Genomic DNA, 1,153,433 nt, shown 5'->3' on the forward strand with positions numbered 1-1,153,433 from the left:
CCTAGTAACAGCAATCAGACAAGAAAAAGAAATAAGGCATCCATATTGGTAAAGAAATTAAACTGTCACTTTGTACAAATGACAAGATACTACACTTAGAAAACCCTAAAGACTCCACCAAAAAACTATGAGAAGTAATAAATGAATTCAGTACATTTGCAGGATACAAAATTAATAGCCAGAAATTGATAGCATTTCTATATACTAATGATGAAGTAGCAGAAAGAGAAATTAAGAAAACAGCTCCATTTACAATTACACAAAAATAATAAAATACCTCTGAATAAATTTAATGAAGGAGGTAAAAGAGCTATACTCTGCAAAATATAAAACACTGATGAAAGAAAGATGGCACAAACAAATGTAAAGATATTCCATGCTTGTGGACTGGAAGAATTAATATTGTTAAAATGTCTACCCAGTGCTCGCTTCTGCAGCACATATACTAAAATTGGACCGATACAGAGAAGATTAGCATGGCCCCTGTGCAAGGATGACATGCAAATTCGTGAAGCGTTCCATATTTAAAAAAAAAAATGTCTACCCAAAGTAATATACACATTCAATGCAATCCTTTCAAAATACCAACAGAATTTTTCACAGAACTAAAACAAATACTACTAAGATTTGTATGGATTTCTAACCAAAGCAATTTTGAGAAAGAACAGCAAAGATGAAGTTATCACAATTCCAGATTTCAAGATACACTACCAAGCTGCAGTAGTCAAAACAGTATGGTACTGGCACAAAAATAGATACATAGATGACTGGAAAAGAACAGAAAGCCCAGAAATAAACCCACACTTACACAGTCAATCTGTGACAAAGGAGACAAGAATATATAATAGCGACAAGACAATTTCTATAATAAATGATGCTGGGACAACTGAACAGCAAAAGAATGAAACTGAACCACTTACTAACACCATAAGCCAAAATAAACTCAAAATGGGCTCAAGACCTAAATGAAAGACTTGAAACCATAAAAACTTTAGAAGAGAACACAGGCACTAATTTCTCTGACATTATCCATAGAAACATGTTTCTAGATATGTCTACTCAGGAAAAGAACCAAAAACAAAAGTAAATTATTGGAACTACATCAAATTAAAAAGCTTCTGTACAGTTTAGGAAAACACCAACAAAACAAAAAGGCAACCTATAAAATGGGAGAAGATGTTTACAAATGATATAACCAGTGATGGGTTAATATCCAAAATATATAAAGAACTTATATAATTCAACACCAAAACCACAAACAATACAGTTTAAAAATGGGCAGAGGACCTGAATAGACCTTTTTGCCAAAGAAAACATATAGCCAACAGACACATGAAAAGATGCTCAACATCAGTAATCATCAGGGAAATGCAAATTAGAACTACAATGAAATATCGCCTCATACCAGCCAGAATGGCTAGTATCAAAAAGTCAAGAAATAACAAGTGTTGAAGAAGATAAGAAGGAAAGTGAACATCCATGCACTGTTGGTGGGAATGTAAATTGGTGCAATCACTGTGGAAAACAGTACAGAGATTCCTCAAAAAATTAAAAGTAACAATGTCTCATGATCCAGTAATTCCACTAGAGGGTATTTATAAAGAAAAATGAAAACACTAATTCCAAAAGATGTATGTATGTTTATTCCAGCAATGTTTACAATAGTCAAGATAAGGAAGCAATCTAAGTGTCCATTAATAGATGAATGAATAAGAACTATCTTGTGATATATATACATGATGGAATATTACACCACCATAAAGAACAAGAGGTCTTGCCATTTGTGACACCATGGATGGACCTAGAGCATTTTATGCTAACTGGAATAAGTCAGACTGAGAAAGACAAATGCCATATGATTTTCCTCATAAGTGGAATCTAAACAACGAATGAATAAACAAAAAGTAGAATCAGACCTATAAATAACAGAGAGCAAACTGATGGTTGCTGGAGGGAAGGGGTATAGGGGATGGATAAAATGGGTAAAGGGGAGTGGTAGCTATAGGCTTCCAGTTATGGAATGAATAAGTCATGGGACTAAAAGGCACAGCATAGAGAATATAGTCAATAATATTATAATAGCATTGTATGCTGACAGATGGTAGTTACACTTGTGGTGAGCATAGCATTACATATAGAAAAGGTGAATCACTGTATTGCACACCTGAAACTAATATAGCATTGTCAATTATGCTCAAATTAAAAATTTTTAAATTTAAAAATTAATATAAAAAGTAACTTTATTAAACAGAAAAGTGTGCTTTAGAAATAGGAACACTGTTTATAAAATGGGTAAAATAAAATTAGGATATTTCCATGTAAAGCTACTATAAGATAAAAACAGAAAATGACAACAGTATATCTAAGGAAAATTCCTCCAAAAGAACAAATCATGAAGCAGAAATTAGAGTTATAAGACAACACTAAAACTGAATAAAATACCCTAAAATAAGTGTTTGAAGATAATGCTTATACAACAAATTCACATTTTAGGAACAAAATAGACAAATCAGCAAGAAAAGAAATAAGTTGCTTGAAATCAACAAGAAAATTAAAGAAAAAGTCATAAATGAGGAACAAGGTAAAAACTAATGAGAATTTGTTTTGAAATGAAAATTTAATAAAGTGAATACAGACAGGTTAACAGATAAATGAAATAAAGAAAAAAAGAAAGAAAATTATTAAAATGGAATATAGGCAGAGAAGATCTAATATAAAAATAAATGGAATCCATAAAGAAGATTGTCAAACAGTGTATTAGAACTTGTGTATAAAACTGTAGTCCAGAGAGTTTACTTTTGGCCCCAATGGGTGAACAAGACCTAGACTTACATTCCAGTCTTAACAACGAGAAAACTGGAGAGAATAAATGACAATGTTTTCACGATTCATATACTGAAGGAGTGTAATCTGTGTGAGGAGTAAAGCAAATGAGGTGAACCTTATGAATAGCCCTGAATTGGGGTGCTTCTAGAAGAGTCCTATTGTCACAACTGAGTTGAGGAGGCTGACATTAAAATTTGCCTAATATCTTTGCTGACCACAAATTATGGAGACACACACACACGAGATCGCCAGATGGAACTTATAAGAGAAAAACTAAGATATCAACTTTTTCACATGTGAGGGAGCCATTTTTTTTAATTTGAACCCAAGTAAGTTCTGTTAAAATAAAAAGTCAACATTCCTCAGAAGAACCCGACAGAATTCATAGTCACTATAACATATCGTCTACATTATTCACTTATCAAAGAAAAATTGTGAGACATGAAAAAAAATTAAGAAAAATGTGACTCCTACCCAGAAAAAAAGGACAGTCAACTAAAACATAATCTGGGCAGAAGCAGCTCTTCAATATAGCAAAGACTTCGAGGCTATATTCAAAGAATTAAAAGAAAAATATACAAAGAACTAGAGGAAAGATAATGAAGGTGAGTGAACAGATAAGGAATATCAATAGAGAAATACAAAAAAATTATCAACCTACATATTATACAACTGAAAAATACAGTAACAGAAAGTTAAAACTCACCCCTGAGAAGTAGCAGCTGATTGGTGGACTTCACTTGACTTTGAGACTTACACTAAAGCAAAGTAAAAAAGAGTAAGGTTTTACCCTAAAGGAAAAAAAGGATATTTACATCAATGGAACAAAAAAGAGGATTCAGAAGCAGGCCTACACATTTATGACCAATTGGTTTCTGACAAAGGCACAGAGGTAATTCCATGAGGGAAAAGATTAATTTTTCAGCCAATGGTGCTTGCATGAATGGATATCCATCCATTTAAAAAGCAGACATCAAGGTTTACTTCACATCATACACAAAACTAATTCAAAATAATGTCTCAATAATGCACAGACCTATTATAAAAATTAAAACTATACAAATTATAGAAGAAAGCATAGAAAACAACCTTATGATCTTGGACAAGGCAAGACTCGGGTTCCTTAGGACCTAGGAAACAGGGAGCATAAAATAAAATAAAATAAAAAAAGATAAAGTGGATTTCATCAAATTTTAAATGCCCAATCTTCTAAAGGTAATTAATAGGCTGCACAGACTGAGAGAAAAATATTCGTAACACATATATATGATACAGGAGTTGTATGCAGAAAATATTAAAAAAGATTACAACTCAATAACATGAAGACAAACAGCTCCCCAAAGCTGGCAAAAGATTTGAACAGAAACCTCACAAACAAGCTATACAAGTGGCCAATAATTACATGAAAAGTTGTTGAACAGCATTAGTCATCAGGGAAATGCTAATTGAAACAATTAGATACCACTACAGACCCACTAGAATAGCTAAAGCAAAAAACAAATGAATAACAAAACACTGAAAAGACAAAGCACTGGCAAGGAAAAAGAGCACCCAGAATACTTATACACTGTTGGTAGTAATGAAAAATGGTTCAAGAACTTTGCAGAACAGTTTGGCAGTTTCTTATAAAATTAAATGTGCACTTACACTTGCAGGATCTAGCAAATCCACTCCTATTTCACACAAGAGAAAGAAAAACCTATGTTCACACAAAGAATTATGCACAAATGTTCATAGAAGGCTTAAAAAAATTTAAATTTTTTAAGGTTTATTTATTTTTGAAAGAGAGAGAGAGACAGAGTGCAAGCAGGGGAGGGCAGAGAAAGAGGGAGACACAGAATCCAAAGCAGGTTCCAGGCTCTGAGCTGTCAGCAAAGAGCCTGACATGGGTCTCGAACTCAGGAACTGTGAGATCATGACGTGAACTGAAGTCAGACACTTACTGGGCTGAGCCACCCAGGCGCCCTCGGGCTTAGTCTTAATAGCTAAAAAGTGAAACAGCACAAATGTGTATCACTGTGTAAATTCATAAACAAATTGTGATATATACATACAATGGAGTACTACTCATTAATAAAAAGAAACTACAAACACATGTAAAAATATGGATAAATTCTAAAACCACACTGAGGAAGAGAAACAAGATAAAACAGAAACAAGATAAAAACAGAGGCCAGACACAACACAGTTCATACTGTATGATTCCATTGACATGAAATTCTAGAAAAATAAAATTTAATCTCTAGTGACAGAAATCAAATCAGTGCATATTTACAGCCAAGGAATGGAGTATTAGGATGTTGCAGGTTTGTTCAGGGGAAGGTATTGACTAAAGTCGGGGCACAAAATAACTTCCTTGAGTTGTGAGAAAGTCCTACATCTTGGTTGTGATGGCTGTTACATGGGTTATACAAGTGGGTACATTGTCAAAAATCATCAAACTCTACACTTAAAACGGTTGATTGCATTTGGGGGTGTTGGATTTTATGAATTCTTTATATATTTTGGATACTAACCCTTCATCAGATATGTTACTTGCAATTATCTCCTCCCAACACCCAAAAAACCAAATATTCCAATTAAAAGTGGGCAGAAGACATAGATATTTGTCCACAGAAGACATACAGGTGTCCAACAAATACATGAAAAAATGCTCAACATCACTCATCATCAGGGAAATACAAATCTAAACTGCAATATTACCTCACACCTGTCAGAATGGCTAAATCAGCAACACAAGAAACAACAGGTGTTGGTGAGGATGTGGAAAAAGGTGAACCCTCTTGCACTGTTTGTTAGACTGTAAACTGGTACAGTCATTGTGGAACACAGTATGGAAGTTCTTCAAAAAGTTAAGAATAGAACTACCCTATGATCCAGCAACTGTACTACTAGGTATGTACCCAAAGAATACAAAAATATTAATTCAAAGAGATACATGCACCCCAATGTTTATATCAACATTATCTACAATAGCCAAAATATGGAAACAGCCCAAGTATCCAATTGCTGAATAGATTATATATATAGTTATATATATATATGTAAGTTATACATATAGTTATATATCAATTAATATATATGTTAAACTATATATAAACTATACATATATATAAACTATACATATATATAAAATATATGTATACATAAACTACATATAATAACCCAGAAAACCACCAGAAGACTAGCACAACAGACTCTCCGGAGCCAAGTGTAAACAAGAGGCCCAGGGAAAAGGGTAGGAAGGGTGGAGAGGCGGTGCATGCTACGCGGACTGGTGGGAGGGAGCCAGGGCGGTGGAGGGGCAGCCCACCGGGCAAGGCAGAGCCCCTTGCAAAAATGGAGGGGCCAGACTGCGTGAGTTCTGACAGCCAGCGGGACTTAACATGTGGAATGTTAAAAGTCAACGACTCTGCTCCTGGAAAGCAGGGAGGGCAAGAGGACACTGGGAGGGAGAGTTGCTGAGCCCCGGAAGACAGAGCTCAGCTTATAGGGGAACAAAGGTGCTGGCAAGCGCCATATCCCTCTCCTATCCCCAGCTGAAATTCCAAAGGGAACTAGTTCACATCACCAGACTTGTTTATACTGCTCAAACACCCAATGCTTTGCTTCTGTGGATTCATCTTTCTGTCGGCTCTGCCTCCCTCCCAGTGCTGCAGGGCCCCTCCCACAAGAGGCCACCCAAGGCAAAGTGAGCTAAGCCTGCCCCTCCTGCCCCTGTGTACCTTGCAGATCCACCCCAGCTAATATGCCAGATCCCATTGAAGCAGCACCACAAGCCTGGCAGTGTGCAAGTAGCCCAGACAGGGGCCGCACCACTCCACAGTGAGTCCTGCCCCTGGGAGAGGGGAAGATAAGGTACACACCAGTCTGACTGTGGCCCCAGCAGTGGGCTGGGGGCAGACATCAGGTCTGACTGCAGCCTTGCCCACCAACACAAGTTACTCCAGACAGCACAGGGGAAGTGCCCTGCAGTTGGGAGCCACCGCAGGGACTACCCAAAATGACGAAACGGAAAAATTCTCCTCAAAAGAAACTCCAGGAAGTAGCGACAGCTAACGAATTAATCAAAAACTATTTAAGCAATATAACAGAACAAGAATTTAGAATAATAGTCATAAAATTAATTGCTGGGCTTGAAAAAAGTATAGAGGACAGCAGAGAATCTATTGCTACAGAGATCAAGGGACTAAGAAATAGACATGAGGAGCTAAAAAAAATGCTATAAATGAGGTACCAAATAAAATGGAGGCAGCCATAGCATGGATTGAAGAGGGAGAGGAGAGAATAGGTGAATTAGAAGATAAGATTATGGAAAAAGAGGAAGCTGAGAAAAAGAGAGATAAAAAAATCCAGGAGTATGAGGGGAGAAAACTTAAAGAACTAAGTGATGCAATCAAACGGAACAATATCCATATCATAGGAATTCCAGAAGAGGAAGAGAGAAAGGGGCTGAAGGTGTACTTGAACAAATCATAGCTGAGAACTTCCCTGATCTGGGGAAGGAAAAAGGCATTGAAATCCAAGAGAAGTCCCTTCAGACGTAACTTGAATCGATCTTCTGCATGACATATCATAGTGAAACTGGCAAAATACAGGGATAAAGAGAAAATTCTAAAAGCAGCTAGGGATAAACAGGCTCTAATTTACAAAGGGAGACCCATAAGACTAGTGGCAGACCTATCAACTGAAACTTGGCAGGCCAGAAAGGAATGGCAGGAAATCTTCAATGTGATGAACAGAAAAAAATATGCAGCTGAGAATCCTTTATCCAGCAAGTCTGTCATTTAGAATAGAAGGAGAGATAAAGGTCTTCCCAAACAAACAAAAACTGAAGGAATTCATCACCACTAAACCAGCCCTACAAGCGATCCTAAGGGAGATTCTGTGAGTGAAATGTTGCAAGGACCACAAAGTACCAAAGTGTATATATAATATATATATATGTGTATATAGATATAGATATATAATAGTGTAATATTACTTAGCCATAAAAAAGAATGAAATCTTGCCATTTGCAATGACATGGATGGAGCTAAAGAGTATTATGCTAAGCAAATTAAGCCAGGCAGAGAAAGACAAATAGCATATGATTCACTCATATGCAGAATTTAAGAAACAAAACAAATGAGCAATGGGTAAAAAGTGAAAGAGGCAAACCAAGAAACAGACCCTTAACTATAGAGAATAAACTGATAGTTACCAGAAGGGAGGTGGCTGGGGAGATGGGTTAAGTAGATGATGGAGATTAAAGAGTACACTTGTAATGAGCATTGGGTGATGTATGGAATTGTTGAATTGCTGTATTATACACCTGAAACTAATGTATGTTAACTAACTGGAATTTAAATTAAAACTTATTTTGGGTTGAATTTTATATATGTAAAAATATGTAATTATACACCAGAATCAGGAAAAAAGCTTTAATCAAAGAAAACTTTCTTGAAATAAAAAAAAAAAAATGACCTGCATCTACATATTAGAAGGGTCCAGTGAGTTCCTGGAAAGATTGATTTTAAATAAATGGTACACCCTAGTAAAACTATTACAATTTAAAGACAAAAATTTTCAGGATTTACACACTAACAGATCAAAGTAAGAAAATATTATTAAGATCAGACTTCTCAAAATCAACATACAAAGCAAGGCTTCATAGAACAGCATTTTTAAGAAACTCAAGCAAAAGGGAGTATGAGCCAAGGGTGTTCCACCCAAGTAAGCTACTGTTCAACTGTCAAGGCCATTGACAATGATTTACACCTGAAATAACTCGCACTGTTCTTAAGAGTCTTTCTGGAGGAAACTACCAGGTTGGTCTTCATCCAACCAGAAGATAATGTGAAATCTGGAACAAAAGGATGGACAGTGAGCAATCAGTATATTTAATTAGAGATGTAAGACTAAATCAAAGATGTGGGAAAAGGTGAAAGAAGAGCATGTAAATATGATCTCACAAAGTACAAAGAATTCCACTTTTAAAATTAATTTTAAAAGGGGAGTGACAATGGGAAAATAATGTAAACTCACTGATGGTTGTAGTAAAAGAAGATAATCGTTTTACTGGAGGGTATTATGCTAAGTGAAATTAGTCAGAGAAGGACAAAAATCATATGACTTCACTCATATGAGGACTTTAAGAGACAAAACAGACGAACATAAGGGAAGGGAAACAAAAATAATATAAAAACAGGGAGGGGGACAAAACAGAAGAGACTCATAAATATGGAGAATAAACTGAGGGTTACTGGAGGGGTTGTATGAGGGGGGGATGGGCTAAATGGGTAAGGGGCACCAAGGAAGCTACTCCTGAAATCGTTGTCACACTATATGCTAACTAATTTGGATATAAATTTTAAAAAATTAAAAATTAAAAATTAAATTAAAATGAATGAATGAATGAATAAATAAATAAATAAATAAATAAAAGATAATCATTCTAAACTGACAAATCAAATAATAAAAGGAAGGTAAGAACAAAAGGGGAGTAAGGGTACTATAAAAGGTAAAAATTTTTAAAGTAATTTAATAATTGGAATTCTTCCAACATACAAAAAGAAACTTTTTTTGGAAAATATAATTTTGTGATAAAAAAAGACACTCCTATATAACTTTCCAGAAATAGTCAATGTTGACTAGAATTCTTTCCAACCTCTCCTTCCCCATTCCCTCTCTCCTTTTTCTCATTCAGTCTTGGCTCTCTCTGTGTGAATTATCGGTACACACTTCTGTTGTTGGATTGAATTTTCATTTAATATTTCATCATGAGTATTGTCCATACCAACAAATGTTCACACAAAAACCATGACTTTTAATAGATTCTTATATATTCCATGTAATGGATGAATTTGTATATTTGTTCTGAAATCTTGCTGGCTCATTCTGTATTTGTGATCAAGCATGCATCTATTATTCAATCATTTAACATGCATTTATAGGATGTCTTTTGTATACAATACACCTGTGAGCAGGATAGACCTATTCTCTGCACTCCTTGGAGGGGCTGTTAAATAGTTACATGTGTGATTAATGTTAATAATGCAGAAGCCGAAAGAGGTGTGGGAGTTCAGGCTTAGGGGATTTATCTCAATCTGAAGATAAAGTCTTGTCCCAAATTAGCCCCCCCCCCCACCATGGAAGGAAGTGAAGCTTAAAATGAACTATGAACAATGTGAAATGGGCCTGGGGACAGGAGATGGGGACCACTTGGTTAAACTTCCTTAATGTCTCCATTTGTCTATCATTTTTAAAAGTTACATTTTCTTTGACTTTTTTCCTCTCTCTAAACTAGACTATATTTACTTCTTATTTCTAGAAGCCTTGAAAATTTTTTTTAATTACAGTATAGTTAACATACAGTGTTATATTAGTTTGTGGCATACAATATAGTGATTCAACAGTTCTGTAGATTACTCATGATATGCTCATCATGATATGTATATTCTTAATATCCTTCACCTATTTCACCCACAGAAGGCTTGAAGTTTTTATAAAGCATGTTGAACCTATTTTTCCCCTCTAATCATGGTGTCTTAACTCTTCCTTGTACTAAGATGAAAAAGTACCTAACTTTCCTTGTTTCCTTTTTGGTTGCTCCTCCTCTATCCGTTTTGTTGTTAGGAACTGAAATTTTACATTTGGATTTTATGAATAATAATGTGTATTTTGTAATGTATCTTCTTTAAGAATTGTTTTAGATGTTTGCTATAATTTATAAACATTTTAGTGATGATTAACATTGTGTGTAATTGGTTATTTTATGCCACAACCTGTCCATTTTGAGTTTCTTATGTTGGACTAATGTTTTAGTTTACTAGAGTATTTTAAAAGTTTCCCCCCAGGAAAGTAATACCCTTGTTGATATTTACATATATCTTAGGCAAGGGAAACAAAAGCAAAAATGAACTATTGAGATTTCAAAATAAAAAGCTTCTGCACAGCAAAAAAACAATCAGCAAAACTAAAAGACAACTGACAGAATGGGAGAAGATATTTGCAAGTGACATAGCAGATAAAGGGTTAGTGTCCAAGTCTATAAAGAACTTATCACACCCCAAAAAACAAATAATCCAGTTAAGAAATGGGCAGAAGTGCCCCTCCCCCGTTCATGCTCTGTCTCTCTCTGTCCCAAAAATAAATAAACGTTGAAAAAAAAATTTAAAAAAAGAAATGGGCAGAAGACATGAATAGACACTTTTCCAAAGACACCAGATGGCTAACAGATCCATGAAAAGATGTTCAACATCCCTCATCATCAGTAAAATACAAATCAAAACCATGTTGAGATACCATCTCACACCTGTCAGAATGGCTAACATTAAGAACACAAAAATAAGTGTTGGCAAGGATGTGGAGAAAGGGGAACCCTCTTACAGTGTTGTTTGGAATGAACTGTTTGTTGGAATACACCAGTTTTGGTGCAGCTACTGTGCAAGACAGTATGGAGTTTCCTCAAAAAGTTATAAATAGAACTACCATATGATCCAGCAATTGCACTACTAGGTATTTGCCCACAGGATACAAAAATACATATTTAAAGGGGTACATGGACTCCAATGTTTATAGCAGTATTATCAACAAGAGCCAACTGTGGAAAGAGCTCAAATGCTGATTGACTGATGAATCGATAAAGAAGATGTGGTATATATATATATATATATATATATATATATATATATATACACAATGGAATATTACTCAACCATCAAAGGGAATAAAGTCTTGCCATATGAGATGATGTGGCCATGGAGCTAGAGTATAATAAGTGAGATAAGTCAGTCAGAGAAAGACAAATACCATATGATTTCACTCAGATGTGGAATTTAAGAAACAAAACAAATGAATGTATGGGTAGAGGGGGAAAAGAGAGAGATAAACAAACCATAAGAGACTCTTAATGATAAAGAACAAACTGAGGGCTTATGGAGGGGAGATGGGTGGATGGATGGGGTAAATGGGTGATGGGTGTTAAGGGAGACACTTGTCATGATGAGCACTGGGTGTTATATGTAAATGATGAATCACCAAATTCTCCTAAAAACAATTTTTAAAAGAATCAGTTTAAATCCCATTTATATGAAATATCCAGAATAGGTAAATCTATAGAGACAGAATAGATTAGTGGTTGCCTGGGCTGAAAGGACTGTGGAGATGAGGTGTGAAGCTAAATGATATGGTGTGAGGTTTCTTTCTGGGATGATGTCAAACTCACTGTGGTGATGGATTCACAACTTTATAAATGCACCAAAGGTCACTGAATTGTACATTTTGAGTGGATTATGGGGTTTATAAATTATATCTCAATAAAGCTGCACTAAGTTAATCAGGATTGTCTTCAGTAGTCTATTATAATTTGCTGAAATGTATCTTCTTTTTTGAAGCCAGGGACATAATTTGCTAATCTCCAAGGTTTTTGGCATCTCTCCTCTTCACTGTGGTTTCAAAATCAAAAGTCTGACCTAGATGAAAAATCAAAGCATCCATAATAATTTCATTCTGACATAGCTGGATATAGTAATATGGATTTAAAAATAATTTTCAATATTTAATTTTCATTCTACTTTTTTTTTATCTGTGTCTCGGTTGTCTAATGTTCTGTCCTCACACGTTCACCCCTTAGACAAATAACCTATTATGAACGTATCCGATCAACTGTTTTGTGTGTTTGTATAAAGGCTTACACTGTGACCTGGGAAACATCACAATGGCAAAAGCCCTTAAGTCAAACAGCAAAAGTTCTAATGGTGAAGTTTAAGACAACAGTAGAAATTAGAGAAGCATTTGGGAATACACAGATTTTCAAGTATGGTGAAATCAGGATACGTGCGTTTCTGTGGCCATGTGTCCCACTGAGGCTGACTCTTGAGTGCCCCTGGTTCACACTTCCACCTTGTGCACTAGAATTCTGAAAGCTATTAAGGCTGGTTTTTCTCCAAGGACTTCCTCTCGCCTAACCTGGGATAGGTTTAATGACACCTTTATCCTTAGTTTGTTTTTTTCTCCTCTCCCTCATGATCCTTTCCCTGCCAAGTGTAGATGGAAAACATTTAAGACCAATGCCATGAAGAAAGTAGTAAGTTCAAATCATTCTTTTTCATTTATGTTAGTTTATTGAAACCTTTTATAAACCTTGGCTTTTTTTTCTTGTCTCTCTCTAAACTACTGCTTCAAATACTTAAAATTTCAGATGAGACATTTATATGAAGCCTTAGAGATAAAAATAAAACTGGGGAAAACGTGCCTTTTAAAGATTACCTGTATTTTCTGGGAATTGTTCTTCTTTTTTTTAATGTCAATTCTTGAGAGAGAGAAACAAAGAGACGGAGGGGGCGAGGGTAGGGGAGAGGCAGACACAGAGGGAGACAGAGGATCCGAATTGGGTTCCATGCTATTAGCAGTGAGCCTGATGCAGGGCTTGAACTCCTGGAACCGTGAAATCATGACCTGAGCTGGTCAGAAACTCAACTGACTGAGACACCCAGGCGCCCTCTTCTGGGAATTTTTTCAGGAACTAGAGGAGGACAAAAAGCCATATAAAGCTATTTTTTCAAATTAACTCAGCACCACTCATTGGCATCTGGAGGTCTGTGGAAGTGGAGTCAATAGGGGTGGCCCTTCCCAGTGAGCACCAGTGAGCACCAGCCTCCTTAGGAGCTGAAAAAATGAAGACAGAATCTAGGGCTTTGGAGGAGCTTTCTACAGTCTGACCATTCATTGCCCTCTGCCTCTATCCAGTAGTGAGAGCTGTACCAACCCCCCCGGCCCCCCCCAACAATCAGATCCTTTTTTGGGAGAAAAAAAATGGTACTTCAATCCCAGGTAGTTTGCTGCTATTTAACCAACACTAAAAATGAAATTTTTAGCTCTTTTTGGACTATCTTTACATTCCTCAGCTTCAGCATAGCCCATAGCTCTTCCCTCTCCCTTTACTTGTGTACAGTGGAAATGAAAGTTTATCATCCTTTCTGGGTTTCAGTGCTGTTCATTGTGGATTTTCAAACAAAATCATCTATCTTTCTGTTATCTTTACCTTCTTTATCATTTTTTTCATGTAGGTCATTGGAAAGTTCTAGAATTCTATCTCTAACTCAAGTTGTGGAGTTGAACTGTGTGTCCTCTTCCAGGGTCAGATGCCCTGCTGGCATCATGTCCCAGCACTTCTGAGGTTACAGACCCTCCCTCACATCAGCCTTGCTGCCTAATGGACTCTGTGCATTGCTGACTCCCAGTAGGCTAATAGTCCGCCATGGCCCCTCAGTCTTTCTCCGTCTTGTTTGCACACGACCTCCTGCACCGACAAAGTTTGGTTTGACTTCATAAGAAGAACCTTTTCTTTGTTTCCCTTGCCCTTTTGCAGCTTTTTCAGGGAGACACGAGTGTCAGCTGTTGAGGTGGTTTTTAATTACTGACTCATCAACCTTGGCCTTCCCCGGGGGAAAGGGAATATGCTTTTTCACATTTGTGCTATTGAGGTCAATGTCTAAGATATGATAAATAAATAACTGCGCATGATGAATGTCTCATCCTCTTCAGGCCACAAGAGAACACTTCTGTCCAAGCAGCCATGCCTCTTTCTCCTTTTAACAAGGCATCATTACTGAGGCAACCCCAGATGCTTCTGTGGAACAATAAGCAAGTACTTAATTCTTCCATTTTTCCTGTGCTGGGACGAAGAGGGTGGCAGGCTTCATAAATCCTAAACTGTGGGGCTCATCTGTTTTCATCCTTTCTTTGGGCCATTTTAAAGGAAGAAGAATGGAAGTGAGGGCTCCTCTCAGGGGACCTACATGCATGTCCTTGCTCATCATTGTGGGACTCTCAGCCACTCCCTGATCTTTGGGTTCCTTACCTACAAAATAGAAATAACTACTGTGCTCTGTCTACTCTGCATCACTGTTACAAAACCCCAATGGAATGATATGCATGGAAACTATACAAATATAAATGTTTATTAGCAGGGGGTATTTTTCTCTTTCACTCATTCTTGCATTGGATGAATATTTATTTTAAGATCTATGAAAGCTGGGCTCTATTTTGCTCACTGCTATTTCTCCAAGACCTAAAATAGTGGTGACACATGGCGAGCACTCATTAAGTATTTGGCGAATAAATGGATGAAGGAATGAAGAAATGAGTTAGGCTTCTACTATGTAGTTACAGAGGCTGATACTGGCTAATATAAAGGGCACTAAGGTAGGTGTGACTTCTGCCCCAGTGAGATGTATAGATGCTATACAGATCATACATCACAGAAACTATATAGACTACTTAGAGCAAAGATACTGAGTTTCCTCTCAAATTAGACAGACTGGAAAAAAAAGAAACAAGGATAAGGGGGAAAAAATGAAACCAAGTCTAGGTCTAAACTTAAGTGAACTTTGGAAGCCAGCAAAGTCCTCTTGAGGGTCCAGCTTTTTTCTTGTATGCTCTCAGTGCTCCTCCTTAGCGACCTTCTACCTCGCTGTTCTCCCCTGTGAGATTACCCCCTTATGGTGAATTCTGTTTTCAACTCTTCTTATGAAAAATACACCCGTGATTTTCATAATATTAATGCATTTCTCCAAGTAGTATGCTAGGAGATGTCAATATTTGCTTCTAGGAATGTGGATTTTGGTGTTGAATAGCTCTGGAAAATGGTTGGTTACATGATGTTAAATAGGATGTCGTTTACTCGATAGATGAATTTGGTAGGAAGTTACATGTTTGAACAAGTCTTCCCATCATTGATATATATATATTTCTCCATTTACATTAACCTAGTTTTTTAAGTCATTTTATTTTTTCACAATAAGTGTATTCTGTAATCTCCATACCCATTTTCACCCATCCCCTGCCCACCTCCCCTCTGATAACCATCAGTTTCATTCTCTATAGTTAAGAGTCTGTTTCCTTCTTCCTCTCTCTCTCTTTCCCTCTTTCCCCCTTTGCTCATTTGTTTTGTTTCTTACATTCTGCATATGATTGAAATCATAGATTTGTCTTTCTCTGACTGACTTATTTCACTTAGCATTAAACTCTCTAGCTCCATCCATGTTGTTGCAAGATTTTGTTCTGTTTTGTGCTGAGTAATATTCCAGTGTGTGTGTGTGTGTGTGTGTGTGTGTGTGTGTACCACATCTTCTTTATCCACTTATCTATCAGTGGACACTTGGGCTGCTTCTTTATATGGGCTATTGTAAATAATGCTGCAGCAAACATCAGGGTGCATGTATCCCTTTGAATGAGTGTTTTTGTATTCTTTGGGCCAATACTCAGTAGTGCGATTGCTGGATCATAGGGTGGTTCTATTTTTAACTTGTTGAGGAACCTCCATACTCTTTTCCACAGTGGCTACACCAGTTTTCAGTCCCACCAACAGGGCACAAGGGTTCCTTTTTGTCCACATCCTCACCAACCTGTTGTTTCTTGTGTTGTCGATTTTCACCATTCTGACAGGTGAGAGATGATGACTGATTGTAGTTTTGATTTGCATCTTCTTAATGACCTGTGAAGGTGAGTATCTTTTCATGTGTCTGTTGACTGTCTGGATGTCTTCTTTAGAGAAATATCTGTTCATGTCTTCTGCCCATTTTTTTAATTGGATCGTTCATTTGTGGGGGGATTGAGTTTGTTAAGTTCTTTATAGATTTTGGATACTATCCCTGTATCAGATATGTCATTTGCATATAGCTTTCTCATTCCATTGTTTGTCTTTTTGTTTTGTTAATTGTTTCCTTTGCTGTGCAGAAGCTTTTTATTTTGATGTAGTTAGAATAGTTTATTTTTGCTTTTGTTTCTCTAGCCTCAGGAGATCTATCTAGAAAAATGTTGCTATGGCCAATTTCAGAGAGATTATTTCCTATGCTCTCTTCAAGGACTTTTATGGTTTCAGGTCTCACATTTAGGTTTTTAATCCATTTTGAGTTCATTTTTATATGTGGTGAAAGAAAGTGGAATAATTTAATTCTTTTGCATGTGGCTGTCCAGTTTTCCCAACACCTTTTGTTGAAGAAACTATCTTTTTCCCATTGGATATTCTTTCCGGTTTTGTCAAAGATTAATTGACCATATATTTTGGGGTTTATTACCGAGTTTTCTATTCTTTTTTTTAATGTTTATTTATTCTTGAGAGAGAAAGAAAGACAGAGCATGAGTGGGGGAGAGGCAGACAGAGAGGGAGACACAGAATCCAAAGCAGGCTCCAGGCTCTGAGCTGTCAGCACAGGGCCTGGCACGGGGCTCAAACCCACAACCTGTGAGATCATGACGTGAGCCAAAGCCGGAAGCTTAACCGACTGAGCCACCTAGGTGCCCCCCAAGTTTTCTATTCTATTGCATTGATCTCTGTGTCTGTTTTTATGCCAGTAACATACTGTTTTAATTACTACCACTTTGTAATATGACTTGAAATCTAGAATTGTGATACCTCCAGTTTTGTTTTTCTTGTTCAAGGTTGCTTTGGCTATCATAGGTCTTTTGTGGCTCCAAGCAAATTGTAGGATTGTTTGTTCTAGTTCTGTGAAAAATGCTGTCAATACATAAGTTTAATTCTATTCAGCAATATTTTGTAGCTTTCAGTGTAGGAGTCTTGCACCATTCTTTTTAAATGTATTCTTGAGTATCTTGGGTTTTTATGTTATTTTAAATATTATTTTTTAATTAAATTCCAAAGTTTGTTACTAGCATATAGAAATACAATTGATTTTTGTATATTAACATTTAAAATTCTGACTTTAAAAAAATTACTTGCTTCTAGTAGTTTTTGTAGATTTGGGGGATTTTTTTTTTTTTTGGCAGATGATCATGTCATCTGAAAATAAAGAAAATTTTTTTTCTTTCTAATAAATGTCTTTTATTTTCCTATATTACCTTATTTCATTGACTCAGACAGCCAGTTCCATGCAGAATAAAATTAGCAGGAGTGGACATTATGGACATAATGTACTCAATGTTTTGTCTTTATCCTGGTGCTGTGCACTCTTTTCTAGATGCCCTCGGTCAGAATAAGGAAGATTTTTCTATCCCAATTTGCTAAAAGTTTTTACTGGAATAAGTGTTGGATTTTGCCAAATACCACTCTGCATCTAATGAGATGGCAGCATGATTTTCCCTCATTCTATTCTATTAATATATCAAATTATATATTGATTGGTTTTTAAATGTTGAACCAATTTTGCTTTTCTGAAATAAGCCTTGCTTGCTCATAATATATGATCATTTTATATATTCCTGGATTTTATTTGCAAATATGTTTTTAAGGTTTGGTGTCTATGTTCATGATGAATATTTGCACATAACACTTTTATTTTTGGAATATCTTTGGCAGGCTTTGATATCAGTATTTGGCTGACCTAAGAAAAGAACTTGGTATTTCCTCCTCTACTCTCTCAAAATATTTGTGTAAGATTGCTAGCATTACATTCTTCAATGTTTGGTAAAATTCACCACTGAAACAAAGTGAACCTGGAATTTTCTTTGTGGAACAATTTCGATAAATATTTGAATTATTTTAATGGGTATATGAGTCTTCAGATTTTGTTTTATCTTGTACCAGTTTTTGGTAAGTTTTAAATTTCAAGGAATTTGATCATTTTGTCTGAATTGTCAGATTTAGTGGCATAAAATTGTTCATAACATTCCCTTAGTACTATTTAATATCTGTATATCTATTCTGTTATACTATATTTCATTATTTATGTTTCTCTCTCTCTCTCTCTCTTTCACACACACACACACACACACACACACACACACACTCCAGTCTTTCTACAGATATATCAATTCCCTTAATACTTCTAAAAACAGCTCTTTATATTTATGTTATTTTCTATTTTTTCTTTCCTCTCTCATGCATATCTTCTCGAATCCTTATTATTTTCTGGTTTCTAATTACATTGTATTTACCTTGTTCTTCTGCCTTGTTAAGGTGTACCTATACATCATTGATATTAGGACTTTTCTGTTTTCAAATATAAGAATTTAATGCTATCAAGTTTACTCTAAATTTAATTCCATTCATTCTTATCTTTTATCTTCTCATTACCATTAGGTAAAGAGTAATTTCTAATATCCCTTGTGATTTATTTATTCTTTGGCCCTGAGGTTATATAGCTATCTTTTTGTTACTTAGTTGTAATTTAATTCCATTATGAACAGAGAACATTGTCTATAAAATTTCAGTCTTTTAACCATATTGAAACATTAAAAACTTTTGCCATATCAAAACCTTATAGCCCAGGGGTGCCTGGGTGGCTCAGTTGGTTAAGCATCTGACTTTAGCTCAGGTCATGATCTCCCGTTTCATGAGTTGGAGCCCCACGTCAGGCTCTATGCTGACAGCTCAGAGCCTAGAGACTGCTTCAGATTCTGTCTCCCTTTCTCTCTGCCCCTCCTGCTCTGAAGAATAAATAAACATTTAAAAAAATATTCAAAAGTTTATAACCCAGAGTATGGTCTATTTTGGTCAGTGTACAAAGAACATGAATAGAATATGTATTCTGGTATAGTGTTCTATAAGTTATAATTATTCAAGGATGTGTATAGGGTTCTTCAGAGCACTTATGGGCATACTTTTCTTTGTCCAGTTGTATCAATTACTTAGAGAAAAGTGTTAAAATTTCCAATTGAATGTATAGATTTTAGTATTAACCCTTTCAGTTCAGTCAGTAGTTACATTATGTATTTCAAAACTCTTTTATTAGCCATATACATACTTACGATTGGTATGTCTTCCTGAAATAAATGATATATTCATCACTACAAAACTCCCTTTACCTAATAGTCTTTACGTTGACATCTGCCTTATCTGACATCAATATAGCCACTCCAGCTGTCATATGCTTACTGCTAACCTTGTATATTTTCCATTCTTTCTTTTTAACCTCTCCTTTTATTTTTTTTATGAAGACTTAATTTTCTTAGAGTAGCTGAAGAAAAATCAATGAGAAGGTACAGATTTACCCTCTGCCCCCACAGATGCATAGCCTCCCCCATTATCAACATCACTCACTAGAGTGATGCACTTGTCACCACCAGTGAACCTACACTGACACATCATCATCACCAAGAGTCCATACTTTGCATTACAATTTACTCTTGGTGTCTGTACATTCTATTGTTTCAACAAATTCATAATGTCAAATATTCACCATGATATGACACAAGAGGATGTTCACTGCTCTAGACATCCTCTGTGCTCCTCCTCTTCATCCCTCCCACACTGCAACTCCTAGCAACCACTGATCTATTCAACAATGATTTTTTGTTTCAGTAGTTTTGCCTTTTATGTAATGTCATATAGTTAGAATTATATAACATATAACCTTTTCAGATTGGCTTCTCTCACTTGCAATATGCATTTAAAGTTCCTCCATGTTTTTTCATGGCTTGATAACTCATTTCTTTTTAGCACTGGATAATATTTCAGTGTCTGGATATACCACACTTTATATATCCATTGACCCATTGAAGGACATCTTGATTGCTTCCAAGTTTTGATAATTATTAATAAAGCTGCTATAAACATTCATGTGCAGGTTTTTGTGTGGACCTATGTTTTCAACTTCTTTGGTTAAATACCAAGGAGTGCAATTGCTGGGTCTTATAGTAAGCATATGAGTAGTTTTGTAAGAAATTCCAGACTGTCTTTCAAAGTGTTTGTACCATTTTGCAACCCACCAGCAATGTATGGCAGTTCCTGTTGCTCCCAATCTTCACCAAGATTTGATATTTTCAATGTTGCAGATTTTGACCATTCTAATAGGTATGTAGCAGTCTCTTGTTTTAAATTTGCATTTCCTTATGACATATGATGGGGAACACTGCTTACATGCTTATTTACCACCTGTATATCTTCTCTGATGAGTCTCTGTTAAGAACTTTGGCCCATATTTTCATCAAGTTTTTGCTTCCTTATTGTTGAGTTTTAAGAATTCTTCATGTATTTTGTATAACAATCCTTTATCAGAGGTGTGTTTTGCCTAGTCTGCACCTCATCTTCTTATTCTCTTAACACTTTCACAGATTAGAAGTTTTTAACTTTAATGAAGCCCAGCTTATCAATTATTGCTTTCATAGATTGTGCCTTTTGTGTTGTATCTAAAAAGCTATTACTATACCCAAGGTCATCTAGGTTTTCTTCTATGTTGTCTTTCATGAGTTTCATAGCTTTGCATTTCACGTATAGGTCTATTATCCTTTGGAGTTAATTTTGTAAGGAGTGTAATGTCTGGCCTTAGTCTTGTTTTTGTTTTTTGTGTGGATGTCCAGTTGTTCTAGAACCATTTTCTCAAAAGTCTACCTTTGCTCCATCGTATTGTCTTTGCTCTGTTTTCAAAGATCTTCCAACTTTCTTCTTCTCCTTCAGTCTTGTGTGGGCTATTCTGGGTCTTTTGCTATGTCATATAAACTTCAGAATAAGTTTGTCAATATCTACAAATAACTTGATGAGATGTTTATTAGGATTATATTGAATCTACAGATCAAGGTAAGAGTAAAAGACATCTTTACAATTAGGGTATTCCCATTCATAAACATGGAATATCTCTCCATTTATTAAGCTGTTCTTTGATTTCATTCATCATAGTGTTGTAGTTATCCTCATACAGATCTTGTAAATATTTTGTTAGATTTATTCATGAGAATTTAATATGTGGATGCTAATATAAATGGCATCATGTTTCAATTTCAACATCCATTTGTTAATTGGTGTTAATTGGTGGTATATAGGAAAGCAATTGACTTTTGAATATTAACTTTTTATTCTGTGACCTTACTGTAATTGTTTATTAGTTCCAGGAGGGTTTTTTTGGGTTTTGTTTGTAAATTCTTTCAGATTTTCTCCATAAATGATTGTCATTTGTAAATAAGGATTTTTTTTATTTCTTCCCTTCAGATTTGTATCCTTTTTATTTTTCCTTTTTATGCCTTATTACATTGGCAAGGACTTCTACTAACATGTTGAAAAGGAGTGGTGAGAAGGGATATTCTTATCTTATACCTGATGTCAGTAGAAAGCTTTGAGTTTCTCACCATTAAATATGATGTTAGCTGTAGGATTTTTGTAGATATTCTTTATCAAGTTGAGAAAATTCCTTTCTATTTTTAGATTATAAGGAGTTTTTATTATGACTGGATGTTGAATTTTGTCAAATGCTTTTCTTCATCTAGTGATATAATCATGTGAGTTTTCTTCTACAGCCTGTTGATGTGGTGGATTACATTGTTTCTTGAATGTTGAGCCTTGCATACTTGAGATAAATCTGGTCATGCTGTATAATTATTTTTAATATTTAATATTTAATATTTCAATAATATTTTCTTATATCTATATTCATGAAAGCTATTAGTTTGTAGTTTTCTTCCTTTTTTTTCTGGTTTGGGTATTAGAATAATGCTGGCCTCATAGAATGAGTTGGGAAGTATTCCCTCTGTTTCTGTGTTCCAAAAGAGATTGTAGAGTATTGGAATAATTGTGTCCTTAAATATTTAGTAGAATTCACTAGTAAACCCATTGGAGCATAGTGTTTTGCCTTTGGGAAGGTTATTAATTATTGATTCAGTTTCTTTAATAGATATGGACTTAATTAAATTCTCTATATCTTCTAGTGTGAATTTTTGCAAATTCTTTCAATAAATTGGTTCATTTTATCTAGGTTATTAAATGTATGGGCATAAAGTTGTTCATAGTATTTCTTCATTAGTCTCGTAATTCCTATGGAATGTGTACTGATATTCCCTCTTTCATTTCTGATATTAGTAGCTTGTGTCCTCTCTCTATTGTGTCCCTAGTTTTCTTAGTCTGGTTAGATGCTGAGGGATTTTATTGATCTTCTCAAAGGACTAGCTTTTAGTTTTATTGATTTTTGCTATTGATTTTCTATTTTTAATTTCATTGCTTTCTGCATTAATTCTTATTATTTCTTTTCTTCTGCTTGCTCTGGATTTATTTTGATCTTCTTTTTCTAGTTTGCTAATGTGGAAGCTTAGATGATTGATTTTAGGTCTTCTTTCTAATATATGCACTTGATGCTATAAATTTTTATCTAAGCAATGCTTTCACTACATCTCACCAGTTTTGGTAAGTTGTGCTTTCGTTCAAAATATTTTAGGGGTGCCTGGGTGGCTCAGTTAAGCATCTGACTTTGGCTCAGGTCATGATCTCGCAGTTTGTTAGTTTGAGCCCCGCATTGGGCTCTGTACTGATAGCTCAGAGCCTGGAGCCTGCTTTGGATTCTGGGTCTTCCATTCTCTCTGCTCCTCTTCTGCTCATGCCCTGTCTCTCTCTCTAAAAATAAGTAAACATTAAAATATTTTAAGCATTTCTCTTGATTCTTTGTGTTACTTAAAAGTGTGTTGTTTAATCTCCACATATTTGGGGGAATTTTCAGATATCTTTCTGTTACTGATTTCTAATTTAATTTTGTTATGAATTGAGAGCAGGTATTGTGTGATTTCTATTCTCTCAGATTTGTTAAGGTGTGTTTCATGGCCTGTAATGTGGTCTACATTGGTGAATGTTCCATATGAACTGGAAAAGATGTGTATTGTTGGCGAAAGCACTATATAAATGTCATATCCAGTGGATTACTGGTGTGTTGAGTTCAACTATCTCTTAACTAATTATCTGGCTGCTGGATTTGTCTATTTCAAATAGAACAATATTGAAGCCTCCAATTAGAGTAAAGAATTTATCTATTTCTCTTTGCAGTTCTATTAGTTTTTCTACGTGTAGTTGGATGTTCTGCTGTTAGGTACATACGTGTTAAGAATCGGTGGAAAATTGGGAGCACCTGGGTGGCTCAGTCCTTTGGGCATTCTACTTCGGCTCAGGTCATGATTTCATGGTTCCTGAGTTAAAGACCCACATCGGGCTCTGTGCTGACAGCTCGGAGACTAAAGCCTGCTTCAGGTTTTGTGTCTCCTGCTCTCTCTGCCCCTCCCCCGCTCTCTCACACTCTCTCTCAAAAACAAACATTAAATTTTTTTTTAATTATTAAAAAAAAGAATTGTTGGAAAATTGGACCTGTTATATGACAATCCCTATCTTTTAAGTGGTGTATTTAGACCATTGATGTTCACAATGATTATTAATATTGTTGGATTAATATCTACTATATTTGTTACTGTTTTCTATTTGTTGTCCATGTTCTTTGTTCCTGCCTTTCACTCTTTTTCTGCCTTCAATGGTTTTGATTGAATATTTTATGTTTCCATTTTCTCTCCTTTCAGTTAGCATATCAATTATGGTTCCTTTTTTTAACTTTTTTTAAATAGTTGCATTAGAGTTTACAATGCACATCACAAGCAATTCAAATCCAATTTCAAATAACACTATACCAGATGAATGGATAAGAGGTGGTGTATGTATGTGTATGTATGTACATTATTATTCAGCCATAAAAAGGAATGAAATCTTGCCATTCACACCAACATGGATGGAGCTAGAGAGTGTTATGCTAACTAAACTTTCTCATTTCAGAGACAGACAAATGTCATATGATCTGATTCATATGTAGAATTTAAGAAACAAAACAAAAGAGCAAAGTGGAAAAAAAGAAGAGAGGGGATAAACCAAGAAACAGAGTCTTAACAATAGAGAACAAACTGATGGTTACCAGAGGGGAGAGGGTGGGGAGGAGGTTCAGTGAAATAGCTGATGGGGATTAAGGAGTGCACTTTTCCTGATGAGCACCAGAAATATATGGAATTGTTGAATCACTATATTGTGCACCTAAAACTAATAAAACACTCTATGTTAACTATGTTGGAATTTAATTTAATTTAATTTAATTTAATTTAATTTAATTTAATTTAATTTAATTTAATTTAATTTAATTAATAAAAACAGCTAGGGTTCCTGGGTGGCTCAGTTGTTGAACATCTGACTTCAGCTCAGGTCATGATCTCATGGTTCATGAGTTTGAGTCCCAAATTGGATGAGCACAAACCCCACTTCAGGTAAACACAAGCCCCCCACTTCAGGTGAGCCCTACTTCTCTCTCTCTCTCTCTCTCTCTCTCTCTCTCTCTCTCTCTGTCTCTCTGTCTCTTTCTCCCCCCGTCTGCCCCTCGTGGGATTCTCTCTCTGTCTCTCTCTCTTGCCCCTTGCTTATTTGTACCCTCCCTCCCTCTCTCTCTCTCTCTCAAAAAAACGCAAAAACAAAACCAAAACACTATACCACTTCACAGGTAGTGTAAGTGCCCTATAATACCAAAATAATCCTAATTCTTTTTTCCTACCCTGTTCATTGTCATTTATTTCACTTATATATACGAATATATAGATATGATGCATACATAAGTACACATGGAGTATGTTGCTACTCTTATTTTGAACAAACTTATCTATTAGATCAATTAAGAATAAGAAAAATAAGAGTTTTTTTACCCTTATTCTTTTAATCCCTTAATCCTTCTTTCATGTTCTTCTTTTTTGTGTGTAGATCCAAGTTTTATATACTTTACATATCTTGTATACATAAAGTACTTTTAACATTTCTTGCAAGGCAATTCTACTGACAACAAATTTCCTCATTTGTTGGTCTGAGAAAATCTTTTCTTCTTCACTTTTAAAGGATAATTTTGTAGGATACAGAATTTTAGGTTGGTGCTTTTTTTCCTCTTACTATTTTTAATATTTTACCCCACTCTTCTCTTGCTTGCATAGTTTCTGAGGAGAATTCAGATGTATTTATCTTTGTTTTTCTATAAGTAAGGTGTGTTTTCTTCCCTTTGGCATTTTTTATTCGTTGTTTTTGTTTTTTGGGTTTTTTTGGTAATTTGAAAATTATATTCTTAGTGTAGAATTTGGGGGGATTGTTATTGGCACTTGTGGTGGTGTTTTGTTTTGCTTTATTTTGTTTTGTTTTGTTTTGTTGTGTTTTGTTGTGTTTTGCATTTAGCATTTATCCTACTATCAGTGTCCTGTATCTCTGGTTCAATGTCTAACATTAATCTGGGGTATTTGTCAGTCATTAGTGATTGAAACATTTCTTCTGTTCCTGTCTCTCTTCCTTCTCCTTTTTATGTTCCCATGTGTGTATGTCCCACCTTTTGTAGTTGTCACACAGTCCTTGGATATACTGTATTGTCTGGTTTGGTTTTTAGTCCTTGTTCTCTTTGCTTTTCAGTTTTTGAAGTTCCAACTGAGATATCTTCAATCTCAGAGAGTCTCTCTTCAGCTCTATCCATTTCTAAGCCTTTGAAAGGTATTCGTTATTTCTGTTACAGTATTTTTTTTTCATCTTTAGCATTTCTTTTTGGTTCCTAGAATTTCTGTATCTCTGTACACATTGCCCATCAGTTCCTGCATCTGTCTACTTTATCCACCTGAGCCCGTATCGTATTGATCATGGTTGTTTCAAATTCCTCATCTAATAATTCAAACATCCATACGATGTCTAGTTCTCAGGATTGTTCTGTCTCTTCAAACTGTGTTTTTCTGCATTTGGATATGGCTTCAATTTTTTTTCTTTTTTTTTGGTAGCCAGACATGCGGTACTGAATAAAAGAAATGCAGTTCAGTAGGCCTTTAGTCATGTGGTGGTGAGGTGTGAGGGGAGAAAAAGCTCTGTGTAGTTCAGTGGTTAGATCTCAGCCTTTTTGTGAAGCTGGGAGTCTGGACTGTGAAATTCACACGTGTTTCTCAGTTTATTTACTCTCCTCTTAGGTAGGAGAAGATGGCTAGAGTGGGCTGGAGTTGGGTATTTCCCTTCCCGCAGGTCAATTAGGCCCTGATAAAACACCAGCAGATTAGGTTCTGGTTAATTAGTTTCTCTTGAGGGTAGACCTTGTTAGGAAGGACAGAGTGCTCTCATTATTTCAAAATGGTTCCTTTTCCCTTCTCCCTGCCAGATGCTTGAAGGGTATTTTTCTTTATTATTTACCATGGGGATCTAGTTGAGTTCCTGGAGGTAAATTTCACAGTATTTGGGGGGCCTCCCTATGATTAGGTCCCTGCTAGAGTTTTTAACTCTCAGAATTATGCATCCTACGCCTCCAGTAGTTCAGTTACAGTTCAAGGTTTCTCTGCCCTGACACTAGTTCCCTGCAGCAGTTTCCACGTGAGTCTCTGCTCCAGTAAATTGTTATTCTCTGTATTTGCCTGTCTCTCCAATATTGGGGGCAGTGGTTGTCCTGTGTCTTCCTCTTTTATGGGTCCTAGAAAAGTTGCTGATTTTTCGGTCTGTTCAGATTTTTACTTGTTACCAGGAAGGAGTGGCAACTGCCAAGCTTCTTACCTGAACCCAGAAACCATAATTCATAACTTCCTGTTTTAATGCATCTTTCCCACTCACAGCCACCCATGCTGCCATTCTCTTAACTCGGCATCCCTTTCAGAAATCATTTCTCTCTTCCCCTTTCCAAGAAAACTCGTTTAAAGAGACATTCTCACTGCAGTTAGGTTCCTCCCATTTCCCCAGGGTCCCCGCCCCCCACCCAGGAGAGCTTTTTGCCTGTAATACTCTCCTGAAATTGCTCGTATCAGATTCATACAAGCCCTCCATGTTGGTAGGTCTGATGAATAATTCTCAGTTACCTTACTTGATGCAACACTAATACTTTGCATAAGCAATCACTGCTTCCTCTTGAAAATATTTCCTTTATTTGACTGGAAGGATATCATACTCTCTTTTGCCTTTTCCTTCTCTGGCCTCTGCTTCTCAGTCTCTTCATCTGGTTTTCCCTCATCTCCTTGCCTTCTAGGTAATCTAGGACTCACTCTTTGGACCTCTACCCTTTTGTATTTATTCTCCTTATTACATGATTTCATGCTACCTTTAAATAGCAACTGTATGCCGATGTCTCCCAAATTTGTATGCCAGCTTTGTCTCCCTGAATTCCAGACTTGTAATTCCAACTCCCAATGGTTGCACTCAGCACACCCATCGGTAAATAGGCATTTCAAATGTAACCCATCCCTAGCCGAGCATATGAGCTTCCCCTGTACACATACTCCACTCACAGTCTCCGTTTCCATTGGTGGCAAGTGTGCGCCTCAGGCACCTTAGGAAAATCTGTCAGAGTATTGGTTGGGAAAACCTCTTGTCTCCACCACAATATAAGCCCCCCCGCCAAAGCAGCCATTTGATCTTCCCTGAATTATTGACATACTTTTATAACTTGTCTCCATTTTTTCTCTTTGCCAAACCCCAATATGCAGTCAAGCCATCTACATCATGTTACTTCTCTGCTCCAAACCCTCTAATGGCTTTCCTCCCAACTTAAGGTAAAGGTCAGAAATCTTTCAAGAGCCTAGAAGGTCCTACACAATCAGCCTCATCCATTACTTCTCAAATCTTATCTCTTACCACCTCTGTTTATTCTGCTGGACTTTTTGATACAATGTTCCTATTTCCTGGAATATCTTCCTCAGATAGTGGTGTGCCTTGTTTTCCTCATTCAGATTCTTACTTAAATGTATTATCAGTGAGGTCCGCCATGATCATCTTATTTATAACTGGAATCTTTCAACATCTCTAACTCCCTTCTTTATTTTTCATTATGGAACTTAACACCTCCCACTGGGCTACGTGTATCTATTTTTTGTTTCCCCCTCACTCAGTTCTATTTGTGGATAGATTTTTGCTTGTTCCATTCACACATTTAAAACAAATATGTATTTATGGCCAAGCATTAATTTTTCCAACCAATGGAAGATGGATCTCAAGTATGAGTAATGAGCAATTTTAAGTGTTGAATAATTAGAATAACCCTTATGTATTGAGGATTTATAATGTGTCAGCCTCTAGATTAAGAGCTATATACATAGTATCTCTTTTTATCTTCACAACAATCCTTTGAGGTAACATTGGTTTTCCCAGTTTTTCAGGCAAGGAAATAAAGCAAGAGATGATAATTATCAAACAACATATTGGTGATTTTAGTATTTAAACCCAGGTGTTCTGATTCTAGAACCCATACCCTTAGCCATCACACTAACATCTGACCCAGGGCTGCCTTTCTACCAGGAAGTCCTCCTGAGTTTTGCCTTTGGCTTGCTTTGTATGGGATGTTAGGGATATTTGTGAATAGATGTTGTTTATTTCTTCTATAGATTACAAACGCTTGGTCAGAGATCCTGTCTTAGTCAACTTTGTATATAGTGCCCAGAGTAGGGTCTTTCACACAGAAGGAGCTCATTAAATGTTGGCTTGAGACATGTAAACTGATGTGTGACAGTTTGATGGTTGATTGAAATTAAAATGGTAATTTTGCATTATGAAGCTTCTAGCAACACAGGGAAGCTGTCCCATTTCTATCCTTTTTCTTTCAATTAGTCCTTATGATCTATTGTATGCTAGGAGATAGAGGCAGTACTTTCTCTGAATGATGCCAAGTTTATCTTCTTTCATATGTTGTAGAACACAGTTTTCTATATAATTCATAAAAATAGAAGGGGGTGATGTCACTAAAACTATAATTACACAGGTTAAGGACTTCATAATTAATTAATGGCAAAGCACTCTTGAAGGCTTGTGATATGTAAAAAGATGATATAAGTAAATTTGTCTTTCAATTAACTTGAAAAAATCTAATTGCCAATAATATAGTTATCTCATCCTAAACATAAATTTTCTTTAAATATTATTAATCAGGAAAATAAAAGCTTACTGTCGTATGTTGGTAGGTTCCCCATCATGAGTTATGCAATTGTTAAAGTTACATTTTTTCTGTCATGGGCAGCTTTGAATTTACAGCTCTTAAAAACTCCTAAAAGGACACAAATAAAATTTTAATGGGCATTTCAGCGAAGTCTTTCTGAATTTTGTATTAGATTTCCCTTTAGCCTTGGGTAAAGCCATAAAAAAAATTGCATGCTTAAAAATGTAATCATCACACAGGAACCTTCCTAAAGTCAGCATCAAATAGAATAAAACATATTTTATTAATGATACAATTCACAAAATTACCAGCCCTGCCACTCTCTGCCCTCCAGGGACACCTCCTCCTCCTATTACATGTACACCAGTCACTGGTGTTTGTTCTGTGTAATTTAACCTTCTGATTGCCTTGAATGCTTAATGAACTAGATTAAGTGAAATGATGATTAGGAGTGTTGACTCCTGTTGGTAAAGTGGACCAGTGAAATCCCTTTCTTGAGATACAGACCAAGCAAGCCCAGTCCTGATGAAAGTACTAGAATCAAGAAAGGCCATGCAAGCTTTGTTTGTTTTCACTTCCAAAGTGAAATTCAGTAAATAAATGGAGTCCATTTTCAAAGATTCAGTCAGACCTGGGAATCTGGGCCCCTTGGAAGGTGCAGTCACTCTGTTACACTTAAATGCTTTATTTCTTCCTCGACATGTATGTCTAGGACTCATACCAAATTATAACTTCCCTCTCTCTCTCTCTCTTTCTCTCTCTCTCTCTCTCTTTCTCTCTCTCTCTCTCTCGCCTCAATTTTGTTGGTTTGTTCTTGTCTCAGAATGAAATAAGTTTCTTCATCACATGTGTCTGAGGGCAGGGGGGAAGGTGTACCACTGTGGGAGACTAGTCCACAAACCTAAGATTTGCTCCATATTGAAGTCAACACCTTACTTTTACAAAAGACTCACAGGAAGGTTCTGTGGCTTCTTAGAGAGATAGAGAGAAGTGCTATTGGTTAATGTTTATCATTTTGTAAGCAAGATTGTAGTGTTTTAATCTGGGATTCATTAAACACTGAATATTATTTGTTAGATATTAAAATTTGATTAGGCTTTGTGGGTGAACCAAAAAAAAAAGATAATTTTCTTAAATAGTTCATAGCCTCAATAACACCTGGTAAATAATGACATAGTAATTTGGAAATAGCAAGTAAAAATTTAAAGTACTATTGACATGCTTGAACTTCAGAATGAAGATACAAAATATAAAACCAGGGACATTTACAATAACAATATCCTAATATCCAACATCCGCTTTACTCCTGGAATAGAAGAAATGGTAAAAATGGTATGTTGACTGTTCTGAGAGTAAATTTCTACTGGCTAACTCGAGTTAGAGAGAAAAATAATGTTATTTACTAAACTTACTTAATCCTCAGTGAAATTATATCTCTACTTCAGAGGACATAAGCCAAAGAGAAGGTAAGTTCTTATTTCTGAAGTACCTTAGAGTGGAAGAATAAGCTAGAAGCTTTGTGTGTATGTATGTGGGGACTGCTAAGAGCCAAATATGGCAGCAAAGCCATAGTTATACGCTAGAACTTGTGGGAGTATCATTATTTCCACCCTGTTCAGATAGAGCCCTAAAGACTTGGCTCTGCACATAATAAAACCATGTCAAATTCAGAAGAAGCTTTTAACAAGCATCACATTTGCTGTAAGATACATACTTCACAAGAACAGAATGTCTATATGATAGTTCTACCCTTGATATATGGGTGGGAAATTAGGAAATAATTAGCACTACTTTCAACTATCCCTCTATTCAAGTTCCCCAAATAAGGTGGATTGTCCTTACCTTTCACTGAAGGAAATATAAATGCATATTACTAAATGAAAGGAGCCAATCTGATAAGCCTACATTCTGTATATAACCCAAAAATACAACCTTCTGGAAAAGACAAAACCGTGAAGACAGTAAAAAGTCAGTTGTTGCCAAAGGTTGGGGTGGAGGAAGGATGAATAGATACAACATAGATTTTTAGGAGAGAGAAAATACTCTAAAAAGTATTATAATAATGATACACATCATTATAATATTTGTCAAAATCCATAGAATATACAACACCAAGAGTAACACCAACTGTAGAGTTTGGGTGATTATATGTCAACATAGGTCAATCAGTTTAATGAATGCACCACTCTGGAGAATGATGTTGGTATGGGGAAGGGGCCAGGGAATCTATGGGAAATTTCTGTACCTTTATCTCAATTTTCGGGTGAATCTAAAACTAGTCTAAAATAATTAATTCTGTAAAAAAGTAAAGAAAAGGGCACCTGGGTGGTTCAGTCAGTTAAGTGTCTGACTTTGGCTCACATCACGATAGCGCAGTTCGTGGGTTTGAGCCCCGCATCGGGCTTTCTACTGGCGGCAGAGAACCTGCTTTGGATCCTCTGTCTCCCTCTCTCTCTGCCCCTCCTCTCTCTCAGAAAATAAAAAAATAAACAAAAATAAATTTAAAAATTAAAGAAAAAATAAAATTATTAATGACTTTGGGTGGGGGTAAATTACCATAGTGATGTCCTTGGGGAGATGAGATGAATTCTAATGTTAGGAGTACCTAGTATGGTAAGTGAAGTGACAGGACATTGTGGAAATTTTATTCTGATTATTTAGATTTAATGCTCTGAGTAAATCAAGGGTATAAAGGCATGATCCTTGTTGTTTTTTTTGAGAACAAGGATCATGCCTTTATATCCTTGGCATCTCTTTCAGTGTCTGGCACACAGTGGACATTTATTCAATGCTTACCAAATCAGTGAATCTTTTAGGACCTTTCTAAATTTGTGTATATTGATTTTTTTACAGATATATTTTTGAGGGTGTGTGTCATGTTAGTCCTAAATACTTCCCAGCACTAATTATCCAGCTCTATCCAGTATATTCTTTCTTCTAAAATTGGTAAAGAACTATGCTGTCTTTTAAAAAATATTTTAATGGCCCACACTCTAAATATTCACATTAAAATCTTGTCACTGATCTGTATCCTAGGGCAGAAATTCCAACTGTATTTAGTGTACTATCATTATGAAGGATTCTGACATGGAGGAAAGAACATACTGTTTGAAATCAGAAAGATTGTAATTGGAAATTACAGTTCTATTTGGAAAGTTATTTTAGTAGTTTTGTGGCCTGTGTCTACAGATAGGGATCACACGTTAAATGAGATATGGTCCACTTCAAGGTCAGTATATAGTGGGCATTCAATAAATCATAGCTAAAGACTACAGTGCTTGCATATTATATTTCTATTTTCAAGACAAGTTGTCACTGAAAGTTGTCCAAATGGAGATCACATGTTACCTTTAACTGTACTTCAATCAAGGAAGAATAACTCAAGTAGAATCCTATCGTTATATAAATGTAACAGTCATAGTCACCTACTGACCCAGGAAAAGAGACTGTGATCAGATTTTTTTATGTAGGCTGAAGGCCAATTATAGTCATTGGATGAGCTTTGGACAAGAAGACAAGCTAAAGAAAATCAATGGGCAAATGGATTTTTCCTATTGAAAACCATTGAGGCTTCTACAAGTGTTTGGAACAGAAAGAACATCATCATACCAGTGAACAAGATAGCTTCAGATAGCTGTAGATTGGTTGGACCAATACTACACTGATTACTTAGAGTATAAGCCACATCAGTGAAGCAGCCCTCCCACAGACTTTTTACATCCTCCATTGTTTTACCATGATGCAGAGTAAGCATCCTTCGTTTCACAGACAATTCTGCCCTACTGTCAAATGGAGGTTCAAGTCAGTCGTAATCAGAAACATTTTTAAATGTGTAATCTTATTTGATATTAGCCAGCTAATTAGGTTGTGACAATTACATTATTGTTACTAATAGTATTCTAATCATTATTAGGTGACAGCTTCACAGAGAAACTCCAAGGGGAAAAGAGAGTGGTCACTGTTTCCCTCTTGTATGTGTCCCTTGAGTATCAAATGTTTCTCTGGAGCTTTTTTTTTTAATCTCAGTCATCCAAGCTTCTGAACCCAACTTCCTACCAACTTTCAGTGAACTCTTCTACCCCACTTCTTTTCCAGAATACTCCATAGACTGCAAAATATTTAAAAAAATAAAAATAAAAAATAAACAGCCAGATATTTTTACTTCCTCTTTGGAGAAAATTTCCATCATGTCTTGCCTTCCTAGAAAAGCCATAAGCTCTTAGTAGATAGGTAGTATTTTATGCTTGATTTGTGGTTGATTCTACATAACATCCAGCACAATGAGTAGATGAATGATTGATGGATTGGTTAGTTGTGAAAACATATTTTCTAGTGGGCAGTGAACCCAGGAATTAAGAAAGCTCTCTGTCACAGCTGGAAGTTCCAATATCCTTGTGGTGCTAATCATGACTTTCCCATTGACTTACTTGTCTGATATATCTGTTTCTCATCAGCATTCACCTAGTGCTACCATTGATGTTTCACCGCTCTTCACATAGACTTTCTTTGCCACCATCCTGTCACCACCACCCCCTAAAAAAGAAAAACACACTGTAGAGATATTTTTGGTGGTATAGTACATATATACTGGTTGCTTTTTGATGTAAAATGGCAAGTCTATGAAAATTTAGTTTATACAAAGACCAAAAAGAAAGAAAGAGGGCAGTTGGCATAAAAACTTTACCTGATGAGTCCTTCCCCCCAACACTAACGTTACCTCTTTTGAGCCTTTCCTGTTGCTTTTGTTATTCTATTCTGTGACCACAACTACATTTGGTACATTGGCCTATCTTAATTCTTAAAAGCAAAGAAAATGTTGTGTCAAAGGTTAAGCATCATTTAATTACACTTGTTAAAGAATGTTAAAGGCATCGAAAATATTTAACCACCAGGTGAATTTCAGTAAAGTAACAAGGTTAGATAGTACAGTATTTCAATTCAATGAGCAGCAAGCTGGATTTAAAGAATGTAACTGAATGGAAGAGAAAATGTGATTTAAATGTCAGTCCTGCCAATGGTCAATTATACTTTTCCCAAAAATATAGTAATAGAGTTCTTCTAGCAGTTTATTGTGCCTCTTATCGCCATCATCACCTTTCTTTTATGCACAAGTAAGGCCTCTAATATGATTTCCTAAATAGTTTCTTACTACTGAACAGACCCTAAGTCTTCAAAAATTATGTAATTATTATTTGAAAAGCAGGTGCTTGAATTTTCTCTCCTGGTTTATCTTCCTAATAGGAATTTCAGCCCTAAGACTTTCAGCCACCCAATTATCTGACTCAGACTCCTAATGGACTGAAAGAAAATTGGTGTGGGTGATTGGGTAAATGGAGTAGAAATGACTCATAAGTGTTGCAGCTGTAGTAGGGGAGGGTAAAAATTGGTATCCAGATGAAGTCCAAGGCACAATGAATGGGTACTCACTCACCACCATACCCTTACTCTGAAGAAGCTTCTCAGATATCAAACAGTAACACAAGTAACACCCACCACCCTCATCCATTCTGTTCAAATTCACCAAGTTTATATTTTAAGTCTTTTTTTTTATTATCTATTCACTTCAGTCATCCAAAAATACACATACTTAGCACCCCTCCAAGCCAGTTATCATGTTAGGGAAAATGATTTAAAAACCAGAAGGTATTATGCTAAGTGAAAGAAGTCAGACAGAGAAAGACAAATGCCATATGATTTCACTTGTATGTGGAATGTAAGAAAAAAAAATGAGCAAACAAGACTCTTCCAATACAGAGAACTAATGGTTGCCAGAGTTGGGGGGAGGTGTGGGTAAAATATATAAAGGGAACAAACTTCCAGTTATACCATAAATAAATCACAAGATGAAAAAAAGTATAGCATAGGGAATATAGTCAATAATATTGTAATTATGTTGTATGGCGATAGATTATGACTACACTTATGGTGAATGTTGAGTAATGTATAGAATTGTCAGGTCGATATGTTGTACAGCTGAAACTAATATAACACTGTATGTTAATTATACTTCAGTAAAAATAATTAGAATATACAATAGGGAAAAACAGTCTTTTCAACAAATGCTGCTGGGAAAACCAGACAGCAACAGGCAAAAGATGGAAACTGGGCCACTTTCTTACACGATACACAAAAATAAATTCAAAATGGATTAAAGACCTACATATGAGACCTAAAAACATAAAATTCCTAAAAGAAAACATAGACGGTAATCTCTTGGACATCGCCCTTAGCCATATATTTATGAATATGTCAGGCAAGGGCAACAAAAGCAAAAATAAACTATTGGAACTACACCAAAAAAAAAAAAAAAAGTTTGTGCACAGCAAAGGAAACCATCAGCAAAACAAAGGCAGCCTCGTGACTGGGAGAAGATATTTGCAAATGATATATCCAATATGGGATTAATATCTAAAATATGTAAAGAACTGATACAACTGAACACCAAGAAAAACAATCCAATTAAAATGGGCAGAGGATGTGAACAGACATTTTTTGAAATGTCAGTTGGCCAACAGACACATGAAAAGGTGCTCAACGTCACTACTCATCAGGGAAATGCAGATGAAAACCACAGTGAGATATCACCTCACACCTGTCAGAATGGCTAGTATCAAAAAGACAAGAAATAACAAGGATTGATGTGAATGGGGAGAAAACGCAACTCTCCTGAACTGCTGGGAATGTAAATTGGTGTAACCAGTGTGGAAAACAGTATGGAAGTTCCCCCAAAAAATTAAAAATAGGAATACCACATAATCCAGTAATTCCACTACTGGGTATTCATTCAAAGAAAACAAAAGCACTAATTCAAAAAGATATATCCACCCATGGGTCACCTGGGTGGTTCAGTCGGTTAAGTGCCAAACGCTTGATTTCAGCTCAGATCATATCTTAGAGTTTGTGAGATCAAGCCCCATATCAGGCTCTGCACCGACATTGCAGGACCTGCTTAAGATTCTCTCTCTCCTTCTCTCTGTGCACCCCCCACACACACACAACTTGTGTGCACATGCATGCACTCTCTCAAAATAAATAAATAAAATTTTAAAAAAGGTACCCACCCCTGTGTTTATTGCAGCATTATTTACAATAGTCAAGATATGGAAGCAACTCATTGACCATGACCATGAATAGATGAATCAATAAAGATGTGGTAGATATACACAGCCATAAATAAAAATGAGATCCTGTCATTTTTGATAATATGGATGGACCTGGAAGGTATTATGTTAGGTGAAAAAAAAGAAGGACAAATACCATATGATTTCACTTATATGTGGAATCCAAAAAACAAAACAAATGAACAAACAAAACCAGACTCTTAAATACAGAGACCAAATTGGTGGTTGCCAGAGGAAAGGTAGAGGGATGATGGGCAAAAGGGATATAGGAGTACAAACTTCAGTTATAAAATAAGTCACCAAGATGAAAAGTACATCACAGGGAATATATACTTAATAATACTGTAATAATATTGTGTGGTGACAGATGGTGACTACACTTATCAGGGTGAGCATTGATTAAAAAGAAGAAGAAGAAAGAAAGAAAGAATTAAGAAATAGCATATGACCTTTTTCCCAAAAGGCTCACACAGTCTACCTAGGCCAAATTCATGCAAACAAACCAAAGCCTGCACCTAGTGCAATGAAGCATAGAAGATGGAATACCCAACTCTATGTGGGGTAACCAGCAAAAGCATCACAGATACACAAAGTTCGAGCTTTGACACAATAAATGAAGGATACAGAACACATGCCAGTAAACAGAATAACAAGAACAAATGCACGATGGTGTGAAAGAAAATGGTACATCCAAGGAAATGCATTTGTTGTGATGGCAGTAGTGTGGGGTGCATAGAGGAAGGGCAGGAATCACAATAACTGAAACTGAAAAACAAAATGTAGGCTGGACACAGACCATAATAAAAGACTGTATCACTGATGGGAAGCTACTGAAGAAGAATTTTGTTAAGGAAATTATGTGATGGTTTAGACAAGACTCAAATCAAGGAAACTGATTAGACAGTCATCCCAATAGTTAAGAAAAGAGAAGATAAAAGCCTTTTGTGAAGGCAATGGCAATGGTTATGGAGAAGAGAAAAGAGGTGGAAGAAATATCTGAAGTTAAAATACACATAATTGAGTTATACAAAAAGATGGAAAGGAGACTAGAGAGTCTCCCTGGTTTCTGATGGGCTTCTGGGTAGCATATAGTGTCTTTAATAGAATTGAGGATATAGAAGGATGTGCAAGTTTGAGTGTAAAAGATATCATTCCTGTTTGACCATGTTTATTTCGAGTTATTTGTGGGATTTCCCAGGCATTGGCACCCAGTAGGCAATTAAATATACATGTCTGTAATTCAGGAAAGGGTCCTGGTCTGGAAACTTGAATGTAAGAGTCATCACGAGACAGGCACTAATAGAAGCTGTCTTTGTATGAAAAAGAATTCAAGGTCCTTGCCAACCACCTCAACCTACAATTCTAACATTATCTATGGTATTTTTCTAATCAATTCCTTTCCTACAGAGAGCATACTCTTTTTACTACCTCAACCCAAATTTTATGCATTTTTACCCCCATGTTCACGTTCATACTATTTCATTTTTCTAAAAAGTCCCCTTCTTCCTTCTTGACTCCCAACATGCTATTTTTCCTTTAAAATAAACCTAGGTCCCTCTTAGTCTGGGAACCCATTCCTGGATAATTCAATCAAAATTTTTATCACTCCTTTCTAATCCCTATAGGATAGACTGCCTATCTCAACTATTAGCTAGTTATATCCTAGTTAGCTTGAATTTATAGTTACATAATAATTTATATTAATGTTTAATATAACATACATATTCATAATATAAATGTAAATATTTCTGTTTTATAAACTGATTACTTTTGAAAGCAATGAAGTATACCCTTTATGGTTGTATGTAATATATCACATACATAATTGGCAATAGGATCTGCTCCTAGTTTTGTAATATACATGTTGTAACAAGTATACCACTAATAATGCTTACAAGACCCCCAAAAAACCGTTGTGAGGCTCAGGTGAAATTTAGGAAAAGTACTTTGTAACTGTAAGGCATTTTATAAATTTGAGAAAGATTATTAGAACATTACTTAATTGGTAAGTAAAATTACATATATGATTATATCTTCAATGCACAATGAATAATTATAAGAAGTTTTGGATCAGATAATGTAACATTCCAGGCAAGGCCTTGTGAAATACTGCTTCAGAGGCTTAGACCGTTGGCCTTTAATAGTAGGACCCCTGTTTTATGATGAGAGAAACATCTGTGTTCTGAGCTAACAAATCAGAAGAAGAGAACCATTCTAAGATCATAGTTGTTCTGGCGAATGTCAAGCTATTTCCCTCTTATACTTCCTTAGAATTACATTAAAAAAAAATGATGTCCATTTGTACACATTCTGTAGAAAGTACAAATGACCCCCCCAAAAAGAAACTTTTCAAAAGAGAAGAAAGTTGGAAGTTTATACTTCTAGACTTACTGTCGAATTTTAGTAATGAACACAGTGTAGTATTGACATTAAGATAAGAAACTATAGAACAATGAGAGCCAATAGAATATCCAAAAATAAACTCACACTCATATAGTCAATGCTTTTTCATTATGATACCAAGAGAATGTATGAGAATAGCTGTCAACAAATGGTGCTGGAACAAATGGGTACCCATATGCAGGAAATGAACCTTAATCCTAACCTCACAGCTTAAACAAAAATTAAATTGAAATTGAACATAGGCTTAAATGCAAGATGTTAAAACCTAAAACTTCTAAAAGAAAACAGAGGAGAAAAATCTTAGAGACCTTGGGTCTGGCAACAATTTTTTAAATAGGACACAAAAATGGTGAGCTGTAAGTATAACAATCAATAATTTGGACTTTATCAAAATGTTTTAAAATGTTGCTCTTCAAAAGAGACTATGACAAAAGTGAAATAATGAGCCAGAAACTGAGAAACTATTTGCAAACATGTCTGAGAAAGGCTTTGAGCCTAGACTGAATAAAGAATACTGACAACTCCATGTTAAGTAGATGAGCAGCCCAAGTTTTTTAAATAGGCAAAAATAATAGAATAGACATTTTGCAAGGATATGAATGACAAATAAGTCCAAGAAAAGATGTTCAAATAATTAGTCATTAGGAAAATACAAATTCTTATCTCAACTAAATATTACTACATACCCACCAGAATGTCTAAAATGAAAAGGAATGATCTTATCAGTTCTTGATGAGAACATGGGGCAATTAGAACTCACATTCATTGCTGGTGGGGATGTAAAACGTTTCACCTACTCTGGGAAATGTTTAACACTTTCTTAAAAAGTTAATCCTAGGCATAACATACAAGGCAGATATTCAACTCGTAGATGTTTACCCAAAAGAAGTGAAAATATATATCTACACAATGATTTGTACATGTATGTCCACAGCATTTTTATTTGTAATGGGAAACAAACAATGGAAGCAAGTAACATATCCATCAATATGTGAACGAATAATTTACAGTATTTCCATACTATGGATATACTACTCAGCAGTAACAAGGAATAAATTATTGATATATACAACAATGTGAATTTATCTCAAAATAGTTATGCTGATTAAATAAACTAGACAGCAGAGGTCATACTGTGTGTTTCTATTTATATAAAATTGTAGAAAAAAACAAACAGAACTCTAGTGACAGAAATCAAATCAGTTGTCTAGAGGTGGGGTGGGGAAGCAGGGAAGGAAGAGAGAGAAAGGAGTTACAAAGAGGCGTAAAACCATTTTGGAGGGTGATAGACATGTTCATTATCTTGACTGGAAGGTGTACAGATATGTCAAACTTATCAAATTGTACACTTTAAATATAGGAGTTTATCGGATGTCGGTTACACCTCAATAAAACTGTAAAAAATACAGTACAGGCCAAATGTCTACCTCAAACAAAAAACATGCCTATTTGTATACATTCTTGAGAAAGTAGAAATCACCACCCAAACTTCAGCTATGTTAACCAAAACACCTGCTTTGCTTCGTATTTCTCTTGTTGAGCTTCTGACAAGTCCCATTTTAAATGCTGCATATTGTGTTGGATGAGTGGAAGAAGAAAGTCCGTATTGTACTTAGGGATTAGGAAAGTCATGGATCTGTCTCTCCAGCCTCACACTGTCCATTAGTGCCCAGAATCGCACTGTGTTTGGGTGAGAATTTTGCTATCTCTATAAAGCAGGAAAGCTTTCTACTTACCAATATTGATTAATTTCACTGACCAACCCCTTTTGTTTGAGACCAGAACTTTACTGCTGAACACTTAGAAACCACTCAACACAACAGGACCTATACGAGACACTTTTATCATCCCCTTTACAAAGTGAATTCTGAACCTTTTCCTGCCATCTAGAATTCAATTTTATGATATCTGCGTGTTACCAGGTACATCCACAGATTGTAGAGATGTATCATATTGACCACAATAAGAGTTACAAACATAAAGTTACAATGACAATATGAATTGTCTCTGTAAGCAATCTGAGTTTAGTTCAGTTGAAGATGTTATGTGCTATATATCCAAGAATGAAAGAGCTTAGTCTTCCTTGGAGGAAAAAGAAACTTAACCAAAAGAGAGTCAGAATTGGCTACTTGCCTTCACTAAGCTTTTTTGGTCTCATGCACGGAGACGATCACTTGCAGACTGAGTTATGAGTCAACTCTGACCATGAATAGTAGTATATCAAGAGATACCTCCCCACCGGCCAAGAGCAGTGAGTCTAAAATTTCTTTCTGCATTAAATTTTGTGTCAATTTTGAACACTTGTGTAATCACTGAGTTGTAGCTTCCCATCACCCATCTATAAATGGTTTGCCTTGTCCTGAGGTTTGGTTTTCTGAATTGTCTGATTGCATTTCAATTCACTTCAGTGAAGAGTCACTAAGTTTTACTCTTAGTAAATTGAATTCTGTTAAATCAAGGGTCCGCAGGGATAAATATTGACTTAAAACTCATCAGTTCAGGGGCGCCTGGGTGGCCCAGTCGGTTAAGCGTCCGACCTCAGCCAGGTCACGATCTCGTGGTCCGTGAGTTCGAGCCCCGCGTCGGGCTCTGGGCTGATGGCTCAGAGCCTGGAGCCTGTTTCCGATTCTGTGTCTCCCTCTCTCTCTGCCCCTCCCCCGTTCATGCTCTGTCTCTCTCTGTCCCAAAAATAAATAAACATTGAAAAAAAAATTAAAAAAAAAACTCATCAGTTCATGAAAACAGAAATCTAGGAAATACATGGACCTTGATCCCAATGAATTCACCTAAAATGGGAGCCTAACCATCAAGCTTCCTACTAATCCTGGTCACATACCTATTTATTGACTGGTTCCACACATCTTCCCCTGGGGCCACTTTCTTTTACTCAACCAGAATTCTTGCTACCATACCAAGGACCATCTTGGGTTCCTTGAGTCCTGATCCCCTATGTATGTTTTCCAAAAGTTTGGATAATGTGGTTTGAATAATTGGCGAACAATCTTGGGATCATCCCTTCAGTCAATTGTTACTATAGACCATTCCTGCCTTCTTTATCGTCCCTACCAGCTTTGCACCCAAGCCTGACATGCTAAGAAACTAGTCAATATTAGCTCCAAATATCATTTTGGCTCACTTTAGTATTCAAACCTTGTCCTTGACTTACCAGAAATTTAGGGAAGGCATCTAAAGTAAGTGCAAATATCAAGGATCACGAGTTTGAATGCCAGGCAGAGGTAAAAACAAAACAAAACAAAACAAAAACAAAACACACACACACACACACACACACACACACACACACACACACACATAATTGTATCCAAATGCTACAATAGGATAATTTGGGCATTGTAGAGAATGAACAAGAAAACTCTTAATTTTTCTAGAATAGTGGAATCTGGCCTAGCTCTTTGACACAACAAAAGAAAGGAAGTCATAGACAGGGAGACACTCAAAGAGAGGGTTAATCTACGGAAATTGATGCTAAAGACAAAGAAGGGGTTATGATCAGGTGTACACAAGGAAATTTTGGCAAAGACGAGGGGTACAATTTTATGTGTAGGAAGAGAAGATGACAGGAAGGACACTGATAGGTATTGAGATGTTGAAGAAAGTAAAATAAAACTCAAGTCAGAAGTTTTCAATTCTGCCAGTATCGTAACTGTGTTTAGAACCTTCAGGTGACATGTGTAGGGGTGGCAACCTAAGAAAATTATAATGTGGAATAATGTGGAGCAGTGGCTGTGGGGGATGCTTTGTTGTATCCCCCACATATAAATAAATAGATCAAGGATTACTGCACAGCACGGAAGGCCTGACTGTGTTTACTTAGCATGAAATTGCAGTGGACCCAATTATTTTAGTTTTGTGACTTTCTTTATCTACTGCTGGCAGCTCAACAGAAAGAGTAGAGAATGCTTGATGGGGTTATCCTGGGTTAGGGATCTATAAAGTAGGCTAGACAGAAGGTTGGGAGTGGTGGTGGAGAATTCTAAGATGTTAATGAGATGTCACTGAATTGTCTGACCATAGGTTCCAGGTTTTGTAGCAAGGCAAGTGGACTCAGAGAAAATTGCTGGACTACATACAAGAACTGGGCAAGTTTCAGGGATTGACATTTATGAATAAGGTGAAAAGCATATCAGCAAAAATAAAGGAGTAGAATAACGGTCTGATAAAAAGATGAGTTACCAACAACAACAACAAAAAATCCCAGAGACCACAAACTTAATGATAATGAGCTCTATTAGACACCCTTATGTTATGTATGCATTATGAAATAGAATGTAAAGGTCAAGGCAACTGCAAAAAAAGAGAGGAAATGTTTAAGCGAGATACTATGTTCATTGTAAAAGATAGAGAAGTATCATGGATGTTGATCTATGGTGAACGTTTGGTGAACATTGTCAGTCACCTAAAGGATGCTAAACTTCCTTTAAACTTCAAAAGTAAACAATTGAGTGAAGCCATAGTCTGGAAGTAGCCATAGCCTGAGGGAAGTTAAAAAAAAAAAGTCTGACTCTATCAGCTTGCCTTAAGAATTGTCAAGGCAAGAGAACAAAGAATTTGATAAGGAACCCAGAAAAAGTAAGCCATTGGCAAAAGCCAATTTGCAATTCAAGCTAAGAAACAGAATGAGCACAAACAGAAAAGTCTTAAATCATAGGGAAATTTCCTTGCTTAAAGTACTGCAAAGTTTCCATATAAGAAACTTCAGGAACCTGAACAAAAGTGAGAGTGCCGAAGACAGGAAGGAAAGGATTTGCTCCTGCAACAGAAAGTGTTGATTTTTGGCCTGAAGGAAGTGTTCTTGAAGGATACTTAGCTCTACCCAACTCTTCTTTGCTAAATTCCTTACACTTCCACGTTACTACTTAAAGATAGTACTCTACTATTGAAAAATAAAAGAAATCATTAAAGGTTGATGGAGAAAAAAAAGGTAAAAAGTAATGTGAGTAATGTATGTAGAATTCAATCAGTTCTTACAGTAGAGAAAGTGAATTTAATGAAGTTAAACTTCTTCTAACCTGTCTAAACTTCTTCAGCTTAGAACTAGAATTCACATCTTTTAACCATCTGCCCCTAATTAACTGTCAGTCAAACAGACTCATATTTTTGCCCCATTTATGCTGTTAGCTAGCTTTCGTTGCTTTATTTTTAATCACTGCCTGCTCTTTTTCTTTTATTATTATTTTTTAACATAGAAGTCACACAAAAGTGCAGAGTTGCTGGAATATCCTAGGATCTCTTGCTAGTAGGTTGAACTCAACCTGGGGCCATGTGCTAGCAATACTGCATGGGGCTTCATTCCTTTACTCAAGCCGAATGACAGGATGGACTTTTAAATTTGAGTTCCAGATTCTCACATTTCCACTGGCAACTTTTGCCAAAAATCTTATTTTATTAAAATTTCACACAGCTACAGGGGTCTCATTCTAGGTTGTTCTTTCCCTTTTATTTCTCATACTTTCCATGTGAAATAGTATATAAAACATTAACAGACATTGCCACGGACAAATGTTTGAACTATATCAAGTCAGTTCCTCTTTCTGGGTCTCTGAGTCAGTTTAATGTGAAATAAAGAAGTTGTACCACACTATTCCTCAAGTCATAAAAGCGGATATAAGAATTTGCCAAGATGGGGCGCCTGGGTAGCTCAGTCAGTTAAGTGCTGGACTTTGGCTCAGGTCATATCTCATGGTTCATGAGTTCGAGCCCTGCGTCAGGCTCTGTGCTCATAGCTCAGAGCCTGGAACCTGCTTCAGATTCTGTGTCTCCCTCTCTCTCTGCCCCTTGCCCACTCATGCTCTGTCTCTGTCTCTGTCTCAAAAATAAACATTAAAAAAGTAAAAGAATTTGCCAAGAAACTCTTCATCTTTCCTATTCTCTCTTCCCTTCCCCCACAAAGTTTCAGGATTCTTCCCAATCCCTATGGGTTCAGAAGTCTGTTTAGTTATGAAATGTGTAGCAGACAGAATCTACCCTAATGCAGTCCTCTGGTAACAAATAGCCCCCAAAGTGCAATTTATATCCAAAAGGGCACAAAGTTCCAGCTATGCAAGACCAATAAGTTCTGGCTATCTAACATACAGGGGTATGACTATAGTTAACAGTTCTGCACCGTATACTTGAACTTTGGTAAGAGGTCGTATCTTAAGTAGCCTCACCACAAAAGAAAAAGGTAACTTTGTGAGGGGGTGACTATGTTCATTAGTTTGTGCCAATTACTTCACAATGTATATGACTATCAAAACATCAAGCTGTATGCCTTAACAGTACACAATTTTTATTCGTCAGGTATAACTCCATAAAGGTGAGGGAGAAGTCGCTCATTCATACAGAATCCACTGTGAGTCTGAGTGAATCCCAGATTAACTTTTTTCCATATGAAAACTCAGCATTCCGGACACCTTGTATCTTGGGGTGCCTCCACCTCAGCATATGCTATCAAGATCTCTGGGTGACTAGCTTGTCCAGCATTGAAAACAAAATGCCTTACAAGAAGGTGACATTCAGTGCTTTTCCTCTCATTATATAGGCCAAAGGAGTCTTATGGCTTTGCAGAATTGCAGGGGGTGGGAATGTGCAACCTTCTGTGTCTCCTGATGAGAGAACCAGTTAATGAGGAATATTTGAAATACCAACTATGGAATGGAAAAATAGCATTTTGGTTCCTTTTTCCCCCACTTAAAGTGCTTATAATAGCTGAAAATCATTCAATATTCTAAGCATTCTTATATTAACATGCTACTAAAATGTTAATGTTATTACACAGGTGCTCATGTCTTAGTTTAAATGTTAGCTAAGGGAAATCGGTTGCTTTTTAAAGGGTTGTAAAGAATATTTGAGACTCATGAACTCTAAATCACAAATCCCATGGATTCAATTCTCTGTATTTTCAAATTCTGGCAGTTTTTGTTATTTGTGAAATTGGGTTTTTCGGTTTGGTTTTTGGTTTTGTTTTTCTTTTGGCCTGTAAAAACATGTAGAATCCCAAAGTCACTTACCCAATATAGATATCTGTTGTATTAAATAATATATTACAATAATATAAAAATAAAATTTTACTCAGCATGTAGTGTCAGGGCTACAGTAAAGAAAATGCTTCTAGAAGTACTGGTAAACAGGGAAATAGGAAAGAATAAATTCACATGGAAAAAGTTTGAATGTCTCACCATCTGTGTGACAAAATTACCCAAAATTGATGCAAAACTAGCAAGGCTAAGATAGGATGTCTGGATCTGTGCTTTGAGATTTTTCCTGAAGGTACATCTTACCACTGACCTCTTTATTTTCCTTGATGTGTACTTTATCTACGGAGAGATGGACGTATTTACCAAAAGCCTGCCAATGCGTACTGGGTATTTTCTCAGCATGCTTCACGCTACAGTTAATAGTTAATAAACAATCAATGTATATAGCCTGGACAGGCTCTTTCTCATATCATAGATTCCCACAATAATTACTAAGTGGACAAGTGGGACTTGATTGTGAAACTTTACCCACACTTGATTAGACCGGGGACAAAAGGCCATCTGACCCCCAAGAAAATAACAGAGCGTCTACCTTGAAAATTCTGAGGGCTTTCTGAGTCTGGCTGAGGAACACCCTGAAAAACAGCTATACTTCCCTCTCTGGTTTCCGTAAGATAATCGCTTTAACTTTGAAAAAAAGAGTGTAATTTTTCATGTATTTGCTTTGCTTAGGGTAGCTTTCAAACTTTTATGTCCCTTTGTAACCAAATTATCCCTGATGGAGACAATAGGCATATGCTTAGGTAATAAGAATTACAATAGCAGGTAATAATTTTGAGAATTTACTATGTTTCATGCACTGAGTACTTTATATATATTAATTCTTCCAATCCTCACAACTGCCTAAGATAGTTATAAATATTATTCCCAGTTTCTGTAAAGAAGCCAAGGCACAGAAAGGTTAAATCACCTGACAAAATCACAGAGATAATCAGTGGCAGAGCCAGGATTCAAACGTATGAAGTCTGACTCTAGAGAGTGTGATTCAGCCACCGTGTTATAATGCCCTGGTAGGTGATAGTGCTGGGTGCCTCTCTGCTTAGGCTTACAGTCATGCTGAAGGCATGAACCTTCAGAGGTGGTGAACCTCTAGAATAAGACATCTGGGAAAGCATTGGGAATATGAGAGATGATCAGGTCTGGAGATGCCAGGGACTAATGTACAGTTACCAGAAAACTCCATTAATTGCCTGAGAAGTTTGCTGAAATCCTTGCTTAGAGCAACAGTGTGGAGTGGAGTATGAAAGGCATGCCTGGTGGCAGCAAGAGGAATGCTTTTGCTATTGCCTTTGAGCCCCTTAAGTAAGAGTTTATAAATTAAAGCATCAGCTAATATACATGAATCATTTGCTGAGTGACTGGGTTCAGTAAGTTTTTACTTTTCCTGGAAGATAATTGAATCAGATGTATTGACCTATATCCTTTCTATTGCTAATAAATTCAGTACCATAGTGACAGAAAAAAAAACACCTTAATTATTGTAAGTTTATAATCAGGTAGCGCCCACAATTGAGTTAGTTCCTAGCACTTCATCGCCAAGGCTAACATAGGCTAAGCATCTGCCACCTGAACAGATATCTGCAAAGATACTGCCCCATGCTTCTCATTTCCTCCCCCTTGACAAGAGACATCAGGTGTATTATGAAGTGTGGCTGATTTTTATCCACTGTGTTAAGCAAAGCCCCTTTTGTTACCTCGATCATACTCCGTTCCTTCATGGGAAGCACTCAACATGACTCATGGTACCTGATGGTGCTCATTACCTTGGGCTGGGGAAGAAGTGAAATAAAAATGATCAGATTTAAAGGGCCAGCAGTAATAAGGAAGCAGAAGGAGAATCATCTGGAATAAATGGTTTATATGAGGTCCTGGCAGGTGCCCAGTAGCTAAGCCTTGGCAGTGCTTCCAGGTCCCCACATCACATAAAGGCAAAACCAAAATTCCTACATTCTAAGCAGTAGGAAACAAATCAGTGACCCTGCAGGGAGAAATGCTCATGATTGCCCTGCTGCTCACATCGAGAAGTGATAAGCAGATGCGTCAAAATCGTTGCAGGATATCGAGAATGCTTTACTCCTAACGGGGTGAACATAAAGTGTAGTATCCAGGCTGGGATAAACGAGATAGTGTTAACTACTAGAGCTATATAAAATGGTCACAGATGGAGGCTACTAAGAGATACGATTCACTTGTCTTTTTACCAGGGAAGTCAAAATGCTTTTGAAAAACTGGGAAGCTGAAATTATGAACAAACTACTTGTGGAACAATGCGTCGCTCTCTATACCTTAGAGGTGCAGCTCCAGGAGTCTACATACCTTGTATTCAAATTTGGAAATTTCATAAGTCCGGTGGCCCTTGTTGGAAGACTTTAAATTACTGCAGTAATGGCCTCTTTTCATCTGCTTGGCCTTTTTTTTCTGGCATTTCTAGAGGATTATCCATCACTTTCATGGGGAGGGGAAGCAGATGTATCCTATCAGGCAGTTGTACAATCTGCAATTTCCTTATCTGTTGGGCTCTTCTGTCACTGATTGAGGTTAGGGATTCCCAAACATTAGTGAATATAACAATCACTTGGACACATAAAACTTTTATACGAATTCCTGGAATTGCCCCCATAATTTTGGGTGGGGTCTGGAAATCTCAATTTTTTAACAGCGACTCAGCTGATTCCCATGTAGGTGCTCCAAGGACCACGCTTTGGGAAACACTTCCCATGAATCACCAAGTCTGCAGAGCCCGTTCCTTGGGAATAACCCTGGCTAGGGCTCTGCTTAATACCTATTTGAAATTGGGTTCAGAGGAGAGCTGGAGAAGAAAAGATAGATCAACAGGAAAGTCTATTGCAAGCCCATGATGCATCTATCTCCCGTGCATGGGCTGATGCCCCTACAATGAGAAGCAAGTCTCATTCTTGATGACTAGAAAAGAACTCAAGAGCAATTTTCTCGGAAAATGGAGTTTCCTAATGTCTTAGATCTATCCATTCTAGTGGTCAGAATCCTACCTGTGTCCAGTAACCGAGATCATTCTGGGAGGTAAAATGATCAGTCTGCTCTCTGAGATCTGTAAACTCAAAAACGGTAGCCCTGCTCCTCTCTGTTTGTGGCCTGAAAATCCCAGAGAAGAGTGTCACTCACTGATGCTGTCTTTTGCTTAAGAAAGGCATACCAATACATTTTGACAGAGTTTCGGGGTCATGGCTATCAAAGTCCCGAAAGTTCCACTTTTGACCAGCATAATGTCTAAATTCCAAGAAAAAATCTGTGATAGTTCAGTCAGTTGCTGAACAGCTGTATCTCATGTGGCTGAATTTGTTCCCTACCCCACCTACTTGTGTATATATATAAAAAAAAAAATGCTACTGCAAAAAAATCAAATAACAATTGATATTTTATAAATGTTTCATGGTAAAAATGGATGAGCAAAACTATTATGTACAATATATCAGTTTAAAAAAATTCTTTTCCCAAACAATTTGATAAAGCACCAGTTTACACAATCCACTAAATAAAGTCCTCTGATACTAGTATTTAGGAGAACTAAAAGACACTCAAAGGTAAATGAGGAAGTTTTCTTTTAAGAAGTGGACCTTGTAATTAGTTAAGCTTCAAACCCCTGCCTGCCTTTGTGAATTAACAGGAAGATGCTTCGATTCTTATTAACCACGAGCTCCTATATGTTCCATTCCTTTGGAATCTGAAATAAATGAAAATGGGAAATATTTTTGACTCCTGAATTGATTAACTGCTTAACCAACATTTACAGAAGGTATCCATTAGGATCTATGGGAGCAATTTCTTAAAATAAGTACTTATAAGTTGCTTTCTATTTGCCCAAAGTGATCCTTCCCCTTAAAGTATAGTGAGGTGACTGAATGTCAGAGCTATTTCTTTGATGGCTAATAATGAGCTTTGCTCTAAGGGCAGTGGCCTGGTCCATTTTAAATGACATTCCCTAGTAATACATCATGTCTGACACTTAACCCTTTTACAATTCAGTGGAAATACAGGCCCCTGCTGTTTTAATGCCTACAGGAGAATCAAATGTGCTCAGGGATGTAATTGCTCCTTCTTAAGGGAAGTCTTAGCCTTCAAGTAACCTGTTTTTAATGTTTTTCAAAAGCTCACAGCTGAGAGTGGACAAACCTGCCAGTAAATTGCTCATATTAAAGTTTAATTGTATTATTTCTGCAGAACAGTAGGCTACCTCCTGTGAACCGTGGGCTACTTCCAGCATTTGGCTTTCTGCTACACCAAATAGGGGAACACGAGAAGTAGAAGTCACAGAGATAAGAACAGAATCTTGGAATAGTAAAGTGTAATAGGAATTTAGAGATGATGATGTCTCATCTCATTTTACAGATGAGGAAAGTGAAGTCCAGAGAGATCTGTCACAGCTATTCCAACACGTCACATTTTCTAATGACTCTCTTTTCTCTCTCTTCCCGGAAATCTCAGCTTTCTTTCTTCCATGTGACCAGCTTCTAGATACTCTAAGCAGCAACTCAATGCTGCAAGTCCATAACATTTTGTTGTTATGATAACCACTACTGAGGGCTAACACTATTTTTTAAATAATTGGCTGCACCTTCATGTCTTTAGGGGCAGTACCTTAATTATCTTTTGCCTCTCAGTTCCAACTATAATGCATTGTACAGAGAAGTTACTAAAAAAAAAAAATCACAGTAACATGCTCAAGTTCACACAAGTAGCCATGAAAAGAGCTACTGATTTGTTTTTGTTTTTATTTTTTAACGCTCTCCATCTAGTACTATTTCTACTTTGCTGTGTTGACTCAGAGATTGTGGAAGAATCACCTATGTCTACTATGCTTCTCTTTTTATCAGGATACATCTGGAAAAGGTGTAAGATGTTGAAAAGACTTAGCCAGACAATTTTTTTAAGATAACACTGATCTCATTTTCATGGCAAAGAGAAACAAAAATAGCAAGACCTTAGAATTTAAATAGCATAGGATTAAAATGGTGATTCTGCCGCTATTTGTGAAATTAATCAGCTAAACTAATATGAACTGTTTACCTGAGAAATGATTCAATTTATCTCAGTCTCCCTTCTTAAGATTATTATCAAAATTAAATGAGATTGTTTATAAACTATGACATTTTATAGAGATTACTTCTCTCCTGACTTTCCCTCTAATTTGACACTACATAATTTCCAGGGTTTTTGTTTTTAACATTATCTCAGCTGACTTATTATAGCTCTGTGAGGTGGGCAAGAGAGATATTAACCTTTAATTACAGGCAAAGAAAATGACATGTTTGAGATATGTTTCTGAGAATCATATAAATAAAAACCAGGTTTCTCTCTCTCTCTCTCTCTCTTTTTTTTTTTTTTTTTGCATCTATCAACACAGTATCCATCCAGTACCAAGAATAAAACCTACATCTTCCCATGTGCTAAAGTATAAGATAAATACAAGCTCTCCCTTCCATGGATACCTGACTTTTCTAGAAAATTCCAGAAGAATCCAAGATGAACTTTGGTGAGGTCTCAGAAATAACCACAATAAAACTTGACAAGGACTATTTTGAGTCAGGCTTACTACCAATGTGATAAAACTACAAAGAAAAGCAACTGAAAAGTATAAATCAAACAGGAAGGTGATTGCCATTCACTTATAAATGATACACGTAGACATATCTTTCTACATACCACTGAGATTATCAGGTGACAGATGATCAATATTTTCTCTGAGTGGGTAAATTTATCTACTATGTCCCCAATCTTAGTGATGGTTCCAAAAGCACTTGAGTAGCTGGTGGATCCGTGAAGCTCTAGTCATCCTGTATGTAATAGAGGAGACAGAAGTCAGATGGCTGAAGTGTAATGTTGCCCATGATTCATGTAAGCATGTGGTTATCCAATTTTCCCAGCACTATTTACTGAAAAGATTATCCTTTACCCATTGAATATCCTTGACTCCCTTTTCAAATATTAGTTGAGAATATATACAAGGGTTTATTTCTAAGCTCTCGATTCTGTTCTCTTGATCTATGTGTCCATTTTAATGCCAGTATCATACTGCTTTGTTTACTATGGCTTGATAGTATGGTTTGAAATCAGGATGTGTGATGCTTCCAGGATTGTTCTTCTTTCTCAATAATACTTTGGGTATTAAGGGTCTTTTGTGGTTCCAAACATTTAGGGATTTTTAAAATATCTCTGTAAAATAATTCCACTGAAATTTGAAGAGAACTGCAGTGAATCTATAGAGAGTTCTGAGTAATATGGACATTTAAACAATATTAATTCTTCTGATCCATGAACATGAGGTATCTTGCCATTTGTTTGGGTCTTCTTCAATTCCTTTTATTTTTTTTTTATGATCACTTAAGTATTGTTATTTACTAATCAGTTCTTTTTAAATTTTTACTGAAGTATAGTTGACCTATAATATTATATTAGCTTCAAGGGTCAACATACTGATTCAGTCATTATTTACATTATGAAATGGTCACCACAGTAAGTGTAGTTACCATCCATCACCACGCAAAGTTATTACATTATTGACTATATTACCAATGCTGTACTTTTCATCCTGTGGCTTATTTATTTTATAACTGAGAGTTTGTACCTCTTAATCCCTTCACCTATTTCACCCATCCCCCTTCCCCTCTCTTCTCTAGAAACCACAAGTCTGTTCATTCTATTCATGAGTCTATTCCTGCTTATTTGTTTGTTTATTTTTGCTTGATCATTCATTTTGTTTTTCAGATTCCACATATAAGTGAATTCTATGGCATCATCAAAGTCCTATAGTATTCAGTGTACAGATCTTTCATTTCCTTGGTTAAATATATTCCCAAGTATTTTATTGTTTTTATTGCTATTGTAAACAGGATTGTTTTCTTTATTTCTTTTTCAGGTGTTTTGTTGGTGGTATATAGAAACACGACTGATTTATATGTGATGATTTAGTATCTTGAAAGTTTACTATATCCGTTGATTAGCTTTAACAGTTTTTTGGTGTTAGTTTAAGATATTCTATATATAAGATCATATAATTTGCAAACAAAAACAGTTTAACTTCTTCCTTTCAATGTGTTTGCCTTTTATTACTTGCTGTTCCCTGGTTGTCCTGGATGTGGGTTTATCATATGGCCTATATTCTGTTGAAGTATGTTACTCCTATACTCAATTTGTTGAGAATTTTTATTATAAAATGATGCTTTATTTTGTCAAATGCTTCTTCTGCATCTGTTAAGATGATCATATGATTTCTATCTTTCATTCTATTAATGATTTTTTTGATTGATTTCTGTATCAGATTTATTGATTTGCTTATGTTAAGCTGTCTTTGCATGCCATGAATAATTCCCATTTAACCCTGATATGTCCTACATGAGGACACCAAAAGAAAAGTAAATTATAGAACAATGCCACTGATGATTATCAATGTAAAAATTCTCAACAAAATATTAGTGAACTGAATTCAAGAGCACGTTAAAAAGATTATACACCGTTAACATCTAGCATGTACAAAAATTATGCCAGGAGTAAGGAGATACAAATTGAATGAAGTACTGATATATCTTTGAGGAACATGAATCAAGGAACCAAAATCTATAGGAGAGAAGGAATAGAAAACAAATAACCTACATGTAAGCAATATAGAGAAAGACATTCCCAAGCTTGAATCCCAGATCTACAAAGTAATAGCTGGTGACATTGAGCTAGTAAATCCATCTTAATCAGAGGTTAAGAATATTCTGAAAAAAATAAATCTTTTTTCATAAGGGTGTTTGGAAGATAAAATTCAAACAAATTTAAATTGACATGGGTGTAGGAAATTATTGTGGGTAAGAACTCGCCTCAGGAGCTTACTGTCTTGGTTCATACTCTACCTCTGTCACCGCTAGGTCTGTGACAAGTTAGATAATTTGTCAGATTGGATAATTTAGTTATTTTCTTAGTTCTTTCTTAATTTAATCACTTCTGAAATAGAAAAATGGAAAGATCAGAAGACTGGACAGGCTTACAGTGTTACCAAGAGCTCTGATTTATCTACTCTAAGTTTGTTTTTCCTTTAAGAAGTGGTGGGGTTATTGCAGGGAGAATTGTGAGGCAGAGGAGAGGTATAAGTGTAAAGTTTTAGGATTCTGTTAAAGTTAAGTTGGGGGCGCCTGGGTGGCTCAGTTGGTTAAGCATCTGACTTCGGCTCAGGTCATGATCTCACAGTTTGTGGGTTTGAGCTCCACATCAGGCTCTGTGCTGACAGCTTGGAGCCTAGAACCTGCTTCAGATTCTGTGTCTCCCTCTCTCTTTGCCCATCCCCTACTTATACTCTGTCTCTCTCTTGCAGATAAATAAAACATTAAAAAAAATAAGTTGTTATCATCTTATAATAAGGGTTTATAAATTGTGATATTTTACATAATCCTAATGGTAACCACAAGAAAAATCTCTGGCAATTACACAAAAGAACATGATAAAGAAGTCAACATATACAAAAAGGTATTAAAACAGGAAAAAAAAGATAGCAAGAAACAAGAAACAATGAATCTGCAAACCAACCAAAGAGCAATTGACAAAATGGTAATAGTCTTTACCTATAAAAATTACTTTAAATGTAAACAGATTAAATTCTTTGATCAAAGGCAAAGAATTGCATAAAAAATACAATGATATGCTGCCTACAGAAGCTTACTTTAGCTTAAAGACTCACATACACTAAAAGTAAATAGATGGAAAAATTCATTTCAAACAAATGGTAACAACCACAACAAATCAGAATTAGATATACTTATATCACACAAAATTAAATTAAAAATTAAAAAAATAAAGAAAAAACAAGAAAAGTCATAACATTATGACAAAGGGATTAATCCATCAAAAAGACATAACAATGGTAAATATGCATGCTCCCAACATCAAACACCTAAATATATAACACAAAAACTAATAGAGCTAAAAGGATAAATAAAAAGTAATGCAGTAATAGCTGGGAACTTTAATATCCTACTCTCAATGATGGATAGATCGTCCGGACAGAGAATCAGTAAGGAAATGGCAGATTTGAACAGCACAAAAGACCAAATGGACCAAAGAGACATATACAGAACATTCTCTCCAACAACAACCGAATAAACATTCTTATCAAGAGCGCATGGATCGTTTTCTAGCCCAAACCACATGTTACTCCACAAAACAAATCTTACCAAATTCAAGAAGATTGAAATATCTTCTCTGACCACACAGTATGAAACTAGGAATTAATAACAAAAGGAAACTGGGAGATTGACAAACACATGGAAACTAAACACTGTCTTCAACAAAAAATGGATCAAAAAATAAATAAAGAAGAAATAACAAAGTTTCTTAAGACAAAAGCAAATGGAATTACAATGTACCAGAACTTATGGGATGCAGCAAAAGCAATTCTAAGAGGAAAGTATATACCAGTTAATGCCTACAATAAGAAGCCAGAAAGAGTCCAAACAAACTAACTAACTCTGCTTTAAGGAATTAGAAAAAGAAGAACAAACCAAGCAGAGTTGGCAGGAAAAAAAAAGGAAATAATAAAGATTAGAAAACAAATAAATAAAATAGAAAACAGAAAAATACAACAGAAAATATTAACCCAACTAAGAGTTGCTCTTCAAAATGATAAATAAAATTGAAAAACCTTTAACTAGACTAACCAAGGAAAAAGTGAGAGTACCCAAAGCACAAAAACATAAATGAAAAAGAAGATATTACAATTTCTATCAGAAGGATAAAGGATCATAAGAGGCTCCCATGAACAACTATTTACCAAAAAACTGGACAGCTTAGAAGATATGGAAAAGTTCTTAGAAGAATATAACTTACCATAACTGAATCAGGAAGAAATAGAAAATCTAAACTGATCAATTGTTAGTAAGGAGATTAAATCAGTAATCAAAAAACTCTCTCAATGAAGATAACCCCAGGTCCAGAAGGCTTTACTGGTGAAATTTACCAAATATTTAAGGGAGAATTAATACCAATTCTTCTTAAACTTTTCCCAAAAAGATCAAAGAGGAAGGAACACTGCCAAACTACTTTTACAATGCCAGCATTATTCCAGTACTAAAGCCAGAAAAGGACACAACTAGAAAAGAAAACTACAGGCCAATTTCCCTGATGAATATAGTTGCAAAAATTTCTCAATAAATTACTAGCAAACCAATTTCAGCAGCGTATTAAAAGAATCATTCACCATTATCACGTGGGATTCATCATTGGTATGCAAAGATGATTCAACATTTGCAAATTAATCAACAGTACATTATATTAATAAAATGAAAAAAAGAATCATATGATCTCTATAGATGCAGAAAAAGCACTGGACAAATTTCAACATCCATTCATGAGGTTAACATTAATACTCTGAACAAATTAGGCATGAAAGAAACATATCTTAATATAATACAGGCTATATATGACAACCCCAAATCTAACATAATACTCAATGGTGAAAGGTTGAAATTTTTTCCTCTAAATCAGTAACAACACAAAGATGCTCACTTCTATCACTCCTATCCAATATAATACTGGAAGTCCTAGCCAGAATGATCAGGCAAGGAAAAGAAATAAAATAGTATTAGAATTAGAAAGAAAGAAGTAAAATTTTCTCCATTTGCAGATAACATGATTTTATATGTATAAATTCCTAAAGACTCAAGAAAAAATATAAGATCTAATCAATAAATTCAGTAAAGTTGCAGGATACAAAATTAACATACAAAAATCAGTAGTGTTTTATACACTAACAATAATTTTTTTGAAAAAGAAAGCAACTACCTATGACCCAGCAATAGCACTGCTAGGAATTTACCCAAAGGATACAGGAGTACTGATGCATAGGGGCACTTGTACCCCAATGTTCATAGCAGCACTCTCAACAATAGCCAAATTATGGAAAGAGCCTAAATGTCCATCAACTGATGAATGGATAAAGAAATTGTGGTTTATATACACAATGGAATACTACGTGGCAATGAGAAAAAATGAAATATGGCCTTTTGTAGCAACGTGGATGGAACTGGAGAGTGTGATGCTAAGTGAAATAAGCCATACAGAGAAAGACAGATACCATATGGTTTCACTCTTATGTGGATCCTGAGAAACTTAACAGGAACCCATGGGGGAGGGGAAGGGAAAAAAAAAAAAAAAAAAAGGACGTTAGAGTGGGAGAGAGCCAAAGCATAAGAGACTGTTAAAAACTGAGAACAAACTGAGGGTTGATGGGGGGTGGGAGGGAGGGGCGGGTGGGTGATGGGTATTGAGGAGGGCACCTTTTGGGATGAGCACTGGGTGTTGTATGGAAACCAATTTGTCAATAAATTTCATATATAAAAAAAAAAAAGCAATACAGCAATTTCCCTTTTACCCTTCAACATTTCAAATGACAGAGGATAAACCCAACATATTTTTCTTTTTTTCCACATAAATTGATTGTCTCTTTTGGAAAAAAAAAAAAAAAAGAAAGCAACTTATTTCATTTACGATAGCATCAAAAACTATAATATACTTAGGAATACATTTAATCAAGGAAATGAAAGATCTCTACTTTCATTTTACTTCAATCTACTGAAAAAGTTTGAGGAAGATACAAATAAGTGGATATGTATTCCATGTTCATGGATCAGGAAACTTAATATTGTTAAAGTGTCAGTACTACCAAAAGTCATCTATAGATGCAGTGAAATATCTATTAAGTTTTCAATGGGATTTTTGCAGAAATGAACACACACTTCTAAAATGTATACAGACTTGGAATAGCAAAATAAATCATGAGAAAGAAGAACAAAGCAGGAGGCATCACACTTTCTGATTTCAAGCTGTTGTAATCACAAAAGTATGGCATAAAAACAAATAAAGCAGTAAAACATAATTAAGAGCCCAGAAATAAAGCTAAGGACATATGGTCAAGAAAGAGTTGACCAGGGTGCCAAGTATACTCAGTAGAAAAATATAGTCTCCTTGATAAATATTGCTGAGATATTTGGATGTTCACATGCAGAAAAATGTAGCTGGACCCCTATCTTCCACAGATCACAATTAACTGAATGGATTAAATGGATTAAAGATTTACTGTAGATATGAAACCATAAAACTCCCGGAAGAACACATAGGAATAACATTTCTTGACATAAATCTTGGCAATGATTTTTTGGATATAATATGTAAAGCAGAAGCAACAAAATCAAAGCTAAACAAGTGGGACTATATCAAACTAAAAAACTATTTTATAGCAAAAATAATATCAAATTGAAAAGTTGACTGATGGCACAGAAAGAAATATTTCTTAACTATATATCTGATAAGATGTTAATAGCCAAAATATATAAAGAACTCATACTATTCAATAGCAAAAAGAAACAAATAACCCAACTGAAAACTGAGCAAAGGACCTGAAAAAATGTTTGTTTGTTTTTTTCAAAGAAGATATATGAAAGACCAACAGGTAAATGGAAAGATGTTCAAGACCACTAGTCATTAGGGAAATGCAAATTAAAACCACAATGAGATATAATTTTATGCCTGCTAGAATGGCCATCATCAAAAAGTCAAGATATAACAAAAGCTAGCATGGATTTGGAGAAAAGAAATTCTTGTGCATTGCTGCTAGGATTGTAAATTGGTATGCCACTATGGAAAACAGTATGGAGGATCCTCAGAAAATCAAAAATAGATCTACCATATGATGCAGCAACTCCACTTCTGGGAATATATCCAAAGTAAATAAAAACATGAACTTGAAAAGTTATCCGTACTCCCATGTTCATAGCAGTGTTATTCACTATGGACAAGACATGGAAACAACCTAAGTGTCCACTGATGGATGAATGGATAAAGAAGTTGACTATATATATGTGTGTGTGTATATATGTATATACACACATATTATATGTATGTACACATATATATTTACATATATATGTATGCATACATAACATATATATACACATATGTGTATATACACACACATACGTATGTGTATATATATATGCAATGGAATATTATCCAGCTGCAAAAAATTAGAAAACCCTACCATTTGTAACAACATTAATGGAACTTGAAGAGCTTATCAAAATAAAATAAAATAAAATAAAATAAAATAAAATAAAATAAAAGTCATATGCTGTATAATCTCACTTATATGTAGAATCTATAAAAACATACGTACATAGACACATACATACATACCAAGCTCATAGAAAAGGGATCAGACATATGGTTCCCAGAGACAGAAGGTTCAGGAAGGCAGAATTGTGGGAAGGTGGTCAAATGGCACTAATTTACAGTTATAAGACAAATAAGTACTAAGAATGTACAATTTGAGGACTATTGATCACACTGCTATATGATATATAGAAGAGTTTTTAAAAGAGTACATCCTTATGATGAGTTCTCATCATAAGGAGAAAATATTTCTCTTCTTTCCTTTCTCTTTATTGTATCTGTATGAGAAGATAATGTTAGCTGAACCTATTGAAATAATCATTCCATAATATATGTAAATCAAACCATCATGCTTTACACCTTAAATGTAGACAGTGCCATTATGTCAATTATTTCTCCTTAAAGCCAAAAAAGAGTCTCTTCTCCATCTCGACTGAAAAAAAAATTTTTTCTATTCAAATACAATTTGAATCCTACAGCTAACTTCAAAGACAAGGTCTCTGTATCCACTAAAAGCCAAATGTAGAGATGAGAATCTATCCATTACAGAAAAATTTTTTTTGCAACAGCATTAGCTCTTTATGAAGTAATTTATATACGAAGTAATTCAAAGCCCTAACAGAAAGTTAAAGTAGCAACAGATACCATTCCTTTAGGAAAACACTAATATCAATACTGATCTCCCCCCAATTTTTTATTTAAAATGCTAAAAACTATTCAGATATTTTTGATTAGGGATTCTCTGTTCAAAATTTGAATGCCATTAGCATAGACTTCTAAAGAGGTAATCACTTCTCTTCAGGAATACATGGATTTTGCTTTCTTTTAACATTTAGTTACATAAATTACTAAAAGGCCTAGGTAGATGACATAGCAAAAGGAAACTGAACTTTGGAACTTTGTTCTAGGCTTTCATTTCTGAGAAATTTAGCATGTGTAGAGATGGTGGGCTTAGCAGTGCTAGGACAGAGTTTTTTCCTTTTTTGTTTCATTTCGTAAACCTCCTTTTCTTTATCCTTCCTTGTTTTCTTTTACTCTTCCTTCTTCCTTTTCTGTATTTCTCCTGTCAAACTAAGTGAAGACCAAACAAATGAGAGAGGAGAAAGTTGAATCAGAGTTTGCAATAGCAAGAGAGTCAGCCACCACCACCTGGGTTCTGGCAAAGATGCAAAGGCAGGCAGCAGAAAGGGAAATCCTTAGAATGGAAAAAAGGGAAGTCTCAAGTGGGACCTTATTGGAGGTTGTTGGCATGGGAAGCTATAGAGAGGCAAACTAGAAGTGGATCCTACATGATTAGCCATGGGTGCATATTTAGCTTTCTCTGGTTGGTCAAAAGTTGGAAGCAGGGACAAAATTTAGAGAAGTTGTCAGTTATTAATCAAGTCCTGGCCATTTGGCACTAGTTGTTACAGAAGTTATTGTTTCCCTTCCTGGATTGTTATTAGAGATACCAAGACTGGAATACTGGCTGGCACTGGGCATGGACTTCTAACATAGGCAGCCTCGAAGCCCACACCAGAGGCGGCTTCCCTGTGGGGGTCTACACGCTTCCCAAGCCCGAGGGTGGACAGGTGGGTGCCCTGAGCCCACCTACAAATCTGATTTATAGAAGACTGGCTTCCGGAGCTATTCATTATAGATAAAGGGATTAGCTTCCTGAACAAATTGCTGTAGATTGTGGGTCAGATTTTTATTTTTCCATATGATCTGGCCATTGTTCATTTGCATATTCAGTCTCTCTCTCCTAACTTTTTCATCTCCTTTCTCCAAACCTTTTTTTCATGCTTCTTTTTTTTTTTTTTTAAAGATTTTATTTTTATTTTTGGGACAGAGAGAGACAGAGCATGAACGGGGGAGGGGCAAAGAGAGAGGGAGACACAGAATCGGAAACAGGCTCCAGGCTCTGAGCCATCAGCCCAGAGCCTGACGCGGGGCTGGAACTCACGGACCGCAAGATCGTGACCTGGCTGAAGTCGGACTCTTAACCGACTGCACCACCCAGGCGCCCCTCATGCTTCTTTGTTCTTCTCAATATTTATGCATTTTCTCAGAACTCAGTAAAGATTCGGGAAAGGGCAGGTGAAATGTGGGCAAGGTCCAGTGTGTAAGGAAACAGTTTGTTCATTCACATCACATTCTGAATAGCTCTTGCCTTAAATAAAGGATGGACAATTTGGGTAATTTTGTGATCCAGAATGTGCAATAAACTTTGTTCTTATGAACAAATATTAAACACCATGCTATTATTTGGCTATTCTCAAACATAACAGTGAAATGCTTTTCTGTATAAGTTTCCCAGAAAATAGAAACTTAAAATCAGAAAACATGATTCAGTATCTTCTGGAATTGAGATTGAACTGAACACTCTTTATCTTGCTAACACATGGAACTATTTTGAGATGAGACAGCAGAAAAAAATAACATAGCCTTCAATATGTACCTCCAAAATATTTAATTTTTTCATTTAGGGACTATGGAATGAATCTTAAATGTGGCTATTTGGTGTACCATTTCTTCCTATTTGAAGTTGCATTCAATTTAAAAGAAAATAGCTTTAGAAAAAGTGGATGTTTGTTGTCTTTTTGGAATATTGCCAACTGGAGCAGTAAAGCATTAAGTGAGTCAGTGAGAATCAAGAAAGGGAAACTCATTTAAATTAACAGCTAGATCTGATATTTTTATAGGACACCTGCTCCTGTGTGCTGAAGATCTATGATCAAAGTGCTAGGAATATAGAAATATTTTATATTCATTGCAGATTTGCTAAGTTTGTGGATCACACTTTATTTTTTGGAATTTATTTTTAATGGAACTCCCTCTCTTCTGGATTTTTTTAAGCCAATAAGGCATTGATACCTTTAGCTGTGAACATCTATAGCATCCTCTCTTCTCCACTCTTCACCTAGCATAATACTGGATCTTTCCAGGGGAAATGAATGTTGCTGTATGTCTCCAAACCCAAGAAGCAGGGAGATGGTTTAGGTCTCCAGATCATAACAGCCTCCTACTGTACAAATGTGCCCAAGAACAGCATTTTTGAAGGTAATACAGCTGTGCAAGCTGAATCATTGCTCACAGTAATTTTACTAATGCATTCCATCCTAAATTTAAAAAGCCTGATGAGTCACCCTGTATTGCCAACTGCTTACATTATTAAGCAGAACATAAAAGCATTTACATACATTGGCATAATCCATTGCTGGATCAAACACATTAACTCCTACTTTTATAGCCCTTCAAACTTCACACGGACAAAATAAATGGTTCTTTAACCAATAGAACGTGCTGGCAAATATAGAATTAAAATGTCAGCTGTTCCATCTCGTATTTTATATCTATGTTGTTCTTCTGTGAAAGTAGTTAACGAGTACACATGAATCTGAAGGACAACAAAGGACTAGGTTATGTTGTCTAATGTGCTAAAATGATACCCATGTGAGAATATAGGACATTTAGCTGGCATGGCTTACCAAGGGAGTATCCATACATTAATTTAAAAGAGGCAGAGAATGGACTAAATTCTCTCTGCAGAGCCCATTGCGTCTAGAAAATTTTCAACTTCAGGAGAATCAGACCTAGATGAGATGTCTTAAAGTCCTTTATTCTAAAAAAAGCAATGTTACTGTTTTTTAAAAGAAGAAGCAACCTTTTCCAGGTAACAATAGTGTCTCTGTTCCTGTGGCCATTCTCTACCATTACAGTCATCACTCATCATTTATAGTACATGGCACTTTTGATCTTCAGAACATTTGCGGTATTTTATCAAATTTTCCACACATCACTAGGAGACACAGCTGCTTGTAACAGTAGATATCACAGTGGATATCATACTGTACTTTTGAAAATTATCTTGGGATTTTATTTATTGAGTCATTAATGATAGGAACAGAACATCTATATTTATCATCATCTCTAAAAGAGCAATCAGTCATTTGTTCAAGACTCTAAAGCATTTGCTTATAGTCTCTAAGGAAAAGATGTGATTGTTTCTCATGCTGTACTTCTTTTGTTCATGTAGTGCTTTCTCATTGTGCCTTTTATATGTTTGTTTCAGTAGCCATATCATGCTATCATGCTGTGTCATCAAACACCTAGTATGGTCACTGAACATTTTACACTCAATGTTCTTGAGATAATGATCTCAAATAAACAATACAAGAGTAACAGTGCTAGATAGTATTTATATAGTTTAAAATCATCTTAAAGTTACAGGGATCTTGAAGAATCGCTAAACCGTTTTTACAGATGCTTGAATAGCTCCAACAATTGGTTAACTCACTACCTGAAGCAACTTGAGGAGATGTCAGTTTCCAAACCTAGTACAAGAACTAGATTATCAACATGCATGAAAGAGTAAGAGATAAGCCTTGGCCTTTTCAGGGTACAAAGGTGAAACTGAGATTTCCATATGAAATCATAACTTTTGTAGAATTACAGACTTAGCACTTAGGTATACTAGAAAAACATCTGGACACCAGTATAGGAAAAATCACAGAAGTTTGTTTGGGGGTCTTCTATTCTTTCTTTTATTATGGCTTAGATTCTGTGCTTGGAAAGAATCCCTCTCACTAAGAATTTGTATTATATGCATTTGAGATTTAATTTATTATATACGAAGGGTTAAAAAACACCTATCCCAAGCTAATAAAAAAATAGTCCTTGACCAGTGACAACTCTCGGGGAGCTTAACATAAAACACAAAACCTCTCACGTATCTTGAAGCAACCTAGAAATCCCTCCAAAAATCTCAACAATGAATCATTTCATGAACAAAAAGTATAAAACATATAAATAAATCATCTACTGTAAGTGAGAGAGAGGACTATTGGGATTAAAAAGCCCTAAGATCCTTGTATCTTTCTCAAGGAAGGAGGAGTATACTCTATATTAATTGTTGAATTAAAAAGTCAAGTATGCATGTTAAAAATTTAAGGACACTTATAAAAAATAGAAAGAATATATGTTAAATCGGTGGTGGCCCATGGTAAAAAGAATAAATGTTAGAAGACAGAATAAAAAAGGAATCAAAAAGTACCAAAAAGCAAGTAAAACAGATAGCAACAAATAAGATAGAAGAAATAAATCCATGTATATTAAAAATAAATGTGGGAAATTACATTTCTAAAAAAGAGTATTCCTATTTCCCTTTCCCTCCCACTAAGTACAACTAAAAATTTGGACATTATAAATGAAATAAACTTAAGAAGACTCTGAAAGATAGAGAGAAGATAGGTTGGCTGAGAATCTCAGAACATGAGGAACAGCACAACAATGATTTCCCTGAGTTTTCTTATTGTTTTATATAATACATACAGAGAGCTGTAATAGACAGCAGTACAGAACCACCAACACATACAAAGAAAAAGAGCCCCCCAAAACCTTCCTTCTTTTCTCCAAGGACCAGGAAAAACAGAAAACTTTTAGACAAAAACCACTCCATTCCAGTCAAACACCACAAGAAGAAAAAACAAACAACAACAACAAAAACAACAACAAATTGTGACCACATCCCCACCTACATTGGAAAAAGCCAAAAGGAGAGCCTAGATTTGCACTTTCATGACACTATAGGCAGGTATCTCAGTACCCCCACCAAAGTGGTATCAGAGATGACCAAATGGTAGCTTGACTTAGAATCCTTTTGACTAATAACAAGTCCCCACCCATGAAGTATCAGAGGACATTACAGAAGAAACCTGAATTTCAATACCCAGCCTCCACTGAAGAGGTGCCTCAGTTGGTTTCTGCTAGGGTGGCATCAGAGGAGGCCCAGTCAAGAGTCAGGACTTCCACCATTGCCCACAAGGGGGTTCCTCCAGCCTCAGCTGTCAATGAATGGTGAGCAGGAACCATGGACTTCTAATTCCAACGAGTACTAAGAAGGCAGCACCCAGCCACCCCCAAATCCCCCTGCCAAAGCAGCATCAGACAAAAACAGCTAAAATAGAAGGTTTAAATAAGAACCAGAGTCCTGTAATATAATATGAATGTGTCCAAGTTTAAATGGAAAATCATTCATCATACCAAATATCACAAGGAACTCAATCAGAATGAAGAAAGGCAGCCAATATATATCAACACTGAGATAACAGAGATGTTATTACCTGACAAAATTTTAAAGCAGCTGTTATAATAATGTCCCAATGAAAAATTACAAAAAATGCTAGAAACAAACGGGAAAAAAGTAAGAAAGTCTCAGCAAAGGAATAAAAGACATAAAGAAAATGCAAAAGGAAACTTTAGAACTGAAAAATAATCAAAATAAACCTGAATGGGCTCAACAGCAAAATGTAGTAGACAGAAAAAAGAGCCAGTAAACTGGAAAGTAGAAGGAATAGAAATTGCCCAGTTTGAACTACAGTGAGAAAATGGACTAAATAAATAAATAAATGACCTGAAAAGCTAAAATGCAGGTGAGACTATAACAAAAGATTTAACATTCATGCCATTTGAGTCTTGGAAGGATATGAGAAAAAAGGCCAAGTTGAAAAAATTCAAAGAATTCTTTGCACAAAACTTTCCAAATTTGGTAAGAGACACAAACCTGCAAATAAAAGAAGTGAATGAGACCTAAGCAGGATAAAACCAAATAAAGCCATGTTAAAACACATAATAAGTAAGCTTTTCAAAACTAAAGAAAAAGAAAAAATCTTGAAAGCAGCACCAAAAAATGACACCTTGGGTCACCAAGATGACTCAGTAGATTGAGTGTCAGACTCTTGATTTCAGCTCTGGTCATGATCCCAGGGTCATGAGATCAAGCCCCACATCAGGTTCTGTACTGAGCATGGAACCTGTTTAAGATTCTCTCTCTCTCTCTCTCTCTCTCTCTCTCTCTCTCTCTGTCTCCTTCCCTCTGCCCCTCTCCCCTATTCCTGATCTCTCTCTAAAAATAATTTAAAAAACAAAAAGTAAAAATGACACCTTATCTATAGAGGAAAAGCAATTAGAATGACAGTGTATACCTTGTCAGAAGTCTTGGAGGCTAGAAGCAAACGTCACAATATTTTCCAGGTTTTGAAAGAAAAGATCTGTCAACCCAGATTCTTCTACCTCGATAGTATCCTTCAGGAATGAAGGGATAATTAGGGTATTCTCAAGTGATAAAAACAAAAAGAATTTGTCATCAGCAGACCTTCCCTAAAAGAATGAATAAACAGAAATACAATGACATGAGAAGGAAACTTGCAATATAAGGAAGGAATAACACAGTAAACAAAAATATAGGTAAATACAAAAGGCTTTTCCTACTTCTGAGTATTCTAGGTGATATGTGACAATGAAGGCACAAATTATAGCACTGTCAGATGTAAATCTTTGTGGGCAGAGATAAAATATTTAAGATGGTCATATTATAAAATGAGAAAGGAATAGGGACATAAAGTAAGGGGTGCTTTCTGCACTTCACTCAAATTGGTAAAATGTTGACATGAATACACTGTGATAAGTTATGTGTATATAATGTAATACCCAGAACAACCACTAAAACAAGCTATCAAAAAGATACAGTCAAAAACACTATAGATAAAACAAATCAAAATTCTAAAAAACATATTCAAGTAACTTAGAGGAAGACAGAATAAAAAAAACAGAGAAACAAAACAAATGGAAAACAAAAATTATAATGGCAGACTTAAGTGTTTATCCTAGAGAAATAGATTTGTGTTCACACAAAAAAACCTATATGGGGATATCTATAGCAGCTTTATTAGTAATAGCCAAAAAATGTAAACAACACAGACGCTCTTTAATATGGGAATATTTAAAATATAGTACATACACAACATTGAATACTACTCTAGTGATTAAAAAGGAGCAGCCTATCAATACACACAAACTGGATGAATCTCTAGATAATTTTGTGAATGGAAAAAGCAAATTCCAAAAATTATACATGGTATGATTCCATTTATATAACATTCTTGGAATGACAAAATCATTCCATGCCAAAATGACAAAAAGTCTTTGCATCATATATCTTTTTTTTAGTTTATTTATTTATTTTATTTTGAGAAAGAGAGAGCATGAGTGGGGATAGGACAGAGAGAGAGGGCAGAGAGAGTGAATCCCAAGAAGGCTCTGCATTGTGAGCACAGAGCCCAGCTTGGGGCTTGATCACACAAACAGTGAGATCATGACCTGAGCCAAAATCGAGAGTTGGACATTTATCTGACTGAGCCACCCAGGTTCCCCTGCATCATATATCTTTCCTCATCCTCTTACTTTCAACATGTTTGTACCTGTGAATCAAAAATGTGTCTTATGTAGGCAGAATAGGCTATGTCTTTTAATTCACTCTGACAATCTCTGTCTTTTAATGGCTGTATTTATACCACTTCTATTTAATGGAACTATTAATGTGTTAGAGCTTAAGTCCACTATTTTATTTTCCATTTTGTGTTCTCTCTTTTTCTTTAAAAAATTTTTTAAACATTTATTCATTTTTGAGAGACATAGAAAGACAGAGTGCAAATGGGGGTGGGGGAGTGGGGAGCTGAGACAGAGGGAGACACAGAATCTGAAGTAGGCTCCAAGCTTTGAGCTGTCAGTACAGAGCCCAACGTGGGACGTGAACCAACCAACCATGAGATCATGACCTGAGCCAAAGTCGGATGCTTAACCGTTGAGCCACCCAGGTACCCTTGTGTTCTGTTTATCATTTTTGTTTTCTTTTTCTGTGTTTCTGTGAGTTATTTGAATATTTTTTTAGTATTTCATTTTTATTTATCAATACAGTTTCTGAGTATATTTTTTCTATAGCTTTTTAGTAGTTGCTGTATTATATTATATATACATAAATTATCATAGTCTACCAATGTTGACATTTTACCAATTTGAATGAAATGTAGAAACCATGCCTTAACTTACCTTTCCCCTTATAATAGACATGTCAAATATCTCCTCTATATCCATTTAAATGCACATCAGAGTGCTATAATTTTTGTTTCAATCATCAAACATAAATTTAATACTCAACTAAGAATAACCTAATATTTTTATATATTGTCACTGACACCACCCTGGTGGTGAATGATTTTTTTTTTACTTTTTCCATTATTTATTCTTTCTTTCTTTCTTTTTAATTTTTTTTAACATTTATTTATTATTGAGAGACAGAGCATGAGCATGGGAGAAGCAGAGAGAAAAGGAGACACAGAATCTGAAACAGGCTCCAGGCTCTGAGCTGTCAGCAGAGAGCTAGATGTAGGGCTCAAATTCACAAACCGCCAGATCATGACCTCAGCAGAAGTCAACGCTTAACCCACTGAGCCACCTAGGAGCCCCCATTGTTTCTTTTTGATGTTTCCTTCTTTTGTCATTTCCTTTCTGTTTAGAGGACTTCCTTCAGCCATTCTTTTAGAGTAAGTTCACTGGTAACATGTCCCTTAGTCTTCCTTCTGAGGATGTCTTGATTTACACTCCATTCCTAAAGAATATTTTCACTGAATATAGAGTTGGGGGTTGAAATTCCTTTTCTTTTCACACTTTAAAATGATGTGTTGCTGGTACAGCCACTCTGGAAAACAGTATTGAGGTTCCTCAAAAAACTAAAAATAGAACTACCCTATGACCCAGCAATTGCACTACCAGGCATTTATCCACGGGATACAGGTGTGCTGTTTCGAAGGGACACATGCACCCCAATGTTTATAGCAGCACTATCAACAATAGCCAAAGTATGGAAAGAACCCAAATGTCCATTGATGGATGAATGGATAAAGAAGATGTGGTATATATATATACAATGGAGTATTACTCGGCAATCATAAAAAATGAAATCTTGCCATTTACAACTATGTGGATGGTACTGGAGGGTATTATGCTACATGAAATTAGTCAAAGAAAGACAAAAATCATATGACTTCACTCATATGAGGACTTTAAGAGACAAAACAGATGAACATAAGGGAAGGGAAACAAAAATAATATAAAAACAAGGAGGGGGACAAAACATAGGAGACTCATAAATATAGATAACAAACTGAGGGCTACTGGAGGGGGTGTGTGGGGGGGATGGGCTAAATGGTAAGGGGCGCTAACAGTCTACTCCTGAAATCATTGTTTCACTATATACTAACTAATCTGGATGTAAATTAAAAAAATAAAATTAAAATAAATTAAAATAATATAAACTAAACTAAACTAAAATAGTTTAAAAAATTAAAAAAATAAAAAAAAAATAAATAAAATTATGTGTTGCTTCTTCCTGGCATCCATGCTCTCTGATAAGTAATCTGCTGTCAGTTGAATTGTTTTTCCCTGTAAGTGGTAAGGTATTGTTCCTTTCTCACTGTTTTCAAGATTTTTTTCTTTGTTTTTAATTTCCAGAACTTTGACTGCACTCTGGTTGATGTGCATTTCTTTAAGGTCATAATGTTGGGGTTCTTTCAGCTCCTTGAATCTGCATGTTTATGTCTTTCACCATATTAGGAAGTTTTCAGCCATTATTTCTTTAATTACTTTTCCTGCCTCACTTTGTCCTCTTCTAGGACTCCAGTGATGCAGATATTTAGTTATAGTCCCATTGGTTGCTAAAGTTCTGTCCTTTTTTTGTTTGTTTGTTTTTTGGATATTTTCTCTCTGTTTTTTTTTTTAATTTTTTTTTCAACGTTTATTTATTTTTGGGACAGAGAGAGACAGAGCATGAACGGGGGAGGGGCAGAGAGAGAGGGAGACACAGAATCGGAAACAGGCTCCAGGCTCCGAGCCATCAGCCCAGAGCCCGACGCGGGGCTCGAACTCCCGGACCGCGAGATCGTGACCTGGCTGAAGTCGGACTTAACCGACTGCGCCACCCAGGCGCCCCTATTTTCTCTCTGTTTTAAAGCAATTCCTACTGTTCTGTCTTCAAATTTACTGATTCTTCTCAGTTCTGAACTAAGAATGAACACATTCTGCTGTTGTGTTCATTCACTGGTACTTTTCTTTTAGTTAATATATATTTCAGTTCTAAATTCTTTCATTTGATTCTTTTTACATCTTCTATTACTTTGCTGACACTTTCTGCTTCTTTGTTCCATTTTTTTCATTTGTTTTAAGCATTTTTTTAACTACTTGTTGACACATTTTTATGATGGCTGCTTTATCACTAGAGATAATTCTAACTCTGCATCTCATTGTTGGCATTAATTGATTGTCTTTGTCTTTTTTCATGCAAGTTGAGATTTTCTTGGTTATTTTTATGATGAACAGTTATCAATTGAAACCTAGATTTTTTAAAATTTAGTTTTATTTGAGAGAGAGAGAGAGAGAGAGAGAGAGAGCATGTGAGGGGGGAGACAGGCAGAGGAAGAGAGACAGAATCTTTTTTTCTTAATATATGAAATTTATTGTCAAATTGGTTTCCATACAACACCCAGTGCTCATCCCAAAAGATTCCCTCTTCAATGCCCATCACCTACCCTTCCCTCCCTCCCCCCCCCCCATCAACCCTCAGTTTGTTCTCAGTTTTTAAGAGTCTTTTATGCTTTGGCTCTCTCCCACTCTAACCTCATTTTTTTTCTTCCCCTCCCCCATGGGTTTCTGTTAAGTCTCTCAGGATCCACATAAGAGTGAAAGTATATGGTATCTGAAGAGAGACAGAATCTTAGGTAAGCTCCTTGCTCAGCATGGAGCCTCACTTGGGGCTCGATCCCATGACCCTGGGATCATGACCTGAGCTAAAATCAAGAGTCAGATGCTCAACTGACTAAGCCATCCAGGCTTCCCAAAACCTAGATATTTTTATATTATGTTTTAAAACTCTGGACTTATTTAAAACTTCTTTTTGTTTTAAATCTGGCTTTCAATGACACTTCCTTGAAAAGGAAAGGGGGCGTGGGAGTGTGCTGTACTATTGTGGCCATATCAAATAGAAGTCTATGTCTATGATTCTTCGTTGGCATTCAATGACATCCAATTAGGGGTGGGCAGCTCCTCATTACTGCTGGGCAAAGGTGGGAATTCCAGCTCCCCAGTAGGCCCTTACTGATACCACCCTGGCTGGGACAGGAAGGAGCACTTCATTATTGGTCCCCATGCGGCTTCCACTAATTCACTAAAGGGATGGCTTTGTTACTACTGGATGGTGAGTGGTGAAAGTTCTGATTCCACTAGGCCTGTATTGACACCATTTCAGCAGGAAATGAGTAGGTTTCCTCATTATTGCTGGGCTGGGTAGGGGGAAATGTCCAGGCTTCCTGCATCTTTTCTGCTGCCACCATAAGAGAGGAGGGAGGGATCATTTTACCATCTAAAATGGATAAAACTCTTGGCTTCATACTCAACTTTCTCTGACACCACCACAGTGGTAAAGTGTTAAGGTGCCTCATTTCAGCCTGATGAGAATGGAAGCCTAGACTTCTGATTTGGACATTGTAGTTGGGTGGAGATGAAGTATGTTCTGTGCTGTTTGACTGAAAAAGAGAAATTATTGCCTTTAAAAAATTCATTCTGTTATGCTCCTTTCCCTGGGCCTTCATCTAAACAGAGCACTTTTTTTGTTCAGGCTGGGTTTTGTTTGTCTTTTGTCTTTTTGTTCTGTGCCCATTTTCAAGTTACTGCTCCCATCTGGGACATATGAGGCAAATTGAAAACCTAGGGGATTCACCATGTATTGTTTGTCAGCTTGAGAAAGAGAGCCGTTCTGCCTCCCCCTGCCCCCGCAGTCTATCTGAATCTCATGGCTGTTTTACACATAATGTTCAACACATTTAGTTGTACCTAATGAGAGGAATAGGAAAAAGTACATATGCTCCATTTTCCTAAATTCAAACTTCTTTAGATTCCTTTGTGAATCTTCTTGTTCCCTGGAATAAAATATATTATAGCCAAGAGAACATAATATTTGTACAGCAGCTTGTTACTCTCTCATACTCTGTTTGCTACACTTGTATTTCTGTTCTCCCATATTTAGCCCAGAGGTCAATATCCAAAATAGAGAAGGAAAAGAAAAAAAATTAAAGTTAGGTTGTACTTTCCGTATTATATATCAATATTACATATTGACAACTTCTCTCAACCTCTGGGCAGCAGGCATATTCCTATTTTGGTCTTCTGGTTTCTAATGTAATTTTAACGTGTGCTTACTTTTCTTAGCAATTTTAGAGGCTTGCATATTTTCAACCCTACATGCTATAATTTTTAATTTTTAAAAATAATTTTTTTCATTTTACACTACCATGAAATAATTTTTTTCATTTCGTGTCCATTATGTATTTTACTAAGTGACATGTGTTTTGGCAGGTGGCTGTACTATTGTTAATTTTTAAATGATGTGAATATAGGCTTTAGAGTTATTTATTCATAAAACGTATTTATTCATAAAACATACTGACTACACAGAAAAATAAACAGACGTGGTCTTAACCTTCATGGATTTTACAATCTAGTAAGAGAGGAAGAGAGAGATAATTAATAAGTAAGCAAACAAAAATACACAGTAACTGCACGTTGTGGTGAATTTCTAAATGACTTGAAAATACAGAGGTAGAGAATAATAGAGTCAAGCAACCTAGAAAGTTGAATCATCAAGGAAGGCTACACTGAGGAGGCCATATTTAAACTAAGCCTTGAAGGAACAAAAAGAAGTCAGCCCTACAGAGCATGAAATAGAGGATGTTCTAGGCAATGAAGGGCAAGAGAAAAAGTAGAATATATCATCAACAGACACAAGAGGTGTAGTGAATGGCCCCTTTACATTCCAGGGACCATTTTCAATTTGGCTTTCTTCAACTTTTCAAGATGTTGTTTCTGCCTACCATCTGCTCAAGCAGAAGGTGGTCAAGCCTCAGGGATGTTGGCAGCACCAGTTTCCCTAGAGCTCCAGAAGCCTCTGGTCACTAGCTGATTACCCATTCCATCTGAATTCAAATATCTCAAAACAATAACATTTTCTAATTTATCCAATCTCCAAAGCCCAAGCCACAAGGAAAGAAATTAAATGAAAAGGAGTGTTTGGATGGGACAATTATAGATGGGGAATAGAAGGCCAGAGTTCCAGGGCTCTTTCTGCCATGCCTCACTTTTTTTACATGTACGGTCAATTGCCTTCACTTGACAAATTATTCCTTTCTCCCTGGGAGGATAAAAGTCTTATAGGTAGAAAAGACCTTAAAGATTCAGCAGTATAGCTCTCTTAGCAGCACAACCCAGTATAAACCAATGTTCAACCTTTACATCCGTTGATCTACTTACACCTCACAGCTGTTACACCTAAAACCTGCCTTGTCTGAGTTCCCAGGAATTTAAACTAGGATAAATGCTAAGTGATAAGTCTACCTGTGAATGTATGTATATAGTATTGATAAACATAATCTATGCATATTTTTTTAACCACAAGTATCAAATAGTTGCACAAATGCTTTGATTTCCTCAGAGGAACAGCTATACATATGCAAGGAAATGGTAATGTTAAAGACGAAGCCAAGTACATACAGTTTTTCTACCTTGATATGTATTCTTACCTTTATTCTGCTAAAGACAAAGATAGTTAACTAGTAATTGTCTTGGTAAAATGAGACACAGAGAGCATTTTCTCTTTTCAGATAATGCTGAGCATCTTTCCAGAGAAGAATAAGTCTTACAAGAGGGAAAAGCATGGAAGAGACTTGTTTTTAAGGGATCCGAACACCAACTGTCAGCCTCAAAGGAAAATAATATGCAAGACAGAAATAAAAATGAATGATGACTTAATTATGACATTATTAGAAAGGGCACTGAGAATTTTAACGATTCCACTTATAAATTGTTCTGATGTGTTCTTGATTTCCAGAATCAAGGTACAATCTATGGCCAAAGATGGATCTTGCAAGAATTCGGGTCAACTTTATGTTTCTGAGATTTTAAAATATTTTTCTAATTTAGCCATAAGTAATTTCCATAAATACATTTTGATATCAGTGACATCCTCTACCTTATCCATTGCCTACTGAGCTTATCTGACCTGACAATACCCACCCTACCTCTTCCAGGACCAACATCTTCCAAAGAATCTTCTGTGGGTTCCATTAAAGTTTCAAGATGTATCTCAGAAAATAGATTCTCAGAAAAAATGATTCCATGTGAAGTTAAAGTCAAGACGTATAGAGTGAAACAAAGCTATATGCACATCTTCTTTAGAGATTTTAGCAAAATGAGCTCCATTTCCCATGTCCATTTGAGCAAAGAACACCTCTGTGTATCAAGAAAGAGATTCTAGTGTTCCTTAAAACATAACCTGGGAACAAAACCCGAGGCGCTCTAATCAAGCTGCAGTATCAAACCACAATTCATGCTGGCTTCAGCAACACAAGTATTAAAATTGGAATGACAAAGAAAAGATTAGCATGGCACCTGCACAAGGAAGACACACAACACACAACTCATGGCATCCCTGTGTGGAACCAAAAATTATTTCTCCTTTCGTATTGCAAAAATGTTCCATGGGATCTGAATTGTGGTACCACTTGCTACTTAAGGTGCACGGCTTTGTGCTCTTATAACTTTCAGAAGCAGAGAGTGCTTTTCCTTTTTCCTCTTCTAATCTGCCTCAACACCTACATCCTACAAAATGATTATCTAGTCTAGTTTTGTAGCCCAGAGTAAGCACCAGGGAATTTACCCTCAGTATTGTCACCCTTTTTATTTTTTTTGTCTTTTATATTATGTATCTTTTACTAGTTATAAAAAACAAATTCATGTTCATTGTGGAAATTTAACCAAAATATAAGAAAATTAAAATCATGTGATTTGATATTGTATAAAAGTATCTTAAAGTGGATGTTTAGTTATAAATACATAAGAATAAGAACATCATAAAACAAAAAAGCAGGAAGAAAGTTAGTATAGGAATTTGCCTTACCAGATATCAAAATATACTAAAAATTCACTTTAATATGGTCAGTGTGATAATGCATAGGAACAGACAAAGAGATTATGAGAACCAAACAGAAAATCCAAAAATAGATCCAAGAAAATATAATAATTTAACACGTGACAAAGGGGTATTTGAATTCAGTGGTGAAAGGTGATATATTTTCTTTTACTTTTTAAAATGTTTATTTTTTGAGAGACAGAGTGCGAGCCAGGGACGGGCAGAGAGAGAGGGAGATAAGGAATCTGAAGCAGGCTCCAGGCTCTGAGCTGTCAGCACAGAGCCTGATATGGGGCTCAAACCCATGAATTATAAATTCATGACCTGAGCCGAAGTCAGACGTTTAACCCCCTGAGCCACCCACGCACCCCAAGGTGATATATATTTTAAAAGGATACATGGACAATAGGTATACCTTAAAAAGAAAACAAAATTATATCCCTTTCTCACACCATGTACAAAAATAAATTAAAATGGATTATACACTTAAATTTATTTTTAATGAAACAATAAAACCCTTTGTAGAAAACCTAGAATATTACATGTTAAAAATCTAAAGAAAAGAGAGAGAATCCCAAGCATGCTCCTTGCTGTAAGCTCAGAGCCTGACGCGGAACTCGAACTCAACAACCGTGAGATCATGACCTGAGCTGAAACCAAGACTCAGACGTTTAACCAACTTGAGCCACCCAGGTGCCCCTTAACAATTTTTTAAAAAGAAGCATGGATCCCACTAGCAATGAGAAAAACCTGGATCAACTAAAATATTCTAACTTTTCTTGACCCCGGTAGAGAAGTTTGAGTGACCAGAGATGGACGGGACCCTCCCAGGAGAGACAAAATGGACAGACTGATTTGCTTGTGACAGAGCACAGGGAGAGGAGCTGGCTCTTCAAGCTTCTCCTGTGGGTTCATGTGGAGGCTCTTTTGAACTGAACCTCATTAGGTGTTCATAAGAAATACTAGTGACAGGATGGGGGAATAGAACGACCCTCCCACACACACCTGCTTTGTAGTGCAGATATGCAGGAGGGGATTTGGAGTCTGTGGAAAAGGCCCAGAGCCTCACCAGGCCTAATCCCCTGCCACAGACATTTTTCCCATTTCAAACCAAAGCCTTAAACTTCTAAAAAGGCCTTTAAAATGCTGTTACCTGCAGGGTACACATCAAGACCCATAGTAGCTGGTGAAAGGATATAAGGAAAAACAAAACAACAATTCCGCTGTTCTTAGAAAAACAGAAAAAATTACATGGGGTCCTAGACTCATTACTAATGCCATTAAAGATTACTTACCACTGAAGAGTAAGTCAGAAAATCCCTTCTATGCAAGATTTTCCACAGATACAGAAAAGGCTTTGGTTGCCATGGAGAGGAGACACAAGAGGACCAAGAAAGCCCCACCCTAAGACACACTAGGCCAGCCTATGGGGCTGGAGCAGAACCACCATGATTAGCCTGGAAAAGCACTGAATTTCAAGAACCATAGTTTAGCAGTAGGGGATAGGGGAGAACTTAGAGACAGACCTTCCTCTGAGCAAGTGCAAGCCTATGTAGGATAGAAGGTAAGAGTAGAAAACAAACACCTAGAAAAGTCCTCTGGCACCACAGCTACTGCCCCAAACCCAAGGCAACAATAAATAAACTCTTGAGGATTTTTTTTTTTTGGTAACAGCTTTATTGACATATAACTCACACAACATACAATTAATCAATTTAAAGTGTACAGTTCAATTATTTTTTACTACATTTATAGTGTTGTGCAGCCATCACCACAATCAATTCTAGAACATTTTTCTCTCTCCAAAAAGAAACTTGGTACCATTTAGATGTTATCCCCAACTCTTCCATCTCAATGACACCCCCAATACCAGCTCTAACTTACTGTTGCTTCTATGCATTGGCCTATTCTGGATATTCCACACAAATGGAGCCATGTAATTTGTGGCACTTTGTGACTGACTTATTTCACTCAGTGTGTTTTCAAAGTTTGTCTATGTTGCAGCATGTGTCAGTACTTCATTACTATTTATGGCCAGACCATATACCGCATTTTGTGTATCATTTCGTCAGTTGGGAACACAGTCATTGTTCTGATGGTTAGGCTATTATGAATAATGCTGCTATGAATATTCAGCTACAACTTTTTGTGTGGATATATGTTGTTTTGTGGGAGGTATAGACTTAGGAGTGGTATTGCTGAGTAATTCTATGTTTAATTTTTTGAGGAGCTGCTAAACTATTTTCTAAACGCTTGCATTATTTCCATTCCTGTGAACACTGTATGGGGCTTCCGATTTATCTACAATCTTGTCGAGATGTATGATCAATCTTTTAGATTGCAGCCATTCTCGTTGATGAGAAATGGCATCTCATTGTGGTTTTGATTTGCATTTCCCTAGTGACTAACGATGCTGAACATCTTTACCTATATTTACTGTCCATTTATATATCTTCATTGGACACATGACTATATAAATCCTTTGCCCATTTTTAATTGGATTATTTGCCTTTTTATTATAGAGTTATAAGAATATTTTATATGTTTTATGTATAACTCCCTTATCAGATATATAATTTGCAAACATTTTCTCCTATTCTGTCGGTTACCTTTCACTCTTTTTCCAGCTTTATTCAAATACAATTTACATATATATATTGTGAAATGTTTACCTCAATAAGGTTAGTTAACACATCCTTCACCATACATAATGACAATTTTATTGTTGTTGATACAATGGTTAGAACACTAAAGTTCTACTCACATAGCAACTTTCAAATATATATTGCAGTACTGTTAACTAGAGTCCCATGTGGTACCTTAGATCCCCAGAACTTATTCATCTAATAACTGAAAGTTTGTGCCCTGTGACCAATGATCTCATTTCCTCCATTCCTCAGCCCCTGGAAATAACCATTCCATTCTCTGTGTCTGAGTTTGATGTATTTAGATTCCACATTTAAATGAGATCATATACTTTTCTTTCTCTGTGTGACTCATTTCACTTAGCATAATGCCCACAAGGTCCATCCAAGTTGTCACAAATGGTAGGATTTCCTTTCTTATGACTGCATAATATTCCATTATATAAATATAAATCACTTTTTTTTTTATCCATTCATCCCATCAATGGACACTCATGTTTCCATGTCTTGGCTATTGTGAATAATGTTGCAGTGAACATGCAGATATCTCTTTAAGATAGTTATTTCTTTCCTTTCTTTTTTTCTTTTTTCTTTTTTGGATATATACATAAAAGTGGGATGGCTGGATGGTAGTTCTATTTTTAACCTTTAGAGGAAACTCCATACTGTTTTTCATAGTGGCTATACCAATTTACATCCCCAAGAACAGTGTACCAGTTTTCCCTTTTCTCAGCTTCCTCACCAATGCTTGTTATTGCTTGCATACATGATGACAGCTATTGTAACAAATTTGAGGTGCTATCTCATTTTTGTTATGGTTTGCATTACCTGAAGATTAGTGACATTGAGCATCTTTTGATAGACTTGTTGGTGTTTGTGTGTTTTCTTTGGAGAAATGTTTATTCAAACCTTCTGCCCATGTTTTAATGTTTATTTGTGGGTTTCTATGTTGTTGTTTCATTTTGGTTTCAGGGGGGTTTTTTTCTCTCTGTTTTTGTTTTTGTTTGCTATTGACTTGCATGAGTTCCTTACGTATTTTGGATATTAAACCTTTATCTTATAAATAGTCTGAAAATATTTTCCTCCATTCTATGACTGCATTTTCATTTTGTTGATATTACCTTTGCTGTGCAGAATATTTCAGTTTCATGTAGTCTCATTTGTTGATTTTTGCTTTTGGTGCTTGTGCTTTGGGTATCATATCCAAGAAAACCATTGCCAAGACCAATGTCAAAAAGCTGTTTCCATGAGTTTTCTCCTAGGAATTTTAGATACAGGACTTATGTTCAAGTCTTTAATCCATTTCAGATTAATTTTTGTAAGTGGTATAATACAGGGGGCCAATTCCATTCTTTTGCATATGAATATCCAGTTTTCCCGGCATCATTTACTAAGAGACTATCCTTTACCTATTGAGCATTCTTGGCTCCTTTGTCAGATATTAGTTAACCATATATATGTGTCTTTATTTCTAAGCACTCAATTTTGTTCCATTGGATTACATGTCTGTTTTTTTGGCAATACCATATTGTCTTGATTACTATAATTTTGTGATATAGTTTGAATCAGGAAGTGTGATGCCTCCAGTTTTGTTCTTTCTCAAGATTGCTTTAGCTCTACAGGGTCTTAGGTGGTTCCATGTGAATTTTAGGATTTTTTTTTACATGTATGTGAAAACTTGGAATTTTGATAGGAATTGCATTGAATCTATAGATTCAATGTATGGACATTTTAACAATATTAACTCTTGAGATCCGTGAAGAAAGGATATCATTGAATTTGTGTCAGCTTCAATTTTTTTTTTCATCAATGACATAGTTTTCAGTGTGATTATTCACTTCCTTGGTTAAATTCATTCCGAGTATTTTATGTTTCTTATGTTATTGTAAATGGGATTGTTTTCTTTATTTCTTTTTCAGATAGTTCATTGTTAGTATATTAAAACACAACTGATTTTGTATGTTGATTTTGTATCCTAAAACTATTGAATTTGTTTATTAGTTCTGACAGGATCTTTGGCAGAGTCTTTAGGATTTTCTATATACAATATCATGTCATCATCAAACATACACAATTTTACTTCTTCCTTTTTTATTTGGATACCTTTTGTTGTTGTTGTTGTTGTTGTTGTTGTTGTTGCCTAATTGCTTGGGATAGGGCTTCCAGTACTACATTGAATAGCAGTGGGAAGAGTGGGCGCACGTCTCTTGTTCCTAATCTCAGAGGGAAAGGTGTCAGCCTTTCACTATTGAGTGTGATGTTAGTGATGGGTTTGTCATATACAGCCTTTATTGTGTTGAGGTATGTTCCTTCTACACCCAATTTACTGAGCGTTTACATAATGAATGGATGTTTTATTTTGTCAAATACTTTCTCTGCATCTATTGAGATGGTCATATGATTTTTGGTCCTTCATCTTATTAATGTGATGTATTACATTTATCGATTTGCATATGTTGAACCATCCTTGTGTTCTAGAGATAAGTCCTGCTTGGCCATGGTATATCATCCTTTTAATGTAGTATTAAATATGGTTTGCTAGTATTTCCTTCAGAATTTTTGCATCTGTATTCATCAGGAATATTGACCTGTAGTTTTCTTTTAATAGAGCATATTTATCTAGCTTTTGTATCAGGGAAATGCTGCTCTCATAAAGTAAGTTTGTAAGTATGCCCTCCTCTTCAATTGTTTTGAAGAGTTTGAGAAGAATTGGTCATAATTTTTAAAATGTTTGGTAGAATTCACCAATAAAGCCATACATACACTCCTGGGCTTTTTTGTTGTTGTTGTAAGACATTTGATCAATGATTCAATCTCTTTACTTTTATTGGTATACTCAGATTTTCTATTTCTTCATGATTCAGACTTGGAAGATTGTTATGTTTTTAAAATCTATGCATTTCTTCTAGGTCGTCCAATTTTTTGGCTGATAATTATTTATAGTAATCTCCTATGGTCCTTTGTATTTCTGTGTAATCTGTCTCTTCTTTCATTTAAAACTTTATTTATTTGAGTCTTCTTTTCTTGGTAAGTCTAGCTAAAGGTTTGTCAATTTTGTTTATCTTTTCAAAAAAAAGTTTGTTGAACTTTTTATAGTTTTTATGGTCTTTATTTATTTCCACTTTTATCTTTATTATTCCCATCTCTCTGCTAACTTTGGTTTAGTTTGTTCCTTTTTTTCTAGTTCCTTGAATTATAAAGTTAGAGTTTATCTAGTTCCTTGAATTATAAAGTTAGAGTTACTGATAAACCTTAGCCCAGTTTTTGCTGCATCTCATAAGTTTTTATATATTGTGTTTTTATTTCCATTGGTTTTAAGATTTTTTTAAATTTTCCTTGTTATTACTTTTTGACACATTGGTTGCTCATAAGGGTGTTGTTTAATTTCCATATATATATATATATATATATATATATATATATATATGTGTGTGTGTGTATGTGTGTGTATGAACAAAGATGTCTATAAACAAAAATAGCTTTATTATTTCCCTGACAATCTGTAATTTGTGCCATTTTCTTCTCCTACTGTCTTAATTAAGACTTCTAGTATAATACTGAAAGTGGTTCATGCTTGGGGTGCCTGGATGGCTCAGTAAGTTAAGCCTCCGATTCTTGATTTCAGCTCAAGTCATGATCTCACAATACATGGGAGAACCCCACATCAGGCTCTGTACTGACAGTGCTGAGCCTGCTTGGGATTCTCTCTCCCTGTCTCTCTGTCCCTCCCGTGCTCTGTGCAAACTCATTCTCTTCCTCCCTCTCTCTCTCAAAATAAATAAATAAACATTTAAAATAAAATTTAAAAAAAAGATTTTTCATCTGTGTTCATGAGAGATATTGGTCCATAGTTTTCCTTTTCTGTAATATCTTTGGCTGGCTTTGGTATTAGAGTAATGCTACTCTTATAGGATGAGTTAGGAAGTATTCCCTCTGCTTCTCTTTTCTAAAAGGAATTATAGGGAATTGGTATAATTTTTTTCCTTAAATATTTGTTAGAATTCGACAGGGAATCCATCTGGGTCTGGTGCCCTCTTTTTGGAAGTTTATTAATCATTGGCTCATTTTTTTATTCTTACTATTCTTTATTGAGATAAAATTGACATACAATATCATATTACTTGTATATGTATATATATACATATATATGATTTAGATTTAGATATATATAGATATATATGATATAGATTTCACATACAAGTGAAATATAGGGTATTTGCCTTTGTCTGCCTTTTTCCACTTAGTATAATATCTTCATGGTCCAATCATGTTGCTGCAAACGGCAAGATTTCTTTATTATGGCTCAATAATATACCATTATATATGTATACCATATTTTCTCTAGCCATCTATCCTTTGATGGACACAGGTTGCTTCCTTATGTTGACTATTGTAAATAATGCTGTGATAAACATGGGAGTGCATATATCTGAGTTAGTGTTTTTGTTTTCTTTGACTAAATACTCAGTAGAATTGCTAGCCATATGGTAGTTCTCCTTTCAATTTTTTGAGAAACCTCCATAACTGTTTTCCACAGTGGCTACACTGATTTACATTCCTACCAACAATGCACAAGGATTCTCTTTTTCCATATCCTTGTCAATACCTGTTACTTCTTTTTGATAAAAATCATTCTAATGGGTGGGAGGTAATATCTTATGTGGTTTTGATTTGTATTTTCTTGATTATTAGTGACATTGAGCCTATTTTTACATACCTGTTGGCCATCTGCATATCTTCTTTGGAAAAATGTCTCTTCAGGTCCTCTGCTTATTTTTTACATCAGGTTGTTCTGTTGTTGTTTTTGGTTTTTTGTTTTATGCTATTGAATTGTGTGAGTTCTCTATGTATTTTGGATATATATGATTTGCAAACATTTTCTCCCATTCAATAGGCTGTTGTTTAATTTTGTTAATGATTTTCTTTGTTGTGTAGGAGCTTTTTAGTTTTATGTGGTCCCATTTGACTTTTGTGGTTCCATAGAAATTTAGGATTGTTTGTTCTATTTCTGTGAAAAGTGCCATTGTAATTTTGCTAGGGATTACATGGAATCTATAGATTGCTTTGGGTATCATGGTCATTTTAACAATATTACTTTTTCCAATCCATGAGCATGGGATAGTTTTCCACTTATTTATGTCTTCATCAATTTCTTTCAATGTTTTATAGTTTTCAGTGTTCTGGCCTCTAACCTCCTTGGTTACATTTATTCCTAGACATTTTATTCTTTTGGATGCATTTGTAAATAGGATTGTTTTCTTAATTTCTCTCTCTGATAGTTCATTAGTGTATAGAAATGCAACCAATTTTTGTATTTTGATTTTATATTCTGCAACTTTACTGCATTTGTTGATTAGTCTGTAGTGTTTTGGTAGACTTTTTACAGTTTCCTATATATACCATTATGTCATCTGCAAATAGTGACAGTTTTACTTCTTCCTTTCCAATTCAGATGACTTTTTTTTCTTGCCTAATTGCTCTAACTAGGACTTTGAATACTATGTTTCATACAAGCAGCCAGAGTGAGCATCCTTGTCTTGGTCCTGATCTTGTTTCATCTTTTTGTCATTGGGTATGATGCTAACTGTGGGTTTGGTAGACTCAACTTCTCTACTATATATAGGCCTATTCAGAATATCTGTTTCTTCTTGTGTAAGTTTTGGTATAATGTGTCATTTAGGAAATTAGTCCATTTCATTTTGATTATCAAATTTGTGGGCATAGAGTTGTTCATAGTATTCCTTTACTATGCTTTTAACATCCGTGGGGACTTTAGTGATGTCTCCTCTTGCTGATATTCATGGTATGTGTTCTCTTTTTTCTTATTTAGCCTTGCTAGAGATTTATTGATTTTATTGATTTTTCAAAGAACTAGTTTTTTTGTTTCATTGATTTTCTCTATTGGTTTCCTATTTTAAATTTTGCAGATTTCTCCTCTCACTTTTATTAACTTTTTTTCTTCTTCCTACTTTGATTCTAATTTGCTCTTCTTTTTCTATTTTCCTAAAGTGGAAGCTTAAATGTTTGATTTTAGATCTTTCTTCTTTTATGCACTTAATGCTATGAATTTGCCTCTAAGCACTGCTTTTGATATATTCCACAAATTTTAGTAAGTTGTACTTTTACCCTCATTTAGTTCAAAATATTTTTAAATTTTATCTGAAATTTCTTCTTTAGTCTGTGTGATATTAAGAGGTCTGTTGTTTAATCTTCACATATTTTTTATTTGTTGCCCATTCTTTGTCCCTATTTTTGTCTTTAAGACTTTTTCTCCCTTTTATCATTTTAATTGAGCATTTTACATTTCACTTTTCCTGCCTTTCTTAGCATATTATTCATGCTTCTTTTTTTTTAGTTTATTTATTCATTTTTAGGGGAGGGGAAGGAGCAGAGAGAGAGAGGGGGAGATAGAGAATCCAAAGCAGGCTCCATACTGTCAGCACAGAGCCCAATACAGGGCTTGAACCCACGAACCACAAGATCATGACCTGAGCCAAAACCAAGGGTCAGATGCTCAATATGACTGAGACACACAGGCACCCCTCTTTTTTTAAAACTCTTTTTAGTGGTTGCCCTAGATTTTGCAATATATATTTACAACTAATCCAACTCCAGTTTCAAATAACACTATACTTCAAAGGTTGTACTAATATTTTATAATAACAGAACAATCCTAATTCCTTCCTGTCTCTTGTGTCATTACTATTATTCATTTCACTTATACATAGGTGTGTGTATATATGTGTGTGTGTGTGTATTACACCTTTTGAAGCTATCTCATAGTTTTATTATAGTCTGCTCTTGTTTTGTGGTATATTTTCTTTGCTTTTAAGTCTTGGCAATTTCTACTGAGACATCCTCAAGCTCAGAGATTCCTTTTGCAACCATTACCTATCTACTATTAAGCCCATAAAAGGCATTCTTCACTTCTGTTACAATGTTTTTGATATCTAGTATTTCTTTTTCTCTTTTTTTCTCACAATTTCACTCTCTCTGCTGAGATTACCCATCTGTTCTTGCATCCTGTCTACTTTATCCACAAGAGTCCTTTGTATATTAATCATAATTGTTTTTGGGGCGCCTGGGTGGCTCAGTTGGTTAAGCGTCTAACTTCGGCTCAGGTCATGATCTCACGGTCCGTGAGTTCGAGCCCCGCATCGGGCTCTGTGCTGACAGCTCAGAGCCTGGAGCCTGCTTCAGATTCTGTGTCTCCCTCTCTCTTTTACCCTCCCCCATTCATGCTCTGTCTCTCTCTGTCTCAAAAATAAATAAACATTTTTAAAAAATTTTTTTAAATTCATAATTGTTTTAATTCCAGGTCCATCAATTCCAACATGCCTGGCATATCTGAGTCTGATATTGATGCTTTTCCTGTCTCTTAAAATTATGTTTTTTGCCTTTCAGTATGTCTTACAGTTTCTTCTTGATAGGCAGGCATGATATACTAAGTAGAAGAAACTGTTGTATATATGTTTTTACTAATGTTGGTAAGGTGTTAGGGTAGGGGAAGTATTCTATAGTCCTATGATTAGGTCCAATTCCTTTAATGAATGTTTGCTTCTGGACTGTGAATCTCACTAATTCTTTTTGGTTTATTCTTTCCTTAGATGGAACAGGATGGCTAGAGTAAGCTGGATTTGCAAGTCAGTTTTTTTTTTTGTTAGTGGAAAAGGATTTGGATAAATATTTCACAAATATGATATACAGATTGAAAATAAACACATGAAAATATGGTCAACACCATTAGCCATTAGGAAAATATAAGTTGAAACTATGAGTTACTACTATATACATTACGTGTTACTCCATTTATAAGACATTCCCAAATAGGCAAAATCAGTAGGACAGAAAACATATCAAGGGTTGGTATGGACTGAAGGGTGGGGAGAGGATTGGCTAGGCTTGATAAAACATTTGTGGTGGTAGAAATGTTCTTGTTTGTAGTGGTGATTATACAACTATTCACTTGTCAAAATTCCTAGAATTAAAGACCAAAAAAGACAAATTTTAGAATATATCAGATACATAAACTTGACCCTTAAAAAGTAAACATTAATAATTGAAGCCATGTATAATGGAATTTTTGAATAAATTATGTGCATACATATGATAGAATAATATTAGTTGATGTGAGATAATTTCCACAAGGCAGTGAATGAGAAAGGCATCATGCAGTAATCAAACATAAGTGGAAATGAGGTTCTTCAAAAGGAACACTAAAATACTGACCAATTTTTTAAAATACTTAAAATAATAATTTAAAAAATAATCCTAGAAATCAAAGAATATTGCAATATACAGAATAATGGACAAACTATGTCCCAGGAAGATAGTCACAAAATGACCACTTTTGAAACCCATCCCAGTAAGTTTAATAAAATTTCCTAAAATAGCCAGTCAAAAGTCTGTTCACTAACAAAGGGGGGAAATAGCAGCTGGCATGAATTTTTTCCAAAGAAATACTCAAAGGTAGAAGACAGTAAAGCAAGGCAAAATAGATAGAAATATTGGTAGAAAAAGACATTCTATCTATGACTTATCAACTAGAAAGAAAAAAATGTTACCTTTGGGAGAAGCTAGGTGAAGAATACACAGGGCTGCACTATTTTTACAAATTTTTGAGGATCTGTAATTATGTCAGAGAGGGCAGGGAGACAAGACATTACCTAACCTGAAAAAAGAGAAAAGGTAATGAACTAAAATACACAAAATAAGAAATGATACAGCAGAGATCACCAAATAACTGTAGATACAGGAAAAATTCAAATTCCTAGTGTGGGTTTTTCCATCTTAGGGAAGAGAATGTTGGATGAGATTGAAAATTGGGGCTAGGGGTATAATTTATTGATGCCCATCTCAAACCTATGTGTTTTTTTCTCCACCAGAAGCCGCTACATTCACGTATGGCACCACCATTTCTTACCTGCACGCTGAGATAGCCTGCCAGTTCAGCTCTCTGATTCTACCCTATACTTCTCAATCATTCTCCACACAATAGTCAAAGTAACCTTTTCAAAATGTCAGCCCTATGGGTCACTTGGGTGGCTCAGTCGGTTAAGCATATGACTCCTGGTTTCGGCTCAGGTCATGATCTTGCAGTCTGTGACTTTCAGCCTCACATGGGGCTCTGTGCTGACAGTGCAGAGCCTGTTTGGGATTCTCTCTCCCTCCTTCTTTCTCTGCCCCTCCCCTGCTCATGCTCTCTCTCTCTCTCTCTCTCTCAATAAATAAATGAACTTAAAAAAAATAAATGTCAACCCTATCAGATCACAGAAAAAGTCCATTCCCTATCTGTATTAAATACAAGAAAATAATTCTCCTGAGTTATCTTCTGTTTTTTATGTTTTTTTTTTCATTATTTCGTTTTCATTATTTTTTAAAAATTTTCATCTTTATGTAAGTTATGGAATCTGTTTTTTTCCCAAACAGTTAACTATTTAAATGTTTAAACAGCTAGCTAGACTCAGGTATTAAATAAAACTTTCTCAACATATTTATTTGTGATGCCAGTTTTATCAAACAGTCAATCCAGTATGCTCTTGTGTATCCTGAGCTATTTACTCTATTCAGTTGATCTTTCAGTTAATTTGTGGGCCATTATCATATTATTTTATTATCTTGTTTTTATTTTAATTATAGCATATTAGAATACGTGGTAATAGAAATCTCCCTTATCACTTTTAATATTCAAAATCTTTAACATTAATTTTTGAATACTGAATCAAACATTTTGCAGAGCTAGCAATCATTGTATTTTCACAGAATTCTTTATTCATGCTTTAAAATTCCAAAGAAAAGAACTTTTAAGATTTTTCAATGCATTTGCATTTGAAATATATAAAATTAAGTCAGCAACATCCTTCAAATAATCAGTCGTCTTGTCCAAGAATGGAATGAGCCTCCTAGATTAATTCCTGATCACTTCAATATTTTGTATTGATGATACTTCCAATACAGAAGCTTTCAGTTACTTGCCCTTTTCTCCTCCAATGGTCTTCCCTTCCTACCTCATTTACTCACTCCTATAAACGTATCCTAGGCCTTTTATGCCAATTACATCTCTTCTATATCCTCAATTCCAAGCACCACCTACTGTCTTTCCAGTTCACTGCCTTTAGAACCCCAACTGCAAAGGCCCTTAAGTCATTAGGTCTTATAATCTTTTCATTTTTCTCCATACTTTTTACACTTTTACTTGTTTCCTTACACAGTTTAGATGCTAGGTTCTTATTATAATGACGATTATTCTCTTGCATAGACCTAGTCAATTCATTTGCCCTTCTCTCCATTGACCCTATTTGCTTGGAAATTTAACCCTGATTAAATTCAATTCTCTTTCTATTCATACCAGTGCCCACGTAGCAGAATGTGGTTGGAGAAAAGCATACACCCTGCTGACTATCCTCATTCTAAATTCATGACCACCATCCACAAAGAGCTCTCAATTCCACCTGAAAATCCTATTTCATTTCCTCATTCCATTCCATTTCGAAACAGCTTAGTAGCTACTTCATACCTTGGTCACAGCCTCCAATCGTCTTCCCCATTCTCCTCATTTTCAACTGATGATGTTGCTTTACATCTATTAAGAAAAGAGGGTTTCCTGGGTGGCTTAGTCAAGTGTCCAATTCTTGATTTTGGCTCAAGTCATGTTCCCAGGTCATGGAATTGAGCCCCACATCAGGCTCCACCCCGAGTGTGGAGCCTCTTAAGATTCTCTCTCTCTTTCTCTCTCTCTCCCTCTCTCCCTCTGCTCCTCTGCCCCTTTCCCCTTCTTGCATGATCTCTTCTGTCCCTAAAATAAAAAAAAAAACAAATAAGAAAATAAAAAACAATTAGAAAAGGTGTTTCATAAGCTCCTGTCAGTACAACTTCCAGCTCACCTACATTTGTGCCCATATAGCCTGCCTTCCATTCTATTTCTAGAGTTCAACTCTTTGTGTGGCTTTCTAAGACCACACAGTGGTAATAGAAATCTACCTGTAAACTGAATTCCATTTCTTCTTGCCTACCCAAGGACATTTCTCTAGTATTTGTTCCCTACTTCTCCCATATCGCAAAATTTCCTATCTCTATGTATTTATTCCAATCAGTACACAAACTTTTTCCCATATCAATAAAAAAAAGTGTTAGCTCCTAACATGATACTATATGAACTAAATATTAGAAAACTTCACACAATTTGACTTTCCATATTGATTGAGCTGAACTTTCTGCCATACAAAATCATTGTAGTTCTATTTCTCCAAGTCATATCACCCATATACTCGTATCTTAAATTATGGACAAGCTTCATCTTCTCCCTGGCATCTATCACTGTTTGTTCATGTGTCCCTGCTTTTCTTCTTTGGACTCCAAAATGTTCAAAATCTTTGCCACAGACTGTGTTGACATCCAAATTTAAACAGAAATATCACTATATTTACAGTCTTTAAAACCTATATGACGATTCACGATATAAAGTTTCTTTAATAACCACAGGTTTCCTAAATCCAGTTTTACAAGAGATGAAATTTCTTTAACTGATTTTTCCCCTCTCCTTAAACTTTTTAGCTGACACACTAAATTGATGCAAGTCATGTGATGTACTGGAATATGAATCTGCCATCTATCTTGATACATCCCAATTCAATGTGTCAGCTGAATTCATTTTCAAAAGCCCTGCAGCTTCACAGAAATGCGGCTTTTTAAAGTCACATAAAAATAATAAAAGATTGAAGGTTGGATGTTAACTTTCTAAAACACCACAAGCAATAAAAGGGACTCCTCAACATGACCTGCTCCATGCCGATCCCTCACAATGGTGCACACCACTCCACAATGATATCCAGGATAAGGCTCATCCATCTTAGACTTCTTCATGCTCTGTTTCGACTGTAATCCAAAAATCTTTATAATAAAGTGATCTCACGTGTAGTGTGCAGTCCCACACACAGACATCAAAGCTGGCATAACATTTGAGTGTAAGCAAGTATCTTGCTCTCCACTCCTTTGAGTATCAGTATTCTCTCTAGCCATTCCAAATGAGAGATACGTAACTGACAAATATACCTGTCTATATATAATAGAAATAAATTGTGAAATAAGATGTTATACCTTTTATTTAAAGTTTATTTATTTTGAGAGAGAGCACAAGTGGGGGAAGGGCAGAGAGAGAATCCCAAGCAGACTCTGCACTGTCAGCACAGAGCCCAACACAGGGCTCAACCTCACGAACCGTGAGATCATGACCTGAGCAGAAATCGAGAGTTGCACACTTAACCTACTGAGCAACCTTCAGATGTTACATCTTAAATGTTCATTTACTGGCTCTGAATTTGGGTACAAGAGGTCAGTGTCTCTCTGCCAAAAACAAATGCTCAGAAGAAATGTTCTCATTGTGTGATGGTTAATTTTGTGTGTCTAAACATTATTTTTTTTTCTTTTAATTAAAATGGGGTACCTGGGTGGCTCACTCGGTTAAGCATCCAACTTAGGCTCAGGTCATGATCAAGCCCCACATCGGGGCTGCTAATAGCTCAGAGCCTGGAGCCCACTTTGGATTCTGTGTGTCTCTCTCTCTCTGCCCTTCTCCCACTCATTCTCTCTCTCTTTCTCTCTCTCTCTCTTTCTCAAAAATAAACAATTTTTTTTTTAATTTGTGTGTGTCATCTTGGCTAGGCCATGGTATCCAGATATTCAGTCAAACACTTGTGTAGATATTACAAAGTATTTTAAAAATGAAATTAACATGTAAATCAGTAAACTTTGAATAAAGCAGATTACCCTCCATAATGTAGGAGGGCCTCTCCCAATTAGGTAAAGGCCTTGAGAGAAAAGATTCATGTCCTCAAGGAAGGGATTTTTTTGCCTGCAGTCTGCCTTTAGACCTAAGAAATATAAGTTTGGGCTCTAGCCTGCTGGCCTATACTAAAAAATTTGGATTTGCCAGCCTCTACAATCACATGAGCCAAGTCCTTAAAATAAGTTTCTCTCATGCTCCTCTCTCTCTCTCTCATAAACATATAGTACATATATGATACAATATATATGATATCATACATGCATTATGTATATATGTATGTATACATGCTATAGGTTCTGTTTTTCTGGAGAACTCTGACAAATTATACATGGCATTTAATACTACTAAGAAAACAATGTTCCAAAATAATATGAAAGAAAGTTAAAACCTGGTTTTGTTTGTTGATCCCCTCTTTCTTAAACTAAATTTGGTATCAGTGAAACAAGGAGCTTATTTCTTTGGTTATTTTTAAGAATCAGTGCTTCTAAGAAGGAAAATATTCCCCAACTTTGAACTAGCAAAAGATTATATGACACTTGCCACAATGGTACCTTTCATAGATTTATTTGTCTTTTATTTTGTTTTAATGTTTATTTTTTTTTTGGAAGAGAGAGAGAGATAGAAAGAGAAAGAGAGAGGGAGAGAACAAGCAGGGAAGGAGCAGAGAGAGAAGGAGACCCAGAATCTGAAGCAGGCTCCAGGCTCTGAGCTGTCAACACAGAGCCCGACATGGGGCTCAAATTCATGAACCACGAGATCATGACCTGAGCCAAAGTTGGACACCTAACCAACTGAGCCACCCAGTTGCCCTTATTTCATAGACATAAATGTTTCTTTCTCCTTGCTAATATAGGCTCTTAAGTATCTTTAACAAAATGGTTTTAGAGAGCACTCCCCTTGGATGACATTTGGAAAATTGTTTTTTTTTTTTTTTTAATCAAAGTGTTTGAAACACTGGGCTTAAAATTTATTCTCAACAGTTTTTGGTTTTTTGGTTTTTTGTTTTTTTGGTTTTTCCAAAGTAACGTAAGTAGGAAAAATAAGCTTATGTCAGAACATGTTTAATATGCTTGAGCCTTAGGGGTGGGGAGAAGTAAATTGTTTATCTGAGTGAAGCACACTGTTTCTTATAATCAGGAATCAAATCTGGCTACTCCTGCTTTGCATTCAACAAAACTCTATGACCAAAACAATGTAGTAAATTCCTTAAATTTCTTTTTGAGTCACGGTTTAATAAAAACTGTAAGACATCAATATAGTGTGGTGGTTACAACTGTGTCTGAGTTTGAACCCTAATTTTACCACTTAACAGCCATGAAATATGGGGTGAGTTTTAAGCTCTCTGGGCTTCTCTTTCTCATCCGCAAAGAGGGAAAATAATTATATCTTCCCTCCTGTTTTTGTGCTGCTTAAGTGAGTTGAACACATGTAAAACCCTTAGAATGTAAGAAACACTCAAACCATGTGGTCTTCATGTATAATTGGAGAGGCTCTAGTTTCTATTTCTGATTGTGTCTACATATAGTACTAGTTGAAACGAAGAGACACATCTGAGTTCAGTATAACAAACAGTATAACAAAGAGTTAACTAATAATTGACTCTGCAAGTTTTGTTAGCTACAGATTGGGTGGGACCTAAGTGCATCCAATTGCCAGTGTTATACTTCATCTGTGGATGCAATCCATTGATGGGAGGCCTCAGACTTTTCATCATGATGGCAAGTAATCAGCTCTCTAGGTAGACGGTATCCTTCTGAGAAATTTTATGAAAGCCATTCTTTTCTGCTATCTTAGGAACAACCTGTAGGCAAATAATTCATCTTCAAATTCATTTCAAAAATTTTTTCCACGAAATACTCAATTTTTTTCCTTTGTTCATCCACCTTCAGTCTCCTTCCCTTGCCATATTCCTGATGAGTTGCATTCTTTCTTCGCGCTTAGATTTGACATCATAATTTTTGTTTGTTTCTTTTTGATCTGTCATCATAATTTCCTACTGTAAAGGAATGGGATTAAATGCTTACTTTTCATTTTACTTTGGTTTCTTGTTATTGTGTTCACTTTTTCATTTTTTGTGTTGTTTCTCCTTCTGTTTAATGACAGAAAGTAAAACTAAACATCACATTCATATACCACAATATGAATATCTGAAACACAAAATAATCCATTAAACAATTTCCTCCCAAACAAAATAATTGGACCTCAGTTGGCTGTTCAACTCATATATTTTCTATTATCTCTTTAATCCATAAAATCAGACTAAATGTTTATCCTCCCCTCAGTTACAAGGGGAAAAAAATCTCTATGTTTTCCCCCACTGTATCATTTTATGTAAGGTAGTTGCCATATGGACATGTTAAAAATCACATCTAAAATTGTATGTATGCAGATGTGCCACAAATACTGGTTTTGAAGAAATATATTTTTTTTCTGAAAATCTGGAACATCAGACATGTTCCATCTTTATTTAATGGAACAGTCTAAACCTTGCTAAAATTATAACTTTCATAATTGATTACATCATTGATCAAACCAAAGCTATTCTGGCATTAACATCTGTTAATCAACCAGATGTTTTCAATGGTCTCAGTGACTAAAGAAGATTCTTTCCCTGCTGGCTGTGGACTAGTGGGGAAGTGCTTTTCGCAAGGGACATTTCTCAATGCTGAAGAGGAACAATACAAACTCTAAAAAAGAGAGAATGTGTGATGAGTCTCTTTAGATTTGTACTCTGGCACACTGGAGTTGAATATATACAATCTGTGTTCTTCTTTGGGTTAATGAGTCACTTTCTGACATCAAATCCTGTCTTATTTTAAGGGAGTGCATTTTGACTCCCTTTCAGTGAAACATCTGCAATACACACACACACACACACACACACACACACACACACACACAAATAAGCTACTTGTAAACCAAAGATCTTTACCTATTTTATAACTCAATCTCTTACCAATCCTTTGCTTTTCCAAGTGAAATGTCAATACAGAAATTTACCTAGTAGCAGTAATGCTAAGCTCTCAGTGACTGATTCATGATCAGAATCTCCTTAGTGACTGGGGCTCCCATTTGGCTCAGTAGGTTACACGCCCAACTCTTGATTTCAGCTCAGGTCATGACCTCATGGTTCGTGGGTTTGTGGGTTCGGGCCCCATGTCGGCCTCTGCACTGCTAGTGCAGAGCTTCCTTGGGGTTCTCTCTCACTCTTTCTGCCCCCCCCATGCTGTTTCTCTCTCAAAATCAATAAATCAAAGCTTAAAAAACTAAGAATCTCTTTAGCAACATCCATGCAGCTTAAAAGAAAATGTCCCAGTGAACTTAACTGTAGCTTTTATATTTAAAAAAGAAAGAGAGGAAGAAAGAAAGAAGGGAAAGAAAAGAAAGATCATCGTTTTTGATTTATCTTATCCCTAAGGATGTCTTAAATTGACATAGGGCCCAAAGTTACCCCTAACAAGTATGAGGTCAGAATGAAATTTTAATTTTTTTGATCTTCCCTTCTACTTCATTCCATCCCTAATGTCTACATAAGATCTGCTTTAAATAAACCCAAAAGAGGGGCGCCTGGGTGGCGCAGTCGGTTAAGCGTCCGACTTCAGCCAGGTCACGATCTCGCGGTCCGTGAGTTCGAGCCCCGCGTCGGGCTCTGTGCTGATGGCTCGGAGCCTGGAGCCTGTTTCCGATTCTGTGTCTCCCTCTCTCTCTGCCCCTCCCCCGTTCATGCTCTGTCTCTCTCTGTCCCAAAAATAAATAAACGTTGAAAAAAAAAATTTTAAAAAAATAAATAAATAAATAAACCCAAAAGAGCATCAAAAGTTATGGTAAGTTGCAAAGCACTTGAGCTTTAGAGGTCTAAGAGTACAGGTAATTCCCAAAATTTAGGATTGGCTTTCATGTTAAAGGAAAGCTCGGAAAATATTTGCAGGATTAAGCCCTGGCTTGCTTTAGCAGTAGTTCACAGATCAGCCTTGGTTCCCTCACCTCCACCTCTCTCCTTGGCCACCCCATGCATGTAATCCCTGTCCAGGTAAGTGGGCCCATGGCAAGGGAAGAAGCAGGACTCAACACACCTACCCAAAGACAATGCAATTAATACCTCACTAGAGCTGTATGATGCCCTGTCACTGTCACAGTTTTTCCTGTACATCTTCTCGTTTTTGTCCTGACAACGAACCTGTAAGGTAAGCATGGTAGCTCTGATTTCATAACTAAGGGAACTAAGGCTCAGAAAAGTCAAGTGGCCACCCCAGGGTCTACACATACTGAGGGGCAGCTGGAATTCTAACCAGGTCTTCAAATCTCACGTTAGAGAAGTTCTTCCTCTATTCTCCAGAGTAAAGAAGTTGGCTCACTGAAATGACAGAGAAAGGTCAGAAAGGATCAGTGCTGAACAAGTTGCCACCTCTCCTTCCTCTGTATCACTAATTCTCTCAGAATAACAACGTACACGGACCCACAGACACACACTCAGTTGCCTGGATTCCTAATCGGGGGGAGGACATCTCCAGAGGCAGTAGCCCAGCCATGTGTCACCTGTCTGTCTCTGTATCCATGGAGAATGAAGGAACACTGATGAATTTATGCTCACTAAAAAAACAAGAGCCAAAACAATTCATCTTTGTGACTGATTCTTGCTGGGTGGGACAATTACTGACCTCTTACGAAGTAACGCACCCTGTGGAGCTTACATACATCTGTGTTTCACCTTAGAAAAATCACAGTGAGAATTAATAGCAGCTCTCTTGATGGTAAGAGGGGTGAAGAGACTTTGATTTTACAGCGGGAAGTTGGCAGGACATTACCATTTTGAGCTTCTCATACAATATTCCAGAGTTAGGAAAAGCTGACTTTTTCAGGAGACAAATCTCTTCCTTTCCCAGTTAAGTAAGTTTCCAGCTGCAGCCAAAATTCACATGGAACATCTCCATTTCTCCATTTTTGCAAACTGACCACAGATTCCGGTGGTATAAAAGAGAAAGAACTAACTCCATGAGGCCAAATGATCTACCTACAGCTGAGAAGTAATAAAAATTGATTCTAGTTCATAATATGGCCCCTATTCACCTTCCTATCTTCTGTCCATCATGGAAGAGAATTCTTCAGCTAAGTGGCTGCATTTAAAAAAAAAACAATTTTTCTAACTCCCTTAAAACTTTAGAAAAAGCAATTCTGCATAGATCCTATGAAATTCCCAAAGACAAGATCAGCTAATTGTTGACACAAGATTCAGCCCACCCTTAGTCTCAGTCTCTCCGAAATTAATCCTTTTTTGGGTTGTTTTGTTTTTTGGATTTTTTGTCTTTTGGTTTTTGGTATTTTTGTTTGGTTTGGTTTTCTTATGTGGTGACTGGTTTTCTTATTTGTGATTATAAAATATGCTGGCTTGGGATATAATGGTTTGTGTTCAAATACCAGTTCTTACCAATTCTTAGCCTTGCTGTGTTCATCTGTGTAGTGGGGATTATGATAACTATCAGGGTGAGTATTAAGAGTATGAGAGTAACATATACAAAGCACTTAGCACATTGCCTAGCACATAGCAAGTGCTTAATAAAGAGTAACTCCACAGATAGCATAGGAATATATGGATACCACAAAGAAATTTAAGGAATACATCTCACACACTGAAGAAAGCTAAAGGGGAAAAAAAAAACCACTAAGTAAAGATTTAAGGCACAACGGAATCTTAATTCTTTTTAGTTCTTTCTGAAGAACTTCAAAAGCTTTAAAAATACTGATTGCAGCTATAATACTATATTCCTAGTCTTCCTTATACTTCCTCAATCAGTTCAGTCTCAATCCCCAGCTCCAGCATTAGCCCTTCTAATTGAACTTGTTAATGCTATTGGCTTGAAGGAACAAGGTAATAGCCAATCAGGACATGGAAGGAAAGACTCTCTTACATTGTCCTTTATAATTTAAAGGACTTGAATGCCTTGTATACTCAATGGGCAATTCAGAGCAATGTCAGGTTGATTTCCCAAAGGGTGGAATTCAATGTTATAATCATCACACATACGGAATCCAGCTTCACACACTTGAAAAAGAGCAAAGCTAGAATGTATTCCTTGTTTGAAGTTAATTAAAGTAGTAGTGAAACCACCCATAAAACACTGTCTGCAGCCAACTAATTCTATAGCGAGAATGTTGATTTGTCTTGCTTCTGGTGCATATATTTTTTCAGTCCTGTTCCTCAAATAAACAAGAGTGCCTTTTTTGTGTGTGTGAAAAATTACCAGAGGCATTTAAAAGTGGATATTTCAAGTGCTTACTGCTGGTCTTTTTCAGACTGCCTACTTCAGGCTACACAAAAAAGAAACAAAACTCTTTTCTGGTGTTATTTCCCCTCTGTATTTTAGTAAGCCTTTGAATGCTCATGCAATCATTTAGAGAACAAGATTGTTCTCCATTGTTTTAAGACCATGTAGGGTAGAAACCAAACGCAAGTTAGACATTTACACTGTCTAAATATGGAAACTAGACTTTTCACTCCTTATCTACTTCTCTTTTCTTCCCTGCACCAAGAACAGCCTGAATAGGTTATAAGTCTTCATGAATGTCTGCTGCAAATGCATGTATAAATTTCCAGTCTTGTTTTTTAACCTTGTTAGGCCCACACATGTTCTCTTTGTATAATCAGTAAGAATCAGACAATTCCTAGATGCTACAAGCTGTTCTTTTTCCAAAATTTCATGCCAAGAACCTCCTCTGAATTCACTCTCTCTCACGTCCATCCCAATGGCCTAACTATTCTCCTAGTCTTGCTAGCCCACACATTTAGAATTATTTACTAGATATTTGGCATTGTGCTATGCGTATTGTAATCAGTAACTTTTTTTAAAGTTTATTTATTTTTGAGGGAGAAAGAAAATACGGAGGAAAGGCAGAGAGAGAGAGAGAGAGAGAGAGAGAGAGAGAGAGAATCCCAAGCAGATTCCACACTGTCAGCACAAAGCCCAATGTGGGCTCAATCCCACAATCCATGAGATCATGACCTGAGCCAAAATCAAGAGTCAGTCACATAATTGACTGAGCCACCCAGCTGCCTCTAATCAGTAACTTTAAAAAAATTTTTTTAATGTTTACTTATTTTTGAGAGAGTGTGTATGCACATGTACTAGCCAGGGAGGGGCAGAGAGAACGAGGGAGACACAGAATCCAAAGCAGGCTCTGCACTATCAATGCAAAGCCTGACATGGGGCTCGAACTCATGAACCGTGAGATCATGACCTGAGCTGAAGTCAGATGCTCAACCGACTGAGCCACTCAGGCGCCCCTGATCAGTAACTTTTTTAAACCTTAAAACACTCCTAAGAGGTAGATGCTATTGTTATCATTTCGTAGAGGAGGAAATGAAGGTTAGAGAATTTTAATGATTTGATCAAAGCTGCATCACAGGAATGATACTAAGGCAGAGCTCATTTGTTCATGATTATACTGCATTGCCTTAACTAATAATTCAACTCAAATATGTCAAGAGAGAAGGGTCTTAGGAAACATAGAGTCCAATTGCATCATTTCACATGTGGGGAAACTAATTGAGATTAAATGTTTAACCCAAGGAGTCAGGAATCAGCAGATCTAAATTAGAAGCCATAATCCAAATTCAAGTCGATGCTCTTTTCACATTTCTGGAATCCACCATCTACTGTATAATTCAACAAAAAAACACGTTTTGGCAGTATTTGTGTGCATTGCTAATTAGTGCCATCCTTCTTCTAGTCTCCTGCCCCTTTATCTTCCCTGTACTTGCCAGCAAGTGTGTTAATCTTCACCAATTCCCATTTCTTTGTCTTTCCTCTCCTCGGCCTCTCTCCTGCAGTATGTGATGGCCTGCACTCCTCTGTCTTTTTGCTCTAGCCTCCTTTGGCTCCCTTGACTGTCTTCTCCATTCTTTGTTTCCTCACATTTGACTGCCGTTTTTCAACCTCCTTTGCTTGTCTTATCTTATGTGGCCCCTACCGGTTCATCCATGGTTTTCCCTTTTATTCAATAACAACTTTGTTTATACTACCACCTCTGTACTAATAATTCCCACATCAGAAACTCCACCCTGATATTCAAACTCAAATTTAGCACAACCTGCAGAATATTTTCAGCAGCACAGAGCAACGCTAAACATGCATGCAACGCTAAACATGTTCAACCGTGAACTCTTCTTTGCTTCCCATCAAACTTGCTTTTTAAAATTTTTGGTTCATGCCATTGCTATGTACCAATCATTGTAGCAGAAACGAGCCAATTGTTCACCAATATCCACATTCTATCCCTTCATGTCACACATTTCCTGACTCCCTTGAGGTTAAATGGATTATGTGACTTAGATCGAACTAATGGAATTTGGGTGGAAGGTATGTGAACCCTTGAGTCTGATCCTAAAGCCTTATGAAATATTCCATTCTGTCTTCCTCTCTTGCCTCATCTGTTGGCCAAATGCAGAGGCTTCAGTATAGGAATTCAGGATCCTGGGTGTTTGTGGAGCTCCAAATGGAAGGAGCCTGGGCCCCTGAATTATTTCATGGAGCAGAACTGATCACTCCTTTGTCAATTCTTCTTAGAATGTAGGTTAAAAAAAAATGCATTTTTATTGTGTTCAGTCACACTTTGGGGTTTATCACAGAAACTAGCTTACCCTGACCAATGGCATCTCATAAAGGAGTAACTTTAGTCATTAATCACCCTGTAGTTTTAGTTCTTTAATATACCCAATCATTCCCAATTCCCATTACTTGTTCGTATGTAGCATTCTTTTAATCTCTCCATTTTTACTACCATAGTCCCAGTGTAATTGTTCCCATTTATTCCATGCTTCATATCTTCTACTACAACTAATGCACTTTATTCTCAATTGTTCTTTGCTACAAATATCTGGTCAAATGCATTTGTAAACACCAGTCAGTATCAAAAATATCAAGACTCAAAATCATTCCAATTCATTGCAAAAAGGGTGAAGTCCAAATTCTCTGTCTTCACGAAAGATTGTTGACAATTTTCTTCTCTATTCTTTTGATGCTCCAAATTATTTAGCATCTTACTCGAGCTATTCACACACTTATTCCATCGATTTACTTATTCTATGTATAAGTATGTAATTATAAAAAATTGTAATTCTTCGGGTTTTTTTTTTCTCCGCTGTCAAAATTCATCAAGGACCAAAGTCATATCCTCTAGGGTATTTTCTCTAATCCCAAAGTCAGAAATGATTCCTATACCCTTTGTTTGTAACTATTCTATCACATTGTTTACCTTAGTTCTGAATATCCTTGTCTCTTCCCTACTTTGAGAGTAACAAAGTATAGCCAAATATCAGTGTCTTTTCACAGTGTTTATTTTCAAGTTCATTACACCAAGTTTATCCCTAAAGTAAGTTCCCTTTCCCCCAACAATAATAATAATAATAAATAAAGTAAGTACCCAATAAAGATTTGGCAATTTGGTGGGGGCAGGGATAAACATAGGTATAAATGCAATATCAAACATACTGCACCTGGGAACCACATTGCTAGGCATTGGTATTTATTAAAATGACTTTCAAAACAAAGTCTAATGGTACCAACAAAGATTTGTTATTGTTGCTTCTTATAGTTGTTCATTTAACTCCACTCTTTGAAGAGGTTGGAGTTCAAAGACGCCTTTTAACTTTTTTTTCATTTTTATGACATGTTTTAGGCTTTTTGTGAATCAAGATCAAGATGCATAAAACCACTTACCTTAGAAAATGCATGAGATCAAAGTAAGATATCTCTGGAAAGTACACTTAAGAACTAGGAAAAGGCAGTGATATTACCATATAATCATTTAAATTTATCTATTTTTCAAAGCTAAAAGAATCCTCCTTCACTTTTCTAGACCATCAGTGACCACTTCTTCCTATAAACACATAGGACATGATGTACCATTCATTTGTTAATGAATTACTGCCTTTTTAACATTCCATGTTGTTGCCTACTACTACTATTATTTTCATGCTATTTAATTTTACTAAGCATACACCTTATTTCTTTGCTAGATTTTAAACTTTTTAAGCATAAAATCTCCCTTGGAATTGAATAGTCTCCATATATTATTCAAATAATAACTCAAATTTTGTTTGGTTTTGTTTTAATCCATAGAAAATGCAGTGAAATATTCATGCTTTTTGAGTTTTATTTGGAGAAGGGGGTACATTTCTTTTGCTTAGTTTGGTTAATTTAACTCCATTTTACATGTTTGGACTTTGCTATCCCTTACTTTTGTGATGGTATTCAAGTCACTTAATCCCAATAAAGTCCACTTGGTGTATTTTGATTGAACAGGAGCTATTTGGTGGAATGATATTAAAGGAAATCATTTATGATTCCTATTCTTTTGCTTAGGGCATGAGTGTTTAAGTATACATAGATCCATGGAAGCAACCAATCCTAGAATTGGTTCTGAGAAATGACGAGAGAGAGAGAGGGCAAATTCACTCTGCGTCACTAATAGTGGAACTGAAATGCCAAGTCTGATGTTCACTCATACTTTCCACTCCTCTGTGCCCTGGTGCAGTCAGCTATCACTTCACCCATTTCATTGTTTTTGTTTACTACATATACTGTCAGGAAAGAATGTGCTTCCTTAATGGCTATGTACTTGCCTCAGATTCTTAGACTCATCTGATTTAAGTGAGGGAGAATTAAAAGCAAATGGGGGCCTGCAACTGGGTCCTTGATGCTATTTAGTTAAGAAATAAATTATTATGGGAGGCCCCTGGGTGGCTCAGTCGGTTAAGTGTCAGACTTTGGCTCAGGTCATGATCTCACAGTTTGTGAGTTCAAGCCCCACGCTGGGCTGTCTTCTGTCAGCGAGGAGCCTGCTTCAGATCCTCTATCCCCCTTTTGCTGCCCCTCCCCACTTCAAAATTACATAAAAACATTTTTAAAAAATGATCATGGGAATGATGTTTATGTGGTGGCGATAAACCTGTTCCAACTTAGGATATGAGAGCACACCAAAAAGAAGGAGAATAGTGTCTCTGCTCCTTACCATCAGCCTTGACTGGATCCTGCTTAGAACACCAAAGTGGCCCATCTGTCTTCCTTTCCCTTGCATTTTGAACCAGGGAGAAAGAAAGAGGAAGTAGTCAGAAGGAGGGGGAGAAGTAAAGCTTATTAAAAGAAAATTAGACTGAGGCGCCCGAGTGGCTCAGTAGCTTCCGACATTGGCTCAGGTCATGATCTCACGGTCTGTGAGTTCTAGCCCCACATCAGGTTCTGTGCTGACAGCTCAGAGCCTGGAGCCTGCTTCAGATTCAGTGTCTCCCTCTCTCTCTCCCCCTCCCTTGCTCCTGCTCTGTCAGTCTCTCAAAAATGAATAAACATTAAAAAAATTTTTTTTAAAGAAAAGAAAATGAGAGCACCAGTGTTGCTAAGCATCCCTTTCTTTTCCTCCCCATAACAACAACAAGAAATTGCAAGTGACTCCAGTTACATTTGGAATGAGAAGGTAAAGATGTATTGGTAGTCTGTGTTTTTCTGTCGAGAGGCTCCATTCCAACAGCAACACTGCTATAATGCCTTGCCGAGCACCCACAAAAGTAACCATCTTTCCAACTACCATCACCCTCCCTGGGATGTGGAGGGTGGACAGTTTTATATGTTGGAATGTCACTAGACAACCTGCTTTCCGAGGTCTGTTTGCAGAAAGGAAATCCATTTCATCAAATGTTCAAAGCTCATTACCTCTAAGGAGGTCTGAACTTTATTCCCCCACGACCACCTGACAAATGGAAAAAAAAAAAAAAAAAAGAGGGAGAGAGAAATTTACTGCCAGTGTCTGACGGATGAAAATCCGTAATATTTGTTAGTAACATGAAGCCTGAAATCCTCAGACAGTATTTCTCTTCATTTAGTCTGCACATCCCCTCACCGTCCTTTTATGTGTAACAGAGTTAATTCCCAGAGCCAGCCCTTAAAATAACACACAATGACAGCTTCTCTTTCAGCCCAGTTTGGCGAACATGTAGTGTCAGGTTCAAAATGGCGGTCCCACGTCCTGCTGCCCTCTGTTCCTTAGCCTTGAGGAGCACGACAGCCAAAGTTCATGAAATCTGCCTTGAAGTCAGTTTGCATTGGTCTGTCCCCTGCCCTTTGTTACCAATAGGTGGAGCTGCTGCAAAGCAGATCAATATATATACAGTGCCTAAGGGATTGTGTTAGACCGACAGCTGCAGAGACGTGTATGCGCTGGAGCATATGCGCTCCAGTGCTCCTTAACAGCAAAGGGACCAGCCTTAATTCGATCACCAAAAATGATAGTTATTCGTTAAGCGGGTGATCATCTACAAATCAAAAGAGCATATCTGCACAGGACCCAAACTTTGACCTATATTTAAATAAATCTAGGCTCTCCTTTAATCACTTCTGAATTCTTTTCTTTACATGAGCTTAACAATGGTTTACCTCATTAAAATATTTTAAATATTCATTGCATTACAATTCCCTCAGCAAGTCCTACTGTTAGAGTATTGTTTTCTGTTTTAAACATGAGTAACATGTTTTTATTTTTCTCCCTTTTTCCCCTTACCCAGCACTGTCATTCTTGGCCTGGAGAGAAATAGCATCTGATAATGTCATGGGCCATGGACAAGGAAAGTAAAATCAACACTCAATCAAAGAAGATACACGGACACACACACATACATACCCATACTTACACATACATATATATGTGCATATGTGTATGTGTGTGTTTATCTTCCCTACAAAATTCATCCACGTTTTATTCATCAATGCTTTCTCATATCTTGTCAGAGAAAATATAGTCATTTTATTAAAATGATGGGCATAAAGTGAGGTTAAAATAACAGCAACATGTAGAAAATCACTCCTAGGTATCTGAAATGAGTGGCTAATCACCTAAAGAGAAGCTTCCAGGAAGTAAATGCTAAATAAGGACAAGAGTCCTAGCCGCACTATGCTTGACCGTCTTTCTTTCACTATTGTGGGGATCGTTAGCTGGTGAGTGATATTGGAGCTCTGCTTCTAGAGAATTATGATCCCACAGAGAATGTCATGTGGACCCATACAAACTCTTCCGAACTCGCGAGACATCTCTGAATATTTTTGCTCATAATTCTGAGAAAGCATTCATTTCCAATGACACCCAGTATAACTTCCCCTCAAATCATTCCCTTCCCCGAGAGGCTCCTAAACTAAATGGTCTCCAAAAGCCAGCTACATACTTTCTACATCATTAAGTAAGAACAGGCAAATGTTAATTTCATAAGCTGGGAAGAACCGGGAGGGCAATAGTATTCAGAATGCAGAGCAGATATTGAGAGCGATGGTCCCCATTTAAGTTACTGAAACTCACTGTTCTCTACTTGCAACACCAGTGAAGCTTATTTGTCCCTGCCAAGCTCAGCCATTCTAACAAGGGTCATCTCCCCAGAAACAGGTTTAGCACATTCAGCTCAGTGTTCAGTGCATCTGAAGCCTAAGCTGAGCACCATTATGAGTTTCTGGGCATTCTTAGGATATTCTAGTAGCTGAAGTTCCATGATTAATGTTTTAAAATATCTGGTTTCGGGAAGTCTGTTGCTTCCTATATTGGATAGCAATGCATATCTACATAAGAGAAACGTGATGGTATCAGGGGAATATCCCTGACACCCTGACCTCCATCCACATAGAAAATTATTGAACCATAAATCCAATATTATGAAAATCAATTGCTAAACCTCCTACAGCTAAACATTAAGTTGTTCCTACTTCCACGCATGATACTATATGTCTCTCCAGATGATTTCATAAATTAATTCATAATTTTCTTTATAAAGATATATTGTGGGAGCACCTGGGTGGCTCAGTCGGTTAAGCATCCAACTTGTGCTCAGGTCATGATCTCACAGTTCGTAGGTTCGAGCCCTGCATCAGGCTCTGTGTTGACAGCTCAGAGCCTGGAACCTGCTTTGGATTCTGTGTTTCCCACTCTCTTTGCCCCTCACTCACTCTCTCTCTCTCTCTCTCAAAAATAAATAAACATTAAAAATTTTTTTTAAGATATATTGTCTTACAGTTCTAAAGACACAGCACTTGTAACCCAATTGAATTATTTCTCCTTGATAGTAAAGACATTTTTTAAGTCAACTTTCAAAGCAGGGTCTATCTTAGAAGACTGAACAGAAATTCCCTCTATTTTAGATCTCTCTTCCCCTCTACTCCTCTACTTTTTATTCTCCAAATTACATTTTTAAAAAACAAACAAACAAAAAATGCTTGAGCCTGTTCCAAGAGATCCTTTTCCACTTGATATCCAAGCAAGAGATAGTAGGATCAGAAATTCAGCAGAAGATTATAGTTTATTAAATTCCCTTGAACAACACATTTCCAAAGCATCATTTCAGAACACCCATTACACATTCATTGGTGTCTGTGAATTTTTATTAAGTTCTTAGTCAGTGGGGCAAATGAAATTTTAAGGCTCTAATTCCTTGAAGTGATTCATCTCAATCATTGAACAATATTGTTAATGGTACTCATCACTCTTTAAAATTATCTTATTTATTTATATGCACATGTATTTTCTCTCTTACAACCAAATTAAATCTTTATTAAAAAACATTTGAAAACTGTTTGATACACAAGGACTCAATAATTATGAATAAATAAACAATGCCCGTGTTATAGGTGAAAATAATATAAAAAGTTAATTCACCTTCATCCGTTGTTGGTGGGAATGCCAAGTGGTATAGGCAGTTTTGAAACCGGTTTTCCAGTTTCTTATGAAATTAAACATATACTTGCCATATGACCCAGCATGTGTGGGACCCAGCAACCCCATTTCTAGGTGTTTACTCAAGTAAATTGAAAACTTGAATTCACAAAAAATCTGTACACCAACGTTTGTAGCAACTTTATTCATAATAGAACTGAAACTTGAAACAACCAAAATGTCCTTCAATAGATACACAGCTAAGTGAACTTTGGTGCGTCCATACAATGGAGTATTACTCAGCAATAAAAAAGGAATAAGCTACTAATGACATTTAAATTCATTTTTGAATTTAAGTGAAAGAATCCATTCCCCAAAGGCTACATATGGTATGGTCCATTTATGTGATGACATTCTTGAGAAGCCAAAACTGTAAGGGTGGACAACAGGTAAGTATTTTAGGGATTTTAATAGGGGGGTGGTGAGTGATGGATTCACAGGGGCTCGCAGGGGGATTTCATGTGATAGATCAGTTCTGCACAGCACTGTGGAAGTGTATAAACGACTTCGTGCATTTGTCAAAACCCATGGAACCATACACCACAAGTGAACTTTATTCCATGCAAATTAAACAAATAAACAAAAAATGTCGGGAACCCTCGATGGAATGCAACCTCTGGCAAATGACTATAGCTATATTACAGATGTGCAAGAAAATCACTCTGAAGGGACTGGAGTATAAAATGAGCCGACCCAAGTAAATTTGACACGCACAGGTTTAACTGTAAAATGGAATTCTGAAGACAAAAAAGAACTATACCTAAGCATTGTACTGTGGTTGGTAAGTTTGTTTTTCAGGAGTACAGTTTAACAGTTCTGGAACTACTTTATATGTGTACTCTAGTGAGTTTAACACTCAGGAAATGACTTGTAAATAATGGAAGCCAAGTCTCTCACTGCCAAATAAAGAAGTGGATTAGAGTAAGAGATGTGTGTGTATGTGTATGTTGTGCACGTGTGTGCATGCATGCAGACGTACACGGAGAGAGAGAGAGAGAGAGAGAGAGAGAGAGAGAGAGAAGTGGGAAGAGGGAGGGAAGGTGCTGAGATATGGATATGAGGATATACACAGAATAGTATCCGTACAGATATATTTCCTAATTCTGCACAGTCAAAGGATCGAAAAACAATGATAGGCCGGTAGCAATAACACACACAGCTAGTGCCCAGATCTTGGTTTCTAAAAGCCATTCTCTGATAATAAGAACCAGGGCTTCTTGGAAAAATAGTCAATTCTAGGGTTCAGGAAATACAAGATGATGCCGGAGCATCTTGAGCTTCCAGAAATTAAAGAAGTGGTCAAAAAAATAAGTAAATAAAATGGAGGCTTGACAAAAATACACGAGCTTCCAAAGGCCAACACTGGAACGAAATAAAGAGAATATTGGATTATAACACAAATAATATAAGCATCTATGATATACTAGTAAAATAAATGATTGAGTAAATGAATAAATGAGGAAATGGACAAATATTCCATATGGAAGAATCCCAAATAATTAATATAGAAGAAATGAGACAAACAGGAAAGCACCTTTAAACCACCATAGTAATAACTACTTTTTGCAAGATTCACTGATAATGCTAAAGTTAATGAGCAAATGTTAAAAAGAAACAGGATAAATGAAGAACCTCAGTGTGTCTTTCCCATAACACTTACCGTCATCATCATCTTTAATATATTCCCAGAAATTCTTTGGTACTCCTTCCTCCAGGAAGTGGACTTTAATTTCCCACCCCTGAAATGTGGGCAAGACTTAGTGACTCACTTCTAATAAATAAAATATGTAAAGGAAAAAAATTGTAACTTAGTAGAGAAACCCAGCAGACAAAACTTAATAAAATGCTTGTGACTAACTTTACCAGTAATAAGTCACAATGGCACCATGTGCCCTCAGGTATAATGTAAAGTTAAAGACACCTCATCTCTTTGGTATTCTTCTTCAACATCCATAACCTCCATCTTGTCATGAGAAAACCCAAGAAAAATACAAATAGAGGCGTCCTTCAAAAGTGTCAATGTCACACATCAGAAAAAAAAAAGTGTGAGAAACTGTCACATATTGGTGGAGGCAGGATGGCATAATGATGACATAATGATTAAACGCAACGTGGAATCCTGAATTGGATCCTAGAACGGGAAAAGATCGTATTAGAAAAAATAGGGAAATCCAGATCAACTCTACAGTTTAGTTAATAGTATTGTACCAAGTGAATGTCTTAGTTTGGATAAATATGCCATGATTACACAAGATGTTAACATTACAGGAAACTGGATGGTGGCCATACAGGACTCTGTATTAGCTTGACCACACTTTCTGCAGATCTAAAATCATTTCAAAATGAAAACTTTAAAAAAGAAAAAGCCGGGGCGCCTGGGTGGCGCAGTCGGTTAAGCGTCCGACTTCAGCCAGGTCACGATCTCACGGTCGGTGAGTTCGAGCCCCGCGTCGGGCTCTGGGCTGATGGCTCGGAGCCTGGAGCCTGTTTCCGATTCTGTGTCTCCCTCTCTCTCTGCCCCTCCCCCGTTCATGCTCTGTCTCTCTCTGTCCCAAAAATAAATAAACGTTGAAAAATTTTAAAAAAGAAAAAGCCAATTAATAATACATGCCAAATGAGTAGCAAAGACCAAAACTGAGAAGGGTCATCATGGTGAGCATGAATGTTATTAACATTCATTAATACGATGAGAAGTTGGGTGTTGCAGGGTGGTTAGGATTTGGGCGTGCAGAAACTAAGAGGAAGGCGCATCATGAGCACAGTTAGAGCAGGGAAATGCACAGCTGGCTTAGGGTGGCCGTGAATGAGCCAGTGCAACTAAATCTCAGGCTGGCTGAGTTAGCAGGGCTCTCCTGTTGTACAAATCATGACTTTGCGGTGTAGAAATTTGATTTAATTGCTTGCAACATTCATTTATCTCATTGAAAATATCTTTACTCTTATTCCTAGATAAAAGGGTGAGTTCCTAAATATAATCCAGACATTATCTCATCAACTTGTGACTAGTAAAGACATAGCATTTGTTGTGATTTGATTTAGGACATTTTTTCAGCTGTCAGTGAATTCCTTATTGGTCCAAATGGCTGATAAAACATCTGTTTAAAAGTTATTTTTGAAGTTTACTTATTTGTTTTTGAGAGAGAGAGAATGTGAGAAGGGGAGGGGGCAGAGAGAGAGAGGGAGACAGAATCCCAAGCAGGCTCCATGCCATCAACACAGAGCCCGATGTGGGGCTTCAACCCACGAACCCTGAGATCATGACCTAAGCCAAAACCAAGAGTCATATGCTTAACCAACTAAGCCACCCAGGCACCCTGATAAAACATCTGTTTAAATCAGTGTCTCAAAAGGAGGTTAGGTGGAAAAATTAAGATCTTTGAGTCTGATTGAACTCTTTACGAATGGGCTACAGCACTTGAAATGATGTGAGCTTCCCTGAATCACTATGTTTTTTATGCAGCTGTCCGTCAAAGACATTCCCAGGGCTCCAGAGTCACTGCCCTCAGATATTGGCTATTTGTCCTCACAAGGAGGTTCCTACCTAAAAGTCTTCCCATCTTTACCAGAAACGCAATAGTGTTTCTATACAATTTTACATTTATTATAAGAAGTCTGCCTGGAATGACTATGGCATTGTGTATTTTCACATCCCCTCTGATCCCCATCTAGAAAGCTTCCTATGGCATTCAAGAGCCCTCTGTGGTCTTCTTTAGCATGCAACATCTTTCCACTTCGACATTTTATGGGAGAAATACAAAGCTAGTTCTCTAGGGGACTAGCATGCTGCTTAGCTGAAGTTCAACTAATGATAGGAACTGTAAATAAGGCATGGAAGCTAATTCCGGTCACTGTCTTTGTTTCATTGACAATCATTCAATGCTACTGGCAAGATGCTTCCAAGTATCAATCCCGCCATCCAATGCAAACACACATTGACCCTCCTCATTGCCATCAACCCTTATACACACATGGGCACACCACAGACCGGCCCACACACTTTGCTTTCAGCACAGAGAATCAAGCCTGGAAACAATTGTATGCTTCTGAAGAGGAAAATTCTTCCTTTCCTGCTAATAACAGGAAGTGTAAAAATGTGTCCATGAAAATTCTGTCTCCTAGTAATTCACTGCTGCTCGAGCCAAGATCTCACTTGTCACAAATTACGGAGGGGCATTGCGGGGGGAGGGACTTTGGATGTCTAAGGTGTCTTCATCAAATTCCAGGCTAAAGTCTGAGTAACTGGTGCCAAAAGAACCCTAGAAAGCGACTATGTATTTTGCACCCCTCCCAAACATGATGAAATATAGATAACTTTTAATAATTCTACTTTTGTTCTTAAAATTAATTATGGGCTAGTCCAGAGAGCACTGAAGATTAGCTCTGCCTGACAAGAGCCTTATTGTAGGGGTTGGCAGGAAAACATTTTCTAGGATATGGACTTAATTAAACTGAAAATACAGAATGTTAACATTAAATCCTTAGTCTCACAGTGTGGTTTGATCCAGCAAGGAAAAAAAATTGCCTTTTAATCCATGCAAAAAATAATGGTGCATAAAAATGTGGATTTGGTGCCAATGAGGGGTTCCAGCCAGAGTTCCAGAGGCCAAAAGAAAACCCAGGTAGTTGTAACCAGGAGCCCTCGCCATATCCTGGATGTACCATCCTCTTTACAGAACAGCACGATGCTACGTTCAGACTTTGGCAACACTGTGGAGATTCAAACAAACACTTCTTTTTAGAAGTGGTTTTCAGCCTGTGGACACCCCATGGTCTGCAGGGACGGGGCCAGTCCTTCAGTGCTGGTTTTTCCTCATTCTGCTGCACTGATGAATTTACATGATTCTTTTAGCTCTCCCCATGCTCTCAAATCCTTTGTCCTTGGCACACACACACACCTGAAATTCATTAAAACTGAGTCCCCAAGAAAACTGAGACACAGGCCTCCTTTTTTATGCACAGAGCCAAACAGGAGCAAACACTGTCTGCTCCTACTCATAAATTCTGTTTCATTTCAACAAGAAAGCATGCTCTTTCTCTGTCACCGTCTCACACACACACTTGCACACATCGACTCACAGAAGTGTTCTTCCTTTCAGCTCATGATCAGTGGGAGGATACACTGCTCAGGAAAGTTGTGGAGTGGGCTTCCCGCATCTAGAAAGCAAGGGAAAGTCTGGCAAAGCTTTTCCTGGAAGAACCCTCTGAGGGATCAGCATGAAGCCTGATTTCAGTCACCAAGAGAGAAATTGAGTGAGCATTGACCAGGGTGACTGGGTATGCTCCCAGTCACTTCACCAGCTAAACTTGTTACTGGGTGTCCTGACGTGATAGCTTGACATTAGACAAATAGATACGCAGGATGAGAAGTCACTGAGGAAAATAATCGCACCTGGCAGAGAGGGATGGTGTGACATTTCTGAATCCCCAACCGCCTCTTCTAAGAAATCATTCTCCAGCATCAGAAAGTCTCAGAGTTAAAGTCAGAGAAGGTTAAGGGATTTCATTCTCTCTAAAGAAAACAACAACAGTCAAAAAATTTTAATAGGAAAACAATGGCATGGTTTCTTTCTCACCTCAGATGAGAAACTCAAAAATCAATTTACAAAGGAAGTCTTGCTTTTCTTGTGAATTAGGAACTCTGCAGATGAAAAATTCCCCTCTTTGACTTCAATTTCTGCTGCAAACCTGAGAAGCAGCCAGCGGATGTTCTTGAAAGTTCCCCCTGTTGAGGACATATAATATCCAAATTTTTGGATAAAATGACCTTTTCCTGACTTATGCATACACCTTCCCTTTTCTCTGCCTTGGTGGGTCAGAAAATACAAGCCAGACTCTGCATTCAAGAGGACTTTGGGGGTATCTGGGTGGCTCCGTCCGTCAAGCATCCAATTCCTGAATTCTGCTCAAGTCATGATCTCACGGTTCGTGAGTTTAAACCCTGTGTTGGGCTCTGTGCTGACCATGTGGAGCCTGCTTGGGATTCTGTCTCCCTCTCTTTCTGCCCCTCCCCTGCTTGCTCTCTATCTCTCTCTCAAAATAAATAAAAATAAACTAAAAAAAAAAAAAAGAGGGCTCTGTCTTCAAGTTCTCTTTAGACATCATGCTGGAGTCAAACATGAAAAATTTCAAATACTGCCTAATGAAATGATTTTCTTTGCTCAAAAAAAAGGGGGGGAGTTTCAAGCTTTGAAATGTGATAATTTTGTTAGCTCATTACAGTCACCCTCTAAATAATCGGTAATTACCCTCTTTTAACCTTTAGTTTTATCTTGGGCTATAGCTAAAGGTTTCACAAAACTCAGAGGAAAGGGTGTTCTCGCTCTCCAGGTAGCAATTTGTTCTCCAACGTGTCTTCCAGAGTGCACTGTCTCATCTGCTGGCACCTTGCTTTCCTTACTTGGGTGGCTTTCGCTTCACTAACATGCTCATTTGTAAAGAATGGTGTTTGTTTTAAAATGAAAAAGTGACTTCCAGAATCAGGAAAACACTACCTCAAGAGGAAGAAAAGAGATATGGAGCACACTCTTACTCTATCATATGTCATTTTGCTTTCTCCTTGTAATAAGCATATGCCAGGCATCACTGATCTCAAGTAGCAAATATGGAGCCTGGGCGTGAAACACACACAGCTCAGCTGAAAGCTGGGACCCCAAGCCAAGCTTCTGTTACTGCTGAGCCTACCTTCCTTCTGCAGCACCGCACTGTGCCCCTCCCCCAGGTCATTTAATGGGCATGCGAGGGGGCCCCTCGGTGTCTCAGTCTGTTAAGCGTCTGATTTCGACTCCGGTCATGATCTCAGAGTTCGTGGGTTCTAGCCCCACCTTGGGCTCTGTGCTGACAGCTCAGAGCCTGGAGCCTGCTTGGAATTCTGTCTCCCAGTCTCTCTGTCCCTCCCCTGCTCACACTCTTGTCTCTCTCACTCTCAAAAATAAACATTAAAAAAAATTAAATGAGCATGTGAGAATAAACAGAAAAGGCCCAGGACGTTTGAAACTGGGCACTTTTTATTGCCTTGGCTTTCCAATGAAATATTAAATCCTTAACAACTGTATTTATATTGTTTAATCTTTAGTTTAATACTAACACTGTAAATTCTTTTTTCTAATGAGCACTAGCAGAAATCAGCTAATGTAAAATAATCTTTAGAAACTAATAAAAGTGTATGTTTTGTTCCAAGAAAAAATAGGGAAAGTTTCACCTCTCTTTAAGCATCTTCTGGATCTTTTTTAAAAATGCCAAGAAAAGGAAAATGGTAGTGCTGAAAGCCAGAAACTTAATGGAAAGAATCTGGCCCTTTAATTATGCAAGCCATATGGAATATACAAGCACACCATGAATGGTGAAAAATCTTCTTCCTGTTGGGGAAAAAAATCTATCTTAGTAAGAACAGCAAGAAAGAGTTTTCAACTCTTTGTGTAAAGCATCTATGATTATACTTAGATCAACAAGCAAAGAATCATTTTAACAACTGCAAATATAACGTATACAACTCAATTTATTGACAGTGTGAAGTAAAATGTTGTCTATGCTACAGGAAGAAACTTGAGGAATCATAAACGTGAAAAGCTATATACCAATGACTACATATGAATTTTGTAATTATAATACTTTTCATAGAAAGTAATTATCAGAGTACTATTACAAAGACCAGCTGAATATCATACCAGTATTAGAAATAAGTTATATAGGGGCAACTGGGTTACTCAGTCAGTTAAACATTCAACTCTTGATCTCAGCTCAAGTCTTGATCTCAAGGTTGTGAATTCAAGCCTCACATTAGGCTCTGCACTGGGTGTGAAGCCTACTTGAAAGAAGAAAGAAGAAAGAAAGAAAGAAAGAAAGAAAGAAAGAAAGAAAGAAAGAAAGAAAGAAAGAAGAAAGAAAGAAGAAAGAAAGAAAGAAAGAAAGAAAGAAAGAAAGAAAGAAAAGAAAAGGAAAAGAGAAGAAAAGAAAAAGAAAGAAAACAATATATAGAAAGTAGAAAGGAGGGGCGCCTGGGTGGCGCAGTCGGTTAAGCGTCCGACTTCAGCCAGGTCACGATCTCACGGTCCGTGGGTTCGAGCCCCGCGTCGGGCTCTGGGCTGATGGCTCAGAGCCTGGAGCCTGTTTCCGATTCTGTGTCTCCCTCTCTCTCTGCCCCTCCCCTGTTCATGCTCTGTCTCTCTCTGTCCCGAAAATAAATAAACGTTGAAAAAAAAAAAAAAGTAGAAAGGAAATAGTTACATATTGCATGTATCTGGTTTTAAACATATAATGTATATGTGTGCGTGTGTGTGTGTGTGTGTGTGTGTGTGTACTGCTTCTGCATCAGGGGTTGGCAAACTACACTCAAGGGCCAAATCCTGCCCCACTGCCTATTTTTGTAAATAAAGTTTTATTGGAACACAGTCACACTGGTTTGTTAACATATTACCTATTGCTGCTTTCATGCACAAACAATGGCAGAATTGATTAGTTGTAAACAGAGGCAGTCTGGCCTGCAAAGCCTAAAATATCTACTATCTGGCCCCTTACAGAAGAAGTTTGCCAATCCCTAATCTATGTATGACACATAACTACTTATCAATTTTTGTGGGACTGAGTTTCATTAAGGATCAAATTGTTTAAGTTGATGAACAGATGAATATATATGTTTGAATAAACTCTGTGACTATTTCTGTTCAACATGATAAAGGTGAAAAATTATTATATCTATAAATTATTATATATATAAACATATATTATGATATAAATATATGTAATATAAATTATTATGTATAAATATAGATGTTGTTTATAATAAATTTATTATATATAATGTATAAGATTTATTTATATATATAGTATTATGTAAGTAAATATGTACATCTACAGGTAAAAGTTCATATGAACTTTCAAGGAAGATTAAAAGTTGCTCCTTATCAGCTCTGAGACCTTGACCTTTCTAGGCCTCAGTTTCCCCATTGGTAAAATGATGACAATAACAGGCATATTATTGCATGTTAACATAATATTACTGTAAAGATGAAAGGAAACAAGTGCTTGCCCAGCACAGAGTAAGTACTTAATAAATGTGAGTCACTAACATTTTGTTACTGTTATAGCTATTATTAGGAAACTTGGCCCACAAGAAGGCACCTCTATCTCTGAGAGAAGTGTGTAATCTTTCATATAGGGAAGACTTTGAATCATTATCAAGGAACTTTAGACCTGCCACTTAGACAGCAAGTATGTAAAGCAGATGGATATGCCTTAATGTGCCAACAGTCTGGATTCCAGATTCTTGACAGAGTTTAATCTAGAGAAGCTCTTATTGAATTTCTGTAAAAAGAAAATTCAGAATTATTGGGATATGCTAAGGGTAGTATGAAGAAAATGCTGATCAACCATTCTTACAGGCTTTCTTGAGTTTATTTTGTATAAAGTTTGCTGGTAATTACAACACATACTCTAGGCTATACTCCTTCACCAGGCATCAATTTACCAGGTGACAGGGAATGCCTTTGAGGCATCACAAACACTAGCCTAGCCTTATAAAAATTACTCTAGATTGGTGGTTTTGTACATCCAATGACATTTGGGGTCTACTTCTTTCTTGTACCCTATCTTTCATCAACTCAACATGATTTTTGAGTTGCTGATGCGAGGTAATAGTTTCTTGGATCCAGCTCTGGTTTCTATCTTACATGGCTTTTATCACCTTCTATATATTCCATCATCTTTTTACTTTTTACTTAACTACGGAGAATTAATAAAAGTAATTTGCTGCTTCTTCAGCAAAATTTCACGTCTGTTGCTATCACACAAGATATAGTAAGATACTTACACTGAATTAAAATCTAACATTACAGCCTTGCTTTTATATGGGATTATGATAAGATATGTGTTCATGGGGGAGTCTGGTTGGCATGGGGGTTGGCCTGGTTGGTAGAGCGTGCAACTCTTGATCTCAGGGTTGTGAGTTTGAACCCCAGGTGGGGTGTAGAGGTTACTAAAAATAAATAATTTTTCTTAAAGAAAGAAAAAAGAAGTGTGTTCATGAAGTTTTTGCATCTTCTAGCAATTCCCTTTTGAAGGATTTTTCTGTTATTAATCAGGAACTCAAATGGGAGAATTTGTATTAAGTTGTTCTGCACAGAATTTAGTGTCATATGTTGTCTCTTCTAAATAACTGAAATGCATGTTTTTTCTGGTTACGAAGGCAGTGCAACCTTTCTGATCTATCTACCTATCTATTTATGGACTATCTGGAATCTCTGACTAAATCTGACATGTAAGTGTAATTACTGACTAATCCAAGTTTCTATGAGAATTTTTATTCCATTTTCTGTAAACCCACAGATCTCTTTTGGGGACTTAAGAGCAACATGAAAACAACCCCCCAAATACATATTTTTTACTGTGAGATTTTTCTGACTTTTTGTTCTTATGATTTATAGATGCGTTGGATATAGTATTAATATAGCATATGTTCTCGGTAAGTAATCACTACTTTAAAATATGTTATGATTATGCTTGTATACATGTTTGAAAAAAAGAGTATCCCTTTGTGAAAATGCATGGAGAGAAAATCAGATGGTTTAAAATCTGTGTGTTGTTACAGAGATCCATTGATATAGTACATTGGTATTTGAATTTAATAAAGATGTAGAAATACCCGTATACCTATACATAGTGATTGTTGCAAAAGGTAGGATGCTAGGTCTTGGGAAATACAAACCATGAAATAAAGTAACACTTGCTTAAACGAAACCCTTTTCTGTGGCTTCAAAGAAAAATTCAGTCTGATCCCTCCTGGTTGTGGGAGTTGACCCGGTCCACATGGAGGTTTCACTTAGCGGGCTTTCCCTCGGCTGCAGTTAGATGGTCATGAGGCCGGAGTCATCTGGAGGCTTTTTTGCTCGTGTGTGGTGCCTGAGTGGGATGTCAGGATATCTGCTTGGGCATGTCTTTCCCACTCTCATGCTTTCTCTCCATGCAGCCTTTCCACATGGGTTCCTTCATGCCATGGCAGCCTCGGAGTCAGTGAACTTCTCACCATGGCAACTGGCTTCCCCTAAGCAAGTGTCCCAAGAGCTTAAAAATCATTTTAAGAGATAAAACAATAGCAATATTAAAAAAAAAAATTAAGGGGTGCCTGGGAACCTCAGTTGGTTAAGCGTCCGACTTCGGCTCAGGTCATCATCTCACGATCCATGAGTTCGAGCCCCGCATCAGGCTCTGTGCTGACAGCTCAGAGCCTAGAGCCCGTTTCAGATCCTGTGTCTCCCTCTCTCTCTGCCCCTCCCCTGTTCATTCTCTGTCTCCCTCTGTCTCAAAAATAAATCAACGTTAAAAAAAATTAAAAAAAATTAGTGTTTATTTTTGAGAAAGGCGGGGGTGGGGGTTAGAGAGAAAGAGGGAGGCACAGAATCTGAAGCAGGCTCCAGGCTCTGAGCTGTCAGCACAGAGCCTGACATGGGGCTCAAACTCACGGACTGCGAGATCATGACCTGAGTGGAAGCTGGAAGCTTAACCGACTGAGCCACCCAGGTGCCCCTCAATAGCAGTATTTTAATAAGTTTTTATGCCAGCTACTGTGAATATATTTTATTTTATTTTTGTAATAACCTTCGAAGTGAGTACCATGATTTCTCTTTTAAAGATGAGGAAACCGGGGCGCCTGGGTGGCTCAGTCGGTTAAGCGTCCGACTTCAGCTCAGGTCACGATCTCACAGACCGTGAGTTCGAGCCATGCGTCGGGCTCTGGGCTGATGGCTCAGAGCCTGGAGCCTGCTTCCGATTCTGTGTCTCCCTCCCTCTCTGCCCCTCCCCCATTCATGCTCTGTCTCTCTCTGTCCCCAAAATAAATAAACGTTAAAAAAAATTTTTTTTAAGGTGAGGAAACCGAGGTTCAGAACTGTTACCTAATTGCATCAGTCCACAGTAGCTGTAAAGTAGGCAAACACGGTTGTCCTATCCAGTTGTTTGGTCCAATTTAAATCCAGGCTCTTCCCTCACTACAACCCACATCCTTTTTCCTAGGCTCATAAAACCATGGAAAGTTAAATGGCACAACAAGAGAGAAACAGCAGTTCAGTACACAGGACACATGAATCCGGTATGATTAATTGCCAAATTAAAATACAGATAACAAGTACTCTAGGAGTAGAGCAGAGGGAGAATTCCCTATGAACTAGCATTTCAGAGGGACTGTCTTAGATTAAGTGATTGAAGTACCACAAAGTTTTGTTCACAAACTGAAGATAATTTAACAAGGCATGCATGCTGTTTTTTGTTTATCAGATATTTTTGCTTACCTCAAAATTCTGTAGACATATTTTTCCCTTACATAGATATTAAAATTCCAGATCTGTAAAAGGCAGAGGAGATACCATTTACTTTAAGTGGCTTGGATAATAACTCTTGGTCATCTAGATAGTTTTGCTGATTTCCTTTTTACTGTATTAGATTATATGACCATTATTATTTAAGCCTAAAAGAGAGTCCAATCCGCTGATTAAAGCAGGAAGAAAGAACTATTTCATTAGAAGAGGCAGTTGTACTTTCCTTTATAGGGAAAATGATGATCGCAATGCTATACTGGAGGAGTAGTTTCTCTGCTGGTTGCAGAGAGAGAGAGCAGGCGGGAGGGCAGAGAGAGACAGAGAGTCAGAGAGACAGAGACAGGGAGGCCTTGTACATCCCCAAAATGCTCTTCAAATGCTGCTTCATGCCTGCTGGATGTGTTAGTAACAAGTTTAGTGCTCCAGCTTGTGTTGACTCTGGTTTCCTACCACACCCCTTCTCCCCAGTGAGAGCTCCAGTGAGGGTTTGTTCCAACAAATACAGATTCCAAAAAAGAAGGGAGAGAAATGACGCATGCTCATACGAGACCTGCAGCCGATTCATCTTCATGCTGATTAAATTGCCCAAATCAAATAAAGTGGGCCCATGACAAATTAGGCAGTGGAGCCTTTTGATGGGTTTGCAAGCTGGAGTTTCACGGAATTCAGTGTTGCCAGAGGTAGAGATCAGGGGAATAACGTTGCCCCAGGAAATTCTACATACACGTCTTGTCCAGATCATGGTTTTCTCATGATGCTTTCGATTCCTGGACTTACATATTTTTTTAAGACTTCTGGGGCACCATGCAGGCCAGAGTCTTTTGGTTTGGTGAAAAGAATAGTCCCGTGATGCAGTCAGGCACTGAGAGTCTAAGTTGCTGGAGGCAAGAGTGTAGGCATAACAATCAGATCCTTCCAGGCGTCTAAGGTGGCGCTTGCCCACATTATATTTGCTTGCAAGTCAACACCCCTTGAACGTCTGCCTGCTTGCACACTTTATACTCAAGTGATACCAAACTCTGTACCTTGTTTGTGTCCTTTGCTGTTCTTCCCTTGCCTGCTTCCCACTTAGCTTCACGTTTCAGCTCAGATATCTTCCCCATCCAGAAACTTTCCAAAACCCCATTCCCCTCCATGCACACTTCTAATCACGTCCCTGAAATAGTCTGTTGGAGGCTTCTGTGTATTACATCTGGCTCCATACGCTCACTGAGAATGAAAATCATTTCTTATTCACCTGCACCTCTGTGCCCAGCTCCCTGCCTGTCTTGTAGCCCGAGCTCAGTGGAATCTGCTGCACTAGAGAACAGGGATGAAACAGGAACTCAGTGAGCCAACGAAGGGATCTGGGCATCTCAGGGGCCACCAGCGTCTTCCACATCCCTTGGAAAGGGTTTCTTGTGCAGGGGTTTTGTTCAGATGAACTCCATGCTGCCTCACGGAAACACAACTCCCTTATTTTTAACGTTTTAAAACTCAAAACTGCTATTGAAAGCAGAATTGGGAGGTTCTTGCAATTAATTCTCTGTCCCCCCTCCCTTAGGAGGGGTGGGAAGACCCGTGAGGAGGAAAGAAGTGGAGTCTGATACAACCAGAGGGGCTCTGTAGGTCTCAGGGCTGGAGTGCGAGATGCTGATTATCACCGGAGAAGCACTGAATCCAGAAAAGCAGACAGAATGGAGTGATCCTGAACTAAAGGGGTATGCCATCCTGGAGGCTCAGGAGAAGGGACAACAAGCCAAAGAGGTTAAGCATAAATGGAAAGGAATTGAAGTTAATTTCCTAGAAGAACTGACACCATTTGAGACTTGCTTGGACCTGCCAGGTTTGAAACAGCCACAGGCTGAATGGCTGGTGATGTTGGCTGCCATGCAGTGCTTTCCAGAGATCAGCTGCCTACACCGGCCTGCTGCTGCTACATCAGATCAGACGGGAGAAAGCGCGGGATGTTGGCCATGCCATGAAGACTCCCAGTTTCCATCAGAAGATCACAAATCTATTTAAGGCAAGAGGATACAGAGCAGGTGTCAGGGCTCCCTAAGGCTTCCTGATCAGCTCTCGGGAGGCCAGGCAACCACAGTCCTCCAAAATCAGTGAGCCGTCACTCGCATCTCCTTGGGGAACAGAGGATGGTGCCAACCTGAGAGGGCAGGAGGGCATTTCCATCACTGTCCTGCTGTGAAGGTGCTGGGAGCATAGTCCCAGCATCACTTGCTCCAATGCTATTTGAATGAGCTCTTCTGAAAAAAAAAAAAAAATGCTGCTTTTGCAAAAGATGGTGCTAATGTTTCTTGTGGAGCTTAAAGAAAAGGCGTTAAAGAATTGCTTCATCTTCCTTAGCCTCATCACCAGCAAATGGGATTCATGACCCCGGACGGAGTGAGGTGTGGGTTTCTTCAGGTCAAGTACTGTCCATGAGAGCAAGGCTTGTGGGTTGCCCTGAGCTATTGAGGATGATCCTGAACAGAAGAGAACAATGAATTGCGGTTCCCAACTGCATACTGAATGTTTCCTATTAGCTCACTATCCTTTGCAGTAAATCAACTTAGTCTCCGTTACAATAGATGGCAATAGTGCACTGGTTGTCAGCAACATGCCCCAATAATAAGGCTCTTTCAGGCTGCCTCTCAAATACCGATTGTGATGTCTGTGCAGAAATAGAACTGCTTTTAGAAAGAATATGAGCAATAGCTCTGTAAGAAGGCCAGATCCAGTATTTCAACAGGAGGGTTTCTGAATCTTCTTACATCATGACAAGAAATGTCTTGCAAAGGGCATGATAAAAATTCATTATTTATTTGAAAACTATTTACGAAATTAAGATCCTATTAATTCAGCATCAAAAATATAGCCTCCAAAATGTTCAAAGCCTACAGAGACTACAGGTTATCAGGTGGACTCTGGAACCAGCCAGAAGGATTAGAGTCAAAGCTTGCCTCTACAGCTTACCACCCGTGTGACGGTAGGTGGGCTACTTAGACCTCCCCCTAACCTTCTATGTCTAATGGAGGTCATAATAAGACATCTACACAGGACTGTGTGTTGAAAGGGATAACATCTGCCATGTGCTGTAAGAATGCCTGAACACACATGTCTGATCATTGTGATTCTCTATTATCTTATGCCCAATATTTTAAGTTTCTAACACTGTTAAGACCAGATGCACCATTTAATTCAGGACACCCGATGCCTGCTCCTCATTTCTTGCCCTTCCCTTCATGCCACTATAGATTTGAATTCTCAGAAAATATTCCAGGAGGATTGAATTCTGAGCTTCCCAAAGGAAGAAATAAGAGCCCAAAGTCAGCTTGTCCCCACTGGGTTGGCATCTGACAAAGATTTGAAGTGGCTCTGAGGCATCACGGAGAATGGCTGAAAATCACAATGTCAGCCTGAAATGCCTCAAAGCTATTTGCTGGCTCGAGCCACCCCTGGGGAGAATCTCCATTCAGCTTAGTCCGTGCAGGATCACGTTTAGCCCTGGCGGGATGGGAGCTAACCTACCATCCCCTATGGCACCTGGTCTGTAGCAAGCACTTGATGAGAAAGAAGTAATGATAGTAATAACCCCTCTTCACCCACCAACAATACTCAGGGACATCCCTCACCAAGAATGGCACAAATCCTGATATTACTTTGTGCTGCGGAAAACCTGATGAAGCTCTTCACTTTGTCGCTAATAAGGAGGGTATCTTGCCTACGCCGTGAGCACTAAGGAGGTCGACCTGTGGCATCAAGCACGCCCGCTCTCGGGGATGTGCTGTTAGCACACACACAGAACTGACACATCTACTTCAAGTGACTTTTCTTGTGCTTCAGTCCACTTCATTAGCCAAAATCTTCCTTGCACCTTAGTACAATACAGATTCAGCACCACCCTCGTATTTCCTGTTGGCTGGGTGATGAACGTGCCCCCTCCTACCAGAAACTTTGAGAGAAAGTTACAGCTAGTCCCTGACTAGTCTCTCCTTGCTGCTGTTACACTTGTCATGTGAGGCTTGAATAATTCAGCTTCTTTGCAACCAGGGGTAAGTGTTCCTGGGACAGTGATTTAGAAGAAATCTGAAATCGCTTTTAGTTTCTTCATAGATTTTTTTTAAACGTTTATTCACTTTTTGAGAGACAGAGTGCAAGTAGGGGAGGGGCAGAGAGAGAGGGAGACACAGAATCCGAAGCAGCCTCCAGGCTCCGAGCTGTCAGCACAGAGCCCGACGCCGGGCTTGAACTCGCAAACCATGAGATCATGACCTGAGCCGAAGTCAGATGCCTAACCAACTCAGCCACCCAGGCACTCCAGTTTCTTTGTAGATTTAAGGTTGTGCTACATTGTGGGCTACCCGTACACAGAATGAAGCGGGTTAATGACAGAAGGAGAAGGTATTCCAAATTCTTCAGAATTTGACAAACGTCAGCCCAAAATAGAGCCCCTTTTTTTTCTCGTAATTTTTTAGCAGGTCTTGATATTCTGGTTAGCTAGGAGGAAATAAAATTTCCATGCCTGATTACTTCAAAGCAATAAGCAAGTCAAGGCCCAGGGAAATGCCTTCAATCAAGGCAAACACAATCCACAACGTCAGTGATGAGTGTTAAACCCCTTCCTCCTGTTGCTTTGGCGCTGATGTCTTCTGGTAGAGCCTGGTTAGCATCTCTCTTTTTGGTACGTGCTTTTCCTCATGTACTCATCATTTTGCATAAAAGATTGGGCTAATGGTAAAATATTCTGAATCCCCAAATCAGCTATTTTGAATTTAGTTCTTCTGTTTGTCACTTAAGATTGTTAGCATGCGTGTGCCCAAGTCCATAAAAAAAAATTGATACATCGATAATATATTATTTATTATGTCTATTCCAAAGGGGTCCAAAGGCAAATGTTCTAAAGGCCTGAAAATAAACACTGAGGCTTAGATGAGTGGAGTTATTGTTGACTAGTAAGAGATTGAGTTTCATGCCCTCTTTTCTGTTCCCTGTTTTCAGGTGAACCCTTCCACCCACCCCTCAATTTACCTGTCTTCTGTAAGCCTCCTTTGTCATCTCTAAAATGAGGGAAATAATCTTCCTGTCTCATACACTTGTCATCACGATTAAATGAGCTAATCCACAGATGACATTTAACCTGTGCCTACCACATTAAGCCCTTAGCGAGTGTTACCCATGATGACGATGTGATGATTCTATTTCACTTGGCATTTTACTAAACATTTCCATGTATATGAGCTTATGGGATTTTCTTCCCCATTTCACTTCTTTTGTTCGTCATTACTAAAAGGAGAGGAGTATATGAAAGATGGCCATTATCAGCAGGAACAGCTTTTCAATGCCTTGGAAAATGCTCCACTCTAAAGGAGGTGAGTATCCAGGGCAAGAGATGAGAAGTTGCAGAGATTTGTTTTTAAGCAAGGATCCTATGAACAGCAGTAGAAAAGGAAGGGGGTGGTCTCAACTGGGCAGGGGGTACGCAGAACTGCCTTTCTGGGAGCCCATAGGCCAGTGAACTTGTTAGTGATTAGATGGAGACACAAGAGAAAGAAGATGATATTTACACCATTGCCTCAGCACACAGTCTGTTCCCAATTGGCTGCTAGAAAGAGCACAGCTCTTAGGGAATGGAACCATGTAAACACTTCTCAGATATTTAGGACACAAAGGCAAGGTTACATAAGTTTTACATCAGTGTTTCGAATGATCACCAGCTTCATTCTCTGAGGGAAGTAGCATTATAATCCACGTTAATAGTGTAGAAGTTCCTTCCTTAACCTCTTTGGGGATCACACTCAGTTTTTAACTGTGATAAAAAGTATAACAAGCAACCTATCCTCTTAATAAATTATGAAGTGTACAGAACGGTACTTAACTATAAACAAAATGCTATACAGCAGATCTCTAGAACTTTTTCATCTTGCATAACTGAAACATTATGCACAAAGAATGGCAGCTCCCCGTTTCTCCCTCCCTCAACCCCTTAGCAACCATCATTCTATCGTCTGTTTCTAGGAGTTTGACTACTTTAGATACCTCACGTAAGTGGACTCAAGGCAGTATTTATACCTCCCTGGTCTACTTCACTTTGCATAATGTCCTCAAGGTTCATCTGTATTATTGCATGTGGCAGGATTCCTTTCTTTTTTAAGGCTGAATAATATTCTACTGTATGCATATACCACATTTTCTTTTTCTATTTTGAGACTCTAATAAAAGCTCAGGTATCTTCTTTTTTTTTTTAATGTTTGTTTATTTTTGAAAGAGAGAGACAGAGCATGAGTGGGGGAGGGGCAGAGAGAGCGAAGGAGACACAGAATCTGAAGCAGGCTCCAGGCTCCAAGCTATCAGCACAGAAACCAATGCCGGGCTCAAACTCACAAACCGCAAGATCATGATGACCTGAGCCGAAGTCAGACGCTTAACTGACTGAGCCACCCAGGCGCCCTTTCAGTATCTTCTTTAGAAAAGTTCTCATGCGTGTAAAATGTTGCATACAAATTTTAATAGTCCAGATGTCACCTAAAGCCCATTCATAAAACTCCTCTAGGAATAATGGAAAGAACCAACATTTCTCCCTGACAATGGATGAGCTGCTTGAGCATATGAACTGTGTCTTTTTTATCCATCTCTCCATCATAGCTGCCAGAATGGATATGTGAGAGGTGGTTTTCAATGGAAAAATAAATGAATGAATGTCTATCCAGGCCAAGTGTTTTACAAACATTAGCTCATCTACTCTGCATAGAATCCTATAAAGAAGAGATTATGATCTCTACTTTATAGATGAAGAAACAGGGAAGGATTATATACTTTTTTCAAGATCACACACAGATCTTATACATCAGAAATTCAAAATCTGAATGCAGGCCTGACTTAATGCCCATGTGTTTATCTTGTACTGTATTAGCCAGCTCAAGCTGTCATAACAAAATACCACAGGCTGCACAGCTTAAACAATAAAAATTAATTTGCCACAGTTCTGGAGTCTGGGAAGCCCAAGATCAAGTGCTGGCTGATTTGGTTCCTCATGAGATCTCTCTTCCTGGTTTGCAGAAGGCTCCCTTCTCCCTGTGTCCACACGTGACAGAGGGAGAGAACTCTGGTGTCTCTTCCTCTACTTAGAAACCTTATTTGGTTAGGGTCCCTCCCTTACTATCTCATTTAACCTTTATTACATCCTTATAAGCCTTATCCCCAAATATGGCCACACAGAGGTTGGGGCTTCAACATGTGAATTTTAGGGGAAATAAACATTCTGTCCATAGCATGCACCATTCCGCATGTAGAAGTAAGTAGTAAGAAACATTTGGGTTTCTTGTTGTACCAGCATATCAAAGGCCGTACATTTTTTATGCTGCTCAATTTCTGAGAGACATTCTTGGGTAATTTTTGCAAGCTTAAATAGTTGATTTCTTATCAAAAAGAAAAAAAAGGTGGGGGAGGGGAAGAAAAGCCATGCTAGGTTAGTGGTATTCTCTGGATCTGCCAGAGTGGTTTTCTTACGTTCAGTCAGCATGCGGTTTCCTTGGGACAGAACTCTTCACATGCTGCTAATCATATGTCAACATTGATATACCACAGGAGTTTCAATATCTGGGACTGATGGGGTGAGTGAAGTCTTCCATTTCTATTCCCACTGGATTGACCGGCTTTCACAGGCTGGTGGTTGAGAGTTTATGCTCATGGGACTTTAATGTAACTCTTGATCATAATAAGAACAAGAAGATTCAGAAGCCGTGGGTGGAAGCAGCTGGACCCAAGTCTTTCATTCAACTACCTTTCCACCTTCACCCACCTAACTAGTCTTCAGGCGAGAAAGGAAGTTCACTGACCAGTCTCAGCAGTCAGTAACACTTCCGGAGATCCTCTTTGTTGTTTTGTTTTGTTTTGTTTTTTAAGTTTATTTATTTTTGAGAGAAAGAGAGAGAGAGAGAGAGAGAGAGAGACAGAGCATGAGCAGGGGAGAGGCAGAGAGAGAGGAGAGAGACACACAGAATCTGAAGCACGTTCCAGGCTCTGAGCTGTCAGCATAGAGCCCAAGACAGGGCTCGAACTCACAGACTGCAAGATCATGCATGACCTGAGCCGAAGTTGGACGCTTAACTGACTGAGCCATCCAGGCAGCCCCAGGAGATCCTTTTTGTAAGTACAATGAGCCACTTCCAAATCCCCAGAAATGGTCATAAGCCACCTCCTCTTCCCAGGGTTGTTTTATGGTGTGTGTGTGCGTGGGGGGACAGGGGGGAGTGGGGGGTGGAAGGGGAAAGGCACAATTGCCTCTGATTTCTCAAACTTTTTATTTTTATGGTTTTTTATTAAAAAATGTTTTTTACATTTATTTATTTTTGAGAGAGAGACAGCGCGAGCAGGGGAGGGGCCGAGAGAGGGAGACACAGAATCTGAAGCAGGCTCCAGGCTCCGAGCTGTCAGCACAGAGCCCGATGCAGGGCTCGAACCCACGAACCATGAGATCATGACCTGAGCTGATGCTGGACACTCAACTGACTGAGCCACCCAGGTGCCCCAAACTTTTTTTTTCTAAATATAGAACATATAAATGCTCTTAGTAATTTTTTATTATTTATTTTGCTAAATTAATATTTCTTGTCTAAGGTACAAATTGAAAGATATTCCAGGGCTTAACTGATCTTGAAACAACAGGATTTGAGATGATCCCCTCCATGCCAGACTGCTTATAGCACCATAACGTGTTTTTTGTTTCTCTTCCAGTTTTATTGACATATAATGGACACATGACATTGTATAAGTTTAAGGTTACATGTGTATATTATGAAATGAGCACCACAATTAGTCTGGTTAACATACGTCACCTCACATAGTTATAATTTTTTTCTTGTGATGAGAGATTTTAGTATCTACTATCTTTGCAAATTTCAAATATACAATATAGTATTGTTAACTATAAACTCACACATATATAGTAAACAGATATTTGACAAGGAAGCTAAGAATACTCAATGGAGAAATTGTCAATGGAGAAAAGACAGTCTCTTCAATAAACAATGCTGGAAAAATTTGATATTTGAATGAAACTAGATTCCTATCTTGTACCATTCACAAAAATTAACTTGAAATAGACTAAGCACTTAAACGTAAGACCTGAAACCACAAAACTCCTAGAAAAAAATAGACAATGGTCTTAGCAATGATTTTTTTGTATGTGACACCTAAACCACAGGCAATAAAAGCAGAAAAAACAAGCGAGATTACATAATGTTTTATTAATAACATAATGATGAACTAACATTTATTTGTCCTTACTATACGTCGGTAATATGCTAAGTACTTAATATGGCTTGTAACATTCAATCTCATAACAGCTCCATAAGTCGATGCTGAGGAAGTATCGTTATTATGTAGATGCAAAAATTAAATTAAGAGAGTTTAATGGCTTGCCAAGTGACAGACAACAAGAGATAGTAAACCTAGATGGGTCCAAACTCCCATTGTCACTTGTAACCACTAGTGTTCAGATGGTACTCTGATCTAACATCCTTCTTGTCACACCTTTCTTCTTTCTTTGCTTTATTTCCTTCCCCTACATCTCAACAGTGCTAGCAATTGGGATTAATTGTGGCATAAGGCATTCATTTATTGAACAGATATTTATGATGGCCCATCAGTGTGCAAAAGCGATTGCAACTGGTAGAAAGGAAATAAAGTGGATACACGAAAAATTATTTTCTGAACTCCCAGATTATTTCTTTGTCCACATGCTCTGTGTTAAGTCTAATCTCTCCATTCTGTTCTCTCCTCCAGAGGCTCTGTAGTTTTTTATACTTAAAAACCCCTATTTTAAACTATGAAATGCTGTGCAAAACAATGTATAAGATGTTTTAAAGACCACCTTGGGTAACTTCCCTGCAATGTTTGAATATGAAATATTTTCCCCTAAACCCACAATTTTCCATACAGTCAAGCTGCTAAATTGCCTCTCTGAGACGCAGAAATTACCCTGTTGGTGTGATTTCTTTTGTTTTCTTAAGCAAGTATAAGATATTACCGATTTCTTTTTAATCCTGCCACTATTGCCATGTCTCCCTCCTCACTTTTAAAACTCTAGACAATTTACAATAAGAACTTGTAGAAATACTAACTTTTAAGGGATGAGGAAAAGGTATGTGCTCTAATGTGTTAATCAGCATCCTTAACCCTCTTTAAGAACTTTCCAGCCTGGTGCAAGTCCTTGGGTGGGTGGTTCAGTCAGTCCGACTATTGGTTTTGATCAGGTCATGATCTCAGGGTTCATGACTCCAAGCCCCACATCGGGCTCTGTGCTGGCGGTGTGGAGTCTGCTTGGGATTCTCTCTCCTTCTCTCTCTCTCTTTCCACCTCTCTCTGCACCCCCTGCTTGTGCACACGCTCTCTCTCTCGCTCTCTCTCTTAAAAATAAATAAATAAACATTAAAAAAACTAACTTTCTAGCCTGATTTTATTTTTTTTAACGTTTATTTATTTTTGAGACAGAGAGAGACAGAGCATGAACAGGGGAGGGTCAGAGAGAGAGAGGGAGACACAGAATCTGAAACAGGCTCCAGGTTCTGAGCTGTCAGCACAGAGCCCGATGCGGGGCTTGAATTCACGAACTGCGAGATCATGACCTGAGCCGAAGTTGGACGCTTAACCGACTGAGCCACCCAGGCGCCCCTCTAGCCTGATTTTAAAACAAAACAGCAACAACAAACAAGCAATCATGGCAGCCAGGAGTCAGCATACGTCTTCTTGTTTCTATGCTTCTATGTCTACTGCTTGTCAAGCTGCTATTGTAAGGCTGCCTTAAAGGTTCCCCTTAAGAACCAGAGGCAGATGTTTTCTGAAAACTTTTCTATGAGCTAATTAGGCAATATGAGAAGATACAGACCTTTGTGTTAAGAAAATTTGTCATAAAGGTGACACTCCTTCTGGTGAAGAAGGAGTCGGACTCTTGTTCTACGTATATCAGAGTTATTTAAAATTAGAAGCAAGCAAGTAGTTAATGACTAGCTTCTTCCGCTGAACCTGGATCATGACACAATTAAGTCAAGAGAATATCAAGTAGGGATAATTTCTCTCAGTTACAGAACAAGTAAAGTATTATAAGGATTTATGCCACTTCTTTAAATAACCGAATCCGATGATTTGAGAGCTTGAATTTGATTATGTACTTGTGACCAGAATCCCATTTTTGTACCTACTCTACTGAAAATACAACACCTCCTTATGTTTCTGCTTTGCCTAGAAGTGTCTCCATAGAACTTAGTCAAATTCTGAATGTCTGTTCCCTTTCATTTTAGAATATTTTGCTTATTCACTCTCAGAGTTGGTTTATGAGTGATGCGTAAATTGGCTTTATTCTGTGCCGTCTGATTTGGGATATTTCAGGACTTCAAAGGTAAGGATTTCATCACAGTTTACATGAGATACATACCAGGGAATGAAAGCTTGTGTGCTTCCGTGAATAAACACAGACTACTTAGAATTTTCTGATTTAAACACACATGCATGTACACACACACAACACAACCTAAATTCGATGCATACCAAAAATTCACTCTCCCAAGAAAATTTTGGCTTTATTCAAGGTAAAATAGAAAGGGCTATAATATGCTGTTGCAATAAAGTGATTATTTTGATGCAGCATGTTTTAACTGGTTTTTATATACCTGAAATGATTTTCATATTGAGATAAATCAGAGCACTTAACTAAGTAATAGAATGAATGCTATTGGTCATGCAGAATTTTAGACTTTAGATAATATTTATGTGGATGCTCATAAGTATGAAAAATAGGCGGAGAAGTTAATTTGCCTTTATCTACTACCAAACCTTCTTGCATATCATGGTGCAAGTCTGGCTGAACGGAGCTGTGGTGACCTGTTGTATGAAGGAGAGAGCCTCTGGTAGAAGCTGGGGTACTTACCAAGCACAGACCTTGTGGTTACCGCATCAGCACAGCCTTCTGGAGCGTTGTAGAATCTCCCATCGCCCCACGACGGTCTTCCATTCTTGTACCAATTCCCAACTCTGAGCCTTCCATCCTGTGTTCTCCTGATCTTTTAAGTCTCAGCTGCTGAACGTGAGGAGAAAAGTCATGGAAACGTATTCTCTGTCATCTCCTAATTCCTTGTCCCAGCACAATTAGACTGCCTGGACCACCCAGAAGAAACTTTTATTTATCATTTCTTAACTCCTTTAATAGCCCACAGCAGGTGACTCTACATCCTTTTCATAGCCTTTGGATACCCAGGATCATCTCCATATCCCCAACTCTCAAGAGCTGACCTTTTTTCCTCTTTACCTTGTTGAGAAATTCTAGCTCATCCAGCTTTAATTCCTAATCACATTTCTGCTTCACCTGACCATTGCTTCCCATCACTTCAAGGTTCCCCTGAATGTTGCCCTACACTGTCTTCCCTCCTGTCGTGGAGAGCAGAACATCTCTGTGTGTGTTACCGACACTATAGTCTTTTGCGCCTCTTGAGAATTTCTATTTCTTTTTCGTAACAGTTTTACTTTCTGGCTTTCTGTTGGCTTTTTTCCTTTTTTTTTTTTCCCTCCACTGTGCTCAAGTCTCCTCATGTATAAAAATAACTAGAAGCTAACAAATAAAAAGTGCCCTGGCATGTAATGGCAAGAATTTAAATCAGAATCCACCCCCCCCCCAACCTTTTTCCTCTAGGAAGTCATAGAAAGAAATAATGGAAAAAATAAGTGCACACAAAAAGATATGCACACTCCACTTACAGTGCAATAAGAAGACAGAAGGCTGCTGAGGCAGGGGCAGAGTTGTCAGGGAGCTGGCAAAGTACTTGGAGTCAAGGGCAGCGGTATACCATCAACGAAAGAAAAGGATCTCAATGCAGGAGTCCCCAGAAAGCACTGGCAAAAATAAGTTCCAAAGATAAAGGTCATATCTGAAGGTCCAAACGCTGCATAGGAATGCTGAGAACAGAGCCGGGGTTATCCAGAAGCCTCGGTGAACAGAGATGGAAACAAAACTGACAACAGAGGCTGGAACAAGCAGGGGCTGATGTGAGAAAGCATTTAGTGAAATACCCCTGTAATAGATCCCATGAACACAGCCACTTGGGAACCCAGAGCAGACAGAAGACACTATCCTGTATGAAATTAATTTCAGAAAAGGGTGGATGTCTCTTCAGAAGTCATATAGAGAAGCACACAGAAGTGTCATATTGGAGTAAAAGACAGCCCCTTGAGTTGTAAGGCCTTTTACTTGCCCCGCGCTCCCCTAGCCCCACCTACCATGGAAACTTCCTACAAATGGCTGCTCTGGAAAACCCTAACCCAGTTCACCTTGAATCATAAAAGAACAGTGGCACAGAATCCATTCAAAAATACCATTAAAAATGTGTAAAGGAGCAGTAAAACTTTCCAACAGGAGAATGGTCACAAGAAAAATATTGTCAAGTTGTAGCTGAAGATTTAGCCAAAGATCCCACCATTAAAATGAGTTATGAAGCAATCACAGCAAGAAGGAAGACCACAAAGCAGGAAAATGAGAGCATGTGGGAAATGGCCACACAATAGAGACCAGTGAAACAAGAGCCTATGACACTCAGGGAAAGAAGAGAAGGAAGACAAAAGGATTACACAAATGAGGATTATTGGAAAGAGCACAAGGAGAACAGTTACTGTGGCCATCAGCAGCCCCAAGGGGACAGTAGAAATGATAAAAGAAAATAAATAAAATGGATGCATTCTTTTAACTCTAAGGAGTGTGGAGGAGAAAGGCAAAGGGCAGGCAACATATTCATATTTGGAATCCTTAACATCCAACAACAGAAACAATGGAACAAAACAAATGTTTTAAAATGTAGCCCAATAAACTTTTCTGAAAATAGAGAAACACAGCCTACATTTTGTTCCAGAAAAAAAACGGACGAAAATAGTCAACTCTATGATGACTACTAGTAAAGATACTGAATGTCAAAAACAATGAAAGAATCCTCCAGAGAGGAGATCCCCCCCAAAAAGTCCTAAGAATAAAAACCTCTGTAGACTCAAGCTAACATCAGACTTCTCTCTCTGCCGAAATATCCAACTCCAGAAGACAGAAGGTGGTGAAGTCACATCTAAAAAAATACTAAAGGCAGATAGATTATGAGTCAATTTTATATCTAGCCAAGCTATCTTTTAAGGATATAAGATATAAAGAGCTGTATATAATAACCACAGACAGTTTAAAATGGAAGAATTACGAGAATACTTTTTCCATAAGCTCTACATGAAGAAACAGTTTAGGACTTTTACTCAGCAGAGAAATGGCTGCGGAAAGTTTAGCAACAGACTGGTAGTGCACTATGAATGTTTTGCTACAACTGCAATTGAAACAAGTGTGGGGATAAGGGTAACAGCATCATATGGAAATACAAGATGGCTTGGTAACATAGAGAGGAAACAGCTTGTGAAAAGAAGAATAGAAGAGTACAGACCTAGGAAAGAGGAAGCACTGAAACAGAAGAGATGCATGTATGTGGGGTTTTAGAGCACAGATTCAAGTAGAATCCCAAAGTATGTTCCCTTGACATAAAAGCCTTTATTAGCAAATGGTAGAAGAATCAGGAAATGTACACAAGTTTTTTCCCCAAAACTTATGGTTGGAAGATAAAATTACATTTTATAATTTATTGGTTTTCTGAGTACGTTATGATAGTCACTAGGAAAATATGCTTTGGAGAATCCAATTTTTATCAAGAATGCAGGTGTTAATAGTCTGTGTTCAGTCTATGCCTTTACCCAGCTCAGTAGTTCAGTGTAGCATCTGTTTCAGATGGCAGAATAAAGTTTTAGTCCCTCAAAATAGAGTCTCCAATGGTCATAGAGCTTCAGAGGCTCACAAATCAGAGGGTACAGGTGAAATAAACTTGCTGATGCCTCCTTGTGAGTAGTTGAGGGGCAAGAGGTAGCATTGAAAGCTGGCAAACCAAATAACAGAAATATAAGCACAGGGGTGCCCGGGGGACTCAGTCAGTTAAGTGTCCCACTCTTGATTTTGGCTCAAAATCATTTTCGTCATGATCTCACAGTTTGTGGGTTCAAGCCTCACATCAGTTTCCATGCTGACAGGGCAGAGCCTGCTTAGGATTCTCTCTCTCTCCCTCTCTGTGTCTGCTCCTCTGTCCCCCCGCCCTCCACCCCAGCTCTCTCAAAATAAATAAATAAACTTTGGAAGTGCCTGGGTGGCTCAGTCTGTTAAACATCCAACTTCAGCTCAGGTCATGATCTTGTGGTTCATGGGTTCAAGCCCTGCCATGGGGCTCTCTGCTGTCAGCGTAGAGCCTGCTTGGGATTCTCTGTCTCCCTTTCTCTCTTTCTTTGCCCCTCTACTGCTTGTGCATGTCACACACTCTCTCTCTCTCTTAAAAATAAACATTAAATATATATATATATATGTATGTATGTATGTATAATAAGTAAATACTTTTTTCAAAAAAGAAATGTAAGGAAAATTACAAATACAATGGTAAACATGAAGGGAAATCACTATTAGGTAACTTTGAGGGAGGAGAAGGTAAAAAAGGGAGAGGAAGGTGGATGAAGAATGCATGAAAATATCAGTTGATTTTCCAATGCTCATAAAAAGGAAAATAATAAATAGTAGGTATGATGATAGTGATAATCTCCTGAAAAATGCAAACTTTTTAAATATCAGAAGGTGTACAATTTTTTAAAAGTAAATATTAAACATAGTAGAGCATACCCTCAGGAAAAAAGAGTTAACCAAAGACTAACCAAACTTGGGGAAGGGAAATACCCAACTTGAGGCAACTCCAGCCACCCTCCACTACTCCAGGGGAGAGAAAAAAAGCTGAGAAACACTTCTGAGGGCCACAGTCCAAGGCACAGGACTCCCTGAAAGACTGAGCTTTGACCACAACATTATTGAACGTTCCCCCTTCTCCCACACCTCACTACTAGGTCACTAAAAGCCCACTGACAGCAGTAAACACAATGGATGACAGATATTCATATTTCCTTATATTTGCATGAAGACAAATCAGGACAGAGATTCAAGAAAATGATATACACTGTTGCCTGTTAGAGGCCAACAGGCAAAAACCAGAGTAAATGGGGAATCATCTTAACATTACACTTTTCTCTTGGTTTGGTTTTTCCTTTTACCAGAATGAATATATTACCTGTAAAAATATATATTTATTATTCAAAATAAAAATGTAAAACTTAAAAATTGAATATTCCAAAATAAGATAAATTACCTTCCAAAGGCAAACATTTCATCAAAAAACTGTCCTTTGCTTCTGTTGTACCTTCACACTATCATCCTACTTCCTTTTCATGTACACTCCAACTTCTTAGAAGTAATAATAAATATTATTGTAATAAAAGCATAAGTAAATTATATCAGCTTTCTCCACTTCCTCACCATCTTCTACTTACCACATAAATATTTGCAGTTGACTTCCCAAGGTCACCAATGATCTCACGTGGACAAAGCTATAAAAATTATCATCATTGATATACCTACTTTTACTTAACAGTTTCGTACAATGCTGTCGCTAAGTCAAATGTTGGTGAAGTCAGAATATTAGGGAAGCTTGCTATTTAAAGAGAAATGACTCTTTTTTTTAGTAAATAATTTTTTTTTATTTTATTTGAGAGAGAGAGAGAGAGAGCATGAGCTGGCGGGGAGGGGCAGGAGGAGAGAGAATCCCAAGCAGGCTCCATGCTCAGTGCAGAGCCCAATGCGGGGATTGATCCCATAACCCTGAGATCATGACCTGAGCCGAAATCAAGAGTCAGGACCTCCACGGACTGAGCCACCTAGGTGCCCCTTGGTAACTGGTTTTAATCTCCTAATGTATTTGTTTCTTACGTTGCAATTTTTGATAGTTTCAATTTTATTCAAATATTAGATGGGATGATTTTGATTTTTGAAATGAGATTTTACTAAGAATATTACTTTTTGACTCTGTTATTTACAAAAGGTTCATGTGTGTGATTAGGTGTGCATTTACACAAGGCTTCACAAAATGTCCACGTTCCCATTCAAGGGCACCGAGTCATGCACTGCAATCCAGCCATCCAGTTCCACACCACAGAGTGTCCACTCACAGAAGCTCCTTAAACACCCACCCCCAGGCCTCTTCTTAGATCTTCCCCACCCACACGCCCACCAGTTCTGAAAATGTTTGTTATCGAAGCAACAAGTTCATTGATAGGGACTCGCTTCCCCTCTGGTTAATGCCAGCACCATCTTCCAGACTTGGTGTGAAGAAAAAGAATCTGAAATTTATTTTGCCTGAAGTAATAAGGGATGACTAATGTTCCTGACACAATTGAAAGAAAATGCATTTTAAAAACAAAGAAAAAGAACGTATAACCTGGAAAATGGCCTTTATTTTCCTCTCGGTGCCAGAGTTTACTTCATTATGCTAATTCCAGAGGGCCAGCAAAGGAAAACAGACTTCAATTGAAGAGTAATCCATAGCGAAATTGACTAGTCCAGTTTCGCTTATTACTGGCTCTGTTAAATGCAAAAGTAGTACATTAAATTGAAAATCACAAAAGAGCAAACAGTGTTTCTAAATTGCTAATACATTGGAAAGCCAACATCTTCCTGCACCACGGATGCATGCGGCCTAAGGGACATGTGTACAAACGGGAATTCTGTGACCTGTTTTTATAAAAACCTGCATGAAACTCTATCAGAATTCAAAAGAGTAATCTTCGACTCAGACAAGTCGGAGCATTTTTTATCTGGCAAAACCAGGCACAAATAAAGAAGATCACGTAAATGGCAATTAAGAATTTCATTAGGAAAAGCCATAAAACAATAGAAATATTCACTATACTGTGTAAAGAACTTCAGCTTTAACAAATACCCACATCCACACATTCCCCGCTCTCATCACACAGCAGCTTCTGGCATGACAGGCTGTCTTCTTAAGTACTATCTCAATTCCAATTAAAACAGCATTCTCAGAAACATAGGAAACTGTGTACAGCTTGCCATCATTCATCTAAGGGGGGAAGAGAATGCAAATGTGTGCGTACACATATATATATGTGTGTGTACATACACACGTAATTGGTATGTTTGCTTATATTGTTAAGGGCACCTATAGTGCGTGGGTGAGAATAAGGTAAAGGGAACAATGATTCAAGCTGAACTCTTTGAATGCACCTTGTTTTATAAATTAGAATTTGAAGTCATGTATATGCACTATATAATTATAAAACAAAATTAAACTTTAAAAATTTTCCAAGAAACAAAAAATAAAATGAAATAAATAATAGCTGTGTAATTCAATTTTTGGCATAGGCAGTCAGACAGGAAATATTTCAAAGGACTCTAAAACACCGTAATTTGGCTGCATGTCCATAGTGGGATCAATCCCAAGGGGGGAAACATTGTAAAATGAAACATGTAGCTGCTTTCAGTAATCATATCGTTGGTGGTAATGTTGGATTATTGTTATGAGACCACTGTATGTATAATGTGAGATAAAGCAAATGAGTAATTACATTGGTGTTATTGAAAACTGAGATTTGGGGCATGGGAAGGTGAAATACTGATATGAGATCATTGATAATAAGTAAAATCTCTAGTCTTGATTTTTTAAAACATTTTTAATGTTTATTTTTGAGAGAGAGAGAGAGAAGGAGAGAGAGCATGAGAGTGGGAGGGGCAGAGAGAGAGGACAGAGGATCTGAAGCAGGCTCTGAGCTAACAGCAGGGAGCATATGTGGGGTTTGAACCCATGAACCGTGAGATCATCATCTGAACCGAAGTCGTACAATTAACTGACTGAGCCACCCAGGTGCCCACCTATAGTCTTGATTTTTAGTTGGAAATGTCAGTATAAATTCACAATGCATTTTGGTTCTTTTAAAGGTATATTTTCCAATTCTGTCCTTAGAAAAGCCTAAAAACAATGAATAATACCCCTAGTGCCCAGTTGTGGTCTTGACATGCCATCACCAACTGAAAAGAACCAGGAGTCTTTGAAGACATAGCTGTTACCAGGAAGAAAAATATGTCTTGGATACTTTTCAGAATAATCAAGGAAGGGAGCCTGGGTGACTCGGTTGGTTAAGCGTCCTACTCTTAATTTCAGCTCAGGTTATGATCTCGCAGTCGTGAAATCAAGCTCCTCACTGAGTGTGAAGCCTGCTTGAGATTCTCTCTTTTCTTTTTTCTCTGCCCCTCCCCAACTTGCACTGAGCTCTCTCTCCTCTAGGAAAGAAAAAAATAATCAAGGAGAGGGTACCTGGGAAAGTGGTAGGAGTATGTAAGAAACAAGGGGAGCATTTCTACACCAGAAAGCAAGGAATCTGACACAACTAAACTGTGTTAAAAGAACTTGGGAGCCAGCTTAAACAGTCTCTTGCTGGTCAGAGATGAGACAATTTGAACATCAATAAAGGTAATGACCATAGTAGCTTGAAAAATACTAAACTGTTTAAATCTATGAGTTCATAACGGTACCTAAAAAGTCAGTCATCACCTTTGGAAAATATTAAGACTCACTATTTTGAAAACTCATAAATGGAAGAAAATAACCAAGCATTTAACCTTTAAGAACTATACCTTAGGGCAACCAAAGAGTTGATGAAGTTAGATTTCTGTATATAGAAGTATTCACAGTAATGATTGAAGAAGGAATGATGGAATATTACCCTTCCATAACCTCAAATGAATTAATTAAACTAATTAGTGATTTTCAATTGCTACTACTATCATAACAACAGAGAAAACTAGAAATTAGGTACCTCCTATGGGAAGAACACACCACCACCTGGGAAGCACTCTAGAAAAAAAATATATAACTTGAGTATGATGATTACCAATGTAAATGAAATACAGAAAACAGAGCATGTTAGCATTATGAATATAAACTCCGCAACACAGTCCGTAACAAATTCTACAGGAAAAAGGACTGGATTCTAGTTTAACAAGAACAAAAAAAAATGTAAGAAAAAAAGCGAGATGGAGAAGACACTTAAGGAACATGTTAATCACAATGCATGGACCTTGTCTGGATCCCAGTTCATAAACAAAGAGTGGAATTTGTGACAAGTGAGTGATGTATCTGATGCTGACTGCACTTCAGGAGCATTCCCTCAGACTATTCCAGAAGCAATAGTTCTCAGGCCTGCCAGACTCTTGCTGCATCTCTCTGAGGACATTTTTCTGGCCCTGGAAACATTTTCAGTCCCAGGACATAACTCTCAACCAGTGATATGAGACAGAGGATAAATGCCCCGTCTTCTTGACCTTCTGTGGGACAATTCTGACAGGCGCTCCACACAATGTCTCAAGGATCTCCAACAGGATTGGATCCCACTTACACCCAATAGCACCTCTCCCATAGCACACTCTTTATTCACTTTCATTCCCTCGACTTGGCCACTTCCTTCCACTTGGAAGGTGCTTCCTGGTATCACCTCCCAAAGTAGTTCATAGTGGCATCCAAATGTTTCTCTTGGTGTTTGCTGATTTGGGGAAACTTAGGCTAAGGTGCTGGGAATTTTATAGAAATAATTTGTTATTTTTCAGGAGTGTGATTATAGGGTTGACACATTTTATTTTTTTATTTTTTATTTTTAAAAAAATTTTTTTTCAACGTTTATTTATTTTTGGGACAGAGAGAGACAGAGCATGAACGGGGGAGGGGCAGAGAGAGAGGGAGACACAGAATCGGAAACAGGCTCCAGGCTCCAGGCTCTGAGCCATCAGCCCAGAGCCCGACGTGGGGCTCGAACTCACGGACCACAAGATCGTGACCTGGCTGAAGTCGGACGCTTAACCGACTGCGCCACCCAGGCGCCCCTAGGGTTGACACATTTTAAAAAGAGGTCCTTTCAGGGGCGCCTGGGTGGCTCAGTCGGTTGAGCGTCCGACTCCAGCTCAGGTCATGAGCTCACGGTTCATCATTTCAAGCCCCACGCTGGGCTCTGTGCTGATGGCTTGGAGCCAGGAGCCTGCTTCAGATTCTGTGCCTCCCTCTCTCTCTGCCCCTCCCCCACTTGCACTCTGTCTCTCTCTGTCTCAAAAATAAAATAAACATTAAAAAAAAATTTTAAAGAGGTCCTTCCAGAGATGCTTTCTAAAACATTTATAGATAAAATTATATGATGTCTGGATTTGTTTCAAACTAATTTATACGTTGCTGGCAAAGTAGGTGGAGTTTTAGACATACAAGATTCCCTGTGATTTGTTACTTTATGATAAAGTTATACGGTGGGTGTATGGAGGTTTATTATACTGCTATAACTACTTTTAAAGATGTTTAATATTTTCTGTAATAAAAAGTATTATCAGATTCAGTCCACGCTAATGGCATCCCTGGAAGGATTCAAAGAAAATAGGAAAATCAGTTGCCTCTAGTACAGGTCACCAGGAGGTGGGAAAATACAGTGGAAGGGAGATTTTTTCACTGTATAATTTTTTTTAATATTTTAAAATTTGACTATGAGACAGTATTACATTTTCAAAAAAAAAGTTCTATAATATTAAAACTATAGAGTTGAGAAGAGAACATGAAAAGCAGTGAGACTGAACACATCAGTTCCTGCTTAAAACACTTCATATGTAGCCCATTGGTATAAGTGTAAAGACTAAAATCTTTAACATGTCCTAAAAGTCCCTGCAGGATGTACACCTCTCAAGTTTTAGCTCCTTATAACTTGGCTCAGTATGCTCCAAACAGGGGTGCCTGGCTGGCTCAGTCAGTGGAGCATACAACCCTTGATCTCAGGGTTGTGAGTTCGAGCCCCATTGTTGGGTGTGGATATTACTTAAAAATAAGACCTTTTAAAAAATGTATATATATATATATATATATATATATATATATATATATGTGTGTGTGTGTATACATACATACACAAACACACATACATGAACATGGTTTGCTGTTGTTTGTTTTGGTCAATCCTCTTCCTTCCTCAAACACTTTGCCTGAGCAATTCCCTCTTGTAATTGCCTCTTTCTCTTCCTGGGCATTTTCTAATCCCAGACTACATCCTCCTTTCATACATATTCACAGTATCCTAGGCCCCTGATAATCATAATTGTAATTCCATTATTTTTATATTATATATAGAACCCAGCTCTGTAAGAAGAGACATATCTTTATTTAAGACCTCTTTCTCCCCTGTTAGGACTTCATCTTGATGAGAACAGGTACATTACCATGGTCCCTTTGAAAACTCCAGCACGTGGTAGACACTCGCTCAATATTTATTGTATGGAGTATGATGGATGGATGCATGGATGCATGGATGAATTGAAGAACAAATTAGTAAATGAATGGATGCATCCATGAGCAGAATCTTTTGAATTTTGACCATCCTCATTGTTGCCCAAAGATTTGAAGTCACACGTGACTGATCTTTGTATTTCAGAGGTTATAAAACCAAATGAAAGCCTTGGTGGTACACTGTGAATAAGGGGCAAGGGAAGATTCTTGGTTGAAAAGGGTACCTCTAAGTTGAGGCCACCCCACCCCCACGGGTCAGAGTAAGTATCACTCTCTTTCAAGATTTTAATACTACAGGCAGTGCAAAGGGGCTCTGTCTCCTCCACTGCAACATCGGAATGCGAAAACCTCTTTGCAACATTATTATGAGTGCCAGTGTGTAATAACATACGTCAAAGAGTTTTGTAAATATCAAGGATTTGAAAACCTAAGTTCGTCTGTACTTTAAATGATGTTAAAGTTTGAAAAAAAAACATGAAAGCCATTTTTGGGCAGGAGAATTTTTACAAGAGGCAAAAATGCAGCCACGGAACATATCTGGAAGGGAAGGAGACCATGTTGACTATGGTTTTTCCAAGGGACTTCAGTTGGCAAATTAGTTCTTCTTGTTCATTACATCTCATCTCTTCAGATCAGCCTGTCCATTGAAAATGTAGCTTTCTCTGAATTCAAGATGAGATCCTCACTGAAGCACCCTTCTGCTTCGTGTTTGTAATGCATTTATTCTGTAACCCAGCCAACATCATTTCATATTGTTGGGAATTTGGACCACCCTGACAGCTTGTTTTCATTACTCCAGCTTTCAGAAGGAATTGACGTGCCTACAAGGGAGGGACTGTGCTTGTAACCTGGAGGGAGGCAATTTAGGAACAAAAAGTAGGCACCTACAGACTTCAGACCTGAGTATTTTGTGTTCATACACATCCACATTGCTGATTTGCATCATTTCTTTTTCAAATTGTCATGCAAGATCGGGCCCCTGTCACCAGGCAGGGGTATTTAAGGGAAGAGAAGTCACAGGCCCTCACCCACACTATTCCCCAATAAAGCATTCAGGGCATATAGACACTCTACGTGGGTTGGCATTCCTGAGGACAGTCTCCCTGGTCGATTGCCTCCGTCTTTACAGGGCAAGCTTGCAAGCAAGCAACATAGTTAGTGAGGGGTACCTACACAGCCTAGACTCCAGACAGCACAGATATGATTGCCGGCAGTTTACAGGGATTGCCTGGAAATGCTCACTGCCCAGAACCTGGGACTCTTTGTTGTGCCATCTTTGCTGTAGGGAAGATTCCATGAATCCCAAGGGAAGCTGACCTGGGATGCAGCCCCTCTAGCTTGGGGAACAACTCCCCACCCCAACCTGTCCTGCTAGCTCCTTGTCCACACCACCTGGAGGAAGCCCAGATTCATTTTTATTTATTTTTGAGAGAGAGACAGAGCGTGAGTGGAAGAGGGGCAGAGAGGAGACACAGAATCTGAAACAGGCTCCAGGCTCCGAGCTGTCAGCACAGAGCCCTACGTGGGCCTCGAACCTGCAAACCGTGAGATCATGACCTCAGCAGAAGTCAGACACTTAACCGACTGAGTCACCCAGGTGCCCCACCCCCTCCCCAGTTTCATTTTTAAATGCTCTTGCTTCTTGCATTCACTCAAAGCCACACTAACATCTGTTCACATTCGCTGTGAGTTAGCAGGGACATCAAGCACATGAAGCCAGAAGTGGGGCTACCTGTACTGGCAATCAACCAAAAAATATAAACTGACTGAAAAATATATTTAAATAAGCAGACATTTTCCAGGCTTTCCTACCTATGGATTCAGTTAAAGGGCTCACATAAAAATTCCCTAGTTTTTCTCATGCTTATATAACCCAAGGCCATCTCTTCTCAATTAAAAATTGTGTGTATTCATATGGCCATGAAATGTTCTCTCATTTCTCCCGTATAGAAAAGAGGAACGGTATGCTCAGAAATGATGAAAGATCTTGAACTAAAGATCCAATTTGCTCCACAAATCGGAGCAATAAAGAGCAACCATATATTCGCTGCCAACAGAAGGTATGCCCTGTCTTCAGATGGTTAGCAGAAGTTTCCTATGTTCCAGACCCGTCAGACGAAAGGGAGAACAGGAAAGGAGCCTGCAACGTGTGAACAGAGGTAAATGTTTCATTACCAATTTCATGCCCATGGTGAATTACAGTGTACCCCCAGCAAGGTAAGGGGGCGCTGTGCACTAGGAGGTGGCCACTTTTTGTTCTGCTGGGGTTGCGAAAGGAACAGCTGTTGGCCAGGTAGGAGTTTGAGGCAAAAATGTAAACCCTTTATGGAAACAAAATTATCACAAAAATCACAGAAACAGCATGACCGTTTTGAACATTGCCTCTGGTACTATGTATACTGTCAAAACCAACTGAAAAAAGACTTAATTTCTAGGCAAAATCTTTGTGGCAATTTCTGTTAAAAAATGTTTCTTCATTTATTTTGAGAGAGAGAGAGAAAGAGTTCGCGTGCATGAGCAGGGGAGGGGCAGAGGGAGAGGGAGAGAGAGAAAATCCCAAGCAGGCACCATGCTGTCAGCGTGGAGCCCAAAGCAGGGCTCAGTCTCATGAACTGTGAAATCATGACCTGAGCTGAAACCAAGAATCAGACACTTAACTGGCACTTTCTGGCAAGTTCTTTTTTCTTTTTTTTTTTTTTAATTTTTTTAATGTTTTATTCATTTTCTGAGAGAGAGAGAGAACAGGGGAGGGCCAGAGAGACAGAGGGAGACACAGAATCCGAAGCAGACTCCACAGCCTGGAGCCTGACATGGGGCTCGAACTGGCAAACCATGAGATCATGACCTGAGCTGCAGTCAGCCTGCTTAACTGACTGTGCCACCCAGGCGCTCCATGTGGCCAGCTTTGGATGGCATAAGATATAATATATGCTCATGGAAAGTATTTTCTTTTAATAGACCCTTAATTTTATTTTTTTAACGAACATAGCAAGTGCAAATTTATCCTCATATACTAAACTATATTTTAAGTTAATTTAAATTTTTTTTTTTCCTTCAACGTTTATTTATTTTTGGGACAGAGAGAGACAGAGCGTGAACGGGGGAGGGGCAGAGAGAGAGGGAGACACAGAATCGGAAACAGGCTCCAGGCTCTGAGCCATCAGCCCAGAGCCTGACGCGGGGCTCGAACTCACGGACCGCGAGATCGTGACCTGGCTGAAGTCGGACGCTTAACCGACTGCGCCACCCAGGCGCCCCTTAAGTTAATTTAAAAAAACTTTCTGAAGAGATTGAATATGTTGATTCCCCTTTCAGCTAGATGTCATGACTCACAGAATCATTCTTTCTCCTTTCCTGTGGCACTAACCCATACACCTGACTCAGCTACAAAATTGGTTGAGTAATCAAGCTGATCTATAATGGCTGCTAGTTCTCATTCATCTCATGATGTTTCTTTGGAGTACCTAACGCCAGACTCTGTGCTTATGGTGTCACTAATGTTTTGTCTCTGCTTCATCTATTTTTACTTATTTATTCAAATGAGGATCTTGACCTTACACCTCAAACAGCTTCTGAAAATTAAATAAGCTTCAAATGACCAAATCCTCAATTCCTTGAGAGTCTGCTAAGATTCTTGACTGTTAGGGTATCCAATTATGTGTGACTTGACTCCTCCCCTTTTACTTGATGGTTCAGGAAGCACAAATAGTGTGAAGTTGGTGTTTAAAAATTAAGTGTTGGGGCACCTGGGTGGCTTAGTCGGTCAAGCGTCTGACTTCAGCTCAGGTCATGGTCTCATGGTTTGTGAGTTCGAGCCCTGCGTCAGGCTCTATGTTGGCAGCACAGAGTCTGCTTTGGATCCTCAGTCTCCCTCTCTCTTCTCCTCCCTCACTTGCATTCTTTCTCTCTCTCTCTCTCAAAAATAAATGAACTAAAAAAAAAACTAAAACTTTAAATAAATAGTAGGTACATAAATTTTTAAAAATACAAATTAAGTGTTGTGCAGTGTCCATTGTCATTGAACTCCATCTACTTCCATTACACAGTCAGATAAGCATGGTGACTGCTATTGTATCTGTGGTTTTGCAGGGTGACACGATCCAGACACATGAGAGAGATTTTTCTGTGGAATAACCCATGCCCAAAGTCTTCACGAGAAGATGAACTGAATTTAAACAAGGCCCAGTCACTCCCACATCACTAAAGCACAAGCTGGAGAAACCCCCACAAAACCAAAGGTAGATCTTTTAGTAACTATACTACCTACCATTCAACTCAGTTCACTCTCCATTGTGCATGGATTAATTTATCATTTGGACAAGTTTTACACCAGCAACTGTGACTATTCACTAGAGAGTCATGCACACTCATGAATTCTTTGGGCAGAGCTTTGTTCTTCGGTCTTATCTGGATCGTGACAATAGTACTGTGAGGGGAAATACACCCAAGATATCAGTTGGTACCAAGGCAGAAAGACATTGTTAAGTGATGGTTTGGTTCAGTGTGGACATTTTTATACCTCTTGTTACTCTGGGTCCTAACTCCAATAAGGCAAAGCTCGTCCCTTCCTCTGCATCTAAGCTGTGAGGGGAGAAGAAAGAGTCTAGATATAATTTTCTCTCTCTTGTATACATAAGAATATACATATATATATATGAATAGATGAATCTATATGATTTTTGTATCTCATATACATATATACATTCATTATGTATACGTATATACATAGGTACCTATATATTTATTGTACATATATGTTAATATGTGCGTTTATCTAACATATATATATTATGGCTTTCTGATAGCCAATCAATAGACTTGCATTGTTATTGGATTACTCGATTCTGTAACTGAGCACCTTGGAATACTTTGCATCATTTAATTACATGCTGGTAATTAAATAACTACATTCCGGGAGAAAAAAAAAACACCACCAAGCAGATGTCGTATACTCAAGGAATGTCATAGTTGCTCTACAGATAAAAATGACTGTATTAATTTAAAGTAGATAGATGTTTAGTGTGGTCTTTCCCATGCTGTGTTTGTGCTTTTTCTCCAACTATATGTACTCTATGCTGGGAGTATTTTTCTATTTCAATCCTAAAAGCCTCTTCCAAGGTGTCAGTAAAGAATCATCTGTTTTCCCTTGTCTGTGGCATGATAAGCAAAGATCTGAATGAGCAGGTCATTTTCACAACCAACACAAACCATTCTTCTGTTTCTTGTTCTGTGATTTGCAGTTCACACTTCTTGAGAAACAGAATCCTCTTACACAAATACTTATGCATCATACGATTCATTTAATTTATTTTTACCAGGTGGCTTTGCTCTGACTTGTTTCTCAGTGCTTGAAATGCTGCCTTGTTTATATTTATCTTTCTGGTACATTTTGTTTGTGTCATGGTTATCATAAGAACCCCTAGACGATAAGGACATTGCCTGCCTTGTGTTAAAGAAAAATAAAAACCAATTGGTTAAATTGTCAAGCTTGCTTTCCTGGAATGCAACAATAGCAGCCTTGACTGTGGCCAAGTTAATGTGATGCACAATGTGTTCATTCTTTGACAGAATACTTGAGCAATATACAATACAACTGCTTTAAGTTATAAGGTAATAAGCATGTTGACCTGACACAAACAACAAGAACACACAAGTGTTCGTTTCTGAAATGACATTGAGTGTAATGTAATGGTACTAGATACTGCTTTGGTACAAAGCTAACTGTATTTTGTTTTACTGGAATTAATTGCTGTAGGTATATTTTTATAGAGAGTGAAAAGTGCCCTTAAGACTGTATAAAAGGAATCCCCATCCCCACTCAGGAATTCAGTTATAAAGCTGGAAAAGGTTCTACTCTAACATTTTTTTACAAAAGACTCAACATATATATTTTAGGTTAGCCATTCAAAGAATCTTCCAAAAGAAAGTAGTCTAACTGTGGGTGATGACATTTGGGTTATTTCCCCAAATCATTTTGTATGGGGACTCCTAGGAGGCTCAGTTGTTTGAGTATCTGACTCTTGATTTCAGCTAAGGTCATGATCCAGGGTCTTGGGATCAAGCCTTGCATCTGGCTTGTGCTGAGTGTGGAGACTGATTATGATTTTCTCTCTCTCTCTCCCTCTGCCCCTCCCTTGCTTGTGCTCTCTCTTTTTGTCTCTAAAAATAAAAGAAAAATAATGAAGTCATTTTGTATGTACATTATTTCATAGTGTCATAATACCAGAATATTTTTAATATATTTTTTAAAGTTTTTCTTCTTTATTTTGAGAGAGAGAGAGAGAGCGAGCGCACATGCTGGGGGAGGGGGAGAGAGAGAGAGAGTGAGAATCACAAGCTAGCAAGCTTCGCACTGACAGCACAGAGCCAGACTCAGTGCTTAAACCCACAAACCATGAGATTGTGACCTGAGCCAAAAACAAGAGTTGGACGGTCAACCAACTGAGCTACCCCAGCACCCTATACCAGAATATTTTCTTGACTCAAACAACAGAAAAACAAAAGAAGCCTGTGAATTACAGGATTTGCCAATGAGGTTTGTTTGTATTTTCCAACATAGCCATTGTGGAGGAGGATTCTATTGACCAGACTTCCTTATGTAGCTGAAAGACCCTAGAATGAAGAATGGTAATTTATGATGTTATGCTAATGTATTAGAAGTACCTCTCAGGGTCCTCCCTCACTTCAGTACTATGCCTGTCTACAGAATGGAGTTCACTAATCAGAACTCCAACGTACACATGGAACACTGCAATCTCACACCAACAGGTAGCATTATTTATTTAGAAATTCCTAGTATTCCTTGTAATAAACAAGCATTCTCATCTATTGGTTTAATATAGACTTGAAATTACAAAGCAGCCAAATCATTTCAGGTCAAACCACCAAGAATAAGTTCTTGAACCCACCAAGGTGAGACAAGACTTTGATTTGCATTGGCAGAAATAAAGTGCAGATGATCCTTACAACCATGCTTTAAACTGAACGCCAACTTCTTTCCATCAATGTAGCCAATTGTTTTTGTCACATCCTAGTTAATAAGCAGTTAAGGGAAATACTTATAAATAATGTTGTTTTTACAAAGCTAAGAATTTAGTTTCTATATCCTTAATTCATTTATTCTAAATTTAAGCATCAATATTCAGAATTTCTCTAATACCCTATATTTCTTTATGATATCAAAATTATCATCATCACATTTGTACAGACAGTAGAGCCATCTCATGATTCCATAGGCAAAGAGAAAACACACTTGCAAAGAAGTAACTCCCTTTGAGGCACCTGGATGGCTCAGTTGGTTGAGCGTCAGACTTTGGCTTAAGTCATGATCTCGTAGTTCCTGAGTTTGCATCCTGGGTTGGGCTCTATTGAGCTGACAGCTCAGAGCCTGAAGCCTGTTCAGATTCTGTGTCTCCCTCTTTTTCTGCCCCTCCCCCACTCATGCTCTGTCTCTCCTCTCTTTCTCTCTCTCTCAAAAAAATGACTAAACATTAAAAAATACTTTTAAAAAAAGTATTTTCCCTTAAAAAATTCCCTTAAATTTTTTTTAATGTTTATTATTTTTGAGAGAGAGACAGAGAGCAAGCAGGGGAGGAGCAGAGAGAGAGGGGGACACAGAATCTGAAGCAGGCTCCAGGCTCTGAGCTGCCAGCACAGAGCCTGACACGGGGCTCAAACTCACAGACTGTGAGGTCATGACCTGAGGTGACGTTGGCTCCTCAACTGACTGAGCCACTCAGGTGCCCCAAAGTAATTCCCTTTACTGCAGTGGAATCAAGGCATTGTTTTCTCTCTGATGGAATGACCACAAGTCCAAGGGTTGGGGTAACTTACCTATGACACAGCCTCAAACTTTATATTTTTGGCAATTGAATAATGTTATTTACATAAAAAAATAAAATTCAATTTTTCAAATGACTTTTAATCAAAATATAAATTATGTATCAGACATATTCATTCTTATTTTGCTTAAGGGGGTTGACCTCCATAGTTCAAGAGTTTTGGGGGGACACCTGGGTAGCTCAGTCAGTTAAGTGTCCGGACTCTTGATTTCAGCTCAGGTCATGATCTCATGGTCATGAGCTTGAGCCCAGCATCGGGCTCTGTGCTGGGTGTGGAGACTACTTAAGATTCTCTCTCTGCCCTTCCCCTGCTTGCACTCCCTCTCTCTCTCTCTCTCTCCTTCTCTCTCTCTCAAAAAAAATATATATATATTTTTGTAGTGTGGAATTCATCTGTGAACTTTTGTCACATGATGTGTTCTGTGAATATTCATACTTTTAAATTACCTAAGAGCACCTGGTTGGCTGAGTCAGTTAAGCATTGGACTCTGATTTTAGCTCAGGTCATGATCTCACGGTTCTTGAGTTCAAGTCCCATGTCTGGCTCTGCGCTGACACTGTGGACCCTGCTTGGGATTCTCTCTCTCCCTCTCCCTCTGTCCCTCCCCTGCTCGCACTATCTGTCTCTCTCTCTCTCTCAAAATAAATAAACTTTAAAAAATAATAAAATAAAAATTAAAAAATAATAAAATAAAATAAAATAAAATAAAATAAAATAAAATAAAATAAAATAAAATAAAATACTTAGATAATTGGCTGTATCAAAGCATGAAGCACCTCTTTGCCCTGTCAGGAAAGATATAATTGCTTCTTAGGGCTTGAAAGAAATATGTCAGTTGTTGTGTTAAAGATTTAAACAATAAAAAAAAAAAAAGGTTTCATCTCCAAATAGTAACCCATGGGAAAGAACTTACAAAAGGTGACCATTTAAGAGAAAAGGAGAATATGAATATGTCTACCTTTCAAATTTATGAATTTACAGGTATGGGGAGCTGGAGTTTCATAAATGTTTTCTATGTTATTTGACATAATATTCTATTATAAATCTTTGAGAACCTGGAGCACTGCAGAAATTATTAAAATACCAACTTGAATTATTTTCATTGGATAAGAAGCAAGAAACCCTGGTATATTCTGAGACCAGAAAGTAAGACTGTAAATGAAACTTACAAACATTTACATGCCAAGTAGTTTGTAGGATAGGGGAGAGCAGAGGGAGACTGTAGGCAAAATCATGCTAAAAAAGACATGAGAGCTCTCCCATGAGAGTTGTATTTTTTGTGACAGTGATAATAAAGGAGACACCAATAATTATTTGTGCATCTTTTATTGAAAATTCAAAAAGGAGTCTTTATTCAGGCATAAAATATGAAAAATTCAGAAACATAAAATTAAAATACATTCTGAATATAGGTAGGATATAAGATAATGGTTAAGGATATGAGCTGCAAAGTCAAGGAAGCCACTTGCTATTGTTTAAGCAATTTGTTGAGTTTTAAATTTTCTTTACTGGGGCACCTGGGTGGATCAGTCCGTTAAGCGTCCACTGTTGATTTCGCTCAGGTCATGATCCCAGGGTCATGAGATCAAGCCCTGCATCAGGTTCTACACTCAGTGTGGAGTCTGCTTAAGATACTCTCTGTCTCTCTGCCCCTCTCCCCCACTCATGCTCTCTCTCTCTCTTTCTCAAATAAAAAAATAAATAATTAAAAATTTTAAAAAAAGAAGTTAAAAAAAACTTATTAATAAATATAAATTTCTAGAAATTTCATTCAGTCATTTTTAATTTATAATTTATGTAAGACAATCTCCACTTATTTTAGGTGTACAATTCAAGATTTTGAGAAAACTTGTGGAGTGGTGTAATCATCGTGATGATTCAGTTTTAGAACAATCCCATGACCTCAAAATGTTACCTCATACAAGTTTACAGACCATCTATGCTGTCACCACCCTCTGCAGCCCTAAGACAAAGCTACCTGAGAGTAAAATTGCTAGATTGGATGGTTAAGTGAAGGCTAAATGTTTTAGAAAACTGCCAGACTGTTTTCCAAAGTTAGCTGTACCCACCAGCGATGTATGAGGGTTCTAGCTGCTCCTGTTCTCACCAGAAGTTGATATTGTCAACCTCTTTCACGTTGGCCATTCTAATGGTTACATAGTGTTATATTACGTAGTTTTAACTTGCATTTTCCTAACGACAAATAATGTTTAACACATTTCCATATGTTTATTGGTCAGTCACGTATTTTCTTCAGTAAAGGTCTGAACTAAAAATGGACAATGGCCTGACCACATATGACAGTACATTGACTGACAACTTCTGCTGCAACAAGTCCAAGAAGCCAAATAACAACACTGCACCAATGGGCCCAGAAAGGTCAGGAATTGGTCAATAATTGCCAGCTTTCCTTATTTATGCCTCCGCTTTCAACTCAGAACCAAACAGAGAAGGCCAAATATTCTCCCAAACCAATTACAGTGGCTGCCCGACTTCCAGTTAGCCCCCCTCCAGCTTTTCCATGCCAATAATCTCTCATCAAAACATGTCTGAAACATTTGCCCTGTTTCACTATAAAAATTTCCCATTCTTTTGCCTGCCTTTAGTCTCTGCCCAAGTCAAATGATGGTGGCTAACACCCTTTGCAGTAGCAAACTCTCCCCATTAGGTGTCTTCTGGGTTGTCTTCATTTATTTTTGAACTGGTGAAGTGACTATTCAAACTTTTGTGCATTCTTAGGGGGAGTTTTGTCCTCTTATTATTAAGTGATAAGTTTTCTTTAATTATTCTGGATATTTCTATAATCAAATACATGATTTGCAACTATTTATCCCACTTTGTAATTTATTTTATTTTCAGATGGTATCTTTTGAAAATCAAGTGTTAAATTTTGATGAAGTCCAAATGTGGTGATTTTTATTTATGAATGATGCTTTTGGTGTTATAGTATGGAAATCTTAATTAATGTATAGTCACAAATTGTTTCTCTATATTTTTAAAGAAATTTTAGTGTTTTAGTTCTTACATTTATTTCTACAGTCCATTTTGAGTTAATTTTATGTAAAGTATGAGGAGACAGACCAAGTTTTGTTTGTTTGGATATTCAATTAACATAGCACCATTTATTTAAATTATTATCTTTTCCCTATGTAATCTTCTTGGCACCTTGGTCAAAAATGACTTGATCATAAATGTGTGGACATGTTTCTGGGCTCTCTATTCTGTTCTGTTTATATGCCAACCTGTATGCCAATACCATTGCCTTGATTATTGCAACTTTACCTAAACTTTGAAAACTGGAAGTTTAAATTCTCCCAACTTGTTCTTTTAAAAATAGCTTGATTTTTGTAGGTTCTTTTCTTTTCCTATATATTTTAGGATTAGCTTGTTAATTTCTACAAATAAACCTACTGGAATTTTCATAGGGATTGTATTGAATATGTAGATCAATTTGAGGAGAATTCTATTTTTATGTTGTTAATTGATAGCATATAAAAATACAACTTTTTGTGTGTATTAGCCTTGTATCCTGCAACCGTCCTGTACTCACTTATAGTTCTAGCAGATTTTTTTTTGGTAGAATCCATAGATTTTTGTATACAAATTTGTGCATCTGAATGATCCATCCATTCCAATCAGTATGCTTTCTGTCTTCTTTTTCTTTTCTTTTTTTATGTTTTATTTATTTATTTTTGAGAGAGAGAGAAAGAAAGCAAACAGGGGAGGGGCAGAGAGAGAGGGAGACAGAATCCCAAGCAGGCTCCATGCTGTTAGCACAGAGCCTGATGCAGGACTTGAATTCATGAACCATGAGATCATGACGTGGGCCAAAACCAAGAGTCGGGCACTTGATCAACTGAGCCACCCAGGAAACTCTCTGTCTTCTTTTTCTGTTTTTCTTTTTATTTCACTGACTGTAACCATAACCACAATGGTGAGTACAAATGGTAGAAGTAAATATGCTTATACTACTCCTTATCTTAAGGGGAAAGAGTTGAGTTCTTCACTGTTAGCTATGATGGTAGCTGTAGGGTTTTTTTTAGCTATCCTCTAACCGATTGAAGAAGTTCTCTTCCATTCCTAGAGTGCTGAAATGTCCTCTCATGAATGGCTATTAAAATGTTTAAATGTTTTTGTGGTAAAATATACAAAATATAAAATTTACCTTTTAGCCATTTTTACATGTACAAGTAAGCACCACTAAATATATTCGTATCGTTATGCAACAATTACTACCATCCATCTCCAGAACTTTTAATTTTCCCAAGCTGAAAGTCCAGACCAGTTAAACAATAACTCCCCAATCCCTCTTTCCCTCAGCCCCTGACAACCATTATTCTATTTTCCGTTCTGGGTACCTCATATATGTGAAATTATACAATATTTGTCCTTTGGGTCTGGCCAATTTCACTTAGTGAAATGTCTTCAAGGTTCATCCACATTTTAGCATCTGTCAGAATTTCATTCCTTTTTAAAGTCAAAAAATATTCCATTTTATCACATTTTTTTATCCATTCATCTGTCAATGTACATTTGAGTTGCTTCCACCTTTTCGCTATTGTGAATAATGTTAACATGAACATAGTAAGCAAATACTCGTTTGAGTCTCTGCTTTCAATTCTTTTGGATATATATCCAGAAGTAGAATTGCTGGAGCATATGGTAAGTTTATTTTTAATTTAATGAGGGGCCACTATACTGTTTTCCCTAGAGATTGTACAATTTTACATTCCCACTAGCAATGTATGAGGATTCCAGTCTCTCCACATCTTCACCAACACTTGTTATTTTCTGTTTAGTTTTGTTTTTTGTTATAGCCATCCTAATGAGTGTAAAGAAATAGCTCATTGTGGTTTTGACTTTCTGTATCTATTAAGATGATCATACTATTTTTATCTTTAATTCAATGCATTAATATAATGAAAGATTAAAATAATACATCAAACTGAAAATCTTTTGCATAGCAAAAGAAACAACAAAATGAAAAGACCACGTATGGAATGGGAGAATTCCATGATCCCAATGACTTGCATTATCCTAATGACTAGTGATATGAACATCTTTTCATGTTCTTATGAGCTATCTGTATATTTTCTTTGGAGAATGTCCATTTCTTTTTCAGAATCATTGAGATGATCATGTGTCATTTTTTCCCCCTCCATTCTCTTAATGTGGTATATATCTCTGATTGGTTTTTCTGTTGAATAATTCTTGTATCCCACTTGGTCATGGTATATACTCCTTTATTATGTTGTTGAATTTAGTTTTCTACTATTGTGTTGAGCATTTTTTTCATCAATATTGATAACATCTTAGGTTGTTTCCATGTTTTAGCTATTGTAAATATTATTTCAATGAATGTGGAGTGCAGATACCTCTTTGAGATAGTGATTTCTTTACCTTCAAATACATACCCAGGAGTGGAATTGCCTTATCATATTCATTACTTAATTTTTAATTTTTTGAGGAACTTCCATTGTTTTTCCACAGTTGCTATACCGATTTACATTCACACAAACAGTGCACAGTGTTTCCTTTTCTCTATCTCCTGGCCAGCACTTGTTATCTCTTGTCTTTTTGATAATAGGCCAGTCTAACAGATGTGAGGTGGTTATCTCACTGTGGTTTTGATCTGCATTTCCCTAATGATTAGAATATTCAGCACATTTTCATGTACTTGTTAGCCATTTGAATATCTTTTTCAGGAAAATCTCTGGACAGGTCCTTTGACTATTCTTAGTTGTATTATTTGTTTTTTGACTATTGTATAAATTCTTTATATTTTTTAATATTAAACACTTATCAGACATGTAGTTTGTAAAATATTCTCCCATTCCATACGTGGTCTTTTCATTTTGTTGTTTCTTTTGCTGTGCAAAAGATTTTCAGTTTGATGTATTATTTTAATCTTTCATTATATTAATGCATTGAATTAAAGATAAAAATAGTATGATCATCTTGATAGATACAGAAAAAAACCACACTTGACAAAATTCAAAATCCATTTATGATAAAAACTCTGAACAAACTGAGTATAGAAGGAATGTACCTCAACATAATAAAGGCCATATATGACAAGTTCATGGGCAACATCATACTCAATGGTAGAAGGTTGAAAGCTTTTCCTCTAAGATCAGGAACAAGTCAAGTTTGCTCACTCTCACCATTCCTATTCAACATAGTGCTTGAAGTCTCCAGAGCAACTGGGCAATAAAAAGAAATAACAGGTATCCAACTAGTAAAAGAAGAGGAGAAGTTATCCTCATTTGCAGATGACACAATTTTATATAGAGAAACTCCTGAAATTCTACCAAAAATCTATTCAATATAATCAACAACTTAAATACATTTCAGAAAACAAAATCACATAAAAATCAGTAGTGTTTATATACACAACAATAAATTGTATGTAAAATAAAAAGTAAAACAATCCCGTTTATGATAGTATCAAATAATAACATACCTAAAAATAAATTAAACCAAGGGAGTGTAAGATCTGTACACAGAATACTACAAAGTGCTCATAAAATAAATTTAAAAAGACACAAATAAATGGAAAGATATCTTGTGTTCATGGGTTGGAAGAATTGATCATATTAAAATGCTCGTACTACCCAAAGCTACCTATAGATTCAATGCAACTCTTAATCAAGATTCCATTAGGTTCTTTTACAGATAGAAAAAAACAATCCTAAAATTTGCTTGGAACCACATACACACACACACACACAAAAACAATAAACAAAGCAATCTTGAGAAAAAGGAACTGGGGTATCTGGGTGGCTCAGTCAGTGAAGCGTCCAACTTCATCTCAGGTCATGATCTCTCAGTTCTTGGGTTCAAGCCCAGCATCGGGCTTTGTGCTGACAGCTCAGAGCCTGGAGTCAGCTTTGGATTCTGTGTCTCCCTCTCTCTCTGTCCCTCCCCCACTCGCACTCTGTGTTTCTCTTTTTCAAAAATAAACATTAAAAAATTTGTTTAAAAAAGAACTAATGCTGAAAGTATCACACTTCCAATTTCAAAGTATACTACTGATACATAGTAATCAAAACAGTAAAGTATTGGTATGAAAACAGACATATAGACTAGATCAAATGTCCAAGAATAATCTCAAGTATATACAGTCAACTAATATTTGACAAGGGAGCCAAGAATACTCAACAGAGAAAAGACAGTCTCTTCAATAAATGGTGCTGAAAAAAATTGGATATCCATGCACAAAGGAATGAAAGTAGACCCTCCTCCGATGCCACTCACACAAATTAAATTGAAATAGAATAAAGACAAATGTAAGGCCTGAAACTATAAAACTTCTAGAAGAAAACAGAGGGTAAAATCTCCCTGACTCTGGTGTTCGCAACGAGCTTTTGGATAGGGCACCAAAAACACAAGTAACAAAAGCAAAAATTAGTGAGACTATGTCAAACTAAAACATATGCCTTTCTTAAATCATTTTTGTTTGGCTTCAGTAATAGAGTAATGCTTTCATAGAATGAGTAAGGAAGCATTCCCTCATCCTCAATTGTTTTGGAGGTATTAGAGAAGGTTCAATGTTAAGTTTTCTTTAAATATTTGATAGGATTTACCAATAAAGCCGGACAGTACTAGGCTTTTCTTCGTTGAGATGCTTTAAATTACTAATTCAATTTCCCTACTAAAAGGAGATCTATTAAGATTTTCTATTTCTTCATGATTCAGTCTTGATAGATTGTGTTTTTCTAAGACTACGTTTATTTCATGTAAGTTATATAATTTTTTGGTGAATAATAGTTCAGAGCACCCTCTTATAATCCTTTTTTATATTTGTATAATTGGCTAAAATGTCCTCACTTTCTTTTCTGATTCTAGTTATTTGACTTTTCTCTCTTTTTCTCTTAGTCAGTTTAGCTAAAAGTTTGTCAATTTTGTTGACCTTTTTGAAGAACCACATCTTGGTTTCACTGATTTTTCTCTAATGTTTATTCTCTATTTTGTATCTCCCTGCTGTAGTCTATGTTAACATTACAACTATAAATTTCCCTCATAGAATTGTTTTGGCTGCATCATGTAAGTTTTGGTATATTGTGTTTTTATTTTCCTTTGTCTCAAGATATTTTCTAACTTTATTCATGATTTTTTCTTTGACCCATTATTGGTTTGCATGAGCTCTTAAATTTCCACATACTTGCACTTTTGCAGTTTTCCCTCTTCTATTGATTTGTAGTTTTATTCCACTGTAATCAGAAATTACTTTGTATGATATTAATCTTTTTAAATTATGAAAATTGTTTGTGGCCTAATATATGGTCTATCCTGGTGACTGTTCTACATGCACAAGAGAAAAATATATATTTTGCTGTTTTGGGGAGGAGTACTCTGTATATGTTTGTTAGGTTCAGTGTTCATGTCTTCTATTTATTTATTTATCTTCTACCTAGTTGCTCTATCTATTATTGTAAATGGGGTTTTGAAGTTTCCTACTATTATTGTAGAGCTATTTCTCACTTAAATTCTGTCAGTGTTTGCTTCATATATGTTGGAGCTTTGATGTTTGGCACATATATGTTTATAATTGCTCTTTCTTAGTGAATTGACACTTTAATCAATTTACAATGTTCCTTCTTTGTATTTTATCTTGTAACAGTTTTTGACAGTCTATTTTCTCTGATTTTAGTATAGCTACCTTTACTCTCTTTTGGTTACTATTTACGTGAAATGTCTTTCTCATCCTCATACTTTCAACTTAGCTCCATTCTTAGACATAAAATGAGTCTCTTGTAGACAACACATAGTTGGATTCTGTGTTTATACCCATTCTACCAATCTAGGTGTTTTGATTGGGAAGTTTAATCCATTTGCAAATTTTAAAGGAATTACTGATGGGAACTTATTTTTGACATTTTGTTATTTTCTGTATGTCTTATAGAGGCCACTTTTAGGCTACAGACTTGAGCAATGGAAAAGTGAGTAAGGTAAAAGGTCCCACAGTGACCACAGGGCTGAATGCAAATAGGCCCATTAGTGACCCATAGCCCTACTTGACCAATGAGCTACTTACAATCAGGCACAGATACCAAAAAAAGAAAATTCCATGTCTCTTCAACTTCCCTCCTTTACTACAGCCTCCAACCACTGCCTCCTGGCAGGTAGTCTCTCCTTTGCTCTTGCTCATTGCTTTCTTGCAGTGTATTCAACTAACTTCTATCTCCTTTGTTCTGCTTTGGGTGAATTCTTTAACCACCCATGCCTCCTGACTGTACCTAAGAGTCATGTTTCTATTTCTCCTTTGGCATTCAGTTGCCTCTTTACTGAGTCAATTTATTGTATTTTAATTTCAGAGCCCTGAAATGGTTCATTTTATCCAGTTTGAATGTTTTTTTTTTCTTTTTTTCTTTTTTGCAGACAGGATTCACAGAATGTCTCTTCTTTGAATACATTTATATGTATTCATATAACTGCTAAAAACTCTGCTAACTCCAACCTCTTGGTCCAGTAAATTTCAATGACTGTCCTTTTTTCTGAGTAAAGGTCACACTTTCCTGTTTCTTAAATTTTTTTTTTCAACGTTTATTTATTTTTGGGACAGAGAGAGACAGAGCATGAACGGGGGAGGGGCAGAGAGAGAGGGAGACACAGAATCCGAAACAGGCTCCAGGCTCCGAGCCATCAGCCCAGAGCCTGACGCGGGGCTCGAACTCCCAGACCGCGAGATCGCACACTTTCCTATTTCTTTGGGTGCCTCATAACTTTTGTTAAAAAATTGGACTTTTAAAATAATATATTGTAGCAACATCCTGGGTTCTGTTCTGTTTTGTTTTTTCCTTTGTTTTGTTTTGAATATCTTGCCCAGAATGAAACCATGGAATCTGTCTCCCACTCAGTGCAAGTGATGTTTCTTCTCAGTTTTTGATTTTTCTATTTTATGTTCTAGTCTGGTTCCCTAGGGTTTGCCCTTGTATCTGCATAGCTTAGTGGTTAGGGAGTGATTTGGAAGGAGCTTGTAGCCAAATGCCCGAAGCCCATAAGGCTGACATCCTACGCATTTAGATCTCTTTGTGGTTTAGGGAGCACATTCAAATTTACAGCCAGTTTTTGCATCTCCTTTGCCTGTCACTTTTTGCTGGATTCTCTCGGGTCCCCTTTGCTCCTACGTGGTTTCCCAGTCACCCAGCTGTGTAGAGAGAACTTATCAGCACTTCTATGGCTTTCACCTTTGCAGAATCTCACATTAAGTTCTGCATGATTGCTTGCCACAACTTGAGACCTCAATCTTGGGATGGCACAGGTACAGCTGTTTCCCATTCATTTCCTATTGAGCTTTTCCATTTAAAGCTGATAAAGCTAGAAGATGTCACCCCTGCCTCAAATCGAGTCTCCCACTCTGGTGGCAAAGCTGCTAGGATGGTTGTCACTCTTATTCTGGCAAAGCTACAGCTCTTACCAGTCAAGTTAGAAGGAGGGATAGGAGTGTCCGTGACCAGAAGGCCACAGACTCCCACTGTTCTTACCCCCAAACTCTTCTCATTTTGTCTTCTTGGTTTGTCTCACTTCCCCCCCACTTTTAGAGCCTTGAAATGGCTTATTCTTAATCCAAAATCTTTTTTTTTCAGATAGGATTCACAGATACTCAGTGCATACATAGGCAGAGGTTTGTGTTCTTTATCAATTTTGAATACTCTGAAATAGTTGTATTCTGCAGTCCACCAAGGTAAGTTAGATAAAACAATACCTCTATGGATTGTATTCTATTTTGCTTCTTAATTCTATTTTCATAAATTCTGTCTTGCAAACTTCTGTCTTCAGGTATTTGGGGACAGCTATATCAACCAAACTCTTATCGAACATCCCTATGTACTAATTGTGTGCTGGGTTAAAAACATATGGAGAAGAATGACACATCCTTGTAATCTTCCTGAGGGAAATCATCTATTTAGTCTTTTTGTAGGACATCTTGTTTCTTGCCCATGTTTTCAATTATGTTATTTCATGAAATCTTATAAAAAGTCTTATTTAAATTGTATAAATGAAATTGCAGTATCTGAATTTTTCTGTAATATGATTCTTCCGTTTGCTGATTTTGTTGATGGACTCTCATTGAAGGTATTTGTCACACGTAGAGTAAGTTTATATTTGTCTGGATTTTATGGGAAAAAATCCTGGTGTTCAAAGGTTCCCTTTCCAGAGAGGACATTCTTTTTCTTCTTCCACATACCCTGAGATACTACCCATCTAGCACAAGTTAGTTTCATGGTTTCAATTTTCTATAACCACCTAGATAATATAATTTTGACCCTCAAACCTACATTAGCAAAGGCCTCATTTAAAATTCTTAGAAACTTTTTTCTTAACCTAGGCCAAGATAGATGAGTCTTTTTGTGGCTTCTCTTTGTTGATAAGTGGATATTTCTGGTCCACATTTTCAGTTTTGCTGAAGTCCTTAATGGGTCTCTGGTTTGTATGCAGGTCTCAAATCAGATTCCTTCCTTTTGGAAGACCCAAGAGTTAGCCTCTGGTCCTCAGAATTAGCATTAAAATGCAAGTCCATTGGGGCCCTTAGGTGGCTCAGTCAGTTGAACTTCTGACTTTGGCTCAGGTCAGGATCTCATGGTTTATGGGTTTCAGCCCCAGGTCAGGCTCTGTGCTGACAGCTCAGAGCTGGCAGCCTGCTTCAGATTCTCTGTCTCCCTCTCTGCCCCTCCCCCACTCGCACTCTGTCTCTGTCTTTCTCTCAAAAATAAATAAACATTAAAAAAATTTAAAAAAATGCAAGTCCATAGGCTGTAGACTTTCTTAAAGTCTACAAGACAACCACAGCCTCAAAGCTTATCATTCTGATTCCCAGGTCTTTATTTTTGGCCTCTGCATTTCCCCCTTAATTAGAAGGGACTTGACCACGCACAATAGAAAAGTTTGTGATATTTTATCCAGTATTTCTAGCTTTGTTTTCTTTTTTCCAGGTGCCTGAAGCAGAAATCGCCATAGTGGTTTTAGTAACTTTTAAAGTTTAGTTTCTACTTAGAAAATCATACGTGTATAAATAATGTTTGTTCACTAGTCTCCATTCAAGTAAGTATAATTTAAAAAATACAGTTAACCTTTGAACAATACAGGCTTGAACTGTTTGGATCCATTTATATGTGGATATATTTTCAATAAACATATTTTTAAAACTTTTGGAGGCTTGCAGCATTCGAAAAAAACTCGCAGAGAAACCGCATTGCCTAAAAATGTTGAAACACTAATAAAAAGTTATGGCATGAATCCATAAAATGTATGTAGATAGTGGTGCCACCATAAAATATACACAAATCTATTATAAAAAGTTAAAATTTACCAAAACTTACCCACACACTTACAGGCCATCTGTGGCACCATTCATAGCTGAGATAAATGTAAACAAATGTAAGGATTCAGTATTAAATCATAACCATACGTAGTATACAACTGTACTACATACTGTACTGTTGTAATTGTGTGGCCACCTCCTGTCACTATTACAGTGAGCTCAAGTGTTGTATCTGCTTAGAATGCCATGTGGTCCTAATCATCTCCACATGAACAGTTCATCTCTCCAGTAAATGTGTATCACGTAAAAAAGTGATCTCTTGCATTTGTTGTATATTTTTCCTTGTGTTTAGCACAATACTGTAAATTTTTAATAACACCATGGGACCCACACAAAGTGCCACCAGCAATTCTGGAGGTACTCAAGGAAGCAAAGGAAAGTTGCAACATGACAAGAAGAAGTTGAATTGCTTGATATGTGCCATAGATTGAGGTCTACAGCTGTGACTGCCCATCATTTCAAGATAATAAAGCCAGTATAAGGACCACTGTAAAAATAAATAAATAAATAAATAAATAAATAAATAAATAAATAAATAAAAGGAACTTTGTGGAGCCATCACTATAGTTAAGCCAACTGGCATGAACATGTGGGACTTTTCGTGTCTTTTTATCTCTTACTGAAAATGCATCATTTAAGTGGGTGTGTGATTGCTATGAGGAAGGCATACCTGTAGACTCTAATGTGATGCAAGAGAAAGCAAAGTCATTATATGACAATTGAAAACAAAAAGAAGGTGAGGGATCTAAAGCTGGAGAATTTACTGGCAGCAAAAGATGGTTTGATAATTTTAGAAAGAAGTTTTGTGGCTAGGTTGACTGGGATAACACCAGGTCCTGAAGCCTATACCCAGCCTGTCCCCTGGATGTTGCCAGAGGCTCTTGGTCACATAGCAAGAAAGAATTCAAGAGCAGACCAGATACAACATTAAGCAGCGTAAGTAGGAAAGTTGATTAATGGGAGAGTACATCCATTATCAAGATGTGAGAGTGGGCGGGCTAGAGAGATGTGCCCAGGGTTTGGGTCTCTATTTCTTATTGACAGTTGTTAACTAGGACATGGGGTATTTACTGTTTGGGGAGGAGATTTTTTTTGAGATCAGGGTTCACACCTTTTTTCCCTTACTTGGTTAGGATTCCTTCCTTTCTTTGTCTTGGGCCTGTCTGGTTTGATCCAGCTTCTGGTGGCTCTGATTTTGGAGAACTGTTAAGACAGGTCTCTAACTTTCCCTATAGTAGGCCATGACTCCTCCTTTGCTGGCCCCCCAGACCTCCTGTTAAAACCTAACTTACGGCCTACTCTAACAGTTTGGCTTAAAACTGCAAGATAACAGGGGCGCCTGGATGGCTCAGTTGCTTAGGCCTTGATTTCCGCTCAGGTCATGATCCCGATGTCATGGGGTCGAGCCCTGCTTTGGGCTCTGTGCTGAGCTGGGAGCCTACTTAAGATTCTCTCTGTCTCTGCCCCTCCCTCCTACTCATGCTCTAAAATAAAAAAATAAAATAAAATAAATTGCAAGGTAACAGTAACAGTAGCTTCTGCCAACCAAGTGGCAGCCAACAAGTTCCTGGGTGCCATTAAGAGAATCATTGAGGACAAAGGATATCTTCCTGAACAGGTTCTTAATGCAGACTATTCTGCGGAAAAAAATGTCACAAAGGACATTTATTAATAAGAGAGAGAAATGAGCACAAGCATTTAAGGCAGGAAGGAATAGGCTAAGTCCAATATTTTGAGCAAATGCTGTTGGGTTGATGATCAAGACAACCCTTATCTACAATATATAAAGCTGCTGACCCTCTGGCCCTGAGGAGAAAAGATAAACACCAGCTGCCTGTCTTTTGGTTTTACAATAAAGAGGTCTGGACAATGAGAACCTTTTCCTGGATTGGTTATGGTGATGCTTTGTCCCTGAAGCCAGGAAGTACCTTGCCAGTAAGGGACTGCCTTTTGAAGTTCTTTTGATATTAGAGGATGCTCCTGTCACCATGAATTCAACACCAAAGGTATCAAAGTGATCTATTTGCTCTAAAACACAATGTCTGTAATTCAGCTTCTAGATCTGGGGGTCATAAGGACCTTTAAGGCATATTATACACAGTAAGTACTGTAAGAAAAGGACGGATTATCAACCCTATGGAAGAGAACCTTGATGGAGGGAACATCATGAGTCTGAAAGGATGACACCATTAAAAATGCCATGAATGTTATTAAAAAAGCCATGAAAGCCATCAAGCCAAAAACAATAGATTCTCACTGGAGAAAACTACATCCAGGTGTTGTATATGACTTCACAGGATTTGTAATAAAACAAACAATCAAGGAAATCATGAAATGGATTGTGGATATGGCAAAAAAGGTGGGAGTTGAAGGATTTCAAGACTTGGATATTAGAGGAATTTAATAGCTAAGAGACACTACACTGGAGGAATTAACTAAAGACAACTTGATGGAGACGAGGGCTTCTGGACTAGTGCCAGATAATGAGGAAGACAAACGCAATGCCAAAAGAACAAACCGACATTAGACAAGTTGGCAGAAAGGTTCTGATTGTTCAAGATTCTTTGTGTGTTCTTTTAGAGCATGGACCCTTCTATGATATGGACACTGAAACCAAGGCAAATAGCAGAAAGATAGGTACCATAAATATTTTTAGGGGTGCCTGGGTGGCTCAGTGGGTTGGGCGTCCGACGTCAGCTCAGGTCATGATCTTGTGGTTCATGAGTTTGAGCTTCACATCAGGTTCTGTGCTGAGAGCTTGGAGCCTGGAACCTGCTTTGGATTCTGTGTCTCCCTCTCTCTCTGCCCCTCCCCTGCTCATGTTCTGTCTTTCTCTCTCTCAAAAATGAACATGAAAACATTTTTAAAAAGGAAACATTTTTAGAGACATGAAAAAGCAGAAAACCCAGGCAGAAATTATGACGTATTTCTGTAAAGTTAACACCGAGAGTGCCTGCCCCTCTCACCTCCCCTTCTGCCTTTGCCACCTCTAAGACAGAAGACCAACCCCTCCTCCCCTTCCTCCTCTTAAACGTGTTCAATGTGAGGACAATGAGGAGGAAGACCTTCACGATAATCCAACTTCCATTTAGTGAATAGTACATAATGATCATGCCATACAGTTAAAAAAAAAATCTGTTGTATATGTGTGAGTGTCTTTGTGTGAAAAATCTACTCACTGTACAGCAGGAACCATATGAGACATTTTGTGCCATCATCATCATCTAAGTATTCATTGTGGAAAACATGATGTATATGACTCACGTGGAAGCAGATAGCCTGTCTTTACATAGGCATAGGTGAGTGATATTATATAATTAATAGTGTGTTCATTTTTTATTGTTTTATAACTTTTCTTTCAAAGAATTATATTACTGGATTGTAGGTCTCTCTCTCCTAATCAGAGAAATTATGTATCATCCTAGCATCATAGGTAAGTGGTTTTAAAAAATAACTATTTTTCTAAAACTGTATTATGAATGTGACTGTATTACTGTATTTCCTAAAATTTTATAATGATTAGTTCATTAGTGTATAGGCTAGGCTACCATGAAGCAATCATATTGATTGCATAAGGCTGCCATACAATAAACATACTGCTGTTGCTTTATTGGTACATGAATCGTTATTATACCTGTAAATAAATATGAATTTCTTTTTCACATTATCTTTTCAATTTTATGTCTAGTGTTAGTAATATGTATGACATCTACACTGTTTTGTATTATATAAGACAATATTGATGTAGGTACTGACAGACAATTCATCTTGTAAACAGATGAGGTAAACTTGCGGTATTGATAAATATACTACAGGACTGTGAGTGTATTTTATCTTACTTATGATTTTCTTAACAACATTTTCTTTTCTCTAGCTTCATTTGTTGTAAGAATATAATATATAATACATATAACATATAAAATATGTTTTAATCAACTGTTTATATTATCAGTAAGGCTTCTGGTCAACAGTAGGCTCATGGTAGGTAAGTTTGGGGGTAGTTAAAAGTTATACATGGACTTTTGACTGTGTGGGCATTCTATACTTCTTTAAAATTTTTTTTAATGTTTATCTATTTTTGAGAGAGAGAGAGACATAGAGTATGAGTGGGAGAGGGTCAGAGAGAGAGGAAGACACAGAATCTGAAGCGGGCTCCAGGCTCTGAACTATCAGCACAGAGCCTGCATGAATGGCGAGATCTGATCTGAGCCAAAGTTGGATGCTTAACCAACTGTGCCACCCAGGACCCCCTGGCATTCAATACTTCTAACCCCAGCATTGTTCCAAGGTCAACTTTAATGAATTACAGTGGCTGAATCATCCTGAACCTTGTTAAAAAATTAGAATGATAGCATTGTAGTTCATTCATAGTTTTAATGAGAATGGGCATATTTTGCTTTATAAATTTGGCTCTGAGTTTGGAATAATCAATGATAAGAGTGTCTTCTTTTTAATTACTTTTAGTCAGAATATATATGCAAAGTGTAGCAAACATCTTTTTGGCATCTGTAGAGATGACCACAAAATTTCAAGTACTCAAGTACTAGAATATTTTTGTCCAGCAAGTGACAGGTGTTATCACCTTCAGGCAAGGAATCTCACTGCACCAGTACCTAGTTCCAGGATGTCAACTCACTCCATGGTTTGATGTGGCAAGAAACAGATGAGTCACACAAACATTAGATCAAACGAGGTTTACTCCCAAACACAAGACACAGAGCACATCAAGTTAGGCCCCCACACCCAGGAGGTCTCCTCCCAAAGTGACACAGAGTGACAGTCTGCATGCACCCCTCTCCTGGAAGCAAAGGACCTTGGCCCCTCCCCCATGGAATCTGAAATTCAGAAAGCTAGGGGGAGCATGGCTTAGGGTCACATGATGCACACCCTTAATCAGAACAAAGAAGCACAAGTCTAGCCATGAACAGGGAAGAATATTCTCAAAAAGGGAGATATGCCCAGTACAGAATGTGGGGGTTCCTTATTGTCCATAAGGAAATGCTTCAGGCCCAAGGCCACTCTTAAACAGCCATGCAGGGTGGAAAGATTGCATGCATGAAAGGAAACAAACTGCCTTTCCCAACAATTTTCTTGTATTGAAACTCTTTGCATTCCTGAAAAATCCCTACTTAGTCATATTTTACATATATGTGGGTTATATGTAAGTGTATATATTTTAAATACATATTTTATTTATTATATTTACACACACATATACATGTATAATACATTTGCTTTAATTTAGAGCTTTGCAGGTATATTCATATAGAATTTATTTGATATGTAATTTTCTGTTTCTGGTACATACTGTACATTTCAGTGAATTATACTAGTTTCATAACTAGAAAGGAAGTTTTTCTTAAACTTCTTTGTCAAGTTTTGAATTTCAAAAGAAATACATGCTCAGGGTGCCTGGGTGGCTCTGTCGGTTGAACTTCCCACATCAGCTGAGGTCATGATCTCACAGTTCGCGAGTTTGAGCCCCGCGTCAGGCTCTGTGCTGACAGCTCAGAGCCTGAAGTTTGCTTTGGATTTTGTGTCTCCCTATCTCTTCCCCTCCCCAGCTCGTGCTTTGTCTTTCCTTCAAAAATAAATAAAAAAGATTTAAAGAAATAAAAAAATAAAGAAATACATACATGAGCATTTTATCTAGTGGAATAATGCAAAGATGCATAAAATAAAGTTAGCAATCTCTTCCCACTCTCAAAGATTTCCCCACTTTATTTGTACATTTTTCAGTTTATAAAAATACATAAATACTTTACATATTTAAATTTTCTTGTTTTTTTTTGTTTTGGTGCTTTATTGTTCTTATTAAAATGGAATCCATACTATTCATGACTTACTTTCCTCACCTGATGACATTGGATATATTGGGTATTTCTTCTTATACACACGTATAGACGGAGCACATGTTTTTTAATGGTTACACAATATTTCATAATATGGATGAACTGCAATTGATTCACATTTTCCTCCAGTTGATGAATATCCAGATAGGATTTACAAAGAATTTGTTATTGTTTTGTTTTTATTTGCCTCTATAAAAAATAAACATCTTTGTATATATAAGTTATATACAAGGATTTTCAAGTTTATAAAGATAAATTTATCGAAGTGCCACTATAGTTCAATATATATTCTCAGAAAAGTTTCCCAAAAGGTTTAGTAACTCACACTCATCAGTAAAATATAAGTGAGCATTTCTTCTTCATATCATTGTTTTGTATAGTATGTTATAGGTGAACAGTAGAGTAACATTGCATATTAATTTTTTTTTACATTTATTCATTTTTGAGAGACAGAGAGAGAGAGAGAGACAGAGCGTGGGCGAGGGAGGGGCAGAAAGAGAGGGAGACACAGAATCAGAAGCAGGTACCAGGCTCCAAGCTGTCAGCACAGAGCCCAACGTGGGGCTCGAACCCATGAACCCCGGGATCATGACCTGAGCCAAAGTCGGACGCTTAACCAACTAGGGTTAAGCCACCCAGGCGCCCTTTCTATTTAATTGGCTTTTCCCAGACTACTAATGAGATTGATCACTTCATGTATGTATTTTCCATTGGATTTTCTCCTTTAGATAATTGCCTTTCTTGGGCTATAATATTATCAAATTCCTTTCAGCTATCAATATACAGAAGCATGTTATTATTAGAAATAGTAACTTTTTTGTCATTTAAGTTTCCCATTTTACTGTTTGTTTTTTGATGTTATGAAGTTACAGTGTTTGGACATAATTTTTTAAATGATTTTATGTATAACTTACATAGAGAAAAAGGCACAAATCACAATTATATAAATAATTCATCACAAAATGAACACAGCCATGAAGCCATCACCCAGATTAAGAAATAAGGCAACATCAGCAGCCAAAATTCTCCCTTGTGTCTCCTTTATTCATCATGATCTCCCTCATGCCTCACTTTTAACAACATGATTTAGTTTTGCCCATTATCAAAATGTATATATGTAAACATATTTTTTAAGTTTATTTATTTATTTTGAGAGAGAGAGAGAGACAGAGAGAGAATCTCAAGCAGGCTCCACACTGTCAGCACAGAGTTCTATGTAGGGCTCAAACCCACAAACCGTGAGATCATGACCTGAGCCAAAACCAAGACTGGGACACTTAAACATATGTACACATATTTTGAACACATTATAATTTCATTGTTTGGTACAATTTTCATGTTACTAACATTTTCATCTTTTTATTGCTTTTCTTCTCTGTTTTCATATTTGTCCTTTCATATGGTTTCTTTTTCCTTCTTCCTGAAGAACTCCCCTGTTAGCACTTCTATTAAATTGCATGTGCTGATGATAAATTGTCTCAATTTTTATTTGTTTAAAAAAAAAGTGTACTCACGTTACTTTCATTTTGAAGGGCTTTTTCACTGAATATAGAATTTAAGTTGGCCTATTTTTCATTTTTTTGATGATACTTCTCCACTGTCTCATAACTTCTTCCATTGTGTTGAGATAGAAGCAATGATTATTATCATTACCCTGCCATGCCATTCTTTTGTTTTTACTGCTTCCTTCTAAAAAAATTTTTAGGCATTCTTTTTTTCCCTTCTTCTTTGAACAGTTTTCTTTGCTATGGTGTGGTTTTATTTTGTATTTTTCTTCAGCTTTTTGACAGTTTTGAATCTTTTTCTTAATGAGTTTCATTGATTTTATCAAATTTCCATGCATTATCTTTTCAATATTGCACCTGTCCTTTCTTTGTTCTTGTCTTCTACTATAGAAATTCCAAATCAGAGCTTTCTAGAATTTAACATGTGTCTTATACTCTTTTCTCCATTTATTTTTGTTTGTTTCTCAGTGCTTAATTCTGGATATTTTCTTCTGATCTCTCTTTCACATCACTAATTATCTCTTTATCTGTGTCTATTATAATGTTACCCACTCAATAAATTCTTAATTTCAATTACTATATTCTTTAGATCTAGAATTTCTATTGGATTATTTTAACTTTTCTAGTTCACTGATTAAATTTTCCATATTTTCATGTAATTTGCTAAAAATATCAATCATATCAACATAATGATCTGTGTCTCTTAATCTTTTATGCGTAAAAAATCACTTAAAATATTCTATACTATAAATTAAATTAATTACATTACATAGATACTTATTTCAGACTGATATTCTGATGATATCATTCCATGGATTTCGGCACCCACGATGGCTGATGTTAAATCTGTTTCTTTCCATGTAATATGTATTTTTTTAAAGTTTTTTTTTAATCCCAGAAAATTTTCATTTTCTGTATCCCAGAAAGATATTTCTCCACCATTTCCTTTGTGATAATTTTCTGTAACTTTACTTTTTTTTTTATTTTAGAGAGAGAGGGAGAGAGAGAGAGCATGTGCGAGCAAGGGAGATAGAGAAATTATCTTAAGCAAGCTCCACACTCAGTACGGAGCACGAAGCAGGGCTCTATCCCATGACTCTGGGATCATGACCTGAACCCAAATCAAGAGTCTGATGATCACCCAACTCAAGCCCCCAGGTGCCCCAATTTCCTGTAACTCTTATATTTGTTAGAGTATCTCAATCTAGCCTCAAAGTCTCTTAAGTTTGCTTAAATTTTGAAATTAGACTTGCATTTTCTTCTATATTTGATGTTTCTTCAGTATTATTTTCAAATTAACTAATTGTGTCTTCATCTTTGCCAGTCTTGAGCCTTGTGTTTATTATTTTTTCATTACTTGACCATAACATCCAATTCCTTAGATTTATATTTTTTCTTAGCTACCAATACTTGTTTCATTTTGTTTGCTTGAATTCACTTATTATTTTTTTTCTATTTTTGTAATAAAAGTAGTTCTTTCTTTTTTACTTGGAGCATCCCAGAAAAATACATTTTAAGTTCTATGATGCTTTTTTTCTATAAAGTGTGAACTGATGTTCAAATATTGTTTTAATTTTTCTGTATTTTTTAACCTTATGTTATCTGCAAGTGTGTTAGGACACTGGTTAGTATGCTCATTTTAAGGGAATGAATTATTTTTCTCTCCCCTCCCCACTATCATCTCTCTCCTTCTGGAATTACCACTCTTTGAATTGCAGATTTGTGGCTACCTCCACCTAAACCCAAGGAAATCTAGGTCTTATAAAAGTCATTCGGGACATCTGAGTTATAGTATTATTGAGAAATATGGTCAGCCCTTGAGTCAGAGTGCCGTTAGGTTCGGTTCCTAGTGAAGAAGCTGTGTCTTTGTTGCTTCCCTAAATAGCAGTCTTAGACTGGCTGAGTATTTTTTTCAGGCAATCCCCTCAAGTTGGGGGATTCCCTGCCAATCTCTTCTTTAAGGTGTGCAACTGGCTCTGATGTCTCATTTGTCATGGAGCCATTTATTCCCTATGACAGTGCATTATTTAGACTTCCATATACCACTGCCTGCTTCTAGAGCCAGGATTTGGAAAGTACATGGATTTAGCCCCACTCAGCATTTAGCAATTTTGTTCTATTGATGATCCACACAGATATGTATCTGGATTTTGAGCCAGGTTATGTGTCTTCCATTTTCTTTTTGATATGCAGCCTCATTCTTCTGTGTATAGAGCAGAGAAGCATTAAGTAAAATTATGAGGGGCGCCTGGGTGGCTCAGTTGTTAAAATGTCTGACATTGACTCAGGTCATAATCTCACAGTTCATGAGTTTGAGCCCCACGCGGGGCTCTCTGCCGTCATTGAGGAGCCCACTTTGGATTCTCTGTCCCGCCCCTCTCTGCCCTGCCCTGCTTGTGCTCTCTTTTTTTCTTTCTCTCTCCAAACTAAATAAACATTAAAAAAAATTATGAGGTTGTCTTAGTAAGAAGTCATCTCCTTTTCTGAAAAAGTCTTAAAAAGTACTTTGAAATATATCAGTCCTGTTTTCACACACACACACACACACACACACACACACACACACACTCACACACACACACATACCCCATGCTCTAGGTAGATATGCCAGTTCATTCATATACACACATACACATGTATGTATATATGTGTGTTCACATATGTGATATATATCCATGTGTGTAGAGATAGAATTCATTCATCTATATACACACAGTTCATTCATGTATACATATACATAAACATTTATTCATATATATATATAAATGAAATAGCACATCTACTCATAGTATGTATGTGTGTGTGTGTGTGTGTAATTTGCTTTCTCTTCTCAGTAGAGAAGTATGTTGTCAGTAGGTTGAGTGCAGGAAAATCAAAGGAGTTCTTGTCTGATTTTTTTGTTTGGATTAGTTTCTCACCAAAGCAGTAATAATGACCATGGTCTTCTAGCGATCCCCCCAAATCTACTCTAGAACTAGATCATCTGTCTCTAGAGAAATTGGTACTTGAATTGGGATGAAATCATCCTTATACCTGACAAGATGAGTGGAACATGTGGTTGAATTAAATTGCAAATGGTACTCTCTTAAATTTTATTTTCAGTAAAATACTACTTAACATGTAAAGCAGATCCTTTCTCCTTCCAAATGCATGACAGCCATTTACTAATGAATGCTTTTAAATCTACTGCCTGAGCCTTAAGATATAACAAATTATAAATTCATAGGGTTTTGTGGGGGGTGGGCTTTAAAGATGGAGACGGGAAGCAGGTATGGTAGAAGTTGGGCCATGAAAGTCAAAGCTATTTGAAAATTGGAAACAATTCTGTTTGTTAAGGTATCATTTTCTCTTTGCACACCTTCGGTTGGAATCACGTAACAGTTACTTAAGTCCTGTTTTAAAGAATCTACTAGAGTTGTCATCCTCCTAGTGACAGGGATTAATTTATAATATCTTATTCCAGATGAGTAGTCAAGGAGAGTGAAGGAAAAGGGAGAAGGCAAGCAGAAAATAAAAACTAAAATGGAAGAAAATTTGTTGCTCTTCTTCTCCTCCTTCCTCTTCCTCTTCTCCTTCTTCCTCCTTCTCCTCCTCCTTCTCTTATTCTTCTCCTTCTTCTTCTACCTTTCAGAGAGCCATTCCTTTCTTTTCTTAGTGATTTCTAGTTAGCACTTGTCCAAATGGCTTATTATGGTTCCAACTTTTAGATCAATTCTTTTGATAGTACAAGCTACACCTAAATGTGCACACTAACATTCTGTTTGTCAGATTTTGTCCCAGAGGTCAGAGACCTCTTTTGGTTTCAGTACTCTGAACAGGTGCATATTCCCTTCTACTCTCCAATTCTGACATACAGATATATTCTCCTGTTTCTATCTGTTCCTTACCCCTTTTCTGGGAGAAAAATGGGTACCTTTAGTTGAAAAAGATATCTGCTGACCCTAGTCATGTCTGGATACCGGAACCTGCATCTAACCCTACTTTCCCACAACAATTTGCTCTGGGTGTTATGCCAGAACCAGGAAAATCAAACACCCCTAGATCTCATAATGTTCATGAGGGGATGGGAAGGTTGGAATATGAGTTTGTTCAACTTGTTACATTTTTGACTCTTGACTCTATTCTTTTTTTAAATTTTTTTAATGTTTATTCATTTTTGAGAGATGGAGAGAGACAGAGCATGAGTGGGGGAGGGGCAGAGAGAGGGAGACACAGAATCCGAAGCAGGCTCCAGGCTCTGAGCTGTCAGCACAGAGCCCGATGTGGGGCTTGAACCCACGGACTGTGTGATCATGACCTGAGCTGAAGTTGGACACTTAACCGACTGAGCCACCCAGACGCCCCACGTGACTCTATCCTTGACCAGAACAGGGCAAGCATCGCCTCCAGCCTCAAGCCTTTTGATTGGAGATAGCTGTGTGGTTGACCTGTGTGTTCTGGTCAAGACTACATGGCAGCTATGACTTTCAACTATAAACCTACCTTATCTTTGGATGTCTCTTCCTTTGCCTCCTCCAGCAGGCACATGGCCTACTATACTCTAGATAAAGAGGAACAAATGAATGAATAGTTAATTGATGTCCCAAGGCAGGGCATGAAAGGAACAGAGATGAAACTGAGCAGGAAAAAAATCTGTCCCAAATACATACCCCACAAAGGTTTGGCAGCACCTTCCACTTGACAGGAAGAGCCATGGCATTTTCTCCCAATGTGGGAAGCTATCAGGCTGTCCCTCCACTACCCCTAAGTGGTGGGATGTGTAAATTGTCACATTTCTGATGCTAACTGCCAAGGTCAGGTAACTCAGGGGCCGCGTGTTGTGCCGTCGTCCGAGGCTACATCTTTTATGAGTTAACACATCTCATCTTTCCTCCCCAGTTTATTATTTTTTTAAGTGCTAACACATTAATTTTACTGCCAAAGAATTGTGTTTCTTGTTATTATTTTTAAGTTCTTTCATTCGTCTGTGTCAGCAGCTGAAGCTGAAACTCCAGGATGCACGATTCCAGGAAGAATTCCCTGGGTACCAAACGGAGAAGGCACACTTACAATGTCAGGAAAAAACTTGTTTAGTTAGACTCTTATCTCGGTGCCCTGCTGCCCTTTTTAAACAAATGTATTGGATTTTTGCACTTTATTGCTGCTTCATAGCCCAATATCTAAAATGGACTTCTCTCATTTTGTGTGAGAGGGTTTACTTAACAAACGATCCCATATTGCTTTTAACAGGGCAGACCGTTAACCTGGATTATTGTGCACCGATAGAACATGATGCGTGAAGAACTCCCAGCTCCCGGCTTTGAACATCCTTTTCTCCCCATGCTTCCAGCAGGTTCGTGAATCCTGAGCTGGGCCGTGAGAACGCGGTGCTGAATAAAATTTAACATGTTCTCTGAAAGTCGCATGCATTTCTAAAATGTGCTGCTCCGATTGAACAAGACCTTCCTGGGGAAATGACTGGCACGGAATATTCCCAATGGAAATATCACTCGTAGAATATCTCATTTACTTGTCTCGCCAAGTTCACCCGTTGAAGCTGGCAGCTGTTGCCCTTTAGTCCAGTTGATTTTTGGTCTTCCCTATTTATGATCTTAATTGTATGATTCATAGAAATAGTGGCTTTTATCAGAAATGTCCGGCATTGGCAGAGCTAGAAATAAGTTGGGTCTTCAGAAACAGTAGTCAGGTTCCGGGAGGATGGAAGAAGCTAACATGTTAACATCCCAAATGTGGGAAGACCATCCTCTCTCTGTAACCCATGCCTGTGAAAGGAGGGGAAGACTGCTCTCTCTCTTTCTATCATCATGCTTAGTAGAAAAGGATCCGCATGCAGCATAGAAAGGCCCGAAAAACACTAAGAGAAATTCTCAGAGCAGTTATAACTAAAATTTGCCTATTTAGTTCAGAAAGTTAGATAAAAGCACGGTGCAGAAATATATTGTGGAATTTCTTTCCAGCTCTTCTTTCCCTTAGTCGTTGGGGAACGTTCCTAAGCCCATTTCCTCTCCGTTTCAGCTGCAGCTGTGTTCTGTTCCCAAGGGTCTGGATCTCACTGACTTCTGACACCTTGCTTTTGTTCAGATTTTAAATGAGGCACTTCCTGCTCCTAAAAGAATCCAGGTCTGTGGTTTAGGACAGCCCAAAAATATCTCCATACTTTTCAAAAGCTTCCATGTCTAGGGTCCTTTTTCTCTCTCCCGAGTGTCTGTTAGGTCTGCAGTAATCTAGATGCAAACTATAGTCTCTTTGCCATTTTTTCATAAAGCCACTTGTCTCCATATCCTTAGTGATGATTTGGAGCTCCCAGGAGAAAGGCCACATCTCAGCAGGCATGGCTTTCCACCAACTCCCGGGCTCCCCTCTTCCTTCCCCAAACCCTAGAACAACACATTCTTCCTTACTCATGTAGAATATTTCTACTTTAACTTCCCTTCGAGGTTTACTATTACACCAACCAAGTAGGTTGGTTAAAAATCCTTAAATATTTTTTTCCAGACAAAGACAGAACTTTTCCTAAGGAATTGTAAGCCATTAAAAAAATTTCATTATATTTGGAAGGATGTATGCCCAGTCTCTATTTCTCCTTCTCCAAGTTTGACTTGACTCAGACATTTTCTATTTTTAGACTGGTTGGGCTAATGATGACCAAAAGGCAATGGAAGTAGAAATGTTCTACCTCTTTATCTTTGTGTATAAAGTGAGAGGCATGGTGCATTCAAACAACAAAGAATGGAGAAAAAAACTTTACCAAGTCTGTTCATGGAGTTAATATTTCCTGGTTACATCTAATACCTTTAGGGTGGCTGGAGTCCCAAGTAACCTGGTCTGGAACATATTTTGCATTTGTTATATAATTGCCCCAATTCCAGAATAGGTGGCTTAATTTCTGATTTGTTTGTACTGAGTTTTCAAAATCATAATGTGGTATAGTTGAAAATGATGGCTCTTAAAAAGGATTGATCTTAAAGTCATCTAGTCAAATACTCTCATCTTTCAGATGAGGAAACTGACCAGGCGATGTTGACTTGCCCCAGGCTACACAGCCAGTCCCTGGCAGTGTCATTGGCCTGGTCCCTTGGTGTCCTGAGTCTCAGGCTAGTTCTTCTACTATTCTTTGCTCCTGTTCCTTGGCTGGAGACATTGATTTTGGGCAGTGACTATTCAGTTTATTTCTCCAAATGGAATGGAATACAATTCACGCCTGTTTTAAAATAGCCAGAATTAGATTAATACAGGGTGTACTAATATATAGAACTTAATTAATACATGGTGTATAATTCATACCTGGTATATAATATGTGGAGGGAATGCTGAAGATCCACCTTCTCCCAACCCAGTATTTAAATCGTACTGAGAAGAATGAGGTAGAATGTCTATTTCTGGACACCTGATTGAAAGGACAGTACCTCAGCCTTCATCTTGGGTTTACAGTCACACAAACCGGTGTCTCATTTTTGATGTTTAGCCACTTCCCTATGTGATCTTGGGAAAATCACTTTTATACTCAGCCTGACTTTCTTTGTCTGCCAAACAGGGATAATAATACCTACATTCTTGGGTTTGGTTCGGCTATGAAAACAAAGTATGTATGTGAAAGACCCAATCCTTAAACAGGGTATGCACTTAGAGCTTCTTGGTTTCTCTCCTTCTGTCTCATTTGTCATTGCAATTTGACATGAATTATTAATTAATATTAGCTCATCTATTTCCCACATACTTAAAAAAATAAAATTGTTTTTACTATTGCTCTCCTCTGGGGACAGTAGTAATACTTCAATACTATCTTGGAAACATAGTAATTCTTTTCTCTTTTTTTTTTCTTTTTTCTTTTTTTTTTTAGAAAATACTCATTTGTGACAGAGCTGCCACATAGTCTTGAAGAATAAGGAAAGTCAGAGGATGAATGACTATTTTCCAGAAGACAGGTAAAGCATATTTGGTAGATTAATTCTCAATTCACCTTCTCAGAGGAAAAGGACAAAACACTCATTTACCAAGATTCTAAAGAGATTTTCTGGCAAGTCCCTAGCCGGCCCCACATTAGTCTTTGCTTTGAAGCATTCAATCCCCAGAGCTTGGGCTTCTTGACCAGGACCCACACCTTTTATTGAGCTACAAGAAGACTGGAGGAGACAACTGGCTCCTTGCCCCGGACATTCACACGCCTGGTGGCACTCAGGAGAGGGACTGCGCACGTGCCTATCGGGGAATCAATCGTTTTGCCTACCATCTTCTTTTTCTTCAGAAGAAAGCGAGTGAATGCAATTACCTCATCCAGAACAATTACCACACTAAACTGTTTATTCTCCAGAGAAAGGTGTTTGGGAGTAGGGAGCACTTTGTCAAGACAGAGATGGATTTTTTAGAAGTACTACTTGTATCAATATCGAGTGTGGTCAGTGAGGGAACTGTTGGGAAGGTTTTCTTGCAAGCCAAGACTTCAGTTGCTGTTGGGGTCAGCCAGGCCAAAGGGGACCCATATTCTAAATAGTTGAGTTGTGGCACCATTTGGGGGCCCCAATATTGTGAGACGTGATGCGTGCTCTGCCTGTGGAGTTTTGGACTCAGGGCCAATTCCTCAGGTGCCTTCTTTGCTCTGAAACTGTGTGGCCTAAGGCAATCTCTCTTAAGTTACTACAGCCGAGGGAAGAATACAAGGCAACCATGAGATACTTTTAAAAGCAGTTAAATAAAGCTTTGACAGTTTATTCAAAATAAACCACACTTTTAAGAAAAAGTCTTCTTTCCTTCTTGTTACAAAGGCCAGCACGACTCTCCTTTCCCTGATACTTAGAAGAAAGGCGATTCCCAGGTCCCAGATGAAAACAAAACCATGAGGCATCAGAAATACGGACGCTTTCAGAAAAGTTAAAAAAAAAAAAAAAGTAGAAAAAAAATCTATCACATACCCCTCAACGCACCCCCGACTGTAATTTCCTCCACCTCTTTATTTATATGCATACATATTTCGCCTAGTTACAGTAATGGATTTATTCTACTGTTATTTCCCCCCACTTGGCATCTAAGTCTTTTTCCTTTTGCTTTGACTATTTTAGGCGTGCTGTCTGATCGGATGTTAAAAAATGGAAGAAGGAGAGGCAGGACTGAGAAAGGGCTCAAAGTTGAACGAAACAGAGGTTTCCGGGAAGCAGCCGACCCCGAGTCGCCCGCATCTTTCCGCGCCCGGTTCGCCTCGGAGAGGCCCGCAGGCGCTGCTCGCTCGCGCCCGTAGGCGTGCGCTCGCGTCCCCGAACGGGCCCCAGGCCCCGCCGCCCCGATCCGCGAGCGGGGGCTATTTGCCGAGAGCGGAGATACCCGGGAGCGCGTGCGGCGGCCGCGGCGGGGCTCACCTGCGCCCCCCTGACTCCCGCCCCGCGCGGCCCGCCGCCGCCCCGCCCCGGCCCGGCTCATTGGCTGCAGCTCGGAGGGGAGGAGAAGGGGCGGCCGCGGGCATCTCATTAGCGATGCGGAGTCGCTCCTCCGCCCCGTAGTCCCGAACCCGGCAGCGGCGGGAGCGCGGCGAGCGGTGCTGCGGAAACGACGCGCGACTCCGGTGGCGGCCGCGGCGGCAGCCGTCGCCCCGCCGCGGGAAGCTATGGGGGCGCGTGCAGGCTCCCGGTGCCCGGCCAGCGGCGGCTCGGAGCGCGCTGCCCCGAGGCTGTAGGGAGCCGCCGTGGATCAGTCACTCGCTGAAGACCTCCGGGACCCGCTCGTCTCGGCCCCCGGCTCGCCGTGCCTCTCCCGGGCGCCCGGGGCGTGGAAGAGGAGCCGGACTCCGAGCGGGGCGAGGAGCATGGGGAGAGCGGCAGCCGCAGGAGGAGGCGCTGGAGGGGCGCGCCGGTGGCTCCCGTGGCTGGGGCTCTGCTTCTGGGCGGCGGGGGCTGCGGCTGCCCGAGGTAAGCGCGGGGCAGAGCGGGCGGCGGGGCCCGGGGCGAGGCGAGGGGGCGCCGGCGAGACTGAGCGGGACCCGCGCCCGCGGCGTTGGCTTCGCAAGTTGCGCCCCGCGCCTTTCCGCGCGCGGACCCGACTGGGTGGGAATCCGGCGGAGGACCTCCGAGGGGACCCTGCCTCCCACCCCAAGTTTGCGATCAGCCGCAATCCTACAGGTTGCTGTGACCGGGGCCCCTACCCTTGACGCGCATCGCCTGCTCCATTTTTCCGATCCCTCCGCAATTGCTGCAGACCCGAGTACCCACCTCTTCGCTCCAATCTCACTCCCCTGCCCTCTCCACTTGTCTCCAAGGCGAGAGAGATCATGGGTGGGTGCGCAGAGCTGTGTCCGAGAGTTCCGGCGAGAGGGGCGGGGTGATAGAGGTCTCCCTCCGTAGGGTGGGCTTGAATGGAGAGGGCGCTTTTTCCTTTTGGGGAGCAACACCCAAGCTGAAGTCCGCTGAGCGTGACACTCCTGGGGCGACACTCGCTAGAGGACTTAGCACTGGGTTTTCTTTCGAGGAGGCCGCGTGCGTGCGGGAGCCCGGGAGAGCCTTGTGCACCACCCGCGTTAGCTGAGCCTGCGGTGCGGAGCCGGGATAAGCATTTGGCCCGAGGCCGGCTCACCCGGCGCCTCCTCTTGCTACCAGGTGCCCACTCCAGCTAAGGAGCTAGCGAGCGCGGGGCTCCACCGAGCCGCGGGGAAACGCCGCTCCTTGCTGACTTTGAAACGTAAACCCCATTTTCCTGGATCCTCCGGACTCCAGTAGAGTGAAAATTTGCAACTGATTTCACCTGCACCGTGAGCGAGAACCGGGAGCATCAAGTTAAAGATAAATCCCGCCGACTTGTTTTGAAGATGATCGGAGACAGTTTCAGACGTAGCTTGAGTATTGTGGCTTTACCTTGGAAATAATCCCGAAGCTTCTTCTTCCCGCCCATCTTTAGCTTTCTCTTTCCCCGTGTGCCATCCATTAGGTTTAGAATATGTAATTGCGTTGAATGATTTACTTAACGCTCCTCCAGCTGGAAGCGGGGACTGAACTGACCACCTCACGTTCTGCTCTCTGGCTATCCTGGACCTAATGCGTAGCCGGGAGTGTGGAAGGGGTTCAGGACGATCACACAAGAACCTCTGTAATCTAATTTTTATGAAAGCTAACGGTGTGTTAAAAACAGTCTGGGTGCCTAGAATGAAGAATTAGAAAAAGGAAAAGAGGTGGATACAGGCTTTCTGCTTTATGATCCTGTTCAGTGACTATTTGCTTTTCATTTCCTGAAAACTTTTTTTTTTTTTGCTTTTTTTTTTTTCTTCCTTTGGTGAAGCAGGCCCTTTAAAAAGCAGCAAAGGTTTAAAAATGAGCCTCGGTGATTGCACACACCGGGTTATGGTGAAGTATAGTTCTTTCCCTTGCTGGAAGAAGCACAGGCTTCAGCCATCTAATTTACTATGGAGAATGCCTCCTTGCAAAGTCAGCTCAGTTGTGTTTAATATACTGTTATGGAGAAAAGCCGGCTTGTTCTCAGTTATCTAAATGTCTGAATTCCCACCTGCTATTTGGTGTGGAATACCCAAGAGTGACTGGCTCCCTGTCTTGACCCCTTGGAATTTGGTTGGTGGAGTTGTCTTGAAGCCAGCTCCAAACAAGAGGTGGGGATATGCCAGAAGCCTCTTGGATGGAGTTTTGCTGGCTGTAAAACTAAGGCTAGCACCTCTTGTCTGCAAGCTGTTCCTTAAAGGTCTCCTAGAAAACATACTGTACACTCTGCAGGCTTATTTACAACAAAATGTCTTGCACGGATCATAGTAATGTTCAAGACACATGGCGCGGAGCAGTAAATCTGACTAATATTTCCCTTGTAGTATGTTACGTTTTGGGGTGTGAAGCCCATTACCCTTAGCATCTGTCAGAGATTCTGTAAGAAATGAGTAGTAAGCCGGGCTCTGGAATCTGTGAAGCTACATGCACCTGGCTTTGGACAGGTGGGCTCAATTGTAGTTTTCAGAACAAAGGGTGGGTTTCAATGTTACCTAAGTTCTGCCTGCTTGGGCAGGTGCCCCTTCATTAAAAGCAAGAAGAGGTGCGCTCTCGTGGCATGTTTGCTGAGTAGTCTGACCAGCCTCCATACGGTTGGCCCTAGGTGGTGGTTCTTTATCCAAAGAAATAGTTTTTTTTTTTTTTTCCCCTGCAAGCCTTTCCATGTTGATTTGAACCAAGGTGTTCTCCCTTCCCTAAACAACAGGCTATATAGAATTATGCTTTTCCTTTGATGATTTAGGAATATTTAACAATTCAGTAGCATTTTCTTTACAGTTATTTATCCTTTGTTTCTAAGATGATTGCACCAACTTTTTTTTCCCCCTTTTCCTCTCCATACCTAATGTAAAACCCACTAAAAATCAGAGGGGAGGTGGTTTCAGGTGATTGGCTTTAAGTGAATGTACTCAAAGAGGAAGATACTTGGGGCAGGACACTGCCTGTAGAAACTAGTAGTGAGTGGCCCAAGGAGCAGTGTTCTGGTTCCTTCCTTTGCAAACAGGACTGACTTCTTCAGATTTATGTTCCTGACTTCTGGCATACTGTGAGGAAGGCACTTTGGTGCCATGATTACTGTATATTTTAACACTTTCCAACTTAAAAGAAGGTTGTTTAAAAGTTATTCATGACCTGCCAAGTGCAAATTGAATCCACATCATGTTGTCATGTTGATTTGTTTTGTTCTTTGAAAAACTGGAGTGGCGCTCCAGATCTGGTTGCGATTCCTGTATTAGATACTGTACCTAAGATACCCTCATCTAAAGGCAAGGAGGAGATGATCGTAGGCTAAACTTACAGTTCCTTGCTTTAAAAAATTTCCTGGACAATGAAATCTTCCTAATAATAGCTATAGAAATGCATTAAGGGCATGAGTGGTACATGTTTATTATCTAGGCATAATAGGGTCAGATGGTTTACACATACTTAAAATCCATTTGTCTATCTGGTTCATACATCTTAAAATCTATCGTCATTTCCTCCCTAGTGACCATTATATGCACCCCCCCCCACCTTTTTCATTCTGTTCCTTTTCCTCAAAAAATTGTCCCTCCACAGTGCTATCAGGAAAGAGTGTTTTCTCCCAATTTCCTGCCAGGTTTGTCTTATTCTAACTCTTGGGTTGTGCTCGCAGCTTGAGCAGTCCAATGGCACCTTCTTTTCCTACCCAACAAAGTGTGTTCAAGGAGTGTCTTAAGTATCTCAGCCCTTAACAAGAGGTTAGTTTTTCTGATCTGGCCCTTAAGAAAAGCGCTTATTGTCCTTTTTCATTGTCTTACTATGAAAAATAAACGTCCTTCCTCACTCTTTGACCTGTGTGTGCTTTTGTAAGCGGTGCCCCATAGGGTGGGAGAAGTTAGAGGGCCAGGAATCCTCCGTGAGGTCTCTGAACTGTAGCGGGAACATTCCAGACCTTGCTGTCTTACTAGGTAGGGAAGCCCTTTTCTGTCTGTATCGCCTCAATGACTTTATTGTCTTCCTTCTACCATATATAGAACCTAATTTAAAATACCGCCAACTCTAAAGATTTCTCAAGGAATTTGTTGTAGAGGAGATAGTATTTGATACCACTCCCTTGTGCCTTTTGTCCTTTTTTTAATATGAAGGCTAGAGACTCAGACCATATGCATTAAAATCGAATCCCAAAGACAGGTGTCCATCCAAAGAAAGATTTTTCTGTAACATCCCCTTAAGGAAGGTCATAGTGGGAGTAGAGGCATCCTCTTAATGGACAGGCACACACGTTTGCAGAAAGCCCTGATGGGGATGCTTCTTGATTGCACTTTGGCTCTTAATCTTGATTGTCTCATGCTCAGGGAAGTGCCACTTGACCAGCCATGGCATTGTCTTCTCATTCTGATGCCTTCGTGAACTACTGACTTGCCTGAATACCTAGCGGGGACTTTCCTGTAGTGACAGCCGCAAATTCTAGGTGAAGACACTGACCAGCTCACCCCCTCATTTGCTAAGTGGCCGCTGTTGGCATGAAAACTACCATTGTGTTGCTACCGCTCCTTATATCATACCTGTTCCTTAAGAGAAGGCATTTTTGTAGCCTTGAGTGAGAAATAATAATAGTGATTATTGTATTTAGCGTGTGCCATTGATTATTCTAAATGCTTCACGTATGTTAACTCATTTAGTCCTTAAAATAACACCGTGAGGTAAGTAATATTCTCATTTTTAACATAGGGAAACAAGGTCAAACAAGGGTTAAATAACTTGTTCAAGGCCATAGAGGTAGTATATGATGGGGCCTGGATTCAAACCTGCACTGTCCTCCTCCAGAGCCTTAAACAAGGACTGTTTTCTAAACTGTGCCAAAAATAAAGTGACCCTTACATTTTCGTGACAAAAGCGCTAAAATGATTTCTCTGTAACTGTGAGAGTTGTAGAGGCATTTAGAGTACCTTCAATAAATCTATAAATATATTCAGATAAATCTCAGAGATTTATGTTGTATGAAAACAACCACCCTCTCACCATTCAGCTTAATATACTTTGGGATTGGATTCACACTTAAAATTCTGAACGCCCGTTTCTAATATGATAGCTTGCTTTTTTTTTTTTTTCAATTTTGAATTTCAACAGAAAATATTACTCTGATTGAATACGCCATCCATGGAATGGCAGATCCCAAGAGACTATTTGTTGCATGTCTTGTATTTTTAGCCTTGTTTGCCGGGGAAATGTGGAGCATGAGATTGGAGAGTAGATTGTTAACACCAGAGGCTGCTGTTTCTGCTGTTTTGGGTACTCCTGCTGCTGCTCTTTCAAGGCAGATGGCTAGATTCATTTATAGAAAATAGATATTCGTTCTATTTTGCATTTCCACTTTGAAAAGAACTTCTAATTGTTTGGGCCACATTGCCTCGTATGGTCTCATTGTGCGCATACACATGCTGTGCGTAGATAATTTTCAGAATTAGGTGGATGTTAATGGATCCACTTTGGACTGTATTAGAAATCCACTGTGAACTCCGTTGTGCTTCTGGAGTATTTCTCCCAAAAGTGGGTGTGTGTGCAGTACAGGGTGTATCACGGATTTTGTGCTCAGCACCTGCCCCTCCCCACCGACTTCGCTGACCCAGAAATTAGGGGCAGAAGTACTGGGTTGCATTTCTGGGGCTAGAGGAGAAACAATACTCCCATATTATGCTTCTCAGCTACATCAGACTACTGCGGGACTGAAAAACACTTCCTGATACTGTTTCCGAAAGACCAGAGTAAGGTGAGGCCTGAATTCTTCCCCTGTGAGCAGTTCCTTCCTTCATAAATAAGAAATCGGAAAACCAAAAGCTGCCTTTCGAGTGAGGTCAATGACAGCTTCACTTAATGCAGATGTTGACTGTCTGTCCCCAAATTTCTGGTCCATAAAGTGCAAAAGAGCCTTCCTTTCCAGAAAGAGAGACCTTGGCAGGTGTATTCCACCGACCCAACCTGGTCTTGTAAGGTTAAGAGGAATCATGGGGGAAAACGTCACTGCAGCCATGTGGAGAATGAATTTGGCAGGTGTTTTGTTGTCATCTAAAATCAGATGTTTGTAATTTCTCCATCAGGTAAGTCCAAGGGAAAATGATGTTGCAGAAATTCCAGAAGGTAGGTGATTGGTGGGCAGGCATAGGAAGAAATCATCCCGAATTCTTCAGAGGCTCAACTAACACTGGCACAGCTATGTTTTGTGTAATATCATTCACAGATTTTGATAACTTACTATAAAAGCAAATTTATTTTCTAAATATTGGATGAGAGATCTGCCTGTGAATATATTTGTGCGCGTGTTGCTGGGAGTGGTGTGAAAGTGATTGGTGGCTTCTGCTAGCAACAGCACTTATTCAGGAGTTACCATCTTTATTTGAATTTAATTTAATAAAATCCAGGAGAGGAGGGGAAACAAACGCTCATAGGTTATGGGAGCTATGCTGGTAATGTCTTTGAAACTCACAAGTCAGTGCTCTTCAGATGTTAGTGCACATTTCAGTCGCTGCAGATCTTGTTAAACTGCACCTTCTGATCTAGTAAACCTGGGGAGGGGCCTGGGATTCTGCATTTCTGACGGGCTTCTGGATGACCCTATCCATGGGCCACACTTTGAGTAGCAGGGCCATAGATGAGTGTAATTCGGGTTTTTTATTTGCAGTATTGTTTTTCACTTGCAAGTCTGTATGAAGCGGAATTCAGTGCGAGGCTATTTTTAAAATGCCAATAGAAGAATAGGTAAACACAAATGTCAGTTTAAACTCAGGCAAACATACAGCCAGTCGTAAAACTAACACATTCAGGAGCACTGCTCTGAGATGAGATAATGTCTTGTTTCTAGCATCTGTAAACAGTATTTGAAAAGTCTTTCTATTGTGAAGTGATTGAGGACTTATGTTTGCATCTGATTAATTGCAGGTAATAAAGACGAAACTGAGTCCCTAGGAAGTTGAACAGTTTGCCCAAAGTCAGATTTTTAACTAGGAAGCTTTTCTACTCATCTTGATCACTTCTTCCTTTTATTGTATGTGTCGACTGCACCTGCACTTCAAATGGTGCGGAGTTCAGGATAATGAGAGGACGGGGCTATCGTTAAGTAAGAGGTAGAGAAAATCAGTTGGTTCAGAAAAACAGTGCTGTTCATACAGGGTACTGAGGCTCCCCAAGCTGATGGATTGTGGTTGTCACAACATGGTGTATGAGCTGGTGCTGGGGTCTGTTGTATCTGCTGCAAGATAGTTCTCTGCACCTGACAGGATCCATTGTGCTTACTATTAACTCTTACCCAGCACCTGATGGTTCTTGTCCAATAGCATATGCCAACTAGTATTTTTTTTTTTGAGATTGTTTATTTTGAGAGAGCGCACAAACACAAGTGGGGAAGGGTCAGAGAGAAGGAGGGGGAGAGAATCTCAAGCAGTCTCCATGCTATCAGCACAGAGGCTGATGAGGGGCTCGAACTCATGAACTGTGAGATCATGACCTGAGCCAAAACCAAGAGTTGGATGCTTAACTGACTGAGCCACCCAGGCTCCCGCCAACTAGTATTTTTTACTCCAGCCTTATTATGTCAGGTAAAAATACTACTGAGACTAAACTTTCTGAAACTTATTTGATCCTGTGATAAAATACTCAGGGAAATTTAATTGCCAGAGGAAGAATTAAATAATTGTAAGATAGTTATGTATGTATTTTTTTAAGTTTATTTTTTTTATTTTGAGAGCGTGAGCAAGCAGGGGAGGGGCAGAGAGAAGGGGAGAGAGAATCCCAAGCAGGCTCTGTGCTCTCAGCTTGCAGCCCAGTGTGGGGCTCGAATCTACCAGCCCTGAGATCATGACTTGAGCCGAAATCAAGAGTCAGATGTTTAACCAACTGAGCCACCCAGGCACCCCTATATTTTTTTCCTTAATAGATTGTAAAGCGTACATTCCTTTTTTTTAATGTTTTAATGTTTTATTTATTTCTGAGAGCGAGGGAGAGAATGTCCTAGGGGAGGGACAGAGAGGGAGGCACAGAGTCCGAAGCAGGCCCCAGTCTCTGAGCTGTCAGCACAGAGCCTGATGCAGCGCTCAAACTCACACATTGTGAGGTCATGACTTGAGCCAAAGTTGGACACTTAACCGATGGACCCACCCAGGCACCCCAAAGCCTATATTACTAGATAGCCTGTTCTAGAAAGAGGGTTAAGTAGAAGAAGGACACTCTCATGGATGGCTGTTATGAGTAATAATTCATTTGTATGGAACTTGATACTTTTAAGGTATGTTCACAAGTATGATTGCTTTGTATTTTCACCTCTACCCTGATATCGAACAGATGATAACATTAGATGTAGAGATTTTTCAACCAAGGCGACACAGGCAGCAATAAGTAGTACCAGGACTCAAAGCTGAGTCTCCAAATGGCTTCTGGGTTTTGGACTTATTTACCAAGTACTTCTGTTTTCTGGCCCGATAGAGTCATTAGACCTGAGCTGAATGATAAAGCATTTTGCTCACATTATATTTGAGACCAGGCTCTGGATGCATGAGCATGTGTGATGGAGGAGAGTAACTGAATAAAAATTTTGGGTGATACCTGTGTTGCCTTCTTGGTCTGTTGGTATTATGTTCTCATGGTTATAAGCAGAGATGCCCCTACGCGGGAAATGTGTCAGAAGTGATTGGAGGGAAGTAAAACTGTGACTAGATCTCTCATGGCAGACTGCGGTATGGAATAAGCTGTATGTCAGACATTCGGAGGAACTTGCTAAGCTGTATGTCAAACATTCGGAGGAACTTGCTAAGCAATAATATTTTCTTAATCAAAGGAATTAAAGTGTTCATTAAAGTAAGTAAAATCACAAATTACTTCTCCGGTTTTATTTTTAAAGATGCCATTACAAACCAGACAGTTTTTAGAAATAGAATACTAGCTCCTCAGTCTGCATGGCTTTCTAAATACCTTGTCTTTATTATTTTTTTTAAGTTTATTTTTTTATTTTGAGAGAGAGAGAGGGAGAGAATCAGAAGCGGGCTCCGTGCTGTCAGTGCACAGCCCAGCATGGGGCTCAATTTCACCAACTGCGAGATCAAGAGTCAGTCGCTTAACTGACTGAGCCACCCAGGCACCCCTCTGCCTTGTCTTCATTATTAATTTTGAGTGCCTGTGCTTTACTTTTTCTTTATGTGTACATTTGTAAAACAAGATTAAAGTCTTTAAATTTGTGTTTGGAAGTATTGCCGTGGCTCAGTGCAAACGGACTTCCAATAACAGTTTTCATTATGTCTTTGAGAATTATCCAACCTATCTGGGGTGCCTGGGTGGCTGAGTCAGAGTCTGACTTCAGCTCAGGTCATGATCTCGGGGTTCGTGAGATTGAGCCCTGCGTTGGGCTTTGTGTTGATGGCACAGAGCCTGCTTCAGGTTCTGTGTGTCTCTGCCCCTGCCCCACTTGCACTCACCCTCGCTCTCTCTTTCTAAAATAAACATTAAAATTATCCAACCTATCTTAAAAAGAGATTGGGAAAGAATACAGACCATCAAATAAGATTCTTTGCCAGGCAAATTGTAAGTGTGTGATAAGCCTTTTGAAAGGGGCTGGGAGGAGTTGACTGCATCTAAATCGACAGCCCTTGGATCCCCTTCAGTCTTGGGGCCAGAAGCTACACTGATTGCCAGTAGCCTGCATCAGATTTCCAAAGTTGTTTTCCTTAAGACAAAACCAAAAACAATCAGGAGATTCACAGGTTTTGTCCAGGTGAGGTATGTGGGTGGGATGTGTTTCTGGGGTTTGCTTTAAGGATGTAAAGCTGAAAAAAATTTGTCATTAAATTTTTTTTTTTTACATTGGGGCAAAAAGAAAACTCACACAACCCATTTGATATTTTCTCAAATTTAGCAGACAGCTTGAGATGCATTTCAGCCTCTGCAATGGCAGTGTGAAAAGACAGCTGTATCGTATCACATCCTGCAGCAGAAAAGACCATCACCTGTAGAGCCTATTATTAACAGTTGTCAAGGTGATAAGTGCTTTAATGCATGGGTATCTGTGTATGTATTATATATTAGTAGAATGTCATATATCATCATTATAGCAAACTTAGATCATTAAAGTTCTACACTATTAATTTAAAAGGCATTAATAACACACTTGAGATGTGGATACAATTTTGACTTGAAAGTCAGCTTCTTAATTCACATATTCCCATTTCTCTCTTTCTCCATGGTATCTCTCATTTAACCCCCAAATCTTTGTTTCTTCCTCAAAGTCACTCCCTTCTCAGAAATTCCCTTCTCATTTAAGCAGTGTGGTGAGCCTGGGGAGTTCGAGACCACGTGTCCTTCAACCTATCACTTTGTTCTCTTGTACTTTTTATCTGTCTTATCTATTATTTTGTCTTTTTTTTTGTTTTTTTGAGAAAGAGAAGATATGAGGCGAGGGGGGGGGGGAGAGAGAGAGAGAGAGAGAGAGAGAGAGAGAAAATATGAATATGTATACCTACAATGTGGAGCCTGACTCAGGGGGTTGGGGGCTACATCTCACCAACCGATCATAACCTGAGCCTTTTCAAGAGTCTCATGCTTAACCGACTGAGCCATCCAGGTGCTCCTGGTTCTTTTTATTCATAAAGTGAGAAGAAAGGACTAAATTCTTTTTTTCTTTTCTTTTTTGAGAGAGAAAGAGCGCGCAAGTCAGAGAGGAAGAGAGAAATCCCAAGCAGCTCTGTGCTGTCAGTGCAGAGCCCTGTGGGGGACTCGAACTCAAACCATGAGATCATGACCTGAGCCAAGATCAAGAGTAGGACAGACACTTAACTGAGCCACCCCGGTGTCCCTGGTTGTTTTTATTCCTAATGTGAGAAGAAATGCCTAAATTGTCTTTAAAGCTCCTGCATGCTCTCACATTCTGTGATGCTCTGCTTTGTTTTCAGTACCTTTCATTCTCAGTATGAATAGGACGCCCCTTCTCCGCCATAGCTCATGTTTGCTCACTTGGGTGTGGGGGCCCATGGATGCTTACTTTCCCTTTCTAATAGAAACCAAACTTATGAAATTTTCTGTCTCTATATTCGGAGTCTCTGAACACTGTGTTAATAACACACTTGTGATAAAACTCACTGTATAGAACACTCTGCTTTCAAATTTGCCTCCGTGACTTTGGTGCATTTTGTAAAGAGATTTAACAGATCTGGGAGCTGGTCAATCCTCGTTTTCGATACTTGTCTTTGTGCTGTGCTTCTAAAGCTTCTAGCTTTGTGGAGGGCATTGTCTAAAAGCAGAAGATAGAGAGCATCTATGTGGCCTTCCGTTTAACATTTGATAAACACTGATTTGATCACTGAGTTTCTATGTATTTGTTTCCCATTTGTAGAGGAGAATTGTACAATTATGTTGATGAAGAGAATCCTAATATTTTTAGGGTAAGACCCACATCTTAACATGAACAACCAAAGTTTAGAGAAGCAACGTAGCTTTCTTGGCTTCTGTAGGTCATTTCTGTCGGTGCCTGCCCATGAACCCAGATCTTCTGTTTCTCAATGTCACTCTTCCCTCTTTTCCTTTCCAGGCTTCTAATAACAAACGTAATCAATAGAGGCACAAAGGAATTCAAAAGAAATGATACCAGAAGACTAAAGACTATTGATCATTGTTTTTCTCTGTTAAAGGATGTTTTCATTTTATTTAAAATGTTTACATTTTTCTAAATGCCTTTGAAATAATAGAGATTTCTTGGCTCAGTTCTTAATCATTGAATGTTGGGGTTTTGATTTGAGGCACTCAAGCTAGTTCAGTGTAGCAGAGCTAATTAATTTTGTAAAAGGGGTCTACATTATAGATTTGTGTTGGGATGAAATCTGGAGTGTTTTTTTTAAATTTTTTTTTCTTTTAACATTTATTTATTTTTGAGAGAGACAGAGCATGAGCAGGGGAGGGGGAGAGAGAGGAGACACAGAATCTGAAGCAGGCTTCAGGCTCCAAGCTGTCAGCACTGATGCGGAGCTAGAACTCACAAACCGCGAGATCATGACCTGAGCCGAAGTTGGATGCTTAACCGACTGAGCCACCCAGGCACCCCTCTGGAGTGAGTCTTAAGCTTTTGTCCCAATTACTTCTGCATCCTTGTACTAAATGTGTGCAGTATGAACACATACTAAACTAGCATTAAGACTCTACGACAAACACCAGTACATCCTAAATACTTTTTAAGTGTAATTATTTAAAAATCCTGTACATAGGAAAGAGTATATTAACTTTATTTCCACTAACACTATGTGATGTTAGTGCCGTGCATTATACTTTACCCAAAGGATATAGTTTTAGAATGGTATTTGCCACATAACCTACTTACCTGGGCAAGTAAATTACTTCCAACTTGCATTTTTTCCCTGTTTAAATCTGTGTATTCAGGTGTGGTGAGAAGGGAACCCTTTCCAATTTGAATGGTCAGCTGGGCCTGTTAGAAGGTGGTGTTATTCAATTGCTCGTGATGGTGGACACACTGAGGACACGAGCTGGAGCAGATTTCAAATGTGCATAAGTGTTTAACTGGTGCTGCTTCTTACAAGGCTTTCGATGCTGGCAACAGTATGCTGGTGATACCCTCAAAAGGCTATAAATCTACATTCAGAGGCAGTGACTGGATGTAATTTTAAAAGCTTCAGTTGCTTCTTCTCATGCAGCCCCTATTGTTCCTTATTTTGAAGTGAATTCTGCCCCTCTGAAGGCCACGAGAACTTGCAAAAAGCAAACCCTGTGGTTAAGCTGGAGCTTGGAAACTCCGGTGACTGGATCTTGATGATGATTCATGGCAAAGCCAGCTCGCTGGGAAAGTGTTAAACACGTAGGGTGTTGAAGACTTCTGATTCTTGGAGATTAGGTGTCAGAGCATTCGGGGTTTGATTATTTTTAGTATTAATCAGTGAAGGATCTTGCTCCTGGAAATGGTGGTCGGGTTTTGGATGTGCAAATGGCTGGTCATCACCTGGCGCCATTCCACCCCCCCCCCCCAAACTCGGCAGAAAGTCAGACATCTTTAGCATTGTCAGCCAGGATGGGGGAGACCATCATATGCAGGTACTTAGAATGTGTGTGGCCATTAACTTTTTTTTGAGCTGAAAAGTGATGTTTAACAGTTTAAAGTATGTTTAAGTGGTTTTATTGAAACACAATAGATTGAAAGATGAGCACCAAATGTGTAGCGTGACCTGGGTGTGTAGGAATCCACGTGTGTGATTTAAATGACGAGGATCAACAGTGTTATTCTGATGTTCTCAGTTGTTGGGAGGGCATCTAACTCGGAGCAAGCACATCGGAATCCCCTGGGGGATGACCCACTGGTATTTCTTTAAGTTCCCCAGGAGATTCTCAGCTTGAGAACATAAGATTGAGAGCCGTTGATTTAATGGGTGCACCGATTGTGTATAAATGTAGATTCTGATCGTGTTTTGAAATTTAGCGAGGTAATTTGAAAATCACTGTCCTCGCAAAAGTAAGGGATCGAAGATGACTGATCCTAATTTGCCTCCGCTTCCGTGTTAGGCCTCCTCCTTCCACATGGTGTCCCAGGTGACTTGGATGAGTGAAATTGGATGATGGCACAAAACATTTCAGCCTTTGGGGGTTAGACGTCTCCTGCTTGGGAACAGCTGAGGTATTACTAAAAGGAATGAGAATCGTTGAGAGTGGTTATGTATAAGGGGAGGAGACTTCTAAGAACCCAGGTTTGGAGGTTGTACCATGTTTCCCTTCTGGACACAAGCCCAGGGCCCACAGATGTAGATTCCTATCCTCTTAACACATCATCCAGCTTCTAGGCCCGGGATGTAAATGATAAGTATTCATCTTTCCGCGTGGATTAATGTCGTCATCCTGGTCTTCATGTCTGAAGGATAGAGGCAGTGTGTAGCCTCCTATAGTGTCAGGCAGGGTCCTGGGCACCAGCAGTGTTGCTGACCAAGAGGGGTAGGTGGGGACATCGTTGCCATAGCCATGGCAAGAGTTTTTCTTTCTATCTATCTCTTTCTTTCTTTCCTTTCTTCCTTCCTTATTTAATTTTCTTCAGTGTTCACCTATGTTTGAGGAAAGAGACTGTGTGAGCCGGGACGGGGCAGAGAGGGAGGGAGACATGGAATCCTAAGCAGGCTCCAGGCTCTGAGCTGTCAGCACAGAGGCCGACGCGGCACTCAAACCCACGAACCTTGAGATCATGACCTGAGCTGAAGTCAGAGGCTTAACCTACTGAGCCACCCAGGCACCCCAGGAGTTTCTTTTTTTCAAATGTTTATTTTTGAGAGACAGAGAGGGGCAGAGAGAGGAGGGACAGATGATCCATCTGAAGTGGGCTCAGTGCTGACTGCAGCAAGACCGATGCAAGGCTCGGACTCAGGAACCCTGAGATCATGACCTGAGCCAAAGTCGGATGCTTGACCCACTGAGCCACCCAGGTGCCCCACAAGGGTTTCTAACACTACTGCCCTGTTCACAACTGCCAGCGGTTTCCTATTTGTCTGTGAAATCAAATCCAAACTGTAAGACATTTTGTGATGTTATTGTTGCGGATGAATAAGTAGTTTTTTAAACATGAAACTAAAATGGGTATTTGTGCGCTTAACCACCGCACGTAAGAAATGGAGCATTCTCCATGCTTGACTCTGGTGCGTTTCTCCCGTAGTGCACCGCTGCAATTCTCCTTTAGAAGTAATCATGCTCACATTCTGCGCTCGTCATTTCCTTGTTTTTAACAAACAGTTTAAACAAATATGTATGTACTTCTACACAGTTTACTTTTACTTCCTTTGGAGATGTATTTAAATTAGAGTCTACGTATTTCTCAGCAGTTGTTGCTTGTCACAACCAAGATTGTGTGTTATCTCTGTTATTACATGTGCCGTTGTTGATTCACTTCCCTCAGATACAATATTCAGTGGTGTGACTCAACCATAATTACGCTGCTGTCGGTGAAATTTGGGTTCGTTCAGATTTTTTTCTGTTCCGAAAAGTGCTAACTAGGAGCGTTGTTTCGCGTGTTTAATGGTACCCATTTTCAAGTGTTTCTTACATACCTAAGACAGTTCTGAGACCTCGAACACCAGCATGTTGAATATTCCAGATGGCGCCAAATCATTTTCAGCAATTTATAAGCTCTCGTCATTTCATGTTGGCTGACATTTGGTATTTCTGGGCCTGGAGGTTTCTGCTGCTTTTTCGTGGTTTGAACGTGATGATCTCTGCATGGACTTAATTTCCATATTTCTGATTACTAACGAAGTTAAAACATTTTTTTCATATACCTCGTTGCCAATTGTATTTCTTCTGTGAAACACTCAAGTATTTTGTTCATTTTTTATTATCTTATTGAATTATAGTAGCTTTAAGTATATATGTGTCAAAAATATTTTATAGAAGCCTTAATGTGTTAGGTGTGCTTGATATTTCTCCTAGTGTTTTATTTTTATTTATTTTTTTACTTTACGGTATTTCTTGATGACTTGGATATTTTACCTTATTTTCTCATGAACTTAAGTTTCAATTTTAGTGTTATCATTTTATGCTTAGCTCTTTGGTGTTGTGCTTAGGAAATCCTTCCTAAATGCAATTAAATACATTCTCCTGTATTCTAAATTGTATAGTTTGATCTTTCATATTTTGGCCTTTAATCCACCTAGAATACATTTCATATTTTTCTGCATAGAGTTTGAGTTAGAAGTTTCACTTCTTTCTGTCATGTGAATAACCAGTTGTCCCAGAACCATTTACTGAGAAGTCCCTCTTCTTTCTCTAATGATCTGTGATGTCACCTTTGTAATGTATGAACATTTCCATTTTTTTTTAAATGTCTACTTATTTTTGAAAGAGCGAGTGTGAGCAGAGGAGGGGCAGAGAGAGAGGGGGACAGAGGATGCAGAGTGGAATCAGGGCTTACAACGGTGAGCCCAATGTGGGGCTTGAACCCATGAACCTTGAGATCATGACCTGAGCTCAAGTCAGACAGTCAACTGACTCAGCCTCCCATGTGCCCCTGTATGAACATTTCCTACCTACATGGGCATTTTTTAGTGTGGCATAAAATGTTCTTCAGAACACTTCCAGCAAACCTTTGTAGGGTTTTTTGTTTGTTTTTAATCCCTACTGTTTCTTCGTGTACCTTCTACTTAACTAGACTCCTTTCTGTGCCTCAAAACTACCCCACAACTTCCTTTGTCTTGTGCATTTTGTGCTTACACTTCTCCAATGCTGCCTTGAGTATTGTTTTAGGTATATTTATTTCTCTCTTGCTCCCTGTTATGTGGAAACTTCTGAAAACAGGCATGGTGTTGTAATCATCTTTCATACCTTTGGACGGAATATGTTCTTTCACTGAATAGATATTTGATAAACCATTGAATGAAACTGGGGTTTGTAGATGAAGGGCTGTAGGATATTATCCAGTTAATCTCATTGTATTATCCTCCCCATGATGACTAAGATTTGTGGGCCACACAAATCTTAGACGGTCAGGTGGTCCCTGACCCTCTTTTTTTTCTTGAGCTTATTCCAGAACACCTTTCATTATCCATTCCACAGGCAAAGAACTAACCTATTAGACATTGTCCAGAAGTATGAACTAATGTGAAGATACCGCGATCAAGGTAAAGAGATGTATATGGCAGGTTCGAGATTCTTAGACTGGTTGAGTCCATTGCCAACAATGACATTCACTTCACATCCAGACACTGGGTATTTCCCTAGCATGCTGTGTGGACTCACATCTCTGTGCCATTGTTCCTGCCCCTTGTTGAACAAATCTGCCTTTACGGACCACTGTCCTCGAATCTTCCCCCCTCCTAGAGATTAAATTCTTCTTGTTCAATGCTGTATTTCCATACCTTGACATCACTTCTGGCGCTGCACTAATCATACCATGTTCTAGTTCTTTTTTTATAAGTGTTTCTCGCTCCTGATTTTTCCCACCCAAGATCAGAGATAATTTTTTGTTTTAGTGTACCTTCTCAACAACTGGCACAGGGCCGTGTTTGGTATAAGTTGGGTTTTAAGGTGTTTTAACTGCAAAACCACTATTTAGGTGTATAATGTGTTTTGGTGAAATCATTGTGCTACCCCATGTAATAAAATACAAAACCTATGGGAATGATAACACACTTCCACAATATTCGCTGTTATCTTGGTAGCCTAAATTAGCCAAAGAACTTGGAACAAGTGTTTAGTGGTCCCATGTTAGGGAAGTTTTGCTAGGTTAAAAGCATGCTGGTTTTCTGATTGAATGAGTCTGGATAGTTGGGAATTTGTTTTATCAGAAGAGAACTTAAGGATCCTGGGTATTTGAGTTGAGGGTTCAAAAACGGGAAATGATAGGAAAAGGACTGGAGATAAGAGGGTACCAGCTATACATAATAACCCTTTGGCCCAGGGCCCTGTGATGGTTACAGTTCTGGAGGAAGCATCCCGACTTGCTCTTTGATGCAAGTCATTGAGGTGAACTCTCAGTGCCCCCTTCACTCAACTGTTTACTGCTGGGAGCTTCCAGACGGGAGAACATCGGGAAGCCCAGTCAGTGAGCCAGCAGGCCTGGCAGTGGGAGTTTTAGGAGCTGGCATTCTTGTTTCCGTCCCGAAAGTCATGAATAGGCTAAATGGTTAAGTTCATGCGACTAAGCGCAGGGAAGTTTAATTGTATTTCCTCTAAGTAGTTCTTGTAGATGAAAGTACTTTTTTTCCCTTCATTTGGAAAATACTATGTGTTTATTCTAAGAAATTTGAAAAGACAGGAAAGTATGAGAGAATAGAAAATAGAGAATAGAAAATCCCAGGAGATACCCAACCACTCAGAGGAGTTCTCCAGGTAGAAGCCATATTCCTCACGGTGCCTCTGTTAGCCTGTACATCCCCATTGGTTCCTCTTTGTCTCTACCATTTTGAGAGAGGAACAACAAATTATCTGGGTATGAACCAAAAACTTGAGTTCTTCTATCTTTTCAGAGTGTTACCTTCTTGGTAGCAGATTCTGAGTATATCCCCGTGACGTCTCTTCAGTGCTTTGGACAAGTGTGAAAATAGCACATATTTGTTATTTTTCAACAACTGCACGGGGCTAGTGGTCGCACCCGTTGTGGCTGTAGTGCCCCATGACGGCTGGCAGTGAGCTCTTCAGAGAACTTCTATAGTAGCTCTTTGAGTTCATTGAGCTGACTAGATCAAAGACACCCAGTCTTTTTTTTTTTTTTTTTTTCTCTCAGTAGGAGGATGGTGTGTGATTTGGTTACCATTTTGAAATTCAGAATGCTAGTTTTGGTTCTTTTTTTTTTTTTTTTTTTGAATACTCCCAAGACAACTTTGAAGGAAGGCACTTCTTTCTTTAATTTATTTTTATTTTTATTTTTGAGAGACAGAGTGAGTGGGAGAGGGGCAGAGAGAGGGGGAGACAGAGAATCCCAAGCAGGCTCTGCACTGTCAGTACAGAGCCCAACACGGGGCTTGAACCCAGGAATGTGGCAAGATTATGACCTGAGCCGAAACCAAGAGTTGGATGCTTAACCGACTGAGCCACCCAGGCGCCCCTGAAGAGGGGTTTTTCTATACCTGGTATGTTACCATGTACGGATTTCATCTCAGCATCAGAATGAATCAGACCTTGGCTAGAATGAGCTATTCTAACTATTGTAGGCTTAGATAAGTAGGGATACACTTACTTAGAATATTTACTTTTCATATGTGGGTGCAGGCCGTCTCAGCTGTGGTGAAGTCTGTCTCTAGTTAGCCAAGAGCAATCATCATTACATACCCTCCTATTTTGTATTTTTTTTTCTTTTCTTGGATGGAAGCAAACAATTACAGGGAATTTTCATAGGCAAAATTAATTAAGATTAGAGCAGTTAGTCTTTGCCAAGTCTCCTTCCCACCTTCTTCTTAAACTGATTTATTAATGAAATGCATCTGAAGTAATTAAGATGCAGAAAATAAAAATCTGAAGACCATATTTGTTGGCAATCTGTGACTTAACATGTTCTCAATTCATCTGTTCCTTCACCACCACCAGCACCTCTCTTAGCTAAAGTCCTCACCTCCAGAATGAAAGCTTCTACAATTCCTAATCTACAAAAGTGTTTACCCCATGTGTGCATCTCTGTAATGGCATCAGTTTCATAGCTGGAAGCCATCTGTGTAGTGAGTTGAATGCCTGTTTGTGTTTCTTTATAAAACACCTTGATGACAGGCGTGTTGTTTCCTGAATCATTGCATACTTGTTGTTGGGCACATTTTAGTATTTCAAGGAATTAACGAGTAGATGAATGGATGGATAGTTATCAGCTACAATGAATATTTGTGTGCTGAGCTATGGCTTGCTAATTGTATGTGACCATGTGAAAGTCTGCTATGTGCCATTCGTCATGGTAGATGCTTGACATACGTATGCTTTACTTCTTACACTAACTGTATAAGCTAGGCATTATTATCTGTCTTATACATAAGGAAATTATAACTTGGATATTCTGTCCCAAGGCCATAGCTGTAGTAGTGGAAGGGGAGGATTTGAAGCACAGGTCAGTTTACCTCCATTTCATATATTCTTTTCTGTGTCATACCAAGGTGCCTTCAACTTTATAATGGAGATTCACATGAGTGTCCAGGATTCTTTGGGTAGAATATTCCCTTTAGACCCAGCTCTACTAAGTGCCCCAGAGTGGCTTTCCCGGCCACCTCTTAGTTACCAGGTTTGCTCGCGGTTCCCCCAAGCCAATGTGTGTTGGAATCTATCCTTTGGTTCTGTCCTTGGCTGTTGTCTCTGGTATCAGCAGTTGATCGATTACAATGTTTCCTAATGTGTAAATGCCCTTGAACACCAGCTCTGTTTTCCCCTGTGGTAAAACAGTGGAGGAAGCAAGCTCAGAAATGATGAAGTCTGGCTCTCTGGGGCTCTGGTGAGCCGGTGAGTCCCCCTCACTGGTCTTGCGCTGGCTGGTGACCAGGCCCTAACTTGTATGGTCTTTGCTGTTTCGGGGACTAACTTATGCTTCCTGTACATCAGGGAAAAATTGCAACAGTAAGCCTTCTGCCATGGAGTCGGTGTTATGTATGACTGACCTTGCTTTGGGCAAAGATTATGCATGAGTTGATGTAGGAACTGATAATAGTTGGTAATATTAATTATAGGCCAAATAATCACCTCAGGTAAAAATAAGTTACCTGCATTTCTAACTGGGCTTTTATTCCCCGAGACTCACCAAGAGAATTAGTCCCATTAATGGGTATTTAGGTAGGAGAATTAACAGAATTTAACACATCCATGCATGGGGCTAGCCAGATTATAGGGCCTTTTTTTAACTTAGCCTCAAAAGGAAGAAATAGAGATTGCAGAGAAGGAAATAAAATTGGAAGATGTATGATCCGAAACAAGTTACTTTAACATCTTGTAAGTGATCTGAATTTTTTTCTTCCAAAAAACATTTGAGTATATTGATTGTGTATATATTTTTGAAAGGCAGTGGAGAATAGTTCCTATAACCTCAGACTATTTGAGTTAGAATTCAGTTTTTAGCACTAATTATGTGGCCATAGGAAAATTGCTTAACATCTCTGTGTTTGTCTCCTTACCTGTAAAATGGGGATAAGTAATAGTACCTACTGCAAGGAGATATTTTGAGGATTAATCAATACATGCAAACTACTTAAAATCATTCTGATACGAAGTTATATTTCATTCTACTGTGTTTGAGTCACCGTGTTAGAAACTAGGTTCTAGAAATACAAGCTGCAACTACCATCAGGGATCTTACAGTCTACTGAGGGACATGCCAGAATAAACCTTACAAGGCATTGTGGGAAATGCAGGGAAGGAGATATCACAGGGTGCTCTGGCCCCACAGAGAGCAACCTCCTCTCCCCTCCCTCAGCCGTCCAAATCTTGGAAGTAGGAGTTTACCCAGAGGAAATGATCCCCAAACTTAGTGATAAATTTTGGATAGGAATGTTTGGGGGATAGGAGAGTCAACGCTGCACAAATAAGAGCAAAACTCCTTACCCTAAGAAATACTTTTCCCCCTTGCTGGCTAGGCCTGAGATTGTGCATTTAACAGAAGACAAAACCTTTATTTCACAGAGAAAGGAAAAACACAAATGTCCTTGGGAGAGGTAACTGTTGGTTTGTTCTGAAGTGTTGAGTTCTGAAGTCCAGCTCTGTAAGTATTTTTTTAATATTAAAATTTTTTTTATGTTTATTTTTGAGAGAGAGACAGATGGTGAGTGGGGGAGGGGCAAAGAGAGAGGGAGACACAGAATCGGAAGCCGGCTCCAGGTTCTGAGCTGTCAGCACAGAGCCTGACGTGGGGTTTGAACTCATGAACAAGATCATGGACACTTAATGGACTGAACCACCTGGGTGCCCCCTTTTCTTAAAAAATATTTTTAAGTTTACTTATTTTGAGAGAGAGGGAGAGAGAGCAAGCAAGCACAGGAGTACGTGCGTGGGAGGGACAGAGAGGGAGAGAGAATCCCAAGCAAGCTCTACACTGTCATTGTGGAGCCCGGTGTGGAGCTTGAATTCATGAACTGTAACATCATGACTTGACCTGAAATCAAGTCAGATGCTTAACTGACTGAGCCACCTGGGCTCCCCAGTAATTTCTTTCTTTCTTTTTTTAATTTATTTTAGAGAGAGAGAGGAAGAGAGAGCAGGGGAGGGGCAGGGAGGGAGGGAGAGAGATGATCCCAAGCAGGCTCTGCAATGTCAGCATGGAACCCGATGCAGGGGTCCATCCCATGAACTGTGAGATCATGACCTGAGCCGAAATCAAGAGTCGGGTGCTGAACTGACTGAGCCACTCAGGTGCCCTAGAGTCATGTCTAATAGTGGGATGGGGAAGGTGGAGAGAAGAAGCCATGTATTAAGGAAAGACTGGACTTCAGAAAGACAACCCACACACCAGGGACGAGCCTTCCGAGTAAGGAGAGCAGGTGGTTGACGGCAGCTGGCTGGGGGTAAGGGTAAGAGGGTGTAGGGACTGGGCACAGGTTTTACCCACATTGAAGCATCATCCAGGGTGGGAGTTAATACTGGCCAGGTGTTCATCATCGCGATAGTAGTTAGGGAAGCATTGCTTCCTTTAGAAACGGACACCACAAAGGCGTGAGCTGAGGCAATGGCTGGTGCTTTGTTTTCCAGCCCTGGACTCCTGAGTGCTGTTTCTATATAACTCCAGGCTCCATAGCTACTTCTCATCACATCGGTGGTTCGTTTTTGCCTTTTCCAAGTGAACACTTTAGGCAGACTGATTTACTTTTTTCCTCGTCTCTGAAATCGAGAAGTGCTCTTTAGCACTTTTACCCTTTGAAAATATAAAATCACTCAAGGGCTTTCATATTTTCAAAGGGTAGAAGCAACTTTAGCGCAAGAGAAGGGTGCAAAAAGCTGACTGATCTTTTTTTTTTTTTAAGTGCTATAATGAAAACATGTATAAGACATATCCTCCGGGCCCGGGTGTGTGGATGCTGGTGAAAAGGTAGAGGAGGTAAGGAAGAGGGAGGAGAGAGGAATGCATATTGGAAGAGTTAACAACCGCTTTCTCTGTGGCTGGGGTTTTCTTTTCTTTTTCCCTTTTAAACTTATTGGAGAAGAAACAGCCCTTATCCCTGTCCATGCCAAACCCTTGCTAAGATAAAATAAATGGTTGTCCCTCAAGATTTTAATTAAAAAAACCAAAAAAAACATCGCTTCCCTCCTTGGCATCGATTTGCCAAACGCCTGACCCCTGAGAATGAAATCCTAACCATCAGGAATTTGACAGTGGTATTCCTGAGTGCCCTTTGCCTTCGGAGTGACAGGTGTAGTTATGTCTCCTCGAAAATGCAGACAGAACAGTTCACCTGTCAGGTGAGAAACAAATAACTAAGCTACCAGCCAGGCCCATTATCTTCGCCCTGCACCACACCTGTGCTCGGGAGACACCTCTGGTGCGTCCATCATTCGAAAGGGCCATATTTTACCCAATGAGGTGCTTCCTACGTGCAGCTATAGAAATGATCTACTAACTTGGCTTCCGTTGGCAGTGCTGAATGTTGGCATTCTGTGCTCGATGGGCTGTTTGCCTTCTCCCCAAAGCACGTACAACCAAGTATTATTTGCAGGCAGGATTTTACTTATTTATGTTCATTATTAAATATAAACGCAAACAGTGGCATATGAAGTTTGTGGCCGTTGAGATTCTTACATGCTATTTGCTAGGAATGGTGTCTTCCTTGGGGTACCCAGGGGTCCACAGCATCAGTCAGTGTCATAGGCTCTGGGTCTGGAGTTCTCTCTAGTCCAGCAAGAGAGTGGGACCCAGGATTAAAATGTGAGAGAGGGCAATGTCTGGTAGGAGACAGGAGCCCCTGAGTAACGGTCCTTGCTCTGTTTTTATTAGTATCAGAAGGCTTATAAGGGGTGATGGGCGTGCAACAAGAGACAGTGAAACCGTTAACATCAAACTCATGGGGCATGGGAAAAGGGGGTTTTGTAGATATGCGGTGTTAGGGGTTTGGGTCAAGACAAAACACAATTCTGGTGCTTGGGGGGAAGATTGTTTATAGCAAGTGGGGCGCCACCTGTGTTTACCTGAACTGGTCTAGGGGACAAGAAAGAGCATGCTTCCTGAGGGTCAACAAAGCACCTTTATTTTGCTAATTAGCTCCACTCTAGGCAACTTCTCCCTGCTGTGGTCTAAAGTCCTGTTTTCCTGTTTACCTAATTTGGTCCTTCCTTCCTGTGAAAGCAGCTTTCTGCTATTGTACTAAGTTGGGGGGCATTTCTGCCCTGAATACCTAACCTTGTTTACCTCCTCTTGGATGTTTTCATCTTGAGATTTCCTAATCCTATACCTTTGTCCTATACTGGGGGCCTTTGCCCTGTTTACCTAATCTGTTTTACCTAATCTTGTTTACCCAAACTTGGCTGTGTTCATCCTATGGCTTTCTAATTCTTTATGCCTTGTTAACCCACTGCTGCAAGCTCAGGGAGTTCCTAAGCTTATTCCCTACAAGTCAGCAGGCTAAGGGACTGCCCCAGATCCTCATTCTAAGAATACACCCAGGACATCCCTGGCTGTTTCCAGAATGAGTTGGGTTGGGGTTTGCTAACATCTAAAGCTGATGAGGAACATACTTTGCTATTTCAGTGACTCACTAGTATCATAATGTCTCTCTCTCTCTCTCTCTCTCTCTCTCTCTCTCTCTCTCTCTCTCTCTCTCTCTTTTTCAGCGTAGTCAGGGGACAGGGAGAATGTTCTGAGTAGTAGAATTATACTCTTCCTTGAGTTTACTACAGAGAAGCAATTAATTGTGAAACCCTGTAAGAGTTTATGATCCTGCTTCAGATGGACTTGCCCATCAAAGGGCCGCTTAAAATTCATGCAGAGTAGCAACTGTGAAGGAATACCTAAGACTCATAAATAAAGCAAACCTATCTTAATTTATTGCCAGTACCTTCTATACCCATTGAGCTATTCAGAACCCTGCACAATTGATGTTTCTTTCCTCCAGTTATTTCAGTAAAAAATGAACTCTATTTTATGCCACACAAGCATACTAATAAACCAGTGTTTTGCTGCTTATAAAGGCAAACTGTCACCTGTTAAAATATGTAACTGTCATGGAAAGATAAAAAAGGATCATTTAATAATGATGAACAATGTGCATGTGGCATAAATAGAATCCGAAAGGTAAACAGCAGTTTATTATGCTATAGCCAGTCAGAGCTATTCCTCAGTGGAGGGCTCTCTCTGCTCATCTCTGTACCCTTCCTTTTAAGGGAAATAGAACCTGGCTTAACAGTGACTCGCGTGTGCGCCCCCGTGTGTGTGTGTGTGTGTGTGTGTGTGTGTGTGTGTGTGTGTTTAGCGTAGGCTCATTACTGGTGCAAAATATGGATTGTTGCTCTTATTACAGGGGGAAAAATGTTTTTCAGACGTATTTTCTTAACTCTGATGGGAACAATCCTAAGTGCTCTGTGTTATTGTTTTCTAGTGCTACATAATAGGGAGTGTTAAGAAATTTGATTTTGCTGGTAGGTATGGGAAGGAGGATGTTTTTAATTAAGCTCTTCAGCTACTTCCCCGTCCCCCCCCCCCGTGTTAGAAGCCAAATATATCTCTATAAGAATATATCTGATGCTACTAAATAAAACCAGTGCTAGCAAAAATAAAAATGGGCTCATTATAGCTACCTGGGTTTCTTGATCTCTTTTTATTGACCTGTGCAAATAATATCTCCAAGGTACAATGTTGAAAACGCTCCAGATATCTTTCGTGATGTAAGGGGATCATTGTTGGCAGTGGCACCATGTTAAACTGATGCACCTGCACAGTAAATTTTAACAGTCCTGCTTGGGGGGAGGAGGGTCTGGGTTGGTGCAACTATGAAGAGGTTGTAATGGAACTTTTTAAATTAAAAAATACTTGAGTTGTAATATATTGAACTCCAGGGAAATAAAACCAGAAGAGTTACCAGGATAAGAGCTGTTTGTCTTCTGGAGTCCATTTCTAGCCCCCTATTTCCAGTTAGCATGTATTTACATCGACTGATGTCTTAGAAACGACAATTAAGGCTGGGTGAATAAATATTGAATGTTTTAAAGATTGTGTAAATATTTGCCCAGTAGACAGCCCTGGCTTCTTAAATATTTGGCCTTTTATATTAGGTCCAATTTGAAATGATTTAAAAGCTTACTTAACTATTGAACACAGGGATACCAGCATAAAAAGGAAAAAAAAAAGTGCCCTTTCAAGCATAGTTAAATTTAAAGCATTGTCTTGGGTAGGAAATAGAATTTTACCCAAATCAGAGGAGCCAAGATTGTATTGAAAGAATTAAGAAGGGCTTCATTGGAAAGCCACAATCAGTTACTTCCTGGGATTGGGAATCACCGTGGCTTGCTTCCCAGCTCCACACTACGGGGCTCCCCTCACAGTATAAGGTTTCTTGATCTGGAAATTTCATTTCTCAGCAAAATGCTTAAAATAACTGTGTTGTTTGCCAAAGTGATTTATAGACCTAGGAAAAACAATCGCTTCATAAATTCGAGGTAGAATCTCGTAATACTAGGTACGAGAGCAAGATTGGGCTACCTTCCTGCATCCCATAGTCCAGTTAATCTTTCTGCCAGAAATCTCTTTCTCAAACTTTTAAAAGTATTTTTAAGTTTGTTTATTTTGTGAAAGAGAGAGAGACAGCTTGATTAGGGGAGGGACAGAGAGAGAGGGGGAGAGAGAGCCCCAAGCAGGCTCCGCACTGTCAGCGCAGAGCCTGACGTGGGGCTCGAACCCATGAACCGTGACATCATGACCTGAACTGAAATCAAGAGTTGGACACTTAACTGACTGAGTCACCTGGCTGCCCCAGAAATCTGTTTCTAAAAGCCTCATTTTTATTATTCTCCCCAAGTTGACTGCAGTTCTCTGTTACCTTTAAGCTGAAGTACACATTCCTTGATAATGTAATTTGGCCTAGTGTCCTCTTCCAGTTTCATCCGGCAGCACGATCCACTGTGTTCTTTACACTTCAATCACAAAAACATGCCATGAACTTTTCACAGCTCTGCAGTTATGCATATTCCAGGACACAGATTTGCCAGCCCTTTCTATCAGGCTGCTGAACTCCGACTTTGTCTTCTAAGCCCATTTCAAAGGTGGGACCCACTGGAGATTCTTCTAGTGATTCCATTGAGCAGAATAAATCTCTCCTCTCTGAAGCCAGTATTTAAATAGGCATTTGCTGTATTAAGTTGCAATTAATAGAGTGCCTATTTCTGTAAATTTGTATGCAACTTTAAGGGATTGTTTTTTTTAAATTTATTTGTATAGCACATCATAGATAGTTAATAAATTATTATTTTTCTTTTTAACTGATAATGGACTTTTTCATTCAACCTAGTGGTGTCAAAACTCCAAATCTATGGCTTTGTATCTATACACTGTGACTTTAGGCTTTAAAAGAGCATTTGAATATATTAAGCCTCTCTAATAGTAGAGTGGATGTAAGAATGCAAACCAAAGGAGTGAACTGACCTTAGGTGTGAGAAGTACGTGACTGATGTTTTTAGTTCTTCCCATCCTCCTGGATGATCCATATTTAACCACTGACTTGCCTTATGACTGTCAACAAATTTCCTAGCCTGTAACATTATCATTTGAAAATTGAGAGTAAACAATATTATTCTTTCCTACTGGAAACAACTCCAGTGGTATAAAATTGCCACAAATTTATCTGAAAATAATGTGACTTTTTTTTGTGCTATAATTAATACCAGTATTCAATTTAATACACTTCCCAGAAGAAAACCAAACCATTTTGTATTGTTTGAGATAAAGCTTACCTGGGTCATCTTTTATTTGGTTCAGGGAAAAACGTAATCAAACTAGGTCATGTGATTTATAAGGTGTAGTGAAATTTTGAGGAGTGAAACATGGGCCCATTTATATCCAGCCACAGAATATACAGACTAAATTTACAGCACAAGCTGTAGCTTATCAATTCATTGATCTATTTGCTTGGGCACTGCAGATGTTTTAAGTGTAAATGAATAGACTGATAAAATTCCTGCACAGACCTTCAAAGTGGGGTTTGCAATATGGATCTCTTGGGGGTGCAGAGCAAAATATTTTTCTGTGAAATGTTTCAAGTATACAAAAAGACACAGAAAATACTAGTGATTATCCATGGTGCCTGCACCCAGCATCATCAAATATCTAAATTTGTATCTAGAAAATAATAAAAGACATAAAGCCTTTAAAATATGTAAAATGCAAATTGACACATGTGCATGTTCAGGCTACAGGCAGAACCATCCCGTGGTGCATGAGAGGCTGGGAAAAGTAGGGTCGACACAACGCAAAGGGCTTGCAGGGGGCTGTTGAATGATGTTCTGGTTTTAACTGGTCTATGTAAGATGGGTCCTAGCTGTTCTGCAAACAAATTGTACATTGAAAATACCCCTCAGGGTGCCTGGGTGGCTCAGTTGATTGAGCATCAGACTTCGGCTCAGGTCATGATCTCACTGCTCGTGAGTTCGAGCCCCACGTCGGGCTCTGTGCTGACAGCTAGGAGCCTGGAGCCTGCTTCGGATTCTGTGTCTCACTCTTTCTGCCCCTCCCCTGCTTGCATGCTCTCCGCCTCTCTCTCTCTCAAATATCAAATAAAACATAAAAGAGAAAAAAAGCCTTCATGAGGCAAGCACAGATGAAACCAGAAGACAACGGCAGAGATGCACTTCTTCAGGTCTCCCTGCATGCTCCCCGTTTTCTATATTGTGAGGAAAAACAGTAACAATCAAATCCGGTTTGACAGATCCTTTTAAAGTGCCCTGATTTGACTGCAGTTAATTATAAATTCTACCTTTTAGTTTGTACTAAAACTCTTACCCAATCATAGTGTGAGGCTATTACCGTGATCATATTAGCATATTACCAATATAAGTATGGAACTATTATAACGAGCAAGGCAGTTTATGTTACTATTTAAAAAAAATTCTTTATCTTTTAGAGCAGGGGTTGGCAAGCTTTTCCTGAATAAGAGCCAGATAGTAAAATTTGGCTTCACCATACTTAGGCTGGGGCCATAGATTCTTTCCCAACTACTCAACTCTGTCGGCAAAAGCATCCATAGACCATGACTGAATGGTTGAGTGTGGCTGTGTTCCAATAAAAGTTTATTTATAATAGCAGGCAGCTGGCTGGATTTGACCTGCAACCTGTAGTTTGCTGACCCCTGTGTTAGAGATGCATATAGAAATGCTTATGGAAATGATATGATGTCTGGGATTAGCATCAGAATACCCTGGAAGTGTGGAGAGATCTCGATTAGGAAAGATAGGCCTTGTGATGATAATTGTTGAAGCTGAGTGATGGATGTATGAAGGTTAATTACATATTTTTGACAGTATGTGTTCCAACTTTTCATAAGAAAACAAGCCTTCAGCACTATAAAACAGACCTCCAATTTTTTCCCCCTCAGAACGTTTAAAATCAGCATTCAGTCCAGTACTTCATAAAACTTCACTATTTTTGATGATGAATGCTTAGAAGCTTATTTGAGGCTTCTGTAAGCCAAAGGTATTTGGCTGTATACCACTGGAAGAAAAGTTTATTTCCCTTTCTCTGGTAAAAATGGCCACATAATATGCTCCAAACATTATGACATTCAATTGAAATGCATTCCTTTGCTGGCAAATACTGTTGGAAAGCAGATAGTAAAAAATACTGAAGCTTTCAAGGAACAAGTGTTTGAAGAAACTGTACCTCATGGGAAGTTTGTCTCATAGTTAGGTAAAAGTACAGAAGTTTCAACATCTCAGAACTTATGTTGTTTGTTTGTTTTTTTTTTTTTTAACATTTGCTTATTTTTGAGAGACAGCATGAGTAGGGGAGGGGCAGAGAGATGGGGACAGAAGATCCCAAGCAGGCTCTGCATTGACAGCACAGAGCCCAATGTAGAGCTCAAACTTATGAACCAGGAGATCATGACCCAAGCTGAAGTCAGGCACTTAACCGATTGAGCCTCCCAGGCATCCCTAGATTATGTTCTGATAGTGAAATCTATAAAGATCTGTTCCAGTGACCACTGTATAATAAACCATCCCCAATTTAGTGGCATAATACAACCACCATTTTATTATGCTCTTGGATTCTGTGGGTCAGGAATTGAGCAAGGTGCAGTGGGGGTGGCTTGTCTCTTCTTCATGATGTCTGGGGCCTCAGCAGGGACAACTATGAATACTTATGACAAGAATGGTTGGGGCTGGAATCATCTGGATATTTCTACACTCATGTGACTGGTATGTTGGAAGCACCTCCACATGGCCTCTTTGGGTGGCTTAGCTTGTCACAATAAGGCAGCTAGGTTCTGAGAGGAAGCATTCCAAGATGGAGCCCTTGGAGAGCGAGTGTTCCAAGAGAATCAGACAAAGGAACCCCACCAAAGACAGAATTTTATGACCTAACCTCAGAAGTCACTTTTGTCATACTGTATAGATTGAAGCCATCATCAGCCCACCTGGATTGAAAGGAAGGGGACCTAGACCTCACTTTTAGATGAGAAGAGTGTCACAGTATAGGGGAATATGGGTAAATCTGCCACAAGGACTGAATTTTTCTTTCGATGAGCCCTTAATGGAGAATCAGAGTAGATAGATTTATGGCTTATAGTTGAGAATTTATGTGAGTGTAATCACTGAGGAGCAGCCGTTTTGATGGGGATACAAATAATTTTTCAGGGTAAGTTTAATGAGAAACCACCAATAGGAAGTTTATTTCTCTAGCCTTCAAGACTGAGCTCTTTAAAAGTTGAGAACCTTATACCAGAGAGAGACATTGACCAGCACGTTGCATTGATATACCTTATTTTATGAAAGAATAGATACTTGTTAAATTATTGTAGAATCTTGACAGTATTTTGTGATGCATTTGGAAATGACAGTGAATGTTTTCTGAGCCATGTGGAGATTCTTTGGTTATCTTGAGCAAAGTAACCTGAAGACTTGTCAGACTTAAAGATGAATATCCTATCTTTCTTTTCTAAGAACAAGATGGTTCCAAGTTTGCTGACCTTTTCTGTAGTGACAAGAGAGTAACCACTAGATTCCCAGCAGTTATTTTGAAAAATATTAGATGTTTCTCATTCTAAAAAGGAGTGAAAACAGAAGTGATTTTAAAAATAAACTTCTACAACGTACAGAACATTTGGAAATGAGGCTTTGGAAATGAATTTATTAATTGATAGTTTTGTCACCAAATACTATTTATGTTTCCTAGAAATTCTATATTCATTTAGAAAACAGAGAAACAGAATTTTACAAACCTACTTTTAAAGTCTTTCAAATGATAACACTTTCAGTGGCTTTCCACCTTTTGTTAAAAATAGAAAATTTTGGTGGGGCACTTTGGGTGGCTCAGTTGGTTGAGTATTCATGGTTGATCTCCCAGTTCATGGATTTGAGCCCCTCTAATGAGTTGGGAAATGTGCTGACAGTTCAGAGCCTAGAGCCTATTTGGGATTCTTTGTCTCCCTCTCTCTCTCTGACCCTCCCCCACTTGTGTGCTCTCTCTCTTTCAAAAATAAACAAGCATTTTAAAAATATATATATAATTTTAGTATCTTCTGATTCATTTTAAGAACTGAATGACACCAGCAAAAATGAAAATTCCCTGGATGAAACTGACAAGAAATTACTGAAAGACAGGTAGATAAAACTGAATGGTGATTCAACTACTTGGTGAGGGCATGTGGAAATGTAACTCTGCTTTTTGGTCTGCTTGTTTTCCTCGGGGATCTGTCATGACTCTAATGGCTATTGTCCAGTTAGTGATAAACAGAATTTAGAACCAGAGCCATTAATTCCTTCATTACTAAGTTTGGGGACATATTTTACCATCATAATAGCTAACTTGTATTTAGAACTTAACTAGATTCTGGGCACTGTTCTAAAAATGTTGCTTATGTGAACTCATTTAATCCTCATAATACCCCAATGAAAAAAGATGCTGTCATTATCTCTACTTTGGAAATTGAAGCATGGAGAAATATCTGTTGCAAGGTCCCACAGCTAAACTATGTAGATAATAGTGAAATATCACTGTATACATCTTATTTTATTTACTTAACATTTTCAAAAAATTTATTCATTTTTGAGAGAGAGCATGAGCAGGGGAGGGGCAGAGAGAGAGGGAGACACAGAATCCGAAGCAGGTTCCAGGTTCTGAGCTGTCAGCAAAGAGCCTGACGCGGGGCTTTCTCACCAACTGCGAGATCATGACCTGAGCTGAAGTCAGACGCTTAACCGACTGAGTCACCCAGGGACCCCTCAAATGCCCCCTTCTCCATAATGTCCACTCCCCCCCCCCACCGACCACCTTTGCAAAATTCATGATTCCCATGTGCACTGTTTCCACTTTATGTATTGTAAACGTATTCCTGTATTTATTTATCCATTTGCTTACCTTTCTCATTTATCTTTCCCAACAGAATATAGTTACACAGACGAAGAACCATGGCAGTTTGATTTTTTAGTCCTCACTGGTTGGTATGATGCCAGTCACACATCCTGTCATGGTCTCTACCACTGCGGGACTGGTACTCCTCTTCCAGATGCTGATTTATTTATCGAGCTCTGTGTGTTCAGCACTTGAATAGATTATTTCACTGAATTTGAATAATAACCCAATATGGTAGGGCTTATGGGAGCCTGAGTCACCCAGGTAGATGAGGAGATTGAAACTCAGGCCAGTGAGAGTGAAGTACTGGCCCTCACTGACCATGCTAGATAAAATCCTGTGTTCAGTACAATGTTGATGACACCTTCCAACCACCAAAGTTTGAGAAGTCTTTACTGGTACAGAGTAGGATTGTAAAGCTTGGGGTAGGATGGGAGGAGAGATTCTCTTCAGCCATTTTATTCTGAATGTTTTCTCTTCTGGATGGAGTAAGAAAATTGAGGATAGGGGTTAAGAACTGAAACGGAGGCAGACTGAGAGGTGGACTTGCCTTTCCAACAGCCTTGGGATCTAGCCTAGTTTCCCTCATAAAAACATCTCCTCATTTTCTTTCTGTTGTTTTTCTGTCTGATTCGATGCTAGAGGATGACCAGGTAAACTCATTATGGGGTCAAGCAGTGCATTTCTCAAGCTCTAGATACAACACTGCATGCAGTTGTAGCTCTTTGTACAATTAGGCGCTAGATGCTGCTGCACCTGCTACCCTCAAACCATTGATTTAATTCAACGAGTGGCCATCCTTTAAAGAGAAGCAGTTTCTGTTCCTTTTCTCAGTAGACCAGCTTTATGACCAGCAATTTTCTCATTCTGGTTCTGGTTATATTGAATTAGTTTTAAGCCTTATTCACCCAGATTTTGCCTTTTTCTTCTCAGTAACTTTAATAATAATCATAACAATACAACAGGCTGTCTTACTTAGTTGCTATGACAAAGTGATAGACTGTAATTATCTTTATAGTAGTGGTTGGTGCCATTTATATATTCTTCAAATTAAAAGTAAAACCATGTGTCCTGTCAGATCTTAAATTATAAGATCTAAGACAGAGCTCCACTGTTCATTTATATTTTTATGAACCTCTTAGCTTTGTACAAGTCTGTAGCAGACACCTGCTTCGTGGCCATTTAAAACAGTGCTCATAACATACAGTAAATTTATAGGCAGTCATTTCTTGCATTTGCCAACTTCTGGTACTGTACTTGTGACAGCAATAAAAAAAATCACTATTTATTTCTTTAACTTTTAACATTGAAATGTGCCTCTAAGGTACATGATGGATATGTTACTCTATTACTGGGGATGGCCTCCTGCCATTCTCCAAGAGCAGAGCACATCTGTTTGGGTGAGCTTTGTTTTTAAAATACACACATGTCACAATAATCACAACTGATCTTATAAAAGAGATGAATGAATCCTGTCCTGTACTTAGATTTCAGAAAAGTAACCATCCTTAAAGACAGTGTGAAAACTGGATTTCAGAGATTCTTGTATTCAACAATAGATAGAGCTATCGAATTCCTATAATTTGCTACACATCGCTGTAGGCACTAGGGTAAGACGGACAAGTTTCTTCCTCATGGGGCTTCCCTTTGCGTGGGTATGTTTAAAATAAATTGTATCTCTAAGGGTAGCTTTTAGAAGTCCTTTGTGTCATTGCTATAGATAAAATTATCATGGAAAACACAAGATCGAGGCTCTTTTTAGCTACATGTGCAGTGTCGCGTCAGTGAGGTGTAACATATGGACAGTCTGCCCACCACTGAAATAAAATTCCAAAGGATCCCAGCAGCTGTGGAATGGAGTTAATGCAGTGCTGGTTTTCATATTGTTGGAATTTGAGGGAAAAAAGGGAGGTTAAATTGCTGGGTGTTTATGCAGCCCCAAACAAAACTCAGAAATGATATAGAAAAATAAATACTACTTAAAGTAAGATTTCAGTTGTCTAGCTGGAGAGGGTAGCATTCTCCTGCATTTGTGAATGTTTCATCTTAAGTGACTGTCACAGGTTCGGTTTCCTGACATGTGCACGGAGTGGTGCAGACCAGCATGCAGGAGATTCGTTGTGGAACATTCTGGGAGTCAGCTCAGGGCAGAGAGGAGGGACAGGACTGGCAGGGGGAGAAGCTGAAAGGCAGTGTGGTTGCTACCGAGGCCTCAGATGCTTCCTGGGAGCTCGGAAACTGGAATAACCCCTTAAAATTGTCCCAAACTGATGCAGGTGCCTATGACTTTAAATATACTCCTTTGTCCTATTTCTGCCCCAAACAGTCACCAGCTCTGGCCTGCCCATGGAGAAGGGGGTGGTCCTTTGAGTGCATGAGACCTTATGAGTGACAAATCACCCCAAGGGCTGATTTTCAAACTGCCCCTAAGTGCCCACGGCTCTCTACTGGATTCACAGGGACTCTGCAGGAACTATGAGCTTGAGAGCGTTCTCAGTTCCCACGCGGGATTGCAGTTGTCCTTTCAAAGCTGGTTTCAGCAGTCAGTATGGAAAAAAGCCAGTACCATGTGAGAAACAATGCAGAACAGCAAACGAAGGTAGTAGTGTCCAGTTGTTGAAAGTTCGAGAATTGTAGTGCCCAGCGGGCGCTAATTCATTAAGACATGAATGTGTGTTAAGTTGTTTGACCTACTTCTAAATGGCAGGGTAGGCATCTCTCTTAATTTGAGGGGTGCCATGAAAGGCACATTTGAGGGACTCTGGATCAGTGCTGGGAGAGGAGGGCTCAGCTGCAAGCCATCAGCCACCAGTGATCCCAGTAGCTGGGGAACACATGCTTCTGTCCTAAAGATGGAATCTGGTCACAACACAAGGCATTCATTATAAGGACAAAGAATCTCATGTCTCCTAACCTTCCTGCCAGACACATGTCTTGCAAGTCTACAGACACAAAGTCAAACAAGACACCGCTTCTTCTATTAATCAGCTAGAGCCAACCGGAACACTTAGGAAGGTGTGGTGACACACTGTGTATCTTCTGATCTCGTGGATGCTCTCCATCATGTGAACGTATGCAGACATGGAGTGGTGAGGAAACACGTAGATGTTTCGGGATGGAATCAGAAGGTATGATACAAGTACTGAAGTTCCTTACCCCAACTTCGTGCTTTGGATCTCCACGTTGGATCTTGTTAGGATGGGAAGCTGAGGGCCAGGCCTCTTTTGGACTGACTGTAACCCCCCTTCCCTCAGTGGGGGTGTCTCTGAGTTCTGGGAAATGGGGTAAAGAGTCTCTGGTATGTTTGGAAAGCTCCCCAGAAGGTTGACTTCAGAATTATTTTTCTCCAGGGAATTTAGACAAAAAGAATAGCAAAAAGTCAGCAAAAACATACTCAACTTGATTTTGATAATTTTAGTTTCATATCCTGACCATTTCAGGTTGGTAGATTTTTAAAAACTTGCCATGTGACTGATGGTGTTAATTGATTTCCCAAATCCAGTTGCTTTTCCATTGTAAGAGTGAGTCAGAAAAGTGTCCACGGAGCCTGGAAAGGTTTGTTAAATATAAATCTCAGATTCTCCCCATTAATTTTATTTGTAACTCTGGGAGAAATATAGCACTTAACCACCCAAAGCATTTCATTTTTTCCCTAGGTTTCCTAGTGTCATTTTTAAGCCTATTATGAACTTTTAATTCATTGTGGAGTTAAAAAAAAAAAAAACTTTCTCAGGAAGGAGGACTCATTTGTCTACTTTAACTGACTGCACATAATTAGGGTTTGAATGGAGCCCATTGTAACCTTTGAGAATCTCAAATCTTGTCTCTGTAAAGTTCAAAAGAGCTTGCTGGTTACCAGCTGGCATTTAAAGAGTAAAATCTTTTCTTAGTCATCATAATATTATGTAGGTTTTCCCGGATGGTGATGTGAATGTGAGGCTTTAAATATACCACGACGCAAAAGGGCGAGCTGGGTGAAAAGCCAAGAGTGAAATGCTTTCTTCAGATGATTTAGCAAATCTCCAGGAAGGATTTGTCTTAAGAACCAACCCATTGCGTCAGTCCTGCACAGCAGCGATCACGTTCTCAGAAACTAAACTGCCTCAAAAGGGAGAGAAAATGATTCTCCAGCTGACTTGACTCTGTAATCTGTTTACCCAGCAAATATTGGATGAGGTCCAGCACCTCTGGGGGTTTGGTGTGTGTGTGTGCGCGTGTGTGTACAGGTGTGCCTGTGTCTGGCTCAAATGGTTATGACAGGTGGTTTCATGACAAGCAGTTTAATCAGCTTGGAAGAGAACCTTCAAACCTCACTGCTTTATGATACACCCCATGGTGTCCTTTGGTGACAGAGTTTAACAACATTAATTCATTATTTATTCTCTAACACAGGTGGGCTAAGCAACAGTTTTATCATTTCAAAGTTTGTGTCTTTGTGTCTGAAATATTGAATATGTATTTTGATCATAGGTCACCACAGCCAGAAGAAATTTTAGTAGGTAAAATGACTTAATATATTGTGAAAGTGGTTTAGATTGATCAATTCTAAGGATCTTCTTTTGATTAGAACATAACAAAATAAGAAAATAAATCTGTACTTCTGTTTCCCTGCTCTCCCTCATCTGCCTTCTGTATTTTGACCAAATTTCTCTTCATACTGTTCCTCTGATACCTTTTTTTCTTACCACCCCTCCTCCCAAAGACCTCGGGCAGAAGAAATCTAACATTTTTAGATTAAAAGTTGATAACGTATGTCAGCATCTGTTATCAATAAATTTGTGCTAATTTCAGGCAAAGTGCATTGAAAAAAATAGTTTTACAAATACAAATCGATATTGTGACAAATCGATGTGGCAAAACATGTCTTTTCTATAGAGGAACCTGACTTTTCTTTTGTCTGGGACAATATAATTGAAAATTAGTATTCGTTTTCTTAGGTATGTTTTTTTTTTCCTCTGTTGATGTTCAGCTCCTTGAAATGATGCTTATTTGTTTTCATTATTTTTGAAATCCAGCTGATATTTTGACAACCAGTGTGAAGTTCTGAATCTGGCACGTGTAGAATCTAATCTCTACCGTTTACTGTGTGACCTGGAGGCAATCAGTGTCCAACGGTCTCCTCATCTGTAAAATTGGCATTATGATAACTTCCCTCCTAGAGCTTGAGATCGTACATAAAGTACTATTGATTTGCCTCTAACTGCAGTTTTGTTCCTATGCCCTTTTATATATCTGATCTCTGTATGATATCTGGTTTTCATTTGTAGTTCTGAGTTTTTTCTCACAGCACCATGCCCTTTTGTGAACAAAATAATTGTAAATCTCTGAGGGATTAGGGGCATGTGGCCAGAGAAATGGGCTGTGTGCAAGTTCTGATTTTGTTTTTTGGAAGATGGGTGGATAGATAAAATTCCCTTTGTGGTTTAATAGGTGATCAGTTTTTTTTTTATTTTTTTTTTAACGTTTTATTTATTTTTGAGACAGGGGGAGACACAGCATGAACAGGGGAGGGTCAGAGAGAGGGAGACACAGAATCTGAAACAGGCTCCAGGCTCTGAGCTATCAGCACAGAGCCCGATGCGGGGCTCGAACTCACGGACCGCGAGATCATGACCTGAGCCGAAGTCGGCCGCTTAACTGACTGAGCCACCCAGGCGCCCCAGGTGATCAGTTTTTTGTTAGTGATTCATGGAAATTGAAAATAAAATGCCTGTTTTTTTTTTTAATAGGCAGGTTATAAAGCTTTCAATGCATAGCCATCTAATAACCCTTCACAAGTTTTTTTTCAAATTCTTAAGTTGCCAGTACGGGGGTTTATACTGATTTGCCTCATAACAACAGAGTTATAATGGCAGTAAGTTTGTCCTCTGTTAAATTGAAAACTGGCACGTAACAGATCAAAGGTCAAATATTTGGGTGGCTGTCTACCTACTTACCTGTCTATCATCTGTCTATCATCTATCATCTATCATCATCTATCATCTATCTATATCTATATCATCTATCTATATCTATATCATCTATCTATATCTATATCATCTATCTGTCTATATATCATCTATCTGTCTATATCTATATCCTCTATCTATATCTGTATCATCTATCAATATATCATCTATCTATATCTATCATCTATCTATATCATCTATATATCTATCATCTGTCTATCGCCTATCTACCGCCTATCTATCTATCGCGTATCTATCACCTATCTATCATCTATCTATCTGAGTTGCTTCTGGGCCAGAAAGATTTGGTTTTGACTGATTGATTGAATTAACATAATAACCCATTTAAGTGTCCATCAGACTCCAGTGCATGAACATGTGACATTAAGGAGCCCCTTGTGACCAGAGTCAGTACAAGCATTCCAAGTTAGAGTAAGCTTTTCCTGGTGGATTTGAGTGTTTTTGAGCCATTAGTATGGCGCTATATAGATATTAGATGGCTGTATTCAATTACCTTAAGAGGATACTATTAAAGTTTTGATTTATCCATTTCCACTTGTTTTGGTCCCACACTACTGACTGAGCAGTGTCTTAAGTTATGCTACAGTTCCCTATATAGGTCTGTGTACATGGAGAATCTAGGTAAATTTTGCATGATACAGTGCTTGGGACAGTTATTTATCACTGTTAATCAATATTGGAAATATTGGTTCATTAGTTGGCAGGAATATATTCTTAGGGCAATGTTTTAAAGACTGGTAAGTGGTTTGCCTCCCTCCCTCTCTAGGGCTGAGAACAGACTGAGGGTTGATGGGGGTAGGGGAGAGGGGAAAGTGGGTGATGGGCATGGAAGAGCGCACTTGTTGGGATGAGCACTGGGTGTTATATGGAAACCAATTTGACAATAAATTATATTTAAAAAATAAAAATAGAAATATTTGGGAATTTAAAAAACAAATTTTATTCTCTAATTTCTGGATTATTCATTAAAATTTTCAAATGAAAACTGAAAAAAAATAAAGACTGGTAAATGGATAGTGTATCTTCAGAGCTTTTTGTCAGGAAAGACAGGTTTTCAATTACTTATTCCTTTGATAAATCTATTCTGATGTCGGCTCTGTTCTCTGGCCAGCGTTTCTATAATGTCTGCTAGCCAAGCCTGTGCCTGCCTTCATTGTCCTTTAGCTTTTATTTTTAAATTTTCATCTCTGGGTGGCTCAGTCAGTTAAGCGTCCACCTTTGGCTCAGGTCATGATCTTGTGGTTCATGAGTTCAAGCTCCACATTGGGCTCTTTGCTGACAGCTCAGAGCCTGGAGTCTGCTTCAGATTCTGTGTGTCCTTCTCTCTGCCCCTTCCCTGCTTACGCTCTGTCTCTGTCTCTCTCTCTCAAAAATAAAAATTAAAAAAAAAATAGAATAGCAGGGAGCTCTGATGTCCTGCTCAGAGTGCCTTCCAGCCACTTGTGCCCCCAAGATGCACTAGGAAAGTTACGTGTGCCTCTTGCCACACCCACACTCCAGCCCTGCCATCGCTATCTATTGGGCATTAGCAACATTAATTTTTGGGGATCATTTCTGCAACCATCCCAGGTATCTACTTCCTTCACATGTAAGTTTCTTTAATTTTGAATACATCTGCATTATATCTAGAGGAAATTCCTTGAAGTGTCTGGTGTGAAAAATCTTAGCAGATTATTCCTTATTTTAAAATACCCAGTTGTGGGTCATTTAAGTGGGTATCTGAATTAGGGAATGTATCTTTGTGTGTTCGAGGCTGTATATAACCTAGAGAATGAAATACCTTTTAAAGACAATCCACTAAATGGTCAATTCTGTGCAGCATGGTAGATACCAGTTCCTGTCACCAGTAGTGAGTGAGCATCTTCTATAAGAAAGATGCAGGGTTTAAATAAACCCAGCCCAATCCTGGGCTCCCTGCTGTGAGCCCTAGACCAGAAGAATCTGTAGAGCCCCAGTAGAACCTCCCTCGCCGTACAGGAAGGGTGAGGAAGAGGAGTGTCTCCTGAGAGGTCATGATGCTGTGTGGACCCCACGTCTATGTGCACATTCATTTTGTACAGAGTGATGCTTACAGAGTTGAGGTATTATTCCCTGTTTCCCAAAAAGGAAGAAAAATCCATGCAAAAGGAATATGTGGAACTTCACTCAATTGTCCACCTGTACCTTGGTGCGTTTGTATTTATTTCAGGGGGCGGATGATGTTGGGAATAACAGCCTGATCTCTATGAGCTATAGTGATGAAATTGTAAACTATTTGGAGAACATGAACATAATATAAATTTTATGTGGGTGGCAAATTGCTCCCAAGCTGGCTGACCCTTTGCAGTGAAGAAGAAACTTGTCAGCATTGTATTTTTGTTGTGGGTCACGCTGGTGATTAATGAATGCAGATCCCAAATGTAAAATGTGGAGGAATTAGTCCTCCATGGCCAGTTGATAACCAAGTCTACCACCATAGTAAACCTCAAGGGATGACCGTGGTTTGCCTCTTACCTTCACCTCAGCGCCCTCCACGCACGTATCTACATGCTGTGCTGAGAAACCCTTCTGAAATGACCTGGCTTTGTTTCAGAGAGACATTGGGGCAGAGATGGGCTCAGGCTGTAGTTGCTGTCGGCTCTCCCATAGGCGAAAGATCCCCAGTTTCCAATTAGCTAGAGCAGGTCAAGCCGAAACAGAAGATAGAATTTACGTGGCCTTGTAAAATCAAAAAACATTCAGAATTCTAAGTGCTGTCGTAGAGAAAACGGAACATAATCTTTTCAGTTGTGCGGTTAAAGACTCGAACAACCTACTAGTCTGTACGAGGGGATGCTGCCTTTTCTTTGTAGGGGATCATCTGTAACTCCCCCACTCTGCAAAAATACCTGGGCTGGAGGATATTTTTGAGAAGATAGTAGTGAGGTCTTGGTATTTCATCATTTAGTACTGGATGAGAGAGTCCAACTGTGTCCAGTGTTCTATATTAGGTCAGAGTTGACCTTCCCAATAATATCTTTATTCCCACATCTGCATGAACCTGTGAAATTGTGTGTGAAATGTGTGTTGGGGGCGGGGAGACTGTTAATATGAGGATGCTCCACAGAGTAACAGGAATACTCCCTCCACTTGGCAACTCCTCCTCCCTGCTATCAGCCAAAATTGGGTTCATTGGCTTGACGATACTTGCGATATGCCCTGATGCTTCGCAGAACAAATTAGGAGACTGTGTATTCTGACTCAGAGCTGTGCCACCGTTTCGTTCTCATTGCCGCTTAGCTCTGTCTTGCCCAGAAGAGGGTGTACGAGTGGGCGTCCATGCTTGGCGCCATCTTGCACTGGTTCATTCTGTACTGGGTTGCCAGGTTCCTCTTCCTACTGTTGCACCCTATGGCTGTCTCTCCCTTCTCAGGTTCCCTCTCTGTTTCCCCATTGCCTAGCCAATAAAGCTCCAGTGTGATACTTCACTAAAGCATATGTGTGCCTGTCTCCCAACTCATTATATCTCACAGCTTGATTCCTTTTACCTGTCACAAAGGCACAAAGCCTCCTCTCTGCTCCCCCAGCCAGAGCTCACTCGGCTCCTCACCAGCTCACCCGGCCTGTGCTGTGCCTCAGATCTCTACTCTGTGATCACATCTCTGTGTATCTTCTCCCTGTGGGCAAACTCCTCTTTGTACTGAAGCCCTTTTTTCAGATACTCTTTTGAGTCCTGGCCCTGATGAAAATTTACCTCTTTCCCAACAGTGCTGCGTTCCCCTGTTTTCTCTTTGCCCTCCTTGCCCTGATTCAGCGAAGGAGAGATGTTTCCAATGCTTGCTCCCTGGCTGCGTGGGGTCCAGGACAGTCACCACTTATTAAAGAATGGATCTTTCATCCCTGGTCTCTGTGTGTGAATGTTTCTTGTACTAAATGAGTACTTATGAGTAATTACAGCTCTTTCTCTCCAGTACTTTCTATCACACTCTACTTTTTGAAATTCTAACATAGCCGTACCTCCTTTCCAGAAAACACTCTTATGGGCCGTGTAAAGGATTCTTGTAGGATGTTCTCCTGTGAACATGCCTTAGGGCTGATGTCTAGGGCAGCCTTGTTTGGCTGTCCACATGGGCTGCATCTTCATTAGTATGGGAAATAAATCCTCTCATGCCTCTGATGCTTCTTAGTAGACGTTGCTGTCTCCACTTCTAGCCTACATCCTTGTTTTCATTTGGTGAATGGTGTCTCAATAATATCCTGAATCTAGGTAACCTTCTCAACTTCTGTATTCTCCGTTTTGTGAATTACTTTTTTTAAATGTTTATTTTTGGGGGAGAGAGAGCATGGGGGAGGGCCAGAGAGAGAGGGAGACACAGAATCCAAAGCACCCTGCAGGCTCTGAGCTATCAACACAGAGTCCAATGCGGGGCTTGAACCCACAAACTGTGAGATCACGACCTGAGCCAAAGTCTGACGCTTAACCGACTGAGCTACCCAGGCATCTCAGTTTTGTGAATTACTTTTATATCACTTCTTGAGTATCCATGTTTAGTGACTTGCCCCTTTACATGTACTTCGTTATTCTTTTAGCTACTAAAATATTGGGTATTTTGTATCACTTAATAGCCTTCTACACAGGATTCAGTTGGAAAGAACAGTTCTCAATCTCCAAAGGCTCAGAGGAATTTGCAGAGGCAGAAATTTGGTCTAATTTTTTTTTTCTTTTCTTAAAATAAGAAGGAAAAAAAAAAACTAGTGCTCAATGGCCTCTTTTTATAAACACCTCATGAAACAGTGGTCACTCTCTGAATACCGCTGTCGATGTTACCACAGCATCCAAGACCACAGAACAGCATGCTCTTGGCTTGTTGGCTACCGGCCCTTAGAACAACCTAGCATAGTTTCCCTTCCTTTTTACCTGTTTCCTGCTAAAATTTAGTTGCAAATTTTGTAAATGTAGTCCAGTAACTCCCTCTCTTCTTGTAAGAAACAGTAAACCAAATATAGCTCCCAGACCCCCCCACCCCCACCTATACCAGTTTTAATTACTTCTGTAAATGCATTATCAGAAGTTTTGTCACACGTGAGGTCTCTTTAACGAGGAGAGGTTATCAGGGAGAGGATAGGATTTCTGTAGTTTTGTCCCATGTATATAACTTTGCATAGACCCTTCTAAATTACTGAAGTTGATATATGAGAGTTTATAAAACTTGACTCGGCACCATAATTTCCGAGGTAAAAATACTTCCCGTGTTTTTTAAGATGTCGTTTCTGTGCTGAACTTTATTTTGCTACTCTGACAGGTCAGAAAACAAATGACATATTTCCATCTCAATGTTCCTTCTTAGAGCAGTAGTATTCATCACCTAACATGAAGTCAGCTACTTCAAATAATACTAATGCCACCTTCCAAATATATTGATTATGGATTTTTAGTTTTGAAATCTAGAGTGAAGCATTTTATAAAGGATTTTTAAGCAAATCTTGCCTTATATGAGAACATCAGTTTATCTGAACAGACTTTCAGTCTTGGCAGACACTTCTGATGTTTGAAGAACTCTCAGGTTGGCCAAGACTAATACTGTCCGTGTACACGTGGTTTACACCAACATCATCACTTGGTGATTTAATGCTCTTTGGAGGTTATTTAGAGAAGGTTTCACTCTTGAGATTGTCTGTTGTAGAGAATCTACTATGTTTGTCACAAGAAAATGGAATAGTCTGTGGTTAAGATTGAGTAAGGTACAGTGGAGAAAGCTCTGTGAGTCTTTCAAATGTTTCTTTCTTTTTTTAAAATGTTTATTCTGAGACAGAGAACATGAACTACTAGGGGAGAGGGGCAGAGAGAGAGAGAGGTAGAGAGAATCCCAAGTGGGCTCCACGCTGTCAGTGCAGAGCCCGATGTGGGGTTCATTCCTGCAACATTGAGATCATGACCTGAGCCGAAATCAAGAGTTAGATGCTTAACCAGCTGAGCCACTGAGGAGCCCCTCAAAGGGAAAACTGCTTTATAAACAAAATTCTAAATGGAAGTTCAAAATACTTTTAGTGACATGTTTATGGAGATAGTTTTAACACATTAAAGTAAAAATACCTCATCATGTACAAGGGAGGATAACTTAATTGGAGAAGATTTGCTCAGGTAATGATTTTCTTTTTTTTTTTTCCCTTTTTTTAAAAAATTATTTGATGTTTATTTTTGAGAGACAGAGTGCAAGCTGGGGAGGGGCAGAGAGAGAGGGAGTCACAGAATCGGAAGCAGGCTCCAGACTCTCAGCTGTCGACACAGAGCCCAGCATGGGGGCCCAAGCTCACGGAACTTGCAAGATCATGACCTGAGCCGAAGTCAGATGCTCAGCTGACTGAGCCACCTAGGCAACCCTTTCCTTTTCCTTTTTTAAATAGAGTATTATCTATTGGGGTCTTTCTGATTCCCTTTGTCCCCCAAATATAAATAAAAGACTTGATTTCTAAGTATTCCTAGTAGAGTCAGTGACCAGCATCAGCCCTTAGCAGCGTGCTTTCTCTGTGAAGATGCCTGGAGATAGTGAGATGTGCCATGTTAAGTCAGCACTTAGCCTGTGGAAGAAGTTCCCAGATGTGGGCTGAAATCACTTGGGGAGGTTTAAATATACGGATGCCCAGGTTCCCACATCAGAGTTCTTATATAGTTAATACCATAGAATGGGGCCCAGGGATAAGTATTTCTTAAGAGTTTTCCAAATAATGCTAGCAGATCCAAGGTTGAGAACTACTTATATCAAGAATCGTTCAAGTACCTAGATTCTTCAAAAAGATCGTGAAACCTTTTCATGTGAGTAATTTCTATAGGTATAGAAAGGGACTCTTATTGGGAAGGAATTCATTTTAGATTGAGGAATGATTTAGTGAGAATACCAACAAAAATCTTGGTCAGATCTGGAAACAAATAGAAAAAGATAAGGAATACATGAAGCTATATCAAAGTATATTATGCTTATGCATACTTTTTGTTGAGATAATTACACTGAGTTTAGAAATTATATATATGAACCAGTTAGACTCAGAGGGCATATGTGGCAATTATTAAACTAATAGCAAATACTTATTTTTTTAAAACCTACAGGTTGTAAAACCGTTTTTTAAACTTAATTTTAAAAATTGCTGCTTTTGTGGACACCTGGGTGGCTCAGTCGGTTAAGCCTCCAGCTGCAGCTCAGGTCATGATCTCGCAATTCATGAGTTTGAGCCCCGTGTCAGGTTCTGTGCTGACAGATCAGAGCCTGGAACCTGCTTCGGATTCTCTCTCTCTCTCTCTCTCTCTCTCTCTCTCTCTCTCTCTCTCTCTCTCTCTCTCTCTCTCTCTGCTCCTCCTCTGCTTGTATGTGTGTGCTCTCTGTCTCTCTCTCAAAAATAGATAAACATTTTTTAAAAATTGCTGCTTTTGGAGCACCTGGGTGTCTCAGTCGAGTGTACTACTCTTGATTATGGCTCAGGTTGTGATCTTGTGGTTCCTCGGATCGAGCCCCGAGGTGGGCTCTGTGCTGACAGTGTGGAACCTGCTTGGGATTCTCTCTCTCTCTCTGTTCCTCCCTCACTCATGTGCATACTCTCGCTCACAAAATAAGGTTAAAAAATTGCTACTCTTGCTGGCAGAGATTTACTTTGCACACGAATGTCAAAAATATTGCCTTCCAGGGCACCTGGGTGGCTCAGTTGGTTGGGCGTCCAATTTCGGCTCAGGTCATGATCTCACAGTTTGTGGGTTCAAGCCCCACGTCGGGCTCTGTGCTGACAGCTCAGAGCCTGGAACCTGCTTCGGATTCTGTGTCTCCCTTTCTCTCTTCCCCTCCCCTGTTCAGGTTCTGTCTTTCTCTCTCAAAAATAAATAAACATTAAAAAAATATATAAAAATATCACCTTCCATTGCCACCTCCAACACTATTCCATCTAAACTCCCAATTAATGCAGTGAGTTGGAGGTATATTACCTCCTGAAAATTTCAGTGATCTGTAGTATTTATCTCTGGTAAAGAAACCACATCTATTTTTGATTTAGCATTAAAGAAAAATCTGGGAAAAATTATTTAACAATATAATGTGTATTTTCTATAAGTAAATCCTTTCTTGATCTGAGTTATATACTCTATAGTATAGTTGTTTTAATCATTTTGCCTTCATTGACCTAGAGTGCATTTTTCCTTTTTGTTGCCCTTTTGACTTGTGATTTTAAAACAGACTCCTTCTGGTTGGCTTTGAGATACTTGTTAGCACCTAAATGATAGTCTCACTACATGGCAACACTCATTTCTGGTGTTTTTTTAAGCTTATGCAGTCATACAGTATTGTATAATTGTAAGACTTTAGCTTCCATGGCCTACAAACCCAAACTGTAGCGGGACAGGTGTGCAGATGTGTGACAGTAATGAGAGGCTCATTGTTAGGTTCATGGATGAGGAAAAGGCATGTGGGTTTCCCCAGCCCATTCTGTGAAGGCCAAACACCTTTCCCTTCCTAGGTCTTCCTAGGAGAATGATAACATTTGTTATAGGACACTCTGTAGCACAGGGAAGATACCCATATAATATGTAGTATATATATTACATATATACCATATAACTATAATATTGCTTAGAAGTAGTAACTGGTTTTAGATGAAACTTCAAGTGAATTTGATTTCTAGGGTCCTATGAATCTGTAAATAAAATTAAATTTATTCTTAGGGATAATCAATCTGAGTGAACCTTCTGGGGAGCATTTACTTTGCTATTATATGAGATGAAAGGGAAGAAAAGATCAAGTTGATTGATCAATTACAGTTACTTAGTGATTTGGGGTAAACCGTTTGATCCAGAGCACAGAATGGTAAAGAAACTGTTTCACGTCATGTTAAACTTCTTATTGAAAAAAAAATTCCTTGGTAAGACCCAGCAAAAGTGTTTCACCTGGAGAAAAGTTACCCCACAGAGGACTGGGGGAATCCATAGATCTATTTGCTCACCCATGTACCTGACAATGAGGCAGTCAACATTGTCTGGTTTCACATCTGTTTACCTGTAGTTTGGAGTTTGCAAGCCATAGACGTGAAAGTCTGGTGATGATGTAGTTAATAAGTTTTATATGACACTACAAATTAAAAATAACATTAGAAATGGAAACATTAGAAATAAACCATGATGAGCACTAGGTGATATACGGAATTGTTGAATCATTATATTGTAAACCTGTAACTAATATAACGCTGTATGTTAACTATACTGGCACTAAAATAAAATTTAAAATAGACTTAGAAAGGGGCACCTGGGTGGCTCAGTTGGTTAATTGTTTGACTTCAGCTCAGGTCATGATCTCGCAACTCAAGAGTTAGAGTCCTGTGTCAGGCTCTGTGCTGACAGCTCGAAGCCTAGAGCCTGTTTCTCTCTCTCTCTCTCTCTCTCTCTCTCTCTCTCTCTTTCTCTGCCCCTCTCTTGCTCTCTCTCAAAAATGAATAAACTTTAAAAAATAAAAAAAAAAGATTTGGAAACAAATTAAAAAATAAAATTTAGACCAGCACTCAAAAAAAAAGAAAAATGAACAATTTAGCGAGCATATCATTTCTAAGGAAGCAATTCAAAATAATAACTATTCATGGGGCCCCAAGTTTTATATAAAGATTAAAAAGCTGTTTGGGAGTTATGAATTATTGTAGCCTTCTTTTAAATCTGTCTTGACAACTGTTAAAAGGCATTATCATCAAAAATAGGGCTGTGTTTCACTCTGTCAAATATAACCAACATATGGGACTTTAAGAAAGTGTGACTAGAAGGTGTTTCAAAGCAATTGGAAGAAATAACCAAAGATCAGCTCTTCTCACTACTGTTGGGGAGAGGCTTTAGAATAAAACCCCTAAACCAATGCCCAGTACCCTAAGTGAAAATTCAGTTCAGAATTATCATTAGTAAGCTAAGAGAAAATAGAATGTAGGAATTTGAAATCACTTCTGTATTGTTGTAGGAGTCAGCCAACCAACTAGTCTAGAAGTAAGTACCATCAAGATAACGTCTGTACAAGTTCACAGGGCAGTTATGACCCACCATGTACAGGGGCCTTTGGAACTGCTTGTGGCTGAACAGGCCACTTCTGAAGTGGGAAAGCATTGAGCTGGAAAACTCAAGACTTGATTCTGGACCCAACTTGCTCTGTCTCTACAGTTGGCTCTTAGATAATTGGGGTACTTCTGGGCTCTGCTTCTTTATGCTTAAATGGAGTGCATTCTGTGACCTTTAAGGCCATTCCACGTCTGAGATGCCTTAGTACTAAATTCGGTTTCTTCCATTTCTACCTCTTGCATTGTTGAACTTCAGCTACTATGTAAATAGTAGCTTGTAAATATCAGCTAATATAAATACTAAATATCGTATATTAAATATTCAGTATAATCTTTATCCTATGAATATTATGTATTAAATATTAGCTTGTTAAATATTAAATACATTAGAAGTATATAATCTTAAATAATATAAACATAATTATATATTAAATAGTAATATAATATATACTTATAATATTATAAATAGTTACATTTTTATGTATATAAAATTTTAAAAATCAGTGCCCGGTCAAACTTGAAACTGAATTTCATCTTTAGAGGAAATGATGTCTCTCTGAGCTACATCCGTATCTGGTTAGTTGAGGTTCAGTAATGCAAAAGGTATATGTTTAATGTATTAAATATAAATATTTATATAGCAATGTATAACTAGTATTTATACTATATCTTACACTATATTATTATACTGTATATTATAAATAGTATAAAATATACAGTGTATATATAGTATATATATTATATACTATACATTATACTGTTATACTATATCATGGAATATAAAAATGTATACTATAATGTATAATAAATACATTATAGTTATATGATTAAAGTATATCATTAAAGGTATAAATAAAATAATATATATTGTATATAATAATGCTCCATATAATGAACCAAATGGATTCTTCATATACTTACGTGAAATGTTTGCTGTTAGTTATGAGAAGATAGGTGTAACCGTGTCAAAAAGGATACGTTTTTCCCATAGGCATTCACCCACTGTTTTTTTCTAGTTCTTGAGACCACCAGTTGTCTTTCCCCATTTTGATAACCTAACTAAAGTTAGGCTGTTTTCTAAGTGGAGAGATTCATAGGTGGAAGCTGGCCATTTTCTTGGGAAATTTTGGAAAGTCAGAATAGCTGGAAGGAGTTTTAACAATTTGCAAACTCCAAATCCCTTTGTGATTGATACGGTTCAGTTTTTTCTTATTCTTTTCTTGATTTGTTATATTTCCTCTCTTCACTAGTTTCCCATTTTTGAGGGGGATCTAAAGTGTCCGAATTCCATGCAGTGCATTTAAAAAGAATTTGTTCTGCATCTCTAATTACCTTTATTATGTTAGGATTTTACTCATTTTGCCAAATTGCCTTGCTACAAAGCCCATTAGAGATTTTAAAGACCAGGATTAGTGCATGCTGCATATTCAGAACTTAAGTTATTAATTCATTTCTAGTGGAAATTTTTTGTTCTAATTATTATAGCATTGCAATATAGGACATGGTCAAAGTTTCCAGAGATGGTTAAAGCAACTTGAATTTATTTGAAAACAAACTAATTGGTTATATTCAAGGGTCAAAAATATCATACCAGTCCCTCATACCACACAGTGTCTATTGTGTGATACTCACATTTAAAAAAATTGTTTAATGTTTATTTTTGAGAGAGAAAAAGAGCGTGTAAGCCCAGGAGGGGCAGAGAGAGGGAGACAGAGGATCCAAGTAGGCTCTGCACTGTCAGCACAGAGCCTGATGTGGGGCTCAAACCCACAAACCATGAAATCATGACCTGAGCCGAAGTCGGACACTTACCTGACTGAGCCACCCAGGAGCCCCAGTAATACTCATATTTTTAAGTTGAAGGGCATTCAGCAAATACCGTTATGCCAGTCTGTGATTTTCACAGTCAGCCATGTAATAGCATTGGTATTGGTGGATTCCTTAGAGTTGAAACTCCTACATATGAAATTAGTTGAGTTAAAGACACTTGTAAAAGCAATTTTGTAAGTCGTGGGAGAAACCGATGTTTAAGCAGTGAACATCGGTGGGAAGCTTATGTTTGTCTCCATTCATTTGAATCAACACGGTTGACCCCAGGCAAAATAGTACTCTGTGTGACCATTTTTTGATGCCTCTCAAAGAGTAAATGTTTTGCATCTCTCACTTTCCTTCTCTACTTAGAAAAATTTCTCATAACTAGTCCTACAGATACTCCTTGACTGATTTAAGAAAATTTATTCTAAATTGTGGCTTAATCAGCTTTCTCATTTTTCAATAAATAAGCATCTAGATATCAGTAAAATAGTTTGATAAGAGGGTGGAGGTGTTTCTGAAATGTTGTGTCCATTTTCTTGGACCTTCATTTCTAGTGATAAGAGTGGCAGAGGGTGGAAGGATTTATATAATGGAGCCACATCCCTTTAGGAGATTGTTCTCCTAAATAAGTTGGTTGAGGCCATACTGGGCAGTTGAAGAGCCAGAGGGAGCTAGAGTTTACTCCAGCAGTTCCCACTAGGGCATAGACCCAGCCTGTACTCCAGTGGACCTTATCTTAACTTCCTTCATCACTACTTTGGAGGATTATTGATGAAACTGCATAGAAAAGTTTCAGGCCTTTCCATATTAGCATTTATTAGGTGATAGCTGTGACAGGTGTGAACTGTGTTTTCTAAACTCTTCTCTATGATCTTTTTTTTTTTTTTTAATTTTAGTAAGTTGAACAAGGTGCAGTATCTACACTCAGCAAGGTAGTAAGAATACTAAGACCCCAGACTTGTTTAAATTTGTCAGAATCCCTTGACTTCCATTGGGTGGGTTAAGAACTGGGGACGTCTTTGGTGGTGACAGCTGAGGGTAGGAGCCTGGTCTTTGGCCAGTGGCATTCTCCCTTAGCTTTACAGTCAGCACTGGTGTTCTTTGTGGTCAGTCTCAGAGATGCTACTCCTGGGCTGCTCTCCTTGGGGTGAGACCATAGGCTTAGCCACAGGGGCCTCTTTTGCTGCTCTGGAAGGTCACCTCTAGGCAACAATATCTGCTAACTCTCTAGAGCCTTTTCCCACTGATTTGAGCTCTGCATACAAGCAGGATCCAGGACTGTTACAGAAACACCTTCCCTGGAGCCTTCCTAGTCCGAGAAAAGCCAGTCTTTTCTCCCCAGTTGAGCCATTCTTGGCCTTCTTCCACCCTTGGACATTACCATCCCATCTCACCCCTAAACTTTGGCTCCATGGCCTCCTTGAATGTGTTTTTTTTAATCTTTTTTTTTCTTTTTTAATGTTTGTTTATTTTTGAGAGAGAGGGAGAGAGAGAATCCAAGCAGGCTTCACCCAGCCAGAGCAGAGCCCGATATGGGGCTCAAACCCATAAACCTGTGAGATCATGACCTGAGCTGAAATCAAGATTTGGACGCCCACATGACTGAGCCACCCAGGCGCCCCTGAGTGTGTATTTTAAAAAAACAACTGTTTTAATTCTCACTTGGGAAAAGAGAAGTCCACTTCTCAGTTCCAAGGGCTTAGGTGGTCTTTTGAGAATGTGTGTTGGAGGTGGGGTTGGAGATGGGAATGGAGTACTCCTATGGCACCAGAACAAAACACAAATTAAAATCTTAGTCAATTATAGTCTTCCCTAATTCTTTGTTAGAATGAAGAATAATTACTTAGACTTTTATATTTGTGATTGCCCTACTTTCTTTGGATATTACCAGGTGGAGGAAAGGAGGGAAGCTGATGAGCAAATGTGTGTCGAGTAGGTTTCAGACGCGTGCATTCAGTGGCCCCAAGGGTTGCTTTAAGAAAATAAAGCAAAGAATGGGGTGCCTGGGTGGCTTAGTCGGTTGAGCGTCTAACTTTGGCTCAGGTCATGATCTCTCAGTTCATGAGTTTGAGCCCCGCATCGGGCTCTGTGCTGACAGCTCAGAGCCTGGAGCCTGCTTCAGATTCTGTGTCTCCCTCTCTCTCTGCCTTTCCTTTGCTCACACTCTGTTTGTCTGTCTCTCTCTCTCAAGAATAAATAAACATTAAAAAAAATAAAGTGAAGAAAATAGTGCAAATATCCAAATACTGTCAGGAGGAAAATTCTTGGAAGGACATATTGGGCAGTTCTGGATATAAGCATTGGTGTTGGCTCCTTCAGAGAGTGATTATCAAGAGAAGGGACACTTGAACATTAATAAAACTCTTAGACTAGAAGACATGTGAGAAAGTTATGTATGCTTTTGAGTAAGAAGCTGTGTTCTTTTCATGTCTTATTCATGTTTATCCATTTGAAAATTTGTGTGCAGTATTGAGCTTCAGATTTGAGTAAGATAACATCCCCAACGGTTGAAGACTGAACCCTTGTACAAAGAAGTCAGATTTGCTGGGAGCCAACCACAACACAGTGGGTTCAGTACAGTCAAGATGGTGTGAATGAAGCATTTCTGGAACGCTGAGGAATAGGTACAATGCAAACCTGTTCTGGGGGAGCAGGACTGACCTTTGATCTTGTAGGGTGAATGGCTGTGAAGTATATCAGATAAATAGTAATAGATGGAGATGTGGAACTCCAATAAAAGGAAGAGTGTGAGCAAAGCGAATAAAATTATGAACTGATTATGGAATGTTTGAGGAATGGCAGGTCCCTGGTAGAGTGAGTGTCAGGAAAAAGTTGCTGAAGATGAGGCTAGCCTCAGATCTAGAGTCTTGTAGGAACTTTTAAAAGCATGAATGCTTCATTTCACAGACACTAGCAAGTTATCAGTTATTATTATTATTATTATTAATGTTTATTTTTAACAGAGCCAGAGCATGAGTGGGGGAGGGGCAGAGAGAGAGGGAGACACAGAATCTGAAACAGGCTCCAGGCTCTGAGCTGTCAGCACAGAGCCCGACGCGGGACTCAAACTCACCGTGAGATCATGACCTGAGCTGAAGTTGGACGCTCAATTGACTGAGCCACCCAGGTGCCCCAATCAGTTATTTTTAAGCTGGAGAGTGATATGTTCAGATTTCTGTGTCAGTACTTTCTTCTTTCTTTTCTTCCTCCCTTTTTTCTTTCTAGGTGATTCAGGTGCCTTGTAGAGAATGTAGGAGAACAAAAATTAAAAACAAAAAACATACATGGAGCCTGGCACTGTCATACATTGCTGGTAGGAATGCAAACTAGTACAGCTTTACTGAGGGAAAAGTTGGCAATATATAACAAAACTACGTATGCACTTAGGATCCCACTTCTAGGAATTTATGCTAAAGATCCACCTCCAACAATCTGAATAAGATTATTTATTGCAGTATTGTTTGTAAGTGCCAAATGCTAGAAACAACCTAAATTTATACACATGGGAGAATGATTGAATAAGGTATATCTACACAATGAAGTACTACGCAGCTATAAAAAGTGAGAGGGATTTCTGTGAACTGATTGCTATTGAGTTGTTTCCAGAGTATGTATACTGTTAGGTGAAGTACAAATAAATTTCTATATGCTACGTTTTATGTAAGAAAAACAGTGTTTGAAAATATGCACGTAACTGCTAATTTGTACTAAAGAAATTGAGGAAGCATAAATCAAACTAATGAGATCAGTATTAGGAGGGGGATGAGGAAAGACTAGAAGGAAGAAGGGAGCAGGAATAAGGTGGTAGAGTTGAGGAGGGAGCAATACTTCTCTGATTACATACATGAGTGTTGTACTGCCTTTTAGAACCAGAATAATATTTTATACGTTTAAAAAGATAATTAGTTAAAATTTACTGGGATGTGAGTGGAAGCCAAAGGGAATACAAGCAATATAAAAGCTCCTAACTGTATCATAAATGAGTTAAATAACCATCTGAAGGAAGAAGAACTAACCTAAGTAACTTTGGAGAATAGCATTTTGAGTATTTACTGTAAGACCAAAGGTAAAAAAGTCTTCTCAAATGCCATATTTTACTTAGTAAATTTGTTTCCCACAGAGGTATAGGTTAGCAATTGTGTAACTGCATTGGGTATTTCAGGATTGAACAAATGGGTAAATATTTTTTAGATAATCACTGGATTTTTCACTATTGGAAAATAATTTACGAATAAGGAAAGGATGAGGTATAGAATAATTGGTCTTAATATACAGACAGATATCTACAGAAGTATAGGGGTGTGTGTGTTTGTGTGTACATGTACCCACCTTACTCCCTAACTTCGTCTAAGGGGGACCAGAGGCAGCGACAACCCAGTAGCAATGAGCACACCTGACAGCCAGATCCTGGTTTCTAAATACCATTCTCTAATAAAAAAGAAACTACACTTCCTTGGAAAACTGATGCCAGAACTGTAGCAGAGACAATATGAGTCAGAGTTATTTTGTAGTGCCAGGAAGTGTTTAAAAAAACAAACATGGGAATATTTTGAAAGGACACAGAAGCCAACCTGAAAGAACTCTCAAGGGCCAAAGCTGGAACAAGTTGGGCAAATAAATGAATAATTAAGACAGTTTACATTATAACCCATAGGATAAATGTCCATAAGTCCATACTGATACAAATATTTGAAAAAGCAAATAAATGGGGGAGGAGGGACTATATTCTTTAGAGAATTCCATTTGATGAATGTAGAAAGAATGAGGGAAATAGAAAATCAACACTGGACATACAGCCCTATAACAAGTATTACAGGCCAGATCCAATGATGGAGGCTAAGATTTATGAGTGAAAATTTGAATAGAAACAGGATATTTGCAAAGTCACAAGGTATCTCCTCCAAAGTATTCACTAAATTACAGAGGAAAGCATAGAAAACTTACAGTGGAGAAATCCTGAAGGTATCACTTTCATGAAGTGATCAAAGTTAGTATCAGCAATAATAAGACATTAGCATTGTGTCCTTAATATGATGCACTGAGAGGGACCAACCATCATTTTTGTGGTTTTCTTGCTAAAAAATACATAGCCTCAAATCTAATTTTGAGAAAACATCAGGGAAACATTGAGGGACATTCACAAAGTCACTGACCAATTTTTTTTTTCTCCAAAAGTGTCAAGGTTGTGAACTATAAAGGAAGCCTGAGAACGGCTATAAACTGAAGGAGAATAAGGAGCCATGACAGCTCAGTACAATGTGGGATCCCGGATTGGATCCTGTAACAGAAAAAAGACACTCATGGGAAACTGGTGGAATTTCAGTAAGATCTGTAGTTTCAGTAAATTGCATTGTACCAACATTAATTCCCTTGGTTTCATAATTATATAATGATGTTATAAGCTATTAACATTAGAGGAAGATGAGCATAGTGTGTAAAGGAATTCTTGGTACGACGTGAGCCTAAAATTATCAGAGACCTAGTGGGAGAGAGACAGATAAGGAGGCTGGGACATGATCTGAAAATTTCGGCAACGGTTGAAGAGCGATGGGTTTGAGAAACATAAAATTTGGTGCCTGATGAAATGGAGTGAGAGATAGTGGAGGCTGAGAGGAGGGAGAAAGGGTAGAATTTGACTCTTGTTAATCCATTTTGGATAAATTCCGCAGCTAACCCTTCTCCTTGAAATATTTATTCAGCATTGAGCGGCTCAGTGGTGCCATTGGGTTTTGAGGAATGAGAGAAACTCCAAATCTCCAAATGGAGATGGGCCAGGAGCCAAATCTAGAAAATCCTTCCATGGGAGAAATTCAATCTCTCCACTCTTCCCTTAGGGTTCTGGATGTTTTCTGCATAATAAAAAAGGAAAGCTACACCAAATGCAACTCAAGTGCCCTGCAACAAAATGACCTTATTACCAAATGGAAGAATTGCATGTCTCTTTACATATTTTTTTTTTCCTCTGATGCTTTGCAATATCAGGACTTTCAGGATTTTCAGAAGCTTCTTTAAAGAACCTTCTTTCCAGGACCAGGGTGTGTGTGTGTGCGCGCGCGCGTGCACGCACGCATGTACGCACAAGGTAGAACAAAGAGCAAGAATTTTGAAGGGATACTATCTGAAGGCAGGATAAAAGATGAGATTTTTAAATTCTTTGGAGAACACATATTTAGCATTAATGAAGATCTTGTATTTATAAAGTACTAAAAAATACTAATGATTAAGGAAATTTAGATATTTAGGATTTTAAGGTATTAAATGTTCACGATAAATAGGCCATCCTCTGTATTGGGTAGTAAAATTAATAGAAATTACCATTTATTGAGTGGCATGCCAGACACCAGGGAATATTTTTAAATATGTGCATTTTAATTTTTGTAAAACCCTACAGTGTAGTCATTTGACAGGTGAACAATCTAATATTTGGAGCAGCTTTGCCCAAAAGAAACATAATGCAAGTCATAAATGGAAGCCATATATGTAATTTTTAAATTTTTTTTCAAGATTTTACTTTTAAGTAATTGCTACACCGAATGTGGGCTCCAACTCACAACCCCGAAGTCAAGAGTTTCCACCAACTGGTGCCCCTGTGTTTTAACTTTTAGTAGCCACCTTTTTTAAAAACCTAAAAAGAAAGCAAGTGAAATTAATTTTTGTAATATGTATGATTTAACTCAGTTCATTCAAAATACTTCAATATATAATCATACAAACATTACTAATGAGATATTTTACATTTTTGTAGTATATTTTTAAATTGGAACCTATTTATACATAGAAGACATCTCAGTTCAGATGCACAGTTTTCATTGGAAATACTTGATCTATATTTAGATTTTATAAGATATTTAGATTTTATAAAATGTACAGTTGAAACATTTACATACTCAAGTTGTTCCAACATGCTTAAAGTTGTTGCAATAATTGAATAAAGTTGTCTGGTTTTAAATTTAGATTTTAATCAATGAAAATGAAATAAAACTTAAAATTCAGCTCCATTGTCACACTTGCCGCGTTTGACGTGCACAGTAGCAACGTGTGGCTAATGGCTATCACGTGGGACAGGACAAGTTTAGAGAATGACAATTAATTCCCCAAGACTTCCGAGTTCATCAGTGCTGGAAGTGACATTTAGTCGGAATTAACATAACTCAATATTTCATGGTCTTTACTCTAACTTCTTACATGAAAATATGGTTGCTTAGCAGAAGTTGGGTAGTCATGAGAGCTCACTTAGTCAAATGCATGCTCCCCTCTGCTTTTTGATAATTGTACTTCGGCTGATGGGCTGGATGCCTACAATCGATTGTCCACTGTGGGGCAGCTTGTTTATAAGCATGAACAGGCAGGCCTTCAGAGAGAAGCAAGCAAACACCCTTCACAGGCAGAAATGCTAATGTATTTCTTAGTTAATCTCCGTCATTGCCACAGTGAAAGGAGAACAAAAATGCAAAGGGTTAGCTGAAACCATTTCACTGGGGAGGCTTGTTCTCTTTTACCATGGTTTTCTAGTTGTACTTCATTAAGAGTCTGAGTTGATTGTCCTTGTCATACTGCTTTTAATTTTGTATATTTGGGGGCTTTTTCATGTTACAAAACAAAGGCTATTAGATTCCTCTTCTCGAGGGACTCACATTGATCTCCCCAGTGAGGAGTTGTGGCTTCTAAAACAAGGGAAATCTAGACAGAATCCTTTAATTGGCAGAGAAAATTGCCATGGACTTGATTTTTTCCCCCCACTCAGCATCATTAGAGAATCATTTTGAGGTTTCCTATGTTTCACTATTAATAATATTTTTTAAAACCCTGAAAATGCACTGGTTTCATTTCTGGATGCTGGTCTGTTACAGACATGGGTCCTAGGATAGACACTTGCTTGTTAGTGATTTGCATTTTGACAACAGGTTTTCCTTAGGGGGAAAAATGTGCTGGGCAGTGAAAGCATGAAACCCTGTTTCTTGACTGTGGCCATTCTTCAGATGGTGGATAATTGTTTTTGTACAAAGAGAAGGAGAAGCGTAAAAGAAGAGAAATTGAATGACATGCAGGCGACTTTAATTTCATAATAACTTAATCTACGTCAGACAAAATAAAATGAATCACAACCTAAAAGGAAATGACTTTCTAATGAAAGTTATTCAGGCATGTCATTTACACTGTGTGTGTGTGTGTGTGTATTCCTATTTCAAACAGAAAAGCCATTAAACAGGACAAAAAAAAAGTGAATATTAAAGCCTGTAGTAATTTTGTAAACCAGGGTTTTGTTTTTCTCTTTAGTTTTCTATATGAAATGTTGGATGCAAATTATATGGGATAAAATAATTGTTCTCTCCCTGAACTATAGTCACAGGGTGACTTATTGGGTTTGCTCTATTTACTGCGTCTGCAGCATAATTATGAAGACTTAGCTATTCTCCCAAATAGTTACAGATGTGGGAGAAAAATAAATTACTTTTGCATGCTAGCCCTGGAAGTCGTGCTGTTGTAATATAATGTAATCGGCCATGAACAAAAGGAAGTTATTATATTCATTTATATTAGTTTGAAAGCCAAAGAAATGTATTATATTATTTTAGGCTGAAGAATTGAAGCAGTGCCATTGATGATTTTCCCCTCCTGATCATCCAGCTTGACTCTCAAGGTCATCTTCACGACCTGTGGTAATTTCAGCCTTTCATGTTACTTAAGATAGAAGCAAATCATGATAGCTGTCATGACATATTTGAAGACTTCTGAGAGGGGTTATATTTGTTCTGTATGACTTCAGGTGGGAGAAACTGGATCAATGGCTAAAAGTGACAACAGGGCAGAGTTTAATTAATTGAGTGTAAGGAAGACCTGATCATGGTCAGAACTATCTAAAGGTAGAATTGAATTCCTTGAGAGCTGCGAGTTCCCAGTTTCTTAATGTCCTTGAAGGTCTGTTCCTTTAAGGCTAGAGATCCTCCAGAAGTAGATAATCAGACAGGTGGATTTAGAAACAGCAACAAAAAAGCATCTAAAGTCCTTTTACTTCCAACCCCAAAACCCATGAAATCAGACCTCTAGAGGGAGCCTGGGTTTGTAGCAAAAGATCATAGGATTGTGAATGAGCCACTTGGATATCATGACTTTGGGAAGATTGCTCCTACCTCTGTCTTCCTATATGTATATGAATCAGATATTTAGAAGATGCAGGTAGGAGGAATTTTAATATATAAATACATAAATTTTAATATATATTTAAAAATGTAAACATATTTAAAAAGAGGGTAATGATACTTTTTTCCTTTACATGAAGAAATACGATTAGTGTGGCTTTCTGTGATATATATAGATCTATTTGCTAAATTTTAAATAAACAGCACTTTAACAAAGATAGTGAAGTGTTTCACGCTTCACCTGAAATGGCAAAAGAGTAACAGGAAGTTTGTTTAAACTGCACAGGGGAGCATGTAAATGATGCAAGGTAGGCAAAAAATAGTTATGAACTTTGAAAGAGGTGGCAGAGTTTTTCCATTTTTTAAAAAAATTTTTATTTAAAAGATGTATTCAGTATGTTTTCACCTAATGATCACCCTTTGACTTACTGGCTTAAAAATATCCAGTTTTTCTCAGTTTTCTCAAGGTTACCAGTTATGTTTTCAGTTTGAAATACACTTATAAACCTAATCTTAGTCATTTTTTTAAATCACTCCTTTTTAAAGGGGCAGATGCTGTAAGTGGTGTCATTTTGTCTGAATACTATGGAAAATATTTATTGAGACATATACACAGACAGCGAGAGGCAGAGACAGAAATACCTGTCCCTTCTAAGGGGTTATTTTGAGTGAGCTTTCTCCATTATTTAGGTCTTATTTATTTTTTATTTATCTTTTATTTTTTAGAGAGTGTGAGTGGGGGGGGGAGAGGAGCAAAGGGAGAGAGAATCTTTTTTCTTTTTTTTAAAGTTTATTTACTTATTTTGAGAGAGAGTGCAAGCGAGGGAGGGGCAGACAGGGAGAGTCCCAAGCAGGCTCTGCACTGTAAGCATGGAGCCCTATGAGGGACTCAATCTCATGAACTGAACCGTGAGATCATGACCTAAGCCAAAAAATCCAGAGTCATGTTCAACGACTGAACCACCCAGGCATTGAGACATCTTTAAATCCTTAGCAAAATGTTGGTAATTCTTGGTTACTAATCAGCTTGGTAACCCTTATGAACTACCTCTGGAAGGGGATTACTTTAGATTTATTTAGTAGCATTAGAGGAAGAAGACCTTCCATCATAAATCATCACCATAATGAATCATCTCTGAAATGTGACATCTCAGTTTTTTTTTTTCTTACGTAATTTACTGAAGTTGGGATTCACTTCAGGGGTGAAGAGACATTTTTTTTCTAAGTCTGAAGTTCTATTTATGTTTGAAATAGTGTAAAAACGGGAAAGTTGAAACATTGATCACATTCTATTGTGTGGTTTGTTGTTGTTTGTCATTTGAGATTTCCAGTTGAAAGACAATTTGGCAGATGTCGAATTTTGTTAGGAAAAGGTATTCACAGTTGGGGAAACAGAAAACAGTACCATAGCTTAAAATTCAAGGACAGGACTTAATGTTGAGTAATGATACACTTTGCATTGTCTCATTACTACTTACTGGTTCTAGGTCATCTTCAGATTTGTTATCTACCTGGTGTTGTCATTTTGCTCTTTCCCAAGGGATTCAGGTGAGGGGGTATCATTAAACTAAGCAGCTGGTATTCAATATCTCCTGAGATGGTTGCCACCCAGCCATTTGCCTGGTTGTAGTTACTAATGGGACGGTGAGAAGACTTACAAGTTATTCTTTGGTTTCGTGAGCAGAGATTCATGAGAGAGTGAGAAGGGATGAATAGGGGAAAGGGAAGTCCCCTTAGTACAAAATCATTTCAGTTGCCTTAGATTGCAACAAGTTGGGAATAGAAGGAAAAGGCAACGCATCCTCATTTGCAGTGTTCCTGGTTTAATTAACCTTGCATTTCCACTTGTGTAGACTTTTGGGTAGGTGAGGAGAGAATGCTCTGGGATAAAATTGACCTTGCTCTCCTACACATGCATATGGAAATGCCATGCAGGGACTTTACAATTAATATTGATTCAATGTCAGAAGCACAACATTGATTGCAATGGAAAAGACTGTGGGAGGGAACCTCCTGAAATTTTCATTTGGAATGTATGAAAGTGTAAGCCCCAATTATTGACTTATGTGGAGATATTGAGGGTACATGCTGAGGCCTGTGATAATCCACTTCTCCTTTGCTACAGAGGCAGCTTTTTCATACCACTTTATGTCTTATGTATTTCTTACTAAAAAGAAGGAAATGTTTGCAATAGAAGCAATAGAGTTACTTTAGCTTTTTCTATATAATGACATACATGTGTCTGTAAGTAGAAGCTTAGAGGGCAGATTTTACTCTAGCAGTGATTTTTGTGTATCATGGGTCTCTGTCAAAAAGATGTCCTGTTAGTAAGTAATTAACAAAGCCTTACATGGAGTAGACACCGCCAAATTTTTACCAGTTAATACGATGCCATTCTCACCTGGGACACCATTCTGTGACATGAATCCAAGGACATTCTTACTGTGAGACTGTAGACATGTGAACATGTTTTATGACCAAACAGACCTGGGTTAACAACTACCAAGGGGAAGTCCAATTAACAAATTTATTCATTTGGGCTCTATTTACACTTCTGCTGTCAACTCTAATTACTTATTTTTGAAATAAAAACTTTGGCCTTCACTGTGGTCTCCGGTGCCTGTCAGTGAATGATAATCTGTTTGAATCTTCTCAACCATATTAGAATTTCACAGGTCTGCCATCTGGTTGTAGGAACCAAAGCTCAATCAATATGTATACATAGCAAATGACAGCTCCTGAGAAGGGGTAGTTTCAACTTCAGTGAACACATGGTTAATGTTTACACTAGAATTACATACATAGTTGTGATTTGTGAATCAGTAATTATGATTCCATGCCATGGATGTTTTAGTCTTCCTTTCTCTCTCTCTTTCCCTCCCTTCCTTCCTTCTTTCCTCCCTCCCTCTATCTTCCTTCCTCCCTCCCTCCCTCCCTCCCTCCCTCCATCTATCTTCCTTCCTTCCTTCCTTCCTTCCTTCCTTCCTTCCTTCCTTCCTTCCTTCCTTCCTTCCTTCCTTCCTTCCTTCCTTCAGAGGTCACAATTGAGCAACGGGCAGAGAGAGAAAGAGAAAGAAGCAGGGCTCACCTGAAGCACGGCTTGGGTTTTACCTGAAGCAGGGCTGGAGCTTACCGGATGCAGGGCTTGAAGTCATGAATCATGATCATGACCTGAGCTGAAGTCACATGCTTAATGACTGAGCCACCCAGGCGCCCTGGTTTAGTCTTTAATAGGAAAGGGCCATTATGCTATTAAACTTAGAGGACCTGAAGCCTGTGCCTTGACTGCTTGAAGGCAGGAGAAGGGAAGAGAGAGAGCCCAGTTGGATAGATGATTTGCCTACAGCAACCCTGGGGGTCCTGATGGCAAGATTGCCATGCTACTTATCATTTGCTTTATACTTGGTGCCTTCCCTACAAACTGCTGTCCACAAGAACACTAACTGAGAGCCCATCCCAGCTCAACTGGGCTCTTTCTCATTCCTCAACAGTGAACAATTCTGGAACCTTCAAATGCTTGGGAACTTCTCTCACAATTTTGGTAACAACAGACGATGATGTTTGCTGATGAGTAGAGGTCTGTTTCAGCCTGTGGGTTTAGAAATGGAAACATGGCTTGGATGAATGACCTTGCCACCCAACGTCCCAGAATCCCAGAGTAGCAGGAACTGGCAGTGATTGCTAGCCCTGCACGCTCCTGTTGACACGCGACACTGAGGTGCGTAGGAGTTCAGCTGATGTGAGACGGCATGGTCACAGCCTCATGGCTCAGGGACAACGCCCAGAGTTGCCTCCTGTCCAGTCTTTCAGCCTGGTTGCTTTTTCAGGTTCCTAGTTCTCGTGGATCTTTGACTGTGTTAAAGGAGAATTATGTGTCTGGAAACAGAACTTTTCTTTGTCAATGTACATATTGTTTAAGGGTGAGTCCTCTTGGAAACAAATTAACATTAAAGCATAAACATTAGTTCCACAGGTTAATTGTGGGTATTTTTTAGTGGCTTTCATAGCTTATTCTATGCTAAAATAATAGAATTCCCCTGAATCATCTCACTCACATTTTTGTCAATAAAGCTACTGTTTCCCCCTAATAATCTAGAATGTTCTCAAACTTTAAAAGGCAGAAGCTTTCCCTGGGAAGTTTATGTAAGTTGCAGATTCTGAGGTTACAGCCCCCAGAGATTGCTATTGGGTGGTTCCGGAATGGGGCTGGAGACACTGCTTGTTCAACTGGCGTTCCAGGTAGTTTTGTTAAAGAAAGTCAAAGAGACATTTTGGAAATCGTCAACCAAGTGTGCTGGTTTTGAATTCTGATGATTTTTAAATTTTAGTCGTTGTTTTTTGAGAAATTATGAATTACAGTATTGCCTTGAAATGAGATACATCTAAGTGTTTCATAACTTGGTGCTATTCAAGATTCTTCATGTGTTACCTTCTATTCTGGTAATTTGATTTGTAGACTTAGGCACTTTACTCAAATACTCCTTGAAGTTGTGTCTTTTTTTTTTTTTTTTTTTTAGAAAGACCACAGTGCCATAACAGTTAACATGTTACCTTTTTAATTTTGTGTGTGTTTTAGTGTATAATCCAATGTGAATGTGAAATCCTATTTGTTTTTATGGCTTTCTAAAAGAAATATCCCAATAAATAAAATAGAATAAATGAAAGATGTGGAACAAAGTGAGGGCTATCCTTAAAATTTTCTGAAATTATTAGGCCTTTAGGAATTTACAGCTGATTTACAGAGTTCTCTAGGGGAAAAGGCATTATATATGCAGCAGTTAGAACGGTGTTCTTCACAGAACTTTATATATTTTTTTAAGTTTATTTATTTTGAGAGAGAGAGAGAGAGAGCGCGTGCAGGGGAGAGGCAGAGAGAGGGAGAAAGAGAATCCCCAAGCAGGTTCCTCACTGTCAGTGCAGGGCCTAATGTGGGGCTTGAACTCACTAGGCCGAAATCAAGAGTTGGATGTTTAACCGACTGAGCCACCCAGTCACCCCATCACAGAGTTTTAAGAATAATTTAGAAAAAGAGGGAACAAAGGATGAAAGAAGAAAGTAAAAGGGAAAAGAAGGAAAAGTATTGAATACTTACACTGTAAATGTATTTGCATACTGGCGTGGCTCTTGCTGTATATGGAGTTATGTCATGAATTCTTTTCTAATTTATCTCACCAAGCGTAAAGTGTCTTCTTTGTGTATGGGACAAACCATCCTAGATGCATTCGTTTGCTAGGGCTGCCGTAACAAAGTGCCAGAGACTGAAATGAATTTTTGTGAAGTTTTGGAGACTGGAAAATACCTTCAGGGTTGATTTCTCCTGAAGCCGCTCTCCTTAGCTTGCAGGCTGTTCTCTGCTACCTATATTCTCACACATGGGCCCACACCCCCTGGTGTCCCTCTCTGAGTTCTAATTATCTCTTCTTAGTAAGATGCAGCAGTTGGGTTACATTAGGGTCCCACCTTTATGATCTCCCTTAACCTTAGTTACCTCCTGACAGGCACTATGAATCAGTAGTATTGGGGATTAGGAATTAAACAGTAAATTTGGGGAGTGTGCATAGTTCAGCCTACCAATGGATGAAAATTTTAGAGGATGACAGAGTAACAGGTCTTAAGATACAAAATTTAGTGGGCAGATTGAGCTATACTACTGTAATGTGAATGATAAGGTGGTGATTTTAAATAGAGCCTATGAAAGCCTAGAGAAGAACAAAGCTGTCATAGGGCCCGGTCAGGAGAACTTAGTGGAGGGGGTTATATTTGAAAAAGGTCTGTGGAGCCAGATACAGTTTTGTAAAAGGAAGGGGGGGCGTGCAGAGTATTGAGGCAGGGTACATGGCAGGGGGTTGCTTATTTGGGCATCTACAAGTAGAAGCAGTGGACATGAGAAAGTGTACAGGGAAATGATGGGTCACAAAGCTGTTTCAGAGAACATTAGAAAAGGTCTTCACACTGTGCCGGTGATTTGGACCATGGATGACAGGTGTTCGTTTTGCGCAGAGGAGTCATGTGATCACGGGGTTGTAGCTCCTGTAGGAAGAGTCAGAAGTTCAGACTCGGAAGCAGGGTTTTGCATGATCTTGACTGGGTAAATTAACCTCAGAAAACCATAGATTCCTCATCCGTAAAGTAGAGATAACACCTCCCCACCTTCATGAGGCTGTCGTGAGGACTGAATGAGAGAATGTATATAATGTGCTTGCCTACGGCAAACACTCAAAGCTAGAGAGGAGATCTCTGGTTTTATTCAGCAAATACCTATATGTCAGGCATGGTGCTCCAGCTGGGGTTTAATAATATGAAAGTGATTAACGTCGTATAGGATTTAAGATACAATGTTAGACCCTCAGCACCTACATTCAAAGCAAGTAGTTTGAGGACTTGATGGAGGAAGGAGTTGGGAGAGGTGCTGGAGGCAAAGGAAACAGATCAGAGCTATTTTTGAAAAGTACAAGGAAGAGAAATCCGATCCTCAAGAATTAGTGGGATGTGTTTTGGGGCACCTCGGTGAGCCTCAGTTGGTTGAGCGTCTGACTTTGGCTCAGGTCATGATCTCATGGTTCGTGAGTTTGAGCCCCACATCAGGCTGTCTGGTGTCAGCACACAAAGCCTGCTTCAGGTCCTCTGTCCCCTCTCTCTCTGCCCCACCCCCACTTGTGCTTGCTGTCTGTCTGTCTCTCTCTCAAAAATACTTAAAAAAATAAAAAAGATGCTTCATTCCTGTTTAAATCTAAAGAATTCTAATTTACCAGTAAACAAGTGACAACATTTGTACAACAATTCGTTGTTGTTGTGAGTTCAAGCCCCTATAAGGCTCTGTGCTGATGGCTCAGGGCCTACCTCAAATTCTGTCTCCCTTTCTGTCTTTACTCTTTCCTCAATTGTGCACATGTTCCCTCTCTCTCCCTTTCTGAAAAATAAACATTAAAAAAAAATTAGTGGGATGTGTTGTAACCTGTCTGATCTGCAATCCTTGTATCCACACTCCTGATTCCACACTGGCGTGATACATTTCCATCTGTTTCCTAGAGAAAGGGGGGGGGATCTTTTTGTTTTTTTAATTTCCCCATTCTTTTTAAATTCTGGGCTTTTATGCTCACGCTGTACTCCATTCAATCAGTATTTCATTCTCGGAGGTAAAGTCATGTTTCCCAAACTAACATTATTTTTCAATTAATTAAAATCAGTTAAGAACAATTTAATTGAATGCTGTCACAAGCACCATAAATCACTGTGATGCTTGCTGTCATCACCCGCTTCTGGAAGCACCTCTCGTGGCAACATCCGACACAGCTTATAGTAATATCCAAAATGTTTAACCAGGATGACATAATTGTCAAATATGTAATTGTGCTTTTACTGCCTGTAGCATTCACTACCATTTGAAAATGTCAGAAATTACTACTGCAGGCAAGTTGAACATTTAAATATATGTCCAGAATACATCCTCTGCCAAGATAAAGCATCCCTTCTCCTTGGTAACTTTAAAGTTTAATGTCCTGTGTATCAATAAGCGTCTTCCCGTGTGTTCACATGACATTTCAAATTTGGGAAGAATGGAGCATCGTCCAGCCCTGACTGTGTGACCAAGAATTATTAGAATTGGAAATGGGATAAAAGGATCTTTTGAAGGCAATAAAGATGGGTTTGTCATACTGGGTAATATCTTAAAATGAATTTTGACATGTTCAATAGACTTCCTAACAAATGATTAGCATCTCCGAATACTTACAGACTATAGTGACATCAACTGTCTCAGGATGGTTGTCAGATCATAGCACAGAGTCACTGGAATCAGAGGAAGTGTTGAAATTGTGTGGAATCTCCCCCTCTGTATTAGCAGTTCCTGTTTCAGCTTAGGACCGTGTTTCCGAAAATAAACTCTCACTAAGCTGTCACTGTGGTCTAACATTTATTTACTCTTTGGCCTCATAACAAAAATCGTCAAATTAGTGCCCTCTTGCCAGCCTCCTCCTGGACCAGCAGAGTAGCTAACTGTATCAATGCGCACTTAATTGACAATTAAAAAAAAATTTTTTTTTAACGTTTGTTTACTTTTGAGACAGAGAGAGACAGAGCATGAATGGGGGGAGGGTCAGAGAGAGAGGGGAGACACAGAATCGGAAGCAGGCTCCAGGCTCCGAGCTGTCAGCACAGAGCCCAACGCGGGGCTCGAACTCATGAACCACGAGATCATGACCTGAGCCGAAGTCGGACACTTAACTGACTGAGCCACCCAGGCGTCCCTTACTTGACAATTTTGTATCAGATGGCAAAACAGTTCTAACAGCTGAGTAAGCACATGAAAATAATTCAACAGGTCCTTTGAAAGGAACAATCAGTTCACATTCTTTGGAAACGTCTACTTAAAGGGAGTATAACAGTTATAACCAGAATAGGTACCAGTCCACGTTTATTTTATCAGAGTTCACCCATGATATGTCATTAGTATGGACAGCACTTTTTGTTTTTTTACAGTACAAGAAGTGCAAGCCCATGTAAATTGCAAATATGCATCCATTTAGATACTTATCTAGAGGGATACAGTTCCTGGAAATCTTTTCTTTGTCATTGAGTACAATAATGCTCTTTAATATCATGGTGCTTTGTTTCTGTGATGCTGCATTTGACTGTGCTGAACTGTGGCACAGAAAACATTTGAGCATATTGTAGACTGCTTATCAAATTTTCTCTTCCATGAAATGAAATAGAGCCATGTCCCAAGTGATAGAAAATTGCTATAATTATTCCATTCTACATGGAAGTTTTGTCATTATTGCAGAAAGAAAATCCAAGGATCCTTCAAGCCAGCAATGGGCAGACTCTTTTGAACATGGCTTTTTGAACTCTTTTGACATGGCTTCCAAGTGAGGTAAGGCAGGTGGGAGGCTTGAGGGATCACATCAGTCATCAGAGACTTGAGTTGTCTTTTTGTTGTCTCCATTGTAATTAAGAGGATGGACACAGCATGGGGCCACCGGGGTCCAAATACCGACTCTGCCCCTTGGGAGCTATGTGATTTTGGCAGTTTACAACCTTTTTATAATGCAGTTTCTTCATCCCTTACAGAGACACAATAGTAGTACAACCCTGTAGGATTGTTTTGAAGATTGAATGAGTTTATGTATCTTTATATCTTGAAGAAATGCCTGACACATAGTAAGAACTCAGTAAATTTAGCCATTATTATTATAACTTCTGTTAATATGAATTGATGTGTTGAAGTTAAGTACTGTTCAATTTTTTGATGCTTCGTTGAGCACAAGAAAGGTGTCAGGAGAATGAAAATGTTCTAATTTTCTAAATTGATGGAACATTTGGATTCTGAAAATAATAGATTGTTACAGTTCCTCCTTTGAAAAATTCTAGTCAAAATTACTAAACAGATGGCTCGTGAGTGCTCAGAAGAAAACTGTGGTGGTCACTAACCATCATAGTGTGTTAATTAAAAGCAAGTCATTTCAAACTAGCCTAATCTCATTTTTTGGAAAGAGTTACTGGGTTGTCAGAATAAGAGATGCCTTACTGGGATTTCTGCAAGGTATATGGATTCTTTCATTACATATTTTGATCAAAATGAAAAAAAAAAAAACATAAGAGTGATGAAGTAGAATTACTATTTTTGTAGGTAGAATACTGTAAGAATGACTTTTATTCTCAAGGGAGGTGTCTTGGCTTAAAAACTATAGTTATTTTGCCCATTTTCATACAGTATTTTTATCTCTGGCTTCTGTGAAGACTTGGAAAACATGTGCATCATGCAAGTGACACACATTTTGGAAAGGTAGCTAATGTCGATGACAAATGTAAATTTCAAAAAGTGATAACAGTGGTTGATACAAATGAGGTAATGTTTAATGGAAACATGTAAAATTATTATTTTATGTTTATTTGTTTATAAGTTTTTCCAGCTGGCACTCAGTGATCCTACTGGACATTATTTATTTTTTAAATGTTTATTTATTTTTGAGAGAAGGAGAGTGTGTGTGTGCAAGCAGGGGAGGGGCAGAGAGAGAGAGAGAGAAGGAGACAGAATCAAAGCAGACTTCAGGCTCCGAGCTGTCAGTGTAGAGCCCAATGTGGAGCTCAAACTCACCAACTGAACTGTGAAATCATGACCTGTGCTGAAGTCAGATGCTCAACCGACTGAGCCACCCAAGCGCCCCATTAATTTATTTAAAAAACACAATACTAAAGTGGTCTAGGCTTAATAGAAATTTATTTGAAAACACTTCGAACCTTTAAATGCAAATAATTTTCTATTGCAGAGTCAACTCTCATTGGTTGACTTAAGTAAAACAGTAGCTAATATCCAGTAGTGACAGAGTCCCTACTTTCCAGGAGCTTATAAAAAAGTATGGGTGACAAGACTACAAGTAGTAACAGTACAGGATAGAAATACCACAGAGGGGTAAGCATAGCGTTTGAGAATTCACAAAAAGGACATTTAACACCACATGAAGGTGTCTGCAAATGATCCTCAAAAGAGGATATAATTAAACTCAGAGGGTTAGGAGTTTGTGAATTTAGGGTAGGGGCATTGGTATTCTAGGTTGATAAACTATAGAAAGGGCCAAAGATGTGAGCACATGTGTATTCCAGGATTGTAAGTACCAGTGGTCCAAGTAACCATAGAATGGGAGATAGAGACCACTGAGTTTTAATAGCTTATATTCATGTATGCTTGGTACTTGTAAAAGTGTTTTACTGTATTAACTCATGAGTATAATATAGTAACGAGCGTTGTGTCCACTAGCTTTTGCTGCATAATAGATAAACCCACATGATAGAGACTTAAAACAATCACTGTGATTCATGGGTTTCAGATTCAGCAGGGTAATTGTGCTGGTATGGGTCAGGCTTGGATCACCTTGGCTGGATTTGCCAGAGATTCATCTCTGCTCAGCTGGTTGTTCATCTAGTAGATAGTCTAGAATGTTCTCTTATGTCTAGCAATCACTTTGGTTTTGGCTGGGGTAGTGGAAGAGACCTGATCCCATGTCTCTGGTCATTGAGTGGCAAGCCAGACTTCTTCACGTGACAATCAAAAGGTTCCAGGGTCAGCAAGGAGACCTATCTCAACGCTCAAGGCACCTTAAAGCCCCTGCTCATGTCCAGAGCAAGTTACAGGGTCAACTGAGATCCAAGGGAGTGAGAAATGGGACTCTGCATCTTGAGAAGAGTGAAAACATGTAGGAACAGTTTTGTAATCTGCTACAATTTAACTCACCTTGAGGTAGGCGTTTTTATTGTCAACTCCAATGACCTTTGAGGTACAGGGAATATTTAACTTGGTCAAGGTCACATAAGTATCAAGGGGCAGGTCCGGGATTTGGCAACAGGGCAGTCTGTGTCTTGATTCTTACCCACTGTAGTCTGCTGGCTCTTGAGGGAAGAGGTAGGATAGGTCCAAGACTATGAAGAACAATGTATGCTGTTATGAGAAGTTGGGTTTTTATCCTGAGGGAAGAATGATCAGAAAGAAGTCTGACACGGTCCCCTTGACAGCTTGGAAAGATCAATTGGGCTGCGTGATGGCGAATGCATTGTATGAAGGAAGTATTGAAAATTGACCAGCTGACTCCTCAGTACATTAGTCTACCACGATGCTGATGAAGACTGACCTAAGGTAGTAGTAGTTGGATAGCTATATAGTTTTAGCTAAATTAAGGAAATGCCATGTTAAAAATAATCGTGTGTGTGTGTGTATATATGTATATGTGTGTGTGTGTGTATATATACACACACACATATATATATGACACTATTGACTGGATGTTAGCAGCTTGGGAAACTGGAATCATGGATTTATAACACATTTAGAGAAGTACAATTATTTTGTCATTTGTTAGTCAATAATGAGTAATCAAGGCAAAAGATTTTAGTTGATATAAGTTAAGTGATTAGAGTTGACAGTAGAGGTGTGAAGGATGTCTGTGAATACATTTGCTAATTTGCTTTGTAAAGTTGCAAGTCCCCAGTCTGTCTATAAGTGAAACATATAGGTGGTACTTATTCAGTGAACACAAAACTCCTTTGTGATTGTCCATCTGCCAAATGAACTCACAAGGTGTGAACGTATATTTGTACAGAAGACTGACTTACTGTCTTAGAAAAATCATACATTGACCAACCTACTTGAGAATGAAAGAGGGATTTTGTTATCCGATTTCATTTAGTGATTCTGAGTCTCTTGATTTCTGAGATGGCTCGTGAGCCTGAATGAAAATGATTACAGATTTAATCGAGAGTATAATTATTTAGGTTAAATTTGTATCGAGCCTGCATTTTGGTATGATGAGTAAGTAAGGTCAGAGATAATGCAGAGACTATGGAGATTAGTTTTCTTCATTGCCTGTATTATGTTGCACTTTCAGGAAATATACTGTCAGATGGGTTGGCAATATTAGGGGCCACCAGAGGACATTCATTTAATCACTGAGAGCAGCCGTAACAGCCAAAGAGCCAATATTTGAAAGAAAATGAAGTCATTTCAGCATAAAATAAATGCTCTGACTTGTAGAGGATCAGATAACATTTCATCTTAAAACTTCGAGCTTTGGAAGGGACCTTGGACAGCACATTTTCAATATCTCTGTTTACAGACAAAGCTATTGAGGCTCAGAACACTTAAATAACATTTCCAGGGTTCTGTAGCTAATTAGCAGCCTGGTTAGGAAAATAATCCAACTTTCTAGTTCTCGTCCAATGCATCTTCCATTATCATTTGCTATTTCAGTGGCCCATAATAGTTGGGATTAATTTATCCCCGAATATCATGTTCGAAGGAGTGTGTGCCCATTACCACTAAAATAGAGAACTTGTGGCCATTTGCTGATAGAGAACGTCTCTTCTTGAATAGTTACAGGAGTTGTGACGATATTTAAAAGAAGGCACTTTGGGTTGTTTTGGTTAGCTGACCTCACTGGCTACAAAGACTTTGTAACAGTATCTAAGTTTGTCATGGTTAAAGGTGTAATATTTTACTTATCTGTCAAAAAATTAAATGACAGTGTATCAGGATGTGCTCTGACTAAAGGATGCTAAATCCCATTAACAACACTTCAAAGACACGGATGGAAAGCAGAGTGTCCATCTCATTACGTTACAATGAGAGATGTAACCATCAGTCAAAGTAGACATTCTTTTGGACCTACTGTGTGCACTCTCCTGCTAACAGTGACCTGGGAAAACAGATTACTTGGCAAACTCAGAATCAGGCTGAGAGTAGGTGCTGATAATGGTCAAATACTTCACAGGTCCAAGCTAATACTGCCTCTTAATATCTGTGCTCACTGCCTTCTGCCAGGACAGGAGAGCTTGGTTTGGTGACATGGATAACACACCTTCCTGTCTGTATGAGGATCAGCATGGCCAAAGCTTATTCTAGTGACCACGTTCCCATTTGCTCAAGTTCTAAACTGTCATCCTTTCTGGTTGATACTCCTGCCTTACCCCAACCACCACATATATTAATACTTAAAATTTTTTTTATATGTTTTTGTTTATTTTTGAGAGAGAGAAAGAAGGAGCAAGGCAGGGGCAGAGAGAGAAGGAGGCACAGAATTTGAAGCAGGCTCCAGGCTCTGAGCTGTCAGCACAGAGTCTGACACGGGGCTCGAACTCAAGCTGTGAGATCATGACCTGGAATGAAGTTGGATGCTTAACTGACTGAGCCACCCAGGCACCCTATATTAATACTTTTTCAAGTCTAGTTGGGCATCAGAGATCTCTCTGAAAGGGGACTTTACATATCTCTGATCTCATTTTATTATTTAACTTTCGGAAGGCAACCTGATTCCTTTTACTTCCCAATTCTTGGGCAATACCACGTCACCTCATTGTCATTTCTGTGTTCTGCCTCTAGCGCCACCTAGGTTGGAGTCCAGATTCTACATAAATGTTGAAATACTTTGCCAGGTTTAGCTGGGCTAATATGTAAAGATCGGTTACCTTCCCGGTGCTCAGCAAAGCTCTGTAAGTAAATTCTCACTTACCTATGAATAGTAATGAAGCTGACAGATTGTTTCTTGTAAGCAGTATAAAAAGTAAGCGCATGATAAATACATGAATCCCTAAGGAAGGTACAGAAAGGATAGACTAGGAAAGCATACACTGGGTTTAAAGCAGGCCTCACTGCTAACAACTCTGACCTGAGCAGGTATCTTTACATCTGATTCTGTTTTATCATACATAACATCTTAATGATACCTGCCTTTTAGGGTTGTTTTAAGATTTAAAGCAGTGTGTACATTAAAGGTTTTACTAATATGGCTACCACATAGGTGTTTAGTAATTCTAGATTCTTCCATCTGAGAACTGTAGATTATTGATATTTAAAGATGGAAAAAGTAACTTCACACTGGTTATTATCCTTAGCGCAGTCAGAACAGCCTGAACACCCATCAGGCAGTGCGTTAGTGTATCACGTTCTCGGTTATGTTAACATTAAAAATAAAACTGATATTTTACCAGTAAAATGGGTTCATCGTAAAACAGCGGAGAATTGCAATTCGCGGCATGCAAGCTGTGGTAAAACCATAGGCAAGTCCAGCAAAGGAGAAGAACATTATTTTATGGAGAAGGAGGAGGAAGTTGGGAGGAGTTGTTTTGAATGACAGTCTGTTGGAGAAAAGCAAATGTTCAGGATACAGACGGTTTCTCATTGGCTGAGTTGCAGGGGTAGTCAGTTCCTTATAGGGGAGGCAATGTGCATCTTTTCCTGTTGGGTCCTGTAATTGATGATTTTTTTTCCTATTGAGGATTCTTCTGTTGGGGTCTGTAATTGACAACTTCCTGTAATTGACATCTGGTTCCTCTCCCCCTTGTGGCCTCCTGGCTCCATTTTAGTGAGGTTTCCTTCATTAATTTTTACCTTTCCCCCTTTTGGTGAAGATCTTTCTCTGAAAGCACCACTGATCAAGAATTAGGTTTTCTTAACTCTGTGGTCTTTTGGCCCTTAGTGCCAGGAAGGACCTTTCTGGGGTGTCCTGTTTCATGTTGGAAGAAAATTGTATAGATTGCAAACCAACTGAGGTCGCATCTGAGAAACAAGGAGGAGTAGCAGGGAGGACTGTCAGGCACTTCCCAGTATACTCCGTATTTATCAAGTTAGTAAGCACTGGAGATCATTTTATGATTGGGGTACGTTGTTGTTTTTCTTTTTTTTTTTTTTTTAAAGGTTTGACAGGCAGCAAGTACAGAATGAAAAGTGACATGATCCAAACTATATGATGGTTCTAAACCAAGGCCCTCGATCTGAATGTAGCCAACCAGAGATAAGTTTTTGGCCTTATTGTGACTTATGGGAGCAAAAGGTCTCTTAACTGAGGCCAACTCAGAGTCACGTGTGCCCTTAGGAAATCATCGCTTAGTGTGCATGGAAGCAGAGTAGTGAAGGCTGCAAGAATGCACTGAAAGAACAGACCAAGTGCGTTTGGGAAGATACGGTACAGATAGAAACATGAAGCAGTAGTTGATGAACATTTCACCTAACAACAAAACCTCAAAGATGTTTTGAAACAGTTTCATGGGTGTGCCCGGGGGGCTCAGTTGGTTAAGTGTTTGGCTCTTGATTTCGGCTCTGGTCATGATCTCACAGTTGGGAGTTCGAGCCCCATGTCGGTTTCGTGCTGACAGTGCAGAGCCTGCTTAGGATTCTCTGTCTCCTCCTCTCTCTGCCTCTCCCCTGTTTGTGTGTGTGCTCGGTTGCTCTTGCTTAAAAAAAAAAAAAAAAAAGACATTAAAAAACATAAAAATAAATAAAAAATAAATAAATGAATTGCAAAAGAGCTGTTTGGAACTGAACGTGTATCAATAATACAGTGTAAAATTATAAATTTAGAAACCATGAATTTGGATAAAAATCCAAAGTCAGTTAATAGTTTAGATGAAAAGGAGACTTTGTGAATCCAGAATCACAGAACCTTGTAACCCTTCAGAAAAAGCAAGGGAAGAGATTAATTTGTCACGAGATCATGATGAGGCTGTTTCTGAAACGCCATAATCAAAAGAAGAGGTTTCCCCCTTTCACAAGGGTTTGGGAAACATGAACAAAGACATTGCCTTTCCAGAAAAGAGAGAAAAGAAGCAACAGTAAGAAAAGGGAACATAGGCTGGGCCGGACATCCTGGGAAGGTTATCTTACCACACACCATCTGCTTCAATTCCAGGTACTTTCATGTCCTTGGATGGTGAGGTACAGTCAGGGTTTGGTGCTTTCTTTAGATGTGCCACAGGAATTCAAGAGTTTACTTCCTGGAGTTTGGCAGCACAAGGGCCGGTTAGCGGTACCTCATAAGAGTCCAGCGAGGTTGAAGAGTCTTTCTGGAAGTATCTTTTCCAATAGATGAAATCTTCAGGTTGCCAGGTGTGGTTCTTAAGGTCTTCATCTCTGGGAGTGCACTGTGAAAAGATTGTTCTACCAAAGCATGGTAATTTTTTAATAGAAGCTGTTGTACAGTTGCAGTATCGATGTGTATCCCTTCTTATCCACTGTGGGCCAGAGGAGAAAGGGTCCGAGTATATTGGACATCTTGCAACTATCTTAACAGGGTAAGAGTTGATAAATTACAGAACAGGTGGATCTGAGATTTAGGACTGCCAGCAATGCTTCCAGCCAGGGTAGTTGAAGGGTCTCTACGTATTTTGCCAAGTGCGTCTTGATAGTGCCCACATCGCATTCCTAACCCTGAGGATGGAAGACAGCATGTAGTCTGGAAGTGTTGTAAGGATTTGTTGAAACACCTGCTGAGTAAAATGGGTTCCTCAATCACTGTGAAATTTGAGAGTGGTTCCCCAGGTAGGGATGATCTTTTCTAACAGAATTATAACCATAAAAGAAGCAGTGTGGCCTGTCTACAAGAGAAAACTTCACTCCAGTGAGTCAACACAAGCCATGACTAAAACATGTTTATATCCATGAGATACAGGGGAAGCTGTATGAAATCCATTTGTATGCACACATTTCCCTGGTATGTGCTTTGGACAGGTGGGACAAGTAAAGTAGGCACTTTTGGTGGCCTTATTATCATTTCCCTGCCACTTTTGGTTTATGAACGCTATGGTTTTGTCAGTAGACCAGTGGTTTAATGCACGTACAGGGGTAAGTAGTGGGAATTTTAGAATTTTGGGGAGGGCTGGGTTGTTTGGTCCAAACCAGAGTTCTCTCTTTTTGTGGAACAAGCAATTCTTGGGTATTCTGTATCACCTTTCTTTTCCTAGGGCCAATTGTTGGGCATCTCTGGTCAGTTTTTCCAAATTATCATTTGGGAAAGCATCTTTTTGGATCATGACAGAAGTTTGGCTGTTGGTTTCCTTGAGAGCAGCATTTTTGGCAGAACTATCAGTGAGGTAGATTACTTTGGTCTCCAGGGAGTTGAGTCTGGAATGCCCAAGAACCTTAATAATTGCCAGAGCAGCTGGCAAAAGTGTGGCATTTAATATATTTTGGACATGGAAACCTTTTCTAATGTTATCCCCATTGGAGGTAAGGAAAGTCCAGTTTCCATAACATTTTAAAGTCATGACCTACCTCAAAGGCATAATGACTATTGGTATAAATATTTGTGTTCTTATTTTTGGCTAAGGTACATGGCTGGGTACAGGGGATCCCATGATTATTTCTCCAGTGGCCTTAACTAAAAGGGCAGTGGCAGGCATAGCTCTGAGGCAACAGGAATATTCCTGTGCCACAGGGTCTAGTTGTTTGCTATGTTACCCAATGGGGCCATGATGGTCCCCATGTTTTTGGTAAGTACTCCCAGGGCATTTGCTTCCCTCTCGCATACAAAGAGAAAAGAGGGAGCCCCTGGGTGGCTCAGTCAGGTAAGTGTCTGACTCTTTATTTTGGCTCAGGTCACAATTTCACGGTTTGTGAGTGTGAGCCCACATCAGGCTCTGTGCTGAGAGCACAGAGTCTGCTTGGGATTCTCTCCCCGCCCCCCGCACCCCTCCCCCCGCCACCTCTCAAATAGAATAAAACTTTAAAAAATAATAATAGAGGAGGGAAGTTAATAATTAGGTTGTTCAAGATCAGGGGCCTTTATTAGGGTTTTCTTTAAGGTCCCCAAAGCTGTGTCTTCTTGATCTTTCCAAATAGTAGGGTCAGGTTTGTTGTTTTTTTTAATAAAGCATATTGCGATTGAGCCATAAGAGAGAAGTTTGGAATCTAATTTCAACAGTAGCCAATCAGTCCAGGAGAACTTTGTAATTGGTGCTTAGTTTTAGGTTTTGGGAAGTTAAGGGTGCCATGAAGTCTGTCTGGATTCAGATGTGATCCTTGTTCTGAGATCACATGTCCTAAGTATCAAACCTCAAATGGAATGAACTGCAATTTTTGTTTGGAGACTTTATATCCTTTTTCTTTTTTTTTAAGGCTTATTTATTTATTTTGAGAGAGAGAGGGAGGGAGAGAGAATCCCAAGCAAGCTCTACTCAGTCAGTGCATAGCCCAACTCCGGGCGTGATCTCATGCACTGTGAGATGACCTGAGCTGAAAACAAGTCAGCTGGACTGACTGAGCTACCAAGGTGCCCTGAGTTCATGTCCTTTTAAGGCCAGAAGTTTTAACAGGTGGATGCTGGCTTCCTGTGAAGAGGTTAGAAAAGGTTTTGCTTTGCAGAGAAGCAAATCATCTACCACTGTAACAAAATAGAGTTTGCATAAAACTATCACCCAAATAAGTCTTTAAGTTTCGTGAAAAGTGAGAAGGACTCTCTGTATAACCCTGGGACATTACTGTGCAGGTGTATTGTTGTTCTTCCCAAGTGAAAGCAAAAAGATGTTGGCTGTCTTCATCAACTGAAATATTTTTTAAAAATGCAATGCATACATCAGTTATAGTAAAAAAAATGCTTTCATTGAGAATGGATGTCATGGAAGTTAGGGACAAGAGGATGCCAAGGGATAATAATGTTATTTATTGCTCAGAGGTCCTGGGAAAACCTCTGTCATCTGCCATCAGGTTTTCTTACAGGTAAAATAGGGTTTTTACAGTGACTAGTTGGGGGATAATGAGACCCTGAGCCTTGGAATATTCTATTGTAGGCTTTATGCTTTGAAGGATTCTTTATTTACAGGATATTGATTAATTTGGTGGAGAGCTTTTGAGAGATCTGTTTGAATCTTGATCAGAGGTACACTGTGAGTTCTCCCAATATCAGTTGAAGATTTCACCCGTAAAGGGGATGGTAGCTAATCCCATTGGGACCAATGATCAGTGTCCCCAGACTCAGCCATAGTGCCATGAGTCAGAGCAAATAAAAGATGCTCAGGAGTCATTTAATTGCTCTGGGTGGCTATTTTGAGTACTACTCTCAAATTCCAGAGTTATTTTCACCTCTTGGGAGAAAGCTAATTCTGGCATATTTTTCTAAGAAATGTTAGCCCAATAAGTGAATAAGAACAGAGAAACTAAAGAAAGAGTGGGTGTCTCTCAAAGGGCCCAACCCAAAGGGAATAGGTTCTGAGACAGGAACCTGTTGCTGTAGTTGATCAGAGATCCCCAGTATTTGAGATATTTTGGTACCTCGAGGCAGAGGCTGCTGTATGGCAATGGGGTTGAGCATCCAGAGGGTAGTTCTGGTGTCAACAAGGACAGAGTGAAAGCTCCCCAATGTGGAGAGTGGTTTTTCTGAGCTGATTAGGAGGGAGGATTGGGAAGAGCCCTTGTAGTTCTTGGAGCCTCCTCATTGGGATATTAGACATTGGAAAGACTGAGTAGGGGGCCAAAGGCACTCAGCGAGGTGCTTAATGTTGTAACCATCTCTAAATGTCCTGGCCCTTTGCAATAATAACAGGTACTAGGAGGTTTTTGGTTTCATTTGCCAAAGTTGAAAATTAAGAATTTTAGAGGTCTTTCTTGGACTCATCTAAGGTGTGAACAACCTGGTTTGCCAAATGAATTAAGTCTGAAGTGGACATAGTTTCTCATTCTATCCTGGTCCCTTTAACTAAGGAGAAAGATCCTGGTTCAGCCCATTAATAACCGTAGAGGGGTAAAGTCTATTCTACCCCGTAGAGGGGTAAAGAAGACCAGAATTTTCTTTAAACACAATTTAGAAGTGATTGTGATAGTAATGAACAGATTCACTGGGCTTTGGTGTGCAAGCCTGAATTTTGTTCCAATCAGTAAGCTTAGGAAGAGCTGCTGTAGTTGCTCAGTGGAGATTTCCAGTGAGTGTTCTAGCATATTGCCAAAAGATAGGCATCGTTTCTCTAAACCCCTTTTAGGATGTTCCCACTGGGCCGGTTTCATCCAGTGTTTGGCCTGACCCTCACCAACAAGCATGTGGACTAAAAGATCTAAATCTGAGAAACCAAGCTGGTAAGGTTGCTGAGTTTGAATATGCTAAATTTTTCTGAAGACCTGTGTGGGTCCTCAGTCACATTGGGAAACTCTAACTATGGTCCACAATTCAGCTTTAGTCTTGGGAACAAAAGAAATTTGGGGTTTCCTTGGATCTTAAGGAGACGTCATTTTTATTTTGTTTTTTAATTTGTAATTAACACGCAGCATCTTTTCATGTGTTGTTTGCCATCTGTATATAGAGACTAGAGTTCATGGAGGGAATTAGAATGGGGAAACTGAGGGCGTAGAGGAGGTGGAGACATGCAGAAATGAAGGAGGAACGTGGTAGCAAAGGTGGAGCCTGAACAGCAGGTGGCCAAGGAAATGGGGGAGGGAAGAGAGGAGTCTTTTTGACTTTTTCTTTGATTGTTTATTTGCCTCAGTCCAGTAATTGTATTTCTCAGAGAGCCAGTTTTAGATTCGTAATAACATTTGGAACCTTCAAAATACCAATCAAAATGGGCATCTCATTCAGTTTTTTCAAAGAAATATTCATTCATTCATTTTTGAGCTGTGACTTTCTAATTTAATTTTTAGGAAAACAAAATTGAAGATTTCAATCAGAGAGATTGAAAGGTCCCTATATGGCCATTGAAGTTCTAAATGATGTTTGGTTGAATCAGCCCATTTAATTAGAAATGTGCTTGAGGAGGGACCACAGTTTTTAAACATAAAAACTGGCCAGGGTCCCAGGTGGGGTGTGTACCCTCAAAACATGTTGATGACAAGGGTCTCATTTCTTAGAGATTTTTCCTCTAGAGCAAAGAGAAAAATTCCTAAACTGCTCAGTTGCACACAGGAAGGGCCTGCTTCCAAAGTAATTGGATGAAAGGCCGGCACAGTTTTGTAGGAATAGTCTGGTTCTAGAAACGAGTTGGACCAAAGTTCCAACGAGTACTCTTGGAAAGGACAAAGCCTTAAAATGTAGCCCAAGTAAAGCTTGGAGGGCTCAAAACTCAAGGAGGGTGGAGCTTGGAATCTGAGAGAAACTTCCCTGGAAAGTCCAGGGTCAGCAAGAAAGCAAAGCACTCATTGGGCCTTAGGGATACTAGCACCTGTTTGCTTACCAGCCTTGGAATTGTTGGCCGTCTTCTCTGGACTCTGCTGCTCTGACACCAAGTCATGCTGATCTTAAAAATAGTTATTTTTACCAGCAAAATAGGTTTCTTCAGGAATAGCAGATTTACAGTTCAGAATAAGCAAGGAACAGCAAAACCATAGGCAAATCCAGCACCCAAAGGAGGGAAGTGTTACTTGATGGAGAAGAAGGAGGAAGTTGGGAGGGGGTGTTTGGAATGAAAGTCGATTGGAGAAAAGCAAGAGTCGAGGGTGATAATAGTTTCTCATTGGCTGAGTTGCATGGGCAGTCGATTCCATGTGGGACATACAATGTGCATCTTTTCCAGGTGGGTGCTGTAGCTGAGGATTTTTTTTTCCCGTTGAGGATTCTTCTGTTGGGGTCTGTAATCGACAGTTCTTCGTATAATTGATGTTGAGGGGCACTGCTCCCACTTCTGTCCTCCCAACTCCATGTTCCTGAGGTTTCCCTTTCCTAATTTCCACAGTAAGAATATAAATTTTGACTGCAGGCCTTTGGACACCTAAACTGCAAATATGGGAGTTTCTGGAATAGCTGCAACTTATCCATTCTGGGTGTACCTGAGTCTTTCCTTATAACACACAAAAATTAATACTCACTTAGGAGTTTCCTATAACAGCTAATCTGCCTAAGTACATAACATCTTAGAGAAAGACCTCATCAACATTTCCCTGAACAAGAGTCCTCTGTTCTCCTTTCAAGTCTTTAGGAAAAGAAAGGATTCTATGATCCCCCATGGTAGCATTCATAACCATATGTTGTCTGTGTTTAGTACTTAGCTGACAAGGCATCTTTGAGCTCAGCTGCACAAGTGTGGTGATAAAGTTTGGATTTTTTCTCCCTTGTATGAAGTGTACAACCACATTATAACTTCCTATTAAAACATACCCTTCAGGCCGACTTAACATCTCATTTATGGAAACATGAAACATATCTCCCTCTGCCCCTCCCCCCACTGGCCTCAACAGTTTTGACTTGCTACAGTGTTTAGAATACATTTTTAATTTGCTCTTCTATTTGTCAGTTTGTTTTTGTTGTTGCGTAAGCAGCAGCCTGAGAATCTTTAAGGGCTGCATGCAAGGCTGTCTGAATCCTTGATACAGTGTGCACTTGGATAAAGGTCAGATTCATCTTGTATTCCTTAATAAGATTGTCTATTTCCCTATGATATAGAATAGGTTTTATCTCTCGGAAATGTGTATTTTGGTTACTACCACTTTGCTGTCAACTTACTTGCCGTGAGCTCCTGCCTTTTTCTCCTTGAAAGTGGTGGTTAGCTAAGGGAGCCACCAGTCTGAGATAAATTGATTTCAACTTACATAGTGAAGAAGCCAGAAAAGAAAGAACAAGACTGTATTTTGGCCATAACGTTGTGGTATGATTGAAACGTTGTAAAGCAACCAAAGGTATGCCTTCATAAATCTCATGTTCTTCTAGGATATGTCTGTAGCATCTGGAGACCAAAGAGAAGTGGGGACTGTCTGTTCCTTGCACCATGACTTGCTTTTGGGCAGTGGGCTACAGTGATTGTAGGTTTTAAACCAGATTCTGTTCAACACACAAACTTCTGTTATGAGGCAGCCCAAAGCTATCACACAGTCTTTCTGTAAGCTCACGTAGGACCTTCTGTCCTCATGACTGCAGCAGGCATTGGACTTGGAAGGTTAACTCTGTAGCAGGTTCAATAACATGCAGATGCTAGGACCAGGCAACCACATTAGCAGATCAGAGACCAGAGTCTCCCTTGAAGTTGGGGTCCCGGGGTAACCAGTGTTTAATATTGTAGGTGCCGTCTCTAAGCTGCTAGGAGGCTGCTGGCTTTCTGTGCTGTGATCACCTCTCATTTCACCATCCCTTAAACTGATTAACCAATGCTGTGATATAAATTTTAAGGAAGCCTTTTGAACTGCTAAGTGGATGTTTGTATCTGTCTTATAGGCAGGAAACAAAAACCCACAGTACTTGCATCACAGGGTTTCTTAGGAATGCATTAGGAATGTATATGTGAAATGCTGAGGGTGGTGGTGCCTTCAACATAGTAGATGTTTGCTTTCATATCATCCATGTGGTCGATCATTGGTCGTAGGAGGAAAAAATATTTTTAACAACTGCTATGAACCTAGGACATAATATTGTCATATGAGCAGATTCTAGTGTTAAGAGTTAGAGTGAAGGGTTGTTTGTTTACTTGGTTAAGGATTTTTTTCTTCCTCCCTCCCTCCCATCCTTCTTTAAATGGCACATACTAATATTTATTACCTGCTCATTTCTCAGACTAAATTTCTTTAAAACCTTTTAAAAATTTTTTTTTAATGTTTATTTATTTTTGAGACAGAGAGAGACAGAGCATGAACGGGGGAGGGGCAGAGAGAGAGGGAGACACAGAATCGGAAGCAGGCTCCAGGCTCTGAGCCATCAGCCCAGAGCCAGATGCGGGGCTCGAACTCACGGACTGCGAGATCGTGACCTGAGCTGAAGTCGGACGCTTAACCGACTGAGCCACCCAGGCGCGCCTCTCAGACTAAATTTCAATACTTAATGCTTCTTAGTCTTTACATAAAGAATTGAAAAGTGTCCCTTCCCTCCCTCCCTCCTTTCCTTTCTCCCGCCCCCCCCCCAATCTGAGTTCCTTTAAATTAGAAAACAGTGTGTTTTCTGCTAGAGTACCTCATAAATTGACTAAGACAAAACATGTGTAAATCTTCATTTTACATACTCACCTTCTTAGTTTCTTGGGATTAGCATCTGTTTTGGATACATTCCTTTCCTTGTGGTCACATATTCCCTGTATCAATCTGTTGCATTCACACAGTGATACAGTTTTGGATTCCCCCAGGGGACTAAATGGAACATTGTGCTTTAAACCCCTCCCTGACCCTGCCTTCTCAAGAGGATTTAATCATGATGTGAATAGGGAATAACTGTATGTGAATGTCCCTCATTTGCAATGCATGTTGTGTCTGCCTCTTTAAATAAAGTAAAGGTTAATATGTTGATTTCCTATTTATAGGTAACTTAATGCTTCTAATTTTTCCTAATCATGGCGCAAGGTTTTGGCTCAGTACTACGATTTCTTAAATGATCTTTCTAAATCATTATAATGATTTGATGAGTTTACTGCTCTCCGAAGAGGTCGGATTGACAGGTTTAAAGAGACAAATCATACAGTACTTTTTTTTGCCACATAATATCTAGTTACACCAGCAGATCCTTCTATTAAGCAAACCGTATTTCTGGTTGATGTGTCTTTCGGCTTTTTCCTTTGAGCCCAGACTTTTCTTCTTTGGCAATCCAGTTTAACAGTAGTGCTCATAATGACCTTCACATATATCAGAAGAGAATCGCACAATATTTAATCTGAAAGCTGAACTAATACTATCCATCAGAGAAAGTAGATATTAATTCATTACATCATTTCCATTTCTGACATTAGAAAAAAAGCAACTTGACATTTTACTGCTTTTTCTTCCTTCTTTCCTTTTGCACATGAATTAAACTTTAGAAAAAAGCCTGTCTTCAGACAGTATGAGACCTGGAACCATCTTGAGGAGCTAACCAGTTACTAATCTTTGCCTCAACAGACTAGGAACAGGCTACCTAATTGGTATCTTTTTGGTTTTGTTCTGTTTATTTGACATAGCCTTTCCTGTGGGTCAGTTGGCCTGTAAGGCAATGCAGCCAGTGCACCATCTTTTAATGAGCTGCAAAATTACTCATCTGCCCACCTTCTAGTCCTTTATTAATTTTGAGTCATTCTAGACAATGTAAACTATGAAAAGAAACAGTTTTTCCAGGTAGAATCAAGTCTGGAGGATCATTCACTTACTCAACAAATGTAACTTTAGCAGCTCTTTGTGACAAAGATATATTGGGCACTGGAAATAGTGCTACCACTAACTCCAGACATGTATGGGATGTCTATAGTGTGTGAAGCAGAGTTCCATGCATTTTTACATATACTAATTCTAGTTTTCCTGGAACATCCATATGGGGCAGGTACTATTATCATTTCCATATTAGCAGTGAATAAATGGAAGCACAGAAGGCTTGTTACTTCTCCAGGATGGAGCCGAATCTGTACCTAAGCAGTTGGTCTCTGGAATCTACCCTTTTAAACTTGTCAAAAAGTAAAATTTAACCGGTAAACTCGAAGATCTAATTGGCTTTATTCAGCAAGGCTTGAATTCGGCAGCATCCAGTCTAGCAAGTAGAAAGGAGCTAGGAGCTGTCCAAGGTGGGAGGTTTTTAAGGATGTTCTTAGCAAAAGAGAAGAAGGGATTGTTTCTGGCAAAGTAACTTTTCCTCAGGGGGGAAGAGCAGAGGTTTTATCATGCAGATTAACTCACCATCCTTTGGGGGCTAGAGAACTGCATCATTGTGACAGATTACTTCCTTGGTACGGACCCGAAAATTCCTGACTGGTTAAAACTCCGTTTTGGGGGTAGGTTGAAACTGCAGTTAGGTTAGGTATGAAGCCTGCTTTTCTGACACTTAGCAGAAGTGACTGCCTTTTGAGCCTGTGGTTTTCTTTTTGACAAATTCATTGGACAGTTAACCACTTGTACATGGGTGACTGATGGCAAAGTCACTGCCTTCATCCGGCTCATGGGTTGGGCTGGCAAGGTGTCCAGTTTTGTTAGGTAAAGTCCCCTGTTCACTGCTCCTGAGAACATGCCGTGTGTATACAGGTTCTGTGCACACATAAGAATAATGGTTGAGTCATTCCATTCTCTCTTCGTTAAATGGATGTTTATTGAGTACTTACTATGTACCAAGTACAGTATAAGACCCTGGGAGCCATAAAGAGGAATAATAAAAATCTTTTCCCCAATTTCATACGTAGCTTTGGTTGTTCATTACATCATTTTCATCTTTCATTTTCCTGCTGCTTTAAAGTACTTAAAAAGGATAATGTAGATAATGTAGATATTAAAGAACATTCCATAAATTCCAAACCGCTGTGCAAATATTAGGTTTTATTTTTATCATTGCTTGTTTTATTGAACAACATTTCATGTGCCCTTCTCGTAGGTGACTTTAGCCATTTGTTAATTCCATTTATATTCTTTCCTAATGATTAAACTTGGTGTTTGTGGTTACTGGGTAAAAGACACATAGTCAATTAAAATTTCAAAACTAATATTCAATATGAGATGGCCATGTCGCTAAATGAAAATGCATTTTATATGATGAAGGGAAGCTGCAAATTTACTTGGATTTTTCTATCAAATTAGCAGCTTGCTTGTTACCGAAGATGAATGCTAATTAGTTCTCTGTTCTGCCAAAGGCATCCCATCCCTGCCCTGGGACGGTGTTGGTAAAGCAGTCTCCATTCTGCAAGGATTATTCTTGCCCTCTTTTTTGCTGGCTCTGACATGAAGAAAGGGCAGGAGAGAATCATTGTTGTGTGCCAAGAGCTGTGTTTAATGATAACCACTCATCACCACATTTATTGGCATGACTGAACCTGAGATAGTCATGTCTTCCAAAGTAGAAGCCAGCCTTGGAAAGCCCGGGGGTTCCAAATGAAATGGGCTGTTCCCTGCCAGGGAAACCCTGAAACCGATAAAGGCCAACAGATGAGGGGACTCTTGGATTCAGGGCTAAGACAGGCAAGTGGAATCCAGTAGGGAAATGATAAAGCAGTCTTTATCGTTGAGTAAAGTATTTTGGGCTTTGGGGTCAGTGGCAAAGCAGCTAACATTTATTTATTTATTTATTTATTCATTCATTCATTCATTCAATATATGAAATTTATTGTCAAATTGGTTTCCATATAACACCCAGTGCTCATCCCCAAAAGGTGCCCTCCTCAATACCCATCACCCACCCTCCCCTCCCTCCCACTCCCCATCAACCCTCAGTTCTCAGTTTTTAAGAGTCTCTTATGCTTTGGCTCTCTCCCACTCTAACCTCTTTTTTTTTTCCCCTTCCCCTCCCCCATGGGTTTCTGTTAAGTTTCTCAGGATCCACATAAGAGTGAAACCATATGGTATCTGTCTTTCTCTGTATGGCTTATTTCACTTAGCATCACACTCTCCAGTTCCATCCATGTTGCTACAAAGGGCCATATTTCATTCTTTCTCATTGCCACGTAGCACTCCATTTCTTTATCAATTCATCAGTTGATGGACATTTAGGCTTTTTCCATAATTTGGCTATTGTTGAGAGTGAAAGCAGCTAACTTTCAAAACAGATCCTTAAAGCACAGTTAAGAGGCTGGGGGTTCATCTGGGTGGAACAGTCACTTAAGTGTCTGACTTTGGCTCAGGTCATGATCTCACGGTTCATGAATTCTAGCCCTACATTGGACTCTGTGCTGACACTGTGGAACCTGCTTGGGATATTCATTCTCTCTGTCTCTGTCTCTCTCTGTCTCTGTCTCTCTGCCCCTCCCCTGCATGTGCTCTCTCTTTCTTAGGAAAAAAAAATTACAAAAAATAAAAACCCAGATTGACCTGTTGCAGAATTCTCACACAGAGAGTGATGACAACAGGCTTTTCTTTCCAGGAAGCAACTTATTTTGTGCCAGCACAGCTCAGTTGGGTTCCTGCCAGAAGAACTGAGCCCCTAATGCCATGTGGAGTAGTTTTTTATACAATTTCTTTTTCTTTGTCTCCCATACTGGTAACACACAAACATGCAGTCTGATTGAGTGGTCTCCTGTTGCAAGGTCGTGAGCAATGTCACCGACGCTGTATAGCCAGGTTGCCTTGAGGTTTTTGTCTTTTTTTTTTTTTTCATTCCTTAAGGGACCCTACCACAGGGTGTCCAAGTGTGGTAGCACATCGGAAATGATGGAGGGAAACTGAAGGCGGGGAGACAAAAGACAGGTCAAGGCAGACAGTGAGAAACCAGAAGACACTTTTATTTTTATTTTTTATTTTTTAAATTTTAAAAACATTTTTCGATGTTTATTTTTGAGACACACACACACACACACACACACACACACACACACACACGCAGTGCAAGTGGAGGAGGTGCAGAGAGAGAGGGACACACAGAATCCAAAGCAGGCTCCAGGCTCTGAGCTGTCAGCACCCAGCCCGATGCGGGGCTCAAACCTGCAAACCGCGCGATTGTGACCTGAGCCAAAGTTGGATGCTTAACTGACTGAGCTACCCAGGCACCCCAAGAAGACACTTATAAAAGGCGAGGCAGGGAGGGCCCAGATAATGGCTAAAGAGCACAGGATCCACAGGAACCCCAAGAGCAGGGTTTCACATGGAGGAGAAATAAGAAACAGGCCATCAGTGGGCCCCTGTGCGCTGGGAGGTGCAATTCTGCAGAATCAGCAATCCCCAGCGACACATGCCACACCAGCCTGTGTGTAGTATGGGGTCCTGGATGGTCCTAACTATATAAATGTGTTGGACATCCAGGGGTGGCATCATTTTGTTTTCAGGTGCAACTGTGATGGACTCATAGTGCACGTTGCCCCCAACCAGATTGACTTGTGGAGGGAGGGGGATGTCTGTGGATTGGTGGTGCACAGATGCATAGTTACATGAGGGGAGCATTACCCAAGGTGCGTTACCCAAGTGTCTTGGCGGAGAGATGAACAGGAAGAGAATTGTCTGTTAAAATCAGATGCCCGCGGAGTTCTGAAACCCGTAGCTCTAATGGTACTTTCTAAATCGTGTTTCCCAAAGGATATTTCAGTCATGAGCACACAGCTCACTCACTTGAAACTATGTAAATCGTATCAGTTAATTTTTACATGGACTAAATGGCCTTTTCAGTTGATTGTAGCAGTGCTCTTTGCTCTGGGATGCATTTTCTGCACGTATGCGTCCCATGCAGCGTGTCTGCTGACCCATCTGCTGTCAGTGACCCGTGCACACCTGGTTCATCCCAACATCCCACAGTCTAAGAATTCCCAACTTACAGCAAATGCCATGTGGTGTGTATTTGGCAGGAAGACCATTTTCCTCCTTCCAGAGTTCTGTGACTCTAGGGGAGGATTGACAGGGCTTCTTTGCCAGAACCCTTGTCTTCTGCGTTGACCGTACAAATGTCTCCTTTGAACAAGGCGCTTATCTTTTATAGGGGGAATGTGGAAAGTTGGTTCCTAAACTGCTTAATTGACTACAACTGCTCTTTGTGAGCTTAGCCCGGTCTGTGGTTGTTGAACTATGACTGCCTGGCGATCCGCAGTGACGGATTGAAGGTGACAGTCTGAGTTAAAGTTCTGAGCTCCCAGCTGGTCAGTTGATTTCACAAGTACAGTGTTGGAAGAGTCATTTATCAGAAGCGTGAACCCAGAGATTTGAATGTTTGAGGTGACAGCTGTTAGACACACTGCTTAGAGAAATAACTCACAGAAGATTAGGATAAGACAGTCTTTGATAGAAGACAGTTGGGTACATTTGTTCATTTTTGGTCTCTGTGACTGGGAAATTGTGGTAAGGAAAGATCACCATGGATATTTCTGCTATTTCAATGCCAGAGTGGTGGGTGAGCCAAATTTCGGTTGCCGTAACCCTTATATAATGTGTGTGTATGAATTTGTAGAAAAATGTTAAACCCTAAGGAAGAGATGACACGGAAATCATTTTTAAAGAACGACTTATTTTTGTGTGTGTGTGCCTAATGCTCTATTAGTGGTGAGTTGATAATTTGTTTGAATTTAAATTTTTTAAAAAGTTCATGTGTTTTGAGAGAGAGAGAGTGCAGGGAAGGGGCAGAGAGAGACGAGAGGAATCTGAAGCAGGCTCCCCGATAAAGCCAGACTTGGGGCTCGAACTTATTAACCATGAGATCATGACCTGAGCCGAAATCAAGAGCCAGACACTTAAATGACTGAGCCACCCAGGCAACCTGATAATCCCTTTGAAAAGACATATAACATTGGTTCAAATCCTTTTTAATCAGAGGTGATGACAGCTGTGCTCTTCAGATTTTGAGCCCTTTCCTCCTCCCAGGGAAGTAAAATTAAATCATCATTTGCCATGCTGGGTTTTTTGTTTGTTTGTTTGTTTTCATTATCAAGTCTAAACGTTGGCTTCTAGCAAGACTTTTGACATTAATTTCCTGGCAGGGACCTAGGATCATCTTATTTTTGTGAGATAGTAGCTCCAGTCACAGCAGAAGCTCAAACTCTTTCTTCCCTCCATAATAATGATGCAAATTACACTTCAAAAAGTGTGTCTATGGATCACCCTTCTTGTAAACTTCAGTTGGTATCAGGCCTCCTGATATAACATATTAGGCCTTCCGATGCCAGTCTCCAAGGCAGCTAGGACTTGAATTTGAGAGAAAATTTTAATATATCAGCTGAGACATCACATATAAATTTAATAAAGTCAGATTGGCCCAACGTGTAAACGCTTCTTCCAAGGTAGTCAGTCTGCATCAGGAGCTGCATTTACTCTTTGAGGCCACAGGGGTATCATTGGGCTTATTACCCATATGAACTGGTTCTTTCATGATACATTTTGGAAGTATTCTATTGTTGTTTCTTCCCGAAACACATGCTCATTACACTATTTGTCTTTCTCGTTTTTTTTTTAAATTTTTTAATTTTTTTAATTAATTTTTTTTTCATCTCTTTGCCCCATATCCCTGTTTTAAAACACATTCCTGCATGAGTTTATTATCTCAATCTTATGCTCTGAGATTCTAATGAGTGATTGAGTTCCAGAGTTCTTTTAGTTATAAAGTCATCTTTTTCTCCAGGTTTTTTTTTTTTTTTTTAATTTAATTTTGTGGAGTATAACCTTTTGGCTTTTTTCTGTTTTTGGTCTGCTTAATCTCCGATGTGTATTATACCTGCTGCTCATCACTGGCACCTATAAAATAGATATGATTTCTCTCTTGTCCAGGAAATTGCACTCAGGTTGAATTACTTTCTGGAAGTCAGAGCCAAAGTTTGATTTTGGAATTGTTCACTTCTAAAATCCATTCCCCACCCCCACCGCCATGCAGTAGTCCCCAGTGCTGATACCCTTTTTCTGTAGATAAGAAGATTACCTATTGCTGATCAAAAAAGAAAAAGATAAGCATCTTTCAGCATATGAAAGTAGTTTAAGTAGAAAATATTCCCCATTTCCTGGTTTTTATTCAGGTGACATATCTGGAAAATGAAAGAGAAATTAGATGTCAGTCCCAAAAGCAATAAATTAGATTGGAGTTCCAATGAGACTAGAGAATAGATAAGCACCAGAAACCTGGTTATTAACTTTTGTTAGGAATAGCTAAAGTCTCATTCATTTTTTCAGTTGTATTTTGGTATTTCCTCTTTCGTGACTCCTTTCCATACGTTAGGCTAGGGTCAGATTTGCTAGAAAGTTGAACCAGTAAAAACAAAGCCTCCAAAACTAACAGTAATAAAAATAAAGAAGTCTGTAACTGGGGCCTAGCCCAGTGTACCTGAGGATACCTCACCCTAACCAGGGTCAATGACACCTGTGCCCTTGGCCTTTGCCTCCAGGATTGTTCTGAACTCAACTCCACTATGTTATTTACCACTTCTCTGCTGGTCTCTAGACTTGTACTTATGGCCCTTAAAGCAGGTATGGGCACTGCTTTATTCAAGTTGTAATAATAATAGCTAACATTTAATGCCCCCTTAATAAATTCCAGGCACTGTGCTGAACACTTCAGCTGCATTATCTCATTTAATTGTTCGCACTTACAAAGGAGAGAATAACTATGGAATAACCTTTGGAAATTTAGTAACTTGTCTGGCATTTCGCAGCTGCTAAGTTATTTGCCAAAAGTCACAGAGATAGTAAGTAGGCGAGTCAGATTCCAACTCTTAATTCTTCTGACTCCACAGCCTTGGCGGTAGTTGGTACTAGGTTACTGTTATCTAACAGTTTTTGTCACGTATTGGTTGCTCACAAGGGCTTCTTGAATTGACAAGAGCGAGACTGTATTCTACTGAAACAAATTGAGGCTTCTCATTAGAAGATTAAGGTTTGGATTGTATTTATGCCACCGTTTGCTTTGAGACCCCAGTAATTCACATCATCTCTCTGGACTCTATTTTCTGAATCAGCCGTAAAATGTGGTGGAAGGGGTTAAATGAGCACTAAGATCTCTTCTAAACTCTGATGAATAAAATCAGAAGTGGTGACTAGAAAAATCATCCAAAACCGCCAGCTGGTGCACCAGTTATTGGGCAAATAGCTATTGCTTTATTCCAGTTGGTCCTCACTTCGGCTGTAGTGGTATAATTCCATTTAGATCCAATCTAGATACGTTTTTGCAGGGCCTCTATCATTTTTCAGAATGTTTGAAAAACAAAATACATTTGGGCTTCTAACCTTAGTTTGGAAATCTGAAATATACATAAGATGATATGAACGAGGCTGACTTTGATTACCGTATAGTGACATAGCTGGGGGCTGCAATAAAAAAAAAGAAACTTATAAAATTGAACTCGATATGAACCATGACAGGCCTCCTTAATGCACGGATGCTTTGGCTTTCAAGTGTATTCTTTCACTGCATTATACGAAATGTGGATAAAGTGATAAGTGAGTTTAGAAATGATTGTATAAGTGAAGTGCACTGTCACACTGTAAAGCATTTTGCCCTAGGGAGACCAAAAAATGTAAGGCAACCTCATTTCCTTTCTTTTAAGTATTTTCTGGGTTGCTTAGGGTTGCCAGTGATGGGTTGGTTGGTTTGTTGTTTGCTAAATTAAGATAATCTTAGTCTTGAAAAAAAATTTTTTTTAAGGAATTGTTATCCAAAGGGGATTTTTTGAGAGGCAGAAAACATAAATGCAGCAAGACTGAGAAAGATAAGGGCTGAAAAAAAGAGAAAAGAGCCAGAGAGAGAAATAGATATTAATTCATAAGCCTATATATAGATAATTGAAACCGTATAAAGGCACAGGGTTTATACCTTGGGGAGGCCACTGGGTTTAAGTCCAATGATTCAAAAAAGTGAAAACAACCAAGGTTGATGATTACGGTCGTTCACTTCTCTAGCAGTTTATCAGTCCCTGAGCTTGGCATTGCCTCTCCCCAGCCTGAGTGCCGTGAATGGGCCACACAAACTCCTTTGCTCCTCTTGTATGGTAGCCGGTTCCATCTGTCGTGGTAGCAGTGACCACAGGGCTTCAAGAGGACCTGTAGGCTGGCAGAGCGGGTGCGAGCTGTGTCTACCTGTCTTGTCCTCAGGTCCTCTGTCATTTGCACTTCTTGTCTGATTGCTCAGTACTTATTGACCAGAGAGAAAGCAACTCGAGTTTTTATTACCAGTCTTTGGACATGGAACAACCTTTGAGGTCAGGCCTAACTTATGTACAGTTTTGTATAATGTTTTCTTTCCATTGCAAACGGGTGCTTCTCACCAGGTGGGATAATGGACAGGACGTGAACATGGTCGAACTGCCTGAAACAAAATAAGAATGAGGTTTGGATTCTGCCTTACATCCATCCTCTGTTACTACTAACTGTAGGGTATTTGCCAAGGGCTTCTACCTGTATGTCTCATCTGAAAAGGGGATTACAGTGTGTCCTTGGCCCAGATCTTAGGAGAGTGCACTTAGGGTGCGCTTACCTATAAGGCAAAATTCCTTGCATGTAGGTCATGTTCAATATTTGGTAGTCATTATTATTTTGATTGTACTTATTTTCTCTCTTGCCTGAAGGGAGTAGACTCTTGTTTTAATATAGGGAGGCTTGCAGTTGAACCATCTACTGTATGTTCTGACTTCAGAATAACTCGGTGAGGACCCTCTGTTGAGGGATAAGATCATAAGCTTGCTGATTCAGGCCAAAAGAGGCTAAAATCAGGGTAGGCCTGAAGCTAGGAGTGTGCTCACCTGGCAGTGTTTAAATGTAATAATATCAGAAACAGGGTTAGCTTTCAGTCTGGACCCATTTTGGAGTCTTTTACTATCGCACTGTAATATTGCAGAACAGGTATATTAAAAGCTCAGTCTCGACGTTCCTGGCATTCTCGAATGCAGATCTTCCAAGTACTAGTGAAGATGGTGGCAGCACCACCCCCACCGCCACCAAGCCGGTGTCTTTCTTTAATTGTCTCATAATAACCTTACGTATTTTTCAGAATGCAAAGACTTCATCGGAACTCTTTGTTAAATTTAGACAGCTCTTTTGTGTTAGTGGTTGCAGTTACATACTTTGAGTACTGACGTCGTATCATTGTTGCCAACAATATTATACCGTTTTAAAACATAAAATAGTGGTAATTAAACACTGTAGTTATACACAATCAGCTTGCAGTTTTGTAGGGGCTGACCAGTCCTGATTAAGACCAAGCAAGTTCTAGACCTTTCACTTCTGGGCTAAGAAATCTGATAATGGGCCGCTGCTGGTGAGCGTTGAATGCCCCCTCTGTCCGGCCTGGCCTGGTAACTGCAGTGGGGTCAGAGCGTGGGTTTAGTTTGAGGTCTGGACAGCTGCAGCATTGGGACCAGCTGGTCCTCATTCTGGCACTGACTGAAGTCGGGTAGGCTCCCCTCAGAGCTCCAACTCCTTAACAACTCTGAGTGTGGTTAACACACGGCTCTGTCAAGTGCTTGCTGACAGTATTCCCACCCAGTTGGGGTGAGGAACTTGTCGCAGTTGTCCTTCCAAATAAGCTGCTCCGGGGCACCTGGGTAGCTCAGTTGGTAGAGGTCTGACCCTTGATTTCAGCTCCAGTCATCCCGGGGTTGGGGGACTGAGCCCCGCATCCAGCCTCTGCACTGAGAGTGGAGCCTGCTTAGGATTCTCTCTCTCTGTCCCTCTGCCCCTGCCCCATGTGTATTCTCTCTCTATCTCTCTCTCTCTTAAAATAATAAGAATAAAAAATATAATTTAAAAAATCCACTCTGAGGTCAAAGATGGATTTCCCATGCAGCTAAAGACATTTAAGCATTATACCTCTTACTTGTATGGGGCTGGTTCCACGAATCCTGACAGAATTTTGTATTTTTTATTTTGTAATCCTAATGTGGCCCCCTCAAATGGTGTAACTTCTAGGTCTCTCAATGTGGGGAATGAGTATTCATTTTAATCGTTATTTGGAGGTAAACCTCATACTACAAAGTTAAGTTAGAACATAGAGTGCTTTACTACAGCATTTAAAATTTTTTTTTCAACGTTTATTTATTTTTGGGACAGAGAGAGACAGAGCATGAACGGGGGAGGGGCAGAGAGAGAAGGAGACACAGAATCGGAAACAGGCTCCAGGCTCTGAGCCATCAGCCCAGAGCCTGACGCGGGGCTCGAACTCACGGACCGCGAGATCGTGACCTGGCTGAAGTCAGACGCTTAACCGACTGCGCCACCCAGGCGCCCCTACTACAGCATTTTAAAGTGGTAAAATAATACTGTAACTTGTGTCAGTTACCACTTACCTCAATGTTCAGATCTGGGAAACTTTGGGAGGGCCTCAAGTTCAGATCTAAGTATGCTAAGTGAATCAGCCATCAGCATCAATAAAACTCCTCGAACAGAGCATTTTACTATGTAGATAAGGTGTGGCGGACAGTCTCCTTCAGCACAGATCCAATTTGATGGTTTTTTCACTTAATTTTATATGCAGTGTGTGCTTCTCATTTTTACATAACTTCACAACCCCGGGGATTGGAATAGCGGACACCGAGGAAAATAGATGAAAACAGAAAGTTAAAAAAAACAAAAACAAAAACAAAAAAACAACCCACGTAGACCAGCAGAACTGCAGAGATCACAGACAGCTGGGAAAGATAGGCAGCATCAGTGAGAAATGGAGTTGATCAAAACTGAGGTTGTCCCTGGGGATTTCACTTGCAAGGAGGTAACAGAATCGCACATTAGAACAACAGGCATTAGTTATCCCTTTATATCTTATAGAGGAAAATAAGTGGTGTTGCACCAAGTAAAACTGAATTAAAGTCAGTATACTTCTTCGAAGTAGAAATTTTATCACACGTGAGGCTGCAGGCTGTGTTGGCTGAGGCACAAACATTGGAGTTGGAATGCCAGATTTTTTTATTGAGATATAATTACTGTACAGTAAACTGTACATACTTAAAGTGCACAGTGTGATGAATTTTGACCTGTATAGTCCTGTGTGAAACTGTCACCCTAATGAAAATAATAAACGTAACCATCACCCTGAAACATTTCCTCGTACCCTTATGAGTCCCTCCCTGCCTCTTCTGTACTCTCCTTCCAGGCATTCACTGATAGGCTTTGTGTTGCTACAGATTAGTTTGCATTTTCTAAAAGTTTGTATAAATGGAATTATATGTGTTTTGTGTGTGTGTGTGTGTGTGTGTGTGTGTGTGTGTGTGTGTCAAAATTCTGACTCAGATCAATTGTTTTGAGATTCACGCATGCTGCTGTAGTTGCTTTTTATTGCTGGGTATTTGGTTGCGTGTACATGTGACAGTGTTTATCCATTTACCTGTTGATGGACATTTAGATTGTCTTTACTATTTGGCTGTTTCAGATAAACCTGCTGTGAGCCTTCGTGTGCCGGTCTTTGGCCATGCATTCCATCTCTTGGTTAAATACCTAGGAGGGAAGTGACTGGGTCATATGCTAGATGCGCATTGACTACTTGGATTTAAATCTCTGTTGTACCACCCAGAGCTTATGACATGGAGTTAGTCATTTAATCTGTTGGTATGTAAGGGACAGGTCTGTTAGAAGGATTAAATAATATAATTCATGTGAAGCATTTAGCAATGTGCCTACCGTGTAGTAAGCATCTATCATCTTGCATGTAATTTTTTTAACTTTAAATATTTTAAAGCTTTAGAAAGTTTCAGTGTTGGAATTTCTTAGCTTTGCTTCTCGGGAAAATTCATTCAAGAGGAAAGGGATTATTCCATCAAGCTGCATCATGGTGGGACTGATAAATACTCTATTTAAAAGATAGGTTTACTTGTAACAGGAGGTATGTGCATGGTTATTAGCTAATGAAATACAAAGAATACTTACCAGGCCGGCAACCTTTGAGATGAGAGATTGAAATGAGAGATTTCAGTCTCTGGAAAGCTATCCATATATTAAAATTCACAGAATGTGTAACCAGTTTAATGAGAGTTAATAATAAATATCCATTATATATGAAGACTCAATGATAAAAGAGCTAAGATAAAGAAAATGCAATTCTGAAGCTTCTCTTTTAGTTCGTGTGTAGTAATTGAGGAGTGATCTCTAGGTTGAATGTGAATCCACTTTCCTTATTAGCTGTGTTGCTTTGGGGACATCATTTAACCTCTCTGCCACTTAGAAGAATTAGCCTCCAGCTCCAAAGTCTATGATTCTGTGACACATTATATGACATGATACTTCTTTAACCATTCTGGCATTCCCTAAAATCTAAACATTGAGTTGGAATCATTTTTTAATTATGCCCATGGAGAGTTTTATGATTGCTTAAGGAGAGGTGTAGATATTAATGCATTTATGCAGGAGTCCTCACTAGGTGTCCTGATTCAGTGCTGTTATCTTTCTGGTCTGCATGCCAAAAATAAGCCACGTATCACAGACATAGCCGAGCTCCCCAGTTTTATCACCACTGACCGAGGGGTCAGAGCCTGGCAGTGCCCTCTCTCCAAGTTTGTCTGAAAGTCGCCTAGACCTGAGCATTACACAGAAATTTTTCTTTGCTCGCAACTGTGGAGCAGTACGTGAAGAAAGGACCCTCTTCTGAGGATGTGGTTTTTGAAACACCAAGCCCAGATAGACACAAGGAAATGGTGATTCTTCTGTTTGATTTTGAATTTTCCTGTTGTTTGGATACTCTTTTCTTTTCAGCGCTGCCTTCTATGAAATTAACCATAACGCCGCACTTAAATTGACACCTGCTCTCTGTCTTCTCAACTAGCAGCTGGATGAACAGATGCCAGTGAGGAATTGCTGTCCAATAACCATCCTGCCCTGTTTTGTCAGGACTGTTATTTGCATTTTTCACGTTTATTTATTTATATGTATAGCTGCTTTTTCCTGAGTAATATTCAAAATGCTGACCCCATTGTGGGAGAGTAATGATTTAGAAATACTGCAGTGGTTATAAATTCTGATACAATATATCATAGACCTGAACTGCAGAATGTATGCAGAATGATCTTCATGCTGTCTTTTTCAGATGTGCACTTGAGGAGACATCAGCGTCTCTCATAAATTTCAGCCTCCCTGCCCCCCCCCCCCACATCTCAACATGACCCCCAGAGCATATGCAGGAGACGATATTTGATAGGAGTTTCCAAGGTTGCTGCTAATATCGCTTCAATTAAAAATTGGTTACTTTTGAGGTATCCTCAAAGGCAGGAGAAACTTATGTGGCCATAACTTATTTAGATCTTGCTTTTGAGCAGAATGATTTCTTTCCATTCTGACATAAGGAAATAATGTTTTGGGTCACTACTGACATTTTATTCATGCAGGTAGCCTATTCAGTGGGTCTGCTGGGACTGAGTGCATGCATGGACTTCAGCTTGCAGTCATCAAGAAAGCAGTCGGCTTTTGCTACTGAGTTCAGAGACTATGCCCCAATTTGTGGGCAGTTTCTCTTAGCATTCCAGTGTGGTACACAGCATACGTTGAATTTTGCTTCCTTCAGTAACTCGCTAGAATATTTTCTCTCAAACAAACTCAACTTCTGATCATGTTTGTTGGAAAAACTATGTAAAAGCCTCATTCTATGCAAATATGGAAAAACTGTATTTCCTTTCCCTATTCTGGGGCTAAAAACAAAAAGCAAAATCAGATAGTCAAGAAAGTCAACTGTTGGTTTAATTTCAATATTTCCACAGTGGTAATCATATTTTTAGTTATTACTGTCAAAGTTATAAATTATTAAAGGTCTGTGTTTGTGATATTTTTTCACTGCTGCATTATCCAAATTGATTGGCATGCGGTAAAAATTTAATTTGCCTTTTGCTTTCTCATTGCTTTAAAATGTTTTCAGAATGCAAATGATCATATTAAAATTGTTGTACACTATTCATAATCAGTGTGCTAGTTCAGTGTTTTAAAAGGATCCTCAAAATGAAACCTTTCAACATTCATCCATTGATCTTCTTGAATGTCTGTATTTTTTCAACCTAATTTCTGGGGAATTAAATGATCATTTAACACAAAGGTAATATATTCTCCTTTAGAATGTAGCAACTTCACTAGAATACATTTGCATAGGATAGTTTGCCCAATTCCAGTCTCCCTAAGAGGAGATTTGTCTAAATTTTCAAATTTGCTATTCTTAAGGGTTTTTTTTAAAGGTTGAGCAACTAATAACTGTGGCATAAGGGATTTGTGTCTAAAATTCAGTGATACCTTTAGCAATATTCATTCAATCAAGTTTGGCTGTGTGTGTGTGTGTGTGTGTGTATAAAAAAGAACCATGAGATGATTTGCCAAAAAGCAATGTTTGATTCCCTAGGATAGACTTAAGAGCTAGATCATTTGAGCCAAAGAGCAGTGGGTACATAACTCATATTCAGAGTTTCCAGTGACCATGGAGATTTTCTGTTAGAGACCATTGCAGGATTGGCTTTGGGCCACTGCGGAAGGTCTGTTCCCATCTCTGACTTCAATGTACTTTTTTCCCTGCCTCAATTTTTTTGACATGCCAGTTTCTCCTCTGCCTTCCTACCTGCTTACTTTCCTTCTGGTCTGTGACCCTTTCCAGGGTGCATTTAATAAGGCAGGAAGACAGGACTAGTGGAAGATTTTCAAAGGCACCCTTGCACACCCTGTGCTCACAAAAGTACGCAAAATCATTTTATCCCTATAGTATGGAATACTTCTCTGTCCCATAGCAGGAATATATGTTCCTAAATACAGATAGATATTCTTGGGAATGCCTCTGTTTGGGATCATGGAGGAATATTGTAAACTACTGAATGACCCATGCATCACCATAGCCCATGGTTGTGTGTGGACCAGAGCTGTTCTTAGTCTGTGGTGTTTAATTTAGTGACTGACTGCTTTATTTGCAATATAGCTACTAGTTTGGTGTGTTTGAGGGTTTATGTGGGCATTAAAAACTGTAGATAAAAAAATAAGGCAGCCAATCAGGTTGGAGAAAGTGAATATCTCTTCCTGGTCAGTGGGATGATTTGGCGTCTTCCATTTACAATTTATAGAAAATTTATCTCCTTTGTCTCTGGCACCCAGATTCAGAATTCTCTGCTCCCCATGTCACAGTGTATTTGAGTATATGGGATGTCACACTGGGAGAAAAACCAGAACATGTATATACCAGCGTGCAAAGCTTGGATAACACATTGGACTCAGACTTGGTGGCCCTGGTGTTGAGATTTACATAGGGGACATAAACATTTGTTGATTTATTCCAGCCTCGAAGCTCAGAAGTCACGTGTTTCTAGTGATAGGTTAGGTGGTTAGAAAGTATTTTGGTCACAAATCTATTCCTTTGATACCCGCCTTCCTGAGAGTGGAAGATATTTACAGGAGAACAGAATGGTTTTCTCAATCGAATTTTCCATAGTTTAAAAATTACTGGTTTGAGAACCTGGGATGATGCCCTGACCTATGACTATTATTTGTGATTATTTGCTTATAATTTGTGATTATTCTGTGTTAACACAACTAAACCACAACGATACCAATTTTTGAGAGCTGTAACTAACACTCAGAGCAAAATCCCTAGAATTTTCTTCATATAAGTTATATTGCAGTAATTCAGCATCTTTCCATTATAACCTAGAAATGATTTCTGTAAATACTCAAAACTAAATGTGTGAAAGATAAGATGTCACCCATATTTGATATATAAGGTGAAAAAATAACAAAAGGCAGGGCTTAGATGATTCTCTTTGAGTAAAGTTCCATGTTACATGGGTTTTAATTCTGACTTATTCATTGCACAGCTAGTCTTCCAGGTAGAAAGGTAGTAAGAAAGACAAGCCAAAACCAAAATTGGGACAGGACTATGAGGGAGAAGCTTTTGTTTTTAGAGGGGACAGATTTGCAGTTGATTGAACTGATCCTTGGATATGCTAACAGCCACTGAATTTACTGCTTCCTCCTTTGGAAACATCTTGGCTTGTCATCTTGTTATAACCTTTGCACAAGTACTCAGAAGAAAGTCAAGATCCTTAATAATCATGTAAATTAGGCAGAACAGACACATCTTTGATGGGAGAAGGAACTAATACCGAAACATGTTATTAACAAATGGCCAGTGATGTGACAAATATTTTGTACACACGGAATTAATAGTGAAACATGCAGCCGCCAGCTAATAGTTTTAAAATGAGAAAATCATAGTTAATTCAACTTTATGAGACAAACATATTGAAAAAGATGTTGTATAAATGGCTTCAGTAACATGTGTTATTTTCCCCCTGTTATTTATATTTAGGAGAATAGGGTAAAATGTTGGACACTGTAATTTTCCAGTGGCCTAAATGCCATGCTTCATGGTATCAATATTATAGAATATAGGTTTTGCCCTGCCCCCACCCCCATCATCAAGACTTTCTTGGTTCTCAATCTTGTAACATTTTGAAAAATTTAACTTACCATTGATGTAATAATTGAAGTGATTTCTTCCCAGTGTGATTTGTGGTCTAAAAAAAAAAAAAAGTCCTCCGTGGAATTTTTAGGGCTCGGTGGAGCTCACAGATAGGGGTCTTGTGAATAAAATAAAACTCAGTGAGGCATGTCTGTGAATTCTGATTATTCCCTGTGACCTGAGAGTCCCAAGTAGGTCAGATTTCGTCTGGTGGATAGGCAGAAAGAAGGAAGGTTGCTCTTGTACCCTGATACTCATTCATTGTGTGGGACTGACTTGATCTTCTATTGAGGGACCATGTGATGAGTTTATAAAATTGCTTGCCATGTGTCCTGATTCAAAACACATTGACTGTGATCCTCTGTGATACGTACAGGAAAATAGGAACCATCAGGAGAATTATTGGTAACCCACTGTGTGCAGCTAATGGGACTGTGGGCAAGAGAAACACCCCCATAAAACCATCCGCAGGTTTGGACCGTTAAATATAAGTTGCTTGTATCTTCAGGGGTAGATGACTGCTCTGCCAAATCCACTGTTTACCAAGAAAGAGGAAAGGTGTCTGGAGCAGTGTTTTTCAACTGTGTTTTTTAGAGTCATATAAGCCATCATCCTAAGGAAAACACAGGATACTTGGTAAAAACCTGATTCCTGAGTACAGATCTATTGTAACACGGTCTCTGGGAAGACTGCATGTCATATACTCTCCATTGGTGATTCCACGGTTGTTAGAATTTGCCAGATTTCCTTTCTATCTCTTCTTATATCTAATGCTGTTGTTCATCTATCTAATGTTGTTGTCCTATTTCAAAGTAAGCTGCAGACAATGTGATACTTCATCTCTAATGGTGTGGGTGCCATGACATTTCATCTCTAACTGCTGGGGCTGGGGGTGACCTAACATTTTACGTAAGTTTCTGCAGCAACATGTTCTACAAGCTACAATTTGAAACCAGTCTTCTGAGTAGTGGTTCCCCAGCTTGAGCATGCATCGGAATCTCCTGGAGGTCTTGTTAGAGAGTTTCTGGCAAGTTTAGTGGGTCTGGGCTGAGGGCTAGAAATGTGTGGTTCCAACAAACTACTAGGTGAGACTGACACAGCCGGTCTGGGAACACTTGGAGAGGAGAATCTCTGTTGTAGTGTGTTGAGACACAAATTGTTTTTAATGAGGAGTCAAAAACTACTGTTTCTCATCCAGACTGTCAAGTTCCTCTTTTTTTTAAAAAAAAAATTTTTTTTAATGTTTGTTTATCTTTGAGACAGAGGGAGACAGAGCGCAAGTGGGGGAGGGGCAGAGAGAGAGAGGGAGACACAGAATCTGAAACAGGCGCCAGGCTCTGAGCTGTCAGCACAGAGCCCAATGCGGGGCTGGAACTCACAGACCATGAGATCATGACCTGAGCTGAAGTCGGACGCTTAACCGACTGAGCCACCCAGGCGCCCCTGTCAAGTTCCTCTTTTTGTTTCCTGCCTCAAATGTCTATAATCTGCTGAAAATGGAATCACACTTTAAATTACACCATATTTTTATATTCTCATTGAATGTCTTTTTTGTTTGTTCACTAAGTTCATTGCTAAGAACTCAATATCCTGGGTGAGAAGAGGTAAAGACAAAGTACAGTGGACAGTGTTCTCATGGTGGGTTGCTCTCCATGGGCTTGCATTCTAAGGACATTAGATCTAGGTAGGACTCAGATGTATTGGGTAAGATTGGTGTTACCTTATAACATTTCTTATCCAGTCTGTGTGCTACCATGGGGAGGGTGTAGGAGAGGAGGGAACTTTAAAAATAATGTATAACATTGTCACTATGTAGATGACACTCCATTATCTACCCAGAAAGATTGGGGCTACTCTTGGGCACTCTGGTGGGTTTTCTCTGGCTGACCGTGCTGGACCTGAGTGTGGGTATGTTAGAAATGGAAATGCCAGAGGAATTAGTCCAAGAGAACTGGTGGATAAATAGCTCTGAAGGTATCTGACAGCATCTCTCCGAGGTCCCCAGGAGGGTTGGGCCCCATGGTACAGAGTAACCTGCTCAGATCTATACCCTGTATTGCCCTCCTTCCCTTCCCTCTCCCTTTGGATCACTCTACCTACAGGCTTTGCTATTATCCAGTCACGTGCCAGCGCTTCCTAGCAATACATCCCAAAGAAACCAACTTTCACTTACATCCCTGTCTCGTAGGTGATTTGGGTGTGGGGAGGAAAAACTTACTGCCAGGAAACTAGAAAGAGCGCCCAAGAAACATTTGTATAGCAACTCAGGTTTTGAATAACTCTTTGTGAAGTATACCTATTTTATTAGCAATGGACGTTCATTATCGAAGAACCAGAAATTTCATGTCCCGAAGCTTGAATGTTTAAGTCACATAGTAGCAGGAAGTGAACGTGGGTGTCAAATCACGCACCGTCTCGTACCCCTCACCAAGACCCCCAGGGTCTAGTCTCAGTGCAGTGTTCTGTTCAAAAGGACAAATCCATCAATGGCGATGAAATTTAAGTAGCAGAAATCCTTTAATTGTATTTCTTGGCGTATTTAAAGGTTAAGTATGTGAAACATAGTAATTCACCTCTCACATACCCTTTTGTTCTATCCACACCTGTCAAATGCTACTGTAGCTCCTGCACTTTTTTTTTTAAGTACAACTTTGATTAAAACTCTCAAAAAAAAAAAAAAAAAAAAACAAAACAACAACAACAAAAAAACGCTACCCAGAATCAGATTGGTGTCACATAGCCGCCACTCCCTTCGGTTTTCTTCCTAAATTTACGTGATATTAGAAATCTGAAAGAAAGTGCGTGTCTGGGTCCCTCCTTAGAAGGTTGGGAGAGAAGTAGCTGCAGAAGCAGATTCCTAGTCTCCCTTAGCAGGTTGGGCGGGGCTGGGACCACCTGACGACATTAATTAATTAATAATATGTGTTCTATTACACAGCTATTTATAGTGTGCCTTACTTTCCTGTGACAAGTTTTTTTTGCACTTGCGATGCATTATATACTTTCCTTTTTGATAATTATGTGTGCACAGTCATTTCTACTGGACTTCATAGGTTCAATGAAAGACTATAATTTATCTGCCTAGTTGCATACTAGGCATGGTTGGTATTTCCATTTTTTTCTCCTGTAATAAGTTGTGCTGCACACATATTTATGAACTGACTTGCTAATTTCCTTGGGATCATTTGTATCAATGGAATTACTAGGTTGGAGATTGCAGTTTTCAAATATTCTGATACATGTTGCCGAGTAATCTTCCAGCAGTACATGTATGGCTGTGGTGTTTTTGCCAGGACCTCAGAAACCTAAGAAGTCATCATTCTGTCTTAATCTTTGTCACTCTGATAGGTAAATAAATCAGTAAACAGTGTCTTGTAAAACTTTTTTTTTTTTGATCACAATATTGACACTTCTTTTGGTGTGTTAGAAAAATCTCTTTTCACTGGGCAAATTGCTTTTCTATCTGTGGCTCACTTTTTCAGTGAGATATTGTTAGTCTTGATGTTTTGTGTTGGAGTGCTTAATAGATAAAAGAAGTTACCTCTTTTTCTGGGCAATATTTCCCAGTTTGGCATTTTCTTCTTTGCACGTTAAGCTTTTACACTGGCTACTTGAAGACATACTTTTAAAAAAAAATAATTTATTTTGAGGGGGTGGGGGGGAGAAGGGGCAGAAACAGGGAGGAGAGAGAGAATCTCAAGCAGGCTCTATGCTGTCAGCACAGAGCCTGACATGGGGCTCGAACCCACAAACTGTGAGATTGTGACCTGAGCCAAAGTTGGACGCTTAAGCAGCTGAACCACCCAGGCGCCCCCCCCCCCCCGGATTTCCACGTTTAATAAACAAATGTACAGCCTTCTTTTCTGATTGATTCCCTTTTACCCTGTGATTGCTACAGGCTTCAGTTTTAGTCATAGCAGCAGGAGTACCTTGTTGTCTATGGTGGCCATTGTTTTCTTCAGAGCCTCAGAAACAGGAAGGCACTTATAATGCTGTAGTGTTGCTATTACACATGTAAATGAATGTGTTTGCAAATTCCAATTAAAGACAACTTTTAACATTCTCCTGGCTTAAAGTTACTCATGTACATAGGAATGTCATGAGGGGCTCGTCAGAGGGTACAGCAGATTGCGTATCAAGATTGATGTTACTGACAAATGTGAGAGGGTTTGAGAGAAGGCGGTGACCATTGTCAGTGGGGGCTGTAGCTGCTCGTCCAAGCAGTGGCTTGAAATGGCTCTGTTGGGGTTTCAGTAGGTAGAGTAGTAGAAAAGGCAATTTTGAGTCTGGTTCTATTTTTCCTTCAGCAAGTGTGAAAATAAAGGAAACCACATTTAAAATGGAGTTGGCGGCGGTGGGGGGGGGGGAGGGTGCCTGGGTGGCTCAGTTGGTTAAGCGTCTGACTTCTGCTCCGGTCATGATCTCATGGTTCAAGAGTTAGAGTCCAGTGTAGGGCACTGCGCTGACAGCTCGGAGCCTGGAGCCTGCTTCGCATTCTGTGTCTCCCTCTCTCTCTTCCTCTCCCCCACTCACACTCTGTCTCTCTCAAAAATAAATTAACATTAAAAAATTTTTTTTTAAATGGAGTCGGGAATCCCCGAAGGGGGCGCTCTCATGCACATGCCATTCATTGCAGCCTGCATAACCAGCAGAAGGAAGGAAGATAAGAATTATCTTGACAAGGGAGGACATTTTTCACATAGGAATATCATCCCTGCTTTTAAGAAGAAAGAAGGAAGAAGATCCTTCCCTGCCTCAGCAACAATGCATTCACCATTACACTTGTACCCAGTGAGATACCACCACCACCACCCCAAACTCCTGGTCTTCTACACTGAATTTTATTTAAGACAACCTTCCTTGACTTCCTCCTAAAACCTAATAAAAACTGACCTCTCCTTTGCCTCTTTGGACTTGCCTGTGGTTCACAGTATCTTGCATGTCCCTAATTGTAATTCCTCTGCTATTCCTGAATAAACTCATTTTGCTCATGAAATAACCATTTGGTTTATTTTTAAGGTTGACACAAGAGAGGCCTCTTTCAGTACAAAGCAAATAAATAAAAATAAATGGGAATGCCAGTCCAGGGGCCAGCTGTTCATCCACATTTGAGTTGCCCAGTAGCAAGATCCTGCTGCCTGCGTAAGGTCAGATGACCTTCTGGGCTACTCTCCACATAAAAGCACATGATGGCCTTGAGTCTTGGGTCAACGTTGGCAGTAAAAGTACACAATTTCCACGATTCTGCTTGGAGAGGATTGTGCCCTCTTCTCTGCCTTTATTTTGGGTTCACATGCATTGGCTCAGATAATCATACTGTGTAACCATAGAACACTGTGAATGATATTCCTGATATGCTGAATAGCTGTGCAGGAATATAAATGATATTTATGAGCAAGTTGGGAGTGCTTTAAATATTGTGAAAATGCTGACTTTGACACATTGGGGATAATGATGCAGAAACAGTAGGCTCTTTGTAAACTGTTTAATGGCAACAATTTTCTAAATCAAAGCAATCTACCCTTCTCCATTTACAATTTCGTCTCCAACTACTACAGTCTCATAAAGAGGTTTAGTGCACAGAATCTTTTGCTTTTCTGAATGGTTATCCGGTACTCTGATGTTTCGAACCACTTAGATTTCATCTTTCAACAACTTAGAAATGTTACTTGGGGGCTGGAGGGGTTTGTCATTGTGGCCAGAACATGGTGTTGTTAATAGATAAAAATTTACTTAAGAAGTACAAGTTTCAAAATGTGAGATGATGTCCTCATGTTAGTGTTTAACATCCTAGGTAAATACCAATACTTACATAAGTAGGTTTGTGTGCTTGTATAGAAATAACAAAATGGTAATGTACGTATGTCTCTAGCCTATTGAGAAAGCGTTTGCAGTAGTCAATGCCAGAAGGGTTTTACAGTGCAACTCAGTTACATTTAATGTTTCCAATATGGCAAAGTTTAACCTGTATATTAGCTTTTAAATTTGCTAGGTCATATTTACCTTAAAATGCATATTTTTCTCCATGTGGGAGCTGAAAAGAATTCTTGTAATCTAATTATATTTGTATCCAGTGCTGTTTACATTTCATAATGCCTACATTTATTCCTGACCTATTGTATCTTCATTTAATGAGTTTTCATTGAGAATTTTCCGTGACCCCTTTGCTTACATCAGAAAAGAAAATAAGTTGATGTAAAATAGCAGAAGTAGCAGAGAAGAATACCGGCTAGAAAACACTTAAAACTTTTCCAAGGGAACCCGGAGAGAACTTTCCTACTGTGTGGTTCTTGTCATGTGGAGCCTTTCTGGAGACAAAAACTCTGCTGTACTCTGCCTTAGGTACACTGGGATAACACATCTCAATCTTAGTAAGTTTCCTTTGGTTCCACTTTCATTTTCATTTAAAGAGAGAGATTTCTTTTATTTAGGGAAGGAATTTTCATCATCTTGACAGCGTAAGGCATGGGAAGAAAAGTAAATGTAGCTGTGTGCTCAGAAACACAATATGCCAACTTTATATCTCTGGGACTTTGCTATAAACTTTTATTTTAAATGTTCTTCTGTGTGCTCACAAAAATTTAGAGGATATGAAACATATATTAGATTTTTTTTACCTCAAACACTGAATAAAAACTCATGCATGAAAGTGCCTAATAAAATGGATAATGTCCAAAGGAAGGAACAAGGATTTTATGATTTTAATACAGACCTGACAGAAAAAAAATTAAGTTAAAAAGCAGAGTCTTCTCTCTGTGAGGTGTATCACCAACGAGTGGAAAGATAAAGAAGATTTGCACATTTAATTTCTGGTGGTCTTTAGTGTCTCTCTGTAGTCTTATTCGGACTTTTGGGGTCATGGTACATATTTTCCATGGAGGGGTTCCAAGTCATTCTTATCCTGTTGGAATTCTTAAAAGAGAAAAAAATATTCTGTAGGTCAAAAAAAAAAAAAAAAAAAGCTTTGCTTACCTGATGCTCCTCTATTTTGTATATTCTCCTGGGTGGGGGGGGGGAGGGAAATGAACTGTAGCCTGTAAAGTAGATGGAAACCATCAGTAGCAGCCATGATATCACCATTATTTAGACTAGTAGGAACTGTCAGAGGAGCCTTGTGGAAACAGTCATTGGCTTTGTGTGGAAGTGCAAAATCAGATTAGAGGCTTCCGGTGATAATGACTAATTAAATATATATTTATGTAGAAAGTCATGAAAACTGATGAGGACTGCAAAGGTTTGAAGAATCAGAAAATACTGGGAATATATGGAATTTCAAGATGTATTTCCATCTTCAGTCATATGTGCTGTTTGCTGCTTTTTATCAACATACAGTTGCACAGTGTGTGCATTCTAGTCAGAGCAGGCTTAATGGTCAAAAGAAATTGGAGAGCGAATATAGCAGAGAAGAATTTCCAATGAACATCTTAACTTCAGGAAAAATACAAAACCATTAAATATATATAAATATATACACATATATAATACAGATATTAGGTTACATTTGTATATACGTGTAAATATTGTATTATGTCTTCATAGAAACAAGAATTTTTTTTAATGTTTATTTTTGAGAGAGAGCATGAGCAGGGAAGGGGCAGAGAAAGAAAGGGAGACACAGAATCCAAAGCAGGCTCTAGGCGCTGAGCTGTCAGCACAGAGCCCAACGTGGCGCTCGATCCCACGAACCACAAGATCATGACCTGAGCCGAAGTCAGACACTTAACCAACTAATCCACCCAGGTGCCCAGAACCAAGAATTTTTAAGCTTATAAAGTATTTGATACAATAAAGAATCAGATAAATTTTTTTTGTTTTGAATACACAATGGAATCAATTGCTCATTTAGACAGATACTGGAGTGTCACTGTTCTAAATATTAATCTAGTAGAATTACAATGAGTGTGCATATTCTCAGAAGTTAGCCTTCACTACTCCTTCACATGCACATCTTTTTAATTTTTCTTCCTGCCTAATGGTTCTGTGTGTCGAATGTTGGCATCCACAGCAATGATTTTCTCTTTTTGTTTTGTGTTTCTGTAAAACCACATTGGGTCTCTTCAGAGTAACACAATACATCAATGTAGACAAGACAACGTATACATTAGAGCACAATAGCCACTATTCTTTAGGTTAATGGAAGCTTGGCAGAAGTTGAACTGAAATTAAGCAAATATAAGAGAGGAATGCTTGCCATCATTAAAAGGATAGTGAAGAACAACTTAATGTTTTGGAAAATGGCCTTGGAGGCTTGTAATATGAGTGTGGTCAACAGATCACAGCAATTGACAAGTAAGAAAAGTTGACTCATTTGGACCAGAAATAGGTTCTGTGTCACAAAAACCTAAATGGAGGCTGATTCCATGAGCAGCAGCTGTGTTGGCTCATGAGCTACAAATCTACCCATGTAGTAGGTTTTGTAGGGTGTATTTAGTCATGGTCCTCAGAGGCTTTGTAACCCATGCTTCCTTTTAACTTTTTAGGAGATTGCTTACATTGTGTGATGGAACTAAGGCAGTGACCATCTTTAGTCTATTATGTGGTCTCTTTAGTTGCAGCTGATGTGCATTTTCTGGGATAAAGTGAGAATTCTCTGAAGAATACTGATGGCAGAGGCACCTGTGTGGCTCAGTCGGTTAAGCATCCGACTCCTGAACTTGGCTCAGGTCATCATCTCACAGTTTGTGGGAATGAGCCCCGTGCCAGTCTCTGTGCTGACGGCATGGAGCCTGCTTGGGATTCTTTTCTCTCTCCCTCTGCCCTTCTCCGCTGCGTGCACGCGCGTGCGCGCGCACACACACACACACACACACACACACACACACACACACGCTTTATCTCTCTCGAAAATAAGTAAACTTAAATAATACTGATGCAAAAGTTTTGCAAAGATCGTCATAACTGGCATCACACCCTGTGCACCCCCCTTCCCCCCGGGGAATACTTAGAACTCATTTTTTTAAACCTGTGACTCAATTCTTTTAGGGTTTGGTTGGAGGATATTTGAGTGCCATCACATCCTTCCTTGCTAAGTCCACTCCTGTGGGCACGGTGTGGTCACAGGTAAGAAAGAGAGAACGTGACCTGGCCTCAAGATCAGTGCTGCTTGCACTTTATGCTTTTCCTCCTGATTGTTGTATGATTTTAATTGTAGAATGTTTTAGAATTCAATTTACGTTTATACTGTATATCCAGGGGAGCCTGGGTGACTCAGTCAGTTAGGCATCCAACTTCGGCTCAGGTCATGATCTCATGGTTCCCGAGTCCCACATTGGGCTCTGTGCTGACAGCTCAGAACCTGGATCCTGCTTAGGATTCTTTGTCTCCCTCTCTCTCTGCCCCTGCCCTACTCGTGCTTTGTCTCTCTGTCTCTCTCAAAAATAAACATAAAAAAATAATAATTACTTTCATTAATATTACTACTGATGCCACCTGAAAAGTCTTTGGGTATTAGGAAAGTGTAAGGTTCACTATGAAAAGTAAAAGTCTTCAAAAATTCTAATTTTCTTATTTTTTTTTTAATATTTATTTTGAGGGAGAGAGAGAGTGGAGAGAGAGAATCCCACACAGGCTCCACCCTGTCAGTGCAGAGCCAGGCGCAGGACTTGATCCCAGGGACTTCAGATCATGATCTGAGTCAAAATCAAGAGTCAGACACCCAACTGGCTGAACCACCAGGCACCCCCAAAATTCTAATTTTCAAAGGAGAACACACATTTAGTTACAAGCAATGAGTCCTGTCAGTTTTTCTTTTGAAATGACAATCTTTTTACGTTTATGAAAATGTCTGCTAAATACCCAGTTTGAATAATAATTTTTTAATCTTTCTTTCAAGTCGAATGTGAAGTTCCATGAGAAAAAACAAAAAACTTTCACTTATAACTGAGTTACACAAGAGCTTTTCCTGTAGACGGGCCTCCTGGTCTGGTATGCACCAGAAGGCATTTATGCGTAATTGTTGTTATTAAAACAAACATGCACTCAAGGGTGAAGACCTAATAAAATTAATGAATTTTTAAAAGTTTATCCATTTTTGAGAGAGAGCACCCGTGTGTGCTCACACACAGTGGGGGAGAGGCAGAGAGAGAAGGAGAGAAAGTGAATCCCAAGCAAGCTCCACACAGTCAGCACAGAGCCCAATGCAGGGCTCGAGCTCATGAACCGTGAGATCATGATCTGCATCGAAACCAAGAGTCAGACACCTAACCGACTGAGCCACCCGGGCGTCCCTGAATTTTGGCGCCCCTGGTTGGCTCAGTCGGTTGAGTATTTGACTTCCGCGCAGGTCATGATCTCATGGCTCATGAGTTTGAGCCCCGTGTCAGGCTCTGTGCTGACAGCTCGGAGCCTGGAGCCTGCTTCGGATTCTGTCTCCCTCTCTCTCTGCCCCTCCCTAGCTCACACTTGAACTCTCTCTCTCTCTCTCTGTCAAAAATAAATACACTTAACAAAAAAGTTAATGAATTTTTACTGCTTCCTTAAGAACTTGAGGCTGGCGCTTACTTTGGCTGCAGGTGTGTAGCAATGAAAAGTAGAGCGGCCGTGGGGCACCTGGTTGGCTCAGTCTGTTGAGTGTCCGACTTCTGCTCAGGTCATGATCTTGCTGTTGATGCGTTCGGGCCCAGTGTCGGGCTCTGTGCTGACAGGTCAGAGCCTGGAGCCTGCTTCGGATTCTGTGTCTCCCCCTCTCTCTCCGCCCCTCCCCTGCACATGCTCTGTTTCTGTCTCAAAAATAAATAAATATTTAAAAAAAAAAAAAAGCAGCCATACTAGACTGGTAGCTTTGGTGCTGCTGTTTTAATTCTGCTAAGGTGCTTGAAGTTTAAACCACCATTGATTTTATACCATAAGGGCAATGTCCGTGCAGTGAAAGAAAAAAAATCATATTTTAGTAGTATTAGTGGAATTGTTTTTTCTTCCTGGGTCCCCTCAAAGAGTGTTGGAACCCGTGGCGTTGTGTGGACCACATTTTGAGAATAATGGCTTTGGAAAACCTGGCACGTATCTACCAATGTATTAGTACAAGTACGTTTACCGTTCCATTGTGTGTAATAGAGAAATAGAAATAACCCCATTGCCCATTAGCTGGGGGATGGATAAATAAACTGTAGTATAGTCATAGCACGGGGTTCTATCTGTAGAGCACGTTAGGTGAAAAAGATTCCAGCAGGTGATGTGGTCTCCATGAGGGCGGGTATCTCTGTCTGTTTCATTCATGCTTGCATCTTAAATGAGTTCAAGTGCCCAGTACATACTAGGCACTCAGTAAGTAGTTTTTAACAAGTCAATAGTTCCCGTTAATAAAATTCAAGAGTGTGCAAAAGTAAGCAATAGAAAACACTGAGGAAATAATAAACTCCCTCGCCCCTCCCCACTTCGGATTCCGTAAGTCACTTCTGGCTTTAAAATGGACTCCGACAGTGAGTTCGTATTTTCCAAAGGATTGTTTTTGGCATAATTATTAGAAACAGTCAAATTCCCTATCTTCCATCTTCCAAGTCTTCATGGAAGTAACATTTATAGTTCATTCAGTAAACCAGGGGTGGGGGAGTTATGTTGAGAAAAACGTGTAAGAACATCCTGTTTTCTGTGTTTGAGTTTGTTTTGATTTACAATCTGTACACCCTCTTCTTTCGTGACCACGAAGTGCTTGCGGACTGTTGAGTTTGCTGTTGCTTTTGTTGTTTTGAGTACAGTTCCCTATATTCATTACATGAAAAGTGTTGAGATTTTATTTAGTGGGGAAATGGTGGATTCTGAAAATTAAAACCTTCTTTTAAATAGGAGCATCTGTCCTGAGGCTCCATGTTATTCTGGTGAGGAGATTTCTTTCTATGTGTGTGTATGTGCGTGCGTGCGTGTGTGTGTGTGTGGTTAAGCTTTATAAACAGCCAACTTGAACACACTAGCATAAACCTTCTTCATCTTTCGACGGCTGAAAATGAGCTGCAGGAGTCCACATGTGTGCAAGTACCTTGTAACAGAGGCCCCATTTCCAAAGACATGAAAACCTTTTTTTTCTCCTAATAGATCATTGAAAATTCTTACCTTTTTTCTTTCTTTTACTGAGCTAGTCCCCACGTGGCTCATGAAACTTTTAAACCGATACAGCTTTTAAAAGTTAGAGGTGATCTTCTAGAGAGATTTCTAAAATATTCCTCGTAGTGGCATTTAAAGCAGCTGCACTCAGAATATTAAATAAATCTATACATTTTGCAGAGCTGGACAGGTTGACATATGCCGGTGCAAATATTTTTCATGTCTCCTATATTATGGCAGTGGCACCATCAGGGTGGCATCTTCCCTGCTGAATTATAGTCGGGGCCATTCTACCTATGGTAATCTCGAAGATCGCTGAACCAAACAGCTGCTGTTCTGCACGTGAAGACAAGGAATTATCCCCGAGGAAAGAAAACATTGATGCCATGAAATAACTACCACCCACAGAAGTGAAGCTTACTAATTTCATTGTCCCTACCTGGCATGCATTTGGCTATTGCCTAATACAAGAAATGGTTTGTGTGAGTGGACTTAGAAATGATAAAGCTTTAATTTTATCTTTAAAATTATTGATAATTTGGGGTACCTGGGTGGCTCAGTCGGTTGGGTGTCTGACTTCGGCTCAGGTCATGATCTCGCGGTCCGTGAGTTCGAGCCCCGCGTCGGGCTCTGCTGACAGCTTGGATCCTGGTGCCTGCTTCGGATTCTGTATCTCCCTCTCTCTCTGCCCCTTCCCTGTTTATGCTCACTTGTGTGCGCGCGCTAACTCTCTCTCTTTCTCTCAAAAACAAACATTTTAAAAAAATAAAATAAAAAATAAAATTATTGATAATTAAAAAAAATGCAAGTTAAAATAGGAAAGTATCATTGTTTACCCTCTTAAGATTAACAAAGGATTAAAAGTTTGATGATAACCGGTGCTGTTATTGGCCTGGACGTGTTCTTGGCACATGCACGCACTGGGAAATTGGTACTGGACGATGGTCGTGATGGTAATTTCTCATTATCCAAATTCCGTAAAAGTGATTCATGTATTCCCTTTTCTGAAATTTTTGTAATAAACAGAAGATAATAATAGTGTAAATATACAAAGATGTTTTTACATAAGAACACATCCAAATATTTCTAGTATTTGTAAAAATTAAAAAACAAGCTAACTCCAACATTAGGGGGTTGGAAAAATATATAAATTGAGAGGGTATTGCATCACCATTAAAGTAAGTATATAATTCTAGAGTTACTGATATATAAGGATGTTTTTACAATGTTAAACGAAGCAGTCAGTTTCAATTCTTATTAAAAATTATATGTACACGTGCAGGAAAGATTTACACAAGTGATAACCGTCTTTCTGATTGGAGTGATGTCCAACAATTTTGGATTGATTTGCTTGGTCCATACTCTCTTTTCAGGCTTTCCCTGTTAATCATTTGTTGTGTATATAATTTTTTCCCAACATACTGACACATATGTATACACATATCAGAATGAATACCAACATGGAGATAATTAACACATTTATCACCTCACATAGTTAACTTTTTATTTTTTTGTGCTAAGAACACTTTAGATTTACTCTTCAGCAACTTTTGAATATATAATACGATATTTTAAATTATAGACACTGTGCTGTATCCTCAAAACTTAATCTTCTTACAACTGAAAGTTTTGTACTTTCACCTGTATCTCATTTCCCTTTCACCCCAGCCCTTGGCAACCACCAGTTTATTCTCTGTTTCTGTAGAATCAGATATTTTTTAAAAAAGTTAACGTTTATTTTTGAGGGGGAGAGTAAAAGAGCAGAAGCGGGGTAGAGAGAGGGAGACACAGAATGTGAAACAGACCCCAGGCTCCGAGCTGTCAGTACAGTGCCTGATGCGGGGTTCGAACTCGCGGACCGCGAGATCACGACCAGAGCTGAAGTCAGATGCTTAATCTGCTAAACCACCTAGGCGCCCCAAAATCAAATTTTTAAAAATTATTTTTGAAGATTGTACCTATAAGTAATAATAGACATTATTTATGCTTGTTTATTTCACTTTGTGTAACATCCACCAGTTTCCTCTAAAGTCTCAAATGTTGGGATTTCTATCTTCTCTTTATGGCTGTGTGTCACATTCCACTGGGGGTGTGTTCGTATGTGTCTATGTGTGTGTACGTATATCACATTTTCTTCACCTATTCATCTGTCAAAGGGAATTTAGGTTGTTTCTGTATTTTGATTATTGTGAAGAATGCCACGGTGACACGGGAGTGCAGGTAGCTCTTTGAGTTGTTGATTTCATTTCCTTCAGATATATACCCAGTAGTGGAATTACTGGGTCTTATGATGTTTTATAGTTTTAGTTTTTTGAGAAACCTCCATACTGTTTCCCACAGTTGCTGCACAAGTTGCATTCCCACCACTAGTCCTCAAGGTATCCCTTTTCCGCATATCCTCACCAGCACTTGCTACTTCACGTTTGGTTTTTGTTTTTTCATAGGAGCCATTGTAACAGGTGTGAGGTGATAATTTACTGTGGTTTTGTCAGTCTCTTTACATTTATTAATTTTTTTTTATTTTGATTATTTATTTTGAGAGAGACAGAGCATGAGCAGGGGAGGGGCAGACACAGAATCCGAAGCAGGCTCCAGGCTCTGAGCTGTCAGCCCAGAGTCCAACCTGGGGCTTGAACCCACGAACCGTGAGATCATGATCTGAGCTGAAGTTGGAAGCTTAACCAATTGAACCACCCAGGTGCCCCTAAATTTATTTAGTATATGATGGTATACTAGTACACAATGTAGATAATATATGATCTGTCCTGAAGAATGTTCTGTGTGTGCTTGAGAAGAACATATATACTTCTGTGAGACGGAATGTTCTGCATGTGTCAATTAGGTACATCTGGTCTAAAGTGTGGTTCAAGTCCATTATTTCCTTATTGACTTTCTGGATGATCTATTCGTTGTTGAAACTGGGGGTATTAAAGTCCCCTACTGTTATTGCACTACTGTCTATTTCTACCTTCAGATTTGTTAATAATAATTTACTGTATTTAGGTGTTATGATATTGAGTGTATATATATTTACAGTTATGTTCTCTAAGTTAACCCCTTTATCATTATACGATGACCTTCTTTGTTTCTTATTACGATTTAATGCTGATAAATTTGATGTTAGCCTTATCAAGTTTCCATTGTACATGATCAGTCTTTTTTCTCTTGCTGCCTTCAAAACTCTCATTTGTCTTTAATTTTTGAAAGTTTGATTATAATGTGTCTGGGTGAAGATTTCCTTAGGTTGATTCCATTTGGAGATCTTTGAGCTTCATGTGCCTGGATGGCCATACATCTCCCCAGGGTTGGGAAGTTTTCAGCCATGATTTTTTGGGATAAATTTTTGATCCCATTCTCTCTTTTTCTGGGACTCCCATATTGCTCATATTGTTTCTTTGGTGGTATCCATTAATTCATGCAAGGTTTTTCTCTCTTTCATTCTTCTTTTTAACATTTTTATTTATTTTTGAGAGAGAGCGCAAGCAGAGGAAGGGCAGAGAGAGAGAGCAGGAGACACAGAATCCCAAGCAGGCTCCAGGCTCTGAGCTGTCAGCATAGAGCCTGATGTGGGGCTTGAGCCCGTCAACGGTGAGATCATGACCTGAGCTAAAGTTGGACGCTTAACCAATGGAACCACCCAGCCACCCCATTCTTTCTTTTCTCCTGATTAACACTGAGATTTCCATTTCACGTTTTCTCTTCTGATTGATTGAATCTGCTGTGGTAGTTCTCTATTACATTTATCATTTTATTCATTATATTGTTCAGTTCTATAATTTCTGTTTGGTGTGTCTTGGGGTGCAGAACAGCAGCAGTGTTCCTCTGTAATGACGGTCACAGCCACAACTTACAACCCTTGGGGCGGGGCACAGACCTGCAGTGATGCACCCCAAGGATGGCAGGTCAAAGCCAAGATTGAGGACCCACCGTGAGCAGTTGCAAAAGAGCAGTGGCATGGCCCTGGTGATGGCCCATTAATACCTCCTGTCGGGCCCCTCAGGTTGGAGTGCGGAGCGGCAACAGGGTACCAGTGATGACAAGTCAGAGCAGTGACCTAAGATCTAGGGTCCCCGTGCAAAGCAGCATGACTGCAGCCCTGGTTTTGGTGGGTCAGAACTTGGATTTGGGACCCAGAGTGTGAGGATACAGTGGAAAGAGGGGGAGATCAGTCAGGTTATGGTGGATCAGAGTCCCAACTTGGACCTTGATGGTGGGGTGCAGGGACGTAGTAGTTCCTGTCCTGGGGAAGAGACCTACTGTCTGGACTCTGGGCAGCTCCATCATCTGTATTTGGTGTTGGCGAAGACTCTGGGTCTTTGGTAGCAGAGAGTGCAAACATTTATGGCGGTGAGGCTTGCTGAGTGTCTTCTACTCTCCTTTTCTTGGTGGGGTAATATCCTCTTGAGGGGATCCTTCCTGGTGCCACGTTGCTCTGGATTCTGGAATGGGGTGATTCAGGAAAAATACTCTCTAGGTTTTTCTATGTGGGCATCCTTGGTTTTGGGGCTCTACAGGGTTTCCGCGGGTTTGTTACAGTCCTGAACTTTCCCAAAACCATTTTCATAAGTTTGTGGTTGTGTACTTGCTGTTTTTGTTGTTTTGGCAGGAGAAGTGAGCTTTGGGACCCTCTAGCCCCCCATCTTGCTAGTATCACCTCCTCAATAATTTTAAAAGTAAAACACTGTCAACATCAAAAATTACAGAAAATGCTGTTGTCTAGTGAAAACCAAGAAGATGTCTCCATTGTTTTTTTTTAATTGCTCCATAATTGCATTGATTCAAATGTTGCTAGAAAGAAATGATTCATTAACAAGGAGATTAGAAGACTTTTGTTATATAAAGATGTTCTCAATGATGGCATTTCCTAATGACCCTTGACTAATATCTGTTTGCTTTTTATAGAGCAGGATAGTGGATGCATTAAAGCCAATTAAGTGAAAAAAGTAATCTTTGCAACTATGACCTTAGATGGACAGGCTCCTAGGAAAAAGTGATAAATACAACTACATTTTAAAAATTCTCATAGCAGAACCCTCATAAGCAAATTTGAAAGACAATTTGGGAAAATAAGTTTTGGAACTTCTATCACAACTAAATGGCTAATTCCTATAAAATAAAGAATTCCTAGAAATCAATGGGAAGATGACCAGTAGCTCAGTAGGAAAACAGCAAGAGAATATGAACCAAGGGCTCACAGAATAGAAAGCACAAAGGGATTTCATACATAAACAATCAACAGAATTGTAAAACAGAACTCCAAAATACCAAATTTTTATCTGTCAAATTGGCAAAAATCTAACCACTTAATAAGACTGTTGTCATATCTGTGGATACAGATAACTATTGCCTTTGGGATTGTAACTTTATACAGTCTCTGTGCAGGCAAAATTGTCTGTAGTTTTCTAAGTTATAAATACAGAGAGAGTTTACCCTTTAACAATGCCATCTGCCCACCTGTGCAGTTGAAGATCTGTGTATAACTTTATACCCTCAAAAAACTACTTCTCGCCTACTGTTGACCAGAAGCCTTACCAGTAACATAAACAGTTGATTAATACATTGTGTGTATGTTTTATATGCTGTATTCTTACAACAAAGTAGGCCGTAGAAAAGAAAATGTTATGAAAGTTGTAAGGAAGAGAAAATACATTTCCAGTACTATACTGTATTTATTGGGGAAAAAAAAACACATGTTAAGTGGATTTGCACAGTTCAAACCTGTGTACAAGGGTCAACTGTATGTACCTTTTCACCCAGAAGCTTCACATCTTAGAAATGCTAGAGATTTTGCATGTTAGCAAATGATGTACATAAGAGGTCATTCATCATAGCATTGCTGGCAAGGTGCACAGATTGCTGGCATCTAATGTTCATCAAGGGCTCTGATTAAATATAGAGCAGTGTGTTATGTATTATTACACCAGAAATGAACAAGATGCCTCTCTCTATATATTAATATCAGAAAATCTCCCAAAAATGTATTGGAAAAGGGAAGGTCTAGGACGTTGTATGATGAATGTGTAGAAAAGGGGGAACGTTAAAAGGGGGAACATAAAATTTTTATATAATATGTATATGTGTATATACCCCCCACAAATGTATATGAATGTGTGTGATATCACTATATAAAAGCAAATGTGCTTTCATTGAATAATGTATTTCTAGAAATATGCACAGGAAACGGAATATATTTGTTGTCTCCAGAGAATGGCACTGTGTGACTGGAGATAGGGTAGAGAGAGTGACTTTTCTCTCTATTCCCTTTACAGACTTTAAAGTTTGAATAATATACATATATTACTTGGCCTGAAAGTAAAGGAAACATATATATTTAAATATAAATGAGATATTAATATGCCTGCCTGCAGTTTGTTTCAGGTTTGTTCGGTAATTACTCGCAAGGTTGTATTGAATACAGGAAAATTTATTGGAATCCCTGAGTGCTATTATCTCTTTTTCCTGCCTCAAAAGTCTTAATTATGCAAGCAGGATAAAAAAATAAGTGGGTCACTTCTTTCTGGGCCATGGGTTTATTCTTTTTTCTTACCCCTGTTCTTGTCTTTTCTTTCTTCTGATATAGTAGGCAAAGCAGGGACAGTGCTCAAGTACATGAATGACAGCCTGTCATTGGAAGAGTTCATTGTGGGAATTTTCATGAGTTTATGACATCTTTGTTAATAAGCACTTAAAATTATCATCTTACAGGATGTTAACAGAGGGGTGTTGTGAACTTCAATGCAACTTGAGCTATTTTATATGCACGTGTTTTCAAGGTGACAGAGGGCTTTTTTGTTGTTGTTATGCATAATTTTTTTCTATTTTGCTTTAGTCTATGTAGTAACTACCATCATTGGCCTGGTCACTTTTTATGTTGCTAGTATACTTTCACTGAGAAGAGGGAGAGGCTCTTTTGATACCAAAGAAACAATTTTTAAACTTAGGATCCTAAAAAGGTGGCCTTGTTTTCTTAGTTCACTTATAATTTTGTCCCACTTATCCTGAGATAATTGCTGCATAAGAAACTACCTCAAAACTTACAGGCCTACCATTTTATATAGTCACAGTTTTCCTTTGGGTAAGGATGTTAGGAAGGGCCTGACTCTGTGGATTCGTTTTCATCTGTGCCTGAGGCTGGAGGATCCATTTCTAAGATGGTGTCTTGGCTCAAATGTGAGGCATCTCAATTTTCTGTGACTTCTCTGTCCACACAGCATGTTGTCCTACACGGGCCTTTCTGTGTGGCTTGAGATTCTCACAGTAGGGTGGTATGAAGGTAGTCCCTTTTCTTCCATGAGAGCTGGCTTCCTAGAGCGAGTTTTCTAAGAGACAGGCAATGAGAGCTTCCAGGGTCTTTAGGATGGACCTGGAAGCTGGGCCGAATCACTTCTGCTATAATTCTTCTAGTCAGTGCAGTCTGAGAGTTGACTCTGGTTCAAGAGAAGGAGACCTAGACAGCCTGCTGGTGGGTGGCATGTCAGAGGATCTGTGACCAATTTTAATCCATCCCCACTTTTCCTTCCTTCCTTCCTTCCTTCCTTCCTTCCTTCCTTCCTTCCTTCCTTCCTTCCGAATAACTTGGACAAGATCCTAAGGACTTTATTTGAAAGTTTTAAAATGCCCTCATTGAGCTCAAACCCCAAAGTTCACCTTCCTTCCGTGTTAGCAATTAGCCTGTGCTTCTGTGCCAAGTCAAAGCAACTTAATGTTCTTTACCTCATTAGGAAATACCTGCCTAGATGGGAGTCGTGAATAGTAAGCTCAGCTTCTGTTCTTTGTCTTAATCCTAGCAGTCTGTAACCTGACCCTTAGCCCCAAAGCTGTGCTGCTTCTTCATTCTTCCTTGGTCTGCCATCTTGGTACGTCTGACAGACTGAAGTGGCTGCTGAGAACTTGTTATGCAGTCCCATCATTAACAAGACACTGGGGCTTATTTCCGGTTCTTCAGCTGTCATTTAACCATTGCTGTGGACCCCGGGAGTATGTAAGAATAGGCTAAGCATCTTGCTTGTGTGTGTTTCCCCAGCCCTAAGAGGCTCTTGGAGTATGGCCAGTGCGCAATATAGCTACATAAACGAATGGTGAATTTCATGAACCTGCTCCCCACCCTTTTTGTCCCTCCTCTTCACGGTTACCTCTCTTTTGGCTACTCTTCTATATCTCATTCATCTGAAGTCTACCAGTTGATTTCCCTGATACCAGTCTTGTCCCTTTTCTGTTTTATTTTTTTCACATTGCAGCTGAAGTGATCCTCCTAATGTGAAAATCTAATGATGTGATATCCCTGCTTAAATTTCTTTAATGGCTCTGTTGCCACTAGAGTGAAATAATCTCGATGCCTCTCAGTGATTGGCTCTTGGTTTCCTCAGGCCTCACTGTGACCCAGATTCCCCTTCTTTCTTGATGTTCTATCTGTTTGAACTACTCTTGCTCCTCTCCCTTGCCTTGCTTATTCTTAACTTTAGGTCATGTGCTTGGTGTCTCTGCCTGTGTCCTCTCCCCCTTCCCTTTTCTTTCCCTCACCCTTCCACTTCTTAGGTCTCAGGCTGGAGATAGTTCCTTCAAGGGATCTTCCTTGACCTACCAAAGCCGGGTCTCCACTGCTGTCAAATGCTTCTAATTCACTCTTTTATTTTCTCCATGGTACATATCATTGCATGTGGCTGTGTTGGCTTTGCTCATTTGCTAGTCTCATATCTTCTCATAGACTGGAAGCTTGCAGGGCTGGAGACTGGACATTTTTGTCTGTTTTGTTGTTGTTTTGTTTTGTTTTTAAATTTGAAAATAGTTGACACACAACACTACATTAGTTTCAGGGGCAAGAGACTAGAGTTTTTTGAGTGCTATGTTGCCACTGCTTTGAACAGTACCTGGTATATCCTAGGCCCCACATAAAAATCCCCTCCCCTCCCCTCCACTCCCCTCCCTCCTTCCCTTCCTCCTTTCCTTCCTTCCTTTTTTGTTGTGTTTTAATCTAGATAGTTGACATTTCCATATGACCGACTTCCAGATGAGTGGGAAGTTACTATAATTTATAACAGCATCTTTCCATATTTATGTCAAATTTGGAGCACTGGGAAATTCTTCTTTGGCCTCCAGATCTTTGCTTTCTCTCCAGATATTTTAGATCCAAGTGCTCTGTTCTAGTATCTGCTATATCATGTTTGCAATCACAGTTCAATATTCATCTCTTCTTTTTTTAAATGTTTATTTTTGAGAGACAGAGACTGAGTGCAAATGGGGGAGGGGCACAGAGAGGGAGACACAGAACCCAAAGCAGGCTCCAGGCTCTGAGCTGTCAGCACAGAGCCTGATGCAGGACTCGAACCCACGAACAGTGAGATCATGACCTGAGCTGAAGTCGGACGCTTAACCGGCTAAGCCACCCACATGCCCCCAATATTCATCTCTTCTTCATGAGATCTCTTTTAACCCTTGAGCGATTCCATTCCAACTACCTCCATCCTTAGGAAGCATCCTTAGATTTGTGATACACACAGTTTTGTCCAGTGACAGTTATTCATGATTTCCTATTTAGAAAATTTTAGGAACTAGTGGAGCTGATACCATATAAGCCTTTGTTAGGTTAACTGAAAACTGGATTTTTATATGAGTAAGTTAAGAATTAACCTATTTAAAATCATGATTGCTTGTGAAGATGTAAGATACAGGTGGAAAATGGACCTAGAGATTATAAGCCTTTTAAAGAAGACATTGTATTTGTTTTTGAAGGGACATATTTTTGTTTGGTTTTACATTGTTGCTTTTTTACACTTAGCAAAAGTCCTGAACACTTCTGTGACCTGTAGTTTTTCTTCTCTCCCTTTCTTTCTCTTTCTTTCTTTCTTTCTTTCTTTCTTTCTTTCTTTCTTTCTTTCTTTCTTTCTTTCTTTCTCTTTGCACATGAACTATCGACACTCTCAAAACAGAAATTCTTTACACAGCTACCAGCCTCCATATGGTTGCTAAATCATGGGACAAGAAGGCATCATTCCTTTAGAATATACATCCCTTTGTATATATCTTTATGTGTGGACATTTACAGTATTATCAAAATCTCCTATGTGTGAGAGGATTGTGGTTCATGTGGCAATCCATGTGAACCCTGTATTCCTTGGCCTGTGGTATTGTGGTTAATTGAATATCTGATTAATGAAGGTATCATTTATACCCTACATGGATCGCCTAGTGTTGAAAAATATGTTGTAATATCTCTAGTCTCCTATTCCTTTTGATACCTGCATTATGACTCTTGCATTTTCTGGTCTCTCAGCATTGAGTATAGGAGCTTCTCCAAAGGATACTCTGTTGGGGCGCCTGGGTGGCTCCGTAGGTTAAGCACCGACTTTGGCTCAGGTCATGATCTTGTGATTAGTGTGTTCAAGCCCTGCGTTGGGCTCTGTGCTGACAGCTCAGAGCCTGGAGCCTGCTTCGGATTCTGTATCTCCCTCTCACTCTGCTCCTTCCCCACTCATTCTCCCTCTCTCTCTGTCTCAAAAATAAACATTAAAAAAAATTTTTTTTAAAAAAGGATAGTTTGTGTTGTGTTCATTAAGGAGATATTTCTGACCATTTTCTATGATGATTCAGAAAGTGGTATAGGATCTAAAATTATGAAAACCAATTATCATTCTACCATAAAAGCTTGGAAGTGAGGGTTAATGGAGAGTTTCTGTGCATTAGCTGACACTGTGATCACTTTCCATTTTGCTCTGAATTAGTTGAAATTATTGTACTTAGTGTACAAACTCAAGAATGAACTAGAAATTTGGTTTTTGTTAGGGTTCCCCCCCCCATGTCCCTGGGCCATTCCCAGTTTCTTTCCCTGTGCTTGAAGGCTCTTCCTGCAACACATTAATCAAGTGTGGGTCACATGTTGTGCTCATCTCCTGCCTCTACATCAGCCTCCTGTCTTCTGTCATGTGTGAATGTGAATAGCTCTTCCGAATGGTTGTGATGGGTTGAATTCCTGTAATTCACACATCTCTTCTATAGGGAGCGCTTCCATTAGAGAATCTCTATACTCTTAATTTTGTCAAATGCTTCTTCCTTTAAAGCAGCTTTTGTGAACTTCATTAAGTCAGAGTTACAGAAGATGCGGTCTCTGATCTCGGGCTTTGCCGAGCTGACTGGCCTGATGTGCTACTCAGCATATTCTCTGGAATGCTGAGTGTGTTCCAGGATTCTGTGCTCTGTTTTGTTTAGTGCACTGCCTATAGGTTACCAGTCATTACTTGGAAAGAAAATTGTCTTCTCTGTTCCATGCATCTGAATTTTAACTGCAGCTGTGCTCTAAGTCAAATGTGTGCATTCTGAATTCAATCTATTAATTCCTGCTCTCTGACAATGTATTCAGGAGTATGGGGTTGGTGGTAGGTTTAAAGTATGGCTGTATTCATAGGGACATATATATTCCAAGGGGCAATATGAAATTGGCAATATGTTTTTTAAAAATAGACACCACAGCTACTGACAATAGTTGAAAAGTCCTCCTGTGTTTTTTTTAGTTGGTCTCCCCAGGTGGGAGAGTTGTGATTGGAATCCCATTACAAAATCGCTGTTGCTTTAGATAGCTTTATTTTTATACAACTTCCTTTTAAAAAGATTTAAAAAAAAAAAGTACATACCCTCAAACTTTAAAACCATGTCTTGATTCATTTTTTAAAAAGAAAATAGGTTTAAAGAACGCGAAAATATCTGAAAACAAGCATGCTTTGCCAGGATTGTGATGATGGTATGTGGGTAGTGGATGCAAATATTAAGTGAGGTTCAATCTTCTGTGTGATGAAATGGAATGCCTGCCGGACCAGGAGTGAGAACACTGGGTTCTGGTCCAGGCTCTGCACCGGTCTCCTGTACTGCCTTTCTTTATGCAAATATTCTCACCTCTCTGCTTCAGTTTCCTCCTTTGTAGAATGAAGGAGTGAGACTAGACGGTATCTAAGACCCAATTGTGAAATCTCCTGGCTGCCCTTGACTTTAACATGGATAACAAACAAATAAGGGCATGCATAGGGCAATTTGACAGTAAATTGTCAGACTGTACAGCCTCTGCAGAACAACAAATATTCAGGACTAAAGTCACAAAAAATTAGCCACTTGTTGCAGTGTCTTCAAGAGGCCAACTCTGAACGTGTAGAAATTCGGATCCTGGACTGGTGTCTTTCAGGTGGAATATTGACTGTCACGGATACTGGTAGCAGAGCACTCATAGAAATGCAGGGATGTGTGAGGAGGTCATTAGTTTGCAGCCAGCAGAGGCTGCGCGGGAGGTAATTTGGGCTCCCAGAATCGCTTGCGCAGCTTCTTTCGTGCGTCAGAGCTGAAATTTTCCAGTGTTGACCAGCATTCCCATTAGTGTGAATCTTAGCAACGGCTTTAACTGGCCATCTGCTTCAGTTGTTATTTTCTTTGCTAAGGCAGACCTGGAGTACCATTCTGCATAGAGCAGTCCAGATTGGTAAAGGTAAAAGGTACCTCCCAGAATGCATATCGATCACGTATCAAGTACATGTTGTATATTGTAATTCATTCAAAGATACACATTTTACTAGTTTTGAATTTGGAAGTACTTAAAATTGATGGCATCTTCCACGTAAACTTGGCAAAACCTTTTTTTCTTCGTGGTCTGTAAAATACTGGTGCATCTTACAATCAATGATACTTTGGATTGGGTGGATTATGAAATTCACCTGTCTCACCAACAAGGCTGTGAGTCTCTTTATTCAAACAATATTCACTGTAGAGACAGAAAACCTCCAGTATATGTTTGGGATGTTGAGATGAAGGAATTGTGCTAAAGATAACCTTTTCACGAGGTGCCCTTGATGGCCCTCATGCCACTCCTCTGTAGCTTTTGCTTGCTTACTTTAGTGTCTAGTAAAAAGTGTTTTTATGGAATTAGAAATCTCTAAGTAAATGGATTTTCCTTTTTGCAAATGCACTTCCTTACAAGAAGATAGGTGTTAAGCACTTAGCCCAGAGCCTGAACCAGAATAAATGGCAACCGTAAAGTGCCTTCTGGGTAAGAGCACTTTCTGGCTGGGTGCATGGATGTTGCATTTCCATATTTAGCATCCTGTAAAAGTAGCCATCTCTTACCAGAGGCGACCAAGGGCCGAAGTGTAGTGTAATAAGCCAAGGAAGAATCCATCTGACGTGTGAACCACTCTGACAATGGAAATAACTAGACCCCAAGGTATAGATTATTTTTGGATTTTTCATTTTGAAATATTTTCGGACAGATTTCAAAACAGTTGTGAAAACAGATTCCTATAAACCCTTCTCTCAGATTCCTCACACTGACCTTTTCAAGAACTACAGTGAAGTGACCAAAATATGAAGTTAACATTATTTTCTTCTTTTAAAAGTTTATTCATTTATCTTGAGCATGGGGAGAAAGGGCAGAGAGAGACACACAGACAGACAGACACAATCCTAAGCAGGGGCTTGAACTCACCAACTGTGAGATCATGACTTGAGCGGAAATCAAGAGTTTGACACTTGACCAACTGAACCACCCAGGTGTCCCAATTCAGTAGTACCATTTTCTAATCCAGAGATGAGCACACTTTTTCTGTAAAGGGCCAAAGAATAAGTATTTTTGGCCTTAGTGGCCATGAGGTCTTGGTAGCCACTGCTCATCTCTGTTGTAGTTTAAGAACATCTGTGGATGATACTGAGATGAACAGTAATGGCTGTGTTTCAGAAACTTCAATCATAAATAATAGGTGACCAGTTGGCCTTAGTTTTCCAACCTGTGAAACCTAAGACCTTTTTTGAAATGTATCCATTTCCTTCCTCGTATCCTTTCTTGGGCCCAGAGTCCAATCCCAGGTGCCACGTTACATGACCTCATGTCTCCTCTCGTTTTGGGGGGGAACATTTTCTTGGTCTCCTTTTACATTTTGTGACTTTAAAACTTCTGAAGCATATTGGCCACGTATGTTTTAGGTTGTATGTCAGTTTGGGCTTTTCTGATATTTCTGCCTGGTTGTATTTAGACTGTACATTTTTGTTAATAACACAGAGATGACACTGACCTTCCCTGTACACTAGCTCAGGAAGCACACTGTTTATTTGCCCCCTTATTGGTGATGCTGATATGGGTGATTTGAATGGTGTGGTATCTGCCAGGTGTTTCCACTGTAAAGTTACTCTCCTTCCATTTTCAATTTAAATCTTACGGGCCGTCTGGCTGGCTCAGTCAGTAAAGCATGCCACTCTTGACGTCGGGTTGTAGGTTCGAGCCCTATGTTGGGTGTGGGGGTTACTTAAAAATAAAAATCTTGGAAAAAAAGTTTGTTTTTCCCTTTGCAATGATCATACTTTGTGACTATGTGTATGAGACTACGTATTCCTAGTTTTGTCCCTTAATTTTATTTTTTAGTCTTCCCTTAAACAGATAATACCATATTGTTTGTCAGAAGGTGCCCTTGTAGTTTCCATATTCCTTTTTCATTTATTGGTTAGAATTTCACCGTAAGGACCTGCTTTCCCTTATTCCTTGTTTGTTTTTATTAGTAGGAGTTCACAGATTGTTATTTTGTTCATTGGGCTAAGTCATTTTGTTTCTCGAAACATCACAGATTTGGCTGCTGGGAGGCCCCTCCAGTTGGCTCTGTATCCTTTTGAATGTCCCCATCACTTTGTAAGTGCTTCCTTATGTTCTGGAGCCACAAGATGTTCCAGGTTCATCTTGTGCTTTGCTTACTCCGGCCCTGGAATCAGGGCATTTTACTAAGAATTGCCAGCGTGTAATATTAAGTAATCATATTTAGAAACAAGAAAGAGAGGAGTTAAGTATTCTGTTGTTACTCGAGTACCATAGGCTTTATGCCCTTTAAGTGAATAGAGCCATAAAATATATACATAAAGGTACACACACACACCACCCATTTGTCTGTGTCTATATTTGTCAGTGTATATATTAAAATTCACACCAATACCTCTTTTTAAAAAATGTGTATTCATTTTTGAGAGAGAGTGTGCATGCCAGTAGGAGAGGGACAGGGGCAGGTGGCAGGTGGGTTACAGAGGATCCAAAGAGGGCTCTGCACTGACAGCAGAGAGCCGGATGTAGGGCTTGAACTCAGGAACTGTGAGATTGTGTCCTGAGCAGAGGTCGGATGCTTAACCAACTGAGCCACCCAGGCGCCTCCCAGTACCTTTAATTTCAGTCCAACATATGGGAGTCCAGCCTTTCCCTATTCCTTATTTATAATTGCCTTCCATTCCAGTAAGAAAGCTGGCTCCCATTATGCAAGATATACTTATTTCTACAATCGTGGAATAAAACAAGGTACTTTTGAAATTGCTACCCTATTCTTTTATGAAACACTATGAAAAACACTTTCTTTTATGAAACACACTTTTATGAAACTACCCTATTCTTTTATGAAATACTGTTTGTGTGTGTGTGTGTTTTCTTTCTTTCTTTTTTTTTTTTGCCTTAGCCTTAGATGATGTAGTCAGTATATTATTTTCCAGGGTTACCTAGGGTACTCTCCTTCAGTGTAGCTATGCTGTCCATTTGTAGTGAAGTTAATTTCATTTCTTAGTGTTTGTGTACCATCTTCCCATATTTATTTATTTTAATTACTTATTATATAATGTACAAAACCTTACCATAGTTCTAAAGTGAGAAATACATGAAAAGTTATAGTCAGAGAAATGTCACTCTTTCTGTCATTTCTATCCCTGTCCCATTTATACATTTTTTTTCGTTCTGCCCCCACTTATCCCTTGGGTATAACTAATCTCCATAGTGCCTAGTATATGCTATGATACACTGTATACAAGTGAGCCAGATACAGGCATGCTTTTATACATTATTCTGTATCCAGCCACAGGAATGCATACGTGTAAAGTATTTTTATTGTAGCATTGTTTGCAATGGCAAAATATTGTAACCAATCTAAATGTCCACATATAGAAGAAAGGTTGAATTAACTATTTTACATTATACATCCATAGGATGGAGTGCTGTGTAGCCATAAGAAGATCTCTTTGAACTTATTTGGAGATGATTCCAGGGTATATTATAAAATTAAAACAACAAAAAAAAGTACTTAAGGAATAGCTTTAAGAGAAGGTCCCAACTGGAAATCCTTATACCAGGTACCTTCCTGAAGTTGTTTCCCTGCTGCTCTTTGTCTAAAACTCTCTTCAATGGAGGATTTTTTCTCTTTAGCTGTAGTTTTTATAAAAAAAAAAAGGGGGGGGGTGGGGTGGGGTGGGAGTGGGGGTTGAGGAGGAATAATGAAGTAACTCAGAGTTACCAGTCATCTCTTACAGCAGGGGAGATGAAGCATTTGAGAACTTCCTTGGTCAAAGATGGCAGGAATAATCTAGAGATGGCAGGCACTGGGAGAAGTGGGGAAGGGCATCGCTGAATGGGCTATAATTGAGTTAGTGGAGGTAACAACTCACTGCAAGATCTCTTGACTTAAATGATCCTAGTAATTATGTTATTGCAGAACCTGTCTTTGAGCCTGTCATGTCTACACTACTCTCCCCTGTGAACCTCGCAGAGAATACAGTGCATGGTATTTCCCCAGTGACTGTGGAACACTCTTTCTTCTTTTTCTTTCTCCCCACAACTAAGCATCTTGTAGAACTAGCGATTCATATTTTTCACCCTTTGTCTCTTTCTCCCTTGTTCTCCCTACCCCATCCCCCACTACCTGCCTATTGAGAGAATGATTACATGTTTTTAAGTCTTCACTGTCCTCGTGCTTTCTTGACCTTCCACAATTCCTGTTTGCCTTTAAACTTGTTTTGTTTTTCTAATTTTCTACTCCCTGTACTAAAAAAAAAAAAAAGTAAGATTTCAGACATTTTAGACTTTATCACTTTGGCAGGAACCCTGCTCTCCACAGATGATAATCTGATTGTAAATGAATCATGTTGGGGACCCATGTGTTGGGGGTGGATGGGAGAATGTGTCCTTACACCTTCACAGAGGGAGAAACATCCCTTAAGTACTAGAAACAAGATAGAACTATCGAATGTGCTTATCTCAATTCTGTACAGTCTGAAAATACTTGACCTCTGTATAAAACAGCAGATATAAAAATAGTGACGTCGGCAATTAAAACAAAACACATGGCATTAGCTACAGACCTCTGTAAAAGAAAATAGGCAAGAAGAGAAAATTGATAATGAACCATCTATCATTCTTTGGGCTGTGGGAGCCATGAAGTTGGTTTTTACAGGCTTGTTTGAACAGATGAGCCAAACAGTTAAACCTTCTGTGTGGTGTGGGACCTAACAAGAAGGTTGTTGGTACATAATTCATGTACAGTTCCCCTTGCTCCTTCCTTTCTCCCTGCCTTTCTTGTTTCTCTATGCTTGCTTCTCTCTCTCTCCTCTATACTTTTGTATACTTCGCTATACCTCTATTTTAAGTTTATTCACAAGATTTCCTTTAAGGTGTGCTCTTGCACACAGGTGTATCTGCTTTGGGTTTTCATTGGAAGTTGTGGTTTCATAATGTGGCAGAAGGTTATCATGGGGGAACAGAACAGATCAAGTGAGGTCCATTATTTTTTTTTAAGTTTTTTTTTTTTATTTTTTTTAACGTTTATTTATTTTTGAGACAGAGACAGAGCATGAACAGGGGAGGGGCATAGAGAGAGGGAGACACAGAATCCGAAACAGGCTCCAGGCTCTGAGCTGTCAGCACAGAGCCCAACGCAGGGCTCAAACTCACGGACCGTGAGATCATGACCTGAGCCGAAGTCGGACGCTCAACCGACTGAGCCACCCAGGCACCCCGTAAGTTTTTAAATGTTTACTTATTTTTGAGAGAGAGAGCGCACAAGTGTGGGAGGGGCAGAGAGAGAGAGAGGGAGGCACAAAATCTGAAGCAGGGTCCAGGCCCTGAGCTGTCAGCATGGAGTCCAGCATGGGGCTCAAACTCACAAACCAGGGGATCATGATCAGAGCCACTGAGGCACCCCAGATGATACATCATAATCCTACTTTAATTACGTTATATCTAGCGATGTAAGGGATTACTTTGCAGAAGAACAGTGTTGGTGATTAGCATATGGTGATGACAAGACGGGCCTCTTCAGTTGTCTCTGTCCTTAGGAGTGAGCTTCTAAAGGTGAAGAATCAGGTGGAATTGGGGATTCACATACTATTCATCTTAGTATTTTCAGCATCGAGATAATGTGGAGTGGCATGCAGAAAACATGGCAAGTAGAGCTATCCCGTGAATTCATTTTATTTAAATTAATGAGTACAATGATCTTCCTTTCAACAGTCAGGTTTTAGAGCCTCAAAGGTTTAGTGATGGTGCTTTTATAGTCGGGTGGAAAACACTAATGCAGATACTTATTTTCGACAGCTTCCCTCCTTTGCCTTGCTCCAGTAGTACTGAGTTGATTTAATTGGCTGTGTTCCTCCATAGATGTGTCCTGTAGACCTCCTTTTTTGTGGCAAGTGGCTCCCCGCGGAATAGGCATGTTGGTTGTTCTGGGATGGTATGGAGACAATTCTGGGTTTTCTCTCCATTTTTTGTTTTCTTCATTTTCCCTCCAAATAGATGATCATGAGCAGACCTACATCTCAAGAGCTTTTGTTCTGTAAGGATTTTATGCGATCTTTCTCTCCCATACTTTCCCTGTGTATCCAATAATCGTATTGTTAGTGGCATAAGGAATGGAAAGGTAAACCTGTTCACTTGTTTTCTGGGCTGCAGTTTTCTTTTTTCTTAAAAAAAAATTAATATTTATTTTTGACAGAGAGAGAGAGAGATAGAGCATGAGTAGGGGAGGGGCAGAGAGAGAGGGAGACACAGAATCTGAAGCAGGCTCCAGACTCTGAGCTGTCAGCACAGAGCCTGACGCGGGGCTCGAACTCACAAACCGCGAGATCATGACCTGAGCCTAAGTCAGACCCTCAATGGACTGAGCCACCCAGGTGCCCCTGGGCTGCAGTTTTCTGTCTTTTTGCTTTTGGCATCTCTTTCCTTCCTGCTTTCTTATTTCCCACTCTTAGGGATATTCTAGCTGTCTTTTCCTTTCTTCTTTTTAAAAAATTTTTTTTAATGTTTGCTTATTACTGAGAGAGAGTGAGAGGGAGGGAAGGGGGAGGAGCAGAGAGAGGGAGACACAGAATCTGAAGTAGGTTCCAGTCTCTGAGCTGTCAGCACAGAGCCTGATGTGGGGTTCGAACTCGCAAGCCCTGAGATCAGACCTGAGACGGATGCTCAACCGACTGAGCCACCCAGGTGCACCTCCTTTCTTCTTTTCTTTATTTCTCTTACTCCTTGAGAGAATTTAGTGATGAACATTTTTATCCACAGTGTCTAAGAAGCTAACATACCTTTGGTGGGGGGATGGGATTTTTCTAATTAAATTCTATCTGTGGTCTTTCTCACTTAACCTAGTGAAATATGACTCTGATAATCTATAGTGCAGAGTAAATGCCATATACTAACCATGGCTATTCATTTCTAAGGAAGGTTTTCAAATGGAAAATTAAAAAAAAAAAGCTTGGGTGCTCTGCTATGGCATATGGCAAGGCTAAGATAAAGAAAGAATATAGTTTGTAGTAACAGATGGATTTGAACCACACTTGGATCTGTTGAATACTTTTTAATATTTAATTTACAATGAATCTTTAATATAACATTTAACTAAGTGTTCTGTCATATTCTTTTTAAATGTATGAAGCCTTTTCTGTGTAATTGTGTCTAGAAGATTTCATAAGAATATTGAATGTTTAAAACTGTCGTTGGAGGAAAAAAACAGTAATTTTCCCAAGATTTTTACGGTTCACTTTTATTTGTGCTGTTTAGAATGTTGTATATTTTTTAAATAGTCTGTCAACTTCTTTATTTCCTGTTAGCTGCAAAAAAAAAAAAACTGGGACAAAATAATAAAAGTAACTTTAGTCATGAAAATGAAACATACATGAAAGCCATGCTGAGGCCATTGAATCCATTGTATTTGTTGGTATGGGGCCAAGTACCACAGTAGTTTTCTAACAATATAAGAAATTATGGTTGTAGCATAATGAGGATTGTTACCCTTTGTGGAGATGAGCTGAAAAATAAAGTCACCAGGGAAGTGGTAAAACAGCCTTGTCAATCACATCTAACGAAACCTAAGGAAAGTTTCTGTTGAATTATGTGTACCTGTTAAAACATTTCATACAAAATTGATTTTTTAAATTTTTTCTTTCTTTTTTTTAACGTTTATTTATTTTTGAGACAGAGAGAGACAGAACATGAACGGGGGAGGGTCAGAGAGAGAGAGAGGGAGACACAGAATCTGAAACAGGCTCCTGGCTCTGAGCCATCAGCACACAGCCCGATGTGGGGCTTGAACTCACGAACCACAAGATCATGACCTGAGTCGAAGTCGGACGCTTAACCGACTGAGTGACCCAGGCGCCCCTTGAATTTTTTCTAAAAGCATATTAGGCAGTGGGGATGGGGAAGTGTAGTTGTAAGATGTGTTCTGATTTATGTCTCATGCTGCTTTGTTGTTAGATGGCTGTGTCTTTGTTGTGCTCTTAACGCCCGGGTCCCACTAATGTGGACGAGAGAAAAGTAGACTAGTGTTGCTATTTCCAGGCCAGTAGGTATTAAATACCCCCCTCCCTTGTGTTCTATGATGTTTTCTGTTTTGGCACAGGTGAAGTTAGGAGATGTTAAAGGAACGAAAAAGCTCATCGAAGATCATGGCTGGGTGTCGAGCTTTTGTCCAGTAAATAGCTGGTATGAGAAAGGAATACCACTGACTGAACGTCTGCCTTTCCTGGCTTGGTAAAAGGAACTGGAACCCTTTTACCATTTCTTAACTGTTGACAGCTGTCAGCACTTCCCAGGACTCCTACTGGAAAGAAAAGTTGGTCTGGGTCAGAATTCTGGAAGTCTTTATCTCTGGACACTCATTGTACAACCTTTTACAATTCCGAATTCTAGAGGTTTCTTATTTGGTTCTAGTTTTACTTGCCTCACTGTATATTAGGGTAACTGTGTCTACATAGTGTCCCACCAGGAAGTTTTTAGACATTTAGATGTTTAGTTTAGGATGTTTAGAATTAGGGTGTTCTACAGTCTTCTTGGTTAGGACCTACGCGCTTTGGTCCTTTTGAACAGATCGAGTATGGAGACGAATAGTTGTCTAATTGGGTGGGTTATGGAGATGTCCTGGTGATGTGTAGCATCTAGTCTTTGGTTCTTTGATCTTAGCCTCTGATCGGAGTCTTGCTCTTGCTTTCACTTCCCCTGCTCACACACTCACCTTTGCCAATGACCTGAGAAGATGCATTACTTGATGTGGCTCATCACTAGTTTTTGGTCTGCATTGATCTTGTATATTTTTAGGAGTCAGTATACTTTTGCAAAAGAACCAGACTGGCTTATCTACCAAAGCCATTGCCTGATAGGTGAAGCTGGAGCTTCAGAATGAAGAGGAGTAATTTCATAATGGGTCAGACAGTCTGAATACTTTAATTCACCCATTTCATTCACATTCCCTTTGACCGAATCATCCTTTTGTCCACCCCAGTGAGTGCCAGAATACTATCCAATTCAGGGCCAGTGGTTTGCCTTATTTTGTATGCCAGATAAACAGCCTCTCCGTTCTCCGCCCGGTCCTCTCCCATCTCACGCATTGGCTAATTTAGATATCCTTTCCAGAAGGATAGCCTTTCCTCTTATGTTTCTTCAGTGGCTTCCTACGTGGAAAAGAATAGCTTCATGAATGCTCAGCCTTTCCTGACTCTGAAGGACCTCAAATGGCAGCGTTCTCAAAATAGTTTTACTTTCTAAACAAATAAGAGTACAAAGTGAAATGAATTGTGAGTTATTCGTGCCCCGCTGTTCAGTGACATTACCGCACCATATGGTGCTACACTGAATGATTTCAAACATACTGGGAAATGCTACCTACTCCACGGTACAATAGGCATTTCTTTAAAAAAATACATGTAGCAATAAAACATGGCCATATTTATCTTTCTCTTGTGTCAGGCACATTTTTTTTTAACACAGCTTTTATTTTTTAGTTAATAAGCATCACATAATAGGAAGCTGCATGCTTGTTCTACTCTGCACTGGGACATATGAGTGAGCCTGGTGAAGGTTTAATTACTATCTCTGGTGCAATAAAGCCACAGTTCGTGCAGCCAAGGGGCCCCCTGATAAGGCAGATGATGTTGTTATTTTGGATTTACCCTGTCTTGAGAACTTATCAGCAATGCATTTAGGATTGCTTACCCTGGAAGGTGGATAGGGAATTGGGAGGAGAGGCGAGAATCAACCATCTGTAGTTGTACACTGTGTGAACATTTACACCCCAGAGTTAGCTCAGAATTCATGAGTCTAAAGTCATCTTCACTTTTTGATACCATTATATAAAAAAAATGTGGATGAATACATCAGTGTAGATACTTCCTTATCTCATTTGAGCACCAGGATTCTAGAGATCAAACTGGTCTTTCTTTCTTTGGTGTGCTTTGTTTTCCAAGATGGGTTGGGAACTGTTTTGTCTTAAGGGAAGAGATGAGCAAGTGAGTGAATAATGTGCATTTAAAAGGCTATGTTTTTAATGCAGTGGATTAGCTTCAGAGAATACCACAACTTTGCAGAGGAACCATGGTTTTTGTTGTTGTTGTTTGCTTTCTTTTGTTTGTTTTTTGTTTTGTTTTTGGTGACATCCTAGTAGTTTATGTACATCTTAAATGTGTATTGATGATACTGCATTTTGGTTGGAGAAATTACCGCTGTGTTTCACTCTGCTTTCACCATAAATGGTTCCTCTGCTGTTTAGTACAAGAAGTAATTCACTTAAATGATGACAGAACGTATATGTTTCAAATAGAGTTCGTCTGCTGTTCCCAGCCAGGTGTCCAAAGATGATGATGTCATGGTAAGGGTTTAAAGTTGCACTGGGGGCGCCTGGGTGGCGCAGTCGGTTAAGCGTCCGACTTCAGCCAGGTCACGATCTCGCGGTCCGTGAGTTCGAGCCCCGCGTCAGGCTCTGGGCTGATGGCTCGGAGCCTGAAGCCTGTTTCCGACTCTGTGTCTCCCTCTCTCTCTGCCCCTCCCCCGTTCATGCTCTGTCTCTCTCTGTCCCAAAAATAAATAAACGTTGAAAAAAAAAAAAAAGTTGCACTGATCCAAAAGCAGTTGGAGGAAAGAAATCCTAAGGAGAATGGCTTTTCAAGGAGTATTCACCCATTTCTGGGTAGGATGAGAAGCTGCCATGAGAACAGTCTCCTGTGGGGTTACAAGAAAGGGAACACAGCTTGGAGAAGGCACAAAGCATCTGTGTGTGAAGAACGGACTAGGTCTGGTAGAGCTAGGTTGGGTCCATCACGAGACCAAACCCAAAGTAGCCTATTAGGAATTAGCAGCTCCCTTGCTCCCTCCCCACTCCCTCTATCCACATTCACCTCCATGTTGAACATGAAGCAGGCTCCCAAATGCTTCTGTTACTGTCTCAAAAAAAAAATACTCAACATTCCTTTCAATTATACATAATCTTCCTCTGCTTCCTAACAGAGGTCCCAAACGTACATCCAGGGTCTCCATTGATTCAGACCCTTTGTGACACGAGTGGATTTGGTGGCCATTTTGGATTGCAGAATCTAAAAACTGAAGCACATTTTATTGCTGGTTAATACATTGAGCATTAAATGCTCACAGTTTTGCCTGAGATTCTTTGAAGGTCTGCTTTAATAAGGAGGTAAGGTGAATTGTAATTAGCTTTCACAGGTCAGATTTTCATATATAAATGAACTGTCAGACAATGAGAAAATCCGTCCTGTTATAAGGCGCTAAATGTTCTTTTTACAACCTTTTCCTTATTATTTATTGGCCTAGTTTTTAAAATCATGTATAGTATAAAGGTGGAATTCAGCAAGAATTATATTCAAATTACTGGAGACTATAATAAATGGTTGACAGTAGTGAGATTGTTTCATAGGGGACAATATGTGAAATTTAATGTAGAATGGGGAAAAAAATTACATGTGAGTTTCTGTCATCTCTCTCATGTTGGAAGGTGAGGGGAAGAAAAAGTTCTGTACGTTGGCCTCCTATGAAAGACTGTCCACAGAACGACAAAGTATTTGAAGCAGAAAGTGTCTGTTGCCAACGCTTTGTTACAGGGCCAAGGAATTTAGTATGAATTACTGAACTATGCCTTCCTAAATAGTTCCTACACTGATAATTGCCGTACTGGCTGGTGCTGGGGAAGGAGAGAGGAGAAAGAAAGTGGGCAAGACCACTTCTACCTATAGGGATTAGAGTTGGTTAAGAAACCCTCCACCTGCTCTCGAGCTCTTATCTAATAAAAAAGACAACATGCACACCAAACATAAATGTGAGTTACAGTTCAGACCACGTGCAATGATGGCAAACCAATCCTCATACAATAACAATAGCAACAAATAAGATTAATGGTGGTGGCTTTACAATCTATATTTAATTTTAACAGTGGGAATCCCACTTGTTAGAAATCGCTAACATCTTAGAGCAGTAGAATAAATAAAGGTCATTGAGAATTTTCTTCTCTAATCCAAACTATTGATTTCAGCGGAGTTTCATGGAGTCTGCAGTTCCTAATGCTATAGAGGATTTGCCGGGCAACTGAATTTATCCCATTAGTTCAATTGCTTTTTTGAAAAGAGGAATTACATTTTTAATCCCTTTAGGAAAGGAACCCAGGTGGTATTTGGAATCCCAAATGCTGATCATTTTTAGATTCTTTCAATATGAAAATTGAAGGTAAAGATACCTCTCTGTACTTTTTGTACCTCTGAATCTCAGAAGAAATGTGAGACAAACCCAGGAATTGGTTTTTGCAGACTGCAGTCCATATCTCATTGCGCTAAAGAAGTTCTTATATTGTGCATTTAAAAAATTTTTTTTCTTAGAGAATGCAAGTGGGGGAGGGGCAGAAAGAGGGAGACACAGAATCTGAAGCAGGATCCAGGCTCTGAGCTGTCAGCACAGTGCCTGATGTGGGGCTCAAACCTACAAATAGTGAGATCATGAGCTGAGCCAAAGTTGGATGCTTAAACAACTGAGCCACCCAGGCACCCCTGTGCATTTTTTTTAGTCACAGAGAATCTTACCAGTTTCTATCTTTAGTAAAATTGATATTTCAAAAATGGATTACAAGGCACTCCCGTGGAGCTAAAGTATGAGTAAAGCACACTGAGTATTGTCTTCTTGGGGGAACCCCTTTGATTTGTGCTTCTTCATCAACACTTGTATTGTGTGTCTTTGATTCTGGCCATCCTGGTGGGTGTGAAGGGGCAGCTCACTGTCGTTTTGATTTGCATTTCCGTGGTGAATAATGCAAAGACCAATCCAGGGCAGGTTAGGATAGAGAAACGGATTGGTGGCATACAACTGAAGGTCTAGAAGTCGACACTCATACTTAACGGTCAATTGATTATCAACAAGGGTACTTTGTATCATGCACTTTCTTTTGCACTAGCAAGCACGTAAGCACCAGCAACAGAAGCAACGGACAGGCACGTAGGCATTTTAAGCCTCTCCCAAAAGACCTTTGCTTAACAGGTTTTTCTTATCATAACTTTGAACAATAGTCCAGAGAGAATTTCTGCACAGAAAAGTATTTGGTAAGGAAAATGATGGTGGCTTACGGGGTGTCCTTGGTGAGGCAGAACAAATATAAGGTGTGGTTGGTCAGTGAGTAAAACCCACGGAATGGTGGCTGCTTAGCTGGGTTGCGAAGAGCTCTGGGCTAAAAATCCTCAAGTTCTATGTGTGTGGGTGACTGTGGGTATTTAGAGGGAGGAAAAAGCAGATGCTTTTTTGCTCCTGGTATCTGCCATTGATAAAGAGTTGATAAGAATATGTGGGAAGACTTGTCCTCCAATCCTGTGACTCCTTTCGTTCTTCTTAGAAGTCAGTCTCCCACTCCAAAACGTTTACTGGCTCCTCATGCCTGATAATGGAGTCTCTTCAGAGGCTTCTCCAATGTGGTCCTACCCTCCCCCTTCCATATCCAAGTGCTCCCTGATGTGACGTCTGTGCTGTGTAATTGGCCATGGTCTTCCTTCTTCCCTCTGCTCATGGGATTCCATTAGCCAGGAGCCATTGCCCCAGCCTACCATGGCACACATGCCTACCATTGTCACGGGCAGCAAAAATCATAACTTTCTCATAAAAATGTCCTTGACTGCCTCATCTCATGATGGTTGTTCTCTTTTCGACTTGCCTTTGGTAAACTGGGGTTGCCATCCGTGAGTCCTTACGTCTCCTTAGATATTTGTGGATATGTCATCTTCTTCAGTTGGATATGAGGCTTTTCCACAAAACTCCATGAGGTGTTTCATTTTGTCTCCTTCTCAGACCAGACGCCGTGGAGTGCCTTGTTGCTTAGCACATATTTTTTTTTGTCTGGCCATATGGATCATTGCAGACCTTCGGGACAAAACTGCCTTTGGATGTCCGACCTGATCTGGGGCACAGTAGCCCTCTTGCCTTTGTAACAGGGTGACACTTTCTGGTGGAACCCTATCCTGGCTCAGGTGCGGAATGACTGCTGTCCTGTCATGTGGAGCATAGGTCTCTTATCTGCATTTTAAATCTTTCAGGAGCCCCTGGCTCCCACGGTGCACAGTCTTCTGCAGGACACAGCGGGAGCACAAGGGCAGAGAGGGTTGAGTGCCGTGTGTCTCTGCACGTCCTGGGTTTGGGGTTATTAAAGCAGAGTGTTTCCGTAAGTGTGGCACAGTGGGAAAGCTCCCCACATCACCTTCTTGTCTGCTGACCCCTGCTTCCTACTGTGCAGCCTGGGAATATATTAGTAAGCCTCTATAGGACTGCAGGGACAGCTTGAATTCCTTTGATTCATCTGCCCTTTTCCCTCTAGTTTATCTGTGTTTACATAGAAAGGTGGTGGTATGTATTAGAAGAGTCTCCAGGTGAGCCACGAGGAAGACATTCGTATATGTGGATACTGCTGGGTCACTGGGACATTGTGGGTCACTTTTCTGAAGGATTTAGCAAAAGGGTCACATCTACACTTTTTTGTTTGGCTTGTTTTGTTTTATGTGCTCTTCTTCTGAGTCTGTCCATTTGCTCTGAGTGTCCAGTTAGTTTTCCTCCTGAGACAAGTTGTCCTTTTTTTTTTTTTATTATATATACTTTATTTCTGTTTTCCTTTTTATGAGGTTCAATCATTATCCTCCTACCTTATTATGTACATTCCATCGTCATCCAGGGCCTTTGCTGCCTTTGTGTGATCCTCCCTGGAACTGATTGTGTGACACTTGGTGTCCAGTGATTACGTGATTACAAATCACTTGTAGCTACCACATCTCATGATTCACCTCCTGTCCATCTTGACCTCCATCCAAATTTTTAGTGTATGTCTGTATGCAAGCCTATATGTACGTATTTATTTAATTTGAGAGAGAGGACACGTGCACGAGTGGAGGAGAGGGGCAGAGGGAGAGAAGGAGAGTGAGAAAGAGCATCTCAAGCAGGCTCCATGCTCACTATGGAGCCCAGTATGGGACTTGATCCCACGACCCTGGGATCATGACCTGAGCCAAAATCAAGAGTCAGATGCTCAACAACTGAGCCACCCAGGCACTCCTAAATTTTTAGTGTTTTTTTTAAATTCTGTGAGGATAAACATTCTGGCTTCTTAACTCCTATGCCCTGTCTCCTTGCTTCCAGTGTCTTGTGACAGCCCTTCCCATAGAATCATAAACAGAGGGTCCTTAAGTACATCTCTTGTCAGAGAGAGAGAGACCTGATGAGTGCTGTTTTCTGCTCACAGAGGAAATTTTAGCTTGGGATTCCCTTTGCCCTTGGCCTCAACCCTCCAGAACTCTTGTAGTGTTTCTCTGGAGCTTCCAGTCTCCTGCATGGGTTCCAGGCAGAGCAAAAGGGTTTGAAGAAATGGGCCCAGTTCTGAAGAGTCTGGCCAGCCTTCCATTCCATGTCCCACTGAAAAGGATGCATCACATGACATTTGAAGCAGAGGCTCCTGTCCTCCAGAATCAGTAGCCAGGCCCTGGGTGTCCTCTTTGTCTCAGGTCCCCTTGTCTGACAATTCCTGTGACCCAGATTGTGGCCTGACCTTCCTCTTTGACACTTACCCCTGCTCATGACCCAAAACTACAGGCCTAGATGGTGTCGGGGGGGTCTGCCTCCTCCTGTTTGGCCAAATCCAAGACTGTGCCCTACCCTGTGAGTTGATATGTTCAGGTGTCTCCTGCTAGCAATGTGAAGCATCCTCCATCAACGACAGTATACGCCTTCCTGCCATTGATAAGAATACGTGGGAAGACTCATCCTCCAGTCCTGTGACTCCTTCGTTCTTCTTGGAAGTCAGTCTCCGACTCTGAAACCTTCAGTAGCTCCTCCCCTGAAGGGATAACGGAGTCTCTTCAACACCTTCTCCAATGTAGTCCTACCCTTCCTCTGCAATATCCAAGTGCTCCCTGATGGACTGTGTAAGCGGCCAAGGTCTTCCTGCCATATGTTTTTGGCTGCACCTGCCTGATCTTGGCCTGGTTTCTGGTTCTCACCCTTCCTGGATTTAAGCCATATGTCCACCTAGGACGTGGTGCTTCAGCATCAGTCTTTTAGCCTAACCCCTGGGTTGTGAAAGCTCCGTGGGGTGACAGAGCACCATGGAAAGAAGAAAGAGGAATAGAAGAGGTGGACCCTGCAGTTGTGGTGGGCTAGAAATTCCTCCAGTGACCCCAGTCCGATTACCTTCTCATTAGGCTCCTTTTGTGCCAGTAAAAAGCAGAAGGCCAAGTCCATGGTCGTGTCAGGTCCCAAGTGTGTGGAGGTGTCCCAGCAGGTGTCCTTGATTATTCTGAAAGCCCCAGAAAGAAGAAGGTTAGCAGAAAATTCTCTGATTTTTTTTTTATAGCTACTGCCCATGTCAAGGAGAATAGATGTTTCTTTTGATTTCCTATATTGCTGATTGGGGAAATAGGAGCGATAACACTAGAGTTGTAGTCTCCTGAGATGAGGAAAAAATAAAAGTCCTCTAATTTAGTCTGCTCATTTGACAGGAGATAACTGAAGCCTAGGGTGATTTACGTGTCCTGCCAAGGTCAGAGCTGCTTGGCGAGGGTACCTGAGTCCCTCTGCAGTGTTCTGCCCATTTTCTGTGACACCGTCCACGTCGTTTACTTAAATTTCAGCTCATTTCCCACCAACAGTTTATCTTCTTCTTTTCCTTCTTTGTGCAAATGGCATCACACCAGCTCCTCAGTCTTCCAAGCTGGAGCTCTTAACATCCTCTTTACCCTTTCTCTTGACCTCTGTCCGTCACTAGCACTGGTGGATTCTACCGTCTCCAGATCTGTTCTTGTCCTCTTCCTTCCATTATCTTTGTCTTCTTTGGACTTGGCACTTGTGTCCACGTGACTCTTTTCCAGAACAAATCCACTAGGGACTGGACTGCAGTGGGTTTTCCTGACTTTCTGGGGTATCCTGCCCACTCCCAGATCTACCTACCAAATGCATGGCTCCCTTTTTCTCTCTTTTGCATCCCCTATCATCCAAGTCTCCCTGGACTCTCAACTGCCTTAGAGCATCTGGGACCCTGAGTTAGGAAACCCAGTGACTTAATGTGGAGAAAGCAAACCATAGCTCACATGTATGCAAAGGCTTATGTGAGGAGACAAAGAGGGCATACCTGTGCTTCTTAAGGTTAGCTTGCCCTTGTCTTGTAGCCTAAACAGTGTGCACTTTGCCATGTTAGGCTGCCATTTTTATATACATTTGTCGGATAGACTTGTATGCATTTATGTACACACATGCTCAAACACAAGTATGTATGAATATGTTTGAATGTATGCAAGTAAGGGCACATGGACTCTCTATTATGCTGGAGAGAATGATGTTGCCTCTAAAGCATGATCTTTTATGTAGGGGAAGTTTAAATCTCTTCATGAGGAATACAAGGTAAGAATTTCGGGGATATGGTTTTTACTCATGTTGATTATACTTTTTAATTATAATTTCATGCTGTTAAGAGTGGTTTCTGGATCAGAAAGTTGAACGTAAGGCTCTTTGATCTTGATCTCACAAAGCAGAGGAAGCAAACAGTTTATTGTACACTTACAAATTAGATGAAGAAAATGTGGGATCTTACACAGGAACGATGTACACTGATAATTATGGGAGTATGTCAATCTGTGTATATTGTGTGGAAACTGATAGTATGTATACATTCGAGTCATAGTTCTTAAACCTGTAGCAGCGTTCATATCTTCTCTCTAGAGAAATAGAACATTCCTGAAGATGAAGTGCTTTGTCTAACATTGTGTTCTCCAGGGCTCTGCTTCCCATCCTCTTGCTCTAAGTGTTAACCTTCTAATCAACCAAAAAACGTTCACCAAATAACCAGTAGAATGGGAACGTATTATGGCAGACCCCGTGGATAGATACTAGGATATGTGAGCATGCATGCACATGTGTGTGTATGAATGAGAAAATTCTACCAGGAAGAATTACCGATTTGGTGAGATACATAAGGTAGTCAAATTAATATGATAATCAGCATTAAAAATCAGCTTCCTAAATGTTCCAGATGAGTGGAAGAGGGAACTCCTAGGAATTGGAATGAGATCTGTGTGGGTTGACTGGGGTGATCATGAAAGCCTTTATGGAGCAAATGACACTTAAATTTTGCCTTTAGAGTCCAAATAATTTATCTTGTTCTTTTCACCTCTGCCTTTTCCAGGGCCCTGAATCCTGGGTGATTTCTAACTGTAGATGTTCACACTGGAGAGGAGCTGGGCCGGCTGTGACTCGGTTAACAGATCCCTTCCAGCTGTTGAATTACACAAGCCCCCCACTCAGGGATTCAGCTTTAGTGAGATCCTAGCCTCCTCACCAGCTCTGTGGTGGGATCTCGCACAGCCCTTGGCTGTGGGCCATCATTATGTTTCCTAACTGTTATTATTTAGACTGAGTAATTTAATTCAAGCAAAGATGATCTATATTCATTTAAGTTTCATTAAGTGGTCATTAGAATGCTTAATCTCATGCATCTTTTTTTTTCCAGTCTGAAGCACTGCCATTAGTTTAGATAGCACTTATTAAATTTTTAGCCCCACCAAGCCACTACGGTAACGTGAAATATTGAAGTTTTGCTCCTTTGATTCGAGCAGAAAGCCTTATCACAAAGCGTATAGTCCCCCTGCGCAGCGCACATTTGCCTGGGTTTGATTTAACAGAGCCCCCCGCTTCCTTTCCTCTTCATGCTTTCTTGTCACAGATTTCGGCTGCTTTTGTTTTGTGCCAGAGTTTTCATTTCATTTGAAATCTTCATTAACTTAAAAGGTGGGTGGATATGAGTACGCAGCACTGCCAGGATCACCTGTTTGAAGGTTGGATGTGATCTCAAAAGTGAGTGTTGCAGCATTTTGAAAGAATTCTTTGGCCTTTTGGGATTTTAAAGTAACTTTGTAATTATGGATTATTTCAGTGCAAATGCATTTTTAAGTAACAAGCGCCTGAAAATCTTGACCCCGTAGACCCAGCATAAAGCAATCTCGAATAACCTTGATGAGCTCTTGGCAGTTCTGCCCAGAAGGAGATAAAATCTGTCAAGGTGAGTTGAAAGGCATCTAGAAGCCTGGAGTTTGAGGTTCTGTATTTTCCCCTACAGCAGTTGATGACATTTTTTGATATGTAACTTGGGCCAGACAACTGTATTTCTTACCCTCCTTTACGTGCCTGTGATGTCCTTAAACAGAAGAGAAAAGAAACCAAACAAAAAAAAACAAAACAAAACAAAACCCAAAAAACACTGGAGAGCCTTTCAGAATTGTCTCAAGTCACTTTTTCTAAGAGAAAACTGAACGTGAGTCCTCAGCATACACAACTGTGAACAGAGATGCCCCTTTTTATTTTATTTTTTTTTGACTTAAAAAAAATGCAATGCTCCCTTTTGCTGATTTGGGATTTTACGGATATTTTATTTATTTAAAAAATACAGTTTTTTATTCACCTTAGTGTTTACTGGCTAAAGTACTTTATCTTTTGTATTGTCTTGAGGCTAAGCTTTAATATTTCATTGGTGATAAATTCCAAAAGATGAATAAGAATTGCAAAGGAGATTTTTGCTTTGTAGATTTACAGTGGCTGTGTCTGCGCCTCGTTCCTGCTATTACATCTTGAGGAGGACATTCACGCCCGCCAGTGTAACATTGCTTGTTTACGGAGCTCGGCATGCTGGTGAGGGTGTTCATGCCCCCGGACTGTGACCTTGGCTTTGATGTTTCTGTGAGAGTTTGTGTCTCATGTTCATATCCTTGATCAGAACCACTTCACCCATTTATAGATGCTGCTGACATTTTGTTAATACTTTCATCATCTACTTTTGGTTGAAAGTCCCGGAAGTTCTGTGCTATAAGACTGCACGGGCTCAGTAACCTTTAAGTGTTAGATGGAACCTTGCTTAAAACATTCCCTTGTGAGACGTATGAGGGAAGAACCTGCGTTTCATGGTAACTTGACAGCCCATTACGGTGTAAGGAACACGTTCATATCGGTGATCAGATTTAAGCAACTCAATGGGAGGGCGATTTAACTTCCTGATTTTGCAGAGAAGGAAACTTCCTCACGATGGCAATTGAGCAGGGTGTCCAGTAGCTCACCCACTGGTTAAACCAGAGTATATTTCCGGGCCATACTTGCTTCACTGATCTGTGTCATTTCCTGTAGCACCTGTCACAAACAAGTGTTCCAGTTAAACATCCTAGTTGAATGTTAGGAATACCTGTATACGTATTACATTAAATAGACCATGCCCTTGAGGAGTCCGTAGTCACATGGAAATGGTGAACATTGCAAGGCAAGTTGAGAATTGCTATTAATATTAGATAATTATAATAGAGGTTCCTGGGTGGCTCAGTTGGCTGAGTGTCCGACTCTTGATTTTGGCCCAGATCACAAGCCCAGGGTCTAGGGATCGAGCCCCAGGTTGGCCTCTCCACTGAGCTTGCAGACTTGGTTAAGATTCTTTCTCTCTCTCTCTCTCTCTCTCTCTCTCTCTCTCTCTCTCTCCCTCTCTCTCCGTCTCTCTCTGTCTCCCTCTCTCTCTCTCCCTCTCTCTGTCTCCCTCTCTCTCTCTCCCTCTCTCTCTCCCTCCCTCTCTCTCCCTCTCTCTCCCTCTCTCTCTCTCCCTCCCTCTCTCTCTCTCTCCCTCTCCCTCTGCACCTCTCCCCTGCTTGCACATGTGTGCTCTCTCTCTCTAATAAAAAAATAAAATAAAATTAAATTAAAATAAAGTAAAATAAAAAAAAGATAATTATATACCCATTCCTTTGAGTTCTCAGGGGGAAAAACTGACTGATTTTATCTGAGAGATTTCCAGGAGTAAAGATTGTTCTCTAGGGGCTTGAAGGATAAATAAGTAGGTGAGGTGCATCTCAGGTTAGGGGGCATGGTGTAGGCAAAAGCATGGTGGTGTGAATGAGTGTGGTTTATGGTAGAGCATAGGAAGAAATAGTAGCCACTGAGACTGAACAGGTGTTTTTTTTTTTAATTTTTTTAAGCTTTATTTATTTTGAGAGAGAGAGAGAGAGAGAGAGAGAGCATGAGCAGGGGAGGGGCACAGAGAAGGAGAGAGAAAGAATCCCAAGCGGGCTTCATATTACCAGCATGGAGCCCAGTGTGGGGCTCATACCCACGAGCTTGTGAGATCATGACCTGAGCCGAAACCAAGAGTCAGATGCCTAACCTACTGAACCACTGAGGCACTCCTGAACAGGTGGGGTTTAAAATAAAATTTAGACTTAAGCTCAGCTTCCATTTCGACCTTGTTTTGTAGTTGAAATGTCCTTAGTTATTTTTTTTTAATGTTTATTTTTGAGAGAGAGAGAGACCAAGTGTGAGCAGGAGAGGGGCAGAGAGAGAGACACATGCAGAATCTGAAGCAGGCTCCAGGCTCCGAGCTGTCAGCACATAGCCCAACGTGGGGCTCAAACTCACCAACTATGAGATCATGACCTGAGCTGAGGAGGCTTAACCAACTGAGCCACCCGGGCGCCCCGAAATGTCCTTATTTTTAAAATAAAGCTAAGTTCATTGCACATAAATGTGTGACAGCAGTAAAAGAAAAATAACAACAACAATTAAGATAATAAGGTCTTAGAAAATTTTTGGTGTATTTATGAACTCTGTCTCTCACAGGATTTAGAATAGGCTGTGTACATAGAATAGGGTCCCAGTGGAGACTTGATTTGCCACATGAATGCACTTAAAATGTGGGTGCATCGGTATATGTGCATTCTGACACGCCTGGTCTTTGGTTCCAGTGTCCCTCTCCTTCCCCAGTTAAGTTGGAAGTACTTTGTATCTTTCAAGTCCATGCTGATGGAGTCAGCCCTCTAAAAGCACCTTCTGTTGTTAATGCCTATTTATTCGGTGGAACTTTACTTCCAAAAGAGTCTGTTTGTTCCCCTAAACACTTTTGGCCGCTTAGTAAAATGCCAGACTCTTAATCAAAGTTACAGATGGTAGCACTTGCACAAACCCAAACTGGGACACGGAAAAGAAGGAGGTGAGCCGTTGACCCACATCTACAGATTGTGCTAATTAATTAGCAGGTGAAAGGTACACTTTACTTCATTATCATTTTTTAACGTGACAGGCTGAGTGGAGATTTTGCCCCCCGCGCCCCCGAAGGCAGGTTTATCTGTGGGCCATGAATGTAGCCCTAGGATTCTATAGGACTAAAGGTTTACATATCTTTAGGTCTGGGCAGCAGCCAGGGAGCGTCCAGGCACCCTGGAAGGCGTGGGGACGTAACTTTGGAATCTGCGCGAAAGGATAGTAAATTACATGGGAGATCTTTGGGAACAGGCACTACAGTTGAGGTGGTAAACAAAGTCTAAACCCTTCATGTCATGTGTTGGAAATGTACCCCACGTGGTATTCTGAGAATGGCAGTGTAAAGTCACAGGAGTTTGGCAAGAAGCCACTGCTGGAAGCACACTGCTTCCTTAGTGAAATTTCCTTGGCTTGGCTAGTGCTGTGACATCATAGAAATTAAGACGGGAATGGTCTTTGATGTCATCAGCCCCTTCCCTCTCTGCCAGCCTGGGGATCGTCCCTTACAGTTGAGTCTCTAGTTCTTTGTCTAGTCCACTTTGAACTGACGCAAGTGATAAGGTATTGATCTTTCCCGGTGGTGAATTTCTTTCGATTTGTCCAAGCTGTCATTCTGCACACAAACTCTTGTAGCTCCTCGTTAAGATTCCTGCACCACCTGAAACCTACATGCCACCAGGCTTTCAATGGGATGGTTACTCTATTAGACAGGGTCACGCTAGTGACTTTGTTCTCACCTCCTTCTGCTTCCTCTTCTCAACAAAGACAGCAGGAGAGGCACCCTCTTCAGATATACGCAAAAGGGGGGGTTGCCTTTTTAGCCAGAAATTTCTCTCACGTTTCACAATAATTTCTGACATCTCTAACCATATGCAGGCAGTGATTCTGCGTTTGGTGCTAGTCGATTTGCCTGCAGTTTCCCTTCTGACCCTGATCCAATGTTGTCTCTAATTGTCAATTCAGTTCTCAGGCATGTCTTGTGGCGTGGAACAATTATATATACTCAGAATTATAAAGGAGGTTATTCTCTATTTGAAATGTCAACATTCATGCCTAATTTGATTTTTTTTTCACTTCTTTCCCCCAGTTTCTCTTTTTTTTTAGTAAAAAATTCTGAAGCAAAGCAAAGTCAGCTATCTGTGTATCCCAAACTCTCTATAAGAGCACCAAGTGCTTAAATTTAAAGATGGACTTTTCAATCAGGAAATAGTAGAACTATTAGCTAAGAGCAGAAATATGGTGTATCTTTCTTTTTAAAGGGAGACATACACACATATACACAAACACACGCAATTTAAGGAAATGGCTCAGCTCCAGAGCCTGTAAATCTATTGCTAGCCTTTTTAACAATAGTACCTCATTGTTTTTTAACTGAAAGATGGAGTGATTTCTTCTGTTAATTATTTTTTTGTAAAAGGACACTCAGTGCTATGCAAGGGAAATCACCGAAAAGCCTGAGGAGGGAAAAATGTGTAGGTTATAATTTTAGAAGAGCTATCTCTGTATTGGTAACCAAACTCCAGCTGCATCAGGTGCGCCGAATCTCTGACCTATGAAAAATTGTTTGGATTCCCCCCATTTATCTTGTTTGAGCAGTAAAGAAAATATAATTGAAGAAATGGCATTGAAGAGTGTCCGGGGTTATTTGTTATCAAAAGTGGCATGCAGGAGGCTTTCCACATTAAATTTAAACTCAAGAAGTGGCTAAATCTGTGACTATAGGAAGGAACAATTTGAGTTTACCTTTTTTTTGAAAGCTCTGGAAGAAAATGATATACACAGGGCTTCCTTTTTTTAATTTTTTTTTTCTTATTTACAACTGAGACTTTTCTGAAGGTGATAATGAGACGGACTCGAAGAATGAAAATGAGAAGTGACTTATGAAATGTGATTATTGTAATTTGCAAATGATGGATGGTGAGAACGACTCTCCCTGCCCCCTCCCCATAGTGGCAGCCTATGCATCATCTGGGTACTTAGTAAAAATGCAAATTCCCAGGCCCTCCAGGTCCATCCGACACACTGAAGTATGAGACCTTCGGATCTAAGCAGTTTTCATAAATGAGCCCTTCTCTAGTCTCCAAATGACTTGCTTTACCTGTTCAAAATACTTCTCTCTGTTGGCTACTGTGGATTTCTTCAACATTGATTGAATAAATGAAAGGTCCTCAGGAGACCAACAGGATTGAGATCCTGTGTCAACCATGAACCACTTTGCGTGTCTTCATGGGTAGGATCGGGATGACATGGGAATCATTATTACATTATCCATCTTCACAGATTTTGTGAGTATCTGTATGTTTAGAGACAGTGCCTGGGACCTAGTAAGTATGTGGTACAAATTACCAATTCGTTTAATTATGACTAACAATAAAAATAAGGGATGATCTGTGTATTTAGTATTATGAAAATGTGTCAGTGAATGCTGTCAGGCTCTTTTCTGAAGGCAGGTTTTGACGGGATAATCAATTAAGTGGGGAAATAATATCAAATTTCCAAAAGAACAGTATATGAGGAAAGGATCAAGAATGGGTAAAGAGTAATACTGTGAAGAGGTATTTCCTTAAGTCCTGTTCAGGGATCAGCCTTTGGTTAAGAAGGAAGATTTGAAAATGGAAGCTATTCCAGAGGCCATAACACTGCCTTCTTTTCCCTAGATTACTGAGCACTGAATGTTCATTTCACCACACTTCGAGCACATGTGACATATTCTTAAAAAGGCGGTGTGTTTTCTTGTTTTCTCAGCTTCACAGATTTAAATCAGGATATTCTACAGTTTTGTAGCCAAAATAACATAGAAGGGTTGTAAAGTCAGATTGCTGGCCAAGTGTGTGGGGCAAGTATAGATTTTCAGTGAGGGCTAGTACTAATACCAATCAATAGACATGTTTTCAGTCAATTCAGTTAACTGCAGGCATTCCGTGAAATCCCCATGCTCAACGCTATAGATATAAACGTGTGCAAAAGATAGTCCATGCTATCAAGAGTCCAACGCGGTGTTTTCCTAAATGCAAATGGCTCTTCTCTTTTGTTTTTCTGATTTTTGAATTGAGAGCCACGGATAAGTTCCAGAATGTATTTGAATTAATTATCTTTTGAGGTAAAATGTGAGCATTGATAAGGAAGTCAACATTTAGAGATGAAAAAATTGCAGTTCATGTACACTATGATTTCCCAGCTTAGTAAAATGAGTAAGATTTTTTTTTCCCCCAAGAGACTCCAGCATCTCTTGGAGTGAATGGAGTGGTTCCTTTTACTGAATTCATTCAGAGTTCATTGTATGGCTTTTTATGCATCTTTCTTGCACTTCAGAGTTGACAAATAGACTGAGGAATGTTTGGGAGGGTGTGTGTGTGTGTATGTATGTGTATGTGTAGTTATTTCTTAACTGGATGGAAACAAGATTCTTTATACCTTTGCCTGTGGTTTTCAACCCTAACTACATCAGAACCACCTGTGTGCAATTTTCTTTAAAAATACAGACTCTTAGGGAGCACCTGGGTGGCTTGGTCGGTTGAGCATCCGATTTCTGTTCTGGTCCTGATCTTGAGATTTGGGAGTTTGAGCTCCACGTCAGGCTTGCATCTGTCAGTGTGTGGCCCACTTCAGATCCTCTGTCCGCTCTCTCTGCCCCTCCCTGACTGATTCATTCTCTCTGTCTCTCTGTCTCTCTGTCTCTCTGTCTCTCTCTGCCCTCCCCCCAATAAATAATATTTAAAAAAATACAGAAGCTTGGAGTCCATTTCTAGAGATTGTGACTCAGAAGGTCATTCTGCCCTGGTTCTAATGGGCAGCTAGTGTCAGGGGCCCTGCATTTATTCTTGACTCCTGGCACAGGTGTTCTCAAGTTAGCAGAGAAAAAATAAATCTAGGTCATTGCTCTCATATTTTAATGTGCATGCAAATCACCTGGGTATTTTGTTCAACTGGGGGTAGGGCCTGGGGCTCTGCATTTCTGAGAAGTTGGGGGTGATGCAGACACCGTAGGTTTTTGGCCCATGCCTTAAGTCATAAAGAACTAGATCACGATCTACACTTCAAACAAATAATGGCATACTGTGACTCTAATTATGACAGTCCTGACTCCCATGTTCTCCCCCTGCCTGTTTTATAACAATAGAAAAGAATATTATGACTTGCTAAATAACTTGCCCTTTCTTTCTTTACATGATTAAATGTATATTACCAAGCCTGAAAATGACTTTGTAGTATAGAAAGGATTTTGTAAGCACGGTTCACCTCCTTAATGGAATTCTAGAAGTTAATGTTCTGACTGATAAAAAAAGCCAGTCTTTGGGGGCAGTATATAGAAGTAATAAGAAGTTAAAAGGAAATGAGAGAGAATATGTACATGGATACCCAGATGCAGTTATAACTACATAATTATAATCATCATTGCCTATTAAGAGAAGATACTTACTTGTTATACCTACCTGTTAAGAGCATTAGCTTAAAATATTTTTGGTTTGAAAAGCTCGGCGTATGTAGTAAATTCTCAGTAAGTATCAGTGATTGTCATCATTCTTGTTGTTAACATCATCATTGCTGGTGGCAATGCTCATTTTTCATAAGGCCCTTTAAGAGAACTCTCACAGTGTCCGTTACAATATAAGAAGAAAAGAACAATTCTGAAGGGAAACATTCTGAGAATCAAAATTGTTATGGGATAGGATAAAACTGAAGTATCAAAACTTAGGGAAAAAAGAGCAAAAGTGCTTTTTTTGTGAAGTAAACATCCTAAAGAAAGATTTTTTCCTGTTCATTGGTAATATTCCGGCATGTCATTAATCCTAGCAAAATCTTTCAATTTACTGATGCATGGATTCCGTTTTCAAATATCGCATTAGTTCCTCCTTATGGACTACACGTTCATGTTCACTAGCGAACACCCAGTTCAAGGCACAGGTGTAATTTGCATGTAGTGGAGGATAGCTCTTCCTCCTTGTCCTTTGAACTGGTTAAACCATCATGCCAGTCTGCTTTCCTTATTGTTCTCAGTTTAAAAAAAAAAAAAAAAAAGCAAATCAAAACCAGGATGGGATACCACCTCATACCTGTCAGAGTGGCTAAAATTAACAACATAAGAAACAACAGGTGTTGGTGAGGATGAGAGGAAAGGGGAACCCTCTTGCACTGTTTGTTGCTGGGAATGCAAACTGGTGCAGCCATGCTGGAGAACAGTATGGAGGTCCACAGAAAAGTAAAAATAGAAGTAGCCTATGAACCAGCATTGCACTATTGGGTATTTAAACAAAGGAGAGAAAAATGCAGGAGTGAAGGGTATACATGCACTCTGATATTTATAGCAGTATTATCAACAATAGTCAAAGTATGGACAGAGCCCACATGTCCATCAAGTGACGAATGGATAAAGAAGATGCGAGATACACACACGCACGCACATGCATGCACATCATGCAATATTATTCAACCATTAAAAAATGAGATCTTGATACTTGCAGTGACGTGGATGGAGCTAGAATGTATTATGCTAAGCGAAGTAAGTCAATCAGAGAAAGACAAGTACCATATGATTTCACTCATGTGGAATTTAAGAAACAAAACAGATGAACATATGGGGGGGGGAAGAGCAGAGACGGAAACAAACCACAAGAGACTCTTAATGATAGAGAAGAAACTGAGGGTTGATGGAGGGAGGTGGGTGGAAGATGGGCTAGATGGGTGGTGGGTATTAAGGAGGGCTCTTGTTGTGATGAGCCCTCCATGTGGCATGTAAGTGATGAATCACTGAATTCTACTCCTGAAACCATTGCACTATATATTAACTAAAACTTTAAAAGATTTAAAAAGTAAGAATAAGAGCCAAAGCTAAATTAAGTGTGCCCCAAGGCATTTGCTTTTAGTGTTGATGTGGGAAAGCTTCATGGTGTTCTGTGAGCCTTTGTGTGAGGTTGGAGCTTGTGGGAGCTAAGTTCCTGACCTGCCATCCTGGACTGACCACCAGGCATGTGCTGGGATGGGGTTGAGGGGATAAAAGCCTGATGTCCTGTGTGTTAGGCATAGGTGGAAGAGTCTTGATGAAGAAGGTTGTGGCTGGGATGATTCTGTTGAGGTGGCACATTTGATATGTCTTTGTGTTGTGAAATAACATGGTTATAAAGTGGGGGAAAAGCTGTCTCTTTTGTTTTCCCTGGGTAGATTCGCAGACCTCTTCTTCCCTGTCGTCAGTCCTCAGCTCCATATTGAATTGTTCAGTTCAGTCTGAGCCAAGCAAATTACCTGTTGGGATGGACTTACCTATCTCCATGTAAAATTGGGGTGTATCATTTAAAAAAATACAAATGAAACCACGTAGTCTTCAATGCACGTTTTCATTTCTATAATCCCATTGTTACGTTTCAGTCAAAAGTATACTTTGGCTCTGTATACCTTCACCTTCTATAGTTAGGCAAAGAAATTTTCGGTTATGCCAGTGGAAGAAATGTCCATGTTGTGTGTGACCTCCCCTCGAACAGGAAATGCTGTTGATGAAGAAAAGTAAGTTCAGTAGACTTATTGCAATAAGGAAGAATACCAATTTGAGGAGTCATAGTAGTCTTGCAACAGGAGGAAAATGAGGGAGGAGGTTTATGAGATAAAAAGCCTGGGTGGGCGAGTTTGAGGCATGTCTTAGCAAATGAGGAGCCAGTTAGGACTGTGGAGTTCTTTGCATAAAAAAACGGGTCTGGAGGGTACAGTGAGATCAGGGTCTGGATGTTACTATTGGTGAGCCAGGCTTTAGTCTGCTAATAAGTTACCTATTTTACTTGGTTTACAGTCCTAACTTCCAGAGACAAAACAAACAAAACCCAAAAATATTTCCTTTTGCCTGGTTCCAGTATTCCTTACCACAGGAACTGGAGTGTGTGGTAGTTTCAATTCTCAAACTTCATTATGGAGAAAGGGTATGTATTAATGTCGCATTGCTACCAAAAATTACCAGAATCATAGTGGCTTAAAACAGCACATGTATATTTACTGTTCTGTCAGTGAGAATTCCCACATGGGGCACACTGGGCTCACATCATGGTGTCAGTAGGGCTATGTTCCTCTTTGGTGTTTTCCAGGGAGACTCTGTTTCCCTGAACTTCTCAGCTTCTAGAGGTTGCCCATACACCTTGACTAGTGGCCCCTTCCTCTACCTTTAAAGCCAGCAAACTTGCATCCCTCTGACCCTTTTTTTTTAAAAATGTTTATTCATTTTTGAGAGAGAATGGGGGAGGAGTAGAGAGAAAAGGGGTCAGAGGATCCAAAGTAGGCTATGAGGAGACAGCAGTGTCTCTCTGACCCTTTATTTTTTTAAATTTTTTGTTTATTTATTTTTGAGAGACAGAGACCACAAGCAGGAGAAGGGCAGAGAGAGAGAGGGAGACACAGAATCCGAAGCAGGCACCAGGCTCTAGGTTGTCAGCATAGAGCTCAATGCAGGGCTGGAACTCAGAAACAGTGCGATCATGACCTGAGCCGAAGTCGGACACTTAACTGACTGAGCCACCCAGGCGGCCCTCTGACCTTTCCTGAAGTTACGTGCACGCCTTACACTTTGAAGGACACTTATGATTGCATCGGGTCCACTTGGATGACCCAAGATATCCCTCCCAGTGCAAGGTCACATCCCCAAAGTTCCTGTTGCCATGTAAGATAACATATTTACACATTCTGGAGATGAGGATGAGGATATCTGGAGGAGTGGGGATGTTGCAGTATTTGGCCTACCACATGTGTGATAGGTTGTCCAGAAATTGGGAAAAGCTTATCTATCCTCTGGCAGCCTTTGGCTACCAGAATGACCTCATGGTACAGAGAGTTCTTTGGTAAGTCTTGGAGTACTTGTTTATGTTCATAAAAAGCAAGGATTGTAGGACTTCTTCCTGTAATGAGATGGATGTCAGCGAGATCTGTTGGATAACATTCATGTATTCTGCTCTTTTAAAAAAAAATTACGTGGTGTTTTTTAGAGGAAACTACCATTCTGTTCTCTGTGTGCTAGTTAGCCCCAGGAGAACATAGGATACCTACTTGAGATGATTATGCAAATAGAGCTAAATATCTGAATACCGATTCCTACATTTTATCCTCTGTAATCTAGTGACTCCCTTGGTACAATACGATTTCACATTATCTTCAGTAAGAAATGGCTTGCATTTAGCTTTTTATATCGTACGTCCTATAGATCCTCTCAGTATTGTTTTGCATACATTAGGAATCCTCCTTTCTTTGAGATGCACTGCAGATAGGATTCCCCAACTTAAAGGCATCAACAGCACAGACTTGGCCTCATTTGAAAAGCATCAATGACACACATACATTTGAGTGTCCTACTTCAGAAACTGATCAGGAAAACACCCATGATTCAGGAAAGACTCCTTTTCCCCATGAGTTGGTGTAAGGTCTCTTAGCCATGGAAAGTATCCCTACTAGGCCTCAAGCCACTTCAAGACTACCCTGTGACTCCTATGTGAGGTCTGTTTGAAGGCAAGGGAAAAGAACTAGCTTTGTTAAGCTGTCAAAATTGGCCTTTTTCTAATGTTCATTTGGAATTAGATTGGGATAACCCAATCTGTCATGGACCCAACAAGGTTTGTGATATGAGAGAGGCTACTTTCAAGCAGAAGAGAATTCTATGCATTAGAATATTTATTATGTGATTCTCCACATGATGAAGAATTGGCAATTACCTAAATGCCTACCAGATAGAGTTAAGTTACATAATCTGTGAAAGCAATGCATGTCAGTGAATATTGGCAGACATGGAAAGTTGAAGACGGTAGCATCCCGTTTGTGATATATTTACAATATTTCTTTGTCTGGGGACCCAATACAGAGGAATGAAAATACAGAGTGTGTGCAGGAATGATATGTGCACTTTGGTGTGTATACAATTTATTTTAATAATATTAAAAGCTGTATATATTTATGCTGAGATAGAAGCATGCGAAAGGCTATATTAAAACTTAACAGGATTCAGGGTGCCTAGGTGGCTCAGTCGGTTGAGAGTCTGACTCTTGATTTCCCATTCGGTCATGATCTCACAGTTCATGAGCTCGAGCCCTGCGTCCGGCTCTGCCCTCGTGATGCGGACCCTGCTGGGGATTATCTCTCTCCCCTGTCTCTCTGCTCCTACCCCATTGCACTTTTCTCTCAAAAATAAGTAAATAAACTTAAATAAAAAAACAAAACAAAGACTTAACAAGATTAGAGTAGTGTTGGCGCTTTCACTTCCTGCTTCATACACATCTGGATAGTTTGAAATTAATGACCAGCATTTATTTTTACTGCCTAGAGAAAGAAATAAAAATTAAGGACACTAGTGAATTTGCGGTATGTAACACCACTTAGTAAAACTGTTTAAAGCAAATGGAAGATCAAAAACTATAAGATGCCACGACTATGAAACGAAATTGTGCAAACTAATGCTAGCTTCCATGTCCTCCAGATAGCAAGGAAATTAAGAAAATGGGATGAGAATTTCTATGTGTATATGAAGAGGTATTATTTTTCTTATTGCCAGAAATCTTGTTATTACAACTGTCAGGTCCCATTAGCAGTGAGAGCTGCACAAGGGCCAAGCTTTAGCTCCAGGGTAGTAATGTACATTGGGTTTCATACTCTTTTTTAAATCTCTAGAATCTGGCAGAGAACCTGGTACTTGTTGCCAAATACATTTGTTGATGAGTAGATGGACAGAGTAGTGGGAACACCTCTGCCTACGTCACCTTTCTATGGCAAATGGTGATTGGTTTTCCCTTTGTAGTGCCTTGAGTAGTTACATTTAAAAAGTAAAAACAAAGACAAAAAAAACCCCAAAACCATAGGGCTCTTCTCTTTTCTTAATGGAACTGGGGGGAAATTACATGGGTAGTGTATCTTCAGTGCTTTGGGAACCTCAGGTCAACAACTTTTATTCCAAGCAGTAGTGGTGGTACAATGTTAGAATCTTAAAGAACAGGGACTGTTGCAATTTTTATTACTTTTCTGCCAGGATCCAGCACTGTACTTGAGTATTTGGATGGTCGATACTGCTGTTTAATTATAAAAATGAAGAAGAGGTAAATATTGTTTTTCCATAAATATGTGACCATCAAAATAGAGGGCCTAACCGAATCAGGTGTTGGCACATCTGATAGAGTAAAAGGCAACACTCACTTGAGCAGACTTCTCACCATCATTTAAAAGAAGAGAAAAAGTTGGGGTGCCTGGGGAGCTCATTTGGTTGAGCATCTAACTCTTGAATTCAGCTCGGGTTATGATCTCAGGGTCCTGGGATCGAGCCCCACATCAGGCTCTGCACTGAGTGTGGAGCCTTAAGATTCTCTCTCTCTCCCTCTCCCTCCCTCTCCCTCCCTCTCTCTCTCTCTCCCTCTCCCTCTCTTCCTCCCGCCCTCCTCCTCCCTCTGCCACTCTCTCCTGCTTGCTCTGTCTTTAAAATAAATAAATGATAAGACGAAGAAAAAAGGGAAAGCTAGCCAGAAGAGACTGTGGGGTAGAGTTAATGTTATAATTATCCTAAAGTTTATTTGGATTCTCTTTTGCCTATATTGCTAGAATTGTTATTTTGTATTTAAAGAAGTTTTTCTCTGAAGAACTTATTTTTAGATGTAATACTAGAGAGTAAATCATTTCAGATGCATGGAGAAGTCATGAATAATTAACGTAGCAGCACCAAACCTGCTCAAAATTCCCATCTCTATGTTTAGTCCCTGTTCTTTTCCATCCAGATAGGCAGGCAATGGCTAACTCTATATTTCACAAGATAACAAAGCATCTCTTATTCAGGAAAAAAAAAATCCACAGGCACTTCCTCAGCCTCTGATACTATTTTCCTCAGACATCAGCAAGCCCCTCCTTCCCTCTGTCACAGCCCCCAAGTGTCCTGTGTGGCCCACAGCTGCAGAATTTAAACTTGATTCTTCAACACAGTGGAGAGCCTGGGTACTGGGATACTGGCAAATTTAACCTGAATGTCAAGAGAATATTGTTATTGGTAATTTCTTTTCTGGGTATGGTGACTTTATCTCCCTGGGGAGAGGAAGGAAACTCCCCAGAGCGTGAGCCGTGTAAACATCAGTTTGGAGCGCATTTAGCATTTGGTATTTATTAGACTCAGTAGTTCCTGAAGTCCTCCTGTCTCTGATATATTTATTCTGTATTGTTCACGCTCCCTTCTTTATCTTCTATTGTCTGTTAATGTCGAAATCTCCATTTTGGCATTTGATCATTGCGCCAGAGGTCTGCAGGGTCACCCTTGGGTTTGGTGGTTCATCACTAGGGTGACTCAGGACCATGGTGTATTAAAGGTACAGAGCAAAGTCCACAAAGGGAAAAGGCTCACAGGCGAAATCCAAGGAAGATAAGACACAAACATCCAAGGGTCCTTTCTCAATGGAGTCACACAGGAGGCACTTAATCCCTCCCCCCCAAAATTGTCATCATACATGTGAGATGCTGCCAGTCAGGCAAGCTCATCAGACACTCTGCCCAAGGTTTTTGTTAGGGGCTGGTAAGTTAGGCCCCCTCTGCCTGGCATGAGCCCAGATTCCATACACCCGTGAGGAAAGTAGATGTTCAACACAAACCATGTTGATGTAGACGGGTCAGTCACAATGCACCATTCTTACCAGTTCTCGTAAGAATGTAAATAGGGGGCTGAAAACCCTCTTGAAATCGAAATTTGCAGAGTCCAGTTAAGAACCGACCTTGTAAACAGGCCCTTGAACGATAATCATGTGGCCTGCTGTGCTAACCCTTTTCTGCACGATCTGTGTATTAATCTCTAATCTTGTCAACTTCTTTGTCAGAGATTCTGAAGCTTTATGTGGAGTAGGCAGGCGCTGGTTGAAAACTCTGATTATATCCCACCATTTTGCTGAACTCTTAGTAGGTGCTTTACTTCCTCTCTTCCCTGTCCCAGCACACAATCCTCTAAGTTCTGTGTCCTCTACATCTGGTAAAATATATCCAGAGTCCACCCAGTTTTCTTTCTTTTGTCCTGTCCTAGTTCAAGCCAGTCATCTCTTGATAAGACTATTGCAGTGGCCTTCAGACAGCTGCTCTCTTTTCAACATTTGACTTCATTAATCCACATAGCACAGAGCAGCCCAAGACTGTTTCTTAAAACTGGGTAACATTACACCTTTACTTAAAGTTCTTCCAGGATCTCACATTACTCTTAAGATGAATTACAAAGACTGTAATGGGACCTCAACTAGCCCTGACCCATCCAGCCCCATCTAGGACCATTCTGTCTCTTATTTTGCAGTGACACCAGCCTTCCCAGATTTCTCCAAATGCCCCAAGCTCACTCTGTCAGGCTTCCCATAAGCTCATCCATATACCTGGAACACTAGTTTTCTTTCTTATTCTTAGACTAATACCTGCCTATTGTTTGCAGCTTACTTTAAGGGTAGGGCAACCACATAATTTATCATCATATTTTTTGGATGATAAATCCTCTTTAGAGGATAAGGGAATGTTTGTAATTCTTCCAGGTCAACAGGTGTAACCTTGGCAATGCTGTCATCCTAGTAATCGGTCTCTTCCTTGAAGAGCTCTTTCTTGAACCATCCTTTTAAACTGGATGACTGTCTTCCCCTTTGTGATAACCTATCATTTTCCTTTATACTACTCATGTCATAATCATTATATACCACTATATGTGATGATTTGTTTAACATTTTTTATCTCGACTATGCTCTGAAGTGTCACAGGTTTGTGGGTATTGTAGCCAGCAACCAGCAGCTGCCCCAGTGGACATGTTATAAATAGTCCCTAAATTCATAATTACATAATGGCAGTGCTTCCAATGAGGTATTTTTTTGATCTGCCTTTTCTTCATTCCCCTGCTTTATTTTTTCTCCCAGATTGTATTTGGGAGCTCTTCATAAAATTCTTGGATTTTTCTTCCAGTTTTTGTCTTAATGAGCATGGAAAAGAATCCATTTGGTTATGTGTTGACATTTCACCTCTGCAAAAACTCTCAGGCATATTGGCTTGCTCGTGATTTGTGTGCATTTGAAATGGGCATGCTCCAAATCTCATTCCATTCATTTTGTCTAAACAGGAATACTATTCAATGAAAAATGGTCCTCTTCATATCAATTAATTCATCTCACCTTTGTAGGTATGAATTTGCTCTGATCTCCTGGAACCGGTCAAGCACAAAATTGGTTTCTCTGAACAAAGCGATGTACTCCAAATGCTAGGAAAACTCTCTAACATTTCCCAACCTCTTAGGTGGTGATCCAGGCCAGGCTGCCTTGCTTTTCTTCAAAGGTCTAAACAAGTCAAATAGGCCTACAGTTGTGGGTAGAATTAAAAATTTGGCCCAGCTGCTGTCATCCTGCTCTTCTGATACCTTCTTCTCTAGAGAGTGAGAGCTTTTATTTTGTTTCAGATTCAACCCAGAGTGAAGGGTTTGTGTATCAATTTTCAAGCCACGTACTTTGCACTATCTTTGGAAATGTGTTTATATACTGATTTCTGCATCTGGGCATCACAAATTCCCATGCATATATATGTCAAAAGTTAGTATATTTAACATCTGTGTCTTTTTAAGGGATAAGAAAAAAATTGAGAATTGGAATTGAGACTGCTTTAATTACAGAATAAAAGCTTTTCATTGATCTTAATTCGATACAACAGTTTAAATTTTGATTGTGAAAGCTGGCTGTGGACACAGTTGATTGCCTACCCACTAGGGTTCCTCTTTGCCAGCAAGCTGCCTTCAACTCTAGGGCTAAAAAATACAATACTCACTTCTTCTGAAGCCCCAGCAGCCAGGAAATAGGCAAATGTCACAGTGAGACCAGAGCGGAAGTCTGACAGTGTGTCCAAATGTAGTCAGCTTGGAAACTCCTGGAAATGCTCCCCCATAATGAAGACAGCTATGTGTGGAGAAACTGCTTTTTTTTTTTTTTTCTTTTTTGCCTTTGGATAAGGTCAATAAGCATGTGATGCCTGGAGCAGTGGCAGCCATCTTTTGACCATGAAAAGCCAAGCTTGATGATACCCAGGTTGAAAAAAGAAAAGAGATGCACCTGTAATGACTTTATTGGGCAGTTGCATCAACCTTGGAAGCATCAAGTGTCCTCCAACACTTAAGCATGTGAAATAATACATGTCCTTGTAGTTTAAGCCACTTTTAGTGGAGATTCTGTTTCTTAAAGAAAAAAGGAGACAAAACATTTCTAGATACACTGGGAGAATTAGTTTAAAAGTTCAAATGCATTATAATAAATTTATCCTTAAGGTACCCATTTGGCGTGTGTGTGTGTGTGTGTGTGTGTGTGTGTGTGTGTCTGTGTGTTTGGGTGAAATACTTTAGTCAGTACCTGAGTTTGGGCAATAGATGTTTTACCACTGGGCTTAACAATCAAGCTGTTCGTTATCCTGGATTATATTAACAACAATTCAGGCAAAATTTTGTTAGCAAGGGACACTCTCTCCTTTACTGGCCTCCTCTTTTCTTCCTTATAGGCCTGATCACAGGCATAGGTTTCCTTTTTTTCATTCATAAAACAAAACCCTACATTCGTCTCTCCTAGCTGTGTTCTCCTTCAGGTTGTTAGAGCACAGAAATAATCAACATGGTGCCTTGGTTTTTATCAGCACAGGCATTGTTTGACTAGTTGATGAAAGTGATACATTTCTAGACCAGATTATGGAAAGTGCTACATTTTGACAAAGGTTTGTAGATATTCCACCATGGTCCTCCTCTCCCCCCACACTCACAATGCAGTTACAATGGATTACACTCCTCCCTGCTCAGTTCACCTGTTAGGGAGAATTAGGAGAAGAGGGGTTAGAAAGTCTGTAACTGCCACTGTTGGTCTTAACTTCAGCTGTTTCTCTTACCGAGTCATGTGTGTGCGTATCCACAGTGGACGGGGTTATATGTGTAAATGATCCATAATGCCTGTTCATTAATGCTAGAAGAATCCCCTGGAAGCAGTCCATCTTACTGTAATCTTGGCTCCAGTGACACAGTTTACATTCGTAATGTTTTCTAGAATTATCAGGAATAAACAGAATTGCATGATCTCAAGAAATACGCCCAGATGAGCTATACCCCTTTTGTAAAGGAAGATGAAATACTCATAATACGGAGTGAGCAGAGTCCACTTAATGACAAAGATACTGCTAAAAAAGAAAATGAGGGCAAGAAGCTGGGAAAAAAAATATTAGGTTAATAATTAGCTTAATACTGATCTTAATTTGGCCTCATGACTTACAGATTTAACCTCGAAAGCTTTTGTTCACTTGCGTGCCAATGTACTCTCTGATCAGTCTTTGTATGAATCCTTTTCTCCATTATTCACGGGTCCAGTTAGGTCATTGAAATGTCCTGAATTTCTGAATGTTCAATCTAATCTACAAGGCGTTTGGATGGTTTAAGTTCTGTCGAGTGGCTTACGGAAAACTGAATATTGATCTAATGTGTCTGTCATTATCTCTTTTCCTCCTAAGTAGGAATTTGAAATTTATGCAAACTCTGTGTTCTCACGAGACATGAGGACATTGGTTTCTTTAGACCGTTGACCAACTTGATGACCAATTAAGCTGTCTGACATTGACTTCTCACCTTGACCCTCCAATGGAGGAGGCATTAGGATTCTCCGTTAGGAGCTTGATAACTTTTCTCTTCTGAACATCTTTATTATCCTTATGCCCTCTTCCTTATTGGCCCCAAAATAATAGCAAGAGGTTGAGAACTGTGACCCTGAAGGGGATTGGGAACTGTTTGATGTCCCTCAGATCATCCTATACTTGGTTCATTTATGGGTTCATATATGTCGTCCCTTTGTGTTCTAATGGTCCAGGGTTGACTTCTAGTGCTACCCCAATCTTTGAAAGCCAGACCCGCATCAACATTCATTTCTCCTCAGAGACCTCTTCTTTCCTTCTTGTGTCACAGTCAGATCCTGCTAGATCATTGCGAAACAGGCGTTTTCATGTCCTGAAAGTCAGGGAGTATGTGAGTTAATATTTGCTACCTTGGTAGCTGTTTCTACCCCCTGCCACCTGATATGTATTAATCAAGCTCAGCCATCACATTACATGGTATAAATCATGGAAGTGAAAGCATAAGCTCTTTGTAATGATCTCACCTTCTGATGAAGATTGCTGGCCAGCAGTCTCCGGGCCCTGTGTCACATTTATAAAAGCCACATTCAGGTCACCTCCTCAGCAAAGATGCTGTGGGTTAACACCTTCATGTTGCTGCCTATTCTGGATGCTCAGGACACGTGGGAGAGGATGTTTCTATATCCAGCCTGAGCCCTGCTCCTTAGACCTGAAATCCTCTTTATCATCCCAAGCGCCGTCCTGTGGCATCTACTGCATGGAAGATGCCAAACTAGGCACTGGGGACAGAAACAGTCTGGAGAGGTCCCTGGAGTAGAAGAAAGTGTCCAGTACCTCAGTGCCTAGAGTTGACTTAGAGTAGGAAAATTCTGCTGTGGAGGCGGAGAATTATCTCAGAAAGAGATAATCATCATCTTCTTCAGCTGTCCTCTTGACTGACTAGACCAAACTAAATCCAGTTAGTCACTCCCTGCAGAGTGCAGTGCCCTGTCCCTGGATGGTGCCTCCCTGACCATCTTGCCCTCTGTTCCTTCCTCTGACTTTTTTCTGTTCCTCTCGCCAAATCCTTTCTGATGCCAGCTCTCCAGTTGCCTGTGTGGAGATCACAGCGTGGGTGTGGACATGTGCTGTCTGCACTTGTTCTGCTAGCCCGAGGTCCTGCAGATGGTGTTCCCTTCTCCAGTCTCACCTCCCTGGGGGCCTGAGACAGCCCTGTTAGAGGACATGAAGTGCCTGTAGTCTTTCTAGGGTTGAAAACAAAAAGTCTATTCTGATAAATGGTAACTTCTGCTGGGTCTGTTAGAAAACACAAGAATGTGTGGTAATGGGATGGAAGAGAGGATTTGCCTAGCACCGTTAGGTATTTCTGGAAGAATAGGCCTCTTAATGGTTTGGGAAGAGGCCAGCAGAGTCGTTCAAGATGGAGTGCCCATTGTGAGATACACAGTGCCGTCCTGATGCCCAGCAGTGAATTTGAGAAGGAAGAAAATAAAATAGATATTATTTATGAAGCAGTGAGGCTCTGGGGTGCTAGGACTCTGAAAAAACTGGGGCTCAAATAGAGACAATTTTACTTCTTCCTTTTCAATTCTGATGCCTTTTATCTCTTTTCTTGCCTCATTGCTCTAGCTAGGACTTCTAGTACTGTGTTGAATAAGAGTGGCGATAGTGGGCACCCTTGTCTTGTTTCCCAGGTGATTCTTAGGCACATTCAGGCTTGATAAGCATTGGTCTAAGCTGCTAATAGTAGGCTTTTGGTGTTTTAGTGTCCTTATCTACAAAATGAGGATTTTCAGTACCTATCTCACTATTGTAAATATTTTATAAATAATTACATATTAGCACTTAGAAAAGCATAAGCAGTTTTTAGGATAATATGTAAACAGAGATGTCAAGAGTTCAGAGACTTTGCACAAAGAAGCTCATTTGAGCAGCAGCAGTTGCAACCCACATGATTGTAGCTGTTCTCACCTAGATGTTGGAGAAAGTGGGAGGAGCTGGAAGTGAAGGTTGGGGTAGTATATTGGGTTGTTGGTGTTGCATACTGGCTCCCAGTGAAAATGAATCCTATACCCTAATTAATATGTTATGGTATTCTGAAATTCTAGAAATCTGGTAGACAAAATATCAGAGATACTTGTGAGTTCAAGCCAAGCCTGTGGTTCACATAGTGCCTTGTGTCTGATTTGACCAATTACACAGAAAGCTTGCCTGGTGATGATGTTATATATATATTGGCTGATAATTGAAAAAATTTAGCCAATGTTAAATGTGGAAGGAGAAGTTAAAAATAATCCCCCCACATTCTTTATTTTCAGAAAACTTCATGTTCATTTGGTAATGAAGTTTCCTCTAATGTTAAACTGTTTTCAGGAGTTAACATTCTCTAGTCACAACTTTTTTTTTTATAGGTTCTGAAATCACATTATCACAGTTGATTCATTTTCTAATTTTCAACTTCATTTCTAGTTACGACTCTGACCAGCTTTTAGCACTTCTTTCCTGTAGGAAAATATTATTACATGTGACTATAAATTTGATGTGCTGAACTGGAGTATGTAAAAATAATATCTATATGAATATAATTTACTGAATTTAGAATCCTGACATATGTAACTCAAAGACTTAGCTGCAATCTGTTTGTAGATTTAAATGGGCTAAAAGAAAAAGAAATGCAAACATACATGTTTCCGAGGACTCTATATTTATTAACATAACATTCAGATTAATTATCAAGTACAAATAATGCAATGTGTTTTGTGAGATCTCACCTCTCCTTCCATTTTATCCTATTTTGGGCTTGATGATGAAATAGTGCCTCAAATAAGATGGACTAGAGATAACCAAAGGTTCTCCAGATTATAATTACCTTTTATTATTTTTTAAAAAGCAATAACTGAGTCCTCTCCCATGATGTATGTTGAAGGCCATACCAAAAGATAATAGTAATTGGTAAACCTTGTTTATTTTTACCTTACATACTGAGGTGTGGACAAGTTACACATATTTTTAAGAATTATGAGTAATATTGCTTTTCAAGGACACCTTTACCTTGATAAAACTTGGCTAGTTTAATTTTCCAAGACTGTGCTTTATCACAGTCATAATGGGCTGGTCCTAAAAGATCATCGTAGACATTTGCTCTAAAAAAAGTTTTAATAGTGAAAGAGACTGGTAGCCTCAGCCTCCGAGAGTATATTTCCCTGAGAGAATTTGATACTGAGGGATATGGAGGACAGGCCAGGCAGGGGAAAGAAACAAGAGGCAATTAAGTTCCCTTGAAGGGCTTCCTTAGGACTCTGATAAAATTTTAGAACTTGAAGTGACCTTCTAGATTTAGGAAAGTAAAGGTGAAGGAAAACAAATACCTTTTCCAAGGTCCCATGCTTAGGATTATAGTCTCCTCATGTATTGTCTTATATTCTAGGAGTATTTTCTTTCTTTTTTTTAAAAAAAAAGTTTATTTTGAGAGCATGAGTGGGGGAGGGGCAGACACACACACACACACACACACACACACAGAATCTGAAGCAGGATCCGGGCTCCTGGCTGTCAGCACAGCCCAACGCCAGGCTTGAACTCATGAACCATGGGATCATGACCTGAGCTAAAGTCAGACACGTAACCTACTAAGCCACCCAGGTGCCCCTCCATCAGTATTTTCATTGCACAATGAACTCAAACATCCAGAATTACATATACATGTAATATATGGTATATGTATATATATGTATGTATACGTATACATGTTTGTATGTATACGTATAAATGAAAAGTATATACATGCGTATATATGTATAAGCAAACAACACTGGATAATATTTTTGAGCATACACTATTTTTTGATTGTCCAGTAATATACTTTCAGATAGGCACACACACTATTACACTGAATTTGATTGTCTCTCTCTCTCTCTGTTTTCTTTTTTTTTTTAATTTGATTACTTTCTGAAAAAATCCCGAAGGCCATATTATAGAAATGTCAGTTTTAAAATGGAAGAGTAAACTATAGTTATTTTTGTACTTTTAGTTCATTTGGGATCACCTCTCTGTTCAGGAAAATTTGTCATCAACTCATAAAATTTCAGGTAGGTACTTTTTATAAAAAATGTTTTGTAAAATTAGCCATTTATTAATAATCATTTGATTTCATCATATTGTTTTAAGTTGACACAGCATTTCAAAATTAAATACCTCTTTGGTTCACTTTCCTTCTTTATAATTGCTTGTATCCCTAAAAATTCTTTCCGTTTTATTTTTTAATTATGACATATCAATGACAATCATGGAATACGCATCCTTATTTTAATACTAATAGGGTCTTGGGGTGCTTGGGTGGCTCAGTAGGTTGAGCTTCAGACTCTCGATTTTGGCTTAGGTCATGATATAGCAGTTTCTTGAGTTCAAGCCCTACCTTGGGTTCCGAGCTGTGAAGAGTCTACCTTAGGATTCTCACTCTTTTGAGCGTGCGCTCGCTAGCTCACTCGCGCTCTCTCTCTCTCTGTCTCTCCCTCCCCCTCCCCTGCCTTGCTCACAGTGTCTCTCTCTGAAAATAAATGAAATTTTAAAATAAACTAAAAAAAAAAACACCCAATAGCGTCTTAACTCATAATTAGGCAAAATAAAAGGACAGAATATAAAGGTCATTAGGGTAACCACTGGCGTGCGTGCGTGTGTGTGTGTGTGTGTGTGTGTGTGTCTGAGATTTTGTCACATGTTGAACTAGGATTACGTGGGGAGCAAAATCCGGACAGTTAGCTCCAATGATATTCCTTTCTCCTAATATTTGACTGTTCATTTACATGGCTGTCAGAGCATGGCTAAAATGTATTATTTAACAGGGGGAAAAAAACAAAAGGAATGTTTCCTGTATTAAATCCAAAGTGTGCTCATAAATATTACACGCTTCAATGCCAGCACAATTTAAAACTCATATTCACCTGTAAAATTTCAGGAAAAAAAAATTCCACAGTGTAACTACACGTTGAGATTCGTAGGTAGTTAGAGATAAAAATAGAGGTAGAAAAATCTGTATTTATGGCTGTCACATATTCCCATGTATTTAAGTTGGTTCCAGTATATTTTTAATTACAAACGGTAAAGTGCCTACATATTTCCATGAGTCTTGACAAAGGTGTAGTCTTGTAATCACCATGATGTTCAAGATTAGAGCACTTCTGTTATCCCCCAAACATCTCCCTCTGGCCATCATTTTGTAGTTGAACACACTCTCCACCCTTAGCTGCTAACAACCGCCAATCCCCCTACAGTTTTGCATTTTTTCAAAATATCCAGTAAATAGAGTATGTAGCTTTGAAGTCTGGTTTTATTGCCCTTTGCTTAATGCCTTACTATTTCATCCATATTGTTGCATGTACCCATGGTTGGTTCCTTTCATTTCTGAGTGGCATCCCACTGTAGGAGTGTATTACTGTTTGCTTATCCAGTCACCAGTTGAGAGCCATTTAAATTGTGTACAGTTTTGGACAGTTGTGATTAAAGATGCTTTAAAAATTCTCGCACAGGTTTTTGTGTGGACCTAAGTTCATTTCTCATGGCTAGGTATCTAGAAGTGGGAATGCTAAGTCATATGGTAAGTACATATTAAATTTATTTAAAACAAAAACCAAAACCCGAAAACCTTCCAGACTCTTTTCAGAGTGGTGTAGCTACTTAGCATTTTGTGTTCCTATGCATAGCTTCTGAGCACCATAGTGCCTCATTGTTTGTTTTAGTCTTAGCCTTCTAACAGGTAGAAACTGGTATCTCATTATGGTTTTAGTTTTTCTAAATGCTTTTTTGATACATATAGATCTTTTTTGGTAATGTGTCTATTCAGATCTTTTGCCCAGTTTTAAAGTGGAATTTTTGTTTTCTTGTTGAGCTTTGAGAGTTCTAAAATATGTGCGTGTGTGTGTATGTACAAGTTTCTTTAATTGAATATGTGATATGCAAACATTTTCTCCCAGTCTGTGTCGTGTCTTTATTTTCTCTGTGTTTAGCAAAGCAAAGATTCTGAGTCTTGATAAAGCCTGATTTGTCAAGTCTTTCTTTTGTGATAATGCTTTTGATGTCCTATCTAACATCAAAACCAGCATCACCAAACCTGAGGCCATATGGATTTTCTCCTGTTTTCTTCTAGAAATGTTATAGCTTTACATTTTACATGTAGGTCTATAATCCATTTTGAATCAATTTTTGTATGAAGCAGGATTTATGTTTTTAGGTTCTTTTTTTATTTACATAGAATAGCCAGCTGTTAAAGCACCATTTGTTGAAAAAGTATCTTTTCTCCATTCACTTGCATTTGTACTTTGTCAAAAATCAGTGGACTGTATTTGTTGTGGTTCTATTTCTTGGTTCCCTTTCATGTTCCATTAGTCTGTATCTCTGTGCTTTCACCAGTAGTGCTTTCTCTTCTCTATTTCTCTTTAAATTTGAGTATAGTTGACATACAATGCTATGTTAGTTTCAGGTGTACAATATAGTGATTCGACAAGTTTATACATTATACTGTGTTCACCACAAGTGACCTACCATCTGTCCCAATATATCCCTATTACGGTATCATTGACTAAATTCCTTATGGTATGCTTTCTAACCCCATAACTTCTTCATTCCACTACTGGAAACCTGATATACTGCCTTCTCTTGATCACTGCCATTTATTATAAGTCTCGAAATTGGGATGTGTGTCCTCCGGCTCTCTTCTTCAGAATTGTTGACTATTTAGTGCCTTTGCCTTTCCATATAAATTTTAGATTCACCTGGTCAGTGTCTCCAAAAAAGTTGCTGGGATTAGGATTTTGTCGAATCTATGAATAAAGTTGGTTGGGAAGAATTGACATTTTAACAATCTGTGAGCACAAGTAACTCCATTTGTTTCGGTGCGGGGTTTATATTTAACTGAGGATTGTGCTCTAACTTGAGAACATCTAGTTAACTCCCAAGAGTAACTAGTGTCTAGTAAGTATGCAGTAAGCATTCAATAAATATTTATTAGATAAAGCAGCAGCTTAGCAAAGATGCTATTGATTTTGTCTTTGCTCCTCATTCACTTTATTCAAGGGAAACCTTTAGGGGTAAAGGAGACTACACAACTTTTTTGGAAAAAAAAAAAAGACAAAAGAAGCCTTGGGCTCATTCATTGCAATGGTTACTGTGCTCAGTTGCCAAATGAAATCTTGGTGGTATCATGGTAGTACATTCTTGTATCCTTGAAAAGTAGAAGGTGGCATGTAGCTTTGTAAGGCCAGATAAGGATTTGGTTCTCAAAAAGGTTCCCCTTCCTCTGCCCAGCTATGACCTCAAGTCTGAGAGCTCTTAGAAATCCTGGTACTGTAGAGTAGAAAGAGGCTTCCGAGGTTATCTCTTTCAGCAATTATCACATTGTTTTTCTTTTCTTTTTTTTTTTTTTTCATTAGGGCACATGCATTTCAAATGAAATCTTACTCAGAAATATAGTCAAAATAGATAAAAGCAGAACTGCTCCGGTTGAACTGGACTCTGAGGAGGTATTTGAAAGCCTCATATTATTAATGCAGCAAGGAGAGGAATGAGCCTCAAAGAGATTATGTAACTCGCCCAAGGTTGCACAGCACACTGTTGCAAAAGCATAAATAGAGTTCCCATCTCCTGATTCTTAGGACAGAGCTCCAAATGACTGCCTTTTCAGATTTTCCTGAAGCTGGATTGTATGTTTCTATGGAAACTCTGTTTTTTGTTTTCTTTGTATGCTATAGTCATAAATGTGACTGGACTTTATCTTAGCTTGAATGTTTGATTTGAGAGAAGGATGTCTTGGGGCCCCTCCCCTGTAGTAAGGAGCCCTAGTCGGTAGCTAAGTCTCCACGATCAAGATTTCATTACTTTCTTATTCCTGTAATCCAGGTGGAAAACACTCACAGACAACAGACTTGAGAGAGAGATCACCAAAAACTAGGTGTCAGGTTAGTTTAATGAGGCTTCCTGGCACAGGATGGTTACTTTTCCAGCCATGACCCATGGCCCATGGGTTACTTAGGGCACATGAATCATTCATGTGCTTTAGGACCCCAAAAGTTTGCTTTCACCTTGGAGTTAAATGTCTCTTGTTGTCTCAGAATACATGAAAGTCCATCCTGAGATTTTATAGGTAAGCTCATTAAACCTGTTGTATTTATGATTTCTTAAATATGTGAGTTTGATTTGCTGCATAGAGAAGAAACAAGAAATCTAGAACATAAATCGCATGAGTCATATATAAAACTACAAATGCTGTGCCTAATTTCAGAATGGCATTATCATATCTTTCCTTTCCTACCTCTAAATATTTCTTACGGAGCAGATTCCTAATGTCTGCCAAACATCCAGAATAGTGCTGGGCATGTAGTAGACACTGACCCAATTTTTTATGAATTGAAAGACCGAGTAAATGAAATATTTCTCATTTAGACCTCAAGTTGAATGTCACCTACTTGGAGAAGTCCATCTTGGCCACCTTATCTACATACGTAGTCCCTGTCACTCTTGATTCCACTAGCCAACTTTATTTTCTTTTAATCTCTTATAATAAATAACACTCACATTATATTACATATATACTTACTTTCTCTCTTCCTCCTCTTGAATGTAGTTTCCAGGATGGCAGAGGTTGTGTTTGCTTTGTTTACCAGTATATCTTTAGTATGGCCCTTTGCATATTATATTAAAAAGTGTTCCATACATGTTCCTTGACTAAATGAATAAAATGATTCTTACCTGCTTTTAATAGTTCTATTAAAAATTAAAGAATAGATCATATATCACCTTATGTCCTGTCCTGCCCCTGTGGCACTAGGGAAGTATTAAAGAGAGGAGGGACTTTCACAATGAACAGAACATCTTTTATTGAAAAAGATTTCTTATCTGCAGTGGTTTACGTCCTTGTGTTTCCTGATAGGTTTTATCCCTTTGTTATTTATTGGTGTCCAAACTGCCTCTGGTAAATGTCTGGTGTTCTCCTTTACACCCCCTTTGGTGTGAATGCTTCAGATGTATCTTGAATGTGGTATTTTTTTTAAATATAATTTATTGTCAAATTGGCTTCCATACAGCACCCAGTGCTCATCCCAACAGGTGCCCTCCTCTGTGCCCAGCACCCACTTTCCCCTCTTGAATGCAGTATTGACTGTTAGGTTCTTTGGGCTCCTGCCTCTTGTCCTATTTTTAGAACCACCCTCCAATGGGCACCAGTTAGGAATATCCTTAAATTGTCCACACTGACAGTAATAGGGATAAAGTGTTCTGCACAGATGGATGGTATTGGCTCTACTGATCCGATCTTATCCTAAAAATATACCCACTATCAGGTTAAGTAAAAACAAATGATTTGGCAGATACCTCAGAGATGTTCCCTTGGGCTAAGGATGCTCACCATTTGCATTAAGTCCTTTGCTTTTTGTATGTAATGACGGGAGGCATGGGGAACATGAACCACAAATCAGAAAGATATGACTTTTTTTTAACTTTTTTTTAAATGTTTATTTGTTTTTGACAGAGAGAGCACAAATGGGGGAGGGGCAGAGAGAGAGAGAGAGAGAGGGAGACACAGAATCTGAAGCAGGCTCCAAGCTGTCAGCACAGAGCCTAATGTGGGGCTCGAACTCAAGGGCCATGAGATCGTGACCCGGGCCGAAGTAGGACGCTTAACTGACTGAGCCACCCAGGCACCCCAGAAAGATATGACTATGACTTCTAATTTCAAATACTGTAGAGTCTTTTTATGATCTCAGGCAGAGTACGTAACCTCTCCCTGCCATGAATTTATCATCTTTAACGTGACAAAACTGTGTCTTCCTTTTTAGAAATGGGAGTCTTAAAAAAAATGAATCAATACATGTAAATAAAGCACTCAGCCTTTTTGGAAAGGAAATTCTCACAGTAAGAGAAGACAGTGTTGGATTTGCCATTCAGCTCATTGTTGTGATGAGCCTTTCCTACTGAGTATGAGTAGACCGCTGACTAGACTTGTTATCAGTACCCTGGTGCACTCCTGTCTATCATGCACAACTAGTTAGGTGTTTATTCCAACTCCCAGGACTAGTAATCTGGAAACAGAACCACAGTTCCATGGAGAGCTGCAGAAAATTCTTTTGAGAGAGAGGCGGATGCGCAGTCTACGTAGAAGGAGCTTTGTAACACACTTGTGGGTCTCCCTGGCTTCCTTTTCAGCATATAAAGTGACCTGGTTCTATTGAATTTCACTAGTCAGGTAGTTTCTTGTTTACATTGAGTGGCCATGAGTGCACCATGTAGTGGATTAATGCTAGGTGCTGCATACAGAGTTTGCCAGCATTGGGCTGTTTATTTTGAAGAACAGCCATGAATTACACTGTGCAGTCAGTGCAAAACAAATCTATCTTAGCTGTGTTCCATCTCCCTGAATTTTAGATTTCTAAAGATACCCCTCTCAGGTTTTCCAATTAGGGGGTTTGATTTATTCCCCCCACTTCTTTGCAGTCCTAGGCAAATTGGGGATGGACATCTGGACTCTTCAACAAAACAAAACATTCAGCTGTTTGTTCTCTCCCCTCTTAAACTCATTAAGAATATAGCCAGAAGCCTGATGCTACCAAGAGCCTTTTACTGCTGCATTCTAAATGTGAAAATAGCAGCTATCGGCACACTGCTGGCAGGCTCTAAATGGAATGGTGATGGGGAGGAGGATGGTGGTGATGGTGATGATCGTGATTGCCCTTTGACTTTCTGCCATCATCTAAGTCACGTGACAGAATGTAGAATGAGACAATTTGATCTTGATGAAAGGGTCTCTCTACCACCCAGGGAACGTGTAATAATGTGCAAAGCCCAAAATACTTATTTCAAATTCCTCAAATCATCCATTCAACTCAAAGAATGGCTAAGATCTTTTCAAATGCCCTGTGAAAGTAGTGAGACTGGCCTAGGAAATCATAAAAAGTGAAGGAAAGAGGAGCTACTCTAATCCATCTCTTAAATTGGTAGCGAAAAGGTTTTTTCCCCTTAATAGAATAGGCCTACAGATTTTCTTTCGTATAGAATTTCAGGAGTATAGACTCACCATCAATGGGTCTTAATTCTGGCTGCACATTAGAATCATCTTGAGAGCTTTTAAAAATTACCTGTGTCCTGGAGCCATCCTCCAATTCTTGAATGGGACCCAACTCTCAATGGGTTACGTGTTTGTAAAGTTCCCTAAGTTGTTTCAAAGTGCTGTTAATGTTGTGAATCTCCTGTTGTAGCATTAATTGATCCTGCTAGCTCAGTTTCCCCCTAGCTCTATTATATTAATCTTACCATAAGGTAACCATAAGGTATGCAGTCTTGATTCCCACGGAAATCCAAAAGAGATCCAAAAACCCCTGTTGAAATTGTGAATATAAGTTAATCAAGGGCAGGAACTGTGTGTTTTCTTCACATTCTCTTGAATATTTATGTTGTACATCTTAATGTAGGATTTTTAGTTGCCATTCATGTTTAAGTTATGTGGATTACCTTGTTTTCATGTAGTTCTAACACATGGTATCTTTTCCATTCTCCAATTGTAGCCTTCTTTTTCTACCTTTAATATAGTCTTCTTACAATATTTCTTTGTCTTATTTAACAAATCTTCTAGCCCAGTTGTTAGTCCTTATTTATCAGTCTAAAACTCCACAATGGGAGCGCCTGGGTAGCTCAGTTGTTTGACTGTCAAATTCTTGATTTCAGCTCAGGTCATGATCTCCTGGGATCTCATGTGATTGAGTCCCACTCTGGCTCCTTGCTGGGTGTGGAGCCTGCTTAGGATTCTCTCTCTCCCTCTGCTCCTCCCTCACTTGCATGCACGCACTCTCTCTCTCTCTCAAATAAATAAATACATCTCCACAATGAAAACAAAAGCTATGATTTACATCAGGATGATTTCACTTTTGAAAAGAGAGATTTAAGAACCAAAATATTAAAAAGGACACAGTTTTTGTAACATTTTACCACCGACTAATGCAAATTCTGTTGTCTTTGGAGGTTTTGGAATTTACTTTTGAAGATACTCTCTTGTCTATCTCAGTGGTTGCTCCATTCATTCATAATTTTCCTTCGTCTCTTTTTGGGTCAGTTTTCCAAATCATAATAAACTTGATCTCTTTTTCCCATCTCAGTAGTGAGCATGGAAATAATGCATTGGGGCTTGAATAGGAAGACTTATTATTTTGCTTCATCTTTTATCATTCATTAGAAAATATTCTTGGGGTGCCTGGGTGGCTCTATCAGTTGAGTGTCTGACTCTTAATTTGGCCCCAGGTCATGATCCCAGGGTTGTAGGATCGAGCCCCACATTGGGCTCTGCACTGAGGGTGGAGTGTCTTTAAGATTCTCTCTCTCTCTCTCTCCCCTCTCTCCCCCTCTCTCCTTCTCTCCTCCGATACCCTCTCTCTCACTTATGCTCTGTCTCACTTATGTTCTCTCTCTAAAATAACAGAAAAGAAAAAAATCTGTAATAACTACCACTGTGTTTAAGAGAACACTGCCTAGTTAGCAGTGTGAATCCACATCATCTACAGAATTACCTTAAGGCATATGGCTAGACCTCATCTCAGACCCACTAAATCAGAATTTTGTTTGGAGGAGGGGAGGTCTGGGACCTAGGTGACTGAACTATAACAAAATTGCTAGGTGATTCTACTTAAAAAATTTTGCATCTCCCACCCAATATTAGTACAAAAAATTATTGTAGATTTTCTGCTAGTTGTTTTATAGTTTAATTTCTAAATACATAACTGATCTTGACATAATTGTGTATGGTTAGGGTCTGACAAACCTCAGGATCTTGGTTTATTTTTTTCTAAGTGAATAGCTAAGTGACTCAATGTGACTCAATAATACTGATGTGAAGTCAGGGTTGAAAAGCAGATTTCCAGACCCTCTATGACAATGCATTCCATCTGGCTTCTTTTCTTTTTTCTTTTCTTTATTTATGTATTAAAGGACCTATAGATGCACATGTTGAATTGTTTAAAATCTATTCAGGGTTAGAGAGGAGAGTGCTCCCCTCTGCTTTCCTTGGCCACTTAATCTTCCCCTATGTCCCAGAGCAATCACTCTTCAGTTTCCTGAATATTCTCCATCTGACTTTTTTCTACTGGGTACCTATATACTCCTTTTACATGTTGACCATGGAGGGTGCATACAGTGCCCCCCACTTGCTTATGGGTAATTATCTAGGTTGTTCTTTTTAATTTCCAGTCACCAGTTGTTTCTGCTACTTTCCTGATGTGTGTGTCCACTGTTAGTTATATCCTTTTGAGTACTGAGTATTTCCAAAATTACACCAGCAGTTATGAAACCCATGATAGTCCCCCTTCTAGACTCCCTACTTTCCTATTGTCAACTGTGTAAACTACTTAAAATGTGGAGTTGTTTTTTTTTTTAACCTTTATTTATTTTTGAGAGAGCATAAGCAGGGGAAGGGCAGGGAGAGAGAGTGGGGAGAGAGGATATGGAGTGGGCTCTGCACTGCCAACAACAAGCCCGATATGGGACTTGAACTCACGAACCGCAAGATCATGACCTGAGTCAAAGTTGGATGCTCAACTGACTGAGCCACCCAGGTATCCCAAAATTTGTAGTTTTTTTATGCTTCAGAAAAGTGGACCATGCTAGATTGGGAAGATGACTGAGTTTCTATTAAAGCATTTGGATTTAAAAAAAAAAAAAAAGAAAAATAATAAAGGTCTGGATTTGATTTCCTCTGGGAATGCACCTTGCAAACGGTAAAGTACTGAACAGAGTAAAATTTTGCTATTGCTAATCACTGTTGCTATCTCCCTTATATGATGAAAGATTCCAAAGTACCAAGAAGGGTCAGGCATAACCATAGGAAGATTGACTTCCTCTAGGGATTGTATCTGCTGGCTACTTTGTTAAATTAATCACTGAATTAGAAAAGGGGAATAAGATTTCAGGCACAGAAAGGAGATGAAGGGATAAGATGAAAAAAAGAAGCAGATAGCTCAGCCAAAAAAAAAAACCCAAAAAACAAAACAAAACAAAAAAAACAAAAAAACAGAAAAAAAAACCAGAAAAATTGAAACTAACTTTTGTATTGCACTGATTTTTTTTGTTTTCACTTAAAAATGACTGAGAGCATATTCAAATCTGGCATTTATTTTAACTGGTATTTCATAAATCAGTTGATTTATAAAACCTTGGACAATGTAAATTAAAAAACAAAAAACCCTTAGCCAGTCCTAAGAGGGAAAATTGAAGATAACCCTAAAAATATCTAATTGGATAAATGTGTGAAGAAGATACAGGTGGCCTCACTGTCTCTCACTTTTGTTGTGTTGTAGCAAGTATTTGAGGTTATAGCATTTCCTTTCTCATCGTAAGAATCAAGTCAGCAGTAACTGTTGTGATTTTTCCATCTGGGAGAGAGGAGAGCGGGAGTGACCTTGATTTACTAACGATAACGTGCCACATACAGTTTTGCCTCAGTTGCAGACTAACTTCACCTGAAAGGCAGCGGATAAATATCCGGCAATAATTGTGCAGCGTGTAGTGTCCGTGGTCTAACTGCAAGCTCAGTTATGGAGATGGAACTTGGCAATCAGAGGGTTCTTTTACAAGGAGCCATTTGAATGTGGGGTGTGCTATTAAGAGTTAACATCTAGAAGTTGGTCAAGAAAAGGATGTGTGGAGTGATTTTTATATCAGATTCGGTCGTGCAGGATGAGCTTGGGTACTTGCATTACGTTTGGATATACATTTTAAGTAGGATTGATGTGGCTAAGGAGTGGATTGTACAAATGATTTATTTTCTCCAACAGAGCCATTTGAAAAAAGTTAGTGTGCAGAAAAGCAATATAACATGGAATGAATCAGCCAGTACAGCACTCTATTCTTATTTTGCTTGAAGTAACAGGTCAAACGTATAGATTTTTTTTTTTAAATGACACAAGTCTACGTGTTACGCAAATAATTTTTTCCCTTTAAACATGCTAATGCCTTTTCATTTGCTTATTTATTATAACATGTACTCACCTTTTGGTTATTGAATTTCTCTGTTGAAATGGAAATTGTCTTTCATTTTAAAAGTGATTGCCGAAGAGACCCCTGGGCATGTTTTATTTCTGCTTCCATATTTCTGAGCAGACCAACAAAAGAGTCATTATCCCAGACTCACAGATGTGAGAACATCCAAGGCAGAGTATTTGTGTCACACATAAATCAGTGGAGTGAAGACAATGGGACTTTTGACTCTGATTTCCCGATTTTAACCATGCTCATTTTCAACTCCACTGAACAGTGCTGAGGTGAGGTAGTTTAAATCCGGTGAGTGCATTCATTTCTCTGAGATATCCTCCTTCCATGCCCTGAGTTCGCTGCAGAGTGAGTGCCTGGTTTTGAAAATAGAGATGGGGATAGAATCACCTTGGAGCTAATTGGTTTTAAATATAACTTTTAATTAAAAAAAAAAAGTCTGGGGACGCCTGGGTGGCTCAGTCGGTTGAGCATCTGACTCTTGGTTTCTGCTCAGGTCATGATCTCACGGTTCGTGGGTTCCCTCCCCCTATCTGTCTCTGCACTTACAGCACGGAGCCTGATTGGGATTCTCTCTCTCTCTGCCCCTCCCCAACTCATGCATGCTCGCTCACGCGCGTGCATGTGCGCATGCGCGCTCGCTCTCTCTCTCAAATAAATGTTAAAAAAAAAAAAAGTTTTCCCTGCTCCGCTTTGAGTCTTACTGCCCAGGTCCTCTGTCAGTGGTGTTCAGAAAAAATCTCAGCGCTTGATTATGGTATCCTCTCCCCACCTTGGTTTGCAAGGAGCCAGCTCACAACCTTGTAGGGGAGCGGTTGTTACCAGATACTCATCCTGTTCCCTCACAGGGCTGTGGAGCTGTTGCCAGCATTTCATTGCATTGTCTTTCCATCTGCAGGTGCCAGAAGCTTACTTCATAGTTGACATGTAAAGGCATTTAGGACATAGTGTTGTTCATTTCAGTGTACGTTAATGATGATTTTAAAGTCCTTGTTGCCTTCCCACTTTCCCACCTGCTTTAGAGTGCTGTTCTAGGTTGATTAAACACAGAAGTACCTCTGTTGAATTGGACAAATGCTAAGACATTTGCTTTCCTGTCTTCAAAATATGTCAGGATGCCATTCAAAGTCTGGCCAGAGTTCCTGATTGGGATGCAGGAAACACAAATTAAAAAAAAAAAAAAAAGTTGGAAATTAATTGGAAGGGCCATGTAAAGGAAAGCCTTACCACATTACTACTGCACATCTCATTAATAGTATCATGTTCTGCAGAAAACAATATGGTGGAATAGGCTTATTCTCACCTCAGACTCTGGCACATTCCCTTTGACCCTACTGTATCTTAAAAGAAATATCCTGGGGCGCCTGGGTGGCTCAGTTGGGTGGCTCAGTCAGCACAGAGCCTGCTTCAGCTCCTCTGTTCCCCTCTCTCTCTGCCCCTCCCCAGCTCATGTGCTCTCTTGCTCGCTCACTCTCTCAAAAATAACTAAATAAAAATTAAAAATACACAAATAAAAGATATGTCCAAAACTGTTCAGCACAGACTCCAAGAATCTTCACTGTTGAGTCAGGGACGTATTTTGAGGGTTGCAAGGATGGAGTGGTATAAGTTTTGTATGGAAACAGCCTGAGAACTCACAGCATGGTCCCTGACTTCAGCTGGTCATTGGGACTTTGGAAGTGGGACCAAACTATTAGGGTGGCTGAAGCAGCCAGAAATCTTCAAGAATTGCTTATTAGTGGAAAAAATTCACCGTTCTCCATGGTTCCCCAAAATACCGCCATGGGTATCATTAGCACCTACTTTTAAACCGCTGCATCCCTTCAGTGGCATCACTGCCTTGCAGTAAGTAGGATACAAATTGCATGTGGATTTCGGTGCAGCAAGAATGCTGTAGTATCACAAGTCATGCTAATTAAACAGCTGACTGGCCTGGACTTCCCTCAGGGAGACATCCTTGCATCTTTGTGGGCAGCTAATGAAGAATCATTGGAGGAAGTATTTTTCCTTTTCCTCTTTTTTATAAGAAAAGAATATAAAATTAAAGAGCTGCCTCGTAGAAGCTGTAAAGCTTTTATTAATATATTTATAATCAAATAAACCTGCTGAATAGCTCATAAGCATCCTCTTGATTAGAGATTTGAGAACTAGATCTGACCTTCTAGGAAACTTCTCATTAGAATCAACTAACATAGGGGCGCCTGGGTGGCTCAGTCGGTCGAGCATCTAACCTCGGCTCAGGCCATGATCGCACAGTTTTTGGGTTCGAGCCCCACATTGGGCTTTGTGCTGACAGCTTAGAGCCTGCTTGGGATCCTCTCTCCCTCTCTGTCTGCCCCTCCCCAGCTCACATGCATACACTCTCTCTCAAAACTAAATAAACATTAAATTTTTTTGGAAAAAAAAAAAGAACTAACACAGCATTTTCTCTTTTTACCAATTTCCCCTGCACTGATGCCTTTCTCACTGTTTGTAAAGGTAATTGTTAATGTGATACTGTATGAGCTGCCCTGTGATTATCTTGAAGGAAGATGTGAGAACGGAGCTCACGATAAAGTGCCTGCTGCCTCCATTAATTGGACTCCGATTAGTCTGGAGTCTGCGGAAGCCACAACTCAAGAGTAGTCTAGCAGATGCATTTGTGAAGACACCGGTTCCCCCGCAGGGAGCCAGATGTGCTTCCTGTCCTCTTCCTCCCTTGAGCCTATAGTTAAGGGGTTAAGTGAGTGCAAAAGTCATACTGATGCCGTATTAATAAAATACATGGATACCATGGCTTTTTCTGGAGAGACTGCTATTTCAGTGTGTTGGAAGGGAATGTGTCTGTTTCTCTCATACCTTCGTATAGAAAGGGTAGACCCCAGAGAGCTATAAAAATCACCATTATATAAAGTGTCTGACAAGTCATGTAGGATACAGGTCAGAAATGATGTGTGACTCCTCTGTTCTGGCATTACCAGAGACTTTGACTTCAGTTATAGCTTGGTCGCTGCTATCTTCCTCTGCAAGGCTGGGCCTAGGCTACTTTGCGAAGGTATAAAGGGCCCCCTTTTCTTGCCCTGTGGCGTGTCTTTCTCCCTTTGCATCTTCTCCCCCCGTTTAGGGACTCTGTGTCTCAAAACACTACTTCTTCCACCTCTCCCCCAACCCCCAGTTAAAGTTTGATTTCCAGAAGTGTTCTGGCATTAGTTGTCATCTGATCACGTGTCACTTCTCTCAGATGCACAGTCTCAGTAGGTGAGAGAGCTGTGGCATTTGGGGGCCAAGCGTGGCGTCCCTGCACAGCTGAGATGGCACAGGCAGAAATGCAGTCTCATAGACCCCTGTACTTGGAGAGGAGACAGGCCCTCTCTTTACCAGCCTGGCCTGATGAGCTAGCCATGGCCTTGGCCTCAAGACCTCACCTAATAACTATATGGGGGAGAGGAGAAGAACATTATGAGTACTGTGGAATAAACATAATCTAGGGAGGAAGGATTTCTATTGTTGACAAATATGTATCAGATACCTATCGAAGAGATTCGGTGCATAAGTACAGCTCCTGTTTTTGGAGACTTTTAAATTATGCGTTAATAATGGGAATTGTTTGTAATGCATCTGCTTGTTATTTGGCAGCAACGTTGTATATAAATTAGTGTTATAATTTATACACTTCAGTATTGATTGCATTAGTTCTTTTTTATGAGCTTGTATTTTTATAGCCATAAAATATTTATATATCAAATATATGTGTGTATAGGTGTGTGTGTATATCCAAATAACCCCACCCTTCAGGTGTAGGTTTCTTTTGACCAATCTAAACCTTTCTTTATACCATTGTTTACCTTTTTAAAAACAGTGAAAAGGAAAACTTAAACTGGACACTACATATCCCATATATTCTGCAGTGGGCCTTTCTGAATAAATAAATTTTTCATTGGTGTCCCCCTAACACAAGATAAAAACTGAATTTTGAGTAGGGCAATATACATTCTGCCTTCTTCTTGTCCATTAATGGAACACTTTTTCAACAATGACGTTTGGGCTGTTTTAGCTCTGAAGTGATTATTTGTGTGTGGTTAGCTGATTGTATATGCACCAGGGTCGCTGGAGCCGTGTCAAGTATGCAGAAAACCCTTATGTTCTCCAAGTTGTGGCCAGTTGTAGCAGACCTCAATATGGCTCCTTTCCTGTGAGCTGATGGCACGCGATAATGGCAACAGTTGATGGCTGTTCATGGGACTCTACGGGGATGGCAAAACAGATGACTGTGCTCATAAAAATGTGTGTGCCTAGAAAAGTTGGAGAAGACTGAGTTTCATTGGGAGACCATTCTCTCAGTTACTCTTTGTTTTGCTGAGCGGAAGATGTTTGAATCGGTCCTGGTGTGCGAGAGGGTTTGATTGTCCTGTGAAGAAACAATCTTCTTTCATTGTCAGTGAAGGTCTAGAAATAGTCACCATGCCTAGCAGGAGACCAGTCCTTGGATCCAAGCATTAATGAGCAGAAGAATTGCCTCCACAATATAACATGACAAAAGGTGACACATTTTCCCGTGAATACTGCAGTCTATTTCCCCATAAATTTCAATATTTATGCACAAAGAGAATTATTTTTTTTTTGTATTTGACTAAAATGAGTGCTGGTTTTGGGTGCATAAAAATTTGAATATGGCTTGACAGCACTTGAAATAATAATGGGGAGAATGGCCCTATCATGTATTGAACTCCTACTACGTGCCAGGTGCTTTCCATAAATGATCCCATTTAATTTTTGTAACAACTGTGAGATACGTGGCAATTTCTCTCTTTTAAAATTTGAAAGCTGGGATTGAGAGATACTAATGGTCAGTCTTCAAAATCCACGCTTCTTCTGGTCCACCACGTTGTGATCATAGTAAATTAAAAGTGGGAAAGGGTGCCGATGTCTTACTTGAGGTCCTCAAACAAGCATCTCACTGAAGAGGATACAAAGCCCCCATATTCTATTGACTTGCCTCAGGTAATACAGTTACTACTTGCAGAGCTGGTGGCAGAATACCGATCCCTCTCAAGTGGAAATTACCCTTTTGCTTTTGAGAGACAGATGCAGTGCAACTTAGCCAGTGGTTTGATGGCCAATATGGCATGACATTATTCCATTTGCATGGGGAACAGTGTTTATAACTCAGTTGGTGAGGCAAGAAGATGTAAGATTATTGTTTTGAATAGGGCACCTCTTCAGAACTTAACTCCTCACATACACACATCATGAGCCTCTGTCACCGCTTGTGTCTTTAAGCACCTTCTTAGGAGCCATGCTGGCCATGTGTGCCCCACAGATGCCATCCTTATGGCTGTCTTCAGACCTTCGCTAATGACATTTTTCCTCTCTGACATGTCCCTCTCTTTCTGCCAAGTCAGCTGTTCATACTCCAGGTGTGGGTTATAGACACACATGAGTGGTAGTAGTCTTTTTCCCTAATGAGACTAACTTTCTTTGGGTTAAAAACCATATACTTTATTTCATTTTTATCCCTCATGTGATTAGTAGACACATGGGCATAGAAATTGACTCAGTTTTGCAATGTTTGGGCTCAGTAGGAAAATGGCAGACACTTGAGCCATCACCATTTTTTGGCAAGTAACCATTGATCGCCAAATATGTAATTATGACTATGGTTTTGGACGGGTGCCATGTTTTGAGGATAAAGTCATTGGAAACATATCTCCCAAAGGATGGCAAACTAAATATAACATCATTTCTACAGAAGTATGAAGGGTGACTACCACTGACATGAATCGAAACCAAAGAGTTGAAAAGAAGCTGCAGTGAATTAAGACCTGAAATAGCGGTGATGGGTTTGTAAACTGAAAGGCGTTCATAAAGAGTATAGTTCTGAATGAGCTCATGTGATTTCCTTCTGCTGAGCTTTTGTATGAGACTGTGAGGAAGAGTATGCTTTGAAGCTATGACAATCTATGGAAATGTGAGAGGTAATTAATACAGTTCCTATAGGTCACATACGTAAGTTTTAACATTCTGTTTATCACATTAAAACAATAAAGGGGAACAGGAGGAAGGTACTTTTAATGATGCAGCTTATTTAACATGATACATCCAAAGTAATACCATTTAAAATGCAGTCATTGGGAATCGGGTGTGTTGTCTAACGTGTACAGCACATCTCCCCTTGGATGAGGCATGTTTCAAGTGCTCAGCAAATCATGTGCCTCCCGTACTAGACAAAGCAGATCTAAGGTAGTGGGTAGGAATGGTGCACAAACCCTGTTCTCGTGTGAGTTGCAAAATTCTCTAGAAATCTTTTTTTAAAAAAGGTGTTCTATACCCTCTTCATAGCGGTTTTGCCTTGGTGAGTCTGGGGTGAGGTCTCTGCATCCGTTTCTGGAGCTCTTTAGGTGATTTTGAGGAGCCTCTGAGCTTCAGTTCCTCACACCAACCTCCCAAGGCTGGACTAAGGCTTCAGGCCTCTGTTCAGTTCTAATGGCTCTGCTTTTCAAAAGGTAACTCCTCACATAACAACTTTGTCTTCATGTAAGCAAGGGGTTGACTCACTGGAAGCTAACACTCAAATATCAATCTTACAGGAATGCTAACCTCTTCTTCTCTTTGTTTAACCCTTGGTTGTGGGATAGTCATGGGAGCTATTTGTTTTTGTTTTTAGTTTTAATGTTTATTCATTTTTTAGAGAGACACAGCACAAGGGGGGAGGGGCAGAAAGAGAGGGAGACACAGAATCCCAAGCAGGCTCCAGGCTCTGAGCTGTCAGCACAGAGCCCGACGTGGGGCTAGAACTCCTGAACTGTGAGATCATGACCTGAGCTGAAGTCGGACTCTTAACCGGCTGAGCCGCCCTGGCGCCACGAGGGCTGTTTGTTAATGTGGATGGGCAAGTGGAGAGTTGAAAGTGTCTCTCTTCCAGCAAAGGTGAGTGCCAGGGAAGTTGTCTTCACTCTGTTTGCAGCCTGGCTCAGATGCCCAGTACTTGTTAATGCTCTGTGTAGAAACAGAGTCAGTAAAAAGGCAGAAATGTGGGAAGGTTCTATTTCAGCCTGTGGCTAAATGCATTATTCTTTTAGCTACCCTTTTAGTTTCTTGATGCTTCTGTTTATCCAGCCACAAAATGTGGTAAATGCTGATGTATAAGCCCTCAGAGACCCCCAGGTGAAAACACTGCTGTGCTCAGTATACCGTGTCACCTTAGGATTATGGTAAGCTACACAGCATGCCCGTAAGTTAAGTGAGTGTTTATAGAAATTTGAACAAAGCTGTACTTTAGAAGGTCAGATTGACTTGCTCAAGGACAATACATTTCTCAAGGGCTCTGATTCTTCTCCCTCAGAGCCAATTGACTTTCTCCTATTTAGTGCTCAAGTCTTCTGGCTTCTCTGCCTGCCCTTCAGAGGGGGTAGATTGGCAGGCTTTGGGTTGGTGAAGGTTTGCTTTTTGGTGACATAATAGTGACCTGTTTTCTAACCCTCTCAGGGTTGGAGCAAACCTAAAAACTATCTAGTTTAACCCCTTATATGATATTTTGAGCATCCTTTTTAATATCCTGACATTTCCCCCTCTAGTTTATTTTTTAACCACACCAGCGATAGGAATTTCACCACCTCCTAAGATAGTCCATGTCACGTATTTTCTCTTTTAATTTAGCTGAAATACTATTCCTGTAACTTCCCTCCTTTGAAGCTGTGTAGGACGCCTAAACATGACAAGCCTTCAAGTATTTGAAAATAAGGATCTTGGCTGTGATTCCTCGCCCCTCCATCAATATATGCCACCTGCCTTTTCTTCTTTGGGCTGTGTGATCCTGAGTTCTTTCAAGCGCTCCTCCTAAAACATGGTTCTAAGTTTCCTTATTCTCCTCTGAATGGACTTCAAGGACTATGGAGTGAAGGTGGTACTTTACATATAATCTGACAAAGGCAGATTCATAAAAAGATGGAAGAAATAAGGAAAATAAAGGAGCAGCAGAAACCTATGTGAGGCTTTTCTTTTTTGAATAATCATAGAATTCACAATTTAGAAAATACTCATGCATTCCACTGCTTGCATTACTTTTGTGAAACCAAGTAGGAAGACAGTAGTCAACTTTCCTTTGCTAACTCTCCTTTCTAGTATTACACTAGGAGAGTTGTTTTGAGGTTAACTTAATATGATTAGTAAAATATCTTGTGATGATGTTGTATAGGCATCTATCTACTCCTGTTTCTTAACTTGAAAGCATAGATCTCTTGTATCCTTGGCAAACTTTAAACTATTAAAAGGGTGGTATTTTTAACTTCAGAGTTGCCCCCATATGCCCCTTTTGAGTGTTTGAAATTAAACAGCAGGGAGATTTAGGCGGAATGTTCCAGGACCATTATAGTTAGCTAGACCTCTGAGATGCATTCAGCTTTGCAGAACTAACAGAGTACTTAATCCACGTCATTGCCAGGACTCTAGGGTGCGCGCCCAATGGAAGGCATTTATTTACCAAATTAAAAGCACAGCAAGTAAAAGCCAAGGTATTATTTAAGCACATTTATCGACTCCTATTCTGCTACTATTTACTAAATTTCTTACTGATGGAAGATGATGAACGAGTTGATTCATGCAATCACTTGGCTCCACTAAAGGTGAAATACCTCTTCCTTGATTTATTCCTCTTGCATTGACAAAACAGCTTTTGGGAGAATTGGAGGATCTACGGTATATAGTTCTAGCTGGATACAGTATGTAGAATTCAGGGTTTCTTTTCTCCCCTTTTGAATCAATTCCCCATTGAATTTTTTGCTGGGTAAAATCACTCATAAGGAGATGTAGACATGCCTGGGACTGAGGGACAGTTTTCACCTCTGTCTACCTAAGCCCCTACTTTTGCTTCTTCCAGTGAATGTTCACACACACACATAGGTGAGTGTACACACACACACAAACACAAGTGTGGATACGTGCACAGGTAAATGCAGATCTTCATAAATTCACCTGTGGCTACGTCAGGCAGCATCTACCCAGACACAAAAATGGAATGAGAAGTCCAGAAATTTTTCATACTACTACTGTACGAAATTCTCTTTGCTGAACTGCTTCTGGGATCAAAGAATTCCTCATGCTTTAGCAGGATGGATGCCAAACAGAACTTGATATCTTTGTCCACTATCAGCCTTGAGAGACAGGCTGCTTTTTAAATAATGGGTAGCCATATATAGTAGATACAGGGGTAACAGTGTGGGTGAAGTAGGGATAAATTGTTGATTGTAGGTTATTTCATTAGGGTATTTCCTATTCTATGATCCTTAGATCATAGAGGAGGATCCTAAGATCCTTTGTCCCTTTTTGTACACTGACCAGACTAGACTAGCTTTTATTTTTGGTTCTCTTGGACAGTTTTGCGCTCCCTGATCATCTCCAGCATGAAATCAACCTGATCAGACTAAGGTTTGCTCTGAAAGGCTCATTTATATGTCACAAGCTTCTGGGGAATATTTTCCTTTTTCTGCTAATAAAATGGCAAGGTGCTCTGTGTCAAGGCAGCTGAGCGCCTATGCATCTAAAACTCATTGATGCAGTGGGTCTGGTGAGTGTTAATAGAGTTGTAGTTTACAAACACTTATCAACAAAATTTTTTTTTCAGACTAGATCTGGTCTGGAAGCCCAATATTCGAAACAGATAAATGGCATAGTTCTCAGGTTGAAGCGAGGATGGCGAGTCCAGAAGCCTAGGGCACTAATAGGCTGAAAACCTTGCTCATGTGACCTACCCTCTTTCACTGACATGAGTCTGGGGAACTCAACAGTATGTCACCCCACATTTTTAATCCTACTTCTTGTAAAATATGGATGGTGTTTCTTGGCTCCCTTCTGCCCCACTTAGGATGCATTTTGCATTGTGCAGCATAAGGACACTATGCTTGTTTTCAGAAACTATGACGTACACAAACACATAGAATGCACACACACACGCACTATAATTCTTGTTGGATATCCGTGCATCTTAATGAATACTTGAAATTAATTAACAAGTCAGTGTTGAACCCTTGACCAGCAAAGGACCCCTCTCTCAGAGTTTTCTATCACAGCTTAGCTTGGGGAAAAACAATTCTGCAGTAGTAAGGAAGAGACAGCTCACTAATGAAAAACAGCAAACCATTCCTCACTGAGGGGGATAGTGGTTGCTCTCCTGACCGTTTTTGCTTTTTATTAAAGGTGTTCCAGTCTTCAAATAAATAGTAAATAATCACTGGAATAGTAGACAGTTTACAAAGAAATTTAATATGGTAATTGATCAGTCATTGAGAGGATGGGAGTTGTTGCTAGGCTGGAGCAAATCCATCTCTTTGCCCCAGTTTGCTAGTTAAATGGAAAATATGGTAGCGATGAAAGTGAAATCTGTTGGTTATTTTCTGCTTCATTTACATTGTATACAGCACACATCATAGTTGATTGTCAGCATGAATATGGACTGTGCTTTTCAAAAACTACATTTGTCCCCTTTTATCTCTTTTTTGATAAGGCAGAACGGGGTGCAGTGGGGGTTAGTATCTTTAAAAGGTCAAGAAGTGTTGGCCAGAGATTTTGAACATATAGGTTTTTCATAGAGATACCAATGAACTGAGGTTGTAAATTAAGCACTGGATTAGATGTTTTACCATGTGACCTGTTTTCCCATATGAATATTTCAGTGGATAGAGTATCACTAACTTAGTGTTTTATCTCTGTGGTGGAAACCAAAGCAAGTTTGTTCAACCACATCTGTTATTTACAATGTCAGCCTGAAAACTCTAGATATATGTGCCACAACATCTTTAATGCCTTGAATCTAAATTCTTTTTGATTATATTATTGTTGTTATTGTTTTTGTTTTTTGTTTTTATTTTTGTATTATATTTTATTGTTATTGTTTTTGCTATTATTGTTATTGTTATTATATTATTGTTATTCCTTAACCTTTCAGGTTTGAAAATATCCGTTGGGCAAATGAGTTTCATAAGCGTATTCTGCATGGTATAAAATAACACGTATTTCCCAATTTTATCAGTGTTATCACAGTGCAACTTATGTATAATAAACTATCTATTTAAAGGGTACTCTTTGATGAGTTTTGACACCATCCTAATTAAGATACAGAACATTTCCATTACTTCCAGAAATTTCTTGATATCCCATTGTGGTCTTTTCTTGCTCCAGCCCCACCCTATGACAACTATTGATCTTACATTCTGTGTTTATGTAGAGTCTAATATTTTGTTACAATTTTCCCTGGAACTACCTTTTAAAATGTCAAGACCTAATTTTTTGCTTTTGGCAAACAATGGTAGAATGAAAAATAGAGTAAAGATTATACTCAGTTTTGCTTTTCATTTTTGGGGTATAAAGACTCTGTTATGTCATCATTTACATTAATAAAACACAAACATTATATGTTTATGCCAAAAGGGTTTTTTATGAGTAAAATCTAAAAAAAAAAACCCCTCAGAATATATCTGTCAAGATATTTGTCATGGAATCCTGATTTTGTAGTGTACCCTCTGTGTAACCTTGGGAAAGTTATTTAACCTCAGTGTAATTATAAAACAGGGAAAGTAATGCCAACTACATCATAGTGAGGGTTAAACTGGTTTAGCCACAAATAATATTTAAAACAGTATCAGGCAGATGGAATGACCTCTTGTTATTATTATTATCACCATCCCTCCCCAAAATAGTTTCTTAATTCTCCTATGTTCTTAAAAGATAATATATTATTATGATAGTTAAATAAATCAGAAAAACTTGGGAAACACTCAGCTGAAAGATATCTAATTTTTGTTGACTTGTTTCATGAAATAGTTTCTCCCATTCTGGCCCTGTGGTACTGTCCAAAGTTCTGAAAAGACCCATACACTTTTACTGTTACTGTTACCCTTTATACTGAATATTTTAATTCTGACTAGAATCACTTGGGTTAGAACATCAAGGTTAGGCATAATTCTATGAAATTAATGTTGTCTGCTCAGTGGCAGAAAAGCACGAGAAAAGTGTTTGATGATGGAAATACTTGGGAAAGTGGGTTGCTTGTCAGTTAAATAACAAACCATCCCTTATCTCTCTTGCACCGAAATAGCATTTTGTGTACTTTTCATATTTCCATAAGAGTAAAGGTTTCCAATTTCTCAATTCAGTTCGCCAAATAGTTGGCTGTCCTGCCTGAGTACCTTTGGTCTGCATCACTTTGAAGGCCAAGGCAACTTTGTTTAGTGCCAGGAACAATTAACTTACCGAAACTCTAATAAAGAGTGTTTTATTTAGTTATGCAGGTAAATAGTGAATCTGTAGTTAAACAGAAAGGATATTCATAAATTTGTGAGATTTCTGGAGGTCAAGGTCTGTGTCATATACAACATTATGTCCTTGACAGTTAATAGTGTTGACACATAGTAGGTGCATAAATTGTTATGTAATTGAATTGAATACTTAACAGATTTCCAAGGCTGAGTCTGAAAGCTAAAATTTCTCTTCATTGACCATCATATTTTTGAACACTTGGATGATAAGTTTCCATTGGTATGCCAAATTTCTCTAAAAATAGCAAGAGTCAAATTATAGGATGGATAATCTAATGTAGTGGTTAGGGCCCAAGATGAGATAGGTCCACCTAGTCTGTGATACGCACAGGTACCTTGAAATCTCCCTTTGCATCTCAAAATCTTTATGTCCTTGGTCCATTTACGAAGAGTAGAATATTGAGTCTGAAATTAAATAGAATATCCTCTATCTGGATTTTTTAAAATTACTTTCTTTGATACTGGAAATAGAAGAAAAACTCACGAGTAACTCATAAAAAAAGCAATTGTAGTTTATATGAGTTTAAATGAACTAATTTCTATCAATGCCCCCCAACAAAATGTAATCATAAAACTTTAATCAATTCTGTTTTGAAAGAGTACTGTTAAAAATAATTGTATATTTTACTAGCATAGAATACAAACAAAAATGAATAGAATAGTCTTGGACAGTATATTTATATTTAATTTTTATATCTTTTTAATAAACCATCAATACTCAGAAGCCATAATAATAAAGTACTATTGTAAATATTATAATGTAAAATAATTCTTAGCTTCATGTTAATGAAAAGGACAACTTTTAGTGATAATCACCCTGCTTTCTAATTTATATCAGTTAAATGATGATGCTATCAAGTTACCTTTTTCTGCTTCCTAGTCTCTTTTGTGATATATGATTGTAGTATATTTTATTATTCTTACCTTGTTTAGAATAACTTTTAAAGTTGCATTTTTTTTAAATGAAGGAGTCAAAATATGTAACATCGTAATAAGTCTTGGGATAAAACACTAAAATCTATTATTTGAAAAGTAAGGGAAGTAAGAATTTTAGCTTTTATTGAAAAGTCTGGTGGATTTTATGAAATCTTATGCTAGACTTGACATTAAATTAAATCTAATCAATTTCATATGGATTTTTATATATTAGCTCATTTATAATACTGAAATATAGAAATAAATTTGGTAACATTTTAGTGAAAAGGTAGCAAGTTCTAATAAGTGGTTTAGGGGCGTCTGGGCAGCTCAGTCGGTTAAGCATCCAACTTCGGCTGAGGTCATGAGCTCATGGTTCGTGGGTTCAAGCCCCATGTTGGGCTCTGTGCTGACAGCTCAGAGCCTGGAGCTGTTTTAGATTGTGTCTCCCTCTCTCTTCTGCCTCTTACCTGCTCACACTCTGTTTCTCTCTCTCTCTCTCAAAAATAAACATTAAAAAATTTTTAAAAAGAATAAGTGGTTTAATTTTAGATTTCAAAAGATATAAATTGTTGCATTAGAATTTCTGTGAAATTATTTTTTTCATTGGGTGTTGGAAAAGGAAAGGTTTTTACTTAAAATTTTTTTCTAAGGTTTAGTTATTTTTGAGAGAGAGAGAGAGACAGAGTGCGAGCAAGCATGAGTGGGGGAGAGGCAGAGGGAGAGGGAGACACAGAATCCAAAGCAGGCTCCAGGCTCTGAGCTGTCAGCACAGAGCCCAACGTGGGGCTCGAACTCACGAACCGCAGGATCATGACCTGAGCTGAAGTCAGACGCTCAGCCGACTGAGCCACCAGGCTCCCCAGAAGGAGCGGTTTTTAAATTATTTTAAGTAATAGCTATGTAACAACAGAAACAATATCTTTTTAACTTCTGACATGGAAATGTGGAACATTTGTTTTAACTTTTTATACAGTATTAACTTATTTTGATAAGACACTTTCCCACAAATAAAATTAGCATTTTTCTTGCTACTCTTCATTTTCCCTCCTCTCCCTCCTTGCATATTTGTTATTCACTTGCTATAAATTTTGTGTGATTACTACAGTGGTACATTTAATTTAGAAGTGGCTCATATACCATTCCTTAGGAAGATTGTATTTCTAAAGATACACCAAAATTTAAGTGAGTTAGGTGCCTGAAAACTGTCATGAGAGTTCTTTACTAGATCAAGTTTCATATTTGAAAAACCCTATAATTTATGTTGTAAGAATCAAAATATATTCTTTGGAAAACGATAGACCCAGAGCAATGATGCTGTCAATTATTAATTTAAGGATAGGAATCAGTCCTTGGTCTTTTATTATTCAAGTTGTGTGTGTGTAAGAGCGAGACACACACACAGAGAGAGGTTTTTTGTTTTGTTTTGTTATGTTTTACATTAGCTAGTGCTAATTTTTATTTTTAATTGTTAGCATTGTTATGACTGGAGTGAGTGTGGAGTTTGATTTTCTGAAAGGGGTTAAGTGATTATAAGGGGTCAAAAACAATGATCTTTTATTTGGTTATATGAGAGTTTCACCAAGTCTTTTCATCTTTATTTCATACGTGACTATCTGGAATTCTGTTTTGTGATGTCTTAACACGAAAAACAGATTAATTCAGGAATACTTATGAAGAATTAAATGTGATCCACATACTAATACATTAAGGATTGCATTTCACTTCAGGAATAAGAGGAAAGGCTACCATGTAACTTTATAATAGCATGAAAACATTCTCTATCTTCATTCTTAAATTCTCATCATTTTTGCCATTAATTTCTAGGGAAAACTGAAAAAATAAATTGCTATCTAGAGTGTGACTGACTTGGTGATACAGAAATGCTCTACTTTCTGAGAACTGCAGTTTATAGGTAGAATGGCCATGAAAGTGGTAACCATACAGTACAACAGAACCACCTGTTAGCCATAATCCAATTGGATGTATTATTACAACGTTTCTAAGCATATGAACTAAGGGGAAAAAACCTTTTTTGGAGATGAAGTGAAAATTTTCTTAACGGCAAAGAAATGTAAGATCTAATCAACTGAGATATCTTAGTGGGGGGTGGGGAGATATACTATAAAACTTGAGTTTTAAGTGTTAGAACCTAGGTCTTTTGGGGTATTGACACATAGCCTATAAAGAGTATTCAGACTTCCCTCTAAGGATAACTCAAAAATGCAGTCAACCTCTGAGCTTGAATTTCTGGTCATTTTGGGAATTGTGGAACACTGGGAAATTAATTCCAAAATTACTTTGGAAGGTTACACTGTGGTGGTCGAAACGCTTATTTCCTTGGGAGTAAGCATTTGTTCAAGTCTTAAAAACTTATGAGGTAAAGTAGAATTGGATCTCACTGTTTTAATATTTATATAAAAAAGGTTTAAAAAACTTGTGGTTATAATATTTAAAAATATTTGAACTGCTGGAAGAGGTAGATTAGCCTGTAACTACAGTTTTAACTTACTCAAATTTATAATTTGAATAATTAAGTTATAACCATGATTTTAAATTGAGTCTTAGTAAGCTTGTAAACATTATTGGAACACTTAACTTATAAATTTTGCATTTCTTCACATTATATTTTAAATATATTGATTTTAATAGTAATTTAATTACTCACTAAGGCCTATATGACAAAATTCTAAATGTATAAATGCAGTTTCAAATGTTTGAAGATGTTTAAATTTATAATGAAAGAAAACATTATTCAAAGCACCCTTAAAATAAGTTTATTAGATTTGGAAATAGCAAATTGATTTAGTTTAAAAATTTAAGGAAGAGTTTGAGCTTATATATTTTTTAAAAATTGAATTTTATAACAAACTAAAGTAAAGCTCTGAATAAACTTTCTGTTCTCAAAAATTATTATTCAGGGCACCCAAAACCATATATTTAGCTGAGAAGGTTTCTGGTATTTTCAGCAATTGGCATTCAGTTTTGTTAACTGATGAAGTCATCTTGAAGTCTTTGGAACTAACATTAGATTTTACCATATAAATGCTAAAAAAAAAACTCCATTCAGGGGTCACCATAGGAGAGAATCAGAATGTGATCATTGGATCATGAGGCAGAGGTTCCTGATAGCTCCTGAACTCTTTAGGGACTATAACTTGTTAGATTCCCTACTGTGGGTCCAGTATGGGGCGGGGGGTGGGGGGAAGCCTGGAGCCTTTTTTAAAATGAAACATTTAGTGCTAATTAGCATATGATTCTACATTGGGGAAAAAAGGAAAATATCTACAAACTATTTTAAATGCATTTTTAATAGCAATACTGGGATGTTCAATTTACTACTATAATGAAACTTCATTAAAACCTCTCATTTTCATGTTTGGTTATTCTAAGGGACAAAGTATGCTTTCATGTTCTTAGCTCAGATATTGCATTTCTCATTTTCATTATAAAAATCTAGACATATGGCATGACTAGTGTTTCCTTGAAAATCCTCGTATTTTGCCCATATCATTGACTTCTTGATTTACCAATGTATGACATTTTTTTTTCTTTAGCATGGAATGAGTAGATGATACATATGTAAAATAAAGCTACAATGAAAAAGATATATAATCCCTCTGATCTGTGTAGAATGGTCAGCAAATTTCTCTTCTGGCAATACAGACTTTCCCCCCTGTATGTCACAGTGTTAAGCTGAATGTAACAACATCTGTAGGTGATTGCCTGATGAATACCCATTAAATAAGTGCTAATATCTATTCCAGAATTAAGGCCAACTAACATTCACACCCTGAATTGTGTTTTATTATCTTCTTGTAACATCAGTGTGTCTTCTCCATCCTGACTCCCTCTCTCCTGAATTATGCTTTGCAGTGGTGCCATTAACCACTGTCAAAGGACACTATAGAAAAGCGACCTTTAGAATTTTTTTTTTAAAGTTTAATTTGAGAGAGGGGAGAGAGAGTGGGGGAGGGACAGAGAGACAGGACAGGGAGAGAGAGAATCCAAAGCAGGCTCTACACTGTCAGTGCAGAGCTGAACATGGAGCTCAAACCATGAGCCAAAGTTGTTTGCTTAACTGACTGAGCCACCCAGGAGCCCCTAGAATATTTTTAGGTTTACTGTACAGATATTGTTACGATTTTTGTTCATTGGGTACAATGTCCCTTTTATGAGTGCTCTTTTTTTAAAGTGTGTGTGTGTGTGTGTGTGTGTGTATGTATATTTACATGTATATATATACACACATTTTTATGTATTTTTTTTTGAGAGAGAGTGAGCATGAGCATATGCACAAGCCCTAGAGGTGCAGAGGAAGAGAGAGAGAGAATTCTAAGCTCAGTGCAGAGCCTAAGCAGGGGGCTGGATCCCATCTCCCTGGCATCATGATCTGAGCCACAATTAAGAGTCAGATGCTTAACCAAATGAGCTATCCAGGAACCCCTTACAGATGCTCATAAGGTGAGTTGGTTTGCAGCTTTCTGGACTTACTACCAGCAACAGGTTTCTTCTCATCAGTTGATTTTTTTTTCTCTTCTTGTTGATCTTTTGTAAACTGAATAGCTTTTTCTCATGTGAAGCCAGAATACTGAGTCATGTGTTGAATGATTCAGTATTTTAGTTCTGTCTCCATTTTAAGTCTCTGTTTTCTAGCATTTTAATTCCCGTTTCTTCAGATTTATATTTTCTTGGTATATTTTATATCTAATTGTAAACCACTTTACATCTACGTTCAAAAAGGCCAAAAAGAAAAAAAAATGCACTGGACAGGCAGACAGACAAACTGGTGTTCCAGAGGTTCTTAAGAAAGCCCTGTTTGAAAATGGTATGATACAGGAAGAAGGCAGCCTGGAGTCTTGCTTCAGAACGACCTGGGTTTGAATTTTCCCTCCGTTTAGTAGTCGTGTGTCTTTGAATCAGCTATTTTAAGCTAATTTTCATTTAACTCATCTATCTAATGGGAATAAAGTTAGCTATATGTTCAAGCTTATGTGAAAATTAAAATTACATTTGTTTGTAGAGTGCCTTCACAGTGTCTCAATAGTGCACATGATTAGGATAACCTTAAAGTTTATCATTCAAACAGACTGCTTTGAGGGTTAAAAGGGGATACTATTACTAATTATTCAGGACAGTCAGCATGAAATCAGGCCTGGTCTAGGCAGAGACGTATGGTCACCTTGTATACAGAAAACTATAAATGCCTTTACATTGACACATGCTATCAAGGATCACTATTTATGGTAATATATATATATATATATATATATATGTATACACATATATACGTGTACATATATGTACATATGTATGTATTTCAAAGACCATTTAACATAAGACAAACATACCACCTTTAGTGGAAGGTTTGTGTTCATCTTGGCTTTCACACAGTTTGTTTGCTTTGGCAAAATCTGCCTCAGATTGCAAGAACTAAAATACAAGTTTGAAGTTCAGGCTAAAACTTCTGTTATGGGCGCCTGGGTGGCTCAGTTGGTTAAGCATCTGACTTCAGCTCAGGTCATGATCTTAAGGTTCCTGAGTTCGAGCTCCGTTTCGGGCTCTGTGCTGACAGCTCAGAGCCTGGAGCCTGCTTCAGATTCTGTGTCTCCCTGACCCTCTTTGCCCCTCTCCCACTCATGCTATCTTTCTCTCTCTCTCTCTCTCAAAAATAAATAAACATTAGAAAAACACCAAAAACCTTCCATTAATGAAAGATCAAGAGCATGTAACGTAGAGAATCAGCGCTAGAGAATTTAGAATATCAGCTTAGCCAGGAGCAGAGAACACTTATCAGAAGCCCATTTACTATAATTAGGGTATGAGGTTATAATGAAATGTCAGGTAATTCAGAGGTCAGATCTGGCTTCAGGGACAATAGGGGTAAACCTGTATATGGGAATAAAAGGACTTGTGTGTGAGGGATAGAACGATACCGAGGCTGGAAATCTGTCTAATAAATTAGACAAGTATGGTTCAAATATTCATTTTGCCAAGCTGAGTGTGTATAAGCAAGCTTTTAAAACTCTCTGAGACCTCTTTCTAGATCTTCTAAGTGCGTAAGAATACCCACCTCACAGATCGCTTTGAAGATCTGAGAAGTACTTAAAATAGTGCCTGCTGCCCGTTAGGCTGTCAGTAAATGGTAATTATCATTGTTCCCCGGTACAGTGGCTGCCTTCTGCGGGCAGACCCAGTGTGTGCCACTGTTAATAAAATAGCATGAAGGTAGCCTCGTTCTTCATTCGTGGGAAGCCTGAATATGGTTGTGATATTCTCAATTGACGGTTTCTCTGAGATCGATGTCTTTGCCCTTTGGTGTTTACCGCTCCTTGCCTGCCGGTGGGCAGCAACAGATGACAAAACAAATGAATGAGCAGTATCAATATTTCATGCTGTTCTTCCCAAATCAACAAATTCTAAGTGTTTCACTACTTGGGCAACTTTAAGAACCACTGTCTGCTTCAGAACGCCGTGTGTCCGACATAATGAATGCTTGTTTTAGAAATCTCTGGAGGCCATGGAACAGCAACTTCCTCATTTCTCAGGCTTCAGCTTTCCTTCCTCCAAAGGAATGGTTGGACAAAACTAGACCCGAGTTTCCTGTCACTCCCAGAAAGTGTCATTTTCTAGCTATGGAAGTATCTTTTCCTAGGACAGTTTGCAAAAGAGAGAAATAATCCACACCCTTTACTGACTTCCTGCTTGAATCGAAGTGTCAAAAAAATCTCTCAGACTGGCATAATTCATGTTTTAAAGGTAAATGAGATAAGAAAATGATTTTCAGTTACAAGATGATATATTCAGTTTACTATGTAGGGATCTAACACAAAGCAGATACTTGGAGATTTGGTATCCCCCCTCCCAACTTGCTTACTAATTCTGTTTTCTTCCCACAATTGTCCTAAAGTTCAACTCTGTCACTCTAGTGACCTGTATCCCTGAGCAGTAGCAATAGGTCCCTGGCGGTTCTAACTAACTCCATCTTTTTGTTTCGGAGAAATGTTTCTTCATAGGTAAGAAACTAAGCATCGCCATCTGGGCTTATCTAAGATCCTAAAAGTCCTCCGAATGTGTGTTGATGGTCTCATTTTAGAGTCCCCAGTGCATCATTGGAGCACATCACAGGAACACAAATCACTTTTAGAGAGTGCATTCTTCCAAACTCAGTTTGTGTCTCTCAGAAAATACATCCACTTCCGGCAGCTTTTCATGAAGCACGACTTGAGAGGGGAAAAAATTAAAGCATGAATTTTAAGATTTTAATTTTTCTGTTTTGTGTGTGTGTGCATGCGTGTGCAGGCCTGCGTGTTTGTGTTTTTTAATTTGATCCAGTATCTGCATAGACACATAGTATAGTGACTACTTCTTTTGGGCCTTTCTCCTGCATTCTGGCCCGTTGTTAAACTTGAACCACACTGAACTTGAAAACCCTTCAAATCTCACTTTCTCCACACAGCCTGCCTTGACTGCTCTTGTCTTGATTAAAGGCAAGGAATATTAATGCACGTAGAAGTGCTATGCAAATATTAGTTACTGTCGCCAATTTTTATCTTCCCTAAACAATTCTGCCACATAAAACGTTTGTCACAAATTAATTTGTATATATTCTTTGATTAATGAGTGTTATTTTTGTCTTCCTAGTACTGTCCCTGATTCATGTGTTTTCAAATATATTGTTCGATGATTCATACATGGTGATCTTATCTCCATGACTAGACTATTAATGTTCTAAGATGAAGGCAAGGACCAGATATTATCTGTTCTGTTTCCTTAACTGTGCTTAATAAAGGTCCGCTGTTTAGATATTTGCTAAAATTCTGGCTGGTGAAAGATTTGCAGGTCTTTGGGGCATGCAGTTTCCTCTTGGTGTACCTAACTCCTAACTCCCCATTCTCTGCCATAACATTTGGTCTTCTTGTACCGTAAGATCTTTATTTTTTCAAACACCTTGTTGAGGTGTGATGGGCATGTAAATAGCTGTGTATGTTTAATGTGTAAACCTGATGAGTTTGGAGTATCATCACTGATGGCGAAATCAACACTGAGAGCAAAGCCACAGACATATTCAGCACTACTGTTTGCTTGCCTTCCTTTCCTTTATTATTATTGATATATTGTATATGTGAGTTTGAGTGTGGATCTTAACATACGATTTACCCATGTCGCAAAGTTTCCGTATACAGTATTGTTAGACATAGGCACTATGCTGTAGAGTGGATACCTGTTGTTTATCTTGCCTAACTGAATCTTTGTACCCTTTGCCCACCCTTTCCCCATTTTCTCTTCCCCTCAGCAACTGGTAAAACTCTGCTCCTATGAGGGTAACTATTTTATTTTATTATTTTTTAAAGATTATTTATGTATGTATGTGTGTATTTTAACATTTATTTATTTTGAGAGACAGAAAGCACAAGCAGAGGAGGGGCAGAGACAGAGGAGGCAGACAATCCCGCGCATGCTCTGCACTCCCAGTGCAGAGCCCACTGTGGGGCTCGGGCTCCTGAACTGTGAGATTGTGACCTGAGCCAAAATTAAGAGTCAGACACTTAACCGACTAAGCCACCCAGGTGCCCCAAATTGAGAGCGAGCTCCAGGAGGGGCAGACTGCTAAGGAGAGAGAGAATCCCAAGCAGGCTCCACTCTGTCAGCACAGAGCCTGTCGTGGGACTCAAACCCACGAACTGTGAGATCATGACCTGAGCTGAGATCAAGAGTAATTGGCCTGTGTGCCCATCGAAGAGTGAATGGATGGAAAATGTGGTCTTTTTATGTCTGTCTTATTTCATATGGCGTAAGGTCCTGCATATCCATTCATTTTTGTTGCAAATGGTATGGTTTTCTTCTTTTTTAAGGCTGAATAATATTCTGTTGTGCGTAGATACCACATTTACTACCCATTCACTCTTTGATGGGCATACAGGCCAATTACATATCTTGGGTATTGTGAGTAACAGCAGTGGGCCTGGGGGTGCAGATACTTCTCTGAGATTCTGATTTCAGTTCCTTTGGGTAATAATCAAAAGTGAGATTGGTGAACCCTATGTTAGTTCTGTTTTTATTTTTTTTGAGTCATCACCATACTGATTTGTATAATAGCTGTACCAGTTAACATTTTCTCACCCACACTTGATGTTTTGACTTTTTAGGGGCGCCTGGGTGGCTCAGTAGTTGAGTGTCCAACTTCAGCTCAGGTCATGATCTCATGGTCTGTGAGTTCGAGTCCTGTGTCGGGCTCTGTGCTGACAGCTCAGAGCCTGGAGCCTGCTTTGGATTCTGTGTCTCCCTCTCTGCCCTTCCCTCCCTCGTGCTCTGTCTCTCTCTCAAAAATAAACATTAAAAAAAAACTGATTTTTTAATAATAGCCGTCCTAATTGGTGTGAGGTGCTATCTCATTATGGTTTTGATTTGCATTTTCCTGATGATTAATGGTTTGAACACCCTTTTATACACCTGTTGGCCTTTTGTATGTCGTCTTTGGAGAAATGTCTGTTCAGAACCTCTTCTTACTTAATTGGGTTGTTTTTCTTGCTGTGGAGTTGTAGCAGTTCCTTAAATATTTTGGATATTAATCCCCTATCAGATATATGGCTTGCAAATATGTCCTCCCATTCCCTTGGTTGACTTTTTATTGTGTTGATTATTTGCTTTGTCGTGAAGAAGCTTTTTAGCTTGGTGTTGTGCCACTTGTTAACTTCTGTTTTTGTTGTCTGTGCTTTTAGTGTTATAGCTAAAAAAATCATTGTCAAGACCAATGTTTAGGAGCTTTTTCCTTATGTTTTCTTCTAGGAGTTTTACAGTTTCAAGTCTTACATTAATTCATGAATCCACTTTGAGTTGGTTTTTGTAATATGGTGTGAGATAGGAGTCCAATTTCATTCGTTTGCACGTGGATATTTAGTTTTCTCAATACCATTTATTCCTTTTTCCACTGTATATTTTTGGCACCTTTAATAAAACTAATTTACCATGAAAATGTGAGTATATTTCTGGGCTCTCTATTGTGTTCCCCTGGTGGATATGTCTATTTTTATTCCAGTACCCTACGGTTTGCAAGCCTCATTTTACTCTGCTTTGTAATATTGTGCTTCACAGATACACCACTTTTACAAACTGAAGGTTTGTGGCAACCTTGCATTGAGTAAGTCTTACCAGCACCATTTTCCCAATGGCACTTGCTCTGTGTTTCTGTGTGCTATTTTGGTAATTCTCACAAAAGTACAAACTTCTTAATTCTTATATCTATTATGATCTGTGATTAGTGATTATGACTTAGTGAAAGCTTATATGATGGTTAACATTTCTTAGCAATAAAATATTTTTAATTAAGGTACATAGATTTTTTAAATAAATAATGTTATTGCATACTTAATAGACTACAATATAGTGTAAACATAAATTTTATATGCACTGGGAGACCAAAAAATTCATTTGAGTCACTTTATTCATTTTATTTTATTGCAGTGGTCTAGAACTGAGTTTGCAGTATCTCGGAAGCATGTCTGAATAGCTTTGGGATATAATTTGAAATCAGAGTATGTGATGCCTCCAACCTTGTTTCTTCTTCCTCAAGATTGCCTTGGATATTTGTGTTCTTATGGGATTTTTTTTTCTTTTATTATGAAAAACGCCATTGACGTTTTTGTTAGGGATTGCCTTAAATCTGTAGAATGCTTTGGATACTATCGACATTTATTCCATATTGTTATGCAATGTTAATTCTTCCAACTTACGAACATGGGATACCTTTCCATTTATTTGTGTCTTCAGTTTCTTTCCATGATTTCTTTCAGTGTTTTGTAGTTTTTAGTGTATAGATCTTTAACCTTTTTGGTAAATTTATTAAGTATTCTATTTTTTCAGTTGTATTATAAACAGGATTGTTTCTTAATTTCTTTTTCAAATGGGTCATTGTTAGTGGATAAAAACGTAAGTGATTTTTATATGTTTATTTTGTATCCTGCATCTTTACTGAATTCATTTATTAGCTCTAAACTTTTTTTGATGGGGTCTTCAGGGTTTTCTATGTAAAGAATCATGTCATCTATAAAGAAAGACTTTCTGATTTGAGTGTTTTCTATTTTTTATTTTTGCCTAATTGCACTGGCTAGGATTTCCACTACCACGCTCAATAGAAGTGGTGAGAGTGTGCATTCTTGTTCTTGATTTTATAAGAAAACCTCTCAGCTTTTTGCCTTTGAGTATGATATTATCTTGTCATTATGACCTCTATTATGTTTAAGCATATTCCTTTTGTGTCTAATTTGTTGAGTTTTTATCACGAAAAATGTTTTATTTTGTCAAATGCTTTTTCTGCACCTATTGATGTAATCATACGCTTTTATCTTTCATTCTACTAATATGGTATATCACATGTGTTGATTTGTGTGTTGAACCATCCTTGCATCCCAGGGATAAATGCCACTTGATAATTTTGTGTGATTTCTTTAATGAGCTTTTGAACTTGGTGCCCTAGCGTTTTGTTGAGGGTGTTGGCATCTATGTTAGTTCGTTAGGAAATTGGCCCATAATATTCTTTTCTTACAGTGTCTTTGTATGATTTTGGTATCAGAGTAATGCTTCTCTCATAGAGTTTTACTGTGTCATTCCTCTTTAATTTTTGGAAAAGATTGAGCAAGATTGGCAGTAAATCTTCTTCAGACGTTTGGTAGAATTCACTTATGAAGCCATCTGCTTCTTTTTGTTTGTTTTTGTGGGAAGATTTTTTTAATTAAATTTTTTTTAACGTTTGTTTATTCTGAGAGAGAGAGAGAGAGAGAGAGTGAGAGAGTGCACGCACACACGAGCAGGGAAGGGGCAGAGACAGAGAGGGAGAGAGAATTGTGGGAAGATTTTTGATTCCTGAGTCAGTCTTCTTCCTCATTGTTGATCGGTTTAGATTTTCTGTCACTTCATGATTCAGTCTTGGTAAGTTTTATTTTTCTAGGAATATATGCATTTCTATGTTATTTAACGGTATTTATTGTATCAGTTATAATGCCTCCTCTTTCATTTATAATTTCTTTTATTTTCATTTTTCTTAGTAAAGAGTTTGACGATGTTTATCCTTTAAGAAAGCAACTCTTAGGTTTGCTAATATTTTCTGTAGCTTTTCTTATCTCGATTTTATTTATTTCTGTCTTGATCTCTATTTCCTTCCTTCTGCTAAATTTGGGTTTATTTTTTCATTTCTAGTTCTTTGAGGTGTAAAATTAAGGTGTTTGAGATCATTCTTTAATATTAATGCATATTAGTTGTTTATCACGATACACTTCGTTCAGCCTTGCTGTTGCTGCATCCTAAGTGTTTTGGTATGTTGTCTTTCCATTTTTGTTTGTAACAAGATATTTTTTGATTGCTCCTTTGATTTCTTATTAGATCTATTGATTGTTCAGGAGTGTGTCATTTTTATACCTATTTATGAATTTCCCAATTTTTCCTCCTCTTGATTTCCACTTTCATATCATTGTGGTTGGAAAAAGATATTTGTTATGATTTTGTCCTTATGAAGTTTAAAGACTTTTTTTGTATCCTCATCTATGATATATCCTGGAGAATATCCATGTGCAGTTTAGACAAAAATTGTATTTTACTGCCATTAGAAGGAATGTCCTGTATATGTCTGTTAGGTACATTTGTTCAATAGTATTAAGTCCACTCTTAATAACTTTCTGTCTGGATGATCTATCCATTGTTGAAAGTGGGGTATTGAAGTCTCCTTTGGGTGTACAACCTAGTGGTTTGACTTTTACATATGTTATGAAATGATCACAACAGTAAGACTAGTTACCATCTCTCACCATACAAAATTATTGCACTGTTATTGTCTGTATTCCCAGTACTATATTTTGCATCCCACAATTTATTTGTTTATAACTGAAAGTTGGTATCTCTTAATCCCCTTTACCTATTTCACCCATTTTCTACCCTCATTCCCTTTGGCAACCCCCAGTTCTCTGTATTTATGAGTTTGTTTCCATGTTTTTATTTATTTTATTTTTTTAGATTCCACATACAAGGGTATTTGCCTTTCTTAGTCTGACTTGTTTCATTTTGTTTAATACTTTCTCTAGATGGATCCAAGTTGCTGTAAAATGAACTATTCTTTTTTGTGGCTGAGTAATATTCAAATGTGTAATTATATCACGTTTTTATTTATTAATCTATTGATGGAAACTTAGGTTGTTCTTATCTTGACTATTGTAAATAACACTGCAGTGAACATAAGGGTGCATATATCTTCTCAAGTCAGTGTTTTTGTTTTCTTTTAATAAATACTCAGAAGTGGAATTGCTGGATAGTGTAATAGTTGTATTTTTAATTTTTTTGAGGAACCTCCATACTATTTTCCATAGTGACTATACCAATTTACATTTTCACTAATAGTGAACAAGGGAACAAGGGTTTCCTTTTTCCACATCCTCACCAACTGTTTATTATTTTTTATCTTTTTTTTTTTAACGTTTATTTATTTTTGAGACAGAGACAGAGCATGAACGGGGGAGGGGCAGAGAGACAGGGAGACACAGAATCGGAAGCAGGCTCCAGGCTCTGAGCCATCAGCCCAGAGCCCGACGCGGGGCTCGAACTCACGGACCGCGAGATCGTGACCTGAGCTGAAGTCGGACGCTTAACCGACTGAGCCACCCAGGCGCCCCTATTTCTTATCTTTTTGATACTAGCTAGTCTGACTGGTATTAGGGCATATCTCATTATGGTTTTGATTTGCATTTCCTTGATGATTATCATGTTGAGCATTTTTCTCTGTGTCTGTTGACCATCTGTATGTCTTTGGGAAAATGTCTATTCTGGTCTGTGCATTTTTTAATCAGATTGTTAGTTTTTTGGTGTTAACTTGTAGGAGTAATTTTTATATTTGAGTATTAACTTCTTACTGAATGGGTCATTTGCAAATATCTCCTTCCATTCAGTAGGTTGCATTGTTTAATTGATGGTTTCCTTCATTTTCAAAAGCTGTTTAGCTTGATGTAGTCCTAATTGTTTATTTTTGCTGTTGTTGCCCTTGCTTGTAGAGATAGATTAAAAAACATATTGCTAAAACCTTTGTCCAAGTGTTTCCTGTCAATGTTTCCTGTCAATGTAAGGTTTCAGGCCTTACATTTAGCTCTTTACTCCACTTTGAGTTTATTTTTGTATATGGTGTTAGAAAATGGTCCAGTCTCATGCTTTTTCTTGTAGTTGTCCAGTTTTTCTAATGTCATTTATTGTAGAGACTGTCTTTTCTTTATTGTACATTGTTGCCTCCTCAGTCATAGATTAATTAACCATGTAAGCCTGAGTTTATTTCTTAGTTCTCTTTTCTTTTGATCTATGTGTCTCTTTTTGTGCCAATACCATATTGTTTCACTTGTTTTAGCTTTGTGGTATAGTTTGAAATCTGGGAACATAATACCTCCAGCCTGTTCTTCTTCAGTTGCTTTGGGCATCTGGGGTCTTTTGTGATTCTTCATATATTTTAAGATTATTTGTTCTAGTTTTGTGAAAAAATCCCCCCCCCAAAATACCAGTGGGTATTTTGATAGGTATTCAATTGGATCTATAAATTGTCTTGGGTAATAGTGACATTTTGACAATACTAATTTCTCTAATCCATGGTCATGATTTATTTTTCCATTTATTTGTGTCATCTTCCGTTTATTTCATCTGTGTCTTAAACAGTTTTCAGAGTATAGAAATTTTACCTCCTTTGTTAAATTCCTAAAATTTGTTGATGCACTCATAAATTGGGTTGTTTTCTTAATTTCTCTTTCTGATAATTCATCTTAGTGTATAGAAACCAAACAGATTTCTCTATATTAATTTTATAGTCTATAATTTTACTAAATTCATTCTTTAGAATGAGAGAGAATGAGAGAGAGAGTATGTGTGTGTATGTGTGTGTGCTTTATGGTAGAGTCGTCAGGGTTTTCTGCGTATAGTATCATGTCATCTACATATAGTGACAGTTTTACTTCTTTCTTACCAATTCGGGTGCCTTTTATTTCTTTGTTCTTTTGATTGTTTGCAACCAGTACTTCCAATACTGTGTTGAATAATGGTTTGTTAATATTTTTGTGGTGATGTATTCTGAGTATTTTCTCTTTCTGTTTTGGGTGTCTACTACAGAAAAGGTTTTTTCTTGTAATTATCATGAGATTTACACAAAATATAATATAGTTGTATTAGGAAAAACACTCCATAATTTTACTTCACTCCTCCATATGTTTTATGTTATTGATGTCACAATTTGTATCATTTTTTTATATTGATGCCACAATTTACATATTTTCACATTTCAGCATATTATATACTGAGATATTAAGTAGGGCAGATATTTGGGTCAGTGTGGGGCAACAAAATAGGTTAATGAGTGATGCTGATTGAAAAGTCTATACTAGGTGTTACCTGTGAGAGGCAAGGGAGAATCGTTTCCATATGCAACAGAATCCAGTTTTTGATCATGTATCATTATCATTCGTCTAAGATCAAGAAGGGAGCAACCAACAAGAAGGAGATATTCTTTAAATAGGGATCCAGTAATTTGCCAATAAAATCCTGATTCTAGGACCTATTTGGTTTACACAATAACATACTAACTTATTAGTGTTGTCTTTGTACATCACCTGTTGTCCTTACTAAAGCCTATGCATACTGTTGATCTTGTGTATCCCAGTAAAATACAATTATTATTTTTACTTATTTTCCCTATATTTTGTAAATTAACTGAACCAAATTTGGTTATTCATAATCATTAAGTAGTTTTGGTGCTGATTTATTATTGTTTTTCTTTGCTTTTTAATGAGCATTCATTGGAGGTAGGGACAGTTTCATATATCTTCCTTCATACACTTGTTGCCATATGCCAAAGTATATTTTGGACCAAACCATCCTACAAAAACCAATATTTATTGGAATAAAAATGTGAAATTAGTCATAATTGTGTTAACTCAATAGCGATATGCAGTGGTCTGTTCTTTTAAGAGTTCCACCTACAGCTTGTATTAAAAAGTTGACTACAGCAAACACAACAGCTATTCTAGAGGCAAGAATTATTGAATATTATAATTGGTCTTCATAATCAGAATCTTCTGTAATTGTGGTGAGGTTCAAGTCTGTTTGAAAACCAAATCTCAGGTGCCATTTCAATGATACAGAATTTGTGTAACTAGTTCAGTCAAGGAGATATATAATATTTCTAGCCTATCCACACAATTTGAAATTGCACCACAAAATTTGCCAATGAAAACCCATTTCAAAAATCTTTTATGCTATTTAATAAAAATCTCTTTTTCTAATCAGAGATAAAGATAACTGGAATGTTTTAGTAGCTACTATATCCTTTAGATTATCTGAGAGCCAACCCAGTTAAGAGAAGTAACTACCCTTGGTTGTAAATTAAAGCTCTGCTTATCATATATTCACACACAAATGCATGCGTGCACACACACACACACACACACACCTGACTATCCTTAAGTATTTTAGCATATATTACAGATATTACAACATCATTTTATAATGAGGACCATTAAGCTCAGAGAGGTTAATCAACTTGACTCTGAATTTACAACTAGTAACTGGGAAAAGAGAGTGTTGACCCCTCTCTTATGGCCTTAGACTACATATTCATGCATGTTCTTTATACCCCATTATTCCTCGTGAGCTTATTCTATCTCTGGGTGCTAAAATTCAAATAGCCCTATTTATTTCACTAAGCATGATGTACTCCTTGGTACCAAGAAGGAAATGCTAAGGACTGCTGTAAAATATTTATCTGTTGCGACTTATTTCTTGGGGCACATAGCGACTTGTGTGTTAGTTTGCTGTGGATGACAATGAGGTACCGTATCTGGGGAAGAGCATGGAGATGATTCAGTAGGAGTTAGTATCAACAGGTCAGTAAATTACTGCTGGCACGGGGAAGCAAGCCACAGAAGCTGGCATGCCCAGATTGAACTAAATGGGAAAAAGTAAGAGAGATGGGAGTGGAAAAGCTCCCAGCTAGATACTGCATAGAAAAGGTGTGTTCTGACTCCATGTGGATGCAACTTGGCTAAATGATGTTGGTTTAGTTCTTTGGTGATTTCCAAAAGATAGACTATGGATTCCAATGAGAATGTGATAAATATCTAGTTCTAATCAAGAAGGACAGCACTGTATTATTTCTGCTCCATATCTTTTCCTGCTGATGGTAATAGCTTCACACTACAAAGAATTCTCTTTTCTAACAAACCATGGTTAAAAGTGTTAAGATTTCTTTTTAATGAAGTGGTGCTTTCTGAAGTCATTCCCTTGAGGTCTGATTGCTGCCATAAAGTTAGCACCTGAGATACAATATAGAATTTGATTTACATACAGAATTCTATATGTTAATGTATCTGAAGGTGATATATTAGGTCAAAGTAGCTGATCATCTTTCATCATGGGAACAGAAACAGGAATTGTATGTTCTGTGTTGATCCTCTTAGATACATAAGAAAGGGCCACTTTCTTCCCTGCTTCTAATATGGAAATTGATGATATTTATGTGCTTTCCGTGGCTTATTTTTAAACATATATTTTGGTTGAAAAAATGAAATTCTGTGATATAGCCTAATAAGATAATTTGGTATTATTTCTTATCCAATTTTCAAAGGCATTTGTGAGGGGACTTTTGTTTATTTTTTGCTATGTATAAATTTGGTTTTACTTTTAATTAAGGTTTAGTTGACTTAATATTATATTAGATTCAGGTGTATAGCCTAGTGACTCAACAATTACATGCCTTAAAAAATTCTCACCATGACACATGTTAACTACACTTCTTGAGGGGACGTTTTCTTAACTTCTTTCTGAATCTTCATTCTCCTGACAGCAGGTGACCGAGTTTGCAGTCTTTAGTGGAACAAACATCAAGGTCCCTATCTCCTTTCTGTCCTGTTGAACTGTATATGTGTTACAGTGCTTGGTTTTATGCTTTACTTCATACCTTTTGTACATTCTGCTAGTTCTTTCTACTAAATCAAGTGATAAGCTGTTTCGGGGACTTGGCTAGATTCAGTTTGGAAGCATATTCAATCCAAGATTACTGGAAATGTTTAGAAAATGTTTACCTCCTAGAAAGTAATCAGTCAGATTTTTCCCTGGTCTTTGTGGAGGGACCTGATTGGTTTTCTTTTCCCTTTTAATGTAACACATAGAATGAGAGAGAGAGAGAGTGTGTGTGTGTGTATGTGATGATGAATACATATACATACACACTTTTCCCAAATTCATTCATCTGCTAAAATCATACCAGGGAAGGAAAAACTCTTGTTTGTAAATAATGCTTACCTTAGGAAAGTCAACAGCAACAGAAATTATAGGTTACACTTTTCTGGCCTGGGCCATCTTGAATCCAGGTCTCTTTGACTCCAAGGTTTCTATTCTTTCAATGATATCATGCTTCCTTCTAGAACTGTATCTGAATCCCAACAGCCCGAGGTAATACAAATCTGGTAAGAATTATCATTGTTGACTGTAAGAAAAGGATAATTTTGATGAGTAATTGTGATATTAAAGGAAGGGGAAACTATGGCTAGAAGTCTTATTTATAATTTCTGGTCCATTGTAATAATTCATATTACCTCCCTTTCTTCACTTTTAAAGTGTCCCAATTTGGATGAGAAATTACAAAGTCACTTTAGCTGTGGGTGATGTTTTTATCCTGGGATCCAATTCATTGTTTGTTTGTTTCTTTCTTTCTTCCTCCCTTCCTCTGTCTCTCTGTCTCTCTCTCTGTCTCTCTCTCTGTCTCTCTCTCTTTGAGGGAGAGGGAGAGAGAGCTGGGGAGGGGCAGCGAGAGAAAGAGAGAATCACAACTAATCTCCTCACTGTCAGAGCGGAGCCCAATACAGGGCTCTAACTCACAAACCCTGAGATCATGACCTGAGCTGAAATCAAGAGTCAGATGCCTAACCAACGGACTTTTGGTCAGTTGAGCCACCCAGGTGTCTCATTTTCACTCTTTTTAATTCTTTAAAAGTTCCTAGTAAAATAGTATTTTTCTAGGACATATTGTGAGTCTTAAAGGACATTTAAATTACTTAAAAATGTGTCTGCTGATTGGGCTGTAGTGCCCAATAAATGGTCAGTTGCATTAAAACAGAAGGTAATTTGGGTGAACTAAGTCGGGCACACCACATCGTAAGAGGAAACATAACCTGGGGGGATTTATTGTTCATGCCCTTCTCTCCATCTAGTGTAGAGAATTTCAGAAAACTTAACTCCAAGTTATTCTGCATCTTCTCCTTTGGAGTCTGTTGCTATAATTACAGTGTTAAAACAGTCACAGGAGAACTTCAGAAGGTCTGGAAATTCCACCACATTCTATCAGGAAATAATACTCCCCTGTCTTGAAAGTTTCCGAAATTTTCCTTCAAAAAATCCTGTCGTTTTTGAGGCTCTTTTCCAGTATTTTCCAAAATTCCCCCTCCCACCACTTCCTTTCTTGCTCCTTGTAGAATTTTTAGCTGCAGCAGCAACACATTTTCTCATTCATTTGAAATTAATCTCTTTTAATAAACTGGCCTAGAGTAAAGAAAGAAGGAAGGCAACAAGGAAGGAAAGGAAAGGAAAAGAAAAACCATTACTATGGAAATTCCATTGCTTTCTGCCTCCATCAGATTAGGCTGATTGTTGTTCCATATGCTTTTTGACTCCTGGAGTTTTATTAGTTATTGTATTAAGGCCATTAGAGAATGTTTTAAAGACCTGCGTTGAGGAAAGGACTTAAGTGAAGGATTAATTCATTTACCTTAAATTTGGCGGTGGTGATCATGAGTTGTTTGGAAAGCTGAAACATAATGCCTTATTTTTCCTTAATAAATGTTTTCTCCCCAGCCCTAATTACTTTCCTAGATAGACTCACCTGACCAAGATTCCTTGCTCTGCAAGGTCATAACCCTGTAGAGCAGTGCTGCTTAAAACGTGGAGGGAGGACAGGCAGCGTCAGCAGCATCTTTCAAATTTCAGAACTGTAATAAATTCAGTAAAGTTGCGAGAAGCAAAATCGACATGCAAAAATCAGTTTCATTTCTAGACATGAACAGTGAAATGTCTGAAAAAGAAATAAACTATCTTATTTACAGTAGCATCTCAAACAATACAATATTTAGAAATATGTTTAAGGAAGGTGAAAGATCTGTACACTGAAAACGGACTTTGCTGAAAAAAAGAAGACGAAGAGGAAAGACATTTTATGTTCTTGCATCAGAAGAATTAGGGTCGGTAAAACGTCTATACCAGTTAAAGCCATCCACAGATTGGGTGCGATCCCTATCAAAATTCCAATCTCATTTTTCACAGAAACAGAACAAATGATCCTAAAATTCAAATGGAACCATAAAAGATCCTGAGTAGCCAAAGCAATCTTGAGGAAGAAAACATAGTTGAAAGTGTCCCATTTTCTGGTTTCAAATTACACTACAAATCAATAGTTACAAAATCAGTGTAGGACCAGCATAAATATGGACACATCAACCAATGGAACAGAATCGGAAGCCCAAAAATAAAGCCATACGTATACAGTCAACTAATATTTGACAAGGGGGCCAAGAATACTCAATGGGGAAAGGATAGTCTTTTGAATAAGTAGTGGTGAGAAAACAGATTATTCACATGCAAAAGAATAAAATTAGATCCCTCTTTTATACCCTTCACGAAAATCAACTCAAAATGCATTAAAGATTTAAGTGTAAGACCTGAAACAGTAAAACTCCAAGAAGAAAATAGAGGCAATAAGCTCTTGGATGTTGGCCTTGGCAATGAGTTTTTGGATAGGACTGGTACAGGGAGGGTACCTTTCACTTGGGGGATTTATTTAAGGGCAACAAGGGTCAGAGGGTCCTTCTTGCACGGCTATGTGTGAAATCTCTTTAATTCAAGATAATTAATATGCCAAAGTGGCATATTATGGGGTGACGTAGTCTGTCCCCCTTCAACTCCTAGTGACTAGCGTTTGTTAGTATGGAGACTTCAAAACTTTCTAATTCCAAGTTGTTGCTAACTGTGTTGAACTGCTCGTCATTACTGGACCAAAGTCCAGATTTTCCTCTGTCCCCCACCCTCAGGTTTTTCCCTCATTGGGCCCTTCCACTGGCACATTACATCTCCACTCTGCTCTGTCACCGAAATCTGCCCATTTTCCAGGACGCTGTATGCGTGGTAGTTCATTCATGAAGCGTTTCCTGACTCTCAAACTCCCCCTCTAGAATACTGATCTGTGCCCCCACTTTCATCTCAAATATCTTGTATCTCCTTGATATTTCTTCATTAAACAAATATTTACTGAGTGTCTGCTTTGCCAACAAAGTAAGAAAACAGATTTAGTTCCTGCCCTTATGGAGCTTATATTTTCTGTGCTTGGGAACTAGAATTTTTCTCATGTAATTTAACTCATTTCACATCATGTTGTCAGTATTTTTCCTTCTTTTACGTGTTTAACTGTATTGAAAGCTCCATGAGATCATCCTGCCTCTCTTTAGCTTGCTGTTGTTTATACATAGTAGTTCAGTATATTTTAGTTCCGTTGAGGACCTCTCCATATTATAACTAAAGGGACTCTATCTAACATGTGTTGTGATTGCCAGTTTTTGACCTTTTGCCTGCAGCGTTGATCTGTTTAGCCTGACCTTTGTAACTGTTCTATGCATTTCTGCCTTTCAGGAATCTATTCCCATTTGTGATGTTGTGATTTATGATAGGTAACATATATTTAGTCTTTGACCCCTTTTCTGGCACTGAACTCCTAAAACGCCTGGCATTTCCAGAAATGAGAGTAATAAAGGTGTTTTTGTCATGTTAAAGAGGTTTTCCAAAAGCACCTAAGGGTAGGGGCTGGTTGCCTGGAGAATGGATCCCAGGATTGGAGGATTGGAACTTTCAGGCACCCCTCCCCCACAAGAGGGGCTGAGGGTTGAGGACAATTGCTAATGAGCAAATATTTCGATCAATTATGCCCAAGTAATGAAGCCTCCATAAAAACCAAAGAGGATGAGCTTCAGGGAGCTTCTAGGTTAGTGCCTACGATGCTTCCATGTGCCACCATGCTGGGCTGTAGACTCCCATGAGGACAGAAGCTCCTTTGTTCACTGCCTCACCATATGTAACTCAGCATCTGGCTGTTGATTCTTATCCTTTTATGTCCTTTGTAACAAGTTGGTAATCTAGGGAGTAAGCTAGTTTGCTGAGTTCTGTGAGCCTCTCTAGAAAATTAATTGAATGCAAGAAGAGGTACCCCTGATTTATAGCTCATTGGTCAGAAGCAGAAGGTAAGAACCTGGACTTCCGATTGGCATATGAAGAAGGGACAGTCTTGTGGGACTGAGCCCTCAGGGTAGATAGAGTCAGAATTGAAGTGAATTGTAAGACACCCAGCTCCTGGGGGAGAATTGCCTAGTAGTACAGGGGGAAAACTTGCAGGCATCTGAATTAGTCCTAGAACCTTACTATTTATCTTCCTGCTCCACAAAGCCTTTTTAGACCATGTGGACCCATAATGTTTCCTTATAAAATCCTCTACTCTGGATATTACTCTGGATTTTCCTGGAACTGTTTAGTGACACATTTTTGTTAAGTTTATGTTATACTAGACGTGATACCTCAGCTAAATGTTAAACTCCTCGAAGGCCAAAAATACAAATGTAACCTGTTTAGTACTTAGTAATATGTCTTGTCCAGGAGTGCTGAATAAATCTAGATTGAGGGCATGTATGCTAATCCACACCCACATGGCTCAGTAAAATTTCATCCTTGTCACTTCTGGTGACCATTAGCTTGCATGCCCTGTGCCTTGCCCACAGCAGAGGTATTACTGTCTTCTACCAATAAAGAAAATATCCTCCACGAGATAGCCAGCCATACGCTTATCTGCGTTTTCTATTCTGGCGTACTCTCAGTTATTAATTACCCTGAGATCTATAATAATCTGCAGTTCTTTACATTGAGACTTAGGAAGGCAAAAGGGCTTTTGAGTTTGTATAATGATAAAGTAATAATCCATGTGACACCACGTGACACAGGTTCTGTCATCTACATTATATGGGGAGAGCTATGTACTGTTTATAAAATCTACTCACGAACAAATGAAAATTAACCACAGTAGTTTCTGAAAGCCATTTTCATCCCCTTCAGTAAGAAATTAGTAATATTTTTTTTTTATAATCTAGGTGGCTAATTGAGTTGTTCATTTATTAGCCAATCCTTGGCACTAGGTGCCAAGCATGTTAAGTTTTGTGTATGTATTCCTTTAATTTTTAAAAAGTTGTTAGCGAAAGAGAGCATGGGAGTGGGCGAGAGGGGCAGAGAGAGAGAGAGAGAGAGAGAGAGAGAGAATCTTAAGGAGGGTCCATGCTGATGTGGGGCTCATTCCCACTGCCCTGGGATCATGATGTGAGCCGAAATCAAGAGTTGCCAGCTCAGGCACCCTGTGGTTGGAACTATTATTATCTCAGTTTTACAAATGAAGAAACAGGTGTGAAGAGGTAAGATGTGCTCACCCAAAGGTGTTGAGCTAAGGTTTCAACTCCGGAAGAAATGGTCTGGAGTTTTATAATCTTGTCACACTCTTAAACTGTATGCTCTGTTGAAACTTTGGCTCTAACATATTCTTATCTGTGTATCTATGTGGGCCCTGCTGGGACACTTCTTTCCTCTGTCACCGAATGGAAGTCAGTTTCAGTTTGCACTTGTTCCTAAAAGTCCGTTAGCTCTGTCGCTAAGCCTTCACTGCCTTTGGTCTTCCTCATAGTTCTTTCTTCAAGTTGATGTTGTTTTGCATACTGTGATTGTGAGGAGAAATTTGAGGTTCCTTTGATAAGGGAAAGCCACTTCTGTTGGGAAACAAACCTAAACTAGAACTTTCTTTTGTGAGGCCCCCATACTTCCTATGAATCCCCTTTCTTCACTCCCCATGCTCATGCAATGAGCAGGCATTTGACATATTTGTTTAATGAAAGAGTTACATAGATTCTTCTCCATATAAGGTGTTTGGACTAGCAGTACCTGTCCAATTCGAAGTGCGGTACTTGAGGCGTCTGGGTGGCTCGCTGGGTTAAGCGTCCAACTCTTGATTTTAATTCAGGTCACCATCTCACAGTGTGTGGGATGGAGCCCCATGGCGGACTCTGTGCTGACAGCTCGGATTCTCTGTCTCCTCTCTCTTTGCCCCTCACCCACCTGCCCCCTCTTCCTCTCTAAATAAATAAACATAAAAAAGAACATAATTTTAAAAAACCCACAAACCAGTAGCAACCACTTAACAAATTCTTAGTGTGTGAATGGATGTTGAGTCACAAGTGCACTATGCAAATCTGTTAACTTAATTGAGCTTCAGTGTGTGTGTGTGTGTGTGTGTGTGTGTGTGTGTGTGTAGAAAAGAGAATTCCAATTTCCTTCATTAACAAACATTATCAAGCCCCAAATCCACATGATGCTATCTTAGTTGCCACCCAAAGTTAGCTTAAAGGAGACACAGTAGAGGCCTTTTTTGAATTCTTTAGGATTTAAAGCACAAAAACAGTGTTGCTGATGAATTTGCACGAGGCATGCAGACAAAGAAGGGCATTACATAGAAAAATAAATGGATATTACTGACTACCATTCCATGAGCCGCAGGTATGTATTGTCCAAATGGACTTATGTGAAAGGTTTCTAATGGAAAGATAACAGACGTAAGGCCTCTTCAGATGGAGACATTAGTATTCTGATCCAAGAGCATCAGAGGCATTAGTTTACTTTGAATATTTTCATATCTTTTTACCACTGGGGCCTTTAGTATTGGAACAAATTGATGTCTAGAGTCCAAAAAAGCTGTTTAGTATGTGATAGTAGAAAATTAAATAATGCATTTGTCCTGCAGGCTTCTGGCTCTCACACTTATGCAAAATCGGTAGAATACCCACAGCCTCTTTTTTGAATGTCAGATGTCTTCATTGGAATGGGAGGCAGTCTATTTAATTACTGACCTCAAATGAATGGCAGGAGGATGAGGTTGCATTTCTACATCTGAGTTTCTGTGCCTGTCTCCAATAGCGTTTGCTGACACTGAGGAAATGAATTATCATCCTCACATTCCGGAAGTTTTTTTCTAGTCATCACCAGTGGTGCCCATTCTGTACACCATCTCCATCGATGTGGAGATTTAAGATTTAGGAAGTGAATGTATTGTATTTTGTCAGCCTTGAAAAATGGATGCATTAGGAAGGATATCCAAGGCAAAGTTAACTTGGAAGTGGGTGGCATTAACCATCCAAGTTCAAATTTCTGGCAACTCTTGGTCACACTAATCTAAATGATTGTAACTTGAGGGATGGCCAGAATCTGCCTTGACAACAGAGTTCTCAGAGCAGTTAGGAGTAAAGCAAATCAAATAAGAGGATCATTCTGGTTTTTTTTTAATGTTTATTTTTGAGGGGAGGGTCAGAGAGAGGGAGACACAGAATCAAAGCAGGCTCCAGTCTCTGAGCTGTCAGCACATAGCCTGACACGGGGCTCGAGCTCAAGAGCTGGGAGATCATGATCTGAGCCGAAGTCAGATGCTCAAGGAACTGAGCCACCCAGGCGCTCCTTGTTCTGTTTCTGTAACAGTTGGTTTTAAATTTGTTTCCGTGGGAATGGAAAAGAGGGTATAAAGTCCTCTGGCATTTTCTGGGTTAATGTCTCCTCCTAATTGCTGTTTGGCCTAGTTCTTTTTTTGTCTGTGTTCCCTCCTTGCAGGGCTCCTGGCTGCTTTGCATCTCAAGGGGGTAGCATATTCAGGACTCCACTTTCCAGTGTGGGTTTCCAAAAGGCAGAGTGAGACATCTGCCACCCACCCACTCTCCTGCCTACCAGGACATTCCTCATTCTCCTTTAGCTGGAGTGTAAAATTAACCTCCTGCCCACACTCAGTGGAAGGGGCTGGCTTTGGTTTTTGTAAGCCATCGTTTTCTTTCCTCTCCTCCCCCCACCTCCCCACACAACATATCTCCTAATGGCAGAAAAATACAGAATCAGAGAAATAGATGAAAGCATTAAGAAAAAAAGATAGGGGCGCCTGGGTGGCTCAGTCGGTTGAGCGTCTGACTTTGGCTCAGGTCATGATCTTGCGGTCTGTGAGTTCGAGCCCCGCGTCGGGCTCTGTGCTGACAGCTCAGAGCCTGGAGCCTGCTTCAGATTCTGTGTCTCCCTCTCTCTGTGCCCCTCCCTGCTCTCTCTCTCTCTCTCTCAAAAATTAATAAACATTACGGGGCACCTGGGTGGCTTGGTCGTTTAAACGTCCGACTTCGGCTCAGGTCATGATCTCACGGTCCGTGAGTTCGAGCCCCGTGTCGGGCTCTGTGCTGACAGCTCAGAGCCTGGAGCCTGCTTTGGATTCTGTGTCTCACTCTCTCTCTGCTCCTCCCCTGCTCACACTCTGTCTCAAAAATAAATAAAACATTTAAAAAATTTTTAAAGCAAAAAATATATTAATACTTGACTGTTTCCATTGCATAGCGTATTAAATTGCACAATACACTGGGTCTTGGGGTCTTGGGTTTATGACCCACCATTATGATCTACCAACATCTCTCTTGCCCAGTTTTTTATATTATATAGAAGTGAATGGAGGGTTGCCTGGGTGGTTCGTTCGTTGGACCAAAGTGTGGGACTCTTGATTTCAGCTCAGGTCATGATCTCTCGGTTCGTGAGATCGAGCCCTGCGTTGGGCTCTGTGCTGACAGCACGGAGCCTGCTTGGGATTTTTTCTCTCTCCTTCTCTCTTTGTCCCTCCCCTGTTCTCTCTCTCTTCCTCTCTCTCTCAATAAATAAATAAACTTAAAACAACACGAAAGAAACGCATGGAAGGGGGAAAATAACCTGTGGCCATGACTGTTGTAGTAGTGGTTCTTAAACCTCTTGGCCCAGACAGGTAGAGATCCAGAGCTTACAGGAGGTCACAACACACCAGAAGAGACATGTGAGAAAATGCAAGCAGACGTTTTTTTGTTTTTGTTTTTGTTTTCACTGATTCAGAGATTCAGGAGTTACTGGTGAAGGGGATCAGAATATGCCACCTCAAAATATGCCACTCTGTCACAGGGGTTATTTTGAGCCAAAAGCACTTGAGGAAAAGCAAACCCAAGAAGAGCCCTCTGCTTTCTCCTTCTTTGCCTAAAAGCAGGGCATCAATTTTTTTTTTCCAGTGGTGAATGCACCCTCCTCCCTTTTCCTGTGCTAGTAGAAAGAAAACAACCCCCAAAGCACGACAGGTAGAAAGTTTGCCCTGAGAGACGTCTGTGCAAACTGATGTTACTAAAATAACCCTTATCTTTCATTAGTTTCCAACCATGGTCACTTTCTCAGTTTCCTGCTTGTGAGAGCTCAAGCCCCTTTGCCTTTGTCCAGTCCCTTCTCCACAACTTATCACTCTTTATTAAGATGATAGGTGAGTTCTCAAGCCTAATGATTTAATTGGGTTTTTGCTTGTTTACTGTGAACCTACCCATACTCATAAAAATGAAAAACACTGAAATATATTTACCTTTTTTCCTGTTAACCTGGAGTTTTTTCTGTTCCATTCACCAACCCCAGTGACACGCTTAAGAGTGTAGGGGGCAAGGTTATCCTCTCCTACACTGGTGAAGAACTGTTTCTTATTTATCCTCTTTCTAGACTCAGAAAAAAAACTTCTCTAGAACTTATTTATAACTCTGAGCTTCAAATGAAAAATATCCCATGCCATGAATTTCCTCCTTTTTGTTTCTTGAATATTTTTTAGTGTTTATTTACTTTTGCGAGAGAGAAGGAAAAGGAGAGAGAGAGGGAGAGGCATGAGTAGGGGAGGGACAGAGAGAGAGAGAGAATCCAAAGCAGTCTCCATTCTCTGTGCTGTCAGCACAGAGCCCGATACAGGGCTTGAACCCACGGACCGCAAGATCATGACCTGAGCCAAAGTCGGATGCTTAAGGAACTGAGCCACCCAGGTGCCCCATGAATTTTCTCCTTTTATCCAACAAACATTTATTGAACCCCTTCATTAGTAAGGCTTACTTCTTGCTCTCATGTGGCTGACAGTCTAGCAGAGATGATTTTTTAGGGTCCATAGAGAGTTTAGATTTGTTCCGGTAAAAATTACCATATAGATGGAAGGTACCATGCTATCTAGACCCATCATGCATCTATCTACCTGTTAGTCATTCATCCATCTTTCAGTCCATCTATTTACATTGTTGTGCTTTCAGATATGGGCTATATAAAGTAGTAACCATAGTAAAATAATGTTTTAAACTTTTAAATACTTAAAATTAAAAAAAAATTAAATTAGAAATGGGTGTTCTAATATCATGTAAAAACTACAGATGACAGCTGTGAAACAAAATACAAAATGGCCAGGAATTTAGAGACTGTACTTTCTATTTAAGGTAAACCTAATGGCCTGAATAACTGAGATATTTAAGTATTATTTTAAGAAGAGAATCCATTTATCCAGAGAGGCAAGCATATTGCGGATTCCATATGCTGTGAGGAATCTCATTGGAATGTTACCTAGCATCATAATTAGTTGGCGCTTCTGATTTTTTCCCTCATGGTGGAACGTGGGTCACTAGGCTGCTATTGTCTTTAGGCCAGTCATTGTAAACTGGTATCAGAGTCACCTGGAGGGCTTGCTAGATGTGAAAACACAGATCGGCTGGGTACCGTCCCCAGGCTCCATTTAGTTTTTTCAAGCCTTGGATTGGAGGCCCTCCCGTGTTAAAGATTGGTGAACTTCAAATTTTGACTCTGTGGGGGTGGATGATTCCAGGGACAGGGCCTGGAATCTGCATTTGCAGGTCCGGCTCATGTTGCTGGTCATGGAAATGCACCTTGAGATCCAGCCCTCAGGGACACAGCAGGTCACCAAAATTAGAAAAGCTTGGGTGAGATTAACCCCTCTTTGTGGATGTTTAGTGGACAGTTGGGGATCATCACGTGCACCTATTGTGTCCTTACTGCCCTGTGAGCCTAGGGTGACAATCACAGCATCACTTTGCTTAAAGTAGAAATGTGTTTGGTGAGGCAGGACCTGCCTGACCACAATGGGCCACAGGAGAAAGAGTTATTGATGTAATTGACCTTATCTGTCAGATTATTTGTTGAAAGTCAAGAGTTATTAGATCCAATAGTGCTTCCCATCATTACATAGGCATCTGGGTCTTAATGCTGCATTTCTTAGTAATGTTATCTGGCTTGTTAGGAAAGGACAATGGGAAACACAATTTGTGGGCTGGGTATTGGGCCATTTTCTTAAGTGTTGCAAGATGGCACTCACTAAACATGTATCTCACTCTTAAGTTTCTTAGCAGCTGTGGTCTCTGAGATACATAGATGATACTATGCTGTTACCTATCTGACTTGGAGTGCATTTAGACAAGATTTTGTCTTGGCTCAGAAATTTATTAATGTATGCCCTGGAGCAGATTTTCTTATTGTTTCCAACTGGGCCACATTTCCTCCTCTGCTGAGGGGATACTGGTACCTAGCCTTAATTAGGGTTGCTTCAAAGATGAAATCTTATAGCCTGTGAAATGAGCGACATGTAATAAATACTTAATTCTTTCCCTTTCTTTGTATGTCATTTGCTTAATATTAAAATTTTTAAAAATTAATTGAAATTCCCGATTTCAGACATAATTGGAAAGATTTTTTGGTCTCAGGACGTTTCTGTGTTCTTTAAGACTCAGACTGGAGGCCTCCCAGTCAAAGACTGAGCAACTTCAGATTCTGGCCACCTGCTCCCCTTCCTGTCTTTCCTCCTCTGTCTGAACAGGGTGCAGTGGCCAGGGTCTAACTGTGTCCAGCTAGTCCATTCTTTTTTTTTTTTTTTTTAATTTTTTTTTTTCCAACGTTTATTTATTTTTGGGACAGAGAGAGACAGAGCATGAACGGGGGAGGGGCAGAGAGAGAGGGAGACACAGAATCGGAAACAGGCTCCAGGCTCTGAGCCATCAGCCCAGAGCCTGACGCGGGGCTCGAACTCACGGACCGCGAGATCGTGACCTGGCTGAAGTCGGACGCTTAACCGACTGCGCCACCCAGGCGCCCCCAGCTAGTCCATTCTTGCCATACTATTTATCATCCCTAAGGTGGCAAGTTTGAATATGTCTCTACACTTCTGATAGCTACTGATAACTTACCAGTTTCCATCATAATAGAGCCAAGCAGGTCCCTTTCAAAGGAGTCTGTCAGGCTGTTTGAAATAGGTCTATCCTTTTGGCTTGGGAGCTCCCTGCAGGCAAGGATATAGAACCTGACTCTAAGTGGGCAAGAAAGCTTGGAATGGCATCTAATACCCCAAATCCATGAGGCAGGGACATGTCTAAGGGCAGTGCTCTGCTGCTTTACTAATTTTCCAGGGCCCTCGTTCCCTGAGTCCCTTAGGAAACTAATGGGCAGAATCTCTTTGAGGACACGGTCTTGTTTACTCTTTTTCCTTGAGCTTGGTGCGGTGTCCACACAGTATGGGCTCCATCACGATTTTTGAATAAAAGGAAGTAATAAAAGAATTTCTGTGTGATCCCAAGTCATCCAAGAATCTCATGAAAGATTGGCAAGCACCTTTTTAAAAGACCCATTCAAATTGGCAGTGAAGCAGGAAGCATCCTATTAAGGCCTTGTGAAACTGTATTAGTTTTCAGCTCTTTGGTGGACTGCTTTGCACCTTAATAATGTAGCTGCAGGACCGTCCCCGCTCCTACAGAACAGAATGTTGGAGCCGTTTCTTAGAGATTGCCCAGGGCAGTCCCCTCATTGTACAGAGGAGGAAACTCACCGCCCTTCTGGGGAGACTGTGTTTTCTGGCACAGAAATGCCTACCGATACCTTTTCCTACCTTGTAGTGAACCCAGAAATGAGTTGTGTAATTTAATACGAATGACCATCAGGATACGTTCCACAGAGAAGCCCTGCTAATGGTGGTTATTGACCCTGTCAGTTGCTTGCTGCTGAGGGCTCACCTTGATTGGTAGTTGAAGAGTGCTACCATTTTCCGAGGCCACCGGCACTGACCTGTTGGCCATGGGATTCAGTCCCTCTTCACTCCAACAAAGAATCTTTAATTAATAGCATCTAAAGGAAAACAAGAGAACGGGGCTGCCATGGAAAGCCCTCACTTAGGCCACCAAGGAAAACCAAGAGGCTGATCTTAAGTAACGAGACACTTCCAGATGGATGAAAACAGGTGCACCAAGAGCAGAGCCCAGGGATAGTGGAAATTGTTGGGACACGTCCAGGGTCAGAGACATGATCCAAAAGGAAAGCAATGAAATAAAACATTCTAAGCAGCCTTTTTAAGGCCAGGGGGACTTCATGCAAGCTTCAGATTTTATTGGGTTTTACTGTTATTTCTTATTTTTATCCGAACAAGTAGCGTTTTCATTAGGTAAACAAATCACTTCACTCTCCTCTGTTTTGTATTCTCCTCCCTTTTTTCCTTTTTTGGTCTCTGCTACCATGCACGTGTGGTTAAAACATCTCAGTAGGCCTGTGAGCCAGTAGATATCTCAATGGAAATCATTGATTGATATATTAATAGTTAATTTTTCCTCGTTCTTTTTCAGGGTGTGGTATGGCCAGAAGGAGGGTAATATTAAAGAGGCTGATTGATTTGATTTCATAAATAGTTCTGGCTCCCTATTGATGACAACCTTTTGTACCCTGGTGCAGCAAGAGACTGCTGCCTTCATTCATTTGGGGTGTCTCAGTTGGGTGATGCTAGAGAATTTCCAGCCACACTGCAAAGTCTTTAACTAGAAATGATAGTATTGCCAATAACAAGGAGAAGCAGGCTAATAACATTTCAATTTTTACATTCTTGGCCCCGTTTTTCTTTCACGCTGAAATGTTATTGAAGTATAACTGCTTGTTGAACACACATTAATTCTGGAATTTGTGGTGAATCCAATCACACATAGCTGAATTCACCAGCTCACTGCATAAGCCTTTTGACATTTGAGGCCAAATGTTCAAATCACAAAGCTGAAGGTCGTGGTGTGTATTAGACAAGGAAGAATTAAGAAGATACATAGCCCCCACGATCTCTTGCACAGTCTTTACAAACCTGTCACCATCACCAATGCATTACTTATTAGATTAGGTGAAGGAAATGCTTTTATTTGTTTGTTTGTTTATACAGGGCTTAGTTGTGGTGGTGGGTGGAGTCCACTGGTACTAACAGTCAAATGGGAAAGCCTCTTATTTCAACTATAGACCCTTCCTGTTAAACTAATGAGCCTTCTGCTTTGATTTCTTCTGTGCTATTGTATATGTTTTTAGGGTTGATTTTATGCCATTGGACACTCCTTCTATAACTGGCAAACATTTGCATGAACACGGCTCATTAAGTATTTTTAGATCTGCCCTGGCCTTTGCAGAATGTGACTGAACTGGAGAGTTCTATCGCACAGGATTCAGCTCCCTAAACACGGGAAGCGGTGACAGCCGCTTGTGAGGGGGTCAGCCAGCTCCTTTGAGCAGGAGAGCCGGTCCCTAACTGATCTGGAAGTTTGGCATGAAGGGAAAGGGAAAATAAGCTCACTTTTGCATAAAGTTAGAAAACTTGGATTTTCAAATTTTATTTCCTCCTGGAACATTAAAAAGACTCTGCACTAGGCAGTGAGATGGCAGTTGCTAGCGTGGCTGCTTTCCGAGCAACAGAGCGGGAAGCGTTCCCTTTGCAAAACATTGCTGAGGCTTGCTTTCCCTAAAAGAGGTTATAATCTCCCCAGGGGGACTGCCTTCGACAGTTTGAGAGATGCTAGTTTGGAGCAACTCAAGACACCTCGTGGAAATGCAGGTTAAAACCAAGTCCACATCAGGAAACGGACCAGGGGCTGTAACATGAAATGCAAAGGTTGAACTTGAGCCTTGCAGTTACACCAGGACCACAAAACCTCCGAAACACACGTGGCGTCGTCAACGGACTCAGAATCCCCTGGGTGGATAGGGTTTGAACCAAGGAAATGCGGTGGCCACAGTGCTAAACCACAATGCCAATTAATTTTTATCCATTGATTTTTTGACAGTATGTTTTATTTATCACACCTGCATCTTTCTCCCTCTTTGTTTAGAGTGATGCAGGAGCCTTTAAAGGTTTGCAAGCTGCCCGAAGCCTTTGCTCACGTGTTGGGGACAATTTTCCTGATCGGTCTGTTTTTCTAGGTGTTTTTCTCTGTTTCTCCCTCTGTTCTGTGCATATGCCCTTCAAGCTAATTTGGATCGCCCTGTCCTTTAATCCAGCGCAGTTAGAAGACTCACTTGCCCTCGCCATCAGTGGCAGTGATTCATTCTATTTATATTTTCGGACTTTGTCCATCCAGTGGTCTGTTTATTTGGAAAGCAAAACAGGAAATGTGGTTAGGATGATTCTCATTATTGGCTCCTGAGCGGATCCTTACCCAATTATGATTCCACTTCTGCATATAGGCAAGTGAGGCAGACTAGATTCTGGTGCTTGGGGTTGCTGGATGTGACAGGGTTTTGAGTGCGAGATGGGGGGATTGACATGATGATGTCGTTCCCTGAGTCGTTAGAATAAAGTTACAGTTCATTATACCCTTTGACAGGAGAGGTGATGGGGGAGCTGGTAGAGAATGGGCATTTACTGAAGGGTGATTGTTGAGAGATTCCATGTTCCTTAGGTGGGCTAGGGTCTTTCAGTTCCGGGGCTCCCTGTTTCTGGGTTTATATCTCAGGCTTCAATATTGCTTGCATTTCGAAGCTCCTACTTCTGTGCTATGTTCCGAGGGAAAGAGGAGTGTTGAGGCTTGTGTCTGGAAAGATTCCATAAGCAGAGCAAAGCGGAGCTGTGTCAGGTGGTGGAGAGCCCATCCATGACCTGAAGGAGGTGAGAAAATCCAATATACACGACCATTAATGGATCGTAGCATGTAATGAGAGCAATTCCATTGCAGTTTGGAGAAGAGATGCATCTATCCCGCTCTTTGAATGTTGTTAGAACTGGAGGAGCAAATGAGGGAACAGGAAGTGGTTATAAGCATGTCTTGGCGAGATGCAGCCTCTACATGAATGAAGAAACACTACTTCCTTGGTCCTCATGGCACCCCAGTGAGCAGGGCCTGGGAAGTCTGCTTCTTGGGCAGGTGAGGGTGGGAAACCCTTTGCTTAAGGTCATAACTATGTTTCTGGAATAAAACCGAAATTGGATCCAATCGCCCTTTGGAGAAGGCTGTAAGTGGGATCAACAATGAATAACAAACTGCCCACTGGGCCGGATACAAGACCTTCGGCTCTCTCTTGGAGCTGGCGGATGTTAGAGGTTCTTGAACCCAGGCCTTTCGTAATCAGGAGACAGATACCCTGGGTAGTCACATGATACCTGTGTGAGCTTTCTGGTGTTCTTAAATGTGATTTTAATCCTTAGAAAAACTATTTAAGAGGTACTTTCATTTTGAGTAAGAACATTTGCTTTATTAAAATTAGATTCAAAAATTGAGTTCTTTCTTAAGCTTTGGGTTCAATTTACAAATCTAATTATTTTACTAAATCTGGCAACTTTAGCAATCACTTTCAAAGGTTTTTTTTTTTTCACAACCTAGTTAATTGAATCACTTAAATATTTTAAACTGCACTTATAAATTTAAGATACTCGATTTTCTTTTTAAGCACTTAAATTGTCTAACAAATAAACTTTCTCATGTGCTTAAATAACACTTGTAAATCCCATAAATTAAAGTTGTAGATATGGTGGGTCTTAATTCTTCTGCACATTACAAGATTATTTAAAACTTTAGGAAAATTTTCTTATAGCTACCAACTTAAAGTTTTAAAAGTTAGGGGTACCTGGCTGGCTCAGTCGTTAGAGCATGTGACTTGTTTATCTCGGGGTCATGAGTTTAAGCCCCACACTGGGTGTGGTACCTACTTAAAAAGACAAAAGTTATTCAGTTATGCCTTATTTAAAACTTGAATAATACACATGATTTCTTAGGTATTCTATGTTGAATTCTCTTAAACAATACAATAGTGTATTTAAAATATCAGCTGCATGGGGTGTCTGGGTGGCTCAGTCGATTAAGCATTTGACTTCAGCTCAAGTCACGATCTCATGTTTTGTGAGTTTAAGCCCCATGTGAAGCCTGCTTCACATTCTCTCTCTCTGTCCCTCCCCTACTTGGTTCTCTCTCTCAGAAATAAATGAATAAGCATAAAAATAAAAAAATCAATTGCACACAGAATATTATTAAATTTAACAAATATAATAATAGGCTAAGACTGATTGAATTTCTAATTTTTGTACTTTTTTTTAGTGTTTATTTTTGTTCTTGAGAGAGAGAGGGAGAGACACATGTGCGTGCACATGCAAGCAGGGGAGGAACAGGGAGAGGGGGAGGTAGAGAATCCTAAGCTGGCTCCACACTCAGCTTGGAGCCTGATGTGGGGCTCGATCTCACAACCATGAGATCATGATCTGAGCCAAAATCAAGAGTCACACACTTAAGTGACTGATCCACCCAGGAGTCCCTGTACTTTTTTTTTTCTAAATTTCCCTAGGATTAAATGACACCTACACCCAATAAGAAGAAAATGTCATACCAAGGGGAATGGGGTTCTTGTCCTAGCATAGGTGAGCTATAGACCCAAAATAACAGGATGGAACAAACAACTTGGTTTTTGCCAAAGACATTGCCCTAATGTTGGGTGCAATAAAGTAGAAGTTTAAAAGGGGTTTGATCTCATAGCTCTGCATCTCCAGTTTAAGCAATTTCGGAATCTCCTCACAAAGTTGTAACCGCCTCTAGGCATGTAGCTCACAAGGCAGAGTTTTCACTGTTGCTACTTTTTTCTTTAAGCCTGAGAGAGAGAACACCCACCAGCGGGGGAGGGGGAGAGAGAGGGAGGATCCAAAGCAGCAGAGCCTGACGTGGGGCTCGATTCCAGGAACTGTGAGTGAGATCAGGACCTGAGCCAAAATCAGGAGTTGGATGCTTAACTAACTGAGCCACCCAGGCCCCCCCATTGTTTGTACTTTCTTAAGTCTTCCCCTCTGGAGCATCACATCCTTATGTAATGTTTCTGATACCTCTTCGGAGTGGATGAATGTTGACTCTGTATTCTCAACAAATGTTTTCTTCCTGGCACAACCACAACTTGTTTGGGTAGATGCTAACAGCATTTCCAATCGGATTTGCATGTGTCACAGCCTTGCCTGAATGTGTTCCCACAGACTGAAGCGATGTCCCGTTTCTCCCACATAGCATCCGCCCCACTATACTGCTGCGTGCTGAATCCCAGGATGTGTTTCCTTTATTGATCTAGCCCTTAACAGTACTTACAAAAGACAGAGCAAGAAGGCAAATGGGAGTATGTATGCAAACCTGGAAAGTCACCCATGCTAATGTGAAATACAGCTCTTTTTAAAAGTATGTTAGGCATAGCTTCTTTACATGGGGCACTAATGATCTCAAGGGAGGCAATACCTGCAGCACTTACTCTGAAGCCAGACCACCTGGCTTTGCCTCCAGCTCTGTCTCTCATGGCTGTGTCTGTACTACCTGCTTCTCTGGTGGCTCGTCTAGAAAACGGTAGTAGCAAGTCCTGTCCCAGAGCCCTGGAACGGAAGCTTCGAGAACACCAACAGTTGCATCTGTTTGATGATTGGTGTCTCTTCCGCACCTGCAGTAGCACCTGGATATGATATTTGTTCATTTAGCTAAACGTGAAGTGCTTAAAACGGTGACCGGCATGTAGAAAGTTTCCAAATGCAAGTGGGTGATGATCATGTTTTGGGGACCACATGCCTACAGCTTAATCTCACACTGCTCTACAGGGAAACAGTTGACGATGATTCCCATCCCAGTAGTTTCATGCCTGTATTGATTTGTGGTATGTGCTGTTAATTTCACCTGGAGAAAACCCTTGGTAAACTGAATTACTCCAGCGCTGGAGTGCCCGGGTTAGTTTTAACTTCTGGGGCCCTTGGGTCTTCGGCTCAGCATGTGTGCAACGTTCGTTTTTCCCTGTTCTGTTTTTTTCTTTAATCTGTCTTGTCAGTCTTCTTTCACTCTCAGCCTTTTTCCGGTTTTCTTCTTTCGTGTGCCCTTCACTTGGAGGCAGTCGCTGAAGGCCGTTTCTCGGCAATTTAGTTTCATATTTTATCTAGTCTTCCTGGCCCACCTTACAGACCCCTATCCCTGACCATTTCCTAAATCATGACCCTCCCCCCTCGCATAATGTCTACCGTGTTCCCAAGCTCTGATAGCAGAATAGTATTTTTCTCACACTTGAGACTTTAGTGGTGTTAGAGTCCTCCATTCTCTCCCCCAGAACCCCGATGGCAGTCAGTGTCGTGTCTGTCCTCCCTATACAGTGGTCTCCACATCTGCTAGTCACACGATCACCGTATCTGTTCAGACCCTTATCGTTACCATCGGCGCTCTTCTCACTGGCCTCCCTACCTCCGTCAGACACTTCCTCACCCACTTGCATGGTGCTGCTAAAGTTGTGTTCTTCATAACAAAATCATAAAATATTTCTCCATGCTCAGAAGCCTCTGGAGAGTCTCTGTTCTCTCATTCCCAGCTTGACTTCCCCTTACATCCTTCCCATATACCTTTGTTTCTTTACGTGACACCCAGTCTACCCACCATCTCTTACGTGGCCTTGTCCCACTGTGACAGGCACAATAATACCCTCCACCCCTGTTCTAATTTCTAGAACCTGAGAAGATGTTAGGATGCCTGGGAAAGGGGAGTTAAGATGCAGCTGGATTGAGGGTAATAATCAGTCAATCTTAAAATAGGGAAAGCATCCTGGATTATTCAGGTGGGCCCAGTGTAATCACAGGTGTTCTTAAAAGTGGAGGACAAGGGCAGGAGAGAGTCTGGGGAGGGTGTGACTTCAGAAGAAGATATGTGTGAGATGAACTCCCATCTGCCATTGCTGGCTTCGAAGGTAGAGGAAGGTACCCCCAAGCCAAGGCATGTGAGTAGCTTCCGGAAGTCAGAAAGGGCCGAGACGAAGAACCTCCCTTAGGGCCTCCAGAAAGAAACATCACACCTTGAGTTAGCCTAGTGAGATGCATGTCAGACTTCTACAGAACTGTAAGGTAATGAATTTGTGTTTTCGGCCACTATGCGTTCAGGAAGTAATTTGTTACAGCAGCGATAGGAAACTACCATACCCACCTTCATGCTTCTACTCAAGCTGATCATATTGTTGAAGGCAAGCTTCCCCTTCCACTGACTTCTTGAAATCAGACAGACTGCGGGGTCTAGTGTAAATCTTACCTGCTCCCAGACTTCCTAGATACTTGTAGTCAAAACCCATGTCTGTAACCCTACCATGCTTACCTAAAACCTTGTGTCCTCCCTCTGTCAGCATTTTCTCTCTTTTATTAGATACGTGTGTGTACCTCTCTAACCTTGTATTGTGAGTGTCTGGAAGGTAGGATTCATACATTATTTATTTTTGTATCCCTTCACCGAAGCTTTACATTCAAGCCAGTGCTTTGCTTTTTTTTTTTTTTTTTGCATCAAATTGTAAAAATGCAACACACTGTATATGGTGCTAAACGTGAGTCCTGAATGCCCACAAGATGGAGATATTTCCTTAAAAAAATAATTTCCTTATCCCATGAGACCATTTCTCTTTGACCCATTTTGGAAATGGAAACTCATTTCTTTTTGGTTGAAAATGAAAACATTGGCATTTCAACAGTCTTGTATTTGTAATTGTAGCTTACGACTAAAAAATAAAATGAAAATTTCATTGACTATTTTAAAATAAAGGCTGGTCTGCACATATATTGGAATTAAATATATTTGCTTAAGAGGACTTCTGTAAACAGCAGGGGAACATGTTCACCAATGCAGTATGGCTGATGGTGGACCGTCTCATTGAGCATTGTTGTGTTACATAGTACATTTTCTGTATTCTAGTTAGGAAGAGGTCAGGAGAAGATGAGCAAACTGTCTTGCTACAATTTAATTTCAGGTTTTCCATTGGAATACAAATTAAAGTCAAGGATGCTCTCTCCCAGGGACTCTTTGATAAGGGGCAAAATTCCAGGTTGTGTGAACATACACAGCTGTAAAAAGATGAGAATGAGCACACGCGGGATATCTTCTGAATCTTCTCCTGATAGGTTTTGGATATTTGCGTTGAGAAATTCATACGCCCTCATCAGTTTTTAAGATACCTGCTAAGTAATGGATGGATAGTTTCTAATGTCCACTGCCCTTTTCTGAGAACTCAGCTGAAGCTACCTGTTCTCTTTCCAATGCCAAATTCATCCCAGAACTGTGTTCTGGAAAGATGAGAAGGAACGTGGGAGGGTGTGTGGACGTGCCGAATTAGTTGGTTTCAGAGTGGGTGGACTGACAGTTTGAAAGTACAAGATAAGCCATGAAGGCAGGATGGGAATAATTTAAATTCAGTTGAAATAACATGAGATTGTTGGATCCTTCCCCTTAGATATGCAGCATTAATGTTCAGAGTAATCCAGGGCCATTATTTTATATCTGAACACATCCTAGCCATAATGACACTAAGACTGGCAAAAAAAGAAACTTCAGGCTTGTTTGAGTAACCTGTCAGTAATGGTCTCCAAATATTTAAAGAACTTGCAGATGGAGAAGGAAGAAAATTATCTCATTTAGTGTGGCATGTAGGGCAAAACTATAGAACCAATGGGCAGACGTTGGGGGGAGGTAGAGTTTGTTCACTCTTACAAAGCATTGTCTTACAACAAGAGCTGTGTCATCATGGAGCACACTTACAGTAACCAAAAGCTTTCCCCAAAAGTCTAGATGGTCATGTTTTAGGGAAAGGTTGGGTGGCAAGTGATCTTGGATGACCTTCTTGATTTTTTCCTACCAAGCCTAAAATTCTGTGGTGTTCTCAAAAAGATACACACACACACACACACACACTTTATGAGTTTTGTAAGTTTCTGTAAAAGAAATAATAACCGAAATTAAAATGACTACTAGAACAGACTTTACTAGCTGTTGACTTTTGTCAGATAAATGAAGATGGCAAACCCAATGCAGTGGTTGTTGGAACCAACTTAAGCTGGAAGCATCTTTCTGGTATTGGGTTTGCCAATGCTAGAGGTTATGAATGAACCCTGGGAACAATGTGAGATGAAGCCTCAGGTAAATAGGGATAGGAAAGTGCTGGTGAAAGAGCTCACCAGCCCTTTTTAGCAGCTGATACCTCTCTGTTTTGCCTGCACTCTTTGAAATACTAAAATTCTCCTTCATGTTGGGTAGAGTAACTGATTGCAGTGAGAGTTGTACTTCAGTGCTCTTTTTTTCCCCCCTGTGAAGGAGGAATGAGTTGTCAACCATGGGTACCAAATCCCAAGCTTTCCTTTGCACAGCTCTGGCCCCCATGTTGGTAGGGGCTTCTGTCTAAGGCCTCTGTCTCCTTGAGGGATTGTATTATGGGGGTCAAGATTCTCTATTCATTCAAGTTCTGTCACAGCCTGGATGGTTTCCAGCACTAACTGGATTATCACCTGGCCAGTGGCAGCAAATTGCTCAGGGACTTTGAATCTTGCAGAATGCCTGGAGTCCCATTCTGCTGTCACTAAATACCTCCTGGCAATGAAGGTGTCATTTCCTTGGGGCAGTGCTGAGGACTTTTTAATTAGGATTCTTCTTTTTAGCGTGCTACCTTAATAGGTGGGTTAGAAAAATAAATGAGGCTGTGGGAGAGCTTGGGAAATAGGAGAGCTCTTGTTAATTGGTGTTAGAAATGGGAGAGAAGTGGCCAGAGAAGGCTCTGCAGTGTGGAAGGTGGGAGGTGATGAGGGTGGTAGCTGATAATAGGAAATAATCTATGATTACACCTTTTTTCAGCAAGTTAAAAATGTTCTAGAGATGTGACAGGAGCTATTAGCCTGTCCTGATCAAACAAAAAGCAAGTTTTATGGATGACGTTTGTTATCAGACCAGCATAGGTAAAAGCTTCTAATTATCAAGAGGACATATACTTAGTTAAAACTTGGAGCCAACTAGATTCGACTTAAACTTAGACCGTTCATTTAGGCTCCATGAGGCTCATTTTCTTCAGCTTTAAAGCTTGCACAATAATGCTTGCCTAATCCCATTATCTTGCAAGTTAAAGGAAATGAAATAATGCAGTGAAGGTGTTTGGGCTGGTATCCACCCAGAGGTAGTATTCAAGAATTAGAATTAAATGGCATTTTCAGGACCCAAGCTAAGGAACATATAAGTTCCCAAAAATACTGCCCCCCTTTCCTGGAACAGCCCATATTGAGTGCATATATTTGCAGGGGTGGGGGTGGGTGGGTAAGAAACTGCAGCCTTTAGTTAATAACTCATAGTGCTTCAGGAGACCTATTTAATCACACGTCTGTGCTTTAATTTCTCGACCATTCCATGAGTTTCATAACACTAACTGCTCCTTTCTCACAGAGAAGCCACAAAGGTAGATATTACGAATCTATGCAATATTTTCATTGTACCAAAGAAGGGCATTTGAAGGAAACTGTAATGTGTTTCCTCAAGACCTGAGTGATCAATATGAGGTTTTCAGCTCAAAATCAGATCTCCTGACCGCATTATTACATTTATGCCTGACATACATCAGTTTTTATACCTTAAGAGAAGAAGAAATCTCAAAATATGATAGAGATTTAGGGATATGGCAAAGGCTTTTTTTTTTTGTTTTGTTTTGAGTACAGGAAATTCTTTGAGTGAAGGAAAGAATTGTTGGAACTCTTTGTCCTTCCTGAATGCCTGATGGACACCACATAATGGCTAAGCTGCTTCTTCCTTGTCGACTGAGTACCAGGGGTGAAGGACATTGTAAACATGGTATTGGGCAAAACACTGGTCCTGGTAACTGCTTTTCAGATTTGATTTCTGAATGATTTTCCAGTAGAAAGTTAAGTAGAATCATGAACAAGTATTCAGCCAGGAGCTAAGGATTAAAAAGTAGATACGACTAGTAATTGAGGAGACAATCACGCGTAAATGCTTCCAATTAACTAAGACCTGTATTGATGTAGCTCTGCTCAAAATTGGTTTGGAAACACCCCAGGATGGTGTGGGGAATTGTACGGAAAGACTCTCCTCTTTGAGAAAGCTCTTGTGGCCGTAGCATAACATGATACAATTCTATGTAATTTATTCATTAACACAACAAACGTGTTGAGCATCTTCTGGTCCTGGAGATTTGTTGGTTTGTGGAAAATCAATTGTGCATTCTGTCATTAAGGAGGTGATGGTCTAACTGAGAAAGGAGAACCTACACATAAACACTCAGTGTGAGAATTAGCATAGGATTGTTTTGCCTTGACTGGTAGAGCACAGCTTAGCATCAGTGGGTGACAACCTACCACCCACCCCCCATCACCACCAAGGCTTTGAATTTTTATTATCTATATTAAAACATGCTTTCCTAGAGATTAGCTTATTTAAGCTTTGTAACAACCCTTTGAGGTTGACTTCCTGTTTTGTAACTACAAAAACTGACTCGGAGCTTTAAAGGATAGTCTTAAGTTCACACCGCATGTTATTATAGATTCCAGTACTTGAACCTAGATTTCCTGATTCTAGTATCTTGCAGCTAATTCCTTGATTATAAGCTGTCTGCCCACCCACTGCCTTTTGTTCAGAGCCATTGCCTGAGGACTGTTTGATGACCTTGCTCTGTATCTAGGGGTGACGGATAATGTTTACCCACTAACACCTTGATCACCTCAACATTTATTTAAAACCCCCAATATCCAGGGAATCACCACTCTAAGATATTCCTTAAGTAAATAATCTCTCTTGATTGGATATATGCTGTAGAAGGTTTGATTAAAAGATTTCACAAGTTGGGTGCCTGGCTATCTCTGTCATTAGAGCATGAGGTAAATTGTTACTTAAAAACATAGGGGCACTGGGCTTGCTCCATCAGTAGAGCATGTGACTCTTGATCTTGAGGTTGTAAATTCGAGCCCCATGTTGGGTATGGAGATTGCTTAAAATCTTAAAAATTAAAAAGACTCCATAGGAATAGAGAATGGTGGAATGTCTTCCCCAACCCTGCAGCTGGAAGGCATGGCATAAGACTCATCCTGTTCTAGCTAAGAACACATTCGTTGAAGGCTCTCATAATTGCAGTGAATTGCAACACCTTGCAAACCAACATATAAAACACTGGAAAAAACACTGAATTTTTTCCTGTGTTAATTCAAGTTCCCTAGTGGACTTTAAAACAGTTAATACCAAAAGTAGTGAAAACATCTAACTATTGCTTTAGCATGTTCTGTCGTATTACATCTTTCTCTTGTTGCTGTATATCCTTGTTCTTCTTCATAGCAAAGACTTAATACTCTGAGATCTGGTAATGTTTTCATGATGCGATAGACCCCAACTACTTTTTTTTTTTTAATATATTTTACTTAACGAATTAAGCAAGCACATACTGGTAGGCACATCTTTTGCCTGATGGCTATTGTAGAATGTGGTGTTTGGTGAGTATTTAAAGATCCATTGAGTTATTAAAAGAGGAAGCTGCCATTACCACGAGATATATTGATGCTTTATTGTGGATTACTGCCAACCAGTTAATGGCTACATAAATTAAAACAAAACAAAGCAAGCAAATACTTCACTGTTTGCTTTGTGATTCAGTACTGGACAAAGTAAAGCTGTTGAATTTTCTTAGTCCCTGTCTAAGGAATTAAAACAACAAGAATAAAATGAATAAGCAAACAAACAGCAGAATCAGACCTATAAATACAGAGAAAAAGCTGGTGGTTGTCAGAGGAAAGGGGGATGGGGGAATGGGCAAAGTGGGTGAGGGGAAGTGGAAGATACTGGCTTCTAGTTATGCAACAGATAAGTCATGGGAAATTAAGGGGGCAGCATAGGGAATATAGTCAATGGTATCGTAATAGTGCTGTATGGAGACAGATGGTGGCCATACTCATGGTGAGCCTAGCATAACAGCATTGTGGAATCGCTATGTTGTATGCCTGAAACCAATGTCCACTATACCCCCCCCCCCAAAAAAAAGACAAGACAGGCCTCAAATACATAGTGTTTAAATGAAGTTTTCCATGAGGCAGAAACTAGGGATTGAATCCATTATAAAATAGCAAAAGGAAACTTGAGATTTGTAGAGTTAGATAAGATCTCCTCAAAAGAACACCTACCTCACCCATAGGTCAGAACAAACTTCCTGATGAAGGAGCATGTATGTGTAGGGGTTTGGGGTATAGACAGGGGAATGCTGCCCATGCAGGAGTGAGCAGTAGTAGTTTCAAAGCTACATGGAAGAGAGGTAGAGAAGCTTTGGTGAGCGCTGGACTAGGAGAGCTGCCCATAAAGCAGGTGGTGGTGAATGATTTCTAGAGCCATGAGAGGGTTGTCAGGATGAGCGGGAGGTTGATACGTGGTCTCAAGCTGAGGTGGATGGTTGAGTGGGTAGAAGTTAAAAAAAAACAACAACAACAACAAAAAAACCAAGGACTATTTGGGAAAATTTTGAGAAAAGTGTGAGGCTTTTGATCTGAATGTGAAATGCCCTGGTAAGCAAGCAGATGAACTGTAACCTTGTGTTTTTAATGGAAATTAAGATACGGTCTGACAAGAATGATGGCATACTTATGGGAAAGGATGTGGGAAATAGAGACCATTCCAGGAAAATAAAAATTAAAATAGGCCATATAGTCACTATCACCATAAAGCCCCTTGGTAAATAAAAGGGGGGAGAAATGATCTTTGCTCAGATACTCTGACCCAAGAATCTTCTTGAAGTACAAAAGAGGAAAAGTGACTTGCTTAAAAGTCCAAGAAGTATTTGGTTGGCCAGATTAGTATGGGACCCATATGTCCTCTTGGACTGGATCTTTCCAAGATATGTGGCTTGTCCTGACTTGAGGAATAATGAGAAAGTGTGAGAGATACAAAACAAAGATTTGGGAGGTGGAAAGCCTCACATAATGGTGGGATGTTGGAAGCCGACTTTTTCATGGGGGTTTAATGGCTCAGGTGTGGGAATACCAAAAGCACGTCAGAGAGGCAAACCAGAATTGTTGTCCTATAGGCTGACTGAGCAGTGAACCAGGCAAAATAGAATGTGAAAATAATATTCGAGTTGTCAATTGTAGAGTGTAAGGTTTCTTTCAACGCGATGGCCCTGACAGTAGGTGACAAAACTTCCAAGAAACGAGTGAGCAGATGACCTCTATTACAAAGAAGGTGTCAACCTCAGTTGACAACATGGGAGAACTGAGAGATGATGTAGTATCTGGAAATAGACCAATCAAGTTCATCTTGGGGGGTGGGGAATAAAAGGAAGACTGAAGAAAACAACCAACTAGAAAAAAAAAATACATTGTAAACTGGGAAATGCAGTTATTCTAGAAGATGAGTTCCATGAAGGCACATATTTTTTTGTAAGCTCTGTTCACTGCTGTGTCCTCAAACTTCAGATTAGTGCCAGACACATGGGAGGAATCCAGTGTTTGTTGAATGTTTGGATGATAAGCACATCCCTCTGATACTTTTCTCCCGCAACCTTTGCATATGAATTGGTGCTCACACTGAATTAAAAGATCCCTGTTAAAAATACTTTTTATTTAAGTTGAAAGAATTCCCTTTACAAACTCAAGAGCCCCCTGCAGCTCTAAGAATGACATGAAGGACATCTCTTCCTCTTAAATCAGTGTGGTCAACCAGGGGCATTGAATGGTAATGGGTAGAGACCACTATGATGATACTTAGATTCCATTTGCTTGGGGACGTGAATCATGAACTTGCCATATGTCCACACAACTGACAATGCAAAGGTGTTATTTTGCGGTGTGTGTATGTACATGTATGTGTACCACAGGATGTTTACATTCAGAGGCAAATCAAGGAGGTAAAACCAATTGTGGTTTTTGCCCTTTATTTTATTCACCCTCTCCTGATGATTTCCCATAGTTCATTCCTCTCCTTGTCTACTTTTTGATCCTTACTATGCCAAAACAAAACAAGAATTTTTGTTTGACAACGTTTTGTTTTGTTTGTTTTTAATCATTTTCAGTCTACTTGGCTACCTTGTTAGAACTCCAGAAGAAAATGTTTCCCAGCATTCAAACCCAGGAAAAACCAACTTTTGAGAGGTGGACACTATGGGAATATAGGGGAAAAGATCCTTCTAGATATGACATATATGCTAATATTGTATGTGAATAATAATTATTGCTGTCATAGCAGAGATTGTACTCACTAAATAGTTCATGAGCTTCCTTTTTTTTTTTTTCTGGTCTCCTGAAACTAGAGTGAAGCCATGGGACTAGTTCTGGCCACTGAACAGAAATGTGATGCGTTACTCTGGGGCAGAGGTCGTTAAAAGCCAGCGTGATGCTTTGTCTCTCCTTTTTGCTGCTTCAGCAACCCTGAAGGCCACATGTTGAGACATTAAGGTGGCATCACAAGATGGCAGGGTTAAGGGTCCCTGAGTCTTGGATGGGGGTGGTCCCCCATTGACCTGCTTCAGATTTTATGTGAGCAAGGAATAACCCTTTATTGTATTAGGCCACTGGGATTTCATTGCTTGTTGCACTAGCTAAGCTAAATTATCCTGCCTAATAAAGTTTTATATAAGGTTTTAGTGAACTGAACCACTTTATAGTGGTGGAAAGGAGGCCCACCAGAGGAGTGAATCATAAAGATCTCCTTAGGTGGGTGGGGCTGATAATCGGAGCCTCAGTAGGTGAGATCTTTCATTATGTAAATCACTTAAATACAGGGGATTGAATTGTGAGAAGAAAACAGCAGCTGAGGTCACTGTCCTTCCCAGAGGATTCTGGGAGGATTAACCTGGACTTTTAACATTTGGGGGAATAGGAAAGAATATTCCGGGAGTAAGGGGAATGTTCTTTGCTTGTTTGGTTTTGCTTTTGCATTGCTTGTATTTTTCTTAAACTTTAACAAAAATGTTAAACAAGAAGGAGTTTAATTCAGAAATCCTTAATGCTATCAGTGACCATCAAAAGGAGAGCACCCCAGTGTGATGGTGAGGCAGAGAGAGCTGAGTCTGGGATCTCTGCCAGTCTGTTTTTCTCCACCCTGCCTTTGTTTGCTAGATATGCCTACACAGCAGTCACATTCAGACTCCAGAGGTGACTTAAAAGCAGCTACAACCACTTAGAAACTGGCCACCTTCTTCCCTGTGCTGGCTTTGTCCCAGGACATGAACTTTGGGCAAGCTGTTATTTTGCACGTGATCTGTAGGACCTTTAGCCTTCTAAAGTACTGCAAGCTTATCTTGTGCCTCCAGCTCTGAGCAGCCCTTCCTAGTGAGCCCCCAAGGGACCCAACCAACTATAGCGTAGGTCTGACCCCTGTGAACAGGTATGTGGGAGGAGAAGGGGGAAGGGAGGTAAATTTGGCACCTCCTAGAGAATTATTTGTCCCCAGAACCTTCTGTTTTGTATTTTGTTTCAACAAGAAGGTGGGGGCAAATTAGTCTGTATTCTAATTCTTGGTCTGAAGTTTTTAAAAATTGTGGCATCGATACATGCACTTGTCACACCATGACCATTAATGCCCTTTTGTGCATTAATGCTTTTTGTGTTCTGGGTATATGTGAGGAGCCGGCCATCTACACCATTTTGGAGAGGTGTCATTTCTTCATACTCTTGAGCATCTGTTGATTAGCAACTGGCAGGTTCTAGCATCCTCCCTGTCAACTTGATCTACAAAGCACCCATTGGGTGCTTGCCCTGAAATAAGCAGTTCAGTGACTACATCCATGAACACTCTTTGAGGGCAGTGTTTTGTTATCATTGATTTCCATCATGGAGCAGTACCTTGCATACAGAGAGACCTCAATGAATGTCTCTCGCACTGGATTTCAGGTAGTGCTGCTGTGTGAGAGTTGGAATAATTATTTGTAGCTTGGCCCTGTGTATTGTCAACTCTCGATATTGGGTTAGGACCAGTGTCCCGGTATCACTTTTTAATAAGTCTCCTAAAGACACTGCTGCAGACACCTGTTTTAGGAACCAGTGAGTTGGGTTATGGACCCTTGAAAGTATGCTGGAATAGCAGAACATCAGCCTTGAGGAACAGATGCCTGGCGTCTAGGCCTGGCTCCGCTGTGACATTTCACCTCTCTGGGTATTGCTTTATTCATGTAGCTCTAAAGGTGTGCTACTAAATGCCTGCAAAGTTTCCTCCCAGCTCTACAATTTGAATTCTTTTATTCATATCTGCATTTTCCCAGGAGTGCAGTTTGGGTGTTGTGTATGAAGACTGATAAGGAGAAAGGGACATCTTCTGTGACAGACAACATGAACGCTCCCTGGCCTTGACTTGGCCCTCACGATACAGGCTGAGAGCAGTAAATGCCTGTCCTCAATACCACCACTGACAAATAGCTTCCTGAAGTTTATTTCCAAGCCAGGTTTCCCTTCTCTGTTGTTTCCTGCCCTGACTTCTACAAGGCCATTTGTCCTAGATTATCCTCAAGTGCAGTACAGACCTCTGCAGAAAATAAGATGGCCTCTCTCTACAGCCTTCCTGTTTGTTTTTCTCCTGCAAACTCAGGCTGGAAAAAGAAACCAAGGATTATGCATATGTATCTTAGTATTTCTTTCAAGCTTCATGGCCCAGGGTCTGGAGGTTGAGTTGCGATGCTTTGATCACCCATTCTGGCATTAATACTTACTTCCATTCTGTTCTCTCTCTCCCTCTTTTTCCCCCCACCTCTTCCCTTGCTTCTGGAGTTAGGCCCTTCTCTTCAATGTCTGCATCTCATTCCTTTTGTTATCATTATAGCAGGGCACGCATTTGAATGTTGAGCAACAGCCATTTCATTTATCAGGCAGCTAGCCCCCTTGTGGGTCCTTCTGGTTTATCTGATGTGTTGCACTTGAAAAGACCCTCCATCTAATCTTCTAAGGTAATTTCCTTTGTACTGTAAAAGACATTTGCCTGCTTTTGAGATTCATTTCACTTAATTTTGAAGTTATTCCAGGGTTTAGTTTTAATGCATTCAAAACTTAGAACATAGTCCTTTTCTTTCTCTCTCTTTGATTAGTTTAAGAATTCATTTTCATTTTTTTATAATAATTATTCCTACTGTACATATTGCTTCCACAAGCTCAAGACTCATGATTGTATTTTACCTTTCCTTATTTTGTTTTGGTTTTTTGTTTCTTTCTCATCCATTGCATTTCATTTGGGTATTTACCTGCATGAGTCTGTATCACATCATTGAAAATCAGCTTCTTTTCTCTTCACAGAAGATTTTTATGATGCTCATTATTAAAAGACGCCACTGCTAATGATGGTTTTTTTGTACCAGAAAAAAATTTCTTGAATTTGTGCGTATGGAGAAAATTTGAACCAAGCACAGACTATTCTGACACCCAACCCAAGACAATCATGTGTGGCTATTAAGCAACACTGAAAGAAGAACAATAGTAAAAACTAAAAACTAGCTACATCCAGAGTCTCCTGTACAAGAAACTTAATGCTGCGTTATTATTCTGCACGTTCTAGTTATTATTCTGCGCATTCTACCAAATACTCATTAATCAACACTCAGTGGTTGCATCTGGATACACAGTACAACTTACAAAAAATTACAAAAATCCTGCCATGTCTTGAATGCTTGCAAGTAATCACACAGACAAAAGTAATGAACCACTTCAATTGAGTTTCTATTTCTATTTTCATTATCAAAACCAGTGACTTAAGTTGGAAGATACTCTTTGAACATGATCATCGGTACATGCAAGTAAATATTCATAAAGAATTTTTAATTCCATGCTAGGGAACTGTCATCACGAATGAAGATGGATAAAAGGCCTCCTATTAATCAATAGATTATTTCATTTTAAGAAACTGCAGGCAGATATAATCTTGCTCTTACCAGTGCTCTTCCTTTCCATTGCCCTTAGATATTGACACATCTTAGGTATTCAGAAGCTATCGTGAAAGAAGGTAAGAATCCAGACTAATCAAATGCAGATGGGTTGGCTACTTCAAAAAAGTGTTTTGACTTTTTATTTTGCTTATTTCATTATGTGACAAACCTATGTGAGCCCCCTTGAGATAGTCAACACAGTGACCTTAGCTTAAATGTTACCATACTGACTTTGGTTCTTTCAAACTGGTGACCAAAATGACTTGGAAGTGGACTTCAACAGTCCATAGGTTAGAAGCATGCCATACAACAGCTCTTTTTCCTTCAGTAGCTCTTATGGAAGTAAGCGACTTGTTATCATAAGGCTGTAACCTTATACTCTAATATTATGATAAAGACATGTAAGCGGACTTGGCTTTTGCGATTTCTTCTAAGATTCATATTTCAAAACCCTGTGTTCCACCAACCCGCATGCTTGGTACAAAAGTTACTTGTTCATAAAGGAACCAAATTTCAAGCAGAAGACCATGTTTTACCTACAGGCATATATCCATCTCTGGAAGGAGAAATCAACACTGAGTTCTGATCCTTAATTTCGGTTTTATTTTAAATGTTTTTGAATCTCAGATCTGAAGCTGATGGTATTGAAATGTGTTAATAACATTAAACATTCTATGCTTTTTGATCAAGTGTGAGGTATCCGAGGAAGCAAAAAGTCAAGTACAACATTCTTTAACCTGCTTTTAATTAGATCATTAGGGATTTAAGGCTCGATTGGTTGAATTACACTGCAGTTCCTCACTCTTAGCTATTGAGTTTATTTAAATTACATTTCAAACTAGTCATTATAGAAGAAGGTTTTAGAAAATTTTCTGGGCGAAATAAAGGACAACTCTTTGGAGAGCATGATGTCTTTTTAGACTAAAGAGACTTAAAGAAATGTCATTTGTCTTTGGAGCTCAGAAATAGGAAGGTAGTTTATAGAAACATCTTCAGTCCTGGTTTGCTTCATTTTGTGTCTCATCATACTGTTTGCTTTGAGGGGCTTTGAAGAACATTTATTCCTGCCTTTTGATGGTGTGGACACACGCAGAAGTACTAAGTCTACTGTGCTTCACATGGGGCAGAAAGTCACCTGGAATTTTGAATAAATTATTTAACCTTTGAGAGGCCTTTGATTCTTTATGAAGGTAAAGAATTACCTTTATCAGAAAGGAAGTGCAAAGAAATTAAAATCAGTAATTGCTGGGGCGCCTGGGTGGCTCAGTCGGTTAAGCGTCTGACTTCAGCTCAGGTCACAATCTCGCGGTCCGTGAGTTCGAGCCCCGCATCAGGCTCTGTGCTGATGGCTCTGCCCCTCTCCCGTTCATGCTCTGTCTCTGTCTCAAAAATAAATAAACGTTTAAAAAATTTTTTAAAAATCAGTAATTGCTGTTCTCTGAGTATCTGATTCCAGGGGAAAAGTGTCAATACTAGGACTGCGGAGCCATCCATTAACAATATATGCATTAAAATTTGGGGAATCCATCGCTCTGTCCTTTGGGTGACACTACTGACCTATCTCTACCATGTGGTTCTAATGATGATCCCCTGATAACTACTATCTTTTTGAGTTAGCAATGAAATGCTAGAAATCGATTCAAGATCATTTTAGTTTCCATTTATTGTGTTGTGTTTCAGTAAGAAATTAGTGATTTAGATGTAGTATATTAAACACATAGTCTTTACTGATGGCGGATTTTCCTATATTTGTTCTTAAATGTATGTGATTGCACTATTATAACATGATTCTTCCAAGGAATAGGGAAACAAAAGTCGTAAGTAGCAATACACACTAAAATTAAAAAACAAAACAAAACACTAAGCTAAAAAAAAAATGAAACTAAACAAAAGAGCCCTGAGGCATTTTAGAATATCTAGAAGAAAGGCTTTGTTTTATCAGAAGAGTTGTCAATGAGATTAAGAAGTCACTATATTTTGAGAATTATTTTGTTTAGGAATTACAGGGATCTGATCTTTTTTTTTTTTTTGGAGTTCCTGAAGTATCTTAAAGAGATTCCTTAGTAGAGAAAGATGAAGACAAAGTATTTGTCATTGTTCAATTCTGGTTGGTATGGTAAAACAAAAATAAATATTATTGGGGCGCCTGGGTGGCGCAGTCGGTTAAGTGTCCGACTTCAGCCAGGTCACGATCTCGCGGTCCGGGAGTTCGAGCCCCGCGTCAGGCTCTGGGCTGATGGCTCAGAGCCTGGAGCCTGTTTCCGATTCTGTGTCTCCCTCTCTCTCTGCCCCTCCCCCGTTCATGCTCTGTCTCTCTCTGTCCCAAAAATAAATAAAAACGTTGAAAAAAAAATAAAAAAAAAATAAATAAATATTATTGAGGGCCTACTGTATGTAAGGGTCTGTTCTAGCTTGTTGGGATACATCAGTAATTAGAAGACACAGATCTCTGTTCCAGGGCTTACATTCTGGCAGGGGTGGAACAAGAAATATATAATAAGCCTTATAACTAAGTGAATTCTATAGAAGACTAGCAGGTGGTAGGAGCTGTGAGAGAAAAACAGAATAAGATAAAGGAAGTTGGGAAAGGTTGCCGCTTATCAGGAGTAGTTAGCATGGTCCTTATTGAAAAGATAGCCTTTGAAATTAAAAAAAGGGAAGTTGCAGACATCATTGGGGTGCCTGGCTGACTCAGTTGAGCATCCAACTTCGGCTCAGGTCATGATCTCGCAGTCTGTGGGTTCAAGCCCTGTGTAGGGCTCTGTGCTGACAGTTCATGGCCTGGAGCCTGCTTCAGGTTCTTCTGTTTCCCTCTCTCTCTGCCTCTTCCCCACTTGCGTGTGTGTGTGTTCTCTCTCTCTCTCTCTCTCTCTCTGTCTGTCTGTCTCAATAAAAAATGTAGATGTTGTTAGGAAAATTTTACTTTATCCTTCAAGTTTCTTCTAGCTGGTCTAAGAATGATATTGACTTGAAGCAAATTAATGGAGGAGGGGGGAACCAAACACTTCACACATACGGAGGCCCAGTAATAGAGTTGGAACCCAAAGAAATGGCCAAGGCATGCACCTTTAACACATCTTAAAGAAACATAAATCTGTAAGGAATTGATGGAACAAAGAAATCTTATGTTTAGGAGCTTCAAATAGTAAGGAAAAATAGCAATATTTATATTGGCTTCTTTGGACCTGAATTCCCTATTTCTGACCATAAGGATGTCTCTATTTCCTGGTTTAGGGAGGGTACTTTTGACATGGGAGTTTTATTTCCAACTTTCTGGAGACAGAGGAGTCTCAGAGTGTTCTTCTCCCACTGGTTGTTTCTTAAGTAACTTTAATTTAAAAAAAATCAATATGCTTACCTCAGGCCCCTACAATATCAAATAAGAACGTTGTAGGCAGAAGGAAAAGCCCAAGCACACCCTCTACAGTGGAAGAAGCCACTGGGATTGTACAAGAATGCATGTATATTTGACAAGGAAAATGTATGGGAATGAGGAGTCATGTGAGGGTTCTGATCAAAGCATGAAATGATGTGACTTACACTTCCAAGCCATCACTCTGGTTTCCATCACGAGCCCAAGGAGAAAATAGTTGTGAGGCTAGTAAATTATTTGTACCCGCAAGATATTGTGTTTGCTTTGATCATTCTAGTAGCAGTGGCTGTATTAACGAACAGGTCTAATTTGAATATATCCTGGAAGGAGAGCCACCAGGATTTCTGGATAAGTTGAATTTAGGATGTGAGAAAAGTCTGTCAACAATGACTCCAGTCTTCTTGATCTGGCTTCCTATAACGATAAAGTTGCCCTTAACTAAGGTTGAAGAGAATTTGGTTAGAATGAGTAAAGGGTAGGGATTGTGTGTAGTTGTAGATGACAGTTAAGACTCCTAAGTGGAGAGATGCCAAGTCGAGATGTGGACTTGAGTTGCATCTGAACATCTGTCATTGGTGAACTAAGTGAGAAACTGAGAAGGTAATAGGTCTTTTTGCAAAGGGTCTCTGTGCTACACACTCTTCGTTAATTCTGTGGATGAAATAATCATTGGTCAAACCAACTGACTTTATTTGCTTTTTAGCATGTAAAGCTGTGCACATACTTTATCCAGCAAACATTTCCTACCAGAGGAAATACTTGACCTTTAACATTGAATAAAGTGCTCACATCCCACCCAACGGGCAGAGGATTAGAGCACAGAAGGCAGAAAGGTGATATCATTCCTGTTCTTATCAGTGCTGAGGCAGTGTGTATTTGCTCTTAGTAGTGCAATTAGTGAGTGGATAACAACCACACACACACACAAAAATAAGTAAAACCAAACCTCATCATATACAGTGGATTTGTATTGGCTCTCTAACCCCCATATACCTATCATTTGATGACATATTTCTCTAGCATAAATACCCAACGAATAAATACTCTTCATTGAGAGTACTTTCTTGTCCACCACTGGGTTCAGGTATAAGGGTTATTCTTATACAAAGTTTAATACTGAAAAAGGGTTAAAACAACAGATATGTAAATCTCAAACTGCTCACAATCTCATGATCTCCTCAAGTCAGTGGTTTCATTAAAAAAATGTTACTTTCTAATTATGGTCTATAGGCATATGTGATGTTTGGATGTTATGCGAATATGGGTAGAACTTGATATTTAAAATTTTTCACTTAGCTTTATAAGATGCTGGATGCTTTATGTTCATTTGGGTTTTGGTTTTTGTCTTTTTTTGTTTGGTTTGGTTTTAAATATCCCATTCCAACACCCATGAATTTTCTAGGAAACCAATGTGAACAACCTGATGGTTAGTCCACTGCACCTTTGTGTGTGGTGTTTGTTATATATTAAAGAGCACATCAAAAGAATTTTCTGAAAAATTAGATTTAAATGTGATAGAAATACCCCCAGAGTATACATAATGTGTGTTCTTTTAGGATCTTAACACATTTCTCTGTAGCTAGACTGAATAGTGAGTATCTCTCCAGGCCTACAGATACAGGTGTGATCGTTCTTTTTAAGATCTACACAATATTCTTTGTTATTAATTTATCATGACTTTTAGTTTTTCCTCTACTGATGGACAATCAAGACGGTTTTACCTTTTTGTAACGTCATTTTATACTGACGTTTTTGTACTGCTCACTAAGCACCTTATGCGGTGTGTGGCATAGACTAACCACACAGTAAATGCTAGCTATTATTGACAGATTTGGCATGGTAAGTGCCAAAATTGGAGACCATTTCTCTCTGTCTCCTAAGCCTGTACTCCAACATGGTTGCTAGAACTCCCCCCATCCACCCACAACTTCCCCCTTCTCTTTCTCCTCCTCACTCTCCATTCCTCCTTCGGTAACAGCTAGAATGCTTCTGAGTCCTAAGCTCCTCTTTGAATTTGAGACCAATGTCTGACCTTATGATGGATATTTCCATATATATAATATTTCACTCTAAACTTTTGATTTGAAACACAAATTTGAGTTGTTCCTCCAGTGCTAGTTCTCCCCTAAATTAAAAGATAATTGCATCAATATTACCAATATTCCTTTACTCATTTGTGCCTACAACTCACCATCCTGTACCCTTTTAATGCCTTCACCTCCACATCCAGTTAATCACAATAATATGTGGATTGGATTCCTCCTTTGTCCCTCAGATACCTTTTTTTCCCCATTTATCCTCATTTTTTTCCTAATTAAAATACTTATGACCTCAAACCTAATGACATGCTTCTGTCTGTATCCTGTCAAATATATCCTACTGTATACCAAATTAAGATGTTAGAACATGCTTTATGCATATCATTTTCTATCTAAAGCCAAAATTCACCTTTTAATCTACAGATTGGAAGTCACCAAATCATGGCATTTTTTGAGGAAGAGACATTACACTAGAACAAGGCATCTCTTCTGTGGAATTCAACATGGCCCTGGTCTTTAAGTGGTGGTTTGGGTACATCTGACAGTGTGATCTTCACTTCTTCCCAAGGGAGATGTTTAAGTCTTAGATCACTTAGATTTTGAGTATATTCTTCCCAAACTTGTGTTAAACATTCTATCCACAGATTTTTCTTAATTTTTCATTTTGAAATACGAGAATAAGTCTCATTTCTCTGAAATATAATTTTCAAGTCCATGCAGAATACTACTGTATCATGGATCCCATTCTTGGATGCAACTTCTGACTTTTATGTTGCTAATATAACAAACTTTCTAGTTCCTTGCCATTCGTGGTCAGCCCATTATGAATGTAGTAAAAATCCTTTTAAAATATAGACTTGAGCATTGAAAACAGTTGTCTAATTGAGAAAGAATTCATTAATTCACCAGTATCTGTTTGAATACTGTTAAAAAAATTATTTGAGTAAATTTTAAAGATCTTATTGGCTTTATTCAAAGATTTATGAATCAGGCAGCATCCAATCTAGCAGATAGAAAGGAGCTCTAAGAAGCTGTACAAAATGAAAGATGTGAGTTAGTAGGCAGAAGGGAGTATGAACAAAGAAATTACACTAGACAAAAAAGCTGGTTGGCTATTTCAAGGTCACATTCCCTTAGGGGATAATAGGGATCTATCAGAGAGATTACCTAACTCATGCTGATTAGGCGATATTTTATTTATTTATTTATTTATTTATTTATTTATTTATTTATTTATTTATTTTTAAGGAGGCTCCACGCCCAGCACAGGGCCCATGGGGGCTTGAACTGAAGACCCTTGAGGTCAAGAGTCATATGCTTAATGAACTGAGCCGCCCAGGCATCCCTGAATAGGTGGTTCTTGATTGACTGGTTTAAAATGCCATTTCTGGGAGAACCAAAACTAAGTCTCAGTTTCATGGTGTGGTGCTTATCCTAGTGACTCTATTTTGAGCCTGGTGTCTTGTATTTAATGGTACTTACCTTGTACAGATTTGGTATGTCAAATGAATAAAGAAACACAAGTACTAACCTTCTGAAACTTAGGAGAGACCACAAATATAGATGTTAAATCTAAAAATGGATACAGTTTGCAAAGTAACTACAATTGTCATTAAAGAGATCCTTCCAGGGGCGCCTGGGTGGCTCAGTCGGTTGAGCGTCCGACTTCAGCTCAGGTCATGATCTCGCAATTTGTGAGTTCGAGCCCCATGTCGGGCTCTGTGCTGACAGCTCAAAACCTAGAGCCTGCTTCGGATTCTATGTCTGTTTCTCTCTCTGCCCCTCCTCCACTTATGCTCTGTCTCTCCATCAAAAATAAGTAAAAATATTTTTTAAAAATTAAAAAAAAAAGAGATCCTTCCAGTTTTAGTTTCGTGAAGAGATTCTTTAGTTTCATGTGTGCTGTTCAGTCCCACATGAAATAGGAGTGAGACTTCTCAGCAGGAGTTTTAGATCTTGGTGGACAGGCCTCCACATTTTAGATCCAACTGTTAGCAGCACAAGGTGATACATATTTCTCTAATCATTAGCTGTGTAAGTTAGAGAAGATTCCTTCTTGCTAATTCAGAATGACTTCTCACCACCAACTATTAGAGTTGTCTACTGATGGTGGTGAATGGGAACAGAATTTGTCACCCAAAAATATGCCTCTTTGGCATAAGATTCTTTTAGGCTGATCATTTTTTTAACAAACAGCTCAAAAAATGGAAAAGTTACCTTTTTGTAAGAGACATTTATGCTTAAAAGGGAAATCTCCATTTGTGAGGGTGTTTCCTTCTCTGTACCAGGAAGGGAAGGACGACTTAAATGTCTATAAACTCTGATCTATGTAGAAGACAATAACATAAATCTGTATAACAACCTTACTCCTGTTTAGTGTGTTTTTCCTGGTAACCTCCCATAACTGTGTCGCCCCCCCCCACTTCCAATATCTTTGTGTCTTTAGCTAAAGATGTTGTTTATGGGCGTAGCTTGGGCCATTTTGGAGAGTTGCTCAGTTTTCCTGAGTCTCTCCCATATGTATAGGAGCTCTACACGTTGTTAAACTTGTGTTTGTTTTTTTTTTTTTCTCCTGTTAATCTTTTTATTACAAGGGTGTCTTAGTCAAGAACTTGAAACAGTAGAGCAAGTTATTCTTCTTCCCCCACAGTGGCCAGGTTGGATGAATTTATGTATCTGCTAAGTTTACTGGCCATAGATGATTCAAGATACGTAATTGGTATTCATCATCAGTTACCAATGGGGCGTGTGTGAGAGGTAGGTTGGTCACATTCGGTACTGCCACCAGACTAGTCTCCCTGAAGCACAGATTGATTTGGGTCACTCATAAGGGTGGTTTACATGGAGCAGAATTTGGCTGGAAAGGTGGAAACTTATCGAAGAACTGGAGCATTTTAATTTGTTTCATGTCTTTGTAGCAATATGATTCTTCCTCCAGTGTTGAACTCCCTCTCAGAGTGATCCAAGAATTTATTTTTCTCCATTATTATAAGAGACAGTTGTTAAGACACAAAACTAAGGGTTTTTCTTTACCCACCCCCCCAACCTAGAAGATCCTAGAAGATACTGATTCAAAAACACCACTCATAGGAGCCATGGTTGAATTAATCAATTAGTGTAGGATGAGACATAGGAACAGAAACAAACATTTTAATTATTTTCTTCTTTAGGCAGTCAGACTGTTTTTCTGACATCTGAGGCTCAAAGTGTAGTGAACACAGGGTTGCTGCGAGTAGAGATTCAGACTGGTTATTTGTGCTGCATCCAAATGTGGGGAGAGTGGGAGGGTTTTGTGAACACTGGGCCAATCGATCGGCTGCCTCTAGAGACCTGGCTTCAGTTCACAATATAATCATATCTAGATAATGACCCTTAAGGGAAAGCTGAGTTCCTTTATCTTTGCCTGTAATAAATTACGCATATTTATATTTAATCACCAAGACATCAATGTCAAGTTCCTTGTCAAAAACCTGCTAAGGGGGGGGGGGGGAAGGAAAGAAAAAAAAAAAAAAAGGATATCCCTGGCAACCACCACAGAACCTTTCTACTCCAATTTTGTGTGAACCTTCCCAAAGAGCCAAAGTTTGGTGTGGCTTCTGCTCATTGTCTAGGCTTCCCCTGGGCCATCCAGCATACTCTTTAAGCCAGAATCTCTGGTCAGTCCTCTTTTCCTAAGTCTCCCTCAGTCTGTCATCAGAAAGGTGTGGTTTTTTGTTTTGTTTTATCAGAAAGTTTTATCACTTATGCATCAACATCTATTTCTATTCCCATCATTTTCTCCATCCTCACTACCAGTTTCTTGTGTTGGGCACCATTTCATGGCTCGTGTCACTGAAACAGCCTCCGGACTGGTCTCCCAGCACTCACTCTGGCACATTGAAGGGCATTCTTCACCTGGAAGAGTGATCTTCTTAGAAGTAACTTGGGAGGCACCGCTCCCCTGCTTAGACTTTCTGGTGGCTTCCTGCTGACTTTGCAGTGAAATTAATACCACATTCTTCAGGGGCCTCCAAGGGCTCCCCTCATGCTCTGTGGCTCTTCTTAGGTCGTTCTTCCTTCTCACTTTGGTTGTCCAGTGCCTGGAATACACTGATCTCTGTCCTGCCTCAGGACCAGAGCAGTCTTTTCTCTGCTTTGAATATCCTTCCCTAACTGTGCATAACAGTTTCCCTCTGCAGTATTTTGCAGGTCTCAGATAGAGGCCACCATTTCAGAGAGGTGGTTCTGATCAGCCTATTTAAAATAGGTCCTTACAATACTTTTGACCCTGTTCGCCTCTATCTTGTTTGTTTCCTTCAGGTAATACATCACAAACTAATTAATTTTTTATCTACTTTTGTTTTGGTCTTTCTCCCGTGATAGAATATATATTTCATGAGATAAGGGACCATGCCAGTCTTGTTCGTTGTTGTTTTCCCAAGCAGCCAGCTTGGTGTCTGAGCACTGTTAGTGCCCAATAAATAAATATTTATTGGTAATCATTACCACTGAAGTAGTCTTTCTATGCCCTTACCTGTAGGTTGGAGCCAGAGATGAGACTGAATTTAATGGTATGCCCCTATGAGAAAGCAGGGCTCTGTGGTGCAATCCTAGTACAGTTTCTTTTTTTTTTTTTTAATATTTTTAAAAGTTTATTGATGTTTAAGAGAGAGGGAGACAGAGCATGAGCAGGGGAGGGACAGAGAGAGAGGTTACACAGAATCCAAAGGAGACTCCAGGCTTGGAGCTTTCAGCACAGAACCCGACACAGGGCTTAAATTCTTGAACTGCGAGATCATGACTGGAGCTGAAGTCGGATGCTTAACCGATGGAGCCACCCAGGTGCCCCCCAGTACAGTTTCTTATGCAGATGTCACATGCTGCATGTTCAGCCACAGTCTGCTTGGTGGATAGGTGGTGCCAGTATGGCATGATTTGTGCAAGGATCATCCCAGTACTCGTAACGGTTTTCCTTGACTTAATTGATACGGGTTCTAGCATTCCAAAAACAAAAATGTATCAAGATACTATGTGTGTTTCACCATGCCAAGTTCTTTGCCTCCTTTATAACCACCCTTTGGGAATGGTATTATTATCACCATCTTCGTGGAGAAGGTGAGGCTGACAGAGGTTGGATAGTTTGCCCAATGTTGATGTAGCCAGCAGATCCTGGATTATAATCGGCCATTCTGATGCCAGTTCTCGCTATCTTAATGCTAATACATACATTTGATATAAATAAAGGGCCTCCCCTTTTGTTGTATTTTATTACTATTTTTTAATTTTTTTTTTAATTTTTTTTCCAATGTTTATTTATTTTTGGGACAGAGAGAGACAGAGCATGAACGGGGGAGGAGCAGAGAGAGAGGGAGACACAGAATCGGAAACAGGCTCCAGGCTCCGAGCCATCAGCCCAGAGCCTGACGCGGGGCTCGAACTCACGGACCGCGAGATCGTGACCTGGCTGAAGTCGGACGCTTAACCGACTGCGCCACCCAGGCGCCCCTATTTTTTATTTTTTTTAAGTTTATTTATGAGACAGAGAGCCAGCATGAATGGGGGAGGGACAAGGGGAGAGAGAGAGAAAGACACACACAGAATCCAAAGCAGGCTCCAGGCTCTGAGCTGTCATTACAGAGCCCAGCTCAGGGCTCAAACTCACAAACCATGAGATCATGACCTGAGCTGAAGTTGGACATTTAACTGACTGAGTCACCCAGGTGCCCTAAGAACCTACCCTTCTAAATTGTTTTATTTTCGCTGAGGCAGGGGTGTTGTGGTAGTAACATTCACAGTCACCACACAATATTTCAATAATTTCATTGGTTCACTCTCCTCTGTGACAGAGAAATACATTGAGAAGAGACAAACCCTGGGACCCCTGGGTGGCTCAGTTGGTTAAGCGTCCAACTTCAGCTCCGGTTATGATCTCACGGTTCATGAGTTCAAGCCCCATGTCAGGCTCTCATGCAGAGCCTGCTTTGGATCCTCAGTCTCCCTTTGTCTCTGCCCTTCCCCTGCTTGCTTGCATGCTCTCTTTCTCCCTCAAAAATAAACATTTAAGATTAAAAACAAAAACAAAAAACAAAACAAAAAAAAAACCAAAAAACCTGAGAAGGTGAATGCAGAGAAAGCAGGCTAGGTGGGAAGGTAGGTAATGCCGTGATGGGTAAAATCTCCTACGATCTATTTTACTGTCAGCCTTAATGTTCATTTTGGTGGTTATGAACTTAACAGTAATAGTTGTCCCTGTATCCCTAGGACAGAACCAATATTTGTTTCCGGAATACTTTCAAAATGAGTTTACTGAGAGATGGACAAGATAGCTGGTATATGTTTTCCTTAAATTTAGTACTATTTTCGGAATTGAGTGAAATAAGCCTTCTGGTGTATCATACGTAGGTATGTGCTACACACGGTGACTTTATACGGAGAGCTTCTCATTTAATCTCCATAACATAAGGTAGGTAACTGTTACTCCATTATAGAGTGATGCGGTCAGATTCACCTAAAAATTTAGGCAATTGGATATTCCAGAGCATACGTTAATATCCAGCAAGGTAACCTGCTTGCCCTGCTGCTTTGTGGTGCTCCCCATGAAAATACCGCTGATCTCCTCAGTAGCACTGTGGTGGGGCCAGTGAAAAACGACAAAGGTGTTGAAGACCCACACTTTGCTTGCCTATCCTTGTTCGCCCTTTTACTAGCAGTGAGACCCTGACAGAGTTGTACTTCTGCGGTGGCTGAGGCTTCTGATGATAAAGTGGAGATCATCCGAATCTAAGAGCGGTTCTAAGAACCAAATGAAATAGCATGTGTAAAACCACGGTACGCCAAGGGGAGGTGATCAGACGGTGTTTCCTCACCATGGTCTCCACTGTTGGCATTGATATCTCAGGTAGGAGTTGCTCATGGCCTCCCCCGGCTCTGGTCCTTCCTGCTGCTGCTGTCCCTCATGCCTTTCTGCAGCTTGGGGATCGCACGGGGGACCAGCTGACTATTTCTCAATGCTTCAAATGTCATTCTGCTGCTTTTTCTAGGCAGTAATTTACCTTTGACAGTGATGGATTATTATTCAGCTTTGATTCATAGCAGGGTTGCCTTATAAGGACGGAGTGGCATATCAATGAGGAGTGCTGCTGTTTTAAATATGGGAAATATTTTCAGTAATTTCCTAATTAGCATGAGTAGATAGAAAAGCCATTTGCTGAGCTCGGTGAGGAGCACGTTCTAAGTCCTGTATGCATACATGTGGTTCAAATTCCTCTGCGGTGGGGATTCATCCAGCAGACACTGTCTAATGGGATCCATCCCCTAAATACATAACCTAGTGCCCGGGTTGAGGACAGTGAGCTACAGGTTCCATCCAGGTACAGGTGCTGACTGTGAGTGTGGCCCAAAGAGACATTTGAAATCTTTGTCTGAGTGTCTCTTTTTGATAAATGTGAAAATGGTCTTTGACCTTTCCTACTCCATGGGAAACTTACAAGGATTCGACTCTGAAAAAAATCTGAACTTAGAGTCAAAGTATAACATTATTCACTTGGTTTTAGTTTAATCATCGTTAACTGGCTTTGGTCTCATGCAGCAAACCAGTCATAGAAGGTGTGTGATGTGTCGTGAGGGAATCGGGTAAGGAAATCTAATTAAATAATATGTCTGTCTTTAAAGCTAGAAAAAAAAAATGCAAAAACTAGGGGAAACAAAAAGAAACCCAACCCCGTACTTCAGTGAATTCAGTGTCATTATTCATATACAAGTATCACACATTGCCAATTTGTCCAGGAAGAGGGTGCCCAGAGTGTTGTCCTTCTATCGAAGGAAGAATCCTTATCTTCTAATGTATCCTGTGACTGCACAGTTTAGGGAACCAAGGCCAAGAGATGTGGAGTGACTTTCCCTGGATCATACAACTGACTGTTCATAAGGTTGGATCCTGAGTCTTAAGACTCCCAGCACAGGACTCCTGCTTACAACTGGACAGTGGCAGAATCCTAGTCATACTGTCCAACCTCAGGTCATAATGTCATAACTGAGATTTAGGAGATGATTTTTATTATGCTTAATGCCTTAAGCGATTTTGGTCCAGTTACTCCTCTTATCAGAAGGTAAACATTTTCAGAGTCTGTGGAACCTCGCCATTGCTGCCCCTCTTGTAGCGGACTGCTGCACGACATCCGATGCATATACCTTTTGAAACTAAAATGGTACCTGGCATCATGAGTAATTTTATGTGTCAATGTGGCTGGACAATGGTGCCCAGATACTTGGTCAAACATTATTCTTGATATTTCAGTGAAGGTGTTTGTTTTTTGGAATGTGATTAACATTTATTTATTTGTTTTTAATTTTTGAAGTTTATTTATTTTGAGAGAGTGAGCAAGAGTGAGCAAGAGTGAGCATGCATGAGCTGGTGAGAGGCAGAGAGAAGGAGACAGAATTCCAAGCAGGCTCCATGCCATCAGCACAGAGCTCGAACTCACAAATTGTGAGATCATGACCTGAACCAAAATCAAGAGGCAGACCTCAACCTGATTGTGTCACCCAGGGGCTCCTGGGATTAACATTTAAACTGATGGACTTGGAGTAAAGCAGATTAACCACTGTAATGTGGATGGACCTCATCAAATCAGTTGAAGGCATTCATTAAACTAAGCCTGTTCCCCAAGCAAGGAAGAATTCTGCCAGTAGATGGCCTTTAAACTCAAACTCTTCCCTGAGTCTCCAGTCTGCTGGCCATCCCTGCACATTTTGGATTTACCACACCTCCACAAACATGGGAGCCAATGATAAATCTCTCAATCCTACTTCTCTCTTTGCATATAGTGTCATACCTCATGAAACTTAGCAGAGACCACATTATTTTTTTTTTTATGTGTGGCCACAGGGACATTTTTTTAAATTTATTTTTTATTTTTTAAAATTTACATCCAAATTAGTTAACATATAGTGCAACAGTGATTTCGGGAGTAGATTCCTTAATGCCCCTTACCCATTTAGTCCATCCCCCCTCCCACACCCCCCTCCAGTAACCCTCTGTTTGTTCTCCATATTTATGAGTCTCTTCTGTTTTGTCCCCCTCCCTGTTTTTATATTCTTTTTGCTTCCCTTCCCTTATGTTCATCTGTTTTGTCTCTTAAAGTCCTCATATGGGTGAAGTCATATGATTTTTGTCTTTCTCTAATTTCACTTAGCATAATACCCTCCAGTTCCATCCACGTAGTTGCAAATGGCAAGATTTCATTCTTTTTGATTGCCAAGTAATACTCCATTGTATATATACACCACATCTTTATCCGTTCATCCATCAATGGACATTTGGGTTCTTTCCATACTTTGGCTATTGTTGATAGTGCTGCTATAAACATGGGGGTGCATGTGTTCCTTTGAAATAGCACACCTGGGGCGCCTGGGTGGCGCAGTCGGTTAAGCGTCCGACTTCAGCCAGGTCACGATCTCGCGGTCCGTGAGTTCGAGCCCCGCGTCGGGCTCTGGGCTGATGGCTCGGAGCCTGGAGCCTGTTTCCGATTCTGTGTCTCCCTCTCTCTCTGCCCCTCCCCCGTTCATGCTCTGTCTCTCTCTGTCCCAAAAATAAATAAACGTTGAAATAGCACACCTGTATCCCGTGGATAAATGCCTAGTACTGCAATTGCTGTGTCGTAGGGTAGTTCTATTTTTAGTTTTTTGAGGAATCTCCATACTGTTTTCCAGCTTGCATTCCCACCAACAGTGCAAAAGAAATCCTCTTTCTTTGCATCCTCACCAACATCTGTTGTTGCCTGAGTTGTTAATGTTAGCCATTCTGACAGGTGTGAGGTGGTATCTCAGTGTGGTTTTGATTTGTATTTCCCTGATGCTGAGTGATGTTGAGCATTTTTTCATGTGTTGGTTGGCCATCTGGATATCTTCTTTGGAGAAGTGTCTATTCATGTCTTTTTCCCATTTCTTCACTGGATTATTTGTTTTGTGGGTGTAGAGTTTGATAAGTTCTTTATAGATTTTGAATATTAACCCTTTATCTGATATGACATTTGCAAATATCTTCTCCCATTCTGTCGGTTGCCTTTTTTGCTGATTGTTTCCTTCGCTGTGCAGAAGCTTTTTATTTTGATGAGATCCCAGTAGTTCATTTTTGGTTTTGTTTCCCTTGCCTCCGGAGACGTGTTGAGTAAGAAGTTGATGCGGCCAAGATCAAAGGGGTTTTTGCCTGCTTTCTTCTTGAGGATTTTGATGGCTTCTTGTTGTACATTTAAGTCTTTCATCCATTTTGAGATTATTTTTGTGTATGGTGTAAGCAAGTGGCAGAGACCACATTATTCTTTCTCCAGTTGATCCCTGATTAATATAGATGTTAGTATTGGGAAGTCGTTGTTGCTGTAACAAATACCTAAAAATGTGGACATGGCTTTGGAACCAGGTAATGGGCAGAGGCTGGAAGATTCTTGAGGTACTTGTTAGAAAAGACCTAGATTGCCTTGGAGACCTGGTTGGTAGAAATTCAGATGTTAAAGGTTTTGTGGTAGATAGAATTTGTAAGTAATGAAGTTGGATGTTTCATTGAGTGAATTTCTAAGCAAAATGTTGAAGGTGTAGCTGGGTTTTAGCTTTTTGCTTAGAGTAAAATGCCAATGGAGAGAGATAAATTAAAGGAGTTGTTAAAAAGAAACCAGAACTGGAACATTTATAAAATTCTCAGCCTATCCACATTGTAAAAAAAATGAGAAAGCTTTTCTGGAGAGAACTGCAAAGGTGGGCAATCATTTAATAAAGAGATTTAGGGTGTGACTCATGGATCCAGTCAGCCGTGTCAGCAGAAGACAGGAATAGAGATGGGGTTATACCAGCAGAAACACTGCCAGTTTGGAAGAAAGGGAAAGAAATAGGATGAAATGAAAGCAGACTGTCCGATATCTGGGCTTCTCTGGGATGGAACAGTAGAGTTGTCTGGCAGTGCCCATGCCTTGTCCTTCAAGGAAAGGGAAGAATGACCCAGAAGGAAATTGAGAGATTGACAAAGCTGCCATTGCCACCCGGGGCTCAGAGGGCACAGGTTTGGGAGTCAAGATCGTCTCTGCCTTGGTTTCAGAAGGCAGGTCACCTCCTAGGTCTCACTGGGACAGCTTGCTACTCAGGACCACAGGGGCTGCACTGCCAACCCATGGGAAGGCAAGGGCCATCACCCTCAAGGGTGCAGAGGACAAAGCATCAAACCAAAGTGGATTATTCTTGAGCCTCAGAGTCAAATGGACTTTGCCCTGCTAGGTTTCAGACTCGCTTGAGACCCATGATTCTTTTCTCCTTTCCTGTTTTTCTCTTTTGAAAGGAGACTGTCTACCTGATGCCTGTCCCACTCACCACTGTGTTTTGGAAGCATATACTGTGTCCAATTTCACAGTTCACAGCTGGAGGGGAATTTTTCCTCAAAATAAATCATACCTCAAGTCACACCTGTGCATGATTTACATAAGATCTGGGACTTTCTGTTGATGCGGGTTTAAACTTTGGGAATTATTGGGAAGGAGGGTGAGTGTGTTTTGTGTGTGACAAGGACATGGATTTTGGGGGGCCAGAAGATGGAGTATTATGAGCTGAACCGTGTCCCCCCACATTTCATATGTTGAAGCCCAAGAGCCCAGTACCTCAGAATGTGACTGTGTTTAGTGATAGGACTTTTGGAGAGGTGATTAAGTTAAAATGATGCCATTAGGTTGGGCCCTAATCCAACCTGAGTAGTGTCATCATAAGAGGAAGTTTGGCACACAAAGACATTGGGGATGACAACACACAGAGAGAAAGGCCATGTGAGGACACAGTGAGAAGGTGGCCATCTGCGAGCCAGGGAGTGTCTCAGGATAAGACAAAGTTGTCCATACCTTGATCTTAGACATAGAGTCTTCACACCTGCAAGGAATTAAATTTCTGTTCTTTAAGCCACGTACTCTGCGATACTTTGTTATGGCAGTCTTTTTTTTTTTTTAATTTTTTAAGTTTATTTACTTATTTATTTTGAGAGAGTGTGTGTGTGCCAGTGGAATAGGGGCGGAGGGAAAGAGGATATAGAGAGAATCCCAAGCAGACTCCACACTGCCAGCACAGAGCCTGATGCAGGGCTCCATCTCATGAACTGTGAGATGATGACCTGAGCCAAAATCAGCAGTCTAATGCTTAACGGACTGAGCCACCCAGGGGCCCCTGTTATGGCAGTCTTAGAAAACAAATACACTTGGCAAACTTTTCTTGAGTATATCATTCTCAACTGTTCACTTGTTAAGGTCAGCTGTATCTGAGATTTCCTTCCATATACATGATGCTTTGGGTTAGTTATTGTAAAAGTTAAACATTGTAGCCCAGGGTATTCTACCTATTTTGCAATCCTGAGACACTGTCTGGTCTAGGTCCAACAAAAATTTATACTGAATCACAATTACATTCAGCTTTAATTGTATGCATATGTTGTTTGTTCATGTCGAAGATCATTTTTCAGTTTCCACAGTTAATAAAATATCGCCCATTTAAAAGCGAGAACTAATCACTATTCATACACAAACTTTGACTTCACTTACATGAAGCCCCAGTGGGAAGGATACATTGTAAAGATAGCATATTTATTATAATATATTTTCTTCTTAAAATTGTGTTAGTTGTTATTTATAACCAGATCTTTCCTGATTTAGCAGTTCCATTTTCTCTCTTTTGGCAGCCATTAGAAACAGCAGTACAGAATTGCCTTACTTATTTGGCTTTATTGAGGATTTCAGAGGCTTGTGGAAGGGAAATGTCTAGATAACCAAAGTTGTCTTTTGTGTACCCAAACTGAAACAAACACCCTAATAATCTTGGATGGAGATGTCTTGAAGCACATTATATAATGCCTTTGCTTGGTACATCAGATAGAGTGGACCTGCGTTAAGTATTTTTGATTTAGGATTTTTGTTATGACCATTATTATTCTTCTGACCTCTGGGAGACAGGAGAGCTGAGGAGATACTAACGACTTTGGTGCTGGTTGTCATTTCACCAAACGGCTTCCATTTCCTCTGTGCTTTGAGCTCTTGGGGATAGTTTTAGGATTTTTACTTTATCAAAATCTTTCATAACTGTATCTGGTAGTTTCATTTTCTTCCTCTTCACACATTTGTCTATAGCATTCCTTCTCCCCATTCCTTATTTTCTTTTTTTTAATTTTTTTTATTTTTTATTTTTTTAATTTTTTTTTTCAACATTTTTTATTTATTTTTGGGACAGAGAGAGACAGAGCATGAACGGGGGAGGGGCAGAGAGAGAGGGAGACACAGAATTGGAAACAGGCTCCAGGCTCTGAGCCATCAGCCCAGAGCCTGACGCGGGGCTCGAACTCACGGACCGCGAGATCGTGACCTGGCTGAAGTCGGACACTTAACCGACTGCGCCACCCAGGCGCCCCCTTATTTTCTTTTTTTAAAAACCACTGCGTGCTTATATAATTGAACTGCCTACCGTTGTTTGCAAAAGTAAGCACAGACAGGCTGTGATTATAGGCCTAATTTATAGCACTTGAACTTCACAGTATTAACATTCATCTTTAAGAGATTACCAGTGCTTTCCATTTGCTTGTCTATGTTCAGGTAGTTGAGGCTGCTGAGCTGAGCTTTAGGGAAAGAAAGTATTTTTATAGCAGATAACATCAAGCAAGGACCTCTTCCAGAAAGTATGTCTTCCTGCTGTTTTAAGTTTTTGTGCAAGTGAAATGTAAATGCTTTGTTTTAGAGAACATATCATTCATTTACCATGCAGTAACTTTTCACAACAAACATTAATGGAGTTCTGAAGATCTTGGCTTTTAAATGTGACTGTTAATGTGACAGACCTAAGTCTTTAAACAATAGGCCTACGTTTGATAAATTAGACTCCACTTGACTTACATCAGAGATGTCCTTATTTAAGGGTATCATAATACAAGAGCCTTACATTACGATGTACTTTAACTGATTTTTACAAACTAGATGTTTTAGATGCTTCGTTTCTGTAAATGAGGAACCCAAGCATTATTATCTGTGGTAGCTAGCAACATACTAAAAAACAGATCTCAAGAAGAGGGCAGCACTTGAGGAATTGTTTCCCTGTGGGAGGAGATCCACAACTCAAAATATTTTTTTTTCTTTCAGCTTCTAGGAACTGTCTTTAGGGATTGAGAAAATGGTACTCTGTGACACATGTATCCTTTTGGTTTGATTTACTTTTCCTATCCCCTGCCATATGCTTCTGATATTGAAATGCATTTTCTTATTTACTCTCCGCTCGGACCTCGATCTGCCAGAAACTATCAACTACGGGTATTACTGTCATTTGTTTCCGTAGGAATACTTAACCAGATCATGTGCTTTTGTGGTCTGCGTGTTTTTTGTCTTGGGGTGGAGGGGGTGTTTTCTGTTTTTTTTGTTTTGTTTGTTTTACTCTGTTCTTCTCTGTCTTAAGAGGACCAGTGCACCTTTGAACTTGGGTAGACCATGTTGCATGAGACATGCATCTGATAAACAATAATCACCTCATCTCAAATATTTAACTAGCTAATTGTCTTTCTTTTCTATTGCTTCCCGAATGCTGCACTTTTCTTCTTTGCGCTCTTTCCGAGAGTCTAAATGTGAGTCTGCATTTCTGGCCTTCATTTCCTTAAGCAAAGAAAGAGCTTCAACTTGTGGTCAAATGAAACAGATAGCTGCATTATTCCTCAGTTTGCAGGGCTTACAGATTGATTTCTCCTCTCTTTCACCTGTTTTCTTTTTATCTTAACTATGACACGATGTGACTTAGACGAGATAACTCTGTCAGTGGGGAATGCGGCTACATCAGTGTGCAAAAGGCAGAGAACTGGAAGGTGTTTACCAGCATATTCATCCTGAATCGAGGAAATGATGGAGTTAGCCATCAGCGGTTGAGAACTTGGGTCTCAGAAGCCATCACATGCATTATGACACTAAACATCCCCTTGTATCTGTACTTTAATGTTATTAACAATTGAGATTTGCTTCAGTGAAGCCTGTGACAAAAACCAGTTGACTTTGTAGTTAAGCATCTGTTTCTAGTCTTGAAAATAGGCAGCCTGTTATCCATGTGGCTGAGAGGGAGTGTCAAGGTTGTATGTGTTTTTAAATGTTGTGTCACAGAGAGTCTGGAAGCCAATTGCCTTAAAACTCCATTGTGTTTCCTTATGTTGTTGGTCCTATGTTTATAAATACTAAATTTACTTTTCCAGTCGGCACATAATATAAAGGGAGCTTTAGGTTGTTTAGATCATGGAATTAAAAAAAAAAAAAAAGTGAACCATCAAAAAAAATTCAAACCCAGAAATGGGATTAAAACAAAACAAACAGTTGCTGTTATAAATATGAAAGAAAACAAATCTAATATTGAGTATTTGAAATTGTTTGAATTAAAGAGAATATTGAGGTTTCGATGTAAAGTTTGGTTTGTAGCATGCTTTATAATGGGTTTTAATGGATACTTTATTTTCTTTAATTGAAAAACTGCCCACAATATTTCTATGAGCAGGAGACTTTGCATTTCTAGGCTTTACTAAAATATGTCCAGGAGAAAGTTACTGAAATTGATAGGTGGATTTTTCTCTTAAGCAAATAGAACGTCTTTGAAAATATTTTTAAATTAATTTTATTTTTCATAATTTTGAGATGACTAACATTTGAGCACAAGGAGAGAGGGCTTAAACCGTCTTTTACTAGTAGATGGATCCCTTTGATAAAATGGATGCCAACTGAAGAGTCGAATTCTCAACATGATCTTTCTCATTGTCCTGTCATGCTTGGCTCCATTTTTTAAAAATTTTTATTTATTTTTGAGAGAGAGAGAGAGAGAGAGAGAGAGAGCGAGCAAGCAAGCACAAGCTGAGTAGGGGCAGAGAGAGGGAGACGCAGAATCCAAAGCAGGCTCCAGGCTCTGAGCTGTCAGCGCAGAGCCCAATGTGGGGCTTGAACCCATGATTCATGAGATCCTGACCTGAGCCAAAGTCGGACGCTTAACTGCCTGAGCCACCCAGGCGCCCCTTTGCTTGACTCTTCTAAATATTTGGCCATCATGCTTGTCCCTTCTAAATGTTTACCCATCATTCTTGTCTCTTCTGAATGTTTACACTTTCCTTTTAGTTGGCTCTCCTTGTCCCAAACACTATGCAAATACACAAACTACCTTCTCTGTGAGATTATTGGCACTTAGTGCTTTAGTTAAACTGCATCATTTTATGTTTAACTTGCAGTAATGGAGTGTCTGATTAAATCTTTACCATCTCTGCAGAACAGTTCCTAAGTGCATAGTGCAAAATGTTTCTGAAGAAAATGAAATAATGTATTAAACAGTGTTTTGCATTATAATGAACTTTTGGGGACATCTTAGGATAATTAACCTTAACAGAAGTATGATAATATAATAACATCTTTCCTAACCCTAGAACCTTTACTTTTACTGCAGTATTTTTGTTACTGTTTAGGAAAATCCTGTGTGTGAAAGCCAAGTATTATTATACTCATGTTACAGATAGAAAATCTATAACCTCTAGAAAGAATTGATTTCCTAAGAATTACAGATAGATGGTGACCATTTATGAAAAGCCCTACTCTCCATTCAACTGTTTGCTATTCAAACTATTTGTACACACTGGTAGAATTCTAATTTTTAAAGTGTGTGCCTTGCATAAGTTGAGTCAAATGTTTGGAATATTTATTCAGATGCAATTGTCCAGAATAATTGTGACAGATGAGAAATTTGTCCCCATCTACATCAAAAATTGTCAGTTATCATTTTTGTGATTTAGTTCAAGTGCATTTTAATTCTGTTTTACATATATATTTTTAAGATGTTATTATTTTTTTCAAGTAATCTCTACACCCAACATGGGGCTTGAACTCACAACCCCGAGATCAAGAGTCACATTGCTCTGCCGACTGAGCCAGCCAGGTGCCCCAATTCTGTCTTACAAAAAGGGACTTTCCTTTCCCCTGCTTTAGAAATCTCATTTTAACACCTTTTTTACCCACAGTTTCAGATTTCTTTCCCCTAGGCATGGTCTTTAGGGTTCTGGGTTTGGATTAAGGAATGATATGCAGGAGAGGGGCTCTAGTGAGTCTTGGGGCTTACAAAGGAGTGATGGGGTGGGACCGGACACCTGACAGCTAACCTTATTGCCAAGTGATGGTTGGGAGCTTATTTTCAATCACAGGAAAAAGCCAGAGAGGCTGAAGAATCTGGACTTGCCGTAGGTGCTGTCATAGCTCAGAGCCGAGGTGCAGGGAGAAGTCAGTGTACGCAGAGATAAGGAGAGGATGTCAAAACATTTTTTTTTCCCCAGCAAAATTTTGGAGTAGTGTGAACATTTCTATTTGGCTGGCAGAGGCTCCTTCTATAGGAGAAAAGCCATGATTCTGAAACAAGCTTTGTAATAATTTCTGCCTCATCTTTAAGGAGGTAGAACTTTGCCATATTTGCATTCTGGCTGCTCCCCTGGGAGCTCAGAGACCAGCCAGCTTGTTCATTTCAGTCCTCAGTTTACCTGGGTACAGTGGAGAAAAGGATGCTAGGTTATTTCCCAGGTATATTAAAAACTGTGTGTGTATGTCCGTGTGAAAATTTAATACTAAATAACAGCAACAATCTCCTATCCTTTGGCCCATCAAGAAAGGAATTTAATATTCCTTCATAAAAGGCATTGCTATTAACTCTTCCCAGCAGAGAAGTTATTCTTTGAACAATGTTTATTTATTTATTTGTTATTATTTTAAGTTTGTTTACTTTTTTAATGTTTTGTTTATTTTGAGACAGAGAGTATGAGTGAGGGAGGGGCAGAAAGAGAGGGAGACACAGAATCCGAAGTAGGCTCCAGGCTCTGAACTATTAGCACAGAGCCCGATGCGGGGCTCGAACTCACAAACTGTGAGATCTGAGCCGAAGTTGGATGCTTAACCAACTGAGCCACCCAGGTGCCCGTATTTATTTATTTTTGACAGAGAGAGAGAGACAGACAGAGAGACAGAGGGAGTGAGCGAGCAGGGGAGGGGCAGAGAGAGAGGAGAGGGGAGAGAATACCAAACAGGTTCTGCACTGTCAGTGAAGAGCCTTAAGTGGGACTCTGTCTCACGGTGAGATCATGACGTGAGCCAAAATCAAGAGTGAGTCGCTTAAACAACTGAGCCACCCAGGAGCCTCTGGAGAATTATTTACAGTCAGGTACCAGTCCAGGTGCTGAAGATGGGCAAAAGGGCAGAAGCACATGCATTCTCTGCTTGTGCAACTTACATGGGTGGAAGGAAGGGCGGTTATTAACCCGAGTCATCATGGTGGTGAAGGTTTAGTTACAAACTGTGTTTTCTGAAGGCAAGAATTTTTGTTCTATGAGACCAATAGCCAATGGGGCAGATTTAGGCTGAGGGGTCAGGGTCATTCCCCTCATGCTGATTCTTGGGCTCCCACCCAAGGGGGAGTAGAAATGGAGCAGGTGAAGATGGGGTGGAAGAGGGTTGTAGGCGAGAATGTCACTGACCCAGGAGAGGTGTGGGGAGGGAGGGATGGGTGAAGGGGTCAGCAGGGCAGTCATGCTGGGTCTTTAATGTTAATTTAGGAATGTGGAGTTGGTGTAAAGACATTTGGAAGCCAATAAAGGGTTTTTAAGCAGAAAAGATCTTTCTGGCTGAAGTATGGAGAAGAGTATGTCGTGGGTACCAGAGCTGATGGGCACAATGGTGAAAGCTGTTGCTTTCCAGAAAGATGATGCTATTTTATCTATTTATTTTCTAATGTTTGTTTATTTTTGAGAGAGAGAGAGAGAGAGGAGGGGAGGGGAGGGGCAGAGAGAGAGGGAGACTGAGGATCTGAACCAGGCTCCATGCAGTCAGCATACAGCCTGATGCGGGGCGCGAACTCATGAAATGCAAGATCATGACCAGAGCCAAAGTTGGACGCTTAACCAACTGAGCTACCCAGGTGCCTAACATGGTGCTACTTTAAAGCAGAGCAAAAAGTTGGGTGAATTGAAATATTTTGGTAGTCTTATTGGCAGAATTTAGCAATAGGTTGAAAATAGAGATGAGAGAGAGAAGGGAGGGAATCAGCATGACTCCTATCCATGTGATTTTTGAAAACTATTTCATTGTGAATCAATTGACACACCACAAAATTCGCCCATTTTTAAATGTACAACTCTGTAGATTTTAGCATAGTTGTAGAGTTCCATTGCCAACATCACAGTATAGTTTTAAAAAATTGAGTATCATTGATACACAATGTCACATTAGTTTCAGGTATACAACAGTGATTCAGTTTCTCTGTACGTTAAGCTAGGCTAACCGCAGTGTAACTATCTCCCACCCCATACAGCACTATGACAATACCACCGACTATATTTTCTATACTGTGCCTTTTATTCTCGTGACTTACTCATTCCATAACTGGAAGCCTGTATCTCTCTTTCCCCTTCACCTATTTTGCCCAACCCCCTATTCCCCGCTCTTCTCTGGCAACCGTCATTTTATTCAGTCTAATTTTAAAATGCTTTCATCACCCTAAAAAAGGAACTCAAGCCCATTTTTAGTCCCATTTTATCCCATTCCCATCTCTAGCCCGAGGCAACAGCTAGTCTTTTTTTTTTTTTTTTTTGAAGTTTATTTATTTTAAGAGAGAGAGAGAAAGAGAGAATGAGCAGGAGAGGGGCAGAGAAAGAGATAGAGAGTCCCAAGTAGGCTCCCCACTGTCAGCACGGAGGCTGATGTGGGGCTCGAACTCAAAAACCTTAAGATCATGACCTGAGCTAAAACCAAGAGTCAGATGCTTAACTGACTGAGCCATCCAGGCGCCCCAAGGCAACAGCTAATCTACTTTTGTCCTCTATAGACTTGCCTTTTCTGGACATTTCATATCAATGGAACCACATAGTGTGTTTTCTGTCTGGCTTTTTTTACTCAACAGTATATTTGAGGTGCATCTATGTTGTAGTTTACCCATGCAGTTTGAAGCCTAGTGGGTCCTTTCTTTTATAGAGGTAGCACCAGAATAGAGACAGGATCAACAGTGAAGAAGGGAGAGGTGATGAGTTAGGTTTTAGATATGTCAAGAGTAAGGTGCCTCTTAGATATCCAATGGGATTATCTAATTTATAGATGGTAATCAAAACTCTGAGCATGGATTAAAAAGCAAAAGAAAGGGGCACCTGGGTGGCGCAGTCGGTTAAGCGTCCGACTTCAGCCAGGTCACGATCTCACGGTCCGGGAGTTCGAGCCCCGCGTCAGGCTCTGGGCTGATGGCTCAGAACCTGGAGCCTGTTTCCGATTCTGTGTCTCCCTCTCTCTCTGCCCCTCCCCCGTTCATGCTCTGTCTCTCTCTGTCCCAAAAATAAATAAACGTTGAAAAAATTAAAAAAAAAATAAAAATAAAAAGCAAAAGAAAAAAGAAAAAAGAAGTGGCCTAGGACTGGACCTTGGGGAGTCCAACATGTTAATAGTTGAGTATAGGATGAATTTGACAGAAACCAAGAGGAAATATTCTTTGAGATAAGAGGACAACAGCAAAGTGATGAGAACATTTCTAGGACAAGGGAGTCGTTAAATGTGTCAAATGATACAAGTATGTCACTTAAGTTGGGTGCTGAAAATTTCCATTCGTTGATTGTCATGAAAGCCATTGGTGATGTTGGTGAGAGTTATGTGGATTGGATGATTTTGGTTTGAGTAAGTTAAAGGTTGGGTTACAAGGAAAAATGAGTGTAGGGCCACCTTTTGTGAAGGAGAAGAAAGATACTGGAATATAGATCTGAATGCTGTTTTTTGGTAACATGATAGAGATTTTAGGGCAACTAAATATTGGCCAGGAGAATCAGTGCAGGAAAACTGAAAAGCTGTGTGTAAGAAAGAAAGGCAACATGGTAGGTGAGCATCCTAGGAAAGTGGAAGAATAGGATCAAAGGCATGCTTGCAGGAACGGGAAGATGGATGGCCCTCCAATACACCAGGATGAAAATGTAGGACTGGGGGTAGAGCTGTGAGTAGATTTATGGTTGGGTTTAGGACTTCCGTTGCTGCCCTGTTGATACCTTTGCGTTGATATGGCTGGCCTGTTTCCTTAGGGGCGGTTGGCTGGATTTAGTCATGAGGCTTGATCACATAGCCATGTATATAGAGGAGCCACAAACTTGGCTTCATTAGGTCGAAACTCATCATCACTATATGGAACATGCGAACCCTATATAGCTGACAAGAGCAGAGTTTTTCAGAACTTACCCTATATATTTCCATGACTTTCAGTCCCTACGCCCTTCTTTCTTTCCCTGGGTAGATCCTGCTCCCCAACATTGGCTTTCAAGCATTCAGCAATTTTTTGAAATTTCTTTGCTTGGAAACAGGAACTCTACCAGCTTAGTCCAAAGCAGGATGCGAATAACACTGCGGTAAGCACCTCTAACGTTTGAATCAGCATTTGGCTCCTTGGAATCTCTGTACTTTAATCACAACAATTGATCTGCAAATCAAGTTGAGGGAAGAGCTTGGGGATTGGTTCAGACCAATAGCTTCAGTAAATGAAATGTTTCTCCAGCTAAGAATACACAGCACACCACAGGTGCAATTATGACGGGGAGCAAGATTCAGTTTCATTTATTCCTGTCCTCCTGCCAGTTTGTAAGTCCATGCGTTAGCAAACAGTTCAGACCAGAGGCCTTATAAGCATCTACCTTATGTCAGTAATGGCACTTGGGAGGAATCTTGGTTTATTTAGTCCCCTCCTCTGTGTAAGATGGAGTGGTAGCCCTGCTCTGGGTTAGTTCTCCCTCATGGACATTTTTCTCTTTGATTCATTATAACTTAATTGACCAAAATGGCAGAAATCTTCCCACCAGGAAGACCACACGTGATTCAGTGACTGCATCAGGTTCTCTTGTTGGGAAAACTTTGTTCTCTGGGGCCAAGACTTTTAAACAGATGTTATAAATAAATTTTAATTATGCCTGGTCCAGCTTCAATGAGCCACAGGAAGCAATTTTTGAGGAACTTATTGAATCGCCCTTGAAAGTTCTGGTTTTAATGTTGGAAGGCTTTTGAGTAGGGCAGCTTGGAGGGAGAGAGGGGGGTAGGGGAGATGTTACAGGCTTTTTGTAAGGCACATAAAAAAGGCCCATCTTTGGGGCACCTGGGTGGCTCAGTTGGTTAAGCATCCGGCTTTAGCTCAGGTCATGATCTCACAGTTTGTGAGTTTGGGCCCCACATTGGGCTCTGTGCTAACAGCTCAGAGCCTGGAGCCTGCTTTGGATTCTGTGTCTCCATCTTTCTCTGCCTCTCCCCTGTGCTCTCTCTGTCTCTCTCTCAAAAATAAACATTAAAAAAAAATTAAAAAAGAGGCCCATCTTTATTTCCAAGCAGGGCATCATTAATTTGTAATGGGTAATGCCCTATCTTGCTTCTTGGTTATTGCTCATTAGTTGGAACATTGCATGATACAGAAAAACCTCCATGAATCATGCACATTCAGATATCTCACCACCCCCCCTCAATGTTAATGTTCATGCTAGAAATGGAAAACATTGGATATTCTCATCAGATATTGTGCAAATGAAAATATCACACTGGGAATGGGTAAATGTTACCTTATCCCCACTCAAACCCTAGACAGCATCCAGCAGCAACAAAAACAAATTGGTACCATCACCTTTCATTTTAGATAATTTATTTCATATTTGAATGGCATCAAGCCATATATTCTATTACTTTTACTTAGTTTTCAAGGAGATTTGTTTTTACCTCTTTTACTGACTCTGCTAGGCTTATAAGATGTTAAACGCTTCTGTTAACTTCCTATGTGACTAGTCAAGCTGTGTGTACAATGACTTAAGTATTTCCTCCTCTGGAAAGTCCATTTGACATCTCTTTTCTGAGCTTGCTGTTATAGTACACATCAAATCATGCGCCCTGGGAGCGTTTCCACTTTGCCTACTAGACTGTGAACATCTTGAGGGCTAGTTCTTCTGAGGCTTTGCAAACCATGGATGATCAGTAAGGAGTGGGGTTAATTGCATGCATATGAATGAATATTAGGGCAATAGATTAGGCCAGATCATTGGGAAACTCACAAGATGTTGTCCACTCTGAGGGATAGGTGTGGGTAAATGTGACATTTAAGAAATTGGTTAAGGGGCACCTGGGTGGCTCAGTTGGTTAAGCTCAGGTCGTGATCTCAAGGCTCGTGATTTCAAGCCCCGCTCAGCTTAGAGCTGTTTGGGATGTCCCCCTCCCTCTTTTTATGCCCCTCCCTGGTTTGCTAGCTCTCGCTCTCTTGCTCTCTTTCAAAAAATAAACATAATTTTTTAATTGGTTAAAAGTATAACCAAAACTATCCTGTAATAGGGACTCATAAAACTGTTACAATTATTAAGTAAAATTATAAGGCAATAAGTGAAGAAAAAGTAGCAAGGAAGGTTTCTTTAGGCATTTAGAATACCACGGTTCTTAGCGGTTCCTCTCTGGGTGCACTGTGAGCCTGGTGACATCAGGGAATGTGTCTGAGTTGTGCATCACTGCCTGGCACATTCCCTGATGTATAGTAGGTGCTAAGTAAAAATCTGATGTCTGATGATCAAAAACAGATGGACAGCCATGAGAGTGCTCTGTGGAAAGGTTCACACAGGTCACAAAACGTGATCACCAGGGCAGTCGATAGAAGCCTCTCTGTATAGAGAGGCTTAGTGTCAGAAATAAATTCTCATAAGAATTCCATCACTTCCAGGTGCTTCCTGACCAAGGTTAAAAGCAAAAACAGACTAAAGTGGCCAGCCTAGAGCTTGCTCGTCCCCTAGGTCTGGCTTTTGTGCTGGTGACTGCTTTCTGTTAGGTTTCTGTACAAAGCATCCTAAGAAAGCAGGAAGAGAGCTCTCATGTGCAGATCACCCAGGACCCAGTCAGTGCTGGGAGGGAGAGAAAAGGCTTCCGGGAAATGTTCTCAAGTTACCCAGAGCCAAAGCCAAACTTTGGCATCTGTCTTTCTGGGGTTGTTGATGTCTCTGTGCAAGGGCAGGTGGACAGATTCTGTAAACCAAGCATGCCAGGAAACCTCTCTAGTTCTGAGTAGTTAGCATCTTAAAAAAAAAAGGAAAAAAAAAGACAAGAAGGAAGGAAGAAACAAAAGTTTAAAATCACTGCTCTTCTCGTTCAGAATTGAAATAATTATTTAGATTACATTACCCCACACTTAGTAATTACCCCCATTGAATTACCTGTCTTGCCATCATGAGATCATATTTAATGAATACAGATTTCCTTGAGCCTTATATACTTCCCGCTCTTTCATTTTACCTGTGAGCAAATAACTATCTTCTGCTTTATTTGATGTATTAACAAATAAAGCTTTGTGTGTGCTTGAGGGACTAATTCATGTTTATTCAATATGGTTTCCTTTTTTTTTTTTAAGTTTATTTAGTTTGAGAGAGATTGAGACAGTGTGAGTGGGGGAGGGACAGAGAGAGAGGGAGAGAGAGAATCCCAAGTAGGCTCTACCCCGCCAGCACAGAGCCCCATATGGGGCTCGAACCCACAAAACCATGAGATCATGACCTGAGCCAAAACCAAGACTCGGATGCCCAACCAGCTGAGCCACCCAGGCACCCCACATGTGGTTTCCTTTCTTAATCTCTGCATTAAATAAGTGTGGTAGGTGTTGTTATGACTTGCATTCTACTTAATATTTAAAATTTGTGTGGTGTGTATGTATTTTATATGTAAAAATGAGAATTTAAAATGCAGAAGAAACTGCATTGTGATGACGCTACTTTTCAGCTACCACTAAGGTTTTATGAGCATATTAGTCCTCTTTGGTAGATATGAATGTGTTTCTCTCCTGGAGCCAATTATCGACATGGTTTACAGAAAGTTACCCCCCTCTTAATTTCTGCACAGTCTCCCTACGGGTAAGCACCTCCTAGAAGAGCTTACCTCAAGCACACACAGAACAGGGTGGGGTGAACTTAGAGATGAGGGCTGCCCAAAAAGTTATCCTTCCTACTAGCCAGAGTCCTCTCTAATATAAGAACAGGTACTATGCAGAAGCAAGCAGGGTTGTTTTGACTGTCTGTGAGCAGGCTCAGATTTCAGGGCTGTCCTTACTACCCTGGATGAAAGCTCGCTGAACTTCAGTCCTGATATTTAATAACTAGCTTTTATTAACATATAGTATCTCAAAGGGCCCCCTAGTGCTTTCTAAGACTGTGTACTAAGTACTTTATATGGATTTTCTCATTTAATCCTCAAGAAGACTCTGTGATGTAAACACTGCTATTTTTTTTTTTTTTAGATACTGCTATTTTCAATTTATATTTTAAGAGACAAGGAAACTGTGCTTCTCAAAGCGTGGTCCATAAGCCACGAGCTTCAGTATCACTTCAGAATTTGTTAGAAATACAATATGCCATACCTTTCCCCCAAATGACTTAATCAGAGCCTACATTTTAACAGCATTCCCAGGTGGGATGCCCGGGTGGTTCAGTAGGTTAAGCATCCAACTCTTGATTCTGGCTCAGGTCACAATCTCAGGGTTCATGAGATCGAGCCCCTTGTTGGGCTCTGTGCTGACAGTGGAGCCTGCTTGGGATTCTCTTCCTTCCTCTCTCTCTCTCTCTCTCTCTCAAAATCAATAAACTTTAAAAGAACAACAACATTCTCCTGTGATTTGCATTTGCAGCATTCCCCAAATTCACACAGCTAATACTGTGGCAAGTCCAGGACTCAGAGGCATAGTTGGTACCAGCCTTCACATCCAGGTAAAATGACTTGCCCGAGATCACAAGCTGGCAAGTGTCAGATAGGATTTGACCCCACCCAAGACTCTGCATAGTTCACTCTCTATGCTACAGTTGTATTCACTTATGGAGAAATTAAGAGTAAGGAGAGCGTGAGTTTTTGTTAATTAAAATGCTTAAAAGCTGTGCAGGAAGTTTTCTTAATAGGAAGGGAGTTAGAATTTTTATTCCCACTCTCACCCCTGGTGTTCCTCTCTCCCTCTGAATCATCACCCTGGAAGAGTGTATATTAAAAGTGCCTCCTTGTGTCTCGTGCTATCTTAAGATCTAAAGAAAGCGAGTGGGACAGTGAGAAGAACATTAAATATAGCTACCTGCTATGCATGCTAGCTGTGTGCTGGCCCAGTGCTTATTACCATTTACATATCATTTCAATTTCAAGAAACCTATAAAGTAGGGAATATTATCTCCTATGATTTGAACCCATGAAATGGTTGCCATGTTTGGCTGACCTTAATTTACAATGGGTCTTAAAAGATGAGTGAGAGGCAGGAAGATAAGCAAGGTATGGGGGTATCCCAATTGGGGGAAAGTAGGAGATTGAGTTTAGAGAGAGGGAGTGTCACATTCTTGGGACTTTATGGCTGGAGTGAGGCAATAATTACTGATAACTTGTCACTTCGTTCTGGCATTGAAGTACTGTTGTTAAAGGGCACTGACTCTGGAACCACAGGGCCAGGATTGAATCTTGGATCAGGCATGATCAACTGTGCGACCTTAGGCACGTTATGTAACCTTTCTGGTTTTATCTTTGCAATGTGGAAGGAAGAGCACTGTGGAGAGTTCATACACACAAGCGCTTAGGCATTGCCTACCATGAGTGCTTTTTCAGTGTCAGCTCTTCGTATTCAAGCCACTTTGGGAATACAAAGAAGTATTGCTAGGGAACTAACAATCTACTTGTGAAAGAGTGCAGAAATGTCTAAGTGGGATGTAGTTCGTTGATTGCGTGAGAACAAAAGAAGGAAGACAGGTTTGCCCCAGGCTTAAATAAGTATCTTACTATCTTAGAGTGTTTACACACCATTCAAACCCTCTACTTTGTTGGCTCCTTTGTTCTTTCTGGCCATTATGATAGAGTCCCAGATTTTAATGTGCATCACAATGTTCTGGGGAATGGTTTAAAATGCATATCCTTGAGCCTTGTCTCTAAAAGCCTTGTGTAAAGTCTGGTGTAGGACTCAGACATCTGAGTTCTCAAAAGTCCCTCATTTGGTAATGGTGGTTCTATGATGGCTTTTTCCCTTATAGGAAAACAGAATCCATCTTTGTTTTTCACTGCCCAACAACCTGTCTCAACCCTCAGGTTCCCTCTGTAAATGGAGGAATGACTAGGACAGACATCCCCACATGCCAGAAAGACAAAGGAACCATGGTTCTGGACTGGGTACACTTTGATGGTATGAGCTTGCTGAGGGTGATTTGGATCAAATTGGGAACAATGGGTAAGGATGTCAGCAAGTTACAGGAATACTTCGAAGATTGGGGGAAAAAAAAGGATCCCAGTACAACTGAATGTCAGAAGCTACTCTGGTAGGCTGGCTTGAAGAAGTAGAATCGGGTGTTGAAGAAATAACATGGGAATCTGAGGAGGGGCATGCAGTATTGGAAACTTGTGATGGAAGGGAAGTTAGCCTTGAGAATCAGGTGTTAAGTTGGGCTAATTTGAGACCAGCTGTAGGATAGGGATGTATGCCATCCTATACCATTGGGCGGTTCATGGTGAGGGTCAGTGTGAATAATAAACTCAAAAATACAGATCCTAAGGGGACAAGAATATGCAATTCCAGTGGGGGAGTAGCTAGCTGCCTGATAGTATAGGACGCAAATGGAACATATCGTTGTTATTACAAAATTAGCCACATATTTGAAACCCTTCAGCTTTACATTAAGAATGGTCTAGGCGGATTTATTTTTAACACTAAGTCTGTTACCCCTTATGACATAGTGTATACAAGTTGGGGAAGAGGTTTTCACAGTGTTGGCTCTGGACCCAGACCTGTCTGTGCTCAAATGCCTGATTTTCTGCTCCCCCATTGGGTGAACGGAACAGCTTATGTAACCTGTCTGTGCTGTTTCCTCAGATCCAGAGGATCATTGAGATAAGTAAGTTAATATAGTGAAATGTTTCAAATAATACTTGACACTGAGAAATGTCTTGATGTTAGATAGTGTCATTATGTTTTTTTAAGCAGCTTCAAGTGGTAGAAAAAAGGCCTAACTTAGACTATTTAAATTATATGGATGTTTATTATTTGATGCAACATAAGGTATTACTTTAGCAGTTCAGTAAGGATATCAGACAACCAAGTTCTTTTGAACTTTATACTCTGTAATCCCCAGTGAATTGAGGGCAGCCTCAGGCTGGCTCCACCACTGGTAACTAGATCACTATAGTAGTTCTAGCCATCACATCCAGACACAACATTGTCTAGTAGAAGAAAAAAGGTCCTTTCTTCTTGGGTGTATCTTTTTAAGTCCCAGAGTCCCCCAGCATACTGTGATTCATATCTCAATGGTCAAAATTGCTTCCTGTGCCTATTACTGGCAAAGCAAATGGTTTGGAATTTTCCTGATTGACGTAAGAAATTGCAGGGCATCATTAAGGAGAGGACTAGATAGGCTTTTTCTTCAAAAGGAGGAAGACATTAGTAAACAGTAGTATCCATTAGAGATACAGGTAGAGTCATTCAGCATCATAAACAAAGAATCTCAGCTTCAAAAATTTAAATAGTTTGCTGAAGATCACACAGTTAGAACATGATGAACCAGTTTTTGAACTAGAGTGTTTGACTCTAAAGCTCATGATTTAAAAACTCTTCCTTACAATGTGATTCATAGATCTATTTGCTTTGAGTCGCACGTACATCTTTTTGGAGTCTGAGAGCACCGATGAAGTCATTGCAGGGGATATTATGAAATGGAGTGTTCAGAACAGGGCAGCTGTGTGTCCAGCATGGGCCCATGACTCTGCAGGCGTCTAAGGATTGTGAGTTGGAAGTGACCTGTGAATCCAGAATGGGGCACACATGACTTTGTAGGTCAGGGATCTTGGAAAAGAGCTGTCAGCCATCCAGGACTAAATGAGATGGACCATATTGCCTTAACTGATTTATTTAATGTCATGCTGGCTTTTCAGAGTCATGTTTGACATATTAATTCATACCCTTTGAAGGTGTTTTGGAGGGGTGAGTCTTTGGGGGCACATCTCTATCATGGCTTCCCTTCTTATCAGTCCCTGTTGACAGACCCACAGTGTGGGTGAAACACTGTGGTTATTGATTCCATTAAAAGAAGTGTACCCTTCGCTCTGTGTAATTAAGAATGGCTTCATGGCGAAGGTGCTGGAGGACAATGACAATAGAATATGGTAGATGGAGTAATTGTCAGGGGTCCCTGGTTACTGATCAGAGAGGATTCCAGAAAAATCATAGAAACCTTGCTCTTAGAACTGAGTAGGTTGCAAAAGCTCCAGTTTAATGGAACAGTGCTGGACACAGAGTCAGAAGCCCTCGCTCTGTCGCTCCCTGGTCCTGATTCAACTCCCAGAGTTCTTCTAAGAAATGAAAGGGTTGAATGCATGTAGGAACAGTTTAAAAGTTAGACACTGCCACCTAGGAACCTCCTGTCATCCGGACACTCTGTCACCTCACTGTTGAGACATCAGTGCATTCTCAGTGCAATAACTTTGGAGGTTCTTTTGTCTGTTCTATTTAAATTTTCAGATAACAGCTGGGGAGAAAAGTGAAAACTCTGACCTCGGTCTAGATCATTTCAATTTTTTAAATTATCCTCATTTACTGAGGGCCTGACATTTTGACTTTGTCAGAGCACTGGGAATTTTCTAAGGAAAAAGATTGCCTTTCTCTCTGGAGACCAGTGGGAAACAAAGACAGGGGTGGTTTGCACCAGGCTGATACATTGGGGTCTCCTCTTTTCATGACAAAATAGGCAAGTCCAGAGTGAGGCCTCCAAAAGGATGAACCTCACCCTCTTTGAAGTACTGCGGGGAAGTAGAGACTGGCTTCACATCTTTCCCAACTTTCTCCTCAGAAAGAGGATTCTAGAGAAGGCACTGACACAATGGCAGAAAACCAATTTTGACAGAAGGCCAGGTGGCAGGAGGGTAGGGGCTGTGTCTCTCAGAACGCTGTTGAAGCACTAAGCCTCTTAATTACACAGGCTGGTGATAAGCTTACACAGAGCCGAGAGGGGGAGCACTGGAAAATAAAGATGTAGGGGTTTGTTTGCAGTCTAGGAACGAGCTGGAGGTATTTGGCAGAATCCTGTCGCCTTCAGAAAATGGAAGTGAGCAGGGTGCATACCTCAGGTGTGATTTCGTGAGCCTGTTTTCAAAACTTAAAATAATCGTTTGAATTTATTATTAATAGCTAATGTCTAATGAAAATGTAAAACTCGTTTATCTTCTTGGAGCACGGCTGCCACTCCTCAAGGCAGATTGTATAAATCGCATCTTAATAGATAAGCCCCTCAGGAGTCGACATGTCTCCTGAGAAGCTGATACTTGGCACATTCAGGTGTGGCTGGTTGCCGGCACATGCTGTCTTCCATGGTTTCTGCTGTGTCCTAGGATAAAGGTCTGTACTCTGAAATTGGGTAGACACCAGAAGTAGTACGTGGTGGATGGAGTTTGGGGAAGGGGGGAGTAGCAGCAACACAGGAGGAGCACCTTGTTTTCTTTCCTGTGGCTCCATCAGGGACAGCGCATGTATTGTCACATCAAGGTAGTAGCAATAAGGGCGAGAGGCCTGGACTCAGCCCTTCCTGGGAGGTGCATCAGCGCAGAGAAGGGAGAAGGGAGGTCCAGGAATGGGGACTGATTACTAGGGTCCCTGCAGTCAGGATGGGAATCCAAGGCCCACATAGATCCCATTTAAAGATCTTCAGCTTAGGGGGCATCTGAGTGGCTCAGTCGGTTAAGCGTCCCACTTCCTCTCAGGTCGTGATCTTATGGTTCATGAGTTCAAGCCCCGCATCAGGCTCTGTGCTGACAGCTCAGAGCCTAGAGTCTGCTTCAGATTCGGTTTCTCCCTCTCTCTCTGCCCCTCCCCCAATTGTTGTCTCTCTCTCTGTCTCTCTCTCTCTCTCAAAAAAAAAAATTAAAAAAAAATTAAATGTTTAAGAAGAATAAAGATCTTTGGCTTGTTGGGGGTAACTTTTATTGATTGATTGATTGATTGTGGCTTACATAGGTGTCATGAAAGTTCTCCTGATCACCTTCCCTGCTCTGTGCTCTTGTCACCGTGAAGGACTTAACAGGAAAATTGATGTGTACTAAAGATACTAAAGATGACATGAATAAATCAATGTCTGGTATTTATATAATGTCATACTTAAATTATTAATTCATTCTTGACAGTAACAAATGTACAGTAAAATTTACTAATTTAGACTAATTGAGGGAAAGGCCAATTATGGAGCAAAGCCTCCATTACCTGGAATCCAACTAACAAGACCAAATCAATCAATTCCGGGTCTTCCGGCATTTGTAAGAGAATTCACAACTCTTAGGAAAATCAAGCTTTCAGGGCCTTTCCCCCTCAAAAGTAATTTCTTGATTGTGTCTTAGGGTCAATGCAAGAGCACTGACTCTTTCACTGAAATCCAGTCTTTCCCTCTGCTTAGCTACATGAAATGCTACAAAATCCTGAGATGCCAAGAAAATACCCAAATGAAGTCTTGGGTAATTCTGATTAACATGATCTCTAGCTCGCCCTCAGCAGCTCAGGACCAGTGTGCAGAACCAAGTTCATGATAATAATAACAACAATGCAGATTTCAATATAGTTAACTCGATAACCAGCATTTTCTGTGGTTTAAGTCTTAATTTTCACAACTACCCTTGGAAGAAACTTCTGTGTTTACCCCTCTTTTACCTATAAGAAAATGGAGGTTCAGAGGGGTTGAGTTAATTACTAAAGATCATACTTGTATGTGGTAGTAGGGATCTGAATCCATGCTATCTGACCTCAGAGCTGGATCACTTAGCCACCACCAGAACCTTCTGAGCATCAGGCTATTGGAAAGAGAGATGGTCTTCAGAGGCAGTGATGGACTACATCATCAGATGTGCTCCAACAGGAGATGGACAGTACGCTGACGAGAGTTCAAACATTTAAAGTATATTGAGATGAGGGGCGCCTGAGTGGCTCAGTCAGTTGAGCATCCGACTTCTGCTCAGGTCATGATCTCACGTTTGTGGGTTCGAGCCCGATCAGTCTGTGTGTGCTGACAGCTTGGAGCCTGGAGCCTGCTTGGGATTCTGTGTCTCCTTCTCTGCTCAATCGCTCGTGCTCTGTCTCAAAAATAAGTATTAAAAAATAATAAAGTATATTGAGATGAGATTATATTTAAATCTTATTCCAACTCTGAGCTACTATAATTCTAACCAGGAAATATACCTGGCCAAACACCTTATCCCCATAGGTGATAATGGGGATATCAACTAGGGTTGATATCGACTAATGGATATCAACTAGGGTATGACACATTACATATATAAAGTATAAATTTAAAAAATTGGTAAATTTCCCGTTCATTTAGCCATGCAGTTAATGAGCTCTCCAACTAGATTACTGAGTGGACATACTTGGACTCCATGTGGAATGGAGTCTTCTGGAGTCCTTGAAAAACACAAATCTTGTCACTAGTTTCAAATTTTTTCCTTCCCTGGTCTTATTTACATTTTTAATTGACTTGGTGAACTCTCCTTTTATAGAGAACTTAGAGGTGTATCAGGATAAAATATCATCATCCCAATGTTTTTTTTTTTATGTTTATTTATTTTTGAGAGAGTGAGTGAGCACAAGCAGGGGAAGGGTAGAGAGAGAGACAGAGGATCCAAAGCAGGATCCGCACGATGTGTCAGCACAGAGCCCCACCGCAGGGCTCATACCCGTGAACCACAACATGACCTGAGCCAGAAGTCAGATGCTTAACCTACTGAGCCATCACCCCAAAAGATGATCGCTTAAAATTAGGGTATAAATTAAGAATACTTTACAATAAACTGTTTATAGCCATTAAGTTACTGAACTTGAGGCCAGGTTTTGATGTCTTTGTTATACTGTACTGCGATTTAGCGTGCATTCTGAGGTCTATTACCCAAAGACACATACATAGGGAAAAAAAATGAATATGGGAAGGAGGTCTGTCTTCACATATTAAGACACTAAAAGAGCAATCTGGCCTGCAGTTGCCTTCATTAGTTACCTGACTTCATTCTCGTTGGCTCTTAGAAAGTTTTACCATTATCTATAACAAAACTAATTAGGTTTGCTAAGAAGAATTTAAATTACATTTCTTCCCTTGCCAATTATTACATAGAATTCTAATAATCTGACAAAGAGCAATTTCTTGAACTTGGGAGGGTATAACAATCTTGAAGAGAAACACTGGCAAATATTTTAGTTACCTTCTCCCAGAGACTTAGTCCAGGTAAGGACTCTCTCTCTCCTTCTGCCCTTTCTCTTCTCCTACCTCATAAAGAAGGGTGATAAATAACTATTCTTTTTAGTACCCACTTGCTCACAATTTTCCCTTTAGTATTCAAGATACAGAAGTTTTTTAAGAGCTGTTCTGAAATCCTTCTTAGCATTTTAAAGACCTACTTGCATCACCCAGAACAACTGACAAGATTCACCGCCTTACTGAGCACCTACTGAGTGCCAGGGACTCGTGGAGCTGCTCGGGATTCATCTGTGGGCCAACTGGATACAAGTCCCTGCCTTGGTATATCAGATATTTCTAGTAGAGGACACCGGAATAAACCACATACATTATAAATCAGAAAAAGATCTAAGAAGTTAGAAGGGGTGAAGCATGATGGGATAAGAAGTGAGTATTTTAGAGTATGAAGAATTGAGATTGAAGACCAGCACAGGTTGTTATTAAATAGGGTTGTCAAGGTAGGCCTCAGAGAAAAGGTAATATCTGAACTGATGAGAAGGAAGTGGGATCATGACCTCTCTTGTCAAGAAACACCAAAGGTTTATCACCTCACTCAGACTCAGATTCCCATGTCCTGAAAGGCCCCATGTGTGTGTTGGGCCTTTTCCCCTTTATTTTCATCTCCTCCTCATCCCATGCACATCTGGCTCCACATTGCTTCCTTTGGTTATTCTGGTATTACAGCCATGCTCCCACCTGAGGACCTTTGCACTTGCTGTTTTGAGTACTTGAAATATACTTGGCTAAATATCTGTATGTTACCTCACCTCCTCTGCTTTCCTAAACCCTCCTTAACTGTGCTATCTTAAGTTGCAATTCCCTCTGACCCAAGAGCTTCAAGCCCTCTTACCTGCTCTCTTTTTCTCTTTAGCACATTATCGTCATCAAACATGCTATACACTTAAAATCAGTAAAAATGTATATATTGTCTATCTCCTCCCAAGAATGTCAACCTGAAGGGAAAGGATTTTGACCTTGTAGATCACTGAGTATTCCACTCATAGCACAGTGTCTGGCACTGAGAAGGCATCACAGATACTGTTTTGGGATGACTGAATCACGTGTACGTGGCAGTTGTTGGCTTGTTAAATAGGTTCTTTCAAAATCTGGGAGAAGAGTTTGCTTTTTAAAACCAAATAATGCATTAAACTGGTCATTTTGTTCACATCCTTTAACATTTTTAAGCTGTTACAAAAATACACTTCCTGAGTGGATTGCATAAAAGTCCTGACTAAGTAAATTGGAATCCATTGGTTATCGTTGCAAACACAAGCCACATAAAAAAGCCGTTGATATAAAGTCGAGGGAGGGGAATGTCTTCCAAATAAAAGAAAATAGATGACATTAAGTTGTTCAGTACAGTGTTTTAATAGTAGAATCCTTATTGCCCTCCTCTTATCCAACTGGACCCATTTTATCTCTTAGCAGCCACGTGAACTGACATGCATGAGCCCTACCCAGGGAAGCCTCGTTGAACAGTTCATGCACAAGACTGAAGACACACAGTGCTTGTTTGCAATCCTCTCTCTGTCATTAACTGGCTGCAAACCCATTTAGCCCCCCATGCCATCACATACCCGTCTGCCAGGCTCTTCTCTAGTTAGGGAGTGAGCAAATGAGGGCTTTTGAGGGAAATCTTTAAAAGAAACATTATCAGGATGCGTGTGATCTATCTCTGCCTCCCAGAGCAGAAGGAAGTCACTCTAACCAACCAGAAAGAGTCAAAGCCCAACATATATTGGCAGGCTGGCTTGTGTACAGTGTTCTAATCTGAGGGGTAATCTCACAGTTTCTAGGAATGAGGTGATGGCAGAAAATGGTCTTTTTGTCCTTTGCATCCAGACCTCAGAGATGCCACAAACCCCTTACAGCTTTTAACATGGCTTTACTTTGTTCGAATTGAGCGTTTCCTTGGCTCTTTATGTCTGGAAATATTCTCTTTCCTTAGTGGCAATTCAAACACAAAGAGAAATCAACATTTTAAAAATTCAGATAAGCAGGAGTTAGTTTACAGTTAGAGATTGTGAGCACACTGCTTTTGTGTGATAATATTTGAAATTTATTTCCACAAGTTATTGCACATTCATTTCTGGAGTTTTCATTGCAGAAAATTGCCAGAAGGAATGGATTTTGTCTTCTTCAGCTGGCAGAACAATTTTCCACCTGTCGCCCAAATATTTGATGAGAAGGATTATGTTGCCGGCTCTGAAAGTTTATACTGTGGATCCTTTGGAAGTGAGAGGTGCCTAATGAAACTACTAACCTGATATCAGGGTCCAGCTTGCTAAGGCATCTATGGAGCTGTGGAGGGATTTCTGGTGGTTGGGGCAATTTCCAAAAGACTAGTTTCAGGGACAGAAACGTACATGTGTTTGTGCGCACTTTCTCAACTGGCTGCGTGGCAGTTGATGTTTTTCTTCTTTTGCGTTGTATTCTTGTATTCAGCAAAACTCCCGTGGCCTTGCCAAAGATCTGAATTAATTGTCTGAAATTATTGTTATTCATCTTCCTGGTAAATGGAACCAAAGAGAAGCAGTGGTGCATGGGTACAAATGAAATTGTCATTTGATTTCGGGTTCATGTAATTGACTGTGTCCATTGAGTTTTATATTCCTGTGTAGTTTGTTAGGTATATAGCCAGCATAGTCTGTGCAATCAACAAAAACAGATTTCAAAAATCCATGCATAATGGCAGCAACCTTTTAAACTGTCAGAATAAATATAAAACTGTTTTTCCCTTGTTTCTTCAAACACTTTATGGACATTGTAAGTAATAATAATATCGCTGCTGTCAGAAGAATTTTTCTGAAGCATGGGTTTTACTGTGCTGTATCAGGATTGTTCAGTTAACTCAGAGGAAGGGCTCACATTCGTTGGCTGACTGTCCCTGGATAATGAGACCCTGATTTGGATTTTCTATCTTATTTTCCCCTATCCTCTGTATCTTACAAGCCAGTCAAACCCAACAGTTGTTTCCTGCATATTCCTTGCCAATGACCCAAATTGCCGTACTTTAGTTGTTGTTTCTCATCCTATTTATCAAATTTAAGTTTTAACTACCCATTATGACTTAAGACAAATTCTGCTCTTTCCAAAAATACTTCTATGAAGCATGCAGCTGGAAAAAATGCCTTACTTTGTGAACTCAGATCCCTTCATAGACCTTGTTTATGGAATCTTTCGGCTTCTATTTTTTTATTTCCATCGATTGCGTACAAATCTACAATAAGACAGATTCTATTATTAAGAGCATTTCGTTAGGTTGTTTACATGGACATGATAATGTTGCTTCAAACTGAGTTGTGTGTATTTTCTTCTGAAAACCTGCTCCCGGTTTGTACAGGATGTTTATGCTTTGCATAGCTCATTAGTGTCACCTGGCTTGTCATTTGGTGTTGGTCCACCCCTGGCAGAGCCACCCCAGTGTGCTGAGGGCTTCACCAAACTGCTAGAAGCTGGTGTTGATCATAATCTGTCCTTGTGTCACGTTGTCAACTGATGGAAGCACAACAACATTCACACTAGGTGTACCCAAGACATGGAATGGAAGAGCTGACCATACATCCTTAGCTTTCCTTCTCTCTGTGTTCCCTCCCAGATGTACCTTCCCAGACCTTTCCCTCCAGGCTCACCTCTGAGCTCCTCCTTCTTAGGGCACAAATCCAGCGAATATCTTTGCTTCCCTACGTTGTGCTTCTCAAGAAGAGCTGTATCATGCTGGGTCCAGACAGTGTGCAAATGTACAAGGAATCCACATGCAACATCCTTTTGGAGTGTTAATTTTACTTGCATATATGGGGTCATTTTTTTTGTTTTGTTTTCATTAACTAGATATATCATAAAATTCAAAATTTACCTGGATGTTAAGATGAAATAGTTGATAGCAAAAAAATGCCTTGTATGTGGTCACATGGTTCTCTCATAAGAGATCTGTGATGCTCATAAGAGATCTATGTTCTTCTCTGCCTTTAGGATTATTTCAATACAATAATTTAAAAACATTAGGATTAGAATGTTTGTAGCTGATAGATTTTGTTCTCTCTCATTATCTTCTTTTTCAAGACTTTGCCTTCTCTTCTCCCCAAAAACCAACTGTTTCTGCCCTATCTTTGGGAATGTGCCTCTCTTTGATTTCTGTGACCAGGACAGCTGGAAGGTTGATTGAACAACTAGACTGTCGTGCAATCTTGGTCAAAGAATTTGGGAACCAGATATATGCGTAGAGAAGAATGGAAAAGTAGGAACTGGTTCCTGCCAGTGGCATGGTGGTTCTTCAACAAAGCAAATCTGAACATGGAGGGTTAATTTAAAATAAGTGGTGTTTTTGTTGTTTCATTTTATTTTTATTTTATTTTTTTAATGTTTATGTATTTATTTTGGAAGAGAGCAGGGAGAGAGTGAATCCCAAGTAGGCTCCATGCTGTCAGTGCTGAGCCTGATGGGCTCAAACTAATGAACCATGAGATCATGACCTGAGCCGAAATCAAGAGTTGGAGGCTTAACCCACTGAGCCATCCCGGTACCCTGTTTGATTCCATTTGTAAAGGGAGGGAAATGAGATTGGGAAGGTCTGTCTACTCATTTGTACGTATACCTGTGCTGTTCTAGAACTAGAAGATATTTCAGCGAGCTGTTGCCACCTCCTTGACTTAAACCTGGGATGCCACAGGGTTACAGAGCAGTTGGGGAAAGCCCACTATTTCCAGCATTTCACAAAGCCTAATGAAAAAATGTGCATTTATTCATAACACATTTTTCTGATTTGGGCTGGAACTTTTGAAATTCAGTTGGGTTATGTTGGAAATAATGGATTAATCAGAGATTCTGATTATTTGTTGTCTGACAATTTAAAAAAGTACAGTAAAAAAAACACAGATACCTATCTTTAACCCTGGTTATTTTTAATTATTATTTATTATGAAGTGATACTATTTTTCTGTATCTACTTGGTATTTTTTTTTAAGAGAGAATACCTGAGTCAGGGAGGGGGCAGAGAGAAAGAGAGAGAGAGTGAAACAGAGAGAGAGAGAGAGAATCTTAAGTAGACTTCATGCTCAGTGTGGAGCCAGATGGGGGGCTTGATCCTGCAACCCTGGTATCATGACCTAAGCTGAAATCAAGACTCAGATGCTCAGCCAACTGAGCCATCCAGGCACCCCTTCTTGGTATATTTTTAACACAAGAAATAAACAGTATAGATAAAATCAAAGTACTTTTTCTTTCATACCTCTTTCCATAATCTTTCTCTATTTTCCCAGCCACAGCTCCTCTTGATAATTTAATATCCTTATATTTTATTTTTATATCTTAGCATACATTTATGTACTTGTGAGTAATATTTATTACATTGCTTTATGACTATGCTTTATAAAATTTTATGAACATGGAATCCTACAGATACATTCTGTAATGTGTTCTTTTTCTTATAAGTTGAGATTTATCCATGTTGGTAGATTGATCGATGGTTCCTTCTTATTGCAGTATAGTATTCTATTCCACAAATGTTTTACTTGATTTATTCTGTTCATAGTATAGAGGGATATTGATTTTACTTTTTGTCTAGAAAACATCTAGAACATATTTATGCATGCTTATTTTGGCTCATGTCCTGGTGGAAATTTCTGTATGTTTCTAATTAAAAAGCAGTGGGTGAAATTATTACTTAAAAAATACTGGTTGGTAGGCAGAATCTTTTAAATGATATACTCCAAAGGAAGGAGTGCTCAAAGGCATCAAAAGTCATTGATATAATGTACCCTCTCTCTATGAATAGGGTTGAATTTAAGTCATCTCAGAAATTATCTTTTTACCCTTTGAAAAAATACTGGACTAATGATGCTGGATGGGCTAAAGCCCCATGAAGGGAGGCCTCATGCCCCTCACCAAGAGGGTTCTTGGCTTTGCATGAGAAAGAATTTAAAAGGAGGCCATTTGAGAAAAGGTAAAAAAATTAAGTTGAGAAGTAAGAAAGGAGCTAGTTCATAGACAAAGTAGCAGTGTCTCTTCTCAGATGGGGAAGAGGACCCCTACCTCTTTGCCTCTACTGGAGGATTTTATAAGTTTTTTTGTTTGTTTTTGTGGTTGTCTTTTTGTTTGTTTTGGTTGTGTTTTGTTTTGTTTAGCTAACTGTATAGGAATGCCCAGTCTATATGGCCTTTACTGCCTGAGGAAGTAAAGTCTTGTTGTTTTCTTTGAGTCAGATCTTGTGACTCCTTTTATGAATTGCTGACCTTCAGGTTAAGGGTCATCCTAAAACAAAAATGACTTTGGTCAAATTGTCTCTCTTGTGTCTCTTCCCTCCTACATCAGTAGGAGTCCACAAATCCCTTGGTTACATATTTTAGTATCTCAGAACACTAGAGTTAGGAAATTTTTCATAACATTTGACCTAAAATCTTACTTATCTAATTAAAGTCCCATTTTCTCTTACTTTTCTTTGGAAGTAATGAAGACCAGCTTTACCTCTGTCCGTAACATAACCATGTGTTCTCATATGCTGACTGACTGGAAGTGTTTTGTTTTTGTTTTTTCCTTCTGCCTGCATAAGTCCAGTCTCTTAAGTTGTTCTCCTAGGATTTCTTGCCTTAGGTCATGTGTGTAGTTCTAATCAAGGCTTTTTCAGATTGATTCATATCTTACTTAGTTTACAGAGCTCAAAACTTAAAAAAAGAAAACAAGAAGAAGCAAACAAACCAAAAAAAATCTTATGATTGCCTTGAACATGGATGACTCTATTCCCTCTTAGGTTTTATGTATGACTTTCAGTATTTATACTTATGTGTAGATATGTATATATCTGTCCCTTTATTCAGGAAATATATATATATATATATCTCATGTTCCTTCTTCTTAGCAAGCTTTTAAAATATATAACGAATATATATACTCGGCACACATCACACACTGACAGTACTGGGTGGCTGGATTATATTTAGCATGTAGCCTATTAGGTTGACCAGTTATTCCTTTTGATATGTTACACAGGGGCAGTTTTCACTATTAGACATTTATTTAGTTGATAAAAGGTGGAGGATATGATTTTTTATTTACTAGAAGCTATGTAAGGAAAGTAAGTAGCAGGATTGTTTTCAATAGCAGAGCAAAACAACACAAAGTAAAATGGCCGCTGATAAGAGAATGGGTAAGTAAATCATGATATATTCACACAATAGAATACTACAGTGAAATGCACGAACTCTAACCATGTGACAAGGATGGATTTTAAAAACAATGTTGATAAGAGACTCTTAAAAACTGAGAACAAACTGAGGGTTGATGGTGGGTGGGAAGGGGAGGGGAGGGTGGGTGATGGGTATTGAAGAGGGCATCTTTTGGGATGAGCACTGGCTGTTGTATGGAAACCAATTTGGCAATAAATTTCATATATTAAAACAAAACAAAACAAAACAATGTTGAGTGCAAATAGCAATCAGAAGACCCGAAATGGCCAATAAACATATGAAAAGGTGCTCAACATCAGTAGTCATTAGGGAAATACAAATGAAAGTCATACTGAGATACTGCTTCACACTCACAGTAGGATGGCTGTAACCAAAAAGAAAGATCCTAAGTTTTAAAGAGGATGTGGAGAAATTTGAACCTGAATGTGGTTGGTGGGAATGTGAAATGGTATAGGTAGTATGCAAGAGTTGGCTATTTCTCAAAGAGTTAAGCATAGCTACCATATGACCCATCAGTTTTATTCCTAGGAGTATATACCCAAAAGGAATTGTATATCCACCCAAAAAACAGTGCTTGTGAATATCCATAGCAATGTTATTCATAATAGTGAAAGTTTCCCCAATGCCCATGAACTGATGAATGGATAAACAAACCATGGTATGTTATTGGATAATATTACTTGATAATAAAAAGGAAGGAAGCCCTGAGATATGCTACAATATGAACCTTGAAAACATTCTGCCCAGAGAAGCCAATTACAATCCGTGTTATATGATTTCATTTATATGGAACGTCCAGAATAGGCCAATCTGTAGAGACAGAAGTGTTTTAATGGTTGCTAGGACAGGGTGGGGGGAAGGAAGACTACTAATGGATACAAAATTATGCTAGAACCATTGAATTAGACACTTGAAGTGGGGAAATTTTATGGTATAGAATTGTATCTCAAAGATAAATATTTTTAAAAGCAATCAGAAAAATCCATGTAGTCTATTGCAATTTTGATGAAGCTCAGAAACAATCAACTAAAGAATATGTTGTCTATAGTTATATACCCATAGGGTGAAACCCTAAACATAAAGAAGGAAGTGATCTTAACAAAAGAAAAGAAGAAGTAAAAATATAGCATAGGGTGGTGGTGGTTAACAGTAGGTTCCAGACAGGACATCCTATCAGGGGGAACTATGGAGCCATGGTGTTGGGAATGTTCTGTTTCCTTAGGATGAGTGGAGAGTTCCTTGGGTTACCATGCTTCATTCCTTATGTATTTACATTATGTATATCGTTTTAACCATTGCTTACTACGAAAATGTTTACATGCATCAAGGACTTTATAATAAAAATTGGAATGCAGCCTTCTCTACCTTTTGAAGGAGATAGTGCCCCTGATATTACTAGAGCTGTAGATGTTTATACCATTTCTAGACCATCAGACAAAGCATGAGACAAAGGGTGACGTCCAGTAGGGGTGGCCCGTTGCATAGCCAGCATGTTAATTAGTTTCCAGTTGTATAAATCTGAATTGTTTTGAATTAGAAAATGGAGGGAATACATTTTTTTTTCCCTAAAGGAAGGTTTTGTTTGTTTGTTTGTTTGTTTTACTCTTAGAGAGTAGCACAGGAGGAATAGGTAAGGGTGAGAGGTAAGGTAGTAGAAAAAGGTTGAAACTACACAGGGAAGTGGAAAAATTCCTTTTATGAAAATGACTATTGGAAACCAATTGTGATTGTTTTCCTGTCACAGAAGAGGAATTGCATCAGTGACATAAAGAGACAGTAGATAAACTGAACTAGCATAGAAAGGGAGAAAAATATAGGAGCTAAGAAATGCTTCGTCTGCCAGACTTCTCCCATTGACTCCTTGCCGAGATTAGGAAGAGTTGATCCTCATGCTGAGATTTCCAACCCCACAAATGGTTTGGTTGGTGAAAATTTCACTTGAAATCCCATTCGAATCTTAAAATAGAAACAAACATATATATGTTTATCCTTGGGTTGTAAGATTATTCTACCCTCTGGACCATCCCTATTGACTTTTTTTTTTCTTTTTTAACATTTATTTATTATTGAGAGACAGAGACAGAGCATGAACATGGGAGGGGCAGAGAGAGGGAGACACAGAATCTGAAGCCGGCTCCAGGCTCCAAGCTGTCAGCACAGAGCCCAATGTGGGGTTCGAACTCATTGACTGTGAGATCATGACCTGAGCTGAAATCAGATGCTTAACTGACTAAGCCACCCAGGCGCCCGTTGACTTTTTAAAATGTCTTTCTCCTTGTGTCTATGTCCATTTTTCAAAATTGTAAAAGTAATCTGGTATTTTTTAAGCAGCTGCTCTGCAGTTGTTACACACTTATTTAAATTGGGTTTCATCAGCACCTTAATGAACAAACTCTCTCTAACCCAGCCTTAATCAAAATGTTTTTTAAAATTAAAGCAATGAGCAGCTCTATGTGCCTCCCTTAGATATTAAAACTTGAGATGCCTTGAAGAACCATCCACGTGATTGTTCGAATATCCAAAGTCTGAGGTTTTACGAGCTCATAATATCCAGCCCCACCAACATTGCACACGGTACCCTTTACTAATCCTAATATCCTCGAGTAATATCTGTTAATTCTAAAAGTGAACATTTAAATATGTTTATTTTGCTCTCAGACTATTTTTGGAATGAATTCTGTGACAAGTGGTGTCACACTTGGATGTCTAAAACCAGATTTTAGAAATCATTTTTCTAATCAGTTGTGCACCCACTTGGCAGTAATCTGATCTAAACTCAATTCTCTTAGTCTTTGATGAGCTCTCATGTGGAGCCAAATCTAAATTCCCTCAAAGAGCAATGTTTCACTTGCCCTTTTTCTGATCAGTGGAGCCCTCCCAGAACTCCACAACCTTGCTAAGATGATTACAATGAGCTCTGAGATTTCAACCAATTCCTGAAATGCCTTGGCATATTTTTACCCTGCAAGATGTTTATGCAAAGAGAGGAAGTTTCATCTAGGAGGAAAGAAAAACTTCAAGGTAACTTTGGGTTTAAATGTCAGATTTTTTCACTTGAATCTTGGTTTCATGTGGCAGAAAGAACTCTATTAAGAGATGTGTTTCTAGTTCCCTAGTCTGGACTCCATCACTAGCTAGTTGAGTAAACTTGGCCAAGTCACTTAGGTTCTATGATTGGCACTTTTCTTGTCTGTGAAATGAGTTAAATCGTTTGACTTCAATAGTACCTGCTACATTAGCACACAAAGTTTCCAAAGGTGGCTTTGGACAACCTGCCCCTTTCTGCCTTTTGCATAACAAAGACACCCCAAATGTCCATATAAAGTATTTTTTGCTTAAGCACATGTCTCCAAAATACAACATAATGTTGACTTTTGCCCTTGCTCTGAATACTTGCCTCAGAAACCTGATTAACAGTGTTTACCAATTAGTGATTATCTTTGCTATCTACTGACTTTGCTTAAAACAGATCTATAGGAAACAAATTGCATTAAACAGATCTAGAATTGCTTCCTCCTTTAAGTCCTTTGGTGATTTAAGACCTATTTTTACTCCCACTTGCAATGGCGTTGTTGTGTAGGCTGATCTAAAATATTACTTTGCGATCAAAAAAGCAACTATGAAGAGATAATGCTATATCAGTAGATAATTTTTGAGAAACTACCGATCTGATTATTCACTTGGACAGTCACATGGATAAAATTAGAGTTTCAGAGCAACTTAAAATTCCTTTTAGAACCTCTGAAATTAAGAATGCACTCTTGACTCTTTAACTTTTTTTTTTGTTTTAATTGGGCAGAAAAGCAATGTATTACTTCAAAGATATTCAGTCATAGTAAAAATCCAGTGCAGCTATTAAAAAGAAAATCTTCTTTTCTCTCCCTGCCCTAGAGTGTTCATAAAGAGTCTACAGATATGGTCTGTTATTTTGTGTGTGTCCCAAATATAACTGGCATAATTATCTTCATATTTGGCTCATTAAGCATTACATTCTTCTGTGGATCACTGCAGTGTGACAATGGCCCAGGAGTGAAATGGTTTCCTGTGAGACAAAGGGGAAAAAAGCACGATTCTGTTCTCATAGTTTTACCTTTAAGTCTACTGTTGTCAATTGAGAACATTGCTTTGATGTATAATTAATCTAACTGAAGTCTAGTGTTCTGCACTTACTAATAGAAAACCAGTAATCTGCATTTGCGGCAAGCCCAGACCTTCAACTAAACCGGGAGCCCACATTTATCTTGCAGGTTTGTGTTGTTCCCTGCAGTCATAGGGAGAGAAGCACATTCTTCAGAAAGTAACTCCTTGAGTCCTTGGACACCAGAGTTATAATAAGAGGGGAAGCTTGCCTCATCAATCTTGGCTGGGTCTGTAACACACACGCGGCCTCAGAAGCATGGAGTTTCTTGGAAGCCAAGTGGATTCCCATATCTCCTCCATTTTTGTGGTTTTCCTGGTGGTTTCTTCTGGGATTCGTGTGAGGTGGGGACTACAGATGTAGGCTAAAATGGAAGACAAGTGAATTGTTTTGTTCTTTGCAGTGTCAGCATTTTGATCTCTACGGGATTGTGTCCAAGAACTTTAAATGTTGAGAGGTGGTTTATTTATTTTATTTTTTCCCATATGAAGGAAATCGTGTTTCTGCCATCCAAGAAAAGGGAAGTATCCAAGAGGAATAAATGTTTTTGTCACCTGTACTGGTTTCCTCTGAATATTCAGTGGCCCCCAATTTCCATTAATTTCTAACGACCTGTGAATGCCCGTTTTGCTCTATTAAGTGCCTATTGGCATATCTGATCTTTCAGTACCCTCCATAATGACGTTTGTTCAGGCCCCAGAGCCAGGCACACTGCCCATGTATGAGCAAATGATTACTGGTATTTATTATGGGTCAAAACTTTGTGTGCCCTCACTTCTGTTTTTATCACATTTTATTGTGGGCAGGTAAAGAAAAGTCACTTGGACAAAAAAAATCAAATGAAAACACTTTGTAAGTTGCACTCAGACATTACTTTTTTTTTTCCCTCTTTGTTCTGAATTGAGACTTTCAGGATCTTCCCTTATTCTTTTGCCCAAAGGACCCTTGTCTTGCTAGTGGCATTACCGATAGCAGGTAAACAAGAGGTGGTGTTTTGATTGGAATCCCTCGTATGTGGTGGTTAATCATTGTGCTCCAGAGGCCCCTTCCCGAAAGATGGGCAATGTCCAGTCAGATTTGCTGTGACCTCTAAAATCAACTGGTCATTTTTATAGACAATGTAATATATTACCATCCAGTGGGAAAATGCATTTTTAAGTCCTCAGTTTACTTTTAGAGTTTGCATCCTAGGGATTATATAATAGGGATGGAAGGGTAATATAGCATGCATCTAGGGGGTTTTTTAGTGAGCAGATTCTAATGTCATTCTAGTTAGCTCTCTCCAGGACTTTTGTGCTGCCGTATTAAACCTCATACTGTCAACTTCAAGTACCGTCGTACGCTGATTTTTAATGCCTTGACTTTGTTTTCTTCTGATAAAAGTACTTAGTGTGTTTTCTGTCCACTTTGCAGTGAATGTGTTAAATTTTAATTCTAATCAACTATAACCTCCAGTGTTGACCTCCTGTTTGAGGGCCCTTAGGATGATGATTCTAGAGTTACCTAAAGATCAATTCCAAACAAGTGTTAAGTTAAACCATTTAGATGAAATTGTACCTGAAGAGGATACAGTTCTGTTTTGAAAGTAAGGATACCAGAAAATATTTGCTTCCCCAGATTTTCCAATGCCATTGCTTCTGTAAATTAATATTGGAAATGGTCACAGAAACCGTTATTTGACTAGGTGAGTATTGTAGTCCAGCTTGCTTTAATGTGTATTTCAGCTTCCAAACAGACTCTGAGACAGGAGAAGTAGAAGATTGATAATGTAGTGATATCAGCATCCATTCTTTCTTTTCCCCTCTTAACCTAATAAGAAAATTTTGATCGTTTCTTGGACTCCCCACATCTTTGCCCTGGAATTTACCTCTAAATGTTAGGAAGTGTTTCATTCCTTCTAGGACACATAGATCTTTTTGATTGATGGTTTAATATCTCCCCCCAAAGTACCAACTAGTATTGGTTGTTTCTTTAAATTTCAAAACCTGTTCAGTAGTAACACAGGTCATTACTGATCTCCTGACCCAGACCTTAGGTGCCAAAAAATGAAATGCTTGCTCTAAGCCGTGGATCGCTCCAAGGTTTCAACCTAGTGATGACAGATAGCAACTGGAATGGTGATATGGACGTGTTGTCTGATTCATATTCATTTATATAGAGAGGTGGAGTGCTGAGATAGCTAAATAATTAAATCACATCATGTAATTAAACTTACTCTGTTAGAATGCTCTCTTTCCTTCCATTGTTCTTGCTGACAGCATGCATACCAGGTTTCACCCCAGTGCAATTAAGCTGATTAGGTAATACTAAGCCGCTCAAGTATGTAGTAGGCTTTTCTATTGTTGCTTTCCCCCCCCTCCTTTCCCCTTAAGCTCCATAAGTCAAATGCCAGATTCTCGATGTACAACTTCGGGTTTTCAGATGATGTACATAAAGCTCTTTACTAAACACATTAAAACAAAGGCTGGTGGCCTTAATCCTCAGAGAATATTCATGTTCCCAGAATTGGTCACTGGGTTGTGATCTTAGACATTGTTTTCTTTTTTTTTCTTTTTTTTTTTAAATTTATTTTGAGAGAGAGACAGCAGGGAAAGGGCAGGGAGAGAGAGAGAGAGAGAGAGAGAGAGAGAGAGAGAGAGAGAGAGAGAGAATCCCAAGCAGGCTTCATGCTGTCAGCACAGAGCCCGATGCGGGGCTCGAACTCACGAACCGTGAGATTATGACCTGAGCCGAAATCAAGAGTCAGATGCATAACTGAATGAGCCACCCAAGTGACCCAATACTGTTTTCTTAGGGAAGAAGAACTTTTACTTCTCCCTTCTAGGTTCTTTGGCTGGTATAATAATTAAACTGACACAAGGCAGGGTTACAGGAGGAAAAAAAACAAAAACAAAAACATAGAAATTTAATTGTATACATATAGGAACCCCAAAGGTCTGGGGTTACCAGGCAGGTAGAATATTGAGGTTTATATGTCATTCTGAGCTAAGAAGAAGAAGGGGCTGGGGTCTGGAACTTCAAGGCAGGGGGAGATAATTCATAAGATGGGAGGAACAAGTGTTTGGTTAAAAAAATCATATCTAACTTTATGATAGATATAGATATCTATATATAGATACGATTTTTTAACATATTTTTTTTCCTCAGGAATAAGTATTTCTGATATAAAAAGTTGTCTATGGTATTAGTTCTCTTCATGGTATAGGCTCTCTATCCAAATTCTTTTAGGCAGTTCAGAGAGAGGTGTAAAAAAACAAAAACAAAAACCTCTCACTGAGTATTTTAGGTCTTGATTGCCTTGAGCTCACAATAATCCACATGTCAAAGGGTCATATTTTGGGGTCATGCATTCTCCTCCCTATGAATCCCACCTTTGAAACTTCACCAAGAAATTTCACAGTCCAGAAGTTGAGTTGGTAGATTGCTGTCTTTGAACTAGTCTCTTTGTCCTGATACTAGGTCAGTCCAATTAAAATCCTTTCAAGCAAGCAGTCAAGTATTTATTAAGAGGCAGATCTATAGAAACAGAAGAAAAACAGGAATTGATGATTGGAGCAGACTCTAGTCCTGGTTTCTGAGTTCTGAGGAGAGCCAGTCAAGAAGATTTCTAACTGTCACCCTCGAGCCATCTTCAGATAGAAGGAGGGTGGGCATTGGCAATCGTACACATTTTCCTGGTTTGCAGTTTGAATGTCTCGGGTGATCTGAGTGGCCTACGCAGCTGTAGGCGCAAAGATCGTCTATACATACATAACCTGTTGTGATTTCTTTGAAGTATATATCACGTCCAACTTTAGCTTGCATTGCTTCAGTAAAAGGACAGTGTCATTTCTCAAGGATTTCAAATCAGAAAGTTGGAGAATAATTGGAGGGGTTAATTGGCAGAGTTATAGCCAAAAATTGGAGAAAACTACAATAATCTAGGGTACAACCCTGCTTACAGGTGGAAATAAAACCTCAAAGACAATTAAAAGAATGAGAATCTGATTTCCATAAGTGTGTATTCTACTGAAACGTAATTTTTCTCTCCATGGTCCACCCCCATTTCTATCTAAGATAACCATAGTAAGACTGATTTGTTTACCAGTTAAGTCTAGTTTCAGTGAAGTTGGCTTGATTACTTACATAAGGGAAGCAAGAATAGTGATTGACCATAGAGAATCTTTTAATCTGTTTTGCTGGAACTTTTTATAAGGAATCTCAGATTAGACTTAAAAGCTTTTCAAGGCTTTCAGATACCCTGAGAATCTTGTACCCATTGCCTGTCAGGACATGACCTTCCTTACCCTGTAAGGCTGCTGGGAACCCTATAAACAAAGTGGCAGGCCAAGGTTCCAAGGGATCTTATTGGCTCCATAAAGTCAACCGAAGTTCCTTCAAGTTGTCTGGCTTGTATCCGACTCTGTGCATGACTCTCCCAAACATTGCATTCTAACCAAAGCGTTGGTACTATAACTAATGTTTTCACTTGTGTCCTGTTACAAGGAAAATAGATTCTTAAGGAACGTATGCAAATAATTACATTACCATGAAAATAAGAATGCAAAGAGTTTCTGAATTCTGGAGGTGAATTCTGAAGGGATCAGGTCCAGGAGAAAAAGACATTTCAGTCCTGCTTATATTACAAAAGTATATTTTACCAAAGTGCTGTCATTGTTCACTTAAGAGGAAAGGTTTCCTTATATCTGGAAAACAAAATACTAACCAGCAGTGTTTCAAACAAAAAGTCGTAATAATAATTATCCTCATCACCTTTTTCAGTCCCTTGTAATTCTTGTTGATCATGATATTTGGTTAGCAATTTTATGAAGCCATCAGTGTTTGTTCTTCCCCCATTAAAGTTCTGTAATTTCATATCCAGTTCAGTGATAGAACCTGAAAGTCATTAGAAAGCTCTGTCATAGAGTACTTGTCGCAATCCTTTCCATGAATGTCTCCAAAAATGAAAGCGAATCAGGCAGGAGCAGTGTTGCAGAAGCATCTGGGTAAAACAGCTAACTTCCTGTGAATGACAAACTTAAAAATCATAGTCACTGAAGGTCAGGGAATCGTTCATCATTGCTAAGAAAATTTGGTTATTTCTGTGGTGCACAGCATAACGTTATACCGTGACATACCAGATTTGTAGAAATTTCATGCAATTTGTAGGACATTCATATTAATAATATTTACCTATATAATCTAAGAAGCTTTTTTTTAAGTTTTAATTTATTTAAGTAATTTCTTCCCCCAATGTGGGACTTGAACTCATGACCCTAAGATCAAGAGTCAGATGCTCTTCAGACGAAGACAGCCAGACACCCCAAATATGACCTAAGAAGATTTATTACCATTTGTTTGACAATATTTCCCATGGAATTAATAGACCAAATAAGCCTAATTAGTGTAACTTACCTCTTTCTCTTTTTCCCTCCCCCCCTTTTTAATATGCAGGGAGAACAAATCTTTTGAGACATTTCACGGGTTCCTAAAAGTTAGTTTGAGGCCAAAAAGACTTCATTTAGAAACTGAATTTTGGGAATTTTGTCTGAAATACCAAAAAGCTTTAGACATTTTACTAGGATTACAGATAACTATGAAAAATACTGAATTCTCCATTTAACCAAACTGACAAAAAGATTTCAGAGACAAGTATAGAAGGGTACTTAGTCTAAGCCAGACTCCACTCTTTTAATATCAGAATATTTGGGTTTACTTAAGTAACAAAGAACCTGATGATAAAGATAATATGAAGCACAGGTAATTAATTTGATAAAACATTAAATATTTGTTTCTAAGTGAATTACTTAAAAGGTAAAAACCTTTCACAAATCTTATCAAGAGCTGACTGATAGTCCAAGAAACTTTGTCCTTCCGGCAGATTTAGATTTATACGAGCACACTATTGGTATTAAAGCTTAATTTTAAAACTCATAATAATTCAATTTGTAGCCAACTCTATCATTCAAGATTACTTTTGTTTTTTCCTTAACTTCCTGGTCAACTTTCTTTGCCCATAGTTGGTGCTTCATTTTCCTCCTTCCCATTCTGAAATAACCATTGAGGCAAAATCACCTTCCTCCCCTCCCCTCCCTTTCATGTTTGTTTATTTTTGAGAGAGAGAGACAAACAGGCAGAACACTAGCAGGGGAGGCACAGAGAGAGGGAAACAGAATCTGAAGCAGCTGAACTGTCAGCACAGAGCCCGATGCAGGACTTGAACCCATGAACCGCAAGATCATGGCCTGAGCTAAAGTTGAAAGCTTAACTGACTGAGCCACTCAAGTGCCCCTCACTTTCATGTTCTTCCACAAAAATGCATCTCTGTACCTTGTACCTTTTCTAACAATGACAATTTTACTTACATGTAGAATTTTCCTTACATATAGAATTTTTTGCCCCATTATTTTTAGTAGCTTTAATTGTACATTAGAATTCTTAACCCTTAGAAACTTCAATTTCTAGTTAAAACCAAGCGCTTGCGAACTGTCATACCAACATTCTTTAAATTGGCAAATTTGTGGGGTGCCTGGCTGGCTCAGTTGGTTAAGCATCTATCTGACTTGGGCTCAGGTCATGATTTTGCGTTTGGTGGGTTCGAGCCTTGTGTCAGGGTCTGTGCTGACAGCTGAGAGCCTGGAGCCTGCTGGGGATTCTGTGTCTCTCCCTCTCCCCTTCCCTCAGTCTCTGTCTCTGTCTCTCTCTCTCTTTCTCTCTCAAACATATTAAAATAAATTGGCAAATTTGTGAATTTATTTCAAAATTTCTTTGAAGCATACACTTTCTCATAGTACAGTTTATTTTGTATGTGGCACCAGACATTTTTAGTGATAGATTCTATATATCTTTAGTTTGTCTGTAATAAGAAGCCCAAAGTGGAAAAACTTGCATTCAGTAACCATTGTTCCTGTGTTTTATTTGCAAATGATCTAGATAGTCCACGAAATGCCATTTTTTAAACCTAGCACAACTTTTACCAGTGGAAGTCAAAGAAATTTAGCTATTTTTAAGTAAACATGGCATAAAACAATCATTGTTGAAAAGTTTCCCTAAAAATTCTCACCCTACTTATATCTACTTAACACACCTTTTTAACAACAATTTTTAGATTCCTTTTGAAGATCACATGAGACACTAAAGCAGTTAGCCATCATCTTATCTTTCTTAAGTTATCTTAAGTTACCTTGACAAGTTTTGTAAGAGATAGCTTGAGTTTGACTTTTAGTAAACACAGAATATAAATAATTGTACTTAATGCTGATAACTCTAAAAGATATGTCTGTATTTAATAAACCAAGATAATTAGGGGGCACCTGGGTGGCTCAGTCGGTTGAGAATCAGACTTCAGCTCAGGTCATGATCTCGTGGTTCGTGATTTCAAGCCCCACGTTGGGCTCTGTGATGACAGCTCAGAACCTGGAGCCTGCTTCGGATTCTGTGTCTCCCTCTCTCTCTGCCCCTTCCCCACTCATGTTCTGTCTCTCTCTGTCTCTCAAAAATAAATAAGTAAATAAAATAAAAATAAATAAATAAAACATTTAAAAAATAAACCAAAAAATTAAACTAGCTTGTATTTACCAGAAAACTCATATGAGATCTTGTGAACTTAACATTTGAGTTAATTTCCATTATATTTGTGAGATTTAGAATTATTGAATATGATAAGCATTTATTTGTCTTTCAGCCAATTAAATAGAGCTCTTCACAAATTAATTTTGGCAATAACATCTGGAGGTAGAAAATGTCATGTATATATAACATACGTCCACCAACAAATATAAAAAGGCAGACACAGAGACTCCATAACTTCCGTTATAAAATTCTAGCTATAAATCAGGTGCAATACAAAACTCACTCGTTTATGAATCCTGGTGTCTCTGGCAGGTGGAACAAGATAAAGTTACTCACTTAAGTGGTTCAAGGTTTTTACTAATATTCATGGAGAAGTCTTTTCTTTTTTTAATGTTTGTTTATTTTTGAGAGAGAGAGAAAGTGTTGGGGAGGGGGTTGGGCAGAGAGAGGATCCAAAGTGGACGCTGTGCTGATAGCAGGGAGCCCCAAGCGCAGCTCCAACTCAAGAGCCATGAGATCATGACCTGAGCCAAAGTCCAATGTTTAACCAGCTGAGCCATCCAGGCATCCCTGTGGAGAAGTCTTTTAAGATTTGTATTTGCTCTTGACAAGTGATCTTATGGAGGCCAGATTTGGGCAAAGGAGCTTTTGTAGCAATCTCTCCTCTTTTTTTTTTTTTTTTTTTTTTTTTTTTTTTTTTTTTTTTAGTCTTAGGGTATAGTTTTAATTCCTCCTGGGGTGTTTACACTTCAGAGACATGGTTAGATTTACATCTGCAAGGGACAGATAAGAAAGAATGCATGTTTTCTCCTAGGATGTTTGGAGTGTGTTTGCCTCTGAAATCTAGGTAATTTTTCCTTTTTCCTTAAGTGCATGACTATTGTGCTTCCAGTGTCCTGATTTTTACAGTATCTTCACATGTATGAAGGCAAACAGGAAAGGGTGGGTGGACTTGGAGTTGCTCTTTGAATTAGCATTTTGTGTCTCTCAAGATTCGAGTTGTAACTCAGAAATTGTTGATTCTAACTCTTGTTTGCTTGTTTCTTTTGGTTTGCTTTCGTTTGGCTTACATTCCTGCAAGCTATGTTGAAAGAATTGAGTGGCCTTTTCCGTTGTAAAAATCCATTATTTATAGAGTTTGCTAGCCCACCCAAGCACACGATTTTGAATTTGCCCTTTTATATCAGGGAGAGTAGTGTCTATTAATACATAAATTCCAAGGTTTTTGTGTTCTGAAGCTGCTGGGTTTAGAGCAGTGTGCCTTTGAAAGATCTGTGTAAGGTGTCCAGCAAAGGCCTTTGGATGTTCTCCTGCTTTTTGAGTGGCAAATTTAACCTTAGATCAATTCACCTTAGGGGATAAAGCCTCTCCTTATGTTTGGTTTAGCCCTTGAATATCAGCCTCTAGCTGGACCATTTCCTGGTCACGTGCAGGAGGGCCCAGGGGATTTCTGGCCATCTGTTGCCTCTTTGAGGGAGGTTTTATATGAGGGGGTTGGGGTGCCGGCTTGTGTGGTAACTACAGTATTATCGTGGTTGGAAAGAGCAACCATTAGTAGCCAAACAAGTTCCCTGTGAGTGGGGTTGTGAATGACCATTAAGCTTTTTTTTTTTTTTTAATATTTTGGGCAATCTTTTTTTAATTTTTTTTTTTGAATTTATTTATTTTCAGAGAGAGAGTGCTTGCACAAGCAGGGGAGCGGCAGAAAGGAGAGACAGAATCCCAAGCAGGCTCTGCACCATCGGCACAGAGCCTGGTGCAGGGCTCAAAGTCACAAACCGTGGGATCATGACCTGAGCTAAGACCAAGAGTCGGATGCCCAACCAACTGAGCCAGCCAGGCACCCCTGACCATTAATCTTTTTAATTCCCCTTTAAAACTGGTAGATTCTTCTAAAAGTAGGGATAAAGGGCTCTATAAATGACATCTGCTGCTGTTCAGGAAACTTGAGTTCTTTGAGTGGAAGACCATGATATGTGTATAAAAGCCATTGCTTAGGAAGCACTGAAGCTGGTAGAGGCTGATTATAGAGCCCAGCAAAAAGAGCCTTATTGTTTATCTGAGATAAACTTCTGGGATAAATTTACCCCGGATATACTTCTGATAAATATGCTCCCTGGCCTTCTGCATTTACGTGAGCAACATCTACATTTTGGGCCTAGAGATAAGGCTGGAGTGCTCTGTAAATCTTGGAGGAAAAGGGAAGCTAAAACAGGCAGCTGTTTTCTGGGGAAGGTGGAGGTGTTTGGGAGGTAAGGGAATTTGGGGGAGGCAGTAGTGCCAGGTCTCAAAGGGAAATATATGTTGGCCTTGGAGTTTAGTTTTTTTCTAAGTCTAATTTCTGTTCTTTCATCTTATTAAGGGAGTCACTAAGGCTAGCCATTACATTTCTTTGTATCTCCTTTTTTAATTTGGTCTTTCACTAGGAACCAGTAAGACAATTTCTTTAGGATGAAAGCTCTCTAATTTTTTTTTTTTTTTTTACCAAATATAGTTTTCTTAATTCAAAGAATCTCGCTATTGATGAGTAAGATCTCTTATTTTTCATAGCTACTCAAACCAATAAACATTTTTATGGCTTAACCAAAGATGCAAGAGGCATCCTAAAGAAGCCCTTATCCAGGGAGTTCACTATAGAGTTAGCCTAAGAAAACAGAGACCTTAGGGTCATGGGTGGTAAGAATGGTGTAGTGGAAATGGTGTCTGTGGTCTCTCACAGGATCATGGGAAACCTCTAGTCACAGACCCACCAATTTGTGACACCGGGAAGGCACTACTGGAATGAGACTTTTCCAGCACTAACAAGACAATGGAGATTGAGATGACAAAGGCCCTTATTAGACTGGGACCCATATGAAAAAATTTCTCTGGGGGCTGGCATTGCTGGACAACAAGAGTGCTCTTGTGAACCTCAGTCTTAGAATGTCAGTCTACTCAATGGGCCACACAACACATACCTGCACTTGCCCCATTCTGCTGGCAGAAACCTGAGAGAATATTCTCACTGGTCACAAAACCAGGCTCTCAGGACATAAAACAAGATGAAAGGAAAACCTATCTGGTTTTTACATAGCAGACCCACAGCAAAGTTTAAACAGACATGCGTCCAGAAACTCACCAGTCTGTGAGGCCATCTGGAAATGTCGCCTAATAGAACCTATGCCTGTGTTCTACCCTGTGGTTTTCTCTCTAGGACAATGACATAAAAGACTAAAACAGTGGCCATCGCTTGGAGGAAAGGGATCTATAGTAAACAAGGGTACTCTTAAGAGATTTTTACCAGCGTCGCTATACCAAAGGAACTAGTTCACACAAATATTTTCTCCTGCTAATCTGAATTTGGAAAAAAATAAAAGGACTTTCACCACCTTCATTTCCACCAGATCCTATAGGCAGAGATCCTGGTGACTGTCGTGGGAAAAATTCTTATCTTCTCCTGGCCCCTGTCAGAGGTCCCGGGATGTCTCAGCTGTAGCAGTTCTGGGGTGAGTAGTGCCTAGTGAGTGGAGGGCTCCATGTTGGTGCATGAGATCTGCAGGGGAGGAACACTTTTCCCTTCTCCATTCTAGGTTCTTTGGCTGGACTCATAATTAAATTGGTGTAAGACAGGTTAACAGGAGAAAAAATGGTTAATTTCCTGCAACCCCAGAGAGTTGAGGCTCCCAGATAGGCAGCTGGGGCTTATATGCCATCCTGAGCTGAGGAGAAGAGGTGGGGCTATGAGACTTCAAAGGGGAGGGCAATAATTCATAGGAAGGTGGGAGAAGCAAATGATCCATCAACAAATGTTTGCCTTGTCATGTGACAAGGCCTTGCCTTTGTGGTGTAAAAAGTTATCTCTGGTATTAGCTCTGCTCCTGGTCCACACTCTCTAAATTCTTTTAGACAGTTAAGGGAGAAGTAAAAAGCTCTTCTTGAGGCTGTTGGCCTGATTGTCTTCATCTTAAAATAATCCACATGTCAGCGTGGTATATTTTTGGGTCACGTATTCTTCTCCCTCTCACTTTGTAAGGAAAAAATACACAAAATTCTTAGGCATTTTTTGTAGTGCTGAGTACTCAGGGTTCTTGCTGTGGCAATTTTTTTTTCCTCACAAACAAAATAATCTATTGGATGGAAGTCCACATTAGTCTTTTTCCTATCCTTCCATCTCTGAATTTTCATTTAATAATTAATAATATGCTAATTATTCTACTATATATTGAGTGCTTATTATATGCCATATAATAACTTGGTAAACTTAACCTCCTTGAATATATACAATGTTTGCAGTACTATAGTATGCTTTTTCTATGTGGAAGGATTTGGAGGATAAAGTAGGTTAGATATCTTGCCTAAGATCTTATAACTAATTGTAAGAGAGACTTAATTTGACTCAAGCTCTAACTCCAAACCCACTTTTGTTCCCTTGTCTCAAGCTGCCTCTTGATAAAAAAAAATACCAGAAGGAACAGTATTTGGGGTTTCTAAGACAACTTGGTATAAATCTGTTTCTGACAGTGTCTGACATCCTCTCTAAGGAGAATAAGGAAACTAAGCCCCCTCTCTTGTACATATTCCACCTCCCAATCAGATGACTGTCACATCAAATCAGGACACACTCTGTTGCTGGTCACTAGTGGCGCATTGTCAGTACTTACCAAATACCACATCTCGGCAGGCTCAGCTAAATCTGTGTATTAGGAAAAATAACAAAGGAATTAAAGGATTTCATCTGAGCATCAAAACTTCATCCTCATATCAACGTCTTCTCTGATTTCCAGAAGAAAGATTTTGTTGTGCAAAGAAGTTCATCTCATTAAGAAATGGAAGACAAATCTTGTGCCTTTACTTTTCTTTATGAATCCTCCTCATAAAATATTGATTTTTTTAAAGATGTAAGTTCTTCCCTGCATAAGACCCTTTTTGTCTAGAGCTAACCATTTTAGTCAAAATTCTGTTGCTTGTGGAATAGCATACCTGATCTTTTGATATCTGTAACTCGAAATTGGTGATAAATGAAGGAGTTAATGGATTGGAAGAAATAACGTGTAAGTAAGGTGTAATTAGCATGATTAGGCACTTGATCCTGAAACAATGGAATCTATGCATTTAAATTACCTTGTACTTATTTTTAGAGATCTGTAGCTACATTTTTCTTGAAACTATAAAACAGTTAAAATGGTACAAATGTGAATATGCAGTTTATAAAAGGGTAAATGAAAACAGTTGATAAACATGCTTTAATATTTAGCTTGGCTGGCAACCAAGAAGTGTATGTTAATTAATATTCATTTTACCCATCAATGAACAAATACCACAGAATGTTTAGTGCTGGTCAGCATGAGGAAAATTGGTAAAGTTCTACAATGTTGGTGGTGATGTCGATTTGCAAAGTCTTTTTGAAAATAAATGTAGCCGCACATCATGTGCATTTAATACATATTTGGCACGAAGAGAATGGTGACAGAGTTTCATCAGGGCTTGGTTTATCTGTTTATTTAGATTTTCTTGTTCTTTACCTTCATGGAACCGACAGTCTAAAGGAAGGTACATTGGTAGGCATGAATGATGATAGAGTAGTACAAAGTATCATGGAAGGATGCAGAAGAGTAATGTATCCCAGAATTTTTGTTATTCCAGTAGGACTTCACATATGACGTATTAACTGAACAGAGCCTGAGAGATGAGAACAGGCTCTAAGAAAACAGGGAGAAATTAATAATGTAGGCAGAAGGAAAGTCATGGTGCAGACAGATCCCATGTGAAGAGCATTGAATCCCTGGAAGAATTGACCATCCCTGTAGCCTCCTGGTGGTGACATGATTAGGTGTGAAGGGAAACAAGCAGGTGAAGTCTGGATCAATGGTAGTAATTCAGATAACAGTGGTAATGATTAGATGCAGGGCATTAGGAATAGGGATGAGAAGCAGTTAGTGAATTAGGAAGATATTTAGGAGACAGAACTAGAAGGGCTTAGTGATAAATTGGATGTGGGTGCTGAGGAGAAAAGTAGGTGATGTGCAGCCCTGAGAAACTTGGGGAACCCAGTGACTGCTAAGGTCACTCTTTCATAGAAAGAACTTAGACCAAAGAACAAATCTGAGGGGCCAAGTATTAAGCTGTGTTTTAGGCATAAGAACTTTGAGGGGTTTGTGGGGACATTTATGTGAATATATCCTTAGCTGTTTTCTTGTACATATTTGAATGTCCAGAGAGAGAAATGGACTGAAGTTACACATTTGAGTCTAATTGGAATATAGATGAGTGGAGCATTATAATATCAATGTAAAATTAAAGTTTGGAAATAATGCTTATATAGTAAGGAAATGGCAAGATCAAAACTGATGTATTTCTCAATCATTAAAAATCTGGTTAAAAAATCAGGTTAATGAAAAATGATACCATGACAAAATGAAATAACATCTCACGAATATGCATAGAAAAACCAAATATTCAATAGATGTCTGATAAAGAAAGCTACGGGAATGAAATATACCAAACTATGAATACTGATAGTCTTTGGGAATTGGGTGACAATGGATAACAATGTTTTGGGGAATATATATACTTAGTGTTTTTTTTTTCTGTAATTTTATGTCTCATAATAAGACATACTTTGCAATAGAAAACATACCATAAAATGTTAAAAGACTACGCTTTTTGTGTTTGATTTTACTGGAACATTGTCAAGCTACAGGGTCATCATGAAAGAGATTTGACAAGATTATATTCTGGGTAAAATTTCTCAGTAGATGATAACACAAGACTTAGTTGTAAATGTTGTCTTTTGTATCCTGTCCAAATGAAAGCAGCATAGCATAATGGGGAGAATATTGTTGTAGATGTCAACAGAGAGATTTCAACTTAAGTTTGCTCCTTGTAGCTCTTTGACAAGTTGTTTCACCTCTGTGGGCCTGAGATAAGAGTTGGCCCAGATTTTATCTAAGATGAACTACCACTCTGTTTTGCCTGAGTCCAGTTTACATACAAAAAAAAAAAAAAAAAGTATCAAACCATGTTGCAGTCAAATTGGCCCATATTAAAATTTTGAGATCTGTGATTTATGAATCACCATCTGAGTTTTTCAAATGTGACCTGACATGTAATGGAAGTGTGTTTATTTCAAAGGGAATTTAGTGTTTGTTCCTTATGCTTTTGTTTCCCACCTTTTGTTTCTTCTTTTTGTCATAAAAAGATTGAAAGTCTCTGCCGTATTCGTGTGCAGAACATAAAACACGAAGCTCTTCCTGAAAGGTAATTTTCCAAGAATGAAAAATATGAGAATAGTGTTTGATTGTTTGGTTTTCTGTCATTCAACGTTGCATTAAAACAACCATTTTTCCATAACTATGAATGGCCTCACTCTTGAAAACTGTCAGTTACAAATGAAAAGCGATAACACTTTGAAAAGCAAAACCTTTCCCAAATCCCGCTAGGTTTTCGGAAGAATTTGAAAACTAGTCAGTGATACACATTCATACACAAATGTATCCATTGTTGGGGGGAAAAATTAAGAAACAATTTCTAAGCTTCATCTTATCTACTATTCTCAGTGAAATATTACTACATTTTAGAATGAATAAGTTTTAGAAATCTTATAATCTAACCCTTTACATTTTTTCCTAGGGGCAGATTTGTTAGTTTTTCCCTGATTTATGAATTTCCATACAATACAAGTTAGACACTATGAAGTAAAATCTGGAAGTTGCCATAGTTTATGGAGCCTTTTATATTCCTTCACAGGAACAAAGAATTGTTTATGTATATATTCACACACCTACAACATATGTGTTTACATATTTATATAGGTATATAATTCTATTTGTGTGTGTGTATATATATATATATATATATATAATTTTCTTTTTTTAATGTTTATTTTAGAGCTCGTTTAAAAAGTGTGGTGAAAGCAAACAAAAATTTAAATCCCACTAATCTCATCACACGTATAGAACCATTGGACCACATTTGGCCTCTTATTTCAGAGTCCCTTTGGAAAAACTCTTATCACGGGAACAAGTGTCTCATGCTGAATCTGATTGTACACTGAGTGTTTCTATTAAGGAATAAGGCCTGCCATCAGGCATACTACAAAACCTCTTGACTTAGATGCAATGTCAGAAGTCTGTTTTTCGTATAGGTCAAGTGAGAACCCAAGTGGTGGTCACTTTAAAAACAGAAACAAAACCTTTCCCCGTGGCCTTGGGAGATAGACTACTTTTGTTGGTGTGGCTGAAAGAGTAACTCCATCCCATGGATCAGAGCAAATGTGGTTTCTCCCTCATTCATAGTGTACACAAAGAATTAGTTTAACCTGGCTTCGGGGCCCATGTTGTTAAACCAAGAATGTTCTCTTTCTGTAATTTGGAGGCTACTCTCTGTCTACATCTCAGAAAGCTCTTAGTCAAAGACACATAGAAACAGAGATGTTAGAGCCAATTAGGGCCACTGATTTAGCACAGGTATTAAAGCAAACTCTTCAAAATGTGAGTTCTTTTCTTTTTAGTTTTTTTAATGTTTATTTATTTTTATTTTTTAAAGGTTTATTTTATTTATTTTGAGAGAGAGAGTGAGAAGGGGAAGGGCAAAGAGAGAGGGAGAGAATCCCAAAAAGTCTCCATACTGTCAGCACGGAGCCCAACATGGGGCTCAAACTCACGAGCTGTGAGGTGAGCTGAAGCTGAGCTGAAGTCAGACACTTAACCGACTGAGCCATCCAGGTGCCCCCAAAATGTGATTTCTAATGAAGATATATTTAATTGTCCCTAAGTTTCTAACTTGCATTCCATGGTACATGCCATGACCTCAGTTGGAATGCCTTCTCCCATTTGTTTCCCTGTTTACTTCCTATGTCCCATCTGTGCTGAAATGTTTTCTTCCTCGTGATGTTTGCCACAAACCCTCCCAAGGCAAGTTGGGCTGCCTTTCCACAGTGCTCCTCTCACATTGTGTGTATACTTCCAATATACTGTTTGCATGTTTGTTGTTGCTCTCTAATTTTTTGTGTCTAATTTAGTGTGTGAGCTCCTTGAGTAAATTAACTGTGTCCTATTCATCTTTGGATCTCCAGAGAACATTGGCTGACCTTAGTAGGCATGGACACATATGTCAACTTAAAAGAAATTAATATATTAAGGTAAACTATGAAAATTTAGGAAGCAGTGAATGTGCTTTTCTAAGCTCTCCGGAAATCTAAAGTTTCTCGTTCGAGGGACCAAGAACAGAGAAACTCTCCATGTTTCTTTGTGTTGTAAAGATCGTGTACGATCTTCTACTCTGCAAAATTTAAGATCTGCTCAATGCAGTAATATCTTAGACTGACAGTATAGAAGAGTGACACAGGTAAAGTGAACCATGCAAATGCAGGGAAATATAAAACATTGCAATTTTATTAGATGTTTGGAAGAAGGTGGAATAGTTTGAGTTTGAAAAAGAAATCTCTTATTGAGGCCTAGGGAAAGAGTCTGTGTTTCATAAATCGCATTAAATATTTGGTATGTAAAATTCTGGCTTTGCTCTTTCACTCTGTGGGTGCCATGCATCCCCAATCTAATTAAATAACCATATGGAGACAAGCCACATTTCTGTAAATGAACGCAAAGAACCCCGGCTCCATTTTGTTGTCTTAGATTATGTAACTTGGTTTCCCTCCTCTGGCTTTCTGCTCCAACTCACGTATTGTGGACCAGTGTGTTCACAGACACTGAGTGGAATTTAAAGAGAGATTTCGAAGGTGGCTTCATTTACATATTGCAGTGACAGGGGCTCTGGAATGCTATGACATCTCCTGTGGTTAATAAGTGCCTGCCTATTAAAAGGAAATGGTTTGGGGATCTGGCCAGCAGAAGATCCATTGTGTTGTCACACTGCTTTGCATGGCAACCAAGTGCCTGGTGTATGGTATACACATTTGCTACATGTTTATTGAATAAATGCTTCACAGCATGTTTTCATGGGTTTTGACGTAACAGAGTTATGCTAACATACATGTGGGTACCAAATAGTAAAAACAGGTTACAACCAGCAGTTCCTATCATGAGGGGTCCAGATGAAAATAATAGTCATCATCACAAAGCTGAAATATGAATATTAGTACAAATATTAGGATACTAAGCTTGGGAATGGAAATCATAGAGATCGTAATTATAAATATGTTTCTTTTTTGTAAAAGTTTATTTATTAGAGAGAGGGAGAGAGAGCACTTGGGGGGAGGGGCAGAGAGAGAGAGAGGGAGAGAGAGAATCCCAAGCAGGCTCTGGCTGTCAGTGCAGAGCCAGACGCAGTGCTTGATCTCATGAACTGTGAGATCATGACCTGAGCCGAAGTCAAGAGTTGGACGCTTAACCAACTGAGCCACCCAGGTACCCCATAAATGTCTTCCTTTTGTTTTCTGTTCTTTATCGAGACAATGATGTCAATGGTGGTGGTAGTGGTGGCATATTTTATTTATATAACATTTAGCCATTTACTGTGTACTTTTTATCTATGTTATCTCACTTTTAACATCATAAAACACTAATAAACTTTTTTCACTAATGAATGTTAATCACTCATTTTTTGTTTGTTTTTGAGAGAGAGAGGGAGGGTATAGGGGAGGGTCAGAGAGAGAATCTTAAGCAGCCTCCACACTCGGTGTGAAGCCTGATTCTGGGCTGGATTCCACTACCTTGAGATCATGACCTGAGCCAAAATCAAGAGTCAGATGCTTAATTCACTGAGCTGTCCAGGTGCCTCTAATCACTCATTTTTAATTTTTTTTTAATGTTTGTTTATTTTTGGGAGAGAGAAAGAGACAGTGCACACAGGGGAGGAGCAGAGAGAGGGAGACACAGAATCTGAAGCAGGCTCCAGGCTCTGAGCTGTCAGCACAGAGCCCGACACAGGGCTCGAACCCATGGACCGCAAGATCATGACCTGAGCTGAAGTCAGACGCTTAACTGACTGAGCCATCCAGGTACCCCATCACTCATTTTTATGAATGAGACAAATAGAACCTCATAATTAAGTTCTTCAAGGTCACAGGGGTACCTCAAAGTCAGATTATTTGATTCTAAACTTCCTCGCTTTTGCCAGATGTAGTCTTTGTTTTATGGTAGGTTTATTGGGTGGACATTGAAACAAATATGAATGTTTTGTACCAGGGAGAATATAGGCATACTTTGAAGCTAGAAGAGGGGGGAAAAAAAATGAAGTGCATTGCAAATTACTCTTGGAAAAAAAATGAAAATAATTTAAAATTTCTCAAGGCCCTTTAAATTTTTTTTTTTCAACGTTTATTTATTTTTGGGACAGAGAGAGACAGAGCATGAACGGGGGAGGGGCAGAGAGAGAGGGAGACACAGAATCGGAAGCAGGCTCCAGGCTCCGAGCCATCAGCCCAGAGCCTGACGCGGGGCTCGAACTCACGGACCGCGAGATCGTGACCTGGCTGAAGTCGGACGCTTAACCGACTGCGCCACCCAGGCGCCCCTCAAGGCCCTTTAAAGCTCAGCTTCATTTATACTCTAACGCCGTGCAATGCCATGCTGATAGTCCAGGGTCTTATGAATCCCACTTTGGAATGCCTCTGGCCTCCAGTATGCCCAGTCCTGTTACAGATTGAAAGATCAACCAGTGGACTGTTGGCCGTTTTGTAGGGTTAAACATGATAGAATGGCAATCCCCTGACCCCAGTCTCTTTTTCTTTCTGAGGTTCACTGTCAGAAACTCTCCTTGTTATTTTAGTTTTAGTGGTTAAATATTCCTGCTTAGAGATGAAACTTTTTCCGGATGACACATTGAAAAAGCTTTCTCATTACTTTATTCTCTAGCACTTACTCTTTGCCTTCTTTGTTTTCTGAGCTTAGTGAGGATGGCTAGTCATTTGATTTTAATTAGTTAAGCACTCACTGTGCTGTTCTCTCAAAAATATTTTTCTTGGGGCACCTGGGTGGCTCAGTTGGTTAAGTGTCCAGCTTCGGCTCAGGTCATGATCTCGTGGTTCATGAGTTCAAGCCCCACATCAGGCTCTGTGCTGGTCATGTAGAGCCCGCTTCTCTTTCTCTTTCTCTGTTCCTACCCTGCTCATGCTCTCTGTCTCTGTCTCTCTCTCTCAAAAATATATAAAAATTAAATAAAAATATTTCTTTTCTCAACACCCCCTCTAGACTGTGTCCATAATATACCCTTTCTGACCTGAAATCACAGTCCTGCTAACAGGATAACTGAGTGATCTTTAAGATGTATATTATACTCGGGGCGCCTGGGTGGCGCAGTCGGTTAAGCGTCCGACTTCAGCCAGGTCACGATCTCGCGGTCCGTGAGTTCGAGCCCCGCGTCAGGCTCTGGGCTGATGGCTCGGAGCCTGGAGCCTGCTTCCGATTCTGTGTCTCCCTCTCTCTCTGCCCCTCCCCCGTTCATGCTCTGTCTCTCTCTGTCCCAAAAATAAATAAACGTTGAAAAAAAAAAAAAGATGTATATTATACTTAATGCAAGCTGAGTTAACACACAGATAATATTTTATATCTACTCTTGGTTTTACCAACTGCATGCTACTGCCATAAGGCACTCACTCAACGTATCAGACTAGAATGAAGTTGTGAGGTGATTGGAGTCCAAGACCTGAGTTCAAATGTGGAGCCCCATTTACCAGCTGTATGACCTTAGATGAGGCACATAATTGAAGCATTTTTGCAAATGCAAAACCGGATACTTACCATCCCACCACACAGTTTGTGTGAAGCTTAAGTGACCTAATCCATGAAGAAGGCATATCACAATTATCTCCAATCATTCAGTAAATGGCAGCTCTTACTTTTGCTCTCTGCTATCCTAGTTCCCATGTTTTTTAGCTCTCCAAAATTCTTTTTAAGTTTATGTATTTATTTTGAGAGAGAGCACAAGCAGGGAAGGGGCAGAGAGAGAGCAAAAGAGAGAATCCCAAGCAGGCTCCAAGCTGTCTGTGCAGAGCCTGATGAGGGGCTCAATCTCACAAACGCAGAGATTGTGACATGAGCCTAAATCAGGGGTTGGAACTTAACCCATCGAGCCATGCAGACGCCCCTGTCCCAAATTCTTTAACACTGAGAGTGTTGGATTTCAATAAAGTGAAGCCTGGAGCTCTGGCTTTGTTTAAAAAGGAAGATCTTGGGGCACCTGGGTGGCTCAGTTGGTTAAGCGACCGACTTTGGCTCAGGTCATGATCTCACAGTTTGTGAGTTCGAGCCCCACGTTGGGTTCTGTGCTGGCAGCTCAGAGCCTGGAGCCTACTTCAGATTATATGCCTCCCCCTCTTTCTCCCCCTCCCCTGCTCATGCTCTGTGTCTCTCTGTCTCTGAATAATAATTGTTAAAAAAATAATTAAAAAATAATTAAAAATAAATTTTAAAAAGGAAGATCTCATTGTAGCAATGAAGATTATTTTCTGCAAAAACAACAGAAAATCTTACTATTAGTAGCTTAAATAAGTAAATATTTTAAAAAATTTTTCTGGAGGGGGATGCCTCGTGGTGTTATTTCCGCCTGTATGTTGTCGGAGCTGGTAGCTCTGTGCTCCTCTGGGATTTTTTTTTCCTCTTGATCTTCCCTAGTTAAGGCAGGGACAAAGGGAGAAGGGACAGTACCCACCATACCTATTTCTTTTATTAGGAAAATAAAAGCTTTCTCAGATATTTTTCTGTTTATGACTCATTTGCTAGATGGTTGTTACATGACCATTCCTACCTGCAAAGAAGTAAACTGAGTTTATGATTTCTCCAACCTCTACTGTAAAAGCAGTATGGGAAAAGGCAGTTAACTGGGTCATACGGTCACCAGCATTTGTCACACCAGGTTTGAAACATTTCTCTGGATTAGAAAGCAGTGGCAGATGCATTGAGATTATAAGAACATTTACCCTGGAGCCCAAAAGTATTCATGCGGTCTTCTATAAAACCATTTATTAAAATAAGTTGCTGCCTCCCACCCCCTTCAAAGAACAGGTGCTGTCAGCAACTTCCAAGCACCTGAAAAGTGTCCACTTCACCTCCTTTTTTTCCCATCACATCCCTTTGGCTTGATGAATCCTGAAAATTTCATGAGCAATTTAGTTCTAAGCCACTAGGTGGGGTTGAGCATGGCAGGTCTCTCCAGTGCAAGAAGGAGGTAGATGACCCTCAGCCTTGTGGGGTAAGGAAGTGGTATCTTCCTGGAGGTAAGCCTGCTGGGAAAATCCACCCTTCTAGCATCACAGAAGCCATCTGAAGAGCAGGAATTTGATCCTGAGCCCAGTGAGGAACTTGGAGGAGGGAAGTGGAGCTTGGGAGCAGTGTTAGGTAAACACCACTCCCAACACTTCACTATAGACAACTAAATCAATCAATCAATCACACTTATTTCATTTCTTTGTTGGAAGGATACAAATAAATGGTGATACATATGCAAATATACCTGTGATCTCACCTTCCCACTGCCACCCCTTTTCTCTTTGTTTCTTGTTTTCATGGGTCCTGGCCCTTTTCCTATGCATACATGACTTTGACATGGCTTCAATAATAATTAAGATGTAATGTTATAGTCTGCCTTTTTTGTTTTTTTTCCCCTTGTCTGAACATTAAGATTGATCAATTCTTAATGGAGATAGCCAGGACACTTACCTACCTACTTTTCTATTCCACTCTCCTGCTTTGTTTCACATAAAAGCCGAACTTGTTACTTTATTTAAAGGGTATTTATTAAAATAGCAGGAGGGTAGCCTAATTGCACTCAGATCTCTGTTTTGTGAATTGGATGGTGTGAGCTTGATGTATTTTGTGATCTAGTGCCTTTGTCATTTTATTTATTCTGAATAAAGGTGGCCTTTCTATTTATTTAGAGACAGTTATTTATGATGCTCCCTGCCCCCGTTTTAGGAGCTACTTTGGAAATTCGTGCATTGTTACTAGTTAAGTTAAAACGCATCATTCAAAATGTATGCCGGTGGCTATTCATTCAGGCTCCCACCACAAGGTTTGGGTATTCCTTATCAGGTGACCCTTTTCTGCAGCAATGAATTACTTTGGACAGAACGCAAGGCCCTGATGGGAGTGGAACCTGTTTGATGTCCATATAAAATCTCTTAATACCTTTGTCATTTCCTCTAATGCATGGATTTACAAAAGCCTGAGGGGACTTAGTATTTATTGAAGATGGAAATTGGCGTGAGCAGTCAGTAACGAAATGAATTAATATATGATCTATTTTATGAAGCCTACTGAAAATATAATTTAAAACTTTAAGAAGAAAAAAAAGTATACCTCTCAGATTCTGTCCTGACCCTTCTTATTCCATATGGCCTAGACACATTTTATTTTCTGAGTTCATTGTACTTTTAAGACATAAACTGTTTGTTCTCTTGCTATTTAGGGTACATGCTTTATGATGAATTTTTGAGACTTCCACTTACTTACACATGAGCTGGCTTTTCTATTGCAAATACACTTGGAAGGTCATAGTATCCGAAACTCTTTGGTGTGTGAGGTTTTTTGCCCTTAAGTTGATGTGTTTAGTGGGAAAAAATAATTTGGAGAATCAAACTCTTGTTTTCATTCATCATGGTGGCGCACATGGTGTTTGTTCCCCCTGGCAAGACATATTTTTCACAACTCGGTGTCTTTTGTTTTCTTCTTCACGCAGAAATATAATTATAGGCAGTAACACCTCTTATGTCCTAGCCCCTTACCCTTTATTTGCATTTGAGAATGCCCTCTAAAACTTAAATTCTTACCCCCCTAATATTGTGGCTTCTGTTTACCTTTGACAATGCTTACTGATGTAGGTTGTTGACTTGAGTGCAAATAGTAAGAGGGCTGTTTGTTGTCCTGAATTACACTGAAGGTGCACAGAGAGCCAGGTTAGGTCCCTGGACTCACCCTACCTCCTAGGCTCCCTCCTGATGAACTGGATTATTCTCCCAGTGCTTTTTCTAGGTCCCTTTTTCCAGCTTCATCCTGGAGACTGGTTTGCTCTGAATGTGAATAACCCTTTCCAGGGCACAGTTGATCTGGGTACTGAAATTCTTGCTTTCTTCATTCTTTCCCTGGAATGACCATTGAAGGCACACTTGTTCCCCCTGGTCATTTCCACAGTGCTCAGTGTTCAGATCTTGCTTTCGTTGACTTTGTGCTAGTTTCCTGGGACTTAAGTCCTTGAGAAGTGTAGTGAAGAGGGAATGAATCAAAATCTTGGCTTCTGTTTTTTTTCCTTTTTATTTTGCTTCTCTCATCAGTTCCCTAAATTTAGGGGAGAGTCATGTCCATTTTTTATCTTTGAAAAAATGTAATTATGGGTCCAAAAGTAAAAGCTTATGGCTGTTTTAGTGATTTGTTTAGTTCATAGCCTTGAAAGTGAGATTCACAGTATATGGAGGGGGGTGTTGAGGGCAGAGAATTTTTTAGCCATGGGCAAGCAGGACAAAAATACATTCCTTTTAGAATGTTCAGTAAGTTGGTGAGGTTTTGGAGAAAACCCTAAGATAGGATGCCAGCCAATCTCCAGTTTTATACGTAGAGAAAGCATTTGTTTTTTGTTTGTTTGTTTTTAACATGTCTTATGACTGAGTACCCTCCGACAACATCGTCATTATCCACACTCACTTATAGGAGAACAAAAGCTATTTCCACCATCATTTCAAAGTTTTGAGGCAGCTTGGGGCCGGCATTGAGGTAACCACTCACCAGACTGGATGTTCAGAATCAGTCTCTCACCCCACAGATACTTGACTCTGTTCTTTCAGCAAAGACCTGCAGACTCACAACTGTGGTTTGAGGGAGTCTCCTATTCCTTATTTTCATTTGTCCCGTGACCCTGAGGGTGTGTTCTGATAATGGTACCATGTTATATAGTTCAGCCTCTAGATGAGAAGTCATCTGCACGGGCCTTACGAGCATACTGTATTCATATGATGCAGTGTTTTTCAGGACAGATTCTTAGAGCCGGTGTGGGCTGTGCTTTGCATCCTGATGTGTGTGCTGTCAGTATGGGCAGCGTTCTAACGGCCTCTTCAATTTCGCAGGAGCTGACAACGGCGAAGCCCTCCCCGACTCCATCCCCTCAGCTCCTGGGACACTGCCTCATTTCATAGAGGAGCCAGATGATGCTTATATCATCAAGAGCAACCCCATCGCACTGAGGTGCAAAGCGAGACCAGCCATGCAAATATTCTTCAAATGTAATGGCGAGTGGGTCCATCAAAATGAGCACGTCTCTGAGGAGAGTCTGGATGAGAGTTCAGGTAAGAATGGGAAGCAGTGGGAGCAGATCCTCACGTTGCTACATTGCTGGGGATAAGTGCGAAAGGCACCCACCAGTTCTTTATTTGAATGAGGTCATATTAACATCATCCAGGAATATAAGATAAAGTGCAATTGTGTGTTTAAATGACTCCACAGCTCCTTGGCTAGTCTACTCCTCTATGGTACATGGGCATCTTTTTATCCCGCTCTATATAACTTTAACACCCAGTTTGGGATGGAAGTGAATATTCTCACTGGAAATAAAGCCAACCAGTCACTGCTTTCATTGTCTTAATTCTAAATATTTTTGAAGGCAGATCTACCGAACACGTTTTTAAACAGCGTAATTTTAGTTGCTCTGATCTTCCCCCCTAGATATTATTCTTGGGTACTTCATTCTCCATGGTTGGTGGTTTCTGGGACTTCTTCAGGTTCTTTTGGTAACTGGTAGAGCCCACATTTGATTACCAGATTTGAATGGGATCTCCAGTATGAGAGAATTTAGGGACCTTCTTTATTAATTTGGCTAATATGGCTGATGAGTGGTGATAAGAATAATGATTACCAGCTGGTGTTTACTGAGCACTTACTGTGTACCAGGTCTCATGTAAACATTTGACACACGTTATCTCACTGTCATCACAACAGCCCTTGGGTAAATCACACCATCATTACCTTCTTATAGATAAGGAAACTGAGACTCAAAGACATTAGGTAAACTACTGTAGGCTTGTGCTAGAACTGAAAGCAAAATCATTGGACTTACAAGTTCCAAAATTTGTAAGTTGTTAAATTTTAGTGTATAACAGAAACTGCCTATGCTTTTGAATTCTGGCTGCTCGGACTACCTGAAAATGTAGCCTCACCCTAAATCCAAACTGTTCTCACCCTAAATTACTGACTTTGTTGGTCCTGAGTCACTCTCTAGATGACAGATTTTGAATAAGTCAAGCAGCCTGAGTATAATTAGGAAGTTGCAAGTCAGCTTAATTTATTAGCTATATACCACTGCTCTTCTATATGCTAATGGCCTTTCAGAGTGTTCAAAGAAGGCTAAGATACAAACACTAATCTCTGAGGCTTGATTCCTGCTGATAAGTGGAAGTCCATTATGCCCATAAGTGCACTTATCCTATGGAGGATTAAAAAAAAAGATTATGCCTAATTAGGATTATCAGGAAAGGTGTGGAAGCATTCACATTTGAAAGGGACATTGATGACTAGGTAACTTAATTAGGTGTAATAGATGCTACACTAAATGGGAGAGAGAGGGGTCTCAGTAGCCTGGATGTCAACATTAGTAAATGAAAGAAAGCTTAGTATCTCTTCAGCTGGAAGTTTGATCTGGTTGAGATAGAATATTGGTGTGGAATAGCAGCTGATGGCTGTCAAACTTCATTCATTAGAGGGCTCGAAAGACCTCACATATGAAGTGAAGAGTACCTTACTTTTATGAGTATCTTGGTGGTGGTGGGGATTGATTATATTGACGTTTGAAAATGCGATGGCTGGAGCTCTGCTTTGTGAAATGAGTCTGCACAGGTGTTTGGAATGGTAAGAAGCAAGAATGGATGAGTCAGGAGACTTGGATATTTCAGTTGGGGGAAAGAAAGGTCTGCTTCAAGTGGTGGCCACAGAACTAAGAACTGGACTTCTGATGGGAGAAGCACTTTAACAAATCAGACTTAATAGCTGACTGACGGGGGTGTCTGGGTAGCTGGCTCAGTTTGTTAAGTGTCAGATTCTGGGTTCCAGCTCAGGTCATGATCTCTTGGTTTGTGGATTCGAGCCCCTGAGAGCATGGAGCCTGCTTGGGATTTTCTCTTCTCTATCTCTCTCTGTTTCTCTCTGTCTCTCTCTCTCTCTTATCTCTCCCCCCGCCGCCCCACGTCTCTCTCTCAAAACAAATAAATAAACTTAAAAAAATAGCTAACTGATGGAATCAATGAAGAAGATGGAATATTAATCTCAAAAGAAGCAGAAGGGGGGTGGGTGCTATTGCTGTGAGTGATTACATTAGCAAGGAGAAAAGGCTGAGATCATTGGACAAGCTGAATTTGAAATACTTAGGAGAGATCATTAAGAGCTGTAGATCTGGAGCTTGTAGAGTTCAGAGCTAGAACAGTAGACGTGGTGGTCATCCAGAAATAACGAAGCCATGGAAATGAGTTGTCCACAGGCAGTAAGGAATATGAAAAGGAAATGGATCCAGAGAGTGACTTCCTTAGGAGTCAGGAAGAGGAGTATCAACAGGTAACAAACAAGCAACCAGATTACACTCTGTTCCAAAGCAAGAAGTGAAACTTAGTTCCAAAAGATCTTCAGGTAATACTCTGTTGCTGCGTGGGGATCAATAAAGAAGACAGAGAACTAAACGTTGTATGTGTGTGTATATGTGTGTGTGTGTGTGTGTGTATACGCACATGTATATATACACACATGTATATACATATACACACACACACACACACATATATATATATATATATATATATATATATATATATGTTAAACCTTATAGAATTCTGAACTCATTTGGGACTGCAGTATAAATGCATAACTTCAAAAGGTAGAGAAACACCTAAAACTTTATCACAATTTCCTTTTGCAGTTTGGAACCAATATGAGGAAGGAAAAAAAAAAATGGGTCTGCTTTAGAGATGTTGTTCTTCTGACCAAAAGCATGCTTGGAATTCTGGAATCTAGATATGAGAGCTGGAAGGGACCTTAGTAATAACCTAGCAACCCTGTTTTACAAAATACAAATCTTCAGTTCCAAGAGCTACAACTAGTTTATGGCATAGCTGTTTCTAGAACCCAGATCTCCTGGTTTCTACTTCAGATATATTTCCTCCACACTGTAAGCCATCTTTACATACAGATTCCTGTGCTTTCCTTCCTAATAAGAATTTTCACAAATTCCCTTACTGACATAAGGATGGCTTTTAGCCCATGGCTCATCATTTTCCATCGTGAAGCTTTTTCATATTTCCATTTCCCAAGTTTATAATCCCATAGTTATTCCTTTGGGATTTCTTTATCCTTCATCATTTCTGCCATCTCTGTGAGAGCCAATCCTTTTTCCTATGTCATGTTTCTGGTAGACAAGAGTTTATAGCAACTGAAGATACAGAGAAATTTCTAGGATTGCAAATATATAGTATCTTTCTTCAAATGATTTAACATAATTCAGGCAAAAGAGGAAGACAGAGCCAACCTCAGTGTCAGCAAAATGTCTGCATTTGTGCCCCCAGGATTGGGATCTTAGATACTCCATGCATTGGGAGAGACTGAGTCATGAGCAGAGCAGCCCCATTTATCTTGGTGTGTACACTTGAAAGGAAGATTCTGAAATCTGGGAGAGGGCAACAAAGGGAAGAGCATTTGCCATGTGAGCAAAAGCCTGTAAAACAATGGGAGAATGTGAAAGGCTTATATATCTTATATTCAATTAGTCCAACTGGAAAGGACTCAAATACCAGTGGCTCAATGAGGCTGTGTTTTATTGTCCGATGTTTCTGGCCTAGATTCTGTCCAGTAATGAACTCACAATAGCAGAATCCCATTGGGTAAACTGCTCCAAATGAAAGATGGGAAGAACATTGAAAATGGCCAGGTATTTTTTTTTATACCAGTCCTAGAAAATCCTATATCCATTCTCATTGGAAGACCTCTTGGTAAGTATTGCAAGCCAATTTAACACTGCACCCTCTTGTAATTTCACAACATTCTGTTTTGTTATTGCTTCCCCCTTTTAATTCCCCTAGCATTGCTAGGCAACTCCATGTCTTGCAAATAGCAGCGTTGATTACATTCTCTGTTTCCATGTAAAAGTCTCTTCTCTCCACTTAAAGAAAAAAAGAAAAAAAAAAAAAGACCAATAAAAAGTCACGAATTTCAAAGGAACTGGGAAGAACAAAAAAAAAATCATAAATGACAAAACCTGAAAAGATTATATACCAATTTTTTGTTGAGAAAGAATTTAAATTTTAACAGCTACCTTTTTGGAAAGAATTTAATAAGTACAACCTTTTCTTCCAAGTCATTTTGATTGAATCAATAGGAAAAAAAAAAAATGTCTCTCCCTAAACAGTTTTCTTCTGTGTAGTTAATGAAAATCGCTGTCTACTGCACACTGCAATTATGTTTCCTAAGCTCTGTATTAATAGAAGAATAGTGGAAATCGGAGCAAGATGAGTGCAGATGGTGTATGTCGAGCCAATACATAAGTGCAATTAAGGTTGGAAGCAAAATGGCCTCAGGTATTGAAAAATAGATGCATTACTTCCCTTGGGTTCTTCAGTGTGGAGCTCCAGCACAGGGCTTGACTACCTTTACAGACTTAATGGCTTTTGATTGGGTCTGTAAGACAATTCCTGCTGGTCCAGGAGGGAAGGACGCCAAGAGGACAAGGAAGTAGGACCACATTTGAGCAGAGGTAGAGAATTGTTCATGTTCTTTTAAGAAGTCAGAAGTAACTGCTTATCTATCGTTGGCCAACATAGTCTCCATCTGAACGCTCCCAGAGAATATTCTCTTTACTTAACATTTTCTTTCTTCAAACTCCTACTGGGAAATGCATAAGACCGGGAGTGTTTGGAGTAGACATAGAATCTTTTGTATTTTCCAAATTGGAAGCAATAAGTCCTTTCAGTTGTTAAAGGCTGCAAACTGCCTTTGGTCTTTCTGGTAATTTGGCCCCGTCATCTAAGAGTTCAAATAAGAAGAAAAAGGATTGTGTGTTTTCACACAATTTAGCTCAGAAAACCCAGAGCTAGAGTTCTTTCCTGCAAAAGGCACAATTTATTTGACATGAGTTACTGTGTTTGCACAGACATGGCCATACCTCTTAGTAATGTACACTTTCAGTTCTCTGCACAAGCCAAGGGGTCCTCTTTTGTTTTGCCTCATTTCATTTGGAAATATGAGAACTCTTCTTCCTTGTGATTTTCCTCTGTTAACATCTGGAGTTGAGAGGTAATCCCTACCTAGGAATCACGCCCCTGAGAAACGGCCTGAGTGCTCAGTAACAGAGAAATTAAGAGATTTAATGTAGTAAACAGACACACACACACACACACACACACACACACACACACAGAAAAGAAACAACAAGAACCAGCAAAACCCATCCTTGGCAATGAAGGTAATGTAGCCTGTGGGAAGCTTGAGTTATCAATAAGCTAAACCACTTCTTTATTGTTCAATAAAAACAGAAGTTCCCTTAACAATGCTCCGTGGCTCTTATCTTATTCTACCTTGGAGATATTGAACTCTAATGAGTGAAATAATGTGTATTCCAATGTGTTATGGGAAAAGTCTCAACTCCGGTAAACTAATATTTTTCTTCTTAAAGAATATCATTTCAGGGCTTTCATTGTGTGTGATTTCCTTTTTAAACAACTGGAGTCCCTCTCTGGGGATAAAAGGTTAATGGATTGTGTTGAGAAAAGGGAGAAGAGTAGAAATAAAAATGTATTAAATCTTTAAAGTTTGTATCTAAGAACTTTGCTGTGCTGGTGATGGGGATTTGAATATAGTTTCTTCCAGAAAACCATTAATTTGAAGTTGCCTTCAATGATTCACAAATCACCAAGGTACATTTGGGAAGCATATATTTTAGTCCACATAACACAGAAATAATCAATCTCTCAAGTGTTCCATTGACAGTTTGTGGGTTTAAAACTCACTTTTATAGAAATGTTCTCCCATCCCACCCTGGATTTCATCTTGCTCATCCCTGTGCTTTTCAGAGAGGACTGACAAATTCTTAAAAGCTTTTCACGAAAACACTATGCATTCTTTCCATAACCTTGTGACAGAGTATAGAAGACCTTGTCTCTCCTGTCCAGTTGAACCTTACCTACAAAAAAATTGGCGGCCACTTACACTCACTCCATCCTTAGCAGAGAGAGACAGCAGCTCACCATTTATGTAATTTAATAACAATTCCTGACAGGGACCAGAGATTTGTTGTACATACTAAATTCTTTACCGGTGCCTTTGGACATTTTCAGTTTTTTCTGTTCATACGACACTCAGAAGTATATTTATTTGAAGTAGGAATTACAAGAATCTAAAAGAAACCCTGAAGACCATGTAGTGGTTAAGAGCATGGGTATCAGTGTTAGACGATACCAGGTTTGTTTGGAATCTGGCCCTCACTTTACAAGCTTTGAGGTACATATGTTACCTAGCTTCCTTCAAGCTCAGTTTCCCCAGATGTAAAATAGCTGTAATTATATCTTTCACATAGAACTGCTGTGAGGAGTGCAGAGTCCCAGGGCCCAGTGTATATACAGCAAGTGCTCAATTAAGGGTAGCCTTGAAAGGGATAAATCTGAAATTGTTCATTATTATTATTATTTTTTCATGGGGCAAGCGGCTGTTGATTACTCTTCCAAAAACAAACAGAAAGTTGTGAACTTTCATAATTTCAAATAGACAAAAGGGCCAGTATTATTCACATGCAAGTAACTGTCTTGCATAGAATAACCTCTCACTGGCTCGTGATTCATTCCTTCAGTTTACATTCACGCTGTATGTAATTCTCCCAGCCATTGGGAGCGCTGTGAGAGGTAGAAGCTGTATGATATATGCCTTGCCCTCAGGGCATGATCTACTCCCCGGAGGCAATTTGAGTGACCTCAGGAAACAGAAGTCACTTATTGAGGCAGCTGGGTTGGAAGTCACAATTGTTGCCCACCAAGCTATGAGTGTGATGTCCCAGTGAGTCATCTGCAGGGTGCTGTCCTCTAAATAACCCTACTTTGCCTACTCCTGGCTCTAGAGTTTCCCTCTCTCTGCTATCAGACAACACTATCCAGTTAATTTGCTTTCCTCTGCCAGACACCTCTGTGCTGATTAATTCTAATCTCTGGTGTGGAAGAAACTGGAGAGCTTGAGTGTATTCTTGGTTTCTGTACTTAACTCTGAACTTGTGCTTCTGAGGAATACGTGTAGTGGTTATTATCTAGGGGAAACTAAAGAGTATTCATTAGGCATCGCACACATTCAAAGGATGACTATTTTTTTTTTATCAAAATACATTTTAATCTTGTTGCTAGGATGGAGTGGCAAAAGACATTTAGCCCTAATTAAGCATCTGCCAGGAAAATGAAATACAGTTCTACCTTTTAATTATCTACATTTAACTTACTATTTTCAATAGCATGTTGGCCTGAAGATATCTAAGGTCCCCAAAGTAATGGAGGCACGCTTCCGTGAAAATGCTTCCTTAATATGTCAGACTTCTGAAACTTTAAATATGTGTCCCATCTGTGTGTCCTTCCCAGAGCCTTGCTTTAGACGTGAAGCTGACTGGGTAAGGAGACAGCCTTCATGTCCCCGGTAGAATGGCATCCATCCCCAGAAGCTCTTGCTGCATGGAGGGGTGAGCAGCCCCTCTTGTGTGGTCCCATAGCGCTTCTCCTGTCTTGGCAGTTCCCTTGCCGCCTTGTCGGGGTAGGTTGAAATGTCTCCCCCCTTTAACCTATAAGCTCCTTGAGGGCAAGAATCTTGATCATCTGCTTTGTCACAGTATCCTCAGCACCTGGTGTAGTGGCAGGCACAGTATGATGACTCACTTATTTTGTTCAAATAATGTACATTACAAACTGTATAACATCTCTGATGTGTTGCCTATGATAGGGGACCTGCAACAAGGTATGCATAGAGACAATAATAACATGATGTTAAGATGAAATCAGATACTACATGTGGTTACCTTAATAATAAAAGTAAAGGGTTATAAAAGGGTACAGTAATCAGCAATGATAATGCTATTCAAAATATGGGGAAGCTTCTCATTTTTCAAACATCTTTTTTTAAATGTTTATTTATTTTGAGAGAGAGACAGAAAGCACAAGTGAGGGAAGGGCAAAGAGGGAAAGAGAGAATCCCAAGCAGGCTTCATGCTCAGCACAGAGCCTGATGCAGGGTTCAATCCCAGGACCATGAGATCATGACCTGAGCCAAAATCAAGAGTCAGACTCTCGAGCGACTGAGCCACCCGGGTGCCCTGAAGCATGTTTTCTAGGCTCTAGCCCTGGACTAGTAAGAGGCACATGAAAAATATTCCCTTGTGGAAGTGGTGGGCTTTCTGCCTCCTGATGTGTGAGTTGTTTTCTGTCTTCTCCAGGGACCATGGGTAAGGAAGGACGATCTCACAGCCGAATGCAGGCATTGGAGGGGAGTGAGAAACCTAAGTAGGCAATGGTTCATTGGAGAAGGCTCTTGAATATGAGACTGTTGCTTTTCAACAGGAGTTTCATTTTTCCTTTTTCTTTCCCAAAGAATTGAGGGAGGAGGGCCCTGTGCTACTCATGAAGTTGTATTGGAAATAGTTTCTTGGAGCTTTGTCTCTGGAGAGCAGTTTACTCATTCTCTTGGTTAATCCCCAATTGTGAGCCATTACAATGTGGAAAATAAAGCACGGAGTTGGTGAAACGCAGAGCTAAGCTGGCCCAAGGAGAGGGTACAGAGCATCAGTTGAGAAAACAATTCACCAAAACCTAGTTTGCTGGTTTTTTACTTCTTCTGTGTGGTTTTGGGATATGAAAGATACGCCAAGGAGGAAGAGGGATCCTTGGCTTCCCTTCTTGAAACTTAGTTATCCAGTTTAGTAAAGCTAAGCATCCTGCTATAGAGAACTTCCAAAAGATTGAGGAACATGAAGCTAGGAGGGGTGGGAAGCATCAGGGAATGATGTCAAATTCCTCCCCAGGTGCCCATCACCAGGTGTATCTGAGAGCAGGCTGGCAACAATAACCATGGCAGGATGCTACCTTTGGGATTTGTGGAAGTGCGATAATGAGCAGTAGATAAAAGGTGTGGGACAGCTATTAGGCCCTGGGCTGCAGTGGGTGTGGTGCTGAATGCGAAATACTATTCCAGAATTCTTTCTTTGCTAGGGAACAAGTCAAGACTAAGACTTAAAGCCCTTTTCATAAACGGTAGCCAGGAATAAATGATTTGCCTTCTTTTTCTCTCACCGTTGCCTTCCCGCTGTCTTCTGTATTTCTCTTCTTGGAACACTAACACGTATACCTTCAATTAGTTTGAAAATTCTGTAACTTTCAGTCTCCCACCAGGATTAGACCTGCTAAGAGTAACTAGTGTTTTCTATCTGATAAATAAGGGGATTACAGCAATAACTGCTGTCAGCATTTTTCTCATTTAAACAAATAAAGCTGACAAATGATGAAGGTCTGTGCTGTTCTGTTATGTTTAGAACATGCAGAGCAATTATTCATCTGCTGCCAACATTAGTCTCCGTACAACCGAACCATCCAACAGCGTCGAAAGCTTATTAGCATATCAGTCCCATAGTCATATTTTTATATATTCTGTAAGACGCCAGTCCATTACAAAGGCTGATGGTTATAATTTACACAGTAATTTAAAGGGTTGGACTTTTCTGTGCTTATTAGAGTTACACAAGTCATCAGGTGCAGTGCTGCTCTTATTTATGAGATGTCACCTTCTGTGTGCCTGGGATTTTTGCTCCTCTGTAGTATTTCCCGTGAACAAGTTAGCTGCCGTCTCTCGAGGTGGGGAAGTAATGGCCATCCCTGCAATGCTGTTGGATGAACTTCAGCGGAGGGGTGTGGGCAGTGGTTTCCTTAAATAGAGCTGCTTTCCCTGGATGTTTGGTGACGCTCACACTTTGTGTGTGTGTGTGTGTGTGTGTGTGTGTGTGTGTGTGTGTGTGTATCACTAGACAGAGCTATAATGGAGATTTGAGAGAGAATATACTATTTAAATTTTTTTTTATTCAATAGAATTATTTCTTGTTATGGTAGAGATAAGCATAATAGATCCACAATGGTCATGATTTTCCAAGAGGTCTCCTAGAGGGAATGATGTGACAAGACTGAAGACTTCATGTTAGAAGAAAGGTCTAATCCAGATAGTATATTTGGCCAGACGGGGGTGGAGGTCATGTCACTTGTGGCCTTTTATTTTTATTTTTTTTAATCTATTTATTTTGAGAGAGAGAGAGAGAGAAACAGCATGCACGTGTAGGTGCAAGTGGAGGAGGGACAGAGAGAGGGAGGTAGAGAGAGAATCCCAAGCAGTCTCCACGCTATCAGTGCTGAGCCTGATGTGGCGCTTGATCTCACGGACCTTAAGATCATGACCTGAACCGACATCAAAAGTCAGATGCTTAACCTACTGAGCCTCCCAGGCGCCCCACTTGTGGCCTTTGCAGGGAGCCTGCCACCCTGATGCAGCCTGCAGGAAAAATACACTGTGTTTGCAAATAGTTGGTTTATATTCGTTTGGCTGCTTCAATCTGATGGGAAAGCCCCTGTGAAGAACTTGTAACTGAGCTGTCCCAGTGTTGCAATTGTGACTTTAGCATTGTGCTTTCACCTGCAGTTAGTCTGAAGGAAGGGTTGCAGACTTCTGGACATGGAGTAAGGTAAGGTCGGACCTTCATGGTGATGGTCCGCGGTCTATGGTTTATGCTTCCCCAAAACAAATATGCAGCTGTCTGTTCATGTGTCCACGTTTAGTTTCTGTATGGGATGCACTGACATGTTGGGGTCTTACTCACCCTGGAGGGATGTCCTGCCAGAGGGGGCTGCCTGATTCCTGGAGAGAGCAGATAACTTGCCTGTAAGAGTGCCTTTTATATGCAAACAAACTATCCAGAGCCCAGACCCTGAGCTACTACTTTTATTAAGCTCTTACACTTAGGGCAATATTCACTTATGCTCATTTCAGGACCAGCTACCTGACAACTGGGGACAGCCATTATGTTCCTGAGCCCACTGAAATGATTCAAACTAGACAATTTTACACCTGTTTACCAGGTCCCGTGTCTTCCCATGGAAACCACAATAAAGGCTCTTGCCCCCATTTTCCTGTGCCCCTTCTGCCGCCTAGCTTCCCCAGGTGGCCCTGCATGGTGTAATTTGCCTCTTGTTTCTGGGGATTTGTGAGAGTAAATTGTTCCCCATCAGCTTGAACCCATTTCTGACCTCTCAAGCCTATAGAATGCTTCTCTGATGAGACCCCTGATTCCTAAATGGTAGGCATATTCTGTCCCCGCATGTCTCTGCACTGTGACAGAGTGTCTCTGACCTCTGGGTGCATTGATTTGATGTTCTGTCTCATCCCTTTCACTATTCAAAGTAGGGTCATCCACCGTTTGCCTCAAATAAAAGAGAAAAATATAACACAAGCCCTCATCCCTGCAGTCTCGTTCCTTAGTTTTGTTTATTTCACATTATTTTCGAATCCCCAGCATGGGCGGCCACACTCCACTCTGCTTTCTGTCCTAACCATCCTGTTTTGTTCTCTGCTTCGTTTTTATTCTCCTTTTCTCTTCACCTCCCAACTCTGCCTCCTCCTCGCCCTCATCCTTCCACTCACACTTTTTGTTTCTTTAAGTGCGAAGACAAAAACACCACCATCAATAAAAACACCTGTAGGGCTTTTTTTTCCTATTCCCTGTGGAACTCAGCTTTTGAGACCCTTACATCTCGGCGGGGGGGGGGGGGGGGGGGGGGGGAGGGAGAGTGTACTTTTGCACTTGGCACAAACAGGGAAACATAGATTATCAACTGTCATCAAGATGATTTTCTATGTGTGATACCTTCTAAAATGTGAGGAAGTATAACTCCAATTGTACGTGGTGATTTATGTGGTCATAAAACTCTCTCCATCACACGCCGTCAATAACATGTTATTGATTGGGTAGAAAGGAATGTCTCCCAAGCCTTGACTGATGGCACACCTCCGTTCTTGTTCTTTAAATCCTACCACCACCCAAGATAAAATCACATTCCACCTCCTCCATCAAGAGCCTCTGGTTCATTGGATTGTACTGATGATTCTGTCCCATGAATTCCTTTTGAATTTAAAGGAAAAAGCATAATTATGCACTTCTTGTTTCTTTAAATGTTCCCTGTGTTAGTCTTATTTCCATAATTAAGTATAAGTACCTAAAATACAGGGACAGAATTTTAATTTTTGAGAAGGATGTGTACGTGGTGCTGGTTTTTCTGTAAGACAGATCTAGGTTCAGACCCCAGATCTTCCATTAAGAGACTGTGTAACTGCGGACAAATGACTTCGTCTCTCTTAAGACGGTTCTTTTGTCTGCATAGTGGGGATGCAATAGTTCCTACCGCATCAGTCTGTTGTGAAAATGTAGTGAGTGAGTATGTTGAAGGCTTATATGATGCTAGTACATAAGTGCAATTCAATAGGCATGGTCTCTTTTTCTCCCACACTGCCTGTCCCAGAGAAAGGCACAGCCTCAGCATGTCCGGTGAACGGAGAGAGCTTGCTGACTGTCAGGGCTGCTGTCCTGCCCGTGATGATTGAACTGATATGGCTAGTGATGCGTGTCCCCTTTCATCCTTGGCACTCTATGCAAGGTGACTGTTCTTCCCAAAGAAAGAAAGGCCGATTGTCCTTGGCCAGAGGTTTGGAAGAAACTCACGCTCCCCAGTAAGAAGTACCAAGCACATTTTCTAACCCTTGGGAGGATGCAAAGCAATTAATAATGATAATAAATATTGGGAGGTGGCTGTCTTAGTTTTATCTTATTTTGCAGGGGTAGCCTGAGCTCCTCTTTCAATAAGAGCCTCTCCTTCCTTTACCTCCTCACACCATTGCTACAGTGGCCTTGCTGGGCTCTCTCCTCAGGGCTTTGAGACCCACGTAGTTCAAATTGCCTGCATTGTATTTGTTGTCTGAAGCCTTTGAAGCCGAGGCAGGGCCCTTCCCTGGTTTCCCGGCCTGTTCACACACATTCACTGTTCCCTCTTTCTCCTGAGCCACACTGCTAGATCCTTGCCCACTGCCATACCCAGGGATAGGGCCATTTAGAACCACCTGGAACTACATCTCTGCGGTCTGTGTGCTGAGGCCTCGTTAGCCTCTAGAATCCCAGCAGTTAATTGTGGTACTGCATTCCTCACTGTAGGCTTTACACCAAGCAAGACAAAGAAAAAGCATCAAGTCGAGTTACTGTGAAAATTATTGTATGGTATTGGAGCCACATTGGCTGGTAATACTTTGCACTCATTCTTTCTAGCTTACTCAGCTGTTGGAATTTAATTAGCAGCAATATATTATTGTCAGAGTAATTAAAACCTCGCCTTGATTAAAAACAGAATTGTTTAATTAACAAGAGAAGGTTTGGCTATCCTTAACTTTTGGTTTGAAAAATACAGCAGCCTCAGTTGATTTGCTCTGTCTCCCCATCAGGCTTGAAGGTCCGGGAGGTGTTTATCAACGTCACCAGGCAGCAGGTAGAGGACTTCCACGGGCCAGAGGACTACTGGTGCCAGTGCGTGGCATGGAGCCACCTGGGGACCTCCAAAAGCAGGAAGGCCTCCGTGCGCATAGCTTGTGAGTACATTTTGGGTGATGTTCTTGTCTGGTGCGAACAAGGGCCAGAGTTCATCGGAGCTGAAGAGGGGACTTTGGAGGGGCCAGGTGCTTCTGCGGAATATCGATCAGAGGACATCCAGGAGGCATCACAACTGTCTCTGTCTCTACCAAATTTACTCTTTAAAGTTGTGTTTTAAATGTTGAAAATTGCCTCTGGAGTACAATCCGCAAATCAGGTTGGCTCCGAGATTCTGCCGAGATTGTCAGATCGCAGGTGTCTTGACAATGCCGGGGGTGGGGAGGGAAACGGTTCCTGAGAGAAAGAAACCCGCGTAAATGGGTTCTACTATTCGTTATCAATGACAAAGTTCAAGGGGGCATTGATGGGAAAAGGTGAGCAGTGACTATTTACTGCACTTTCCAGCAGATCTGCAAAAATAAGACATTAGAGATTAAGGGATTTGTAATAGCCTGCTGTTCAGCCTCTTGCTTCTGTATCTTAAAACATGGAAATGGGCTTTAAAACTGCATTTGTTTGACCCACGTAGAACTCCAAAAAAGAAAAGGGGGGGTGGGGGAAGAAGAAGAAAATTGCTTTTCAGGAGAGTCCAAGATGTTTTTATCATATTTCAGCATCAATGTTTTCATCATCTCAAACAGACTTAGAAGGACAGAAACTTCCTTCCTCCTCCCTTAAAATGTCTTCATTCCCCTACCACCATTATCCCACCGTGATGGGTCCCCATAAAATCTCTTTTGTGAGCCCAGGAGTGTAAAAGCTCCTCCAGAAAGAAATTGAGAGAAGGAGGACAGACTTGGTTATTGTTGTTTTATTCAAATGCTGCCTTTTGAGAGTGCCATAAAGAATACGGGACAAGGGGGATTTATTTGAGGACTCAAGGAATTCATAGCAGATGTCGATGGTTTTAGGGATTGAGAATAGGAATGAATTGCTATTTGCAGAGACATTTATGTTTCTTGGGAAATGAAATCTTCTTCTCAAAATACGCATTTCACCTTCACTCTCCTGGCAATTTGAGAGGCCCTCTCCTGCATGTTGACTGGGCCCTAGTAGGCCAAGGAGAAGAGGTCATTTTGTAAGCTGTGCTCTTTGATATAAGAGCCATGGGAAACCGTTGTCCTGTAGTTATTTAGTTAATTTTAGCCAACAAATCCTTTTTGACTCTGAAGTGGCAGGTCAGCTGACAGAGGGGATATGTTTGGTTTTACCTTAACACAACCAGCTCTGTGATCCCTGCACGGCTTCGGCTAGGCTAGTCGGCGCATTTGACCCTTGTCAGGGTCAAATTTCCTAGTCTCTCTCTGGGAAAAAAAGAGAGAACAAGCAGCACAGGGATTTCAACATGGCCTTCCTCAATTTGTGGCTTTTCCACATCACTTTTCCTGTTCCTCCTCTTCCTCTATGTCTCTGAGGTCCAGGTGACCTATTCTGTGATTTATTATAAATAACATCACACTGATCTGTCACCTCCAGTCTCTCTCACCTCCATACTTGCTCATTTAATTTCTGATTGTCACCTGCTTGCTAGAAAGCTCCGGGTTTTCCCCTGGCTTACAAAGTTTAGCAAAGAATGGCTCCCAACTCACCTTTGTTCATTTCCCATAACCTTCGATCATGTGCGCTATATCCTTCCAAGCCATTGGCTGTTCTGCAAATCACCGTCGCTTCTCTGACACGTGCCTTTGCTCCTGCAGTTTCCGCTTTGACCATGTGGACCATGGTGGTTAAGACCCCAGGAGACATGGCAGCCTTGCTGGTCACTGGTTCCAGCTCTACTCCTTAGTTTTGTGATGGCAGACAGTTTACGCATCTCTCTGTGTCTTCATGTCTCCAGTGATGAAAGGGTGCCTACTTCATAGAATTATCGCAAGACTTACAGGGACTGATAACTAGAAAGTATTTCAGATTGTACCTGGCACCGAGTTAGGCTTATCAGTCATGAGCTATTTGAGCCTCCATAGAACCAGCATCACTCTTTCGGAGACGTGTTAATACTTACTAAAACTAATTGCACTGAATTAAAATTGTAGCGCCTCAGTCAATTTTATGCAGATCATGGCTAATACAGTCTCTTAAAAATCCATGCTAGGGCAGCCCTAGGATCTAACTCTTCCAAGCATGATAGGATCAAAGGATGTTACAAATGGAGAAACCTTTTCCATCATTTCTTAACTTTTTTAGAGGCATCTGATACTTTTGTGGTAACAATTACACCAATCTCTTCAAGGTTCAAAACATCGTTTTGACATTCTTGCATATGATATGCACATATGAATGTGATGAAGATGTGATTGTTACGTAAAAAAATTACCATTAAACCCTATATTATGCAATTAATGGTATCTCCTATATTTGTAACATATTTTTAGTTTCCTCCTATGTCGCAAGTGACAGATTTTTTAATTGATTTAAAATTATTTATGCAAGTCAAGACATGGTTCATCATTAAATATTGCATTTGACTTGGGGACCAGTGTACATTAAAATGTAAATTGAAATTTAACTATGTTTAATGCCATTAAGCATCAAAAGTGGAGGGAAAAAAACTGCCTTTAGGACCTTGCTTGAAATTCTTTTCATTTGCTTGTAGGAAAAGAAAAAAAAAGCACTTTTTTTTTTTTTTAATAACTTTCATGTTTTGTTGAAATAAGATTTCTGGCTGCTATTTGCAAGTACTTCCCAGCAAATAACACATTGCACATGAGGATAGTCTTTATTCCCAATAAATGAAAAGCCAAATTGGATATAATTGTCACTATGTTTCTCCTTTTTGAGATTGGTTTTTGAAGTACTAAAGACATCTTAATGTGCTAAATAAGGATTTTGATAGATGAATGTAGCTTATGAATCTGATGACAATTGTCTTGAGGGGACTTTGCAAAATTAGTATCATTTTTATATTATTCATTAAATTATTGTAGTTCAACATCAGAGCTCCTTATGCTTCCTACATTTAGCCAGTGATGCATTAAGAATTTAACAATTTTGAAACCACAGCCAGCAGACCGTCCCTGGCAGCTGGCACCTCCCACCAAGGGGTGTATGTATCGACTGCGGTGACTTGACATGATTGCACTAGGTAATCACTGGCATGATATCACCTCGACATCGTTCGACTTTAAAGGGAAACGGGATAGATACAAGTACTTTATTTATTTAACTCGTATTTTTCTTGACACGGCCCCACCCGGATTTTCGGTTAGATATGCAGATGCCTGGCTTCCACCCCAGGCCTGTTGGGTCAGATTCTGACCCATGACTCAGTAAGTCCAGTGCAAGGTCTGAGGTTCTATTATTTTCAAGAGCTCCTAGATGACGCTGATGTTGCCAGCCGGTCTGTGGGCCATCCATGGAGTAGCAAGACCATAAAAACAAACAAAGGAACAGAACCTTTATGACACACGATTTGGGAAATACTGATTTAACCCATTCATCCATTTAATAGCTGAATATATTGATAACGCGTCATCATTTAATAGTTGAATAATTGATGTTCAGAAGGGGTAGGTGGCTTGACCACAGGTCACCCAGCAGATGGTGCTTTGCTACTAAACCTTGTTGACTCCTTTCTATCAACTGGAATTTGAGAACCGTCCTAGCAAGAAAGGTTCACGTGCACGTAAGTTGTTTCCTTGAGGGAAGCAGTGATTGCTTTTCCATTCCATTGCTGAGGAAATTCCTCCTCATGGTGAAGTTCCTGCATATGTTGAATATATTTCAGTGCATGTAAGTTACACGCGTTGTACGTGTACATGAAGTCAAACGCATCACTGCCTTCGTGTCCAAAAACCAGTACAGGCTTTGTTTTAGTAACCAAAGTGCCTGTCATCTTAAACTATTGTCTTCTCCTTAATAATTCCACAGTGTGTCAGAGAGATGTTGGCCGCCTTCCAAATGCCCGGGGCTGGAAATAGCCGAGGCCCTGTCTCAAAAACGATTTTCTAAAGGTAAAAATAAATAAATAAAGCCAACCCACACGTACCCCCACCAGGTTGGCAGAAGCCCGTCTCCAGGGAGGGACTCCCACAGGCCTTCTCTCGTTTGTCTGATTCTATCCAGCTGGAGGTGGTCGGGCCGCTGTAGCATCTGTTGGTTCTGCTGCTGGACGGTTGTCAAAACCAGGAATATTCAATTATTCGGGGTTGTTTATTTTCATGTGTGAACATTTGGCTGCTTAGCTATTGCTTTTCTTTCCCGCTTTTCTCCCTCTTCTTCATCTGCTTACACAATGTTTTGCCTGTATCATTAACCCTTGGTCGATCACTTGCTTCTTGAGACTTGGGCCTTTTTTCCCAGTAGAAGAGCTGGGGCTGGAGAGATGGGAGCCTGTGCTTGTTAGAGTCACATAGCAAGTTGGCCGCTTAGAATGAAACACAGCAGGAAACCACTGTTTGCTCGATTTATTTTACTTCAGTTTTTCATTTTTTTTTAGTGTTTATTTATTTTTGAGGGAGAGCAAGAGAGAGAGCATGAGAGACAGATAGAGGGAGACACAAAGGAGGCTCCAGGCTCTGAGCTGTCAGCACAGAGCCTGACATAGGGCTCGAACTCCTGGACCGTGAGATCATGCATGACCTGAGCTGAAGTCGGACGCTCAACCCACTGAGCCACCCAGGTGCCCCTTTGTTGATTTTTTTTTTAAAGAAAAGATCTATAAAGTATACAGCCTGAATATCATTTAAATAGGCTGCTTTTTTGAGGCACGCCTAAAATACCTATGCAGTTGTGCCAAGAATGAGTGAAGAGTTTAAAGGAGAACCTCATTTAAAAGCTATGAAATTCTCTACCTCACTTTCCAGGCACACATTAAAACAGTATTATTTTTATTTGTTTCTTTTTGGAGGGTAGTGGTATCTTTTTGAAAACTATAGAAGAGAGACATCCAACTAAGCCTCCATTATGGATCTCAGCTTCATGGCTCTGATAAATAACTTCACCTGCTAAAAACTGCCGATGACCCCCTCCTGACAGCAAATTAAATAATAAGAATAAATGTAGGCACATCTGCCTGATATTCAAATGCAGCCTTAACCTACTTTTGTAGCTTTGTCTCCCACTACATCCCTGCAAGCGTGCTGAGATCCCACTATGGTAGCACAGCTTAGACTCTGGGACATGAGACTCACTTTTCCCCTCTGTGATGTGCTCATATTCTTTCTCTTCCCTGGAGCATATTCTCAGCCCCACTGTGCACCATCCTGCAGCTTCCCACCTAATTCCTACATCCGAGGCCCGTCTCGTATGCTGTCTCCTTTATGAAACCTAGTTGAACAAATCCCTTAATACTAATTGACCTCAGCAGCTGACACACCAACTGAGCCATCGACAAGATACCTCCCCTGTGGTATCTCCAGCTTCAAAACTGAAAAATCTAAATACCCACCTCTCTGAGTTCTCATAGCATTTATTTAGCACTTATCCCATGGTATTTATTATAATTTGCATAGAGTCACAGGTACTGTGAACTTGCTTGTGGATTTGTTCCCTTTCTTAGAATGTAATCTGATGTGAGATTCAACTGTATTACCCTCATTGTCTTGACCCCTGAGCCTACTGCAGAGACTTCTATATGACCCTTGTATTAGGAATGTTTGGTTTGAAAAGGCAACCTTATCAATGCCAGATATGATTCTCTGAAAGGGCATTTGTTAGTTATCTTGATTGGGCCACGGTGCCGACATGGTGTCTGGCTTCTTAGCAAATCTGTGGCTTACCGGGACGTTATTATAAGGATCATATTTGTCCTCCCTGCCTTGTGCACTACTCCTAATGATCTTTACTGCCATAAAGAGAGGGTCAAAAGGGATTTGGGAGCAGGTGAATCATTACAACCATACAACTCTGTGATACGCAGTATACGGCTCTGAAGGAGACCTTGGCCGCCAGCTCCACCTGCTCTGTTCCCTTCCTCCCTTTCCAGAACATGGAATTTACTCACAGATTATGGGGAAAACTTGTCAAGACCTCTCTGTACTTGGTGGCGATTGCACAAAACCCTGAAACCCTCCTTCCTTCCCCCTTCGTGGAAGAATGTGGCCAAAGTGAAGAAAAGATATGATTTTACTCTGTCAACGGTCAGTCCTTTCCTTTAGACTGAAATTAATTTGCAGTTGACCCTTGAACAACATGGGAGTTAGGAGCACTGACCTCCTCCCACGCAGTCAGAAATCCACCTTTGTAACGTTTGACTCCCAGTGACTTAACTGCTAATACCCTATTGTTGACTGGAAGCCTTACCTATAACACTACCGATTAACAAATATTTTGTATGCTATGTATATTATATACTGCATTCTCAAATAAAGCAAGCTAGAGAAAAGGAAATGCTATTAAGAAAATCCTAAGGAAGATGGGGCGCCTGGGTGGCTCAGTCGATTAAATGTCTTTACTCTTGGTTTCCGCTCAGGTCATGATCTTACAGTTTGTGAGTCCAAGTCCCGCATCTGGCTCTGCACTGACAACATGGAGCCTGCTTGGGGTTTTCTCTCTCCCCCTCCCATGCTCGCTCTCTTTCTCAAAATAAATTAATTTAAAAATCCAAAATCATAAGGAAGAGAAAATACATGTTCATTACTGTCCAGTATGTGTAGAAAAAAATCCACACAGATGTGTACCTACACAGTTCAAACCTGTGTTGTCCAAGTGTCAGCTGTATGTGAAAATTACTGAAGGATATGAGAGCCTGGGCCTCTAGATGAAGCTGTGCACTGTGTAAGGGCATCTAGCCGTGGAAGGGAATGGGGAGACTGAGAAGCATCCCACACGCCAGCAGCCAGGATGTGTACCTGGCACGTGGTTGCAACCGCCTGAGGGAAGGGTCTGGTTTTCCTATACACAGAGGTGGTATTTTCAAGCCTTGTGTTTGCGTGTGTCTGATTTACACAAAGGTGTCACATTGGCTTGTAGCCACAGGACTAGGTACATAATTTGTGGTACCGAGTGCAAAATAACAACGTGGGGTCCCTTGTTCAAAAATTAACAATTTGAGGCCATCGAGCAGTCGAGCATGGGGCCCTGGGAAGCCCACTGGTCCCATGCCCGTGAAGCTGGATGTCAGTGGCAGTGATGCGATGGTTCAGGAAATCACCTCCTACGAGGTAACATCGTAGGGTCTGAGTTTTAAAATGCATGTTTGGGGTCAAGCTGGTAACTAGATATACCCATTGGCACATTATTCTTTTGGCCACATTCTCCTGTAAACTGTGCCTAGCTAGGCAAGCAAGGGGTGCATGCCTGTTGGTGATTCTCTAGAAGGAATAACTGCATGACGTGAGCAGGTGAAATATACACACTAATAGAGGTTTTATTTTTTTTTTTTAATTTTGACATAATTTCAGACTTCAGAAAAGTTGCAGTGTGTAGTACAAAGAATTCCCCTAAGTCTTCTACTGAGAATCATCAAATGTTGCTTTGGAGTTCTCTTTCTGTGTTGATAATATGCTTTCGTATATAGACTATTGTGGTTTGTTTTCTGACACATTTAAGATTAAATTGCAGACAGGATGCCCCCTTTCCCTTAAATACTTAATCGTGTATGCTTTTTAAAGAACAAGGGTATTTTTTGACATAACTAGTAGTATAATTATGAAGAAATTAACCCTGATACAATACTATTATCTAGTCCTGAGACCTTATTCATATTTCACCCATGGTTCAGTAATCTCCTTTGTTACAATAACAACAAAAATTCTAGATCATGGGTTACATTCGGCTGAGAGGTCACTTTAGTTTTCTTCAATCCGGGTTATTTCTCAGTCCTCTTTTGTCATTCATGACATTGAGTTTTTGAAGTGTAAATGTCACTTATTTTGTACAATGTCCTTTAATTTGAACATGTAAAAGGAAACAGCAGCCACCGAAAAAGGACTCCCATTGGTCACATCTGGGACAATTTGAGTATCAAAATGATTGAGAGTGATGGATTATAACTCAGTGAATAAGAACCCAGAAATCCATACTGGTATTTTGAAAAACATGACTGAATGAACATATAAATAATGGAGGGCAAAGGGAGAGCCCTCCCTCATGGTAGAGTAAATGGATCAGTGTGAAAGGAATGATGGAAATGGAAAATCATAGTGGCACCATTAGAATATCAGAATATTAATTGATTCAGACAAGTATCACGGATGCTTAAACTAGAGGGTAGAAGTTTCAGGAGTAACAGGATGTTTGTATATCCTCAAAGTATCTCTCCACAAGATACTTCTTAATAATTACCAACGGGAAATGAGTAGCTTTTCAGTGGAAAATCCAGCCCTATACCATCTTAATCAAGTGATCAGTGTTGACGACAGCAATGGGACCTGTTGGCAGTGTATGTCTCCAAATGTGATGGACAGAGCGGACTGAATCACTTAGTGATGTTTCTTCCAAAAATGTCTGATCTATATTTAACCGGAGGGAAACGTTGGACAAACCTAAATTGAGGAACGTTTTACATAATAGGTCATTTTTAACTTCACATGTCTCTCAAAATGCCAGCCCTGTGTGTAAAACCGCAGGGATGTTCTGGGGATACAAGAAACTTCAAGATAGACATGCTACATCTTTCTGTAGCATCAGTTATCATTCCTCTTTTAGGTCAGTCAAGTATAAACATGGATACAAGGGGTAGAAGGCAATATGTCCTTAAATTGTGAAAATGCAACTTCATGCTTCAAAGCCACTTTGTGTGGGACGCCTGAGTGGCTTAGTTGGTTAAATGTCCGACTCTTGATTTCGGCTCAGGTCGATCTCATGGGTTTGTGGGTATGAGCTCCTCATTGGGCTCTGCACTGACAGAGAGGAGCCTGCTTGGCTGGGATTCTCCCTCTCTCTCTCTGCCCCTCCCCACCTCTTCTCTTTCAAAAACAAAACAAAACAAAATAAATTTGTGCATGTCAGGTCTTCTTAGGCTCCACCCATAAATGCTGTGGAGATAGGAATTTGTTCTCTTCTGCCAACAGGGGGCACTTCAGTAGAAAGTGTGAGAAATACTGTACAATAAGAGATTGTGATTCTATGAACAGAGTAGAATGATTTGTATGGAATTGATATAAATTGTGCTACTTTTGCTTCACGTGTGCACAGTTGAAAACACCCACCTTAAAAATGGGTATTCCCAGGGGCGCCTGGGTGGCTCGGTCGGTTAAGCGTCCGACTTCGGCTCAGGTCATGATCTCACGGTCCGTGAGTTCGAGCCCCGCGTCGGGCTCTGTGCTGACAGCTCGGAGCCTGGAGCCTGTTTCGGATTCTGTGTCTCCCTCTCTCTCTGCCCCTCCCCTGTTCATGCTCTGTCTCTCTCTGTCTCAAAAATAAATAAATGTTAAAAAAAAAAATTAAAAAAAAAATGGGTATTCCCAGTTAGCAGCACTTTGCTTTACAACATACCCCACTGTGGATGATGGGGCGGGGGGAACCCTCCCCAAATAATATTCCTTCATGCTGCTTATTGCCAACCATTATTTGACCAAGAAGAATTTGCGGGAAAAAAAACACAGCCTCCACCTTTTTGGGAAATAAAGGCTCGATTCAGTCTGCTGCTCTTGTGGTAATTAATAAACCTTAAACTCCCAAGAAAATGGCCGTGTCTATAAACACTTCAGTAAAAGTTTATCAGGGAAGAGGATATAGGTTTTATTTCATCCCTTATTTTCTCTACTAAAGAAACCTTCTGACAGAGAAGCAAAACAGAAATAAAACTTTGTTAAATCTTTGAGGACTCTGAACTTAGTGATAGTATTCTTAAATTAGTTTTGCATCTGTCTACCAGAATAAGAACATTCCAGAAATTTGATAAGTAGCAAAGGAATGCTAACTTAGATGAGGCAGTGTTAGCTATCTATACGTAATTAAGTATCCACCATGTTCTGGATAGCACAACCATAAATAAAATTCTATCCCTTCCCTTGAAGAGTTTACAGTCTAGTGATGGGCCATACTTAAAAACAAGTATTTTCAGTGGTTCGTGGCCCATGGTAAACTCCACATGTTTTAGGAGCCCATAGGAGGGACAATTTGCTGCTTGTCAAGATCTATGATATACTTCCTCAGTTAATATCTGAGCTAATTCCCAAGGAAGAAGGAGCATTAATAATTAAAAAACAAACAAACAAAAAACAAAAAACCAAAACAGATCTTCAGGCTAAAGACAGAGCTTGGGTAAAAGCACGGAAGGTGGAACAGTAGGAACTACCACATGGGAAACAAGGAGATGCAGCTACCAGCTAGAAGTTAGAGAGATCACATTATGGAGGGTGTTTGAATTCTCTGCTGGGTTTACATTCATCCAGGATGTGGTCTGGTGCCATCGAAGTGTCATAAGAAGGACAATGATGTGGCTTTATTTTCTAAATCCCCTGCCATCCCATTCACTAGAGACAGAGTTAAGGGGGACAAGATCAGAGCAGCAGTCCAGGAGTGAAATTATGTAAATGGTTAAGGGATGAACAGAGGAAGAGCCATGAAGAAGACTGAAGATGGGAAAGAAAAGTTGAAGAGGCCCAGGAATGTGCAAGAGGGGGTGCAGACTTGTATGGAGGAATAAATGGTCCTCAGTGTCCATGCCATCCAAAGATCAAGTGAGCGGGCTCAGTGCAATTTGAGAACATAAAGGTTTCTGTGCATCTGGGCAAAGCAATGTAATGAGAAGAGGGGTTAGAAGATCATAGTGGATCTAAGAATCCACAGGAGCTGAGAAAGCAGGGGCAGTATGAACATCCCATTCCAAAAATTTGACCAAAGAGAAAAGCTAGAGAAAGACCTAGAGTTAACCATTTGAAGACTAGACTGCAATTTAATACAAGCATGAATACTAACAATTGTTATTTCTTTACCGTGATAATCGCCTCCCTCCTTCTAGTCTTAACATCTTAAAACCCATTCTCCACACTGAAGCCAGAATGGTTATTTAAAAAAAAAAAAAAAAAAATACAAGGGTGCCTGGATGGCTCAGTGGTTTAAAGCGTCTGACTCTTGGTTTCAGCTCAGGTCGCGATCTCACTGCTCATGAGTTCAAGCCCCAAGTCAGGCTCTGTACTGGCAGTACTGAGCCTGCTTAGGATTTGCTCTTTCTGTCTCTCTGTCCCTCCCCTGCTTGCACTGTCTCTCTCAAAATAATTAAATAAACTTTAAAAAAAAAAAAAAAGTACAACCCAGATCATGTCGTTCCCTTGGCCATACTTCTCCCACTGGCTCCGTGGGAATTAACCGGCTCCTCTTACTTACCCTTATACCACGATGCTTTCTTTCACTGTCCCAAACACTGGGACTATGTTTCTTCTTCATATATCCATGATTGTCCCTATTTCATAGCCTTTTGCCATTCGCTTTCCCTGGCAAACTCCCCCAGACCTCCAGGGGGCCAGCTCTTTCATGTCAACTTTAGTCCCTCCACATTTTTTGTTAGGTCTCTTTATAAAACTTAGTCTAAAACATGGATTTTGCTACCAAAAAAGTGAGCAATTTGTGCTGACGTGGTGTCTTAGATCCTTCCTGTTCTGGCAAGATTGATTTAAGGGAAAGCAAAAGACAGTGTTCCTTTCTTCCACTCAGTTGCTATATGGGGCCAAGCAGAAGACAGGGATACTAGATGTTTGTGGTATATTCCAGTGTTTATGTGCTTCAGACACTGGCCACATCCTGTCCTGATCGACCTTCCCAGCCTCGGGGAGACCTGGAGTGGGAGAAGAATCAAAAAAGCTAACATTGCAGGTTAAAAAAATGTATTCTTCTCACTGTTAGGTTGGCATTTTCTTTTTGACTCTCTTCCCCCTCCTTTTATTCCCCACCCCCATCTCAGCAGTACTAGTACTGAATTGTAATGAGATGGTGAGTATTGAAAGCTTAAGGTTACTTTTGGGTCATTTCTTTTTAACCTCATTGCTCATTCACATCCTTCTAATCTGTGGAGGGCTGCAGGGCACTGAGAAAGTCAGGAATGATTCTTCATGTCTTTGTTGTTCTTAAAACTCTGTCTGATCAACCATGGAGTTCGTTTTGCATTAGCTATAAGTGAACACTGGTGCGGCCTTGTGGGGCGGAGCGGCGTGGGGGTGTGTGGCTAAGCGACATCGTGGACAGGGAATCCGGACAGTAGAAAGATGAGCAGTGGGACCTTTCGTTACACTTCTTCAGAGCTGGGCATCGTAGTCTTGTCAATGATTCCTGGGACTGCACTATTTTTTTTTCCTCCATCAAAAGGACTTTGATTCAGTGTCTCTTTCTGTGTTCATCTAAGACTCAGTGTCCCCATTCGCACAGCAAGTAGAGCAGTCGTACTCTCAAACCCATAAGATATGGAGCTTTATAGGTATGTTGTCCCTAGAGCATTCAGTGGAACATGATATAAAGATATAATGTGTGATTTATTAGCTTTATTTTAATTTAGTATTTTGAAAACAAGGGAGCACAGAGTGTCTATATTTTCACCTAATAACTTTTCCCTATTGAAGATTGTTAAGATCTGCTATTTAGGTCAAACTTCAGCCATCCTTTACATACTGATACAGCCAAATCAATATAATTGATACACAGAAGGTGCCTTTACGGGAACTTGGAGTCAAAGCCAACCTCAGAAAGCCTTCTATAGGCATGGTCCCTTGTATGGAGTCCTACCCATAGTCCTTTGCTGTGGGAAGCAGTGTTGGTCAGCCTGGGTGGCCATGCTGTGTACCTGTCACGTCCATGGGACCAAGAATGTACACCTGAGTTTGCTGCATAGGAGTAAATCCAGTCTGAGAGACCCTCTCAAGAAGGATTAAAGTGATTATGTACTTCGAGATTCTTGCTTTTCTGTGTATGACTTGATCCTGAAGAAGAATCGGTTGTTGGCAGAGGCAACAGAAGAGGGCAAAGAAGCATGTTGTGGTGGCCCTGAGACATGAGAAGGCATGAGTGGGTGCAAGCAACAGAGAAGTAGGGGCCATTAAGACAGTAGACAGGAGGCAATTGATTAGGAGGGGAAGAAGTGACAGGCTGTCTGTGTGCTAGGAGGACTCTGCAGTCACCCAGTTAGTAGAATAACACTGGATCTCCACGTCCTCTCGCTGGGCTTTGTTAGGGTCTCTTTAAGACCTACTTGTCTGTGATGCTTACTCTTTCTCTCAAGCCTAGTCTGTGGTCTTTCTTGGTTTCCAGTCAGCCCTGGACTCAAAATTAACATTCTTGTCCTTCTAATTTTCAGTAAATACTCAATTTTTGATGGAATCTGAATGAATTTTGCTTCCTTGTAAACAAAAGAGGCCAAATGCAATGGAATGTATTGCATTGGGAATAGCTCAATAGAGAGCAAGTTAAATCACTGCTCAAAGCATTTTGTAAAATCACAACTGCTTCACTCCACCATAATGTGTCTCTGTTGCCGAACGCTGCCTTCGCAACACCACTGTTTGCTTGACAGACTGTGCCACTTGGTGTGCAAGGGGTCGTGACACACAGTACTACTTATAAAGTGATTTATGGATAAAAGCAATTGGACATCAGAGGGATTGCAGAGCACAGGGGATCTAGCAAAGCCCCAGAGTTCTTCCGTGGCCCTGAAAAACAGCCTTGAGGAGTCTCTGTGTGACAGGATCCCTGGCATCAGTCAAATGCCTTACTGTCCCAATCAGGAGAGCCTGCTCGTTGCTTGGCACCGGGATGGGATCAGGGACAATGCAGAGAGGCCCATGGGACTCAACTATGGCCAGAGGGGTCACCCCTTTGCTATTGCTGCAAGCTTTCACTCGGCAGGAGGTAAGCCTACAGTATTCAACAATTTTAGGAAAGAGAAACGCACATGTGGAATTGGGCTTTGGTGCCAGTTGTCCCGCAAGGAGACATGGCGAAATCAGAACTAAAAGATCCAGAGCAAAGACATGAAGTGAAAGATAGGAACAGCCTGGCATCAGTATGGATCAGTGGTCAAGAAATGTGCAGAGTTCATTGATCTCAGCAAGGCAGAGGGCTTAAGACAGGCTGGCAAGGAAAGCCCATACAGAGGAAGGAATTGACCTGACAGGAAGCCTTTTATATACTTCCTCTGGGAACTAGAGTTGGTAGCTGACTTCTCAGGCCATAAGCATCTAGGGCTGGAGGACTGAGGCAGAACCAAATGGGGGCACTGGGCCTTGACTTTCATTTTGCTGGCATCCCTCTGTTCTGCACTTGGACCAGCTTTTTTATTCCAACAAATGATCTGTATTTGGCTAAGTTACAAATTCCTTTTATGTGTGACAAACAGGATTTGCTGTTCCTTCAGAAAAGTATGGGTGGGAAAGATTGAGAGGTGATTTGCATACTGGTGTTGCTGGACACTAATGGGACATCGTACTGTCCTCCTGAAATCTTAACAAATGACTAGGACTATGACTATTAAAAAAATGACTATGATTTTTCACTGCCTGATTTGGTTTGAATGAGTAAATTATTTTTATTTCATTGCATTAACTGCCAGAACATTGAATGAGCCGATAACTCCCTGGTGTTGCTGAGCCGCAAAGAACTATTATTCGGAATTGAATTTTTATTGATTTTCTTGTGCTACAATGACTTTTCTAACATAGTAGCATGAAAGGAAAATGAGAAAAAGGCCAAGTAGGGCATAGGGTGAGGAAGGGGAGGCTGCCGCTTCCCATGGCCTCACCCCGATGGACTACTTATTGGCAGGCACCGCTGACTTGGGGTGATCTTGTTGCCGATGAGATGATTTACAGGTTAGCCAAGCACCTGGCATCATCGCCTTGCCCTCCTCTTCCCTTCTGCTGTCTTTGTTTCCAGTCGCTTTGGGCCTTGTTGGCATTCTGCTGTAGACACGAACAGGGCGGTGGGGTGAAGGAGGAGCAGAAGTAGAGAGGGTAATGTTCCACACCGGTCAGTGCTGATGTTTGTTAGTGCCTTAACGCGTGCACACATGGGCGCACACACGGGCAGCATGAGTCAGTGTTACTTTAGCATCATTATAGTACCTTCATCTCTTCGTGGTTTTGCTTTTTCTAGTTATCTTGACTCCTGGAGACCTAGTTGTATATTAAGTTTATAATAGTCATTCACGTGAGTTGAAAGGGAAATGCGTTCACTCATTCAACAAATATTTATTGATGGCTCCTGTGTAGTCCAGACACTAGAGGCAAGGCGGTGAGCAAAACAAATGAAAAATGTTGTCCTTGTGCACAGATTACTATGAGTAAAATTAATATTTTAGAATTCACAAAAGATTGAAAAATAACAGTCCTTTTTGCCTCCTTTAAAAAAAAAAGCTTATTTTGAGGCTTATTTTGAGAGAGACAGAGTGCAAGTGGGGGAGGGGCACAGAGAGAGAGGGAGAGGGAGAATCCTGAGCTGATTCTGCACTGCCAGAGCAGAGTCTGATGCGGGGCTCGAACCCACGAAGCCATGAGATCATGACCTGAGCTGAAACCAAGAGTCGGTTGCTTAACCGATTAAGCCACCCAGGTGCCCCACTTCCTTCTTTAACAGACATGATAGGAGTGAAACTTGCTACAATAAATGGAAACAAAATGGACTTCTTCCCTGGTTTCTGATCTAGTTTAGAGAATCTTGACAACTCCTAGGAAAGAGTGGCTTTTTTTGGACATTATTTTTTCTGGCTATAAAAATAATCCATGCTCATTATGGAAAGTTTAGAAAATGCAGAAACAAATGAAGCAGAGAATTAGTATACCCATATTCACCCTGTAGCAAGTCTTTGAAATGTTGAGTTTCTCCTCTGTAGGGCTTTTCCTATAGCATATATAGTAATCCCACACCAGTTGCTATTTTAGAATTTTAAAACCTTCAGTCTTGATGTGTATGTATGCAGTTTGGTTCAGTTCCCTGATACAAAGTAATGTGAAAATTATTATTTCTCTTCTTCCCAGAGACCCATGTGAGCATGATTGTAAGTGAGATCAGAAGGTGGAAATCTATTTATATTCCACCCTCTCAATATATATGAATAGAAGACCAAGTCTAATAAAAGAGTGTCCTTATGTGATGTGATAACTTCTGGAAAGAGAGGTAGCTAGGCAGGCATTTTGCAAGCGATTTGCAAGAAAGAAACAAGAGCATATGTATGCAAGAAGAATGTTCTAAGCCAGCAAAGCCCGATTGGAATAGTAAAAGTGGTACAGTGTGTATTATGTAGGCTGTGTGAGGCTCTACCTCTGTTTAGACCTATAACTTTTCTGAGGAACTTTCCTGGAATCACTCGATTAAGTTGGGTCCCACTGTGATAGATTTTTACTGAACTTACTACTTCTCTATCTCGTCACTCATGAATACACATTTTTAATGTTTGTTTATTCCTTTGGAGAGAGAGCGCACAAGCACGGGAGGGGCAGAGAGAGAGGGAGAGAGTAAGATTCGAAGGAGGCTCCACGCTGCTGGCACAGAGCCTGGCGTGGAGCTCAAACTCAGGAATGGTGAGGTCATGACCTGAGCCAAAATCAAGAGTCGGATGCTCAACCGACTTAGCCATCCAGGCGCCCCCATTAATCTTAATCTCTTGTTTAATGTCTGTTCTTCCTGTTAGCATGTATGCTGTGGGAGTATTGGGATGGTCTGTGTGAGGTTCACTAATGCACTCCACTGCCCATGGTCAACAGCATGAGTGAATGAAGGAAGCTGTTGCACATATACTGAAAACCTGAAGGCAAAGTAGGAGAAGGCCTGCCGACCAAAGCAGGTTTTTAATGCAGATGTACCTACTTTTATTTGGAAGTAGATGCATTCTATAAAAAATGTATTACATTTTGAGGAGGCCAGTTCTCACATATTAGAAAATATATATAAACGATAGACACCATTCACTCCATGCTCTTTTATCTTATGTAGCAATTTATTCAAACATTTACTTGCAATGTAAATATTCTTTGAGCTTTATAACGTCTGTGTAGTATTCCATTATAGGAACGCACCAAAAGATATTAGCGATTCTTATATTATTGGACATTTAGATTGTTAGCAACTGTTCAGCATTATAAGTGGAGAATTGAGCAATGAATTATATAAATGAATCCTTTTAAATAATAACTTTATTGAGATATAATCCATAATACCCTGCAGCCAATGCATGTAAAGTATACAATTTAATAGGTCTTTTAAAATTTTATTTATTTATTTATTCATTCATTCATTCATTCATTCATTCATTCATAGAGTTAGGGAGCATAAGCAGGGGGAGAGGGGCAGAGTGAGCGAGAGAGAGAATCTTAAGCAGGTTCCATGCTCAGCGTGGAGCCCAACGCAGGGCTTGATTCCACCACCGTGGGATCGTGACTTGAGCCGAAATCAATATTCAGATGCTCAACCGAGTCACACAGGCGCCCCTACAATTTGCTAGTTTTTGGTACATTCTCAGAGTTGTGCAACCATGTTCAGAGTCTATTTTAGAACACTTCCGTCACGCCGAAAAGTAAAACCGTTTCCATTAGCCGTAACATTCCCCTCGCCCCTTGCCCTGACACCTGCAGTGCTTGGCCATCATGAATCTTTCTGGCTGTATGGTTTTGCCTCTTCAGGACATTTCATATACGTGGGATCATACAATACGTAGTCTTTTGTGTCTGGCCTCTTTTACTGAGCATATTCCTTTCAAAATTCCTCTGTGTTGCAGAAAGTACTCCAATATTTTATTTCTTTGTATTGTCAAATAATATCCCACGGTATGGGATTATTGTCAAATAATATCCCACATGTTGTGCATTTATTCATTAGAAAGTGAACATATAAATGAACTGTTAAAGTAATTTTGACACATCCTCTAGCTTGCCCTTCATGTTGACCCGTTTTCACACTACCTAGCAGTGTTTAAGACTATCTAGTTTTCCATCCTCTTTCCAACACTGGGAATTAGTACTTAAAGAAACTAATAAAACCAAGCCTCTTTGGAAAAGTAAAGAGACATATTGATGCTTTTTAAATGGGCATTTCTTTCATGATTAGGGATATTGGCCTTATGATTATCTCTATTAGTTGTTTCTCTCTTATGAATGTTGCCTGAATGCCCCTTTGCCACTTTGTTTTAGGGTATTTATCTTTTTTGTTTGTTGTAATAGTGCCGTTTGTGTATTAAGGCTGTCCAGCCTCTGCCTATAATGTTGCTTGTAATGTTTGAGATTGAGGCCATTTTTTTCCTTCCAGGATTTTATTTAAATTCAAGTTTGTTAGCATATAGTGTAGTATTGGTTTTAGGAGTAGAATTTGGTGATTCATCATTTCCATATAACACCCCGTGTTCATCACAACAAGTGCCCTCCTTAATGCCCATCACTCATTTAGCCCCATTCCCTGCCCCCCTCCCCTCCAGCAACCCTCAGTTTGTTCTCTGTGGTTAATAGTCTCTTATGGTTTGCCTCCCTCTCTGTTTTTATCTTATTTGATTTTCCTTTCCTTCTCCTATGTTCATCTGTTTTGTTTCTTAAATTCCATATGAGTGAAATCGTGTGATAGTTGTGTGTCTGTTACTTCATGTAGCATGATACCGTCTTATCCATCCACATCTTTGCAGATGGAAAGATTTCATTCTTTTTAATGGCTGAGTAATATTCAATTGTGTGTGTCTGTGTGTGTGTGTGCATATGTATGTATACATACCACACCTTCTTTGTCCATTCGTCAGTCGATGGACATTTGGGTTCTTTCCATTATTTGGCTATGTTGATAGGGCTGCTATAAACTTTGGGGTGCACGTGCCCCTTCAAGATTGAAACAGTTTTTAGTTTGACATGTCTACCAAACATTATCTACCAATCATTTCCTTAAGGATTCTTCTTTTAATTTTCTTTAGAAGGGCTTTCCCTACCCTAAGATCCAAATAAGTATCTTGTGACTGCTATGGTTTTATCATATATTAATTTATACTTTTCATTTGAGAGTCTTTGAAAAATTTTCCAGTTTATAATTAATATGTATATCAGATTTATGAAAAAGCCTCCTCCTTTTAATCACTGCAGCCTTATAATAGGATTTAGTAATTGTGACCTTTATTAAGCTGTGTTATGTACCCAGTGCTCTTAAGACGATTTTACACGTATTAGCATTTAATGCCCACAAAAACTATATGTGATGAAAATTATTATCCGCATTGGGCAGATGAGGAACCTGAGGCAAAGAGAGATAAAAATACTTACCAAATCAAGGTTCTAGTAGGTGGCAGACCCAGAATTCAAATGGATGCTCAGTCTCCGGCCCCACCTTCTTCAAAAGTGTGCAGTCTTACTAGTCGAGTTCTAGAACAAATGACCTAGGAGTTTAAATCCTTATCATTACTTAACATGCATGCTTATGAGGTGTTATGCATTTCTTTTTCCAGAGTTTTTGGATAATTACACAAATATTCCTTGCTATATCATAAAAAAATTAGATTTGAACATTTTCAAGTGTGTTTTATTGCCCACTGCCAAATGTTTTGAAACCACAACTTCCAAATACTTACTAATTCATTACTTTGAGCCTCATTTTTAAAAAAAGGTAATTGTTTTTTCAGGAAGGGGGTGCAGCTGATTAAAATCTCTCATCTCTGCCGTGTCTGAGACTGTATTTTTGTTAGTTTGCTCGTGTATAATAACTTGTTTGGGAAGAAAAATTTGGTACCTGTGCTCTTTTGTTTTTTCTTTTCCTCAAAAATAAAAACATAGGGGTGCCTGGGTGGCTCAGTTGGTTAAGCATCCGACTTCGGCTCAGGTCATGATCTCATGGTTTGTGGGTTTGAGCCCCACATCGGGCTCTGTGGTGACACCTCAGAGCCTGGATCCTGCTTCAGATTCTGTGTCTCCCTCTTTCTCTCCCCCTCTCCGACTCATGCTCTGTCTCTCTCTCTCTCAAAAATAAATAATAAACATTAAAAAAAATAAATAGGTATGATTAATTATACCCTGGTATATGCTAATATAGGAAAAAGTTCTAATCCTGGCCTGATTTTTGTTTCATTGTCAATCACTTCTTTTTTAAAAAAAAATATTTATGTAGCTTTATTGAGATATACCTAACCGATAACCTTGTGTAACTTACAATTTGCCATGATTTGGTATCCGTTTTTGTTGTGGAATGATTATCACAGTAAGGTTAGTCAACACATCCATCACCTCACATAGCTACATTCTTTTCTTTTTTTTTAAATTTACTCTCTCAGTAACTTTTAGGTAAACAGCACAATATTGTCAACTATATTCACCATGCTGTATGTTAGGTCCGCGGAACTTACTCATGTTTTCACTGGAAGTTGTACCCTTTGACCTCCATCCTTTCCCTCACTTGCCAGCTCCTGGCAACCACTAGTCTTCTCCTCGTTTGTGAGTTCAGCTTTTTTGTATTCTGTATATAAGTGAGATCATACAGTATTCGTCTGACTTACTTCATTTAGCGTAATGCCCTCAAAGTCCCATCTGTGTTGTCTCAAATGGCAGGATTTGGTTCTTTATTTTTATTTTATTTTTTAAATGTTTCTTTATTTTGAGAGAGAGAGAGGGAGAAAAAGAGCATGAGCAGGGGAGAGGCAGAGAGAGGGAGAGAGAGAGACAATCCCCAGCAGGCTCCATGCTGTGAGCACAGAGCCCAATGCAGGGCTTGATCTCATGGTTGATGAGAACTTGAGCTGAACCAAAATCAAGAGTCAGATGCTTAACTGATTGAGCTACCTGGGTGCCCCTGTTTTTTTATTTTTGTTTTTTAAGCTGAATAACACTCCATTTTGTGTGTGTGTATGTGTGTGCACATACATGTCTATATAAACACACATGCACACACACACACACACCCCACTCCATCCATTCATGCGTTGATGTACACTTAGGTTGTTTTCATGTTTTTCTGAATAATGTTGCAGTGAGCATAAGATATAGACATCTTTTCGAGATGGTGATTTTATTTCTTTTGGAATGGGTTTGCTGCATCTTATGGTCGTTCTGTATTTAATCTGGGGTGGGGGGAGGAGTCTTCATATTGTTTTTCATAGTGGCTCCTCCAATTTACTGCCCCTCCACCAGTGCACAATGCTTCCCTTTTCTCCACATTGTCATCCACATTTATCTCTTGTCTTTTTGATGATAGCAATTCTAACACGAGCAAGGTGGTATCTCACTGTGGGTTGAATTTGCATTTATCTGATGATTAATGATGTTGAGCACCTTTTCAAGTGCATGGTGGACATTTGTGTGTTGTCTTTGGAATAACGTTTATCTGGGTCCTTTCCCCATTTTTTTTAATGGATTGTTTGTTCTTTTGCTGTTGAGTTGAATGAATTCTTTGGATATTTTGAAGATTAGCCCCTTATTAGAAATATGGTTTGCAAATATTTCCTCCCATTCCATAAGTTGCCTTTCACTTTGTTGATCATTTCTTCTGCTGCACAAGAACTTTTTGACATAGTCCTAATTGTTTATTTTTGCTTTTGTTACTTGTGTTTTTTGTTGTCATGTCCAAAAAGTTGTTGTCAAGGCCACTGTCAATAAGCTTTTTCCCTAGAGTTTCTTTTAGTCGTTTTATGGTTTCAGGTCATACAATTAGGTCTTTAATACATTTTGAGTTAATTTTTGTGTTACAAGTTAGGGGTCCAATTTATTTCTTTTGCATGTGGTTATCCAGTTTTCCCACCACCATTTATTGAAGAGATACCCTTTCCTCATTTAGAATAATTGTATACCTGTCAAATATTAGATATCTGTATATGTGAGGTTTTATTTCTGGGGTCTTCATTCTGCCCCACTGATCCATGTGTCTGTTTCTATGCTGATACTGTATTGTTTTGGTTACTGTAGCTGTGTAGTGTAGTTTGAAATCAGGAAGTATGATGCCTCTAGCTTTGTTCTTTTTTTTTTTTTTCAAGGTTGCTTTGGGCCTTGCCTTCAATGTCTTTTGTGGTTCCCTGTGAATTATAGGATTGTGTTTTCTATTTCATTAAATAATGCCACTGGAATTTGTATAGAGATTGCATTGAATCCACTGATGACTTTGGATAGTATAGAAATTTTAACAATATTAATTATTCTAGTCGATGAAATTGTTAGTTACATCAGTTTGTTTACTCCTGAGATACTTATAAAATTATTATGTTTCTAATTTTCTTAATTTTGTTAAAATTCAAAATTTTTAACTATGACATATTTAGGATCTTTTTTTTTCTTTCTAATACTATTTTGCCTTGTATCCAGTGAGCTCTTTTGCAAACTCAAGTCCTTTTTCACCTCAGAGAAGAATTATTATCATTCTTAAATAGGTTATCATTTATTTTCTTTCAGCTTGTTTCTTTCTAAAATTCCTATTCTATTTAATACTACATTTCTCTATCTCAACATTATCTTTTGTTATTTATTTTGTTCTTTTGCTGGAAAATTTATTATCATTTTATAATTTTCCTCTTAGCACATGCATGCAACATATATTTGTTAAGGACATGCTCTGTATCGGGTGTTCAGTAGCCCTGAGTGTATGAGGGCAACCATCTCAGATATAAAGCCCCCCCTTTATAGAAATGAGGAAAACAGTGAGGAGTAAGAAATTTTAAGAGCCCTACTAGAGGCAGCCTCATAAACTGGGTTTTGTTGGTTACATAGCTGTTGTCTCTTGCCTCTAAGACCACTGGCATATAGTTTGTAAAGCTGGAGCAGGTACCTCTTTGCCAGATCCTGGCTCCCTGTAAGGCTCCACCAGTAGGGGGCGGGGGAGGAGACTAAACAGTAGAAGAGGGAGGAAGTCTACTTGTTAATTTTCTGTCCCTGTCAGCATCACCCTAGTAGAGTTTCTTCATCCTGGAAGTGGCAGTTGCTTCTTGTTTCCAGCTTATTATTTTGTTTCAAGTACTAACAGAACCAGCTTTGTTAGGACCCACAGAGGTTCCAGCACCAGATTGATGGACAGTCTTTCTTCAGAGGTCTTGGTCTTGATTTCTTAAATCCCTCTTCCACGTTCCTGAGGTGCCAGCACCCATGCCCAGTGCTTCACAGCTCTGTAACGCCAACCTCTTCTTTTGGCCCCCTCCATCCTCTCTGCTTTTTTCCTTTTCCTGCCTGGATCCTGACTGGATCCTCACTAGTTTAGTTTTCTGCAATATTCAGGATGCTGTTTACGGTCTCCATGGTATGTATATTTCTAATTCAGCACTTATGTTGTTTTTTTCTTCCCCCTGCATAGTGGCAGTTTTCTTGATCTCAGATGTTATCCTATTTATAACTCCCTACTCTAGATTCTCAGTTGCTATTTCGTTTTGACTTTAAAAAGCTCAAATTAGAAGTTCTATAAAAATGTCTCTTGTTTCTTGTCTTAGAGGAAGCCATTGAATCTCATTTCTATGGTTTGCCTCCTTTATTTGTAGAATTCTTTTTATATGGCTGGGGATATTTTCTCTACTACTGGAAGTTGCATGGGTTCCTATCTAAATCTTTCAAGCCTCAGAACTAACATAGGTGATCAAAGTATGTAACTTTGCCAATTAAGAAACTAATCCGGTTAGATGACCTGTGGTGGGAATCAGAGGTAGAGCTGGAAGCATGTACACAGGTGTCTAAGGGTTTATTTCCATGATTTTTAGTATATTTCATAGCCAGCTGGAATTTGGTCTGTTTTCTCTTCTTCGGAGTCAGAAATACCAAAGTTCTACCATTAGCCTCAGGTATGGGGCAGGACTCGGTGATGCTTGTGTTTCTTACTTGGTGTGGTATCTGGTGTGTGGCTGGCAGCTCGTCATGAGCTGGATCCTGATGCATGACATCATACTTTTCCCCGACCCCCTACTCCATCGCTGATTTGCCTGTCATCTTTGTCTCTCCTTACCGAGGAGTATTAATATGCTTCTGGCCAGAACCCTGCCAGTGATGCCCAATGTCACTTGGGGAGAAGCAAGAGGTTGGGTAGGTCCCTCCTGTAGTTTGATCCTGGCTGGATGAGACCCACTAGGTGTTTCTTCTTTATAGACATTACCCTTTCCTACATCCCAGTGGGAATGCAGGGCTTCCTTTTTTAGCTGCATGTTTTCCTATTTTATGGAGCTGTTGGGAATGGGGAAGTATATTGGATGTTTTCATCCCAACTTTCCTTTCACCTGCCAGCGTATTAGAGTAGTGGAGTGAGGAGCTAACCATAAACTATGCATTTGGTTACCATTTCCATTTCTCCTGAGCAAAGAAAGGAAATAGAGCTGGAAGACAAAACAGAAAGTCCCACTCTCTGTTTTCTGTGCTTCATCTGGTTGAATACAGATTATGTGGTGTTGTCAAAGCAGCAACCATTATTCAGCAGCACCAAGGGAGGCTTCATTTGGAAAACAAAGCAATCAAGAAAAACAAAATGGCAAACAAACCAAACAAAAATAGCCACAAAAACTCAACCCTTTCCTTTAGCAAACTGAGTGTTCACAAAACTCCTGTTGAAGTCATGCTCACACTCTGTGCTACACTGGTTTCAGTCCAGCCCTGATGAGTGAATGAATCAGAAGGAGGAAGGATTTTTGACTCACAGCTCCCCTGGGGGAAAGCAAAGGAAACTTTGTGGTCAAATGGTGCAGGAAACTAGAGATTTTTCACTCTAGGGTTTATTCACAGTTCTTCACTCATGGTTTTATCAGCAGTCAGGTGACCCTTATCACACTTGCAGTCAGAAATTCTGAATCAGACTCTTAAATACAGTAAACAAACTGAGGGTGAATTAAAAAAAAGAAAGAAAGAAAAATAATAAAAAAAAAAGAAATTCTGAATCATAAGTGCTATGGCAGTTTATGGATCTGGAATAGAAGGAATCTGGCTTCATGATTTGGGGGGCAGGAGAGAAATGAGAAGAAGGATGTGCCCCCTGCCTGCAATGCAAGTCCTTTTAAGATCTGTTGCCTCGTATATACTCATGAAGATCCCTGAATATATAGCACTACTGACAAAAGGCGTCAGTTGCCTCTGGGAGGGAAAACATTAAGACTAGAATTGGGAAGAAAGTGAATACATGGATGGTTCTGCTTGTTATTCATCCAGTGTTTCTGACTTGCTAAAAGCAAGTTTAATGTATTTATACAATTTGTAAAGATGTAACTGATTCTGGAGCTCTGCTCTTTACAGGGAACATATTTCATGTTAGTGTAAGCACTAAAGAAAATTAAATCAATAAATCCACAGCCTGTAATTTGAGATACTCAATTGAAGAAAAATACATTGTCTGGGAGGGAGGGGGAACCGTTCACATCGAGAAAGACTTGTAAAAGCCGCCTTTGTTTTACTAGTGCAGGATTTCAGGTGATGGCAAGAGTTAAGCCTGTGCTGTAAAATCATCAGTGCTTTGTGACACCTCGCAACAAGCGGAGGCCCGCTCACACTTTGGTTCTTGAAGCAAGCGCTCAACTGGAAAGCCACTCAAGCCATGCTTTCTCTCTGAACTCTCTGGGTCCTTCTCCCTAAGAAAGTTTTTGCTGGCTATAGCAGGCAGAGACCGGATGTCAGGAAGCTCTGTGCAGTTTTTCCCCCTCGCTGGCATCGATGTTCTCCATGACCACTGGCAAGCCAATTAACCTCCCCGGGCATCACCCTTCCATGTGTAAAAGGTTAATAGTGCAGCTTGTTTGCAAAGTGCCTCGAGCCTTCCATGAAGGGCACTACACAGATACGCAGCATTGCTGTTTGACTGGAGGGCGTTGTATTTTTTAATTATATGTTTGGTTGGATGGGTTATAGATTTCGTGGTGGTTGAATGTTGCCCCATTCTCCCTGGTTACACATAAAGACTAATAGGTAATCTCACTCTATTAGCATCTTCTAGAGCCCCCTAGAGGGTTAAGGAAAAGGCAGAGGTTACAGATTAATAATGCATTCTTTAGTTAATAAAAAAAAAAATCATGTGCATCTCAACTGCACAATTATGGCTGTGGATGGCAACTTATTAGGTCAAGTGTGTCATCAGATGCTAAGCAGATTATGTTGGCAAAGACTCAGGAAATGAGTTGTTTTTTGTTTTCTCTCTGCGCCCCCAGTAAACCTTTCCTCCTTCACGGCAGCATGGAGCATAGGAAGTTCTGTTATGGTTTATTTCAAATATTTGGGAAAACGATTTTCTTATGTCTGGAACTCCTAAAAACAGTGGCTCTTCTGTGTCGACCCAGTTTGTGACATTAAGCTCACTATTTTATTGTATTTGGACCACATGTGAAGAATATTGGCCCTAGAGCAAATTGTCCTATACCTCACACTTTTGTTGTTGTTGTTGTTTGTTTGTTTGTTTTGCAGATTTAAGGAAAAACTTCGAACAAGATCCACAAGGAAGGGAGGTGCCCATTGAAGGCATGATAGTGCTGCATTGCCGGCCACCCGAGGGAGTCCCTGCTGCTGAGGTAAGACACCAGCCCTGGTCCCAGGAGGGAGAGCAGAGTCCTATGTGGTCATAAGTGAAGTGAAAGAGTCTGTGTCTGGCATTCTTGCTCTCTGGACCCAGTTGCTAAAGGTGAAGATACTGCGAAGGAAGTAAGTTGGAAGAGGAGGTTGTCTCTCACCTACTTTGTTGTTGACACAAAGCTCTTGCGAGGTAGCCTGAGTAGGATTTTGGTCTGTGTTCTTGATTTCAGTGACCTTGGATCTCACAGGTGGCATCCTCTGGGTCCTCAGTCAGTCGCCTGGGACACTCTGACATGCACCTTGCGTCATGGCTCAACCTGTCATGTGAAAAAGTGCCCAGGGAAGGACATGACCCTAGTGTCACAAGTTTCACTAATGTTTGTACTCAGTCTCTGTTTACTTATGGAACAAACATCCACTGAGCATTTATTATGCTGTAGGCACTGTGCTGGGCATGGGGAATATAAAAAGTGATGAAGCCACAGGTCTCCTTCACAGTGGGAGCCTAGAATCCAGAGTCACTCTTGGTTTTTGTCCTTGCATGTTTTCTAGGACTTCTCCTATACTATTAGAATCTAATTGTCAATGATGACACATTGTGGTCATGGAAAAGCCTTCCTAAACCTTTCAGCCCCTCTTAAAAGATGTTCTCATAGATGAGTAATACAGTCATGAAGGTAATACTGAGGGTGAAGGGGGGAAGTACAAGGAAGGCTTAATAGAATGATAAGTTTATAAATGAAGGCCCGAGTTGAGCAGTAGATAGTTCAGTCGTGGATCTTCTGTGGGAAGCTAGGAAAATGTCTTTAGAGCTGTGGTTTGTTTATTCACTGAGAGGTAGAGATTTAACAAAAAAAGAAGAAGAAGCCTTTACCTCACATTTTCGCTAAAATTGCTGTGGGATTTTGTAATTGGAAGGACAAAGGAATCGAGAAAATAAAAGGGAGCGGAAAAACACACTCGCATGTTTAGACAGAAAGCATGCTGGGTGGGCATATTGAAAGCTCAAGTGGTTCACAGAAATGAAGCAAACGGACTTGAAAATTAAAGTGAACATTCCATGCATGATAGGAAATGATTAGAAAGGAAAATGCTTATTTTTAGATTGTTATTTAATGTGAAACAGGAAGGTTTTTGGTCCTTCTCTTGCTACCTTTCCGTTTCTTGCAGAGTGTGCTGTAGTTTCCAGAGCAGGGTGAGAGGCCGCAGGGTGTTCAGTGCACAGGGGAACGCATCAATCACTCTCATTCAGGACACCCTACTGCTCCCAGGAGTCTAGCGTGGGCGTCAACAGTTTGCTATAAGCACCACCTACCTCTCAAAATCCTGATTTACAAATGTCCATGTGGGGGGCGCCTGGGTGGCTCAGTCAGTTAAGTCAGTCAACTCGGGTCATGATCTCAAGGTTTGCGAGTTTGAGCCCCATGTCAGTCTCTGTGCTAACAGCTGGGAGCCTGGAGCCTGCTTGGATTCTCTCTGCACCTCCGCTGCTCTCACCCTCCCCTTCCTCTCAAAAATAAATAAACCTTAAAAACAAACAAACAGCCAACCAGCCAAACAAAAAAAACCAAATGTCTGTGTGGACAGGAAATCTTGGGAGGGGGAGAGGGGTGATCCCTGTTCAACTCCCTACACCTTCCTATTCTCCCTTTGACAACAAATGACACTTTATTTTAATCATGTTTATGTTATTAGGAATAAATCTCAGAGCCAGGCTGGCTGATATTAAATGAGGGCCATCCCAAGGAGTAGCCAGGGCTACAGGACGGTTGAAAACAGACATTCTGAGCTGAGAATGAGGGAGAGCTGTGTTTTCTACATTTTGTGTTATAGGATGGATCTGGAGAGTGTTTCGGCTACATTGTGGGTTAATGGGCTATTATGGAGCCCTGACAGGCATTTATAGCATCATCTTAATGCAAGAAAGCATCTCAAATCCAAACACCAGGGTTTCCTTGGAATTTATATGTTGGTTACTACCTATATCTGCACACCAGTATTTACAGCTCTCTTAGTGTGTGCAATAGCTTACATGGTTGGTATTACCATCGACATCTGTGTTTTTGCTGATGGGCGGGCAGAATGACAGAAGAAATCAAAAAGGATAGAGAAGGAAAGGGAAAATGTACATACCCTTCCCCGGTCAGGGTCTCCCATGATGAAGATGTCTGCAGTGCCCGTCATGCGGTCTCCAGGTCTGCAAGAGTGCACCACTGTGCTTTCTGACTTCACAGTCAAGTGAGGATCCTGTAGTTAGCTAACGACTCTCCAGGGTGGCAGTGATAGGAACTGTGTTTGGAAATTGATCAGTGATGTAATTGTCACTGTGAGGCACCTTCCATCATCTTCTTTGCATGGGAATGTTCCTCCCTCTCCACCACGTGGTTCCCTTGCTGCCCACCTCCTGTGGGACCATGGGGTCATCACTGGAAGGGGTTGTGGCTAGCAGGGCCACTGGTATCTCAGCGGATTTTGCCCTGCAGTGGCCTAGAAGGTCTCCTCCTTGACACATCGAGAGGCGTCTTGGGGGCAGGTCCAAGTCGTGTTTTCCTAAGACATGTACAATTGTCTTCTCTCTGTAAGGTAGAACTTCCCTGGCAACTAATTCATCTGTTGACCACAGAAGGTGGTTTGTGTAAGCTCAGGAAGAGCTACCCTTTATAGAATGTCCCCATGTGCCAGGTACTGTGTTAAGTGCCTTCACTGTTGTTTCTCTTGTTTTTATGTTTGTTTATTTATTTTTGAGAGAGAAAGAGAAGCAGAGAGAGACGGAGACCGAGAATCCAAGCAGGCTCCACACTGTCAGCGAGGAGCCCGACATGGAGCTCGAACTCCTGAACTGTGAGGTCATGACCTGAGCCGAAATCGAGAGTTGGACGCTTAATAGACTGAGCCACCCAGGACTTCCTTCTCTATGTCATTTCACTTGATTTGCAAGTGAGATGGTAGAAAGTTAGAGGTATTTTCATGTCCATCTTATAAGAACTTGTCCAAGCTCTTGGATCACTAGAAAGTTATTCTAACGTTAAAGCTCAGATCATTTTTTCTTCTCTAATATTTTTTTTGTTTTTAATGAGACTCTGGGTTCATTTAGTTTTCCCCAAGCTTTTTGAAGTTTGAGAGCCCAGAGGCCAGTGGTAACATATCTGTTTGCTATGCTCCGGACCTTCCACCATTAGAAATAGAGATTAAAATTTCTTCTAGCTAATATGCCAATCCTAAACCTTCTGTAAATTCTTTGTTCTTTTGTTTCAAATAAGTAATCTGCTGGCAAAACGACGAATAGAGCAGTGATAAAAATAGAGGTGTTGGGAGCTCAGGAGGACGAGGAGCCTGGAGTGGGGCATGTCTAGAACCTCTGTGCTCCCAAGGGCCAGGAGCCTGGGTTTGATGCTGTCCTAGGTGATAGGAAGGTACAGGATTTCCAGAGTTACAAGAAGGAGGCCATGGAGAAGAAAAGGAGACATATGAAAGGGGAGACAAGAGACCCCAGGGTGATCTCTACCCTTACTACAATTTTTCCTACATCTGGCTGTAGCCATGACAGAGCTCATTGTCATGAAGGGTCAAACACTGACTAGCACTTCCCAATGCTGTGACTGATAGCAATTTACTAGCCACCCTGAACCTCTGATTCCTCATCTGGAAATAGGAACGATATTTTCCTTGTAGGATTGCTGGGAGACAAAGAAGGGGGGGTGGGGAAACAAGAACATTCAAAACAGTCTTTAGTATCAAATAGTAGAGATTATTGTGGTTTATCTTCTTCCTTTTTAGCCTAGTCTTTCATAAAGCTTCACAAACCTTTAATTCTCAGCAAAGATGGAGGGCAGCCTGGTGGTCAGAGAACCAGATTAAAACAGAGACTCTTGTGATATCTGATGCATTTTCAACCCTATGAAAAAACAGTGTGCTTCTCAGACCATCCCTCCTCACCCCAGACTGTACGTGAGCTCTGCCCCTCCAGCCTGGGCCCCCTGTTCTTCCTTCACAAGCTCATCCAAGGACAAAGACCCTTATCAAAAGCTCTCTGCTTCCCTCTCTTTTAATCTATCACAGGGAAGAAATAAATGGTTATTGACAGAAGCTGGTGAGTATCTGTGTTTCTGTACCTTGCTTACCCCATTGAAGAGTCTTATGAATGGTAGTTGCAGGAGTAGTAAATACACTTTCTCAAAAGTAGCATATGAATTTGAAGATTCTTACCAGACTCGTTTGCATGCTGGTTTGGATGAAATAACAGGTCACACACTCTTTCCAAAATACCTACTGTTTGAACAGATGATAATTGAACCTTTCCTAAACTCCACGAGCTCCTATTGCTGGATGTATTAGAGCATTTTGTCACTGCAGTTACTGTTAACCTTAGCCTTGGGACAGTTCTAACTAAAGATAGCAACTTTAGTGTTTGACACTTGTTGTTTAGCTAAAACCAATTGGCTCTTTTCAAAACAATTCGTTATCCCACACTGCACTTTTTTATACTCCCCAATTAAATGGAAAATCTATCTTTCATAAAAGTTAGAAATTATGTCCAATGAAAATCCGACATTTTAATGGTTTTCCACAGATTAAAATTGTAGAGTTCTCAATAAACCCTGATTTACTGATGTTGGCCATAAAATGGTTATTGCTGTTAATAAAGCCTGTAAATCTTAACAGGTTATATTTGCCTTGGACAATAAAACTTGCCATAAAGGCTTAGTGTCTAAGGCTAATTCTGCTCACATCAAGGTAAACAGCCTACTCAAAATAATTCAATGTCTTTGAGAATTAAGGCCCCAAAGCTAAGCGACTGACAGATTCCAGCCTTGAGCCATTGCCTGCCAGGCACTGTTCTTGTTTTAATCTCACCGAGGAGTCATGACCTGCTGGAATTAGAAAACTTAAGAAGGTCAGAGGCCTTAGTCAATGCACTGTGGGTAAGGAGAAGGTTCCCTTCTTTCTGCGGGACACCAAATCAGTTCTGTCATTGACTGATCACTTGGTTGGAATGTTTGTATAGCAAGGGGAGGTTCCAAGAGTGGAGTGAAGGGATGTATTTTCTGTTTCATAAAGTGTGTCATGCAAGTATATTATTGTCATGCATATTATTGTTAGGGTTGTTGTGAGGGGGGCGGGGAATAAGGACAGGAGTTTGGGGGAAAGGGATCCTTTCCAGATGCCCAGGTGGAAATCAAGTTTTTTGAGAAGCTTTAATTTTGGTACACTTGGTGGACCATTTGACATGCTTTCTAATGTTTGTGGAATTGTGTGTGTGTGTGTGTGTGTGTGTCCCTTTTCTAAGGTAAAAGCCAAAAAAAAAAAAAAAAAGATTGTTTAGTCTTTGTGATTAAGCTCTATTAGCCTGGTGTTCTTACATAGATGGGGTGGAGAAGTGAGCAGTGTCATGATTTTTGAACTGACAGGGTATTGACAAGTGACTGTCCCTTTCCCTATGGTGTGGTTAAACATTGTCCCTGGCTGCTTGCCAGCCTGGCCTGGCTCTTTGATCTTCCTGGAGGTTTTGGGTACTACTAATATTTTTTAATAAAGTCCTTTCCTGCATGAACAAGCCAGAGCAGGGTTTATTATTTGCATTCAAGAATCCCCACATGCATCCACCATGTCTTACTACTTTAAGAATGCCTTTGAACAATACCTCAAAGTGGCCTTTGGAACAAAGCAAGTCACTATGAACTGACATTATGGAATGTTGATATGTTTTTTCTTTGCCTGTAGAATAAGGAGGGGCACTAGAAAACCCTAAGGCCCCTTTCATATCTCTAATTATCGCTGATGTATAAACAGTAGAATCTGCCTGCTATCTATGGCTTGTTTTAATAATTCTGCCCAGACTGGTGCCAGACAGTTTTTTAAGTCAGAAGCCCTTTGCCCCTTATCCCCAGTGAGGGTATTCTTAATGAAAGGTTCATTTGTTTCGAATGTGTTCATTGGCATAAAACCCAGGAGAGAATCTTATGACATTGAACTGTTTAATACAAGAATCACTAGACTATTGTGTTTAACCTCAATCAAACAGACTATGAAATGAGAACTTTATTTTAAAAATAAGACTCTTAATAATTCACAAGAGAAATGTTAAGTGAGGTGCCCAAGTTCCGAAGCAGTGGACCTCAGGTATAAATAATTGATCTAATTTGGTGCAGCCAAAGCGGAGAGAATGTCTAATAGTCCAGATAAACTTTGCTTTGAGGAGACTGACAATGAGGACCTTTGCAGAAAGCCACATTTGATTAGAATGTATAATATTGTAATAGAAACCTAATGGACTCTTAAGAAAAGAGAATGTTGAATTGGTTAAATACTAGTAATTAAGTGCCAGTAAATTACTTCTCTAAAAACATTTCTACCAAAAAAAAAAAAAAAAAAAAGAATCGCTATCGTAGGAGAGATGGGAAAATGAAGTTAATGTAAGTTATTTAAAAAGTGAGTTTCAGCCCAAATACCCTCATCATTAATACTGGTCCTTAAGTAAATCTTATCAATGTACTGACTTTCACCTTATCCTTATCTGGGAAGCTCTCTTTCCTTACTGAGGATGAAAATGATAGAAGATATCTGAAGCTTCTGATTTATATTTATTTTCTTTTCTCTTCTTGTTTTCTATTCCTTGGTGGGTAGAACGTGGAAGTTAGAATTACATTGCTCAAAGCCAAGGACAGGGACCCAAGATGAGATTACAAAAGTTGCTTAGCTGCTTTTTTTTTCCCCCTCTTCGTCTCCCATGTTATCTCTACACATTCAGTGTTTTTCATTCCAAGCACTAGTCTCTGTTATTTCCAGTCCTATCTCTGTGTCTCCCCGATTTCCCCTTGCCTGGAATGCTCTTGACCTCCAACATCTACCTGTGGCATGCACCGTCTGGGAGGATCCGTTTTCACCCAGCCCGTTTCCCCACTTCTCCCTTGGCCACCCCAGCTGACCCTGGTCTCTCTTTCTTAGAGACCCCTAATCTAATTGGTGTGGACTGCTCAGGGAAGGATGGCATTTTCTCCCTCCCCTGAAGACTTTCATAGCACATTGCTTGGAATGTTTTGTTTTGTTCTTCTCCCATCTTCTTCTTGTGTTTAACTTTTCATGATTGTATGTCCTATTTCCTCAAGGTAATTCCCCTCATGATAGCAAATGCAAATTACATTTTTCAGTGTCCTTTCCCACCCCCCTTAGCAGATAACACAAATGTACCTGGGGATGTAGTAGGTACCTGGCAAGCATTTCTGACTTAATGGATGAATATTCACACAACTGCTGTGTGGTACACATAGTAATAAATTCTTAAATTTATCACTTTGAATTTTACATAGATTTTCATGTATATTGACTCATTGGATTCTTAAAACTACAATTTGTAGGTAGGCAAATAAAGCAATATCTCTGTTGTTTATTTATTATTGAACTGTAGTTGGCCTACAATATTCTGTTGGTTTCAGGTATACAACATAGTGATTCAACATTTATATACATTAGGAAGTGATTGCTACCGTAAATGTAGCTGCCATCTGTCACCATACAAAGGTGTTACGTATTATTGACTATATTCCCTATGCTGTACATTGTGTCCCTGTGCCTTATTTATTTTATAACTGGAAGTTTGTATCTTTTAATCCCCTTCCTTTATTATGCCTTTCCCCCCTGCCAACCCATCCCACCTGGCAAACACCAGACTATTCCCTGTATCTGTGAGTCTGTTTCTGTTTTGTTTGTTCATTTGGTTTTTTGTTTGTTCGTTTTAGATTCCACACCTAAGTGAAATCATAACAGCAATAGTCCTTCTCTATCTGACTTATCTGGCTTAGCATAATACCTTCTGGGTCCATCTATGTTATCACAGATAGCAAGGTTTCATTTAATGGCTGAGTAATATTCCATTGGATATATATATACCACATCTTCTCTATCTATTTATCTACTGGTGGACCTTAGGTTGCCAGCTTATCTTGGCTACTGTGAATGCTGCCGTGAACACAGAAATGCATATATCTTTTCAAATAAGGGTGGTTTTTCTTTTTTTTCATTTTCTTTGGATAAATACCCACAAGTAGAATTACTGGATGATACGGTAGTTCTATTTTTCTGAGAATTTTCTGAGAAGCCTCCATACTGTTTTTCCTAACCATTGTACCATTTTTCCTTCCTGCCAACAGTAGTGAGTGTTGTCTTTTCTCTACATCGTTGCCAATACTTGTTATTTCTTGTCTTTTTAAATAATACCCTTTCTAAGAGGGATGAGGTGATACCTCATTGTGGTTTTGATTTGCATTGATTAGTGGTGTGAAGCATCTTTTCATGGGCCTGTTGGCCATCTTTGTCTCCTTTGGAGAAAGGTCTTACGCAGGTCCTCTTGTCAATATTTTTAATTGGATTGCTTTTTTGGTTTTATTTTTCTTTGTTTGATGTTGAATTGTGTGAGTTCTTTATATATTTTGGATATTAACCCCTTATCAGCTATATTGTTTGCAAACCTGTTCTCTCATTCGGTAGGTTGTCTTTTCATTTCACTCACAGTTTCCTTTGTGGTGCAAAAGCTTTTTGGTTTGATGTAGTTCCATTTGTTTATTTTTGTTTTTTATTGCCATTGCTTGAGGAGACAGATCCAAAAAAATGTTGCTTCGACTGATGTCCAAGAGCTTGCTGCCTAGGTTTTATTCTAGGAGTTTTATGGCTTTTGGTCTTTAATCCATTTTGAGTTGATATTTGTGTATGATATAGGACAGTAGTCCAGTTCCATCCTTTTGCATGTAGTTGTCTAGTTTTCTCAACGTCATTTATTGAAGAGACTGTCTTTTTCCTATTGTATATCTTTCCTCTTTTGATGAATATTGACAATGTAAGTTTGGGTTCATTTTTGGACTCTCTATTCCATTGATCTGTGTGTCTGTTTTTGTGCTAGTTTTGATTGCTATAGTTTTGTAGTATAGTTTGAAATCTGGAAGTGTGATGCCTCCAGCTTCATTTTTCTTTCTCAAGATTGCTTTGGCTGTTTGAGATCTTTTGGGGTTCCATACAAGTTGTAGGATTATATATTCTAGCCCTGTGAAAAATGCCATTGGTATTTTGAGAGGGATTGCAGTGAATCTGTAGATTGCTTTGAGTAGTATGGACATCTTAACAGTATTAATTCTTCCAATCCATGATCATCATATATTTTCCATTTATTCGTGTCATCTTCGGTTTCTTATATCAGTGTCATAGTTATCAGAGTACAGGTCTTTCCCCTCCTTGGTTAAGTTTACTTCTAGCCATTATACTTTTTTTTTTTAATTCAATGGAAAATGAGACTATTTTCTTAATTTGTCTTTCTGAGAGTTCATAGTGCAATAACTCTATTTGTAGAGTCCTTTATTCCATATGTAAATGAATGCAGAAACTACAAGATAGCTAACACTCATTGCATATGCACTCTGTGCCAGGCACTGTTCAGTGAATCCTCCAGACAGATCTCTGAGGTAGATGGTAATCACCTGTCAGTTTTGTAAATAAGGCGACTGAGGCACAGCCAGGTGAAGCACATGTGTACTTGAGGGCACATTTACTGAATGATTGAGCCAATGATTGAACCCAGATAACCTGGCCTCGGAGCCTATTCTCTTAAAATTCACCCGATGAAGCTTCTTTATGTGTCAGACATTGCATGCTGAGTACCAACGGAGTGACATACATGCCTGTCGTTAACTAGTCCACCATCTTGTTTCATGCATATACAGCTGTAAGTATTAAAGTAAGATAATGGCATTTATAAACATACAGGACTGTGTGTGCACACATGCAAACCTACTGTATGTCCTCGATTTTATCACTCATGTCTCTGAGTACAGGTCTGGCTTTATTGCTCCCCATTTGCAGTTAAACCCCATCACTTGATGGCATTGGCATCTGCATTGTGTTCAAGTTCAGAGATGGTTTTGCAGAGCAGCTCAGTGCCAGTGACAACTTGGGAGGGGACTTTGATGGGATACAGAAAGACTGCTGACAGAATATCTCTTTAACCTGCTCTCCATTTTTTTTCCCTGATAGGAAATGACATCCTTTATCCTTTCAAAAAAATAAAATAAAATCTGCATATTGTGTTTAAGGTTTCTCAAATTGAGAGAGGAAGCAAATGGATCACGAGGGAAAGCAGTTTGGAGAAAAAAAAAAAACAGAAGGCTAGCAGTCAATCAATCAGTAGTAAAAAATTTAAAGAAAAACACATAAGGCAAGGAAATGTATGATTTCTAAATTAACCTAATGAAGGCATAGAGCTATTTCTCTGTCCTGTGCCTTTTTTTCACAGTTTAGCAGCAATAAACAGTCTTTATATCTTGAATTATGCAGAAGCAAAAGCAGTCTGGGAGGCCTCCACATAAAGAGCTGCAGTTCTGTAATTCAGCAGTAATGCTCCATGGGCATGAATCAAGAACTCCATCCCAATCCTGCTGAGACAGCATGGATTTTAATGTTTCTGTGAAGCACACCACACACCCTCCTGATTCACTTAGTAAATGCTTTCGTTTTGTAAGCAGACCTTATTAAAACAGAAACGACCGACCACTACCATAACAGCTTGTACTGGTCATCTTTTGCAGTGATACCCAAATCCTAACTGTTGTCCGTACAGTCTGTTGGGGAGGAAAATGCCACCTTCTGGAATGCCTTTTGTTTGTAGTTAACTGTGGGTGACTAGAAGGTGCATCAGCACCATGGGCAGTTCTTCGCATAACTGCTAGTGAAATAGAGCATGCCCATTTCGGCTTTGTGGGGTAAAGACCTGCAGACTAAGCACCTGCCTGCAGGTACTATTGAGATCCACCAGCTGATATTATTGCAGTTTAGCTTCAGTTCCAGACTCTGTGCCTGCTGAAAGAATCCTAGGTAGGCCTCTTTCATTGCACCACACAGCTCTCAAACTTCTCCACTTTGTAATATTGAAAGGAGCTGTGATCTCTCCCCTGGAGCCACCTTAGATTCAGTGCAGTAACTGCTAGTGAAAGTGTGACTTATTGAAACTCCCAGAACTTCGGTTTGTGTGAATCGCAGTGGTTTACACACCACAGATTACAGGCTCACCACCCTGGCTTAGCAGCTGCACGGCTCAAATCCACACAGAACTCAGATTCCCTTGGCTATATCAGTTAAGCTTCCAGAAAGGAAGGAAGGAAGAAAGAGGAAGGAAGGAAGGAAGGAAGGAAGGAAGGAAGGAAGGAAGGAAGGAAGGAAGATGGAGGGAGGGAGGGAGGGAGGAAGGAAGGAAGGAAGGAAGGAAGGAAGGAAGGAAGGAAGGAAGGAAGGAAGGAAAGAAACTCCTCTGCCATGAATTCTGGTTTAAGTATAACGGAGTCTTTCTTGACTCTGCTTTAGTTACATTGGAACCGTTCTTTTAATTGTTGATTCAGTATTGACCTAGAGATCTGGCTGTCAGTCCTTGCAACAGAATCTCTATAGGTGTGTTTACTAATCATGTGCAATATTTCTCACTCCTGCATGCACTGGCTCCTCCTAGTTACAAGTGATGGTTTAAACCTTGATTTCTGTGTGCAGGGAAGAGTCAGACTGATGATTCATGTGTTGGCTCCACAGTATCATTTGGAGATCACCTTTAGGAAGCAGCTCTGGCATGCCACTTCAGGGAAACGAAAGAACAGATCTGTGTAATCACCCTCCATATTTGATAGGCATCACTCTGGTGCATCAATTGTGTGTGAGGCTGGGTGGTTCGTTTAATCTTTCCTTTTGACATAGTCATTAATGCACTGCCTGAAATACTGCCTGAAAATCTGGTATGTTTAGAAGGAGTAAAGTATTATGTGATAATGGACATTGTATATTTCCCTGGAAAAATGTTGTCTCTTGATGGCCAGGGACTCACATTCTCATTTTTATTTACTTTTATTTATCTGTTTATTTATTTTTTATGTTTATTTTGAGAGAGAGAGAGAGAGAGAGCATATATGAGCATGGGAGGGATAGAGAGAGAAGGAGAGAGAATCCCAAGCAGGCTTCACACTATCACCACGGAACCCAGCTCGAGGCTCTATCTCAGGAACCAAGAGATTATGACCTGAGCCAAAATCAAGAATCAGATGCTTAACTGACTGAGCCACCCAGGCTCTCCAACATTCTCGTTCTTAATTAAATCATTCAAATAATAGGCAGCATGAGTTGGTGCTCTGGAGAGATAACAGGAAAAAAGGATAACAAAGCTAACAGGAGAAGAAACCTCAAAGTAGAGATGGGATTGTGTTTATATGCCATTTTGCTCCATCTTGTGATTTTCCAAGATAATAGACTCCCCATTAATGGGCGTCATTGTTGGTTATCATATATTGAGGACTACAAGCCAAGCTGTAGGCACTTACCGTATGTCATCGATTTCAGTCTCTCAGATGAATTATCATTTCCCTTTTACAGGTGTGGAAACTGAGGCTTCAGTGAAATAAATTCCCAAAGTCCCTTAGGAAGTGAGAGGACTAGTTCTCTTTGGTTTCAAAGCCCAAATCTTAAGATAAACCAACAGAGTCTCTTGTTATTTACCATATACCATGCACTTGGGAAGCAAGGAAATCGAGATTCCAGCAGAGATATATCTGATTCCGATGTCGAGTCCTTTCTGTACCATCACAGTACCCACCCACTGGTGCTGGGTCAGCTTCGTTGTATCGGATATCAGAGCATGACTTAAAGACGATTCATGGACGGTCTCTAGGGTGGTCTAATACAGCTTTAATCTGTTGTTACTTTAATAGATGGCATACAACAATAAATGAGAGATGATCTTTATTCCTGACTAGCTCAAGCATCCAATAAATGGAATAAATATGTAAATAACTATCTAAGGCAGTGTGCTACCTATAACACTAACAACAATAAAATAGGAGGTGTATAATTATTTCTGTTGGCCAGGGTGGTCAACCAGGACTTTGCAAACTACAATCCCCACACGGGTCTTTGAAGGATGAGTAAGAGAGCATTGCAGTGTGAAGTCCTACAGAAGTCTCAAGGCACAAGATCAGCGTGGTCAAAAGCACACAGCTATGAAACAGCATGGTTGGCCAGGAAGTAGTTACTGTTGTTTTGAGAGAGCCTAAGGAACAAGTAGGAGAATCACTGGTGTGGAGACTGTACATGGTAGGCAGGGGTCAGATCCGAGGAAGCCTCGTCTGCCATCCTGAAAAACTGATTTTTTTGCTCGTAAGTGGTAGGGAGCCACTGAAGGATTTGAATCGGAGAAGGGAGATAGCAGATTGATTTGTCTGTTTCTTCAGTGTCCGTATTGTTTTTTAGTTCAAGGACCCGGTAATGAGACTGTAACAGGAAAGCCTAGAGGAGGTTTTAAATACATATATGTCTGTGTCATTGTTGGCACTTTTTAAAAGCCACTTACTTAGAAATAATTGTGAACTTGCAGAATAGTCTTGAGAATGAGAATAGGAAATTGACAGCAGAAGCCTGCTTTCCACGGCATACGCTGCCACGCGCCCTGACCGCTGTCACTGCCTCCATCGCCCCGGCAAGTGGCCGACCTGGCTTTCCAAACCCTCTTGTCGTTTCTGCTGATGGGAGGAAGTGTCGGTGATGTGTGTGCCCCGGCCTTGGTGCCGCGGCCTCCAAGCACGATAGCCTCGACTCACTTCATTCTCGCAACACAGCTTTCCTAAAGGGTGCCCTCCCCTTCCCTGACTGAGAACAAAAGTAGCCATGGAAGAGAGAAGTCAAAGATCTTAATGTCAGTAGATGCCCCGGCACTAGCCCTTCACCTCTGTGTTCAGCCTGGGCTTCCCGAACCATGTGACAGAGCCTTTGAGGTGGCCTTTCCCTCCTCTGTGCTTCCTCCACGTTTTCCTTCAAACGTGAGATCCTTCCATTTGCCAGTGACTTTGAGCCCATCAGAGGCATGTGCGAAAGTCGGGCTTTTCAAGCTGTACCACGTTGTTAGGGCATTTCACTAAAGCCTGGGTCCCTGGCTCCGGGGCAGACAAAGGACAGTGGAGTGTTGTCATTATTGTTTCTAGGAGGCAGGATCTTTTCATCCAGATAATGTGGATATCCTCTCAAAGGTTCTTTGGAACCACAGTCATGGAAAGAGCTTTTGTTTTCTCTCAGATTACCTCTGCAACTCATCATGTGGAGTTTCTCCTCACATCCTACCCTTTCCCCATTGTCTCAATTACCCTTTGCATTTGATTTCACCCTGTACTCATTTGTTCAGTTGGGCGTATTCAGTCAAGTCTCCTCGTGCTATTATGGTTTGCCTTACCTCCTGCATTGAGAGTGCAGGGACCATTATTCCTTTGATTTGCCTGCTTTAAAGTCTAAAATCTGCCTCGCATTCACTTCTATACCTGCGCCTAATCATGCTCTTATTACTGGGTTTTCATCACTGAGTTTTCTGGTTTCTATTGACTTTCTGGCTCCCAGAAGCCGCGATAGATCCCCGAAGCAATTGAGGACAGCTTCTATCAGAGATCATTCCTTTCTCTTTTCTGATGCTGGTCACTCAGTACTTAACTCTGACTTGGACCCAGAGGAGCATAGAACAGAGCAGTGTTCTGAGCCTAATCACTCTTCACACTTGGGGCCTCATACTCCTTTGCTGGGGGGCCGCCTTGCTCTGTGCAGGATGTTTAGGGGCATTCTTGGCCTCTACCCATTAGAATCTAGCAGCACCTCCACCCTCACACCCCATTTTGTGACAACCAGAAGTGTCTCCAGACATTGCCAAATGTCGCTCTTGTCGAGAATCCCTGAGACACAGGCTCCTTGGTGTAGTTTACAATCTCCCCAAGATGCTATGTGCAGTGCCTAATACACTGGCTGTCATAGAGCAGCTACTCAATAATTTTTTGTTGGATTGAGCCCCACATCAACCGATAGCTGTTAACATATGCCTGCTGGCCTGTGATGACATTTAGGCAGTGGAAACCATGCCATATTCATCTCTTTATAGCCAGCCCCTCGCACAGAACCTGGCATGTAATAGGCACTCAGAAAATATATGTCAAGGGAATGCTTAAATGAGAGGAGTAGGCAGGAAGCTCTAGTGAAAATGATTGTTAGATTTTGCTGATTAATCAAGGAGTTACATGTATTGGGTGGGCATGAGCTGGACTGTGAAGGATGAAATGAATATGTACAAGAGACGGATGAACAGAAAATTGGTATGAGCAACACAGTGGTCAGGCAGGTATAAGTTCTGTTCCCTACAGAGTGGTCTCAGTCTTTACTCTGCCTCTACTCCTCCACATGAAAAAAAAAAAAGCCACATAACATAACTGTAGACTGCATCCAGGGTCTTAAACTGGTGGGTCAACAATACACCGTTGATGAATCCCATTGGGCCACCACCATGCAGAGGAAGTCAGCTCAAAGCAGGGAGCCTGCTGACAACCCCAAAAGGTGGACAGCAGGGAGAACAACATATTCCTGGAGTGTGTGCCTCAGTTTCCGCTGGGAAGGGGTGGGTTCCTTTCAAAACCCAGGATGTCCATACTCCCCATAGCTCCACTTGCCATGACTGCAGAGGAGATGTGACATGTTGAAGGCAGGAGACCTGGGTCCCTCCCAGATCCCCCTTCTCAACCTCATAACTAGGAAAGTTAAAGTCCTTTGGAGTTTCTTTAAATGGAGCTGTTAACCTTTCCTACTTGAAAGGCAAGGTTTTGGATAAAACAGTCTTTTGAAGGTCTCTTAATATCCGAGGGAGGCATCATTTACTATCAACATGTTACTAAAAACGTGTATCTTGGAATCTTAAGTAAGGCTGGTGTGGTTCAATCCAAGCCCCTCCTTTTAGTAGCTGCACGATCTTGGGCTAATTCTGTAACCTTTCTGAGTTTCAGGGCCCTCATATGAAAAATGGGATGATAATGCCTCATGAGGTTACTGTGAATATTGACTTAACCTAGTTAATACCTTTTTTTTTTAATGTTTATTTATTTTGAGAGAGCGAGGGAGGGAGGGAGAGGGAGCCTGAGAGCGGAAGGAGCAGAGAGAGGGAGAGAGAGAGAATCCCAAGCAGGCAACGCACTGTCAGCACAGACCCCTATGCGGTGCTCAGTCTCACAAACCATGAGATCATGACGTGAGCTGAAACCAAGAGTCACAGGCCTAACCAACTGAGCCACCTAGGAGCCCACACTTAGATAATCTCTTATAGCATTTACTTTGATTCTTAGCACATAGCACAGTAAATGGCTGTTGTTATTAGTTATTGGCTATCGTTGGATTAGACAATGGAATCTATTAATGCTTTAATTTTCCTCTCTGTCCATAGCATCCCACTAGCAAGTTTGAGCAACTATCTGTGGCTCTGTGTTACTTTCCCACTGTGTGTAACATGTTGTGGACATGAGGTCATGTTGAGGTTTGCCTCCATTTTTCCCTGTTCCTAAAACCGTGTGGTTCAACTTCATCCCCACAACTGTAATAGCTCATCATTTCCAGTCAGGGCTAATTCATTCTTTCCAAGCGATCACGATCTCTCTCGATTTTAGGGACATAGCAACCATTGGGACCATGTTTTCTCGGTGACAAATCCATTTACTTTCAAAGAAAAACAGTGAAGAATGTGAACAACTTGATTTTGTCATTGGAGATGCTCTGTACCAGTCAAGGTGGAAGATCCAGAATCAATATGACTAATGGATCCAAGCTCTAAGTGATAGAGTCAGCAAAAAGGATAAATTATCGCTTCCCCCATGTCTCCTGGATGGTAATTTCTTCTCGCTGCCTGTTCTGTGATAGCCAGCGCCGTGTTCTCCATGGTGGCTGTCAGACCAATCACAAGCCAAGGCTGGGAAGCACTTGGTCAATACATCCAGCGTGTCAAGCTTTGAGTCATTTTTATGTTTGTTTGTTCCTGTTATTACTTTCTTTGGCTGAGTAAAATCTCTATTACTTTGGGCTCAGGAACGGAGAATGTGCTGTGAACACCCAAGGCGTGCATTTTATTTTATTTTTATTATTTTTTTTGTGATGACTTCATTATTCCCTCATGCCTGAGTTTTTCCAAAATTGTTTTTCTCCCTTCCTCTCTCTTTCAGCATCCTCTTCTTTGCTTTCACCGTGTATTCATTTGAGCTGCACAGTAGTGAGCTCATGCCATGCCTTGGCCTTTCTCCTTCAGATCAATGAATGGTTCCCAGACTTCTAAATTCACAGACTTCGTAAAATTACTCCCTTCACCCTTCCCTAAGAAGAGGGGCTGACTGCTGCCCACTTTTAACTGTTTTTTTTTTTTTGGGGGGGGGGGAGGCGCGGTCAGGGAAGGATGTGAAGATATAATAACAGCCATTTTCCGTAACCATAATTCCATCGGGAAAAGGACGTTTAAAAACAACACACAATCTAAGAATTGCACATTTTAAAGAAACATTGTTTTATAATAAATTCATTGTATTATTCTCATTTTGCAAAACTAAAAAAAAAAAAGTCATTACAGACAATGCATTTTGTGAATGAATGATGTTGGTCGCCATCCTCAAGAAACGCTGGTGGAGAACAGTGGCAGAGACCATCTAGAGCTGACTCAGAAGTTGAAGATTCCTTTAGTTCTTTGACCAGTTCCTATGCATTACTCTCATTTTCAGGAATACCTCTCTCAACATTTTGTTGACGTGCTTGCAATGAAATCATCACTGCCCAGGAGAGAAATAATTTTATATTTGCCTTAAAAGCTGCACATAGGAGTCTGTGTAGATATCCATGAGAACGTCACATGGAGCAGAGCCCACGAACATGTGAAGCCCTTTGGTAAACACACGTGTTACATGAGTGAACTGTGAATCGCCTTTAAGATTGACAGCGTGTATCTCTCATTCACGACATGCATGACCCGTAATGTTTGTTTTGCTTTTGCATTTGACATAGGAGGTCTGAGTTTTGGGAATCAACAGACAAGAATTCAAACCCTCCTTCTGACAGTCACTGGCTATGTGATCTTGGACAAATTCCTTTCCCTAAGCTGATTTATTCACCGGCAGGAATGAAAGTAGTGATGATGCCCCCATCTGGATTGTTCTAGGATTTGAATGAAAGGAAGTATGTAAAAATGACTGGTAAACTGCTTGGCACATAGCCTTATGGGATATCCACGCATTCCCTTATTCACTGCAAGCACGTTTCTTTAAGGGAAAACCTGGGCATCTTAAAACCATTCACAGTATCTCCAAATTAACTAATTGCTGTGGTTCTTCCCTCTCCACAGTCAGCCAGCTGTTTTGAGTCACATCCGATATATGTATTTGCCTTAAACCTCCTTGTTAATTTATTCTTTAAAATAGGGCCTTTTCAATTACGGGAATGTTAATTATTATTTATCACTCCTTAATTATTGTAATCGACTACACGCTTATTTTGAGTACGCGTGTGTGTTTCAAGCCAACCGTCTGTGAACTTCAGTCTCTGATAGTCGTCTGTTTTCTACCGTCACCATTTCCTTTCCAGCCCTGATGTGTGCTCTGCAGCTGCTTTACTGACAAACATAAACTTCTCTTGATTTTTGAGTGTTCTGCAGAGGTCGGTACAGTATTATAAAATATCTTTAAAACTCTATCACTTGAAAAAAATGTTAGGAATGTGCCTTTCAGATCCTCTTTTATCAAATGTTTAACACAGGGTTTGGCACTTTAATGGGCTCTCCTCGGTGTTCTAGTGGATATCTACATAAACTCTGATGGTTTATTTACTACTGTAGCTTTTAATGGAAATGTAAAATAATTTCTCTTCTGGGCAGTACCGATTTCATTGCAAACACATCAACAAAATGTGAAATCCACATAAAAAAGCAAAGTTGGAAGGAAGTATCACTAAAGCGGAGAGAGTCATTGCTACATATTTCAGATGGGCTGGTGTATTTATGGTTCTCCTACACATACTGTAAAATGTAATGTGGCAAGATTGCTGTATTGTAATAAAACAATGTGGTGCTTGCTGGAGGAAAAAAAAGGGGGGTGGTGGTGAATTATAGTAGTGATTGTACCTTGTTTCCCGTTATTGAAAATGGAGTATGATTATTGAATGCGTGCAGTGTGCATTTTACACACTTAGTTATAGATCTTGGTTTTTATGTGTGCCTGGAATATCAATATTTGCTTTACTTTTAAGGAACATTAGTTACAAATACAATAAGTGTGTTTCATTTTTCATTGGAGACATACCAGCTTCACTTTTCAAGTCAGAGTGTGCAATATATGTCTCAATGATTATTGATCTAAAAGCCCCGTTGAAAGTAAGCAAGGCTCGTTTTGTAATAAGCAAACACGTGTGTTGCTGCTATTCTCTGAAACCCATGAAGCTGGAGTGAGTGGCAATAAATAAGAGTTTAATTAAATTGCTCCTTGGCAGATAGCAGGGCTGTCTTTCAGCTGAGGTTTAGAACCTGTGGGGTCTCTTTTTCCTCTTGATGTATGTGTGGCATTCTCATTAATACTAATGGGAACTGTATGCAGTAAGGGGGCAGCTGACCCCATGTTCCATTGTGTCTGCAAAATACCACGTGGAATTTCCTCCCTTGGGCTACTCAGAAAAAAAAAAAAAAAAGGAAAGAAGGAAATCTCCATGTGTAAGAAAGTCTCAAGGCATAAACTCTAGGCATTACTTTCCGTAGCGTCCAGGTGCCAAAATAATCATAATATCTTAGAAATCCTCAAAAAATGTCCATTTGTGTTTCGCATAGGACTTAGTTTCAAATTGTAATTATAACCGAAAGATTAAAATAGAGCCTCCCGTTGGAATTTGACTCTGATTAGCTATATGCATATATGTGATTATGGTGCTTGGTAAACCATGGAAACCATGCTCCTAGGCTAGAAATGAATGAAAATGATTAATTAGATTCTGTAAGGTGTTGCGTTTATAGCAGGGCACATGTAGCCTTCAGCTCATTTGGGTTCAAAGCCATCTGAAAGAGAGGAGTGCTTGAAAATGATTAAAGCAGAGCTAGCAAGGTACAATTTCCACTTGCTGTGCTGCTATTACTTTCCCTAGAGCACCGACTACGAATATGTATCATCCAGACATCCTCAGTGTGCTAGCAAGAGATATTTCATTATTGCTTTGTACGAGTTCAAACACTTTCAAGATAATACTATCAGGCAAACCTACGTATACATGTAGAGCCCAGATCTGTATATGACATTGCCTGGCTGGTTTGTAATTTCTGGTGTGTTTGCCCAGACATCTGACCTGTTGGTACTAGAGATATAACTCACTTAGTAAGATTCTACAGACTGGTGCTTAGCATGTTGGCGAACGCTCAGTGCTCATAACCTAGTGTGTGCTAACTCTAAGTTTCCATGGAAACTGATGCCCCACTCTCACTTACCCTCCGACACCCATCCACTAGGAAATGGTTAGAAAGACAATAACTATGTTCATATTTCTAAATTAAGTGCAGCTGTGAACAAATTTTTTTCGGGTATTTTTAAACCCAAAATAAAAAGAAGTGAAAAAAAAAGCTCTCCATAAGTTCTGTCATGTTAGCCTCTTCCTCCCTAATTCGTCTTACCAGCTTTATACACACCCTCTAGAGTAAAACCCAATGACCTTTAAGGTAGAGTTACGGGTACCGAACAATAACGTTCAGACATAATCACCTGTCTTAATTAATCTAGTAATTTCTGCCCTAATTTGTTTGATTCATCACCTTGCAGTGACAGAGGAGCAAAGGGTTTGCAGATTCTTAACATACCTGGGGCATCTTTATTGTATTAATTCGTCAGCATGCCCCTCCTAGCATTCATGCAGTCTTTTGCCCTGGTGAATAATTTATAGTACGTGGGTCGTCTTCTGCCTGAGAAGGCAGCCATCTTTACTTAGCAAAATCCAGCCCTTTTGTTTCTGTGGAAAATAACCCAAGATTTTAAAATCGTCATCATTGAAGGAAGTTGCAAATGCCATTCTCCAGTTGATAATACTTTATAAAAATAATATACTCTCCTTTTGTATTTACTGTCACTCTCCCTCTTTTTTTTTTTTTGGAAGAATGGTGTGCATTTGGTCTTTATGTGACAGGTAATACCATATTTCATAGACATTAAGGTGACATCAGCTGTAACAAGAACCATTACTTTATATACCGCTGAAAAAAGGGCACTTTTTAATTTTAAGATGTTATCAACTATAAAACCTGTCCTGATTTCAAGGTGTCAAAATGAAATGTGTACGTGTACATTGTAGAATCAGAGAAATGTGTACTGTGTCTGCTCTCTGACTTTTCTCTCTTTCCCTTTTCTTAGTACAGAAGCTTAGAAACTTTGCGGCTCCACAAACAGTTGTCTTGAAAACCAGAAAACAGAACTCTGTCCATAGTGTTCTTGGAAACGGATTAGATATTAAAATACTGGGTACTACATAACCCTAGAGCAGTAGGTTTTATAGGTTCAAAAATAAGTTAGGTTTATGAAGGGAATAAAGAACAAGATTGTTATCATAAGCACCATGAGAGCTGGCTTAACGTTCTATCACAGTATGAGCCTTATTCTTGGTGATAGAATAATTAGAAATTTCCAACAGGGTTGCCCCTTCCAGAGATTATCTGTATATCTTCTAGCACTGGGGATTGTCAAATCTGGGTAGAATTATAATAATTATTCAGAGTTGTCCAACCTCCACTCTACAGATGAGGAAATCAATCTCAGATGCAAACACAGGTTCCTGTCTGGTTCTCTATCCTCCATGTGGGGATTCTTAGGGGTCTCTTTGGTACAGAGATAGGGAGCAGACCTGTGGTAGAGTTTCCATCCAGAGCTTCTAACCTGTGCCTTTTGTGTTTGCCATTTTTCTCCCAAACTCCCAGCACCCTTTCAATAGCGAACCATTTTTTTTCCTACTAAATAATGGCAGCAGTGTTTTCTGTTGTTTTAAATCAAAGAGTAGAAAGCTACTTGAACACGAGCACTTTCCTACATTTTGAGTTGTTCATTCTTCCCATAATTAGAAAAGGGAATGCTTTAGTTTCACAAAAGTGAATACAAATTCTAGAACACAGCTTTGACCTCTGTGCACTAATGGATTGTCCATTTATCACAGTCTTCAGCTAGTTCCCCTCTGAGTTGTAAAAGTGTTGAGATCGTTATAAAAGGTAATCATACGATGCCTGGACTGAGTTGTGTTGTCTTTTGGGGTAATCATAAGCTTTTTTGTTTGTTTTCCTTTTCATTTCCTTTTTAAAATTGAATGATTTATTTAGAATTTTTTCTTACTGGGTAACCTTGGTGGGGCACCTGGATGATTCAGTCAGTTAAGCGTCCGACTTCAGCTCAGGTCGTGATCTCACAGTTCATGAGTTCGAGGCCCACACTGGGCTCTGTGCCGACAGCTCGGAGCCTGGAACCTGCTTCAGATTCTGTGTCTCCCTCTCTCTCTGCCCCTCCCCTGCTTGCACTATGTCTCTCAAAAATGAATAAATGTAAAAAAAATTAAAAAATAAATAAAAAACATGTAATGGATATTTATATGTGGAAAGGCTTTAATTTGGTCTGTTATTTTCTGGGCTAAAGTTGATTAATCCAATGAAATAAGTTTAATAAACTGCTTCCCTGACAATAGATGAACTCTGAACTTTTTATACTGGACTTGCCCTACTTCACACAGGAAATGCTTTTTTATGAAAATGGATTTGGTGGTAAAGATTTTATTTCAGCAACTTGGACCGTATATAGACACTCTTATGTTTTTTGATTTGCAGATTTTATTTTTCCCTTACTTGCAGTTGCTTTGTTAATTTTTTTTTAATGTTTGATTATTTTTGAGAGAGAGAGTGTGAGCAAGGAAGGGGAAGAGAGAGGAAGACACAGAATTCGAAGCAGGCTCTAGGCTCCAAGTTGTCAGCACAGAGCCCGATGCTGCTCGAACCCACAAACCGTGAGCTCATGCATGACCTGAGCCAAAGTCGGATGCTTAACCGACTGAGCCACCCAGGTGCCCCATACTTTCAGTTGCTTTGTATGTCAGTGTATGATCGGGGATTAGTAGTCACTCATACACATTCTGAGTGGCCCTAATCTAAGAAAATAAGACTTACTTCATAGATAGTTAGTGTTCCTTTGACACTGACTTGAGTTGTCCAAACTGGTTATACCTGGAGCAGAGGATAAGGCAAAGCTAAGTCATGTTAGCACACAAGAAACAGTGATGTCTTTTTCCTGTTTCTGTATTGTCCAGCCGGGAATACTATGGCAGTTAAGGGTGTTTGACAGTGATCTGGCTCTCTCTCTCGAGGGGCCACACTGCAAATTCTTGTCTTACGTAATTTCCTGGGATTCTTGCTAGAATTTTAGGACTGCACCATCTATTCCAATTTCTCGCTCTCCCCTGCTAGTTCCTAGAGAATAAAAAAAGGTGGTTAGTTAAATCTCCCCCATCTAATTCAGTTAACTGGTTTAAAGTACTACCAGAGCTATTAGGATTAATTCAGAGCCAGAATGGGTGGCAGTGGGGGTGAGGCAGGGGATGGAAATCTGCCAGAAGTTTGCAAACTTCCTCCCTAATATAAGGTAGGCTCCACCCAAGGGCGTAATTGTGGGTCTCAGGGATTTAAGACAGTGTGCTGGTGTCTGTGTGCACAGTGATCATTTGTGAAGGAAAGCAGTTCATTTGGATGAGAGTCTGTGACCTCTGCTTTGTGGAAACCTGGAATGATTTGAGCTGGAAGGAGTCTTCGAGATCATTTCACCATACCTCCTCATCTTATGGAAGGTGAAATGAGGTCCAGAGAGGCCTGACGAGTTACACAAAGTCAGCCTTGCTGGGTGGCTGCACCTGTCCACTCTTGGTGTTGACCCAGTTCCCTCTGATTAGCAAGTGGCAAGCCTCTTGTGTCTTGGTCCCGCCAACACATGCATGGACTAGGGGAATTACAGTTTCTTGAAGCACAAAAGTGCCCAAGGTGTTCACTTCCACAGCAGGTTAGTCTGAACAAAGTAGGTGAAGAAAGAACTTCCTCTCATTCTGCTTAGAGCCCTCAGGCAATGTATTTTGCCTTCCAGTGCCTTGGTTCCATGCTTGAAATATGAGGATATTGACCGTGGGTGACCCTTAGGGTCGACCTTCTGTGATTATGTATATGGATTATTTACAGTGGTCCTAGAGTTTTGGGATCCGTGTTCCATCAGCCTTGCCCTTTCTCTAGGATGTGTTTTAACATGACATTTCATATTTATTATGATCTTATATTAGCCAAACAATAATTCCTATGCATCATTTATCCAATACTGTAAGGAAAAGAGAAATTCTAACCGGGGTCCGTACAGGCACGTGCACTCTGCATGTGCCTATGTACCTGGCCTCACTCACACCCTGTCAGGCTCAGCCCTGCCGCACTTTCCAGATGTAGGCACAGAAATCGGCTGCGTTCCCACAGAGCAGCCAGGGCCTTCTTGCACATAAGACCAAGAACCAGCCAGAACCAAAGTGTTTACTCTGATATGTGCATGTGTGAGATGGGGCCAGTGGCAAATCTGTAACCCTGCTGCCCCTGGATCTGCCCCTGGAGAATGGAGTTTTCCATTTCTCCTGTCCGGGGTGAAATTCAGTCCTTTGTCCACTCATGCTTCCTTGTCAAGATGTGAGTGAGGAAATCCTGCATTATTTGGAGAATGGATCTCTTTCCCGTGGCATTGATTCCCTCCGTGGCCTGGAACTGAAAACCGAGCTCCTTTTACTGGGCCTGTTATACAGGATGACACAGACATGTCTTCCTTGTGAACACAGTAACCACCACGATTAGAAAGTTGAGGAAGGGGGCCTGGGATCCCTGAAGGCTGAGGGTCATTTGACCTCAAATCCATGTAATTGTCCTCTGGTACGGGTCCCCTCTAATCCAAGGGGATGAGAGAACTTTCTACTGGCTGGGGCCTCGTCCCTGTGCTGCTGTGGCTGCTGCATTCACAGGTAAGAGGGGAAATGGAGTTCTCTGAAGATCCCATTCCTGAGGTCAGGGCTGGCCCCTCTTTTCACTGTCTTGTCCACTGCAGGACAGGGCACGCGGTCCATGCAACGTCACACCTCACAGGGCTGGTCTGCTCCTCCCAGTGGTTAGGTTCATTCCCTCCCTCGCCACCAGGGGGGGTGTGGTCCAGCCAGTTCCAGTAGTCCTCTGTCTCTCAGCTGCTGACATGGTGTCTTTAGGGCCCCTTTCCTAGTCCCAAACTACCCCTTGACAGCCCACATCACCACAAACTGCCTGCCGATAGGTTTCCGCCTCCTCTGTTTGGACTCTGCTTTTAATAATCCACTCCATCCTTCCAGAAGGGAGGTTGGTTCTCCAGTACGACTTGCAGATCCGCAAGTCTAGGTGTGTCAGGTAATTCTCACCAAGTCAGTGGGCCTGGGGTCTGTTCTGAAAGGCTCTCTGCCTTCCTCGGACAGCAGAGCCTGCCCCCACGCTGCCCCAGATAGTTCCTGCTCTTGAGGTCCTGTGCTCCCGTGGGGATAAGATTTAGCATGTGACATGTTGGGATCACAGCTCCACCGTGTTTAGGTAAATCGGCGGTCTCTGACCTTCTTGTTAACTTGCCACCAGATTCAAAACCTAACTGCTTCCTTGCAGGTGGGCCTCTGTGTCCCGCCTGTTCCTGATTTATAAACACTTTTTCTAAACCACAGTGGATAATTTTAGCGGTATGTATACCTTCTAGTCCCATATTGAGCAATTTCTTTTAACCTCTCTTTGTTCTGTGGAATAAAGAAATAATCATTCTCTGTTTGGATCCCAGGTGCAGCCTCTAAAATATCTGGTCAGAATGACTAGATCTGCAGTTTCTTTTTCTTCTTTTTTTAAATTTTTTAATTTTTTTTTTAATGTTTCTTCTTAGAGAGAGAGCACGCGCGCGCGCGCGCGCGCGCGCGCACACACGAATGGGGGAGGGGCAGAGAGCGAGGGAGACACAGAATCTGAAGCAGGCTCCAGGCTCTGAGCTGTCAGCACAGAGCCCGACGTGGGGCTTCAACCCACGAACCGCGAGATTATGACCCGAGCTGAAGTCGGACGCTTAACCGACTGAGCCACACGGGCACCCCCAGATACGCAATTTCTGTAGTCCAACACAAACATCCAGTCACGCGGAGACCCACATCAGTGGGATTCAGGCACAGTGTGGCATCACAGAGCCTGGGTTAGGCATGAGGCAGAAAGTCACTTACCTGCAGGGCAGAGTCCATGGAGCCACGAATGGTCATGCGGAAGGCAGAAGAATCTTGGCAAGAAACCAGATCAGAGCCCAGAAATGGTCCAAACCAGTCACCCATGAGAGTTTACAAAGAAGAACACAGTTGGGTTTTTTTTGTTTTGTTTTAGTAAAACCAAAGAAACAACTGACCTTTGAATTTTAACTGGACTACTCATTAACCTATACTATCTTAAGGTTTCTGAATCTCGGTCCAGATAATAATACCTATATCGCTCGGTTGTTGGTAAAGCATAAAGGCAAAATTGTTTGAAAAGTGGTTTATAAACTCATTGTGCCTTTCCCCAGAATCACGTAGAATTTCCATACAGTCAAGGCAAGCTATCATGGTGCTCTTCCCTAAGAACCAAGAAGCTAGCACATTTTTGCTTCTGTGTTAAACCGTAAACGAAACAAGGCAGTGCGCAGAGGAGTAACAAAGGTTACAGAAATGAAATGCTGGAGCAAACACATCCCCACTAATGGGAGCGCTCAAATGAGACAGATTTGCATCACCATGTCCTCTGGCCCTGACTAGATAGCTCCTGTTAGAGCTGTGTGAATTCATTTCCCGGGCCCAGGGTGACCTAAATGGATCTGTTTGATAGAATTAAGAGCATTAGAAGAAGTATACTGAGTTCCAGGGTACAGAGAGACAAGTTATTTAGTTCTGAAAGGTTACAAACACTGATGCAGGGGAAGAAAAATAGATGATGTGATGGTGCATATTGATTTTAAAGGGCTGGCTGGGCATTTGTAACGCAAATAAAAGGAACAGTTCTTATGGTGGGTTTGGTTTTGTTTTTTGTTTTTTTTTTTCCTCTCTGATTTTTCTACAAAGTTACCCAGGACAGATACAGAGTTCTTAGAAGGGTCCATTAGGGTTTTATTCGTCTCCTTACCCCTACCCCCCCGTCCCCGCTACCCTTTAGCACCATCATCCCCATCCTGTTGTGAGGAGAATGTACCCTGCATTTTCCCTCCTGACTCCCATCCCTGCCCCAGCTCAGAGGTCTCGTATTAAGTATTTGCATCCAAGCGTTTCCTTTGGGTTACGGTGGTAAACCTGTCGAGTGATTCCTTGGATTGCTGTCACACAGCACGTCTGTACACAACAAAATCTTGACTTTGAAAGGCATGTACAGTTGATCTTAACCCCTTAAGTGTCTGTCTTCTGCTTTTCCTGTCATTCATCCAAGGTCTACTCACCTACCCGGGAAACTGGTTCTGGCTCTGAGGCAGTTCAGCTCTTAATAAGAAGTTGAACAGAAGTTATAATAACTCATTGCCTTGCCTGCTTGGAAAACATGATAATGCTCCTTAGTTGTAAGAAATCATTTTAACAACACTGACTGGTGGCAGTTCATTGATGAAGGCTATGTGAAACCTGCTATAAATAGCACACGATGCATGTCGTAAAGGGTTCTTCTGTGTGGCATTTATTTATTTGTAATTTATGCCCTGCCTACTTTCACAAAAGGATTTGAGCTGGCTGACAATGAAAGACACATATACAATAAGATTGTTATGTATGTAGAAATGGAAGATCAAAAATCATATGGAATGGAGAAAGGAAAAGAGTTATGCTTGTAGTGTTTTCCTCCTCATCAAGGCAGTAGAAGATTATGGTCTCCGCCTGGCCTCTCGCAGACTCACTGAGGTGCACTGAAGAGGAGACGTGTAATTCACACCCTCACAGAAATAAAACAAGTAAAATTACTATGGTGGATGTAGGGGAGGAAGCTATATTTAGAAACAAAGTAGAAATCTTGGAAGATCTTATTTTGGGCTGAGAGGAGGTATAGCGGTGAAGGCAAAACTATGTAGTGATTATATTTTTCCTAATCATTTAGAGTTCTGATTACCTCCTGCCCAGTTCTATATTGCACTTGCCCGGCATTATGCAGGAGCTATTGATTTGTTCTGTACTCATTTGTGTAAATCAATTTCATGGAGGGGGGGGATAAAGCAAACAGAGTCTAACAATAGATTTGATACCTACAAGGAATCATTTTTAGTAACTGAGCATCCATCACAAAGGAGATGGTGAATGACCTAAAATTAAATAAGTAAAGGATACATTCTTTGGATTTAGATCAGGCAGTGTTGACATTTGGGGCCCTTATCACAGGAGCTGGCCTGTGAATTGTAGGAAGTTTACTGGCATCCCTGGGCTTCACCCATTTGATGCCCATAGAATCCCTAACCTGCCTCACTTGTGTCAATCAGAAATGGCTCCACACATTGCCCAATGCCCCGGCTGAGTGGTGGGCAAAATTGCCCCCAGTGTAACCATTGGTTTAGGTAAAGACCTGTGCACAGACTGCTTCATGGGACAGGTGACACTGAAGCATCTTCTCCTGGATCTCTCATCCCCAGTGAGGGAGTTCATCTGCCAAGGAAATGCCTACTGGTGTGGAAATTCCCACTGGGTCCTCTAGAAGCATATCCTTCCCTCCTGTCCTCATGAGGTCTTTGTGTATCTTGCCTATGCGAAAATTTTGGAAACTGCATTCCTGCATGCTTAGCAGATACATGCAACTCCAGTACCATGCAAAATAACCATTGCTGTGTTTACTGACAGTAAATCACAAGTCAGTGTCACAGGTACGTTCCCACGTGGGAACAGTTCTTCATTTCTGCCTGAGGTCTGTCCTTGCACTCATTCTGACTTCCAATGGAGAAAATGCTAATAAATCCTCCTCTAATTCAACCGAGAAGAAATGTTGGAAACCTAGAAAGTTGAATTGCAGTATGATCATATGCCCAAGCACGTAGTGCAATTAATTGCTGTTAGTTTTCCAAGTGGAGAGCCAATCGCCAATTTCCTAAAGTGGTTCCCAATTTAGGAGTACGCATTGTTTATATGTTAAGTCCATAGACAGATTTGTGCTCCGAAGAGCTTTACCTCTTTTGTCTTTTTTTTTTTTAATCACCCCACCTTTTCTTGGTGACTGAGTCACAAGTATACTTTAGCTCAGCTCAGGTTCAGTGGTTACACCAATAGAAAATACTGTCTTATTTGGATGTCATGTGGAGGCCAAGCTTCCCAGGTGCATAGAATAAATTAATCTCTGTCTAGTTCTCTTCTCCTTTCCATCTAAAGTCTTCAAGGCACTGTGGAGTATCTTGACAATTACCTTTACAATCCCTCTATAAAATGGAGACAGAGCTGGGGGTGATGAACCCATTTCAGGGACGGATGGGATCAGAATTCACATTTTCATAGGCCTCTCTAAATGGTCTGGGTTAGTCTGGGGCTGGACAGTATCCGTATATTATTACACCCTGATGGTGAAGTAAACACGTGGTGGTAATATCTGAACACAGTTCAGCCTACTCGGTTGGCATGGGTGTCTCTTGGAGCTGATTGGGATTGTTCACGGGTTAAAATCAAAGGGGTAAAAACACAATGTGCTCTGTTTCCTAAGAGAGGGTTTCTTCATCCCCGCCTGGTAATGAGGATACTTGCAAGAGACGCTCGCCCTCTGATATTATTCAAGAGCCGTGTTTTGAACTGTGGGTCTTGCTGACCCTGCTCTTTAGTCCCCATGCACTAGCCAACGAGTGTGCCACATGATAGATGATGTCCCTTTATTATGTTTCTAATTTGGGCCCGGCTGCCACTACCGGCCCTCACCGTCCAGTGTCTTGTCTCCAAGACAAGGTTTCTGGGTCTTGAGAAGGATGGCAAGGAAAAAAATGAAAATGTCTATGGCACATCCTCGCATGGCACCTTTTCTTCACGCTTTTATCTTGAGAACTGTGTGTATACCAATTAAAGATATTTCACACTTTCTCATCTGTAAGGAAAGGCAGTTATTCGCTGTTTAACCCAAAACAGTGAAAAAAGGTATTTCATCTGTATTTCCTGCACATATTTTTGTTATGAGAATAAACACTTGTGTCGTATTGATTAAACCATAAGGCATAGGAGCTTAGATGCTTTGCTTTGAGAAGGGTGATAACGAGAGCCAACAAAAATAGGTACAGTGTATGCATGTGAAGACTGGGTTAGGTTCAGAATTTCCCTGAATAAGAATTTAGTGCCTGAAAATAGTGTCTGGCACATAATAGATTTAGTTTGAATCAGTGAATGATTTTTTTTTTCTAATTAACATTTGTTAAGTCTCCTATAGGTCAGATTCAGGAAAGGTGCTTTAGATATCATGATAAGTATACCTTTTTCTCTTTGAATTACCGAGGCAGGTAACCATAATTGAAACTGAGGTATATGGAGATTGAGGAATCACGTCTCCAAGAAGAGAGCAAAACTATAGGTTACCTAATTTATCTCTATCATTTATCTGTATATATCGAGAGGTTTACAGGTTTTTGGAGATTTAGATGAAAAATTGCCTCCATCAAAGATTAATGAAATTACAAACTCCAGGAGGAAAAAAGAAAAGCAATCAGAGTAAACTAAGTCATTGAAATGCGGACAATGCTAAATAGTCACAACCCTATAAACCTTGAGTATTAATGTAATCGAAAGCATAAAATATTTATTGGTGGGATGATCAGGGAAAATCCTGCTGAAGGGTAGTGTAATATTAAATCCTCATCCTCAATAGTGATTAGTAAATAGATAAATTTGGAATCTAACATCTTATTGATAACCAGAGGAGCATATTATTTAAAAAATATTGATATAAATACTAAAAGATAAAACTCAAAGGCAGGAAGGAGTAGGGGAGGGAAACTGCTCTTTTTCTTTTAAGTCGTGTAAAATCTGGCTTTTAAAGTTCTGTGCGTTTATCTCATTTTATCCTTTTGAAAAATACCTAAGGTATCTCCTATGGACCCTCATAAAATGTAAAAAGAAAAATCTAAAGAAAGTGAAAACGGTGTTTTCTACCAATTATAAAAGCTTACACTTTTATTCCTACTTTACGTGTCATGAGGTGAAACCCAAACTAGGTCAAATACATTCTAGCTCTCAAAGTTCCTTGCTTATTCAAAATGGAGGGTTCATTCACTCCCTGGCCTTAAACTTTCATATCCTGATCAAAATGTATCTCTGCACTGAGGATTATGGAATGAAGCACACAGCCCTTCAAGAATTCACATGAACCCAGAAGAATGCAACTCACAATAAGCATGTGCTCAACACTAATTTTTTCTTTCTTGATGTGATGCTCGATGGACTGAGTGGCTTTAATTCAGGCTCTGGAGTCTGAGCGTTAGATGATGACATGAAGGTCCCATGAGTGACTCAACACAAGCAAGAAGCCCTGTGTTAGGAATCTCTGGCATCTTCCATTATCACAGACCTGCCTGCAAAAGATAACCTAAAAGAATACTACAGTCAAAGGTGGTTAAACAACACGTTCTGCCTTGATTCTAAATAACCGTATCTTCTAAAATCTAAACTCCCTGGAAGCTCAGAGATGTTTTCACATTTGTCAACTGTCAGGTTTTTTGAATTCTTATCTATCGAGCAGTTCTTATTTAACAGATGACAGATTTTAAAATATGCCAGAGTCCTTCTATGTGAGCAAGGGAATACTTCCGGTGGAATCGATTTTGTAGAATTTTTGTCCTGTTTTTCTTTCAATCTGGCTCTCTGACCCCGCCCCTCATCTCTGTCTCCTTTACTCTGTTCTCTCTAATAATTCTCTGGGTGCAACTTTTAACACCCAAGAGAATGTCCCCTCTTTGGTTTCTTTTCACGTGTAGGATAGCCTTTGGGCCCAATCAAAGCCTAGAACTATAAGTTGTTTAACATAGATGTTCACCAAGTATGGATTAGGATTGGAAAGGTGTCTCAAAGAGACAAACATCTGACATTTCTCTGACCTATATAGACTAATGTGCGATTTTTTTTTTTTGTTTTTTTTGTTCCTATGTTCCTATTCATCTTGTTTGATACAAAAGCAAAGTCTACTAAGTGATATTTTACAGCTGCTGCAAGTTCCTAAAGCATTCACTGTCTTCTCAGTTTTAGGCCAGCAGAGTATGGCTGTATAACATATCGTACTGCCAACCAGGAAGAAAAAAGGAGTCTACAACATTTGGGGAGGCAGAGGTCACTGGATGGTGGGCCTGATGAGATCTTTGCCAGCTGCTGACTTAAAGTCGATGGCCTGCAGGGCCCTAATGACCTTTCCCTCAGTGAGAACACATCTAACCTTCATTTCAAAAGTAATACTAGTCTTCATTAGAGATTGAGTCATATTTTCCAATTTGTAATATTTTATGACAGTGGGACATATTCCGTAGCATTTCACCGGCACAAAAAAAGGAAAGCAGAAACCAGGACTCAGATTCATGGGCTCCACTCACAGAGCCTGTGCAAAATACTGCTGTTTCAAGGTCACTTGAGGAAATAGTACTGCAGGACCTCTAAGTAGATGGACCTCGAGAACAGTATCATTTATGTGAAACCCTGCGCTCGTGGCTCTCAATTCCAAATGCTATCTGAGACTTTTGTAATCTAAATATAAAGGGCTGGCACAATATCACAGGGACCTTATTTCCCCAGGTCACAACTTAAAACCCTGAAAATCACAGACACTCCGAGACATCAGTTAAGAGCAAGGAGATGAAATGTCTCCATGAGGCCTCTTGCTGTCCGTTTACATTTTCAGTCTGAGACTCTGAATTGTCCCCTGGCTCACTGGCCTCAGGAGTAACCTCTCCTCTGGGTGAGACTCCCCCAGTACTCTTGTTACACTTGATTTTACTCTTGCAGGTGTACCGATAGGGCAGATCTTAACGCAGTAATCTCACATTGATGCACGAATTGACTGTAGTGCTGGTGTCCTCACCTCCTCTCGTTGCTGCAGATTAAGCATATGATTTCTGGGTCCTGAGTGTTGACGAAAGCAGTATTAGATCCTGGGTCCTGGGATGGAGAGATTTTTCTTTTACTGCATCTTTCCTTTGTCCTTATTTTATTATTTTTTTTTACTTATTTATTTATTTGAGTGGGGTGGGGGGTGCAAGTGAGCCAGGGCACAGACAGAGAGAGAATCCCAGGAGGGGCAGAGGGAGGTAGAGAGAGAGAGAGGAAAGAGAGGGAAGCAGGGCTTGTGCTCACCAATGTGAGACTCAAACTCACAAACCGTGAGATCATGACCTGAGCCAAAGTCAGATGCTTAACGACTAAGCCACCCAGGCACCCCATATTTTATTAATTGTATATAGTATATCCTATTTCTGAGTTTTTGCAGGTCTCTTCTCACAAAAGGGATGGGAACAACAGGAGAAAGTATGTTTTCTTTTGGAGGTTTTCCATTCTTCTCTTACCCCATGTCTTTCCCTGGGCAAGCTATCGTTGTACATCTAGGTTTACACTCAGGCTTTAACCAGAGGGTGTGTATTTTCCCTGATAAGCCACATGTCACTGGCTAACGGCACTCTTCTGAACCCTACCAAGTGCAAGACAGCACAGACTACTTATCAAAACAGGCGAGAGAGGAAGCATATCAACAGATTGCTCTCCTAGCTGGCTTCTTGGCTAATCTCAGAGCATTTGCTAAATTTAATTAGTACATACTCCAAAGATTACTGGAAAGTACTGTTTTTTTGGCAGGTACAGATTTAATTTTAATGAGGCATTAAGCACCTATAAGACATTTTAATGATGCACTAAGCTCACAGAAGGTACATTTTTGCATAATTACAAATTACTTTTTTTTCCCCTCTATCTTTAGTTCCAAGAATTGTTTTCCTCTTCTCCCTGTCCCACTCTAAATCTGGCTAAACATGTGTCCTTTGTTGAATAGTTAACACCCACTGAGTGGTTTATTATCTCTGGCTTAGAAACATGCCAGGAAGTCATCCCTAGTGGAAGGGACACAATATCTTCTGGTCATCCTGCTAATTCTGTCTCCAGGAAAGTCAGAGTTATTCATCTCCCTATATCAGGGACATTTGGGACCAGATAACCCTTCGCTGTGAGGGTCTATCCTGTGCACAGTAGGGTGTATAATAGCATCCCTGGCTTCTACCCACTAGAAGCCACTAGGACCTCCATCCAGTTGTGACCACTAAAAATGTCTTCAGACATTACCAAATATTCCTGGCACGGAGTGAGGGTGTGGGGGCAGGTATCACCCCTCAGTTGATAGCACTGCTCTGATTCTGTCTTCAACTCCTGAGTCTCCTTCACGTGATCCATCTCTGTTTTAAAAGCTCTACAATTGAGGTTTACAAAACAGATCAGCCCTTACATGACTTTGACATCATTTAGTGGTTTCTAAATGTCTAAAAGTGTTGCAGAATGCCAATGGGTCAAGAAAGAGAATGGAGAAGGGAATGAAATCTGGAGAGGTGGCTTTACCATTCTAATTAAGCTGTATCAGCAAAACTGAAATAGGATAAAGAATAAAGCCCCAGTCTTCATCAGGCTGATAGCCCAAGACTGTCCGCATTTCCCAGCCTCACATGCAGCCCATCATTTCTCTCCTATCCACAGGTCACAAGGGGAGAACAGTAAAGCTGTTGTAGGTGTTGGGCCATCAGCTGTATAGCTCACCAGTTTCAAGATTCATTTCTGCCCATGGTTTCCCTGGGCACTTTCCACATTTGTCCCTCCACAAAATTAGAAATTATAGTGTATCACGGGCATTTGTAATTGTTAGCACGTAGTCAAAAATCCAAGGTCTTCTGCGTTGAAACTGAGGCTTCTATGGAGTCCAGGTTTGTTTTTGTTTTTGTTTTTAATTAATTATTTTTTTTAAGTTGGAAGGCTAAGACTTTGTTTTTTTAATATAATTTATTGTCAGATTGACTTGCATACAACACCCAGTGCTCATCCCAACAAGTGCCCTCATCAGTGCCCATCACCCACTTTCCCCTCTCCCCCACCCCCCATCAACCCTCAGTTTGTTCTCTGTATTTAAGAGTCTCCTATGGTTTATCTCCCTCTCTGTCTGTTTGTAAGTATTTTTTTCCCCTTCCCTCCCCTCCATGGTCTTTTGTTAAGTTTATCAAGATTCACATGTGAGTGAAAATATATGATATCTGTCCTTCTCTGACTGACTTATTTCACTTAGCATAATACCTTCCAGTTCCATCCATGTTGCTGCAAATGGCGTGATTTCATTCTTTCTCATTGCCAAGTAGTATCCCATTGTATATCTAAACCATGTATATCTTTATCCATTCATCAGTTGATGGACATTTAGGCTCTCTCCATAATTTGGCTATTGTTGAAAGCGCTGCTGTAAACATTGGGGTACAAGTGCCCCTATGCATCAGCACTCCTATATCCCTTGGGTAAATTCCTGGTAGTGCTATTGCTGGGTTATAGGGTAGTTCTATTTTTAACTTTTTAAGGAACCTCCACACTGTTTTTCCAGAGTGGCTGCATCAGTTTGCATTCCACCAACAGTGCAAGAGGGTTCCTGTTTCTCTACATCCTCGCCAGCATCTATAGTCTCCTGATTTGTTGTTCATTTTAGCCACTCTGACTGGTGTGGGGTGGTATCTCATTGTGGTTTTGATTTGTATTTCCCTGATGATGAGTGACATTGAGCATCTTTTCATGTGTCTGTTAGCCATCTGGATGTCTTCTCTGGAAAATTGTCTATTCATGTCTTTTTCCCATTTCAAGGTTTTTGATCTGATCCTTTTTAGTAAGAATAGATTGGAAAGAAAGGTTTGGGGTATTAGCGGTTAATAGAGAAAGGGAGAGTGGGATTTCCCTTGCACCTATTGCAGTCATGTCCTTGGCCATGCTTTGAGTATTTAAAGGAAACCCTGATTTCTCATTAGCACCACTGATGCCAGTAATCCATCAACAGGGGACCAAGAGGCCCGCTTTCAATCCTGTGGCTGTGTTCACTTCACTGTGGCTGTGTTGATTTGTGTGGATTCCACATCTTCCCTCTCCCTCCATCACCCCAGATGCTTGTAAGATCTTGAGCATTAAAGTTGACTGTGGGTCTCAGAACAGAAAGTTTCTCATCACACTCAGTTCTTGGGTCTACAACCTAGCATGCTTTTGAGCATCTTCAAAGCTTTCTGGACTATTGTATCAGACTGAAAATAAATCAGTGAGCACTAAGCTTGCTCCTGCTATAACCTTCACCCAGGTTCTCCTCACATTGCTGCTTATTTCTGCCCTCATTAATAAAGAGCATCTAAGATTCTATTTCAAGAATTCATACCATTTTCTCCCTTCATGGGAAAATTCTCTGATCATCTTGAAGGATTATGGTTAATCACATTTGTGCCTAACTGGGAGAAATACATGCAGACACTAAGATTCCTTGAACCCACAGGCAACCTTTCCCTATCCCCTCAAAAAAACTTATTTTTAAGTGAACTCTGACTTGTTTCTGGTATTTCCACTCTTCTTTTCATCATACATAATCCAAATGAGATGAAATCACTAAGAGATGTTTTAGAACCAGAATTTCTTTTTTTTAATGTTTATTTATTTTTGAGAGAGAGAATGTGAGCAGGGGAGAGGGGACAGGCAGAGAGAGGGCAGGGGACAGAGGATTCAAAGCAGGCTCTGTGCTGACAGCAGACATCCCTGTGCAGGGCTGGAACTCATGAACCACAAGATCATGACCTGAGCCAAAATCGGACAGAGGTCATGACCTGAGCCAAAGTTGGGCACTTATCCGACTGAGCCACCCAAGCATCCCTAGAACTGGAATTTCAGTTGACATAGATGCACATTGAACAGTAAGATTTGGAGCAGTAACAAGTGGGATTCTGGGATTGATTCTTTTCAGAAGAGCTGATATAAATGTAATAATATCTAGGATTCTAAAGGTCTTTGTCTCTCCATCCCACAGATCTGTTTTCTCTTGGACAAAGGGGAGCTGCAATATTCCATGTTTATCGGCTCCCATTTCTGGCACTTTGAGAGTGCACACACGTGCACACACGTACTCTGCAACCTGCCCGTGACCCACGTCTTCTCTCTGCACAAATCTGATTTTGTTGTCTTAATATAAATATCTCTTTGATGTACCCTGGAAATCTTGCACGAGCTTCCCTGAGCTAGCTACATAGAGGAATTTCCTCTGGATGGGTGGCAGAACCCTTATTTGGCTTAATATGCTGCTTTTGAGGAAGCTGAAGCAGCAGCCTGGTCTCCTAATTAATCAATTATTGAGTCCATTGGGCATGCATTGTGTTCTGTTCAGAAGATGCACTCAGGCTGCCTGGTTTGCAGTTTTAGCCTCTAGGTGACCCTTTCCCGGAACAATGCAAGAAACTGGAGGAAAAAGTTGCATGCAAACCATAAGATCCTTTTACCCACTTGCAACATTTCTCCATCATATATATGTGTGTGTGTGTGTGTGTGTATACACATACACTTTTTTTTTTTGAGCGAGTTATCACTTGTGTCGAGTACTGCCACTCTCTTTTTCAGCAAATGTAATCTAAGTGAGGTGTTTTCCTGGGCACAAAATCTGGAGCCTCACTTTCTTGCAGTAGCATAGAGGAACTAGGACAGTTTCAAGTAGATGTGGGTGTGTTTCAGAAATTACATTATAATGCTGAGAGTTTTGTTCTCTTTTCTGCCCTCTTAGACTCTTGGGGGTCCAGGTCAAGACAAATAAGACATTTAAGTCAGAGAATGATGACTGAGACCCAACTTTCTTTTGTCTTTCTTTTGTCTCTTGTCTTTCTTGTCTTTCTTTTGTAGCTATTTATTGGTCCTTGATGAGAGTGAGGTCTGTGTTCTTTTAGGGCTTAAATTCTCTAAAAACATTTTATTTTTAGGTTTTGTTTTTAAAAGATATGTAAATACATCTCCTATGCTCAAGAGATTGTGCTAAGGTGTTCCAAAATGAAACCAATACCAGAAATAACAGCAAATTCCCAAATAAAACTAGTAATAACTTGTTTTTTAACATTTTTAAAAATTTTGTTTTAGAGAGCGAGAGAGTGCGAGTGGAGGAAAGGGGCAGAGGGAGAGAGAGAATCTTAAGTAGACTGTGGAGCCTCAGTACGGAGCCTGATGTGGGCTTGATCCCACGACCTTGGGATCATAACCTGAGCCAAAATCAAGAGTCAGACACTGAACCTATTAAGCCACTTAAATGCCCCCAAAGCAATAACAACTTCTGTCTGCTGAGTTCAGCAGAGACTATTGACCCATGGAGTAATATGTGACATGAGAACATCTGAAAAAAAAAGAAGAGTGATATTAAATAAAGTTTTTATTTAATGCAGGGAACTGGCGCATACAGTTGAGCACATTTAACATATTCTGAGTACTTAAAATGTGTCAGGTGTTATGCTGGTTCCGGAACAGGCAGATGAAATACAATCTCTGCTTTATTTTTATTTTTTTTTTAATTTTTTTTTTAACGTTTATTTATCTTTGAGACGGAGAGAGGCAGAGCATGAACGGGGGAGGGTCAGAGAGAGAGGGAGACACAGAATCGGAAGCAGGCTCCAGGCTCTGGGCCATCATCAGCCCAGAGCCCGACACGGGGCTCGAACTCACGGACCGTGAGATCGTGACCGGAGCTGAAGTCGGACGCTTAAACTGACTGAGCCACCCAGGCGCCCCTACAATCTCTGCTTTAAATGTGTAGATAATTAAGGAGCAAGTGAAGTTGAGAAGCAAGGGTTACCTATTTAGATGTGGAAAAATCAAATAGAAACACACTTCACTTTAAAGAGATAAAACTTGTTTTTTGTTTTTTGTTTTTTGTTTTTTTTTTAAAGTCATAACATGTCACAAGCCATTGGAGTCGAAGACTTCAGAATGGAGCAGAGAGAGCCCTGGGAAGAACACTGGGAAGTGCTCATGAGCCCGTGAAAATCCGCTTACCATTATCTGTCTCTGTTCCTTATGTTGCCTTTAGTTTGGACATTATTACCACTAACTACAGTGCTTCAACATGGTCATTGAAACACTTAGGATTGTAAATTGTGGACATTGGTAGCATGATCGATATTTGTCAGTAATGTGTTGAGGGAGGTGGAAATTAAATGGCAGTATGGTAGTACTTAAAGATTCGTGCCTCTGTATGTCCATATACCTTTCCCTCTGCTCCAAATAGGAGTATGTGTATACATATAAATCAGATGTGCATCTACAATATAAGACAGATAGCAAAGACACCAAAATTATAGCAGTGTTTATAAACAGTGTTTATCACTGAATGATAGAATCGTTGATGAGTATTCTTTGTTTTCTACGGTTTTTATAATAAATGTGTTATCCGTGAAAAAGAACAGTGTTAATTTTAAAACGGTAACTCTGACTTGATAAATATATTTAACATAATATAAATGTGTATTTGCTTAGGTGAAAATGGAATGTTGCCATCGATGTACTTTTTTTTTCTTTAATATAACAGACCCTGTGCTTGCTCGTAGTTAGTATTCATCCAGCCCTACCACCTAAATGTAACACATTTGTTAACCAATAATTATATTTCTTCAAACATAGATGCAGCATTGAGTTCAAACGCTTATTCCCAGTGCAAATAGGAGGATGATTCATTAGCAGATCTTAATGATGTTTCTATCTGTCTGCCTTCACCTGCATCTTATAAACAAACAAAAAATGTACTCTTTGAAAGTAACTGTTTATCAAGAGAAAATGTCTTATATCTGCAGCCTTCCTGGTTAACTATAACTCTAAACATAATCACATGTAGACTCTATTGCTTTTTATACACAGTGCAGAAATATTCAAGTTGCTGTTGTAATCAAAAACAAGGACCACACAAGCCAGCAGTGGAACATAATTTATTTTTTCTGACCATGGTACATTTATCAAGATGCTTCATTAACATTAAAGATCCTAGTTTTGAGCTCCTATGGTGTGTGTGTGTTTATCTGAGAAAGAGAGAGAGAGAACCTGTCCATTTATGTGCATCGATTATGTTTCTTTTGGAACCTCCAACATTATACAAGTATTACATTTTTTTTAGTAAATTTTACTCAGTCTTTTTAATATTTAATCTTCATGTTAAGGGACAGAAGGTATGCAATAACTTTATTGATTTACTGCATTAGTTTTCTATATTTTCCAGATCCTGATCTTTGAAATGAATGCTATATAGACAAATGCTCTCTTAGTAGATTATGCAAAAATACAGTTGCCGCATTTTATCTGTAGTTGTCCTTTTTCACAGTTTATCTATTGGCAATGTGCAGGCACTTCCTGGTTAATTATAAATGAAGACAAACTAGAAATAAGTTTAGACAATGGCTTTGGACTTCTTTTATCTGTTGATCTAGATTTGAGAAATCTGCTTACATAAGCGTTGTAGAAAGCAAGGCTTTGTGTTTCTCTTCATCTTTACTCCCCAGGTTAGCAAGATAAAGTACTATTCAAAAGACAATTCACATAATTTGCTGTTCTCATTCCCATGAACAATAGTCAAGGGATCCAGAGTTTCAGCAATAGTCAGGTCATTTATTTCTTACTAGAGAGTAAGGGAAGTCAACTGATCCCTCTGTTGTGTATCACTTGAAAGTGTACCACAGACATGTACTGAACTATCTGAACTATCTGTAGTCCCTTGTGTCAACAGTGAATCGTCGTACAGCATCTGCAGTAAGGAAGGACTGAGTGAGTGTTCCAATTAAAACGGAGGGGTGGGGGGGAGGGAACCAAGTAGCTCTTCCTTATAGAATGTGGTCTCCCATTAGCCATTTGATGCACATCTTTAAAGTACACAGTCATGATGTAATTATATGGCCTAGATCTAGGGCCTGAACCACATACTCTGCAATAATGTTCATCATGTGACTGTTAACATCATTAACAAATGGAACGTGGGCATCCACTCTCACAATATCCTCACAGGCCTGAATCGTTAAAGAAGTTAAAGATCCCCAGCTCCTTCTAAAGTCAATAGTGAGAGAAGCTGCAAAGAACAAGTGTTAAAGTGAGAACTGTGGGTGATATTTAAGTTAAGAACTAATAATGTAAAGCTATGTAATTGACAGATGGAGTTCATTATACTTTGGCAGGGTGTGTCCCAGAAGTCTACTGGACAGGGCAAATACCACCTTGTCAAGTGACGATCATGTAAAATACCTCACAATGATTTCACTATGCAAGCTACTGGATAGGCTCTAGTGAGGCAATGCAATGTCAAGAACAAGAATTATCCGCAGGAGATGATACTGCATTTTTGTCACATACAAAGACTTAGCTTGTCACTGAAATTACATTCTTAGAGAAAGAACAAAGGAAAGGAATCTTGTCACATTTCCATAATCACATTTATAAATCAGATTTTTAGAATCATTGGATGAGAATATTTCTAGAATGGGGAAAACTTCTCAAAGTAATATAGGAACACTGTTATATTGAACAGACCAGGGAAGTTGCAAACCCTCAGCTCAGACCATGAAGACGGGGATTAAGAAAAGCAACTGCAGTGACCCATATCTGGCAAATAATTCCACAGCACCAGGAATTGAGAACAGAGAGTAGTTGATGATTAAGGCTCTGGCTTCTGCTCTGTAAGTGACTTGGTGTGAATCTTGTGGTCATTTATCCCCTGGCTCTCCCTGCTTCCTCTCTGAGGTCATACTAACTTCCTGTGGGTTGTCAGGAGCCTGCATTAGTCTTGATGAAGCCATTTCTGATACGATTGATTGTTGAGAGCAGGAATATTTTTCACTCTTCTTAATGGTCAGTACCCTGGATTACAAAGTGGAGGCACTGTGGGAATGGTTGCTATTTTTTGATGTAGGACTGGGCCCACAGTTGCAGGAAAAGAGCCAGGGCGCTAGAATTTGCAACTGCTAATGAGCATCTATGCAAGTCCTGATGATTTTCAACAAGAAAGAGATACTTTATCAAGAATTAAGCTTTTTAAAATAATTTGTTCCTTAATAATCCCTTCAAGGTCTTATATTCTCAGTAGCTTGCCAGGGGGTTGGCTCTGTGGGCATGTGCTAGGCTCTGCACATAGAACTTTCCGCATCTATCGGAGATCGTGGTATGTTCATGTTGTGTGGCCCCTGTTGTATTGCTTGATACAACAGAGTTAGTGTGGTTTAAATGACGACCTTGAGTGGGGAGTAAAGACACACAACCTTCATTTTTTCTGAAATCTATACATAAATTGGGTCAGTCCAGCTAGGATTTTTTTTTTTTTTTCCGGAAACTGTGTATGTGAATAGGAGTTCGCAGGGGCCAGGCCGGAACAGGAAGGTTGTATGTAAATACAGGGAGCCAAAGAAAAAGAAGAAAAGCCTACCTGGAGAGACCCAAGGTTAGAAGCTAAGAGTCACCATAGAAGATATATAAATGAAGAGAACACAGAAGCAGGAAGTGAAGAGAAGTCAGTTGAGAGCCAAGTTTGCAGACCAGACATTTTGAGAAATCAAAATCTGGGTATGTGGCATGAATCAAGTTATGCTTTACTTTTTTTTTTTAATGGGAAATATAAAGCCTATATGTAACTTACAGTTTCAGCTTAAATAAGAATAAGAAAATTCACTGAAACAGTTTAAAAAATAAAACTTCTGGGGACACCTAGGTGGCTCAGTCAGTTAAGCATCTGACTTCAGCTCAAGTCATGATCTCATGGTTTGTGAGTTTGAGCCCCGCATCGGGCTCTGTACAGTCAGCTCAGAGCCTGGAGTCTGCTTCAGATTCTGTGTCTCCTTCTCTCCCTGCCCTTCCCCCACTTGTGCTCTGTCTCTCAAAAATAAATAAATGTAAAAAAAACCTTAAAAATTAATAAATAAAACTTCTGGGTGACCGACCCCTCCAGTCCCATCCCTGCCTTGCACCTTATTTCTCTTCCTACTAAAGATCACTTACATTTTGAAATTTGGGCTATTCACTCCTTTATTTTCTGGAGTTTTTTGTTCTGCTTTACATATAGGATGCATCCCTAAATAATATGCTATTTTGTCTAATTTTGAATTTTATGTAGGTGAAGTTGCACTCTTCGGGGTCTTCATTCATAAAATCGCGTATGATTGAGATCCATCTAAGTTGATATAAATGAGTCTGGTTCATTCATATTCACTGCTTATGCCACAGTTTATGTAGTCATTCTCCTACTTAAGAACCTTTGAAAAGCAATGCTGGAAGCATCGTAATTCTGGACTTCAAGTTATATAATAAAGCTGTAGTAATCAAAGCGGTATGGCACTGACACAAACAGACAAATAGATCAATAGAACAGGATAGAAACCCCAGAAATGAACCCATAACTATATGCCCAATTGATCTTTGACAAAGGAGGAAAGAATATGCAATGGAAAAAAGACAGTGTCTTCAACAGATGATCTTGAGAAAACTGTGTGGCGTAAGAATGAAACTGGACTACTTTCTTATACACAAAAAGAAATTCAAAGTGGATGAAAGACTTCAATGTGAAACCTGAAACCATTAAATCCTAGAGGAAAACACAGGCGGTGAGCTCTTAGACATTGGCCATAGCAACTTCTTTTTATATATGTCTCCAGAGCAAGGGAAACAAAAGCAAAAATAAACTCTTGGAACTACATCAAATTAAAAGCTGCTGCACAGCAATGGAAATGACCAACAAAACTGAAAGGCAGCCTATAGAATGGGAAAAGATCTTTACAAATGACATATCTGATTAAAGGTTAGTGTACAAAATATGTAAAGAACTTATACAACTCAGCAGCCCCCAAAATGAATAATCCAATTTAAAATGGGCAGAAAACCTGAGTAGATATTTTTCCAAGAAGACATCCAGTTGGCCAATAGACACATGAAAAGATGCTCATCATCACTGATCATCCAGGAAATCTAAAACTACAATGAACTATCATTTCACAAACCTGTCAGAATGGCTACAATCAACACAAGAAGGAACAGGTGTTGGGCGAGGAGGTCTGTTTGTATACATACATATGTATGTATACATACATACATATAGACACACACACATACATATAGATATCTATATCGATATAGATATACACATAGATATAATGGAATATTACTCGACATGAGATCTTGCCATTTGCAACAACATGTATGGAGCTAGAGGGTACTAGGCTAAGCGAAATAAGTCAGAGAAAGACAAATACCATGAGATTTCACTCGTATGTGGAACTGAAGAAAACAAATGAACAAAGGGGAGAGAAACCAAGAAACAGACTCTTTTTTTTAAATTTTCTTAAATATTTATTTATTTTTGAGACAGAGACCGAGCATGTGCAGGGGAGGGTCAGAGAGGGAGGGAGACACAGAATCTGAAGCAGGCTCCAGGCTCTGAGCTGTCAGCACAGAGCCCGACTTGGGGCCCGAACTTGTCAACCACGAGGTCATGACCTGAGCAGAAGTCAGACGCTCAACCGATTGAGCCGGCCACCCAGGCGCCCTGAGACAGACTCTTAATTATACAGAACAAACTCATGGTTACCAGACGGAGGGAGTGGGGGGATGGGTTAAACTGTTGATGGGGATTAAGGAGTGCACTTGTGAGGAGCGCCAGGTGTTGTATGGAACTGTTGAATCACTGTGAAGTGATTGACACACCTGAAACTAATGATACTATTCTGTATGTTGACTACCTGGAATTTAAGTAAAAACTTAAAACAAAAAATCCTTTGGATCATATCCAGGCTTTATATGCAAGCAGTGCTATTATTTCCACTCTTGACATGTTTCCTGCACAGATATGCCTAGAGTTTCTCTAGGGAACATACCTAAGAATAAGCTGGTTCCTATTTCTCCATATCCTCGCCAGCACCTATGGTCTCTTGATTTGTTCATTTTAGCCACTCTGACCGGCATGAGGTGATATATCATTGTAGTTTTGATTTGTATTGATGCATAGGAGCACTTGTACCCCAATGTTTATAACAGCACTTTCAACAATAGCCAAATTATGGAAAGAGCCTAAATGTCCATCAACTGATGAACGGATAAAGAAGATGTGGTTTAGATATGTAATGGAATACTACTTGGCAAGGAGAAAGAATGATATTGGCCATTTGTAGCAACGTGGATGGAACTGGAGAGTGTTATGCTAAGTGAAATAAGTCATACAGAGAAAGACAGATACCATATGTTTTCACTCATAGGTGGATCTTGAGAAACTTAACAGGAGACTATGGGGGAGGGGAAAGGGGGTAAAAGTTACAGAGAGGGATGGAGGCAAACCATAAGAGACTCTTAAGGACTGAGAACAAACTAAGGGTAGATGGGGGTTGGGGGGAGGGGAAAGTGGGTGATGGGCAGGGAAGAGGGCACTTGTTGGGATGAGCACTGGGTGTTGTATGGAAACCAATTTGACAATAAATTATATTAAACAAAAAAATGAATAAGCTGGCTAACCGAGTTTGTGCCTATCCAACTTTGCCATGCCATGCCAAGCCAAATTCTTTTTCAAAGTGGTTATACAAAAGTAAACTCTTAACCAGCCATGAGTGATCCTTATGGCCTCACTCAGCAACACTTTGTTTTCAGACTTCCAACTTTTTGCTAGTAAGCAGGAAGGTAATATGGCATGTTATGAAAGTTAAGTTTGTATTTAAAGAATCAACTGGTTGAAGAAAGCTTGCTAAAAAAGTAAAACCTATTCATTGCTCTACAGAATCAACTACTTACCATTTAAGTTTTTTTTTTTTTTTTTTTTTTTTGGCATTTCTATCCCTGTTTCAACTACTGTGTCTTGATTTCTCAAATTGAGTTAACCACTCACTGTATCGCTCATAGAAAATGAGGATTTACCTTCCTTTTCCCTGTTGGCCCTCATTACGTCATACACGCACACTTTCCAGTGCCTGTCTTCCCAATATGGTTGTACTATGTTAGGTCATTATATGATCGTTTATATCAGGAGTATATAAAAGCTGTTCACAGATAAGCAAGTATAGCAGGATTACTTTTATTGCACAATATATTGTTTTCCTAACCTTATTTTTTTTTCATTTTCTTACCTTTGTGTGTGATATCATTCAACCCCTATGATTTTTAGCAGGTATGAAAATTTTCTTTTTATATATTCCAGCATTTTAGGTATTGAGCGTTCAGTGAATGTTACCATCTTAAAGAAATCTTTCCTCTAGGCCTCTCATCTTCTTTTATCTGGACTGATCTCTCTCTAGGCCAGACTGTCTTCTTATGATTTCCTGTGACTCTACATCGAATTTCTTCACTGACCATTTTTAAGATCTTGTTGTTGTCTTTGGTGTTTTATTATTATTTTTTTTTTATTTTTATTTTTAGTGTAAGTGTGGATTTCTTTTTATTTATCCTGTTCAGGATGAATTGAACTTCTTGAGTCAACACAACTTCTTGAGGGTTGGTGTCATTCATTAATTTAATACATTTTCGACCGTATAGGTCCATATTGTGTCTTGAGAATATGCTGATGCCAGTGTTGTTAGTCTGGGGACCACATTTGGACCAAACTGTGTTAGACCTTATTCTCTTTCCCCACTCCTCTTAACCACTTGATTATATATGCCCTATTTCCTGTCTCTTTTGCTGCTTCTTTGCATGTAATTTCTTGATCTGTGTCAGTTTACAGAATTTCTCTTCTCCTGCCAAATTTTTTATTTTCAATTTTATTCATGAGTCTTAAATTTGAATACTTCGCATTTCTGTAAGCTGTTTCTATTTCAGAATTTCCTGATCAATTTTAATAGGCTTGTTTTCATGTATTATACTTTCATATATTCTTTTATTTAAATATATTGAGACTATATTATTTTCTGTACTTATTCATTATATATAATCGGTCTTGCAAATCAAATCTTTTTTTTTTTCATTTGTTTCTGCAGATTCATTTATAGGACTTCTTTCCTTTATGATGAGCTCATGTTTGTTGAAATTCATCTATAGGAATTCTTTGTGGCCTGTGCTTAGAATGTGTTTCTATAGATAATATTTGTAAACTGTTTCTTTGAGGTACTTAGGGATGCTTCTCATTTGACGCTTCCTGAGATTTTTCTTATCCTATGAATCCTGGCTTCACTCTTCGGAAAATGGACTTTGGGTAAGAAGTTTCTCAGGAGAGACCTGTTGTTTTTGTTTCACTTCGTGTCAGCTCCAACTGTGTTTTTTTCTGGTGAACCTTCAATGAGGTGTTGCCCTTTGTCAGCACCTGCTTTATGCCAGGGTCTCTGATGGCCTCCTACTCTACCTGGATGTCAGGCTTCGTCCCATCCTGGATGCGTGTCTCACTACCCCAGGGACTAGAAGGCATATCAATGGAAAATGCCTGTTCCTAGGCTCACTTACCCAGAAAACACTTTGCGATACCTGGTTTCTAATTGTTTATCTTACTTTATCTCCAGGCTAGTTATGCTTTCAAATGCTTTTTCATATTTTATCTAGCTTTTTAGTTACTCTGTACTAATAAGGGGTTCCCTGTATGTCCACTTTGTCATAGAACCAGCATTCCCAGCTTTTTCCTTTTTCTTTTTCTTTTTTGGCACAGCTTGGTATGTCTTTCCATGATGTGAGTGGCTAACTTTGATTAATATGCTAGGCCATGGGGCGCCTGGGTGGCGCAGTCGGTTAAGCGTCCGACTTCAGCCAGGTCACGATCTCGCGGTCCGTGAGTTCGAGCCCTGCGCCAGGCTCTGGGCTGATGGCTCAGAGCCTGGAGCCTGTTTCTGATTCTGTGTCTCCCTCTCTCTCTGCCCCTCCCCCGTTCATGCTCTGTCTCTCTCTGTCCCAAAAATAAAATAAACGTTGAAAAAAAAAAAATTAAAATATGCTAGGCCAGCAATTACAGATTAGTCATGTGACTTCAAGTAACTTGTGTCGCTCCTTTGCCCCTAGGTTTCTCAGATCAAAAGCAAGGGGACTAAGCTAGATAAACTCTACCCTGGCTAGATGGCTCTACCATCTCTGAAATCCTATGACTCAAGGTGGTGAGAATGGAGTGCGAGATGTCCTTTGTGACATAGAAGTTCGATTAAATGGATTGACTGTGCCAGGGTGTTCAACAGAAATAAGTGACTAGGTATATAGCATGCTGGCTTATAAAATTCAACTATTCAGTTTTTCTTTTCTTTTTTTTTTTTTTGATAACAAAAATAGTAATAATATTACAGAAGTTTCTTCATAGCGTAATTTTTTTAGGGTTCATGAGATTACCAGTTATTCCACGTGGATCCTAAAACTGCTTAAACTGTCTCTATTATTAAGTTTTTCTTGTTCATCTGGTGTTAGCCAATTATCACTTGGATATTAGCCAAAAAGAGTGTCATCTTCTCTTATTGAGATCTAAGTCGTCTGGTTCTGTAATGAGTATTCATATACATTGTCCTCTCAATTGGTGGTATTGGGCGAATGCCCATTTCTTTAGGTATTTAATTGGTATCTAAGGAGCTGTGCATGGAAATAATGGACTGTATAACCATCTCTCTAACTCCTTTTTATTTCAGCTGCGCTGTTAGAAGGATGGTAATCATTTTGCATTTATTCACAAAATGAAGCAATGGGGTCATCATTTTAATAATAACGGTAGCATAATAAACAATAGTTAGATATTGGAATCCCCAGAGATACACTTCATTCGTTTGCAGAATTTCCAGTTTAGGTGAGGAGACAGAATTTATGAAAAAGTAATTAATAATATAAGATAAAAGATAACAAGTCCCAGTTGAAGGTGTGGAGAATAAGTGCTCTAGGAATTTTGTGGAGGAAGGGACAAATCATTACAAGGAGAATAACTCAATTAGATAGCATGGTATACACAACCAAAGCAAAAAAAAAAAAAAATTTTGAATAGGGCCAGTTAAAAATTATTTTCCTCATCATTCAAGGTAAGTGGATCAAGAGTTAATCACTTCACAGGGCTTCCCTTCTTAAACATAGCCTAATTTCTATCTTTCCTTGCTTTCCCTCCCTATCATTAAGTCAGACCATAGACTTACTTCTTTTGAACTTCCATAATGTAAACCTTAACCCTTTTGGGGGAACTTGACCCCAAAGCTCCATCACTGTTAGGTTTGGTCTCAGTCCGAGAATCCATCTCTCTTTCCCCTTACTTTTGCAATCCCAGGAACATAAGTGCCAGTCACAGTACATTTCTCAAAGTCTGAGTTATTCAGTTTAGACTGCACACAGAGAAGATTTAGCAACAGTCTAGAGTAGAATTTGCTATCGTTTGTTAACCTATAGAAGGAAAAGTGCACACATGCCTTCTCATTCTTCCCATCTTCCAGCAGCTTTAAAAAAAATACAATAGGCAGACACACATACATACATGCACATACACTCCTCCCAAAACAAGTATATATGCTATATAATATTATATATATATAGAATATATAGAATAGAATAGAACCAGTTGTTCTTTAATGCCCATTCTCTGTCTACACATAGATCTTGTTGAAAGTTTGAAATAGCTTGGAATTTTTTGTTGTTTTTTTGCACCTTTGGTCAGACCAGGTACAGTATATATTTATATTAATATCCATATGCAAAAGGGGGCAGTATAAAGATTTATAGTTTTTATCCAAATAACCTGAAGGGCTATGTTCCAGTTATAAATTAGAATTCTTGATTATTTCTGGCATTTTGCCTGAGATTGTGTTATTTTATAGTCTTTAAAATTTAGCAGATCTTCTATACATTTGAAATCAAGAGAAGAGGAATTTTTCATCTTCCAAATATTAGTGGACCAACCAGACACACTATTAAAACTTCATAAGTAAAATGAAAATTTATTTTTTTTTATTTTTTTTTTAACGTTTATTTACTTTTGACACAGAGAGAGACAGAGCATGAACGGGGGAGGGGCAGAGACAGAGAGGGAGACACAGAATCTGAAACAGGCTCTAGGCTCTGAGCTGTCGGCACAGAGCCCGACGCGGGGCTCGAACTCACGAGCCGTGAGATCATGACCTGAGCCGAAGTCGGACGCTTAACCAACTTAGCCACCCAGGCACCCCAGTAAAATGAAAATTTAAATGAGCTTGGAAAAGTCCATCATCAAGACAAGAGGTTTGAATAATATGCTCTGTAACTTGTTATCATCAAAGACATAATGACTACATATGTGTGACACAAGATTGCATCTTAACATTATGTGTGAGGCAACAAATACATTTTTTAATATTTTTTTCATCCTTAGTAAATTCACATCTGCTTAGGTCGATATTGTTCCTCTTTGGACATAAGACACGTGTTCTTGATAGACTAATGTTTTTTTTAGGGGTCACAATATTATAAAATGGAGAAACGGGTGCTTGGGTGACTCAGTTGGTTAAGTGTCTAACTCTTGGTTTTGGCTCAGGTCATGATCTCACAGTTTGTGAGTTTGATCCCCGCATCGGGCTCTGCACTGACAGTGGGATTCTCTCTGTCTGCCTCCCCCTCTGCCCATTCCCCACTCATACTCTTAAAAATAATTAAACATTTTTAAAAATGGAGAAACAACTTCATTTTATCTATACAAAAAATTATTTTTTTAAGTTTATTTCTTTTGAGAGAGACAGAGACAGCAGGAGTGGGGGCAGGGCAGAGAGAGAGGGTGAGAGAGAATCTCACGCAGGCTCCACACTGCCACTGCAGAGCCCACTTGGGGGCTCCAACCCACAAAGCCGGGAGATCATGACCTGAGCCAAAACCAAGAGTCGGCCGCGTAACCAACGGAGCCACCCAGGCACCCCAGGAAATTATTTGCTTTCAAACTCTTTAAAAAATTTTTAGGCAGAAGTCTCTTGCGCCACGTAATTTATTTTATAAGTGATGTCTGTTCATTGTAGGTATGTCAGCCTGTACATACCAGTGTTTCAAACCCCTCTTTACTTGGGATTAAAATTATGATACTTTTTTTCCCCCCAAAATGTATTACATCACCTTTGAAGCCAGGGAATACATCTTCTACTTCTCCATCCCATTTAACAGCAGGCGAAGTGCAAGACATGTCATAGATGCTCTGTAAATAGATACGTTCGTGGTCTGAGAGTGCCTAGACGTTGCATGACGTTACATATATATATGTATTAAAAAAAAAAAAAAGGTGAATAGCTGATGTGATCAGATGGTGGAGGGAGTTAGGAAGTGACCTTTTGGGAAGATTAATGAGTGAAATATTGTCTGATTTCATAGAAAAGTGGAAGTCCATGTGATAGTCCACGTGGCAGTACGACAAGGATGAATCAACAACGAAAGTAAGAAGTAGAGCAGCAAGGGAGTATTATCTGAACGGCTCAAATTATGTTATGCTTTGCATTTTTATCACACTTTGTTGCTCCCCACCCCCTTTTCTTGGACCTTAGGAATAGAAGTAGAAGCTGATTTATGAGTGAGAGTCAGTGCAGAGTGTCAGGTTTCTATAATGAGATTATATATTAAATCTAATGAAGGGAAAATATGCTTACCCAAACCAAATGACAGTGCCACGATTAAACAGCTCAAGATCCCTCTGTGGATTTGTTTAGACAATATCACAGGTAAAGTGACCTCCTCTTCCCCTAGGTTTGTGATCAATTCTGTGAAATGAAGATTTATGTCTTTTATTATTCTGATGACATAACAATATGATCACAGAAGCAAACACGCACAAAGTGGAACTAGGAAACGAGAGGATGCATTATGGGTATTGTGGAGGTCTGCTGAGATTAATCACCTGTGTTGCATTTTATGGGGACTGCGGACTTCCTTGTGGCAATGCAGTTATGAGCCTGTATTTACCCTTTAATTTAAATCTTCAAGGTACAGTTTTGTAAACACACACAGGCGTGCATGTGCTCATACCCCCATACACACACGCACAAAATTATGACCTTATGGGGGAAGAAAACTTTGTCCTTCTTCCCTTCTAGGTTCCTTTGGCTGAAACAATAATGGAATTGATAGAACAGAGATTAACAAGAGAAAAACAAGTTTAATGTTTTCTAAGTTGACTTGTTTAGCATGAGCAAGCAAGGAAGGGGCAGAGAGAGAGGGAGAAAGAATTCCAAGCAGGCTCTGCACTATCAGCATAGAGCCCGATGCAGGGCTCAAACTCTTGAGCTATGAGATCATGACCTGAGCCGAAACCAAGAGTCTGAGCTTTCTTAACTGACTGAGCCACCGAGGTGCCCCAAGAAAAACAAATTTAATTATGTACATACGAGGGCCCCACAAAGAAATGAGCAGCCCCCCAACAGTCAAGCAATTCAACTTTGCATACCATCTTGAGCCAAGGAGAAACCAAGTAATGGTCTGGGAGTTCAAAAGGGGAGGAAGACCATTTATAGGAGGATGGGAGGATCAAATGCCTGGTAAACAAATGTTTGCCATGGCATGCAGGTAAGTCTGACATAAAATGCTATCTCGGAGATGAGCCATCTTTCTGGTGCAGGCTCCCTATCTAAATTATTTTAGGCAGTTAAAGGAGAGGTAAAAAGCTTTTCTTGAGTCTGTTGGCTTTGATTTTCTTCAGCTTGAAATAATCTGCCTACTAGGATGGAACATTCTGGGCTCCGGCTTTGAACCCCATCATTTACCTCCTCTGAAACTTTTTCCCTAGAAATTACACATACTGAAAGCTGAGCTGTTAGTTTGCTCCAGTATTTCATTGAGTTAATCTTTTAGTCATGAAAATTAATCTTTTAGTCAGTTCATTTAAACAGTTGTGTCTCGTTTTAGGAAGTGATACACAGCTGGGCTCCCAAAGTTAGGCCTATATTGTGTGAGCAATCAGGTGTTTAATAAGGAAATTTTATGGAAACAAAAACAATGATCCGTGATTGGAGCAAATTATAAACCAGTTTTTGAGTTCTGAGGAGAGCCAGTCAAGAAGATTTCTCGCTGTCAAACTCAAACCCTCTTCAGACAGAGTGAGGGTTGGCAGTAGCAGTCTGACAGATTTTCCTGGTTTACAGTTTGAACATCTCCGGTGACCTTTCTGAGTGGCCCACACAGCAACAGGCATGAAGATTATCTATACATGACCTGTTGTGATTTTTCTGAAGTTTATATCAAGTGGACCAACTTTAGTTGGCATGATTTTGAAACAAACAAACAAAAAAACAGTTTTAGTTCTCAGTTAATGCCAAGTCATAAGGGTGGGATAAAAATTGAAAGTGTTAGTTTGGAGAGTTGTCGCCAAATATTGGAGGAAACAGTAAGAATTTAGGATTTGGTTCAGTGTACAGGTAAAAAACAAAACCTCAAGGACAATTAACAGAACTTGAATCTAATATCCACAAGTATGTATTGTTACAGAGTCTACTGAAACATAGTTTTTCTCGCTACAATCTCCCCCATTTCTATCAAAGATAACCAGGAAGACTGATTGGTTTGCCAATTGCATCATTTCAAAAACTTTGGCTTGATTACTTACATAAGGGCAGCAAGAATAACAATTGGCCATACAGAATCTTTTAATCCACTTTGCTGGAACTTTTTGTAAGGAATCTCCACTTGAACTTTCAAACGCTTCTTGAGGATAGGAAGCCATACCAAGAACTTGCCATCAAATTACACCTGCAGTTCATATATATATTTGGGTTAATTTGTCTCTTCTCAAGGTCCCCAAAATATCCTGAGGTTCTTGCACCTGCCAGAAAGTGACCTTCGTCACTCACCTGATAAGACTGGTGAGTACCCTGTAAGCAAGGTACCAGGCCAGTTTTTCCAGGGGAACTTCTTGACTCCATAAAGTCAACGTGAGTTCCTTAAAAGCTGTCTGGGTACATCTGAATCTTTGTACATTTCTTTCATCTAAATATGACATTCTAGCCAAAGCTTCGGTGATATAATCAATGTTTCCAATTGTGTTCTATTAGAAGGAGGACATGTTCTTAGTGGACATCTGTCACCATGCAGTGCTTTTACAATACCATTGACTTTATTCCCTATGCTGAACTCTGTATTCCCATGACTTACTCATTCCATGACTGGAAGCCTGTATCTCCCACACCCCTTCACCCATTCTTCCCATCCCTCACCCCCTCTCTTCTGGGAACCATCAGTTCTCTGTATTTATGAGACCCAGGCTTCTTAAATAATCAAAGACTTGATATGAAACACAGGAAATGATTTTGTCAAGACACAAAATCTTTGTTTTAGGCACATTACTTAAAATGCAAAGGAAAACATTACCGAATATCAAGAGTAGATCATTTGTCCAAGAAAACTTTGTCCTTTTAGCAGATGAAGTAAAATTAAGTTTCAGTTTTGCATAAAGACACTATTGTGATTAAAACTTAATTATAAAAACTTATAATAACAATTCAGTTTTTAGCCAACGTGACCACACAATTTCATCTTTTGCTTTCTCATCAACCTTCTGTATCCATAGTTTATTCTTTATTTTCCTCCCTTCTATTCAAAATTAACCAGCTTCATTTTAGGGCAAAGTATTTTTTTATTTCTCTCAACAAAAATGCATATCCATACTTCCTTAACCTTTTCTAACCAAAAAAAAACCCCCAAAAACCAAGAAACAAAAGCCCACATAATTTTGTTTTTGTTTCCCTTGCCTCAGGAAACATATCTAGGAAGATGGTGCTAGGGCCAGGGTCAGAGAAATTACTGCCTATCCTCTCTTCTAGGATATTTATGGTGTAAGGTCTCATATTTAGGTACTTAATCAATTTTAAGTTCATTTTCATGGACATATACGAAAGTGGTCCAGTTTCATTCTTTTGCATGTAACTGTCCAGTTTTCCCAGCACGGTTTGCTGAAGAAACTGTCTTTTTCCCATTGGATACTGTTTCCTCCTTTGTTGAAGGTTAGTTGACTCTATAATCGTGGGTTGATTTCTTGCCTTTCTATTCTGTTCCACTGATCTTTGTGTCTATTTTTGTGTCAGTGCCATACTGTTTAGATTACTACATGTTTCTAATATATCTTGACATCTGGAATTGTGATACCTCCAGTTTTGTTTTCCATTTTCATGATTGCTTTAGCTATTGGGTTGTTATTCCATGTAGATTTTAGGATTATTTGTTCTAGTTCCATGAAAAATGTTGGTATTTAGATAGAGAATGCATTGAACCTGTAGATGGCTTGAGGCAAAATGGACATTTTAACAATATTGGTTCTTTCAATTGATGAGCATGGAGTATCTTTCTATTTGTGTCATCTTCAATTTCTTTCATTAGTGTTTTATAGTTTTTGGAGTACAAATATTTCACCTTTTTGGTTAAGTTTACTCCTAGGTATTTTATTCTTTTTGGTGCAATCGTAAATAAGACTGTTTTCGTAATTTCTCTTTGTGCTGCTTCTTTATTGGCGTATAGAAACGCAACAGATTTCTATATATTAATTTTGTGACTTTACTGAATTCATTTATAAGCTACTTTATAATATAATTATGATATAATAATGTAATTACATAATACTATAAATTCATTTATAAGTCTACTGGCGGAGGCTTTAGGGTTTTCTATATATAGTACCAGGTCATCTGTAAATAATGAAAGTTTTACTTCTTCCTTACTGATTTAGATGCCTTTTCTTTTTGTTGTCTGATTGCTATGACTAGGACTTCTGGTACTGTGTTAAATAAAAGTGGTGAGAGTGGAAATCCTTGTCTTATTCCTGACCTTAGGGTAAAAGCTCTAGATTTTCCCCATTGAGTATGTCAGCTGAGGGTTTTTTTGTTTTTTTGTTTTTAACATAAGGCCGTTATTATGTGGAGGTGTATTCCCTCTAAACCTACTTTGTTGAGAACTTTTATTATAAATGGATGTTGTATTTTGTCAAAGGCTTTTTCTGCATCTATGATCATGTTCTTACCCTTCCTCTTATAGATACGATGTATCGCATTGATCGATTTGTGAACATTGAACCATGTTTACTACCCAGAAGCAAATCCCACTTGATCATGATAAATCATTTTCTCTTAATGTATGGTTGGATTTCATTTGCCAATATTTTGTTGAGAATTTTTACCTCTATGTTCATCAGAGATATCTGTCTGCAGTTCTGTTTTTTGTAGTTTCTTTATCTGGTTTTGGTATCAGAGTAATGCTGGCCTCATAGAATGAATTTGGAAGTTGTACTACCTCTTCTGTATTTTGGAAAGGTTTTAGAATAACAGGTATTAATTCTCCTTTAAATGTTTGATATAAGTCATCTGTGAAGCCCCCTGTCCTGGACTTTTGTTTGTTGCGAGTTTTTTGACTACTGATTCAATTGCATCACTAGTAATTGGTCTGTTCGGTCGCATTGCTAGTAATTGGTCTGTTCAAATTTTCTATTTGTTCCTGCTTCAGATTCGGTAGTTTATATGTTTCAAGGAATTTATCCATTTCTTCTAGAATGTCCAATTTGTTGCCATGTAGCTTTTCATAATGTTATCTTACAGTCCTTTGTACTTTTTGTTACCATTTGTTATTTCTTCTCTTTTATTTGTGATTTTGTTTGAGTCCTTTCTCTCTCTCTCTCTGTCTCTCTTTTTCTTTCTGATGAATCTGGCTAGAGGTTTATCAGTATTGTTTGTCTTTTCAAAGAACCATATCCTGGTTTCGTTGATCCAGTCCATTGTTGTTTTTGTTTGTTTGTTTGTTTTTAATTTCTATATCCTTTGTTTCTGCTCTAATCATTATTGTTTCCTTCCTTCTGTTGGTTTGGGATTTTATTTGTTCTTCTTTTTCTAGCTCCTTTAGGAGGTAGGTTAGGTTGTTTGAGATTTGGGGGGGGGGTTGTTTTGTTTTTTTTGCTTTTTTACAGCTCTTTTACAGGTAGTACTGTATTACTATAAACTTGCCTTTTAGAACTGCTTTTGCTGCATCCCAAACATTTTGCCCATCGTATTTTGATTTTCTTTCCTTTTTTTAAAAATCTTTATTCATATTTAAGAGAGAGAAAAACAGAACACAAGTGGGGGAGGGGAAGAGTAAAAGGTAGACACAGAAACTGAAGCATCCTCTGGGCTCTGTCAGCACGGAGCCCAATGTAGGGCTTGAACGCATGAACCGTGATATCATGAGCTGAGCCAAAGTCAGATGCTTAACCAACTGAGCCACCCAGGTGCCCCTATATTTTGATTTTCATTTCTCTCTGGGTAATTTTTTATTCTTTGATTTCTTGGTTGACCCATTCATTGTTTAGTAGCATGTTACTTAGCCTCCATGTATTTATAGTCTGTCCAGATTTTTTCTTATGGTTGATTTCTAGTTTAAGTGTTATGGTCAGAAAAGGTACATGGCAGGGGAGGTGCCTGGGTGGTGCATTTGGTTGAGTGTCTGATTTCAGCTCAGGGCATGACCTCAGTTCGTGAGTTCGAGTCCCAAGTTGGGCTCTACACTGACAGCTCAGAGCCTGGGGCCTGCTTCAGATTCTGTGTCTCCCTCTCTCTGCCCCTCCCCTGCTGCCGCTCCCTGGCTTGCACTCTGTCTCTTTCTCTCAAAAACAAACAAACATTACAAAAAGAAAAAAGAAAAGGTACATGGTATGACTTCAGACTTTGTGAATTTATTGAGGCTTGTTTTGTGGTCTAATATATGATCTATTCTGGAGGCTGTTTCATGTACAATCAAAAAGAATGTGTGTTCTGCTTTAGGATGCAAAGTTCTAAATATATCCGTTAAATCCTTGTGGTCTAGTGTGTCATTTAAAGTCACTGTTTCTTTGTTGATTTTCTGTAGGGATAATCTGTCCATTGATGTAAGTGGGGTGTTAAAGATCTCTACTATTGCTGTATTCCTATCAATTAGTTTTTGTTGTTGTTATTGTTGTTGTCGTCATCATTAAATGTTTTCTATATTTGGGTGCTTTCATGTTGAGTACATAAATATTTACACTTGTTACATCTTCTTGGTGGATTGTCCCCTTTATTATAGTTTCCTTCTTTGTCTCTTGGTATAGTCTTTGTCTTGTCTGATGTTAAGTATCACTAGCCTAGATTTCTTTTGACATCTATTTGCACGATACATGTTTGTCCATCATCTCACTTTCAATCTGCATATCTTTAGGTCTAAAATGAGTCTCTTCAGATAGCATACAAAAGGATCTTGCTTTTTTTATCGATTTAATTACCTGTGTCTTTTGATGGGAGCATTTAGTCCATTTACATTCAATTTAATCACTGATAGGTATGTGCCTACTGCCATTTTGTTACTTGTTTTTAGTTGTTTTTGCCTTGCTCCTTCTCTTGTTGTTTGCTGGCTTTCATTAGCGATACACTTGGATTCCTTTGACTTTATTTTTTGTATACCTGTTCCTGTTTTTTGATTTGTGATTACCATTAAGTTTGTATATAACCTTTTCTATATAGTAGTATATATTAAGTTGATGGTTGCTTATTTGGACACATTCTTTACTTTTCTCCACCCTTCATATTATAGGCATATGGTGTTACACTTTATGTCCTTTTATTTTGTGAGTTCCTTGAGTGAGTCTTACAGATATGATACTTTTACTGCTTTTATGTTTCCTACTTGTCTTAATGTTACTTCCATTAACATTTGCTGTAGAGCTCATTTAGTGGTCATGAACTCCTTCAGCTTTTGTTTGTCTGGGAAACTCTTTATCTCTCCTTCTATTCTGAATGATAGCCTTGCTTGATAATAGAGTATTCTTGGCTGCAGGCTTTTTGGTTTTGGTTTTGGTTTTGGTTTCTTTTTAGCATTTTGAGTATATCATGTCTTCTGGCCTTCAAAGTTTCTACTGAAAAATCGGCTGATAGCTTTATAGGGATTCCCTGGTATGAAACAGCCTTCTTTTCTTTTCCTGTTTTTAAAATCCTTCCTTAATTGCTATTTTTTGCCATTTTAATTACTATGTGTCATGGTTTAGACCTCCTTGGTTTAATTTTGTTGGGAGGTCTCTGTTTCTCCTGGATCTGGGTATCTGTTTTCTTCCCCAGAATAGGGAACTTGTTAGCTATTATTTTTTCGAATAAATTATCTGCCCCCTCTTCTCTCTCTTCTTCTTCTAGTATCCCAATAATGTGAATGTTATCACAGTTGATGGAATCACTGAGCTACCTAAGTCTGTTCTCATTTTGCATATTTTTTTTTTTCTCTCACCTGGTCAGCTTGATTAGTTTGTGTTACTCTGTCCTCCAGGTTGTTAATTCATTCCTGTGCTTCCTGTAGCCTGCTACTTATTTCATCTAGTATATTTTAAATTTCATTTATTGTGTTCTTCATCTCTGATTTTTGTTTGTTTTCTGTGTCTTTGTTACAGGTTTTATGGATGTCTGCCATTCTTTTCTCAAGTCCATTGAGAATCTTTATGATCATTACATTAAATTCTCCATAAGGCATATTATTTATATCTGTTTCACTTAGGTCTCTTGCTTTGGTTTTGTCCTGTTCTTTTATTGGGAACAGAGTCCTTTGCTTCCTCATTTTGCCTAACTCTTTGTGTCTCTTTCTGTGTGTTAGGAAAGTCAGCTACATCTTCTGCTTTGGAAAGTAGTAGCCTTGTGAAGAGGAACAGGCAGTGTCCCCTGTTCACCAGAACCTGGCACTTCAGGGGCGCTTCCTTTGTGTGCACTCTGCTGTTGTGTCTTGTCCACTTTGTCCTTCAGTCCTGTTGTCTTCAGTGGCTCTTGTTACATCTTGTGGGCAGTGTTTGGTCCCCGTGGTGTTAGGGGACCAGTTTGGAGCTGCCTTAGGCTTGAGTTGAGTCGATCAGGAGTTTGCTAGAAACGTAGTAGCTCCAAAACCCCAGGGCACTTTCCCTGTGTTGTCCCTTGATAAGTTTTCATTGGTGGGTGGGGCCTGCAATCAGACCAACTGTCTGCCTCCAAGCCATTGCTGGGCCAGCATCGACTGGTGTGTGTGGTTCTCTCCCCCTCACCCAGGGAAGGAGTCACTCTGGAGTGGTGCTGTCTTCTGTAGGAGCTGCTTGCACACGCAGTGCTCGTGGCACCACTTTGGATGGGCTGCATCTGAGGGTGTATAGGAGAGGATGTGTGCTACCCCAGGAGTGGGCTGGTATGGGGTACACGGTTGATGGAGTAGATGCTGGTCTGCTTGCCAAGTGAGATCTGCTGCTGGGCTGTTGGGGCCAGGTTGGCCTGGGTGGTGCACACTCCACATGGGCAGCAGGCACGATGTTAACAAGATACATACTGGTCTTCCACGGCCTGGCCGTCACTGCAGCTAAGAATGAGGCCACGCAAAGCATGCAGGTGGGGAGATGTGTTGGCAAGGTTTGTGCTGGTCTTTTTGGGGAGGGGACCCACAGCTCAGGGACTGAGGCCCACATTGTTGGGAAGGGTGGATCCAATGGCGTGAATGCAGTCATATGGCTGGTTCCCACAGGTGGCCTTGTGTTGATGCTGGGTGTGGAGGAAGCAGATGGCACCTGCCAGCTCCTCTGTTCCCAGGGGGGTCTTCCTATGATCCCTGTCTCTCCAGGATCTACATAGACTTACATAAACACGCAGATGAACAGAGATCTTATGAGCTTCCATTTTCAAATCTTAACCATGAACAGGTATAACAATATAAAACTCACTAATGTATAAATAATAGTTGGAGTAAGTTATCTGCTCAGATGAGTAAAGCTTTTTACTACTTGTGGAGAAAACTTTCAGGATTTGTGTTTGTCCTTGACAGGGTAATCTTAATGAGGCTGTGGTGTAGAGTTTGGGCAAAAGAGACTTTTTGGCAGTTTGTATTAATGCACGTATGTATGTTGTTGTTGTTGTTTACTTGAAAATGGTCTCTTTATTCTTTTTTTGTCATAGCAGTGCTGTGACTTTGGGCAAGCTAATTAACCTCTCAGTCCTTACTTGTGAATTGAAGATAATTACATACCCCTTGCAATATTGTTGAGTGTGAAAACATATATGTAAGTACTCATATTGAGTGCACATAGTGACCATCAGTAAGCTTTGCTATTGTTTATCATTTTAACGGGTCTCTTTTCTAATTCGTTTTCTCCTCCTCCTCTTCCTCCCCCTCCCCCTCCTCCTTCTCAACCACCACCACCTCCACTACCCCCTTTTAGTTTCAAGCAACTGTTAGTTACCTCCTGGGGTGTTTACATGTCAAAGACATGTAAGATTTACATGTTCAAGGGACAGAAAAACACTGTCTACCCTGGGCCTAGAGATGAGGCTGGAGTGCTCTGTAAATCTTGTAGGGAAAGGGAAGCTGAAACAGGCAACTGATTGTTTAAGGAATTTCCTGGGGAAGGTAGAGAAGTTTGGGAATGGAAGAGATGTGATTGGATTTTAAGAAGGGGAATTTATGTTGAATATAGACTTGAATTATGTTCTAAGTTTAATTTTTGTTTTTTCCTCTTATTACGGGAGTGCCCAAGGGTAGCCGTTATGCTCCTTTATATCTACCTTTTAATTGAGTATCATAGATACCAATAGGACAGTTGTTTAGAATACTCTAAAAATTTTTTTTTAATACTGAAGTTTTTCTATTTCAAAAGAAACCTCTGGCTATCGATGCACAGGATCTATTAATCTCTATAGCAACTCAAACCAGTAAGCCTTATTTTTTTTAAGTTTATTCATTTCTGAGAGAGAAAGGGAGAGAATGGAGGAGGGGCAGAGAGAGGGGGGAGAGAGAATCCCAAGCAGGCTCCACACTGTCAGCACAGACTGATGTGGGGCTTTAACTCACAAATCGTGAGATCATGACCTGAGCTGAAAACAAGAGTCAGAGGCTCAACTAACTGAGCCACCCTGGCACCCCTACCAGTAGGCCTTCTTTATCATGTAACTAAAGATGCAAGAAGCATCCTAAAGAGGAGTGCAAATAATGCAGCCCTTATCCAGAGAGTTCACTCCAGAGTTAGCCTAAGAAAGCAGAGACCTTCAGGTCATGGTTGGTAAAAATGGTATAGTAGAAACAGTGTCTGTGATCCCTCATGGGGTCATGAGACACCTCTGGTCATAGACCCACCAATCTGTGGCAACCAGGTAGGCACTACTGGAATGAGACTTTTCTAGCACTAACAAGGCAATGGAGATTGAGATGACAAAGGCCCTTAATAGACTGGGACCCGTATGACAAAGTTTCCCTGGGGGTTGGTATGGCTGGACAATGAGAGTGCTCTTGTGAACCTCAGTCTTAAAACCTCAGTCTACTCAATGGGCCACACAACTTGTGCATTTCTGCTGGCAAAAACCCGAGAGAATATTCTCACTGGTCACAAAACCAGGCTCTCAGGACATAAAACAAGATGAAAGGAAAACCTATCTGATTTTTACGTAGCAGACCCACAGCAAAGTTTAAACAGACACCGGTCCAGTAAGAACTGTGAACTGGCCAGTCTGTGAGGCCAGCTGGAAATGTCGGTTAGTCGGACCTATGCCTGTGTTCTACCCTGTGGTTTTCTCTCTTAGGACAATGACACAAAAGACTTAGATAGACTGTGGCCGTCCCTTGGAGGAAAGGGATCTATAGGAAACAAGGGTACTCTTAAGAGATTTTTACCAGAATTGCTCTACTGAAGGAACTAGTTCACACAAGTATTTTCTCCTGCTAATGTGAATTTGGAAAAAAAGAAAAGGACTTTCACCACTTTCACTTCCACCAGATCTGCCGGCAGAGATCCAGGTGACTGTAAGAATTCTTACCGTCTCCTGGCCCCTGTCAGAGGTCCCAGGATCTCTCAGCTGTAGCACCTCTGGGGTGAGCAGGGTCCAGTGAGTGTGGAACTCCATGTTGGTGCATGAAATCTGCAGGGGAGAAGCACTTTTCCTTTCTCCATTCTAGGTTCTTTGGTTGGACTCATAATCAAATTGATAGAAAACAGTGTAACAAGATAAAAACAAATTTAATTATGTATATTCAGGAGTCCCACAGAGGCATGAGGAGCCCCCTGACAGGCAATTGAGGCTTATATGCCGCTGTGCCCTAAGGAGAAAGGGGAAAGAGGTTGTGACTTCAAAGAGGAAGAAGACAATTCACACAAAGATGGGAGGGGCAAATGTTTGGTAATCAATTGCTTGATTGAATAAAACACTAAAAGTTCTTTGGTAACCACTTACTTCCTGATACAGGTCATCTCTCTAGATTATTTTAGGCAGTTAAGAGAGAAGTAAAAAGCTCCTCTTGAATTTGATTGTCTTCAGCTTGAAATAATCTGCATACCAAAGCGGCACATTCTGGAGTGGCTTTCCCTGTGAACCCTATCAACCTCATCTTCAATCTTGTAGGTCACAGCAGTTTAAATGGGTATTGTCCTCACTGCAAGTGCTTGCTCAACCAGAATGATTTCTGTGACACCTCAGCTTTGCTGGAGCAAAGGCATGAGTGGTAACTGGACCTTCACAGGGTCAACATTTGAAAAGCCTGATAAATCCAAGCTCTAAGCACCCTACCACCATCACCCCACCCATTCTTAGAAGGGAAAACAATACAGAGAGAGTAGCAGTCAGCCCTGTAGAAAAGAATTTGTATGAATGAAGAAAACCATTTATAGGCTATAACTTAAAGAAGATGTAATTTACCAAAATGTCCATCCATTTCCAGCTACCCTTCGTTTTCTCGTTCTTGCTGAGAGTTCACCATTAGAGAGTCATTTGTTAGATTAAACCTTTTGTCCCAATTTAAATGCAGATGTCAGAGACTATCATTTTTGTAACCTCCAAATAGTTATTTTTAGATTCTATCTCTGTGGACAGAACATGATAGAAATGGAATGATTAAGGAGCATGGAAAGAAGAGAGAACAGGTGAAGCAATGTATCAAAAAGGAAAAGTTTTATGTCAATTGTGGTTTTGCCGAGAGGGGTCCATACAACAGGAAGTAAGCCTGATGAATGTGGTTTTCTCTTAGTCACTTCCTCCACTCACTTTTAGCTGTTCCACTGCTGTTTTCTTCTTTAATATTCATGTATTTGAGTTCTGTGATCTGTAACCGAGACTTCATGGTATTTAGCATTGCCACATGCAGATACTTTTAAGAGCGACTCCATTAAAGATCATTTTCTCCTGGAGCATTTTGTACTCTCCAGTGGTATTTATCACCCAGCATTTAGTTTTGATCCTTGTAATGTATGCAGAACCAAAGACACCCCTTCATCACTCTCATTCTGCTGGGAGTTAGTTTATGTTATAAAACAGGGGAAATGGAAAAAAAGGAAGCCAGAGGGAAGCAGAGTTGTGTGTGTATGTGTGTGTATGTATGTGTGTGTGTGTGTGTGTATATATGTATATATATATACACACACATATATACACATATATACATATATATATGTGTATATATATATATATATATATATATATATATATATATATATGCATTGAGATAAAATAAAGTCATGGCGCTAGACAATTAGGGAGTAGGGTTGGGAATAAATGGATTCCCTCCCTTCAGGGCTGCCTATTTACAGCAAATTCCGGCAGACAACAACCAACCCCCTACTGCCTGATTCTGCCTGGGTTCTGATTTCTCTTCTTCCAAGAACAGAGCTTAGAACAAGCTACCTTCTCACTCTCTTCCATACACCTGCAGGCCTAAGGTGTGTGTTTAGGGGTTCTGATTACTTGGTGAGGGTCCGAGGCCAGTAAGGATGGTAGAAAGATGGCATGTAAGTTTCTGTGGCTCTCCTTTCAGAGGAAATACTGCAAGACACAGCACTTCTGCATAGGGTGCCTCAGGCAAGAATGCTTATGAAATTCATTGCTGTGGAAAGGAGCTTGTTTGCAAGGTACTATTGTATACGTTGCTTGTTTCAAATGGTTAACATCCTAAGGCATCTTCGGCTGAGGATAGAGAAGATTCAGGATCTGGAACCCAAGATTTGGATTAGGCATGCCCATGTTAGTGCCTTCCTTGTTTCTGTTTAAAAATCAATTTCATTTTTTAAAAAACTCCAAATATATTTTTTAAGATATTGTTCCCTGGTGTAATTTCTAACTTCATTTCTGGTTTAATTTTGGTTCTGGTTTAAAATCCCCATGGGAGAATTTTGGGAAGGAAGGCCTTGGGAATGAGCCCTGTATTGGCAGAGTTTGTTGGAAAGAAGCCATACAAAGAGAATATATACTAATTACCACTTACATCCATTATTAGCTTTCCTTCTGCCCTTACACTGCTTTAGACTTCATGCTCAGGACCCTTAGCCCCACCTCTAGGTTGATCTTTGATGTCAGATTCTAGAACCCATCCTCTGCAAGATTCAGGAAATCTGAGGAGCCCTGGGCCAATCTATTAGACACATCAGGACACATCAACCTTTTGATGAGCCATAAGTAAAGCTTCTATCCGTTATCCACCCTGTCTTACCATATTTTATCACTTCCGGGTAATCACATCAGTCACAGGTGAAGTAGATTTCATTGACTAAACAAACCCATAACTGTATCTGTTTAGTTAGTGTATGATTTTCTCACCCTTCAGGTTTCTTGTCTGCGACTCCCTAGTGGACCCCAGCCCTGATCTCGAGGCACTTCTGTTCTAAGAGGGTGCATTCACCTCACTTCCAGCTCCAGATTCTGTGGCCGAGGACCTAGCATCATGTTGCCAATACTATCTTCTCATAGGAAATAGGACAATGGGTTGCAAAGCACATTTGCTGCTGCCAGGACTGATTACTCCCATAAACAGGCATCAGTTCCAGCACCGTCTCTGTATGAAGTGGATAGGACGCGTGCTTCTTTGAGTCTCTTGCTTTTAGCAGGATCGAAAAAGAAACAAAAGCTTAGAAAAAATAAAACTGTACACAGTGTAGACTGATGTCCGTGAAACCTGGTTCTGTAATAAGATGTGGTCTGGCAGCCCCATCTATAGTCAGAGTTACAGACTAGACTGGTAGAGTCAAGGCAGGCCCTGTGCTCTAGCGAAGTGTAGCGGTTCGTAAAGCAGACAATGCCCTCTGGTGATACTGCGTTACCGCCAAGGTTGATAGGGATTGCAGACGCGTGGATGAGAAAGTGAACAACCACACTCACTCTGTGATTTGTGTAAAAAATATGAACTTGTGGGAGATGCGTCTTGGTTCAAAGCAAAGGAAATGCTTGTAAGGAAAGGGAAAGGCTCCTAGCGCTCCAGGGTCCTGAGGGGAAGGGAAAATGCTGAACCCAGGTACCTCCCCCCTATAAACTCACCACACCTCTGCTGATATTTTCACACAAGCAAATCCAGGCTAAAAATGAACAGCCCTGAAAAAGGAAACACAGTCCTAAACGGTTGTAAGTTTGCTGTTACCATACATCTCTTTCAGGGCCTCACTGAGGAAATGTACTTATTACTAACCATTGTGTATGTATACACCTGGGTATTCTTGGTACTGCTATGTGCCAGAGACAGTGCTCAGGGAGGAGGCAAACAGCCAGCCCATTCCATGGCTTCAGGCAGCCCAGAGCCTCATAGAAAACGGTTGATCTTTTTAGCACCTCGCGGCCAACCTGCCTCCCTGCCCTTATTCTGATTCATTGTACTCTAAAGACAAATCCAATCAGCTCACATTTTTGCCCTTCTTAAGCACTAGTCAGATTGACACTATTGATTGCAGTGGCAGCTGTAGTGCATTTTTGATGATTTGAGCCTTTTGGCCTAAAGGTGACGTAAGTATTCATGATAAGCTAAGAATCCACAGGAAAATAAGGAAGGGACTCATTTTCGGTAATCATGTCTGTCTAGATCGCTCGGGGTGATGAGGGGTAGTGAGGAGGGGGGTGGGTAGCGGTTAGGGTAAATATGTCTAGATGTGTGGGAGAGAAAGACACAGAGGGAGAGAGAATGTTTTCAAAATGGGAGAAAGAGTTTGATCCTAATTATTCCCAAACATAATGCCCTCATTTGTATCCCAGGTACTGTGGCACTTTGTGAAATGAGTACAAAAAATATTCAGTAGTTGTTTATTTTGATGTATCCCACTTAAACTAGAAAATGCCGATGAGAAGTGGCTGGTTTAAAAATAAAGGGTAAGGGCACCTGGGTGGCTCGGTCGGTTAAGCGTCCGATTTCAGATCAGGTCATGATCTCAGAGTTCATGAATTCGAGCCCCACGTCAGGCTCTGCGCTGACAGCTCAGCCTGGAGCCCACTTCAGATTCTGTGTTTCCTTCTCTGTCTGTCCTTCCCCTGCTTGTGTTCTCTCCCTCTCTCTCTGAAAAATAAACATTTAAAAATAAAATAACAAGAATGCAGGCTTATAAACTAAAAACAGTCAATGAGAAAATGAGTCGTGACCACCAGCCAGATGTTGACCTTTTTTTATTTTGTACTGGCTACAGTTTTATCTTGCATCCAGAAAATGATTGATTGCTGTCTTCAAGGAGTGCTGACATTCTGGATGCGATATCTCTGATGTTTGTATACTCCACTTATTGACTACAGTCGAAAAGTCAGACGTATTTAAAGGGCAGAGTAGCCTCCTCGTAACTCAAGAATTATAAAGTTATTTTATGGTTTGACCTATAACATGATCACCACCAACTCCAAGCCCACAAAGAATCATTGCTTTTATTGATGATGATTCCACAGCACTTGGTGTAAGCATACTTTATTTTTCAGCCAGAAACCCTGATTGTTGCATGTTGCTGGGATGTCTGTTTAGCTGGATGAGTCCCGTTGCTTGTTGATGATCAGTTCTTGAAAGTGTCCAGCAGTGTAAGAAACATGTACAAAGCAGGTACTTGACCTTGAAAATCTGGGACCCCTTGTCTTGCTTATGGATACAAGTTGCCCAAGCTAGGGACTTCTGAATTATGCACATTTCCTCAGGTCCTTCATTCACCCCTTCTTTGATTTTCAATTACCACTACTTCCCAGTTGTATTTATTCTCCATTGCCTCTTCCCTGTCTTTACTGATCGCCTCATTCGGGGATCTTCATCGTGTCTCTCCCTTGGTGAAGTAGTAACTCCCTATCTGGCATCTCTAATCCAGTGTCACTTGGCCCCTTCTGCATTGATACCAGAATGATGTTTTTCTTAACCAAAGCTCTTTGGGTTTGGTTAAAACCCATCAGTGAGTGGCTGCTTAGTGCCTTCAGGGTCGAGTTCAGATTCCTTGAGTGGCATGCAGGGCACGTATTCAACCTGCTGTTGTCTGGTCTCATCCTTTTGAACCATTGACTTTGTATCGTGAGTGAAGCCACCTGACCATCTGTTCTGGAATCTGCTACCACGTTACATTAATTTATTGCTTTACACTTGTACAAAAATCCCTTCGTCCATACTTTATTTTCAACCTCCCAAGGGCCCTGTGAGTAGGGGAAAGAAAGGTTTTTTTTTATTTATTTTTTTTTTTCCATTTAACAGAGGAGTAATGGGGCATTAACTCCACACTGATTTAACAGGGAAATACTACACAGAATCAACTCTGGATAATCTTTATGTAGATTGTAGAATTTGTGAGTTATCAGTAGAGAAAGTGCAATGTATATTTTTATGGTCTAGCATACTAGACTACTGGTCTTCTGAGCCTTATATTCAGCTAAGTCTTTAAGAACAATGTACTCACTTAAGATACACATATGTACATTTACTTTTCCCAAAATGATCAAATATTTAATTCCAAAGTAGATTATACTTTTCTTTTTTCAACAGTTTTGATCATTTGATCATCGATTAATTTTGATAAGTAATATGGAAAGGTAGAATTTTTAAGGCAGATAAACTGCTAAATATGTTATATACAGATATAAAATATATATAATACATGTCACAGAACATGAATGAGACGAGAGGAGAGAATTATAGATTAACCTGTACACTGCATAGGAAAAAAGTCTCTCCCCTAATGATATTAATGGAGTATTGTAAGCTCATTTTAGTACAAAATTTAAATTAAAAAGGAAGGAGGAGGCTATGGAATAGAGGTTGTTGAAAAATCTCATTTTCAGCAAATTTGAAAAAAAAAAAAAAACATCACGGAGGCAATTTAGTTTATTTTCTAAACATTCCCTGTAGTGTCGTGATGACCAAACAGCAGCTTTGAGCTAGTTCATAAAAAACAGAATGCAAAGAAAAGAGGGATAAACGGAAGAAACAAATAGGAAACCGTCCGATTTAATTGACCAGGCTGATTAGAATGGAAAATGTAAATGCCCTCCCCGAATGAGAAAATGGTGGATGTGCAAAGTCACTTCTTTGTGTATGTTTGGAATGTTTGTAACCCATGAAACTACCTGTGTTTTTAAGAAAGTGAATAAATAAGAACAGAATTGGAAAAAAACCAATTTTGTTAATGAAATTGTATAGTTAACTGAAGTAACCATGACATGTAAAAGCAATATAATTTCATGTAAATTCTCCTCCGTGGATTTGGAGGTTAGAGTTTTAACGCAGTGACTCACTACCCATGATTTGCACCGTGTAAGAATTGTGCAGAAATCAAGGAGTCACCTCAAATAACCAGGTAAGGACACCTATGAAGATAAAATGCGATGTGGGACACCCTCTCTTGGCCTGCTAGCCATCTAGAAATGGATTGCTTTTTTAGTTAATGTATTAGTTTGTGGCAGGGGAAAAGATATGCAATTTAAGATAATTTGTTTACCTCTTACAGACCAGGAGTGTTACAAACATTTTGAGGAACATAACTTGGTTTAATGAAAATAGCTTTTTCCTTCTGTTTAAAAACATAACATAGATTGCAGAAAATAAGGTAAACTAGATTATGATAAAGTAACAACTAACCTAGAAATCTCAATAGCCTTAAAACAACAAAGATTGATTTCTCTCTTGTGTTACATGGCCGTCACATGTCATCTAGGAGCTCAGCTTCATGATGCTGTTTCTGCAGCTCCAAGGTTAATGGAATCGCCATTCTCAAAAACACTGTGAGCTGCTGTGGCAGAGGGAGAAAGACAAGTCAAAAGAGTCTCAACACAGGAAATTAAACACTCAGGCCTGAAACTGACAAGTGACTTCTGCAAACTCATTGACCAGAACTAGTCACATGACCTCACCAAACGAAACAAGGACCAGGAGCTAAGACCATACTTTGAAAAGAGAGAGCCAGAAGTTTTGTTGACTAGCTCATACTGAAAATCTCAGCAGTGTAGGTATTTATAAAGAAGGAAATGGGGCACCTGGCTGGCTCAGCCAGTTAATCGTCCAACTCTGGATTTCAGCTCAGGTTGTGATCTCAGGATCGTGGGATCGAGCTCCATGTTGGGCTCCCCACTGACAGCTCAGAGCCTGCTTGGGGTTCGCTCTCTCCACCACTCCCCTGTTCACTCTCTGGCTCTTTCTCCCTCTCTCTCTCAAAATAAATAAATGAACCCTAAAAAAAAAAAATGAAATTTTGATCACTGAAAATTCTGTCACCCAAATAACATTTGGTGAACTACCTTCCATTTATTCATGATTTTATTTATGAGTATTTTAAGAATTGCATCATTCTTTTTGATATTTCTGTAGTATTCCAGTGAATAAATGCTCATAATTGATTTAACCTGTGAGTGACCAATTAAGTTTCCAGTTTCTTCATTATTGTAAACAAGGCTATAATTATCATCTTAGTCCATATCTCTGGATTTTAACTGATGATTTTCCCACTGAAACCAGTGGGAATTTACATCAAACAATGTCAGTATGTTCGGTTTTGGTAAAAATGACAGATGGTCCCACAAAAGGGATGTACTCATTTAGACCATTGCCTAACTAAATGAAAACATGTATTTCTCTACAATTTTGATAACCCTGCATATTTTTAGGATTTGCCATGGTATTAAGCTAACAGTAATATTTTCATTTGCATTATTAGAGACTTTTTATATGTGAGTTTCCATGTATATTTTTCTCCTCTAATCTATTCAAATTCTTATCTCATGTTCTGTAGGAATTTGTGTTTCCTACTGATTTTATTTTTTTAATGTTTATTTATTTATTTTGAGAGAGAGTGAGTGAGAGAGAGAGAATCCCAAGCAGACTCTGTGCTGTCAGCACAGAGCCCAGTGCAGGGCTCGATCTCGCAAACTGAGCTCGTGACCTGAGCCGAAATCAAGAGTCAGATGCTTAACCAGTTGAGCCACCCAGACACCACAATGTATTTCCTATTGATTTTAGGATGATCCATGTATATTACAAAGCAGGCTGATATTTATTCAGTACATACTGGTAGAACATACTATCCAGCATCCATTTTTATGGGAGGCATCATGCTTTCCAAATTTCAAAACAAATTTAATATCTCCGTTGATTTTAGTATTATAACACTGTGTCATATGTTTGAAACATCTTTTTATGTTTATCTTTAAGGCATTTTTTAGATATGTTGAACTTCTAAATTTGAATAGTCTTTGTGGCTTTTGCTTTTATACCATGCAGGAAATCCTTTTCTAGTCTAAAATCACCAGAATATTCACCCATGCTTTCTTGTGGTACTTTTGTGGCTTCTCTTACTATATTTTTAATATTTTATATACCTGGGGTTTGCTTTACTGTAAGGAGTGAGATAGAGATACCATTTGATTTTTCAAGTGGCCAGTTAACTTTGGAGAAATTTGAGGGAATAATGAGGAAAGTGAACAGAAGAGGAAAACATTATTGTTATCATAATTATTGTTATTTACATTAACAAAGGTAGAGTAATGTTCTTTAGTTAACATGCTAAAGGAGGAGCTTCATGTTGAAATGGAGCCTGGGATTTTTCTATCCTTACCTTTTACTTCAGTGGTAATTTTTAAGTGCTACTTAAAATGTTTTCTTTCTTGGTTTCCATGATGTGTATATTTCTGATTTCTGTCTTACCTTAATATCAACGATGCATTTTTGCAGTCTCTTCTTCCCTTTTGTGATCTTAAAATGCTGCTTTTCTTCATGGTTGTATCTTAACTCCCCTCCCCTTGCCCCCGCCCCCCACATCTTACACTTTCTGCTTGATTTTATATATGCCTATAGGCTTGGATACAATTTATCCTGAAGCCTGTGAAGTAAATATGCACCAGTTGACTATGTTGGTCTGAAGCTGAAGAGAGATCTGGGTTTATGTTTATTTCAGGGGCGCCTGGGTGCCTCAGCCGCTTAAGTGTCCGACTTTGATTCAGGTCATGATCTGACAGTTTGTCAGTTCGAGCCCCACATAGGGCTCTGTGCTGACAGCTCAGAGCCTGGAGCCTGCTTTGGATTCTGTGTCTCCGTCTTTCTGCCTGCCCCCCCCCTCTCTCTTTTAAAAGTAAACATTTAAAAAAAATTTAATGTTTATTTCAATGCCTTATCTGCGTCATAAACTTAACTGTGTCACTGCATTAATTATTTAAGTACTCAGCTTATTTTTCTGTTACCATGTTTGTTTGTCTGTTTCTTTCTGATTTGAGAGTACTCTGTGTATATTAGGACCAAGGTGATATTCAGTCAGCGCCTATCAGTACAGCATCTAAAGATGCCCTTTTCATCTGATGTTCCCTATATCACTTGTCCAAGTCAGAAATACAGGTGCCATATTTTGACTGCCACCTCTTTAAGTCTTACATCAAATCTGTCACAAATTTCTATTCATTCTGTTTTACCCCTTCACTTCTTATCAGGGCTCCTAGTGCATACCCATCACAGTCTTTGAAGGGTTTCTCTGCCCTAGCTTTGCCTGGCCCTCCTTGTGTCATATATTCTATACATTATATCAAGTATGCTTTTTAATGTGAAATTATTATGTCACCAACCCTCCCAATTTTTTCAGTGAATCTGTACTTTCAGATGGTAAGGTTCAAATATTATAATGTCAAACACGTAAAGAAATCTTCTCCTTTTTCTTACTTTTGCAAGAAAAAAATTTCAAATCCAGTTCCACAGGTTGAACTTAAAGTATCTTCGAAGCACACACAAAAAGATGCTGAATAGGCATTTGAATAGAAGAGGCTATAGCTCAAGGTCAGTGAACTGAAGGTACTGGTTTGGAAATGTCCAGTGTGTATCCATGAAAGACACATGAGTCTGGTGATATGATATGCAAAGACGCTGCACAGTGAGGTGTGGAGAGGGCCCTAATCCTGAGGGCTATAAAAAAATAAATAAATAAATAAATAAATAAATGCAACATGTTTGGATAGAGGAGAAGCCAACAAAAGAGACAGGACAGGATTGGCCAGAAGGGTAGGAAGAGAGAACATGTGGCATTATTTAAAAAAAAAAAAAAAAAAAAAAAGAGAAATTGCGAGAATGTTCGCATCCCTGAAAGTTAAGTAAGGATGCAAAACAGTGTGCATTCAGTGAATGTAGCAACTTGGAGATCACTGGTGGTCTTAGCAGGAGCAACTCCAGTGAGTTGGTGGGGGTGGAAGGAAGCTCGTAATGACTTAGAAATGAGTATTTGCCAAAGAATTCAAGAAAGGAAGGAGATTTTGTTTTTTTGCTGATGAAGATGCTAGAATTTTGAGCATGTTTGAATATTTCAGTTCTTGACTGCTTAGTTATTTTTTAACTGTAAAAACATACTTAAAGATGTCCCACTCACCAACTGGCGTAAGATGTAGAAGATCCTAGAATGGTCTAATACATAGCAGACCATCAGTACGAGTAAAATGTCATTAGTCTCCCTTCTCTTTCCTTCCTTCCTCTTTTCCCTCCTCCAGCTCCCCTGGGCTCACCATCATTTGTAACAGTACAACCCACTGTATGTAGTCACAGTGGAAATACCTTTCTGTCTCTCTCTGTAATCTGCCGTCTCTTGAGTTAACTCTTTAATGTCTGTTCCCCTAAGTGCTGGGCACATTCTAATAGATACGTATAATCTCAGCTAATTAGATTGACTTGTCTTTTCAGCTCTAAAATTTGGAGACTTAATCTGTTGCCCTCTTTATAAAATAGGTTTGACTCTCCTGTAGTCTTTGTAGGTTGGGAGTGGTTAACAAGGCCATTTAGGATTTCCATCATTTTTGCAGAGTGAAAACAGTATGAACAGCAGTGGAGTGACCCAAGCAAAACAGCACCACGTTTCTGCACAGAGAACTTTTGTTTGGAGCAGATGATGACAGGTTTAGTCACAGTTCTATTCTTAATCAATATTTTGGGGAGAACACAAAGGAGGTATGGGAATTACAGTCTAAAGTTGAAAAAGCACTAGCTGAAACCACTGATCTAGAGAAATTATCCATACAAGGCTTTAGACTTTACAGTGGTGTTATTATATTAGGCATGATTTATTTTTTCTTACAGCATGTATTTTTTTTTTCTTCTTTCATAGTGGCTTTGTGTCTGTCAGCTAGAAAGGAACTTGTATGGAGTGTATAGTAATCAAAGAGATGAAAGATGAATGAGTGTAGAGCTTTTTTTTTTTTTAAGCACTATTAACTCAGTGGCGTCTACCTGGAATGTAGATGCACTTTGGTGATTTCATTTTGATAATGCTGTAGCTGGTCTCTGATAATTGCCTTCTGTAATTGGAACAAATTTATGATTATGCTAATTCCTTCTCAGCCACCCAGTATACAGAAGCTGAGCTAATCCATACCTGTCCATGCATTTCCTTTGTAGATCATTACATGATTAGCCTTTCACTGTGGCTGATGGAGACATTTTTATTCTGAGCAGACTTGATTTCTCAAATGGTGTGTATATATGTGTAAGTGATATGTGTTGGTGTATCTTTATCCAATTGTATGTAACTAGATATCAGCTTTTAAAACCAGTTTATGATATGAACATTTGGAGCCTTTAATGCTTTAATCCTTAAAAAGCTGGCTATTTTCTCAGCACTTGAATGAATATACATTACATGGTAGCAAAGAACAGAAAAAGGGAACTGTTAATTACTGTCTTGCAGCCACCACCTTTATTTTTTTTCAATATATGAAGTTTATTGTCAAATTGGTTTCCATACAACACCCAGTGCTCATCCCAAAAGGTGCCCTCCTCAATACCCATCACCCACCCTCCCCTCCCTCCCACCCCCATCAACCTTCAGTTTGTTCTCAGTTTTTAAGAGTCTCTTATGCTTTGGCTCTCTCCCACTCTAACCTCTTTTTTTTTTTCCTTCCCCTCCCCCATGGGTTTCTGTTAAGTTTCTCAGGATCCACATAAGAGTGAAACCTTATGGTACCTGTCTTTCTCTGTATGGCTTATTTCACTTAGCATCACACTCTCCAGTTCCATCCATGTTGCTACAAAGGGCCATATTTCATTCTTTCTCATTGCCACGTAGTACTCCATTGTGTATATAAACCACAATTTTTTTATCCATTCATCAGTTGGTGGACATTTAGGCTCTTTCTATAATTTGGCTATTGTTGAGAGTGTCGCAGCCACCACCTTTAAACCTTATTTACCTACCAGAAATTATGGGAGGAAATGTGACGACGGAAACAGTTTTGAGTCTCTCTGAATGCCAGCTCTTTGTAATCTTGTTAGAGAGTTCTTGCCATCCTAAAATAGTCTTTTAAAATGAGATGGCATGTTACACTATGTTTCTGATCACTCCTTGGGATATCACGCTTTGGAAGCATCTTCTAGATGTTGCATCATCAACGGTTCAAACCCAGAATTCCTTTTTCCCTAGCAGATGGGAATGAGCAAAGGTAGAATTAGCAAAAAGTAGGATGGACTGCACTATCGAAAACACAGCTGAAAAGCAAATGGTAGCATATGCCTTCCCTTACAAATCACCTGTCCATTGTGTCTCCCTCCCTGTTCTTCTATTGATGCCAAGTGTGTTCAGTGTTGTCTTCTGCCTCTGATCATCATTCTTGTAAATATTTTACATTAATGTATACAAGGCTCATTCTTCCCTCGTGATGGTGTTACAGTGTCAGTAAACAGTGGATCAGGGTGTTCACTTTCTCAGAGACCATTTACCTGTCAAAATGAATTAAAAAAAATAACATGAGACTGTGGCTGACTTTCATAACTAAGGGGAAGTTGAAGGACGATACTGATCTGACAGGAGACCTACAATGTCAGAACATGAAACTCCATCATCAGAACTCAGGTTTCTACACAGGTACACACATCTGTCGTTTCATTCAGCATCAGTGAGTGCCATTCAATCTGTGATCATTAGGTTTCTATCATTTGCCTGGTTCTGCTGCTGTGTTTTCACAATTAAGCTGAATTCCTGCTTCCTTTTGTGATGCATAATCAGATAAGTGGAGTTAAATTGAAGACACTGCAGCGTAGGTGGCTTTAGAATCAATCTATACAGCCTGGCAAGTAAAGGAAGACAAAGGGGGAAACCTAATAGTACTGTTATAAATAACTTGAAGGAAGTCTTATCAAGGAGAGAGGGGAAGACAGGTGACATCTAATCTGAAAGTAGCAAAGCAAGTAATGGCCTAACCTAACCTTAGAAGACCATAGGCTCCATTATGAGCTGAGGAATGTCACTCTACACAATAGAAGAGTCCCAGTTAAGACTTATTCAAGAATGCCAAGTCAAATTGTGGGAAATGTTAAGGAGTGGTACTTTTATGTGGTCAGTAAAAGATGTAAGAAAATGGCCAATGTTTTGTGGCAGAGTAAGTATTTGAAGGCTATGGTTCTGGTTCTATTTTCCTAGGATGTTCTGTTAGGCAAATTCTGTAACCTGTGGAATGGGATGAAAAGGTTTTCTTTGCCTACCTTGGAGTTCTGAGGATCAAATGAGATAATGTATTAGATCTCAGTGTGTTCACTTGTGAATACAAAGACCATGACCAAGACTTCTGTGAGTTCCTGCCTTTTCTTCATGGTCACAAGATGGCTGTCATGTCTTTAGAATCCCATTCGTGCCCAAACAGGGAAAAGGCCAGAAGTACCTAGCCCTTTTCTCAGGAAAGTGAATGCTTTTCTACACGTCACCCAACAGACTTAGATACAGTTGGCCTTCTTAAATATTTTAAGACTGCAGGCTGTATCGTCACAGCCTGATTTCATGGACTATGTGTTCCACTCACTTCTGCTTATGGCCATAAAAACAAATAAAACACCAGATCGCTTTGAGAGGGCTAACCATAACTTTTCTTGAGTTATATATGTGGAAAAATATTGAGTAATTTTTGATGTCAGAATAATTCCGGCCACATTCTGACCTGTTAGTGAGTATAATATAACCAGAATGTACATAGTCAAATGAGAGCTGTCCTTTAAATCAGCCCTCTAGGAGACAATACACTCTAACAATGTGGCTTTTATCAAGAAAATATTTGCAGCTCTTCCTTAGGAATGATCATGAAATCCTGACATATATTTTCAAAATTATCTTCCATGGTGGCAATCCTCTATGTTTTGATGTAATTTTGCAAATAGCATATGGTCATTCTACCGAAATCTTGAAAGTGATATGGATGACTGAGCACAGTGGTTGCAGGCAATTCTGGGATTCCAATTCTGGCCTTGCCATTGACTACCCTGTATCACCCTGGGCAAGGTACTTAACATCTCTGTTTCTATATCTGTAAAATGGAGGTGATAAAAATGTTGGTCATATCATGGAGACCTTCTGAGGATTATATCAACACATGTATAGTGTTAGTGATTGCAGAAGAAATGCCTGGGAAATACTCACTGATGAATGTGACTTCAAGTAAATGAGAAATTTACTGGCTAGACCAATTTCCTAAGAGGTGGAAGTCCAGAGCCTTCCCTTTAGTTCCTATGGAACCCTGTCTTTACCTCTGTCTGCTCTACTCTCTTCCACCTCTCTATCCTTAGATGCCATCTCAATTTAGCCCCTTACCAGCTAGAATGAATTCCTTTGCTTTCTGTTCATTTTCTTACAGAAGTCATCACGCTTGTCATTTTGTAAGATGGTAACTTCACAGAAAGTTTGAGAGGTTACAAAGGGAATGAACGCGTTGGAAGTTGCTCCAGCCATCCAGTATTTCCTTGGCTCTGTGTCTCCTACTCCCTAAGGTAGTCTGTCTCTCCACCCTGTCTTATTAGACAAGGTTGCCTTCCCAAGCCATCTTTAGATGTAGTAGGGAGGAAAGAAACATTGATTCCTCTGATGTAATCCATACTTCGGAGCAAATACCTGAAATTCGACGTAAGACCATATGTAGCAATTATCAAGTGGCTCCCAGAATATATTTAAGAACAACTACACCAAAAATGTCTCTCTAGATCATGTCTGTGTTCAACCCTGGGATCTAAAACAAGGCTATTCTTCTCTTTTGACCCTACTCCACGATGTAGTTTGAAGTTTTATGTGTGTATGCGAATCACACCACTCTCTAAATTTGTAGGCACATCAGTTTGAGCTAGAAAATGTGTTCAATAGGTGCCATTGAACATCCTCAGGAGAAAGTTCTATGCAAGACATAAGAATATTTAAAACATTGTTCATGTTCTTAGAGTGCCACTGGGTAGTATTGTTAAGAAAATGATCACAGGCAATGAATAGCTGAATGGAGTACCTTCAAAGGTCATAAATCTGAGGTTACATCTATAGTATATATGAGCAACTCGATTTTGTAACCAGTCTAGCAAATCCTGAGAGAGATGGCTGGAATTGGAGGATAGGAATACTTGGTAGATGCTATCAACAAATGGGTCCTCATTGGCATTTTCTCTGGGATATGAAGGAAAAGTGTCAGGTTGATGTTATCTAGAATTCAAAGGAGAAGAGGTTTGGGATCCTGTCTGGGAAGAGAGCTTGCCTATTAAAATGGATTTTTTTCTTTCTGGTCTGGTTTTTTTTTTTTTTCCTTTTTTTACATTTCTTAAAGGTTAATAAAACTGCCTTCTCATTCTCTTTTGGAATATTAAGAAGAAGAACACGAGCATTAGAATTCTAACATACTGTCTGATGGAAATAAACATTTAAGTATAAGGTTTATGTGTGTATATACATAAATGTCTTTGACAAAGGTCAGAAGAGGTGAAATGTTAGGTCTCATGCAGCCATTTTCACCTATAACCCAGGTCTCGAATAAGATTAACTTCCCACAAAGCCTCAATCCATTAGTCTTCCAAAAGAGGTCCCTTCCCCATCTAATTACTCCTTGCTGCCTATTGTTGAGAACATCTGTAGGCTTGTGGATTCCATACCTTGGGTCCCTGGCTAACCGGAATGACTGATCAGGAACCTGCTATCTGGCATGAAATCTAATTGTCTTTGATGGTCTGCTTTTCCAGATTTGTTTATAAACTGGAAAAATCTGCAAATTGCAGGCCATCTGTACATAACACTATGCTAATAGATGCGGGCAATCCTGCAAATCCATAAGCTCATTACGTCTAAGTAACTAGTTTCTTCACACACTCCTAACTGGGATTATCCATCTATACCAAATAAGGAGAAGCATGTGAAGAATTGTTTCTCTGAGGGGTGAATGCCTCCAGTAACCTTCTGCACTGGTAAGCCTCTCTGTCAAAGAGATGACCTCTTAGCACGAGGTCATTTGACTTTAGTGATACAAATGTCCCTTAGCCTCAAGGTAGTCAATGTATTGATCCTATAATGCTAATTTGAAAATTTGTGTGGCTTTCGTTAAGCGCATAATTAGGGCCCTCCAGCGCTGGCAAGCTCTTGCAAAATAATCTGACTCAATATTCATGCCCTTATGATACTTGTCAGACATTTCTCTGAGAAAGCCTTGAGAGTGGCCTCTGATACATCTGAACCATAACATGTTAGAATGTTGGGGGAGGCAGAGTTAATGAAATAGAATGAACTTTAGTGACGGAGATTGAACTCCTCTTTGTGGTAATGTGCACGAGGGGCCAGAAAGCTGGTGTGTATCTATGGAGAAGAGGGAGTGAGTCTAGTTCATGAATATATTTTGTTTGGCCCTCACAATATATTTTGAGGCATCATGTTAGAATCAAGAAATAATACATGAGTGAGGCACCTGGGTGGCTCAGTCAGTCGTGTGTCTGACTGCCGCTCAGGTCATGATCTCATGGTTCATGGGTTCGAGCCCCACGTCCCTGTCTGGGATTCTCTCTCTGCATCTCTCTCTACCCCTCTGCCCCTCTTTCAAAATAAATAAACTTTTTAAAAAATCTTTAAAAAAGAAAGAAGAAAGAAAGAAAGAAAGAAAGAAAGAAAGAAAGAAGTAATACATTAGAATATACATCCCCATTTTCCCCTGAAAATTTGAAGCCCTGGTTACACTGGTTGCAACAGTCTGAACGTGACTGGTGGCTGCACCTTTGCTTGGGTCATGTAATCTACATTTTGTCATAAATGGCCACCACTTCCCCATACATCCTGACACTGAGACGGAATACTCCAGAAATTTGACTTCTACTGTGATACGTGAAAAGCGAGAGATTTTTTTTTTAATTTTTCTCTTTTAAAAAAAATTTTTTTTAATGTTTATTTATTTCTGAGACAGAGAGAGACACAGCATGAGTGGGGGAGGGGCAGAGAGAGAAGGAGACACAGAATCAGAAGCAGGCTCCAGTCTCTGAGCTGTCAGCCCAGAGCCCGATGCGGGGCTCAAACTCACAAACCGTGAGATCATGACCTGAACCAAAGTCGGTCGCTCAACCAACTAAGCCACCCAGGCACCCCTTAATTTTTTAATGTTTATTTGTGTGTGTGTGTGTGTGTGTGTGTGTGTGTGTGTGTGTGTGTGAGAGAGAGAGAGAGAGAGAGAGAGAGAGAGGGAGGGAGGGGAGGGAGGGAGGGAGGGGCAGACAGAGAGGGAGACACAGAATGCGAAGCAGGCTCCAGGCTCTGAGATTTCAGCATAGAGCCCAACGCGGGGCTCGAACCCATGAGCTCTGAGATCATGACCTGAGCCAAAGTTGGACACTTAATTGACCGAACCACTCAGACACCCCAAAAGCAAGAGATTTTTAAGCAAAAATTAGGTCATTGCCATTTTTACTGCACTCGTTTTATTATTTTTTTAATACCCATGTCTCTCCCTAAAGTGGGAAAACAAAAGGAGACAGAAAGAAATAACATTTTTTAAGACAAATGAGCATGAGCTCATCCCTTCGTGGAAATGAAGAACAGCCCCTTGTCTTTAATATGCAAGCAGTGCGCATGGATGTCTTGCACCCAGGGCCACTTCAGTAATTTATGTTCCCTCCTTGGCCCCTAGGAACATTTGAGTTTGCAACTTCTGGTGTAGGGAGTGCTTTTTCTATCTTATTTATTAAACTATTCTCCATTTAGGAGCACTTAGCTCATCAAAAATGTTTTAAAATTTCTTTAAGTGACAAAAGCATAAATCCAAAAGCAATTTGTCATTTTTATAAGCCCGGAAAACACCAAACTGATTTCCTCATAAAGATCCTGCCGTCCGTTTAATGGATAAACTATTAGTTTACAGATAAAAAACGGGCCCACAGTTAGAAGTCTACTAATGCACTGCTTATTTATAAACATAATTGGATTGAGGGACCTCAGTCATGACACCATAAACACTAAGTACACCACAACGTGTATATGTAACCATGATCCCTAATTCATCCTTTGTCAGTGTTTTACAAGCTATGACGTGGGGAGTCCCAGCAGCAGACCATTGTATACGTCCATAGTACATGTGGGTGGGTGGGTGGGTAGGGGGTCGATTGTATGGGGGGTTCAACTTATATGGTGGTACACTGAACATCTCTACAGGGCATGATTGTCGTAGGGAAGGACATGAATGATCTCTCCTGGAGTTCTGCAAACAGTGGTCTGGGAATGGCCATGGTATAACACCTAAGGGTCCCTCACATCTGTGGCTCTTCATCAGTTATAAGAAATTTCCTTATCTATTTTTCATCTTGTGCTTTCATAGGAGCATTGAACTGAGGAAACATTCCAGGGTTAAATATAAATTTGAAAACCACTGTGCCACATGGTAATTAAATGAGACTTTTTTTAAGCTAACGTGATTTTTTTTCAGATCACTAAATAGCTTTTCGTTGAATGTGCCACAATTAACCACCAGGAAGAAAAGAACAGTTACCTGTAGTGTTCTCCTAAAGCACCTGTAAACACACTACATTTTCTTCCAGTCATTTTTTTTTAAGTATATGTGTGTTTGTTTTATAACTTTGTGGTAACACTAAACATCTAATTTTGACTCTTCATACGTGAGGAGCTTTTTCTGTTTTCACTAGTTAAAATCATGACTTTTCATGTCTATGTAACATGAAATCATGTTTTTGAATCATAATTAATTTAAACAAAGTTCTATTTGATGTGTGGCTTTGGCACACGTTTTTCTTTTTTCCTCTTCCTTCCCTCTCCCCCTCCCTCCCTTTCTCCACCAAAAACAATTTATGGTGTTTAAATCCTTGTTTGTACAGAGAGGGAGGGAGGCAGACCATAAGAGACTCTAAAATACAGAGAACAGACTGAGGGTAGATGGGAGGGGGGAAGAGCGGAGAATGGGTGGTGGGTATTGAGGAGCGCACTTATTGGGGTGAGCACTGGGTGTTGTATGTAAGCGATGAACCACAGGAATCTACCCCCAAAACCAAGAGCACACCTTACACACTGTATGTTACCAATTTGACGATTATATTAAAAAGAAAGAAAGAAAGAAAATTTACAATAATGAGGAAAAATAAATAACTAAATCCTCATTTGTAGCCCCAATACTTTCCTAGTAAATTCCTGGGATCATGATAATGAGAACATATAAAGCATTACTATCTTTAAGATTATCAGATGGAGGGATGCCTGGATGGCTCAGTTGGTTAAGCATCCAACTCTTGCTTTCAGCTCAGGTCATGATCTCGTGGCTTCGTGAGTTTGAGCCCTGTGTTGGGCTCATTGCTGACAGTAGGGAGCCTGCTTGAGGTTCTCTCTCTCCCTCTCTCTCTGCCCCTCCCCCACTCATACTATCTCTGTCTCTCCCCAAATAAATAAATAAACAAACTTAAAAAAAAAAAAGACTATCAGATGGAGATAAATATTAGGAAGAAGATTGAAGTGGACAGGGCGAGCAGTAGAGAGGAGAGGGGGGTTGCTATAATAAAAAGGACTGTTAGGCAAGACCTGAGGAGGTAACTTTGCTCTGAGACCTGAGTGGAAAGTGAGATTGAGCCATGGGGTGCCTGTGGGAAAGCCCTTCCAGGCAGAGGAATCCACACGTGTTAAGGCCCTGAGTTGGGAACTTGCTTTGAGCATTCTAGGACATGAAGGATTTCAGTAGGGCTGGAGTAGAGTGAGCAGGGGCTACCTGGGGATTCTGAGGTGGAGAACTAATTGGGGGGCCAGACTGAGAAGGACTTTGTTAGCCTTGGTGTAAGGATTTGCGATTTTGTTCTAAGTGGGATTCAAGACCATTGAAATATTTAGACCCAGAAAGTGACATGATCTGATCCCTTTGTGGACAATCAACTGTGGAGGCAAGTATGGAAGCAGCAGACAGCCCAGGTAGAGGCTGCTACTGAAAGGGGTTGCTAAGAAAGGGGATAATGGTAGAGAAGCAATAGCAGAAATGCCCCATTCTCTGCAAGGTGAGCAAAGATCAAACCACAAAAATAAAAACTATATGTATGTGTGTGTCTATGTATGTGTGTATAATTTTACTCTTTGGCATTTTGGTAGGAAAACTGCATTACATTGTCTAACTTTTCTATTAGTTGTGTAGGATAATTACTCAATTTCTAATTGCCACGTATCTCTTTTTTCCTTTATCTTTATGCTGTATTACCAAGGATGGAAATACAGGAAAAAAAGGAAAAATACAGAAAAAAAAAAAAAAGGAAAAAAAAATCCTTTTTACCAAAGAAAAAAAATTTTATCAATTTATGAGAGCTCGAGCTATTGAGATTAAGGTTCCTTGGATCATATTTTTTCCTTTCTTCCAGACTTTTAGCAAATATTTTCCTGGTCTGTTGGCTATTTACTTTTGTGTATAGTTTATTTTTATATGTTTTCAATTTGAAGCCAAACCTCTACTTGGTTATGGTGGTTTTAATTTCCTCTGAGCTGAAATTCCTTCAGGAAGGCTTTCTTTGATGGGGTACCTGGGTGGCTCAGTCTGTTGTGCATCCAACTTTAGCTTAGGGCATAATCTCGGGATTCATGAGTTCAAGCCCTGTATTGGGCTCTGTGCTGACAGCTCGGAGCCTAGAGCCTGCTTCGGATTCTGTGTCCCCCTCTCTCTCTGCCCATCCCCCACTTGTGCTCTGTCTCTCCCTCTCAAAAATAAATAAATGTTATTATTAAAAAAAAAAAAAAGGCTTTCTTTTATTTTCAGGTGCTGGGACTCCTTTGGTTTTGGTCTCCAGAGCCCTTTCTGGCTGTTTACTCTCTGGAAGTAATTTGCTTATGGGTCAGATTTGTCCAACATACTGACCAGCTATTTGTGGGGATCTCTGGTAAATGAAGACGTGGGTAGGGACATGAGGGAGCAGCTTTCTAGGTACCACAAATAGCAAGAGTAAGGCAATTAGCAATCAGAAAACCAGGCAGTTTACACTCAGTTTCTGAACTAGGAGAGTAGAGTGGAACAGAAGCTCCCAGACCTAATTTAAGCAGACCAGTTTGTTCTTTCCAGTGTCATAGCCATGATGGTGATTGTAAAAGTCCATTCCTCTTGGCCTTACAGTAAGCATTTCATCCCAGATATTGGTGACAGTGTTACTCCCAGCTCTTGTTTTCTGGTGGCGATGTAGATTGACTTCTTTATTTCCATCTTACCCATTAACCATAAGATCCATGTAAGAAGAGGCAATGAGGGTTTTGTTGATCTCATTTTACCCAATTCTCAAGACCACCTCTGACATTCAGTGCGTGTTTGAATATTCATCAGATAAATAAATGAATGACTGCAAAATATGAGTGTCAGTGGGTAATGGAGGGCATTTTGCCACAGACTGGTGGCCAGGTGTGTTTTAAAATCCATTCCACTCTCCTGCTTTGTCACACTGAGCAGTGCTTTTGGGCTTGGGGTCATTATTAGCACCTTCCCATCCAGGCTGGAACATGGCTGAGCCCTCCAGGAACTCCTGGGGGTGGTGATCAGGCGTTCTTCTTTACTTCATGGTTGGCCCTGCACCACATTCCTTTTTCATCCCCTCTTGATAGTAAAAGCTGTTCTGAGACTTCTTTTGGCTGTTGTGTGCCATTTTATTTTCTAAAATTGACCTCTTCGAGGGTAGCTTTTGGATGGTGATGATTTTAGGTATTCTAAACTCTCATTAATGGAGCGGTACTTGGGGTAAATTTCATTATAAAGATCATAATAGGTTTTCTTCTTTCTTTTTAATGTTTACTTATTTTTGAGAGAGAGACAGACAGAGCATGAATGGGGGAGGGGCAGAGAGAGAGGGAGACACAGAATCCAAAGCAGGCTCCAGGCTCCAAGCTGTCAGCATAGAGCCCAGTGCGGGGCTCCAACTCATGAACCGCTAGATCATGACCTGAGCCAAAGTCAGAAGCTTAACCGACTGAGCCACCCAGGCGCCCCATAATAGGTTTTCTTATGACAGGTAAATCCCTTTTTATTAGAGACTGATAAACAATTTGTTCTACAAATTGTTCTACAAATTGTTCTACCACTGTTGCCCCTTGTTTATTGGTAAATTAGAATTCTTTGGATTTAAACAGTAATGAGGTATCTTTTTATTTTTTTTAATATTCATTTTTGAGAGCAAGGGAACGTGAGCGGGGGTGGAGCAGAGAGAGAGGGGACAGAGGATCTGAAGCAGGCTCTGTGCCGACACCAGAGTGCCTGATGCGGGGCTCAAACCCACAAACAGTGAGTGAGATCATGACCTGAGCCAAAGTCGGACGCTCAACTGACTGAGCCTCCCAGACACCCAGGAATGAGGCATCTTACACTAAAACCAACTTTCAGTTATCTTCACCAGTGGTGGGCAGGGTATGATGCAAAGTCCCCCAGTGCATATGCTTCCTTCTGTGTGATGTCTCTTTGGTGTAGCCACCGCTCTTGCTTTCTGGGTTAAATTATGGTTATAATGCGTCTGTTCAATGTCTGTGTATATACCACATGCTGGTAGCTGGAGCTAAATGTTTATTGTCAAATGAGATACATGTAGTGCTACCAAGATGACACTAGGAAGTGGAGATGTTTGGATGTGGAAGCAGAGGACAGAATGAGGAAGGAAGGCGGTTTGTTCTGGGTGAAACTGGCTTGCCTGATAAAATAGGGGCACTAAGTGTGGAACACCCCAGCTGGGCGAGGATGAGGGGCTAGAGGAGCAGTAGGTTCCATCTGTGTCTTCTCTAGGTGCTGAAGGAAAGTGAAGGGGTAGTATGATTGCCCCAATTAAACGTCGATGCAGAAAAAGCAAGTCCTTATGAGTGCGGATTTGACCCGATAGGATCAGCCCACCTGCCTTTCTCCATCCAATTTTTCCTAGTCGCCATTGCATTCTCATCACTTGACCTGGAAATAGCTCTCCTCCTGCCTCTACCCTGAGCCTCACGGGCAAATAACCTGTCAACCATGCTTACCATGGCAGTTCTATTAATTTCACTGTTAGCCATAAGTCTAGCCTCTGAATGAACACAAAAAGGACTAGAATGGACTGAATATGATAATTAAAGTCAAGTGATTTCGACTCATTAGATTATGGTTAATACTATAATTATCAAATATCTATAGTGTATATCTTCCTGGCCTTCATCATGTCCGTTATAGGACTGCTAATATATCGTCCCCACCTAATATCATCCCTTCTGTGCCTAGAAGGGAAGATAATATCATCTAGGCATAGAAGGGATGATATTATCTCTATCATAATAACCGTAGTAATGTTAAATAATCACTTTATACTAGTTAGTATAACACCAAGGGTAGGATAAAAGTGGAACTAGAAAGGGGAAAACAGGTTATCCAGGAGTGATCTAGAGAAAATAAATCAAGATGGAAGTAGCTTGTGCCCAGAGGGTATTAAAAGTCCTCTCCTCCAAAAGAGAGGCTGGGCATTAAATGTGCCGGGCATCTAACCCACTGTCTGTTGCATCATTGAAAGAGTAACGCAATTGATCACCAAAGATATGTATCTCCAAAACTAGAGAACACTGAGATTTGAATTTAATTGCCTGTGATTGCCCAAATGTGTATTACATTGGCCTTTTATACATTATCACACCTTTCTTAAAATTTGTTCAAATGCAAACATGGACATGAAACCTTGTCTGACAGCATAATATCCTCTCAGCACAAAGTACAAGTTCTGCATGGATGTGTTGATTTTGTGAGCTGCATTTTGGGCTTGTTATAGACACGTAGTCATTACCATCAGAGTTTGCACTAAGATGAAATATAATGAAATGACCTAATTGTAGTCACCTCTTTTCTCTCTTCCACCGCGTTTCTTAAAAATGGGTCAAAGTCAGTAGGTATTTATGTTCCTTTCCTGCCTCCAGTTTATTAACTTGAGTGTTCATTTCCTGAATATACCAAATTTGCTAAATAAAAGGGATGGGAAATGGAATAAAGAGAAATAAAAAATCACTGCTGTGGCTCTAGAGGTTAGGAACGTCTGTCTCCCTCCCATATGCCGGAACTACCCACCTTCCAATTCCAGGAAAGAGGTTTGTTGGTTTTTTTGCTTGTTTTGTTTTGTTTTGTTTACAAATGACTGGTAAAGTGAACATTCCTTTCTTCTTATAGGTGGAATGGTTGAAAAATGAGGAGCCCATTGACTCCGAGCAAGATGAAAACATTGATACCAGGGCTGACCACAACCTCATCATCCGGCAGGCGCGCCTCTCCGACTCCGGCAATTACACCTGCATGGCAGCCAACATCGTGGCCAAGAGGAGGAGCCTGTCAGCCACGGTGGTGGTTTATGGTAAGACCAGCCCAAATGCCAGGAATGGATAGGGAGGACGGAAAGCAAAGTAGAGGGATTTCAGTGTGTAGAGCTGAAAGGACTTCAGGGGTCATCCACTACTGTGCTCTCTCCTGCCTCTCCCATTTGGTAGGTGAGAACATGTCCCTGTTGCTTGTACTGTGTTTGCTCTCACCTCCAGTATGGGACGTCCATGAGATAGTGACATTCCCGATCCCTCCGACAGTGACATTTCCGATCCCTGTCTTTTAAAACTAATCTTAAAAGTTTCTTTTCTCCCACTGTGTTTATATTTGAAAAGGATTGAGGTGGGCAACTTCTGCTTCCCAGCCCTCCCAAACCCAGCATCCACCCCCAGCCTCCCCAGAACTGCTGTGGGCAGTTTTCTCTCCTGGCATAGGAAATGCCTCAAAAGCAAACATCACTATTTGCTGAATGTCTCAGGTATTACATTAAAAAACAAAACAAAACAAAACAAAACTTCCCGGCTATTTAAGTAAAGTCATTCCCCTCCACAGTCGAAGAGTCCTGGGATTGGGTTTTGAAGCATTTTAAGTAATAGAAATTCAAATGCTGATATTTTCTGCCTGTACTCTAGATTTCCAAGTGCTTTAGAGATAGGTTGATGAATTCATCCTATTTTTCCTAATTCCCCACAAAGAAAATCCTGTGTCCCTCTTGTGTCAGATGAGTAGACTGAGGGACAGAGATGAGGTAAGCCCCACTGTTGCCCCATGATCGAGTGGCCAGTGTGGGTCTGCAGGGTCTCTTGGTCCCTGGATGCCAAACTCACAACACCTTGGCACAGTGGCTAGCACATAGTAGGCAATCAGTAAAAACCTCTCTCCTTTTTTTCTCCCCTCCCCATTTTTCTCTCTCAGTGAATGGAGGCTGGTCTTCCTGGACAGAGTGGTCAGCCTGCAATGTTCGCTGTGGTAGAGGATGGCAGAAACGTTCCCGGACCTGCACCAACCCAGCTCCTCTCAATGGTGGGGCCTTTTGTGAGGGAATGTCAGTGCAGAAAATAACGTGCACTTCTCTTTGTCCTGGTGAGATATGTGTAGATTCCCTTTTCCCTTCTCATCCACCAACACGATTAAGCTGGTGTGAAGCACTGAATATAACCTTCCTTCCCAAAGTTATCCTCTCCCACGTTCTCAGAATGCAGCCTTTGTCCAAAGTGCTAATGTGGAACTCACTATAATAGCAAGAACGTGGGTGAAATACCTCCACTGGGGGACATATATATATATATAGATGATCCTGGACACTCACCATCAGTAAGCCATCATGCTCTGAAGTGTCTCTTTACTAGCCGTGTTTGGTGGGGCTGAGCCATCTGCTTCTCTCCTTGGGTTCTCCCATCTGATGGCACAATACCTAGCAGGGATTGAGTTGTCTGTGAGCACAAAGCAGGTAGCAGACATCTGACCCTTTATCATCAATTACCAATCAACTCACCTTATCAGCTTTGTATTTGTTGACAGTAAAACCAGCAGAGATTGTACAGTATCACAGAGTTGCTATTTTGCATTTGGCCTATGTTCGCCTTCCTTTCTGAATAGACACTTCCTTTACCAAATATGGCTTTTATAAGCTCTTTTGTTCATCTCTTCCTGGCTCTAGCCCAATTTATACAATGAGGAGTAGATGAGATGGAGATGACTTTCTTTATGGAAAGCATGTCCTCCCACTGAGAAACAAATTGATCCTAGGCCTCCCGTGCATTATAAAACATTAACTCCAAGGATGCTAGGCTAGAGCCTCGGGTCTTTAAAATTTCAGATCTACTTCCACTGAAAGCTAAGCTGAGGCTCTCACCAACAGCTTATTCCTGGAGTTTCCTTCCAAACTCCTATTCAGTCAACATTTATTGAGTGCTTACTATGTGCCAGGTACTGTGCAAGCTACTTTTATAAGTGCGATGTCATTCAACTCTGTGTTGTGAGTTTTCCTACCCCCTAGTTGACAGAAATAGTAAAGTAAGTCAAAGGGATTGCTGAGGAGCCAATAAGTGAACACACTCAAGACAAGTTCTTGGACATTTTGCTTTCAAGTTCAGTATTTTTTTTTTTTGTTACCCTATTCTTGACTAATTGCTCTCGATTAAAAATTGCACGATCTTAACCCACATAAGCATGGTTGGACTATTCCTAGGAGGTAAAGGGACAATTGCCTCAAACAGCTGCCATTATCTCTAGGGTCAATTTTTAGTGGAATTAAAATTAGTTTGTTCGTTTCTACATACAGCAGCAATCCATGACCCATGAAATTCTATTTATGTTAAGTCCTGGTGTCTTGGGGCTTTGACTGACCTGTTTTACTTTAATACTGTCAAAATACATATAGGTTTAACTTTTTATTGTTTAGGGCTTTTAGGGCTTAAAGATAGTTCCTACTACTGTCTAGTTCTAAACTGTCAACCCACAAAGAAGCAGCGATTACTAGTGGTTACTGCACATATTTTACCCGTCCATCTAAGACACAGCTGGGCATGAAAGACTGAGAATGGAATGGGTAATGACATTATTAGCCAATCCAAGAACACTGATAATGCGAATGCTTGCCTAAATTCAGTAACTGGTCTCCTGAAATAGCAAGAGAATTACACCACCGCTTTTGTTAGCCTCCGTCTTTAGGAAGGAAATCACGGAGAGAAGATAAGCAGAATTATTTTGTTTTTTATGGTGGTGGTGATTTCTTTAAAATCCAGCTTTAAGGACAACAGCAGTCCTGGGGTGAGTCTCCTGACAGCTGCCCGATTCATTCTAACAAGGCTTCCATTTGTTTCCCTTAAAGTGGATGGGAGCTGGGAAGTATGGAGTGAATGGTCAGTCTGCAGCCCAGAGTGCGAGCATTTGCGGATCCGGGAGTGCACGGCACCACCCCCAAGAAACGGGGGCAAATTCTGTGAAGGGCTCAGCCAGGAATCTGAAAACTGCACAGATGGTCTCTGCATTCTAGGTAACACCTTCTGCTTCACATCTTCAATGTTTGTCCACAATATGAAAGGAAACATGGTGACCATTCATTTGCTTAAATATGTTAGCAGAAAGCAAAGTCATTTGCCAAGAGCAAAAAGGAAATGAGTGAAAAGAGTAGAAACGTAGGCAAATACATTTGTAGTAGAGATGGGGTCATTTTAAATATTTTCTCACTGGAACTTCCATAAGCGAGTGTACTTATTAATTGAACGAGTAACGTTTTTGGAGAACTCATTTAAGAAAATGTTTAAAATTACCTTTTAGATTAGCAGTTCTTTTAGTACCCGCCATTTTTAAGTTTGATGAAATTCTGTTACTGATCACCATATGCTTTTATTTCTTCCAAGAGTTTCACCGCACCATAAAGCATTTATAATATATATATGCATATATGTAAAGGGGTGTGTGTATGTTTGTGTGTGTATATGTATAATTTTAATAATCTCCAGAGACCATGGTTCTATGGTCCAGGACATGTGTTGTGACTGTTACCTTACAAATGGAGGGAAAAAAAACGACACTTGCAAAGATGGGTGACTTTGCATCAAAATAGAATGTTGGGTTCAAAACTCCCAAGCTTTGCTTGGTTCCTGAGGTTATACTATTACTGTCTGCGAGTGACAGTCTGCCTGAGTAAGACAGTATGGGAAGATCGAGTCATCACATAGGTTTTAATTTGGTGCTGTCCCTTACTTGCTTTGTGACTTGAACAAATCACCTAACTGCTTAACTCCTTTATGTGAGTACTGAAAACTTGATTACTGTCAAGGCTCAATGAGAAAAGAATATACATGAATATTTCATGGCACAGAGTAGGTGCTCAGTAAATATTAATCCCTTTTTCACTTGCCTACTCAGATGAGCTACTTGGTTTTGCTGAGGCCCTTAAAAAACAAGAGATTCAGGACACGTGTTCTCTGGAACTAAATAGCTGTCTTGGAAAATAGCTGGCAAAAAATAATATAGCTCAGTAGTCTGTCATCTTTTCAGGAATATGTGTTGCTTTTTATTTGGAAACATGACAGTATGAAGGGATTATCTAAGTTGGATTTATTTTTCTGCATCAATATGACTGGATAGCCTTGAAAGCCAGCATATTCAAACATGCTAACTGTTGTATTTTCACAATAAATCTAGATGGCTAAAACATTAGTTAAAAGGATAATACATTGAAGTGACCACTTACTGATAGCCCATAGTGCCTTCATTTTCTCAGTGCAAGTGCTGAGGACCCTAAATGTGTCAGATACACCACAGAGACTGTGACAGAAGACAACCTCACCACCAGTTTCTGTGATGGCAGGGCCATGCTCTCTAATATTCCAACCATCTGCTTTCCTCAGAAGGCCATCTCTCTTCCAAAATGTAAGGAAACTTAACACAAACAATAGCATGAAGTTTAAGGAAATGTGTTTGTGACCACCCTTGACTACCACATTTTTTCTGAAACACTTTTGAGGTGTGACTTTTTTTTTTTTTTTTTAACACGGAGCCATATATTTCGATACAATGAGGCCTGCAAATCTTGGCTGTGTTCTAAGAAACCATCAACAATATAACTATTTGGCTACTGGCTGAATTTTAGATGATCATGATAATAATCTTCTTTATTCATCATCGTTTGGATTAACACCTGGGGAAAATCTGAGGCTATCAGGCTTCAACCATAGTTGACTGAAACTTAAGTCTTAGAGGTACTAATGGAAGAAGACAGACGATGGTTAGCCCTTAAGGTAAGAAAGAATGATCAAATATGTGAATGCTACTTATTCCCACTTGTACTGTGGTACACAGGCATTTGTCACTGGAGTAAGAGTTCTGTTCAGGGCCAAAAGGAGTTCCCAGCACTGAAAGTGTACTAGGTCAGCCTAGATCTCAAGTCTAAAATTGGAGAGCTGTTTTAAGGTTTATATATACATAAGGTGTGTGTATATGTGTGTGTGTATATATATATATGTCATATATATATCATATATATATATACTTATACAGAAGTATACTTATATCTATCTATATATGATATATATTAATTATTTATAAGGAAATGACTCATGTGATTATGAAAGCTGGCAAGTCCAAAATCTTTAGGGCCCAAGTGTCTATTCAAAGACTGTTTGGCAGGAGAATTCTCTTACTCAGGGGACGGTTATGCCTGAAACGGCTTGGACGAGGCCCACCCACATCATGGGGGACGCTCTGCTTTTCTCCATCTGCCAGTGTAAACGTTGGTTTCATCTGAAAACACTCTCACAGAATGATTTTCAACCAAATATTTGGGTACCTGATGACCTAGTCGAGTTGACACGTAGGCATATGTGCTTGTGAAGTTCCAAAGCTTAGCTCTTTCCTTAGAGCCAGCCATGGCCATAGTTCCGGCAGTTGTTCTAGGCAGTTTGTTAGTAAAGTGAACGAACCTCTCTGTGGATCTTGGCCATGTATGGTTTTAGTCACACGTGTGTAATTCAGTGGCTGTTCGGTATCCATTTTTCTGTAGTGGAAATAAAATAGAGGACAAGGAGGTTTGGACTATGTGTGGCACTGGAGCCAAGATCTCTGTTAAATCCCTCCATGAATTTAAAATGCTGGGTGAGCCTTTCCTCTCTCTCTCCATTCCTCTATTTCCTTTCCTCCTGAAGCATGGTTTTTCTAGCATCCTTTGCTTCCCGAGTACTCATATTGAGATGTCTGTCAGATATGATCAGAGACCCTTGATGGCAACAGCGACTCAGCTTTTTGAGGGAAAAAGAGCGAAGCCTATGAAACCATGGAGGTGTATGAGGTCTGTTTTAACATCAGTGGGAAAGGGATGTGTTTGTAAGAGCCCAACAGCAGAACATGTTCTGCCCTTTTAGACAGAGAACGGCTACCAATACCAACAGAAATGAATTACATTTTACCATCTCTGCAGGAAGCGACGAACCGCAGTCTGGTTAAATAGTGCCAACATCACTGCGCTTGTCACTGGTACTCCGCCAAAGTGCTCTTGCTAAAACTAGCTGCATCAGGATAGTGCTCCAATGAAGGCTGGGTTTGATTAAAATAGCAGTGGGCGACAGCTTTATGGGAGCAAGAGCTTTGTGAAGGATCTAGGTCATGTTATAATTTGGGAATTTCCATCCTAATTTTTTTCCTTTTGTGCCAAACATGACCCTGAAGCAGTTCCTCAATTCCTAACTTCTTTTGGTGGTTTAACAATGACATTGCTTGACTCTCGGATGACCTACAATTCTTAGGTTTTATTTAGCTTTGAACAGAATAGCTGGATTTCCTTGGTTGTCCCCGAGGGTTGCATTTCTCCTAGAAATGCAGCCGCCAGCCCTGAATGATCGCTTTAATATTTGGGTGTGATTGTTGCTTGGTCAGTTGTGACTGGAGCACAGAACCTCAGTGTTCTGCTATCACAGATGGCCACACCTAAATGCTCTCCCCAAGAAAATAAATGCCCCAAGACTAGTGAGAATAAGATTCGGCAGTCTTTGCCAATAACGGTCCAAGGATCGAAATTACAAGCTAAACTAAACATCCAACGCTTTTATGCCAGAACATTTATCTTCCAGAAAGATAATTATGTGGTATGATTGTCAAGAAACTTTTCTAAGCTTAAAAACCAGAGTCAGGTAGTTTTCTGACCACCGCCCTTTCTACTTGCTGTGAACCTAGTGGCTTCTATCCTCTGAGGATCACAGCCAGGGGTCAATAGCAGGTGCATGCCTCATTGACAAGAACAGAAGGGTGAAATTGGTGGGGTGTTCAGCCTGAAGCTGAGGAATAAGAGAAGGCCGCTCCCTCTCCCTTTATTCTAGCAGATATAAAACTAAGGGCTGCGGTTTGAAAAGATTAAATCAGTCTGCTTCAGAGGGGATTAGTTACCTAGATGTGTCATGAGACTGAAGCCAGAGAAATGCCACAGGGGTCTGAAGGAGAGAGGAAATCTTTGAGGCTGAGCTACCTGATAGCTAATCCATCCTTCTTGTCAAGATGTAATATAGGTCAGTTCAACATCCACAGTTCAACAACCAAAATATCAGTTGAATGCTGGTTTGTTCTCATTTCTGATGGGTACATTGATAAGAGAAGGCTGAATAGGCAGTTGGGAAACTAAATCAAGGGTAAAGACATCTATACAATAGCAGGTTCCAATCAACATCCCCAGGCTACATCTAATAATCTAACCACATTGTCTACTGAATGATCTACTTAAATGACCTAAAGGAAACACCTGAAAAGGAGAGCCTGTAACCACATCAAAGTAAAGGTTGCCTGGGTAAGCATTTTCTCTTGGACACTCTAAGCTTCATTGTTATCCATTACAGTGATTACCTGGGCCCCTTCCCTGTCTTTCCTGGGGCACCGAAGAAGACAATTTTCATTCTGGTTTAGCTCAGTGCATCTATTGCAACCCTTTCTGCTGGTGGTTTACAGGATGCCTACTTCTTGTACATAGGGTTATAAAGGGCAAGTTTCCGTTTACCAAAGCAAAATCCGTCCTTTCCTTTCTCTGGGTAAAGGAGTCAGGAATACCTGCTTGACTCATTCTTAAATGTTTTGTTGGGTAAGTTCATATTTTAGAGCCAGCTGTACAGCACAATTGCTTAATTATAGCATAAACTCTGCATAGCAAAATGAAAATGGCAACAGCAGGATAGCATGCTAGTGCAAAGCATTCTTAAGTTGTCATGCAGTTTACTACTGCTTGCTAATCCTCCCAAGTAGTTTTAATATTAAAAACCCATTTCCATTCCATTAATAGTACATAGTAGGTGCTCCTTTTTCCACAAAGATTTTTCCTAGAAATACCCAACCAGCCGCCTTTCTGAGTAACAGTTGATCAATTCAGAGTTGCCATCATGGACACTGCATGGCAGAAATGGATATAATATTGCAGAGCCACGGGAGTAATAAGAATGTAGATTTGGACACATATGGTATCATTAGCAGCTCAGCAACAATCTCTCCCCCATGCCCCAATAAACACTTTCCCATTATGGGACCCAATCACAAAGCCTGTGAGTCACAAGCTTTAATGAGACAGAGTGGAGTGGCTCATGACTAAAGTTTCCATTGTGCTTAATTAAAAAAGAAAATAAAGCAGAGATATCGCAATACTCATGTGTTTAAATGAAAGCATTTTTTTTTTTTAGTTGTACAAGGCTAAAACTGTCATTTTTTTTTGTGCCATGCCCTGAGTGGAATGGAGCATAAAGAGGATAAAGAATAAACCATATTCAACAAATTACCACAAAATCTCTCCCCTTTGTCATCCACCCACTGTAGACTTCTCTACTTGTAGCCTTGTTAATAAAAAAGATAAAGACATCGGATCGTTTTTTGAACATAATCCTCCTTCCAAGTAAGGACTGGCTTTCATCCACTGGTCTGTGACAGATGTGTATTTCATAAGTTATTGAAAATCTATGGCCCTCCTTATCAACCAGCTCTGAAACACTTAAGATGCCTTTTCCTATCCAGGAAATTCCGTCACCACTTTCTCTTTACTTCCTCATAGACCCGGGTGCTCTACCTACACTGTCATGACAGACGAATCTAGGGAAGAATTTCTCTCTCAGCTCATTGAAATCAAGGCAATTATTGTGCCCATCTCTCTCTTCCATCCACTGTTTCCTATTCCTATCCACTCCCTGCCCACATATTTCAATATGTCCTTTTATACTAGGCTTACGTTCTTTTGGTGGAATTGGACAGAATGTGCTAAGTCGTGCTTCAGAAACATGATCTCTGGAAGACTGTTTATCTCAGGCACATCTTGTTAACTTTGTTCATTTTATGAGCAGAATTGAAATAAAACACCTCCACTGTAAATAGGAAGGACTTTAAAATTAAATTTGGGCAGCTGGAGAGCAGGATACATTACCTCCTGATCATATTACTTAGATTGGAAAAAACAAAAACCCAAGAAAAGTAAACAGACAAATAAGAACAGATCCCCATGACAATGTGAACTCAAGACAGCCCATTAGAAAGCTTAAAAGCATTTCTTAAGGAAGTGAAATGTCAGCTGTAGAACCAGAGCGTTGATGGGAACACATGTCTATTACAAAGAAGAGAGAAATATTTTGTAGATGCTGTACCCAGGAAGCACAGGGAAGGCATCAGTAGGAAGGTACAGAAGTTGAGCTCAAGGGCGGGGTTGGCTGGCCCAGGATGAGGCTTACTAGATCTAGCATTCAGAGCAAAGCCTGACTAGCTTTCAAAGGTCCTCTGTGATTCTGAGTTGACACTGGTTATTCTCTCTCTCTTTTTTAAAGATTATTTAATTTCAAGAGAGAGAGAGCAAGGAAGGGATAGAGACCGAAGGAGAGAGAGAACCCCAGGCAGACTCTGCACAGAGCCTGACGCAGGGCTCAAACTCACGAACAGTGAGATCATGGCCTGAGCCAAAACCAAGAGTCGGATGCTTAACCAACTGAGCTACCCAGATGCCCTGATTATTCTCTTTTTGAAAGGTTAGAAACGGACCTGGACCTAGAAATGAATGAGCTGAGCCTTGAGGATTCGAACATTCATCCCATAGATGAAGAATCAAAGCTCTGGGGTCAGATTGCTTGAGTTTGAATTGTTTTTGCAATCCTATGACCAAGTTTCTTAACTTCTCTAAGCCTAAATTTATTCATCTATAAGGTAAAAGTTCTAATAGTGCCTATTAGAAAGGGTTCTTTTTGAGGAGGAAATTATTCACGCAAGGCATTTAGCATCCATAGTAAGCACTCCATTTGAGTAAATAATTATTCTGTGTGTATGTGTGTGTGTGAGTGTGTGTATGTTCTAGTAAAGGGATTCCTGTGGCAGAAAAAGTATGTTTTCCATATTCTGCAAAGTATTGACACTGTGATGCTTTAGATATTTTCTTAAAACATTTCCTAATGCATCTGATGAATATAGTGTATCTAACAAAATAAAAGGTACTTGTCAGGAAAATTTTTAAGAGACACAAATTGTGTTCTTTATACCAGCCAGTTCTGATTCATAGTTGTTGGAAAACAGAGTTTAGGAATCAGGCTGATTCGTAAGACTTTGTGTCGAACCGAAGTTTCAATATCCTTTCTCAGAACTTCTGAGTGGCTGAACAAATAGCTCTTGATCTGCCAATCGTCCTTTGTAGGTGGGATTTGGTCCCACAGGAGACAGGTGATTTATGAGGTCCCAGCTAGTATTAAAAATTGTATGATTCTCACCACTAATTAAAAGTCACTCGGGGCGCCTGGGTGGCGCAGTGGGTTAAGCGTCCGACTTCAGCTCAGGTCACGATCTCGCCGTCCGTGAGTTCGAGCCCCGCGTCGGGCTCTGGGCTGATGGCTCGGAGCCTGGAGCCTGTTTCCGATTCTGTGTCTCCCTCTGTCTCTGCCCCTCCCCCGTTCATGCTCTGTCTCTCTCTGTCTCAAAAATAAATAAACGTTAAAAAAAAAATTAAAAAAAAAGTCACTCAAGGGGAAGGCCACAGAGAGGGACCTGGGTGATCCCCAAGGGAGACCACCAGTCCTCACAATACCGACTCGGGGATTAGATAGGTTTCCTTCATGCTATAAAATACACATGTTCTGACCACCTCATCAGAATATCCATTTTTAAAATTTTTTTTAATGTTTATTATTTGAGAAAGAGGGGCAGAGAGAGAGGGAGACACAGAATCCAAAGCAGTCTCCAGGCTCTGAGCTGCCAGCACAGAGCCCGACGCGGGGCTCAAACCCACAGACCCCTGCGAGATCATGACCTGAGCCGAAGTCGGCCGCCTAACTGACTGAGCCACCCACGCGCCCCCAGAAAATCCACTTTTATAAAGCAAGTCCTCATGTCTCCAACACAAATTCAACACTTCTTGTTCTCTGGAAAAAAATTCAACATACACATTATTATACTGTATAGCAACCTACAGTTTCCAGTATTACCCATCTGTTGCCAGTCATTCTAGATTAATGGTATTTGTTACCCGTCTGGTACCTCCCCGATTGTACATTCCCACATCTGAAAATTAGCAATTTTGCCATATTTTCCCATACTTAAAAAAATGCTTATTAGATTTGGTTGTCACTAACTATGGATATCCAAGTTCCTTTTTGGAAGTTCTCCCAAATTAGGCTTTCTGCATATAAAACAAACTATGTCCATTTCATTAGTTCTGAGAATCCAGATTCTGCATTTGCAGTATATCTAATCAGGATTCAACAGTACACAACCCTGGGTAAGAAATATTAGTCTAGACTAGAGAAAGATTTAATGCCTGAGATCATAGAGTGGTCCAGCTATAAAAGAAATGGCAAGAACCCAATCAAGGAAGTGATTTAAAACTGAGTAAAGGATTCAGCGGCCTCTGGGGTGTACTGAGCAAAGTGAATTAATAGAGAGGAAACCTCTTTGTGTTGATCCTACCATTTCTCCTTAAATTACAAATGCATGTGTCTCTTCAAGATCATGGAGAAAGGCGGTACCTAAAATGAAGATATTAACATCATCAATAGACATCAACATCACCCTGGCCTTCCCCTTTCTCCAGAGAAGTGTCAGTATTACAGTAAGAAAAAAACCTGGCTTTGCTCACATGTGTTTGGCAGAGGACAGTGTTAGTGCTCAGTGGAATGGAAAATTGCCATGATCATTTAGAAAGAGACCATGGGGTAGCGAAAAGTGCTCTGCACCAGGAATCAGGAGTCCTGGGTCTTAGTTCAGTTGTTTCGTTAACTAACGCTTGACCTTGAGCAAATCTCTCCAGATCCTGTGCCTTGTATGTTCATATCTATTAAAAAGAGCAGGTTGGGCAAGATGATTTCTAGGTTTCATCCCACTAAACAAACAAACAAACATGAAATTATTATATCTTAAAAGTAGCTTGCATATATATGTGTATGCATATATATTTCATAGGTTATTTTGAATAACATAGTTAATACATGTGTACATGTAAAATATGAAAATAACACCACTGATATGTCAGTGCTTTCAGACATTTGCTTTTTAGCCAATTTTGAGGAGTAATTTTAATTCGTTCCCACCCAAAATTAACCATTTGGACAATTATTATGTAGCGTGAGGAAGGACAACTTTTAGATTAAAAAAAAAAAAAAACATAAAACCATGCTAGTCTTACCTAGGAAATGAATCATCACATTAGGCCTTTAGCATTCCATTTCAATCCCTTCATTGAGAAACTACACTATCCTAGGAATTTGTACAGACTGTAGGAAATTTATGGACCCTGATTTTGTATTCAACAAAAACTTGGATAAGTATTCAACAAATACTATATTCCATTTACTGTTCTAGGGACTTAGAATAGGTGGAAAACACATAAATAGACCTTACATGCAAGTAGCTCAGTCTTTAATGTAGGTAAGGTAGCTTCGGGACTGATGAAGCTTAAAAAAAATGTACAAAGGGTTCATCATAATTTCTCTTTAAGCAATTTTTTTAAAAACTTTTTTTTTTAATGTTTATTTATTTTTGAGACAGAGAGAGACAAAGCATGAACGGGGGAGGGTCAGAGAGAGAGGGAGACACAGAATCCGAAGCAGGCTCCAGGCTCTGAGCTGTCAGCACAGAGCCCGACGCGGGGCTCGAACCCACAGACCGTGAGATCATGACCTGAGCTGAAGTCGGAGGCTCAACTAACTGAGCCACCCAAGCGCCCCTAAAAAACTTTTAAGTGCTATTAACTTAAGTAATCTCTACACCCAACATGGGGCTCGAACTCACAACCCCAAAATCAAGAGTTGCACGCTCTTCCAACTGAGCCAGCCAGGCACCCCTCTTTAAGCAATTTTTTTTAAGGCAAGACTGATATCCTTTGTATTTCAGTGGTCAAGTATTTTCTTAGCAATTGTAAATAGTCATTATAATAACCACCCTTCTGAATCTCACCATCCCCATCTACCCAAACTTTCCTATGATCCAGCAACAAAAGGGACAAGTCTAGACACATCGGAAGCCACCATGACCCTATGTCACGTCTGGATTTTCTTTTTCTTTTTTTTTTTAAGTTTATTTATTTTGAGAGTGTGTGTGTGTGCGTGCACGCATGTGTGCGTAAATTGGGGAGGGGCAGAAAGGGAGACAGAGGATCTGAAGCAGGTTCTGTGCTGACCACAGAGAGCCCAATGCAGAGCTCAAACTCACAAACTGTGAGATCATGACCTGAGCCCAAAGTCCAGATGCTTAACTAGCTGAGCCACCCAGATGCCCTAAAAGCTGTTACATTTTTAAAGAATTTGGGTATCACTTGTACCATAAGGTTAAAAAAGTAATCCTTTGGACGTTAACCAATAAATGATTTCCTTAATTCCTTAAATTATATAATCTAATCATTGTTTAGTTTTGAACGTGTATGTATTTCTATTGTGGTTGGAAGGGAGGGAATCAAAGCAAATTAATTTATTGGATAGAAAAAGGATTTTAATAGACAATTTTCCTTGGAGCAGAGTTAGAAACATTGCATTTTATCACTTTGAGACCAATTTCTGATGAAGTCTTTGTGGACCCATTCTTAAAAGTGTTTGCAGTGACCCAAAAGCATAGTTTACTCTGTTAATCTATCAGAGAAAGAAACCAACACATAAAGAACCAGTGAGAATGGATAGAACTTTGTGATAGAGATGGTATGAATTCTAGAAATTCAAATGATTTAGCTCAAAAATGAAATATGCAAATGTTCCTTGTGAACGTTGAGACACTGACTTGTCTCAGTTTAGGATATGCAAAGGACATTCCTATAGAGAGACCTTGGATTTGAAAGGGGGGGATCTTCTATCTCCTGATGCACACTAATCGTGTTGTGACTGAGGGGCAATTCTGGAAAGTCATTGTCATCAGAAGTGACACCCATAAGTTCCCTGTTGTAGTAACTGCCTGACTTTCCCTAATTAACATGATGGGACAAGGGTGGGAGGGATTCATGAGGAACCAAGAATTGAAGTAATGTGCATCGTAAATCCGCCCTCTGAAGAGTAATTTCTGAGCAGGAGCTTTGAAACGTGAACAAAAAGAAAAATACAATAAGGAAATTAAAAACTAAAGAGAGTAAAAACTGGAGGTGTGATATGTTTTATGCTTTTTGGGTTTTTCTGTGGTTTTGATCATTGGAAGCGTTTGAGAAACACAAGAGCTGGTGGTGATGTGTCTGTGGGTTCTACTGCCTAAAGGAACTTTCAGCACCAAGAGGAGAAGAGAATAGAATTCCCACTTGTCATCTTCAGGGTCTGCCTGACATATTCAATCACAGCGGTGTTGCCAATGCAAAGCAGGCCTTGTGTTTATCTAATTATCTGCCAGAGCTGATACAAGGCAGATTGGCCAGGCCCTGGGATTTCCTGCAGCCTTGGATAGCATTCAGAGAGCATAACACTGGTCCTTAATTATTTCTAGTTATGAGGGAGAGGGAAAGCAGGAATTAATGAAACACATTGGTAATCAATAATGGCAATTTCTTTTCTACCAATCAGTAAATAATCAAGCAAATAACTTTTAATTTCATTTTTCCTGTTTTTTTTTCTTGCTGTGATTCTCTGGTTGCTGTGCCACTTATTCATGAGCTAATCATTTAAATATGATTTATATGTTAGGGACCCATAACTGACACTGATTAAAAAGTATGAAATAAATCAAATGAACAGTTCTGAAGTAATACATTTGAAAACAAAATCCACATTGTATATAGTTTTAAGGAACCCCTAGCACAGTGAGCTCTATGAATTCATGACCCTGAGATCAAGTCTCATGCTCTACCAACTAAGCCAGCCAGGCACCTCCTCCCCAACATCGTATTGTAGTGACTATAAGTAAGATAAACTATCCAGAGAGGTGAGACATTCCTGTGAACCAAGTCAGGACCAAAAAGTTCATGAAGGAGTCAGAAACTTGTATATGCCTTGGAAACAGGATATCTTTATATAGGAGGGAGAAGGGCATCCCATGGAAGGCAATATGGTGGGCAACGGCACTGAGGTGAGCCTGAAGAATTCAGGGATCAATCAGACTAGAGCTTGGATTTGTGTTGAGGTGCTACAGAAACTAAGTCATTTTTGAGATGATGGGACCAGTTCCTAGAAGACTGGAAAGGTAGGCAGAGCAGTTGGCTATGACTTGCAGGCAATGTGGAATCATTGTAGACCCTCCTGTGTGCCGATGCTAGAGAATGATTTCAATGAATAAAAGAATAGAGAATGGGCAAGAAAGAAGACTGACTATTCTACCAACTTCAGAATCCGCTCTTAAATACTTTAAGATTACAAAGAATATGGAGAGTCAAAACAATCAACACATATCTTTTTTCTTGGGCAGGGGAGGATGATGAAAAGGATTTCAAAGCATAGGACCTATGAAGGAAATAATAATAAAAATGGTCTTTGGAGATGAAAAAATGGGACATGACTGGTTTAGTGAAATTAAAGAATGGTAATAATCACTAACTATAGTGACATATGTAAATTACTGCCTTGGATGAGAGTTGCTGTCTGGGCTCACTGTCCTGGTGGGTATTTAGTCATACTGAGTGGGCTCTTTGTCTGAATTAAAAAAAAAAAAAAAAAATAGGGACATAGACTCTGGTATCAAACATACCTGTGTAGTCTTTAAAAGGCATAGGAGCGGATTTCAGATAATCACCCACAGGTTTTGAGGAACAGTCTCTTGCCCAGTCTGTGAGTTGGAGTTGAAACCATCTGTCCTCATGGCCAATGTCTCCTCAGGCCTGCTCTCTTTACAACCCTAGGGTATGGGCTAGGCTGTAGGTAGCTGGCCACACTTGTTTCCTAGCAGAGAAAGGATAAGGGTGGGTGTGGGTGGGAAGGGAGGGGTACAGCTATAAATAGCTTCTAAGAACAATGGATACCATGGAAATGCTTTGGGAGCATCTCCTATAACAAAGGAAGCAAGAGAAGTAGAGATGAGAAAGAAATGAATCATTTCCAAAAATGAAAATATAGATTGTCCTTTTTCACTTTTTCTTGTATATAAATATGTATACTTCTATAAACACACACGCACTGCACAAAGGCAGATTGCAAAACAATATATAAAAGACTACTCCATGTCTTTATAGTAAAAGTGATCAATTAGTATTGATCTTCCATAATTTCCTGCAAATATATATGTATATACATATGCATGCATAAATCTTAAGGGGGAAAAAGCCTGCACTTTGTATATATAACTTAATATTAATGATAGTTATCTCTTGGTGTGGAATTATGGGTTGGGTTTTTTTTTTGTGTGTGTGTGTATACACATTTATTATTTATTTGGATACACTGTATAGCGACTGTGTAAATATTAAAAAAGGATTTTTAAAGAAAACATGACAATTTAAGATATACTTCTGCATTTTTCACTTGCAAATACACACAATCATTATAAGACTGAATTATAATGACATCAATTTCCATTTACCCAGAAGGTACCTCTCGGTGCATAAGTTAGACCCTAGGCAAATTAGTGATTCCCCCAAACTACAACTCAGCTGCCACTCGCTCAAAATTATATTTCTCTGCCTGCAAGATACAGAAGGGATGCTTCCGGGTCCATGTGTATACTACAGCTACCCCAGAGCTTCTCAGGGAGGCAATGACTAACTGAAGTTGGGTACATACAGCCCCAGATTTGTGGACAGGAAGTGGTGTGCACTCGGTAATCACAAAAACACAGATCCCAGTTAGTCATAAGGTCTTGGACTGGGGCCCAGGTATGGGTATTTGTTTAAAAAGCTCCCCAGGTGATTCTAATGTGCAGCCGACATCAAGAACCATGGCCCTAATGGATTAATTTACTAAGGGGTTATTTGAATATGGCCTTCGAGAGAGGTAAAACAAAAGCAGAGAGGATGTGGTTGACCAGGGCCAAGGGGATGCATGGCCCTAGGCCTTGTGAAAATAAGATTTTGCAGACAGAATAAAAGAACATGGAGTGTGGGGTGGGCAGTTCTTTCAAAAGATAGTGAATGGTGAATGGGTAGCCTTCTCCCTCAAGTTCACGGTAGAATAATCTCTGATCAGATATTTCAAACTGGGGAAAATGTTTAATGGTAGCAACTTGTTGTCAGGATACTGGTATCTCACAAAATCCGGCAGAACCCAATTTTGATGCTGATGCCAGGGTACTGAAGTTCTCTTGGCACCAGAGGCTTCCAGACTTTTTCATTAGAGAATACACACTGACCCACTAGACCTCAGCATAACAAATCCCACAGTAGAGCAGTGCCCTTTGAATCATTTTACTCTGCTTTGGGAATTCATTCCACATGGATTTCTGTAGAACTTCTTCGGTGGTTTTCTGTAGATTTATAGTGGGCCAAAGCTAGGGACCCCGCAGGGATCAATCTTCTGGTCATTGCCTTTCTTTTTTCCTACCAGGAAACTGATATGTTTCATAAAGCAGAGACTAGGACTTGAACACAAGTTTCTTAACTCCCTTCAAGTACTCCTGAAATTCACTACTATTTCTGATTTGGAGATATGACTTGCCTCCCAGTACTGGCATAAAGGGTGATGTTTTTACTCTGAACCAGTGATAATGTTGATTTTATTCATAGTGTGTTGAAATTATATTATTTATTGATATGGATCATGTGCTAACCCTAAGCTATTGGCTTTGTATTTATCATGTTTAATCTCAGTAGCAATGTTCAAGGATGGTATTATTCCCATTGTACTGTGGCGGACACTGTGGTCACACAGAGGGAATGAAGACCATTCAGGATTGAAATCCTGTTCTAATGCTGAGTGTCTACACTAATTCCACTGTGCCATTGCCAATAATGACACCAGACCTGAGTCACAGGGGGAAATGCCCCACCTCTCCTGCCTTATGAGCCCTTGTGGCCTGAGTGTTTCTCATTACCCTAGTTAGCCCTGGCTTTTCTCTTTTCTTTGATACTTTTAGATAGAGCAAGCTGGGGAAGAGCAGAGAGAGAGAGAGGGAGAGAGAGAGAATCCCAAGCAGGCGCCACACTGTGAGCACAAAGCCCCATGCAGGGCTCAAACTCATGAACTATGAGATCATGACCTGAGCTGAAACCAGGAGTTGGAGGCTTAACTGACTGAGCCACCCAGGCGCCCAGCCCTGGCGTTTTAGCCTCATTCGCTCTTTGTTCCTTTAGAGCTGTACCTGGAAGAACTCTCACTCCAGTTTTTTTAATAGCCTGGCTGTTATTTAATTTATTTTCTGAGAAGTGGTTCTGTATCTCACCTGTTTTTAATGGAGTTTCATTTTGCTACCCAGCATAATCTTTGTTCCTGTGGCTTAGAAGGAAGAAAATGCTGTTAAACTCAGCCAGAGTCCTAAACAGATGTTCTGCATGTCCCTGTGTGTTGTGTTAGCAATGCATCACTTCCAGACGTCTCGGCCTGGCCTGCCGGCGTCCTGCGCCCATGCCAAATGCTTTCAGATAGCCTGCAATAAGCAAAACCCAAAGTCAGGTTAAAACCACCAAAGTCACTGGATTCTACTCCTTGAGTGCATTAGCATCTGGACTTGGGGAGGCGCCAACCTGCTCTCAGAAAAAGTAGCAGCACTGAATCTGCGCAGAGAGGGGGGTGCAGGCGTTGTCTGTTTTAAGACACCTGACTGTAAAAATCTGAATGCAATCATGCCCACTTGAGCAAATAATTATCTTTTATGAAGATTTTTCATTTAAAGAGAGATTTGCCAGAATTCATCCTTCGCCAGTTAACTTTCTCCTTATAATGAGAAAAAAACAAAAATGGCGGTCCATTTGCAAGAGTGTGACCTACAACTTTGAAAAGCTACTTCCATAACGAATCAGACGGCAGGACACAAAAGGGCTGGGTTCAGTAAAGCACACCACAAAGGTTTTCTGTCAAAATTGGTATTAAGTGCAGGAGTGGGTTAGGGGGACACATATCTGGTAGAGGATTCAGAATATAGCTGGGTCTGTCTGCTTGGGAGGGGCTATGGTTCAGTCAGAGAGTATTTATAAAGTTCTCCAGCATATACCAGGCTGTATTTGATTCCGTGAAAAACATAATCCAAATTGACAGTGTCCCCCGCCCCCCACTTGGCTTACCTTCAGGCTGGTGGAGGTAAGGGACCCTGCAAGGTGACCTCTCAGGGTCCCCCTACCGTAGTGTGATTCTGTGAATGATGAGCAGCAGCCTCGAAGCTTGTCATCTGATCATGTTCCATCTAAGTCGGAAGAGGGGGACTGATCAAAGGAAGGTCACCCTATGCAAATCTTCTGGAATCTTGCATTGGTGACCAAAGCACAGTCTTCTCAGGTTTCTGTGTCATGGTGGCATTGTGTTGGCCTGGGACAGCCAGGAAATGGGGACTGGGAAGTAGAAAGACTATAGTCGAAGGCAAACTTAGCCACAGGCACCAAGTCCCAGAGTGATTTACAAGGTTATGCAGTGATGGCAGACAGGGCAGGAGAGAGTGGCTGGAGGGCAGTGGGGAGAAAGGATAAAAAGATCTCACCTGAGGGGCACCTGGGTGGCTCAGTCAGTTGAGCGTCTGGCTTCGGCTCAGGTGATGATCTCACGGTTTGTGAGTTCGAGCCCCGCATCAGGCTCTGTGCTGAGCCTGGAACCTGTTTCAGATTCTGTGTCTCCCTTTCTCTCTGCTCCTCCCCTGCTCGTGCTCTGTCTCTTTCTCTCTCTCTCAAAAATAAATAAACATTAAAAAAAATTTTTTAAAAAAATCTCACCTGAGCCTGAAATGTTTTTTTCTCTGTCCACTTCCTGTGCTTGCTGCTGTGATTACAGAATGACACTGTAACGAAGAGAGATCGTACAAACAGTAACGTAACAGAGAAGGAAGCAAAACGATTTATTAAAAGCCTCCAACAAGCTCATAATATTGCACCCATACTCCACAAGAATGGACAAATGGCGTGGTTCGGACCTTTTTATCCAGGCTATGATAACTGCTAAGCCAACGTAGGATCCCTTTAAATGTGTATTCACCAGCTCACTTTTCAATCATCACATACAGGGAAATAGCATCCCTTCCTTACCTGAGCAGTCTTCGGGCTGTAGAGAAACAAGGGGACATGTTGCTAGCTCAGTGCTCTCATCATGCTGATAAGAATCTAGCAAATGCAACAGAGAGAAACTCTAGTAAGCCTGAGGGGAAATTAAAAAAAAAAAAGAGAGAGAGAATGAAGCAATCACCCTAGAAAAATATTGCAAAGGAGAAAAATAAGAAATTAGAAAGGAAAGGAAAAATATGGACAACATAATCCATATTGTCTGCAAAAAACAGAGAAAATGTTTCTTGTATAGAGGTGGACATAAAGTGATATAGGAAATCTATCTGCTCCATGTAAATTTATTAAATGAAACTCTCTTTTTCTCTTTCTTTTAGATAAAAAACCTCTTCATGAAATAAAACCCCAAAGTAAGTTATTTTTCCTCTTGTGAATATAATTTATTCTCATATTTGCTGCCTTACTGTTGTATTTGTTTAGGAGCCAAAGAGAATGGGAGGTTGTAGGAAAAGACCCAGGGTTTTCAGGGCACCTCCTCCTTGGGTTTGGGTCACAGATCAGAGGTTGAAATCGAAAGGACATATACACACCCCTCCCTCAGAGTAGGAGTAAATCTCCCCTGTGATGCTGCCTGCCTCAAAGTCCATTTCTCTGCAAATGCCGTCTAGGATTCTTATTGCTGAGCAGATTGGTAGCATTAAAGTTAATAAATATTTGCCAGTACAAGCTTTCATGAGAGCAGCCTTGGGCAAGAGCCGAGACTGACTCCGAGCCTCTGCACCTAGGAGGAGACAGGGGCGCCTAACACGCAACCGAGAAATCCATGGCAACTTGGTAGGTTAGAAACCAGGATTCCACAGTGAAATCAGCAGAAACTGAAAATGTTGGTGGCCGTGCCAGTTTGAGCTCCCCACACGCAGGCTTGGTTCCTGGGAAGGCCCGCCTTTGCATTATCTCTATCTTACACATCCAGTAGATTTGGGCATAACAGCACAGTGAGAATGGTTAGCATCTTGGCATTTGACCCTAAGGTTTTCAGTCATGGCTGAACTTTAGAGCCACCCGGAGGCCTTTTAAAAACCCCTGTTCTCAGGCTGTACCCCCAGACCAATGGAATCAGAATTGGGGTGGGTTAGAATCCCTATATTTTTGTTTAGGATTTTAAAACTTTAATGCATAGTTCAATATGTAGGATTTTTTTCTTTTTCTTTTTCCTTGAAGTATATATGATTATGTTCGTTTGGGGGTATACAACATAGTAATTCAACTTTTATGTACATTAGGAAATGATCACCATGATTAAATCTAGTTACCGTCTATCACCATACATAGTTATGACAATATTATTGATGATATTCTTTATGCTGTACTTTATATCCTGTGACTTATTTATTTTATAACTGGAAGTTTGTGCCTCTTAATCCACTTCACCTATTTTGCCCATTCCCCACCCCTCTGGCAACCACCAGCTTGTTCTCTGTATTTATAAGTCTGTTTCCGTTTTATCTGTTCATTTGTTTTGTTTTTTTAGATTCCATGTATAAGGGTAGGAATGCTTATTTTTAAAAGATCCTCAGACTCCAATGTGCAGCTTGGGTTGAGAGTAACTATCTTAGAAAAATATTTCTCAAAAAGCAGGTCAGCAACCGTGTGCATCGGAATCTCGGGGTTTGGTGGGAGCTTGTTAAATACACCCCATCTCAGAATAGGACAAATGAATTCGAATCCTCAGCATACGGGGTGGGGGGGGGGGAGGGGATGGCGGGGCAGGGATGTGCCTGAGAATCTACATTTTCATATGTTCCCCAAATGATTCTGAAGCTCTCAGAAGTATGTACAGCATCCTAGGGAAACCTCCAGATAGAAGGGCCTCAGCAACACAGCTCTTAGCAATAGAAGAGTTACTGAGCTGCCCGGTTGGTTTATAAATAAGCTTGTAGAAGGTGTCCTGGCCGGTTATCTCCCATTTTCGTATAAAATGAATGACTTTTGATCTTTTAAATCCTAGGGTATTATAATTCAGATAGCTTGGGAGAGCTAATAGCTTTTATTAGCTAACTTCTTGGAAGGAATTAAGGATTCCTTCTTGTGAGGTTAGATGGAAATAGGAGCTTTGGGACCGGGGTCAGGAGACATGAAGAAAGATCCAGGAAAGCCATTGTTCATACTTTGTTACGTTGCTTCAGGCAGGCTTGAGATACAACAATGCCGTTACCTGCAGAGTCTGAGAACTTTGCAGAACACCCAAAAACAAATATCCTTTTTTTTCTCCCTGAGGTCCACTGCCCATAAAGTCATTATTGGTACTTAGCTAGTGGTCCGCTGACCTCCTGCATGCCTGATTTTGAATTCAGAGAGGTTGGAGGTGGGGAAACCTGGTTGTAGATGTATGTGTATGTGTGTACGTTGAGGGAGGGAGGAAGCAATCGGGTCGGTGAATATTTGGTGTGTGCCTCTGTCCAGATCTCAGGGTGAGAGCTGGAGTAAATAGACCCCCAGCTGCCTCCCAGTGACATAGCCAAGCCACCCACTGATCCTCATGTATGGCACCAGCAAGATCATGAGTATCCATGTCGTGGCCACCGTGAGAGTTACTTAGAAATGTGTTTTTTAAAAATTAATTTCATGCTTAGTTTGTGAGTCCTGTGCCATTCTAATTTGGTTACATCTGTACTTCCAGCCATAAACCCCACACTAGCTATTTCTAGCCCTCAGGGACTCCTGAATTAGTTTTTGCTTGGGGTTCTCGCTCATGAACACCATGCTTAATTGCTGGATACTGCCACGGAATCGCTTAAACTGTTTTAATTTGTGATTTCCTAAAAATAAAACCTGAACAGAATCAATGTGATTGCAAAAGGCTCCCAGAGGAGTCCAGCCGGGGTTCTGTAAAATGCATGGTTAGGAGTGCGTTATACAAATTCAGGCTGCGGTTGTTCAGTGAAAGAGGGGCTTAGTTTAAGACTACATGAATCATCACTGATGCAAAATCAAAGTCAATTATGAAGATAATTGAGAAACAACCTGTTCCTGTATATAGCTGTGCACATGATTCTCCACAAGGCCTGGTGGATAGAAAACATCACCCAGAGCCTCGCACGCAATCCTCCGTGAACGGGTGGGCCAAGGAGCGAGCTTTAAGTTGCAGGAAGGTGTAAGGAGAAAGTGAAGTCTTAGGATAACTGCTGGCAAGTCATAATGACAAACTGGGGGAAATATGTGCGCCGCATAGCTCATGAAAGCACTTATTGTAAATGAGATAATTTAATCAATTATGTTTCCTAATGTACTAAACCGAATGTTTCATTTTCTGCTTCTGCACATCTTAAATTATCTTCAGGTGCTTTATGAGATTTAATCATAGTTAATAGAAACTTCATTACCATCAAATGTGCTTTCAATAAATGTTGTGTAACAATGTCAGGAGGTGCAGTAAAATATAGTAGGTTCTGAATGGCAAACACGCACCCCCAGAGTCAGACTGAAAAACGGTTGCGTTCAGACAATGGGGCTCCTTGGAGGCTTGGGGCCGCGGCTTTCCGAGAGGCAGTGGCTTCCTGAGGAGTGACTCATCCAGCACGTTCACCTTAGGGATGAAAAGGATTTCTCTGTCCCTGAAAGAAGTAAACCAGGACCACACACACAGCCTTCTCTTCATCTCCTTCCCGTATAGTTGTTTTGCACCGGGTGCCGATGGCATGCACGCTAAGCACAAATCCAGCGAACACTGGCAGAGTCAGCCATTTCCAGGACGGCTCCAGATGAGTGTCTCCCAATTACTTGAATCTTAACTGTTTCAGAATTGAATCTCTCCTTCTCCGCCCCTGTCCTTACTCCTGTCCTGCTTCCCATCTTCTCTAGTTCGCTCAGTACCTCACCATCTCTTCACTTTGTCCACGTGCGAAACTTGGGCGCCCTCCGAGAGCCCTCTTTTTCCTTTGTCCTACTCGTTACTCATTACGTCCTTACAGTCTGTTATTCCATCCAAACGGAGTTCATGTTCATCACCGACTCTCCGTTTTCACACTGCCTCTCTCTGTCCCTCCATTCACTCAACAGCTGTTGACTGAGCGCTTACCATGCTGTAGGAAGCAGTTGTAGAGAAGCGGCCCTGAGAGGGACAGGTACAGATTCTGCTTCCACAGAGCATACAGTTCGAGTAGAGATGGATGGATGTAGGCAAACCAGAAAACATATAGTGCTAATGGTCAGTGTTGTGAAGAGAAATAAAGCAGGGTGAGACACTCCAGCGGGGCTGAAGGGAACATTGCTTTTTTGGTAGAAGGTGTTCAGAGCAGATCTCTGTATTAAAATTACATTTAAGAAGAGACCTCGGGGGGCACCTGGGTGGCTGGGTCGGTTGAGCATCTGACTCTTGGTTTCAGCTCAGGCCATGATCTCACCGTTTGTGAGATCAAACCCCACGTCCGGCTTCTCCCTGACAGCCAGAGCCTTCTTGGGATTCTCACTCTCCCTCTCTCTCTCTGCTCCTCCCCTGCTCGTGCTCGCTCTCTCTTAAAATAAATAAATAAACTTAAAAAAAAAAAAAGAGGAGACCTAGAAAAAAAACCCAAAAAACAGAAAAAACAAACAAACATTCTGGATGTCTGGGGAGAGAGCGTTCCAGACAAAGGGAACACCAGATGAAAAGGCTGTGAGATGTGAACGTGCTTGGGATGTCTGAGGAACAGCAGGCAGGACACCTGGAGCAGAGTGGCAGAGGGAAAGGTCCTAATAGTTAAGACCAGAGAAGTGGGATGAGAGAGGAAACTGCCACACGGATTATAGGCCGTTGTCATGACTCTGACCTTTACTCTGAACCCCTCTGAGGATTTTTTGTCATAGTGACATGACTTCGTATTTTCAAGGATAAACTCTACCTGCTGTGTTGAGTATAAATATATAGGGGATCAGAGTGGAAGCAAGACCTGTTACAGTGATGCATTGTAACAGTAATCAGTAAGAGTAATCTAGGCTATTACAACACCTAGGCTCTTCCAGTAGCAAAGTCCAAGATGATTGTGGCTTGGGGTAGACACAGGGCATTAGACATTGTAAAAATGGGTCATCTTGGCATAGCTATTGAAGGCAGAAAGGATTTGTTGATGGGTTGGATATTGAGCATGAGAGAAAGAAAGGTATCAGGCATGATTTCCAAAGTTTGGCTTTGCAGCTAGAAAGATGGGGTTGCCATTGCTGATCCAGAGAGAATGTGGTATAGCAAATCTACACGGGGGATCAGGAGTTCAGTGTTCCTGACGCTAACTTTGAGATACCTATTAAACATCTAAATGGAGAGGTTGAGCAGGCAGTGGAATTATAGGACTCCGGAGGTCAGAGTCCTGGCTGGTGACATAAATCTGGGGCTTGTCAGTGTCCAGATGATATTTAAAGCCGTTAGGTTGAAAAAGATCCCCGGATAATGAGCGTGCATGGAGAAGGGACGATAGCGGACGACTGAGCCCTGAAGGGCATCAACGTTTAGATGCAGAGGAGGTCAGAAGTCACTGCAGAGAAGACAGAAAAGTTACAGCCAGCATAGTAAGAGAAAAACTAAAAGAAAATGGTGTCCCAGAAGAAAATTTAAAAAGTTGAGGCCGTCTGCATTCCTAATTAGGATTTCTGCAGTTGCCTCCCTGTTTCTAGTCTTGCCCTACACCAATTTATCTGATCTTTCTAAACATGGATTCTAGTCATACCACCTGCAATATTTAAAGCTCTTCAATTGCTTGGGGGCGCCTGGGTGGCTCAATCGTTTAAGCATCCGACTCTTGACTTCAGCTTAGGTCATGATCTCACGGTTTGTGAGTTCCAGCCCTCATAAGGCTCTCCACTGACGGTGCAGAGCCTGCTTGGGATTTTGTCTCCCTCACTCTCTGCTCCTCTTCTGTTTGCTCTCTCTCAAACTAAATTAAAAAAAAAATAAACTTAAAAAAAAAAAAACCCAAAAACAAAAACAAAAAGCAACTCTTCGTTTGCTCACCAGTATTTATAAAATAAAGTCCGAGGTACTGAATATGTATATGATCTGGTCTCAACTTTCTTTTCTTAATCCTATCAGCTTCTCTCAGTCAGTTTAATCATTAGGTAAATTCCTGCCTGCCTGCTCTCCAGTTCCTGTCTTCTGCAATGAAATAAAGCTTCTGAACTGTCAGAATACCCTCTGCCCATTTGGCATATAGTGCCTATTACTTATACATTCTGTTACTTCTCCCTGAAAACTCTTTTTCTCCACCGAATCCTTGTTAGACGCATTCTTCCTTCCAATTTCAGCTTGCGTTTTACTTCCTCTGCAAGGCCTTCCCCCCACCAAGGCTGCATTGGTGACTCCTGAAATGTACCCAGGATCAAAGTATTTCCCTAATTCTGTGCTATATTTTCATTGCCCTTGTACTGGTCTGGATTCCCTGTCTTATAGACACCATCTCTGCCTGTAGGCAGACAGTATAGAGTCTTACTTACTCTTCCATCTGTAGCATTAACCACTGGCCTAGTATTAGATGTTCAAAACCCACTTGAGTTAATGCCTTACATCCTCCTGAAAACTCCTCACCGGGCCTTTTACTGTTCAGGTGAAAATAAAGTCTTTGCTTCTAAATATTTATTTTTACTCATTCATATGCTAGCTGTTTATTATGCAGTTCTATATAAATAGTCTTGTCCCAGTGAAATGTGAGGGAAAAAAATTAATGTTTCTTCTCCACAACTCCAATACAAGTTAGAAGATGATAAATGACTTGAGAAAAGGGGAAGAAAGGAAACAATCTTTAATAAGCCTTTGTTCTGTACCAGATAGGAAGTTAAAGCCTAAAAGGTGTTACTTCCCAGAATCCTGTCCATCAAAGAATGGCCCAAATGTGTCCTTAAAGTCTCAAAACTAAGTATGTGCTTCTCACCAACACCCATCCCATTCTGCGTCTTTTCCAAAAATACACTGGTTTCATCCACAGTGGAATCATGTGGAATCTACATCCTTTGTGATCTTCACAAAGGTTAGGGAATACCTCAGAAGACGTGTGGCCCACACTACATTTGGACATTCTTCTTTCAGGCTGTGAGGACTTGAATAGTGCCTTGATCCCATCGGACTGTTTGCGACTTTGGGACATACCTTTACATCCTCAACAGACTTCTAGGCTCTTCTAAACTAACGTTAGGCTACTGGCATCAATGCTCATCTTCTAGCAATGCTTTAAACATTTTTTTTTTCCTAATCATTTTGCTTCATCTCCTGATTATTTTCTATTGCATACATAGAGCACTTTTTGCAAACTGCATGACTTACTTTGTCCTTCAGGTCACCCCCTACTGTGAATCAATCCAACCCATCTTTATAGGCAACATTTGTCATTTTCTTAGCATCTCCAATGTCCTTATTATCCAATTTTCATCCTATCATAAGTGTGTGCCTTTTCTTACTACCGTGTTCAATGACTTTGTTGACTCTGCCCTTAATGCGACAGGATTTTGTTCATCATGTACCTCAGAACTGTGCAGAGACAGGAAAGTAGCTGGTTGACCAATGTGTTCTTCAGCATCAGAATAACCCGGGTCCCTTGTTAAAATGTGAATTCACAGGCTCCGTCTCTCCACCTGTGTGTATTTTCAAAGTTGATAGAGTTTGTGGCTTCAGTTTTTAGGATAGGAAATTAAATAAGGTGAAGTCATTTTCTTAAAAGCTGGAGTTCAAATCCTATTTTTTTCTTTACTCTAACCCCTGCCTTAACCCGGTCTTCCTATCTGATGGGAAAAAGCACAGATATTTTGTAGCCAAATGTAGAGTCACCAGACAAAACAGAGGACCCCTAGTTAAATTTGATTTCAGATAAATAAATTTTTAGCATAAGCATATCTAGATATTGCATGGGAGATACAGTAAAATTATTCATTGATCTGAAATTCAAGTTTAACTGCGTCATATCTTTATTTGCTAAATCTGGCAGCTTTGCTTAAAAGGAGAAATGTGCATATCAAGAAACGTTTTATAAAATAGGCTCCCTAATTGTCAATCTTGGAAGAATGGTTAAAATTGAAAGAGATATTGGAGGGGAGAGCCTTTCAGTAGGAGTAAAACCTCTGAACCAAAAAAAAAAAAAAAAAAAAAAAAAAAAGAAAAGAAAAACTTGCCTGAAGTACAAGATCTACTTGAAAAAATGAGTAATTGGAGTTGGCCAGAGAGTAGGGTCCATATGGATGAGAAATGGGCAAAAGTTGTTGAAAACTGGGGTGATGTAGAGCATAAAGTGTCTTGAGCCATAAGATAAATCCCTTTTGGAGTGGAATCACTTCATACTAGAGAGTTGTCTAAAGATGTTAGAGTGGCAGTACCAGAACTGTGGTACTCTTCTTAAGAAGAGTAATCCAGTGGAAAATGGCTCTGAATGACCAAAGACTGTGTACTAGGTAAGATGAGACTGTACAATGTGAGCGTCAAGTAGGGTGTCTCCTATGGAAGTGGAGATGCGAGAGGCACTGGAGATGTAATGAGTAAGGCATGTGAGTGGTTTGGGGAAGAATCAATGGGGACAGAATGAAAGATGACTCTCCATTCTCACTCATGGTGTCACATTACCTGAAAAAGGGAACTCAAGAGGAGAAAATATTTGAAGAGATAAGAATGACAAATCTGTAAGTCAGATGACCAATTTGAGACGTTAGCACAACATGCAGGTGGTTTCGTCCACTGAGCAGGAAGGAGATATGGGATCAGGTCTGCGCACAGGAGTTGAGGCAAGACATCTCCAATGGAGAGTGTTAGGCATCAAGGAAATAGCACTGTGAACAATTATCCCGTTATTTTGGCAAGGGGGCAGGAAGAGGGCTAAGAACTGAGCTTTGAAGTCTGTTTATAGAACGTTGAGAGTGAAGGGTAGTTACTAAACAATAAGGGAGAAGGGAGGTGAATCCAGTTTAAGGGACTTTTTTTTTTCCTCTCTGGAAAGAGGGTTGGCTTGGCTTGTCTACTGCTAGAGAGTAGTGGAAAGGAATAAGACAGAGAACATTACTATTGATGCAGTAAGTTATAAACAACCGTCAAGAAGGAACAGTGATTTGGGGGAAAGGCAGACTTTAAAGGGTAAGAGAACAATCAAAGGACATAGAAATACTGGACTAATTAAATTATCTGCAGCCTGACAACAGGCCAGGCAAATGTAAAAAGAAATGAAGTCAGTCTATAGATTCTGATAGGAAAGACCTACAAAATATTGTATGTAGAAAACAAAACAAAGTACAGTAAAGGAAATATAATATGGAGCCTTTAGGGTTAAATGAATGAATGAATGAAAGAATGGATGAATGAAGGATATTTACTCTTCTTTTTTTTCCCAAAAGGTCTCAAAGATATTGTCAAGAGTGATTACTTCTGAAGAAAGAGTAGTTGGAGAATGTGTTTTCTCCTTGAATACTGTCCCTTTTTATACTTACTAAACATTTCCTCATCTTAAATATGTATTTCATTCTTTTTTTCTAAATGTTTGTTTATTTTTGAGAGAGAGAGAGAGTGCGAGCCGGGGAGGGGCAGATAGAGAGGGGGGACACAGAATCCGAAGCATGCTCCAGGCTCCAAGCTGCCAATACAGAGCCTGACATGGGGCTCGAACTCATGAACCGCAAGATCATGACCTGAGCTGAAATAGGATGCTTAACCCACTGAGCCACCCAGGTGCCTTTCATTTATTCTTTTAACAGGGACAGCAGCCAACCGGTTAGGGCAATTATGTATTAAGAAAGCATGCATTAAGAAATGTTGAATGTTAAAAACCAATGCTTTGAGTTTTTTTAAAGAAAGAGCTAAGGGGGCGCCTGGGTGGCTTGGTCGGTTAAGCGTCCGACTTCAGCTCAGGTCATGATCTCACGGTCCGTGAGTTCAAGCCCTGTGTCGGGCTCTGTGCTGGCAGCTCAGAGCCTGGAGCCTGTTTCAGATTCTGTGTCTCCCTCTCTCTCTGCTCCTCCCCTGTTCATGCTCTGTCTCTCTCTGTCTTGAAAATAAATAAACGTTAAAAAAAAAATTAAAAAAAAAAAAAAAGAAAGAGCTAAGAACATGGGTGTAGAGAAGACCACATCTTTGAGAAGTTTATCTGAGAGGAAGTTGGGGGAAAGATTTGGGGAGATGTGATTAAGAAGACCAGACTGTGTTTGGAGGCAGAGGGCAAGGCTCAGGTGCAGAGGAAAAGTTTGAAGATGTAAGACCAAAAGGGAATAATGAATGAGGCCAAGTCCCTGTGGGGGCAGGAGGGGACGGGATCATAGCTGACTTGATACAGAAGAGCAGCTCTTCCGGGAACAGAGAAAAAGGAGGAAACACTTGTGAAGGAGCAGAGAAATCCTGAGTGGTAGGAAAGTGAGCTCACATAGGACAGCCTCCCTTTTTTCAGCTAGAAAGAAGGGCAGGTGAGAAGGAGGGCTGCCGTTGAACTAGAACAGCGCCTGGCACGTAGTAAGTACTATTCAAAAATTTGCTACTTTTGTCCTTCATTACAACAGTAAATCAACAATCACAGTAACTATAATGAGGTTTTTGACAGGAGATTAGAAAAGCTGAGGTGTTGATGGGTTACGGGGTTGTAAGACCCCAAGCACTGCAAATATAGTTGGAATTGTTCACCATGGTTGGCCACGGCTGACCATCCAAAAGCTATTTTTTGATGTGGTATTAAAAAAAAGTTGCTTCTCGGGGCGCCTGGGTGGCGCAGTCGGTTAAGCGTCCGACTTCAGCCAGGTCACGATCTCGCAGTCCGTGAGTTCGAGCCCCGCGTCAGGCTCTGGGCTGATGGCTCAGAGCCTGGAGCCTGTTTCCCATTCTGTGTCTCCCTCTCTCTCTGGCCCTCCCCCGTTCATGCTCTGTCTCTCTCTCTGTCCCAAAAATAAATAAACGTTGAAAAAAAAAAATTAAAAAAAAAAAAGTTGCTTCTCAATGACAGCAAGTATAAACAGTATCTTCTATTATATCGTATTTCAACATCTAATTAAATATTTTGGCACGTGAGTCTGTATCCACAACACCGCCTGTGCAAGGGGCCAGGGGCAGGTCCTGAGATGGCCGGGTACTGGCCGTCTATGGGAGTTCAGCACAGCAACAGCTTCTTTAGCCTTCCATTTGTTTTGTCTCTCCTAGGCCTCTGTGTGAATTTTGATTGTGTGGATTCCTTAGCAATTCACTCTCTCTAGTATATGTCCATTCAAGTTATTGGTTTTTCTCCTGAAGGGGTAGCAATGGCCGTTCTGCAGTATTTAATAGGAGATAGAATATTCTGTGTTAGAAAGGCATTTGCTATGCTCCTTTGTTAATTTTCTGTAGCTATCTGATCCTATAAGATAGATTTCAATGTGGTAATATAGTTAATCTCATAACATGAGACTTGAGTTATATTCCCGTTAATTAGTGGCAAGAATCGGTCTTTCTGAGGGGAATCGTGAAGAGAGAAAGGCAAACCATGTAAACAGCCCTTGTATTTAGTCCTTTGGGGACATCAGTTCCTCGCAACAACTAGGTGTGATGACAATTCATAAAGACATCGAACTTATTGATCCCTGTCCCTTGCACTACAAAATTCAAAGGGGCTGTGAAAGGCCATTTAGACCATCTCACCAGCTTTGACCAAAAATAAATAAAATGACTGCAGACTATTGTAAAGTTATGCTGCTGCTTCTCTTTTTTTTTTTTTTTTTTAGAGGGAGACTTTCTGAAAGGAAGTGTCACAATCTCCCTCAGAACTACAAGCTTTTTTTTTTTTTTAACAACCCTCATTGTAGAAAAGGTCATTTTAATATCTAACCAGAGTCCCAATGGCTGTCATAAAAGGCCACATCCTCCTTTTCAGTCCTTGTTAGAGATGGCAAAGAGTTGGTTACTAGCGTCATCGTAAAGGAAGAGTCATTGAGTTCCTACCATAGACCTGCTCTCCTCTTGTGACAACCCTCTCCACATTAAAGATCACCTCCAGTCACTTTACAGCTCTGCCTTCTCTGGGCCAAGGGAACCCATAAACATTTCCTCTCCGGGGTCCTAATTTCCGCAGAGCTCTGTTAATTTATGCAGACTGTCTCTGCAGTCTGTCTCTACACTCCTTTCCAGCAATGAACGTATTCCTCAGTAGTTCCTGAGTAATTTGGAATACAAGAAATTTCGCCGTCAGCTCTAGCTGGGGATTTTATGCAACAGTTTTTTGTTTGTTTGTTTGTTTTGTACCTCACGTTGCATTCTTCCATGCTTACCTAGAGCTTTTGTGACTCTCGGTTCAAGGAAAATAGGGATGAAAACACAGGAAAGACATCAATAACGCATTGATCTGTAAAGCTTCGTCTGTGAAACAAAGACCTGTGCCCACAGAAAGAATAGCATTATCAGTCATGGGGTTATCAGTGCTTTTGTTCAAATTAACTTGGAGCAAACAAACCAGCAACACGTGTGTATGGGAGCCAGCGGACAGGTATAAACATGTATGTGTGTTAACATAAAGCGAGTCCTTGCAGCAAGAACTCTGTAATCAACCTCAGACTGTGATTTCTTTAATACTTGTCTCCCCACAGTTGGAGACCAGGCGAGCGATCATAAATAGGTGCAATGGTGTGCGGATTTCTGTGGGAAATTATGGAGATATTACTGCTTTTGAAGTGTTTAAAGCAGTTAGGGAGAATGCATTGGCGCTCAGATAATTAAACAATAAAAAGAATGATCCAAAATGAGTTCTAGGAACCCTAAGTGATCTGGGAGTTTAGAAGATCATGTCATGGTTGGGAGGGTTGGCTGGATTGGCAAGGACAGGGGTTTGGTTTGGTTTTGTTTACTTTTTTTTTTTTAAGTTTGTTTATTTTGAGAGAGAGAGAGAGAGAGAGAGCACAAGTGGAGGAGGAACAGAGAAAGAGGGAGAGAGAATCCCAAACAGGCTCTGCACTGTCATCCAGAGCCTGATGCGGGGCTCGAACTGATGAACCGTGAGATCATGACCTGAGCTGAAATCAAGAGTCGGATGCTTAACCGACTAAGCCACCCGGGCGCCCCTGGACAGGGTTACCTTCTTGAAGGTGGAGGACCTTGAGCTGGCACGCGACCAAGGGTTTATTTTACAATGACCTGTCATACAGGGCTATTCACTAACAGGCATCTGGCAGGTAAATTACAGTTGAATTTGGGGTGTGAGGCAGTGCTGCAGAGTGGAGCATGAGCATTGAAATGGACACGGAGAAAGCCATCGGGGCCTGGGTAGTGCCTGCACCACGCGGTCATGTCCTTAGAACGACTCCCCTGGGAAGGACCAGTGGTGGCTTCTAACGTTTGGACAAGTGATGACTGTGCGCACGCGTGTATGCAGTGACTCTGCAGCAGCTCCCCCTAGGTGCCTGCGTGCTCACGGACAGGCTTACACCCAGCGTCCTCCCTTCTCCCATGAACTTGTGGTGGCAAATATGGAACGAAATCTCAGATTCTTCTGGACCCAGTCCTGAACACACAAGAAAAGTGAATTATGTTTATAAGCACTCAGGTATCCTTACAGGGAAAACCACTCTACTGTCCTGGAGGATGGATTAGAAAAGAGTGAGGCAGAGTGAGAAAAAGAAAGGAAGGAGGTGAAGTAAAAACAGTAGGTAGAAGAGCGAAAAGAAAAGAGAAAGAAAGAAAGAAAGAAAGAAAAAGAAAGAAAGAAAAAGAAAGAAGCACTGTGGCCCAACTTTGGAAGGGCTTGAGCTGTTGGTAAGGATGTCTCTTGAGATGTATACATGTGGCTTCGAGTATTTGTGTCTCCCTGTCAGGATCTCACCACTTGTCTTTTACCACCGTTAGAACCGTTAGACAAGAAACAACTAAGAATATGTTAATTCCTCCGTGCACCCTCATTTCCATTGCATGGTTGGCCCTCCACAAATGTTTGTGGAATAAATGAAATTATTAGATTCTGAAGGTTTTAATTCCCAGGACAGATTGTTCTTGTAAAGTAAACACCACTTTGCTTATCTTCCTGTAGGGAGTCGATTGACTTTTGTCTTTTAGATTAGACTGCCCCACCAAATGCCAGGGTGAGCCTAATAAGGACGCCGTGCTCTCCATACAGGTCTCTCCCCTTTCTCTCTCACCCCCCAGCTCCACAGTCCCCATACTCATTTTTTTTTAATTCTATAATTCAGTATTTCATTCTCTTAAGTCAAATAGATTCTGCAAATATTCCTGGGAAACGCACTGAACCATATCAAACACTTAAATCTCAGTCTGAAGGCCTATGTAGGGTCCTTTCCTAAAGACAGGGTTTGTGTCTGAGAGAAGGGAGATTCTGCGTGTGTGGGTAGCAGGAGGGTGGAAACCTAGAAAACAAGACAGAAATACAGAGGAACTCACCCAACTGGTTCCCGCTACTGTTTGGGCTCAGGATGTTCCTGTCTGGGGATGTCCATTTCCAGAAGTATTTTGCCCTGATCATCCCCCTGGCCTCGGCTCCTGCCTATTTTTAGTACCCGGGAAGCGAAAGGGGTCTTTGGCTCTACTTTGCCAACTCAGCAGCTGCACTCAGTATGCCGCCAGGCTGTTTCTCTGTGTGTGCTCGGTTGCTGGGCAGGTGTGTTCTCCCCAGATACACCTTTTAAAATGGTAGTGTCATCAGTCAGTAGTGCCCGAGGAACTGGTGGGAAGCAGGGGGGTGGGGAGGGGGAAGGCTAATTGGTTTCAATCCAAAGTTCTCTCCCTACTCCCGGTACCCTGGCTTGCTACCTCTGCGGTGTTGTGTCCTCTCTGCTCTGAGCACAGCGACTCCCTTCACGGAACTGAATTGGGTAGAGGGAGGGAGGGAACATCAGTGAGAGCCCAGCTGCCCCTCCCTTTCCCTGTGGGACACAGGCAGACACTGGAACTTTGGGACCGGTGCTAGTCAGCACACACATGGTTCTGGGTGGCCAGAGCCGACCACACAGATGCCTCCATCCCTGTCCCTCTCCCGTGGGGACCATCATGACATTGGAACTAAAACCTAAGTCACAGCCTGTTTCTCAACACCTCCTAGGCCGCTGTGGTTATTGAAAATGTCTTACAATCCTCTCACCTTTCAAATACCGTTCTTTCGGATGGTTTCGCTCCCTTGCGAATTATTAGTGTGTGTTTACTGCCCTATTGCTGAACCGGTTCTGCTTGGTTTCCTTGTTCACTCTTTAATTTGGTGGCGCCTTATTTTACAGTCCACTAACTTTGTTGGTTAGTAGTACTCGTGTGATAACATAAGTACTGTATTAGGCTGCAGTGAATGCATAGTAAGCACCATGCAGTTACCAGGTGAATATATGATAGCTCTGTTTTAGCCTCTAAACCTAATACAGGGTGACAGAGCAAGTACCTCTGGACCTGTTATGTGTACTCACCCCATAATCTGTAAGGGGATGGATAACATAGCTGGCACTTGCCACCTTCTCTTTCCACATACTTTGCAAGATTATGCCTCTTGTAGGGTCGCGTGGCCTTGGATCAATCTCATGCTGAACTGCAGTAGCCATGATGAAGGTCTTCAGGAATGAACCACACGCAAAGTACAACTAGCAGACGAGTTGGGAAACAGCTACAACCTATCTTGGGGGTTGGGAAGACACCCACATTCTCAATTCAAACTAACGCTTTTATTTTTGCTTTGCCTATGCATTCAATAGGATGGAGTAGGAGAGGTATGGGAGAAACAGCATGTGCCCTTTTAGAGACCAGTCCTCTTTCGCAAAAATGTATTAAGTCTAGCATTTAATGGTGCTGGAAAACGTTGACCGTGGACATCGGAGCACCTAGGACCAAAATCTCCATATCTCACAACAGAAATTCTCTCATGATGATTGTAAATACGCTAACCTGATGTTGTCGATGTTCTCTTAAACTGAATGATTTGTGCCAAAGCTAAAATGCCTATTTGTGAGCTCTGGTCTTCTCTCTCTTGACTCCTAGACTGTGTCTGACCTTCTCACCCTAGCCCACTCTCTGTGAATGCATGTGCCCCACGTCATATATAAGCAGAACAGTTCACCCATATTTTGTCATTGTATGTGGATCTCATGTCCTCCCTCAAATAAAAATAAGATGCAAAAAAAAAATACTTTGCAGGTAAATATGACTTTCTAAACCAAGTAAATTAAGGAGTTGTCTGCTTTTACTTGAAAAATATTACATTCTTTGCAAAATTGATTGTCTTTAAGATTTTATTATGTGGTAAGCTGCCCTAATGCAGTCAAGATATTTGACTAGCATCCCTCTGATTTATACAGGGTATTTTAGAAACATGATTATGTGTGAAAGAGAGTATAACTTATGGCTAGCTGCATATGTCATTTTCTCTGAAAAGTAGCTCCAAAAATCCAATAGCATTTCATTTTGTATCCCAGGGTGGTTCTTCGGCTCTGTGCCCATGCTGGCCATTTAGGATTTCTCTTGTGTCTTTCAGGCATTGAGAATGCCAGCGACATTGCTTTGTACTCGGGCTTGGGCGCTGCCGTGGTGGCCGTTGCAGTCCTGGTCATTGGTGTCACCCTTTACAGACGGAGCCAGAGTGACTATGGCGTGGACGTCATCGACTCTTCTGCATTGACAGGTGGCTTCCAGACCTTCAACTTCAAAACAGTCCGTCAAGGTCAGCGGCGTAGGGCCCCCCAACACCTCGTCCTCAGGACCATAGAGACTACGCTCACACAGGACCCCCAGTGTTCTTCGGCCCTGTGTGAAGGTAGCTCTTGGCACTGGGAGCCGCTAACCTAGTTGTCTTCACACATTAGGAAGCCAGGCTCGGTCGCGTAGTCTGCCCAAGTCCTTGGCTACTATGAGAATGAATGGATCTCAGTTTCCCATTCATTCACAACATTTTTAATGAGGCACTTCCATCTTTGACATGTAGTAAACTTAGCACGTTATTTTATCTCAGATTAGCCAACGTTCTGTTTTAACAAGCCTGCTCTGAGGATATTTAGTGAACTAAAATGCTGATTATTCAAGTCTGAAAACCAACCACTTTACTATAACCTCCCATGTATAGGTATTATATACTATGTACTAGGTGGAGTTATTTGGGTTACTTCTATCTTATATAAGTTAAAAGGACTTTAGATAATATACGATAGGTCAGTTAGCCAGCGGGGGAGGGGAGGGATGAAGTTCCCAGCCTTAACGACTCTCACCTGCTGCCCAGTGGAGGCAATCTTTTGTTGGAGGGAGAAGGAAATCTGTCATGTCAAACTATGGCAGTACTCCTTTTCCAAACAGAGCCATTTAATTCTCTTATGTGAACCAAATCCGTTTCTGATTGCAAGATGGAGATGAGCCATACGTGGTTTCTGGTTTCGGGCTTAGAAAAAAAAATGAAGCTGTCTCCCTTCAGAAAGGGTGAAGTGTTCCACCTTGACCCTTACTGTCGATATTGTCACCTTTATTTCTATTTATTGCGCGTAACTAGCGCCAGTAGCCCCGGACAAGAAGTCTCGCTGCATGGCCGTGATTGAGTAGCAGTCGGGTTCTGAAGTGGAACCCAAGCATGCGAGAAACGGGGAAATGTCTGGCAGAGACAAAATGCTTTCCTGCTTGCCACTCACTTCTGGGCACCAAAGTTTCAGGGCTGAGTCTGCTTGGCCTCAGAAAGGGACACATCCCCTTGACTTGTTTCATTAGAAATAAATGTAATGAAGAACGGATTTGTTTTTAATTTTCTTTTTAACCTTTGTATTTTGAGGGACAGAGAGAGTGCATGATCAGGGGAGGGGGAGAGAGAGAGGGAGACACAGAATCCAAAGCAGGCTCCAGGCTCTGAGCTGTGGGGCTCGAACTCACGAACCGCGAGGTCATGACCTGAGCCGAAGTCGGACGCTTAACCCGCTGAGTCACCCAGGTGCCCCAAGAACTTATTTTTATACTACATGAGAAACTAGAAATCTTTCCATCAAATAAGATACCAGTGTCTTAGACAATAACCTTGTAAAACAGAAGAACGACAGTAGTATGCGAGACAGAGGCTTTGAAGTCAGAGAGAGTGAATCCAAAATTGCTATATGACCTAGTTAATTATTCTCAGTGTTTACAGCTTTAAAATGGCAATACTAATATCCACCTCAAAGGGTTCTTGTGAGGATTAAACTACTTGGAATGACAAGGATTAAAAGCCCTTGGTTTATGGAAGGTGCTCAACGAATGTAGCGAGTATCAGTCCAGAAGCTAGTGATTTCCTCTTACTTTGGCACAGGATGCCAGTGTGTTCCATAGAGCAGCAGGTGAGGGGGTGGTTCCCTCGCCGAAGCATTTGGAGAATGCTGACTTGGGTAAGCTCAAACACATCTCCATCTTGCGGGTCTCCTTAGAGCTTGCATGTATTGTGACTCTGGAAAAGAATATATAGCCTTTCCAAACTTCCTTTACCATTTTGTTTTTATTTTTAACCAAGACTATCCCAAAGCTAGTGATAAAAGCAAAAATCCTTTATTCAAATTCTACTCTCTCCTACGTTCATTGTGATGATGCACCTCACCTTGATGCTCCGATGATTTGCACCCCGCGTTGTTGTAGAGACCTCCCTTTCTGGGCACATAGAGCTGGAACCCCAGGAAGGTGAGCAGACTTTTAAACAGAAGGCCATGGAGTTGACCAGGAAGTTTCAAAAGGATTTCCAAAATGAACTGTGGGGTGATCAGGTCGTTGTCCCTGATATGCCCACTCTCTTCAACCATGGACTTTTATCATATGTACATACTTTTATAATCAGGCATTTTCTCCTTAAGTTAGACTTCAGTGTAACTCTAGGCAATATTTTTGCTGCTTGGCTTCCCATAAACTTGGAGGGTCTTTTCCATAAGCTGGGAGGGTCTTTTAAGAGTGGCCAAAAGCTAAACTTCAGAAGGTGAAGGTTTGAGATAAAATAGCCATGAGCCTCAGGGATGCGATTTTTCAGGTCTCAGCGGAAAGGCCTGAGACCTGAATGCTTTTCAGTTGTGACACGGTTCTTACGTCCCCTGCCTTGCCTGGGAAAACCAAAACAAGAACAAGGCTGATGCCTGTAGAATTCAGTGCAGTTCCATTAAAAAGCTCAGCTCCTTGATTGTGCCTGTGTCTTGACACGAGAACCTCCAGCATGGGGGAAAAAAAAAAAAAGCCTCATCAAGGAGCCTTTAGATCTACAAAGTCCTCTCTGACTTTGGATTCTTCGAGCATCAGAACAAGAGGTTGGGAAAGTCAGGGTTATAGATTTCCTACTGGCATTGCTACAAATTATGAAGATGGAAAAACAATACAATATGGCCTGGAATTGCAACATTTTCAAAAATATTCTTTAAACATTTTGTCAGGCCCCCAAAGGAAAATTGTTTAATATGGTTTGGGTTTCAATTTGAGAAGTCACATTGACGGACTGATATGGGTGGGAGGTTTGGGACTGAGGGTTATTTCGTTATTCACTAATAAATGGGATTATTTCATCACAAGAAAATATCACAGCATTTCTTTTTAATATTAGGCTGAGAAAAAGATCGGTGAGCCCCAGACGATGAAAGTCCAATTTCTCATGGTTTTGTAAAGATTTTTTTTTCATTTGTTTCAAGACAGAAAGGAAGCCCTTCTAAGCTGCTCCCCACGTAGAATCGGAGCCTCGCTGTCCCCATGTGGTGCCTCCTTTCCCTCTCAGAGTGACATATACTCAGACATGGAGTGATATGATCCTCATGGTCCCCTGACCCTTTTGTTCTGAGGACGCATCATTTCCTCTCCCAGCTCCACAAACTGCCCAGAATTCCACGTGAGACGGGCTGTCACCAACGCCTCTCTGGTTATAAACAGCACTACCTAGTCACCGTGCTGTGTCACCTTTTACCATTTAAAATGAACAGATGTTATTTTTGCTCCAAACTGGATTGCAAAACATTTCTTCCTTTTTTTTTTTCTTGAAGCTTCTCTCTGCCAGTTAAAATAATCACATAAACAATAATACCGTAGTCAGTTGCCTGACACAGTGCCAGAAATACTTGTTTTGAAAAGATGGCATGCCAGGAACTCTGGAGAATGAGTGATTGTGGTCAGTGGCATTCAGAGAACCCGCTGTGAGAGCCGGAGCTCCCCATCCCAAGGCTCTGGTCACCGTTGACTGGCCTGTGAGAGCTGCCGTAGACACTCAGCATGGGCCTGAAGGGCGGCTGGCAAGCTCACAGGCGGTTGTGCAGTGAGTAGAGGCAGAGGCGAGGGGGTAACCGTGACGCCTTTTCGTTTCCGAGTGACAGATCGATTTTCTTTCACCAGGTAACCCCCTGCTTCTGAATTCCTCCATGCAACCAGACCTCACGGTCAGCCGAACATACAGCGGGCCCATCTGCCTACAGGACCCGCTGGACAAAGAACTCATGACAGAGTCTTCGCTCTTTAACCCTTTGTCCGACATCAAAGTCAAAGTTCAGAGCTCATTCATGGTTTCCCTGGGAGTGTCTGAAAGAGCTGAGTACCATGGCAAGAATCATTCCGGGACTTTTCCCCATGGAAACAACCGTAGCTTTAGTACGATGCACCCCAGAAATAAAACACCCTACATCCAGAATCTATCATCACTTCCCACAAGGACAGAACTGAGGACCACTGGTGTCTTTGGCCACTTGGGAGGACGCTTAGTCATGCCAAATACAGGTGGGTGGTAAGTGTGCGTTTGTGTCTTTCCGATCTGTTTCAGCATTTTAAATTTGCACAATTATGTCCCATAAGTTCCATTTTTTAAGATGTTTACCATCCTTGTGTCACAGCTACAAACACTGTGATTCCAGAAGTCTACTCGATTTACACAGTAACTGACCCAATACATAGTATCAGTGTCCATAGACCTTGCTGTGATGTTACTTTATGACAAGCAATGATAAAGGTTCATTATGGAGTTGCCCTTTTGAACGCAAACTTCGGTGCCAGGGCTATACCATGCGTACAATTAGTTCTCAAGAATTTTCTTCTTCCTTTTGGTTAGAGGGGAGAGTTTCTTAATGTTTTGACAAGGCTACTTAAGGTGTACAGGCCAGTGCACTTTAACATGACATCCTATCAATGGATTTGTTTCCATCTGAGACCTAACTGGCTGGCAGAAGAGGGCAATGTCTCCTCTGATTTCTAAGCAACAAGAGTTAGGTAGTGCAATGAATCATCGCCGTTGGCCACTGACAGGAAAGAGGATCCTGCATCTGTGTTCTAGAACCACCAGACCGCACTGAATCAGGACCATCGGGGGCCTCGACAGACTTCTCCCTGAGGTCCAGCTGACCGCCCTCTCCAAATCAATCATTTTGTCCTCTAAAATGAAATCTGTACAAGGACTAGCCCGAAGCCACCATTCCAGCTAACTGGCCTGATGGTAGCTTAGTGACTTGACACCATGTTTTACGTTGATAAGTGTTGTCTTGTTCTCCTACGTCAGTTGCTTCCTTAAAAATAGCCCTCAAATGCAGCCCTACTCATGATTTTCTTTTCTAGACTTGGAATTCTCGAAATCTTCTTTGGTCAGTGGTTTAAGACATAGTAAGAATCTCCATTTAAATATGGAAAACGATTACATCATTGTGTGATGTAATCCTCCCTGGTCATAATTGGTAGTCAGGAGCCTCAATGCAGAAGGAGTTGGTCAGCCCTACTTACCAAGCACTCTTCTTGGAGGAATCTATAAACTGGAAGCATGGGTTCTGAAGAAAGAAAATGATGCAAACCCCTCCCTAAGGATAGGAAATAGTCATCAGAATCATAGAAAATTGCATTTTGTCTTATCTTTGCTTCCTAACCTAGTAGGTGGCACTTGGGAGGCCCCAGGTAGTTATTGGTTCAATCAGTTGGCCCACACCCCTCCTCTCTCTTCCCATCATTGTGTTTGTTTACACATATGTGGAGGGTGGGCCAAGATCAACCCATTCATTGGCTTTAATGTTCATCAAAGAAAGTGAGATAAAATCATAAAACAGATTTTTCTTTTTCTTCCCCTTTGATTCGAGAAGCACTTGTGTTGAAAACTGAAAGTTCTTTTCTTTAAAAAAAAAAATGTTGATTTGTTTTGAGAGTGAGAGAGAGAAAGAGCAGGAAAGGGGCAGAGAGGGAGAGGGAGAATCCCAGTTAGGCTCCACGCTGTCAGCACAGAGCCCGATGTGGGACTCAAACCCATGAACTGCAAGATCATGACCCGAACCAAAACCAAGAGTCCGATGCTTGACCAACTGAGCCCCGCAGGTACCCTGAAAACTAAAAGTTCTGATAGCACTGTCTGACTCCCAAACATTTCCTCTGTGAAGAGGCATTTTCAGAGTTTCACAAGGAAGCCCTGGACAAGATTGAAGCTGTTCACTGGGAATGAGTTTGAGGAAAAATAAGTGTGGGGAATTGAAACATATGCTCTGTTATTTGCAGAACATAAATGCAAAATATGCCCTAGGGGACTAAAGTGTAAAGAAGCAAGACATAGCAATTAAATTGTTCTAATGCCATCCATCCTGAATTATCGTATGGTGCCTGGCAATGATTTTTCAAAAAGGTTGGGATGGTCCCCTTGCTGTAGAAATCATTTATTATGCAAAATATGAAACGAGAAACTCAGACAGGTGGTTCTGTTGTCATATCAAATAAAACGCTGTTGGGGTAGCAGGCGGAGTTTGGGGGGGAGTATATTTTTGTAATCAGAGATAACTGGTGAGTGACATACTGAAAATGGGCACTCATTGGGGCAGTTGGGTGGCCCCGTCAGGCTTCCAACTCTTGACCTCAGCTCATGTCATAATCTCACGAGTTGTGAGTTCAAGCCCTTCCTTGGGCTCTGCACTGACAGCACAGAGCCTGCTTAGGATTTTCTCTCTCCCTTTCTCTCTGCTCCTCCCCTGTTCATGCTCTTTCTCTCTCTGTAAAAAAGAAAGAAAATGGACGGAGACATAAAGCTTCCCCACCATGCCTCTCCTTCTTAAGATAAAACTTACCACCAACCACAACCCTGCCTCTGTGTATGACTGTCTTCTATCTCCATTGACAGTTTGCATGTTTAAGTAGGAGAAGCATGTTTGAAAGATAATCATACAATTTCTGATTGAAGGATAGATGACGTAGTTTAAAGTGCTAAGGATCCTGTAGAGTCAGGTCGTATTTAGGAGTATCATGAATAATGTTTCAGCCTGAACCCTTGAATGAGATATGATCTGTTCATCCCTTTCTCAAAAGTCCACATACATATTTATTCTGATTTGATCTGGGAGTTGACCATCAGGCACTGATGAGCTCAAGAAAAGATTATGTCTCAGAATCTGGCTTAAAAAAAAAAAAACTATTTTTTTTTTTGGAGAGAGAGAGAGAGCATGAGCAGAAGAGGGACAGTGAGGGAGGGGCACAGAGAGAGGGAGAGAATCCCAAGCAGGTCCCGTGTCATCAGTAAAGAGCCCCACACAGGGCTCAATCTCACGAACCGAGAATGAGCTGAGCCCATATCAAGAGCTGGATGCCCAACCGACTGAGCCACCCAAGTGCCTCCTGGCTTTTTTTAAAAAACAGTTCTGGATCCTAATCCTTCATGTATTCAGGATTTGTGTTTCAAATGCCTACTCTGTGCCAGGCAATATACAACGTTATTGATGTAATAAGCCATCATTGCTTTTTTATTTTAAACACACTATTTCAAAGTTTAGAAAAGGCGAATTAATCAACGTGTCAGAAAACACAAAGTGATTATCTGGGGTGGCAGTCGAAGAATTGACTATACAGGGGGCACAAGGCAACCCTGGCCAGAGGCAGCGTTCTGTATCTTGATTATGGTGGTGATTACATGACAGTATTCATGTCAGAAACTCATCAGTTTGTACTCTCACAATGGGTACAATTTATTGCATGGGAACTGTACTTCACTAAAGGAGAAAACAGGACAAGAAAAATGAGAACACAATGAAGTTCATCTTTGCGGTCAATTGCCTAAGGTGGCATCATTGCTTGAGGATAGCCACCCTTGCCTCTGTATCTAAAGAATAAGGGCTGAATGTCTCTGTTGCCATAAGGGCCTAGATAAGCCAAAAGGGAGGCACCTGAGAACAAGCGCTGTGTCAGACTGAGGGAGAATACAGAATGTTCTAGGGTGTATATTCAGACTGACAGCCACACACACTGAGTAGCCTGTGCATTACAACTTCTGCTCAGCAGAAGAGAAAGATGTCCTGGAGTCCACTTCATTTAGCAACTGCATTTGAAAAAAGGATGGGAAATAAAAGAGGAACCTGATCAGAGGCTTCTAAGTATGGCAATTACAGTTCCATGGACATCAAAGCCCAGCATATAAATGGATACTCTTGCTGAAAAGCTGTAAGCAAGATTTAAACGTGCCTCATTCTTAGTGCTGGCAAAAGATACTGATGATAACTAGCATGTTACTGAATAATGCTCATAAATGTTCATCACAAATAACTTGTTTTGCAGCGCGTCCTTGCATTCCTTGATTCTGCCGCGGCAAACAGGCACACAGAAGGCTATCAGGAAAGACTGCCATCTCTGGATGTAAATTACCATCGGCAACCTGAAAGCTTTCTGTGCAATTACATTAGCTCTAATGAAGGGCGGGAAAGTGAGAACTGCATTATTCAAAGAATAGGAGGATGCCCTGAGATTTTATTTTGTGATCTTACTGTGCCCCTATTTCATTTCTTTTTATAAACAAGAAGCTACGTTAAAGAGATTCTCTGCCCTCTTGGGACTCCCCTCTCTCGGCCAGTGTGAAATAGTGACTTCGCAGGAGGCAAGTGGAGAGAAGGGGCCCTTTCAAGCGCAGTGTGATGTGCCTTCCTGGGCCTGGGTGATGGGATTTTACTGAAGTTAGGCTACTGAGTCTTTTCCGATTTGACACCAATGTGAATATGGTTACGTCGCCTTTTACCTGCCATCTATTTTAGCTTCTGTTTGCAAACATAGGATCAAATACTGGCTATACAACAACCTACGGGGTCCCTAAGTTTATCCATGCTTTTTTTCCTTTTTCCTGCAGTTTTCTTGACAAAAGGCAGTACTCCGTTGATCGCCTCTTTAAACTTACTTTAAGGTGCATAATTCTAAGACAGTTTCATACCAGGCCTTCGCAAAGCATTAGATGGCTCGCCCATCATCTCAGACACCTTTTTAGGAAGTGACTGGATAGAGACAAGACACAGCAATACCTTTGTAAATTTAGCAACGGATTAACTGATACACTGATCAACTCTTACATTCTCAGATACTTTTGCTCGTGCCTGGTCTCTGGACACCCAGTCTTTTAAGAGAATTTTTAAAAACGCTTGGAAGGCCCTAACGAAAAAACTAACTTGACTACACAGAGGAGTAACATGGTCCTCTTTTATGTCACTGTTGGGAAACCACAATTTCTCCATTTAAACTTCCCAAGGACGATCAGGATTTCATAAATTGCTGTGATGTATGAGCCCCTCACAGTGCTCAGCTGAGTGCTTCAGGATAATCGGAAACTCTACAGATAACCTCTTGGCTTTTTCTGTTTTAGGGGTGAGTTTGCTCATACCACATGGCGCCATCCCAGAAGAGAATTCTTGGGAGATTTATATGTCCATCAACCAAGGTGAACCCAGGTGAGAGACAGAAAAGGGCGGCATATTCATGACATCTTAAATGTGGGCCGGCGGAGTTGCTGAAAATCTGAAGTTTGTTAAGATAATCTGACAGGGAGAGCTATAGCTGAGATTTGCGTTACTTGACCATATGGAGGGAAAAACCAGTTGCACAACTATTGGCCAAAATGAAAACACCCGTAGCCAGTTCCACAATTTTGGGTAGCTAATCTAGCTCACCAACATCTAGACCGCAGACGCCAAATATAAAACAGTGAATCGGTGGGCAGGTCATTAGCAGGGCGTCTCCATAAACACTGACCACCTCGCATACTCCTCCTCTCAAAACAAAACAAAAAACATTCCAGGAGGTGCTCTTCGGTGGCAGACCTTGTGCACATCCTGAAAATGACGGACCTGTCACCTCTTCAGGTTAGCAGAAGCCCTGCTCCAGGCTGAGAGAGAGGATGTCTCAGCTAATTTTCCTCCATGTAAAAATACCGTCTGCATTGCAATAGCTTTCAGATCTGACAGATTTCAGCAGCATTAAATTCAATTACATGAACAAATACAAATCTTGTCGCAGTCTTTTAATGAAACTAGTGGGTTGTTTTCTTGGCGCAAGTATAATATTTGTGGAAATGTTGCTTGCCTCCACACAAGATAAACCTCACTCCTCTTTAGAAAGCAATTTCTCTCCTAAACTGGATATATATACCTCTGGCATTTTCAGTCTTAACATCTTGATTATTTTAGACTAGATTTTTGTTGTTGTTGTTGTGAGCAAAGAACACATGAAGGAAAAACACTGGAAGGAAAAACAGCCAGAGAAGCAGATGGTTTGAACAGATTCTGATAGCTGTCTCCATAAAAGGATTTGTTGGTGCCCAGTGGTTTTAACTTTCTGCTCGAGAGAGCTTGGGCGGAATGGAAGAAAAGGTTCTGCTAGCTGGCTATTGGCAAGGCTCTCAAGAGGGTTCACGAATAGGCCTTGCTATTTCCTCAGTCCTGTGGAACTAGATCCCTTACCTGCACACCTGAAGGCATGCTGTGGTCTAAACATCTCCACGTGCAAACAGGGGCAACCAAGGCGCAGAAGGGAGTGGGAGAGTTTATTTAGAATCTCAGTTAAGCAAACCTAGAAATGGGAGTTTCCTGGATAAGAATCACCTCTTTTGTATCCCTTTGGTTGGTTTATAGAAGAAATCATACTTGTTTAAAAGTTTAGGTCAGGGTCCCTTATACATATATCAAGGATGAGGCAGGATCTAGTCAGCCTGCCTGAAACACGGCGTTATGCAAACCTTCACCTCCTGCTCCCTTCTCCTTACAGTCCATGCACTGAGTCTGCGTTCATATCTGTCCTCTCAAACCCAGTGTACTTCTACCTCATGACATGAGAAGCAACCTAGGGCTAGTGCACATTTTCAAAGGCACCCAATTTACAATTACCTCAATCCCCGTCTCTTACTAGAAGCTGCCACTTAGGAGGTCAGAGCTAGAATGTGCCAACAGGCATTAAACAGACAAGGACTTATGTGGGAAATACCACTTGAGGCATCTTGCAATTGAAAAATAGGAAGGAGAAATACATTAAAAACATGCCAGACCCCACAGACCTCAAAAGACAGGTTTGGCCTGAGGTGGTCATTCCCTGGACCACACCACTAGCTTTGTGAAGGTAACCAGTTTGGTTTCTCCATCTGGAACTAAGGTGTGTGTTTATTACTGCTGTCCAGGAAGATAGAAGCAGGAACAGCTAGTTCATCCAAGACTTCCGATCTAGGAGGTGTGCCTTTTCCTAGTAAACTGAGAATAAAATGCAATTGTAAGCGGCACATGTTCCTTTTTCATGTTGCTAAAACCTTCCCAGATGTTCCTGCCTCTTAAGAAAATGGCCAGTCTCCAGGCTACTGCTCATTTGTCCTCACTCCCTTTTGAGAAGCTCCAAACAACTTACAAAAAACAAAACAAAACAAAACAAACAACTCCACTAAAAATAGCAAATTCCTTTCTACAACTTTTCTTAAACTTGGTGAATTTTTTCCATCCCTGCCAGGATGCTGCTTGGCTCTAAGTTCTTCAGCTTTTAATCCTGTGGTTCATCAGAAGGCCACTTACATAGCTATCTAGTGTCATCTTTCCTTGTAACGTCACTTAAAAACTCATTTTCATCTTACGCTGCCTTTCTGTCATTCTGAACCTGTGCTCAGAGTGGCTTGGTTTTCTCAAAGTCCACAGACCTGGAACAGCACTGCTCTGTCTCCTTAACCTCTGACATTCCATCACTTACACACACAGAATTGCAGTCAAATCTTCCAAACTTTGTGCCATATTTAAAGTCTATTCCATTTTCCTATTGAGGAGATATATCTGTTGCTTTTTTCTGAGTTACATCCCTGGCATAACAGGTTGATGATTTAGCGGAACTGTCACTGATCCCATTGATCCAAATTCAGTACCAGATTCCCAGAGACGGGGCTGTGTGGAATGAATCACAGGCTTAAAATAACTCCCTGTATTCAAATAGGCTCCGATGCTTATCTTTTGAAATTTGGGTAGGTTTTAAGTAAGGTGGTTCACTGTATGAACTGAATGTACCCAGTCTCTCTTGGGAGGTCCTACTTCTATTGCTGGGAAGCCTCCAAGATCACTTTGTACTTTCCGCTAAATGGAATGATGTCACTCTTCCTCAATGTCCCTGCTCTGTGTATACTTTCAGACTTGAACAATCATTCTACTGAGTCGTTTCCACCTCCAGCAGCAATCTGGACCTTTGGTTGCTCATAATGCTTAGGAAATTAACTCTGTTGACTTTTTGTACATATATACGTATTAAATGGTGTGCTGGCCAAAGACTTTGCATTCCTGGAAAAGTAATAATTACCTCTGTTTCATTGTAACTTGCAAAGTGCTCTCCCATGCGTTGACTCATTTGGTTTTTAATGTTCAAAAGAAGAGGATTTTGTACCAATTTTAGAGATGAGGGGAAAAAAAATCTTAAAAAATGAAGGTTCCAAGAAGCAGAGCAGATTTCCAAGGGCGTGTTACCTCACCGGCTGAGCTGGGATTTGACTTCCAGATATCGGACCACAATTCCAGTGCTCACAAACTAAAGGATGCCGTCTCTTCCTGATGTGTGAGACTTTACGGAAACCACTTTCTGACTTTGCACTCCGCTTCTTGGCCCCTGTAAAGAGGCATCCTCGGGAATTGGTCTGTATGAGTGTGGAAAATTAGGAGAGGCAGAAAGGCAGGATCAAGTTGAACTTTCCTGAGAAGTACATTGGGTAAATTGCTTTGTTGCATTATAGAATTGAGAGAACAAAGACTGGAAACAGGTTCCACTAAATTGCGGAATCTGTTTCCTGAGCTCAGTGGCTAGGCGTGTGAGCTCAGGCATCAGAAGCCCTGGGTTCAGATCTAAGTTTCACTATTATCCACATGACCTTAGGTAAGTTCATAAGACTCTTTGTAACTCAGATGTGTCCTCGTCTGGAAAACAGTTGGTCTCTGCCTTATAGGGATGTTGTGGGATTGCACGATACGCAGAGATACAAAAATCTAAAAGATGACAAAATACGTATTCTTTTCCTAATTGCTACACGTAATATTTGACAAAGCATTCTACCTAGAGTATGTGCTCTAATCGTCACCCCAGTCCTTTATGGCAAACAATTATAGAAGTATCCGAACTTTAATAGATTTGAAAATGAACACCAAGAAAAGTCAGTAAGCTTGACTTAGGGTGTAGATTGTCTGGCTTATCATGTGTTTTGATATGACATCACAATCCCTACCTTAAGGCACAATTAGGTATATTATCCATGAATCTAGTAAGGCATGTTTGGAGAGAGATGAGGCTTATGCCTAATAATGGGAATACACCATGAAACGGACAGGGAGGCGCCCAAATTTGGGAAGACAGTGATGACTTTGCAACTCAGTGTGGGATCTCATAGAAAACAATGGGAAAAAAAAAATGACCCCTAATCTAGTCTAAGGATTTACAAATGGGGTGTGAAGGGAGTGGATTCCAGGAGATGTCACTTCACCTGATTCTAAAACATCAGTAGAAATTAGCCAGGCAAGGAAAGGTGTAAGGGCAGTACCTCAATGATTTCCAGGCCCAGGATATATTTTCCATTATCGTTATAGTATAAGAGGGGTAGGGGAGAAGTCTGTAAGAGTGACTAAATCAGATATTTTTCCCTGCTTTGAAGTCATTATCTTAAGCAGCAGACCTGGCATAGATAGGACAAAGAGTTAGGTTTCACACACTGCCCTGTTCACAGATTAGAGGATGCTTAGTGACGTCACAGGAACAGGAATTAGACTAGCCTCGCAGAAAGGCAATGGCATGAAGTTGGGGCTGCCGGAACTAATTTCTGGTAGAACCCCTTGGGCTCCTCCTCCAGGATCAAGGGTATTTAAGCAGCTGGCCCAATGCTAGACTTAACCTCCTTTACTGTCGACCCCCTTCGGAGGGCAGGAAACCAGCACTGATCATTCTCAGAAAGCATGTCTCTTTTCCCAAACTTCAATTTGAAAGAAATTTGGGGTTGTCGTTGTTGTTACATTTCTACAGGAGCTTTCTGGGGGACATTTTTTTCATCCTCTCTGATCAGGTTTTGATAATTTTTTATGAAGTCTAGGTGTTCTAGGGGTACTTGGGAGGCTTGTTCGGTTGAGCGTCTGACTCTTGATTTTGGTGCAGGTCATGATCTCATGGTTCGAGGTATTGAGCCTCACATAGGACTCTGTGCTGACAGCACGGAGCCTGCTTGGGATTCTCTCCCTCTCTCTCTCTCTCTGCCCCTTTCCCACTCGTGAGCACCCTCACTCTGTCTCAAAATTAATAAACTTTAAAAAAATGAAGGTGTTTCGGCAAGGGAATCAAAATGTCATTTCAGAGACCCGCCCCCCACATATATTGCAATAAGAAAATGATGTGGATGTGGCACAGCCTTCCCTCTGCCCCTCCCCCAGCGCCTGCACCCCTCCCTACCCCTTAGTCAGAGAGTAGAGAACTGGACCAGAAAATTATTATATGGAGCTTTCTTCCAAGAAGCAATAAAATGAAACCAAAGGCAAACACTCATCTCTTTTTCCAATTACACTGTCATGTGAATATCCCTGACCAAATGCTTAAACTGGAATTGGAAATATAAGTAATCTTACCCAAGAATTTACAAAAGGACACATATTTTGGCATGTGAGCTCACCCCAGATAGAGTATTTCCACGATTTTTTTCTTCTGTTTTTTGTTTGTTTGCTTTGTTTGAATGGATGGCGCCGTGGGTGCTTTTTGGGGTGAAGATCAGAAAGCGGACATGGTGGTGTAATGACACGTTACCTGTTTTTAGGGTGCCTCGACAGTTCAGTGGTTTTAGTAGCAAAAGCGTGAGGTAAGACCAAATGCGAGACTAGGAGGACACAAAAAGTCACCCTGGGAAATGAAGAGAATTTCTTTCCCCTAGTAATGGCTCACAATTAAACACGGCGGTGGAGGCCACTCCCGAGGAACGACTTCCTGTAGCTTTGCCTCCCTGATAGCAAGGACAGTGCACACACACACACACACACACACACACACACGCCCTCGCACATCGTGCCTGACAGGAGATATAAGCACTCAGAAACACCTGTAGGCTGTTTGACCTCATTTCTAGAAGAGTAAAAAGAAAACCTGGATATGTATGGCCATACTTGCAATATTGAAATTTTAAAGAAATGAGTCTGTAGTATAGATCAGTGTTTATGTTAAAGCAGGCATTTGAGGCCATTCTAAAACCTCTCGCCCCAGTAAAAGGGGAAGCCCCATTCACTTTTCCTGGGGCTTCCTGGTGCTCTGATTTCTCACAAGGTAAGGAACCCCTGCCACCAGGCTCCCGCAATTAGTGCGGCGGTCCCCGGAACAAGAGCTTTGGCTCTACCCTGACACCAGGTGACTGGTCAGGCCCCTGCCCCAGGGGAGAAAACCCGGCTCAAAGCTTCTGGGTGGATTTGCACCTCTATCCGCCTTCTCCAGCTTGGGGGACTTCCTCACTGGGTTCTGTGGCAAGCCGTCCACAGCTCAAGCAAAAAAACACGGCACCTTCTCACCGCAAAAAAGTTGGGGACTTCTGGAAGTTTTCACAGTGATTATTAGAGCTTAGTGTAGTCGATGACTATTAAGCCCCCAGTGTCTCTGGTACAGCGGAGCAGGATAAAATACAATCCCTTCTCTAAGGAGTTTATTTCTGCTGGAGGTGGATGGTTGTGGAGGACAGAGGTTGTATATATGTAGCAGAATGATGTTTGGGAGTACAGTGGACTTTTTCTGGATTTCTAAAATTGGCAAGAGTCAGAGCTGATTTATAAAAAGAGAGAGAGAAGTGCCCCCAACATTCTAATTTCAGAGCTTTTCCAGCTATTATGCCAAGAGCTAATTTTCCCACCTCCTTGTGGAACCTCCCAAGAAGCAGCATTTCATGAGCATGGATACCACCGCTCCATGACCCACTCACGCACCATATCCTCTCTCTTCCTATTGATAGAAGAATGGGAATGTCACATTTTGTAGGACTACAGGTATCAAATAATAAGAAAATAGGAAGTCACATTTTGCAGGAGTACAGGTATCAGAAATGGCTGAGTCCACTCCCACCAAAGTCAAAGAGAGTAGCCCCAAGAGAATTACTCCTAACATTTGGATCATCTGCAGGATCACTGGGCACACTAACACTTGATTTCCTCATCGTTTATAAGTTTGCTGACTTGTTCCATGCTGCTAACGCCAAGGAGAGAGGGGCGTCATTCCCAGGTTGCCATATTCCCAAGGGATGGAGAGGATTAACCCTAGCCAGGGAGGGGATTGAAAACAGGTTTGCCAGGGGCCACTTCAGTGTGAGGCAAAGAAGTCAGAGAGCAGGGTCAAGATGCTGCCAGATGGGGGGCAGGTGGCAGAAGTAACTGGAACCCACAAGGAACTGCAGATCCGTAACAGTAACTGTTTGCAATCCCATCACCCGCACCCTCTGTCGGGGAGGTCTTTTGGAGCATAGTCACCACCCCTACCTGTACCGAAGCCATTAAGGATCATCTTAAGTCATCCAAGAAAATACCACCACCTTGCCACACAGAGTTATGTAAGGAGACGGTGTGTGTTTTCCCCTCCCTCCTTTCTACCATAATGCCTTATGGATAAGCTCATGGAGGAGGGAACACAGGAGGGAGCAGACAGCCTGCTCCCTAGTTCCAGACCAAGTTCTAGAGCCCTGTGTATGTGCGTGTGCATGAGTGTGTGGACACGTGTGTCTGTGCGCATGGGTACTGGAGGGTGCGGGTGGAATTTTGATTCCGATATAAGATTAACTTTTTAAAATGGTTTTTGGGTTTCATCAGTTTAGTAAATAAAACATTTAATAGTTACAGAATCAAAATGAGAGGTCTTCAAGGGACCCTGCTACCACGAGCGGTTCCACTAAGCATACTTGTTAGCAATTATAGCTGACCCCTTGACATGGGTTTGAACTGTGCGGGTCCACTTACATGCTGATTCTTTTTCTATAAGTACAGTACTGTAAATGTATCTTCTCTTATGATTTTCTTAACATATTATTTTCTCCAGCTTACTTTATTGGAAGAGTACAGTATATAATACATGTAACATACAAAATACAGATGAATCAGCTGTCTATGTTATTGGTAAGGCTTCCAGTCAATAGTTTGGCTATTAAGTTTTGGGGGAGTCAGACTTCTACAGAGGTTTTCAACTGTGTGAGGGTCAGCACCCCCCAACCTCTGCATTGCCCAAGCGTCAACTTGTACTAGGAAAACTAGGGCCCCCTAATATCATAATAGATGAAGCCCCCAAAGCAAATCCACGTAATCAAGTCACTGATGATACTGCAGTGTGATACCTGGGGTAACAAAGGTAAACAAATGGTAACCAGGAGTAAAGGGATAGACTCTGTTTAAAGGCTCAGGGAAGGTTTCCAAGAGGAAGGAACAATTGACCTAAAAACCGAAAATGAGTAAAAGACATTCCAGTCAAAGGGAATAGAATAGTGCCTTTGCACAGCATCGTTTATTTTGGAACTAAGCAAATCTCAACAAAATTTGAAAGGAAGAGTAATAAAGACTAGATCACGTAGAGGGTTACTTGCTGCTGAGGGGAAACTGACATTTACCTGGCACATAGGTGTTGAGGTGGCTTAAACTTCAGGAGACCTGCTCATATTTACATTTCCCGTATATTATCTTCAGCTTTATTTCCACCACCACTCCCCAAGTTCAAGTCTTCCTTCTATCAGTACCCTCCTTGCAAGCACAGTGAAAATATGCCTTGTTTGCCTGCACAGTTATTAATAACGCCCTTCTTCATCCTCAGAAGTATCTGAGTTTGGACAATAAATCGTAGTCACTCTACTTTTGAGTGTCCTTGTCTTTGTTGTGCACAAGAGATTGTGGAGGGGGGTGGTGGTGTTAATGTGAAAGAGATAAAGGTGTTGAAGATAATTCTCAGAATTCTGCCTCGGGAACTGATGATTAACTAGTCGAGAGAGATTTGCCAGCTGAAGGTCACCTGAGAGTTTGCGATAATAGTTGCACCAGGAGCCACTTTGGATTTCTTTCCAGGGAGTAAACACAGCCCTTTGACGTACAGGAACGGGGGTAGAAAGGAAATTAAAGAATAAATCAATGAAAGGCAAAAATACTATTTATAACCAAGACGAAAGACAATTGCTGAACAGAAAAGTCCCATGTGGAGCTTTGGGCCAGACCATGTGGCAGCAAAATGTGACAATAGTGGGCATAGACTATGCCTGCCTGCTGCGTGCAGAGCACAGTCTTCTGCTTGCCTTTGTTTTCTTTGCCCCCCTGGCTGGGTAAGAATCCGCCAACCCTGGAGTCCACTGAGGTGAACTGATAACATGCATAACTTGTCAGGAAACTTGTACAGACTCACTCATTGGCATCACCTGAGAGATAAAGACTGTTTCGAAAGGCGATGATGGAGGAGAGTGAGAACAGAGGGGTTCCCAAGGCCGAAGTTCCCACCCCACCATGCCATCTACAGCCTGCTTGGCTGTGAGCAAGTCATTTTCTTTCTCTGGGCCTCAATTTATCATCCAGAGGTCTTGCATATTATTAGCAGCATTCCAGGATTTTGGTGAGGACAATAAAGTGACATCATATATGAGAAGTCCCATGTGAAATATAAAGTGCCATACAGATGGTACATTTTGATATTTTCTTTCATATAGCCTTATTTTTTTTAATGTTTATTTATTTATTTTGAGAGAGAGAGAGAGAGCGCGCGCGAATTCCCAGCAGGCTCCACAATGCCAGTGCAGAGTCTGACATGGGGCTCGATCCCCCCAAATGCAAGATCATGACCTGAGCTGAAATCAAGAGTCAGACACCTAACTGAGCCACCCAGGCGCCCCTAACATTATTATTTTTTTTTTTAATTACATAGATACCAAGTTCTCTAGAGTCCGTGGCATTTGCTTTAGTCTGTCCCAGTGATGCTGGGCTCTTCTCTTTTGACTGCTACCACATTTCTAGACTCAGAAGAAAGATTAATTCGGTGAGACAAACATATTAACTGCTCACTTTAAAACCAGAGCCTTGTGAAGATACAAAGGACTCCCTGCATCAATTCCTTTGAGTCTACCTCTCTCATTGTGACCTATGACTTCTACCTCAGAGGCATATGATATGGGTCCAACATTGGAATCCAGGGGGCTGGTGTTCATATTAGGAGATCAGTGACCAGTCAAGCTGGACAGGCGGCTGATGCCACATTGAATGAGCTTTGTCAGGCTTTTCTTGCTAGATAGTGATGGATAGAAGCAAACAAATTGTTTGGCGCCATTTGTGTTCAATGCCCGGACATAGACTGGAATCCTGCCTGTTGCTTCAAGTGAGTTTTAGAAATTTTTATTAGAAGAATCAGAATGACAAACATCTATCCCTTGAAGGGGATTTGGCAATAATGAACCCTCTATCAGGCAGAGGGAGCTGCTGAGGAAGGAAGGCTTTTTAAGTAACAAGAAAAGGTACTCTTGACCGCTAGTGCAAGGGGGAGCAAATTGCAGCCCCTTTGGGAAACACATTAATTCTTTCAGGTTACCAGTGCCATGCAGTGTGATCAAAGGGGCAGTTAATCAAATGGTGTCTTGAAGGGTTAATGCACCTTTAGCCAAAGACTGTGCTCTTGACTGCACTGAAATCACAGTGGCTTCCTCACAGAGTCATTTAGGTTAGAATATCATGCCATTGCCCCCAAAACGAGAGGATGGGAAGAGAAGAATTGAGACAGAGGGAAGAGGGAGGAGAATTCTCACGTTGTCATTTTATGATCTGCTTTTTTTTTTTTTTTTTTTTGGAGAGAATTTCCCCCTACGATGCTCATTACCGTTCCTTCCACGTCATGCCCCTTGGTCCACAAACAAATACGCATAAATAAAAATTGCCATCACTTTAATCAAAGTATATTTGAAGCCCCTGTGAGCTCACAATGTGAAGTGATTAGAACGGTCTAGAGGAGTCTTTAATTAAAGATGCCATTGACAAGATAACAATGGTTTGTGAATGTTGTTAATAGATCTGAATGGAAGGTGGACCCTAATTCAATAAGAGGAAAGTCATCGGTTCATGAGTTTGATTGCGCATTGTAAAGGAACACCACATACTGTAATTATTTTTATTTGTATGTGTCATCATCTCTTTTATTGCCCATGCTGGAAGTAGAAATAACCTGTCCTATTAAGATATTTAATATATATCATCCTTTCCACTTCACTTAGTTATAGCCTCATAAAAATGCTGGGAGAACACACCAGCCCACACTGAGGCTGCCCTCTGTGCTTTCTAAGACAATCCACACACCCTTTAAAAAATCTGAATGATGAACCTCCTAAGTCCCTCAGTTCTAATCTCTGAGACAAACCAGTAGTAACTTCCTAGGACTCCATAAAGCTGTAGGCAGACATGGAGTCTCATTCTGGAAATAAGGACGGGCATGCTGGTGGCTGACACAGTGGAGATAACCCAAAGGTCAACTGATACCTTGGTCCAGTGGTGTGGTGTCTTGGAGACCACAGGGGACCAGGAAGCAGAAGCAGAGAGATCCCTAGGTTCTGACTTTAAAGTGAACAAGCCACGAAAAGCCAGGTGGTAGACCGAAGAATGCTCCCCTCACCCACCCAAAGATGTCCACGTTCTAATCCCTGGAGCCTGTGAATGTTATCCTACATGGTAAAAGGGACTTTATGGGTGTGATTAAGGTTAAGGACCTTGAAAAGGAGAAATTACCATGCAGGTGGGCTCATGGAAGGGTCCTTATAAGAGGAAGGCGGGAGGGCGCCTGGGTGGCTCAGTCAGTTGAGCTTCCAACTTCAGCCCAGGTCATGGTCTCACGGTCTGTGAGTTCGAGCCCCGCATTGGGCTCTGTGCTGACAGCTCAGAACCTGGAGCCTGCTTCGGATTCTGTGTCTCCCTCTCTTCTCTGCCCCTCCCCTGCTCGTGCTCTGTCTCAAAAATAAATAAAAACATTAAAAAAAAATTAAGAGGAAAGCATGAGTATCAGAGACATGTAAGAAACATGTAGTGGCAGGTGGAACAGGGGTCTCCAGCTAAAAAATGTGAGTGGCCTCTAGAAGCTGGAAGAGGCAAGGAAATGGATTCCTCTAGCACCCCAAAAAAGGAACACAACCTCTCTGACACCTTCACTTGAGCTCAGTGAGCTTCCGACCTGCAGAACTGTATGATAAAACATCTGTGTTGTTTTAAGCAAGTCTGTGGTACAGCAACAATGGAAACTACCACAAGCTTCTGTTGCAACCAGTGTACCTCAGTGCCCTGCTTTCCTAAGGCTCAGTCCCTACAAATATCCCCTCCTAACTCTCATGCCAATGTTTTACCTTAGAAATGCCAGGTTTGGGGGAATGTGTCCCGAGGAACATCTGTTCCTTCGACTACCTGCCTCTGCACATAACCCTCAACCACCACCACTAACAGGAAGGGAGATTCTAGTCCCCCGCTCTATCTCAAGTGAGGTATGACTTTGGCCATGTCACTCCACCCCATGTTATGCCCTGTGTTTCCTCATCTGCACAATGATGGTATGGGGGCTGACACCTTGTAGGTCCTTTCCCAGCCTCAAATAAAATGATCCTAGAAATAGGACTCAGGGTTTGGTCCAGAGGAGTCTGGTTCCCCCATTCAAAATGTCTGGGTGGCTCAGTTGGTTAAGCGTCTGACTTCGCCTCAGGTCATGATCTCGTGGTTTGTGAGTTCGAGCCCCGCGTCGGGCTCTGTGCTGACAGCTCACAGCCTGGAGCCTGCTTTGGATTCTGTGCCTCCTTCTCTCTCTGCCCCTCCCCCACTCATGCTCTGTCTCTCAATAAACATTAAAAATGTTTTTTTTAATAATAAGTGTAAATGAACAGAAAAGTAGGCATAAAACTATCCTAGCTGTGTGCTGCATAGACCCACACACCCCTGTTGCCTGTCACTGTAAAGTGTCTCAATGAGCCGTCATTCCACTTCTCCTGGTAAACAAGCTGAACACAAGCCCGACACTGCATGAAAGATGAGGCTTAAATTGTATCTAGGAACTGGTGGTTTACAGGTGATTTGTGATTCCTTTAGTATATTAATTGGTAAACACCTATGCACGTGTGGGTAAACTAGAGCCGTTTAACATATGCAAACACTTTAGTCTCTCAGTGTGGTTTTGCTCACATCGCAGCAAACTCAGATACGCACTCTGGTGCCAATCGTAATTCCCCTCCTACCCCATCCCCCCCTCATGCCATCTCCCCTCCTGTGATCCTATTTCAGATAATGTCGTGTGGGTGACCCAGATCTTTAAACCCTTACCTGGTTGAGCCTTATGCTTCTATCCTCAGCGAATTGTGCTTGTCGCTTGTTGTAATCCACTGTTCTGACTGCTCCTTTCCCCACCCCAACTAATGGAATATAATGACTTGATGAGCTATAGCATTATTTTCATTTATTTATTTATTTTAATGTTTATTTTTGAGAGAGACAGAGAATGCGAGTGGGTTAGGGGCAGAGAGAAAGACACACAGAAGCAGAAGCAGGCTCTGAGCTGTCAGCACAGAGCCCGACGTAGGGCTTAAACCCATGAGCTGTGAGATCATGACCTGAGCCGAAGTCGGACGCTCAACTGACTGAGCCACCCAGGCACCCCGATAGCATTATTTTCAGTCACTGCTAATCAACCCTCCCAACCCAACATCCTTGCTTATCAATCCACAGGCTGTTTAGAGACAGGAGAGGTAGGACAGTCCCCGTGTGGTTGTCTTTTCCAACACCATAGCATCATCCAAGGCCTTAAGATTGAGTATTTAACCTTGACCAGCCACCAACTTGCATTTCAGAAACCTTCCCTCTCTGTATTTGACAGCTGCCAAGCCCCCACTGTGTGAGGTGTAGCTCTGGCTATTTTCCCAAGATCTACACAACTTTTCTCAAACGTTCATGCCAGGGCTACCTTGCATGGGAGGAAGAAAGGAAAAAGCATTGGTTCCTGGGCCTTGTCCCAGAAATATGGAATTGAACTCTTAATTGCTGGTGTCCACAAGTATAATTTTAAATAGCTTCCCAAAGATTTATGGACCACTTTATAGTTTCAGGACCATTTAAACACCTTCAAGGAATCTACTGTGATAAAGAGAATATTTTGCTTAACTTCTTTTTCCCCTGTTCTGCTCCTCACCCCCTATTCTCCCTTTCCAAAAGTCTTTTCTTAAATGGCAGTTATGGAACAAAAATCCTCAGGTGACCTGGCTGGGGTTGAGTGATGAGCCACGCTGGCTTTCAGGGGCCCATTTCTGTAGGAGGTTCTATGATGTCATTTTCCTGGGGCTTATCTGAAAGGTCTGGTCAGAGCTGGAGAATGAGACAGGTGTCTAATTCAAAACAACAGAAATAAGAAACCCAAACCCTGTGATTTTCATCCACAGCAATGTTAACATTCAGGTCAATATAGGAGGATTTTAATGAAAAGAGAGAAAGAATAATAGTTAACAGTGTGTACCTTCTTGGGTAGGAAACTTAGGAAGCTGGAGCTACATTGTTTTCTGAGCTCTAATTTTAAGACTAAGTACAGCTTCCATCTATCTGCCCTTTATGTCTATTCCATTAAAATATGATTTAATTATGTATCGACCCGGGGTCTGGCATAGTAAAACTATCATTACTCTCCTGCCTGCATTCCTGAGTGATACTCTGGGTAAAGGTGATCAAACCTACATTAATCTATAATATAGACCATAAGGAGGAAAGGTGGGAACCGTAATTACCAAGCACAGCATGGCAGACAACAACAACAATGAAAATCTCATCTCGAAATCTGGAGCCGGTTGTTTCCCTTGAAGAGAGTGACGCATTCCCAGCCCAGAATCGGGTCAAGTAATGTTGAGAGCAAAAGCAAAATGTGCACAGATCCACCTCCAGACCTGCAGTGGTTAGCAGCTGCCACCTCGGAGCCGCCCTTGTTCAGCGCGACCTTCGTGGCCAGTGGTGTGCAGGTGGGCGCTGCCGAATGACAGTCACTACGTGGCTGGCTGGTGTGGCCAGCGTGGCCAAGCTTGGACCAGCTTTGCACTGCCAGCAGCAGCACCCCTCACCTTCCAGCACACGTTTATGCAGAAGTCAGTGACCCCGCTGATTTCATTATAAGAAGTCTAGAAAAATTTTCCCTGGGCCCCTATCTCCATTCATTCATTCATTCATTCATTCAAAAAAAAAAAAACCTACTTTTGACACAACTTCAAACTTAAAGAAAGGTTGCAAGAATAATACCACTTCCAACCATCCCATACCCATATTCACCAGTGTTGACATCTTACCAGTTGGCTGTATTCTGCTCTCTTCTCTCCATATGTGTACTTGTGTGCATATATGCACAAAATACATGTCTACAAACACACAAGTATACATATGTATTCTTGTAACTGTTATGAACAAGATGTGCTTTGATCCCTGGATACTTGATTGTATATATCCGAGAAAGGAATTATCTTGCATAACCACAGCACAATTTTCAAAATCAGGAAGTTAACAGTGAGACAATTCTATGATCTATCCCACCAACCTTACTCAGATTTCGCCTGTTATCTGAATAACGTCCTTTATATCTACCGTCATGTGCCTTTTAGTCCCCTGTAATGTGGAGCAGTTCCTAAGTCTGTCTCTATTTTATGACATGGACAGTTTTAATTTAAGAGTGATCAGTTCTTTTGCACAATGTCCCTCAATTGGAGCTTGTCTGATTCATAGTTTCCTGTGGCTAGACTCTGATTATGTGTTATTGGCAGGAATGTTACAGACGGATGCTACGTTCTTTTCACTGTGTCATATCGGGAGTGATATTCTCCGTCCATCCCATCGCTGCCAATGTTGACTTTGATAACTTTGGGTAGGTGCTGTCCATCAAGGTTTTGCGCCGTAAAGTAGTATTTTACCCTTTGTGATTAGTAAGTACTAATAAGTACTCAGTACTAAGTACGTACTTACTAGGTAAGTACTAAGTGGGAAGATACTTTCAAACCCTATGAAGAGTTCTTTATTACTTTCCAAGTGTTCACCAAGTAGGTTAACATCCATTCATAATTCTTGACTGAATCAAGTATTAATGTGGTTGGTTACCAAATGACTTCCAACATTTATTAGCTGGCTTTCTGTTGCATAGGACAGTTTTCCCTCATTCATTCATATCCATAGATCTCATGAGTTACATTATTCAATGGGTTACAATCCTCTACTACCATTATTTACTTTAATACTCAAAATGTTCCAATTTGGGGCCAGTAGGAACCACTTCAAGCTGGCTCCTCCATTCTTCTCAAGAAATATTTCTGAGTGCTTACAAGTGGCATTATAGACAATGATGAAAGGGAAAAAAAAAATCCCTGGCCTCATAGAGCTTACATTCTTGTTTGCGGGAGACAAAAATAAATAAATATGCAAACAGTATATTGCACTAGAGGACAGTAAGTGTTGTGGAGACAAGTGAAGACCAGCTTTGGTGTTGGGAAAGGTCAGGGAATGCCTCGCTAGAAGGCATCATTTGAACAAAGACCTGAAGGGCATGAGGGAGCTGGTCATGTGGCTGGAGGAAGATTTCCAGACAGCACCCAGCACTCCAGAACAGCAGAACAGCTGTGATTCCTGGAGGTGGGAACACGGTGGCATTTTCAGTGGGATCCTGCTGGTTGCCGAGTTGAGGACTGACTGTGGGAGGTAAGGGTGGATGCATTGCCAATGTGCCTTAAATTCCCTTAAATAGCGCACATCTCTAAGGCCGCGAAATTTTTGTTAAAGCGTATCTCGTTATAATGACAATTTATCGACTTACTTAGCCATCTTCAAAAGCACAGTGCCTGTGAAAATAAGACTCTTAAGGAGGAAGGAAAGGTGGGCATTCAGCGTTGGAGAAGCAGAAAATCTCTACCCGCTGAGCACATATTAGGTGATTTTTAGTTTTATTATTTTTTTTTTAACTCTCAACAATCTTAGAGTCCATGTTATTTTGCACGTAAGGGAAGTGAGGCTCAGAAAGACCTGGCTTTCTCTTCTGCCACGAGGGATGTGGTCTCCAGCACAATGCTGTGAAGAGCACAGGGAGGACACAAGTGGGACCTTAGCATGTTCTTTTATTCACTTTTCTAATGTTCTCTGCAACAACTCTTCTCATGGTTTCCCTTCCTGGAACTGAAAAAAAGTCGCAATGTGAGTCTGTCTTACCAGATTACTGGGCAAAATGCTCTTGTGGCCATTGGAAGCACCCTTTCCCGCCATGAGTATTTGTGGTTGGGGGCATCATCTCTGCAAAGCTGGCAGAGGTTTCCCCAGAACCCTCAGCTGCACTGTGTAAGCAGAAATTTGAATTCAACAGCCTTGTTTCCATACACTTGCCCAACAAGCCACCTGGCTACACAGTACTAGCTCTTAAATTATTGATCTTTTTATATCTGTAAGTGTTCATAAATATGCATGGCATATGGTAGGCTGGATGGATGGATGCGTGGGTAGGCGGGTGGATGGATGGATGCATGGGTGGGTGGATGTGTGGGTGGATATGTGCGTGGGTGGGTGGGTGGGCAGATGGATGGATGGATGGGTGGGTCAAACACAAGGAAAAAGACAAGTAGCAAAAGTCGAACAGAACCAGACTTTCCCATGTACACTAGAGTGTGTGATGCACCACGGTGATTCATATGATGGCTTTGAAGTCACTGCTGTTATTCACAGTTATCATTAGCTCACAGCAATTTTAGAAACCTGTGTTGCTTTTTTTTTTTTTTTTTTTTTTTTTGCTTAGCAAGAGCATGGACACGTCCTTGTCATAGGTACTATGGGAAAACTGAAATGCCATCCATACTGTCCTTATGAATCTTTATTTTGCTCAGACCCAGTTAAAGGCTTCTCTCCCCAGACTTCTGTCCTCAAATGTCCTAAGTCTGTATCCATGACTACACTTGGACTCCATCCCCCCCCACCCCATCTTTACTTGGGATGTCACAAGAGCCAGCAGTTGGACCAGAAATCTGCTAGTGGTTACAGGGAAGGGAAGTGCATCTGGTCACAGAGGGCAGGAGCCCACGTGGAGTCAGAAATTTCGGGTGTATTTTGCAGCTCCACCACTTTGAAGACTTCTCTGTGACTTTATGCTGTGAACACCTGCCTCCACAGGTGTGTGAAGAGCTTTAATTAATATTGGTAAATCTCCCTGATTGCCATAGGTAGAAGATGGCAGAAAGGGATACATGATTATTAATCTTGGGGAAGAAAAACGGTGAGATTTAAGTTTTGCTCCTTCCCCAGAGACCTACACCCACAGACACTGTTTTCACAGTAGGGGGATTAGATATAAATCTTGATTTACTTCCTTTGCACTTGTGGAAATGCCCAGTGCCTGTTTAATGCAAAGCTCCTGTTCCCTGCTCTGCCGAAGACTCGCCGTGCTCTGCCTCTGATTCCTAATGCTGTTTAAGTTGTTACGGAGAGGAGCCTTGCTATTCACGAGTGTGAGAGTTCATCTAATTAGCTGATTTCAGTTCATTTGGCATTAAATAATTCCCCAAATTCCCATATGTTTGAACAATATGTTCAACAAGGGGGATGATTCTCTGAAAGCAATTAAATCGTTCTTTTAGGAGAGCTTGTCATCGGTCACTCATAAGCATCCCTGCCTTTCCTGCCTGTGATGAATGCAAACAGCAATTACACGGAAAGAGCTTAACCTTCTCTAATGGCCGCTGGCAGGCATCCACACGCAGGCTGCTGCTTCTGGCGGCTTGTAGCTCGCGCTGGAATTTTACATTCCCCCCCCCTCCCCGAACCTCAAGTATATCGTTCTAGGCTGTTCAGAGAGCGTTTGTTCTTGCTAATACACTACTTTCCAACTCTGCCCACCTTGCTTGCCTGCTCTGCTTAAAGGTGAATGCAGACATATTTTCAGTGCACCTGTAGCCCTGGTTGTACGGGAGGAACTGTCCACTTTGGACTACGGTTGCCTAGGTGGAAGACTGAATGTTTTAAGTCTGTCTTCAGGGCTTCCTGGAGAAGGAAGGGGATAGTGTATTCACATTCAGGTCTGTTTTAGATAGAAGATGCTTCCGCCCACTTATTCACCTGGACTTCTTTTGCAGAGCACATTAGGAATCGTAAGCTATAGGATGGCCGTTCCTATCTTGAGAGAGAACAAGCAGTGTCAACTAAATCAATTCAGAAATTAATAACATGTTAGATATACTCCTAGAAAAACTGTGTGTTTATACAAGATCGTGGAAAAGGGGGTATCTTTTAGTGCTAAATTCCATCTTCTATCTTGCTCAAGGGGTTGCTTTTTTGATGAGGGATGACATATTTAAATGCCCTTCCTAAGTCGGGTAAGAGAAAACTTCAGTAATAAATAACACCAATCATAGCTCTCATGTCCATCTGAGAGTCTTAAATTGCTTTGTTGTCTATATTCTGTAACACTGCATTCTTACAAGTGAAAAATACAGCCCTCTCCCCAGGGGGAAAAAAAAAAAGCTTGTTCAAAAACACATAAGCAGTTGGGGGAAGAATGAGCAGACTTTGGGGCTCTTCGCATCATTTGGGGGCAGAGATTAAAACTAAAAGACAGGAAAATGAAAGAAACATTCAATGAGGTGATATCATTTCCCTTTAGTTAAATTTCCCTTTCTTTTACTTGTTTCATGACTATTCCCACTGTCAATAATTCACAGTCCAGAAAAATCTGAACACTAGGTTTAAATGGAATGACTTTGACTTTAGAACTAAAATAGGAAAGAATTGAAAGATATACATTTATGTATTTGGTGGCGCACATTTATAACTGTCTCCTGCGCGATCACTCTATAACCTGTGTGTTTATGCATTGGCAGAAAACAAAGGTTTTCGAAAGCAGAAGTGACACACTCAATCTGGGCATAGTTGACGCATTGCTTTGTTCCCTAATAAGTTGTTTTATCACTTACTAGCATTAAAAATATTTGTAGATTGTGTTGTTGGGAGAAAGGGATCAGTCGTTCCTATAAAGCTCTCGGCTTCGGTCGTTGACAACGTCATCAACAAGAATAAGAATGCAGCAGCCGGCGTGTGGCATACCAACCAGGTGTTCACTGTATTCTATTCTGCCTATATTTCTGAAGAAGCACTTCTCATTTCGTCACAACCTAGATTTGAAACCTAAGCTAAACTCGGTCCATGTGCTTGAGTGGTTCAGAATAAATGGCTATTGCCCAGACCAGCCATGTGCATGTAAGGTGCCGTCCAGGAGAGAATCCTGGGAAACAGTTTTGCTCAACCTGAACAAAACCCCAGTCTGTAACTAACTTCTCATTGAAACGTACCCCCTTCTTTACATGCTTCTTGTATCCTTTCCCAACCATCAAGCCTCCAGTCGGATGGATCTGAGGTGCTCCTGAGTCCTGAAGTCACCTGTGGCCCCCCAGACATGACTGTCACCACACCCTTTGCATTGACCATACCACACTGTGCGGACGTCAGTTCTGAGCACTGGAACATCCATTTAAAGAAGAGGACGCAGCAGGGCAAGTGGGAGGTGAGACCCTATTCTTCCTTTATAAAAAATGGGATTTGGTTTTCACCTATGGGATAGATTTAACCTTATGTTCTCCTTAACACGAGTCTGCTGTGAAATCTGTAAGCATTTTCTTGTTTTTTCAAAGGGTTGATGGTGTGTGTTTTACGACATCCTCAAGGTACTGGCTAGTGTTTTTCCATGATAATGGAAAAGAGGAGGAAGGGAGGATCTGGGGCTTTTCTGTTTGGTTTTAGAATACATCACTCGTATGTATTTACTCACACAGGCATGTTACCTTTATGTGCCCATCCTTGGTCCATAAAACCATTACTCCTGTCCTTCCTCCCAGACCATGTCCCTGTTTGAATTGACTTTCCCTGTCATCTCTGTGGAGACAGAGAGGAGGCTCAGGGCACACAGGTGGTGTTCATAAAAGAAACTTCTGTCTGACTTTACCATCATAGGGATTATAACATGTTGAAATGTTCAGCAACACAGTAGTTGGCTAACTGTATTTTGATGCATTAATGAATGCACCGAAAATTATTGAACGTCTGTCTCCCTGTGGATATGAGTACATTTGAAAGAGATGCAGCACAAGGAGAGAACAGAAGAGAGGGGCAAGAAAACGAGAAAGCATGTGAGGAAGGTAACAAGAGACGGACACAACAGAGATTGCAGTGGAATTGCTATTTTTATGTGAAACCTCTGATTTATTTGATAGGGATTCCTTTTCTGTCTGTCTGAAGTCAGTTTGCATGAAAGCAGGTGAATTATCTTGCTGGAACACAGTGACCTGCTCCCGCTAGCCTTGGGATCTTACCTCCCAGGAGGTGCTCCCAGCAAAAGGAGTAAAAGGAAAATCTTGTTTCTTTAGGAGAAGAAAATTCCCAGTTGCTGCAAATGGATTACATTTACCCTGCCCAGCTATCTCTAAACTGGCCTGTACTCTTTGCTGAAAATGCATTCTGCTGTTTATTCGGTCCTGGTACAACCAGGGGCACATTTCCCGGGCATGATAGCCCATGAGCTATTTATTCCATGGGCTTCATAAAGGGGCCAGATTTTGCTCTTTTTTCCATTATGTTTTGCTTTGCCTTGATTTTTTACCATTTCAGTTTTTTCTGTTGAGCACTTCCTCACAAGCTTTTCATCCAGATGGTGTTATATTTATGCTCTCCCCAACCAGTCACACACACCAAAGTTCTTATCAAGGACAGGGAAGTATTCTAGCCCATCTTATTGAAACCGTTTATTTAATGGTCCCTCACGAATGAATCCGGTAGAAAGAGGATAAAATATTTGAGAGAAAAGAAGTATTACCTTCACGATATTGGAAGAGATCTTCAGAAATAGACCTTTTTCAAAACAAAGTTTGCTTTCAACTGTTACAGATTTTCATAAATTGGGCACTGAACAAATCACTGAAAAAGGAGAACTTTGGAAATGAAGTTTGTTGTAACCTATAGAATTTCAATTAACTTAATATAACTCACGTAAGTTCCCTACATGAGCAGTTACAATGTATTTTGATAGAAAAAGAGCATTCAACATCAAGAAAAACAGGACAGTAAAAATATTCTTTAAAAAATCATGTATGTCCATGCAAAGTCATTGTTAAATCACATATTCTTTCCAAGCTGAGAGAATTTAAAACACCTTTTCCCAACAGGAAGTGATGTCAGTGGAGGATGAATCCACATCCTGTTACTGCCTTTTGGACCCCTTTGCATGTCATGTGCTCCTGGACAGCTTTGGGACCTACGCCCTCACCGGAGAACCAATCACAGACTGTGCCGTGAAGCAACTCAAGGTGGCGGTTTTTGGCTGCATGTCCTGTAACTCTTTGGATTACAACTTGAGAGTCTACTGTGTGGACAATACCCCTTGGGCATTTCAGGTCAGCCTTTTCTCTAGAATTCTTTTTTTTTTTTTTAATTTTTTTTAATGTCTATTCATTTTTGAGAGACAGAGAGAAAGAGACAGAGCATGAGCAGGGAAGGGGCAGAGAGAGAGAGAGAGACACAGAATCTGAAGCAGGCTCCAGGCTCTGAGCTGTCAGCACAGAGCCCGACATGGGACTCGAACTCAGGAACTGAGAGATCATGACTCGAGCAGAAGTCAGACGCTCAACCGACTGAGTCACCCAGGCGCCCCTAGAATTCTTCTTTTGGTGTCATGAAAGCCTGAGGTCTCCCAAAGATCGGTATCAATAGAGAATTCTGTTGCTGAGGGTCTGCAAAATGAAGCCACCTCACTGGCTTGGTGGGGATACCCATCTTGAAGCAAGAGTTGTGTTACTATACGTCTAACAATGCTGAGTTCCAAGGACATGAGGTAGCTGGCACTCAAGAAGAGACAAGGGTTAAATAAACACATATAGAGAACATCGTGTGCTGAATGATAAACTGACTACAGGAGTAATCAGAATTCAGAAAACAGAGACTCCAGGGTGCGTGGGTGGCTCAGTCGGTTAAGCATCTGACTTGGGCTCAGGTCATGATCTCATGGTGTGTGAATGTGTGCCCTGCATTGGGTTCTGTGCTGACAGCTCAGGGCCTGGAGTCTGCTTCTGATCCTGTGTCTCCTTCTCCCTCTGCCCCTCCCCGACTCGTGCTCCCACTATCTCTCCATCTCAAAAATAAATAAATATGTTTAAAAAAAGAACAGAAAAGAAAACAGAGACCCCATTGCAATAGAGATATTGGAGAACAGTCTCTGAGAGCCCTTAGTCAACCTTCATGAATGGGTGTGACTTAGTAGCAAAAGAGAAAGGGCCACCATGTCAAGAAAGTAGAATGGCATGAGTCCCAGGAACAGTAAGAGTTACTTGATGTGCAGAAGGCAGTGAGAAAATCGCTTAAACCACCTAAAAGTGGTAGTTAGGGAACAACAATTATAAATCATACCTATCAGCAGGCAATCATATTATATCCTGGATACACAATCTATTAATAATTAGGGCTACTAGGGCAGAGATAGTTCAAGGTTCCTTTCCATTTTGGGTACTTTCAATCACGTAAAATTCATTTTAAATTAGCTACTCGCGAAGAGTGTGAGGTTATTAATAGCAAGGATAATGCAGGAGTGACTATGTAAGCTTTGCCCATATATAAATAGCCTAGCTCTCCTGACACACCTCATCCCAGATCCCTGCTATTCCAGTCCTGGATCATTAAGTCCATTATGCAGAGCATTTCCTCAGTAACTAGCTTTTAAGACACTGAACTGGAAAACTCATGTTTACCAATAGAAGAGCTACAACGACCTGAATCCTGAGCATAAGCCAGTAAAGGTGACGCAGTGCCACCTGTGTTCCTGAACCTTCCCTGACTATCTCTTAAGTAGCACAGGGCATTTTTGAAAGGCACACTTAGAGGCTCCTGGGTGGCTTAGTCAGTTAGCATCTGACTTCAGCCCAGGTCATGATCTTGCGTTTTGTGAGTTCAAGCCCTACATCAGGCTCTGTGCTGACAGCTCAGAGCCTGGAGCCTGCTTCTGATTCTGTGTCTCCCTTTCTCTCTGCCCCTCCCCTGCTTGTGCGCTCTCGCTTGCTCGCTCGCTCTCTCAAAAATAAACATTAAAAAAATTTGTTTTAAAAAGGCACACTTAATATATGGCTGCATAAAAGGGCCTTTTATCAGAGGGGTGCCATTTTTTAGAGGAAAGAACTTCAGTGTAAGTAGTTAAATCTCATCGTATGATAGCTATTTGATAATCTTCATCTTCTCTTGCCACCCCTAATAAGAACATTTTTCGAAAATAAAATACTTAACAGATGTTTGGCAATCAAAAACAAAGAGTGAGGGGCACCTGGGTGGCTCCGTCGGTTAAGTATCCGACACTTGGTTTCAGCTCAGGTCATGATCTCCCAGTTCATCAGTTCGAGCTTCGCACTGGGGTCTGTGCTGATAGCTTGGAACCTGCTCAGGATTCTCTCTTTCCTTCTCTCTCTGCTCCTCCCTTTCTCTCTCTCTCTCTCTCTCTCTCTCTCTCTCTCTCTCTCTCAAAATAAATAAATACATAAAGAAACATTAACAATTAAAAAGAAAAAAAAGAATGTGGGGCACCTGGATGGCTCAGTCAGTTAAGCGTCCGACTCTTCATTTTGCCTCAGTTCATGATCTCGTGGTTCGTGAGATTGAGCCCCATGTCAGGCTCGGAGCTGGGAGTGGAGCCTGCTTGAGATTCACCCTCTTTCTGCCCCTCCCCTGCTCACACCCTCTCCATCAAAACAAAACAAAACAAAACAAAACAAAGAATGAACTGAGACCCTTGCTACCACTGAATAGTTGTAAAATGCATCATGACCCAAGTTTGATGTTTAGTAATTCAGCTGGATTTTGAAGGCTGAGTAAACTAAAGGGAACGTGGGGTGCCTTGGAGCATTTCCAGCCCCCAGGCTCATAGGGGTAACCTACTGCCAACCAGTGTGCCCGTGAGGACCCATTCATCACATCGGCCTTGGAAGTCAGCCCTCATAACCAGTTTGGTCTCGCTTTGAATAATGCTCATGTATATTATATACCAGTGAGTTAGACATTTGCCTAAAGAAAAAAACTAAGTGACTTTCAGATCGTCTATTTTCATTCCTGGTGACTGCTACCAGATTCTACAACAGCTCAACTGTTCACAGATGACTGTGAACTTCAGTGGAAGTCACGAAAATGAGGCCCTAAACACAGCTTTTCAAACCACTATCCTTTCCTATGGGTAATATACAACTTCTTCATCAGTGCTGGGGAAAATGGCGTTCTGCGTCTAAATTGAATCCAAATATCTTTATGTCATCACTTAGGGATACTTTTTAAAGCACGTTAATTTTGCTTTAGAGTGATGTTTTCCAGTAGAAATTCTTTTGACCCCATTTGTCATCATCTATTTACCTCCAGTGATTCTCTTTCCTATTATGTCAAATAAAGCTGATTTTAAAGTTGGCTTTGGTTGTACTTGTTATTGACAGGATGTATGTGACAGCTGTCATGAGCAGCAAAGGCCATGCTTCCCCCTGGGGTTGTGAGAGAGTGTCAGCCTTGGTTGAATAACTCTTCTGGCCCACAGAAAGATTAAAACGTAACTTGTAGCTTTTTGGAACACAGTCATTTACTCTGCAGCCTTAGTGTCTGGGTTTTCTGTTTCTGAAAGCATCTGGCTTTCTGGATTCTTCCCTTACCAGGTAAACATGTTCGAGACCTTCTACACAGGTTCATTTAAAGCACCTTAATATCCCAGATCATCTGTGTCACATTTTTCATGGCATCATCTGTGGCATTTAATTGGAGGAGAAAATTCTATAGTTACTAAGCCATTAAAACCATTCCATTTTAGGAAAGCCTTAGCAACAGTTTACTTTTTGAACCTCTAGCAGACTTCACACGTTGATATTAGTTCCCCCAACTTATGTGGTGTGAGCTGAATATACTAGATACAGTGATGATTCATGGTCTGTAACTCTGATGGAACCCTGACTTCTTAATCAAAAGTAATGTCATTTTTCCAGAAGCAATTCTGCCGCAATTGCCTATTCTGGAATTAGTCTCCGTTATCACTATGATAAAAATGTTTTGTTGTGATTTGGAAATAGATACAAGGTTGGTCGCGATCGTTGCTATATTTATTTCAGTGCATCTTTCGTATCTCAAAGAAAGAACACCTATGGGCCCAACTAGGACTGTCCTCCTCACCAAGAAAGAAGCCTGGTTGAAGATCATAGGGATATCTTTCATTCATAGCTCACTGGGAAGTTACGTCCAACAAAATACTGAAAATTTCCCCCCTCACGGGAACCCTTGGAAGGAAGACAGTTTCCAGACCCAAGTCTTCTGTCCTCTTAGAACCAAGCAAGGGTCTGGCAGCGTTATGGTCCCACCAAACAGTATTCCTTCAGAAGATTTTAGTACTCAGACATGTTGTCCCTTTCCAGACATGCCCTTGTCCCCTATACCTCCTGCAGGCCTGCTATGCTGGCTTCTCCTTTGCTCCCAGGCTATATCATCTGAACAATAGTACCAGTTTCTCTGAATGTGAAAAACAAAATACCTCATACAACTCAGTAAGGCATAATTTAGTTTCAGGTTTTTGAAGATCTGTTTTGATAAATACATTTACAGCTATCTCTAGGAAATTAAATCGGCTCAGATATGTTTCTGTTGTGTTTTGTTTTGTTTTGTTTTGTTTTAATAAAAATCTGCCCTAAGGTGAGAGGAGAGTAAGAGAACAAGCAATGACTTCTGTCCTTCCTGCCCCAGTGTTTCTGCGATGATTAGAGCTGCCATTTTATATGTGTGTGTTTGACATCGCCCCCTTTCAAACCAAGGGTTGAGGAATGATGGCATATTTACGAAGCAGCGACATTTTACGACCTAGGTTTTTGTTATCGTGTTTTATCTCTTTCCCTCTCCCTCACCACACACGTATGCACACACAGCTCAAACAAACCTTGACACAGGGAAAGCAAGGAATTAAGCACTTGCCCCATCTTAGACAGAAAAAAGGAAAAACGACTCGTTTTCTTCTCCACTGCTCCCAGCTCTCCTATTCAGTACCTCTCGGTACTCATTACTTACTTGGCATTAATGTGGATTTAGAATCTAATTTCAAAGGATTTCCTCCAGATGTAGTTCTTGTGTTTATCAATAATGCAACCTTGGGAAATATTGTTCATGTAAAGCATTTAAAGGAAAACACCACAGCGACACAATTTCTGTGTGTGTGTGTGTGTGTTTGTGTGCACATGCTTAAGTTCAAACAGTTTTGTCTCATAAATATGTAAATTCAGCCTGCCTGTTTTAGTATCCCTGAAGCACACCTGAATATTGCTGCCTGTCTCATTAAATCAACATAAAGAGCTCACTGAGGCACAAAGCCCAGGTTTCTCCTGGCCACAACTCCAGGAACTGGATAACTAACAGCCCCCAGTGTGAAATGAGGAGGCAGACAGACTAGAACCAGCACCAACCCTCGCCTTTGGGTACACTTTATAGACAAGAAACTGGCCAGAACCTATTTTCGAGTTTAATTAATGCAGATATCAATTTAACAATAGAACCAGAGATTTACCATAAGGTCCTTGCCATATAGGAAGCAGAGAGAAAAAAATCAAATGAGGATCACGCCTCACACTCAGGGTAATATATCCACTGAATGAATGACTCACAACCCGCTCAGCAGAACTGTTTGTATCACTGATTCTCAAACTTATCTGGGCATCAGAATCATCTTTAAAAATACAGAGGTCAAGGCCCGGCCCCGAGGGGACTGCAATAGGTTGTGGGTGAAACTGGGAACTCTGTGCTAAGTATAATTTATTATATTTGGGGAGTGTTTTAAAACGTTTACTCAGGAGTTTATTTCTTTAACTCTGAAGCCAGTTGTGCCTTGAAAAATAAATATGATGATTAGTTCATTATTGGGCTTCTTCGTCTTAATAACTGCTTGTTTTGTTACAGAAGAACTATAATTGCTTATTATTCTCTGCAAAATCGTGAGACCCCATTAGTTGTAGGTAGTTGGTTCAATGGGTGGAGAGGAAAGCAAGCTAAAAACAGCAAAAATAAATCATGGTTGTATTTAAATTAGGGGCCCTAAAGCAGAAATTTTTAAAAGGTACCATTTTCTTCTGTGATAATTATAAGTAGACATCTATTAAATTTCTAATGTTCTCCATTCTGCTTAGACAGTATATGTAACAGTAGTGCAAATACAGACGAACTTATGTTATCTTTATATATATCTTGCACCATTGAAAAATTATCTATGGGGGTCCCTGGGTGGCTCAGTCGGTTAAGCGGCTGACTTCAGCTCAGGTCATGATCTCACCATTGGTGAGTTCAAGCCCCATGTTAGGCTGTGTGTTGACAGCTCAGAGCCTGGAGCCTGCTTCCGATTCTGTGTCTCCCTCTCTCTCTGTCCCTTCCCTGCTCATGCTCTCTCTCTGTCTCCCCCTCAAAAATAAATAAACTCTCTCAAAAATAAATAAACATTAGAAAAATTATTTATGGGATAGAGTTCATAATAGTCTGACCTTCACTTGACTCTAAAAAAAAAAAAAAAATTTGAGCATAGCGTAGAAAAAGGCAGGGAAATGTAGAAGAAATACTGGACCATAGTCAGGTTGCCCTGTTTTAGTTTTAGCTCTGTCACTAACCCTATAGCTTTAGGAAGATGGCTGTCTTTGGGACTGGGAGTGGGCTCCATATTTTCATCTGTACATAAGGTACATGGTGATTTAAAACCAAAGTCCTCTTCTACTGTGATGAGGCCGTGTAGTTTCCAAATGTGAAAACAGCCTAGCTCTCCACTAAGGAATGTGTGACCTTGCACAAGGCCCTTCATCTTCTGACCTCAGTTTACTTCTCTGTACATGCAGGCAAGTTAGATTTTTAAAGGAAAGGGGTATTAGAGATCCTAGTCAAATATACTTTGGGGAGTCCACACTGTTGTTACTCTGTGGCTTTAATGTGGTTTTAATAAAAGCACACTTCTTATTCGTGATTGTTTCTAACGTCATGCTAGAATTTGCAGAAAAGAGGTTAACATACGGTCACATGCTGACTATTTTGCTTGGCCATGAATAAGCCCAGCTAAGGAGTAGAAGCCTAAAGAAAATAAGTAACTTGCCCAAGATCACATGGAAAATTGATTGGAATCGTGTGCCTCCACGTTCAGTTTATAAGATTCATACTCCTCACAGTGTATGTAGTCTCAGAAGATTCTTATGCTCCTTAAAATCTGAATATCAATGATCTACAATAAACTACAAAGCCCTTAGCACAGCAAGCGAGAATTCATGATTTGGTCACTGCCCTACATTTGCATCATCTTCAGCCACTCGCTGTCTACCCTAATCTATCCCATCTCTGTCTCATCTCCATCCTTTTGGGCCTATCCTGCTCACTGCCCGGAATGCACACCCCCTTCCTTTTTCTATAGCTTGCTCTGTATTTACTTCCAGGCTCAGCTTGAATATCACTTCTTCTATTGATTTCCCAGTTCCTTTCCTGGCCTCTCCTCCCATTTGACAAGGCTATACCCTCTGCCTTCCCTTAACCTGCAAGGCATCCCTGTATTTGTAAGAGTCAGATACTATACCATAATCCGATGGCTGCTATTCTGTCACTAGACTGTGAGCTGCCTGGTGGCAGACACAGTTTTATTTCTATAAACTTAGAGCCCCCATCAAGCATAGCTCTCCAGTGGACACTCATTAAATCTCAACAAGGAACCGGTGACCAGCATCTGTAAAAGGCCTCAAGTCAGCATCGGGAATGGATTCCCTCTCCTCCCCACCCTACCCTACCATGTTCCATCCACTTTTTATGACCCCCAACAGATGCCGGCCACCATGTTGTCCCGCCCAACTCCTGGACCCACAATGTTAGGAATTACCCAGCACTGCGCTGTTCAGCACAGTAACAACTAACCACATGTGGATACTTAAATTTAACTTGATGTAAAGGACAAATTCAGGTCTCTACTCACGGTAGCCGTATTTCAAGTGCTTAATAGCCACGTGGCCAGTGGCCACCACATTGAGCAGCACACACACGGAACACTGCCAACATCACGGACAGTTCAGCGCTGGCTTAAGAGCCCCCAAGAAACACCCCTCTCACTAAAATGAAGAACTGGAGACAATGACCTTGCAATTGAATCATTTAGTCCTGAGAAAAAGATACTAGCAACCAATTAAGAGTTGCAGATATGTGATGGATAAAAGCTGGACAGCTGCATCTTAGTAAGAAAGGTTTTTATTACTGTTATTCTGTACATAGGCAAGAGTCGGACAAGATAACCTCTGTAGCTGCTTTTACTCACTGATAATTGAAATGTAAGTTTTATTGTATTTATAAGCCTATTTGCCTGACTTCTCACAATCTCTTTTCAGAATCTGGGAAGATTATAGGACAGAATTAAAGGATCTCAGTTTTCTTATTTATGGTAACGCTGCAAGGGAATTATAAGTCAATTAATGCTGATTTTAAGAAATAGATTTAGGGAGATCTCTCTTATCTCCAGGAACACTAACAGCCTCACCCCAGTTGGGAGTTTAACCTTTTACAGAATTGATGTCTGTTATTTTATTTGGCTTGTCATCTCTCTAGTATGATTCTAAGCACCACAGATTCAGGATGAATTAAATGGTTTCCTCAATGGAATGGAGGTGAATTGCGTTTGTGTTAAATGTAATTATAAAGATTTCTCAGCAAAAGATAATAGGAGTGTTTATCTTCAGGAACCAGGTTTCTTTTTTCTGACCTAAACCAAACTTGGTAAACAACTTACTTTCTCTTGGCCTTTTGGCCCAACTTTTATTAACATTATTATAAATACAAATGACACACACACCGTGTAACATTTGTTCTGAAGAATAAGCGTTACATGATGCCTGTGTTCTTGACCAACACATGACAGGGCGGAGGGGGCACTGCTCCTACTGTCGGTGTGAAATGTGAACCCATCCCTTGATTATGGTCCTGGCAAATGAAATTCACGCAGCCCTAGAAACCCCACAGTATAACTGTTTGCTGGTGGTAGGGGAGGTCTTTGAGTTTTAAAGAAAGGCATGGCATGTTTAGAAGCCTAAGCAGTGCAAATAATGGAAAGCAACCATTTCTTCCTGCCCAGATCCTTCTTAGCAGCTTTTCATCCTTAGTCCTGACCTTGCAAGGCTAGAGGGGTATACAAGAAGTGTGTGTCTTTCATGCTGTCTATTTCTGGGAGACACCTGGGAGTGAGCATGCCTACCTATGGAAAGAAACGTGGCAGAAATTGGATACTTCACTGTTGTGCCTCTTTTCTCTTCCCTGCCCTATAGGAAGTGGTTTCAGATGAAAGGCATCAAGGTGGACAGCTTCTGGAAGAACCAAAGTTGCTGCATTTCAAAGGGAATACCTTTAGTCTTCAGATCTCTGTCCTTGACATCCCCCCGTTCCTCTGGAGGATTAAACCCTTCACTGCATGCCAGGTACTGGCCAGATGGGCTGCTAACAGAAATGGCTCTGCTTTAACCCACAAGCATGTCACAAACCCTGGCGAGGGTACTCCTAACTAACCTCCTCCTTTAAAAGTATGGGTTTAACCTCAAAACTGTCACAGAAATGCAGCAGTTTGGACTACACACAGGGAATTAATCATACTGTCATAAGTTCACGGGTTTCTAACGGAGGGGGGGGGGAGGTACGTGATGCCACGTAATGGAAATTTTCTCCCACTTAAGGGAGGTTGGTTTATGAAAACCAGTTCATTACGAGACATTGTTTTCATCCTGGTCAGCAGTAAACGATCTGGAGGTCGATGCTTTTTTTTTTTTTTAATTTTTTTTTCAACTTTTTATTTATTTTTGGGACAGAGAGAGACAGAGCATGAACGGGGGAGGGGCAGAGAGAGAGGGAGACACAGAATCGGAAACAGGCTCCAGGCTCTGAGCCATCAGCCCAGAGCCTGACGCGGGGCTCGAACTCACGGACCGCGAGATCGTGACCTGGCTGAAGTCGGACGCTTAACCGACTGTGCCACCCAGGCGCCCCTGGAGGTCGATGCTTTTAAGGGTGACAGTTTTGAGATGTAGGGAGCCCGGGCTGGCCAGGTAGGAACAAGAGATTTTGTCCTGAATATATGAAGTGCTTGCTGTCATGTATGTTGGGCAAGGTGGGAAGAAGAAATTATGAACTGAGAGGCTAAGGAAGAATGCCTCTTAGAATCCCTTTACAAACATATAAAGATATTTCTATATTATTGTTCACATATCTCCATATCAGAGAATTTTTAAATGTTGCAAAATGGCTTAGAGTCTTCTCAGATGACTTTTAGGGAATTTGAGTAATTACTTAGCATAGAAAGATCTCTTATCCATGTGGGACCCTGCCACCGATTTCTCTAGAAATTCCTAGTGATGGGTACCATCAGCAGCAGCAGCTGCTGGTCCACAAGAGTTTCTTAAGCCAAAGTCATCTGTGCTTCAGGTGACAGGACATGTCCTTAACTTTGGAAAAGCTTCTGGTGGGCTCATATTGATATGGAATCACAGGAGGCTTTCACACATCTTTGTTGTGTCCGTCAACATAGCCTGCAGAGCCCTGGAGGGTTTTAACCTTTCCATCCATGCAGCATTCATAAAAAAAAAAAAAAGAAGGAAGGAAGGAAGGAAGGAAGGAAGGAAGGAGAAAGCTTGCACCAGGTAATGCAGCATTCATAAAAAAAAAAAAAAAGAAGGAAGGAAAGGAAGGAAGGGAAGGGAAGGGAAGGGAAGGGAAGGGAAGGGAAGGGAAGGGAAGGGAAGGGAAGGGGGGAGGGAGGGAGGGAGGGAGGGAGGAAGGAAGGAAGGAAGGAAGGAAGGAAGGAAGGAAGGAAGGAAGGAAGGAGAAAGCTTGCACCAGGTAAACCAGCTTGTCAGAATGGGAACGAGGCCAATCACGGAGAGAAAAACCTTGGCTGAGCCACGAGCGTTAGAAAAGAGTTGAACCACCAATGCTCTCGCCTTCGAAAATTCACCGTTTTGAAATTGGACAAGGTTGTATTTTCCTGTTTACTTTACAGGCTTCTCATTACCTGGGGGATTGCCCCTCTGTGTACTCTTTCAGGACATTCAGGGCAATTAGAGCATCTCGTGGCTCCAAACAACTTTTTGGGGGCACATTCCCTATGGCAATAGGTTTTCTGTGAATAAATGTATTGTTTATGATGTTCTGAGACCTAGGTGTTTCTGTATCTGGGAAAGCAGTATTCAAAGTTTCCAGTCCAGATTGAACTTTAGGGCACTGTTACAAATCCTGATAGTCCTGTAAACTCCTCTGTACTAACCTTTGTAGGCTTAAAGGCAGCATTCCACTGGATCTAATGCAAGTGGCTCAGTCCAAAGTAACTATCAAGTTTAATGTTTAGAGATAAAAAATCAGATGAAAGAACCATCATCTTGCACGAGCACTTAAACAGTAATTCCAACACCAGGGATGCCACGGGGAGCCCAGGGCAGGAAAGGCATGGGGGTGCTAAGAGCCTGTGGACCTCAGAGGATACAACAGGGCCAGCCAAAGCCAAAGGGCATTGGCTCACAAGGAAACCCAACACGCTTTACTGCCAGGATGGGTTGGATTGCCCGGACGTTGGGAACTCGGATAAATATTTGCCTTCTGTAATTGACCATAATTTGCAAGAGTCTTGGAAGGCTGAGAAATAATTTAATTTTCTCTGCACCAAGAGGTTTGCCACTGAGTTTTCATTTCCACTCCATTTTACTTACCCACAAATGGCTTTCTGCTCCATTCCTTTTTTTTCTCCCCCCTCACCACCTCAGCCTCCAGTTTTCTTGCCCCTGCCATCATCACTGAAATCCCCTTGCTTATGTGAATACATATTGTGCTGGTCTTAACGGCCATGCTGTGTTTGCTCCAGGCATCAGATGTCAGCACTTTGGGGAGGGTGTGTGTTCATCCTGCTTGAACCTCATGTAGAACATGATGTGTACTGACAAACTTGGCGTGGATGATAGAGAATGGCTTTTCATTAGGGCTTAGTGGATGGGAACTAACCAAGAGCTATTACGGAGGCAGAAAATCTCACTCTTCCTGACATCACTTATAGGTCTCTCCTTCAACTGGTAAATCTCCCTGTCATCTTCTGCCATCTCCCAACTCAGCACGTGGAAGACCACTGGGCTTCCTCTCCTCCTTTCTCTAACTTCAAGCCAGGAATCTGAGAAGCGACATATTCCAATTGGTACCCAATGCCTACTCTCATAAGAAACCTTACTTTCTTCTTCTCAGAAAGGTAGAGTTTACCAAGTATTTTCAGGCCTGGGAGATACACACTGCCTAGAATATTTGCCCTATCGGACATCAATCAACTGCATGAGAAATGTTTTTAGAACAGTGTGAATTGAGGTTGGATCCAGAGCTGTGTGAGGAGACCCTGTGTATAGGCAGACCAACTAGCTTTGAAATCTTGTTGGGTTAGATTCTGGAGGATTACATTTAATGAAATACTGTACTACAACTCTTATTGCCCATGAGGCCAGCTGTGATGGCTCCAGGAAGGCTACATGAGTTCTTAGGAGAGCTGGTTACAGCAGCACCCATTGACTTTGATCCAAAGGAAAGATTCTAGTCTTCCCCCTGCAAAAATACCAGTATCCCTTCTCTTCTTCTCAGGTTTTTGAGACTTGACCCCAGTGAGAGATATGCTGTCGTCCCCTCCACAGATTTAGCAGACCTCGTCTAGGAGGTCAATAACTCTGCTCTCAATCGGTTAGCAGGACCTAGGTGCTACTTAATCACACATTCCGCTATTTCTTGCTGACTGTAGGGTACAGAAGCTGCAATAAACAGTATACAATATTTTTTTTAATCCTACAAAACACAAAGTCAGGCTTTCACCTCCCTAGGATAAAAGCAGCTGTCTCTTCAGCATGCTTTGTGTCTTGGGCAACCCAGTGTCTGTCTCCTGCTAGGATGTGATTTACATTCTCTCCATCTGCTAGGAACCTAATTATAATGGGAATCAAAATGAAAACATTTCCGGAATTCTTTAAACACCCATAACTTTGCTACACTTGGTCCTCCCATATTACTTGCGACAACATTCCTCTTAGCTCAGTGAGCATCTTGATAGTTTTTTTTTAAATAAATAAATAAAAGCAAAGATGATTGCCCTGAAAACACACTAATTTCATTACTTCTAATTCCATTACTTTGAAATGTTCTGTCGAGCACTACTGGCAGTGGCTACTTGAGCCAACAATTAAATATATATATATTATTTTTGATACAGTCTTAAAATCAGGTTTTTAAAATGTTTTCACTGTGTGCAGTGGAACGTAAAGAGAAAAGAGAGGATTTTGTGTGTGTGCTGAGTCTCATGTCTCTCTGCGAGGAAAGATGATCTCTACAAGTGGGCATTATTCTATTACCTTTCTTGCAATGTTTACTGGAGAAAATATAAGAAATGTAGCAAATGATACCAGAGAGGACACTTTTCAGTAATAAATGGTCAGTGCCGTTGTTGTTGTTTAGGAAGGTAAGCATTATCAAGTGTTCAAATCCACTGCAGAAAATGCAGGGGTGGGGGGGAGGCAGTTTAAGAGCAGGACCTTGAATTCAGCTCTGTCTGGCCCTGAAGCCCAACAACTTTTACTATGCTGTAACTACTCAAATTTCAGTTTAAAAAACCAAAAACCTTCTTAGTGTTCTTAATTAGGCAAAAGCACCTATTAACCACAGAGCCCCGTGTTATAGTTACTTTCATGAAAGGGGACGGTGCAAAGTAACTCTATAAAAAGTGTACTGATTTGAAGCAGAGTCCATTTGAGGGCTATTGAAATGAAATGGGACCGTAGATAATGGACGCCCTTGAGACTGTTTAATATGGCGGACATCAGGGGGCCATACAGGGCCCCCATGCAAAGGATTCTTGTAATGAAAGCAGAGTTCCCAGGCGATCTGGTAACGCTAGTGTCCCCCACTCGTGATTAGAGGTAAAAAAGATACTGCAATGCTATTTCCTGAAGAACGCCAATCCGCTGCTTCCTGTTTCCCTCTATGGTCAAGCCCTAACCCCCTCATTAGCTCAGTATGGTGGAGACTGAAGGCAGGAGACTGGGGAGTGGGTCACTACAGTTAGCTCTAATGAGGAGAGATGAGGATCCTTAATGGGGATAGGAAAATTGGAGAAGGACAACGACAGTGAATGGTGATAGTCAGTTTTGAAGATAGTAAAGGCCAAATAAAATGATTTGTAGTGACGAAGAGTATAATGTCGGTGATGGATAATAATGAGATAAATTCCAGACACGTAGCTCTTGCGAGTTCTCCACAGAGAGGTGGCAGTGGGCATCTGTGAGCACACAGGACCTTGAAGAGTTCAGGAAGCAGACACAGAAGTATGGGAGGCTGAGATACGAAGTAAGCGTTGCCCACAGTTTACAAAATGGAAGAAGCCTTAGGAGGAGAAGCACGAAAAGAGTTGGGTTGAACAAGAAGAAATGGTAGAACTTGTAAATACGTATCATTATTTCTTTTATCTGGTGTGGGATTTGGTGCAGGTGAAAAGTCACTTTCGCATGTTGTTGGGAAAATGACTTCCTCCAAAGATTGCCAGGGGCCTCCCCAACTGGACCTTCTCTCAGTCCTTGTCTCTGCTTCTTGAGACAAAACCCCACTGCCTCTCCCTTGGCTCAGGATGAAGAACAAAGGAAACAAAGCCACAAAGCCCTTATGCTTCTTGCCGGGATTTGTGGTAGGGGTTAGTGCGCGACTTTCTTCTCTCAGACTGCCCCAAGCGAGCCCTCTGCTCTTCGAGTGGGCAAAAATCAAAGCCCGCCCCTCCTTGCTGGTTCCCCCAGGAAGCATCCCAAATCCAGATCCGTGAGACTTCTAGCAGAGAAAATTAGGAACCAGTGTGCACATCAGAGCTCACAAAAAACGAGCTCAAAGTTCCTCAAAGTGAGCAAATTGAATTTTAATCATGGCCCCTGGTCTTATAATCCGTGATGGCTTCATCACCAGTCACACTAAAGAGTATCAAATGTCCAAACTTGAGACATCTTTTGCCACCCGTCAGTGTCAATATTGGAAGAAATTATATTAATAGCAGCAGGTGAAAAGCACATTCATGAGATGAGAAAAAGAAAAAGATGGAGACGAACGTTATCAGAGGCTGGGCCTCTGTGCTCATTGCCAAGAATCTCAGCTTGATTTGAGTAGGAAGGAGAGACCTTTTAGATAAAGAATATCAACGACTGACCTCTGCTTCGCATTATTGTAAAGCCACGTGCCTGAGCAGCACTGGCTAGCACTGGCAAGTAAGGGGTCAGGGGGAAAGGGTGGTGTATGTAGATTTTATTATGTTCCCCCTCATTTAGTAAAAATTGCTTTTGCCACACTCAATTATCTGTAGGTCCCATGACAGTAGAGAATGAACCTCGTTTTTTACTGTTTATCTTCTACAGCGTCTGGTCATTAGCGGGCACTATACACATAATTGTTGGCAGTTGAATTGTGTGAATGAGGAGTTGGCAAACAAGACTGCTGTGGGCAGCCCAGTGTGTTTGTGTCTCTCTCTGGGATGTGTGTCTGTGTGTATGTGATTGGCATTGGGTGAAATTCTTTTGCTGGTTACATTAGCAGTATTGTGGCCTGTTTATACAGTTGTATGAGTTTGTGGTGTTGGGGTAAGTTCTGATCGGTCTGTTCTTTAGTATAATGTTCATTAAAGTGAAAAGCTATCATCCTACTCCAGGCTTAGGGAGAAGGATGGACCACTGGAGTCTTCTAAAGAATGTTTTTTTTTTCTTCTTTTTTTTTTAGTGGAAAAACATGAGGATTAATTTTTGATAGTATTCTCATTGTGTGTGTCACCAAATGAAATCTGAGTGCTTGCGCTGTGGTTTTGGAATTCAAATGTTATCAATTGGAATTGACATTAATTACTTTTTGTGCTGCTTGGCATATGCTGGAACATTATTTCTACAACAATTCCACCAAAGTCGCTTAGGCAATTATCTCTGCTGCAATCACTGTCATCATCCTCATAATTATCGCTCTTAAGTCTCTCCTATTCACCAGCCATCTCGGCCGGGCTCTGCATGCCACTCGACTCTTCTTCCCCCCTTTTCCCCGCAGGAGGTACCGTTCTCCCGCGTGTGGTGCAGTAACCAACAGCCCCTGCACTGTGCCTTCTCCCTGGAGCGCTACACACCCACCACCACCCAGCTGTCCTGCAAAATCTGCATCCGGCAGCTCAAAGGCCATGAACAGATCCTCCAAGTGCAAACATCAATCCTAGAGGTGAGTCCTCGGTCTGCACGACCACTTGACTCCATTTCTTTTTTTTTTTTTTTTTTATATGAAGTTTATTGACAAATTGGTTTCCATACAACACCCAGTGCTCATCCCAAAAGGTGCCTTCCTCAATACCCATCACCCACCCGCCCCTCCCTCCCATCCCCCATCAACCCTCAGTTTGTTCTCAGTTTTTAACAGTCTCTTATGCTTTGGCTCTCTCCCACTCTAACGTCCTTTTTTTTTTTTTTACCTTCCCCTCCCCCATGGGTTCCTGTTAAGTTTCTCAGGATCCACATAAGAGTGAAACCATATGGTATCTGTCTTTCTCTGTATGGCTTATTTCACTTAGCATCACACTCTCCAGTTCCATCCACATTGCTACAAAAGGCCATATTTCATTTTTTCTCATTGCCACGTAGTATTCATAGGGGCACTTGTACCCCAATGTTCATAGCAGCACTCTTGACTCCATTTCTAAAGGACAGTAAGAGTAATGCGCCTGTTTCAATCGTGCTACATAGGTTGTAAAAGAGCTTCCAAATGCACTCGCTCTTAATCCTCATTACCGACCAGGGCAAATAAACTTTTTCTCAGGCTCAGGAGTGAGCTGAGCTCCCCGATGAGCGAAACAACTCAACGCGTCAGAGCTTCGGCTCTGTGGAGACACTTTTGGGGAAAGAACTGCTACAGGGCTTTTTATACACAAAACCACAAACAATCTAATCGTCCACTGCGGGCCTGGACCAGAGAGTCATCATTGGCTGATGGTACGTTATGGCAGATACATACCATGAAGAAGCACAAGGTCACCACTGGGTGGTTTTTCTGCTGGTTCTCACTAGTCTTCCAGAAGTCATCTTCAGGGGATTGGTTCCCTACTGCCTTACAGTTTTTCACATCCTCCAGGTTCAGGGTTCTGCAGAGCCCCATTTCCATTAAATCTAGATTCATCGATGCTATAACATACGACAGAGTCGATAGAAGTTTCTTTCTACAAAGTAAGGCAATGGAACTGCAGAGAGGGAAAGGGTATTGTCCAAGGTCGTGTCACTGTTGAAGGGCAGAGTTAGAATGGGAGTCAGGGGGGCATTCACTTGGGAGTTTTTGCACAAAGACACCTGATGTCTGCCATGGCTCTGATTTACCTAAATCACTGAATGGCTTCGTGGCTGTAGACTTGGGCTTCTAGAGTAGACACCGGCATTCCCTCCTGAATGGTTGTTTGAGGGGAGAGGGAGAGAGTAGCTGAGATGCAGAATGAAGGGAGACATGGAATGCTTTTCTGAGCAACTCTTAAGATAATCCCTGGCTAGTGGAGACGAGCACATTCTATTGTTCAGCAGTAGAATATGTACATATGTGTGTGTGTGTACAGACACAGATATGTATAAATATATACATAATATATATTTATTCATTCGGGCTTGGCAAAAGGCGTAATAAGTTTTATATACGTACAACTCAATTTCGTAGCCTTACACAATCATCACTTCTCTCCATTCTCATTTTAATTCATTGTTTACGCAAGATGAGTCTTGCTAATTCCCCAAATAGGTTTTCTGAAGAGTGGATGGCTTTCCAAAGGATTGCACCTCAAAATTGATAGCTGTCTTAACTGACATGTTTGTACAGTATTTGCATTCATTATTGCCAATTAGCATTATGTGCTAAAGCAGTTTTGATGGGAAAGGTAGATCCAGAAAGGTAGGATAGGATATTTTTAGAGTCTCTTTCTTGAACAGTCATGGCATCTTGAACATAATACATTTCAAAGTAAAATGAAAAATTTTAGGAAAGTTTTAACATAAACACAAAAGGAAAGCCCAAGCAGATTTTCCTTCTCATATTCAGAAGCAAGTGTGAAAAGACAGGACATGAAGATGCCTCTGATGCAAATTGCCCTAAACGTCTATTCACAGGTCAATGAAACAATTCCACGTTTAAGGGGCTTTTATTCTTTAAGGCGCTCACAATATTGTAGACCAACTTCTGCTATTACAGGAAATCTTTATGTAAAAGGAATGTGATAGGCTCCATACATCATGGTACCTCTGCTCCTTGCTTAAACAAATTTTTGGAGTGCAAAGTGCATGGAAGGAAAGTGAGCTAATAAACACAATCATGCCCTTTACTCTCCATCTCCTTGTCTAATGCTTCGCAAGCTTACAATCACTTTGCAATGCCTTGAAAAAGACGACATCGCAGTATCTCTTGATAATAAGAGGCCAGCCTCAGAAAAATACTTAGTCACCGTTGGGCTACCACCATCCGTTCTGTATATGCCTTTTAGAAGCTTTATTACCCTTTTGGTCTTGGAAGGATCACATTATTAATCACTTCAAGTGTTACTGCTTGCATTTGGCCCAGCACATCCCCATCTCTTTGTAATAAACCATAGTTCTTAGGCAAATCTGTTATTTTCTGTGTCAGAAGAAAATTAAGAACTTTTGAGGGGCGCCTGGGTGGCTCAGTCGGTTAAGCGTCCGACTTCAGCTCAGGTCACGATCTCACGGTCCGTGAGTTCGAGCCCCGCGTCATGCTCTGGGCTGATGGCTCAGAGCCTGGAGCCTGCTTCCGATTCTGTGTCTCCCTCTCTCCCTGCCCCTCCCCAGTTCATGCTCTGTCTCTGTCCCAAAAATAAATAAATGTTTAAAAAAAGTTAAAAAAAAAAAAGAAGAAAATTAAGAACTTTTGAAAGCTGCTGTATGTCAGGTACCATTTCATGTGCTTTCACATATAACCACCCTAACTCTGTGTGGATTAAATACCATACTATCACAATTCGACATGATGTAACATTCTCAGAGAGGTCAACCTTCTTGTCCAAGATGATAAAATGAATAATGGGGAGCCAGAGTTCCCAACGGAGATACCTGCCTTCAAGGTCAAAGTCTGGATTTCCATACTAGACTACTTCAGGATCTCAGTCAAGGAAGTCTAATTTAGCAGTCCTGAGTGTGGGCCCTGTCCATAACGTAAGCCTTTGTTTTAGTGGCCTTAGGCACTAGTGACAAAAATGACACCATTAAAATTTTATCTTTAAGTATGCAAGTAGGTGAAAATTGGGAAGTTCTTTCCTCAAGACTGTAGAAGGATGGCATGGGCTGGAATAAGTGATCATTTGATAAGTCTTCAAGAACAGAATAGATTTCTCACATGACAGTCCTCCTGCAAAGAAGGGTCTTGAGCGAACGATCACTCATGATCCTTCTAACCCTAGAATTGTTTCACTCTTGGCAGAAGCATACGTCTGGTCATAGATCCAGTTGAATACAAAGCATCCCCTTCTCCCTAAAAATGTCTTGGATTTTTGTGACAGATGGTCCCAGAAAAAAAAGAAGATACATAAAGTGCTACAAAATCGGGATTACCTACGGTGGAGACAAGATACATTCTAGACATGACCCTCTGTTGATCGGGGAGGTGGGAATAATAGATCAGGTGTTAAAGTGCATATTTTATAACCTCTAGGCCAAAGGTGCTTTTAATAAGCTAGTGATTAGGTGCTTTTAAGAAACTAGTAACTAGGGTTTTGTTGATTAAAAATAGCAATATTAACAATAATAAGGAAATAAATATTTTGAAGCTTTCAATAGATACCTGAATTTTTTTTTTTTTAATCATCTGCCCTTCATCCCCCAAAACAAATCCCTGCATATTTAAGCACAGGGCCCTCAGCATCTTCCTAACTTTAATGGATGTCCTAGTGTCTGTTTCATGGGTTTAACAATGGAGGTAATTTAACAGGAGAGGTAAAAGAGATACGTATATACGTGTATCATGATCTGTAAAATATTTATTTTAAATATCTAAATCAGCGCAATGATTATCCTCTTTGAAGGCCTGTGGTTCTTAGTGTTCAGCCTCATATCCATCATATTCTTCCATGCCTCTCATGTAAATGGCTTTCCACATGAATATAATCATTCATGCCATTCTCAGATTTAAAAATTATTTCAGTGATCAAGATAATGTATTTTTTTTCTGTTCTTTAGAGTGCCCATTATTGGGTCAATCTGTAGAAGCAGGTTGATTTTCTTTAAATGTAACCTCACTGAATTACCTAACAAGGATCACCAACTGATTAGTCTGTAAAAGCAGTAGTATCACCGATCTAAAAATTGGGGACTGGAGCAAAATAATTTTACTAAACGTGAAGAGAAGGAAGGAATCGCTAAGTAATTTACTACATCCTTCCTTATTGATGGAATAATATTGAAGAATACCATTTGGGGGAGAGAAAGAACTTATATGGGAACTTACAATTTTCCCTTCAAGCAATTCTCTTATCTTTCTTCCAAAAGTGGTGGAAGGTTGGGGGATGATTTTTCTGTTACAAAATAGACATAATACTTGGAATTTCTCGTTGATTTACAACTCCCCAGCTAGCCAAGTAGCAGCCGCTTATCTCAGATGTGCAGAGCATGGAAATCTGCTGTTCCTTTGCATATTTAATTTAAACAATCAGAAAATGTGATGTATCTACAGGATTCTTATTACGTGGCCCAGATGTCTTTTAGAACGCACCGTAAATGTTACATAAAGTGTCATCCTTGTGCATGGCAAATATTGAAATTTGGAAACTTTACGAGAGAAAGGGGGGCCCACTTATTAAAGTGTAGGAAAGAGAAAAAAGCCTGAAGAGTCAGTCTTCTGTAACATTTTTTCGCTTTGCAGTCATAACCACCTCTGTCCTGAAGACTATGTATCAGGGTGGCCTTTCCCCTGCCAACAGTAACGTCAGAGCTTGGTCAGCTTGATCAACTCAATGAGGCCATAAAAGCTCCCCAAAGCCCATTCTATTGCAGTCCTTTGTCATGGACACATACAGTGTTTTCAGTTTTCATTGGCAAGCCACATTTTCACATGTTAACACTGTTTGATGCCCTTTCCCAGTGACAGCTACCATGTTATCTTGCATAGAATCCCTTTTTTTTTTCCTCTCTAGTTTCTACCATCTTTTTTAAGGACATCAGCCTGCCTTCAGTCAGGAAATTTAAGGAAACTATTTTTACTTGATTTACATTTTTAAAGGCTAAAAGAAATTTTACAAACCATGATTCAAAATGATGTTCCTCATAACCTCTTTTGTTCAGTAAGAAGCCTGAGTTGGTTCATTTTATAACCGTCCAACATATCAGAAAAGAATCACTCATTTTGCCTAAAATAACTAGTTACCCACTCAATTTCTTTTCAATCAATGACTACTCATCCTTCAAGGCCAACCCAAATGTCTCCTCCAGGAAGCTGTCAGGAATGAGGTACACACTTTCTTGCCGGCTATTGGACTGGGGTCACTCTCAGCTTCTAGGGGGTGCCCTCAGGTCCTCACCCCATGTCCTACTCTATAGGCATTTCACAGCCTGACTATTTGCTTTCCTCCAGGCCAGCAGGAGAGATGCCTCCAGATAAGAGCTGCTTCTCTCTTCTAAGGGCCACCTGATTAGGTCAGGCCCACCCAGAAAAAAATACCTCTTGCTCAGGATGTAGTCAACTGATTAGAGACCTTAATTACATCTGTAGAATCCCTTGTGTCTTGTAACACATCATAATCACAGGCGTGATTCAGTTAGATACTTTTCAGGTTTTAAAATTCTGTTGGTTCATATAAATTTATCAGCAGCTATTGCAATCTGCTGGATGTCTGCATGGTCTCATGTTGGATACGATTGCTGGTATGTATGGAAATAACCAGTCCTCATCAGAGAGCTCTAAATCAGAAGCGGGTTGGGCAGACAGCAGGCAGAAGCTTTCCAGCCGGCACCAGTCCTCAGGCTAGTCTAGACCTCATCACTGACCACGTGTTACCAAAGCAATGTCATTCTGAAACAAGACCAAAATATTTACTATGGAATCACACTTCTCGACTCAGACGGGCAACACAAACTTTGAGATGATCAATATACAATCAGTTCCCCTTTGTAGCTTTCGTGACAGGTACCTGCCCAGCTAGCTCCTTTGATTAGCCCGTTCATCTTAGGTCAGCTCTGTCAAAGAGTCATTCCTTACATTGAATTAAAATCTGTCACTTGGGGGCTTCTTCCTACTGATTCTAGATATATCTCTGAGAGACAAAGGAAAAAAAGAAAAGAAAAAAAGGTTTAATTCTGCTGTCACCTGACATCTCTTTGGATGTAGAAGGCTGATGATTATGACTCCCCTGATTGGAAGCCACATTGTAAATCTCCAGTACGTGATTCACCAGGCTACTAGAGAAGTTATTTACAGTTTTAGAAGAAAGGGGAACGTGTCAGTGTATTTTATAGAGCCCATCACTATAGGCAAGCATTTTGTGCATGGTGTTAATAGATTTTCATAAAAAAGTAACGGTATCGATCAGTCATGCTTCCATTCAGACCTGACCATGCTTTCTTTGTTTGTAGAGCGAAAGAGAAACCATCACTTTCTTTGCACAAGAGGACAGCACTTTCCCTGCACAGACTGGCCCCAAAGCCTTCAAAATTCCCTACTCCATCAGACAGCGGATTTGTGCTACATTCGATACCCCTAATGCCAAAGGCAAGGACTGGCAGATGTTAGCACAGAAAAACAGCATCAACAGGTAATCGGGGGCAACTTCTGAAAGAGGATGTCACTGAGAGTTTTGAAAAACAAAGTGGGTTGGGTGTATCCATGCAGTTTCCAGGCCCTGATTTCTTTGTAGATTCCTCTGGTCGTATTTCATGTGAGGCCTGCCTTCATATGTGGGGAAAGAACAACAACAGGACACTGTGTGGCATTTCCTTCCACCCACTCTGCCTTGAGGGACACAATAGAAAAGTCTTAACTTTGGTCCTGGTCCCGTCTTTAGGTTGGCTAACTGGCCACCCACATGGGGTACAGACTCTGTCTTCTTGGTGCTTGTGGGAGATCCCAGCACAGTCTTGAACCAGTGGTCTAGAAACAAAGAAAGCTTCTCACACCTCCCATCATCAGGTCACCTTAAGCGTTACGTACGTAACCCTTAACGGGGACATGCCAGCCTGAAAAGCGGGTGCCTCAGTATTAAACGTTTGAGGATGATAGCTCCCAGATCGGAAGGCAGAGGACTTAAAACGAGCAGGTTGCCCAGGCACATGAATGTGGCCTGCTGCTTCACCAGACCCTCGACTCTGTGCTAACCTTGTGGGTGACAGCAGAGCAGTAGAGGGTAGGGCTTTATTAGTTGCGATGAGAAGGAGCAAGAGTGATGCCATTCCTATGAGCACTGATGGGCGGGCAGCTTTGGCTCAGCTTGAAAGATAACCAACAGGGAGAGGGCAATACCTCTCTCTCTCCCCAATCACTCCTCTCTCCCCCCACCGCCCCTCCGGCCCCAGAATGAATAGAAAACAGACCAAGTTTTGCCAGAACCATCTTCTTTCTCTTTTCCTCTGGTACTTTTTTTTTTCTTTTGAGACAAAGCCTTCCTTTCTTACTGTTTGGCTTGCTCTGTCATTTCCATGGTTTGTTCTTTATTTTCACAGCCATCCTACCTGACTTTCTTCTCTGAAAGGGAGGTAGGTGTCTGCCAAGAAATGACAGAGTGCCACTCCCCAGTTTAAAAGGGATCCAGAATCCAAGAAGGGGGGACCCAACTAGAAAGCAGTCAGGCTGAGAGAGGAAAATCAAGAGAGGAGGCATTGCTGCTAAAAGAAAACGGAATTTGCAGAGACAGGCAAGCCCGGAAAGAATAGATACATTCTTGAAAGTCGTATATTGAAAATGAAAGAATACAGAAACGTATGAGTGTACAGGGAAGAAAAAAATTAGGTTGAATATTTCCCAGCAATTTTGACAAAGGAGGAGATGTCACACTTATAACCCATGCACACCATGACTATGTCAAGCTCACTTTCTGATCAACACAGGGACAAGAATGAAAAACCAGCCCAGAGAACAGAATTTGGTTCACAAAGAAAAAAAGGGGGGACATGGGCCTTGGACCCGCAGGGTATCCCTGGTTCTATAACCTGTACCAATCTGCCAAAGCACACCGCTTAGCAGCCCTGTTCCTTTTTCTGCAAATGCAGATCATACAGTTTGAACTATATCAATTCCCTAATCCATTCTGAACATAAGAGTTGATGATTTTTACTTTCTTAATTTTGATATATATAATTTTAAAGTTTGTATTTTTTATATTGAGAAAAGGAGAGCGAGCACGAAGAGGGGAGAGGCAGAGAGAGAGGGAGACAGAGAATCCCAAGCAGGCTCCGCGCTGTCAGCACAGAGCCCGATGCAGGGCTCGAACTCATGAACCATGAGATCACTAGCTGCGCTGAAATCAAGAGTCGGATGCTTAACCGACTGATCCACCCAGGCACCCCAAGAATTGATGACTTTTAATTCACCATTCACATGAAAATAATTGCCACAAAATATCTATGATGCTGTCATTCGTTTGCTGAATATGCACATGTTCCATTTCATGTTACTCTCCACTTATAGGATACCTACGAGAGGTACAGAGAGTGCCCCAAAGTCATCAGTCTGGGCCCTTCCACAGTAGGGAAAATGCATTTCAAAATGGGAGACTGAGGTAAACAACCTTTTGTGTCTGGGCTCTAATGAGCAGGAAGTGGCCGCACAGGGGCACTGCCCCTCCGGTGTCCAGGATCATCCAGTGTGAACACCGGGTGTGCCTGTTTCCTTGCTCTGGGTATGCCCTAAGAGCCCTTCTCCAGGAAAGCCTAAATTTCCTTGACATAGGGGTACCTGGGTGGCTCAGTCAGTTGGGCGTCCAGCTTCAGCTCAGGTCATGATCTCGCGGTCCGTGAGTTCGAGTTCCGCGTCGGGCTCTGTGCTGACCGCTCGGAGCCTGGAGCCTGCTTTGGATTCTGTGTCTGCCTCTCTCTCTGACCCTCCCCCGCTCACACTCTGTCTTGCTCTCTCTCTCAAAAATAAATAAACATTAAAAAATAATAAATTTCCTTGACATAAGGAATACAAATAGCCTACTTTATGGAAAGTTTCTAACACGGTGACCAGAAAAGGTTGGTTTTCAATCAGTGTCACTTTTTGCAGTTTTCACTAATAGCAAATTAGGATGGCATGGGTCGATATAATTTACTATCTTTACATCTTCTTTGGTGAATATATTCAACTTCAGTGAATGGCATGTCCTGCCTACCTCTTTACTCTCAAGCTTAACCTTCCAAAAATTGGTCTAACTATGGAATGAGAATGGTTTAAATTGAGAATCAGCAAAACTTTATTCTGCTAAAGAACCAGAGAGCAAATAGTTTAGGCCATATAGGGTCTGTTGTAATTACTCAGCACCGTTTGGCTCTGCTTCTGCAGTGAGAATCAGCCAGAGAAAATACGTGCAACACAGCTATGCTGATTTGTCTAACAAACTTCATTTATAAAAACAGGCAACCTAACGGAGTTTGCTCACCTCTTATTTAAGTAAATCTGCTCTCATTTAGTAAAACTTCTATAGGATCCTGTCGCTTCAGTCAGAGCAACACCTGGAGATGAGGCTTCTCAGCTCAGTCAGCTCAGCAACCAAGTTTGAGGGGAGCGAGAGGGGGCAGACACAGCATAGAATCTTCTTCTGCAGACTGGTTGGTTCCAGCAGAAAGGCCACCAACATATTCACAGAAGCAGAATAAAGAAAAGACTACTGAAAATCACCTTGTACCATGTTATTAGCTCATTCTCACTTTGCAGAAATCGTCAAGTTCCTTTTAGGTTTTCATTATTATACCAAAAAATATAGCTTCTCCTACGTGGGAAGAAATCTACGTGACAGAGAGGAACGGGATTTTCAGATGTCATTTGTCACAACTTCCTGCTGCATAATGCCAAGTCACTGGCCTCTCTTAGGGTTGCAAACAATATAGCATGGAACTGATCATTAACGTGTGTTAAAACACAAAAATCTGATATTGTCAATATGTGCCAGTATCACTGAGAGCTGTCCCATAGCACACAGACTTTCTGTTAGAGAATTCACCGTCCTTGATCTTGTGACAGCACTTTTTACCTGACTCTCCCCCTCCTTTCAGCTTCCAGAAGTATCGAAAAGCTAGCAAAGCAGTCGCCCTCAAATCATGAAAGAAACGTTTTCAAAGGGAGGGGAGGGAGACATTCGCTTTTATTTTATTGCCAGTGAAAATGCTCTTGTACCCTCCTTTTGCTAAAATGCAAATGTCACTGATGATAATCTGCCTTTTTGCCAAACAAGTTTCTACTTTGATCTGAATGGGGGGTGGGGGGGAAGACTGGGAATATAAAGTGAAAGGCTTAGCAATCGCCGAGAATGGGAGAAATGTCAGTAGTGTGTGCTATGAGGCAGCAACACAGGTGGCCTTGCGACTTGCCTGGCATACGGATCACGCTAAATAAGCCACACCGCCGAGCAAAGAATGTCAGAGATAAAAGTTGCAATTACAGATTCTGTGAGCAAACTTTGACGATTACTCAGGGTCCATACTCGCTGCATTTCAAAGCTGAGGTGGCACATTTGTTCTCTACGTTCAGCTGCAGTAACCCTGTGCTTCAGGGCTCTTGGCCCCCTGGGATGGCTAGGTGGGTAGCACGGCGAAATGGAGAATTGGTCACAGGAAAGGAAGTAGACGGTGGGCAGAATCGCTGAACAGATGCCGAACAGATCAGTATCGGAAACTAGCTGCTTCAGCCAGAAGTATCCTCCTGTGTCTAAACTTCGGTAGCACTTTGTATTGTCACAATGCTTTTTAAAAATTTTTTAAAAATATTAGACAGTGAGCAAGAGCATGCACGAGTGGGGGAGGGGCAGAGAGAGAGGGAGAGGGAGACAGAGAATCCGAAGCAGGCTCTGCATGGGGCTCAAACCCACGAACCATGACATCATGACCTGAACTGAAATCAGATGCTCAACCGACTGAGCCACCCAGATACCCCTGTAACCACACTTTTTTTTTTTTTTTTTTATAAGTTACAGTTAAACCCACCAAGACCATACTGTCTACTTAGGGGAAACTCAGTAATCCTTCCTTGAATGAAGGACATGAACTTCTTCATCGGATACTAAGTATACTTGACCTCAGAAACTTCCTTCCTAATGAACAGACTTGACAGGAATAAGAATGGGTCTCAAAGGAAGACAGTTTGCACGGCTGATGTGAGGGAGGATTCCTGTCTTTTCCCTCAGCTCTGCAGCAGTAGCTGAAATTCTACCATTAGATCATTCGTCTTTAAGGCCTCATGATTTTCATATTCCAGAAACTCTTGTGAAAACATAGCCAGCTTGACCATGTTGCTATGGGAACAGATGCTGGATAAAGTGCAGGAGACACGAGAGTGTGAGCGGAGAGGAGGCAGGCGAGATGGAAGAAAGGGTGCCAAGATGGAGAGAAGCACATAATTACACCTTATTAACGGTTTTTCATAGTAGTACACAGCTGAATCTTGAGCAACACAGTTGAACCCTTGAACTGCGCAGGCTTGCTTATATAGGATTTTTTTTCAGTAAATACAGTCTAGTGCTATGAATGTATTTTCTCTTCCTTAGGATTTTCTTAATAACGTTTTCTTTTCTCTAGCTGACTTCATTATAAGAATAGTCTAATGAACGTTAACATTCAAAGTATGTGTTAACTCACTGTTTATATGTTATCAGTAAGGCTTCTCGTCTACAGTAGGCTATTGGTAGTTGAGTTTTAGGGGAGTCAAAATTATACTGGATTTTCGACTGTGGGGGGGGCGACTAACTCCCCACATTTTTCAAGGGTCAACTAAAACATATTTCTCATGCAGAGGTTAGAAGAGTTCATCTGGAATGTTAACGTTCATGGGTGACGGTGTAGCAATTGTGAGCAAATGAAATTCCTCAAACCTCATGGCTGATAAGCAGTGCTATATAACTAGTTTTTCCACCAGGACATCTAATGAGAAACAGAATCTTCTCATATTGAGGTCATCTCCTTTTATTCCTCTGTCCACCCGTTTAATTGGATGCACAGGAACAGTGAAATGGCCAGAGGGCAGTGCAAAAGGACAGACGAAGGTCGCAGAGCAGCTTCCTAATCTATCTTGGAATAACTGTTGAGAATTCACTACAAGTAGAACAGTCACAGTGCCAGCTGCCACTTGGGGTGAGGGGAGAAGAGAACAAAATCCATACGGGATGCCTGCTTCACAGGCAGGCCACTGAGGATGGCCACGCAGTGACCATTGAGACTAGATGTTCTCATTCCTGTGGTTCGGGATTTACTTTGATGAAACCAAACTCAGCTTTCTTGGTTCTGCAGGCTAGAGGCTAGCAAACACATCTTGACCTTCGAGTAATAAAAATGGATGTGAGGGGTGCCTGGGTGGCTCGGTCGGTTAAGTACCCACCTCTTGAGACCCACTCAGGTTATGGTCTCACGGTCATGAGATCGAGCCCAGCATCGGGTTCTGCGCTGAGCATGGAGCCTGAGATTCTCTGTGTCCCTCTGCCCCTCCCTTGTGCGCATGCTCTCTCTCTCAAAAAAAAATTTAAAAATAATGAAAATGAATGGATGTGAGGCTGTCATTTCCAAAAAATCACCTGTAGGACTCTTCCAAGGAAAGTGAATATATAGGGGGATAGCATTACACAGGTCCTTGGAGGCAAGAGATGGTGAGCCAAATCAGATTTTTCTGATTCTGGCCCAGGAGACTTCTGCAGGGTCTGAACTGTGAAGAGCCCTTACAGTGAAGCCAGAAGGACCCAACACAGCAAAGTGGTGGATGTTTGGGCTTCATTCCACGGAGGTCAATGACTCATGAAGATGCCCACTAATATGAAGCTGAAGCAGACAACCTGGGACCAGTGTAGCCATGAACAAGCTGTATATGGTTTATAAGTGGCAGGTGTTCATCCTAAAGGCAATATGGAAAAGAAACTTCTCAGGTCCCTCCCAGAGAACCAAAGCCACGCTCCCTATAGCCCCAGGGGTTGGTGATAAGGGCACTGCATTCCTTCTTAGGCAAGTGGCGAGTTTGTGCTGGTGCTCTGAAGGAATAGGCTCTCCTCCTTTCTGCTAATAGAGTTTTCAGAAAAGATGACCATGCCAAGGCCCCTTTATAGCCTCAGTAATCCAGTTCATAAGAGCGGTCTCAAACAGCACTGAAAAATCTTGGCAGCATCAGTATGCCTGAAGATGATGTTTTCATCATTTGAGAAAATTAAATTCTACAAAGAATTTTAACCCAATTCATTAGAGTATCCTTTAGGGATTAACCGTTTCTTTTCAATGATTTGTGAAGCGTCATTGAAACACATATTGAGTATTACCATAAAGAGAGAAGTGTAAATATTTCACTCTTCCCTCATCCGGCATTAGCGCAGTGGTCTTTCCTCTCGAAACAAATGGTGGTCATTCTCCTTCACCCTCAGGATGCTTAAAATGGCTCAGGGTTATCGAGTGCGGAAAATCAGTTTAAATGAGACCCATTTTTCCTTGATATATCCCAATGTAAAGAAAACTAGAAATGTGATTTGGTAGTTTTCATGGCCTTTCACTTCCAAACATGACACACTGTCATAGACAATTTCATCCTGTCAGGAATGAAACTGGAGAATCAAAACCAGGGTCTGCAACTGGCCTGAATCTCGTTGGGCAGCTCACTGGTGGCCCCGAGAACTCCAGGTCTTTAAATGTTTGGCAAAGAAGGAAAGAAAGATCCTTGCCATTCCCCCTTCAAGAACCAGGTAACAGAACTGGCAGAAGGAAACCCCAAGAGGAATTTCAGAATTTCATCGTCAGATTAATGGCCCTAAAAGAATTGATGCACCAGTCTGAGGGCAAGACAGAGTGGAACTCAGTATATTGGTTTGTTGGTTTTAATTGCCTGTATCCTGTCCTCGTGGGTTTCCCCTGACAATTTCCCTTTTTTTTTGAAGGCACAGGGGGCAATAGACAGAGGTTTCATCATGGCGTCCATCTTTTACTTATTCTTGGAAAAGGAAACACCCACTTGCTTTATCCTGAAAGCTGCTTTGCTGTTTGTTGAGTACCCACTGAGGCTGAAGTTTGGGGATGAGAGCTCGATAGATGAGACAAATGCTTGTGTGGTGCCCAATTACTGCCGTTCAGTGTGAATGGCTTTGCTATTTGCATTGAAAGAACCATATGGAGGGTTGGTTTTGGTCACATAAGAGGCTTTCATTAAATGAGACAATTAGGATGATAGCATGGTTATTAATATTTTTTCATTAGGACTGTGTTTCAATTCCCTCCTTGGCACTAGCAGTAGGATTCTACGCTGTTCCTGTAATGATGGTTCCCAATTTATTATAGGCAGCTTAACTTAGTTTTCACTTTTTGTACTACAAGCCCACTTGGAAAGAAAGATTTATTTTTAAAGTTTTTTTTTTTAAGTTTATTTATTTCTTTTGAGAGAAAGTGAGCAAGTGAGTGAGGGGCAGGGGGGAGTTGCAGGGGTGGAGAGAAAGGGAGAGAGAGAGAATCCCAAGCAGGCTCCCTACCATCAGCAGAGAACCCAACGTGGGGCCCGAACCCATGAACCGTGAGATCATGACCTGAGCCGAAACCAAGAGTTGGGCATTTAACCGACTGAGCCATCCAGGCATCCCAATACTTTTAAAATAGGCTTTTAAAAGCTAAAAACCGTCAGTTGACTTAGATGTAAATGGCAAGTTTGTAGAATATAAACCTATTTGGTGCCCTCTTGTTACAGGTGCATTTGCCCCCTTCTGCTTAAAAAGGTGTTGGGTGAAATCCTAAATTCTGAATGCATTCACGGCATGCACCTGGTATGAGATGTCTTCTGTGCTAAAGACATTAAGCGGCAGCAGCTCTAATGTGGTCCCCAACTATATTTCAGTAGGAAATCCATTCACAAGAAGAGCTTACAGCTTGCAGATAGGTAGATCGGCCCCATGGTAGCAGGATTCTGAGAAACTGAAAGTTTGTCATCTGCAGTTCAGAATGAAAGGGCCACACACAGATAGAAGAACACCGAGCCAGGCCAACTCCAGCATCAGTACAGTTTGCCCTTCAGTGCGTTTCCCCAGGGCTAAGATTGAGCCTCAGACACTCACCTCCCTCTATTACTGTTATCTTTTTGCTAACTGATTGAAGATTTAGAGGTTACTATTCCCAAAGACATTTACATTTGAATGCTGCTTTCAAGTACTAAAGAAAAGGTGGTATCTCTAAATTCATACCAAATGGATGCCTAGCCACTTTTCCTTTTCAAAAAACTAGCCCAAGGTATAATAGTGTATAAAGACATTGGAGGGCAGAATTTTAGCAGGGGCCCTTAATTCTTCCCCAAAAGAAGAAAACAGAAGGCACGAGTCACTATTTCCAGAAATCCTCAAATTTAACCTAATTTCCATTATTAGTTTAACATGGTCATGAGTTTGAAGATGTGTTTTGAAAACTGGGATTCTGTGTAAAAATTCAGTTTTTGACTGTATACATCAATCACTATGGGTCGGCCTGTGTCTAGCTAGTGAAATTGCTAAGATAGATTCATGCTCCCAATTCTCTCCTGGCTTCCACATAAAGCATGGGATTCTAATTGGGGATAAGGGATGGGAACAGCAAAGTCTTAGAAAGATGAAATTAATCATGGTAATAAACTAATTGCCCCCCCCCAACCGGGAACTCAGGTACATAGTAGGCATATAGGCTCAACAAAACAAAATTGAATTTCATAAGCCATTACTACTCAATGAACTTGCATGGATAAACTTATCCGGCTGTCTCAGCATGAGTTTTTTGTAGTTTCTCTCTGCTCTTTTCGGTGGGAGTTTCGACAGAAAAGATAAAGTCATTGAATCTACAAGGCTTAGGACAAATGAACTGACCTGAAGACATAGAAAGATTCTAAAGTAAATTCCTAAAATTTAGAGAGCAATCTCACCTGCATAGTAGGCAGCATCTTTAGGACACCACAACATTTTTTTTTTAATTTTTTTTCAAAATTACCTCAGTCTATCAAAATTCAAAAAGGCTACCACAAAAGGTCACCCAAAGTTCAGAGCATAAAAAAGTAACAATTGGAAACATCTGAGACCAGCATAATAAACGTTCACTTCTGTAAACAGTTTTCAAAGGGAAAGTAAAAACATTGTTTTATTTTGAGGCATCCACCTAAATTCAGGGCTACCACTTTACTACTTTTGCTAAATATTCTGGTTTCAAAGACACTCACAAAATTACTTAATACCAACTGTTGCTATGAACTCTGTTCTCTGGTATTAATATTATTCCCTAAATTGTGTGTGAATTTACCTACTGGTGTCCAAATGTACCGCCATTATGAAGACAAATGGGTCACACAGACTGGGATCCGAATAATTGCAAAAGGGCAGTATGGAAAAAACCCAATAGATGCATGGTATACCAACTTTCAAAACAAAACAAACAAACAAAAAACCAGTGCGTTTGCACATATGTAAATAGTTAAAATAACCCGCCTATCTTTGAGTAACAGCCTACTGCATTGGGACTTTAGGGTCTTTTATATCTAACTGTTCCCGGTGTAGACCGGGAAATGCAACTTAATGGGAGGTCTGTTTATCACAAAGCTAACTGAATCACTTTTAATAAGACTGGTACCATCCTGCATGTACCTACTAAGATTTAGTGGAATTTGAGATTTGTGTGTGTTAGGATGAATGTGCTTGCATAGAGAATAAATCTGAGCGACGCTTTGGAGAGCACCTTTCACTTGTTATAATATGTTCAGAGACCTGTGCCAAGTGAAAGTTGTATTTCTGCCTCTTTTGACTACTCGGCTTCCTGTAGCCCCGGGTGTCTACCCTACAAATCAGGACATGTGAGGACCAAATGGCCGGCAGGAGTCCTTCTCCAGCTCTGCCCCTGGTCCTCTAGGCAGGTAGAACACCTTCCCACTCCCACCCCCACCACAGATTCATGGAAATTTTTAATATTGTGTTAGGACAAAGATTTATCCCAACCTCCAAAACACATTCTGCATGCCTCTCCCAAAATTTCACTATTGCATTTTTATAGCCGGGTCTTCCTGTCAGGTCTTAAAATGTCAAAGGTCCCTGAACATTTACTGAGCACAAAGCTCTCAAAGTGCTTGAGGCAGGATGTGTGACTTGTGGTTTCAATGACTTTGGCACTCTGGATGCTTATTTTCAAATGCAGCACAAAACAAAAACTTCAGTCCAATCTTCTCTCAAAGAGCTACTGGAAATCTAGCTTATGGCGTAAAACATAGGACAGGGATCAGCACTATGGCCTAACGGCCAAATTTGGCCCACCACCTGCTTGCCTATAGCCCAGGAGCTAGAATGGTTTCAGGATTTTGAAATGGTCAGGAAAAAATTTTTTTAAAAATCAAAAGAAGAGGAATATTGTGTGATATGTGAAAACTGCAGGACATTCACATTTTAGGGTCTCTCGAAAAAGTTTTATTGCAACACAGCCATGCTCATTCATATGTATCGTCTGTGGCTGCTTTCACACCACCATAGTAAAGTCGGGTAGCTGCTTTAGGGACCATGTGTGGCCCTTAAAGTCAAAGAGATTTACCATCTGGTCTTTACAGAAACATTGGTCAACCCCTGGTATCGAATAAAGCTTAATTTGGGGGTAATAGGATCACAAGATTCTAGTCTGTCCCACAGGACACTGGTCCATTGTTTTTCAAGGGAAACTACAAACTATAAATAAGCCCTCAATAGGATGATAAAAAATCTGTCCTTTTGTTGTTGTTCTTGCTGTTCTTTCTCTTTTTGAAACAACATTGGAGAGAAATTTACCCGTTCCAGAAACAAATGTATGTTTATGGTCATCAGTCTCAAAAAGGACATGGGAAGAGTTTGTCACACAAGCCCGCCCAAGAGTTCACTCACACTTAGTCTCTCAGTTTGCCTTCTTCTCCGCTAGTCCTCCAGTTCATGTTCTGCCTGAATGTTGGGAGGGGTGTACCAATTTACTTCCAGACCTGGAGACATAGCAGCTTTCTCTGCAAACACTGGCCCATGACCAGGTAGAAGGGACAGTATTCAAAACAAAGTTCTTAAACAAGAGGAACTGGGATCCCTTCAACTACCCATGCAGAGTTTGGTTTGCCATTTCTATTAGTGCAGAAATAACTATATTTGAAGAAGAAACCAGAGAGAATAGTTTTAAGCTGGCCTTCTCCCTTTCTCAATTAAGGATTCAGATGTAGTAGAAAGTATATATAGCACCCCGATAAAATAATGCCACGTGGCAACCAACTAGCTTTAAGCAGTCCCTTAAGATCTTTGAGTAGCCCTTTATTCACTCGGAATTACTGGATGTGTGTGTGGTGCTTGTAAATGGTAATGTGCCCTTAAAAGCTGGTCTTCTCTTCCAAGTGCTCTTAGCTACATGAGTCCACTTTGTGATTATATGCTGAATGTGGTGATGGAAAATTGTGCCATCCTCAAAACTGGCAATTCGTGGTTGACTCTCAAAAATCTGTTCAACTTATCAAAATTTCTCCAGAGGTGACATTTCTATCTGTGCTGTAAAAGTGCCTACGAAAAACTGTGACCTTTAATCTTTTGTGTTGTCTTAGTCTTCGCCATAGCAAAGTCATTGTCCAAAAGGTTACCATTTGTTTTCACTGGAGATCTCATGTCACTTGGAAAAAGCTCATAGCAATCAATTACTCAGACAATGGATATTGAGTAAACACCTGTCATCGTATTAGGATAAGGACTGTCACAGAATCAGAAGATTATCAGCTATGATCCTCTCTCTTCAGGTGTCCGTAATCATGCTGGGTAGTCAAAACTCACATGAAATATATCAGCACTTTGTTCATATGAAAATTTAAGCACAGTGACAGAATTCAGAGAAGAAATAAAGCATTTTGAGCAGAGTAGAGAAGTGAACCAGGCATTGCAGGGGTGTAAGATTTTGATAAACAGAGAGTAAAGACAGGAAGTGGGTATTCCAAATGGAGAGAATCGATTGAATAAAAGCAAGAAGCAAAGTATTACCTAAGTCAGCATTAATGGCTCAGAGGGCAAAGGAAGATTGAATAAAAATATATATTGCCGTACCTAGGTGGGGCCAGACAGAGGAAGGCATCGAAAACAAGGAGAGTAATACCTGGTCATTGAAAAAATAGAATTCAGGATATATTAGAAACTTTACAGGCATAAAGATCTACAAGGATTTTGCTGTGATTCAGGCAAAAAATGATAGAGCATCAATTACATATACATAGCATGAATGTAGAGGAAATGTGAGCTGATGTGTATGTCAAAAAGAAAGCAACAATATAAAGGGAAGAGTCAAAAATAAATGTCCTGGTGTGAGAGATTAGAAGGACATTTGTAATTACTAGGATACCTGTTATAGTTTAAAAGGGGCCCAATTCGGAGGCATGGAGAGGATACCAATTTCTGATGCATTGAGTTTGAGGAGGTGGAGAGATAGCTAATCCAGGCACTCTCAAGGTCATTTGGAGATCTGTAACTAGCTGACATTAACCTGTAAGATTGGAGGTGCCAATTTAAACACTGTCTGCTTGGAGTTGATAACTACTCCACTTAGTATATGAGCTCACCTCGGAAAGAAAGAAGAAATCAAAGATAAAACCTTGACAGTCCTCTGTTTACCAAGGGAGAGATAAAGGGGTCAGATATTTTGGAAAATAGGAATGAGTTATGTCATTGTGTAACTTAATGAATGAACTTTTTCAAGCAGGTGGTCAAGAGGGAAAAACACACACACACACGCACGCACGCACGCACACACACACCCGTCCAGGGAGGTGAGGACCTGGGAGATAAGAAGGTCATTGGCAACATTCCACAGTTGAGCTTTCAGGTTCAGTGCCTCCAGACCTGCCATAGTGGAGCCTCCTATTCCTATTGTAGTAATATCCATTGCAATTCATTTTTAATTCCCTTATAGTGATTTTTATTTGTTCCTTTATTTCTATTTTCATTTTTTGTTATTCTTTTTGTTTCTTCAAATCTGTCTAGGAATTTATCTTATTTTGCTACACAAAGTAGTCCATCCGCTGTCATTTTGAACCTGTGGGAAGCTCGTCATCAGCACGATGGTGATCTTGACTCCCTGGCCTGTGCCCTTGAAGAGATTGGGCGGACACACACGAAACTCTCAAACATTACAGAATCCCAACTCGATGAAGCCGACTTCAACTACAGCAGGCAAAATGGACTCTAGTCCACTATCGTTCATGAGACAGTGACGGCCAGCTTCGGGACATTTGCTTTAAATGGGAAAGAGGCAGCTTTCGGCCCAGTGGCACTTGGGGAATTCAGCCTTCATTTACACTCAGTGAGAATCCCTGGTTGAAGAAACTGCATTCTATATAGGTGTACTATGTTAATAGGGAGAAGTACAAGCTCTCTTAAATATAAGAGGGCTCTACTGTCTCGTCTGAATCCACACTCGGGTTAACACTTTATGAACTTTCTCAGATTTGGAGTGGCGAGAATAAAAGTGAGGGCACAGCTAGATAAAAGGGACTGTGGAAAAAGATGAGCTACAATAAAGCTGGGAAGGTAGAGATTGAATAGTGCATGTTTTGAAGCAGGTTTTTAATGACGTGCCCCAAAGGGCCAGCTGATTCTGGTACCAGATTGCCAGGGTTCTCTACCAACTGGCATCTGTGATGTCAGCAATCATTGTAACATTGGCTTTTAGAAGTGAAACGGGGTTGCCAACCCATTTATTTGTAGGACTTCAATAACGTCGAGGAGGGCATTTAGAATTTAGAATCTGAGTACATCACACCAGCACCAGTTCCCCATTTATCCTAGCCACTTAGTGGAAACAAGACCAGAAGGTAAGATAGACCACAAACTAGTTCTTGCCATGACCACCTTCATTTTCTCCCAGAGACAAATCTACCCACATTCCCCCCCCCTTCCTTACCCATTACATAGGAGTGGTTTCAAGGAGCATAACTAAACTGCTCAATATGGAAACTTATGTCTTCTAAGTCAACGAAGCAGAGCTGTCTCTCTTCCCAGCTAAGCCTCTCAAATTGCAGAGTGCTGTTAGAACACGACATATTACATGGATTTGGAGGGGAGGTCAAATTGAGCCCAAGGAAATACATGAACTACAGATGCCACACGCCTTTGAGAAGCTGTCACTCTGGGATGGAGGATGAAGGTGTTGACTCAGTTGCCCAACATTGATATAAGGGGCTGAGGGGTTCTGCTACACTTTTCAATCCAGGTTCTTGAAACTTTCTAGTCTGTTATCACAATATCTCCCCATAGGGCTATAGGCCATCCTTTGCCTCTCCGAAAATCAGCAGATAGTCTTTGGTCTAAATGATAGGGGTCAGTAGACCTGAGGAATATGTCGACCACAATGTCCCAGAAACCACATGCGTTGTTCAGGAAGTTTCAACACCTGGTTGCTCAGCCTTACCAAGTAGGCTTTTTCTACAAGACCATTAACACAGGACTATTGCTTTCAGATTCTTTTTTGAAAAAAAGAAGCAATGGTATTGTGGAAAACTGAAGTCCACAGATAATTCGTGACCCCCCCATCTTAATATGACTCCATCTTTTATACTATTAAATCATTTTGATAAGGTGTCCTGGTAGACTAAAGATGAACAGATCTGTTTCTGCTCTGGTTGATGTTTTAATTAGCTGTCCACAATCAGGACAAGCAAGGTCAAGGACCTAGATCAACCACGGGGCTGATCAGCTACTTAGAAGTTGGCTTCATTAGAATAAAAATAGGGAAATTAGGGACTACTTGGCAGTGGGATATGGTCATTTAAAAAAAAAAAACGTTTTTATAAGTCCCATGTAGGAAGAAAAAATGTAAATCCCCACCGAAGTAAAAAAGAACTAGAGATAGGTGGAATTTATGATACCATGGGTAAGGCATTAAGAACTCTTAAATGTGTTAGCCATGTTCTCTAACTAACGTGGTATATACAGTCCCCTGTATTGGATGAAAGGCTTTGCTACATGAAATCCAAAAGCATCTTTCTTTTCTCAGGAACCAAAGGCATCTTATACAGAAGGAGCAAATCCTCTTAGAACTGCTGAGCATATTTTCAAAATACCATCTCTAGATAAGGAAAACGCCCTTTTACTAATGTCCTCTACTTGTTTATTCCTTCGGGGGAGCAACAGAGAGAAGGGCATGAGAGTGTAAATCATCTGACACCCTTGCTATCATTTCTGAAGGAGCAAGAAGTTGAAGTAGATGGTCAGTCACCCAAAATGAACTAGAGAGTTGATTGGCATGGTGGTATACAGAAAGAATCTGCATTGACTGTTGGATAATAACTTACAGAAAACACATTAGAGAGAACTTTTGTTAGTTTCCATCTTGGAGATGTTAATAGGGATTTAAAAATCATCCTGCCTCCCCCTCCCCCCCCCCGCCTTTCCTTCTAATTGGCCTTATAATTGTTTTCTATATTGCATGCATTCAAACAGATTCTTTTTAGACCTGATATTTTTATATATTAAATGAAAAATTTTAATGTTTTCCCTAGAATCTAAATTATTTTAAGAAAAGAGATTATCATCAATTCCTCAATGTCTAGAATTTCCTCCTATGGACTTTTTTTTTTTTTTCTTTTCTTGGCCTGGGTTTTTATAAATGCTCATGATCATCATACCATATTGAGTAACTAAGGATGCGAATGAGCATGATTCACCTCTGACTTCTTCCTAAGGTTCAAATCCATCTGTCAGTCCATTCTGCTCCCTCTTTTCCTTTCTCTTATTTCTGTTAGAATCCTGCATAGGATTTCTACAGAAATGTATGAAATTCTGTGGCTGTCACATGGCAGGATTGTATGGTATTTTACAATAGAATTCCAAAGAGAACCCACGTTCATGAGATTCACAGACACAGCTGGGGGTGTGTCAGGGAGGAGTGGAAAATGCAGACCAGATAGACTTGACACTGGAACTTGTGGTTACTCACTGTGACCTAAACCCTTGTTCTATTTTAACATTTTCCTGTCACAACACAAACACCGCCCCTCTAGAAACAGAGTCCCTGGTCAGTGCAAGTGCTTACCGCAGAAGTGTTATTGTCCCAGTGCAAAACGAACCAAGAAGTTAAAAGTGGGCTGTGATACCTGGTAGGTTACTTAGAATTTTCACAAGATATCCCACTTAAGGACACATCTGTCAGTCCTCAAAAGCATTTAAGTCTAACGGTCATGCTTTAAAACAGGACTTCAAATTATGCCACCAAAAGGGTGTACTTCCCAGCTGCACCAGACTGCCGCATCATAAAGTTAATTTACAGTTTTTACAACATTGCTCGTGCAGTCTTACTGGTTTACATTAAAATCCTTTAAGCCAAAGGGAAGCTCACTCTATGGATTTCAACGCAAACTTCATTTACCGGTGCAGAAAGTCTCATAAAACTCAGATGTACGCCCACAAAAATTTTATTGGCCTTTTTGTAAGAGATGAATAGGAATTGACACAGTTCTGTTTAAAGAGGAGAAATTTTTCTCCCTTTTTATTATTTTTATCTCCAGCTGCAGGTGTTATCCTTTGCCATGGTCCCTACATTTTTCTTTCAGTTGACTTTGAGAGGGGTTATTAAGTCAGATGACTAAAACCGGGTTCTCTTTGGATTAAAAAGTTCTGGATTTATTGCAACTATTTTCCTTGACAAAAATTCTCCACATTGCAACTGATAAGCGAAGGCGGAATATTAAAATGGTGTACAGATCTTCCTTGACTTATGAGAGGGTTATGTCCCCATAAACCCATCGTAAGTTGAAAATATTATAACTCGAAAAAAACACTTAATACACCTAACCTGTCAAACACCATAGCTTAGCCTAGGGTAACTTCAATGTGCTCAGACTACTTCCGTTAGCCTTAGCCTACATTTGGGCAAAATCATCCAACGCAGAGTCTAGTTTACAATGGAAGTGTTGAAAGTCTCATGTGATTGAATACCGTACTGAAAGTGAACAACAGAATGGTTACCGGTGTATTGGTTGTTCACCCCTGCGATGGTGTGGCGGAGGGGGGCTGCGGCTGCCCATGCCCAAACATCATCAGAGAGTCCTCCCACATATGGCTAGCCCCGGAGAAGATCCAAATTCAGAGTTTCTAGTACAGTTCTACTGAATGCCTATCACCTTCATACCATCGTAAAGTCAGAAGATGGTCAGTCGAACTGCCGTGAGTTGGGGACCATCTATAATTGGTTTTAGATAGTACTCTACACTTGCCAAACTTGTGGCAAATCTGTGAATTTCAAATGTTATAAAAATCTTTTAATGTGCTTGTTTTTCCTTTTCGCCATTTTTGCTGCGATTTCTTAGTCCTTCCCCAAAGGTGTGGAATAGTAACTATCAGATGTGTTGAAGGTGAAGTTCCTCAGAGGTCTTTGTTCCAGATCTGTGAAAGTCACAGGAACCTGAAGTTGGTGAGAAATGTGCTTCTGTGGCCCATGGCATGGCCCATTTCCATTACTTTTTCTCATGAAACATTGCAGAGTTCTGAATCCTGGTACCTCCCATTGACCGGACTAGGGGTCACATCCATAGCAAATGGGAGAGTAAAATGTTGTCCTACAGATAGTGACAAAATTTTATGAGCCCTTCGGTGTTAGTTACCATAGCGGTGTATTTGAAAAATCGATGTTTTCTCCAAAAGCTGAACGGCCACCCTTCCCGCAGCTTCCACTGTTTTGTCTGCATAGAATTTTCCTGAACTACAAAGCAAAAATGTATTTTGTCAAATGTCACAAAGTGAAAATGTTGCTAATCTTAGATGTGTTACATATTTTGTGTTTTTACTTTCCACACTCTTTCAAAAGCTGCAGTTATAAAGCTGTTTGGCTGTATTGACAGCATGTGGTGTTTTTTGCAAAAGCAGTTCTAGGAGAGCCAGCGTCTACCACGGACTCCTCACATCCCCCTCCAGGGTCGTCAGCAAAAATCGAAATGGCAATTCGTGTGCTGTGTTTTTTCAAAAGACAAAAGGGGATGGAAATCAGACCTGGCCGTTAGTCACTAGTGTGTAGTACTGTGATCTGAAGTAGGAAATTTAACTCACATAGAATAATTGTGGTTTTTGAAGCAGCTACTTTGCTTTTTCCTTTTGCTGTGAAGATCACGGATTTGGAATGTCCTCATGAGGTGGGCCTAAGATGGTGACAGTGAACTGTGCGTCTTAGCACCCACCCTCCATCTGAACCCAAAGATTAAAAAGGCAGTAAGCTTCATGTTTAGGCCTGAGCTTAACAATGTCCTCCTCCACCTTTAAGATTAAGTTGGGCAGAGGATACATCCTCTTTTCCAAAAAGGTATAGCCCTGAATTACAAAATCGATCACTAAATTTCGTAAGGTAACTCTTTGCGTGAGTGGCAATGTGTCTCAACTACTTTTACAAAAGGCATGATTACAACAAAAATGTCCTTTTGCCTCAAATCTTTCTTAACCCCCAAGAGTATTTCACTATTGCAAGCATTACTTCCGTACAAATTCCAAAGTTGGATAAATGCTACAAGTCCCTTAAAATTAAACAGATATGGAAGATAGACATTTAACTATGGTTCTTTTGAATCATGAGAACATCATGAGGGAGTTTGTAAGCAGAATATCTTGCCTTATCACCTCCATTATTGAAACAGACATTACAATCAGAAAGAGATCTAATAATTCCAATATCCCTCATTAGCAAGCTCTGATGATGCCTGAAATAAGAGCACCCCTTATCAAGAGGCTTTTATCTAAGCCTTATCAGAATTAGCTAAAAAATTTCAATCAGAAACACTCTCTACAGTCCAGCCTAGATTATGAAGGCCCTTCCCATTCAACACGTCTCAAGAAGATGAAAAAAAATTCAGTGTGGGAATTTTCTGGTGAGGAAAACAGTATTCTCCTTTCCCAAGTTGGAATCAAGACAGATCTTAAGATTTCCCCTTCTTCACAATTGTTTCTAATTGGTACACACAATGCGGTATGTGTTGACCTAGAAATATTGCAAATACAAGCAGTTAGAGGATTAACTGGTTGCTCCTTCTAACCCAGACTCAAAAAATATGAGTAATTGTTTACCACCATTTCTGTATGGAAGAATTTTAAAGCAGATTTCATTTTGTCCTGTTTATTTTGGGAAGGTGCGTGGGGGGGTGGTTTTTTCAAGTGATTCATATTTCAAACCCATACCACTCTCAACTTTCATTTGATGTGTTCAAAGCCAAAAAAACAAAAAAACAAAAAACAAAAAAAAACAAAAAGCAGAACTGAACACTTAGTTTGACATGAAGCTGAAGGACTGAGCAAAGCCAGAGGAGAGTTTGAATAAAGCATGGCCTTGGCTTCATACCATACTTTCTGTGCCTTGTATTATCAATGTAAATTCTGAATGTTGTACAGTAAATACTTGGATGGACTTCTTAGAAAAGACTGCACTGGCTTCTTTTTCAGCACATGTACATATCTATATATATATATATACATATATATTTGGTAATGCCAAACAGCTGTGTTATATTGTACTGAACAAAATGGACCGTTTGGATGTTTTATGTAGAGTTTGCAAAAAAAAAACAAAAAAAACAAAAAAAAAACAAAAACAAAAAAAAAAAACTGGATGGTTACAGACTTTTCGAGCTCAATGTACAGACGTAAATGACCGCATATCAGTTATTTATGAATAAAGAGTCTTTTATTGACATTTTAGGATACTCCATGAGTGGAAATTTGAAATGCCAATAAGGACCCCCTCTATACACCCTCCTGCCACATCCTAGCAGGAACAGAATCCCCTCCACATCAAGGACAATTTCCAGATACCTGTTAATATATTGAACCTAATTTCTCCTTCTGGCCTCAAGAATGAGACACCCAGAGGCTACTGGAAACAAAGATGAGACTATCTTCTACTTTTCTCAACCCACCCACCACGCACATACACATAAGTACCCTTCGGTTATAGTTTTACCAACTGTGAGAGAATCCAGCCCTACACCGTAATTGGGGTATCATTCATTCACTTTAGTCCTCAAAATGCTTGGGTTATTTTTTTACAGACAGTATAGAAATTCTCTGCCTCTCCATGGGAGAAAAAATGTTACCAAAATAAGTATGGCGTTGCACGTTTCAAATGCAGCTTCCCTGAATCTGTTCAAATGGTTTTAAAAATGCTGAGTGCTCCCAGGAATTTAATCATAACTACTTAGAGCCGATCAGAGTCAGACCCAGTTTAAACAGTATGATCTACTCAAAGATGATTTCTGGGCTATTTAAGTTAGATCGTTACAAATTAAAAGAGGTCAAAATTCCAAAATTTCCAAAATTCATATTTAAATGTTTATTCCTTTTTGAAAGAGAGAGCGAGCGTGCACGCGAGCAGGGCAAGGGCAGAGAGGGGGCGGGCGGGCAGAGGATCCCAAGCAGGCCCTATACTGACAGCAGAGAGCCCAACGTGGGGCCTGAACCCAGGAACCATGAGATCAGGATCTGAGCCGAAGTTGGATGCTTAACTTGACTGAGCCACCCAGGCACCGGTGAAAATCGTCTTTAAACAAAATATAATCTGCATAGTAAGATAACAGCTTTTGGACCCCCCTACCCCTCAAATTAAGTTTGGAAAACTATGGCATTAAATGACACTACATTCTCTAGATTTCTGAAAACCATTAGGTGTATGATGGAGCTAACGTAAAGGGTGGATCTCTAAAAGAGGAGTATACGCAACATTTTCTAAACATTTTGGACCACGTCATTCTTTTCATGGATCATCTTATAGGACTAGTAGGGATGGGTAGGAATATCCACAAAGTGGCTGTGAGTCATTCCCGTGCTTTAAAGCTAATTAAAATATATTTAAGTTACTGGTGGAAGGAGAATTAATTTCGTTAACTAGGTAAATCAGTAGGATTAGGCTGAACCAAGCCAAAAATTTCAGAACTATTTGCTGGCATGCTTGTTTTTGTTTTAGAGGGAGAGAAAGAATGCACAAGCAGGGAAGAGGGGCAGAGTGAGAGAGAGAATCTTCAGCAGGCTCTTTGTTCAGCATGGATCCTGAAGTGGGGCTCGATCCCAGGAACTGTGAGATTATGACCTGAGCTGAAATCAAGAGTCAGACACTCAACCAACTGAGCCACCCAGGTGCCCCTAGAACTTTTTTTTTTTTTTAACGTTTATTCATTTTTGAGAGACCTAGAGAGACAGAGAGTGAGCAGAGAGAGGGAGACCTAGAATCCGAAGCAGGCTCCAGGCTCTGAGCTGTCAGCACAGAGCCCAATATGGGGCTTGAACCCCAAAACCCTGAGATCATGACCTGAGCTGAAGTCGGACGTTTAACCAACTGAGCCACCCAGGTGCCCTACAACTATTTTAACAGAACAAACAAGTCCAATCTGAGTTGGTCAGGTGGAAGAATGCTGTGGCCAGCAGAGAGATTCAGATAAAACTACCTCATTTTCACCAAAATGGAACCTATCAGCTTGAGTCTGTAATTAGCTATTCAAAATCTTTTTTTGTTTTGTTTTGTTTTGTTTTTTAGGTTTTATCTAAAAAATATTTTGTCTACCTAGGAGCTGATTCTGAGTGGATTAACCTACTTTGGGCTAATGTTTATTCTCTGTAGCCAACATGTGTTAGAATCTGATCAAACTCATTCTGATAGGATTGACTTATTCATTCAAAAATATATATTTAGATTGACTACATGATAACAAAGCCTGGGTTCAAATCCTGCCTCTGTCATTTAGCATTTAATATCAGACAAAATACTTACTGTTTCTACTTGATAATACTTCATAATAGAATTTTAGATTGTCTCCAAAGTGTGAAGATTAAGTGAAAGAAAAAAAAAAAAACACACAGATACATGTAAAGTCCTTAGCACACTATATGGTCCTTAGTGAGCAACTAATGAGTGCTTTTACCTTACTTTAGAAAGGCAGTATGTATGCATGGTAGCTAACAAAATGTGTTTGAGATCAACATAGCAATGCTGAGTCAGCCATTCTCTGGACACATGACTTGGCCAAGAAACTACCTTTGAAAGGAGATAATCCTATCAAGTTCACTGGGTACAAAGTCAATGTTCAAGAAATAGTATAAGGACTATACACATCTCTAGCTCTCTCTGGCCGGTCCTGCTTCTGAGCAGAGGTATCTTAGAGTGTTCCTTCTATAAACATTATAAAGTAACAGGGCCACAGATGTACTTGATTTTCATCTTTCTGATAGCTAGCTCAGTTACTTAAAGCAAAAAAAAAAAAAAAAAAAAAGTCTTAAACCCTGAAATAAGTGAAATATAAAGGTTAATCCTTAATACATTAAGCTTAAAAAATACTCTAATAAGGTCCACTATATCCACCTACATAAAATGATTTTAGGAAAGAAAGAATTGGAGTCAGATGATGAAGCAAATACATATTTAAAATATATCTATGGGAGTTCCTGGGTGGCTTAGCTGTTAAGTATTTGACTTCGGCTCAGGTCATTATCTCACAGTTGGTGAGCTCGAGCCCCACTTCTGTCTCTGTCTGTCTGTCTGTCTCTCCCTTCCTCCTTCTCTCTGCCCCTCATGGGATTCTCTCTCTTCTCTCTCTCTCTCTCTCTGCCCCTCACACACTTGCTCCCTCTCTTTCTCTCAAAAATAAATAAAATTAAATAAAATTAATAAAATAAACCTGTCACTAAGACCAGTAACATTTTGTTTAAAATACTGATCTTGCATAGGGTAGATGCTCCATTAACGAGATGGCCCATTTTCTGGTTTTCAGACAACACAAAGTCCTTAAAATCATAAGAGTATACACAAATTAAAGAGTAGCTTGGGCGTAATTAGTCTCTATATGCCAGACCCTCTACTCTAAGGTGGGCATTCATAAATAAAAAAACATCGACTCAACCTTCACGAAGCTTACTCTCTATCAAGAGGTTATCATACCATCAAACAAGTGCTACGAAAGAGGTGAGCACGGACTGTGAAGGGAGAATAGACAGGTAAAACCAGGTGGTGTTGTAGGAGGGAAAAGAACATAGATACGTGGTCATTGGGCTAAGATTTCAAGATGGTATATTAACATAGAGTTATTTCTATAATAACACTCTGCAATAAGCCCCATAATTTGTGACTTAAAGTAACCATTTATCATTCCTACAAATTTATGGGTCAGCAGGGAGGTCCTCTTGATCTGAGCCCTGCTTGCCTATCTCAGCTGAATTCATTCCTGTATGTGTTGTTATTCTGGGGGTCAGCTGGGCTGGCTCTTCCAGACTAGGCTCCTTACATGTCGAAGGGCTAGACCAGTAGGACAAAGCTCTGCCCCATAGGTCTTAGGATGCAATAGGTTAGGCTGGGTATGTTCTCCTGGTAAAGGCAGAGGAAGAAAGCACGTAGAGTGTTTTGAAGAATAGTCTTGGAACACCATCATTTCTGTGATATTCTACTGGCCAACATAACCCTGAGATCAGCTCATTCAAGACATAGAGAAATAGAATCCAACTCTTGATGGGAATTGCTGCAAAAATCACAGTGCTTTAAAGGGTATGGATGCAGGAAGGATGGAGAATTTGGGTCATGGTTTCAGTTTCTCCATCAAAGAAGAGTAAGAATTTGTCAGACGAAAATAAGGGAGGAAAAGCATTCAAACAAGAATATTAATATTGATAACTAGATTCCTAAGTATTTTATTCAGGAGAGCCTACCATATTGCTTTTCATGCTTCTAGTCTTTGATCCACTGGATCTTCCACAGTAGCATTTTCCAAACTTCTATGCTAGGTTATTAGGTAATGATCCTTACGTTTAGCCATATTTGGGAAACGCTTACTCACATTCTTCTTTATTGTAGGAATTATCAAAGGGTTTGCAATACTTATTGAATACCTTCAATCTGCTAAGTACCTTGCATGGATTCACCCACATAATCCCCTGGCAACCATATGAAGCCAGTGCTATTATTACTAACATTTTGTAAATAGGACAGCTAAAAAAAGAATTATGCTAATAGGAATTTTTAATCATTTAGCCAAGGCTACAATGTCTACAACATTTTCCAAATATTTATCACTTCCTCCTACTTAATGAGCATGTAGCAACATCTCACAGTTAACATTTTGGGATTTGCTTTTGTAAAGATGTAGAAGACATAGGGCGGGTCCTCCATTCTAAATTAATTCAGTCTAGGTTTTCTTCAACTTTTTTTTTTTTCTCATCTACCAACCCATTTCTTTGCAGTTTGCAAAATTTCTCATCTGTGAGCATGTGCTAAGCCCATGGCAACCTTTCTAACATTTTAGTTCTTGGCCGTGAACGTTTGATTGAGCCACATTCCTCGATAGTTAAGTTAAAAATACACACTTAAAACTGACAAGAATGAGTTGCAAATATTTTTCCCCACCTTATAAAGACTACTTTAAAGCCTGGACGCCTCTGTACAATTAAATGACTTGTATCAAATAAACTTGCTTTTTGTAAGCTCAGAGGAAACGCCAACACATCCTTCCTTGTAAAGGGGTGAGTGTTAGGTGTCCAGTCACCTGGCAGCTGAAGAAAATGCTGCCCAGTTAAATAAAAAGAGCCCAGAGTAGGTTAAGAAGGCATTAACTAACGAAGGCTCTAATCTTAGCTGTCATGCCTACCAATGGAGTCTCAGACAATTCATTTTACTTTTTGAGTCTCAATTGCTTCAACTCTAAAATCAGCATCATGCATGCCCTCTCCTACTTCCTATATCTGTCTACAGCCCAAAGAAGATATTACAGATCAAAATATTAAACCAAATTGCTAGACATGTGGGTAAGAGATTTTAAGTGACACAGACATGTTCATCTCCTCGGATCCCTAGCTTGAAAAATTTGGGTAGAGTACCCAGAACAATAGAGATGGTCTTCTTCTAGCACCTGAGCTCTAAACATCCACATACTTTGAGAAAGATCGTCATTAGGAGGGTATGCTTGACAATATCAAAAGCAAAAGATTACATAAATGCTTAGGTCAGCTACAGATTTATCATCACCAAAAGAGCTGAGGAGTTAATACTTCTGGCTTTTAGGGGCCCAAACTATCAATCCTTTTTGTCATCCTTTACACTCTTAGCAAAAACAGAAACAATTTAGCATTTAAGTGAGCCTTCTCTTGACTCACCCCTTTACCCAGGTGTTCAGTTTATTAAAAAAATAATAATAATAGTTATTGTCTTCTTTGGGGGAAGCAGCCTATGAACAAAGGGAACAAAAACTATCCCACTCACAGAGATTTCATTCTTCCAAAGGAAGACTGAGAATAAGGACTAAATAAAGAAGATCTAGAGTGAATTAGACAAAGGATAGAAGAATGGAGTTTCTGGAGGTGTGATTGGGGTTGTATTTTTTAAATATGGCTGTCAGGCAAAATCTTACCAAGATTGGCACTAGTGACATTTAGGGCCAGATAATTCTTTTTAGCGAAGGGCTTTCTGTGCCTTATACAATAGTCAGCAGCATCCCTGATCCGTACCTACAAAATGCCAATAGTTCCTACCAACTACGACAGCTCCAAAACATCTCCAGACATTTCCGAAGATCTTCTACGGAGCAACCAAAGCTGAGAACCACTGGTCTAGAAGATGCTACTAGGTCACAGTAAGCAGCTGAGCTAGGATCAAAGATCAAGTCATTGGAGAATCAAAATTCGAGGAATTAGAGCAGGGACGTAGAAGAATCATCTATATGTATATTCAAAAGTCCAAAAATTTAAATGGGAATGTGTTGCAGATGATGACAATAAGTCAGAAGCTAACATTTCCGTGAATAACAGGAATGGATTTGGGCATCTGTAGATTATTACAACCAGCAGAGATCGTGGTTGATATTATCTCAAAATAGGAGTATCAGACCATGGAAAATATTAGGGAGAAGAGAGAGAGGTGGTCTGGAAATGGCCATGAGAAGGAAAGAGAACTCTCCCCCATTTCTGGTGGTACAGAAGGTATAGGCGAGAAAACAGCGATCACAGAAAAGATCACAGTAGTTTAAGAGCCAGGCTTCACTAAGAGCAAGAAAAAGAAGGAAATGTTCAGAGACATGATATGCGAAGGAGGAAGAATTCTCCTCTGCTCTCATTGGGTCCCTGGCTGGGCCTAGCAAACTGACACAGGGGCACCCGGGTGTCTCAGTAGGTTCAGCATCCGACTTCCGCTCAGGTCACCACGGTTCATGAGTTGGAACCGCACTTCCGGCTCTGTGCAGACAGCTCAGAGCCTGGAGCCTGCTTCGGATTCTGTGTCTCCCTCCCTGTCTGCCCCTCCCCTACTTGCACTCTGTCTCTCTTTCAAAAATAAAGAAACATTAAAAAAAATTTTTTTAACTGATACAAAACACGTGAACGGGAGGAAAGCATGCACATTCTATTGAATTTTCACATGTGCAGGGGAGCCTTCCCAAGCCACTGAAGTGACCAGAACGGGAAACTTTTATACCCTTTGGACAAGGAAACAATAAATTGGTGACGAATTCAAAAGATGAAGGGATTTGGGTGCAAGGTAGTAAATGGTGAAGAAGTAACAGGGCCTGTTTAAACAGCCTTCTGGGCCCTACATTCCCTGTCTCTGGTGATAAGGGTGTCTTCTTTCCTCGCCGTACAGGGAGGATCCCTTCCGCAGGGGACACGTAGCTCCTGCCTTCAGGGAAGAAGGGGGAGAGGAGAGGTCAGGGTGGTTTCCTGTTTCCGCCATTTTCTCAAGCTCCGTCAGCTTAAGGTATTCAATATGCCAAGGTGTCCTGAACCTTAAAATATGGCACCTTGGCATATTAAATAATGTAAGGCATTTTGGTGAGGACGGAAAGCACCAGGGAAAGGTTTCACAAGTTGCGAAAGTGGGAAATAGGTCAGACGTACAACCCGTCACAAGACTCATGGTCCAACAGACAGCCTCTGGTGGCTCACCTCAGCAGGGATGAAGGACGTGGTAAGAGTAGTCATTAAAACTGAATAAATTAGTTAAGCAATTGATTAAAAGTTCGCTAGGTTTACCCATTTAGACATTATCTGTTTTGTGTCTAGAAACTTTCTTCGAAGTCCTGTGAGGTAGATAATTATACGCTTATTCAAACAAAACAGAAATAGAAGGGAAATACAGCGCTTGGCAAAAAAATTACAAAGCTAGTCGGTGGCAGAGTTTAAACCAGGTCTTCTGGAGTGCTATTTCTCCAAAACAAATAAAGTTTTTGTTTTTAGCCACACTATGTGTAGAACAGAAAGTCTTAATTCAAGGGCAGACTGCAGGGTTTCTAACAGAATGAATCACCCAGGCCCACAGTTAAAGAATTCTACTAGCTGAAGCTTCTGGGGTCCGTAAGGGTGCCCTCCTGCATGGGCTTCCCATCAGGTGCTGCTCACAAGAGGCTTCTGGGAGCCCAGTGCTCCTGTTTTAAGGAGAGATCAGCAGCCCTGACAGATTGGAAATCATCAGAAGACACAAGAGTTGGTCAAGACATATTAGCACCGTCCTGAGGCTTCCTTTCTTCCTGGTGCAATCAGAAGAAATGAATACATTAAAAAAAAAAAGTGTCCTGGAAAGGAATGTATTCATATATCTGAAAGATTATCTTTGTAGTGAATATATTTATGTAATTCTTTGTATTGTGAAAAGAAAATGTTTCTCACAAAGTTAAAAACACGCAAACACAACATGAACATATGTCAAAGATATACTTAACTGATTAATGAAGAAACTGGTTAATATTAGTTCAAAGGAGAACCTGAAGAACGCATATACACATATGTACACACATACATGTACATGCGCATGGGAATTCTGAAAGGAAAATGCTAATAGATGCAACACCGGTTAATGTCTCATGCCCTATAGGATACTGGCCAATTTTGTGGCCAGTATATATTAATATCCTGTAGTACAAAAAATATATACTGTTTGTGGTTATCTTCTCTGCGAAGTATAACGCAGTTGTATCTGGACAAAATTCATTTGCATTACTCTCGGCTTGCTATAGTTTAACTTCTCCCCCTACAGACCTATAATGTAAGCAAGTCAACAGGGGTCTAAAGCTACACACCTCTGCAGAATCAAACGGTCCCCAGCTGGCCAGCTGAACACCACCCAGCACTTCACTGAAGAGACACTCAGTACATCCTTTTGTCCGTGTTCAAGTCTTTGACAAGTGGTTCTTGACAAGACTCAGTGTGTCTTGAAAAATCTCCTGGGAGACTTTTATTTGTGCAGCATCTCTCAACAACTTTCCAAGTCACTACTGTGCTTTGTTTTGTGTGTGTGTGTGTGTGTGTGTGTGTGTGTGTGTGTTTTCCTTCCATTGCCCCAAGAATTGGCAGGTCTGTTTCTCCTCTTTGCCACCAACATCAGTAACTCAACATCTGAAGCCCTTGGGGGAAGACAGAAGTCACATGGCCTCTCCTACTATCATGTCCATCTTTGTGGAAATCGAAACAATTGCCAATCCTGAACTCGTTTGAGGACGGTTTTTCTTAGTTACTAGAGAGCAGTGAGCCTGTGGGGGAAGAGGGGAAAGGGGTGGACAGACTCTGTTTTGATGTGTGAGGCTTCATCCATCACTGCCATGTACCAGTGCCCCTCTTTTTCTATCTTTCCTGTTTCCCCCCATTTTCAATATAATTAGACTCTGGGGGACTTGATATTGTCTTCAAATATTTGAAAATCTGTCATATGGAAGACAGATTACACTAGTCCTGCCTGGTCCCAAGTGGAAGAACTCGAGCCAATTCTGCAGAAATTACAAGATTTTTTTTTTTTTTTTTTTTTTTTTACCCCCTTATAGGAGGCACAATTTTCACAGAGCTGTTCAAATCTGGGATGAGCTTTTAAGGAATCTGAAAAGCTTCTGGTCATTTTGATCTACAGCTTTCACTGAAGCATGCAAATAGTGCCTATACTCTCTTTATTGACATTTTTTTTTTCAGTTTTGAGTAAGTCCTTCCATCCCAAGACGTTACTAAAGACTCTCTTCTCTTTCCCTTCAAATTGAGATTCTTTGTTCCTCCTCCTAACCAGATCTACATTCACTAGTTTAGGGATGAGAAACTGTTTTGATAAGGGCAGAGTGTAAACATTAGGGGCTACAAGGTCTCCACTGAAACTATTCAACTCTGCCACTGCCACAAGAGAGCAGTCATAGACCATATATAAACTAGTGAGAGGGGCTGGGTTGCAATAAAACTTTATTTATAGACACTGAAATTTGCTTTCCGTACAATTTTTATGTGTCACATAACATCACTTGATTTTTTTTTTCAAGAATTTAAAAAATTTTAAACTATTCTTATCTTAAATAAGCAGATAGCAGCCTGGGGTTGGCCCGGGGGCCATAGTTTGCCAACCTCTGCCCTAGCCTCTCATTACCTTCAGGACGGACAACTTGTCCAAAGAACAAAGTTAAACTCATTGACATCTCAAAAATGACTCTGCAGGTTGAGAATCTGCTGAGGTTTAGGGAAAAGAAGTCTTCAAGTATTGATGCTTTTTATCTAAGTGGGCAGTTTTAGAAAGTGGTTTCAGTTGAAGATATAATGATAGGGGTGTGTGTGTGTGTGTGTGTGTGTGTGTGTGTGTGTGTGTGTTGAACACAATACCTGGTGTAAAAATCAGAAACTCCATTAGGGAAGTAGGAGGCACAACTGTATTTGTTAACACAACTCTTTCTGAGCTGGCCAATCCCAGCTCAAGTTGTTGGTTCTACGCTTGTCAGAGAGCTTCTTTGGGATAAACTACTCCGTAGTCTGGCTCACAATAAAGTTTGACTGCTCAGACACGATGTTATTGCCTTGTAAAACCAGAGCATTCCTTTCTATTATCCATTTCAGGCTTAAATATAATAGATTACAATAAAGACTGTCTTCATAAGATAGGTTTAAAAATTATCTCCCAGTCCATTTGGTAGCACTTATGTGAATACCATCAAGCAGATCCCCAAAAGGTAGGAACAAAAAATTTCCATAGCACTTATAAGATTTTTTTCAAAGGGAGGTTCTGCTGGAGGAACCAGGAGATGGGCAAGTTTTAAGGTATTTCATTCTGTTTTTTACCTGTTTGTCTCAGTAGATGAGGTTTCATCCATCACTGCTGTGTACCAATTCCCCTCCTTTTCTTTTCTTTTTTTTTTTTTTTTTTCATTTTCAATATAATTAGACTCAGGGGGCCTTGATATTTGTCTTCAAATATTTGGAAGTCTGTCATATGGAAAAGGGATTAGACTTGCTTTCCCCATTCCCAAGCGGTAGAACCACAACCAGTTCTGAAGAAACTACCAGGGAGAACTTTTTTTTTTTTTTTTTTACTTCCAGTTCAAAGATCCTGAGTCAGTGAATTGTTGCCATTATGTAATAATAGCAACAGCATTATTGGATGGTTTACTATTGTCATGTACTCTCCGGAAAGCTACATACTTAATACGACAATACGGTGTGTACTACTGGTATTTAAATTTTACAAATGATATCAAGGCCTGAGAGGTTAAGCAACCTTGCCCTAAATTACAGAGCTAGCAAATGAGAGATTCTAGATTTGAATCCAGGTTTTTAAAATTTATGCTGCTTGGGGCACCTGGGTAGCTCAGTCAGTTGAGGTCCAACTCCTGGTTTCGGCTCAGGTCATGATCTCACGGTTTCCGAGTTCAAGCTCCACGTCGGGCTCTGTGCTCATGGCATGGAACCTGCTTGGGATTCTCTCTCTTGCCCTCTCTCTCTGCCCCTCCCCCACTCTCGCTTCACTCTCACCAGATAAACACACTTAAAAACATTAAAATAAAACTATGCTGCTTCTTTATAGTGGTAGTGTGCAATGAACTTTATGGACGCAATTTGTGTCCCATGACACATTTTAATCTAAAATAGAAGTAAAAGATGTAGAATATATGCTTGGAATGCCTGACAGCTGTTAAGTGAATGCATCCACATGTATACATCATGAATATATATAATGTATAATATGACACTATTTACATAGAATTTCAAACACGTAAAATAAAACTGTAAGTTACTTAGGGCTACATATGTAGACGTTAAGATATCCACATGGATGGGAATAAAATATATCAAATGAAGTAGCTACCTCTGAGGAGTGAAGAGAAAGAAACAAATTGCAGAAAGTTAAGAGAAGCTTTACTCATACATCTCTGAAATATTTTGGTTCTTTAAAAATGGGAGAAGATAGAGTGAGCACACGAGTGATAGAGCATGACAGGAGCAGGGATAGAGACTAAGACAAAGATGAATCTGAAGCAAAGAGGACTAAAATGAAAAGCCTTTTTTGAAGCAGGTGTGGATACATATGTTATTTTGTTTTTTATACTTCCTATACTTTCTCGATGCATGAAAATTTTCATTTAAAATATATGTAATTACAACAAAATTCGAGCAGAAAATCTTTCATGGAGCTCTGTGACACATTAAATCTTCATCTCTTCCATCTCTGCTGCTTACAAAAATGGCACAAAGGGATGAAAATGGCAAAAAATATATATATATATATATATACACACAGTCCATAAACCCACAAAGACAGGTTGAATGGAAAAGAATCAAAGAGCAGTGGGGGGAAATTAATCTGGGTACAGGAGTGTAATTGAAGTAGCTTATCTGAGTAGGCTGAACCCCAGACCTGCAGGGTAGGAGTCTACAGTAAAGCATTCACGATGCTTAGCAATCAGTCAAATTATAAATCATTCATTAGTTCCACAAATATTTATTGAGGGCCTCATATGTGCCCAGTGCTGTTCTAAGTGGGGATAAGTAGCAACCAAATGGTGAAGGGGGTGGAGGGATGCAGAGTCACTCAGCAAGCAGGATTCATTTTCAATAATCCTGTGAAATAGGCTTTAACAATTGCAGAGAGACTCCCAGATCCTTCCCCCATCACACCAGGTGGCTGCCCTGTGTGGACTGTGGAGTTGTTTAGTTTGTAGAAGCGAAAGAAACAAGCTGTAGAGAAAAGAGTTCAGGTACAGCTCCAGAAAGGAATGTGTGCCATCCTTAGGACCATGAGAGTGACAAGGGATACATTGAACAGTGAGACCATGGTACACCCTTCCCACACCTCTTGTCTCAGACAATGCTTGTACCACTCATGCAGGAAACCGGTGGATTCTTCTGTGAGGAAATAAACACTCCTGAGAGAGAACATTGGATGCTGCTGTTTGGAGGTCCTCAAACAAGACAGGCAGGGTCAACCTAATTACGCAACCATGAAACTTATCAGTTGACAAGCCCTGCCCAGCCACGGAGTTTTTGAATAGGGGTCTGCTTATGTTCTTCATTTTAAAATATGAATAGAAGGCCAATGACGACCAGACATTTGAGAGAGCCTCAAGAAGCCAAAAGGATATCAAAATGGAAAGAGAATAAAATAACTGAGGAAAATAAAGACAATAGAAGACTTAAAATAAAAATCAAATACAAAACAACAAAAAATACTTAAAAATATCTGTGGTTACTATTCTTAGAGGGATAAGATATACAAGTATAGAACATGAAAATAACGTATTTATAAAAGTATCAGAAAACTAAAAAGAGCTTGGAGAACCAAAAATAGGACAACAAAATTGTAAAATAATTCCATAGAGGGGTGCCTGGATAGCTCAGCTGGCTAAGCATCTGACTCTGGATTTCAGCTCAGGTCATGATCCCATAGTTCATGGAATCAAGCCCCACATCAGGCTCCATGCTGACAGTGCAGAGCCTGCTTGGGATTCTCTCTCTCCCCCCGCCTTTCTCTGCCCCTCCCCTGCTCAAGCATCCTGTCTCTCTTTTTCAAAATAAATAAATAAAATAATTCCTTAGAAATATTTGTGGTTTCAACCTAATGGTTGAGGAAAACTCCTAAACTTAGAACAAAAGACATGAAAATTAGACAAGAAAACATAAGTAAATTAAGTAATTAAATTTGGAAACTAGTATTCATATAATGGCAATTCAAGAAACATTGAACATTTAAAAAGAATGTTAAATACTTCTAACAGTTAGAAGACATTGTCCCCCAAAAAACAAAACAGACAAAACTCAAATGACAGGGCATGACACACATTGAGAATGCTTGTGAAATACAGAATGAAAGAAAATAAAAGATCCACAATAAGACATGTTACTTTAAAATTTCACAACACCCCTAACAGAAGTTCTTAAATGTTACTAGAGTAAAAAACACAAAAGAACATGAAGAAGGTTATCATTGGTCTTTTCTATTCAAAGGGAAATGATTTGCAATCTGGAATTCTATACCTAACCAAGCTATCACTAATTTAGGGGGACACACAAAAAAAGGCCTTTTCAGACAGGAAAGGTCTCAACATTTTCTTTTCTTAGGGAACTCCGGGAAGATCCACACATGAAAACGAGGGAGAAAACTCGGAAGAGAAAAATCTGGAACCCAGAAAATGGAGATGCAAAACAAAAGAGAAGCAAAAGGGATTCCCAGGATGATGGGTTCTGAGATGGCTGCTGTGCTTCAAGCTTAGAGGGTAACCAATCAAAATTGGAGCAGGAAGTATCTGGGTTCTGTGAGCAAGATCTCCAGCAAGAAAATAAAACAGAACACCTGATATGTTTGAATATATTCAGGTGATATCTTCAAAACTGTTAGAGGCTCTGGAGATAGATTTGTGAGTTATACAGAGATCACTAAGCAAAATTAAAACGTGGTCATGGGGTTCCTGGGTGGCTCAGTGGGTTAAGCATCTGACTTTGTCTCAGGTCATGATCTTGCGGTTGGTGAATTTGAGCCCCCCATCTGCCTTCTGCTGTCAGCATGGAACCTGCTTCAAATCATCTATCCCCCTCTTTCTCTGCCCTTCCCCGACTCATTCTCTCATAAATAAACAAATGAATAAATGAATGAATAAATAAATAAATAAATAAATAAATAAAATATCATGAGGGCCACCAGGAAGGACCTAACATTTTACCAGAAAATGTGATTGTAATGTACTGCATGGATCAGCCGTGAATGACTATTTCCTAGTCTTGACAATATAAACACATAATAGTAATTTAACAAGAAATGAGCTATAACTTCATCGGAAGAAGAGAATAACTAGATTGAGAGATATTTATGAGTGAATGTAGTTGTGTTGTGTGACTTTGTGTATGTATGTATGTGAGTGGGTATGCTAAGTACTTAAGAAAACTAGGGTCTTATCCTCGCTAATTGGTATTTTATGGAGAATATATAAAGCTTAAAGAAAATTCAAGAAAGTAGTACAGGAATAGTATTTACAAATACAGAAGTAAGTATGAAAGAGTAGCCAAAAATTGAAAGAGGTTTCCTCAGGGGAGCAAGAATTAGGAGTGAATGGCATAGAGGAGAAAACTGCTAATTTTCAGGGTAAGCTTAGAGGTACCATTTAACAGTTTAAAATTTTTATGTGTATTTTACTGTAATAAAGGCAGAAACAAACTACTATGCAACTAGACAATGGGGGTATTTTCATAAAAACAAAAGGATTTTCCTGGCAAAGGCAATTCATGGTCGAAGGAAAGAATAAGTGCCTACATGAAGTGGAATGCCCCCAACATGCATTTGTTCACTTTAAACTGCAGGACGGATTAAAAAAAAGAAACTTTATCAATCATGTCAATGCACTTAAAAAACCGCAACTGAGTGGAGCAGAAACCAGCAGGAGGCCACTGGTTAACCCTGTGATTGTTGTTTCTGTGAAGTTTTACAGTTCCCTCACCACCTTCAGTACCAAGCACACTTTTACAGATGCAATTAAAATTATAATTATCCTCAGGCCACATGGTGTTCTTAGGGGTTGTTATGTGTATTAAACCTGATTAAAAATATACCACGAGTAGATGTCTTTCCTGACACATAGAAGATTCAATCCAAGTCAGATCAATGATGTAACATCACTTCAGGCTGTGGGAGCTGAGACAGGTCAGTGCTACAGTGGCAGCAAGAAAGATAAATTGCCTACCAGAAACACAAACAACCAAATATCTCATCAGACATCAAACATCTCTCTGTGCCGAATTAAAAAGAAAAAAAAGTATTTCAAGCCCTAGAAAGTGAATGCTCAGCATAGTTTGATCAGGAAACATGAGCTATACAAGGAATTAGATCATTCAACAAAAATCAACTATATCCTTCCCATTGGGCTAGGTTCTTTGTGAAATACAAAGGAAGTGTAAGATATGGTTCTTGCTCTCAAGAGGTAGGCCGTTTGTTGGGGATTCATGACTGGCATCCGTGAAATGTAAAGACAAGATTTGGAAACTCTTAGGATGAATAATAAGTAACCAAAACTAAAGGCAAACGTGGAGAATACAGGACTCAGAACAAGGGAATTAGGGGCAAGAGGGTTCATGGGGAAAATGGCCTTCAGTGAAACTTTGGGAAATGGGTAGGGGTTTGGGCTGGTGACTGGACAAGGCTTGAATTATTTATACTTTAGAAACTTAAGCTGGAAGCAATCACACTGTGTTTAGGGTTGGGGGGGTGGGTGGAGGGGAGCAAGAGGAAAGCGGTCAGAGTGTATCACGTTTGCTTTTTATGAATTTGCTCTAAAATCTGGCTTTAGTTCCCTTCCAGTCCTTTAACTTTTTCTTCGGGAGACTATGCCAGCATCAGTTACCTAATACCCACATGGTAAAAAACATTTTTCACTGTTGTCTTACTTTTAAATTTCCTTTGTTGCAACAGTGGTTTTTTATATTAAAGTCATTTTCCTAGTAAAATTATTGCTGACTGCGAATACTGTCTTGAACACACCATTGAACGTTTCGTCTAGCATAAAGTTGGGGATCAGGAAGTGAAAAATGCATTTGAAAGTGATTGGCCATTCATTTTAAACAAAATGGGGGAAACTAACAACAAGTTGGGAGTTTAGCTTTTCTGCAGCCAAGGTATTTCCATCAGCAACCTGTGCCACTGCTCCCCCGAGGGCCTTTTGGGAAATACTCTGTAGAAACTAGATCTTTAAGACTGACAGATGCCAGTGGACCATTAGGACATCCCTTAAATTCCCACTGTTCACTTTGCAGATAGCTAGAAGAAATCATGGAGACCTACAGACCTAAAATCGTGGGCCATTCTAAATTCAGATCAATCAGAAAAACTGAGTAAAGAGGGGAAAGATGGATCTTTCTCTTAACTATTTCAGTCCAGTTGTTCTCGGATTCTGTATGTTGGTTGGTTAAGCCATCTATATACTTAAGAAAGGATTGCTGCCAAATAGGAAAAAAAAATAATTTCTACTAATCTGATACTAGACTATCCATAATAGAGATTCAGAGTCTGCTTTCTGTCACATCCAATTTTATGATATTTGCAAAAATATTTTACAAGATATTGGCAAGAATTAGTCAAGTGATAAAAATGGCTTCATATAACTTCCCTAATGGCTGGAAAGAAATGTCTCCGGAAAGAGGCATCCTTTCTCTTCTTACTTCTGGGTGAATAGATCTTGGCTGTATGGACACTTGTCTGGACTTTATTGTTGTTCTAGTTTTATATTGACCTCTCTCAACTCCACTGTTCCTCACACAGCCTCTCAGGGTAAGGACCTTCATCCCTGTCTTTGCCCAGGTAAGGTTAATAATCTAATTTAGCCATGACCCTTCTGAGCCTATTTAAGTTTTCTGATCTGCTTTAAGATCAGAGGCATTAAATGTTAATAAGATTCAGACTAGAACTCCTACCTTAAAGGGAAAGTTGTATACATGGAGTTTCTTTAAATGTGAGCCTCTCATCCCTGGAAATTCTTATGACAGGATGACGATTATTGCTTTAATTATTAAATGTAAAAGGCCAAAGGAAGCTGAGCGGGGGTGTGGGAAGCAGGGAAAGAAAGTATTTTTAAAGTATTTAATACTGTCTGCAGTGTCGTAGGCAAAATTCAGTAATACAAATCACCTAAGCAAGAGTGACAGAGAAGGAGCCCAACACTAAGCCAGCAATATAAATAATACTCAAAATATGCAAGATACAAACAGACACAAAATGCCCAGCAAGGAGAGATATTGAATTCTGACACCAAGTTCAATGTATAATTCTTCACCCCCACCCCCCACACCACCAAGCAACCCTCCAATGCTGCTGGGTATCATACAATATAACTCAGTTATGACATTATCAAGAGATACCATCAGACCCAAAAAGTTGAGGGCTCAGTCCCAAAGGGCTGTGGCCCCCCCTCTATAGATATCAACTACAAACTGAAATTGTCACCTGTGCTTCTGACCCACTGACTATAGATAGGAGGATCCCACAACCCCTCCTTGGGTTTAGTTACTTTGCTAGAACAGCTCTCAGAACTCAGAGAAACATTTTACTTACTAGCTTGCTGCTTTCTTCAGAAATAGCCAGATGGGGTATCAGTTAGGATGGACGTTGCTTTTGAAGTTGGTGTTGAGGAGACTTCAGTGCTCTGATGAAATCTCAGAGATGAGGCCTTCTGGCTAAGCGTCTGCGATTTCATATTGTTGGAGCATTTGCTGTGTCCCTTGGGGTTGCAGCTTTCTTGAAGTTTGCTGTGGCCAAACCAGGAAAGAAGGCATATGCAGATTTCTACAGAAATTATGATTCCATGAAAGATTTTGAGAAGATGAAGAAAGCTGGTATCTTTCAGAGTGCAAAGTGATTTTGGAATATAAGGAATTTCTTTGGTTTCAGTTCCATGGAAGTTTGTTACTGACCTGTGTTCCTGAACAATGAAACATGAATCCTGGCTTATGGAGTAGTTTCTCTTGATAAATAAACTAACAAATATTGTGGACAGTAAAAAAACAAAACAAAACAAAAAAAAAACACAAAAAACAAAAAAGAAAGAAAGAAAGAAAGAAAAAGAAACAGCCAGATGGAAAAATGCATAGGGTAAGCTACCATGATTCAGGCAGCCACTCTTCTCCAGCCGCCATATCTTCATCAACACAAAAGCTCTCCGACCCCCGTCCTTTTGGGTTTATGGAAGCTTCCATTACAGGGTCTTGGCAGGTCAAATCATTGGTGATTGAACTCCACCTCAAGCCCCTCTCCCCTCCCCTGAGGTCAGAGGTGGGACTGAAAGTTCCAACCCTTTAATCACCTGTTTGGCTTTACTGGCAGCCCCACCCTCAGGTGCTTTCCAATAGTTTCCTCATTAATGTAACAAAAGACACCTTTACCACTCTCATCACTGGAAATTCCAAAGGTTTTAGGAGCCCTATGCCAGAAATGGGAACAAAGATCAAATATATACTTATCATAAAGTATAATATCACAAGGAGTAAAGTAAGCAGGTTCCCATTTTATCTCAGTAATCACTTAACAGGAGTAGATCAGTCCAGAGTAAAGAATGTAAATGAAGGAGTACTGAAACTCTAGAGAGTGAGTTTGGAGGTAGCTGGTCTCCTGAAAACATCTTAACTGTTTTCTTTGGGTTTTGTAGAGCCAAGCCCATGAAGATTAGATGATTGCCTCAACCAAGCAGAGAATCAAGACTAAGCTCAGAACGTTTAACAGAGAATTTTAGACTAAATAGCATCTTCAATGGAGAGGCTGTTCATGGAAATAGGTAGGGAGAACTAGAAATTAGTGTTCAAAGAGCCTGAGGTTTGGAATTGGAAAAACCTGGATCTGAGTTCCCATTTCATCCCATTTACTAGTTGTCTGACCTTGGGTGAGTTACTCGATCTTTCTAAAAGTCATATGTCTCTTCTGTAATTTGGGGAAAATAATAGTATATACTTCAGTGAGGTTTTGTTTTATTTGAAGACTGAATAAGAGAATGTATAAGAAAGTCACTAGCACAGTGACTTGGCATGTAGCAAATGTTCCATAACTGTTAGTGGTTGTTATTATTAGGTCCAGGAATTAGATTGTGTTTATCTTTCCCTGCTTGCTGGCTCCCTAAGTATAATGGAAAGATCATATTTCATCTATGATGTAAAGGCAGAGCTTTCTAACAGAATTCTGTCCTTAATAATATAGAATTGAACAGCATTTGGGGGTCAAATTAGGGCTATGACTACAAAGAATTTGTTCTAGATCTTCCATTGTATGCAGAGACCACACTTGTTCCAAGCAGGATCCTGTAGCTAGAGGCCAAAGAACCTGGATTCCTGTCACAGCCAGGTAGGTACCCCAACACCCACATAATCTTGTAAAATCTAAAGTTTCTAGTGCCTCAACTTCTCCATCAGCATACATGGACTGCCAAGAATCCTACCTTGCCTGTGGACTGCTTTAAGGACTTATTATTAACAATATATGCAAAGGTGACCTGAGAATACATGAGCTGCTGAACACAGCTGGAAGTACTATGATGGTGTATAAAAAACAATTAAACTTTATGAAATGCCTGCGACATATCAGAAGCTATTAAAACATTTAGATACATCATTGGTATCACCATTATCATTGCATAACAGACAACTAGGAGGGAAAGAACATTCAAGAGAGGATCAAAGACATTAACACAGCCATATAATATACACAGAAGATCATTTCTGTTTGTTAAAAGGGATGCAGTATATCTGATAATGAAAGGAGCATTCCTATAGACCTCATAGAACAGAATCATTTACAGAGTATATTGTGCTTAGATTCCTCTCTACTAAAAAAAATGTCATTCTTCTGTTACAGATGGTTGATGATGCCTGAAATCTGATTTCCTGATAAGTAGGGCATTGCCCACATTGTTTTTGCTATTAATATTGATACTGAATGAGGTGGAGTACAATGAGGTGAATTTCTTGGCTGTCCTCCATTTAAAGTTTTATATTGGGACAATTCATTCCATCAGGTTCTCGCTCTCTTTAAACTATGTTGTCACAGACTGGAATGACTTGAGAAATATTCATGATGTTAAGGAAAAAACAAAAACAGTTTACCAATTATTATTCCAGTTTTACCCTATACCCGAGGGTTAAATGACCAGAAAGGAAATTCCTCGATATGTTAATACCATTAATGGGGTCACCTCTGGGTAGTGGGATTTTTAGTGCTTTTAATATACTTCCTGATACTCTTCAATATTCTCTAATTTTTTTCAATAAATGTGCAATATTGCTTTTTTTCCAGCATTATTGAGATAATATTAACACATAACTTAGATAAGTTTAACATGTACAACTTGATGATTTGACACACATATATTGTGAAATGATTATCACAATACGGTTAGTTAACACCTTGATACTCTCACGTAATTATGTTTGTGCGTGTGTTCGTGTGTGTATGGTGATAATATTTAAGATTTCTCTCGACAACTTTCAGGTATATAATACAGTACTGTTAATTATGTTCAGCATGCTGTAAATTAGATCCCTAGAACTTATCCATTTTTTACTAGAATTTGTATCCTTTGCCCCGTACCTTACCATCTCTCCACCCCCAGCCCCTGGCAGCCACCATTCTACTATTTCTATCAGTTTAGGTTTTCTAGAGTCTACATGAAAGTGAGAACTTACAGTCTTTGTCTTTCTACGTCGAACTTATTTCTCTTGGCATATGCTATCGAGGTCCATCCACATTGTCACAAAAGGCAGGATTTCCTTCTTATAGTTGCCTAATATATATAATCACATTTTCTTTATTCATCCATCTGATGATGAACACATATATATGATGCTGCAATGAACATAGGAATGCAGATATATTTCCAAGGTAGTGATTTCATTTCCTTAGGATACAACCAGGAATAGGAGGCTGAATCTGATGATAATTCTATTTTTAATTTTTAAAAAGATTTTGTTTTTAAGTAATCTCCACACCCAGCATGGGGCTTGGACTTACAACCCTGAGATCAAGAATGGCAGTTTCCACCGACTGAGCCAGCCAGGCACCCCTAATTTCTTGAGTGATCTCCACACTATTTTCCACAGTGGTTGCACTAATTATATTCCTACCAACAGTAGGAATAAGGGTTCCCTTTCCTCCATAGCATCAGAGTTCCCTTTCCTCCACATCCTTGACAATACTTGTTACCTCTTGTAATTTTGATGATGGCCATTATAACACATGTGAGGTGATATCTCATGTGATTTGATTTGTATTTCCATGATGATAAATGATGGTGAGCATTTTTCTCATGTGTCTGTTGGCCATGTGTATGTCTTCTCTGGAAAAATGTCTGTACAAGTCTTCTGTCCATGTTTTAAACATATTATCGACATCATCATCATCATCATTGCTATTGAGTTGTATGAGTTCCTTAAATATTTTGAATATTAATTCCTTATCAGATAGATGGTTTATAAATATGTTTTCCCATTATATATACTAGAGAATATAGTCAATGGTATTGCAATAGTGTTGTATGGTGACACATAGTGGCTGCACTTATGGTGACCATCACACAATGCATAGAGTTGTCCAATCACAGTGTTGTACACCTGAAATTAATGTAACATGGTGTGTCAAGTATACTTCAATAGAAAAGTAGCAGAGAAATAAAATTTTCCCTGTAGAAATACCAAAGCTTAATTTTCAGAACACTGACCTTTGTTTTGAAGTATTAAATCTTGAATAGCAGTTACAATTTTTCCTGAAATTTAGATAATGGATCTTACTTTGTTGCTACTGAGAATTATTCTTGTTAGCAAATGGAAAAAGGATAACTTTGCGGGGGGGGAATGAACTTTGAAGTATTACCTTCTCTTCGATCTTTTGGAAGAGTTGAAAAGTTTTATCAATTCTGTAAAAATTTGGTAGACTTTGCCAGTAAACCATTTGATCCAGGCCTTTTCTTTGTTGGAAAGTTCTGGATTACAGTTTAAATCTCCCTACTCATTATTGGTCTATTGAAATTTTCTATTTCCTTATGATTCAGTTTTGGTAGGTTGTATGATTCTAGGAGCCTATGTGTGTTCTTAAACCTGAAGTGAGTCAATTGTAGGTAGCATATAGTTGGATCTTGTTTTTTTAGCCATCCAGCCACTATTATGTTTTCTGACTGGAAAATTCAATCCACTTACATTTACAGTAATTACTGATAGGTAAGGACTTAGTATTGCCTTCTTATTGTGTTCTGGCTGTTGTCTAGTTCTCTTGTTCCTTTTTTACTCATTTATACTGCTAACCATTTAACCTTGATTGCATATAAAACACCAACTTTATAATCCACTCCTCCATATTTTACATTTTTGATGACATAACCTAGCTCTTTTTATATTGTGTATCCATTAACAAATTATTATAGCTATAGTTACTAGTACTTTTAAAAAAATGTTTATTTTTGACAGAGAGAGACAGAGAGAGAGAGAGCATGCATGCTAGTGGGGGAGGGGCAGAAAGAGAGGGAGACAGAGGATCTGAAGACAGGGCTCTGCACTGACAGCAGGGAGGTGGATTCAGGGCTGGCACTCAAAAGCCAAGAGGTCATGGCCTGAGCTGAAGTCAGACACTTAACTTACTGAGCCACCCAGGTGCCCCTATTATTAATACTCGTGCTTTTTATTTTTGTTTTTATTTTTTAAAGTTTATTTATTTGGAGAGAGAGAGTGTGTATGTGCACATGAATGTGGCAGAGGGGCAGAGAGAGTGGGAGAGAGAGAGAATCCCAAGCAGGCTCCACACTCTCAGTGCAGAGCCTGATGCAGGGTTCAAACCCCCAAACTATGAGATTGTGACCTGGGCTGAAATCAAGAGTTGGATGCTTAATGAGCCACCCAGGTGTTCCAATACTTTTGATTTTAGATCTTTATACTAGAGTTAAGTGATTAACACGTTAGTATTAGATTAACACTACAGTGTTAGAATATTCTGAATCTGACTATATAGTTTTATCAGTGTATTGTATATTTTTATACATGCTACTAATTATCATCCTTTCATTTTAGCTTGAAGAACTCCTTACAGTATTTCTTATAAGGCAGGTGTAGTGGTGATGAAATCCCTCAGCTTTTTTCTTTCAGAAAGTCTCAATCTCTCCTTTATTCCTGAGATAACTTTGCCAGATAAAGTTTTCTTGGTTGATGGATTTTGGTTTTTCTCTTTCAGCATTTTGAATGTATCATCCCACTTTCTCCTGGACTGCAAGGTTTCTGCTGAGAAATCTACTGATATTTCAATAGGGATTTCCTTAAGATATGAGAAAACATTTTTCCTCGTTACTTTAAAAATTCTCTTTTTTTTTTTTTATTTTAGACTGTTATAATGTATCGTGGGGAAAATTGTTTTGGGTTGAATTGTGAGGTGATCTGTTAAAATCATGAATTGGATGTCCAAACCTCTTCTCAGATTTGGGGAGTTCTTAGCTATTGTTTCTTTAAAAAAGTTTTTTCTCACCTCTCTCCCTCTCCTTTCTTTCTGGGACCACAATAATTCATAGATTGTTTCTTTTACTGATATCCTATAATTCACATAGTCTTTCTTCAACCTTTTTCATTTTTTCTTCTTTTTGCTCCTCTGGATGATATCAAGTGACCTATAAATCCTATAGGTCTATAAACTATAAACTATTATAGTTCACTAATAGTTTCTCACCCTCATAAAGTCTGTTGTTGAAGGATTTATTGAATTCTTCAGTTCAGTCATTGTGTTCTTCAAATCTAGGATTTCTGGATTTAATTTTTAAGAGTTTCTACTCCTTTGTTGAATTTCTCTTTTTGTTTATGCAATCTTTCGTAATTTCCTTTCGTTGTTCATTTGTATTTTCTTGTAGTTCATTGAATTTCTTTAACAGGATTATCCTGAATTCTTCCTTAGACATAGTTCTTCATTCTTTTAGTTTCAGTCATGGGAGTTTTATTAGTTTCCTTTGGTGGTGTCGTGTTTCCTTGATTATTCATGATCCTTGTGGTCTTAGTTGGTGTCTGCACATTTGAGGAAATAGGCACCCTTTCCAGTCTTTACACACTGGCTTCAGCAGAGAAAGCCCTTCACCAGTCAGCCCAGCCAGAGATTCTGTTTGGGCCATCTGGAGGTGTCTGTGAGAAGCTTTAGCAAGTAGATCTGTTGCCTGGGTCAAAAGCTGGGAAGTCCTGGTATATGGGTACGTGGAACTAGCCTGGTGCCTGGGTCTGTTGGGGCAGCCTTGAGCCCTGTATTCAATGAGGCAGACCTGGTGCTTGAGTCTGTGATGATGGGCCTGGGATCTGGGTCTGTCTGGGGGGATCTGAATGCTGGGTTCTACAGGGCCAGCCAGAAACTGGGGACTACTGGGGTGAACCTGGTATCTGGGTCAGTAGGGGGATGGGCAAGGAGTCTGGCTTCACAGAAGTCAACCTGGAAGCTGGGGCCTTTGGGGACCTGCCTAGCTAGCCTATAACTTGAGGTTTGGGGGCCAGATTGATGTTGGATCTAAGAGAGCCATTCTGATGTTGGGGTGGCCAGGTCCTGGGGTGGGTCAAAATCATGGGTCCATGATAACCATCCTCATGCTGAACCTGGCCAGGGTCCTGGGTTTTTTAGGTGACCATTTGGACCTTAGATTTGTAGGAGTTTATTAGGATCCTGGGGCCACAGGATCAGCCCAGGGCCATGGAAACCCACAAGTGCTGGGATGTGCTGGGAGCCTAGGCACACATGACCCTGCCAGGAGCCTGTCATGCTGTCTCTTTAGTTGTCACTAGAGTAGCAGCCTCAGGAGCAAATTCTATCATGTACCTTTCTCTCCATTCTAAGAAGAAATTATTTCAAATGAACATCATGAAAAAAATAAAATGAACATCATGTTATATATTATATCCTCAGAATTTTATGTATATTATAATTGAAAGTTTGTAACTTTTGACCACCTTCCCCCAATTTTCCCATCCTCCACCCATGCCCCCTGCCTCTGGTAACCACAAATCTAAGATGTTTCTGGGTTTGGAATTTTTAGATTTCCCATATAAGTGAAGTGAAACAATATCTGTCTTTCTCCATCTGACTTGTTTCACTTACCGTAATGCCTTTCATGGTCTATCCATATTGTCACAAATGGTAGGATTCCTTCTTTTAATGGCTGAATAGTACAGTATTCCTGTGTGTGTGTGTGTGTGTGTGTGTGAACATACACCACATTTTCTTAAGTTCTCATCACAAGAAAAAAATTGTAACTATGTGACATGTGGATCTTAACTAAACTTATTATAGTAATCATTTTGCTATATGTATATATAGATGTATATATGTATAAATATATATGTATATATTTGCTATTATGTGTGTGTGTATATATAAAATCTTTCTATTGTACACCTTAAACTTATATAGTGCTATATGTCCATTATATCTTAATAAAACTGGAAAAATCTCAGAGCCTTCTTGAAAAAGTTAATAGCAATATGTAGCCCAAACACTCTATGCATAAAGAGTAGGGGCAGATCACTCATTTGGCCTTGGAGAAGAAGGATCAGGAATTATTATTAATAATAATAATATCTAGCAGGCATTGGACATTCCCATGTGGGGACACTGGGTTGCCCAACTCCAGGCTGAGTCATTCACATCATAACAGTTGTTAATGTAGCCCCCCTAGGTAGTTCAGCAGTGGTACTGCTGCTCTTTCCCTGCAGTTTCTTGAACGCTGTGTGTGCTTTATTTCACCTAATCTTGAAAGCAACACTGAAGTAAGACTCATATAATACATGGTAAGCATTTATTTGATAATCATTGTGTGCTAAAAATTATGATACATTAATTATATAATTCAATCGTCACAATAGTTCTGTACATTTGGGGCTATTGTCATTTCTTTTCTCATTTTAAAAATGAAAAAACTGGAGATTAAAGTATCTAACTTACTCAATCAATAGCTATTAATTTACAGAGTCAAGGTATAGGGATATGTCCTGATCTTCCAAGATTGGAGCTGCCCAAACTTGAGCCTGTTACCAAATATCTACCTTGTATCAGGTAACTGTTAAGCATACCTTCAAGTTAATACTAACTGGTTATATTTAAGTATCTCACATGAGATACTGAGCACACCTGCATGAGTTATAGACTGCATTGACTAAGCTTATAAGATGTCCATAAGCCATGCAATGCATTACACGACTATATTGGACAGGCCTAGTCCTTTAGGAAATATGATTTAGAGCAAAGCACTATCTGGAAGTGTGTGGTTTGTTAGAGTCAAGCCCCCCTCTTGGTACATATCACAGATGTATAGTTTAAAGTTCTTTACATACTTCAAGCTGTTGGTGAACTAAGATTACTTGTTGTCAAACTCCTATGACTGTTTAACTCAATACTAAGAACCAATCCATAATGAGGAATAAAAGCAGATCCTTTCGTAAAAACTAGATAAAAGTCAGTAACACATAGTTACAGATGTAGGTGCGTCAGTATTATGTATGTGACACTTTTACTTCATCATGAACATAAACCTAACTCCCATAAACATCAAGTCCTGATTTGCTCACATTTATAAGATCCCAAATATGTCTTATTCCTATAGCCTTTTATTATTCCTCCGCTGATTTAAAACAAAAACAAAAGGCAAAGCAATAGAGGATGGGTCTTACAAAAATTGTTTTGTGTGACAACAGACACTTTTGGTTGACCACCCAACCAACCCAGTTCTGATCTTCCTTACTGGTAGAGCATCTGTTGTGTTTGGGTGTTCTTCCTCCACTCATCATATGACTCAGGGTTAATTTCTGATTTGTCCAAGTTACTCACGGTATCTCATTTCTTTGTCAGCAGTTGGTTTAAGGATGGGTATCTAACCAGCTCCAGATACTGTGATATGAGGTGAGATCTTGCTGGGAGATTTTGGGGGAGAAGTTTCCTCATTCTTAAAGAGGGACAGACAAGGAAAATATAGTCCCTTTCTTCTATTGGTCTGGATTCCTGGAACTACAACATATCTTGTAAAATGGGAACTCTTGATTTCCCTGTCTTGGGGCTTCTAAAAAACATTTTTGTTTTTTATTTTTGTCAAAATACATGTACTTACTTGAAAAAGATAAAATGATCTACAATATTTATTCTAATTATAATTAGCAGCCCCCTGTACCCATTCCCAATCATTCATTCAACAGAGGTAGATGCTATGAACTCTTTAATTTTCTTCTATCTACTTCCATGTTTTTAAATAACATTGCTATTTCTTAGATTTTTAGATTTAGACATTTAGTTTTTTTCTTTTTTTCTATATTTTTTATCATTTATTTATTTTTGAGAGAGAGAGAGAGAGAGAGAGAGAGAAACAGAGTGTGAGCAGGGGAGGGGCAGAGAGAGAGGGAGACATAAAATCAGAGCACGCTCCAGGCTCCAAGCTGTCAGCACAGGCCTTGCCATTGGGCTCGAACTCACAGACTACAAGATCATGACCTGAGCTGAAGTTGGACGCTTAACCCACTAAGCCACCCGGGGAACTCACATTTAAAAATTTTTCTTGATAAAAGATGAAGATTTAACTCTTACACTACAACTTCCACATAACTTATAAAATTTTTTTTTGATGTTTATTTATTTTTGAGAGAGAGAAAGAGAGACAGAGTACAAGCAGGGGAGGGGCAGAGAGAGAGGGAGACACAGAATCTGAAGCAGGCTCCAGGTTCTGAGCTGTCAGCACAGAGCCTAACGCAGGGCTTGAACTCATGAACCATGAGATCATGACCTAAGCAGAAGTTGGACGCTTAACCGACTGAGCCACCCAGGCACCCCTCCACATAACTTTTATTGCTCTATCCTCCCAACATACTTATTAAATAACTATTCAGTGTTTACAGTTGAGCCAGGTGGGGTAATATATTGTCTTCATGTACCATTTGTTTTCCTTGGAGTTAACATTTGCCTCAATTTTTTTTCTTTTGTATAGTTTTAGGATATATGCTGTGGCTTCTCTCTAAGCTTCCTACCCAAACTGGAAAACTTCTCTCAGTAAAGCTAAACTCACAGTCTATGACTTCCATTTTTTTACATGTAGCTTATCAATGTTGGGAGAGGAATAGATAGCCTACATAGAATTTGGAGGAATGGCAGCATATCTCTCTCTACTCCCCTTTAAACATCTACCCCACTGTCTTTATTGATATTTTGGATTTTACTTTCAACAATTTATTTCCTTCTTTTTAGTTATTAGGTTATCTTGATACCCTTCTGTGAAAATGCATATGCTTACTAGAAGGAGGTTGATTACCAGAGTAACCAATATGGTAGTGTGACCAGATCGTGCATATATTTTTTCCTATGGCAGAGAGAAACAGAGGGTGGCATTGAAAGGCTAATAAAGGGAAGACAGCAATAGTAAAGAAGTTTTTCTTGTTTTACAGATTTACCCTGCCCACCTCTGCCATAGGATTCTTTATGTTTGTTGAAGCACCAAAGGAGACAGCATTAGCTGGGTTTGAGATAGTAACATACATACCCTATCATCCCTTGGAATGTATAATAAATGGGCCTTGCCTTTAAAGGCCATAAGTATTAGTCTAATCTCTCTTTGAAGATTTTTCTTCAAAGGTGAATGGAAATGATGATTAGCATACCCACACACTCTCACACACATGTGCGCATGCACACACACACACACACACACACACACACATCTACGTGCAGAAAGCCACCTAAAGAAGAATGAAATCGACTATGGGGCTTGATTTTGGCCTGCTGAGTAAGAACTCCCGCTGTATCCCGTCTTTTTCCTTCTACAGCAGTGTTGCTTCCAATAGTGAGTGAGTAGAATAACAAAACCAAAAGAGTCCAACATGAAAACAGTTTTGCTTTGCTGGCATCCACAAAGATACCTTCAGACAGATTAAACAGTTTGAACTGCAGGTGATGTATAGAATAGAAAACCAGTATTTTCTTTATTCACATTTTTTGGTTACATTTCACAAGTTTGAGAATGCAATTTCTCCATGGGCAATATTGACACGATCATTAGGTTGAGGTTTAACAGCATGCAGCTAACATTCGTTTCCCCTTGGTAGCTTGGATCTTAATGTATCATTTAGTGAATGTCCAGCTACATCAGTTAATGTCAGGGCTAGCTAGATCCAGACTTACTCAGTTTCTTTCATTTGCTTTTCTTCTCATCCTTCTCCCATCTGGTAGTAGTTTCAGCTAAACGCGGCTCAATCTAGCATATGCAGGAATGTGAGGTTAAGAAATCATTTTATTAATCCCCACCCCTAAGAATAACCACATTCGATGAATTGCCTTGAATTGAGGCAACCGATGGGTAAGAATGTAAACCCTGACCGCTACAGGGATTCAGAATAGTACAGATATTTGTGAGGAACTGAATAGAGCCTGATAGAAACCGGACTGCAGGGAGGAACTATCAGGCTTTGAGAAAAAATATCAGCATAAAGAGGGAAGGAGAGTCCAGCCCAATAATATGGCATAAAGTGGAGGGAAGGATATTTCTGTGTACATTGAAGCTATGTTTGAATGAATCTCAATTCAATACCCTAAAGGGAACACAGCTCCCTTGGGAGGAGAGGTCTGGGTGCTAAACTTGTATTGACTGCATTTTTTGCAGGTGGTGGCAAGAGCCTGTGTTGGGACATGCCTTATGGCTATAACCATCCCACCACCTCCTCAGTAAATTTTATGATTCTAAAAGTAAAGGGGGAAAGAATTTCCCTACAAGCAAGAGAGAGAGAGACAGAGACAGCGAGAGACCTGCGCATCAGGCATCTGGAGGTAAGGTGGGAATTCCAAACAGTGAGGAGGTGAGTTCAGAAGCCCAGAGGCCAGTGAATAGGGGGTATATGTGCAGCAGGGGTTGAGGGACAGAAAGTAATATTAGCACAATCCATTTTGAGCAGGGGTAGGTGATATCAACTAGGGCAAGCACTAGAAGATACTGGGGTGGCAAGAAGAGCAGAGTCTGGGGCCCAACTAAATGTAAAACAAACTTCCATGTCCTTTTCATAACTCTCTTTGAATGCCTGGAGAAATACAATGAACTCCTGCTATTCAGCAGAAGATTATCAATATTATGGATGTAGGGTCTAATGATTACAGGGATCTGACTTAGGACCCATAAGGTGGTGAGCTTGGTGGGCATTAAGAAATTTCATAAGGTTGGGGCACCTGGGTGGCTCAGTCGGTTGGGCGTCCAACTTCGGCTCAGGTCATGATCTCACAATCCGTGAGTTCGAGCCCCGCGTCGGGCTCTGTGCTGATGGCTCGGAGCCTAGAACCTGCTTCGGATTCTGTGTCTCCCCCTCTCTCTGCCCCTCCCCTGCTCATGCTCTGTCTCTCTCTCAAAAATAAATAAAAACACTGAAAAAAAATTTTATATGGTTAACATATATAGACACATAAATGAATATATATGTATATTATCTGCATATTGTCTATAATAAAAATGGCACAGCTTTATATACGAGCCTCATCTGTAACAAAGGCTAGGGGCACCTGGGTGGCTCAGTGGGTTGAGCACGGGACTTCAGCTCAGGTCATGATCTCATAGTACATGTGTTTGAGCCCATACTGATCTCTCTGCAGTCAGTACAGAGCCCACTTCAGCCTCTGTCTCCCTCTCCGCCCCTCCCCGCTAGTGTTTTCTCTCTCTCTCTCTCTCTCTCAAAATAAATAAATAAATAAATAATAAAATAAAATAATAAACATTATGAAAAAAATAAAACAAAGACTAATGTTTGCTTTACAACTAAAAAACTCAGAGAACTCTGAGAAGTGATAAGACATGCACATAACTATCAAGTGTATTATTTTTCTCTTACGAATAAACCACATCCAAGAGGCAACCAAATGCATGTATTTCTTGAGTGGAAAATGGTAGTGATACCTTTCTTCTGGAAGCTTTCAGGTGCTATGTTTTCATAGTTAATATGAAACTGAAATATTGCGATGGAGAATCTTGGTTTGGCTCTTCCCAGCCCCTCTGGCCCCTCAGCGATATGGCTTTAGGCCACCGCTCTGTCAAATAGTTCCCACCATATGGTGCTAACAAAACACTGCTATTTCCATTCTCAATGAAGTGGCTACAAAGAACTGACAAACCGCTAAAAGCCTAAATAGCTAACAGTTCATTAACTCTGTGTCGTATTTGGGTCATGCACACGAACTCCTGGGTTCTCTTCCCGGTCCCAGTCAGGAGATCTGAGGGCCACTAATTGTTCCCACGGGGCGGCTTTCGGGCTACAATGTCACCATGCACCAGCGAGCGCCGGGCATCTGTCGTCTGCGGTGTCGCCCCTTTGTAATTGGGTCCATCTTGAGGAAAGCTGCGAAGCTCTGGCTACAGATCCCCCCTTCCCTTTTGGTGAGATAACCAGCTCATTAAATCTCAATGTGAAGGGCATTTTATTACGAAGAGTCAAATCCAAAGATTTACTTGCCCATTTGTCACCTGCTTCCCCCTCCTGCTTATTCCTTTGTATTCGCTAATGGCCTTTCTCGAAGTTATATAATCCTGTCACGGGTATAAAAATATCACTCCAAGGCGGCTCATTTGGCCTAAATCATTCAGCCGTTAGCGATGACAGGGCGGGTGTATGAACCACACTGGAGGCATGAGGACAGCTGTCCCCAACTCTACTCGTTGTCATCAGGCTAAGAAACGCGGAGGTTTTAATAAGATCATAAAGTAGAGTGACATGGACTGGGATGATGGGTAGTTTTCATTTGCATGCCGAATGCCCGGGATAATAAATTAGAGCAATTGAGCAGAAATGGGCAATTTGATTATTCAACATTTTTCACTACCGGCCCAAGCAGCTGGCCCAGGAGCGGCTGTGTTGACTTTTCTCCCCGCTCAGCAGGCTGGCGGGGCCCAGGTGAGGGCAGAGCCGTCACTGTCTCCAACCCAGGCTCTGGGAGCCAGCCCCGGGCTTGGCGGGTGTGAACTGATGACCCGGAGGAGGAAGGCTCCATGTGTCTTTGCAGCCGACGTGGCCGAGAGGGGGGCTGGCCGACTTTCTTTTACTGCAACAGGCCCACGCTGATGGAGAGAACACCGGTGCAAAGCACTCTGAAGGCAGCAATTTACATTCCTGCCAGAGGGGCTCTCAGTCAGCAGGGTTTTCCTGCAGAAACTCGAATATAGTGTGAGACTGGTCTTTAATTGATTCACTCCGGCCAGGGAGCTCCAGGCCAGCTCTTCCACAGGGTTACCAAACTATATATATCATATAATATATTATATATAAATATATATTATTTTATGTATATGTTAATTCTATATATTCTATAAATTATATATTAAATAAATATATAAAATATACCATATTTATAGACTTATTTAATATTATATTATAATATTTATTTAATAATTTATATAATATATAAAATTATAAATATATTTATAACATGAAATATATAATATGTATTATATATAGAAATTATAAACCTTGTGTATAAATTGATTAGATAGGGCAGAAACATAAGTAATTATGAAATTTTATGTTTAATATGACACAGGATCATCTGAGCCGCTATAAAATTCTTACTGTTCATTTGGGCTTCATGCTCTTTTTTTTTTTTAAATTGATATTTCATTAAAAATAACTTTCAATGTAAGCTTTTTGTTAAGAAGAAGGTGGATGGTGAAGTTTATCAGCATTGATGAATGCAGAATGACTTCCTTACAGATTCTCATAGGCACCTTTAAAGCAGTTTAAAGTTATGTTCAGAGCTACCCCATGGCTTTATGCGTACCTGATTGATAGCCTTCTGTTTAGACATCTTGTTTTCTTCATACCGTGGTATCTTACAGTAAAACTAGGTGTTAGACATCATGTGGCTCGACTGCTCTTGAAAAAAAGCCTTTTGGTTTTCTTGATTTGTCACTTCATTAATGTTAGATACTTGGCCTCGCACCCTGGTGTCATGGAGGGGTCTCCTACTTTTAACTTAAATAGTACAAGAACTCCAAATTGTTCAGCACTAAAATTGATTTTGATGTCACAACATAAAAAACTTACCAGTTCAACCACTGAGACTCTACTTTATTGATGTATAACAGAGGATTATTACCATTCTTCAGTGCCTTTTAGGGTGGGGTATTAGTGTGTATATATATAGACATTTGTGTGCATGTCTGTGTATGCACACATTTGTACATAAACACATACACACACATTTGCATTTACATGAAAATTCATTTTGCTTTTGAATTAGCTTAGTGAAGAAACTATCACCCATCCAGTGACCATGCAAACACATTTGGAACTACTCTTCACAGATATTTTCATAGTTATATTAGAAAAATTAGTATTATTACTTTAAGTTAGATAGCATCCTATATTAACCAAATATTTGCTTCCTGTTTTTCTCCTCTCCTTCTTTCTTGTTGTTAGCTCTGCTTCCTTTTGCCGTCTCAGTTCCTCTGTCAGCAGCCTAGAGAGACTCACAAAAAGGATATACCAGAGAGGTACAAAACCCAAGAGTTTTGGGTTTCAGGCTGAGGGTCCTACCTGAGGCTGTGACACACAAAAGCTTACAGGGCAACAGCATAGTCAGGCTCACATTGGAATAGCAAAGGCATGGGCTCTGAAGTTCAGAGTCGAGTTCAAATCCTCATACAGGTACTTATAGCAGTGTGACATTTGACTGGGTTGTCCTCTGGGCATTGGTTTTCTTATCTATAAATCAGGGCTACTCAGTGAGTTACATCATGTGATTAGTTGTGACGCGCTTAAAATGGCCCAGCGTTCGGTATTTAGATCTCTTCTCCTCTGTCCACACTCACTCCCTTGGCGGTCTCATGAAGTCTCAGAGGACTTCAGATGTCTGTAATGCTGATGACTCCCCACTCTATTTCTCCAATACTGACCTCCCTCCTGAACTGCAGACTCATGTATCAAACTGTCTACCTGATGCCTCCTGTGGGATGTCTAACAGGCATCGAAACACATCTCCAACTGCACTCTGCACCCCCTGTCTCTTCATCAGCTCTTTTCTTCTCGGACCCCCCCTTCCCATTCCTTAGGCTGACGTCCTTGGAGGCACCCAGGACTCCTCACTTTCTCTCAAACTCCAGATCTAACTCATTTGTAGTCCTTTGGGGTCTAACTTCAAAATAATTCCCGAATGCAGTCATTCCTCACTATCTCCTCTGCTAACAATCAGCCTGCCATAGCTGACATTTATAGACTACCCCGCCAAACAATAGGAAAGTGCACGTGCCCTTCAGTTGCTCCTGAAACATTTACCAAGATAGACCACATCCGGGACATAAAGCACATCTCAGCCATCATTACCTCATTCCCAAGGCGCTAGAGAGCTTCCATTCGCCCCCTCCGATCCAGCATCTACCACGCTTTCTCTCTCGTCCTCTGGAGGCAAACTGGTGTGGGCAATTAGGCACCAAAAAACCTTTTCTGCAAAGTAAATATTCAGGGCTTTGCAGTCCAAACAGTCTCCGTTGCAGATACTCAGTGCTGCTATGGTGTGGAAACAGCTGTAGATAATAAGAAAATGAAGGAGCACGATTCTGTTCCAATAAAACTTTCTTAACAAAAAACAAGCAGTGGGCTGGATTTGGCCTGGGGGCCAACACCTGGACTCCATCAGGGTCTCGCTTGCCCTGTGGATCCTACAGGGTTTGGTCAGTGGGGGAACACTAGCCAGGAATGAGAGGGAGAGAGAATGTTGGCACACGTATTCCACAGGCACCTGCAAGGTCACGGCAGCCTGGCTATGTCCCTCAACCAACAGCTCGGCTTCCATTAAGCAGCCCACTCCATCGGGTACTCACTCTCTCTGGGTTTTTACGACAATTTTCCCCTCACCTTTTCAGCCTTTGGGGTGGTAACAGTAAATGCTCCATTCCTTACGGGTTCCCGGCATCCTGCCCATTGTTTGGTAATAGTCCCTTTGCTAAACTGTTCCTCAAATTACCCACTTTAGTGTGCCAGTGTTTCAGCTGGGACCCTGACTGATACACTCAGATTATAGCAATAGCCTTGTGCCCACCCTCCCCCACTCCCCAGTCTATTTTTAACACAGCAGCTAGAATGATCCTGCTAGGACTGGTAGTGCTGGGTCATGTCACTCATCTGCTTAAACTCGTGGCTGTGTATTTTCTCAGAGTAAATGCTAAAGTTCTTAACTCTGGTCTATAGGCTCTGCACATTTGCCTTCTACCACCCAATATGTCCCATTTCATTTATTTCTATTGCCCTGTCATGCCACTCCTGACTCATTAGCTTCCTCGCTGATGCTGGAACACATCAGGCTCACTCGTACCTCAGGGCCCTTGCACTGGCTACTCCCCCACTGCCAGAAATGTTCTCCCGAATACCTGCAGGGCTTCCTCCCCACCACTTGGCTGACTCCCTGGAGTTTGCTCAAATAACAGCGAGGACCTCATTTCACATTTTATGTGGCCTCTCCTCCACTCCTGGCTGCTTTCCCAGGTCTATTTTATTTTCCGGAACACTTACCAGTTTCTAACATACTCTACAACTTACTGATTGCTCGTTAATCTCTCTCCCTGCTCTAAGTAAGCTCCATGAGGGCAGGGATTTCTATGGCTTGCCATCCATAGTGACATAGGCATTCAGTACAGACTTAATAAGTGACTTACTAAAATTAGGAAGTTTTAATAAATAAATAATTTGATAAATTAAAGTGATTTGTGGAAAGTACTCTGGATTTCTAGTTGGGAAGCCTGGTCTGGAATCCAAGTTCTGCTTAATTTGTCCTTCATTCCTTTCCTCCCTCTCTTTGTCGTTCCCTTCTTCTGAGAGCTGTTGAAATAAGTGTTTGTCTTTATAATTGCGCAGATACTAACAGAAACCTTTACTTAAAAAAATCACACAGTATTCTCACCTCCTAAGCCTTTCAATGTTGATTTCAATAGCCAATGTTCCTTTCCAACCATTGTTCATGCATAGATATAATCTTAAAATGATAAGCATAACATAGGTACTGTTTCTGAATTTTATGTTTTCACTTAATTTTTCCATAATGAAAATGGCTCTCCCCCCACCCCTCCCAACTCCAGTTATTCTCCTTGAGAAAGAAATGAACAGCACATAAAATATGAAAAGAAAAATAAGAGATACTAAAATCTCACCACCTAAGATACCACTATCAGTATTATGTTAAATCATCCTTATGGGCATCTCTTCAGGCATTTGTATATGTGTGTATACACACACACACACACACACCTATATATATATATATACACATATACATATATACATACATATACACACATACAATACACATAGGTACACACATACATACACACATATACACACACATATACACATATACCTACATGCATACTTATATACATACATGCATATATATGCACATATACATACATATATACACACAAACACATATATGTACACATATACACATGCATACATATATACACACATACCTACATACATATATACACACATATACATACATATATATACACACATATACATACATATATATATACACATATATGCATACATATATATATTTAACAAAAAAAGGACAGCACTAATGCTATTTTTAGTCACTGAATCTATTCAAAAATAAATAACAATGCAGCATCTCTAACGAGGATATTAGAGGGATGTATAATATTTTATCCATAACTTTCCCCAGTTTGTTTCACTTTCAAGTTGTAATTTCAACGTTTGTTTGTTTTCCGAAGTTAAGCAGTGCGATCTCTCTCAAACTTGAGTATTTTGGATCATTTTACAGTCAAAATAAGGTTATTGTAAACCCTGAGTACTGACTTCGGTTATTTTGTGAAAACGTTACTTAATATATACTAACATATAACTCAATGCTTCCTATGTTTACAGTTCTCAAGTAAAACCAAAGCAAGTTTATAAATTAAATATAAAAACAACACTATAAAATCAATAAAATCCAAATTAATAATGTTAATATGATGCATGGTACTATTTTGATGACATTAAATTACTAATGTTTGGTTTAACGATTGAATGATACAGCCTCAAATTTTGAGCCTATATTTAATTTCTCTCAGTATTTTTACTTCAATAATACAGAAAATGGTAATTTGTAATTGTGTCTTACAAATGAGTGTTAATACCTTTAAGGCATTACTGGCTAGTTCAAGTTAATCATACCACCTACTTAATCAAAATTGCCGCCCATCAATTCATGATAGCAAATTTTAATGAAGTTTCATTCTGTAAAGTTGTTTTGTTCAATTAAAGATGCTGGTAATCTTAGCATTGCTGCATTATTGAAGTCTGTTTTCAAATGGCCAATTTTCAGTAGGATTGGGAATGGCAATAGTAACCACTTAATTTTCACTGCAGCTTCCTATTACTGTGCTGATCCACCCAGAGACGGGCACCTTTGCAGGATGGTGACCAGCAATCTGCCTGTGGCCCTGACAGCTTTGGTCCCACTTTAGTTGTCTGAGGTTGCATGGCTTGGGGTGGCTCCATTTTCTTACTCCATTTCTCTAGTTAAATCGCGGAAGGGGTGCCTAGGTGGCTCAGTTAAGCTTCTGACTTTGGCTCAAGTCAAGATCCGACTGCGGCTCAGGTCAAGATCTCATGGTTTGTGAGTTCGAGCCCCACATTGGGCTCTCTGCTGTCAGCGCAGAGCTCACTTTGGATCCTCTGTCACCCCCCTCTGTCCCTCCCCCTACTCTCATGCACACACTGTCTCTCAAAAAAAAAAAAATTAAATCATGGTAAAATACTGATTTGTAAGGTGTTCCCCTGACATTATTTGGTTATCACTTGGATGAAATATACTCACAAACACAAACTCAGACTTTTAAATGATGTGGTTACTACATGGTTACATTTGGTTAAAAGATGGTCAAAGAGGGGCGCCTGGGTGGCTCAGTAGGTTAAGCGTCCAGCTCGGCTCAGGTCATGATCTGAGACAGAGTCCTGCATCAGGTTCTGTGCTGACAGCTCAGAGCCTGGAGCCTGCTTCAGATTCTGTGTCTCCCTCTCTCTCTGCCCCTCCCCTGCTTGCAGTCTGTCTCTAACTGAAAAATAAATAGACATTAAAAATAAATAAATAAATAGACATTAAAAATAAATAAATAAATAAATAAATAAATAAATAAATAAATAAATAAGATGGTCAAAGTGATGGTAAAGGTGCTTATGTTTTTCATATCGGGGACCACTATGACTAAGTACAACATGAGCACATTTTCTTAAAGATCTCACTGGCCCGAGGGCGCAGGAGTCTGCATTATAGATTGAGAAACATAGACATATGGGTTTCTACATGGTTCTGAGCTCAAATGATAGCTTCACAACGTATAAACTATGCAAACTTGGGCAGTTTACTTAACTTGTCTGCACCCCACTTTTTTTTAAGTTTGTTTATTTTGAGAGAGAGAGAGAGAGAGAGAGAGAGAGAGAGAGAGAGAGAGAGAGAATCCCAAGCAGGCTCCACAATCAGCGTGGAGGCCCCCCCACCTGGGGCTTGATCTCACTAACTGTGGGATCATGACCTGAGCTGAAATCAAGAGTCGGACGCTTAACTGACTGAGCCGCCCAGATGCGCCACCATTTTCCCTATTTGTAAGATGATGATCATTCTCACCGGTCACATGAGAAGAATCAACGTTGGGGAGCTGTAGTGAGAGGATTTTTTTTTTCAACGTTTTTTATTTATTTTTGGGACAGAGAGAGACAGAGCATGAACGGGGGAGGGGCAGAGAGAGAGGGAGACACAGAATCGGAAACAGGCTCCAGGCTCTGAGCCATCAGCCCAGAGCCCGACGCGGGGCTCGAACCCACGGACCGCGAGATCGTGACCTGGCTGAAGTCGGACGCTTAACCGACTGCGCCACCCAGGCGCCCCAAGAGAGGATTTAACGAATTGTGACAGACCCCGTGCGCGGCCAGAGCACAGTGTTTGGGAACTCTTTGTTGCCCTTACAAATAGTACAGCTGATGGAGCCTCTAGCCCTGGGGAAAAAGCTTTAGCAGTTCATTTGCGGAGTTCCTAAATCATTGCACTGAGTGGGTGATTATAGACTTCATCACCAGCCAGATATTAAGACCCAGTTTTACAGCCACAACATTACATAATTTTCCAACAAGCAAGGGGATAATCATTTTACATGTGACCAGTCCCTGATCTAAAAGAAGCATTTTTCTTTTCTAAGGTTAAAACCCAAACTCAGTCCGGAGATGGCAGGCCAGTTAAATATGCATCTGAATTATGGGTTGCAATACTTTTAAGGAGCAATACTTTTAAGGAGCAGCGTTCAGGGAAGAGGAACTATAAGGCAATTAAAAAAACTTTTGTGGATGATTAAGTGTTTGAACAGCTTTTCCCATCTGATGGCAATAAAGATAAGAACTGAGGTTGATTTTGATGGCTTCCATCTAAAGAGTAGCTTTTTTTTTTAATTTTAGAGAGAGAGAGAATGCACACAAGTGAGCAGGGGAAGGGCAGAGAGACAAGGGGAGAGTGAATCTTAAGCTGGCTCTGTGTGGAGCCCAAGATGGGGCTCAATCCCACCACTCCGGGATCATGATCTGACCCCAAATCAAGAGTCAGATGCTCAACCGACTGAACCACCCAGGTGCCCCTAAAGAGGAGCCTTTAACTCATTTTGTAGATATTTCTCCAGACTTATTGCTTCTTCTGGAACTCCATGGAGGAGAAGGTAGTATACTGGAACAGACCATTCGTAGACACACAAGTGCGAGACATCCAGAACATTCATAGACACACAAGTGCAAGACATCCTCTATTACCAATATCTACCTACTGAGAGATAAAGCAAATTTTTTATTTTTATTTATTCACCTGTACACTATTTGAAGCATAGTGCACTTACTACCTTCCCGGACAACGTGCATTTTCTCATAGATCAAAGTTAGGTGAATAATTGCTTTATGCTGGGGTCCACTGTGATGCCTGGTAAGATTCACCTGTAGATGGGCCATGATAAGTTGAAGATCACATAGTGACCGGGACCTAACACTGAGCTCAGAAAAGAACCCACTCTCCTTCCTTCATGACAACGCAGAGTTCGTTTTTGTCCTGAGTCGGTGCGGGGGATGAGCCAGTTTTTAAAAAAACCTCTATCTAGTTGGTGGATTTAAAACAAACAAACAAACAAACAAACAAGCTTATGAGGGAGCTGAATATAAGTGACCAGGGGAGGCTGGAAACCTACAAATGACACTACTGTGTCACCCCCGAAGTAACGGGGGCCTCTAAGCCTGGTACCGACTGACAACAGCGTGCTGTAAGCCAGGGATTAGATCCAGTGCCAGAGCAAAGAAATATTCCTTTCTCTCCCCACTGGAGCCCTGGCCACCTTCCGTCATTATTTCCATTATCTCTTCTTCCATGAGGCCACCTGGCCACTGCCAAGCGTTTCTCAGCTGACACTGTTGATTGTGTTTATTCAAAGTCCTCTGCGGGTCTCGCTCTGCCTCGGCGTTCCCCCCACTGGGCTGTGTGGGGCTGTGGAGTTCTATAACTTTCCTTTCAACAGCTGGCAGCTACAAATTAACTTTTTGACTTCATTAGGCTAATATGCTGAATTATCCCTAATTTGGAGCACCTGAGGCACTCCCCGCCGCCTCCCTCTCCCCTCCAACCGCCTCCTCTCATCAATCAGGGGCCGAGTAGCAGGGAAGCAGCATATGGAGCCAAAGGCCAGCTTGGGCAAAGCCTACATGTGTTTTTCTACCCCGGCCGAAGAACAGAAAGGCCTAGACCTTTGCAATCACCACATCCTGTGGTCAGGGCTGGCATGAATACAAGACACAGCTGCACTGCAGAAATAGTGAATGTGACCAGACAGGTCAATCATCCCCCTGCCTTTGGGGCATGCGCCGGTCCTCCAGCAAGTCCCATCCTGGATGGTGGGACTCAGAGCTGCCTTCAGCGGCAGGGATAACTTATTATGATTGCCTCCGGCATTCCCAGAAGTCAGACTAAGCGGGAGAGCATTCCCTTTTACCCCTCCCCGTTTTCCCAGCAGTCAGAAGGCCGAACGCTTTTACCTTACACAATCAGTGAGACATAGGGCAAAAAAAAAAACAAACCAAAAAACAAACAAAAAAAAACAACCCAAGACCAACCCCACCCTCCCCCCCCCAAGTTTCATAGTCTTTCTCAAGTCATACCTGCATTTCCTGACAGGGGATCCTGGCTTGCTTCCTTCCAGCTGGATTTCCTTAAAGCCCCAAAATAGTTCAACACAGTCTATAAAGTTGAACAAAGATCTTCCCACTATCCTGTCAGGCTCAAGTGCCAATTTTCTTCCCAGAGAGTTTTCCCTAGAGGGCACTGAAGGAAAACCAGCACAAACAGAACTCTTAAAATCTCTTTCGGATCCATGGTGCACTGCTCCCTGCAGTTTTAGCGGATAAAAACTCTTTTCATCATATGGCTCTCCTGGAACCTTCCCTCCCTAAAAGCTTGGCCTGAGAATGAGGCTGGGGAGACGGAAAAAGGCAGATAAACAAGATTTGCTGGAACAAAAAAGCCAAAACATCCCTGACTTAAATCTTATAAGGGGAGTTACACTTTGTAAAAGCAATTCAGAGGCACTTTGTACATGGAGCAGTCATGGAAATAGTTTCTTAGAGATAGAATTGGAGCATAGGAAGGGAACGTCGATGCCTGGAATCTTAAATTGGATATTACTTGGTTTTACTCCCCTTAGGGTTTGTTTTCTGCAAGCTTTTGTTTTTATAGTTTATGGTTCAGGTAACCCTATGTCCTAATTTTCCTAGGACAATCCTTGTTTATACTTGTGATCCTAATGAAATTTTCAAAAGGGTCTTCTACTTTCAAGAATATTCCAATTAGAAAAATAAGTTACAGGGTCACCCTCTGACCTGTGAACTTCCCAGTGACCATTTGTCCGATCTCCCGACTCAAGATGATAGAGTGGATCGGCTGCTTTTTGAGAATTTAAATTAACATCATGAGAGAAAAGGTAGCATTTCAAAACCCATTTCCTCTCTGTCACCTTTTCCTCCTCATACAGGGCAAAAAAAGTGATCGAGAAGCCATGTGTTGGAAAGAGTGTAGAATTTGAAATGGTAGGGGCTTGGGTTTTAATTCACCTGGTGACACTTTGAACTTTGGTCAAGTAAGTTTAGCTCTGTACCTCATTGTCTTTGTCTAAAAGATGAAACTATATAAAAGATAACTGAAAGTGTTACATAGTGATGCTATGCTTATGGAACCAGCACAGAGGCTGGGAGAGGCAGCCCGAGCAGGCTGTAAGTAGATGCGGGTGGAACAGCCTCGGAGTAGCAGAAGAAAGGCTCGAGGTTTGGGTCAGATGATCTCCGGTTGAGTATTTCCTATGTAAGCAAACAGCTATGTAACCTTGGACAAGCCCGCCAATTTCCTTCCCTCAGTTTCATCTAGGTCTGGCCTAACTTGCACTTTCTTTCTTTTAGAGGTAAAATGAAGTAATGCTTATGAAAAACTTTATAAACTGTAAAGTTTGTATTGATATCAACTATCATTTCCTGTTGCTGTTTTGGAAAATATTCTTATATGTTATGAGAAGGTGGTTCACGTTACAGTCTGAGCGCGGGAAAGTGTGCCAGACTTGAGAATGAGGGTCCTGATTTCTGAAGCCCCGAGGTCTGCCTGGAGTGGGCTGTGAGCTGAAGTCAATGGGTGAAGGCGTGTAGAGGCGAATCAGTCGTCAATGAAAGAAAACACCTTAATGATCCTAGTGGTTGGAGACACTGTGTCCACTCTGTTTGGCTGACACAATTCATTCCTTACCCAAGAATCACCTTCTCTTATTTTCTGGTAACAGACCCCTAATTTTAAGGTGGAAAAAGATTCTCTATCCCAGTGGAAGTTGGGATAGACTTCTGTTCCTAGTCCTCTGTTCCTAGTCCCAGTGGGTGAACTATGCTTGGTTTCAGTTGGATGCGTGATGCTGTTCGCTCATGCCAGAGATCGTCTTAAGCGTGAGCTCAAGTTTCAATTTTGGCCAATGAGGCACAAAATGAAAGTGTGAGAGATGGAATTTCTCTTCCAGTATAAAAAGACAGACCCTTTCTCCTGTTCCTATTCCTTGCCTTGACTTCATCATAGAAGGACTTTGGTGGCTGCCACGCAATCAAGAGATGCTGCCTTGAGTGTCCAGCTCTTGGCTTCAGCTCAGGTCATGATCTTGCTGTTCATGGGATTGACCCCCACATTGGGCTCTGCGTTGAGTATGGAGCCTGCTTAAGATTCTCTCTTTCTCTCCCTCTGCCCCTTTTCCCTGCTTGCTCTCTCTCTCTCTCTCTCTCTCTCTCTCTCTCTCTCAAAGAAAAAGAAACAAACAAAACACAAGGAGAGACCACATGCATGAGGATGAGCAGCCAGAAGGTGAGGACAGTCTCACTGCCGTTGCTGAACCATTGATCACCTCAGGAGTATCTACCATTAGATCACTTAGAGGAGAGCATGAATGTATATGTACTGTTTGTTCCACTCTTAGACATACAGCCAGACGAATTCCTAACTGACACATCCCTATAAGATACAATTGGATAAGTGAATCCAGTTTCATTTTTTCCGGTGTTTTCTTTCAACTGTCTTTGGCGATTAACAGTTTGGCTGAATATTTTTCTTGGGTCATGAAAAGAAGACAAAATATCAGCTGCAGATACAGTTCTCTTATTTCATTTTTTTTAAATGTATTCCTACATATTTGCGAAGATAAATGTGGAAATTACAGGGTAGCAAGAGGATGTTGTTTTCTAAAAGGAAAGGATTTTTAGACTCCCAATCAGTGGATGCATAAATTCTTCTGTGATGAAGCCATGAAATGTAACTCATTCAATTGGTCTAAACATTTCGAATTTGTATTTTTGGAGCCTGGAATCCTTTATGTCTTCAGACCACATAATACGTGTATCAAAACTGAGTTAAAAATAATAAAAATAAGATTTGAAAAACCACATTGGGCTTCCTTGTCAGCAGTGGTTCCATTCTTACGTGTCAGAATTAATATTTCACACATAGCAGCTCATTAAAAAAAGTAACCTTGGAACACAAGGTCAGGTGGAGATTTTTTTTAAGATGTGCTAGAAATTACGCAGCCATAAAAAGCATTCCCACTAATTATCTTGGCACTCACGTTATGCTGACCATTTTGTCACCAAGTTGGAGGTGGCAGAGTAGAGAACCCCCTCCATGCTGTCTCATGCATTGCTTTGCTCAATTTTCTCTCAAACTCATTTACTCAATGTGGATATTTATGCAAGAGAGGGTAATGAGGTAGCTAAAGGTTATAGGGGGTGCAAAGGGCTTTTGGATGAGGAGAGCATTGGTAACTAGCGAGGCCAGCCTCGGGCTGTCTGAAATTGAAATTTGGGGCTAAATTAATAACTCAACCTGAGCACATGCAGTTTTACAGTAAGTCTGTCTCCTCTATGCTTGACACTATGTAGTTTGACATAAAAGGATCTCTAGATATGATAGAAAAAATTAAGTTCAATACTATCCCATTGAAAGTAGTGCCTTTTTTGGGGGAAGAAGACAAACCAAAAGGGGTGGTGGGGCACCTACTATTTAAACTTTCTCCAGAATGTGCTTTCTTTTTTTTTTAAGTTTATTTATTTTGATAGAGAGCATGTGCAGGTGCACGCATGCAATAAGGGAAGGCACAGAGAGAGGGAGAGAAAGAATCCCAAGCAGACTCCATGCTGTCAGTGTGGGTCCCCATGTGGGGCTTGATGTCCTGAATCATGAGATCATGACCTGAGATGAAAATAAGAGTCAGACGCTTAACTGACTGAGCCACCCAGGTGCCTCTAGAATGTGCTTTCATATTTTGGTCTGTAGAATGTGTTCGCTTGTGTGTAGACATCAGTTATGATCTTGCACATAATTATATGCACAAACAGGCATCTGTTCTACAGTTAACGCTCCTCATGATTCCCTTCAAAGTCAGTATCAACTAGGGTCTAGGTAAAGCTCAGGGGCAGGGCAAGATGTTGATTGGATTCATGTCAGTGCTTTTCTTTTATTTAATTTCTTTGCATTTCAGGACCAGGAACATTGAGATAATTTCCCAAAGTCTGGTTATAGATATGGTGGGGTATTTATCCATATTTTCAGTATGGAAAATGCCCCCTTCAGGGGAATGCTCCCAGGGGGAAAAATGCCAAAAGTGACTATGAATAAACAAGAAAAAGATACCTGGGAGACATTATAGATTGGCCACTGAAGATATTAACTTACAGCTATTCTGTAGACCAAAAGGCAGTCACAATCTGAGGCATCACTGAAGCAGATTAGGATGAAAATAGAAAAGAGAATCCTACCCTTGTCCCAAATCGTGTTTGCCTTCCCAGTATTGGATGATATACTTGATTATGTTTCAAAAAAGATGTAACCTCTTGATAGGATCTAGAAAAGGACACACCAATTGGAAGAGGAAAGGAGTTTGCTATAGGATGGCCAATGAATATTCTCTGAACGATATACTGTGGGAAGCCATGGCCAAAGCATGACTGACTGGTGGCTTTGTTGGGGATAGAAATAGCATTTAGCAAAACTTGCAATTTAAAGTCCTCCAAAATTGGAGAAATCAAAGGATTCTTTCAAAAAAAATTTTTTTTAACGTTTATTTATTGAGAGACAGAGACAGAGAGTGAGCAGAGGAGGGGCAGAGAGAGACACACACACAGAATCTGAAGCAGGCTCCAGGCTGTGAGTTGTCGGCACAGAGCCGATGTGGGGCTCGAACCCATACACTGCAAGGTCATGACCCGAGCCGAAGTCAGATGCTGAATCTACTGAGCCACCCAGGTGCCCCTGGGATTCTTTTGTATAAACAAGGAATCCAGGATTTAAGTGATCATTTTAATGTCATCCAGAAGCCACACTGGAACCGTGATGTTGTGATGAATGCTGCAGTGGGTTTTAACTTCCTAGCAGTTCTTTGTGAGCCGGGATATGAGGTAAATAAATGACATGATCTCCAAACTCTGTTCTGGCGATCTGGTGTTATGGTGCCATCTGATCATCCGTGACAGACCATTGATAAGGGCCGTCTCTGGTCACTGATAATGCACAGATTGTGAGGCAGTCTATGTACTTTTTCAGCAAGAGGTGCTCTGTGATTTCCTTTATTCCAAGAATTGATTCTCTCACCAGTCCAGGAGTAGCCCAGGGTGAAAGGCAAGACCTTTTCCTCTCCTTTAGCACAACCAAGAATAAAGGTGTTTAAAAAGTCTCTTTTATTTAACTTAAAAAAGGTACCTCCTAGCTACCTGTTCTTTTCTCACTTTTTCTCCAATAATTCAGCCAGAAGCTGAATGACAGGCATGCTAAGCTTTATAACCAGTGCCCCCTACAATTTGGCCCCAATTTCTGCTCCCAATCTAATTTCCCACAACTCAAACCCCAAGTCAAACTGAACTGCATTGTTCTTTCCAAAGATGCCCATTTTCATGTTCTTCAAACCTCCCACAGTGGCCCCTTTTTCTAACTTCCTTTTTTACCGTCAAGAAATGATCTGGTCTCCAATTTCACATAGAACCACAAGTACAACCTCAACTTACCATGGCTGAATCTTCAAACCCTATGCCCAGGGCTCATCTTCTCTTGTTTTTCTGTGTTTGTCTGTTTGTTTTTAAAAATTTTTAAATGTTTTTTACTTATTTTTGAGACAGAGAGAGACAGAGCATGAGCAGGGGAGAGGCAGAGAGAGAGGGAGACACAGAATCCGAAGCAGGCTCCAGGCTCCGAGCTGTCAGCACAGAGCCCGATGCAGGGCTCGAACTCACAGACTGTGAGATCATGACCTGAGCTGAAGTTGGACGCCTAACCAACTGAGCCACGCAGGCGCCCCTGTCTGTTTTTAAACTTGTTCTTTCGCTTGTATCTTTCCTTTATCTCCTAGATCCCTGCTGCCAGGACTAGAACATGCTCACATCTCATCCACTGTAAAAATACCCTCTCTCACTGTCACTCCCCAGTGACATTGCTCTTACCATTAATATCTAGTACCTCTACAGTTATAAGCATATAATAATGATATAATTCACTATATAATGTTTTTCTTTCCTCTTGATGAAAGTGTTATGGGTTTGTTTAACTCATTACTGAGCAGCTAATGCCTAGGGCCATGTCAAAGCTGTAGTAAGGAGGTATTCAATAACTTTTTGATGACTGATTAATAACGTGAGCGAATGAAGGAATGGATGAATAATGTTCTTTTTTGGCTTTTTGCTCATATTGTTCCTTCTGTGTATCAGAATGCTCTTTTCTGTCCCTATTTCTCTTACCCAAATCCTACAGTCCATCAGTTGATATTCAAATGAACCATACCGTATTGCCCACTTTCTCTCACCCTGGCAGGATTTCCTGATGTCTCTAAGTGAAAATAGCTGTTCCCTCCTCAGAATGTTCATCGTTTGAAGCTTCTGGTACGTACAGTCTAGGAACTTGTGTTCATGACTCTTCTTCAGTAAAATAGTGAGTGCTTATTGAGGACAGGTTCCAATACAGCGACATCATGTATCCCCCACAAGAACACGGCTTTGTACAGGAAAAGGGCTCAACAAGACCTAAGCTAATCAAATCATTCATTTGCTCCTTCACTCAACTATTTATTGAGCTTCCATTAAAACCCAGATAAATGTGCCAGAAATAAAATGATGAACAAGACATAGTCTCTGTCTTTTTTTTAAGTTTATTTTATTTATTCTGAAAGAGAGAGAGCATGTGTGCAAGTGGGGGAGAGGCGGAGAGACGGAGAGAGAGAGAATCCCAAGCAAGGTCCTCACTGTCATCACAGAGCCCAACATGGGCCTCGATCTCCCAAATCATGAGATCATGACCTGAGCCGAAATCAAGAGTTGGACTCTTAACTGACGAGCTGTGCAGGTACGCCTAGTCTCTGTCTTTACAAAACTTACGGTAGGGGAGAGAGAAGTATTCACAGGAAACTGTATTAATGTGGTAGGTATTAATGGTAAGGATAACTGTGAAAAGGGGCACAGAGGGCAGCTTGTTGGATTCAGAGAAATCTCTTCAGAGAAAGGTAGACCTGAGTTGAGTCCTAGGATGAGCCAAAATTGGCCTAGGCTGAGGGTGCAGAAGGAGACACATGTGAACAACTTCAACGGTGAGCCCAAGAATGGCAAACTCGGGGAACCAAGGGTCTGGTGTGAGGCTAGGGGGGCAGGTGGAGGGGAAACCACAGCTAGATCTCCGTGACCTTTATTTAAAGACAAAAGGGAACCACTGAACTGGAGAATCATATGACTGGGTTTGTGTGTTAGGAAGTTCTCTCTCTGGCTGTTGGAGATGCACATGCGCTCACACTCACAGACAGACAGACACACACACACACACACACACACACACACACACACACAATGGGGACTTCCTCGGTAGAAGTTAAACTCCCTCATCTTCGATTTCCCTCTCTCTGTATACATTTTCTGGGATTTACCATTTGCCCCTGAGGTAAAGTGTGTTGTGCATCTTGTCCTTTGGTCAATTTTTTTCTGTGAGACTTTAATAGTCTTCTCAGGTTGTTCAGAATTAATGAGGCAAATGTCCTCAATCAAGAAGCAATTTAAGAACATGCTGCTAATTTCAATGAGTTCTGTAAATGAACTAATTTAATACCAGTTGACCTTTTTATTTAGGGAGAATGATTTGTGGCTCTGTTTTCCTGATTTGTGCCTACAAGCCCTGGCAGTCTGAATGGGCATTTTGAGCCCAGGGGTAAATATTAATCATGGAACCAGGATGGCGTACTTCTAAGTGGAGTGTGGAACATTCACCTCAGTGAGGAGGTGGAGGGTATCTTTTAAGAGGAAGTTCTTGACCATGTTTATTAAAATGGAAGGCCGTTTATTAAAACGGAAGGCATTTTCTTTCATTAAAATGAAATAAAGAATCCTATAATTCTCAGGTGATATAACCCAGGCAGAAAGAGGCTGATGATGTTGAGATTTTAACCATGTCCTACGGATTTTGGTACCCTATTCTTTTTAATTTTTTTCACCTCTTTCAAGCTGGGCTGGTACGAATTGCTTTTTAAAATATTTTTCTTTATTACCATAGAGGAAAATCTTACCTCCTGAATACGACTGAGGCACACTACGTGATACTTTGGTGATCTTTCCATTACCTCTGTCTTTTACCACGTCATCTAGTAAAGGACCAACATCTCTGCAGCATTTCCTCTAAGATCAAGCTATCGGTAGGAATGTATCTGTTGCTGATGACTTTGTGTGAAAGGTTTTGCCTTAAACCAGCAGATCTACAGGTCTACAAACAATGAGAAGATTTGACCATGCCATCATACCAATACAAGGATGAAATATTGTTTCTTTCACTGAAGCCGTTTCCATTTAATGGGAAAGTATTGTTCTAAGTATGGTTTAACGTTGTTGAATCAAGGCTGAATCAGCAGCTTTGAATGCCTGGTAAACTCAATCTTCTTTGAAAACCAAGGGGGAGGAAAATTGAACTGATAAAATCAGGATAGAGTAGAATTTCTTTTAGAAGAGGTTAAAAGCACTAACCACAAAGGAAATGATTAATAAAGTGACTACATTAGATCCAAGAACTCCTATTCATAAAAAAAAAAAAAGATAGTATGAACCAAACAAAAAGGGAAGCCACAGAGTGGGAAAAGATATTTGCCACACATATCACCATTAAGGGGCTTTTATCAAGTATGAAAATAGAGCTCTTGCAACCATATAGAAAAATGGCCAAAAGTCTTGAATAAGTATTTTGGGCAAGAGGAAATCCAATGGTCAATGAATATTTGAAAAGGAGCTCAAGTTCCTCAGCAATCAAGGCCATGCAAATTAAATTATTGGATGTCATTATCTGCCCATCAGACTGGCACAAATTAACAAATTGAACAATCCATCTTGGTTGGCCCCGACCAAGAAAAACAGGAACTCTCACATACTGCCGGTAGGAGCAAAACTATGAAGTCTGCGATGAAAGACACATTGACATTGCCTAGAAGAGCTGAAGATACACGTCCTCTGTGATTCAGCATTTCCACTTGAAAGTGAGAAAGTCACACACTTATTTGGTAACAGGTTGTTCCACTTTAAGAATCTGGAAGAGAATTTGGTTTTGTTTGGATGTGAGAGAGACTCTGAAGCAAGTGTAGGATAATAGAGAATTAGGGACTACATAAAGGGACGTTTGCACAACAAGATAGGAAGGAAGGAAACAGAGTGGAGCAAAGAAGGAAGAAAGGAAACATGCAACAAAGGAAGGAGGGGGGAAGGAGGAAAAGAGGAAGAAGGGAAGCAGGCAGGAGAGAAGGGAGGGAGAGAAGGAGTAAGGGAAGATGTTTTCTGAGGCTTTTGGCAAAATGAGTTCTTGATGAAGAAACTGAAAAAAATGTTTAGATTTTGATGTTCTGCAGACCAGATAATTTTCCTTAATTTGTATGGGATAGTGACTAGGATAAAGAAACCATTTCTTAAATTAGACGCTATGGCCTTAACTTTTTTTTAACGTTTATTTACTTTTGAGAGAGGGAGAGTACTTGCATTACATCTACATTCTACCCCAAAAGACTGATTTCACATAATCGCTATTTATGTAGATTTATCCACATTTTTAGTCTTCCAGTTGTTCTGCATTTGTCCTGAAATCCACGTTTTCGTCTGGGACTGCCTTCCTCTGGCCTGAAGTATTTAATAATTCTTTTTGTGCACATCTACTGGTGAAAAGCGTCACTTGGTTTTGCTTGTTTGGAAACTTTTTATTTTGTACTCATTTTTGAAGTATATTTTTACTGGATATAAAATTCTTTGTTGGTAGTGATCCACCCTGACCCCCACCGTCATTTTATTTTTGTACTTTTTTAGTATTTATTTTTGAGAGAGAGAGACAGAGAGAGACAGAGTGTGAGCAGGGGAGAGACACACAGAGAGAGAGAGAGATGTAGAATCCGAAGAGGGCTCCAAGCTCTGAGCTGTCAGCACAGAGCCTGATGCGGGGCTCAAACCCACGAGCTGTGAGAGCATGATCTGAGCCAAAGTCAGATGCTTAACCTACTGAGCCACCAGTGCACCCCTAGCTGGATACTTTAGATCCCAGGCCCCACCTCACCCAAAAACGTCAGAAAAATGTCTTTTTTTTTTTTGTTATTTATGAAAGTAATAGCTCTCAGGCATTACCACTCCTATCTTCTCCTCTGTTTAGTGATGTTGGGGGAAGGCATTATTGTTGCCTGTGGAGGATGAGGAAAACAAATGAGCAGCTGGCTTGGCCCTGTCTCCCCTTTCTATGATTCTATGATTCTTACCTTTTGTTTTATCACCTCTGTGCTTCCTCAGGTGGAGCGGAAACATAGGAGGCATTCATCATTGTCAGGCTGGGTAGCTTATCTTCAGGAATTAGGGATACTTACTGAGGTGTATAAAGCAGGTTAATGTAAAAGTTTCTGAGCTTTTAAAGCTACGTATACGTATATCATATGTATATCCCTATCCTATGTGATATAGGATATCAGGTCTCTTGGGTTAATTTTTACTAGTTCCATTAGTCCCTTCTAGATCCTACCTGCGTGTTACATGCTGTGTAGCTCCAGCAAAGCCTGTATTTGGCCATGGTACGGTCAGGCTGGGACCCACAACTTCTGAAGGGGAATGACGCCTATCTCAGCCAGTTGGTGAAATCTTATCCAGGACTATGTTGGACACTCAGCCAAAACCTTTTTTTTTTTTTTTCAATTTTTCTTTTTTTTTTTTCAACGTTCATTCATTTTTGGGACAGAGAGAGACAGAGCATGAACGGGGGAGGGGCAGAGAGAGAGGGAGACACAGAATCGGAAACCAGGCTCCAGGCTCTGAGCCATCAGCCCAGAGCCCGACGCGGGGCTCGAACTCACGGACCGCGAGATCGTGACCTGGCTGAAGTCGGACGCTTAACCGACTGCGCCACCCAGGCGCCCCTTTTTTTTCTTGATTTGATGTCAACAAGTTTATTTACCATGCCCAGTTTGCTCATTTACCCATATTTTCTGATCTCGAATTGGTTCAAGACACTGTGCTATGTCTTATGGGAAATATAGATACAGGGAAGATGTGGTCCCTGCCCTTTGGAAGCACTCAAATGAGGAACTAACTGTGGCATTTTTGGTACTATGTTAAGCAGATGTCTACAGAAAGTGAAGATCTTTGCAAGCTGGAAGCCAACTTTGGTGAAGATGCAAAATTTACACATTGAGCACCAATTTAATGCCACCAATTTTTTTTTCTTCTATTGGGTAATTCATCCATCCTTAAGTAACACCCAACACTCAAACAAAAAGCAGTAACTATATCAGTGACAGAAAGTAGTTAGCGACATCATTTTAACTACCTGATACAACTCTGGGAAACTGAAGAAATCTAATGCATGCCCTTAACCAAGGAGTGTGTGTGCCAAGTGGGTTATTTGAAGATGCATTTTACTTCTTCAGTAGCATGAATGGAAACTTTTCAAGGGAAATTCATCTGGTCTCTCTGTCTTAATATGCTCTGTTTATTCATGTTGAGTCTGAGCTACATGGGAACAGAAACATCTCGGTTACTGGTGTTCTCCGTCTTGAGCAAAGTCTCACAAGTGCATATACTCCAGAGTTAGTAACATCTAAAGAACAAAAACAAAGGGAGGGCATAGGAGTATAGAATAAAAAGTATAAGATATCTTTTATTCTAGGATCTTAACATATATTGCCTGAGGCCTGAGACTGATCTTCTTCTGAAAGGTAATTTCACAAAGAAGATAGAAAATGACATATTGGTGACTTTATTAATTTATATTTTATCCAGTTTTTACTTAGGGTTCCAAGATTTGAGTGATTTCTATTCCTCCAAATTCTTTTTTTTTCTTTCACTGACTTCTAGCATAATTTGATTCCTATGTATCTCATTGATCACTATTAATCAAATAGAAAGAGTAATATCCATTTTTCTATTTCCAAAGGAAATTGTTATGGATATCAATGATGAAATAGAATTACATCAATACACTAATATCCTGAGCCCTTTAGGGGCAAAAAAAACACTTTACAAGTAGTCTTTGCTTTTTGATAGCTTTAAATTTTGATGATATACTTATCTAAAAAAATGCTTACAACACACTTGTATTTAGTATTTATTACAGGCAGCATTCTGAATATCTGTCACTTTTCCTTAATGTGGGGGAAAATCTAAGTGAAGACTTGGCGGCGGAAGGCCATCTGGTGTTAATGAGGAGTAACTACGGGTTTCTGTGAAAGCTTAGGAAATGTGTGTCCTACCTCTTTGTGTTTTCCATTGTGCGTTTTGAAACACACGCCACACATCCAGACAGGCTGTACAGGAGGCCTTTCATTATCACTGTAGACTGGGGGCAGTTATGCCGCCTTTTTGGTACTGGTTTTACTACGTTATGGTTTCATTTTCATACGCTTCAGATTTGACTTCAGAAGACATTTGAACTACCATTTGACGATGAAAATGTGGGATAATTTGAGATTTTATAAGATAGTACTACAATCCTGCATAAAGTTCTGACTCAGAAGACTCTAGAAAGTAGTTTCATTTTTCTGCTGAGTCCTTCTGCTCTGCTCTGCCTTTCTGTTCCACTTTGCACAAAGCAGGGACGGTATCACCTCTGAGATTAATATAAAGCTCTCCAGCCAGCCCATTCTTGCCTGCGCAGCTCTGCCATTCTTTGGGTCATGAGGTCACAATCGTGTCACTTGGGGCATCTGGCTTTTCCAACTCCATGGGCCTATAGGAAAAACGGAAGGACTGTGTGCTTTAAAAAGAGCCCAAGTGTCTAAATTTCTAGGGATAGAAACCCGCAGTTAAGGACCTAAATGCAATAATTGCGGGAGGCAAGTCACAGGTGAGAATATCATGGTTATTTTACATATTTTAATCTGGTCAGTACTGGAGACAGAGAAAAGATAAAAGTCATCCTTTGCCCTTGGTGAAAAGTTTCAAAACGGAAATTTCAGAAATGGTAACTGTAGAACTTATCATATTTGATTGTTTGATGTGAGAACAAATAGACTCGTTCCGTTGCTTTTGTCTCATCTCATTTGTTTGTTTATAAGCCCAAAAGGACTGACTCGGGATGGATTCCTCTAAAGAAGTGACTTGGAATTTAAATGGACCTGAAATTAACATTGTTCTCTTTGGCAATTGCTTTCTCTCTCGCAGTATAATGGATGATGTTGTCAATGATTCACTCAGTTTTGGGAAATAACTTTTGTCACCTAACCTGTTCATTTCAATGCTTTATGTTTCAGGCTGATGAAGGTTGAAAAGATAATGGAGGTGCCTCCTGATAGGAGACTAGATTTGGGAGCGTCTCTCTTTTTTCCTTTCTCCTCCCATGGAGAGTTCTGGAAACTAAGTGGATCAATTTCTGGTAGATAATTTAAGGTGTAGGGCAGACTAAAATTAGTGGGGCTGGAAGGTCCAATCTCTCCCTTTTTGGATGATGTCGTTAAACTTCTCAGTGCCTCAGATTTACCTGTGAAGCGGGAGATAAAATGTGAAGTGGGCAAATAATAAAAAATATATATTTTAAAATTGTGGCTATTCTCTAAGGGCTGGTGCTGCTTGAACTGAAGCATTTTGCTATGAAAATGGATGGGATGCTTTTTGCCTTGCTTGGATGTCAGCAAGTGTAATTCATTAGTGGTCTGAAAAGTGCTTTGAGCTAATGGAATGAGAGGCACTGGAGAAATTTGAACTAATATTATTAAAAATGAAAAATTGCAACAGAGAAACTTATTTTCCCCAGAACACAGACATCAATATTGAGTCTAATATTGCCAAAAACACCAGGTTGAGAAAGGAAAAACACCAGTCACTCATCTAGACATTTTGTCTACACATTTCCAAATTACCAGTTTGACTGATTTTGTTTTCCCACTAAATTGTATAAATTCAGGGTTTCTCTGAGAGCTGAGATTCTTGTTCATTTTGGGGGTACCACCGATTGAAATCTACCCTATCTGCTATAAATTCCTCCATCACACGACCTTGTTTTATTCTCCATAACTCTATGTTGGGCTGTAAGGTCACATTTATTCTTCTCAGCCTTTCTCCATACAACCCTCGGAAGTCATATTTCAAATCAGTGCATGTCCTCATCTTGAGAGACTGTCGTATTCATCATATTACCGTAGTAATTAAGATGGGACATTCCGAAGCCAGTATAAGGGGTAGTGCAGATTTCTGAGAATATGAGGGACATTATTGCTTTATTCACATTTAGTTTTCCCACTATAATGTTGAGTTGGGTATTAATGAACACAATTAGGGCTTTTTGATAGGGTAAACCTTGGAAACTATTCATTATTCTGTTAACAGAACCTTGCTAATTTTCTTCTAAATTAAAGTACTCCTGTTGAGATGTAGATTATGTTTTATAATGCAACACAGTTGGCTCTCACTTCCCTCCCTTTGTTTATTGATTTCTGTTTTGTTGTTGTTGTTGTTTGTGGAGTCATTCAGGTGAGTTAAAAATAACTTTGAATAATCTTTTAGGGAAGAAACATACTTTATCTAAATGGTAATGATTTTTATCACTACATTTCCCTTTTGATGTATTATCCAAATACAAAGACCAAAACAATTAATAATGTGTATTTTAAGATGTACCTGCTAAGGCCTTTTTGAAAGAGGAGCCTAACTTCCTCCTTCCTTTGAAAATTATACTTCATGCCTTCCATCAAGAATCTTAACACAACTCGTATTTTGTCATTACTTTGTAATGCAATGTAAAGTGCCAGCAGCAACCACAGAAAGTGAACATTACAGAGTCTAGACATATATTATGTAGATGCTTCTAGCCTAATTACCAAATAACTCTGCACAGAGAATGGAAGGTAACAAAGGTTAAGTGTTTGCCTTTCAATAAATTTTAAGCCAGGATGAACTACTCTAAGCCTTAATGCAGAAGCAAGGTTGGCTCATGCTAATTCACAAAAATATGTGTTAACACAATATTTTATTGTTATTTTATCATATTCCTCAGCTGCAGACAGAAGCGGCTCTTTCTCATTAATAGCCCTGAAAATCAGAATTGGAGGGAACTCAAGCAGTGAATGACTGCTTAAGCCGTCCTTTTAGTGGGAGACGAGAGGCATCAGACTTGGCCTTCCCAAGGGATGCTTTCTTTATTCTCATTCACTCTTTTGCAGCCATTGTCTTTCCTTTTTTATCTCTTCTTGTCTTGTCTCTGTTTCTCTCTCCCTCTTTCCCTCCTTTCCTGTCTTCCTTCCATCTTTTTTTCTTGGGTGAGGAAAACTAAGACACGATAAAATTACCTGCCCCATGAGAATTCACATAAATGCAGAAGGTGAAAGCCACCAAGTTCAAACCTTGAGAGACCTTTGCCAGAATGTGCTCTGCAGTGGTTTTCAAACAGCTAGGTTTTGTGTGTGCGTATGTGTGTGCCCAATCCATTTTAGACAGCTTTAATGTCCTGGGATGTCCTACGCCTAATCAAGTTGGAGTTCAGTCTAATAGAAAAGTCCACAGAGGATTAAGTTTAATGCACTCTAATAGGTTACTGAGCTTTTGTTAGTGCACATTTTATAAATGTGACTCTTAGTAAGGACCCAGAAAATTAGGTTTACAAGCGTCTTGGAATGTTTACTTATGGCCTTTTGCATCCTTTCTTTTATGTGGTGATCTCCAAAGAGACCATATGAATGTTGGAAATACCAAGTGAAGAGTCAGAGAGGGCAGGGAGTAAGAGACTTTGAAGCCTGGTGTCTTGAAGCCGTTGTTTCAAGAGGCTGATGGTGAGATTAAATTGAATTGATTTACACAAAAATTGGTTACAGAGCACCAAGTAAAATGTCAAACGCAAGGGAAGAATTACAAAATGTGTAAGCATGATAATTATGCAAAAGAATAATAATGGTTTTCACAGCAAGGGGCTAAGTGTGTCTGACTAGCTTATTTACCTCTGTGGCAGAACAGAAATTAAGGACCGGTGAAGGAAGTGTGTCACCTCATGTTATATCTGGTAACCAGAAAAACTACCAGAGCTTTGCTGAGCAAAAAAGCCAACAGTCCAATGGGCTTACAGAAATACCATGATACCCTGCATGTGTTTGGAGTTTTACACTGAAAATTTTCAGGGCAACCTCACTTTCATGCTTTTAATTAACATTCCCAATTATTTTGAAATGCAGGTAATATAGGTATCCCATTTCAACAGAAGAGAACATTAACACATGGGAAAATCACAAAAACAAGGGCATTTTATTTTTTTACTTGACTGATACAACTGTGTAACCGTGTTATTCAATTGTGTTCATTTACTGTTCATGAACTTGAACTTTACACCTCCGGACGATGGGGACCACCGAAGATTTCTAAAGACAGAGATATCAAGATTAGAATTGTGTTTGGGGGGAAGAAAAAAAGAATTGTGTTTGGGGGAACTATCTAGAATGCTTCAGAGGAGGTGGGAGGCAGTCCCCAGGAGGGACAAGAGACCATATTAGTGAAATATTAAATGAAAAAAGAGGGGATGATTTTGAAGGGACTCTGAAGGAGAAATCTCAAGTGTGCTGGAGAAGAGCTTGCTCAGGGAGAAGGCTTAGCACTGGGAAATCTCCACGTTGGCAGAGACGCCATATTTTTTTGCAGGATCCCACATTTTCCAAACTCATTTTTCATAAGTTCAGAGAATTAAATCTTACATTAGTAATTGTCACGATGGAATCTAAACTCTATTCCTCCAGAAACAAATAATCTTGGAGACGGAATAAGTACTCTAAAAAACCACAGTTTTACTAATTTGAAATCTGTACTCACTTGAACAGGCTCTATTAGTTGAAAATTCTCTACTATCTGTAGAAAATAATTACCCCTTCGGCAGATTACTAATAAAGGGAGGCCAGCATTGTCCTCAAAATCTCTAAGAAATTAACTGTTTTCCTGTATTCTGAAACCACTTGAACAACAGTCACCCGCATATGATTAATGTTAAAAAATAGAAAAGTTTCATTAATATTGCAACTGGAGTGTTTCACAGCCTCCTGTTCGAAATAGTTTAATTATATAATACATTATATATATGTGCTTAAAATAACGTTAACATTTCTATATTCTGGATATTTCACTTCTGCCTAATGATCCTAAATTAACGTGAGTTTACTGACACTGCAAATCTATGTATCAGATTCATAAAATATTTTTGTTTCTTCTAATATTCCTCATGCTCACAGAGTCCTATGTTTAGACATAATTAATCAAATTTAAATAAGGTCAGATTAGCTCCAGACAGTTTTGACTTGAGTCCAATTTACCTAGACATGTTTTGTGTTATGGGGTGATATCGACAGAAAGTAAAGCAAGCTGTGGAACTTTAGGGTTGTTGAATCCATTTCACCATTCCTAATTCTGCTCCCCAAATACAATGTAGGTCCAAGTGAACATTAAGGCCTTGTTGATTTGCTCTCCCATAGGGCCTGTGGACGTATGGGCTGCCTAGGGGTCAGCAGCAAATCACTGTGAGGTCACCCCATTTATCAATGGATTCCTGTTTCCATGTATGCCCAATTTGGTTCAAAGGAACATCAACCACCTTTTCGTTTGGTGATGCCGCCGGGTTACAGGGACTAATTTTATACATATGTCATAGAAAGGTATTTGAAACGGAGCTCTTTTCTCCAGTGATAGGCAAGGTGGTGGCTCCAATTCACTATGCCCATCATGTGGACATTCTTAATTTAGCTGCCTCTAATCTCTGCTATGTTTGTATTAAAAAACACAATGCAGTTGGCTTCTGTTACAGGAATTTGGTGTTAGAAGGGGTAGGCATTTCTACATTAAAAAATAATGTTGACTTGATTCTTCAGGCTTATAACCAGCTTTTGGCTGAATGCCATCCTTATGCTAAGACATTGGAGGCTAGTTTTATTTTCTTATATTATTTTTACTTCAAGTTTGATTCTGGCAGCTTCTTTTGGTCTGATCCTGAAAACAGTTTGCATATATAATCATGTGGAGGTTCACACTAGATGTCTGTTGTTCCTTGAAGAACTTAAAATGGAATTCCATTTACTCTGGCTTAACTTTTTGCCTTATTTTAATTGTACCCAAGAATTTTTATGAAACCATGTCATGTTGTCAGAAATGGCCTCCATATCAAACTTTGCCTTGTCAAAATAATTTTATCATTCATAAATATTTCAGTGAAAACCAAAGACTGCTTATAAATGATTGATTCTGTAGAGTTCACTGACCTTTCCTGTGAAGGCTTTTATTAAAATTAGAGTATCCCATCCGAAATTTGACCATTAATTGTTAATAACGTGGTGATTGAAACCTAGGTTTCTCTAAAACATGAGAAATTAAATTGGTAGTTATAATGATATACTGAAATTAAAGAGGGTCATTGTAGTTCAGAGCTCACTCTCAAGCTTAGTTCTAAGCTAAAGTGTATTTTAGTTCCCAAATTAAATCAGAAAAGCTTTATACCTGGAAGTGGTCTATATTATCCAGAGAAGTCCAGAAGCAACAAGGTAAAGAAAGCTTTGAGATACTGGAGATTAACATGGATGGGTTACGTGTGTCATCTGTTCAACCTTAACCATTTCTCTTATTTATTGAAAGGTGGCACTGCTGGCAATGAGAAAGAATGAAATCTGGCCTTTTGTAGCAACATGGATGGAACTGGAAGGTATTATGCTAAGTGAAGTAAGTTATAGTGAGAAAGACAGATACCATATGTTTTCAGTCTCATGTGGATCCTGAGAAACTTAACAGAAGACCATGGGGGAGGGGAAGGAAAAAAAAAAAGTTAAGAGAGGGAGGGAGCCAAACCATAAGAGACCCTTAAAAACTGAGAATTAACTGAGGGTTGATGGGGGTGGGAGGGAGGGGAAAGTGGGTGATGGGCATTGAGGAGGGCACCTGTTGGAATGAGCACTGGGTGTTGTATGGAAACCAGTTTGACAATAAATTTAATACTTAAAAAAAAATAAAGGTGGCACTGCTATTTGAGGTGGGTGTATAAGAATAATTAACACTTAAAAATTACCACGTGACCTAAGAGTTGAAACATTCTGATATTATACAGATCCAATCACGGATGTAGGGCTGTTTGATTTGAAGAAGGAGGCAGTTTTCTTGCTTTCATCATTATAAGCAAAGTAGATTTTTAAAAAGATTCCTGATTTGGGGAGCTGGGTGGCTCAGTCTGTTAAGCATCCAACTCAGGTCATGATCTCATGGTTGTGAGACTGAGCCCCTCATCGGGCTCCATGCTGAGCCTGGAGCCTGCTTAAGATTCTCTCTCTCCTTCTGCCTTTTCCCCCCAACTCGTGTGTGTTCTTTCTCTTTCTCTATAAAATAAAAATTAAATTCCTCTTTTTATGCTTTCCAAACTCTCTAAAAAAGCACATATTATTTTTATGACAAACAAAAGTTAAAAATAAAAGAAAGCAAAAGCAAAAACAAAAGCAGGAAACAATTCCACCAGCCGTAGATGCCATTTTAAAAAGCATGTCTCCTTTTAGTTTTTCTATACTTAATTTTTTGCAGTTTATCCAAAGAAACAAGTATTTGTGGAACATTGATGTGTGCTAGGCACTGAGAGTGGAATAGAATAAGACAGAGACTCTATTCTGCAGAAATTCTACAGCTATAGAACCAAAAAGGGTGCTATAGGTTCTGAACAGGTGGCAGAGACAATACTGTCATGGGAAGAGTTTGAAGATGAGGATGTTTGTCCGTGGTGACTGGGGGACCTTGATGCAGGCAGTAGGATTGGGTGTGTTCAGCGTGGTGTCCCCACCCCTCCAGTGGCCTCTGTAGATTAAAGCAGCAAGCTATAGGTTGGATATATAACACAATACAGGGTCCTCTGGTGCTTCTGTATCTACCGAAGGGCTTGAGCAATTAACTTCCTTCATGGCAGATGTTCTTGGTGCGCCCACTCCTCCCACCGTCCTCGCCATTTTTATGCAAGCTGGCTGACTTCCAAGGCCAAACACCTGCCCTCTTTACCTGAGGATGCTCTTTGGCCATCCAAGCCAACTCTGCCACCCATGGTGTAGACCAGAAATATTGGGGAATTAATGCCCCAGTTGGAGTGGTTTTCAACAAATGACTGATGGGAGGTGGTGGGTTAAAGCCCAGGGAGTTCTCTTTAAACTCGGGTACCTTGGCTCTCATACAGAATATCTCTGGGGCTAACCTACACGATCTCCCAGTATTCACCAGTTGGATTGAGGGCTAGTTTACCACTATGGTAACTAATAGCTAATTAATAACACACTCTTCACTGGGTCTCACTCTTATCTCTCTCACTTCCCTATACCTCTATGATTTTTTCCCTAGAATAACCTCCCAGCTAAGCAACTTGTATGTGAATCTCTGGCTAAGGATCAGCTCTGGGGAACCCAAACAAAGACAGCGATCTTACCAACTTTCTACCAGCTATTTTCTGCCTTTTGAAGCTTATTGGAGAACGTGCAAAAGATATAAAGCAAGATCATTCAGTAATATCCCTGTCTGCTAAATAAGGTTTCAGCAATTGCAGGCATATTAGAGGTTATCTAAACCAATTACCTCCTGGCAGATGCTGTAGATACCCTGCTTGCATCTCCATGGCCCACCCTGGAGATGGTTTTCCCCATGCACAGGTGGTTTCCTGCAGCTCTCTCTACTCTGCAAATGGAAGCACACTTGGTCCACATGAGATAGAACTAAGTGTCTCAGGAGCCACGGGCAAGCGATAAAGGGCAGGTGTCGATGAATAAGTACCCTCGTGGGCAATTCTGAGAAGTCATCATCTCAGAGCATCTTCGGCGGGATTTATCTCCAGTTCTCCATAGGGTTAACTCATCGATTAACGCTTTTTCTTTTCTGAATCTCATTTCCTCACTCTTCACTGTGCCTCTTGGAGTCATTGCCCTAACAAACTACTTGTACCCAAACCCTTATTCAGGGCGTGCACAGGAGGAGGTCAAACTGGGGCACTTCTCGTTATAGAGAAGAGGAGGGAACTGAGACCAAGAAAGTGAATGTCACTTGCCGGTAGCTCTGGGAAGGTTTGTTAGACAGTAGAGTTCATGGTACATGTGCAGTGTGTGTCATTCTCTTGTCACTTAATTGTTTTCATAGTACTTGAATATTTGAAAATTATAATCCATCATGTCAGAGAAACACAATTTACTTTACCTATTCCCTCACGGTGGGCATTTGGGTTGATGCATCTGTTGAAGGAATCATGGAAACTCATTGTGGGAAAAATTGCTTTGCCAGAGAAGCTCCCGATTCCACCTGAACTGAAGATATTCTTCAGTTGCATTTATAAATGTCAAAGTCCACCCTCCTCTGAATGTATTTATGAATACCAGATGGGCTTTTTTTGAATGATAGCACAGTAAAATAATGGCAACCCATTAAGGTCATTAAGGGAGGACTGTGTGGAATCTGTAATCAGTGGGCTGCCATTTATGCAACCAACTAGGATCCATAAACTACAAGATAATCTGACGTTGATTTGATTTCTGATCTGAGTGAATGCGTAGGAACTTCTACATCTGTAGACATGCGGTGTTTTCCAAGCTCTTTTCCAATGCTGTCTGTTTCTGTCCCATCGATTATCATTTCCACTGCATTATTCAGGGATAAAATTAATTGCTAACTGCTAGGTTTCCTGAGCACAGTTAATGCATAAGCCTGTTTACTGCGTGCCAGATGGTTCCGCAGTTACTTGGGAAGGGACAAATACCGACAGAAGAGTGTCTTCGGTATAAAACGGTGCCACCAAAATAGATCCACACAATGGATATCTGAAGCTAGAGGACCTGGAGAAAAAGAAAAAAAAAGCATTCCAAGTGGTTGCAGATTCTTTCTCTCTCTGAAAAATAATCAGCGCTGCAAATGCCTTATTCTGTAGCCCGAGAGCTCTGTGTGACAAAGAACAACAAACGTCTTCTCTTTAAACTGGGTCCTGCTTCCCTGCTGGTGTTAAGATGATAGAGAATGAGGGGTAAAGGGGATGACACTAGGAAGTTCACAACGTGGAGAGGGGTCAAGGCAGCAGCAAATGAACCCCTGGAGATATTTCTGTTCTTAGCCCTAGCAATGTTTGGGTTAGAGCCCTTGAACATCACCTGCTCTTCTGAATCCTCCTTCCCCTGCCGTAGACGACTACCAGAAAGAAGGTGCTTTTCTGTGTTTGGGGTGGGGCACTCACACCTTTCACTGGACACAGTGACTGAAGGGCAGTTGGCAGTGCCGTCAGAGTGACAAATCCATCTCAACTTCCTCCAGTTGTGGTTCGGGGGAGCTGATGTGTTAGTCCAGACGCTGTCACCCGGACAGGATCCTTCTGCTGCTCACGGTGGACTCACTGTCGCAGAATCATTTCGAGAAGTCGGTTATTGATTTTCCATATTTCAGGGAAAAGGATGTGGGGAGAAGTTGCTCTTCCTGCAGGTGGCTGGAGGCTCTATTAAAATCAGAAAATACCGTCTCGAGAATGTTAGGTTTCTCCTTTGGATTAAAGCCCTGGAAGCCGCAGCCGAAATGCCAAGTATATAAGCATGTTGCCTGGGAGGGGAACACAGGAAGCTCTTATAAACCATTCACATGTGCATGCAAATGAGGTTACTACAACGGCTGCAGCATCGCAGCGAGATGTTTTGGGAAGAGAGGAAGGAGAGGAGAACACAGAGGGAGTTCCAGCAGGCTCTGGGTACTAGCAGGCACTGGGAAGACACTCCAGGGGAGGAGACCCTAATCCGGGTAGAACGGGGGCAGGAGCAGATGGTCCGTAAGGGCACACACTTTACTTCCTTCATAATGCTGCCCTTACAAGGACCGCTGTTTCTGCACACCAACAGGGCTCTGTTCAGTGTCTCAAAAATTATAGATGTGTCTATGAATATTGATGAATGATGATGAAGCAGGTATAAAATGTTACAGGATCTCTGGAGAGATTCGAAGAGCCATTTCTTGATCAGATTAGGAAATAGAAGGCCCATTAACATTATCACTTCGGAATTACCTTTTAGACAAAACACTAGCATTTAGTTCGAATGAAAGTTCTTCTTCTGGATTTATAATTTGAATAGTTCTGTCAATTTAGAAAACAAAAGAACATTTGTCATCTTTTAGCCACTAAATAAACGAAGCTTATAGGTGTAGCCTGTAAGACCTTAACCATCTTCTTAATAGTTCTGCTGAACCCGGCACTAGAAATCCATCTACATTCTAAGGATTGATTGCAGAGCATTAATTTCATCAGTGTAAGCCGAACAGTTTAAGAAGAGGGTTGAGTTCAATGTTGCACCCGGCTTGTCAGTTCTGACACTTGAAAACCTGGTGGATACAAACAGAATTAAATGATCACCCTTTCTTTTCTACCTCCTTCTACATCCCTTTGTCCCTCCCTCCCTCCCTTCCTTACAATGATAAGTTCTACCTTCTCATGACACACAAGCTTTCCTTCAGGTAAATGATTTTACGCGTCCTGCTTTCTCATGCATGCATCTTCTTTTTGAAGGGAGATGGCGGACAGAGGATTTATGTGACAATCAGAAACGGCGTCTTTGAAGAACTGGCAATTCCTCTGTGTTGATTTTAGTCACAAGCAGAAGTCTTGTGCCTTAGTTGAAATGGTTTCAATGTTATCTTTAAAAAATCTGCTTTCTGGGGAAAAAATTTACTGAGAAAATCAATCTGCTGGGGCCAAAGAGTTGACTGGAAAAAAAACCTTGACTTTTAGGACTTGAGGTGACAGTTTCAATATTTGACAAACGAGAGTTGTACCAAGTAAACAGTGTTTATTGCTTCATGATTTTTATTGCTTTTCAGGATCCCTGAAAATCAACAAGTTCTATCTGTTGTGGCTAATGGCCGCAAAGGAGAAGGCCAGTTGGGACAAGCTAGAAGTGTTATCCCTGAGCTCTCTTTTCATACCACTCTGTGATTTTACAGCAACTGGTGATTCAGAAGTGGGAGTTTCTCTAATCAGGCACTTTCCAAAAAAGTGTCAGAGTTTCAAGTTTCATATGACCTTGCTGATTTAAATGTGGGGCGAATGTAGTGGTATATGAAAATAGTTTGTGAAGAACTGAGTCAAGGGGTTCATAATATCTGAGAGCTATAGTTTGTTTGTTTGTTTTGTGTGTGTGTGTGTGTGTGTGTGTGTGTGTTCTAACTCAGGGCACAGTTGCTTCTCCAGCACCTGAAGAAATAGATCTTAATTGCTCTTTGGTATTATACTTATTCCAACTAAATAAATGTCAAAGGTGTGTTAGTTGATAATGTTGAGGGTCATTAGCTCTGACAATTGCAACATGTCCCTGTGATTACATTCGCCTTGATTAGCTGTATATAGCATATAAACACAGCCAGGCAGATACTCACAGAAAGGCTCTGGCCTTGAGATTCAATACTGAAAAGCGCTTCAGCCCATCATGGTCAAAAGTCAAAGAATAAACATGCTTATGAGGAGTCCAATTTAAAAATTATCTGCAGTTTTAATAGCCTTCATACCTATTGCAAAAATATTTATTTCCTCCACCAGTGGTGTCAAATGCAAAATGCAGTTTCTAAAGATGTCCAAGAGAGTCAGTAATTTCTTCGGCAGAAGAACACAAGTTCGGTAATATTGTGAAGCTTGAATCAGGTAACAGGAATCGGTTATGAATAGAGATCACATCTCTAGCAGTCGGTTGTTCTTGCTGGGAAACTTAGTGAGGCAAGAAAAAGGAAACATGTTGTTTTCTTAAGGCCCATATGGTTAAAAAAATATTCTACCACTAGAAGCTTAGTTGTAGGCCATTGTTAGTTTCCTTGAGGTCTGGAATTCTGTTATGATGCTTCATACCATAAGTCTGAATATATTTACGATGATATAAATGGGGGCAAAACAGAGAATGAATAGTTATTGAATATGCTGCCTATAACTTTTAAAATAACAAGTGAATTCTTGTGGCAATACCTTAGAATTGGTATTATCATCAGTCTCTTATAGATATGAGAAACTAAGGCTTGGAAAATCTCACAAGGGTTCTATGTAGAGGAGCTTAGATGTGAAGTGGTGATGTCACTTCATTCCACTGCAGTGAGCGAGCTTACTGATGATTCAGGACACCCATGGTGGGACCCACCTCCTTATCTTCATTGCTGTTGTGATGCGTTTGGAGTGAAAACCAAGGATATGCTCTATAGCAAATACGTGGAGAGGGAGGAGCAGATCCAGAGGACAGACATTTCTTGGCAGCCTGTGGAACAACTAAAGATACGGGACGTCAGTCCAGGATTCTCCAAGACAGACAAAGACATGATTAAATAACTGAATGGAGGAAAAGTTTAGGCCAGTCTGTCAAGGCCACAGGCAGCTGTTGGGTTGATTTGTGGGCACAGTGTAGGGCATCAAACCCTCCCAGTGTGGTTTCACTCCACAAAGAATATGATTCTTTCATCTTTTGGTCCTATAAAGCTCTGGAGGCAGGAAGAAACTAAAACTATCCCTGGAGTATGTTAAATGGGTTCAGAAGAAAGCAAGGAACTAGAGTGGAGTTGAGTGCCCCGAGTCTTTCCATTAGGACCATTATACCAGAAAGATCTAAGGAGGGAAGTGGTAGTAAAGGGTTACCAGATACAAACTAACATCATGTTGTGTTAAAATGGGCTACCAGATGATTTTAGGGAACAAACGTGTTTGAATACCATTGCCCTTCCAAGTTGATTTCGTATGTATTATGGACATACTACTTCAGGTCCCTTGTCTGACAGGAGTGAAAAATAGACAAGTACCATCTTACTATTATGATAAAATTCTCTGAGCATGAGAAATTATTACCAAAGCCTACAAAAATGACGAGCTCCATCAACCTCTTCTAGGCGGAATTTAGAAAACTAGGTGAAAGATCCAAATATTTGTGGTAGGTGACAGAATCTTTTTTCTTTATCCTTAGAAAAATAAGAAGAGAAAGGGAGGAAAGGATATAGTGCTGTTATCATGTTACAGATCGTGTCTGACATGGAAAACACAGTCCCGCGACATAGCCATTAAGTGCTAGGATCAGAGGCAAGATTCATGTATTCTGCAAAATGGCTTAGTTCAGTCATTCAGTGAGTCAACACATTCCCTTAAGACACAAAGCAGTTGGCAGATGAAGTGAGCTCTTTGCTGCTGTCTTTGCCTGTAGCATTCATGGTAATCTTGTCAACAATGTGAGTATAACAAATTGCATCTGCTTATTTTTGCTGTTTTCTAAAGGTGAGAGAAGATATTTAACTTGAGGTCCATCCTCCCTTCCTTGCTCAGCCTGCAAACATTTTCTGTGTGGTTCTCAGATCAAGGTACTTATAGAAGGTCTTGGGCATTGCAAAACGTGCTGGGCAAAGAAAATGGGTCTCTCAGAAGAGAGCTGTGGAGAAAAAGAAATATATAAGCAAATAAAATATGAATTCAGATTCCTTCAGGTGGGGAAAGCAATTTTCTTTGAAATTTTTGCCTTGCCATCACTTTTCCTTTTAAGTGTGTGTACATATGAGATTGGTGTGCATGTGTGTGAGAGAGAGAAAAAGAAAGAGAGAGGAAGAGGCCCCCTGCTACTCAGACGTCTAGTCAATTTTAAATGGCATACCACTTCTCTGAAAATCAAGCTGCCTCTTGGCCCCCAAACTCTGCAACAGACATGAAGGGCAGGAGAACCGGGTGAGAAAGAAGGCAGGAGGTAGGAATACTTTAATCTGTTAGCATGAAGTTTTTGGAAAAAGTCTAAAGTTGAAATGAAATGAAATGAAATGAAAGTAAGAAATGAAAAATGTTGTAAAAAAAAAAAAGAGAGAGAGAGAGAGAGAGAGAAATAGCCATGGTTAGAGGCACGGCGAGTATTTCCAATAGGGGTATATCCAAAAAGAAGGGGGTGTGAATTCAGAGGTGTTAAATGACTTCCCAACTCAAAAGATGTCTACCCGCCCCTGTCAGAAATGACACTGTTGTTGTTCCAGATGGGTGGGGTGGTTTCTTTCATTCTGCTAGACCACAGCATTTTGAAGCTGAGAGAAATTAGAGGGAATCTATATGAAAGTACTGAGCTGTTTTGACTATCCCTGGGCACCTGAGGGAGAGATGCTCATGAGTCATGGCGACTCATTAAAACAGCAATTCAAGTGTGTGTGTGTGTGTGTTTGGGAGGTTATATGAAAAGAGTCCAAGGGGCATTTCAGAATGTCTGAGGTTTAAAGATATGTGATTTGAAAATATTCTCCAGATACCGATTGGTGATTTTCTTTCTCGACCCCTGAACACGTAATGAACAGTAGTTTTCAGATTCAGCCTGCATCAGACTCATGAGGAGGGCTTGTTAAATAAAACAGATCGCTGGCCTCTGTTTCCCGAGTTTCTGATTCCTGGGTCTGCGGTGCGCCCAGGAATTTACTTTTCTATCAGGTTCACAGGGGATGCTGATTCTGCAAGCTGGGAGCCACTCATCTAGGACAACTGGATCATTACCTGGTATGTATTTATTTTCTCTCCACATTTTATAGATGAGGAATTGGAAGCCTCAACACAGTAAGTGGCTCCAGGAGTTTAGATTCCAATTCCAGGCTACCTGATGCAAATCAAAATGGTGTTTAGAAAGATCTTTCTCCAGATTGGCCCTAAGAGTCCTGTCAATCACTCATGGCCAACCAGAACTTGGGTCAAATGCATTCCAGTCCCAAGACATCATCATCTCAGGATTTGATTAATAGGCCCCTCTTATTGATGTGTTCTACCTCAAATAGCTCTCTCTGGCATGCTGAGAAACTTGTTACGTTAGCCAGCTTTTCCCCCCTCCATTTTCATCACTTACAGTAAAGGTTTAATTTTTTCATCTTAAAAATAGCATTTGTGCCTGTTGGAAATCCAGTAGCAGGGTAAAGAAGAAAATGGTAACCTTTAATTTGTCACCCAGAAATAATTGTGGTCAATAATTTAAAGGTTTTGAGGTTAAGTTTTGTTTAAAAGAGTTGTATGAGGTTTTGCTTTTTCCTCAAGACTTTTCTTAAAGCAGGCTTGTTGATTCACATATTCATATGAAAATATAATTCACATAATGTAAAATTTGCCCATTGTATGACTTTTTTCATATACTCATATTTCTAGAAGCATCAGCACAATCAACTTAAGACTTCCATCATGCAAAACAAAGCCTTGCTTTAGCCATCGAGTGATGGCTCCCCTCCCCCTCCTGCCCATCTCCCAGCCCTGGGAAATTACTCATCTACTTTCTGGTTCTATGGATTGGCCTACTCTGGATGTTTTATATAAATGGAATCATATAAAATGTGCGCTTTTGTGACTGGCTTCTTTCACTTAGCATAATGTTTTCAACGTTGATCTTTGTTGTAGCACATATGGGTACTTCATTACCTTTTATTATTGAATAATACTCCATTGGCATACACCATTTTTATTTATCCATTCATCAGTTGATGAACTGATTTGAATGGTTTCCACTTCTTGGCCATTATGAGTAGTGCTGCTCTAAACATTTGTGTGCAACTCTTTATGTGGATGTATGTTCTCTATTCTCTTAGGTATATACCTAGAAGTGGAATTATTGTAGCATATTGTTATTCTATTTTTAACTTTTAAAATAAATATTTATTTATTTTTGAGAGAGAGAGCACAAGTGGGGAAGGGGCAGAGAGACAGGGGTACAGAATATCTGAAGTGGGTTCTGCACTGACAGCAGCCAGCTTGACGGAGAGCTTGAACTCACGAGCTGTGAGATCATGACCTGAGCTGAAGGCAGATGCTCAACCGACTGAACCACCCAGGTCCCCCCCAAACTTTTTTAAAAAGTTTATTTATTTATTTTGAGAGAGAGCACACAAGTGGAGGAATAGCAGAGAGAAAGGGAGAGAATCCCAAGCAGGCTCTGGTTGTCAACGCAGAGCCCGATGTGGGGCTCCATTTCACAAACTGTGAGATCATGACCTGAGCTGAAGTCAAGAGTCAGATGCTTAACTGACTGAGCCACCCTGTCACCCCTATTTTTAACTTTTTAAGGAGCTGTCCAGTTATTTTCTAAAACTGCACCATTTTACACCCTCATACACTGAGTAATGTATGAAGGTTCTAATTTCTCCACAACCTTGCCAACACTTGTCATCTGACTTTTTGATTACAGACATCCTAGTGGATATGGAGTGGTATCTCATTTTGGTTTTGATTGCATTTTCCTAATAACTAATGATGTCGAGCATCAATTCGTATGCTTATTGATGATTTATAGCTTCTTTGAAGAAATGCACAGTCAGATCCTTTGCCTCTTTTTAAATTTGTTATGTATCCTTTTATGAATGAATTGTAGAAGTTCTTTTTATACTCTGGATAGAATTCTCTTATCAGTTAAATGATTTGTAAACATTGTCTCCCATTTTATGGTGTATCTTTTCACTTTCTTGAAAGTTGGTTTCACTTTCTTTGAAGCACAAATGTTTTTTACTTTGATGAGGTTCAGGTAACCCATTTTATTCTTTTCTCTCTTGTGCTTTGGGTAACATATCAAAGGAGGCTTTGCCTAATCGAAGATCACGAAAGCTTACTCCCATGTTTTCTTCTAAAGATTTCAAAGTTTTAACTTTTACATTTTAGTCTGTGATTCATTTAGAGTTAATTTTTTCTTACAATGTAAGGAAAGGGCTCAATTTCATTTGTTTGCATGTGGTTATCCAATTGTCCCAGCACATTTATTAAGAAGACTCTTCTCCATTGACTTGGCTAGGCACGTTGTGTATAATTTTCTTTTTTAAAATTTTTTAAAGTTTATTTATTTTCTTTTTTTTTTTTTTAATTTTTTTTTCAACGTTTATTTATTTTTGGGACAGAGAGAGACAGAGCATGAACGGGGGAGGGGCAGAGAGAGAGGGAGACACAGAATCAGAAACAGGCTCCAGGCTCCGAGCCATCAGCCCAGAGCCTGACGCGGGGCTCGAACTCACGGACCGCGAGATTGTGACCTGGCTGAAGTCGGACGCTTAACCGACTGCGCCACCCAGGCGCCCCTAAAGTTTATTTATTTTCAAAGAGAAGGAGAAAGTGCAAGCAGAGAAGGAGAGAGAGAGAATCCCAAGCGGGCTCTGCACTGTCAGCACAGAGCCCGACGCAAGGGTCAAACTCACAAACCGTGAGATCATGACCTGAGTCCAAATCAGGTCGGACGCTTAACCGACTGAGCCACGCAGGTGCCCGTATCATGTATTTACAGCAAATTTTAGGAACATTTCTTGATTGTTTTAGATATACTCCCCTATATGTTTTGATTTTATTGTTCTTTGGTAGATGTATCTTTCTACCTAAACTCAGGAATTAGGAAATTGTCCTTCCTACTGCCTGAACTGACGAGGTATCCTGTGCAGATCATGTGACCTCCAATCATGTGGTCACAGCTGATTGGACTAAGGTGTTGGGTTTTAGGGAGGTCTCTGCTTCACAAGTTCAAAACCACTCGAAAGACAGAAGCAGGAAATGGGCAGATGCTAGTTTTAATATCGATAATGTGATTGTAAAATGTGACTCTGAGACATTGGTCAAAATAGCTAACATTCCTCTCTTACTCTTGCCCAAAGTCCAGACCTTAGTTAGGAAAGTCAGCCTGAGTGAAGGATTGGTTCCATAGAGCAAGACCTCTTACAGATTGAAGGAAGACAGAGAAATAGAAGGAACGTACATCTGGTTCTTACTCTCCCACTTGAGAATATAGACAAATGAATGTCACCTCTATGGGGAAAGATAACATGAGAGGAAAGAGGCCAGGACTGTCAGTCCAGTGCAGTGATTTTCAGACTGTAGCATGCAACAGAATCAACTGCAAGGACTGCTACAGTCATTTATTTGATGACTTTTTATTTTGAAATAATTTTAGACTTACAGAAAAGATGCAAAAATAGTTCCCACATACCCTCCAGCCAGTTTTCTTTAATCACAGTGTAATTTACCAGTACCAGGAAACTAACACTGACACAGTAATAGTCCTAATTTATGAACCTTTTTCAAACCTCACCAGTTTTCCCAGTTATATTCCTTTTTTATCTTTTTTCCTTCTCAGGATATAATTCAGTGTCTCACATTGGATTTAGTTGGTGTTCTGCTTAGTATTTCCCAGTGCTATGAGAACTCTTGTCTTTTTTTCATAACCTATTTTTCACAACCTTGACACTTCCAAAGAGTATTGGTCAGGCATTTTGCAGACTATCCCTCACTCTGCAAACAGAGATCATTTTCCTTTTAACCCCCTTCTTATGCCTCTGATTTTTTTCTTGTCCAACTGAACTAATTAATATCTTAACTACGACATTGAAAAGCAGCAGAAATAGTAAGCATCCTTCACTTGTTTCTGACTCTAGTGGAAATGCCTCTAATATTTTTGCCCATTAAGTAGAATACTGGCTTTAGAATGAGGTATATGTATTTTGCCATTTTATGGAAATAGCCTTCAATTCCTATTTTTTTGGATGCATTAATCATGGGTGAGTGTCAAATTTTGTTCAAGGAGTTTTCAGCACATACAGAAATAATTACATAATTGTTTCTTTAGATATATTATGTACAATATCAGTGGACTTTCTAATATTAAATCTACATGGCATTCCTGGAATATGTCTCACTTAGTAATAGTGTGTTACTTTCTTCTTATGGTGTTGAATTCTCTTTGTTAATAATTTAACCTAGTAGTTTTGCATCAGTATTTATAAATGATTATGATATTAGTATTTTTCTTTTTATTTTTGTATTATCTCTGTCAGCTTTAGGTATTAATATTAAAGGTGCTTGATAAGAATAACTAGGGAGTCTTTCTTCAGTTTGAATGTTCTTGAGCTATATGTAGAACATTGGAACTATCTTTTTTTAAAGATTTGGTAAAATTCCAATATGAACCCATTTGAACCTGGTACTTTTTGTAGCATAGTTCCTTGATAAATTTCTCAGTTTTTTAGTGGAAATTAGTCTGGTTGATCTTTCTACTAAAATTTCTAATTCTAATCGGCTCAAGTTTGGCAATCTTTATTTTCCTAAGAAATCATCTGTTTCATCTAGGTTTTCGGATTTACTTGTAAAAGCATCTGCAAAGTAGTATCTTATGAATTTATTTTTAAATTTCTGTGTTTGCATCTCTATTTCATTTCATATTTTACATACTGTGATTGCTTTCTTTTTTTTTTTTTCCTTCCAAGTTGGCTAGTGGTTTGTCTATTCTTTTGTATTTTTATTTTTTAAACAGGGATTTTGATTTGTTGGTTTGGTCTATTCTACCTCATTGATTTCTGTTTTTATCTTTATTCCTTCCTCTCGTTCTTTTTTTTGGTTTATTGTATTTTTTTTTTTCATTTCTTGATCTGGTAATTGAATTCACTTATTTCCATTCTTTTATTTTACTGATGAAAACGCTTAGTACTATAAAGTTTACTCTGATCATTGTTTTAAATACATTCCATAAATTCTGGTGTGTAGTGTTTTAATTTTCATTATTTAAAAAAATTTCTATGATTCCAGTTTATATTATTTAAGAGTTATATAATGGTTTTTAAAATAATTTCCAGTATAAGGGATGTTCTGTGTTTTTGTTCATAACTCCTAATTTTACTGTGCTGTCATATGAGAGTGTTTGTAATATTCCTACTATATGAAATTACAAATTTTTTGTTACCTAATATTTGTTAATTCTTGTGAATGTTCCATGAGTCCTTGAGAAGTTTCTTTATGTATTATCATATTGTGGAGATCTTATATATACCCAAAAGTTTTACCTTATTGATTGTGTTGTGTAAGTATTCTCTTTAGTTTTTATTTGCTTGATCCAACTTATACTGTGAATGATTACATAAATTGTATATTTTTAGTGGGTTTTTGTCCACATCTCTTTGTACCTTCTGTATTTTTTGCTTCATAAAGATGGCTACTGTGTGATTTGGTGCATAATTATTTCGTTTGTGAACTGTCTTGTTTAGCATTAAAAAACGTCCTTACTTATCATCTGCTTTGGCTTGACTTCTGCTTTGTCTGATGCCAGGATCATTGCTTTTACCAGGATCTTTTTTCCTTTCCATTTGTCTGGTATGCCTTTGAATATCACTCATTTTTCTGCTTATTTTTCTTGTTTTAGATTTGGTTCTTATATCCAGAATATACTTGGCATTTATTTATGAGACAAATTGCAAATCCCCTTCAATTAATATGTGTGTTAAGTCTGTTTTTTTTATTGATATGACTAATATGTTTGGTTTTAATATTTTGAAATTATGCATGTTTCATTATATTTCCAATTTTTTACCTCTACAATATTTGTGTCCTCTATCCTGTAATTTAGAAAAATTGGTATTGGATATACTTGTATTTTTATTTTAGTTTTGTTCTTATCTATATTTTTTAAGTTTATTTATTTATTTTTGAGAGAGAAAGAGCATGAGGAGTGGCAGAGCGAGAGGAAATAGAGAATCCCAAGCAGGTTCCTCACTGCTGGTGCAGAGCCCAGTGCAGGGATCAATCCCACAAACCATGAGATCATGACCTGAGCCAAAATCAAGAGTCAGATGCTTGACTGACTGAGTCACTCAGGCGCCCTGTGCCTGTACTTTTTAAATCACTTAGTCCATTGTTGTACTATTTTATATTTTATAAGGTTTTTATTGGTATCCTTTAACTTCTACCTGTTGTCTATATGGCAACCAATTATTTTATTTTATTTCTCTATTATTCGACTTTGTCAAAATATAGAATATTGTCCATTAGTCTTCCGTTCCCATCCCTACTGATGTTTTAATCTCAGATGTATTATCAGTGGTTCTTAACTGAGAATAATTTAGCCTCTCTGCAGACCTTTGGCAATGTCTGGAGATATTTTTGATTGTGACAGTGCATGGGGGGTAGTGTTGCTCCTGGCATCTAACAAATATTAGGACAGGGATGCTGCTAAATATCCTTGAATTTATAGGATAATCCCTCCAACAAAACGTCAATGGGCACAAAGTTGAAAAACTCTGACATATTCTGAATTTATAGTGTTCACCATCAGACCTCTTGCTGAAGTTTTAAAAGTCATACCCCTAATAGGTAAAGCACAGAATTCAAGTTCTTGCACGTGGAAAATGGTTTCATGTCCTCACATGCCTGCTTGAGTATACCTAGTTCCAGTTAGAGTGTCATTTTGCAGTTTTTTTCTGTTTCATGATTGTTTCTTTGCGGGGGGGGGTAGTATTTACCTTTTGAAATGGATGTCTACTGACTTTTTGCAATACTGCTGAAAGGACCTGTTGATTTTCTTGTTTAGCTGGGTTTTTTTTCTTCTCTTTGTAGTATTGAGTATTTTATAAGAATCCTAGTTCAACTACTGCTCTTCTGTCAGATTCTTCAGTGGAGGTTTGTTTGGTGGTAAAGGATGAGTTGTAAGAGGTGTGTGTGTGTGTGTGTGTGTTTCCTGTCTTCGTTAAGGCTTTCCTCCAACAGTCTATTTAGTGCCTAAACTGAGTGCTGTGGTAGTCTTTGCCTTAGCCCACTACACACTTTCCTTAGGCTTTTCATTCCTCGATAAATTACCTCTCTTCCCTCCCCCTTTATGTAAACTTTCTCTTTGAAAGATAATAATCACTATAGTACCAGTGATTAATTTTGGATACCACTGTCAAGCCTTTTCAGATGATAACTCTAGCTTATGTCATTTCTCAGTTCTCAGATTCCTTTGCACCTATTTTTTATACTGGACATTGGACACTTTTTTAGGTGTATTTATTTTTGAGAGAGACAGAGACAGCACGTGAGTGGGGGAGGAGCAAAGAGAGAGGGGGACACAGAATCTGAAGCAGGCTCCAGGCTCTGAGCTGTCAGCACAGAGCCTGACGCGGGGCTTGAACTCACCAGCTGTGAGATCATGACCTGAGCGGAAGTCAGACCCTCAACTGACTGAGCCACTCAGGCACCCTGGACATCGGACACTTTTTAATAGACAGTTTCAGTCTCCAGTTCTTTCTATTGTCATATTTAGTGTTGTTTTGTTTACTCATTTCTCTTGGTTTTCCAACCAGAAACCCAGACTGGGAAGACAACACGGGTAAGGTCTCAGTATTTTCTATCTCAGTAATGCTTAGTGCGGTGCCAGGAATATATAGTAGGCATTCAATAAACGCTTGCTGCTTGGTAAGAAATGGAAGCCTAATTTTAGTTAGGAGAGGAGAAAAATCTGTGAAGCAAAGCCAAACAATTAAGTCAATGTAACTCCCCCTCCAGCTGCATTTGACACATGTCCCCTAGCAGCTGAACAGGGGAGAGATGTTTGGGACAGGCTGTGTTACGAAAAGCTAATGAACAGCGGGAGGAAAAGAATTTATCAGCAATGCTCTGTTCACACCACTTTCCAGTGTAATCACTACTGGAAAATAGAAAGGTGAGAGACATACTTGCTCTTTTGCCCAAAAATAAGTGAACAAGCCCATCTTCCCCAGTTCCATGGTTTGGCCTAGCCCGCCTGGTCCTAAGCTTAATGTACATGTACAGATTAAGGAGCTGGCGTAGTAGAAAAAGCCAGGTAGTTAACTTCAACTGCTATCTTTACCAGTTTATTAGCAAGCCAGTTAGTATCAGCAAATTGTATAGTCTATGACCTTGTCTGATCACCTGCAAAATGAGGAATATTAATAATGACCCCATGAGATTGTTGGGAAGATTGCGTGAGCAGAAGGTGGCAAAACAGTGTATTTGACTGCCTGAATCTGAATCTGTGATTTGGGGCAAGTTTCTTCACCTCCCCTGCTTTAGTTCTTCATTTGTTATACCAGGAGGTTAATATTGTGTACATTCAAGGGCTTTAGTGAAAATTAAATGGATCGATACATGGACAGCCACTTAGGACAGTGCCTAGCATATAAGGCCTCAGTTAAGTTTTATTTTTGACTGTGATGATGGTAGGTACTCATTGAATTTAGCTCTCATTAATTCATTATTTAATAATAATTATTAAGAAGATTGTTGTCCCCAACAACAATTCTTTAGGGAGCAAACATTCTTCTTCTCTAAAGCACTGGAAAGGATATAGGAGATGGGGATTCTAATAGCCATACAGCCTTTAACCATGACCTTGTTAATTACTCAGTTCTCTGGGCCTTAGTTTATTTCAGCTGTAAAATAAAGTATTTAGGAGATGGTCTCAAAGCTTGCTTGCAAGTTGAAAACTTCCCTGGTTCTAAAAATAATGTCTGTCTGCCCACTTATACCTTGTGGAATAGGCCTGAGTTAGCTTGGGGCTGGAGCAGTAATTCTCAAAGTGTGATCTTCAGACAAGTAGCATCAGTATCACCTGGAAATGTGTTAGAGATGCAGATCGTGGGGCTCCACCTCTAAACTCCTGAATTAGAAACACTGGGGACGGGGCCCAACACCTGTTTAGTAAGTCTCCCAGATGATTCTGATGCTCATTTAAGTTTGCAGAATCCTGAGCTGGAGTACCAGAAGACATTTAATGAAAAAGAGGATCTTAGTGGCCAACGAGATTCTAAGGATAAACAGTGGTTCTCAACCCATTCTGTTCATCAGAACTACCTAGGGAAAAAATTCCAAGCACCGAAGTTTGGCTTCAGTTTCAGAAATTCTGATTTGTTTTGGTATGAGATGAGCCCGAGGAATCAGCATCTTTAAGAACACCTCAGGAGACTCCTATTGATGTCCACAACTTGTTAAACAATCTCATTATGCAAATGAAAGAAGGGGGTCCTCTGAGAAATGAAATTGCTCACCAAGGTCATAGAACTAATTTGAACTCTAACTCAGGTGTCCTAATCCTTCAGCCAGTATTAATCATTTTTATTTTGTTGTATTTTTATTAATTAAGTTCTATAATCATCCCCTCTTGGAAAACTCAGGGTCAAAATGTTCCAATTATTTAGTTGTCTAATATTTGCCCAAAGAATGTCCAAATCTTTCCATATTAGGAAGTTATTGGTGTTTTTCTTTTCATTTTATCAGTGGTTGTCCATGTATCTTCTTACATGTGCACACATGCACACGCACACACATACTCACACACACACACAGACACACACACACACAGACACCATCCAGAGTTCCAGTTTCCTATATAAACATGTACGTAAGCTAATTCAAACAGGATATTAAATATAGTCTCTTATAAATTAACATTTAACAGAATTATAGCAATGGAAAGTTGAAAATAGCAGTCTCCATATTGGCAAATTTCCAAGAAGAGTGTCTCAGAGGGAGATAGGATAGAACCTATGATTGATGTTTTCTGGACATCTAGTAGACGCATTAGTTATTGATGGCTTTTGGAGTTACTACCTAACCAGGATAATTTTAAAAAGTGAATTAATATCTCTGAAGGTACTTTGCTCTTAAAGAAACTGGAGAAAGACTTTTTTTTATACTGCAAGGATGTTAAACTAGTACAGCGAGTGCTTTACAGAAACTTGCTAAGTGAAATACAGTAAGATATAGCAATATAGCAATATAGGCTGTGCCTTTCAAACTATGTTTATTCCTCAGAGGTGTTTATAGGTTCTACAAATGATTTAAATCTCCTTTTTATACTTTATTTCAAATTATTTTAAAAGCTGAATTAAAAATAAAGTATGCATATTCAAATGTGTTATATGACACTTAACACATTGAGGATGACCAATCATTAGCTTTATTTATTGATTAGCTTTACAAGTATATGTGATAAGCTTGAATTTAGTTAATATTTGTAAATTTAAAATACATGAATAAATGTGCTTTTATTTGTTTTATTTATCGGGAGTTTGTGTGCATTTCATTAAATACACATGATTCTATGTCTACAAATTTTGAAAATCACTGTACTTTTTCTAGTAAAATAGGAGTGTATAAAAAGCATCAGAGCTACTGGCTAACATCTAGATAAAATAGCTACCTGGAAAGAAATATTTTTATGTGTCTGAGGGCATACTGACATCTACTAATTTATTTGGATAGATTACTAGATTAAAGTTACATGCATGTATGTATCTCTATGTATATGTGTATGTATGTATTATGGATTTTATAAAACTTATCCAGGATCTCTATTAGAATTAAATTCTATAGATCACTGCTTCTTTTCCTTTTTATAGGGTCATGGGTTGAGGATATTTCCCTGCTCCCCACCCTCAGAGTGGTCTGTAAATAAAGCCCTTATTAAACTTGTTTAGAAAAGAAAATTATAACCCCTCCCCCACCAAGAAAGAGAAAGAAAGAAAAGAAAGTGATCCTTTTACAAAGTTTCTTTTCTTCACCAGATATAATCTATATACAAAGACTGAAAGTAGAAATATGTTCAGAAATAATAAATCCATAATGGCAAAATTATGAATATTTAAGAAATGTTTGTACTCTCTTAGAAACATTGTATCACAGATTTCGACACTTATAATCTCCTGCAAACCACAAAGAGCAAGCCATTGCCTACGTGAACCAAGGTTTTGTTTAAAAGTACCAAGTCCTATGTCAGAGGTAAGTTAACCATACCTGATGTCTTCTGTCACTTCTTGTGCTCACCACTGGCTCAGCCAGGCCCACATTTTAAGATCTAGAACTTTCATCTTATTTTAGGCAAAATCTGGGTTTCTATATTTGTGCCAACTATAAAGGATCTGCTGAAAAAGAATGGTCTGTAATAGAAAAGGCTTGTGCGGTGCACCTTCTTAGCCATGAAGAATAACGGACAAGGGAAATTCTTCCAAAGAATAAAACTGAAGGTGGCCAGGTTACTTCAATAGGAAGTCTGTGCTTTTCCTAGAAAGGCAGGTATGGTATGAGATATTGCCCTCTATGTTCTGCTTTTCAATACTGGGATTAAAATTTATTTTTTTAATTTTATTTTTTAAATTTACATCCAAGTTAGTTAGCATATAGTGCAACAATGATTTCAGGAGAAGATTCCTTAATGCCCCTTACCCATTTAGCCCATCCCTCCTCCCACAACCCCTCTAGTAACCCTCTGTTTGTTCTCCATACTTAAGAGTTTTTTATGTTTTTTCCCCCTCCCTGTTTTTTATTATTTTTGCTTCCCTTCCCTTGTGTTCATCTGTTCTGTGTCTTAAAGTCCTCATGTGAGTGAAGTCATATGATATTTGTCTTTCTCTAATACCCTCTAGTTCCATCCACGTAGTTATAAATAGCAAGGTTTCATTCTTTTTGATTGCCGAGTAATACTTCATTGTGTGTGTGTCAGTATATATATATATATATATATATATATATATATATATACTCACCATATCTTCTTTATCCATTCATCCATTGATGGACATTTGGGCTCTTTCCATACATTGGCTATTGTCAAGAGTGCTGCTATAAACATGGGGGTTTATAGGGCATGGGGGTTTATAGGGGGTTTATAGGGTTCGAAGGGCATGTATCCCTTTGAAACAGCACACCTGTATCCCGTGGATAAATACCTAGTAGTGCAATTGGTGGGTCATAGGGTAGTTCTAGTTTTAATTTTTTGAGGAACCTCCATACTGTTTTCCAGAGTGGCTGCGCCAGCTTGCATTCCCACCAGCAATGCAAAAGAGATCCTCTCTCTCCGCATCCTCACCAACATCTGTTGTTGCTTGAGTTGTTCATGTTAGCCATTCTGCCAGGTGTCAGGTGGTATCTCATTGTGGTTTTGATTTGTAGTTCCCTGATGATGAGTGATGTTGAGCATTTTTTCACGTGTCAGTTGGCCATCTGGATGTCTTCTTTGGAGAAGTGTCTATTCGTGTCTTTTGCCCATTTCTTCACTGGATTTTTTGTTTTGTGGGTGTTGAGTTTGATAAATTCTTTATAGATTTTGGATACTAACCCTTTATCTGATAGGTCATTTGCAAATATCTTCTCCCATTCTGTCGGTTGCCTTTTAGTTTTGCTGATTGTTTCCTTTGCTGTGCAGAAGCTTTTTATTTTGATGAGGTCCCAGTAGTTCATTTTTGCTTTTGTTTCCCTTGCCTCTGGAGATGTGTTGAGTAAGAAGTTGGCTGTGGCCAACATCAAAGAGGTTTTTGCCTGCTTTCTCCTCGAGGATTTTGATGGCTTCCTGTCTTACATTTAGGTCCTTCATCCATTTTGAGTTTATTTTTGTGTATGGTGTAAGAAAGTGGTCCAGGTTCATTCTTTGCATGTCACTGTCCAGTTTTCCCAGCACCACTTGCTGAAGAGACTGTCTTTATTCCATTGGATATTCTTTCCTGCTTTGTCAAAGATTAGTTAGCCATATGTTTGTGGGTCCATTTCCAGGTTCTCTATTCTGTCCCATTGATCTGAGTGTCTGTTCTTATGCCTGTGCCATATTGCCTTGTTGATTACAGCTTTGTAGTATAGCTTGAAGTCTGGGATTGTGATGCCTTCTGCTTTGGTTGTCTTTTTGAAGATCACTTTGGCTATTCAAGGCCTTTTCTGGTTCCATACAAATTTTAGGATTATTTGTTCTAGCTCTGTGAAGAATGCTGGTGTTACTTTGATAGGGATGGCGTTGAATATGTAGATTGCTTTGGGTAGTATCAACATTTTAACAATATTTGTTCTTCCTATCCAGGAGCATGGGATCTTTTTCCATTTTTTTGTGTCCTCTTCAATTTCTTTCATAAGGTTTCTATAGTTTTCAGTGTATAGTTTTTTCACCTCTTTGGTTAGATTTATTCCTAGGTATTTTATGGTTTTTTGTGCAACTGCAAATGGGATCGATTCCTTGAATTCTCTTTCTGTTGCTTCATTGTTGGTGTATAGGAATGCAACCCATTTCTGTGCATTGATTTTATACGCTAAAACTTTGCTGAATTCATGAATCAGTTCTAGCAGTTTTTTGGTGGAATCTTTTGGGTTTTCCATATAGAGTATCATGTCATCTGCGAAGAGTGAAAGTTTGACCTCCTCCTGACTGACTTGGATGCCTTTTATTTCTTTGTGTTGTCTGACTGCAGAGGCTAAGACTTCCAATACTATGTTGAATAACAGTGGTGAGAGTGCACATCCCTGTCTTGTTCCCGACCTTAGGGGGAAAGCTCTCGGTTTTTCCCCATTGAGGATGATATTAGTGTTGGGTGGTTCATATATGGTTTTTATGATCTCGAGGTATGCTCCTTCTATCCCTACTTTCTTGAGGGTTTTTATCAAGAAAGGATGCTGTATTTTGTCAAATGTTTTCTCTGCATCTATTGAGAGGATCATATGGATCTTGCCTTTCTTTTATTGATGTGATGAATCACATTGATTGTTTTGCAGATATTGAAGCAGCCCTGCATCCCAGGTATAAATCCCACTCTGTTGTGGCAAATAATTTTTTTAATGTATTGTTGGAGCTGGTTGGCTAATATCTTGTTGAGGACTTTTGCATCCATGTTCATCAGGGAAATTGGTATATAGTTCTCCTTTTTAGTGGGGTCTCTGTCTGGTTTTGGAATCAGGGTAATGCTGGCTTCATAGAAAGAGTTTGGAAGTTTTCTTTCCGTTTCTATTTTTTGGAACAGCTTTAAGGGAATAGGTGTTAACTCTTCCTTAAATGTTTGGTAGAATTCCCCTGGTAAGCCATCTGGCCTGGGACTCTTGTGTTTTGGGAGTTTTTTGATTACTAATTTGATTTCTTTACTGGTTATGGGTCTGTTCAAATTTTCTGTTTCTTCCTGTTTCAGTTTTGGTAGTGTATATGTTTCTAGGAATGTGTCCCTTTCTTCCAGATTACCATTTTATTGGCATATAATTGCTCATAATATTCTCTTATTATTGTTTTTATTTCTGCTGTGTTGGTTGTGACCTCTCCTCTTTAATTCTTGATTTTATTTATTTGGGCCCTTTCCTTTTTCTTCTTGATCAAGCTGGCTAGTGGTTTCCCAATTTTGTTAATTCTTTCAAAGAACCAGCTTCTGGTTTCATTGATCTGTTCTACTGGGTTTTTATTTTGTTTTTGTTTTGTTTTGTTTCAATAGCATTAATTTCTGCTCTAATCTTTATTATTTCCTGTCTTCTGCTAGTTTCAAGTTTCATTTGCTGTGCTTGCTCCAACTCTTTAAGGCGTAAGGTTAGGTTGTGTATCTGAGATCTTTCTTCCTTCTTTAGGAAGGCCTGGATTGCTATATACTTTCCTCTTAGGACCACCTTTCCTGTGTCGCAGAGGTTTTGGGTTGTGGTGTTATCATTTTCATTAGCTTCTGTGAACTTTTAAATTTCCTCTTTAACTTCTTGGTTGGCCCATTCATTCTTTAGTAGGATGTTCTTTAGTCTCCAAGTATTTGTTAACTTTCCAAATTTTTTCTTGTGGTTGATTTCGAGTTTCATAGCGTTGTGGTCTGAAAATATGCATGGTATGATCTTGATCTTTTTGTATTTACTTAGGGCTGATTTGTTTCCCAGTATATGGTCTAATCTGGAGAATATTCCATGTGCACTGGAGAAGAATGTATATTCTGCTGCTTGAGGATGAAACGTTCTGAATATATCTGTTAAGTGCATCTGGTCCAGTGTGTCATTCAAAGCCATTGTTTCCTTGTTGATTTTTTGATTAGATGATCTGTCCATTGCTGTGAGTGGGGTGTTGAAGTCCCCTACTATTATAGCTCCTTTATGTTTGTGATTAATGGATTTATATATTGGGTGCTTCCACATTTGATGCATAAATATCTACAATTGTTAGGTCTTCTTGGATGGATAGACCCCTTAATTATGATATAATGCCCTTCTGCATCTCTTGATACAGTCTTTATATGAAAGTCTAGATTGTCTGGTCTAAGTATGGCTACTCTGGCTTTCTTTTGCTGACCATTAACATGATAGATGGTTCTCGATCTCCTGACTTTCAATCTGAAGGTGTCTTTAGGTCTAAAGTGGGTCTCTTGTAAACAGCATATAGATGGATCTTGTTTTCTTATCCATTCTGTTACCCTATGTCTTGATCAGAGCATTGAGTCCATTGACGTTTAGAGTGAGTACTGAAAGATACAAATTTATTTCCATTATTATGCTTGTAGAGTTGGAGTTTCTGGTGCTGTTCTCTGGTCCTTTCTAATCTTTGTTGATTTTGGTATTTATTTATATATATATATATATATTTTCATCTTTTCTTCCCTCAGAGAGTTCTCCTTAAAATTTCTTGCAGGGCTGGTTTAGTGGTCACAAACTCCTTTAATTTTTGTTCGTTTGGGAAACTTTTTATCTCTCCTTCTATTTTGAATGACAGCCTTGCTGGATAAAGAATTCTTGGCTGCATATTTTTCTGATTCAGGACATTTAATATATCTTGCCACTCCTTTCTGGTCTGCCGGGTTTCTGTGGATAGGTCTGCTGCAAACCTGTTCTGTCTTCCCTTGTATGTTAGGGACTTTTTTTCCCTTGCTGCTTTCATGATTCTTTCCTTGCCTGAGTATTTTGTGAATTTGACTATGATATGCCTTGTTGATGGTTGGTTTTTGTTAAATCTAATGGGGGTCCTCTGTGCTTCCTGGATTTTGATGTCTGTGTCTTTCCCCAGGTTAGGAAAGTTTTCTGCTGTGATTTGCTCACATAACCCTCCTACTTCAATTTCATTCTCTTTCTCTTCAGGGACCCCTAGGATTCTGATGTTGTTCCTTTTTAATGAGCCACTGATTTCTCTAATTCTGAAATCATGCTCTTTTGCCTTAATCTACCTCTTTTTTCTGCTTCATTATTCTCCATAAGTTTGTCTTCTATATTGCTGATTCTCTGTTCTGCCTCATCCATCCCTGGGGCCATAGCATCCATTGGAGTTTGCAGCTCAGTTATAGCATTTTTTATTTCATCCTGACTAGGTTTTACTTCTTTTACCTCCGCAGAAAGGGATATTAATCTATTTTCAACTTCAGCTAGTATTCTTACTATCGTGATTCTAAATTCTGGTTCTTGCTTGTATCTGTGTTGGTTAAGTCCCTGGCTGTTGTTTCTTCCTGCTCTTTCTTTTGGAGTGAATTCTTTCGTTTTGTCATTTTGAAGGGAGAAAAGGAATCAATGAGGTAAAAAAATTAAAATTTAAAAAATTAAAATTTAAAAATATTAAAATTAAAAAATTAAAAACAAACATGCACACAAATCGAGTAAATGATGCTAGGTCCTAGGTGTGTTTTGGTCTGGGTGTTGAAGGGGGTTTGATAGATTAGAGAAAAAAGGGGAAAGAAAAAAAAGGAAATTTTTTGAAAATTTGAAAAACTGAATACACTAAATAGACTAAAATGAAATGATGGAAGTAAAATAGAATTTGAAAAAATTTACACGAAAGTAGAAAATATAGTAGAAAAAAATTAAAGAAAAATATTTTTAATAAAAATTGAAAATGAAAATGAATGTCTTCTCTTTCTGTAGTCAAGAAAAAGAAAAGAAATGAAAAAGAGAAAAAAGAAAAGAGAAAAAAAAGAAAGAAAATTGAACAGATGGACCAGCAAACAGACTGAAATATGACTGAAATTACTTTGTTTTCCCCTGAAGTCAAACTATTAAGTGCTTCATAGTCCATAAATTAAGCAGGGGGAGAGACTTGTGTTCCTGAAGAGCGAGGTTGGCCCAGTTGCGTGGGGCTTAGTGTAATGGGTCCATTCTCTGCTAGATGGCACTGCTTAGTTTACTGGGGTGGATTGTTGTGGCTCTCGTACATGCGTATGCACATACACGGGAGTGGTGAAAATAGCGTCACCCAGCTACCCAGTATCTAGTATCAGAACTCTGTTCTCCTCCATCAGCAATTGCCCACCTGTCCTTTGTCTCTGGCTACTGTCTACTCCCCACTTTTACACAGACCGTGACCAAGCCCCATGTAGTACCTCCCTCCTGAATTTTGTCTCAGATGCGACTGTTTTTCCCAATCCCTTACCTCTGAGAGACTGTGGTTTTGACCCATTCTGCCCCTCTGTGGATGGTCTCACTGAGCAATGTCTGGATGCCGGCCACACCCAGGAACATTTGTGGGTCTGTGCTGCTGCTGATACCCAAAGACTGCAGCCAGGTGCCAGCCCACCCCAGAAATAGTTCGGGAGACAGTGTAGCAGCAGCGTTTCAGGGATGGAAAATCACAATACATACCTGGCACCAGGCTTCACCCTTAACGATGTTGTTCCAGCACCAGTGGATGTGGTTGTTCTTCTTGATCCACTGTGGCCTTGCCTTTGGGGGGAACCACACAGCTTCTACCAGGTATCCTCCCAGCAGGGGAACTGCCTCTCCTCTTGTGGCCTGAAGAACCCCAGACTCCACTCTGCTCCTGGAGATTCTCCCTTCCCACCAGAGCACTGACAGGTATCGAGCTGTGGAGTTTCAGACTCTGCGCTCCTCCTGTTTATAGAGTCTTAATGGAATTTAAACCCTCTCCTTTCTCCTTTCTCCCTTTTTAGTTCAGTTCCTGCAGCTGTTTCCACTTTTCCACTTTCTCTCCAGCTGCTTTTGGCAGGGGGTGCTTTTCCTGTATTCTCCCCTGCCTGTCTCTGTCCTTTCTCTGCACGCAAAAGTGGCTCCCTGCCCTCTGGGGCTTCTCTCTCCCCCAGTTCACCTCTCTGCACCATGTACATCCTGAGTTCTGTAGTTCAGGTTGTGCAGATTGTTGTGTTAATCCTCAGAGCAGTTTTCTAGGTGGGCAGGATGGTTTAGTGTTGGTCTTGCTGTATTTCATGGACTTGAGACACACAAAAAACTTCTGTGCTGTTCTGCCATCTTGGATCCCTGCCCCCAAACTATTTTTAATGTTTAATTTATTTTTTAGAGAGAGAAAGAGAGAGAGAGAGAGGTCACGGGAGGCAGAGGTGTAGAAAGAGAGGGAGACACAGAATCCAAAGAAAGTTCCAGGTTCCAGGCTTGAAGCTATCAGCACAGAGCCTGACACAGGGCTTAAACTCACAAACTGGGAGACAGTGACCTGAGTTGAAGTCAGACGCTTAACTGACTGGGCCACCCAGGCTCCCCCAATACTGGAATTTTTAATGTGATGATCTTTTTTTTTTTTTTATATCTTGTGAACTGAAATTATTAAAGATGGTTGCCATTTTAGTTCACAAATTGAAAAATTCTTGGGAAAGTATATAAGGTCTGATTATACTTGAAAATGGGATGCAGAAGGTAGACATAGCTCTGGCTGTTCTCTAGTGAGGAAGATCAATATATTTGTGGTTGTATATAATGCATCATATTATGAAAAGCAAGAACATTTTTTAAATTGTATGTATAGGAAAGGGTGTGTGTGTGCATGTACATGTGTGTTTGTACACTCACAACACACCAAAAAGAGATACAATGTATTAGATACAAACTGGGGTGACTATCTGGCTTCCAACACATTCCCAGTGGCTGTTTCTATTGTGTTCTACCCCCCTCCTTCAGATAGGAACCTAATTCTTTTGCCACAGTAATTGATTTAGCAATGAATATATGGACCAATTAGGTTTCCAATTCCAGGATTTTTCAGGCAAGATCTAGTGGAAAAGAGACATTTTGGCCTTTGGTCATAGAGCTATGAAAATGTCAATTCAAAGCTGTCATTTTTATTACTTACATTCCCACTCAGGACAGTCACACTTGGTAATCCCTTTGGAATTCTCTTCCCTTGATTTTTTGCATGGCTGACTGCTGCCAATCATTTATTTCTCAAATCAAATATCACTTCCTCAGAGAAGCCTTTCTTATTTATTTATCTTTATTTATACAAATATACATTTATTTTTATTTATACAAATATTTGTTTGTGTGTGCTGTTTGCTTATCCATTCATGTATACAAATCACAAGCTGTCTGCCTCCCTGCCCAACCTCACTTCTGTACCACTTCCTTTCCTTTCCATAATCCTATATTATTTTCTTCATAGCCTTTCTCAGTGCTTAAAAATATGGACATGTGTCAGTCTCATCCTCTGTCCCTTCCCTCTGTATGTCTGTTCTCTCAGACTTTGAGTTCTGATAATAGCACTTTCATGGCCTCACTGCTAAGACTCCATCTCTAGTTACTATTCCAGTTAAGCTCCATCTTCTACAGCCATGACTTCATAGTTTAAATTTCTAAGATAATTTGATCTTATTTTTTTTTCTGAAGTCATGTTAGATGGGTGCAATCAGGTTAAGTGTAATGTAATCTGGGGTCAGGTGCACACTCCTCCATCATGAAGGACAGTCCTTTCTTCTTGCTTCATTTCCTCATGTGGCTGGTTTTGTACCAAAAAAGTGATTTCAATGTGTGGTTCTTAGACCACCAGCATTAACGATCACTTAGGAATTTGTAAGACATATAAATTAGCAGGCCCCACCCCTGACCTACTGAATCAGAAACTCTGGAAGTGCTTTAGTAATCCATATTTCAATCCATATTTTAATTAACTTTCTAGGTGTTTCAGGCTGAAGCAATGGGGGTTGCTTACCTTCCCATCTCCCAATATTTCCTCCAGAAAACAATGCAGAATAATAAACAGGGAAAGGCAAGCTGACACCAAAATAATGCCTCAGCATAACTTAAAGACAGGGGGTGCCCAAACTTCAAAATAACTGTAGAGAAAAATGACCAAATTTTAGTGCACTATTTCTCAGATTCCTACCCCACCTCTCCTCCACAGCAGGCTTTTTGTCATGCAAAGACAGGCTAAGAAAAACTGCAGGGAAGACAGAAAAGGAAAGACAGTGAAGGATCCGGGGGTCAATCGCAACACACCACTAGAGAGACTGAGTCTACCTTAAGTGTAAAATTGCTAAGAAAGTATACAAGTGGATCAGAGCACAGACTGTAGCCAAAGAACTTAAAAAATACGTGTAGTTTGAAGGTTCAGTCTTCAAACGTATAGATTCTGGGAGAGAGAATAAAAGGAAGATTCAATAAAACTTGGGGGGAGAAAGGAAGAAAAAAAGCACCTTTTAATGATAGGAAAAGAAGCAGAGGAAAAATGCAGTGTCCTGAAATTCAAAAGGTGACTACAAACAATAAGGAAATAAGCAATCCAATTACAGATGAGCCAAAGGCTTTAACAGCTACCTTAGCAAAGAAGATATAGTGATGGCAAATAAACACATGAAAGGATGCTCCACATCATATGTCATGAGTGAAATGAAAATTGAAACAATGAAATACCTACTCCACACCTACTGGAATGGTAAAAATGTGGAACACTGACAGTACCAAATGCTGGTGAGGCTATGGAGCAACAGGAACTCTCATTCATTGTTGGAGGGGATGCAAAATGATACAGACACTTTGGAATACAGTTTGGTGTTTTCTTACAAAACTAAACATGCTTTTACCATATAGTCTAGCAGTTGCACTCCTTGGTATTTACCAAAGGAGATGAAAACTTATGTCCATATGAAAACCCATGCACACAAGGTTTACAACAACTTTATCCATAATTGGCCAAACTTGGAAGCAATCAAGATGTCCTTCAGGAGGTATATGGGTAAATAAAGTTTGCACATCTGGACAATGGAATCTTATTCAGTACTAAAAGGAAATCAAGGCATGAAGAGACATGGAGGAAACTTAAATCGATATCACTAAATGAAAGAAGTCAAACTGAAAAGGCTACATAACATATGATTACAACTACGTGACATTCTGAAGAAGGGAAAACTATGGAGACAATAAAATCAGTGGAGGACAAAGGACTTAACGTAGTGAAAATACTCTGTATGATGTTATAATGATGGATTTGTCATAAGACATTTGTTCAAACCCATAAGACCGTACAGTACCAGGAATGAAACCTAAGATAAACTATGATATTTGGGTCATTATAATGTATCCATGTAGATTCATCCTTGGTAAAAAAAAAAAAAAAAAAAAAAGTACTTTTCTGGGGAGTGATATTGGTGATGGAGGAGGCTATGCGTGCATGGGGGCAAAAGGTATATGAGAAATCTTTGTATCTCCCTCTCAATTTTGCTGTAAACCTAGAACTTCTCCAAAAAAATAAAGCCTTGAAAAAATCCACAACATGCATTCACACACACACACACACACACGCCTCTCTCACAGCCCCTCCTTTACCAGCAAAGATCCATTCAAGTGTCTTTCAGAAGAGGGGTTGTTAAACTAGGACTTTTGTAAAACATAGAATCCCACAAAAAATCACTTGGTTTAAGCACTGAATAGGCTTTGTTGGAGAAACTTACAAGAAAAAAAATAAACAAAATAGAGTGTATGGCCCCACACCCTACTGCTATTCTGTGGAGTCACGCTTGATGTTTTTACAAAAAAAGCTTAGGAAAGATCCCACTAGCAGGAGAAAAACACTTCTGAACTTTGGCAATTGCTGCTTGTTGAGAGACGATTCTTTGTGTCTCTCACATTTCTACACATTGACCAGCCTTTGTTCAAATTATCTTGTTAAAGATGTTTATATAGTGAACGGCTTTAGAAGATAGAGATGATGTCTTCCTCTGGAGCAAAAGGCAGGTTGGATTAAAGCCTTGGAAGGTAGAGAGGATGTTTCCTTCCAGAACAAGGGGTAAACATGCTTATGCCCATTACAGAAGGTTGGGATTCCAAAGCTCTGGGTTTTACACATGGAATTCAATCCACTGCTGGTGAAGATCTCATAGCTTCTCAAGATCTCTTTGTATCACCAGGTAGGAACAAATGCTGTTATTCTGATCAGTGCTACTTCTGTGAGTAACAAATTGTCCTTGGTCTCTGATTTAGAGGTTTCATGTCTTCTGCCAGCTTCCATGAAAATGCAGGAGGTTAACTCGTTAGCTTGTAAGTAAGGTAACATTTCAGGCCCTTAACAGTTATAGGGATATGCATCTATGCAATCATGACATTTAGAGCCATTATAGTCAGAATCCAGGCAATTTGTTAGAATACTGGCTGACTCTCTTTGTTGGGAAGGACATGTAACACTTGTGAAGGAAGAAAGGTAACAGCAAGGTCATCTTATGGCTGCAGCCTGTTATGCAAACCTTACGTCTATTTGAAGATGGTAACAAAAAGTCTCAGAGTTTTTTACAGTAGAACCTGGCAGGTCTAAGAGTGTTTAGCTCCTTGGGGAGATTTCCCCGAAAGAGATAAAATCCTGTGGAAAATCATAGAAAAGGCAGCGAATTATACTTGGCTCTTATTGCCCCAGGAGTGTTTTAATGCTGATGAAGTGACCCACTGGAGAATGAGAAACTGTCCCAAAGGAATTCAAATATATCCTTGTGATCAGCCCCATTGTCCTAGAAAACTCTCTTAATCCTAGTATTGAAGTCAGGCAAGTATTTATAAGATCTCACCATGACAGTGAGGGAGAATGCTTGGGATTAAGATGGACTCCTCAAAAAAGAGTGCTACTGTGGCATAAGAATAGATGTATAGATCAATGAAATAGAATTTAAAAAATCTAGAAATAAACCCTTACATTCATGATCAATTGATTTTCAACATGGATAATAAGACAATTTAATTTTAAAAAGTGCTGGGACAACTGCTATACATGTGTAAAAAAATGGAACTGGACCCCTTCCTTACACATACACAAAAACAACTCAAAATGGATCATAACCCTAAATGTAAGAGTTAGAATTTTGGAACTCTTAGAAGAAATTATAGTAGTAAATCTTCATGGCCTTGGATCAGGCAAAGATTTCTTTGATAAGACATCTCAAGAAAAAGAAAAAAGATAAATTGAATGTCATCAAAATTAAAATATTTTGTGCCTCAAAGGACATCATCAAGAAAATGGAAAAAAACCTGGATAAATTGGATTTAATATTGGAATTGGATAAAATATTTGCAAATCATATATCTGATAAGGAACTCGCATATAAAACATATAGAGAATGTCTAGCTCAATAATAAACTGGTAAACACTCCAATTAAAAAATGAGCAATGAACATAAGTGGACATTTCTCCAAAGAAGACGTATAAGCATAACTAAGCATGCAATCATGCTCAATATCATTAATCATTTTAAAAATGCAAGTCAAAATCACGATATGATATCACACACATTAGGATGGCTATAATCAAAAAGATAATAATAAGTATGGGTGAACATGAGAAATTAGAATCCTGGTATATCATTGGTGGGATGGTAAAACCACTTATTTGGAAAATAGTTTGGCAGCTCCTTCAAGAGTTAACCATTAGGTTACCATATGACTCAACATTTCCACACCTAGCCATATACCCAAGAATATTGAAAATAGATGTCCACACAAAAATGGGTACATGAATGTTAATAGCAGCCTTATGCATAATAGCTAAAAAGTGGAAAAAACTGAAATGTTCATCAGCTAATTAATGGATAAATAAAACATGGTATTCACATAATGGAACATTTCATAAGAAAAAAAATGGAGCACCGACACATGGTATAACATAGTTGAATCTTGCCAGAGGATAGAAGCAATGGAGAATCGCTAACAAGTACACAGCTTCCCTTTGGGGTGATGGAAATATTTTGGAATTAGATAGTGGTGATAGATGCACAACATTGGGAATATACTAAAACCACTGAATCGTGTGCTTTAAAAATGGTGAAGTTTATGTTGTGTGAATTATATCTCGATAGTAAAATACTGCAAAAAACACACAAAAGGCCACATATTGTCAAATTCTGTTTACAGGTTTCCCTTGTATTCTGAAAGCTTGCTTTATGCCACATGGCTTTCATAAAAGACCCATGTTAGATTCTGTTGTCGTTAACTGGAAGAAATATGAAGAGGATTTTCACTTTCATGCAGTGGTAATTGCTTCTTTGCTTTAAGCCATTTTGGCTTACGAAAGTTTCATAGGGACATTCTACTTTTGGAGAGTGAGTGAAACCTGCGCAGGAAATGTCCAGAATAGGCAAGTCCATACAGACAGAAAGTAGATTAGTGATTGTCAGGTGCTGGGGTGGGGGTGGGAGTGGTGGTGAATGGGTAGGGACTGCCAATGTGTATGAGATTTCTTTTGGGGGTGAAGAAAATGTTTTAAAATTGATTGTGGTGGTGGATGCAGAACTCTATGAAATGCATGAAAATCCACTGAACTGTATACTTTAAAAAGGTAAACCTTATGGCATGTGAATTATATACCAACAAAACTGTCATAAAAAGAACAAAAATTTTATCTGCTTAAGAAGTATAAAGTTATGCAGTACCCATAAATAAGGAAATTGTTTAATAAATCTTTATATCCTATTATCTGTATATAAAAAAGGGTGCTACAATGCACGTCAAGCCCAAGTTCACAAAAAAATGTAAACCCCAATGTCCTAGGCAGAGTATCCTGCTCCTAAGGCTGCTGAGTCAAAGGGTTCCCAAAGCTGAAATAGATGGGCTTTGAGTGGATTTCATTTGGTTGAGTCTCAAGCTGCCACCCCATTTCTCAAAACTGAAAAGTAAGCAGACCTTGTGATTAGTGCCACCTAAACTCTCCCCCTCCACTCCAAACCCAGCTGTTTTAAGGAGAAGATGATTAGAAGTAGGACTGAGGTTTCCCTGTTCTTAATGACTACCAAAGGCCATATATACCAGTCTGTAGCAGTCTGGGTATGGTAGGGAACTTCTCGATGGGTCAAGACTTAAACTCCTCTGGTTCTACTGATACAGGCATCCAAGTCAAATTCTCCTAAATTTTTCTCCTAAATGATTGGGCCTGGTTAACAGATGACTTGGCTAAGCCCTTCTACTCACTCTCTTGAAAGAAGGGTTCAACTCATGGGTTTTGGGCAAGAATAGTGAAAAAGAAAAGCTAATATGACCTTGTGGGTGGGGCTTTGAGAGGATTCAATGTACTGATGTTTCTACATTAGTGAATGCATTGGAAGAACTTTGTGTTATATGCCTTTACTTCTCTGTCCCATAAATGACAGAGAGGATTATTTTGATTGGGAATTGTTGCATGTAGAGAGATATTCATACCTTTGGGGTCCCTTAACTCTAAAGGTCCCTTAACTTCAAAATACTTTGAATTACAAGTCTCTGTGACTTACAAATTTACCAATTGGAGCATCTGGCAGTGAGAGCCAGCCTCTGCCTGGAAGCATTTTGGATTCGTAGCCTCCCTTTTGAAAATCAGCTATTAGTTTACTATTGGACTTTTGTCAAAACCAAACCTTAACTTATAGGGGATTTGATACTCTACAGCTTGATGTTTCTATTTTGCAGCGGATCAATTCATACTTAATGACTGATAAGGTGGGAGGGGTCCAAGGAGACTTGCTTTTCTTTTTTTTTTTTTTAATATATTTTTTAATGTTTATTTATTTTTGAGAGAGACAGAGAAAGAGCTTGAGCAGGGGAGGGGAGAGAGAGAGGGAGACACAGAATCTGAAGCAGGCTCCAGGCTCTGAGCTGTCAGCACAGAGCCTGACGCGAGTCTCGAACCCATGGACCGTGAGATCATGACCTGAGCCGACGTCGGACGCCCAACTGACTGAGCCACCCAGGCGCCCCAGAGACTTGCTTTTCAATTGGAAATGACATATTCAAGAATATAGAGGGCCTGGCTCTTCCAGTATCTCAGTTTTCATAAAAAGTGACAGCTATTCCGTTTGTGGGAAATTTCACTTCCAACTCCACTGTCTGTAGCAAAGTCACTGGCTCAATGGGACTCTCAATTTCCAGGGGTTCTCCTAAATGATTGGGCCTGGTTAACAGATGACTTGGCTAAACTGACACTTGATGGCATTCACTGTGCTGCTGCATCAGCTATATAACAGGGAAAATGTAAGTGCTTGTTCTAAACCCTTCTACACCAGTGGACAAGACAAAGGTTGTTCTCATAGCTTTGGCCAATACCTGCCTTTATGAATTTATTATATTTTTACCGATTCATGAGCTGTTGCCAGACAGCTGGCTGTTTGGTCTGGCTGTTTGGTCTGCCTCTTGGAAAACCAGAGGCAGACAGATTAAAGACACCCTTTGGGGCAAATTAAAGGCACCCTTTGGAGCAGATTAAAGGCACTTTTGGGACTGCTGATTGAACCATCTGTATCACTCACAAAGAAGCTTGTGGTAAGGTTTTGTTCTCTGATAAGAACAACTGTAATCAAGCTATTCATGAAGCCTGAACTACACAAATCACCAAATCTGCCTGGGTCTATTGTCATCCATACACAGCGATGCATCTTCCACTGTAGACTGGGTGCAAAAGACTGTAATGTAGCTGATTCAGGTGACCGTGTGGCTGTGCCAGTCCAACCAGCTGACCTGGGCCTCACCATGTGGTCTTTGAAACTAATCGTGCCATGTTTTCAGGTTTTCAGATAATTTTCGGACTAAAAATATGATGCAGTGGGATACATATTATTGCAACAACCACTCGACAATGGTTATTAGTAAAGATATTTGATGGACTTTCCACATTCCTTGTCATACATGGGCACCTGCTATTATTGAGTTTGGGATGGCCTCCTCAAAAGTTGACTCAAAAAGATTTCTGACTCTACCTCCTTTATCTGCTCTCTACCTTAGTAAAGCTGTGTGGTCCTTGCACGAGTTCTCCCTAGAGAGAGATTGTTTTCTCTTAGCTATTTTATGAGTAATAGTGAAGATGAATAAAATAGGAAATAATACAGACCTATTTTGAAAATTTGAGATTCTCCCATGACCATTCTTGGGAATGTTGCTTTTTTTTCTTCCCTAATGAAATACCCAGGTCCAGTTAGCACACTCACTGGATGACAGCCCAACCAAAAGGGGACCCAGAAGACTGAAATTTAGTTCTGGTTCATGCCTTCGGACTCTCTTGTTTGGTTGACTGGGTCCAAGAGCATAAAGATAATAACCAGTTGGTTGAGTACATTGCTTGCAGAATTCCTATATGGAGGCACCCATGGGCCAAAATTTGGGGATATAATGGGTCGATATAAGATTTATAAACATTTACTTTTCCCCCTTGCACTTGGCCCTTCTAGACAAAAGTTCTGAGTTCATGTAGAGAATAGGTTACATTATTGTGGCAATGGAGTCAGAACAAGTCTTGACATCTGGGAGGGAACATCTTAGATCCTGAGAGATATTGGGGGGTGGCAAATATTAATGATCTCTGTCTTTCAGAGTTGTCTCTGGAGCTTTCTTCATTAAAAACAAAATAAACAAACAAAAACCCTGTTGCCCTGCTCCCAAACTATTCAAGTGAACTGAATGTTGGGTCTGCCATTCCTAGTGAGATAATCCTGACCAGAATTTGATCACATTTCCTCTTAAACTTCTGACATGTCTATCAGGGTACTGATAACAGCAAGGGATGGCCCCAGTTTCTACCCGTCATCATTTTCTGATGTCTTCTCCACCCTGTTCTCAGTCATTCATTGTGGCATGGATAAACAGGACAGATTGAACTGACTGCCCTTTGTATGTCCCTCCAAAAACACTTATTCAAATTGAAATGGAAAACCTAAGACTTGTCATCTTAGGATGGCATCTGGGAGGCTATCCTGGAGGTATTTTCAACCCCTGCCATCAGACTGACATGGAGTCCACTTGGCAGGCCCTAATAATAATTGTGAACTCTTTCAAATGGTACTATTTGTGCCCTCAAGATTGTACTTCTTGTGAAGAAGCCAGACATTTCAATAATTTGCCTCTCTCCAAAAATATGGTGATGGACACCATGTTGGCAATCATGAGACTGTCAAGCATTTAAGGAAACACCAAAAATAGATCATGAAGCCCTTAAGTGACTACAAGATCTCTCTAAAGTAAAGCTACCCTTAGATATCAGAAGGAAATTCTTGGAGGGGTAAATGGCTCATTACTTATGCTTACCCTGTACACAGTTATCTGTATGATGGACAGTTTTCCATATGATAGATGCCATTCAATTAGAAACAGTGGTAAGAAATTTGTCTCAATTACACAAACGTTACCCTAGAAAGCATCCCGTTTAGCTCCAATTCTCTGGTAAGAGTTGTTATGGACTATGAAATTGTTCTAGACTTCCTTCTTATGGACCAAGACACAGAATCTGGGAACATGCAAATGTATCATGCAGTACATGAATTAATGTTTCAGGTCAAGTGGAAAAGTCAATATAGAAACTTAAAGAGAAAGTCACATGACTTTCTAAAGTAAACTCTGATGGCTTATGTGGTTTGTTCAGCTGGCTGAGTCTGGGATCCTGGGAAGCATGGTTGAGGCTATGACTGTAGGTTGGCTTCATTTTGCTGCTTGGAGTCCTGCTGATAGTAGCCTTTATTAAATACTATATGAGACAAATTGAATGGATTTGGTCCCAGCCTCTACTGGTCAGATTAATCAGAGTAGGCACTGGAGTGAGAGACTCATGGGAAAATTCTCTAGAAACAGGGATGACACAGGAGTAAAAGGTACATGTTTTTAGGAGACAATTCTCTCTGAGTCTCTTGTATTGGTACGTAACTTGAGAAGCAAGGCATTGACTGGCCTTTACTCTAGCATTGGATGGTAGAGGTCATGTTTCCCTCCACAGAAGGACAGATTTATTTACAGTCTTAGAAGATAGAAGTGAAGTCTCCTTCTGGAGCAAAAAGTAGGCCTGATTTTGGACCATGATAAGAGATTCCAGTTCCCTAAGCTCAGGACCCCTTTCCTATCATGGAACCTACTGTGTGTGATGGTTTCACTAGGACCTCTTTGTGTCACTGTCTCAGAAAACCAGCATAAATGCTAATACTCTGGCACTTGCCGTTGCTGTGAGTAATAAATGTCCTTTTCTCTGACATAGGAGCTGTCTGTTTTCTACCAGAAAACCCATGAAACTGTGGCAGGCTAACCTGTTAGCTTGCAAGTGGAGTAAAATTTCACAGTTCTTGATTCTGTTCAGAGGAGTTACATGCCAGAACTAGAAATAGCACCAATCACACTGAAGATGCTGAGACCATTGCAGGTATTTCTCTTGCTGGGATGAGAGGAAGAGGAATTGGCGGGGGGGTGGGGGGGGCAGCATAGAGCAAACCCACAAAAGAAACAGAAAGTCCATTGTCTCCATTGGGTTATCACATTAGGTGACAATGTGATCACTCCTGAAGATCATCAAGCCAGAAAAAGTAGGAGGAAAGCAGCTTGTTAAGGCACATTAATCTGTTAGCATTTTGCAAAATGGACTGCAAACCAATGAAACCAATTCAACTAACATATTGAACACCTACTATGTACAAAGCCACTATGCTTTCTACAAAGTTCTAAAAATGATGCAGAGGTGAGCAAGAGGAGAAATAAGAGACGGCTTATAATCTGGTTGGGAAAAATTTTGTATAAAATCATAGTGCAGACGTGAATAAAGTAAATTAAATATATTAAATAAATAAAGAGATAGAAGCCGCAAAGGATTCAAAATTCTGGAGGAAGAGAGTTAGGTGACTTTGCTCTATTTCAGCCTGGCTCCATATGTGTGAGTTCCATGTCTCTGGTTCGCCTACCCATTTCCAAGAAAAGCTAATGGAAAATCCTGTAGAAGGTTGGAGCAGGGACCCGAGAGAGCATTCATTATAGGATCTACTCAACACCATGAAGCTTTCACGGCACTGATCTGGGTTTACTCAACTCAAGTCTTAGAATTAGGTTCACTCACGAGTCACTGAGGGGAACATTATTAGAGATGGGGAGAGAGCAGAGATTCAAGGGAAGAGGAGATATATGAAGAAAAAAATACCCCTCATCTTCTTACTTAGGGATCTACTTCCAGAGACCCAGAACCTAGATTGCTACTTATAGCTCCATGATTGCTCACAGCCAGTATGAAGGCATCTCCAAGTACATCCTTCACTGGAACACACCATGGTGGCTTTTCTCCTCAAGCACCTGCACATGTGGGATGTACAAAGTAAGCCTCTGATAAAGTGATGTCTATTAAAGTTTATACTTTTGGGTTTTTTAATGTTTATTTTTTTATTTTTTTTTTTTGTTTTGTTTTTTTTTTTTTTTTTGAGAGAGAGTGCACTGGTGGGACAGGAGCAGGGAGAGAATCTGAAGGGGGTTCTATGCTGCCGGCTGCAAACCCGATGTGGGGCTAGAACTCAGGAACTGTGAGATCATGACCTGAGCCGAAGTCAGATGCTCAACCGAGCCACCCAAGCACCCCTAAGGTTTATACTTTGGAATAAAACATTTGAAGAGTTACCTTTATTTGCTGGCAAATTTTAAACTCAAAATTTATAGTCTTACTCTGGCAATAAACTCACTTGGGACCACTTACAGGGTGGCTGTGAGGATTAACCAGAGTTAATATATGTGGAAAACACTCAGTAACCAGTAAAATGGTGGTGAATTTTAGAGTTTCTTTATTTGTTCATCCGAAGCTTTGCTTCAGGAAGAAGTTAAGCCCTATTACTTATATTTCTATTAACAGCTGGTCATGGACTTTTTGGCTGGGAGCAAAGCAACTCAGATACCTTTAAACATTTATTCTGACTCTACCATCGCTCCCCAGAGTTCCTATGCTGGAAAACTCCTTCCTTCCTAGGGTAGGTGTGCCTTTGGGAAGACTAAAAGGCAAAAAATACATATGTGTTTTATATTATGATATTCATTTATATTTATAATACACATTTTATATGACTCCTTTTTTTCCTCATTATACATTTCCATTTCAGAATATTTATAAAATGGAAGGCAGCTGGAAAATAAATGAAAATTGCCCTCAGAGACAGCTATTGTTGACGATATTGTACACACTTTATATCTTTTTTCTAAAGATCATACGCATTGTTTGAGAACCTATTTTTAAGTGTTTTTCACTTAAGGCTTTATAAACATTTTCTCTGAGAAAAATGTTTATAATTTTTCAATTGTAAATATTGTATCAAGTTCCATTTGGAGACAGCACCATTCATTCCTTTAATTATTGTTTTTTTTTTCATTTAGGGGGTGTCAAAATTTATTCACTTAATGAATTAGACATACACCTACTGCATGATTGATAAGCCAGTCTATTGCTTAGAGAGGTACCCAAGAGAAAGGAAACATCTGTCCATACAAAGAGTCATATATGAATATTGGGTAACACCTTAAAGTGAAAGTGACCCGAATGTCCATCCACAGGTGAATGTATACACAAAATGTGGTATGTACATACAATGTAATACTACTTAGCAATAAAAAGGAATGGACTATTGACACATGTAGCTAAAGAGTGATTCTCAAAATCATTGTGCAGACTGAAAGAACTGAGACAAAAAATAATGTGCTCGTCATTCCACTTACAAACAATTTCGTAGAATACAAAGTGCTTTATAGTGGCAGCAGTCACCTGAGAACAAGAGTGAGGGAGGGTTGGATTCCCAAGGGGCATGAGAAAGCTTTTGGAGGTGATGGAAATGTTCAGAATCTTGATTTTTCTGATTGTTTCATGGGTAAAAACATGAATCAAAATTCATTGAGTTGTGCACTTTAATTATATATTGTTTAGTATACACAAATGAAACCTCAGTAAAAGTAATTTAAAAATTACAGTTTGGTATAAAAATAATGTGTTGATATGTGATGACCAAATGAGTCATAAATACATTTTTACAAGACTCTGTTTTGTTTCATTTTGTTTTTAAATATATTTATAGATGTTATTTTCTTGGGGAAAATGGTATGAATGTTTTAGGGCTTTGGGCAAATATTGTGCAACTGCCCTTGAAATCGATGTTAATATTTAGAGTCTCACTAGTAGTGTAAATGTAGGTCCATCTTTTGACCCCTGGGGGAGGGGGCTACTTGCATCTGCACATTCTTTTAAACAGTATGAGTTAAGCTCACTTTGTAGTCTATACAATTCTTTTCTGGGTAAATTATCAGAGCAGAACCAATTTCTTCCCAAATTGGACAGTGTCTGTTTCCAAGAATGCATGCTTATGGAACTGAAGACAAGAGAAAAGATTCATTGGTAGGACTGCCTGTTATTCACCCTTGGTCAGAACCTTACCAAAGAGAAGCTTCTCAGTATTATCTAGATTGCCACCTAACACAAACTACCCAGTCTTATGGGTAGACCAGGAACCTGAACACATCCATGTAGGCATGGAGTTCAGCACAGAATTCCACATGTGCACTTGATCAGGTGAAGAGACTGAGAATGGGAACATGGGGGATGCGTGGGGGGCTCAATCGGGTTAGCCTCCAACTCTTGGTTTTGGCTCAGGTCATGATCTCATGGTTTGTGAGTTTGAGCCCTGCATCGGGCTCTGAGCTGATGGCATGGAACTTGCTAGAGATTCTCTCTTCTTCTCTCTCGGCCCCTCTGCTGCTTGTGCTTTCTCTCTCTCTCACAGAATAAATAAATAAACTTAAAAAAGAAAAAAAATAAAAAGAACCCGGGCTAAGGACCCAGCATATCTCCGTGGTCCATGAAATCCCACTTGGCCCTCTCCATTGCTGACTTCACTAACATCCTAATGTATGAGGACCACTGAAATACAGATACCCTGTGACTCCTCAGCTGTGATCCCTTTTCTTTATTCCTGCAGAAAATATTTGTAATAAATATCAGCCTGTGTGATTTAGTGGAAGGGCCAGGTGTTGGAGCTGGCTTCAAATATGTGACTTAGGACAAGTTATTAATTTCTCTGAGGCTGATTTGGGCAGCGAAATTTATCTTGCAAGGTTGTTTTGAGTAAAAGTGAGATAATATATATAAAAATTTACAATGCCTAGTGCTATGTTAAATATTAGCGTCCTTCCCAACATGTGTGAGTCTCATCTCTTCACATAGATCGTTACTGCATCTTGTACTAGCTGATCTGCTGTTGGAAAGAAAGCATGGACAACTATGAAAATGTTTCGTAAACTGTAGAAAGCCATACGTATCTGAAATGCCAGTTATCTTTGCCTTTAAATCCTATAACACCTGGATCAAAGTTAGCTCGTCTGAAATGAACAGAGTCTGTAGTGGTTGATTGATAAAAGGTACAGAGCCTAGTGTTCGGGCACTTCAACCAATGCCAGGATACTAAACTACTATTTTTTTTTTTAATATAAAAGAAAAGCCCTGTGCCGACTATGTTCGCTGGATAGTTACCTTGAGGATGCCAGTGTCTGCTGTTGGCAGTGGTTTGGAGTCATTGTGAAGAACCTGGAGTGAAGCCAGGCAATTTTATTTAAGGGAGGAGAGTTGTTGATGAAATCCAGTCACAAAAACAGTAATGGATCTGGTTTCTAACAAAGGGGAGACTTCAAGAAAACTAGGCTTGAAAAAAAAAAGCATTTTCTTACCCTTGATAACGAGGTCTATGTTGATAGCCATTGTGAATTTGGAAAAGCTGACCTGCTGTTAACAAAACGCTTACACAGACCGCAAAGCTAGGAGGAAAACCGGAGAGCCTGTTTCCTAAGGGGCAATGAGAGAGACCACACGCTTGCTTCAAACCTTATGACAGCTTGGGAAATCTCTGAAGTTACCTTGTATTTTTGGAAAGTGGGAAGCCAAAAAAAAAAAAAATCCTGGGAAACCATCCAAGTTTTAAAAACATCTTTTCCCTTCCTGGACCTCCTGCTGTTATTTCAACTCTCCCAAAGAAGGACAATCAATAGTTATTTTTAGATATTTAACACACCATGAGATTGGTAATTAACCAAGGCAGTGTTTCTGAAAATAGCTTGCTTCTATATGTGAAGGTAATATTTGCATGAGGGTTTTCCTCCCCTACAGCAAACGTTTGTTAGCTCATTGCAGACTTTAATCCCTGCCAGTCATGTACAAAGGTCATGATTATCTGTCTTGCTGCAAATTGTTTTCCTACCTTGTACTAAACCCAATATAACAGAATGAAAGGGAAGAGATCGAAAAAAATCAGAGCAAGTGATGGCTAAGAGAAGGTGTCTGGAAGCACCAGATCATTGTTTCCTCTTTAAAAAGGTAAAAGATGAAGGAAAATCTAAAAGACTGAAGTCATACATAAAGGAAAAAAGAGGTAATAGCTGGTAAGCTGTTCCGATAGCAGGTGAAAGAAAAATAAGATAATGTTATGGGCCATTACGTTTCAGAACAATACAACAGAGGAAGCTCTCAAGCAAGAAAATCATGTTTATTTTATTCTAAACAAGCGTATAGGAAATAACAAAGATGATTATTCCATGTTTAATAAGCAGCAAGCGGATTCCTTGTTTCCATCTTCTTTGAAGACGCAATCTTTTAAAATCATGTGTATATATACATATATATATATATATATATATATATTTTTTCCCATCAAGAGTGGGAGGTGGTCTTTCCACAAGTCTCCATGTTCTCTGGCAGAGCCATGCCATTTTCTTATAATTGTAAGATCTGCTTCAGAAGCATGACATCCATGGGAGAGAGATGCCAGGACATTAGCACATTGTGAACATCTGACCTCTGATTTGGGGAAATGATGAAAAATTAATGGGTGCAGATGTGCTCATCCTGCAGTGGACAGATGTTCTCTTTACACACCATTTAGAATCCCCTGGTGTGTCTGACTAGGGGATGATGAATACAACAGCTAAACGATGTGAGGATCAGCAAAAGTGCTCGGAAAACCAAAGTTTATGCTACAGGATGGCCACATGGTTCTCCACCAATGGGCGGTGCTATACCTGAGAGCACGCTGTGGGGATGGAGGTGGCTTCACCTGGGGGCAGACAGATATCACACTCACACTGACTCGAATACAGTGACTCATACCCTGGTCTCAGCAGAGGATAAAGTAAGGACGTGTAGTTCTTGATCCAAACTCAGCGTGCAAAGCTCAGCAACTTAGAGGTGGACTCAAATCACGGCCTCATCCAAGGATTCAGATCGTATCCAGGACTCCCTGCGACAGGATTATTCCCCAGGCTTCAATAGTCTGTGTGCCTCCCTTGATACGGCACCAACAGATTGAAGTTTGAGTTGAGGAAGTGCTCCCTTGAAAGTGGCTTTATCATTTCACTGCACTGCTCAAAAATGTTCAATGGTCTCTCATTGCCAAAGACATTTAAAAGTGACTCGTACTTCATCCAAATGGAACACTCTTACATAGCAAGGTAGACTACCTGAAGTGTCCCAGAAGAGGTCTCTTTAGAAAAACCAAAGCTTGGAAAATAGTGACTATGTGTAAAGGTTAAATAAAGAAAATAAAGGAGACTATCTGAAGAAAAGAAACCTTGCTGCTCAGATAATAATAGTTTTTAGGTCTTCTACTAATACTGAGAGAACAGTATAGATGCTTACAGTAAACAATACAGGAAAGGGGACCATAGTAGAAATGTCATGACTAAAGACATTTAGAACCCAAGAATGGCATAGAAACACTACTTGGAATCCACTTCCTTTAAAATAGGGCAAACCTTCCTCTAACAGGAAAGGTTTATGAGCGAAACTGTCTAAAGAGAGAAAAGTGGAATGAATCAAAGACTGGAGACTCCTTCCAGAAATGAAATCTTACGAGACTAAGGAACAGGGGCACCCGCTAAAGCCCACATTACAGTTACTTCTTTGATTTCTTCTCAGATTACAAAATCGAAAGTGTTCCCCAGTCTCACGTCTCTTGCCAATATCTCAGAACATCCTCCTTTATTTCTTCTCGGCTGTTACACTAATCTGAAATTAACTAGTGTATTTCATTTGGTTACTAGTATAGTGCTTTTTCCCCTCCTAAGAATGTATAATGCATGACCTGCCAATTTCTTCCCTTGTTTTGTATGTAGTAGGTACTCAATAAAGATTTGTGGAAAAATAAAATGACACATGCGGTCACCAGAGTGATGGGGGAAATGAGGTAGGATGGGCTGAGAAAACAGAATCCTCTCTTTCTCTTAGTGTCTACACTATTTACATCAGAACATACTTTTTGGAATTACTTCAATTTGCTGCTTTTTGCAACAGGATGGAGGGCAGGCTGGCAGCGAAGGTTCCCCTGATTGAAAACGCAGGCAGTGCATAGGTTAGCCCTTTTTCAGGTTTCTTGAAGATCATTAGGTACCTCCTGGTCTGATTCCTTTTGCTCGAGGAGTTGGCTGCCTTTCCTGAAATTATTATTTTTTTCTCTTCTATTATGCTTGTTCGATGTGGCACTTATACTTTAATGCCTTGTAGATAAAATGATCTCTGTCAGTCTGCACTTCTCATGCCTGGAGAAAGTTTTACTGCTTCATAAAATCCTGTAATGCCCCAGTGTTTAAAAAAGATCTATCACTCTATCAGTGGGTCTTTATGGGCTCTGTGTACTTTTTTTTTTTTTTTTTTTTTTTTTGGCAATGCAAGGTTGGTTTTTGAAGCAAAAAAAAAAAAAAACAAAAAAAAAGGGACAGAGATATATGGACCTGTGTGTGCAAACGAATGTCAAGAATTCAGCTCAATTTATACTGAGGTGGTATTAAATAGCTAAAGCAAATTGTGAAATATCTCAGATGCAACTGCATTAAGTATCACGAAGGAACTGTAATATAAGATTTCCCCTTCGTAAGTGGTTATACTATGACTTTTTTATTCACTGGTTTGGGCTAGGGAGTCTGAATGGTTACAGATTCTATTTTTCCCTTCCCGACAGATGCTCAGAGGCCCGACGCCTGTTGGGTTTTGTTTGCAGACAGGAGACAACGGGCATGACCTTCCTCCCGCCACCTGCTCGACACCCGTCCTCACCATGTGCCCTATAAAATCTCTTAAGGGTATCTTTTCAAGGTGTAAGCCAAAGGGAGATCTGTCGGATTTCAGGCATGAGACGTAGCTCTCCAGTGTGTCGGTTTAGCACTGGCTGGTTTCTGTCAAGGATACTGACATGCGTGTGGGCACGTGCACGTGCTCATGGTCATGCACCTGGACCTGTGGCCGCGGGGCTGTGTCTGTGTGTGTGCAGGTGGCCCAGACTGGCCCGGTAGGAAGGGGTGTCACCCGGACTGCTAGGAGTTCTAACTTGCTTCTTGCCTCTGCAGTGCTGCCTGGCTCCCTGCCGGCTCCTTGTCCTGGGTGTGGACACAGCCTGTCTCCCAGGGTCGCAGGTGTCTGCAGGGCGAAGAGGAAGACAGCATCACTAGCTGGGTGGCCAGGCGGAGGGAATGAGCTGATCACCTGTTGCCGGGTGCGGGGCCAACCGGGCCTGCAGGTCCCCTGCCTGTCCCTCGGCCGAAGTAGCCACCCCTGTCGCCGTCCCTGGATCGCGCTGCACCGAACCCTACGTCCGGAAGCTGCCAGGGAGTGAAGGAGTATGCACTTCTGCACTGCAGGACAGTTCCTGGTGTTAGGCTCAGAAAGCACTTACGGGGGCGCCTGGGTGGCGCAGTCGGTTGAGCGTCCGACTTCAGCCAGGTCACGATCTCGCGGTCCGTGAGTTCGAGCCCCGCGTCAGGCTCTGGGCTGATGGCTCGGAGCCTGGAGCCTGTTTCCGATTCTGTGTCTCCCTCTCTCTCTGCCCCTCCCCCGTTCATGCTCTGTCTCTCTCTGTCCCAAAAATAAATAAACGTTGAAAAAAAAAAGAAAGCACTTACGAAGTAGATTGTGCTGTGTGCTTTGGTAACAACTACGATGAAACACATGCAGCGGTAGTAACTGAGAGTGGGAGCCGACCCAGGAGCACTTGGGCACTGCAAACCGAATAATGCAAACAAATCACCGCCAGGTGGTAAGCAGGAAGCAGGCAGCAGCCCCACCGAGGTGCCCCTGAGAGCCGCCCTGCCGCGCACACTTTCTGCACCTCCGCGGCCCCATGATAGCGTGTTGGGCAAATGAATACCCAGCACCAACGGCTTGTCCTACCTGCCCCGGGGGGATCAACCGCAAAGCACGACACAAAACCCTGCTGAAAGAGTTTGCTTTTGACCTTCAAACATGTGATTTTGTTTTATTTTATTTTATTTATTTATTTATTTATTTATTTTTTATTTTATTTTATTTATTTTATTTTATTTTATTTTATTTTATTTTATTTTATTTATTTTTCAGAGAGGGCGAGCACTAGCGGGCGAAGGTTAGAGAGAGAGAAAGAGAGGGAGACACAGAATCTCAAGCAGGCTTCAGGCTCTGAGCTGTCAGCACAGAGCCGGATGTGGGATTTGAACCCACAAACCGGGAGGTCCTGACCCCCTTCACCAACTGAGCCACCCAGGCCCCCCTAAAGAGGTGATTTTAGAAGGGAGAAGAAAGGGGTGGTCTGTCAGACCCGGGTCAGAAACCCCATTCACATTCCCACTGTAACCCATGAAAAAAAACCTCGTAAAAGACCAGTAGCCTGGGAAGGAGAAGGCAACGGCGAGGAGGGGCTATCTGGGAGGAGAGGCAGATTCTGGTCACACAGCTTCCACACTCCTTGTGTTAATATGACCTTGTTCTTTCAGTCTCAGTTTCCTGGGCTGGGAAAATAGTGTGTAAGGGAGGAGAGGATAAGAAAAGGTTATCTTATGGACTTCTCAGGGTTGTTGTATCACGAAAGATGTCGCATGTGCAAGGGCTTTGTGAACTGGGTTATGCTGCACCAGGTAGTGATTAATCACGACGGGGGAGGAGGGTCCGCACGGATGACAGGTGGGAACTTGGCACAGGAGCAAATGACGCCGGCGGGAGGAGTGCTGAGGAGGCAAATCTCCATCCCGTGGGCACAGGTTGGGGGCTACTGAATCTTATGTTCCTTGCCCACAGCCCTCCCTGCCCCTCAAAGCACTGGCATCCAGTAGGACCCCAATAAAAGATACTTTTTTTTGACTATTTTTAATATTGTTAACATTGCAGTTCTAATAAATACCTTGCAACCTCCCCAAAATGGCATCAGACCCCAGCTGAGGGTCACTCTGTCATATTACAGAACCAATGACTTTGGAATAAAAGCATTAATTTATAGGCCACTAGAGGTCCAGTGCAACCATGGATGATGTGAACCAAAAAGCAGGTACGGCTATCTTTACACCAAACCATCTGGGTGCGGGAGGGCTTTTCTTGACCCGTGTGAATGTGTTCAATTCAGGTTGCTATATGTTAAAGAAGATACAACACAGCCAGAGTGTCAATCCTTGCCTGAGGACCAGCTGTCACAGAGAAGGATCAGATATCTGTAGTCCTGAGTGTGAATCAGTAAGTGCTGAGCGTGGCATCCTGTTACAGTGGGGTCTGATTGATCTGCAGTCTGGGTAGAGTCTTTCCAGAGATGGCCCTTCCCTCTACCCTGGAGGAGTCCAGTCTGTGTGCCTGGGTTTCTGTGCCGGCTGCGCTGGCTTCCTTGAGGGACTAAAGCCTAGTTGAATTCATTGATTTGGCCCTTCTCTCTCTCTCCCTCTCTGCAGGGGGTAGAGCCTGCTCACAGAACCTTAAGCTGAGGTAGGGACCCAGCTTCATTCAAACAATTCTCCAGGTAACACAATGATCCTGTTTTGGAAACTAACTTTTTTTCTTGAATTCTTGATGAGCAAACTCTAAAACCTGTGTTGCTTAAAAGCTTCAAGAGAATGTTCTGCCTTTTCACATGTCAAGGTCTGATTTTTTTTTCTGCATAACTAAAAACTCATGTATTATAATTTCTCCCATACAAGGACTCTGCTAAAATAATGATGTTTAAGAATTCTGATCCTAAACAAGACACAAAAGATTGGCATCTTGGGGAGATCGTGTTCTTTGAGGAAAAGCTTATTAATGTAAGCTGAAGGATAAGAAGGAAAATTGACATATAATTCTAATTGTCCTTCTGGCCCATCGGACTGAGTTGGGAACTATATGATTCAGAGACAAGGTCTGTTAGTTGTAAAATTATTTACGGGAAAATTTTTGGGTCTCTATTCTTTTTTTTTTTTTTAAATTTTTATTTTTGAGAGAGAGAGACAGAGACAGAGTGTGAGCAGGGGAGGGGCAGAGAGAAGGACACACGGAATCTGAAGCAGGCTCCAGGCTCTGAGCTGTCAGCAACGAGCCCAATGTGGGGCTTGAACTCATGAACCACAAGATCATGACCTGAGTCAAAGTTGGATGCTTAACTGACTGAGCCACCCAGGCGCCCCTGTGGGTCTCTATTCTTAAGCAAAACTGCTTTAGTTACCACGTGACAAAATGTAGCTCAGAGTTAGAAAGAAAAATGCTCTCCTCACTTTTGCACAGAACCTAGCCTGCTTTGGCAGCTTTGGGACCACCACAGGCTATATCCCTGTGTCGTGTATTGTGACTCTCATTATAGTCTGCCTGAGCAATGGTGGCAGGGAGACTTCATGGATGTGACAGTGGAAGCCAGAGTCAAAGAGGGCATATGTCATGTGGTGCTTATAACCAAATGATTGGTCTTTGGGCACATGTCAAATGCCACTTTGGAAACCACTGGAAGAGAAAAACCCTAATGACACCAGAGGGGACAAATGTCATGCAATTATGCATTTGGAGGTTATTGGGCTAAGAGAACTTGAATTGCTCCTGATTCACAGTTCTGTCACCTATCTGAAGAAAAAGGCTCGCTATTCAGTGAATCCCACTGCTTATTAGAGAGGACAGTTAGATCATCGGCATGAATTTTTATCTACCTGCGGACATTGGTTGGGCCTGCTGATAAGCACTTCTATGGGATTATTCCTTGAAGCATAAACAAATTTACTCCCTTTTCTGGGATCAAAAACTATAGACTCATGATATGAAGAAACTTGGTGAGAGAATATGAAATACCCAAGAGATTATAGGTTTGGGGACTGCTACATGAAGGGAGATTAATGGCGAAGATCTTAAGTATAAAAAAATAAGGCCCAATGGGATAGAATACCATATCCACAAAAAAGCAAGGGGCATGGATACAATAGACATATGTTTACCAAAGCATAGGATGAAAGAATTAGGGATCTTCATTTAAAAGTTCCAAGAAGGCAAATAAGGGAAAATAGTGTTTCATTAGCAAGTTGATACAGGAAGTAATAAATAATTAGCTAAACCCTTTATACAGCTTCTAGCCATTATTATTTTTTGCCAGTTTTGAAAATATATTTTAAAAGTTTTGAGGAAATGAGTTAGTGTAGAAGTTTATGATCTGGGATGTCTTTAACATCCTAGGTAGATGCCACAGAAGACGACCATTTTCTCTCCACGTTGACAGATCATCTTAGACATAAGCTTGGTTCCTGATGCCATCATCTTAGGCGTAACACAGGTTGGATGAACCATACAATCAGAGTTGATGTTTATAATTATTTGACTTTTTACAGCACTATTTTATTTTATTTTATTTTATTTTATTTTATTTTATTTTTTAGAGAGGTCGGGGCAGAAAGAGAGGTAGAGAGAGAATTTTAAGCATGCCATGCATGGAGCCTGACATGGGGCTTGATCTCACGAAGCTGGGGTCCTGAGCTGAAATCAAGCGGTGGACACTTAACCAACTGATCCATCCAGGCGCCCTTCAACACCATTTTAATAATCCATGAACTCAATCAGAATCTTTCTGATAGCAAAAGGATTAACTTTTTTATAACTCAGTAAAATTGGTTGAAACAAAGCCCTACAGAGTTAAGCAAAATATATTGGTTACATTAATTCAACTGGTTTATTCCTCAAACATGCTTCTAAATTTCCTAGAAATAAACATGTTTAGTGTATTTAAAAAAAAAAAAGGTTGGAATTTCAATCCAAGTAGCATCTCCTACAGGTGCTAGAAATTTATAGCTGAAAAAGACAGGGCGCTTACCCTTAGGACACTTAGAGTCTTTGACGCTAGAGAAAATGCTCAGAATTGTTTTAATGCCCCCGTTGAGTGAGCTTTCTAATGTTCTCTTGAGAGATCTAGAAATATAGAAATACAGAGTTGACATTATAGACTCTTGAGGCAATTTTTTTAAATTTAATTTTAACTTTAATTTTTGAGAGAGAGAGAGAGCAGAGAGAGAAGGAGACACAGTATCAGAAGCAGGCTCCAGGCTCTGAGCTGTCAGCACAGAGCCCTATATGGGGCTCAAACTCATGAATATGAGATCATAACCTGGGCAGAAATGGGACCCTTAAACAACTGAGCCACCCAGGTGCTCTGAGACAATTTTATGAAATGCTTTCACCTCCAACTCCTTGTCTACTCTTTCGGAAAGGCTTGTACCATCACCTTAGCAGGTCTTTACAGTCAGAGACCTAAACTGCTATCATTGCTGCTTAAAGAATGTCAGTTGAGCTGTATTCCTGTCTGGAATGGGACAGCATAGGGAGAGTTTGAGATGCAGTCCCAGAGAGGGGATAAGAAAAACAATTCTCTGTCAAAGAAGGAAGGGGGGAAAGAAAGACAAACAAGCTAGATATTCTGTGTGCTGTACAGACCCTGGGAATCGGCAACATGTAATAAGAACAACCTTCAGAACTTTCTATGTTCTTAGTAAAAGTCAATTTAGATGCTGACTCTAAAATGAGAATCTAAGTTAGAGAAGCAACCTAATGTCATGATGAAGAAATACCAACAATATTTGTACAGTTAAATTGGTATCTAATATCTTGTGCAAATAACCTATGTGGACTCCCTAAGGAAAACAACAACAACAACAACAAAACAGGGCACCTGGGTGGCTCTTGATTTCAGCTCAGGTCTCATGATCTCATGGTTCCATGGGATGGAGCCCTGTGTCGATTCTGTCTCTTGCTCTCTCTCCACCCCTCCCCTGCTCTCTCTTTCTCTCTCTCAAAAAAAAAAAAAAAAAAAAAACAAAAAACAAAAAACAGAAAAAAAGAGAAAAAAACAACCAAGCTCATAGATATGGAGAACAGATCAGTGGTTGCCAGAGGCGGGGGGTAGGCAGGATGGGGGGGGGTTTGGCCAACATGGGTGAAGTGAGTCAACAGCTACAAACACAGTTATAAAATAAATGTTATGTGGATGTAAATGTACAACATGGTGACTATAGTTAATAATTCTGTACTGCATATTTGAAAGTTGCTGAGAGTAGATCTTAAAAGTTCATATCATGAGAAAAAAAATTATACTTATGTATGGTGACAAATGTTAAGTAGGCTTATTGTGATGATTTGTTTGAAGAGGTCAAGAGGACATGACACCCAGTTGACCTTCAAGCTGGATGTGGGCAATTGGAGGTTCCTTCCCCTTCCCCTGTGCTCTCTTCCCTCCGTTGGGAGACATTTTCAAGGAGCAATGGGCTGTTGAGAATTTTTGGACGCTATACATGACTGAATCTTGTTAAAGCCTCTTAATAAACCTTTTTAGGATTCTGGATGGCGGGTATGGAGATATGCTTCTGAAATGGTCTGCCTTCTTTTGGTCTCTCCTTGCCCCCCATACAGGGGCCAGTTTGTGAACTAACTTGATCATCTTGCAATGTATACAAATACCAAATCATTATGTTTTATACATGTATGTATGAAATTAATATAGTTTTACATGTCAATAATCCCTCAATAAAAAAAATAAAACTATCAGTGTCAATAAAAAAATTAAGACTGTGAATGCATTTCAGAATTTAAAATATGAAAGGAGGGAAAGTATATTTACAACTGAGACTAGCTTACATAAAAAGTTCTGTCAAGTTTCTGGTAAAAACTTGTTAATCCTGTTAAGATTCAGGAGGTCTCAAAATAGTGTGTATATAACTTTTAAATTTATTTATTTATTTTGAGAGAGACAGACAGCACAAGCAGGGGAGGGGCAGAGAGAGAGAGGGAGAGAGAGAGAATCTGAAGCAGGCTCTGTGCCATCAGCTCAGAGCTTGACGTGGGACTTGAACTTATGAACCATGAGATCATGACCTGAGACAAAGTCAAGAGTTGGCGGCTTAACCAACTGAGCCACCTAGGCACCCCCACAATAACTAATGTATATTTGCATTTAATAAAATTGAACCGGATTTTTATTAGATGTTCTTATATGATAAAGAGTAAAATTATGATAAGAGGAAAATAATGAAATTGAAAAGTGATCAGAGATAGGACTGTTAATTAACCATTCCTAGGATCTTTGTACTAGTTCCAACTTGTAAATCACTGAGACGACAATTTGGAATCCCCATTGTGTCCTAGGGCTATAATACTTTTAGCCAAGAGGGGAAGAAGGTGGTTTCTTCAGTTAGCATCGTATAGCTTGGAAGGAAATGGGATAGCCCTGGAGCGTATTTTCTAGATAACTGAATTGAGGGGCATTCATATTGTTATTTCAAGGAGTAATTCCCAGAGCCTCTACCAGCTCTAACATTCAAGGTGCACTTTCATAAAGTAAACTGCTATTAGTGAAAGAACTCCTTATAAGCAGCTCACGTGAATTTTCGTACTCTACCTTGCTGCCCACTCTTCCCCACATCCCCCAATCTAGGTGTACAAGGCTTACCTACACATGCTGAGTATTATTTCTTGAGAACCAGCTGAAAATCCAGTCTAGCTGCCTGAAAATGTCAAATGCCAGGCGTGTCTCAGAAAAAGGAAACCTCAACATGTCACACACGTCCCCCATTTCATCTATTTCAGAAGAAGGGTGGGGCTGGATTCTGTGGAAACCAAGTGAGTTGGGTGGGGTGTCTTGTTTTGATGTAAAGGCAGAGTCTCTCTTATTCCTTCTTCCAAGGCCTCTTCAGAGGAAAGGTGGTGATAGCCAGGGGAGATGTGGGAACGCCTAGGCTTTTGATTTAGATCAGTTTCCCTAGGGCTGAACTTCCACCTTGGTGCTAATATGTGAGTGACCGTGAGCAATTCGCTTTATGTAGCAGGGCCTCGGCTTGCATCACTGAATGAGGTTCAGAGCATTGACCTCACAGGGATCTTATAAAGATGAAGTGAAGTAGCCTATATGATACACTTGGACAAATGACAGACTCATTGAGTAAGCATTTGATAAATTTTATATATATATATATATATATATATATATAATATGTAATATTATATATATGATAGCTCCTATATTTTCTAATGTGAAATAAATATTAATTGCCTGAGATTTTTTTTTAAACAAGTGGGTGAGCTCATTTTTGGTTCTGGGCAAGGTTTATCATAGGGCAAAACCAATTTTAACACAAATATTCTTACAGTCTTTTGTGCCACAAGCTAGTTTATGAAAAGAACACAAATGTGGAGGGGCCCCAGAGGATGGTTTCACCAGTTTTGTCACTAAATTCAGTGTGGGCACAATCATGCCTCACCCCGCAGGGGCTTGGGATTCAGGCCAGAAATCACCAGTGAGTACCAGTGCTGGCTGAAAGGGTTTAATCAACATTAATCCTTTAATATTACTTATAGAGTTTATGGGGAAGAAAATGTGATTAAACCACACAAAAAGAAAAAAAAATAACCCATTTCTCAACCAAGGGGGAAAATTCCTTTGAGCATAAACAGATTGCACTATTTATACATGAAATATTTTCTGCATCTATAAACTTACCATGCTCAAGTATTCTAATTAATCGTGGTGGTTGCCAGGGAAACCAAACTAACTCAATTATAGGTCTGCAGGAAGGTACAGCGTATTTATGACTATGAAGCAGGTAGTTTTCTGTGCAAAAACTAAAACTGAGCAGATGCCTAAAGATTTTAAATGTTTTAGAGAACACGGCGTTATCTGGATGGATTTCTGGAAAGAATGTCTTGATTTTCTTTCTTCATGACGACTTGGCTTGGTGACATGACCCATCAATGTGATAGATTGAGAGGAGATAATTAGGAACATGATCAGTAATAAAACCATAGCAAATGACTGAATTAGGAGGGTGTGATTCCCACCAAAAGAGGCTTAATTGTCTATACCATTTGTTGTTTGGCTACTTTTTTTTTTTTTAAGTAGGCTTCAGGCCCGACGTGGATCCCAACACGAGGCTTGAACTCAACCTTGAACTCAAGACCTGAACTGAGATCAAGAGTTGGACTCTTAACCAACATACCGACATGCCCCAGTTTGGCTACCTTCTTATACAAATACCTGAGGTCCAAAGAGTACAAGAAATAAGAGGAAAGCAGCCAGCATTGAAAATAATAATAATAGTAATAATTACAATGTTAAACATAAAACCAGTAAGTTTGGTTGAAGTAAAATGTAGGAGATTGATGGCATTTGGCTAGAAGACCCAGGGGTGTCCACATTTTCCTTTCTAACAACGTATTTTCCCATGAAGGTCCCCAGAAGGTGTATACAAAGAAATAGCTGCAAATGAAATAAATAGAGAATGAAGGGGCAAGTTCAATCAGGCTTAAGGAAGTTTCTATCCTGCCATACTCATTAAGGAAAAGCATTATAATTATTTAAGCCTATTGTTTTATTTTCATAAATAAGATATTCCTGGGATGGCCTTACTACATTATGAACATCTATAATTAGAGTTTTACAAATATGTGAGTTATGTCATCATTGTCCAGATACAGTATCATCTTATTTAAACAAAACATAATGCTTTCCTGAGACTGAGACTGATCATCCATCTATCTGTCCCTGTATTTATCCATCCAACCATTTATTCAGTTAAAAGCTATTTATTGAGTTCCTACTCTGTGCTTGGCTCTCTACTAGAACTGGGGTATACACTAACGAATAGAATTGCTACCCTTAGTGAATTTGTAATATGACGAGGGACACAACTGATAACCTGATAATTACAGAAACAATGTTCAATAAATTATGACTTTGTGAACTCTTGAAAAGCTTGACAGGAACCCAAAGCTCAATCTACTCCTCTATCTTCATAAAAAATCCATTCTTTGGGTAAACTGCCACTTTTGTCATTAATTTCAATATTTACAGTAATACTCCCTGCTTTCAAGTCTGCCTTTTTATACTATTGACCTGCTCTAGTTATTTTTTAATGACTGTTAAATTCTTTCTGTATATTTTTGTTAATTTAAGGGATCTCTCTGATAAGTAGCATATGATTAAATATATTTTAAAAGCTAGTCTGGTAATCTTAGTTTTTTAAATGAAATATTTATTTTATTTAAATGTAATGTAATTACTGATGTGTTTGGTTTTAAATATACATCTAAATGTTTGTTTTCTTTTTATCTTCCCTCTTTTCCTGTCCTTCTCACCTTTTTTTTTTAATTTTATTTTTTTATTTTTTTAAAAATTACATCCAAAAAAAAAAAATAAAATAAAAAATAAAAAAAATAAAAATTACATCCAAATTAGCATATAGTGCAACAATGATGTCAGGAGTGGATTCCTTAATGTCCCTTCCTCATTTAGCCCATCCCCCCTCCCACAAACCCTCCAGTAACACTCAGTTTGTTCTCCATGTTTAAGAGTCTCTTATGTTTTGTCCCCCTCCCTGTTTTCATATTCTTTTTGCTTCCCTTCCCTTATGTTCATCGGTTTTGTCTCTTAAAGTCCTCATATGAGTGAAGTCATATGATATGTGTTTCTCTGAATGACTAATTTCACTTAGCATAATACCCTCCAGTTCCATCCACATAATACCCTCCAGATCCATAATCTTGCAAATGGCAAGATTTCATTCTTTTTGACGGCTGAGTAATACTCCATTGTACATGTATACCACATCTTCTTTATCCATTCATCCATCGATGGACATTTGGGCTCTTTCCATACTTTGGCTATTGTTGATAGTGCTGCTATAAACATGGGGGTGCATGTGTCCCTTCAAAACAGCACACCTGTATCCTGTGGATAAATGCCTAGTAGTGCAATTGCTGGGTGGTAGGGTAGTTCTATTTTTAGTTTTTTTGAGAAACCTCCATACTGTTTTCCAGAGTGGCTGCACCAGCTTTCATTCCCATCCTTCTCACCTATTTTTGAGTCAGTTAGTATTCTTATTATTCAATTTTCCACTCTACTAATGTGTAAGTTATATTTTTAAAATTCATTTTGTGTTAGTTTTGAGATGAAAAAATAATTCCATGACTTATTAAATATGGCATAAGATGAAGTAGATACCATTTTCTAGACAATGCAGGAACCCCGGAACACTTAATTCTCTTAACTCTTCATATCTTTTACGCAATTTTGTTATGGCTTGCATTACATCTACATCCTACCCCAAAAGACTGATTTCACATAATTGGTATTTATGTAGATTTATCCACGTTTTAACTCTTCTAATTGTTCTTCATTTCCCCTGAAATCCATGTTTTTGACTGGGACTGTCTTACTCTGACCTGAAATATTTAATAATTCCTTTTGTGCACATCTACTGGTGAAAAGCATCACTTGATTTTGCTTGTTCGGAAACGTTTTTTTTTTTTTTTTGGTACTCATTTTGAAGTATATTTTTACTGGATATTTTATTTTTTTATTAATTTTTTAATGTTTGTTTTTGAGAGAGAGAGAGAGACAGACAGAGCGTGAGCAGGGGAGGAGCAGAGTGAGGGGGAGACACAGAATCCAAAGCAGCTCCAGGCTCTGAGCTGTCAGCGCAAAGCCTGACACAGGGCTCGAACCCACAGACTGTGAGATCATGACTTGAGCCAAAGTCAGATGCTCAATCTACTGAACCATCCAGGGGCCCCCCACCATTGTTTTAAATATTCCCTTGCATTGACTTGCTTTTCTAAAGGGTAGATGTCTATTTGTTTGGTTTGTTTCTCCCTTGGGCACTTACAAAATTTTCCCTTTTTTCTTTGGTCTTCAGAAGTTTTAATATGATATGGTGGGGTACGCTTTTTTTTTTTTTTGGTAATTAACCTACTTAGGGAGAGTAGAGGGCTTATTCCTTCTGTGCCCTAATTTTTAAAAAAATAAGTTTAGAAGAAAATCCTTGTTGATATTATTGTTTTTTTCCTTTGTTCCTCTCCAATTACACATGTATCACATCTTTTCATTGTGTCCTATAGTTCTCTTACATTATTTCTTTTTTTCTAGGTGCCTCTCTTGTTCTAGCTTGAGTTCCCTCCTCTTCTGCTCCCTGTAATCTATTTTAAACACACTTATTAAGTTCTAAATTTTAATAATTTTTTTCAGATCTAGAATTTCCACTGGATGCCCTTTACAGATTTCCAGTTTTCTGGTGAATGTCTCCATGGTCTTCTATTACCTTGAACATATTAAGCACAATTACTTTATCTCATATCTGAGAAGTATAATATCTGGATCACCAAGAATCTGCTTTTCTGAATATTTTTTTTTTACCTTCTTCAATCAGTTGATACATGCTCCTGCCATATCTAATAGTTTTTGACTGAATGCCAAACGTTATTATGAAAAATTGAATAGATATCTTGATGCTCTCTCTGGCTCAGGTTGTCATTCTCCTAAGAAGACTGACTTTCGTTTTGGGACAGGCAGGTAGAGTTTAGGACTGTGTGGTTTCAAGTTAAGGTTGTAGAATTTGTGACCCTGGGTCTACTTTTAGTTGTCTTTACTTCTAGGATATAGCCCTTCTGGATCCTAAGTAGCAGTCTGTAATGTTTACAAGACTTTGTTTACAAGGCCCCTACCACTTGGTGTGCCCTGAAATATATTTGTGTTCCCAAAAGACCACCAAAAGTTGTGCTTAGTTTCCCAACCTCTTAGCCATTGGCTTCTCCTGATCTTTCTGTCTTGTTGTCCTGCATCCTTGATAAAAGCCTGATGGACAAAACATTTGTCTCAAAGTCTTTTCCTCTGGAATCCCAAGCCTTCAAATCCTGACTGCTATGATAATGCCACAATACCTTCCAACACGAGTTCTAAAGATTGGCCAGCTTTTCTAGTTTTTATTAGATGGACAGTTGGTTTGCAGGAAATGCCACTATTACCATAAGGGGAAACTTCATTGTATTGTTTTCCTTTTCCTTAAATTTCCACATTTATGTAACCTTCACAGACAGGTCAGGACCATACACATTTTTTTTTTTTCCTAACCAACCCCCTCCCCCAACCAACTTTGTGTTATTTTCTTTAAGAGAAGCCGTGACTTTTACGACTTTTTTTTGTTTCATCAAGAGTCATCATTTGTTAATCTGTTGGCAAAAGTATTTTTTGTCAATCTTAATTCAGCGCCTCCTAAGGTAGCTTTTGGATCCATTTTCATAGTGAGCTAGTTCACTGAACTAAAAAAAATAATTTTGGTTCTAGCTTTTACATGGATGTCTTTTATTCAAAGTCGCTTGATAATTACTATATTTCTCTTGAATCTTTACACTGCCTTTATCCCAGAACATGTTAACTATACTTCTGCTCCCACCCAAGCAGATCTTGGCAGGCTGTGGAAGGCCATCCTTGACAAATGCGTGAATGTACCTCGTTGCAGGACAGTTTTCCATTGTGCAGCTGCCTCACTTGTAAAACAAGTGAACTGTTCAATAGAGAAAATAAAAAATGAGCTTGAGCAACTTCTTGGCGCTGACTCTCTGGATCCTCAGAAGGATTTCTCTGGTGAATCTTCTTAAAGAAAGAGAGATGAAAATGAATCCCAGACATTTCTGGCATCTGGTGTGACAACTGGAATGCCTATGAGATGCTCCTTATTCCAAGAACAGTGTCCAGAAAAGAGACTGTGTTCCGTGCAGCCTGACCAACCTGGCTTGACAACTCATCACACAGTGCTTTGATAGCACCAAGGATTGGAAAATGGAATTGCAACTATCAGGCATCAAGTTATGTTTTAACATTTTAGTTATAAAGGCCATGCCATGCCCTCGGAGATGCAGCAAGAGTATCAGGCCTGACATTTTGAATTCCAAATGCAAATTGGGAAATCCAACCCAAACTAGGAAAAGTCAACGCGTGTAAATGGACTGACTTCAGTATTCACAAGTGGATCCTGGATTAGGCGAGTCAAATCTTCCAAAGGCTCTTGTTTTGCTCTGTCACCCACGTAACTGAAGATTAGGTTCAATTAATATGTCCAAATAATATCTTAAGAGCACCCCCTGAGTCTCTTATTTGCCAGAGATTATTGGAAAATCGTATGTAAATGGCACAAGTAAGTTATGCCACACTAATCTAATTTGTACCACAACTAGATTATGGCACAGATTTTTTTCACTTTTTTTTTTGTGAACTACTGGTCATCAAAATCTCCCAGTAATGGTACCCCTAGTAATAGATTTATATTTTCTAAAGCCCTTAAGTTAACTTGTTATCACAATTTTTTAAGAGTACTTAAGTGACGGGCCCATTTTGAGAAAGTAATAGAATTGAGGTTAGCACCTGTCTGTCTGATTTCCATTTCATTGCTTTTGCTCCCACTTCAGTGCACTGTATGACTTGCATGCCACACACAAAATAGTTAAGATGAGAAATGGAGAAGACACATTGTTTAGTTGAAACATGAGTCCTTTCCTTTCTGTTTAATAAGCACAGGTGTGTGCATAGGAGGTGAGCACTGGCCAATAGATGCATGGCTTTCACGGTGGGCCACAGGCCCTAGAAACTTATTGCATTCCCAGGGCTCTTTCTGAAACACAAAACTGATGATTTGTGTTTCCTTAAACCCTTAAGGGCTCCCATGGCCAAGGATAAAGGCCCACTTCCATAGTGCAGCTTACAACTGCTTGATCTCCTCCCCTCCCCTCTTGCGGGTCTTTGAATATTCCATGCTCTTTTCACATCTGGATCTGCGAATTTGCTGGCCTGTCTGTTTGGAAAACTTTCCTTCTCTTTCCCTTTGCCTGGCTAATTCCTTCGTGGTCATTTGGTTTCAGCTGCTGTTACTTCCTCTAAGAAACATTTTGCCTGTCCCAGATCTAAATTAGATTCACCTTCTATGTTTTTAGGCACCCAGTACTTGTCTTATCATAGGCATTATAATAGGCACTGAAGCTGCCTATTTGTTGGTCTTTATTATCCATTATTCCCTATGCACCATGTTTAAGACCTGTATCTATCTTGTTCTTCATTTTATTTCTGGCATTTAGCACCCTGCCCGGCATATACCAGACACTCTATATATTGGAAGAATTAATGAATAAAAACCATCTGACAGTTTGAGAAAGGCTTTCAATGGGCAAAGACTTTCACAAGGACAAATGCCACACTGATTTATTATCTATTATGTACCAGCTATTTTCTATATGTTATCTCTCATTTAGTACTATTTTTATGGAAAAAAACAACAAAGACCTTGTGATAGATTGTTTTATTGGCTAATATTCAGTGCCCTTCTCTAATGGTACACATCCCTGCCCTGTTGAACTCTGTATGGGCATGTGACGTGGGAAAAGTGACAAGTGTGGCTTTTGTTCAGTATCTTTGCCAAGTGGTTCACGGTGGCTTGCTTGTAATTGATCACTGATATGTTTCAAAAAGAAATTTCCTTCAACTAAAAACACATGCTGTGGAACAGAGCCCCAGTTAACTTGAACTGAGTGAGAAATAGAAATGGTGGTTATTGTAAACCATGAGTAGCATGTGTGAGAAGTAGAAATATTTGTTCTTGTAAAGCACTGTGATTTTTGTGTGCCTTACAACCGCAAACTTCAGTCTATCCTGATGGATGGAGAGCCATTCAACCCAGTTCAAATGAAGGGGAGCTTAGTGAAAATATTTGACAGGGATGACAGGGACTCTTAGGCACATTGTAGATGAGAACCAAAGAACACTTAGGTTTCACTGCAACAGAAAACCGAAAAACCAGAAACGGGTGCTATTTTATTCATATTTAAAAGCTGCGCGGACTCACATTTCTGCTTCTCTCTGCTTCCCTGCTACTTGTTCTTCCTCCTTCAATAAACTTTATATATTTACTAACCATAAATTTAACCTACATGAATATGATCTGCCGCTCTTGTTTTTATATGATTTCCCATCTCAGAACCCACTACCAACTGCTGCCTCTTTCTGAGTCTCTTGGTTTATATTCTTGAGGGATATAATTATGGTTTTAGTGCATCTTTTTGAACAGGTTACAAGGCAGATGCCACTGGCCAGTCAGCATTACTGGTTACCGGTCTGAAGCCTGTCCAATCGGTTGTGCTTCTGTAGGAGTGTGTTGGGGAGGGTGGTAACACGCCATGTGATACAAAACATGGCGGTGTGGGACCGCAAAGACTATGCGGTAGGATTTAGTGTGCTAAACAGTATATAGAGAGAAATATCTGCATATATATTAATATACTACAGTTACATTGGTTTTATGAGGAAAGTCTGATTATTAATAATCTCATTATTACAAAACTTCAGATTATGAAACTAAAAGCAACAGGGTAACTTGGGTAAAATTGCATACAAATACATGAAAGGCGGAAGAGATCTAAAATGTCAACTTTGGTGGGTTTAGCTGACCTCAGATTTCATGTATTAAATCATCTAAAAGATTTGAACTCTCCCTATCAGTGAAACAAGTATGAATAACATTACAGCAAAAAAAGAAATAAAATAAAAATTACATAACGGTGTAACCTACGGGGTTATTTTAGAGAAGAGTGGTATAATTGCTGTATGCTGAAGGGAAGAGTTTCAGAACCCCGAAGAGGTTTTCTTTCTAAACTCATTTTTTTCCCAATATTTGATCATGCAAAATTTGAATATATAGAACTTGAGAGGGAGAAGCCATCTACCCACCTCCTAAAATTTATATTTGGTATATTCTTGCTTTGTCACAGTCCTATGTATCCATCCACGAACCCGTCTTGTTTTGAATGCATTTCTAGGTGAATCGCTTGGCCCCTTATCTTTTTAAAATACTTATTTTTTTATTTTTAATTGAAGTAGAGTTTGCATATAATATTATATTAGTTTTAGGTGTACAGAATAGTGATTCAGCAAATCTATACACTACTAAACGCTCATTACAGTAAGTATAGTCACTATCTGTCACCATACAACATTGTTACAATAGTACTGACTGTATTCTCTATGCTGTGCTTTTCGTCCTTGTGACTTATGTATTTTATAACTGGAAGTTTGTACCTTTTAATCCACTTCACCTGTTTTTCCTATCCGCATAGCCTCCTCCCCTCTGGGTACCACTAGCTGATTCTCCCTATTTAGGAGTCTGCTTCTCTTTTTGTTGTTGTTAATGTTGTTTGTTTTGGTTTTTTTTGGGTTCCACATTGAAGTGAAATCATATGGTATTTGTCTTTCTCTGTCTGACTTATTTCACTTACCATAACACCCTCAAAGTCCATCCATGTTGTTGCAAATCATATCATTCTTCTTTATGACTGAATAATGTTCCATTGTGTACATGTACCACAAGGCCCCTTATCTTTAGAGATTAAGTGAGCTTGGTGGAGTCTGGCAAACATATTTTCTTAAAAGCACTCTAAGTCCTTGCTACTCAGAGTATGTCCCATGACCACCAGGAAGTATTTTCATCACCTGAAATTTTGTTAGAAATGTAGAATCTTGGGCCCTACTCTAGATCTGCTGAATCATATTCTACATTTTACTAAGATCCCCCAGGTGATTTGTGGGTACAGTAAGTGTTGAGAAAGACTGATATGTATGATTCCAACAGACACTGAGGGTTGAGAAGCGCTACATTAGGTAAGTAGTTGTATTATATGTTTCTTCCACTTATCAACAGTATGATCTTAGACAATAACTTGTTTGAATCTTAAGATTTTTATCTGTGGTATGGGAAGAACAATACCTATTTTTCAGAGTAGTTACATAGGGTGGATATGACTATTAACGGAGCAGGGCTCTGGCACATTCCTTGTTACTTCCATAAGCAGATGCATATCTATATGGGCATGTAAGCAACAGCATCCAATTTAAGAGCTTCCCTAACACATAATTGTTCCAGCTTAGTCTTGTATTATTATCCAATTTTATAGATAATGGTGGAAAAAGTAATCTGGCACAGGCCTAAAGAGAACATATGGAATGCGATTTGAAGTAAGTTAGATAAAAACTGATTAAAGGCCTGACTGCCTATAAGCAGGAGTCTGGGCTGCATGTGGAGGGAGAAAATGGAGGCTTGAGTGAGTCTTGGGGGTAAGAGAAAGTGAGAAAGGCACATTTTTTGTCATTTGCAGTTAAGATCTCTTGAGATGGAGAAGGACAATATGGCAGGGCCACTGTTTCAGAGATGTCAAGAGTTCATAGAACAGGTAAAAAGTGATCACATGATTTGATAGTGGGATTTATCGGAAATTATAAAACATTGATTGATGACTAGTAACCATCACACTGAGCACAAGTTATTTGCTGATAAAGAATGCTAGGGAATCACAAATACAAGGAGAAGAGGCAAAAGATAGCAAGTTTGAATTGTGAGACAGAAATGAGAGAAAAGAGAAACAAATCCCAAATCCCAAGAGCTCAGAGCATAAAGAAGAGAGATACACAGGGCAGAATAACAAAATTCAAAAGACAAACAAAACAACCCTCTGAGTGTTTCTGTGGCAAATACACGCAAAGGGGTACCGTCATATTCAGTAGCCCCCAAACAAAATCACCATAGAGTTTTATAGTATTACTACAAAAATTCTGTATTATGCCTGCACCTCTTGGGTCTTCAGAACTTATACTTGAGCCTCTAGAATTGGACCAAAGTCCTTCCTGTGATTGATTTCCTCTTACCTAACCTCCTTGTTGAGTCCCCAATTACCCTTTCTTTGTGGTCTCTCTCCCTGTCTCTCTGTCTCTCTTTAATTTTGTTTGAAGTAAAGGTACAAATGAAGACAGGGAAAGCCCTTCACAAGTAGAAAGTCCCAATACAGCATGGAAATCTAAGACCGCTTACATTTAACCCTAAAGATTATATGAGTAATGCTAAATTTTTGTCTGTTTTCTTCTCCAGCTTCTCAGGGTATGGTTATGATGTCCTAAATGCTTTAGGCACCTTCTCAAAAGTGTCACCTGATAAATGCGTTCTTTCTACCAGATGTTCCTCTTTCTCATCAGCAGTTACGGATGCTATTTTTAGCCAGGGCTGAGTTTTTGCTTCCCACAGCAAGGCTGTTGCTTCGGTTCCCTTTATTTCACTTGCTTCCATTTGTTGTTGTTTTTTGAAAGACTCATTTCAAAAATTTCCAAAGATGCCTTCAGCAAATTTCAATGCTATTTCTTTCTAGTCACTTAAATAGAACAGGCCAAAGAATGTAGCCTTTAGACATTCTCTTAAAGGTTAGTATTTGATTTGGGAAAAACAGTCTGAACTGTAATAATTTAAAGTAAAGAAAAATCCGAACTCTCCAAGGACTGAGTATTTTTATTTTAAAGGAAGGAAATGAGTGATCAACAGGTAAGGGGAAGAGAAAGTTAGAGATACAAACTTTCCAGCATAAATGAGACTTGTCTTCTCCAGCAAATGTATGCTAATTTCAAAGTCACACTTTCTTTCTGTCCCACCCCACAAGTCATTGCAAGCGATAGAGGGTAAAAGCGGATGCCCTGGATAGTTGTCATTTTCCTCTCCAGATTCACGCTCCAACCTTTCCTACCCTGCTCTGTGTTTGCATGCTGGCTGTGCAAGACTGTATTGCTAGGCTGCCTTGTGCCCTGACCTGCAGATGAGTTTGGCTAATGGGAAAAATCAGCAGGATATATGAGGGCGAAAGGGGGAAGGGGTCTGTGTACTTGTCTTCTAAGCTCTTTGGTCAGTGGCATCCTTCTACTGAAGTCTATAGCTTCTCTTAGGCAGTTTTGTCTTATAGTTATTCTCTTCATATTTTGGCATCTGATTCCTTTCCTTGCTTCTTTATGTACAGGGGTAACAATACCACCCCACTGTTCCTGGTTCCTGGGTGTTTCACCATCCTTATTGGCCCCTTCCAAACCTGTCCATGCTTTTGTAAATAAGAGCTTTAAACTTTGCTGAAACTTCCCTATTTGAATTTGCGCATGTGCTCTTTGTGGGTGCCCTGACTGATCCAGAAGAGTTTAGCATTATTAATTAATTCATTAATTCATTCACCCATCCATCTATTCCTTTACAGATTCATTTATTTAACAAATATTGAATATCTACTGTGTGCTATGTACTATTCTGGACCCTAGGAATATAAATGCTGAATGAAACAGCAAGAAATTTCTGCCTATGAACATGTAGTCCAGTCAGGTGAGACAGACAATACATAAAAGTAGTAGCTGAATCATATCTGCTAGAAGGTGGAAAGTGCTATGAAGATAAAATAAAGGAGAGGGAGGAGATAGAAATCACATGTTGTAGGACATGTGTGATTTTAGATGATGTGGTAAGGGAAGGTTTCACTGAAAAGGTAGAAGTTGGGTAAAGATTGTAGGAGATGAGAAACAAAAAAGCAGATATATAAGGGATATCTTTGCAGCGGCAAAGGCCTACAGTAAGGGGATATGTATGGATGTTTGAGGACAATATAGCTAGCATAAAATAACAGAGAGGAAAGTTCTATAAAATGATTTCAGAGAGCCAAGGGGGTGTTAGGACATATAGATCAAGTAGACCATTTAGAAGGACTTTGACTTCTATACTGGGTAAGGCATGGAGCCATTGGGAGATACAGAAGAATAACATTAAAATTTATGTTTTAACAAGATTACTCTGGTGATGGAATTGAGAATGGACTATAAGATAGAGTGTGGGATCAGGGAGATCAATTTGGAGACTCTTGCAATAATCAAGCAGAGAGATTATGTTGACTTGGAGCCGGCAGGTGGCAGAGAAGATGAAAAGTGGTCAGCTTCTGGATACACTCCAAAATAAAGACCCAATAACCACTTGACAGACTTAGTGATAGGATGGGTGCAGCATGTACCATAGAGTGAATATTTACGTCTTCACAAAATTCATATTTTTAAACCTTAAACCTCAGGAGGTGGAGTATTTGGATGGTGATTAGGCATTGAGAGTGGAGCTCTCATGAACAGGGCTAGTGCCCCAATGAAAGAGATCCCTGAGAGTTTCCTGGCCCCTTCCACCATGTGAGAACTTTGCAAGAAGAGGGTTGTATGTGAACAAGGAAGCAGGCTTTCACCAGACACTGTATCTACTGGTGCCTGATCTTGGAATTTCCAGCTTCCAGAACTGTGAGAAATAAGTTTCTGTTGTTTATAAGCCACTCAGTCTGTACTAGTTTTTAATAGTCGCTCAAGCTAAGACACCGTATGAATGAGTGTATTCCATAATAACTCCAGTGTTTTTAGATTGGAAAGATGGAGTAGCCATTAACGTGGATGGGTGGACTGGTTTGGAGAAGGTTTGGGAGTGAAGAACTGTACTTTAGGTTTGGACATATGAAATCTGAGATGAATATTAGATATTCAAGTGTAGATATTGCACAGGTAGTTGGATGTATGAGTCTGGAGTTCAGAGGAAAGTGTTGGGTAAAAAATACTGATTAAATAGTCAATAGGTTTTACCTTGTTTTGAGGGCCATAAGATTGGATGAATTTATTGAGGGAGGAAGCCTCAAAAAAGAAGAGAAGAGGTCAAAGAACTGAATCTTAGGCTGCTCCAACAGTAAGACATTATGAATAAGAGGGGAAAATTGGTAGAACAGAGTAAGTGTCCAATGAGGTAGAAAGACATCCAGAACAATATGGAGTCCTGGAAGCCAAGTGAATACATTGTTTCAGGAAAGAGAGAGTACTTAAATGTATCAAATGCTCCTGACATTACAAGATGAAGATTAAGTATTATCTGTTGGATTTAGTAACATGGTGGTCATTGATGACCTTCGAAAGATTAGTTTCTACAAAGTGGAGAAGGTAAAAGCCTTATTGGAATGGGTTGAAGAAGGAACGTGAAGTGATGAGTTAAGGAAGGAATATAGACAAACATCTTGAGGAACTTTGCTTTAAAAAAGAAGAGAAAATTAAGCAGCAACAGAATGATAAAATGGTGTTGAGAGACAAAAACAGCATTATGGTTGTGTGCATACGGGGAATATCTAACAGAGAGGCAAAACAGTATAAGGTAGCGAAGTCAGAATTTCTGGAGCAGTGTCGTTGAGGAAAGCAAATGGAACAAAATTTTACTCGTGTGGGAAGTGGCACTGGGCAGTAGCAGGACTAGTATGAATACTAACAAGGACAAATGCAGGCAGGTGAGAAATCAAGATGGTAGGAGTAGTGGGGTTTCCATCATTAATGCTTCTGTTTTGTCATTAACCTAAAAGCAAGATTGTCAGCTGAAAGTGAGAATGGAGAGGACATGTTGGAGATTTGCAAAGAGAAGGAAAGACATGAAATAGTGTAAAAGAGCATTAAGAGCCATCAGACAAAGAAAATACAGTAAGATTTCTAGGCAGCAGTGAGGGTCCGTTTGAGGTCAGTGAGCATGAAAGCCAAATGGGACCAGTTAGCACTGCTGTGTGTTTTTTTGTCATCATGATCAACTTCACAGATATAAACAAGGAGTGAGAAGAGCATTGTATTCAACCAGCATATGGTTTAGCCAAATGTCATAGGTTATGTTCCCTGGGGAAGTAGACTCAGAGGCAGACATTTGCATACAGATGGTTTTGAACTTTTGGGAAAGACTACTAAGAAAGTAAGGGAAGCAGATTTGAGGAGAGGGAGCAGCTGAACTGATCCCAGTTCTAGTCCCTCAGGATTCCTCAGGATTCTGACATTGGAATGACTCTTGAAAGATGTCTCAGTTGAGAAAAAGGAGCAAAGAGCCTTTATACCCCCATATCAACAAGTCATTAGATGTAGGCTACCCTTATGGATGGAGGGCAACTTCTGGCTGAAGGTCTCAGTCCTACAGGTGCAAGGAAATAAATTCTGCCAGCCAACTTAGTGAGCTTGGAAGCTAACTATTCTCCAGTCAAGTAAGAGGGCACTAGCCTTTAACAGAAAGGAATGGCCATGTCTGCAGCCCCAGAATATTCAGGAGAATCTGGGCATTCAAAATTTTCAAATGCTCATACATTTCCATCTCAAGTCTCAGGGTCACATTACTTGTCTATCTGGGCCCCAGCTTCGGTATAGCAGGCTTTTCAGGTTGCAGCACTCAAGCTTATGTGGCATTCCACTGCCAATTAAGTCCTGGATCTGATCTTTAGTTTTCTTTTATTCCCTCCAGCTGTAGCAAGTGAGAGATTCTTTCCACGTTGCCAAGGATACTTTGACTATTTTGCCTTATGTTGATGATTTAATCACCCTTGGCCTTTCACTATCTTTCCACAGTATTTTAACAACCCCTTGTAACAGGTGTCCAATTCTACAGTGTGTATGATTAGTATTTTCCTGTATCTCTCAAATGCTTGAGACATCGTATCTCAGTGTATTCTTATCCATGCTTATGTTTACCACAATCACACCCCTGCAACACACCAGAAGCTATCATAATTCCACTCCCACCTGTGATGTGGTCCTTATTGCTGACTTGGAGACAGATGATCCCATTCCAAAATCTGACTTTAGCATCTACTCTTTTGTTCCACTGCTCATTCTGTTTAAGTCTCCATCCCAGATTTCAACATGGAGATTTGTGTGCAGGTGTTTTATAGGGCAGCAATCTGGGGAGTAAACCTGCATGGAGTAAGGAAAATAGGATCAAGCAGAGGGAGAAGTTGAAATGCAGTGAGGTTGTAACAGAGAAGAGTCTTTAGTTGATCCTAGCAGGAGAACAGAGCTGGGGTGGCCCTTCAGGGATGTATCTGATTGAGGCAAAAAAAAAAAAGCTGGTTCTTTGTACCCCTACATCAACCAGTCATTGAGAGTAAGATCCTTCTGGGGAGGAGATGTAATCTTGGGCAATCTGGTTCCCTTTGGTGGAGGGCAATTGCAGAGACTCAGAAATGAGCCAAAGATAGCCAATAGCCTTGTCATTTGGGTGAATGGATGCTTCTGTCCTGAATTGGGGCTATACAGTGATGCACTATATAGCAAGTGATGTTAGGGAGGGCGAGGTAGCTTAGAGAGACCATGGAATTTAGATAGGTGATGGGAAAAAGATGGATATGAGAGGTGATGAGGCGGTAGGTCAATGGATGGTGGGTTTTTGGAGTCAGCATTTGGAAAGTGGGATGATTATAACTGAGATTTTGGAAAGCTTCATTCTCAGATCCTTACATGACTACTTATTCTAAAGACTGAATCACTCAATCAGAATGTTTTGACATATATCAAATTACTTGCCAAATGAAAGCTTTTCTACATAGACCAGTGTACAATTCTATTAGAATTGTATGCATTTAAACACACCCACATATATAATCTCAAGAGTGTGAAGGCTACAATCATTTTTGCTCTGGTGCTGGCAACAAATTACGTTGAAAAGTTTCATGGTAACTAGTTCGGCAGTTTTCAAATTATCTCAGTGGAAATAAATGGTGTTTTTGCATCAGAAGTCCCTATCACCATTTCCTCCCACCCCAAATCTGGTTAAAAAGTGGATATTAAAACACAAGTAATCAAACATTCTTCTTTGTCTATCTATACTTCAAAACCAGTTCTCTTACTGACCTTTGAAATTCTTTTTATAACAATTGAAAAGCATGGGTTTCTTGTAAGGAAGGTTTGGGAAAAAAAAAGTCTGTAGACTTCAAATGCCAAAATGAGAGTTTGCAGTCTTTTGAACTCCAACTAAAATATCCTTCATTAGGAACTTCAGTTTTTCATTTATTTCCAGAAGAAACTCACTATCCTCCACTAAATTTTGAAGGCTGCCAGCGTAATTCAGGATGAAATGGCTACTTGCACATGGACATAAGGCAATGATGTGAACTTTAATCAAAATTGTAGATTAAAAAGAATATTTGAACTATTCCTTCCCTGGGGGTAGATATTTCCTACAGTCCGTTTTTATTTAAAAAAATTCTACCTCTAATTCTGCAGTTGTACTTACACATGCACGGACACACACACAGACACACACAGACACACATCTGTAAATGAGCAGCTCTATTGTGGATTCAATCAGGAAAACCCCAACTGCTTGATGTTTTTCAGAGCCCCTTGAATGTTTTCTCTTAATATTCATGAGTGATTTTCCCATATGTATTGAGGAAATATTGTGTATTTCAGAGCTGATGCCCCAAGTGGCATGACCAAGAAGGGCAGACAATCTCACAAATGTGTGTTGAATACATAATAGGCAAGAGGAATAAAAAGAGAATCTGCATAAGCACAAAACCAATAATGAGAAAAAAATCAAATTAAATTAATGAGTTTAGATCAATTGTATCATCATCTTATCGGGATAGGATTCTCATTCTACCATTAAACCTTCCTTCACAGACTTTTTGAGAACACCTGTCCAAAGATGGTTGAGTGGTTTGGATCAGTGTGAGTAGCCAATCAGATCACTTTTGAGAATGCTTCAAAATTACTTTCACCCCTCCTATCCTTTATATACAATAGAATGTTATTAAGGTTTTTTTTTTTTAATTTTTAATGTTTATTTATCTTTGAGAGACAGAGAGAGACAGATTATGAGCGGGGAAGGAGCAGAGAGAGAGGGGGAGACACAGAATCTGAAGCAGGCTCCAGGCTCCGAGCTGTCAGCACAGAGCCCGATGAGGAGCTCGAACTCATGAACCTCGAAATCATGACCTGAACCAAAGTCGGAGCTCAACCGACTGAGCCACCTAGGTGCCCTGTTATTCAGGGTTTTTTTTTGAGTGGCATCTGATTAAACCCATATGTAAGGGATTTTTTTAATGAAAAAAATTGAGTGGCTCAATGAACCAGAAAAAGGTACACATTGATTTTGTTTTCATAGAAAAAAAGATAAAATTGTATCCAGTTAGGGAGCACTAAAATCCATAAAGAATATTTCCTAGCTCCCCAAAAAAGGCTGGGATTGGAGGAAGGGTAAACAAGGGCTTCAGCTTTATTATTCTAGTTATTTTAAAATAATCAAAAGGAAATATATCACTTTGTTAATACAATATTTTACAAATCTAGGTGAAAGCTATATGGGTGTCCATCATAATAGTGCTTTTTTTTCTGTATGTTTTCAATATAATAAAATATTATACAATATGCTTATATAAAGAATTATAATATTGAGTTATATGGAATTAGTTGTATTCAATTGTGTTTGACCCACAAAAAATGAAAATTTCATATGGTTCAACCTCACATTGTAGACATTTGAAATATCTGCTCCATGCTATTGCTCATAGAACTCATTTTTCTTGATATTTAATCTTTCAAATTGGTCCAAGGAAGGAAAATATGTTCACAAGGTTGTATGTTACATTATTAATCCAGAAATACAGTTTCTCTAATGTCTTATTTATTTTATAACCAGTCTAGTGTATCTGTATTACTCTAAATAGAAAATCTCATAATATATGTTAGCTCTATTCCTTAAATCAGTGTGGTTTTAATGTTTGTTTTCTGGGGTGAAGAGTTTTTAGTCTATTCTAAACAGATGAAATGAAAACAAAATCAGTTGAAATGTATGGTAAGTTGAATAATGGCCCTCCCAAAATGTCAAAATCCTAATCTCCAAAAATCTGTGACTAGGTTACCTTACATGGCAAAGGGAATGTGCACATGTAGTTAAGGAACTTGAGATGGGAAATTACCTAGATGGTTCCAAGGTAATCACAAGAGTCCTTATAAGAGGGAGGCAGGAGGGTAGGAGTCAAGGGAGATTTTTTGACACAGGAAGCAGTGGGGGGAAGGAGAGGTGGTGAAAGAAAGTGATGTGGAGCCGCAAGCCAGGAGTATGAACATCTTCTACAAGCTGGAAAAGGCAAAGAAATAGATTCTTCCCTAGAGCCTCCTGAAGGAACACATTCTTGCTGGCTTATTTTGGATTTCTGACCTCAAAAAAACTGTAAGAATATAAATTTGTGTTGTTTTCAAGCCATGAAATTTGCCATGATTCGTTATAGCAGCAATAAGAAACTAATGCAAAGTATTTTTAAAAAGGAAGAATTTGTGTTGCTTCTTTTAAACCTATGTAGGCCTCATATACTATTGGTTAAAAAAAATCTATTTATATTTCTGTTAGACCCATTTCTGGAAGTATAGACTTTAAAGAGACTTTAAAGATCTTTTCAACCAACAAAACTTCTGATGCTTGAATTTCCCCATCTTTGTCCATCATTGAGGAAAGCAAATCTGAAAATTCTTTAGCAACTTTTATACAACTGTATGAAAAATGCTCTTTTTCTCTGTGGGTTTTTCCCATTGGTCTTAGATCTACCTTTTGAACTTATACTAAATAAAGCCCATTTACATTTCACCAAAATGTTGTTAAGACAGCTTTGGGACTATCCTCTTTGTAACAGAGTGGCCCATCCTCTCTGTAACATCACACACACACACACACACACACACACAAATACTTTGATTTCTGGCCCAACAACCATTCCTTATTTCCCCCTAACTTTATTTAGATATTGGGTTGCATCAATATTTAAGAACTTCCCAGTCCTTGGAAATGATTCATGATTGTTCCAAGCTGGTCATGGTTGTTTTGTTCCCTCAGATCAGATTATTCTAGGGTAGGTATGTGACAAGTTCTGACAAGGGCACTATTATTTCCCAGTTAAAAAAATAAAGGCACAAATCAAGAAAACCACCTTCTGGATTTGGATATGTGTGTGTGAAGGAAAAATGCAGGAGCCATCTTGCCATCATGAGGGGTCAAGCATGAAAAACAAAAGGTTGAGGATAATGGAGCAGAATGATAGAATGAATTCGGGTCCTTGGTAACATCATGACAACTGAAACAATGCTTGAAATACCAACTTCTATTCTTTAAAAATTTTTTTTTAATATTTTTATTTATTTTTGAAGGAGAGAGAGAGAGACAGAGCATGAGCAGGGGAGGAGCAGAGAGAGAGGGAGACACAGAATCTGAAACAGGCACCAGGCTCTGAGATGTCAGCGCAGAGCTGACACAGGGCTCGAACCCACAAACTGTGAGATCATGACCCGAGCTGAAGCCGGATGCTCAACCAACTGGGCCACCCAGGCGCCCCTACCAACTTCTATTCTACACTTCTTGTTTTCTGAGATAGTGAAACAACATTCTTGTCATCAGCTTGGGTTGCTATAATAAAATAACATAGATTGGTGACTTAACAGAAATTTATTTTTTAACAGTTCTGGAGACTGGCAGTCTGAGATCAGAGTGCTAGGGTAGTCAGGTTCTGACAAGAACCCTCTTCCTGATTTGCAGACAGCCACCTTCTGTGTTCTCACACAGAAGAGAGAGTTCTGGTCTCTTCCTTTTCTTAAAAGTACACAAATCCCATTATGGAGTCTCCATCCTCCTGGTCTTATCTAAACCTAATTAGGGCCTGGAGGCCCTATCTGATTTACTATCACATTAGAGGTTACGGCTTTAACATATGAATTTAGGGGGATACAAATGTTTATTCTATGATAGTTTAAGCCACTTGTAGTTGAGCATTCTGTTACACTCAGCAAAAAGAATCCTAACACTTGCATTTCTACCCCAGTTCTTTGAGTATTCTCAAAGAATACTCCCAATTTAGGGTGCCAAACTCTTCACTGCCTTGGTTAATTTACATTTGCTTTTCTCACATTTATCTATATATTTTTTCATGAATGAGGGCATGAATAGAAGGCTTTAGTCTAGGTTTAGTCTGACAAGACAGAGTGACATTATGCCAACATTAATTTTACATTTTATGGTTCTATTAATTCATAATGTAACTTATGGTTTTTTTTTTAATTTATTTTTGGTAACCTCAACCCTTAGTTGACTCCACATGAGTTCATCATTGACTCCCTAGGGTTTGCTAAGCAATGACTCACCTGTCACATACTTATGCAGTTGACTGCTGGGACCCAAGTGTATGTATGATCTTAGACTTGTTGTCTTAGACCTATTCGATTTTCTTAAGATTTGTTTTATTTTCTAGTATGTTGTGATATTCTTAAATTTTGATTTTAATTGTTGCAAATGTGCAATCTCCCTTCCGGTCTCAGATGATCCATAGATGCAATGGCTGCTTACCTTTTATCTTTAAAAATTTTTTAATTTATTTTTGAGAGACAGAGAGAGACAGAGCATGAGCAGGGTAGAGGCAGAGAGAGAGGGAGACACAGAATCTGAAGCGGGTTCCAGGCTCTGAGCCTTCAGCACAGAGCCTGGTGCGGGGCTCAAAATCACAAACCATGAGATCATGATCTGAACTAAGTCAGACGCTTAACCGACTGAGCCACCCAGGCGGCCCTTATCTTTTTCTTTTGAAGTCAAGTCACTGTAGAAGATAGAGCTTTGTGTTATTCCGTGTGAATTCTCCCTTCAAGTTCATAATGGTCCAGTCATTCAACTTTAGTAACTGCACAAGAATCTCCATTAGAGTGTGATTACCTTTATAAAAGGGACCAGAATTTATTCATCTTTACCATGTATTGGATGTGCAGCATCTGGTTTCTGGTAGGGATGGAAAGCATGTTTAATGCATTGATCCTCCATCCTGTTTGCATATTAGCATACCCTGTGAAGCCTTTATAAAATACAGTCTCACCCTAGTCCAACTGAGGCAGAAATTTTGAGTGTTAGGCCTGGACACTGATATTTTAGAAAATACCCTCAGGCAATTTTGATGAACTGTTATAGTTTCAAGCCATTGATTTATTGAATAATTGTCACCTGACTCTGGCTTAAATTTTTTTATCACGTACATTAAGTTATCACACATTAGATAACACTTTTTGCCACTTTTCCTTTATCACATTTTGTTCTTATTAATAAGGCATGTAAAGGTCTCTCTCGTCTTTTATGTGGTAAGTTACTTAGGGTCTCAGACCATTGTTTCTTCTATGTAACAAAGAGTACAGTGCATTCCACATAATAGCTACTCTATAGAGACTGAAAAATGATGTTTACAAGCAAGGATTGCAAGTGAGTTGTCTGTTCTTAGAAGCAGTCGCCTGAATGCTGTATTCTTTATTTTGCTTTTGATGATAATACACTATTTTTGGAACTTATTTCCTTGTTGGTTTTTTAGATGGCCTTCCATTAGAGGTTTTGTTTTGTTTTGCTTATTTGTTTGCTTGTGTTCTCAGTCTCTTGCTAAACTGATGAGTGGAGAACAGAGATTAGCCAGTGTTTGGCAGAGAAAATTTTAAGATAGAGAATATCACCATGTGTTTGCCATATGCATGTCTGGTGTTTACATAATGGATATTCTATGTAAGAATCAAGATTATATACTCATTGAGAATCCTTCTTGGCTCTGGAAATTATGTATAACAGGATATTTGAAGGCGTAGAAGACAGGAAGAAATGATATAGGAATGTATCAGAATACTAGAGTGACTTAGAACAGGTTAAGTCTAGAGCACATTTCTTTTCAGTAATTGAGTCATACATAGTTGAAGCCCTGCTTGGTTTCTGTATTTTGTTAATAACTGACCTAAACATCCAATTATTATGCTTAGATGCTCTTGAATAGATAGTCTGGCTTAAAATGTGGAGTAAAGTAAATTCTACATATTTCTGACAATCAGTTGAAAGTTGCCCACATGTTGGAAATCAATAAGCTCCCTACTTACAGGAACGGCTTTGGTACCTATTGCAGAATGTGACATCATCAAGGTTGGTTTCTTGGATTTACATACTGAGAGGATTTTTATTTTACCATAAGAAAGCAGAATAATAAAGTTAAAAGACACCATTTAACCTCTCTGCTCCCAGTTTTCCCCATTAAAATGAAGGACATCAACCAGGTAAGCGACTTGTCTGGAGTCACAAACCTGCTCAAAAGCACTGTTAGAATTAAATCTGGATTTTTAGACTCTCTCCATCTACATGATCTGGTTTACTTTTAGAAAAGCAAAAGGCTTTAAAGAACATACATAATACTCTGTTTATTTTATGAAATCCTCTTATAATGCCATATTGATATATTTTACCCTACTTTGCCTAGATTTGACATTTGATTAATTTGTGAGATTGTTGAAAATATCCTTATCTCCAGCACAGAAGTTCATTTATACAAAGGAAATCAGTCACATGGACAAAACTCTGTTTCTTCTGTTTTTGGGTTTCTATGCATATCATCCCTAAAATTGTAGTGGTTTCTGGAATGGCATATTTTCAGATCATGGGTTGCCACTAAAGCCATGACAATCTTTTCCTCAGAAAGTTTACTAGACACAGTAAATAGCCAAAAAGATTTTAAATAAATCACTGTCAAGATGATTTCTGAGCTTTAATCAATCATAATAAGAAAAATTATAATTATGCAATGTAAAATATCCATGTGGGACAAAATTTCCATGCCTGCTAGTGAAATACTGAACCATCTGATTTGAGTCAAGGTTACATTCTTCTTGAAGGCACCGTGATAACAGCAGAAAGACCAAGAAATTTGAAGTCTGACTGGATTTTAGGGATCAAAATGTATACTGCCACTTTCTAGCTATATGATACTGGGATCACTGCTTGCCTTTTCCAAACTGTTTTTCTTTATGTGTAAACTAAGGATAATAATACTAGGGTTATTTTCATTTTTTATTTTTTTAATTAAAAAATGTTTTATTTATTTATTTTGAGAGAGGGAGAAAGAAAGAGAAAGAGAGAGACAGAGAAGAGGGAGAGAGAGTATCCAAAGCATGTTCCTCACTGTCAGTGTGGAGCCTGATGCTGGGCTCGAACTAATGAACTGTGAGATCATGACCCGAGCTGAAACCGAGAGTCAGATGCTTAACCAACTGAACTACCCAGGTGCCCCTACCAGGGTTATTTTTAAAGTGAAAAGAATATGTGAAAATGTATTATGCTATCATATGGCAAACTTAATGTTTCCCAAGAGTTGATAGATTCATATTGACTATATAATCAGCTTCCAGGAAAAGAGCTAACATCAGGTTCTGGTAAGTTTCCATGTAGGTTTCCTGGATACCTTTTTATGTTCAGTAGGCTCAAGAGTTATTTTACTTAGCAAAACAATGGCTTCTTGCCCATTGGGAAGTTCAATGAATGAATTGTTCTAATCGCAACTTATGTTTTGTCCATGTCCCTGTTATGTCACACGTAGGTTTGCTGCCAGAACAAGTTTCGTAACTGAGAAGAGGTGAACGAAGGATAGACTAAGTGTTATGTAAAGCTTAGTCCTCTCTTCATGAAACTAGGCTGACTACAAATGTATTTTATGTTTAAGAAAGTTGAGAAGAAAGCATCTTCTTAAGAATTAATGATGTTTTACAGTGCCACCTAACTCAAAGAATAGATTTACTATTTATAATGGAGTTACTTAAGTAATTTGAAAATGCACTGAGAGAGAATGCCTGCATTCCCTAAATTGTTGGCTTAGTACACAAGAACACAAACATTTGCCCTAGAACCTATCTGTGCTGGTGGAGAGAACTGTAGGAAGTTCAAATTATGGACAAAAAGTGTAGTTACACAGTAGAGGAAACTTTCAACTCCCTTCTCTGCCCTAATGTCTATGGTCATGAAGAATAAAATAAATATATATTGCTAAAAAAAAACCACATGCCAAATATTTCTACTTCTGGACAAGATGAAGTGACAAGAACCATGAGATCATGATCTGAGTCAAAATCAAGAATTGGACACTTAACTGACTGAACCACTGAGGGGCCTCTGCATTCCATATGTTCTAGGAGTTAAATAGAGTCATGGAAGATACAACAAAGACTCATAATAGATTTATAAACATTAAAAAGTTTAATGTGTGAAATAAAATATACATAGGACAGGATTAATAGCAAATCAGACATTCCAGGAAAAAAATATCAGTAAATTTAAATACATAAAATAGACGTTATTAAAATTGAAACAGACAAAAGATAATATTAAGAAAAAATAATAAACAGACCATCAGTAAGTTGTGAAATACTTCAAGCAATCTACTATACTATAATCAAATTTCACCAAAGAGAGAACAGGTGGGTAGGTGGGCAAGCAGAAGAAATATAATTAAAAAAATATGGCCCAAGTTTTCCATTTTTTATGAAAACTACAGACACCTAGATCCAAGAAGCTTAATAAATGCCAAGACAAGAAACATGAATAAAAGTAAACTGAAACAGATCATCATCAAATAGCAGAAAACCAGTGATACAAAGAAAGTTTTAAAATGAATCAGAGAAAAATGATGTTATATGAAAAATAACAAAGGTAAGGATGACTGCAGATTTCACATTGGAGGCAGTATAAGTGAGATAGCAGTAAAGCAACGTCTTTTAAAGAAGAAAGAAAGAGAGAGAGAGAAAAAGCAAGCTATCTATTAACCTAGAATTTTATACCCAGCACAATTTTCTTTCAAAAACAATGGCAAAACAATATATTTAGACATGCCAAAGCTAAAAGAAATTACCACCAGAAGACTACTACTATAGATACTTCAAAGGAAGTCCTTCAGGGAGAAGGAAAAATGATATGCCATAGAAATGTGATTTTCAAACAAAGAAAAAGGCACTTAAAATGATTATGACATGGATAAATATAAAATATTTTATTACTACATAAATGTCTTTTAAGATATTTTTAAAATTTAAATCCAAGTTAGGTAACGTATAACATACTAGCAATTTCAGGAATAAAATTTAGTGATTTACCACTTACATATAACACCCAGTGCTCACCCCAAGAATTGTCATCCTTAATGTACCTCTCCCATTTAGCCCTTCTCTCTACCCAACAACCTCTAGCAATCCTCACTTTTTCTCTGAATTTAAGAGTTTCTTGTGGTTTGTCTCCCTCTCTATTTTTATGTTATTTTTGCTTCCCTTCCCTTATGTTCATCTGTTTTGTATCTTAAATTCCACATGAGTAAAACCATATATTTGTATTTCTCTGACTTATTTCGCTTAGCATAATACACTCTAGTTCCCTCCATGTTGTTGCAAATGGCAAGATTTGATCACCAAGTAATATTCCTTTATATATATATAATATATATAATAATATAATGTATATTATATAATTATATAATATATAATAATTATTAATAATATTATGATAATATAATATATAATATATAATATATAATATATAATATATTATATATATTATATATTATATATTATTATATATAGATTATATATTATTATATATTATATTCCTTTATATATATGTATAAAGACATGGACAGACACTTTTCCAAAGTGACAAGAATATATATATATATACATACCACATCTTTTCTATCCATTCATCAGTAAATAGGCATTTTTTGGGTTCTTTCCATACTTTGGCTATTGTCAACAGTGTTGCTATAAACATTGGGGTGCATGTGCCCCTTTGAATCAGCACTCCTCTATCCTCTGGATATATACCTAGTAGTGCAATTGCTGGGTTGTAGGGTAGTTCTAACTTTAATTTTTTTAGAAACCTCCATACTGTTTTCCAAAGTGGCTGCACCAGATTGCATCCCCACTAGCAGTGCAAAAGAGTTCCCCTTTCTCTACATCCTTGCCAACATCTGTCATTGCCTAAGTTGTTAATTTTAGCCATTCTGACAGGTGTGAGATGTTATCTCATTGTGGTTTTGATTTGTTGATTATGAATGATGTTCAGCATTTTTTTCATGTCTGTTAGTCATTTGAATGTCTTCTTTGGAAAAGTGTCTCTTCATGTCTTTTGCCCATTTCTTCACTGACTTATTTGTTTTTTGGTTGTTGAGTTTGATAAGTTCTTTATAGATTTTGGATACTAATCCTTTATTTAATATGTCATTTGCAAAGATCTTCTCCTATTCTGTCCTTTGCCTTTTAGTTTTGCTGTTTTTTTCCTTCCCTGTGCAGAAGCTTTTTATCTTTTTTTTTTTAAATTTTTTTTTTCCAACGTTTATTTATTTTTGGGACAGAGAGAGACAGAGCATGAACGGGGGAGGGGCAGAGAGAGAGGGAGACACAGAATCGGAAACAGGCTCCAGGCTCTGAGCCATCAGCCCAGAGCCCGACGCGGGGCTCGAACTCACGGACCGCGAGATCGTGACCTGGCTGAAGTCGGACGCTTAACCGACTGCGCCACCCAGGCGCCCCTGAAGCTTTTTATCTTAATGAGGTCCCGATAGTTCATTTTTGCTTTTGTTTCCCTTGCCTCTGTAGACAAGTCAAGTTGCTGTGGCTGAGGTCAAAGAGGTTGTCACCTCTTTTATCTTCTAGGATTTAGATGGTTTCCTGTCTTATGTTTAGGTCTTTCATCCATTTTGAGTTTATTTTTGTGTATGGTGTATGAAAGTGGTCCAGGTTCATTCTTCTGCATGTCTCTGTCCAGTTTTCCCAACACCATTTGCTGAAGAGACAGTCTTTTTTTCCATTGGCTATTCTTTCTACCTTTGTCAGTTTAGTTAACTATATTTGTGGGTCTATTTCTGGGCTCTCTATTCTGTTGTATTGATCTATGTGTCTGTTCTTGTGCTAGTACCATAGTGTCTTGAGTACAGCTTTGTAATACAGCTTGAAGTCCGTAATTATGATGCCTCCTGCTTTGGTTTTCTTTTTCAGGATTGCTTTGGCTATTTAGGGTCTTTTCTGGTTCCATACAAATTTTAGGATTGTTTTTTCTAGCTCTGTGAAGAATGCTGGTGTTATTTTGATAAGAGTTGAAATGAATATGTACATTGCTTTGGGTAGTATTGACATTTTAACAATATTTGTTCTTCCAATCCATGAGCATAGAATGTTTTTCCATTTTCTTGTGTCTTCTTCAATTTTTTCATAAGGTTTCTATAGTTTTCAGTGTATAGATTTTTCACCTCTTTGGTTAGGTTTATTCCTAGGTATTTTATGTTTTTTTAGTGCAATTGTAAATGAGATCAATGCCTTGATTTCTCTTTCTGATATTTCATTATTGGTGTATAAAATGCAACCTATATCTGTGCATTGATTTTATATCCTGTGATCTTGCCTAATTCATGTACCAGCTCTAACAGCTTTTTGGTGGAGTCTTTTGGGTTTTCCACACAGGACATCATATTGTATGCAAAGAGTGAAAGTTGACTTCCTCCTTGTTGATTAGGTGCTTTTTATTCCTTCGTGTTGTCTGATTGCAGAAGCTAGGAATTCCAACACTATGTTGAATAACAGTGGTGAGCGTGGACATCCTTATCATATTCCTGACCTTAGGGGGAAAGCTCTCAGTTTTTCCCCATTGAGGATGATATTAGCGTGGTCTTTCATATACTGCCTTTATGATCTTGAGGTATGATCCTTCTATCTATCCCTACTTTCTTGAGGGTTTTCATCAAGAAAAGATATTATATTTTGTCAAATGCTTTTTCAGCATCTATTGAGAGGATCATGTGGTTCTTATCCTTTCTTTTATTAATGTAATATATCACATTGATTGATTTGTGGGTATTGAACCAGCCCTGCATTCTAGGCATAAATCCCACTTGAGTGTGGTGAACAATTCTTTTAATGTATTGTTGGATCTGGTTTGCTAGAATTCCTCTGGAAACTCATCCAGTCCCGGACTCTTGTTTTTGGGAGAGTTTTGATTACTGATTCAATTTTTTTACTGACTATGTGTCTGTTAAAAATTTCTATTTCTTCCTGTTTCAGTTTTGGTAGTTTATATGTTTCTAGGAATTTGTCCATTTCTTCAAGTCTGCCCAGTTTGTTGGCAGACTTACTGTCATAATATTCTCTTATTGTAGTTTGTATTTATGCAGTGTTGGTTGTGATCTCTCCTCTTTCATTTGTTATTTTATTTATTTGGGTATTTTCCTTCTTCATTTTTATCAGTCTGGCTACAGGTATATCAACTTTGTTAATTCTCTCAAAGAACAAGCTCCTGGTTTCATTGACTTGTCATGTTGGGTTTTTTTGTTTTGTTTTGTTTTGATTTCGACATTATTGATTTCTGCTCTAATCTTTATTATTTCTCTTCTTCTGCTGTTTTTAGGCCTTATTTGCTGTTTTTTTTCCCTCCCTTTTTAGCTGTAAGGTTAGGTTGTGTATTTGAGAGCTTTCTTCCTTCTTTAGGAAGGCCTGAATTGCTATATACTTCCCTCTTATGACTGCCTTTGATGTATCCCAAATATTTTGGACTATTATGTTTTCATTTTCATTGGCTTCCATGTACCTCTTAATTTCTCCTTCAATTTTTGGTTAACCCATTCAGTCTTTAGCAGGATGTTCTTTAATCTCCAAGTATTCATGGTCTTTCCAAATTTTCTCCTGTGGTTTATTTTGAGCTTCATAATGTTGTGGTCTGAAAATATGCAAGGTATGACATCAATATTTTTGTACTTGTTGATGGCTGATTTATGACCCAGTATATTCTGGAGAATGTTCCATGTGCACTCAAGAAGAATGTGTATTCTGTTCCTTTTTAAATTTTTTAAATGTTTATTTTTGAGATAGAGACAGAGTGTGAGAGGAGAGGGGCAGAGAGACAGGGAGACACAGAATCAGAAACAGGCTCCAGACTCTGAGCTGTCAGCACAGAGCCTGGCACGAGGCTTGAATCCATGAACCATGAGATCATGACCTGAGCTGAAGTCAGACGCTTAACCAACTAAGCCACCCAGGCACCCCATGCTGCTTACTATGAAATGTTCTGAATATATCTGTTAAGTCCATCTGGTCCAGTGTGTCATTCAGAGCCACTGTTTCCTTGTTGATTTTCTGATTATATGATCTGTCCATTGTTGTAAGTGGGGTATTGAATGAAGTCCTCTCCTATTATGGTATTATTATCAATGACTTTCTTTATGTTTGTGACTAATTTATTTATATATTTGTGTGTTTCAAGTTGGGAGCATAAATATTTACAATTGTTCGATATTCTTCATTGGTAGACCCCTTAATTACTATATAATGCCCTTCTTCATCTCTTATTACAGTCTTTATTTTAAAATCTAGTTTGTCCGATATAAGTATGGCTACACCAGCTTTCTTTTGCTGACCATTAGCATGATAGATGGTTTCCCATCCCCTTACTTTCAATCTGATGGTGTCTTTAGGTCTAAAATGGGTTTCTTGTAAACAGCATATAGAAAGGTCTTGTTTTCTTATCCATTCTGATACCCTATATCTTCTGATTGGAGTGTTTAGCCCATTGACATTTAGAATGAGTATTGAAATATATGAATTTAGTGCTATTGTGTTGCCTGTTGAGTTGGTGTTTCTGGTGATGTTCTCTGGCCCTTTCTAGTCTTTGTTACTTTTGGTCTTTTTTGTTTTGTTTTGTTTTGTCTTTTCTCCTACTCAAAGGGCTCCCTTAAATTTCTTTCAGGGCTGGTTTAGTGGTCACAAACTCGGGGACTTTGTTTCTCTGGGAAGCTCTTTATCTCTCCTATTTTGAATTACAGCCTTGCTGGATAAAGAATTCTTTTCTGCATATTTTTCTGATTCAGCACATTGAATGTATCTTGCCACTCCTTTTTGGCCTTCCATGTGTCTGTGGATAGGTCTGTTATGAACCTGGTCTGTCTTCCCTTATAGGTTAAGGAGTGTTTTTTCCTTGCTGCTTTCATAATTCTTTCCTTGTCTGTGTATTTTGTGAATTTGACTATGATATGCCTCGGTGATGGTCAGTTTTTGTTGAATCTAATGGGAGTTGTCTGTGCTTCTTGGACTTTGATGTCTGTGTCCTTCCCCACATTAGGAGTTTTCTGCTATAATTTGCTCACATAAACCTCCTGCCCCTTTTTCTCTCTCTTCATCTTCTGGGACTCCTATGATTCAGATGTTATTCCTTTTTAATAAGTCACTGAATTCTCTAAGTCTGTATCATGATCTTTTGCCTTTGTTTCCCTCTTTTTTCTGCTTCATTATTCTCTATAACTTTATCTTCTAAATAGATGATTTGATGCTCTTCTTTCTGCATCCTTGCCATCATGGCATCCATTTGAGATTGCATCTCGGTTATAGCATTTTTAATTTCGTCCTGACTAGATTTTATTTCTTTTATCTCTGCAGAAAGGGATTCTATGCTTTTTTCAACCCCAGCTAGTATTCTTATTACCACGGTTCTAAATTCTAGTTCAGACATCTTGCTTATATCTGTGTTAATTGAGCCTTGGCTGTCATTTCTTCCTCTTCTTTATTTTGGGGTAAATTCCTTTATTTTGTCATTTTGGAGGAACAAAAAAATGGATAAAGTAAAGAATTAAAATTAAAACATTTAAAAAATCAAATGAAGGAAGCTAGATCCTCAGTGGGTTTTGATGTGCTTATTGAAAGAAGCTTGATAGAACATAGAAACAAGGGAAAAGAGAAAAAAAAGGTATGAAAATTTTTAAAAATTAAAAAAATATATATAATGTAATAAAATATAATAAAATGAAATAAAAATGAAATAGGGTAAAAAATTTAAAAAATAAAAAATAAAGTAAGGAAAACAAAAATAAAAATAATTTTTTTTCTTTCTGTATCCAAGAATGAGGAAGAAAAGAAAGAAAAAAAGGGAAAAAGGAAACAATTTAAGCAACAACAGAGGCAAATAAAATGAATAAATGAACCAGCACACAGAATGAAACCCGAATGAAGTTGCATCCAGTTTCCGCTAGAACTGAAATAATAAAGCCTTCTATAGTCCATATACTAAGCAGGTGGAGGGACTTGTGCTGGTCTTCTAGGGGACATGCTTGGTATAATGGCTCCATTCTCCACTAGGTGGCTCTGCTTAGCTTACTGGGGTGGATCAGTGTGGCATGTATGCTCCTCCACAGGAAAGGTGGAAATGGCTTCACCCACCTCCCTAGTCTCAGGCACAGGAACTTCGTGCTCTCATCAACCAGTGATAAAACACCCCTCCTTTGTCTCAGGCCTCCATCAACTCCATGCCTCTTCCCTGTCATATCCAAGCTGTCCAGCTGCCAGGTGATGCCTCCCTCCAGAGTTTTATCTCAGATAGGGTTGTGGTTCAAAACCCCATACTCAGAGACCCTTGCAGCTTGGACCCAAACCAACTTCCCAGGAGAGGGTCTCACTGAACAATGGCCAGGTGCCAGCTTGCCCCAGAAAACGTTTGTGCAATCACGAAGTGGCAGAGGTTCAGAGATTATGGCAAACCACAACACACAGCCAGCACCAGGTTTCACCGCACTCTAGTGTCTTTGTCTCAACACCAGCAAACATGGCTACTCATAGGTCTGTTGAGACCTTTTCTGTATGGCCTCTACCAAATGCACACCGTTTCTCCCCATAGGGCACATGGACTTCTCAGACCCCGCTGCTGGGATTTGCCCTACTTCCTCACCAGAGCACTGCCAGTCATTGAGCTCCAAGATTTCAGACTCTGCACTTCACTGTTTATAGAATCCTGGTGGTATTGAAACCCTTTCCTTACTCCCTGTCAATGGTTTTGAGGAACAGATTTCTTGTTCAGTCCCCTGCTAGTGTTTTCACTCTTTCTTTCCAGCTACTTTCTGGGGAGTGCTTTTCTTGCACAATCCTAGTGCACCGCACTCTCCCCTTTTTCCCTTTCTCCACAAAAACAGCTCCTTTCCCTCCATGGTTTTTCTCTTCCCCAGTTCACCTCTCTGCACCATGCACCTGCAAAGTTCTGTGGCTCAAGTTATGCAGATTGTTGTCTTAATTCTCAGATCAATTTCCTGGGTATACAAAATAGTTTGGTGCTGACCTAGCTGCATTTCAGGGACAAGACAAGCTCAGTGTCTCTTTGTTGTTCTGCCATCTTAACTCCTCTCCTCCCACATAAACATCTTTTAAAGATAGTTTTAGACTGTTGTAACAAAATAAACATGTAGTGCATGGTTTATAATGTGTGTAAAATTAAAATATGTGACTATAATAGTGCAAAAGTCAGAAGAGCTGGAAGTCTGAAATAGTAAGATTTTTATACTATAGGTCAAGTGTTATAATATCACTTGAAGTTAGACTGTGATACTCTGAAGCTGTACCCCAAAAGGCAATCTATGAAATAAGATATGGAATAATACATGTGATAAAGGGTGAACATCCAAATTATATAAAGAACCATACAACTCAATAGCAAAACACACACACACACACACACACACACACCCCACACAAAACCCAACACCTCTGATTTAAAAAAATGGACAGAGAAATCGAATAGATATTTTTCCAAAGAGGACATACACGTGGCCAACAGGTTTATGAAAAGGTGTTCAGCATCACTAACCAATCACTAATTATGAACACAATGCAAATCGAAACCATAATGAGATATCACCTCACACCTATTAGAATGGCTATTATCAGAAAGAGAAGAGATAACAAGTGTTGGTGAGGATGTGAAGAAAAGGGAACCCTTGTGCATTATTGGTGGGAATGAAAATTGGTGCAGCTACTAGGGAAAATAATATGGCGTTTCTCCAAAAATTAAAAGTAGAGCTGCCGTATGATCCAGCAATCCACTTCTGAGTATATATCCAAAGGAAATGAAGACAGGTTATCAAAGAGATATCTACACTTCCATGTTTATTGTAGCACTATACACAATAGCCAAAATATGGAAACAATCTAAGTGTCCATCAAAAAATGGCTGAATGGATAACGAAGATGTGGTATGTGTATTCATGTATACGTGGCATGTATAAACAATAGAAAGAAATCCTGCTACTTGTGACAACATGTATTAACCTTGACGGTATTGTGCTAAGTGAAATGAGACAGAGAAAGACAAACACAGCATAGTATCATTTACATGTGAAATCTAAAAAAAAAATAGGTCAAACTCATAGGAAAATGGTTGTTGGTGCTGGGGGGGGGTGGAAATAGGGAGAAGTTGGTAAAATGGTACAAACTTTCAGTTGTAATATGAATGAGGTCTGAGGATCTAATACAAAACATGGTGACTATAGTTGATAACACTGTATCGTATAACTGAAATTTTCTAATAGAACTTAAATGTTCTCATCGAAAGAAAAAGTGAGGTGTTAAATGTGTTAATCAGCTAAGTGAGGAATATCTTTTCATAATGTATTTGTACACCAAATCATCACAATGTACACTTTAAATATCATGGGGCACCCAAGAGACTCAGTTGGTTGAGCGTCCAACTTTGGCTCAGGTCATGATTTTGCAGTTCAGTGAATTTGAGCCCTGCGTTGGGCTCTGTGTTGACAGCCTGGAGCCTGCTTCAGATTCTGTGTCTCCCTCTCTCTCTGCCCCTCTCGTGTTCATGCTCTGTCTGTCTGCCTCAAAAACAAATATTAAAAAACAAATTTAAATATCTAACAATTTTTGTCAATTACACTTCAGCATAGCTGAAATTTAAAAAATAAATGTATGCCATAAACCATACAAAACCAATAAAATGGGATTTCTAGCTAATAAGTCAACAATGGAGATGAAATAAAATTTAACAAATCAAAAGGAGACAGAAAAAAGGGAAAAATAAAGAATAGATAAATAGAACACAAATAACAAGCTATTCAATTTTAAACTCATACATATAATTAATAACATTAGATGTAAGTGGTCTAAATATACAAATTAAGAGACAGAGTTATCAGACAGGATAAAAACAGCATTTTCCAATTACATGCTGCCTGGAAGAAATGCACTTCAAATATAAAGACAAAAATAGCTTGAAAGTAAAGGATAAGAAAAATGTCTACCATTATAACATCATAAAAGAAATCTGGAGTGACCATATTCATATTGAGATTTCAGAGCAAAGAATATTACTAGATAAAAAGAAGATTATTTTATAATGATGAAGGAATTAATTCATCAAGCAGATATAATATTCCTAAATGCTTATGCATTTGATAACTGAGCTATAAAATACATGAACTTAAAACTAATTCAACTACAAGGAGAAATAAAAAATTTATAATGCCAGTAGGTGATTTTATAATGATATCCATCCTGATAATTTATAGAACAAGTATGTATATAGAAAAGGTATGTATATAGAACAAGGAATGTATATTGGAACAGCTTCATCCACAACTTTCTCTAATTGGAATTTATGGAACACTCCACTTAGGGGAATACACATGCTTTTTCTGTGCACAGAAACATTTGTGAAAGTAGACTATAATCTGGGCAATAAAACAAGTTTCAATAAATTTAAAATAATTTAAGTAATAAAAACTATGCCCTCTCACCAAAATGGAATTAAATTCCAAGTCAATCACAGAAGTAATATCTAGAGTCTAAAAATCATATGGAACTAAAAGGATTTAGAATTGCCAAAACAACTTTGAGAAAGATCAAAAGTGGAAAACTAACACTGCATGCTTCTGAGCATTATAAACCTACATTAATGAAAACAGCGTGATATGGGTATAAAGACAGGACATACAACTCGAAACAATAGAATAGATTTGGGAAATAGACCCACGCATATATGTCTCACTAATTTTCAACAAAGGTGAGAAAATAATTCAGTAGAATAGAAAAAGTTTTTTCAATACACAATAGTAAAACAATTAGATATCTATTACAAAAAAATAAGAAAGGGAAAGAGAAAATATTATCGTCTCATACCTCACATCATATACAAAACATTAACTAAAAGTCAATCCTAAACCGAGATGTAAGACTTAAAATGATCAAATTTTGTGCTGCCCGTGTACTCTTGGCACATTATTTGGAAAATAATAAATAAGAAATAGGGGCCCTTGGGTGGCTTAGTTAAATGTTTGACTTCAACTCATGTCATGACCTCATAGCTTGTGAGTTCAAGCCCCACGTCTGGCTCTGTGCTGACAGCTCAGAGCCTGAGCCTGCTTCGGATTCTGTGTCTCTGGCTCTCTCTGCTCCTCCCCTGCTCATGCTCTCTCTTTCTCTCTCTCTCTCTCTCGCAAAAATAAAATAAACATAAAAAATCTTTAATAAATAAATGAAATGATACAATTTCTCAAAGAAAGCATAGAAGAAAACATTTGTGACCTTGGGATATGTGAATAGTTTTTAGACGTGACACCAGATGCATGATCCATAAAATAGTAAATTTATATATAGGATTTCCTCAAAATTAAAAGCTTCTGTTCTGTGAAAGGCATTAAGAGAAATAAAAGACAGAAGCTACACTTGTGGTGAGCATGGTGTAACACATAAACTTGTTGAATCACTACGTTGTCAACTGGAAATTAACATAACATTGTGTGTCAACTATGCTCTGATTAAAAAAATAAATAAAAAAGCGAAGTTAGAAACTGGGAAAAATACTTGCAAAGCATATCTTTGATGGACGATCTATCTCCAAAACACACAGACATAATAATAAGAAAACAATCCCTATTAGAAAATAGGCAAAAGATATGAACAGATGCTTCAACGAAGATTAAAGAGCTGGCAAATAACACATAGAACATCATTAGTCTTTTGAGAAATGCATATTAAAACCACAATGACATTGTACTACATATCTATTAGAGTAGCTAAAATTGCAGAATGACCGTATCAAATGTTAACAAAGAAGTGAGAGAATTACAACTCCTATACACTGCTGACGGTAGTGTATAATCACTTTGGAAAGGGTAAGTATTTTTTAAAAATCTAGGTGCATCCCTACTGTATAGACCCAGTCATTTAGCTCCTAGGTATTTCTATAAGAAAAATGAAAGCATACGTCCATAGCAGCTTTCTTTGTAATAGGCAAAAACTGGAAACAACTCAAATGTCCATCAACATGTGTATAAATAAACTTTGGTATCTATGTACAATGGAATACTACTCAGCAATGAAGAGAAATGAACTATTGATACCCACAACAACATGGATGAATCTCAAAATAATTATGTTGAAAGAATCCTGACAAAAAAGACGACATATAGTATAATTCTATTTATATAAAATTCTAGAAAATGCAAACTAATCTACAGTGACAGAAAGATCAGTGTTTGCCTGGGGAGGGCAAAGCAGAGAGGATAGAAGATACAGATAGATGTGTATATATAAGTATATATAAATACATATATACAACATATATATAGATAGATGTGTGTGTGTATAGTAAAAACCTGATTTGAAAGCATAATTCATTCCAGAAACATGCTTGTAATCCAAAGCATTTTATATCAAAGCAAATTTCCCCATAAGAAATAATGGAAACTCAGAGGATTCATTCCACAACCCAAAATATTCATATAAAAATGATTACAATACTGTAATAGAATAATAAAATAATAAATAAAATACAAAATATAAAGAAAAATAAATTAACCTGCACTTACCTTTGAAAACTTTCATGGCTGGTGTGAGGGAGACAAGAGAGAGGAGGGTTATTGTGTAGGATGAATTTCACTATCACTAACGGAATCATTGCCATCTATTGTCTCAAAAGAATCTTTTTCTTTTCATGCAACTTTAACAAGGAACCTATCCAGTGAGACTTGCTTTTACCTCCTTTTGAGGATTTCACGGAAATGTCACATTGCATTGTCATTAAAGATTCAGTGCCTCCATTGCTACAGCCTTATTTGGGTGGTGTTTTTCTACAAAATTTCACAGTGTTTCTCACATTTTACATATCTCCCTAATCTCATTTGAAGTGAGGGATTCCTCCACCTTTTTCTCCTCCTCTTCTATAGGCAAGATGCAAGTGTAGAGTTCTTATAAAATCTTGCAATTTCAGCCACTTGAATACCTTGCTTGTACTTCTCGATGATTTCCTTCTTAACTTCCACCATAATCATCTTCTTCTTACTGACCTTCTTTTCAACATTTTTCTGCATGGGGGTCAATGTATACACTAGCATGGATGTGGACTATAGTACAGTATTAATAAACTTTTGTCATATAGTTAATTAATGTAACTGGCAATAAGGCAGCAAAGGAAAGGACCTATATCTGCAGACAGCCTGACCTAGAATGAAGCAAGCATTTCTAAGCTTACTCTTGTATGGAAAAGAAAAGGACTGCCTGCAGGTGCTTTGAAGTGACAAAAAATACACTAGTGCCAGTTGTGGGCACCTTCCAAACATTCTGAAAAATCACTGATTTCTACCAAACACTGACATGAAGAGACACTTCTCCAAAGAAGACATCCAGATGGCCAACTGACACATGAAAAAATGCTCAACACCACTCATCATCAGGGAAATACAAATCAAAACCACAATGAGATATCACCTTACACCTGTCAGAATGGCTAACATTAACAACTCAGGCAACAACAGATGTTGGCGAGGATGCAGAGAAAGAGGATCTCTTTTGCATTGCTGGTGGGAATGCAAGCTGGTGCAGCCACTCTGGAAAACAGTATGGAGGTTCCTCAAAAAACTAAAAATAGAACTACGCTACGACCCACCAATTGCACTACTAGGTATTTATCCATGGGATACAGGTGTGCTGTTTCAAAGAGACACATGCACCCCCATGTTTTCGCAGCACTATCAACAATAGCCAAAGTATGGAAAGAGCCCAAATGTCCATCGATGGATGAATGGATAAAGAAGATGTGGTATATATATACAATGGAGTATTACTCAGCAATCAAAGAGAATGAAATCTTGCCATTTGCAACTACGTGGGTGGAACTGGAGGGTATTATGCTAAGTGAAATTAGAGAAAGGCAAAAATCATATGACTTCACCCATATGAGGACTTTGAGACAAAACAGATGAACATAAGAGAAGGGAAACAAAAAATAATATAAACAGGGAGGAGGACAAAACAGAAGAGGCTCGTAAATATGGAGAACAAACTGAGGGTTACTGGAGGGGTGGTGGGAGGGGCGATGGGCTAAATGGGAAAGGGGCACTAAGGAACCTACTCCTGAAATCATTGTTGCACTATATGCTAACTAATTTGGATGTAAATTTTAAAAAATAAAAAATAAAATTAAAAATATATCAACTTGATTAAATTTATGAAGGAAAGAATATGCTGATTATGAAGGGATTTGGCCACCAACAGAAGTCTAGGCAAAGGAACGTCTTGGAGGTATCTTTTGCCAGTGACCACTAAGTGCTATCCAGGAGAGAGAGTGCCCCAGAACGTGATCTATCCTATTGTTATGGCACATGTACCCTTGTTAGGAGGATAGATTCTGAGTATGTTGTATTCAGTTATCTAGAATCAGATAATTAAATGTTCTGTATATTCAGAAAACACCCTTCTAATAGTAATCTGGCTTCCCACGGACTCTGCCTTCAAGGAGATAGCATGCTGACAGAGAAGTCCAGGGCACTTTGGTAGTTATAGTTTTCATTTTAAATTAAGCATAGGCTTTCAGGAGTTACACCTCAGTCTCTGTGTGTATGGCTCATGTGAAGTGTCACTGGAAAAGATCAAGCCATTCCTGTCACTGAGCCTGCAAGGTAGAGATGGGGAATGAGGCTTTGTAACGCTGGCCATAACAATACCACTCCATGGGGACCTTGCCACAGCGCTGCAACAGCCTTTCCATCAAAATTTCTTTGGCTATTTTCCTCCAATTTTAGAACTTCTATAATTAGATGTTGTTATAGCCATTTCACAGATGAAAAAACCAGGCTCAGTGATGTTATATTTCTTGTTCAAGTCTACCCAACTGGTAAAAGAGAAAGCTTGGAATCCTATCCAGGGCTTCTGACTCCAAGTTCAAACTGCTCTTCATTGCTTCCTTCTGTAGTCAATATCAAGAGATGTAACTTTGGGACACCTGCAGGCTCTCTGTAGGTGCTGGTTCAAGACCTGGGGGTTGGTGATGCAGGTGGAGCAGGGAGAAAAGATTTCTTAAAAATGCACCTGCATTTCTTAAAAATGAGCGTAAATAAAGTGCATTTAAAAATGCACTTAAATAAAGGCACTTAAGTCCTAAGTGGTCAGTCTAAACCCTGCCTTTCTAACAGCAAAAGGATCCATTGCTGAGATTCAGCTTCATGGCAGTTATTGACTTGTTCAGACTCAGAAGGTCTTTGCTTTGACTCAGGAATAAGGTGCCGTCCGTGTGTGTGCTCCGTCTGCTCCATGTATGCAAGTGGATGTGACTAGGTGAGTGTTCATGATTATCTTTAGACATTGTTGGTAATTGGAAATGATTTCACTTCAGCAGCAAATGCTGAGCTGGAATGTGATTGGGAATTAGCCCATGCCTCACCCGCATAGGTAAATCTCAAGGGCTGGGATTATCAGGCTTAGTTTAGCAGCTAGTTCCATTAGAGTTCATTATCTGTGACTGGTTGTCTCAGGGGGCCTGCAGCGCCCTGCTAAGACTTTCAGGAGATATCAACCTAGAGGGTTTATATGTGAAAAGGCCATTTTTTTCTTCATTGTGCTAAAGCTGAGGTAATTAAAAATGACATAGCTAATCTGTTGTTAGGATCAGTATGGCGGTTGGTTATTTCTGCACATTTTAGGATGACAGACTCACCTCAGACCGTCTTCTTCCCAAATGGAAGAGTCAGCATTTACCTATCTTGCCAAATAAAATGCTCTGTACAGATCTATAATGTCTCTGTACAGATCTCGCACTGTCCAAGGGAGGTGAGGGGCTGGTATTTTGTAAGGAAGTGGCAACTGGAATGTCAAAGTCTTTCGTGAAAGGAAAGAAACAATTCTCAAAGTCATTAGCATTGACAGTGGAATTGGGGTCTAAATTCCTTTAGGCAAGAACGGTATTCTTTTCATTCTGTATCCTAAAAGACTTACTAGCACATGGTAGCTGCTCAACAAAAATAGGAAGTGTTTCACTAAAGCATTATTTCAGAAAGAAAGCCAGATCACAATTCAGGATTGTAAGAATTTTGTTTCAACCCAATTCTATCCTGCCTCCCTATGGTTTAATACCCACAGTCCTGTTGAATTGACAACAGCAAGTTTATTCTGGGTGGCTACATATACTTATACACATTTATTTGTGTTATGTTTTGTTTATATATTTTTACTTAGTTACATATTTTATTTACATAAATATAAATTTATATATTTATTGATAAATACTTATTTACATTTAGGTTTATAAAGCAAAGGGGGGGCAAAGCAATGCAAATCAAAGAAGAAATATGTTTTGGGAGGATCTCTTATGATGTGAATAATTTCCAATTTATTAAGAAGCCTGGAAGATAATACAACATTTACAAAGCAGAATTGGTTTTATGTCTTAAGATCATCCCTCTGGGTCTCTTCTTTGGGTTTATTACAAAATTCTATAAAATAAACAAAGAAAAGTTAGTTCCCTAGCCTTCTTAACTATTTAGCTTAGATTCTTTGTACATTATCTATTACTTTTCTTAGAGAGTTTTATTTTATGCCATTTTTCATAATACTTTAGTATCACAATTAAACTGATAATTTTTAATAATAATCCTTACAAGATAAGTTGTTTTACTTAAACATTCATGTTCTCATATTTTTATATTCTTGAGCTGATCATTACCATCAATTATAATTACATCTGTGCTGTATAATTACATACAAGTATATAGGGTGATTCTAATATTTTGTTATATTTTAAAGTGTTTATAAGTTAAGTCATTTGTGATGCCTTAAATAATGATCACATTATAGTATATGTCTATATATGTGCACATGTGCATATAATATATAAATATATTCAATATTTATTTTAAAAATAATCTGTAAGAATGAATGATCTGAGCATCACTATAAACTTTTGAATATGGGATTCCAGGGACATAGACTACCTTACAGAGAAGAAAGTAGGTAAAAAAAACCAAAACTACTTATTTGTCTGACACTTAAGAGAGAGACGAGGCAAACTTATATTTGATTCTGGGCTTGAGAGTAGCTAATAACGTTGAATATTTAAGTTTGAATTGTTGAAAGGTGAAGGGAATACATCAGGTATGTCTCTACATATATTTCCATCTGGAGGCAATATGAATAATTTCTAAAAATGTGTATTTAAATGGTTTTAAATTTTGTCTAAGCTGATTCATCAATCAACACATTTATGAAATACCAACTATGTGGAAATCACTACAGCAAGCAGAAAAAGGCAGATTATCTGTTTTTACAGAGCTAACAGTTCATTTGGGGGGAAATAGTTTATGCTACCTAATTTTCTTTGCTCCTTGTTTTGCACTACAACATAGAAGGTACGGAGGTAGGTGTTTTTATGGCCATAAAAAAAGATTAAAACATAGACCTCAACTCAAAAGGCTATTGCCTAGTGGGAGAGATAAAATAAGCATATAAACATATTTGGTGATAGAGTATGAAATTTATTATAAGAGAGATCTAAATACAGTGTTATGAAATTCAAACAGCAAAGAGAGCATACATAATGTCAGGGGTTTCATTGAGCACGTGGCCTTTTGAATAAAGTTTGACAGATATAAAATACCAATTGCTTTCTAGTCACCTTCAATATTTCTAAGATGCGAAAGAGAGTTTGGCACTCTCTCTGTATCTCTTAGCAGTTATAATTCCAGATGGCTCAGGAGAGAAGTCATGATAGAATGTGACACGTGCATGTGTGTGTGTTGGGTATGACATGGAGAAATGTGACCTTATAGAATATATACAGATGATATCTACTTTTGCAATCTTTTCCATGACTTTAAATAACCACATGTATATTAATAACCAACTGACCTGTATCTTTAGCCCAGATCTGAGTTCCTAGTCCCACAAAGCCAACTGTCTATTTAACATATTACTTGGAATATTTTCAAGCCGCCTCAAACTCAGGTCTACGGTTAAACTTTCAATGTTCCCCTCAATCCTGGGGGTAGTAGTCATCGGTGCTGTTTCTGGATCTCTTCTTTGGGGTAGATTTTACTTCTTTGTGCCCTTGAAGCTTGGTGTAGTCACATGACTTGCTTTGGTCAACAAAATATGGGCAGAAGTGACACGTATCACTTCTGAGTTTAAGCTTTTAAGAGCGGCTGCGAAATTTGTCACACTCCCTTCCTTTCTGACAAAGAAATCAACACTTGAGGTGGTGGAAATGTCATCAACTTCGTTTCCTAAACAAGTATGCCATGGGAGAGAGCCCCTGTCTCACCTGAAATGGACATGTAGTGTGAATGAGAAATGAATCGCAGTTTTTATGGCTTTATCGAGGTATTTCACAGATCATGAAATTATTTCAGTGGCTACACAACCATCATAACATTCCATAATTTGGAATGTTTTCAATACCCCCCAAAGAAATTCTGTGAACATCGGTGGTCATTGCTCATTCCCACTTACCCCAATCCCTACCACCAGCTCTGGGAGACCGCCAATCTACCCTTAGTCTTTGAACTTCTATTGTTTACATCAGCAATAATTGGAGGAGGCTAGTTTTAGCATAGCTTAGCTGATACATTGGCTTTCTCCAAGTGTTCTCTATCTTAGTAAGGGACACCTCCTGTCACAAGAATCAGAAGCTTAGAAGTTATTCTTAACACCCTACCTTAATTTCCCACATCCAGCTAATCTACAACTTCTGTGGATTTTACTTTCTAGGTATTTCAATTTGTCTATTTCGCTCCAATTTCATTGCTACCACTATAGTTCAAGATACTGCCATCTCTTTAATGCCCTTTTGCTAATGTTTTCAAATTTCCGAGAGATATTAAATGTCAGGACTTGGGCATGTGAAGTCAGAATTCCAGAGGATATTTTGGAAATACTGAAGTCCTAAACTATTCTGTATTCTTCATAACTATTTACGCAGTTTTTGGTGGTAGAATTGTAACAATAATTTTTAGCATATTTACCTATACATATTTATGTTCATTAAAAATAACAAATGGGTGTAATAATAAAGCATGCATCATTTTTCTGTGACAGACTGTACTAGAAGTTTGAGATTTTCTGTAACAATATAATTTTTTTTTTAATTTTTTTTTCAGCGTTTTATTTATCTTGGGACAGAGAGAGACAGAACATGAACGGGGGAGGGGCAGAGAGAGAGGGAGACACAGAATCGGAACCAGGCTCCAGGCTCTGAGCCATCAGCCCAGAGCCTGACGCGGGGCTTGAACTCACGGACCGCGAGATCGTGACCTGGCTGAAGTCGGACGCTTAACCGATTGCGCCACCCAGGCGCCCCTGTAACAATATAATTTAAATGCATGCTTTCTTATTATCATGAACCAACATACTCTGACAAAATTCTATATTTCAATAATAGATAAAAGTGATCTCTGCCTGATAAAGACATTTGGTAACAAAAAACATTAAATAAAGGAAAAATTAACACAAAATAAATGCCAAAATATAAGTCGCTTAAAAATTGAATCTGAAACACCAAATATTTAAAAATTATTCTTAAAAATAAGATGGAAAAACACACAAAGTATTAATTGCTCTAATCGTCTTGATGTTTGTTTCGTGACAAGTATTGCATAGCAAAATTTCTTATATTGTTCATTGGCAGTCAGATGTTTTTAATTTTTTAGTTTTTATTCTCTTTATTTAGTTTTAACTGATGTAACCTTACCTCTACTTACCTCTTTAATCAGATATTCTATATGTATTGTAGTTGCATACATGCAGTATAAATATTTTTAATACTGTTTTAGATTCAACAGGCATTTTTCTTTAATTTTCTTTTTGGAAGTATACTTGACACACGATGTTACATTAGTTTCAGGTGTACAACATAGTGATTGGACAATTCTGTATGTTATGCTATGCACAATGTAGCTATATGACAAATATAGCTGCCATCTGGTACCATAGCACACCATTACAATATCATTGAGTATATTCCCTATGCTGAACCTTTATCTTTTTGTGGCTTATTCATTCCATAACTGAAACCCTGAACATCCCACTCCTCATCACCCAATTTGCCCACCTCCCATCCTTCTGGCAACCATCAGTTTGTAGTTATGCGTCTTTTTATGCTTTTCATTTGTGTATTCATTTGTTTTGTTTTTTAGATTACACATATAAGTGAAATCATATGGTCTTTCTCTGACTTATTTCACTTAGCACAATAACCTCTAGATCCATCCATATTGTTGCAAATGGCAATATTTCATCCTTTTTAATGGATGAATAATATTTCATTATATGTTCCCCACGTCTTTATCATCCACCTGGTTTGCTTTTATATCTTGGTTATTGTAAATAATAGGGTAATAAATATAGCAGTGCATGTATCTTTTTGAGTTGGTGTTTTTGTTTACTTTGGGTAAGTGCCCAGAAGTGGAATTACTGGATTGCAGGGTATTTCTGTTTTTAATTTTTTGAGGAAACTCCATACTGTTTCCATCGTGACTGCACCAGCTTGCATTCCCACCAACAGCACATGAGGGTTCCTTTTTCTTCACATCCTCATCAACACTTGTTATTTTTTGTCTTTTGATTTTAGCCATTCTGACAGGTGTAAGGCAATATCTCATTGTGATTTTGATTTGTATGTCCCTGATGATTAGTAATATTGAGATCTTTCATATGGCCAATTTTTTTTAATTTTAAAAGTGTATTATTTATTTTATTTTTTATTAAAATTTTTTTTGTTTTATTTTATATTTGAGATAGAGAGGGAGAGAGAGACAGAGAGACAGAGAGAGACAGAGTGTGAGCAGGGGAGGGGCAGAGAGAGAGGGAGACAAAGAATCTGAAGCAGGCTCCAGGTTCCCATCTGTCAGCACAGAGCCCGATATGGGGCTCCAACTCTTGAACCGCGAGATCATGACCTTAGCTGAAGTGGATGCTCAACTGACTGAGCCACCCAGGTGCCCCATCCAGAGTCATTTTTAATCTGGGCATTAAGGTACATACTACTTCGTATAAGCTCATTTTGCAAAAAATCGATAAAAGTATTCTGTCCACTCGCCCCAATTTTGGTTTTGCCATGAAATCCACAGTGCTTTCACCAATTCAGATTTCAGATCAGTTTTTAATTTTGTGCTGAAGTGTCCACAATGATATCCTCTTCTCTTTGCATTTCCTCTGTTCAAGTGTTTACATTGAACTGTAGCTCGCAGTAAATATTCAAGCACCAGACAACACCAGTGAATAATTTAGTGAAAAGTATTAAAATAACATGACTTCAGATCCTCTAACAAGCTTAAAAACACTACTCAGAATCAGATGTCCAACTGTCAAATTAGGTACGTTGCATCCAATCCTTGTTGTGTTTTGGAGCACCAAACATAGGATTTGTATGAAGTTTTACTCATGTGAATACATTTATTAATTGTCTCTATTTGTAGGAACAACTACCTTATCAGCATGGGGGGGCACAGAGATACCTTGCAACGTGACAAGAGCTGACTGATTTGATTGTGAACACTTCTCTGCTATGTGTTCTTGTCTTGATTCCTGCAAATGTTGACCTTGGCCTTCTGTTCCATGTGTCTGTCAGCATTTCCTGCCCTGGCCCGTCACTCCATGTCAGTGGATTCCTTCAAACCATCAGTCTCTGTGTGGATTGTGGAGCTTTGATTCTTACGGGAGGATTATGTCACTTTTTCCTGTTTTTCTGAGCTCTTGCTTGATTTTTCTTGGGATTCTGAAAAACAAATTTCCTGAGACATGCGGGAAGGAATTCCCATATGGAGACCCCAATTCTTAGAATAGCCTCCTTATGCCAAGTCTGGTCTTTCTTTTGTCCTTTATCATATTCAGGGTTATTTTCTGAAAACACAGATCTGATGAGGTCTCCCCCAGGTTGAAATGTCTTTGGTGCTTCCTCGTTGCTCCTAAGTTAAAAAGCAAATCCTTAAAATGGCTTCTAAGGCACCTGCAAACCTCTCTCCTCTCATTACACTATTCTTTTTCTCAGTGCCTGTGTACCACTTGGACTTCCCAAGCTCCCTTTTAATTCCATGCTTTCCTCATCACAGGATCTTTGCAGGTACTGTATCCTGCACCTGAAAATTCTCCTCACTACTCATCCTTCTGATCTCATTTCAAATGACATTTCTTCAATTAAGTTTTGCCTACCTTGACTTATGTCAGGCATCTTTATAAAGTATTCTTTAAATCTATATGCTTTTCTAAAAAATGCTTAGCTCAATTCATAATTATACAGTAATTTGTGTGGGGTTATCTGTGTAAGAGTATGCATAGCATACGGAAGGCACTTAAAAATGTATATTGAATGAATGCTAAATGAATAAAACTCATGGTTCAGGAATAGGCAGAATAGATGTGTAAAATCTAAAGTCCAATTATAAAAAAATGTCTTGTAGTCAATATTCAAAAATACAATTGAGTACTTATCTGTACCAATTTCTGAAACAAAAGTGAACAAACCAACAACAAAAATCCCATCCCATTCCTTTACACATTCTTGTAGGAGGAGACCTCAATGTGCAAAATTAGTAAGTATATATAATATGGTAGATGGTGATAAGTACTATGGAGACAAATCAGGGAGGCAAGATAGCAAATTCTGGGGGGTGAGAATTTCACACTTATAAAGGTTGCCCAGGAAAGCCTCAGTGAAGTTGTCAAGGGTGCAAAGTCCTAAAAGAGGTGAGGGAATAGTGTGGTATAGATATCTGGGAAGAGTGTATTCCAGGTGTGACCCTGGGGTGAAAGGATGCCTGGCATCTTCAAATAATAGCAAGAAAGCCGTGTAGCTAGAGAAGAGTGAATGTGGAGGAGAGATAGAGGAGATCAGTTTAGAGGTGATGGGGGAGGGGTGCAGATAGTATAGGACCCTATTGCCAGTTCTTTGGCTTTTACTGTAAGTGAAACTATTGGAAGGACTTAAGTATAGTTGTGACATAACCTGACTTATATTTTAACATGATAACATTGGTACCTTTGTTGAGAATGGATGGTAATGGGTTAAAGACAGAAGCAGGTTGATTAGGAGACTATCACAAAAATCTCAGTAATAGTTCATGGCTAATGGAGAAAGAATCAGTATGGTAGCAGGGAAGGGGGTGAGAAGTGGTTGGATTCTGGATATATTTTGAAATTGAACCAATAGGATATGCTTTTAGATGGGATGTAGGGTGTGAGAACAAGATAAGAATCAAGAATGACTCCAAATTTGTAGGTGTACTTTTGATAGAAGGATGAAGATATTATTATTGGAATGGGGGTGGAGTGGGGATTTGTGGAATTGTAGGTTTGGCCTGAGAGAGACCGGGAACCTAGATTAGAACTTATTAGGTCTGAGATGCCAGGAATCAACCCAAGTGTAGACATTGAATAAGTAATAGGGTAAATTTGAAGTTAAAGAAAAGGAATGGGGCTGGAGATATTAACTTTGGAGATATTAGTGTATAGATTGTGTTTGTAGCCATGAGACTAGATGATGTACCCAATAGAGTGACTAATATTGAAAAGAAAGGAAATCTAAGGACAGAGACCCAGGCATTTTAATTATATAGATTATGGAGATGAAAAAAACAAAAGCCAACAAAGTGTACTGAGTAGTGACCAAAGGGGTGGGAGAAAAACCTGGAAAGTGATTGAAGGTCTCTACAACACTAAAGTCTAACTCTGAGTGTAGGCACTTAGCTAGCTGGCAAAGTAGCAATCTTATGTCAAGTGCACAGATGACTTCTTGATTCCTGCTGATGGACGCTTCAATGCGGAGAGGAATGGTACTACGTTGAGTACATGGGTTACCACTTGACCCACAGTAATGAATTCTAGAAGAGAGGCAGCTCACTCTGAGACTGGTTGTTCCCTTCTAAGCCCTGTTGATGATGGTATCGAGAATAGTCAAGGGATGGCTTTACTTAATATGAGACACAAATAGGTATTTGTAAGAATGTGATGGGATGATTTACAAGAGAATTGCTGAACATACACTCTGTTATCCTGTGGTGATTAGACAATATTACTGTTTAAAATTAGCTTCCTTTTTTTGAAGGAAGAGGAGTAAAGAAAGCAATTAGGACGTTAGGTCTTGGGCAAAAACTCCTCTCATTGGGGCTGGCTGGTGACATCACACAATAACAGGGCTACTCTTCTCTCAAACCATGTAGTGTGATCATCAGTCACCTCAGTGTAGTTTTATATGGTGCTCAGATTTTTTTCAGGTGCTTCTTGTAGGCAAACTAGGATAATCATTGTAAATTGAAGATGAGGTATAGAAACTACCTTTCCTTTGGCTAAAGATAAAACTCTAAATTACTCCAGGGTCATGATGATGTTAGCACATAGCTGTTAAAATGAGGACAAAAGATGCTTTAAAGTTTTAGCCCTATTAGATCAACAACCTCAAGTGAATGCACTAATCTTCCTTAGGACTCTAAGGAACCTAGTGTTAAGCTTACCTTGGGCAAGTCACTTAATGTCTCTGAGCCTGGGTCATCGTTCGTAATATAAAATAACATCTCTCTCATAGTTTTTTTAATTTTTTTTTTATTGAGGATAAAGGAACATGCTATAAGTGAAGTTACCTAGCATGAAGCAGGCACTGAAAAGTTGAATATGTGTAAGGTGAGGTCAGTTCCAGCCATGCTGCCTAGGGAATATTTAATTCTGTGATTTTACAGTCAGTCACTTCCTACAGGGACGGTAGAGCACACAGAATGCAGGTGGTCAGGAAGGGAAGAAAACTGCACAGGGAACTGAACAGCAGGTGTAGGGGGAGTGTATGAGGAGCCACCCCCAAATAAATATTGCTAATTGGCCAAAAATAATTAACAGTAATGACAACTAGCAGTTATCCCTGAAGCCTACATTCATTGTATAATTACCCTGTTTTATATGTGTTAGTGCCCTCATTTTGCAGATGAGAAAAGTTAAACCCAGAGTTTCAGTGCTAAATCAAGGTCACTCAAGGTAAAAAAAAAAAAAAAGAAAGAAAGAAAAAGAAAAAGAAAGAAAGCAGTAGAGCCGACTGTAGAAGCTAGGAAGGGCTTACACTTTTTATTTCAGAACTGATTTAAAAAAGAAGCAGAATGGCATTAAAAGGAGAAGAATGCCAAGTCGATGCTTGACAATTGAATGAGCACAGTAGTTTAGGAATATATAAACATTTCTTGTAGAACAGTCATTGAAAATATGCTAAGGGCACAAGGCCAGCTGTAGCTGTCTGCAAAACAACAGCAAAAATAATTTTGAAAAAAGGGTACAGTACCATCAAGGCCTATATGATGATTAACACTTATTTGCCTCTTCCTGAAGAATAGAGCAGTGAGAAAGAAAAAAAAAAGGCTTACAGAGAATGAATATGTGTCTTATTCACAATCAAATGAAATGGTTTGGGCACAGAGCCAAAAAAATATTCTGTGATTGAATTTTTTTTCAGATGCCTAAAATTAACTTGCTCAATTTTATTTTCCCTTCATATCCTTCATCCTCTACAAAATGAGGGCTTTTGACCAAATAGTCTCTAATTCTTTTCCAGCTCTTAAATTTCATGACTATTCAATTTGTTAGTTAAAGGGGGAAAAGAGAGACTTTAACTTTTAGTAGGAAATTTCTATTTCACCAGAGAGATAAAGTAACATGTCTTTGACTTAGTAATTCTTTATATAAAATAGTTTTCTCTTGTATTTTATGCTTAACACATAAGGAAAAGAAGATGTCAAAAAAACCATTTTAGACCTGATAGAGATGGGAGGATCATAAATATAAAAGATATGACATCTACTCTCAGAATCCTAATCCTAGACTGGAAAGATTCTTAATCATATTTGAAAAGTAGGAATCAATGGAAATTTCTACATAATGAAAATTATTGAAATTCATTATCTTGAATGGTTTGTTTAATGCGGCTATTCTGTCAGTTTGCTGTGTGGAATAGTTGATTGATTGCACTACAGAATTAATAGATTAACAGCATCAAATCTATAAATATAAAAAAATGTTACAAACATTTTGAATAGAGGTTTCAAGTCCTATGAGTATTTTAATGGCAATATACACTATTATCTAGATATAAAAAGTCAAAGACAAGTTCATCATGTGAAATGCTAGCCTTGAGGTCTCAAACTCTTGTCAGTTTGTCAAATATCTTACCTTTAACAAAATGTAATATAATCCTCCTATCAAGCTACAGAAAATTGAGAAGGAAATAAAATATGTTTATAGGATTCCCATTACTAAAGCAAGAGTGAAATGTGTTATTGATAATATCAGCAGGTTAATTAAGAATTATTAAGAGTAAGAAAATAGGTTCTTTTAAAAATCTTATACCACTGAAAACATTTATCAGATACTCGTTCAATAATAATACAGAATAATCTTAATGTGAAAAGTTTCATAATCTAAGGTCACTATATTATTTTGTATAAATAAATTAAGTTCTTTTGGACTCCATTTATTCATCTGTAAAAGAAGTTAAGATTGGATTAATCTTCTCCATGAAGGCACATAATAATAGTAAATGTTTATATACATTAACTATATGTCAGGAATTGTTTTAAGTATGTCTACATATATAAATTCATTGACTCTTTAAAAGAATAGTATGAGGTATTTACTAATATTGCATTTCTGATTTTGCAGATTACAAAACTGAGGCACAGAGAGTTATAACAATTTGTTTGAGATTTCACAGCTCGTGAGTGGCAAATGGATTTGAAGTCGCCATCTAGCACCAGAGTCCATGGTCTTAACTATGATGTAATACTGCTTATTTTTCAAATAACACATACTACTATACTCTGCTCTTACTTGAGAACACTACCTGTGATGCATAGAATAATGCCCCTCCTCCCCCCAAAAGAAGTCCTAAATCCTAATGCCTGAAATTTGTGCAAATATCACCTTATGTTGCGAAAGTTACTTTGCAGATGGGATAAAGGTAGGGAAGCTAAAATGGGAAGGTTATCCTGGATTATCTGGGTGGGCCTAATGTAGTTACAAGGCTCCTTATAAGAGGGAGGCAAGAGTTTCTGAGTCAGGCAAGGAGAGGTCCAAGTAGTTCCAAGTGTTGTGATTACTGGAAGGGGGCACCAAGCCAAAGAATGCAGGTGGGAATCCTCTAGAAGTTGGAAGAGGCAAGGAATGGATTCTTCCCTAGCATCTCCAGAGGGAATGCAGCACTCTTAACATCTTTATTTTATTTTATTTTATTTTATTTTATTTTATTTTATTTTATTTTATTATTTATTTTATTTTATTTTATTTTTTATTTTTATTTATTTTTTTAAATATGAAATTTATTGTCAAACTGGTTTCCATACAACACCCAGTGCTCATCCTAAAAGGTGCCCTCCTCAATACCCATCACCCACCCTCTCCTCCCTCCCACCCCCCATCAACCCTCAGTTTGTTCTCAGTTTCTAAGAGTCTTTTATGTTTTGGCTCCCTCCCTCACTAACCTTTTTTTTTTTTCCTTCCCCTCCTCCATGGTCTTCTGTTAAGTTTCTCAGGATCCACATAAGAGTGAAAACATATGGTATCTGTCTTTCTCTGTATGGCTTATTTCACTTAGCATCACACTCTCCAGTTCCATCCACGTTGCTGCAAAAGGTCATATTTCATTCTTTCTCATTGCCACATAGTATTCCATTGTGTATATAAACCACAATTTCTTTATCCATTCATCAGTTGATGGACATTTAGGCTCTTTCCATAATTTGGCTATTATTGAAAGTGCTGCTATAAAAATTGGGGTAAAAGTGCCCCTATGCATCAGAACCCCTGTATCCCTTGGATAAATTCCTAGCAGTGCTATTGCTGGGTCATAGGGTAGGTCTATTTTTAATTTTTTGAGGAACCTCCACACTGTTTTCCAGAGTGGCTGCACCAGTTTGCATTCCCACCAACAGTGCAAGAGGGTTCCCATTTCTCCACATCCTCGCCAGCATCTATAGTCTCCTGATTTGTTCATTTTAGCCACTCTGACTGGCCTGAGGTGATATCTGAGTGTGGTATTGATTTGTATTTCCCTGATGAGGAGCAACGTTGAGCATCTTTTCATGTGCCTGTTGGCCATCTGGATCAACATCTTTATTTTAGCTCTAGGAGACTCATTTTAGACCTCTGACGTGTGGAACTACATGACAATAGGTTTGTGTTGTTTTCAAATGGTAGATTCATGGCAATTTGTCACAGCAGCAATAGGAAACTAATACACTACCATGGTGGGTTTCTGTTAAAGACCAACTTGTTTCTCAGGTATGCTGAGTGAAAGGTCATAAATCCTTGGATTCGGTACCTCTAGTGTCGGTTTAGCTGTGATTTCCCACACATACATATGATAGGTGTTTTGTAGCTACGTGCAGTAAATTCCTATCTTAACAGTTAGCCTTTAATGTGATACTTTAGTAATGGCTCATAAAAATAAGAGCAACAGATTATAATTATATGTATGAGACAATTTTAGAACAGTAACATTTAAGTGATATATGGTGTCAATATGTTTCATGTTGTTATATATTCTGCAAAATTATTTAAAACACTAAATTGACAAGTGTTTCAACATAATAGAACAGATTAATGAATTTCATTTATGAGAAAAAAGTATCTAGTTGAGTTTATTTACAAATAAGAGTTCTGAACTAGAGTCAGATGCTGTTAGAAGGAATCTTAATTCTATATTTGAATATAGTTGAGAAACCCTTTGTTTTCCTTTTAAAATATTAATTTTCTTCTTCCAAGAAAAGTTAGTCACAAACTGTAATTAATATTCCTGATCCAGTATTTAGACTTTATGTGTACATGTATGTCTTCCCTAAGAAGACTGATTACAACCCAAGTGGATATGTATGGTATCTAAGGGGGATGAAAATGAACTGACTGAGACCGTTCCAACCTATCTCATTTCTAAGAAAAATCTGAATCATTATACAAGGAGATTAATTTAAAAGAAAGTAGAGGATTGTGTTAAATTCCCAGAGGGGAAAAAATCTATGTGCATAATTCTTGTCTATTCATTTGATGAGCTTCTCCAAAATTTTCAACTCTCAGAAAATTTAGAGTTGTTCTTATGACACTATTGAGCTGACATAAGTGACTTTGATATTGTCTTATACTCAGGTTGCATACGAAGGGATTTTTTTCACTTACCTGCAGGGATATCAGAAGCAGGTTCTGAAATGAACTAATTGGTGAACACTTTAAGAGGCACTTGCTCAGGAGCATATAAATTACAGTGTTTTATAATGCCTTACAGAATGCTGGAATAATTTAGAGTATCATGACAAGAAGCTAAATCTCAGTGGAGCTCTTAACAATATTTTTAACATCTAAGGATTTCCAGTCCATGTGGAAAAATGGATTCCATTTCCTAAAGAGAATATAATAAGTGTGTGAGTATTAGACCACAGTTGCTTGTGTAGCTCAGCTGGTTTTACCTGAAACTTATTACTGTATAAATTGAAAATGATTGTATGCATTTTCAAAAACACTGTGTTGCCCTAAAGCAGCATCTTCCATCAGCTGTGTGAGGTTAGGAAGTTCATTTCATTGGAATAGCAGTTGTTTATGAAGCAGGGAGTTATAAAGTGCGTGTTGTGTAATTACGAGGGGTCAAAAGAGTAGTTCAAAAAAAAAGGGAAGTGAATACGGTTTCTCATGCATCTATTAGACAAAAAAAGAATATATGAGCAAAATGGAGAAAAATGGAGCACACAAATATACAATAATGTGACCTGGGCTGTGACCATGAGGGCTGAGAAAAGTCAAAGGGAAGATCGATGGAAGCCTCAATTAGTGAGAAAGACTCCTGGAGAAGACACTCTTGACCACCTAGGCTGAGGAGTTAATTCAGGATTTAGAGCGTCTAAGGATAGAAAGAAAAGAATTCCAGGAACACAAGAATAAAGAAACTAATGAAAAATTCATTTATTCATTTGAAAAACATTGACTGACACATATGTGTCAAAAGTAGTCCCATAAGCTGACAATACAGGAGTGAATAAAGCAATTAAAAAAATATTCACCTTCCCCATAGTTTACATTCCAAAAAAATAAGTAAAATGAATGGTTACACAATGATAAGTGCTATGGAGAAAATAAAACAGAAAAGATGACTTGGAAATACGGGGGTGGGGGGCAACTTTAAATGAAATAGTTATTTAGTAGTAGTAGTAGTTATAGTAATAAAGAAGGTCTCACTTAGACTGCGATATTTGAGGAAGGTCTAAAGGAAGTGAGGGAGCAAATCCTGGGGAGATCTAAGACCAGAATATTGAGGCAGGAGGATCAGGCCTTGAGGCAAAACCATACCTGCTATGTTTGCCAAGAGTGGGCAGGGGAATGTGGCTGGAGCAGGATAAGCAGAAGGGAGAACTGTAGGTAATGACATCAAGTCAGTGACAAAAGCCAGATGGTGTAGGACCACCTGGGTCATGTTAAGGATTCAGACTTTTACTCTGAGTGGGAAAGGAGGCACTGGAGAGTTAACATGGGGGAAGAATATGGACTGCTTTACATTTAGCAGGATTACTCTGGACAATGTGATCAGAATAGAGTACAAGGGCAGGAGTGGAGATGAATCATGGGTAGAAATGAGCTGCTGTAGTAATCGAAGAGACATAGTAATGCCTTGGGCCATAGTGGTCGTTGCAGAGCTTGTGAAAATTGGTTCAAGTTTGAATTTATTTTGTAGGCAGAACAAATTTTTCAGATGGACCAAAAGTGTCACAGGAATAAGGAAGGAAATGAGGGAAGGAGAGGGAGAGAGAATATAAATGAGAAAAAAATCCCAACCAACTGGAAGAATAAAGTGGCCATTCACTGAAATGGGGAAGATTAGAAGAAGAGTAAGTTTGAGGTAAAGATCAAATACTCAGTTTAGGGAAGGTTAAGTTGATGATACTTATTAGACATTTAAGTGGAGATGAGGTTGGGTATGAGTCTAGAGTTGATGAAGGGTTACATGAGGGATATATAAATTAGACAGTTATATGTACACATTGTATTTAAATTCTTGTGATAGCATTAGGTCACCAAAAAACTTGGGTGAAGATAGAAAAAGAGAGGTTTAAGGAATGAACTCTGGGGTTCCTTGGCAGAAGACAAGGAGGGTGTGGTACTCTAGAAGCCAAATGAAGAAACTTTCAAAGAGTAAACAGTGATGCCCAATGTTACTGAAAGGTGAAGTCAGGTGAGAACTGAGATTTGTTCATTAGATTTAGCTATGTAGGGTTTATTCATAGCTGAAAGCGTTGGCAGATTGAATTTTTTTAAGTTTATTTAAGTTTATTTATTTAGAGAGAGAGAGAGAACAGGAACAGGGGAGGGGCAGAGGGAAAGGGAGAGAGAGAATCCCAAGCAGGCTCCATACTGCCAGAACAAAGCCCAATGTGGGGCTTGATCCCATGACCAGGAGACCAGGAGATCACGATCTGAGCCAAAATCAAGGGTCGCACACTTAACCAACTGAGCCACCCAGGCACCCCAGTAAATTTTGATTGTTAAATGTAGTCATCATTTTCCTAGGCTATGTCTCCCTTGGGTACAATATGGTTTCAATACAAATTATAGAATAGTTTCGGGTTTCTGATGGTTGGAAAATATGATTACCAATTCTTTCATACACTCATCTTCAAAACATGGAGCTCAATACACGTCCTTTTGAGTTGGGATCTGGACTTAATGTCTTGCTTCTAATGTATGCAATGGAAATGAAAGCATGTGATGTCAATTAGGACCTAAAATATTGAGGCTGGATTTGACTTCAGCCTCAGGAGGCACTGTGGGCCAGAATTTTCCAGTTACAGGCACTCCCAAATTTATGACTCCCAGAAACTGTGAGATAATAAAGGTTTACTTTTTTTTTTTAAGTCTTGGGATAGCTTGTTATGTGGAAATAGATAACCAATACACATTTAGTATCTGGAAGTGAGGTGCTGTCATAACAAATACCCCAAAAATGTGGAGTGGCTTTGGAACTAAGTAATGTGCAGATACTAGAAAGATTTTGAAGACAGTGTTAGTGAAAGCTTATGAACTATTAGTAGAAGTTGGGACTTTTAAGGGGGTTGTCAGTGAGGATCAAAGCAAAGTGAGGTCTACCTTACTGGAAACTGGAAGGAAGAAGTCTTTGTTCTGCGGTGGCACACAGGTTAACAACATTGTCACCTGCAATAATACGGTAGTGGAAAATGACTTGAACTGTGAACAAGCTAAGGTAATTTCTCCGCAGAATGTTGCAGATACTACTTGGTTTCTTCCTACTTACAGTAAAATGTGAGAGGAGAGATAAGCTTATGGAAGTTCTGCTAAATGAAAAGAAGCTAATGCTTTGGCTTGAAAAATTCCATAGCCTCTCCACATGGTGAAAGATGCTAAAATTAAGAAATAGCTTCTGTACAAAGATCAAATCAGGGGTTCTGCCAGGCCTAACTTTGAAGCTGAGGGTGTGGCTATGAAATCTCTTATTAAGACTTCAGAGAAATCATTGGTGCTGCCTCAAAATACCATTTAGTCAGAAAAAAGAGCCCTCTGAAGATCCATATGTCTCAGGCTTTCCCTCAATCAAACAATATGGCTACTAAGAAGCTTATGGATATTGTCCCTCAGCAGAAGCCCTAGATAGAGAAGAGCTTATCTTGATTTATAGGTGTAGATTTATCTAATGAATTGGAGCCCAACAACATTCACAGGAGACCCACAAAGTTTTAAAAACAGAATTATATCAGCAGAAACACTGTCAGCTTCGACTGAAAGCTCAGAGACAGCACTAAATAAAAAAGACGCCTTTGGAATTCCCCTTCCCCATTCCCAACCCCAATTCTACTAACAGGAATCAGGCTCAGAAAACTACTGATCTACAAACACATGTTACCTTTCATGACAAAAGAGGGATGACTCAGAAGGTAAAAACAAGAGCGGGGCCAAAAGCCATGGAGAATTATTTCCAGGCCTTGAGTCCCAGTCAAGAGACTGCCAACCATGCTCGATTGGATTTCAGAATTGGTATGGACCAGTGACTCCTGGGAATCTTCCATGTCTATAGAGGTTATCTTGTGCCTCTCCCACCACTGAATGTAAGGCGTGGAGGGAGCAAATAACATGTCTCTTTAGTTCACAGGTCTTTAGGTCAAGAGGCACTGTACTCAAGGAACTATATCTGAAAATATTAATTCATGTCTTGATCTCATTTATGTGACAACATCTTGGATTTCAAGCTAATACGGTATTGGGGTTCTTGGGAGGGGCGGTGAATGTATTTTGCCTGTGGGACACACATAAATAAATGTGGCCAGAATACAAATTGCAGTGGTTTTAAAATATGTCTATGAATTTTCCTTTTTAAATATGTCTTATTTAAAAATTATAATACAGGGGCGCCTGGGTGGCGCAGTCGGTTAAGCGTCCGACTTCAGCCAGGTCACGATCTCGCGGTCCGTGAGTTCAAGCCCCGCGTCGGGCTCTGGGCTGATGGCTCAGAGCCTGGAGCCTGCTTCCGATTCTGTGTCTCCCTCTCTCTCTGCGCCTCCCCCGTTCATGCTCTGTCTCTCTCTGTCCCAAAAATAAATAAACGTTGAAAAAAAAATTAAAAAAAAAAATAAAAATTATAATACATATTTATCAATTATAAATTAAAAATGTACAATACATATTTAAAATAGGCACTATTTAAAAATATGTCTATGAATTGTCTTTAAGATGTAGAGCTTCATACTCCTCCCCTTGCGCGTGGGCTGGACTTAGTGACTCATTTCTAAGGAAAACAGTTAGATAGAAGTGACAGAATGTGACTTCTGTGATGAGGGTATAAAAGACATTGTAGCTTCTTCCTTTCTCTCTCTCTCGGATTGCTTGCCTGGGGAAAGCCAACTGCCACATCTTAAGGACACTTGAGCAGCTTTATGGAGTGAGACCTGAGCCTCTGGCCAAACACTGCTGCCTGAGCTCAGAAGCAGATCACCCAGCTCTAGTCAAGACTTCAGATGGCTGAAGCCCCAACTGCCATTTTCATTTCCACTTCATGCGAGACCCTGAGCCTGAGTCCGAGCCACTCAAATTCATGACCCACAGAAACTGGGAAAATACATATTTCTTGTGGTATGCCACAGAGTTGTGGGGCAAATTGTTATGCAGCCATAAATAACCAATCCAAGACTCCTTGCTCTCTAACAGAATCGCTGGGACACCAGCCTCCTAAATTCCTCTAGAGGGGCATGTGCATGTGTGGGAGGGGATAGGGCAGAATTCGAGGGTTCATGAATGATGCTCTTTCTCACTCTTCCATCTGGAAAAGCCCATGGGAGGCCTTGTCCTCTGCCACTTGCCTGTGTACTTCTCTCGTGGTGATACTCTTGTGCAGCCCTCATGCTGAGCTGGAGAAAGTTTCCTTCTCCTCACCTGTGCTACAGTCTATCCCTGAAGCCACAAAAGATAATTTCTTTTTTTAATATATATTTAGTTTCTAGACTGGCCTCTAAAAATGTCACTCTTTTATTGGCCTGCTTTGGGTTTCAGCCCCTGTTTTTCCTAGAAAGCTAACACAGTTTGTTATTCGGGTGCCAGGCTGAAGACAATCTGAGAGACAACACATCGGAGGCACTCAACATCCTCTCTACCCTTCCATGACCAACCACTCTAGTCATAATATACAGCTGTATATATACAGCTCCGATGCCTGTATATTACTTCCCTGAGTAATCCAATTAAGCGTGTGTTATCTGCAAGCTCACTGCATGTACAACAATATCACTATGCCAGTAAAGAAAGATCTTTAAGAACTTAATAAATAGTGATAGTACCTAAGATATTTTACTAGATGATTTCTTCATAAGGTATATAAAGTTTAGCATTGCCATAAATGATAATTTATAATGACATAAAATGTCCTTCCTCAGCAGAAATTGCCCTGAAGGGACCAATAGGCTGATAGACGCTCAGAGTTTCATGGATAGATCTCTTTAATACAATCTCCAAGCAATAAGAGCACGATGACAAGCTTTTAACTGTCCTAGGCCAGATGACCAAAGTGACTCCTTACATACACATTGCCAAACTTCGGGCCTTTTGACTTTGCCACCCTGACCACCAAGGATTATTCTACAGGGTGAAGTTCTGCATAAGCAATTACCTACAGAGGCTGCCCAGAAGCCTATAACGTGGCTTGGCATGACAAGCCTACTCAGTTTGGATGGTATAGACTAGACTATGACTAAATCTTGTAGGAGAGGATCTAATTTTATCGGTTTTTCTGAGATACAAAGATAGATGATAGAGTGCCAACGGAAAGCATGTATTCAGGAGGGAGTTGAAAGAGGGATTGGTGACTGTGTAGGAGAGCAATTGGCTACAGTGCAGAAGCCAAGCAGAGAGCAGAGTTGGGGAAGATGGATCCTTAGACTCTGTCGAGAGACTGGGGCTTGAGGGGCGTCTGAAACTTCCGGTTCTTTAAGAGGCTCTATTGCACTTCCAATGACACTGATTCCCCTCCTTTTTTGCTTTCTATGTGGCTTTATGCTAAACTACTGTCACTGAAGACAACCTGATTATTTGGTTCTTTTACATGATATGGATGAAGTACAGCAGTCCCAGCCGTTAACCTCATACCCAGTCAGTCTTCCCGTGAGCTTCATCCTCAGGTCCTCATAAATATGACCCCTGGCTGTCAGTCCTCTCTCCCTCCACGTCCAAAAAATAACAGTGGATGCCAGTCACTGAGTGAGGCATTGTTTCACCCCAGTCTTACACTGACCTGAGCATTTCATTCACTGAGTTAACCAATATTTATTGTAGGATTTTTGATCACCATTTTAAAAATGAGGAAATTGAAATTCGAAAAGATGAAGGACCAGCCCAAGGCCACACAGGTAATACTTGCCAGAGCTGGCATTCAAACCAAGCATTATCTGGCACCAAAATTCCACCCACTAATGCAATGGTTTTCAAAGCTGGCATCAGGCAAGAGTTTGTTTCCTCAGCCAGTAAATATTGAGCAACCAATATGTGCTAGTCACTGGTGTAGGCACTGCAGATTTAGCCATGAACAAAAGACACAAAGAGCCTATCCTCTAAAAGATGGAGACAACCAACAAATAAAATGGCTAACTGTTGGGCTTAAAAACAAAGAATCCCAGGTGTTAGCTCCAAAGATCATGCTTTTGTAGGTGAGAGGGTTGGGCTAGGTAGTCTATATTTTCAGGGAGCCTCCCAGTAATATTTCAGTACTTAGTTTTGACTTGACTCCATGGTACTAGAGAATGTTGACTCCTAAACATGAGTAAATTCATTGTGGCTGTGATGAGTCCTCATTCCTGAATACTTCTACATAGTGTTTTCTTAAAAGCACATTGTAGGAGAAATGGTAAGATTCTCTTAAAATTAGAGGTTAATCTGGATAGTGCAATGTATGCTGATTGATAATAGGGATCCTGCAAAGCATGCATTTCTAAATATTTGATTAGGATTGGAGAGAGACTTAACCTTACAAATCCACTAGCAAAGAAAACAGTGATTTTAAAGGTACAATGCTGCAGTTTTTACAAATGGATCTCTATTGGGGTTATTGGTTATTAATTTGTAAGTTTGAGTTTTATAGGATGTCATCTAAAGAAGAATTAATGTGATTTAAAGACCTGACCTTGGAAACTCTAAATCTCTAGGTGAGGCATGGGGGAGGGGAAGAGAGAAGGACAAGTGGGAACATTTGTTAGAGGCCACAAGATGCTGACATGTGCTTTGATTTAATATAGGAAGTGATAGGGAGTTCTTTCATTCCAAACCCGGAAGGAGGAAATAGGCAATTAGAGCACATGGCTGGTCTGGGGAGAGAAAGAGCAACTGCCAAATTAATTCATTTGCTCAGGGAATAAGGGACTGCTGGTGAGTCACTAGCTCTAAGTAGGACTTGCTTTGTTGTAAAGAGGTAATTTCAAGGCCCAGAGTTGAAGACATGGGCCTTTAAGAACAACCTCGCCCATCTGTTAATGTTGTTTCCTACATTTCTTAGGTCTCCAGCCTTCCCTGATTAGGCTGGTATTATAGAAATGTGCTTGGCCTCTTCTAACTGGACTTGTCTATGAGGCAGAACACTGGGATGCTCAAATTAGGGCAGTGCCATGAAAGACTATTCTCAAAACCCAGATACTAAAAGGCAAGTTGCATTTCTCATTGTTTTCCTCTCCTTCAGTCAGGACTCTAGAGTACATGTTGAAAAATAACCATGCAAGAAATTACCAGCATGAGTCCGCCTTATTACAGATGAACAGTTCATCGCTAATGTATTTAACTCAAGTTCTTCTTGTTCTAATGAATTAACTGCACTTAAGTGGCCTGCAGCTGAGAACTTGTTTGGGGAAAATGGCTCAGATACGAATCCCATCTGTAACCACCCCTTTAAAACACTTAATACTTGTGCAATATTTAAATCAAAGATTCTTTCCAATTCCATTGTCAGACATCTTAAAGGAATGTAAACATCTTGTGATTTTTTAAATATGGAAATATGCATGTAGATAACCATTAGGAATAAGTAAAAACAAATATAAAAGGCTTCTATAATTGAGATCTCTTTTCTCCTTCAGGATGTAAGTGCTGTATTCCTGTGTAACTTAACTACTTTACCAGAGACAGTTCCAGCTGATGACTTTATCTACATGGCACAAAATCCTATTGTAGCTCAGTTCTAAATTCTGTGAAGTCAAACAACCATTATTGGATTTATCCACAGTTTGTAGAAAAGGAGATATACATGTCAAAAGTGATTCTTGGAAGTTAATATCAGAAGTGCCATAAGATCACGTAATGTGTAGTTCATCATGTGGTGATTTGAGCAGCATTTGGGGCCTCCTGTCACTTCATCAAAGGAAAGCCTATAAATAAACACTGTTTAAAGTGCTTTGTCTATGAGCTAACAATGTCAATAATGTCTAGAGAGAGCCACAGTCCAAGAACCCACAGCAATTTCCTTTGGTTAGCGAGCACAGATATGGAGTCCTCACTTGCACTCTTCTGGTCATTAGAGGGTTTAGCTAGGCTATAGTGACCTTGAGCATGAAAAGGACTCAGTATCAAACTCAGAAGCTTTAATAAGACACAGAAACATAGATGCTATTCCAAGATTGGCCAAGACCTTAACAGAACACTGTACCAGGTTTAATTTCAGTATGTTAAAAGAGATGTCTGGAAATTGGATGGAGTCCAGAGACGAAAATAAGAGAGATGATTAAATGGTAGGGGAAATAATAGTTTCTAAAAAAGTCTAAAGGGATTGGAATGTTTTATTCTGAACGAGATGGGAGCTAGAAAGTTTTTTAAAAATCATGTTCCTTTTTATATCAAAATATTATAAAGGTAAATTGAGAAGTTGTACACGGAGATAGCACATAATATATATGATTTGATATAGAGCATAAGCAAAATGTGTTCTCTGATTTGAAAGTTTTTCAAATGTAGGCAAAGGTCATGGAGGCTGACAAGGGTACCTCTTTTCCCCTATTGTTTGAAAATCACTGGTCTCAGAAGAAGGATTGGAGCTCCCTGGGCTATCTCCACAGTTAACTTTTGGGTTTATTTCAGTTTTGGTACAATTTATTCAGACTCTTATTCACGATCCCTACCAGAGACTTAGTGATTGTGATTTTTATTTCCAGTCCTGTCTGGAGGACTATTTTTTCTGCTTTTATGTACTTAACATATCAGGTTCAAAATATCTGATATAGCTTTATAAAGTATGGTACTCTGAAATTCTGCATATTTACTCTTTCTTGCTTGGTCCAAAGCATCTATTTCTTAACACCAACCTGCTTCATTTTACATATCGCAGACTAACAACAAATATCTTTAACTTGCTGACCAACTAAATTTCCTTTCTAACTACTCTTGCCAAGGAGATAGATACACAGACTGTAAAAGTATTAGTGATTAATTCAGCCTACCCTACATAATTAAACTCTCACCTATGTAGAGGTCATTTGACAAGACCATTCTACAATGTAATTAGTCAAATAGCCTCTATAAATGAGGAAAAAGAGGATTAATTTCTCTCTCTCTGGATGAAAGGTGTGTTACAATCATTCTGAATAAAAGATAGGTATTTATAAAACATTTGCTGAATGAATGAATGATGAATGAATGAAGTGCATTTTGGAAGTTGTGTCTTAAATACACAAATTACTCTCAAATCACACACCATGGTGAAAATTTCATATTGACTATTGTCCTGATTTCTGCCTGTTCTCAGTGGGTCACCAGAGCATTCTTCAGTTCAGTAAAGACATTTTTTCCATCTTGAATTGACAATAACTCCACCTTCCTTTTACCCATAACCATGAGCCACAGCAGTCAAGAATATATATCTAGCATTGAAAAATCACTCTCTAGCGATAGCTCAAGTGTAATTTCATAAATAATGAATCAAAGACTCCCACTGTATCCCTTGTACCTTATTGAATCATTGCACACTTTAAATGGCTCTGTGGTGTGTTTAACAAATCTTTAACCATGTCCCAGAGTATTACTCATAATTTAGTCTGAAACACTTAGCAATTTCATAAAGTTTTGCATTCTGGCTCTAAAGTGAACCTTTAGAACAGAACTGAAATGTTAAATGTGTTTTATGTAAGTAGAAGTGATGTGAATTCATACATTACTAAACGTTTTTATACTTCTTTCCATTTAACCATTAATGCTTTCTTCCTGCATGGCCATTAATTTTTGTTGTAGCCAACAGATATTAAGCCCCTTCCTGTTCACTTATAATGAAGCCTGTAGACAGGAGAGAATAAAAGAAAATGGAAGAAGCTTTTATTCAGACTGATTTGGTGTCCTGGAATGGCTGAATGTTACTGTTAATAACCTTGCAGGGGTAGAACTCAGAATGTGAAGGAAATTTTACTGGCACTGCTTGCTGGCGAGTCAAGCTCTCCCGCACAGGTTGGAAAGATACATTATTTTAGAGAAGAGGGCAAATGCCAGAAGCCATCATGAAATCCTGAGCTGATCCTCTCTTCTGCTTCCTTCTCCCTGTTTCCTTTACTACCACCTTCTTTTTCATTCTCAGCCAACTTCCCATCTTCTTTTATTCCCCACCTCGCCCAGCTTCCTTTCCTGATGTGTTGATTGTCAGCAGATCCAGCCCCTCTGACTGGACGCACCTGTTCCTTTTGTTTCTGCTCTGTGCAGACAAGGTGACTAAAGAGGAGTAGGGGTGGAGAGAATTATGCCTGAGATCTGTCCCATTGTTCTGTACCATCTACTGCACAGCTTGCTTCTCATGCTCTAATCTACAATCTTAATTTGGAAACCATCTCATGTTTGCTTCTGTGAATGCAAGTTTAAGGCAAAAAATTTTTTTGAAACTTTTTTATAGCATGTTACACGAGGTTTATGAAAACACTTTAGTCTCTTAACATAAGGTGATATATTTAACATAGTATATTCGTTTTCTCTTGCTGCATAACAATTACATTTATCATGTCACAGTTTCTGTGGGTAAGGAGTCTGAGCCTCTCTTAGCTGGGCCCTTTGCTCAGGATCTCAGAATGCTACAATCAAGGGGTCAGCCAGAGTTGGGGGGTCTTATCTTCCAAACTTATGTGATGGTTGGCAGAATTCTTTTCCTTGTGACTGTAGGAATTAGGCCCTTACCTCCTAAAGACTACCCATTTTCCTCCCCAGTTGGAAATTCACCACATGGCTTTGACTTGTTAATGGCCAGCCAGAGAGCCTTTCTCTGATTTCTCCCTTCTGTGACCTGGGGACTCACTTTTATTGGCTCACCTGAAAAGGGCAGGCTCACCGAGAATAATCTCCTGCTTGATTAACTTAAAGTCAATTGATTAGGGGTCTTATTTACATCTGCAAAATCCCTTACCTATGTCATGTAACATAACAGAATTGTGGGAATGATATCCCATTACTTTGGGACATTCTGTTGGCCGGAAGCAAGTTATAAGAGGGGGGATTCTACACTCAAGAGGGGGTATTCTACAGGGTGTGGGTCGTTGGAGGTCAACCACAAGGAGGAGTCAACACATTGATAAGTTCCTTTTTTTGAAAAAAGTTTATTTTGAGAGAGAGACACACACACAGCACACTCCTATATTTTCCTACTACCATGGCTCTAGCTCATGATCACATCATTCATTGAGTCTACAGAAATAACAGCCTAACCGAACTCCCTGTATTTGCCATTGCCAGAATACTGCATATAAACTCAAAATATCACCATGTCACTGCTTAAAGACCTTCAATAATTCCCCTTGGCTTCCAACACAGAAGCACATCTTTAGCATCGCATACAGCATCTCCTAGATCCTGGTTTCCATACAGTGCTCTAGTATTATTTCTACCATTCCTGTCCCCTCACTTTATATTCTACCGCGACTAAACGTCACCCTTCAGCTTAAATTTCGTGGGAGATGGCAGTATCTGTTCAAAATAAGTGTTGTATTTCCTTGTGAGAAGATGATACTTTCCTATTCCACTATGTGAGGCTTGATCATATCATTTTCTTTAGCTAACAGAATGTGGGTGAGAGTGACAATTGCCACTAGACAACAGAACCTTTAAGAGCCACCATTTCATGTAACCATTCATTCTTTCCCCCTCTGCCATTAGGCTGGCATGTCCCAGATAGGGGATGCTCCTTCAAGCCTGGGTCCCTAAATAAAGAGTATGTAGCCATACCCCATTAACAATGAACATTAATGTAAGTGAGAAACTCTTATTGTTGAGAGCCATTAAAGTGTGGAAGTTGTTATTGTAGCATTATCTAGGGAAATTTGACTAATATGAAAATGGGTGCCTCCATTAAAAAAAGAACTAAAATATGTAGCTTTGGCTTCTGGTCCACATAGTGGTGGAACTGAGGAAACATGTTTTATCACTATTCTTGCAGCCTCCGTTTTGTAAACCAATCACTTATAATAACTCAGAAGGCAAAAAATGTATCTCATAAACTTGCGGCTTTAGGGAAATAAAGAGAAAAAAAAAGAATGTTGGTGACATGATTGCTATTGGCTGTATTTGACAAAATACTGTAGGAAAAGATGAGCTCATAAAAGAACTCATTGATTTGCACTTAATTGAAAAGAATAGAGAAAATCCAGAAATTATGAGACTTACAGACTTACAGAGTTTGAATATGCAACTGACTGCCATTTCCAACTAGTAAGGTACAAAATCTAGAAGGTCTGTGGATATCAAGGGTCAATTAAAACAGCCCAATGGCACAGTCTAAATTTAGGATACCGCCAACAAGGTTTCTACCGAAATTTCTGAATTGACATGGAGAATATAGTTAATCTTGGGCCCCAAAGATTTTACAAATAGGAGGCAGGCTTAGATGCTCTTGAGCCACTAAGAAAACCACACTCTCCCAGTATCATCTTCAGATGAAGCCAGTGAGGAAAAAAGAAAGAAAAAGAACCTTCCAAAGATGTTACAGACAGGATGAACTACAAAGCTATTCCTAGGTTGTAGAACTTGGGCAAAATTTTAATAAGTTTCAGATCTCCAGGGTATGGATCACTTACAACATGTACCCTATGGAAGTTTTGGATTGCTGTAAATGAGACACTGATGAGTGCCTTCTTTCTTCCCCTTTCCAAATGGGAGAGTTTATTTTAGTTACAATTTCCCTGTTCTACTACTGCATAGTGGATATGAGAGGAAATATAACTTATCTCTTTTTTTAACGTTTATTTTTGAGAGAGAGCGTGAGCGGGGAAGGTGCAGAGAAAGAGGGAGACACAGAATCTGAAACAGGCTTCAGGCTCTGAGCTGTCAGCACAGAGCCCGATGCGGGGTTCGAACCTGGGAATGGTGAGATCATTACCAGAGCCAAAGTCAGATGCTTAACCAACTGAGCCATCCAGGCACCCCTATAATCTATCTCTAAGTTCACAGGTCACTAAATCAAGAAGAACCATTAGCAGATTTGATACAGAGACTACCAAAAGACCCTAGATTTCGAGACTGAATGAGACTTTTTGGCTGTCTCCCTCGGAAGGAGAGATAGTGAAGGAGCTTAGTGTACAAAAGGGAGAAAAGAGAATATTTGTGATCAAGACACCATTATTTTATTTGCCTGAAATATTTGTTATCCCTCCATGTAGATGTTTATACAGCCCTGCTTCACTGAAGTCAGACTTAGCCATGTGACTTTCTTTTGTCTATAAAATATGAGAGGAAATGAATTCCATAATTTTCCCAAGTATGTTTAAAAGCCATTGTGTCATTTGGCTATTTGCCCTTTTCATCTCCTTTGGGGCATGTTATGTCTGACGGGAGGACTGCTTTTAAAGTCTGGGACTTGGAATGAAGATTAAAAAGAGGAATGCAGCCAAATACAATGGACATCAGCGTAAGGAAAGCAAATCTATGTTAAGACTTTGCAATTCATCATAGCATATTCTAATGAACACTGACTTACATACTTTCTCTGTGTCTTCACATTGATGCTTTCTTTGCAACTCATTTCCTATCATTCTGTGCGTCCTTATTTCATTTGTATTATTTAAGACTTAACTGAGTCTAGGAAGTTTTCTTTAAACTCTCAGGCTGGGAAAACAGCCTGTCTTGGCTTCCATAGCACCTGTGTATATCTTTACTTTTAAAACTTCCAGAAATATGAAAAATTGTCAGTTATGCAAAAACAAGAAAAATGGCTTTAATCTTCACATCATTCCTCCCAAATAGCACAATGCCTGTGATGGCTTTGTGATGTGTCACCTGGGCTAGGGCGAACCGCATTTTCCAGAATTTGCTTTTTTTGTATATTTCCTATTAGGATGGGGGCTACGAGGGAGATTCCTGGCAAGTGTGGAAGGCAGTAGAGATGTAGCAGCCACCATGCCGCTTAAACACATTGCCGATCTGCTGGTTTCCCTTGTTGGCATGAAATAGCAGTTGGGCCTGTAATTGTTCTACTATTTCTCAATCCTCCTTCAGCCTCTTTGACTCCTGGGCCGGGGGTGAGTGTGTGGAGCCCTGTAACGAAGGGTGCTGACTTCTGTAAGGTACTATCTCACCAGGGTCAGAGGGATAAGAACAAATAGGGGATTAAGTCAGTTGTTATGGGGATCTAGCTCTTCATGCTTAGGTATTCCAGTCTGCTTGTAATCTTCCCTTACTGTTTGTCCAATAGACTTCAAGTTCCAGCATCAGATACAGAGACAACATTCTTTCTAATTTTTCAATTTTTTATTCAAGTATAATTAACATACGGTATTATGTTAGCTTCGGGCATCCAAGATAATAATTCAATTATTCTCAGTGCTCATCCAGAGAAATGTACTCTTAATCCCCTCCATCTATTTCACCCACCCCCTCACTCACTTCCCATCTGGAAACCGCCATTTGTTCTCTGTCTTGAAGAGTCTATGTTTTGTTTTGTTGGTTTGTTTTATTTCTTAAATTCCACATATGAGTGAAATCATATGGTATTTGTCTATCCCTGACTGACTTATTTCTCTTAGTATTATACCACCTAGGTCCATCCAAGTTGTTGCAAATGGCAAAATTTCATTCTGGCTGAGTACTATTCCACTACACGCACACACACACACACACACACACACACACACACACATCAACCCCACACCTTCTTTATGCATTCATTTATGGATGGACACTTGGGCTGTTTCCATATCTTGCTTATTGTAAATAATGTTGCAATGAACATAGAGATGCATATATATTTTTTTGAATTAGCGTTTTTGTTTTCTTTGGATAAATACCCAGTAGTGGAGTTACTGGATCATATGGTAATTCTATTTTTAATTTTCTGAGGAGCCTCCATACTGTTTTCCACAAGGGCTGCACCAATTTGCATTCCCACCAACAGTACACAAGGGTTCCATTTTCTCCACATCCTCACCAACACTTGGTGTTTGTCTTTTTTTTTTTTAACGTTTATTTATTTTTGAGACAGAGAGAGACACAGCGTGAACGGGGGAGGGTCAGAGAGAGGGAGACACAGAATCTGAAACAGGCTCCAGGCTCTGAGCTGTCAGCACAGAGCCCGACACGGGGCTCGAACTCACGGACCTCGAGATCATGACCTGAGCCGAAGTCGGTCGCTTAACCGACTGAACCACCCAGGCACACCAGTGTTTGTCTTTTTTATTTTAGCCATTCTGACAGGTGTGAGGTGATATCTCACTGTTTTGATTTGCAATTCCGTGATGATTGGCGACGTTAAGCATCTTTTCATGTGTCTATTGGCCATCTGTATGTTTTCTTTGGAAAGATGTCTATTCAGGTCCTCTACCCATTTTTAATTGTATTATTTGTATTTTTGGTGTTGATTTGTGTAAGTTATTTACTTACTTTAGATATTAATTTCTCATCAGAGATATCACTTGCAAATACATTCATCCATTCTGTAGATTGCCTTTTTGTTTTTCTGATGGTTTCCTTTGCTGTGTAAAAGCTTTTTATTTTGGCATATTCCCAATGGTTTATGTAATTTTACTTCTGTTTCTCTCTCCTCAGGAGACGTATCTGGAAAAATGTGTCTATGGCGAATGTCAAAGAAATTACTGTCTATGTTTTCTTCTAGGAGTTTTATGGTTTCACATCTCACATTTAGGTCTTTAATACATTCTGAGTTTATTTTTGTGTATGGTGTAAGAAAGGGGTCCAGTTTCATTCTTTTGCATGTAGCTGTCCAGTTTTCCCAATACCATTTGTTGAAGAGGCTGTCTTTTTTCCATTATATATTCTTACCCCCTTTGTTGTAGATTAATTGACCATAAACAAATGGATTTATTTCTGGACTCTCTATTCTGTTTATTGATTTATGTATCTGTTTTTGTGCCAGTGCTATACTGTTTGGATTACTACAACTTTGCAGTATGTCTTAAACTCTGGGATAATGATGCCTCCAGCTTTGTACAAATAGCTTTGGCTATTTGGGGTCTTTTGTACAAATTTTAGGATTTTTTCTGTTTCCATGCTAAATATTGGTATTTGGATAGGGACTGCATTAAACCTGTAGATTGATTTGGGTTGTAGGGGACATTTTAACACCTGGCTCTTCCAATTCATGAGCATGGAATATTTGTATACTTTTTTATGTCACCTCGAATTTCTTTCATCAGTGTTTTATAGGTTTTGGAGTACAAATATCTTACCATCTTAGTTAAATTTATTTCTTGACATTTGATTCTTTTTGGTGCAATTGTAAATAAGATTATTTTCTTAATTTCTTTTTCTGCTGCTTCATTACTGGTGTAAGAAATGCAGCAGATTTCTGCATAATAATTTTGTAGCCTGTGACTTGACTGAATTCATCTATCAGTTATGATAGTTTCTTGGTTGAGTTTTTGGATTTTCTACATATAGTATCATGTCATCTGCAAATAGTGAAAATTTTGCTTCTTTCTTACTGATTTGGATGCCTTTTATTTCTTTTTGTTGTCTGATTGCTATGGCTAGGGCTTCCAGTACTATGTTGAATAAAAATTATGGGAGTGGACACCCTTGTCTTGTTTCTGATCTTATGGGAAAAGGCATGTTTTTCACCATTGAATATGATGCTAGCTATGGGTTTTTCATATATGGTCTTTATTGTGTTGAGGTATGTTCCTCTAAACCTTCTTTGTCGAAAGTTTTTGTCATGAATGGATGTAGCACTTTGTCAAATGCTTTTGTTGCATTTATCAAAATGATCATATGGTTTTCATCTTTTCTCTCATTGATGTGATGTATTACATTGATTGATTTGCAGATATTGAACCACCCTTGCATCCCAGGAATAAATCCCATTTGATTGTGGTGAATAATTTTTTTTTAATGTATTGTTGAATGAAGTTTGCTAACATTTTGTTGAAGATTTTTGCATCTATGTTCACCAGAGATATTGACCTGTAGAGTTCTTGTTTGGAGTGTCTTTATCTGGTTTTTGTATCAGGGGGTAATGCTGGCCTCATAGAATGAATTTGGAAGCTTTCTTTCTTCTCTTTTTTGGAATAGTTTGAGAAGAATAGATACTAACTCTTCTTTAAATGTTGGGTAGAATTCACCTCTGAAGCCATCTGGTCCTGAACTTTTGTGTTTTGGAGGTTTTTGATTACTGATTCAATTTCATTGCTAGTAATCAGTCTATTCAAATTTTCAATTACAGAAACAACAGTGGGGTTTTTGTTGTTGTTATTGTTGTTGTTAAGTTTATTTGTTTTTGAGAGGGACAGAGACAGTGCAAGTAGGGGAGGAGCAGAGAGAGAGGGAGAGAGAGAATCCCAAGCTGACTTCACACCATCAGCGTAGAGCCTGATGGAGAACGTGAACTCATGGATGTGAGATCATGACCTGAGTTGAAACCAAGAGTCAGACACTCAACTGATTGAGCCACTCAGGGGCCCCTACAGACACAACAGTCTTATAGAGACTTGATTGCTTAACCAATTCCTCAAATTCTACTAGCTAATTTCCTATAACACACACTACACACACACACACAACACGATATCTAGATGTATCTTCTACTGGTTTTGCTTCTCTGGTTGAACTGGAACTGGAACATAGCTACTTATTTGTCAACTTAACTTGAATGTTTAAAAGACAACTCAAATTTATGGTCTGTAAATTTTTATTATCCACCTAAATTTAGTCATCTTGGTGAATGGTACTACCAGTTATCTTATTATACAACTTAAAAAAATAGATGTCTTCCTTGCTATCTCCTTTTCCTCTACCCTCTATATGTGGTTGATAACTAAATTCTATCAACTATTACTCGTAATTGTCTCTCAAATATCCATCACTCTTTATCTCTACTACTAACAACTTGACCTATGCTACTGTTATCTCTTGAATGCATTACTCAAGAGTCACCTATTTCTTTGATTTATACAAACTCTGCTAGTCTATAACCAGTAATTTATTTTGCAATACACTGATGTTTTCTAAAAACATCTATGGGTATATAGACTTCCTACTTAAAACACTATAATGCCTTTCTACTGGTCTTAACAAGAAAAACCAAAATCCTTAACACATTTAATAAAGCCATTTGTAGGCTTCCCCATTTGCACCTTTCCATCTGAAGCTTGATTTTATTTTATTCTCCCCCTTTTCCCAGCTCTCTGAATATTTTACATTTCCCAGACCAACTAACCTGGGGCCACCATACATGTTATTTCATTTGTCTGTAATATATATCCACACCCTAATAAATTTCTATTCTTCCTTCAAAAATCAACCTAGTCACCACTTTTGATTGTTAGATAGCATATCAAATTTTGGAAAAAGTGAGAAATTCACATTACTGTTCCCAATACGTGTTGACATTACAAAATTATTCTTTATGAAATTGTTTATGAAGCACCTCTTTTGGATTTAAATTCAGATAGTTCAGTTGGATTCATGGCTTTAAATTTAGCCAGTTCCTCTTTTGGATTTAAATTCAGATGTGTACAGGACTCTCCTAAAGTTTAGCCATTGTTTATTATTATACTCTTATCCATGATTTTTTTGTGAAAGAGATTTTAAGGAATTGAGCTTAGAGATAAAAACCACATAACTGATCATATGCATAATACTTTAACCTGAACAAAGTGATTCAAGATTTATGTTTTCTTACACTCCATAAGCTCCTTGAGGGCAGGAACTTTATTTTGTTACTTATTTCTGTGTTCTGAAAGCATCTAGTACATTGTTTTGCACACAATAGATATTCGATAACTGTTGGCACACTCAGTTTATTTCCATTACAGTATGTATCACAGTCTGTATTTGTTTTTAGTTATTTGCTTACTTGTTCGCTCTTTGCCTCCCACAAATAGAAGGCAAGTTCCATGAAAGGAAGGAACTTGTCTGCCTTGTTTACAATGATGTCAATTGGTTCTGTGAACAGTGTCTGGCACTTAACAGATATTTGTTAAATGAATACATGTCATATATAAAAATATCTGGCATACAATAGGTACTTAATGAATTTAAAAATGCCTTTGAGATATGTGTAAGTTCAAAGTGAGAGAGAACTCAGTTCATTTCCTTTCAAATCAGCTTCTCTTCCCATTTACAGAGAAGAAAATTCCATGCAAGAGGAATTCATTTTAGGACTTGAGCAACATCCACCAGAAAAAGTTGCATAGGCATTGCTATTTCACTCCAGCCTTTTTAAAAAACCTAATGCAGCATTATGTCTGCTTGAATGACACAAAGCATTATCCGAAGCACAGGGGGTGTCTAGAAGGTAGGTTTAGACATACTGTAATATGATTACATTGTTTTGAAGTTTCATTACTTTTTCATCTGAATGAATATGAAACCTAGAATATTAATACAATGAAGATTGGCAGTTGATGACCCTACTGAGGCTGCTCCAAGCTGCTGATAAAACATGGACTGTGGTACTTCCAAATCTCAGAGTCATTTGTAGGTGTCTTGTCTGTAATCAGGATTTGCAAGTGATGGCGCGTGAACTGTTCTCTGGTCATTGTTATTCAATGCCATCACCTACCATTGTCTGTAATCTTAAGTGGGCTGTCTCATCTATCAAATCTCTCCTTCCTCTACTCACTGGTGTCTGAAGGATCAACAAAGCATGTAAAATCAGCACTTTACTGGATTCTTGAGAGGGTGCTGTTTCTGACTCCAGAGAGTTCTTCCTTTCCCCACCACTCCCCATGACAATTTATAGCCCACTCTGCATTTGACTTTTGCAAATATCTTCCCTCTGATATAATGAGACCCCCTGGGCCGAAAGGTGAAAGGGGTTCTGAGTAATGCCATTTCCTTTTTTTTTGTTGTTGTTGCCTGAGTGCCAAGTGGAAGATTTAATAGCAACTCTATTCCTCTGATGCATATGACAATATAATATCCTCTAATTGCGTCTGTTATGTCTTTGTACAAGGAAGAAAAATATTCTTTACAGCAGGACTACAAAATCGCTCACATTACAACTGAATATTCAGGTATTAAAATAGGTTTTCCTGCTTGTTAGGGAAAAGAAACTGGAAACTGTTTTTGTTTTTATTTGGCATTTTATACACCATGGACCTGAAGGACGTGGATGGGTAATTTTACACGGCTGGGTGTTTTAGGATACACGGCTCATGGATATTTGATAGGAGTACCTTGGGATGGTAATGCCAAAGTTCTTTCAAGTAAACAATGGAATAAATCCATGTTATCATTTTTAGAGCTACTAAGGATAAAGTTAAAGGGTGATTGAATTGCCTTAAAAAAAAACAACAAAACAGCATCTGTTTGCTTTTTACCATCTTTAGCCATCCAGAGTTGTGCTCAATCCATGTAGTATTTAGTCGGTGCATTTTGCCAGTATATGCAACTGTCTGGCTGCAAATCTGTCCAGATTTGACCATTGGTAAGAACTGTGTCATTTGCAGAATGCCAGCACCCCATGGCCACTAAGTAAACATAAACTAAATGCAACTGAAAGTTGTTCTCAATCATTAAGACATAAAACCATTTATTAAGCATCCACTTGTCTTTCTCCTGTGCTGACTCATTTCCTTTATTCCTGCTTCTAAAGAATTCATCATTTTCAGTGGCCAATAATGGCACAGACCCGCTGATAAATGACAACAGACATATAAACAAACAAAAAATTTTGTTTAAAGGTAGTGTTGCCATGATCCTGAGACATGTCCTGGTAATACCCACTCCTGCACACTAGTCCCTGCAGAAAGACAAATGACAACACTTGTGTCTTGATTCTTGAATCAGAATTGGATCCGTCTAAAACTGGCCACTGCAGATGGGAATACAGCCTACTGCCTTGGTCTCACACCATGTTCTGAATCAACAAACCCAGTTATGGGAGTGGCTGCACATACTTCTTTTCTTTCCCCGTTCTGATGCCTAACATCTTGTATCTGGTTATACAAAAAGCCTATTAACTTGTATCTTTGAATAAACAACACATTGATGCTCAACATTACTTAACCATCAGGGAAATGCAAATCAAAACACAATGAGATATCACCTCATACCTATTAAAATGGCCATTTGTCTTAAGAAAGACAAGAGATAACAAGTGTTGGTGAGGATGTGGAGAAAGGGGAACCCTCTTGCAATCTTTGTGGGAATGTACGTTGGTCCAGTCACTATAGAAAACATTCTGGAGGTTCCTCAAAAAAGTAAAAATAGAACAGCTCTATGATCCAGCAATCCTTCTTTTGGGTATTTACCTGAGGAAAACAAAAACACTAACTGGAAAAGTTATCTCTACCTCGCATGTTCACTGCAGCATTAGTTACAATAGTCAAGATATGGGAACAACCTAAGTGAATGGATAAAGAAGATGTAATGTGTATATCTAATGGAATATTATCCAGGCATAAAAAAGAATGAAATCTTGCCATTTGCAACAAGATGAATGGATCTCGAGGACATTTTGCTAAGTGAAATAAGCAAGAGAGAGATAAATGTCACAGGATCTCACTTGTATGTGGAATCCACACAAAACAAAAACAATAAAACCAACCCAAAACCACAAACTCAGAGAACAGATTGGTGGTTGCTGAGGGGGGTGGGAATGGAGGGAGGGCACAAAATGGATGAAGGTGGTCAAGAGGTACAAACTTCTAGTTATAAAGTAAATAAGTACTGGAGATGTAATGTGTAGCATGGTAACAGTAGTTAATAATACTGCATTGCATAATTCGGTGTTGCTAATAGAGTAAATCTTCAAATTCTCATCACAAGAAAAAAATTTTGTAACTACATACGGTGATGGGCGTTAACTGGACTTATAAGTGGTGTTTTCATAATACAAATATCGAATCATTATGTAGGACATCTGAAACGAATATGTTACATGTCAATTATACCTCAATAACACACGAATACATGTACAATGTAAATAAAGAAACAAGCGATAGCTATCATCTCACTTTGTTATGGAGTTCACTGTCAGTGCTTAGAACTATACAGAAATATACAATATGCTTGAGAAGAAAAAAAAATGGAATTTGGTTTCTTTGTATCCTTTCGGTTCTGAGAGACCTTATCAATAATGGTGTATGCAGAGCTCTAACATATTTCTCTTGGGCTTAACATGAAGCATTAGGATAGAGCTAAGTGACAGAAAGAAATGTAAAATATAACAAGTTTTACAAGCAATAATTAAAATCATGGTTTCTGAGTCTGTGATGGGTAAGAACATCAATTAGTACTCTCAGAAAAACAGGGTACAATTACTTCACCTAACCTTACTCCTTTCCCTCATCTTTCTTGGCCATAACTAAAAAGTGATTAAATAGCAAATTAAGAGCTTTCACACTCAAAATCAATAATTAACTCTGTTATACAGTCCATTTGAAATTGTCAGAAATTAATTGGTCTCCCTGTGTTCACCAGTCAGATTATATCTATGGTATCTACAATGAAAATCTATGTCATCGTGTGAAACCCATCAACGCTATCCTTTTTGCCTCAAAACTAAAAGTACAAGATTATTTACATAGTGTACAAGGCCTAATACATGCTCCTACCAGAATCCACCTCTCGATTGTCAATTTGCTCCTTTATGAGATAAGTACAAAGACTGAAGTTCCTGCTTGAAGTTTTCATGTCTCCCACTCTAACCAGGCCCATAAAGTTAATATGTCCTTATGCTCTCTTTCCTTCCTTAGTCCCACTCGAGATAGTTTCCCATCACCCAGGTTCACTCGTTCTATAATGAAGTCCTCACCATTAGCTGTCAATCTGACACAATGACAGGGAATAAAAGGACCAAAGGCTTTTTAGAGCCAGAAGAGAAATTAGAGCCTATCAGGCCCTCATTTTCAGAGGAGGTTACCGAAGTCTAGAGTGCTAATGACAGCTAGCAGCAAAGTTAAGATGAGAAACTGTGTTTCCCGACTCCAGGATCCAGGTGGCGTCTGTTAAACCATGCAGTCACATATGATCCAGTGTGACAGTAGGGCTAAGTGCTCCCACTAATTTTACTAAGTCAAAAGGATTTAGCATTTAGCTTTGTTCTATTCTAGACTACTGATCTGTCTGAGCACATCTGTATTGGTCTTTGGAATATTAAACATCCCACTTTCTGCTAATAAAGTTCTGAATTGCCCGTCTGCTATCATTTCTTTTATTCAATCAATAGATAACAAATGCCCACCCAAAAGTGCACTAGGTACTGAAAATACACGAACAAGTTGTACACTTCGTACTCTGAGATAGCTTGGAAGAAGACAAAGACAGGAGATGCCTCAGATAAGTTTGGAGCTAAGGAGGTAAGGAACTGAAATAATTTATGCCTGATGGAATCAATTTCACTGTTCATTTTTGTGATAGAAAACATACAGTCTTCTGCAGAGCATGAGGTTTATAGCTGGAGGCTTGAGGAAAGAGGAGGATCTGTTTTTGAAGAATGAGGAAGGGCACATTAGAGATGAATTAAAGGATTACCAAGCGGAGCTGTGCTCTCTCCCCGAAATAGGGTAAGAAAAAGAGAACACTGTCATTGTGAATACCATTACATTGACATTGTGAGTCCAAATGCATTGCCAAGTAAGTCCAATGTACAGTCATGTAACAAAGGAATCTTTTCAAAGCTTGTGAGAGTGCACTGAAATATCTAGTCATGACTTCCAAGCAGATGAGAGAGGAAACGGCATTGAGATGATTTATCAGGAAGTAGGAGAAAAAGGACTCAGGGTCTGAAATCAATAAGCGCTTCAAGGAAAGAATCAGTACGCATTGAGCCAGGGGTGTGGTAGAGAGATAGGTAATTGTTGTCTAAGAGAGGAGGATTTTAGAAGTTTAAGATGATGGCAAATTACCGTTCTCAGCACGGCTCATGGAGACAGAGTAATGGTGAAATACATTGAAGAAGAGGAATTTCGTGGAACTGTACAATGGGGAACTGAATAAGCCATTAACACGACCTGGACACACAGAGCAGTGGGAGCACAATGAGTGACCTGGATGCTGGTGAATGTCAACACAGGGGACAGGAAGGACAGGAAGAATGTGTACTTATCCATGCCCTGTCCAGAGCCCTGCAATTCGAGGTAAATGAGAGCTACGTTCTAGTAATAGATGCGTAAATAAATGGACAACATATTTTAAAGTAGTGACGATTGTTTTAAAAATAAAGCAAAGTAGTGAAGGTAAGGATGCCCAGATGGAGGACACATCAGTAAAGGCACATGATGTTTGGTCTGAGGTATGAGAAGCCAGCAGTGCTAGGAGCTGGGGAAAAACATTTTAAGCAGAGGTAAAAATGTGCACAAAATCCCTGAGGCAGGAAAGAGTCTGATGTGTTTCAGAAACAAGCCGGCGTGACCGAAATGGACTGAACGAGGCAGAGACTGTGAGGAGGTAAGGATCGAGAGGTGAGGATCAGAGGTTTGAGGGTGTGGTTACTCCTGATAAGGAATTTAAATGCCATTCTAGGTATGACTGGAAGGCACTTGTGGCTTCCAGGGAACGGAGTAACTCCACAGTTGTAAGGATTATTAAACAGAAGTGAAACAATCATATTCTCAGCACGACAAGCAAAAGCCAAGAGAATGCTGTGCCTCTCGTTGGCCCCAAGATATCGAGGGAAGGAGAAGAGGGAGGAAGAGGAGCACACCGGAGAATGAGGAGTCAGGACTAGTTTCCCATAACCTTCTTGGATGTTGAAGGTCAAAAAAAAATCAGTAATAATCACAGTGAGAGCAGGAAACTAAAGGAAATGCTGAGTGCCTGGTGTTCCATTTCCCTCCACAGAACAGCAATGGGCAAGGGTCAGGCAGAGGCAGTGCAGACAAGGAGAATCACCGCACTGCTGATGAGCCGCAAACAAAAGGATCCTGCCTCTATTAGGGGGTTCATGCCCTGGGGGCAGGGCTGGGAGCAGAAAGGTACTGAGCCAAAGTGGAGAAAAGTGCCTCAGTCCCTGGGCTAGGAATGTAGAGATGCAAATGAGCATGGCAGGGCCCTGACCGGCTGTGGAGGTGGGCGGCCAGTCCCTGACACACATCCCTCCAGAAAACTACAATGCGCTGGCTGTGCGCCATGTCTGACGCTCCTCCCCATGTGGGCTGATGGACAAAGCCTCGTTGGGCCTCAATATCACACAGGTTTTGTTCTGGACCAGACTCCTCAGAGAGAAATCTATTTAGTTAAGGTGGAAAAACAAATCTGAGCCAGGAGAGTGAGAAGGAAGAAAGGAATTAATTATCTAAGGATATAGTTGGTATGATGGCTTCTCTGAAATGTACCTTTCTGAGAGAGAAAAGGTGGCTGTTTCTTTCAAGTCCAAGGATCTATTGGGTGTGGGAGTGGGGCTTCTTGTGATGGCCCAATTAAGTTTTCAGATTTTGGGGAAGGGACTTCTTCGTCTCTGGTGCCTGACTCATGATAAATGCTCAATTCATATAAAGGAGTCACAAATTATGACTTTGGCCTCTGTACCATTGTTCTACAGAGCAGTCTTTAAGATGACAGGGGCGCCTGGGTGGCTCAGTCGGTTGAGCTTCCGACTTCGGCTCAGGTCATGATCTCATGGTTTGTGGGTTCGAGCCCTGCTTCGGGCTCTGTGCTGACAGCTCAGAGCCTAGAGCCTGCTTTGGATTCTGTGTCCCCCCTATGTCTCCGTCCCACCCCTGCTTGTGCTCTGTCTCTATGTCTTTCAAGAATGAATAAACATAAAAAGAAATAAAATAAAGTGACATTAGCAGGGTCACAAACTCAAATGCCTTCAATAACCAGTCAGCAGGTAAGGTAATGTGTAAATCAGCCAATTACAAGACACACAGAGCAGGAAGAATGAGGAGCAGTAGCCACCTAATGGCATTTATTTATTTGTTTGTTTGTTTGTTTATGTCTGCACACGCATGAGTGGAGGAGGAGCAGAGACAGCGGGAGTGAGAGAATCCCAAGGAGGTTCTACACCCAGGGGAAGCATCACAGGGCTTGATCCCATGACTGTGAGATCATGACCTGAGCCGAAATCAAGAGTGGAACACTCAACGGACTGAGCCACTCAGGCCCCCCTCCTAATGGCATTTAAATTCAATGAAAGCAGCAACAGTCCTATTGTGCCACCAAAAGAAGATGCTTTTGCTTATCTTTTCGATCTGGAAGCTGCCACTGCAGAACTCATTGCCCTAAAGTACAGAGAACATCGGGAAAACAAAGATTTGCCAAAATCCCAAGGTCCACTAAGCGTTTCCTCTATTCATTAACTTCTCATTCATCCATTCACTCATTTATTCACTTAATAGCTATTTTTTGAGTGTCTATCAGGTATTTTTCTGAGTGCAGGAGGTACCACCACACACCAAACAGACAAAAATCTCCACCCTCACAGAGGTTACGTTCTAGAGAGGTGAGACAGGCAACTAACAAAATTAATAATAGACAACACTAGATGTTGACAAGAAGAATGGAGAAAAATACAGCACAGAAGGGTAGATAGGGAATGTGAGGCAGGCCAGATAGCACAGGTTTCCATTTGAAATGTAGTTGTTGGTGAACAACTCACCGAGAGGGTGACTTCAGAGAAAAGGCCAGAGGAGCAGAAACAAGCTACGAGACCTCCCAGGAGAAAGCTCACCGGATAGAGGGAAGGACAAGCGTACAGTGTTTAAGGATGGCAGAGTGGGTGGCATGGTTAAGCAGCAGAAGAAAGGCCAGTTGGAGGGAAGCTGAATGAGGGAGGGATAAAGGAATAGCAGATGAAGTTGGAAAGGAGAGACAGCAACAGATCAGGTGTGGTTTCATGGGCTGTTGTAAGTACCTTGGCTTTGATCTAAGAGGGCTGGGACGTGCTGAAGGGTTTTGAGCAGCAAGAGATGATGAGATCTGACCTATGTCTTAACAGAAATATTCTGGTTGGGGATGATAGATGGATGGGGACAAAAGTAGTCGCAGAAAGATGGATAAAGAAGCTATTAAAAAAATCCAAGCAAGAGAAGAGGGTGGTTTGGATTGTGGTAGTGATGATAAAAGCCAGGCAGATTTGGGATCTATGTTGAAGGTACGGTTGACGAGATTTGCTAACAGATTAGATGTGGAGTATATACAGGACAAATCTAAACCGTGTGTGTGTGTGTGTGTGTGTGTGTGTGTGTGTGCTTCTTTGCAATATTGCTGTTTGGCATTAACCAAGATGGGGAAGATGTAGGTGAAGCAAGTTTGGGAAGGAAGATAGATAAGGCAGTCTACTTAGAACATTTTTAGTTTGAGTATACACACGGCCTTCCATTACAGGATTCATCTGCAGTGATGTGGCCATGTCTTTGGAACTTTAGCCTGTAGCAGCCAAAAGCCAAGAGACAACATCATTCATTGCGTCTCACGTCCTGCATCTACCAACCAATGGTGTAATTCTATCCCAACTGTTCTATTCCAATCTCATTCTATTCTAACTGCCTCTCTATGGCTGATTTAAAGGCTAACTGTCAAACAAATCTGACACTTATACCTTGATATTTTTTATGATGTGACTCTTACTAAGTACGAACTTTTCCATTTATATAGGGTAAATTTGTTCTGTATAATGTTCATCTGTACTGAAGGTAGGAGGAAATGTATGGTAGCTCTTTTTCCTTACGTCTACTGCTTCTTCTCCCCCCAGAGAGTGAACAACTGTATATGATGACATATACTACACTCAGGGCCATAGATGATGCTCTGGTATTTGTAGGTGCAGAAACAATATCTGCAAACTCAAGGATAAAGAATGCAGTTTTTATTCTTGTTTTTCATAACATTACTACTCTCTGGATAGCAGACAATGCAGTGAGGTAATGCGTATTCTGGATAAGGAATCAGAAGCTCTGGATGCTGGTGCTGATTGTAAAACACTGTGCAAAGTATCTTGGGTCACATATGCAAAAGGGAGAAGAAAGAATTAGATACATTTTCAGATCTTTTAGCCTTAATCATCTGGGAATAGGCTTGAGTTTGAGTCTTCCCAAAGATACCCCACACATTTCAACAGGGGACCCATGGAACCAAAACCCCCATTGGGCATATTTGGAGCCAACATAGGAAACACTTTGGGAGCTAAGTGTACTTTTATGCTTTCATCAAATTTAATAACAAAGGTTCCCACTTCATTCACTCACTGTTGTGGCTGGCTCTCCTTCTGTTTCTTCGAGATGCTTGCTCTTGGTTAAGATCAGGTGGTGGCCTTTGTCCTGCTAGTCCAGAGTCCTGGCAGCAGCTGGAGACCTTCCAGAGAAAGTTTCCCCACTGGAAAATATGTCTTGGAAATGTTTCTGGGTCAGCAATAGTGTCCTTGTTACCTGTCTGGAGTAATCTGCTTTCATACTTGTTTGTCCTTCTCAAAACAAAACAAAACAAAACAACAACAACAAAAAAACAAGAGCAAAAACAAAACAAAACAAAACAAAAACGCTTAAAATCAAATCAAATAAAAACCTGCTGTCAGGAAGGAATCTGGTGAATTCCTTCACCATTAAGTGTCACCACAGGCACGAAAAGTGACTGAGCAGAGATTTCTGTCTCCTAACTATGTTTGGGAATCGACTGCTCCCACTGCAGAGAAGAGTCTGGGCTACATGTGAAGCATGCTGGGATGGCAAATGGAAGAGTAGAAATGTTGGACATGAGGAGATGGTGCTGGGGTACAATAAATATGTCAGAGCAGTGATGCCTTCTATACTTTGCATGTTTCAAATCTTTGATATTTATATCCTTTCACTTGCTAGTTCCCTAAACTGTGCTAATGAGAATGGCAGATAGCAGCTGCTATTTCTAGATGAAGCAACTGAAGCCACACGATTCAAGCTAAGGGTGCTCAAGCTGATTAGGGTACATGATGTAACCTGGGCTAACACACCCTTAAATCCAAGCAGTTCAAGACATAAAAATTCCACCCTCACACAGAGTCCGATGTATGTGTTTGCAGTCAGGGAGAGAGGATTCTATGTGCATTCAGGGATCCAGCCTCCGTCATGTGACGACACCCTTCTCCAGATGCCTCCACAATATCTTCTTCATTCTGCCAGTCCATCAAGGAAAGGAACCATTCATTTTTATGAGCCAGGCATGGAAATGGGAAATATCACTTCTACTCTCATCCCATCAGTCAGCACTCTGTCGTTGGGTCAGACTTAACAGCAAAGGAGGCTGGCAAATGTAGTGTAGCTTGTGCCCATGAGGAACATGAGGCCAGCTTTGGCATGCACATGGCAGTCTCTGTCACAGTCATGGGACATGCCACCACTTGGGTGCTCTTTACAGTGGACCGCTGGTCTCTCCCAGCCTGAGTTTCAGATTTAGTTTGTTCAATTCCTCAGCACAGAAAGCATCCCTGGGAGAGAGGGCATAGTCACAAATTCCATTGACTTTACTGTCCACCAAGCCATTCGAAAAGTCACAGTTTCTCTCAAGAGGATTTAAGAAACAGCCAGATAACAGAGAAGTAAAATGAGCTTTGACCATATCTGGGAATTTGAATTCTGACAGGGACACCTCAATGCCATGAGTTTGTCATTACTCTATTAAATTTTGTGATAATCATTTAACACAAATTCTAGCAAGGTATTTTGCCCAGTTCTGTGATTTGTGGATAGGAAGTGGAGCAGGTGGAGGGGGGCGGGGAGGCCCCTTTGCCATTTCAATCCCAATACCCACTTGCTGCCAGGGATGTGCAGAGAACTCACAAAGGCAGCCCCAGAGCACCTGATTCACTGTGTTTCTCACCCTCCTTGGGTTCCATGTTCCTCACACTCTTCCTAAACTGGAGTATTCACTCATCTGCTTTTAGTTTCATGCCTCATGCAGGTGTGTGTAATTTTACCCAAGGCTTTCTCTAAACAGAACAGAAATTTCTCCTAATTTGCGATTTGGCTAACCTGTGTGTGTGTGTGTGTGTGTGTGTGTGTGTGTGTCTTTCCACTGGTTTTTAAGGAGCTCTGGGACTCAAAGAATGAAAATAGGGTATTCAGATGAAAAATAGGATACCCAGCCACAGGGGGAAAATTCACATGTTTATTTAAATATTTTTCAGGAGGAACCATCTTGTTTTCCCAATAGTGAGGACCATGTTAATTTTCACTAGCCTTGGGTAGCTGGGTAAGTAATTATTTACAAAGACCAATAAGATTTAAGGAAATGGCCCTGTTTGTGTGTGTGTGTGTGTGTGTGTGTGCACGCGCGTGCACGGCAGAGCCTTGATTCCTGCCCTGGCATTGTTCTCTATTATAGAGGTAAGAGGGGAGAGAACATTTCCCCCTGCCACCATGCACGGAGCAAAAGAAGTCTCCATCTGCTCTTGGGACTCTGTTCTTTATGGAGTCTGTCAGGCTGTTTCCGTTTTGACTGACTTAAATGACAACATTAGTCTTTTTTTTTTTTTTAATTAATATTAGAAACAACAGTCTCAAATCCTTTTCATTATTTTTTTTATAAGTTCTAGGATTTAGTCTTCTTGTTGCTGTAGCATCTGATGTTAAAATAACATTTACCCTGAAGCTTTCATCAAATTTTCAGAACATCTTTATTATTTTTAATCCATTGCCAGTGACACCTCCTTTGGCTTGCCATGTTGGGGCTGAAGCAAAACGTATATACATATATATCAGTACTTCTAAATGCGGGTGGAATTTTACCATTTACTTTCTCACCCGAAATTAGAACAGTCTGCTGGACGCTGTCAGGTTAAAGAAACAACCTTGACATTGTGGCGCTTAAAACAATTTTTTTCTTGCCTGTTGTCCTTTCCTAACTGGCTAGAGGCAGATTTGTGAAGTGAATGTATCTTTAGTCTTCCCTCAGCAGTTGTTAAGGGCCCATCATGTTGTCTCGGAGTTATTCGCCCTTGTCCTCACAACACATTTCTCAAATCTCTCTAAATTAGTCAGTCCTTTCCCTAAAGTGTCATTCGTTCATTTTCATTCATTCATTCATGGACGTGTATTGAGTGCCTTCTATATGCTGGGCATGTTTCTTTGTACGAGGGATATAAATATCCCTATCGTTCCTAAATTTCAAGATCTGAAAGCCTACCGAGAGAAAAGACAGACTCTGAAACAATTGCACAAGGTATCAAGGACTCACTTCAAGGGGCCATGAGAGCCAGTACAGCTAACTCTGCCTGGAGTAGGCATTCCAGAGTGGAGACAGATACTTAAAGAGCTCAACCAGATACTTAAAGATGAATGGGAAAAGCACAAAAGGACATTCCAGATGAGGGAACAGCATGTGTGTGGTTATATACAAAGAGTATAAAGTACTCAGGGGAAAAAAATCTAAAATTCTACCTTCTAAACAATCTCACTCAACAAAATACATCTTCTTTAATACAGACCAGTAGTTCTCAATGTTATTTTACAGCCCTGACATTCCGAGAGATACAATGAGCTGTCATTGGTAAAAGTAACTGTGATTTGAAGCATATCAGAGCGTATCTGCATCTCTGCAGGAGAAAGAATCATGGGGCATAGTTCAGAAAAATCCCCAGGAGTGACTGTGACATACTCTGGTTAAGAATCATAGGCACAGACGCTCGTAGGCAAGAGTGACCAGGATGTCTTATCTTTCCTTGGTAAATTTATAATAGAAAAATTGTGATACAATAGAAATAAACATTTCAAAAGAGTAAAAGGAGAAAACTTTTCAAGAGGGAGAGGAATCAGGATAGGTAGTTTTCTTTTTATACTGTTTAAAATATACTCTTAGAAATAAACACGGACTCTACTAATAGTCTCTATGAATAATTATTTTTCCAAAATGTACCTCTAGAGCACATTCTGTTGGGTAGCACACTTAAAACCTGTGACATGAACAATGGGTATTAGAAATATTTTAAGGTTAATTATAATAATAAAATAATGGGTAAAGTACAAAACAATATTCCAGAGGATTTGGCTTGGTATCATTCTCAGTTGAAGATTCTCCCTTACTTGCTTCAAGTCTGTGGGAAAAAAAAATCACACCTGCCCCAGGAGATTCATTACCATATGGAAGAGTTGGGGTAGAGGGGAACAGTGAGAGTAGGATAGATAAAGATGTTCCAAAATATGAAGGTCTCTGGAACAGTCCTTTTTTATGTTGTCTTCTAGCACGATGAATGTAGGAGCTACAAAGTGATCAGACGGTAAATTTAGAGCCAATAAAAAGGAGACACTTCACAGGGCATGTAGCTTGCTTGTGGAAATCTCTGACATGGAAGGTCAAGGAATTAAATACTGGAATTGAATTTATACTAGAGCTGACTGTTTTTATGGCCAATACAACATTTATTGGTATGCTAGGATAAAGTTAATCAAGTCTTGTGCTTCATGGTGGGGAAGCAAAGATTATCTCTAGAGAGTAAGGAAAGGATCTTTTCCAGAATACCATAGTAAATACACTGGCACAATCATTTTGTTTTTTCTCCACTCTGGAGGTTATTAGAAGTTCAGGTACAATGTGACAAGCCCACAGTCTCTTAAGAAAAATTGAACATTACTCTGAAACTGTTCACATTTTCTGGGGTGCACTATCCAAGCTGTTTTTCACAGTTAAACAATTTCTCATAAGGCATAATGTAAACCTTAATTCTGTTCCTAATTCTTTGTATAGTCAAAAACCAATATCCCAAATTCTCTAATTCCGTTTTCTTCTTTAAAACTGGCTTTCAGGGGCGCCTGGGTGGCGCAGTCGGTTAAGCGTCCGACTTCAGCCAGGTCACGATCTCGCCGTCCGTGGGTTCGAGCCCCGCGTCAGGCTCTGGGCTAATGGCCCAGAGCCTGGAGCCTGTTTACGATTCTGTGTCTCCCTCTCTCTCTGCCCCTCCCCCGTTCATGCTCTGTCTCTCTCTGTCTCAAAAATAAACGTTTAAAAAAAAATTAAAAATTAAATCTTATAAAACTGGCTTTCATATGTCGTATGGGTGATGGGTTAAAACTAAGATTTAGAAATTGTTGTTCTTGAAGTGTATTCTGTAGTCTAGTTCTCAATTATTAATGACCATTTTAGTATTTACTTATTACTTTTTTTAATGTAAGCTCTAGCCCAGCATGGGGATCCAACTCACGACCCTGAGATCAAGAGTTGTATGCTCTACTGCCTCAGTTCCAGGGGCCCCTATTAATGTCCACTTTAGATAGCAGTGTTAGTGCGATGTCAGATTGGCAACTGGCAATACCAGTAGCTCTGTTTTTGGGGAACGCACAATGAATTTATATTTTGGAATTTCACAAAGAGATTAAAAAGTAGCATCAAATGGTTAATTAACTCGTTAGTCTGAGACCAGTGCTTTAGAGCTTGAGTTAACTGGATTAGAAACGGTTGATGGTTGAAGAGTTGTAGGGCAGCCCCTAATGAGCAGCTTAATGTCATGAAAAAATACCCAGGGTTCAAATCCTGGCTCTGCCAATCAGTGTCCCTGTGAGCTTGATCAATCATTCACCTTCTCTTGACCTCAGTATCTTTCTCTGTAAATTGGGGATATTAAAAGCTGTCTGAAATGCTGTGGTAAAGATGAGACCCAATAAGTGATTCTTGATGGGGACAATTTTGTCCCCCAGGGAGGATTTGATAATGTCTGGAGGCATTTTTGTTGTCACTACTGGGGGAGGAAGTGCAACTGACATCTAACAGGTAGAATGGAGGGATGATAGTGAACACACTACAATGTACAGGACAGCCTCCTACTCACCCTAACAAAGAATTAGTCCAAATGTCAATAGTGCTGTGTTTGAGAAATCCTGCACTCAATTTGTATTAAGTGACTGGAATCATATCTGACAGAAAAAAAAATAATATTGACTGTTATAGGTGGAATTGTTTTCTCCAAAATTTACATATTGAAGCCCTAGCACCCCCCCCCAGTACCCTATAATGTAACTGTATTTAAAGATAAGGTCTTTAAAGAGGTGATAAAATTAAAATGAGGTTTTTAGGGTTGGCCTCTAACCCACAATGACTAGAGATTAGAACACAGAGACACCAGGGGCACTTGCTCCCAAAGAAAAACCACAGTGAGGATGCAGTGAGAGGGCACCTGAGTAGCTCAGTAGGCTAAGCATCTGACTCTTGATTTTGGCTCAGGTCATGATCTCACAGGTCATGAGTTTGAGCCCCATGTCGGGCTCTGTGCTGATGGTGTGGAGAGTGCTTGGGGTTCTCTCTTCTCCCTTTCTCTCTCAAAAATAAACAGTAAAACATTAAAAAAAAAAAGATACAGGGAGAAAGTGGCCATCTGCAAGCCATGGAGAAAGGGCTTAGAAGAAGCCAATCCTGTTGACACCTTGATGGTGGACTTGTAGCCTTGTAACTGTAAGAAAATACATTTCTGTGGTTTGAGCCATTCTATTTTGTTATGGTAGCCTCAGTAGACTAACACAGTAACAGTTCTTCTCCTTCCTCCCTCCTCCTCCTCCCCTTCTTTCTTCTTCTTCTTCTTCTTCTTCTTCTTCTTCTTCTTCTTTTCTCCTTCTTCTCCTTCTTCTTCTTCTTCTTCTTCTTCTTCTTCTTCTTCTTCTTTTCTTCTTCTTCTTCTTCTTCTTCTTCTTCTTCTTCCCCTCCTCCTCCTCCTTCTTGAAAAGTAACTACTTGATTTTGAAAGACAAAATGACCACAAAACTCGGAAATAGAATATGAACTCTGTATTGGCATTCTAATAGCTTGTAGCCCTGTAAGCAAAAGAGTAACTTGAGATAGTAAAAGCAAATTAAAAATGGAAATGCTTAGCCCATGGATGTGACAAAGTTTAGCATTAGCAGGGATCCTAGCAGTAAGACATTGCTCGAACAGAGTTTATGCAGGTAAGTCCAAATATTTATTTATATTACTTGGGCCCAAACTGGCCAGGATCTGACATTGTGAAGCCTATATGTAGGTGTCTTCTGATGTCACAGATTCCTAAGTGAAATGTTCATAGGGCACAAAGCCGGCAAATAAATATTCTTATTAAAAGCTGGTCTTCTGGTTCCACGCACTGTGTGGAACCCGAATCTGATGTGCCTGGCTGGGCATCTGCTGAGGTCTGAGGATTATTTGTGTGTTGCCCTTCTAAAGCATCCCCACCTACCACCGAAAACAGACCCCTTCATGCTCTTCTCCCCTAACTCATACCTTCATTTGAAATGATAAGGTCTTACTCCTTTGATGAGGAGAAGGCAGAAGACACCAAGGCAAGGTGTGTTTCTCCCGAGACCTAGAACAGAAGTTGCCTGACCAATGTTTCCCTAAACATTCCCCTCAGACCTTCTCTTGACTTTAACCTCAGATGTCAGGTTTAAGCAGGGAGGATGTCACTAACAATGAGTGAACATTGGGTGATATTTTTATGAGGGTGAAGCATTGCTGCTGTCACCATATGCTTGTACTCAATTAGAAGGCAATGATCATTACATGAATCCATAGTTCAGGAGGAGAGCATAAAACTTGTACAGGCCTCACTCCCAGATTACGGGAGACAATGAGTAGAGACCATTAAAGGCAATAATACAAAGGCTAACCATACAGAAATTTATGAGAATTTTAAAAGGTATTTCTTTTGATAGGTCCAGGGAGCATTCATATTCTTATTGACAGTGGGCTCTTGGGGCACCTGGGTGGCTCAGTTGGTTGAGCGGCTGACTTGGGCTCAGGTCATGGTCTCGCGATCTGTGAGTTCGAGCCCCACAATGGGCTCTGTGCTGACAGCTCGGAGCCTGGAGCCTGTTTCAGATTCTGTGTCTCCCTCTCTCTCTGCCCCTCCCCGCTCATGCTCTGTCTCTCTTTCTATGTCAAAAATAAATAAACATTAAAAAAAAATGGAAAGTGGCCTCTTACAAGTTTGGAAAAGACAGCACTTTGTTCCAGCAGGTAGAGTCCAACTTGTAAGGCTGGTTGAATTTTAGTCCCAGACGTCCCCTCCTCCAGGTGTCCTCATGCACTGAATCAGAATGCTGGAATGCTTCATATTCAAGGTTGCTTACAACTCGAACATTCTTGGTTTATTAGTGAAGAAACTGAAGTCTAGCAAAGTAAAGTGATGTACCAATTTCAGAAAACTGGTCAATCATGCAAGGAGCCTCAGGATATAAGATTTCCTGTTTTCTGGGACTCGGCTCTTGCCCTCTACCATGTGTGCAAGGATCTCACCCTGGAGGATCTTCCCAAGGAAGGGTGAAGATATAAAAAACCGCCAAAATTACACATCCATTCTAGTCCATTCTCATTGTTCTCATCTTCCTAATTATATCTACATGTGGTTTGGACCTTTATGTCTCCCTGCTCCTAGACTCTAGTGAATTCATGAAGGTTGGATAATAGCCAGGAAATATTTTCAGCATGAAATATATCCATAGTACAGGTTACCATGTACGTTTTGGTTTCAGTCTTTACTAACTAGAAACTCTCAAATTTTCTTTTAATAAAAGAACACTAATAGATTATATAGATGCAGTAATAAAGTCAAATGAGATGTTGAAAAGAGATAGAGAAATCAAGATCCTAAAATTGGATGACAGAATTTCATAACTATGAAAATAAAGAAATAAATATATCAAATAGGAGTAAAAGAAGAGAAAGATTTGGGGTCATACAAATCCTCATCCAAAGCTGGTCTTTTTTGGACCAGGATTTGTATTTTTATTGCAAATATTATATTATATTATATTATATTATATTATATTATATTATTTATTATATTGTTATTTATTACAAATATTGTATTTATTATTCATGATCTTGGACAAGCTACTTAGTCTCTCTAAACTTTGGTTTCTTCATCTCTAAAATAGAAAAGCTATATTTAACCAGCTGGGTTCGTCCAACAATTGGTGAAAATGTATAAGTTATCTACATGGTCATATGTACTATAGGAATACTGTGTTTTATTGAACTTTGCAAATACATTGTTTTTTATAAATTGAAGATTTGTGGCAACCACTTATCAAGCAAGTTTATTGAAGTTATTTTCCCAACAGCATTTGCTCACCTTGTGTCTGTCACACTTTGGTAATTCTTGCAATATTTCAAGTTTTTTTCATTACTGTTATTTTTGTTATGATGATCTATGATCAGTGATTACAACTCACTGAAAGTTCAGAGACGATTAGCATTTTGTAGCAATAGAATTTGTTTTCATTAAGGTATATATGTTGTTTTCTTCTACATATGCTATTGCACACTTAACAGACTCATTATAACATAAACATGAGTTTTATATACACGGGAAAACCAACAAATTCATTTGACTCACCTTATTATGATATTCACCTTATTGCAGTGGTCTGGAACCAAACACGTGATATCTCTGAGGTGTGCTTGTACTGATCGTGACATAGATTGAAAAAAAGGTCGCTCTTTGTAGCCACGCATTTTTCTTTTCTTTTTTTTTTTTAAGTTTATTTATTTATTCTGAGAGAATGAGTGAGAGCAGGGGAGGGGCACAGAGAGAGGGAGAGAAAGAGAACTCCTAGCAGGCTCTGCACTGTCAGTGCAGAGCCCGATGTGGGGCTCGAACTCACAAACCAAGAGATCATGACCTGAGCTGAAATCAAGAGTCAGACACTTAACCCACTTGAGCCACCCAGACACCCCTGTATCTACATCCTTTTCAAGGCGGCAATGGCAGCTCCTTCCACAATCCATGGGGTCTAATTCCCTACCTAATGAATTGAGCCTCATCCTGTGACTTGCTTCGGGTTAATAAATAGTGCACCAGTTTGGAGTCAAGGCCCTCTGCTTGCCTTCTTGGACCCTTGTGAGCACATGTCAACATGCTCAGGCTAGCCTTCTGGAAGAGGAGAGCAATGCCACTCAGTTGTCATCATCCCTCTAGCTGATAGCCAGACAACACTAACGGCCACGGTGCCTAGCTGGCGTGCATTTGCTACACAGGAAGCCCCGCCAAGGCCAGAAGGACCCCCTCGTAATAAAAGCAGCTTCAATTTCCACCCCATGGGAATGTGAACTAAGTAAATGCATGTTGTTTTAATCCGCTATGTTTCGGGATTATCTATTATGCTGCAGTAATAAACCAACACAGGTAGTATTTTTATTAGAGTGTGGAAATCATCAAGGATATTACTGTAAGTTTCAGCTGCTCTTGGCTTCCTAAATTCCTCACACACACAAAGGCGATCTGCAGAATTTTCCTTCCCAGAGCCTTCTCACACAAAATTTTTAATTTGGCTCTGAAGACACCGGTTTTGTCCAAAACGTCAGGAAGAAATTTGAGCAAAGGACGGCGGCAAAGAGCAGGTACAAATGATAACAAAATAGACTAGGAGTCCATGTTGTTTCTCGCAAAAATAGTTATTTTTAAAAAAGATTTGAAGAAGGGTTTCGAGGAGGAGGAGAATTTTTGTAGAATGATTTGATGGTAGTTTCTAGCTTTTGGTTATTAGTTACATACTCATGTCCCCCCCCACCCCCCACCCCCCCACACTTCTCCCTTGCTTTTTCCAAGGGCAGCTGGTAGATGACTGTACTCTTTACCCTTCTTCTCCAGAAAACGGCATCAGCCTCAGGCCACCCATTGTCCCAAAATGTTTTCTGTTTGGTCCTCATGTCAGAAACCGGTTCATTTATCCCACGCGACACTGACCTCTGCATCTTCTGATGAGTTCTGACAGAGTGCAGCTTGGCCCCCATCTCAGAATGAGGCTCCACGAGGAAGCTGTGCTGTGGTGCCCATGCCAGATGTCTGCCTAATGGGCAAACTGGGTATGGCTTGCAAACAGACAGAAGATGGAGACTCTTGAAAGCAGTTTGCTTTGGCTCTTGCTGGGGAACAAGGGTCCAGACATCACAGAGGATTGAAAAATCAGGTCACATGTGATGGGAACTTGAACAGAGGCAACTGTTGCTTTTTATATCTGTGTTTATAGATTTTTTTTCTGTAGAAATAGCTTTTCAAGAGCAGCAGGCGTGAGGAAGGTTGGCAGAAGAGAAAGTTTCTTTTCAGCAAATTGCTCCTGGATGTATCTCTGGCTGGATGCCGGACGAAAGGCAACCTGCCAGTTCCACCTCAGGTTTTGATAAAGAAATTGAGTCATGAAAGACAGTGTGGTGCTATATATCATCTCACACTCACATACAAGTAATCCACACAAGAGAGATCAAAGGAACCCGTTTTTCTCCAATTATTCTACATAATCATGAAGATTTCACTAAAAAATTAAATTACATTTACTCTGAGGGAGCCAAATAGAAAAGATCAGGGATTTAAAACATTTAGGTATTGAATAGGTCTTAAAGATCCTAGCATTTTACAGATGAAGAAACTGAGGTCCAAATAGTTACAGCTGCCAAGCAAATACCTTCCCCTAGAAAAGCAGGTGAATTTAGAGACCTGGGGTGGGAGAAAGTTACTTATGCAAATGGCAGCACAGCACATTAATTTCTCAACTAATTTCTTAGAGGACTTGGCAAATGCATTTCCTCAGTTGTGGAATAACATCTCAATTTTCTCTCCTCACCAACTTTTTACTTCAAGCAACGCCTGAGTATTCTGAATATTCAATATCTAATTCTAACTTAACTAGTAGACTATGCAGAAGCCAACCCTCTACCCCATAATGTTCTACACGTGTGTGCGTGTCACTAGTCCCTGCTTTCAGACTCCAAAGTTGAAATTCTTCAATTATTAGTAAGATTACTTACCTATAACTTCCAATATTATCATGTCCTGAAAATTTCCACAAAGCTATGGGGGGGCTGTGGGGGTAGCTCTCTTCTAAATTCACAGAATGTGCATAGAATGGCTGCAGATGAGGATTTTTTTCCCCAGACTGATCATCACAGTCGAGTACTGGGACCCATGTGCTCCTGACTTCATCCACATTTCCAGCCTTACTTCTTGTTACTGTACTGCAAGAACCCTGGCCTTGCTTCATTTCCCAGAGCCCACTATGCTCAAGCCTCAGGGCCTTTGCACCTGCTATCTCTGCAATCTAGAAAGCTCTTCTCCACCAACATCAGGAGACTGGCTTCTTCTCAGTTTCCAGGGGACAGCTTGTATACCCCTCCTCAGGGCAGCTTTCTCAGGGAGCCCTGTCTAAATCTTCCCTGGCTAGTATTTCTTATTATAGCAACCTTATTTATTTATTTATTTATTTATTTATGAGAGAGAGAGAGAGAGAGAGAGAGAGAGAATCCTAACCAGGCTCCCTACTGTCAGCACAGAGCCCCACACGGAGCTCCATCTCAGGAACTGCGAGATCATGACCTGAACTGAAATCAAGAGTCAGACATTTAACCTACTGAGCCATCCAGGCACCCCTGTTATTTTTTAATTTTTTTAATTTTTATTTTTTTTAGACCTGAAAACAGTTGATTCTCAACCAGGAGTGCTTCTGCCCTCCAGAATCCGTTTGACAGTACCTGGAGACATTTTTTCATTAGGAGGGGAGGGCTAGCTACTGGTATCTGCTGGATGGAAGCCTGAGAAGCTGCTAAACACCCACAGTGAACAAGATAGCCCCCACAGCAAAGTATTTTCTGGCCCAAAGCATCAGTGGTGTGAGATTGTGAAACATTCCTTGAAATGTAGGCTCTGCCCACCATCCCTGGAGCCAGAGCCATTTTCAAGGAGGCAATCTTTTGATTTGTTTTTAATGTTTTATTTATTTTTGACAGAGAGACAGAGTGTGAGTTGGGGAGGGGCAGAGAGAGAGAGAGAGGGGGACACAGAATCCGAAGCAGGCTCCAGGCTCTAAGCTGTCAACACAGAGCCTGACACTGGGCTCGAACTCATGAACCATGAGATCACGACCTGAGCTAAAGTCAGACAATTAACCGACTAAGCCACCCAGGTGCCCCAAGAAGGCAGTCTTGAGAGAGCAGTATGTTGGTCAGAGCATCTGACAGTGTACATGACTGAAACCCAGTACGGCCTCCACATAGACTTAAAGTTCTGGCTGGAGGGTGTGGAGATCCCCTCGGCTGTGGTCACCAACACAACTCTTGGAGGTGAGTTCTCTCGCTTTTGAAAACTGCCACCTACTGATCTGGGGGGGGGGTGCTGCCCCCTTCTTCCATCTCTCCTTGCCTCAGGTACTGGGAGGCCAGTTTCAGACTTCACTCAGGCAGGTCTTGGGGTTTGCAGACCAACAGCTAGTGAGCCAGCTCTAAGACTAGAGACCACAGAAATGGGCTTTGGGATGAGGCATCCACAGGGGAAATCCAGGGGTGGCCACTGACCTCTACGGGGCCCTGTGTCACATGCTTGTGGATCACCACGTGAATGTGGGACCTCAAAAATACCAGTTGGCCTAATGTACCTGTTTGAGAAATGGTGCAGAACATCGCTACAAGGAAGGGAGTGTAGCAGGCGGTCAGTAGATATTTATTGAAGGAAAGTATGATCTGGCCATATTTAAGGACAAAGCTATGTCTGACAGCTTATCCAGGCAAAAACAGGAAAAGGCCATAGAGAAAAGATACATTCCAAATTGAGCAAGAGGCAGTATTCTATGAGGCATTATGGGCACGATTCTTCTCATTAAAATCAAACAGGATTTGATACATAATCTGTTCTGGTCAGGAGAAGACATGAGAACAAAATGCCAAGCAGATCAATACTGGTTCAAGGGACAGATTAATCAAGGTGACTCAGCCTACAGAGCCAATGCACCTGCAGTGGTCACTAAAACCAGAAAAGGAACTCCAGCATGAGCGCTTAACGTTGATCGTGGACACATGTTATTAACTAGTTTTGAATAGGCATGCCACTGAATGCACACATATTTATTCATAAGTTGCATACATATATGACTGGCGTTAGCTTACATCATAAGTGTCATAATTTAGTTAGGCTGGAGTCCATTAGGAAACACAGCCAAGTGACATCCATTGATTGGATAAAAATCCATATTTTAAATGATTTTCTTACTAATTTCTAAAAATTCTGGCAACTTTGTGCAAACCCTCGTTACATTGCTTTGTTCTCCCCTTGTGAAATTTACAAAGAGAATATGCAGGAAAGGTACACTGTCAACTTCATCAATTTTTGTTGTCCTTTTGTACCTGAGCTATCATCTTTAATCAGCAGTGTTTTCATCCAGGAATATATTAAGACAGTTGTGCATTTCTGAGGGTTAGTTTAGTAGAACTAGACAGTACTATTTACAGATGCACTTAAGTGGGCAAATGTAAACTGCACGGTATTGCGTCACTCTAAAAGCAAAAAAGGATATCGCTGTCAAACCATCCATGTAGCAGACCCCTCTTTTTTCTTCTGGGCACTTCGTACACTGCCTATGACATATGATTCCAAAAGTAGGGGGAAAAAGGAGAATGAGCTAATATGAATCCATAATTTCTTTCCTTTCTCTGAATTTAAATAAGATATGAAGGAAAGTCCTAACAGTTTCTTCCTATACTCCAGGTGGTTATCTTCCACAATCCAGGAGGCATATACACCTCTCTTTGTGTGTGATGCAGAGGACAGACGAGATGACCAGGATGCCCTTTGACCAAGAATGGAGCTCCCACAGGAGCAGAGCTCACAGGAAGCACAGCCCTCGGGCTGATGTGGGATGCCTTGACATTCAGTGTACCTATTTTCAGCTCTGAGGGTGAGGAAAATGACCTATTCCTTTCTGAGACTGTGGAAGCTGACCCTGAAGGAACTCAGTTAATACTCCTCAAATGAATGAATGGATAAGAGAGAAAAGGCACCACACAGAGAGAAAAGGCATCAGAACATAGCCTTATCAATCAGAGAAAAAGGGGCAAAACTATCTCATGTGAGAGGAGCAGAATCTAGTACGATGATCCTCGGGCTTCAAATACAAGCTAAAGTATCTGAAGCCAGCAACTTTGAGGCCAAGGAAGTATCTACCACCCGCCCCCGCAAATATACAAATTAGTGTAGGGAGAGACGAGAAAGAAATGACAGAGCTTTTGTTTTGCTTCCTTTTATTTATATCTACCTATGTCTGCCTATATATATGGCTTCCATAAGTCTCTTAGACCATCTCACATAGGAAATGAAGAAAAAATTGAAAAAAGATTAACATCTTTATGAACTGCAAGAACTATGGTTTAATAAAACAGAAAAAAAATCACAATAGCCTGGTAATTTCCAGTAAATCCTGGCCCCAGAATATTTTTATTTCTAGAATTCTTTATGTCTTCTTAATTGAGATAACACAATGAACTAATAGTTAAATTTCTGCTCATCTTAAGACTCAATAAACCAATGAACATTCAAACCTTGCTTCTGAGATTAACAATTTTGGGAAAGATGGGGCAGGCAAAGTATTTTGAAGAGAACGAGCCACAAATCATAAAATGGAAGTATTATAGTTGGGATAATCACAGGCTTTTTTTTTTCTTTTTTTTTTCAACACAGTATCTTGACATTCTGACCTTTTCTTTTTAAAAGTCTCACCTGGGCCACCTGGGTGGCTCAGTCGGTTAAGCGTCTGACTTTGGCTCAGGTCATGGTCTCACAGTTCGTGAGTGCGAGCCCCTTGTCGGGCTCTGTGCTGACAGCTCAGAGCCTGGAACCTGCTTTGGATTCTGTGTCTCCCTCTCTGTCCGCCCCTCCCCTGCTCATGCTCTGTCTCTCTCTGTCTCTCAAAAATAAACATTAAAAAAAAAATTAAAAGTCTCACCAAAAATCTAGCACAATCATAGTCTAGCACAATCCGTAGTGGAGAGGGATTACTATTTTCAATCTACCACCAGCCACATCTACCTTAAAGGAAACACATGACCTTTTAAGCAATCTGTTCAAGGATCAGCATGGAGGGGGAGGAATATGGAGTCACTCCATTTCACCTTTGTCCTTTGCTACCCTCAAATAAGCCTCTTGTCCTAGTGGTGAGGGCCTGGTGTAGAGTGCTTAGAATGACAAGCCAATTGGATGAGGTCGGGAGGAAGGAGATAAGTAATCCCTCTGTCTTCTCTCTAACCCAAGGCCGATAGGGGTATTATGAAAAATGTTAAATATATCAGCATTTTAAGTACCCTAATAATGCATGCACCCCCCACCCCTGACACTGTTTGCAAATACAGTAAAACCTTGGTTTGCGAGCATAAATTCATTCCGGAAACATGCCCATAATCCCAAGCACTTGTATATCAAAGTGAATTTCAAGAATCATTGGCTCAGTTGTGACTGTGTGATGTTTGGTGTCACGTACCATGAGTATTGCAAGACATCACAAATTTATCAAGCTAAAATTTATTAGAAATGTTTGCTCATCTTGTGGAACACTCTTAGAACAAGTGACTTACAATCCAAGGTTTTACTGTACTTCATTTCTGCTCTTTACTCAAGCCTCAAGGTACAGAATGCTTTTCTACATGTTTAGCCAGAATTTCCTTGACCTAGAGGACCTACCATATGAAGGCTCTGCCATGGTGCCCCTTCAGGACCACTGCACACCTGTCACCCTGACAGAGGCGACTGCCATTTAGTACCAGGACGGACCTGTCATGGAACTGGTTATGTCCCTGTGATGCTATGCTTATGTATGGGAATTGCACATTATTTATGTATGGTTCACATTCTGATGGGAAATTGTGTCTAGTTGGTAACACCTGTGTTATGCACAAAAGACTTAGAGTCTTGATCAATGAAGTATCCACAGATGCTCTGAAATTCCATACTCAGTAGGTGATTCCTCTTATCCTCCACAAATAGAAATTGTCAAACACAAGATCATTAAAAGATATAAAAGATTTGATTCAGTGAACTACCACCTGGAGGAATCAGAATGTGTGTTTGGGAGGCGGGGAGCAGGGAGAATATAAGGTAGAAATTCTTAAATGTAAGAAAATGACAGCAATTTCTGTCTTAACCTCTTCAGCTCTGGTTGCTAAGTTACCATGACATACCACTGTGTGTGCTTTTCAGTTTTTGGTCTTGGGCCTGACAGTTTGATTAATTCTCTGGAGTGCAAAATCTGCACATTGCACATTTAAAAATTACACACGCATGCACACACACACACACACACACACACACCCACTCACCCAGCACCCCATTATTGCTTCTGATTTATAAAATCTGTTTTATAATTAAATTGACATATGTAGGTGGAAATCTAAAACGATGCTTCATTTGGGGAAGAGAAAAATGCTCTACTATGTGATGTTTCTTGAAATTTTCCTTTAATGGAACCACAGTTCACTCGTCCCTAATAGCGGGCATTTCCCCCTTTTTAAAAGCCCTTGACTTTGTGCCTAAGAAAAGTAGAAAAAGAAGACAAGTGTTATTTAACCATTGTCACTGTTTTCCCTTCTTCTGTAGGTCTTACTTGCTGTGTGATTGAGTTCAAAGGTGTTCATAAATATTACCATAAGCTGGATGACTAGTGAGCTTTGGGTTGTCAGATGTGTCTATAAGAGAAAATGTCAGTGTCAGCTAGCCAGACCAGTCATGGCTCAAAATCCCAGGGCATTGCATTGAAGATAATGCAATAGACATTTTTTTAAAGTATACCAGAAAACAGCTTTTAAGCCATGCTGTCGTCTTGTGCTTCAGCATTTTGGTGTAAAGGTTCTGTAGTCAAAGGACATATTGTATTCCTAACCCACCCCCACCCCGACCCCCATCTGTGTGTGTGCCTCCCTATTTTTAGACTTTTAAAACAAAAGTGACAACTTAAAATCCTTATCGCCAAAATGAGTTTTTAAACACTGATAAGAAAGGATCACCATAGTGGCAGGTGTACAATATGTGAGGAAATGCAAGCAAAGCTATTCCAGATGCTGAACAGAATTTACCGTTTACTCCCACTGCTGCATTGTTATCCAAAAATCTGACCTCCAGAGAACATACATCCTGAGACTTTAGAAGCTAGGGTTCTGCTGATCAGTTGGTTTAGTCTTCGACTTTGTTATCTCAAGTTTTGCAGTGCAGAATTAGGACTTATTTGCTCTTCTGAGCAACCCCAAGGAGGGGTTGGTAAAGTCTAGAATTGTTCTGGAAGACTATAAAGTTACCTGCATCCATACTTCTTCCTTCCACAATAGCTAAAGTTTCCCTTCTGTTGTCAAAATGCAATCCCTCGTTTGTACTCTGGAGCTCATTCCTTCTCAACTTCCCAGGAATACTACTCTTACCGATCACCTCTCTTTGGATTGCATCTCTTTCCCTTCTAGACGATCGTTACGATCAGCTGATGAACATGCTCCAGAATCTCCCATCTTTTAAAAACCCTCAGTGATACCCTGTCCTTGAGATTTTTCCCCATTTTTTCGCCCCCTTCAGAGACAAAGATCTTAACGCAGTTATCTGCACATGCTATCTCCACTTGCCTAATTGCAATTCACTATTTTATCCCCGTTCATTTTATATCAATTTTTAATTTGACACCTTTCTCTAGCCCCCTCTCTCTCCTCCTCCTTCACCTCCCACCATTCAGACAAAATTGCACTTGTCAAGATGGCTAATGACCTTTGTGATTTCAAATTTTGAAGATGTATCTTCCTCAACCTCTTAGCAGCTCCAATACATGTGACTGCTCCTGCTTCCTGAAAACTTTCCTTTTCTGGCTTTCATCTAACTATGCTACACTAGTTTTCTTTTTTCTTTTCTTTTCTTTTCTTTTCTTTTCTTTTCTTTTCTTTTCTTTTTCTTCTTTTTTCTTTTCTTTTTCTTCTTTTTTCTTTTCTTTCTTTCTTTCTTTCTTTCTTTCTTTCTTTCTTTCTTTCTTTCCCTCATTGTCCTCTCCCGTTTAGTCTCCTCTGATGGCTCCTCCTCTTCTATCCATCTTCAAAATATTCATGTTGCCAAGGACTTTCTTATCTACTCTCTCTTTGTGGATGATAGGTTTCATTAATATGACTGAAATTTAAAAAAAATTGTCTAATGTTTATTCATTTTTGAGACACAGAGACAGAGCACAAGCAAAGAAGGAACAGAGAGAGAGAGGGAGATACAGAATCTGAAAGAGGCTTCAGGCTCTGAGCTGTCAGCAGAGAGCCCGATGCGGGGCTCTAACCCAAACCGTGAGATCATGACCTGACCCGAAGTCGGACACTTAACCGACTGTATCACCCAGGCACCCCTCATATGACTGAATTCTATATATATGCGTAGAACTCCCGAAGTTAAAGACTTCCCCAAAGTATCATGTCCAAATGTGAACTCTTGATTTCTCTTTCCCCTATCAATTTGCTCCTCTCTCAATCTTTCACATCTTAGTAAGAGGTATTGTCATCCACTCCACTGCTCAAGCAAGAGCACAAAAGGCATTCCTTGTTACTCCCACCATTTACATCTGGCATCTAAACTAGTAGCAAGCCCTACTGATTTTACCTGTATAATGTATTTCTAATGGGTCCGCTTCTGGTGCAGATATTGTCATCACCTGACCGGTCTTCTTGCTTTTACTCTTGCCCTACATCCTCTCCATTCCCCATTCCAGAACCATGTTTTTGAAATATATCACATCAAAATGTCACGTCACTATTTAAAATCATTCAGTGGTTCCCCACAGTATTTAGAATTTTGCCCATATTCCTTCCCTCAGAAATCTGTATGTCGTGGTTTATGCCCACCTCTCCAAATCTCACGTTATGGCTCCATTCCCATTATCAACCAATGGCTCTCCTGATTTCTACCTCAGGGCCCTCCTACTTGCAATTCTGCCTGGACACAGATTGTCACCTTCTCACTCCTTCACAAAACCGCCTTCTTTTCATTTTTCTCAACTTAGAGAATAAGTCTCCAGCCAGCTTAAAGTATTTCCCTCTGCATTCTCTACCACAGCTCACAGTTGACTCTCTTCATAGTAAGTAACATAACTTTTATAATTATTTCTTTATTTGTTCATTTACTTGTTTATTGGCTTTCTTCTCACTGGACTACATATTTTATAAGAGCAAGGACTATATTTGTGTAATTCATAATCATATCTCCAGTGCCTAACATAGAGCCTGGTAAATAACGTTTGTTGAACAAATGAATGAATGAATGATTGTTGGTACTAACAGGCATGGGAAATAATAGGGCGGTGAAAGGGATACAGAATGACATGAATTAGCTGGGGAACAAGAGGTTTAGTTGATCAATGAGCCCCTCGTATATCCTCTGCTGAGACAATATTCAGGTATCACTTTTAATAGTGAATACGGTCCCTTTTTCTTTAAAGGGGGAGGCATATTACTAAGGCAACGAGAATCTGTACAAATACACGCATTTGCTTGACCAAGCCTCTCAGACTACTATGTGTGGCAAAGTTAAGAATTTGCCTCTTCTCCAATCTCATCTTATCATTGAGAAAAGACAGCAAAGTATGCACATTTTCAATAGTAAGAATAGTCTGGGTCTCAGACTCTAGGAAATGCAGATTTAATGAGGAATGTCCATGTACCATAGCTTAGATGATGTCCTGAAGTGGAATGATGAGCCAGGTGGAGAAAAAGTTGACAAAATGTTCAATCCATCAAATCCCTGTATATACATACCTCAGAGAAGAGAAATCTTCATTCTGAAAGGGAAGAAAGCCAATTTTTATTGAGCAGGGCTGACTCAGTACTTCCTTTCTCCCTCATCTGACACGATTTTACCAAAGCATTTCCCAACATGAAATACAATTGATGACTGTAATGGCAAGGGCATGGAACTTTCTAAGTTAGACCTCAAGTTTTTAAGGCAAAGGGCTGAAAGTTGCAGGAGAATTACATACGAAAAACATATGAATTACATATGAAAAAATGATATGAATAAACATATAATTTCTGATAAAGCAGCACAGATTGCTTCAGATTATACAGATTAAACTTGCCCCCAACAGGAAGGTAATCAAGTCAAATAGAAAACACTCTTCCAGCCCGCCATTCTGAATGAAAGGCTGTGTAACACACTAGAAGCAGGTGTGGGTCTGTGTACCTTAATTAACTTTCCTGTTTGTTACCTAAGAGGAGTCAGAAAGCAATCAGTAGTAAGAACCAACCAAAATTTGCCCGCCTTGCTTAAGTGAATGGATCTCTTTTTCCTGAAAAAGGAAGGAAGCAATGAAAGAAGAATGGGAAAAAAAGGAAAAAACAAACAAAATGTAGCCCATCAAAGAAATCTACCATATAAATGAGAATTTAAAGTACAGAAGAAAAAAGTACTTCTGAAAATTATTTATAATTAGAGAAGTAAATTTCACGAAGTATGTGGTTGATATGCTCAAGAAAATTCATAAAAACAGACTCCAAAATAAGACGTGAGAGCTGACAAAAAGCAGTAACAGATAACTGAAATGGAAAAAATGCCGGTTGAAAGGCAGAAGAAAAAAAAAGAGCTGAAAGACAAAGCAACACTACATCATAAGTAAAAATATAATAGGATAATTAAATCAGTATTAATTGCAGTAAAGAGCAGAAACAATGCTGGCTTATACTGAATTGTGGATGACATATTGAAAATACTCTCTCAACATATGGAGAGAAATAGTAAGAGTTAACTAATATACCTGTGGAAGACAGAGACTTGAGATCCAAGACGCAGATAACTGTTCTCCTCTAAGAAGACACCAGAATAGGGGTGCCTGGGAGGCTCAGTTGGTTAAGCGTCCAACTTCGGCTCAGGTCATGATCTTGCCATTTATGAGTTCAAGCCCTGTGTCAGGCTCTGCACTGATGGTACGGAGCCTGATTGGGATTCTTGCCCTCTCCTCCCTCTCTCTGCCCCTCCCCCTACTTGGGCTTTCTCTCTGTCTCAAAATAAACAAGTAAACTTAAAAAAAAAAGAAGATACCAGAATATATAAATATATAAATAAGAAGAAATAAAGTAAATCTTCCCAAGTTTGAGGGACTTAAAACCAAAAATCAAAATAGCTATCAAGCACAGTCAACAAAATAAAATGTATAGGTAAAAGTATCTTGTAAAAGTACTGAACTGGAAAGCAATCAGCTTCCTTCCCCCCACCTCCAAGTTTCCTCTCCCAGACAAACTCCCTGGCTATAGGATTCTTTCATTCGCCTTCTTTGCATTCTCTTTTCATCTACTAATTTAAATGACCCAGGAAATGAGAAAGGGAAGGGACAATGAGAGAGAAAAGAGGAGAAAAGGGAGAAGGGGAAGCCCTAACTCTGAAAGACTTTCTGGAATTTAAAAGTGCCTCCCTTCCACCCACCATCTTGGTTTGAAAACCAATCTGCCAGTTGCAGAGCCAACCAGAGCCCCGCCCACCACCACATTGCTAAATTTAGCCTAAGTCATCCAGGGACTCCAGGAGGAACACTTGCCTCAGGAAGCAATAAAAGACTCCAAAGCTGCTCGTTGACCAAATGAACCAGGAATCCAGAGAGGCTTAATGGTTTTAGTCACAGGGAGTTTGAGGACCTAGGTTCCCTGCTCAGTGCCGGGAGCCTCAGAGTGGAAAGGTAACTGTCAAATTTGAGTTGCCAAGTGAGCCTAGGTATAATTTGGGGAAGATCATCTTATGGCTGACATGGAAATTGGAATTCTGATAAAGCAGAAGTGCCCATGATGCCCCAGACAGAACTGATGATACTCCCACCTTGCAGGCATGGTGATAGCTTCACAGGTACTATGCTCCTCATGATGCAAAGCAGATCAGATGGCCCACGATGGTTTATTGATCACTTAATTAGCTCCAGTTGCTTCCACAAGTTGGGCAGTAGAAACTGGAAAGGGCTTTAAATCACCATAAGCCTAGGTAGAAAGGCATTTGGTAGCAGATACCATTCAGATGAAGACTATAGAGGCAAAGGAAGTACAATACTGTAGATGGAAAGATGCCATGGAATTCATAAGACAATTACTCCTCTAGATGATTTTAGATTTGTCCATAAAGGCCCCAGCCCCATGCATGACCCAAAGTGAATCTGAGGCCTGGAGCACACTTAAAGGAAAAGATGCCAGGGGGCGCCTCGGTGGCTCAGGTGGGTAAGCCTGGGACTTCAGCTTACGTCATGATCTCATGGTTTGTGAGTTTGAGTCCCCTGTGGGGCTCTGTGCTGAGCCTGGAGCCTCCTTTGGATTCTGTGCCTCCCTCTCTCTCTGCCCCTTCCCCATTCGTGCGCACGTTCGCTCTCTCTCCCTCTAAAATAAATAAACATTAAAAATGTTTTTTTTTTTTTTTAAAAAGGAAAAGATGCCTGTACCTTCCAGGGCTTCCCAGTCCAGCTGAGCCGCCTCTATTTTGGAAAAAAAAAAAAAAAAGACACTTTGGGGAAAGTACTGATTTGGCTGCGAAGGCATTAGAAGCAGGAAAGTAGCTACAAAAGGAACAAGAGAAATGGCAACATATGCTGGAGTAACCAAAATTAGGAAGATGGTGTGGAAGGCGCTCAAGCTGGCAGAACAAAACCCCAGGAAACTAAGCAGTCAAAGCCTGGAAGTGAGTTGGAGCAGTTTGACAGTTTAGTTCAGTCTCTACAAAAAGGATGAAAACCACCAGAAGGCTGTTTTGTGCAGGTCTCTGCCTATTGATCTAATGCTATGGGTTAGAAACGCCTGGGGGCCCTCACCTGGGCCCTGGGGGACTTCCCACAGACAACTTCCCCATCTAAACCAGTGGTTGTACTGGACTGACCCTGGTGGTTCTTATTATGATTGCATGTTGCCCTTCAGCAATAACCATTAGAAAACTTGGAAGGAAAAAAGAGTTTATTACTTAACAGCCCCGGAGCATACAAGGCATTCCGGAGGTACGCAGTGAAGTCTTTGGAAGAGAGCAAGTGCATGCGCACAAGCGCCTGGGATTCTGTTCCTGTGGGTCCAGGGTGGGGGCCTAGGGTTACCGTGGCTCACTGTTGGTGAATTTAAAACATAAGCAGGAATTTAAAGCCAAGGGAGAAGCAAAGAGAAGTGGCCCAAATGGGCAGTATCAAAATCACCGAAGATCTGTGAAACAAAGCATCCTCCGTTGGGGGGAGGAGGCCTGTCTCCAGTTGTGGGGCTCCAAATGCATTTGTTGGAGATAGACTTCCTTGAAGTAATGCCTCTTTGAAGTGGATGCCTCCGCAGTCAAAGCTTAAATCAGGCACTTGCATTACAAAAAGAAAAGGCAACTGTTGGGGCTTAAACACTACAAAGGCAGAGTGAGGAGGCTAGAAAATCAACCCTTGAACAAGTAGGAAGGTTCTCTTCAGCTGAAGAAACTGACAGCCCTTCTGTCAAATAGAACTCTTGCGTGAAGCAAAACCCAAGCTTTTGCCCTCCAGGATGCTCTTATACAGCAGTTAAATACCGGTGGGAAAATGGCTCTAGTCTTGCAGGCTGAGGAAAAGGAAGCTAGGGAAGAAAATAGAGAAGTGAGTGGCACCTAAGTGGGAGCTTTGCCGGTGGTCCAAGGCAATGGAGCAAAGACTACTGGAAGGAAAAGTAGCAAAAAGCAGGATTCCAGATCTACACTCCAGCCAAAGAAATCTGAGGAAAATCTGTTTTCTTCAATGAGGAGAGAGTTAATTGGGAAGATAAAAACAAGGCGAGAACTTTCATAGATCTGAATTCCCCTTCTCCCTCATGATCCTGGAATATTCTGGAGCTACACGATCCAACGTGGTCATCATGACCACTCACATGCAATTATTTATATGTAGTTAAAATGTGAGAAAAGTGGGGCGCCTGGGTGGCTCAGTTGGTTAAGCGTCAGACTTTGGCTCACGTCATGATCTCACAGTTAGTGAGTTCAAGTCTCACCTCAGGCTCTGTGCTGACAGCTTGGAGCCTGGAGCCTGCCTTGGATTCCGTGTCTTCCTCTCTCTCTCTGCCCCTCCCCTGCTTGCCCTCTGTCTTTCTCTCTCTTGAAAATAAATAAACATTAATTAAAAAAAATAAAATGTAAGAAAAGTAATTTGCAGTATCTACATTTCAGCCACATGTGGCTGATTGCTACTGTATTGGACAGCACAGATACAGGACATTTTCATCATCACGGAAAATTCTATTGGATACCTCTGTCCTAGACCAAATCCATCCTCTATCCAGACTAGAGAAATGAAAATTCCATATGCATGCAGGAATGGGAATCAAAAGTAAATACAAAGGAACACATAAATACCCCGTCAGTCTTCTCTCACACAAACCTGATCAGAAGGAAAATCAGTTATAATTCACTTGAAGGCAAGAGTAAGAATTGTCATGTGGACATGAGCATAAAGTACACTACTTAGATGGATTTATTTTCCCGGGGAGAAAAATATTTAAACAGGTCTTCTGGATAAACTTGGAGGTAAATGAAAACAAAGAACTCAAGAATGGGAAAATCATGGTATAAATGCTATAGGTAAGCCTTGAAACTAGTTAAATGGAAAAGTAACACTAAAGAATTATTGTAAATTTGAATAAAATCAACACTAAAATTGCAGGAAAAATTATTGATGAGGGAGACCCTAATGTAAATGACATTGGGTACCTATACTCTGGTTTGACAGTCTTGGATTTTTCACTCTCAGGTGTGTGCAGGGGATTGCTAGAGAGGGAGTTGGGAGAGTAGAAATGCACTATTTTCCTAATATTGCATAGGTGGGAAGCAATAAATGATTTCTTTTGTTACATCGATGTTTTGAGAAAGTTTAAGACCATAAATATTTGAGAGTATATACTCTTAAAATGCAATGTATATTTCCTAACTTATTAGGGAAACAGAAGAAAAGCAAGCAGAAGACACTGGTAAGATACCATATAGCAGAGAAAACAAAAAGAAGCATAAAAACTAAAAGAAATATTTTTTGATGTACCATCTTTTAGAGGCCAAAGGCTCATACTAGTTAAGACAACCAAAACACAAAACTTACATAGTTTTTTTTACCAGAAACACTACTGTGGGAGAATAGTTAAAAATTGGAACAAAGGTTTAGCAGACAATATCAAGGAAAAGAAGGCCAGAGCTACCCCCTGCATCAAAATTGAAGTCGATTCCAAAAGAAATAAGTAGACAATGATGATGATTTAATTTTGATGGAAAACTCTACAAGGAAGATCCAACAGTTACAAACCTTGATACACCAAATAATGCAGAATAGAAATATACCCAACGAATGCTTTTAAACATGCAAGGAACTTTTGACATAGCCACAGTAGGGGAGGATTTTTAACACATCTTTCATTTTTGAGAGATCATTTAGGGAAAAGGGATAAATGGAAATAATTATTAATTCATTGAATTACAAATATTTTGTGAGTATGCCTGGCTTTGTACCAGTCCCTAATGACATGATAGGGAAGGGAAAAATATAGTCCTTGTACTTGGGTGCTCAGTGAATATAGAAAAGCTAATTGGTGAGAATGCATATGTATTAAGAATGTGTATTCAGAATGTACATACAAATATTTGTATCCTCTGGAAAATATATTACCTTTTAAATAGTCATGGAAAATTATTTAAAATGAAGATAACTGAGGAAAATAGGGAGATGTCAGTTATTATACAGGTCAGATTCCATCACCATCATGACCTAAACATAGAAATTGGTTACAAAAAATTAGAGATGAAGCTTTATTGATCTGGAAAAAAATAAGCTCTCTTCAATAGCTAAAATAAAATATGATAGTTTCAACCTCATTTAGGAATAAAGGACAAGAAGAGCTCTATGATCTGTATGATAATTTATAGCATATGATCAAATCTATCTTTAGAGAAAAATCTATATTCTGAAAAGCCTATTATAAATAAATTAGACAATAATTTTATTCTAAGTTCTAGAAAGAGACCAAGAAAATATGCCAGAGAATTTAAAGTCAAAAATATATATTAGTGAATTAATTACAAAACAAAAAGTATAACAGTGATGTATATTAGCAATATATAATATCACAACATAGGTATACTTTTGGAAAGGTATGTACAGAAACTATATAAAGAAATATATATGTGTGTGCTTATATATACACTCATACATAAATATCTATGTAAAATGTTATTAAAGAAATATTAAGGAATATCTTTATATATTACTTAGAAATAAATCTGATAATTCATATATAATAACTATATGAATAAAGCTGCAAAGAAGGCATAAACCATGACGATGTATATAAATAGAGAGATACATCATGTTTCTGAAAGGAAAAATTCAATACTGGAAAAATATTAATTCTCACCACATTATTCTGTACTTTTAAGAAAATGAAAAGTTCCAACGGGATTTTGGGGGGTTGGGTGGTGAGGGTTCAGGGAATTTTAAAATAACTCTGCCAATAGTCCCTGAATGGCAGAGTTATTTTAAAATTCATCTGGGAACAGATTAATGAGAAGAGTGAACTAAAATATCATTTTAATTTTATTAAGATTACAGATGTCAGTGCTCTCCAGCCAAAGACTTCAGCCATACACCCATAATTCAGTGTTGGGTTTAAAACCCATTTCACGGGACATCGTACAACCTGGGGAACAAAGAGTTGCCTCAGTAAGAAGGAGTTATAAAGGACCTATTATGAGATGTGGGCTTCGGGTGAGTGATTTGAGGGATGGTCTAGGAAAAAAAGGAGGTTTATTCTGGATTAAGTGCTATCAGAAAATGGGGACAATTTTCTAACTTGTCTTAAAATATCTTAGCTATAGGGAGGGCCAGCTAGAGTCAGACAAAAGTGTGGCAAGAAAAAAGTAAGGAACGTTCACTCACATTAGCCAGGAGAGGGGGTGTTTGGTATTTTGTGGGTTGCACAGTGACAGTGACTATGTTTAGACAGTATTATGAAGTCGTCTTGTTTTGTCTCACTTAATCATGGCCTCATAGCAACTTTGTCTGAAGTTGGAGTTCTGGGAGATGCCTTACATCCAACAGAAGAACCACATGGCCTAGCTTGGAGGGGCAGGCCTACTTCTCCTAACTCTGAGTCTGCTTAGAATTGTCAGGCTATTTCTTGGATCTCAAACACTGTGGTTATTCTTTTTCCCAACCCTATTTGGACTTAATTCTAACATTTTATTTTTCTCATTTTTTTAAAACCAGTTTTAAACTTTCTTGCTTTCCTTTTTTAAAAAATATTTTTAATGTTTATTTATTTTTGAGAGAGAGAGAGAGACAGAGTGTGAATGGGGGAAGTGCAGAGAGGGAGAGAGACATGTAACTTGAAGCAGGCTCCAAGCTCTGAGCTGTCAGCACAGAGCCCAATGCGGGGCTTGAACTCACGGACCGTGAGATCATGACCTGAGCTGAAGTCGGCAGCTCAACCAACTGAGCCACCCAGGCACCCCTCTTGCTTTCCTTTTTTCTGACTTCCTGAAGTTTTATAATTTGTTTCTGTTCTTTTAGTGGTTACATTTAAACCCTTTAACATCCTTTTCCTAAAAATCTAGTCGTCCAACAGTCTCTATTTTTTTGTAGACTCGTACACAAGCTTTGAAATATTTTAACTTGGATTTGCCTTCATGACCCATGTTTTTGCTTCTCTTTTAGTTTCATCTTTTTTCTTAAACATAACAAATTACATTGTTGGTATATTGTGAACAGTCAATCCTCATTTAAATTCTACCAACATATTTAAAAAATTCTTTATTCACACTTTTGTGTCCCTCTGCTTTCTTCTGGTTCTGTTTTCTTCCCTATTAAATGAAATAGATCTTTTTAGAAGTTCTTTTACTTGGAGTTTGTATTATGTAGATCATCTTGTTGTTGTTATTTTTGATAGAAAATATTTTTACTTTGTTTTTTACTCTTTCATGATAACCTACCACTGTACAGACTTTCAGGTTGAAAGCAACTTTATTTTTCTTGGCAGTTTGGAGATAGTGTTCTATTGTCTTTGTGAATCTATTAGTACTGATGTGAAGTCTGCTGTACAGAAAAAGTCCTGCCATTTGTTTGGGTTGCTTTTAAGATTTTCGTTACTTTTGATGATTTCTTATTCCTGTGAGTGTTTTAACATTTGTAAACTAAAGATTTTATAATATGCTAGCAAACCTGGATGACCCCAAAGATTATACATTTATTTGTTCAACAAACATTTGTCAAAAGCCCACACTTGCCAGGCAGTATTTCTATGTACTTTGATTACATACTAACAAATGCTCAATGTATAAAATATTATATATGAAATGGTTTAACTAAAAAGAATTTTCCTGCTATCTATTTGTTTGGCCTTAAAAAGATGGGAACAGTAATCACCAGATGACCTCTGCAAGAGAATGCTAAGGCTTTGGAAGACAGTTGCATGATTCTTAGACTATCAATTATCTCTAGCTTTTATAAAATAAAGCTATTAATTCATTAGAGGTTTGGATATTGGCACAGAATTTATTCTTAGAGAGTTGTTAGAGTCCTTAAGGTAGGGGTAGGGTAAGCTCTCAGAGAAAGTGACACATGTGCCCTGGAATTTGAGGGATCCAGAGATTACTGGCTCACAGATATAAAAGCTTAAAAATTATCAACAAGCTGGTTGTTTGTTGATACTAAAGCCATACTTTAGTCTGCAAATCCAAATGATTTCTCTTCTTTTGCCTTGTAAAACTTTAGTGAAGATCTAATGATTTGCTGCTGGGTCTCAAACACTCCCTGGCCCAAATGGAGAGTAACAGTGCCTAGATTTATCTTCTCACCTGAAACAGCAAAATCCAAGCACAATAAAGGAAACAATAGTTTTTATAGCATTTACTATTATGTAATACAGGACAGTAGTCTTTGAGAGATGGGGAAATAAGTGAAGTGAACCTATAAATGACCCTGTGATTGCCTGGAGACATTACAGGTGATGGTGCAGGTTGGGGAGCCCCAGGTGGCACCTCGGCTTCTCTGACTAAAGGACATGGAGCTGGGAGCCCAGAGAGACCAAAGAGGTAGAGTTCGCAGTGCGGAGTATCAGAGAAGAGATTCAAAGAGAGCAAGTTTTAAAGATCTATAGAGGATCCCCCTCTAGTCTTCAGCTGAAAACTGATCAGCTCTTGCATGTAGGAAGATATTTATCCAGTGAAACAAATAGCTTCAAAATTAGATGAAATATTTCTGGGCACCTGGGTGGCTCAGTTGGTTAAGTGTCGACTCGTGGTTTCAACTCAGGTCATGATCTCACAGTTCGTGGGTGTGAGCCCTACATCAGGCTCTGTGCTGACAGTGCGGAGTCTGCTTGGGATTCTCTCTCTCCCCCTCTTTCTTTGCCCCTCCCCCACTCTCACTGTCTCTGTCTCTCTCAAAATAAATGAATACACTTTTAAAAAAATTAGATGAAGTATTTCCTAAAACTCAGCCAGGGTCAGGGATGATTTGCACCAAAGTGGAAAACTGCATAATTCATGAGATAATGGGTAGTTGGAAGGATCTTTTATAAGTAGTAGTGCAAAATTAGTTCTACAACACCCCAAATCAGATTGTTTTCATTTAATTTAAATGAATTTCAAAACAAAGCTCAAAATATTTGTAGTTAAATAAACATATCAAACACCTAAAAAGGCAACATTTAGAAAGCATGGCATCAAATAAGAAATCACCAGGCATGAAAAAAAGCAGAAAAATGCGACACATAATGAATATAAAAAAAAATATTACATCAAAACAGATCCAGAAATCACATTTATGATAAAATTAGTGGAAGGAGACATCAAAGCAACAACTGCAATTGTCTTCTGTATGTTAAGAAGCGAGAGGAAAGATTGAGCACCGTAAATAGGGACTTAAAATATGTAAAAAATAGGGGCACATGGGTGGCTCAGCTGGTTGAGTGTCCGACTTTGGCTCAAGTCATGATCTCGTGGCTTGTGAGGTTGAGCCCCGCATTGGGCTTGCTGTTGTCAGTGTGTTTCAGGATCCTCTGCCCCCTACCTTGGCCCCTCCCCCACTCATTCTGTCCCCCCCCCCTCAAAAATGAATAAAACATTTTAAAAACATGTAAAAAATTCAAAAACCAAATCAAGTGAAAACCCAATGAAATGTCAGGAAGTGAAAACTACAAAATATGAGATACAAAATATACTAGATGATCAAGAGAATGAGAAGATAAGCCACACACTAGGGAAAAAATAATTGCTCCTATTGAAAGAAGTTGAAAACTTACATCTGCACAAAAGCATGCATGTACGTATTTATAGAAGGTTTATTCATAATTTTGGTAAAACGTGTAAGCAACCAGGATGTCCTTCAATAGGTGTTTGGATAAGTATCTCTGGTGCATCCATACAATGGAATATTATTCAGCCCTAAAAAGAAATAAGCCATCAAACTGTGAAGACATGGATGAACTTAAATGCATATTACTAAGTGAAGGAAGCCAATCCGAAAAGCCTCAATATTATTTGATTCGAACTAGACAACATTCTGGAAAAGGCAAAACTGTGGAGAGAGTAAAGAGATCAATAGTTGCTAACGACTTGGCAGAAAGGGGTGAACAGGGAAAACAGAGCACAGGGGAGCTTTAGGGAAGTAAAACTATTCTGTATGATACCATAAGTGGGGATACATATTGCTGTATATTTGTCAAAAATGATAGAAAGTACAATATAAAGAATGTATTATAATATAAACTATGGATTTTGGTTGATAATAATGTGTCAATGTTGGTTCATTGATTGTTAACAAATGTGCCACACTGGTGAGGGATATTGATGGTGGGGAGGCTGTATGGGAGAAGGGGCATGTAGGGACTCCATGTACTTTCTGCTCAATATATTCCATAGTGAATATAAAACTGCTATAAAATTCAGTTCTAAAATTTCTACATTTGCTACACTAGATGAGATATCAGATTAGTCATTGTGGAAGAAACAATTAGCGAACCTGAAGACATAAGTTTTTAAAAAAATTTTTAAATGTTTATTTATTTTTGAGAGAGACAGAGTGTGAGTCTAGGAGGGGCAGAGAGGGAGAGGGAGACACAGAATCTGAAGTGGGCTTCAGACTCTAAGCTGTCAGCACAGAGCCCGATGTAGGGCTCGAACCCACAAACCATGAGATCATGACCTGAACTGAAGTCAGACGCTTAGCCAACTGAGCCAACCAGGTGCCCTGAAGACATAGCAGGTTTTAACTTTTGGTTAATGTATTTTCAGTTCTAAAATTTCTATTTGGTTTACATAATATTTCTTTGCTGAGATTTTCTGTTTCTTTGTGGAAACTTTGTACTGTTTCTTTTGTTTCAAGCACGTTTGGAATTGTCATTGGAGTAGTTTAATGATGGTTGCGTTAAAAATCTTTGTTAGATCATTCTAACATCTCTGTCGTCTTAGTGGTGGCATTTATCAATTGTCCTTTTATCCACAGTAAAATTTTCCTGACTCCTCCTATGACAAGTGATTTTTTAATTTGAAAACAGGGTAGTTTGGGTATTTTGAGTATTATGTTATGAAATTCTGAGTCTCACTGAAGCCTTCTGTTTTAGCTGGCTTTTTCAGATATGGATCCAGGGAAAGCATGGAAGTTATGAGTCACTACTTGTACTGGGCGTAGAAGTTCAGTTTCTAAACTGGTCTCCATTGACCTCCAGCAAGGGTGGGAAAAAGAACTCTTGACTTTTTTCTTGCTGGGGGTGGGGGAAGTTCTTGCTCCACACTAAGCCTCTGCTGATACCACCTTGGCTGGGAGGAGTAGGAGTGTCTTCTTACTGCTCCTCATGTGGCGTCAGTACCAGTCGGGGCTGGGGAAGGTTTTCACTCTCGAAGAGGTCTCCTTTGACAGCCTGCAAAGGGGAGGAGAAGAGTCATCTCATTACCCCCTGGATGGGGGAGAAGCCTAGGCAACACGTGTGGTGTCCACTGATACCCTGGGGGAGCCTTGTGACTGCTTGATGATGATGAAGTAGTGATGCCCTACTTGACATCACACTGACAGAGCTGTTGGGACATCTTGTAACAGATCCATCCAGCGGGGATTCCATGTTCCGCCTGAGCCTTTGATGACATGGGTGGGGAGTGGTACACAGTTGTTTATTTTTTCTTTTTTTGTCGGCTTTGGAGTAAGTTACTTATAAAAAGTTTCTGTCTTTTTATGCTACCTTTTTCCTGATCCTTTTATTAGAAAGAACCGGCTTTTGCTTTGTTGTTGTAGTTGCTGTTGAAGTGTTCACAAGTTGGTGTTTCTGGGTTGCTGGCTTTTTCAACTGTAAATCTGGGGTATATGATTCAAATAGAAAACGCAGGGAACGCCTCACCATGTCAGTCCTTGGGTCCCAATGTCCCTATAGAGTGCCTTCTTCATCCTTCAGAGTCTCCTTAGATTTATTCTGTTTATAATGTTCAAGGTTTTTCAGTTGTACCGAGTGGGAGGAATAGGGAAAATTTCATCTACTCCATTTTTCCCAGGAGTGAAAGTGATGATGATTTTATATACCCCTAAACCTTCCCATATGATAGTCATGATCTGTTTCTCTTTTTTTTTTGTTTTCCCGAGTTTGCTAATAATAATAAAAAAAACCTATTGTACCAATCAAGTTACCATCTTTTAATTCAATTAGATTTGTTCTTTAACGTTTTACATTTCTCCCAGGCATACTCTGTTCTTTTCTCCCTAAGTCACATGTGTTTATCGAAGAGTGTATTCATCTAACAACTCACAGTGTCTTTTTCTTTTTTCCAGCTTTATTGAGCTATAATGGGTATATAACAGTGCGTAAGTTGTGCAGTGCTCATACTATCTTTATGATTGTGTTCCATGGCTGCGGTGCTTAACTACCAAAGTCAGCAAAATCCACAAAATTCTCTTGGCTAATTGGGGAGAGCATGTAAATGCAAGCGCATAGTAATAGCTTCTGACATCTTGAGGTGGAAGCCGCATAGCAGAATCAAATAGCAAAAATGATTTTTCACTTCTGGTGCTATCAGGATTACTATTCTCTAGTTCTTTTTGCCATAATTGAAAAATGCCCATAGGGACTTGCCTTCACAGTGATAATAATCTCCTTATTTATAAATACAAGGAGATATAGTGAAAAATATGAACTCATCTTTCATGGCTGTATCTTTTTCCAGAGTAGATACTAGCTGAATACCACCTAAAAGAAGGAACACGGTAGCTACTTTGGACAAATTTCACAGAAAATTTACCTTGGAAAAGAAAACCAGAGTAGCATCTTCTTTTTCCTCCTTTACTTTCTCCCAAACCACTTCACATTTCTTGGATAATGTAGACAATGTTGGGTTCCTCACAGGTCTCACAAAGGCAAGATTGTTTCCTGAGATGCTATAATTCTGACTGTGAAAAAGTTGCAGAGGATGATCTGAAAATCTCCCCTCCTCTCTCTCCCTCCAGCAGTGGAACAGAGGGCCTGTGGGTCTGGGAGCCTCCGGGGCACAAGTTCTTGTTTCATAGATCGTCAAGCCACGAATGTGAACTTTTACCATCATTATTGGTATTTGGCACTTTCTACACTTCTGAGTAGAAACAGCGCATCTTCATCAAATACGTGAAGTTCTACTTAGACTTAGATGCAGACACAATTATGTCACCTTCCAAGATTGTAAGCAAATGCCTGACACTGTCTTGAGCACCTCTAATAGGTAGAAGTAGAGACCATATGTAACCTTTTTTTCTATTATTCAGGGGGTAGCTACAGGTTTTAAGGTACTTGACACTTATACAATTGAGGAGACCTCTGTCAGAAAACTAAGACAAAAATAGATACTAGATTTAATGTTTATTTAGAAACAGAAAAGATCACAACAAAGGTAATCATGGTATTAATTATTGTCTTTATCAATAATTTAGTTTCTTATCTACCATGATTGATCAGTATATGCATAAAGGTGTAGAAAAGCGACCTTTTTTTTTTTTGCTTCACAGTTCATTATACTTATGTCATATAAAATTTTTAATGGTGTAGCCAAAAATTTTAAAAACCTTTATCAAGTTTCTTTAGTTTATGAGCTATGATAGACATGCTTCTTACTATTTTTTAGTATTCCTATAGTTTTGTGTTCTACAATAACAGGAATGCAGATAAATGCTATTTTGAATGATTACCATGTAAAAATGAAAATGTATGGTGCTTTTATAATTTTATGTTGCATTATTGAGTATATTCCTGTTTTGACTAGACGTTGATGGGAATTAAGTTCCCCGCTTATAATTTTACATGTCTAATGACTGAAAGAATTTCATATAGATGAGCTTCTAGCTCCCTATTTGCAAATATTCTTCTTCTTCCATTAGTCATGGAGTTTTGTGCCAGGTGTTGTATGACATATTTATATTGTGATACAGCCTCTATTTTTGCATTTTAATGCCACAGTGGTGGCTGAGTCAGTAAAGTAGCCAGAGATAGAATTCCTGAAGCTGTTTTTTTTTTATGAAATAGCTAACTATAAATTAACTTTACTGAGAAATACTTATAAACAGTATAAGTATATCCCACTAAACCCAACGAATGCCCAATTCAGCTTGTTCTTAGTAATATTCCACAATATTCCCATAGCCACTTCAATCTTAGCCATCATAAGAGAAAATGTGATAGAGGGGAAGTCACAGTGGAAAGAGATATTTGTCTGACTTTTGCAAATTTACAAACACCTTTGCCCTTGTGCACATATTTCTCCTGCCTGAGATCCTAAAAGGAGATAATATAAGCAAGGGTCCTTGCAGCTTACGATCCATGGGTTCATGGCAAATCCATCTTTGCTATCATTCTTCTGTCTGAAGTAGCATTGGAGTTAGATTCTTCTACATCTTGACACTAATTGGCTGGGGGCAGTACATCTTCAACAAGAGGTCAAATGCTTTCCTTAAAATGGAAACGAAAAGTAACCTTTGGGTTGTTTAGCTTCTCAAATAAGTTATTTTCAAACTATTTCAACATATTAAGCAGGGAACAAAAGTAGGATTAAGGATTCAGGAGCTACATTATGCCACTTTCCATTTTGTTTTGTTTCCCAGCTTGTTGGCTACATGGAGAACCCACAGGCATGTAGGCATATTTGAAAGAAGATCTTACTTCCTTATAGGGTCTTAAAAAAGAGCGTTCACTGATCATGCCACCAGCATATGAGCAATTTTGACTTGAGATAAGAAGTATGATTAACCAAAGACAAAGAGAAATAATAGCATCAAAAAGCTAGATGTAACCTTTATGATAATTACTACCATTTTTGAGCACTTATAAAAACAAGGCAGTATATTGAAGACGTCATATATTACATCATTTCGAGCCTCTGCAGGAAAGACATGGCACACTCAAACAGGGTAATTAAGGAGAGATTAATAAAGATACTATTTAGGTTTAAGAGAAACCAATCAAAGATGGTGGAGTACCCTGAGACTATCAACCTCAGTGAGTGGTTAGCACCCCTAGACCTGGAGGGGCTGAAAATACGGATGGAACTGATGCTGTAACTGTAGTTGTAGGGGAAGGCCATGTGAGAAGGGTGATGGAATTCATTGGATGAATGCAATTGCTGGCCAGACTATTATGAGAAAGTTGGGGAATAAATATTCTAACCACACTCTCTTCCTGCCCTGCAATTTACGGTCCATCTCTTCTGAATGAACTGGAAGCCAGATGGCAAGGGAGTTATTCATGTAGCTCTGTCTCTTCGGACACTGAGCAGAGTTCATGTCATAATGTATAGACTGGGTCTAGAAGGGCAAATCAATATCAGCAAACATATTAGGTTGAGGTATGTGAAATTGCCAATGTTTGACCATGTTTAACCTATAACAAAAACAATTTACATGGTTCAATCTACTATTATTGCATTTAAACTTCTCAACAAACTTGCAAGGTCTAAATTATGATCCTCAATTTACTGTGACAATACTGAGGTTCCAAGAAGTTGAGATTGAGATAAGAGGAAAATTCCAAAGAAGAAATTGTCAACATCATCTAAAAATAGACTTTGCTGCCACCTAACTTATTTTGTTCATAAGGAATAAGAGTTTCAGAGCTCTTTTCCAAATGTTATCTAACTTAAAACTCACAAAAGAAGAAAAATGGTATGGTAATTCCTCAAAAAGTTAAATATAGAATTACCATATAATCCAGCAACTCTCCTTCTGGGAATATATTCAAAAATTGAAAGCAGGGATTCTAATAGATATTTGTATACCCATTTTCTCTGTAGCATTATTCACAAGAGCCAAAAGGTGGAAACAATCCAGATGTCCACGAACAAATGAATGGATAAACAAAATGTGGCATGTAACCATACAACAGAATATTATTCAGTCTTAAAAAGAAGGAAGTTTTGACACATGGTACTACATGGATGAATCTTGAAGACATTAAGCTAAGGGAAATAAGCTGGTCACTAAAGGGCAGATGTTGTCTGGTGCCTTTTATATGAAGTCCCTAAGGCAGGCAAATTTATAGAAACAGAGAGTAGCATGGTAGCTTCTAGGGGCTGCATAGGGGACATTTGGGAGTTAGTGTTTAATTGGGAGGGTTTCAGTTGGGGAAGATGAAAAAGTTCTGGAGATACATGGTGCTGATGGTCACACACCACTGTGAATATATTTAATGCCGTAGATCTGTATGGATAAAATGGTCAAAATAATATATTCTGTGTATATTTTACCACAATAAAACGTACTAAAAAGTTCACAAAAGTGTAGTCAGATTGATAGAGCAGTTATTATTAGTATTTTTAATAACTTCTAAATATATGGAAATGCCAAGACACAGAGAGGTTAAATATCTTGCACAGTATTATAGGGTTAATGAACATAGGGACTAAGCTTGAACCCATGCTTTCTGATCAAAACTCTAGTTTTTTTTTTTCTAGAAATTAAACATTTTATAAACTCACCGGAATGATCCTGGGCCCAGAATGATCCTGGGTTTATCATTTCTAGAGTTATTGAATTAGGCAAGTGATGGTTTAGTGAAGAAAATCAAATCCATTTCCATGACTAAGTAATGTGTTTGTCAAGAACTTGCTAATTGGTGAATCCATAATTCCCAAAGGTAACTATTAAGGATCTGCTGCATAGTATTTTTTTTCTTTATTAAACTGTGTTGTTAGTTCTGTGGTATAATCTCGAGTGTTTGTTCTCAGTGTTGAGAACAATTCTGGATGGCTCTTCCATCATCGACCAAAGTATGGAAACAGAGGAACTGCTTTTGTGTTTTTGCTGCTTTTTAATATTATCTTCTGTTTAGAACAGTATATGGAGTTTGAAAAATATATATGTTGGGGGAGGGTTGTGGTGTGTGTGTGTGTGTGTGGGTGTGTGTGTGTAGAGACAGGGAGAAGGGAAAAAAGAAATGAGGAAGGGTGAGTATGTTGAATTAGTTTTGGTTTGAGAGTTGCCTTACAACATAGACTTTATACTGCACTTGGCTTGAGAAATGCTGACAAATATTCAAAGCAAAAAGGAAAAGTAAGAAAACAGAGTATGCTTATCTTTCAATTATGAAGGAATAGAATTTCTAAGTTTAACTGTAAATTTATGTGTCCAGAGCTAGAAGGTATTGGTTGGGTTACTGACTGTGTCTCCACCATTCAGATACCACACCATTCAGGTGTGGAAAACCTCAAGCTTTCATTTGACAAACACAATACAGCTGAAGGCAAAATACTTTAATTGCAATAAAAAACGACGCTTGTTAGAGATCAGGTTTATACATCTATTGCCAAAATTACTAAGTATTTTTCCTTAATGCAGACATTGACTTATGTGTGAACTCTAACCCTGATACTGCCCCACCTCATTAGGCAAAGCAGACAAAAAAGGAAAATAATTCAGTTCAAATCAGTTAACACTATGGACTTCATTGAGAGAAACTATGAATGAAGACTATAGGCCTATCAACTTTAGGCAATGTACTTAGTGTCCTTTTTAGAGCTCAGCCTCAGTTTTTTATGCCCTGTAGGGTGGAATAGGACCTGGTGATCAAGCAGATCCAAGGGTTATGTAGGACTTAATCTTGACATCGTTCAAAATCAGAATACTGATGTTGATACCTATGGTTACTCTTAAGGTCAGAAACTTGGTTATTTTCTCTCTCTGGGTCTAGTGCCAAATAGATACTCAGTAAATGTTTGGAAGGAAGGAAGAGAAGAAGGAATCAGAACTTAACTCTAAAGCTGAGAGATTTATTAGTGTGAAAAAGGAAAATCTATGTAGGTGAAGATAATGTAGAACAATAAACAGACACAGGCAAATAGGCTGGTGGCATGTGTAGAGATTTAGAGCAGATATTGGGGAACTTAAGGTTCGGGGACAAAATCTAGACATTGGTAGTCAGGGGGCTAAGGTACCAACTTTATCATCCTAAGTGGGAGCAAGGCATAAAACCAATTACTGGGAACTTTTACAGCAAGGTCAGAAAGACTCCATAGTAAGACCAACCTTGAGGTTGAGCTGGTGAGTAACTACCACACTTAAGCAATTCATAGATGTTCCACATTGGGGTGAAGATTAGTCCCAGAGTCTGGGTGGAAGCTGGCTCTCTTGGCAGGCTTTCAGTAAGCATATTGAGGTTATTATTATAGAAGTGAGGAGCTGTATGGAAATCACAAAGGCCAGAGAGGGAAAAGTGCCCATCCTCTGGTGATCTAAGCAGGTTGCAGTTTGGTTTGTGAGTTTTCAATTTCCCAGCTTTCCAAGAGTGAGCTCTGCCTTTTCTGAGTGCTTCAGATCTTAGCTGCAGTGGGGGAGGGGTTTTTCAGTTCTAGGGAGCCATCTTTCGAGACTCAGGAACACACTTGTCTAGGAGAGAAAGAAAGAATATTTTTCAATATGAATTTAAAAAATTTGACAGGTCTGGATGCCTATTTCCTTGAGTGACTCTTAATTTTCCCTAGCTTCTCTGAAGTGTGTACTATTCTCACATATTCCAGCTTGGATTTTCATGTTTCAACAGCTAACATAAGCCACTGAACTTGTGGGTATTTATCGAAGATCTGGTAAGTGAACATTTGGAGGTTTGCTCACAAGTCGTTTTCACTGAAATCTTTTCTGGGCACTGATTTGGGCTGAGCACACAAAGTACAAATTGGCTCTTGGGACAGAGATGCCAGGCTGAAGCTGATAAAAGATTTACTGCAGAGTGTTTAGAATCACTGAGCTTTGTTATGGAATTATTGTAGCCTTTTCCATCGGGATGCAATGATTTATAACCTACCAACAGACAAGCGTGTTTAACTCTGTTCCCATTAATTGATTGAACAATTTACTTTCTGCTTTGTGCTCACACCTGCTCTTGATCAAAGCTGGTTCACAGTCCGCTCTTGGCTATTGCATGATGTTGTATTAATGGTTTATGGGTTCCACTGTGCCTATAACACAGCAGAGTTTATGGTGTTTAATAAAATGACACATCTAAATAGTCTCTTGGCTTTGTATTGTCTTTTTATCAAATTAATATCATGATGTGGGTTTTCCCCATACTTCAGAATTGCAAATTTCTGCAACAATCTGCCACACAACGCTTTAGATATTGGAACATTATTCTTGCAATAAATGAGACAGGGAGAAAGTACTTTCTTATTAATTGGGGTTCTTTGCCATTTACTTCTGTCACTTCAGAGACTCTAGGAGTGGTCTCCTGGGAGGGAGGACCTGGATAAATTAAGACAATTTTATGCATGTTCTATATCTCCTTCTCCTTGAAATCAGGTAGTTTTAGAAGAGAGTGAAAGGGTGCTTCACCCTGAGGAGTACACGAGGGAAGGTGAAGCCTTTTTCTGAAACAAAAGAGTCAGAAAACCTCTGAACGTACACAGCAAAATAGAAGTCCCATGGCAGCTGAGTTAGTTTGGCCTCCTTCTCTAAGAAAACCGTGGTTACTTGGACTATCTTCTCTTAGGATTATAAGAATCATGTGGGAGGTAGGGATCTCCACTTCTTGGAATGATAAGTGATCACTTTTTTTTTTAATTTTTTTTTTCCAACGTTTATTTATTTTTTTTTGGGACAGAGAGAGACAGAGCATGAACGGGGGAGGGGCAGAGAGAGAGGGAGACACAGAATCGGAAACAGGCTCCAGGCTCTGAGCCATCAGCCCAGAGCCTGACGCGGGGCTCGAACTCACGGACCCCGAGATCGTGACCTGGCTGAAGTCGGACGCTTAACCGACTGCGCCACCCAGGCGCCCCTAAGTGATCACTTTTAAAGAGTGATACACTTTATCACTATGCTATTCTGATTCTAGTAATAGTAAACATATTGAAATCTTTCTAGATATTATGCACTACATGAAGAATTAAGAGCATGATTTCTGGAGTCAAGCTACTTGGGGAAAACTGCAGCTCCACAAATCTGAGGCATACGTGGCCCCAAATTCCTCTGTGAATTGGGTAAAATAATATCTAGTCTTGATTGTTGAAGGAAGGAGGAGAAGATGGAGGAGATGAATATATAGCAGCAGAAGCTTCCTTGATGGCAACCGTTTAGATCAGGTTACTTGTTCAGAGATAGAGAGCATGTGCATGAGCGTGGGTGTGTGAGTGGGGGAGGGGCAGAGGGAGAGGGAGAGAGTATCTTAGGATGGCTCCCTGCAATGCAGGGCTTGAACCTATGACCATGAAAACACTACCTGAGCTGAAATCAAGAGTCAGATGCTTAACCCACTGAGCCACCCAGGTGTCCGTATTGTTCCATACAATTGTTCAGATTAATTGTTCAGTTTAATACATTGGCTTATTTTTAGCAAATGCTCAACAAGTGGTAGTAATTGTCATGAAAATTACTTCTTAATTTTTTGTTATATCACTTTTCTCTGTCCTTGGTTTATAGGAGGTCAGTGAGCTAGGTTATGTGATCCAAAATTGTATTCCTAACATCAGCAAAAAGCTCTGGAAATGTGTGCTTGAGGGAGAAAGCAAGGAGACTAGGTCATCACCAGTGGAAAAACAAATCATGCAAAACACAGACTCTGCTAATGAAAATTATATTCATCTACAAAGAACTTCATGATTTTTAATTGTAAGAATATAATGTCAAAACAAACAAACCAAAAATAAAAGTGGATAATGTCAAGCACATGCTTTTCCTCCTTCCTGGAGTGTTCTTATTCTGGCTCTCCAAATGACTGGCTCTCATTTATCCTCAACTTAAATGTCACTTCATCAAAATGGTCTTATCTGTCTTTCTTTTCAAAAGTACCTCCCGCTTTCAGGGCCTCCACTAGTCTGCATGGTGTCTTTGGGAAAATTGGAAAAGAAACAAAACAAAACAAAACAAAACAAAACAAAGCAAAACGGTTCTTCCTCAAGACTCTTAGATTGTCCGAAATGATCTGACTATACCAATTTAGGGGTGCCTGGGTGACTCAATCAGCTAAGTGTGTGACTCTTGATTTTGGCTCAGGTCATGATCTTGCTGTTCATGGGATCAAGCCCCATGTTGGGCTCTGCACTGGCCACATGGAGCCTTCTTGGGATTCCCTGCTCTCTCATTCACTCTCTCTCTCAAAATAAATAAATAAACATTATATATATATATATATATATATGTATATATATATATATAAAATAACAATTTATTTAAACAAGACACTTTACTGCCATCTGTCGGAAAATTTTTGCAATAAATACGTAAATATGCAGTGTCAAGGACATGAATAGCACATCGTAGGGTTGTGTGTGTGTGTAAAACATGCTTGACTGTAGGCTGCCCTCCTATAGCCCTTTAGCCTTTATGACAGCATTCAATTTGTTTTATTCACAGTATTTACTGCATGATGAAATTAGTTTTTATTTATTTACATCTTATTCCCCCACTAGTTGAGATGCTCCAGGAAGGCAGGGACCAGGTCTACCTTATTTAGTGCTGTATATCATCAGCACACAAAACAGTGCACATTTCATTGTAGGTGCTCAAATAATATTTGTTAAATATATGAATAAATGATCACATAAATGCTTATGTCTGTTTAATCTTTTAGTCCAACGTACCTTCATGTAGCTGAATGTAATACATAGTAGGAAATCTGATTTAAATCTCATTGGCTGTAGAAGTACACAGCATAGTGTCTTGAATGCAGTAGATAATTAATAACTATGCATTGACTGGCATTGACAACCTTGTTCCAGACTCTGCAAGGATTATGAATCATATAAAAAATGGATCTTGCCATTATAAAATCAACATCTACTTTGAATGATCACAACCACTTAATTCTCTTTGGTTTTCAAGATAAGAATGGGGATATTGGAGGTAAGTATAGGCTAGTGTTGAAGCCCTTCTTTGATGGGAATCTGGTTTTGGAAGTCAAGAGTCACAAGTATTTTGAGGCTACCCTTTGGCCATAGAAAAGCTTTCTTGCCGTCTTGGGTCTCAGTTAATACATTTATAAAATTTTGGGGTGAGAATTATCAGGTATTTTAGGTTAAGTGCCAGTATAACATCCACCTATTATCCTGAGCTGAGAACCCTGTTTAATATGATCTCTTTAAGATTCTTTAGATAATAGGAGTCAATGAATATGATACCTTGTTGTGACTTAGTTTTTGCATCAAAGAAGAAGGAGCTAATGTCACATCTTCTTCTCTATCTAGTTATGAATTTAGTGGATATATGTAGTGACATGCTGGTACATGCTAAGCAATTTTGAGTTTCTCTGGCTAATTTAACTATCACTGTAATTTTCAGAGTCATAGAGTCACAATCTGTCAATTGTTTCAAATAAGGGTATTGTCCTTATACTCCTGGTGACATTAATGAAATAATCAACTCATGCTTGTGTGAGTAAAAGATGGCTGTAAATTTGTAATTTGAAACATGAAGAGTTATATTAGTCAGGATCTATTTACCAAACAGTATTTAGAGTATTTAGAACAGAAAGACTTAAATACAGGCAATTGATTGTATAGATGAGAGAAGAACTGAGAAGCCAAGAACTGGTAGTAAGCCCAATCAGAAAGTCAGGACAACAGAGATAGATTTCAATGCTTTTTATTTCTTTCTCTTGCCTAATTTCACTGGCTAGCTTTTAGTACTATGTAAAATAAAGGTGGCAAGAATAGGCATCCTTGTTCCTGATTTTAAAGGAAAAGTTTTCAGCTCTTCACCATTGAGTAAGATATTAGCTCTGGCCTTGTCATATATGGCCTTTATTATGTTGACGTACCCAGCTTGTTAAGGGTTTTAATCATGAACGGATGCTGAATTTTTTCAAATGTTTTTTCTGTGTCTATTGAGATGATCATATGATTTTTATCCTTTATTTTGTTAAAATGGTGTACATGTTTATTGATTTGCTGATACTGAGCCATTTTTTAATTCCCTAAGGGAAATCCCTCTTGATTATGGTATGTGATTTTTTTACCATATTGTTGAATTTGGTTTGCTAATATTTTCATGAGGATATTTTCATCTATGTTCTTCAGGGATAGTGGCCTATAATTTTCTTTTTGTAGTGTACTTGTCTGGTTTTCATATTAGGGTAATGCTGGCCTTGTTTGAGTTTAGCAGTTTTGCCTCTTGTAATTCATGGAAAAGTTTGAGAAGTATAGGCATTAATTCCTCTATAAATGTTTGGTAGAATTAACCAGTGAGGCTATTTGGTCCTGACTTATTTGCTGGAAAGTTTTTGATTATTGATTCAACCTATTTACTATCAATTGGTGTGTTCAGATTTTCTATTTCTTCATGACTCAGTTTTAGTAAGTTGTATGTTTCTAGGAATTCATTTCTTCTAGGTTATCCAATTTGTTAGCTTAAATTGTACACAGTAGCCTCTTATGGATCCTTTGTATTTACGTATCAGGTGTAATGTCCCCTCTTTCATTTCTAATTATAGTTATTTGAGTTCTATCTCTCTTTTTTATATTCAGTCTAGCAAAATATTTGTCAGTTTTATTTATCTTTTTGAAAAACCAGCTGTTAGTTTCATTGATAGTTTCTATCATCTTTTTAGTCTCTATTTCATTTATTTCTGCTTGGTTCTTTCTTATTCCCTCCCTTCAACTAATTTTGGACTTACTTTGTTCTTTTTTTTCCTAATTCCTTGATGTGTAAAGTTAGGTTGCTTATTTGAGATCTTTTTTTTTTTTTTAAATGTAGTTAATTGTCACTTTGAACTTCCTTCTTAGAACTGATTTTGCTCTATTCCAGAGGCTTAGTACATTGTGTTTCCATTTTTGTTTACTTCAAGGTTAAAAAAATTTTTCCCTTGATTTCTTCTTTGATTCATTGGTTGTTAAGAGTGTGTTGTTTAATTTTACATTTTTGTGAATTTTCCAGTTTTCCTTTGTTGATGATTTCTACTTCATGTCATCTTGGTTGGAAAGGATACCTAATGTGATTTCAATCTAAATTTGCTAAGATCTATGATCTAACTGGGAGACTATTCCATGTGCACTTTGAGAACATGCATTCTGCTGCTGTTGGATGGAATGTTCCACATAGGTCTCTTAGATACTTTTGGTCTGAAGTACAGTTCAAGTCCAAGTCTTTCTTATAGATTTTCTGTCTGAATGATCTATCCATTGCTCAAAGTAGGGTATAGAATTCCCTATTCTTACTGTATTTTAGTCTATTTCTCCTTCACATCTGTTAGTATTTGCTTAATATATTTAGGTGCTCGAATGCTGGCTACAAATATATTTAGGATGATTTTATCCACTTGGTGAATTCACCTCTTTATCATTACATAATGTTTTTCTTTGTCTCTTTTACAGCTTTTCAGTTTAAGTTTATTTTGTCTGCTATAAGTAGAGGTAATCCTTTTGGTTTCCACTTAGATGTAGTATCTTTTCCCATTCTTTCCTTTTCAGCCTAGGTGTGACCCTAAATATGAGGTGAATCTCTTATAGGCAGCATATAGTTGAATCTTGTTCTCTTTGTTCATTCAGCCACAGTGTGCCTTTTGATTGGAAAATTTAATCTATTTACATTTAGAGTAATTACTGATAGATAAGGACTTACTAACACCATTTCTGTCTTCCTCTCTAAATTGATGATTTTCCATAGTGGTTTGCTTAGATGCTCTTCTCTTTATCTTTTGTGTGTCTTCTGTGTAGGTTTGTATGCATGTGTGTGTGTGTGTGTGTGTCTTTTATGTATCTTTTGTGTAGGTTTTTGCTTTGTGGTTACCATGAGGTTTACATAAAACATCTTATCAATATGTAAGCCTATTTTATGCTGATAACAATTTAAGTGAGTACAAAAGCTCTACCCTTTCTTTTATGTTTTTGGTGTCACAATTTACCTTTTTTCAAATATTTTGTATCCACTGACAAATTATTGTAGCTACAGTTATTTTTAAACACTTTTGTCTTTTAATCTTTTCACTAGGGTTAAGTGATTAACATGCTACAATGTTACAGTATTAGAGTATTCTGGATTTGACTACATACTTAACTTTCAGGGTATTGTATATTGTCATATGCTTTCACATTAATAATTAGTGTTCTTTCATTTTAGCTTCTAGGACTCCTTTCAGCATTTCTTGTAAGGCAAATATAGTTATAGTGCACTCTCTCAGCTTTTGTTAGTCTGGAAATATCTTTATGGACCCTTAATTTTGGAAGGAGAATTTTGCCTGATAAAATATTGTTGGTTGGCCTTTATTTTTTTGCTCTTATGTGATATATTTACCCATTTCTTTATGTTCATTAAAATTTCACTCAAAAATATGGTGTACTATTTTAGTTTATAAACTCTGCATATTTCAGGAGATATTTTCCTTGGCATTTAATGTTTTAAAAATCTATTATATGTGGTATATTTTAAATTCTTTTATTTATTTATTTTTGTTTGTATAGAGAAATAAAACTGATTTTTAAATATTGATCTAGTAGCTATGGCCTTGCTAAATTCACCTATTATTTGCACTATTGTTTTGAAAGTATGTATGACAGATTTTATATACATAATCACATAGTCTGCCAGTAATGATAGCTTTAGCTCTTTCTTTCTAACCATTTGCCTTTTGTTTATTTTCTTACTTTATCACACTGCTTAGGACTTCAAATACACTGTTGAACAGCATGGTCTACAGTGGGCATCCTTGTCTTGTTTCTAATCTCAGAAGCAAAATCTCATATAGTTCACTATTGAGTATGGAATTTGCTATAACATTTTTAAAAGACATCCTTTTGATAAATTTTGGTCCTAATTTAATAATTTTTTTAAAAAATCATGATAGATTTTGAATTATTAGACTTTTTATATATTTATTTGGATGATCCTATGATTATTTCAATTACTTTATTACTGCAGTCAATTAAATAGATTAATTTTTTATTTTAAAATTATATTGCACTCCTGGAATTCTTGAGTGTGTTGCAGTGCATTATATCTAAAAAACTATATTATATACCATTAGGTTTGATTTGCTAATATTTGTCTAAGATTTTGCATCCATAATTATATGAGATACTGGTCTGTAATTTTCCTTTCTTGTAGTGTTCTTTGAAAGATTTTAGAATCAAGATGTATGTTAGCCTTATAAATACAGGAAGAATATTCACTTTTTTAATATTTTTCTGGAAGGGTTAGTACAAGACTGGTATAACTTATTCCTTAAATATTCAGAAGAATTAACCAGGGAAGCCATCCTCACAACACCAGAATTTAGCAAGTGTCTCATAAGGAAAACTGGCCAGCCATTTTTGTTCTCACCCAATTTAGCCCAAAATTTACTGTAGTTTTTAAAACACTTCCTCCCCCCACCCCCTGCTCCTCCCCAAACAAGGGGCTCTCAGCAAGTACTCTTGTCAGCCCAAGCACAGAATTGACAAATGCTCCTAAGATGAAGATAGAGGCTAGGCATAATCAGGTTACATTGGATATACTCCACGCTTCTGGAGTTTTAGATCATCTACTTCTCTGATGCCTTAAAATATGTGGGTTTTGGTGTGTAACTCACTTTTTCTAGTTGTTATTACAGAAGCCGTAGTCTGCTATTATGCACTGCATTCTACCCATGTGCAGAAGTGTAGCCTGCCTTAGTTTATTAAACAGATGGTAGGCTTTCACTTGTCTGGAGTTGAGGTTCTAGAAAGCTCATAAAAGTTATGTCTTTTTAGCGTTTATGAATGTCAACCACTTATTGATATTTTTTCAATTCAGAAAACAGTATCTGCTGACTTTATGTATATGATAGCCATTGTGCTCATAAAAATTCTCAAACTGGGCTAGAATAAAAAAATGCTTTTGTTCTTGTTTAAAATAAGATTAAAGATAAAGGGATTCAGTCCTGGAAATTCTCCCAAATGACTGAGTGGGAACCTAGGAATCTATAGTTTTAATATACTTCCTAGGCAATTCTGATGCAGTCCATTCACACAAAGGCATTTGGAAACTACTGAACTAAACAGGAAGTGATTAGAAAGTAATGTTGTGAGTCGCTATTTTTTATGACAGAATGAAAAAACTTTCATGGACTGTAAATAGGCAGAAGATCAATTTTTAGTTCCCACTCCTAGTAGGTGTGGAACTATAGATTTCTAGAAGTTTAAAATAACCTCCCAACATCACAGTACATAAAAGAAAGTAGTGACGATAGAAAGAATGTAAAGGCCAGAATTAGAAAATTCTGATCCTAAAGGTAGAGCACTGTCTCTCACCTGAGGCTGCAAAGAGATTTCCTAGAGACTGAAAAGCCATTTCTAGTATTGTCTAGAAGAGACCAAGAACTTTGGGGGATTAGAATAAGAATCCTGAAATAAGAAGCAAATAATTTTGATCGGACCATGTTATCTGGGACAAGAACAATGTACATCACATGGAAGTGGGTTCACACTGGGCCAAAAGTATCTTTGTAGCCCTGCTATTGGATATTATAACCAATATTTCAGTGAAAAGGAACTAGAATTTGATGCTAAAACCTTAACTATTTTTTGTAAGTTAATAATACAATAAAAATCTGTTAATATGAAATCTCATTTCAAAATATAGCTTTTGTTATTTCCAATAAATCATTTTATTATCTTCATAGTTCCAAAGTTAAAATATCTTTTAAGGTATTATTTTTAAAAACACAGTTACTTGGTAATGCTACTTACCTACTGAGATCAAAAGTTTGGTACTTTTGCCAAGTTTGGAATCTTTGCCAAGTTCTGTCTAATAAAATCTTATCTGCATATGCCACACATTAGGTGACACACTGGATATGCAGTCAGTAATTTAAAGGGTCCAGGATGAAAACAAGAATACTTAATACAATGTAACCAGAGTGTTGTCAATGTATATGTAGGATACTAAATGAGTACAGAAAAGTGAGCACCCAATTCTCTTTGTTGGAAGAAGCAGGGTCAAGGAAGTTCGACCAAAGATATGATCTTTAACATATTTAAAAGACTAAGTATGAATAATATAGGTGGATAAGTACATGTCATGGGGCTCAGACATAGGAGACAGTATAAAATAGGAAATGGCCACATGTAACAGTATGGTGTGTTCTGAGAAGTACAATAGTCACTTGGACTAATGGTATGAGTTAAGGTACAGTTGGGGAATGAGTTTAGCTTAAGCAATATGTGACTTCAAGTGATATTTTAAACAATGGTAATAAATTTGGACTTTATTCTGATTACAGTCATTCAAAGATGTTATCAAGAGAGTAGAGTGAACAACTCTGTTTTAAGAAGATCATTTGGGCAGTATGTAATTTGGTCTAAGAAGGAGAGATTCTAAGGGCAGAATAACAATCACAATTACTTTCCAAGACTTCAACTGTGAGTATGCAGAGGAAGAGATGGATTTTAGAGACGTATTAAAGATATAATTTATTATTTTTTAATCTTTTAATTTTTTAGATATCTATTTATTCATTTATTTTGAGAGAGACAGGGGAGGGGCAAATAAAGAGGGAGAGAGAGAATCCCAAGTAGGCTCTGTGCAGAGCACAACGTAGGGCTCAATCACTCATCACTGCGAGATCATGACCTGAGCTGTAATCAAGAGTGGGCGCTTAACCAACTGAGCCACCCAGGACCCCATGAAGATCTAATTTATAAAACTGGATTACCAGTTAGTGAGTAGTAGTGAAAAAAAAAATGAAAAATTAAGAATTACCCCAGGTTTTGGCTTTATTAGCATTTTGGTAGAAAGAACAAAGAAGCCATGAGGAGAGGCAGATTTATAGGGGAAAATGAGCTGAGATATAGACTTGAGAAGTTAGAGATTTCTATTGAGTATCCATGAAAATGCAAACTACTATGATGTGATATATTGATTTATAATGAGAAATATATTTGGTCTTTGTTGCTGTTCCTGGCACCTAGTATATAAAGCCCTTGGAATTTCCCAAATGATGAGAACAACAAAAGTATTTTTTGTTATATCCATGAAGTGACTTTTGAACTCCATGTGTGAATGGGGTCTGGGAGCCAATGGAAACAACCACGTGATTAAAGGGTTGGAACTTTCAGTCTCATCCCCTTGATCTCCAAGGAGGGGGGAATGTCTGAAGATTGAATCAAAGACCAATGGCCAGTGATTCAATAAATTACATCTTTGTAATGAAGCTTCCATAAAATCCCAAAAGGGTGGGGTTTGGAGAGCTTCTAGGCTGGTGAACACATGGAGATTTCCAGGAGAATGGCATGTTCAGAGAAGGCATGGAAGTTCCACCTCCTTTCCCCATACCTTACCCTATGTATTTCTTCCATATGGCTGTTCTTGTGTTATACGTTTTTATGATAAACCAGTAATATAGTAAGTTAAATGTTATCTCTGAGTTCTGGGAGCTGTTCTAGCAAATTAATCAAACTCAGTGAGGATTTCATGGAAACTCCTGATTTATAATGAGTTTGTCAGAAGCACAGGTAAAAAGCTAGGCTTGTGACCAGTGTCTGAAGTGGGTGCAGTCTTATAGGACTGAATCCTTCACCTGTGGAATATGACATCATGTCTGGGTAGATAGTGTCAAAATTGAGTTGAATTCTTGGATACCCTACTGATGCCCAAGAATTACTTGTTAGTGATGTGGAAAACCTCCCCTCCCCATCCACAAGTTGGAATCGGGTCCAGGAACCCAAAATTGATGACAAATCAATTCTGATCTTCTAATAGAGGACTTGGGTTCCAGTAAAGAAGTTGGAAACATATATGTAGTCGTTAAAAACACAAAGAGAACATGCAGGAATCATAAATAGAATAAAAGAAATAAGAAGTCCAAGGACAAACACTGGGGAATATCAACATTTTGTGGTGGAGAGAAGAAGGAAAGCCACCATAGTGGAAATTTCTAAAAACTAATCATAGAAAACTAACCATGTAGAAGAACTGCATGAAGTGGATACTGAATAAGGGCATCGATGGGGACAAATAATGCTGAGGGGGTTAAGTAAGGTAAGGTTTGGTAATTGGCACCTGTGTTACAGACTGCTCATTATCTTCCAATACTTAGTCTCCTGTTCTTCATGGTGATAAAATGGCTGCCTAGACTTATCATTATATGCTTTAATTTCACTGCTTCTAGCTATGGCCAAATGACTATGTTCTTGCCAAGGAGACATAAGAATACTTGTTATATCAAAATTTCCATATTTTTTTTAAAGTAGCTAATGGAGCCCTTTTGTATTTTCTTCTTTCTTCCATCCTTCTTTCCTCTGTTTGAAATAGAGACCTGATTTCTGGAGATGGAGCAGTCATCTTGAACTATAGTATCATCCTGTGAATGGTGATCATTCAGTATATTGGTGATCATTCAGTACATTTTACTCATCTTGAGTAAAAAATAAATTTATGTATCATATATGCCCTTTTGTTTTATTTTCTAGTGCTACTTGCTATTGAACCTGATTCTTGGTATGAGATCATTAATGAATTTTGTTGAAGCATTTTTCATGACATAACAGGCATTAGCCCTATCACTCTGCATGATTCAGTGAATGGTATATGAGTAAGTAAATATAGTCAGGGACATCTATTGTTTCAAGAAATTTGATGATAAAACCATAGTATATTTTCTCTACATTGTGCAGTCCTTTTAATGTTTATTTATTTATGAGAGAGAGAGAGACAGAGAGTGAGGGAGGGAGGAATAGAGAGAGGGAGACATGGAAGTCAAAGCAGGCTCCAATGTGGGGCTCGAACTCATGAACTGTGAGATCATGACCTGAGCTGAAGTCAGACACCTAACTGACTGAGCCACCCAGGCACCCCATAGATTGTGCAGTCCTTTTCATTCATGCTTAAGTAGTATAATAACAAGGAAAATTCTTTATGATACAGGGTTATTTGGGAAAGCAGGGTATACATTTGCATACACTACATAAATACAATAGCATAAAATTACCCTTTCATTGGGGCAAAAGACCTAAAGAATACATCAAACTATTAAAAATAATGGTTTTTGAAGAAAGGGTCTATATATAGTGTTTCTATTTTTTAAGTTTACTTATTTATTTTGAGAGAGACAGGAAGGGTGTGAGTGTGGGAGAAACAGAAAGAGAGGGAGAAGAGAGAATCTTAAGCAGGCTCTGTGTTGTCAGTGCAGAGCCTGATGTGGGGCTCAATCCCATGAACCATGAAACCATGACCTGAGCCAAAATCAAGAGTCAGATGCTCAACCAACTGAGTCACCCAGGTGCCCCAACTTTTTTATAGTATTCTAAATTTCAGAGTTTATTTGATATTATTTTTTATTTAATATGGAATTACTACTGAAGGTTTTGAGAGAGAAAGAACACTGACAAAGAAAAAAAATCAAAGTTTTCTAGTAAGTAAGAAGTATTTTTTATGAGGAAAAAATAAAACTTTTCTGGCTTACAGTTGAGACATGAATGTTTAGTGCTACCAAGCCAACATATGGCAGAATGATCTTAAGTATTGTTCTGTAGCCCTGGTACAGGGACAGAGAAGTCTAGAGGCTGGAGTGACCCGGCCTGTGGTTTTTCAGGAGGGTGTGGTGGAGGGGGAGGGGGTGAAGAAGTTGTGTCTGAAATGATGGACCTTTGGAGTTTGACCAAGCAAGGAAGTAAGTGAAGCCAGAAGACCAATTTAATTCTTTGGGACTCTAGTCCTCCCAAGACTATGATCAGGTATAATGTGGGTAAAGAAGCAAGACTTGAAAGGGTTGTAATAAGAGTATTTTTTCAAATTTAAGATGTCAAAGGTGCCTGAGTTGTGATGATTACACTCGGTGGTTGTGCCCCTGAGCCAGGCTGCCAAAGTGGAGTGCTGCATTGAGGTCGTTGGAGATCTGTCAAGTTCATTAACTTAATGATTAGTCATAATATTTCAAGAAGGCTTATAATTTCTTTACACTAATGGGAATCCAAATCAAGTGATAGCATCATAAATATGAAGAGATATTTGAGAATAGTTGTCATATCTAATACCTTTCAGCTTGTTTCCTAAGGAATAATTAATTAATCATTTATCATTGGTTATTAATTGAAAATGGAAAGAGAACTTTCAATTATGAAGATTCTTTTTTAAGAAGAATTGAGAAAGTGTTTCTAAAGGGAAACCCAAGGTACACAATGAAGATGTGAAAACCCCACTTCAGAAACTCCACTTATACCCTCAGCCGGCCTAATACCCACACTCGTCTCACACAGCACCTGCATTTTTCTACTTACCATACATCAAATATATTTATTTGTCTACATATGTTCTCTTAAACAGATTGTGAAATCCTAGACTTCATAGATTATGCTTTTTTTCTTTTAAGTAGACTCCATGCCCAATGTGGGGCTTGAACTCACAACCCTGAGATCAAGAGTCATGTGTTCTCCTGACTGAGCCAGCCAGGCACCCCAAATATTTTGCTTTTATACTGTCAAAATATTTCACAATGTTTGGCACATTGTGGGTATTCAGTACATTTCTGTTTTTCCTTAAATGTTGCTAAAAATATATATACCTATAGCTTGCAAACTGAGGTCAGTCATTCAAAATGAATGGTCTCACATTTGCAATCATGTACTATGCTAAAGCATAAGTAGAGGGCTTACTAGTTAGGATAGGAAGAGCACACAGACAACAGGTTGGGAACAATATGGTTTTACACACTCCTTCCATGCTTATAGATTCTCTGAGTCTATAACCTCTAGTTGCTTGCTTCCCTTTAGGGGTTAATATGGTCATGGAACTCCTGTATGTTGTACAGCTGGAAAACGTATCAATTACCAGTAGTATATCTTATGATACAATTATAGAACCTCAAGGTTCAAAGGAATATTACATGTCACCTCATCTAAGAGCCCGTCTGCTTGAAAACCTCCAAGTGACACAAGTGGAATTCTAGACACAGGGCAAATAAAGTTAACTACTTCTCAATTCCGTCACTTTGTTCTCAAAGACATTATTAGGTTCTCTGGTTCTTACAAATAACCCATTTTATCCCCTCCCATGCTCATTAGGTATTGATACATAGCAACAAACAAATGGAGAGGAAAATGATATATTGCTGACTAGAGACAACAGCTTCAGATGGCTGGTCATAATGGACATCCTGTGACTCACCCCTGAAATGCACTTCTTCCCCCAGACAGAAAGTCTGCCTTCTGAAGGCAGAATCTGAATTTCTAAACATATCACATGGTGGGGACCATACCACAGTGCATTTTCTCTGCAGGCAGACAGAAGCTGAGCATGAAGAGTCTGAGTGGAACATGTTCTAGGTTTTCTTCTAAATATACCCATAACACAGGTGACTCCTCCTTTGTGGAGAAGTACGAGTGAGAGGTTTTCCCACCTATTTTTCCCTTGTGGTGACTAGAGTAGAAATCCTCTCCTACTATGAGTACCATCCTTCTCCATACACAACACCCAATGCTCAGTCATTGTCCTAGGTGGCAACAGATTTCACACGATCACCCTATCCAATATTGTCTTGGCTAAGAATACCTAATGGTCTCCTTCTTCCCCTCTCACCTTCCCCATTTCCTTGTGGCTCTGCTCTACATGCAACCACAGTAATGGTTGATTTGGGGTAGTGTGTTCCACCCTTCATAAATAAGGTATTATATTGTACCTCTGGAGTTTTTCCTTCAAGGCTCTGAGAGGCTGTTGTGGAAGACATTTAGGGGAAGCAATTCATAATAAATGCCCTCAGCTCATACATCAAGGCAACAGATTCCATTGGGGAATCAACCCCACCAGGCAAGATGCTCTTTTGGATAGTTGTGGCTGTACATTGTAGTTGTGATATGTTTATTATGAACACACTCTTTTCAAGAGGCTTTTTTTCCCTTCCCAAACAAAAGATACTTAGGTATACAAATTCTTACAGCCCATTCACATCAACTCATCTCATTGATGAGTATATGATTCCTTATAGCTAGGAATTCCTAAATCAGAGGTCACAAACTCAAATATCTACAGAGGCCAAGAAAATACTATAAATGAGCAAAACAGAAAGCTGGAATTTATGAACAAATACTGGGAACCATGGCAAATAGAAAGTACACACCCCACGTAAAGAGGTAGCTGCTAATCTGTATTATGGTTTGTCAGTGTTTTATGTGGTAGAATAGTTGTGCTTCTCTATCTTCCAAGTTTTAAAAGGAAGCTGAGAAACTCAGACTTTTTTGTGAAGTCCTTTGAATGGGAAATATGTGAAACTAATTTAAAATACAGAATAAACTTTTCTCCATCCTAACACAAAACAAATAAAAACAAAATAAAATAAAACCCCACACTAAAATGCTCAGACTCTGTATATAGCCCATAAGCTACACATTTACAGCTATTCCTCTGTATTAAGTCATTTGACTGTCAACCCACCTGCTCTTCTGTTAATCTGTTAACCAGGTAGGGTCCAAGCATGCCCCTCCTGGCTGGTCTTCCCTGCCCTACACCCATGTTACAGCCCCTTCCCTGTACCTGGGAATTGTAGCCACAAAGCCTAGCTCCCCATATGGCTTACTCTCAGAGTTCCTGGATCAGAGTCAGAATCGGAATCTTTTTCAAACTGGAGTTTGGCTTTTAAAGACAATATACATTTTCACAATGTGAGCCAGGGAATGTCGTTGAAGATTTCTTTCTTTTCCATTGGAAATGGCACAGGCTTAGAAAGGATTCAGGTTAGCTTTGGGAATATGACATAGTGAAAAAATCCTTGGTGAAAAGTCTGATGAACACAGCTTCTAATCTTGTCTCTGCCATTTCTTAGCAGCATGAACTTGTCCAAGTCCCTCAGCTCTTTGGAGTTTTCATTTTCTCATATGCCAAATGGAGATACTAATGAAGGATTGTTACAAGGATTAAATGGGATAGTATATAAGAAAGTACCAAGAAACCCATAAAAGTGTTATTGAAACATAGAGCATTATTCTGATTGATGCTTTTAATATTTAAATATAAACTTGTCTTGAATTTCTTTTGTTTTATTGAAATCACTTACTTTTTATTTTTCTAGAATGCAATCAGCAAAAGGCCATATTAAAAGGGGAATAACTAAATCACATGGCAAGGTTTTAATGGAATATATTGATCTGATACAATATGTTCCTCAACATTTCATTCTTAGAACAGATATTTATTGAGTACTTACTATGGGGCAGACATCGTTCTAACGCTAGGGATGAGCAAGAAACTTGCTCTCTTGGAATTTATATTTCGAAATAGGGAGACAGATCATAAACCCTTAGGCAAATAAATATATAATTTAATGTGGTTTAAGTGATTTAAGGTAAAAGATGAAGCAGGATATGGAAATAAAAAGTGACATTAGGAAAAAGAGGAACTCTTTGATTTATTGTTGAAAAAATTGGTTTTTAATGTTTATTTTTGAGAGAGGGAGAGAGAGACAGGAGGGAGGGGCAGAGACAGGGAGAGAGGGAGACACAGGATCCGAGGCAGGCTCCAGGCTCCGAGCTGTCAGCACAGAGCCTGATGTCCGGCTTGAACCCGCAAACTGTGAGATCATGACCTGGGCCAAAGTCGGACGCTTTACCGACTGAACCACAGGCACCTCAGGACCTCTTTTAAATAATATTGTCAGAAAAATCCTCTCAGAGCAAGGGACATTGGAGCCGACATGTAAGTGCAGGAAGAAGTCATGCAGGTGCCCGAGGGAAAAGTGTTCCGGGCAGAGGAAGTGACCAATTCAAAGCATCAAAAGTCAGAATAAGCTTGGTACAGTCAGCGAATGGAAAAAAGACCACTGCTACTAGAACAAAGTGAGAGAAAAGCAGATGAAGTCTAAGAGTTGGGAAGGGCTGGGTCATGGGGAGCCCTATGGGTCACAGTGTGGATGAGGGTCAGTCGTGTGCATTTTGTTCTCAACATGGTTAGGTCTGACACGGAGTCAGATCACTCAGCCGCTAATGGGCAAATGGTTTTCAGGCAAGAGGAGTGAAGCAAAGGAGAGCAGTTGCAGAGAGATGTGCTGCTGGTTCTGAGGCATTGTGGCGGGCAGTGCCTCGGGGAGTGGTGAGATTCTGAGTGTCCTGGGCACGTGGAGGTGACAGGACTTGCTGGTGTATCAACGGGGGAGCGGAGGTTTAAAGTATCAGTCATGGCTTACAGGTTTGGGGCCTGACCTACTGGGTGAGTGCTATTGCCATTTAATGGGATGGGAAAGAACAGGGAAAAGGCAAATAGGATGGGGATGGGGGGGTGAGGTTAAAAAGGTCTGTTCCAGAGGCTCCTGAGTGGCTCAGTCAGTTAAGGGCATGTTTGCACCTAGATGTTTGCACCTAGAACTGAAGAGGAAGGCCAGGGCTGGTGATGCGGAGAGTATTTAAACCTCGGGACTGATGGAATCATACAGAGAGTGAGGGAACTTACAGAAGAGAAAACAAAGACCCTTGAGCACCATAACATTAGGTGGTCAGGAAGAGGAGGAAGGGTGGGGGGAAGGGGTGGGGGGAAGGGGCAGCCCGGGTGGGAAGAGAAAAGTTTTAGGAAGTAGATTGTTTTAGAAGCGCAAAGAAAACTAAGTAATCAAATATGTCAAAAGCCTTTCACAGGTGAGGTAAGATAAAGCCAGGAGACGCCATTGCATTGGCAACATGGAGGCCGTTAGAGACTTTTTAGTAGGAGTTTTAATGCAGTGCTGGCATAAAATCTGTTTGGAGTGGAACAAAGAGAATGAATGGGAGAAAAATGGGAGAAAAATCACGTCAGTGACTATACACAATTTCTTGGGGTTTTCCCTACCCCCCCCAGTAAACACAAGCAGAGAAATAGGCAGTACCTGAAAGGCTAAGCAGGGTCTGTGGAGTTTCTATGTAGACACGGAGAGTGATTAAAAGAGATAGGACAGGGAACTATCAAGGGTGTGATGAAATTGATGAGGAAGAATTATAACAGGAATTTCAGAACACTCAGTTTCATGAGACAAAATGGGATTTTGAACCTATGTTAATCGGCAAGGTTGACCCATCCTATTTTAAACTTAAATGGACGATTTGAGTGCTTCCTCCATGGGCAGGTGGTCTGTATGAGGACCACAGTTATCTGAAGCTTATCAAAGTCCCTGCTTGTTCCTGAATTTCGAGGGAAACCATCCAGTCTTTTACCACTAAGTATGATGTTACCTGTAGGCTTTTTGTCATACCTTTTACAAGTTGAGAAAGTTCCCTTCTATAACTAGTTTGCTGAGAAATGTTATCTTAAAAGGGTGTTGGATTTTGTTAAATGCTTTTCACCCATCTATTGTGGTAACTCAATGGTTCTGCTCTTTAAATTTTAATATGGTGAATATATCAATTGATTTTTAAATGTTAAAGCAACCTTTCAGTCCCGAGGTAAACCCCATAATGTAATATCCTTTTTAATGTATTATTGAATTGATTTGCTAGAATTTTGTTAAGCATCTTTGCCCTTATATTTATGAACGATATTGGTAGGCAGTTTTGTTTTTTCTTATGATGTTTTTCTCTGGTTTTGGTGTCAGAGGGGAATGGCTTCATAGAATGAGCTAGAAATTATTTTTTATTTTAATATTTTCCCCGAAGGTTTTATGTAGAATTGGTATTGTTTATTTCTTAAATATTTGATAAAATTCTCCAGTGAAGCTACCTGGGTCTGGAGGGTTTTTTTTGTGTGTGTGTGAGAATATTTTTAACTATAAATTCAATTTGTTCAATAGATACAGAGCTATTCAAGTTAGCCGTTTCTTCTCGAGCCAGCTTCTTTAGTTTGGATCTTTGCAGTCATTTGCTATTTAATCTAAGCTGTCAAAGTAGTTGACATATTGTTTTTTCATAATGTTTCCTTAGTATTCTCTTAATACCTGAAGGATCTGTAGTAATGCCACCTTTCTCATTCCTGATATTGACAACTTGTAGCTTCTCTCCTTTTCTGGGTCATTCTGTCTGGCTGGAGGTCTAGCCTTTGTATTTATCTGCACAAGTAACTACCTCCCAGCTTTATTGTTATTTTTTTTTTCCTCATGTTCTGCTGTTTTCTATTACAGTGGTTTTTGTTCAGGCCTTTATTATTATCATTACTATTATTTTTATTATTATTTTTTACTGTGGAAGCCGAGGTCATTAGGTTGAAGCCATTCTTCTTTTCTAATATAGTTTTAAGCTATACATTTCCCTCTAAGTACTGTTTTATATGCATCCCACAAATTTTGATACATTTTGCTTTCATTTTCACTCAGGGAAAATGCTTTCTAATTTCCCTATTGATTTCTTCTTTGACCAACATACTATCCATTTTCCAAATATTGGGGGATTTTCCAGATACCTTTCTGCCATTTATTTCTAATTTAAATCCATTTTGGTGGGGTCCATTTTGTATGCAAGTAACCTGAGGCTCAGAAAATATTCAATATGTCCTTCTTTTGTCCCTGAAGACACATTCTTTACTATCCACTTTGATTTTTGCCTTGGAAGTCTACCTGTATAGATTGCAACAATGAACACTCTCTTGCTTTTGCATTTCCTTTTGCCTTGCTTTTTGTTTTTCAGTGGGGAGCACTGCCAGGAGACTGATGGGAAGAAGGTGAGGCATATGTGGCCACTGTACTAATTTCCCTAGTACTCTCCTTACAGAGATACTCTTCTTAGATGATTCTTTTGGGAAGGGATCAATCAGCATGCTCCAGAAAGCTTTCTCTCCTTCTGACTTACAATGACTGCTCTCTATTCTAGCCTTTAGAAGTAGTCAAGGAATCATCCCTATAATTACTAGTCCCTGAATACTCCACTATCCCTTAGGGGTTGTAAATAGTCCCTTTACTAAATTTCCTCAAATTATCCCAGTTTGAATGTGCCATCTGCTTCTTCCAGGACCCTGACTGATACAGAGAGGACTTTGAAAGGTGAAAGAGCTGTTCTCGGGGAGCTAAGAGGAGAAACAAGCCATACATTCTACAACCTATTGTTAATTGTCTTTAATGTATCTGTAAGTAAGTGCCAAGTGAGTGAAATAGATGGTAACAGCTACAGGGATTCCAGCATGGGAAAGAGCACTCCAAATAACAAATCCATTCGAAGTTTATGTCCGATTTGGGAATACTTTTCCATATTTTTCTAAGCAGAGAAAGCACTAATCCAAATTCTGAACCAAGAAATAAGAAGATTTTCTGTAAGAGGTGGAAGTCAGCCAGGCAGTTAAAACATGCAGTGTATTTGAATAGGCAGAAATACAGCGTGAAGACATATGCTAACCTGAGAATCTTCTTTGATTATTTAATGTATGTTCTTTGTTTCTCCCAACCTGCATATTTTTCTGAAAAAGCTTATAATAGTGCTCTTTCACTTGTTTCTTCCATCAGAAGATGGGGCAAGGGTGTTGGGAAAGCCAGGCATTTGATTTAGTGCTAGGGTAAGATGTTTTGGCCCTGTTTCTAGGGAACAGGATCAAAATTACTCTGGAAAGTAGGATGGGAACGAAGAGAAATTACAATCACAATTGACACAGATAATCAAATATCTGAGCAGTGATATCATCCTTATGTTCAAGAGGAGGATTTAAATCAACTGACAAGCAACAAAATGTTAAGGCAAGAGCAGAGAAGATCAATAATATTATTTGGCAGTACAGTATAGGGTACCATGAATTAAAAGAATTCAGGAAATATGTGGTGAGAAAAGGAAAACTTTTGAGTATTTATTATTACTGAGTACCGTCAAGAAGCCTTGAAATGACACTTTAATAAATATCAATGGGGTAGATGAAACACTGGTTAAGTGAATACTTCTATAGACAACATGTAAATTTCTATAAGAGAACACTTATGGACTGAAATGAATTAATGTGCTCAGGCTCTCAGACATTGAGACTACAGGGAGATAAGGTTCAGGGGTGAAGACAGATACACATATATATGTCAGTGATGAATGGTTCTCTGGAAAAACACTGAAATGTAGACCCAAGCAAATGAGTTGTGACTTTATTAACTGCTATGAGGCAAAAACAGAGCAAACTGTATGAGTGCTTCTCATAAGCTAATAATTTTTCATCTTTTTTAAAGGTTACTTATTTTGAGAGAAGGAGAGAGAGAGAGAGAGCATGAGCATGAGCAGGGGAAGGGGAAGGGCAGAGAGAGAGAGAGAGAGAGAGAGCATGAGCAGGGGAAGGGCAGAGAGAGAGAGAGAGAGAGAATCCCACTCAGGCTCCCCAATGTCAGCTCAGAGCACCATATGGGGCTTAAAGCCATGGACCGTGATATCATGACCTGAGCCAAAACCAAAAGTTGGATGCTTAACCAACTGAGCCACCCGGGTGCCCCTGTTTTGCATCTTTTAAAACTTAGTCGACATTTTGTTTTTGTTTTTGTTTTTGAAGAAAAGAATGTGAATACTGTGAGGCGAAGGGCCTAAAAAGATAACTGCTGGAGTTAGAACTCAGCTTCTCCCTTTGCCCTCATGGGTTCAGCTTTGGTTTCAAATGGTATCTCCTACTCACCAGTCCAAAAGCATCCCATTAACCAGCCTCATTCTTTTCGAAAGGGAAATAGGGACTCCCTGTTATTATTCAAGCATGTCTCTTAGAGATCTTAATCCAGCCCCCTTACGACATTCAGACTTTTCTCAAAAAGAGACTTCCAGGAGCTTGTTATTAATGAAGACAAGCCTGAGAGCTTTGAAGTACCACTTTAATAAATACCAATTGATTATAGAAGTGGCATTAAACCAATTCCCACCCACAGGCATTGTGAGTAACAACTTTATATTTTCATTTTTACAATAATCCACTTTTCCACATTGATCTGCTATGCTACTTGTATCATCTTTCAAAATTCCATGGGTATGTTGGTCTTTTTATGGGCTCTTTGTTATACTCTATACCATTTGTCAATTTGTCTGTGTCTTCATTAATGCACATGGTCTCAATTACCGTAGCTTCATCATAAATCCAGTTATATGACAAGACATTTCTTCTCTCTTAGCTGTTTTTAGACATATCCTGATTATTATTGGCCCTTTACACTTTCGCAGAAATTTAAGAATAAGCCTTGTCCAAAGGCAGGTAGGACTTCGGTTGGAGTTGCAGTGAGTCTACAGATCAGTTTGGGGTATATTAGCATCTCCATGATATGTTTCTGCCACAAACACGATCCTCTTTCCAGTTATTTAGGTCTTCTTGAATGTCTCTCAGTGGAATTTTATACTTTTTTACCCCTAGGTCTTATACATCTTTGTTAGATTTATTCCTAAATATTTTACAGTGTTATTTGCTATGTGATATCTTTCTTTAAAATTTTACCTTCTCTTATTATTTGCTGCTGATATATTTCTATATATCTGTATTATATATATATAATATATATACAATATATATCATATATAATATGTATATATATTTCTATGTATCTGTATTATTTCTATATATCTGTATTCTTTATATCTGATATATATCTGTATATATCAGTATTTCTATATATCTGTATGTTAAGTGTCCAACTCTTGGTTTTGGCTCAGGTCATGATCTCACAGTTCATGAGATTGAGCCTCGTGTTGGGCCCTGAGCTGACAGCACAGAGCCTGCTTGGGATTCTCTCTCTCTCTCTCTCTCTCTCTCCCTCTCAGTCTGCCCCTCCCTGGCTCATACTTATCTTCTCTCTCTCTCCCTCAAAATAAATAAATAAACTTAAAAAAAAGAAATACATTAAGATTTTATATTTTTCCCTTTAAAAGTTTCTCAGTTCTCCTGTTATTTATAATATTCATCATGTTTATGTATTTTAAAATATATTTTATCATAATTCTCTGTTGAATCTTTAGGGTTTTCCCTGTAAACAATCACATCATCTATTTTTTTTCTCCCTTTTCAAGCCTTATAGTTTACTTCTTTTTCTTGTCTTATTCTATTGGCTAGGAAACTGGATATCTATTTCATACCATACAAAAAAAAAACTAGCTTCAGATGCACCGAAGACTCAATTATCAAAAGGAAAATTTTCTTAGATAATCCAGGTAAGGAACGTTTTCTTCAACAAGATATCAAAACTATTAACCATAAAAGAAAAGATATATAAATTTGTGTATATTAAAATGAAAACTTCTTGGGGCGCCTGGGTGGCGCAGTCGGTTAAGCGTCCGACTTCAGCCAGGTCACGATCTCGCGGTCCGTGAGTTCAAGCCCCGCGTCGGGCTCTGGGCTGATGGCTCAGAGCCTGGAGCCTGTTTCCGATTCTGTGTCTCCCTCTCTCTCTGCCCCTCGCCCGTTCATGCTCTGTCTCTCTCTGTCCCAAAAATAAATAAACGTCGAAAAAAAAAATAATTTAAAAAAAAATAAAATGAAAACTTCTGATAATCAAAAGACAGCCTAAAGAAAGCGGGGGCAGGGGGGGGGAAGCCCAATAAGCTATAAATAGGAAAGATTATAAATGTCATGCCTACAATTGACAAAGATTAGTCACTCTCTGTTTAGTGGATAAAGAACTTCTATAATACAACGTTAAAAAGGAAAATTATTATTTGACAGAAGAAAATATGTTTATGGCCAATAACCATATTTAGAAATATTCAACTTGATCAGTGATAAGGGGAGTGCAAAGTAAGAGCATAATGGCATAACACATTTCACTCCTGCTCTCGATAAAAATGTTAGCTGTCTAACAATGCTATGCATTAAAGAGTATACAGATCAATAGGATCTTTTACTAGTTGCTAGTAGGAGTATAAATTGGTATAAGATCTTTGGAAAATAAGGCATTATCTTGGAAAACTGAACAGTTGCACACCTTAAAATCCAGCAATTCAACTTTTTGGTATATACCCCAGAGAAACCATTGCACAGAACTACCAGAAGATGTCACATTATCATTATCCATAATAGTAAAAACGTGGAAATGGCTTTAAGAGAGCACAAAATTCTATATTCAAACAATGGAATACTACAGAGCAGTGAACTAAATCAACCCCATGTATTCACTAGGACATGAATGAATCTTACTAGTTTAATGGAAATGAAAAAATCAAATTCCAAAAGACTATAAATAGCATAATATTCTGTCACAAAATTCAAAACAAGTAAACTAAATAATATATTGTTCAGCCATACATATATAGTTCTAAAGCTATTAGATATTAAGGAGAATAAGTAATACAAAATTTGGGATTGCATTTATTTTGGAGTTCCAGAAGGGCAGGATTAGGATGAATATATAAATAGAAGTTATGGTCAGAGTTTTAATTACTGGGTTTCATGGTGTGTTATTACTTATTATATTATGAAAATTACTAGAAAACTAAATGACATATATGGATTACTGATGATAGGTGATCATGAGCTAAGGATTACAAGTGATCCAATTCTGTATGCCTGAACTTCTTTAAAATCATACATATATAACAAGACCACTTAGGCGCTGCTCTCCAGGCCCTCTGAGAGAGCAGAACAAAGGATGAAGAGAAAAGAGAAGTACATTAGTAACAAGTACCATGCAAAGGCTCTGAAGCCTGAATACACTGCCTCTCAAGCAAACTGTGGGATGTGTTTTTCTTGGTCACTGGGATAATATTAGCCCAAATCATTAGTTTTCTCTTCAAAGTCTCACAGAATTTGACTGCTAATATGGATCCTAGATTTCATCTTTTCCAGTGATTAAAAAGATTCTCAGATAGTTCTTTATAGTTGTTTGACTTGTGTGACCTTTACTTTTAACCTAGCTATTATAATGTTGTCTTTTCTTGGACCGATCTTGTTTTTTGTTTTGTTTTGTTTTGTGTGTGTTTTTGAGGCTAGCTCTTATTGCAATATATAATTTAACTTAGAAGCGGGGTGGTACTGCCTTAGGGATCCCCTGGTTAATTTGATTAGTGAAGCTATGCCTGCATACTTTTTTTAGTTAAGTGCACCACCATCCCTGTTCCTCTCAGCGCCATACAGCACTTGTCAGAGCCACAGTGCTGAGGGCAGGGAAAAGAATCAGGGGAAGGGGACAGGAGAAGGCATCCAGACATAACAGAGACAGTTAAGGAATGTTTGGGGTGGAAAGGACAGTGGAGGTCTTATAAATGAGAACACTGAAGCAGGGAGAGATGAAAACAGTTACTTAAGATTACTCAGTTGATTAAGTGATTAATTCAAAGGTATTGCTGTGGCTAGTGGAAGGGGCAGAAAAGAAACCCATTTCTCTTGGCTTTGAAATAATGCACTTCTTATTTCGCCATGCTGCTCTTCATCACCAGCTTGTATCCAAAGAGGGGGGCAACTATTTTTCCTGTTTTATTTATACCTGCAAGTATCTAATGTATAGCCTCTTAATACTTGAGATTGCACTACACAGGAGAGGTATCAGGTTGCTTTAAAATTTCCTATGGAATCTCTTCATAGACTGAAAGAAAGCGATAGCTCAGTTCTTGCTGCCAAGAGACACAAGAAGGGTTATCACCAAGTGCCATACACAGAGTCCCAAAGGAGGTCCCGAACCTCCTGAGTTACTGCCAGTGGTGAGAGGAGGGGGCTATGGAAGGTGCGAGGTGGAGAAGGGGGTGGTAGACAATTAAAACCCCCAGTTTTTTGGAATTCTGTAGACAGAATATGAGAGGTCTGTGGTGCTTCCTCCTCCCATGAGTTTGTCTGTCTATAGCCTAACATGCATATAATAAACTGAGTATCTAGAATATTCCATTTTATTGCATAGTCACTTGAACTTGTTTTCTTTGAACTCTATCTTCCTTTTAGTTTAGTTTTTTTTTTTTTTTGCAGCCTGCCTTTTAATTAAACTCCTAATATATCTAGTTAAGACCTCCCCAGACTGATTAATCAAGTGCACCAGGAAACTGAAATTCCATCATAAAACAGTTCCTAATGTGTGAGGGGGGATTATTAAATTGCTGTTTTATTACCAAAATTGACAAAGATCAGTGATGAAGAGTGAGCATCCTGGAGTCGCGTGGCAACACGCTCATCTAATTAATGAAGTGACAGTTTTATGCTGTGAAGTGGCAAAAGGACTTGACAAGACTCATGGCTTTTCTCATTGACGCTAGCAGCTGGAATGATGTTTCTTAACGTTTTCACAAGGTTTGGCAGTAATATATTACCCTTGTCACACTTAAAGAAAGAGGGAGGGGTGATTAAATTCTTTTTCCACTGTTGGTGAATCCCAGTAGGAAGACAATGCTGAGAGCTGAATGCTCCCTGGGCTCCCATCTTATCTAACTACCAACGCCCACCCCCTCCACCATTCACAACACAATCAGGTATCTCTATTATGAATCTTCTGAGTTTTTGTTTTTGGGTTTTGGTTTTTTTGTTGTTTTTTTTTGGTACCTTTTCTGGGGGAAGATGGAGAAATCAACAGAGACTGACATTAATTTTCCCAGGGAGAAAAGAAAATAAAAGCATAAGGCACTGACACATAGTTAATGATTCTGAATTCATAAACCAAGGGGATCGAAAACAGAAAACTGGGACTTATTCTGAATTAATCAGACATGAATAATAACGATGAATGTTTTCAGTGACAATAAAGTCTGTGTCTATGTCAGAAGAGAAGGCAAGTTATTTAATCTTTTTAGTTGTTTTTTTTTGTTTTGTTTTGTTTTTTAGGTATCTGTTGCCTGGCTACTTCTGTTGTTTGGCCAAATATCTGGAGCTCTGTGTATTCTGATTCTGCTCAGATGGGCAAAGGGGATCAGATGGATTTGAGAACTGTGTCTCTCTTGAGTCCGCAAGAGTCCTCTGGAGATCAGATGAAAAACAATCTGCTCATTTCTGGGATTACAAAATTTCAGAGAAACAGGGTACATGGTACTATTAAAGCAATCCTGCTTCTGATATTTTAGCTGTTCTATTCTTTTAGTATTTCCCCTCCAAACATCCTCTATTATTGAGAAAGAAAAAATGCTGTCTTTCTCTTACAAGGTTTTCCTTGGTTGATAGGGGTGAGTCCAGCCTCAGGACTCAACCAGATCTACCCCCAAGGTTATGTGTGTGAAGCTTGGTCCTGAAAACTAACTTTATTTTGAAGATAAATGATTATACATGTAAATTTCAACTTCCTGCGGGGCTGCTTGGCTGAGAAGGATTTCTGGGCTTGGCACAGCACAGTGGTAATTATCTAGACTTGAACACAGTTTTTGTTTCAAGGGGAAAGACATCTGGCAGCAGCTCCTGCAGCCTCGAAAAGGCCACATCGTGTTTTCCCTGGGATGCCCAAACCTCTAATTTCCAGGCGTAAAATGTTAATGCTCTTCTCTCACCCATATCCTGGTCACCCCCCCCCCCCAGCTCTGAGGAACAGGTATGGCTTTTTCTGGAACGCTCGCATCACAGGAAACGACAGAGCTTACAACCTGGCAGAATTCCTCTCAGTGCCAGTGTATCATTTAGGCCAGTCCATGTCGGATGGCTTTCAAATCTTCACAGCCAAACATGTGTCTCACTTGAAGGGATAAACCAGAGTTACTCAAGCAAACGATATGTAAGCTTTTTGTACAATCTGCTGAAAGGATTCATCTCTTTTTCTTCTTGAGACAGCAAGAGGAGCAAGAAAAGCAACTTTTTAAAGCATCAGGTATATGCCAAGCATTGTGAAAACCAATGCAGGAGAGATCCCAAACGGGAAGACATGGTTTGACTTTTAAAGCTCTGTGATCTGTTTAGGCAATAATACCAAAACCAGCAGGGTATGTTTCCAAGGCCTTGCATGAGCAATGAAAAACTAGTGTGTGTGTATGTGTGTGTGTGTGTGTGTGTGTGTGACACAAAGAGAGAGAGAGAGAGAAATTGAATGAGAGGAAGAGTATGTAGTATATTCATTTATTCTTCCAACAAACACAGCATATAAAGAGGACTAAAATCTTCAAGGAGCCCACAGATGATGGAGACAGCATTGTACAAACAGATCATTGTTTCAACACATATTTACTGTGTACTTACTATAAGCCAGGCACTCTACTGTATGATGGGGCGATAATGCTGAGGCTCATTATGGTTCTTGCTTTTATGGGTTTTATAATCATGCACTCATTTAAAAAAAATTCAGAGTGCTGAATATAAAACTGTAGATGGGCTTTGAAGTAAAAATCACCCTATGTTAAAATCTTAGTTCTTTAATATACTGCCTATAAGACTAGGTAAGTTAGTAAACCTCTTTAAGCTTTGCTTTCCACTTTTGGATAATAGGTATAACAGTACATACTACACAGGTGTTATAGTGATTAAAAGAGGTAATATAAGTACACCGCCTATTGTCATGTCTGCTATATCATAGGTACTCAATAAATAGTACTTATTTATAGATATAACTGGAGATTGTCTTTTAAAAAGCAGGTGATGGTGGTACGTGGGTTGGTCATTCAAGCTCAATGAGAGGTACAGGTGATCTGAGCTGGACTTGAAGAATGAGAGGAATTAAGGAGTGGAGAAGCAGGGCATAAAGGCCCAGAAAGCAGGATGTTGCCCCAGGCTGGAGATAGAGGGCTAGGGGTAGAGGAAAGTAGTGGTGAAGGATTAAGTCAAACAGGAAATCTGGAACCTGACCATGAAGGACCTAGTATTTCTTGCCAAGAAGTCTGGATTTTCCCAAACACAAAAGCTGAGGAACTTCATTACCACCAGGCCTGCCTACAAGAAATGCTAAAGAGATTCTCTTGAAAGAAAGCAAAAGAAAGCTAATTACACCATAAAAACACACAAGGTAGTGTAAATGTCATTTGTAATGGTAAATATATAGTCATAGTTAGATTCTTCAGTATGGTAACAGTGGTGCATAATTTACTTACTACTCTAGTTGAGAAGTTTAAAAAAATGAACATAGTAAAAATAACCATAACTACAATAATCTGTTATTAGTTACACAATATAAAAACATGTAAAATGTAATAGCAATGACTTAAAATGTGAGGGGGAGGAGAAATAAAATTGAGAGTTTATGAATTCTATTGATTGCTTCTCAGCCCTTTGGTTAAGATCAAGTGTGAATTCTATTGAAATTAAGTTGTTATCAGTTTAAAATAGGATGTTGTATGTTTAAGATATTTTCTGTGAGCTTCATGGTTACCACAAGGGAAAATCCTGTAGTAATTATGTAAAAGAACATGATACAGAAGTGAAAACAAAAGACCACCAAAATACCAAAAGGCATCAAAACACACAAAAAAGACAGCAGGAAACAAGGAACAAACAAGGAACAAAGAAACATTGGAAACAAGGAACAAAGAACCTACAAAACAACCAGAAATCAATTAATAAAATGGCAATATGAAGTTCTTGCCTATCAATGATTACTTTAAACATAAACAGGTTAAATTCTCCAATCAAAAAACAGAAAATGGCTGACTGGATTAAAAAAAAAAAAAAACAGCAAGACCCAACAATATGTTCCCTATAAGAGCCTCAATTTAGCCTTAAAGACACACATAGACTAAAAGTTGAAGGGATGGAAAAGAAGTATCAAACAAATAGTAACCAAAAAGAAAAAGAAAAAAGAAAAATAGGAGTAGCTATACCTATATCAGACAAAATAGACTTTAATGGTTTTTTGTTTAATTTATTTATTTTTGAGACAGAGAGAGACAGAGCATGAGCAGGGGAGGGGCAGAGCACAGAATCAGAAGCAGGCTCCAGGCTCTGAGATGTCAGCACAGAGCCCGACCCGGGGCTCAAACTCACGGACTGTGAGATCATGACCTGAGCCAAAGTCGGATGCTTAACCGACTGAGCCACCTAGGCGCCCCATGACAAATAGACTTTAAACTAAAATTGGTAAAAAGAGAAAAAGAAAGACATTATGTAATGATGAGGGGGTCGAGTCATCAAGAAACTATAATAATTGTAAACATTTATGCACCCAGCATTGGAACACCTAAGTACATAAAGCAAAAACTAAGAGAGCTAAAAAGAGAAATAAATAGTAATACAGTAATAGTTGCGGACATTAATACCCTACTCTGGACAGTGGATTGATCCTTCAGACAGAGAATCCATAAGGAAACAGTATATTTGAACAAAACAATAGACCAAATGGACCTACCAGATATGTACAGACATTCTATGCGACAGAAGCAGAATACACACTTTTCTCAAGTACACATGAGACATTTTCTAGGATAGGCATTACGTTAGGCCACAAAGCAAGTCTTAGCATATTCAAGAAGATTGAAATCATGCCATTAACTTCTCTGATCATGGTGGCATGAAACCAGAAATTGATAACAAGAGGAAAACTGGAAAATTCATGAACACATGAAAATTACACAATGCCTTCCTGAGCAACCAATGTATCAAAGGAGAAATTAAAGGGAAATTAAAAAAAGTGTTTTGAGACAAATGAAAATGGAATCACAACATACTAGGACCTGTGGGATGCAGCAAAAACTCTTCTAAGAGGAAAGCTCAAAATAATAAATGCTTACATTAGGAAGAAAGAAGGATCACAAATAAGCAATCTCATTCTATACCTTAAGGAATTAGGAAAAAAAAGAGTAAACTGAACCCAAAATTAGCAGAAGAAAGGAAATAATAAATATTAGAGCAGAAATAAAATAAAGAACAGAAAACCAATAGAAATGATTAACCAAGCTAAGAATTGGTTCTTTGAAAAGATAAACAAATTTGACAAACTGTTAGCTAGACTAATTAAGGAAAAAGAGAAAGGACTCAAATAAACAAAATCATAAATGAAAAATGAGACATTATAACTTATACCACAGAAATTCAAAGGATGGTAAGAAGCTACTATGAAGAGTTATAGGCCAACAAACTGGACCACCGAGAAGTGGAAGAATTCTTAGAAACACACAACTTACTAAGACTGAGTCAGGAAGAAAGAGAAGCTCTGAATAGATAATACTAGTTTTTTTTAATGTTTATTCATTATTTGAGAGAGAGAGAGAGAGAGCACGTGTAGGGGAGGGGCAGAGAGAGAGGGAGACACAAAATCTGTAGCAGGCTCCAGGCTCTGAGCTGTCAGCACAGAGCCTGATGTGGGACTTAAACCCACAAACCATGAGATCATGACCTGAGTTGAATCAGACACTTAGCCAACTGAGCCACCCAGGTTCCCCTAGATAAATTACTAGTATGCAGATTGACTCAGTAATCAAAAATCTCTCAATAACTTTAAAACAACCCATATGACTTTACCAAACATTTTACCAAACATTTAAAGAAGAATTAACTCCAATCATTCTCAAGCTCTTCCAAAATGTTGAAGAGGAGTGAACACTTTCAAACTTATTTATGAGGCTAGCATTATCCTCATACCAAAATCAAAAAAGGATGCTACTAGAAAAGAAAACTGAAAGTATCCTTAATGAATACAGATGAAAAATAGCAAACCAAATTCAGCAGCACTGAAATAATCATTTACCATGATCAAGTGGGATTTATCCTTGGGATGTAAGGATGGTTCAGCATATGCAAATGAATCAGTATGATACATCACATTAATAGAATGAAAGAAGAAAATTATATGGTCATCTCAATAGATGCAGAAAAAAGGTTTGACAAAATTCAATATCAATTCATGATAAAAACTCTTAATAAATTAGACATTGAAGAAACACATTTCAACATAATAAAGGCCATATATGATAAGTTCACAGCTAACATCACATACAATGGTGAGAGGCTGAAACCTTTCCTCTGAGATCAGGAACAAGGAAAGGGTGCCAATTCTCACTACTCCTATTCAACCTAGTACTGGATGTCCTACTAGAGCGATCAGGCAGGTAAAGGAAATAGAAGGTATAAGAATTGGAAAGGAAGAAGTATAATTGTTTCTATTGCAGGTGACATGATTTTATATACAGAAAATCCTAAAGACTCAGCCAAAAACTTAGATCCAATCAATCAATTCAGTAAAGTTGCAGGATACAAAACTAACATGCAGCATGGAAGTTTTTTGTGTGTCTCCTGTCCATGAAATACAACCAGACCAACACTAAACCATCCTACACACCTAGAAAACTGATTGGAGGATTAACACAACATCTGCACAACCTGAACCACAGAATTCAGCAGGTACGCGGTGCAGACAGGTGAATTTGGGGAGCAAGAAGGTGCAGGAAGGAGGGTGCTTTTGTGAGTGGAGGGAGGACAGAGATGGGGGGAGAATATGGGAAAAGCACCCCTCCCCAAAAGCAGCTGGAGAGAAAGTGGAAAATTGGAAACAGCCGCAGGGACTAAACTAAAAAGGGAGAAAGGAGAAAGGAGAGGGTTTAAATTCCATTAAGACTGTAAACAAGGGGAGCACAAAGGTTGCAACTCCACAGCTTGATACCTGGCAGTACGCTGGTGGGAAGGGCAAATCTCCAGGACAGAGTGGGATTCGGGAGGTTCTTGGGACACATGGGGAAAACCGGTTCCACTGCTGGAAGGATATTTGGTAGAGACTGTTGAGGCCACCTGGTCCCAGCAGACCCCAGAGAACATCCACATTCGCTGGTGCTGAAACAAAGTCATTAAGGGTGAAGCCTGGTGCCTGATGTGTGTTGTGAATTTCCATAATCCCTGAAACACTGCTGCTACACTACCTCTCAAACTTTTTCTGGGGCGGGCTGGCACCTGGCCGCAGTCTTGGGGCACCGGCAGCAGCAGGGTCCAGCAAGCGTTCCTGGGTGCAGCCAACATCTGGCCATTGCTCGGTGAGACCCTCCCACAGAGGGGCGGAACAGGTCAAAGCCACAGTGCTTCAGAAGTAAGGGGCCAGGGAAAACAGCTACATCTGAGACAAAACTTGGGAGAGAGGTACTGCCTGGGGCCTGGTCACAGAGAGTGGAAAAGCAGGGAGTGGACGAAAGCTGAGGACAGAGGAAGGGTGCGCAATTGCTGATCCGGGAGAACAGACTGGGTAGCTGGGTGGCGCCATTTTCACCGCTGCTACGCATGCGCATACGCATCTACGAGCACCACAACAATCCACCCCAGTAGGCTAGCAGCGCCATCTAGTGGAAAGCGGAGCTGTTACACTGACCCCCACCCAACTGGGCCAACTTAGCTCTTCAAGAACACAAGCCTCACTGCCAGCTTAATTTATGGACTATAAAGTGCTACACAGACTGACTTCTAGGGGAGAACTAAATAATTTCAGTCTGACTTCACTCTTAGCAAGTTCATCTATTCAATTTACTTTCTTTTTTTTGTCTTTTCTTTTTCTTGAATACAAAAAGAGAAAAAATTCATTTTTATTTTCAATTTTTATTAAAAACATTTTTCTTTAATTTTTATTACTATATTTTTTATATTTGTGTAAATTTTTTCAAATTCTATTTTACTTCCATCATTTTATTTTAGTCTACTTCAATGTATTCACCTTTTCAAATTTTCAAACAATTTCCTTTGTATTTTATTTCTTTATTTTTCTTTTTTCTCTTTTTCATTTCTTTTTCTTGAATGCAGAAAGAGAAAAACTTCATTTTTAATTTCAATTTATATTAAAAATATTTTTATTTAATTTTTTTACTGTTTTTGGCTTATATGTAAATTTTTTCAACTACTTCCATCATTTTTAGTCTACTACTGTGTATTCACTTTTTAAAATTTTCAAATGAATCCTTTTTTTTCTCTTTTTTCTCTTTTTCTCTTTTTTGTCTCTTCTTTTTCTTGTATACAAAAAAAGAAAAACAATCATATTTATTTTTAATTTTTATTAAAAATTTTTCTTTATTTTTTCTAATATATTCTTTATTTTTGTGCATATTTTTTCAAATTCTATTTTACCCCCATCATCTCATTTTAGTCTACGTCAGTGTATTCATTTTTTCAAATTCTCATCAAATGATTTCTTTTTTTTTCCTCCGTCCCCATTTTTTCTCTAATCTGTCAAACCACTTTCAACACCCAGACCAAAACACACCTAGGATCTAGCATCATCTATTTGATTTGTCTATGTGTGTGTGTTTAACTTCTAATTTTAATATTTTTTTATTTTAATTTTTTTTTAATTTCAACTTTTCTACCTCATTAATTCCTTTTCTCCCTTCAAAATGACAAAACGAAGGAATTCACCCTAAAAGAAAGAGTATGAAGAAACGACAGCTAGGGATTTAACCAACAAAGATACAAGCAAGATGTCTGAACCAGAATTTAGAATCATGACAATAAGAATACTAGCTGGAGTCGAAAACAGATTAGAATTCCTTTCTGCAGAGATAAAATAAGTAAAAAAACAGCCAGAATGAAATTAAAATGCTATAACTGAGCTGCAATCATGGATGAATGCAGTGGCGGCAAGGATGGACGAGGCAGAACAGAGAATCAACCATAGAGAGAACAAACTTATAGAGAATAATGAAGCAGAAAAAAGAGGGAGATGGAGGCAAAAGAGCACTATTTAAGAATTAGAGAAATCAGTGACTCATTAAAAAGGAAAAACATCAGAATCATAGGGGTCCCAGAAGAGGAAGAGAGAGAGAAATAGGGGTAGAAGGGTTATGTGAGCAAATCATAGCAGAAGACTTTCCTAACCTGGGGAAAGACACAGACATCAAAAGCCCAGAAGCACAGAGGACCCCCATTAGATTCAACAAAAAACAACCATCAACAAGGCATATCATAGTCAAATTCACAAAATACTCAGGCAAAGAGAGAATCATGAAAGCATCAAGGGAAAAAAAGTCCCTAACCTACAAGGGAAGGCAGATCAGGTTTACAGCAGACCTATCCACAGAAATTCGGCAGGCCAGAAAGGAGTGGCAGGATATATTCAATGTGCTGAATCAGAAAAATGTGCAGCCAAGAATTCTTTATCCAGCAAGGCTGTCATTCAAAATAGAAGGAGAGATAAAAAGTTTCCCAAACAAAAATTAAAGGGGTTTGTGGCCACTAAACCAGCCCTGCAAGAAATTTTAAGGGGGACTTTCTGAGGGGAGAAAAGATGAAAATATAAATAAATAAATAAATAAATAAATAAATACCAAAAGCAACAAAAAGTTAGAAAGGACCAGAGAACACCACCAGAAGCTCCAACTCTACAAGCATCATAATGGCAATAAATTCATATCTTTTAGTACTCACTCTAAATTTCAGTGGACTCAATGCTCCAATCAAAAGACATAGGGTAACAGAATGGATAAGAAAACAAGATCCATCTATATGCTGTTTACAAGAGACCCACTTTAGACCTAAAGACACCTTCAGATTGAAAATAAGGGGATGGAGAACCATCTCTCATGCTAATGGTCAACAACAACAACAACAAAAAAAAAGCCAGAAAACTTATATCAGAAAACTTAGACTTTAAAACTTAGACTTTAAAATTTAGACTTTAAAAAACTTATATCAGAAAACTTAGACTTTAAAATAAAGACTGTATTAAGAGATGCAGAAGGGCATTATATTATAATCAAGGGCTCTATAGACCAAGAAGACCTAACAATTGTAAGCATTTATGCGCCAAATGTGACAGCACCCAAATATATAAATCGATTAATCACAAACATAAAGAAACTCGTTGATAGTAATACCATAATAGTGAGAGACTTCAACACCCCACTCACAGCAATGGACAGATCATCTAATCAAAAAATCAACAAGGAAACAATGGGTTGAATGACACACTGGACCAGATGGACTTAACAGATATATTCAGAACATTTCATTCTATAGCAGCAAAATATACACTCTTCTCCAGTGCACACGGAATGTTCTCCATAATAGACCATATACGGGGAGACAAATCAGCCCTAAGTAAGTACAACAAAAAAATTGACATCATACCATGCATATTTTCAGACCACAACACTATGAAACTCGAAATCAACCACAAGAAAAAATTTGGAAAGGTAACAAATACTTGGAGACTGAAGAACATCCTACTAAAGAATGAATGGGCTAACCAAGCAGTTAAAGAGGAAATTAAAAAGTATATGAAAGTCAATGAAAATGATAACACCACAACCCAAAACCTCTGGGACACAGCAAAGGTGGTCATAAGAGGAAAGTATATAGCAATCCAGGCCTTCCTAAAGAAGGAAGAAAGATCTCAGATACACAACCTAACCTTATGCCTTAAGGAGCTGGAAAAAGAACAGCAAATAATACCCCAAACCAGCAGAAGACAGGAAATAATAAAGATTAGAGCAGAAATTAATGCTATCAAAACCAAAAAAACAAACAAACAAAACAAAACAAAACAAAACAGTAGAACAGATCAATGAAACTAGAAGCTGGTTCTTTGAGAGAATTAACAAAATTGGGAAACCACTAGCCAGTTTGATCAAAAAGAAAAAGGAAAGAACCCAAATAAATAAAATCAAGAATGAAAGGGGAGAGGTCGCAACCAACACTACAAAAATAAAAACAATAATAATAGAATATTATGAGCAATTATATGCCAAAATAATGGGTAATCTGGAAGAAATGGACAAATTCCTAGGAATATATACACTACCAAATCTGAAACAGGAAGAAATAGAAAATTTGAACAGACCCATAACCAGTAAGGAAATCGAATTTGTAATAAAAAATCTGCCAAAAAAAAAACTAGAGTCCAGGACCAAATGGCTTTCCAGGGGAATTCTACCAAACATTTAAGGAAGAGTTAACACCTATTCTCTTGAAGCTGTTCCAAAAAATAGAAGCAGAAGGAAAACTTCCAAAATCTGTGAAGCCAGCATTAACTTGATTCCAAAACCAGACAGCGATTAAAAAGGAGAACTATAGACCAATTTCCCTGATGAACATGGATGCAAAAATCCTCAACAAGATATTAGCCAACCAGATCCAACAATACATTAAAAAAATTATTTGCCATGGCAGAGTGGGATTTATACCTGGGATGCAGGGCTGGTTCAATATCTGCAAAACAATTAACATGATTCATCATATCGATAAAAGAAAGGACAAGAGGGGCGCCTGGGTGGCGCAGTCGGTTAAGCGTCCGACTTCAGCCAGGTCACGATCTCGCGTTCCGTGAGTTCGAGCCCCGCGTCAGGCTCTGGGCTGACGGCTCAGAGCCTGGAGCCTGTTTCCGATTCTGTGTCTCCCTCTCTCTCTGCCCCTCGCCCGTTCATGCTCTGTCTCTCTCTCTGTCCCAAAAATAAATAAACGTTGAAAAAAAAAATTTAAAAAAAAAAAAAAAAAAAAAAAAAAAAAAAAGAAAGGACAAGAACCATATGATCCTCTCAATAGATGCAGAGAAAGCATTTGACAAAATACAGCATCCTTTCTTGATAAAAACCCTCAAGAAAGTAGGGATAGAAGGAGCATACCTCACGATCGTAAAAGCCATATATGAATGACCCAACACTAATATCATCCTCAATGGGGAACAACTACGATGTTTCCCCCTAAAGTCAGGAACAAGACAGGGATGCCCACTCTCGCCACTGTTATTCAACATAGTGTTGGAAGTCTTAGCCTCTGCAATCAGGTAACACAAAGAAATAAAAGGCATCCAAATTGGCGAGGAAGAGGTCAAACTTTCACTCTTCGCAGATGACATGATACTCTATATGGAAAACCCAAAAGATTCCACCAAAAAACTGCTAGAACTGATTCATGAATTCAGTAAAGTGGCAGGATATAAATCAATGCACAGAAATTGGTTGCATTCCTATACACCAACAATGAAGTGACAGAAAAAGAAATCAAGGAATTGATCCCATTCAGTTGCACAAAAAAACATAAAATACCTAGGAATAAATCTAACCAAAGAGGTGAAAAATCTATACACCGAAAATTATAGAAAGCTTATGAAAGAAATTGAAGAAGACACCAAAAAAAATGGAAAAAGATTGCATGCTCCTGGATAGGAAGAACAAATATTGTTAAAATGTCGATACTACCCAAAGCAATCTACATATTCAATGCAATCCCTATCAAAATAATATCAGAATTCTTCACAGAGCTAGAACAAATAATCCTAAAATTGTATGGATCCAGAAAAGACCCCAAATAGCCAAAGCGACCTTGAAAAAGAAAACCAAAGCAGGAGGCATCACAATCCCAGACTTCAAGCTATACTACAAAGCTGTAATCATCAAGGCAGTATGGTACTGGCACAAGAACAGACACTCAGATCAATGGGACAGAATAGAGAATGCAGAAATGGACCCACAAATGTATGGCCAACTAGTCTTTGACAAAGCAGGAAAGAATATCCAATGGAAAAATGACAGTCTCTTCAGCAAGTGGTGCTGGGAAAACTGGACAGTGACATGCAGAAGAATGAACCTGGACCACTTTCTTACACCATACACTAAAATAAACTCAAAATGGATGAAAGACCTAAATGTAAGACAGGAAGCCATCAAAATCCTCGAGGAGAAAGCAGGCAAAAACTTCTTTGATCTTGCCCGCAGCAACTTTTTAGTCAACATATCTCTAGAGGCAAGGGAAACAAAAGCAAAAATGAATTACTGGGACCTCATCAAAATAAAATGCCTCTGCACAGCAAAGGAAACAATCAGCAAAACTAAAAGGCAACCAACAGAATGGGAGAGGATATTTTCAAATGACCTATCAGATAAAAGGTTAGTATCCAAAATCTATAAAGAACTTATAAACCTCAACACCCCCAAAAAATAATCCATTGAAGAAATGGGCAAAAGACACGAATAGACACTTCTCCAAAGAAGAAATCCAGATGACCAACAGACACATGAAAAACTGCTTCACATCACTCATCATCAGGGAAATACAAATCAAAACCACAATGAGATACCACCCCAGACCTGTCAGAACGGCTAACATTAACAACTCAGGCAACAACAGATGTTGGCGAGGATGTGGAGAAAGAGCATCTCTTTTGCACTGCTGGTGGCAATGCAAGCTGATGCAGCCACTCTGAAAAACAGTATGGAGGTTCCTCAAAAAACTAAAAATAGAACTACCCGATGACCCAGCAATTGCACCACTAGGCATTTATCCACGGGATACAGGTGTGCTGTTTTGAAGGGACACATGCACCCCCATGTTTATAGCAGCACTATCAACAGTAGCCAAAGTACAGAAAGAGCCCAATGTCCATCAATGGATGAATGGATAAAGAAGAAGTGGTATATATATACAATGGAGTATTACTCAGCAATCAAAAAGAATGAAATCTTGCCATTTGCAACTACGTGGATGGAACTGGAGGGTATTATGCTAAGTGAAATTAGTCAGAGAAAGACAAAAATCATATGACTTCACTCATATGAGGACTTTAAGAGACAAAACAGATGAACATAAGGGAAGGGAAACAAAAAGAATAAAACAAAAGAATAAAAACAAAAGAATAAAAAAAAGAATAAAAAGGGGGACAAAACAGAAGAGACTCATAAATATGGAGAACAGACTGAGAGACTGGAGGGGTTGTGGGAGAGGGGATGGGCTAAATGGGTAAGAGGCACTATGGAATCTACTCCTGAAATCATTGTTGCGCTATATGCTAACTAATTTGGATGTAAATTTTTAAAAATAAAAAACAAAATAAAAAAAATAGAAAACTAACATGCAAAAATCTATTTCATTTCTATAGACTGAACAAATTTTCTGAAAAAGTAAAAAAAATGATCTCATTTATAATACCATTAAAAAATAAAATACTTAAGGACAAATTTAGCTAGAGAGGTGAAAGATATCTACTATGAAAAGTACAAGGCAATGATAAAGGAAGACAGAAACAAATGGAAAGGTATCCAATGTTCATATATTGGAAGAATTAATATTGTTAAAATGTCAGCACTACTGAAAAACATCTATAGATTCAATACAATCTCTCCCAAGATTCCAACAGCATTTTTACTTCTGTTAAATGATAAAGCAGTCAAGAATACTCAATGGAGAATAGACCGCTTCTTTAATAAATGGTGCTTGGAAAATTGGATATTCACATGCAAAGGAATGAAACTGGACACATATACTACATCACTCATGAAAATTAACTCAAAACAGATTAAAGAGCTAAATATAAGACCCAAAACTATGATTCTTCTAGAAGAAAATATAGGAGAAAATCTCCTTAACACGAGTCTGGGTAATTATTTCCTGAATATGGCACTTAAAGCACAATAAATAAATAAATAAATAAATAAATAAATAATAAATAGATACATAAATAAGTGAGACTAGATTAAACTAAAAAGCTTCTGCACAGCAAAAGAAACCATCAACAAAGAGAAAAGAAAACCTATGAAGTGGGAAAAAATACTTGCAAATCATATATGTGATAAGGGGTTAATATCTGAAATACATAAAGAACTCATATAACTCAATAGCAAAAACCCAAATAACTCAATAAAAAATGGGCAAAGGACTTAAAAAGAGATTTCTCCAAAGAAGATATATGAAAAGCCAACAGTTGCATGAAAAAATGCTCAACATCACTAGTCATTAGGGAAATGCAAGTTAAAACCACAATGAGATATCACTTCATGCCTGTTAGATTTGCCATTGTCAATTAACAAGAGATAACAAATGCTCACATGGATATGGAAAAAAGAAAATCTTCGTGCACTTTTGGTGGGATTGTAAATTGATATAGCCACTATGAACGTTATGAAATATCCTCAAAAAATTAAAAATAGAACTACCATATGATCCAGCAATTCCACTTCTGGGAATATATCCAAAGGAAACAAAAACACTAATTTGAAAATATATCATATATTAATTATAATATTATATATTATTATTAATTATTATCTATGTAACTTATTCCAAAGGTAAGTCCTGAAAGAACTTTTAAAAATTATTTTTATTATAGGTTTTTTTTGTTTCAGTCATGCATAATTTTCTCTTATCTCTGTAAAGATCTTATTTTCTTTAAAAAATTATTCTGCTTTCCACTTTGCCTTTTTTTCTCTGTTTGTCCTTTTCCTGTTTGACTTGGTCTTTATCTTCATGATGATGGTGCTCCTCAAATGTTGTGAGATCTTAAATATGAATTAACACCATGGAGTTGGAAAGGATGTCTGTAAGTCAAATTCCCCTTTGTTCAACCTTAAAGTAATTGTACCTTTGACCTCACTTCCCCGCATGACTGTCTGAGGGATCTGGGGCCTCCAATTCCTGAGGTGTCCCAGTGTTCTCTACATGGGTCTGCTTGCTGCTTGCTGCTTTCTTTCTCTGTACTCGCCCAGGGTCCAGCTTTCTCTGCAATGTGAAGGCATTTCCCATCAGTGACCATTTTTCATCTTCCAGAAAACTATAGACCTCCCTTTTCTGGTGTCATTTCTCTTCCAAAATTTTTATTTTTGTGGGTTTATGACTTACTGGACTTCAGAAGGGAGAAGACAGTTTACCTTATTTAAGTAGAGGGTGTTATTGTTGTAAAGACTTACAAATATTTGGATTTAAAATCATGAAGTAATTTATTGTTGCAGAAAGATACTCCTCTGAGACTAGTGTTCAATGTTTAAACTTTTGAAGCTTGTAGATAGGGGCAATGTGATCATTTGATTAGTGGCAGAAATTTGCTGTCTGTGGTTTGAAAGGCATAATGGGAAATTTATCTTTAGGACAGTCTCTTCTTTATTCTGTGATAGAATCATTTTGGTTGGGTTTCTTATTCATGTAGTGTTTCATTTTGTTCTGTTTAGGGTAGTTCTACATGATTTTGAAGCAAACAAAGACACAGATGCTTTACTCATTCATTCATGCATTCATTCACAACTCAACCATTCCTTCATCTGTTAATTTTCTTATACAATAGATATAATCAACCCCCTGCTTAATGCCTTGCCTAAACCTCAGGGTAGGAGGCAGACATAATAGCTGTCCACATGTTGTTTTGTCTAACGATGTAAAAAGCTATGTCAAGAGGTTGGAGGATGGGGGTAGCTGTAAAGTAGTTGTTCTTCTCCAAGATTGGTGTCTTGACCAGCAGCATTAGCAACAACTGGGAATTTGTTAGAAATGTCAATTCTCAGGCCCTACCCCAAACAAACTGAATCATTAACTCAGCTGGTTTGAAAAAAGACCTTCAGATGACTCCAATGCACCGGAAGGGGTTAAAACCACTTCTCTTTAAAAAAAAAAAGTTTTAATTAAAAAAATAAAGTCAGGTTCTGTATGGGAACCAGAAAATAAAGCTGTGGAGTGTTGTGGTTCTGCAAAAAGGGGAGAGGCCATGGAAGAAAGGGCTCTGAGATAATTGGATTTCCAATGGTTTATTTATTTTTTTAATTTTTTATTAAAAAAAATCTTTTCAGCATTTATTTATTATTGAGAGACAGAGAGACACAGAGTGTGAGCAGGGGAGGGGGCAGAGAGAGGGGGAGACACAGAATCCAAAGCAGGCTCCAGGTTCCGAGCTGTCAGCACAGAGCCCGATGCGGGGCTCGAACTCACAAACTGCAAGATCATGACCTGAGCCAAAGTCGGTTGCCTAACCAACTGAGCCACCTAGGCGCCCCTCCAGTGGTTTATTTTTTTAAATATGTTCATTCTATATTCAGACTTTCTTTTTTAAACAAGGACATGCTACTGTATGTCTTATTGAAGGTTTCCATGATTATTCTTTTGGTTTATTTTATGTATTTTGGAAACCATTTGCTGGATGGATATTGGAGTAAGATTCTTCTATTTTGGTATTTCTGTTAAAACCATAGGCATCCCTGGATGCCAACAGAAGGAGCACATCAGTTGTGAATATTGTCCCTACCACTATAAGCTTTGCTAGTTCGAGGGTAACCTTTGTCAATGCCACACCAGGGCCAATACTGCTCTCAATGTTCCATTGATATTTTATTAAATTCATCCTGTAGCTTTTATTTTTTTCCTGGGATGTGAGTGTTAATTAATAAGAACTGAATTTTCTTAGTAATAACTTAGTATTTTCAACTCTACCTCCTCCTTTCAATAATGGCCTAGTATGCATGAATTGATTTTCCCATACCTTCTTTTCCTTTTGGTTATATTTTTATCAGAAGGCTTCTTCTGTGCGCCTATAAATAGATGCCTGGGGGACTTGTCCCCAGTCCTTTATTCATGTTCAGACTGCCTTTATGTTTAGATTAAAGCTGTCATTCTATTACACAGATTACTCAACTGGGTTTGTTAATTACATGCAATGACAGCAGCTGCAGTTGATGCTTTTCATTTCTTTTATGCCTGGGGAGGCATTATGGCATAATGGGAAGAGCATTGGATTTCATGTCAGAGCTGGATCTGAAGTCTGATTCCAGCAAAGTCACATGGCTGAAGAAAAAACTTTTACCTCTTTGTGTCACATTCGCAAAATGTTGGTATCACCTTATCTCTAAGGATCTTCCATCGCTAACACCCTGTCATTCTATGATACAGAGGGTCACAATCTGTACATAAACATTTTTTTTCTGGGGATTTCAGCCATGAATACCGTTCCTATTTGGGAATCAGAAGTATGAGTGGGTTTGGAGGATTGGGAGCATGTTTGAAGGGGGAGATTTAAAGTCAGTTCTTTACCCATCCCCAAGTCCCAAAAGTTTTTCTAGAAATCCATTTCCTAAAAAATTACCAGTATAGAATATCAGGTTCTCACCATTAAGCTCATTGTTACGTGGATGAGTGTGGATTGCCCTGTTGCTTCCCTGGCACATTCGCATACACTTTCAACCATTAAGATTTTCTGAATCAGTACAACTCTCGATTTCCATTCCCTATTCTTGAGATGCAAATAATTTCTCATCATTTATGTCTGTAAACACATTTTTTTTAAAGTGTATTTATTTTTGAGACAGAGAGAGACAGAGCATGAACGGGAGAGGGGGAGAGAGAGAGGGAGATACAGAATCGGAAGCAGGCTCCAGGCTCTGAGCCATCAGCCCAGAGCCCGACGCGGGGCTGGGACTCAACGGACCGCGAGATCATGACCTGAGCTGAAGTCGGACGCTTAACCGACTGAGCCACCCAGGAGCCCCTGTAAACACATTCTTGAAAATATTCATTATGTGTATACTTGTCTTATCTCTCATACTACACTGCGGGTCCCATCCTAGAAATTGAGCCTTGATCATTTTGGAGACCCTTGTATTTAACACAATACCTGATACTAAGTATTTACTGAATAAATGGAAGATTCTTTTTTTAGTAAAAGGGTCATTTGGGTGGTGGTCTGTAGACTGGTGCCTGTCTATGAATTTTTTGTTATCAATCCATAATGAAAAAAGTACAAAAATTGAGAATAAGTGATAGAAATTGTTATAAAAATTTGACATTGCTACATCATCAAAATATGCTGAATAGGGTATACAGTACATTTTGTATATTAACCTAGTATCCTACAAAGTTGCTAAAATAACTTATCATTTCTAGTTGTTTCATGGTAAACTTATGGGAAGTCACTGATGGACATTAGCAAATAAAGAAAGATTGATTTCCTCCTTTCCAATCTGTGTGTTTTGTTTTTTTCACCATCTTAGATCTCTAGGATAATGTTGAATATAAATGACAAGATGGGGTATCCTTGCTTCATTCTCAATCTAGAGAAAAATAATTTAGGTTTTCACGATTAATTATAATGTTATCTATAGGTTTTACCATAAATGTCCTTTATCAGATTAAGGAGCACAAGTCCCTTGTATTCCAAGTTTACTGAGAATTATTATTATGAATGGGTGTTGAATTTTGCTCTTTGCTTTTCCTTAAAATCATATGGTTGCTCTTTTTTGATTGTCAACATAATGAATCACATTGATTGATTTTCAAATGTTAAACCAATTTTACATTCCTGGGATTTGCCCCAACTGGTCATGATGCATATATTGCTGGATTTGATTTGCTAAAAAGTACGTTAGGAATTTTTGTATCTGTATTTATGAGGGTTATTGATAGGTAGTTTCTCTTACTGCAGAATCTTAGAATTGGGGTAATACTAGGTTTATAAAATCAGTTAGGGAGGGTTGACCTTCTCCTTCGTTCTACAATAGTTTTTGTAATTGGTGTTATTTCTTCCTTAAATGTTGCATAAAATTCACCAATGAAGCTATCTAGTTTGGAAGTTTTCTTTGTAGAATATTTTAGTCTGTGATTTCAGTTTTAAAAATTAAATGTAGAAGTGTTCATCTGTTTCTTCTTTAGTAAGCTTTTGGTAGCTTATGTCTTGTACAGAATTTTTTTATACATCATCAATGATATTTCCTTTTTCATAAGGTTATTCATAACAGTCTGTTACATTTTTAACATTTTTAGGACCTATAGTAATGGGTTCTCTTCCACTCCTGATTTTGATAATTAGTGTTATTCCTATTTTCTTGATTAGTCTGGCTAGTGTTCCCAATTTTGCTAATCTTTAAATAAAAACAATGTGATTTGATATGCATTATTGTGTTTATGTTCCCTATTCTATGGATTATGCTATTATTTTTATTATTTCTCTTCTTCGCTATTGTTTCACTTGGTATAATTATTTTTGTTTTTTTGTGGTTGCTCTAGTACTTACAAAATACATCTTTAACATATCGCAGTTTACTTTCATATCAAATTATGCTACTTCATGTATAATCAAGAACCTTAAAACAGTAAGCTTCTATATGCTCCATGTTTTCATCTACATATATTCTAAGTCCCATGATATATTATTATTTTTGTTATGCTATCAATTATATTTCAATGGGATTAAAATTTTTTAGAAACTTTTTTTTTCTATTTATCCATATTTCTGGTACTCTATTCCTTTGAGTAGATCCAAATTTATATCTGGTATTATTTTTCCTTTTGCCTGAAGAAATTTCCTTATCATTTTTTGTAGTGTAGATCTGCTGGAGATATATATTTTTCAGCTTATGCTTGTCTGAAAAGTCTTGATTTCACCTTTCTTTCTGAAAGATGTTTTTTTCTGAGTATGGAATTCTGGGTAATTTTTTTTTTTTCTTTTAGCACTTAAAGGTGTTGCTGCATTGTCTTATAGCTTGCAGTTTCTCATGAGAAGTCTGGTAAAATTCTTCTTTTTGTTTCTTTGATTTATTTGTGTGTTTATTTATTTATTAATGCCTCTGAAAGACTTTCAGATTTTATATTTATTGTAGGTTTTCAGCAATTTGATTATGAGATACATTGATATGGTCTTTTTTTTTTTAACATTTATTTATTTATTATTGAGAGACCGAGAGAGACATAGTGTGAGCAGGAGAGGGGCAGAGAGAGAGGAAGGCACAGAATCTGAAACAGGCTCCATCCAGGCTCTGAGCTGTCAGCACAGAGCCTGCACTGGGCTCGAACTCACAAACCGCGAGATCGTGACCTGAGCTGAAGTCAGACGCTTAACCGACTGAGCCACCCAGGCACCCAATTATGGTCTTGTTTTGTTTATTCTGTTTGGATTTTATTGAGATTTTTGGTTCAGTGGGTTGTAAGTGTTTATCAATTTTGAAAAAAAATGTTAAGCACTATTTTATCAATTTTTTTTCTGCCCTTCCCTTCTGTCCTCCTGAAATTCCAAATATATATATCTTAGATCCTTTGAAATTGCCCAGAACATTATTGCTCTTCTATTCATTTTGTTCATTCAGTCGTTTTTCTCCTGTGCTTCATTTTGGATAATTTCTATTGTAATGTCTTCAAATTCAGTAATCTTTCCTTTGTAGTATACAACCCACTGTTAATTACATTCAATGTGTTTTTTTTCTTTTAATCTTACTTTATAAACTCTAGAGATTTCATTTGGGGTTACTTTTACATACTCCATTTCTTTCCACATTATATTCATATTTTCCTTGATTTTATTGGTCTTCTGAAACATATTTATGATAGCCATTTAGGCATCTTGTCTGCTAACTTCATTATCTATGCCATTTGGCGGTCTGCTTTGGTTGATTGGTTTTCAACTGGTTTTGGGTCATATTCTCATGCTTCTTGGTATACCTAGTAATTTTTATTGGATAATAGATATTTGGATAGATAGATATTTGGGAGCCATATTTTCTTGAATTTCTTTAAATAGTGTATGTTGTTCTGGCACTTGGTTAAGTTACTTAGGAGCAGGTAGATCCTTCTAAAGATTGCTTTTAAGTTTTTTTAGAGTAGCTCCAGAACATCTGTTAGTCTTGGGCTAATTTATATCCACTACTAAGGTGATAGTCATCTGAGCATTTGACCTGATGCTTATTATGTAGTTTTTTAAACTGCTTCTGGCTAGTGGGAAGAAAAACTATTCACAGCCCTCTTTGGGAATTCTTTTTTGGTCTCTTTGTTCGGGTCGTTCTTTTTCCATCCTTGGGTAGTTTTCTGTCATTCATGTATAGACCGGTAATGAGCTGAAGATATGGAAGAACCCCTCTATAAACATTTGGATCTCTCTCAACATACAGTCACTTTTGTCGGTACTGCACCTCACACAATTCAGCATTGTTGACCTCCCTTTACTCTGTGTCCTCAACAGAGACTCATGGAAACTTCTAGGCTGTGTTCAGATTTTTCTCCCCTGAGGCTTACAAACTGTCACTGAGCATAAAGTGGGTCAATCATAGAACTCACCTCTCTTTGTTTCACAGTTGTCAGTTCTGTGCTGCCTCTTTAACAAAGCCTGAAAATGCAAAATATATTTTATGTATTTTTTTCCAGTTTTCTTGTTGTTTAAGACCAAAGGATAAATATGGTTCTTGTTACCTCACTACAGCCATAAAAGAAATTCTTAAATAGAGTATAGATTTAAAAAGTGTGATATTTTAGAAAAACAAAATAATGACCACTCAATAATAGCTAGTCCTTCACCATAGAATAGCATTGGTCAAAAAACTAAGTTAATAGAAATGTTTTATATTTGCACTATCCTCTGCAATAACCATTAGCAGACTTGCGACTATTTCAAGACATATTGAGCAGTTGAAATGTGGCTAGTATGTCTCAGGAACTGAATTTTTAATTATATTTAATTCTAATATATTAAATAGTAACATGTGGCTATTGGCTACTCTATAAGAGTCAATTAGAAAAATTATAGGTAGTCTGGTACAGAAAGAATGTCAGCAAAAAGAACAAGGCTAGACCAAAGACAAGCGATGACTTTATCTTTTTAGGTAGAAACAAGTTGGGTAATGTGTGCTAATGGTTAATGCTTAAGAAGAAGATAGGACAATTAGAGAAGACATTATGACATAATATAGTCAGAGTAAAATCAACTAACGTTTTCCGAATACTTCGGAGAAGATAATGAAGGACTCATGTTAGCCATTGCTGCTAATATTATTTCCCTAGTGATCTGAGGTTAAGGTGAGAAATTGGAAAATAGATATCACAAATGAGTAGGAATATCTGTCTTAATTTCAGCTTCACTGCCATTTAGCTCTCATAGGAATTTTTAATCCCAAAGAGACAGGATGGTTTATAATGTCTCTGCTATGCCCTAAGGTATACAAGGAGGGATTAGTTGAATTGATCAAGAATAGCACCTCTTCCAGAATGTTAAGAGACCCGACACTTTTTCTAACATAGAGCAGAGAAGACAAGGGGTAGCTGCCATTGAACTTTCCTTCATATTTATCTACTGTCTAGAGTGATCATTCATAGTGACTTCAATTTCTGGAAGTCGTTTTACTGATTCTCAAATTTTGAGAGGCGAGCATGTCAGGAACCCTTCTTTGTGCGAAATTCTCATGATAATTGATGGCTTAAAATGTACAGAAATCTTTACAAGTTGTATATGTCTGTAGTCACTTCAGAGTGAAAAGGTCTATTCTTCCCTTTGGATGTTGGATTACATTTGAGTGTCTATATGGAAGTTTTATTTCCAGATTATCATTTCAAGAAAGCCTTTTCATGATCGACCTAATTTTATGGGACAGACCATTAAAGAAAATAGAAGATAAATTACATTGTTTGCCATCTGTACCTACAGTGTAGCATATATAATTCGCTAAAACACACAAACTTCTATTAGTCATTGTCAGGATATCTAACAGCTTCGCTTGCTTATACCTAGCCCATCATAAATTTTAATCAGAAATATGGTGTAGTTGTGTATTTTTAAATACTTGTCTTTAACATAAAATAAGTTGGACAATAGATCAGTTACTGGGTTGTAAGAGAACATTAGAGACTCTAGGGTCATTCAAAGCAGGTCACAAGGGTAATGGTGGTAGGATGAAAATATTGCAATAAATTCATTCACAGAAGGAACATGTAAAGATCACAAGGAGCTCTTAAACCAGGAAAGCTGGGATGGTAGGTTTGGTGGAACTGGGCCGATGCATAGTAGAGATGGAGAATGAGGTCTTTCTCAGATCCCGTGGCACAGTGCCAGGAGCATGAGCTCAGACTGAGGGTCAATTCCTGGCTCTAATTCCTAGCTTTGGGTTACTGATTCTGTGACCTTGGGCTGGCATCTGAAAGATGGAAGCAATACTTTCTATCCCTCACAGTTTTGTAAAGATCAAATGAATTGAAGTTTGTGTAAGCACAGGCCTATAAATTCGGATTAGCATTCAAATGTGGCTAGTGAGGGAGGGTAACTCATTCTAAGGCAAGGGAGAAACTTAGATGACAAATTTTGTTTATGGACATGACACAAGTGCTGGAGTGGAGATGTGTTGGGAACAATATATTTCCTATCAGAGCCCATCTGAGCCTGTTTGTGAGTCTTAGGAGATGGACCACAGTGAACAAACAAAAGCCTAGTTTCCCTAGATAGATACTGAGAGTGAATGATGCTTTGTTGTAATGATATGTTGTGCTCATGCCAATAAAGAGTATTTCCCGGTTTTTGGATTCCTACTGGAATATGATGTGATATAGAAAAATATAGCATCTTGATTCATGACAGACACCAATGCATACGTGGCAACACCAAAAAGATGTCATGCTGTGGTGGCTTCACAGTCTGCATCATGTCAGCTGAGCTAGGGGTGATAAGAGGATTTTCAATACCTGCAGTAAGAGAAGAGGAAAATGGTGGGGCATCACTCAGCAGCTGTGAATATGTTAATAGCAGAAGTGAGACACCCCACAGGATATCCAGTATTGAGATAGGAGCAGGGATTTTGAGGACATCTGGATTTACCATTATGGTGGGAGAAAGCACTTACTTTCTCCGGTCTCTAGATGTAGGTTGGTGAAGCTTGGAGAATGTGAGGCCATGAAGGGCATAGTAAGGACTACATAGTAAGAACCCAGTAACTGTTATGTCCTTTCTCTTTTCTCTTCTTCCTGGGAACAGAGACACTTACACATGGGTAGTAAAGACAGAGGTAAAGACATATTCTTCTAATTCCTGTTCTGCTGCTTAGGCTGCCCCCAAGATCTCCCTGCAGAGAAGTTGAAGTAGTTACTCTTGTCTGAGAACTTGCCAACTTGAAACAAATCAGCAAGCCAAGCAGAAGAAGTCTGGTAAGAACAGTAATGTGGAATTGGGAGTTTTGAGACTGTAATTCTTCTCCTGTCATTACCTAGTTGTACAACCTTGAGCAAGTTATTGAATCTCTCAGGACTCCATTTTCTTGACTGTAAAAGAGGGCAAGATGATCTCCAAAATCCCTTCTCTCCCTGACATTCTGTGAATTCCCCTGTGTTCTAAATTCTCTGATTCTATCAGGGCCTCCTCAATAAGTGCCAGAGCGAGTGAGCATGAAGGTTATGGTGGTCACAGAAAGCTTCTCAGATTACATGGGAAATAAATGGAGTACAGGAGTACATTATGGAGACTAGTCTGAATGAAATTGAGTGGTCATTGGGGTATTAGTAAGAAGAGATAAGACTAAAAATATGGGCTGGGGTCCAAAGGTGATCCAGGACCAGCTAGAACTCTCTCCTCACCTTGATTTCCTTTATATTTATCTGAGTTGAGACTAGGGCTTGTCCCAAGGAATCCGCCTACCACTGTGAGGCAAAGCAAGCAAGAATTGTGTGTTTTACTTCTGTGGAGAGTAGATGGTTAGCACTTCTACAGAATGACAATAATGGTCATAATTACCATTTGCTGAGTGCTTGCCTAAGCCAGTCACTAGTCCAAAATGCTTTGCATTCATTTTCTCATTTAATTCTGATAGAACCCTGTGAAGTTGGATTCATTGTATTACCCATTTTACAAATGACAAAACCACAGCTCAGAGATGTTTACTGTCAAAATTCACACAACTGGTAAGTAATGGAGCCAGTATTTGAATCTCAGTCTGCTTTGGCCCCCAATGCTGGGCTTTTATGTTGACTCCTCCAAGGCAGGGACTGTATAGCAACATGCTGGCTAGGCATGCAGGGCAGAGCACATCAAAGTCTTTGGGCAGTTTAATGGTAAATGAATTAATCAAAAATAATTAAACATCGCAAGCATATTAAACACAAAATAAGTAGGACATGGTTGTATCTCCACATGAATTCCTCTTGATGAAGCACTTTCTGCTGTGACAGAAATAAAATAAAGTTTCTCGGTAATTCGAAGCATATACAGCGATTAATTCTACATTTATATGGTCTTTTTTTTAGAACAGTATTTTAATTTTTTAAAGTGCCATTTTAATATCTGTGCTGTAACTGATAATTATTTTGGGAAGGGGGCAGGAGCAAGAGGATTTCAGTAGCAGCACAAATAATTTTTAATGCAACAGCTGCAAGGCTTAAATTGACCATGTGCCAAGAGCCCTATAGTCTGTCAGAGAGAAGACAGTCTACAGCCAGTGCTTCCCACTTCAAGGTCACTGGTTTGAACCTAATCAAAGTCAAATGTGGCTGAAGATCACCTCTCCTTGATAGCTCCTTGGTGGCCTCAGTAAATGAGATAGTGGACTTACCCAATTTCCTCCTGGGCAACTACCCAGGACTATTTCTGAAAGCTCTTATACAAATAGAAAGACCAACCTTGTCATAGACACCTCATCATTATGTGCCCTCAAGGTCTAGGCCGTGGCTAATTCTGATTATTACTGTTGTTGCTGTTGTTATTATTATCTATCCACTGAGAGGCATCTAGCAGAATACCAGTGTGGGAAAAAAAAATAAAAAATTAAAAACAAGCACATTAGCTCCAGGATGACTGGAGGTGAGGACAGGGACGAGTATGAAGTTCATTACTCCTATTCTACCCTTCTTCTAACCATACTTCAAAGTTCATCTTGAGACTCAGCCCACCCCAAAGCTGTTCAGGAGGAGCATGCCCATGAAGCCCCATGAATTCCAACTGCCTCTGCTTGCCTATGGATACTCTTACGGATATTATCATTCATGGCTTCAAGTTATTTTATACTCTCATTTTGGATGCTCTAATGGGAAATAGCAGGCAGGACATTAAAATCTTCCACAAGTTCATTGACTCATGAACCTTGGGTTAATATAAGCTTTCAGATGTCCTAATTTGTGCAACACTAGTTTCCTCCAAGGAGTCCTTCCCTGAATGCTGTCCTAATCTATCAGGCTGCCTACAGCAGCCATACATGACCTGCATCCTTATTCCTAGAATATATAAAGCAACATAGAAGAAGTGGGTACAAATTCTCCCAAGCTACCTCCTGAATGATCTTACCTTGCTTATGCCCTATGATTCTTATGCTTTTTTTTAGACAAGTAGAACATTAATTAGCTAATTAGCTAATTAGCTTAATATGTAGTGTAATCTCCTGTATACTTTCTCATAATACTACTGTTTTAATCACTTAATTCAGAATAGATGTTTGCTTTTAATTTATTAGGATTTTGGTTTTTCCTATGTTGCAAACTTTCTGTCTTAGATATGAATCCCTGGACCTGTGTGTTCAGTCAAGTCCTGTGTTCTACCTGAACCAAAACCAACCAACCAAACAAACAAACAAGCAAACAAACAGTAACAAACAAAAAAAAACCCATGCTCCATTGTCTCTCCCATAGGTGACTCTTCAATCTGAAACAACATGTCCTTGTAGGAGGGACCTGGGCCTATGGAATGCAAGGGCAAGACTCTATCACAGCCATGAATGAGTTCACTTTGCTTAATAAATAAATATGTGTGGGATTGATTGAATAAATCAATGACCCTTCAGTGCTCATAACCAATCCCCTCCATTCCTTCCCATTTGACTCCCTGGGCCCTGAGGAAATCCCAGGTCACTAAGAACTCCAATCTCACATGGTTACTGATTCAACCACCTGGTCCTAGACTCAACTGCCACCTGTCTAACAATTACTTTAGTGATACAAACACAAGCTCTTAGTTGCTTGTATAGTACATATGATTTTGTATCTGTGCACCTGACTATAAGAAATGCCATACTGTTGGGGCGCCTGGGTGGCTCAGTCAGTTAAATGTCTGACTATAGCTCAGTTCATGATCTCTTGGTTCGTGAGTTAGAGCCCTACATCAGGCTTTGGACCGTGGAAACTGCTTCGGATTCTGTGTCTCCCTCTCCCTCTCTCTCTGCCCCTCCCCCGTTCATGCTCTGTCTCTCTCTGTCCCAAAAATAAATAAACATTGAAAAAAAAATTAAAAAAAAAAATAAATGCCATACTGTTTAATTTTTCTAAATGAAATTAGTTCCAAATTTGTGCCCACCCTAGTCATGGTTGGGAGAAATTTAAACTCAGTAATAGCTTTGGAAACAGGTGGTTTATATGAATATCCAGAAACTGAAGAAATGTTCTCTAGTCTTCAGTCTACTGTGGTCATGTCTGATAGGTTCACTGTTCAAGTCCCTGTGATCCATTCACAATGCACAGACCTGTTACTATTCCAGCTTGGGTGCAGGGGGATTAATGCAATTTAGGTCCTAAGTATCTGTTGTCCAACCTCAATAGACCTACCAGGCAGGCCTAGGGTGCTGTGAGGGAATTGGCCAAAATTCTGTTTCCTTTCCATTCTTTATAACTCTCTTCTTTTCCTAGGACCAGACATTCTGTCTTTAACTGTCCAAGTATTTCCTCTCTATTCTTCTTTTTGGGGAAGACCTTGCCAGGTAATGTGACCATGTAGTATGCCATCCAGATCAGGACACTTCTAAGGGTGAAAGGAAGCATTAGTAATAACAACGCTGAGAAAATGAGCATAACTGGTGTGTATGATTATCCTATGTGTAGGCCTTCCTAAGTGAGTCTTTAGAAACACAATGTTGATTTATTTTTTCTAAACTCTTTTTTTTAATGTTTTTAACCTTTTAATTTATTTTTGAGAGACAGAGACAGAGCATGAGCAGGAGAGGGGCAGAGAGAGAGGGAAACACAGAAACCAAAGCAGGCTCCAGACTCTGAGCTGTCAGCACAGAGCCTGACATGGGGCTTGAACTCACAAATCGAGAGATCATGACCTGAGCCAAAGTGGGCTGCTCAACCGACTGAGCCACCCAGGCACCCCTGGTTTATTTTTTCTACACTTGATCTTAGCCAAAAGGCCGAGAAGCAATTGATTTATTTTTTCTAGAGGTGCCAACAGAGAAAGTAGTTGCAGCCATTGGTTAGCCTTTTCTGTCAACTTCTTTTATTATATTTGTGTATTGTAGATCAAAAACCAATCTTCTTTCTGGGAAGGTATTTCTCCCTGGCAGTGTGTGTGTGAAAACACAGAGAGAGACTCTAAACGTCCTCCTGATCACCACGATCTACCAAAACTACCTTAGAGAATATTAGGATACAATGTCTCAGAACAGATTACCAAATGGGTTTAAGCCTAGAACGTCGATTTATCATGTCCAATGGCTGCCATTTCCCTTTGCTTCATGCTATGAACAGAGAATTAGAGCTTGTGCTGTGCAGTGAAGCCTCTATTTAAATACAAGTCTAGGTACAGCTCAGCTGAGGTGCTCCTGTGATTCAGAGCTTTCCGACGCAGGAGATGTAGAAGGCCTCTATCTCCAAAAGCCATTAAGGGACAGTTGCAGGCACTCAAGTTTTCACTTTAACAGCAAAAAACCTCCATCTCAGGAGCTTAAATCCGTCTCCAAGGTGAACCTAGGAAGGTGGCAGAAGTGTAGCTATTATTATAGCAATTTGTTTCCTACAAACAGTAGCCCCCAGGTAGAGAAGTGTGAGTAAACTTGCTTTTTTCCTCCTAGATTATTTTTTTTTCCCCGAGTCCCGGTGGTGCCACCTCTGAGTGGGCAGAGCAGCCTTTTCCTGCCCTCCTGTCATACCGAGGACAGCTCAACATCTATTGCTTGCTGCTGGAGCCTAGACTCTCCCCGATGGACAATTAGACATTTTGAGAGCAGAGAAGGTCAATCCTCACTCAAAAGACACAGGAAACCCAATTATCCTACAAAGAGAACAGAAGGAAAAGTCAGCACCCAGATCCCTTTCTTCCACAGGTTTACAGAGGGACACTTTCTGACTCTCTCTGGTGACACTTTTGAGGTGAAGAGTTGGTTCTGTTGCTTTGTGAATCTAGATTTTATTATTTTCTTAATCTTTTTGGGGTCTGACAGTATGGCTATATTTCTTTTGTTCATAGGCTGAAAAAAATCAGATAGTCTCCCATATTGACTGAGAGATGAAAAATATATTCTGTTTTTGCTTTCAATATCCAGGCCTCCCCCAAATCGTATTTTTCTCAAATTCTTATGTGGGGCTTGCTTACTTTTTTTTTTTTTCCTTCTCATCTCTAACAGAGGGAAAAAAAGGTAAAGTACATTAAGAGGAAAGTTTTACTCATTTGTAATTAAATATATTCAAGAGGAATTTTCCACATTTCAAAGAAAAAATGTTCAATCTGAGCTGGGGGTGGGGGGCAGTGCTGGGCTTTATTTCCCTAGCCTGTAACAAGGAGTATGAAAAATATTGATTTGCTCCTAAGAGATGCTGGAGCAACTTAATTAAAGTTGTTTAAGTACTTTGGAATCTTTTGATGGAAAGGAGCATATAAATGTGTAATGTGCTTTAATTTAATTTGAACTTTTCAGAAACCAGAAGGAAGCCTTGTCACACCCCATCCCATTTCAAAACAATATGCTGGCAATGATATCTTTTCAATACCCACGTATATTTGGTTGTGATAAATATAGTCCCTGACCTTTAACAGATGTAAAAGTGAAAACACAGACAAATTGGACATGCTATGATGGCTATCGCCTGTTTTATAGAGCCTCTCAGCATATTGATTAGTCCAAAGACACTTCTGAGAGCTGGTATATGACTCTTAATAAATCCACTCCACTGGGGAGGAGTGTGTGTGCTTCTAAGACCCTACAAAGATAAGTCACAGGAAACAAAGACTAGAATAGTCAATAAACCTAACTGTGACAAGAAGCTAGCAGGGAGCTCTTCACGACTTTCGTGTGGGGTAGCCAATCTCCCCCACCCCCCCGCTTAGTTGTCTGCACTTTATACAGCACATATGTTTCCCTAATAAGAGGTTCTGAAGGGATCCCCTTAGCTAATGCCTCCGGGAACACACTGGTCTTCTGTCAACAAAGTCAGTACAAAATTCAGCTGGTAAGACCTTGAATTCTATCATCCTTGTCAAGGATCTCACTGACCTACTTTTCCCTCTTACAGCCTCCCTGAGTTCTCTCCCTGGCATGTATCTGCTCAATCAAGTTGTTGTTGAAATTCTATGTTTTAACCTTTCCCCATGGGACACTTGCCCACATTTCCTTTCATTCCAGGCTTTCTTTCCTGCAAGCCAGGCCCTGACTATGACTTCTTGGTTGGGTGATAGCAGCAAGCTGTGATTGGTGCTTTAGCAAGGGTGGCCTACTTCTTGGGAGACACCCTGTATTATGTGCTATCAGGGAAAAATGGAGTAAGGGATTTGTCAGGGAAAAGGAAGATTTACTTGAGTACCTCTTGACATTGAATTGACCTGGGAGGAGCTATAGTATCTGGAGTTAAACACTGGCCTGGAGACAGAATAAGGGAAGTGAATTCCACCATTAGGAGTCCTTTCCTTCCTTGGCCTCTCTCCTAATGAATGGAAACACCCTTCCTTCCTTCCTTCCTTCCTTCCTTCCTTCCTTCCTTCCTTCCATTTGTTACCACTGTTGTCTAAGCCCAACAACCTTTGAATAATTCTTTTTTCTATTTATATATTTTAAATGTAAATTATATATATTTAAGGTGTACAACATGATGATTAGATCTATATATTGAAATGATTGCTATAATCAAGTTAATTAACATATCTCCTTACATAATTACCATGTTTTTTGATGATTAAGGCACGAGAAATCTACTCTTCTAGCATATTCCCATTGTTCAAAACAGGATTGGTAACTATAATCATCACACTTATATGTTAGATGTCTAGAATTATTCATCCTACATGCCTGCAACTTTGTATCCTCTGATTAATATCTCTTCCTCCTCCCATCACTCTTCCACTTTGTGCTTCTCTGAGTTTGACTTTTTTTTTTTTTTTTTTTTAGATTCCACAAGTGAGATAATACAGCATTTGCCTTTCTCTGTCTGGTTTATTTCACTTATAATGTCTTCTAGGTGCATTCATGTTGTTACAAATGGCAAAATTTCCTTCTTTGTTATGGCTGAGTAATATTCCATTGCATATAGGTAGATGTCACATCTTTATGCATTCACCCATTGACAGACACTTGGGTTGTTTCCTTATCTTGGCTACTGTGAGTAATGCTGAACATGGGAATGTAGATATCCCTTCAAGATTCTGATATCATTTCCTTGGGATATATACATAGAATTGGGATGGTTGGCTCATATATAGCTTTAGTGTTAGTTTTTTCAAGAACCTCCATACTGTTTTCTATAGTAGCCACTATGTAAATACCATGTTTTACCAATTTACACTCCCAATTTACATTCCCAATTTACAAAACACCAATGTAAATACCAATTTACATTCCCACCAAGAGTACACAAGGGTTCCTTTTTTTCCATATCCTCACCAATATTTGTTATCTCTAGTCTACTCATAATAGCCATTCTAACAGGCACTGAGTGATATCCTATTATGGTTTTGATTTCAATTTCCCTGATGATTTGTGATGTTGAGCATCTTTTCATATATCTCTTGGTCATATATCTTCTTTTTTTTTTTTTAAAAAAATAATGTTTATTTATTTTTGAGAGACACAGAGAGACAGAGCATGAGGGGGAAAGGAACAGAGAGAGAGGGAGACACAAAATCCAAAGCAGGGTCCAGGCTCTGAGCTGTCAGCACAGAGCCCAATGCAGGGCTGGAACTCACAAACCACAAGATCATGACCTGAGCTGAAGTCGCTTAACTGACTGAGTCACCCAGGAGCCCCTGTTTGTATGTCTTCTTGTGAAAAATGTCTATTTGCATCCTTTGCTAATTTTGTAATTAAGTATATGTTCTCTTGTTATTGAGTTGTTTGAGTTTTTTTATATATTTTGGATATTAACCTCTTATCAGATAGATGATTTACAAATATTTTCTCCCATTTCATGGGTTGTATCTTCACTCTGTTGACTATTTTCTATGCTGTACAGAAACTTTTCAGATTGATACTGTTTTGTCTATTTTTGCTTTTGCCACCTGTGCTTTTGGAGTCATATCCAAAATATCATTGCCCAAATCAATGTCAAGAAGATTTTTCCCTGTTTTCTTTTAATAGTATTACAGTTTCAAGGTCTTATATTTAAGGCTTTAATCCATTTTAATTTTATTTTTATATATGGAGTAAGATAAGTGTCCAATTTTATTCTTCTACATGTGGAAAACCAGTTTTCCCACCACAACTTATTGAAGAGGCTGCCCTTTCTCTATTGTATGTTCTTGGCACCTTTGCCAAAGATCAATTAAACATAAATGTGTGATTTATTTCTGGGATTACTATTCTGTTCCATTGATTTACATGTGTGATTTTATGCCAGTACCATGCTACTTTGGTTACTATAGTTTTGTAGTATATTTTAAAATCAGGTATTGTGAGGTCTCCTACTTTGTTTTTTTTGCTTATGATTGCTTTGGCTACTTGTAGTCTTTGGTGGTTTCATATGAATTTTAGGATGTTTTTTAATTGTGTGAAAAATGCCATTGGAATTTTGATAGCTGCATTGAATAAGTAGATCACTTTAGGTAGAGTGGACATTTTAATAATATTAATTCTGATCCATGAACATGGGATATCCTTTCTTTTATTTGTATCTTCTTCAATTTCTTTCATCAGTGTTTTATAGTTTTCAGTATATGGATTTTTCACCTCCTGGTTACATTTATTGTTATGCATTTAATTTTATTTTTGATGCTATTGTAAATAGGATTTTTTTCTTAATTTATTTTTGGAGTAGTGTATTATTATTACATAGCAATACAACTGGTTTTTATATGTTGACTTTGTATGCTGCCAATTTACTGATTTTCTTTATGAGTTTTATGAGTTTTTTGTGGACTCTAGGGTTTTTAAAATATAATATCATGTTGTCTGCAAATAGAAGAAATTTCTGTTTTTGTTTGTTTGTTTGTTTGTTTTTGCCTAATTTCTAGGTCCAGGACTTCTATTTTGAATGAAAGTGGTGACAGTGGTCATGCTTGTCTTATTCCTGACCTGAGAAAAAAAGATTTCAGGTTTTCATTGTTGAATATATTGAGAGCTGTGGGCTTGTCATGTATGGCCTTATTACTTTGAGGTATGTTCTCTCTATACCCAGTTTGTTGAGAGTTTTTATTATGAAAGGATGTTGAATTTTGTCAAATGCTTTTTCTGCATTTATTGAGATGATCATTATTATGTTCTTTGTCTGTTACTATATTGATGTCATTTATCACATTTCTTGATTTGTACATGTAGAACCATTCTTACATCCCAGGGATAAATCCCATCTGATCATTATATGTGATTCCTTTAATATGCTGTTGAATTTGGCTTGTTGATATTTTGTTGAGAATTTTTTCATCCATGTTCATCAGAGATATTGGCCTATATATGTTTTTCCTTGTAGTGTTCTTGGTGTCTGTCTTTGGTATCAGAGTAATCCTGGCCTTGTAAAATGAGTTTGGGAGTGTTCCTTCATCTCCAATTTTTGTAAGTGTTTGAGAAGGATTGGCATTAATTTTTCCTTAAGAGTTTGGTAGAGTTCACCAGTGAAGCCATGAAGTCTTGGCTTTTTTATATTGGGAGAGCTTTGATTACTGATTCAATCTCCTCACTGGTTGGTTACTCATCTGTTCAGATTTTGTAGTTTTCTTTTTTTTTTTTTTTTTTCAACGTTTATTTATTTTTGGGACAGAGAGAGACAGAGCATGAACGGGGAAGGGGCAGAGAGAGAGGGAGACACAGAATTGGAAACAGGCTCCAGGCTCTGAGCCATCAGCCCAGAGCCTGACGCGGGGCTCGAACTCACGGACCGCGAGATCGTGACCTGGCTGAAGTCGGACGTTTAACCGACTGCGCCACCCAGGCGCCCCGATTTTGTAGTTTTCTTGATTGTGCATTGCTAAGTTGTATGTCTCTAGGAACTTGCCATCTTTGCTCTGTTATTGAATTTGTTGGCATGGCAAATGTTCAGAGTAATCTCTTATGATCCTTTTATTTATTTATTTTTTTGTTGTCATCTGTAATGTTTCTTCTTTCACTTATAATTTGATTTATTTGAAACTTCTTTTTTCTTAGTTAAGCTAGCTAAAGAATTGTCCATTTTGATTATCTTTTCAGAAAGCCAACTCATTTTCACTGATTTTTTTTCTATTTTTCTAGTCTCCATTTCACTTATTTCTGTTCTGATCTTTATTTCCTTCCTTCTGCTAACATTAGGTTTAGTTTGTTCTTCCCCCCCCCTAATTTCTTGAGTTATCTGGAATCCTTCATTTAATTAACATAGGCATTTATTGCTATGAATTTCCTTCTTAAAACTGCTTTTGCTGCATCCCATAGGTTTTGGTACATATGTTGTGTTTCACTTTCATTTGTTTCAAGATTTTTAAATTTTCCTTGATTTCTTCTTTTACCCATTGGTTGTTCAGGAGTGTGTTGATTAGTATTTGTAAATTTGTAAATATATTTGTAAATTTTCCAACTTTCCTCCTGTTATTGATTTCTAGTTTCATACCATTGTGGTCAGAAAAAATACTTGATATGATTTCAATCGTAAAATTGTTAAGAGTTGTTTTGTGGTCTAACATGCGATCTACTATGGAGAATGTACCATGTGCATTTGAAAAGAATGTGTATTCTATTGCTGTAGGATGGAATATTTTGCATATGTCTGTTAGGTCCAATTCTGCTCTTTCCTCACTGATTTTGTTTCTGGATGATGACTCCATTGTTGAAAGTTGGGTGTTGAAGTCCTACTCTTACTCTATTGCTTCTATTTCTCTCTTCAGTTCTTATTGTATTTGCTTTATATACTTTGCACTACATATACTGTGTACTTTATATAGGTACTGTATACAGTAGGTGCACATATATTTACAATTATTACATCCTCTGAATGAATTGACCCCTTTGTGATTAATTACATAGCTGCATTTTTTGGTCTCTTGTGACAGTTTCTATTTTGTGTGATATAAGCACACCTTCCCTTACTCTCTTTGTTTACCATTTACATGAGATATGTTTTTCTATCCCTTCACTTTCAGCCTGCATGCAGCCAATCTATGTATTTTGTAGAAAATCTTGGGGTGCCTGGGTAGTTCAGTTGGTTAAGCATCCAACTTCGGCTCAGGTCATGATCTCATGGTTTGTGGGTTTGAGCCCCACGTCGGGCTCTGTGCTGACAGCTCAGAGCCTGGAGCCTGTTTTGGATTCTGTGTCTCCTCCTTTCTCTCTGCCCCCTCGTCCCCGCCCATGCTCATGCTCTGTCTCTCAATAATAAATAAACATTAAAAAAAAAAAAGAAAATGTGATCCATTTACATTTAAAGAAAATATTGATATATGAGGATTTACTCTTGACATTTAAAAAATTGTTTTCAGACTACTTTGTAGTTCCTGTGTTTCCTCATTTCTTCTTTTGTGATTTGATGATTTATTTGTTGCGATATGATTAGATTCCTCCATTTTTGGTGTATCTACTACAGGTGTCTTTATATTTGTGGTTGCCATCAGATGCACTTAAAACATCTTATTATAAAAGTTAATTTTAATCTGATAACAACTTAACTTTGACTACGTGCAAAATCTCTACTGTTGATCTTCTCCTCTTCTCACATTTCATGTTATTGATGTCACTGTTTATATCTTGTATATATATGGTGTCACCATTAGCAAATTATTATAGTTATAGTTGTTTTTTATGCTTTTTCCTTTTAACTTTTATGACAGAGTTAAAAGTGATTTATATACCACCAGGACATTCTGGTGGTATATAAAATATTCTGAATTTTACTACATTCTTACTTTTATAGTGAATTTTATACTTCCATGTGTTTTCACATTGGTAGCATTGGTAGCATTTTCACATTGGTAGCACTTGAAGAACTCTGAGAAGCATTTCTTATAAGGCAGTTGTTAGTGGTAATAAACTCCTGCAGGTTTTGTTTGTCTAAGAGAATATTTATCTCTCCTCCATTTTTGAAGGACAACCTTAAATGGTATAGTATTCTTGGTTGGTACTTTTTTCCCCCGCTTGCAGCCCTTTGAATATACCATCCTACTTTCTCCTGTCCTGCAAAGCTTCTGTTGGGAAATTCATTGATAGTCTTATGGGGATTACCCTGTATATGATACTATTTTTCTCCTGCTTCTTTTAAAATTATCTCTTTGTCTTTGACTTCTGAGGCTTTATAATGTGTCTCTGTAAAGATCTCTTTATATTTAATCTATTTGGGGTCTTTGGGCTTCATGGATCTGAATGTTCATTTTCCTCCCTCCAGAGAAACTTTTCTGTTATTTATAAATAAGATTTCTCTTTCTCTGTTCCTTTTGGACTACCATAATGTGTGTGTGTGTGTGTGTGTGTGTGTGTGTGTGTGTGTGTGTGTGTATTTAATAGTATTTGTAAAGTTACATAAGCCTGACGCTAAAGCAGACTGGTAGCCTGGGTCTGTGGGAGCCAACCTGGCATCTGGGTCTGTGAGGGCTGACCTGGTGTTCACACAGGCTTGGACTGTGGGGATGGTTCTGGATCTTGGGTCTATTGGTACTGGACTGGAACCTAAGATTATGAGTGCTGACCTGGAGCTTGGAGGAATCCTGGTGTTAGGGTGAACTAGGATCCTACATCTTTGTTATCCAGAATGGAGACTGTGTCTGTGGGAGCTGGCTTTGGCACTGGGGCAGGCTGAGAGCCTGGGATAACAAAGACCAGTTTGGAAACTGGGGTTACAGGTGCCATTTTGGAGATTGGGCCCATGAGTCTGGCCAGGTTCTGGTGGAGAATGGGGGCCTGGGCCCACTGGAGCTGGTCTGGCACTATGTTGAGCTTGGAGCCTGGAGTTTTGGGTGCTGATTTAGGGCCTGGAACCGTGGGGGCCCTTGGCACTGAGGCATACCTGGAAGCTAGATCTACAGGTCCTCAGACCACAGGGGCTGGCCTGGTGCTGACATTCACAGGGGTGGGTCTGGTTCAGGGTTTGCATTGAAGTAAGGTGCTCATATTACTCTCCTTTTCAAGTGTGGATAGTTACTCAAATTAATACTTCTTCTAGAGGAAGGACACTGGAAACACATATCCTGTGATCTTGCTGACATCAATTTGTTTTTTTCTACTACTCTGTAGTCTGGGTTTATACCAACAATGGGTATAATAGTGAAGAGCAGCTTGGGTCAGGCAGAGAGAAAGTGAACAAGGAATTCTTTGGGGTTATTCAAGGTCCAACCTGTCCAGAAGGCTTTCCATAGGGCTTGCTCGGTGGGATGACTTGGTGAATGATGGGTGGCCTCATCCAGAATCCAAAGGAGGTTAAGACAAGGACCTACAGACAGAAGCTATAGCAGAGAGACCTGCAGGAATACTGCTGAAGCATGGAGTGGCAATGAGGCCCACACAGAGCCAAGGAGAGAGAAGCCACGGTTCTATGAGCCACAGAGGTTAAATAAAGGCACTAGCAGAATGTACATACCTCAGCTGGCAGATGGTGCACACCCAGGTGCCCATGGGAAGCCAGAGGTTCCCCTTTTGTCCAATGTCACAGAGTTATGAAGGTTCTCCCCATACCACAGATGCCAACTGAAGAGCCAGGGGGCTGGGGAAGAAATGAAAATGTCGAGTAATTATCACAGAGAATATATAGTTGTACCTAGAGAAACTGTTTACATTAGTGGGTCTTCGTATATTTTAAATTAAGTTGGACTGAACTAAATCTTTCAGCTCCTGTTACTTATTCATTAGGGGCTGAAATAGAGGTCAAGGAGTTTTGGACAAATGAAGAAAACCTGAGGAAATTTGTTAGTTTGCTACAATGGGAATTTTTCTGTTTTTAATAATAAAGATGAGGTTGAGTATAGGTTTCTGGAAAATTCTTTTAAATATTTTAGGATTGAATCTTTTTTTTTTTGAGAAAGAGAGAGAGAGTGCAAGCAGGGGAGAGGGGCAGAGGGAGAGAGAGAATCCCAAGCAGGCTCCATTCCCAGCATGAAACTCTACATGGGCTCAATACCACAACCATGAGATCATGACCTGAGCCTAAATCAAAGTCAGCTGCTTAACCCACTGAGCCAGCCAATAGCCACATGGTTGAATCCTTTTATGCCTAGCTTGTTTTGAATGTTTACAGAGAATGAGAGTTGAATTAAAAAAATATATATGTATATACATATACATATATATATATCTTCTATTGTTTTTCTCTTTTATAAGTTTATGCGGTGAGATGTACCATTAGGTCGCCTAATGTCAAATTATCCTGCATTCCTATGATGAAGACTTTTTCTAAATACCAATGAACTTTGTTTCTTAATGAATTGATCCAAAGCCATCTACTCTTTTCTTCTAGAAGTCCTCTAAGTTGCTATTGGCACACTTTCTTGACTTTAAATGCTGGTAGAATTTTTTTTCTTTTATAAATTTTTGGTCATTTCTAGAAATTGTCAGTAGAAATGAAGCTAGGTATATTTACAGAATCTTGATCAGATCCCATCTATTTTAATATATAAATAACTCCCCCTTCCAAGTACCTAGTAATATTGGCATTCCAAGAAGCCACACCACAATCATCTAGGTAACTGATATTTATTGATGTGTTTTCTTGCTTATAATTTCTTCCTGGAAAACTCCGTCCTTCTCCTTCCCCACCAATACAACAGAAGAGATGGGTTTTCATAACATGATTCACTGACCTCAGCTTTTGTGGGATTATTGCATTTGGGGTAAATAGCTGACCCTTGAGGTTTTTTTCTAATTCTCTTCTTCTTGAAAAATTAATCATCACTTGGTTCGTGGTTATCTTTGGAGACAGGAAATCAGGTAGACTCTGGGTCCACAATGGCCATTGTTGGGTCATGTATGCTGGTAAGCAAACCAAGCTTCACAGAAAAGAGAAGTCCTAGAAAGCAGTGGAGATGTCCCCCTAACCTATTGTGATCCTTTTGTAATAGGATAAACAGTTCATTATAAAGAACCCTACCTCGGGGGTGCCTGGATGGCTCAGTTGGTTGAGTGTCTGATTCTTGATTTCAGCTTAGGACATGATCTCACGGTTTGTAGGTTCGAGCCCTGTGTCAGAGCCTGCTTGGGATTCACTGTCTCCCTTTCTCTTTACCCCTCCCCTGCTCTCTATGTCTCTCTCAAAATTAAATAAATAAACATTAAAAAAAAAAAAAGAACTCTACCTTGCCTTTCTTAGATAAGATCTACCTCTGGCTTTCCTCAGTGACTCTATTGTTTTATAAAATCCCAAGTTTTCTCCACTTTCCTTAAGATGTTCCTCATTAATGAGTGTTTTTTCTATGACAATATCCTGAATAAAATCACCTTAGTTGTCCAGTACATTTTGTCTTTCACCTAGAAAAACAGAACAAATGCATGGACAAAAATGCCCCTGCAAGTGATTTGATAAAATCAGGGAGATAAGGAGACAGGGAGAGAAACTTCCTTCATCCTTGACAGCTTCCAGAGTCTTCCAAAGTCCAGTCCTCCTTCCACATTGGGGCTTGTCTGTGTTTTCTGCTTTGGGATCCTGTGATTTCTGTGTCCTTGTAACTTACTTAAGTTATATTTTATATATATATATATATATATATATATATATATATATATATATTACACTTAAGCTTACACTTAAGCCAATTCAAAACATTTTTTGTCTCTTGTGACCAAATCGCCCCTTGCTAAGAATCCATAGCTATGCACATTCCTGGTGCACTGTGTCTGTAAAAACATGAGTGTAACAGGAAAAACAATGAAAACAAAAAAGGTAGAATACCTGGATTAAATTCTAATTCTTATGCTTTGTGACAAAAAGTAAAATCAGCCTGGAAAACTGTATTCATTTTGTTGTTTTACAATTGTCCCTGTTCTTGACCAATTGTTTATAAAGTACCATGACTCTGTTAATGACAAAGGCTATACCTCTTTATGGTTTTATTTAAAGGGCTTAGAATACACCTAGCACATAATAGCCTCTTAGAAGCCTTGGCAGAGCAATCAGTGACTGAAGTGGTATAAAGGATTATGTGCTCATTTTTGTTGTGCCTTAAGCCACCTACGTGACCTTGAATATGTCGCTTTATATCTCTCAGCTTTTCTACATGTCTGTTCACCTGTAGGGATCAAGACAAATACGAGGTAAAGGACCCCAAACAAACACTTTGAAAACTTAGTGCCATAGAAACATGGGTAAAAATTATTGGCGTAAAAACGTGCCAGGTCTTTAGGCAATTTTTTCTATTATAAGACAAAGAGAACCTTACCAGTATATAACCAAACTGGAATTTGGGGAAGAAAATAAGACTTCATATGATGGTCCTAGTTTTCTTGTTCAGCATTGACTATATGGAGGTTTTACTCACGGTAGCAGAGGCTCTCTTTCCATGGAAAAATGCCTCGTCCCACACGTAAATGGCAGCCACTATGAGAGAGGACATTCCTAGCTGCACCCCTATTTGAGACTTACTAGATATTTGCAGTGCATAGGAATGAATACGTAGGTTGGCTGTTGTATGACATTGTTGGGTCAATAAACAAACACAAATCTGGGGGAAGATTCTGTCAGGAAATACACTCAGTTCTGATGGACATCGATGCAAACCATTAATAAAAAAATGTGAACTGTGGCAAGGAAAGGAAGTGAGTACCTTATTTAAAAAAAAAAAAACTAAACATTCATTGCTGTTAAAGCCATAATTAAATTTTTCTGCAGACTAGTTCCATTTTCCTCACAGTTAATGTCGTAACTAAATAGAACAATTGCTGTCTCTTGGGATTTAAAATCTGTGAACTATATTAGGCTTACCTTGAGTTAAAAAAAATAAAAGGAAAGTCAAAAAAATCGGGAACTTTCAGATGAACAAAAGAATTTTATTTTATTTGTATGTGGTCTGGTAATTTGATTTTCAAAACAAAGAAATCAGATATTTGGAGAAAAAAGTAGGCAATTATCAGTAGTAAATATATGTACAGACATTTCTATTATTGTGTACTATGGAGCAAATATGTTTGTAAATTGGATTTATCTTGAACCTCATCCACTTACATTTATGTTCCTCTATTTATTGGGTATAGACTGCTTAGGACATGCTGTGCTATATGCCCAGAATACAAAAATATGTAAGGTGTTTAGAGTATGTGAATTCTAGTATACAAATCCGGGTGAATAAGAAATGGAACACTTTTTTAAAAATGCGTATTTATTTTTGAGATAGAGAGAAAGAAAGAGAGAGTAGGAGAGGGGCAGAGAGAGGGGGGTGGGGGGGACAGAGGATCTGAAGTGGGCTCTGTGCTGACATCACACAGCCCGATGCGGGGCTCCAACTCATGAACTGCAAGGTCATGATCAGAGCTGAAGTCAGACACTTACTCGACTGAGCCACCCAGGTGCCCCAAGAAATGGGCATTTTTAACTTTCTCTGAATCAATGTAATTTCTCTCTTGAGTCCTATTCCTGCTATGTTGGTGAGAGGGTCAAGGTCAGCACATCTGGGGTTCCTCATTTTCCTGTACCTGGAGGTCAGGCCGTATGCCATTCCAGGGCATCCAGGAGCCCCTATTTATTAGATATCTGTGGTGATGAGATATATCTCTCCCATTTGCATGGTATCTTTAGGTTCTTCTTCCTCCTGCCTGGAAGGGAAGAATCTTACAAGGTTAGGTACTCTGTGCCTAAGTGCTTGTCTGTGCTGCTAAGCTTTTTCAGGAATCTGCTCCCACAACTCCGTGAGCCACAGACCCCTTTCTCCCTACAGTCTAGGGGAACACTTCTTATAGTCTGTAGAAATATTTCTCTCCCTACTTCCCCCTCCCATTTGCTTCCCACAAACTCTATAAGGTATTATGTGGGGTTAGGCTATTGGAAACAACAGCCACGATGTAGGCTACCTCTGCTTCTTGGCCCATCCACGCCTCCCCAAAGGCAACAATAGTGAGTCCCCTCTTTTCTACACCCATGGTCTTCATTTAGATCAGCACAGTGCTTCAGGAACTGTTATAACTACTTCCTAATTTCCCTCATCCCTTCCTCTCTTCCCCCCTTCCTCCCTTCCTTCCTTCCTTCCTTCCTCCCTTCCTTCTCTTGTACTCTAAAACATTACATACATGGCCACCAACTTACTCTTCCCTAAGGTTAGCTCTAATCTTGTGATCTCCCGTTCAAAAATCTTCCTTTCCTATTTTCCCATTACCAATAAAATTAAGTCCTCATATCCCAGGTACTTGAAACCTTCCAGGTTAATCCTAACATAACTGCTAAAGTTTTCTCTCCCTTGTGTCTCCTGTGTGTCCTTTATGCTCCAGCCGATCTGCAAAACAACTTAACACATATGCTTCCCCCTTTTCTGTCTTGGTTCATGATGTTTCTTCTGCACGAAAGGCCGTCTTGTCCCTTGTGGCCTTCTTGCCACGCCGATTTCTACATGACCACGTTCAATCTGGGCAGTAAGCATGCTTATCTTACTCGGTAGTTTCCAGATGAAATGGTGATGTTCTGAAGCTAGCAGGTATTATTTAGTATTATTACTATTTTAGCTGATCTAAATAGGATGACGTATAGAAATGAGGGAACTCACTCTTGTTGTCTCCAGGGAGGTGTGGCTGGGCCAAGAAGCAGAGGCAGCCTACCTCTTGGCTTTTGTGTCCCATAGCCTAACCCCACAGATGTCAAGGGCCAGATGCCATGGGTTTCTTCAGGAAGCCTTTCCCTATTCTCAGAGACCACTAGCTGCAGGAAAAGAAATAACAAAACCAGAAACCAAGATTCATTTATGGCTGGTACCAAACGAGCAGAACGGAAAGTTAGTCCAGGAAAAAAAAGGTAAACATGTAAGGAGAAACCATTATCACGTAACAGATACCAGGATGTGAATTGAGTCAGTAAATTGATTTGGGACCTGAGTGAAGAGTTACACAAGACTGAGTGGTGACTGAGCCCATCAGGGCCTGTATCTCTTTTGTGACACTAAAATTAATAATAAAACAAGGTCATTATTTATCTGTCATGTCTCTACTACTGGATGATAGCCTCTCAAGATGGGGCTCTCACCTCCTTCACCTTGGCGTCTACTAAAGCACCTGGCACAGGACCCTGCACATAATTCCTGGAACATCCATTTTAAAAATGGAAGCATCTGGGCGTCGGGACCCAGGATGATGTCCAGACCATGAAAGCATTAACACAACAGTGAATTCAAAGACTGACAAGTCTACTTCAATAAACATGCTTATTGTACTTGGTAGAGTCTCCAGATGAAATGGTGAAGTGCCGAAGCTATTAGGTATTATTTATCAATACAGGGCAATGCCAATGAGCAAGTTCTAGCATGTCTTTTTTCAGTTCTGAGTGTACCTGAGACTGCAGATGTTAAAGTCAAGCCTGAAGGGCCCAACTCTGGCATATCACCCAATGCCTGGAGGTGTAATTGGCACAAAGCAGGAATTTTCCATGAGACCTAAGACATCCCAACACTAAGGATGAATACAGTCATTTTATTTACTTTCGTGAAAGAAGAACCAAAGGGAAAAAATACTGAGGCTACATTAAATGGAAAAACCTTCCCCATCAGCTAACCTGTGAGCAATCTCGATTTGCTTCATAAATGAGACATCTGGGATGGATCTGGGCAGAAGCAACATGGTAAAGAGAGTCACTTTGTTAACTAAAAAGCATGTATTTATGGGGCGCCTGCGTGGCTCAGTCGTTCGAGCATCCAACTTTGGCTCAGGTCATGATCTCACGGTTGCTGGGTTCGAGCCTCGCATGGAGCTCTGTGCTGACAGCTCGGAGCCTGGAACCTGCTTCAGATTCTGTGTCTCCCTCTCTCTGCCCCTCGTCCCTCTGTGCTCTGTCTCTGTCTCTCAAAATTAACAAAAACATTTAAAGAAATTTAAATATACATATATATATGTGTATATATATATATATATATATATATATAAATATTTTTTTTTGTCTGTTTTCAATTTTCCTTCATTTATCTGTTGGCCCTTTCCCTTACAGGGACACTCTGCCTCTCCACAAAAGGAGACCTGGAGGGGGAGCATGGGTGGCTCAGTTGGTTAAGGGTCTGACTTCAGCACAGGTCATGACCTCAGCGTTAGTGGGTTCAAGCCCCACGTCGGGCTCTGTGCGGAGGGCTCAGAGCCTGGAGCCTGCTTCGGATTCTGTCTCCCTCTTTCTCTGACCCTCCCCCACTCACGCTTTGCCTCTCTCTGTCTCTGAGAAATGAATAAAACTTAAAAAAAATTTAAAAAAAAAAAAGGACACCTGGGCCCAAACCATTCAGGCACTTGGTACTTCTAGCAGGTCTTCTTTGTGCTCCAGAGTCCTCCCAAGGAGGTCTTTGAAAGCACCTTTCTAGAAATGTCTCCTTCCTCACACGGGACCCTGAGATGCACTGGGATTTAAATTTATTTTCATTCTGTCCTCTTTTGGTAAAACCTTTTCTCCTCGCTTGGGAATGAAATGTTCCAACGTTCTTGCACATCATGGATCCCAACAGTTTTCATAGATCATTAGCCCATCGGACCAAATTGAGTAATGAACGCTTCAATCCTGGAATAGTATCCCCTCTGCTTTATCACCTGCCCCCCTGCCTGAAAGATTTAGGGGAAATGGAGACGCTTGGAAAAAAGGGTGGGCCAGCGATACATTGTTTGCTTTCCTGCCTTCTCTTGGGCTAAATGCTACACTGATGGTAACACTTGCAGGATCTCCACATTCAGCCAGGTAAGCTGCACATACAAGATCTGATATTCAACTTGCAGGGAAGGAGCCTGGATCTTCCTCGCTCTTTTTTTCTCCCTGTGCATTTACTGAAATGGGACGTGTCATAACCAGCTTGTCTGTTTACTTTCAGCTCGTTGTTTTGGGAAGAATAAAGAGAAAACTGACTGGCATTCAGAAACAGCAGCCAGGAAAAGCACACATCTTTCTTCTTCTTATATATCAACTTGTTTAATCAGAGCATTTGTACTTTGATGTATTATTATTATTTCTCTCTATGGGAATTGATTTGTAATGTTACCTAATCAGTGTGCTTCCAATTTTAATCTCGGAGCTGAGTAATAAATATGACATTAATTTCCATAAACCATATATATTTGAAAGCTTCATTTACATAGTGAGCAATTTAGGCCTATAAATTCTAATGTGTTTCTATTCTTTTTGGGTTACTGTTTGCATAACCTTTTTATAGCTCTGGCAAACCATAACGCTGCCCACTGCTGACAAATTTCTTGCTGTTGCCCAGTGCATAAAAATGTGTTTTAAGTAACTCTCTAACACTCTCTCCGTAATTTTTCTTCTTTCTCACTCACCAGTGAGGGTAATTCCCTTTTAGGAGCTGAAAAATTCCATTTATTTTCCCTACCAATTTCAGAATCTCATCGGGCAGTTTTCTCTGGGCTCGTATAGGGTTTTGGTAGAGCTGGTTCGAGGATGGCCCCATTGATCACAGGCAGAGCAACTTGACTTTCACAGAAGCACAGACTCAGGGTGAGTAATGCCACCTCATCTCTACGAGGCTGGCTGGAGCATGAGATCCAGGGTCACCGGGCACACCTAGCATGGACACTGAGCACTTTTCAAGGTTTGTAAAAATGGATTGGAGATGTTAGAATGGATCGTCTCATTTCACAGTAATATACACCCATGAAAGAGAGAGACGGCGAGCAGAGACAGACAGAGACAGAGTCAGAGACAGGGAGACAGACACAGAGGTAGAGAGAGAGAGAGACAGGGAGACAGAGAGACAGAGACAGAGACATAGGGTGTGAGAGGAGAAAATATATTCAGCTCCTGACCATTCATCTCTAGTAATTTCTACATGCTGAAAGCTTCAAACAGTTATTATTATTATTATTATTATAATTATTGCTTTTTATAGACAACTACATCCAGCCTAATCTATTACCATCCTAAGTATGGATAGCACCTTGTAGCGCACTTTTGTGTATATTATCACACTTGATCTTTACAATATTTCCATGAGGTGTTGCTATATTCATGTTAAAGATAAGGAATCTAAGGACCAAGCCTCTTTACTATTATATTGACACAAAGAGAATATTTATTGGGTTTATCTGGCTAAAGGAAGAACTCAAATACACACCTTTTCACACACAAATAGTCATGAAGACACTGGCGCCTTGTAAGAAGACCACAGTAAATATTTCCCGGGCCCCCCAAGCCTCCTGAGCCTGGGGGCACTTGAATTCCAGCCTAACCCGTTAAGAGGCGCACTGGCTCACCCCCCAACTGTGTTCTCCTGGGATTCCACCTACACAGCCTTCCCCGAATCTAGTCCAGTGGGTACTGAACCGAAACCATTAGCTACTGTTCCATCAACAAGGTGAAATAAATCAGGGGTCTCAGCTCCGATCCTCAAAACAAGAGTTTATGTCACCCTTCCTACCTCTCTGTTCGGCAGTCTTAGTGGTCAGAGATTAATTGGTACACGAGAAAGGTGTTCACTGCTCTCTCCCTGGAACCAGGCAGACGGTTGGACGCTGGAGAGGCTGCTGGCTCTGTGGTGTGGCCACAGCAGAGGTGGCGCAGCTCAGAGGAGAAACAAAGGGCTTACGGTGCGGATGCTTCAGTTCCGCCCACGGCACCACCCGCTGACTCCGTGTTTCTCCGGATGAGCTGAGGGAGGGGAGCAGGAGGTTTGGAGTCAGCACACCTGGGTTACAATCTGTGCTGCCCCACTTAGCAGCAGTGGGAGACAGCGAGTGTGGCCTCAGCCTCTGCGTGGAGACCTATTGGGTATTAAGTGTGTACTAGTTTTCTACTGCTGCATAACAAATTGCCACCAATTTAATACCCGTTTATTATCTCGCAGTGTCTGCAGATCAAGAATCCTGGGGCTCCTGGGTGGCTCAGTTACGCATAGACTCTTACTTTCAGCTCAGGTCATGGTCTCACAAGCTCATGAGTTCAAGCCCTGCACAGAGCCTGTTTAGGATTCTCTCTCTTTCTCTTCCCTTCCCCTGCTCGCTCTCTCTCTCTCTCTCTCTCTCTCTCTCAAAAATAAATAAATAAACATAAAAAAAAAAAACCAATCCAGACACAGAATGGTTGGAAACTCTGCTCAGGGTTTCACGGGACTGAAACCAAGGTGTTGGCGAGGACTGTGGTTTTCATCTGGCACTTACGATCTTTTTCCAAGCTGTGGGCAGAATTCATTTCCTTACAGTTGTAGCATAGGGGGTCCTCATTTTCTTGCCAGCTTTTGGTCAGGAACTGCTTTCAGCAGCTAGAAGCCACCTGTAGTAACTCACCGTGTGGTTCCCAAGGGCAGTTCGGGAGATGGATGTTTGCGTTTGTCCAGGCCAGACGGAACACATTTCCCTGATTTCCTCTTTTGCCACCAGTCAGAGAAACGTCTCTGCTTTTAATTGGTTCCTGTGTTTAGATCACGCCCACCTATGTCGAGGCCAACTGTGCCATCCAACATAACCTAATCGTGGGAGTGAAATCTATTATATTCAGGCCGAGGATTATGCACAGCGTGTACATCACCGACAGGAAATCTTGGGGACACCTTAGAATGCAACCTATCACGAAGTGATACAGTTTATGTGAAAATCACTCAGTTCTAGGCAAATACTTGGCATTCCATAGATAGTAATTCTTCCATAAGATGGGGCTAAGACTTGATAGATTTTTAAGGGTATGATCATTCTGGTAACCATTTTGTGCATTTGTCTCCCGTGAAGAGAAAACTTCCATGTAAATTACAGATTTTTTTTTTTTAATCAACCATACTGCCTTACTCACCACCAAGCACGTAATACGTACTTAATGAAAACTTGTTTAAATGACATGTGCTATGGAGGATTGGATTATTTTTTCATAATAAGGAATTGTCTTGACTTTGAAGACTGTGCACCATGATTTAGCACTTTCTCAGGGCATCCATATACATACTTAAGGTTTTAACCAATATGCATTTATTAACAACTCACAAATTTTTATTCATAGACTTTCCCACTGTCAGCTCTTAGACTTCTATCTACAGCTACATACTGGTCATTGCCACTTGTGTGTTACCTAAACATCCCAAATTAAACATATTGCAAATAATTTCCTCTTTTTAGAAGTTCTGTCTCAATAAATGTACCACATCCTCTCCAATCTCCAAAGCCAGAGACCTGAGAATCATTCATCTCAGACTCTCCTCAATCTTAACTCCTTTATCTAATGACTAAATCATGGCAATCCTGTCTCCTGAGTACTTTAATTGTTCTTTCTTTTCTCTGTCTGTGCTAACCATGCCCTTATTTGCTACCTGTGCTTCTACAATAGTGGATTCTTAATCAGATTTCCTGTTCTCAGGCCCTCCAATCCATTCTATACTCTATTGTCCAAGTTATTTTTCAAAGGTACAAATCTGATTCTGACTCTTTCCAGTTTTCAGTGACTCTGAGTTGATGGCTAAGAAAAAATCTGGCTGTGCAGCTTCTGTTTACACTGCCTGGATATACATGAATCTTCATACAGCGGGAAAAGTTTTCCGTTAAAAAATATTTCTTGAAGCATAATTTACAGAGGATGAAACACAGGTATGGTATATGTTTTGATGAGTTTGGGTGAATATATATATTTGCAAAGCCACTGATCAATTAAGACACAAAACATCAAAGTCATCTTTGTAGAACATAAACCATGTTATGGACTTGACATAACTCTCAAAAGTTTCCCATCACAGAATGAAATTCAATTTTCCCTCTCACTGTATAATTGCATAAGGGGGACCCTGCCCACTTCTCGAACCTTCCTCCCATGACCCAGCTCCTTCCTCACTCATACAGCTCATGCCTTGTGGTCTTTCCTAGTCGTCTCAGATATCCCAAACTCATCCCTGCCTCTGCCTAGAGCATTCTCATGGCTTTTCCACTTCCTTCCTCAGGTCTGTCAAATGCTACTTCTTCGGAGCTCTATAAACCCTTGTTTATTTTATTTTGTGTTGTTTTATTTTATTATTAATTAATTAATTAATTAATTATAAACAGTACAAATAATTTTAGATGTTTTATATATTTTTTGAGAGTGTGATTGGGGAAGGGGCAGAGAAAGACAGGAGGACGTAGGATCTGAAGCAGACTCTGTGCTGACAGGCTAACAGCAGCAAGCCTCATGTGGGGCTCAAACTCATGAAATGTGAGATCAGGAGCCAAAAGTGAGCCCACAAAAGTGTCCCACTGAGCCAAAGTGAGACAGTCAACAGACTGAGCCACCCAGGTGCCCCAATAAACTCTTGTTTAAATGACTCACGCTTTGGGGAGCTTTCTTGATCATACTATTTATTTTTATTTTTTTAGGGGGTGAGGGGCAGAGAGAGAAGGAGTGAGAATCCTCACTGAGCATGGAACCCGGCCCGGGGCTCCATCCCACAACCCTGGGTTCATGGCCTGAGCTGAAATCAAGAATTGGACGCTCAACCAACTGAGCCACCCAGGGGCCCTGGTTGATCATCCCATTTAAAACAGCATCCCCCTCTCAGGCCTTCCTCTTACAGGTACCACCATCTGACACAACTATATACATGTGTTTGTTGATGCATTTACACTGAAACGTAAAAAGACTCTGGATGTCTTGTTGACTGCCATATTGCCAGTGTTTCAAATGGTGTCTGAGAACAGGCTGTCAATTAATATTTGTGAATGGAGGGGATGGAATCTAAAGTCTACAGTGTGATATGATCTGGCCCTTGCCTTATTTCTCGCTTATGTTTTCCATGTCCCACAGCTTCAGTCAGTTTTAACTACTTTCATTTCCCTAAGGACGCCAGATTCCCCTTCACCGTTGAGCACATATCCTTACTGTCCCCGGGGTGTCGCTTCCTTTTTTGTACCTTTCAAGTGCTGTCCTTTCTCATTTTGAGTTTCTTCCTCTGAGAAGCTCCCTACTCCATGCTTCCTCCTTCACATACCTTTTCTCCTTTGGAGAGCTCCTAGCATGTCCAGAAAACAGTTATATTTCAGCAGTATTTTCCCGCCAATTCTTGGATCCTTTGAGGATATTGATATTTCTTCTCATCCTCGTATCAGTAGTACTCAGCCAGCGTACTGTATAATGTGAGCACAATCATTTTTTTTAATTTTTGTTAAAAAAAGATAACAGGAAATAAAAGAGGAAAGAGAGAGAAGAGGTAGGTAAGAAGAGAGAAAGAAAAGGGAAAAGCTGGAAAGGAAAAATAAAATAGATGTTTAGATAATGAAATGTAAAGATTTGAATTCAGTCCCTCAAATGCTGGGTCCAAGGACCCAGCAAAATGTTCTAGAGTTAATTCATGCTTATTTTCAGTTATCACATCTAAGGCTTATTTACATCTAGGATTTCCAAATTTTTCTTCCTTCTTGTGTGTGTGTGTGTGCGTGTGTGTGTGTGTGTGTGAGTGTGTGTGTAAGAGAGAAAAAGAAAGAGAGAGAGAGAGAGAGAGAGAGAGAGAGAAGCTTTGTTTCTGAAGAGAAAGAAGATTATATAGAAGATATATTAAGTAGTGGTTTGCATATAAACCCACAACAGGTTTATATACTAGCAAATGGTAGCATTACACACAGAACCAATTTCTTAATATTTTAATGTAATTCTTGAGAAACACATTCACAACATAGTCAAGTGTGAAAAGAATTGTCTTAGTATGATGTATGACACCCAATAAAACCTCTGATTTGTCATTGCAGTCTGGTTCCTTCCTTGACCAATCTTTCCTTTTGAAGTTGAACAGGCCAAGACGAAGAGAGAGAGAGAGAGAGAGAGAGAGAGAGAGAGAGAGAGAGAGATTCAGGAGTAGTTGTATTAATCATGTTTTTTTTTTAATTTTCTATATTTTATGATGCTTGGACATCTTGGTGCCTTGCAGGCTGGGAGAGACTGCCCCTCCCCAGGGCTGGTTAATTCCAAGACAGAAAGCGACTCTCCTGGGAGCATAGTTTTCCTATGTAAACCAATTAATCCAAAGCCCACTCCTTAATACCTCCTTTATGTAACTCTCAAGGAATCAATGTTTCTCCTGCCCTTGATCACCCCAAAGTCAGGTGCTGCATAATCAGAGACCACCCTATAGCTCAGAGCCTGCTGAAATTAAACTGTCCAATCCTGAACTTGTTCAAGCTTGCTCATCCGATCTCCCCTGTTCTTTCCCTAGAAACCACAACAGAGCTCTGGAAAACAGTTTCTCCTTCACTTTTTCTGACTCCTGACCAAACTCTGTTTCCCCACGTAGACCTGCATGGTGTGGCATATTCCCTTCTCTTGGGAACTATGAGTTATAAAGCTTCTTTAAATGGCATTGATGTCTCTGTGTCATCACCTCCATAAATTAAAGTCAGTCTCTAGCAATTAAATTCCAGATACAATCACAACAATGGTTCAATGTAGATAAAAATAAGAACTAGTCGAGAATCTTGAACAATTGGATTAATTCTAATCATCAGCACTCGGCATGGCCCTTTCCCCCCAAGAATTGCCTGTACTTATAATCACACTAGAAAAATCAAGAATTTCCTGTAATATTGAGCCCAGTAGAACACAAGGAGCTATGAGGAAAATAAATGGAGGAATCCCTGGGAAGCATGGCAGTACATGTTCACATCATTCTCTGGAACAATATTTGGGACAGAAATCCATTTAACTTATTCTCAACCATCACGGTTGTTTTCCTGAATCATAAAATCCTTATTATGAAATAAACCCTGACATCAACATGATTAGTATGATCAAAAACCTTAACAGCAGCATGCAGGCTTTAAATTGCAGGTGTTTTTTTTTTAGGCCACAATTATAGATTCCATGATTTCCCCTACCTACGAAGTAATTGGATATTATTTCAATGCAGCACCGATTGTTGGCAGTACTTTTTTCCATGTGTGTAAAAGAAACATAGGTTTAAAGCCACGACACAAGGTTTGGGGGAGCTCAGTGGTAATGTATTAAGCAATAATTTTGTTGATTAATTTTGGATTCAATTAAAAAGAAACCAAACCTATGTGTAGTTTTTGCTTATGAAGTTATATACTCCTATTTACTTATAACTTTATTTGAGCCTTTATATGTATGGGCACATCTCTATAATTGTTTCATTAAAAATTTTTTAATGTTTATTTATTTTTTGAGACAGAAAGAGAGAGAGAGAAGACAGTGCACAAGCAGGGGAAGGGCAGAGAGAGAGGGAGACACAGAATCTAAAGCAGGCTCCAGGCTCTGAGCTGTCAGCACAGAGCCCGACACGGGACTCGAACTCACCAGCCATGAGATCATGACCTGAGCTGAATTCAGAGGCTTAACTGACTAGACCACCCAGGAGCCTCTAACTCTTTTTAAGTTTGTTTATTTATTTATTTTGAGAGAGACAGAGACTGCGTGAATTGGGGAGGAGCAGAGAAAGAGGGAGACAGAATCCCAAGCAGGCTCCATGCTGCCAGTGCGGAGCCCAGCGTGGGGCTTGAACTCACAAAATCCCGAGATCATTACCTGAACTGAAACCAAGAGTCGGACGCTTAACTGACTGAGTCACTCATGCACCCCTTGGCACATCTATAGGTACACAACTAATTCGTTCTATGATTTGGATATGTTTTTAGAGAGCGCTTTCTATTGTAAATTAAAAGCTTTGTAGTGAATCTCTCCATTTGCATGGACTTATTTGGACCACATTGTATAAACTTCATAAAATCAAATAAATATTCATCGATAGCCTGTGTTAAATGGGTTGCTGCCAGGGGATACTCTCCGGGCATTAGTGTAGAGACAGAGGCTTGGAATTCAGGTCTTTGTACCTGGCTTGGTCTTATTTCTGAGGGTAAAGGAGGTTGCAGCCAATGACCAGACACAGACAATAACAGTGCTCAGAATTTCCGTTCACAATGAAATCCATGGACTTTACCCCCCAGTTTGGATTTCAGCGTTGCCGGTATTTAATTATGAGTGAACTTGAGTCTATCACTTGACCTCTATAATCTGTACTTTGATCATCTGTAAAGGGAGAGCTTGAAATTAATGATCTTTTCACCTGGCAACCTAACAAAAGTATAAAGTGTAAAGAATTGCGTAACATAAAAATCTAGATTTCACATGTAAACAGAGACAGAAGGTAATAGTACCAATTACTGTGTTATTCATACACATTCATTCACTAATTCATCCACTAAGTCACTCTTTTATTGCACACACTCTCATTAAGTGTCTATTAGATAGAAAGGAAAAATCAGATGGACTTCTTGGTTCGGGAATGACCTCTCTCTATCTCCCTGTCAAGAGGGTCATTAAAGAAATACTGTTTTAATCTTTGCCATGGCCAGATTATTTGCTTTAAATCCTGGCTCCTCAGATAACATACATAAAGAAATTGTTGAATAACTAGTCATCTTGGTGAGATTAGAAAAGCTGTAATTGATGTTAAAAATCATCTTTGAGTTTTTGTCACTCAACTTAGGAAGTGTGACCATGAAAACTAAGGAGAAGACATGTTTCACAATTTGTTTTTATGTAGAATTGGTTTTGTGGTAAAGATAGTTGAACAGTCAAATCAGATTCCAAGCTAAATGATCATTTTTGTTTTACAGTTTCAAAGACAGACTTCATTGTCAGTGGTCTGAAATGGGGATGCTCTCATAGAGGCTGTTAATATGAACTAAGTGATCATGCTTAAAATAGTAATAATGATGACAATAATAATAAATATCCTGCTCCCTGACACACCACAGTTCAAAATCAGTTCAAAGATGCAGCCATCGAACTAATGAATAGGACGAGGAAAGAGGACTAAAAACGTCTTATTTATAGACCACAAACAGAACTTCAGGAACCCCATTCTCATTCACTGAGAGAAGATATCCCTTAGTGAACCTCTTTAATGATTAAAAATCAAAGCTGAAATAACATGACACCAACCTTGTTGCTTTGTCCATTCTTTTGGGACTCATTCTTCTATCATATTCCTTGGCTGTTTACACAGGCGCGCGCGCACACACACACACACACACACACACACAATAAAGCAAGGTGCAAATCAAGCAGAGAGTGGCCTGACTGTTGCCCATTAACATATGACAAAGGCCTGTAACACATTGCCCAGTGGGAAGAAGTCTAAGCTAACAGACTCACTAAATATTCACTGTGCTCCAAAATCCTGATTATCAGGACAAGAGCTAGAATAGCTAATGCACAAGCAGGCTCAATTAACCCTAATTAGCTCAGAGTCAGACTACAAAAGACTTAATTAGCAGTTATTAGGTGCCGCTCAGAAACGGAGCGTAAATTATGGTTGGTAGCAAGCTGTGTTTAAGGGTCTCCTGGCTAAGTGACACCAAAAAAAAAAAAAAAAGAAAAAAAAGAAAAGGAAATAAAGTTCCTCCATTGGGGATTAAGTGTAAAATAATAATACGGGTCTTGACTTAAGTTTCATTTATTCAGAATGTATCATTGATTTAATTTTTTTCTGCATGACTCAGATGCTTTAAGAGAAGGGTTCGAAAGTTTAATTCTAATGGTGTGATGGCTATGCTCTACCATGAAGAGGCTGGGACCAGTTCTGATTGGTCCAAACTTGACTCCTGGCTGCCCATGAAACTGGCAACCTTTCAGTCAGCACAAACTCTCCTCCTTTTTTCCTTGTCTCATTTATTCACCAACACATTTCCAACAGGAGCTGAAAGTTAAGGACCCCTCTGACATTACAGTAAAATTATTTTCATCAAAAATACATAGTGACCAGAGTAAGATTAAAAAAAAAAAAAACAGACGTAGGGGGTCCTGGGTGGCTCAGGGGGTTGAGCGTCGGACTCTTCATTGTTGCTCAGGTCATTAACCCAGGTCCTGGGATCGGGCCCTGCATAGGAGCGGAGTATGATTAAGATTCTCTCTCTCTTCCCCTCTCCCCTGCTTGTGCTTTCTCTCTCTATCTCAAACTAAAAAAGAAAAAAAGAGGTAAAGGAATATAATATACCCCTCCTCACCAGTCTTGCTCTCTCCCTGTCTCCTTTTTTTTTTAGAATAAACATGACTGTCAGAGAGGTAGAAAATTATAATATTTTTCTTATGTTTTATAATATCTTGCACAAAATATGGGCTTGACATGAGTGAGGCCAGGAATTTGTTTTAGAACACTATAGGATTCTTGTATTTAATGCATATTTGATTATCTTTATTTAACATGACTATAAATGTTATGGCTCATTAAACTATTCAGCCTTGTCATAAATTACTTCATAGAAGAATGCTGTTTATAGGTGTATGTAAACCCAGAAAAGCTGTATTTTAAGAGTCTACTTTAACCAACCATTAATTTCATGCAGTAACTGGTTTCCTCTTAAAAAGAAATAATGCCAAAGGACCACTTAGGAAGAATGGAGGTGTATTAGTTTTCTATTGCTGTGTAACAAATTACCACAAACTGAACATCTTAAAGCAATGCCTCTTTATTAGCTCACAGTTCTGTATGTCAGAAGCCCAGGCTGATTTGGCTGAACTCTTGGAAGGTCAAAATCAAAGTCAGACTGAGCTTTTACCTGCAGACTGTTGGGAAAGAATCCTTTTCCAACATCATCCCGGTTGTTTCCAGAATCCAGGTGCTTGTGGCTATAGGTCTGGTGTCTTGGTTTCCTTTCAGACTGTTAGGCAAGGCTGTTCTTTGCTCCCAGAGGCCTCCGTCCTGATCCCCTGACATTCCTTCTTGTTTAGTTCCTACTATCTACAATTTAGCAACATTACACTAAGTCCTTCTCTCACTTTGAAAGTCTCTGATTTCTCCTTCTGCTCCTAGCTAGAGAAAACTCACTGCTTTTAAAAGTCCCATGACAGGGGTGCCTGGGTGGCTCAGTTGGTAAAGTGTCCGACCTCAACTCAGGTCATGATCTCACAGTTCATAGGTCGACTTTGGCTCAGGTTATGATCTCACAGTTCGTGGGTCAGGCTCTGTGCTGACAGCTCAAAGCCTGGAACCTGCTTCAGTTTCTGTGTCTCTCTCCCTCTCTGCCTCTCCCCTGCTCACCCTCTGTCTCTCTCTCTCTTGAAAAATAAATTAATTAATTAAAACAAAGTCCCATGAGATTAGATTGGGCCCACTTAAATGATCCCCCTTTGGATTAACTCAAGGTGAACTGATTAGCATCTTTAATTTTCTCTCAAAATCCTTTTTTCCAGGTAGCATAACTTAATCAGAGGCACAATATCTCACTAGATTCATAGGAACTAGGGCTCAACCTTCCCTGCACCCACACCCAGGCCCCCACGAGGAGCAGAGGGTGGCAATGGTCACTGTGCAGATGCAGGAGAGAGAAGCCAGCATGGTACCCAAGTGCCAAAGGGTGGGAAAGAAGGAGACTGAGCACATATCCTAGAGACTTCAGGGACAGTGGGAGGGGGTACTGCATGTGGGCTGGGTCTCCAGGCCTCCAGAACATTCTCCATTGTTCTGTCCCACTGGTCTTTAGAATCAAAGATAAGATTATGAAGAATTTTAAGATGACAATTGCAGAATATTAAACCCCAGTGGGGGGGGGGGGGGCGGTCTTCCTTCTGAACACTAGGAGGCTATGCTAACCACATATGCAGGAAGCTGGCCCTGGAAATAAGCAATATATAAGTGTTTGATGTTATTTTTTTAGTGATAGTAGGAGTATTTTGCAGGTATCAGACACTTAAGTAGACAAAATGCTTAGTTGTTTCAAGATACTTGTCTAATTATTATTTTGTACAAATGTACCTATGAAATCAGGCCTGATATAGAGGCATCTTATATTCAATGAGGCTATTCCAAAGGACTGTCTACAAGAACTCCAAACCATTGATTTAAAGTATTTCTGCTCATGGAGGAAGTGGTATTGGTGTTTTATACAGCATATGCAAAGCTCCCTTCTTTATTTACTTTTTCTGCTGTTCTGGGTATGGTCCTAACCCCCCAAGCCTAAAATCTGGCTTGTTTCACCATCACCGGAATTAATTAAAAAATAAATCAACTTGAACTTACATTCACTTTAGGTCTTTCTTTTTTCTTTCTTTTTTTTTTTTTAGCTTATCACACAATTCATTTCAAATTTTATTCTATTAAGAATAAGTTATGAAAATTGCACACAGTTTTCCCCTTCTTTTCTTCCTTTTCTGTCAAAACTACTATAGATGGTATGAGCTTAATCCCAGGGAAACTAATAAAGTGAATTGTTCACACAATTACATATTATTTTCCTGTTATGTACAATTCTCTCTGGGCGCCCAATGCTCAGTGATTGACTGATCTATGAAGCCAGAATCCTGTCTGATTTTAAGCTTTGAGTATTCCACCACCTCTAAAATTTTTGACAAGTCTGTTTAAAGAATGGTGTGATTCAATCATAAGACCACTCAAAAAAACTGCAACATACGCTTTGTTCTGTGTGGGGAAAATTTTTCCATCATCCACCAAAGGAGGAAGGGGGAATAAAACACAACAGAATTTTATCAGAGTGGTAAACTGAAGCAAAGATGATACATACTGGAGAGAGATGGACCTGGGCTCTTGGCTAATATAAAATGAGGAATCAGAGGGCAACAGTGACGGCAGACAGTGGGTCTAATTATCTCCAGAGGGGGGCATTAAGATGTTCTGACTCCAGCTGTCAAGCAGCCGTAAACTTCTCCAGGCTAGTGTTTTGAGTTTTCAGAGTGCAACACCAGACCTCAATTTCACTAAAAGACCAGAGTGTCAATGCAGAGCCAAGCCAATCCCAGTCTTTAGTGCTGGGAGAATTGCTTACACAAATCTTGTTACCTTGCCAGACGCATGGCTTGGCTCTAAAACCTGAAATACTGGTAGTGGTACCTTTGAGACTTCCAAACAGTAAGCAGGTTCTGGTTCTAATACTTGTGAGATGGTTGATCAACACCATTGAATTTGATTCTAACATTTATCGAACACTTTATATGGGGAAGACATTATGTTGAGGAGACAGCATCATGTGGTGATTCACAGGGGACTTTTCCACTTGTGTTACCTGGGACAAGTAACCTAATCTCTCTAAGCAAGGTATTTTCCATGTGTTTTATGGCAAGAATAATGATCTAGATAGAGATGGTCTTATTTTGTGTTTCCTTGGACGCAGGCTCCCAAATAAAGATTGAGTACAAATAGTTTACTGGCAAGATGACCTCAGATGGTAAGGGAGCAAGGGAGGAAGGGAAGAAAAGACAATCAATGAAAGATAGGCTAAGAAGCAAGTTATCATTGGGGTACCTGAAGCAAAGACAGACTCTCAGAGTATGGTTCATGGCTGACCAGTGTCAGCATCACCCAGGCACTGGTGAGACATACAAATTCTTGGGGCACCTGGGTGGCTTGGTTGGATAAGTGTCCGACTCTCAGATTTGGCTCAGGTCATGATGTGGCGGTTTCATGGGTTTGAGCCCGGCGTCAGGCTCTGTGCTGACAGTGCAGAGCCTGCTTGGGATTCTCTCTTTCTCCCTCTCTCTCTGCCGCTCACACTGTCTCTGACTCTCAAAATAGATAAATAAACTTAAAAAACAATAAAAGAAAAAAATGCAAACTCTCAGGTCCCACTCCAAATCTACTGAATCAAAAGATCTGCATGTGGGACCAGCAACCTGGTCTACCAAAGCCTGTCGGTGATTTTGTTCCCTCAAGTTAGGGAATTGTGGGAGCAATGGATGGAGGACAACTGTCTCAGAGTTATTTTATCTGGGGGTGGGTAGAAGGTAGCTGGGAAATTTATATACCAGTTCCCATCAGTTATTACTGAGGACCGTTGGGGAAGAGGGTTTTGGAAATAAATAGTGATTCTCCGGCACTTTCACCTGTAGTACCACTGGGCTGAGTGGATTCTGGAGCAAACTCTTGACAACTAGATGCTGATTCTGGCATCTAGAGGTCCTAGGAGGATGAAATTTCCAAGCCCAAGAACATATGGGTGGGACACCAATAGCTATTGTCATGGTGTCTTAAAGACTGAGAAAATGCACTAAAGGGCACAAAACAGTGGCCATCACCAACACCCATGTACATTAAAATCTTTGGGTAGGTAATCCAAGATTAACAAACTATCATCCCCGCCCTCAGAGAATAGACAGCTTACAAAGGGAGCTAGGATGCAGACTCATAAGTAGAGTGTAAGGCACGATGCAATAAACATCAGAAGTGATTGAGGGGTGGGAGGGGAAGGCATAACCTGATTTGAGGAGGATAAAAGATGCACCTATCTCCATGGTATCTGAGACAGAAGGGGTAGACTGGCAGGTTGAGATGAAACAAGAGGGGTGATTGAAGTGTGGAGAGCACAGACAGCTGTATCGGCTGCCCGTCATCACTGGAATTCAAGTGTCTATTACGTTGGGATGCCTGAGCTGTGTGTATTCGTTAACAAAATGGGGGTAACTTCCATGACTAACAAATTTGAAATGTATGGGTGCTAAAAGGTGAGTATATCTTGGCCATGTCCAATCTCCGACAACCTCACCAGTGATTTTATGGGAAAGAATTAAGGTTTAAAGGTTTGAAAAACACAAGGTAAGATGTTTCAGGCAGCGGCACAAATGAGCTGCTTTCCTGAGACTTGATGGAAATAAGAAAGGACTGAGTTAATTTTTTTCAGTAGCGTTATTACCATTATTACATAACTTTTGTAGTCCTAGGAGGCACTGTCAATATGTACCATGCAAATTTTGCACATATAAGTTGAAAAAAAAATCAGTTATGAGGAGGAGGGTGGGATAGAGAGAAGAGATAAGTTGAGTAGAACAAATCCTGTATTTTTGAGGATTTTGTAACTAGAATCTCAGAGCTCATAGCAAAATGTATCCCCCTACTCTGCTCCCCTACATCATAGATTTCCTTGGTGCCCACCCCTTCTAAAGCCACTGCTATGGACTGAATGCTTGTGGCCCCCTGCCAAATGCAATTATTGAAGCCCTAATCCCCCAGCGTGAAGGTTTTTGGAGGTGGGGGGGAGTTGTGGGAAGAGTTAGGACGTGAGGGTGGAGACCTCATAAATGGGATTAATTCTCTCATAGGAGGTTTGCACCTATGCAAGGCTTGCATTCAGACCGGAAAAAGGATTCTCACCAGACAGCAAATCTACTGGCACCTTGATCTTGGACTTCTCAGTTGCCAGTAGTGAGAAATAAATGTTTGTTATTTAAGCCTCAGTCGATGGTATTTTGCTCTAGCAGCTCAAGCAGACTGACACAGCCATCAGCGTCTTAGGGTTTCAGTTCTTCCTCATACGTACTAACTGTATTTGACTGCCTCCCTGATGCCTCCCTCTCTTTTCCCATCTGTAGGCTCAGTGGAAAAATGGTCCATAATTAAGCATATATTGGGGTTCTCCTACTTTTTAATGAAGAGTGCTTCTTTTTCTTAATTTCCTTTTCCTGAATCCTTCAGAATACTAGTGAAAATAGTCTGGAGAGAGGAAAGAAGAGATACTAATGAGGTGCTTAAGGAAGGGGGAACGGAAGAAGGTTTTGAGAAGAGAGAAGAAGACTTCACTGCCCACTGGGATATCCTTGCCACAGTATTTCCATCACACTGTGGAAAGCAGAGTGTGTGTGTACTTGTGTGTGTCACACGTAATATGAAATCTATTAGTAGAATGTGGTAGAATTTGTTCACGTAGTTGGAGACCTCTTGAGGGATTTCCTATTTCAAAATTTTAAATGTTGAAATGTTTAGCAGAGGTGTGGCTATGTGATGCCTGAGGTACTGCACAGTACATGTCTACACTGCGTTATTTCTTGGCAGGAGGCTTTCCAGCACCATATGAAACAAATTCTCCAAATCATGGACAGATAAACATTCTTGTGTTATAAACTGAGAGACCAAGTTCTAGGAATATTTTAGAGGATGTTGCAAAACACCTTCTCCATCTCCAAGCTCAAGATTAAACATTATGCCAAGATTCTTTTTTAAGTGTAAATAAAGCAGGTAAATGTGAATGGTTTGGCTCACTGAGTTAATATTTTATGAAGGTTTGAATACTTGCATGTGACTTTGGAAATTATTTCACCAAAGTTTTTGCTAAGGGAGGACTTTACCACAGATAAAACATCAGGGTGTTAAGAGTATTTGTTACCTAAGTCAAGCCAAGAGGTGAGCTGTGAGTAGTGAGTCTGGTGGTAATCACAGGTCTATTACAGGATTAAAATCAATGTGTTTTTTTTTTTTTGCAAAGAAATCAGTGTTTTTCATATATTGGATAAAATTTGAGAATAGGGTATAGAGCTCAGCAGGCAAATCAGAGATTAAGGATAAAGCAATCAAAGTATATCAACAATCCTAGGGGCACCTGGCTGGCTCAGTTGGCGGAGTGTGTGACTCTTGATCTCAGGGTTGTGAGTTCGAGTCCCATGTTGGGTATAGAGATTACGAAAAATAAAATCTTAAGAAAGTATATATACATATGTGTGTGTGTGTGTGTGTGTGTGTGTGTGTGTGTGTATGTGTGTGTCTGTATAAAAATATATCTCAATAATCTTGTAAGTATCTCAGTCTATAAAAAAATGCAGCATTTTTCTTTTTTTTAATTTTTTTTTAAATGCAGCATTTTTCAAATGTACCATGCATTCATTCCATTTCTTCATTTGGTAAATATTTATTGAAGATGTTCTATTATACAAAAATAGACCCTGTGTAAGATACAAAAGGAAATTAATAAATGACCTTTGCCAGAGACCACCAAAATGGCAATACAGACCCCAACAAATATCAACAATCAGACAGCAATCCATGACCAGACACAGCTCTGGAAGAACTCTGGAGTCTACTCATGAATTTTTGGCAACAGAGTAGAACAAAAAACCTGAGAATAACCACACAAAGAAGAAGTGAGACAGCTTAATTTTGCCTGCAACATCCCATTCCCCAAGACAGCATTTCTCAGTGCAAGAGGCAACTTTTCAGCTAGGAGGAGTACCTCTTGCCAGGGAAGGAAAAACTTGGAGATCAGCCAGGTTGCCCAGCCCTTTGAGGACTAAGGTCCTGCTTTGGTTTTACCTCAACCAAATTTGCAAAGCTCAGATGTATAGAGAGACTAGGAATAAGGAAGAAAAGCAAGGGCCACCACTAGCAGAGAGGCAGTGGAAATGATTGTGGTTCACAGTGATCTGTTCTGCACCCAAACCCAGCAGATTCCACCACTGAAGGAATCAAACAGTACAGACATCTTGGGCCCCATGCAGATTTCACCAGCTTCCATTCCACAGGTGTTCATGGTTGCTAATGCTAGTTGCTGAAGCCTCTCTTCACTCCCTCCCCACCCCTGTCCCTGCCAGAAACTGCCAGAGCCCCGAAACTACAACCAGCTCAAGCCTCTGTAGCTGTGGGAATACAAGATGCCAGCCCAGACCTCTGCAGTTGACCCTCTCTGCCACATGCATGCTTAGGTCTCACCCCTCTTGCTGTTCACAGGTACGCAACTGGTCTATCTTGTGGTGCACATACCAAGGGGGAAACTGTGTAGCTATGGGAGAACCCACCAATAGCCAGAGCCCCTGCAGCTGCTTGTGAGCCTGGATCAGACCTTGTCGTCTGTCACTGGCCTGCCCCTCTGTGTTCACCCACAGCTAGCCTCTCCAGCTGTACTTTTGCACACCACCAGCCCAACCCCATCACTTGCCTCCTCTGCAGTGCATATGCCTAGGAGGAGATTGTGCGGCATCCATGAATCTTAAGTCACCAATGAACCCATAGTTGGCTCCAGTCCTGGACGCCAACTGCCTGCCTTCCCTGGGCCCCACCACGATGTATGTGTCTGCTGAGAGTGCTCACACCACTGGCTCCAGCTACCAGTGCTACCTGTCCTGGTCCTGAACTTGGAGGTGCCTCTGCGGAACCCAACAGCACTTGCAGTCCCTGCAAGTAGAACACTACCCCCCCAATCAATACTGGCAAAGGACCACACAGTTATTGATGCCATGGGCTCAAACAGCCTGAGCCAAAGAGACATCATATCCCCACCTCAACACAATGCCACCACATGTCCCCATACTTGGTGCCCTGCACCACTAGACCCAAGGTCAGAGCAAGTTCCACTGTGCCCCCCTTGCAGGTGAAAATTTTCCCTTGTTGAAGTTAGCCCATAAAGTCTAGAAGAGGGGTTTTTTCTTTAAATGTGCAAATCTTGGGGCCCCTGGGTGGCTCAGCCGGTTGAGTATCCGACTTCATCCCAGGTCATGATCTCACAGTTCATGAGTTTGAGCCCGGTGTCAGGCTCTGTGCTGACAGCTAAGAGCCTGGAACCTGCTTTGGATTCTGTGTCTCCCTCTCTCTGCCCCTTCCCCGCTCATGCTCTGTCTCTCTCTGCCTCTCAAAAATGAATAAACGTTAAAAAAAAATTTAATGTGCAAATCTACAGGAATTACAAGGAATCAGAAACAGGACTCCACCAAAGGAATATAGAAAACCTTCAGTACCTGTCCCCAAAGAAATTGAGATACAATTATTTCCTGACAAGGAATTCAAAATAATTGTTTTAAAGATGCTTAAGGAGCTAAAAGAGAACACAGATTAAAAAAAAACAATATCAGGAAAGAAAATACAGGAACATAGTGAGAAATTCAGCAAAGATATAGAAAACATAAAAAAGAATGAAACATGAATTTTGGAGCTGAAGAACACAATGATTGAAGTGAAGAATTCAATAGAGCTTCAATAGTAGACTTGTTCAAGTAGAAGAAAGAATCAGTGAGTGAGAAAATGGATAGATTGAAATTATGCAATCAGAGGAACGAAGAGAATGAAAAGGAACCAAGAAAGCCTACATGACTTATGGGGCACCATTGAGAGGAACAATACATCATTGGAGTCCCAGGAGAAAAGATGAAAACAGGGATAGAAAAATCATATTTAAAGAAATAATGGCTGACCTCTTTCTAAACTTGTGGAGCTACTTGAACATCCAAATTCATGAAGCTAGTAAGTACCCCAAAGTTTCAATCCAAAATGAATTTCTCCAAGACCCGCTAAAATGAAACTCTCTAAAACCAAAGACAAAGAGAGAATTTTTAAAGGATCAAGAGAAGAAAAAAAAATCTCTCCTATAAAAGAACTTCCATAAGGCTTTCCATGCTTTTCTCATGGACTTTGCAGGCCCAGATAGAATGGGATGATGCATTCAAAGTGTCTAGAGGAAGGAAAATGTCATCCAATGATACTTTATCCAACAATGATGTCTTTCAGAAGTGAAGATGAGATAAAGACTTTTCCTAACAAACAAAAGTTGGGGAATTTATCACCATGGGAACTGCTTTACTAGAAATGGTGAACGGAATTCTTCAAGCTGAAATAAAAGGATGCTAGTTGGCAACATGAAAACATATGAAACTATATAAAACAATAGCAAAGTCAGGCATACAGTCAGATTCTGAATACTTCATACTGTATTATGATGGTATGTTAACTACTTAACTCTAGGATAAAGGTTAAAGGCAAAATTATTAAAAATAACTGCAGCTAAGTCTATCAACAGTAGCCAAATTACGGAAAGAGGGCAAAAGTTCATCGACTGATGAATGGATAAAGAAGATGTGGTATATATATAGAATGGAATACTACATGGCGATCAAAAAGGATGAAATTTTGCCATTTGCAACAATGTGACTGGAACCAGAGTGTACTATGCTAAGCAAAAAAAGTCAGAGAAAGATAAATATCCCATGATTTTACTGATATGTGGAATTTAAGAAACACAACAGATGAATACAGGGGAAGGAAAGGAAAATATAATAAAAACAGAGAGGGAGGCAAACTATAAGAGACTCTTAAATACAGAGAATAAATTGGGGGTTGCTGGAGGGGTAGGGGAGGGGCTATGGGTTAAAGGGGTGATGGGCATTAAAGAGGACACTTGTTGGGATGAGCACTGAGTGTTGTTAGTGATGAATCACTGGGTTCTACTCCTAAAAGCAAAACTACCCTGTATGTTCAAGCTGAAATAAAAGGATGCTAGTTGGCAACATGAAAACATATGAAACTATATCAAACAATAGCAAAGTTTGTGTAACATTAGTATGTTAACTAACTTGAATTTAAATAAATGAATTTAAAAAAATACAGCTGCAACAATTTGTTAATAGATACAGAATATTAAAAAAATGTAAATTTTCAAAAACTTCAAAAACATAAAAGAGAAGGAGTAAAAAGGTAGAGTTGTATGCAATTGAAGTTAAAATGGTTATCAGTGTAAACTAGACATACTTCTATACAAATATAAGTATATACTGCAATGTTTTATGTGAGCCTCAGGTTAACCACAAGGCAGAAACCTACGTAGATTTACAAAAGACATAGAAAGAGAATCAAAACATAATACTATAATATCATCAATTCACAAAAGAAGGGGTGGGAGTGGAAGAAAAGAATAAGAAAATTAGAAAAAAGCCAGAAAATAACTGATAAGATGACATTAGTAAATCTTTACTTATTAATAATTAATCTAACTATACATAGATTGAATTGTCCAGTCAAAAGATATAGAGTGGCTGGATGGATTAAAAATGAAACCAAAATAAACAAAACAAGACTTACTTCAGTTTTAAGGATGCATATAGACTCAAAGTGAGGGAAAAAGATATTCCATTCAAGTGGAAACCAAAAGATGGCAGGAGCAGCTATAATTATATCAGACAAAATAGACTTTAACAAGAGAAAAGAAGGTCATTATATAATGATAATCATTATATCATTATATCATCAGGAAAAATACAACAATCATAAAAGCATATGCACCCAGCTTTCAAGTACCTAAATATATTGGGCAAATACTAATAGATCTGAAGGGATAAATAGACAAAAATACAATAATAGCAGGGGACTTCAGCATTCCATTTCCAACAATGGATAGATCATCCAATAAGGAAACATTGGAGTTAAACTATACTTTAGAATATATGAAACTAAAAGACATAGACAGAACATTCCATACAACAGAAGCAGGATACACATTGTATTCAAGTGAAATATTTTTCAGGATTGATCATACAATAGGTATAGAACAAGTCTTAACAAATTTAAGAATATTGAAATTATACCAACTATTTATTCTGACCACAACGGCATGAAACTAGAAATTAATAACAGGAAGAAAGCTAAAAAATTCACAAACACATGGAAATTAAGCATCACACTTCTCAACACCAATGGGTCAAAAAGAAGTGAAACGAGAAATTAAAAAAAATATTTTGGACAAACAAAAATGGAAACATAACATATCAAAAACTATGGGATACTGGAAAAGAAGTTGTAAGAGATGATAAACACCACAAATAAGTAAAAAGATCTCAAATAGAAAACCTAACTTTACACCTTAAGGAACTACACAAAGAGAATAATGTAAACTCAGGGTTAGCAGAGGGAAAGAAATAAAAAAGATCACAACAGAAATAAATGAAATACAGACCAGAAGAACAATAGAAAAAATTAACAAAATTAAAAAAAATTAAAAGCTGGTGTATTTAAAAGATAAAACTGTTGACTTTTAACTGTACTGAGAAAAAAAGAGAGGAGTCAAATAGAATAATAAATAAAAAAGAAGTCATTACAACTGAAACCACAGAAATACAAAAAATCACAAGAGACTACTATGAACCAATACATACCAAAAAATTGGATAACCTAGAAGAAATGGATACATTTCTAGAAAAATACAACCTACCAAAACTGTATCATGAAGAAATAAAAAGCCTGAACAGACCAACTAGGGAGATTGAATCAGTAACCAAAAACCTTTCAACACAGAAAAGCTCAGGACCAGATGGCTTCCCTAGTGAAATTTATCAAATTTTTAAAGAGGAATCAATGTCATCCTTCTCAAACCCTTCCAAAAAAATTGAAGAAGAGGGAACATTCCCAAACTTCTTTTACACTCTCATCATTATCCTGATACCAAAGTCAGCTAAGGACACTACAAGAAAACTATAGACTGATATCCCTAATGAACGCAAATGTAAAACTTCTCAGCAAAATATTAGGAAACCTAATTCAAAACACATTAGAAGGATCATGAACCACGATCAAATGAATTTATCTCTGGGATACAAGGATGGTTCTACATACGCAAATCAATAAATGTCATATACCACATTAATAGATTGAAGAAAAAAAATCCTATGATCATCTCAATAGAAGCAGAAAAAGCATTTGACAAAATACAACACACACTCACGATAAAAATGCTCAGCAAATTGGGTATGGGAGGAACATACTTCAGCACAATAAAAAGCATGTATGACACATGCACACCTACCATTATACTGAATAATGAAAGATTGAAAGCTTTTCCTCTAAGATTAGGAACAAAGCAAGAGTGCCCCCCCTCTTACCACGCTTACTCAACATAGTACTGGAAGTCCTAGGCGGGGCAATTACACATGAAATAGAAATAAAACTCCTCTAAATTGGAAAGGAAGATGTGAAATTGTCTCTTTGCAGATATATGATCTTATATATAGTAAATGCTAAAGACTCCATCAAAAGATGTTAGAACTAATAGATAAATTTGGTAAAGTTGCAGGATACAAAATCAACATACAGAAATAGTTGTGTTTCTTTACACGAACAATGAAATATCTGAAAAAGAAACATGGCATCCTTATTCACAGTAGCATCTAAAACAATGAAATATGGAGGAATAAATTTAACCAAGGACACAAAAGATTTGCGCACTGACATCTATACGCCCAAAGTGATCTTCAGTTTCAATGAAATCCCTATGAAATGCCAGTGGTATTATTCACGGAAATAGAAGAAAAACATCGTAAAATTTGTATTAACTCTGGATAACCAAAGCAATTCTGAAAAAGAAGAACAAAGCTGGAGGTATTCTTCTTGATTTCAAACTATATTAAAAAAAACTATAGTAATCAAAATAGTATGGAACTGGCATAAAAACAAACCTGTAGAATACATTGAGAGTCCAGAAATAAATCCTATCATATATGGTTAACTAATATTTGACAAGGGAGCCTAGAATACTCAGTGGGAAACAGATAGTTTCTTAAGCAAATGATGTTGAGAAAGCTGGATAACCTAATGCAGGAGAATGAAATTGGATTCCTATCTTCCACCACTCACAAAAATTAATTCGAAATGGATTAAAGACTTAAATATAAAAATTGAAACTGTGAAACTTGAGTAATAAGACATAGGGATAAGTTTTTCTTGATGTTGGTCTTGGCCGTGATTTTTTGGACATGATAACGAAAGCACAGGCGACAAAAGCAAAAATTAGTAAGTGCCACTACATCAAACTAAAAAGCTTCTGCACCGCAAATGAAAAAAATCCCATAAAATGAAAACAAAGAAACCAATCTATGGAATGGAATAAAATATTTTCAAATCATCCATCTGATAAGTGGTTAGTATTTAAAATATATAAAGAACTCATAAAAATCAATAGCAAAAAAAAGAAAATCTGATTTACAAATGGGCAGAGGAACTAAATAGACATTTTCCCAAAGAAGATATACAAATAGCCAACGAATACACAAAAAGGTGAACATCCTTAATCATCACAGAATGCGGATCAAGGGCATAGTGAGGTATCACCTCACACCTGCTATAATGGCTATTATCAAAAAGGCAAGAGATCACAAGTGCTAGCAAAGACGCGGAGAAAATGGAAACTGTGCACTTAGTGTACTGTTGGTGGGAAACTGGTACAGCCACTGTGGAAAATAGTATGGAGGTTCCTCAAAGAAAAAAAAAAAGTATTACTACCATATGAACCAGCAATCCACTTGTGGGTATATATTTAAAGGAATTGCAATCAGGATCTTGATGAGATATCTGCACTCCCATGTTTCTTGTAGCCTTATTCACAGTAGCCAAGATATGGAAACAACTTAAGTGTCCAACAACTTATGGTTGAATGGATAAAGAAAGATGATAGATGGGGCGCCTGGGTGGCTCAGTCGGTTAAGCGAGCGACTTTGGCTCAGGTCATGATCTCACGGTCCGTGAGTTCGAGCCCCGCGTCGGGCTCTGTGCTGACAGCTCAGAGCCTGGAGCCTGTTTCGGATTCTGTGTCTCCCTCTCTCTGACCCTCCCCTGTTCATGCTCTGTCTTTCCGTGTCTCAGAAATAAATAAATAAATAAACGTTTAAAAAATTTAAAAAAAGAAAGATGATAGATATATGATAGATGATAGATAGATATAGTTTTAGATATAGATGATATAGATATAGATATAGACATAGAGGTAGATATAGATATAGATCATTCCATTTGCAACAACATGGATGGACCTTGAGGGCATTATGCTAAGTGAAATATATCAGAGAAAGGCATATACTGTATGTTCTCATTTGTATGTGAAGTCTAAAAAAACTGAAGTCATACAAACTTAGAGCGCTAGTCACCAGAGGCTATGGGTCGGGGGAAATGGAAATACTTTGGTCAAAGGGTACAAACTTCCAGTTATAAAATGAATAAATTCTGGGATCTAATGTACAGCATAGTGATTATAGTTAATAATACTTTATTATATATGTAAAAGTTGCTAAAAGACTAGATATTAAATGTTCTCACCACAAAACAGAAATGGCAATTATGCAATGTGATCAAGGTGTTAGGTAATGCTATGGTGGTAATCACCTTACCACATATGAGTATATCAAATCAAAATGGTGTACACATTTAACTTCTACAATGTCAGGTATATCTCACTAAAGCTTGAAAAAGAAATGATTTTGCCTATAAATACATAATGCCCTTTTAGTGGCATATAGGAGAAAGCTAGCATATATGCTATGTGATAAATGGTAAGTACATCTCGTCTACTATATATCAGAGGAGGGAGGTAAAGATGAAAGAAAACACTTTAATATAAAAGTTTTTGCAGGGTCAGGAATATGACAAATACTAGGCTGTCTTATGCTAACTAGAAGGGTTTCCCAGGGGTCACAGGGAAAGCCCCTGTCTGAAAGGTGCAATATGTGTCTACCTGGCTCTCTGAGCTGGCAGTTGTGTGAGAATTGTGCCAGACTTCATGATACAAGTCTTCATAGCCTTATGGAAGTAGCACCAGTCACTTTCCTTAGGCCGTATTAGAAACTGTTTCACTTAATGTACAGTGTAACTCAAGTTATAAAATTTTTCAACAGGGTACAAGTTTTATCCTGGTTTTCTTTTCAGGGACACTCATAAAGATATTCCCTTTGCTGGTATAGACATTTCCACCTCAACTGAAATAGGCAGTATGCACACTGCCTGCCATGCAAATTTAGTTTTTATACTTACACCAAGAGCACTTAGAGTCCACATTTAAGCAGCACTAATGTGTTGCTAAATCTAACAAAAGGAAAGGAGTTATACGTAGACCTGACCCTTCTCCTTTAACTCATTATATTATATTTAGGTGCCATGACTTATGCTCAACATATGGGATAGACACCTTTACACCCTGACCTATTGTTATAGTCATCTATTGCTATATAGCAAACTACCCCATTTGTAGTGACTTAAAACAACAATGTATTATTGTTGCTCACTGTTTTCTGAGGGACAGAGCTCACCTGGACCTTTCTTGCCTGAGGTCATTCACATGATTTCGGTCCTATGGTAGATGGTAGAAGGACCCTAACTAAAGGCCCCGCTGGGCTGAATGTCCATGATAGCTTTTTAATTCACAAGTTTTGTCCCTCACCTGGGAAGCCCAGAAGAGTTGGGGGTTGACTGGGTATTGCTCTGTATTCATAGTCTCTCTATTCAGCCAGATAGTTTGGACTTACTTACAGCATGAAGGTTTCATTATAGACTTCTTAGATGGTGGCTGGTTTTCCCTTGAGCACATATTCTAAGAGACCAATGTAGAAACTTCACGGTTTTTTAGGACCTATTCTTGAAATTAACACAATGTCACTTTGTGAAAGTCACTTTGCAAAAGTGAAGAATAGTGACCACATTTGTCATGAATAACTTATTGAAGTTTGATGACGCCTAGCTCTGGTAGACTTTTGTTACACTCAAATCAATCCAAGAGTGAGAAAGTATTAAACATTCACTTTTAGAAGAGTACCTAGAATGGTCATTTAAAATCTGCATCTGAGCTTATAAGGTTTAACAAATTATTTAATTAATGATTATTAATTTCCTGGGCCAGAGACTGTGCTGGATACTGGTGAATACTTGTAGGTAATTGGGGTAGACACATGAGGAGACTAAAGCTCAGAAGACTTGCGTAGGAGCAAGAGTGGCTTCTCCAAAGGCAACAGGATCCGGTGCCCGACCATGCAGGTGCAGTGGGAACACTTACTGACATAGGAAATTAGACAAAGACAAACAAAACAAAGTCTTGCACTGCATTTTTATAATTAAGACGTAAGGTGTATGCTATAATGTGCTCCATAGATTGACACTGAAAACTTGAGAGGTGGATTTCTAATGTGTAGTAAAAAAAAAAAAAATCGCTGAAATTGTCTCTTAAAATATACCTCAACCCAACACACATTTACCAAATGTCATGCTAAATGACAGGAGTTCTCAAATGTTAGAGAGCCTCAGAATCACCTGGAGGGCTGGTTAACATGGATTGCTGGGCTCCATCCCCAGAGTTTCTGATTCAGGATGTCTAAGGTAGGACCCAAGCATTTGCATTTCTATCAAGTAGTGATTTGTTTAAGGGACTAGGCTTCGAGAACCACTATGGTGTAGAACAGTGGTTCAAAGCACAGATGTGGAGTCATAAACCACACAGGGGTGGATCTTAGACATGTTACTTAATCTTTCTAGCTTGTTTTCCTAATCTTTATAATGGAAATAATTAACAATAGCTACCCCATTGGATTGTTGAGTCGATGGAATGATATATAGCAAGAGTTCAGTAAATATTAACCATACCAATAATTATAATTCTATAAAATACATAATCCAATTCTCATATATCAATTCTTATAGATCACATATATTCTCATATGTTGTATGCTTTGTATAATGGTATATCTGTTTTCTCTGCAATCATTTTCCAGATTTCCTGCAATCATCTTCCAACTACATAGCCAACCACTGTGAGCCTTGTGCTTTTCCCTGTCCCCTTCAGAAGACAAGAAACAATAGAGCTTTCTTACCATCCATTTTTCTCCCTTGTATGCAGTATATAAAATCTAGCAACCAGTATTTAAAATAAGCTACAGACTCAAAAATAAATCTTACTGTTTTCAAGTTAAACACTTCCTGGGATTGATATTAAAGGAGAATTAAGTTTGCATTAGTTGAGCTTTGCAGGATGCCCTGATAATGCCTCAGCAATCAAAATGTAATTATAAAGTAAGGATGTTTCAACTGCAGATTTTTTTTTTCTATTCAGTGTGAGCTATAACAGTCAAGCATATAGTTACATTAAGGTTAAGATAACAAACTAAGTTCCAGACCACTTATCAAGCTATATGGTCAAATACAGGGCATTGTTTAACAACAAAAAGACCAATAACAAATGAATCACAATATATTTCTTCGACTGTTAAAAGTCATAACCCTTACTTCTCTAATAACATGATCATGTTGCTCTTCTTTTTACTTTGCCATTGTTTCATCCATTGGGCCACACTCTTTCTTTCTGTGCCTCAGTTTATTTATCCAAACTAGATCAATATTTTCCAACATATTGTTTATAAAATACTAGCCAAGCGAGACTCTCAGTAGGAAGTTTTCTGTAGTCAGAAAAGTTCTGGAAGCGTTTTAAGCTCTGCCTTCTTCAAGAAGCAAGATACATAATAGCATTTGAAAGATTCTGAGAATCCCTGTTGTAAAGAAACCAGTTTTCCAACTATCATAGACCATGGATATTCCATAGCAACTGAATCTCCAAAGGGTATGCTTCTTTGGGGAATGCTGCCTCAAGTCCTAATTGCCTCATACTTAGTGGGTTGTACACATTCATGAACTGTCAATCAAGGATTCTTTATCCTGCAAAACTATCCTTCAAAAATGAGGCAAAAAAAAAAAAAGGAATTCTTAGGTAACCAAAGCCCAAGAGAATTTTTTGCTAGCACATCTGTCCTACAAAGACACCCGTTAGGCTGAAAGGAAATGACAACTAAGTGTGAAATCAGGTACACAAGAAGGAATAGAGAGCAGGGAAATGATAAATATGTGGGTATATATAAAATACCCTTACTGTATATATTTTGGTTTCTCTTAATTTCTTAAAAATACCCATAAGATTGTTTAATTTTGTTCCCCATAAGATTGTTTAAAGCAATGATTATAACACTCTCACTGTGGTTAGAGCATATATGGATGCAATACATATGACAGTATTAGCACCAAAGAAGGGGAATGGAGCTATATTTTACTAGAAGTACGTCAGTCAAATTGGAAACAGATGGCGATAAATTAAGGCGGGAGGTAGGGAAAATTGGGAGATGTTGACCAAAGGATATAAAGTTAGAGTTTTTTAGGATGAATAAGTCTAGACATCGAATGTACATTAATGTTCAATATAGTATAATAACTGTATTGAATTCTAGAAATCTGTGAACACAGTAGATCTTAGGTGTTCCCACCACACACACACAAAATTGCAACTATGTGAGGTGATGGTGATGTTAATTAGCTTGGCTGTAGTGATTATTTACTGTGTATATGTATATTAAAACATCATACTGTACACCTGAAATATATACAATTTTTAGCAAAAGAAAATGCACGTTGTAACCCCAAGTGTAAACCTTTTTGAAAGTTAAAAAAAATCAAAGCTAAAATCTGAACAGAGTAATTTAAATTTTTTTACTAAAAAATACTGGTTTAATACCAAAAAAAAGGCAGTAGTGACAATAAAAATACATGAGAGGTATAGAAAACAAATAGAAAAATGACAGATATATAAGTCCAACTGCACCAATAATTATATTAAGTATCAATGCACTAAAGACACCAATCCAAAAGCACAAATATCAGTCTGGACAAGAAAAAGCAAGATTTAATTATATGCACTGTACAACAGACATAGTTTAGATTCAAAGACATAGGTGGGTTGAAAATGAAAGAATGGAAAAAGATACACCAGGCAAATAACAGCCAGAAGAGAGCTAAAGCACTTCTTTGAAGAGGGTAATAGAAAAGTTTTATTTAAAAATATGTATTTATAAAATGCTAGAAAGTATTTTTTTGGCAAATATTTAAACATCTTCAAAATCCAGATGTCCTTTTAAAATGTACAAGGGGATACAATATTTTTTTAATGTTGTTAAGGGCTGTGGAAGTAAAAATATTTGAAGTCTGATCTTTTACAGACAAAATAAATTAAGTTTCATGGGGTTCTGACTTATCCAAAATCACCCAGCTTATGGCAAAGTCAATATTAGAAGCTGTACTCTTTTTCTTGGTCCTGTATTTCTTGACCATTTTAGAGAGCCACCATAGAATAATGATTAAGTCCATGGAGTTTGGAGCTACATTTTAAAAATTCTAACTCCAAACCTTGTTGGCTTTGTGACTGTAGAGTTTTCTCAACCTCCCTGTGCCTCAATGACCTTGTCTGTAAAATGGGGATAATAATCGTGTATATCCCATAAGAATTTTGTGAGGAATACTCGTGTGGAATACTTGGATCGACACCTGGTACAAAGCAAATACTCCATAAATGTGAGTTATTTTTGTTCGGGGCTTCAGAATGTTCCAATAAATGTGCTACAGATAAATCACTATCGCATCTGCCAGCACATTTCCACGATGCTGAACAGATTTTCAAGCTCCTGACTCAGATGTTGAATCTACATCTGGACATCAAGCCATTTTAGCAGTCAGCATTAGAGAGATTGAATTGCAAAAAGGCAGCACTGAAGGGAAAACCTTGCTAACAAGATAATTTGTGCTGAACTCAGCAGTTTTGTCTGTTAGTGCTGATAAAGGGGAGACAGTGCAAAATGGGAGATGTGGGACACTCCCAGGAAAGTCTGTATGATGCACATAATTTATTGCTGTCTTGGACGACTAGAAATGGCCAGATGGCAACTCACTGACCTCAGAAATTCTCTTCATAAAGAACAACTTATTTTCTAGCCCTCTGCTCTCTATTTTTCTTCCTGAACTCCATGTGCCTGGCTCTCACAGACACAAGCTGGGTTCTCTTGCCTCTGTGCCTTTGTTCATTTGGGTCACTGATTCTAGAATGTCTCCTACCCACTTGGTACTTTTCCTCTCCTATTTTTTGCAGCATGTTTAACAGAGTGCAGTTCATTTGTCTGAGCACTTAGTATGCCCTGAATACTAGGATGAGCACTGAGGATACAAATTTATACATGTTTAGAATAAACATGTGAGAGAGTGCACTCATCACACTTAGTTATGACTGTCTGCAATAGAAGTAGGTGCAGGTGTTCTGAGAGCACGGACAAGGTGTCTCATTCAGGCTGGAGATATGGGCAACCACCTGCTGAATGGTTTAGTGAGTTGCAGTTAACTCTATAAAAAAAAAAGAGAGGAAACAAAGGCAATAACACATGCACAGGTCAGAGTGGACAGTGTGGCAGGTTCATTATGGCTGGAGAATAGGACACTTGGTGGGCAAGTGAGTAAAAATGAAGCTGAAAGTTACAAGTGGGTCAGATCATGAAGGAACTGAGAATGACAAATGCCTTGTATTTATCATTTAGATTTGACTGCAACCATCATGGGAAGCTACCAAAGGATTTGAAGCAGTACAAAAATTTGAGCAGATTTGCACTTCAGAAAGACCACTTGGACAGAAGTATGAAGAATGGATGGATTAAAAGAGTGAGGGCAAAATTGAGTGATTAATTTAGTTGGGGGCTATTGGAACACATCAGTAGGGAAAACGAGGACCCAACCTAAAGCGGTGATGGTGCATAAGAGAAAAAAGGATCAATCTGAGGGTCACCCAGGCAAGAAATCAGTGTTTCCTGAAATCTAATTGGATATATGAGATGTAGAGAGGGTGAGATAGGATGACTCATGAATTGTTGGCTTTGGTGCCTGCAGAGATGGTCTTCTACACCTAAGAAGACATATAAGAAGTGGGATAAGGTGATAAGACTGTATTTGAATATGTTAACTTTAAGATTCATTTATGTATTCACTTAAAAATATTTGCAGACACCTCACCTACTAGATGCCGGACACTACTCTTAGTTCTGGACGTATGTAGTGAATGAAACAAACAAATTCCTGCCTTTGGGGAGCTCACATCCAGTGGGGTATCTATGGATCTCCCAGTGAGTGATTGAATTGATGTTGGAGCTTACATGAAATGTGTAGTCTAGAAATATTGATCCAAGGGAGAACAGCTTATAGGTAGCAGTTGAAACTATATAACTATAGTTATATAGTTATATAGGCTATAGAGGCTATAACTCTAAGTTTCTGTACTGGAAAAAAAAAAGTTTTACTACACACACAAAAAAGATGTAACTTAGCAGAAACATTTAGTGTAGTAGGGGTATTTAGGCTAATGTGGGTCAAAAATTAATACAACCCTCCAAAAAAGCTAATGCTGATAGATACTGCATTAGTGGATATGCAGCCCTGGAATTCAGGAGGTGATAAGAGTACTCTGTACCTTCAAAAGGCTGCAAGCCACGCTTTAAGTGGGAGATAAACAGACTATAGGGCATTTAGGGAAGAGTGACTGTGAGCTAGAAGAATTCAAACTGTGTCTAATGAGGAATGGTTAGATCAAATGGACATAGTGAGCCTGTAGAAGGTGATCACGGCAATTATCTTCGTACAATTAATTTTGTTACAGCCATTAAGAGGGTAGCTAGTATTGATGGGAGGAAGTTACAGAGAAAGTTTCAATAAGATCTTTGCCATCCCCTGCATGTCCTCAGATACTTTCAGTGGTGTGCCAGTTAGTCTCATGCAGAGAAACATAACCAATAGGGTGTGTGTGTGTGTGTGTGTGTGTGTGTGTGCGTGTGTGTGTGTGTCTCCTGTGATAAAGAGGCTGGCAAGTCCCAAGGTCTGCAGGGTGAATTAGCAAGCTGGAGTCCTAGGAGAGCTAATGGTATAATTCCAGTCCAAAGGTCAGCAGGTGCAAAATCCAAAAAGAGCTGATGTTTCAGTTTGAGTCTAAAGGCAGGTAAAATTCTGATGCCCTAGTTTGAAGAACATCAGGCAGAAGGAATTTTCTCTTAATTAGGGGAGAATCAGCCCTTTTGTTCTATGCAGGCCTTCAACTAATTAGATGTGGCCCACCCACATTAGGGGAGGTAATCTGCTTTACTCATCTACTGAATTAAACATTAATCTCATCCCCCCACCAAAATTCTAACAGAAATTTTTGAGCCTGAGTGGCTCAGTCGGTTGGGAGTCTGACTTCAAGTCAGGTCATGATCTTGCAGCTTGTGAGTTCGAGCCCCATGTCAGGCTCTGTGCTGACAGCTCAGAGCCTCGAGTCTGCTCCGGGTTCTGTGTCTCCCTCTCTCTGTGTCCCTCCCCTGCTTGCACTCTGTCTCTCTCTCTCTCAAAAATAAAGATTAAAAATTTTTTGAAAAGCCCAGAATAATGGTAGACCAAATATCTGGACACCCTGTGGCATAATCAAGTTGACACATAAAACTAATCATTATAAGTAAGAATTATTTCTACCTGGAGATTGGTAGATCTCCACCAAGGAAAAGACCAAATGGTCAAGATTTTTAGAACAACTAAACAAATTCATTTGGAGGTGTTTATTCAAAGACTTCGTTCAAACAACCTCTAGATTCTTAAAAATCAAGGAAAGTCTCACCAGGCTCACGGGTCTCTGTTATCCTCAAAACATGATGAAGCCCGGGTGGCCATGCGGTTGGTCCGAGTTAGAAATGGCAGGCTGCATTCCACAGTCTTGCCCAACCCATTTCCTGAACCAAGAATATCAGCCAAAGGCAAACTCTTCTCTCATCTGTTCAAAGTTCTACTTGCCTAGTTTGGGTCTCTCCTACTGTTTCTTCTCCACAACCAAACCCAACAAACAGAAGAAAAGAGAATGTGAGCATGTAAAGTGTATTTTTAATTGGAGGATTTTGATCTGATCCAAAGCACTGTAACTCGGCAAGCTCTGACGGTGCCCTCGTTTCCACTTAATCTTCATTTCTCCATTTCTCGTCAGCTGTGCGTGCAGATGCCGAAATCTTATTTGTTTATCATGGGGCCAAGAAGATTTATGGCTGGGTGCGTGTTCGGCTGCCTTGCCCGCTCTCCTGGCACAGCCTCTGAGCCGCACAGCACGGGGGACACTTCAACATGCTTAATAGGGAAGCCGTTCCCACATGTTCCCTGTACTTCTCATCTGGTTATTTTTCAGCTTGTGCTTTGGTTGAAGTTAAGGTAATTACAAAGTTATTATTTGTCATTTCCATTATCTTTGGGGTCAAAAAGACATCTGTTGAAAGTTAGCATCATCTGTCACTGATGCCAGCTGGTGGTCAGCACCTGAGTGGACCTAAAAAATGAGGAAGGTGCTGGGTGTACGTGCTGCTAACTGTGTGTGTTGTGTGTGTGTGTGTGTGTGTGTGTACAATAGAACCCAGCCCTGATGTGAAATCTCAGAAAGTCTGTGCCTTCTTGCAACACCAGTAATGCTGAGCTAAAAGGAAGCATGAGTCCTGTCCATGATATTCTCAGGGTTTTCAAGTTATCGATGGGGAGAAAAGTAGGGATATCAATGGAAGTATTCTGAATTTCCTTCCTGCTGGGCTATTTATTTCCTTCCCTAACATGCTGCACATGGTTTTCTTTGCAGAGTGAAAATGAGAAAATGGTCTAGGATTTGAAATGCTGCATTATTCAATGAAAAAATATGTGATGTATATGATCAGTGTTGCAAACATTAATGTTTGCAAGTTCAGAGTTATCAGCTGATACTTTCTGGTCACAGTTAGCAAACTTTTTCAGAAAAGTGTCAGATAGGAAAATGTTTTAGGCTATATGGGCCATATAATATCTATCTTAACTACTAAAAGCTGCTGAGGTAGCACCAAAACATCCATAGGCAATGTGCAAATGAAGGACCATGACTATGTTCCAATAAAACTTTATTTACAAAACCAGGCATTGGGCCAGATTTGGCTGATGGGCCATAGTTTGCCAACTCCTGCATTCATTGGCATGCCACTAAATGCATGGAGTAGAGGCTTGAGTTGGGATTGCAGAGTCAGAAGGAAGAAGAGGAAGGAGTCCTATACCAAACTGTGTGCTTCCCTCAGCACTGAGCCCATCACTCTATCCCAAATGTTCTCTGAGCAACATATTTACCCCCACTCCCTTTCCAAAACTTCTATCTATGGAGGCCAACCAACCTTCCTTTACCATTATGTTCTACAGATGTAATTTTGTCTCACATGCTCTGAAGAGATAAAATTTTGGTACATTTCTTCTTAGTTCCATGGCAATATGGGTGATGCTCAAAATTCTCTAGGGCTGAGCATTTGGATAGTCAGAATATGACTACAATTTCAGCATCAGCCATGGATGGTTCTTGTTCGCAAGTCACATCATTTACCAAAAAGAAAACAGGCAATTGTGGGATGTGTTAATATCCTGCTCCTTTGTTAGATGGGAAGAATTTCACTTAATCTTCAAAGAGGAAAATGAAATCTTTAAAGATCAGTGAAGTTAGTCCAAATGTCAGTTCAGAGAATGAAAATACACCAAACCAAAGACCACAGCTTAGCCTTTAGTGTGCTGAGCGCTCACTGGGCTTTAGAATATGGGAGATTGACTTTAAGTTCAGTTTCACTAATGCCTTTCCCTTTTCTCATAGGTTCATTTCAATTTGATAAGTTTAGGGGATCTTGTTATGTTCTTCTGGATTTGTTCTACCAAAGAAGTTCTTAACAGAAATAGGAAGCCAGGACCAACTTGAACTTTCAGATGGAAATTAAACTAAAACCAAAGCAGTGTACTTGGATTCTAAAAATTATGAGGCAAGAATTCAAAGAAGTGGTAAAATTTGCTAAAATTCAAGAATAAAGTTAAGCATGGCCCACTTTCAGTGTCTGTGTTTCTTGTTTTTGTGTTTGTTTTTTCGGTGAGAAATCAGTACTCAGGAACCTTCTCTTCCTCTGAGGATAGAAAGCAGGTAGCGTGAGAGACCTGTGGTCAGATGCAATGTCCTTTAAACAAAACACACCAGCCAGTGTGGACACATGCTGATCAGATTTTCCAGGTATATGGAGTGGCTGAAGGCTTATGCAGACAAGCTGGAAAAGTTCCTTCAATGTCTTCATGGACATCTGCTACTGTCAAACTCAGCCGCTCGTTAAGAAGGTTGTGGACAGACTTGAAAGGGCTATAAAAGTAACAACGATCCTCGTCCATTTGGGATTGGGGATAAATTGCTTTGGATAGTATATAAATGTGTTCAATTTATAAGAATCAGGAAAAAAGAAGAAATATGTGTATTTGGGGGTCTAAAAATCCCTTAACAAGCTGTTTGAAGATATTGCCTTTAACATCAATTAGCTTTATTTAGTACAAACCCATATAGAATGACTTATTATTTAAAAAGTCTTAACTCTTATCTCTGACCATATTCCTTCAGATAGTGCTCTAATAAATTACATACATAGACAAATATTGAGAAGCCAATATAAACGTAAGTAAAAGTGCAATTATTCTTACTACTGAGTGAGAGGCTTTGCCTGCAGTAAACATTTGGTACTAGCAACTGGCTGATTACTACAGGACGAGTAATTGGTATAAATGTCATATATTTGCATTAATTGAAATCACACATAAAAATGCAGATTTAAAATAAAATTCAAGCTGATAAAAAAGTAAAAAACTCTGACATTTTGGAATTGGAACAATGTGCATACATTTCAAAAGTATATCGAATTCTTTTTTTTGTGTGTGCCAAAATTAAAATTGCCAGAAATTGCTGCTAAAAGATGTGTATTTAAAATATAGTCCCCATTTTAAGAAAAAAACAAGAAATGAAGCCTGAGTGTTTACGCTCTTCGCTACTGAGAACAATCTGACCAATAGGTGTAGCATTCAGGAAAATGCGACCTCAGTAACACTTATCACTTATAAGACAAATAAGAAAGGAAGCCTTCATGTAGTATGGGCTCACTTGCTATTTTACAGGGCTTATTACCAAAAGTGTAGACAGACATGAGGAGATAGTCGTTAAAAGCTTTCTTCGCTAGGGGCACTTGGGAGCCCAGGTGGTTATGTGACCAACTCTTGATTTTGGTTCAGGTCATGATCTCACGGTTTATGAGTTCAAGCCCCCCCCCCCCAGTCTCTGCACTCAGAGTGTGGACCCTGTTTAGGATTCTCTCTCTCCCCATCTCTCTCTGTCCCTCCCTCACTTATATGTGTGCAAATGATCTCTCCCTCTCTCTCAATATAAATACACTTAAAAAATAAACCTTTTTTTTTATTTTTTAAAATTTACATCCAAATTAGTGAGCATATAGTGAAACAATGATTTCAGGAGTAGATTCTTTAGTGCCCCTTGTCCCTTTAGCCCATCCCCCCTCCCACACCCCCTCCAGTAACCTTCTGTTTGTTCTCCATATTTATGAGTCTCTTCTGTTTTGTCCCCCTCCCTGTTTTTATATTCTTTTTGCTTCCCTTCCATTATGTTCATCTGTTTTGTCTCTTAAAGTCCTCATATGAGTGAAGTCATATGATTTTTGTCTTTCTCTAATTTCACTTAGCGTAATACCCTCCAGTTCCATCCACGTGGTTGCAAATGGCAAGATTTCATTCTTTTTGATTGTTGAGTAACACTCCATTGTATATATATACCACATCTTCTTTATCCATTCATCCATCCATGGACATTTGGGCTCTTTCCATACTTTGGCTATTGTTGATAGTGCTGCTATAAACATTGGGGTGCATGTGTCCCTTTGACACAGCATACCTGTATCCCGTGGATAAATGCCTAGTGGTGCAATTGCTGGGTCATAGGGTAGTTCTATTTTTAGTTTTTTGAGGAAAATCCATACTGTTTTCCAGAGTGGCTGCACCAGCTTGCATTGCCACCAACAATGCAAAAAGAGATACTCTTTCTCCGCATCCTCATCAACATCTGTTGTTGCCTGAGTTGTTAATGTTAGCCATCCTGCCAGGTGTCAGGTGGTATCTCATTGTGGTTTTGATTTGTATTTCCCTGATGATGAGTGATGTGGAGCATTTTTTCATGCGTCACTTGGCCATCTGGATGTCATCCTTGGAGAAGTGTCTATTCGTGTCTTTTGCCCATTTCTTCACTGGATTATTTGTTTTTTGGGTGTTGAGGTTGATAAGTTCTTTATACATTCTGGATACTAACCTTTTATCTGATAGGTCATTTACAAATATCTTCTCCCATTCTGTTGGTTGCCTTTTAGTTTTGCTGATTGCTTCCTTTGCGGTGCAGAAACCTTTTATTTTGATGAGGTCCCCGTAATTCATTTGGCATTTGTTTCCCTTGCCTCCGGAGACATGTTGACTAAGAAGTTGCTGCGGCCAAGATCAAAAAGGTTTTTGCCTGCTTTCTCCTCGAGGATTTTGATGGCTTCCTGTCTTACATTAAGGTATTTCATCCATTTTGGGTTTATTTTAGTGTATGGTGTAAGAAAGTGGTCCAGGTTCATTCTTCGCATGTCACTGTCCAGTTTTCCCAGCACCACTTGCTGAAGAGACTATCTTTATTCCATTGGATAACCTTTCCTGCTTTGTCAAAGATTAGTTGGCCATATGTTTGTGGATCCATTTCCAGGTTCTCTTTTCTGTCCCATTGATCTGAATGTCTGTTCTTGTGCCTGTACCGTACTGCCTTGATGATTACAGCTTTGTAGTATAGCTTGAAGTCTGGGATTGTGATGCCTCCTGCTTTGGTTGTCTTTTTCAAATCGCTTTGGCTATTCAGGGTCTTTTCTGGTTCCATACAAATTTTAGGATTATTTGTTCTAGCTCTGTGAAGAATGCTGGTGTTACTTTGATAGGGATTGCATTGAATATGTAGATTGTTTTGGGTAGTATTGACATTTTAACAATATTTGTTCTTCCTATCCAGGAGCATGGAATCTTTTTCCATTTTTTTGTGTCTTCTTCAATTTCTCTCATAAACTTTCTATAGTTTCAGTGGATAGATATTTCAGCTCTTTGGTTAGATTTATTCCTAGGTATTTTATGGTTTTTTGTGCAACTATAAATGGGATCGATTCCTTGATTTCTCTTTCTGTCTCTTCATTGTTGGTGTATAGGAATGCAACCCATTTCTGTGAATTGATTTTATATCCTGCCACTTTGCTGAATTAATGAATCAGTTCTAGCAGTTTTTTGGTGGAATCTTTTGGGTTTTCCATATACAGTATCATGTCATCTGCAAAGAGTGAAAGTTTGAACTCTTCCTGGCCCAATTTAGATGCCTTTTATTTCTTTGTGTTACCTGATTGCAGAGGCTAAGACTTCCCAATACTATGTTGAATAACAGTGTGAGAATGGACATCCCTGTCTTGTTCCTGACCTTAGGGGGAAAGCTCTCAGTTTTTCCCCATTGAGGATGATATTAGTGTTGGGTCATTCATATATGGCTTTTACGATCTCGAGGTATGCTCCTTTTATCCCTACTTTCTTGAGGGTTTTTATCAAGAAAGGATGCTGTATTTTGTCAAATGCTTTCTCTGCATCTATGGAGAGGATCATATGGATCTTGTCCTTTCTTTTATTGATGTGATGAATCACGTTAATTGTTTTGCAGATATTGAACCAGCCCTGCATCCCAGGTATAAATCCCACTTGGTTGTGGTGAGTAATTTTTTAGTGTATTGTTGGAGCTGGTTGGCTAATATCTTGTTGAGGATTTTTGCATCCATGTTCATCAGGGAAATTGGTCTATAGTTCTCTTTTTTAGTGGGGTCTCTGTCTGGTTTTGGAATCAAGGTAATGTTGGCTTCACAGAAAGAGTTTGAAAGTTTTCCTTCCATTTCTATTTTTTGGAACTCCTTCAAGAGAATAGGTGTTAACTCTTCCTTAAATGTTTGGTAGAATTCCCCTGGAAAGCCATCTGGCCCTGGACTCCTGTTTTTTGGCAGATTTTTTATTAAAAATTCGATTTCCTTACTGGTTATGGGTCTGTTCAAATTTTCTGTTTCTTCCTGTTTCAGTTTGGGTAGTGTATATGTTTCTAGGAATATGTCCATTTCTTCCAGATTGCCCATTTTATTGGCATATAATTGCTCATAATATTCTCTTATCATTGTTTTTACTTCTGCTGTGTTGGTTGTGATCTCTTCTCTTTCATTCTTGATTTTACTTATTTGGGTTCTTTCCTTTTTCTTTTTGATCAAACTGGCTAGTGGTTTCTCAATTTTATTAATTCTTTCAAAGAACCAGCTTCTGGCTTCTTGGTCTGTTCTACTGGTTTTTTTTGTTTGTTTGTTTTGTTTTGTTTTTTGTTTTTGATAGCATTAATTTCTGCTCTAATCTTTATTGTTGACTGTCTTCTGCTGGTTTGGGGTTTTATTTGCTGTTCTTTTTCCAGCTCCTTAAGGCATAAGGTTAGGTTGTGTATCTGATATCTTTTCTTCCTTCTTTAGGAAGGCCTGGATTGCTATATACTTTCCTCTTATGACCGCCTTTGCTATGTCCCAGAGGTTTTGGGTTGTGGTTTTATCATTTTCATTGACTTTCATATAATTTTTAATTTCTTCTTTAACTGCTTGGTTAGCCCATTCACTATTTAGTAGGATATTCTTCACTCTCCAGTATTTGCTACCTTTCCAAATTTTTTCTTGTGGTTGATTTCGAGTGTTTGTGGTCTGAAAATATGCACGGTATGATCTCGATCTTTTTGTACTTACTTAGGGCTGATTTGTTTCCCAGTATATGGTCTAATCTGGAGAACGTTCCATGTGCACTGGAGAAGAATGTATACTCTGCTGCTTGAGGATGAAATGTTCTGAATATATCTGTTAAGTCCATCTGGTCCAATGTGTCATTCAAAGCCATTGTTTCCTTGTTGATTTTTTGATTAGACGATCTGTCCATTGTTGTGAGTGGGGTGTTGAAGTCTCCTACTATTATGGTATTACTAGTGATAGATTTCTTTATGTTTGTGATTAATGGATTTATATATTTGGGTGCTGCCACATTTGGCGCATAAATGTTTACAATTGTTAGGTCTTCTTGGTGGATAGACCCCTTGATTATGATATAATGCCCTGCATCTCTTAATAGTCTTTATTTTAAAGTCTAAGTTTTCTGATATAAATATGTCTACTCCAGCTTTCTTTTGTTGACCATTAACATGATAGATGGTTCTCCACCCCCTGTTTTCAATCTGAAGGTGTCTTTAGGTCTAAAGTGGGTCTCTTGTAAACAGCATATAGATGGATCTTGTTTTCTTATCCATTCTGTTACCCTATGTCTTTTGATTGGAGCATTGAGTCCATTGATGTTTAGAGTGAGTACTGAAAGATATGAAGTTACTGCCATTATGATGCTTGTAGAGTAGGAGTTTCTAGTGGTGTTCTCTGGTCCTTTCTAATCTTTTGTTGCTTTTGGTATATATATATATATATATATATATATATATATATGTGTGTGTGTGTGTGTTATATTTTCATCTTTTCTCTCCTCAGAGAGCCCCCCTTAAAATTTCTTGCGGGGCTGGTTTAGTGGCCACAAACTCCTTTAATTTTTGTTTGTCTGGGAAACTTTTTATCTCTCCTTCTATTTTGAATGACAGCCTTGCTGGACAAAGAATTCTTGGTTGCATATTTTTTCTGATTCAGCACACTGAATATATCCTGCCAATCTTTTCTGGCCTGCCAAGTTTCCATGGATAGGTCTGCTGCAAACCTGATCTGTCTTCCCTTGTAGGTTAGGGACTTTTTCCCTTGCTGCTTTCATGATTGTCTCCTTGCCTGAGTATTTTGTGAATTTGACTATGATATGCCTTGTTGATGGTCGGTTTTTGTTGAATCTAATGGGGGTTCTCTGTGCTTCCTGGATTTTGATGCCTGTGTCTTTCCCCAGGTTAGGAAAGTTTTCCGCTATGATTTGCTCACATAACCCTTCTACCCCTATTTCTCTCCCTTCCTCTTCTGGGACCCCTATGATTCTGTGTTGTTCCTTTTTAATGAGTCACTGATTTCTCTAATTCTTAAATTGTGCTCTTTTGCCTTAACCTCCCTCTTTTTTTCTGCTTCATTATTCTCTATAAGTTTGTCCTCTATATTGCTGATTCTCTGTTCTGCCTCATCCATCCTTGCTGCTGCTGTGTCCATCCGTGATTGCAGCTCAATTATAGCATTTTTAATTTCATTCTGGCTATTTTTTTACTTCTTTTATCTCTTCAGAAAGGGATTCTAATCTGTTTTCGACTCCAGCTAGTATTATTATCATGATTCTAAATTCTGGTTCAGACATCTTGCTTGTATGTTTGTTGGGTAAATACCTAGGTGTCGTTTTTTTGTGCTCTTTCTTTTGGGGTGAATTCCTTCTTTTTTTCATTTTGAAGGGAGAAAAGGAATTAATGAGGTAGAAAAATTTAACCTAAAAAAAATTAAAATTAAAAAATATTAAAATTAAAAGTTAAACACACACATACACAAATCGAATAAATGATGCTAGATCCTAGGTGTGTTTTGGTCTGGGTGTTGAAAGTGGTTTGATGCATTAGAGAAAAAAAGGGGAGGGGGGAAGGAAATCATGTGAGAATTTGAAAAAATGAATAACTGAAGTAGACTAAGATGCGATGATGGGGTAAAATAGAATTTGAAAAAGTATACACAAAAGTAAAGAATATAGTAGAAAAAAATAAAGAAAATATTTTTAATAAAAATAAATATGAATTTATTCTTTTTCTGTATTCAAGAAAAAAGAAAAGAATAAAAAAAGAGAATAAAGATGTAAAAAAGAAAGAAAAAAAGGAAATCGTTTGAAAATTTGAAAAAGTGAATACATGGTAGTAGACTTAAAATAAAATGATGGAAGTAAAATAGAATTTGAAAAATTTACGTAAAAGCAAAAAATATAGTAAAAAAAGAAATAAATTATTTTTAATAGAAATTGAAAGTAAAAATGAAGTTTTTCTCTTTCTGCATTCAAGAAAAAGAAAAGAAACAAAAAATAGAAAAAAGAAAAAGTAAGAAATAAAAAGGAAATTGTTTGAAAATTTGTAAAGGCGAATACACTGAAGTAGACTAAAATAAAATGATAGAAGTAAAATAGAATTTGAAAAAATTTACACAAAAGTAAAAAATACAGTAGTAAAAATTAAAGAAAAATATTTTTAATAAAAATTGAAAATAAAAATGAATTTTTTTTCTTTCCATATTCAAGAAAAAGAAGTGTAAAAAGAGTAAAAGAAAAAAAAGAAAGAAAATTGAATAGATGAACCTGCTAACAGATTGAAGTAGGACTGAAATTACTTCGTTTTCCCCTAGAAGTCAGTCTATGTAGTGCTTTATAGTCCATAAACTAAGCTGGTGGTGAGACTTGTGTTCTTGAAGAGCAAAGTTGGCCCAGTTGGGCGGGGCTCAGTGTAACGGCTCCACTCTCCACTAGATGGCACTGCTAGTCTACTGGGGTGGAGTGTTGTGGTGCTCCTAGGTGTGTATGTGCATGTGCGGGAGGGATGAAAATGGAGCCACCCAGCCACCCAGTCTGTTCTCCCGGATCAGCAATTGCACACGCGTCCTCTGTCTTCAACGTTTGTCCATTCCCCGCTTTTTTCACTCTCCGTGACCAGGCTCCAGGCAGTACCTCTCTCCTGACTTTTGTCTCAGATGCGGCTGTTTTCCCTGGCCCCTTACTTCCAAAGGACTGCAGCTTTGACCTGTTCCGCCCCTCTTTTGGAGGGTCTCACCGAGCAATGGCCGAATGAGCAATGACCAAATGTCAGTTGCACCCAGGAACGCCTGCTGGACCCTGCTGCTGCCGGTACCCCGAGACTACAGCCAGGTGCCAGCCCACCCCAGAAAATGTTCATGAGACAGTGTAGCAGCAGCATTTCAGGGATTATGGAAAATCACAACACACATCTGTCACCAGGCTTCACCCTTAACAACCTTGCTCCAGCACCAGCGAATGTGGCTGTCTTCCAGGATCTGCTGGGACCAGGTGGCTTCAACAGTTTCTACCAAATGTCCTTCCAGCAGTGGAACCACTTTTCTCTGTGTGGCCAGAGAACCTCCCAGACCTCACTCTGTTCCTGGGGATTCGCCCTTCCCATCAGAGCATTGCCAGTTATCAAGATGCAGAGTTGCAGCCTTTGTGCTCCCCTTGTTTACAGTCTTAATGGAATTTAAACCCTCTCCTTTCTCCCTTTTTAGTTTAGTCCCTGCGGCTGTTTCCAATTTTCCACTTTCTCTCCAGCTGCTTTTGGGGAGGGGTGCTTTTCCCATATTCTCCCCCACTCCCCAGTCTCTACTCGCTCTTCCCACAAAAGCAGTTCCCTACCCTCAGCAGCTTCTTGCTCCCCAAGTTCACCTCTCCGCACTGTGTACCTGCTGAACTCTGTGGTTCAGGTTGTGCAGATTGTTGTCTTAATCCTCCAATCAGTTTTCTAGGTGTGTAAGATGGTTTAGTGTTGGTCTGGCTGTATTTCATGGACGCGAGACACAAAAAACTTCCATCCTGTTCTGCCATCTTGGCTCCCTCAAAACCTTTTCTGACACAGAATTTGCAATGCTGACCAGTTATGACGTAAATACTTTAATGAAACAACTACTAGTGAAAAATATAAAAGGCCAATATTATATGGACTGACTACTAATTTATTAAACAATTATTGCTTGCATAATGCTTATTGTGTATGCTATATTGTACTGGGAGCTACAGAGGTCATCGGTAAAACATATGTTAGGGTACAATTTTATCTTCAGGATCTGGGACTTATTCCTCTTTGCATCACCCATAATGGCTCGAATAGTCTTGGTAATAACCAGCTGTAGTGATTAGTATTTCTCACTACAAATGCATGGACTCTGCTGGAAATACATCTTGTACAAATAAAAAAAGAAGAAAGCCTAAGGCATTAATATTAAAATGATCCACTGATCTTTAAAGTAGAAAATTGGGCTAAATAATATATATATATATAATAAAATGATAGGGGACGTATACTATGCTTGCCCTCTGGCACCAAAGAACACTGTCAAGGGTTTTAATGTGCTTTAGGTACTAATTGATCACTTAATTCTGTCCATCTCAAAGACCACAGGGAAATGTGCTATTTGTCACTTCCCAAAAGGAACAACCTGTGTTACTCCTCATTATTTTACAACAGATTTCAAATTTCTAGCTACAAGAGTTCCCTGTGCTCTGACTCTGCATGGCTTTAAGGACACATGTCTAAAAGGTTGTGACAAAATGATAAGGATCTTGGAAGTGATAGGCCATGCACACAAATATATCCCACAGCAGATATTCCAAGCATAAAAGGACACACCCGATAGTCTCAGTGTATCTTGAACCTAACCTTACATAGGGTAATGGCCCTTCATTTTTCCCTTTGTCCTTATTGAGATGACTGTATTTCTTAGGCTTTTATCATCTCTTCCGTGGCAAGACTTCAAAGTCCTCCATAAAAGTGCATGTAATTGTAGGACACTCAGAATGTCTAGATTACAGGGACATAGGACACAGTTTTTCATTTATATGCCCATGAGGGCTGCATGTCCTAGAGTGTGACAGGAAAGAATGTGGTGTAATGGCCAGATCAGTGACCTGGGTGTCAAGATAAGTGTGTCCCAGTGTTAGCTTTGCAACTTGTCACCTTTGGACCTTGAGCAAATCCCTTAATTTCTTTGAGCTTCAGTTATGTAATCTGTAAAATCACATGTTTGCCCATGCTCATATCTTTGTTTCTGTTTCTTTTTTTTTAAGTTTACTGATTTATTTTGAGAAAGAGAGAGAGAGATGGAGGGAGCATGTGCATGAGCAGGGGAGGGGTAGAAAGAGGGAGAGAGAGAGAGAGAGAGAGAGAGAATCCCAAGCAGGCTCCAACTGTCAGCACAGAGCCTGATGAGGGGCTCGAACTCACAAAACTCTAGATCATGACCTGAGCCAAAGTCTGACACTCAACTGGCTGAGCCACTCAGGTATCCCCAAATCTTCATTTCTAATATCATTCTCCAATAAAAGGAGCTAGGGCTGCTTAGAAAGAAAAAGTCTGATATGAGGATTGAGGCAGGGAATATACCAGATGAGCCTGGAATGTCTTGCAGTGTCAGAAAGTGGGAAAGAGCTCCCAAAACAATATGCCAGGACACAGGAGCCAACCCAAAGAGCTCCCATTGGTAAAGCTAGAAAACTTGAGCAAAAAGTATATAAATATGGTATTGGATTATAACTCAAAGTATAATCCAAAATATAAAATACCATCCAAGAATTCATATGGATATAAATAAATAAGTAAGTAAGTAAATAAGGGGTAAAAGACAAATCTTCCATACAGAAATAATTCTAAATAATTGGTATACATTCGACTCCTCCACTCCCCCAAGGAAGTGGAACATAACTCCTCACTCCTTAAATGAGGGCTACGCTCTGTGACTTGCTCTCAAAGAGTACAGCCTGGAAAGTAGAACAAAACAAGTATCTTTACTTGTTTTGGAAAAGAAAAGGAAAGAGAAGCCTGGGTGACTCAGTCGGTTAAGCATCTGACTCTTGATTTTGGCTCAGGTCATGATCTTGCGGTTTGTGAGATCGAGTCCCGAGAGTCAGGCTGTGCACTGACAGTGTGGAGCCTGCTTGGGATTCTCTCTATCATTTCTCTGTCCCTCCCCTGATTGGGCACACACATATGCTTGCTCTCTCTCTTAAAAAAAAGTCACTTTACAGTAGAGAAACCTGGCAGACAATGGAAGTTAGGACCCAGATCATCAGTGATAATAATATTGGTAGCCTGCATCCTTGATGTGTTATGATGACAGGACACTTTACTTTTGTAGTCTTCCTGCCCAAACTTTGTAACCCAAGCCTGACCATGAGGGAAACATCAAACAAGCCCAAGCTGAGAGACATACTACAATCTACCTCACCAAAATTCCTCAAAACTGCCAGGGCCATGAAAAACAAGGAAAGTCTGAGAAACTGTCATAGCCAAGAGAAGCCTAAGAAGACATAACAGCTAACTGAAATGTGGTATGTGGGATGGGATCCCACACCGGAAAAAGGCAGTTAGAGAAATGTTAATGAAATCCAAATAAAGAATAAATTTAGTGAATAATAATGTATCAGTATTAGTTTATTATTTGTGACAAATGGACCATAATAATATAAAAAGTTAATAGGAAAAATTCGGTGTGGGGTATATGGGAATGCTCTGTACTATCCTTGTATCTTTTCTGTAAATTTAACACTATCTCACATAAAAAGTTTATTTATATATTTTAAAAATGACATGGTTAGACTAGATTTTACATATTGGTTTTATATTGCTGTTTTTGAAAATTTTTTAATGTTTGTTCATTTTTTGAGAGGGAGAGACAGACAGACAGAGTATGTGCAAGGGGAGGGGCAGAGAGAGAGGGAGACACAGAATCTGAAGCAGACTCCAGGCTCCGAGCTGTCAGCACAGAGCCCGGTGCAGGGTTTGAACTCATGGACCGCAAGCTCATGACCTGAGCCAAAGTCAAGACACCCAACGGACTGAGCCACCCAGGCGCCCCATAGCTTTTTATTGTTCTATGGCTGGGTGTTGAAATATGATTCCTTTGTGAGTTTGGGCCAGAAGAAACCCACTTGTTATAGCATGGCTCGTGATAGAAGATGCTGGAAAATCTCACGTCCCACACTGCCTTCATCAGTTTCCCTGGCATCAAACACAGATCTCTCAATACATGTTGATTACGTAGGGGAAAAAATGATCATGATTATCTTTCCCCCTGATAAACAAGTAGAAACAAATCCTCACTCAGGAATGAAAGTCTTATTTTTTCTACAAGTACAGTCTTTTAATCCTTAATAACCACATCCCCCCCCTCCAAATAAGCAAATGTAAAATATTTCGATGCATAGTGCATACTCTCACATTATAAGTCTATTCATATTTTTGCATTACAGTAATTGGGTACCAATACCCTATACTCAATAACTATAATTAACTGGAAGTATCAAAAAAAGTAAGCAAATTAGGGGCGCCTGGTAGCTCAGTCAGTTGAGCATCCAGCTTCAGCTCAGGTCATGATACCACGGTTCGTGAGTTCGAGCTCTACGTCGGACTCGCTGCTGTCAGTCCAGACCCTACTGTGGATCCTCTACCCTCCTCTCTCTCTCTGCCCCTGCCCTGCGCTCTCTCTCTCTCTCTCAAAAATAAATAAACATTTGGAAAAAATAAGTAAGCAAATTTGTTCATAGTCCTTTGGCATTTGAGTAGCTCATTCCAGCAAGTAGCAGTTTGTGAGGTATAAACTTTCTGCAAATCCAGATACCAACATTACTTCAAGAGTTAAACCAGGCTAGGTCTGTGTTAGCAGAAATGGATCTGCCAGTTTCTTTGGAGGCAGAAACTCAAGAAGGGGGAAGGGCTTCTCAGATACTCTCCCACAAATCAATCCTCCAAATAAAAAATGGTATAATGTGAATCTCCCTTTCCATTCCTAAATGATTATGAATAGAAAGAGGATCCTAGCGAGAATATATTTAGAAGTATAATTCAACCTTGAAAATATTTCAGCATTTCTGATTCCTTGTGGTGGATTTGCTTTGTGACATTCCATTGTGCTGTCTTCCCCTGTCAACTCTTTATCCATATGGATCTCTGATTTCTCTACTCCAGGGCATGATTAGCCAAACTCTGTCTTCTCTCCTGAAGTGTTGCAAGGATGAGTAAGTGAGGAGCTGTCAGGGGCCTTGGGAGATAAGATCCATTTAAATGTGAGGATATTACTGAAATCGTCACCACCTGGTTGGCGAAAGGCTAAATCTCAGAGCAGCAGCCATATTTGCCAATCATGTCAGAGAGATTGAAATGTGATGCCCAGTGAAGCAGGACACTTGCTTTAACTACAGGACGAGAGCAAGAAAAGAAATATGAAAAAGGAAAGCACTTCCCAACTGATTTGGAAAGCCAACTGTATTTTGTTGGAAAGATAAAAAGGGTATTTAAGGCACATATTTGATTATCAGTTTATTCTTTCTTTCATGACATCTCTTGTCACTACATTTTTTTTAAGTTTATTTATTTATTTTGAGAGAGAGAGAGAGAGAGAGAAAGGGGCAGAAAGGGAGAGAGAGAATCCCAAAAGCAGGCTCTAGGTTGTCAACACAGAACCCCACGCAGGGCTCGAATTCACAAAATGTGAGATCATGACCTGAGCTGAAACCAAGATTCAGGTGCTTAACTGACTGAGCCGGCCAGGTGCCCCTATTTTGTTTTGAGTTAATATTTTTCTTTGGTAAAATTGTTAAATCATACTGCATGGACTCAGAATTGGTCACAAATGGAGTAAGAGTAGCTTTAATTTACCTTGACATTGTCTCCATGTTTTTTATTTGCTTTTAAAAAAAGTCTATGTATCTTTATTAGATTGTACAAAAAGGTCCAAACTAGTTAAGACAGTAAGATCTTTGTAAGAAGTATCAAATGTTTTTGAAATTCCCAACACTAATCTGAATTTCAGTGTTTGTTTTGAGTTGTTTAAACTTTGCAGATTTTCATTTTGTTTCTGTAATCCAAATTGTTATAAGTACTGACACATAACATCAATTTGAAAATATCCTCAAGGGCAGCCCTTTAACGTTTCAAATTCACCTTGTCCAAAAGTAGTTGTATTTTTGCAGCGTGTGTGTGTGTGTGCGTGCACGTGTGTGTGTGTGTGTGTGTGTGTGTGTGTGTGTGTGTGTTACATGCTGGGGTACTGTTCACATGGTTATGTTTTACCCCTTCAGAACTCTTAGGGTTTTGTGTTGTAATGGCTGGCGTGGTAGCCAAAAACGTTTTATTTCACCAGAGACCGTTTTTGTGGTCGAAATGCACATTCCTTTTCCTGCTTGAGAACCCAGTCTGCCTGATGTCATCACTTGACCCTCCATGGAGTTGGGTGTGTTAGTCAAAGAAAAGGTGAAAGCAACAGTCGGGTCCGTAATGATGAGACTACTGGCTTGGTTGGGAGGATCCTTAGTCATCACCTGCCTCTTCATTTTACTGATGAAAAAATTAAGCTCAAAAACAAAACAAAACAAAACAAAACACATAACATATTCAAGCTCCTGGAAAATGGAAAGTGGAGCAAAAGAATACCGGTCAGGGGGACCTGGGTGGCTCAGTCAGTTAAACGTCTGACTGTGGCTCAGGTCATGATCTCACAGTTTATGAGTTTGAGCCCCATGTTGGCCTCTGTGCTGACAGCTCAGAGCCTGGAACCTGCTTCGGATCCTATGTCTCCCTCCTTCTCTCTGCCAACCTCTCTCACTCTCTCTCTCTCTCTCTCAAAAATAAACATTAAAATTTTTCTAAAGTACCAGTCAGGTGCATCTGAACCCAGATTTTCCACAAACATCTCCATGAGCTGTTGGTGCCACTCATGAACTCGGTGGGAGCCATCCCTGAGCTCTTTTTTGCCATTCATTAATGGCGTCACTGTTTAAAAGGTATCTGTCAAGGATAAGTTGCTCTCAGAGAATGACACTTCTCTCTGGAGTCTCCTCATGGAGTGAGAAGTTCTATTGTTTAATCCTAGGGAGCTTAAATTTCATTTAAACTTAAGTTTCCCTCCCATCCAGAATGAACACATGAAAAAAGTTGTTCTGTTACTTCTGGCCCCTGGGTTCCTCTGTGGAGCTACTCCCATGGGGCTGCTCCAACCTTTGGTAAAACCTTTTCATTCTCAAGGGAGGAATAGAAGCAGAAGAGAAATCATCAAGACATATGCATATCAGACGACTGTTTTCAATTGACCCGTGTCCTCATTTTGCTCATGAAGGAAATAGGTCAGAAAAACAGTGCCCAAAATCCAGCTCGGTTGCTTTTTGAGACAAGCAAAAGATGGAGACCTCACTTCTCTCTCTCCCCAATTTTAGTTTTTACTTTATTTTATTTTCATTCTCAAGTTAGTTAACATACAGTGTAGTCCTGGCCTCTGGAGTAGAGCCAGTTCATCACTTATATATAACACCTAGTGCTCATCCCAACAGGTGCCCTCCTTAGTGCCCATTATCCATTTCCCCATCCCTGTCAACCCTCAGTTTGTTCTCTGTATTTAAAAGTCTCTTATGGTTTGCCTCCCTGTCTGTTTTTATCTTTTTTTCCCCTTTCTTTCCCCTATGATCCCCTATGATCATCTGTGAAGTTTCTCAAATTCCACATAAGAGTGAGATCATGTGATTATCTGTCTTTCTCTGACTGACATATTTTGCTTGGCATAATACCCTCCAGTTCCATCCACATTGTTGCAAATGGCAAGATTTAATTCTTTTTCATTGGTGAGTAGTATTGCATCATCTTAATCCATTCATCAGTTGATGTACATTTGGGCTCTTACCATAATTTGGCCATTTTAACCCTGAGGAAATTAAGGTCCAGAGAATTTGGATCACTTTTATACATCTCTGCTGTTGTCTAGACGGTATCTCTTTAGCTCACTTTAAAAAGACGAACTTTGAACTCTGAGGTTAGATTATAAGAAATATTGGTGCCTAAAGAAACCTATTTTAAAAGATATCATCAACCTTCCCTAATTTAGACCAAACTCATCATGATAATCTGGATTTTCAAAATAAAGACTCTATGCATTTAGGAGAATTATGTTACGGCTAAGCCCTCAGGTGTCACACTGCACAATTCACCCAATGAGTCACTATTTTCTTCTGTTCATTCTCCATGATTTTCCCTCCCAAAGCTGAGAGCTTGTTTAAAGATGGCAGACTTCTCTTTATGGAGAATCATATGTAATTAGGAATATAAATGCAGTGTCAATTCCCTTCTAAAGCCTGCACATCAGCATCTAAGTGCCATTTATTAAAGTTTATAGGAAATGAATTAGAGCTGAGAACTTTTTAGATCTATGTTAATATAGTCAATTCTTATTTATGTGTGGTAAACTTATAAACTTTGGGAAGGGGTGGAACATAATTCTATTAGAAACATACACTTTCTAATTTTGTAATAGCACACTTTCAACTACTCACCAACTTTTTTGTTTTTCTTTCCCATCGACAGTACTGAAATACAGCCAAGTGAATTCCACTCAAACATTATGCAACCTTTATGTCCAGGTTACCAGCTCTCTTCCCAATTGCTTAGCTATACGGTAGTTTATAGCAGTTCTGAGAGTGTAGCCTGTAGCCTTGTGTTTCCTGTGTGGGCTACTTTATTACCTCTTAAATGAAGTAATGATTATTTCCTTTAGGTGTGCTGTTAGATTTTGTATTTGGGATTTTTCTTGTTTCTTGAGATAGGCCTGGATTGCGATGTATTTTCCTCTCAGGACTGCCTTCGCTGCGTCCCAAAGCGTTTGGATTGTTGTATTTTCATTTTCGTTTGTTTCCATATATTTTTTGATTTCTTCTCTAATTGCCTGGTTGACCCACTCATTCGTGAGTAGGGTGTTCTTTAACCTCCATGCTTTTGGAGGTTTTCCAGACTTTTTCCTGTGGTTGACTTCAAGCTTCATAGCATTGTGGTCTGAAAGTATGCATGGTATAATTTCAATTCTTGTAAACTTATGAAGGGCTGATTTGTGACCCAGTATATGATCTATCTTGGAGAATGTTCCATGTGCACTCGAGAAGAAAGTATATTCTGTTGCTTTGGGATGCAGAGTTCTAAATATATCTGTCAAGTCCATCTGATCCAGTGTCTCATTCAGGGCCCTTGTTTCTTTATTGACCGTGTGTCTAGATGATCTATCCATTTCTGTAAGTGGGGTGTTAAAGTCCCCAGCAATTACCACATTCTTATCAATAAGGTTGCTTCTGTTTATGAGTAATTGTTTTATATATTTGGGGGCTCCGGTATTCGGCGCATAGACATTTATAATTGTTAGCTCTTCCTGATGGATAGACCCTGTAACTATTATATAATGTCCTTCTTCATCTCTTGTTACAGCCTTTAATTTAAAGTCTAGTTTGTCTGATATAAGTATGGCTACTCCAGCTTTCTTCTGGCTTCCAGTAGCATGATAAATAGTTCTCCATCCCCTCACTCTCAATCTAAAGGTGTCCTCAGGTCTAAAATGAGTCTCTTGTAGACAGCAAATAGATGGGTCTTGTTTTTTTATCCATTCTGATACCCTATGTCTTTTGGTTGGCGCATTTAATCCATTTACATTCAGTGTTATTATAGAAAGATACGGGTTTAGAGTCATTGTGATGTCTGTATGTTTTATGCTTGTAGTGATGTCTCTGGTACTTTGTCTCACAGGGTCCCCCTTAGGATCTCTTGTAGGGCTGGTTTAGTGGTGACAAATTCCTTCAGTTTTTGTTTGTTTGGGAAGACCTTTATCTCTCCTTCTATTCTAAATGACAGACTTGCTGGATAAAGGATTCTTGGCTGCATATTTTTGCTGTCTAGCACCCTGAAAATCTCGTGCCAATTCTTTCTGGCCTGCCAAGTTTCAAAAGAGAGATCAGTCACGAGTCTTATAGGTCTCCCTTTATATGTGAGGGCACGTTTACCCCTTGCTGCTTTCAGAATTTTCTCTTTATCCTTGTATTTTGCCAGTTTCACTATGATATGTCGTGCAGAAGATCGATTCAAGTTACATCTGAAGGGAGTTCTCTGTGCCTCTTGGATTTCAATGCCTTTTTCCTTCCCCAGTTCAGGGAAGTTCTCAGCTATTATTTCTTCAAGTACCCCTTCAGCACCTTTCCCTCTCTCTTCCTCCTCTGGGATACCAATTATGCGTAAATTATTTCTTTTTAGTGTATCACTTAGTTCTCTAATTTTCCCCTCATACTCCTGGATTTTTTTATCTCTCTTTTTCTCAGCTTCCTCTTTTTCCATAACTTTATCTTCTAGTTCACCTATTCTCTCCTCTGCCTCTTCCATCCGAGCTGTGGTGGTTTGCATTTTGTTTTCCATTTCCTTTAAAGCGGTTTTCAGCTCCTCGTGCCTGTTCATTAGTCCCCTGATGTCTGTAGCAAGAGATTCTCTGCTGTCCTGTATGCTGTTTTCCAGCCCAGCGATTAATTTTATGACTATTATTCTAAATTCACTTTCTGTTATATTATTTAAATCCTTTTTGATCAGCTCATTAGCTGTTGTTATTTCCTGGAGATTCTTCTGGGGGGAATTCTTCCGCTTGGTCATTTTGGATAGTCCCTGGTGTGGTGAGGGCCTGCAGGGCACTTCCCCTGTGCTGTGGTGTATAACTGGAGTTGGTGGGCGGGGCCGCAGTCCGACCTGATGTCTGCCCCCAGCCCACCGCTGGGGCCACAGTCAGACTGGTGTGTGCCTTCTCTTCCCCTCTCCTAGGGGCGGGATTCACTGTGGGGTGGCGTGGCCCGTCTGGGCTACTTGCACACTGCCAGGCTTGTGATGCTGGGGATCTGGCGTATTAGCTGGGGTGGGAAGGCAAGGTGCACGGCGGCAGGGGGGGCAGGCTTAGCTCGCTTCTCCTTAGGTGATCCACTTCAGGAGGGGCCCTGTGCAGCCGGAGGGAGTCAGATCGCTGCCGGAGGTTTGGCTCCGCAGAAGCACAGAGTTGGGTGTTCGCGCGGAGCGAGCAATTTCCCTGGCCGGAGCCGGTTCCCTTTGGGATTTTGGCTGGGGGATGGGCGGGGGAGATGGCGCTGGAGAGCGCCTTTGTTCCCCGCCAAACTGAGCTCTGTCGTCCGGGGGCTCCGCAGCTCACCCTCCCTTTGTCCTCCAGCCTTCCCGCTTTCTGAGCAGAGCTGTTAACTTATGACCTCCCAGACGCTAAGTCGCGCTTGCTGTCGGAACACAGTCCGTCAGGCCCCTCCGCTTTTGCAAGCCGGATTCGGGGGCTCTGCTTGGCCGGCGAGCCGCCCCTCCGCCCCGGCTCCCTCCCGCCAGTCCGTGGAGCGCGCACCGCCTCGCCGCCCTTCCTACCCTCTTCCGTGGGCCTCTCGTCTGCACTTGGGTCCGGTGACTCTGTTCTGCTAATCCTCTGGCGGTTTTCTGGGTTATTTAGGCAGGTGTAGGTGGAATCTAAGTGATCAGCAGGACGCGCGGTGAGCCCAGCGTCCTCCTACGCCGCCATCTTCCTAAATCCCTCAATGAAGTAATGATTAGAAAACATTGATTTACATAGCAGGGTGGCTCTCAGATAAAGAAGCAATAAAACACAATCATCATTGGTATGAAAACTGAGCTTACAGGTCATGTTGGAAAAGGCCTGAAGCATGAACAGCAGACACATGCTCCAATTTCATGAAAGCATAGTCATGGAAATTGGCGATAATAGTCCGGAACATCATCATGCCATGAACTTACACCCTAATATTTCTGTAGTGAGGACAATTTTTGGAAGTATTTTACTGATTACCAATTCATGTTTTTGTTTCCTCTGTTTTGTTCCCACCATTAAAGCTAGGGCATGAAGATTGTCGACCCAAGGAAATGGATAACAATATATTTTTTAAAAGGTCTATAATTAGAGAAGAGAAAAATCTGATAGAACCGGAGGTAAAGGAGGAAGAGGTAAAAAATGTCTAGTAGTGAGAGGGGAAGTGGGGAAGGAGCGCAAGGAGCAAGATGTCAGACTTGTGTTCTCTGCTTTTGTCTTGAGATCAAACACCTTTAGAATAAAGGGAATAGAATATCTAGGATGTCCTGAGAAAGTTCCAGTGGATGATCTTACTTCTCACTTCTTGGGGCATATGGGATTGAGAGGAAGATTAAATCAGCCCTAGAACATAGTTTCATCCTCACCACTGTCATCGCTATTTTCATGAGTGGAACGCCATTCATTTCAACTTGCTACATTCCTGCAATAGATAAGACAAAGCAAACAGCATAGCTGATGGTTTTAGGCTAATACCTCATGTGGATATTAACAGTGACTTTTTTGGTTTACTCCATGAACAATTTAAAAATATATATCTGGGGCACCTGAGTGGCTCAGTCAATGGCCAACTCTTGATTTAGGTTCAGGTCATCACCTCATGGTTCATGGGTTCGAGCCCCGTGTTGGGCCCTGCACTGACAATGAAGAGCCTGCTTGGGATTCTGTCTTCCTCTCTCTCTGCCCCTCCCCTCCTCTCTCTCTCTCTCTGTCTCTCAAAAGTAAATAAATTAACATTTAAAAATATACATAAAAATAAAATTATATATCTACTTTTCTTCTCAGAAACAATTGATGTGCTGCACAAATTAATAAGTTAAATGGCAATGTGGATTGAGAGCTAAGTGTACATATAAGCACTTTTCAATTAATGCACCTATTATGGAAAGCAGCCAAAGCAGAGAATCCACAAGAGAATCTCTTTATAACCTGAGGCTCTGCCAAAAGGGGGTCTGACATTTTGTTCATGCTTTGACATCTGTTCATCCACTGGCTAGCTTGGTGCTATCATACACTGGGGACGGGATAACCAGGAGGCCAGGGAGTGCTTGAGCAAGAAAGGAAGCAAGAGAAGGGGGTTGTGGTTGGGTACGTGTGATGCATGCATCAGACAGACAGCACGGGAGAGCACAAACTTCTTCCAGGAGGTCACTGGCCACACCAGTTCATCCTCTTGCTACGGGAGTCTGAAGGGGTGTGTTTTTTTGAATCAGTTATGATAATAGTGTTGTCTTAAATGAATAGAACTACTGTTTTCTTTTTCTTTTTATTTCAACAAAGTGCATGCATGTGAACAAAGGAGGGGAAGAGGGAGGTAGGGAGAGAGAGAGAGAGAGAGATAGAGAGAAAGTGAGAGAGAGAATCCAAGTAGGCTCCACACTCCAAATGAAGGACTAGATCTCACGGTCATGAGATCATGACCAGAGCCATAATCAAAAGTTGGAAGCTTGGGATGCCTGGGTGGCTCAGTAGATTAATCGTCGACTCTTGACTTTGGCTCCAGTCATGATCTCATGGTTTGGTTCATGCGCTCAAACTCCGTGATGGGCTCTGTGGTGACAATGCACAGCTTGCTTGGGATTCTCCCTCTCCCTCTTTCTGTCCCTCCCCAGTTCATTCTCCCTCTCTCTCTCTCTCTCTCAAAATAAATAAATAAACATTAAAAAATAAAGAGTTGGACGCTTAACCTACAGAACCACCTGGGAACCCCTAGAACTACTGTTTTATTTTTTTTATTTATTTTTTTTTTTAATTTTTTTTTTTTTAACGTTTATTTATTTTTTTTGGGACAGAGAGAGACAGAGCATGAACGGGGGAGGGGCAGAGAGAGAAGGAGACACAGAATCGGAAACAGGCTCCAGGCTCTGAGCCATCAGCCCAGAGCCTGACGCGGGGCTCGAACTCACAGACCGCGAGATCGTGACCTGGCTGAAGTCGGACGCTTAACCGACTGCGCCACCCAGGCGCCCCCTTTTTTTTTTTTAATTTTTTTTTTTAGAACTACTGTTTTAATAAACAAACATAATTGAAGATTACAAAATAAGACTTCATGTTCATAAACCTTCTATTCGTCAAGAAATTGGAGTGGGAAGTCAGCAGAGCAGAATTGATAACAGTGGATAAACAAAACATTTTCATGACTGTACCCCTATCAGTTGAACACCCTCACTATTGGAAAGCAGCTGTTCTTGATAGGATTCAGCCTTTGCACTTGAGTCTTTTGTTCACAATGTTAATGTACTAAGAAAAAAGCATCTTTTCACAATAGTATCGATGAAACTTCAACCCAACCCATACATAAAATTTTGGAATCCTGTTAGTGGAATCCAAAATTATGAAGATTTACTGTGAAGCAGTATAAAACCCAAACTCAATCCAAACTAAAAGAGTCCATTATCATATTCAAAGTAATAGTTTTAACTGAGTGTTCTGTCCATGTAATTGTCTAACAGTGCAGACTTGTAATAATTCTCCAGGCAGTGGATATTAAAAATTAAAAAAAATAAAAAACACCTTCTGTAATTTCCTTCTGCCTTTTGCCCTTTCTTTCACTCAGGGAATAAGTGAATTAAATATGCTAAAATATACATCACAATTTCCTCCCCACCCCATGAGCTCAGGTGTGGCTATTCTCAGAAATCATTGCCTTCCTTCTTTTTACATGCATTGATACACAGAGCTACTGTGAACTGACATTGGTTGGAGAGGAGGAAAACTTCAGGTTCAAAGGCATTTTTTTTTTTTAAAGAGCAACCAAATGTCTCTGCTTACTAATCTTTAAAGAGACAACACTTGGGGCACCTGCATGGCTCAGTGTGTTAAGCATCCGATTTGGCTAAGGTCATGATCACGTGGTTCATGAGTTTGAGCCCCTCACTGGGCTCTCCACTGAGAGAGCACATAGCACTGAGTGGCACATAGCCCACTTCTGGTACTCTGTCTCCCTCTCTTCTTTGCCCCACCCCCGCTGGAGCATGTGTGAACAAGAATGCACTCTCTCTCTTTCTCTCTCTCTCTCTCTCATTCTCTCTCTCTCTCAAAAATAAACATTAAAAAAATAATAATGACACAACACCTGAGCAGTATATTTGGTGAGCTTGTGCTAGCAAGAATGGTTTTGCAAACAGAATCTATTATGATGCATTACAACTTCCCAGACCAAGGAATAATGCCCTTTCTGTTATTCTTTGAGGTCTCAAGGGCCTTTTTCTTAAAGGCTGAAGCCTAAGAATGACCCTACAAATGCACAAAGGAGAGAATCTTTGGCCTGTCAGAGGCGTTGATGAAAGTTTTCTGTTTCACCGTGGATGCGGTGGAAATATTCTGTTGATTCCAGGGGATATTCAGCTGTTTCTTAGTTCAGATAAATTTGACCTAAATGTTTTTACTCAGAAAAAGTAAAGAAAGGAAGAGAGAATGAAGGAAGACTGAGCTTACCTCTAGTGTGTCCTTGGTAAAACCAATGAAGGGCATCTCTGTGAACCCATCACCCTCCTACTCTTTTTTGGTTTGATCCAGAGCAGTAAGTGTGAGGTGTGGTCGCTATTGAGAGGAACAAAACAACATATGACATGGAGCTCAGGGATTTAGTACCAAAAGAATTTAGTACCAAAAGGCGGACCAAAAGAATTATTGGGAAGAAAATACTGATACCAGAAGGCAAATTCTAGAAAAGACCTCACATGAGATGGGAAGGGGGCTGATCCACAATTGGATCTTGGAACAGGGAAACAAAAAATGATATCGATGGAAAAACTGCTAGTATTAAAATAAAATCTGGCGTTGAGTTAATGTATCTGCATTAGTTCCTTAGTTTGGACAAATGTACTGCAGTAATGTAAGATCACATCCGGAGAAATTGCAATTGGGTGCGTATACAGGGACTCAGCCCTATCTTTGCAACTTTTCTGTAAGTCAAAAATGATTGCAAACAAAATGTTTATTCTGAATTATTGCAAATAAATATTCCATTTAACAGAAAGCAAAAGCTTTCAGAGACCATTACCCAATCTCCTACAGTGCCAGTGCTCTGGGGCACTTTGAAATTCTGTCTTGCAAAAATAATGTTCAGTGATCTGTTGGGTCCTTAAATGAGTAGACTGGGCAACAAGCCATAGCCTTCTATTTTGTTTGAAAATGAAACAAACAAACCTGTCTCATTCTAATGGTGTGCATCATAAGAGTGACAAATGCAGTAGGGATAGTCAGAGCCTGGAATGTTTGCAACCACAGGCTTCTGTCTTTGGAGATGGGCACTGAGACTATAATCTTCCAGTCAACGAGGCAGAGATACTGGAATGATAGCAGTATAGAGTCCCAGCAGCAAAGTAGCCTTCATGTCCTGACAGAGTCCAAGTGAACTCAGAGAAATCTGCTGAGATTCTAAGGGAAACAGTAGCCTATTCTGTACTTCAGTTTCCCTAGCCATTAAAGGGCAGAGTATGTTGTCGGTAGACGCTTTCAGAATGAGCCCAGTTAAACAAGCTGTTCTCCCTGTGATAGATGTGCCCTCCTCAATGTCACCTGCTTGCCCTCCAGATACTGAGACATTCCAGCTTCCTTAGTAAGCTCTGTATTGTATGGCGATAGAATGGACGATTACCCAGATCGATGATCTGAAGGAGGGCAAAAGGCCAGGTGGTCCAGAAACACTGTCCTGCTAAAGCTAGAAAGGCCTCGTAATTCTCGTCACTCACTCCTAGAAAGCATCTTGTAAAATGTTGTTTCACTGGAACAATGTGTCTACAAACAAACCATTGATGTTCCACTAATAGGGAAAGATTGAGAAAGATCGAGAATCTCAAAACAGTTTTGATTCATGGAGGGTAGGAAAGGGGACAACCTGAAGCTGAGGACATTTATGACTCATTTCTCCGTCTGCCTTTCTAGGGTCATATTTCATCACTTGCTCAGACCTTCGTACATACCCTGTTCTCATTCACTGTGAGCTTGAGATTGAGGGCAGAAATACTTCCAGGTAAGAGCTAGTACCAGAAAAGTCCTGAAAAAGGTCTCACAGTGGAACATTTGGAACTGTTAAGAGAAGGTGCCAGATAACGCTATGTGGATCTGCCTAGGGCTCTGTATCCCTCTTTCCAAAAATGGATTCCATTTTCCCAGGGAGGGACTTTTCTCTCCAGTCACTACACAGACAGGACACAATAGTTGGGAGCCATCAGATCTGTAGTCTAATTCAAGGAGGATATAGTTGTTTTTTTCCCCTGAGCTGTCTTCATCATTTGTCAAGGAATAGAAGACCTTCAACTTTAAGACAAAGTCCAAAACTGGTTAATTAGAATACTTGTATGTCTAATTAAAATTGAGAATGGCTCCTAATTATCAATTTCATTAGCATTAATTATTATTTCAAGTGGATAACCATAGATTATTGCCATAGATTAAAGTGCATTTTAAGGTCAATTCACAAAGGTTTTTTTTTTTTTCTTTTTCTTTTTTTTTTAACACACAAGCACAGAGAACTTGCTAGTAGGCACCTATCTTATTCAGGGTTCAACATGCTTCTATTGGAAATTATGATTTTCTATCTGTAGTGAAATGACTTTAAAATTCCAATAGCTTTCCCAAGGGCAGAATATTGATATTTACCTCTCTTTGGAAAGACATGCTTCACCCTGGGAGTGCTTACAAATGTTGCCTAAATTAGCTATCTTTATAATGAAGCTGACGGAGTCAAAATTAATCATACTGAACAATTCCTGTAAGTAGCAATGACAATTTTGATCCCCCTACAGTTTTTCCATGGAGTGACAGCATTGCCCTCTATCTCAAATTCCAAAATGCCAATAAATAATCAACCAGCAATGGAGGACCCTTAAAAAAGAATAAATATTGAAGAATGTACTAAATTTTGATCTAGGTAGTTATGAGGAAATACATATATGTAAAACTGTCATGTGGTACAAATAAGATATGTGTGGTCTACTGTATCTATGTTAAATTCACAAAAATGAAGTCAAAATAAGTGTAAGAGAAGAGATGCATGCAAAAAAAATAGAGTATTCTCTTAAGAATTTCAATTTAAATATGTCCATCTTGTTTCCAAAATTTTCAAAGTTCTGATACACAAATTTATTTGACTTTATATGGGATGTATTAGTGGAAGATAGGAATTTAGTAGGTTGCTGAAGTATGGATACATGCTTTGCCATTCTTAACCACTCAGCTGGTCATTTCTCCCAACTCTCTAGTATTCTGTTTCTTTTTTTTTTTTTAATTTTTTTTTCAACGTTTATTTATTTTTGGGACAGAGAGAGACAGAGCATGAACGGGGGAGGGGCAGAGAGAGAGGGAGACACAGAATCGGAAGCAGGCTCCAGGCTCTGAGCCATCAGCCCAGAGCCTGACGCGGGGCTCGAACTCACGGACCGCGAGATCGTGACCTGGCTAAAGTCGGACGCTTAACAGACTGCGCCACCCAGGCGCCCCTCTAGTATTCTGTTTCTTTAGAACCCTGTGATATAGCTGTTATATTACATACCATATTATGTGGCAATTACTAAATTTATTGTCTATCTCTTTGACTAGATAATAAACGAAGCGACTGTAGTTGGTGGTTGATTTGTTATTTATTTATTTATTTATTTATTTATTTCCACTATCTAGCACAAGGTCTGGAACATAAGAAATGCTTGATTTTGATCATTGAAATAAATAGTTTTATGGGGATAAAATTTACATGCCATAAAAATGATGAGTTTGAGAACTGCTTCAGGCATGTAAACATCACCACCATCTAGATACAGAAAAGTTCCTTCTGTCTAAAAATGTCCCCTAGTGTCGGGTGCAGTCAATGGCTTCCTCCTAGGTCATCACCCTGGCAACCATGAGTCTACCTTCTGCTACTAGGTTTTAACTTTCCAGCATTTTATGTAAATGGAATCGTGATGCATGTAAATTCTATCCCTATCTTCTCTAATTTAGAATAATGCTTTTGTGATTCATCCATGTTGTTGAATGTATCAGTAGTTCATTACTTCTTATTACTGAATTTTTGGTCTATTGTATGGTTATACCACAATCAGTTTATCCATTCAACACTTGATGGGGATTTGCATTGTTTAGATTGTTTCCAGCTTTTGTGGCTTTTTGAAATCTACTTTGAATCAGGGCCCCTGGGTGGCTCAGACCTTTAAGCATCTGACTCTTGATTTTGGGCTCAGGTCATGATCTCACCGTTTGTGAATTTGAGCCCTGGAGTTGGCTCTGTGCTGACAGTGGGAGGCTGCTTGACACTCTCTCTCTTTCCCTCTCTCTCTGTCTCTCCCCTGCTCATGCTCTCTCACAAAATAGATAAACTTGAACAAATCTACTTTGAACACACAGATCTATGTGGATATATGTCTTCATTTCTCTGGGTTAATTTCATGGGGGTGTGGTTGCTGTGTTGAATGGGTATGGGTATGCTTACATCAGCACAAAACCACCAAACTGTTTTCCAAAATGGCTTTGCTAGTTTGCATTCCCATCAACCACATGTGAGAACACCAATTGCTCCTTATACCTTACTGGTATTTAGCCATTCTAAGCAGTGTGTAGTAGTACCTCATTTTGGTTTCACTTCTATTGCTTTATTTTTTAAATCTATATATATATATATATATATATATATATATTTTTTTTTTTTTTTTTTTTTAATTTGAGAGAGAGAGAGAAAGCGAGAAAGCATGAGTGGGAGGACAGGGAGAGAGAGAGAGAAAATATTAAGCAGGGTCAAAGTTCAGTACCCAGCCAGACTTGGGGCTCAAGCCCATGACCCTGGGATCATGACCCCTGTCGAAATCACGAGTCAGACGCTCAACTCTCTGAGCCACCCAAATGTCCCTATTGCTTTACGCATTTGAGTTAACTTTTATTTTCTTGATGAAGAGTAATGATGAACTTTCTGTGTGCTTTTTGTCATTTGTATATCTTTACTGGTAATAGATCTATTCAAATCTTTAGCCTATTTTAAAATTTGGGTTGTTGGCATTATTATTGAGTTGTAAAAGTTCTTTGGGCATTTTGGATATAAATCTTTTATCAGATATGTTTTATAAATATTCTCTTCTAGTCTGGGGTTTGCCTTTTAATTCTTTTGACAATGGGGTCGCCTGAGTGGCTCCATCGTTTAAGCAACTGACTCCTGATTTCAGCTCAGGTCATGATCCCAGGGTCATGGGATTGAGCCCTGCATCTGGCTCCATGCTGAGAGTAGAGCCTGCTTAAGATTCTCTCCCTCTCTCTGCACACCTCCCTTGCTTGTGCTCTCTCTCTTTCTGGCAAAATAAACTATAATAAACATTTAAAAAAAAAAAGATTCTCTCTCCTTCTCCCTCTACCCCTCCCTGATTCGCATGTGTGCACATTCTCTCTCTCAAAAAAGAAAATTCTTTGACAATGGCTTTCAAATTATTTTTTTAAATTTTGATGAGTCTAATTTATAATTTTCTGTAATTCACGCTTTTTCATAGCTACCATACTGCCCTGGTTTTCTATTTGTCCATTGGCCTTTCTTTTTCTTTTTCCTCTGTGCTGTCTTCTGTTGGAACAATTGAGTGATTTGTGTGGTTTTATTTCCACTGTTGACTTACTAGATATACTGTTTTACTTTTTCATTGTTGCTTTATGATTCACAATTTACATTTTTTAACTTATCATACCTGAAGGATAGCAAAGGCAAAAGTAGTCTTTTCTGACTTCCCTTCAGAGAGTTGAGTTAAGGAAGCTTCACAGCCAGGTGGGTGATTCATGGGTTACACTGCGATGTTGCATAAACAAATGTCATCACAAACTTTCATACCTGCTATTTGTTCTTACTGAGATCCCCTTTTTTCCCCATAGAATTCCTTCCTCCCTCTTTCCTTTTCCCTATTAGGTTTGCATATAAACCCCACCTTCAGCCTGATACTCCCACACATATATGTAAGTGAACTTTGTCTTTTCTCCTGTTAATCTATTGCCAGTTAACTTGTAGGCCCCCAACCACTGCACCTAAGTTGGTAGAGGAAAGGTCTTTCTTCCAAACACAGCCTTTCAAATAATATTGTAGCTTTTTGCAAATAATATAAGAACCTTTGAGAAGTATATATTTTTCCTTCTTCTATACTTTGTCCTATTGTCAAGTATTTTATTTTTGCATGTTATAAACCTGGCCTATTTTTATTATGTTGGCTCTAAGCAGACAATTATTTTTTAAAGAGATTTTTGCAAGGAGAAAAATATATATTTACTCAGCTCATTTTTGTTATCAGCATTATCCATTGCTTTGTGTATGTGATTCTGCCTGAAAAACTTTCTTTAACATTTCATGTAGAGCAAGTCTGCTGGGAATGGCTTTTCCCAGCTTTTATTTGTCTGAAAGTATTTCACTTTCATTTTTAAAAAATATTTTCACTGGATTAAAAAAAACCTCTAGGTTGACAGTTTTTTTTTTCTTTAAATATTTAAAAATGTTCCTCTATCGTCTCTAGCTTGCATAGTTTCTTATGAGCAATATGTCATCAATCTTGCTTTTTAAAAAATGTATTTGTTTAAGTTCAAGTTAGTTAACATACAGTGTAGTGTTGGTTTCAGGAGTAGAACCCAGTGATTCAACACTTACATGTAACACCCAGTGCTCATCCCAACAAGTGCCCTCCTTAATACCCATCACCCATTTTCCCCACCCCCATCAACCCTCAATTTGTTCTCTGTGTTTAAGAGTCTCTTATGGTTTGCTTTCCTCTGTGTATTTACATATTTTTCCTTTCCTTCATCTATGTTCATCTGTTGTGACTCTTAAATTTCACATGAGTGAAATCATGTGATATTTATCTTTCTCTGACTTATTTTGCCCATCACCCATTTACCTCATCCCCCCCACCTACCTCCCCTCCAGCAACCCTCAGTTTGTTCTCTGTATTTGTCTCTTAATGGTTTGCCTCCCTCTCTGTTTTTATCTTATTTTTCCTTCCCTTCCCCTATGTTTATCTTAAATTCTACATACTAGTGAAATCATATATTTGTCTTTCTCGGACTGACTTATTTCGCTTAGCATAATACATTCCAGTTCCATCCACGTTGTTGCAAATGACAAGATTTCATTCTTTTTGATTGCTGATCACTCTTGCTTTTTAAACTTTGTAGGTAATATGTCTTTTCTCGTCTGTTTTTAATATTTATCTCTTTATCACCGGTTTTCCACAATTTAATTATAATATTCCTTGGTGGGTGGTTTTTTTTTTTTTATGTTTATTCCTCAGAAAATTTGTAGAGCTTTTTGAATCTATGAGTTTGCAGGTTTGTTTTTTTTTTTTTTAATGAAATTTGGAGTATTTTCAACATTCATGTGTGCAAATCTTTTTATTCTTCCCTTTCTGGAGATCACATTACCCATATGTTAGATTTCATGGTATCATCCTACAAGTCATTGATGCCTTTTCTTTGTTTTTTTCTTTTCTTTTTTCTCCATACTCCATTTTGAACAATTTTTACTGTTATGTCTTCAGATTTACCCATCTTTTCTTTGGTATTATCTAATCTGGTCTTAAATACATCAAGTATATGATCCACAATTAATCCTACCCAGTGTGTTTGCCATTTCAAATATTGTATTTCTCATCTCCAGAAGTTTTGTTTCAATCTTTTTTGTATCATTTGTGTCTCTCCCAGTCATATCCACATGTTCCACTCTTGAGAATATTGAGCATATTTATGATAGCTGTTTTAATATTTGTATCTACTAAATTTATGACCACTACCATTTCTGACTCAGTTTATATTGATTGATGTTTCCACTGTATCTTATTTTCCTACTTGTTGGAACACCTAGTAATTTTCTGTTGGATATCAGTGCAATATTATGATTTATAAGAAATATAAATGGGGTTATTCAGATGACCAAATATGAGATCTATATATTTGGTCTCCATTCACAGTTTCTGGCTCACAGCTTCCAAACTCTTGGAATTTCTTGAGCAATAAAAGCAATGGGAACATCTTCTGTTATAAATTTAGTCTTTTGTCTTCAGTTCCTAAAATCATTCAGAGCCATAAAGTTGAAATAGGTGTCTTGTTATTTGTAACAAGATCCTTCCCACTACAACCAGGTTTATGTTAGTGAGGTGACTTTAAAATCACCTAAGTTTAGGGGCTGGTTGCCTGGAAAATCAACCAAGAATTGAGGGTTGGATTTTAGCCCCACCCCCTGAGGTTAAATCAATCACCAATGGTTAATGATTTAATCAATCATGCCTATGTAATGAAGTCTCCATTTAAAAAAGTGGCGGGGGGTGGGATCGGGTGGTGGGAAGGCATTCAGAGAGCTCCCAGGCTGGGGAACCAGAATACTTTCCTGTGCTGCCAGGCTTGGCCCCAAGCTCCACAAGGACAGAAGCTCCTTTGTTCAGAACCTCGCCCTATGTGTCTCTTTATCAGGCTATTGATTTGCGTCCTTTAATATTATTTTTTAATATACTCATAACCTGGGGAGTAAACGGGTTTCCTGAATTTTGTGAGCTACCCTAGCAAATCAGTTGAGCCCAGTAAGGGTGTTATGGGGACTTCTGATTTATAACCAGTTTGTCAGAAGCACAGGTAACAACCTGGACTTGTGATTGGCATCTGAAGTGGAAGGCAGTTTCTTGGGACTGAGCCCTTACCTGTGGAATCTGATGCTATCTCAGGGCAGATGGAGTCAGAATTGAGCTGACTCCTAGGACATTCAGGTGCTATCTGGACACTCATTTGTTGGTGTGGGAACCCTCTATCTCCCCCCAACACTCTCAAGGTGGAACTGGGTACAGAACCTAAACAGTCAGTCATTGTGAGTTGTATATTTTGGGGTTCTGAATTTCATTTTATCCCTTTATTTTTTTTAATGTTTTTATTTATTTTGAGACAGAGAGAGACAGAGCATGAGCAGGGGAGGGGCAGAGAGAGAGGGAGACACAGAATCCGAAGCAGGCTCCAGGCTCTGAGCTGTCAGCACAGAGCCTGACGCGGGGCTCGAACTCACTGACTGTGAGAAATCATGACCTGAGCTGGAGTCTGACATTTAACCCACTGAGCTACCCAGGAGCCCCTCTTTTTATTCCTTTAAATAGTAATGAACTTTATCCAGGCATGAGGTTAAGGTATTGGTGTCAGTTTGATCATTTCAAGGCTTCTTCTTAAGGTTTGTTAGAGAGGGTCCAATTTAGCCTTTAGTCTTAGGTTTATTTAATTCCATGCCAAAGGTGATATCCTCTCAGGACATTAAATATAGCCCTGTGTATTAAGATCATTCCATCTGTCTGGTGGGATTGCAAAAGATTCCTAGTCTTATGTGAACTTGAGAATTATTTGTCTTACTGCTTTCTATGGTTCTTTCCATGACCTTGTAGAGTTACTCCCCATACGTGCCAAAGATTGGAGGGAACTTCCTACCTATGCACATCTTTGGACTTCTCTTTGCAGTCCCTCCTTCTCTGCAGATGTGTTTCACCCATTCCAGAGTTTTTATTTTGCCTTTCAATTCCGATCTCAATCTCTTTAACTTAAGAGGGTCACTGGGTTGCAACCAGGTATTCTCTCCTTATGTTGCACCCTCAAAGCTTAATCTAGGCAATACTTTGGGTGCTGTTTGAGCTTACCCCATTTGTTTCCCTTCTTTCAGAAACCACATTTCCAAACCGCATGTAGTTCAAGGCCTGACAACCATTGTTTCGCACGATCTCCCCTAGTTTTCTCGTTGTTTAAGGTATGAGGATGTGAGGATATATCTGGTCCCCGTTGGTTACTGATGTCTGAAATTATTCTTGCTCTTGATAACTTAAAAATACCTTTTTTTAGATGTTTACTTATTTTTGAGAGAGACAGAGACAGAGTGTGAGTGGGGGAGGGGCAGAGAGAGAGGGAGACATACAGAATCTGAAGCAGGCTCCAGGCTCTGAGCTGTCAACACAGAGCCTGATGAAGGGTTCAAACTCACAAACAGTGAGATCATGACCTGAGCTGAAGTCTAGTGCTTAACCAACTGAGCCACCCAGGCGCCCCTCTTGATAACTTTTTAAATGAATTGAAGGTCACAAAAGATGGTCATTTAATGTGCAAATCACATAAATTTGAGGGGAATATCTAAGAAATTTAACAACAGAAGAAGTATTCAAGGATATCCTATTACAATAGAAATGGGAAATCAAAATTTTACTGGTTAATATCAACTCCAGCATTTAGGTTAATTAAATCAATTATTTCATGCAAATAGAAGAGGAAGTGAGACACAGAACTCTGGTTTCATAGTAGTTTATGTAAAACTATCCCAGAGCTTTTAATAATTTCAGAAACGTTCTGTGCAGGGTGATTTATCAAGATTATTTTTTAATGTGTTGTTCAAAAAAAGACCTTCATAGATATGTGTCCAGATCAAGGGAATGGTGATCATCACTATGTAATTTTATATTGTCCAACCCAATTTTATAAATATGCCCTATCACTCCTAAGTGGGCCATTGATACTAAATGTTTCTGCATGAAGAAAATCATGGTCTACGATAATAGGCTAATATATTTTTCCAACTACCACAGAATGATCCAGAAAACAAAGTTTTACCACTTCACACCATCTATTCTCCATGTCCCCCTCTGCAACAGTAGTCTGTGCCTGTATGTGATTTATATGTCCTATATACCACTTTCTCTTCCTGTTGGGGAACATGGCTCCTCGCCTTGCATTTAATAGCCTCCTTAGTGGAGAGGCGCTGAAACTCTCTTCTCAGTTGAAAATTCCAGCACAGAAAACTGGTTGTCTTGGTTTGGGTTCCAATGCTCCTTTGTGTCAATCAATAATCCATAGTGATTAGAGGGTCAGGCTCTCTCTGGTATCCTGTGTGTGTGTGTGCGTGTGTGTGTGTGTGTGTGTGTGTTGTATGTGTGCTCACCATTATACAGACGTATGGAATCCCTCCTCCATCTATTTAATATATTTAATTTTAATCCTTAAGATAATTCTATGAGGTAGATGCCAGTATTTCCATTTTACAAGGAAATTGACACATAGAGATGTTAAAACATACTATGGAGTTCACACAGCTAAAATGTTGGTGCCAGATTTTAAATTGTGTTTGTCAAAGCTTTGCTCTTTTCCTTAAACAACACCTCTTCTCTTATCATTTCCTGTCCTAAAAATTTTAGTGCTGCCTCACTCCCATATCAGTACGTTAAAATGCCTCTAGTTTTTCTCAAGAAAACATCATTTTCTGAACCCAGCCTAAACACGTATTTGTCTCTAAAATCGAAATAAATGGATATTCCCTCTCAAATCCTGGGGTTTCATTATGACACTTTACACGTTAGCTCTTTTTAGCTCCACACCACTAGTTCTCTGCTTTTCTTGAGGCGTTTTACTGTCTAATTTTCAACAGTTTCCCTCCAAATGGAAATCACTATTGGTATGGTAAGCATTTGGAGCTTTATTATTGATTTATGCCTTGGGTGAAGAGGTTAATTAAATGTGAATTTTAAGCCGACAACATGATTAGGAGAGTGAAGCAAGCGGAATTCATGAATACTTCCAGAGCCATTAAAACTATTTAAAATGAACAATGACTGAAGGTGGTGGAAAGGAGGTAGGGTGGGGAGATGGACCAGCCCTCTGTTATTTGTGCCTGGATTAATGAAATTCTGAAGAACAACGGACTCTTTCCAAGGCATTTTATTTTGCATTTATATTGACATTAGCATGGAATAGAACACATCCCTAATAAATCTATTGTCTTCCCTATTGTCTCTGTTTCTTCTGTTTCAGATTGTGACATAGAGCTCTGAGCTGACCAAATCAACAGACCAGAGTGGAAAAAGGGGGGATTCATAGGTTATAGATCCTTAATTAAAGAGTCCTTAGGATGACTTTGTAAAGCTTGAGAAGGATACACACACTCGACATTTCATTCTCCTTGCTTTTCAGGAAGACCTTTTGGAGGTCATGGTTTGAAAAACTGAATCATGGGGGGATCTTATCCCAAAAACTTGCAGAAAAATCATTACACAGCAATCAATGATCTGAGATAATGAGTAATCTGGGTTTGGTTTCAACCAAGATTATAATTCCCCCAAATTCAAACAATTGTGAATTTTATAACACCATTTATATCTAAAACCTCCCTCCTTTAAACCCCAGGCATGCAGTGGACTATCAGTTTTGGTGAATGATAAATCGAGTTCTACAACTCTAGGGGATTTCAAAAAATAAATAACAACGATTACATAAACATAACCATTGCCATAAAGAATGCAGGCAAACTGTTCAAATTAAGCGGGGTAGTTATTCAAGAAAATGGAAAATTTCAAAGGACGCTATGCTTAGAAATTAAATACTTCTATGACTATAGAAAAGACATCTATTTTAGAAACAAAGCAAATGATTTTTGACACTTGGTGCTGTAGCAAAAATAGATCCTCACCACCATAAATGTAATAATGTTTATTGCATTTTAGTTTGCAACGGGCAGGGCCCTGTTCACAAATAGCTCGGTAACTATGATGCAATATGCAGAAACGATGCAACGTGGCTAAAAGGTGCAGTAACACTTCAGAATCAATCTTAGAACACTAAAGAAATGCTATTGTCGTCGGGATTCCATCCAAGCAAATATCTATTGTACCAAGATAACAGAAAATAGATGGACATGTATACCAAGTTGGAATCAAAGACTCAGCAAAATGGACATTAAAAATCAGCCTAGGAATCCGATATTCCAGTTGCAAGGATGAAAAGCCCTGACAAACACTAAACTCAGAGCTAGATAAGGCCGAGGAAGAGAAGGTTGAAACATTTTCCTGCTAGAGACCATGAGGCCATAGACTAAAGCATGGAGAAAGGTCCGGTGTTCCACATGTGCAGCTCAGAGACAACAGAGGGGCTCTGAATGATGAGGTACTGACTTGTTGCCTTAAGAGCTGCAGCAGATCAAGGTCTAGGGCAATAATGGACATCCAGGTCAAGGCTGCCTGCCTCAGAGTGGTGTAGGACTCACGGAATCCCAGTGGATCTACTGTTGGGAGAGGCTAACTGGTGACATCTAATGTTTCTCAGGGTCACCAGAACAATAGAAATACCTCAGTCTCCCTTTCGAATTTTCCCCTCCACTCCAGGAGACCCCACTGTGCCCCGAGTGAGGGTCACACAGATGCTTCTGGTACAGTCCTCATCACTGCCTCTGCAACACACTTTACTTGGCTCCACGTGGCCAGTCTTGCTTTCACACATGGGCCATGATCTGCATGTGATAAGGTCTGAGACAGCAGGCATAACTTCAGGGCAGGGTTTCTGAGTCTTGGCTATGATGACATTTGGGGCCAGCGAATTCTTTGCTTTGAGGGGCTCCCCTGTGTATTCCAGTATGTTTAGCATCATCACTAGATCTAATAGCACCCCCAATTATACAGTACTAACATCTTCACACATTACCAAATGCCCCCTGGAGGCGTGAGAATGGCTTGAGCTGGCTGAGAACCACTGCTTTAAAGGTTTATACCTTTAATGTACTGGTCTTGGGAGTCCAAGTTTTGGCCTAGCTAAGTTAGTTTGTATACTTACAAGAGAGTAAAGGCATTTAAAGATTAAAGAAGATTCTAATGCAGAAAAAAGTTTCAACTGTCTACTGGATATAGCTACTCTCAGGACTCAAAAGCCCATCCCTTGGAGTCTGTAACAGGGGTCTCATTAGGTAGCTACAGAGAAACCTTGTTGCCAAACTAGAGGGGTGTTTTCTTGCAGAGCTCACTGCTTTCCAGAAGCATGCTTAAGCTTCTCTGTATTTCTAGCAGATTAGTCTCAATGGAGTCAGAGTTAGAGAAAATAAGATTTTCTCCTTCTCTTCTATGTCGTTCATGTTTTTTTTTTCCAGACTCTGATTCATTTTAAGAACATTTACAGTCTGAATATCCACTTTCTTCTGGGGAAACCCTGTTCTATACCCAAGTGTGTGGCCTTGCTGTATGTCCTTAACAGAAAGTTGCTTCAGAATATAATAGCATGACAGACACAAATAAAGCTGCACATAGGTAGTTTTTAAATATCTCCTTCTTCTGAATTATACAAATAAGTGCTAACTTTCCACTTGTAACAGTTATCAACATTTTCCCCTGTAGAAGAATCAAACTACATGGTGATAAAGAGTAATATGGGACCAAAGTATGGAACTTACAGGAGAGAGATTTTGGGTCCCTAGAAGGAAAGAGATTGTTAAGTGAATTTTAAGCCGACAACATGATTAGGAGAGTGAAGCAAGCAGAATTCATGAATACTTCCAGAGCCATTAAAACTATTTAAAATGAACAAGATGCAGTGAAAGGCAGTAACTTCCACATCCCTTTGCATTCTTCAACCAGAAGCTGGAAGGTATTGTGAAGGAAAACACATTGGCTAGGTGGTTGGTCAAGATGATCCTTTGGTTATATGATTCTTTTCTTAAGAAAATGGCCTACTTTTTTTGATTCACCTGAATAGCAGTTGCTACTTGAACAATGTTTAGATCTACTAACCAGAATTAAGAGACCCAATTCTTTGCCTTATTCTGGTGTGTGTGTGTGTGTGTGTGTGTGTGCATGCACGTGTGAATGAATTCATATCATAAGGGGTAATCAACCAGGTGGAAATCATGACTAATTTTTTAAATTTTTTATTAAAATAATTACAGCAATAGTGTAAAAAATTGTCAAATTACGGAGAAGCCATGGCTCTACAAAATAAGTTTTAATGTGGAGCTTAGCAAAGTGCCTCTCATTGTCTCTCCTCTGCCAGAGGAATTCCTCTCCTCCTCACCAGTTAGACCTATAAGAGTAGCATCACCTCCTTCTGCCAATAGGCTGCCCAGAGAAAGGAGAGGTGAGAGAGAGCCTAGCCTGCTTAGTGTCCACACCTGTGGCCTCTACATCCACAAGAAGACTGTGAGGATGAAAGATTCGGGTAAAGGAGAGGAGGAAGAAGGGGGGAGCATGCTGTTAGGAGCTTAATGATGAAGGAGGGATGGATATGGAAATGTAAGGAAAGACTCAGAGAAGGGCTTCAATTCATATCTGGCTTAGCTCTTGCCTGAGTTCATGGCCTGAGAGATAGAACACTGTGTTATTTTTCCAACTATTCCTCTCACCCCACCACAGGTTACCTTTTCTTCATTTCTGGGCCCAGCAATGAACTTGGCTTTCTTGAGCCATATCTGCAAATCTTTACAACAATGCCCTATGGAAATCAGCAGTAAGATGTTGTTTTTTCCTCTTGGCCATGGGCAGAATGTATGCTGGCAGCTCAACAACACTGAGAGCAGTGACTGAACCATTTCCATCCTATAATATGCTATTGATATTTGTTTTCTGGTGGCTAGAGGGGAAAAAACATGTGGGTTTTTTTGGTTTTGTTTTCTTTGTTTTTTGGCTTTGTTGATTTCTCAGCCTCAAGAATATTTATTTATCTATTGAAAGGGTAGATTCAGAAAGAGCAAGTCTCCTGGAATACCTGCTTGGAAGATAACTGGAAAGAAGCACAGATAGAAACTTCACACAGCAGACGAATAATCAGCATTTTTAAAGCCTTAAGAGGGAAAATGCAGAAGCAAAATTGCTTTTTGTGTCCTTCTTTTTATCTACACTATACCTAGGAATGCTTTTCATTTTGCCCCTGATTTACAGTGTAAAACAAAGAGAAAAAATCTCATGGTTCTACATAGCTTATGGTAGTCCAGTTGAACAGTTCAGGCCCAGAACTCCATTTCCATTCCTGAATTATTGAATTATTTGCAATGGACTTCTGCATCAACCAGTAACCACATAATTACTAAATGTCCCTATTTTCTTGGCCACAAGCATACATACAGTTGTGGAATTGGATTAACTAAAGCAAAGGGAAATGTTTAGTAAATGATCGCTCAAAGGGCACAGTGGATAATCCAAAGGCAATATTAAAGGTCTCTGAACTAAAGAAAATTTTCCCTCTTAGGCTCATCACAAAGTAAGGAAAACCCTAACAGAAGATTTTACTTAATGGCGACAATAAAATCTCATTACTTTAGCCTGCAATGACCGGGAGATGTTGCTGTTTCAGAGTGAGGACCGGACTACGTGTCATGTCTAACATACTGACAAAACCATGGTTCTTTCCCAGGACCATCTAGGAAGCCACCGGCTCATTCATTCAAAATGTGTTATTGGATAGCCACACGTTTTGTACTCCTTTTTTAAAAACTGTCATCAGAGCTTCCGACAGGATAGTTTAGAAAATTCTCAATTATGATAGCTCTGGATGATTTTGCTCATCCTGTGTCATCATGATCAGTTAATGTGGAGTTTATTTTTCTGTTTGTATAACACACACACACACACACACACACGTCTATTCATTGTTGGAGTGAAAGAAAAGATCAGCTTTCCTTGACTTCTTCCATTTGTACGTTGGTATCCATTCTTCCAGATACAGGTAAGAGATTCATTCTGCACATTATCGGAATATGTTTTCAAGGGAATAAATTTAAAGTAAATTAAAGCCGAAATTCTTCAGGTGGCCACATTTAATTACAGAGTAGCTGTCGATTCTCTTACACACAATTTGTAGAAAATTGTCACTCACAGGTCTTGTGCATAAGTCTACTGTCTTGTATTCTCACAGGTCTTGTGCATAAGTCTACTGTCTTGTATTGAGGTAGATGTGTAAATACCCCATTCACCCAACTGCATTTCAAATTACCAGAGAGCAGGACTTGCCTTATGGAGTTTTGGTCTATTTTTATTTTCTCCCAGCTTAGTGATGGGGACTTAGAAGTTGCTCAATAAAGGTCATAAATATAGCTGCATACCAGCTATAAATTCCAAAGAGGAATTCTAAAAATACTTTTAAGATTTTTAAGGATGGGTGGCGTGAATAGAATAAGCTGCAGACTTTCCAAAGCTACTTCTGTAAAACATTTGTATGTGTTATCTGTGCACAGACAATGAACCATATGATTTTGCTTACCTGCTAATAAATAAGCAAGCCTAGGTTTTAGCCACATCTCCTGTGGTGTATTTCCATAACAGAAACTGTTAAAAAGGAGACAGCGAGCCCTCTATGCAGTCACTGGTGCTAAACCCAACCTCAGCAAATCAAGGCTTCATGCCTAACCTAAGCGTGGTTTTCAACTCCCCAGGACGGGAACCTTTAACCAGTCAACCTGGAATCACCTGGTCAGCACCAGAGAGCTCATCTGCTCCACAGACCCTCCTGTGCCCTTTAGGGGGGGCCGCTGTGCCTGAAACAATGCATTCTTGGCCATCGACTTCCTTTCTCTGCTCCTCTCCACCTTTAAAACCTCCTCCTCTGCAGCTCAGGAGAGCTCCTTCTACTTGGATGGGATGCTGCTCGATTCATGAATGATTCAATAAAGCCAATTAGATCTTTCAAATGAGCTCCGTTGGATTTTTGTTATTTAACAAAACAAATGTGTTCTCTGGCACATGTAATCGTCTCCGTGGGACTCAGCGGCTCACAACTGAATTTCCACGTGAGTTCTCTTTCTCACTAGTTGTATAAACTTGAGCATTTTACGGAACCTTCCCAAACCTCAGTCTTCTCATCTGTAAAAAAGGAGATATTAACTACGTTTTAGAATTGAATTAAATTTAAACGTAATTACATTAAGTTGGATGAAGTTCAATTAAAAGAGGTAACATATGTAAATTACCGAACATAGGTCTCAACATTTAGTAGTAACCCCATGAATACTAGCTCCTTCCCTTCAGATCAAAACGCATTTTGAAAGACCTGCCATTGTATTCCTACAAAAACTGAAAGCTATCAGGACAGATTCCTCTGTTCATTATAGCAGAGCCAGTCATTCCTCTTACCGAAAACACCCTTCCATCAAAGTTACTGTATGCAGCTGAAAGTTATAAAACCGTGTTTGCTTGAAAGACATCCGTAATTTTGGCTTACTTTTTGTATGCGTTTTATTTTGGCCTCATATTCTCTGTGTCATTTCAGGTGATTTGCTCCTGCCGTATTTTGCGGAGTACTTCATCTCCTACCAATGACTCCGAATCGACGAGGTTTCCTGAAATTAGAATGGAAACTCTCTGAGGTCTTCTGTTTGCTTGGTCAGAATCGTATTCTTGAGTTGCTGTGTGAATCCGGGCAGGATAATAATTCTGGCAGGGGCTGCCAGTTCTGACAGAATGCTGAGCTGAGCTCTGCAGTTTAAAATGTGTTATCCCGAGTTGTCAAGGTTGTTAGATTTAATGTGTTTGACTTTGGGAAGGATTTGGACAGAATTTGATAGACAACGCCTAACCCAGACCTGGAACTCAATTCACCTCCGAAATGAGAAAGGTCCCATTTCCTTTCTCATCCCTCCCCATTCCTTCTTCCTCAACCTCATTTCTTCACGTGGTCCAAGGACCAATCGCCCAGGAGACAGATGGTACATTGAGAATGTGCGCAAGGCGAGCTGACTCAGGAGAAATAACCCCCTTTGCTGGTGGAGGCGCGGCCTCCATTCCATTTCAAGCTGGACTTGAAATCAATATGTCATTATAAACAAATATGGTGCAGGGAGAGACAGGAAGTGGATACCCACCCAGGATAAAGTAATTTGGAAACATTAGTTACTTTGATATGTGCTGCACACCAAGGAGACATGAACATTTCACAGTGGATTTCTCTGCCTCAATCAATGTCCTTTCTTTTTCTCACTCGAAGTGGTTTTATAGACAAGCAAGGTTACTTGCTTGGAGAAAGTTCAAATTCCAGTATCAATTTCTGACTGCCTGTCCAGCTCCCAAGCTCTAATTGTTTACTTTGAACTACAACCTCCCTCATTGGCCTTGGAGAGAAAACCCCTGATAAATTTTAAAAAAGGCAGGCAGGGAGGGAAGTGTGTGCTTCAATGCACGCTACAGGTAATGGTGTTTGGCACGCAACTGGTGTTCGTTAGCGGAACTGTCCTGACAGTGAGCCCTTTGATAATGTTTCCACTCCTATCACCCCCTCAAACATGCGATAAGCTAGGATGACAAGAAGGCAGCCTTGAGAAAGGGGCCCGAGCAGGATTTACAAAATTCTCCTCTGCTTGTCCGTACCATTCAGTCTTCCATAGTTCTTCCTCAAAATACTTTTCTACTTCTTCTAAAGCTAGTTAGAATCATCCCATCCCAATTCTTCAACTTCTGAACTTCCTCTGGGGACATAGCTCTGCAGCTCCCTGTTCACCTGTAGAAAAGTCCTTTCCTGCTCCCCGAGATTTCCCCACTCCTCTATTTCCAAGTGTGCCCCCAGTTTAACAAGCTGTATCTTTTAAAACCTGATGGCCATTCTGACCCTCTTCATATAAGGGAAGTATTTTGCTTTCTTTTCTAAGAATAAGGATATAGTTGGGCTGATCCAGCTTCATTCTCTGGCTTGAATGGGGACTGAAGTTTAGACTTCGGAACTTGAATGGAGTCCAGCTAACTGGTCAATGTGGGGATTGAATATGTAACCCCAACCTCATTAACATCATGTTCCAACAAATTGATTGACCTGGTCATAATCCAGGCTGGCTCCATCCTGCATTCGACTCCCAGCCTCACTTCTAATATATTTTTAAGGGCTTGGTGGATGAATATATTTAGGTCTTTTATGGAAAAAATATTTTAAGAATAAATGCAGCTAATTATAGAACCTGCTTTTAAAAGATTTGCATTACAAATGCCTGTTGAGACACTGCTAACCTAGGGTTGTTAATTCTCTGGTCTCCATATAGAAACAAACATTTAAAACATAAATCTGTGTAGTAAAGATTAGCTTGGCCCCAAACAGACTTTCCAATCCTTTATCCTTGTTAGTTCGTACAGTTCCTTGCTGTATCAATTTAGTTAAGTAGGAAGAGGCGGTTTGGCTATCCAGATGGCTCTAATACTAAACGCAAAATTTAAGACACGCTATTCTATTTTGTTTATCTCATTTAGCCAATTTAGAAGTCCACATGTTTTAAAGAAATGGACGGCTTTGCAAATCTCCAAAGATTGGTTTTTAATTCCAGTTTACTCTTGCATCTCTGTTTTCACCTCTGCTTTCATCCATTCCATATTCTGTGAGTAATTGCAATGTGGATGACACTAGGCTGTGAACTGAGTGGATAACCCCATGGAATGGATTGTTTTACTCATTATATAAACAAAAAGATTTTGGACAGACCCCAAGAGGAGGGAAAGGAGAGAAAACTATGTGAATAAGCCAGAGGGCAGAAGACCCTGGTAGGAATTGGGCTGATTGGTTTGGCGGGGGGAAAGTATATAAAGAAGTAATAGGAGACGGGTGCCTGGGTGGCTCAGTTGGTTAAGCGTCCGACTTCGGCTCAGGTCATGATCTCACGGTCCATGAGCTCGAGCCCTGCATCAGGCTCTGTGCTGACAGCTCAGGGCCTGGAGCCTGCTTTGGATTCTGTGTCTCCCTCTCACTCTGAGCCTCCCCCATTCATGCTCTGTCTCTCTCTGTCTCAAAAATAAATAAACGTTAAAAAAAATTAAAAACAAAAGCAGTCATAGAAAAAATGTCAAGTAAGTAATAGATTAATGAGTCTTAAAAATCAGGCTGAGTTTTGGGGGGAAGGTAATAGAGAACAATTTAAAAGAGCTTGTGAAATTATTTCTTTTATTTGATTTTTAGCAAGAAAAGAATCTATATGGAGATTAAGAAACATTAAGACACTGTTAGCCTCAAAAAGAATTTTAATCAATTGAGGTGAAAATAAAGAGGTTCTGAATGAGGTAATACAGTGGAAGCAAAAAGGAAGGAGCAAATTAAGACGTGGTGTAATTGAAATAGTGAGGACAGCTTTTACAGGGATGAAGGTCAGGAGGTAAGCTCCATATTGTTTATAGAGTAGAACAAAGGAAAAAAAACAGAAAAATGTGGAGGAAAATTAGATTCAATGCTCTCTCATTCACATAATCCTCCAATAGAGGTTACATGGTCTGTTCTTAGATCATTCAAATGTATTAAATTGCGTTCAAGTGAAAGACCATTGACTCTGAAGCCTGATTGCTTCAATATGAAATCTGACCATCCATTGGAGCAAAGGATGTCCACCTGGTCCCCATGGTGAGCTTTAATAAAGGTCAATCAAAGGCACTCTTGTGCTTTCAGCTTCATTGCAATGCTCGGTTTATGGCTTACAGGCTTTACAGAGCTGGGTATTATAAATCATATTTATCCAAGAACTCTATGCACAAAACCTGTCCTAGATGCTAGTCTCTGCCTTCTGAAAGCTCACAGACCAATGGGGAAAGAAGCCATCTTCACTTCACTTTATTTCACTTCCTCACTGCCCACCTAGTCTGTAATCCTCTGAACACGCGTTTCTCCCCGCTATTCAGCTGAAATGCCTATTTCAAGTTATGTCAATATAGTCACCACATTGAACAGCTTCTACTCGATTCTCATTTCCTTCCCTCTGTCTGTGATATTTGCAATTACTGATCACTTTCCTGGCCTCAGATCTACTTTCTCCCTCCCTCACCACTGCTCCCCTGCACTTTCAGGGCAAGAAGACACAAAACAAACACATACACATGCTGTTTTCTTTTGCTCTCCCATTGATCTCTGGGACATTTTTCTCTACTAATTTTTCTTATAACTCTCCTTTCCTTTCCTGTTCTTTCTCTGGCCTGCCTCCTCTCTTTAATTCCTATAATGTAGGTTTCTGCCAGGGTTTTACTCTGAGTCCTTTTGCCTCCTATTTAAATGCTCATTTCTTTGTTGACATCATCTACCCTCGCCGATGAATGTCTTTTTTCCTCTCAGCTTTACTGAGATAGAATTGGCATGCAACATTGTGTACGTTTAAGGTATACAAGGTAATGATCTGATCCTCGAATATATTGCAAAAACGATTACCACAATGAGGTTAGTTAACACATCCCTCACCTCACATAATTGCCACTTTTTGGTGGTTGTTTTGGTGGTGAGAACATTTCAGATCCAACATGTCAGCAACTTTCAAGTACACAATACACAAGCACACAATACAATACTGTTAACCATAGTCATAGGAGACAACTGCTAAGCATCTTACAGAAACAGAAGAGCAGTGGGGCTCTTGGTTAATAATAAGCACTTTGTGAAAGACTGAGAGCACCGGATGGAAGATGGATCAGATAGGCAGGACCAGACCCTGTGAGAATGTCTAGGTCAGAAGAAAACCTTTGACTGTAGCCGGCAGGCAAAAGAGAACAATTAAAACATTATCAGCAGGGTGATGACAGCATTTCATATTTTTGTTTGTTTGTTTTAGAAGGACCACACTGTAGCATAGTGGGGAATATTCAAAGAGAGAAGGAAAAATAGTTTCAACCAGTATTCGACCCCCATTAGTGGGCACTGCGTTGAGAAGGATTTGGAGGCTATATTCAGGCTAAGCTGGGGAGAGGCCATAATTATGTACTCGGGTGTGATTGTTATTCCAGATACAGCTTCCAAAGACATGGCTCCTGTCACTGCATCACTTCCAAAAAACTATATCTGACTTCACCACTCAGTATGGAGGAAATGCAAGGTGCATTGTGGATTTAATAGAAATATAAGTCAGGGGAAGATTCAGCTTCCAAAAGAAATATTTTTCTCCACTGTTAAAAATGACTGTGGTTGTCAAGGGCACAGTATGGAGAAATGCAGATGATGTGGCATATATCTGCCGTCAAATTGATGGCAGGTGAAGCAAAACCAGGAGTACGATGGGGGAGGCAGTTAGGAGACTGTTGCTGCAATCCAAAAAAGCAATGATGAAGTTTTAAATTAAGTTAACTTCAGTGGCACAGGAGAGAAGAGGAAGGGTTTGGGGTGATATTAGGGATGCTGCTGAAGTCACCGACAGAACCATGGGATCACAACCATTTAATTGGCAGGTGAAAGAAGAAGGGCTCATTAAAAAAACGGAGAGTGAAGGGCTTACCTGCATGCCTGAGAAAAACTCAGAAAGAGTGGGTGTCACCAAAGGCCGATTCCAACTCAGGAAGAATGAAAAATGCTGCAAAGTGTGAGGCATGATAGGACTGAATGATGTCCAGTGAATGTAGCTGTTAGGATAACTGACCCTGAAAGGACGATTTCGGCATCCAAGCAGGGGAGGGGAAGCCAAGTTAATTGTTTTTATTTTCTCACCTCCCATTCACCCCTTTCCAGGAGCTACACTTTAAAAGCAAAGAAAGGCTATGGCAAACTTAAGGTCATGTCTCCTTTTTGCTGCATTTTTGAGCGGGAGACATTCGAGCATGTTCGTAGACAAAGGAGAGATCTGTTTGGGAGGGGGATGTGGAAGCGACAGGTGAGAGGTGCCTGAACTGGAGAAGAAGAAGGATGATCTTGGAGATAAAGGAAGGGAAAGGAAAGTGGGAGCAGGTGCAGGTCAATGTGTAGGTAGCTGAAGGAAGTCAAGTATCCCAGACTCGTTTTGTTGGGTCAACTGTGTTCATTTTCTGAGACTGAGGTGGGGCAGAGGATTTCACAAGTTATTTGGTGCTGAATATTCTTTTGTATTCGATGTTTGTACTGAATGCTGTGGGGGAATTGGCGACTAGCAGTAAGTAGAAGGTCATGTGAGCATTTCTGAAGACTGAGTGGTGGTTTTCACAGGGAGCTGGTAGTTCTTACCCTCGGCAGTTCACTTCGTGTGATAAAATCTGTACTTAGCTACAATGAAAACAGTGCTAGTTGGGGCGCCTGGGTGGCTCAGTCGGTTGAATGTCTGACTTCGGCTCAGGTCATGATCTCGCAGTTTGTGAGTTCGAGCCCCATGTCAGGCTCTGTGCAGACAGCTCAGAGCCTGGAGCCTGCTTCAGATCCCATGTCTCCCTCTCTCTCTGCCCCTTCCCCACTCATGCTCTGTCTCTCAAAAATGAATAAACGTTAAAAAAAAATTAAAAAAAAAGAAAATTAAGATAACAGTGCTAGCAAGAGAGGCCTACTCTACCCCCCGATTCTTGAGTTTGATGCCACTGGGAGCAGGGAGATGGGTGTCGGGGGAGGACGCTCAGGGCATCAGGTGAGGCTCGTTATTTCTCAGTGAATCCCTGAAGGACGACTTGAGGACTTAATCCACGATGATGATTCTTCTAGCTTTATGTAGTTCTTAGATCTCCTCTAATAGATTCCTCTAGAGCCTAAGTATGTGGTATCCTCCACTGGCTCAATAGCATCCAAGCATCCAATATAACCAGCTTCGACTTTTCCACTATCCTACGAAGCTATATTTTCCGTAGGTGCCTTTAGATGAAAAGCTTTAATCTTTGGGTTGGTCCTGTTCTCATTGACCATGCACATCTTTCCCCGGTAAAAATCCATGAGTTTCTTCTTTATCTGATTAATATCAGTGAGCAATTCCACCCCAGGACAGAAAGCCAATAGGCTGTTTCCAATAAATAACTCAGCATGCTCTCTTCTGGATGTGAAGAGATTGGCTGCTAGACCCCATGAGTTGTTGAACCACAGCTGAGGTTTACCGATATGAAATGACAGGGCAGTGCCAATGGTTGTGAAGTTTGTTTGCCAGCCTTGACATGTGCACGCCAGGGAATGTATGGTTATTGACTACTCCTATGGAATGTGCCTGCTTGATTCTTTAAAGTATAGGTTCCAATGGGTTGGCATTTCAAATACATGTGCAGATATATGTAATATATGTATATGTGTATGTATGTAAAACACATACAACAAGGAATTCAGCTTTTAGGAAAGTTATCAGCTCATGTATGAGAATTGTTCTTAGAGGTAAGGGGACCAGATTTAGGCTGAGATGAGAGGGTGATGTAATCACTGGGGCCACTGCTATCGATTACTCTAAGTGGAGTCTGTTGCTTAAGGTCTTGATTTGGTTTGCTGAAAGTTTGAGTCAGTATAGACCCACCATGGCCTTATTAACTATTATGAGATCCCAGAAGTATGGGTGTATTCATTTGGTGACAAAACGTAACTTCAGCAGATGTGATTTTATCTACGGTGTCAATGTCCTCTCTTAGTGCGAATGATTTCCTACAGACATATTAGTTTTGTGGCTACAGGGTTCTCTATCCCCATACTTAATCAAGGACTTTCGTGTTGTAAGTATATCACTGTATAACTTCTAACATATGAACAATTCTGAACAGTAAAATCCGTCTGTCTCTGAAGATTTCGGATAAGGAATGGAGAGTCTGTACCTATGTTCATCTTGTCAAAATGTGAGTGCTATTTGCTTGAATGTTTAGTGACATTTTGATCTCTTAACCTTTGTTTTCTGTAACTTCCTGATTTTCAAAACTTACAGCACATTGGAATCACTTGGAGAAGTCTAGAATGTACTTAAGTCTGACTCCCACCCTCAAATACCATGACTTAATTAAGAGGGGGTGTGGCCAGGGTGTCAACATTGAAGCTGCTTGGGGGATTCTAGTGTGGAGCAAAGTTTGGAGACCGTTTTCCCCTATCACATAGTTCTTTCTGGGGACATGAATGTCAGTGGAGCTGAGCCTGGACATCTTGAGGAATGCTCTATGATACCTGAATTAAATTTGACTGTGTAATCACTGCTCTCGTGTTACAGCCCCATAATAATGTTTTGTTGTGTGGTGGGTTTTGTTTTGTTCTTTCGCATGCGGGCTTTCTTTGGTACTAGAGTCAAATCACCATTTTATATCACCGCTGCACAAAGACCTTCAATTTTCCACCCTAATTATATATTTGCTAGTCGTATAATTCAGACAAAGCAGTATAACAACTAGTATAGTGTAACAACTATGTATTACCCATAGCCTCAAAATAACCGTTCAACAATCAACTGGTATTTCATTACATGACGACTGATTTTTGTCCTCTAAATTAAATAATTGTTCTGAAGGCAGCGTGTTTTTTTCTAATGTTGCCCCATTGGTGTTCTAGCTATTACAAACAAAGCATATTATTTTCTAATATATCCTCACCCCACTGCATCCAGTCTGGGTTGTGAATACTTACAAATGAGAAAGAAAGAGAGAAAGAAAGAAAGAAAGAAAGAAAGAAAGAAAGAAAGAAGAAAGAAAGAAGAAAGAAAGAAGAAAGAAAGAAGAAAAGAAAAGAAAGAAAGAAGAAAGAAAAGAAAAGAAAAGAAGAAAGAAAGAAAGAAAGAAAGAAGAAAGAAGGAAGAAAAGAAAAGAAAGAAAGAAGAAAGAAAAGGAAAGAAAAGAAAAAAAGAAAGAAAGAAAGAAAGAAAGAAAGAAAGAAGAAAGAAAAGATTTCCCAGAAAACCTGGAAGTCAGTTTGATTACCAACTGGTTCCTAATTCTCTCTGATTTATTTACTTGGACAAACTTAATAACTTCAGCGTCAGCAACTTCCAATATGTATGTAACTTATGCCAACTTTATAGAGATAAAAGAAGCCTTGATTAAGTGACACATCTAAACGACACTGGATTTCCAGAAGGAAACCACCTTTTCAGGGTGAAAAATGGGACTAGGAAAGCACGCAGATCCTTACATAGCAAAGAATAGAGAAAAATGTAAATGTTTTCCACCTGACGCAGAAGGAAAATGCTTCTCGTTGGTGATTGAGTTATAATGTAGCAAATTCACTTTCGTTTATGGAAAGTGTTTTTTATTGTTAAAGGAGGCAAATGAATGAGTGATGAGCTTTGTCAGCAGGAAGCCGGTGGCAGTGTCTTCCCAAGGGAAGAATGACTAAAAAGTATACATTTAGTATCTGTTAGAACTGAAAAGAAAATAACTTGCTTTTACCACTAACTAGGTGGCTACTTCTGTAACCTAAAGCTTCAAAATCCAGAATTTGTTTTCATAAGCAGATGCTGTTTTTCCCAGCATTTTGCACGTGTAGCCCCCCCCCCCCCCCAATCGCAATTAAGGCACAGCCAGCTTCAGATTTTGTGAGGGGAGACAGCAAGAAACATACCTGTGGTGAGCCAGTATTCTCCAAGAGGTGGTTTTTTTTTTTGAGGGGGTGTGCAGGGGGGGTCATTTGTTTTTTTAACCTGGGGTCCTAACAGCAATTGCCAATTGGAGGCCATCAAGAAGAGTGGGGAAAAAAAGGCAAAATAATTGGGGAGGATCTTTTATTTGGGCTAGCATAACAAGCACACAGGATTGCTCGCGAACAGGTCCATACTGTGGAGAGAACCGGGAGATTAACTATAAAGTACACTGCAGAATAAATACGTGTTTACAACTGCAAACGGTGTGCTTGTGGCTCCAGTGTTAGTATCAAATCCGGCCTCACTAAGAGAGAGAAATGCTATTATTTATGTTCTGGGATTATTTGGACCCTGCGTTGCTTTCACAGCTCTGGTCTCGACCTTTCTGCTCATCCTCCCCTGTGCCCCTACGCTTGTTTCCTTCTGTTGAGGCTTCTCGGCCGTTTTTGGGGAATTCTGTCTCTGCAATTGCTTGTAACTCACACTACGTCAACATTTCTGGATCTAAACCTTCTGCCAGTTCTTTATTCGTAAAGCTTATTTATTTATTTTGAGAGAAAGAGAGAGAGAGAAGGGGCAGAGAGACACAGAGAGAGAGAATCTCGGCAGACTCCATGGTCAGCATAGACCCTGGCATGGGTCTCGATCCCACGAACTGTGGAATCATGAGCCTATCAAGAGTCGGACGCTTAACCGACCGAGGCACCCACATGCCCCCAGCTACTGCCACTTCTAATGCCTATGACATAGATCCAGGCAATACGGAAAGCTACAGTCTGATTCTTTTTTTTCCCCTCTATGTGCACAGTCTATCCCGGGAATGACTTCTTTCTCCCCATAGCTTGTGCTGTAGTCCTCAGGGCTTGGCCCATCACTCACTTGAACCCCATCCTACCCTGAGCTGGACCACAATGATGTGGGAACCCTTTTACATCTCTCTCCGGGGGAGATGTGTGGGCAGGGGTAAAAGAACAGGGAATTGCCATTCTCTGTAGGATTTTTTTTTTCCAGAAAGATTCCGCTGCTGTCCATGGTAACACTATAGCACCCCAAATATAACACCACCGCCCCTGCTCCTCCAAGCCAGCAAGTGGCACACCAACAGCATCAAGTAAAAAGCAATTCAGGACTTGGGGTTTGTTGATCTACTCATTTCCTTCTGACGCTGCGTGACAGAGAGTAGCACAGGCAACAGATTCTAAGGATGGAAAATGTCAGTATCCGGATGTTGACTATGCAGCCCAGTGTTTAAAAGTCCAGCCAGGAGCATCGCTGCTGTTACTCATTCAGGAGACATTTGGGGCCAGGCATCATTCAGTTGCTGGGAAATAAAGTGCCAAGTCTCTCTGCCTCCAGGGGGTCTCGCTCAGAGGGCCCACCTTCTATTTTGATCACAGCTCCCTTTCCAGCAGTGTGCCTCCTTAAGTAGTCACACAGAACTCTCTTCTTCAGAGAGTGTCATAATCAAGGGTGCCTCCCTTGGCTGTGTAAAACTCCCATATGTTAAAAGTAGTTACCAGCTCTGGATTCCTGGGTCCCAGGTTCCAGAAAAAAAAAAAAAAAAAAAAGCAAAAAAAACATTTACCAGTACATTCATCAAAGGGAGATTTAATTTCCTCTATTACTTTTAAAGCCACTTTTTAATTTTTTTTATTGAACAAAAATTTGTTTAATCTTTATTTTTGAGAGAGAAAGAGACAGAGTACAAGCAAGGGGAGGAACAGAGAGAGAAGGAGACACAGAATCTGAAGGGCACAGACTCCGACACGGGGCTCAAACTCACAACAAACAGTGAGATCGTGACCTGAGCCAAAGTCAGATGCTTAACCAACTGAGCCACCCAGGTGCCCCAAAGCCACTTTTTTAATTTGAGAGAGAGAGAGAGAGAGAGAGAGAGAGCGCTTGCACGCAGGGAAGAAGGGCAGAGGGGCAGAGGGAGAGAATCCCAAGCAGGCTCCATTTTCAGCGCCGAGCCCGATGCGAGGCTCGATCCCATGACCCTGCGATCATGACCTGAGCCGAAATCAAGAGTCCGATGCTCAACTGACTGAGTCAGCCAGGTGCCCCCATTTTATTTTTAACAAGAAAGAAGTCTGGGGAGGCAATCTGACAGTACTCTTTTTTCTTGAAAGTATGACAGGGAAATAACGAAAATATGAGTAATATTACATAAACCCCAGCGCAGCATTCTGTGCATGGCAGGTATATAACAGATGTTGAATTAAATTAATTTCATTAAGAATGAAAACCTGAGTGGTGCTGTGTGCATAGTGAAGTATTCCCACCTAGTAAGGCGAGCTGGTTAATTGATAATGAGGATTTCTTTCTAGATGTTCTCGAACATATTGAGCTGTTTACTCGCATATGCTTCAACATCGAAAGCTCTCTGGCCAGATGATACAGCTTTAAGACCAGATCCATGAGTAGTCTGTACCATTACTGTATGTCTCTACCAATATTGCTCTCCATCTCTTACCAGAATAAAAATGTGGGTGTATTCAAGATCAGTCTTGGCAGTAGGGCTACAACTCAGTAATAAAAGATGCAAACCCTGGTATCCAGGTCCTCATTATAACCCAGGATCACATGCCGAGCCTGCTTCAGAGTTGAGGGAAATGTCCTGAGTGAAATAGAACTTTGCAATGATGTCTATTGGATTCTAATTCTCCACAGCTCTTTAATAACATCCTCAAATCTAAATATCAGACAAGACGAAAGGCAGGGCAAAAATAGACTCTAGAGGCTAGTCTTTTCCCATGAGCTTCTGTGGAATTTTTGCTTGACATAACAATGACAGCCCTAAGCAAAGCCTTTCCTTGGGAATTAATGGTTAGACGGGGCTGAGGATGGGTAGAGCAGCTAGTGACCAAGCGCGAAAACACATTGTATGCCAGGATCATGATGGATTTGACGATTATCCAATAAAATTAGGAAACGTCAAGCGTTGACGTTGAGAACTAGATGTCTCACAGGAAGCTGACTCAACACATAACGGGTAAGTTACCGAAAATTCTATTAAACGTACTCTTCTAGAAAATGGAGGTTGTCCTGATTTCGGTGGACTCAGAACACCCACTTAATGAATCCATATTAATAGGGCAGTACAGCTCTTAACCAGGAATGCCCTTCCTGGCTCATTTCCTTCCACCCCCCCACAAGTTAAGTAAAAGTTCTCAGCAAGGTTTAAGCCACTTCTCTCAATGAGGTCAGAAGCGTGGAATCCCTTTTCCGTCTCTATCTGTATTAGTTTCCTAGGAGAGCTGGAAAAAGAGACCATAAACTTCACGGCTGAAACAACAGAAATGTATCCCCCCCCAGCCCTGGAGGCCAGAAGTCTGAGATAAGGGGTCGGTGGAGTTGGCTCTTTCTGGGGGCTCTGAGGGGAAACCTTCTCCATGCCTCTCTCCTAGCTTCTGGTGCTCTGTTGGCAGTCTTTGGGATTCCTTGGTTCGTAGACACATCGCAGTTTTCTCTCCCTTCATCTTCATATGGTGTTCTCTGTGTGTATATGTGTGGGCCTCCATTTTCCCTATATATAAGGATACCAGTCATACTGGGTTAGGACCGACCTACTGACTTTATTTTAACTTTAGTGCCTCTGTAAAAACCCTGTATCTAAACAAGGTCACGATCTGAGATACTGGGCTTATGGCTTCAACATACGTTTGTTTGTTTCTTTCCTTTGGGGAGCAAAATTCATCCATGACATCCACCATGCCTAGTTTCCGTCCTCATTCTGACCCGATCTACCTCATGTTCCATCATAGGCAGACTTTTAATGTGAGATGATTTGATCTCATGGGTTCCTGTGGGAAAAGGAATTAGCTAATCATTGGAGGAACAGTTCTTTCTCCTTCCCTCTCGCCAGGTAAGAACATCCCTAGAAGATGTAGGACAAAGCAGCACTTGATTTCTCCCATAGAGAAAGCTTGTGCACGGGGGCATATACAATGCCTACAATACACCCACATACACATCTAAGGAATCCGTGTTAAAATAAATACCCAAGGCAAACCCGGAAAAGAAATAGTGACATGGCACACATTCTATATACAAAAGAAAAACTTCTTGTCAGGAGGGCCTACTTGTTATACAAGTTTCATAGCTGAAAGCCTGTCTCTTTGTATACAAGCTGGCGGATTCCCCTCCTATTTCGCTGACTACATATCTCCAATGATCTAGCCCTGGACGCATTTTGGGAAACCCTTTAGTTAATTGGACCCACAAGGTAACGACCTGCCGTTATGACAGTCCCTTCTTCAGGCTGCCAGTTTGGCGGGAGGCTCGTGTACGCCTATTTTCCGAGTGCAGCAATTAGAAAGCTGAGAATAATGGCAGAGCAAATGCAGAGTTATTATTGCTGGTTTGGTGTCCTTTCAAATGCAAAAGTTCCAACAGAAGAATCTTTAAGGATACCAAAGTCTGCTAATAAATTAGCCACCTCCGTACCAAAGGTAATGAGTGTGATATGCATGGAAATTAAGTTTTTCCCTGAGGTGGAAATTGCATTTTAAAAGAAGAGCTGGTAATCTTTTATAAGTAATGATCCATGAGGTATGTTTTCAGAAGGTATGTTCTTTGAAATGGCTGTTGTGCCCACACTGCACACACTTTTTGAAGGCGACTTTTTGAAGTTGCCTCTCTGCCTGCTTTGTTCTGCTACGTAACCCGCCCTGCAGGCCTTTACAGTAGGTGGCCTTCCCTTGCATTGTGCTTACTCTGTGCTTAGACCTCGCCACATCCCCATCTTTTACCGGAATGCTGCTGAAAATGGCTGAACGTGAGGAGACACCTGGTGGAGAATGGAAGCATTTGTCTCTCTGGGTAAGGCATGCTTATTTCTTCTCTTCCAATAATATTTCTGCGGCTAAGAGATCAAGGTAATGTCACAGAATCCTTGTATTTGCTTTTTAGCAGCCTAGCGATGTGGAGCGATTATACAAGCAGTAAAAAAGATGCTGCACTAATTTAGCCTCCTTATAGTACAGTTTATACACTGTGAGTGTAATTATTATTTATTTATTCACTCATCTATTTATTAAGGATGCACCTGGGGAGCAGAGGTCTTGGTCCCTGTGGGGAGCTTATGTTGAGCTGTGGAGGCAGGACATACAGTCATCAAGAGCAGGGATTAGAGGTATAATTGAATGAGGTTGAGACCACAAATGAATGCTAAGTGCCGGGTAAGCAGAGAATAGGTGAGTAGGGGAGAGCTCATACATGAATGGACTGGAAGCGAAGTGTTAAATACGTAAAAGATGTGGCTGCAGGGAAGAAGGGGTAGCGACCGCTAGGACTGAGTATACAGAGAAAGAAGGAAAGAACGTGTGAGAGTGGCTTGTGGAATGGGGCACGTGGGTGGCTCCGTCGGTTACGCGTCTGACTTGGTTTCGGCTCAGGTCCTGATCTCACGGTTAGTGAGTTCGAGCCCCGCATCGGGGCTCAGAGCCAGTCAGCCCAGAGCCTGCTTGAGATTCTCTATCTCTCTCTTTCTCTTTCTCTCTCTGCCCCTCTCCCACTCACGCAATAAATAAACTTAAAAAAAAAAAAGAATACCTGGTAGACGGACACAAGAGTATTTACAATGAGAACTATGTTAGGGGATGATGATAGGTACGGACTAGTTTGTAGGATACAGTTCGCTAGAAGTATCTTAGCCTCAAAACTGAGAAGCTGACTAGACTCAGATGTTCAGTATGCATCTGGAATCAGGGAAGGGTCAGTGGTTTTGGAGTCAAAAGTAATGACCGATCCCTGACTTCTCTCCAAACTAGCCATGCAGTTTTGGGAATGTGCCAGCCATTACTACTAAACCCAGCCCAAACTCAGTGGCTTAAAATAACCAATCATTTATTATCCCCCATGAGTCTGTTGACCAGATGATCTAGCTTGGGCTCTGCTCCACACTCCACACGCTATCCTGGGCAGGTTCTTCTCATGGTGTTGGTGGAGGGTCAGTGAGTAAATGTAGACATACAAGGTATCTTGGGCTGACACTCAACAATCGGCACACCACCTCTTCCCCCTTGTTCCGTTGGCCAACGCAAGGGATAAAGGCAACGCCAGAGTCGAGGGTTGGCAAACATTCTCCACTCCTTTTGTGGGAGGAACTTCTAGACGATTGGCAAAGGGGATTGATGCAGGGAGGGGTGGGGGATTTAGCCACTGATGCCATTTGCCACAGCAATTCCTGTAAATTCCCAGCTATGTCATCTTCATTTCCAAAACAGAGTGATAATGTCTGTCCCTTCACCTCAAAAGTTATGAAGATAAATACAACAAGTAATGTATGGTTAAGCTTTTACTCAGCAGAACAGCATAATGCCAAGGAAGGAGTAATTATTTTGCACCTGTTGGTATTCTCTCCTTTAGGCAAAAAATGTCAAATTATTTTAACTCCAATGCCATCCCGTAACCTCTAGCATAAGACTCGATGTAGAATGTCCTTCCAGAAGAACGGTAGGATGAAAATTTCCACAGTGGCCTTGAATATATACAGAGGAATAATTGGAAAAACAAAACTTACGTGTTGCTCTTGTTTTCTTCAAAAATTTTCAGACAATGCGGGAGATACACTATCCATCAGAAAAGTCCTCATGAGACCTCTTTCCCTGGAATGCCAGTGTTCTTACACTGCCCATTCCACACACCCTCGTCACTTCTCCTTTAGCATGAGTGGATAAGACAGTGAGTGGCCTGGGTTTCAGGAGGGACAAACAGAAGGATGCAAACTAGGACTGGTACAGAATCTTCATCTTTCCAGCATTATGCTCTAGTTAAAAGTGAGTTAACCTTTTGGACATGTTCAGAGTTAGCCACATGCATGTTAAGACTTATTAATCCATTCAAAAATTATTGACTCCTGAGGGTAAATAGCATAGGACTCGGCATTATTTAAGATAAAAAGTAATATGTTACTTTCATGTTCAAGCTTCTTCAACTCCAGGGCATGAACGATATTTCTTAAAAAAGCAAGTTAGGCGATTTCCGTGGGTTTTAGTCATCTGGATTAATTCAGGGGAAGAGAATGAGTTTTCCTGATTTTCCGCAGCAAGGCATAAGTTCATAAGTGACTCAGGTTAATCAGGATCAGCTTTAAAAAGAAGTTAGACTCTCCCAGATGACAATCTTGGCTATTCCGATGGGGAAAGGAAGGGAGGGAACAGAGTTTCGCAGATCTTCACTCTGAGCTCCAGTTCCTAACTTCACGGTTAATTCTCCAGAGGTTATTTCAGCAGAGTTTTTACTGGGAGAGTTGTGGATATTAATATAATCTCAGATTTGAAAAAATGAAAGAAGCAACCAAGATGATTCAGAACTGAAGTCTGTTCAAAGCCCAAGCCCTGCAGAGGAGATCATGCACTGAGAATAAAAGAGGAAAACAGCAACTAGAAAGTGACATGTTTTGTCACTTGCCATGATACTTTTCTACTCCTAGGGACTAAATTCTAAAGACATGCCCATGTTATGCTTCAAAATGGTGTGCTTCTGATGGAAAAATGCAACTAAATTCCTTTGAAGGCAGAGGCTCCATTCAGGGTGGTTGGATTAATTTGGATTGGATTGGATTAAATCGAATCCAAATTTGATTGGATTAAAAATAAAGCTTTTGGATACAGATCTGTTTACAAAGTCCATGGAATCCTCCAGATATGTGTGATTTTCCCCTCTGCCTAGCACCTTTTGTCTTTGAAAGGCAGTGCTTTGCAGCTCCTTTTTTCCAAGATAGAGAAAAAATATAAACAAATCAACAACAGTCCAGAACTCAAGAACAACCCAGCAATAACAAATCAGTCTGTGTGTGTGGCAGAAGAAAGAAAAGCAGCTATCATTTCAGACTTCCACAGGGCAACGATAAGGAACAGTGCAGAAAACATGATTGGAAAAAGGTTACAAAAACACCAATTCCACATAGAGTTATGACGACCCTGGAATTTGTATTCAGTCGACTTGCATCCACGTTCTCTTTGTGGCCAGCTCCACTATCCTCCTCACTTCACTGACACAGAACACATCTACCCATCTCTTTACTGTAGCTTGGGGGCAGAGAATCAGTCAGTTAAGAGAAAGGAGGTGGCCACTGCAGAGGCCTGAGTTGGAGTTCTCTGAGTATGAGTGGCTACAAGGGATAGTTTTGTAGAAAACAGCAAAACAAATGCAAGTTTCTCGCAGGCAGTGGAAAAAAACCTAGACCTGGAAGTCAAATAGCTGTGGTTTGTTCAGTCTTTAATCCACTTTGTTGAGGTAGGCTTGCTATAGAAAAGGCTGTCTCTGTTCAATGTATGTAGCTTGATGCGTTTGGAGGTAGAGTATATCTTTGAAACCATCACCAGAGTCTAAGGCCATAACATAGTCATCACCTTCAAAAGTTGTCTCCTGAAACCCTTTATTTCTTCTTCCTTTTATTAGTATCTGTGTATGTGTGATAAGAACACTTAACATAAAATCTGTCCTCTTCAAATTTTAAGTGTACAAGGTAGTATTAGCAGCTATAGGTGCTACGCAGTACAGTAGATCTCTAGAATCAATTTGTCTTGCATAATAGAAACTTTGTAGCTGTGATTTCTAATCCAGGCTTACTAGCGTGGCCTTAGACTAGTGTCTGAACTCCTGCGTGTCTGTTCTCACATATGTGGAAAATAAAGAAATTGGTTATTAGTGCAAATATAGTGTCGTGAGAATTACATCAGGCAACGTCCATAAATAACCTAGCCGAATGGCTTGGGCAAAGTAAGCACCTATTTCGCAAGCTCCAGGTATGATATTAGGAAAATAGGAGGCAATCTTTGATGCGTTCATTATTAATAGGAGGATTTAGAGCCTACTAAAGGCAAGAGTGCCACATGGATTTGTGTGCCAACTCTAGAGTGACTGGCAGTATCTGCCCCGGGGAATTGGGATGAGAATGTTTTTGACAAAAGGCACAGTAGAAAATTGTGTGGTGGTGGGCTCTTGCGCTCTGTGGTGTGTGAGGAAAGAGAGAAGCAGGCCAAATATGCCATGCGCTTACTATTTCTGGGTAAGGACTAAACGACAAATAAAAATAAATAAAAATAACACATGTGTCTAATCTTCGAGAATCACATGGCCTAGTGGGAGATAAATACCAATATATTACTTGTTACAAAAGCCACTCTACTCTACGGTACCCTAATAATCTGGGCAGATGTCTCTTAGTGTGCTTATTCCAGAAGGGGGTATCATTGAAAGTGTCCCAAAGGGGTGATTCTTCAGCTCTGATGAATAGTAGCTAGCCATGCAGAGGGTAGAGGAAAAGAAGCATGTATCCCTGCAAGAGGGACAACACAGACAAAGACAGTCATGAAAAACCACAGCATGAAGGTGAAGAGCACGGAGGTTTATAAATTTGTACGGGGAAGTGGCCGAAGGTCATTGTTGAGGTAGGCAGGCTGTGTACGATGTTAAGCTCTATTGAGACACGGCGTTGGCTTGACTTGAGGGCGGTGGTGGGCAATACGATTCATAGCTCCACAAAATCCCCATTCATATACAGTAAACAAAATTTCTTTGACACGTTGCAACTTAAAGACTGATGAGATGCCATAAATTTATTTTAGTGATTTCATTCTCTCGCCATGATCTGTGCCATCTCATGATGGAGTAGGTCCCGAGAGGAAATAAAATTGTGTGTACTTAGAGTTTATTGTCCTGATAGATTGTTATTGCCATTAGCATCGGCAAAAACAACAATGGGAAGTAAGGATTTCCAACAGACAGCTTCTGCTCGTGTTCGGTTGGTTGGCCTGCTCTGTCCTTTCTTCCTTACAAATTATTCTCCAATGCCCTTGGGAAGCCAGTGCCAATTTCCCCTCAAAGAATTAACCACCCCTTTCTCCATGTACCCAAAGCACACTGCTTATGTCTCTGTCGTGGTCTTTATTCTATTCAGCCAGAATCTTGTTAGTTTTTTTTTTTTTTTTTTCAGATGGTAAACTGATAGCAGACTGTCAGATCTATTGTATAAACTTCTGGAAGGCAAGGATTAGAGCTTATTAGTCACTGTTTCTCTCACAGGACTCAGCCCTGTGCTTAGCACACAGGAGGTGCTCAATAAATGTGTGTCCAAGTGAATTGAATGCTGATTGCTATTTGAAGTCTGAAGTTTAATCATCATTATAATAGAATTGGTCATCTACCAAGCTTCCACTATAGTTCATAAAGCTGTGTGTCTAAATACTTGCCATGTTATCAAGGTATTTATACTCCAAATATAGATTTAGGGGCTAAGGCCATGATAAGCTTAAACTGAATTTATCTGGCTCATAAAAATTAAAGGTAAAGCAACTTATGGTTATGATTTTAGTTACAATTGTAGCGCAATAATACATTAAACTAACTTAGCCTCCAAGAGACACATTGAGGTTAGCAGTTTGGGGGTAAGATTCCCTGATTATATAACAAACAGGTGTCTTTTTAATTGACATCAGAGAATAACAGTGCCATGTTTTAACCATCTGGGGAAGGGACGGTCGTTAAATATAGGGGAATGGTCTAGGTCTATGGGAACTAAAAAGCCACAAAGGAAAAGGATGCCTAATGAGACTTAGTAATAATTCTCTGGCAAGTCCAGGAAGAGCTATAGGAAGAAAAAACTGTGATGACTACAATCATCATGGGTGGAAGAAAGGAGAGGTGACATTGCAAAAGAGAAGCAATTATCATTCCCTACACTGTAGAGGGGTATATGGGTGTCTTGAAGACCAAGATAACCAGGGGACAGGAAAGATGGTAGCACAGAGGGCACTCCCCTCTGGTTTTGGGAAGGGCTACAGTTATTAGGGTTCACTCAGATTATGGAGGATGATGACCCCAGAACAAATACGAAAACTTTATTCATGGGGGTGAGGTGCCAACCAAAGATTCGATTTTAGATGATGACACATTTTGGTCTTATGTAAAATGCAAATGTAATTATTTTCCATATTTATTTAATTTTGAGAGAGAGAGAGCAGGAAAGGGGCAGAGAGGGAGAGAGAGAGAGAGAGAGAGAGAGAATCCCAAGCAGGCTCCACAATGCCAGTTCAGCACACCATATGGGACTCGAAGCCACGGACCATGAAATCATGACTTGAGCTAAAATGAAGAGTAGGATGCTGGAGCCACCCAGTTGCTCTGCAAATGTAACTTTATTACATGCTATTTTGTCATGTTACAAATTTCCATTGAGATAACAATACAGTTAGATTATCAGTCCTGAATTTTAGGAATTTCCAGGGATTCTTCTGGATGGAATGGTTTGGGGAGGAAGATGAGAAAGCAAATGCAATATTCTCTGAAAATAACTCTCAGGGAATTGATATTAATGTGCATAGACACAATGCTGTGCTAGTTCTGTAGAACGCTATGGATACGTCGAAGATACCACCCCAGGTTTGAAGAGGTCTGACTTCATTTTGGTGTTCCTTAATTTCCAAATTTGCCTTCACTCTTCTAGCAGAGATTTTCTCTTTGTTTTATAGCTCAGTCAGATTTTCTCCACGATTTCTGTGCTCTCACCTTTAGATAAGCAATTTCACATCCCTGTGGACATATTTTTTATTCATTATTGAGGAATTTCCTAACCAAAGGTGTAAGAAACACCCAAAGGTCGTCACAAACTGACTGAAACTCTAAATAAAGCCAGCAAAGTGTATTCTGGACACTCTGTGTTCCACTTCATTCTCCCTTGGCTTTCAGGGGTCACTTCTTTCTCCCACCAAATCTCACTCTCAGAGTATGATCTAGAATTAGTTAGACTTTGATATGAGTTTGAGGTCGTGTTTGTGGATATCACCGATATTTAGATCTGAACATGATCGTAAGTAGATCCAATCTCCATACATTAGGTATAAGGAAACCGTATCCTACAGAGAAATCTCAAGTGCCATGGCTAGTTAATGGCAGACCAGGGACCCTGGGGCTCAGGTTAAAGAGAAGAGCTGTTTCATCATTAAAAGTGTCTTTGGTTTCAAACAAAAGGAAGCTCAATCCAAATTTGCTTAAGGAAAGAGAAAGAGAAGTGTGTGGGGGGGGGGCGGAGCCAGCAGAGGCTCATCTAGCTGGCCATTCCTGGGGAGGGTCTGGACACCACATGGTTTTCCTGTTTCCAATTTTCAATGTTTCTCCCCAGAGTCCCTTCCATTTTCACATTGGCGTTCTTCTTGTGCTCACAGGATGGCTGCTAGCACCTCTAGAGTTGCATGCCTCCACATTTACATTCAGGAGGAAAAGAGTACGTTCCTCTCCATCTTCTGGGTGAAATCCTTTAGTTCATACTAACTCGACCAGCTTAGATCACCTGCCACCATGAACCAGTCACTGTAGCCAAGTGAGTGGAGCTTTGAATGGCTTAGCCTAGGTTACTGTTTCGTCCTTATCCATGGAACTGGCAGGAGAGCCGGATTCCTTATGACCTTGTGCATCACCACCACCACCACCAACAACAATAACAACAACAACAACAACAACAACAACAAAGAAAGAGCTTTGAGGAAGAGGGAAGAAGCAATGAATGCCAGGGAAGCCACAAGAAATTGCTTCACGGTACAATTGATTTATAAACTAGTTAAGTTCCAGAAACACAAGCTTTGGTGACCATAATAACACTGTCTCTCTATCTTTTTCTCCTGTTTGCATACAGTCCTGGATAAGACGGTTATTATGATTCTTCGCTGTGAGCTCAGGATCACGTAGAGAGGGCAGTACCTCCAGTGACTTTCACTCTGAATTCTTCTGTGTACTTGTTGGCTAATTCTCAAATGGACTGCAATTTGAGCCTAAATCTACCGTCCCTGTCTTCATTTCTATGTTCACAGTGCCTGGCCCCAAACAGATCATCAAGCAGCAAATGTTTATAAAACGGAGGTGACTGCCTCGCTACACTGGACATCCAGACTTTGATGTTTGTATTTAATTCCCGTTTCCTAGGCCATCCTCATCTGGAGGACGAAACCCCTGTCACTCACAGACACCTCTCCCATTTATTAAATCTCACCTGAGAACCCGGTTCCTGCTTCCTGATCTCCTAAATAATGATTCTATCCACTGCTACCAACCCCAGTGCTCTCGGTATCAGGGTTACCTGGTGAGCATCAACGACGGGCCCCCTCCCTGTGATGTTTCGTGTGCTGGGTCCTAGAACTGAGTTTTGTGCCTCCCCATCGCCCCCCAGGTCAGGCTGCTATGGTGGTTTCCCATTCTCCTTCCAAATTCCCCCTCCTTTCTATCCTGTAGGTAAAGACCAGAGTGACATCTAAAGCAGCAATGTCCTTGCTGGGACCTCTTAGTCCCTGGCTTTTCCTGGACTTTTCACAACTGCCTGAATCCTGACTCAGAGTGTTTCTTTAGGATTTTGTTTACACAGCTGCTACATACTTGGAACTCCACACTTGGAGCTCCCAGGGCTGGAAGTTACACAGGAAGGGATCTGCAAAGTCCTAACCCTTCTGTCTGTTCCAAAAGCCTCTGGATTTCCCCTCATCCAGGTTTTCCCACAGCTCTGTCCTACATTACCACCATTTGCACTTCCAAATCTCCTCCTGGGTGTCACTTCTCTGAGGCACAGATTTCCTCCATTATTGTCATGGTTACCCACCTGAGGATGATGGAGCCCAGGGAAGTTGGGTGACTTTAATAAGGTCACATGGCTAGTTTGTGGCAGAGTTTGAATACGTCTTTTAATGCTAAATGTTATTTTTTTTTAAAGGAAACAATTGTTAAATTATAAAAACCACTGAAAGCACGTACTGATAATTTTGATTGAAGCAATACTCAAAATAACTTCCAAATACACAACTTAGGGCAGTGGAGGAGAAGGGGGTACAAGTTAGTGACAATGAGGAGTGCCTGGGTGGGTCAGTCGGTTATGCGTTCGACCGTGAGGTCAAACCCCGCATCGGGCTCTGTGCTAACAGTGCATGGCCTGATTGGGATTCTCTCTCCCCTCTCTCTATACCTCTCCTCCCTCTGGCTCTCTCTCTCTCTCTCTCTCTCTCAAAATAAATAAACATTAACAAAAGGAAGTTATTCACAATGATGTAAAACAAGAGAGGGCTGATGATCTATTATCCTGAGCATTTCCCTTTCAGGGAAACTGTCATGAAGTCAGAAAATTACATAAATGTTATGAGAGTATGACTCAAAGTATTTTTCCTTAAACTTAATAATAAAACAATCAATTATGCATCTCTGGATTCTCATTTGTTTTCCCGCTTCAAGGACAAAGTGAATAGTACATCTTCAGGGAACTGTTCTCTATTAGGAGTGATTGACAAAAATTTCCCGGTGAGTTAACTGGTCCCAACGTAAACATGTTCTTACATAACGGAATGCATGTCAATGAAGACAGCACTCTACTGATACAGGAGCCCCATTGCCTAACCATTTCAACTAGATGGCAAATACCATTTTAAAAAATATGCTTTCTGGGGCACCTGAGTGGTTGAGCATCCGACTTCAGCTCAGGTCATGATCTCACGGTTCGTGAGTTCGAGCCCCGCGTGAGGCTCACTGCTGTCAGCATGGAGCCTGCTTTGGATCCTCTGTCTCCCCTCCTCCCTTGCCCCTCCCCTGCTCTCACTCTCTCTCTCAAAAATAAATAAACCTTAAAAAATTATGTTTCCTGACCCTGAGTTTAGTATTTGGGAATTTAAACTCCCAAGTTTGATCTTAAGAGAGTTTCATACAGACCTGTGAAATATCTTATTGAAGAGATCAGAAAGTGACCTCTTCAAACTGAATTAGTTTTATTCAAGTTCAATACTAGAAAAATGATTTAGGTGAAGAAATGGCCGTGGTTAATGATGACATTCTATTCTACTCTGATTCCATCCAAGTTTTCAAATAAGAACTGATCTTTGGAAGCTTATCAGAACCACTTGAAATGTTTTTCCTCCTGCACTTGGGTTTTGAATCTTTCTTAATGGCACAATGCCGTTGATTAGCTGATATTTAGTGATTCTTAAAGTTTTGACTTGAAAGATGATAATTGCTAGCATAATACTACCATGAGTTTAACAGAAGAAAAATAAAGTCGAAACACTTTACTTTGACTTTTTCTAGAATACTATTTTTTCCTCTTTGGCAAAGCTTTTCAAGTCCTTCGCTTCAAGCTGATCTCAGTAATTAAAAGAATGATTTAAAAAAAACTCTAAAAAGATTCTGCATATTAAAATTCATTAAAATGCAATATTCACAAAACAGGATATTTTATCATAAGTATATACGAGAAGAAAATGGGAAGGAAGTTAGGTGCTTCCTCCATATGCATTGCCCATGTGTGTTCAGTACAGTTTACTTGTATAACTGAGAACCTGACACATTAATAAGTAGTTACGTGGCTCTTAGCTCCATTTCTTTCTAGAAACTTGAGGAAAGGAAGAAGAATGAAAGTAAAGAAGAAGCAAAACCTTATTTCCTAAGCTGTCCGTTAGGACGGTGGCTAGTTAATTCCCACATAAGGGGTGTGTGCCCAACTAATAGAACTAGTCCACTGCGGAACAAAACTAAGCTATTGACATGATATGCTACAAACCCACTTACCTCAGAAAGAAGGACTGTATCTAAGCTTACACGAGGTCGTTGTGGTCAAACAAGTGAGGGAGCCATTCACATAAGTCGCTGAGGATTCTGGAAATATACCAACTGCATACGTGATGGAGTGTCCCCCAGACTGGGGTGTTGTCACGGAGACACAACCAGAGTGGGCCTTGAAATAAGCTTGGCGGGGAACATCCTCCCTAAGCCAAGCTGCCAAAGCTCGGGTGCCACGTGTGTGCTGCCAGCCCTGGGGAAACGGGCAGGTAGATAAGACGTTCTCTCTGTGACCTACGTCAGAAACGCTCTGAAAACAAGTAATCGTGCGAAGCAGGAGGAAGTAGGAAGTGTTGTCACAGGCATTCCAAGATACCTGATTTTTTAAAAATGCTACAGAGTACACGGCATGTTACCCAGGAACATAAACCGAAAGCACTTTCATAATTGATCGTTTCTCCTAGTTAATGTTAGTAATAATTGTAACAAAGACATTAAAGGTTCAAACATTTCATTTTGCTTCCAAACCAAACCATTTAATAATGTCCTAGTTTTTAATATAGCTTAGCACTTTGCCTTAGTAAATGAGATATTTGCATTTTTATTTAACCTTTTTGACTCTTTATATCTTGCCCTTCCCAATTGGCTAATACCATCCAAAGGGTGAGGGTTCCATATGACCCTTCTTTTACCCCCAGTCTACTCTATAGGGTCAGTAAATATTTGCTGGTTTAATGGGGTTTTATTGTATGGAGCATTTGGGACACATCTATCTGTTCAGTAGCTTTTTCTGTCCATGGCACACTCTCCTGATTTTCCTATTGCCTCAACTGGCTTCGGTCTGAGGACCTGCCATATTCTTATCAGTCACCCCTTTACAACTAGAATCTGGTCCAGACCCCAATGTACTGGCTGAGCTCCTGCTGCCTACTACAGAATTTGCTGGCAATGATCCCAACTCTAAGAGGCACTTGCCCTGAATTTTTTTCCTTCACTTTATGGATCCGTCATTCATCTGAAAGACATTCCTCCCTTTGGACTGGCTACCTGGGCTTGACTTATTCCATAGACCGTTCAGAAATGACTTACCCACTGGCTCTTGGAAAAGAGGTAGGATAAACATCTTTACAAGAATGGGCATTCCTGTAGTGCCTACATCCCTGTACACCCACTGCTGCCCTAGTTAAGTGAGGAGACAGCAGAAGTTTAGTGGATATGGCAATTGGAGCTATATTCAGGTGACGGGAGGGATCTGGGATTGATTCTACCTACTCACAAACCCTTACTGAGATGGTCCAAATTTTCTCAGTCCACATTAAATGCTGCTTTTGGCAATAGAGTGATATTTAAGAGCAGATTTTAAAATGCTCCATTTCTTTTTAATTATTAACTAGTTGCCTCAAGACATATGACAGAAATCCATCTTATAAGAATGTCATCGACAAGAAATTTCCAGATAAAATTTTCCTTCATTAGAATTTGCGTGGTGTGTGTGTGTGTGTGTGAGCGTGTGTGTGTAGGGAGCTTCCAAAGACATGAACAAATTATTGAGCTAGATTGTTATGGTATCTGATGAAGACATCACATTAAACACTGTAAGAAACATTCACTGTATTTGCTCTTTATCTTTGGTAAATGCTCCTAAGTTCATTTAAAGAGTGCTGAGGGACTGGATCATGGAACATACATGTTAGCATGTCATACTCTCAGCTTAGGGAGATAAAGTCGGCACTGCATAAAAGTCCAGATTCTGGGGAGGGACTGGAGCTATATTGGTGGAAACACATCAAAAGGCAAAGGAAGGTAGTCAAAGGACAACCCCTATAGACTTCACAATTTAGGTAAAAGACTTTCATGAGTAGTCCTTAGAACTTTATTGCTGCCTGTGCCACTAACTAGATCTCCTCAACATTATTCTCCTTCCCTTGAACCATGATGGGCCCTTTTAGAATGGACATTGAGGTTGACGTTAGCCATTTCAATTTCAAGATGCAGAAAGACCAGAAAAAGATTAGAAAACAGCAACAATATTTTACCTTGACTCTTTATAGACTGAGCACCTAGTAGATATTTACCAGATGGTGAATAAGATACTGCTTTGGAAACACAGATATGACTGCAAATGTCTACTATTCTGTAAACCTTGGATAAAAGTGTAAGTGAAGAAAGAATTTGTAGGTAATTTAATATTGTTCTTTGTGATCTTTTTTGTGTTTTTTGCTATACATTGAACATAGATTTATATATTTTCATAATCAGAATAAGTCAATGAAATTTGACTAGGAAGGGGAGGAGAGAGACAGGGCAGATGATGAGACAGGACCAATGTAGACATTTCTTAAATAGAAGGGTTTGGTGATAATTTCTCAGGCTGAAAAGAAAGAGTCAGAGGAAAATGAGAGTATAGCATGTATAAGATGAGGGATTAACTGATCTATCATAGTTCCTAGATAAAAAGAGGGGATGTCATTAAAAGTGGTGGTGGAAGAGGTAGTCCTGAATTGAAAGAGACCGAATTTACACTTTGAATTTTGAATAAAGAGGAAAAATGTTGAAATGTGATGTAAGTTTGTAAAAGGAGCTTATGTGTGTTTGAGATGGTTCATGCCAGATGGATCAAGTTTTCTTAGTGAAAATACAGGACACATTTGTTAAGAGTCATGAGGGAAATGAGAATCAATGGAGACAGTGAGAAGAGTGATCATGGTTTCTAAGAATAATTGGCAGGAATGAACCAAAGGGTTACTAAGTGATGCTAAGGACACTAAGGCTTTGCCAACAAGGAGATTTCATAGCATAGGTATTAAGAATGATCCCAACCGATGAATGGATAAATAAGGTGTGGTGTATATATATATATATATATATATATATATATATATATATAGGAATACTACCCAGTGATGAAAAAGAATGAAATCTTGCCATTTGCAACAACATGGATGGAACAGGAAGGTATTATGCTAAGTGAAGTAAGTCAGTCAGAAAAAGACAGATATCATATGTTTTCGCTCATATGTGGAATTTGGGGAACTAAACAAAAGACCATAGAGGAAGGCAAGGAAAAATAAGTTACAAACAGAGAGGGAGGCAAACCATAAGAGACTCTTAAATACAGAGAACAACCTGAGGGTTGATGGGTGTGGAGGTGGTGGGGGTGGGAAAAATGGGTGATAAGCATGGAGGAGGGCACTTGTTGGGATGAGCACTGGGTATTGTATGTAAATGATGAATCACGGGAAGCTGCCCCCAAAGCCAAGACTATACTGTATACACTGTATGTTAGCTAACTTGACAAGAAATTATTAAAAAATTAAAATATAAATAAATAAATAAATAAATAAATAAAAGAACAATCCCTAAGTGTTCCTTAAGACTTTGGGTCATGGCATATCTTTCCTAATGCACAATATTAATTAGTTACCCAAATTTGGCTTCTATTTATTTACTGACATGATTTACTTAGCTAAGACAAGAGCATTTACCATCAGCTACAATTTCTTCCCAGTCTTACGAGCCATTAAGTGTATCTCCACACCAAGAAGCACCAACTACATAAGAATAGTGCATACTATTCCTTCCGATTGGAATCTTCTACTTTTTACCTGGCTAACCTTCCCTCATTTTTAAAGTACTAGTTTCTTCTTCCCTAAGCATTTTCCATTCCTTAGACAAATTTGGTCCACCCATAATTGTTTCTTATAATATCTTGTTCTTTTATATTTTTTACAATTTATAATTTTATATTATTATGTGTATTTGTTTCAAATATTCTTTCCTAATCAGATGGAAAGCTTTGTTAATATATGGTTATAGTTATTGTATTTATTATAATATCCATAATACCTAGAGCAGGACTTAACACAGGCTTGGTAAATAGTTTTTATTCAATTAATTGATGATTGATAAATAAGATGATTGAAAAGTAAATGAATAAACTAAAGCAATATTATTCTTATATTTTTCATGGCCTAGTCTTAAACTTCTTAAGTGGACCTATTTTTCACTCTAAATCTTATTTTGCTTCATATCCTGTCAGCTTCTGACATCATTATTTAGTTGCCTGTATATGACTTCCAAGTAAACCAGATCAATCTTATTATCCACCATCTGGAATTTTTCACTGCCTTGGCGTGCCATTTATATTGCAATTACTGGAACCCATGTTTGGATGAACGATATCCAAGTTCAGTATGATCTCTGACACTGTTCTGTGTGGGCTGCTGGATTCACTACCTTTACCTGGCATGGGTTCTATCAACAGATCAGATCTGCCAACCGCATATTATGTTTCAGCACCCTTCTGTATCCTACAAGTCCCATGTTGCCCAAACTCCACTTAGCTCAGTCTTGATTAGCTTCCATGATAACACAGGTGGAAGGTAAATTTTAAATGAAATTCAAAGAATTATTTACCCTTTGGAGAAATGTCTCTTACAGCAGAAAAAAGAAAAAAAGGTGACATTAGCAAAAATGGTGGAGTAGGAAACTCTAAGAGTCTCTCCTTCCACAAAAGCAACAAATATATTGGCAAAACTGTCATAATCAACTTTTTAAAAACTCTGTAAACTAGCCAGAAGTTTGAAACAACCAGAGAAATCCTTCATCAAGAAAAACAACAGCTGAATCTCTGTTAGAGAACTTTGTGGCATTTAATTTACCCTGGTCCCCTCTCCTAGAATTCTGTATCTGGTAAAGATATCCTGCAAAAATGAACGAAAATTAAAATACTTGCAGATGAACAAAAACTAACAATTTGTTGTTGGTTGACTTGTTCTACATGACATACTTAAAAAAAAACATTTTAGGCTGAAATGAAAGAACACATGACAGTGACTTTAATCTACACAAAGAAATGAAGAGCAACAGGAAAGTAATAGTATATATAAAAATAAATGTTAGAATTAATGTTTTGGGGATGTAACCCCTCTTTTTGCTTATATTATTTAAAAGACAACCTCATAAACAATAAATATTCATCTATATTTTTTGTCTTTACATATATATTGATTAAAAGGACAATCAACTATGAAGATATAACAATTATAAATATGTATGTACCTAACAACAAAGCCCCCAAATCTGTGATTCGATTAATGACACAATTGAGGGAGAAATAGGTAGTCCAACAACAGTAGGTGGAAACTTCAATACCCCACTTTCATTAATGAACAGAGCAACTACACAGGAGATAAGCAGGGAAATTGAAGACTAGAATAACACTCTTAACCATTTAGAGCCAATAGATATATGTAGAATACTTACCTTAACAATAAAAGATACATATTTTTCTTGAGTGCATATGGAGCATTCCCCATCATAAACTATATATTACAACACAAAATAAGTCTCAATAAGTTTAAAAGTTTAAAATCATGCAAAATAGTCTCTCTGACCCCAATGGAATGAAATTAGAAATCCATAGCTGAAGGAAATCTAAAATTCACATGTGGAAATTAAGCAATTCAATTTTATTTATTTATTTTTTTAATTTTAGTTTTTAAAATTTACATCCAAATTAGCTAGCATATAGTGCAACAATGATTTCAGGAGTAGATTCGTTAATGCCCCTTACCTATTTAGCCCACCCCCCTCCCAAACCCCTCCAGTAACCCTCAGTTTGTTCTCCATATTTATGAGTCTCTTCTGTTTTGTCCCCTCCCTGTTTTTATATTATTTTTGTTTCCCTTCCCTTATGTTCATTGTGTCTCTTAAAGTCCTCATATGAGTGAAGTCATATGATTTTTGTCTTTCTCTGACTGACTAATTTCACTTAGCATAATACCTTACAGTTCCATACACATAGTTGCAAATAGCAAGATTTCATTCTTTTTGATTGTCACGTAATACTCCATTGTGTGTGTCTGTGTGTGTGTGTGTGTGTGTGTGTGTGTGTGTATATATACCACATCTTCTTTATCCATTCATCCATCGATGGACATTTGGGCTCTTTCCATACTTTGGCTATTGTTGATATTGCTGCTATAAACATGGGGGTGCATGTGTCCCTTCAAAACAGCACACCTGTATCCTGTGGATAAAAGTCTAGTAGTGCAATTGCTGGGTCGTAGAGTAGTTCTATTTTTAGTTTTTTGAGGAAAATCCATACTGTTTTCCAGAGTGGCAGCACCAGTTTGCATTCCCACCAACAATGCAAAAGAGATCCTCTTTCTCCGCATCCTCACCAACATCTGTTGTTGCCTGAGTTGTTAATGTTAGCCATTCTGACAGGTGTGACAAATCATTGTGGTTTTGATTTGGATTTCCCTGATGATGAGTGATGTCGAGCATTTTCTTATGTGTCAGTTGGCCATCTGGATGTCTTCTTTTTTTTTTTTTTAATTTTTTTTTTCAACGTTTATTTATTTTTGGGACAGAGAGAGAGACAGAGCATGAACGGGGGAGGGCCAGAGAGAGAGGGAGACACAGAATGGGAAACAAGCTCCAGGCTCTGAGCCATCAGCCCAGAGCCTGACGCGGGGCTCGAACCCACGGACCGGGAGATCGTGACCTGGCTGAAGTCGGACGCTCAACCGACTGCGCCACCCAGGCGCCCCACTGGATGTCTTCTTTGGAGAAGTGTCTATTCATGTCTTTTGCTCATTTCTTCACTGGATTATTTGTTTCATGGGTGTTGAGTTTGATAAGTTCTTTATAGATTTTGAATACTACCCTTTATCTGATATATCATTTGCAAATATCTTCTCCCATTCTGTCACTTGCCTTTTAGTTTTGCTGATTGTTTCCTTTGCTGTGCAGAAGCTTTTTATTTTGATGAGGTCCCAGTAATTCATTTTTGCTTTTGTTTCCCTTGCCCCTAGAGACATGTTGACTAAGAAGTTGCTGTGGCCAAGATCAAAGAGGTTTTTGCTTGCTTTCTCCTGGAGGATTTTGATGGCTTCCTGTCTTACATTGAGGTCTTTCATCCATTTTGAGTTTATTTTTGTGTATGGTGTAAGAAAGTGGTCCAGGTTCATTCTTCTGCATGTCACTGTCCAGTTTTCCCGGCACCACTTGCTAAAGAGACTGTCTTTATTCCATTGGATATTCTTTCCTGTTTTGTCAAATATTAGTTGGCCATACGTTTGTGGGTCCATTTCTGGGTTCTCTATTCTGTTCCATTGATTTGAGTGTCTGTTCTTGTGACATTACCATACTGTCTTCATGATTACAGCTTTGTAGTATAGCTTGAAGTTCTGGATTGTGATGCCTCCTGCTTTGGTTTTCTTTTTCAAGATTGCTTTGGCTATTTGGGGTCTTTTCTGGTTCCAAACAAATTTTAGGATTATTTGTTCTAGCTCTGTGAAGAATGCTAGTGTTATTTTGATAGGTATTGCATTGAATATGTAGATTTCTTTGGGTAGTATTGACATTTTAACAATATTTGTTCTTCCTATCCAGGAGCATGGAATCTTTTTCCATTTTTTTTTTTGGTGTCTTATTCAATTTCTTTCATAAGCTTTCCATAGTTTTCAGTGTATAGATTTTATATTACAAAATAAGTCTCAATAAGTTTAAAAGTTTAAAATCATGCAAAATATTCTCTCTGACCCCAATGGAATGAAATTATAAATCCATAGCTTAAGGAAATCTAAAATTCACAAGTATGTGGAAATTAAGCAATTCAATTTTAAATAACCAATGAATCAAAGAAGAAACGACAAGAAAAATTAGAGAATACTTTGAAATAAAGGAAAACAAAAATAGAACATACCGAAACTTTGAGAATGTAGAAAAATTAATGCTTGGGGGGAAATTTATAGCTATAAACAACTATATTAAAAAAGAAAAAGGCCACAAATTAATAATCTAAATTTTAATTTACTGAAATTAGAAAAAGAAGAACTTTGTTTACCAAAGCAAAGAAATAAGAAAGATTAGAATGGAAATAACTGAAATAGAGAGTAGAAGAATTACGAAGAATAAATAAAACAAAAGTTGTGGATGTTTTTGTTTTTGTTATTGTTTTTGAGATCAACAAAATTGACAAACCTCTAAATACAATGACCAAAGAAAAAGAGAAAAGACTCAAATTACTAAAATTGGGAATAAAAGTAAGGAGATTACACAAATAAAAATAATTTTAATAGTATACTTAAACAATGGTATTAAAAAAAAAGAAATAAAGTCTTAAATTCTTAGAAAAGCACAAATAACCAAAACTGACTCAAGAAGAGATAGAAAATATAACAAGGAAACTTATAAGAAGGAAAAAGATTTATTCAATGATCAAAAAAATGTCAAACAAAGAACATCCCAGGGCCAGATGGCTTACTGGTACTAACAAATCTTTAAAAAGAATTAACACTAGTACTTCTCAAATTCTTCCAAAAAATTAAAGAGGAGGGAATACTTCCTAACTCTTTCTATGAGACCAATATTAACCTGATACTGAAGCCATACACAAACATTATAAGAAAGCTACAGTCCTAGGGGTGCCTGGGTGGCTCAGATGGTTAAGCATCCAGCTTTGGCCTAGGTCATGATCTCACCATTCCTGAGTTTAAGCCCTGCGTTGGGCTCTGTGCTGATAGCTCAGAGCCTGGAGCCTATTTCAGATTCTCTCTCTTTCTTTCTTTCTTTCTTTCTTTCTCTCTTTCTCTCTCTCAAAAACAAATAAACATTAAAAAAAAAAAAGCTACAAACCTATATGCCTGATCAATATACATCCCAAAACTTCAACAAAATACTAAAACCAAATCCACCACCATATTAAAGAAATACACCATGACAAATGGGATTTATCTGAAGAATGCAACATGTCTCAACATATGAAAATCAGTGAATATAATCCACCATATTAATATAATAGAGGGAGGAAAAGTACATTATCCTCTCATTTGATGCAAAGATAAAAAGCATTTCACAAAACCCAACACCATTTCATTATTTAAAAAAATGTCTAAAAACTAGGAATTGAAGGTGTATAGTACAGGGCTATCAACATGGGCTTAGATTGCCATACCCTGCACATTCCCCAAAGACGTCTGTCTTCAGGACTAGTCCTTTGTCAACTCCTAGGAGGCAAGCTTTGGCCCTTGGAATATTCTGCCTGATAAGAATGTAGTTCTATGTCTGAAGCTTTGGGCCATGTTGTATCAGTGTGATGAGATAGTTTATACTAACAAATGTGATTTATGATGAATGCTTGGTTTTGTATGCCTGAGGTCTTACGATACATGGTATCCATGTCATCATCCGGTTTATGCTAACAAATGTGATTTATGATGAATGCCTATTTTGGCTTAGGGATCTGGAATCTGAGTAGCTGAGGTCAGTCATGCGGGTGGATGTATGCAAACATAAATGACCGCCATGACCGCCAATACAAACTCTGGGCATCACAGCTCCAGTGAGCTTTACTGGGTGGCAATACTTCTCACACATGGGTAATGCTTCACATTATTGCCGGGAAGATTACGCATGTCTGTGTGACCACTGCAAAAAGACACCTAGGAGCTTTTGCCAGGTTTCTCCTAGACTTTTTTCCTTGGAGGATTTGATTCTGTATTGAACACTGTAATAAATTCTAACTGCGAGTACAACAGCTCTGAATCTTCTTGAGTCCTTCTAGAAAATTACTGAGCATGAGGGTGGTCTTGGGGACTCTAGCACCACTGGTATCACAGGTGGGATTCAGTAGCATGGCTCTGACTTACTAAACCATGGGGAAAGTACTACTGGGGAAAATGAGAAATAATGGTATGACAGGTGACATACCTTTAGGTCTAATGACTACTGAGTTACCCATGGTATGAGACAGCTGCTGCATGGTGATCAGTTACATGAGTAAAAGTTACCAGTGGAATTTAAAATGATAGACCCGACTTCCAAGAAATTGTACACCACATACATAAGGGAAGGGAAAATAATGAAAACGATGCTCAGTATACAACGCCTTGCTTATTTTTATCTGTAATAGTTAAAATTAAAGTAAGGAAGAGTGTTTGGGTGAATCCTGGCACAGTTTCAGGCTCGGATTGTAGCCTATCTAAGCTATAACCACTAGCCTCAGGGCCACTACCAAACAGAAAAATTATTCTGGAATGACAGACCACACTTCCATAATCTGATCACTGAAAAAGGAAGTCTAGGTGGTGGGAGCACAAAACCAAAGGGTAGAGTGTGGTGGAGTTGTCTTATTTTGTGAATTCATATCACCAGCTCCTGAAGATTACCAAAATGGATGGTGAGAGTGACTAACTTGGGAGCAGTCTTCAGTGTTTTCAGTGCAGCAGAATTGAGAAGCAGTTTTGGACTGATTAATGCAGGTAAGACAGCTTACTATTGATCATCACAGATGACTGTTCATGATCCAAACATACAACTGATTTTCCTTAAGTGACAGCTACTTTGGTGGACTGAATCCAAGCTAATGCAATTTGTTTACCCTGTAAAGGGATTTATCCTTCTGTTCTTTTAATGTCACGAGGAACTCCCCAAATCAAGTGGCTGATATTTTTCATATACAAGCCATGCCGGATTGTAATGTTCATCCACCAAATATGCCTCTTACTAAGGTCATTGTAAATGCTATCATCAAGGCACCCCTTTCACATGGGCATCTCATTATACCTTTCTGCTGAAAAACCAATCAATGATCCTTGAAGCCGTATCTCAGCTTTTCCTTCTGGGTATTACAGATGCTTTGAAAATTAGAGTAATTCACAAGAGAATGGGGAAAAACAAAGAGGTATCAAGGGATTTGGTCAGGGCAGTGAAAAAATTTTAACTTGTAATTAAGGAGTGTTATATATAATGTGAATATCAGTGGAGTCAATGCAAAGGTCTTTTTTTTTAGTGTTTATTTTTGAGAGAGAGAGAGAGAGACAGCGTGTGAGTGGGGGTGGGGCAGAGAGAGAGGGAGACACAGAAACTGAAGCAGGCTCCAGTCTCTGAGCTGTCACCACAGAGCCCGGCGTGGGGCTCAAACACACGAACCGTGAGATCATGACCAGAGCCGAAATTGGACGCTTAACTGACTGAGTCACCCAGATGCTCCACAAAAGTCTTAATGTAATACTGTCAGAGGTTGCATGGACTTATGGGAACCCCTGATGGTCTCCCCAAACTGACCCCTGATGAAATCTACTCTATTTATCCTATTCTGGGGGAATGTACAAAGCTGGATGACAAAATGACAATGACAAACTTAACCTCTGATTGCCAGTGTCGACGGTCTGGTAAATTAATCAATATGGAGATTGATGAAGGGACCAAAGTCTATTGGCACAACTCCTGGCTAGGGACCCAAAGTCATATGCACATATATGGATAAAGTGGCCAAGGGGTAGAGAAGAAACCTTTTTGGAGCTCCTTGACACAAAACTCTGGTAAGTGTGATTCCAAAACCATTGGTGACGTCTTACTGTGGGCTATAATTAGACCATGAGGTTATAGGAAGGTAAAGGTTGGTGGGATTTAGGTAAACGTTTGGCTGAAAACTGGAATCTTTGAACAGAATTTCTACAAAGTGGATGCGTCTGACTTACCTGAACGTATTATTGGATGGATACTATGTCTGCGTGGTGAACACTTTCTCTACCTGATATTACAATACCTTTGTCAGTATTAATTAGACACGCTAAATGGGAAGCTATAGAATTTCCGGAGTCTACACAGGTTGCTAATTTGAAACGGTATTGCCTAACTTGTGGGCAGAAGGGATTACCACCTTAATTAAGGGCGTGTTAGGAACTGACGTGCCAGTACCAACAAAGTTTCAGTACAATTGCACTATGTGGCCCATGAAAACGGCAGGTGGCTCATGGAAACTAGAAGCACATTATCAACGCTTGAGTGAAGTCTGTCTGAAGCATCAGGCACAAAAACTACCCAAATCCAAGAGACTGGTACTCAGTGACTGGTCTTACAAATGCTATTTTTTCAATCCTCACCTCAGAAAAGATCAGCCATCGTTTTCCTCCAGGGGGAAAGGATCCTGATTTACATTTTATTATCTTATATTGCGAGAGGGCTGTTGGAATTCACCAGTTTCTTTCATCATTTGGTTTCGAAGGAATTTAAACTTCATGCAGGTCCCCGCTGTGATGAAACACTACATTTTGATGGCATCCTAATATCAAAGACTGAAAAAAAAAAAAAAGTGAGAACAGACTCAAATGAAGTGAAGGCCACAAGACAAACAGAGGCTGGTTGAAAACCTTAGCAAAGGTAGAAGGACCGGCTGAAGTGGTGAAACCATTAGAACAACCTGGTCAGGAGCCATCCATGACAGGAGCTCCACAGGCAACTAGAAATGAACTGTTGTCATTGCCAACCCCTGGAACTCAGCAAGAAGTACAGCCCTTGGGCAGGTTGTTTGGATTTGGGAGGCTATGTGGGAATGTTGCAACTTCTTGTCCGTAAAATTACCTGAAAGGAGATCATTATTTGAATGGGGGACTAGACAACAGCAGGCTGTATCAGCATCGCAAGAAGTGGTGGTTCAGCTAATTCCTGTGGGCCCTTGTTGTCCACACTCAGATGCTTTTGGAAGAATCTGCAACTTGCCGCCGTATGGGTCAGGGCTTATGGCAAAAGTGCGTTCTGCCCAGCAGTGACCACTGGGATCTTGGACCTGGAAATTTTCACATGTGGCAGCAGGGTATGTGCCATTTGAGAGACAATGGTTCGTTACTGGGCAGCAATTAAAACTGCCCATATGACCGAAGGCCATAAAATAATCTTGAAACCCAAAATACCCATAATTCTTTGGGTAATGTCCAAAAAACACTCCAATAAGGGAGGCAGCTCCAAGAAGAGCAGCATAATAAAATGTAAATGGCTTATAGAGGAATATGCTACTGAAGGAATTCAAGATGGCACTCAAGAGTATTCATGGGTAGGCAGTTTTTTTCCCTCTAGGATTGACTGGAATCTGGAACTTCCAGATCCCATTATCACATGGGCTGTGCCCTAGCAACAACTCTTAATTGACCAATAAAAAACGACTTGGTTTGTGGATGGCAGTTCCAATGTGCCCAGACAGCACCCTGTTCAAAAGGCTGCCACACTACAACAGGCTGATGGCAACATTCTGATTGAAGAAGGCAAGAATAAACCAACTTAATGGTCTAAATTGTATGTTTTTTTTCTTTGCAGTGATGGAAGAATTGAACAATCAAAGTCCTAATGCTTGTGTGTGTGCAGATTTATGGTGATGGCCCATGTCGGGCCATATCATCCACCAGATAGGCAATGGGAAACTAATTATTAAGCTATATCTATACAGGTGCAGTCCTGATGTAAACCACTTTGGGAATATGAAAGGCACACTAAAGTAGAACATATGGATGGTCATCAGAAGAACCCCCTTCTTCCCAAGGATATTGGGACCAGTAAGTGGGCATCCTGCTGCGCTCACTTCAGGTGGCCACATGGGGCCATGAAGTGAGTGGAAACGGGGGAGCTTCAGCAATATTCAGATGGGCTGATCACTGATATATGCCTCCTGCACCTTCTAAGGCCCAAATACCAGCAAGAGAGACAGAAACGGAAGATCACTGTGGGGCAGATTCCCCAGGGCAAAAGCCCTCCACATAGTTGGCACATAGCTGTCACCAGACCACTACCAATAACACTAGGAGTCCATAAACAGGTTCCCACAGTAAATAGACATTTGCTCTGGACTAGACTTTGCACAGATTTGCATAGATGCAAACGTTCTTAGTGAGCTCCGGCTGACCTAACAAAATGCCTCAGACTAGCTAGCTTTAACCACATGCAGTTTTCTCAGTTCTGGAGGCTGGAAGTATAAGAAGAAGGTGCCAGCGGGACTAGTTTCTGGTGAAACTTTAATTTTTGCTTTCAGAAAGCTGCCTTCTTATTGTCCCCTCGCATGGCCTTTTCTCTTTGTGCATGCAGAGAGAGAGAGAGAGATCTTTTGTTTTGTCTCATAAGGATACCAGCCCTATCAGATTAGATGCCATATGACCTCATTGTGCTTTCATTATCTCCTCAAAGGTCCTTTCACAAAATATAGTTAGGGCATTAGGGATTCAATATATGAATTGGAGGGGTTATATAATTCAGTCCATCACACAAATGCTCAAAATGCTAAAAAAAAAAAAAAATAACAATAAAAAGAGACTGGAACTAAGGGTACTGTATCAATTTGGACTTCCAGGTTACATTTCTTCAAACCAGGAAACACGCTTTATAGCCCACAGTGTTCAAAAATGGACAAATGGGATAACATATCAAATTTACGTATTATGTTGCACGCCATTCTCAGAGTAAGTGGTTTTACGGAGGATCAGAATGGGTAATTGAAACATTTCTTGCCAAAATGAGAGGAGATAAAAGTATGAGGGTCCGGCTTACACACTTTCCTCAGTGTGGGCTCACACTCAACATGAGGGGTGCTGATGAAATATTCCTACCCAACAGATTCCTCTCATTTTCCGGTTGATGTGGGGAAGAGGCTAGGGAGAAGAGGCTGTGTGCAACTGTAGAGTTTTTCCCCACATTCCCTCTCATTTTTTACCTTTCTCTTATGGCGGTCCTAGGCTCAGGGCTACAACCACTGGAGACCAAAACGGGGATGATTCCTAAGCAAGAAACTTGAAGCATCCATTTAAACCCTTATGCCAAGATTTCCAAGGGCCTGGTGGTATTAACTGTGCCATCTGGCAACACTGGGGTTGACCATGAATGTAAATTTATTCTAGTGATTGAGAGAGCTCACTGGTTCTGTACCTACGTAACCCTGCCTTATAACAGGAGTGGGTGAGGCGGAAATACTATTAGGCTCGTGTTGCTGTCAGCAATGTGGAGCAGCACAGTGACTGAATATATATTCCTTTCAAATGTGGGGAAGTTTGTGTTAAAATAAATGACAAATGGAGAATGAGAAGGAGAAGTAGTAGCTGAAGGTAAAGAAATGAATGTATGGGTTACACAAAGAGGGAAATCCAGTATTACTTTGGGGCCTAAAGAGAGGCTCAGAGTCAGTGAGGCTGTCTCTCAGCACAATTATTTACGATGCTCAGAAGGGCGAAGCCGTACGTTTTCCAGGATACTCCTGCTTCTGGAAGCTGACAACATTGAACAGAAGCCTGCAGACCCGAGTGGCATTGCTTGGGAGACATTTTGGTTGTTTGACACGGTGATGCGTTGGCCCAATTATTAATGACTGAATGGAATGCTAGTAATGTGCCAGTATCTTTGTCTCGTTTTTCAGGTTGCATATACTACAAAGGACATCACTTGGGAGGGAATTTCCAGGAACTACTCCCCATTGGCCATCAGATAACTGTACGTGTAAACCTTGGGGATCAAATGCTTAGGAAGGTCCCTCCTTATAACGGAAACAGCAGCTGCACGTGTGGCCATGCTGTCAACAAATACATAGCACGCTTGTTTTTGTAAACGTAAAGCTATTAGCCAGAAGAGAAAGGAATAATGGGTTGCTGCTGGGAATGAAACAGCAGGCTTCACATAGTAGATATGAATTCCCGAGGTAAGACTCCCCAAACTGGGATGAGAAAGCCTATAGGTGGCCTACTGGCATACTCAGATGAAATTTTGTCAAGTTGTGACTACCCCCCTTCTACCCCCAAGGTGGGAAACTCAGCATTTTTGGGTTTAGAACATATATCCTAACTGCTCAGACCATTAATATGTCACGGTGACAACAACCATGACAGATTAAATGACACTGGACCACAAGACCGAGAATAGCTTTAAGAAAGTTAAGTGTCATGCGGCTCCTGGGTGACTCAGTTGGTTAAGGGTCCGATTCTTGACTTCGGCCCGGGTTGCGATCTCACAGTCTTTGAGTTCGAGCACTGCATCGGGCTCTGAGCTGGCAGCACAGAGCCTCCTTGGGATTCTATCTCTCCTCTCTCTCTGCCCTTCCCCTGTTTGTGAATGCACGCTGTCTCTCTCTCTCTCTCAAAGTAAATAAAAATTGTAAAAAATTAAAAAATGGGAGGTAGTTGCCAATCTAAGCATCATGGGGCAAGCTGAATTTGCTTTTAATGAAGAGTGGCATTCAGAGGAAAAGAATTATTAACTGCTTGGAGGAAATTCTCTTCTAGGAGGAAGCAAAGGATGGGAATAAGCCTGGAAATCTGATGAAGCTTTAGTGAAGTGGGTCAGGCAGACTCAAAGAATGATGCTGCATACTGTTAGGCCCCAGTGTAAGGAAAGGGATTGTATCCTGACTCAACAGCACCTCTTGATTGTGTTGATAAAGATGGAGGGCAAGGGAGCCTTGAGGCAATGACTCCTCTACTTGGCTGCTGAGGCCCAGAGGACATACCTATAGGACCCCCGTGGACCTTCATGCCCATGGAAAATCTCTGAGAGCATTTGCAGTTTGCACAGATACACTATGACTACATTCATTCCAAGCGGACATCAGAATAAGATACGTTCTACGCTATGATTAGCAGGAATAGAAACAATTCTGAGGAGCGCTTGTGTCCTGCTCCTAGGGGGGAAGTGAGCCCTGTTCTGTAATAGCACACAATTGATACCAGTCTCAGCACAAGCCTGTGACCTGACACAGAGTGACTGGATTTGTCCCCAACTGACCTGGAACCCAGAAATAACTGAATCGAGTGCCAATTGCAGCAATGTTTACACATAGTAGTATCTGTTACATTGGGCAAAGGCTGACTCTTGGGAAGAGAGGTCAGCTACCTCCATAATTCCTACTGATTTGTTCTGTATTAAACCAGAATTGTATCATGACCATATTGTGGTAATGGTGTCACACTGGCAATTTTGGTAAGATGAAATGACCTCAGGGGTGCCTGGGTGGCTCGGTCAGTTTAGCGTTCAACTCTTGACTTCAGCTCAGGTCATGATCTTATGGTTTGTGCATCTGAGCCCCACATTGGGCTCTTCTCTGACTCCTCTGGGCTCTTCTTCTCCAATTCCACTGTGCAATTCTGACAGTGGGGACCCTGCTTGGGATTCTCTCCCTCCTTCTCTCTCTGCTCCTTCCTTGCTTTCTCTCTCTCTTTCTCTCAAAATAAATAAACTTAAAAGAAAAGATGCAATGACCTGTGTACATGAGTCACATGAAAGTACTGATATTGATGATCAAATATATTGAGAGACTGCAGTAAAGCTTCCTCAGGATGTAATGCCAACGAAAAATGGATGGCCTGAGAA

The 1,153,433-nt window shown here is 39.5% G+C and overlaps 1 protein-coding gene and 2 non-coding genes across 3 annotated transcripts; all 3 read left to right on the forward strand.

Moving 5' to 3' along the window:
• The first annotated feature begins 421 nt into the window (after window positions 1-421).
• On the forward strand, window positions 422-528 carry LOC124521367 (U6 spliceosomal RNA). Its single transcript, XR_006964466.1, has one exon. It is a non-coding gene; the product is annotated as a U6 spliceosomal RNA (small nuclear RNA).
• A 73,864-nt stretch (window positions 529-74,392) lies between these two features.
• Window positions 74,393-74,500, forward strand: LOC124521437 (U6 spliceosomal RNA). The gene has a single exon (XR_006964523.1). It is a non-coding gene; the product is annotated as a U6 spliceosomal RNA (small nuclear RNA).
• A 102,487-nt stretch (window positions 74,501-176,987) lies between these two features.
• On the forward strand, window positions 176,988-722,964 carry UNC5D (unc-5 netrin receptor D). The gene is made up of 17 exons (XM_047092087.1): window positions 176,988-177,090; window positions 492,244-492,462; window positions 505,691-505,834; window positions 531,995-532,098; window positions 619,369-619,549; window positions 620,431-620,598; window positions 622,349-622,513; window positions 639,856-639,888; window positions 655,879-656,064; window positions 659,700-660,077; window positions 664,930-665,014; window positions 684,926-685,094; window positions 686,749-686,976; window positions 695,893-696,042; window positions 702,692-702,856; window positions 709,237-709,415; window positions 722,760-722,964. The coding sequence occupies exons 1-17, from the start codon at window positions 176,988-176,990 to the stop codon at window positions 722,962-722,964; spliced, it is 2,862 nt and encodes a 953-aa protein (XP_046948043.1).
• The last annotated feature ends 430,469 nt before the right edge of the window (window positions 722,965-1,153,433 follow it).

This window comes from Lynx rufus, unplaced genomic scaffold (assembly GCF_022079265.1).
Source record: "Lynx rufus isolate CCGP_SWC_20201006 ecotype Redwood Valley unplaced genomic scaffold, mLynRuf1.p SCAF_3, whole genome shotgun sequence".
Lineage (NCBI taxonomy): Eukaryota > Metazoa > Chordata > Mammalia > Carnivora > Felidae > Lynx > Lynx rufus.

Bases quoted from the DNA above. Each gene is read 5' to 3' on its own strand.
- UNC5D (XM_047092087.1), top strand. From the start codon at position 176,988: ATGGGGAGAGCGGCAGCCGCAGGAGGAGGCGCTGGAGGGGCGCGCCGG. The intron at 532,099-619,368 runs GTAAGACACCAG...TTCTTCTTATAG, and splicing joins AGGGAGTCCCTGCTGCTGAG to GTGGAATGGTTGAAAAATGA. The intron at 696,043-702,691 runs GTACTGGCCAGA...TTTTCCCCGCAG, and splicing joins AACCCTTCACTGCATGCCAG to GAGGTACCGTTCTCCCGCGT.